General features: G+C 39.3%; 5 protein-coding genes and 1 long non-coding RNA gene across 24 annotated transcripts; 3 read left to right on the top strand and 3 right to left on the bottom strand.

Annotated features, from left to right (window-relative positions):
* Positions 1–7,028: 7,028 nt before the first annotated feature.
* On the bottom strand, positions 7,029–13,426 carry LOC129736156 (uncharacterized). Its single transcript, XR_008732384.1, has 3 exons — positions 13,304–13,426; positions 10,288–12,297; positions 7,029–9,501 (listed from the first exon to the last, which is right to left on the bottom strand). It is a non-coding gene; the product is annotated as an uncharacterized LOC129736156 (long non-coding RNA).
* Positions 13,427–13,558: 132 nt separating this feature from the next.
* Positions 13,559–91,773, top strand: PTPN12 (protein tyrosine phosphatase non-receptor type 12). Of its 2 annotated transcripts, none has more exons than XM_055711333.1 (18): positions 13,559–13,580; positions 46,952–47,060; positions 50,678–50,754; positions 52,087–52,182; positions 53,042–53,080; positions 54,857–54,928; positions 57,784–57,843; positions 60,947–61,089; positions 62,536–62,602; positions 63,222–63,299; positions 63,399–63,497; positions 73,395–73,480; positions 82,109–83,067; positions 86,462–86,539; positions 87,843–87,931; positions 88,667–88,697; positions 89,751–89,867; positions 90,471–91,773. In XM_055711333.1, exons 4-18 carry the CDS (start codon positions 52,159–52,161, stop codon positions 90,530–90,532), a joined length of 2,004 nt encoding a protein of 667 aa, XP_055567308.1. In that variant the 5' UTR covers positions 13,559–13,580; positions 46,952–47,060; positions 50,678–50,754; positions 52,087–52,158; the 3' UTR covers positions 90,533–91,773. The 2 variants fall into 2 exon arrangements, with proteins under 2 accessions (XP_055567308.1, XP_055567307.1); XM_055711332.1 differs by lacking the exon at positions 13,559–13,580 and adding an exon at positions 13,656–13,952.
* Positions 91,774–115,889: 24,116 nt separating this feature from the next.
* RSBN1L (round spermatid basic protein 1 like) lies at positions 115,890–169,488 on the top strand. Of its 2 annotated transcripts, XM_055710731.1 has the most exons (9): positions 115,890–116,611; positions 129,949–130,062; positions 143,909–144,169; positions 144,488–144,552; positions 156,063–156,200; positions 156,390–156,532; positions 159,771–159,938; positions 164,900–165,008; positions 165,099–169,488. In XM_055710731.1, the coding sequence occupies exons 1-9, from the start codon at positions 115,981–115,983 to the stop codon at positions 165,753–165,755; spliced, it is 2,286 nt and encodes a 761-aa protein (XP_055566706.1). In that variant the 5' UTR covers positions 115,890–115,980; the 3' UTR covers positions 165,756–169,488. The 2 variants fall into 2 exon arrangements, with proteins under 2 accessions (XP_055566706.1, XP_055566705.1); XM_055710730.1 differs by having other exon boundaries at positions 143,909–144,552.
* A 5,710-nt stretch (positions 169,489–175,198) lies between these two features.
* Positions 175,199–179,919, bottom strand: TMEM60 (transmembrane protein 60). Of its 3 annotated transcripts, none has more exons than XM_055710732.1 (2): positions 179,757–179,919; positions 175,199–175,863 (listed from the first exon to the last, which is right to left on the bottom strand). In XM_055710732.1, the coding sequence occupies exon 2, from the start codon at positions 175,819–175,821 to the stop codon at positions 175,417–175,419; it is 405 nt and encodes a 134-aa protein (XP_055566707.1). In that variant the 5' UTR covers positions 175,822–175,863; positions 179,757–179,919; the 3' UTR covers positions 175,199–175,416. The 3 variants fall into 3 exon arrangements, with proteins under 3 accessions (XP_055566707.1, XP_055566708.1, XP_005443512.2); XM_055710733.1 differs by having other exon boundaries at positions 179,803–179,917; XM_005443455.4 differs by lacking the exon at positions 179,757–179,919 and adding an exon at positions 176,916–178,031.
* A 485-nt stretch (positions 179,920–180,404) lies between these two features.
* Positions 180,405–253,642, top strand: PHTF2 (putative homeodomain transcription factor 2). Of its 4 annotated transcripts, none has more exons than XM_055711721.1 (18): positions 180,405–180,554; positions 195,881–195,957; positions 208,613–208,669; positions 212,460–212,529; positions 215,248–215,406; positions 220,584–220,749; positions 221,422–221,586; positions 226,744–226,945; positions 229,044–229,202; positions 232,323–232,541; positions 234,593–234,721; positions 235,930–236,202; positions 237,196–237,327; positions 239,812–239,898; positions 240,850–241,005; positions 245,814–245,909; positions 249,679–249,804; positions 250,951–253,642. In XM_055711721.1, exons 2-18 carry the CDS (start codon positions 195,913–195,915, stop codon positions 250,969–250,971), a joined length of 2,262 nt encoding a protein of 753 aa, XP_055567696.1. In that variant the 5' UTR covers positions 180,405–180,554; positions 195,881–195,912; the 3' UTR covers positions 250,972–253,642. The 4 variants fall into 4 exon arrangements, with proteins under 4 accessions (XP_055567696.1, XP_055567699.1, XP_055567697.1 ...); XM_055711722.1 differs by having other exon boundaries at positions 180,437–180,559; XM_027811447.2 differs by lacking the exon at positions 180,405–180,554 and adding an exon at positions 188,521–188,575.
* Positions 253,643–280,283: 26,641 nt separating this feature from the next.
* MAGI2 (membrane associated guanylate kinase, WW and PDZ domain containing 2) lies at positions 280,284–1,035,972 on the bottom strand. Of its 12 annotated transcripts, XM_055712103.1 has the most exons (24): positions 1,035,377–1,035,972; positions 805,627–805,743; positions 587,685–587,804; positions 538,414–538,629; positions 528,273–528,486; positions 515,471–515,550; positions 440,080–440,137; positions 432,527–432,648; positions 431,770–431,895; positions 430,885–431,067; positions 401,204–401,839; positions 374,586–374,617; positions 369,514–369,703; positions 358,872–358,913; positions 353,292–353,383; positions 347,339–347,531; positions 346,245–346,331; positions 343,972–344,220; positions 331,729–331,914; positions 327,625–327,799; positions 324,441–324,681; positions 322,696–322,839; positions 303,895–304,033; positions 280,284–283,274 (listed from the first exon to the last, which is right to left on the bottom strand). In XM_055712103.1, exons 1-24 carry the CDS (start codon positions 1,035,675–1,035,677, stop codon positions 282,472–282,474), a joined length of 4,746 nt encoding a protein of 1,581 aa, XP_055568078.1. In that variant the 5' UTR covers positions 1,035,678–1,035,972; the 3' UTR covers positions 280,284–282,471. The 12 variants fall into 12 exon arrangements, with proteins under 12 accessions (XP_055568078.1, XP_055568079.1, XP_005443510.1 ...); XM_055712104.1 differs by lacking the exon at positions 431,770–431,895; XM_027811489.2 differs by lacking the exons at positions 358,872–358,913; positions 431,770–431,895 and adding an exon at positions 297,727–297,815 and having other exon boundaries at positions 283,083–283,274; positions 327,625–327,814.
* Between the last annotated feature and the right edge of the window lie 66,526 nt (positions 1,035,973–1,102,498).

The raw sequence follows: 1,102,498 nt of genomic DNA, 5'->3' as shown, positions 1-1,102,498 counted from the left end.
GAGAAGCCACATTCACTTCAGATAAAAGAGGATATTCCAAGTAGGACTACCACCCTTCTGTTTTCTCATGAATACATCTTTCTCACTTAGAAAGCTTGTCTGGCACAGTATAGAGGAACTCTGTATTTATCTAAGATTTCAAGGTATGCAGCTGCCCTTTTCCTGGTAAATCTGATGGTTTTGCAATGACATACATTGTCATTGCATACACAGTTCTGAGTGGAAGCCTGACTTAGTTTTGGAAACCCTAGACATTCACAACACACTGGAGATTGTAGCTCCAGGTGTACATAGGGCTGATGTTTCCCCCAAAAGTGTGGGTGTGTGGGCACACTGTGATAGCACTGCCCGGAAATTCCATGCTCATTCTGCAAGTCCAACACAGAAGACTCTCATTGTGCACAATGACTCTACACTGACAGCGTGTAACCCCAATTCAAATCTGAATAATAGCAGAACAGGTAAGATCAGAGTTTCATCTAGCTCTGCACCTTGTCTCCAATAGTGACCACCAAGTGAGCGTCCTGAGAAGATTATAAGGACCCTCTAGAGACCTCTCCCAAAATATATTTTGAATATATAGTGATCAGTTTTCCTAGGGCTTCCTAAACTAGAACCTGTAGTTTTGTATTGAATAGCCCTTGGTGTCCTTTTCTTCCATAAATTTATCAAATTCTATTTTGAATTCAGGTACATTCTTAACATCCACAGTGTCCTGTCGCAAGTTCTGCTGGTTAATTGTGTGACAAGACACAGCTCCTTTTGTTTGCCTGGAGGATGGTATCTTCTGGTTTCATTTGATATCTTCCAGATTTTGGATTGAAAGGTTTATTTCCTACTCACTTTGCTCAGGCCACTCCTGATTTTACTGATCTCTATCATATGACTTCTTAGTGCTTTTCACAACAAAAACCTCATCTGTTTTATTGTTCTTCCTGTAACCACTCTGCATCTTTAACCATACTTGCTGCACTTATCTGTATCTTTTACAGTACTTCTATATCTGTCTTCAGACGGATGCATAACTATAAACACTATTGAAGATGTGGATGTGTCATGTACTTATACAACAGCAAAAGGATATTTTACATTCTTGATTCCTTTTGTAGTAATTTCTAGCATTTTTTGCCTTCATTTTACATTCCTCTACAGTGAATTTTTGTTGCCTAGTCATTATGAGGTAGGAGGTTCTTATGTGAGTCTGCAATCAGCTGTAGTCTATATCACTATGACTAATTCAGAGTCATCCGCAAACATTTTCCTCCCTTTTTGACACTGTTTTCTGATCATTTGTGATCTGTGTTGAGCAACATAGACTTCAGCACAGAGCCATGTGGGACTCCACGTGTGATCTCTCTACTGTGAAAGGCAACTATTAATTCCTCTCCCTTCTTCCTATCTTCTGAACATTTCTTCTTGTCTGGTTATCTTCCTCAAGAGCCTTGAGAGAGACAGCTCTCTGAGTGCCTTCTGGAAATCCAGGCAGATGGTATCAAACAGACCTGTGTGGCCAACATGTTTTATTGACTCTGTCAGAGGACTTTGGTAGATTAGTGAAGCACGACTTCCCATTACAAAAGCTATGTTGACTCTTCTTCACTGTACCATATTTACCCCGATGTCTACTAATTTTGTTGTTTATTATCGTTTCTTCTGGTTTAACTGGTACAGGTTATTAGTTCAGAGTACTGAAGACCTGCCCTGGAGTCCTGCTTAAAAACTGGTGTCAGGATTACAAGCAGTAAGTTTAGCAATGGCTTCTCTAAGCTGTCATTTATGGGCGACGTGTTCGACGGTACACAGTTAGGCAGCTGGAGCTCTGTGCCTTTAAAATACACACAGGAGACAGCTCCAAGATGCTACGTCCATGCTACAGCGTGGCTTGAGCAGTGTTGCTGGGATCACTGCATTTGAGAAGCCTCTTCGTAAAAATCCTGCTGAGTGTTTGCTCTCCTGTGCGGATCTCCATTTCTGTGAGCAACACAGAAGACAGACAGACATGTTTCATTCAGAATGAAACAAGGCTAAAAAAAAAAAAAAAAAGCTCAGGCAGCGTCTAGATTTGAGCTTAACCATAGATCAGGCTTTTCAGGAATGGTGAAAATTAATGGCATATTAAAAGACTATTTGGTTCTACTAGTTTTACAGTACTGTGATTATTGACTTCACTGGATTTGTATAATGGAAGTAAAGGCTAAAATTAAAAGCAGATTTAAACCTCAAGTACAGCTAATGTTGTGAGCGTTCTTCTTTAGCAGTTGTGTGTGGACCCGAGAGTAGTTTGGGTTTCTCTATATTTAGTATTCAAAGCATTCAGTCATGATATTACCTACTCATTGGCTTTTTTATGGAAAAAAATAATCTGGTTTTATTATGATACAGGCTTTTGGGTTCTTGGTCGTTTGGGAGAAAAATAATGTAATCCAAAGAGTTCCTAATGGATTCTGCAGGTATTTCCAATAAAATAGTAGTAGATTTGATATATTAAATGTTTGTCAATTATGTATGTTATTCTGGGAGACTTCCTGGCCAGTTCTTCAGCAGATATATCCTTCCAGCATGCTGACACCATAGTAATTTGTAAAAAATACCAACAGTCTATCACAGGGCATGTACCATTACTTTAAAAAACATTAATGGAACAGATTTGCCTCATTTTTTTTTATACATTGCCTGTCATTAATGCTATCATAGATTAGAAGTATTCAAGTGTGCTCTCCATCATGCACTCTTTTGATTTGGCTTGAATGTTGTCTGTAATGAAAGGCACAACTTTGTCTTTGCTGCTCTGCCCACGTGCTCATGCCGTCTTTCTCTTTTGTGATGTTAGTTAGTAATTTCCATCCAGTTACAGCCTTTGATACATAGTGCTTTGAAAATGCTTAGTATATGCTATGATACATAATGATGATTTATATCTTGCTTATTTAGTGTTTGATATTACATCGATGGAGGAGGAAAAGTCATTCTCAATTTGTAAACACAAAGTCCCTGGACAATATAAGCATCCAGATGGCAGTGAGTATGAATTTTGCATTTTGATTGAGATAGTTAATGTTGATGTGAAAACAACAAAAAAAACCCCGTGTTCGCAGAAAATTGCCTACTGACTATGCATCTGGCAATGTAGCAGGTACATCATTTATTTCACATACAGAGAACATGTTGTACTTAGGAAACATAACAAAGTATAATGGTTTCTGACTCTAATCAAAGCAGAGTTTCTTTGTGATGAATGGAAATCGAGGTGTTCCCTGCTTACAGAGTATAAATTGGTACAACAACCAGTAAGCAAAAAACCAGCAAGTGAGCGGTTTTACAGTTAAATAATTAACCAGAAAACATATATACAACCAATACTGCAACCAAGTTATGTTAATGCTGAAGTCTTAGCACTTTCAAGAGAGCATGCTCAAAAATGATAGCCAAATACATGTGCAAAATAGCTTTATGACTGATTTATTTGAGCAATTACTGCATTTCTGTACATAAGAGCTCAATAAAAGGAGGAAAACAGATCATTTCAAAAGACCTGCACGCTACTTTTCGTCAATGAGTGATGCTGAAATGTAACAGCTGCATTGTTCTGTGCAGATTTCCTTTTATTGCCACTGAATCATTCTTTTCTTCCTCTTTCTATTTTAGTTCATAAATTTATAGATTTTACCATCCATTTTAGTTTGCTATGCAACTAAGAAGCACGAAGTCTGTACTATGAAAATGGGACAGTTTTAACTACTGAACACGCAATGCTAACATTTTTGATTCTTTGGATTCTTTTGTTCCATCAAATTTAATTCAACAAGTGTCAATATAGGTGCCAGCAGACAGAAATCAGCTTTTTAAAAAGAATATTCTGTCATAATAGTCCAGTTTGAGAAGCCAAAACTGTATGCCAGCATTTTTTAAAATGATCACATATGTTAGTATCTAGCTTCAATATTGATACTTATTTCTTCATAAAACAAAAACAAAGAAAAGGAGATAAATCTAACCTTTATAAACAGTCAGGAAATGCTTATCAATAACCAGTTACAGTAAGGAGAAGGAGATCAGATCAGGAATTGCAAGGTAAGTATGAAGCTGTATGAAGAAGGAGTGGGCTGTCCTTACAAGATGATCTTCTGGGTTGCTACTTGCAAGTTGAATGTCTCAGAATTCAGTCATGGGCAGAGTATCATTCAGTGGTTTTGTTCATCACCTTCACTAATGGTCAAAAATAATAATATACTAATGAAAATTTTGGCAGCAGAAGGATGTAGTATATCAAGAAGGGAGAAAGGCAATCCCTGAGGTCATGAGGACTAAGAACAGGGTGGAAGTCAGAGTGAACTGCTTTAGACTGGAGGGCAATTCCTCTACAGGCCTTTGTCATGGTCTGTGTTTACACCTTGTAATCATCTTGTCATCTTCTAGATGGTGTAAAAATCCTTCCCCCTCAGAGCTTGCACATGAATGAGAACATGCACCATCTCTAATATATCGTGATTCCTCTTTCTCATGGCAGCTGCCTAAATTCTGCCCCTGCCGTCCAGGATGCCCTTCATGAGGTTCTAGGCCAGAACTGTGTCTCCTGAACCCGGACATTCAGCTCATGGCCAAATCTGTCTGGACTTTTCTCCTTCCAGAGCCTCTAGGTTTCTAAGGAAGTTTCACACTCGGGGAGAGAATACCAGGAACCTTATTTACTTACTTACTTTCTCAGCATTTTCAGTGGGCCTGAGGTGCCAAGACTGAATGGTATGGACTGTTTCCTGCAGAAAGTGCCCTCCTTGAATGCTGGACCAGCTGACTTGGTTTCTAGGTCCTGTGTCAACACAAAATCTGTGGCAATGCCACTGCCTTGATTAGCTGTTAATGGAGAGTGTTATGAATGCTTATGGTTTATTGATATGTGTTGTGTTTCTAGTGTAATATGTGGTTTATGGTGGCAGTAATGACAGCTACCCATTAAGGTACCTTTGGCCATTCCTCGCTGCTGTTCTCAGGCAGCAAGCATAGATCCTGTAAGTGACATGCTGGTCTGCTCTTGCTTACCACTAAGCAGCAAAACTCTTAATGAAAAGCTTTCTCCTGTGTTTGCTTTTCCCTCTGAACTGCATCTGTTCGTTGTATCTTTTACTTTTTATCTATGGGAAGCCGTCCCAGACGTTAGGGAAGTTTTTAAATAATTTGGAACTTGAAACATATCTAATATTCCTTATCGAAGAAAAATTGATTCAGCTTAAAGAATTACTTAGATTCTCCAGCCTCAAAGAAGACCTGTTAGAAATTATTAGAAGTTTATGGTGTAAAAGGAGAGCAAAAGTGTAGCTTCTGTAATATAGTAAGACAAAGATGATTGCAATGAAGAAATATTTTGCACAGGAAAAAATAACCTTGAAAAAATGAGTTTGGAAATAAGAAAAACCTCCAAGCATTATCACAGTGGGGTTTTGGAACAGTATTCTTATGTGAGCAGTGGAGACAATATGGTTTATTTTGAGATGAAGCTTGACAGTGTTATTAATCGAATTATATCCAAGTTTACATGTGATGGCAGGAGCTTGGACTTTTGCTGCTCTTTTCCAGTTCTTACCCTGTGTTCATCTGTTCCTAAAGTCAGGGGACAGTTGTGCCTAATTTCAGTCCTAGAGATTTAAGCTATACATGAGGCTTTTTTACTCTGTCACTAGCAGTTTGTCATGCTCCAAACCTGTTGTATGGCATCTGGCATACCTGATGGAGGTGGTGAAGTAACAAAGGCTAAGTGAATTGCCACATTTTTTCTACATTTTCATTAAGAACCTGATATGTGTCATGTCACAGTGTTTAGAACAGTACTGCAAATAGATTTCTGCAGAAGGGGAACTTCACTAATGGTTTGTGTATAAATATGTTTTGCTTGGTGGTATATATACTATATTTTGTTTGGAGGTATATATTGTTTTGTGTATATTTCTCATGTACCTAAATAATTGTGAAGAATTCTTCCTTTTCTGAAAGACTTCCTTTCTTAGATAGACCTGATCAGCAATCAGAGAATTCATAAGGAAGCAAGGTCTGCAGGGGATCTCGCAGGTGAAATCCATATGATGGTCTTGAAGGCAATAGTATTAGATAAGTCTTTTACAGAAAAAACAGCTTCTCTGTTCTTCCTCAGTCTGTAAAGGCTTCCTGAGAACTCCTTATTCTTCTCAGAATAAGATGCCTAATCATTTCTAGATTTCACAGCCTGTATTTATTTATTCTTATGATAATGTCTTTTAGCTTAACTAGAACATCTTTCCCTTTGAGCTTTTCAATCCCTTGTTATATTTATAAAGCAGTCATGTCCCTTTTCAATGTTCATCTCCAAGTCCTTATTATTCTCTGGAAAGAGAGACTTTCCATTCTCCTTTTCAGGCTAGTAGCCCCTCTGGAAGTGACCACAATGTCATTACTGACATACTGATAAAGCAACTTTAAAACTAATTTTATTTTAATTTTTCTGTCAGGTCTTGAAAAATTCAAGTTGAAAAATGAGTTTACAGAGAGAATTAGCTTTCCTACCTCTATTCAACCTCTTTATTTTTAGCTGAGTATTACTGAATATGGAAGCAGTCCAGTTTACATCCTGGTTTGATTTCCTGTTTACATGAGCCAGTCTGGTGTCACCATCATATTTCTGGACCAGTGTGGAAGCCTGTGTGCAGCCTTCCTTCCACCTCCAAGGAGAGCTGCCCTACACAATAGAACTATTGTTGTGCTCTCTGATAACAAAATAGGAATTTTGTTGAACACCGTGCATGTTGGGCTTATGTCACTTTATTAGATATGCACAGCTATAACAGCAAACCTGTCACTGAAATGTGGGAGAAAACTCACATTGGAGAGTGAAGTCAGAATTGTACCCATATTTGTTTGAAGTTAACATAAAACCAGACCAGGTTACATACAGGGTGGTTCCCCATGGTACAATTTTCACGGGCTTGAGCAGGAGGGGTGCCTTTAGTTTTCTTCTTCCCCCCTCCCCCCCCCCCCCCCATCTGTTTTTGTTTCCCAAGCTATAAAGCTCACTATTTTCCTTAAGAGACGATAAAAAATATTATTTTTTTAAAATCTAAAATAGTCAAGAAACTGAACTGGCCATTATGACTACTAATGGTCCTTACAGCAGGCATTTCACAGGAGCAACTCTTAGGAAACCGTTTCACCGGCATATCTAATGCATCAGGAGCAGCAGTCTCAGTCCTTGTTATTATTATTTTAATAGGATTTTCAGAATAAAATGGAATAGTATGTACATCCAGAGAATGCTAATGCCAGGTAAAAAACCAACATTTAATCATTCTGGCTCACATTTTGCCTGATTGTTTTTAGTTTTATTTTCAGTAAAGATATGTTTTAGAGAAGTGGAAATATTTTAATTTGTATTGATTAATAGCCTGGGTTTGTTTAAGGATAATACAAATGTTGCTATACTAATGGATAAGAACTGGTAACGAACAGATTCTTTTGTTCTTGAGGCTGATACACAAAACTAAACAATAAATGATGTGAAGCTCATTCAGTTTTTACGTTTCAGATTCATTGATGCAAGATTTTAGTACTAATAATTTTTGTTTGGTTTTGTTTGATACTGCAAACTTGATTGTTGTTCAATTACCTGTTTTCAAAATAATTTTTTGAATTACTACCTCCCAACAGAAAATCCAGATTCCTTCCCTGTGTCTTTTAAACATGCCGGGTTTTTTAATGATGCTTTTTCTGATACTTGCAGGCAAAGATTTGAAAGCACAAATAACTAGCATGCCCTGTGCACAGACTTACCTTCTGCTGCTGGTATTTCCATTTCAGATGTGGCGCAGCCGTGCCTGGGGAATACCCTCAGTGAAAGCTTTGTCACAAGGAGGCAAATGAGGTTCCTCCAGAGCAGCCCACTGTAGTGCTGCAGCTGGCTGCTGGCCGGCAGCACACCAGGCCTGTGTCACATTGTCAAATGTACAGCGTAGTTGCAAGGTAGAAATATTCCTGCTTCAGGAATCATACATCCAATTTTAATAAGGTCAAAAAATACAGATGGAAAATGGCTCCTGATTTTCCTGATCTTATGTCCAGTAGTGCGATGTAGGTATCCTACTGAAATCAATATTCCTACATTGTGACATGTATAAATAAAGCATCAGGCCTTTCAGTGATTTACAATTAAACCATCAAAAAATAGCTATTGAAAGGACACACAGCAATTAATCTGGGGCCTGTATGCCGTTGTTTTTAATACCGTTAAAATCTTGCAGAAAATATTCATTGTATTCGGATGCCCCCCCCTTTTTTCTACATTCACAAAAATAATTAAAAAATACCTCAATCAAGAGAGAATATATTTAATTAAATGAAAAATGTAAAAAGTTAAATAGAAAAATTTTAAGTGTGGACATTATTTCGCTCCTGTTTTCTTTTTAGAACTGGTTGTGGTAGAGGATTATGTTGATGACCATAACGTACACACTTATTTTTGTTTCAATTGCATGTTAGCAGTACCTAAAAACCACTTTAAATCTGAATGCTGCTACAGTTAAGTACAGCAGCAAGAACAAAGTTTCTTCTATGTAAGGAAACTGTGTGCATATGGGGTGTGTGTGTGTGTATGTTACAGCTAGAGAGGAATCTAAATTATGCACTGATTATGAAACTCAATAATTATGATCTAAAATATTTATTAACTGTATAAGAAATGTCACAATTAAAGTGTTTTAGCAATATTGTGCAAAGAATCCCAGAAGATGGTAAGTAAATAAATAAAAACGAAGCAAGGCAGGTAAAATTACATTGTAGGAGTAGTATTTTCGGTGGTAAATATAGAAAAGGAGTCTGTCATTGCCTAACAGAGTAATAGAGGAAAATGTCAAGAAATCCAGCAATCACGTGGCACTTAATTAATATGAATGGAACTTATTATACTGACATTGATCAGGTCTTTATGACTCATTTAAAATGAGATTAGCTTCAGGTTTAAATCAGAAATTCAATCTGTTTGTTGTATACAAAGGATAGTATGTATCTTCTTCAGATTTATTGTCTGTCATGTGGACAAGATACTCATGTGTTCAACATTAGTACTTTGAATATCCATGAGGACTGCTGGTTTTGTTAGCTTGTTACTTATGATCTAAGTGGCCAAATTGTAACTGAAGATCAGCCAGAAAACATGATACACTGTTTTTATCCTCTTTGGAAACAAAAGTGACTAAATGCCAAAATGTTTTGAGTGTCAGAGTATTCAAAAAGTACTTGATGCTGATACTCCTGAATGTTTCATTTAGCAATTTTCAGCCAGCATGAAACATTTTTACATTTGTGGAAACGTTGCATTTCAGTTTGTCAGATCAAAGACAAATGTTTCATTTGGACTTAGTTTTTATGTGTATCCTTGAGCTGTTCAACAGCTTCCTGGCTTTTATGCTCCACACTCCAGCTCTGTCATGTCCTGGGTCCCTGTCCCAAGTTGTACTGTCTTCAATGGTAAAGACATTTCTGCATCTGTAAGTATAACAATACATTGTTCTTGTCAGAAAGCAGAAAAACATTGGCAAAACTGTTTCCTGTGGAAAATTTAATTTATACAGAAACAGCATTTTCCATTGAAACAGCACATTTTTAGAAATCTTCCAACCAAATGCACTTAAAATATATTCCAGGAGTGTTATTTTAAAATCCATGAATGCTAATATCTATTTTTGATCCTAAATGATCCTGATTACAAAACTTTTTCAGACTCTCAGTATAGATAAAATTGAGGTTTCATGTACAGGATATATTGATTGTAACTTAGTTATAATTACAGTAATATGTTAGCAATTACCACCGTAACAAATATGTCACTCCAAGTAGGTAGTCAAAATCTAAGAGTCTGTAGATTACTGCAGAGGGGAGGAGAAACTGGTGGCAGTGAGCTATCATTGTAATCACACCAAATTACAAGGAACGTACAAAGTCTTGTGTTGCTGGACACATGAGGAATCAAACCATAGGAGATGATGCCCTTACTCAGAGCTACAGGGTTCTTTCAGCCTTCCCTCCCACCCCAGTTCTTTGATTTCTCCTGAAACACAGTTTTGGGTAGATATGCACTAGGTTTTGAACATGGCTGCAAGCCATACAGACACTACAGTCAAACAGCTTTGAGGTGAGCCTGTGCTCCGTCTCAGTCTTCAGGGACCCCTCTGAAGCTTGGTAAACTCGGCTGTGTGGTACTCCTGCCCATGGACTGGGCATAACCACGGCGTGCATGCCAGGAAACACATTTACCAGTTAACACATGCTTACCTTGCGGGAACGTGAGAGGCCACCTTTGCACAGAAAAAAACTGGCTGTCTTCCTTTCCTGCAGCAGCTGGAGTAGTGCGTGGCAAGGCAAAACGAGATTAATAGCAGAGAACCTGCCAGTGATCTATCTACTTGCTTTTCTCCAAGGACCATGCTTGTGTGCATTGTTAAGACACAACCACAACTTTCTTTTACAGATTTGGGTTCCAACTTCCTGTTCTGTCTATAGGGTGAGTAATTGGCCCTGCGTCTCTCTTGCTTTTTCCACCTCGCCCCTACAGCTACACAAATACACACTCATGCACACATGCTAGATTGGTCAGATGTCTGGGTTTAACCCAGACAGTTTGAGTTTCAGATCAAAAGTCTTGGTTAAAGCACTGCTTTTGCTGCTGAAAGTTTAGGTTTCTGCGTTCACAGCCAAAATGAGACAGCCTCATGCAACATCTGCAGGGCTGCGGGAGATAAAACTGGTGCTATTGGGTTTGTGCTCAGGACTGGCAGCTCTCACAGGTACACATGCATATGCAAACAATGCTAGGCAAAGTTCTCCACCCAGCTATTTCTATTTTTTTTGTTTCATATATGCCTTTGTTTTGGTTAGCAACTCATGCCTAGTCTGGGGGGCTCTTTTTTTCTTCTGAGATTATACATTCTTATCAGTTAATCCAAATGAAAACTCAGTTGCACTTGCTAGTCTACAGAAGTTTATTATAACGTAGTGATAGATTACAAATCAGGCCAGACTGATAACTGGATCCTTTCAATATGAGGCAATAATGACATCAGATTCAAATACAATAAATCATGATCTTTCTTTCTCCCCTAATCAAGTCCTCTGTAACTCATATTGTGTGAATAAATGAGCGGAGTGAAGAAAACCATACTACATTCAAGACTTCATCAATGGGTTGCTTAGTCCCAAGTATCACTTTTCTAAAGCTACATGCCATCTGGCACTGGGAGCAGGTTTGCCAGGATAACTGCTGAGCAAACTAAGCAACCTTCCTGAAGCAGATGGCATTCAAGCAAGGTAGCATGAAAAAGGTTACATGATGATCCAAGTCACAGTTATCCTTGGTGATCTCTGTGCCCTATCTGTCTATCTACCTTGTTTCTGAATTTCCGTTTAATGCTGCTTTTTGGTAGGGGAGAAGGAGAAGGTTTGGAGGAGGAAAAGGAGAAGGAAAAGAGGAATTAAAGCAGCCATCTTTGTGGCTCTTCAGGGCTGATTGATTAGCTTACTTATGGAGGCTGGTGCAAAGGACACGGAGAGGAGACTGAGGTCTGACAGTTGATGTGTTTGTGTGGGATGCTTAGGCTTCAGTAACTCTCAGCACAGAAGAACTGATGCCCTTTCCCCATTCTTTGATGTGTCCTTATGTCTGCTGTTACGTTAGGCTCTATGAACATCAACTGCTAAAAAATAATGCTTTTATAAAAGGCTGAAGTCTGCAGCATATCATGTGAGAATGCTAACCCTCTCAATTTTCCAACCCGCTCCTCTACCAGAGATGACTGCTTCTATAGCAGATGCAGAAGAAAATGTGTGTCCATGCATCAGCAGCTACAGTTCAGCATCCTACACTGTAGCTCAAAACTTGTTTCCATTTAGGAAGATGATGAGTTGATGGACACGGAATTGGGCTGAGGATGGTAACATGCCATTTTGCTCATTCTGGTGTAGAGGTGGTGATCTTTGGCAGTCATCTAAAACAGTAATATCTTGCACCACCACAGGAAGACCAAGCTTTTATGTAGGTTTGTTTCAGTAGCAAAGCCAGCTTAATTGAATCATCTGAGAAGAAAGAAACACAGATTTTCTGTGGGTTTACACTGCAGCTGAATCAATTCCCTGAGCTGGTTCGATGTATTGTCCAACAAGCAGTTGTGCCGATGTGACTACAAGCGCAGCACAGTGCAGTGGGTGGAAACGAGTAGTAGAAACATGCAGTTTGGTAGGAGTGCCTTCAGTGGGTTATGCTTCTCATCACAGACCTTCATCATTAATCTGTGTGACAAAGTTTTATTGGATCAACTGCATCAATAAAGGCTATGTAGTTCTTCACCAATAAAATTACACTTGAAAAGACTTGACTTAGTATATTTGTTATGCTATAGGGCTATACACGCACACACCTCTGAAATTATTTTGCTTTGCTGAAGCACAGGTTATAAACATAACCAAGGCACCGCACAGGAAGATGTTTTAATGTTTAACTATTTCACGTAAAAGGCAGGAATAGGCTTTTTACCATGCTGGCTCGTCATGTTTTGACATTGCCGAAACATCCAACATGGGGTAAGAAAGACATTTTAAAGCGTTTCCCAGCGGGAAGGCCCGAGGTGCCCGCAGCCCCCGCGGCTGGGGCGCAGAGGGGAGCGGGGCGCAGAGGGGAGCGGGGCGCCGCCGCCTGTCAGACGCGCCCAGCCCGCCCCGCCCCGGGCTCCCCGCGGCCCCCGGCCCTGTGCGGGCACCCACCGCCGGCGCTTCCGCGTCCCATCTTCGCGTGCCGACATCTTTATTAAGTGTGTGTGTGTATATATGTATATACATACACACATACCCGTGGGGAGCAGTGCCCACACACGAGTCCGCGCCCGGCCTGTCACCTGCCCGGCCCGCCATCTTCCTGCCGCCCGGCTTTTACCACAGCGGCGCCCGCGGCCCGGCCCCGCGGGGAGCCCTTGGCCCCGCCTCGGTCACCGCCACCCGCAGGGACCCGCGGGCACTTTCCACGGCTTCGGCCTTCCCACCCGAGGAGGAAGTCCTTTTCCTCCGGGCGCTTCAGGAGGACGCTTCGTGAGGAGGCGACAATCCCCAGCCCCCTAGCCCTCCCCCGCTGCGGGCCGCCGAGGGCGGGGGACGCAGCCGTGGCGCGACTACAGGTCCCGACATGCCGCAGCGCCGGTCGCTGCCTCCCGGCCCCAGAGCTGTAGGCACCCACCGCCGCCCCATTGTACTCTAGCCAGAGGAAACCGCACTTCGCTGCGCTCAGCCTCCCCTCCCCCCCCACCTTCCAAGTGGTCCCTTCCAGAGCTCCATTCGGCGCCCTGCGGAAGGTCCCATCCGTGGGAAACGGGAGGGGCTGGCGGCGCGGGGCGCGGCGAAGAGCGCAACGATTTCTCCCTCGAGGCTGGGCTAGCCGCTGATTGGCGTGCGCCGTCACCAGTAGGACGAGGAGGCCGTCAGGAGAGCCAATGGACGAGCGGCAAGGGCGGGCCGATTCCCGAGGAGGGGCGGGCGTAGGAAACGCCGGAGGAGCGGGAGCCGCGCCTGCGCGGGGGGAGGAGGTGGGGACTTCGTCGTGTCCCTGTGTCGGCGGCGGCGTCCAGGGAGGGTCGGGCAGAGGGAGGGGAGGATGGAGCGGGCGGTCGAGCGGCCGTAAGCGGGGTGGGGAGCCGTGCCGCGCCAGCAGGCCGCGGGGCAGGCCCGGGGGCTGGGAGAGGCGAGGCAGGGCAGGCAGCCGGGTGTCGGGCTTGTGCGGCGGGGGGGGCTGGTAGACGGAGAGCGGGCGGGCGGCCGGGGCTGGGGCTCCCGCTCCGCAGGGCGGCCGGCGGGGCAGGATGAGCCAGGAGGAGATCCTGAGGAAATTCATTAAGCGAGTCCAGGCCATGAAGGACACGGACCACAATGGGGAGGACAACTTCGCCAGCGACTTCATGGTGAGGGGCGGCGGCGGTGCCGGAGGGGCGGGCAGGGCTCCCGCCTCCCCTCGGGGCGTGGGGGGGAGTCCCGCCGAGGTGCCGGGCTGCCCCTGCAGCCCCTTCCCCATCCGCCTGTGAGCATCGCTTCCCTGGGAGTGACCTGCTATTGTGTAGCCCGGGAGCTCGGCCGGCTCCCCCGTGCCCCCCACCACTTTCCGAGCTCGGCGCGGCGAGGGGGGGGGGGGGGGAGGTGGCCGCCTTAATTTGCCCCTCTTCCTGCCCCCACCCCCCGGGAGGGTTTGTCACCGCAGCCCTCTGCCCCGGCCCTCCTCTGCTGCTGAGGAGATGGCAGGGGATCGGCTGTTGCAAAATTAAACGAAAGCCCCTCCTCCCCCCCCCCCCCCCCCGCCCCCCCCTTCCTTCCCTGAGCAGATAAAGGGGACAGAGGCGGCTCGGGGAGGGCTCTTAGCGCTTCCTCTCCCCTGCAGCCCCTTTTCTGGCGGGGTTGCCATGTATAATGTCATCTGGGGATAATCGGGCACTCCTTCCCTCCTTTCCCCCTTCATCTGCCCCTGTAGCTGCCTGCTTGAGCTCTCTCTTCTTTCTGAGATGTGTTAAACGTATTGAATAGTCCTTGGAGGAATATTCATCTTCCCTTCCCTAACATCTCCCTTCGCTCCCCATCCCCCATCGCAGCCCTGCCTGTATCCCTCGTCCTTTCTTCCTTCCAGATCAGTTCACTGTCAGCCTTTGGTTAACGTGTGTGCTCTGGGGAAGAATTTATTGGAGAATTAGCTCTTTTCCTGGTTTGTTTTAGCTGTTTAATCGAGCTGCTCAAATGTTTGAGGAGATTTATCTTTTGAATAGACGGTCTGAGCTGTGAACAATAATTTTGATTGGGCAGATGTCACTGGCACTTTTCAGTATTGTTTAAATACTTCACATCAAAATACGGTTTGACCTACAGAAGAGCTGAAGATGAGCGGGTTAGCAACCTCTGTATACGCGTATCTCTGTAGCTTTATTATCTGGTGCTATTTGGGATTAAACCTACATTGTTAGCCTTTTAAGCTGTCGGTCTCTGCTAGTGGTCTGGGAACAAAAAAAACCCACCCCAAAACCTCAATGTAAGTGTCGCACGGGAGATAGTCTGAAATGTGGGGAGGAGGCCACGGATGTTGTGCAAGGCGGAGGGTTTGGGAGTGCTGGCAGGTCCAGGGGTGGAAGAGGAAGTGGAGTGGACTTTGGGAAGTAACGAGTTCATCCAGGGTGGGGTGGGAGCCCGTGGGAAATCGGCCACGCTCTTTGGGCAGGATTTTGCAAATACTGAAAGTATGCTGCTGAAACATCTGAGCGTGTGGGAAAGGAAGAGAGAAATATGTGAGATGAAATATGTAATATGTAAACGGCGTTGGAGCAATAGGACACATCTAAATCTGTTTTGCTGAACAGAGCATCTTTACACAAGAATTTAAAGGTTAAATACTTTGACAGGACAGTTGGACAGTTTAGTTAAGTGATAGTTTTAGTAATATAATTGTTACTAAACACAAATTGATGTCTTGTACTGATGGGTCTGTCTTGTTCACGTAACTACGTGTACCTTACAGTAAGGGTGGCCTAGACTCCGTGGAAAACGGAGGATTTTTTTAATAGCCTTTATGTTAAATACTTTGTACTAGATCTCCTAACCCACTTCTGCCATTTTGTATCTGATAAATAGCTTAATGTTGTAGCCTTCTTATAGTTGAATCGTATACAGTAGTTTTGTCATCCTTTCTTCTAAGTAGTGGCACCTCTGTACGGAAAAATAGCTTTTGTTTCAATTTCTCTATCGACAGCTCGTTGTTTCTATAGCTGTCCACTGTATAGTCAGTACGCTTTCTCATTGCTTTTATAGAGCAGCAAGGAAAGAATGCTGCTAGAAAATGGGAAAATAAGATTGTAGGAACTGATTGTCAAGGCATTTTGGGTGAAAGGTGTATTACCTGAAATGATGCTAAATGCTGTGGAAAATACTGTGTTCAAAATTTCTTTTGTCCTTTTAACGCTTTGTATTCCAAACATTCATACTTGATTTTTGTATAATAAATTATAGGAAAACCAGGAAACTAGGATGCTGATCTTTGGCATTAATAGTCACATAAGTCTCAATATTCATCTCTATTTAGTAAAGCAGATGCAGATTAGTGTGGCGACCAGAATTGTAATTGCTGATTTCTTGGGTTTGGATTTTTTTCCCACTGTGAACATGCTAGGGTATTGTGTTGATTTTTTGTGTATGTGTTTTGGAGTGGTGAATTGTGTTTGATTTTGATTTTTTTTTTAAACAGAGCCATGCTTAGGTGCTGTTTAAAATGATTGAAAAGGGAGACGACAGGTGAAGGGGGTAAAAGCTTCAGTATTCTGTTTTCTTCAAGACTTAGAGATTTTTCGGCAGGGGAAGGGAGGAAGTTGTATTTTCTCATTTCAGTGCAGGATGTACTGTTCCTGTGAAGCAGTGACAAATTTGTGGAATAGGAATTGCTGTTACTCTTCGCTTCACTTCCAAGTCAAAATGGAATCTAAAATAGGTATGAAATAGTGGGTAAATGCAATTGAAAACAATTCTTTATTTTCACATCTTTATTACCTTTGAATGTGTTGAGTAATAGGCTTACAGAATTATATTTAGGCCTGAGTGAATGAACTAAAAGTACTTGACAGATGGGGGCCAGGGAGTGCTGGAAAAGAGGGTAGAGAAGCTAGAGTTATGTGCAGGTAGACTGAGTAGTCTGACTGTTACTGAAAGTCCATAGCGTAGATGACTAAGACTGCTATTTAATACTGCTATTGACATACCTGAAAACATATTCTACTTGGAAGGTGGAAAACTGATTATTCCCCCTCAACTCTCATCTTATGAGATAGATTGTACTGGAGGGCGAGCAGGACTTAGTAGGAAATCACTTCAGCACTATAGGTGTACATAGTTAGGTTTAAATGAAGGAGATTGTTTGAAAAGAGTATAGGCTTTGTGTTTTGCTGGTAAGCATGTATCTGCGGATATAGGGGCAAGTGGGCTTTTTCGTAAAATAATGTCGGTTAGGATTTTACTCGTATGGTTACAATACATCCAAGAGTATACTTTTTCCTTGATTTCTGCTGACATTGCTGTTTAGGCAAAAGGAAGTAAGTATAGATTGCTTCCTCTTGGTGTTTCATGTTGTATGAATACAACCAGCACGGTCTAGATTCTGATTTTCTCTAATGAACATGTGTCTTAAATCAGACAAGGGTAGGAAGTCAAAGCTCCGTATGGAGGCAAAGAAAACAATTTTTCTAGATTTTAGAAAGACCTCATTAAATATTTTTGCTGGTTTTTAGTTTAATGTTTCCACAACTAACACATTTTTGGGTTTTTATGTGATTTTTTTTGTCTCAACAAAAGCATTCTGATGCTCCCATTTCTATTGTTTGTCTGGTGTAGACTACCACTGTTAAAGAGCATGAATGGTGTAAAGCTTTACCTTAAAAAATCAGATGTTATGTTTCAAATGTTTTGTGGTCTATGACATCTTGCTTAATCTTTTGGTTTATATCTCTGGCTAATCTGTTGTTACGGAAGACAGAGAATGGTTGGAAGTGTTTGTGGTGTTTGCAGTGGGTACTGTGTAGGGGACCCCCAGCTGTTGTCTGGAGGTAGTGGTGTCAAAATGATCCTGTCGTAGATCATCAGTCCAAATAATACTGATTTTTAACAACTTTGGAAGGAGTTACTAGGTAGCTATGTCTGGTGTCAGATCTTTTTACACCTTTCTTTCAAGAGGACACTGGTAACTAACTCAAACAACTGAATATTGTGTATCTGTGTTCTGTTCAGTCCATCTAAGCTGGAACCCTTAATCTGGGAATAGTAAAGAACTTGATGTGCTGTTTTCTAAAGTATGAAAGAGGGTTTGAACAGGTCATTGATTTGAAAGGGGTAAAAAGGTAGTTTCTGTGCTTTTAATCTCTTAATGTTTTTAATTTTAAGTACTTCGTTTTGTGAAAGTCCTGTTTGAAAAAACGGGAGGTGTGGAACGTGCTTGACTTCTAAGGGTAAAAGCTAAGTTGATCATAAGCAGTGCTAGGCCAGATGTTACAAAACTTGCCTTCCCTAGTTTTTTTGTCTCATTTCTCAGGAAAGCGCGTCTTTTCTAAAATGTCCAAGACTACTAAAAGTGAATTGGCAATCTAGACTATTCTAAGTCACTGATCAAGACTACTAGGATATGTAGCGAACATCCCAGTACTAATGGCAATCATGACACTGATTTTGTTCCAATTCCTGTACATTCTGGAATAGCATTAAAGATATTGCTATATTCAACCATAGCCCTTGGGAAACAACCTTCTTAAAAGCTCATCTGTATATTAATGTGCGTTTGTGTAAATCTTTCTGATTCAGATACCACTAATGCACCTTTTGAGTATCTGTGAAGATATTTTTCAAATTTATAAGGAAGCATATAAACTGGAAACTTAGTGAAGAAAGATAGAGTATTATATCTCTCTGCATTACTTTAAGCTTAAGAAAAGATAGCACTGTGTAGACATTTTTGGAAATGATGTTTTCTAGTATTTATTTACATAATGAATTGTTTCATGCTTGTAGCACATAGTTTGAAACATGAACTCTCAACTTAGGCTTTATTGTATATGTTATACGATATGCTGTCTTTTCAAGAGAAAAAAAATTAAACTAGGAAAAACACTTTGGTAGAATCAGCTAGATGATAAACTGTTTCTTGAAACTTCAAAACTAAGATTTAATTGGTGTAAGTATAGGTCTGCATGAAACTCCTGGGGGCTTTTGAATGAACATCAACAGTTCCGAGCACTTCTCTTCCCTTAAGGGTGATAGAAAAAGTAACTGGAGAAAATGACTCGTATATATGTTGTACATCTGGTCTGTTATAAGAAGCTCTGCTTTTAGAGATGTGTTAATAGGCCACAGGCAATTGTCACTTTAGATGTGCTTTAAGCCTTTTTATAATTTCAGGGTAAAAAATGGGTCCTGTTACTACTCATCTTCTGTATTATGCTTTAATTTTAGTGTTGGTGTGTTTTTTAAGTTTTATTTCCATTAACCATATTTCAGCTAGATGCTGTTAATTTGATTGGGGGACACACACATCAACAGATTACTTCATTGTGTGCAGTGACAGTCATCCAGGCCGTTCATAAAGCTTTATTTACATAGGCTACATCTGGCTGGAGCAGTATGACTGAATAGTAACTTCAATAACCCTTAACTTCAGAGGCTTCTGAAATTTTGTGAAATACCATTGTTTAAGTGTTATCCAAAAACACAACTTGCTGTGAACAACCATTCAGTTTAAAATATTCAGCTTTTTTGTCCCCTTCTTAGGAAATGAGAGCTGTTCCTGTTGTTTCCAAGATGCCATTCAGAATTTTCATAGAGGCAGTTGACTAGAACCACAAAGCTGCTGTAGTGACCCTGGGGTATAAGAACTTGGAAACTCTGCTTAAAATTGCGGTAGTTTTTTCAGCTAAATGAAACTAAAACAAATCGGGCAATTCTCTGGGTTGTGTCAAATAGGTTGCCTGGTAGTAAGTTCTGTTTGCTCAGTCTCTAAAGATAGCAGCATGTAAGTCTGCTGTTCTTATGGAATAGAGGTGTTGTATACTGATTTTGTTGAATATTATAGAATTTTTCAGAAGGAACAAACTGTAATCTTGACCTTGCACTTCATGGCATACTATATACACTCCAAATAATTTAAATAGCATGTCAAATACATACTTTGCTTATAGTCAGATCTCAATCCTACAGTGCCTTTTGCTGTATATAGTTATATACGTATATAGGTATTTAGGTATCTCTATATATAGATATCTCATGTGACCATAGTTCGTCAACCCTAGACCCTAATCTGTAGTTCTGTAGATCTATGTACATGCAGACATATAGGTATATACCTGGATGTATGCTTATATACTGCTCCGCATATTTGTGTGACTGATTGCTATAGCACAACTTTCTTCTTTTGGAGTGTACGTCATTTACTTTAAAACTTCAGTAGGTTGAGGGTGTTTTTCCTTGATGATGTTATCACTAAATAGAAGCTTAATAGAAGGATAGCGAAATAGAAGTTATAGCTAAATAGAAGCCAGGGAAAGGTTAACCTGAAATTTACTTGTCTGATGTGTATGCATTTGTTAATAGTAAGTGTAATAAAAGACCAAGGCTTTTAACTTCATCTTAAAGCTATTGATTTGTAGTAAATGGACATTCTGGTTGATATTTTTCACCGTTACTATTTAAGATTTGTGGATTTTATATTGTGTACTGCTACAGTTGCACTGTAATGTGCTTAGTAGCTAAGACATTTTGGCATAGGGAAAATAATAATGCACTTGTTAGCACTGGCAAAAGGTGGAACTATAGTAGTGCCCTGAGTACACATTTGTAGAACTGAAATCAGAAGCTGGATGATGTTGTTTTTCTTGGGTTTATAAAATGGCCTTTAGTTAGGGAGAGGCATTGGTGTAAAAGGTCAGATACAGAATTGAGTAAGGCGTAACTTCACTGGGTAGTGCACAAGGTCTTTGTGCTCTTAGGAAGCGCGGTGTTTGCATCCTGATATTTTCTTCTGGCTGTTCTACTCCACAATTGCTATGGTTATGCCAGGGCAGGTTTGGCTAACTCAGCTGTGTATATTTGCCCTAAATGAAGCATGGATATGCATTTCTATTTCTGTTAACTAGCATGTGAACGTTGCAAAGAGATTAAGCTCGTTGTTTTCCTGCTTCATCTGGCAAAAAACTTGCCAATGTAAACTTAACTCATTAATTATTTGTTCAAATTTGGACAGTTAGGACATGTTCACAGAAGGAGAGTGCTCTGGTACAGCTGTGGACTTCTTGATCCAGAACTGGGAGCCTCAGAGAGCAGCTTATTGTTGAAGAGTACTGTCTTGAGTCCCTCTACATCTTTGAGAAACAAAATTGTGTTCAGACTGTATGCTATTGAGACAGTACAAGTACAAGTAGCTGGTAGCTTTACTATGGAAGCTGAGAGTGCAACAGGAAGGTTAAGGGAAGAGCTGTAAGAGGAGAAGAGCGTGGTGAAGTCTGTCAGACTTCAGGACCATTGTTCTGCGTTGAGAACCAGAAGTATCTTTGGATACTGATGTCAGGATGTTTCAGCCACTGCGAGGTTTGTGTAGGAAAAATTAGTGCTTGTCTCTCTGAGGGCCTTGTTCTAGCTACCCTTTTGCTATCAGCTTTGGAATGAAGAAGTTCTTACACAGCTAAAAAGATAGAGAAATAAGTTTCCCAAAAGGTACCAGCTAAATAGAGGTATAAATGGATGACCTAGTTTGGTTGACCTAATTTTTCCTCTTATCTATCTTCCTACAAACCGATACTTCTAATTTCTTTAAAAGGTAATTTCATTGGTGGTAATCAATTTTTGGGAAGACTTAAAGGCAATAGTGTTCTAATGGAAGTGTCTTATGAAAGAAAAGCCTAGAAGAATTGAATTATCAGCTGTAAAAAGTAGCAAGCTGGTGTAGCCAGTTACTTTAGTGGGGGAAAATATCTAGCTGTTGTGAGAGGACTATGAATGATGTTGCCTCATGGGCTAGACATGTTGTTAGGAGCAAGTGCAAATAAAGATACATTTCATTCATTCAGATTTCTAGAAGGAAACATCAGTGATTTTGAAGGAAATCCTACCATGATGCTTCTGACCATTAATTTTTTAAATTTATTTTGTTGGAGCTCCCTTAGTTCAGTAAAAAGAATGGAATTGCTTAGTGTTAGGAATGCGCCAAGGGCAACTACATTAGTAGACTGAAAGTTGTAAGTGCTGTACGAATCAGTTGGCTTGTTCAATTTTTAATTTGCTATCATTTAGAGAAATCCTGTTGCAGTTATTAAGTGTTCATAAGCATATCCATATAATTTAGTTTCCTTTCTCTTTGGAGGAAGTGCCGTACTCTCTATTTTTTATATGTTGGAGAACAGGGCTTGATTGTTAAATGTTATGGAAATGTATTAGTTTTAATTGTACAGTCTTAGCTATGAGTTTTGGTGTCTGAAGTCATGGATTGGAAAGCATTAGTTTCTAAGGAGGAGTTATTTGAAACCATATTGCTTTAAAGAACATACACACTACTTTAATCTTTTATTTAGTTATAATACTGAACTTGTCGATTCAAACTTTTTTACATTAACTTCCTCCTTATGTAGCCTTGTAAGTTGTAGCTGGTTTTGTTTGTTTTTGTAAGGTCAGAATACAGTGGTGTCCTCTTAAATGATTTTGTTGTCTTGCTGCATTTGTCTGTCTTGTTGTTCTTACTGCCTCATGTGGATGACATCTGCTTTTTGTTTTTCATCTGAAAACACACAGATGTTTTTTATTGTTTGTGATCACAGGAAGAACAGCTCCTGTGGATCAGTGAGATTGAGAGCAGTTCTTTGGTTCTGAACAGGTAGATGGCGTTTTTTCAGCTGTGTAGTTGGGCTACAGTGGGAGCAAGGGGCCAGGACTTTTTCTTCTGGACAGCTAATACAGGGCAAGCAATGGGAAGCTGAAAAGAATGTGGCACATCAGTGGCATTGTCTCATCTTGTGCTTTTATTTGGGTTGGGCAGTTAGCACCTCTGCTGTCATTGCTATCTTTCATATCTGCTATGGGGTCAATATCATGGATGAGAAATTTATTTTTTGTGTTGAGCTGGATGTCTACAGCTGTTTAGACAAGGTTTTAGTTCATGCAGGTTTTGGCTGGACTTTAGACACCAATAGGCATGAGTCCTAGCTACTCACCACATTTGAGAGTTTCAGGATGCTGTTGGTCCAGAATTTTTGTATTGTTTTCAGTTTTTTTTTAATTTATCTTAATTTTTTTTCAAAATAGATGTTGTCTCTCATTTATGTTAGTATGGTATTATTTTTATTCCTCTGATAGCTGTGTCCTCCAAGAACTATCTTTGAACAGCTGGGTTCCTAATTCAGAGGATGCTGCGTGGGTTGCCTGTCTTTAAGTGTTAGGGGACTTGCCAGTGTGGATTATGCATCAAGTTGAAATGACTGATAGCTATGGGAACTGCAAAGCTTTTGAGAAGCTTGAGTCGTGTTCCACTCTGTCCTAAATGTTTCACTTCTTATTTGACTGTATTTGACTCTTTAATGCATAACCCTGTGGTGGAACAGTATTGTTTTTTCCTCAAAGCACTCAGTGTTCTGGTAGCATATGTGGTGTTTGGGTATAGCATTCTACTTAGAATTTCTTACTGAATTAGCTGTCCAGTATTTCTGCGGTCTTATGCACAAAACTGAGAAATGGATTAACATAAACAACAAACAAACCCAAGTGCCTTGTGAGTGAAATTGATCATGGGGATGCCTCAATGGTATATGTATTACGTCCTGCATTTTTGCAGTCCGTAGCTTTTTTTTTTTTTTTAAACTGCCTTTCCACATGTAGAAAATAAGTCTCGATTCTTCTATTTTCTACTTGAATCTTTGCCTTCCTGCCTAGGAAGTAGGATTACAACTGGAAGCTATGCTTTCATTATTAGTTACTCCCTCATGTGTATTCTTATAATTTTAGCAAATAGGTAATTGTTAATTGAAATGAATAGCGTTGTCCAGTAGGAGTACTCAAGGGAATCATTTAGTTCAAAATAAAGCTGGAAAATGAAACGCTTTTCTGGAGGGCAGGGCATATGTAGGTTAGTTTAACTACTTCAAAAACCTGAGAATTCCTGCAGAAATGAATTAATTATAAATTGCCTATAGGGCAGTACCCCTATTGCATAAACTGTTAAAGGAAGGAAATAATCTCTTAGATATTGTGAGTCTCCCCAGACAGCTCTTAGTATTTGACAATTTCTTCTAAGACTTCCATTTTTAGTAGAATAGGTGGTTACACAAAGCCACGCTGATTTTTATTGTCATCAAATTAAAATGTAAAACTAATTTTAACTCATTTCCTGTGAGGTTGCATAAACATAACCGTGTGTAAATATTAATGAACATATAGGGAACTATACGTAAGTCTTAATGCAGAAAAATGGCTATGATTTTAGACAAGTGAAACAATTTTGGAAAGTACTTCAGGCGCTCACTGGAGTTTATTTTAGTAAAGAAATGTGTTGTTTTATAGATACTTTTATTTTTCTTTTCTTTCTACTGCATGATGGGTAGGCCCAGAAGGGAGAAATGTGGTTTACATTGTGTCTTTTAACAGCTTTTTGCTGTAAATCTGGAACACAGGGCCTTTGCACTTAAAGCTTTGGACAAGAGTCTGTTTTTCAAAATGAAGGTTCTGAAGTAAGTTGTCATTAAGGTGGATGTTAAGCCATATAGTCACTCACAAATCGGTCACAGCCTTTGATATTTTCCTTATAAACAGAAGAACCTTTCCCAAAGGCTATTTCACAAAACTGCTGTGGGAATTGCCCTGATATTCTGTAGTGACATTGCTCCAGTTGCTTCTTAAACTGGTGCCTTATATTTTCTTAATGTTTTGATTAAGGTGATGAAATTTGAGCTTTCATTTCTATTCTTTGGTTTCTGTTACAGTGAAAATCCAACCTGCAAATTATTTGGAATGTCAACTTGCTGTTTTTGTTGTTCTGAAAAGAACAGGTAGAAACTTGAATACTTGAAACTGGCAGAGAGAAGCCTAGTTGTATTTCTTAGAAATTACAGAAATCTATAGCTTGTTAATAAATGATTTCAATTGATAAAAATATATGTATCCTGAAGTTGGCAATCTGTTGCCATAAATCCATGTATGAGCTGTGATTTCCTAAAGGCAAATAATATTTGCTTCTAAAATTCAAGCTAATTCTGTAACTATTTCTAATACGGAATACCCTGAATGAGAGTTTACATTTGTTAACATATATGTTGCTAAACAGTGTGGCATTTTTGGTGCAAAGCTATATCGATGTATCTTTCTGGCACAGGATTTTAAAAAGCATTACCATTGTTTAAATTGGTGATTGTGTGAAAATGAAGCCAGCATCCTGTTTGTATGGTCTTATAGCATACATAATAGGCTTTGCTTCCTGTATTCATAGAAAAAATATTCCATGTCTGGTTAAGTAAGGCAATATGATCATCCAATGAAGAAAGTATGTGGATATAAAAACCTCAGTGATGATATTTTTAGCTCTTAAGATAACTTCCAGACATATTAAGTGTACATCAGGCCAGGATGTGTTTAGAAGTGAGAAAATTAGCAATGAAGTAGAAAGGAAACTCAGTGCAGGGATATAATTAAGTAGTGAATTGATTTATTTCTAGGGAGACAGTATGTTTGAACTAAAAATGACCATGATTTTAGTGAGGTAAAGGATTTTGTAGGACATGTTGTCTTGCATTTTAGTGCTATGTCCTTTAGATTTTATGGGGCCATTGTGTCACTGCTTTAAAACCTCCAGAACCTGATCCTGAAGCCACAAGTTTCCCGAATCATGTATTGATGGTATAGATTTTCAAGTAGTGTTCCTTGCAAACTAGTCCAAGACAAGTGATAAAAACACAGCAGACAGTATTTACTTGTAAGATTTGTATGTTTTGTGTTGGTTTTTTTTTCTTTCCCTCTTATCAGATTCTTACTAGTGTGGTATTGGAATTCAGTGTTTATTGGTAACAACTGAGAAGGTGAAATGTTCTGTTTGTAGGAATGTAGTTTACCAACTTCATATGCTTGAACTGAAGATTTGTTTGGATTAGACATCACAACCTTCTCTCCTTCCTGTGGTAGGTCAGTTTAATGGGTATGTGATTGTCAGATTGTGTGGAAAGTTAAGTACATAAAACCTTTCAAATGATAAACTGGACTTAAGAAAATCTCCAGAAGAAAGTTGGAGAACTTTGCTTATGCAAGGTGTGTTGTGAATTTTAAGGGTATCTCAATTGCCATGGAGGAAGGGTTTTTTCAGGAGAAAAAATAGAAAACATGACAGCTCGTGTGGGCTCCCTGTTGCATTCATACTGCTGTCTCTTGATTTGTATTTAGCTTGTTGGATCTAGCTTCTGGACATTGTATAAACAAGATATGCTTTAGGAATTCGGCATTTATGTCAGCTAGTTGTTGAATCATCCCTGCAAAGCGTGTAGTTTTCCACTGGGCATAATACTTCTGTCAGAACTTATGCAAATTGCAATGTGTATTTTTGATTCAACACGTCAATTCTGATCCATCTTGAATATTTTATTTTCATTTTGCTTCTCTTTTTCTGTTTTTCTGATTTTCTTTCTTCACTTCCCTCCTGTGCTTGTGCTATCCTATCCCTGTACTACTAGAATTATTTCTTTATTTTTTAAATCATTGGCTATTACTGTTTTTGGAAGACAGAGGCCATTGCATGATAAGCGGATGAGTGGAAAACCATGTGAATAAGTTAAATATCTTTGTTCAACTTCCTTTGCCTTGCTTTTAGACTGGAAGCTCTTTGGAACAAGCATTAGCTTTATACAGGTTGTTATGGATTTAATACACTGAAGGCAAATGATTGCCTATAGTGTAGTTTGGCACCCTTTTGAGCTGGGCAAGCATTGATTGATTGATCAGTTGTTGGGTTAGAAGAAGAGAGAAGGTATATGGGTTTATTTTTTGTGGGGTTTTTGTTTGCTTTGTTTTAATTTCATGGTCAAAGCAGAACTGGCTGGTCTATTTGAGCCTGCTTTTAAATTCAGAACAGAATAGATTAGCCATACATATTACTGGCTTTATTATCATCTTAAAGAAAAAGTTAAGGTTTCAAATGTTACCTAGCTCTGACAATCAGCAATTTTTAATAAGTAAAAATCTTAGAAGCATGTTAGGTCTGGACGATGGGACAAGAAGCCTGGGAGGCAGGACAATAAGGCTTAACCAAACTGCTTAAACACAACTGGAAGAATTGAAAGGGTTTCTGCAAAGCTGTTTTGAATGTAACAGGCGGTTTTTCCTTCGTGTCTGAAAGCTGGTCTTTTTTGATTCTCTTTGGAAATGGTCTTTGTAAGAATTGTCATGCAGACTGTTGCTTATGAGTTTTCATGATATGGTTTGCTCATTTCACCAGGATTAGTATTCCAGAGTTTGTAGTGGACCGGTGGACCAAGTAGTATTGCTTATGGATCCCTCTCCTCAAAAGAGGAACTGTGGTATTGAACTGTTGTCTAAACTTGGTTATTACAGAAATTCCTGGATACCAAAGCCTAATTTGAGTGTCAAGAAGTTAATGTTGACCCCCGAGAGCTAGAAGGGATGCAGTCAATATTCAGAGAGAATAGCAGTGCAGCTTGCATTGGGGTCGTGATGCAGTCTTTTAGTAAGTAGTGTACTTGAGTGTTCTCACGTAATGTACTGTTTGCCATAACACATCTATAAGAAATGCTTGCATCCTGATACGATACTTCACTGCTCCTCTGAATTAATTCACTTTGGCTGTAGAGCATATATTTCTGTATTTTGCATTTTAAAGCCAGGATTTAGCAATCCTGTATGTCTCATCCTATTACTTGTCATGCAGTTACTGTCTCTTTAGAACAAATGTGTATTCGTGTCTGGGCTTATTAGCATTAATAGCTGTTCTGGTTACCCAGTGGAATACTGATGCACAATGCTAGCAACTGGGAATGAGAAGAAGGTAGCCTTTAAGGGAAGGCACAATGTAAGGATTAAAGAGGGCATTGCTTTAGAAAAGCTCCTGTTCCTTAAAGTCAAACTGCAGCAGACATTGGGGTTGAGGTTAAACTTAATTGACGCGTTTGAAAATAAATTGAGATCTCTTAAAGCAATTGATTTTGTTTTGTCACTTCCATCAAGGGAGAATAAGATTGAGAAATGTGGTTTGTATCCTACTTACAGTGTGCTTAAATAGTGCTCCTTTTAGGAAGTGTTGGGAGTTCTGATACTTGGAAGGCGTCATTGTTTCTCCCTAATTCAATCTGCACTCAATATCTAGCCTATTTCCCAGTTAGAAATACTGCAATACGCAGTCTTCCACATCTGTAGGAATTTAGAAGTTTTCTAAATAACTAAATAATTCTAAATGTTTTCTGACTAAAGGCATATCTGTTTCCACACTGAAAACCAAGTCACGTAATTTTCATGGCTGTAAGCAGCAGTACAACCTGTTCCTTTTAAGTTGTTCAGTGCTATGTAGTCTCACTTTCCCAGTTCTGGTTTTTTTCTTGTATAAAAAAAGAAGCTCACACTTTGCTTGCTTTTAGTGTTTCCTATCTTACTTTGTAAAATTTGAGATTACATTCTTTCTTATCTAGCCTTTCCCAAGAGTGGCTTTGATAGATCTGAGGAAGTAACTTTGGTAATGCGACTTTCCTCATTTCCTGTATTTCATCTACTGATTTTGTCATTCTGAAAAGCCATGAGTAGTCGTTTCACAAACTCACATTACCATTATCTAAAAGTGTAATTAAGTATCAGTTCTCCAATTTTAGATCTCTAACTTCAATATGCAGTAAAGTGCTGTAAAGTGTACTTTTCCTTGAGGGAGGTAAAAAACCCATCTGATGGAGAAGGAAGCAATGAAGAGTAAAAGTTAGAAGGAAGCTATTCAAAAACAGGAGTTCTTGTGGCGATTACAACGTGTTTCAGTGAGCTAAACCAGAAAGGTATTCATAGCTTATTTGCGTGCAGGTTAGCAGCCTGCTGTGCTCTCTGTGAGTAGATGTCTGTTGAGCAATATATTGAGTTGAAAGAGCCAGTAAAAAAAGTGGAAGAAGTTCTGCTTGTGTCAGGAACTGTCACCGGTCTTTTACAGTCAAATAAGGCCTGACTCTGGTTTCTGCAGGCAGTGGGCTTTGTGATGCTAATCCACCTGCTGCCTCTCTTATGTGCCCACAATCGTAGTGTCTCACCCAGTCACCCTGTTAATTCTGTGGCTTGGCTGAAATGGTTTCCAGTTTTCCAGAATTAGAATGTGAATTTGGCCACAACTGTAGTATTTTCTTAGATTATTTTTTTAAAATATATCTGTAAACAGAGAAAAGAGGAATACTTCATCTAGTGTTGAGCAACTTTCCTGTTCCTAGATGGGCAGTGTCAGTAGCAAGTTACTATACAGACAGAATTTGCTCTGATGTGAGGAAGGAATGGCAATAGAGTATTAGTGGCTTAGAAACTAATGTTAAAGGAAACACAACTGGAATAAAAGGCTAAGAGGTAGAAAACTGTTAAGATTTGGTGCAGTGGTGAAGTGATGGGTGTCTGACATCTCAGTATATAATTAGCTGTTGTCATTGATGTTAACTATTGCTACAGTGTATTAAATACAGTCCAGCTAATCTGTGTCTGTAGGGGTGGGTATGAAACCATCCTGGTGACAGTTCATTGTACTGGAAATTTAACAGTCTTGCATTGAAGGAAGCATGACTCCTATCAAACTTAAAAAAAATCTCAAAGCTGTAGAAGTAGGAAACCCCTCTATATCTTATAATCATGTAGATCGTTAAAAACTCCTTCCTGTATTCCATTTTTTGCTTCCATAATGCATGATGGGAAGAAGCAGATGAATAGGAAGGAGTTTATGCACTTATGGTTATAACTAGAGGGAGACTTTTTTTAAGATCTGAAGTATGCCATAGAGTTGTATCCAAAGTGGTTACTTGCCTTTCCCTAAAAGATGGAAAGGCCTAGAATCTGCTACTTTTGCTGATTTCAAAAAATAAGAAACTTGTGAATTCTAGTAATCTTGCCAATCCATTAGCATTTGTAACTTAGAGGGGTTTGATGGTGTCTAAATGTTTACGTACATAATTAATAATTATTAAATCAGAATTAATAAACCACTGAAGACTTATTGCTTTGTAAAGGCTACTTGTATGCTGAGGTGATGGGTTTGTTTCTTGAACACAGTAAATCAGTTGAATATTAATATTTTTAATTGTGGTGATCAAGACTGTCTTATGCTGCCTGGAAAGGATCTCAAAATGTTATAAACATTTTTAGTTCCATTTTTGAACAGTGTTAAAATCAGAATCTGCCATACCTGATACAATATATTCATAACTGGGGAGAAAAAGGAGTACATGAATCTATAGATCAGTTATGTCGGTGCTGAGTACACCTGTATTTGACCAGCCAATAGTGTCAGCATTGGTGGATGAAGATACAGTGTAAATGAGACTGACAGGAAATGTTGTTGCATTTGGAATGTGGCTAGCATGCTCTCCTTACTGCCTTTGTTTAAAGGACCACTTGTGTTTCCAAATTATCAAAAGTTGTCTTGGAAAGAGATGGACCAGCAAGCAAGGCGTTCCTGTAGTGCATATATGCATGTGGGAAGAAAAACCTGGACTTATGTCCATATTGAGGGCAGTTTTCTTGAGATTTCTTTGGTTTTGTAGCATGAGAGTGAAAGTGTAAAAATGTCTGAGATTTGCTCAGGCAAATAGGAGCTGGGTAGAAGACAGACAGTCCCTTAAAAGTAACTTGGTTATAAAGCAATGAACAGTTGAAGTGATCATAATTATATTTGTGGTGTTTGGGACAAAGCAGTAACATGAATGAGATCATATTTTGCTGCCTGGAAAGGATAAAAAGTAATCTGCCATACATGGTGCAAGAGGCATATTCTTAACTGGGGAGAAAGATAAGCAGCTAAATTTTAGGATTATATGATTCTTCATGGTTTCTTCAGAATACAAAAAAAAATCTGTAATGTGTGTTCTGACTGGTGAATACTGAGAGAAAGAATATGAGAAATGAAACAGCCATCCTCCCAGTTTCTCTCAATGGGAGATGCTGAGTAGGAGCTCCCAGACTATATACATGGTCACAGCAGCTGACGATCACAGGACGGCAGGACCTATCACTGCTATATTGACAGTCAGGATAGCAGCAGTTACTGCTACCTGGCATGTGTAAACAGGCCCTGTGCTGCTTAAAAATGTTTTATTTTTTTAGTTCTGTATAATTTCCTTTCACTCAACTTCATAATTTTATTTATTTATTTATTTTATTTTAAGTTCCTATTTCTAAAGGAAAAAGTTGTGGTGAATTTTTTTTTTAGCCTTTTCCTGTCTGGCAAAGATACCAGATATGAGTATGCAGTAACTAGAAATGGTTCTTCTGGAGCTGTGTCTTAAGGCAAGTCCTGCGTTTGCTCAAATCTGCTTTAAGGTGTTTTTCTTGCTGGGGAATCAAGTGAGAGAGTTCTCTGGCAAGTTGGTCTGATATCTTCACAAGGAAAGAAATCTCTACTTTTTACCCTGCTGAAATTCTTAATTTCTTATTTTTCCAGCTTCATAGCCTTCCAATTCTCCTCCACAAGAACCACCAGGTTTCTTGTGTGTGCTAGATCTCTCCCAGCATGCTCTGGCCCGTCAGTCCTTCATAATTTCTAGAGGTGGCATTAGTTTCCGAGGTCCTGCTCCCAAGTTTAAGATTCCTTTTATATCCTTAAGACTCAAATGTAGACCTTGAACCCTTGAAATCGTCAGGCAGTTGGACTAGATGATCGGTTTAGGTCCTTTCCAACTGAAATGTTCTATTCTAAGCATATAGTTTATCTCAGTATCTAGATTTTTTGCAGGTGAATAGAAACATTAGTTTCTTCCTGCAACAGGCGCTTAATGTGCCTGAACTTTGGCTTCTGCTCTGTCCTTTAGGGTGTGGTGTTTTCATGCCTATCACAGAGGATTTCACACTGTGCTATAATAATTTATTTTATTGCTTCTGAATCTAAGTCTCTTTAAGCTTGATTTGTATTTGGGGGGGGGGCATTCTTGTGTCTAGTTTTGTTGTTTCTTTTTTTGTTCAAGTGTTATTTTGTGTTTTGGGGTACTCTGGGAAATATACAAAAATAGCTATATCTTGCAGCCTTTTTATCACCCATTTACAGTGTGCCTTAATATCTATTGACCAATGGGCTGTACGTTTGATCAGTAATGTTGCATGAAACAGCTGTTGGTCTTTAGCCTGTTACTATAGTGGCTAACATTTGTGTCTAGAACTGTATTTGTTCTGTGTCTGGTGTTCACAAATGCTGCTGTTGCTAGCTGCTTCTATTGTGGCCCAGGTGATGCCCAGGGATGCTTTTTAAGAATTTCCTTCTTTATAGTTGACCTGATAACCAAGGACTATCAGCGGCCTTCTTGTTCGTTAGGATCCAAGGTTTTCCTCTGCCCAAGAGGACACTGACATCTAGTGGATGGGTCCCACAGACACAGGTCAAGCAAACTGCTGCTTTAAGGCCATCTTTTTTCTGGACTTTGATCTCAATTTTGCTTTAGTTTAGATCCTGAGGGTTGTTTGGAAGAAGGGGAGGGGAGGGGGGAAGCCTAGAGAAAAAACCCCAAACCCTAGCCAGTTTTGTGTAACTTCTGGGATTTAAGGTGTAAGGCTTGTGCAGTCAAACATTTTTTTTTGGTGGTGGTGGGGTTGGTTTTTTGTTGGTTGGTTGTTTTTTTTTCTGCTCAGTCAAGTTGCCTGTGTGTGAGCCTCAGGTGTTTGTAATAAAATGATTCAAGATATTACATTCCCCTGTTGTCTTCCCAGCCTGTGAAGAAAAGTTGTCTGCATAGCACAGCAAGAAAAGACAAATGTTCTAGTTTCTTACCCAGGACAGACAGTGCCCCCAAATACCTTCAGTTCTGGGCCTATCTTCTCAGTGAAAATTGAAGCCTTATAACATGTGGTAGTGTAGCTTTGCAGCTTGTCTCAGGAATCTGTTACTTTAACTGGGAACTGTTACTTTAACTTTAGCAGGAAAAGTTTTAATAAAAACACAGTTTTTCCAGGAATGTTTCCAAGCAGAGAGCAGTGCTTAAGTACTGAAACTTTCTGAAAATGTTCATCAAAACGTTAATATCACTTTAAAAATAAAAATAGACATTTTGGTTGAAATAGTAAAATACAAATTTCTTTATCAAAGAAACACTGCATAAAGCTTGACAGTTTAACTATTAAACATCAAATCTTCTATCAGAGACAGTCAATGTGAACTGAGTAATTGATTGTGTCTGTGAGCAGTTAACACCATTGCTGCAGATTATTGTTTGATCTGTGAGGGTTTAAGCCATTCTGCACTGGTGTTTGTTAAACAATGAGGCCCTGATGTTGGATTTGTTGACTGTCTAGTAACTTTCTAAATGAGATGAAAACAAGAGACAGTTTCAAGGCACTTAAATTATGACTTAAAATCAAAAGAAGCCTTTCAGGCCCCATTTAATGGTGGGAAAAGTCAGAGAAAGTGTAGACTGACAGTGCTTAGAATCAGTGTGTTAGACTTAAATGTTTGGTAATGAAAGGCCTTTAAAAAGGAAAATCTTGCTTCCTTGTCTGGAGAAGACATTGAATTTTTTACTGAAAGATGCAGAGATTATTCTACTGTTTGCAAGCATTCTTTGGTGATGGTGAAAGTTTCTCAAGTAAAAACAGACTATCACAAGCAAAAACAGTAACAGAAAAATGAATGCATGTGTTATAAGAAATACCAGAAAATAAAATATAAAGGCTACTAACACATTTTCTGTGCTAAAGGGCACTTAAGCAACGCAAGCAATGGATAAAATAGAATACAAATGTTTCTGTCCTAAGGGGAGAATTTTAGTAATCTCACGTTGAATTAGTTTTATTAATATTAGACCATGAAGAAAAAATAAGAACATACAGTCCATCAAAAAAGAAAAATCACAGCCTCAACTGACTTGTTATTTTAATTAAGAAAGAAGAAAAATAACTATCTCCTGTTGACTGTTAAGAATTTATATTGGCTCCTCTCTAGAAATTTCCCAGTATCCTGGGCTTACTGCTAAATACAGCTTCTTTATCAGTAAATACGCTGTGTCTGTATTTCCTTGGTGACTATTGTAAATGCTTATGAGATGCCACTTGGTTAATTTGTGACAATATACATGTGAATTTCCTTCGTTGTCAGCTTCTAGTATACAACTGTATTTGGCATTTTTTGTTCAGTCTTATTTCTTTTACCCTGAAAGTCTGTCTGCTTGGTTTGTTACAGTCTCATCTTCCCCTCTTTTGATTGTTTTCTGGCTTTGTCATCAAATGTCAGTGTGCTCAGCTTTTCATAAGAAGTCATGAAGGAAAATGCCTAATTAGCTTGGGAGGTTTTTTGAGAAACTCCACTTGTGAAATCTCTCCAGTCATCTGACTCTTCCCCCCCCCCCCCCCCCCCCCCCCCAATATTTTTTCCTTGTAAAAACAGACTAAAGAAACTTTTGTCTTGCCTGAATTTTTGTAAAAATTCACATACTCTTCTTGCGAATTGGCATTATATCAAATACTTATTTGAAGCTCCGATTAGAAGAGCTTCCTTTCCCAAGAAAGGAAGTGGAGTCTTATTACTTTGTCACTTATGCCACATAGATGAGAATTACAGATAACAACCTTGAGGTATTCCTGTGCGTTTCTGAAATATCTGGAAGTAAATCTATTATCTGGAAGTAAATCTGTTATCCAGAACCCTGGGATGTTGAATAAAGTTGTTTATATTTCAGATAGAAAAAACTTAATGAGGGTTTGCTATTGTTTACCAAACAAACTATAGACTTCTGCATTCTGGATCATAAATATTCACATCTTTAAAGTGATGACAGTTGAGGGTTATTTTAAATTTTCCATCAGCTTGATTGGCAAGGCACTCACCTGAACCAGATTCATTTTACCAGTTGACTTTAGTACTTTTTTATTTGTTGAAATTTGTTACTGTAGAAGGACTTGCAAATTACATTTCTAACAAACATAGGCTGCAGGGTACAAACATCAATGACAGGCTACTTTAGAAATCTTTTATGTGATTGAGTGTATACTTCATATGAGGTAAGCATTTTCCTGCTCTTCAAAATAGAAGAATTTCAGAAGTAATTACATTATAAATGTAATAAAGACATCCTAGAATCTGTTTAGAAATGAATTTAAGGTTTTACTTCCAGATTTGGTTTATGAAGTGCAATAAAATGTAAAATGTATATAAAGGCTTTATTTTAGAAGTATCAAAGATTTTTAAAGAGGACCCAGACAATGTGTTTGTATGGACCCTTTAGTTTGCAAGCTTTTATGAGTCTTCAGGACAAAAAATTTCCTCTGAAATGTTCATGATTTAAAAAGGTTAAACTTCAAACAACTTAATTAAAAGAGTATCTTATTTTTAAATTATTTTTTTTTTAGTAGCTTCACTGTGATATTCTTGTTTGGGTATTCTAATGAAATGATATAGGGCTGCAGAAGAAGCAACTATTTCTTTTGCTGGTCACTTGGATTTGCATGGCCTGAGAATACTTGTGAGTAAGGTTACTTTGGAACTTTGTGTTAATGGTATGTCAGACAATGTATTGGAAATAGTTATGTTTGAGGAAAAATCACAGCCTTTTCATTATTTCTTTTAAGTGGCTTGTTGAATAAAATATGAGGAAAGTAAGAAACATTTTCGGTATGTTAGTACTATAAGGTCATAGAAAATGCATATATGCCTATGTTATTTTTGTAGAAGAGAATTGCATGTGATATACATGTGTGGAGGAGGTTTAAAGACTTTTTTTAAATTCAGCAGAAACAAACTGAATGGCAGAGTTTTTGTTTTCAGGCATTTAGCAGTGTTACTTTCAACTTTTGAATATTTAGCCATTAAAACAAAAACTTCCAAGAGAAAGAAATAATCTAAAATCATGCTTGTTGAGTAACTGATTATTTAGGTCTGTTATTTCTGTACTAGACATTGCTGCTTTGGTCTTGTTTGAGTCATCGTTTTATAGCTCTTTCTGCTGGAATTAGGAGAATTTTGTTGGCCATTGCATCCCCTATTTTATCCCTTTTTGAAACCAGAATTGGCATGATCTGGTTGGAAGGTGTGTGCTTTTGAACTGCTGGGGACATACTTGATAGGCAAAAATTGAGAGATACTACAAATATAAACAATTAAAACACAAAATTCTTTTGCCTATCCATAAACGTTGTGCTGGTTATTAGCTAGGGTTATTACAGTTGAAATCTTAATACAAGTTTGTGTCTTTAAAGAAGCTACTTCTTTCTGGCTCTTAAAATGCTATTGAACTCCATCATAAATGGCCTCTTTATTACTAGCACATTCCTTAGCTTCCAGACACAGCCTCAACGAAAGGGTGAAAATAGTTGTAAGCATGCTTTCTCCAGTTAGTAGAAATTTATTTTCTGTTTGATACCTCCTCTTTCCCTTTACATTGCTTTACATACACCCTGTGTATATGTTACCACATGGAAATACTGATTCAGTGCTTGTCAAAACTTTTCTTTATTTGTATTTGTGTCTGGTAAGGTTTTACACTTGTGGGTTTTTTGGAGAGGGAATAGTTGTTGAAACCTTGTGAATGTTCTACGTGCCTGTTACAAACACATGTAACTATTAGCAGTACCTACCCTAATCTTGCCTGCTGAATAATTCTGGGAGTTCTAAACTACTGCAAGTCTGCAGGTCTCTACAGATACTGGATTTCTATCCAAGGTTCAAGCCTGCATTGGGGGGGGTGGGGGGTGGGGAAGCAAGACTTCTGGGGAAAGGTAAAACTGGTGTATTTTTATTGGAATTACCTGCATGTCCAACATCAGCATATTTAACACTGAACTCATGGCATCACATAGCAATTCAACTGTATGCTACAGGTTGTCACATAACTGAAAGGAGAAGCACCTTTGCGTTCTAGAGATGTTTCAGTAGGGTAATTTGGACTCAAACCCAGATCTCAGTTGCAATGTTTCTTGACTGTACAAACAACTATGCTTTTTACCTAGAGCATTTGTTAGGCTCCAGAGTTTCAGCTTAAAGTCATTCTTGGTGACAGTCTTACAGGGCAGGATGGCAGTTTCAGACAAATTGGCAAGACATAGTTGTTAAAAAGCCCTAGTGCCTTTTTGGGAGGTAGAACATAATCTCTATAGCAGAAGGTTTTTTGGGGGGTTGCAGGTTTATTAAAAGGCTTTAAGAGTATTCTCCTGTGCCTTTATTTATAGCAGCTTTGTTAATGGGAGCCATCAGGTAGGAAATTCTAGTTTACTTCTGTTGGAGTGAAAGCTCAGTGTTTCCTGCATCAGTTGTGGTGGTTTTTTTTTTTACTTGGTGTGAATTGGGCCACAAACAAGCACTGACCTCAAGGAAATGTGTTCCAAGGCGTGGGAAAAGAGGAAGAGTTCTGCAACTTATGAAGGAAGAGGGAGAAGAACTTTGGTTGGTTGTTTTGATTGTTTTTGTTTTTTCTTTAGTGCTGAGCAGAAACAAAAACAAAATATAGTCTCCATGGAACTTTATGCTTTATTCCACATACTATGAAGTCACAAGCAAGTAAAGACTGTGGGGAGAAGAAAGTTTTGATGGTAATACATTATGAAATTTCTCTGCAAGAATTTATGTGGTTAAATTAAATGTTCTTCAAAGACAGAGGCTTAGCTGATACCTATTTAGATATTTATGTTGCTTGCTCGTATGAATTGTACCTAGTCTGTATTGGCTATACAGGTCTTCCTTTGAATGCTTGTCACAGGGTGCTTTTGACTGTTTAAGGATGTTGTGTCTCTTAAAGCATGAGCACTGAAACCGAAGAGAGAGTCATGTCCAACAGTGACTGGCCCAGCCAGTCTTGTGTGGCCCTGAAAAAAAGCGTAGCTTATGTTCTTTTTAACTGCCAGATTGAGCTGGAATAAAACCTCTTGCCTTTGGGTTGTTCTTTGTGGAAAAAGTCTCAACTTGCCTTTAAATAATCTTTGTGCTTCCATGGGCTTGTCCCAGTGATGCTGATACTCTGGTATCTGTTCTTACTATGTCATAGCTGTTGGATGTTACCTTCACTTAGAAACTTACATCTGATCTGAGGGAGGTAGGGCAGGTATCTGCTTTCATCTCTATTTCAAGTGAAGGGCACACTCTGTAGAAGTCTTCACTCAATTCAGATGTTACACTGATGCTGTCAGCATTGCATCCAGGATGTCAAAATTTGTTTGCCTTCAGAACTAGTCTGTCTAGATAGTGGACTGTAGTATGGTCACCTCTCCTGGATGACCCAAAGGGTGGCTCTTGAGAGAAAGTTTACCTGGACCTGTAACCAGTTTTTCATTTTAAAACATGCAAACAAAACCCACTTCTAGCCTCAGAGTGGAAAGTTCATCGCACCTGTCTCATACTTGCTCTGAGACTTGCTCCTGGCAAGGCTTTCCAGCAGAGCTCTGCTGGTGTTGCAGGTTTGCTTGTGCTTGCTTTTGCAGACCAAGTTGAGAGAAGAGGTGGCCACTTAAACTGTTCTCTGCATCTTTGTGTTTAAGGCTAAATCTCTGCTTAAAATCAGTGATTCCGCTTCTGGTTATGGCCTTACTGAGCAGCTACAATCACTGGGACCATAACAAGACTGGGCAGTCTTCCTCTTTATTTTGGATGCCTTATAGCAAGATGCTCTGGATTCAAGGTGTTTGTGCACACTCCCAACTGACCTGTTACTGTGTTGCGGAATTCCCCCAGAGATTCCGAAGGCTTTCATGGTCTAGGGTGAGATAAGCAGTTTTGTTTTGCTTATACTGTAAAAGCCTGCATTGATTACATGTATAGATGACATCTCGGAGAACAGCTACAATACGTAACCTTTCCTATTGTCCCCTATGTGTGCCTAACCCTACTCTGTAGGAAGCTGCTGAAGGTAGAAGGGTTATACGTCTTTGTACCTTTGTTATGTGATAGTACAGTAGTTTCCTGCTACAAAGGAAATACACATGTAATGAAAACTGGATTGAGTTTGACAGTCATTTTTGCAAGTCATTAATAGCCATCATATGATAAACCCTGAAGTTTCTAACTGACCTGAATGCAGATTCAACCTAAATGAGGCATAAATATGCATCCATCAGTTTCTTGAACAAATCAGCAAAGCTGGTGAAATGCTGGCGATAAACTGTATTAGTAGTTCTTGTACAATCTTATCTACAATGTTGTGACAAAAAGGTCTGGAGGTGGGGAAAGATGTATTTTGCTTCCTTATTTCAAGATATTTTGTATTCAGTAGATTGGCACGCATTGCTATTCTGCAAGTTCTAAAAGCTTAAAAATTTTTAGGTGTCAGTAATTCCCTTCACACGTAAGAACAATCATCATTCATTTGCCCTAAAATGAATGATGTTAGTTGTCTTGAAAAATTGCAGAAAATTGTATGAGCTCAAGCCTTTAGTTACCATCTTGACTTGAAAGTTCAACTACTTGTGAAAAATGAATCGGTGAGGTGACTGGCATAGAAGACTTAAATATGAAGATGGCCTATTTTATATGCTACTGTTAACAGACTTGCTGCATTTAGTAGCTGTTTTCTTAAGAAACAAGCTGCTGGATTTCTTGCAGAGATGTTGATTGATTCCATTAAAAAGTTTCATCAACTGGAGTGTTGTAAAACCATTCTCTTAAACTATTTGCTATAGCTTTTTTTAGGAGCATCTTCCCTTTTACTCGCATAGCAAGGTAAGATGAGTAAGAGCTGTATATGTTCAAGGAAAGACTTAAAGGGAAAATCAAGATTCAATGCAGTTTTTTAATGTACTTGTGCCGTCAGCATACACAAATCCACCAAAATCTAGGACTGAAGGAATAAGAGGAGAACAGTGAATCTGGTAACTTGGAAATTGTGCTTTTAAGCAGGTTCCCTGGTTATGAGTTTCCTTGTTTGTTTCTTTAAGTACTTTGCTTCCTTATGCTGTTTGTGTTTGTTGTTGGGTTTGAAGATCATCTTGTTGCAAAAATTCTGAGGCTTATTTCTGTTTTGAATTATCAAGAACTGTTACAGAATTGCTTTAACACTGTTAAGAAGCCTGTTATTTTATATTATTTATATTTATATCATGTCATTCTATTTATATATAATTTATATAATAGATATAATTTATGCAATATAAAAATATTATATTTATATTATGTTATTAAAAGCATACATTACTATACATAAGTAGTGTATGCTAATTTTAAATGCCTCCTCTGGTTTTGCATCAAGACATGCTTCCCAGCCTTCAGCCCAAAGCAGTCTTCTAATCGCACGATTTCAGATAATAGAAACTTTTGTGTTCTTCACTCACAACCTATAATGATCACTGCTGTCTTGTCCTGCATGTTTTCATTTGATGCAATGCTTTCATAGTGGTCTCTGCAATAAATTGACTGTGCTAAGGAAACAGTATGGTTCAGAAACAGAAAATTGTAATCACAGTTCTTGCATGTGTTATGAATATGCTGCAGTGTTTTCTTAAAGTATCTTAGAATGTACATTAGTAACTTATTAACTAAAGCCTGCTTATGCTTTAGTAATTTCTATGTTTTGCTTTGTCTACTCATTTAATTATTCCTCGATAGACCACATACTTTAGTTGTCTTCTTGTAAAGCTAGCCCGTTACTAGCAGTAGCTATGTTGCTTAACTATTATGCTGAACATAAATTAACTGCAGCTGTAATTGATAGTACTGCTGCTGGGTTTAGCATGCAGGTAGCATAAAAATAGTTTCAGAAATGAGGGAGAGAGAAGACTTGAAGCAATCAGCCTACGTTTTGATAGTATGCCTGTGTAAAGTTATTTTTAGGTAGCAATGTGGGAGACATGCCTGGTTCAAACATCTTTGGGAAAAATACAGGTTTGGAAAGATGGAAAATACTGGTCTTACTCTGGCAGCACTTAATTCTTGAGAATATGCTGGGTTTTGTTTTTTTTTTAACTTGTTCCCAGTTTTAATGTGATGCCAAAGAAAGAAGAATGTACTCCTTAACTGGCTCCTTTCAGTACTGTCATTTGGCCTTCTCTGCATGAGGGTGTACCAGCATTGTCTTCATTGATGGATGCTTCCTTATTGAATATAAATATCCAATTAATAAAATAACATGAATTCCCTTCTTCCCTGGGAAAATACCAAACAGATTTAAGATCTTATGGAGTACACTATACCACCTAATACTGAAATGATGCTTTTCTCAGTTCCCTGGGTAATGTTGGAGGGATTTTTCTTTTCATGTGGTTCACACAAGCTTCCTTGAATGCAGTGGGGTTTTTCTTTTAGACCTGTCATTCTCCTGCTATGAAACATGGAAGACAGAGCTCCCAAGGGACTGGAGTTTTCAGGCTCATCTGTTAATCATTTCAGCAGCAACTTCCCTTGGAACACCTAGAGCCTGAGAGTTAGTAGGTGTTGCTAAAGAGAATACCAGGGTAGTGAAGACTCCTCCTTTTATTCTGTTCTTTCTATCAATTCAGTTTGCAATCTTCTTTCAGAGAAACAAGTTAAATGCAGACTGCTAGCTTGTTCCTTGCATCCAAAGCCATCTGTGAGTGTTGAGATACGGTGAAGCTTTTCTTTTACAGAGCAGGATCGTTCTCCTTTCGTTGTTCGTGCATGGGTAGTGTTTGGGAAGGCTTTTTCCTGCATCATGAGGACTAGGAATTCTTAAAAAAAAATGTTGTTTGAAAGCTGACAGGTAAAACTTAGGAAAGATTGATGTGTCACAAGTGTATGCTGTTTTTCAAATACTCCTAGGGCAGTGGTGAGAAGGATACCTTCAAAAAGTTTTATTTCTAGTTTCATATGTATGTACTAAGTATTAATAGGATAACTGATTTTAATTGTTAGCTTAGACTCTTTGGACATCATCTTGCATTTAGGTCTTCATGTTTTCATGCAATGTTTATTTACAATAACAGATGCAAAGCATTTAATATATGAATGTAAACTGCATATATAGTTGGGAGGCTTAAATGCAAGTGTGATACCTGAAATTATATTAAACTCTACATTATTTGTGCTAACTTAACAGGGGAATGAGGTAACCAGCGATATCCCGTGTGGGGCAGTTCAGTGTTGATTCAGTCCAACTGGACCTGACTTTCTCAGAAATTTTGAGCTAAGCAGCATTGTGTCCCACTCTCCCTACACAGCTTTTGTTCTGGTAGAGTGACTAAAGGAAACCCAGCTCACTGTGTTCACTTGGTACTTGCTATTGCAACCTGGAGCTGCGGAGGCACCCCTGACTCAGAATCTTAGTCCATCTTCCAGCTAAGCTTATTGTCTTGGTGTTTCCCAGAGCCCTCACTGATAAGAAAGTGTTATAGGGAAATTCCAGTTGGATTTGCAAGGACTTAAGCTATAATACTTCTGGATTCAAAGCAGTTTTAGAAAGTCAGAGTGCCATTTGTGCAGTGATATAGCTGAGTCTGCACTTGAGCTGTCTTTTGACGAAGGCATCTCTGGCATCTCAGTGTTCATAGTATTGGTACAGAATCTGAAACCTGTGTAATCTGACCATAGATAGCCAGAAGATAGTTATTTTGACATCTTTGTGGTAGTTTGCTCCTTACAGATAGATTTTTCTCACTGTATAAAAGTACTGGAAAATTTATTCTGCTCTAGTAATGCTTATCTAAATGTTTGGGACGAGAGCACAGCTGAATATAATTCATGCATTTTTCTTCCCCTGCTGCTAGTGAGAAGAATGCAGTGTCAAGCTTATGATAGAAATAGCTGTCTTATTTCATTAAATAAGTGCGTTAATACAACGCTTTTAAAGTGTTTCCTAGTATCTTTTATGTTTTTTTTTAAAGGTAATTTTTATGGAAGCTTTTCTTTTCTCTGAGTATTTCTTAATGCACTTTAACAAATTTTGCAAAACAAAATATGTTCTTGTGTGATTGGTGTTATCTCCATAGCTGGCCATGTAGAGTTTCCTAAGCCTGGTGCTGTTGCCTGTTGGCATGTAACAAGTGAAATGTGGAGTATTATAGCAGCTGATGTTTGACACGGATATGTACTGCTCCTCGGGTATCATCAGAAAGGAGATTCAAGCAAGTATCAGTGTTTTACTAACTGATGTTTTGATCATCGGACCTGTCAGCTAAGGCTTAGGAGACCATTCGAGGACTTTAAGTGAAGCCCTGGTGAAATATTTATTGTACTTTCCTTGAAAAGAAGTCCAGAAAGGAGTCACTAGTACTTTCGTATTTTAAATAATGTTCAGGCTTTTAAAGTGGGCTCTTCAAATCTCAATAGCCAGTGTATATATTTTATTTAATCCACAAACAACATTTTGATGGCATTAAGCAATGTGTCTTTCCAGGCTTTCCAAATAGATTGACTGCAAAAGTCAGAGATCTGTGTTTCTTGAACTGATCGGACTAATTTCTCCTCAATATGGTAGGATCCACAAGTTGCATTTCAAAAGTTGGTTTGTCTTTTTGTAAAAACACTGAAGTAGATTTGTAGTACAGGCTGCAAAACCACTGTGGAAGTTGGAAGTATGTTTCTGAAACTCAAATTGTTTCAGAGGCTCATCTCCCCACCATCACATGTAATGTAGTAAGTGTTTGTCACCATTCCGCAAACCACTTCTGTCACGCAGTGAATAAGCAAAATTAAGCTCAAACTTTTCTAATGAGAATGGAACTTAAGGCCTTGTGAATGTAGTTCTTGAAGTATAATGAATCATGAATATACACTCACTTTTTGACTATTTTGTTCTTAAAAGAATATATAAAAGAAGCTTTTTGTGATACTAGAATAGCAGTTCCAGTGAATATGCAAGTGTCACGGAAGCATCCACTGTTATCTGCAGAGACACCAGGCTGGATCTCTGATGTCCCTGCTGTTGGTGTCTCAGTATCTTCTGGGAAGTGATTTGGCAGTTTACTGACTTAACCCAAATGAGTGCTGCTTTGTACTGCAGACAGTTGTTTATTATGAATTAGCATGAAACTGGAGTGTGATGGATCTTACTGGCTATTTTGTCATCAGTTTACCATACTCTGAACAAAATTCTTTCTTTTTCTGCCCTGTCATTACCCCCATTCGGCTATTGAGTACATTCTTCTCCTTCTGGTCACTCTAGGCTGTAACCTTGGAAGCACTGAATCTCTTGCATCCTACAGCAGGCTGTGTGTGCACATTGCAGAAGCTTTCTGCAGAAAGTTTCTGTTGCGAGTAGGGCCAAATCTTTTGCTGAGTCTGACACTTTTCCATTCCTGTGGTGGTTTGTTCAAAGCTCAGCTTTTAGAATTCTTTCCTTACTCTTTAGTCAATTCTTTCTCTTCCAAAACATGAAGTAGATCCTGTGCTATGTAGCAGAGAATATGATTTGTGATAGTACTTTTTCTGGTTGCACTCAGGACTGTACGTATCATCTATTATCCATGTCACAGAACAGTTGACAAACGTGCATTAAAAGCGTGGATCCTGAAGTATTTTGGGAACAGGTGTTGTTAAAATCAACCTGTATTTGGCTTCCAATTTTTTGCCTTAGAGCTGGGCTATGCTAATCCTACTTCTCAGTCTGTTTAGCAGATTGTCAGCTCTTTGAGTCATGCTGGGGAGAAGATCATGCTGAATTCCCATAGCATCGCCTTCTAGAAAATGAAAGTTGGTACTAGTCACTCCAGCCTTTTTGGCTTATGATAGGTCCAGTTGTACCTGTGAAAGGTTTTTTGGTTTTGTCTTTTATTCAGCTAGTGTTTTATCATTCAAATGAATTTCTTGCATGCCTTAAAAATGGGCTAAAGCAAAAAGGATCCTCTTACTAGGGTGCGTTGTTGATACCTGACCTTTTTCCTGTATCGCTTCCTCAAGTGTATCCTTTCTAGAGGTCGTTTTTTCTCTGAACTTCTTTCTGTTACTTTTTCTAAGCAGGATCATGGCATTTGTCCCATAAAAATTAGTAAGATGAAAAATAAACCAAACCCAAAACTCACAACCAGGTTGAGATGTAGAACAACATACAACATCATAGTGGCTCTGCTTGGAAAGGATTGTTTTTCTTAACCCCCACCCCCTGCAAACTGGAGGCTTATTGCTCAGTCTTACACATAATATAGCTATATCAGCTAAGAACTGCATTTATTTTTCTATTTCAAGACTCCAGTTGTTGCGTCCGGTCTTTGTCCTGTGTAACATAGCCCTTACCTGTGTCAAAATAAAAAATACTGCCTGTACTATCTGCCATGTGTAGTGGTATTCTTCATGTCTGTACCATGTTACAAACCAGGTTTTTCTGCCTGCTGTGTATACAGATTATGTTGTGAATTTGTTTTTAGTGATGCAAAGATTAGTGTAGTCTGGATGGAAGCTTCCTTTAACTATTTACGTGTCTTTTCAAGGATTGAAGCATCCTATTCTTTACTGTAGCTGTGGTTTCAGATAATGTATTTAGCACTTTGATCACTGTGTGGTCACAGACTTACTGTCCCACCTCCAAATATTAAGTATTTTTTCTTCATTGACTAACATTTGCAGTTATTTCAAGAGCAAGGTGTTTTAAGAATATGCCCCCCCCATCCCCTTGCCCCCAGTGTGATAGTTCTGTTAATATTTTTAGTGCTCAGTGATTTTAATAAGTTATAAAGAGATCTGAGACAAGGGAAAGAAGTCTGAAAATTGGTACTTGATTTGCCTTTTTTTATTTTACCTTGCCATTGTTTCTGCTCTGTAAGTGGCACTTTTATAGATTATTAGATGCATATTATTCAACTAAATTAACATAAACTTTTATCCTTAGCCACATTTGCATATGAAATTTGCTGTTTTTTCACTATATTCAGATGAATTTTAATAAAGTGTTTTTTCTGTTTGTAACAGAAATGCTAAATCTTTTCATGTGTTTTTTCTTTTCCTTTTTTTGCTGGAAGAATTATTGGAGGACTGACTTGAGGTGCAAATTCGTTTTTCCTTCTTTTATAAAAAAAATGAACTGTGCAGTGAGTCTCCCAAGTGTTTTAGTAGTTTTAGAAGAATTCCAGAAGAGAACTGGCTTTCCAAGCAGATCATCTTATTTATGATGCCCTTCTGCCTGTGTGTGTTGCATAGTCGGTGATAAACGAGACTTACGTTTTTAACTAGCAACAGCCTCCCCCATTATCCCCCTTCTTGAAAAGAAAGCAAGCAATGAACAGTTTGGGTCTTCAGGGATGATAATCAATCATTAAAGATGGAGGGAGGGAAACATGAACAACCTCTATCCTTCTACCTGTGCAGAATACCACTCAGTGGAGATACTAAACTACTTCGGAGCTCCGTTTTCTTTTTCCTCTTGGTCATCTTATATACTACCACCATGTCAGTGTCAACAGAACGGTTGGTTTTGCAACCACCTAGGTTTAGCTGGAAGCCAGAGTTAACTTTCTGATTCCTTCAGGTTCCTTTTTAAATCTCGATGTCTACACAGTGTAAAATAACAAGCACTGCTGGCTCCCCTAGTATTTTTTTTTTTTTCTCCAAAGAGAATTTGTACTGTTTTCTTTCTCCTCAGTGTTAAAGTTGTAAAAGCCTAATGTGGGTGGGATGAAAAAAAACATGTATTGCTCATGCTATTTCCTAGGTTGCTGGAAGGCATGGGCTGGCTTTTATTTTTAGGTGTTTTGACCATTTAAAATTTCTAGGATTTGAAATAGATGGACAGGGGGAAGTGACCTATTGTGAATATGGCAGACCTCCTGTCACTCGCGTTAATTGCAAATACCTTGTACCTGAGAGTCAGGGACCTTCTTTCTCTGGGAGAGCTGGAAACTCAGCAGGATTTGGCTGTTAGGAGTAGATGCCTGTTAAATGAGATTATGCTTTCTGTTCAGTTGTCAGTGTTTAGAAGCCATGTGCTTCAGAGCAAAGTTCAGTTGCTAACAGCTGTTCCTGAGCCAGTCTGCTCTGTGCCCTTCTTCCAGATATTCTGAGCAATAACAGATTTTTCTCTTTGTTACAGGTATCGTTAATGCAGTTACTACTCCCTAGCAGGCAGTGTGTTTCCTAAATAAAATATCTCTGTATTCCAAACTGGTGCTGTAGTGGCTTTTCTAAAGATCCATGTCTCATGATATGTAGGACTGGCATTAATTTGGTTGTAAACAGATGAGGAGCTAAAAATACTGGATAATTAGATTGTTAAACTTCTTCATGGGTATTGTAGAAGGAGGGAAGGGGTGGGGGTGTGGGTGTTGAGTGATCTTATACTTCCTCAATGAAGCTAATGCCTTGTGATGTTTGTGTTATCTCGAGACTTGAGAATATAACATTTTTGTTATATTTCAGAGGTTAAGAAGATTGTCAACAAAATACAGAACAGAGAAGATCTACCCAACAGCCACTGGAGAAAAAGAAGAAAATGTTAAGAAGAATAGATATAAGGATATATTGCCATGTAAGTCTGATTTACATGTTAATGGAAGACAAAGGAAAGTGCTTGTTATTCTTAATGTATTTTGAAATTCACTATTTAGTTATTACTGAAAGGTGAAATTAGAGACAATGTGCTGAAAGATTAGTTTTTTTATTTTTAACTCAGAAAGCAAAGTACATGGGAAGTATTTTCAGGAGAGCTATCACTTCAAGGTAAAATGTGTGCTAGGTCCCAAGCTGTTTCAAGGTTACACTTTGATCTTAGCTTGGAATGGTCTAGAACGTGCTTAACAGTATTTTTTTCCTTAGGAGCATGTTATTTGTGGTAGAAAACAAACAATGTCAGCATAAGTGCGAGATGAAATTTTAAGGACCTTTAAGGCACCTGGTTTTGTGGTTGGCAGTAAAACAGATCTTTTTTGCTTGTTTGTATGCTGCAAACGGTGTCAGAGAACTCTCAGTGCTGGATTGTCTTTGGTTTGTATTTTGCTAGAGCACAGATGAAATTCCACTTATGTACAAACACAGAAAACAAGGGTCAGAGCAGAATTTAAATTCTGAAACCACCAATGTGTGGATCTAATAGATCAGTGATCTGTAATGACAAGATTAACTTTTACAAGTTCACTTTGTTTAGCTCATGAGGCTGCGTATTTAGGAATATTCTTCCTGTGCTGCTTGATATCAACAGCCAACAGTGAGATTAAAGGATAGTCTTCTGGCAAATGCCACTTTTCATATCCCACAAGATTTGCAACAGATATATTTTACTCTGCTTAGCTTTCCCAGAAGTGCTAGGAGGTTTATAACCAATTTGAAGTTGAAAATTGTTTAGGCATCATTAACTTTCATTTTCAAAATATGTTCTAGCAGTAAATTCCAGTGAATTATCCTGTGTTTCAGATTGTTGTATACCTGTGTGGTGTTTTTTTCTAGTGCTGTTTATTTTTACTGTTTATTAGTGCTTGGAGCAACACTTCTAGCAGTAACCTTTGCCCTAAAGCCACAGACCCTAGATTCTTTAACAAGCTGGGCGTAGTGCTTGCTGCTGCACTGAGAAGGAAAGGCATGTGCTCATATTTTGCTGGAGGATATATGTGTAACATACATCACATGTTGAAGAGTAGTAATGGTACTTAACTGCAGCAAAATAGTTAAATATCATTGGGGGTTTTGTGTGTGGTTGGTGGGGGGGGTTTGTTGGTTTTGTTTGTTTTTAGTTGAGAGGAAACATGTTTAATGGATGGAGTAAAAACACATGGGGAAGTTGTTATTGTCTTCGTAATAATAATAGTTGTTATATTTGTTCTTTACTGCCGGCATTTTGGTAGATAATCAACAATGTAGTAAAATCTTGGTAGCACCTAGGCTCAATCTATGAGACACTTAGTAGCTACCACAATAATGAATGGCTGCAACTATCATGCTAGATATGCTTTTCTTTCATCTACATAAAAATAAAAACTGAGTCATTAAGATGTGAAAGCATACACAGATCACAGTGGGGAAAATCAGCGAACCTCAAAGCTGGCATTTGGGAAAACTGAAAGTATATTTCCAGTTGAAGTGAAAACATCTTCAAACATCCGAAGGTTGCAGCAATAAAGTGATGGGAGACCAGCTTGACAGAAATGACAGCCAGGAGATGTTTTGGAGGAAGAACGGGGGTGATACTTTGCCTGTCTTTCATAAATCCAGAAAAGAGCTTACAATGTAACTTAATCAGAGATTAGTGGTGTATTTATCAGAAATTTTTACTGCTACCAGAGAGATCAGTACCTCAATACTGGCTTCAGAATAGAAGATGTGTGCATGTTCACGTTACGGTTTACTAAGCCATCCTAAATGCTAATTAAATGAAATTCAGTGTTCACCGGTTACCGGAAGACACCAATTGGTAATTGTGAACTGAGGCTTTAAGCTATATATAAATATCCAAGCGCTTTATCTTCTGAAGCTGGAATCTGCAATAGTATTTTTCTTTGAAAACTCTGTTCCACGCCTAAAACTCTGCAAGAGCTGAGCTGTGGCAGATAAGAGGCAGGATGGAAATGTTGACATTTGGAAACTGCACTAGAATTTTGCATCTACTGTTCTGGGAAGATAGGAGCCCTCATTAGCCTACCACTTTAATTAGTCTGTTCCACCATTTAAAAGTATTTTTTAGTATTAAGTCTGTACTAATATCGCCTGCTTATAAAGTGTTCTCTCACATTATCTGTATGAGTTAATACAGCGTTATATGTTCTAAGGATTTCTCTAGGCCGTTATGTGAGAGTGCATTGTCTTTAGGTCTGTGATCCAGTTGTCTTGTAACCTACACTTGTGCTACTTTAGGAAGCATTACATGGTAACAAAAACATTTTTTACTTGTTATCAGGACTCTGGCAGAAACTTGCTTCCAAGATGGTGAAATTATTTTGGAAGCTTTTTGGAAGAGCTTTCTGTATAGAAGCAGTTCTTAGCATGTACTACTTGTGGGAATGTTTCCCTGTTTTATTACCAACGATGATTTGAAAAAAAACCCAAACACAACAACCATATTTCCTACTTTTAAATAGACCTGTTATTTATGGGTTTTCTTGATTTTAGCTGTAATAAAAGTTTTAGCAGCTGTTCAGTGGTTGAGGAATTGACCCTGAGAGTAGAAGGTAACAAATTGCTTGAGCAGATGCTGTTTCTGCAGATACTTCTGTTTCCCAGTTCAAAGATAATTATTTTTGATCTGGGTCTCCAACTAAAACAGCCTCTGTTGTAGAGACAGTCTGAATGATTTTTATGTGATAGATAGGAAGCGTTGGTATCAACAAGAGGTGGAAGGACTGACAGACCTGCCAGCTACCTACCCTCTTTCTTAGTGAGAATCATCAAGTTGTTTCTGTATTAAAGATACACTTCATTTTTTTCAATGTCCAAAAGAATTCCAAGATGTTTAGTTTATTCCGTCAACAAGTAATAAAGGCTATTTTTAAGTCTGCTGAGGATTTTTGTCTAAAAAGATCTGCTGCTTTTTATAAAGCTTTCACTGAGACAGTCAGTAATGCTTGAGGCAGAAACTTGAAATGTAAAAACCCCCTAAATAAAGGAATCTGCTGCTTCTAGTTTAAAAGTACCTAGCCCAGTGTTTGGGGGATAGAAGTCAGTCTATACCTGAGCAATAAACTCCAGTGCACATTTCATGGTGTAATAGTTGATGAAGTCCTCCTTGGCAGAGACTTTTAAGACCTGCCAGCTGCTTTAACTATGCACTAGTATTTATTCTTTATGCTTTCTATGAATGTGCCTTTAATTCTGACCATCATGATTTATGTTAATATTGTGCAACTAAAAATTTGATGACTTCTGATCAACTGAATTTTGCCTCTTTGTAATTAATCACTCTTGGAATTTGAGTAACTGGTACTTTGTAAACTTGAGCATCAGAGGCATGTAGCAGCAGGAGCTATTCTGCTTATACCTACCTGAGTTGGTTTACTCGTAAATTAAATTGACTAGCTTGTGTGACTTATCTTTGGGGAACGTTCTTTAATGTTTAATTTCTTCTATGCATACAATATGTGTTATATATTATATTTACTGTTACAGATTGGTTTACATGTGTTGTAATTCTTTTTTTAAAAAAAAAAATTATTCTTACAGTTGATCATAGCCGGGTTAAACTGACCTTAAAAACTCCCCCCCAAGATTCAGACTACATCAATGCAAACTTTATTAAGGTATGGATTACTGTCTTAACAGTTCTTAGATTATTTTTAAGGTTTTATTTTGTATCAGTGCAGTTTTAATATAGCGTAAGATAAAAGAGAATTTAAAGCTGTGAGGGAAGATTTTTATTATGATCAGTAAATTTGCAAACGTGATGCCATTTATAGAGTAAATATTACAACTTTAAAAATTGCTTTAAGTGTCAGTATCATATAAAATACTTCATTTTAAAGTACCAGGCTGTCATGGTATGAGTGGTTTAGGTCAGGTTGCTTAAAGAATCTCCACTGAAGGGCTTGAGGGAAATGGATTTTATGTGAATTTGTGGAAATGTGACTGCACAAGATTTGACGACACAATTCACTCTACTATTTATTACATGGAGCAAATGCACAGAGGTAAATCAAACAGAAATAAAGTCAGAATAGAATTGGAAATAGGTTATAGAGATCAAAGCCATAAGAGGGTAAAGGAGATCTTCCCACTGAGTCATGAGGTTCAAAGTAGACCCCCTTGCTTTCTCATTTTATGACACAGACAAGCAAATTGGAACTTTATGCCATAGGAGAATTCAGATACCGATTATTTTAACAGTTGGTAGTGTTAAAAATACCGTATTTTGAGAGGCTGTTTTTAGGGATAATAAATGAGGCCTTTGACACAAATTGTCTATGTTAATATGCACTTCTTGCTGTTCATGGCAGAAGTGTGGCAATGGAATTATATTCAACATTCTTAAAGAGAAACCACAATTTGGCTAAAAGCCTGTTACACTTTTGTTTCAAAGTGTGAATATCTTTGGCTTTCCTTGTAGCCTTATTCTGGTGCTGTTTCTGCACAGTAATGTTTATTCAGAAACAGGTGTTCTTATAAACCTTATTCTCAAATGTTTAGCTTGAAAAGCTGAATGTAAATGTCTTCCAGCTTTATATAAAATAAATTTTAAAACTTGTTTTACTTGAAATGTGATATTACTGGAAGAAGGGAACTTAAATTTGTTGAAGGGGATGCTTTTTAGCAGAAAGATTTTGAAATTTTTGTTGTTAAATGTTTGAGTAACAAAATGTGGACTTAAAGGGCATCTTCAGAATCTGAACATGCAGAAATTTAATGTTTTCTGTTACAGTCTCTGGCAGCACAGTAGCTGTTGTAATCTTGGGCCCCCTTGAAATCACCAGCAAAATTCTCACTAATGTCAATGGCACTAATTTCATATTCACTCTTACTCTTACTGTTGAATCAAAAATAATTCTAATTTTGCATGATTATAACCTAAAGCCTTTCTTATTTGGTGCAGATAAGTTTTCTTTATAAACATTAATGGTTCCTTTGTGCAATCCTAGGGAGTACATGGGCCAAAAGCATATGTTGCTACGCAGGGACCATTAGCAAATACAGTAATAGACTTCTGGAGGATGATATGGGAATACAATGTTGCTGTAAGTACCTACTTAAAAACCAGAATTCGGTATTGCCCTATTTCATGGCACAATGATTGTACCATTACCGAAATTGTTGACAGTGATTTAGTCCATTGACTTCTCAAATCTTGACTCTGACTTAATGTGGACTAACAAAATGAGATACAGAAGCAGCATGTGGAAAAAAAAAAAGTGCCTACCTTTCTACTTAAGCTAAATTTGGTTTACTTACTGTTTTATATATTCTACATCTGTTTAAAAAGCGATTGTCAGGAGTCAACTTTGAAGTACTGTTAAAATCACATATGTTCAACAAATTATTTCTGAAAATATTTTTTTGCTTTATTAGACACTTAAGTCATGGTTACTTATTGTAACAAATAGCTTACCTGTTGGTGCATTTTTATTGTGCTGTTCATGTTAATGTATCTGAAATAGCTTCCCCCAAGAAGTTTGATTCTTGTTTTTTAGATAAGTTTTTGCACCTTTTTTATGTAGTCTATGTCATTTTAGGTAAATATAGTTATTTCTTCCAGTTAGAAAATGGTTCTATATTTTTGTTATTAAGTTCAGACTCCATAGTCAGGCTGAATAAATAAATAACGTGTTTGTACAGGATTACAGTGAGTTCAAATTAAGTAACCTTGAAACGTTGTATTAGTGTTGTAGATCATTTTGTCCAGGATAAAGCTTGGATACCATTTTAGAATTTAAAGGAGTATGCATCTGCCAGTAAGAAAATAGTATTAACTAGTCTCTTCAGTAGTAACCAATTAAGGAGTAACAGTAGCTGCCCAGGCAGAAACAAGCAGTAAAGCGTTGGTGAAGTTACTCCATCTAAAACTTGCTAATTTCAAGCATTTTTTTTTCTTTTCAGATAATTGTAATGGCCTGTCGAGAATTTGAAATGGGAAGGGTATGTATGCAAAACTGAATGAGCATTGGCTGTGCAGGCAGTATGCCAATGCCTGTGAGGCTTCATGTGCCAAATCCATAACTGTAAAAATAATCTGCAAGGTTGAATGAGAATGGCTATCCTTATATTAGTATGCACAGAAAATAGTGAGTGTGACAGCTTTTCTTTGCTCCATTTATAGTGTTACGTTATTATTTAGATGTCCTCATAGTGGAATAAATATATGTGTCTGTGTGCAGAAGTGTATCAATGGTTTCTTTCTGATCATGTTAGTATGGAAAAAAATCTTGCTCTTTGTGGGATATAGGCCAACTATCAAAACCCAGAGTCCTTCAGAATTTCCTGTTAACTCATACAGGTGCAAAACCAGCCTGTCTTTTAAATATCCACAGTATAGGGGCCAGCCCTGTTTAATGTCTTCATCAACGATCTGGACGAGGGGACCGAGTGCACCCTCGGTCGGTTTGCAGGTGACACCGAGCTGGGGGCAGTGCTGACCTGCGGGAGGGCAGGGGGCTCTGCAGAGGGGGCTGGGCAGGCCGGGCCGATGGGCCGAGGCCACTTGTAGGAGGTTCAACAGGGCTCAGTGCCGGGTCCTGCCCCTGGGTCACACCAGCCCCGCGCAGCGACGGGCTGGGGCAGGGGGCTGGGAACTGCCTGGGGGGAAGGGCCTGGGGGGGCTGGGTGACAGCCCTGGGCAGGAGCCAGCCGTGTGCCCGGGGGGGCAGAAGGCCAGCAGCGTCCTGGCTGGCATCTGAAACAGTGTGGCCAGCAGGGCCAGGGCAGTGACCGTCCCCCCGCACTGGGCACTGGTGAGGCCGCACCTCGAACACGGGGTTCAGCTTTGGGCCCCTCACTTCAGGAGGGACGTTGAGGGGCTGGAGCGTGTCCAGAGAGGGGCAACGCAGCTGGTGAAGGGTCTGGGGCACAAGTCTGGTGAGGAGCAGCTGGGGGACCTGGGGCTGTTCAGCCTGGAGAGGAGGGGGCTCAGGGGGGACCTTACTGCTCTCTACAGCTCCCTGACAGGAGGCTGTAGGCAGGTGGGGGTCGGTCTCTTCTCCCAGGTAACAAGTGATGGAATGAGAGGAAACGGCTTCGAGTTGCACCAGAGTAGGTTGAGGTTAGATATTAGGAAAAATTTCTTCCCTGAAAGGGTGGTCAAGCATTGGCACAGGCTGCCCAGGGAGATGGTGGTATCACCATCGCTGGAGGTGTTTAAAAAATGTGTACATGTGGTGCTTAGGGAGATGGTTTAGTTGTGGACTTGGCAGTGCTGGGTGAATGGTTGGACTTGATGATCTTAAGCGCCTTTTCCAACCTAAGTGGTTCTAAGATTCTAAATGTCTCTGCTAAATTCTGACCTGAGGGGAAAAAAAAAAAAAAATGGCCCAGAATTGTGAACTCCAAGCTTTCTCAAAAGCTAAATTAGCTCTCTTTGCCTCCCTCTGTATGATGTGTGCTTGTGCATATGTAGGCAGTCTTATTTTCATACCTATAAGTTCATGTCCTAATTTACAAAGTGTCTTTTGGCTATATTAATTGGTAATCTAGGGGTTTGGCTTTGGTGGATTTTTTTTTTTTTGGTGTCCAAAAGAAAAGACATTTTACTATCTTAAAAGAAGTCCAGCAAGGCACCAGTAGGCAGATGGTAAGGCAAAACACCAAATAAGAGAGAGAATAAGGCATTTGAGGTTATCGTTGTGTCTACTCTGCTTCTGTTAATCATCATTTTTCAGTACTACGCATGAATTAAATTAGTGTTCTTTGCTTTAACAGAAAAAATGTGAACGTTACTGGCCTCTGTATGGAGAAGCAGCTGTAACGTTTGGACCATTTCGTGTTTCTTGTGTAAGTATAAAGCTTTAGAAATTAATTTTGGAGTATTTAATGCTTTTATAACTTAAAATAACTGTTCAACTAATAGTTTGTATTACTAAACAAATGCTTGTTTAATTGTTTGGTACCAAATTTTACACAAAGACTCTCAAAGGAATGTAGTGGAAAACAATGTGTGTGTTTAAGCTGTGTGGTTGTGTTGGTTTTTTTTTTAAATCCTTCATGATTTTGTAATTTTTTTTAAGTAGGAAACTTGTGTGTCTCGGTCTTGTATCTTTTTATGTATCATTTCTTCAGCTTTACATGATGTGATTTTGAATGTACCATACTTAAGAAATCAAATAATATTTGTATGTGTTGTTTCTGTCCATTATGACTTGCGTGTTCCAGATGTGCACGAGTAATGACAGTAACACTGGAACAGGCGATTTTCTTTAAGTTGCATGAAGAAAGAAAATGGAAACTAAACTAAATTTCTTCACTTGTTTCTGTTGGTAACAGATACAGGTTTATTTGAAAATACTTCCTTTGTTTCTATTGTTGCCTTTAAAATCAAACCAAAAATGAATAGCAGATCACCATGAGGTCTGAATCTTTTCCTGGAGAGGTCGCTGGGGGATAACTGTCAAGTAAGCTATGATTCCAGAAAGATGGAGGAAACCTTGAAAGTTTGTCGCACGTTGTGTTTGTGTTATCAGGAGTTCTGATTGCTGAGCTTAAGTACTAGGGCCTCTTCCAGGTCTGATATTTGCTCATAAATCATAACAGAAGGGTATCAGGCAGATTAATAGGCAGGAAGGGGGACCATGGATGTCTGCTACACCAGGCACAGTAGGGAATTGAAAGTAATTCTTTTGGCAGCTGTCATCTTGGCATCGCATGAGATGGGTGTGGGTTTCTGCAATCACCTTTCCTTGGTAGTGAAAAGTCATAGTGCAATCACCATTTCACAAAAGGGGACCGCTTACATACCAGAAATTCACTTCATGAATTGGGAAGTTTTCAGGGTATGAGTGAGGATATATGGTATGTGGGAGCATAGCCACCAAAATCAATATGGTTAGCATTCCTTACGTGTGGGATAGCATCCAGTTTCCTCTGTACACACCTGTTTATGTATCTTTATTCCCTCTGGCCTATCACATTGTGTTCAATGACTGCCTAATTACTTAGGGGAAGAGAACAGAAAAAAAGCCATATATAGGGTGATCCTTCTTGTATTTGCTGTCAGCTTCCAGCAGCAGACTAACAGGACTTCCTTAATTGGATGTTGCCTCTGGATTATCAGTATTTTTATAATGCAGTGGATGATGAATTTGTCAACTTTATTTTTGAGTTATGATTTTCGTCACTTACTCTTTCTGACATTCACATCATTGTGTTGTTGGAGGAAAACACTTCTTCATGTCTTTATGTTTAATCTTGCCACCTGGTAGTTTAATCAGGTTCTATTATGTTCTATTAGTTACTATTCGGATATGAACAAAACCTGGCATTGAAGTGTTGATTATAACTGTCATCAGTATAAATTATCTTACTGTAACTTTTTACACTGCAGTTCATGATTGGCCTTTGCCTGCTCACTTACTCTAATACAGTGGAATTGTTCCATTCCAGATTGATCTCAAAACTATTTTGTTTAGTTTTTTTCCTTCTCCTTAATTCAGATGTACGTGGGTTTGGATGTGAATTGCTGCTGTCTTCTAGCCGAAATGTTTTAAGGTGCTCAGAAAGAGCTAGCATGCCAGTTTATCAAGCTATTCCTAATACTACTTTGAAATAGCCTACGAAGAATTAAGTACGCTTCAAGTTCATCTTGTCAAGAAAGCATATACTTAGAAATTTTGGTCTGTAAAGATTCCAAGTACCCTTTGCCTACCTTAATTTGATTTAAAAATTGACTTGTGAGTTTGTTTTTTTGTGGGTTTTACTTTTGGGTTTTTACCCTGTACCTAGTAAGTGGTGGTTGCATACCTGGTAAGTATTAGAGAAAAGGAATTGTGTGTATGTTGTATTTGACATCTGAGAATGTCTTATCTTTGGATACAATGATGTATATGGGCTCCATTAGCTGCTAGTTAGGCATTATCTCCTTTAAACCTGTAAAGTGTTGCAATTGCTTTCTTGATTGGTAAATGGTAAAATCCCAGTAGCCGATGGGAACATGTTAAAGCATATGTGCAGTCTCCTAAATTCACTGTGGAAGCTGTAACGCTAAGCTTTTGAATGCATCTTCAAATTGTGATATTACTGATATTTTAGGTACAGTAATATTGTTTGGTGTCTACAGCATAAACTTTCCTTGATGTTCCAAAGGCATATTTGAACATCCCAGGAGCCTAGAGACTGCTTTTTGACCACAACGAAGATAATTACAATGATCCATTCAGATGCATCCTTAAGTGAAAATAATAAGGGGTGTGTGTGTGTGTGTGGAATGAAAGATGTCATAGGATAAAGTGATTAGAGGCTGAAGTTTATACAGCAGGAGTGTTATAGAAGGATGGCTGTGGGAGGCAATCTGTACATTAAATATAAATTTATGGAGAAAAAAAAAGAAAAGGGAGTACTTTGAAATACTCTTACAAGGTTTACTGTTGGTTTCAAGACCAGGCTAGACACTTACTGGTTGAAAACTCCCATTTTTATTTTAAGTAAAAGTGACATCTTCCACAGTATCTTTTGTAGCAAGCTAAGTTGCTGCTGTTTTAAAATCAGTGTTTTGATTGCTCATCTTTTGGGGAAATTGTAGTACAAAACCAGTACATTAAGACACCTGAGTTTAAAGTTTGGGTTTTTAGTTATAATCTGTGTGGTGTATATTAATCTTTTTTTTCCCCAATTTATTACTGTTTTCTCATGTTTAGGAAGCTGAGCAAGCAAGAACAGATTACTTCATTAGAACATTATTACTTGAATTTCAAAATGTAAGTATATGATCATGTCTGGTGCCAACAAGCGGTTGCTCAAAGGTTTCTGAAATGATACAATGAAGGAAGCTCCTGAAAATATCTTCACTTTTTTAGTTCTGTATGTAAAGCATCAAGTTTAGAAGTGATGTTAAAAGCTTAGCGTCTAAGAAAAGAGTAGTGAAACTGTTTCCTTGTCTTTTATATATGTTCTTGTTTAGCCAAAGTTGTGTGATGGTCTTCAATATCATGTGTTAAGAACTACAAAGCTACTGTCACCCTAGGAGAATTTCGCTGTTTACCTCAACTAAAAATACCATGACAAACTGAATCAGACTTTTTGTTTGTTTGTTTTTTAAAAAAAATCAAACAAACTTGCCATCTGTTTCCTCTAACTCCACCTGGTTAGCTTCTTTTTGGATGAAGTCTGTGTGCTTGTTAGAATTTGCCCTATACTTATTGTCATTGTTTTACAATGTTAAAAAGACACTTCTTATGTCCATTTCTATATTTGTATTGCCAAATAAATAAAGCAAGAATGACGACAACTTAGTGGTATTTCCCCTCCACCCCCAAAGTTTCTCATTCTAGCTTGTAAAAAGTCACTCTTCTTGTAATTGAAATACATGTAAAAATATGGAATGTTCTCGATTAAACTGAGTTGCACTGTCTTTTTGCTGGGGGAACTTTTGGATGGGGGAATTGTATGTAGCATATTCAAGGGTCAAGATAGAAATGTACTATTAAGAGTGAGCTCAAGGCTTTGGAATTCTTGAAGATTTGATATCCTAGTGTTCAATATGTAGAATTGGCTTACCAGACAAGTATTTGGTAAACCTGTTTATTTCCACTGTTTGTTAAGTTGGCAACTGTAAGTGGTTACAATTAGTCTCTTTATGGAAGAAATTGAGTTTATTCATCTCAGTGAAAACTTGTGACGCAAACTACTGTAAAACATGAGACCTACTTCATAAACTGAGTATGTTATGTTAATTGTGGAAATTGTCATATTTTCAGTGAAATGAAAAGCACTTGCATTTTCATGTAACTGTTAAGAATGGATGATTTAAGCTTTTCTTGCAAACTTATACATAAGCGTCAGGTTTGAGGTGACTTGATTTGTCTGCAAAGCAACTGTCAGTAAGTGTAGAGCTGTCCTAGAAAAACATGAAGGTTAACTGATGAGATGTCAAAAACCCCAAAGCAGAATTTAATTTAATTTTATTTTAATTTAATTTAATATTACTTTTAATACCTGAATAGCATGAGAACCGGTTACTTCAGAAACTAGTTAATTTGTTTTGCTTGCATATACTATACATGCAAATCATGTTTGACCACTTCCCTGAGTTCTGTTCCGGTTAATTTTAATAGTTTGTATAAGATACCTGTGTACTACATAAAACTTAAGTAGTAACAAAAAGCTACAATTTGTGCCATGGTTTTGATCTTAGCAAAGAGCCCAAAGTTTCTGTTCCTTTAAGGAGTATTGTAATTGAAAGAATTAACAAGATAGGTTGATATTGAACTTATGTGGCTGATAAAACTATCTTTCTTCAGACTTAACCTTTGCTTCAGGATTTCTGTGGGCATACAGAAAACCCACATTTTGGTAATGAGTTACAGATTTCATCTTACTTTGAGGAATTCTAAGTGTAGAACTGGGGAGGAAAAATAGGTATTTGTGGTATAGAGTAATATCCTTTTAAGTTCCTTCTCTGGTTTTCCAGAATAACAAAAAGTTTTGTCACTTCTTTAAACTTTTTGATGGAGAATCATACAAAATACTACACAAAAGAATTTTAAAATTCATTTAAATATACAAAGTTACTTTAGTTTCTATGAGGAAAACCAGTTTGAAACTTGAAGATTATTTTAAGCTAAAACATCAGGTTCTTTCTTAAAAAGTGGCAGTAAAAAAGGACTATGAAGACTCCTTTTCATTTTTAGTTTCCATATAAAAAGCCTAAATTTGAATAATTCTTTTTCCTGGCAGTTCTGCTAATGTGAAAAATCACTGGGTTTGTCTCTTTTAATCTAATTAAGTTAGTTCTTGGTGGGCCTTATTTAGGCAGCGGTAAGTTTTCTTCCTCCTTACTGATGAGGTTTTACATAATCAGTTGGATTTTTAAAATGCCTTTTCTTAGGCTGGATTTTCTCTTGCTTTTACTAGCTACAGTGTTTCCACAAGTCTGGCAAAAGTAAAGCATCAAAAATAGTTTGTTCAATTGGAAGATGATATACATTTCCATGCTCAAGGGGCCCACTATGTTGCTTCTCAAATAACGACGTAGAAGGTAGCATAGGTCTTGAAACTTGCAACCTGTAACGTTGATCAAAAAAGTCATATGCTTCTCTAGGACATTACTTTGAGGGCATACGAGAATCCAGAGGTGTGACAACAGTGTGGAAAGGTGCAGTAGAACTAGTTGTATTGCAGATGATTTAGGTAATAGTGAGAAAGAGGATTTGGCCTTTCAGGGATTTAGGTAGCTGAGTGATTAGGCTGTTCCAAAGCTTGCTTCTTAGTTGTCTTTTAGTACTTCTGTAATATGAGCTAAATAGAACAAAAGTGTACCTGCTGTTGTTGCAAGTGTGATCGGTGTTTAGATACCACCTGAATTATTTCTCTCACTTTCTTAATTTCCTTCTGCATGTGAATGTACACACTTCATTTTGTAATGTGACAAAACAGTAACTATTCCCTGCCCCCCATTTTTTTTTAATGTAAGTTACTGGAGTATGATTGGAGAAAGAACCTTTCATGGTGGACTTTCCCTTTCTTTCTCTCTTTCGAAGTTTTAGACTGTAAGGACAGAGAATCTTCTAACACAGTTCAATGTTGTAGGACTTTTAACCAATATATTATAGAGAGGGGCTTGTGTGAACTGCCCCATAGTTCTTTCTTCTGTGCATTAGCAGCACTCAAAATACCACAGCGTTTGCCTTGAGTTTTTCTAAGTGGTATAAGCTGTAAGTTTGGGGGTTTTTAATAAAGTAAATGGCTTTGCTTGTCCACACTTTATCATGGAAAAAGTGAAAGTTCATTGAACTAATTATCTCATGCAAACTCCTCAAATATGTGTTATCATTAATGCATTTCCCCCTCCTTTTCCCTTAGGAGACTCGTAGTGTATATCAATTTCATTATGTTAACTGGCCTGACCATGATGTCCCTTCATCTTTTGATTCTATTCTGGATATGATCAGTTTGATGAGAGAATACCAGGAACATGAAGATGTACCAATCTGCATACACTGCAGGTATCAAATATATTTAATTTTTAAGTTTATATACATTTAAATTTTTTTTGAAGTCTAGGCTTTTGGTATGAGATGAAGTAGTTTGAGTCTAAATCAGTAGTTAGTTTCCTAAAAAGGAATATTTCTTCATGTCAAAACTTGGCTCAAAATCAGTCTTCACTGTCTTAAAACGCATGACAGTGAAATTTTGCTTCTACTTCAGTTCAAGACAGAATATCAATCAGAAGAGATTTAGTCTTTGAAGGGGAAACAATTTTGTGGTTCTTAAGACATTTAAGTCCTCATTAGGGCAAAACAGACTTTGAAGATCACTGCAAATCAGGTCTGGGAGTCAAGGTTCCATTTTCAGTTGGAAAGACTACATGGCAGGTACATCACAACCTAAGCACTCTTCTACCTGTCTTCTAGTATAACAAAAAATATTTCTAATGAGCAGGCTGTAGATTCTGGTTGGTAAGTCTTTGCTTCTGAGCAGCAGTTTCATCTTGGATCTGAAATATGGCGAACAGAAGGACTGTTGAAGCTAAACTGCCATAAAAGTGTTTTGGTGAATTGACAATTTCCGACAGTAAGTCTGGAAAGTTCTTGCCTATGATATTTGATGCTTTTTTTAAGCAACAAAAGTTAATGCATTATATATCAGAATAACTGAATTCAGATTCATAAGCCAGGTAATGTTAGATTGTTGGGGCTTATTAACTGTTTAGAACTTGGTTATTCTCTTAAAGTGTATAGAAATATATTGTCTTTAGCTGCCTTCTTTTTCAGCTTGTCATTTTAAAGTAATCGAGGTCCAAAAGCATAAGAAACTTACTTAGCACTGAAATCCATTTCACTTTGTCCTATTTCTCTTGAATGTCAATGTTGTAAAGAACCAACATTCACGACTGCAGTGTAAATATAATGTAACAAGTATACATGTGTTAAAACTCTTTGTGTAAAATAGAGAAATTCATACTGCTAGGTAGGATAAAAGTGATAGTTCGCTATCATTTTTATAACTTTCAGATTTAAGTTTTTTTAATAACAAGAAGAAAATACAGAGATGATACTAAATCAGAAAAATGTGGGAAATCTTTAAAGGTATTCTGTTCTGTCATTTAACATATCTATCATTAAATTTTGACATCCTTACTGTTGTAGCAGTGGTCACTAGGAATAGTGCGACAAAAGTGGGAATAAAAATGTCAGCATTGAAGCATCTTTCATGATTACAGTTCCAACTGGCTATGAAAAACTTGCATTAAAAATGTCAATGCTCCATTTTGCATTTTTCACTGTTAATTTTTTCATTTTTAAGACATTATAGTGTCAGATTGAGTTTAAAATGATAATTGAGAAATTTTGATATTTGTTTTCACGTGGACTCTGGAAACATAAAGCGTATAGTGTATATTTAACCAATTAAAATAATTTCTAACATACCGTAACTGTTTATGTTCATAGTGCAGGGTGTGGAAGAACAGGAGCTATTTGTGCCATAGATTATACATGGAATTTGCTTAAAGCTGGGGTAAGGAATCTTAAAAGAGCGGATTTTTTTGTCATTCTGTCATTTTATAACAGTGATTGAGCTCTTGAATGTTCTAGAAGAGTAAAATGTTTAAGACCAGAACTTTTTTGACAGGTTGACGTTTGGTTTCATTGCATTCATGCTTCAGTATGTACTTCATTTCCTTTGACAGCAAGCTTATACCTAAAAAGTCACTGTAAAATTACAGATTTATAAAATATATTTCAATATAAAGTGGTTTTTTAAATTCAACTTTATCAACATCTCTGCTGATCTTGCAGCTCTTGAGGCCTGATACTTGAAATATACAGGGATAACTTAGTTTTGGGATTTTTCAGTTGTGAAGCATCATTAATGTTGCAGTGTCATATTAAAGCTTTCATTACATGTCTAATTTTCAAAATACTTGAAATGCTCTCATCTGTTCTAAATCAAATGTTTAAAACCAGTTCTGGAGAGTAATTGCTTTTTTAAAAAAAATCTTCATAGCTGCAATGTAGAGAGAACAGATTTGCTTTACCTACAGAAGCTAAACGTACTTTTGGATGTCTAACGGCTTTTGTATTGCTGTTCTGACAAACGGTTTTGTCAATGTAGTTGACTTTCTTCTATGTTTCAGAAAATTCCCGAAGAATTCAATGTATTTAATTTAATACAGGAAATGAGGACACAGAGGCATTCTGCAGTACAGACAAAGGTATAGCTTGTTTTGAAATAAATCTCTACAAAGAATGATGGTATATTATCATATGATAAAGATCTTGCGCACTAATTTTTATCTGGTAATCTACTATAGGAGCAGTATGAACTTGTCCATCGAGCCATAGCACAACTGTTTGAAAAGCAACTGCAAAAATACGAAAGTTGTGCAGATTGGAAGATTGCAGATGGAGTGGTAGGTGTCTCTCCTCTATGAGTTGAAGCTGTTGGCTTCTGATAAAGATTTTCCTTTACAGTCTATTTTTTTAAATTTATTGTGAGGCACGTACAAAACTTGTTTGGACTACATGTGGGTTTTTTTGCCGAGTAGGGACACCTAGCCTGTGCTGAACTTACACTGAGGACTTGGTTTTAGAAGTAGAGTCAGATAATTAAAGGAATATTTACCATGTATAACAAATGCAATTGCAATGGGGGAAGCAATTCTAGTATGGATGAAATGCAGGACTTAAATATTTCAAGTTGTGAAATGTGCCCTTGGTGAGGTGGCAGTAGTTGACAGCTGGTCTGTTGCTTTGATTGGCAGTACTTACCCCAATTTTGATACATTGGCAGCAAAAGAAATTTTGTTGAAGCCTGAGCTGCTGCAAATTACTTGTTAACCAGTGTGATAAAAAGAAAGCTAAGTAAAACTCCAGCCTGCATATACATATATATACACATAGAATTTATCTATATACACATATGTGTATTTATTTTTATCTGATCTCTGTTTAGGTTAAACTGTCTTGAGAGGGAAAAACTTAATGGAATTTTTCTTTTCTTCCTTCTCCCCAGTGTGATGTTGGGCCCAATTTTAAACCAGCCAATAAGCATTAATGTGACACTGGGCTATTACACGCTGTTACGGGCTGCCTTGGTCTTGGCCCAACCCAGCTTTGATGTAGTTGAGCAGGACTAAAAGTGCCTTTGATAGGAAGCTTCATACTGTACCCTTTTAATAAAGGAAATGAAGAAAACCGTGGAAAAATAATATTCTTCATTAGTAATCATAGTGTTTGAGGATTTTTCTGTCTTTTTAAGGTTTAAATTTTTTTTCCCCCTTTTTTATGTTTAGATATTTTTTTCTTGGCTATGAATGGGCACCAAGTTAAAAATGGCTTTTTGGATCCATATATTCTTTCTCTCACCCACAGTCCAGAACTGTGTACCATGCTTTATCCTTGCACTGTATTTTGTTTTTGCAGTAACTTTATCTGTCCCTTCAGTATCCTATTGGTGTAGGTCCTGTTGCTCTCTAGAGGTATGAGAGTTGTATTTTCAGGACCATTTGAAATATCTGGAAGCAGTTTTAAATCTGCCTTTATTAATAAGTAGCCTTTTAATTTTAGGGCTATAGCTATTCTATACTGTGCTTTCTAGGAAGCCTAAAATGTTTTTCATTCTTAGAAAAAAGGCATATACCCTTCTGTTAACTCCTAAGAATTTATATCAGTTCCTGCAATAAGGTCTTTAGTTATGACAAGAAACCTGATGGACTAAGTGCAATATGTATAGGGCAGGCTCTTTTAATGTTACTGGTTTGATAATCAGCCTAGCTGATCTGTGAATTTTCATTTACTTCTGAATGATCTCATTGTGCTGGAAACGAGGCAAAATGAATTTGTCACTCTGACTAGATAGAGCCTTTTTTGCATTAGGAAATTATTCTTCTTCATATTGTAGCTTGAACACTTCTGCAGGAGGGTTGAGGTAAAAAGCCTTACAGGCGAAGAGTTTCTCTATCTAAAAATTCGGTACTTAAATTTGCTACTATTCATTTGTTAGGAAATTTGCCTTCAGGGGATTAACTGGTGTAGCTTAGCTTCTGTTTTAGTTTTACAAGGTAGTCTACCTCACATATCCAATTAAATATCTCCTTGTAGCTTTAACCTGATTCTCAAAACTTTGAGGCTTACTTGAGACAGTGTTTTTGCTATTCTGAAAAAGCTGGCTTTTTTCCTCCAAGGGTGTTACGTAGCTTCTGTTGTATATAATATCTGTTTTTTCCCAGAAATGTTGGGTGTTTTTAACTAAGATATATTCCAGAATGTTTGGCTTTGAAAAGGAAACAAACTGATGCAGAAAGTTTTCACACAACTTTATTACATATAATGTAATATCCTAAGGCTCCTTCCCAGATCTTACTCTGTCTGCAGGTGCTACAGCAACTGTGGAATGGTGTACATGTGAAGAGTTTTAATTATGTGAAGAGTTTTAATTATGTTTAGTGGAAACAATTCCAAATGAAAGAATGTGCCTTCTTTGGATATATTACTGTTATATGGGAGATAGTACTTAACTGAAGAGGAAAGTTTCTTTCATTTATTGTATTTTGATGGTACTCTGAAGAGTTGGAGTACTCTGTAAGGTTGGTTTCATGGTTCTGTTGTCCAATTGCTTTTCCCGTTTCAAGCAGCTTTTGAAATAAATTGTTATCTAAGCCTTGTAAGCAGTGTTTGCCAGTAACATCGCAGTAAAAAGTTAATCTGATTGGCAACGAGTAGCAGTATTCATAGGGAAGTAGCTTGGACGCAGTCCTGAACGTGTGTTCCTGTGAACTTGCCAGCTTTGCCCTGCTGGAAACAATACTGTAAAAAGTCAACAAAAACAACACATGCAGTGTTTGAAAATAGGTTTATCATAGGGTTAGAATTTCTATTAGCATTTGATAGAAGGATTCAAAACCATGTAGAAAATGCACATGTGATGTAACGTAGTAATTGTATGCTCTTGCCATATAATTAGTTATACGTATTGTGAATGTAGAGAACTACAAATGTGCTTAAAATAATGCTAATTATGTAAATGAAATTATATGAAGAAAAGCTTTCTTCAGATACCAGGCAGAGTACTTTCAGCAGTCCCCACAGTAGCCGAATTTCAGGGCAAAGATGAAACTGTTGCTCAGAAGCAGGTTTTTTCTGATAAGAAAAGACTCGGATGCTGAGTTTGATAATTGGAACTATTTTTCTCCCCCACACCCCCATAGTAGGACGCTTTTAAATTTGATAGACTCAGCCCCCTTCTCACTGAAACTCTTGATCATATCATCAAGTATTCGAAGTCATTAACTCTGCTTCTCACAATCAGTGGTTTTGTTAGTACTGTTGTGAAAATATTACACTTGGTGTTTGGAAGTTTTGAAACATGTGAGCTGATTAGTCTTGATCATCTGATAAGATACTGGTCAGGCTTGTATGAGTAGAATATTTTGTGAGTTATTTGAGGCATCTTTGTGATCTGAAGTGAAAAACCATAGTTGTCTTGGAAATCTGAATCAGATGGAATTCGATAAAGTTGGATGTTCTGTACGTAGAAAAAGGAAAATTGAGCGAAAGACAAAACAACAAAAAGTTTACTATCTTTTTAAAAATATTTCCTGTTGAATTTTGTCTCTTGACAGTAAAAAGCATGTTACAGTACTGCAAGTCCTTTATCTACCCTTATCCACTAACAGAAGCTTGTATTACTAAATACTTTCTCCAATATACGACGTTCCTAGTACTCTCAAGTATCTCTTGCATTTCTTCCTGTAGAAGTGACAGAATTCTGTTGCTGCGGTTGATAACACTTTTAGAAGCTGTGGAGGAATCAACTGCTATAAGAAGAATTGATGGTATTCAAAATGTTAGTGGTTCGGAAACTAAGTGAAAAGACTGCTGTTCAGGTTCTCTTTGCTGTTTTGCAGCTTGGAAAGAGATTTTTGGCCATTGCAGCATTCTAAAAAATCATATCTTCAGAGATATTTATCTTGCTGCCTAAGCTTGGAAAGTTTTATTTAATTTGAGTGTATCGTTTCTGTCTGAAGTATTTCTCATCCACTGATGCTCTGTGGTTCCCATGCTGCTTTATGATAAGGGCAAAAGGAATGCCTCAATTCCTTTTAAGGGAAACCAAGATATTACTTCTGCAAGAGCATTTGCAGTAAATTTGCTAGTACTTTACCAGTACAGAAGGCTTCTGAATGACATTAAATGTTTCCACTGTGAGTTCCAAAGTAAAATTATGCATTGTAATTCCTGGGCAGAAGACTTTGAATTGTAGGCAATGCCTGTGGAATCTCAGTATAAAACTGTGATCCTCTAATTGTTCCAAGTTAGTGACAGCTCTGTTTGGTGATTAAGCCGTTGGAGGAAGTAGGTGGGGAGAAGAGCCATCTTTGGGAGGTGACAGCACAATTTAGGTCACCTTAGGAAGTTTAATTCAGACGCTGCATCTGCCATGAGAATTCCTTGTTCCTCTGCATTACCACAGGAGCATGAGTTACCCTGTATTGCTGTAGACTAGATGTAATCTACACTAAATATTTAACTTTATGGTCTTTTCATTTGTTAATGTAGTCCTTTATAGATATACACACATTTCATATATATATATATATATATAAAAAATATGTGTGTGTAATTCAACAGAATACCTAGAAATTCTGAACTATGAGTATTTTCACTTAATCTTGGTAGCTGCTCCCTCAAATCAAAGAGGACATTGGAACTCTCAAACTGTTCAGGAGTTAATGCATATAGAGGTAAAGGTTGGGGAAAGCTCTTTTTCTTTTTTTTTTTTTTTTTTTTAACCCACTTATTATTAATGTTTTTGTTTCCTTATAGTGAGAAGCCTGCCACAGTAAGATAGGTATCATCTGTAAGAAAGCAGGGCGCTGCACCGAACACTTATTGACAGAATTGCACATTTGTCTGTATGATGACCCCTGTGAACTAAATATGTTGTCCTGGTTTTTATAAGCTGATGCTTTTTAAAATTGCATTTTGCGAGAGAATGCAACATCTGTCTAGAGAAGCAAGAGTGCTGACTGATGCCAGTAAGCTGTGATTAGGAAGGGTGGAAGGCTTTTTCTTAATATTGCCATCTGCTCTTCTCAAGGCATGCGTCCATCCCAGTGAAATACCCTATATTCACTTCTACAGTTGAGATTCCTCTGTTTTGCTCCATGCTAGTTGTTCTGCATGTTTGCTAGTTGACTTAATCTGATACATGACAGAAGGGGAAATCTGTGAGTTGGTATCACTCAAGGGTGCTCAAAATACTGGTTGTTCACTGTATTTTGTGACACAGAACTGAGAACAAGCAAGACTTGCTCTGAGCTTTCAGCAGGCCGTATTCCTTCAGTTAAAAGCAAGAAGAGATCCAGTAGTAACTGAGCACAATTACTTAAAAATGCTGCAACGCCATAGAGCTGATAATAAGTGCTGTTTTGTCTTGCATGGGTTAGTGCATTTGGTTACTACCTTAAACTTCTATCATCTTCAACTTTTGAAGTAAAAATCCTTTACTTATTGGGGAATGAGTTGCCTAAAGGTGAACAAAGCCTACACAGAAACGTAAGTCTGTTGAGCTAATTAAGCAAAGTAGTGAAATTACCTCTTTTTTGGTGATGGCAGTTCCTGTACCATTCTTGCTCCTGATTTAATTTAACTAGAGCAGAACTGATCTTGATTTTAACCTAATGCAGAAGTGAAAGCTTTTGAACACATATCTGCCTGAATTAGTGTATGAGGTTGGGATAACCACTGACTTCTAGGGTTGAATTAAAAAGTACCATTTTGTGTGTGTGTGTGTGTCTTGTTGTTTGGTTTGTGAGGGGGTTTTATTATTTTTTAAAGAATTGTCTCTGTGGTTGTAAACGTGCCTCAGACGTTTGAGTTTATACCCATTTTGCAAGGTATATGCGTATGTTTTATTACTAGTATCAAAAAATGGCAGTGCGTCTTCAGCTACTTCTGCCTGTGTCAACTAGCAACAGCTTCTTACTGTATAGAGTTCAGAAAAGCTCTGACAGATGGTAGCTTCCTAAATGGGCTCTTTCTTCTGCCTGTGAGAAAAACATATCTCAAGAAACATTCTATTCACAAACACTTCACTTTACAAACACAGAAGGATAGGGGTGCAGCTGCTGGTTTGTTTTCCAGACAAGTTAGTCTACACCACAGCCAACAGGCACACCCTTTCCCTTGCCAGTGCCTTTTAGAAAACTGAGTGCCTGAATAAGAAATCTGTTCCTCAAAACTTCTGTGCAGGCAGGACTGAACTGGAATAGTGTTCTGATCTGCTGTAGGATGGAGAAGTTGAGGAGGAACTCCTCCTGTGGAGTTTATGTCTTTCTAATGTCTCTCTGCCTTAGGAAACTTGGATGTGCTGTGGTGCTATAACAAGGCAAATAGCCCACTCTGTTCTTAGGATGAAGTTAGTTACTATCTCTAGTTACTAGTTCTTAAGATTAAGGAGGGCCCTATTAGTACAGCGTCAATGCATTTAGTGCTGTCCACAGTAATGACTACATATGGGAGAGATTCAGAGATCATTTTGCACAACTCGGGGAAGTGGGTAGAGGTATGACATGACTATTGAGCAGGAAACTGACTTGCTGCTGTTAGATTCCGTGAGCCTTTGACATCTTTGACACCAGCCTTCAGAGTAGTGTTCTGTCTGAATGTGGGCAATAAAATTCATTTTCATGTGTGTTAAGGGCAAAACAGTCTGTCTGATCACCCGATACCTGATGTTAAAAAGGCTTAGAAATAGCTTTCCTGCGTATTTGAGTAGAGGGGTCGAATGTCCACGTTTCCTGGTAATGTTTCATTCCATCAGTGGCTAGAAAAAAACCCCTCTGAAGTTGTATTTTTTTCCAGTTGGCATGTCTGCAGTAGTTTACAGCTACATTTTAAAAATTTTCTGAGCTCTTAATGTTTTTCAGTAAGTCAAGGAAAACTGACAAAGGACTTAAAAGGGTACCTTTGTTCCTAGATAAGATTGAGGGTCCTGCATTCAGTTGATGGATCAAGCATAGCATTCATAGTTGGTTTCTTTTTATTTTAGTATCTTATCAGTCAATTTTTTTCATTCTTTCTCTGACTTTTGGACACTATGTCTTGATGACAGCACTTTTTGCTGTGAGTAATTGTTAAGGTAGTGCTGATGCAATACGTTTCTGAAGGTAATTGGCTTGCAACCAGTGTTGTTCATTAAGAAGCTAGAATGATGCAACGCCCAGTACTTTAAACGTATTCAAACATAGTTCACAGTACGCTTCACTTTGAGAGGCAACCAGTGGATAATAATCATGTTGTACCTTACTGAACTAGGATCAGTTGACCTGATATGGCTATTAGTATTTTTATGCATTAGTCCAGGAAAACCAAAAATATTTTTTCATGGAAGTAACAGAGACTTAAAGAAACAATGTATTGTGACATAAATTAAAAAAAAAAAAAAAGAGCTATTTGCAAGTTGAGCAAGAGTGCTGTAATGTTGCAAACCTAAAGGCTCAGATTTGGAAACAAAAAGGGCAGAATTTGGTTTGCAGCAGAGGCTTTGTGTGTGGTCTGGATGTCTAAGTTCCAAATGTGCTCAGTGGAACCAGTTCTGTTACCTTTATCCCCAGCTTACTGGCTGGCTGCTCACTGGTGGATGAAAAGCCGGACATGAGCTGGCAGTGTGCGCTCACAGCCCAGAAAGCCAGTCATATCCTGGGCTGCATCACAAGAAGCGCGGCCAGCAGGTCGAGGGAGGTGACTGTGCCCCTCTGCTCTGCTCTGGTGAGAGCCCCCCTGCAGTGCTGCGTCCAGCTCTGGGGCCCTGGGCACAGGAAAGACACAGACCTGTTGGAGCGGGTCCAGAGGAGGCCTCAAAAACGATCAGAGGGATGGAACAGGTCTCCTATGAGGACAGGCGGAGAGAGTTGGGGTTGTTCAGCCTGGAGAAGAGAAGGCTCCGGGGAGGCCCTATAGCAGCCTTCAGTACCTAAAGGGGGCTTATAAGAAAGATGGGGGCAAACTTCTTAGCAGGGCCTGTTGTGATGGGACAAGGGGTAATGGTTTTAAACTAAAAGAGGGTAGATTCAGACTAGATATAAGGAAGACATTTTTTACAATGAGGATGGTGAAACACTTGAACAAGTTGCCTGTATACCATGCTAGATGTCCCGTCCCTGGAAACATTCAAGGTCAGGTTGGACAGGGCTCTGAGCAACCTGATCTAGCTGAGGATGGCCCTGCTTACTGCAGGGGGTTGACTAGATGACCTTTAAGGTCCCTTCCAACCCAAATAATTCCATGAAAACCAACCAACCTTGTTGGACTGCTGTGGGAGCTTCAGTTGTGGTCATGTAAATGTAAGTGGCTTTTATCTGCAAATTGAATCTCACTCAAAAAAAGAAAAAAAAAAAAGAAAAGATAGTTACAGCCAGTGGTCAGTGGGACAATGAACTTGCTGTGCAGTTTGCCTGGAAAGGGCCAACACAAAGCATTGATACAGAACAATAGGGTATTTCTGCTGGAGTACTTCTGGAATATTTTTTTGGATAACTAGTTAATGGAGGAGGTTAGTGAAAAACAAAGACTAAAAGATTTATTTTATTTTCTTCACAGGAAAAGCTTTACATAGTACACTGAGGAATACAGTTTGATAATAGACTCTTCCCACTAGCAGAGAGGGATATGACAACTGTTTTAAGGCTAGTAATGGAAATTAAAAACATGTAACTAATTAATCTAAATTTAAGTGAGGGTAGTTAGCAATTGAGAACTTAGTTATGGTTAATCTTCTAAAGCTGAAATTGCTTACCAAATTCAAATGCAACTATCATATTTAAAGCAGAAATTAACAGGGAATTCCCTTTGTAAGACCAGAGGTCAGTCTCTGTCATCCAGTCTGAACAGGTAGGCTGGCAGATAGTAGACCCTGGTGCATGAACCTGGTATTGTGCTTTGAAATACTTTACACAGATTTTAAATGTTTATGGTTCTTCTTTAAAATTGCTTTCCAAAAGAAAACTCCTGCAAGAAAAACCTTTAGGTAAAATGCATATTAAACTCAAGATAACACTAAGGTAGGTCCTTGTCGGTTTTGTTGAATCTTTGGCTGTGGCATGTGTATGGTAGTGGTTGACAGCTTTAGACTCTTGCGTGTTCTGGTTTTATTTTTATATATTTATACATATTTGTACCGAGTCTGGCTAGGTTGGAGTTAATGTCCTTCATAGGTGCTGTGTTTTAGATTTGTGACGAAAGCAGTGCTGATGACACACTAATATTCCAGCTATTCCTGAATGATATTTGCACAGTGTCAATGTTGCCTGTCAATGTCTGTGATCCCAGTGAACAGTCAGGGGTGTGTGCAAGAGGTTGGGAGGGGACGCAACCAGGCAGATGAACCAAACTAACTAAAGAGGTAGTCCATAACACCATATAAACATCATGCTCAGCAAGAAAGAGGAAAAGAGGGTGAGGTTAGCCATTTTTTGCTCAGGAACTGGCTGGGCATAGGTCTCCCAGTGGGAGGTGGTGATTTCTTTTGCATCACTTCAGTTTGTTTTCTTTCTTTCTTTCTTCTCCCACTTCTCCTTTGGTTACTGAACAATTCCATTTTGACCCACAGGTTGTCTTGTCATTCCTCTTCCCTGCCCAGGGCTGAGGGTGGGGAAGAGTGAGTGGCTTTGTGGTACTTGGTTGCCTACCAGGGTTAACCCACAACAATATTTTATGTGTATATATGTATAAATGTGTATGGATATATATATTTACAAATATGTAAAATATGTTGTATTTGTAGTCCTAAAATTAAATAAAAATCTAGGTGCTTTGCTGAGTAAGTTAAACTTCATTGTATGCAAATGGAGGATTATTTGTAAGTGTTCTAGAAAAATGCGTTAAATCTTATCTGCTTGTTGCTTTAAAATAGCTGAAATTCTCAATCTCTTACTGTATTTTCACTTGTACAATCACTCCATTGAAGACGAATGTACAATAATTTGACTGGAAAAATAAATGCTTTAAGTATGAATAATTGGGAGGGCATAAGGGAGCTTGGTCACTACTAACCTGAAACATCAGCTTTTGAGAATTTTCTCTAGTGCATTGTGCAATTACGTGCTAAACAAAACGTTTAATCAGAAAAATTTGAAGTTGGATACAGAAGATACAAAATAATATTATGAATTTAGAGTAGAATTTTGAAATCATTCTCTAGATGATAGCCAAAAATATGTAATAGTCATAATTGTTTTCAAGTATCATTACGGACCTTTGTGTTTCAGCTTTACAGCCATGAATGAAAACTTTTTTCTTTTAATCAGGATGAAAATAATACAGAGAATGCTGTCAGTTCTTCAGATGCTGAGAAACAGGATTCTCCTCCACCAAAGCCTCCACGGACCCGCAGGTAGTTAACTGTGATAATATGCTATTGTAAGCTGACAGATTGACATGCTTCACAACAAAACTGTTCCCACTATAAAGACTTTTAAGATGCGATTTTTTTCCCATTTATAGCTAGAAATATACATAATACAAATAGAAGTCTTGTCGTTGACTCTATAATAAAAGCTTTAATATCTTTGCAGAGTCTGAATATACCAACATTGCAATGACTACATGTGAGTAGACAAGCATACCCCTGTAGCAGTCAGATATGTGCAGGACAGGTTATCTTTAAATGTGTAGATCTCTTCATTTTAAAGCGTAGCTAGTATCAAGTTAACTTTCATGTCTCTACTAAAGTAAGGATGAGAAGCCACTAAAGGCTTTTGCTGTATAAGATAGGAAGCTTACTCAGAGAGGGATAATTAATCCTTGTAATGCTTGCATTGGCCTTGGGGAAGAAGTGCTACAAAGTATAACTTCTAATTGTACTTTCTAGGCTTCTTTTATGTCTGTCTGTTCTTGGAAGTTACAAGTATCTTAAGGCTATTTATATAAGTCAATATTGGAATTTTGTTTATTAACTCACCATGAAGCATCTAGCTATACTTGATTTGCAGAGGTTCTGGAATTGTTTTGCCTTCTAACCTTCTGTGACTTTGTAATGTTTTAATGTGATTCATATTTGCTGTACAATATGTGAACATAGACATGTAGCTTAACATCTATCTGTATTTGAAGTCAACGTAAAAAAATTCAAATATCAGTCCTTGGTTATTATGAAGGTAGACATAAAGAACAACTCATGAATGCATACATACATCAGCACCTGATTCTAGAAAATGCTTGGCTTTGCAGTTTATGATCTCTTCCTGTGAAAGTCACCTTGAACTTAACATCTGTGTTAATTTCTTTGGAGAACTTGGTGGGAGGTAGAAAGTGTTCTTTGTTAGACATGTTTAACTGTTTTCAGGTTAAGGCAGGAAGAGGGCATAAGTAAGTTTATTTGACTTTATTGCTGTCTATAAGACTGTAAAGAACCAAAGTTTTTAAATTACGATTTGGGACTGTACATGATTTTACATGACTACACAATTCAAGATTTTACTTCAAATCTAGAAGCAATGATTGGTACTTCAGAATTCAGAGGGAGCATCTTAATACCTTTAAGGAATAGTCCTTGAAATATTTATGTATTTCGTAGTTCATTCTGAAGTATTTGGGAAAAGGGGTTGTTTGTTTTTAATCAGGCATGATTACAGAAAATTTTTTTACTTTCAAGCTCAAATGCAATTGAGAAAAAAAAAAAAGAAATGGAGACATAAATGCCCAAAAAAAGACGAGGTAACAATTTTTTGTAAGCTGTGAAATGAAGAGCTATGTGCTACTGTCTGAAGGAGAAAAAGTGAAATACTGTAGGAGTTTAACTTTTCTTCAGATTATGCTCAGACTTCAATGTAATGACTTAGAATTACACATGACCCTTGAAATGTATTTTAATTTCATTTCCAGCCCTGCAGAACTCTCTTTTTGCATCTTCTGCAAAGCTAAGATAAAAACCATTGATTGGTGTTCCTTTTAGCAGTGTGATTTACATGTCACAATTAAAGAACCAAAAAGCCTCATGTAACTAACTTTTACAGGAGAAATTCACCAGTTGGTTATTTTTATTCATTCCTTATACTTGTATATAAATTACCTGTAGTATGGTTTGTGACAGCTTCACTGAACTGCAGCTTTTATTTCACGTGGATGGGAGTGATTTAAGTAGAAAAATGTGATTGTCTAGCCTCAGCCCGCTTACATTGAGTTTAATTTTCCTATTTTAATTATGAGGGAGGATGTAGAGTTTAATATCTATCTTTGGTTGGTCATAGCATGTGCATTCCGTGACCTTGGCATCACACTCTTTTATTTGAAAATAAAACCCTGCAGTATGCTGCATAAAATAACCGTGGATTACTTAAGGGTTTTTTTTCCTTTTGGAAACTGGCCAAGTTTTATTTAAATCTGAACCCATGTTATGGTGCCCAGTTTTAGTAATAAAGCTCTTTTCTATTAAGGCTACAATGGCTTAGATTTTAAAATGTTCTAAAAATTTATAATGTATTGCAGGAAAAGGAAGAATAGTGTTGCCATAGCTTCATTTTGGTTTTGTTTTTTTCATGCGTACATTTTTACTGTAAAGTTGTGTGAGGGCGCTTTTTTTTCAAATTATAGTTGATTTTTATTATGACAAATAACTTCAAAAAGTTATTATTACCTAATGCATGGTTTGCCTGACAGCTGAGAAGCTCTAACGCTGAGGTCTTTGGCACTAAGGCACTGTATCAGTTGCTCAGGTTGTATGGCAATAAAAGTGTATGAAAAAGCTGCCTTATCACCTATCCTGTAGTTCTGCATGAGGAAGTGAAGTTACAAGATAATCAGTAGTAGTTGTATAAGAAGAGATACTTTGAGGCTGAATTATGAGAAGGCTTTCTATTTTTTTATCGCACGGTGTCGTTTTACCAATGTACTTGAAAAATGCTTGCTGTTGCAACATAGACAAACAATGCAGAGTTAATTTAAAGGTCTAATACAGGAAAGATCACTTCTCAAATGGTCTGGCATTCTTTGGTTCACTGCCTCTTCTGTGTCAATATCCTCTTTCATCAGCTTCCTATTAGTTTCCCGTTAACTTAAATCAAGCTGGTTTTACTATACTGTCCCCTGTTTGTAATAATATTAGTAGTTCATCTTCAAATGATTTTCTGCCTCTGGGGGGAGAAGTGTCTATAGATCACAGCTGTTGAAGGAAGTGCCCAGGGAAAGCATTATGCAGCAGCCCAAAATGCCCAAGATTTTCTGGCAGGAGTTTTAGAAAAAGCTACTGCCAAACAAAGACCTCTTAAATGTATACATATCCTAATATTTCTGCTTTGTAAAAGGAAACAGAAATATTTCTTGCAATGCAGAACATGTGAAATAATAATACTATTATGTCAGTAAAATGGAAAAATTCTTACATATTCAGAGAAAACCAGGAAATCCTGGGTGGCATCTATTTCCTTTAAAAAAGAAATTACATCAGAATTCTCAATATGAATAAGACAAAGAATTAATTTGATACAGAATTTCTCATTTGATCACTGTAAGCTCTCATTGAAGAGCAAAGGAAAGAAAATGAACTTCAAATATAATGGGGAGCATTTTAATAGCACTGTTTGGCTGTGTATGAGGAATATGATGAAACAACTTTTGGGTTGCGGACTTGTGCAGCATTTCCTGTATCAGCAGTTCTGTGCATACCTCTAAGGGGGCTCTTTGTATACGTGTGGGGTTCTGTTTAGTAGTGAATCAAATGAGAGAGTCATTTCATCAAACAGTAATCAGTGAAGAGCTTCATGAATTTTGACTGATATTATGGGCATATAACCTTGTCATATCTAGTTTAATGCTAATTTGCTTCTTTAGCTAATTGTAACGCTTAGTGGTATGTCTGTACCAGATAAGAAATTAGTTTTGCTGATTGCATGTGTAACTCTGGGTCAGGAAAATGAGGTCAATAAGGGAAAAAAACTCATTTTCAGTAGGAGGATTTAGTGGAGATTACTGATGAGTATCGCTGCTGGTAAAGGGGGCATGTAAATATTTGTGGAAGTGAAATTCCCCTTTCTGTGCATGCGCCCCCCCCCACCCCCACGCCCCCTCCCAAATAGAGGAGAGAAATCCACAATGAGGGAAATTATCCTGTCCTTGTTAGTGTATACTACATTGGAGTGAGACTTGCTTCCCTCCCTGCCCCGGCTTATCTTTACTAATTCAAGCAAACAACTTATTCTCAAGCTTGTTCATTTTTCAAGAATGTCTAGAGGCAAAAGAGTTTCCACGTTAATTTCAATTAAATTGTTTTGATGTGCTTTGTATTCCTCCTATCTTAATAAAATAACAATATACAAGCACAGGGAGGCGAGGAAGAGAAGGAATCTGAGGTCCAGCCTTTTGTGACAGGAATCAGAGAATGAAAGAGGGCACCTGGGAGAACTGCAAGGGGATCTGGGGTTTTCTAGATACAAAGTTACGATAACTTTTAGAAGATAATTTAGAAGCCAGAGAGCTTGCAGTACTTCAGTGGGTAGGGATTTTAATAAACTAAAAATCCAAATGTTTCTCTTCAGTTTGGAATCCCTTGTAGAAGGATTTTAATTCTTCTACCCATGCTGCTATAGCTTTGGTGCTAATAACATCACAAGGATGAAACTCGTGCTGCGGTCTGTCCCAGGACAAGTAGGCTTTCAGTTCTGTAAAAGATTAGAGTGTGAGGCAGTGTTGGGTGTTGTGTCCTGTCCTGTCCCATCCCCCCCCCCTTTTTTTTTTTTTATGTAAGTCACGACAGTCTCAAGCATTTGCTCTGGCTAAGTAATTTTTAGGCCTTGTTTGCAAGTAGGGGAGCTAATAGTATTACTTCAATTTTGTTTGTGATATGACATGAAGATACGTAATGAGAGCCTGTCTGATGCCTTTCACTTGTGAATAGACAGGCAGGAATTCTTGTGCAACTGCGTGGTCTTCAGCCCTCCTCCCTGTAACTCTTAAAAGCAAGCTCGCTGGTTTTATTCCAGCGTAGTAGAAACAGCATGTTTGGTACTTAATGCTTTTTTTTGTGTTTCACTTAAATAATGCCCTTGGGGAAGAGGTAGCAATTAAATTTTTTAGCTATAGAGGGTTTTTTTTATTTTTCATCTACACTCTTCAGTAACATTCTGAAATATGATCAAGTTTTCTGAATCATTCTGGCTTTTTCTCCTGCTGTCTGGCAAAGATAGGCTGACATATCTGAGCAGTATGAGAAGAAACCTCACCATGGATTGCTGGATAACACAATACTGAAGGGGATATATATATATATCTTTGTACTTTGCATTTTTCTTATAAGCCTTTCTATTTGTTTTTAATTTAATGTTTTCTTATTCATGTTGGTTGAGAAGATGGAAGATTCTTTGGCCCTAGAACTATGTTACTAGCCCACGTTCTCTTGAATAAAAAGACTTTTTCCAGACTTAACAGGAGCAACAAAAGGAAGATGGAAACTTGTCTTGGAAAGCCAAGTGCCTTAAGTCCAGGATACCAATGCTAGCCTTTGGCACTCTTCAAAGTGAGGTGATTGTTTTGTCAAATTTCGGAATATCTCTTTTAAATATTTGTTTTATCATAGAATAGTTTGTGTTGGAAGGGACCTTTAAAAGTCATCTAGTCCGCCCCCTGCAGTGAGCAGGGCCATCCTCAGCTAGATCAGGTTGCTCAGAGCCCCGTTCAACCTGACCTTGAATGTTTCCAGGGACGGGACATCTAGCATGGTATACAGGCAACTTGTTCCAGTGTTTCACCATCCTCATTGTAAAAAATGTCTTCCTTATATCTAGTCTGAATCTACCCTCTTTTAGTTTAAAACCATTACCCCTTGTCCCATCACAACAGGCCCTGCTAAGAAGTTTGCCCCCATCTTTCTTGTAAGCCCCCTTTAGGTACTGAAGGCTGCTACAAGGTCTCCCCGGAGCCTTCTCTTCTCCAGGCTGAACAACCCCAACTCTCTCCGCCTGTCCTCATAGGAGACCTGTTCCATCCCTCTGATCGTTTTTGAGGCCTCCTCTGGACCCGCTCCAACAGGTCCGTGTCTTTCCTGTGCCCAGGGCCCCAGAGCTGGACGCAGCACTGCAGGGGGGCTCTCACCAGAGCAGAGCAGAGGGGCACAGTCACCTCCCTCGACCTGCTGGCCGCGCTTCTTGTGATGCAGCCCAGGATATGACTGGCTTTCTGGGCTGTGAGCGCACACTGCCAGCTCATGTCCGGCTTTTCATCCACCGGTGCCCCCAAGTCCTTCTCCCTGGGGCTGCTCTCAATCCCTTCATCCCCCAGCCTGTGTTGACACCAGGGGTTGCCCTGGCCCTGGTGCAGGACCTTGCACGTGGCCTTGTTGAACCCCATGAGGTTCACGCGGGCCTACTTCGTGAGCTTGTCCAGGTCCCTCGGCATCATGGCATGGGATGGCATCATGTCCCTCAGGAGTGTCAGCTGCACCACTCAGCTCGGTGTCATCTGCAAACTGGCTGAGGGTGCACTCGATCCCACTGACTGTCATTGATGAGGGTATTAAACGGCACCGGTCCCAGTACGGACCCCTGAGGGACACCACTTGTCCTCGATTGCCGTCTGGACACTGAGCTGTTGTCCACTACTTGCTGGATGTGACCATCCAACCAATTCCTCATCCACTGAACAGTCCACCCATTCAATCTGTATCTTTCCAGTTTAAAGAGAGGAATGCTGTGGGGGACTGTGTCAAAGACCTTGCAGAAGTCCAGATAGGTGACATCCATAGCTTTTCCTTTGTCCCCTGATGTAGTTACTTCATAGTCAGAGAAGATGTGATATTAATGGCAAGCCTTTTGTTTGGTCTTGTCTGTCCATGGCTCTGAACAGCCTTATTAAGTTTTGGCAGTAGTGACGGCCAAGTCAGTCTAGGTAGTCGTCTGATTAAAAAAAGTTTGAAAGACATGCCTCTGATTTCTGACCAACTTAAGTGTGTGACTGACTGTGACAATCCAGCTGAAATTTCTTGGAGCTCCCTTGCAGCTGCTGAAATTTATTAGGCCTGTGTTAGACTCTTGGTTTCAGACTGGGTTTCCTCTGTGCAAGACTTGTAGGAACGAGAGAGATAATGGTAGAGCTGAATGCTTTCTAACTGTTCTAAGCTGAATGGCAACCTGCACGTGGATGCCAGACTTCACCTACAAGCTCTGAGAGTGTGGTTTCATTATGTAGCCAATGGCTCATTGTGAGAATTCTTTCCTCCACAGAATCTGTCAAGTCTCTAGAATGTAAATACATTCTTATTTTTGGTCTGAATTAGTAATGTATGACTAACTACTACCTGCTATCATGGAAGTTTCATTTAAATAGCGTGAAAGCACAGGGCTTGAAGAATATAATCTGCACATTGTCCTGCTGGTCCTTACAACATGAGACTTATTACTGGCATGCCTTCTTCCAGACCTGCTAGATATGCAGTGTTCTCCCAGGCTTTACACAAATGCAGCAGGAGATAACATCACAGTGGTCTGTCATGTAGCAGGTAGGAAGAGTTTTTGCCTTTTTGGAAGCCTCTGCTTTCTGGCTTTTGGTGTGTAGCCTTGAACTCATTTGTAAATCAAAGTCTGTTCCACAAGAGTACTGTGAACACTCTTCTGAGTAGACTCGGTTCTTCAGGTTGTTGGGTCATGAAAAGAAGGTAGAGTCCAAGGTCTACCGGTGACTTCATTTTCAAGGGAATAGTGTCTTGCTGTAACCTTACCTCCAATGGAAGGTTCCAGTTCTCCTGATGCAAAGCTGGATTTGGGTGGTTTATGGTGCCTCTGACATAGATTATCCCAAAAACCTAAAGGTATATGTGGATTTGGCTAACTCCTGCTTGTTCAAGCTTATTCTAGTGCTGGGACCACCTGAACATGTCAGTAAAGGCTCTGTTACCCTGGGAACTGACTGTTCCCCTAGCATGGTGGGGGTCGATCATCTGTCTTCTAAATATCACTATCTTGGACAGTATGTGCTGGCCTGTATAGAGGGTTTATTACTTCCCCATGAAGGATATCTCTGCCAACAGCAGGAAGTGATCTGAGCTTTGTACATAAAATGGGCTGGTTTCTCAGCTCAAGCATGTGGTGAAATCACACTCTTTAGCAAACTGTTATCCTTTGTGCTTTGGTTTATTTGCCTAGAGTGAAAGTATGATTTCTTTAAAATATTTCATTGTATTTCTGTTCTTGTCACACATTTGTTTTGCGCTTCAGTTATTCTGTTACTAGTCTTACAGTATGGGATGAAATATTTTTAAAAGCTTTGAATGAGAATGCCTAATTCCTGTTTGTAGACAAGACTTTAGTCAGTTGTGCAAAATGTAATCTGAAAGTAAATTGACCGTATGCTTAAAGACCACCTCCTTTTAAGTAGCTTAAGATGAATTGTAATACTAAGGGCTGCAGTCTCGCTAATATGCACTTTAATTCGGATCATATATTCTACTGTGAATGGTTTTTATACAGTGTGTACCTCGTGTCAGCTAAATTTGGTCTGCATGCCAGAAACTACCAAATACACAAATGTAAAAATAAGATCCTCCTGGGCATGTGCAGAAAAATCAAAATAAAGGACGATACTTGTAGGCTGTAAGGATATATTTTTAAAAGAAATTTCTCTTGGCATTATTGAAAATGGAATTCCGTATGACAAGTTCCTCTGAGCCACTTCTTAAAAAAGAAGAAATAAAAAAAGTACTGAAACCCTGCCACAAGAGGGCCTTTCTTACAGAGCCTTTGGAAAAAATGCTTCTGGGAAAGGATGTGAGCAATCTTTGAACTATCAATGATGTCTAGTTGTGGCATGGATGTATGTCTTTGTGGTATTCTGAAAGATGTTTTGAGTGTGGTGACTTAGTTCTTGCCTACCCAACTAGTCATGTTTTATAACCATTGTCTGTACGCAGTGGAAGCGCTGCTTGGAGTTCAGTATTGATATGGAAGCATTACTGCTATAGAGATAGATGGATAGACACTTAAAATATTGTCAAAATACAAAAACTTACACAACTTTGTTTTGGGATTTTTTTGTGCAGTTGCCTTGTAGAAGGAGACGCTAAAGAAGAAATCTTGCAGCCTCCAGAGCCTCAGCCAGTACCACCAATTTTAACACCATCTCCCCCATCAGCTTATCCAACAGTCACTACTGTGTGGCAGGACAATGACAGATACCATCCAAAGCCAGTTTTGCACATGGTTTCATCAGAGCATTCGACAGACCTCAATGAGAATTATAATAAGTCAACAGAACATTCAGGGAAGAGCGAACCCAGTGAACGTGCAGAGAAAAGGCTGGAGCGCAACTTAAGTTTTGAGATCAAGAAGGTACCTCTTCAGGAGGGACCACGAAGCTTTGACAGGAACTCCCTGTTGAACAGGGGCCATGCAATTAAAATTAAGCCTATGTCATCCTGTGTAATTGATAAGAGCTTTAAGCCACAGGAACAGGTTTCAGGGGATTCATTTGTAGATGCTTCTCAAAACTCATGTATGGAATGCAGCATGCCACAGTCTAACACAGCCTTAATACCTTCGCCGGAAAGTCTGCAGAGTCAGCAGGTTTCTGATGCTCCACCAAGACCAGATCGTCTGCCTCTGACAGAAAAGGGACATGCCACGTGGTCACTGCATGGGCCTGAAAATGCACTGCGTACATCAGTGTCTGAAGACACCTCTTCAGACATCTTATGTCATGGTGTTAAAACTCTGGTATCAAACACCACAGTTGAACATCCTTCCAGTGATAATGTTGATCGTACTACTATTTCTGTTCGAGCACCCCTCTGTTTTACTAATCCTCTTCATTCAGATGATTCTGACACAGATGAGATGAACTTTGATGGAGCCATGAGCAAAAGTGCATCTAATGTTTCAACCGCAAGTGCCACAGTTTCTGCTGCCACTAACACTGAAAACATTTCTGCCAGAAAAGTGTTGCCAATGTCTATTGCTAGGCAAGACTTAACAGCTGTAACATGTTCTGAAGATGGTGAAGGTAGGTTTCATTGTGGTTTAGAAGTGCTACTCTTTAACGTGGTTGCATCTGTTGGACAACATGAATGTCTTTACAGTGCAATGTTCTAAATGTAAATTTGAACAGTACAGTACAGCAACTTCAGAAAGGGCACAAGCCTTGTCCTCCCAGATTTTGATTTGCATGCGAACTGTGTCTGTTACAAGGTCTGTTACTACAGACCTTGATAAGCTACTTCAGAAGCTTTATTTTGAGGTATGAATGCATTCTTAATTGCAGGTTTCTGTTTACTGGTTCTCCACATTTTCATGGAAGTGTCTATAATAATGGCAGTTTTGGCGATTTAAAGTATTTTAAACGGGCTTGACTAAACATGTATCAAATTCATGCTTACTGGTTGATGTGCTGGTCCTAAAAATGTAGACATAACCTCTTTCACTGTACCAGTCTGCAGTTGCTCGTGATTCAGCTCCTGCATTTTAATGGCATTGTAAATATTTAGCCCTGCTTTCCTTTTTTTTTTTCTTTTCTTTTCTTTTCTGTACATGGCCGGGGAGACAAAGTAGTGTTGCTGTTCATCTAAAAATCTGAGTTCTGCTTCAGTAATGCTTTGAAAATTATTCAGTTGCTTTTAGTCTGTTGCTGCTGTTGGGAATTTTTTGAGCCAGGAAAGTTTGCAAGACTGCTTCTGCAAGAAGTTACATCATTTATTAAAAGCAAAAGAGTCCTAAAATGCACAGATTCAGATTTTAGTCAGGCTGGCACATTTAGATTAGATGGAGGATGTAGCTGGGAAGGACAAATTAGGCCTTGGTAACTGCGCAAAGCCCAGCAAAGCCCACAGTAAGGCTGTGGAGCTGAAAGGAGAACGTGAGCTTCTTAATTTAGAACAGACTCATGTGGGAGCTCCTTACAGCGACGGCCTCGCTTCAGGAAGCTGTGCAGACTACGTGACTTTTGGAGGTGAAATGGGCTCAGTGTATGATGCAAGATGCACAACCAGCTGAATTGAAAATACTTGCTTTGTGCACCGTTTTCATCACAAGTCATATTCAGAAACATGAACTACTTTGCAGCTTTCAAAACAGTCTGTTTCTATAGATTTTGCGATAGCATGTAGAAGCACAAAACAATACTTGCACATATGTATACGTTTTTAACCCTGTGATGCTTTAACAATGCTCTGCATAGCCGGCAAAGCCCTGTGTGTCATAGTTACTTCAACGTTTACGCAAAGCAGTCCTCCTTAGATTTGTTTTTGGTAGATTTGTGTGCTGTAGTATTTTTTCCAGCACTGCATTTAGCCAGGCTTTTTTTGTCTTTCCCAGGGTAACTATTGTTTATCGCTGTTTGAAAATCATTACTTTTCTACACATCTCTTTATGTACATGCTGTAAGAACATGCCAATAAAATAAGAGATATGTCATAAATATGATAAAGAATGGGAGAAATGTCACTCAAGGATTTGTTTCATGTAACTGCATATCAGAAACATCCTGAAATAACAGTACAGCCTTTGTGCTGCTGGATGTTGCCGATGTCCCAGGAATGGCTTAAGATTTTTATATTAATGTCTTTATAATTCATCTCTTGTTATCAAAGGTGTATCCATTCACTTTTGTACAACAGTGAACACTTCTCATTTTATATTCAGGTTGCAGGTCTAGTAATCTCTCTCGGACTCAAGAACATAGGGTTAGATCGCTTTGCAGTGATTCTAAACCATGTTTTACAGTGGGCTTTTTATTGTCACACTTACTCAGAACTGCTCTGTCTAAAGCTGGGATTGTGGATACAATCATCAACGAAGCTTGTCTGTGAACATATTAACACCCTAGTTGCTTAACCATAACTGGTGGTGTGCATGATCTTCCTGTGTAATTTAATCCTCTTTTTAATTCAAAAGAAGTGAAAAGTAGTACCCTGAGGTTAAAAAAAACCAAAACAGCAACAACCCCAAAGCAACAGTGACAAAAGAAAAAACCCCAAAACAAACCCCAAAACCTCATTTTTAGTTAGTGCATACTCCATAGTGACTTTATTTGCCGATTATATAGGGACTAAATCAATAAACGAAGGTTTTCTTATGCTGTAACTTGAGATGGAGCAGGTCTCAGAGAAGTTACTTTGAACACAGTGGCTTGTGAAACACGATGGAGTTCTTGTCTGCTGCTGGCAGGGCAGGCTTCATGGCTTCAGCAGTTGAAATGTGTCTTCATCTTTTTATGAATCCTGTATAGGATGCAGTTGTAAGATGAGAATTTTTTAAATTTTTTTTTAATGGCAGCAGCTGCTTTGAATGGTTTTAAACCTTTAATATCTAGTCCAGATTCCTTAGCAGGCTGGAGTGGGGCTTTTGCTGCCAGAACAGCTTGTGTTGGTACACTCTGGAGAGGTGAGAGGGAACAGGCTGGGGACAGGATGTGTTACTGGTCCCACTGGTGGCCATCTCCTCTGGCTCGCGCTTCCCTTGTGGTTACTAAACCTTGCACTGGACTGCTTAACCAGTTTATATCGGTGGTGTGGGAGTCAGCCTGGGTGGGCCCTGAGTTGGAATTGGGAAGCAAAACTGAGACTCGGGGCTTGAGAAGAGCGGGTAATGTGGAGCCTGCCTAGAGCTCGCTGTCGCACAGTGCAGACCTGAAAAGGAGTGTTGCGTCATGTGCTTGCACTGTGCAATTTAGCTGTGCTGTATTGACTTTAGAAGTAAGTATCCTTTGAGCCACTTAAGCAGTAATTGTTATTTTTTCTTATCAGCAGTAAGTTACTGTCTTCAGCACAGCTGAAGAGCTCATATATATTTCCAACATGCTTCTTACCATGGTTTGGGAGCTTCATCCGTGGTTCTGTTTGGTAGGCACCAATTGTGTATGGTTACTAGTATCTACAGAAGAGTTCGAAGAGCCAGTGTGTTGTGATGAGCTTAACTCACTTGCGGTGGCTGTACATAGAGGTGTAATGAACTGCAATTAAATTACGGTAACTACTACGGTTACAGTTATTGGCAGGTTACTTGTTCAAGAAACAAATGGTATCTCTCCAGTGCAGACTGGAGATAAGATTCTGCTTATCTTCTGTTTCAGAAAGAACGAAGAGAAAGTATTCATTGGAGTTGCTGAGGTTTTTTTCCTCTAAATTATTTAGACTGAAAATGTATTTTACTTTCCTTTCTCTCATAACACACAAACTGATCCTATACCCTTAACATGAAGATAATGGTGTTAGCGTGAAGTTGCTCCCAAGGCATTAGTATGGTAAACAAAAGTGTTTTGTAGGATTTGGAGCAAATTTTTCTCTTGCTTTAAATTTAATATCAAGTTTAGAATGATTTAATGCATAAAAAAATCAACTTTTTAAAATATAGGAGGAAAATCTGTGTTCTTTTAACTTATCTAAATGTCATATTTGATTTAGATGCTGATACTAGCGAAGATTCCTCTCCCCCGCTCCCAGAAAGAACACCAGAATCATTTGTATTAGCAAGTGAACAGAGTGAGTTCTTAATGTTTTGTGATAACTGGGGATAAAATGTGATGAAAGACATTTCAGTATTGTATTTGAATGCCCCTGCTTTTTGGTTAGCGTTGGAACAGATCGTAAAATGGAATGAAATCTAGCATGCGTGATCGTGTATTTTGAGGTTTAACTTTCACAAGCCCTTGAAAAAAGTTAAATTATTTCTCATTTTTTGACTAAGCATGATGTTACATGATATTTAATAAGTATATTGGAGACTTCAATGTTGATTTCAGCGGAGCTGGTTTTCAATCTGAAGGGTATGGAAAGGAGATACAGTGAGGAAATGCAGTAGTTAGGGGATTCCCAGGCTATTTTAGTTTCCTACTGCTCCAGGGCAGAGAATGAGAAAACACATGAGCAGTGCTTATCTGATTCTTCTTTCTTGGGCAAAGGAAAGATGATGACATTTCATACCGCCCTGTAGTGAACAAGCCCAGTTTAAGTTTAACATAGTTTACTCTTTGCCTTGTCAAAAGGGTTACTGAAAGAGAAAACTGACACAAATGAAGCGCTTATGTCTTCGTATTTCATTCATTAAGATAGTAATGGCAGAATACAAAAAAGATTAATTGAACTAGTAAATTAGGTTGAGGTTTGGTATCTTCCAAATAACTTAGTGTGATATAGTTATTTAGTGAGGCTGTTATTTAGTGTCACTTTGGCAAAAACATTTTTTAAGTTTCACAAAGTAGTCAATATAGATATTTTCATCATAATAACATGCAAGTTTTGTAAATACGTCCCTTGAGCATCATAAGCGTGTAGGTAGCTCAGTCAGTGATCCTTTCTTTGGATATTATGGATTTGCTTGTTTTCTGTGAGAACACAAGAAATAAAGCTTTTTTTCTTAAAAATTTTAAAAATCTGTTTGGGACTGGAATCACTAAGAACACTTTAATTTTGATTGTGTTCTTGCCGTGAAGTCATTAAGGACAGGTATGGTTGTCATGACTTGTGTGTTTTCTTTACTTCGTAGACATGAAAAAGGCATAGTACTATTGCATAGCTGGTGTGACAATTTCAAAAACAACATTGAAAAAGAAGCTAATTCTCCTCTTGGCTAGAAACCCCCAAACGAAGGAAACAAACATCCACAATGCAAACACTGCAGTCTTGTGTTTTGAATTAAGTTGTGAAGCTTTCCCTGACCTTGAATGCTCTTCATGTAAAGAGAGATTCATGTTTTACAAGCATTTAATTTTTAAAAAGTTACTTTATAGCACGTTTCTAATGCCTCATCATGGAGAGAACTCAAGTTTAACTTAATTTTTCCTAGGCACACCCTTGCTGAAGCCAGTTATGATTGCACAGTCTGAGTGGAGCATATTGCGTGATCAGCATCTGCCAGAACAAACAGTCTCTACAGTAAGTATGGGAGTAAGTCTGTACTAATCAGTTCTAGTTTGGTTGAGAGCTACAACAAAGAGCAAAATACATACTTGTGAAAAGTACCAGCTGTTGATCACCTACAACTAGCTTTCTTCTGCCTGAGCTGCTGAACTGATGATGTTAAGAGCACGTTCACTTTCCAAGAAAAATACCTGGTTTTCAAAGTTCAGCAGTATTTTTTAAAGTCATCATTAATATACCTTAAATCATAGCTTTAAGAGCGTAAATATGCTGCATTTATGGAGCTTGCTGTCTGCCCTCAATCGTAGACTATTATTCAGGCTGGAGGAGAATTGCAGGCTCTAGTTTAAACCGCTGCATGAAGCCTGGACTCGGACCAGGCTGCTTGGGGCTTTATCCTGTTGGGCCTCAAAAACCTCCAGAGATGGAGACTTCATATCCTTTGTGGGCAACCTGTTTCACTGCTTGATGAAGTTTTCCTTACATCCATATTTATCTAAAACAAACCATTTCCTGCCCATCAGATTTCACTTCTCACATCAGTCGACTAGTTGGTCAATGCCATCCAGTGTAAACAGCTGCCAAAACTTTAAAAGCATATGAATCCTCTTTATATTCATGCCTTTTTTTTCATGCACTCTCAATTTTCAGGGACTGTAAATTTATTATGAGAACTAACTAAATTTCTGGTGTTCTTTTAGTATTTTGGAAGCATTTTAAAGGATTATTTTAAATATTTCTCATTAACAGGGTTTGAAAACAACTTCACCTGTACTACCTGGTAAGTGATAGAAAAGATTTCAATTATTTTTTTCTACAAAATACTGAATAACAATTCACCTGAACTTGGCTTTTGCTCTGAAGATTTTTAGGTATATTGTCAAAAAACTGGCACTTTTGAAAAAGCCTTCTGTTTTTCAAGTTTATAGAGTTTTCTGAGGAAGCCAGTTAAAATCTCATTTAAAAATAAGTGTTAAACTTTGGGTATGCTAAAATAATGAAGATCAAAATAGTGAATTTAAATACATATTATAATAGCAATATTTTGTCATGTTAATTACAACCTTCCCATGTTACTGCAGTAGAAATTGTAGAAGTTGAATTAGTTTATTTAATTTCATAAAGACAGCAGCATACATGAAATAAATTCAGCAGTGGGGTGTGTGTATGTATATGTATGTACGTTGCAGATTTACCAAATTGTTTAACTTTTCATCTTCTGAAAAGGCTTTAGTAAGAAGTGTAGTCTATCAGCTGACATATAACTTTGCAGCAACCTGCTTCAGCTACAAGCTTATGTCTGCCATGTATTTTCTGCATATGCTTGAATGGGCTTTTACAGTGCGTTTGGAGCTGCCTGTTAAATACCTAGGTGATTTTTAAAAAATAAATTAGTTTTCAGAAATACTGAAGACTTGCTAATAGGGTGATCATACAGTAACGCAACACATAGTTGCCAATCACGTCTTAAGCACCTTTAGTTTAGGAAGAGTATGGAGAGATGCATTTATATTGATGTTTTAAATAGTACTGTGAGCTGTTGCTATAAATTGGTGCTACATGTGATTTTAAATATCCATCCAAGCTTTTAAAAAATAAAATCCATATTTGATGAACAGCAGTGTGTCACTGTCGTTGAACATCTGCTTCATAAACAATTTTCAAGTATCTTTTAAAAGAAATGATAAATTGGCTTTTAAATCTTTATTTCTGTAAATAATACTTCATGTAAGTTGTGTTCTGGACTGAACTGTAATTAAAAATAGTGTTCACACAGTGCTGATTAAATGAATGTTACAGTAAGGGGGTGTGTGTGTGCATGTGTGTTTTCCAGATCGTCCTGAAAGAAGCAACAAAACACCAACTGACATCTTACCTCAGATTTCTTTTTCTGGTTCCACTGATACAAGAGGTCAAATTTCAGAATTTCCTGCGGAAGTAACAGATATTGGTAATTATAATTCAGTCAAAACCTAATCACTATATATATATAGATGATTTAAACAGAAGATTCATCGATAGTATTAGTATGGATAGCTGCTACTCCTCCCTCCTTCCAACTCACTGAGGTGCAGAACCCAGCCAAATTAGCCTGCCTTGTCTCTTCAGCATCACTGAAAGAGGTTTGAGTGATTTAGTCATTCACTTTGGGTTTTAGACTGTATGAAATACAGAATTAATCAAATGGGATATAATTTCTGTAGAGCACTGAAAACTTTCAGAAATAATACCTGAGAAAATTGCTTTGGTATGCAGAGAAGGAAAAAAAAGATGATAACAAAGGCTGTACTCCTGTATTTACTGAAAAGTACTTTACAAGTGAGGTTTAAATAGGGAACTGTAATTATATACAGATTCTTCATGTTTGTATTTCCTATGACCATAGTGCCTTTACAACTCCTCATACCACTAAGTCATTTTCTAGCCCTGAGAATACACGTCTTCCCTAAGAACTGGCACATGTCTTGCAGTGTTCCTTCTGACTGCTGCCAGCATTTGTGGGACTGCGTTCTCCAAGTGGACAGAAGTATTAAGTACTTTTTTTTTTCCTTAGGTTTTGGTAACCGCTGTGGAAAGCCCAGAGGACCAAGAGAGCCACCTTCAGAATGGACATGATCCAAGAAGCAATGGACATACTATCAATGAATTATACTGGAAAACTCAAGTGCCACTGAGAACTAGAAAAATAGTATTCCACTTTTCTGGGGGGCGACTAACACAGAGCAGTGTAGATCTGACTACCAAATGGTACACTCTTAGAGTACATCCCACGCAAAACCTTAAACGTTGTTCACAACAGTGGATTCCAGTATTACAACTTTTTGCTGGGGCCATCTACCTGCCTTATTACACTTAGGAGAAAGTATTACATATGATTTATTTTGTAACTTCAAGTATTATTGCCTTAATGTCTTTTAACCCTGTTACACGCTGCTTGTAGACATATGTTAATATAGTAATACTTTTGACAGATTGTGTTTATGGACTACTTTTTGCTAACGTTTGATTACCATGTATGCATTATTTTGTATATGTACAGGGCAAGTAAGTATATAATTTGATAAAGTTGCAATCATAAAATATTAACAGAAGATGTAAGAAATCTCTGCATGATCTAAATTTTTGTGTACCTTATTTGTAAATTATTTGCCCTGAAGTTTTAGAAAATAGTTTCTGGGGTTTTTTACAAAAATTGCTGGACACACACAGCCAGAGTTGCAGGTTAGCAGAGATAAAGATTGTAATACATTTTGTAAATTGTAAGCAAAAGGTTATTTTTATATTATATGCTGTTTAATTGTCAGACCTAATTTGTTCTGGTTTTCATCTAGTCATGGAGATTCAGTAAGTGCCTTGGAACAGTATTGAATTCTCTTAGCCTGTGTATGTTACTTCAGTGTTTTGAGTTCATCTGGAATTAGATTATCAAAAATATTTGTACGTTTCTAGTATATCTGACCTGCCAGTAAAAAAGAAACCGTTCTACATAATCAACACTCCTTAGTTTTCATTTTAATGTTTCGTCAGTTGCAATCTTTAGAAAATTCATCTCTATCAACTTTCTGTATAATAGGATTTTACAGTTTTAATATGGCGTGATTCTAATTTGGGAAAACCAGAACACTGGTAAAAGGACTGTTTAAGCACCGCTGTCTTCTCTTACGAATGGTAAATACCATTTTTGTTGTTCAGCGACTGTGTATGTAAGAAAGCAACTTATATGAAGGTTCACATAGAGCCCTTGCAGCTACACTGTATCTTGGCAATATATTATGTCAAGAGTTAATCCTTATAAGGATTCCTTACTTAAACTTTTCTGTAATACAGTCTTTAAATTAAAGAACGTCAAAAGCTCACTATGGGTGTTTTTACTCGTAGGAAAAAACCCAAGTTTTCGGAAGCAAAGTAAAATAGCAAAAATTTGGCTTAGCTTATAGACCTCATACCTGAACAAAACAGTGACCCTCAGGACCTTATTTTTAGTAACTAATTTAAAAGTTCTGGCTAGCAGTAATGCCAGAGAAGCAAAGAAGAATGTTTAGAGGAAAAAAACCCCCTTTATTCTAGGTAGTGAAACTATCTATCCATCTGAACTCTAGCCATGGAAGCATTACATCGAATTTACTACTCCTTTAGGGCTGTCTGCTAAAAAAGAACAAATGCCCTGCCAGCACCCCAATTATAACTTCCAAAAGGTACGTAACTTGCAATTACTGTCTCTGACTGTGGATTAATCGCCATGCATTCAGTACACACGACAGGCTGCCTAGCTGGGCAGCTCTTTCAAAGAGCTGTACGCACTATAAATACTTAACTTCCCATGGATATACTTTTGCAATTATTCATTAAAAATAATTCAATTATATATGACATTTGGGATAACCTGTATCAACTAGAGTCCTGCTTTGTAAACAATTCGGACAGCTGGAATGCCTTGCAGATGGCAGAATAAAGCTGGCCTGAACTTTGTTCCCCTGCCCCTGTGCTGAAGACGATTAGCTTAAACTTTCACTCCTAGAGACCTCCTGCTGATCTGGAATGCACGATGGGCCGTCATCACCACTGGACGGTCCAAATCACTGTAACTTTTTGAATCAACTGTTTAAATAAGAAAATTTCCAAACACGATTTGGATGTACTTTTTAAGGATCGTTTCCGTATTTCTCTACCAAGGAAATACGGAGCTGTGCAGATTGTGATTTTCCACTTTTCACGTCTGAATTTCACTTAGAGGAAAGGTTGACAAAAACTCTGTGCACTATATACAGAGTATATATCTGGTAATGTTTAATTAAAGTATGGCCAGGTTCATTTTTTTTTCCCCTTAGATTTGCATGAATTTGGATCATATTCCAGACTAAGTTAATCACAGAAAGTTCTCAGCCTTTCTTTGCTTTAGCAATATCAAACTGCGCTTTTCCTGTATGGATGTCTATATCTTTTGACAGACTTGTCTTACAGCTCACTGTTGCCTGCTTACATTCACCTGAGGTTTAGATTTTCACCTGTTTTACTTCAGGTAAACCGACAGTTTTAAATGCAAGGTGAAACCTGCCCAATGTCATTACTTTCTGTATCCATTCTGGGGGGGGGGGGGGGGTACAGGGCAGTGCGGGGTTGGGTGCTGTATGCGGGATAGTTTCACATCATAACTTTGAAATGTTATCCAGTCTTAACAGCTTCTTCAACAAACAAGACCTTTCTTTGCGGTGGTTTATTTTAAATTCAGTTTAAAGGGGTTTAGAATATTACATTAGTTTGAAAATTAGCACTGAATGCAGATCTAGACCAAGTAATTTTATACACATATTGAAATCAATCATGAAATAATCTTTCCTTTCCTTGAACTCCAGTGTTCCACGTTATTTTTTTCAAAAGCAGCCTTCAACTTCAGTCTCTGAAATGCAGCTTTCACCAGGCATACAACTGACTTGATCGCAATAGCAAAGAACCAGTAATGCTGCTCAACCTTGCTGTTCTTATTAATAAGCACTTCATTGGCTTGTTTATTCTTCCAGTGTTTTTCTAATATTCCATTCATTAAATTTCCTAAATGTGTTAATATTGAAAAAATGTATGCAGTAGATTATTGCATCAAGAGTGAGTTCTCCGTGTTTTAGAAACGTAAATACTCAAGTCTCAGAAGAAAGCTGATCTCTCAGGGCGTCATTGCTCACCTCTATTATATGGCACATTTTAGGGTTTGCATTGGTCTGGTAGGTAGCCTTCTGCCTTTTAGTAATTAGAGCATTGCTTCAGTATTTTTATTTCTTATTTATCTGTTGGGAAACCGTGCTGCATTTACATGTGATTTTCCTTAAGGAAGTTTCTAACTTGGGAATTGTGCAGAACAATGAAAATTTCGAAGAATTGCCTCTGGGTGTTTGTATACTGAAATCTTGGGTTGGTTTTCTTTTGGAGACAGATTTCTAAAAGAATGAATGCAGAGCAAGCACGACACAGTGACTGGGCAGTGTGATAACCCTGTGCTGCTGGAGCAGTTGCTTTTAGTTGTAGATCGTACTGTATTTAAAGAGGCTCCTGGCAATTGAACACTTTGCATTTGAGGATTAAACTGTGTGTTTCAGGTTGTAATTTCCACTGTGCCACATAGCACTTGGTATGAAGTGGTGACTTAGGTTTTAATATATAAGTTCAAATTACATGTTTCTAATGGAGTAATGTTACCGCTGCTGATTTATTTCAAGGTCACTTAGCACAATGATGTATCTCATCTATTTTGTTGTGCTTTTCGCATACTGGATAATACTGCACTGTTGGTGACAAGTGGTGGCTCTTGTATTGTTTGGGGGATGTGGAAGGGCAGTTGTACAGCAGTTAAAGCCACAACAAAGGAAGAGCTGGGCAATGACTGTATCTTGGAGCATCTGCTCTTTGTTGTACCTGAGGATTAGGAAGATGGTTGTAAGGGGGATGGTTGTGAGGCGGAGTTGAGATGAGGGAAGCTCCACATAGCCTGGACTCTTCTGAGACTCTTTGGCCCAGTGCCAGGCAGACCACCCAGAATCCAGCTGTAACCACTCATAACTTATTCATATAACCACTCATAACTCCTGATTAACGTTATCTGCTTAATGTAAGACAGTTAAGATGTTCTGAGGACCATCAGCCAAAACAGTTACTGTTGTCGAAGCAAGAAAATAACCTGCTAAGAGGTGAAGATCCTGAGTGGTATGCGGGGAAAAAAAAATATAAAATTACTTTTTCATTATTATTATCATTATTTGCAGTCTGAAAATATTCTCTCCACTGCTAGATCACAGGGAAAATGAGAGTTTAGCATTAGACTTCCCGGCTGGAAAGAGGGGGTGGATTGTCAGTGTTAAGCAGGTGATAAGCCTTGGACCACACAGAGCGCACTGCAAACACGTCTGTGTTTCCCCCAGTTTGATTTGGCGGTTTGGCTAGGTTAAGAAAAGCTTGCAAACACTGGTAGGGATATTCTAAGGTGTAAGGACTCAGACATAAAGGCCTTTTTGTTATTTTTGTCTGTGCTGATTTGTTCTTGCAGCAGGGGAATAAAAGAGTAAGGAACTTTGAAAATGTAATTTGAGTTTAGTAACTGACTTGCTGGCTTTCAGAGCACTGGAGTGAAAGGGCTTACTTGTTGCAAAGGCAGCAGGAGCAGTTGTAAGGGTGGAGGAAGGAAGAAGAGTATCTCTGAGATCTAATCAGAGTAGTTGGATGATGCTTCTGAGTGGCCAGGACCGCTGTGTATGAGGTATGTTCAGGAGGGAACAGAAGAGGTACTGAAGATCAGTTTTAACCTTAAAAAAAAAAAAAATTAGTTTGAGTAAGGCACAGTAAGTAGTTACGAATACAAACTAGCTTTAGAATAAGAATATAGCAAGTTACTTGAAACTGATGAGCTCAAGAACATTTCCACAATGTTTGAACACAGAATATTTCCATGGTAGATATTACACAGAGGCAAACGAGTGTCTTTTCGGCAACAATAAATGCTCAGCTGTAGCTGGTTTTTGTTGTAGTCCAACTGAATTTGTCTGACTAGCTGAGTAACTAGGTGTTTGTGTTGACAGGCTCTTCTTTCTCTCCTGTAACAGGGATATTTGCAGGTCAAGGGGCTGAACTCGTAACAATCGTACCTCTGAAGCGTACGGTGCCTGATGGACTCCTAACCTGAGGCACTGACCCTGTTAGCAGGAGCTTATGAAGCGAAGTAGCCCTGTCGTCTTGTCCGGGAGGCTGGCACTGCGGGCAGGCAGAGATTCAGCTGCTGCCGTTGCTGCCTGTCAGCGCATGCGACTCCACCTGGAGCTGCCCCTGTCCTGGTGCTGCTCCCAGTTGTCTTCCTCCCACCTTCTCTCTTGACTCAGCATTTCCAGTTACCGTGAAAGCAACTTCTTTCTAATAGTTGTCTTGATTTTATTTGTTTGGTATTTTGCTGTGCAAAATTTTACTTTGACGAAGTCTTGCACCTGCATTTGTTCGCTTGCTTCCTTTTAGCCACCTTGTCTTTATGGCCGGGCCAGTAACTCTTATTTAGGCAGATGTCATACCTGATACGGTGGGTGAGAATGAACCAAATTCAAAAGTGCAAATGCTTTCTTCTACTCAGACCTTACTTTGCAGATTTTGCTTTAAACAAACAATCCCACATGGGATGCATCTTTCCACTGGCCTCACAGGCTACGTTGACAGGTTATAATTAGTATGGGAGCGTGACTCAAACGTCTGGAGGTCTGACATTTAGGTCGTGGAGAGAATCAAGTGTAGTTTGTGCGTAATATAGCATCAAGTCAACAGAGAAATACTACGATACAAGTTAAATGGAAAATTGATACGCTGTATCTTAATTTAGTGTTTATTTTATTCTTTTTTTCCCCAACCATTATTTCTCAATCATACAGCCCTAAACTGGTGAGAGCAGAGAGCCTACTCCTAAACAAAGTTTACATTCAGAGTTTAAGTACCTGAAATGATCTTTGTTTTTCTTATCTTAATGCTTTTTCAAGATATCAAGTTACCTAAAAATGTATTTCTTTAGCCTTGCAGCAGCTTGTGGGCCAAGAAATTACATATGAACCCTAGGTAGGAAGGCAGCTGATGGAAAGCTGCTTATTTCCCCAAAGCAACGGGTTTTGGTTTGAACACACGTCTCTTTTGGCTGGGATGTAAATGTGAGCTGATTTAACTTCAGTTAGGTGATAGTCTGCTCTCCCGTATGGCATCAAGTATGTCTGGCAAAACACTTTTTCTTATTTAGCTGTAGTAAAGAGCATTTACTCTGCCCTTGGGAGTAAATCAGTAATGCAGTAGTAGGCAGGAAGGTCAAGTGCGAGCAGGGGAGTAGGGTGGATAAGTGTTGGATGTTTAAAAACCAGCACTCTTGCAGAAGTGGAAATGACTGTATTTAAGTAAATTTTCTTTAGTGATGACAAGATAATTACTTGGGGTATGGGTAAGAAATACACCTTCAGGCCAAACTTGGCACTTCTGAACCATGAGCATGACTCCCTCCTGGGGAGGTCACCTTGCCTTGGCCAGCAAAGGGCTTCTGGGCCCATCACTTCATGGAAAACAGCTTTTTGACTGCTGCGTTGGTAGCCATGCTTGCTTTAAATGTGCCTAAATCCCTGTACAAGTCAGTTATTAATATCTGCAGGCTAAGGTAGCTTTTGTGCTAATCACTCCTTGGTATGTTTTCTCTCTAAAAATATTTGTCCTTCAGTTGCATACCTATTTTTTATACTTGCCCTTCTCACGTAGGACCTAGAAAGCATACAAGGTGATCGCAGGCAGTGTTGATTACACCTTGGGTTATGGGACTACACTAAAGCCTCTCAGGCTTCTAGCCAGGACCCATTGTGCTAGAGGCTGTACAAAGCAAAAAGGATGTGGGCGTCTGTCCCGTCGCCCCCCCTGCCAGCCCCAGTCGTGGGCAGGAGTGCAAAGGAACCTGTAGTAGCACTGTGGTAGGGAAGAGAAATGACACGTGCAATCTAAACAAGATGGTGTATTTCGGTGAAGGGAGATCCTCAGAGGAGGAATACCAACGGTGAAATGGCTTTGGGAGGATTGAAGGAAACTTGCAGACTTGAGGCAGCATGGAAGAAATGAGGAGGTTGGCCTGAAAATCTGGAGAGGGCCATGGCATGGCAGGTGAGTCACGCAAAAGTTGGCCTCTTAGAACAGCATGAAGGGTAGAAGTAAGGGTGTGGAGGTCACTGAAGCTGAGAACGAGTAGTTCTGTTAAGCATGATGGAAACAACAGAACAAGAGGTAAGATGAGGATAAATGATGCAATTTGCAAAAGTTTGGAGGGCCGCTGTTTTCTCGTGGGTATAAGCAAGAAATTTTTATTTGTGAAGGTGAAATGAGATGCGAGATGGACAGGAACTCTAGGAAAATAAGGTCTTATATGTTCAGTGGGAAAGACCTGCGAGATCTGTCTAGCCGAAATCAGAGCACTGAGAGAGAAGTCCAGGTGGAAGGAAACAAACATCAGGGATGGTGGGAATGGTGGCAGCAAGCACAATGGTGGGAAGAGTGGGTAGAAGAAGGAAAACAGAGGAGAAAAGGTCTGACTAAGCCAAATGGAGCTTCAGCTGATGGCTAGGTGTCTATAAAAAGAGAAAAGAAATTGTGTGACACCTTTGCGCAGGAGGAGACAAGTACGGGTTGTAAGCACACCCATGTGATGATAGGGTTTGTTAGGGACTGCTCTGAGTGCCCATGCTGCTGGAAGCCTTGGGGGAGGACTCTTCTGAAGTGCACTGAAAGGGTTAAAAAGATGGGAAAGAACTCAAAAAAAATCATGGGCCACAAGAAGAATTTTCAGGACAGCGTTAGAAGAAAAGGATACTGCGTTTGATGTGTCTGAAATCAAAAAGCCTTTGGAAGCTGGTTTGAGAGAAAAGCTAGATTGAACATAGCCCAGAAAGAAGTTTCAGGAGATGAATGCGGGAAGTGAGCATGGAGGTGAAAATGAAAACAAATACTAAATGTTTGGGGAGGCAAAAAGCTCAGGCATTACATTCGCCTACAGGCACACACCCACGCAGCCACTAAAGAGTGCGCTGTGAGGGAAAATGGTGTTAAGGGGAAAAGCAGAAGACAATGACAAGATGGAGATGAAGGATAGGATGGAACTGAGGGCAAGCAGAAAAAATTGAGGAGAAAAAACAAAAATGTGCATGCACGTGATGTAAAAACTACCTGAAAGGGGTTAGGTCAGTGGGAGAAAATGGTGCAGTTTGTTACAAGGTTCCCTTCAGCTAAGGGAGGACAGAAGTTGAGAATTTGAGGAGCTAGAATTTGAGGAATTAGAGGTATTCCAGCTTCGACAGGGGGGCGCCTCCCCTGTCATTATTGTTTGTGTAAAGCTCGCTTCTGCGTTTTCCCTGTTATCCCTTAAAGCTGCGCACGTGAAGGTTTAAGACACTTACTGAAACAGTTTACTTCTCTTTCTTTAAGTATGACCAGAGGTATACACCTGCAGTGGAAGTCTCTCAAGCCTCGATAACGAAAAACCCTCTAGCTCAAAGCTGCTTCGCCCTGCCCCAGCTGAGCTATGAAACGCAACTGGTTTTGGCCTCTGAGCTTTATCTGGGGTGTTACCATTAAGACATGTCTGTGGGAGCTCTGGCTCGCTCTTTCTCAAAGGTTTGTCATAAACAACGTGCAAACAATGTGCAGTTCTCCTTGTGGCAGCTGTTGGCTCTGGACACACACAGAGCTGGGGAACGTTAACCTGGGTGGCTTGGACTGAAATGAAGGGTAATGTAAATCAGAGTGGGTAAATGTGATGTGGCATTGATGTATACAGGCTCAAAGACAGGAAGATTTACTGTCCGAGGGCTCTTTGTGGCGCTGTAAGTGCGAACCACTTTAAAATCTAAATTGATAAAGCATAAGCTGAAACTTTCTAATAAGCTGTATAGAAGTAAGTTCCCTACACTGCAGGGTTCTCCGTAGGCACAGGCTGGAAATAATGGCATAGCTTTTCTCCAGTTTGTGTTCAACATCATCAGCGTTCCGCTAATTCAGTTTGAAAGTCTTAAAAGCTGCGCTTGACAATGACTGTGAGATCAGTATGTCTGTCTGTACCACGACATCATTAGTGCTTCTGAAACAACTGCAGCCGTGTAAACTGTAAACTGTGTAAACCGTACACTCACTTACACAAGCCCTCGAACAGACTGCTTCTGCCACGTCCTCAGTGCCAAACTGCAGGAGGAGCCTCGCTCAGCTGCAGGTTCTAGACGATGCGCTTTCGATTCGGAGGCTTTTCTTGCTCTCTGAGTACCTCTTCACCTCCAAGCCTGAAGAGCAGCGCTGACGAGGCCATGCTCAAACTCTCCTTTTGGGGGTTTTGCTGCTGCTGCCACGGGTGTGAGTTGGTAGTGAAAGCTTAAATACAGTTGGGTGAAACGAATGCAGCCGTTGCACAGTGCTCGGGGTGCAGGCTGGCTGCTGGTAGCCAGCAGGTCGGTACAGTTCTAGGCACTGTGCGGTCCCAGCAGCCTGCCTTCTCAACTGGGATTTGCCCACAGCACTGAGACCTCCTGACTGTAAAGCTCTTGCCTGCGGCCTAACCCAGCACATTGCAGCCAGAGAGAGAAAACAGAGCGAGAGAGGGCTGGACTGGAGAAGGACTAGAAATGAAAATCACCTTGAAAAGGGGAGTTGAGGACTTTGGGCAATACCAGCTTCTTGTAACTGAGCAAATACACTTGCATGTACAACTGCACGCAACTACCGCTTTGAGTTTTCTCGGTGCTTGAGGGAGAAGTAACATCAGCATTATAAACCGGCTGCGGTTACTGCAGGCAGTCCTGCACCCAAGAAGGGCCCTTCACGTGATCTTGAAATGCCTTTCAAGTCTGAGGTGCTGGAACAGCTTCCACGGGAGGTTATGCTGTGGGGGCTAAAAAGGAGGGCTAAATGCGAAGAGCGCGTTAAACTAAGGAGATGCCGTAGCTGAGGCAAGGCAGTGCAATGCACCGACTGGCCTCTGGGAATCCTCAGCATATTTTAAGCCTGTTAAGACAGTTGGAAAGTCTGCGAAGTGGTTAGCAACAGTCTTAGTAACACCCAGAAACAGCCCGGCGTGCTCTGGTGTGACTTCTGGTCATTTCAATGCACGCACTGCATCAAAACACGGGTTTCTTGGGGGTCGGGCCATCAACTAGAGCTAGGAAGTACCATGGTATTGCAGCGCAGAAAACAGTATCCCCAAGCACCCTCCAGATCTGCACCAAATGCTGAACTTCATCACCTCTAAGACTGTACGTGGCAAAGGCTTAGTATTCGCCGTCTTAATACAGTGAGTAACTAAAATCTTGTCTGCCTGTGTGCTCAAATCTCACAGTCTGAACTGCTGAGGTAAAATGGTCTTTCCTTGAGGAGACGTAGCTGAAAACACCTTCTGTTTTGATCTATTAAGTTGTTGTTGCTGTAACGGTTGATTTCTTTAAACGCTCAACTCTTGCATCTGAAAATCCAGCATGTCTGTCTGAATTGCTTACTGTGGTGAAGCCAAGGCAAGAAATTAGTTTTGCATTTTGGCTTAAATCCTGCAAACAGTTACGTGGGTAACTTATGCGTGTAAACAGCCGTAGTGAGCTCAATGAGGCCATTCATCTGCAGGGTTAAGCATGCGTGTAAATGTTTGCAGTTGTGGGGCTCTCGGAAGGAGAGTGGTGAGCTCTCGGCTGAGCTCCACGGGTTGCAGCTAGTGAGGTGGAAGTTGTCTTTCACCTCTACAATTCTCACTTTCATCCACAGAGTTACAGTCCTGAGCGTAAAAGATCACAGGCGTGTCAGAAAATTGATTTTTGGGGCAGGTAAGGCCGGAATCCCATGGAGAGCCTGACTGTCAAGTCAAATGAAGAGCTGGCCTGTATCCTGATGTTCAAACGTGGAATATCAAAGGCTGTGCTGAGCTCTTCTGCTTGCTGGCTCTGCTTGCTTCTCACCAGAAGATGTCTGGTGTGTGGTTCCATTGCAACATGTACTCCACCTGCAGCATCTCTGGCCTAATGTTTAAAGGACAAAAAACCCCACCCAGGTTCATGAATCTGAGTATTTTCAAATCTTTTGCTACATTTGTTCAAATTTTTATTTGCCCTCTTGCTGTTTTCTCGTTAAGCGGTTTATTCGTTGTTCAAGTGAGCCTGGAGAAGTTGGCAGGAGGAAGACACAAATCCCATGAGGAAAGTTGCGAGTTTTCTGGCGTCCGTTGATTTAGCTGCTCTGTTCTTGCTGCATCTCCAAAACAGTCCCATCATTCATGGTATATAGTTTATGCTGAATATTTAACTTTGTAGTATCACTTACACATTTGACCAGCACTGCCCAGTGCACTTCTCTTTTTAGCATTTCACTCTTACGTGCACTGAACACAATTATTTTGCTGTAAGTGAAGGAAGGTTGGGTCTGGTACAGTCTAATTCCACATTTTACTCCAGTTTCTGAACACAGCCAAACCCACCAGCAAAAGGCTGGCAATTCTGTTAAAAATAGTAATGTAGTTTCTGATCTGCATTTCATTAGACAAAATTAAAATAGCCATCAAAGCTAAAATATCCATTGTGCAACCTGATCTAGGAGAATTTGCTTTAGCAGTGGGGTTGGACTAGGTGGTCTCCAGAGGTCCCTTCCAACCCCAACCATTCTGTGATCACCCTGTACTCCAGTAAGGAACCTAAGATTACGTTTCCTACGGATGTGAACAGTCGGTACCATCAGGCTTTTTTGAAAAAGCATTTGTATGTTGGTTTGTATAAAAGTTAATTAAAAAATTACTTATAACACAGGTCACGAGATCTGTGGGGAGTGATCTGTGAGCCCTCCAAAACTCGAGCAAGTTGCCTGGATAGAGAACCTGACCCACAACACGTTCATAAAATATCGTGGCCTCTGCTTTGGTATGTGTTAAGTGAGTGTGGCAGAGCTGGGGCGAACGAGGAGCACACAGCTCAGGAGGAGAGAGGTGGAAAGACGTGAACTGTAGCAGGTACAAGGAGGAAACTCTCCTTGCCTGTGGGTAATAAAAGGCTGAAGGGAACTTGTTGAGCAGGTTCGCAGATCTGTAAGATCCTCAGAAGGGCAGAAGAGGTGTGGCTGGGTAATAGGAATGCAGTACAAGGAAGACGCTTCTTTAAACAAATTGGTGGTGTGTGAGTTTCTAGAAAAAGCATAGTTGTGTACCAGCCTTTTTGGGTTTGCCTGATACAGCCTTGGGGAAGATTACTCCCCAGGGTGGGAGAAAAAATGGGGGCGGGACCTAATAAGGGTAAACAGATCTTTGAAATGGCCTGTGGTGGGTGGGAGAGGTGGAGAAACGAAGAATGACAAATTGAGAAAGCGATTTGTTGTCATGTGTAGATTTTGAGACCTCAAAGTGACACCTGAACAGCAGCACTGTATACCTTGCCATTTAATGAATATGTATTTATCTAAATGTCTGTTGATACGTAATCCACTGATAAGAAGGAAGCAATGCAAGTATTTATTTTGATAATGTAAATCAACTTTTAGTGTACTTTACAGCTAGCGAGGCACCTAACAGTTCCAAAAAGTGTTGCTGAGCAGCTCTTTCCTCTTCAGTGTCCTCAGACAGCAGATCAATACCAGTTTGGTGATGCTGGAAAGAAGCTCAAGTGGATATTCTCATTTTTTTTTAAATCCACCCTCTTTGGAAATAAGTTTTGAAATTTCAACCCTACAAAAATATCTCTGTGGATAAATTGGTTCTTTACAGTTTGGATACAGTGTGGCAGTCAAAGTTGTCCTGCATTTATGTCTCCATCGTGTCTGCCCTTCATCTTTTCTGTTTAGAAAAACTGAACTCCTGCTCCGGCAGCTATTCCACAGCAGGGAGGGGACTCTGGGACTCCTTGGTTCATAAGACAAGGGGTTTCTACTCTATCGTTAAAAAAATGAAAGAAGTCAGGCCTCTTCTGGACCTCAGGCACCTGCCAGCCTTCTCTAGGCAGCGAAGTCGGAATGGCTACATAAGCCAAAATGGTCTTTCTCACAGATCTTGCGGACTGGTCCACACGATCCAGCTCAGTCCTGCCCGTGGGAGGGGGCTGGCTCCTAGAGAGACAGCTCTTCCCTCGGGCCTGTCTGCAGCCTCAGGACCGCATGGGAAGTGTTTTGGAAGGGACCGGCTTTTGTCACTAAATTGAATGCTTTGTGTTTTGGCAACTCGGAGCTCCTCTTCTCACCGCTTCTGGAGCATGTGATGTGCTCCAGGGATATCCTCGTAGCTCATAACATGTATAGGGACTTTTACAGACCACGTTATACGCCTATCTAAATTTATATTTGAAATAATGAAACAAACCCCCGCTTTGCTAGGGTCTGAAATATGCATAACGGTGAGATCCAGAGAGGACACCAGGGTCTGTGGCTTCTTGTGAACTGGCTGCACACTTCAGTTAAATGGCTTAGAAGGCTGGCTGGAGTCAATTTTTATCTCAATAGTACAGTGTAGATGTATCAAGCAAGCACTTTTCAATGTCTCTTCTTCCAGTGACTAAGATCCATGTTATGAGTGAGGTATTTTTCCATCCCTTCCCCTCTCTCCCTCCCCTCCTCCTCCTCCTCCCTCCCCATTGTCTCCAAGCGTCAGAAGCGACCTGCGCAAGGGAGCTCACTCGAAGCAGCCTCTGGGCCAGCCCGTGGTGAGATGACAAATCCTTTCTACATGTTTACTGGAATTTGGAGCTATCCATCACATATGCTTAGCATTCCTGCATCTAAGCCAGGGCAAGCCCATACAAGTAACAACATATGGTACAACTGCAATTTTACATAAACGGGCTGGGAGGAGCCAGGACATCTCCCATGTTTGAGACAGTGATCCGAGGGTGATAGTGATGTGTTAGGTTTACATTAACACTATTCATTCCATTCTGAATGGATCCCAAAACTCCTAACTGCCATCCAATACATATATTTAAACATTTTGGGGTGACTTGTTTAAAGAAAATGGTTCTAATGAGAATTAAGTCCAGTATCTTCCACTTAAACCTCGCCTGCAGTCTCTGTGAGATGCTTTCCTAAACCCATGGTCTAGAAACTTCAGGTACAATTATCTTCCAGTCACGTTGATAGATCTGAGATAATCTAAGGATGTTATGGCAAATGTATTTTTACTTGCGGCAGTTTGTCTTGAATTAACTGTTTACCAGAACCACCGAGGCCGCTGATCTGAAGAGCTGCTGCCTCTAATGCAGAATAAAATTTGCAAATAGACAGAAAGCTCTTTATTGTGGATTTTTCTATGTAGATGTTTTTTATATCTGTCAGAAGCTGAGGTGAGCAGTGAAAGATTAGCTGGTACTTATAAGTAGCCATTTATTTTTATATATATGCACACACATGCGTGTGCTTATGAATATAAACTGCTACTTTACAACTAAGTGCCACTGTCTAAGACACAAGACCTCAATTTCCTAGCACTAAATGTATTCCAAAAAACTGTCTCTAAAACAGCTTCTATTGTAAGCATCTAGGGATAGGGGAATAAAACAATCAGGAAACCCATTGGGATTTCAGTTTTTAAAAGAAACTACACCAACTTGCGTGGAAATACCTCACCTCTTCCGTTGCCAAAAGTGGCAGAAATGGAGGAAAGTAGCGTTTAAACCAGTTGTTTCAGGGAGTTGCCTTTATTCCCTTCTAGACACATGAGAATGTCTGGCCAGCTGTGTGTACTAGTCCCCTACTTCTGTAGCCCTTCTGAAGGCAGAATGACCCGGTGACCGCACACAGGTCCTCTGTGTCCCTGTGGTTGAGAAGAAAGTCCATGCTCTGTGATTCAGTCCTCCTCTTCTGCCATTGATTTGAACTCTGGCAACAATAAGGGGTATGTGTAACTCACAGGAGCTGCTTGTTAAGGAATAAGTGTTCTTCTAGAGTTTAGTTTGGGAGAATCTATGACTTTCCTTTCATAGAATCATGGAATGGTTTGGGTTGGAAGGGACCTTAAAGCTCACCTAGTTCAAACCCCCCCCCCCATGGGCAGGGACACCCCCCACTGGACCAGGCTGCTCCAAGCCACATCCAACCTGTCCTTGAACACTTCCAGAGCTGGGGCATCCACAGCTTCTCTGGGCAACCTGTGCCAGTGCCTCACCACCCTCACAGTAAGAATTTCTTCTTTATATCTAAACCAAAATCTACCCTCTTTCAGTTTTAAACGATTACCCCTTGTCCTGTCACTGCACTCCCTGATGAAGAGCCCCTCCCCAGATTTCCTGTTGGCCCCTTTAGGTACTGAAGGCTGCTATAAGGTCTCCCCGGAGCCTTCTCTTCTCCAGGTTGAACAACCCCAACTCTCTCCGCCTGTCCTCATGTGTGAGGTGCTCCAGCCCTTTGTTCATCCTCGTGGCCCTCCTCTGGACCTGCTCAAGCAGGTCCATGTCTGTTTTATGCTGGGGGCCCCATACCATAATTTTTTTCTTTCCTTTGTATTGTCATTAGAGTTGACTCATTTGAAATCATTATTTTTAAGTTTTTCCCTTCTGCAAGGCACCATTCTGTGGTATTGGTTGTTGCTTTGGAGGTATAGGTTGTTGTAAAGGTTTCATAAGCAGCAATTCTGCCACTAACACACTTTTATTTTTTTTTCCTGAAAGGATATTAAAGAACAGAGGTTTGGTTGTGATGCCTCTTTAGACACGATTCTTGTGTTATTAGTTACTGTCTTTTCTCTTGGGAAGATACCCTCATGAACTCCAGCCCTAGAGTCTTCTGAGCTGGAGAACATCTGGCTCCAAATCAGCACCTTCCCTTGGTCCAGCTTGGGCTCTTATTGCATTTCTGTTTGTACTGGGAACGGGGGACGAAGGTTAGAGACTCTCTGAAACTGAAAAGCGATGGAAATGCTGGGCTTGTTGGTGTCATATACCTACCTGTGCGTGGACACCACGTTCCAGCTCTAGAGAACAGTGCAGGCAGTTTGCTGCTGGTGTCTGTCCCTTGCTGCACCAGCCCTGTTAACGTCGCTGGGGTTTATTCCTTCTGATCCCACAGATTTGAAACAGTCTTGTTTGGTTCTCCAACAAACATTATGCACAGTTCTAAATATGACCTCAACAGTACTGACAACTGCCATCTGTTTTCTGAACCTGTATTTAGTTTTAGCTTTTGTTGTTTCCAAAGCCGTAGCATCATGGATTAGGGATTACAGACACTCACCAAAGGATTCCTCCCCTGGATTGCATGGGTTGAAAGAATGTTGGATTTAACTTGGACAAAGACAGAGCTCTCAGGATGTTAATACTCTGATAACTTGCTCTGTGGACTTCAGATTACACTCGTGAAGCTTGCCTCATTGCAGTCATCTCCCTCAGTGCTACGTGTCCTAGACGGCAGCTGCCCTTTCCTGTTTGTTCACCTGGTTCACTCAGAGTTGTCTACATAATCTGAAAATTAATCATCCGTTGTCACCGCCTGAAATAGTACTTTCTTCACTTTCTAACTTTTCTAAAATCTGCAGTGGAAAGCAAGGGATATTCTAGAATTTAGCCCAGGAACGCCCAGAAATCACTGTATAAATTTGACATTTTAAGTGAGTGTGTTGGTGGTTTTTTTTGCGTTTACACTATGTAACACGCTACTTTTGTCATTTCCAAAGATCTACATGAGCAAGTTTGTGCTACAGTCTCCGTAAGACAAAATATTCAACATGTCTATATAGCATAGTTTAGCACACATCTGGTGCTTAACCTACTGGGTAGTGCTTCTGCATATAGGAAAAAAAATACTACAATGGCTGAAAAGAAAAAAAAAAAAAAGACACAAAGTGCCTTCATTTATTTAGATAAAATTGCCCATAGCTTTATTCCCAAGAGAAGCAACAACAGCAAAAGAAAAGCCTGAGATAAAGCATTAACATTCTGCAGTGGAAAAGCCTGATCAATTCAGCCCTAGAAAAGGGTTTGAAGGTTTTATGAGAGAGGGGAAGCTAAACAGAGTTCGTGACATGGATGATAGAGAAGGCAGCTGTATGCCAGAATTCTGGGCTTCTCTGTAAAATCTTTGCAAGCAAATAAGAGAAAGTTTCTTATGGTCTAGACATCTTGAATATAAAACTTCAGTTTCCTTTTACTTGCTGACAGCTGCTGGATTGTGCTTTATTTGCTTCGGGGTATACTGAACATATGAAAAGAAAAGATGTTCCTAAGCTTCATGGTACAGGCTCTCAGATGTAACTTGCTTTTCCTTAACACCATCAGAGGCAAAACAAGATGAAGGTGCAGTTTGCCTTAATCACACTATCATTTAAACAGGTTTATTTGGTGTTGTACATAACCAGACAGCAGTTGGATCAACTCTTACCTTTCTGTTTGTGCCACAGTGCACGAAAGTGCTTGAGGTTACGTGTAACCCCATGACCTCAGCTGCTGCAAAGACTCTGCTTCTGAATTTCATATGAGGTATAATCAAAGTACTTCCTCAGAATGGACAATGCATTTTGGAAAAATTCACATTACCGTACCTCTCATCTTCCAAAGAAATCATTATCCTTTTGCTCATCAGGCTCTACCTATGTATATGTTAGAGTTTCACAGATGGCTGAGGTTGGCAGGGACCTCTGGAGGTCAGCTGGTCCAACCCCCTGCTCAACCAGGGCCACCTAGACCAGGCTGCCCAGGACCATGTCCACACGGCTTTTGAGTGTCTCCAAAGATGGAGACTCCACAGATTCCTTGGGTAATCTGTGCCAGTGCTTGGTCACTCTCACAGTGTGAGGGTGTTCAGAGGGAACCTCCTGTGTTTCAGCATCTGCCCGTTGCCTCTGGTCTTGTCACTGGGCACCACTGGAAAAAGCCTGGCTCCACCTCCTTTGCACCCTCCCTTTAGGTATTTTTATATATTTATGCATACCTATATAAATATATATATGTTGATCAGATCCCCCCAAGCCTTCTCCTCTCCAGGCTAGACAGTTCCAGCTCTCTCAGCCTCCCCTCACAGGAGAGATGCTCAGATGCTCCAGACCCTTCATCATCTCTGCGGCCCTTTGTTGGACTCTCCCCAGTTTATCAAGTTTGTCAAGCATGACTTCCTCTTGGTGAATCCGTGCTGACTGCTCCTGATGACACAAACAGGTAGGGTTTGGTCAAGGTTGTTCTGTGGTGTCTGTGTTACAGCTGAACAAAGGACTTGGTTTACATACAAAAAAGGCAGTGTCTGCTATGAATTTTTTACACCTTCATTGCAGCTACAGTGGCCCTTGAAAACACAGGCCCAGTAAAACGATATTCCTTCACCTCCAAGTCACAGCCTGAACCCAGCTGGTTATCTCTGATAGGAGTATCTGCTTGCCTGCAACTTCAATCATTTTTCTTCTTGGTTCTCTAGTACATTCTAACACATACATACTTATAAATCAGCTCAGTTAAAGCATGAATTTTCCTCAGAGTAGCTATTCTCCTTATTGCTTTCCTCGCCAAATTTTAAATTCAGCTGAGCTGTAACAGAGGAGCAGTCAGAAATAGTAAGAAGGGGCAGGAAAATTAATATCCTATAGTATCCAATCAACTAATTTTATGAACCTGTAACTTTGTCACCCCAGTGTTTGTGAAGGGACTGCACTTTAGGAACAAAGAGCTGTTGAGGGTATATGACAAGAGAGACTGGTTAGGTGAGGATGTGTGTCCTATACTGTCTATTAATTTTATCCTTTACACGTGAAGACTTGAAAATCTACATCCACAGTTTAAAGAAGCCTAAGGAAGGGGTGGGTGCTTGTGCAGGCACGTGCAGCTGTTCGGTAACAGGGACTGTAACTGACTGTAGGCTGATTGGGAAGAGGCTGACTAAAATGTGATGTTCAACTTTTTAAAAAAGATCTTGTGAATACATCTTGATTTTAAAAAATATCTTGGTATTTTCACTGTGTCAGTAAAACAACAACTAATTCGATTGAAGGACGTGGTGCTATGAGGACATCTGGTAAAACTAGGATTACTGGATTATTCAGCATTGCTGCAAGAAAGGTTTTGTTAAAACTTAAACCAAGAAAGTCCTTAGTCAGAACCAAACGACACCCACAACCAGTTGTGAAGCCCCCAGATTCTCTTGTTATGAGACTCCTGCAGAATTTCCAAGCTGATATGAAAGAAAGGATGGGCTGATAGAGTTCAGGTTATTTGTTCCTGGAAGCGTGGCCACTGCAACCCCTTGCCATAGCTAATAAGATACTGATTCCTGTGCCTGCTTAAGCAAAGGAGATGACTTGCAGGTCCTTCTCTCCATGACATTGGGGGTGGTCCGCAGCTGGAGCCCCAGCCAGAGGAAAAGATGGTGATTTCCAGGTGCAGCCCCGCAGAGCACTGCCTACAGAGAGGGCCCTTCTCCTGCCGCCTCCCGTGCTCGTCCAGGGCCAGTCCCAGCCTTGCTCTAGCAGCTGTGGTATATACACCGCAAGAAGCTGTAGGCTCTGGATTGTGTTTTTAAAGATGCAGATGGGGTATGGTCAATAAACCTTAGTGTGGTCAGACCCTGGAGGAAGTTCCGTGTAGGTAGCTATAATGGTAGTGGATTCTAAGGGAAAGGGGGGTGGGGTGGGGGTGGGGAGACTACTTGTGTAATTCTTTGTAGAGATCTGTGCAGACTTGAACAGAAACTGGGTATCTCAAATGGTAGTGACGAGGGTGTTAACCTGTAAAAACTCCAGAGGCATGAATATTTACTGAAATAAGAAAATGAGCAAGACTTTTATCCACTCCTCCCCCTGCCCCTGCAATGAAATAAAGCTTTGCTTGACTTGCATCCTCTGGCTTCCATTCACAAATTTTAGTCATTAATTATGTTACTTTTGAACTGAAAAATCCTAAGTACCTTTCAAATAGTCTAAATGTTTTGCATGCTATGAAGACAACAGCAAAGCAAATTACATTTTTGACTGCAAGAAGACATAATTTGAAAATGTGTATATCAATACCTTCCAGGTTTGCTCCATTGCTGTGGTTATTATTACACTTAAAAAAAAGAAATCTAGGAGGTAAGGCATTTCACATGTTAAACACAAGTGAAAAAAAAAGTTTATAAAGACTGAAGAGCTGTTACAACAGTAATATGTAGCTGTTTGAAAAAAAACATGAAATAAGAAACAATTTTTGTAGGTCTTCTCTGAAGTCTAAACTCCCTTTTGTGGTTTTTATGGATTCTACAAGGTGTTGGCAGATGAACAGAGTAATAAAAAACATTACTGTCCCCAGCTGTCTCCTCTGCCCCTCTTCCAAATGTCTAACACGCTACCCCTGAGCAGTTAGAAAAGAGACATCAGCTGCTGCTGTGAAAAAAAAAAGGCATTTTAGCATAAACCTGGATTTGTCACCTGTTTAATCAAAGATGCTGGGCTGCACATTCACATTGCTTGGGTGTGGGGAGGGTGCCCTTTGCAAAGAGCAACGGAGGATGGAAATCCTTACCACCTGCAGGAAGGCTTGTCAGGCTGTCACCAGCTCCCAATTACAAACCAAGTTAGTCCCAACTGTCTCATTTAGTTCAATTGTTATATTTGGATATGCCACTGGTTGTTCTGAAAACTATGGAAAATGAGGCTTTTCTAAAATCACATTTTCATATGATGAAACTACTTTTGTAAGTGCATACCGTGCACATAAGGAGGCTACTTTTCACCTCCATTTCCAAAGGTGAATAAACGTACTTTTAATGAATTGTAAGAAAAAATGAATAGCGTTAAACATCACATTTAGCTGATTCTGAAGACAAAAACCAGCATAAAGATGTCTAAGTGTCATCAAATGTTTCCAATTTACTCTTGGCACAATTATTTTCATGCTTGAATTGGGAACTGAACAGATGCCAAACCAAGGAAGTAAGCGCATGGAAAGCAAACTGTTGAAACTATAAAGAGATTAAATAGCATTTCTGAAAATTGTATTTCTATTTGGAGACCTGAGTAAGGTTTTGGAGCATCACTTCGGTAGGCAGCTAAGAGCATAAAGCCAAAACAATGTAACTCAATCCATGTATAGCGCTTATATGCAGCTTTCTATTTTATAGGGGATGTCTGAAATTTTACAAAGTTAGAAGAGCATATACACTAACTAGTTTAGCTTCCTTAGCTACCAAAACAAAATAGGTATTTAAACAAATCTTTTGATTAATAACCAGTTAGATCAGCATTTAATAATTATTCTAATTAAAATGATAACACGTTTGTAATAAGCAGGCCAAAACTCTAGTAAGCTTATCCTTAATGCATGTTGGATACCAGACCGATATGTGCCTGGCATTTTTACTGTTAGGTTTTGTCTCTTTTGGGTTTTCATGGTCTAGAAAATCTTCACAGATTTCTCTAAGTGCACATAAAATTTTAGAGAAAAGCACATTGATATAATTTCCATAACCAGTTTAAAGTCTTCTACTAAAACTACTAAATTGATATAATTTCTATAACCAGTTTAAAGTCTCCTACTAAAATATAAGCTTCTCTGGTCTCTGTGTTTATGGATTCTGTACCATGCTGCAGTACCCCACCAAGGACCGATCCCCTCAAAGGCTCTCTGACTTCATAAATCTCTGTGCAGTCACTGCAGGGGACTGGAGTTGTTACATGGGATGCTACTGACTGTGTTTCTCTATCATAGTTTGGGTTTGGGGGCAATCTTTGGGATAGTGTTTGTTGAGATTGCATCATTTTATTGTAAGCATATGTTTTCTGCTGTTTCCAATTAATATCAGAACAAATTTGTTATTCTACCTGTATTTTATACAAGGTATATGACTTGTATTTACCCCCTTTTTTCCAAAGACAGTTTTTATTCTGAAGCATTTTTGGTGTTTCTCATTTAGTCTGTATCTCACTCACAAGTGTCTGTGGTGTTTGCACCAGCATTCAGAGATTTAATTAAAGTAAAAAGAAGCGGAAAGGAAGACGCACTAAAATTTGGTTTAAATATTTTGGAGTGCATGCTCACCATAGGTACGGCACAGCACTTTTAACGCACCCACATGATCTGTGACAAAAAAGTGACAGGGACAACACCTACTCCTCCAGCATGCCCGCCAGGCTGGCCACCGTGTGGCAGCAGGATTGTGGGATTTGAAACACAGAGATGGTTTATGAATTTCAAGCACCCTATCATTTTCCTTGGTAACAAATGGGTATGAGATAGCAGCAGAAGACCTCCAAACATTAATCACACTGCTTTCCAACAAGCAACAATTACACCTAACAGGTACTCTGTCACCTTGCTCCAGTTGAATTTTCTAAAGAATTCACTAATAAAAACTTGGTTTACTGCTTACAAGCACAATACGCTACAAAAAGCAAAGGAAACAACAGCTTGACTGAAGTTTAGTAGCTTATTATCATCTGTCTGTTAAAAGTTTGCTGCACATTTATTACTTTACATGTCAGTTCTTATATCTAGTTTTGGGCAATGACTCCCCCTCCCACCGATTTTATCTTCGTATCTATTTTCACATTAATATGTTGCATTATGATTCACTGCATATATTTTAGACATACAGCATGTCCAATAAGAAGTACAGAAATACAAAGTTCTGTCGTAATTATTAACCATATTAGTGTAAGTGCACATTTGAAGATATTCAGCTATTTATATAGCTATCTAGCCTAATCAGCCTAATAAACCTTGCTAAGCCTGCCACACGAAGAAAAGGGATGTTGTACTCCTAGGCAACTCTGGCATTTCAGAGGCTGTGGTCAGGTTTCTTGGACTGAAAGCACGCTCTAGCATTTACTCTAGTTAAAGATCAAAGCCCTTGGGAATCACTGCTGTTCTGTTTTTCAAAGCCCCCAACAGTGAGAGTATGAAAATATAGTTGTGGCCTATCTGAAGTATAAGTTCACTGAATGAACTTAATATACTATTGATTTGGTATCAATACCAGCATTGAAGTAAAATGAACTGGGCTGTAATGCCTGCGATGTTGAGACAGTGCCATGAGGTGCCTAAAATTTCTCATTCTAGAGGTGTTAAAATACATAGGTTTTTCTCACCTACTGACACAAGTAACAAATTTCTGAGGGAGCTGAAGATACTTCTGTACTCATAGGCCTATTCTGGTTACACCAGCTGACATACATATACGGGTAGATTTGCACCTGGATTTCAGTCTGGGATCGGATGTTAGCTGACTAGTGCTCAAATAATGTGCTGTGAAATGTTCTTCCTGTGGTTTGACGCAGATGCCATTTTCCTCATCATGCCCGGAATACAGTTTGAGGACACACTCTCACAGCAGCGAAACCTGAATCATCTGAGGAAGAACCCTTCAAGCAGAGTTGGCTGGTGTCACAGATGGAGTCACACACTTCACTCACAAGAGAGAAGAAACAACATACTTCATTGGTATAAAACAGTGATTTAACAAAGTTCAATGGCAAATGTGACAGTGGTTTAACAAGATTTGATGGCAAGGTACACTTGCTTATATACTGCACAGATAAGGTCAGACAAACTGTCAGGGAGACCCTTCTGTTCAGGTTCTGAAAGGACCCCCTTACTTTCTAGACTACTTCCCGGAGAGGAGCCTAAGTGCAGCTGGATCCAATCCTAGTCCCAGACTTGGTCAATGGTTTACGTCTAAAAGATTCTATGTGCACAATCAATCACTTAGGTGATTTCAAAGCTTAGAATGCTATTAATCACTTATCGAGGATCTGTTGCGGCATGGAATCTCTTAACCTTGAGGAGTAACCTTGAGAGGCACCCCTAGTCAAGGGGAGATCCAGGCACACAGCCCGCTGCCATGCAGGAGAGCTCAGTACGCCCTGGGCTGTCCCCTATTTATACTTCTTGTTGTATCTGCACACCAGCAAGACCTCTGTGTCACTGTTCCAGACAGCCCTTGGCTACCATGTTGCCATCTGTCCCCCAAAGTCCAGAGCAAGCTGGACGCAGCCATCACAATCCCCTGCTGGGGGTTATGGCTTAGAGTGGTGGTGGGGGAGAGCACACCACCACAGCTGGGTAAAGAAAATTTATTCTTCACTGCTGTTGAGATGAACACTGAATCAAATACAGCCCGCTTTACAACTTGCAAAAGATGAAACAAAGGAGGAGATAGCCAGAGTGCTAGGAGCAAGCTTATTAAATAGAGGTCAATCTGTTTGCAGCTCAAATGAAAATAGCTTGTGAAGCAAAAAAATCTATCAAAACGTTGTTTGATGATGCATCATACAAAAAAATTCACAGAGCAATTTGATTTGGCAGAAGTCTGCCAGATAAAAGTTTAATGTGATAGCTGCTCCGCTCTTCCCACTGCAACAACGGAGACTTGCAGGTATGACTGAGTGGAGCAGGGGAGCTGCAACGCAAGCACTCTAGGAAACATGGGTGCTTGCCTTCTGTATTTCTGTGACTCCTTCCCACTCTCAGTAGGTCTCGGGAGAATTTCCGTCTGCACCTGAACAGTGGCTATGGCAGCTGTAAATGCCAAAAGGCATGGCTGGGGTGCTGGGGGGGAAGGCAGGCATTTGTGGCAATAAACTCCACGTTACAGGCCACGCTGCCTTTTGCTTTGCAGGAAGCAGCACGCAGTCCCTTTATCTGAAGCACAGTGGCCGGGTGCCAGTGATGTTGCTGATGCAACTGACATCCCACTATGCTGGTGGGGCACCATGTCCCACGGCAGCAAAACTTTGCAGCATTTGCCATCCATCAGGCCCACAAGAGCTTCCAGGCCTTAAGCTGGCTGACTCAGGTAATTTGGGAGAGGGCGGAAAACTCGGGTTCAACCAGAAACGCTGCCACGACCTCAGCCTTGTACACAAGGCGTGGAACTGAAGCAGTGTTCTCGGCTCCAGGACAGGCGGCTTATCCCCACTGCTGCGGCAGCCTCTGCTTAGGAGACCGGCTGCATCACCTCACGGGCTACTGCCAATGCAAGCTCCTGGGAAAGACCCTCTTCCAAACCTTCCGTATTTCCAAACAAAAGCCCTTCTCAGCCAACAGCCCGCGGGGCCACAGGGATCCCCGCAGCCATCCCCGCAGCGAGCAGCGCCAGGCGCCAGCGGGGAAGCCCCAAACCTGAAGAATTAACGAAAACCAGCTCCCGGCTCGCCAGCGCCTCCAGGACCCGCCGTAAGGCGCCGCATCCCGACCACCCGCACCCCCCAGAAGCGGCTCCCGGGGGCGCGGCCCCTCAGGCCCGGGGCCTCCCCCGCCGGCTGCGGCCCGGCCCCGCCCGCCATCGCTCGGGGCGGCTGCCTACCCTGCCCCCGCCTGGCGGAGCAGGCCCAGCGCCAGGGGCAGGGCACAGGAGCCGCACCGGCTGAGCACCCTGTCCCTGTCCCTGTCCCCGTCCCCGGGCAGCTGCGCCCGCCCAGACAGCAGCCCGCACCCCCGCCTCGCCTCCGCTCTCCGACTGCGCACTCAGCCGAGCCCACCGCCCCCAATCCCCTGAGAACCCGCCCCCTCTTCGCCACGCGATTGGCCGCTCACGCTGTCTCTCCGGCGCCTCGCCTGCCCATTGGGCGAGGCGGGGGCACCCTCCGCCCCTCCCCGTTCTGTCGGTTGAGACGAGCCGTGAGTAAATAGAAGCAGGAGCTCAAAATGGCGGAGCCGTCGAGCCCGATTCGCGGTGCGGCGTCGCCCGAGCAGGAGCCGTTCAGCACCAGACCAGCCCCAGATGCGAAGGTGTCCCGTGGGTCCCAGCCAGCCGCCAAGAAGATGAAGGGAGCCGATGAGAGGAGCCTGAAGGGTACTAAGCGCGTCAACGGTGAAGGGGGCGGCGGCAACGGCGGGAGCGGCAAGCAGTCGCTGCCGCTGCCAGCGGTCGTGCCGAGCTACAGCAGCCCCGCGGCGTGGGGTTTCCCCGCGCTCCCTTCTGGCCCCTCCGGCAGCGCGGGGGGCTTCGCTTTCCCTTCTCCGCTGCCCCGGAAGCTGCTGTCGCCCGCCGTTTTGCTGCCGTCGTCCGCCTCCCCCTCCTCTTCCTACCAGCAGCACCAGCACCGCCACCACCGGCACCGCCTGGCCCTGGCCGGCGAGGCGGGAGGCTGCAGCGGCGGGGCGGCCGGCGCTAGCGGCGGGAGCGCCAAGGCGAAGAGGCCCAAGGAAAAGCGGGACAAGGAGAGGAGGAAGCACGGAGCCCTGCCCGTGGTCGCGGCGGTGGGAGATGGCGGCGGGGCCTTGAGTGCGGCAGGCCGGGAGGAGAACGGCGAGGTGAAGCTGCTGCTGCCGAAAGGTGAGGGGCGGGCGCTGTGCGCGGCCCGCGGGCGATCGCTCGGCGCCCGCAGCCTGAGGGGCGGGAAGGAAGGGCTGGGAGAAGGGGCGAAGGCCGGAGGGGGTTTGGCAGGGGCAGCGAGCCGCGGCCGGGCCGGCTGGGCTCGGGTGCTGTGCCTGAAGGTGCGGGCAGCTGCGGCAGCTGCCGTGGGGGAGCAGGAAATGGTTGTGATGCGGGGCTCGGGCCGTTAGAATGGCTGCCTGCCCCCGCCCCGCCTCAGCGCGCTGGCCCCGGGGCAGCGCCGCCGCACGGGGCCTTACCTGGCTGCCCCGCCGCCCTGCCCGCTGCAGGGTCGGGGACAGCCCGGGATAGCCGGGGGTAGCCCCTGGTAAGGGGACCGCTGGCGTTGTGTAAGTTTGTGAAGAAGGCAGTGGCGGCTTAGTCTGCCGTCAGTCCTGTCAAAAAAGGGGGTGTGGAATTAGCGATGGCGTCAGCTAGAAGCTGCCAGAGGCCTTAGATTTTCTTACCTATTAGGGAAATCAGGGTGCCTGGTAATTTACTAGAGATCTGCCGAGAAAATCGAATTTCTGTTGTTAGGGGTGGGGGAACAGAGAAGACCACGTTACAAAAAACCCTTCCAGTTTTAAAATTAAATCCTGAGTAATCTTGTTTATTAGGCTGTTAATTTTTACAGGCTAAGTCATCAAGTATTAGGGAGCGTGCTGTTAAAATTCAGATACTTAGACTTACAAAATCTCATTTAGTAGCTGCTTCAGGTTTGCTGTCTTTCCTGAAGATCCCTGGGCTAAAATGTTCCAAGAAATGCTGGAGGCCTTCAGAAGAAGGGGAGGAGGGCTGGGTTAGTTATTTAATGGGGCTGGACAAAAATGGCCATACCGGGCAAGACAGGATATTAAAGTAGATTCTTGCTGACTGTGATCAGCAGTAGATGCTTAGTAAGTAAAAGATAATATATCAATACAAGACAAGAATATATGCTTTTGTTTCCAGCGTATGCTTTCTCAGTCTCCAGTGACCTTAAACCAGATGTTGATGCTTTTGTGTTTACACTGAAATATGAAGAACTGGAAACATTCACCCCATCACCTAGTTCAAGCAAGTTTCCTTTCTTTCAAAGGAAAGATAAATTACAGCTGTTAATAGGCTTAGGTTACTTTGATTGCGGTCTGCACCTGTACTTGCAGGATGAGCCAAGCTTGTAAAGAACACACATTAATATTAATTAGCCTTTTTGTCTATTGATCACGTTGTCTTTCTGCCTTACTGCATTTTCCACTAATTTCCACTAGTATCTTAGTCTTGGATTCATTTACCTGTGAGTATTTTTTTTAATTACTTGTTCTTTTTGGTCAGCATGTTGCATGTACCATTTTGTTCTTGGGATCTCAATTGCTGGTGTACAAGTGGGCTTTAAGTTTGTCATTTCAGTCCTTTTAAGTATTTATTTTTTTTTTGTTCCTGTCCAAAAAATGACTTACGAAAAGTCTGCAGAAATGATAAATTGGTGCATGTTTAATGTTGGTGAAGCTGCCATGTCTTCACGTATATCTGCTAAGAAACTCACCCTTTTCTTTCTAGCAAAGCCATGCAAATCGTAACTGTATTCATTCAGATTGTCATACTGTCCTACCACTGTTACGTAATCATGTTAATGAATCTTTGAGAGCAATATTACAATAACAGGGTGAAATGGTTTTTGCACATTGGTAATAGAAATGGTGCCAGCTGGATATAATTAATTGAACTCTCCTGGAAGCAGTGATTCATCTTTAAAAATTCTGCACCTTGTATCTTGAAAAGACATTTTCTTTGAACTTGTATACTGACAGGCACAAGTACTTGACTTTTTAGTTGCTGTTTGCTCAGAACAGATTTTTCTTAGCTTTCATTTAGTTCTTGAAATCCTGAGTACAGGCAACAACATTTTCCAGGGCAAATGATACCTGTGTGGCAGCTGGGTCTCCACGTTTCTGTTTAGAGGAAGTTGTTTCTGTAGCTAAAATTTTGTGGCGTAGTTTCCTTTATTGATGAGAAACTTTATATTCATTAAACTGTATTTATGCATCCTTCACTTTCTTACAGCCTTCTCTGTAAAGAGTCCTGCTGAGAGCAGCCAGCCTTTTTAAAGTGGTTCTGTATTTGCCTGTAGATCAAAGGGCAGGTTTGTGCTGTTAATCTTGGGAATAATTTACTTTTCAGAGAGGAAAGGAGAAATACAGTAATGATGCAGGGAGAATGACTTGGGCGGGGCGGGGGGGCGGGGGAAGGCATGCAGAGTCCTAAGTATGGAGGAAAACTAAGAATGATACATTAAGGGGAGGGGTGGAATAGGCAGAACTTGTGCATTGGGATTGCTGGGACTATGGCATAGACTAGAAGATGATACCGTAGGAACTCTCATTGCAGCAGTGAGGAATGAGTGAATTTCACATTGATATGAAAGAGGGAGGAAATAGAATGCAAAAGCTGCACAAGAGGGAGGAGATTCTGATCTTGTTTTGTGGCAGAAGACACATGTAGGTACTGTAGAAAAGGCAAGGAAGGTTAGAGGAAGGGTAGGATAAAAGGCAAGTGAAAAATGCAGGCAGCCTACAGATAAGACATCAGGCTGAATTTTGAGAATTTTGTATAATAAAAAAAACCTGAGATGTTTGTACACACAGAATATATAGGGGGAAAGTAGGAATAAAATAAGCTTCTTCAGATGTACTGAGTTGAGTTCACAGAAGCAGTCATATGTGCAGCTGGTAGTACTTTCTAAAAATCAGCCCAATGCAGGCAAGTGCAGTCTCCTTTTCCTGGAGTCTGCAGTTAGATAACCTTTTTGCTTTCGTGCTGTGGAAAATGAGCAGCTGCATGGAATTGACAATATTGACTGGTTTTCTCTCATAGCATTCAGAACTGATACGCAATCAGTGTTGCACCTGCCAGAAAGGAAATTGTGCAGATGAATAGAGGTGCAGAAGCCTCTAAAAGAGGCAAAAGTCTCTAAAGGCAAGCAGTTGGAATGGGTGTGATTTCCTTGACCACTTTCAGGATGGATAAACTCCATCCAGTGGAGATGCATTGCATGTGAGTGCATGGGATGGAGTGGAATTCCCAGTTGAACTTTGTACTGGTAAGGGTGCCAGTGTCCATGAATTGGGAGGAGTCATCTTTCTAATCAGTGAGCTGTGTGCATGCTCTGCTACAAATAGCAGTTATGACACTAGGATAAAAAGTAGTATGCTGGTGTGGGAGAGGGAGGGCCAGCACAGACCATAGTACTAGAGAAAATGAGGATTGAAGCTAGGGGGATTAGGGGGAAGAAAGGCAAAATTTGTCTCATGGGATTGCTGGGACTGTGATGTACACAAGATGATACAAGGAAACGGGGCATGCAGTGATAGAGTAATGGGAGAGCTGGACTTGGAAAACTGTCATCATAGGAGTTGGTATGGTACCAGTAGCATTTACCTAGTTCCAGTTTAATTGCTGTGATGATGCTAAGGGATATTGACACTGAGGAGGAAACTGTGAGAAGATTTTTTTCAACCAGTCAGAAAAGCTGATTATAGGAGCTTCTGTTTGTCCTTTGTTTGCAATAGTGATTACTAGATAAGAGAGCCTAGTTTTGAAGCACCTTTCTTTCTGAAGTCATAGGAAGATGTTAAGTTTGCTTATAGCCAAGATGGATGATGTGTTTGTAGCTCAACAAAATCTTCCTATTTTCTTCCTTGGATAAGTCTTCATTTATAGATTTCTCTGGTTTTCTGATTCATTGGAAAGACCATTAACTTGCAGAGTCATAACCGGGCCTTACAGTTTGTGTTTCAATTAAATCAATGGAGTAAAGTCAACACTTCTGAGATAATGATCTAGCATGCAGAGAACGTAGAAGAACATTTTGCCACATGCGTGATTTATCCTGCAGATACGAGGCTTACGCTGTTGAAAATCTTAAATTTCACTTGTCAACATCATTCTGGTAGTGGGATTAGAAGATCTGTAACTATTTTTGTTTTAAACCACGGTGTGAGTCTGAGATTGCTGTTCCAGTTTATGACGATACTGATTCAGTTAGTCATTTAACTGGTACTCTGCTTTAGCAGTTGGTAATTGAAATTGTTTTCTTAACAGTGCAAAGCTCAGCTCAGCCTCTCCCCACTTCATGAGATTCATCAGCATTTTTTGGTTTGCTCCATAGAGTTACTGTAAGGTGTGATCCAGATAGATGAACAATCTTTTCTGTTTTTCTTGGCATTTCTGTGTGCATTTCCCGTTCCCTCCATTTTTTTTCCTTCAACGATCCATTTGCTGGTAAGATTACCAGAGTGTGCAAGCAATTACAAAACTGGTATTTTTAACTTGGAGATGGGGGTTTCCCTCATGAGCAAGAAAGCTGAACATGGTACTGTAGCTCTTGGTTTTACTTCTAGTTTTGGTTTTGTTTGTTGTGTTTTTTCTGTCCTTTCTCCTGCTGTCTTGGACAGATTAGATCAAATTTCAGGTGGGCAGTTGCCAGTGGTTCTTCTGATAACTTTGTTGCTTTGGGTTGCATGACACTTCTGGGTTTTAAGCTTCCAAGAAACTGCACTTTTCAGGCTGCTGAAGTTTGATTTGTTACCTGGGATGCTCATTTAGTAGTCTGACTTAGCAAAGTAAGTTAGAGAAAGTTTTGGATAATCTTTTCCCACTTCTTCACGGCTGGGACCATGTTTCTTGCTAGTTAGGTTGTCTTTTTTTTTTTTTCTTCCTGCTAAACATTCTTTTCTTCTGTTTATTTCTATTTCCTTTGCTTTTTTTTTTTCTGTGTGGCTTGACTCACTTCCGCCTCTCCCCCAGCCAAACTCCTTACATTCAGCAGTCATTTTCATGCTTGTGAGGCTCTTGATCACGGTCTTCTGAATTCCTATTTAGATACCCAACTGTAATCAATAATGTCTAGAAAGTGCTTTGATTTTCAAGTCTGGTACACAAGAGGAAGAAGGAGTTACCAAATGTCTTCGGATATTCAAGATTTATATGCAGTTTAGTTTGGAGAGCTGTTAGTGTAAGCATCAGATGTTGAGATGAATTTGGAGCAGTGGATCTTTCTCCTGAGGGACCCTCTCCCCTTTTTGTTTCCATGAAATAACCATGAAGCTCTGCTAGGCAGAACAAAATCTTTCACTTTCTAAGCTGGAGAACAAAGCAAGCCCCTCCTGTACCCGAGAATCCAGCTGTGTGAAATCTACACAGCAGAAACTTACTCTGATTACAGAATAATAAATAAATTTTCTTAATTGAAACAAGATCAGTAGGCTGAAACACCAGATCTGAAACCTCTTGCAGAGGTCTTGTTTGCAGCTGTCACGTTCTCCTCTACCGATTTCTGATGCAACTCCCCAGTGCTCGAGCTTAAACTTGGCTCATTCAGTTCTGCACGTAGAAGGTCTCCTTTAGAAGTGCAACGCTTAGAGGAATTGTAAAGGTTAGATTTGAATTTCTTCTAAGTGTTTTGATTCTTAAAGGGGTCTGTCTTCCCTCCTGTTCACTGGAGGGGTTTGGGAAATGTTCTCGCCTGCCAAGGGGATTTCTTTTAATCATGTCTTGGATTTTAAACTTTAATTACTGAAAGGGATGTCAGCCAAATATTCCTCGTTATTGGAATGAAAAAGCTATTGTGAAACTTTTTTTGGGGTGTATGTGGGGGTGTGTGTGTTTGCATCAGAAATACTATATGGGTTTTTTGAATGTTCATTAAGTCACAAAGCCTGCTCTCCAGCATACCTTGTATGACTTAATAGAAGTGCCAGTGTGAAAACTGGTAACATACTGGTGTTAGACATGCTTTGTGTATCTGTGTAACCAGATAAACAGGGCTTCTTGAGGTTTTATTTTTATGGGTATTTGTACAAAGGGAGAAGAGTGGAAGGGAGGGTGACTGATATTCTTGTCCTCCCCTCCTCCTCCCCCTTCCCTTCAGTTACAATACTGTCGGTGTTGTCCCATAGCAGTAGTTTGTAAATATTTTGCCTGATGTGCAGTGACAGCCTTTAAATCAAAGGGAGGAGGGAGAGGCAGAATACTTTGAGCATAATCTGTGGCTGACTACTAATGTGTGTTACCATCTGGAAAACTGATGCAAAGCAGCTGCAGCTTTTGGCATCTGACAAGGTTGTAAACCTCTCCTCTTTCACTTCTGAAACAGACTTGCTTGACCTCCTGCATTGGTTTCAAGGTGTGAATTTCACAGTGTGACAGTGACCACTTTGCACATAATCCGCTACAGGGCATTTCACAATTCACTTGTACTCTGTGCACTCAGTTTACTTTTGTGTCTGTAAAAAGCTTGCAATAGAGGTGAAGATCATCTTAGATTTCTGAAATCTGAATGGTGTGGTCTGTAAACTTGTGTTTCTTTATGTGTTCCTTAGGAAATCACTGTAGTCATTATGAGAAGGTACCTACCTAGTTAGGGAATAAAAAAACCTTTTTCTATGGCTTTTAGCTGTAAATGGCTATTTGCCGTATACATACAGTATGTATTAAATTTCTTTTATTTATGTAATTAACTCAATATCCAGAAAAAGCAGAAGCTTTTGGATTTGAGGAGGAAGTACGCATATGACTCTGAATTAATTCAGTTAGTCATGTGGATTTACTGTAAAGTGAAAACATTCTTCAGATGCCATTTAAGAAGGTGAGGTTGAACACTTCTTCATAATTGGATTATTCCTGTCTGTATATAGCACTTGTTAAATATACTGCTGTTGCTGCGTTTCATTCATGGGTGAACTGTTCTGTGACATTAAAACCAAAGAATGTGGACTTTGTGGTGACGCTCATGTTGTGAACTTGAATGAGACATCTAGAAACCTTTTCATGTTTTGCGGGTTGTATTGTTTCCAAACAGGGATACTTACTCCTACAGAAGTCTGTATTTTAAATAGCATACACGTGGTATTTAGTAGAATTGTAGTGGGTTTGCGTGGCAAGGTTGTGGTGGTGGGGCCGGGGCGGCCGCTGTGCGCAGGTGCCCGCAGCCCCCCCTGCCCGCCAGCCCGTGCCAGCCGGCTCCAAGGCGGCCCCGCCGCTGGGCAAGGCCGAGCCCTCAGCCACGGCGGCGGCGCCCCCGGGGGGACAGATCGCAGCGGGGGGGACCCCGGGCCGGGGCAGGGGGTGCCCGGAGGGGGCCGTGCCCCCGGGGGCGGGCAGCCCGCGCCGCGCCGCGCCGGAGCAGCTCCCGGCAGCGGGGAGCGGAGCCCCGGCCGGGGCCGGGCTGCGGGCAGGGCCGGTGCCCCCGGGGGCGGGGGGCCCGGGCTGGAGCAGCCTGTGCCTGAGGGGCTGCGCCCCGCGGGAGGGCCCCGCGCAGGAGCGGCCCGGGCAGAGCTGCAGCCCCCCCGCGGGAAGGGCTCCCGCTGGAGAAGGGCCTGGAGGAGCGTCTCCCGCGGGAGGGCCCGGGCTGGAGCCGGGCGGCGTGTGAGGAGCCTCCCCCGGAGGGGGCCGGGGCGGCGGAGAGACCTCAGCCCCCATTCCCAGGCCTCCTGCACTGCTCAGGGGGAGGAGGTGGAGAAAATTGGGAATAAACTTACGCCTGGGAAGATGGGAGGGGTGGGGGCAGGTGTGTTAAGATTTTATTTTTGTTTCTCATTACCCTACTCTGATTTGATTGGTAATAAATTAAGCTAATGTTTTTACCTCACTCAAGTCTGTTTTGCCTGTGATGGTAACTGGTGAGTGATCTTTCCCTGTACTTATCGTGACCCATGAGCTTTTCATCATATTTTCTCTCCCTTGCCCAGCTGAGGAGGGGAGTGACAGAGTGGCTTTGAGCCCCCAGTGCCCAGCCAGGGCCAACCCACCACAAGAGTAAAAAATGATAGAGACTTCTTTTGCTCAGGCAGTAGAACTTGAAAGCTAAGGCGTGGGCCTGACTCTCCTGGACCTTCTATAGCTGATGCCTACTGTGCTTGGAATTTCTTAATTTTTTTTTTTTTTTTAACCCTAGTAGGGAGTATTTACAAACTCAGCTTAGTCTGTGACTGGTTATTTCCTGAGCAGTGTGTTTCTCTGTCAGAAGCATATAGAGCAAAAGCACATTTTAATATGGGAAAAACTTCATTAAAAGATACAGAATTCTTCCATCTTTTCTCTGGGATACAAATTACTTCAAAATTTTGGTTTCTAGTGTATTTAGAGGTACATAAAGGAATAGGAAGCTTGTGTGAGCAGGAAGGTCACCTAGTACAATGAACAATTATGTGAGAAGACTCTAAAGGTTACTATGCTATAGTAATGTTTGTATGTATGAGAAATGTGTATGTAATTACTGTGTTTTAGTCATAGTTGTTCCCAATGTAGTTGTTAAGAAAACAGTGGGAAATATGGATTAATGTGGAGAGACCTAAATACATAATTTGCTCTTTAGAGCTAGTCCCTAAAACTCATCAAATGAACAGTAACATAATGTTTTGAGGAACAGTGACTTCTTTGGTGTTGTATGTCACAAGGAAGCTATTACAACAGTAGGAAACATTGGGTTAAGGAGAAATCGTTATTGGCTGTCTCAGCGCAATATAGCGAGTAGAAACAGAGGCATCAGTCATCCAGCTGTGTTCTGAACAGTTTGAGAATTAGTGCATTTCTTTAGGTTTTAGATGATTTTAAGACTAAGGATTTTGGTATGAGTGATGTGCTGATAAACCAGAAAGTGTTAAATTAAGTTTATAGTAGAGGAACTTGTATTTTCCCAGAGAAGCTTGTTCTGTTGCTGTTTTTGTTTTTTTGTTTTTTTGTTTTTTTGGCATCTTACCGGGTATTCTTTTCTGTCACTTGAGAAGTGATTCGTGTCATGATTGACTTTTTCTCCCAGTGGAAGAATGGAAGAACTGCGGTATGAACTTTTAAGATTTGGTGGTTTCTCCCTTTTCAAAGTAGAGTAGGCATAACAGGAATTTTGTATCTGTTTTGATCCAATAATAAATAAAAATTAATCCCCTCTCCCCCAACCAGATGAAATGTTAGACATTAGTAATAGTAGTAACTAAAAGACAATCTTGTGATTATCCCTTACCAGAACAACTTTGTTAAAAGGGAGAGAGACAATAGATCAGCTTCAATAAAACTGAAGTTTGTTGTTTGGCTGCTATTTTTAAATATCTACTGAAATGGAAAAGTAGTTATTGGACTTAAATATATTTGGATGGCTTCACAGAAAAATATGGTATAATTTCGATAAATTTTAAAAGGGTTATTATAAATGTTTTTGTGATTTCCTGCAGAAGGTTTGTTGGGCCTATTAATCTTTTTTTAAATTAACCATTCATTTAGACTAGGACTCTTTTTTTTTTTTTTTTTTTTTCTCTTCCCTAAAAATCCACCAAAACTCCAAACACACGCAGTCCAAAACAAAATACCCTCACCCCTGGGGAAAAAGTTGGACCACAACTGTTTGAGAAGTTGTTCCTTTAACTTGTGCCTTTGTTTACCAAAAAAGAAAAAAAGTACTATGATTGTGGACTAGGAATGTCAGACTTTGGCTTTAGTCGCTAGTACATTGATACATGTTGGCTTTTTAGAAGAAGACCTTTTATTAAAAAAGTTGCCTTCCCTGTTTGAGTCAAACTGCCCTTTCACCTTACTTTGAACTCAGATTATCTTCTTATTAGCATATTAAACTTAAGTTTGTTAATTGCATTTCTGAAGCTTTAGTTTTTTATAATTTTGAAAATTGAAACTATTTGAGTGGCAGTTGCAGTGCTGTGACATAAGGAGGTAATAGCTGTTGGTACTTAAAGGTCTCTTGTCCTGACAGTGGCCATTTAGGTTATGTTATTTCCCTGGGGACTCATTTCATCCTGTTGTCTCAGCAGCTCACACTTTTTTTTTTTTTTTTTCCTCTTAATTTGTTAGGAGTAGTACTGGAGCAATCTAATTGCAGACTATTCTGTGGACATGGCAAGATTAGTATAAACATCCCTACTTTTTACTGCTTTGAAATGCTGTTGTCCTACAAATGAAGCAGACACCTAAGGTTTTGGATCAGTGGTAGCTGCTACTAGTAAACCTCAAAAAAGCAGTATAAGTGTTCCAAGTTTTCTTAACTTGTTCAACAGAACAAGTTTTATCTTGTTTTTTTTCTTGCCAGCCTCACTTGCTGGTTGTTTATTCTATGACACATAGATTGTAAATTGCTTAATGTTGGATGCATTCATTTTAAAGCAGTATTTTCATGAAGAATTTTCACGTTTGTTGGTTGAGAAAGTGGGATTTGGACTGTTATTATGTATGGCTGGAGGGGATTGATACCTTATGTTAGAGAAGATACTCAGAGGAATACTGATCTGTGACACAATGGAAGGTCCTGAAGAGCCCTAGTCTGTATCTGTATGAGCTTTATTGTGCAGCATTATATGGTAGCAGCGGTTAGCATGGAGACTGTAGTTGGAGAATTGCACTTGCCCGCCCTTGTTAGGTGTCTGTGCCATATGCATATTTTAATCATGTTTATTGACTACTGACTACTGGGTGCATCTAAATTTACTGACTTTGCAGAGCTAAGTTGCAATAGATTTAGTGGTAGACTAACTCTTAAAATAATTTGGTTGATTTTATCTTTGCATCCCATTGAAAGCTGTGGAATATCTATCACTGAGGAGAGTAATTTCCCAAATGTTTGAGAATTGTGTTTGGGTTCTGCCAATCCAGACTAGAAGATACTTATTTTCACTCAAAATGAAGACATCTGAACTGAGAATTAAGATCAGATGTTAATCTGTGGAATGACTCTCATTTCAACTTAATTTTATTTTTTATTATGTTCTGTCTTCATGTCAATATTTAATTATGCTTTTGTTAAGGAGAACTCTTACCATCTATTACTTATGTATTCTGTGGGCTTTGAGGGAGGAAGCCTGAGGATTTGTGCATTTAAACTGTGATTCTCAACTGTTCTTTACTTGCCTCAGGCAGTACGCTGGTTTTGTTACAGTACTGTGATTTCTAAAAGGAAGATAGTTAAGTTTAATTTATTTAAAACCTTCCTCAACTGCACTTACATTGTACTTGCAGTCCCTTCGGGGATATGATTTGCTTGTGGCTGTTGCTGGAGGAGGTCACTGGACACTTCCATTGTTACTTTTGTCTGGAACGTTACACCATTGACTCTGTTAATTGCTTTCTAGATGTGAAAATAAACTAGAGGCTCTTTAAAAGGTTTCGGCTTGTTCTCTGTCCTTACTGATGTGTTGCTTCTGACAAAACTGGGAGATTGATTGGCCTGTGATGCTATTCATGAGCCTGCAATAAGGGATTCTTTCAGTGTTTTCTCTCATCCTCTTTCAACAGGGCTTAGCATTTGTATATGCTCTTCAGTTTTTCTTTGATTTGTAAGTGATAGCAGAAGTCAAGTATGCCTCTTTACAGTATGCAAATGTTGAGATAAAATCTAGGTCTTCCCATGATAATTATAATCCTGGCTGAGTTGAACATTCAATGCAGGTTACAAATCAAGCCTGTTGTTACTGCCTACTTGCCTACCGAGCGTCTGTTACTTAAACTCACGTTGTATAATTTATTTCCTACTTCATACTCTTAAATTGCAGGGGACTTAGAATTTGGGGGTTTCTTTTGGGGGAGAAATAGGAGAGGAAAATTAATGTCTGCTTAACCTATTCTTAGAAAGTACAGGTTTCTGTTGCTTGGGAAAACTTGTCTGGATTCCATGGTCTGCTATAAAGATGAATCTGCTTTGTCATACCTTCTTACTAAACTGTTAGAAAGCTGTTCTTGGATGAGATTCAGTCACTTAGAACTAAGACATCCAGACAATTTTAAGCACAGCTACCTGATTCCTTATAATTTTTTGTGCCAGCATAGTTTCTGTCCTCTCCCCACTGCTTATCTTGATCTGCAGATAGGCAACAGACATACCTCAATTGCTATCTTTTTTAGTTTTTATTTTCTTTCTTAGACTTTTCCCAAAATACTTTCTTCATCCTGACAACTGCTAGGGTTCAAGTTCTGTAGCCTTACCGGAAGACTCCTAAAAGTAAAGATATGAATGCTGTGGACTCATTGTTACAGAATTCATTTATGTGGATTACTGTCAACCCTTTTCACTTTTTTGTCTATTAGCATGCTTCATAAATAGAGGACAGTATAGAGCGTCCCATAACCAAACTAGAATTGAAGGCTTTCTTTGGCTTGGTTCTGAGGAATATTTCTGATTTGTTAATAGTGAAGGTGCCCGCTGCTTCTATTTTATATGAATGCTTGAGGAAAAGTAATTGGATTCCTCTTTGCTTCCACGGGAGGTTTATAATGCAAGTACCGTAAATAAAACATCAGGATTGTCTCTCAGCTGTATTATTGAGAAAGCGTTCTGAAGCTTAACATTATGTAGAAGCTTGAAATCAGATTTTCTCTTTCCTTGTGGAGGTTAAAAAGCCCAGTAAACTCTTGGGGCAGGTACTTGGCCTCAGACCAAGAAACTAGTCCTATGAAGTGGTGGCTGCAGTGCATCTAAGCCTAGTAAAATCTGACTTGTCTAAATGCTTGGTCTCAAAAGTAAGTCTAAACTTGGCATGAAAAGATTACTCCATGAAATTATGAATTCCTTTGGGTCTAGTGTTTTTCATGTAGAAAGCATGCCTAAAGGTGCTGCTTTTGTATGACAATGATCTAAAAACCTGGAGTGACTTGACAAGAAAGTAAATGAAAAATGAGACTGCTCAGGTAAGCTGTTGCTGATTGTAGGTAAGCAAGGGAAGCACCAGTGCATTAGATCCGCTGTGCAAATACAGCGTTTCATGTGTTTCTAGTAAGTACGCGATTAATTGCTTTTAATGTGTTAGTGTAGCCTGTGAGCTTCATGTAAAAGATTTTGCAGCTGACAGATTGTCATCCTTCCAAGTTACTTGCAAAACCCTTTAAATTTTTAGCCTATGTGAAGGCAGTTGTTACATGAGGTTTCTGGTGTGTCTGTGCACCCAGGAAAATACAAACTGTGCTCCCCCCCTCCCCCATTTCTTATCTAATACATGTAACTTGAATTTCAAGAAATAAAAGCAGACTGCAGATGCAAAATAAGAGCAGACGGTAGTAGGATTAAGGAAAAATTAAGTGTATACAGTTAACATGTTGAGTTGTCGCATACAGTTCTAACATAATAGAAATGAAACTTGTCTGTGTCAAATAAGCTTATGTTGGATTATGCAACAGGTAAATATTAGCTTTTCATATTGTAAGTACTGGGATTTCCTTGTAACTCCTTCTTTTATCCTCTTAATAGAGCTTACATAAGAGTAATATGAAATGTGCATGCAACAATTAGTTTTCCGTTCCTACTTAATTGTAAAATATTTGCTTTTCAGCTCAAATCAAAGACAAAATTAAAGAAAGGGAAAAGAAGCAAAAAGAGAAGAAGAAGCACAAAATAATGAATGAAATCAAGAAAGAAAATGGAGAAGTCAAATTATTGCAAAAAGGTATGTTCAAACTATGTAGTAATATTTCATTTTGGTGTTTGAAAATTTTTGTTGTTAGTTATGATACGGGGTTTTAATACTGTGTTTTTAATTTAAATGCCATTTCCCCCAGTTAGTTGGTATGAGGGTTGTAAATTAAAATTTAGCTATAAATGTTAATTTTTTTGTCGACTGTGTTTGGTAGTGGAGGTAAAAAATACAGCTGTTACCACAATGTTGCTTATACAGTAGTAGTAAAGACTAATACTTTGAGTAATAATACTGGTGATACCTGTATCTTCCCTGCAGTTACTGAAGAAGGTTATAACTTTATGTATTGTGAAGAAGAAAAATGAATCCATGTCACATCTTATATCTGACATTAAATGCACAAAACCGAGTGAGTAAGGAGAATAATTCAGGAACTTTGTCAAATAGTGAAAAACTGTGCAACAGGCAGCCTTCATTCTGGCTGATTTCTTCAACTTCATTTACTGTAATGGGATGTAATTAAGATTGTGCTGTCACACTTGCTCGTACATCCACTGAATCTTGGAATTGCACAGTAGTTTAGGTTGGAAGGGAGCCTGACTGGCAAGCCCAGAACTTGATGTGATATTCTGGATGTCTCAGCAGTGGTGAGCAGCGGGGGAAGAATCATCTCCCTCAACCTGCTGGCAGTGCTCTTCCTAATCCTGTCCGGGAGGCTGCTGGCCTGCTTTACCAGGAAGGCACGCTGGTGGGCTTACGGTCAACCTGTCATCCACCAGGACCCCCAAGGCCACCTCTGTCAGGCTGCTGCCCAGCCAGCTGGGCCCCAGCCTGTGCTGGCACACAGGGCTGTTCCTCTTTGCGCGCCCCTGTGATGACTTCATGCGTCCACAGAGTTGACCCATTCCTACAGCCTCCCGAGGTCACTCTCGCTGGCAGCACAACCCTGTGGTGCATCAACAGCTCCTTCTGGTTTTGCAACACCTGCAAAGTTGCTGAGGGTGTGCTCCGTCCCATGATGCTGGTCGTTAATGATGATGATGAACAGCATTGGCACAAGGTATCAATATCTGAGTTACTGCAGTAGCATCTGTCCTCCAGCTGGACTTTGTGCTGCTGATCGCGACCCTTTCAGCAGAGCAGTTAACCCAAGTCTTGAACCACCTCACTCTTCACTTGAGCAGGTCATGCTGCATGGCTTTTTCTGTGAGGATGTCACTTACTTAAGTAGACCAACTATTTATTTTTTAAATGTTATTTTCAGACTCAATGCTTTTGAAGTTAGGAACAAATTCCTTATATGTTTTTCTGTTATCTTGTCTGCTGTAGGATTTAATTTACAAACAAAAACCTGAACCCCCCAAAACAAACCATTGTATTCAAAATACTTATAGGTCAGAGGCATGGAACCCTGTAATTACAGCGTCATGTATTATACTTTAAGCAGAGCTCTGAGTAACTGTATTAACAACTACAACAGCTTAAAACCTGTGGTGAACAATTGGCTTAGACAATGAGGAATGTGTAAGCTGCTGACTTCCTGTGAAAAGAACAGATGTGGCTTTTCTTTGCTGAGCATGAAAGGAAGTTGGTGGTTGTGATACTGGGCAACACACAACTGCCTCAACGGTGAGCTCTTCAGGTTTTGTTTGCCTGTGTCTGCCAGCCTTTTGGGGTTTTTTACACTGTGTCCTCTTTCTATTGTCATTCAGCTGATAAGGTGGAAGCTGCAAAGACAGCAAGTCTTGTTACACAGATCTAATATGATACCTAATGGGGATATTTGGCCTCAAATGGTGCTTTATTTTCAATTAATATAAAAAAAGCCTATGTAGAGGGGCTCTGTTAGAACTCTTCTGGTGTTCTGAGCTAGTTGAGTAGCAGAATGGGTTCTTCTCACAGAACAGCGTTACAGCTTTGGGTGCCTTATTTCATAGATGTGATGTTATCAGCCAAGTATCATGTTTTAGGTGTTCTTTATGGTGTTGGTGGGAATTGTAGAGGCTATATTTGATTTGCCTGTATCCTGCAAAATTCGCTGCTATTTCAGGGAAAGAAGGGAGTGGTCAGGAGAGCAGTTGTTTAGAGCAGATGATACAAACCCAGTGGAGAGGATCCAATTCAGAACAGCAGCTCTGGATGTCTTCTGTGGGCCTCCAAAATCTGACTGATGTGCTTGTATGTGCTGTGAAGTTTGTGTAACGCTTCCTGATTCCTTCTGCTGATCTAGTTTTACATCCTGGAAGCTGAGGGCAAGGGAACAAAGGCAAAAGTGCTTTAAGATGAGACTTCTTGCATGTATTAGTGGTCAGTGCCTCTGACCTTCTCAAACGTTATTATTTCTTCATCTAATGTTATCTTCTTCCTGGGGAATAACAGTTCAACTCGAAGCCCTTTTATTCTGAGCTCAGAATTCCCTGTGTGGGCTTAGGAACAAAGGTTTCAAACTAATCTACTTTCCTCTTCTTTGGGTTTTAGGTTTTGTGGTTGTTTTTTTGTGCGTGTTAAGAGACTATACTGCTGGTCTCTACATACAGCTTGTTTCTTTGTAGGCATTAGATCTGTATCTTGTGAAATGTTACTCTTGACCATCTGCTGAATGCTTTTCTTCCTATGTTGTAAATCGTTAGTGTTTTGGGCTTTGTCTGTTTTGGTGGTTTTTTTTTTTTTTTTTTTTTTCCTGGTAGTGACTTTCATTGAGGAGGTGGAGGTAATAGCCTACTTGACTTCAGGCAGTTAAACTAGCTGTCCAAGATAAAAGGTGGCTGTTTATAGAAGATTAGGTCAGTACTGAGGGACTGATCCTTTTTGAGGAAGAGTTGGTGGATAGAGCTGGTCTTGGTGCCTTGAAATGAGTGTGGAAGATTTGACTTGCACTGGGAAGCCTAGGGATGTAAGCTGTTCATCAGCCCAAACTTGAATTGTGGTTCTATTGAAAGCAGTGATAAAACCTGCTCATGCTGGAGAAGGGCAACCCCCCAAAAAATGGGTATTTTTGCTGTTCCTGAGGCTGTTAAAGGAAATATTTGGCTCTGATGGCTTTTTTATACATGCAGAATAAAAAGAGTTTTTGTCGTCCTTTTCTACTTGGAGCTGTGTTCTCTGTAGAATAAGGCTACATAATTGCTCCTTTTTCTCTTAGTTTATGTGGAAGGAAGAGCTCAGTTTTTGGAAAAAAGCTGCTTGGAACGTGCTTATTGTTAAATCACTTAGTTCCTGATTTTGTAAATTTACTTTTCAAAATCTGCATAATGAAAACATTACCTCTTTAAAAAATTGAAAGTTTCATTACAAAATTTCACAGCAGGACATGGCTGAGGGTTACTAGAGGTCCTGCAGAAAGAAAAAGGATTAATAGGCTTATCTGTATACAGTCCCATTTGTGTTTCCCCTTTAAAAAGAAAAAATGGTATTTTTCTCATTATTATATCAGAGCACAGTGATTTCTAAAAAAGCAGTAGGAGAAATGCCTAGTGTGTGTTTCGGCAAGATTGAATGCCTCGGTTTATGGAACGCCAAAATGCAGGGAAGAAGGGAGAACCAACATCTTTATTGTGCTGGTATGAATGTCTGTAAGTGAATTGTTTTCTAAAGATTTTTTTTATCCTTCTGGGAGAAATTACACTTAATTGTACATTCTTAGGAACCTTTTAAATTTTTTTATAGGTGTGTTTTGCACAGAAGTAATTATAAAACCTGGTATATTTTAAGACGAGACCTACCTCTGAGTCATGCTGCATGCTTTTTTCTATCTGCTCTATTTTGTCTTTGTGTGCCTTTAGAGAAAACACTGAGGGATTTGTATGCAGTGTGTTTTAGTTGATGAGACATTGATAGGATGGGAAAGACTGGTGTAAGGGTGCAGGGGACACAACCCACAACGCTGATTTGCCTGTAATACTGACTTTGCTTCACAGCCCTTCAGCAGCAAGTTATCAATTTTTACTAATAAAATACGTGAGTAAAACACAGGCGGAATATGTGCTATGAGATCACTAAGAGCAGAGCTGTTCTAAATTCCAGTGGGCCTCCAACATTTGTTCAGGAAGAATGTATTAAATTTCTTTACCTTTTGTGTAGCTGGTGGATCGCTTTTCCACATTTTCTGGAGCTGTTTGCTCTTGGTTCCTTCCCATCCCTTTACACAACTGATTAATTTCTACCCCTGAAGCTACTGCAGCCTCCATTACTCCTTCAGTTCAGCTAGTCCTTTCAGTTGGCTCCATAAATCTTTGAAAGCTAAAATGAACCAGCAGTGTTGGACTTGAGCAGCCTCTGCTGTTGTCTGGGCAGGGTGAGACACTGTCAGTGCCAGCTGTGTTGGGATGGAGCAGGTGGTAGCTGGATGGAGAGCTGTGTTCTAATAGCTTTGAAGTGTGCATTGCTGGAGGTGGGGATCTGGAGCTTGTAGCAAGGACTTCTGGTACTGCAATGAAGAACAAAAGTCAAGTCTTTTTCTACCACTGCCTACAAAATCTATGCAGGTTAAAAGGTTTCCATATGTGTGACTGTTTTGTGTGTGTGTGGTTTTTTTAAGAATCTGAAATACTGATCTGAAGGCTGTGAGTATGAATTATGATAGCCTCTGTGTAGCGTATGCACATGTATTATTTGGTACTTCTCTTTATGGTGAAGACTGTGGAAATAATTGTAGTTTAATTACCTTACTTCAAAGACAAAGAATTAAAGACTCCAGAGAGAATTGCAGTGCTGTCACATTTATAGGAACTCTTTGTTTGAGAATAGTGTTTCTAACTCCAGCTTCTTGCTTAGTATAGGTAGCTAGGCTGGGTGCACAATAAATATTTTTTTTTTTGTCCTGTGCTTGTGTTGTATATGTAAAGTGGGTTTCAGTTCTGACTTCGATGCCACAGATAAAATACTGTCAGTCATTTAAAAAAACCATCTGCTTCTAATGTGGGTTACTCAATCGTCTTTAAAGTTCTTCCATAGGAGGATGAAAAATGCTGGTCAAGGAATGCATTTACTGCCTTTGCTGCTTGAAGTTGAAGGCTTCATTGAATTGAGATGATTAAGTTAGCATTTTTCACCCCATAGACTATTTTAAGATCCACACATGTGGAATTGCACAAAAAATTTTGCCCTGATTCACCTTATAGATTCTTATTGTTATACGCAGACTTATTTTGAACAGAAATATGCTGTTACACCTTCCCCCTCCACCAAGTTTCTATCCTTGTTTTCAGTCTGGGTGGGTTTTCTGTTACGGTTTTTAATTTGAATCTTAACTTATTTGGAGAGTAGAGATTTAGCAGTGTGGAAGGAATAATAGTTTGCTGTTTTTTTGTGTACTTTGTAAAAGTATTTTAAAGAGTCAATCTGTAATTTTACATACATGTATTTAATGTGGTAACTCTGGTGACTGGACTCTAGAGACTGCAAAGTTTACAACAAACACTATGAAAGTATAGAATTAACTGAAAGTATTTTAAACTTTAGATTTTTTAATTAATCACTTTATAAATTTCTGCTTATCTTACGATATCCCATTGAAGCTTTCATAAGTGCAGTTGTTGGAAAGAGTATGGGGCAAAGCATATTAGGATTTTCCTGTGTGGCTCTGGGTAAGAGGCAGTTATGTTAATGAGCTAAACATGGTAGGAGTCAATGTGTATCCTTGTAGCAGCTTTTAGGACATCCTGTGTTCTTATGTCTATAGGTGCCACTTTCTGAAAATCATGAATTCTCCAGGTCATTGTGACTATTCAACTTCCAGGAGGGCAGAAACAACATAAAATAGGATTATTTGATGTATTTCAGGCTTGACTCTTCTGATGTTTTATAGTCAAGCTTTCAAGCCTATAAATAGAACAAGATAGCTGTCAGTTCTCAGTGGTACTCCTGCTGTTTGGTTTGTTTCCTGGGCTGTGTAGTGAGACACCTTGAAGTTATACCATGTGCTGAAAACAAACATATTATCTTTTCAACCTGTCAGCAGTTGATCTTGCTCATTCTCCTTATTTGCAGAGTGACTGCAGAATTCTGTGTGCATGTTTTAACTCTATTGTTAAAGGTTGTTTTAACCCTTTTGAAAATCACTGAAAAAATTTCATAATACATGATGATATGTTAAAATCAAAATGGAAAATTCTGTCCGTTAATTATCTGGCTGCTACCAGCTTGAGGGCTTTTTAGGATCTAAAGGGCTTCTTGTGGTTTTTCTTGTGCTGGGTGGCTTTTTTTTTTGGTGTGGGTTTTTTTTTTCTTTTTTGCTACTGTAAGTGGCAGTGCCTCCAAGAACACTTGCGCTGTCTATGCATATTTTATTTACTGGTTGGTGGATGGTGTCTTGGCTGCTCGTATTCTAAGCTATTTTGTAGTTGTTTGTGGTTATGAACTTTAAACTCATTGGAAGATCCGGGGGGACACTTGTGGTTTGAACTGGGATTTCTGTGTTGGCTATTTAAAGACTTAGCCTGGAGAGCTGTAGCAAAGCTGGGTTGTCATAAATTTCTAATATGTCAGTAGCTTTAGTCTGAATTGCAGTGAGAACACTAGAAAATGCTTGAGTCGCGTGTCTCACCTTGTGAGCCTATGGGAGGAAGGTGAAGATCATTAGTTGGAAGTTACTTTTTACCTATCCCCTTACTGGAGAGTACTAGGTAGAACTTCTTGTAGTACTACAGTAGGAGATAGTTGGTACAGGACCAAGCTAAAGATTTAAATAATGTCTTGTAGCTGGTGACAAGAATATTCAGGCTGATCTCTCACTGCAGAACAAGTAGCGTAGCTGCAGTTAGTTGATACTTCTGTGACTCTTTGTGTGCCATAGAATGAGTAAGATGCTATGCTCAGTTGAAAAATGTAGGAAATGTGGTCCTGCTTAGGGCTCCTCTGCACTGGTGTTCTTCCCTTTGTGCTCCTACACCACCACCCCCACCCCCCCCACCCCCCGCAGCTGCTGCCCAGCTCTGTTAAACTTGGGTGACAGAGCCCTCCTAAAGTGAGGAAGTAAAAACTGACTGGTTACTGGCTGTGTTTAAAAAAAATGTATATCCCTTCTCCCTTCCTGCTACTAGCTGTTAGCTAGAAAACTGTGGGAACAGAACAATCTAGTGTTGTTGCTAATGTTGGGGTGTGGTGGTTTGTGTTTTAGTGTTTTTTTAAACTTCTAAAGTTCCTAACCCTTTTGGGACTGTGACCTTGAAGTTGAGAAACACTGCTGTAGTTGAAACAACTGAAGTAAAAGCTTTGTGGCCCCTGCTTAAGTAAAAGTTCAGATCAAATGATCTCATGGACAAAACACAACATAAAATCAACTTCAGGTAATTTCTGAGTTTTCTTCTTATAAAAACGCACACTTGGAAGGAATCTTTCCAGGGTTTGGGCTGTCTAGCACCAATTTAAATTACAAGTACATACCATCTAGTAACAATGGAACATTGGCTTATTTGCGTAAAATTAGAACAGTTCTGAGTCTCAGTCCTTAATGATGAGTCTTGCCCTGTGAGTGACAGGGATATTGTGGCACCACAAGAAAAAAATTTACTGTGTCAACCTTGAAACATCTACCCATCATGTAGATGTGTGCAGCAGCAGAACTGTTTGTGGTATATAAGGCCTGACTTGCCTAGAAGGTGGTTAAAAATTGTTTTGAGGTAGTTCTGTTATTGCTGAGTGTGTGCATGCACGAACAGAATGAACACAGGTTTCTATTCTTACGTTTTACTTATAAATCTTGCACTGTATTTTTAACTTCATCTTTGTGCAGATATTGCTAGCCAAATAAAAGAATAAGCAAAATTTTATTTTGCTGTTCTTTGGGCTTTTACACTCGGTGAAGTGTGAGCTCAGTCTGCTTTTTAACATTGGATCAAGGGGAAAGTTCCTGTAGATGTCTATGGGTGCTGAGGGTTTTTCTACCCACCCCTGTTACTCCTCATTCTTGGAGTCCCAAAGCAGTTCTCTCACTCACCCTAAATAAAAGACTTTTCTAATACAAGTGAAAATTCTTACTGCTCTTCTGTGTTTCTGAATCATGCAGCGAAATAAGGTTTTCATCTTGTTTATAGGTGTTTCCAGTAGCTGTGCTTGTCTAAATGCATCTGAGACACAGGATGTCGTGCATTGCAATATGGCTACTGTCTTGGCTGAAATTTAGATTCTAGCAGTTCTATGTGTGTGTATGTGTGCACCTTTATGATTGCTGGTGATGACTCTGAAACGCCTGTTTTGAAAGTTTTGGGTTGTGAGTGTGTGCCTGAATAGTAACAACTTAAGAGGTGGAGCAAGTTATCTTGCATGAAGTGCTGCGCTACTGCTGCCAAATCTTGCTTAAAACAAAGCTAGTTTGAGTATCTCAGTCTTTACAGTGTTTGGATTTTTATTTAGCCTTCTGGATTGCTTGCTTAAGTTTTCAACAAGTTCTGTATGTCTGCTGGGAGGTAACTTGATTACTGTCCTAGGGAGAAATTGAAGGTGACATTGAAGGCAGCTGGTGTGTGTGGTTTTTTTTTTGGTGTCTGTCAGCCAAGTGTCAAAGCAGCATTACTGGTTTTGGAAGAAGCAGCACATTTTGCTTTAAAGTATTTTGATATATGCAGCAGAGTGGTGACTGAATGAGTGTATTTCTGCTCCTCTCTACAGCTAATGCAAAAGAAGGAATAAGATGAAAGTACTTTATTGGGCATTGCTGATAGCAATCCCAGTATTTCCGCAAATTAATTCCTTTTGCTATTGAAGTCTTTGCAATTTCTGAGCAGCTTGAAACACCTGCTTAAGAGTGGATCTTTGAAATTCAGCAGAGCAGAACCCTTAGGTAGAGATGTGCAGGCATTCTGTGAAATTCTATTAAAGCTTTGCTGGTAAATACTACTAGAAATCAGTTTTCCATTTTGTGTTTGTATTTCTCAGGAAAACTTTGCTGTATGCAAAAATAATTGAACACAAATATTCTATGTTTGGGTATATGTTGATATCAAAGCAGTATTGGGAACAAGCATTGTACAGCACCACCCACATGCTCACTGTAATAAGGAAAGAGGGAAGAAATTGCAGTCTGATCTGTATTACAGTTAAATGTACTGGAATGCTATCTTTAAAAAGGTAAATTGTGTAACTTTAACCTTAAATGTGAAAGTTCAAACTTTTGGGTTAGGAAGGTTTCTGTTAAGGTTTGATAGGAACTTGGTCCTACCTCATATACATGCTAAGTTAGTGTGGGGTGTGTGTGTATTTTTATTTTACCCATAAAAAATTCAGCCTTCAATGCTTGGGGTGGGCAGATGAAGGTGTAGTGGGGAATGCTGCTAAGTAGATAATGGTTTGCTGCCACTGTTGAGGGGTGGGTTCTGCTGTTCCTCACTGCCTGCTGTCGGTGCTCTCCCTTCTCTAGTTCCTGTCTGACAATACAGGGAACCAATTCTGGTCACTAATCTAGCAGCACGGTGAATAGTTGTCTGCTGAGCCATTAAGTCAGTTTACTGTGCAATCGGATGAGCATCAGTCAGTACCAGGAATGGTACAGGACTGTGTGCCAGGAGCACTGGCAGAGTGGGAAGTTGGACTTTTCCCATCTGTGGCACTGAGCTCTTAGATTGCTCAGCTGTATCATATAGCCACGTTTGAAGGCTGAACAAATAATTATGAGTTTTAACATTTTTCCAGTCTTCCAGTATTCAATTTAATATTGCAATCTAATTTCCTCTGCAATGTACAGTGCCTACAGTATCTAAAAAATTTTTCCTATGTACATCATTTACTGCCAGTGTGAAATGGAGTTCTTGACAGAACTTGTCCTGTGTAGGCAGTAGTGTAAGCTTGTGTAAATGTGAAAAAGTCTCAAAACTACTAATTGGTTTTTGAAGTCATCTTTCAATTTTTGCTTCAAGTGCTTTTAGGGAACTGTCTGACTCTTGTTGGTATATATATTTTTTTAAGTCTTTAATTCTAGTAATTTTTTAAAAGAATCCCATTTGAAATACCTTTTTTCCTGACTTCCATAGTTTAAGGCTTTTTTTCTCTCCAGCGGCATCAGTAACTCAGACCCTTGGAAGAAGAGATTACTTTGTCTCCTAAGGATATACACTCCCCACTGGTTTTTCTCTCTTCCCAGTTGCAAGTAGTAGTTCAGGGGTTTCTGCTACTTCCCATCTTAGATCTTCTGGTGATGTAGGTTTTGGGTTGTGTGTTTTTGTTGTGTTTTTTTTTGTTACACAGCCTTTTGTTCTTTCAGTGATTGCTCTCTGGTTTCCAGGTGCTTCAGATTAACAATGGCCTCAGTTCTATCCTTGTTGACATGCAGAGATCCAAAACTTCTGTGGAAAAGAACAGAACTGTGCTAAGAGATGAGAGGCTGCTAGCAGATATTTATTTGGTTCTAAATTGTTGCACTGTTTTTGCAAGTTCTTACGATTTGGGAAAGTGTGTACTGATCAACTTCAATACTTGATATATGTGTAAATAGCATAACCCTTGTATTCTGTGGTCAAAAGTAGGAAGAGTCTATAGTATTAAAATGTTTTTACTTAAAGCTGAAAAAGAAAATTTCTTCTCAAGCTTGAAGGAGGACTGGGGTGGACACTGGAAAAATAATTTTTTTATCTTGTGGTTACGAGCATTTTTCCCTTTTGGAGATTTCATGGAGGTGATATGAAAACACAAAATTATAAATGTTTTTCACTTCAAAAATGTCTTAGTGTAATTCCTCCTAAAATATATAATAAACATTTATAAAAAGTTTGTACTCAAAACCAGTTGTAATCATATGTTTTATGTGAACTTCATATAGTTAGACACAGATTTAAACTCTGTCTGATTTTAATTTGATGTTATATTGGGTGGGTTGTGTTGTTGTTTCTGTCATAGAAGTGCTGCTGCTTTTGAGACCTTGGCTTTGCTCTTTTGAGTGCTGCTTATTGCTAAGCAGAATAAATAACTTTCAGCTGAAAAGTACCTACCACATCTAGTCCAACTGCTTGATCACTTCAAGGCTGACCAAAAGTTAAAGCATGTTAAGGGCATTGTTGAAATGGCTCTTAAATCACAGGTTTGGGGTATCGACCACCTCTCTAGGAAGCCTGTTTTGTAGTTTAGTAGTTTTGTAACCTTAAAAGGGTTTTGTTGTGGTTTTTCTTTTGTTTGTTTGTGGGTGGTTTGGTTTTGTTTTGCTATTTTTTTTATTGGCGTAGCTGCATCTGTGAAATACATTAAATGATGGATTAAAAAAATCAGCCACCACGTATTACCAGAGTTGTTGAATGAAATTGAATGTTAGTGAAACTTCTTGGAAGATACAATCAAAGGCAGGGAATGGGACAGATTGAAAGGGGAAATCGGATACTCTTCCTTCTTGTAATGTGGAAACAAAGTTGCAGTTTTTGAGGTAGTTTTGCACAGATACAGTTTCATACCCATATTGTATTTAAGTACTTTACATTTCAACTAGTAATCATGGAATGTAATAGCTGGATGTTCAGCAAGGGCATATAGATGCTCATCTTCAGTCTCTTTAAGGTTTTCTTCAGTGATTATAGACGTGGTAAACTATGAGAGAACAATTTGGCTCTTGCCATAGCAAATAGCTTCTTGCTTAGAAGCTGTTGTATTTATTGCCAGTTACATTACTGCTAATTGTACTCCAGTGAACATAAATCTGCAGCCTTTCCCAGCCATGCAAGAAGTCCCAGATCTGAGTGACCAGTCCCTACAAAAATCTGAACTCCATTTGAGAACAAGTCCAATGGGCTGACAGTTAGCCCCCCTGCTTCCCTCTGCCTCACCCTGCTGCAGCATTCAGTGCTATAATTCTGTATTTTCTATATTCAAACTGATAGAATATCTGAGATGTTTGACTTCTTTATGGTATCTATCACTGTAGCAACAAATTTTCATGTGTAGAGTGAAACAATTTTTAAAGGTAAAGCATTTTTAGGAGTTTGAAATGCCTTTAGACTCTTGGATGCTCTCTAGTTGTATGTTTCTGCAGTCAAGAGGTGGAAAGAAATGTCTCTGTATTTTGGTGTTTGGGTTGGGATTTATAAGCCCGTAATGCTGAACTCCCTACCATTGTAAACCATTTCTTTGTTTTTGGAACTGGTGCCATAATGACATCATTAGAATACCCCAGAAAGGAAGCAGTAGGTGATTTTCTTTGTTTGTTTTTTATCAGGTGACAACATTGAGGGTGCCAGGGCACTTGAGTGCAATGAACTGTTTTCAGGACTCCTCTAAGGTTGAGGTGGCTGGTTTTGCACGTGTTGCTGCTTTTTCTGGCCTGCCCGTGCCCACTAAATTTAGAGACTCTTGGGGCAGAAGGAAGAGGTTAACCAAGTAGTGGATATTGCATATACCAGATGAAGCAGTCCAGTTGCGGAGGTCCATGCTGGTTTTACATTAAATTGAGCCTAATGAAAGGACGGATTCTCATGAGGATACTCTGCCTTTTGGCAGTTGAACTTGGTCAGCTAAAAGTGAAGTTGTGCTCATAGAGTATGCCAAGACACATCTACTTTAAAGTGAAGGGAGTCTTTGTAGCTCTTAACTGTGTGGATAAGGTTAAGAAATCTTAGAGCCCACTTCCTTGTTTGGGCTAAATAAGAATTGAGTGACCCCAGGGCACACAAACCACCTCTTCCCCCTGCAGGATGAGAAGGTAGAAGCTAGAGAGATAACTAGCTCGACTGCCTCAACTTTAGAAATCCCAGAGGTATGTAGTTGCTGTCGTGAACCTCAAGAGGCTCAGACACAAATGTCTTCGTTGCTTGCTCTGCTTTCTAGTACCTGCACCTTCCATATGTGAACCTCTTAATTATCACTAAGAATATGTGATTCTATGCACCAACAGTTGTGAGTGGTTGGTTTGTTTGGTATTTTTTTAGGACTCTTGTGAATTACTTGGGCTGAAGATTGCAACCTGAAATTGGTCTACTACAGCACAGTAGTAGAGACTGGCTAACTTTTGTGAATTTGTAATTGTGTTTCATTGCAAAACTTAACTTCTAAACAGCATCTGAACTTGCTGATCTTGAATTCCTTGTTGTGAATATAATTTTGCGCTGTAACGTGACCAGTAATTTGATTTATCAAATTGTGAAATTATCTCAACTGCTAGACTTCAGGGCAGTGTAGTGACAGAAGTTTTTCTGGCTACTGCATTTATTACTTGCAAAACAAAACAAAAACCCCCAACCAACCCAAAACCAAGGGAGAATGTTTGCCTTGGGAATTGCTTGAACATGTTACCCCCAAATGAGTACTTTTTGCCTTTAGGCTATTACAGTTTGTTTTCTGTTCAGCTTGTATATTATGTAAACTTGAAGCTGATATCTCTTTTGTGAGGTTTTGGGTTTTGGTGATGGGTTGTTTTTTGTGTGGCTTTGTTTTAAGTTGTTGTTTGGTTTTTGTGGTGTTTTTTTAGTATGGGGTCAGTTTTCAGATGTTTCCGCATACATCTTAAAGTTTATTTAGTTCTGGGAGAATGACCATGTAAAGCCATCTGACAAGGTAAGTTTTGGCAGTGGCATCTTGTGAACAGCTTGCTGATGATGGTTGATATTTGTTGACTGTAAACCCCTTGTTTGGCCATGTTTGACAGCTGTCACATAATGTGTCTCAACTTTCTGGCACAGTGATTGCTGATAATCAGTTAAAGGGTGTGATTAAGGATTGTGACTCATCATGAAAGCAGCCTTGGGAAACTTTTTTTTACCCACCCCCCCCCAGCTTATTTCTCTGGCATAATGTGAATGTGGCAGGTGTCTCTTACTACTCATTTTCAGTAAGATAAATGTTGTGACCCTTGATACTGGTCTCTGGTCTGTGTGCCACAGTGAGGGTATTGGTAACTTTGAATCCTGATCTTTAAGTATGTAGTTTGTATATAAAGATAGTTAGATCTTTTTTTTCCTCTCAACAGGTGGGAAGGAGAAACCAAAAACCAGTGCAGAAGAGCTACAGATTAAAAAAGTTAAGAAGAAAAAGAAAAAGAAACATAAAGAGAATGAGAAGAGGAAGCGTCCAAAAATGTACAGCAAATCCATTCAGACCATCTGCTCAGGATTGGTTTCCGATATTGAGGATCAGGAAGCCAAAGGCATCATAGATGATCATCTTAAGGATTTCAGTGGGAAAAATATGGATCCCAAGAAGGACTGTGAGTCCAAGATACCAGAGAACAGTGAGTTTCCATTTGTCTCGTTAAAGGAGCCACGGGTTCAAAATAAACTCAAAAGGTTGGACACATTGGAGTTCAAACAGCTGATTCATATTGAGCACCAGCCTAACGGAGGTGCATCAGTTATCCATGCCTACAGTAATGAACTCTCCCACTTGTCTCCTGTGGAGATGGAGAGATTTGCAGAAGAGTTTGTGGGTCTGGTTTTTAGTGAAAATGAAAACTGTGCAGCTTACTATGTAATGGGTATTGTTCATGGGGCAGCTACTTATTTACCTGACTTTTTAGACTACTTTTCATTTAATTTTCCCAATTCACCAGTGAAAATGGAGATTTTGGGAAAGAAAGATATAGAGACAACGACTATGTCAAATTTTCATGCTCAGGTAAGAGGTTATACATTTTACTTTCAAACAACTGTGGGTTTTTTTCAGAATACAGTTACTATTAGCTGTGCTGTATGGATGTTGCAGAACACTAGAAACAAGGAAATTCTTGAAGTAATAAGTTCTGTAATATGAAAAGATAGGGACCCTATTAACTGAGATAAAAAATTGCATTTTATGGGGGAGGGGAAGTGTCTGCATGCGTGTGTGTGTAGGTTTCGCTGCATTTGTTTCTTGCAGCTGAAGCTTAACTGAGTTTTGGATGGTTAAAATGATTTAGCTGTGGCTATCTGGGTGTTTGAACTCTAGTTTATCTGTATGAACTTCTTCAGAAAACTGAAATGTTTTAATACATTAGAACTATGTTATCCATAAAGTCTCTGTGGGTCACAGTTAATGAGTTGTTGTATTTGTACCTTGAGGGTTCTAAATTCATCCTTGACCACCATTAAGTTCTCCTTTAATGTAGCTCCTAATTTGATCCTTACCCCTCCACATTTCCCCCCAGTTAGTTGTATTCTCCTGACAGCTGTTATGTGGCAAAATGGCAGGCAGCTTTTGAATCTTTTTATTATTTTTGTTGGGTTTATTTTTTATTTACTGGAGAAATGACCGTATACTCTTTTAACAACAGCTGCTAATTAAACATATCTTCCACAGCAAGTTAATAGATAGCAGAAATTAACATTACTGTTTCATATAAATTAGTTCTATTTCAAGCCTTTTAAATTCAGGGGCAAAAAAAGTAGATTGCCACCTTGGTGATGAGCTGGTTGTGTAAAGCCCATACAGATATTCTGAAACCATTTACGAAGGAACTCAATCCTGTTTGGTGTTTTTTTTTATTATATCAACTTTTCTCACAATTGTCTCTGTAACTCCCTAGCTGTAAATTTAGAGGTTGTATGAAGCACCTTTAAACTTCTAGTCTTTTAAGGTGATTATGAAGAGTTCAAGTGTAAGTTGTCATCTTTTTGATGAAAAACGTGTTTCTTTTCCTTCAGCTATGTAAACATTTGAATGGAATGCTATTGCATTATTGACAATTTTGAAGTGTGTGCTATCCACAAGGATATGCAGAACTGAAATGTTGCTGCAAGAGAGATCTGCAGTGGTGGTTAAAAATCCATCCATTGCCATGGAATATGAATATTCTGTGAAACATACTCACTTTTTTCTTATTGTTTTCAGTACGAGTCATTACATTAATATTAAATACCACAGAACTTACTATGGGCAGGTACCCAGAGCCACCCTGTCTTAGGTAATTTATATATAAACAGCTGTATCTGTTCTTGTATGTTGTCCAATCTGTTGTCTTGGGCAATATTAATGCAAGTATAGCTGTGTGCTAGTATCTGCCCTAAAAGAACAGTTTAGAAACCCCCAATTGTAATTTTGTGGATTACGGTGGATTTATTTTACAGAAAGGATGGATTAACTTGGTATTGCAATGGTATTGCTGTTATCTGTAGTTAAATCAGTCCTGTGGTCATTTGGGTTGAGATCATAATTTCCCATTTTTCTGTGAGTGATGGAGAAATGGTGGGAGAATGTAGTAGATAAAGAAGCCAAACTGTAGTGTTATGGCATTCAGCTGGTCACCTTCATCATCTGTTTTACAACCTGTATTTTACTTGGCTGGATGCTTAGTTCCTGTATCTTCTTTTCCTTTGTTTTCTTTCAGTTTTCCAGTTAGTTTTCGTAGCATTTTATCACCTGTCAGTTTGGTTGGTTGACAGAAAATGCTTGGCTGCTTGTATTTTTGCTAACGTAAAGTGTAATGTGTATAAATAATGTATGCAGATGTACACCAGACTTACTCTGGCGTAAGATCTTCCGTGCAGCATCACTGTTGCCTGAAATATTTAAGTCAGTATCTTGGTTGCCTAGCTGTTAATTCTGTTTTTCCTTATTTCATTATATTTTTGGTTTAGGTGATCTGCTACAGTTGAAAGGCTTTGTTAGCTTAGTATCTCCATTCTGACTGGAGACAGTATCAAAGATGTCTAGGAAGGAGTATGGGAGTCTAATAGTCATAGTGATGCTGTGTCAGAATGCACATCCTCCAGGGATATGACAGGACCATTTCGAATCGGAGTTGTGAATTTTGTGGTTTTAACTTTTCAGCTGTATTTTTTGCCGTGTGTGTAAATTTGCGTCATTAGTATGAGTTACCTCTGTTTTCTGCCTCTACCTTCCTTTATGAAAGGTACTAAATGATTGCATAACTGTTATATTTTGTGCAGATGGACAGTATTCTGTCTCTGTGAGATTCTGCGTGAATCTTTTAAAAGGGATTCTAATGTGCTGTTGCAGCGCATTTCAGTGACATTTTAAATGTAGTTTTCTGTTCCTACATGGCAAAAGCTGTGCTCAGTGTTGTCTCGAGCTGCCTGAGCAATGTCTAGCAGTTGTTATATAGTCTCAGTTGAGATGTGAGTAATTTTCTAATGTCTAAATAGGAGCTCAGTTTTATCGAGTCTGCTTTGAGTATCTATCTCAACCTTCTTTAGCCTTAAGAAACCTGGATATTGCTTCGCTAATTTTAACTAAAACACTGAAATGAGGCTCCCTTCAGTACATGATGTTCTTTGGTTGTTTTTGAGAACTGATTGTAGCACATGTAATGTCTGACAAACATAAGCATTTAAAAAGTATTAAAAAAATAAAAAGGATAGATGAGCTAACCCTGAAATGAAGTATTATGTTTTATCAGGCTTTGTATTTTTCAAGGTGATTCTTTCAGTATTACTCAATCTTTCACCCAGTCTTGTGGCAGATGAGGTTTTTTTTTTGGTTTTAAGTAACGCATATTTTCAAATCGGTGAGTTCTGGGATAAGAAGAAAATTCCACAGTGAATTCTATTGGCAAGATTAAACCTGTTGGGGTCCTCCTAAGTCTGCCTGGAAAGTCTGTATCTCTCAAGTAATTTACTTAGTTTTCACAATTGTGGAGTTGAAAATGAGCTCCTTTGAACTTCCTTCCCGATGTACCTGTGCCAGACAGAAGTAATGTAGTTTCACTTGTGAGGAGATCAAAAGTGGGCAGAAGCTTATGAGAATAGTTAACAGCTGGCACAGGAGAGAGGAGTTTGTGTTGGACCTGGTTCTGTCTCATCAGAATTAGCTTTTAAGTTGGGGCAGGGGGAGTGGAGTTTTGCATCACCTAGTTTGGGCCTATGTTTAAGTAGTCCTTAATTCTTTAAATTCTTTAGGTTAATGGAACAGTTCTGTTTCTGTGAACTGCCTACGGTAAGGCTTGGTCAGACTGTTTCAATAATAAGGCAAAATGGAATTGGTCTGAGTATCCTTGTAGCCAGTAGTCACTCTTTCAGGTGATGGAAAACTGTTTGCTCTAGGGACACCTCTGGGCTCCATCATTTTGTAGATGGTAATAGCTGCCTCAGTTACCTGATAGCTATGAATCTTACTTGCCAGTTTCTTACAAGGATTTCAAAGAACATAATCAGCTTTTACCACCTGCTTGCAGCTTACATCAGTTCAGTTAAGCTAAGCTGTTTGGTGTTGAGGCAAATGCTTCTAATATCTTGAATCCATTACTGTGCCCTCATGCTGGCCAACTGTAAATTTTTATTGCCTCACTGAAACCTCAAAGCACACATTTCATATTTAACTGTAAGTGTGGAGTCGATTGGATTCACTGTGCTTCAGTCTTGTTCCAGAGGCAACTTTTTAGTATATGTGAACAAAAATGCCCAACAGACCCCAAAATTTCTGTGCTTCAAGACAAGATTTGACTATTTTAAAGCTGTATCTGACAAGTGCTTGTCTGACTTGTTTGCTGGAGATCTCTAGGTGGTTTCACACTTGCCAAAGAAATCTGTTGAAAAATCTTTTTTTTTCCTTTGTCCTCTTATCTTAATCCTCCTGCGAGTCTGTTTATTCTGATCTTTAGTGGATAAGGCAAACAGTTTATGCCTTTCTGTCCTGTTCTCTTTATTTGAAGATTGCTTAACAGCTGCCCCGCGCGCGCCGCCCCCCCCCCCCCCCCCCCCGCCAGTTTGAGTCATTTGAGTTATTTCAGTCTACCATTGTGTTATATCCTTATCAGTCTTACTGCTCTCCCCTTATGCTCTCTTCATTCAGCCTTATTTTTCTTAAAATGTGCTACTGAAAATGGACAGTGTCTGCCTGATATATTGTCAAGGAGTACGAGAAGATTGCTTCAAGTCTCTTGCAAATTATTGCTCTGTTATCTATTCCTGCCTTTTTCAGAGTGGTTGAGGATCTGCTGTAGCAGCAGATCCTGCTAAGCTGAATCACTCCCTTTTTTGTGTTTATGCAGTTCATTATATATTGCTGGGTGTAGTTCTTTGCTTTTATTCAAATTGAATTATATCTTATGTATTCAGAGCCCTTCTCCGTTTTATCTAAGGTCTTGTTAGTTTTGATCCATTCCTGTAGTGGTCTTGCAGCTTTGTGTTACCTGCAGGTTTCATAAGCATATGTTGTGTTCAAAGGTAAGATCCTTGCTGCGTGCCCCACCGTTGGCCCTCTCATATTGATAGTTACGTGAACACAGACAAATTAAAACTGCCAGGGGTTTGCTGTTACTAGACCATGTTTCTGTAGCAGTTCTGAAGACATAATGCAAATGTCAAATGACAAGGTGTGTACTGGTCTTTTGAAGAAGCCTATCCTGTCATAGAAAGAAAGGTTAGTTTGACTTGATTGGGATACTTTTTTGACATTTCCATACTTATTAGCTTTTACAGTCTTAATTTCTAGGGGGTTAGGATGGGAGTATCTAGCAAACGTTTTTTCTGGAACTTGAAACTAGGCTAAATGGTGTCTGTGTCTTGCTTCTCTTGATACCTGCTTCTTTAAGATGGTATGCTTATCCTCTTTCAGCTTTGAAGAATCTGTTCTGTGTTTTTGAGTTGTCATTGATTTATTAAAGCTTGCTTACTACCTTCGTACTATGTGAGGATACTTGTCATTAAGCCTCTTCAGTTTAGGAAAAGTCACTTGTATTTTGCACTGCTCATTGTGCAGTTAGACAAATTGTCAGAGCCAGTCTAGCACCTGTTGCTGCTAAAAGAGAATGTCCTTGCTTCTTTCTACCCAGATGCGTGTTCTTGTGCAAAGCTGTTGTGCTTCTCTAACTGGTGACCCAGTTTGTTTTGTGAATCCAGCAGAAAACTTAAAACCAGTCACTCAGGAGCAGGTTATTACTGAGTTAGAAAATTTTATTTACTATGCTAGAGGTAACTCAAGGATGAGTATGGGACTACACAATCCGCCCCATTCAGTAACAGCAGTTAATTTGTATCTTCAGAGAAACAATTTCTGTTGTTTGTTTCCTCGTCGGAAGTAATTTATTCCATGTTGCCTACGTTAACTGCGGTGAACACTGGATATTCAGATAGCATAAAGAATAAGTGTTTTGGAGGAAGAAATGCAATAGTAGTGATAGTGCATGTTTGTGTTGTGACTTTCAAATGAGTGGTTTTCCTCACTTCTTGAAGTTTGGGGGTAAAACTCTTTATCAGATAATTCATAAGACTATGTGTAAAAGACTTTATTGATAGATAACAGCAGCTTATTGTTTTCCAAGCAAAGAAAGTTTTCAGTTACTGGATACCATTCAACAAGGAATCAATTCACATGGAATGCCATTAGAAATCTACCACATGCTCATTTGTTTTCCACTTGGAGAATAGTTATCTTTCTAGATTGCTTTTTGACAGTCTCAGCCACTAAATATGAAGTGATAGTTCTATGTTACTTTTTTGGTTGTATAGTTTGTATTAACAAAAAAACAAACCTAAAAAACCTCCTAGAGGTTTGTACTGGCAGCTTGGACAGGATCTGAGACTGAACCCTGTCCTGCTGAGTGAAAAGAGCATGATAGCTACTCCACTTTCACAAGATTATTTCCTGTGAAGGTATCTAATTGATGCTATTTTTTTTTTAAATTCCTTATAGACTGCTTCACTGTTTGTGTGTCATCAGAATTCAGAATAATAGGTTATCTTGCTTTTAAAAATGTCTGTCCATCCACTGCATTACTCGAGCATTTCATCTGCAAGCTGAAACGTGAAGTGATAAACTACAGTCATAAAAGGGTACTGGTGGAACTATACTGCAGTAAAAACACTAGGGTTGTATTTCCAGAAACTTCCAATTGGGTAATTGTATATTTATTGAAATTGAAGCTTAAATGACAATGAATCACCTTGTCACCTTGTGATTAATGCTGTAACTTTAAAGGCATCTCACTTTGATATGAAAACCCTGACTTAAGCAAAAAAAGAGGAGGGGGGAAGTAGTATGAATTATATGTGGTTTAAAAGTAAATAGTAGCAAGTACATTTGCAAGTATTTTTAAACTCAGAGCCATTTTGATGAATATTTAAGTGAAATTTTGATGTTTCACTATCAGTTCCCATTTGGAACTGAAAATATATGTAAACATTTTAGGATTTGAAAAGAGTTGGCAAGGAACAGAAAACCATTTGGCACTTTTTTCAAAATGTTCCAGATAAGAAAATAATGCTACATTGCTTCTTCATGACTATAGCATTTGAGATACCAGATTTAGAGAAATAACAGTGAATGTGAAGCTGGATTTTTTTGGTTCTATGAAACATTGCTTGTGCACTTGCATAGTGAAATGAAACCTGCTATTTCCTCTGATCTCCCAGCATATTTTTATGGTGATTATGGTGATTTAATGGTTTTGTTTCTTTTGTTGGTCTTTGGGGCTTTCTTTGTGGGTTTCTTGATTTTTATTTTCCTTTCAGTGGGTTTGGATATTTTTTTGGGTTTTTCTGTTAGTTTGTTCTATGAAGGCTGCTTTTCCAGACCTCCTGGTTTTAAAGCTAAAAAACTGAAAGAAATTTAAATTTTAAAATTCTCACAAGAAAATGTTAGAACTTCAACTGAAAAAAACCCACCACCCTACTGTATTAAAAATAGGAATTCAGTTGTAACTTGCCCTAGTTCATGCGTGGGTTTTGGGGTTTTTTTGGTTTTTTTTCTGTGTGTGTGGTTTTTTTTTTTTGTTAAAAAAAAATCAGTCTACTGAAATGCTTGCTTTCTCTGGACACTTCCTTCCAGTTTGTTTCTCTTCCAAACAGAAAATGGAAACATCTTTAATATACAGTGTCTAAAATGTTTGCTATTTGTAGAATGATAATGCTAAAATATATTGTTGTCAGTATTTTATGTGTATATATTCAGATTTAGTCTTCAGATTCTTTTAGGCACAAAGATGTTTATTGCAAAATATTTGCTTTTTAGCACTCATTACTTAAAACTGAGCAAGTTCAGTTACACTAAAAAAATCCGTTGATGCAGTACTAGTTGTACAAGCAGGTAATTCTCAAGTTTTACTAATTCTAAATTCAGTGGTGGTTCTACTGTCATAATTTCCCGTTACCTTGATGCAAGAGAATGACAGTCTCCTTTTGTGTGCTTTTAGGTGACATACTTCAAATTTAAGCTATGCAAGAAGAAAGAAGTTAGGCTATGTTGTATTTATTTGGTTATATGTTTCTATTTTACTTGTCCGTTGTATTATACTGGATTTCATTCATGTTTTTTTTGCATATGTGTATTGATTCTGTTCACAATGCCTGCATGCTAGAAGAACTGCATGCTGTTTATTTGAGCACATTTATAACATTCTAAAAACATAGGCATACAGTAATGTAAAACGACATTGAGGACGATTATTTATAGAAGTTGTATAATATTTGATTTTTGTGGTCAGCACATAATATATAGAATTCGGTGAACAAGTACTGGTTTTGGTACATCAGTATTGTTTTTGTGAGTTCAGAAAAATACAGAGGAAACTTCCCTTCCTATGAACAAAGCAGCCAAAGGATGCTGACAGTAAAAGGAAAGTGTTGCTGTTATCTGATATGCCATAGATTAGACTTAATTTGTTGTTGTCTTTAAGAGGATTAATTTTACTTGTCATGGTCAAACAGTGGAAGGTGTTCAGTGTTTTCACATTATTACTTAGTAGCAGTCTAATTTTTGAGTGAGTGAAAATTAATTTTGTTTGCTAGCTAGTTCTTCCCTCCACAAATGACCTTACCTTTTTATATGTTTTTCTAATTCTTTAAGATAGTGTCATCTAAACAGCAACTCCTGATCTGAGTCTAGAGTTCAGGGTGCTATATTCCATGGAAGATAAGAGATAGGAGTTACTTTTCATTGCCAACAGCTGCCTCCTCTTCCAGATTCCCTCTTGCTCTCTCTGGCCAGGCATTAGTCTTTATCAGCTATGTCTTTATTTAATTCTTATTTACATAATGTTCTTAAATTCAAGTAATTGTGGGTTAAAGTCAGATCCATTCCCTAAGATGGCTCCCAGTCTACCTTTTGAAGACAGTGCTAGCAGGAAAGAAGGGAAAGAGAGGGAGCAGACCTTCCCTTTTTTCATCACCAGCATGGATTTATTGTCTGTTTGTACTAGGTCTGCATGGATTAAAATTAATTTTCTTCATAGTAGCCTATTAAGGGACTGTGTTTTGGATTGTGACTAAAACTGTTCATAATACATCGGTGTTTGAGCTATTGCAGAGCAGCACTTGCACAGCATCAAGGCTTTCTCTTTTTCCCCATTCTGGACCCCCTGGTGAGTAGGCTGGGGTGGACAAGAAGTTGGGACAGGACATGCCTGGTACAGCTGACACAAATGGGCTGCAGGAATATTCGATGCCATGTAACGTGCTAAGCAATAAATGGAGAGGGCCAGGGGGTGCATTTGGTTTGGAAAGTGGCTGTTGCTGGGAGACTGGCGGGATGTCGATCTGCTTGTGGGCAGTAGTGGGTGATGAAGAACACCACTTTGTGTTTTTCCTCTCTTATTCGCTTTCCTCTCTTGTTCACTTAGTAATCTGTCTTTATCTGGACCCATGCATTCCTTTGCTTTCCCTGTTGTCTCTCACTGTTGGGAGTGTTGAGTGAGCAAGGGGCTGTATGGTACTTTGCTGCTGCCTGGGGTTAACCCACCACAGAGTTCTTGAAACACTCAAACATTTTATTCTCTTTGCAATGATACAAATCTGAATATGGTCCCAGAAGAAACCATTTGTCCTGTAGCTCTGACATTCTTAGCATTATTTTTGGCATTTCACCTCTCCAAAGCTGGATCTTGAAAAGGAATCTGCTCTGCCTGTTGAATGAGGGGAACATAACTGGTCAGGAGAGCTAGGAGCGAATTGGGATGGGCCAATAATGCTTAAAAAAAGTTGAGCTGATCTTTCAGTTTTAACTTTCACTGACATGGTGGTTTTGGGCCTATATAAGAAATTTCTTAATTGATTTACCTTAAGCAAGGATTATGTTGCACTTAAAAAACTCTGCTGATTTCATGCTTCACTGCCAACACCTAGTACATAGGCCAGATGGGTGAGTTGATCAGCTGAAAGCTGCGGAACCTCTCCTAACTTCAGTTCGTAATTTTGGGTGAAGTTGTAGAGTTTTCAGTTGGAGTAGTTCCACAGCTAATTTATCATATGCTGTGTGAATCCTAGAATCATTTAGGTTGGAAAAGATCTTTAAGATTGTAAGAGTCCAACTGTTAACCTAACACTGAAGTCCACCACCACACAAAGATCTACATGTCTTTTAAATACCTTCAGGGTTGGTGACTCAACTGCTTCCCTGGGCAGCCTGTTCTAATAATGCTTAAGAAACCCTGTCAGTGAAGAAACTTCCTAAGACCTGATCTAAACTTCCTCTGGCATAATATGAGGCAGTTTCCTTTTGTCCTGTCACTTGGTACTTGGGAGAATGGTAGTGGTAGCAGAAGAAAGCAACGGAAAAGATAGAAAAATGGTTCCCTCTAATCAGGAGCGTGGATGAAAACAGCAGCTTAACATCCTGGCCTGGAGTGGTGGAATACTTATGCCAGTAGAAGAAGCATCCTTTTGCATCTTAAATTTATCAGTAAACAGTTAACAGATTTATGACTATCTGTAGCTTTAGAAAGTGGGTTTTAGGGTACTTTGGAATTGGTCTATCCAGTAAGCCAATGATGTAATATAAGTCACACAAGTGAGTGTCCCTTCCTTGTCCCAGTGCTTTAGTTGTGTGACCTCCTGATGCTTTGCGCCAGTGCAGATAGAGCTGAGGACTGAGCTAGTGCAGATTTGGCAAAAGTGAATGCTTTCTGATGTTTAATCATAAAATCACCAGATGTCCATGCAAAAACGCTACAAGAATGTATGACTAAGGGTTTGGGGAATAGAGGAGTACTGCTCTTTTCAGTATGTCTGTGCTGACTTGCCATTACACTAGCTCAGACATTTTGTGAAATCCTACTTTTAGCCAGTCCTCACTTCCCTGGGTGTGTATGACAACTGAGATGATCTGAAGAAGAGTATTTAGTTCTGTGTATCTGGAATGAGTCAGGTTACCTCAGTCTAGCTTCTCAGCAGGGCACAGTATTGTTCCATGTTGTACAATTTAGTCCTGTTTTCAGAGGAAAGGATGCTTATTCTCCTCTGTCCTGCCATAATTACTAGGAATTTTAATGGTTTGTTTGGGTGAGGACCATAGCTAAACAGTACTTTGTTAACTGTTTTTCTTCTACCTTTTTTCTTGCTTTGAATGCAGAATGTCTTAGAGATGCAGTGCAAGAGCCTTACTTGAGTTGTGCAATAAACTATTTTCTCTTCCCTCTGTTCTGATCTGGTCATGCTTCATCTAATACCACTGTGTCTTTCAGCCTATTAAATAGGAGATTGGAAGCTTAAAGGGAAGTGATCCTCATCAATCTCATGCCTAAGTATTTTGTTGATGTAACACAACAAGATCAGATTATTGAAAAAAAACAAAACAAAACCAAAAAACCTGACGAGATGTTTCTGTTTAAGTTAAAAAGAAAAGAGTTTTCATGAGGTGAATTTTATAGCTGTTAAAGTTCTAAGGGAGTGTGAGGTGTGTTAGCACAGCACAGCAAAAATGAAGGAATAAGTGTAATTCTTTTCCTATACTAACTTGTAATGAGCCTTGTTTCCACTGTAATAAATTAGCTCCAGTTAACGTGCTCACACAGAGGTCATACTGGAGAAGATGATTAACAGAGTAAAAGTTCAGATGCTAATTACTTGTAACTCAGGGCTCTGCGTAACTGTTACAGGAAAAAGGTAAAAATTCAGCCAGTAATCAATTCAGTTGAGTAATCCAGGTAAGAATCCTTATTTACTAGTCATTGAGCAGACCATATGTTAATACCTTTTCACAGTTTCTACTTCCAAATGTTATTTTTTTGAAAGGCTATAGTTACTCAATCTTACCTTCAGACTTCAAGTAAAATAGAAGTTGTCTTGTGTCTTTAAGAGGTTTTGTCTTCGGTGATGAACTCATATTAATTGACTTCATAATAATCGGAAGTACACAGAAGACTGTAGGACTAATATCAGTCAGAAAACACAAACATGGAGATTAAGAGTGTTTACTGAACGTAGACTTTGAACAGTAGTGGACTCGGTATAACTTTTGTTGTCATATTCTACTTGTAGGTAAAAAGAACATACTCTCATGGTACGTATAGAGCTGGCCCAATGAGACAGATCAGCCTGGTTGGAGCAGTTGATGAGGAAGTGGGGGATTACTTCCCTGAATTCCTTGATATGTTGGAAGAATCACCCTTCTTAAAAGTAAGGACAGAAGGGAATGGTTGGGAGAAGGGGGACAATATACTGCTGTTCTAATAAAACTGAGAGTATGTGATCTTGCTTAGATAATTGAGTGGTCTAATAAATGTTTCCATTGTGACAGATAGAGGCTGCTTTTAAAATCTTTTTAAAGTAACTCACTTCAAAATTGTGGCTTGTATTTCCCATTAGTGTACACTGCCATGGGGAACACTTTCTAGTTTAAAATTAGAGAGTCGTAAAGACAGTGATGATGGTCCCATTATGTGGGTACGTCCAGGAGAACAGATGATCCCTGTGGCTGACATGCCAAAGTCACCTTTCAAAAGGAAGAGGTATGTTGAATTATTTTGCTTAATAAATGTCTGGTTAGTATTCTTTCTCTAAAAACTAATTTTGTCCCAAACATTTTTACAGGTTGATACTGTATCTAAATATAAATTCCTGTAAATCTTCATCTCAACATATGCTTTTAAGTTACTTTCTTTTGTACGGATGTGGATTTTTTTGAAAATGTGTTTACTATCTAGCCAAGTAAGGTGCTGGATCTCTTTGGAGCTGTAGTAGGAATTTAAGGGGAAAACTGCAGGGAAATATGAACAGGCAAACAACTACTGATGCATGCCATGAGACTGGAATTAATACCCTGGTTCTTAAATGTGAGTGGATGTTTAAAGATCTTAAGGGACAAGGGCTTCTCTCTCATCTGAAAATTAACACCTCCAACATTAAATGACATCATTAAGCATTGCAGTGGTATGGGGTATAAGTACCAGCTTAGGAGTAGGGATGTTCTCTGCAGAGCTTGAATATTATGTCTTCAAAGTTCTCTTGTTCAAACTTCAAATGTAAAATAGGAGCATACAAGCAGTGGAAGCAGTCAGATGCTTCAGAAGAAGTATAGAGACGCTCCCCAGCCACGAAGGCAATACAGTTAAAGCCAAAGACCATCTGGTGCTGAATTTGGCAAGGGATGTGAAGGGCAGCAAGGACTTTTACAGGCATATAGACAGCAAAAGAAAGATTAGGGAAAGTGTAAAATGTCTGCTGAATGGGGCAAAGGGTCTGCAGGCACAAGGCAAAGAAAAGGCAAGGTAACTCAATGATTTCTTTGCCCTTTACTCATGGGATATACCTTCAGGAATGCCAGGCCTTGGAGACATAGGAATATATGGGGCAAGGACTACTCGTCTTCAGTGGAGGAGAATCAGGTTAAGGAACATATGAGATGTACAATTTAGACAAAATCCCCATGGGACCTGATGAGATGTATCCACAAGTGCTGTGGGACTTGGCCAGTATCATTGCAAGGCTGCTCCTGATCATCTTTGAAAGGTCATGGCAATGGACAAAGGTTCGTGAGGACCTCAAGAAAGCAAATGTCACTCCAGTTGTTTAGAAGGATATGAAGCAGGATCTGGGGAACTGCAGGTCAGTCGGTCTCACCTTCATCTTTGGAAGGACGCCATTTCAAGCATGAGGGACAAGATGATCATTTGGAGGAACTGTTATTTATTTACAAAGGGGAAATCATACCTTATCCACCTGATAACATTCTACAACAAAATGACTAGTTTAGAGGATGAGTGCCAGGTGTGTGGTTTATCTCGAATTTAGCAAGGCTTTCCACACTGGACACCTATCTCCTGTAAATCGTAACAGACAAACGAATGAAGGACAAACTGGACTGGTGGACAGTGAAGTGGTTCAAGACTTGGGTTAACTGCTCTGCTGAAAGGGTTGCGATCAGCAGCACAAAGTCCAGCTGGAGGACAGATGCTACTGCAGTAACTCAGATATTGATACCTTGTGCCAATGCTGTTCATCATCTTCATTAACGACCAGCATCATGGGACAGAGCACACCCTCAGCAACTTTGCAGGTGTTGCAAAACCAGAAGGAGCTGTTGATGCACCACAGGGTTGTGCTGCCAGCGAGAGTGACCTCGGGAGGCTGTAGGAATGGGTCAACTCTGTGGACGCATGAAGTCTTCACAGGGGCGCGCAAAGAGGAACAGCCCTGTGTGCCAGCACAGGCTGGGGCCCAGCTGGCTGGGCAGCAGCCTGACAGAGGTGGCCTTGGGGGTCCTGGTGGATGACAGGTTGACCGTAAGCCCACCAGCGTGCCTTCCTGGTAAAGCAGGCCAGCAGCCTCCCGGACAGGATTAGGAAGAGCACTGCCAGCAGGTTGAGGGAGATGATTCTTCCCCCGCTGCTCACCACTGCTGAGACATCCAGAATATCACATCAAGTTCTGGGCTTGCCGGTCCAAGACAGACATGGGCATACTGGAGCAAGTCTGGTGGTGTTAAAGGTGGGCATGGGAGATCTGGGATTTACCCTTGAGAAAAGAAGGCTTGGTGGGATCGTATCCATGTTTATAAGCACTTGATGGGAGTTTGTAAGAAGGACTTTTCAGCAGTGCTCAGTGGTGTGACCAGAGGTGATGGGCACAAACTGAATTACAAGAAATTCCATTTAAAATGAGGAAGAAGAGAGTTTACTGTCTGGAAGGTTGAACACTATGACAGGTTGCCTAGAGAGCTTGTGGAGTCTCCATCTTTGGAGTTGCTCAAAACTGGACTGGGCACAGTCCTGAGCAACCCACTTGAGCTGAGTTGGGGCAGCTGGACATGTACCTTCCAATCTTGGCTGTTAGGATTATAAACAGCTCTGGGAAAAGTGTGGCAGACAATGTTGGCTCCAGGCGGCCAAGAAAATTGTCTTGTGGCTCTGTTCCTGCTTTGCAGTGTTTCCTTCACTTCCATTAAACCCTGAAGAAATAATCTTTTTGTGCTTCTCATGCCCCATTCTGTGACAGAATGAAATGCATTTCCCAGCAGCTTGATAGAAACACAAACGATGAAGAAGGACTTCAGGGACAGTAGAAATATGTATCTAATAGTTGGGAAGTGGGAAATGTTGGCAGTTCCCAGCCAGGGGCTGATCACAGTAGGCCCCAGTTTCACAGTGCCTGGGGTGGGGCGCGGGCAGGTGGGGAAGGCCTGGGGCTGGGGGGCCAGGTTCAGCCCAGACTCCCACGTGTGGTGATGGGCATGTCTGAGTTCAGGCCAGGAAGCTGATCTGACAGTGAGGATCAGGTCCAGTGATTGCCCGGCAGATCCATCGTGACAAAGCTGTCTAGAGGTCAAACTGGGAAGCAAGTCTGTGGCCCAGCACACCTCTGGCTGAGGTCGAGACCAGCGTGGCTCAGGCCAGGACTGAAGGCCCAGGCCTGAGATAAAATGAGTCTCCTGGTCTCTGTGCCTGCATTTGTGGGTGGAGACTGTAGGTGAGGCTGCTTAGTCGTTAGGGCCTTCTAGTGCATTCAGGGCCCTGATGCTGTGCTCTTGTTGGTGTTGCTGGGGTTTTGTTGGTGTGTTTGGTTTTTTTGTTGTATAGGTGTTCTGATTTTTTGCATAGTTCATTAAATTTTTAATTTATACTAAGGGTTAATGCTCATCTCATTTCACTACATGTTCTCGCTGAACAGAGAAAAACCTATTGGCTATGGTGTGGAAATTAGGTAATAAAGAAAAAATTCTGTGTCACTAATACTGTTTTTTGTATACAGAACTACCAATGAAATAAAAAACTTGCAGTACCTACCTCGCACCAGTGAACCCCGTGAAATGCTATTTGAAGATCGGACACGAGCCCATGCAGATCACATCGGACAGGGCTTTGAACGACAGACTACAGCTGCTGTGGGAGTATTGAAGGCTGTGCGCTGTGGAGAGTGGTATGTGTTGATTGACTTACCTAGGTGTTTGAAAAAATTTGCCTGCATTTCATTTATAATTAGCAGAAGGAGCACAGAATAGGTTAATCTAGTATTGGAGGTTTAATGAAGACATAATAGATACTGGACTTTTTTTTTTCTCCTCTCTATCTCTGTGGACTAGATGTGTTTGCCCTCTGCTAGACTGCATACAGGTTTGTTTTGTGGCTGAAACTAGTAAGGTGTTTTGCAATGAGTGTAATAGCTGTAACTGAGTTGCTGTAACAGAGTGAGTTAGATGTAAAAACACTTCACACTTGTTTTGCTTTAAACATTGCAAATGAACTGACCTGAGTTTCTGACTCAGAGGTGCACATGAAGACCGTTTGGCACTTCTTTGTGTTATCTGGAGATGATCAGAGTTTTTATGCTTCTGCTTCAAAGTCATGGCTGTTATAACCCGGATATACTTATGGTGGATCACCTAGAAAGAATCCTGTTGGAGGTTGTGTGATGTTTTTTGGTGTCTGTGTTTGGAATTCTCATATGAGAGTTAGGAAATTAATGTGTCTCATTTGAAGCTCTTTGCATTGTAGCCAAATAAAAAAAGCCCCTAATTATATGGGCTTCCTGGTCCAAATCTAGGAAGTGGTGTTCAGGATGTTCTGACCTTGGTTTGGGGGAATGACCTTAGTTTTGGAGGTTAGTTTTACATATGTATACAGTAAAACCACTTTTTGCTCTTTGTCTAGAAATTAGAAGGGTGAATTCCCTTTGGATGAAATTATGCAAATTTGTGTTACAGTGCAGGAGTTCATTGAGATAGAAAACTGAGTAATTACCGTTGGGGAAGAACTTGATTGTTCACATATTAATGTGTGTGCATTTTGGGCTCTGAGGTTTTGCAGTTTACTTCCTCTTCAGGTTGATGAAATCTGGAGCCTTAAACTTCCTCCTTTTTCTGATTATGAGAAGCTGGAGTGAATTAAGACTGAGCAGTGGTGGCAGTGCAAGAGCCGAGATACTGGGGCGGTGGCGGGAGGGAGAGAGAGAGAGCATGTGCTTTATCAAAGGAAGTAAAAAAAAAAAACCACCAAAAAAACCAAACCCACAAACAAAAAAAAACCCCAACCAACAAACAAAACAACAAAAACAAACCACAAACAACTTACCAAAATAAAACAAACCGCACCAAAACCAAACAACAAACAGACCAAACAAAATTCCACTCCCCAAACCTCTGTGCCACTGGAAATTAGTAAGAATTTAAATTAATAGCAATTTAAATGTCTGTGGGAAATTCCCATTCTCATCCTGTATGTTCATAACAAGATCCTGCTCCCTTGGAAGTCATTACCTGTTCATTTATGTTCTAAAAACAAGTTTCCTTATCAGATCTAAACCCTCATCTTTTCTCGTACATTGGGACTTCTGGAAAAGTGTGTCTCTTCAACTTCAGTTAAAACTCCTATTAAACTTGAAAAAAATGAATGAAATCAGTAAAAATAAAAATTGTGTAGATTAAAGTATGATCTGAAAATAGGCAAAGCTAGGCAAAACTGCCCAGTTGGGGGAGGGGTGGGGGGGGAGAGTAACTGTCAGCATTTCACTTCAGTGTAAGGACTGAAAATGTAGCTTTTAATGCAGAATAAAAAATGCTGGACTGACGTATGTGGAAGAGGAAAATATATAACACAACACAATACAAATAGTATTTCAAGTTTGATTTTTCAAAAGTTATTTCACTGTACTTACATGAAGAGAGATTATGATAATGAAGCATTATTAATTAATGTTACACTGTAATAATTTCATTGCTTTACAGTGAAGTTAATGTAAGCTGTGGGTAGGTGTATTTTAAAGGAAACAACATGCATGGAAGTTTTGAAAAAAACTGGGTGGTGTTTTAAAAATCTTTAGTCAAACAAAACTGGAAGCTGGAGATATTCCAGGGATGACTACAGCACTATGGCAGTAAAAATGCATATGCTTTAATGATGAGATCATATATAAAAACCATGTTTTCTGTAAGGAGATAAGAAATAAATTCCTAGACTTGCTGAACCGAGTTGCTTCTGTTTACTTAGTATAGAAATGAATTGGATGTGCAAAAAAAAAAGTTTTGTAATCAAGTTGCTGTACGTTTAAAGAAAATGGTATTTATTTAGTAGTTGAGCATAGGATGCTAATGTTAAATAGGATAACTGTTGTCTTTCAGAAATGACAGGAACAGAATTGCTGAAGGGCAAAACGCAATTTTTTGGGATAGAGGACAGACTTGGAAACAAAACATAGTTATTTGGAAGAACAAAAAAAACTAATTTTTGCATTCCAAATATGACAGGCCCCTGATTTGAGATGTTTTTTAAAATTACGGGTTTATGATCTTTATTTCTGTGAATAGTCACAAATGGTAGAAGAGCTCTGGCTGTTGATAGCAAATGTTTTAAAAGACTGCACTGCATTGAAGTCTGATAAACGCTAGTGTTGTGATTATGCTGATTAATTAGTACCATTTTTGTAGGTGTTACCAGGTGTACTTTAGAACTTAGGAAATGCCAGTGAAATTTTAAATTATGGAAACAGAAGAATTTTATGTGGGAAATTTGGGTGGGTTTTTACAGGGACAGCAAAAGATACTTTATGGCATTGTTGCTGGCAAAATTAAACCCCTCTGTCCTGTGCCTCAGCAAGCACCTTTCGAGTCTGTGTTCCAGAGTGTGAAGTTGTTAATGCTTCTCTATATGATCACAGGAGTTAGTTGTGTTGCCAGACTTTATACGTTAGGTCAGAAACACTTATGGTAAAACCTGTAGTCTTGAATCTGTTATGAAAAGCTAGAGCAAAAAAAGTGCAGTCCTTCTGAAGAATGAAGTTGGAGAAAAATTTTTTTGTCAAAAATAATTGTAGCAGTGCTTTAGTAGGGACTTACAGATTTTTCTGGAATTATCTTATAGTTCTGTTTGCATTTAATGGCCTTTTGGACATCTAACCAAACTATTGTGTTACTATTTTGCTGTGGTGTGTGTGTCTGTAAACTTCAGGTTTTACAAAATACAGTCTCAAAGTTGTGCTAAACATCAAATCTGTGAATGCAGAATGAAAAATTATCTGCCAATATTTTTTCTCTGGTGTGTTTGCAAACAATGCCATGTTTTTTGATAGCAGCACAGAGCTGGTAACGCATACTGTTGCACATATATAGGGACTGAGAAAAGGAACGATCCAGAAATCATCAACTAAACTTTGTCCTGCATAATTATAAAATGTAGAGGAGACACTGCTGTGAAAACATTGCTTTGGATTGAATTAGTTTTAGGATGTAAATATTCCTTATATTTTGATTCTTAATTGAATTTAAACATATTGTTAACTCCAGATGCAGGTACGTATTTTTTAAAAAATAAAACAACATACCTGCATTATAAAAATATTAATGCAGCTAATCTTTTTTTATGCTACTGATGAGACGTTTCTGTAAGCTTTTTGCTTTCAGTGTTCAAATCCTCTTCAAGAGTATATAGATCAAAACATAGGGAGACACTTTAATCTTTGTAAAATTGAGAGAAAAACATATGGTCTGCAGATTCCCCCCAGCATACTTTCAGTAGTTGAGCTGGGACACTTTTTTTTTTTCTTCTCTCTCTCTGGAAATAGCCTCAGACTGGTTATTTGTTGCTTTATTGAGGTCGTGACCTAAATAAACTAAACATGTCTCCTCAGTTTAAAAAGCCCAATAAACAGTACATCATTGCCTGCTTTGTTAATAACACTATATATAAAAAACTGATCTTGCTTTTAAGAGCATGTGAACATCCATTACATAAATTCTGGCATGTACCAAAGCGTTTTGCTGTATCGGCTTCTCCCTTGGGCCCCCGTAGATCTGAACTTGCAGCCTGGTTTGATGCAGGGGTGGTCCAGGAGCCAGCTGTGCCGGGCGGGTGGGAGGCAGGGAGGAGGATACCCGCTTGTTCCTAAGTCCTTTCGGCAGCACTTGGACATGCAGCCTGTGGTGCTGTTACTGCACAGCAGCCAGCTGTGGGGGGTGGTGCGGCACTCCTGTCAGCCCTGGGAAAAGTGCAGAGGATGAAGGAAGAAAGTCATTAACCAGCTCTTCCTGGCTGATAGATTTGCCTTGCAAAACCACTTCAAAGTGAGCTTGATCCTATATAAATTAAACCTTCATATAACATCTTCACATCTTTGAAAAACCAAACATTATCAAAACCAAACACATGGAGCTTAATTTTATGTTTCCATCGAAGAACTGTGTTTGGCTTTTAGATCAGAAAGTAATAAAGGACTGTAGCTGGTTTTACCTTTTGTTAGCTAATTCTAGATGTCTCTAGAGGAATCATATAAATGGTGTGCATTTCCTTATGGGAGATGTTGGGGGACAAGAGGTGAATTCTCCTCACACTTTGAATATGGAGGCAAATTAATTCAGATCTTGCTCTTCTGTAGGTCTCTAGTGAGCACAAATAAGGAATGTTTTGTGGAAGATGCCAGTGTTTGCTGCTTACTAGCATTGTGGCAGCTTAATGTCGATTCAGCTTTACTACTAACTGAACAAAGTGTTTGAGGCAAAGATACTAAGCGATATTTGCTATAATAGTAATCAGATTGCTGCATACTTTGAAGTACCTGATGGGCCGATCATGTTGACAGAGGAAGCCCGATGTATCTGGGGCATCTGTCTTTCAGTATCAAGGCAGGCAGAGGTCAAATAAAACTAAAAATTAAAATGGTGACCTTTTACTGCTTTTACTGCCACTTGCAGAGAAATTGTTAAACAGTTTAGTGAGGTTGTATTTGAGAATTAGTCATTTCAGTCAGCCTTTTTTCAAAAGGTAGGTAATGCTAGGATTGTTTTGTTGGCTTTTTTTTGTCATTTGCTTTATCTTTACTTGCAGATTTTCTTTATTGTCTGTTGCATGTTAGTTTCAGCCTCTGACTGGGCAATTCTTACTGTTCTGTAGGTCTGAGCAGCCTCGTATAACCAAAGATGTAATTTGTTTTCATGCTGAAGACTTCTTAGAGGTAGTTCAACGAATGCAGTTAGATTTGCATGAACCTCCACTCTCACAGGTAAGCATGCTATGAACTGTTGATCAGGTGTTCTCTGAGCCCTAATTCAGATTTCTCACTCTTTTTCTTTTGCTTCCCTTTTTCCTCCAGTGTGTCCAGTGGGTTGATGATGCAAAACTTAATCAACTGCGAAGGGAAGGCATTCGGTATGCCAGAATTCAGTTATTTGATAATGACATATATTTTATCCCAAGGAATGTTGTACACCAGTTCAAAACAGTTTCAGCTGTGTGCAGTTTGGCTTGGCACATCCGGCTCAAGCTATATCATTCAGAGGAAGAACTTTCTCAAAATGCAAGTACTGTTGAAGCAGAGACTTCTGCAGACACCAAGTCTTCGGTTGTTGGACTTCAGACTGACAGCAGAATTTGTACGATGAGCAAAAATACCTCCGAAGACACCAAATTTTCAGACGCTCTGCAGACGAAGTATCTGCAGCAGGAATTTATGCCGATAAAACACGAACCTATCGCATCTCACAGAATAAAAGAGGAACCCATGAATGTTGATCTTGCTGAAAAGACAGTGGCACCTAAGGACGTCGGGGGCCAGAATGTTCAGACTAGATTGGATCATGTTGAATTGACGGCATTTAAGTTGGAAGTGGATTCTAAATGTGAACCTGGCAGCAAGGACTTACAAGGCAAGTTATGCTCTGGAGGTCACGTACATCCAGATGATGCAAGACAACATAGTGCATCATATCCAAAACTGCATGGACAAAGAGAGGATGATTTTTTGTGCTAAATTTGTATATATGGTTTTAAATTCCTTTTTAAACTTAATGATGTAATAATGTAAAGATTCATAAATTCTGTGAGGCAAGTTTGCGACTTGCCTTCGCATCTGTTACAGAAAATAGTTATGTAGCTTTGTAACATTCCTCAGTGCCTGTCCATAACTGTGAAGTATCAAAGCACTTAGGGCCAGATGCACTGTAAACACTGCAGGTTTAACATAAAGAAGTCTTTAAATAATTTTGAGTTGTAGGTTTTAGAGTAGAGCTGACATTTAACATATATATTTTTTGTAAGATGAGCCAGAATTCTTTTTGACAATTCCAGGCTTTTCCATAGAGCTTATTTATACCAATTTTTTCATTTTAAATGTGTCAGCACTGTAGTGTAAATATCTTTTTTAAAAATCTTTTTAGTGTGATTTATACTGAAATGTGAGCCGCTTAATAAAGGTTCATAATAACAGATCGGTTTTATTTTTGGGTCTGCAAAAAGTAATTCAGTTAAACTGCCTCTCTAAACGGTTATGTTTCTACCTGCACTAGTGCATAGGGTGCCCTTACGCCATTGTGGGGTGAGGAGCTGTAGCAAACTGAGATAGAGCTGAGGCATTCTTTGTAAATCGACTTTGTAAAGTCAGAATGCAAAATCAGTCCTCCTTTCGCAGGATTCCTTATAGCTGCTCATTAAAGGCACTCCCCAAACGCCTGCTGTCAGATGTTAATGTGGGACAGACATACAGACCTTCTTCCCCTGTTGCAGAGGGCCCTGGACACCCAGTGGGCTCCAGGAGTGCTACCAGTAACTGTGTGCATCTCTCTTGATGAGGGGGTGCAAAGAGCAAACTCCTTTCTGTTTGCCTCTTCCCTCAGCTCAAGCCACTATCATTTCACATGAAAAGAAAACCCAACGAAACAACCAACCAACCTCCCGCCTCACCTTAAATCACTTACCTGACTAAAATTAAAGCAAAGAATATTTCAGTAGTTACTTACCAAATTATAAAGGCCTCAACTTCAGCAGTGACCTGTAATTCACAGAGACGCATCTGGATCTTGATAGCACCCTAGGGTGGTAGTGCTGGGCAATAAAAAGATACTTGCCAATGTGTCTGGTAGGAAGATTCCACATGAGTCCCAGTTTGAACACAAGAATTGTTTCATTAAGAAAAAAGTGGTGTCCAGGTTAACTGTTCTCCCCTCTCCCAACATACGGAATGCTTGAATTCCCTTAAGCTGTGTTCTGAGGGAAGAGGATTTCAAGGCTAGCTAGCATCTGATATGATAATGGCAAAAATTCTGTCATGTAACTTATTTAATTATTTGTGTAACATTACTGTATAGTTCAAACACCTCTGAATGGTATTTCTTTTTCAGGTAGCTACAAATAGCAGTAAACTGCCCTACAGCCAGTCCTTCAACCAAGTCTTTAAAACTCAAGATCCTAGGCCTGTTGTTATTTCCATAGCCCTCTGTATCTCTGTTTTTTCTATTTTTCCCTGCAACTTGCTGAAAGTTGTACGTCCTTACATACCCAGCTTATAATGTTTGATGCACTTAAGTGATCACTTTGGCTTCCTTTGTAGCAATAGAACAATGTGATTTCCAAGTGATGTCTAATTCAGCTACCTGAGGCCCTTCTGTTGCAAACATATTTTTTTTGGCTTATAGGTTGTTAAAATTCAGACTGTTCCTGTGTACTTATGCCTGGCACTAAAGTTAGCCATTTAACAGATGGATGCCGTGATCTGTTTAAAATGGGTCTGTCAAGGAGTTGCTAATTAAATCAATATTTTAACTGCTAAACATTACTCCTACATAGCCATAATTACATATTAGAGAAGCAATAGAAACACAAATCTCTTGAATGTGGCTAATATGTCCTCAAGTTTTACTGCTATTTTTTTTAATGCTGGCTAAGAGATTACTACCCGTTTTGCAGCCTCAGGGATCTTGCTTTCCCTTCCATGCCATGAGCAAATGATTCATGTATGACGTGGTAAGTTATTACTCTAGCAGATTCTGATTTGAAAAATTAGTTCGTTCGTGTAAGAATTTGAGCCTTTCTGATAGAAGTGTGGTCTCAGCTCCCTTTGTTTTCTGGATTATCTGGAAACTTCCACCCATAATCTCTTCTGCTTTATGAACATCCATGCACAATCACATAGCCTTCCGTTCCCGTTCTGTGCCAGCTGTTAGAATAGGAGCAGAGAAGAGCTGCAGGTTGTTTGCACCAAGCGTGTGGCTTTTCAAGTGCATTAGCAGAAGGCTCCAGCTTTATCCAAGCCAGCCTTGCCAGATACTGCTTTTAAAAAACCAAACCCCAATGTATCTAGTTTTCTTAAAAATAAACACACATACACACATCCCCCCCCAACAAACAAACAATTTTATTTGTGTGCTGGTGATCCATATGGTGATCGTTCAAGGATTTTTTTTTTTAAACATCTATCAGATTTTACTAAAGTTTAGATCCTCCTTAATAGCAAACAGCTTTCTGCACCATAGGCCCTGTCCAAAGTGAAAAAATGGGTCTTTGAAAATGGCTTAGCAAACACAACTTTACATGTAAGAGTAAAACTTTATTTACTTTTGAAGACCTGCTCAGTGGTCTAGGCTGCTACAGCCTCAGGTTTCTGTTCAGGTATGTTTTGGTTCTGAAATTTTGCTTCTAAACTGCCTACACCTTAACCACCATCCCCCCCTTTTTTTTTTAGGTTAAAAAAAGTGGCAGTTTTTACATTTTTTTATGTACCCTTTCTGATTTTTGACACAGCCTAGAGTCTCATTTTTAGACGGAATTCCTTGCAGATAATATGAACAGTACTGGGATTACCAATGACTATCAGAACTCTTGTATTCAAAGGTGTAAACAGTCTAGGTTGACTGGCTGTGTTAGTGCATGTATCTTATTTTGCTTTTTGCAACTACAAGATGCTTTTGTCTTCTCCCTATGGTGTACTCATTTTGATGCTGTTGCTTTTTAAGAGGGGAGTACCTTTTCTGAGAATTTCAGCTCCCAAATTGTTCTGTAGTCTGATAACGGTCTAGCTTTGGTTTCAAGTGGTCCTATGCGATGTTATATTCCTGCCGCATACAACTTCATATTCAGACTTCTGCTTTAGCAATAAATCTTTCATGCCTTCTGATGTACTGAAACCAGTCTTTGCTTATTGCTTCCTTCCCCCCCCGCCCCCCTTTCATTTTTTATATATAAGTATTTCTGTTATTTTGGCTGAAATCTCCAGTGTTTTAGTTGTCTCTCTTGGCCCTTTTCTGCAGATTGGAAAAGTCTGCGTAAGGCCTGTTGCCTGTTCTGCAGTGGTATTGACATCTGTGCGTTTGCAGTGGTGTTCCAGTTAATGACATGCTGTGCAGAAATGTAGACACGTTTTCCTAGATACTGGTACCATATTTGTGGGTAGCAAAGAAATTGCATTGTTACTGTTACTACCAATAGCTTTCAAGCTGGTAGCTACTTTTTTTTTTCCTTTTTAAATTACTGGATCTTTTGCATTTCACTGGCAACTGACTTCATGTGTTACATACAAGTGTTACTCGGTGTTGTGTCATCCCCCAGCCCTTGAAATGCCTGCAAATTGAGTCTGAAACAGCATTTCATTACAGGTACTGCCGGCATGCAGATTTTCCCTTCCTTGTTACTATAGTGAATATTTCAATACTACTTTAACTGAAATATTAATTCTATCTAGTATTAGAAATAAAGATTATTTCAGAGGGTGATGATTTAAGTATTCATCTGTGAAAGAATTCCTTGGTGATAAATAAAATTGATTTTTAAGCAGTTATACATGTGCACAGTAAATAAGTTGGCATTGCGAATGATGTAGGAAATGGAAACAAAATAGCAGAATGCTGTGAAATGGATCTGAACATTACAGATTTGGAAAATTGAGTAAGTCTTCCAAGAAACACAGGACTGGTATTCATTGGTCAAAATGACTGTTTTCCAATATCTACATGTGAATAAGGATGCTGAATTGATTGAAATAAATCCATGTCTCTTCTATGCTCATTGGCAAAGTAAACTGTTGTGAGATAGTCAACTGCCACGTGATCCTACTAAGATGAAAACTGTACTAGTTGTGCTCAAGAGGTAAAACAAATTTGGAGGCTTCTTGCATGTAATTTTATTATTTTTTCCTAGTGGTCATATATGCAGAGAAACCTTGTCTTTAGGCAGACTAGCGCCTGTTACCACCTTACTGTGAATGTATAGAAGTTGGATAATGGCAAGGACAGATTTTCACTGATGTTTGCTTTGCTGTGAATGATGCTGTTGGATGTTTTCTTTGATTGTGAGTCACTGTGTTCAACTAATTTTTTTTATTACTTTCTCAAACAGATGAAATGCACTTTAAGAACTGTGTAATAGGCGATACTGATATTTTGTGCAGATCCCACTGAATCCACAGCATCCATGGGAAGATTTGGGAAACTGATTCCCATCTGTCACTCATTTCATTTTTTGTAGAAGTGCAAATTATTTGGTGTTCTGTTCAGAAGCAGTGATTAACTTCACAATATCTAGGTTGCTATTCCTTTTACGATCATCAGGGATACTGACTTTGAAAATTTAGTGTATGATATTCTAACCACTGTTTTTCTCTGTGCTATGACGCTAATATTTCCTCTGCTTTGGAGCCGTGCTGTACTTGAGTGCCAGCTAAACTTTGATCTTATGTTCTGGTCACGCTGATAATGAGCCTACTGATGAGGGCATTAGTCCTAAGTAGTCCTTTAATATTTGGTGTACAGTTATGGTAATCTGATACAAACATTGATTAAAACAGCAGTTTAAACTTCTATTTTTATCAAGTTTGATTTTTCAGTAGCTTTTTTTAGATTTTCTTCTGCCAATTAATTTCCAGTCCAGCTGAACGAAATTGCAGTGTTTGGTAGAGCTTAGGCCTGTGTTTTTAAGGACTGTCCTTCTTAAGGCAGTTTTTTAAACGCTGGTTGTATTGGGATGAAATAGGGCAGTTAGCAAGAAAGCTATTCCCTAAGTGTCTCAAGAAGAATAAGAACCTTAAGAATTATATCTGTGTCTGGATCTTGGGTACTTGTCTAACTGATGCAGTTGAGAGCTTTTGTTAATCTCAGAAATGAAATTTTTAGACTAAAAAACACCTTTGAGCAGTGATTTTTTTTTTTTTATAAACTTCAGAGGGGACACAGAGATAAAAGCTAACACAGATAAACTAAGCTTGGGTTCTCTTCCCTGTTTCTTGCTCTTACACTCCTGTGCTGTATGAAGAATTTTCTTACATTTGCCTGCTTGTGACGTTGGTTTTGTTAGAAAAGGCAGAGTGAAGGAAACAGCGATAGAGAGTTGCAGGGTTTTTTTACTCTTCATCCAGCTTCAGTACAAGTAAAAAATGCTGAATTAATATTGAATGGTATCTAGTGGTCCAACTGCAGCGATTCCTTAAACTGCTGTAGTCCACAAAGCCTGAAGCTGCTCAGCGGCAAGTTGATGCTAAGGCTTCTTCAGGTCCTGAAGGCTCATACAGGAGACTACCTCTATCCAGACCTTAAAATAATAAAGGTACAATGAAAAAGGTACAAACACTCTTTTCTCCAACCCAGCATAGTTATTTTTACTTCAATCTTAATTAAATAATTTCTGTGCTAATAAATTCAAAGAAGTTATTTCTGAGCATGCAGTTATTCAGCAGCTTTGTTACTGAAAGGCAATTAGTTGTTCCCAAACCATAGTTTTGTTTCCAAAAAAGAGATAACACCTGATGTTAGAATTCTGAGTTTCTGGGAGTCTCATAAATTTCATCAATACTTTGTGTTACCTAACTTTTATACTGGGCAAATGTGAAAAATTCTGTGAGGTCACTTTTAAGATTATTGGGGTTTTTGTACTACTATGCATATTTGTCAGAAAAATACTGCTTTCATTTCTTAAATCATTGTTTAACTTAGTCCTGTGCTACCTTTTTTTTTAGTAGTCACCTATGCCTAGCAGCGCATTTTGGGTGCGTATACACGTGCTTAGAACACTTGGGTTACTTTGCTGAAGGTGGGGATGTGTATGTTGCATAATGGTATTGTTCAAGTATAAAAAGAACAGAAAACTGGATGCTAGTCTGAAATGGTGACATACCAAGAAGGCAGTATCAATAGGTAATTGAAAATTTTAGTTTCATGACCTTTCACACTTGCGTGTTGAGGTGTTTTCCTTAATCAGACAGAAGTAGGTACTCATCTACAGTGCATGCTTAAGTGTCCAAGCTTGTATAAATGATTTGAAGAGAAATAATGATGTAGATTATGTATCTCCATATGCAGTATATATTAACTATATATAGCTCATCAATATATGATAAATATTTCCAGTTTCGTTTCAGAACAGCAAGCTTTTGATTTGCATTTTAAACCAAAGCTGGTGAAGGCAAAGCTCTCTGCTCCATATCCCCCATCAGCTTGGGCAGATAACGGAGGTGAGGGGCTCTCCCGTGCACTGGGTGCTTGCAGCGTCATTTCCTTCGCGGCATCAGCTTCCCTTTTTCCCTGCCAACTTCATCATAGCTGCTTTTCACTTCTTTTTGTTCTACGGAGTGAACATCAGTTGATCAGTCTAAACTTAAGAAAAAGTGTAAGGACAACTCATTCCATTTCAAAGCTGTGAGCAGGACTGCTGAGAACAGAGAACAGGCTCATTGCAAGTAGAGGTAGTTCCTGCAGCAGCTTCTGGAGGTCAGTGGGCTACAGCATAATTTGTATCGTAAATCCTTTTGAATGAAGTTCTGATACCACAAAAGAAGTAAGATTGCGTATACAAAGGTGTCAGTGCAGTTAGGTCAGTTAAATCTGATACAAACTATGAAGTCAAAAGGGATATTCTTCTTATCAAAGTATCTCTGTAAGGACTAGGAACTTGCAAACAAGGCTGAGAACTGACAAATGGCTGTGTCCTAGAAATATCTTGTGGTAAAGACAGTCAACTTGTGTGTGACTTCTGTAGGACACCAGAAAGAAACGTCTGCTTCAGCTTTAAAAATCACAGTTCTATATTCCAAGGTTAGTAAGCCCTTAAAAAAAAAAAGTGCCAGAATGCTGAAATTGTTGATCTTTTTCTATTGAATTGGAGGCAGCAATTAAAGGAGATTTGGAACAACTGTGTTTGATTCTAGTTAACGGGTGATGCCAAACTTTCAGATAATTGTTAGATCTGCGGAATGGAAGGGGTTTGTTAAGGGGGCAGTCACCATATGTGGCCCATCTTGCTAATAATACAGCAAGTCCTAATGAGGCTAGTTCTTTTTCCATCATTTGTTAAGTTATAATCTGTTAACATCATCATCTTGACTGAGGAAGGCTGCAGTGCTCTTCGGAGCAGTATAGGGGAAGGTTTTGGCATCAGCTGAACAAGGCTTTTATGCTTTTTATTCTGTGATAAGCATTGCATGGGCAAAGACTATAGGCACCCAGTTTTACATGTGGTGCTGTAACATACCAGAGGTGTATATGTAAAATATATATGTGTGTATATATATCTGTCTTTTCCACAGTGCTTAAATGCACATTATGTATTTGCATCAGTTTAAGTGGTTCATGGAAGTTTACCTTCATTGGCGGTAGGTCTTCAGAAACTTTTTCCTTCATAAATTTTTTTAAAGCATCCAGCAAGAATTCCACAAGGTCTAGCTTGCTTGCTGTGGGACACAGCTGGAACACTGCATCCCCTAGGAAGCTGAGTGACCCTAGTTTCCATGTGGCAGAACTGAAGAACTGCTTGAGACACCTAAATTGGATGTACAAATTAAGCATATTCTGTGCCATACATATATACGTATATGTGTACTTACATACAGCATGTAACTGTGCATGCTTACTCTTGCATTTTCTATATTCAGCAGGCCCAAGAGTGTGCACTGAGATGAACATTCTTTGCCCCTTCCCCACAGCTGACCCCAAGCACAAGCACCATTCTAACTTGAAAAAGCACAAAGACTGTGACAGAAGCCTGTTCTTCACAGAACCTGGGCAAAAAATTCTGTCAAACAGAGCAAGGTCCTTCCATTAAGGATTTTTCAGAACCAAGCGTATGGTATAGATAAACCTCCCAGAAAAAACTGTTCCATATAGGCACTGAAGGGAAAAAGGATCTCTAAATGGTAGTTTCAGCTCCCCATAAATTATGTGATGTATTTATAATATATTTAATTTATAGGATGTTTATAAACTGGGGCTTAGTATGTGGAATTGCTTATTAAGTTGATGTGTAAATTTTATTGTAATAAAGGGGTTATAAATACTCTGCATTTTTTTAACAGGTATAGATCAGATATTTTTTTTGTCATTCCTTGCTTTCTTCTTCAGCAAGGCAGAAGTCAACCACAAGCATGACAAACTCTTTGTAAATATTGTTACCTGATGTTCTGAATAGAGAGCCCTTGCCTTAGAATGGAGCAGGTTTTCTTAGATAAAGCCTTTTCAGCAGTCTCTGACTGTATTTATGCCCATGTCTGTGACTGAACAGCAAGCATAAATCCAAACACTTCAGGAAGATTTTTTTTTCAGACAAGTACAGCTAAATGTACATAATTAAAATTTTATTTGTGAGATGCTTTGATGTAGTCACCTCCTGTTACCTTACACTTTTTTTTCCCCGGGCTCTTGTCAGTCACTAGCCATTCTTTTGTACCTAGGAACTGTAAATGGATCAGTATCTCCAGCATGTTGGTTATGTCTTAGACAGCTTTTACATTTGAATTACTGTAGCTCCTGGAAGAGCATTTTCAGTCCAGAAAAGATGCTCATGGTTCCAGCTCCTTCTCTTTCCAGAAGTCCCATTCATTGAATTTTTCACTTGAAAAAGTTCATTTACTTGCATTTGAGTTTGCCAGTACTTCATAAAGCCACAGCTTCACCTCCAGAGATCTAATATACTGGAGCGTTAAAAACCATCATCTTTGTTATACTGCTTCCTGCAGGTACAAATGCATTACAGAGCTCATCCTGTAGCTTCTGTACTTGGAAAGGTCACCATCACTGTCCCCCCCTTTTCTGGATCCTAGACTGCTGGCACCGTTCAGCTAGTAACTTTTTCCCCCTAGGTAAACACACTGGTTAATATCTGTTTCAGCAGCTTAAAAACAGTGCTTATTTTTTCCAGTTCTTCAGACTGGAAGTGGATTCTCACTGTCAAAAGTCACTTTTTTCCTTTTTTGCTCTTATTTGGCAGCATCAGTTGTTGCTGATTCTTAAAGCACATTTAGCACCTTACCGAAATGACCATTAACTGGTTATTTCTTCAGTGACAGCTTAAGTAGTAGAAAACTTACATGCTCTTTCCAAGGATTGCCCCATATGCCAAATACTCTGGGGTAGAACATCTGCGGCTCCTTTCAGAAGAGCATCTACCTGCCTGTGAAGAGCCTGTATCTTGTTCCATGTAACATAATCGTATTAGAACAGCTTACATTGAACAAGTACTTTTATTTACAAGAGCATATGTGACAATTTTGAAATAAAAAAAATAGAACAAATCTACTTCAGTCTTCAGCCTGGTTTAGATAAGTCTCCATCTTGACTGCTTTCTTATTTGGCCTTCTAAATTAGAGATCAAGTTGGTAGCAAATTCCTGGATTATTACCATTTTGCCACAAATCTGTGTTGAAAACCATGTAGTATGGCTTAGTCTCTTCGTACGTAGAAGATATTATATCCAAGTTCAACCATACCCCCAATAAGCAAGGCCCACAAAGGGATAAATACATAGGCTAGTTTCATCGTAGTAAATCGTTGCAGTTTAGCACAGAGGGCAAGGCAGAAGGCTAATTTAAGTAGCATTGCAATGAGATACCAGGTTTTTTTCTTGATGTTTTGGGAGCCATTACGAGGGTCAAAGCCAGATTTACAGCGTCCAGCCATTTTTACAATTAGCATAACTAGAAGAATAGTATCAAATATCCAGACAGGAATAAAAATGAGGAACCAGTTCCATGGTGCTTTCTCATCCAACTTTAGCACCAGCATGATCAGGAAGAGTAATGTAAAAAGCCATGTCAGTAGTACTCTTTGTGCCAGGGACATTCTCATTTAAACAGCTTTGAGAAGAAGTCTTTCACTGTCAGCAACAACCTAACAAAACAAAAAGGGAGGAAAAGCATCAAAAGATGTCACTACACAATTATTAGGCATATTCCTTACAGGAGACGAATGTCTTGTTCTTGTTTTCCCACCCCTTCTAACCTCACCTACATAATGCTTCCCAGCATTCCTTTATTACTACCATTCCCAAAGCACTCTATAGTTTAGTCCTGTCCACCACTACTTAAGTGCCTGAAGTCAGCTGTGTAAACTGCCTTCATCTAAATTTTTTCTGTGAAACAAGTTGTGCTTTAATCCTAAACTGGCTGTCAAACTCATTTAGGGATTTTTTTATGCCAAGAATATGTTTAGATCAATTTTCCTCCAGTACTGAGGCACTCATAGTTGAACACTTGAAAATAAACCTAACAATTCTCTCTCTATAACAAAAAAGCCCAAACATAGTGAAGTGTGAACCAACCACCAAGCACAAGTATCAAACCATCTGAAAGATCCTGTACTCTACAGAGCTGCAGCTCAAGTGACCAGACCATAGGCACTACTGCTGCTCTCTGTCAAGCAGCAGTCTTAAAACTACTGAACACTACAGATGATGTTTGCTTTCTGGCAGGTATCTAAAGTATGCAGGCGCTAGCTGACAGGAATGCTATTTAGGTTTATTGGCTTGGTAGTGTATTTAGATTTCTCTGTAGTCATGACAAAGGAAAAACAAGGATACGTGCATCTGCCACTACAGCCATAAAAGTTTTTATATTCCTAACAGAAAGGCTTTTACCACTGCATGTGCCAGAAGATTTTCACTGGAAGTATAAAAGGTCACTGGAAGTATAAAAGGCAGGGGTGAGAAGAACTTTGATCTTCCTGAAGATTTCATGCCACAAAGCTAGATAATTAATATATACCAGCAGAACAGTGCTAGAATAGATTTCTTAATTGAGATTTTTATAAGTTTGGTATTTCCCTTTAGAGCACTTATATTCTTTAACTTGAAATAATAAACTGAGTTTTGATTTGTTCCAGATTACAAAAATATTTAAATTACTGAAAGTGAGATGATATGTTCTGAAGCATCTAATTCTCACCATCAGCCACTACAAGAGAAGGACAAGACTTGCTTCCCCTCTCCCCTCTGTGTCCCGGCCACAAAGCTGCTGCTTCTTCTACTCATGCTCACAAGATCACCCGATTAAGCCTGTTAAACTCACTGAACAAGCAGAACTCTATTAGCACCTTTTTCTTTTTAACCGAGTTAGTGGTTTTTTGCCAGGTTTAGCAAGTTGAATCAACTGTGTGCTCAGATAAACATCAGAACCAGACAGGGAAGTAAAAGCTGTTGGCTTAACTAGTTAGGAGATGACCTGCTACATTGGAGCCAAGGGATAATAATTTTGTACACAACTAAAATTACCCTACAATGTAATTCTTATCTTCTGATACACAGCTCAACAGACCTCCTTTTTTGTTCAGTCTGGGTTTGAAGTTTCAATGGATTTGATTTTGTGGATAGCAGTGGGATTTCTCTTAAGGAAGAGATGCAGTTTAGCCTAAAGTAATCTAAACTTGAGTTACTGTCAGCACATCCCCTCCCTTGTGACAGGGCTGACACCTGCATGACCAAGAGCAGGCCAATTCCTTGAGCTGAACTAGCCAAAAAAAAGTTTAAAATAGGTTTTCTGTAGTTTGCTTTTTGCTGTCTCAGTTTGGCTCCGATCACCAAAGGGTCTGGTGAAAGCCTGTTGGTGAAACCAGAAGGGTGGAACCCAGGCCACCTCCTTAGGGAAGGGGTGAAGCTTAGCAGTGATGCTCAATATAAGAGTTAATTACCAAGTAGAAAAAAAAATATGGAGGAGGTTTAGATAGCATTGCTCTTTCTTTGTTATAAACATACCTAAACCAGCTGGTATGTGCAGAGGATTACAGAAAAATTACTATCACCTGCCTCAAGGATTTCCAGGATTTTGAAAACATTCCCAATATTCTCAAGTACAAGTCTGCAGCTAAAGTGAAGAGTAGTTATCTGAAACAACGTTTCAACATTCCTTTCATGAGAAAGTTTTTGAAAAGTAGTTCTAGAAATCAGTGCTACAGATACGCGATTCTCCTTCTTGTAGTACTGGCAAACTGGAGAAAGTGGAAACCAAAGAAACAGCCTGGGAACTTGGGCCTCAAAGGAAAAAAAGGAATTCAACTCTGTTAGAAGTATTACGTTAGCACCTTCTTTGAGTATCTGATATCAACTGTCTCTGGAAGACATAGAAAGCTACCAAAGACATATTAGATGTGGCTGCTCAATTTGAAGGTTGCTTACTTGATGAAAAAAGATTTTCAGTTTTCCTAAGTGTTCAGAACCACTTTGTAGCAATTTTAAAGAGCACAGGCAGAAAACTCAGCAGGGGACCTTATGCTGCCTTTCTCTGACCTGATTAAGAGCTGTAACTGCAAGACTGGGCAGGACTGGAAGGCTCCATTCAATTTTAGAGGCTTTTCTTCATGAAAACTCAAGAAAACCTAAGTGTACTTTTGAGATTTTATAGTCCACATAAAGGAAGCTAACAATTTTAAAGACTGGCAGCTGGGGATACAGCTGACAATGATGAAGGATTTGATTACACAGAGCACTTGACAATGTCTCACTAGAAAAGAAAAGTGATTATGGGCAGATTCTCAGTTAGAGCCCAGCTATCACAACATGATGGTTAACGCTGGAAAAAGGATGCATATATGGCACGAGTCTTGAGCTAGCTCTTCCATGAAAACACTTGAAGGAACATCAAATGCAGTGTAAAAATAAAAAAAAGCGCTCTCAATTCCTTATAGAACTCACACAATTAGTAGGAAGTGAAAATTTTCAGTAATGAGAAACGCTAAATAGCATTACTGACCTTGATGGGATGAACTACGTAATTAGAATATGATAGCTAATTATGTCCTTTTTAGGAAGAAAAAAATAAAGAGGAGGGAAACTTACACATAACATTCAGCTCAATATTAATAACACAGATCTATACATTTAAATTTAGACCTTGAACATTGCCTAACAGAGTTCAGAAAACTCTATTATACAGAAACCAAATTAAACTCTCTCTTGAGTAAATGACATTTTAAAGCTAGTTCAGGAGGTATGAGTAATTTATCACCTAGAAAGAAATATTCCAGCAGCCCCACTTTAAAACTACATTTAAACTAGTGCGATTCGAATACAGGTTAGGTATTCACAAGTTTTCCTTGCAATTGATGCATTCTCAGTTCAGGTTGCCTACGTAGATTTTAAAGTGTAAATAAAGTCAAACTACAACGTCCCCTTCACTTGAGCGGTTGTTTTACCGCTTTTCAGCGAAACGGACTCCCGAGCGCTGAATCTGGCTGAAAAAATACGTATTGGGAGACTCTTCAGAAGAACAGGCCGAGGAAACCGGCAATCCAGCCGAGAGAGCCGGGCTAAGCAAAGCCGCCACAGCGATCTAACAGCCCCCTCCCGTCCTCTGCAACAGCCGGGCGGTTTCCAGCACGGCCCGGGCCGGCCCCGGCCGCGATCCTCCGCCAGGCAGCCCGGGGATGGCCCAGTGCCTACTGCCCCGGGCGGCGACAGCGCCTCCGGGAGCCCGGGCCCAGCCCCGCGGGGCCACGGCTGGAGCGGCTGCCGAACAGCCGGTGCCCCACAGGCCGCCCAGGCCTCTCGCCCTTGCCCAGCCACCAGAGGCCGACCCCGGGCAGCCCGGCCTCCGCCACAGCCCCGCTCCCACCGGCCTCGCCGCCTCGCTCGGTTCCTCCCGTGGCCGAGCCGACCGGCTCCCCCCGGGAAGCCCCCCTTCCCCCACCGTGGCGGAGGCCTACTCGCCTGAGCAAGGCCGGGCGCGGTGCGGCAGCCTGAGGTAGAAGCCCCCTATCCCTTCCCTTCCCTTCCCCACCCCCCCGCCGCCTACCGCACGGGCCCGGGCCGCCCTGCGCCACCGCCCTCCTCGCACGGACCCGCCGCCGCGTCCCCGCGCAGGGTCTCGGCGCATCCCCCTCCCGCCCTGCTACGCGGGGGCAGCGCGCAGGTGAGGGGGAGACCGGGCTCTGCCCGCTCCCTCTGCCGTAGGAAATCTACCGCCTCCCGCCCCACGGCCCCGCGCCTGGCTATTGGGCGGCGCGGACGCGCGTCCTACCGCGCCCTGCTGCCACTGGGTAGAGGCGACGTCGCTCAAATTCGTCCCCGCCTCCCCCCCTCAGCTACTCGGTCGTGAAGGCGTTCATCAAGGTAAGCCAGCCCCCTCGCGGCCGGCGGCGGTCAGCCTCGAGCCCCGCCCTCCCCGTTCTTTTCGCCGCCAATTCGTGCAGGAGGCTGCCTGTTACACCGGCCCCGCCCCTGCCCGGGATCTGCCCGTTAAGCCAGCCCCACCTTCCTCGCTCTCTCATTGGGCAGCGCCGCCGCCAGTCACGCCTGGTTCCCCACCCTCGGGGCGGAACGGGCGCCGTTGGCCACCGGCCCGCTCGCAGCTCCGCCCCCGGCTCGGCGGCGCGCGCCCTCTCGGGTGGCGCGCTGTTGCTGCTGCTCTGGCGCTGCCGCCGCTCGGGCGCGCGCCTCCTCATCCTCCCCCTCCTCCCTCCCCCCCGCCCCCCCCCCAGCTGTTGCCTCGCGCGCGCCCGCCGCCTCTCCGCCGTCTCGCGCTCCCCTCGCTGCCGTTGTCTGCGGCGCGCGCTGGCCCGCTCCGCCGCCTCGCCGCGGCACCGGGCGACCGGTAAGGTCGGGATCCCCCTCGGTCAGCGCGGGAGGGGCGGGGGCTGGGGTGGTGCGGGGGCATCGCCGCCCCGGCGGGAGGGGAGAAGCGGGGCGCCGAGTTCCCCGCGCCGCTGGGGAAGGGGCCGACCGGCCCGGCGGGGGCGGGGGGGGCGGGTGGCCGGGGCGGCTGCGGAGCCGCGGCCGGGGCGAGGCGGCGGTGCCCGCTGGGTGAGGGGTGACGGGGCGGGGGGCGGCGGTGCGCGCATCACCGAGGGGGCGCGGCGGGGCCGCCTGCCGCGGCTGACCCTGGCCCCGGAGCGGGTCCGCCGGCGGCCCGCCGCCCCCCGCGGGGGAGCCTGCCCGGGGAAAGGGCGGGAGGCCCGCGGCCTCTGCCGCGCCGAGGTTCCCCTCAGGCGGGAGGCGGCGCGGCGCCCCCCGGCCCTTCCCGCCGGGGGTCCGAGGGCGGCCGCGGGGCGGGCCCTTCCCGCCACGCCGTGTCACCGCATCAGGTGCGGGCCGCGCCAGCCGCTGGAGGGGCCGCGCCGCGCCGGGGAGCCGCCGGGAGCCGGGCGCGTTGGCCTCCGATGGCCAAGTTTACGGGGTGGTAGGCGCTCAGTTACGCCTCCCAGGCTTGAGCTGCCGGCCGTTTCCGTGCGGTTTGTTCCTGCTCGCTGGGTCTGACTCCAGCTAAAACGCACCTTTTCCTTGGGAAGTTCCTGTAATGCATCTTGAGCTGCTTTAATACCCGTGCCAGGTGATAGGACCTTTTTTCTCCTTTCCTTTGGAGGTCCTAAATTTCGGCATCTTCACCTTCATCCCGACCTCCTCTCCCGTTTTCTTGTTTTTCACATGCCACCACCTTCTTTTGGTTCGTTTTTTCTTATTCCTTATCCCATTTTTTTCCCTTTTCCACCCTAACCCAATGACAACCTGTCTACCACTTCTGTGTTGTCCTTGGTTTTCACTTCGGGAATCTAAATGTTAGGCTACTTCCTCTAAGTTAAAATTTCTTCTGTCGTATTCGTTTCTCTGCTGTTTTATCTGCTCTCTTTTCTATGAGAAACCGAGGAGAGGGCTTTGGGAGAAGATGATTATGCTGTAGCAGAACTGTCCAGGTGTTTGCTTCTTTTACTTTTGTTTTTCATACGTGCTTCCTGAGTGTGTGTGACTCAGGCGTATCAGATTCAGTGGTAGGTTTAGTCCACGTTCTCAAACTCTACGCTTTTGGTATTCAGTCTTTCATTACTTTCACATGTTATTGGTCGCTTGGTAAGTAATGCTGATGAGTCTTGCGTTTTGCTTCAAATTTGCCAGTGTCTTATCCATCAGTCATATAATTAACTGAAAAAAGTAATTAATTGGAAAACCTGACTTGTTGAAAATACTTTAATTAATGTTCTGAAATTCTTTGTGATGAAACATTCCTACAGAAAATACAGCTGGTTTTACAATTCTGACACACGAGTGCTCTAATAGGAATGAGACTAAATACAGTGTGTCATCAGTAATTTACCCGCTTATATCTTCCTGTTGATGCTGTTAAACAGATGGCGGTATCTGTTTTATCAGGGAGAAGCGCATCACTTGAAATAACCTGTTAATCCTAGTAAGTGAATCCTCGTATCTTTAGCTGCACTTAGAGTGGTCCCTAAGTGGCAGAAGGATATATTTCTGTTATATACATTAGCACTTGGCATGAGACGTTTTTGTTTTCCTGGGGTTAGAGGCTAAAAGTGTTGTGTGAATATATCTCTGAGTTATAAATAGCTGTATGTATTTGGCTGTTTCTGTAACTCTGAAGGTTTTGGTGATCATCTTTGACATGTCTCTTTATTTGTGACTCCCTGGAAAGGATAATCCTCTTCTCAGAAGTCTTATTTTGTTCCAATAAGGTGTTTATGAACTGAGGTATGTATGCACATCAGACTTCTGCCAGTTTTGACTTCACCCCCCCCATCTCAGAGCCCTACTTTACAATATTTGCAAGCAATTTTTATTTCTGAAGGTGAAGGTTGAGAGCAATACTTGGAACTGGTGTGTTTAAGATCCTGATCCTTGTTTGAAGTGGAATGTTTGTGCGGTTGAGTTTTCTGTTGCTATGTTTTGCTGCCAATGTATGTTTTTATTCTGGGTATAAATATTAGAAAGGATAAAATACGAGCCTGAGTCATCTGGAAAATAATTTGGAAACCTAGTTAGTTTAATTCAATGCTTGTAGTAGAATTTTTTTCCTCAAGTATTATGTGGAATGTGACATACAAATAAATTGTCAGTAATTGCTGGGAACTCCATGGAGTATTTCAAGTATTCTGGTAGTACTGGATTTCTCCCAAAGCAGAGTTAGCCCAGCTTGTCTCGTAAAGTTGGTCCCAGCTGTATTCACCATAGCTCCTGAATATCGGTGTGAATTCTGGGAGAACTCAAAATCCTGTAGGCCTTGAAATAGGAAACAGTATTGATGCTTTATTGGAAGGGAAGCATAGGTGCATTAAAAAGGCTTCCAGTCAACTTTGTTTGAGGCAGTTAACCAGGCACCAAGGGTGGAGCAGCTCTTGGAGTTGAACAATGCTGTTCCTTTCACAGCTGGCAGGGGTCACTGGAAAGCAGTGGACATTTACTTCTTTCCCAGTTCTCCCCAAAGTCACATATACCGTCTTCCCAGGCTTTTTCTAAATAATACAACTTCTACTTGTTTATAGTAGAAATTTTATTAAAGAAATAAAACCATCATTTTTTTTTCCTTTTCTGAGGACCCCTGTGAGTGAGAGTGATGACAGTCACAGGGTTTTGGTTTTTTTTGTTTTTGGTTTTTTTTTTTCTCTGAGGAAGTTCTTTTCATAATAAACAGCATGCTCTACAGATTGATCGCTGAGCAGTTTATGTGAATTTTCTTCCTAGGCTTACCAAGGGCACAAAGCTTGTACAGTTACTTTCTTTGTGTTCTCCCATTTGAGTAAATTTAGTCGGTCAGATCACGAAACCGAATATAACGGCAACTGAAAGACATTAAGTACCTACACATTGGCAGATTTTTATAAAACTTGTGACAGGTAGTGACCGAAGTTAATATTCCCACCTGAAGAAAAGCAGTTATAATTGAGTCCTTTCTTCAAAAAGAGAGCAAGGGCTGGCCAGTGTCTGTGCTAAGCTCTTTGAGCCATTGTGGTGTGGTACTGCTACTGGCCCAGCCAAATAGTTGGGGCAGTTGGTAACATGGGTGGGGGGCAGGAAAAAAATGCAGGGTGAGGTGGAAGAGGACAATAGGAAGCCATGGGACACTGGTAAAAGCAGACAGACTTAATTGCTTCTGCCCACGGAACAAGGTAGGCCTGTTTATTCTGTAATGTGGTTTTTTTTTTTGGTTTACTAAGGAAACAAAACAAAACTCCTTTAGGATACCTGGGTCAGAGGTACTGCCTCTGACTGTTCAAGGACCGTTGACCACTACTTACTCTAAGATATGTAGTGGTGTGAAAAATAAAAGACTTTGAAAGCTTTAGATACCATGTTTTCTCCCTTGAGTTTACTGTGCTGTTATTTATAAAGGTCCTTCTTGCTGGGTACAGAGGAAACTGTTAAGTACTTGAAGAAATTATATTCAAATTTGTAAGGAGAATACCAAGAGCTTAATAAATTGCCTATAGGGGAAGAAAGAGTTAATAGTAATTAGGGCTGTAATGTCTTACTGTGTAATGTTTGGGTATGCTTTGCATGTAATCATAGAATAATTCAGGTTGAAAAGGGTTGCTGAAAGTCATCTGTCTGGTCCAACCCCATCTCAAAGCAAGGCCAGCTTCAAAGTCAGAGCAAACACATATACAGTATGTAGAGATACCCATTATATTGTTAAGAAATGCAGAAATATAGCTTATGTTTGTGGTGTTGTTTTTTTTTATTATTTGAGGGGAGCATATTATAGTTCACAGAGCTGTTCTCTTGTTTCTTAATTTACATGTGTAAAGGGGATTTTTTCCAAGTTCATTTCTGCTGGGAATAATCTTTAAGTGAGACATGTAGTGTTCAGTGTTTAATTCTTTGTTCATTTGAGGTGGTCTTGGTAGATGTGCTCCAGAGAGACTAGATGGCTTCCTGGAATGAGTCCAAGCATTGGATTGAACTCCTATTTGCAAATACATTTGTGGTTCTTGTTCTTAAAAAATAAAATACAATTGCAAAGTGGGAGAAGAAATTAAAGCAATATAGCATCAAATATGAAGTCACGCAAGCCCTGTAATTTGGAAGTTGGCCAGCGCCAGATGCTTTTGGGGGTTAGGTGGTTGGCAGATGCCAGCCTGGCAGCTAAATGCTCTTCGTGTTCGGCTGTCTTAAGGGACAGTTTGTTCTGTGCTTGCCGTGTTGCTCATATTCTTTCCTTGGTATTAGCTACTGGCCGTTGTGGGGTGGGGTTGGGTAGGGTATTTGGGTAGGGCCAAATACAGCCCGAATGTCTCTTTGGACATTTTCTTGCATTCTGTGTTATGAAGCTTAAGATTCCCTCAGCCGAGTGTTTATAATTTTTTTTTCTTCTTATTGTGTGTTTAAATAGCTGCTTTCTTTTTGAATCTGAGTAAAATCTTGGCTTCAGTGGCATCCTGTGGTACTGAGTTTAACAGTCTAATTATGTGTTGTAATATAATATTTCTCTGTTAAAAGCTTGGCTTTGCTATCCTCTAAGCGCAGTTAATGAATAAGGTTCGCTGTATTTTCGGAAGCTGTTGTTTTCTTGACTGTGTTTTCTGTATATTTATTAAAGCTGCATTTAATTTATAATTCATTATTTTTGTGTTCATTTGTGCCTGTCTCAACAGGCTCTGTGCTCTTCTGACTGTAGTATATTGAATGGAAGAGCTCACTGACCTGTCAGCTTTCCTGTTTTTAAAGCTTTGTGGGGTGCACACAGTTCACCAGGCCCCCAGTATCATTGAGATTATTGGTACTAAATTCTGTTTATGTTGCCTAGTTACTGTTAAAAGTGATTCAATTCACAGTTAAAGTTGATCCATGTTCTTAAACTTTGCTAATGTAGGATTAGTTGTTACCTGGAAATGTTCCTACTTCAGGTTTTCTTTTCTGCTGTGATATATGAAAGATGAATATAGTGTGCGCTGCTGGACCTATTTACAGAAGCTTGAAGTTTGGAATAATAGGGCAGGGCTCAGTTCACACCGTTTAAGGACTTAATTTAGGCAGTACTTCATAAAAACTCTTAAGATACTGGTCTAAATAGAGGGAGGAGGCAAGGGGACAACAGTGTTAATGGCATTTCAGAAAGCTTGCTGATGGAGATGCAGTGTTCAAGTTGGCTTCTGTCAGAGCTGCCTCACTATAGGTGGTGGCATTAGTACTGTGGCCCATAGATCTGTGGAGCTAATTCAGGTGAAACTGCCCATTTACTTAGTAATGGTAGTCAGTCAGGTGAAGCCGTCTCCTGTGTGATAGGCTCCAATTCTGGTAAAAAGAGCGATGGAAGCTGGTGACTGAGGAGGAGGAGGGTGGTCTGTAGTAATACTGGTTTAGAGTAGTTAAAACAGTTGCAAAGCCTTACTAGGCCACCCTGGTCTTGTCCGTCGGCTCTGTGTGGACATTGTGTGTCTAGTGAGTGATTTCTGCTGGAAGCTCCCCCTTAAGAGCGCTGGGAGCCAGGAGGAATGTGGGGCATCTCTGTTTGTAAGCTAGTGTTAGCTGTCAGCACCTGATGAAGCAGTGGCGTGATGAGTGTCTGTGTTCATCTTTCTCGTAGAGGTCTAATGTTAGTGCGCTTAGGAAGTTGGAAGTTGTAGTCCCAAGTGCTCTCATCCTGAGTAGCTTTAATGTCAAACCTCCAGAAAGAGCTAGCCACTAAGGCTTGTGTATGCTGAATGAGATCCTGAGTGTCGACCTCTGTCACTACAGGGTGGTCAGGTATGTGAAACCTAGTGGAACATAAAGAGTGCAAATTAGGGAGAGTTGTTTCGAGTTTAGTTTTGGGACTAGGATGCTTCTGTATGCAGAACAGGGTTTTGTGGGCACTTTGCCTTGCACTGACACTGGGTGGAAGAGCTAGCAGGCCAGTGGTGTGCGGTCCAAGGAGCTTTGAGGCACCTGAGCAGACAATAAATAGGCTATTTTATTCAGATGGGATGCTGCTATTAACCCCTATTACCTGATGAGCCTGTTGCAATGAAAGATGTTGGCCTCAAATTTCTTTTTCAATATTCTGGCTGGTTTTTGATCTGTGGCAAGGTTTGCTTTTCACAAACAGCAGTCTATTTAGAAGTCTTTGACGTGTTTCCAAAGGCTTTTTGAAAGTCTGCGTCTTATCACTTGCTTTTGTTTATCAGTTTGATACGTTCAGAAGTATTGATAGACTAAGACGTGATCTTCCTTTGTAGAAACTGATTAGACACTATCAGATAGTCTTTCAGGTGTAATGGCATTCTTTTTTTAATGATTGTTTTGGGGATCTTGCCAGATACCCATGTAAGGCTGCAATTCCTTGCTTGATTCAGTCCAAGCAAGAGAGACTTTTTAAAAAATATAAGCTCAGCATTTGCTACTGTGTTCCCAGAACAGTGGCTGTTTAAAAAGAGACTGCAGCCTTTTCCTGACAGCTCAGCTACTTCATGCCTCAGCTGCTTCTAAAACTTGCTGGATAACTATTTGTAGAACATGATGCAAACTTGGTCATTTAGGAGTGGTTTTCAGCTTCCTGACTGTACTCATCGAGAAGCCACAACTCTGCTGTACATTGCCTGGTGGCAGATAAACACGTCTTCCTAAACACCAAGTCAGTATTTTCAGTGAGCAAGATTTATTGTTGCAGGAAATTACTGTTGTGTTTAGAATCACGAGGAGGAGAAAAGGAGCATAGCATTCTATTTCTAAGTGGCCACTATGTTTGGCATTGGGTTTTTTTATTTTTTTAAGGGTTTGTTAAGAAGAATGTGTATATATAAATGAAAAACATAGTATTTATAGAAATTCTGTTCCTTAATAAAGTTGTTATGGTTCTAAGAGCGGATGTATACATGCCATATTTCAGAGGTTTCTCATTAGAAGGTTGTATATATATATGTTTAATGAGGTATGTATGTGTGTAGTATTCAGTACAAAACCCCAGGAATTAAAAAGAGCAGAACTTGAGAGCAACCATATATTGTGTTTCCTCTAATTTTTATTTTTTTTTTTTTAGTGCAGCATTTTCGGAGGTGTCTTGGCTTGTAGATCTAGCATGCTAACAGCAATTACATTTGGATTGACGGGAATTTTGAAACCAACATCTCTTATAGAAGAGGATTATAGTCCCCTTTAAGGGCTTAAATTTTTTACACTTCATTAAACAGTAGAATATGTGTAAATATTAGGAGCTTTTTGCTAATTAATAAATACTGCAGCAGGCTCAGAAGTAAATTACGAGAGGTGTAGAATCCTGAACTTCTCAGTAGAGTCCTTCCACCCGCCCCCCTTATTTTTGCAAGTAAGGTATCTGTGAAATCGTGTCATGTCACTTCAAATGGAGCCATGAACAGAAACCAGTTATGTAACAAAATTAGGAAATTTGCACAGACCTTAAGGCTGAGGGCATAGATTCCAGAAATGGCTAAGAGCAGTTGCAACAACTGCACACAATGTTCTTTTCCCAGAACTTGAAATAAACCTCAGAAATCTTGGTGCTCGATATTTTGCTACTATTTCAGACAGTTGTGTAATTCACTGGCAAAGCAAGTATTCCTTGGGAGACAGTTATTTTCTGTGGTAGCTCCTTGCTAGTTTGTCCTTCAGATATTGGTGTTTTTACTGTGGAAGTTGAGGCGGTAAAGTCAAGCCTGCATCCCATCAGAACTTGAAAACTGATTCTTGCTGCATGCTCTATGCTGCAGCTGCAACTGTGAGAGCTTCCTGCTTGGGATGGTGAGTGATAAAGGGCATAAGCTTATAAGGAAGAATAAATACACAGCGGCAGAAATAGGATCAGATACCATGGTTTGTGGGCAGAATACAGAGGCCTGAGAAAGTATGTTTGTTATTCAGTAACTGACAGCTTACTGGAGGCAGAGGCAGGTATGGACGTGCTGCCAAATGTCTGTATTTGTCATGATATATCATGTTTGGTACATCTGTGTTTGTAAAGAACAGGGCTTGATACACAGCAGCCAGCATAGGGTCTGGTTTGTATTGTATTGTTGCAGTTGTCTGCCTGATGAACTCCTCAAACAAACAACAAAACTCCCCAAATGTTTATCTAGGGATGTTCAACGTTTTTTTTTCCACCAGTTGTTTGAGGGTGATGGTTTTTGGGGTGTTTTTGTGCGTTTGGTTTGTTTGTTTGGGTTTTTTTTGAGATGAAGAACAAAGTTTGAAAATTCATTCTCTTTCATGAGCAGTGTCTTAGGAATGCTGGTATCCAATTTTAGCAGTTGTTGGTGTTCTTTGGGGAAAGCAAGTATGTTAATTCCATTTTATTTACAAATTATCATGCTGTTCCTTTGGGAAAGAAAATATGTTAATTCCTTTTTATTTACAAACTATCATGACCTTGCATTGTAAGGCAACAACTTGGGGGGGCCTTGGCTGGCATGGCAGCAAGAGTACTTCTGCTGGTTGCTGGATATGATCCTTAGGTTTGCAAGTGTCTGGTTATGTTTTTCTTAAAAATTTATTTTTTTCCCCCTTTCCCTTTGGCTGCTTCAGATTTTCTTAAGGCTAGCTGAAAGGAACGAGATAAAATTTCCACTTAAAGGTGTGAACCTGGGAGTGACAACTTTCTCATTTGCTTGTATACAATTTGCAATTCTGAAATGCTGTTTTGAGAACAGCGATGCATAGATAAAGTACTTAAACAGAACACTGTGTGCATTATATAGTATTTGATGTTCCTCTAAAAAATGAAATGTAGGTTTAATGGTTTATTTGCAACGCACATGAAAAGAATGTGTCTTTTGAAACATTGCTTCAAGGGTTTAATCCTGTTCTTGGTGGCAGTGGAAGAATTCTCATGGATCTGAGCATAGGAAGGGTGACTCGTCTTAAGTTTTAGTGGTGTATCTGCATTACATTGATAGCTGTGTTGGTTTGTTTTGTCATGGCAGAAGCAGCTTTCTAGTCAATAGCAGATGCTTAATATGACTAAGTTGTTTATTTGGCTCATTTAAAATGAACTTAAAGTATCAAACAATATCAATGATTTGATGATAAAGTTAACTTCTATTTTGATCCTAGAAAGTGAGGGTTTTTTCCTCATTAAAGTTACTTTCTAGCTATGCGTCAGCAGATACAATGTTTTACTTTTAAGTGAGTTTGTGCGATTACAGTTGTTGCTAGAAAATTATTAGTTTAGGCCATAGGCTTTACTCTCTTCTTACTCTTCGTATCAGGAAATCTTAGTGAAATTGTGCAACTGTAGTATGGATGATCTAATGTAATGGTAAAACAGTTCTGTTGTGGAAAGCAGTTGAAACCAAGTTCTAGGATTCTCACGACTTTACGCAGTAACTTTTTAAAAACTGCCTTTAATTTGCTGCTTCTTCTGAAGGTAATAAAAATCAATGGCGTTTTTAAAAACACGTTTGAGACAAACACCACAACTCTGCAATTTTACTCCTAATGGTGTCTAGCAAACATCTCAACTCATTATGATCATGGAGTGATGAAGTTGGCAAGGACGTTCAAGTCTTGACTCAACATCTGGATGGTATCCTGGCCATTCAGGTTGGGATTGTTATAAAGGAAACAGGTTCCTTGAAATTCTTAGTGATTCACAGTGTTTACAGGCAAGGAAAGCAACTATCTGCCTATGTTTCCTTGCTTGTGTTGTATTTTTGATTATGCCCTTTTGCTAGTTGACACTGCTTACACTTGTATATTCTTCCAAAAATTGTAAATATTTTTGGCCTTTGTCACTATGAGGAGCACAGTTTTATTCTGAACTTCTGACAGAGTTCAGAATATATTTCATTTTCTGTAGAATGTCATTTGGAAATGTATGTGTTTGTCTTGGATCGCCAAAACTCTGTGGAAATGAGTAAAATATTTTAAAATATACTTAGTCTGAATTTATTTAAATCTGTACTGTAGTATTTAATCCTATCTTATGCAATAAGCACTACATTGCTTAAATAAGCATTTAACTACCTGAAGCCATCTAAATATAGATTTCTGTGGCTTTTGAAAAACTGCTTATTTGATTGCAAGGTGTAGCATGTACTTACTTAAAAAGGAATATGATTATGCTCTGAAATGGGAAAAAACAGCCAAGAAACACCACTTTGGAATAGGGATCACTGAAACTGGGTAGTCATCTATTTTCAGTTTTAAGGAATTAATGAAGTTTTGATCAAAAAATGTTGCTTGTTATTCATAGTATTAACTGTGAGTTTGGTGAAGATGTAGTGAATGGCTCTGTTGAATGTCAGAGATGTTGTGATCAAGCTTTTATATTTGGATGTTCTGTCTGATCTCTGAAGTTGGAAGTATTTTTTTGTGTTGCTTTTAAATCTCCACTAGTTAAGATTAAGTTAATCTTGCTGTGGTTATTCTGCGCAGGAGTGCAAAAGCTGGTGGCTGTCCCAGATGCAGGTGTTCGACACAGAACGTGAAACAAATGGCTAGCTCTGGGCAGGATGGGAGGAGAAACAGGCAGAATAGGCAGTGCTCGCTTATGCTTGTGGATGTGTATCAGCTGTTTTGATTTGTTCACTTTACCCGTTTGCCCTTAGAGCCCAACTTGTACAGTCTGACTTCAGGATCAATACCAATACAAATTGTCAGCTGAATAACATGTTAACTTATAATGAATATGCAGAGTTCTGAAATTGTTGCAATACTTAGTCTCCTGGCTAGGTATTCAGTGAGCTGTGGGCAGATACAGAGTCAGAGCCAGGGCTGCAGCTTAGGTGCCTTGAATTGTTACCATCCATTTCTCATCCAGGTAAGGTAGCTTCAGGCCAAGTGTATCAAATTCATTATGTTGTCTCAAGAAAAACCACCCCAGAAACCCAAAGCACCGACAAATCCCAGCCCCTGCAAGCAAAAAACTGTCCCAAAATAATTAAACCTTTTCCCCTCCTTCCATTTTAGTGCTGTCTTAGAAATTGTTGTGTCTCTTTTGAAGAAAGCATGTTGCTATTTCCTTGTAGAGGTATTTTTGCTTGGTGCACCAAACTCTGTAAAGTCTTTTGAGACATCCATCCTATGATTTTGTCGTAATTACTTTTGTAAGCATCGTCCTTGTATTCGTGTATGCAAACGTGCATGCAAATATACTTTAAACACCACCAAAGTAGACTCTGTGGAGGATTTAATGTAGAGAGTTTCTTAAAAATATGAAAACTCTGGGTAGTCTAAATAACAGGCTTATTGATAGAAATTAAATTAATTAATAATAAACCTACTTCATTATACTTACAGTCTAATTGTTTCTTGAGGCAAAGGGTTTCTGAGTGAATCTGAGAACTACTGCAAAAAAAAAGTCTGCTGCCTTTAAAATGGCTTGTCCAATTTTAGCTGTATTTGACACAGTTGGAAGTCTTGGATTCATAAGTTAGTGCTGGTTTTCTGAAAAATCATTGACCTTGGGGAGAGAGGGATCAAGTTATTGTAGCTGTTGAGGCAAAGGTTTCTGTGCATGTTCAACAGTTAGTTCTTTACTACTAATGATGAGTTTCTCCAACCTTTTTCTTATCCTGTCATTATGGTGGTAGGGAGCAAGGTATGTTGTATGTGAGAGTGGATGTCGGCTTAAGAGAAATAAGGAGTTAAAGATCCTCCAAGATGAGTTCACAAAGGAGAGGATGTTGAGGGGTGCAGGTGTGATCAAAACCTGTACGGCATCCTTCCTACATCGGCCCCGCTGCGAGCACTGGGCCTGCTTTTGTTGTGACTGTGTGATGTAGGTCATATTATGCGTGAAGGCTGTGTATGGCTAAGGGTTTTGTGTCGCGTTGAGTCTATTGTCCATGTAGCAAATTATTTTAAATTTACTTAAACAGATTTTCAAATGAGAAAGCGAATGCTATTTTTAGCTTTGTATGGGTGAGAAAGAAGGGTAACCAGTCTGTGTAATATGCCAAGTTATATCAAAGTCTTTGTTGGGCTCCATGCTTTATATGATAGAAATATTTTTATATTTGTTGTGCCAGTGAATTCTTAGTAATTGATAGTTGCTCTTAGGAAAACTGCGACTATTATCAGAAACAAATAGGTCAGAAACAATTACAGATGTTGACACAGTCGTGGCTGCTAGCTTTAAAGCTGATTTGGTGTGACTTACACAACGGTATTATCAACAGTGGAAAAATTGCAGTGTTCGTTTGCTCAGTTGTACCAAAAGTCAGTGTCCTAATATTTCTGAAATTTGTTAGTGATTGTCTAAGCTCTTTCAAAGACATTTTTTTCTATTGTGTAGTAGTCTCTGTTTTATCTGAAGTTGTATAAATGATATTGGAGTGACACTTAGAAATCTTAAATAGTATTTCCTTTTGGGTATTTAATTTCTCTTATTTTTTGAAAAAGCTTTTGGAAACATGAAAATGAATGGTATTACGTTTCTTAGAAATCCTCAGGAGCTGGTATAGAAGCAATCTATTTGCTAAATCAGTCTGTATTGCTACATACATATTTGTGTGTGTGATGCGTATCCAGACATTAAATACAGTGTCTTTAAAATAATGCAACGCATAAAATATGAGTACATCCTTACACGAGTCAGGGAAGACTGAATAAACAGGTGTCAGTGCAGAACTGAGTCTTCTGGAAGGTCATCTTTTCTTTCCGAGAAATGTCTTGGAAGATGGCAGTGTTGATAAGGCTTTTGTAGAGGGAGTATTTGTGATTTTTGCAACAACAGCTGTTATGATCATGTAATCTAATATCTGCTTTTTTTAAAAAAATCTGAGATATTTGGTGATTAACAGTGTAAAAGTGTCACGAGTTATTCTAATGCTTAGGCATTTCATAAAGACACTTATTTTAATTTATTGTTGTTTCAGTTTCCATCCCATCTGTTGGATGTTGTATTTTTCTTTGCTATTCTTATCTGTGCAAATGCTGTAAACAAATGTCTTTTCTCTTTGTTTTGAAGACAAAGATCAGCTTTTATCTTTCACTATAAAACCTGCCTGCAGATTAATAATTCTTGTTTCCTTTCATGAAGAAATATAGGGTGCAGTATTGTTGTTGATACTGACAATGTTATGATGTGATAATTTTATCAGAAATATACCCCTTAATCATGTTTTTTTTCTGAGATCAGTCAGTCTTGGAAGTGTGCTTGATGCATGGCTTGGTGTTTGGGGGCTAAACTACCACTACTCCTCCTCACCACTGGTGAGGCCGTACCTGGGGTGCTGGGTCCAGTGCTGGGCTCCGCACTACAAGAGAGACACGGACATACTGGAGAGAGTCCACTGAAGGGCCATGAAGATGAAGGGGCTGGGATGTCTCTCCTGTGAGGGGAGGCTGAGAGAGCTGGGACTGTTCAGCCTGGATGGGGATCTGACCAATGTATGCAAATACCTGCAGGGAGGGTGCGGATTGGACAGAGCCAGGCTCTTTCCAGTGGCGCCTGGTGATGGGACCAGAGGCAACGGGCACACGCTGAAACACAGGAGGTGCCATCTGCACATGAGGAAACACTTTCTTACTGTGGGGGTGACCGAGCACTGGTACAGGCTGCCCAGAGGGGCTGTGGAGTCTCCATCCTTGGAGACACTCAAAAGCCATGTGGACATGGTCCTGGGCAGCCTGGTCTAGGTGGCCCTGGTTGAGCAGGGGGTTGGAGCAGGCAACCTCCAGAGGTCCCTGCCAACCTTAGCCATCTGATTCTGTGAAACTGTGTTTACAAAGTTTTGTTTAAGAAGTCTTCTTGTATTGACTTTATCAATTATGCTTGATTCTGGAATTGTTCAGATAGTAAGTCTGGAAAACTTGTTTAATATTTTGAAGTCACTTGTACTCGCTTTTTCAAAGCCTTTTGCATAATTTGTTAGGAATTTATAGCTTTAGAGAACAAAATAGGAATTTCCTTGCATGCTGAATATTTGGTGCAGTTATATAAAAATAACATTCTTAAACTTTTTGCAAAAACCCAGGAGGGATGCTGACTCGTAGGTAGAGCTGAAGACTTAAGCTTTTACCAACTGATGTTAAATGTGCACCATTGACTTTTTATTTTTTTTTAATTGAACTTAAGGATGGCATATTTATTTACATACGTATATTTTTAAAGGGAATCAATGACGCAAAAGACTATTAAACACAAAAGTATTCAGATTTTTTGGCAAAGATTTTAACAGGTTTTTTTCATTCTTTCTTTTCTTCCACTGGCTGTGTCCTGCCTTAATTAACTGTTTGAAATGTAGGTACTAAACTAATTTAAATGTTATTAATCAGTTAATAGCTGAAGTAATTTATTTATGAAATATTTGAGGTTTTTAAATGATAATACATTTATATCTGGAAAAACTTGCATATTATAATGAAATATCTGGAAAGGGTTCTGTAATTCTCACCTAAACTTTCCTTTGATTTTACAGAATGTCCAGCATGAGAGAATATACACAATTTTGTATAAAGACAATATTTCTAAATCTGAAGGCGTTTTTATATTTTTTTCTTTATTCTTACATTTTTTTTCCTGAACTAACTCTGTCTGAATGATTACACAAAAGAATACTTTTAAAATTCATTTTCATCGTGGGAATGTTTTATGTAGGCTGAAAGGTTTTTCTTTAAATATTTTTTTCTTCCACATTGAAACTAATGATGTTGACTTCAAAGATTAACTAGCACTGCTGCTATTTTTTACTGTTAAAATGAAAATACCACTTTTCCTTGGTTTTCCTCCTTTTGTCTTAGTTTTAGTCCATTGTTTTCGTGAGTATATTAACTTTATAAGTATTAGAGTTCTAGCACTGATTTTTTTTTTTTTTCCTCTTGAAATATATCTCATAGTCTGTATGACATTTTCTTGCATTTTATAACACAGTTATTCCAGGACTTCAGAATACTGCACTGTGGTAATAACTGTAGGTTGCTTAATTGTCAGAAAAAAAAAGGCAAGAAAAAAAACCACTCTCATGTGGTTCTCATGAGACAGTAACAGATCATCTCTGTGGCACCTGTATTTTACTGGGAAGACTGGACAAAACTGAGGCTTCTGATTTCCTGTAGCAGCAGATTTGTAGGTTGTTTGGGTTTTTATTTTTTTATTTAGAGGAGAAAAACCAAACTTGTACTAAAAAAATGAGACAAGCTGTAAAGTAAATATAGCTGTTCAATGCTTTGCAGGTAATGGGAGTGTTTATACATTCCCTGTTTTGTCCTTCATAGGGAAAGTGGAAGTAAAGTTCTGTCTTTTTCTGTTAACAGCCTAAAATGACTCTGTGAATTCAGTGGAATAAATGGCGTCCAAAGTAACTGATGCTATAGTTTGGTACCAGAAGAAGGTAAGTTTTCTATTTGTTTTTGTGGTGGCTTAAAAAAAAAAGTTGGCTTTTTGTGCATTATGTGTGAAGTATGATAAATACTACTGCATTATTGGTTAGCATTGTATGAGAGTGAGTAGCTTGAAACTTTTCTTCCAAAAGTAAATAGATATTTAGTGACTGTATCTAATAAAATAGTTTTTTGTCTATGTTCTGTGTTGAACTCCTCACTTCCTTGGCTACTTGTGCTGTGGGGAAAAAAAGAAAGAAAATTTCCGTTCTTAGTAGAACGTTAATTAACCTATAGGAGAATGTTGTTTCTATAGCACGTCAAAGAATCCTTGTATTTAAGTAGAAAGTAAGAGCTGAAACATCTTTTCTGTCAGTAACAAGGAACTGTGTAATTGGTATCCAAAAGAAATAGGCTAGGGCTTTTTAGGAGTTAATACAAATAAAAAAATGGGGTGGGAGGGGGGGGCCCCGGGGGCGCAGGACCACGGGAGGAACGGGAGAGGAAAAAGGTCTAATTTGGAGATACATAGTTATTATATTACCTGATACCGTATCTGTTGATGCATGTTTGCCCATAGAAGTGCCAATGGCTCGTTCTGATCTATTATTTACACCATTTCAAATCATAACTTCTTGATGTTAGTATGCCAGTTGGCTTATTCAGTTAAATTGCTTTTAAAAAGCTGAAAAATTTGCTAAATTTTGAGATGGATGTTCTTCTTTACTAAGATATAAATAAGGTGTCATGATTCCTCCCCCCCCTTCCCCTTGGATTTCCAAGATTCAGTAAATTTCTCTAACTTACTGTTTTCCTTGAGCCTATGGCAGTCTTTTTAAGAGGGTACATCTTGTCCTCAGGAGAATGATGGCAAAGGTCTTCAAAACAGAAATTCTGGTTAACTTCTAGCTAAGTAACAATTAATTTCTAGAAATAAGACAATACTGGTATGCTTTGCTGAGGCCTTTACAACTGTGAATTAAAGGTACAGTTGGAAGAGCAGAAAATGAATTTTGCTGACTTAATTTATACCAAACATTCAATTACATATTAGAAGATTGAAAATAATTCAGAGTTTAATGAGGGGTTTTTTTTTTTTTGTACTCTGCTTTCTCCTATCCAAGCTTTACAAAAAGTATTTTTGCAGAAGTATCAGTGGAATTACGCTGTGGTTTTGAACTGTGTCTTGTTTGAAGGTCCAATCCCATTTTTTAAAGATTTGGAGAATGACTTGTAGAAGAAAATTCAGCATAGGATCTTATGGAAGGGGAAAGTGATGCTGATTTTACCTTCCACTCATTCTGTTATAATTTCATTCTCTCACATGTTGTACTGATAATACTTGCAGGCACCGAGTTGTGTGCATATTTGTGCTGGCCAGGACCTCTTTTGTGTAATGCAAGAGATGCTGGCTATCAGATCCTCACCACATCCCTGAGGCTTTCTCATTGAGGATGATGAGCTAGTCTTTGGACAGACCTTTTAAGGTATTCAGATTTATATATAAATGGTCCTTTGATGCAAGAGTCTGAAGTCTCCGTAAATCCTAAGTGTCTCAAGTGAAGTTCATGCTTGTTTCTGGGTTGATTTTTTTTGTTTGTTTTTTAAAACTACATGTCTGCTTTCCTGTCAGTCATACAGGAAAATGAATGTCATATGTGATATGCTCCAACTTTCCATCATCCAGATGTTACAGAGGCAGGAGCTTCTGCTGATGAGTCACTGTGCTGTGATCTTACAGAGGGCAGGCCTTCTGGTTTTGGTATAAACAACCCATTCCACGGTTGTACTTCTCTCAGGACACTGGTCCTAACAGGATTGCTCATAATCAGTACAGGTCATTCTTTTAACCCTTGTTCTGTTTTTTCCAGTGATTTCACATGTTTCCATTCATTTAATTCATAGCAACAATATTATTTCTGCTACGAGTCTTTCTGCAGGCTTTTACAGAGGTCTGCTCAGCCAGAGATTGCATGCTGCCTTAATGGCAAGGTGTTGTGATGAGGTGATCCCTGTTACTTCATGAAAGACTGCGCTGTCTTCAGGAAGGGTAAACCAGATCTTGCATAGACCAGTATTTTTCCATGGTGTGAACTAAATTTAATTCAAGTCGACCTGTGGACTGGGGTCTGCCAAATGAGCAGGTTTTGCTTCTTTCTGTATGAGGAAGCGGAGTCTTATTCTGGGACGAATGGCTGCACTGCAGAAATGTTGCATCTCCTGCAAATGTTCATGATAATTAGGTGGCTGTTTCTTAAGTTCCATTTATTTGAACGTTCTTCTGGATCAGGCTGATAACGTAAAGGGGTTTTTATCTTTGTATGACTGCAGTGTGTGATCCTTTCCTGGGAGCATCTAGGCTTTTTCATCCATGTCCTTGAGTTTGTTGCTTATTTATTTATTTATTTATTTATTTATTTATTTATTTAAATCTCTTACATGGCACAGTATTTTTTTCCCCATGAATGTGTCCTTTGCACCAAAGATTTCAATTTGGGGGACAGGAAGAGCTATCATAGTGGTTAGTGGGTATCAGACATTTTTTTGGTCCTTTCTGGACCAATACTATGGACTTGTTTATGATGGCAAAGTACTCTGAACTGGTAGTTGGTTTCAGTTTTAAATCTTTATTTCAGACCTGTCAAAGTTGTCCCACTTACCTTGCTTTTTGGATCTGCTGATTCCTCACAATAGTAACTGAAATTGAAAGTGGGGAGGGATCAAAACAGCACATTCTGGCAGTAAAACATTGTTTCTGGGGCAAGAGAGCCAGTGTCGCAGTCAGTGTTGATCAAATCAGTAAGGCTTGCCTATATGATAGAATGAGGAAAATAAAGTGTTATTTTGGGGCAGTATTTTCAGACTAATGAATTGGAGCATGAATGCCCTAAGAAAGAACATGAAGAACTCCTGATATTTCTAGTCATACATAAAGACGAAAAATATATTTGAGTAGGTGGAGGCTTTGTAAGAAATACTGAACAGATAACTTAGTCCTTGTGTTTCTTTGTTTTCAAATTTAATGTATTTTTTATGTGTTTATTTTGTCTCTACTGAGTTTCAAAGATCTGTTAGGTTTCTCAAAAGTAAGGCATTTTTATATTTCTTTAGTGGAAAGAGTTAAACGATGGAGCTCTTCCAACCCTTCTTAGGCAAGTTTTCCAAACACAAGTTTACTCAAATGACTCATACTATTGTCTGAAATTGAGCTCCTCACATGAGGATGATTTAGTAATGCACTTAATAGTTTAAAAGGTCAGACTTTTTATTACGTAAACTTGTTTTTTGTTGTTGCATTAGATTTAATCTGCTTTTAGTGCATCTTGATTACTGTCATGTAAAACACAATAATCTATTCTTAGTTATTTTAAGTTGGATTGTAAGATATCAGGTAGTGTATTATACCAGCTTGAGATATAAGATTGCCTAGACATCAGCTTTACTGCTTCCAGGGATAGTTTGTGTTTCCCAGCTGGTACAAATACTTTTGCAAGGCATGAAATCTGAACAGATAAACCTGGCTAGATACAGGTTGGCTCTGTAGAAAGCAAAATAAATTAAACCTCTGCTGGGTTTCTGGATGCGCTGGGGAGTGCAGTGCTGTGGTATTTGTGTGTCAGATGGGGTTTGTCCAGCTTGTTTTCAACACTTTCAGCTGCACTGGTTCTTGCAATGGAAGGGTGTGGCGAGGGTGTCTGCATTGCTGTCTGGAGTGGCTCATTACTTTGGTCAGAGACAGCTACTGAGCTAATAGTCACATATATGCACTTTGTTAGTTAATATCCTTAGGAGTATGTGCATTTATGAGAATGTTGACCTTGCTTCAGTTTTGGAATTGATGAACTTTATGGAGAAACCAATCATAATGTTTCCTCTGAAGAAATCTGACACCTCCATAATTATTTTAAAAAATTTTGGTATCTGACGACATACCTTTGTGTTACTGATATTTTACACATACTTGAAGCATTGCTTCAGTAACAGTAACTGATGTGAAAAATAATGAAATTGTTGATAATCTAAAATAGTGCTTGAATTGCTTGTAACTTAAGCTTTTCACATTAATTTCTTAAAATACTTTCGAGTTTTACGGATAATAGTAGATGTGCAGTTTTTGGTTTCTAGTTTGGAGACTACATGTAAATTTACCATAAGAACTTCGTGATTTTTCAGTCCTCACAGAAGCTGCTAAAATGGGGAACTTTATACAAATTTGTTGGTAATATTGCAGAAGAGGATTATGTTGTTCCTTCTCTTGGGAATGATTCTAGGGGAAGGCAGGATGGAACTTAATGAATTGAACCCGAGTCTTGCACCTAATTGCATATCGGTTAATTTTGCCAGTGCAGCATTCTGCTGTTTTGGGTGTCCCTCCGGTATGGCTGTTAAAGGGCACAGTAAAACAAATGAGATGTTTTCTCTCTCATGGCTTTAAAGGGCAACATTAGAGTTCTAATTGCATTGCTTTAAGATCTGTAATATTCAGTGTTTTACAGCTCATTAGTCTAAGATTATACTTGCCAAGTTAATAAAGGAGGAAATAAACCAAAAATCATGTAATACCCTGAAACCACCTGATTTCCTTGTTGGCATTGAATTCATGTGAAGCTTCGATGACCCTGGCATCAAAGCCAGTTTTTGCCAAATGGTCGGGCTGTATGGCTATATTACCTAAACCTTTAGATGCTGTAACTGCATCAGTTTAAAAAGGGTCCACCTTCAAGTGCCAGAACTTGACAAGTGTTGCATCTGGCTCTTTCTGAAAGCACTGAAGAAAAAAACCCTGTATATTTTGAAGAGTTTCCTTCCATATAGTGCTGGGATTTGGTACTCAAGTTGTCATCTGACCAAATAGTGGGGATTGCCTTCAGCACCTCGTTTTGGTGAGACAAAACTCAAGTTTCTGAATCTTGTATGTAAGATCTCTGAAAAATTGGTGCTGTGGCTGAACGAAGCAGGCTTGCGTTTTACTTGCCTGTTGTCTCCCATGCCTGCTTTGCCTTCCCACAGACTTTCATATACTTATCTGGTGAATTTGGTTAAGGGACTATGGTTGAAACTAAGACTGTGAATCTATAAGGAGCTGGTGGGGTAGGGAGAGAAGAGCTGAAATCCCTCTGTCTTGAGAGGGATTCTCTGAGTCTTTGTTTCATTATGCCTTTTGAAACTTTAACCTACCATTTTTTTTTCTCTTCCTAAGGGATCTGATAATCAGTCACCCAGACGAATGCACTGACGCAAGGGAAGTGTGCCATGGGAAGTGGAAAAGATCAGGGGTGCAAAGGCAGTGCTGTTTTAAAATCTTAGTTGCAGTGCTGGTAATTTTCAGTGCTGGATTTTCAATGGTCTTCAGGGAATTACACTAAATAATGGGGCTGTCAGAGTGGTTTTCTTTTCCTAGTTACATTTTGAGGCTGCTTTGTTTTGTGCAAGTACATAATATAAAAAAAAAATAATCTGCAGAGGTCTTAAATCCTTAACACTTGGTGAGTAACTGGGCTGTGTTAGCAATAGTGTAGCCAGTGGATCAAGGGAAGGGACTGTTGTTCCCTTCTGTTCAGCACATGCGAGACAGCATCTTGGGTGCTGTGTCCATCTTTGAGCTGTCTGGTATAAGAAAGGCATTGGCATTCCTTGGGAAGCCAAATGGAGGGCCACCAAGATGGTTGTGGGGCTGAAGCATGTGATAGAAAATGACTCTAGGAGATCACGGTTTGCTCAGTCTTGAGAGAGCTTATTGCTATCACGATTACTGCTTTGGAGGCTGTAGACAGGATGGAGCCAGGCTTGTCTCAGAGGTGCACAAGGATTGCATGAGAGGCAGTAAACACAAGTTGAAATGTGGGAAATTCTGCTGAGATATAAGGATAAACATGTTTAACGTGAGGTCTGGCAAGCACTGAGATAGGACCCCAGAGAGGCTGTGAGATGTCCGGTCTTTGGATACATTTGGAACTCTACTGGATAAGTTCTTGAGCAATCTGCTGTAACTGGACATCCTTTGCACAGGATGTTGGGTTAGATGACCTCCAGAGGTTCCAACCTGTGCAGTTCTGTGATGACTTTAGTTTGAAATTTTAAGATGAGTGAACGTTATCATAAGGGATTTTGCTGAATTGTGATTAATGACAGAGGTGGAATCTCATGCAGTTTGTGCTTCTTTTTAGGTTTTGCTCTGTAGTCCACTGAAGCCAAAGAAATGGTGCCTGACGTTATGCATAGTGTCCAGTTCATGTTACTAGGAAATGTCTTAGAGTAGGTGTTGGGTATTCCTGTACTTTCATTTACTTTAACCTGCAAACTGTTTCTAACTGTTCTTATGTATGTAATTTTCCTTTATATTTAATTGTGCAATGAAAAAATATTTTTTGTTTTTAGTAGATGCTAAAATTCATAAACCATTATTCAGGGTAATACGTAGGGCTGACTACTGTTACCAAGAATTAATCTGTAAAGAATGACACAAGAAAACTTAATACATAGTTGATTAATTATGTACTATTGTCCTCTGAAGGGGACGGTATCTTTGAAGTAAGCTTTGATAAAATTACTCTTCAGTGAAATGGCAGCAAGTCCAATGCTGTTGCATTTATTGTCAGAATTTAAGCAGGTCATTAGTTGGTCATTCAAACAGCTAACAATAAATAACTCCTGAAGTTTTGAATTGCTTCATTTTAATCTAAATAGTTTCAGCTCTCCCTTTGGTGCTGAACAGAAGGGAGGGGAATCCCAGAATGTTTTCGTAATCAGAGGTAACAATTCAGCAGTTACAAATCCAGAGCTCCGCACCTTAGGTTATGCAGCTTTTATCCCTTAATTGCCCCTCTCCATTTGAGTAAGTTACTGAACTCTCCACTGTTAGCAGACAGTGTACAACTCTTAGCTAATAAACCATAGACAGAAATCACTAAATAAGTTTTTCTTAGCTTAGCTTGTCTGGTCCACATATCCACCATAAACAAAACTGAAAAAAAACCCATCACCCTTGAAAATGAAAAACATCCTGAAAAAAAAATCAGCCTCCAACAGCGATAATTACACTGCTGATCTACTAGATTATTGCCTTTGCTGCAATAGGGATCAGTTCACGTGATAAATAAAACTGGATTTAAAATTCTTCATAATCCTGTTCTGAGTTTTGAGAAAATGAGAAATGATTTGTCTAATACCTCAAACTGTATACTTAAACATGAACTAAATACGAAGAATTTTAAAAGATATTTTAAATTAATAATGTTACATGTGTAGAAATTACTTATATGTAATATTAAAATTGATACATAAAATCATACAGTTTTTTGAGGAATGTTGGACTGTAGAAGTTAATAAAGCATATTAGCTGATATTCTACCACTGAATATTTTAATAAGGTGTTACACTCTTAATTTCCTTGATAGGCAGTCCAAGGAAGCAAATTTGTTTTTCATTTACCAAACTCTGTATCTTGTATTATTTGGATTTGTAATACTAATGTGACGTTGCTTGTAAAAGTGTGTAGACGATTTAAAGAGCAAAGCCTAGAATGCAGGTTTCATTATTGATAAACATTAAAGTTTTAAGATCCAACAGGAAATACTATGTATTCTTAGGATTATAGTCTTTGCTAGTCTGCTTGGTCATAAATTATGAATGCCTCCTGAAATATTGATCGATTCCATTAGAATCAGAAGGCCTTGTATTGGGCTACAGGTTGATACCATCACTACATTAGCTTAAAGTGAATATCAGTGTCATTCACAAAGCTCAAATTCAATCTTGATGCACATATGGCTTGTTATGAGAAGACACTGGGAAGAAATATTGTGCAGGGCAGAAACCCTTTGTACTGGGCTTTATTTGAAGTAAAAATAACTGTGTTTCCAATAGCTTAACTTTTTACTTAGACTAATTGCTGTTAATGTTATAAAACCAAGTTGGACAGGTGCCAAACAAATTTTATATATAGAGAGATGTGATCAAATGCTTTCTGAGGTATCTGATTGTGAAGGAGTAAGTGCAATTATTTTAGGTAATTTCAAGGAAAAAAAATACTAGCTGCTTGAAGAATAGTTGTTAATTCTTCTGCAAATACATAAATGAGCAGAACTCCTTTCACCTTCTTTACTTGGTGTTTATTGAGGCATGATGTCTTTGAGAACTGAACATTTTAGAGGTAACTTGTTTGGATAGACTGGATAGAATCTTGGCATTGAGGAAGCCTGGGATGCATGATTTAAACTAAACGTATACAATAACATGCTGCTAGTTTATCTAGTTCCACTACAGGTAGGTTATACTGCAAATTTTTATATCTAACATATTACTGACAAGTTGCTTGCAACAGGGTTGGGTTGCCGTTGGTGCTTGGTGATGAAAGTTACATTTAAAAATGTTAAGATTGACTTGTTTTCTAACTTGAATTAACAAATAATTTAAGAAAGATCAAGGGAGATTTTTTTTGTTATTTTCTGCCAAATCTTAATGAATAAATACGTGCTGTAGAATACAAATTTCAGATCTTGTGTGATTACTTTTCTAAATTAAATCAGAATAAATTTCTGTGATAAATGGGATTAAAATTGGGGCATTGTGTTGTATAGTTTGCTAAAAAAACAACTATTGCCAGTTGTAGACTGGACTGATGGATTGAAAGGATCAGTGACAAGCTATTAACCAGTCTTAGCACTAAGTCTCGAAGAGATTTTAAAAGCATTGCTTATTGTTGTGTGCTTAAAAATTGGACAATCTTTGGACACTTGTATCACGGACTTTAAATTGTCTTTGAGGAATACTGCAGAATTTACAGCTATATTGGATAACATTCCAGGTGGAGTTGGGGGGTTCAGAAATATATAGGTACTTGAGTTGACTGGGGCCTTCATGTTGGCCTGGCAGTTGCAGGCACAGGAAGCTAGAACACCTGCAAAGGGGCCCTGGGGACAGTTGCATATTGAGGGAAAGCTTGCTTTGATCAAGTTTTGTGTATATTTAAATTCTTTGGATTGGAAGCATGAATGATCTTATCTCTAGAAGGTTATTCCTTCATTTTATTTGCCCTTAGAGCAATTTCTTTGGCATTGCTAGATGCTAGGCTTTTTTCAGTATCCTGCAGGTATGTACAGTTTTAAAGAATTGTATGAATAGCCAAAGGCTAGAGCCTACATGCAAACATTTGACAACTTAATATTTAGATTTAACATAAAACATAATTTAGATGCAAATACTTGTAAATCTTTGAAGATGGAATTGACTGGTGCTCTCAATAATTTAAAACTGGGAAGGTTTGCTAGTATTAACTTACGTTCTTGAATTCATTCAGTAATTACATTCTTGAATTTAATTCATACAGGTGTCTAGCATTTCTAGTAATAGTTATATGTTACAATTTAGCTTGTTGTCAATGAAAAATACCTTTCAATATATTCTGCAAGATACGTTTCACAAACTGTAAATATGTTTTCCTGACATAAGGTAGAGAAGAAAAAACCCCAATGCCTATGGTTTTTACTTGCCTTATTTCAGTAAAGCTCGTTCCACCTACTTTTGTTTAATTTGAGAAATGAAGCATGCCAATATGCTACTTTATAACGATGCCTTTGTTTTCATGTGTTTCCTTCACATTTGCAAGAGAAATGGAGAGGGAAGCTTATGGAAATTGAGTGAAGGGAAATTGAGTATCAGATCTAAATTGATGTGCTAAGCACATGTGCCTGCTCCGTAAAGTGCTTCTAAAACTTTCTTAAAACACAAAGAGATGAAATTAGGTAGTTTAGAAAAAAATAATTAAAAATCATGAGAGATTGTAATGATACTTGCTGCCTGTAATTATCCCTTTAATTCTTTTCAGTTTGCAGTAGTATGCCTGTACTTAATAGCCCTGTGCTCAGATTTTAATAATTAAAGTTGATCAGAGGTGACTGGCCAGATCCAATAGTCTAATAAAACAGTTGTAAAAGACCATCTCCCTTAAAGTTGTTTTGGGTCTCTCATTTACCTCCTGCTGGAAGAATTGCTTTATGGGGCAATGTTAAAAGAAAAATGTGAATGGCAAATTCTGTACTTGTCTTTTTGTTGAGACAGAAGCTGCTACCAAGCCTTGAGGGAGAAGAAGTGTTTGTAGGAAAATGTAACTAAGTCAAATTTTGAATCGGTCAACTTCCTTGCCTCCCATGTCTTTTAAGATCTGTGTTTCCCAGAATTCCTTTAACAAACAGTCCGTTATTTGTCTAAAAGAAGGACGCTCTTTTAAAGTCTCTTTCAACTCTACACCAGTTCTGGCTATGAATGGAATTAGAAATACAAAGTTTGCTTTGCAGCTTTATTGGCACAAAGGCTTCCTTCCACACTTGTTTCTTGTGTGATTGAGAGGGAGACAGGCTTGCATCCCGTTTTCTGTCTTTGTAGAAAGAAATCTTTTTTGGAAGTGAGGAGGGGAGGACACAATATTATGCAGCACAAAAACATCGCTTGGGGCTCTTAGTAAATTTCATGAAAACCAGGAAGGCCTGAAATTTCATTTAAACATATTTAGAGAAAACCCCAGAACAATTAGATATAAAAGTCTGGGTGGAGTAGTTATTCAACATACTGACTTCTTAATTGCTGGCTGTTATCCAGGTAGAGTTAGCTCTTGAACTTTGCTTGGTTTAATTACTTTAATTATAGCAAGTGCTTAATTCTGCCCAGTACAGTGCCTGGCTTCCTAATTATTTTCCGTAGTCTAATGTTTTGTTTTGTTTTGTTTTTACCAAGTGAGAGGTGCAAAGTATTTATTGTTATTACCAAAAAGCCAATAGATTATTTTATTTTATTTTTTCAGGGGTTTAAGGTAGCAAACTATAGAAATTATTTGGGTGCTTAGCTGTTGTGAATGGGAAATATTATTTAAATTTGAATTCACTGTTCTCATGTTCAGTGTTAGATATGCTTTGGACTTTACTGCTATAAATTAGAATTCCCCCCTGCCTTGATGGGTCAAGTTAAGAGGCACAGAAAATGCCCGTAGATTTTCTGTTCATGGATGTGCTTCCCTGGATATCTTTTTGCATTTATGTTGGCTCCTTGGTTAAAAGATCCTTTTTAACCAAGAAAGACCTTTTTTTTTTTCCTTCTTCTTTTTCTTTTATAATGTCTTCTAATTTAACACTTAAGACTGAAATAGTAAAGGACAAATCAGAACAATGTTTTCCGGTTTCATGCTTGGGCCTGTTAAGTCTGTTGCAGTTTGTGAACTGGAATGAGAAGTCACACTCCCTGCAGTGAGATTGAATTTAGCGGATTCACTGAAATGATGGGGGTTTCTCTTGACTCTGTCTGGTGTCTGGTCTAAGCACCTTATATCACAGCCGGTAAAGGGACTCTGAATCTTGGGAAGTGCGTCTGTGTCTCCCTTGTGACCTAAAAGTGATCTTGCACTTAACTGCTCAGTTTGTGGTATGAATCAAACTCCAGATATCTAGCGGTGTGTGTACATGTCTAGGTAGAACTGATAGCATGGAAAAGTTTTAAAATTGACATAGTAAAAGGGATCATTGCTGAATATTGTATAGAAATACTATTTGTGCAGAATTCAAAGCAATCTGATGATCTTTGATAACTTTGTACAAAACCTTGATATATTGTCTCTTATATTGACTTGTTGTCACTATCTTACATGGAGTTTACTGAAGTTTGTTTGCCCTTCTTCAAAATATCTGACAGTCATAAAATGGCTTTCTTATATAAACAAGTACACAATAATTTCTTAAATTAACTATAGCTACCCATATTGATGGCTATTTAAAATTACATAAATCATAAAAAATAGTCTTAGTGCTGGGATTTTAATAAGTGCTTGCAGGATCAACCTTTAGTCTTTCCGTGGTTCTGCTCTTATAAATAGACAAAGTTTTCTACAGTGTGGTGGTGAGGTTAGAGCCGGGGAGAAAACAATCCCTTTTTATTCCAATTTTTTAACTAAAAACTTGCTCACATTTAGACAAAACTAAGATCTTTAGAAGAGTTTCATGATTAAGTAGACTAGCAGCTTAATGAGAGTGAACGATTTGGGAATAGGTCTACTAGGAACATTTTTTCGTCAGTGCTTCAGTAGGGAAAGTGCCATTTCCCAATAATCTTTGCATTTTCCCTGGCCTGTAACCTAGCTGATTACCAGCCTGACCGTGTATGTTGTTGCTGTGCATTCTGAAGAGAGAAAGCTAAAGACAATGTAACTGTAAAAGTTGGTGGAATGGAACAGGTAACACAGAGGGAGGTGGTTTAAAAAAATAATACATTAATTGAAGGTATGGGTCCAACTAGATGTACGTGGTATTTTCTCTAAAGTTAACCCGAAGACTGTGTCAGTGTTGCTGCTGTAGGTCTGTGCTCTGTCCGTACAGAGACTGGAATCCTGACCTGAGATGGGAGGGAGCGTGGTCTTCCCAGTTCTGTGACTTGCACAAGTCGTGCGATGAGGCTGAGGCTATCTGCTTGCTCACCTCTCCCCTCTATCACAACTCGCTTAAAGATTAGCTAGACCCAGTCCGATCAAGATGGAATGGAGAAGATAAAAGATTTCTTTGTATAGAACTCTACCCAAGGAAATAACCTGCTGTCTTCCTGCTTGTCTTGTTGAAGATTCACTGATTTTGTTTGATCAATGTCTTTTAAAACCTAATGCAGATTTTCTTTTTGTGTTCTTTTTAGATTGGGGCATATGATCAACAAATATGGGAAAAATCAGTAGAGCAAAGAGAAATAAAGGTAATAATACAGCATTTCAACATGCGGGGGGTTTTGGCACTTGCTAGCAGTGCTGTCTGTGGTTGTGTGTGCTGATGTAATATACAGTGTGTGTGGTGGTATTTAATACTGCTAAAGTAAAACTAGACTTCTGGAGCATAACCAGATGTAACCGGCATACAATTCTCTATTTATTTTACATAATTAATAACTCTGCAGCATTTAGTGTGCTGTATCTTTATGTATCTTAGTACATGTTTTTTCTTTTCAGTTATCTTAAGCCAGGGTTTAGTTGTTCTCCTACCTGTCTTTCACTTTTCTTTGTGATGAATTCTCACGTCAGTTATCTGAGCTCTCTTTACTTTCAGTTAGTTACCTTATACCTGCAGTTTACTTTTCCTCCTTTATGATGCTGTCATTGTTTTGTACAGTTTATTAGACTGGTAAGTACCTTCAGGCTTTGTTTCTCTGAACAAGCAGTTTAACAGTGTTCTTTGCATTTTGGTTTAACTAACGGTGCCATCAATGTCTGCCACATTGCTAAATTGTTTTGGAGAAAAAAAAATAATCCTATATGTAATAGTTTTATGGATTGTACATTATGTCATACTCCATTATGTTAATTAAATTAAACATTTTCTTGCAATTAACCTTTTTTTCTTCAAATACTGCACACAAGGAGTACGCTAGTGCTGCATGAGTTTGAAGACATTGCTAATTCTTAACATTAGCAGAATGTACCTTGCTTCAGTTTCCTTGTGGGTGTGTTTTTTGGTTTGTTTTTTTTTTTTTTTCCTCCCCAGTGCTTAAATAGCTAAACAAAATGTGATGGTGGGGCGTGTTTTCATTGCATGGAGACTGTTACGGACCTGCACTACAGTGTTGCCGTATTGCTGTACAAAAATTTACACTTTTAAGTCAGAGCTGACAGTTTTTATGGAAGCGGTTCTGAACCTGATGCCTGAATCTTTGTGCTCCTGCGAATCCCCATCTGGCTGACCGCGCAGCAGGCCCCCCCAGCTGTGGGTGGCTGCCTGTCCCACTCCGCCGAGCCCTGGGTGGTGCGGTTGTGCCAGCCAGCTGGGGTTACTGGGAGATGCCTGGTGGGCCTTCAAGGGAGCACCCTTCCGAGCACAGCACTGGCGGGAGCCGGACGGGTGCTGTTAGTGCCAGCCCACATCTGTTGCAGGAAGATGGTGTCTTGCGGGGCTGTGTGGCTGAAGGTTCCGGCGAGCGCTTTCGGAAGTGTTCTTGACAATCTACAACTAACGTCAGTCTTAGACCCTAGTGTGTTATCCATGAAAACCAGGCGCTGTTACGGCAGAAGTTCTCGTAACTACTGTGTAGCAGGAGATGATTGAAATAATTTATGGCAAATAATGCCTTGTGCTTATTTGAAATGCATCTCGTTTGGCTTAGGAGTCCAGTAACTAACAAATTAACAGTGGTGTCTATATGTGTTGACTGAGTTCAGTGTAACACTGAAACAGACTGCTAAGATCTAGTATTGCACATCAGTGCTTTAACCTTAAAGCCACTACAGTACTGAACTTTACTAAACATCGAAAAAGTTACTGTTTTTTAGTAAAGAATCATTCTGATACTATAAATTTATAATTCATTTAGAACTATAATAGAATCTATTGAGATTAATTTTAAAGTTTGTGCAAAAGAATTTTTACAATAATAGCAACTATTTTTAAGCATTTTTATTTAATTTTTATTTTTGCTATTAGTTAGCTGAAATGTTTGGTGATGAATAGAAATTAGATGAACTAACTGGATGGGCTTGAACAGTATAAAACACTATGAATAATTTTTTAAATTAACCTTAGTTTGAAACATTGCTCTTTTCCACATACAGTACAGATATTTGTGATGCATTAAGGGAGTGGAGAAACTGCATCTTAGTACATTGATTTCTTTCACTGCATGTGGCAAGAATCATTGTAGTCTGTGGACGCTGAAAGTGTTTGAGATTTAACCAATGGAATTTTTAAAGAATATGTCACCACTTCTTTTCCTATGAAAGATGCATCAAGTTATACTGTTGACTTTTTTTTTTTCAGTATTCTTTCTTAAAATGAAAATATTATTTTAGCAACAATGGTAATTTTTTCCTAGGATTGTGCATGTGTTTCCAGTGGATTATTGCTTCTAAGGAGCACATACATCTTTATTCAGACTTTCAAGAAAAATCTTGTGGCCCATTAGCAATAATACATTTGAACATTATTGTATCATTCAGCATTTTATTTTTAAGCTTTAGATCTTTTTATGAAGTAGAGTGGCTCACTTATGCAAGATTTCACAAGAATCTGTAGCTGGTTCTAGAATTATAATAATTTCCAATTCTAATTATGGGCTTGTTTTCTCATTCCACATGCAATTACTGCAGTTTTAAGACTGCTGTTCTGTACAAATCTTGCACATTAAGCTCTTCACAGTGCTTAAGTCTACGATACAACTGGTTTTCTGTATTTGTTGTTCTCGGAGCACATTTTGTCCTATCTATGTTTCAGTTTTATGTATTTTGTTTCAATCAAACTCATTTTTCTAATAGACAAGTTAGGTGATGACTATATACCTAGTCCATTGTGAACAGTTTGATTGCTTTTTTAAATTTTTATTTCAGCGTGAAAAATAAATCCAGTTGAATTTACATGTGAGGGATATTTTGAGCTGCACTCTATGTATTTGAACAATTTGTTTGATATTGTTCTTGTAAAAATTAACATTACCAGATTTCACTGATCTTTCATTGGTAATAATTTAATTTTTATGCTGAATTTAATGCTTCCATTTAAGTAATAAATGTTTTTACATGTGCATGAACTATGACAGTGGTGGAAATCTACAGTTCACCGTGAGTTCAACCGCTTTTTGAATGAAGCCAGTTAAATAATTTTTATCATAATTCCATTTGTACCTGAAATATTTTTTGAAATACTGTGGTTTACTCTTTATGAATCTGTGGAACTCTGTGTGAAATTCTGTGGAATCATCATTGGCTGATGTGACCAAGAGCCTAATCTAAAGGGATCAGAATAAACTCACTGCTGTCTCTGAGGCTTGAGAGTACAGCGTCACACTCTAGCATTAAAAACAAACTTGAAACTGTTGCAAGATAGCTTGGGTCTTCACTGAACGAAGATACTTTTTAAAAAAACAAAATAAGCTTGTTTCTTTCCCTGTTGTGTGGGGTTTTCCTCCCTTCCTTTTAGTAGGCTAATCTATATTCACTGTTAAGAAAAATTCAGTACTTTTCTAGAATTTGGATTTTGACAGTGGAACTTCTGATTAGTGGCTCTTGCCTTACAACATGATTTGCTATCTAGGTTTGGAAATAAGGAGTTACAATGTAAGCATTTTGTGAATTTTAATTACACATCTAGGGAGAAAAGAGTTTCAGGAAAGTAATTTGTTCCCAAAGTTCTGAAAACCTAATATAAATATATTACTAATTCTTGCAAGTGTGTGCATATGTTGTGTGTGCAATCCCAAGCCATGGGAGATGAGTGCTCTAGTCCTTAACTATGTTTGAAAAATTACCTAATGGGTCAGTAATTGGCTGGGTTTTGTTTAGATAGTAAAATGTGTAAAAGGCATTTATTATGCCTTGTTCCTTGGAATGTTTACTTTATAGTACTTTAACTCTATGAAGTTGACGTATTTGTCTGAAGTAGTATTTTCAGTATGTATTTTCAGTAGCAGTATAGGTTAAATGCAGTTACTGACCACATCAATATTGTTTCTTTTGTAATGTCTGTTATCTGCATGACTGTATTTTGATAGTATTTGCCTATTGCAGGGTTTGAGAAACAAACCAAAGAAAACAGGACATGTGAAACCAGACCTCATAGATGTTGATCTTGTAAGAGGTAGGTCCTGAGCTAGAAAAAGCAGGATTTCTCAGTATAAAAATAATTGCCATCCTGTGTCTGGTTACAAGAATGTATTAGTAAGTTAAAAAACCCAAACAAACATAAACCCAACCCTACATAACTTTTCTCTAAAGAAGGTGGTCAGGAAATACTGTTAAAAGATATAACCTGTAGATTAAACTGAAGGCTTGATTTAAATTTTGTTCTATAGATTTAGCTTTTTAAAAAAAGAAACACATGGATTATTGTGGATCAGAGTTTTGGAGTTACTAGTTTGGAAGTCTCCTATTGCCATACATTCAGACTTCTTCCAAATCTTCTGACATCTAGAGGGAAGGTTGTGTTGAATTTTCTGGAGAGCAAAAATGGTATAGGCCTTGGAATATTTCTTGCCTGTTTTAAATAATAGAACAGTAACAGAAGGTCAGATGATATGACACTTTACAAAAAGTTTCTATTTAGTCTTAATTTATTTTTATCTTTCCCTCATGCCTCATGAAGGCTAGGGAAAATATTATTTAGCTCTTTTTTTCCATGAGCCCAGCAGCCAGCACAGTCTTCTGAATCCGTTCCAGGTAGTGCTCTTTGAATTCAGTCTTGAATTAACCGAAGCGCCCTGCTGTGCTCTCACCCTCACAGATACATACGCAGGCACCTTCACACCCAGAGCTGGTTAGAGACCCGCTCACCCCCTTGCACCCAGATCGCTTCACCCCTTCACCAGTTAGTCTGGTTTGATCTTCGTTAGCGCTCACGTGCTCACTTTGCACACCTGCTCAGGCTGCTGGCACCACCACTGCCACATAGCCCCTTGACTCATGCTCCAACATCTGACTCCTGCTGCTGGCACTCAGCCCCTGGTACGCATGCGTGCACACAGAGCAGACCGCCCCTTGCCCATGAGAGTGTTAGAGGAATTTAATAAGATAGTACAGACTGCACTGATCAGGAGCGTGGCATGGCCAGACAAGCAGCATACTGAGCAGCAGCTATTTACGCAGGATCAGTCCCTTTTCCGCCCTTCCCTCTCAATTTCCCCACACTAGTTCCTCCCCAAATCACCTAAACCCCTCCTTTCTCCCACCCTTGGTTTCTTCTCTAAATATCCCCTGGTAAGTCCTGTGCAATCTGAGCTTCTTTTCCCCTGCATCCAATAATGAGCCCCCCATTCCTGAGCAGCAATCACCTTTTGTGTGACGGGTGATCTGAAGAGCAGCTTCCCATGGCTTATGGTGATGGTTTCACACCTGGACAAGGGACCTGATGGCAGTGCATGGACAACCCTGGGAAGGGCCTGGTCAGCTTGTTCCTTCCATGATTTGGATTCCCACCTGCCCTTGTGCCTCTGTCCTGCTCTGGGCTTGTGGAGATGGGCCTTCAGTGGGCTGATGGCTCCAGTGAAGGGGCGAGAACAGGTGTCCTCAAACTTTTTAACCAGGGGGCCGGCGCGTGGATGCAGTGGCAGGCAGCCATCTGTGGCTGCTTGGTTCCCCCCCCCAGCCCCCAGCGGGGGGATCTGTAAATACCAGGGGCTGGATTGAGGACCCTGGGGGGCTGGATCCAGCCTGCGGGCCATAGTTTGAGGACCCCTGGTCTAGAAGAACCCTAGCAGGGCATTTTTGGGGCTTCCCCTCCTGCTACTGTGTCTTTGATCTCTGCAAGCGTGCAGATAAACTTTTATCACATCGCCTAACAATCCAACTTTCTAGAAATGAGAATGTGAGAGAATGAAACAAAATCAAATAACATTTGAACTTTAAAGAAACAGAACTGAAAACTAAATGATTGTAGGAATTAGGGAGCAGCGGTAGACCACTTCAATATAGTGTTATATATAAGTAGCATTTAAATGACTGCTCTGCATGGACGCCTAAGTTGGCATTAAAGTAGTTCCAATACAGACTGTTTTACCTGTGCTGGCACAGAGCTCGCTAATGCCAGTTCTGCTTGTAAACAGGATGGAGATGGTGTAGCAGCATGCAGTGGTTGCCCTTTCCAAGCACTAAGCTTGCAATAATTTAAGTCACACCCCCGTTAAGTAAATGTTACACAATTTTCTAGCTGCCAGAGAAGTGGGAATTTGCAGGAAGGAAAAGGAAATGGAGAGGTATGAGAGAGAAAGGATATTTGAATGAATGAGATGAAAAATTGTGTAGGAGGAGAGACAAAGATAAATTATTCTTTGGGTGGCTTCCCTGCTCCTGGAGCTAGTTCTCAGTTGCCAGATGCTCCTCTATACTTCTCAACCTTATTCCATTTTCCTGAATGACATGACTGGAGCAATTTATAGATGTTGATGTTTTAGACACTCTTGCTGTATTGGGAAAGGGCTCTGCCGTGCTTGCCCAGACATGTGGAGTTTTCATATGGCTTTCTGTTGCTTTCTGTCAAGGGTCAGATATCTCAGTGAAACAGAATAGGTTGTAATAACATTTAAAAATAATTTTGACATAGTGAAAAATGGCAATGTTTTGTTATTCACACATTCCAAAATCTAGTTATTTGCCATTTGTCAATGGCACCAACAGCGTACACAAATTTTGGATTGAGGAGATAGTGAAATGGTGAAAGTGATTCAAATAATTGTTTAATAATTGCTCCTTTAAATAACTATATTAACTACTCTGCTCTTAAACAACTGAAATTATTAACCATTGCAATGAAATGTATTGGACTTTATTTATTTATTTTTATTATTTTTTTTTTTTTTTAAAGGATCTGCTTTTGCTAAAGCAAAACCTGAAAGTCCTTGGACATCTCTGACCCGCAAAGGAATCGTGAGAGTTGTTTTCTTTCCGTTCTTCTACAGGTGGTGGCTACAAGTGACGTCAAGGGTCATCTTTTTCTGGCTGCTTGTTCTTTACCTTCTTCAAGGTAGAGTTGGATTACAAGAACAGCTTCAAATGAATGCCTTATTTTAACCATATGGAAGCTGCCTTATGTTACTTGGTTCACTTTATGCTTTTAAGGTTCACTCCAATATTTTCAGAAACTATTGGAATGACACTGTCCCAAGGATGTGTCTTTTGGTTAACGTTTCTTTTTACTTAATAAAGGAGACATACTGAAAAATTAAGGATTTCCTCCCAGGCTTTCTTCAGCATTTAGCACATGTGTTAGTTTCTCATGTCTATATATAATTTATGTTTTCAGGACTTTCTAATTTAGTTCAGGACTGAGCAATATCAAAGATGCTTTTGGCCTAGGCATTATGTTTTGTCTTGGGCTTTTGGTCTTTCTGGTACTTGTGCAGATCAAGAGCTCTGATCAAGAAGCAAGCAAAGCCAAACCTGCAAAGGTGTGTGCAGCTCGGTAGGATGATCTGTTTGACCAGTTTCCAGTTGTCCTTCCATGTGTTATTTTGTCACATCAGAGGCACTGAACTTCTAGCTTATGCTTTAGTCAGACCTCAGCCATGCTCCTGAATGACTGGCAAATGGGAGGGCTACTGTCCTATGTGCCTCTACTATTTTTTCTGTTGCAGCGGGGAGACTATGGATCTTAATTTTATATTTTCTAGTTTATAGAAGGACTTTTGGGCAACTGTTAACAAACAGAAGGCAATTCACAGCTTTCAGGATGCTCAGTCTTGAGTTCTAGTAATCTGACTTTGTGCTTCTCTTAATGTAATATATTATTACATTATGTAATATTTTGTGCTTCTCTCAATTAATGTAATATATTATTACATTTCTTCTTAGTATCTAATATATTAGAGGAAAATTAGAAAGGGAAGAATGTAATATACTGTGTCAGTATCTGACAGTTTGGAAGTCATCAAAAAATAAGTGTATTCAAAAGCATGTACAACAGAATGGAACAGAAAGTTAATGAAAGCTGAGAGCAGTTTGAGTACCCTGAAAATCTAAATGACTGATTAGGTTTTCCACTGAAATCCAATTAAAAAACAATATTACTTTTTAAATTTTGCCATCTGTCCTTTGTTGCTGATCACTGTATCCTTTGGAAATTGTATTTAAAGCAAGAAATTGAGTTTAAAAAGAAAAGACAGCAGTGCCTCTTGCGTGGTGGTGTTAGCAGCTATAAAATGAATTTCACGGTACCAGTGCCCTAAAGCTGGAAATGTTGACAAATGTTCACGTGGTGTCCTGTCAAAAACTTGTCCTTAACCACATTTCTGAGATACGTGCTTAAGAAGTATTGTTGCATATGTTAGCATTTGTATAAACTATGGTAAGCGATTCCATAGTGTTAATAATTTTAGTTTCATTTGTAGTAATATAGGTCATAAAATAGACAAGTTACAGTACATTTGTTACCATGTTCATAAGTGGCTTATTCTGCGACACACCATTATAATAATTTTTGATGTTCCCATTCTTTATTTAAAAAACATACCCACACTTCAATTGTGCAGCCTTCTTAAGACTTTAAAAGCAGCAAAATAGTAAGACAATGCGGGTTCTGAGTGCAAGTAGGTTTTTTAGGACATTCATTAGAGAGCTGTCTTGTAATTAACTTTTCCCCCCCTCAGGTTTCTTGTGATCTGTGATTTACTAAAGTTATGGTTGGAATGCATAATTTCCCTAATCTATATAGTATGTAATGTGACAAAATATTTCTGATACTTCTGAGGTTGTGAATTAACAAATAATGGAAAAGAATTAATAATATTCCATATTATACTACAATCCAAACACTTGTCATTTAAATTGTGCTGAATTAACTGCAGAGTTTTTGACGTTTTTTGAAATAAATTGAAAGACAACATACATGTATATGAAATTGACAACATTTTTTATTGGAAACTGTTTATAATAACCCCCCTTAGACCTTTTCCTTTAGCACTTCTACAGAAGTTTTGTTTATATTTTACTCAGAAGGTGTGTTCAGCTATTAATTTCATAGAAAAATGGTAAGGCAACACCAAGACATCAAGGATCTATTATGAAAACTTAACAAAATACTTTGATTCCTGTGGTGATATTTCTGCACTGAATCTGAATTTTGTATTGTAGCTGGGACTTCCTGTCATCATGACAGATTCTTCCTGACAGTTGTATAATGTTCTGACTTTATTTTGTTTATATATGTTTAGTTAAATGATTTTATTTAATTATGAAAGTATTTTTTATAGCTTCATGAACTGCATTACTTGGAATTATTGCTTTGAAATTGATTAGCTTTAGCAGAATACTTGCTAGCATTTATGTAAGTCTGCAGAAAAGAGTTCTTCCCTTGGCTGTAGATTTAAATTCCAGATTTTATTTGCATTGGTTTCCTTTAGTACGTATGATTACCAAAACGTGTGATAAGAGAACTACAGAGAAATGTTTTTGTTCAAGGTCAAGGAACAGGCCAGTGAATTAAGGTAGAAGTAAACCCTTTTTCTTCTGTCTCCTTATCCATCTAGTTTATAGCATTGCCCCATTTTTACTTTTAAAAATGTTTCTATTCTCTAATAGGAAATTTATGTGTGATATTATAGTGTGTATCTCTATTGTGTATTTCTAAAGTATAAGACAAGAAACTTTAATAGTGATATAATTATTGTTTATTGCGGTGAGATACATATATGTGTATGTGTTTTTAATCTTGGTAATACAAGTATTTCAAAGCTTTAAATGCTATAAAAATAAATGATTGTTGGTCTTTGAAATGTACAGTTGCTTTCTTTGATACAGCTTTTTGCTCTGTGATATAATTTTATTTGTGTCTGTTTCACAAAATAAACCATTGTAATTTTAGAAAAATACAAGTCCAAATACTACAAATAAGTAAAGAAGTAATTAAAAGCAGTGTGAGAAATTATTTTCCAAGACCTAGCTGTTGGTAGGAGCATCTCTAGGATTATCTGAACACGTTGCATGTTGACAAACTTTGCAAAAAGTTCTTGGATTTCCCTTCCATCCTACTGAAAAGATCAGGAGATTGGTAACATTTTCTTAAATCTGTGTGAAACTTCATGATGGGAATCTGCAATCTACAGATTTGTATCTTCTGGAAGAAGATGATTTCTTCTAGATCACGCTGCTTTGCTAAATGTTTTTGAAGTAGCAGAAGAAATCTTGTGGTGATGTTTGAAATTATTTTGTGGAGGCCTACTTGTGCAAATCATTTCACTGGATCTGTGGAGCTCTGTGTTCTCAGAAGTGTATGTTTATACAAATTGTATGATAGGAGTCAAAAGTGGCTACCTATTTACACTTTATACCTTATGAAGCTATTTGTATGTGTGAGAAACTCAGATAAGCTCATTTAGAAAGAGGTATTTTTACCTGTACCTTTTACTATCTGTACTTTTTTTGGTTTATTTTTTAAGAAGTTGTATTTCTAATGCAAATTGTCCTTCTGAGAGACCTCATATGGCAAAAAATTAGTCCACGTATAGTAATAAAAGATACCCTATGTGTTTTATGTAAGGCTTCTGTGCTTTAATTTAGGAAAAAGACTGATGGGAAATTAGAAATAGATTACCACATCCAAAAAGAATGCCATTGTTTTGTGCATTCATTGTGTTTCTAATACTGGTTACCTTGCTAAGGATGATTACATGAAAAACGCATCTAACCTCTTTTCAGAGGAAAACGTCACATCCAGGTATCTGCTGTGTTAGGCCTGGCTTCATTTTAGCTGTTTGGATGTGGCACATAGATTTGCATGTGGCTGTGTTTTTTTCAATTAATTTCAGCAGAGAACTGCTGAAAGCTCTTGAACTTGTACCACGTATTTCTTGTGCCAGGAGTAGGTCTAAGTTATGGGAGTTTCACTTATTTGTGGCACAAGAATGAAACCAAGTTCTCATGGGATGTGCAAATGTTAGGCACAGAGACGACTTCCCCTGTTCTGTTTCTGAATTGTTTCTTGGAGTTTGTTTTGGTGTGTTTTTTTTTCTTGATATGTTCTCTCAGCTGAGTTAGATATCACAGCAATTCTAACCATAGAGGCAGAGCAACAAGAACATACAGTAAGCAGAGGAGACGGATTGCCTCTTCTGTCTGCTCCCATGCCTGTTGAATGTGTTTAGATTGTCCTGAAGCCTATAAAGACATTTCTGAGTTGTAGAAGTGGTCGGGCTCTGGGAACAGGAGCAAGAAGAGCTCCCTGGATGTTGGCTATATAGGAAAAGGTGGTTATAGGGTGAAAAAATGAACAGTTAACTATGGAATTGGAAGCTGCCCCTTTTCCAGCCACAACTGCTAGTTGGAGTCCTGGTCACTTCAGCTGGACTACCTTGTAATTTACATGGTTTGTCTTTGATCTTTTCTCAATGCTAGAAAACACACTTACAAATATATATTAAACGTCTACAAGATTGCACTTAATGCATGTCTGTCTAGCCGTATGGGCAATTTTGCCCTTTGACTGGAACACGGAGTTTAAAATACATTCTTCTAGAGAATATAGAGTTTCTAGTCTCAAGTCTGTTGGTCCTTGCAGAGAGAAATAGAACTATGGTTTCACAGAATCAGAGGCTACTTGAGGTTGGCAGGGACCTCTGGAGATCGTCTGGTCTGAACCCCTGCTCAAAGCAGGGTCAGCTAGAACAGGCTGCTCAGGGCTGCATCCAGTCAGGGTTTGAATACCTCCAAGGATGGAGAGACTTCAGTCTGGCTGGACAACCTGCGTCTAGTCTGGCTATGCTCACCTAACTTGTTGGATTGTACTGCTTCATTATAGGTGATACAGAATTAAATTTATTTGGGCTGCTTTAAGGATGACTTTTTTTTTTTTTCCTGCTACTGAAGTTTCGCTTTAATTGAAAGTTGTTTCATGACAGATGTAGCTTTCCAAGTGCCTTCCTCCACCTCCCCTTACTTCATTCTGCCACCTTTTTTTGAGCAACAGCTATAAGATCACAAGTGTAAAAGAAGATATGGATATAAAGACAGTAGGCAACTGTTTAAATCTTTATTACTGCCTATTTTGTTACAGTTATGTAATGCCTTCCTTTGAATTACGTGGGTTGGTTTAAAATGCAGGTAAAGGACTATATCTGACTGTTGTTTTTTTAACAAAAGCCGTGTAACAAATTGGCCATTTCAGACATTTGAAACATTGAACTCAACTTCATTTCCCTTCTTTTCCAGTTGCTGCTGTAGTGTTATTCTATACAGCCCAAAGCCCACATAATATACCTCTGACTGAAGTAATTGGGCCAATATGGCTAATGTTGCTACTTGGAACTGTGCATTGTCAGATTGTTTCAACACGAACTCCTAAGCCACCTCCCAGCACAGGGGGTAAAAGAAGAAGGTATAGTCTATGTTAAAGTTTTTATCATTTAGGATTGTTAAACTATTCTGAAGAACACACATGAAAAAATGTAGGGGTTTACAGTCTCTGCTTTGTAAGAGATGAGGAATTTGGTGCTCTGTTTTTATCTGAAACTTCAAAACGGGTGCTTAATTTTATGCGTTGACTAATTTATGCATTGTTTTGTTTGAATTTTGATGCAACGCATCTGACATTTTGTCTCAAAAGTTTGTATCTGAATAGTGGTGGAGTGACAGTATGTATATTACTGCAAATTTAGTCAGTATCGCAGAGTTCTAAAACTATCTCTGTCAGTACCATGCGTTAAGGGGAGGCGCTACTGGAAGCGTAGAACTTAATTCTTCCAGCGCTTCACTGAGTATGGTTTGCCACAGTGAATTGTCCCGTTAAAATGGGAGAACCTGCAACAGTTAATTTTGCGGGTCTAAGCCTCTGATGATGAGATGAAATGTATTTTGGGTTTAAGTGTTATGATAATAAGTGTTATGCTTAGTTTTATCAATTTGAGTTTATTAAATTGACATGATAAAGCTTTAATAAAATATTTTGAAATCTTGCTTGGTTTTGCATGCTTTAATTGCTGAACACATTGTAGAACAAGTAGATTGCACTTATAAAGCTACCTTCCAATTTTAATCTCTTCTGATGAAGGAAATTAAGGAAAGCAGCACATTTGGAAGTACATAGGGAAGGAGATGGCTCTAGTACCACAGATAACACACAGGAGGGAACAGTGCAGAGCTACGGTACAAGCACCTCTTGCAGTATTGGCGCTGTCTTCAGAGATATCTGGCATGCTGCTTTCTTTTTATCAGGGTTTGTATTTATTCAAGGCTATGTATGTGTTTGAGATGCACTATCCCTTTTCTAAATAAGTAAACATTGATGTAATGATTAAACTTTTGTTGATCTAGGTTTTTTTCCTAATAGTAAACTCATTTCAGTATTTGAACATGTACTAATGTGTTGTTTCTTGACTCTTGCAAATGCTGACGCAATAATTTTTTTAATTATTTAAATATTTAATTAAATTTTAGCTAAACTATGTTTTGATGTAGGAGTACTCTGTGTGGGCTATCAGGAACTAACCAACTCAGTTTCTCAATTTTAATGCAGTGAGAAAATTTGACTCTTTAATTTTACTTTATTACATTTTCTGCTTATTACTCTGAGAGAATGCTTATTGAACTCTTATCACTGTCATGAAATCACACACTTTTTCTGAAGAAAAAGCCTTCAGGATTCAAATAGGCATAGCATTTAGTTTAAAAATAAGCATCAAAGATATATTTTCTAATGATTGGAAGAAACTCCTAACCCTGTTATATTCTAGAGCTATTTCGCAAACGTTCGCTCTGCTAATGCAGTACTCTGGGCAATTTAAAAGTGTTTTAAAAAAACAGTCTGTAGCAGTCTGTGTTCAAAATATGCTATACACACAGCATTGTGAGTTCTATATATCAGCATCTATTAACAAGAGAAAAATATGCTTATAAAATAGTATGAAATTAAGGAAAGGGATACTGCAAGTTATTACATTGATGCTTTGTTGTGCATGCTGCATCTTAAATATGGGTAACACTAACATGTCTGTCATACTTGTGGTATGTGCTCTTAACCACTGGTAAAGCTTAACCACTGGTAAAGCTTATCTTATTTACATTCTGGGAATATCTAGTTGAAATCCTGAATCAGTTTTAAAAATGTTTGAAGATATTGCAAGAGGAGAGCTCATTTGACTTTTTCTGCGTAGATTAAGCTACCTTTGACAAACTGTAAGACATAGCAGTAGATACCACTGCTGTTCTTTGCGTCTGTATGCATTACTTTCTGGTATGTTTGGTATGTAATCTTGTAAATTTTTGAATGTTTTCCATTCATTGAAGGTACTGATCTGCAATAAGTAGTGTTGGAAGATCATTTTTTTTTCCTTCCCTTCCCTTGTATTGGGCTCAGGGTGTTTTCAGTTGAGAAGGGCTGTGCGGGACTTGCTCTAAGGACTTGTTTAAACCATTTAATGAGATAGTGTATATATATATATAGATGTTAAGCCTTATGATTACTGCTTAGTATATACAGTATCATCAAAGGATGAAGAGCACAGAGTGACTGAGAATGCTGTAAGTAGCCCTTAGTCATTTTGTTACGTCCTCAATTGCAGAGGCACAGTTGTTTGTATGTCTGGAGCTGTACAAACAATATCAGGAACTTGTCCAGCTGAAAAATAACCTTTTTATTCCCAGGAGATCATGCAGATCAGTTTCTTCATGTAATTTTTTTCATGGTAATGCAAACAGTTTTGTCAGCACAGTGGGATGGCAGAGTGGGGCTTGAAATGAGTAAGCAGGAGCACTGACTACTTTACTTAGTGGTGTTGCTGGAGAAAATCTTATGAAAACTCAGTGTGAGGAAGCTGTATGGTGACATCTGACCTGTCTTTTAAGACATATTTTGAAGCTCTTTAGATAAGTACATTAGAATGTCTTGTTAGTGTTTATTTACAGCAGTTTTCCCGCTTATATTAAGCTTTGAGATACCATTTTCTGGAGTCTTAAATACAGGTCTTAAATTCACGGTTTCAAAATTAACCTCAGAAATTATGTTCTTTGCTTCAGGGCAGGACCCTGTGTACCTAGACCATTTGCCTACGCTGGGGTCATTGGTAATCTGGAACTGTGTTTTCGATAAATATCCTTTTGAATGGAAGAACTCAGTCTGACTAATAAAATATAATTCTAAACTTTAATCCAGCACAGAGACAATTTTAAAAATACTAATTATTAATTTCACTGGAAAGGAGGGCAATATCCCAATAGGTAATTTATACAGAATTTAGTACTAATTTTGGACTTTGCTCTGTGTGTGTGTCCTTACTCCAATAATGGAAATCTCACAATTGTAACTTCTTTAAAAGTTTTGCAGTATGAAGAGGGAGAAGATTGTTTTGACCAACCCCAGTGAAAATACATGAGAATAGAATACTTGACAGTGAAAATATAGTCTTGCAGAAACTTGATTTAAATCTTCCTTAGTATTTTCCTTGGCTAATGCATGAATAAGATTGAACGTTATTCCTGACTTATCTTTTGCATTTGTTTGAGCTTTTTAAGACCTTGGATTTATTCATGGTGTTGTCCTGTCTTGCTCTTAAATAGTTCTAATTCTAAAGCATGAAACTTTAAAAGTGGATTAATTATGTGTGTGTGTGTGTGTGTGTATATATATATAGTGATTCTAGGAAACTATACATCTCTGTCATCTAGGGAAATGTTGTTCATGTTTATTCTTCTTCTTTTTTCTTTTATCATGGTGTAGTACACGAAAGCCTAAATTTAAGCCCAAACTTACGCTCTTCTGGCTTGAGGCTTACATTTAAATTTTGGGATTCTTACAAAAAATAACTGATTTCTACATTAAAAACAAATGAAAGACCTCAGTTAAGTTACCTGTTTTCCAAAACGAGCCTTAATTGGTAATCGTACTAGTGTTTGTTTTGCAGTTTTTACACTTCAATATTGCTTCAGTAGTGAAGTCCTATCTGAACAAATTATACGTACATACATACATATGTTCTTTTCTTCTCTTACCTGTTCCTACTCAAGTGTTTGAGGCTATTTCTTCCTAGTAGCTTGCAAGTTTCATGTGAAATGTGTAAAAGCTTCTCAAATCAAGGAAGTGTTGTCCTGTTGCTTCGCTCATAAAGCTTAGTAACTTGCAGAGTAAGTCTCTCTGACTAGATGTGTGTGTGTATATATATGTGATGAGAACTGCATTCTCTTTTTCATTGTTAAAAAGAGATTTTTTTAAAAGTGCCAACAGTATATTAAAGCATTAAAAATTGGCCTCTGTGGTTCCTGCTTATTGCAGATAATATTAGTACTAGTTCGTTAGTGCTCACAACTGAACTTACTGAAACTATTTTACAATGAGTTGCCACTGAAAGTTTAGTACTTGCTTTATTGCAGTAGTGAAATGGCAAAATAAGCTTTCTCTTTCTTCAGTTGTCTTATCTTCATTAACTTAGTTAAATAACAACATTATGGAATGGCACAGAAATGGAGGTCTGACAATTTTAGTGTTGATAGTTTGACGTTTTTGATGAGAGCCTCAGTAATGTTTTAATGATCTTAATGGTCCTAGAAAACTAAAAAACTGTGTGATCTAGCATGTTGGTAATCTACAAACAGGGGGCTTACTAACTGCTTCACTGCAAAACAAGTGCTAAAGCATCTTGCTATCACTTTACCTTTGTAAGCTTATAATAAAAAATAATTAAGGCAAATACATAATAATTGCATAAAATGTTTCTGCCAGTTTTGTGCTCATATAGAAATAAAGTCGGCTAAGAATTTTGGGAATAGGTCAGGGAATAGTAGTTGAGTTCTGTAGCTTCTTACAATTAGAGCAGCAGTTACTTTGTGGGTTTTGTTTTTTTGGTTTTTGGTTTTTTTTTTTTAAATGCTGTTAGCTTTTTTCCAGGAAGGGCTGAGGGAAGGTGGAGTGAAAATAAAGATGGAAAAGGAGGATGAAAGAGTTTAGTAACATTGTCTCTTCTCTTCATTATTTTGTCTGCATTTCAACAGATGAATTGTTCCTTTTTGGATTTTTCCATTTCATGCAGCACAACCTAGCCATTTTTTGTGTTCAGGTCTCCACTATATATGTGGGATACCTTATCTTGGGAGGAATGTGAGGCGACTATTCCAATTCTCCTGATTTGTTCAATGTACATATTAAAGAGGAATTTAATCCTCTGCTGTGTAATCCAAGCTCTCACAGAATACCTTACTCCTTAAAGAGAAAGACAGTGCATATTCCCCCATTAGGAGCACAAGACCAGTTGAACAGATTCTTGATAGTTTTATGAAATATGTCCAGTGTTCTACTTTTATTAAAAATAAAAAAACAAACCTGGAAACTTGATTCATAACACTTACCCACCCTGCCCACCCCCCCCCCACCCCCCCACCCCACCCCCCGCCAATGTTCTGGGAATCTTAATAAACAAAATATAATAAACACAAGATATTCATTGCTTTTCTGATTCCTTCCCCCCCCCCCCATGTTATTTACTTTGAGAATACAGAAAACTTAAGTGTAGGCTTGAAGTAGCCTCTATGGATAAAGTAGCAAGCTGCCATTTCTTTTCATTCCTTCATCAATTGCACTTTCTAATTTGGAAGTGTAATCTTCCAAATGTTTGCTTTGAAAGAGCCTTTTTCTGGCATTAGATATTCTTGCTGCTACATCTATTGACTGGATAAGGGCCTTGACATCTAGAGACTGTTACAGAAGACTGTTCATCAATATTAAGTCTTAGTGATAATTAGTAATAATACTGAAGCTTCGTTCGTAAACTTATTTTGTGATTTGACGACCGGCTTAATTAGTGTATTTGTAAGGTAATTCAAAATATATTGCTAGGGGTGCTATTGGATAATAAAGTAAATCACCTTCTATTTAGCAGAGTGGTCAATAAGCAGAGTGTATTTAAAATGACAACAAAAAAATATCAGTGTACAGCATACTAAACAGCATGTTTGCAGCTTCAGGAGGTGGCATACTTCCTTTGAATTAATAACACTTAAAGAAACTTCTGGCACACCTCTTTTTTTGTTACAGTAGAATACAGAAGTTTCTCATTTAAATTTGAGGCTTGTGTTTCTTCTATTGCCAAAGTAGCTGTAAAGTTTTAGTTTTAAAACATAGGTTTCCTTTTCTTTCAGTAGCTAACGATGTAACTTTCTTCCAGACACTGTCAGTTTCTTTTGTAACAATTTTAGGAAAGGATAATGGGTGTTATTTAGAAGATGGAATAGTTACAAATACTGTATCAAATGAAAATATTCATAGTTTGTGGTCATCTTAGTAATAAAACTAAAACATGGATTGAGAGGGATAAGCAGGATTTAGACTGGGGGGGAAAATTTGAGAGGCTCATCAATTTAGTCCATATATTTGTTTCAAATACAGATCTAAGAAAGCAAAAAACTCAATAGATAAATCCACTGAGACTGATAATGGCTACGTGTCCCTTGATGGGAAAAAGACAGGTAAAAGCAGTGAAGAATGTGTGCAGGCCCAGGAACGTCGGTGTGAAGTGATTAAGCCAGAAGAGTCAGGGTGGAGCACTGCAACAGTGAGAGATGCCTTCAGCAATTACAGTCATCACAAAGTAAGTGTGCTTCCTTGCTTTCAGAGCAGGGTTGTTAATTTGATATGTGAGGTATAATTTTATGCTGCTTTTCAAGCATTCTTGCCTACCTAAAAATGTTTTTTAAATGAAGCTTTGGCTTGGGGTCCTGGGGCCAAAAATTATGTCAAGTCTTTTCATTTCATCCTCATATTCCTAGCCTTTCCTTTTTCTTGTAGGAGGATCCTTACTGACATCTAAACATTCTTTGCCATTTTGTATTTCAATGCACAAATTTGTGTGCTGTCTTGTATCTGTGGGGTTTTCCAGACAGCTAAACACACTGTACCTTTTCCCCTCTCAGTGATACTTGGGGCACAGGCTGTCTCTATGCTGAAATGGAACAAATTTTGGATTACTGACAGTGTAATTTTGAGGTCACTCTGAGCACTTCCCTGTGAATCATTTTCTTTTCCCTTTTTTTTTGATTGGTCTCTGGAGAAGATGTAGAAGCACGATTTCCCTCTCAGCAAAGTAGGCAGGATTCTATAGTGAGGAATAAGGATGAGGTGGAAGCATAGGAAGTGTTCATGAAAGAAAGCAGAACTTTTAATTTGGCTGCGTCTGATTATCTCCTGGGTATTCTATTTTCATCTTATTGTTCTATGGAATAGCTTTTCCAAAATGTTTTTGCTGGCTCTTTTATCATTGGCTTTTGAACATATATTGACTGCTATTACAGCTCTTATACTTGATTCTGTCTCACTAGTATTTGCCATCAATAATCATAGAAAGGAATTTTCCATGATAGTATCAAAGGGAAGGGTTATTTACTGGAAGTCTGCAAGTATACATTTTTATAAAGGAAAGGTATCCTTTGTGGATTTTAGCTAAATTATTTAACAACCCCTTAAAGATCCATATGATTAAGTCAGAATGAAGGTGATGAGGGTTCATCTCAAGGCAAAATCTTAACTCTGTTGCTCTGCAGGAGGTGCTTTCTCAGCAGTGGTTCAGCTATCTTTAGCAATTCCAAGCATTTTGCATTCTTGATGAAAGCAACAAATCAAGCATTTTTAAGAAAAAGTAATTTTAAAGAGTTTTAAATGTCTTTGATAGAATGGATGAGGTTGTCTGTGTTTAGCTTGCTCGGTGAGTACACACCCACATTAAAGAGAAATTGGCAGAGGCTAGAATAGGCTCATCTCTTCCCCCAAAGGCGATCAATACATTTCAGTGCCACTGCAAAAGTCAGTAAATAAGACACCCCAAACTATTCTGCCTGTCCCTCTTTCTCTATGCAACTCAACTGTTGCAAAAGCGAAATGACCTGACCTTGAAGCACCTCAGAAAAGAGTTCAATTGTGGAAGGGAGAATGATGTCTGAGTTACAGAAGGGCAAAAGGTTTTGTTGTATTTACGGAAAACAGCTTTGCTATTTTTGTCCTTCTAGCATTTCATTGATGATAGAAAGACTCCAAAGGAAACATTACAGCATCCTGTCTGGTGATCTCATAACAAATGAGAATCTACAAAAAAAGTTTTTGACAGCTGAATGATCCTTTGCTGCGCTTTTTTCTTTCTGTTACTGTAAGGGCTACTTTAACTTTAGTTTAAAATCAGGGAAACGGAAAGCAGAATATATTAATGATCTCAGTATTCTACGTGCCATCTGTAGCACTTTATTGTTGGAGGACAAAGCAGTTGTACTGTATATGTTGATAATTCAATGCTATACTGCCTGCTGTCTCAGTTTTGGTGGTGGCTTTTTTTTTGGTTCGTTTGATTTTGGGGTTTTGGGTTATTTTTTTCCCCAAGTATTCTGGATATATTGCCTCTAAGACTTTCTTGGTAGGTTAGATTTAAACAAAATCACATTTAAAGTAAGAATGTCGGAACTGTTCTTTAGTGTAGTATGAATTAGCCCTTCATCATGTGAGAAATGTCTATTTTGATATTACAATATCTATTTTATGATCTGTGCTGTACCACTTGTTTTTGACAATTGGAAATGCGTTAATATCTGACTTAAATGAGCATAGATGATAATGTTGCAGCAAGAAATTTGATTTCAGTAGTTGAGAACAAGGCCTCGTAAGCATGAGTGTATGTCTTACTAATACTGTATTTCTTGCACTAGGATACTCACAGGACTGTGACAAATTTATCAGATGAAGTTTCTAGTGAGGAAGGGCCTGAAACTGGATATTCTTTACGTCGCAATGTAGAACGCACTTCCAGTGATTGTACACTTCGAAACAGGAAATCTCACCATTATAAGAAGCACTGTCCTCTGGAGGTATGTTCTTTTCCATTGCTGCTTTTCTGTAAATTGTTAAAACATCTTGGTTTCTTATTGAATAGATAAATTTTTCCTTAAACCCTTTTTCTCTTATAGTGGATTTTAGGAATCTGTTAATTGGAAGTCATGCTAGTGGGGACAGTGTTTGTTTTCTTAATGACAGCATTTTGAAATTAAGAGTTTCTTATTTAGCTGGTTTGAGCTTCATAATACTTCTCAGTTTTTTGTAAGGAGCCTAAAATATTTTCCGTAGATGTTGCATCAGGTTATGGCCAACTCTGTGGCTGCCTTTTGACACCAGATATCTCCTCTGGTGTTTCTCTCCATTTAGTTAATATTTTGGATTCCCTAGCCTTCTTGTGGAGAAGTCTAATTGATGCTGCCTCTGAGTTTTCATTCTCTTATGTTTATTGAAACAATCCTTTAAAATATTTTCATGAAATCTCAACAGATTTGTTAATGCCTAAAAATACTGAAATCAAGAGACTTGATGATATCATAGCTTAGAAGATGGGAATTTATAGATTTCATGTTACCAGAGTCCTTAATCATCCCTCAGATATTGAAAGAGAAAGGGATATGTTATTGTGTTTTCATTAATTTATTTATCATTGTAAAGAAATTGTGCTGCTCTTTTGCTAATGATATGCAACTTAAAAAAAAAAAAAGTTCAATATATATATGTGTTAACGGCTGTATTGCCATTTTTTCACTAGCACTGAGAAAAGAGTGTAGAGTAATTTCAGTTCTGACAAAAGTCCACTTACAGATGAGTTTAATAATCAGAGCCTTGTGAGTAAACTTTCTACTTGATATAAGAAGCATCTCCTTAGAAGAGTTCTGATATTGCTTTCTCTGATTAACAATTGCAAAGACTTGAAGTTGATGCTTTTGCATAAGAACATTATTAGATAATCTTCTATTCCTTTATTTCTCACAGGCTTCGGTTAAAAAGATCCAGAAGGCTAACTGATTTGAGTGTTTAATGCCTTATGCATGTTTAGTTTAGGAGAAGTGAACAGGTCAATACTTGGAACCCTCTGCTTCATATTACAGAAGATGTCTTTTGACTTGTGCAGCTGGTAGTGCTTGACAAGAGGAAGCAGAAAGAGATGATTACAGTCAATTTTTTTTCAGCTTAAATACATCTTCTCTTGCATAGAATGCTTCAGAGCTAGGGAAGACTGTGTTTAGATAGCTTCAGAAACTGAAGAGACTAAATTTGCTCTGTGTGTAGCTTTGGCAGTAATATTTTACACTTGCTCCCCATTTGCTTATCTGACTGATGCCGTGAAAGAGGAAGCCTTTCTTTGTTGTTACCAACTCGCCTCCCCCACATGATTACAAAGGAAATGAAACAATAGTTTTCAAATCTGTGAAAGCTTTCTTTGTATTTAAAACAAAAATAATAGTGAAGTCAGTGGATATACTCTCAACTTCTGTCGTACGTTTTCTTTTATCTTCATGTTTCCTTGTCAACTTAATTGTTGTTTGAGCAAGCTTTTTGAACATTCTTACTTTATTAACTTCAGGACTCAATGGTACCCAGTAGTGACTACCTTCTATAAATACTATTTATTTTTTTTAAGAAAAAAAAAAAATAGTTCAGACTCTTTCTGCATTGATATTATCCCTTACTTTGTAAAAGAAAGGGAAGGTGTTCAGACCAATTTTTTTCTAAATATTTCTTTACAAAATTGCTTACATGAAATACATTAGGCATGATTTTCAGGAAGAACAAAGAGTATGTCTTCAGATAATAATGCATTACAAATCATATTAAATTAGTAGGTCTCCTGAAACATTGCTTGATTTTTATTTTTGTTTTTTTTTAAGTGTAAAAAAAATGTGTATATTCTCAAGAGAAACTAGTAGAAAGAAAGAAATTTTGTGTGAAGAGGGAAAGAAATTGCCAGAGGATGGTGATGAGTAGGATGGTACTGCTTTTAAGACTACCTACCTATCTTGCAGGATTTGGATTCTGCTTACTGTAGAAAGTAGTTTAAAGCTCTGCATTCTTGTTCTGAAGATGTTAGATTGTTTCATATGTATGCATGGGGAGATTTGAATGTCCCAAACTTAATATCTATCTATCTTTCTATCTATCTTTCTAAGGTAACAGTAAAAATTGAACATAATAAGGCATGGTTGTTTCTCAAGTTTGTTGGAAATAATGAAAAATGTCATGAATGACTGTGTAGATTACACATACACTTAGCATTAGCTATGTATGCTCTTTGTTATTTTTCTTCTCAATGCCTGCTGCCTAACTCTTCAAACAGGTGGGTGCTCTCTTTGTCTTTGAGAAGGTATGTTAGTAGTAACAGTGGGGGGATGTGATTTGTAGGGGACTTTGAGATTCAGTTCCTCTTTTATTACAGGCTCTTACATTTAGAAATGTCCTGGAACACATCAAACTTTTTTTTCAAAACTAGTTAATTTGTGTCCACACTGCTTGCTTGAAAGGCTATTTGAGTGCTTCAGGTCTTGAATGACTAGAAATGTGTGTCCCTTCCTCCAGGGCCTTGCCCTTTCTAGAGGAAGAATTCCTGATTACATGGGGAAGTTAATAAGTAGCTAAAGTACTTCGGTTCAAACAGATAGAGACAGAAAATTAAAATGTTGAATTAAAATACTTTGTGAACAATGCTTTTTTTCACTTCGACACATTTCTGTATTACAATTTTAGTCCAGTGTATAGCCTTGCTTGTCTTTCATATTTTCACTGAGGTATTGAAGCTGTAAAGTGTTTCGAAAGATGCTTAACTTGTAGCTTATAAAATCAGAAGTTTGAGACACAGTTGGAGTCTGTGGCTTGATAATTGCCGTTAAAGTTCTTTGTGACCCTCTCCCTGACTAACCAGAGACCATGGCCATGGCCTATTAACTTGTTTATACTTTTAAAGTGTAACTTTGAACTTGTTTTGTCTAAAAACCTATGGCCTTTTAGACATTCCTTGATAAACATGTAGTTCTTTCAGATGAGAAATATAATGGATTGGAACATAAAAAGCAGATAAACAGGGATTCACTAATTTGAACTTTATATCCGTTCTGTCAAGAAACAATGTAGAATTAAAAAAGCTGCATTAATTCCAATGCATATTTTAATTTCAGGACACACCTAAATCAGGTACTAGCTGCAGTTCTCGATGTTCAAGCTCCAGACAAGATTCTGAGAGTGCGAGACCAGAATCAGAAACTGAAGATGTGCTGTGGGAGGACCTCTTACACCGTGCGGAGTGCCACTCTTCCTGTACCAGCGAGACAGATGTAGAAAGCCCTCAAGTGAATCCATGTGTGAAGAAAGAATACAGAGATGACCCATTTCATCAGGTTGGTATCCACCATTTTTGATTTTTTTTACACTACACACAAATTCAGTATTATCAGCTTTATCATATGTAAGAAGGCCTGGGAGAAAGAACCGTATATTAAATGAAAGTAACAAAGCCAAAGTGATTTGATAGAATTAAAACAAGTAAAATTTGATTTCTGCTAATCAGTCATTTGTCAAATGAAAAGGATATGACAATATACTGAAATAGCTTACAGAATAGCAGAAAGATAACATACATGGTATCTAATGTTATATATATGGATATGAATTGTTACATGTGTATTATATATGTCTAAATTTTATTTAGATATAATATTTTTGTTTTTACCTTAAAACTAATAATTTTATTTCACTACTTAATGCTATTCCGTAGCAACATATAGGCAGTAATTTCTGAAAATTTTAGTGTTTGTCGTGCAGCACTTCAGTTGCAGGCTGCCTTAGGTTGACATTGGACAGAATCCATTCATTGTTAATACTTTGATAAAATCCATTCAGATGTCACAGTGCCAGTTATATTTGTAGTACAAGTCTTATCTTTATATTGCATGTTAATTGCATTGTTAATTTGAACCATTTAAGTACACAGATGGAGAATGTGAAACATTCTTCTGGGTACACACGTCATATGTGTTGGTAGTGCACCATCAGTATGAGGAATGCCATTGAAGAGATGGTGTTAATACTAGCTGAGGAAAAGAATTTCAAAATTAGGTTTTTCATTCATAACCAGAATTGAAAATTATGTATTTGTTGATTTTAAAAAACACCCCCTTCTCCCAAAAATAAAAAACCAAACACAACAACAAACCCAAAAGTGATAGCAATTTGGATTTCACATGGTCTTTGCTTTTTTATTTTTATTTCTTCTTGCTTACATTCTATGTAAACACAGAAATGGAAGCCTTTCAATAGGGAGTTGAATTGCAGTATATGCACTGACTTTGTTTTTCTGTAGTTGAGTGTTTTTTCTGTTACAGATAGGTTATAGATTGTGAATTTTTGAGTTTCAGCTGCTGGTGTTGACACTCTCTCTAGAGGGAGACCTTGGAAATCTATGACTAAAAAAGTCCTGCAACTGATATTTGTGTTGTTTTAGTAATATAAATCGATGTTTTTCATCCAAGGGGGGGGGGGGGGAAGAAAAAATTGAATACTTAGCAAAACACATAGAATTCAGAAAAATACTGATAAGGTAAATAATAAAATAAAAAGCTTTAGTTTTAATCAGTGATAAATTAGATTTTAAAAATAATATTGTGCCCTACCCCCTGTGGTTTGATGCATGTAGTGCTAGGTGACCAGGCAGAGTTGAGAGCAATTTTAATCACCTGAATCGAAGAGGAGTGAGACAGGGATGGAGGAAGTCAAGAATTGGCCGCAGCAGAACCTGTCTCAGCATTTTTCCAGATCCTTCCGTTCTCACTTGGTGCTCTGTTTAGAGTAAAGGTACCTCAGCCATAAGTGCATTCAGTAGATTAGGCTGGGATTGCTTGGCTTTTGGAGCAGCATCTATTGAGACTCCTACCACTCACTGAGTCTTGCCAGATACAGTTAGCATAGCGGGGGCTTTATCCATAACAAGGATTGTGAAGTACACAAATATCATTAAAAGCAAATAAAAAAAAATGTTGGCCTTAGGCTTAAGGTGAGAAGAGGACTTTTCAGAATGTTATGGAAAGAATAATAATAGAAAAGTAAAATATTCCGTTAAACATATGGTAAATTAAAGATGGCTTGTAAGTACTTTTTTGTTTTTGTGTATCGCTCTTCTTTGATATGTTTGAGCAAAAAAGAAGCCAATTAATCCTCAACCACAATGTCGACACTTCTTAGAAAATGAAGTATGGGGAAGGAGAGATCTCTGTACTCACAGCTGTTCCTTGGAAAAGAATTGGATGATTTTGAGGAATGTGGTTAACATATAGTAGAAGTAAATGCTATATAACAATATTTGTGTTAGTCAAGTGTGGGTTTTTTGTCAGCATATTGCTGAAATGGCAATAGATTTTTATCTCCAATGGAATGTATTCCTTGCCTTCCCCAGAGTCATTTGCCTTGGATCCACAGTTTGAATCCAGGACTAGAAAAAATAAGTGCAATTGTATGGGAGGGTAATGACTGCAAGAAAGCAGATATGTCTGTGCTCGAAATCAGTGGTATGATAATGAACAGAGTGAGTATTCTTTTTACTGTATGCAAATATTTTATTTAGGAGTCTAAGAACTACCAAAAATAAGCTTATTATATGTAGGGATTTGTATGTTAGTTTGGGGTTTGGGACTGCTTTTTTTGTTTGTTTTTTGGTGGTTTTTTTTTTAAAGCCTGTTACTGACATTGTTGGTCCATGGCTTACATCACTATGATTTACTTGTTACTAATAGATAAAAGAGCTACCAAATCTTAAGTGTTGTGGCAATAAAATGTGTTTGCATTGTTAGGTACTTGCTAACATAGCCAACCTCTGTTTTATTGTTCCAAAGTGATGTATGCTGTGAATATTCTTACTTATCTCCTTGATTTTGATGAACAACCAATGTGTTAGGTTAGGAATATACAGATCTGAGTATTTGAATCCTAATATTAAGACTGGAAAAGAAAGCTTTCCTATTTAGGAAACAAATATCTAAGACGATGAGTGGGATGTCTCACTAGTCCTCCCTTCTTTTTCCTAGTACTCCTCTTCAGGAAATGGTTGGAAAAGCATTTAATTGATGTAATACTTTTTTTCAATACCGACAACATAGGCATTTTGTAGAGTTGAACATAAAATCCTAGCATAGTTGAAGAAAACTATCACTAATTCTGACAAGTTGATACTTACTGTCTCCAACTTGTTAAAAAGCAGTGTATTCACGAACTTGGTTCAGGTCTCTGTACCTGACTCATGAGATGATACAGTTTTCGGTGCAATCCACAGCAGAAGTAAACTTGACAAAGCCATATCCAGGACAGTAGAACTCCAGTCCTGTCTGAACTGTGAATGCTTTGATTCCTTTAAAAAACATATAACCAAAAAGCAAAACCCAAATAGGAGCAACATACAGGATGTGAGCAACACAGTCTGATTGATACACTTTGTTAATTCAGCGTTGAATGAATTTTTAATACAAGAACATGCACTGGAGTCTTTTAACTGCAGTATTATATTGTTGGGTTTTTAAATGTGATTTGTCATATTTAGTTCCTGTGCATTAAGTCCTTGTTGAGGAGTTCCTTTTCCTTAATAGTAAATTGTGAAGATGCTTAGTTCAAGTTTTCATATAACTTAGCAGGTTATAAAGTGTTCTTTGTGATGGTAAGACAGGAACATGAATAATTTATTGACTTAATTAAAAATTAATTCCAAAATTTAAAATATCCCTGGTTTTCTTTTGTTTTTAGGTGAACAGCTATATACCAGGAATTGGTTATCAGATTTTTGGAAACATCATATCTTTAATCTTGGGTTTAATGCCATTTGTCTTTCGACTTTCCCAAGCTAAAGACTTGGAACAACTAGCTACACATTCTGCCACTGAACTTTGTATGACTGCATTTGGATCAAATGGAGATATTCTGGTTCTCTCAATGGTGGTTATAAGTTTTGTGGTCCGTGTCTCTCTAGTGTGGATTTTCTTTTTTCTGCTGTGTGTAGCTGAGAGGACGTATAAACAGGTATGAACAGCAAACCAAGAGGTTTCATCCAAAGCAAAACAAGGTTTACTGTTTGTGGGTTTTTGACTTTGTGGCTATTTTAAACTTGTTTTCTTCAGCGGACTACGATTCATAGATCAATGATGACAAGTACTTCAAAGGGCTTACAGTTTAGGAGATGACTCAGTTGCAATGGACTGAAGTCTGTACAGTCTCTGTAGATAACCTCTTTTCTTGGAGAGCATTTCTGAGGGAAAACTTCAATATTTTCTTTCAGATTTCTGGCTCAGTGCATTAACCTGGCTCTTAGTCACATCCAAGAAGAAGTTGTTTCAATAAAAGAACTCTATAAATGTCTAATTTGTTCTATCAGTCTGTTTCATTCAAAACCTTCAATTTAATTCAAAACAGTTCAGTCCAGAGCCTAGCCAAGGGCCCTGCCTGCTTTGCTAGCAGATCGGTCCCATGGCTGGAGTCAGCCAGAGCTGCTATTGAAGTAAGATACTTGTTAATTTATTGTTTGTTATTGCAATTTAAACTTTTAAAAGAATATCAATATCCCTTACTATCAGCAGAGTATAGATACTTACTAGTCTACAAACCAAAAATTTTTAAACTTTCTTTTCTCAAATTGTAGCCAAACTAGGCAATTTAGTACAGTAGAATAGTATTAACCTGCTTCTAATAATCATTTCTGTTGGAATGACCTGTGATACAGGCACTCTCTAATGCAAATGATTGGCAGGTTTGATTTTCTCCCACATTTTAAAAGCATAGTTGATCTGTTGTCTGAAATTTAAAGAAAGGAACTCAAAGTGTAGCTAAATTTTGTTTATCATTTGACTATGAAGACTTCTAAAACTTTTTAGTGTATCTCCTCTTTTCAGTAACATGCTACTCGTATTTCTGCACTGTATTAACATATTTCAGTTTTAAGTGAAGCCTTTTCTCGATTGTCTTTTTAGTGTCCTTGAAAATCAATTAACAGTTAAAGCATTTTTTTTTTCTCTACAGAGGCTACTTTTTGCCAAACTTTTTGGTCACCTAACATCTGCCAGAAGGGCAAGAAAATCCGAGGTTCCTCACTTCCGTTTGAAGAAAGTACAAAATATAAAAATGTGGCTTTCTCTCAGGTCCTATCTAAAGGTAAAATAATGTATATTTTTGCTAACACTTTAAAATACCTTATAGGCTCTTGATGGAAGGTTGGTATCCTAGTCTGAATTTTTCCTCCTGTGCACTTACTGCTGTTGGTGCACATGCCGTATATGCTTCATTTTAGTGACTCTGAGCCAGCAGTGTCTGCAGGCAGCCAGATTGTAAGAAAGTAAATGCTTAGTTTTTAGCTTGGAGTAAAGTATGAGTGTGTTTCAGAGTTGGAGTCTTATGTTACTAATGCTAGCAGAAAAGTCTCTCAGGTGAATATGTTGGGTAAAAATAGTGACTTTTAGTATAACACACATGATACCTTATTGTAAAATACCCACCGCTTAGTGTCATTAACACAGAAGGTATCTATAAAGCAAGACAGTTTATGTGCGTGTTTGTGCTGTGTTTATGTGCCAGTTGAAGCCAGAAATTATGCCCAAGTATTATCTGTAAGACATTCTGATCCCTCTATTGTATGTTCAGCTCACATTTGAGTAATCTCTTTATATCTCTCTAATGATCTTTTCAAGCCAGAGCATTTTGATGTTTCTTTGTAAAGGGATACATGTTCTCTAACTCAGGGTTTGGTGTTTTTTGTTTGTCCCCCACCCCACCCCCCACCCCAAGTTTTAGTCCATTTTTCTCCCTACATTAGGTAGTTCAACTCAGATGAAGCTAGGGTTTTCCCTATTTGGTTTCTATAGCAGCAGTTTTTTGGTCAACAGCAGCTAAGAATCTCTTGCTAGTGGTGGTAATCCCCTTATTTCCATCTATGCTTTCCAACAGCAATTAAGAAAGGTTAGATGAAATTTGCTATCAATAATTTTTAGAAGTAGGTAAAGGATTATGAAAACATAAAGCAGTTATGGTGTAGAAACTGGGGAACGTGGAAAGCAGGAACTATAAACAGGCAAAATTTTTAATGTAAAGCACAATACTAAATTTGAAAGTGCATCATTTTAAGAGGAAGTGAGGCAATTAATTGACAACACCCCTTGTGTTATGGAAGTATCTGTTGGGGCGGCTGTGAAAAAGAGGTACCCTTTACATTTTACATTTGAGAGACTCCTTTTTCCTTGTAGTCTGTAATGTGTTGCTGGCTGGGAGGAAAGGAGGATAGCATCACTTGGACAATAGAATGTAGTTTTGATGCTTTAAAGACTGCATATGGTAGCATTGTTGCAGAGAGAGTGTTGCCTTCTTTTGTCACAACCACAGCTTATATATTCCACTCTTTCTTATGCCACCAGAAACACTTGTATAGTTATGTGACTAAGGAAAAAAGCAATCAGTGGTCAGAGGCAGGGGCGTAGAGAACTAACCCAACTGAAAAATACCAGTCAAGAACACTAACTTTCACCTCTATCTCTTGCTTTACTTGGTTCACTGGGCACATCTGTAATGCCTGTGCAAGCACAAGGAAAGGAATGGAGACAAGCAGCTAAGCAGCAGGGCTGCCTTCTTGCAGCGGTGCTGCTGGCATATACTGCCATAGCATCTGTCCAGAATACACTTGCATGTTACCTGTCTGTATATATGTCCACCTGTGAAGATGTGGGCTGGGGTATATACACATCTCAAGTCTAGCAGAGGCAAAACTCTCTGACTCAATATAGAAGTAGTACGTGTGTACCTGCAGTAGTAATTTGTACTTCTCCCCCATACCCCAACATTTAAACTTCCTGTCTCGTTCTCCAAATTTTAAGGTTATATCTTGCCTATGTACACCTCCCATTCTTGTCGCATTTGTATAGTTAGTCCTATGTTTAGAGAACAAAGTTGAGCAATGAATGTCTGTTACAACTTGTACATGCTTCAATGCAGCACAGGACATGTAGTTCTTTAAAAATAAAGAGGGGAAAAAGCTCAGTGGGTAGAAATATTTCATTGTACCAGTAAGCAAGAAAAAAATGTCTGAAAACAGTGTGGTTGTACCTTTCAAGACAAGCATGTTTTCCTCCTCCTCCTCCTGGGTGAGAGAATTATATTATTGCACCTACCACAATGGGACAGTGATTTACAGCTACAATTTTTATGTGTCAAAAAGAGGCAAATAATGGAAAATACCAACCATGTGAAATCATATTTTGATATCCTGTTGCAATCTGGTGTCCAAAACACACTTGTTAGTACTGGTTCAATACTTGGGGTTAAAGCCCAGTGCCATATCTGATTTTTTACATCAGAGAATGCTGCTGAAAGTTGTGTCATATAATGAAGCAGCTGACTGAACGTGTGGTGAATATTTTCTTTCTCATAATTACCTTTAAATCCTTGCATCTGAATTAATCTTGCACGCCTTTAGGGGTATTAAAATGCAGTGATTTTATTAGGATCTAATATTGTGTTCGGAACTTAGATTGCCGAATCGTGAGCCGTGATGAAACATAGGTTCAAGGTGTGATTCTAACTGGATATGCTAAATATCACCGTTGATTGGGTAGGTTTTCACTCACATATATCCATACCCTTTATTTTCAGCGTCGAGGTCCTCAACGCTCAGTTGATGTAATAGTTTCATCTGCTTTCCTACTGACTATCTCAGTTGTGTTTATCTGTTGTGCACAGGTAAGGAAATCTTGTATAGATAAAGCTATTTAAGTCATGGCTGTAAAATAGTTTTGAGTGCCTTTTGCATGGTGATTCCTATTGAGTTAAAAGACCACGGTGAAAAATCAGTAACAGCTGATACAGCTTTTCAGAAGATTAAGCTGCATTTTGTATTGTTCATTTTATCTACTTCAGAATATTGTTCTCTTAAGAGAGAAACTTATTGATAGCATAATTCCTAACATGATAAGATTTTTTTAAAATCTATGTCCTCTTTCATTTTTCATTGTGTATTTTGGAACATGGTGGGGGGTTCTAACTTTGCATCAAAACACATGTTTGAAAACTGTTGACCTTGGTTGATGATTTTTGTGAGAAACAGGATTGCTGGCTATATTAGCTTGCCCTCTAGTGGAATATCTTTTTGTAAGCAAATCTACGTTTAAGGATTTTTACCACTTAGATTTTTCCTTGAGCTTCTGTTTCAGAATACAGGAAAGCTTCTGAATGGCTTCTGGTTGTATTTTCTTTCCACTTTCTTCCCTAGTTAACACTAATGTGTTTCCCTGGTAGCTAACTATAAATATTTTAATCAGAATGTAATGTATCGGTAACTCTGCTTGGATTAAATTTTCTATATAATTCAGTACATTTGAGGGTATGTTTTGGTTTTTTATCCTGTATAGTGTCTTTGCAAGTTTGAACATGGGTTTAAAATTGGCTTAGAGTGGATAGTTTTTTCTGTTGCTTTGAAGAGATGAAAAAAAAGTGTCTAAATTCTGAGCCTTTCAAACTTCATATATTTGACACACTGCTGATTTTCAATTATGATTCAAAAATATTTAATGCCTAAAACCGATCCCTGTACTGATTACTGGGGTTTTTTTCTTTGAGTTGGGGAGATAGGTTATTTTCTTATGTCATAATGTAATTATTAGTTTGATTAATTTTTTTCTCTTTCGTTTTCAGCTGCTTCACATGCATGAGATCTTCCTTGAGTGTCACTACAATTGGGAACTCATAATTTGGTGCATTTCACTAACTCTTTTTCTCTTAAGATTTGTTACTCTTGGATCTGAAACCAGTAAAAAGTACAGCAATACCTCAATATTACTTACTGAGCAGGTGAGAATTTCTATAGACCTATATTTTTCTATCTAAAGTATTTGGTAGGTCTCAGGCATGCATTTGAGATGTATTAAAATAGTTTGGATTAGGGAGTTAATTAGGGCGTAGTGGAACAACACTTTACAACATGAAGTTCGGTTTCTGTGAGAAGTGTATGACACTGTTTAAAAGTTGTATGGAAGATTGAGATGGCCATATCTCAATTGAGTGAGTGGACTTGGAGATATCAGTATATGTCGGTTGATATAATTTAAAATCTAACAGAACACAAACATAAAAAGTAGCTTTTAAATAGGAAAAAGACACCTGAACTCTCAAAGTGTGGGATGGGAGAATAAAAGATTTGAAAACAAACTTGCTCCCTACAAAGTGGGTCACTGTTTCCAGTCTAATAATTTTGACTGCTAGGTTGCATGAATTACATTTAGTCTCCTGTAGACTCCTTGGAGACTTCTTCTTTCAGCCGTCTGTCAAGCTTGGCTTTGGGTCTACCTACTTTTCTTCTCAGGAATGTTCTGGTTGGTGTTTGTACTGCAAACCTCCTTCTCTGCTCTGCCTGGCACTGATGATAGTTTTCCAAGCTAAGCATGTTCAGTTAGCATTAGGCAAGAAGCCATCTTTTCCTGCTCAGAGAGGTTTCACAATGGTGCAAGATACAGCATTCAGGGCAAGGTAAATAGGCCGTTCAAGAAACCTTTACACATTTCCTACAGGAAATATGTTCAAGTTGGAGAACAAAATCTTCCAAACTGTCTCCCAAAGTCAGGATGTGAAACTTAATGACAGATGGTATAAATGACTGCTTACCTATATTGCTCAGTGAGAATTCATTCTGTCTTTACTAAAGATGACGCAGCTCGACACTGAGAAGACAGACTGCCTATTTACCTTGCCCTGAATGTTGTGTTTTGCACCAGTGTGATACCTCTCAAGAGTTCCCGAGCCTGGAGAGCTTTGTATTATTTGGTTGATCCTCAGAGTCCTGGTGAAGTGTATGTCCTCTGTTTCTGGAATGAAAATGAAGGGAAATGTTTCTGATAAGGATTAGAAAAAAATTATGGAGAGCAAGGCGCGCATGAGAGAGAGAGAATGTCAGGCCTTTGTTTTGCTTTCATAGGTTTCTATACTACGGTCTTCATGAGAGTCAGTGTTTAAATATTTTAAGCCAGCATACCCATTGAAAGAAGCACACCCTCTGTGTCCCCATAACTTAAAAAAAAACCCAAACAAACAACAAAATACGCCCAAAAAGAAATGCGGAAAGTACTGTCATCAGACACCTAGCTTTGTATTGAATCTACCTTATCCTGTTACAAGTAATTTCCCTTAAAAATGCCTGAGAGCTTTATGAAGTGAAAACCGGAATAGAATTCACTATTGTTTCTCAGAAAATAAAAAGGATACACGTCACCCTGAGTAGAACTCATTTTGGACTGGTTTCACATACTAGCTGGATACCACAGCATATTTACAGTGTTCTTAGACACTCATGAAAGTCTTAATATTTTGGCCTTTCATGAGAGGTCAAACCCGAACAATTGACTGACACTCACTTGATCTAAAGGAAGCACATATGAACTGGTGTCCTTGAAAATCACATACTAATGTTATTAGGCTTACTGAGAAGAGAATGAAGCTTTAAAACAAAACAAAAAACTACAGCAAAAACCCAGAAAGGACAAACAAGCCTCAACCCCCAGATTCAATATAAATGCTTCAGGGATAAGATGAAATTGCAAAATCTACTTTTTGTTAGCCAAGTTGCAGCCACATCTGTGTGCTTTATATTAATCTGTGAATTTCCCTGCCTGAGGACAGACATAAGCCCAGCCTTGGCTTATTGTGAAGGCTAGTGCATGGTAAGGGATGTAATCTAATCAAATTTGCCAGGCCTCCCCATATTTAAATTTCAGTCATTGTTCTCCATACCAGAGCAGCTTTAACGGCTTGGCTTTCTTGATTGTAGTACGTTTCACATTCATGGGTAACCTGTGCAATAGTATCCATGGTCAAGTTGACCTCTCAATGACAAGTGCATCTACATGTTGCATCTCTTCCGTGTTGGCCAGAGGTGTCACGGGCCCAAACAAACAAACAACTACAAGAAAAAACCCAAAAGGACAAACAAACCTCAGTCCCACATTCAATTTAAATGCTTCCCAGAAAAGATGAAATTGCAAAGTCTAGTTCCTGTAGCGAAGTTCCATCCGTTTCTGTGTTCAACCTATGAATTTCATGATTAGGAGTTATGATGGGAAACTAAAAGATCAATCATTTTACATCAAGGGATTTTTTGACTGCATGCTGTTTGTCTCTACTTTTTCAAGTCCTTCTGAAAGTGTTTCTAATTTGTCTTGTAAATGAAGTGCCTCGGTGGTTCCTTGTTGAGTAAAATATGACGTATGGTCTGATCAAAGTGGTCTTGCCAGTTTTAAACTCTCAGAATGGGTATGGTAGGTGGCTGTGCATATATATACATTCAAACTTCCCTCCTGATTCAAAATTTGTTATTGACTGTTGGTTTTTTTTCATAAATTAATGACAACATAGTAGCTGTTAAGAGATTTGAACCCTCCTAGGGTTTATTGCCTAGCGTTTTTTCAGACTTTCTAAATAGAGCTGTGGTGGTTTGACCCTGGCTGGATGCCCAGTGCCCCCCCAGCCGCTCTGTCACTCCCCTCCTCAGCTGGGCAGGGGAGAAGAAACACAATGAAAGGCCCGTGGGGGGGTAAGGGCAGGGAGAGATCACCGTCACAGCAAAATGGACTAAACTTGGGGAAATCGGTTCATTACCATTCAAATCAGAGCAGAATAATGAGAAATAAAAATCAAAACTTACAAACACCTCCCCCCACGTCTCCCTTCTTTCTGGGTTCAACATCACTCCCAGTTTCTCCACTGCCTCCCCCTGAGCAGCGCAGGGGGACAGGGAATGGGGGTTACGGTCAGTTCATCACATACTGTTCCTGTTGCTCCTTCCTCCTCACACCCTTCCCCTGCTCCAGCCTGGGGCCCTCCCATGGGAGACAGTCCTCCGTGAACTTCTTCAGCATGAGTCTTTCCCACAGGTTGCAGTGCTTCGCAAACTGCTTCAGCGCGGGACCTTCCCGCAGGGTGCAGTCCTTCAGGCATGGACTGCTCCGGCGTGGGTCCCCCACAGGGCCACAGGTTCTGCCAGCCAACCTGCTCCAGCATGGGCTTCCCGCGGGTCACAGCCTCCCCGGGCTGTGGGGGCACAGCCCGCCCCGCCGGGGGCTGCTGGGGAGCCTCTGCCCCGGGGCCTGGAGCCCCCCCAGCCTCCTGCTGCCCAGCCCGGGGGGGTGTCTGCAGAGCTGTTGCTCTCACATACTCTCACTTCTCTCTTCTGCTGTGATCGTGCAGATTTTTTTCCCCCCTTCTTAAATATATTATCACAGATATATTTATCCGGGCTCGGCCTTGCCCCGTGGTGGGCCGCCTTGGGGCCAGCTGGCACGGGCTCTGTCAGACATGGGGGAGCTTCTAGCAGCTACTCAGAGAAGCTGCCCCTGCAGCCCCCCTGCTACCAAAACCTTGCAATGCAAATCCAACACAAGAGCCTTTTTTTTTCTTAGTTTATTTCTGTTTATAAACACTTGAATTGTTGAAATCAAGTTGAAATTAAAAACTGGAATCTCTTTGCCTCTAAAAGCATAATTTAAAATGAGTTTGGTAGTTCAGGAGCTTGATATGCCTTGGAATATATGAGGCATAGTTTTTTGGGTTTAACTTGTATAAGAAACAGTGACCATTTTAGGGAGTTACTTTGTTCAGATGTCCATGGCCCTTATTTCAATAACCATCTTAAACAAGGTGGTTAAATATATCATGGCATCATATAGCATCACTTCCTTTCTGCAACTTCACTTCTGTTGCTTGGTAAGAGTTTCTGTCATCTGAAGGATGCTTCAGCGTATTGCTGAATTGTTAATTTTTTTTGTTGATGAAGGTCATCATCCTAAAATAGTAAGTTCACAGCTTTTCAAGATATTTTTCCTTTGATTTGCTTTTGTTATGCATTACAAAAGAAAAACTAGCCTTCGCCTGGTCTAAGATATCAAAGATAGGTTATTTGAGAATGAAAGCTGATGTTTCAAAATTGCTGGAAGGGCAAAAGAGAGTTAATGTGTACTCTTAACTAAACTTTCTCAGAAACAATGACCTAAAAACATCTGGAACACAGAAGTGTTCAATGATGAATATACTGTTCTTCTACAGCAATGAAGAGTTTAATTAATTTTTCAGATATTTCAAGGCACTAGAAAGATTGATTTTTCTGCACTCAAAAGTGCTCATGAAGTACTCAATTACACTAAAATCTTTCAAAAGAAATTATACTTTAGCAGAATATTGGTTTAGCATTTCAGTCTATTCAGTATCTTTTGGAGTTGTTAAGCCTTTAAAGTCTACATGCTAGTATAAAGACCTGGAAATGAATTGACAAATCTCGGGTAATTATTGAAGGAGGAAAAAGAAATTATGCAAACCTTAACATATGGGGTTGGTTTTCTTGCCTAATTTGTGGACTGCATTGAGCTTTTAAAGTTGTTGCTGTAGTAGTGTCAAATAGATTTTGTTGTATCATAAAACATTGTATTTTCCTATGGCACTGGACCAGTATTTGCTCTTAAATATTAAAAAGGAAGCAAAAAATTTGCTTCCTTGCAGAAACGTCATCACTGTTCTGTTATATGACTGCTGACTAATCATTTCATTTTATTGTTAAATATTTCCGAATTCCTTTAAATTCTGAGTAAGTGGTGATACTCTTATTTTATTTAAATCAGATAAACTTGTACTTGAAAATGGAGAAAAAGCCTAACAAGAAGGAGGAGCTGACACTAGTGAACAATGTTTTAAAACTTGCTACTAAGTTATTGAAGGTAAGAATTAAAGCACTATTACAATATTATATGTAACTAAGAAGCAGAATAGATTGCTTAATGGGTCGCTTGGGTTAATTTTTGCGGGCAACGCGGTATGTTTTGGTTTAAATCTGCTCTGTAACTCTTTCACAGCAATGCTACTTGTTCACACGCTACAGTCTTGTTATGTTGCTATCATTGTGGATTACAAATTATTACTATATACAATAAATTTTATTCTTTAAACTATATGAGCAGCCCGAGAGAAGGTACTTCAGGATGGACAGGATGATGAATGCTTGAGAAATAAATGATGCAATGTTGTTGGGTTTTTTGGAGTGTAAATATCTGGTTCTAGTAATAAGCTGCTGGGGGATTTGTGCTCTTCCACAAAAGTAATTCCTCTTAAAAACTGTCAGTGGTTACCATTTCAAATTAAAACTAGATTATCCTTGATGTCGTCTTTACTTACTGTGATAGATTAATCTTTTTGGAAGACAGAGAGAAACTGTTACGTAGGTCCATTTATAAGTGAACTAAAGGTACAGATTTCATTTAATGTAATTCAAATGTCAGCTGTGCCCTTGAACTATTTGGCAATTATTTTTTGCATGGAATTTTAGTAGAGAAGTTTTTCGCTTATGCAATAATATCCTGTTTGTCAGGGAACTATATTTGGTGAGTAGAAGGTACTTCTTCATGGTGAGAGAACATGAATTTTTTTATTACTTTCCGTTTCTAGAATTCTGCAGAAGAAAAATCATCTTTCTTTCACTCATCTGGAGCTAGAGCATGGACCTGCTTAGGGCTTTTATAGAACAACTTCTTGTTGTTAACAAAGCAGTGGTTGAGGTTCTCGGGAAGACATTTTTGATCCTAAATTGCCTCTGCTGAGTTTGTCTGTTCTTTCAGACTCACAGATCTGTCATAATTTGGGAAGCAAGTTGTTTTGTTCTTTCATTTGTCTGGGAGCTTAATTCTTGGCCCAGAAATGTCTCATTCTCCTTCAGACTAAACATTTCCTTAGTCCAAAACTTACTTAAGGGTTACTTGAATGCCAAATGAGAGTAATAAACGTAACACTTGAAAAACTTATTTTATTTTAGGTTTGGCTTTTATGAACAAATAAGATCAGTTAGATTTAGTATTCTTAATGTGTTTATACACTAAAATTAACAGTATATAACTTACAGTTGACTAAAGTAGGCTTTCAAAGAGGAAGCCAGTTCTGATACTACAAAAAAACAAACTCATGACTTGCCTCCTCACCTCTCTCGGCATGGTGTTTCAGTGCTTAACCACTTTGGCTGTTGTGAAAGCTTCAGCTTTCAGCATTTGGATCTTGTTATACATTCTGCTGTCATGGTAAAGTTCTTAAAGAGGCGCTACTGATTTGTTACTCTTGGACTCAGAAGTGAGGTAACAACAGTATTGTGATTTCTCCTTCAGGGAATCAACTTCCTCCTTTAGTCCAAGATAGAGTGGTCCCGTAGAACAGTTCCCCAGGAATGACTGGCAAATACAGAAGTGTTTTCCTCCCCCTCAGATAAACTTCCTTCAGTTCACACACCCCTCCCACCATGTTCGAGTATAGCACGACTGATACCGATTCCATGTGCAGAGATCCCTGTAAGTAGAGGGAATGGCTGGATTATCGTGCAGTAAACTTGAACCATATCTTTCAATGCCTCCATACCTTTCCGCTGCAGTCTGGAAAATTCAAGCCTCTTAAGAGAAACAATTGGAGGGGTTTGCGTATGGTGGTGCTTTAAGACCTTGCTGCCTTATTCTACCGTATGTAGAATTCTAGCCACTTACCCCATTGATTCCTGTGCAAGAAGGAGCAGTTCTTAAAATGAAGTTTAAACTCTGTTTAAACTAGTCAGTTAGAGGCTGAGATGATGGGGTATTTCTGCTAGTGTGTGTGGTCTCATCTCAAAAAATATGCAGCACTTTCATGAGAGGGCTGACAGAGTCAGGAAGAGTTCAAAGCGGACAAAGCAACAGCTTAGGTTGAGAGTTATGCTATAACGATGTGGAGAGCCTGGCTAAGTCAGTTATGAACTGTTTCTTTTGGTATAAGAATAAGGAATGGCAAAGCTTTTACGACCTGGTTTTGGAACAAACAAAAGGAAGTGTTCTCTGTGTGTCAGGTAGCAGACTTGTGCAGCTGTTGGTCAAAGGACACTGGATGCAGAAAGGTTATCTGGATTCAAGGAGAGACTGAACAAGTAGACTAGACAGATTCAGGGTATCACATGTGTTGAAATGTTTGTGTGCTGTGAGAATGTAGGTAGGGTAAGAAGCAGCTGCTGTTGGTGGCAGGATGCTGATCAACCCTTGATCTGATTCACTTCAGTCTTTTTCATGCTTTTCTCAGTGTTTGCAAAAAAACTGTTCGTGTTTTACTCTTTTCAGAAATGTGTCAACTGACATGACCTTTCCAAAGGGGACTTGACTTTTGTGGCACAAATCCCAGACCCAGGCCACCACTTAGTTACTGTGAGAATGTGCCCAAAAGTGAGATGGATTTCCAAGCCATCTAGTATGAGCTTTCAATGAGTTTTTGGTAGCTAGTGATCAATGCAATTACGTATTTCATGCCCATTAGCTAAATGGAATTGGTTTTCTTTGTTTTTTTTTTTTTAATTTGGTTTTGGATGTTTTTGATCCTTAAGCTTTTACTGAAGACTATATTATGTTGAATAGTCTTACTGTTTTCTTACTCCCAAAATTGGTAAGATGAATCCAAAATCTAAAAACTTTTTCCTTAATGGATTTCTCTGCTGTTCTCAGAATCATGCCTTTTATAGCTTTTGTATTTGCAGCAGTTTTATACCATGTTACATCTAAATGAAAAGGTTGTTCATTCTTATGTAACCTCTCTTGAAGGAAGAGTCAGAGCTCTGACATTCTTCTTTATTAAAAAAGGGTTTATAAGGCGTTGTGCAAGGCACAGGATGTAGTGCAGGGGAGGGATGAAGATTAATTTAGAGCTAGAAAATATAAATGACCAAAGCAGTGATAGTTGTTATGCTTTATATAATCCACTCATATTTTAAAACTTTTTTTATTCCTTTATTTGACATATTTGTAGGCCAGAAATGTGTGGGTGACTTCATTCACACACCAGTAACTGAAAATTGGTGAAATAGCCGTTTTGTTCAAGTTTTGTTGCAGGTTAATTTTGGCTAATTTATTTGATCTTTCCAATTAAAAAAAAAAAGTAAATTATTAGCAGTTAAATGATTATTAGTACTTTTTCCCTTCATCTTCCTTTTCTGGCTGTGTTCATCAGTAATTATTCTCAAAATTAATGGAAAGGGAAATGCATTAGGAAAGACATTTTTGTTAATTTTCTATAGTAGTGAGGTAGCCTTCTGTCACTGGAAAATCTTTTCTTTTTTTTTTTTTTCTGTTTTTTGTGGTTCTGCTGTCTGTCAGCTGTTTTAATACTGAAGGTGATTTCTGGAAAATTGTAAGGAATTCTAAAATGATGGCACCTTAGGAAAACTAGTTCTCTATTTTCCTGGCTTCATGAGCAAATTGGTAGATGCTTTAGCTGGGTAGCCTCCAATTTTTTGAAGGGTTATTTAGACATCAGTAGTCAGTTAATGTGATGGGTATTTTCTTGCTCATTGTTTTTCCTGTGCAGAAGAATAGGAGGATGTTTTACTCAACTGTGACTTGAAGACTTCTTAAGCTATCGAATATCACTCAATACATATATGAACAAAAACATCTTTGTGTAATTTTTGCTTTTAATGTCATTGTTTTGCATTACTAGGAACTGGACAGTCCCTTCAGGTTGTATGGGCTTACAATGAATCCACTGCTTTATAATATCACCCAAGTTGTTATCTTGTCAGCTGTTTCTGGTGTCATCAGTGACTTGCTTGGATTTAATCTAAAGGTAACTACTTGTTAAGCATCCTTTTTTTTCACCATGGGGTTCAGAATATTATGATAGATGGATCATACATTGCAGACTAATGTATTCTCAACTGTATTAACTAGAAGATCTATTGTTTGAAAATGGTTATGGCATTTAAGCTGTATCAGAATAGTGATGTATTTGTTCATATGCGCCAAGAGAAGAATCCAGGAAGACCTTATAGCAGCTTTCCAGTACCTAAAGGGGGCCTAAAAGAAAGCTGCAGAGGGACTTCTTACAAGGGCCTGTAGTGATAGGGCAAAGGGGAATGGCTTTAAACTGCAAGAGGGTAGAGTTAGATTAGATCCAAGGAAGAAATTCTTTACTGTGAGGGTGCTGAGGCACTGGCACAGGCTACCCAGAGAAGCTGTGGCTGCCCCAGCCCTGGCAGTGTTTCAGGCCAGGCTGGATGGGGCTTGGAGCAGCCTGGTCCAGTGGAAGGTGTCCCTGCCCATGGCTGGGGGGCAGCTGTTTTAACTCTTTTTTTTTTTTGTTTTGTTTTTTTTGTTTTTTGTTTGTTTGTTTTGGTTGTGGGGTTTTTTTGCATTTTTGTGGCTTTCTAACTTTATGTAGGACACATAATTACCAGGATTTCTTAGACATACAGACACATTCATACACATAAGTACTATACCTTATTTGACTTTTCTTTGTATCCCAGATCTGATTTCTGCCTTGAATTCCTCACTGTTGACTTTGTAGCTCCTTAAGGAATGCAAAAAGATGCAAGCTATCCTTGTCTTGCGCTGCAGTGAAGTATTATGGTAGATAGAGTATTACTGTGACCAATATTACACAGTGTCGTGTCATCGTGGCTGAAGGGCTACCTTGTTAGGCCCTACTCTCTGCCCCGCTCTGAACTGCAAACTCTGGAAGCTATTTCAAGATTCAGGTTAAGAGGCACATTCGTTTTGACAGGCTTGTAGCACGGAGCCCTTAATTCGCCACTGAGTTTGCTTACATCTGTCCATTTTTTTCCCTGTTAAACAAATGTAAAATTTATTTTGCGTATTATAGAATATGCAGCAAATGCAGTAGGAAAAAAGAAAGTGGTGGTATTGCAGTTCTGGTAAACGGAAGACTGAGTTGAAAAATAATACTGATTTACTGCTTGAACTTTTCCAGCTCTGGAAGATCAAATCTTGACAATACATAAAGAAGACGAGATAACACAGTGTTATAGAAAAGCTCATTGATTGACAAAACTGCCTCAAAGCAGCCACTGAAATCTGTATTTCAGATGCTACAACCTCTTCAAGGATGTCATTTGGAAAATTGAAGTGTTTACATCTGACTGTCTTGTGCAATCTTTGTATTTATTTCAACTTCTCACTGTTTATGTTCATTTTAGTTGACATTTATATTTTCTTTTCAAAATTACTTGTTTAGCTTTGGAAAGAGTCAGCTTTGAGAAGGGTCAAAAATTGTGTGTCTGAGAACTTCTGTTGTTAAAGTTGAAGCCAGTGCTGAACATTTTTAGTTACGGTAACACTATAAGGAAGTCATTTGATTGTTGATAATGTGGTAAAATTGCTTAGAATATTTCATTTGCACCAATCATTTATGAGGACAACATAACATCAATAGATGTTTGGTTGCAATAGAAAAGTGAGACATATACAAAAAATAAAGTACTGACAATACAGTATGACAGGTAGCATAAACGTTTTATATTAATATTAGATGCAAATGGGAACTTTTAATATTTTGAGTAATTCCAGGATCTAAACTCGTATAGGCTGCAGTTTAAATATCCTGGGATATTAATCAAGGTATTATATAACAAGTCAACAAGTGCTCTTTGATAACACTTTTATTAGAGCAATAATTGTAAATGGTTACCATGCTGTATGATATTTTGATAAAATTAAATATTGTATTTATTTGAAATACTGGGCTGTTCTGCGCAGCTCTGACTGTGCATGCTCAATATGTGCACTTTTTATTGTTACTTTTAATGAGAAACTTTATATATATACATATAAATGTATATTAATTGGAATATATTATGGTGAACTATGGAGCAGTATATATTGTATGTTGAAGCTGAGTATTTAAAGAAGCCGAAGATTTACTGGTGAAAGGAGTGCTATGAATGACTGAGCATAAGATAGATAGATGCTCTCCTCTTGTACACTATAGTATATGCCATTCATACCACATTGAAGTTTAAGAACAGCTTAACACAGAAAAGTTCCTCTGGTGAGCAGCAGAGCTCATGAAGCCTGGTAGTCAGCAGATTTGTGTCTTCAGATAACCTGCTCTCCTCCTGTTCCTCCCCAGCAGGTGTCATTCCCCAGCGCTTTCCTGGCTGGGGTTTCCCAGCTCTCCCTCTGCCTTCTGTCCCCTGCCTCCCACACGGACCAGTCATATTGACTCATGGTTCTTCAGCGTGACAAAAATTGATGTTCACCCATGTAGACTTAAGTTACCTGGAACAAACTTCCCATCTACAAATTATGTGGGAGGATTAATATCACCAGGTGCAAGTATTCTTACATTTTGTGGTTCCAAAATAGTGTCTTCATATTGAAAAATGACAAGTAAGTAGATGACAAGAGTCTGGACATTGCACTACGCTTGCTAATCTTCAGAATCTTGAAAGATTTGAAGTAATGTACCTTAAACTTATGTGGTATAAAAATATTTTTATATATAAAGCAACACAAACAAGCATTTTGTATTTTATTTGCCTCTGTACTAACGTTTAATAATGACCAAAGTGCATTCTGGTTTTTGAAAGAATGTATTACTGGAGCTTTAAGAACATACTGTATTTAGTTTCTCATATGAAAACTTCAGCTGCATCTGATCTGTTTCTTCTTTCTCTGTTGTTTGATGTTGGGATTGTTTTTAAAAATCAAGTACATTTTATATACAGTTTTTTCCAAATTATGGTATAGACATACACAGAACTTAATTTTGCACAAAATGTATTTTAAGAAAAAAAAAGTACAGCAGGAGTTCTATGGGTGATAAAAGATAAAGCTATTGCTTTTTACAGCTTGTCACTATTACAGAACCATTCTTTGCTCTAGAATGGAATTACTTTTAGAAATGTAAAATGCTGAATATATGGCTTTTGTTACCTAAAAAAAAAAAAAAAAGAAGAAAAAAAAAAAGAGGGGGGAGGGAAAACATTGCGGTTTTGGTCAGAGGTGAAATTAGTTTAACCACGTATACCTCAGCAACTAGCACTGTGCTGGATTGTTGCACTAACAAGTGGCAGCTTGGGGAGAGTAAAAGATTCACAAAATGAAATTAAAAATAATAAACCCCAGTATTTCCTACTATTAGGTATATTCATTATGTTAAAAATGGAAGAGGTTTATTTTCCATCCCTCAGGGTGGAAAACCCAGTATGAGAATAGAGGCAAGTAGAAATATGGCAGATCTTGTGTGTTAACTGTAATTTTTTGCCACCTGTTTTGTAACTGAAAGTGTGATCAGGCTTGGAATAAAGCTTTCTATGGTTGATGGTAAAAAAGAAGAAAAAACAATGGGTCAGATATGTCTTTTAGTAATATCCAGCATATTTCTGAGTCTGCCTGTTTTGATTTAAATCCATATATTCGATTTAGATTAAATTAAAGCATATTTGGTAGACAAATCCTGCACATGGAATGCAAATGATGGTTGTCAAAATTGCACTTCATTGCAAGAACACAAACTTTCAGACACATTTAGTTATGCGAAGTAGTTTAATCTTATTGACTACTGAACATGTGGCTTCTAAATAACTGTTTCTATTGGAAAAATATTGAAACGGAATTTAGTTCTATTTTACCAGGATTTAAGGGATTAATTTCAATCATCATTTTGGCTGTTTCTGTTTTGTTATGTCACAAGAAATACTTCCGTGTAAAAATCAAAATACAAGCAAACTAAAGTACATATTGAAATTAAAGTTAAATGCTTCAATAACATGTTACGGAATATTTGGACAGAATTAATGTGTGATAACATGTATTAGCTATTTGTTTACTGATTAGTGAAATAGTTTCTAACAGAAAACTGTTCCATTAATGGCTTTCAAACACCCTTTTTTATTAGCTTCATTTTGGCTTTCCCACAGCGTATTCTTTGGACTTTATAAACAGGTTTGGCCAGTGTTATCCCCAGGACTGACCTGGCAGTAGGTTACACTCCACACTTGCGTTCATTTGCTCACTTCCTAAACTTACTCTAAATGTAGGCTATTTACAGTTTAAAATTTGTTTTGATGGTCATGGAAGACACTACATGTATTAAGAAATTAATAGCTCCTGAGAGCCATCCATCTCTAGGTGATACCTCAGTGTGCCAGAATTCTTAGACGTTGCCAGAAAATGTTATGCACAGTGCAAGTTTCCGCAGTCCATACCCCATCTGTGTCTGAGTACCTGCCGAAATAGTTATGGAGCTGAAGATGATGGGATCTGACCGATGTGTGGCTGCTTGCTGGCTTGCTTCAGATCATGGGCCATTTTTTCCAGTCCTGATAGTCTCAAACCCATCCCGTCCAACAGAAAAGCGTACCTGGAACTGAAGCGGCTGTGGGTGATCAGGCATGAATTCAGCACGTGCTGAATGTGGCCTCTGTCTTACACCGATGGTTGTGATTGGGAAATCTTGGTACCTCCTACAGAGAGTTGTATTTCTACAGCTCATAGCATGGAGCTAAATTTACATGTATCCTCCCGAGTGCCACGTTTGGAATCTGAAGGGGTGCAAGACCTTTCAGGAAACCGAAGAAGTGAATTTTAAGAGGTTTTGTCGGTGTGCTGCTTGCTTGATATATGATTGCAAACCTATTTGTAAACCTGCTATCTCTGGTAGGCTCCAGTGAGCCATCCAATGTGTAGATTACGTGTATTGAAAAAAAAAATAACTTACAGCTCTTTTCATGTTATCTTCTGTGGATAGGATATTTAAAACCCTTTGGGTGGATATAAAATTTAGTAACTTCCAAAAGCTTCCGTGGATTGCGAGCACATTTCATTCTAGGTAGTGCTTATTACTGGTTCAGATTTCAGAGATCGATCTTTGGCATCCAGCAGTATGTACTAGAGAGACATTTTTTCTCTCTTTCTAAAGATGGTGATGGTGGGCTGATGCTGCTGTCTACTGGATACTTCAAGCCCAAAGGCATCCAGCTTACCTGTTGGAGGGGAAGGGAGGAAGGCGGCTGTTGGTAGTGCTGGTATACCCGCTGCTGCCTCCCTAAGTTGACTTTCGTTACCAGTTTCTCAAGCAGTGAATTTGCTGCAACATGAGAGAGAACTGAAGGAAAAGGAATACATGATACTTTTTTCTTGGTCCACAGAGCAATCTCTTTTTTTTTTATTGCATGACTGCACAAAATATATCTGTATTGGTACAGGAGATGGGAAGCAAATCTTTTAGTCATAAATAGCAACTGACAAACTCTATGGGGAAGGCAGTCTTCTTCCAATGCCATTACTTGCAAGATAGCAGAGGAAATAGTCTTCGGAAGGTACCCATGTTGTTTGGGTGGGTTTTTTGGTTTTTTTGTATTTTGTTTGGTGTGTTTGTGTGTGTGTGTGTGTGTGTGTGTGTGTGTGTTGTTGGTTTTGGGTGGGTTTTTTTTTAAAACAACAAAAACCAAAACAGCAATACACAAAGAACCTAAAACAGTCTTCACTTGGTCTTTGCCTTTCTTGTCAAATGCTGTCTTCTTACCTCGTCAGTCTTAAAAAAACTAATCAGGCCTTGCTGGGGTGTTTGGATCCTGCTTTGCTGACACTCTTCCTGAAAATCACCACCTTCTAGTCATCTGTGGTGGATGGAGCCTGGAGATGTCTTCTGAAGTTCCTGTATAAGGTATGCTCAGCCAGGGGGTGATTTTGGCAATTCTGCTGGGCCTTGGGGAATGTCTGGCCCAGGAGTCAAAAAGAGTGCTGCAAAACATCTGGAAGATTTCTGTACCACCCATATTCATGGCTTGGTTGATAGAGGTGTTTGTGGTAATACCTGTCAGCTCCACTCACCGTATCTGCTCGTATTGCCTTGCTAGTTGAGCAGGTAGACCCCACCGGTGCAGCACCCAAACAATTTTTCTGGGAAGGGGGAAATGTCCAAGGCTGCAACGGGGCAGTTTGTGAGGAGGATAACAGGAAGGGAAGGGAGTGTGATTTCTCCGTTATCTGGACCTACTGCACCCTGCCCCACTTCTGGTGACAAGTCTGCTGTCAGAGTTGGATATCTGCATTATGAAATATAAGCTGTGAGCCCAGCATTGCCTGGGGCTTGGCAGGGAGGGATTTCCTCCTTATTGCCTCAAGCAGCCAGTCACTGCTAACCTTGAATTTGGCATGTGGTGCTTGTTCTCTAGAAGTACAGGCAGCTTTGAGAAGGGCCTTCTCTGTTAGGGACTCCAGGATCTTCCTCGTAGTTTGTTGCTAGTTCTCTTGATTAGGATTGAGGCAGAACTTGCAGTGAGTGGCAATGGGCAGTTCAGTGGCAGTAACACAAAACTACAGAAATCACCGAGGAGGCTGCAGCTGTCGGTCTGATCCTTGTCACTTAGTCTTACTGTGGATTCAAGATGGTTATCTTGCAGGCTGAAGACGCTTGTCAACCTGTGGCTGTGGATCCTGTGGCTTACCCAAGTCATCTTGGGGAGGATAAATCGTGTGGAAAGATCTGTTGTAGTGGTAGAAGATCCCCATGGCCTGCAACCAGTCTCAAAGCTGGTCAGCTACTGCCACCGAGTGTTTGTCCTCTTGGTCATTTTGATCCTCACAAATACTGTACCCCACGGACTTCAATAGGTATGGGCAACTACAGTAGTCTTGAGGATGCTGTAGTCTATTCCTTGGTACAGGGGATGTTCCGGTGAAGGAAAACTTCTCACCCATCTTCTGGCTGTATCAGTAGTTGAATCTGCTTCTCCAGCCTGAGGCCAGCGCCCTGCAGAGAGCTCTGCCTGGGGCCGGTGGGGGAGCACACTGCTACCTCCACAGCAGCCTGGACGCGTGGCCGGCTGTTCTGCACTTCAGCTGATGCTCCATCAGGTTTAAGGCAGACAGGGCTTTCTGGCCCCTAAGGTCTTGCTTAAGGTCTGGCCCTAAGGTCTGGCAGGTCTTGCTTTAGTGCTATCGTACCAAAGATGCGACGGAATTTTATCTAAGCAGGTATGTAAGACCATGGATTTTAATTGTTATATCTTAATGTAAAAGCTTGGGTGAGAATCTAAGTCCCATCTTGGTTTCACCAGGTGAAAACTTGCAGCATGGCAACAGGATTAAATGGGAAAGGGCAAAGACAACCATGTGGCTGATGCCGGCTGCATTAACTGTCAGGTTGCCAGTATGAGCTCATCATATCACCTTGAGAACTTCCCACTGTTAACTTTGGTACACGTCCTTACGGAATGGTGTAATTATTCAAGGACAAAATATATGTATAGAGTTAGTTTAGGTTAAATGTTGAAGAGTAAATATGTTACACCAACATGTTAAAAATAACTCTCCCAAAGCATTACTATGAAATAATACAAAATTAATTTTAAAAAAATTATATTGTTACCTTTTTCTTCCCTGTTCTTTTTCACTTTTTAAGCATTTTATGTTTGAGCTGACACTTGCCATCTTTAAACAAAATTTCAGAAATCTGAAATTGCCGCAGATTGGGTTTCATGTTAAAAAGTCAATTCTCTGGGCTGTAAGCAATGCCACGTCTGCTATCAGTAATGGGATTCTCCGGAGAGAGAAATCGTAATTTTCTTTTCGTTTCTAGCTTTTGAGCGAGGAAGCTACAACCTTCAGTATGGACACAAGCACCACTGATAAAATAAACAGCAGTGATTGCTGGGGAGATTCAATTTTTCCAGTACAAGTTTGTCTAAGTTTATTATCTGGAGTAAGAGATGAGGTCATGCTGCAGAAAGATGTATTCTTTTTACTTTTGTTTTGTCCTATGTTTGACTAATGCATTCGAGCAAAAGAAAGCACATGCCGATTAGGGACAGGCTTCCAAAATTATTGCATTTGTTACTCATTTAATTTATTACTTTAGTCTTTATGTTTAAAAATTACAGTACTTCATGTTTAGGCATGCTCGTGTTCTTGAACGCTCACCCACCTGACTTTTTGCTTCTAGCCCTTACTTACAAACAGCTCCTGCCCCCTGAGTATGGTCTTACTGGTAATTAAATTTATCAGGGATTAGGTGGCTGCCTCCTGACCATATCACGATCCAAGCCCAAGCTTCTAGACATGTGGTTGTAAGTTAAATCTTTTGCTTTTGCTCTATCTCATGCATGTGAATGAATGGGAAGTGAATTACTTGGCTAATTAAAAAATGTCGTTAAACACATGGAACCTAAGTGGTAGATGGCATTAAAACAGTGAATTTTGGGGAAACAGTAGTTTTCCTTTAGCATATTAAGGAGTGCTCTAATATTTCATTAACCCATCTCTACAGTAGTGTTGATTGGGGTCAAAGACCACTAAACCAGCTTAGGGATTAGGGTTTGACCCTGGTGAGGTGGTTCTCCAACAGCTCTGCATGCCCTGCTCACCACACCTGTGGCCATGGTCATATGCTTTGCATAGGGTCCGTTGGTCCGAGCTTCATCTGTCTGTAAGTTAGATGCTGAATTGACCCAGGGCTTCCTTTGCAGTCACTAGAAACACACATTTACCTTCAGAGGAGGGTTCATTCAGCTGATCGTTGACACTAATTTTAGTGATCCTTTGGCATATTTCTCTTGAGTGTAAAAGGGAAATAGTGTGGATAATTCTGAATCAGATGGGAAACTTTTAGCCAACTAAATTAAGGCAGATTAATTGTACTTGGCTGTTTGTTCTGCAGTGAGGCCTTCAGTGTTTGCAGCTGTGTAATTTGTTCAGCTGCCACTTTTTTTTTTTATTATTTTATTGGTTTGTTCTTAGATAAAAAGATGACCAAACGTGAATTCCAAAATCCTACACCAGCGGTCAGAGCTGCGGTGCTGGGGGTGGTGAGCTGCCCACCTCTGCCCAGCCTCTGCTCCACAGCCTGGAGACAGCACAGCGTGGGCATAGGAACAGCACCAAGCAGACACAGCCAGCACTGGGATAGCACACAGGTGACCCAAAGAGATCTGTTTCTTTATTACTAAAATGCGTAATGTGAAGGTTGGGTAAGATCAGCTCTAAGCTTGACCCACTCATGGGGAAACACTGCTCCAGTTTGCAGGGAGCTGTAGGGGTGACGCTGCTTTCATTCTTGGCCTGTTACACTGAAAATCCTTTATGGCAATGCTGCTGCCAGATGTATAGATGGGATGTCATCGAGCTCTGAAACCTATCCAGAAACACAGAGCCCTCCCTGCTTGGCAAAGCTCCTCTGTGCAGAGCAGACACTGTGATGTGCATCCTCCGAGCAGCTGGAATCGAGGGTACCCTGTGCTCAGAGGAGCAGAGGTGGCAGAGACAAGGCTTTCCGTATGTCTCCTGTGTTATCTTCGGGCTGTAGTTTTTCAGCTAAGTCAAAGATACTCCTAGCAGGCCTCCACTGGCTGGCCAAATGATGTTTGCAGGGCAGATAAAAATAGTACAAAAAAATCTCCAGCTTGCAGAGGGGGAACCACTGACATTTCACCCCTGTCCTCCAGCAAGGTGTTCTGGTTCCAGTCTTTTGTAAACCCATGATGTGAAGCTGGGCTGCTTCTAAGTGTATTTGGGAAGTTCTGGCCTATGTGGATGGCAGAAATAACTGCAATGGCCACCGGAGGCTGGCACTGGGGCCCTGTTTCTGCACCAGGCTGTGGCCCTGGCACTTGGTGCTGTTGCTGTGCAGGCACACACACAGCGGGAAGAGCAAAGTACAGTCTTTAACCTGCATTTCTCGCCTCTCCTTTGCTCATCGTCTTTTAGAGTAATAGCTCTTGATAGCAGATATCTGGCACTGAATATAATGAGGTGAACCTATCCCTAGTCTTACGAATGTGATTGCTACCGTGGGGCGAGGTCTCAGGTTGTCTTTTGACTTCTGTGCTGTTGAGGGGTCTGGCGGTTCATGGCTCTTGCTAGTTTGTGCTGTGACTTGTTTTCTCTGCTGATGAAGCTGGCTTAAGCAATCCCTGCCTTCCCTGAGTGCAGCTGCATGTTTTTGCTGCCATGCTGTTTGCTGCTGCAACCCAGTTGTGGTTTTCTTGTAACGTGATTTATTTCAGTGGCGGTTATACCACGAGCGTTGGTACCGATACAGCGGCATGAGCAATGCACTGCGGTAAGGGGGTGGAAACTTGAAGCTGGCTTTTTGGCTGAAGAAAGCTATTGTGTAGCTACAAACAATAGCGATTACTGCCGTCAACCTTGGAATAAATAGGAGCCACTGAAGCTGTTGAAATGGGATTAAATCCCATTGTGTATAGAGTGGAATTAATACAGTGAATGCAAATAATGTAGATGGCCAACAATTTTGGCCTTGAGGTGACATAATGCTGCAGTTAAAGGCCGCCAGTATTTCCTATTCTTCTTTTCCTGCACATGGGCATATTGTGCATTTCAATTGCACCACAAATCCTGGCTTTCTGGATAAAAAATTAGAAATTCAAATTACACAAAAGAACGATTGTGAAATGATTGTTATAACTTGGAGGAAGCAACAGATGTTTCACTTGTTGCTGGAACTCTCTGAAGAACAACTAATTTTCCAAGCATATCGAGTACAGCTACTGTACATGCTAATCAGAAACATTTTTCTCTGTGCGGCAGTGTAATGGTATTCCTCAAAATGTTCTTTGTGTTAGCTTAATAATGCACAGCCAAAGGATGCACTACTGGGACCAGCATAGCAGGTTTTGCCACTACCTTTATATTTTATTTCTTTCAAATTCTAGTCACTGGGCCAGTAACCTTTCTTGAAATAAAAGGCAAAACAGTTTATTAATGCTTGAAAATAACATTAAAAAACCCCAAGACCCGGCTGTTAAAAAAAAAATAATTCAAAAATCTATGGTTTTACTGAAGATAAGGTTGATGCCTTGTTAAAGTTACTACTGATAACACAGATGTAACACCAGGAGCTCACAGGTGGGGAATATACTGAGAACCACAATGCTTTTTTCTCCAGATCTGATCTTTTGGACCAACTCCTTCTAACAACATCTGTGACTTTCACTCATCAAGATACCAGCCCTGCTCTACAAAACTAATAGCTATCATTGCAGTACAAGCAAATGATGTAGATTAGATAGCTTGGATTGTAGTTGTGGAACTGAACATTTAAAAATTTCTACTGACCTTAGATGTGGACAGACTGGAGAGGATCCAAAGGAGGGCCAGAAAGATGATCAAACCACTATCTGAACCTGCCCTATGAGGAAAGACTAAAGGAGTTAGGTCTCCTCTCCCTGGAGAAGAGAAGGCTCCAGAGGACCTCATCACAGTATTCCAGTACTTAAATGGCAGCTACGAAGGCGATGGATATTCTCTCTTCACCACGAGCCACATGGAGAAGACAAGGGGCAATGGGTACCAATTGCCTCTTTCAGCCACAGAAGATTTCCTTGCATACACAGATCTATGTTCTAAAAATGCAGACTTTCATTGTATCAGAATACAAAGTAAACCAAACGACAGTTGGGCGGAAAGGGACCTAATGAAGTTACGCAAAGGCAAGTGCAGGGTCCTGCGCCTGGGGAGGAATAACCCTGTGCCACAGGGCTAGAGGCTGACCTGCTGGGAGGCAGCTCTGTGGAGAAGGACCTGGGAGCCCCGGTGGGCAACAAGTTGCCATGAGCCAGCAGTGTGCCCTGGTGGCCAAGGAGGCCAATGGGTCCTGGGGGGCATCAGGAGGAGCGTGGCCAGCAGGGCGAGGGAGGGGATCTCCCCCTCTGCTCTGCCCTGGTGAGGCTGCACCTGGAGTGCTGTGTCCGGTGCTGGGCTCCCCAGTTACAGAGAGACAGGGAGCTACTGGGGAGGGGCCAGCACAGGGCTGTGAAGAGGACAAAGGGGCTGGAGCATCTCCCTGATGAGGAAAGGCTGAGGGAGCTGGGCCTGTTTAGCCTGGAGAAGAGAAGACTGAGAGGGGATCTTATCCATGCATACAAATGCCTTAATGGCGAGTGCCAAGAGGACGGGGCCAGGCTTTTTTCAGCGGTGCCCTGTGACAGGACAAGGGGCAACGGACACAAACTGCAGCACAGGGAGTTCCATGTGAATGTGAGGAAAAGCATCTTTACTGTGACAGAGCACTGGCACAGGCCGCTCAGAGAGGCTGTGGGTCTTCTTCTCTGGAGACATTCAAAACCCACCTGGATGTGACTGTGCAGCCTGCTCTGGGAGGAGCTGCTTTAGCAGGGGCTGGACTAGATGATCTCCAGAGGCCCCTTCCAACCCTGACCATTCTGTGATTCTGTGATAAAAAACAAGTAAGACTACAGGACTGTTAATTCCCTGTGATGCTCCTTATCAAATGCAATTATTATTTGAGAAAATATTTCCAGAGCCTTTGGGATGTAGTTGTGAGCATAAGCCCAGACAAGACGCTGCTCTGACTGGGACTGCTACTGGCTGTGTGCAAGGCATTCCGAGGTTATTCAGAGTCTACAGAGTTATCATCCGGGAGCACCATTTCTTCTCATTGTTTAGGATTGTTCTGTGCTGTACTAATATACTTTATTTAATACCAGCAGCAAGATTATCTGGTGAACATGCCTGTGATACCACTGTTTTCTGTTGACGTGGCAGAGGAAAAAATCTTAGAATTACAATCAGGCTGAAGCATTTATAGAAAATTTTTGCTTGAATGTACATTGGAGTCCTGCCTTTTTCACTTAAGATGTCAGTTAGATTTAAGCAGCAGTAAGTTACTGAATCTTTGACTACAGGCAACTACTGTGTCTCTAAACTTTAGTGGCTATGATTTTGCAAATAGTTTAAAAGAGCTTCAATATGATCAAACTGAAAAGATCAGAGATACCCTGTGTGCAAGTGTCCACAGCCTGATTTACATCAGGATGCCCTAATGTTTGACAGCTGTTCAGGTGAGTGTTGTATCAGACAGTGGTAAATATACAAGATTGTACAGGCTATTTAGATGCGCCACTCATTAATCTGTGGATTTTTTCCAATATATTTAGAAATTTTGAGAATCCACACTCTCCTTTGAATTAACCATCATCAGCTGACAATTTTCTTTTAAGATTTGCAGGAGATGCTGGCTTTGTGATGGATGTGATGGTATCTTGTTTATGTGTGAATGGACTTGGGAGCAAAGAGAGAGGAATTGTGACCTGGTTGGGAGGAGCAATCAGATTGCTGAGACATGGGGAAGGAGAGCAGTGTGTGCTAGGTGCACAGAGGGAGAGGAAAGACATGGGACAAGACCAAGCATGACCAGCTAGGATCTTGAGGAGAACATGTTTTCCCTAGAGAAAGATGGCATTGCCTTTTTAGTTCAAGGCCGAGTACATGGAAAACTGATGGGTTTTACATGCATGTAGTTTCTGCGTGGTGTAGGGAGGCATAGGAGAGAAAAGATGTCAAGCTGAATGGAGCACAGGTGGTTTCCTTTGAGTCCTGGTGACCAGGATTTCTTCCTGTGTTTCACAGGTGGTAGGAGGAGAGGGGGATGTCTCTCCCTCAGTCTTTTCTCCATGCAAGGCTGAGGTGGCTGCCGTGCACTCCTGGGCCTGGGTGATAGGAAATCGTAGAACCAGAGAATATCTCAAGTTGGAAGGGACCCATGTGGGTCATCAAATCCGACTCCCTGCTCCTTGCAGCACGATCTAAAACTAAACAATATGACTTCGAGCATTGTCCAGATGCTCCTTGAACTCTGACTTGCTTGGTGCCATGACCGCTTTCCTGGGGAGCCTGTTCCAGTGACCAACCACCCTCTCAGTGAAGAACCTTTTCCTGTTGTCCAAACTGAACTTCCACTGACGCAGCTTCATTCCGTTTCCCTGTGTCCTACCACTGCTCACCAGGGAGAGGACATCAGCACCTCCTCCTCCCCTGCCCGCCTTGAGGAAGGTGCAGACTGCCGTGAGGGCACCCCTCAGCCTTCTCTTCTCCGAGCTGAACAGACCAAGTGACCTCAGTCGCCCCTCCTGAGTCTGGCCCTCGAGACCTTTCACCTGGTCGCCCTCCTCTGGACATGCTCTAATAGTTTGATGTCCTTATACTGACACTGGGTGCCCAAAACTGCACCCAGTACTCGAGGCGGGGCCACACCAGTGCAGCAGAGTGGGACAGTCACCCTTGACCAGCCGGCTGTGCTGTGCTTGATGCCGCCCAGGACACAGCTGGCCCTTTTGGCTGCCAGGGCACGCTGCTGACTCATAGTCAACTTGCCACCCACCCAGACCCCTGCATCGCTTTCCCTGGTCCCAGGGCTCTAGCAGTCAGGGAGAGCTCACGTGGCTACAAGCACAGAGAAGGTACCAAGTAGACAGCTGGTATTTGTTTTAAAAACAACCCTGGAATGCTCCACCCTCTCGTTAGTGTATTAGAGAGATATGGGCAGCATTTCTTGCTTTTTTCTATTTGCAGCGTTAGCAGTAGTACATCTCCGGGTACTTGTGCCATGTACTAAAACATATGGCAAATTACTTGCCCATATGGGTTCGAAGAGCTATGTGTGTTCGGCAAGATTACACCCCAGAACAATCAGAAGACGAGCTTTGCATTCCAAGCTGGAGAGCACAGCAATCATCTCACATTGTCTAGACTTTCCTCTCTCTGTCATTTTTACATATTTTGCAGCGATTACATTCATTTCCTTTGGCTTCCTTTCTGCCAAGATCCATCTGCAACTTAGAATAGGTTAAGATAGCTTTTCATATTCATGGTATTAGTCACTGAGCATATTTGGAGCAAGCCCTTCTGATGCTCCCATCCATTTTTGTTATACTAAATTACTCCCGTTCTGGGAGGGTGAAGGAAACTGTTGTTTGGGGTTTTTTTATTTTTGGGGGGGTTTACTTATCGATGCAGATATAAATGAAATGAAAAAAAAAAATCATAAAGCCAATGTTTTAAAATGATTAATCTCATTTTTTCTTAGAAGATATATTATCAGACAGATATGATAGAGAAAACTCATTACTTTGGCTGTAAAAATGTATTAATTAAAGGACTGTGACACAACAAAAAATGAAGACAAACTTATTACAGAGTAATTTTCATTAGAAATTAATGAAAGTGCAGTTCTTAACTAGGGGCTAATATTCCCCATTCTAGTTTGCTGATGTTGATGGGATTTTAAATGGCTTGTGACAAGTTTGAATAATATTGCATACATTAGCAAGCTGTCCATCACCATGCGAGGAAGAGTGCTTAGGTAACAGTGAGACCTCCAAACATGAGGAAAGGCTGGAAGGTAGACCTTAATCAAAACCTCCAGGTTCCTTGTGTTTTCTCAGCTAAAGGGAATATTCTCTTACCTGAATTGAGTTGTACTTTCCTTTAGCCTTGGGCTGAAGCTAAAAACCTTGCTCTCAGTCACTGCTTCCCAAAGTAGGCAGCAAGGAAAATTTGCCTTTAAGGTATTACTGCCTTAGGGTTTGGGTCCCAATTTATCAAGCAGACGGTTTTTGGTGTAGGCAGGAGCTTGGTGGTTATCCATGTTCGAGGGAGCAGTAAGCCGCTGCACAGGTGCTACGGAGCATGCAGCTCACCTGTGTGCACCCCTCTCCCCAAATTCTTCATGTGTGTAGCCCTCTCCTTGAGCTGGGAATCTGGAATTCATCTGGTTTTGCTCATGCAGTTAACATAAGTAGCTTTCTGTGCAGGTAGTTTGCTTTCTTCTTTCAGCTGTTGTGAAATTCCAGTCTGGCATGAGACTTGGGAAGCTGCTGTGGTTTGAGGGGTGCTTGGGGTCACCAGAGCACTTGCTGCAGTCCCCCAGTTTCTGCAGGGCTTTGCACTGCCCTTCTCTGTGTCCCTGATGCTGCCCCAAAGTATTACGCACTGCCACCCTCGTGCCTGCTCTGTCCCGTGAACACAAATGTGATACCCATCTGTGTATAGCTTTTTCCTCCTTAATTTTAGAATTACTGTTTTCTGCTATTTTACCAGAATAGGTGTCTATGCATATTGCAAACCTATACTTATGCCCCAGCCTGACTCTGGCAGAACTACAGAATAACTATTTTCTCATTTATAGCCACGTAAGGATGCCAGACCCCTAAAGCGTTGGCTGTTTCAATTGTGATTAAGCGATGAATAGTAGATAAGATTTTTCTCTGCAGATCACTGCCGTAATTTGCACGCAGGGATGGTCTTCATCCTGTACTGTAGTGCCAGGGCTTTGCCCTAGCTCAGCCCAGTGTCCCTCAGCCCAGCTGGGGTGCTGAACTGCTCTGCTCCATCCTGCCTGCAGATGGGGACTGAAAACTACATTTTGAAGGCACAGATACTCTGAGTGCTGCAGCTCGCTTCCAGAAGGCAATTACTCATCCCCTGCAAGCCAGGCTCTGCCTCCTCCTGAGACTTGCATTTCTTGAAGAGGGGTGCACAGTATTTAAAGCGCAGCAGTCCTTCCCCTTCAGTTGACTTCCCAGGTCCCCTGCTGAAAAACAGAAGGAACCTGAAGAACCAACAATGGATATAATTTATCAGTGCAGATGGCCGTAAGAAATTGGTTCAAACCTCTGTGACTGCATACAAATATACACGCACATATATGCATTTAGTATGCCCTCTTTTACAGACAATGCTAAATAGAAATTTTTCAAATAGAAGATGGTAGATAAACAAAACCATGGCCGAAGTGTCTCTCATGTTACCTATGCTGGGGCGCAAAGCAGCAGGGAAAGGCAGCTTGGCAAGCCTGCATTTGATTCTCTGGGAATGGGTTATTTGGACTGCAGATGATCCAGCTTGCCTTTGTTACACTGATAATCAGGAATGGGTGCTGTGCATCGCTCTGCTTAGCTGAGGCATAGTGCTGTGTGACTGTGGTTACACATATTCCCAGACCAGTTTAGCTTTGGGGATAATGTGGCAATGCATGGCCCAGCACCTCGGTGGCTCTGCCTGGAGGTGTCCTGGTTCCACTGTGGCAGGCCAGAGCAGTCCTGAAGCACCCAGCACTCCTGCAGTGCTTGTTTCGCTTTGGATGGAGCAAATCTAGACATTTGCATTCCAGAACATGCTGAAATCTTCCATGATATGTAAGAATTACTTGTCATTTTGGAGAGAACTGAACCAGGGGACTCAGCACCAGCTCTCTGGCTTTTATGTTCCTTGTAAAAGGCTTGAAGTGCTCGAGTAGCCCAGTACTCTGCTGGGGGTGCTTCCCCCTGTGCTAGAATAAACTGGGCATAACAGACAATTTATCTTCCAGGTGTTATATGAAATTCTGTCTACTCTGAAATCAGAGGTTTATGTTTGATTTCAGTGGAGCCAAGCTTTCATTTTTATTTCATGGGGAGTTTGCTCTGATTTATATGATTAAAAGTTTTATAAAACTTATTATTCTTGTAAGGATACAATTTTTGCCCCTTTAGAAGCTTCCTAAGCATGGAGGGACAGGCATACTCACAAATTGTATCTCTAAGGTGAAGGTGGTTTTGTGGCTGTAAGCAGTATATTGATAAACAGGGAGAAAACCATGACAGGCTGGTGTTGTGTATCGGGTCTGGCTGAGCCCCACAGCAGCCCCCGCAGCGCCGTGCTCTGTACTGGTAGCTGGAACAGCGGTGCTAACACACCAGGGTTCTGGCTGCTGCTGAGCAGGGCTTGCACAGCACCAAGGCTGCCTCTCCAGCCTTCCCCCCCTCGGCACCAGGATGGGGGTGGGAAAGATCTTGGGAGGGGACACAGCCAGGACAGATGGCCCAGAGTGACCACCGGGATATTCCATACCATATAACGTCTGCTTAGATATGAAAGCTAAGAGAAAGGAGGCGGGGGGGGCACTCGTTATTTATGATGTTTGTCTTCCAGAGCAACCGCTACGTGTACTGAAGCCCTGCTTCCCGGGAAGTGGCCGAATACAACCTGTTGATGGGAGGTAGGGAAGTAGAAAAATCTTCTGTTTTCCCTTGCTCCCACACGTGCAACTTTTGCTATTGCTTCATTAAACTGGCTTCATCTTACCCACCAGTTTTTTTTCATCTTAGTTTTGGAGCCGGCTGGCACGTGCTGGCGGGCAGGGGGGGCTGCAGGCACCTGTGCACAACGGCCACACCTGGCCCCCATACCCAAACCTGCTGCACCAACTCAGTACAGTAATTGAATAAAAAATATAAATATATTTATATAAATATAAAATATAAAATCAGACGCATACAAGCCTTTTTTGTGTTCATGCTATAGACAACCCCAGAAGGAGCAATGAACCTTTGCTTCAGCTTCCACAAAGCTGCTGCTGGATGGTGTCGTCAGGGTGCTGCAGCTGCCCTGAGGTTCCTTACGAGCATGGAAACCCCATGTTCATCATCGGTTCTCTAAGGTTTGTGACTCCTGGCTTTACGATACACCGCATGTACTTGTATTGCAGGATGTAGGTCTCTGAACTCTGGTGGTGTCAATAGTTCTTGTTCCAGAGGAATAACATTACGGCAGAGCCCTGCAGGGACACAGAGTGCCACCGCTCATCCCACAGGATGGTGCTCATGAATGTCGATCTTGTGACTCGCCCCAGATTCTCTTCCTTCCCTTTCTGTCTCTTTGGTGTCTGAGTTCCCACCTGCATCACCTGTGCTGGGCTGCACAAGCTTTACAATGTATTTTGTTAAATATTAAAACCTTTTCCATCACTTTGTTAGCTTTGACAGGTTCCTGAGAGACTGAATTTCCAAAGCATTTTTTGTTGAACAGCCCAAACTTTCAGTCCCAGCAGTCCCTCCAATTTGTAGTCTCACTCCACCAGCAGTTACAGCCTTTGATCGTCAAAATTTCTATTATGCTACTTGATTAAAGGTATTCAGAACTCAAGGTGAGAGCAGACAGAGATTTATATTTGAAGTGATTTATTAACCCGCTGTAATTTAAGGTCATGCTAGTTTCAGAATATTGTTAGTCCTTAACTTCTGTCTTTCTTTGTGCTATCCACTAATAGACAACTAACGTTAGTTTAATTCAAAGGGGTTTTGCTTCCTCGGAGGAAATATTAGAAGGAAATAAAAATTCTAGTTCGTAAAAGGGATTAGAAAAAAAAGGTCCTTTTGAATTCCTGTTCTCAAAATCCCTAGGCTACAAACACAACTGATTAAGATACCACCTAGGTAAGAAATAAAAAATTACCTCTGGTGTGTCCCAACTCGTACACCACCCTTCGTGTCACCTGCTTAGTAGCAACAGTTTCAAACTGAGCCATGAATGGTGCAAATATATTGTAGCTACAGTCATTGCTTGGTAGTGCTACCATCTCCTTTTTCGTACGATTTGAATAGTCCTGGATGGGTTAATTCTAGAATAGACAAACATAGTTCAGCTACAGTGCTCAGCATATACTGACTGTAATATCCCACTCTTCCAGCAGCGCCACTGTATGGTGCAGGAGAGAGGGAAGTTTTAATTACTTTGTCTGTTAACCATCCCTCAGTCATCCTTCAGAAAACTGAGGAGTATCTTGGGATTCAGGCATGGTACAGACAGTGCTCACTAAGCACTCTCACTTCATTGTTTTCATATGGGTCACCTTTTATTTCCTTGAGAATGGAATAACCGTGTGATATGCATAAATACAAGTACATGATTAACCTAAGAAAAATAGTCGAATGCAAAATTCAGGTTTCATGATGGAAAACCAAAATGATCCCAGTACAAGAGAGCTTCAGGCCTGAATATACCTACAGACTTTACTGGTAAAACTCTCGACTGAGCAGAGCTGCTGGTGCAACTGTTGGGATGTGGTTTTGTGAGTGTGCATGCATGCAAAGACCCTCTTTGTCATCTTCTGTTTGGGCAGGAAAGTTTTGCTTCATTTTCTGTTCCTCATCAATCATACCACATGAGCAATGAGGTAGAAATAATTTCTGCTTCTGCGTCCCAAAAGGAAAAAGGGAGTACCCTGGTACTGATTTCCTCCATATCCTGCAAGGACCTGGTCCTATTTATTTGAGAGGCCTGGGCTTATATTTTTAGAATATCTGGTATTCTTTTAAAACAGGAAAAAAATTAATAGGGACTTTTTTTTTTTGGGGGGGGGTGGGGGGAGGGAATGCAGACCAACAAATGCAATAATTCAAGACATTTGCAAAAAGGAAAGGTAAACATGTCGGGGGTAGTTAGAGTTGGGACAGTGGACTATGTGTCAGCAACAGACCCATCGACAGGTTCTAGGCAGAAGCACCTGAGAGAAAGGACCTGTGATGACCCGCACGGGAATTGCACTCGGAGGAAATGGTGTGTGTGGTCTGTTGGAAACACGCATTTTTACATCTAACAGCTGTACACCGAACCCTGAACTGCTGTCTCTAGACACTTGAATGCACATCACGGTGCAAAGCAGTGTCATCTTGTTGGGAAAAGGACATGGGGTATGCGATGCAAATGTGAACTTTTGGAAGAGACACTTTAAGTTACCAACATGACACCTTTGCAAACACATTAGTAATTACTTGCTAGTTAGATGCACTGTGAAGTATTTGTTCTTATAAACCTGTGACATCTGCAGTTACTCATTTTTGTGTTACTTTCTGAGCATTGCATGTGTGTTCTGGGGCAGCAGCAGGCAGCGGCTGCACAGGCAGCGCGAGGAGTGCAATAACAGACACTGGGAGTCTCAGCTTCAGCAAGACTATCTGGGTAGGAAGCTCCTGATTGTCAGAAAAGCCTGGTCACCTTCCTGCCTTAGTACCGGTGGCAATAACTGAGATTGCCCTGGATCAGTAGAGCTGCAGCTCAGCTACCTCCACTAACCGCCCATGGGGCTGAGTCGCTTCATAGCTGTGGGCACCTGCGTGGAGACGTTGCACACAGGTAGTATAGCTCAGGCTGAACCCTCAGGGTTTCCCTGCTTATCTCCTTTGTGTAGCCTGATCCTATCGATACACTCAGAACGCGTCTGAAATTGAAGGCACGCAGGAACACCTTAGCAGGGATATATCTATCCTGACTTCAGAAATTGAGACTTCAGACATGGCTCAGAAGTAGTAACCCTACATGTTCTTTCTGTGGAAAGATTTAGATGCTTCTGCAGGACAATTAATTTCATCCTAAAAATGTCAGACAAATCTCTTTGTAAAGGTGCCTATTGGTCTCCTTTGTAAAAAGCCTAGCATGAGTAAGAGTTATGTAGATATCTAAACTTGGATGAGATGAATCCTGCGCTACATTTGTATTCCATCAGTCTCTGGAGCAGGGACTGAACTTGAAACACTAACATTCACCTTCCTAACCATTGGGCTACGGAGTACTCTGTCTCACTTGCTTTATATTGTATAAATGTTTACAATGAGTTAGGCAAGCTTTTAATCCATAATGACTAGTTATGCATCTGAGCACTGCAGCATCACTGAGTCATGGCGGAAAGCTGGAGCAGAAAGGACATGTGCACACACATACATTGCTCTTAAAATCCTGATTTCCTTTACCTGGTGACATAGTAAAAGATATCCTTGTACAGATGACTGCTGAGCTGCAGTGGCAGAATGTGGCAGATGGGAAATCTATCAGCAGAGCTCTTTGTCTGCTGGAGGTGATGGAGGAACTGCTGCAGATATGCAACAATGCTGATCATGTGTTCCTCCCAGCTTTTGAGGTCACATTCTTTTTTGGCCCACTAATTGGTAATTTGTGCTTTGTGTTCATGACCTTGGGAGCCCAGTGTCATCCTGCTCCTGTAATGCATCTTTTGAGGAATTCCTCTGCTGCCATCCTACGTTTATGCTTTCAGAGCTCCTTGCTATATAAGAGCAATTAGGAGCTATATTAGTGATTCCCAATATTTATTAAGGCTTGAGTTCTTGACTGTGACCCACTATGCAATGGTTGTCATGCTGGAAGAAACAGGAAAAGTCAAAAAAGTCTGTTTCAGAGTGGTAAACTGATTAAAAAGACATTGTATAATGAACACACAGAGAAGAAATTAGAGATTTTCTTGGCTGAAAAGCCTTATTCTTGTAAAGCTGACCCCAGGTGATGTTAGGCTGACCAGCACCAGGGAGACACCAGCCTGGGGGAGGATATTTCCTCTCTGCCAAAGAGTTGGAGTTTGACTCTTTTTTTTTTTTTAAAAAAAACAAATAAACAAACAAACAAACCAAAAAAATCCAACAACAACACAAAACAAAAAAAAACCACCCTTGAATTTTTCATACCATCTTTACAAGTTTATGTAGTTGTAATTTTCTTTACTGTTTATGGATGATATCCATTTGGTTACTTAAGCTATAGGTCAGTCTATGTAACTGTGTTGCTGTGATTTGAGTTCTTATGACTTGGTAGTTTCTTCTGTGTCACTTTTATTCCATGTTTTCATGCCCTGATTCTGTTAGACAGCATAAAATATCTGGTAGTTCCCCTAAGGCTACATACTTACAAGATAATTTACAATATTTTTTTAAATGGTGCAATACTAGCTAATTATAAGAATTCTATGACTATGTATGTTATTTATGATTTAAAGGACAAAATTGTTTCCTCCCAAAGTAGTATGTTTTTTATTATGCTGGTGAATCACTTTTCTACTGAAGGACCATAGTAGAAAGTACGATGTTTGCATTTTCTACTAATGCTTACTGCTGAAGTTCAGAAGATCAGCGCTGGGTTGTAGAGTCTATTTTCTCTTGCCTATAAATACTGCACATAGAGTAGAAGACCTTTAGCAGGGCCATGCCAGTATGGCTGGCATACCCTGTATGCCAGTGGCATGGTCCCAAGCAACCCAGTAGCAAACCTGCTGTGGGCTGGAGTGCCATGAAGGTCACATGTCCGAGTTGTCCTTCCCCAGTTGTGAGGCTGCAAGGAAGAGTCGGCACGAGCAACAGAGCTGCCTGCTTCTCTCCGCTTTGGACCCACGTGTGTGAATGTGCACATGTGCTGTGTTCACAGGCCCAGAGCAATGCCAGCAGCAGTCTGTTTTGCCTGACTTTTCCCCTCTTCCCCATAGAGCGGCTCCCACCGTTTCTGTATCCTACGGAGGCTGGCCATGGGTGGCTCTTTGACATACAAAAACTATCTCTAGCTGCAAAAAAATACACTGTCCTGCTACCGGCTGGGATGGAGTTAATTTCCTCCTTAGCAGCTGGTGCAGCGCTGTGCTTTGGATGTGGTGTGAGGACACCGTTGGTGGCACACGGATGGTTTGGTTGTTGCTGGGTGGTGTCTGTACCAAGCCAAGGACTTTTCAGTTTCTGGGGCCCGGCCAGCGAGAGGGCTGGGGGGGCACGGGACACTGGGAGGGGACACAGCCAGGACAGCTGCCCGAACCAGCCAAAGGGATGTTCCATACCATAGCACGTCATGCTCAGTGTATTAACTGGGGGGAGCTGCTCAGGACCTGGGGGTCACTGCCTGGGGACTGGCTGGGCATCGGTCAGCGTGTGGTGAGCAGTTGTATTGTGCATCAATTGTTTGATTTTTTCTTTCATTCGGATTTTATTCCTGTATTCCTCCTTTTTATTACAGCTTTTGTTGTTGTTATAATTATATTTTATTTCAATTATTAAACTGTTCTTACCTCAGCCCACAAGTTTTACCTTTTTTGAGATTCTCCTCCCTGTCCTGGTGAGGCAGGTGGAGGAGTGAGCGAGCAGCTGCATGGTACTTACATACTGGCTGGGGTTAAACTATGACAGGGAGTAAGAGATGCCATTAAAATGAGTGGGTCAATTCATACTTCATATTTCACATGCTGCAACTGCCTCTTGGCCTTTTTATCTATTACTTCAATACAATCTTTTATAAAAAAGATGTAAAAGTACCTCACTGTCCCCCAGGCTATGCTGGCCAAGGTTCCTGCACTCGGTAGCTTGATGTGAAAGTAATTGCTGCTGTTGTATAGCGACAGCTTATACCACCCTGCTTTGACTCGTGGGGCCCATTTATTCCATCTGAGCTTGCGATGTTTACGTGGCCAGTCCTGGATCAGAGGTCCCCAACCACTTTTCTATGTTGGACAGGCCACCAGGAGGCAATCCAGACCTGGATGGTGAAAATCAGCATCTGATTTTCCAGGGTGGTTTGCCCCAGGCAAGCCTGCTCTTAGGTTGATGGTGGCAGAGCTGCATGCTGCTGTGCATGTTATTTACTGTGTCCTCCTGGTATGAGGAAAATGCTTCAAATGAATGGTGAAATCAGGGGGGATTTGTCACTAGGTTGGTCCATCTTTTACTCCAGCTGGACTTCAGCAGCAGCATAAGCCATGGGGAGTGACAGATCCTGCAGAGCAGAGCATGGACACCTAAGTGGGAAGGTCTGACAAGGAGCAGAGAGCTCTGGTGGCATCCACACCCAATGCACTTGGCCTCTTGTCACCTCCAGTCCCATTGCTGGAGTGCTTGCTGGCATTTTGCTGTAGGTAATGAAGCTTAGGGATGCTAGTGCTTATAAGTAGGGATGAAATATGAACAATTTCTACGTAACTTGCAAAACACTTCAACAATCGGCCTTAAAAACATTAGCTATCAAACCTGAATTTATTTCAAAGCCATTTAGTCTGGGAAGGAGCTGCTAATCAAAGAACATAATGGACCTATAAAACTGTGAAGTAGAGACCTATTTGTTAACCTCAGGGGACCTAAGGTATGGAGGGGATCAGTTCAGGCTGCATTTGCATTTGTATGCCAGCATGAAAAACATTCAACATGAAGAGAACAGGATGAGAGAGAAAAGCCGGGAGCTGGGCAGAGGCTGCTTGAGGAGTCTTCCTACAAAGGGTGAGGTTGTTGATCCTCCAGAGATGCTTTATGAGCCCAGCCTGGGGCTGGGCTTTTTCAGCTTTGTTAAATGTGAAGCCTGTTTTGTATTTGGATGTGAAGTCAGGGCAGAAGCATCACTGAAGCTGCCCTTTCTCAGGAAGAGTGTCTTGCTATAATTCAATATGGCAAATGACTAAGCAGCCAGGTTAAGGAGGCTGTACGCCCCAAAACAGGGTCTCAGGACATTATCTCAGGATAAACTGTTGCAGTTAGGGAAAGAGCTTTTGCTCCTTGACACAGGGCTGGTCTGGGGGCTTGTGCTGCTGGGTGCTAGTTGTTGGCAGGTGTCGCAATGTAGGACTTAGTGCCGTATGCCCAGGGGTGCAGAGCTGTCCGTGCAGCCCCATGGCCCAGGACTGTGACTCCCCTCTCAGCGAGGTGCCACGCAGGGCAGCTTTCTGTGCTCCTGGGTGTCAGGGGGTGGGGTGGGGGATGCTGCAGTGCTGGTGTGGCAGTTGGGTGGGAAGGTGCCTCCAAAGAGCTGTGTGACCTGCTGCAGCTGCCACGGCACTCAGGGCATGTCTCTAGCCACAGCCACCCTGAAAAGCTGTGCAGTGCCAAGGACACCGGAGACAGGAGTCATTCGGGAGGAGGCACATGCTTGCATTCATCTTCCCTGGGGTGATACAAAAGCGTAGTCATGTTCGAGGTTTGAGAGGTACTCTGAGATATTCTGTACTGACACATGACAGTGCTCTGTATTGCCTGCTGGGCTTGTTTTTTAAAACCTTCTGGAGTGAGTGAAGTGCTAATTAGAATAGGTGTTTTGCACATGGTGAGCTTTGTGGACTGTGCAGGGAAAGGTCTGATTTTCTTCCTGAATTAAATAGGTACCTAAATGTAGCTCCTTGTGCTTGCTGGTTTAGAGACAGGGTGAACAATTCTCTAGTTTATGGACTGCAATTCTTTAAGTACTTTAGTTAAAGCTCTTGGCGTAGTTTTAAATCACCTTGCAGAAGTACAAACACTAAAATTCATTACTGTCATACATATATATGAATAGAAACTTCAGAGCCATGGGCAGCCCTGATGCCTGGTGATGGCAGGAGGGGGTGTTTTGGGCTGGTTTGGTTGCCTGTTGCTTTTCACTACTTTTGAGCAAAGGGCAATCCAGGAAGCAAAACCTACATTTTTTGTGCAGTGTTAGAAAAGCAGTGTAAAAATTCAGGTGCCTTCAGTGACAGCAACATCCCAACTTACTGGGTGGGGAAGGACAGGAGCATGCCAGTGCCCTGGTCTCACCCCGGCTGGGTCTCCTGCTGTAGCTGTGGCTCTGCAGTTGCTCAGAGCCTTTCTTCCAACTTAGAGCCACAGCAGGGCTCTCACTGTAAGTCTGGATTTGGCTTTCATGTTTTAGTTACTCCTCCCACTGCTTTCCATACCTACAGCATCTTTGGGTGGGCCACAAGGCTGTTGCTTGATGGTACACAGCAGCCCTGGGGCACAAAGGTAGAGAGGCATCATAGGGGTTGGATTCCCAGCCTTCTTACATTACAGGGAAGTAGCTGCTGCTGCGGGCCTGTTACTGCAATGCCAGCATGCTGCTGAGGCTGCCCAACACGGCTGCAACCTTTGGAGAAACTGGGGGATTAGGCTGTGTTGGAAGAGCCCATCAGCACCCCGGAGTTGCCCCTGCATGGCAGAGGACAGTGTGCATTCCTCCTCTCTGGCACCATCCCTCTCCTTGTGTTTGACCAGGCCTTTTACCTAAACAAATTATTTTTTTTTCAGACATGTAATCACTAAATATCCTTTCTTGCTATCCCTCAAATTTGCAGTGCTTTGTTGCAGCATTTGTCATGCTTGATAGGTCACCTTTTTTCATTTTTAAGCTTGAAGAAGTTGAAAATAGAGCAGGTCAGCAAGTGGTCACATCACGGAAAGCCCAGTCACTCCTCCTCTTTTTCCCTGCACCCTGTCCAGCCAGTTTTTTCAGTTTAAATATCTTCTAACTTGAAAACACTTACAGCAGTTCATCTGTGGAAGAATGATAGGTTTCTGGATCAGTTTGCATGCTTGTTGTTTTTTTCCGAGAGGGACAGCCACCCATCTCAGGCATGGACAGTTGGGAATCTCCTGGGTGCTCCATGCCCCTGCGTGTGCAAGTGGGAGTGGGTATTCGTGCACTGGTGTTCCCCCAGCAGTTTAAAAGAGATATATTTGTACCTTGTAAGCAAAACTCTCCTTATCAATTAATTGAACTGGCAAGAGTGACTTACTGCCATAGAGGCAATAAAAGCAGGAAAGGACTGAACGTTATTTTTAGATTGGCTATAATTCAGAGATATGGCTTATGTTACTGTGTCTTGACAATATATTTTTAAAAAATTTGCTCTAAGCTTAGGTGCCAGCTATGAAGATAGGTGTACAATTATGTCATTGCTGTTATAAATACCGGGAAAATATTCTGGGGACCCTGAAGGCTGGACCGAGCATGCCTGTGCTGGCTCCGGGATAGTGATGTTCTATGCAGAGCCTACGGATACTTATTCGGTGGTAGGGAGGGGCTGTTGCCCCAAGGGAGAGGCCGGTTTTGGGTGCTGAGCAGGGGACCTGTGGGCTGTCCAGCGAGGGGCTTGGGGCACTGGTGATCTTTGAGTCCTGGCCCTTCCTGAAGCATAGCTCTTTCTCTCCAGATGGTGCACTAGATTTTCCTTTGGGAGAAATGGCTAATTAAAAAGGCTCACTGTTTTGATGACAGCTGGGAAGGTAAAGGTGGTGTTTGGCTCTGACGTGATAGATGGAGAAAGAGCCTTGGGGAGCCCTCTAGTCTAATAGACATGGAGGTGGGAGCTCTGTGTGACACAGCCATGGAGATTTTCTTCAAGTCCTCTATTAGTCATGAGAGTAGGCAGCCTGCCTTGCCTGTGCAGCCTTTTTAGCAACAATTACAGAGAATATCCTAGGTGTCGAGGGGACAAAAGAGGGAAAGGACTCTTTTGGAGACTTACAGAAGTGAACTCTGAAGTAAATCCCTAACGAGATCAGTCATTTCTGGACAAGTCCAAAGCCTTCTCTAACTTTGAGCTCCATGGCAGTGTACCAAGAAACTCTTCCCCTTCACAGCAAAGCGTCCCTTCAAGCAAGGAGAAACGTGGGGGGTGACATCCTCATTAGCTGAGGTGTGCTCTTCTGCTTACGCCTCTGCAGTTCTGGCCCCAGGTTTGTGCTACAGCAGCGGTATACAAAAAGAGTGTAGCATCTAAGACAGAAATGTGCCTTCAGCTTTGCCTGCCCTTGCCTTTGTAAAATGAATTTGGAGGCTTCCAGTAAAGATCATAGCATCTTGCAGCCACAAAACCTGGCCTGAATGCTTGAATCATTATCAGTACAGACATTTAGCTATAATAGCATTGAAGAAAAAACAGTATTAGTACTTGCAAAGGGAGTTACTGGCTGCATGTAGAGTTAGTATGTCTAAGCAGTAACCACTGCCAGCTTCTGAAGGCCAAGGCAGAGGATTTGGGCTGGACTTCAACACAAGGTGTTGGGTATGTCTGTACATTTATATGACACCCAGGAGAATGTTAATGGCTTGTCCAGTCTGAGTAACTGGTCATGATGACTGTCATCAGAGGTGTCTAACGTGGAGCTGCTGAGACATGTAAGGTAGAGATGGAGAGTAGCAAATGATGTCACCTGGTGAGAGGAGGCCAGCAGGAAAGAGCAAAAAAGAGAGAGAGAAAATTCTGAGGGATAGAAATGGAAAACGGAGAATGGAAGATTCAATCCACTGCAAGACAGCAGCACTTAGTGGTAGGACTAAGAACAAGGGCAGTAGGGAGCTGTGAAGGAGAAGAAGAGATTCAGGATAGCTCTGGTGGTGCTGAGGGCACTTGGGCTGTAGAGGAGGCTAAATATGAGATGCTCATATTCAGCAGAGACAGTGCAAATCAGGCTGAAGCTGAACTTTGATGGAGATGAGAAATTCTTGGCCATTCTTGGTGGTTGGCTGCACATTCAGACGGGAGAAAAAACGTATCGGGAAAGAAGTGGGGTTGTGCTTGAACTTCTGCATCAATTCCCAGCAAACAGCTATCCACACTGGCAGTCTTAAGCCACAGAATAGGTAGATATACGGGCTGCAAACGTCCCTCTTGTTTATGGTGGGGTAGTGTAGCAAAACTAGTGCAGCCTGTGCTCTGTTGTACCTAAATGAAGAGTGCTGCTGTCCAGCAGCTTTCTGGGAGAAAGGATGTCATCTTTGGTGAGACCTTGTGGGAGCTGATAAATTTTCCGGCTTTTTATTTAAACTTATTTGAAGATCTGCTCTTCCAGGCTCTGCAGTTTGTGTGGACTTCCTAAAGCTACTGAGCAGAGAAATACCTGGAGAAAGAGAGAGTGAGATTCAGAGCCAGCATTTGCCCCTGATTAAGAAAAGGGCTGCACCAACATCTGCCTGCAAGGTTTTACCATGACTCCTCCCGAAACGTGCATTGCTGGTCACATGCAGGCAAGTTTATTTACACTGATGCACTGGAGCTTGGAGCAGAGAATCTGCATCAAAATAAACATCCAGATTCCTGTGTTAAGGCATAGGTATGAAAAAGTAGATAACAAGTGGTCATAACAATGGCAATGCATTGCAAATACTGTACTGCTATGTTGAAAAGAGAAAGGACATGTTATTAACAGAAAAAGTTAGATTGGGTAAGGCTATATGGCTTCGGCATGCTTCCCTGGGATACCTCTGGGTCTGAATCAGGCCCATACTCAGATTTCCAACCATGAAAATGTTGGCTATTTAAAAAGCAGCCAATATTTTTTGACTATTAAAGACACTTCAAATTTGTTGTGTGTTTATTGTAATGAAAAATGATGTTATTAGTTCAGCTGGTTGTAATTTTTTATGTGGAAGGTTAATCTTCTGAAAAACAAGGCTTTGCAGAAACTGACTCAGGGTGTACAAAGGCAAATTATTGTACTTTGAAGAAAATGATATTTTAAGGGAAAAGGAAATAGTTACTAAAAAAATCAACATATTTGTGTGAAAAATATAGGTAGTTTTCCAGGCAGCACATCTTACAGTGCCTACAGTCTGTAAACTGGTGATATATTTTGCCTAACCGAAGGTAAGGAGCATTTTTCTGCTTTGTTCAACATGGGATGGATCAGGCCCCAGAAAAGACTGACAGGTTACCATTATTTTTACACCCTTTTGATGTTTTCTGAGACATTGTTTCTGTAAAGTGGACTGGAAATCAAATTATGGCCCCTTCACTAAGCTTGTAAACAAACCTTTCTAGGGCAAGTTGGGCTGCCCAGTTCCTTCTGTATACGTTGTGTGTGCTCAGAAGTTCTCCCTCGGTGCCGGGACATTGGCCATCCTGATCCCGTGTCTCCTGGGATTGGAAGTTCATGCTTCTCTGCCAAGGGAGAGATTTCCCTGAATCTGTGTAGCCTCATACACCTTAACTTGCCTATATTGGTCACCTACATGTATAATCATAAACTGAACCCCTCTTTGGAGTAAGAGGGAAAAACGGAGCACTCCCTTTTTTATAACACAGTAGTTAATTATATATAACAATATAATTATATATTCTACTTATATGCATGTCAGTGATTAATTCTCAGTGTAAAACTGAAGCCTATGATTCAAAATTAACACAGACTATGTACAATTGGAAAAAAAAAGATTTTTGGATATATATTTTATTTGACAGTGGTTTAGAATATCATACAGTAAACAAGATTTCTGTAAAAGTTAATTTATCCATAGTGGTGCGTTTCATAAAAATAGTTGCTCACTTACAGCCTTTCTGTGACTATTAATACATGGAATTATATTTATAGAGATAGAGCTGTACAGGGTAAATTCACAGCTAACACTACACAGAAATATTATTTGGAATGGGGTTTAGATGATGTGCTGTCTTCACAGGTTATCGATTATAGCTGCATAAAGCAATTACTGCACAAGGAGTAGCTGTGATCTGTGCAAATTAGAGTTTATGCAAGCATAATCTCAACTGTTTTTCAGATTTCATTGTTTGCTTTCTTTATACATAAAAATAAGATACTGGGACATGCATCTACACTACAGAAGCATTGTCCAAAATCAGATTCAAATAAATTAATGGCAAATTATATTGGATTCTAGTTCAGGGGATAAAGATTTTTTTTTTCCCATTAAATAAGTTTTATAAACAGCTACATGGACTTGTGCTTTTTTAGAAATTATAAATGGGGTTTTCTTTCTAAAAAAAATTGTTTGAAAGCTGCAAAATCCTTGACTTGAGGCTTTTCAAATAATTGGACAGGAAGAAACATGCCTATAAATTTCTCAGTCCAGTGCAATGTTTAAGACATACAGTAATGTGCTAATTTCTTGGAAGAAAGCCAATCTCAATCTAATTTTTCAGCAGAGCATGTGAGGAACTAAGATTGTTAGAGAATAATAATTTTTTAAGTACAAATTTTTGACAGTACTTAGCTTTATGATTTTTTTTTAATTACCAATGTATTATTGCCCAGGATTTTGTTTTGATTTTGACAGACAAATAAGCATATGCACACTTACACAGACACACACACATCTTTTTGAAACAAGAAAATGACTGATTGACTGAACTTGGAGTTATTTCCTGTGAAGGCAGACTGGAATGTTTACCTGGCACTTAAGGCTTGAAATTCAAAACAGACAAGCAAGAAAGATAAAACTAAGACAAAAAAAAAAAAAAATGGAGGTAGGGAAGAAATGATAAAATGGAAACCATTTAACCATTTAAAAAATGGAAAGATATCGAATTTACTGAATGAGAACACCGACAAGTGTATTTCAGAAACCAGTCTAATTATTGTTAACACGTGCCTGGAAGGCACCTGCTCTGCCAGACTGAAGGGATGAAAGGTGAGAGTGTCCTAACTAAATGCAGATGGGCGTGAAACATAGCACTGTTGATAAGTGAAGCTATCATCTTCTGCAGGAAGGAAAGGCCTTTCCTTAAGGAAACTGCAGCTTTTTCTCTGTAGCACTCTTCCTTTCATTGCAAGGGCCTTGCAGACATCTGGGGTTTGAGCCTGACCAATTGGTTTGTGTGCTACCTCGCAGGATTTGGGGAACCTGTAATAAATCGCTTTTGAGAATAATTTGCAAATACAACTCCACCCTAACTCCTTTCCAATGTACAGAAACATGGTTTGTTCACAAAAATGGCAGTAGAAGTGGTATCGCAGAAACTAATCCACTGGATTCCCCACTCCTCCCGTGTCGCCCAGTGAACTATGCTACAGGGGACCACGTGGACTATCCCAAAGCATTAACAGTGGAGATGTGTCATGGGTGTACAGTTCCAAACGATGCTTCAAAGAAACCCTTTAACCCCTGTCTAGATATGTCGAGAACAATTTATTTACAACATTTTTAGCTCCATGAAACGATGCTTTCTCGGTTTCAGCTTGCTCCGTGCAGTTTTATTTAAGGCGATGTTCCAGTTTGTGATTGCTCTAACTTGTTCCAGTTTCTTGATAGAAAGTTTGAATGAAATCCAGGTCCTTCATGCAGTGGGAAAAAAATGCTAAAGCTACACTGCACTATCCTTCTCTGATGTACTGTCCTTCATATTGTTTTGGTTTCTTCCATAGCTGCCAAAGTCCCTAAAATGGATCTGGGACTTTAGGGTCAATTTTAAATCTCCGTGTTGACTATATGCTTTTGAACTTATTAGATACTGTGCACATTGTCATGGAATTACACACGAATGTTTTCATTCCTCAATGCTTTGTGTATATGTGTGATAGTTAAAATAAATTAAAACAAACCAATGTGAGACAAAAACTAAGAAGAATGTTCTGCGTCAGTTTGAGACAGTTAGAGGGCAACAGTCCCTTGCTTATCTGCTCATGGCAGAAGTACCAGACTTCAGTACGCTAGGTAGCTTATCCGAGCCAGGGATTTTCCACGGCCCTGGGGAGACCGTTGCCTTTCGAACTGTGGTGTTGGTGCTGCGAGTGCTAATGGAGTGGAGATGTCCCTTCCTGGGGAACTCGCTGGGTTTCCCGTCAGGGTCCCTCTGGCTGTGGTCCATATCACTTCCAGGTGAGCTGCAGCGGTTGCTACTGTATGTCTTGGTAGCACCTGTATCGAGCTTGACATGGTCGGGTGCTGCAGCTGACTTCTTCTCACTGGTATTTGCAGATTTGTGATCTTCTCTTTTGCTAAGAGATCCTCCTCTCTTGCTTTCTGGCTTCCTCAGCCTCCCAAACTGTTCATCACTGGTTCCAGCACACACATGCTCTCTTGCACCAGCCTCGATTGTGGGAATGCTGTGTCCCACCACTTTGCTTTCTGAGGTGGGCCTGCCACCGTCAGTGGTCTTATTTTTACCTTCTGAATATCCTTTCCAAGAAGCTTCTTCATGCTTTGACCTGTCTACCTTTTTAGGACTTGCCGACCTTTCTCTTTGTTCTCCTAACCTTTTCTTTTTGTGACCATTCACTGAAAGCTCCTTTGGTTTCCTTACATCGTGTTCCCTCTTGATATCCCATGTTGGCTCTGGGCTTATCTGGTGAGAAGGGTCAGAGGGTGGGGCTATGTGTGATGAAGATAATGGTGAGATTATGTCGTCGAGGGAAAGAGCTACTTCCGACAGACCTGGGGAGGTGGCAGAGGGAGCACTCCAGGAGTTTGGTTCGTCTGTTGTAACAACAAAGAGAAGAGAGTTAGGGGTGTATTCAGCAGCACAGGGCGCGCATCACACAGGCATCTGTATTCCGAGCAACGCCAATACCCAAACCACGTATCAGGCTTCAACTCCTCCATCTTAGGTGGGGTGAAACTCCCAGTGGAGTCAAAGGGGAAGAAAACAAAACCAACCAACCACCTCCCTGCCAAAAGAAACCCAAACAAACAAAAAAAACCCCAGAACCGCAGGACTGGTAACCACAAACGCTAGAAACCCCGGTATTTTTTCATACAGATTCTGCTTTCCTCTGCTTGCATTAAATTATTCTTAAAATAATAAAGGCACGTGCTCATGAAATCAAATTGCCTCTTTTGTAGCTGTATAATGTATTTCTGGGCTAGGCAATATCAGCACTGTCTCTGAGGACAAATGAGAAGGACTTTCTGCCATCTATTAAACATGTCCCTACAAGCATATAATAATTGACAAGAATCTGTAGCTCAGATAAGTTCATCATTGAATTTTGTCTCATATTTTTCTAAACAGATATAATATTGCAGTGTTTATGGCCCCACAATTCTTACAGGATACTTAGAAAGCTCTGCCTTTATATCATAGCATCAGCTGCTGAGGAGCTTGGCTGTGCATTTTGAATTTTTCTCCTGGTTACTTGGCCTCAACACAATACGGTTGGATGGTGTAGATCCTGTTTAATTTAGCTAAACAGACATCTCTTTTGCTGAATCATGATGATTTTCCTAATCCATTGGTACAAACCAGAATATTCTGAGATGCCTTTCTCTTGCATACACGGTCCTCATTTTTTTTGATTAACGTTCCGGCAGACAATGAATCCATCATGACTAATGACAGCCTGACTCCTATTTTTACCCGTCTGCATTGAGGTTAGAGAAATCACTGAACTTGGCTAATGTCATTCCCTATTTAGCACCACTGCCTGGCTCTGAACGGTATGAGCAATAATCCGTCAGAGATGAAGGACTATCTCAGGAATCCATGGAAACGAGGTGGAACTCATCGTAAGAGCTGCATATTTCATGGGGGAGAAAATGTAACCTCCTAGCTGAAAAACAAGCATGGACTTCTGCAGGTCAGGACCACGACAGCAACTGTCTTTTAAAAGATACATTTATTTTTCTTAGTGCTCTGGCTGCTTTCAAATTATCATGAAGATGTACATCATCTCGAAAAATGGAATGGCTTTTACTGCCCAGCCCGGGATCTGCAGCTTGGTTCACTGAGACGGCACTTTTAAGTTAATAGCTTGATTGAGTGATTGCCGTCTTGCAGATAAAAATAGGGGAGACAATAGTGAGGTGGGTGACGTAAAGGGAGGGAGCAGCGTGCTTGGTTGAGGAGCTATTTATTTTCCCAGATGGTGTTTGTCATATGCTTTTGCATAATGAGCATATGTGTGGAGAGGATTAGCATTTGAGAGGGGTAGAAAGTACAAGTTCTGTGTAAGACAAATAAACTTTGAGCTGAGGATCTAAACGGGCTGAGGGTCTCAACTGAATTTATTTTTTTTTTTTAAATCACACTTTCTTACCCTCCAGTTAAGGCTGAGTAATGTACCATCTGCTCCCTGCTTGGCACTTGAGGAAGAAAAAATAAAAGAAAGCCTCATGCATGTAGAGTGATCAGCTTTTAAGAACTTGCCTCCAAAAAGCATCTGCTTCGATGGGCTTGTTCCTTACTTCTGCTCTTCAGTGCCGCCCCCCCAGTACAGGGCCACGGGCTGATGGGGGAGGCTCTTTTGAGATCTGAAATCCAGGGGATCCTATTTTGGTTAACACTTGAATCAGGGACGTTGCATGGGGTCCAAGTCGCTTTCTCTGTTTCTCTGAAACTGTCCTGGGACTCTGCTGGGCAGCATGGAGCTGCTTGTGTGCACCAGCAAGGTGCCTGAGCTCACACTAAACAAGCCACCTCGGGCCTTAGAGAATTAAGTTTGTGCTTTCTGCAGCGTTGTTACACCTCCCCAGGACAGGGGTGGTGCTGAGTGTTAGCCTGACTAACTATTTGCCTTAATTATGGTCGTCTTCCCCAGTTGTTCATGAGATGATTGTGTTTCACTGAGTGGCAGTGAGGAGCAGCGGGCCATTACCAGAGCTCTGAGGGAACCTGAAGTTACAGAAATAGCTTGGGAAGTATCAGCTGGACACCAGTGGAAACATCAAATGGCCTGGAGCGGCAAGATGCTTTCCGCTAACAAGATTGCCTCTGTGCAAAATGTGCCACTATGCCCACATCAGCTGTTTCTCCTGCAGGAGGACAAGCCAGGTGGCCACCATTCAACACCAGGGTGACAAACACCTCTTGCGGTTCCTCTGAGGCGCTAAGGGCGATATTGTACCGGTTATTTGTGAGACACTCAGGGGAGGACACCTGACGGTGAGTGGCCTGCTGTTTGATTCCCTAGAGAGAACTGATTTGTTAATGGACTGTTCCCCTAGATGATTTTTTTTTCTTTTTCTATTTTCTTTCTTGGCGGGGAGGGAAAAATCACCAAACGTTGCCATGAGAAATCGTAGTGCGTTAGAATCTACTTCATCAAAAGTGAACCAATGTATTTGTTACATGTGATTATATATAGATATCTGTAAACTAGGACGTGCAATACTATATGCATTACCAGATTTCTGCCTCTCCCCCAGAAAACCCTCAGGAAAAGACGACTTGGCCAACTAAGCCAGAGGACTTGTAGCCATAGCTTAAAGGGAAGGTTGGCTTGGGAGAAGCCCAGCTGGGCTGCAGTTTGCTTGATATGCAGTGCCTGGCTGCCCGGCTGGGGAGGCACCTATATAGGCTGTGTTTCCAGTGGCTGGGGGAAAAAGCTGCCCTGCAATGAAACTGTGTCATTGATATTCTGTGGCCATATAGTACTTGCAAGTAAGAACTTGACAAAATTACTTTCTATAAAGTTTAAGTACCATCAATTTGAGATAGCCAAAACCCAACCTAAACCACTTTTGCCTTCAGATGAAATGAGTCATCCTCAGCCTTGGTAGATGTTAATGTCAACAAGCCCTTGCTGCAGTATGTCACCGGCTAGTGAGGAGAATACTGATCTGAGGGCATTGGAACTGACTTTCTTCTAATGTTTGAACATTATGGGAAAAATACCAAAATTACTGGAGTAGAGCAAAGTGCAGTAATGTATGTAATTTGTTGCTCAAAAGAAAAACCTTTTAAAGAGCTGTGTTCAAGCCATAAGGGTTCATTTGGACTTGATCAACCAGCAGTAAAATGATTGCTTTTCCATAACAAATATAAACAGGAGGAAAATGCAAAATTTTATTCTGTAGAGCAACTAAACTAATGATTTCTCTTTTTGCTTATTCCGAGCTTGTAGCTGCATTTTGGAGAGAGTTATTAATACTTTCAAATACATTTTTTTCTGTCATTTCTAAGCTTTACATAAAACCTATGTGTTAATTGTGAACATAACCTGCTTTTACTGTCTGTTATTTCAAAGTATCTCAAAACATTTTGCAAACGTACTAAACCAGGCAGAGCATGATTTTACTTTTTTCTCCCCCCACCTCTGGGATGAACGGAAGACAGCATTTGTTTAATAGAGTGTGAACTACTAATGCCCAAACAATTTACAAGCAGAAGTGAAGGACACTGCGTTCAGCTGAAACTGCTGGAGACATTTAGTGATGTGGTTTTAAATTTTTTTCTGACTTCATCACTATGGATATCCTTACAGTGGGAGAAATTGTTTTCCAAAGGTATACATCTCACTGAAGGCTACTAGATGCCTTCCTCCCTTCTTTGAAGGGAGAAAATTTCCCTTGACCTACTAATTTAGACAAGATAAATGAGCTGGGAGCAGCACTATAATCTATCACTGTGGTGGCATTTGATTTGTGTAATTTAGTAGGTGTTTTCTGGGTGGCTTTTAGTTTCCACAAGCTACTGTCATGCAGGTTGGCGGCACTTCTCCATGGAATGTGTAAGAGTGACTCACCTACAACCTGTTTTGCATAACTCCCAGGCAAGGAGCAAATTGCTAACTGAGTAAGAGACACCACAGACACTTGAGTGTGTAGGAGGACAAGTAGGAGATGAAAGCCATTTTGGAGGATGAGTGACAAGGGGAAAACATCAGGAGCAGAAGTTCTCTGTCTAAATGTTTTTTTGTTTGAGGTAGAACTGCCATTTACGTGAATTGTTGGCTTTGCTACATCAGCTTACACACGTTCAATGGAGTGGAAATAAGGGTACTACTCTCATGTGTCTACTTGCTCTTACAAAGCCTAGTCTTCCACCTGGATCCAGTGCTTGCTGATGGCTGACACCTGAACCACCAGCAAATGAAACCTGGCTTTACTGCTAATGGAGAAGAAGGATCTGCCTGTCTTTCTGAGCGCTGCCTAGGTACTAAGTCAGGGGAAAGAGCTCAGCCTACTGATACATTTAATTTCCTGCAACGCTCGTGTTTTCTTTACAGGTTGCCCTTGTAAGGGTCTGTCAAGTCTAGTCTTGCTGTGCTTATCTGCTCTGCCAAGATCTCAGGTCATGAGAGGTTAGACCTTGGATTTGTGACTAGGTTCTCCTTTCGCATCCAAACATTTTAAATAATAATGTGGGATTTTTCATCAGATAAAATTAACCATAAAGTACTAATATTAATTTAGTTTATATTTAGTAGTAATGTGAAGAGTAAAAAAGGCTTCACATTTTATTACTTAAGTACAATAAAATCTCAATGCCTTTTTAATTTACAAATTATGTGAAAAAATGAACATTATATTAAAGCTTTGAGCACTTTCAGTAGTCTGAATTAAACATTTCCTGAAACGTCTAAGCAGCTGTTTTCATATCTTCCGAGAACTATTATCCTAGGGAATCAAAGAGTTTTTGATTAAATAAAAAATATGGTGCTTTATTTCCCCCCCTACTTTTTTCTGAAATTACGTATTGCCAGAAGGTGGCAAACAGTTCTTACAGATGCTGCTAATAACAAAAATGGGACAAATTGTCCCCTGGTGAGTATTCACTAATGTTGGCAGTGTTACACCAGGAATGCATTTGGCTCTTTCTCATTATAGCTTGACATGTCTGTGATGTTCCTGATTGCATTGGTCTCCTGCAGCTTGTCTTTAATGCTCTCTAAGGAGGGATATTTCAGAATATTTAAAGAATCTTTAATCTTTCATCCTGGAGCCTCCACAACCCAGGCATGCAGCACCCTTTGTCTCCTGAAATAAATGATTCTCTGAGGTTTTGATGGTTAGAAAAGCTCTTGGTACCTTCTGTCCAGCTGTCAGCCTCATGCAAACGTGACATGCTATTGTCACCCTTTTCCCCAGCCTCTCCTGGAAAGTGAGTGGCAAGGGGCTCTGCCTCCACCTTACAGGCTCCTTCTACTTCTGGCTATAAACTTGCACTTCTTGTTAAGTATTCAACAGTGCCATGCAAATACTTTCTCACAAATTACACTTTCTTGGCACAAAATTGCACTTTGATTGGCTCCCCTTCCACTGCATTTATCCACGTTCAGATCCCTAGACACCAACAGCTCTGGAAATAAACGTCAATGGATTTAGGCTCCTCCTGCTGTGATGTGGCCCTTTCTTTGCTCAGTCACCACGGCCACATGCAGGTGGGATAGCCTTTTCATCGTTAGCACTGCCCTTATGATTTTTTTTTTAAGCTATGATAGCAGTGTGCTATAGGTGAAAAATGTTGACCCTGTGTACAGAAATGATATACATGCCATATACATTTACAAAAATAAATCCAGGCTATACTCAGACATTTTGGCATCTGAACTACTTTTCCATTCTTACTCATGCAGTTAAGTGATCTGTTTGGTACTGTGAAGTCTTTTTTCCGATGCAATGAAAAACTAATCTAATTTCTTGCTATCTTAATTTACCCACATTCATTATACTGCTTGCCTGTTTGTACTTGGTATTGTCACAGTGACTCTGACTGTTTAGAGTAGCCTGTAAATGTAACTTTGCTTAAGAGTGGAATTTTCCTGCTTTCTAGTATAATTTGGTTTTTTGGCTTTGCACATTTGTTTTCGCAAAGGTTGAGGATGGTTGGTCAGGGTAACCAGAGTGAGTTAGCAAAGTCATGAAACATTACAGGAAAACAAACACGCATCTGAGAGTCCCTGCATCTTTTACTTCTGAATTTGGTACTTCGCATTTTCAGAAAAGTAGAATGATTAGTTAAGAAGGACTGATGTTTGGAGTGTGAAACAATGGCAAGCCTAGTCTCTCTGTCACCAAAGTCATTGTGCATTTCTATTTTTGTCACTGGTCTAATATTGGAAAAGGGGAGCACTACTGGGAGCTATTGGTGGCAGGCCTTCTGCATGTATCTGCAAGAACTGAAGAGATGTGACTGTAAAGGAGGGTAAGTGAGGAACTTCTCTGTAAACTTCAAACATTTAATTTTCATCCAGAAAATTCAGTCATTGACCTATTCCAATGACCAGGAAGCACAGCTCTACTTCCTATTTTATTCAGTTCCCAGTGCCATCGATACTCTGATGCTCTCAGAGTACTCTTTTCATGTTACTAATCATTACTGATGAGCTACGATTTAGTTCCTTTGGGTTCATTATATCCATCTTCCATTGCATACTTAACCTAGATATTATGGAAGACTCCTGAAATACTTTTACAGCAGAGATGGTGTCATAGAGTCCTTGCAAGGGCCGTCTGATGAGACTTTGAATGATCTTATGTCAGGTAATGTTCACTTTCATCACCATTTCTCTATTCTGTATGGAGGTTTGTTAGAAAAAGTGCTTTCATGTCCAGAGATCTAATTTGAGAATTATTGAAATGCACTTCAGAAAGAGCAGATTGTTAGTTACGCTTGGAAGACCAAATCTGCAGAAGCGCAGGAGATGATATCGCTTGGTTTTGGAGTTAAGGGAACAGAGAGAAAGGGAAAATTTAAACTTGGGGCAGAGAGGGCAAAACTGTATATTGCAAGGGAAAAAATTAAAAAAACCTTTAGAAAAATGCTGAACGCTTTCTTGAAACAAGAGATTCACACACATTGATTTGTGTTGGCTTTAATCTGTAGAAAGTACTATGGATGAAAGCACTTTTCAATTTTTGATGTAATGTATTCTTTAAAAATGGTTAACAAAGAGACATGGGAAGTGACTGATCTGACTTGAAGAGTTCCTATTCTTATTCTGCATTGTTCCTGATCCTATGCTATACCCAGTGCATCCTCGTAAATCCCTTCCCCTCAGTTAGCTGTTTAATTATGGCACTGCTTCACCACTATTTTACTGTCCTAATCACTTGAGATAATAATTTAATAGCCTTACAGAGTCAGAGAGAGGTGTCTCAGAAGACCTCTGGAAATACATGTCTGCTCTTCTGTTGAATGTGTGCACGACCAGTGTTGGGGACCTCCTTCCAGAAGCCCTTTTGAAGGCTGGGTATCAAAGCTGAACGGGTGGACACAGAGATCTACACTCACCGCCCCACAGCAGGCCCATTTTAGCAAGCACAGGTCACTGCAAGTAGCCTGAGACCTTTCAGGTTAATACGGGAGATAACTAATGAATGCAGAAGCAGTCCGAGTTTCTGCCCTGGAGAGCAGGTGAACTGGATTGTCTCCAGGACTTGGATGTTCTTGGGGTGCTGCTTTAGTCCTCTCCTGGTTACCCTGCCATTGTTCACCCTTAAATACGAATCACTGGCATAAGCTATTCACTAGGATTTTGTAATAATGCCTAAGCTCTGCATCATTTGGCACTCTCCAGCGTCAGTCACATCTTACAACAGGACTGACAAAATTTTAACACTGCCCTTAAAAGAGCAAGAATAAAAAAGGGTAATTTTTCTATGCAGCAAAAAACTACTTAAAGTCCAGAACGGGAGAGGGGAAAAATAACCAAAATCCACACTTAAAACAGGTTATATTTCAGACCTGGAAAAGGTAAATTGATTTAGTAAATCAGTTTACTAATTTACTGTAATAGTCCTCTGGCTATCTTAAGGTCAGATGATTATGAGTACAAATTTATCACTCATTTTAGCTTATTCAGTAGATATGCATCTAGTAAACAGTCTTATCCATAATATTTAAACCAATTATCATGATCACTAATCTAAGTGAACGTGGTAAATTTGATTTTTCCTTGAATCAAGTTAATGTATCTGCATAAATGTTACAGGATTACTTACTAATAATGTAAACATCTGAAATGTACAGTGCTTTTATCCTCCACAGCGAGCTCCTCACTGCTGCCTCAGTGCTAAGTCTACGGACACCCTAAGCACTGGTCTTGAGTGACGTTGCTCTAACCACACATGAGCTTTCACCAGGTCCTCCAGGCAGTTTGGTACCCTTTTTGAAGTGTTGAGCACCTCGCATTATCTATCAGATCAGAGCTACTTAGGCAAAAGGACCTTCAGTAAAGAAGGTTTTATTTTTCCTGTGTGGTCAGGCAGTAAAGTAGAAGCTGCAGAAACCTCAGTTCTCTTCCAGAGCCATGCTGGAGCTGGAAAATCTACACTGCAACTTACTGTATAATGAAAAAAGATAATGACTTTAAAATTAGTTTTTATTAATAGAATTAAACCACATTAAGTCATAAAAGGTGTTCATAAATATGTTAATAGAATGTGTGGTATTAATGAAAAACATTCTGCAGAGACTGAATAATTTAAGAGTTGGATATTACACACTTAATTAAACTTAAATATTAAAATTATTAATTGTCACAGCTAAAATGGGCATTAACAGTCAGCATCACATCCTGTCTGATCAATAAATAGCTGTCATTATTAAAGGTATGTAGATAATATATAAAATGTATTTAATAAGTGAGGAATTCAGAGCATTTTGGCTGCATATGAAATTCCCCTAGAAAGTTGTTTCTGGCAGGCGCCAAGTGTTGGCGGTTCTCACTTAAGATCTCAGCAGGATCTTAAGCAAAACACATAACTTGGTTGGAATGCATCCTTATTTACAAAGCTCATGAATAAGTAATCCCATCCTGCTTAGGGTAGAAGCTGTAGAATTAGTTTAGTCTCTCTTTAGCAAACTCTTTTCAGACTGGAGGCTGCTGGGCACTGAAGGTGCAGCACTGACCCTGGGACCACGCTTACTGTGGGGGATGTTGTGGGTACCCAGTATCTTTTGGATGCTGAGACAATTTTCTCTAAAATCTGTATAATGAGAAGTGCACGAATGAATGAATGTCACATTGTAATATTCAGCTCCTAATGAGTAAACACAAACTACATGTTGTTAGAAAACCCAGATGTTTAAAATTCAGGGTTGCATATGTGTTGCTGTAGCTCAACAAAATACAACATGCTCTAAGGTCATGTTTGTTAAGCGTTGCCTGGAGAGTGACAGTTACATCATATTGTCAAAGTGAAAAAAATGCATTTCATTTTCTGAGGGATTTTTTTTTTTCCAAGCAAGGAGTAACAAGCTGTAAGAAATCTGACAGGGGCCGTGAGCTCTGCTAACCTCTCCCTGTGGTCGGGTCACAAAGCAGCAGCTGGGAATTGCACCAAGGGATGGCAGAGCGAGAAGAGCAGAGGCAGGATCAACTGCAAGTCCCTCTACGGACAACGCTTGCCTTCTCCTCTCTAACGGTTAGAATAACAGCTTTTTTATGTCATTCTCTATGTGACCATTTAGACTTATCGAATTTCTGATGCCAACGATGAGGGTCATAAAAGGCCCTGTTAGTTTAATTTAGTCTTGGGTATCATAGCTCAGGCTGCTGGAAGACTTTTCTGATACAACTTGATTGCTTCTTGTTGTACTTTTGCATCATTTTTTTGTACTTTCATGGCTGTGCTTTTGTCCCTAAAAGAGCTGATGGCTGTTTATGGATTCTTCTAAGCAAGCTAAAAAGCCAGAATTTTTACACCTGAATAATCACAGATCAATTAAAAGATCACATACATAAGTTCAAAGCCATGATATCCGAAGTTCAGCTGATATTCTTGGAGATGGAGCCTTTGCTTGTAGGTGTGCAGATAAAATGTTCTTGTTCATGTCATGCCAGAGGAGGACACACAATAGTTTCCACGTCCTTCTAAAGGGTATGAAGCGTGACCTCAAATCACAATTTACTTAGAAATATAAGAGTGGCTCTGCTCTCCTATGGAGAAATGCACGCCATTGCAGAAAACCGACTGTGCTGAAGAGATTGTCAAGCACTGGAACAGGCTGCCAAGGGAAGTGGTGGAGTCACTGTCCCTGGAACTATTTAAAAGATGTGTAGATGTGGTGTTTAGGGACATGGTTCAGTGATGGACTTGGCAGTGATAGGTTAATGGTTGGACCGGATGACCTTAAAGATCTTTTTCCAACCTAAATTATTCTACAATTCTACGTGGAACTGGTTTTAGATCCCTTAGAGCCTAGCCATTGAAGCAGTTATTGCACAGCCTTCGTGGTGAGAATTACTGGGACAGGCTACAGGAATAATGGTTTGTGCCTTCATACTGTTCCCTTTGATCTGTAGGTCTATACTGCACGGATACCACCATCACAGATGTGTAGGGAAGCTAACGCTGTTTAAGAACAAGTTGGAGCGATGCAGTCTTGCCATCAACTGGGGAACCATTGCAAATTTGCAAATGAGAAGGACTGCAAAATGAGCGGCAGGAGAGGGATTTTATGGGCCGGTACACTGCAACAGCAGGAGACTGTGCTTAATCCTATGGTTACTGAACTCCCAGATTTCCTATTTATCCGGATTGTATGAAGAAATGAAAAACTGATGCTGTGGAGACAGAGGGATGGCTGCGTTCTTTCAGGCCCTGTCTTTTGGGTGCTCGTCTTCTAATATTGTCAAGTGGATGGAAATACAGGAAGCCACAAAAAAAAGTTAGAAAAAGTTTTGTGGGTGGAACTTTCCCTCCTTGGGCTGGTAAGTCTGCTTGCTGGTTTACGTGAACAAAACCAGGGACAATGTTTGTTCACCTGTTTTATTCACTGTAGTTTAGCTGTAATTATCTACACTTTACACCATATTAGTAAATCTACTCGAGAATATTATATTATGATAATTAAGCCTTAGTAATAAGAGAACTTGCTCAACAGCCTTATTACTAAATATTTGCTCAGATGTAGGAGGACACTGCCAATTTTGGTGTGGATTAGAATGCGTGCGGATTAGTAAGGTTCTGCTTTAATAATAACATTGAGTAGTCGACTAGGAATTTTAATCTTTAAAGTGCTTTTCAAGCATTAAATAATTAATCCCCATAACACTCCCATGAGATATGTAAGTAAATATTACTATCCCTGTTATACAGATGGGGAAAGTGTGGGTTAGGGAATTCAGCTGGACTGGCCAAGGCCACTGGGAGTGTAATTGCCAAGGCAATGTTTAGGACTATGGAAAGGACTCAGTATTTTTGCATTTAAAAAGTAAGGAAAAGGTCTCACTTCCCTGGAAGCTCAAAAACATTGCCACAAACCTGAAAAAGTCTTCTCCTGTGTCCCTCTTTCTTTCAAAACTGTGTTTTCTATTGCTATATCAAAGGATACCTATGTAAAAGGTCTACATATCTTTTAAAATAGAAATTTGCTGTAAGACAGAAATAACTATACATACCCACATATACATACACTTAGACTGTTATTTAACAGAAGGATGTTCTACTTTCCTGCCAGCTGCTACATATTTATTAAATACTAAAGACATGTTTGTAAAACAAATTTTAATATTCAATTTTGTCCTTGAATAGTTTTTACCCATAGCAATAAAACAGCTAGAACCTTTGGGAGCCCATATTCAAATTGCCTGATGGTTTTAGACCAATTTTATTAACCACTATATTGATTCATTTTATCAGGTTTTTTTGTCTGTCTTTTTTTTTTTTTTTTTTTTACACACCACAGGTTCCTGAAATTAAGTCGGTATTGCTAGAAATAAGAAAGTGGTGTTAGATATGCAGCAGGAATATGAATGAATGTTTGCTATTCCACCAAGGTGGTCACAAAAAGAAAGGGCACTTTTCCAAAATGACTATTGATTTTTGCACTCACAGCAGATGAATGATACATGGGGTGGTTCAAGTTTCAAATAACACCCAACCTCAGCTCTAGAGAGTTATAAAATAAGCATTAAAAATAGGATGAATTGGATTATCTGATCAGTAGTCTGAACAGGTAGGAGTATCTAGCTTAAATGTACAGGCCAAGATGCTTTTAGACATTTATTAGACACACATAAGAACTTCAGACATAGTAACAGAGTTACGAAAAAAGTTTCTGAAGGATTTAACTGTATTCAGTCAATAAAACCACAGTAAAAGCTCCCAATTTTTCATCTATTACTACAAATATAAATGCAGCGGTCACTAGTAAGGGCTACCAAACCCACGGTGCAAGGAAGCACAGGCACGTATCTCTTGATCTGGATGTACTTTCTAAACCACCTTCTAGCATCTGCACCTCTGTCTATCTTCAAGTAAGCCTGCTGATCATCTTCTGTAAGTGATTATTTATACAAAATGGAACAATTCCTGTGGGAGAAATGCAGACTCATAACAGACTGCACTACAACGCTCTGGTAGGGGTCTCTCCTAAGGCATGCTAGAATGGTCAATATACCTGTTCTACATCAGGAAATTTGACTTATATCCTTGGTTAGTGCTCTAATGAATGGTAGCACAGCCACAATTTTGGTGGGGAAAAGCCCCATTGCAAAAACCGGCTTTTTAGGAAAATCCTTCCCCTCAAAACTCTTTCATTAAAACCACCTGAAATGGAAACGTTGTATAACACATATATTTTCATTTGATGTGATGCTATTTTTTTATCAATCAGGTATTTCAGTTTTGGTGTTGACCCAAACTAAATTGCTTTTGATTTTCTGGATATATTTCACTGGGAAAAAAAAATCTGTCCTAACACTTCCTGCCAAGTAAATAATCAGAACCATTCACAGCTGAGTGACTGTGCAAAACTAACTGTTGCTGTATTTATAGAGAATTTATTTTTCTACTTATTTCAGGAAAAAAGGCTTATTTCCTTTGTCCATTATGCTATAGGAGGGGAAATGAAGATGATGCATAGAAAGCTGTGGTTATAAATATACTAACACTTGTAGTGGAACTGCAGTTCACTGAACTTCCTATGCTTGACAATTGGGACTTCAAAATGGCCCTAATGTCAGCCTGGATTTTTAACCTCATGATCTCTCTGGACTACTATAAGTGAAGAACAAAGCAGAAGAAAGGTGAGAATACAAGGAATGATCAATTCAGATTTCTAGACAATGCAGGAACTTCTTTGTTGCTAGGAGGTCTCCAATGATGACATAAATGCTTGAACCGCACAGGTACTGTTTTTAGCACAGTACTGTTTTTAGCCTCTAGATGGGTCCAGCTCTGCACTTGCAATGTATAGGGACAGGCCTGTGTTCAAAAAGTTCTTGTTTATAGACACAAATTGGAAATGAGCTGTAACTGGAAACACATGCAAGCAATTGATTAAACTACCCAGATTTGCACGCAGAAGACTGATAAGTTAAGCATAGCTTAGTGCCTGGGTGCTGGAGGCAGGAATTCTGTGGGCGTCACACTGGAGGAGCTGCTCAAAGCTCAAAGGCTAGCAGGATACCTTTGGGTATAAACTCCCTATTTCCAATTTGTGTACTTCAATAGTGTGAGACTGGCCTTATAATTTTAGCAAATAAACTACATTGTGCAAAGTCAACAGCAGACAGGCTGAATGCATCTGAACGCTTCTTCATTTTCTGTGATGACAGCAATCAATAAAAAAATAGGAAAAATAAGCTTTTCTTTTCCTTTGCTTTCCAGGTATCATTTCTGAGCCATGAATCTGTATTACAAATTTGATGTATCTGAACAATCTGTGCAGTTGGATCTGATTTATGTAGAAAATAGCACTTTGCACTTGATTTCAAGCTATGTGTAAATTCAGGGTAACCGCTGGGTTTAAAAAACGATTATTGCCTTACAGCATGTTCCAAAAAGTCTTCAATTTTACATTAGTTATTTCTTCAAGAGGCTGCATATAAATACTCTTTAAAATCAGCACCTAACTTCCACCTTCACATTACTAATATTTTTGCAAGACAAGTGCCGTAAGAAGGTGGGAAAATACAGCTTTGATTCTCAAAATTTTAAGGTTTTCTAACAGAAAAGTCATATTAAGGGGATAAACTTTTGTCACGAGGAAAAGCAGATATATAGCAGACCTATGGCTGCGTTTCTTGCACTAGCAGCAGTGTAACATGAAGAACCAGTTATCTGGGATATTAAAAGAGATTTGTAAAATGCATAGCTGCTTTGACAGATATCTAAGACCATCAGTTATGAGAGAAAAGCTGAATACTGCAGAAACTATTAAGTGAGCTAGCATGTAAGAAAAAAAGTTGGAAAAGACTATTAACAGTTGTAAGAAATGAAAGCGTATTAGAAAGATAAACATGCAGAGTTTACAAACCGTGTCTTTAGGGTGGCCCAATAAGTAGAAATATGGGGACCCATGCTTGTCACTTTTCATGCACATGGAAAGACTGGAAGGTACCATTCCTAAAGGAAGGGGAGGAACAGCCTAGGACCAATCATTAGAATTAACAGAACCAGTGACATACAAATATTTTACTATTGTTAGAGCAGAGAATTCTTAGTAAGTTTAGAACAACTGAGTAAAAAGCTTATATGTAAACAGGAAAGAAGTATTTCTGTAAAGCTAAGACAAGTAAGCATGCTGTAAGTCTAAATATTAGTGGATGACTGAAACTACTGGGCATATATATTCAGAACATAGATTCATCTGGACTATGGATGTGGAGTACATCTTGAGGTGCTTTCTGAAGGAGTCATAACAAATCAAAAGCAAAAGGTTTAATGCATTTCAGAACTGTTCTGATTTATTTGTTTGAAAAATCCTTGTATTGGTATCAACTCTGACATTTTCTGGTTTTGTTGGTAAGGTAGTGCTGAAACATGAGCAGAGAGTTTCTTCCAGGCTCTTCAAAAATACCTTACTGCTAAATAACTTGCAGCTTTTATTTGTTAACCAGCAATTATTTTGTGCATACTGAAAGCTTATCTTTTGCATAAAGAACTCTTCCTCCCTTAAATATCAAAAACTGAATCTAAAGTCTCGTTCTGTAACACCACCTGAATGTCATGAACCCACAGGGTGAGTTTTGTATGTAATTTAGCATCATGTGAAGCAACAGAAATGCAAAATGCAACCCCAGGACATGTCTTTTAATGAAGTCAAGCAAGATGGGGAAGGGAAGGAAAGATCCACCATTGTGTAAATCCATAAAGCACCAACCAGCCCTGTAACACAGCTTCCTTATTCATCAGACCTCACTGATTCTGGTTCTCATGGCTCTGTGTGTGTTAGCACCACACCGTGACCTAGCACGCTCAGGGCCAGACCCAGGTTTCCAAGACAGGGCAATGGAAAAGTTTTCCATAATCTCAGGACGCATGGGCTGTAGTATCTAAAACTTACAACGTTCTACAGGAGCTCTTTAGCAACTTAAAGCTAAGTGAAAGCACTGGAACAGGCTGCCCATGAAGGTGGTGGAATCACCACCCCTGGAGGTGTTTAAAAAACATGTAGATGCGGTGCTTAGGGACATGGTTTAGTGGTGGAGTTGGCAGTGCTGGGTTAACAGTTGGACTTGATGATCTCAGGGATCTTTTCCAACCTGAATGATTCTATGAAAAATTACCGAACTTGATAAAAACGATGATTCTGAAGTCCTGCTGTGGAAGCAGGAAGGGAAACATGTTAGCTTTCTTCTAGATGTTCCTCACAGGTGAAATCCAGTGTTTCCACTCCCTTTGCAGTGCCAGATGGAAAGCATCTGGGGCAGGAGGCTGTGCCTTGCTGGTGGGATGGAGACCATCCACAAGTGTTAACTGTGCCTCTGCCTCCTCCACCTTTATGCCCTGTTTGCAATTATTTGGTTATAAGACCCAGTGCTCTCAGGTCCTTCTAGGAACATACATATTTTAAGGTAGCTTTGAGTAACAGAAGCTCCTGTTGGGAAAGGCTAAGAGTAGTACGCCAGAAGCAAGCCGACAGGACTACTGGGACTGCAAACGAAACATCCCAGGCTTTCCTAGGGACCTTCTTCCACAAATAATTGCAGAAAACTGTGGTTGTTCTCAGAGAAAACTGTAGCTTCCTGGGGCTGATCCATCATTAGAATTTACTTGCCTCATGCAAAACTCCTTGCTAGATGGAGAGGCTGTGATTTGTTAGGTTTACTTCATCTTTAATGTTACTATTTTGCAATTTTGTGAACAGTTTCCCTGTGTTTTGCCTATAGGGATGCTGCTTCATTCCAACGTTCGGCTGTGCAATGTACATGTCTTTCTGGTGGTGTTTATACAGCTATGGCTAAGCCTGAAATACATAAGCATCTGTAATGAGGTTCCCACAGTGTGAGCGACAGATCTTCTGAAGTGCTGTGCACCCAGTAGCTCCTGCTGAAGTCAATAACCTTTTAGGCAGACGCAGCCACTGCAAGAAAAATCTTGGTCTGTCATCTTATTCAAATTGTATTTTATGCCGGTCTGAGGAGTGCTCAGTGCTACAGCGATGACGTGAGTTTTGTGTCCTGTGGCATGTACGGAACCACACAGTCCCCCCAGCCAGGCTCCCCATGCATTAAGTGCACTTCAGGAGCAGGATTCCCAGCAGTACTTCTAGTCTTTTTTGCGCAGTAATATGATTTCTTACTCTGACTTGGTTCTTTGGAGAATGTGGTTGGCAGACTGTTTCCTATGAAACATCACACTGATGTTCTTCGGGTTTGGATGCGCTGTGATAATTCACCTTCAGTGGAAGCACAGCTCCTCTGGCTAGTCTTATCCTCAGCAAACATGTTCTGAGATGCTGAGTGATAGAACTTCTGTTTTCTAAGCTTCTTTTGCTGCACCCTGCCGGGAAATCAGCTATCGTTTTGGAGCATTAATCATATCCATGTGCCTTCCCACAAATTCTGATGCTACCATGCATGCTACAAGGGGATTTCTCCCTATGATGTGCTCTGGGATCTTTGGCATTTGTTTTCAAGCAAAATCAGCAGCTGGAGTTGAGGTAAATGATGCATTTGCAACACACTTCATTTTTTCCCCTCGGTTTGAATAGTGCTTCAGCCCAGCCAGAATTTTCTTAGATGTGCTTGCAGGGACAGATTTCCAGGGAGCATAAACTGACATAACTCATTCATGAGATTTACATCCTCCTAAGGAGCTTGTTCTTTGCTTCTTCATTGAGCGCTTTCTTCTTTTCAATACCCATTCTTTTCTTTTGCAGATCACTTTCTTACCATTGATGGTTTTTCCTTAACACTGCTTTTACTGGTGTCAATCACATCACCATTCAAACACTGATAGTTCTTGCACTTAAATGTACACCACCATATTTTGTACTAACAGAAACATGGCTCTGGAATTTAAAAAGCATTGATTATATTGCACAAGGGAAATAAAAAAGTTGAAGACTGAAAGATGCTGTGTGACAGATTTTGGCTGGTTGGTTGAGTTGTTCTAGGTAATCTTCCTTCTTTTTAACACTATGAGTCTGAACGCCACTGCTGTTGGAAAGGTCTTTTAACACAGCGTTACTACAACTCACTTGGGAAGTCCCTGACCATTTTTCTTGACAGAGAATGAGAGAGAATATCCAGGAGAGGACCCTGGTACACTTGCTCTGTTTTTATATTTCTCCCTAGGCTTCTGCTGCACACCACCGTTGCAATCCAGATACCAGCTCAGTCCTCCAGCCTTGCATTTTTACACTCGACTAAGTCTTACTTCCCACTGATGGTCTCCAGAGCTGAGCCCTGGTGAGAATAAGAAATATTTCTGACAGGTACTTGCAAAAAGAAAAAAAAAAGAGAGAAAAAAAGGCTGATTATTTCAGTAAAAAAAGCTCCAATTACTCTTGCTACATCTCAACTGTGCAATTCTGGTGGGAAGAAGAAGGAACTACTAAATATTGACTAGTTTATCTGCTGTCCTCAGGATCTCTTTGTCCTCAAGCTTACTGTCACAATCTTCTCTGTGTTCAGTTTTCCATTATTCGCAATGGATATTCTTTCTGGCTTCTCTGTTAATACTCTGACCGACGTTCTTTGTGGCACAATGACTTACCCTTGAGATGTGGCCTTCTCAAGACTTGCCCTCTGGTTTTAATAATTTCTGTTAATTTCTGTTTTTAACTTCCTAAGCAGGCTGCTGTTGCTTTTTATGTGCACCTTATATTTGTTCTTAGAGTATTTCTTATTGCTTTGGGAAATGACCTATGAAGGACTTTAATATCTCAGCTAATTTCAACAGGCATCTTATTTTGCTTCCATTCTGCCCACAGACTGGATTCAGCACTAACATTTCTCTGCCTGCATAATGCACATATTAAGAATTGCAGAAATGTGGATGATATCCTTCGCTGTGATGCTTTCTATAGGTTGTGTGTACATTCCAAAGTAACTCCCGAACAGTTTTTCTGCTTTTTCAGTGCAGTAGGATAACACAGCTTTTTCAAGCACAGCTACTTAGTCCTCCTCCTGTACAGAGCAGTAAAGTGGTGATGCAGCTAGAAAAATGATCTGATTAACCAGCACTTCTTTGTAGTAACTTCTATTTTGCAGTAATCTGCATTTTTACAGATCTAATGTAAGCATTTCAAATGCTTCTCCAAATGGTGAGCATGGCTTTAAAGTGTCCTGTGAAGTTGTCTTGTTTCTTTCTGTTAGCACTATAGACTATGTCTGTCTTTTTGGTTGTTTATGTGTATTTTTTACCTATGTTCTTCTTGGGAAGGGGATGCCTGTGCACATTTACACCTTTAAGGAGACTTCCCCCCACCCCCAAAAAATGCTATTTACACTGAACATGTTTTTGCAGCTATTTACATTTTCTTATGATTCTGGAATAAGGTACAGATTTATAGGATTACATAAATATAGAAATCCATTCTGGATCTCCTGTAAACCTAGGTTTAAATGCCACCCAGAACTAGGATCTTAAGAAAGTCAGATTTGGAATGGGTCTGAACTGCAATCGATTCTTTGCTTATAGCAGCCTCCTGTGACCCTCCTGAGATTAAACTGTTTCCTGAAGAACCAGAGAACTGCTGGTATACAATTCTGCTGTTTGAGAGGTATTACTACCACTATACCAGTCCTGGTTGTTTGTTTGTTCTTTCCTTAAAATTGATTCATTTCCTCCTACAAAATAATTTTGGAGCTGATCTGAATCTCTATTGGAGGTCTCTCTGAAAGGATGATACACTGGTTCAAATTGATATTAAATGTCTTAGTACCGATTCATCATAATCCCTGAAAGCCATTTTGGCTTTGTTCCTACTCACCAAAAGACAACTCACTAACTTTATCACCAGATGAGTGGACTATGGCCCATCCTTGCTGCCCTTATTCAGAAGCTCTTGAAAGCTGGAAAAAAAAGCAGCATACGCTATCCCGAGTATTGCCTCAGCCACAGAACTGGCTCCAGTTTAGAGAAGAAAATGGTGCAATTACCATGCATACTGACAGCTGGCAAAGTTCTGACTTTCACTAGAGCTGAAATTTAATGTCTCAAAGAGAGGTAATGAATTTATGTTGCTAACAAAGATTGACCTGAACCTACAGTTAAGACTAAGTCTTACTTCGAATTTTCATAAGCTACAGCAATTTCTGATTCTAATGGGAAATGTTGCTGGAACTTCAAAAGTATCATTACAAAAGTTTAATAGAGTTTTGGACCTCCTAGCATAAAGAAGTCAAGATATTTTCATTAAAAAGAACCCCTTTCCTGTGAGATTTCAGGCCCAGCTGTGCATATCATAGAACTTATGTAAATATATGACATTGTCACATCATACTTTAGAGTAAGCCCTGGTTTCAATTTTCAAAAAGAGCTTTTTGTCTTTGAAATTACCTTTGGATAATTTATTTTAACTTCTTGTCATTTCAGTAGTGAAATAAGGTTTCTATATTGTCTAAATGACTCACACTTTTTGAAATACTTAAAACAGTCTCAGAAGTCCTTCTGAAACAAAACATGAGAAGAATGGATCCTGCTTTCTCACGGCAATGAGCAAAGTCTCCTTTTTTATTCAGAGTGGCTTCTACTTGATCATCCGTGTGTATTGTCAGAGATAATATAAAGGGTGAGGTTGTCAAAGAAAGAAGTACATTGTTGTTAATGCTTTGAGTTTAAACCTGGGCCATTGCATTGCATGGCAACAAGATCATCTGCTGTGATTGAAAATGTGCAGAGAAGTACCAATCGAGGAAGAAAAGGACAGTTTATGGACAAATCAGCAACTCCCAGCACACTCAGAGATGTCCCCTAAAGGGTTCAAAGTGCTTCCTCCAGTGCACATCTTATAAGCCATTGCCTGTGTTGGGAGGGCAGCAGATGACAGTGATGTACACACATATATCGTCTCAAGCCAAGGAAACAAACATGAATAAGTCCACCTCTACTCAGGTAAGCACTTACGCCCATACTTGACATGCCCCAGGACATCACAATATATAAATATCTGCAATTGCTACTTAACTCAAAAGCAATATAATTAATTTATATAGGCTCATGCACATAGAAAAACGTAAAGATGAAAACCCACCATATTCTGGGACCTGGCCTGTTCCACGTTTCAACAACAGTCGCACTCTCCTGCCACCAGACTTGATTAGCTCTATTGCTCTGGCATGTGTCATGTCCCTTGTGCTTTCTCCATTGATTTCAATTATTTGATCTCCTACCTGTCAGGTAAGAAGAATATTGAGTCAGACAGAATTGCAGTAAAATGAGCGTTTCAGAAAGAGACATATTCAATGGATCACAGGTTACTTGAATGACAGACAGACACATCAAGGTAAATTTGTTCCTGTCTGTCTCAGGGATATTACTGGCAGATTAAATAACCTCCAAAGTGGATTCTGCCTGTGGTGTATCAAATGTTGCTCGTCTTCTGCTGAAATCGGTGTAATGCGTTTGGAACTTGCCTCACATCTTCTACACGTAAGAAGTTGATTTTTTAATTGCTTGATATGTTGGAATCACTGGAAACATTGTGCTACACCTTAACTTGTGGTCTTGTGTAGGTGCCAGAAGACCTTTGCTGCTTTTAACTTGCTATTTTCATAGAGAAAAGAGAGGTTTGAAGCACAAATACAAAGACCCAACATTTGCATATCTAAACCTTGGTAGTAAAGTTTCACACCAAATTAAGAGTTGTTATGAAACAATATATTAAACCAAGAAAGGTTAGAGCTATGGCACGGGCCATGTGTGTTTGCTGGAGTTCTTACAAGAGCATGCTTTGCACTATTTATCCACAGAAGGTTTTTTGGTCAGAGTAAGCAGAGCCCCTGGCTGCGCTGTCTAGTTAGAGCAGCCGACCTCACGGCTCTGGTTACAGATTGCTGCCACTCGCCTCCTGGCTGGCTTTCCAGTCAGAGTTAGCTTCATTATGATTTTTTTCTGCCTCTATTTCTACAGCGGTAAAGTGGGGCACTGATATCTGTGTCTCCCACTCACCCCAGCCTCCCTCCCAGCTTTGCCTCCCACTGGGATGCTTTGGTTTTGCTCTTCTCTCCATGGGGAGAGCTGGCTTTTGATGCTGGAAACCTTCTCCATGACCAGGGGAGCAGCTGCTTTCTGCTGTGCCCGCTCGGCATGGCATACGGCACGTGTAGGAAGCAGCAGCTGTACAGCTTGGTTGGTGCTGCGATACCGCAGCTGCTCACTTCTTTTGGGAGCGGGCTGAATGAGCAACAGGGTGAGGTGACATGTGAGCCTCATACCAGTGGCACCACAGCCTCTGGAGCTCATGCCTTGCAGGTGCGTCGCAGTAGCCTCCCAGCCCCGTCGGAGGGGTGTCCCAGGTGGAGCCCAGCAGGAGGGTTGATCTCCTGGTGCTGGTAGAAGTGTGGGGCCAGGTGATGGGCAGCCAGGAGGGGTGCACGAGGGTCTCAGTGCAGTGGCTCCAGCAAACTCGTTTATCAGTGCTAGAGGAGCACATCTGCACAAAAGGATCACAACTGCCTCGGTCTGCATCGACGGTTTCTTCACTGTGTGTATCCACTGCGCTAAAATAACAATGCCTATACATCCTAGAGAGGCTTTTAAGGGGACTGTACAGATTCCATGATGACGGGCAAATCCTTTTCCTCACACAAGCCTGTCTTGACAAAACCAGCTCTTAGCTGGCCTTGGACATTGAAATGTTTTCTGTTTTGTATGTTTTCTTTGCTACTATTGTATTTCTGTCAACTAAAAGTGTAATCCTTCAGAGGCTTTCCTTCCTTCCTGAGTTTGAAATATAGTATTTAACAAATAAATGTGCATAATATGAAATGTCAACAAGACTCCTAGCATCAAAGAAAACTGGAAGGGACGTCAAGAAGTTATCTAGTCCCTACTTTTGTTCAGAGACAGAATGCTACTAAAAGGGCTATGGCAGTGCTTGTCAATAAGAATTCATATTCTGGCAATAGGAGCTGCAGTGTATTTTAAGAATTCTCCCAGGATCCTGTATGCAGCCTATGCCAGTACTTAACTTAAAAGCCATTGATCCGAATAAAACCTCTCAGTCTTGCTATAGCACTTTGTAAATGCGGCAGACTGAGCAGGGGGGGCAAAAGAACAGGATTATTTTGTGCAAAAAGGCCTTATTTTTGAAGTAAATTTCCCCCTTAGTGGATTTTCTCTGTTAGGAAGAACGCATTTGGTCGTACCATGCAGTACACATTTTTAGACATTTCTGATGACCTGTAGGCCACAGTGACACACAGCGCAGGTGCTCTCTGGGCTGTGGAGAGATGCCCCCAGGTTTGGCCATGCAAGGCTGTTTGCATCACTCTGACTTTTGGTAGTATGTAGTGGCTGCACACACTCGGAACAAAAATAGAAAATCTCTCTTACCACTTCCGTAACACAGACAGAAGATGGATTTGTAGCATCCCCACAAGGATACTTAGTCAGTCAAACAGACAAAATTCAACCAGTTTGGGAAAACGTGTTTCTAAATGTCATGAAACAATTAAACCCTGGTAGAAATGCTATAAAAGCAAACTCAGAGTTTCCAAAGGCTTAATGACAGTTCTTTCTTGTGTTATGTTGCCTGGATAGAACATGTTTTGCAGAAGGTATTTAAAATGATCTTGTTAGCATGTTTTGAGAGAAGTGCCAGATTAGATCAAATGAAGGAGGTGTTTTTAACACTCCTTGATAAATAGCCTTTAAAATGAGTAAGATGAAAGCTGTGCAGAGCATGTACAGTCCTTCAAATAAAATCCTTTGCGCTCCAGAGCAGAAAGACAGGAAGAGATTTTAATACAGTTTAATATGTAAAAAGGTTAAGTTAATGTCACATTTTCCCCTTGCTGTTTGCCTTTCTTCTGTTCTCATTGGTCAACATGCAGGAATTCTCTTGTATTAATGTAACCTTTTCTGTATTTCAGTGGATTAAATTTTTTTTCCTCTAAAGGAAGCACGTAGCTGATTTGATAGTTCCTTTTATTATAAAATCCTATGTGCAAATAAACTGGAACAGCTTAAAAAAGGCCAGCATCTTTGTTATGCGACCAAAGGAAGGGAAAGAAACAAGCCTGCAAAAATTAGGTGTTCTGAAATTTACATCAGAGAGTGTGAGACCAGAGGTAAAACAAATAGTTGCAGGAGCAGTGGGTTAATTGTATTCCATGCATGTGTGTCTTGTGGCTGACTGATGTATAACTGAATTATACTGCCTTTGCAGCCCAAGACCAGCTCTGATTAGATAAGAAAAACAACAAGGAAAAGAAATATTGCTAACACTTTTATCCTGAGAAAAGCTTCATTAGACTTTACACTCGTATCTCGGGAATTCATACAAAAGAGAAAACTTTGTCTGAGGAGTGGTTCCCCATGTGCCTAATAAGGTAAAAATTCCTATTCTTATTTTGTCTGCAGTTAAACATTTATAACCTCCCCTTCTTTCCCCTTGCCAATGTAGATTCTGTTATGTCTGATATGGGAGAAAACCACGCTGTACGCACTGTCTCTGTCCAGGAACTCAAATGTGCTTCCTCTCCCATGTTTGCTATTGTGAAACAGATTTTTAGGTATCGTGAGGCTATTTCTGTCTCTTTTAAATCCAGTGATTGTATAAGAGCAGCTTAAATATACCCACATATTGAAGATACACCATGGTGAGGCCAAAGGTTATGGTAAGCACAGAAACAGGTCTGAAAAGAAGCCAGTGCTTGTTATATGAAATCATCATTACTCTCTTTTCAGGATCAAAAGTTGATTCCTGCAGTTTTATACCACACATGACATTTCTCTATACTTGTGTTCTGGATCCTTCCAAGTCTGTCCACAGTCTCTAAACTGGAGATATTACTAAAAGGTGCGGAGTAGGCAGAACGGATCAAAATGATAACGTTCTTCCCATGTGGGAGAAACACTTATTAATAATCTTTCCAGAATGAGACCTTCGACTTTTTTTAACACGCGAATAGCTTGGATTCCAAGATTATCCCCAGCAGTATTGTCTAGACTGTTATCCCTCATTCTACATTGTACACATTGTGATTTCTCTGTCCTAAACCGAGCCTAGTGCACCTCAGTGAATTTTATCAGATTGACTGCTTTAGTATGAAATTTTCATTTTGAAATCTAAGTCAGTTCCTCAAAGTCCTTTTAAATCCTTTAAGAATAGAGACATCTTGGCATCAGCAAATTTTATTTTATTATTTATCAATAGGTCTCCAATTATTAATGAAATCATTGAATTGAGCTGTTTTCATCCTAGACCTCTCAAAACCACACTTGTAATTACTGTTCAGAAAATCATTGAGAGCAGCCTTTAAGAGGCTACATTTTCAGTAACCACATTACAGTGATTCCACGTAGAGTCTGTTTCCTCTTCTTCTGCAAATTTCATACAAGGTAGTATTGAGAGGTGAAAAGAAGAAGCCTTATACATTCTACTTCCCCTTTTCCCACAAAAATATAAAAATGTAAGCCCAAAATAAGAAATGAAAATTAGATGGGTATGACAAGGTTTGCTTTCCTAAATTTACATGTTGGTGGACTTTTTCAATTTATTGATAACCTGTCACAGATTATTTCTGGGAATGAAAGTTTAAGGAACTTTTCTCTATTATTTGACTTCAAAAAGAGGGAATATGTTTTCCTTTCTCTAGTCTGCTGCTAACCTTCTTGTCCTTGAATTCTTGGACATAATTACTAATAGTCTAGAAATTACTTTCTCATATTCATTGAGCATACATGAACATCAGCACGTTCAGCAGACCTGAATCCAAGTACACTTTAAGCATTTTTTTCCTTGTTCTGATTTATACTAATTTGTCTTTGTTGAAGTTGATGTAAGTTTATGGTCCTTCTGAACATCTCAGTGAAGACTGATACAAAGAAAGCATTGAATATTTCAGCCTTCTCCACATTCTCAGCAAGCAACGGACCTCTTTTTTCCTGTTCTTCATATTTATTTTAATATATTTGTTACCTTTTCTTGTTACCTTTTATACTTGCAGACTGCTTGGATATCATCCTTACACATTTAATCTTCCCTCTGCATCTAGCAGGACACCAGGCACCTAACAGGTGTTGCAGCATCAAGCTTTGAGTCCCCTTATCTTTTATTGGGTATGACCCTGTGGCATTAGCTCCTGTCATGGACAGTGAGACATTTGAATATCAGACCATTATTTTTGAGGCATTTCGGCAAAGCTGCCTTCTATGGAGATATACAGCTTTTCAGATGAAATACCAGAGTATTGTAACAGATAAACTTCAATATAGCAACATCGTTGTTTTGCATGGCATTTAGGTCCTCTGCTATGTTACATTTTATGGATTTCATTTTTTTCAAGAAATTGACAGAAAAAAGTTCCCCAGATCTGGAGAGCTACCCATCCCTAAAATAACACCTTCAGCTCCCATGCCATTCAGGCACAGTTTTCGCATGACAGCCTGAGAGGATGCATGCATCCTAATCACCAAGTTTTAAATCCACAAACGGCAGGGAAAGCGTTGGAGAGCACAGCCCTTGAAATCCAATATTTTAATCTCACAAAGCCAAAGATTGCCTTCGGCTTTTTGGAATCAACTTTAATTTCAAGGTGTCATTCCACAGGATCCGTGCACAGGGCTGCAATGAACGCAGCCCTTTGCAAGCCTGGCAGCTGTTTTGGTGGCCAGGCATGCGGAACAAACGGATGGACCCCTTCCCGCTCCCAACAGGCAGGCCCTGCATTGTGGGACACCCCCGAGACTGGCATCACCTCTGATTTGTAACCTTCCTGGCAGTCTTCAGCAAAGACTACAAAGCTGGAGGGATAGACCTCCACACCCTCCAGACGTTCTCACTGGCTTAAGGTTGAAGCGTGTTGGCAAGCCAGCCTGGGAAGCTTGCACGGCTGCTGCCTGAGCTGTATTTGTTTCTGAAGAAACGTGCTCTTCACAGCTATGAATCCGGCAATTTTACACACATTGATTTTGCATTGTGTTTCTTTCTTTCTGCAGAACGTGGCCCTGGCTGAATTTCCATGCTGTTTGGGACAAACGCCTACCCACACCCACTGCTTCTCCTTCTGACCTAGTGGCATGTGGTAAACAGAATGCTCCTCTATTTTATCCTTACAATGTGCAAGCACAAAGTAAACACTGAATGCTTCCCCCCTTCAATGTTTTTAAATTTACATATTAGTGATTTAAGTGTAATTATAAAAAGTAGTTTGTGTGTATGGCAAATGTCTCTGAAAAAGATCTGCTTCAGTTCAAGTTAATTCAGATGCTCCATTCATGCATAAGAACAACTGAGCTATAAAATTGGGCAGCATGTTTTCTGGCAATAATGAGAAGATAATATTCCTAAAGAATGTTTAAGTGACATCACTATTGATAGGTTAATTAGAAATAAAATTGTAAAGCTTCTCCGAAACATTAGAATAAAGTGCCTCTAATAAATGTGAGTTTATCTGCAGAGCCTTTGTTCTGGCTATATTTTATAGTAATTATTACCTGTCTCATTACAAAAACCCAACATACATATAAACAGAATTTCAGAAAAAGGCTAGATCAGAAGGAAATACATATAGCTTTAATGTAGTAAAGAGGCTTTTCCTTTCTCAAATGTATTTTTAAATTACTGATGATAGTCCTGTGTACATTTGCCTCTGACAGCACGTGAGGAACGGTGTCTAAGCAGGTGTCTAGTTCCCAGTTACACAAAATGAAAGTAATTGTGTATGCACATTTTAATTCTATGCTAAATGAGGAAATGTAATGATAAAAGCAGCCTCAAATCATTTGTGCAGAGGGCATTGCTGTCTGTCAGTTTAGAAATGCATTTTATAATTAAACCTCAGGAAAAAGACTAATTACGCTTAATTCCTTTTATATGGGCATCCTATTTTTATAACTGAAACATTTCTTGCATATTATTTGTTGCTGTTTTTATTGCTAATGAGTCCAAAAGGCTGAGAGATTGTCTGTACTTGGAGACTGAATAGCAACTCCAGAATATCTATTTTGGTGAATTTCCAAGTACTGTCAAGTCCTAATATCTTTGCCTGGAGTCAGGCACAGGCTGGATATCTGCTGTGCAAATTTCCTCACAGCAGAGAATCTGTACTGTCTGGGAATCCCAGGTGTAATGCATATCCTGAGCAAAGCCAGGGCATATTTTTAGTCTAAACCAGCTGTTTAAGCAGCTGTGGCTTCTTACCCCTGGCCACCCTGGGCCCTTTGCTCCCACAGAGAGCTGCTCTCGCCCCCTGCCTGAGAGGGGAGGGTGGGCTGCAGGGAAGAGGGGACCCACAGGACATGGGCTGAGGTGGTGCAGAGCAAAAAATGCCTTTCACACCACTCCTCAGCAGGTGCTCTACCTTTTTTTAAAATTTTTTTTCACCTTTTCCTGAAGGAGGGAGAAACATTATAAGTGCTATTACAGAAAGAGAGCTTGGTAAGTAGAAAATGTGTATGACCGAGTGTCTGTAGAGAATGGGGGGTGAAGGAGAAAGAAACGGAGTTTGCAGCGGTGGGTGGCTAACAAGACAGCAAAGCCGACTTCTGGTACTACAGTAGACTTTTTTTTTTTTTTTCCCACTGCTGCAAAATATTCTATGTATATATGAATTAAAAGTGTCAAAGATAACGGAAAATTCATTATCTTATTGCAGTTAATTGATGCACCATTACTTTTTTAAAATAGAGATATGATGACTCAGTGCAGCATCATGTAATATTAATAGCATGTCCTTCATCCCTACAATCATGAATGAAAACGAGTAAAGGCTGCTAAAAAGGAAGAAGAAAATTTTCTGGTATCTTCTTGGTGGACTCGGGCAGTTCTCATTAGGCAAAACCAAAGCAAATTCCAGATTTTACAAGCTGATTTTATAGACCCTACATAGAAGCCTGGGCATGCAGACTGCTTCACTCAAAGCTGCATCCAAACAACAAAACAGAAAAGAACATGAACTCTGACAAATTAAAGGTAAAATGACAAAAAGGTTTTGAGGAGGAAAAATGCTAAAATATAAGACCTAAGAATATACTTTCAAAGATACCAGAGGTGTGGAGCCTGTCAGAGAACGAAGATCTCAAAAGATAGTTTGGGAGCAAGGTAGAAAAGACCACAGAAAATAGATTAATTCTTTGCTTCAATGCTCACTAAAGAGGAGGGCAGCAAAACTCCTGCAGAGGGTCTGCTCACCACAGGGTGCGTCTCAGGAGATGACTCCAGCTGCAGGGTCAGTGGCAAAGATTTTATAACAAACTGATGAAATGGATAGTAAGAAACCATCAGAAGTAGACAGCTTTCATCCTCAGCTCTAAAGGAATTCAGATATGAAGCTGCTGAACTAGTAGCTACAGGATGTAATCTACTGCCTCAATCAGTAAATTGCTGAACAGCAGCAGAATGGGAAGCGGCAAGTGTGACACCAGTCTGTAAGAATGGGGCTGGAAAGTAAGCAAGTGAGCCTCATGTACAGCTGAGCAGATGGAAGGAAGCAAAAAGGATGGTGAGTGTTAGCTGGCACATAGATAGTGACGTATAGCAGGGAAGGGTCAGCGTGGCTATTGTAAAGGGAAGCCATTCCTCACAAATTTACTGCAGGTCACTGGAGCTCCTGATGACTATATAGACAAATGCAAGCTGGTCAGTATACTTATGTTTTCAGAGAGCTTTTAACAGTAAAGACTTCAGTAAAGGCTCTGCTGTGGGATGAGAAAGAATAGGGTCTTCTAGGTAAGAGATTAAAATCTAGGGAAAACATGCTTTAAATAAGTGCTCAATTTTCACAATCGAAAGACCTTACCGTAGTGACTATTCTGTTCAGCATATTTGTAAATGGCACGGTGAAGAGGTTGAAGATTGGGGTGATAAGATTTGCAGGCAACACAATAGATTGTCAAATAGATTGTCAAAGCTAAACTTAGAGTTAAAAGCTGTAAAAAAGACAGCACAATACCGTGTGTTAAAGCAGCAGGTGAAATTCAGTGGTGCTAAGTGCTAGGTACGGTACATGTGGCAAATTAAATGCACAATCACTCTAAATTAACCATTACCTTGAAGAGACAGATCTCATAGCCCTTGTGGTTAGTTTGCTGACAATGGCCGCCCAGTCCAAAAACCAAACAGAATGTGAACTGAGAAACCATCATTATGGCATTTAAGAGCACCAATATCTTGAACATTGCAGATAGTTCGGGTGCTTCCACCTCCAAATGAACGTGGTAGATTGAGAAATGGTTCAGAGGAGGTCAGTGAGGCTGGGTGGGGTAAAGGAAAGCTCCCTTATGAAGCAAGATGAAATAGACTGGTAAGCGTCAGTGGGAACAAGGTGGACACGATATAGGTCAATAGAATAAGGAACAACATGGAGAACGAGGAAGAAATCATAAGATTATTATGTTGTAGCTACAAACAAAAAATGAAGCTTTTTTCAAACAATACAAGCATTTAGCTTTGGAATCCATTGACATAATATATCAAGGGTGTCAAAAGCATAAGCATATTCAAATAAATGGTTAAAAAACACTCCTAGATACAAACTATGAAAATTCTAGCATTAAAAAAAAAAAATAATCTGTAAACTGCTGATTGCTAGGGGCTTGGATGTTGTTATATCCAGTGAAGAATCATTTCGTACTTGTCCTATATTCCTTTCCTAAGCATCCTCTATTTGTCCTTGTTGGAGTGAGGATACTGAGCTGAGTGGGCCATAGGAATGGGTTTAATATCTGTATTCTTTTACCTTCACAGGTGATCTCTCCCAGTTTCTACTTGTTGCAGTTTGGGAAAACACAGAACAGAGCCTGCCTCTGTCGTTTCTATTGCAGGACAAAGTGTTTCAATTATCCAAGCAGCATCATTTGGTGTGTTTAAAAAAAAAAAAAATTCTAACACTCTTGATTCTTCATTTTTTAAGTTAGGGCTAATTACTTTTTTAGACCTGAAAACTGCTATAAATCTTCCATAAAATACAGATTTAAATACGGTGTCTGCCTGCCAACTAAGTATTTTAGTCTTAAAATTTCATACTAAGGCGTTTTTAGCAAGATTATTAACTCGTTCTTTTTCACAGCTGTCTTGAATAATTTTGCTATTAGGCACAGAGTTACAAAGATGCTTTGAATGTGTCAGATTGAGTACATTTTTGCAAGAATGATGCTAATTACATGTGTGAGGGGAATATTTTTTTCCCCTTACCTTTCTGCAAACAAATTCTAAAAAACACACAGACCTGTTTGGAGAAATGCTGAATAATAGTTCACCTACAGTTAATTCACTCTTGATTTATTAAGCTTTCATACTGTCAAAATACATTCAGGATCCCTGAGGACCTCGGTTTGCAATTCTTTGTTGTGCAGACACAAGAATGTTGATCAGCTTTATGTCTGCATGTGAATATATTCTTCCTTGAGTTCTGCCAATTACACTAACCTGGCATTGAGCTCCTCTTGCCACAGGCTGGCATACAGCTCACACGCTCGAGTATCTCAGCGGAATTCCCAGAGTTCAGATCAATCACACCTAGTCTCACTACAAGTTAGGTTGGACAGTGATGTATGTAGTAGGGAATTGGCGTGTGAATGGGATTAGCCCACTGGGACGTGCAATTGGGTGGGAAAGCATAGATAACATCTTCCCCTACTGTTCAGATGGATCACAAATCACAGAATAAATGGATGGCACTAAGAATATCTTCGGGTTTGTGCCCCACTGTAATGGCAGTGTCGACATTCACTGAATGCTACTATGAAGGTAAGATTTATATTACTGCATAAAGCAAGCCAGGCATGCCGCAGGTTTTAAGAGTAAGTGCTACTTATGTAGAAAAGATTGGCTGCTTAACGGACATGAATCACTCTGTAGGCATTTGTCTTTTAGGTGTGCGCACAAGACCTGAGTCAAACAGAGGCTGGTGGAGCACTGTATGCTCCTGAAGTATACTTCTGTCCCTTATGTATGGGTGTAACATCAATATTTTATATCTAAATATTGACAAGTGTTCAGTGGGGTTTCTGACAGCCTTCTCAAGCCCTCACTCCTGTCAAGTGCTCAGCGGCTGACTCCCTGCTGCTCCCATCTGGAGAAGACCTTTTTGGCTCTTAGGACCTACCACTGCTCCTTGCACCTTTATGTTTGCTGTGACTAGAATAAACTTGCAAGAGGGTTTCCAACAGCAATATCCACTTTTCTCCTATATTCTCAACATAGGTTTCACTGCCTTTTAAGACCTGGAGATTTGCATAAATCATTCAGCAGTATATCTCAAAGTCTTCAGCTTTCTTTCTGATCCAAAATAGGAGTCCAATGTTTGCTGTGGCAAAAAAATAAGTATTATGCTGGTCAATCCTTGGTTTATTTTTGGATACAGTGATTGCCCTAAATGTTTGTAAGAAGGTCATGACTGATCAAGCCATTCTTGCCGCCTTCTCATTGCCTTGCTGCAGCTTTCTTATTGGAAATGTCTGTGTCTGTCATCTACTACCTCTACTGTGTGACAGCTGCTTGCCTCTTATTTTTAATACTTTTTGCTCTAATCACCATCAAGTGGAGATGAACTACTTTTTTTACTGTACTTACTGATTAGAACCTCAGGTGTATTCCACTGAAGACTGTAGGAAAGAACCCTTTAACATTGGGCTAATCAACAATGGAGCACCCCAAACATGCTCCGTTCCTCATTAACAAGAAATCTAGCAGAGGCTCTACACCAGCGAGGAGGCAGTGCAAATTGTGGGGGCTGCATGGCAACATGCTCTTAAACATTTCAATTTACTGTAGAGTAAGTAATCATACATTCTTCCTTTTGAGCTTTTATTGGATGGTCTCTAACAGTAAATCATCAGTCCTGTTGATGATCAGTGCTTTTTCATATTTACACCTTTCCTTTGGCAATAGGTCTACAAAAAGCTGAGAGAACCCTGCAAAGACTCTGTTCTGGAGGGATTGAATATAGTAGTAATGTGTGGAGAGCAGAATCACAAAAATTTGGAGAATGTATCTGTGTGCGAAGCTACAGGAGCTGCATGTGACTTCTGGTCCAAAATTTGGCCATAGAATGGGAATCTCACAAAGAGTATATGTGGCAGTCCAGCCATTTCTGTGTGGATTTTGTCTTCTCTGAGATGCAAGACAACAGCTACTAAAAGTACATTTAAAAAAGAATCCTGATTACACGTGGTGATATGGACTTAAAAGAAGTGCTTGTGGAAGCTATATTATGTTCAAACCTCAGACAGGGAATGATTCCTCAGTTGGTGGAGACAGATGACTTTGATCTTTTAAAAACCTAGAAATCAAGGTCTGCTAAAAACAGATATAGTGATAAAGTGACTAGATGAACGCCCAGCTAAACGTGTGCAACAACAAGCAATCAAGAACGCAGAAATGGAAAAAACCCACGATGAACACAAAAGCCAAAGACTTCTGCTTTGCGTGGTATAAAAGCCTTTCCAAATGCTGTAGGGACATAATTAACTAAAGCTGCTGTAAACTTTGCCTACTCTTCAGCTCTGCCTATCTACCCATTGAAGCCAGAATAGCTCAAGTGATTTCTTGGTGCCTGACTTGAGATATTTGGGAGCGTCCTTCTCCGGGGAGATCGGTTTATATTCCCTTGTTAAACTCCACTGTTTTACAGCATCTACAGAGCCCAAATAGGTAGCTGTCTACACACTGCCTGTTCCTTTGAGAATCCTGAAGAGTTAGTCTTGATCCTAATTAATTTCTTCTGGGAGACACAGTTAGTAAGCCAGCTATTATATGACTGTTCAGAAACCTAGCCTCTATGCTTTCAAAGGGGACTTAGAATTATGTCTCCTATGGCTCAAGAGTGGGATTTAGTATCAGGGTATGAGTTTCACAGGTGCTGTCCCTCTTACTGCAAACATGAATGCACACATATTGTCAGAAGGAAAAAACCAGAAGAAGTTGCCTGACCTTGTGTTTAGGACAGTTAGAAAGAGGGAAATGTCATTTTTGAATGCTGTTGAGTGCTCATACGTGGGTTTTGGACAGCAGTTTCAAGAGTATGCTTATGCCTTCCATGATTTGAAACTTCAGTTCTGTTTCCTTCCAGAGACAGACTCCTTTTGTCTGCCTGCCTTTTTTGACCCTTGGCTCTTAAATACTGAATTCTCTCTTTTTTAGCTAGAAATAGTTACTGCTGTAGGTGGATGAAGTTTCCTGAATAACCACAAATAAAGTCGGTGCAAACTGTTATCATGGGAAAGGACAAAATACGCAAATTGTGTGAGTTTGCAGAATGCCGTGAACCTGTCCACAGCATAGGTTGGTTACTGCTGTAGAACTCATCACTCTGCTGCTCACTCCACAAGCTAAAACAGATAAAGCAAGGCCGCACAGATTCCTATGCAACAACACAGGAGCTCATAACTGACCCTGTAGGAGCTTCCTGTCCTGTGTGCCTGTTTTTATCTCCAGGTGTGAAACAGAGAGGGGCACAGACCGCAGGAAAAGCAACAGGGAAAAGGACTGAAGAGTCAAAGGAGGACTGCAAAGCATGAAAGATATAAAATTCTGCAGTGCCTGTATTTCAGATGTCTGTTCTGCAAATATGTAAGAAAAAATATACAAGCAAATGAGAAAAAGCATGCAGTATTAAGAGATACGAGGGAGCCAGAGGGAGGACTAACTGGTGTACATGGACTGAGAAAAACACATTGACAAGATAATAAAACTAGAAATGTCAGGGATGAGAAGTATGACCTTCGTGGAAGATGTGAAAAAAGGATGGAACTCACAAAGTGACAAAATGACACAGATGCACATTGTGTATAAAAATGCACATTTCACCCTCATTCTTCATGAGTTTCACATTCACTAAACCCATTTGCACAAGATACTCTGTATCTTTGCAGCCTGCAGCCACAGGCTCTTTGTTTGATGATGGTTTCAATAAACATGCTGGCTACAGGAGATATCATTCAAGGCCGTAAGAAATCTGTTGATCACATCTCACACGTCTTACAAACCCTACGACCATCCTTAACAATTCTGAGAGCAGTCAGTAGTTCCCCATCTTTAAGACGGGAAGGGATAGAGATCTGCAGGCAGAGCTCTGCTGATCATTGTCCTCAACTTGAGACAAGAATAAAACATGAGTTATCATCAGCCTTATCTAAATAGATCTATAAAATTTTTGCCAGTAGGGTTTGAATCTTCAAAGGCTGTGGGGACTGTGCTCCACATTGACTGTGTTAAGTCCCTCATCTCAGGTGACTGATTTAACTTGGTACTACCATCATGGATAGTGTGTGCACCGTATCCTTGCCCTACTCTGAGACTAGGCCTTGTAGCTGTATTTTTCAATATTGCCATCCCCAACTAGTCTCATCCCCCACCCCCACCCCCCACCCCGATATTAGGATTGCTTGAGAAATGGAGTCCTGATATGCTCAGACCTCTGGCCAGGTTGGGATAAGTTATCAAAGGCATGAATAATTCTCCGAACTTTTCTTGTGGTTCTTCTAACACCTCCTAGTCTTACACAGCACAGACATGGTCCTATTCAGCCCTTTTTTGCCATGGTGTGGACAGAGTCTTGTATTTCTGGTACTCCCTCATCCTGAGGAAGAAAGAAGGGTGGAGATAAATTTCTAGAACTCAGAGCTCTCAGTGAGTCTGTCTGCCTTTTAGTCTTGTTTTCCCTTGTAGTCTTTTCCTTAGACCTAATGAAACTTTTGTTACTCCCAGTTTGTAAGATGTCTTGCTCTTTGTGAAAATTCATTTAGTTTGAGTCAAACGTTTCAAGTTCTGTAAACCTCTGTGGTGGTAGGCTTTTCAGAATTAACTGTTGCAGCTTGCTCTCTGCTCAAATGTCCAAATTAGGAGGGAACTATATTTACTTCCAGTGTAGCGATGAGGTTCCCCCCTAGAGAAGTCTTCTGTGAGGCATGTCCGTTATGTCTTATCCATGAATTAACAGTAAAATTCTGCTGAAGTTATTTGTGGTATATGACCTGACATATGGTTTTGTATGAAGTTACACACTTAAGGCTGTGGCTACCCAACACTGGTTGAGAACGATTTATCAACCATGCAGGCAGTGGACACATGAGAAGAAACACTTCTTCCTGTAGACTTCTGGGTCCTTTGATGGACATCTCCTTCCCATGTCTAGTGACAAGAATCCAAGTTAAACTAGGATGTATGCTTTGGCTTTCTGCATAGTCTATGAGCCCAAAGAAAATTCTCAATGCATGTAAAAGTGCCACAACTAAGAACAGAGTAATAAGCCTGTGAAAGCTTTAAGGGAAGAAGTTGTTGAACCTGAAGACATAACGCAGTGTCTATATAGGCTGGCAGAAAGGGATCCTTGAGTAGAAAAGCAATATGCTGGTGAGACTGATGAACTCTGTATGACATCAGCTCACTTCTCTCCCACCTTTCTGGTTGCCAGAACAATTCCACAGAAAATCAAAGTAAAAAGCTCCAGCAGTCATGAAGGGCAATTAAAGACTATCTTAGATCTCTTAATCCTGAAATGGAGTGTTCCTCAGTGGATTTGTTTCCAATAAAAACACAAAGTGCCTAGCATGCCATTCCCAGTGGGAAGGAAGATCAGGACTTCTGATTGGAAATGGTGGCGTGGCAACAAACTTCGTGAAAGCTTATTCTCCCTTCCATCAATCTTTTCAAGTTCAGATGTTCTGGCAGAGCCAGTACTTCCAGTATTTGTCTATGAATCTGTTCGCTCATCTGCTCCCAAGCTTCACTGGAGTTCATAAAAGGCTGAAACTCAAACTGAAAGTTTCATATGGATGCCCCAATTTTGGTTTCACTTTCTTCATGTTGTTTCACCATTGCCTTTTTCTAACTTTCTCTTTGCTCCTGCTGTCGGTATATTGTATTCCTTTCACACTTACCTTCCTCAGTAATGGATCTACTCTGCTTTCTTTTACGAGAGACAATTCCATACCGGTTCCTTATTTACATCTGATTTCCTATAATCTTATCTTTTACTTCTTTAGATGTATACTCTGCGTCTGTAATGCATAACACTTCTGCATGTATTTAGATCTCAGAATCTTTTGAATGTGTGCTGATAGACTTTCAGATATTTTAACGTGTATCCAAGTGGAATATAGCTGCTGGGCTCAACCTATCACTACGGTTCTGCAGTGCCCACTAACAGAGTACAACATGCAGACTTCTACTTGCCTGGAGCTGTTTTCAGTTAGAGATTGCATTGCTTCAATTACACAAATTTATAAACTCACTAGCATAGATGTAGCTCTATTACTTTAAAGTACTTTCTATCTTTTTTTATTACTATTTCTGTAAAGTAGGGAGATTTATATCAATGTGAATTTGCATTTAGCAGGGCTTTTGCTGGCTACAACTGCACTGACAGCAAAAACGTTATTTGTGGAATACGTTTACTTATTACATCTAAATGCCTTACAGGTAACATGTTTCATTGTATGATCTACTTTTAAAATCTTAACTGCTTTAATTTTTCTCTGCTTGGCTTGGTGAGTGGGATTAATGGTGGAGTTATGTGCATTATTTCTTTCTATAAGCATGATCTGCACATTGTGTTACCTGTTTCATGTTTTCCTGTAAGGCTCCAGTTAAAGAAGGCTGTTCAAGAATGAAGAAACAGGAAGCAAAACAATAACAGAGATAAGCAGATCGTGAGAAGAACTATTAGCTGCAGGTGCTCCTGTTAAGATCCTACCATGGTTTACAATCCCCAGTGATGAAAGCCTAGGATCAGATAATCTGATCTTTAAAGACCATGTGAAGTGAGAAGCCTTTAACAGATTTTTGCATATTTTGCTATAGAGATGCATCTGCAAAACAGAGATACAGAACTGCAGCAAGCAGACTGGTAGTGCCAGCCAATAAATAGGAATAAACCTGTATTATTAGCAGCAGATCTAAATTTAGGACAGGAGATAGGTGTACAGAGCTCTGCTTCCTTCGCTAGTCTTCCTATATACTCTATTCCTTTCAGCAATTATTATTTTTTATTTTGTTTTTCTATTTTTCTTTTGAAGAAGCTCTTTCTTGGGCTTCTGCTGTCCATCAGTTACAGGTCACTGGAGATAGAAGTCTTGCAAGTTCCAAACCCATCTGTGACTGACAGATTAAAATGGCTGTTAAACAGAATACAATACAAGACTCAGTGACAAGGCTGGAGGGTAAAACTGATTCCAAAGAACAACACTTTTAAAGGGGAGAAAAAACCTAGTTACAGCTATCTGGTCAGAATAACACTTGGCTATGTATTGTGGCTACATCAACAAAAAAGTTTTAAAATAAGTTCTTTTGGAAATATTAACATCTTTCATTGTAAAATTTGTAAAAAAAAAATTTGCACACTTTTTATATTTAGACTATTTACAGAGTGGATAGTGCAACTTTATTTTGTGGTTTAATAGGTTAGTTTTCTGCCCAATACAGGTTATTATTGGAAAAGAACCCTCTCCAAAGGCATTGTTCTTCTGTTGTTCTGTATTCTTAGCCATGTGTTTCCAAATACAAGATTCCAGAGCTTACTGAAAGCACAACTTTTTCTCCAGCTTTAATCACATTACGGTTGCTAATGTACATCTTGCTGACTGTGACAGTGCAGTAATAGAGGAAGGTATGAAACCATTAACTGGAGAAGACATTCTTCAGTTAAAGTTCTAGCTGCAGCATGAATTAATCTCTATTTCAAACAACAAATACTCTGGGAGTATTTCTCAGTTACCAGTTGCCTGTCTGCTTGCCAACCTGGCTACCTGGTCCCAGGGACTGTTTATGCCGTGGCTCCCTTACTCCAGCTCCCAGTGCCAGGGGCTTGCGCTCCATGGTATGCCTGAGGACTAATGGAATGCTACAGCTCTACAAAGCGAGCAAGTTACGAGTGACCTGAAGCAGTCTCTGACTGTATATTTAGATGGGTGGCAATGCTTTTCTGTATTAAGTCAAACTTGATGAGACTCTTAAGATCTTGAAATGGAACCTGAGTAACAACCATGACATTTGCAAGATCTGCCATTACTCCTGTACAGAACACATTTTCTGTTGCCCATCTTTATAATTAAATATTGGTTCAACAAGGCTGCACTGATTAGATACATAAACAATTTTTTATGTTGACTCTTGGCAGTCTCACCTATGTTCTCTCCTTCCTTTTGTGTACTCCGTATTCTGCAAGCTATCACAACCCTTGATGAGTTTTTACCTCCTTTTTAGCACAACTGGAGATATTAAACCCACCTATTTTTTATTAGTTTTTTTTCTACACAGAACACATTTTTTTAATCATGGAATTTCTAAAGTGAATGCTTTTAGATTTAGTATTTGAACATAGTGTTATTATGACTTCTACCAATACAGGACTCAAATGCACTAAGACCTATGCAGACAAATAGTGACAACTGATCCCTACAAACAAGGCTGAATAAATAAAATTAGGAAACAACATGAAGGTAATTTGATTAAATTAGTAAAATAACACAGACCAAGTCTTAGGTTTCATAGTAGTCCAATAAATGTCATATAGCTATCCCTTTGCTTTTGTGATTAGAGACGTAACTGTTAATTATGCTGATGTTATTATCAAAGAAACATCAAAATTTTTGTCAGAGATTTTTAAGTTGCTTAGATATGAGTGAAAGAATAAGGAGAAAAAATGTATAATACAGTAAAAGCTGTTATCAACAAGAAGTAATATATTTATTCTGCAACAAAACTACACAGACCTACTGCTACGTGTTTCGACTACTTGAACTCCTACAGAACAAGTATATATAAAGAGGTATGTGGCATTGGTTCCTTAAAACCTGATTAGAGATGAAAACACTACTTTCCCTTTGACTCCATCACCAAACATATCTGCGAATGTTTAAAAAAATTGTTGCAATGCATTTTACTTACCCTCATCCTTCCATTTCTTATTGCTGGTCCATCTTCTGCTAACCTCAGCACATACAAATCCATTTTGTACTCCCTTCCTCCTCGAATACTAAACCCAAAACCTTTGGCTCCTTTCTCCAAATCAACGGTGAAATAATCAAAGTCCTGTATAGACAAATACAAAATGAAAGACAATTAACCATATGAATGTCATGGTATAGATTCCAAAAAAATTCATCTCTTCAAACGTTCATCTATCCAATTGATATAAGCAATGGGACCTTCAAAGCGCACTTCTGCACTGACAGGCTTTGGCAGTTTCTGAAAAGTGACTTTAGCAAAATGTAAATGCCTAAGTCCAAAACCACCCTGAAAGGGCAACTTCCAGCAGCTGCCTGACACCAAAAGCTCTCTAGATGGTTTCCATATTCACCCTCAATACTTTCACGGCACCCGAGTATAAGTGCTTATGTCTACGCAGAAGTGCTGATTTGGCAAGTGAGGTGACAGGCAGTTCCTGTATAAACATCATCACGATTAAAAATTAGTAAGAGACACACTTCCTAAATTCCCAGCAGAACTTGACGTGATCAGCATGCTGGACTGCATGGACTCACAAAGTACAGTGACTCTTTTCACTCTGGTTAAAACATGTGCCTTGAGGAGGAGGGAAGAAGTAGATTTGTTTCACCCTTTCTGTGTCCTGCAGAGACTTAGATTTGTCTTTACCATTTTCCCTTGGTGGACCCTAACTGCCACCCCGTAGAGGGGTCTGGGTGGAAACTTGCTCTATTACTTCTGATCCGTTGGCAGCCACGAGCACAAGAGCCATGCGACCAGGAGAAAAACAAGAGCAAGCCTGGGCTGTGTAGACCAGTGGTTAGAGAATTAAACTGGAGATGGTGAGAAACAAGCAGTCTAAGCATCTCTCCAGATGCTAAAAAGCATCTTATAGGGTATGCACATGGGGATAGGGATTTGCTAGTTAGATGCTAAAATGCATAATGTTTTCAGGGTTCTCTGGATCCCACTTAGGAATTTGGATATTTTCATTGATATGGTTTGTGTGTCTGGCTTCAAAAATATGGACATAGAGACCATCTATATATGGTTCCATCATATAGTGTTCAGAATTTTACAGTCTCTTATTTAATATATTTTTGACCTATTTTTTTTCTGCCTTTATGTAAGGAGAAAGGAAGATTTTTGAAAGTCTGAACTTCGGGCTAATTCTTCAAACCTTCAGAGCTGTCAGTAAATATTTGTCATCAGCCGAGTCTTGTCCAACTTAACGTAACTCTTCATCTGCTGTTTATTTCTTTGAATTTGTAAGATCATGCCTGATGTCAAAGAAACTTGTTGCACAAGCTAGTTTCTCTTCATCCAGGCTATTACCAACAGAAATGTGTTTTTATCGGTAAGGATTCACAGTTATTTATCTATTTATTCAGATGAGCTAAAATCTTTGTTTTCAGCTATGCTGTAGAAATGCAGTCTGACTTAAGCACATACAACTGTTTGATGACTGTAATGTGTTCCTAGGAACAAAAAAATTCCTCTGGTGATGCAAAGACAGCTTATTTTAGAACTTTTATTTTAACTCTCTATTTAACTCTATCTCTCTATTGAGAGAGATAGTAACTCAGAGTAAAAAACAAGAAAGGTGCCTTTTTCTTCTATAATGTAGTATTTTTTACTGATATACATGATCTCTCCCTATGGATCCTAACACTTTCTTTTTATGCTCTAAGTATTTCAGTTTGTACCTGGGGCTGCCGGTACTCTGACAGAGGGTACTGCCTAGTGTCAGGTGAATGCTGCCTGTAATCCATCAAGGGTGGCTGCCTGTAGTCCAGAGGAGGTGGCTGCTGGTAGTCCATCACCGGAGGATGCCGGTAGTCCAGCGGAGGCTGTCGGTAGTCTGTTGAGGACTGCCTGTAGTCTGTAAATGGAGGTTGCCGGATATCAGGTTTCACATCCTGCCTGGCTTTTACTTCTGACCTATAACTGAGAAAGGCAAAATGATGTCGTTTCAGAAAGTGGCAGAACATAAAGAATATGTGTTACACACCGTATCGAGGAGTTAAAGCAAACTGCCTGACTACAAAATCGCATAAACCAAATTTTCACAGAGAAGCAAAAACTTTCAAGGGTAAATAGTTGAGGCATCCAAAAACAGTGAGTGCTTTTGAAACCATGAACATAAGCCATTTTCCCGCAGGTCATACGGTGCAATTTTCCAGGTCGTATCAGTGAGATCAGGATTAGGCTCAAAGGAACAGGAAAAGCATCTTGATTCCCACTTATCTTGCCTACTTGGAATACAAATGTGCATGTGAGAACACCCAAAATACTCGCTATGAAATAATGCGCTGAGTTTATAAAGTGCTTTTTTTCCAGAACTGAGATTGCTAGAGAGTAAATAAAACATCAGTGCAGACATTTAAAGCCCCTCCGTTTCATTGACAAACTATTCTTGTGAACTACTTAAGGTTAAAAAAGGATACATTCTTTGTACTAGTTATCAAAGAAAACCTTTCATTAAAATATCACATCTGTTAATAAAACAAATCCAAAAAAATAACTCCATCTCAGCCAAAATGAGCACAAGAACTGATAACAAGAAAAATATTGCTTTAATTGGTAACTGGTTACAGGAAGATAAGGCCTAATATTTCAAAGAAAAAGTGACTTTCTGTGACACAGTGACTACTTAACTAATTCACTTAGATGGGAATGAGTAGCTTCCTTACCACTAATCAGTGTGTAATGTCATTTCACACTTCAGGGTGAAGTAAGGACTATTTCTTACTGCAAACCTCTGTACCTCAGCTGTGTAACCTGCTGAATGGGCACGAAGGAAGTCCTGAAGCTTTTTAGCAAGGTGATTCTATAATAGTGGTTTGAGTTAGATTTAACAAAAGTTTTCACTTAGCGGACATTTTTACATTCTTGCCTAGGTGCCAAAGGAAATGTTTTTTTCCTATACAGGAAATACACATTTCAAACTCCGCTTTAATAATTGTCTGAAAGTTTTCAGTCGATCAAGTGACCATGTACATGTACATATGCAGGTACACGGACACATACAGACTATGAAAGGGGTTTTGAAATGTACTTAGTATTAAAAAAAATACATTCTGAAAAAAATTAGAGCATTGTTTTTGATCATGCTAATTTATTTTATGAAAAGATAATCTAAACATTTCAAAATATTTCAGACAGGTTTCAAAAATTCATTACTTTATTAGTGCAGTTACAGTAACACTATGGCAAATCTTCCTACACACTAGCTTTAATTAGCTGAATGTCTAACCAGACACAAAAATATCAGAACTATTTCCATTTGACTCTTCTGAGAAAGCAGCCTGCTGCCACATGTTCTTTTAAAACCTCTACATGACATCTATAATAAGACCTGCATGTATACATGCAATCCTCTTTCTTTACTCAGTATCATGGTGCTATTAAAAGAAGATGGAGAACAAACAGGCTTACCGTGATACTGAGCCTTATTCATATTTGAAGTAAAAATACTAGCTAGTATGCCTAAGGGTTGTAGATATCTAATAGCATTTTGATTCAGAAACAATGTACATGGCTATATAAACAAGCTGTAATCTGACATAAAATCTATTGAATAATGATACTATATGAACTAGCAATAACGGACCTTTTTCTGGCATAAAAGTCATCCTTAGGCAGGTTCCCAATACACCACCACAGCAGTATCTCAGAAGATGCTTTTATTTACACGTGGAGGCACTATAATTTTTGCTAAATATGTAAGTGGTGACATGACCAATTATAGCTTATGCTTTTCAGTACAACTATTCCAGAATTTCTTTTTGGAACTTTAATTAGTAGTTTACTGGTCCTCTCTGAAAGTTCCCAATTCAACAGACATTTAATACTGACTTACAGCTGCACAGAGAGATTTTTGTCAAAGCTTTGCATTGGATTTTGTCAGAAACATATGTCTTCTAGGAGATGACGACTTTTGGAAAATTTACTCGATGAAATACAAGGCAAAAAAATTTGCCAAGTGTGACTAATTGAGAGAAAATGATTTCGGGCAAGTAGAAGTGGTACATCTGTTAAGCAAGGAGAATTAGAGGGCATAGTGTCTACATCACAACTGAACTCACGTTTATCTCCAGAAGCAAAAAGTTACAATCCTGTAAGGAGCATCTATTATTTGGGGAAAATGTTCTTGATTAAGTATGTTGGTTATTCAAGGTTAGCATAAAGACAGTCAGCGTAATCAGCCTCATTTAACATGCCCAAAATTAATGCAAATACTAAATAGTGTGGATTGGAGATCGCAGAAAGTTGTATCATCCCACAGCCTGAGCATGCTTTTTATATATACAGCTTTTAATACCAGCTGGTCAGATTTCTATCCCCCTACCATTTAATTTCCATTACTGATAAATTTATCAATGCATATGCATAAATTGCATATGAGAAATTGGCTGGGAAATGAGAAAATGACAGACTATAGACAAAACCTTTAATAAAAATATCTTCCTGACCTCAGAACTCTAATAGGAAAAAAAAAAAGAAGTAAGATAATGAAAACAAAGGCTATCTCACAATCAGGTACTGATATACCTGTATTTTGTAAGTTGTAGTGATATATGAAAGTAGTATGTTCGCAACGAAACTTAGCAAGGAATACTGCCGTATTTAGTTCCTTGGCAAGCATCCCGATGGATGTTTGAGAAAGGTTGGCTAGACTCTTGTCATAACAACGTGTTTCATACCTGAACAAGACTTGCAGATCACCCTGGCACACACAACTCATGCCCTGCAAGTGTAATCATGGGACCGTGGCCTCTCAAAGCCCCGCAAGTGATGGCTCACAGCTGCCAGAAACAGCATAAAGACCCAGCACAAGGGTGTCCTGTGGTCCTTACAGGAGGCAGAAGCTGGAGGAGCTGCTCTTACCTGTTTTCATGCCCCTGCAGCTGGAGGGGCTGCGGAGGTGGTGGCTGGGTGACGGGGCTGTGCTGGGCGACGGGGCTCTGCTGTGCCAGGGGGCTCTGCTGGGCCAGGGGGCTGTGCTGCTGGGCCATGGGGCTCTGCTTCTCCGAGCTGGGGGCTGAGGCTGGGCTGTTCAGCTCTGTGTAAGGGGAAGCTGGAGATTAAAGACCTGTCACAGCACGGCATTTAATAAAGGGCAAAGGTAGACAATAATAATTTCTGGTCACATACTACCTCTGAATATTTATGCTTTGTCGCTTTTACTCTCTTGGGTTATAATTAGATTTTAAGACATATGAACCTAATGTGCACCTTTTGATAGTCCGTGGTATCTGCAATCTTGGTCACTTCTATAACTCTGGTTGACACCTCCATTATTTAAAACCCAATTGAACAAGGCAAATTGCTTCCATGTTTAATGTTTTCTTTTAAAGCTTAGAAATACTGATCATAGAATAGTTTGGGGTGGAAGGAACCTTTAAAGGTCATCTAGTCAACCCCCTACAGTGAGCAGGGACACTTTCAGCTAGATCAGGTTGCTCAGAGCCCCATCCAGCCTGACCTCAAATGTTTCCAGGGATGGGGCATCTACCACCTCTCTGGGCAACTTGTTCCAGTGTTTCACCACTCTCATTGTAAAACATGTCTTCCTTATATCTAGCATGAATCTACCCTCTTTTAGTTTAAAACCATTACCCCTTGCCCTATCACAACAGGCCCCCCTGAAAAGTTTGTCCCTGTCTTTCTTACAAGCCCCCTTTAAGTACTGAAAGGCTGCAACAAGGTCTCCCTGGAGCCTTCTCTTCTCCAATGCACTCAATCCCACTGACTGTCATTGACGACGGTATTATGTTGCAGCACTCTCAAAGCTAGCCAGCTGCAACAAGGCTTTTACCACCCCATACCAGGTTAACTTCAATAAATAGTTCCCGTGCCTTGCCTCAGCACGGCCACCAATCCCCCACAAGGTTTGAAAAGTTCATCTACTGTCTGTGCTGTTTCTTCAGCCTCTTCAAGCCAGTCCACTCTGCTTCTTGTCTCTTCTACATCCAGGGCACTCTCTCTCCTCCCTCTGCTTCTCCCAGTGCACTCTTCATCCCATGCTCCTCTTCCATACCCCTTAGAGCTATTTAACTACTTAGCAGGAACCAGCCACAGCTGCACATTATCCGCGTCAGCCAACCCACCACCCCTGAAGCCAGCCCACAGCTGTGTATTATCAATGTGAATTAACCCGCCTTCATTCCTCTGTAATTCCTCTACAGTATCAAACAGCACGGGTCCCAGTATGGACCCCTGCGGGACACCACTTGTCACTGATCTTCATCTGGACACTGAGCTGCTGTCCACTATCTGCTGGATCAACCAATTCCTCATCCACTGAACAGTTCACCCATTAAATTTGTATCTCTCCAATTTACAGGGAAGAATGCTGTGGGGGACTGTGTCAAAGGCCTTACAGTAGTCCAGATATGTGACATCCATAGGTCTTCCCTTGTCTACTGATGTATTCACTCTACCATAGAAGGCCACTAGGTTGGGCTGGCAGGACTTCCTCTTGATGAAGCCATACCGGCTGTCTCAAATCACCTCCCTGTCCTCCATGTGTCTTAGCATAACTTCTAGATACTTGAAATACTTTTCATTTTGAAAAAAAATATTTAAAAAAATTAATATAATTTTTATTGTTTTCACCACTGTTATGGGATGACAGACTGTCGTCACAAAAGTTAAAACACTGGTGTGCTTGTGTTAGCTCCTGCTCTCTTGGAGTTCAGCAAGAGTTTCCTATCTTTTTTAAATCTTTGGCAACTGTGAACAGTAAAGCCAATCTCAATAAATTCTGACTAACCAGCTAAACCGATGTTTTATTTCACTGTATTGTGCCAAATGACGAGGGTTTCATATTGAAACACTGCAGAAAACCAGAATCCTTCTTTCCAAACAGCATAAAATTAAAAAAGACAGAGAAGCTGGGGTAGGAAATGTGGCCTTGTTACAAATAAAGGATGCCAATCTTCCTTCAGGCTTCCCACTGCACTTGGGGGAAGACACATTTGGCACTGGGCTCATATTGAATATATTTCTCCTGACACACTGGCAGTTATGTTGCTCATCATTTACCTGTTAAGAAGCGTAAATGAGAAAGACCCACCCACAAGAAGACAGAGCACTGCAGAAGTAATTGCTCACACATTATCAACAGCAAAGGTACACATTATATTTTTTTATTCCTGCTTGCAACAGAATGAGTGAGGCCAGTGTGGCATAGTGCAAAGCATCCAGAATGGACAGGCATATGGCTGAGCATCCCTAACAGCAACAGCGATGTGTGATCCAGATCTTGCCTAGTTTAATATTTGAATCTAGTTTGGATTTTGAATTATTTTATTTTTTAACATGTGAGTTTGTCCCCTATGACTGCACATTTCTAATGGCTCTCTACTTATTTAATTTATGCTCATAATAATTTAAAAAAAATTTGGTTACTTTATTAAAAATCTTTTCAAATTAGGCTTAATTGTCAAAAAACCTTGTATATTTGCACTCAAACCATTCCTCATGTAGACATAAGCAATACTTGTCTGTGTAATTACTATACTTAAGGCTTTAATTGCCCATTTTGCATCTGTGAGTCTCTTTTGTATTGCAAAGTTTCAGAGATGAAGACTGGGAATGTTGTCCCTCATTTCTACATTACTCTCATAACTATGGATGAAATAGTCAAATCCTAAGCTCTTCTAAAACTGCTTTGCATTTATATGGTATTTTTCACCTGAAAGTACATTACAGAGGTATTAGATTTTTTCCTCTAATTTTATAAGCTGGGAACCTAATATCAGAAGGCAAATGAGGTGTCCAGTGTCACATAGTCATGCAGGGAAGCCATGCCTTGGGCACAAATCGTTTCCCACCACTAGCACCCAAGAACATCTTGTAGCACTGCATCTCAACTGCACCTCTGCTTTCCTTGTAACTTAATGTATTCCTCTCTAACACTGAACTACTAGCAATTTGCTAATGAGTTAATCCAGGTTCCAAGGAGACTGAAACAAGCCGCACGGACTGCATGCAGCATCACACTTTGTAGATGCTTGCAAAATGGGCCTCCAGAGATTATAGAGCAGCCAGCTCTTTAGTGTGAATCCTGAACTTGTGTATGCTTGTGTTTTTGCCTTCACTGAATTCATTTAACGGAGTAGTTAAGTTCCCCCAGTGGCAGTCCCTGGCCAGTGTCAGGCTATTTCCTTGTCCTGTCGCTTCCTTGTCCTGTTGCTAGATGCAGCAGCAGCAGGTGAAGGTCATCTAACTGGAGCATGGATCATTAAGTAATTACATTACTTGCTGTGTGACATTCCTAGCTCTATCAGTATTTGTTGCTGAGATATAAAGCCACAGCCTCATTAATATGGCACAATTCATACACCAGCATGGCACATCGCTAACCTAAAAATAAGTCCTGAAATCAACCCTGAAACCCATGAAACCAACATCAAAGGATATTCACTGATTGTCTGTGGAGTAATGATCAGAATAACGAGTCTGTCCCCTTATCCTCACCCTACAAATGAGATAATTTAGCGTTCAGTTCTTTCCTGCCTTGTGCATTTACGGTGATACACGTGGAGGAAATTACCAAATTTGAACTATTCTTTCACATCACTTTTTGTCACAGTTAGCTGGTAGCTCAATGTGCCTGGTGACAGCCTTTGCAGTCTCTCTTTGCAAAACTTTTGGTTGGTTTATAGCAGGATATAAGGGAACAAACTCAACCTGGCTCTCTTGTCAGGTGCTTTTCCATGTAGAAGGCAGTTCTTACAAAAGACATTAACACTGACTCCAGTACTCAGCTTTCTCCGGGTTTGCTTTAAATACCCTTTTCATAACTAGAAACCTTTTCAAGAATTCAGACGTTATTTGAGCTGGTTCTAAGGCTGTAATTTTGGTGTGCTGTACATTACAGCTGAGAAAGCGAAACAAAAGATGTTCTTTCAAGCAGTGACATAATTCAAGCTAATTGGAGGCTACTTAAAATTTTCTTCCTGTTTTTAAGGGCCATTGACTTACCCTCCTGAGGAATGATGCGAAGAGTTACACTGAGACCCGCATCTTTAATTAGCTTCACAATATCTGCATGAGGCATGTTAATAATAGACTGGCCATTCACAGCTAAGATCCGGTCTCCAACTTTAAGTTTTGCACAGCGATCCGCAGGACTTCCATCAATTATCCGCCCTATTTTATGGGGTACGGCTAGACAAGGAACAATAGTCACAGTTAACATATGCTGAAACAAGTTGTGATGTTCAAGCAAAAGAAAATGTTTTCATTTTGAAGAAAGTTCTACATGAATTAAAAACAAGTTTGTGTATAAATATAGAAGAAAATAAATTCTTATACAATGTCATTTGCATTAACATAGTACAGATTTCACTAAAAAATTCAGAATCCAGATGTGCATATATACGTGGCATATACATATGAAGTCCAAAATCAGTTTATACTTCAGCTAGTTTGCAAACCTGGCACGTAACTAGATAATAAACAGATCAGGAGAACAATAAGGCATCAAAAGAGTGAAGGGGATAAATTTGCACATGAAGTAGTAGTCATAAATTGTCTCCCACCTCCTGGTTTACAAAATTTCTTTATTTGTATGTTGCAATAGAGGCGCTAGAAACACCATTTATTTTATATACAAATAGGTGTTGTTACTGAAAATGCCCAGGGTTCACTAAATTGTCCTCCTACTCCATTCAGATATGTTAATTGATAAGTAGAAATCATACTGAAGATTTATTGAGATGCTCAGCTTTCTAATTAGATACATACCAGCATGAATTTACAGTTAATTTTGAGTGCATAGACGCATTTATTACATCAAATAGACACACACTCCCTTCTTTACACATTACAGATCAACTTTGCTTCCCCTTTTGCTCTTGTCCGTGGTTCTCCACCTCATCCATTCTCTTGCTCTGTCTTTTCACTCATCTTCCATTGAATTTTCTCAATATTACTCGATCTTTCTCCCAGTGTTTCTTCCCTGTTCTCCTCTGGTTTTTAACTAAATGCATATACCATAGCTAACTCTTCTTTTCTCTGTATCTAGGGTCCCCCAAAAAGCATGTTATTTTTCTTCCTCCTACTCATAAATATGCTTGTCATAATTAAATTTTACTATATATTCTATTAATATCCTAATGGTAGAGTATCCCTCGCCAATCCCACACTTCAGTCTTGGTAAACTTAGCACAAAGCAGCTCAGCCTCACTATCTACCTGCAACTAGTGTTTAACAACAGTTGTGTGTGGGGGGTTTTTTTTGAAAAATAACATATCCTTAAAATTCTAATATCTAAAAAGAACTCAGAAAAGGTGAAAGAAAAGATTAATCAAACTTTTTTTGGCAAAAAAATATGCTATCAATGCTGAAAAAAAACAAAGCTCTACTAGGAGATGTGCTCAGAATACATCACTGCAGAACAAAATTCTCAGCCCTCTGATAAACATTCACTGAAGGTGATGGTGGCAAACACAGATTGCACATCTCAAGCAAAGTCACAATACACATACCTCAAAGTGACTTCTGTTTCTAGTATGGACGCAAGTGTTGTTTACAGTGTTAAAAATTATTTTTTTTAGAACTAAAAATATAAGTAAGTACTCTGAAGAGCAAGCCATAATCAAACTGCATGTTTCTTTACCGCCATAGTTCAGACAAGAATATGAATTAAATTGTGGCTTTAGTAATACAGACAGAAGGAGCGTACTTCAGAGATGTCTTGCTGCTTAGGAAAAAAGCACCTAATTTATGTCACAATGCCTAAACCTTTCTATGTTTTAAAATACACTAAATATGAATAGCCACACTTTGCACAAAACCTGCATTTATTTTGCCCTCAATGCAGATATATAATTGCTGTGCATGCATTTCAATAAGTAAAGTAAAAGAATAGCTCAACACTGAAACAGTTTACATTCACATAGCGCCCTTCGCATTGAATCAATTCTTAAAGCACCACCAAGAATCATTTATGCTAAGACTAAAACTTGCCTGTTTCTGGTATATGTAATAAAAGATCTGTCTGAAATTACCGTGTCTGTACTACACATCAATGGAGATCTGAAAATGAGACTGTCTTATATGAAAAAGCAAGAAATTTAGTAGGAAGAAAGAAGGGGAAGCATGATGGCCGAGATGCCATAGTTAAAATTCTCATGCTTGCCATTTCTAACTCTAAAGAAGATGTTTTTACTAGCCTAAACAATTAAGTAGAGGCATCCTTTCAGTAGTGAGGGGCGTGGGTGGATGGGTGGGAAATCCTATTAATTTGCCAGAACAATTTTTGTTAGACTTCTTGCACCTGACAAGTGAATACAGCAGATGTCTGCATGTTTGAGATATCTACTAACATCAAAGCTGGAGGTGGGAGAGAGTCTGATTCTGCTCCAAACCCTGAGAAAAGGGAAGGGAGGGAGAAAGAGGAGGAACTCTGTATTTAATTTTTCCTTCCATTTAAGCCTAATGGCCTTTACCTTCCTGACAAAGGTATCTAGTCTAAATGTTTTGGTATCACTGCACTCCCTTCATGCTGCCAAGCTAGAAAGGATCAACACTAGGTGACCTTCAGAGCAAACGTTGTGTCTGTCAAGGTACCTACCTTTTCTACCACACTTTGGTTTTCACGGATTTAGTGCTCCTCTTCTGAGGCTCTATTGGTGCAATGTGTTGTCATATGGTCTTGCTGCAGAGTGGGGTGTGGAAAGCTTTTGCAGAAGGAACCTGACTGCAAAGGAGACCACTGGTATGCTGTATCAGGATTTTACGGGCAAGTCCAGTGAGTTGGTAATGGAACTCAGAGCTGTTCAGCAGTAATATCCCAAAGAGTTTATGGTCTCTGCTTGCTTTTCCCAGTGGAGTTCTGCCTGAGTCTCCTCCTAAGCCACAATATCCTGGCCACTGTGGTCCCTGCTGCTGCCTTGGGAGGGGAGGATATATTTAAGGATTTATTTACAAGCATGAGTGCTTCTAAGGGATGCGGGTTATTTGATGTGCGGGTTGTTCACAAAAATATGAACGTGTTAGAAAACTTACAATTTATAAGAGCCTTTGGAGGTGAAATACTTACTGTGAAGGGATAAGAAGGAGCTACTCTCATAGGGGATTCATTAGGTAAAAGCTAAGGAACAAGAGTAGGAATGAACTGTGAATTTCTGTAATGGAGAATTTTCATCATTCAGAACGGTCACATCTAAAACTGGTGTGGCAGAGCTGCAAAACTGTCAGTACTGAGTGGGCTGAGTGAAGTGGCAGACAAGACACCATGAAAAGAAATGCAAGATGATGCGCATGGGGAAAAAATAACCCTGCCTAAGCTTAAGCAGAGATAAGCCCTAAATGAATTATTACCGCTCAAGAGATCTTGAAAAATATTAACTCAGTAAAACAGTAAATAGAATTTTAAGAGTTAGAATAAGAACAGCAAATGAAACAAACCGTTGCTAGTTACTATGTGAACCTAAAGTCTGAGTATTGCTGATAGCTTCAGCATTCTCATCTCAAAAATCATAGCGCTGAACAAGCAAAGATTCAGTGAAAGACGGCACGGCAGTCAGAAGCAGAAATCAGCCTCTGCTCCAAGGAGCAGCCCATCAACTTGCTCTTTGCAGCCTGGAAAAGAGAAGGTGGGGCAACGTTCTGGAGGGCTAGAAGAATTAAAGGATTAAAAAAGGGATTAGACAAATTCACAGGGATGGATCCACTGTTGATTAAATCAGAAAGCTGTGGTAGTGAAAGCTGAGGCGATGCCTGGGGAAGGTCCCTGTCTGCTGTAGGTGCCACCAGTCACGGCCACAGACAGCGCGGAGCTGTGTGGCTCTGATCTCTCCCAGCTTCACAGGTCTCTTCTTGGGAAGAAACCTCCTATGTTTGGCATTTAATTAGGGCTTTATTAACACATCACATTTTTTTCTTAAATTGCATCCTCAGTGCTTTATTTTTATCTGAGCAGGTAATTTAATAATGTAAACTTTTAAAGGAAGTCCCACATCACTTGATTGATGGTAAACGATTCCACTCACCCTTAAAAATTTTTACTAATCTGTTCACACCTCTTTTAAGAATTCAGTACAAGCTGTTCTCCAAACATATGTACGTTTTGAACAGTGGCAGCACGTGCCTGCATTAGACTGCAGAGAATTTGATCCATTTATTTGAAAACACTGAGTTACCTGAGCAGCATTAAATATTAGCAAGCTATACACAAAGACTTGGATTTTTGGGTTTTTTGTTTTGTTTTTTTTTTTTTTTTTCAAGAATCCTATTATTAATGCTAAGAGTGAGCACAGAAACCAGACTGCCCCTTTGCAGGACAATTCATTTCTCAGTTCCCTCAGACTACACAATGGATGAGACTGTAAGGGAAAAATATTATGGTAAAGAGGGATTTATAAAGATTTTTTTAACTGTTAAAAATATGAGAAATCAGTAAAATACAGTTTCTATATATATAAAACATAGAGTCATAGAATAATAGAATATCTCAAGTTGGAAGGGACCCATAAGGATCACGTCTAGCTCCCTGCTCCTTGCAAGACTACCTAAAACTAAACCATACAGTCCCTCAAAATAGCTATATAGGATTTTTCCCTCTAATACTATCAAGTTATCTAAAAGATGGTACTCGAGAGTGATATATATGAATAGCTGCTTTAAGAAAAAATAAATCTTTCCAGTCTAGCAGAGAACAGCAATGCTGCAGAAGCATTTCCTAATAACAGATCTTATGAGGGGATCTAAATTTTCTGCAGTGTGGTTTGTAAAAAAATCCTGACTTCAGGAAGACTTGAATCCTGAGAGCACCAAAGCTTCTAAGATACTTGAAGCCATCAACCTGTCCCTCTAAATCTCTCAGATATTTACAGCATTTGTGTCAGGAACACAAACTGACCTAGCACTGGCACCTAGCAGCTGATGCTTTCCCAGAAGGTAGTTAATTGTGCAATGATCAGCTGTAAGCTCATTATCCAAAGAGAACTTATATTAAATTAAATTAGAAAAAAATGATTCAAATGAAATCTTTGCATTTAGAAAGTGGATAAGGTCTGCTTTCAGAAACTTGCCGATAACATCAAATTCACATTTTTCTCTGTATTATTATTTTTTCTTGATAAAATCATCCACTTTTGCTCTCCATGATCCAAATTAACACCCTTCCCATACCTTCATGTCATAGAAAAGAGAGACTAAATCCTGTGGCGTTACATCTGAGGGTTCATATGCTTGGGTCAGCTGTACACAAAGCCAGAGCAGTTACTGAATACAGATACTGCTTTTAATACTGTATAGATCTATCAGCCTCTTGCTTTTTGGAAATAAAAATGATTTCTCCTCACTTGGGAGACCTATATGCTAGAAATAGCTGATTCTAAGAAGATGTTACCAACAAATAATGTTTTTCTGTTTGACATCAAGATTTTTTTTACATCTATTTAGACATTAAGTGTTGAGGCTGTATGTTGTAGAAAGCAACTTTCCTGTTTTTTCCCCTTTATAGTAGCTAAATGTCAAAAATGATCAGTTTAGGGAAAAAAACTGAACCTCTACTTTACCTATTAAACCCTCTGGCAGACAAATTCTTGCAATCTTTTCTAATGTTAACGGATATTGGTAGTAAAACAAGCAAATGAACCTTCCTGAGCCAGCTGTCCTTTTCAGTTATACAGCTGATCACATGAATATTTATCATATCCTCAATTCTCAAAATGTACAAGTGCTTTCATTCAACCAGAAGGCTCCAGCATATCAGATTTTAATTGGGAGAATATATTAGATGTAAACATCCGTAATTTCATTGCTACTGAATAATCCAAAATTTGGGAAGCTTGAGCATGGTGGACTGTCTATCAGGGCTAATATTAGAATCAAGATAAAATATTTTCCTGAAATTGATGGGCAATTTTATGTGACACTCATTTAGAGAATGGAAATCTGTGGCATGCTGCATACTTGCAGATGACAATAATCCCTTTTGTTTATAAGGCTGATGACCCTATGAATTGAAACATCCCACTGTGTGCTGATACAGAGCATACTTACACGAATAACACAGGCATAAGAAGCTAGGTGGGAAGGAGGGCACACACCTTAGAAATCTGAAGATCTAAGAAAAGAATAATGGAATTTAGGCACTTTAATTCGGGATTCTCATGAAAGCAAAATGGGCCTCGTGGAATCATTAGCAAAACCTTGATTCTCTTCCCAGGTTTGTGCTAAGAAAACTCACAGAATCTATCTTTTGAAAACTCAAGAGCAGCACCACTAGGTTAAATGACGTATTCAGGAACGTCTGGAGGGTAGAAGTCATCTAGAGAGGGGAGTGATGTGGTTAAGATGCTCCATGCTCTATTTTCCAAGAAATATCAAGTAGCCAATTGAGTATTTCATGCCTGCAATCTGCAGCTATGTGTTTTCAGTGATATTAAAAATCCCTTCCACTTGTTAAAGTTAGTTCACAATTATTAGTTTGCATATATTGATTTGAAAAACTAAATCATGTAACAATTTCTTTGAGCTCCAAATTACCCTGTCAGTTAAACAAGGTTAGAAAGTGTGTTTTTGTAGCTGAACAGGCATAAGAACAGCTCAAACCTGAATATCAAAGCTAAGTAGAAATGAGAAACCAGACTCTTTGCCCACAAGTTGCAAGTACCTTCCACAGGGGACTCAGGCTACAGGTGGCTTTTCACTGCTCTGTTCCCAAGATCTCCAAGGTGGGGCAGACAGACATACTCATTTCCTAAGCTCTGTTTTCTTTAGAATTTGCAGATTGGTCACAGAAAATTGTGTCCCCAGGCACCATCTTACCCAGGAAGAAGCACGGGTGAAATCGCAGCACAAATAACTGTCTCAGATCATACAGTTATCATTGATCAATAAGCTGTTTTTTATCTCTAAACTGCAAGGCGTTCAAAGAAACTCTGCGGCTGAATGGGACTTATTTCAGAAAGCTGTTTTCTGCAGTCAGCAGAGGCTTATCAAGGATTTCTGGGTTTTATTTAAGACTGCACATTTTGAGGAATGAGAGAAACTTCTTTCATTAGACTCCCTTTTATCACGTTTCGAATATCCAGTAGTCATTAGTATATGCAGTGCAGGGGCAAATTAAATCTACAACTCCTCCTTAGATAAACAGGAGGAAGATCATAACAAGTACGTATAATCACCTGCCTTTAATTTTTTTTTAAAAAATGTTTATTTATTATGCTTGTATTTTCGGTTTGTTTACACTTCATAACTGTGCTAATTGACAGTACCTGCTACAGTAAAATTGATGGAAATATTGCCACTTTTCCAATTTCACTGGAAGTTGCCAGTTAATGAGATCTGTTTGCAACACATGGTTTCTTTCTACAGAAATTAGGGTGTTAAGAGATTTACAGGGGATCACAAGTTCTTCTAGACGAAGCTACGTCCCAAACACATGAAGTAAAAGCAGCAGGAAGATATAAAGTAGGCAGGAACAAGTATAGTCCATAAACATCTGGGACAAATGCACCCAGCAATCTCCTTTTGGAAATTTCCAGCTGCCTCCAAGTGCTTTTCCATGGGATGCAGATAGTGAACTTATCTTGATACCCTAAAAAGCTCCACAAGAATGGGGTTTTTACCGCAGAGGACACACACTATTGAGTATTATCCTAAATGTAATGTGAAGAGTAGGTTAATTAATTCAGTTTCAGTATTTTGGCTGCAATGTGCACAGTACTGTTGTGTGAGGCAATGCCACCCCGGGCACAGCTGTACTTCCATAGCCTCGCGTGCTGCTGCAGGATGCTGGGGACTCGGAGGGGACAGTCCCAGGAGGAGCCCTTCCTTGCAGAACCACACATGCTGCAAGTATTTTTATTGGGGGAAGCATGAAGGTATTCCTCATGACAGGAGTTCAGAAATGGGCTGCAGTTTGCTCATTTTCATTACTTGACTCTGCAACTGAACCAGGGCGTCTAAAAAGTGTTTGTAATTTGGTGGTCAAAGGCAGTTGCCTGAGAAGATGTCCACAGAGCTGTGAGGTTAAATCAGTCCAGATCCACCCCAAGCTAAAAGTGCAAAACCAGAGTTAGCTTCCAAGCATTCAGCTGGGAACACGACACTGAGTCCTCTGAAGAAATCCCACTGGAGAGGACAAAATTTTGATAAACTATGTGTGGCCTGCATAGAAAAAGAAAGCATGGAGTAAGATCAAATTTAGGTGGCCTGTCTGGAGAAGGGATGAGAGCCAAAGCACCCTTTAATGTTGGGACAGGGTCTGGGGGAAAGTATGATAATATGCTCTAGGGGCAGTGGAAGTTAATCCTTTCATTAGGAACAGGTCAGGAGCCTGGCCAGGTGTTCTTAATCTCTTCGCACTCCAAGTTCCTCTGCACTCTGCACCAGCCAAAATGACTTGCTCCTGGATGTACGACCTCAAACAGTTTTTTATTTATTCACTTTATCTTTTTTTACTGGAACAATTTTGAAGCATGTCTGACCTTGTCTTTGCCCCTGCTTTGCCCTGTGAAATCTCTTCATTCAATCCTTGTCATTCATTTTCCATTCCAGATCTGCCCCACATCTGAACGGTAGTTTGGTGCAAGATAATCCCCTGTGCTGCGTTAGAGAACATTCCAAGCAATGCTTTGACAAAGGGGAGACAAAATTTCTACCATTATAGAGCAGAGGAAAAGAAAAGTGTCACAAGAATTGGATGTTTAAGCAAGTACCAGCAAGTAAAAATTGCATCCAGATCTAAAGGCTGGCTCCAAACTACTTAACAGCAATTTATTAAAATGACAGCTACTACAGTGCTGCCTGTATTTCAGAAAATGTGAAAAAAATAGTCTGCCCCCTAATCACGTCTGTAGTCTGCCCTCACTCTGTGCCTGTATCAAGGCTAAAAAAATACACAGTATTTTGAAATTTTCTGGAAGGCAAAGGCAGGTCTGTAAATCAACAGTAACAACAAATTCCTTGCAAAAGCATGTCTACAGAAAAGTTGACCAAGACCTTAAGCCTCTTGATACAGGAATGACATCCTTAATTTTGGGAGTTCCTGAGTCTTTCGTGGCTCTTTTCCCAGTCAGAGGGAGCATGAAGCACTTGTAATAGGCTACGTAGGAGCAGCGCAGCACATCCCCCCTCCGAGTTTGGGAATGGGATACGAGACTCAGCTAGAGCACTACTACTCTGACTGCATGGGGTGGCCCTACAGCTTCCCAGCCAGAGCAAGTGTGAACTCTCCTGGCAAACAGAGGGTGTGCTTTTGTGCACCCCCTTGAGCTTTAGACCAACTGCAAAGCAGCAAACCCATGAACCTGTGGCTCTGAGGCTAGCAGCAACTGTTGGAATGATTGCCTCGATTTTAACAGTGCGTGAAGCACAAGTACCCAGTGACACAAGGTTCCTGCTCCTGTACTCAGCAAGAGCAGTTGTAATTTGTTGGATTATAAACCACTGTTTATAAGTGTGATTTCAAGAACAAGGGAAATACTTTCAGCGCTCAATTAATTGCCTTCTTGAATAAAAGCGATGATGATACTTACACTTCTAAGACTTCAAACCTTTTGCTTTTACAAGAAAGTAGAGAAGGGAATAGAATTATCAAAATAAACGTTCTTAAATCAAAGGAACTCTTCTTTGCTTTGCCCTGAGGATACTCCCAGTGAGCTGACTTCTTAGGGTATGCTATTCCTAGTAGTGTCTGGCACTACAAGATATTTCCTTTTCTGTCCTATTTTGCCCATTTTGATTCTTTCAGAATTGCTTTACAATTACAACATCAACATTTAACTATGTATGTTTAGCACAGGTCTGCGCGGCATCATGCTGTGCCACATAGGGATATATGAGCTGGCACCAAGCGCACAGTCTCCAAAACCAGAAACACTGGAACTATAGTACATTTCACCCAATTAACATACTGCTGCTATGAGTGACTACCAAGGTGCTTGACATGGTGCCTTGCAGATCTGTATTTCGATACCGATGTAAGCTAGATTTTGGACATTACACGTCCTACATCCAGTTGATGCTTTCCTACTGTTAATATGCTTTCTACCCTGACTGTGGATTTTAATCAAAATATTTCAGTTTTTTTCAAGATGGAAGGGACCTGAGGAGGTCTCAGTGCCTGCTGCTAAAGTTTTTCTGGTCTGTCTTCTACCAAAGGGCCCCAAACTTGGATGCTGTTTTCAGGTCCTAATGAGTGCTGAGTAAAGTGAGATAATAATTTCCCCTCAATCTACATGCTATGCTCCTGTTAATGCAGACCAAATTACTTCACTCAAATAAATATTAAGTAAAGAAAATGAACCTTCCTTAATCTACAAATAGTCAAGGATTTTTAGACTGTTTTTATTACTGATGACAGATTATGTGACTTTCAGCTTATTTTTTCTACTACAGTTTTGAAACAGAATTCACATACAAAGGGTATTTTCTTCTCCGTTCTGCCACTGTTTAAAGCAAGTGTAATTTTTTTTGGTTCATTGCTGTTCTTCTAAACTTAGGATTTGGGTGCTCTTTGGGATCACTGAAATTCATTGCAGTTATTATTTGAATAAATTCGCTTGTCACTTCCACAGTAGACTGTCATTTTCCTTTACTATTGGAGATGTTCAGCTGAGGTTTAACAGTGGCTACCTGTGTAGTTGCCTGGGGAGAAAGAGAAGTCCCACAAGAACAGGCTGGGAGGCGGGGGGGGAGACAGAGCAGAATCTTTAACCTGGGTCTGTTGTCTCCATCAGAATACTCCAGTTGCAGAACATTTGGTTGCTTGGGCATTTTGTCTTTCTCTTCCTCTCCTCTTTCCTTCTCTGACTCCCCTAAGCACAAACCCTATCTGTGAAATAATTTTCTTGAAAAATTCATGACTGACTTAACCAATTAATATGTATGTATCCTGATGTCCTCTACGCATTATTTTTTCCCCTGTCTGATCTTTTGCAAAGAACTTCCAGTTGGCTATTACATTCAATAAAGTGAAAACTCACGAGTTCCAAGAGACTAATTATCCATGAGTTTGTTACAATTTTAAATCTGGCAATAATCAAATTTTACAATTCGGCTGAGGTGATATGAAAAGCAACTCTTAATAACTGCATGATCATGAAATACTGCAAAAAGTTTCTGGAGTTGATTTGGTATTGTGATCTATGGCTTTGACAGTACTCTCTTGGTTGCTCTTCTGTTACGAATTTAGAAGTGTGAAGTTTGGCCCTAAAGGTTGAAATTGTGGTTTTATTTCCTCAGGAACCAGTTTTAAGTAAAAGAACAGTTCCATTTAAACATGTTTTGAATGCAGGGAAAGGACTGCATTAGGTTGCAACTTGCAAAATGACGAACGTTCTTGCTTATCTTGGTTTTTCAGCAGTGGTTAGCATTCACAATTGCAGATGGGCTTGGTGGAAGATGTGAATGTCTCACAACATAAAGCCTTTTATGCTTCCTCCTTCCAATGGGCTCAGCTCTCAGCTGGTTAAATGCCATTTGAAACATCCAAGGGTGCACCTGTGCCTGCAGCTGCCACTACCAAAGGGTCTGAGTCTCCTGTGGGTCCCATGTCACATCTGCCTGACCTCTCCCCAGACAGGACATCTCAAATGGCACCAGATGTCTATATTAAAGCAATAAAGTTGAACCCCAGGAAACATTAGTTTTCTGGACAGAAAGTGAGCTATAATTAAGGGCAGATCCTGCCACTATATACGGCATCTCCCTGTACTCAGTTGCAACTTTTATACTATCTATACTCCAGCCAGTTAAAAAAGATCAACCTCTCTGCACCAGCATTTAATCAGTTTTCCCATTTTCCAGTTGCTCTGCAGTGCCCTACCTGGACAGCTGCTGTCATGGGGTTTGCTGTGATCCAAGTTTTTATTTCAACTTCCTGAACTCCATCTTGATTAAAGTATAATTCAGTTGTGTGTGGGGGAATCATTTATTCATGTAACCCTATTGGTTACCTGCAGAGTGTCTCTTCGGGACACAGGAAAAGAGAAAATCTACTTTATAGGTGAATCCTGTTGTACTCTGACAGCCAAATGAGCATGAAGCACAGAGCCTCAGAGGCCAGAATAACCTTTGGTTTTGTCCAAGACACAACAGACATACAAATAGTGCCCCTGGAAGCAACCTTGAGAGTCTCTTCAATTTTAATCTCTGCAGCAGATGAAATTTTATTAGCAGATGTCATGGTTTAATTAATTAATCATTTTAAAAAATTTGGGGCAAACTTGGAAAAATATAAACCAAAAAATGTGTTTTACTTACTTATGGTGGACCCAGATTCGGGCCTGTTCAGTGAGCTGATGATAACAAAGCCAAAGCCTTCGTTCTCCTTGCGGTGGATCACCACGTCATTGGTTTGCAGGCTGTGAGAAGTGAAGCCCTCGGGGGGTGTAGCATTGCTACTAGATGCAGCGTGATTACTGTTAGCATAAGTAGCATAGTCACTTCTTGGAGAACTGTGGTGCGTAGACACCGAGCCTGGGCTTCTGCCATTCTCTGGGCATGGTTCTCCTACAACATAAATCACACTGGTATTACAGTCTGCCTTGCCCAGTGGCTCTGTGACTTACAGTACATTTGCTAATGCAACATGAATACAGTTGACTGTCCATAGCCCAGACTACTGCAAGTATTCAACTAGGAGCTGTAATAGATGCAGAGAGACAGAAATCTACACAATTATGCAAAACATTCAAGGGCAATCAGATAAAGCGAGCAAGAACACTCACTGCTAAGCTATCTTAGCTTAGAGGAAAGGAAAGTAAGAAACAGTGACTATCTGGATTGCAAAAACATTAGCAAGCGCTATTCCCTTGTCTGCTGGTTGATCTGTCATCAAGAGGAAAATGTGACCGTCTAATCCAATATGAAATTATTTGTGTCTGGATTAAAAGAATTCAAGCAGGCAGCTAACATACAGCAATTAGGATTAGCTGCATAATGTTCTTCTTACAAGTTGATTAGCACACTCAAAAGCTGTTCATGGAACAGAGCAGTGATACAATGAAAAATAATAATCACAAATAGTTCTTCTGTGGGTGTCGTGACAAAAGCAGTGGTCGTTTAAAGGTTTTGAAGATGCTCTTGTATGGTGAGTTTGAAAGGGCAGAAGTGAGAATGGAGTCCATCTACACTTCAGTATCGCTTTGGAATAACAAGAACAGGGAGTAAGTTAAATCCTGTGGGATCACACACTTTTTTAGGAGAATCATTTTGGCAACTGAAAACAGTAAAGTTATTCTTCCAGATGGAAAAAAAAAAAATTATATTCTTCACAGATCTAAGTTATTTACACAAATCAGCATTTATTGATAGTTTTAATACAGAACTTTCTGATGAATGTCAGTAATATGCTTTCTGTTCAGAGCAATGAGAGTGGCAGGGTCATTCTACTGAACATGTGAAGAGTTTATGCATACACACATACATCCTAGGAAGAGAGCTTGCAAATTAGACCTTCAGTGTGTATATATTAATAAAATAAACATCATCCAAGGACAAGCTGTTGTTTTCTCAGTCAGGTGTGTCCTTTAGCAGTCCTTCTGCAACTATGAAATAAAGTGATTAGAGAGAATAAAGAGGAAGAAAAACAATTATTATATTCCTGCATTAGAATTGAAAATCTCCAAGAGTTATTGAACCAAATCTGCAACTAAATGCCATAGTCAGTGACAAGAGAGATCTCATTTTCTGGCTGTCATGTTTCAGAAAGCTGAATAGTGTTTATGTCAGTGTGGCTGCAACAGAAAGGAAATTATCTTACCCTGCAGAATGACCAAGAGCTGGCTTGGCCACAAAAGAAAGCAACTGGATGCTATTAAGTGTAGGAAAAGAAAGATAAAGGAGGGAAAGTTTAAATGGCTATTCGATTGTCAGCTGTGAAATAGGTATTTATCAGGAAAATTCCATTTGGCTTCTGCCTGTGAAAAAATGGCATTTTAATCCTCATTGTTCTGAATACCACATTTTCCTAATCAAATTGTTTTCCAGAGCATGTGAACAGTGATTTTCTGTTCCAGATCTGGGTAAACATCTGTGCAGAAAGGTGATTCCAGGCAAGGGCTAAGATAGGTACAACGGCTGTCAGGCAGGTAAGGAACGCCCCAGATCCCCCTGTTGTATACATTCGCGCTAGCGAGAAATTCATATGAAATCAATTGGCCTGATGTGTTAGTACAACATTTTTCAGTCGTGCCCAACACCAGAGATTTTAAAATCTTTTTAAGCTTATGTTGTAACATGCTAAATTAAAATCCCGTTCAGCTCCTGAAATGCTTAAACATTAACGAGTTACACACTATACTCTCCGGTGCGGCACTCTCAAGGCCCAAGAATAACTCCAGGTGTTTTACCAGCTTGCCTCATCTTCTGTGCCAGGAGACCAGACTCTCTAATAGACCCTTTTATTTAATATTCAACAAGCAGCAGTGAAGGCTGGCATCCACTCTGTGCTAACCCTCTTGCTAATTTTGCCTGCAGTCTGTACAGCCACCTGACCCGGGAAAGGTGCTAACCGCAAGCACTCGGCGGATTACCTTGGTTATTGGCCATTTTCCTAGTGCTGGGGGAGCTGCGAGGGGGCGTCGCGCCGGACGGAGGGGGACCTTTCTGGCTGGAGGACTCTGGAGTCAGTAACAGAAGAAAGTCAGTCCCGCGAGAGTGCGGCTGGCAGGGAGCTGCGGCGCCGCAGTGGGAGGGGGACTGCGAAGACGAAGGTGAGTGGGAGGGCGGCTTTTTGGCAGGGGAGCGAAGGGGAACGGTGCAGGCAACGACAGCGGATCTAGGGCACGGGGAGGCAGGAGACAGGACAGGCTGGGAACGTGGGGCTTTTTTGCTCATTTCTGGTGCCTCAGTGAAGTGTACTCGCCACAAACATTTTAGAAGTTCTTAAATAAACTTCTTGCCTCGAGTAAGCCAAGGTTGCAACGGAACGGCAGCAAATTCTCCCAGTAAAGCCTCAGTAGATGCTGCCACACGTTTTACCGGGTTCCAGTGTTTTTTGATAATTGAGACCGAGCTAGTTTAAAGGTTTAATTTACTTCAAATTCTTCATATTGTTTTAGGTTTATTTTCTGAATGTAGCTGCTTGAAGGGAGGACCCGGCCCTGCTCCTAGGAGCCACCTGTGCCATACGAAAGGTTTTCAGCTAGCTTGTGCTGCTCTTGGAGGGGGAAACTCCAGGTGACATCAGTGAGACCAGAAATGGGCTTTGAACACATACGAGAGTGAAATGAGGTCCTGCCCTAAACAGTTAACAATCTTTTCAGCCTTTCTCTGATTGCTTATTGACACACTGAGCTTTAACAGCTTTAACTTAGGTGAATGCTTTGTCCCAAAAGAGAACAAGAGGAGAACAAGCACAGACCAAGACAGCATGGAACAAATCCGGAGCACTCATGAACACCACACTGGCATTGGCAGTATTGTTTCAACTTCCAAAGGAAACAACAGTCATCTATAGTGTTTTTGTCACAGAAACAAGGCACACACATACAATTATTCTTGCTTCAGAACAACACAAACATTCACTTTGATTTTAATTTTCTCTATTTTTTTTAAAAAGAGCACCTCTTTGTGCTGCCAGCAGCGAGATCTGATTTTCCTTTCACCTTTCCCAGCCTTCACTCACCTGTGGGTAGCACCTTTCTCCTCACAGTAAGATTCACTTGCCCGTTTCGGGCAGCATTATGCATAAGATCAATCACATATCGGTGGGTTTTGCCAGCCACTGGAATCCCATCTACATACACCAGCTCATCACCAGGATGGAGACGCCCATCTCGGTCTGCTGAGCCCATGGCAATTACTGCTCCGATGAGAATCTAGGCAGCAAAGAAACAAAATCCTGTCATATATACACGAAGCTTCCAACTTAGTGCCGTGGATATTGCCATGATTTTCCCTTTCTTTGGAAATTAAGCTAGTGATTCAGTGCAGGTGAAGAGATCTGTGTGTGTCTGAAAGCTGTGCTCCTCCTCTGTAGGCATGGTGGAAGATGCTTCCTTGCCTTTTGTAAGAAGGCGTTTCCTACCTGTGTAGAGTGATACACCTGAGAATCCTGACCTAAGCATGATCTACCTGATACCTTCAAATCAAGACAATCGGTCTATAAAGAGTGTTGAATTTATATAGACTATGCTATGCAGGAGATCAAAACAGATTAATTCCACCTAAGGGTCCTTTTGACTTAAAATTAGTCAGTCTGCATATTTCTTATCAAAGGTTCTTCGCTGCTGTGTGATTTAAGCACCTGGACTAATACACTTGAGGTCAGTAGTGGAAGTGACTGAACTACACAGAGTTTACTTTGGGACTCTTTAGGGGAAAAGAAATACTCTATTAAATGCTGTTACTCATAATTAATAATTGCTCAGGTAGTGGTTGATTAACAATATGGAAAAAGAGGGAAAATGTCAGCTTACTCTGGGCAGATGTTGTTTTCCCAAATCAACATTTAAATGTGATTTGTATGGGACATAAGGTGGTAAAAAAATCTGTTCAAAACCTTTTAATGACTTTCTCCACTTTCTATGCACATAAATTCACATAATTTATTGGAAGAAGACATATATATTTTCCCTGTGGAATAACTGGTAGAAGAGTTGAGATTGATTCAAACAAAACCTGCTTTCTTTGAAAGAATATTAAAGCATTCACAAAGCATGTTCCAAATTTTCCTTTCTCTTGTTCAGAGTGAGAATGAGCACAGAATGATGGATATGACACACCATGTGACAATCTGCTTTAAATAATAAAAGATAAAAGCTATCAAGTATTTCTTTTCATGAGGATCTGCAAAGGCTAGATGTAGTAGTCATGCAGGTGGTCTGGTGGTTTTTTGTGGTCTTAGCTGCAGAGCTGCAAGTATCCCAGCAGCGCGTTTAAATGAAACCCCATGTGAAGCCTGGAGAATTTTGCGCAGTTTCTAGCCTCCCTTTGGCTCACGATTGCTTTCAAAACTTTGCAAAGAGAGAACACGATGCGGTGTTTTCCTGCTTCCTGGTGTTCCTGGGATCCTGTTAAGCAGTGTCAGGCTGAGTTGCCAGAGAGACTTTCAGGTTCTCCATTCTATTCATCAAATAGTGAAAGAATATACCTCAAAGCAAGCTTTGGAAAATACTTTGTGCAAAATCCAACTATGAAATATGTATTTATGCTTCTTTACTGAGCAGGAAAAAAGCTGTCCAAAGCTACATTTAGCTAGAATTGCAAAAGTATTCTCAAAACTTTTACATTTGGGCATCTCATGAGGAAGAATTTTTTCCTAGAAGAGGTGAGTGACAGCCCTCTGCAGCTTGGAAGGTCGTAGGGACTGCCTTCCTCCTTTGGTTTTATTGAGCATTTGAAGTTTCTTGATAACTGGCTGCCAAAGAATTGAACAATTTGTGCATCCTTAACCTTTGGAGAAACACAAATACAGATCACAGCCTGGCAGGTCATCAGTATCTACCGCAAAGTGAAAAAACTCTTTCCAGTTTTGACTAATTAAGTAATTATTGCTGGTACTTCACATGTCCACAGCAGAGTGTGATTGCATTACTCATCTCAGTGGTGGAACTGACTCCTAAAAGAAGCAGCAGAGTCCTACTTCAAACACTTCAGGTAGGTGTCTTTGTCAAGATAATGGCCACCATATCTCTTATTTGGTATATTTGATAGCAAGAATAACTTAATTTTCCTTCTTTTTAATTTTCTCTGTCTGAACTTGTTTCTCATCCTGTATCTGTTCTCATTTTATGGCTGAGTAGTTTCCATCATAGTTATAAATTCTACAAGCAAAACACAATTTGGAAAAATATTTACCAGAATTATATTACCTCTGTAATGGAGTTTCATACTGGCATGAGATTGCTTTGAATGTGTGAGGAAACGGTGACATGGAGCAATATAGACTGTGTTGTAGAGAAAAGGGAAGGTTTCACCTACTGTTTGAGATTAAACATGAGAAATGTTTGGATTAGGAATATTGTGACAGAGGACAATCTGAAGTTGAAGCCTGAGTCTACTAGCTCATACATGTTAATTTGTTCTAATACTGAGTTTCTTTGTGCTTCTTGGTAATTGTTTGACCTTGTGTTTCAGTTTCTCTGGAACTGTTCTCAGTGGCTTCACAGGCACATAGTAAAATTTAAATAATACACATAAAAGGTGTGACTCATCTCACCTAATTTTAAGTGCCTGTGATGTCTAAACCCAGGGCAATCATCTGAACTCTAATCTCTGCTAAAAATAGGAGTTCCTAAGGTGTGGTCTGCATTATCCTGACATTTTGTTCTATGGACATCTCTTATGTCTTAGAAATGTCTGTTTTTTGGCACCAGTCAGAAAAGGAATATAGACATACATCTTGCAGGCATTTTTGAGGAGAATCCCAGTCAATCTATGTTGAAAAGGTGAAACTCTTAGTGTAATTATGCATATGTTCCTGTGATTTTGAGTTTGAGCTGCAAAAATGTATCCAAAATACTTCTCTGCTTTGGGACAGCAATTTGCAACTTCAGTAAAGTTCCAATTTACATATATTTGCAACCTTTCAGTGATATTATAATTCACTGTAGTAGCATCAGATTCTCTTTAACTCCTCAAGTTACTGGGAGATGTGATAAATACCTGTGGTGGTATGATCTCATGAGATTTGAGAGATGATTGGAACTGGCACAACCCATAGTCTTGATATTTGAGATTTCTCAATAAATTTAAGTCTTTCCTTTGGAAAGCATCCTTATGCTTACAAATATGGAAAGTGGAGTAGTCCAGCAGCACTTTCCCCATCTAAGGTGCCAGGTAGCTGATATAACTGGAAAAGAACTAAGCTGCAGTCCCCCTATGGTATTACCCTTCCAAAAAATCTTTGGTCGGATTCCACTTCTTTGCAAAACTCATCGCCTTATGCTGAAGAATCCATACTCCTTTTTAGAAATGAAACCACAAAGACAAAAGGCAAAGAAAGCTTCCTTTTGTTGTGCATTACCTGACTGCACAGCAGGAGAGCTGAAACAAACATTTCAAAGCACCTCAGTTCTTGCTTGATAGGGAATGCAGGGGTTTGGAGGACAGGCAGAGACTGCCTCTCCTTTTCTGGAGGTGAAAGGAATGGGAAGCTGCAGGTGGGCTGTCCATGGGGGAGCAGGGAAGCAGTGGAGAGAAAACAGAATTAAGAAATCTTGCATTTTGAATACAAAACAGATGGAAACTAAAAAAGTGGAGTACATCTGTCATCTTTATCGCTGATGAATTTGACCAATTAAATCAAGTAGATGGGCAACAAAGAGGGACTGAGACTTGAAAAGTTCAGCAACACCTGCTCTAAGGAGGTACCTTTTTGCCTTGTAGGCTCCTCAGCCTCAAGCTAGGATCTTATTAATTCCTGAGGACTTTGAGATGTGGTTTGTGGGGTGACATAAAACCTGTTAGATTGAGATGTCTGGGGGAAAAACGCTTTTGTAGTTGCAAGTCCTGAAATAGATATAGCAACCTTGAGGCTGAGTGCAGGCTGAGAACAATTGTTCAGCAGGACAGTGAAGTGCCTTAGAAGGTGGTTCAGAGGAGGTAGCATTTTTGGTCCTGCTCTCCAAAAATAGCAAGGTGCTTATCTCTGCACTTGGTATCCAGCGATGACTCTTTGACTCTGGACAGCAAAGCCAGGTCAGTCCTTTGCTAAAAAGAAACTAGAAAAAGCTTCTTTTTTTATAACAGCTCAGTGCATAATGCATGTAGCTGGGAGGCAAAAGATGCATTTCCAAATTCCCACTCTACCGGATTGTTAAGCAGAGACATAAATTCAGGTCTCCCACAACTCCAGCATATATTCTTAACCATCAGAATATCAGATATTCTAAACCAGTTTTCTCACAGTCCTTTAGGTTGAAATAATTCCATTTTTTATAAATAATAATCTTTTAGATGAGGCACTTGAGTTGTACTTTGCCCCATGAGAATGTTGTAAACCTCCAAACCGCAGTGCCAATCAGACACTCAGTCTGTGTCTACTTAATTATCCATTTGTAATGAAAAAAGCACTAAAGGAGACACCAAGACAGACTTTCCCAGAATACTGAGCAGCCTTGTAGCCAGGGACACTTTCCTGGGAGGTGGCAAATGCCACTAGACGCTACTATCTGAAGCAGGTAGAGGGATGTTTCCAAATCTTCCACTAGTGCCAATTCTTTGCAGGTTAAAATGATAAAATGGGACATTTCCTCTAGCTCCTAACAGATTTCCTTTTTGGCTTCACCCAGTAGGTGAGCTTTGAGAACCTATACTGGCTGGGTGATCCAGAAAGGACAGGAAAAATGCTTAGTTGGAAAATGTGCAGATGATGGTTCAGTGGCTTCTTTTCACATGTGCTGGGGCATGCTCCGTGGAAGACAGTTAGGTGCCAGAGGGGTTTCAGGCACACTGAAACTGTAGATGATGAAACAGTGTTGTTTTGGACTCCTTCTGTGCAGCTATTTCTTATTTAGCTTTGAAAATCTATTCCAGAACACCCTGAAACAGGGTCTCTGCATTTCAATCAGCACTTCAAGCACTGTTTTTAGAATACAGTGCATTTGTTTGTTTTTGCAGGAGGCATCAATAAACTATTAATATTTATCAGTACTTCAACAGATGTTGACGGTTTTAAAATAGAGGACTCTGTTTCTCAGAGCCATGCATTGGTTAATGTTAATGCTTGAATGACAACTACACTGTTCTGTATAAATCTGAGTATGGAATGTACAAATCTATCAACTAGATATACATTATCTCAGGACTCAAACTCAGATTATGCATAAGGTTGTGATTATAAAATGTTATCATTATTGACTTGGGATTAGTCCTCACTGATAAATCATAGTTAGTTACATCATTAGAGTTATTCTGAAGGTGTACTAGTTCTGACTGCTGTCTCAAAAATTATAGTATTTATATAGATCACTAATTTACAATTACTATTTTTTATAAAATGTGTACGTTTCCTTTAAAAATTGTGTATGTGTTTTATTTTATATTTTATTTCACCTGCAATGTATCTACATTGGTTTTGTTACCTGTTACTTGATTACAGGAATGCCTCCATCCTAATGGTATAAAGCTACCTTCTTTGTGCCTGATGCATCACATGATGTTGTCTTCTAACCTGGAACATGGACTACAGTTCCCTGGTGGGGCCTTCTGTGTTTCTGGAAATACACTGCATTGCCAATGGTATCTTTTAACCTTATGCATATATATAGATATAGATATGGTCTACCTACATTGAACACAGTTATACAGCCTTACATAATCTGGTTTTTAAAATCTGCTATAACTCGGTTTTGAAAAGTCAAGATTAAGAGATGCTAGGTCACACTCTGCAGTAAAGGGCTGAGTGATGCACTGTTTCTAACTTAATTCCTTCTGATTCTCACTTAATGTACTGCAACATCTTTTAGTTGCAGATAACCTGGGAGTTCTGTCTTTTTCTATGGATGAATAAAAAAGACATTTTACTTACAGGCTTAATACGGTGTTCGTTTGGGTCCAGCTAGGTAGCAATATTTATCTGACTTTTACACACATTTTAGAGTTATAAAAAGGAAAGTCAGGAAGAAATAACTCACAGGCTGCCCAGGCTCATCTCCTCCCAGGATCCTGAAGCCAAAACCAGACTCCATTCTCCGAAGGTGAACATCCAGCTCCTTGTAATCGGGACCTGGTTTAAAGAGAAATCCCGCTGAGCAAAGCATTTTGCGTTTGTCTCAAGAGTTTTCACCGTCTTCCCTCCCACCTAATGGCATCCTGGTTAGAGCTGGTGAAAACAAATGGGACAAAATGTGTTGTACACAGACAAGGAGACTTGAAAATGTAGGTATCTCTTGGAGGATGGTTATGTTCAGCAGAACACACTAAACCAAGCTAGAACACATTCACAGGAGAAGAGTACTGGAAAAGTCAGTCCAAAATAGAGGTTATAAAGGCGTCTTCTTCCTACAACTGACTGCTTAATATACTGCTGTTCATCCACCGCTGGTATTTAATTTGTTTCCTTGCAGTTCATTAAAACCTAAAAAGAATGAACTGAAATGGGAGATAGAGACACATAGAAAAATTATCAGTCCAACTTACAAAAGATGAATAATCATTACAGGCCATTTTAGTCCCACATACAGATAGAAAGCAGTATGTCTTTTTTATGTAATGTAGCTTTTAATTACTCCACTTTCAGGTAATACTCTCAATAGTTTTGACGAAAGCTATCATTATAAGCCTCTGAGTCTTAGGGTTTAAATTGAAAGCTAACATCATTAACTTGAACTCCTTAATGCTACTCAATTAAAGTCTCAACAGCTTTGTGAATCATTAAGATTGTGCTTCCATATGCTTGTGTAACTTGCCTCTAAACATATATTCTGCCCTGAAATTTATCAGCTGAGGAACGTAGTGTTTTTTAAAAGTCAGTTTCTTATGAAGGTGTTTTTAGCTTCATTTGAAAATGTCCATTGTTTTGGGTCTCGATGCCATCTAAATACAAAAAAGAAATTTTGAATAAAATTTCAAATAGTATAAAGTGAAACCACAAGCAGTTAGAGGACTAAGAAGTTGCCTGTTTTGACTTTCGCTTTGTCTGATGTTCAGAGCTGCTTTAGGCTCATCACCTATAGCAGGACAGTGATTCACAGGAATGATCTTTTGTACAGATCGCACTCTGGTCTATAAACTGTGACAGCTTTTGGCCCATGTCAGCTTGTTGCCAACCCCATCAGACAAAAAGGGATGAGCAGGTTTCTTTTGGCAAACTGTTCACAGTGTCTCCAGTTATGCCTCGTTTCCTCAGGAGGGGAGGGACTACAGATGGCTGAAACACAGCACTTCAGTGACTGTCACTTAGAGATTCCGTCCCCAGAGCCAACAGTGGACACCTCACAAACTGCTGAGTGGGGCAGATCCCAGCTTTAGTCCGGGATTAAAGCTGATTCGGTTTCAGTCAGGTTTTGCGAGGGCAGAGACACAGGATGCAGTGGCTCTATACTACGCCTGTGCAATAAACCCCCTCTCTAGACAGCAGCATGGTACATTATTCCAGCAAGGTATGTTGGTATGAGTGAGTCTGAATCACAAATACTTAAATGAGTAAAATAAAAGTATTACCTTTCCCTACCAGCTTGCTTCTCGTATATTTAGAAGTCAAACCCAAACAGATCCTAACAGCTCATTATCCTGACTTTTTTCAAGACATTTGATAAGTGCCTCAACAGTGAATAAAAGAACAAATGAAGTTTGCACAGGTACAGTGTGTTAACTTAAGGCAAAGGTTGTTTCAAAGCTGCGAGAGGCAAAGGAATTTGAAGATGAAAGCAATACCTTATCTTTACCTGATCTGCTGTGCCTAAGTGTAACGAGGATGGGGCTTAGTACTAGGGAGAGGGCTTTGTAGACAGACACAGTAGGATCATCATTTACAGCCCAGGTCTAGCCCTCAAAGGCACTGTTTCCAGCAGTCTGTCCTGAACCAGGCACCACCTTTATTTGCGCACACATGAATGAATATGCACAGTTGGGAATACATTAAGGAAGTGTAAGAATGTCAGGTTGTGAAGAACACATGCTCTGGCACACTGAGATGAAAACGTCCCTCTAACACATACATTGACAAAGCTCATCCAAACTGATTTCGGCATCAGACTCCAAAATAAGAGGTACTATTTTATTTTATTTTTAAGAGGCTGTTTTACTACCCATTTAGAATGGAATAGGCAAGACAGGTTGACCATGAAAAGGTTTAGGCTAAAAATACTGTATATGGGCATACTTTTCTATGAATTCTAACACAGTTTGGAAGCCTTTGGATTAACTGATGATGCCATCACACTTGCTCAGAAGATCCTTCTTTCCTAAATAGCTGGAAGCCCACAGAGCCCATTCTCTGTCAACGTTACCAGGCCCACTGAAAACTGCTTTTCAAAAATAATGTTCTTTCCTGTCCCACCAAGCAAACAAAACACGGGACTGGGAAGGATCCCTGGGTCATTCAGTCCAGCTCCCTGTTATCAGAAGACTCTGCAAGCAAACGGCACACAGACCTTGCCAGTAAAGACAAGCAAAGAAGACACTGGTACCTGAGCTTCTTTGTGGCCTTTGTCACTAGGTCACCTGCCTCATTCAGAACTTTCACTGATTGAATGCACCCTGTGATTTTACTTTTTCACAGTAATATCATACTATCTCCAGTAACTGAGCAGTATGCTTTTCTTCCGCTGCTGTTGCTGGTTGTTTCAGCTTTCATGCTTGGTATGATACGCCTCCGTTGGCTGCACTGACCAGCTCCCCATTGCTCTGGGGACAACTGCACCACAGACAGCCGAAGTTACATGTCTGAATGTGGACCTGGCTTCCACCCTTAGTTATTGTGCTGAGGTCATTTATGAAAATAACACAGAAGGCTTATGCAAGGCTCTCCACTGATATTACCCTTCCAGTCCGGAAGCTGTTCTTTTAGTAGAATTGCTTCCCTGCTTTCTAGCCATTCCTTTTTGCATCGTGCGCTAAGTACTGTATTCTGCAGGCTAACGTGAAAGTGCTTCAATTGTAATTGTCATTTTGTACAATGTCTAGTTGAAGTCTATATAGAATTAAGCATGCATCACTTGTTTGGTGTAAAAAATCAGCTACCAGGTGAATCTGACACAATCAGCTGCTGGCAAACTTCACATTAGGTCTCAGTTTACCTCCATATTGGCAGTTAGTCTTAAACTAAAAATACGTTGTAAAGTTTTGCTGCTGCTGCGATCCTTTTTTTCCTGTTTCTGAAAGACTGATAAGTTGTTCACAACTATGTGGTTTTTTTTTTTTTTTTACTGCAGGAGCTCAAGCTCGTTAGATTTACTGAAAGCTCCTACTATTTTGTGGCAGCAGTTTCAATATCCCTGAATGTACATTGATCAAGTATTCTTAACCACATAAGTGATTACATTTCATCTGGTTTTTCTTCAGTGCTTGCTTCTCTAGGATTCTGGTACTCTTTTTTCCTTATGAAGGATTGTTAGATAAACTAAATTTTGCCTTTTCTTTCTAGAGCAGATTTTGAGTTGATCAGACAAAGAAAATTACTTATATTTACAGAAAAATGACACTCCTGTGCCTTGCAATGTATTGCAAACTGTTGGTTAATATAACTTCATTATGGAAAATGTGCCTTTTTTTCTCCTTTGGTAAGCTAGATTACTACCTTTTGGTTTAAGCCATGTGAGAAGAAATGAATTGGTCTGCAGACACGGGAGTTAAGCCAAGACTGAATTAGCGTAGTCTTTTATAGTTTGCTTATCCTGAATGTCCCATCTCCTACCAATTTCACTTAGAGTTCCAGCTTAAAGCCAATATTTCTGACTGTGTAAAATGGGTATCCTGTGCAAGAATGACCATGTTTCCTGTGGTCCCTGGCCTCTCTGTGAATTTATATTAGAAAAAGAACTTTAGATTTTCTTGCTAGTAACTTCATTGTCTTTCTTTTTTTTTTTTTTTTTTTTTTTTAAGTTATACCATTTTGTTTCTTCTTTTTGTGTAAAGGAAAACTTAACTGATAATTTGGCCTAGGAAAGGAAAAAAATAATATTCATGCTAGGTTATAAAACCAGCTTGCTCCCCCATGAATTTGAGAATGGTATTGGACAAGCTGTGATCTGATCATTGCTGCACAGCGAGGACAGTAAAGAGCATTGGGAAATTCTGTTTTCTGGTTCCTGGATGACCAGGAATTTGCTTTAAATGTAAAGGTACTGAAATAAATCGTTACTGAACAATAGTGAGATATCATAGGTGAAGATGTGATTATCAGCTCTCAGCTACATTTCTGTACTGTATTCATTTGAATTGCTAGGTGATTTACACGTTGATAGGCGTACATGCAATTGTTTCTTAAGACTATGTAGAGAAAATATATCCTTGAAAATGATTAATTCACCTTCTGTATGAGTCAGGTTGCATAAGTGCTATGTAATTTTTATAGTGATAAACCTGGTATTTGGGATGATGCTGTAAATGTTGAGATGGAATTTTTTTTAATTAAATCTCTTCCATATTGCAATTAAAACAAGGACAAAGAGCTTTGTTGTAATAATTTTACAGTCTTTCTGGGTGTATTCAACTTTCCTGCTAAATATAAAATATAATTTGGATTCCTTTGCTGAAGATGGTGAAGATTTTTGTTCCATATAAATCATTACTATGAATTATGAATGGTGATTGACACAAATCTACAATAACTTTTTATCTGAGTTTCAGATGCTTTTGAAATAGGTGAAAAACTGGAAAACAGTCATGGGTCTGCTGATCTCCAACATGAGTAGCTTTTTAAAACACATACATATTTCTTCTTGATATTTATAGAGAGGAAAAGCTGATAAATAAAGACTGCAGTATAAAAATCAGCAAAGCAAAAAAAAAAAAAGAATTGGTGGGCTAACAGAATTATTCAATGTATAAACCCTACTGGGGTATGCAAAACTAGTCCAATATCATATTTAATTTACGCTGTCTGTCCAACCTGTGTAGGATTAGAACATAATTTAATAGGATTGTCAAAGCAGCCTTTTTTTGTATGGGATGCCTGTTTTAACTGTTCACTTAACATGATCACATTGGGAAACCGAATATTGCTGAGTTTTAAACAAGTCCATTGCCACTTTACAAGACCAATGTTGTTTCAAACACCCAGAAAAGCTTCTATTTTTCCAAAGTTTTTGCTTTTAGATTTCTATGGAACAAAACGTATGTATGGGAGCAAGGAATGGATGCGTCTACATAATACATCAGTTCTAGTCTTTTACAGATGAAGACAGAATTGATTTCAGTTCTATCCAAAATATTGCTTAAGCTTAAATTTGGCCGTGAGCTACAGGGATACATTCTAAAGTTAAAGAGTGAGCACTGATGTATGAAAGTACACATAAAACATTGTAAAACATACACAAAGACTAGCTGAGGAAAAAGAAATACTTGTCCTAGCTCAAAATGCAAATCTACTATAAAAAGTTTTAGAGTTAGCAGTCTACAGCCCCACAAAAGCTCATACAAAAAAAAAAAATGGTGACTGGGCAGTCGTGACTGGCCATTATCTAGAGAAATGATTAACAAAAGAAGAATAACTAAAACATAAAATGATTGACAACTAGTTTACAGAATAATGAATGCTGAAGAATACTTGCCAGAGGAATCCGCTCGAAAACCAGTCCTGGGCAGCACTTGTTCTGAATAGGAAAATGGGGAATTAAAGATGAAATACATTTCTCAAGTTACTCAAAGATGCAGCATCAACTTCTCTGATGTGTTTTGAATTACTCAAGTGCAATTTTTACTTTTTACTGCAGTTTGTTTTTTGTTCCTCCCCTGCTTCCTGACCTCTTAGGTAATACATGTACATATTCCTGCTAGACATAGACCTCCCTGTCCATTTCTATGCCAAGTGAAACAGATGGTAAGATGAAAATGTTCCTTTAACATCACATAGGTTATGATGAAGATAAAATTGTTTAAAATTGTGAAAGTTAGTGACAGTATTTGTGCTTATTCAATACAGCAATAAAAGGGAAAGTTTAATGGCTGTGTTTAGATGACTTGACCACTGCTTTAATTCAACCCAATTGTAAAATGTCTTTTATCATAAGAAGAGCAAGATTTTGCTAGATGGATGTATATTGCCAATAACAGCAACTGGTTGTACATGAAAGCAATTGAAGGCAAACTGATTTAATGTACTTTTCATGCAGGTAGTTTCAAATTATTTGCATTTCACTAGGTGAAATGCAGCAAATAACTTGATTTTTTTTCATATACAGCTACTTTGCCAGCATTAGAGGGAACTGGACAAGCCCATAGCTGAATTCACTGTCACACTTCCTTTACTGATTTTGAAATGTTCTGACTGAGAATTTATGTTTTATTATCTCTGCAGCATCCAGAGTGAATTGCAAAACATTCTAAACCAGAGGTGATTTCTAACGGCCTACCAACACAAAAAGGTAAATAAAGCAACAACACATTCATGAGACTCTAAATTAGAATATCGTACCAAGCATATGTCGTGGTATAAATGGGGTAAGGTCTGTCACATCAGCATCTGTAGGGCAGTGATGCAACATATGAATATGTATTATCTTCCTGAGCCAGAAGGAAGACAGAAGTGGATTTAATACTGTAAGTAGGTAGTTTCAGGCAGAAAGAAGGCAGAGAATGCACTGGAGGCCAGTAATTTTGGCTAATCCATCTGAAAATATGTGGATGTGGTGAGAGAAGTGAGAAGACTATTTCCTCTATGAGCAGCTCCTTACCACTTTGGAAGAGTTTGGACTAAAGCTACCTGCCTTCTGGTGGACTCTTCCTAGAGGCAGCATGGACTGTAATGGTAGCAGCTGAGTAATTAGCAGTTCACTTGAGTCAATACTGAACTAATGCTCTAGGGCAAAGATGTTTTCCCAAAAATGGAGATGGAGGCCACTGAGTGACTTATGAATTTTTTTTTTGGTAAGAGTATTTATGTAACAGTCATGACCTGCTCAAATTCAGGTGACTGCTACCCTGCTTACCTAAAATACATTCTAGAGATTCCACTGGATGGGACCAGCCCTTTGGATTTGGTGTTCTTCTATTTGTGCTCACCGGCTGTGCTAAGCGTTGTGTCATGTGGGCTATGGTGTTTTATTTACAGGTGGCTGCACATCTTTGGTGGTTAAAGGAGGTAATACAACTTCAGATTTTGTACGGTGATTTGGGATCCTTCAAGATATGAGGTGCTATCTAAATGTAAATTATTCTGCCGGCACAACTCCTGAAAAACAAAACCTTTGAAACTGATGCTGCTGCACTGCAAACTTGGAGAAATTATTTTTTTGCTCCCATCCTTTCAAGATTTTAATGGAATTCTTAAAAGAGACAGAATGATCTTAATGTACAGAAAGCAATTTCAACTTCATGGTCTCAATAAGATTTTAGGTTTAAAAGGACACAAGGCTTTTCTCTTGGTCATCCAGCCAGAATTACTCTTTGGAGCTGCTGTAAGATTGGTTCATTCTGTGTTTCCATTTCTGTTTGCAGTCACCCAGAACTGGCCTCAAGCAGCAAAATGAAAGAAGCACAACCATGCTCAATCTGTGACAAATTAGGGAGCAACTTGCAATATTAAGATAGCCATATATTTTAAGTCAGTTAGCAGTATCTTTTTTGTAAACTATTGTTTGTGGTCAAGCAAAAGTGTCTGTCAATGAAGTAGTTTCCTTCAAAGCTAATCTCATTAAGTCTGATCAGACTTTTGTTCCTGAATGGGTTTCTTTTCTTTGCCTCAAAGAACTTCACATAGAGTCTCATGGTGTTAATTATCATCTTGTAATCAACCATTCCGCATCTAGCATTTGTTTTCTTTGTAGTTTAGGAATTCACATGCATGAAACTTGGAACTGTGCTGTGCTGAAGGTCTTGAGTCACACCTTAAAGTTCTTAAACGGATGATCACCAGGAAGATAAACCCAAGTGCAGACTTGCATTTTTGGTAATTAGAACAAGCAATATTCATTTTAGGAAGAACACTGTCAGCATTCTGGGTCTGTGTGCAGTACAGGGTATTTTTAATTATGTCACTGGCACATTGGAAAATAGAATATAACTTCTAAATATGGGTGCTCATGTGACAGGCAAACTGTTAGCAACTAGTAGAAAACTTCAAAAGAGGAAAGATCTGTGAAGAACATTTAATGTATAAGAACGGACTTTATTAGCAATGTCTCCCTATGTCAAATGCAATGGTATCAGTAGTTTTTTTCAAAGCTCATGTAGTTCTGGGCTCAAAGACCCTACAGAACACCAGCTTCCAAGTGAAGATGAAGGAATGCTGGGACTGGTCCTCAGCCAAGCAGAATGCATGTCATTCATGCACATCCTGGTGCCTTGTATCTGCTGAACAAACTGATCGAACTGGTAATTAATGAAAAAGAAACAACCGAGAGACTCTAGCAAGATTTGTTTTATCAAATTGTTGATTCATTTTTACTAACCTGTATTCAAATTGCACAAGGCAATTTGAAACTTTCCATTTGCTTACTATTAAATTAATTTTGACATTTTCTAGACTTTTTTTACATAAAACGTCCTGCGTCCACCTCTTAGGAAATGAGGCAGCAGAAGGCATGTTTGGAGAGACCAGGACAAAGAGACCAGACTACGCAACACTGCCACCATGAACAGGCATTCAAAGTGCAGAAAGTTTTGAAAAGTTGACATAAGGTTTCTCTGTTCTCCACATGAAGTCTTTTTGGTTGAACTTCTGCAGCTGCATTGCCATGAGCAGTTGTAGTCTTCTACACAAAATAGGAATGAAATAATTATAAAGTAGAACTTGAATGAATAATCAAATACTTGGCAAATTTGCTGCATTGATTTTTTTAGTTCTGTTAGCCTGTCCTAGAAACAAGAATCGGGAAGGTAAAACTACGAATCCTTCTTCTGAACTACTACTTGTATGTAACTGTAATGGAAATAAATCTCCACAATGGGGATTACTCCATGTGCTCTGCAGAATGAGAATGCGGCTGTGCATTTTGAAGAGTCTTGCCATACATCAAAATTCCTTCGATATCAGATGAACAGAAAGCCAAAGTTAATTTTGCTGTTAGAAGATAGAATAGTAAGAAGCTTGCACATCCAGCTTCATGTTTAATCTAAAATAAATGACATTGATTTGAGTGTTTTGAAACTGAAAGCTGCAAAATACTTGTGAAAACAGATAAATAAAGATCTGGGACACAATCCTGACTTAACTGAAACCAATGCTGAAAGCACCAGACTTCTTTGCTGTCAAGATACAGCCCTAGGAGCACAGTTCACCTACAACATGACACAACATTATTCTCATTTGCACCAGTGGAGCCACTGGTATTTTCTAGAGGAACAACTATGCTAATGAAAGATAGGAAAGATAATATTTATTGTCCATACCCCATTATTTTCTAGATCGTACTTTGTGGAATGCTAAATACATGGCACAAAACTAGGAAACATATTTCAGCATCTCAATCCTAGCCATGCTTTAGGTAGATTGGATTTTTTCAAATGGGCAAAGATCATGCTGCAATGTCCCTTCCAAAGCTGGGCAAGCAGCAGTTTGAAACAGCACATAGGCAATGCAGTTGCCATCAGTCTCATGCACTTGTGACCAATTTCCCAATGCTTACAAGTCAGTTTTCTTAAATTATTACTTTGACTTCTTAAGTACCTCTACCACTTTGCAGATGAAAATCTATTTGTATACCTTTTAGTAAAGTGTAAATCATTCAAGGGGAAGGAACACTGCATCTTTAATATCACCATCAGTTGTAAAACTGACACTTTATATTAGCATAGGTCATTTGGGACCTACTTTGCAATCCAGCAATCAAAATCACTTTACATCCATAGTACTGTGATGACGATATTCTCATAATTCCATTTGAAAATGCTTTTGGTTTCACTGTCAGTTCTTATAATCAACAAATCCATTTTGTCATGGTGAGTAACTCTTTCTGCAGCGATGAACAATACAAAATTATTTGACTTTGGACTGCTAAATTTCCTCTTCTTTTGTTATGTATTGTCTCTTATTAAAAAAAAAGGGTTACATTCATTTAGTAATATAAGTTCTTAAACTTCTCTATGCTGTTGCTTGGGGTAGCAGTAGACGCAAGGAAAGCAACAACCTGCAATCTTTGGAAATTACTTCGAGAAATTACCGTCCTATAACTTAGTTGCTCATACTCTAGCTCAAAGAATAGTTCAATGATAATACATAATTAGTAATTTCCCAATACTCTTTTATTTACTAATTGAAGGCAGTCTTACTGATATAAGGGGCAGTAACTGGTCAACAGAAATACTGAAAGATATGCCAAACTGAGTTCAAGGAAGACTTGAAACTAGAACATAATTTTCTGTATTTATAGTACCGAACCCTTTGCCCCTACCACCCCCCCCTTTATATTTATATAATACTTCAGAATACTACGTATTTCATGCTATCATAGTGCTGCTTATATATGCATATGCTCACATATGTATCTATCTTTTTAAACTACCATAACAAAAATGTGAATTTTCTTAGACTAGAGATGAGCAAAAATGGGAAAAATTGTTACAGGGTAAATTTTTGTCAGGAAAATGCTGCCTGAAAAAATTGCAATAACAATTATATGAAAAAAATCCTTCAGTTTTTAAGACTGCAACTATGTAGGTCTTCAGCCAACAAGCACTGACAAGAAAATTCTGCTTAGCTGTAGACTGTGCCGTAGACCCCCGCAGGTGATAATAATTCAATTCTGTACACCTAATATTTTTTTAATGTTCCATGAGTATTGAATTTAGGAAATCCGGATGGCCTTAGTGTTTTTCTGCAAGAATGACAGTTTCAAAGTTACACATTATGAGTTCGTATAACGCTGTCCGACAAATCTTTCCTGTTGCTGATACTTAACACATATCTGTGCTGAATTCCTGTGGTGACATTCCAAAAGAAATGTAGCCTCTGCATATGTATTTAAATGCTTGCCTGTGACCCTTAGAGAAAGGCATTCATAAGTCTGCATAAGGAAACATCCTTATTTTATGAAGGCTAATAATGCATTATGCTAATACATTTTCTATTTACATATTTCACAGCTGTTGGTGGACTTTACTTTTTGGTTCTTTTCCAATTTGTCTAATTCTCTGTCAGCCAAAAAAAAAATGACAGTGCAAAAGACAGCTGATGGATTTGAAAGGAACTTGGGAAAATCATGATACTGTGGTCAAGGAGAAAATAACATAGGACATTTTGAAGGAAGGAACCTTTGTCCTTCCAATAAAAGGTGGAACTGTAATTGTTCAGTATTCAGTTTTAATGAGAGCTTATCACGAGCTTATCTCATTCTTCCTACTGGCATTTCTGTGTCACATCACCAGCCTTGGACGACCACACTAAGTGAAGGACAAACGTAACCCTAATTGCTGTAAAAAAAAAATGTTTTATTTTACTGCTTTCTTTAGAGCAATATAAACCCAAACTTCTATTATACGTTTTATAACTAGAGAAATATTATAGCATTTTGATTCCCAACAGCCTTTTGTGTTCTGCTTGACTAATGTCTGCCTTACGTAGGCCTCTGGATAAAGTTTGTGATAAACTATTTACAATAAACAGAGTTCAATATAAAATGTTAGAGAATTGATAAAGGCAAAAATGTTAAATTCAGGAGAATGAGTTCTCCCACTGACAGCTGCGGAGCTCTGGTTACAGCTGTAATGACTGGTGCATATCAAGTATTATAATTTTCTTCATTAATAGGAAATTCTTGATCTGATGTTCCATTTCCTAGCTTCTGTACATAACTTCCAAGGTTATCAGCAGAGTCATGCTGTCACTTACACTCCAAGATTTTTCATAAGGAGAAAGGAGTTAAAGGACATGGCTGAAATTAATAGTTGGATGGAAAAATGAAAAAGTATCCAGTTATTTGAGCAGCTCTTCTCCATTTCTGAGTTCTGCTAACAGCAGAAAGCTAGGCAGGTTCTCTTCACTAGGGAGAAGAAATAAGAGGGGTGTGTGTGTGGGTGTGCAGGTGTGGGTGTGTGTGGGTGTGTGTGTGTGTAGGGGAGGAGAAAAAATAGACAGAGAGATGTAGCTTCAGAAAGGAAAGAAAAAGAAAGAAGAAAACAATCTCCTTTCTTTTGCTTTTAGGCAGCTTTTTGGATGATGTGGTGATCTCCATCAGTCTTTGGAAACACTTGCTGCTCCTTTTTGGCTACTCTGAGCTGTTGAGCTCAGTTGATAGGTGACAGCAGAGGCAGCGACAGCTAACAGGTAAGAGCTGACAGGTAACAGCTAACTCATGACAAGCGACTTTCCAAGGAGCTATGCCTTACAAAATCGAGTTGTACTCTGCTTTTGTACTCGTGCATCATTTGATTTGCCTCCAAGCCGTATTGGTATAACTGCCTCTATGAAATTGTTCCCAGTGTGGAAGCAGCTGTCCTTTGTAATTTGTATGTGATCGTTAAAAACTGAGATCCCACTATCACACAGCTCATGCAGGTCCTTCACGTTCCTAAGGTGGGAAAACATTCCTGTATAATGAAAATCATGCTTTTTCATGGAGACTTCCTTCCTGAAGCCCCTTTCTTGCTATCATTAAGTAGGGATGAGCATACCTAACAGCTGGAGCAGAAGCTTGTGAATCAGGCTCCTTGGGTGTAGTTTTTGCTTTGCTTCGAGTCATGTCACTTGTGCTCCTCACAGAACTACGCTGTGATGCATAACTTGCTCAGCTTCCTGGTAGGGAAGCAGGAGGCTTTGATGAGGTCCTTGTGAGTGCTGACTGTGGTAAGATCCTCTGATAAAAGGATCTGTAGAAATTCAGAGCTATAGCGGCACAAAAATGAACTGTTTAGTAACAGAGTCTCGCTGAGAAAGAAACAGAAATCTAGCACTATCTCTTTCTTTTCTGAGTTTTCCAGGTCATGATTGTTCGCTGCTTTGCACTATTTTTAGAAGACGAGTCTCCTTCTTTTGTGGTCTTCCCAGGAGATAAGACAAACTTGCTTTGAGATAGGAAGGACTTAACAAAACCCAAAGTAGCTGAACTTTTCCTGTGCACTTTAAGGGTATGTCTTTACCAAAGATAACCAGCGTGACACAGCCATATGGTAGGAAACTGTGTACCTTGAAACTCTCGTTTCTATATGCTCAGACGACAATTTCCTGACCCAGTAATGGATTTCCTGCCTGTTCCTTCTCCCTTCAGGAAACTAGCATGAAGTAGAGAATAAAAGCAATCAAAGAGTTGACAAATTGAATTTGCTAAAATGTGTGCTTATGGCATTCATGAAACAAAAATGTCAGGGAGAACAGAGATGTTTGGAGGAAGTTATTTATGACCAAGGAATACGCATGAATGCAGAAGAAAGACGGTTGGGGAACTGTGGAATCAAGGCTCAGAGGATATATTCAAAGGATACCAGCATCAGAGGAGGAGAAATTAAAGCTTTCAGGATTAGCTGGAAGATCAGGACACTGCTGGAAAACTGGGATGGGTGGTTACTGCAGTTTTGCTTTTCATACCTCACTTTCTTGGTTTGGTACAAGCAGCTTCATGATTTTTAATTCTTATTTTGTCCAGGTAGCTGGCTGAAAAAGGCTTGTATAAAATTTCCAGTTGCCTTTTGGACAGAACTCAAATACAATGAAACCATTTAAACACAGGCTTTAGCGTAACTCTAGCCTACTAATTATCAGCTCTTCCCCTGGTGTAGCATATGCTCTTGAACACAGTAGATTATATCAGTAAAAGACTGGAGTCTGTGTTGGTCAAGAAAGTATGCAGAAAACTCCTAGAAGGCATCCATGAATAACAATGAATCACTTTGTTCTTTTATTGAATGGAGTAATATCTCTTTTGGTGTTAATCTATCATCTTTTGGGGTGCAAGCCAATCTTGGTAGTTGACAACAGATTTATATTCCCACAGTTTTATGAAGGGCAAACATGTATTGAGCCTATTTGCTTTCATTATTATTTAGAGCAATTCTGTAAATATAGAACTCTTCATACTGGGGATCAAGATGAAAGAAGATGCCATATAAATGTGTATCCCATATATGCATATGACATATGTAACTTTTTCTTAATTGCCTTACAAAGATATTTGTTTCAATGCAGGAAGCCTGCACTTACCCTCCCTCTTGGCTTGATGGCTTTAGGCACAGAGGATGGTTCTGACAGCTGAATGGAAAGTGCAGATTTTTTCTAAAATACTTCACCTATAGAAACTACTCATATGGGAAGCAATTATTTGCAAAGAGTTTCCCTTTCCTTAAAGCAGTACATGAAGTCAAGAGTGTTTTCAGTAGAGGTGCTGAACTAGGTAAACTCTTTGTTAACAATGGAATTGTTTCCTTTAATTTCCCTTTATAGTCTCAAATCCCAGCACTTTGGGGAACAACATTTCAGCTCTGGCAAAACTTTTTATTTATTTCTCACTCTAGCTCTTATAGCACAAGGGAAAGAGAAAGAGATAGAGGGAAGTTGTCTGAAAATTATTTCCAAGCTTTGCTCAAAACTAGTCCTACTTCTCTCAAACCTTTTTGCCCTACTCCAGACTGTATCCTGATCCATATTTCAAGAGTTCTAAAATTTCAAAAATTATAGCCTCTGTTTGCACATTGTCTTGAGTACCCTGTCCAATCAAGAATAACAACTGGAACAGAGGAAGATGCTACATTAGTAAATAATATTTATTATATTAAAATACCAGCCAGCATGGGCTACATGGTGTTTGTAAATACATTGGAAAGCTTAGTTCCTAGGCCTAAGAGTTTATAATTAAAGATCAAATACTTTTTATAGGGGGTCTAAACTATGTTCTTAAGTCTGTATTTAGGATGAATAAAATACTTGGTACTGTTAAAAATGCCAGCAATTTATTTATGTACTTAGATTTAAACTTGGGATCTGAATTTCAGGCACCTATTAAATAAATAATAATTTAAAAAAAACCCCAAGAAACAACAAAACCAACAAAAACCTCCCCAAAAGATCTGGAACTATTGAAAGTGAGTTTTATGGTGACAATCTCTGCTGAAAGGTGTTCCACTAAATGGACCAGGGTGGCAGAAGACAGTGGCACTGGTCACAGTGGCAAAGAATTGAGGAATCTGAGATGCAGTTTAGAGACAAGATTTCAGTTAACTTAAGAGCTGATGTAAAACAAACCCTGGTGTTCCTCCAGCATATCCATGCTGCTGGGGACTGAAAATAGCAAAGCCACCCAGGAGATGCTGATGCTGTAACTAAATTGTAAGGGCCAAAGCACGTAAGGGCGGCACCAACCCAGACAGTGTTTGGGACAATAATGTGTTTCCTTTAGACTATCCCTTTGCATGCTGGTGAAATTTATACATTCCCGATCATGGATTGTGATAGTTTAGGTTTATCTCTATGTCTCTGGGCCCAACTAATCTTAACGGGCTAGTCTGGATCTGAAGCAGTGCAATATTTATGTGTAATTTATGAAGAAACTTGATCTATAGTCTAAAGTAATGAGTTGAAAGGTGGCATGTGCAAATAATAACTGCTATGAAAAAGCTTTCAGTAAAAAAATAAACTGTTTTGAATATTTGATCTTAGCAAATGCAAGAGCTCTGGACAATTTAGAATAATATTTTTGGCTAAAATGTTCTTTATAATAAGGAGTAAATAAGTTTGACCCTTATACCCTTGTGAAAAACATGTAGTATATTCCCCCAAAACACAAGAAACAAAATCAAGATGGGAATCCAGATGTCTCGGTACTGTCTTGTACAGCTCTTCAAACAGCACTTAATGCGACGGATTTCTTTCTAACTACCAAGGACAATGTGAAAACTTGTCATTTTTGTAAAAACAAATAAATTTTAAATTTCCTTAATAAATTTCACTTTAAAGTGAAAGTAAGTGAAATTATTTTTTATTGAGAAATTCACATCCTCCTATTAGTTAACTATGAAGCAAAATAGCACAGGAAAATGCAGTGGCACATATACTGTTCTACACTAAGGATTTAACGGTCAAAATGAGGAGAGCAAAAATATCAGGAAAAAATCCATGAAAGTCAAATTTCAGAATCTATGGAAAATCTAGGAGAACATTTAAGTGTAGGATTTTTGAATAATTTATAATGCCCTCTATTAACTGGGATTACAGTTACTTTCTTTAAATTACAAAAGATAATTATGGAAAAATATGTCAGCAATGACACATTCATAGGTAAAAGCTTAAAATATTAACCGGTCATCAGGGTGAACAGGACTTTCACTTACGCCTACTTTCATAAATAGCTCTTGATTTCTCATACAGCTCGTATGGGTCAGGTTTTCGTGGATCAAAGGCCTCTGTTGAATCAGGAAATGAACTCCTGTGGAGAGTGGGTGGATAGGGAATATTCTGTGGCATAGCTGGAGCAGACAGGCTTGTTTGAGGGCTGCCTTGATTCTCCCATCGTTCCATCATCTGGAATAAAAACATACAGAGAATAAAGATGACAATTTCCAAAAACTGTGACTTTCACAACGAGACCAAAGAAAGTGATTTCAGCTGAAGATCTGTTTTGCAAATTCAGCAACCCCCTTTGCTGCCTTTTGAGATGAAAGGTGTGTGTTGTGCTGTTTATAAAATGACTTGCTTGAATTTACTTGTTAGTTTGTTGCTTATGGGAAGATGTGATCTTTCTCACCTAATACAATCCCACATGGATTAGGGACCAGTGTTACCTCTGAAGCATGCTGAGTGCCTTGCACAGAATGTGCTGAGCTATTGGAAGTTATTCTGCTAAAGGTGGAATCTGTGGGTCCATGAAGATACAATTATCAGATTCATCAAAATACATAACCAAACGCAGCACTTAACAAAGAAGCGGCCAGACTGGGTAGCAATTCAGTGATCTTAATGCTGTATCTTTTGAGAATGCATGAAAATAGCTAGTTTCCCAGGGAGAAGCAGATTACTAGAACTGTAAGCAGAATTTATAGCTTCAATTGAAGAAAAAAACCCTCACAAAACAAAGGGAAAATTATTACAGCAGGTATTTGAGTATCTGGTGACAGTCGAATGTTCAATGATAAAATACAGAAAATGGTGAAAGAAAAGTGGGCATTAGTCTGACAGACTCTTTTTCATTCCTTACTGTTTCTTTCTTACATAAAAAAATACATTGGCATCATCCAACCGAACTCCCAAGCACAGGATAAGCTTTTCAGCTCTTCCAGATCACTTACAGGGAAGAAGCACAGAGCAGTGTATTTACTATGCATGAAAGCCACCTCAGTCCATGTTTTCTCCAAGGCTGCCTTTGCTCTCACATCAAGCCAGAAAGTTGATAATATGATAGACCGTGCAAAAGAAGACTTGGAAATCGGCATTTTATTTTTTGAAGGAGTTGGCTACTAATTAAGTTGCATTAGCAGATCTACTTGAAGAAGCGAAGTTAAACAAAACCCAAATGTTTATCCCAGGAAACAAATATTTGGCTTTTCCTGTGGCCCCTGAAGCAAAGGGTGGTAAAGGCTCCAGAACAGTGCGTCCTCACACATAACCCAACAATCAGTTAATTACACAAAAAATGACTCTTGGAAACAAACTGCACTGTAATTAAATGCCACCGACTTCTAGTGGTGTACCAGCAGTGCCTTATCAAAGATGATTTCAGGCTCGCTCTACAAATTCTGTGATTATAATTTGCCTTTACTTCCTTGGTTTCAGAAGGTGTTTGGCTCAGCAGGCAGGCTTTGCGCTCTGTTCTGATGATTAACAACATCAGGCTTTTTCCACACTCAGTATGTGGACTACAGGTATTTTAGAGTCCTCCTGGTGAACACGCTAAGTAACTCTCACTCTGCACATCCCAGGTGATCTGACATCCTTAGCTTCATACTTCCAAATAAACAGAATATGGATATTGACCATTTTAAGTTGTTGAGGATCTCATTCTTTGTATAAGTGGTTATAATTCAAGCTGCGCTTCTGTCAGAGTTTCAGCAGCAAGTAGGGCTGGTTCATTAGAATCAATGAAGAAAAGAAAGATCTAGGTCAGGCACAGGTTGACTCTCATGCACTAGTATGCATCGGGTATCATATTTAAGTCGAGAAAGGAAAGTATTAATGCTGTGAAATGCCGATGATGAGGATGTGAAATGCTGTATTGGACATTCACCAATGTTCAAAAAAGAGACATATATTTTGGGTCAGATAAAAAAGACGGCAAAGAGGATGTGACATAAGAAGGCACTATAGGTAGGTAGATCTGCAATACAGTGACATATGGAGATACCTGGGTTGTTCTCAAAATAGCTTAGGTACTGGAAACTATGTAGGGTAGCTTCAGGTACCCTTTATACCAAGATAAATTTATCCTCTGTTTTGGGCAAATTAGCCTACGCGGCAAGTCACATGAAAGTCATAATAATTCATCTGATAGCTCTTTTAGCTCTAAAGGAATAACCTCAGATATATATGAAGTGTATCACTGTATCATGGGAGTGTAAATTCAAAGGTTTCCAGAAACAAATCTGACTATGACCCCTGTGTCTAAATAGGAAAGGAGAACTAGGCTCAATACAAACTCCTTATGATCAAGGAAAGTAATGGAGAATTATGCTTAGGTTTTACTTTCAGTGAGGAATCTAAAAAAGAATACGAGTCAGTGAAAACAAACAATCTGTCTTATCACTATGAAGCAGAAATACATGGGGAGCTCTGTCCATCTAGAAGTGAAAGTTTCCTGATCTCTTGGACAGTGCCAGAGAAACAGAACACTTAACTCTTTCAAAATGCGAAACTGAATAAAATTAAAATATTTATAGAAGGCTTTAAAAAGAGAAAGGAAAATATAATTATCTTTAATGAGCAAATTTCTCCATTGAGAAAGGACAAGAAACTGGAGATCAATTGGCAAAACCCTTACTGGGTGCCATATGTCTACTTCTTGCTTGCTGGTTAGCCCTAAATCTTCAAGTGTGAAGTTAAAACCTGAGCAAAACATTCTTATTGTGGGCAATACGGCGAACATAAATAGCTACATAAACAGATAAAGACAAGGGGAATTATGTCTCCCAAATTCATATCAATTAGTTAAATAGTCACATAGTGGTTTGCTTGTGAGTTACCACAATGCTAGCTCACAGATTAAGGCACTTTTGGAAATGAGTGAGCATAGTATGAGTGCAGTGCATCAAATCTAAGTTGGGATAATGGTTTGGTGACATTGCTAAAGTTCATTTTGCACTAATCAAATTGTATTACGTACAATATATATAATGTATGCACTATATACATAAAAATCAGAAATATCTGTCAGCCCAGGTTACCCTGGGATGTTGAGCACACTGAGATGCAGTGCATGCCATCCCTAAGCCTCTGCCTCAGGGAGAGGAGCTGGTCTCTTCCCTTCCAGCAATGGCCAGCGGTTCCCTTTTTCCTTTAAAGGGTGGTGGGTGCTTCTCCCCTGTGCGGCCAGAGGGGTGAGGGGGCAGCAGTAGTCACCCAAACAGAAAAGAAACATGAGTTTGGGCCATCAACAGTTTTTCTTTCCTGTTAAAAACCTACAGAGCTGTGCTGTGGTGTTGGGAAGGCTTTCTTATTGCTTCAGACTGCCTGCAGACACTCGGCGCTTCAGGGCCACTTGGCTTCAATCTTATCTTCACGTCTTGAGCACTAGAAATTTATGTCTAATTATTACTCTAGTTAAAGTGGTGACAGAATGTACCTTAACCTGGTTGATCATTTGTAAATTCTCTTGCTGGGACTACCCTAACACAGAGTAGCTGTGACAGGTTCGCCTGTACAGTACCTGCCCACAGTGGTGTTACACTCCTCTGTGAGCCCTGGTTTCCTCAAGACCATTGCATGGAAAACTGCATCACTCAGGTTGTTTCTCTATGTTCTAATTATTGGCAAGTGCTACTTGAACACAAACTGCTATACTGTTTATATAACAAAACTGTGCAGGCAATCATCAATAATATGGTGGTATTTATATATTTGGTATGTAAGTTCAGAGGGTGAGCGCTGGCAATGGGAGGTCTTTGAATGTGGATCTTTAACAAGTAAGTTCCGAGTTTTCTATTTCATCCCTTTTTACCTGAGATTAAAAGCAGATTGCCCCAGTCAGACAGAAACCTTAAACTGGGGATAACAAGCTAGCCCTTAATAGACAGATTTATTTTCACAAATGTCCTGCTACTTAGATGAATAAACCATAAACTTATGCAATACTTCATCCAATGAATTGCATCCGTCCTCTAGCCTTTTACATCAAAAACACCCACAAGCTGACGCAGTCTGATGGAGTTGCATCAGCTAATTAATTAATTGCTATTTGTACTTGACAGGCTACAAAAATTATATTGGTATGCATTAAACATGCCAAGATCCAGTATAAGAGGATGTGAAGCTGTCCAGATTCAAGATACAGCCCGCCCGCCCCCCCACCAAAAAAAAAAAAAAAAAAAAAAAGCTACAAGTCCTTTAAAAAATATCGCTAATTTTATTTCTTTTGCTCTTAGAATCCTTCAGGCAGAGTCAGGGCTTTTTTTTCCTCTACTCACCTTTGATGAGCCATAAGCACTACTTTAAGGTCTTTACAATCTAAATAAAAAAGCCAAATTAAAAAAAAAAAACAACCTAACAAACAAACCCAAAACAAACCAGACCACCAAAACCAGTAGCCTATAATTTCTTTATATACTGTCAATTCTGTCACAACTTCAAAAAATTATGTAGTGTGGTATCAACAGAATAAATTCAGTCATTGCTTACAGTCTTGCAGCAGGAAAGGTCTTCATACCTTGATATTTAATATCAAAATCATAGAAACACAGAAATGTTGGTTAGAAGACACCTCAGTAAGTTATTTAGTCCAAATTCTCACTTGATGTGTGACTATTTCCAGCTCCGCTAGATCTACTAATGCAAGGAAGAATAACAATCGCTTTAAGGATGTGAAGCTCAAGCCATTTGTAAACCAGAAAAAGTGCATGTTATCTATTTATTTCAAAGAGATTGCCAGCTAGAAGGCCAACTAGGCTGATCTCTTTGTTGGGATCTTCTGCTGTCTTCTCCTCCAGACCCCTCAGTTTTGAGCTACTGCATTTCTCGTTCTTGACACCCGTCTTAACATTGAGATGTTCGCTTCTCCGGAGTGCTGCTGGCAGACTCCAAGTCAACAGATCTGCATAGCTTATCATTGAGGCCACCCCTGATGCGGTCTCACCTGGCTGGGGCACTGCTGAGAGGTGTCTCATGAGGTGGGAACAGGAGGGTTAGATGCAAATCTATAGAAACTTGCTTTCAGCGATACTCATTAACTCAATGTATATAAATTTGAAAGGGAACTTACAGGCTTTGGAGTTTTCCATGGAGAAAAGAAACCTGAAATAAACAAAAAATAACATTAGCAGGTTTTTCTGATGCGTAAAGAGTGGAGGCTAAGTGGTGTCTACACTCCCGTTTTCATTCAGGTCTGCAGGTAATACTGATATATATGAAACTTTTCTACACAGAAGGGGTGAAAACACAAACCACAGGGGATAATTTCTAAGAAAAAATATAAGCAAAGATATATATATATCTATATATATATGCACATATATATATATATATATATATATATATATATGCAAGTGGAGCTATTGAGATCATTGCCATACTTTACAAACAGCATGGGATTAGGTTGAAATTAAAAGAACTGAGCAAAAGGACTTCCAAATGTCCTTGTGGACATTGGGAAAGACACCAAATGACCTGGTATTGATATGTCAAATACAGTCGCACCTTTAAGAAGAAGCAATTCAGAACATCCCATCAACAAAACCTAATAATACAAGAGACTTTTTTAGAAGAAAAGCCTGGAGAAAAATAACTGTTTCATCAGTTTAGAGAAGGTAGTCAGGTCTTGGGAGGGTTGCTTGTTTTGAGACTGTCTTTTTTTTTTTGACACAGGTAGCAAGTGCTACCTATTCTATGCAACTAGTTATTTCCTTTTCCTTGCTCATTGACTGACAGATACCTTGGTTTACTGACGCATGAATTTCAAGTAATGTAGCTTACAAATTTTTAAACCTCCAGATATGTCCTGTTCATAAAAGGAGATAATTTGAAACACCCATTGTAAACACTGTTCATATCTTACGCAGCACAAGGTTAAAAACCTTACAAAATATTAAATAACAAGAAGCATTTCAAAGGATATAGAGAAACATTTGTTAAAATACCTGCTTTCAGCATAGCTTTCATTAAAAAACTCATTCTCAGTTTAATAGCAGGTAAAAAAAAAGTCTGTGGACCTTCCTCAGTAAGATTAAAAGCTAATAACAAAGAGTTAATTTGTTTTATCAGAAACAGAAATGGGGCTTAAATTGAGACATCTAATAGGAAGGCTGTTCTTTCATTTGAAAAAGGAATTAAGCTGTAAGAGTAGTACTGACTTTATTATATATTTTTCTAAGGTGAGTCTAGAAAAAAATTTAAACCACGAGAACACTAGGGCAAGTACCTTTCTACAGACAAGTCACAGCAGGAATTATATTTGTACATAGCATTTAAGGTTCCTAGAATTCTATGATAATGAGGTTATTTTTTTCTGCCATGGTATCTAATTCATTTAGACTGAAAAAAACTTGAAGTGAAAAAGCTCTTGAGCCATTTCCAGAGAAACACTGGCTGTTTTGTAATGCTGCTATATAAGCTGATAGTGCTTTTAAACAAAAAGTACATGGGGAAAAGTAATCCTCGAAAGGTTTATGTTTACTGACTCCACAGTCTCTGGATAAAAACAACTACATTAACAAGGAGTTTTCTTTCCATCTGCAAATTCAAGCTGAGATTACAGGCATCCTGTCTGGCTTGTACATCACATTCAGTATTAAAAATTCCATAATATAAACGTATTTAATAACTTAGATGGCAGATGGCTACCTTTTTATTACCTGCTATTGTTCTGTACAGCTAACAAGAGTGAAAGTTAGAAAGTATTTTTCCCCTCAGAGCTGAAGGTAGGACTTGAAACTTGCAAGGAGGTTTGCTGAAAGGTATCTCAAATCAACTTACTACCCTGATTTAGTGTTCACAAAATATTGGTAGAAGTAACACTCCCTCCCCATAACTTACTGTCAGCAAAAATTACTACAGGTCAAACTGATTGGTAATTTTTTCTTATTTATTTGCTGTCTCCACCTAAAAATATGTTTTGTTGGAGTTATCAGAAAATTTTATCATCAATTAAAAATATAAGTATATATAAAATCAATAATGACATATACAACAAGTGAGGTTTTAAAAAAACTTATGTGAATTAAAAAAATTCAATTACTTGCCCAAACAAGGAGAATATGGACTTATACTTAGCTATGTGCACAGACTGCGACATACAAATGACAACAGCTACACTTAAAACAAATAAAAGGCAGTATTTATTCACACAGTATGAAATTATGTTTAGAAAACTAATGGATATAGGATGCCATGGAAGTAAAAGATCCAAAGCAAGATTTTTAAAAACTATTGGGATATCCATACGTGTACAAAAGCATGTTAGAAGCAAAAATCTCTATAGGTGACAAACATTGGAACTAATATTAAAATCCATTTTTCAGATTTAAATTCAGGTATTAGACCAAGACCTTTTGTAAGATGAGATGGTCTCTCACATATCGAAGTCTAGGTGTTAGACTACAAAGATGTAGTTCCATAAAACAAATCCTATCTTATACCTTTCATGTATTTTATGGCATTTTTGTTGCCTTACATAACATATGTATTCTCAGCTGAACTAAACATCCTTTTTCCCAATCTAAACAAAACTGACCTTTAGAGAATGTACGGTGTTATCAGTTATTCAACATGAGACTGATTATGGATAGTTGTCATGAACCAAACATCCAGAATTATCACTGGTATTTAAATACACAAAACAATTGCTGTAAATTCAAGAATACAGGAGTATGTGTTTATAGCGTATTGTAAGTGTAAAAAAACTTCACATGAAAAAGCACAGAAGCCAAATGCACTTTCCTGTGTATTCTGCATGCTCCCTTCTAACTTCCACCTTTAAATATTGTTCTGCATAAGTACAGGACCAAATCCTATACCCGTATAAATTTGAGGCTCAGAAGCTCACCTGAAGAATATATCTTAATAATGTGTATTTAGTGCATACCCCACAGTATTGGCCTCCTGCATCCATGTCTGCAGCTGGCAACGAGAAGCAATGGCCTGTCAATTAGTTTGACCTCACTTCACAACGCCACATTTTCCTTTGAAAATTTTCTTTGACTTTCTGGCACTGGTTCATTACATGCTGTGAGTATTCCCCACCAGAGACAGTGGGACCCCCACCTGGGTAGCAGCTGCCGGCAGACTGGCAGTTCAGTACGATTTAGTCGCAAGGGTGAAATTTGTTCTCCAAATAGTGCAGCTTTCAGCTTTGCTTGAGTATTAATGCAGTACTGACATCGCTCAACCTTCTAATCAACTCACATCTAACTAGGCACACATACCAGATAAACTCTTACAACCTCCTTATCCCACTTCCAGATTTCCAGTTCTCCCTCCCCAAACTCCCAACCCCCTACTGTTCAACTTGTGATGTCTTCTATACAAACCTGAGTAGCTGAGAACAGTGCATACATGTAAACACCCCTCAAACCCCATATTCACATACATTTTTAAAATCTGAAATAATACAGGCCAACTCAGAACCACCTAAACATACTTCATGCAGCCTCTTCTTCCCATGAGTGGCTTTCTGCTCACCCATGGGCCTGATAGCCATCCCTTCTTGTGATAGCTTCACCAGATAAGCTGTGGCTCACTTTCTGAAGACTCCCGTATCTTTCTGTTAGTTTTAAATAAGTCTTTATTAACACTCCTTGCAAAGGCAGCAGTACAGGTCTGAATTAATTTCAGAAAGGAGAGCGGGGTTACTGGCTTGTCTCAAAGAGCAACCACCACCACGCACACAGGCATTAGCAGGAAAATGCTACGGTCACCACCTAGTGTAATGTAATGTAACATGTAAGCATAACAGGATTAAAAACATAACCTCATATGCTTCTCCAAAGCTAGTTTTGAGAATGTAATGATCTGTTTTTCAAAGTTGGCCATTTAACTGTAAAAAGTACAGCAGCGGATGGCCAACACCTTTATTGAAATTGTAATTGATTTATTTTAAATAAATAAGCTGAGGTACAGTAACAACTATATGCTTTTGAAAAATCAGAATTACATTTTCTCATAAATCAGTGTTAGAAAGATTATTTTGGACATTGCTTTTTAAATTATATTTACCACCTTCCAAAATGAGCTTCCCTGGAAATCAGTGTTGTGATGGTTTCTATGTTGTAACTTTACTAAAACACACCAGTAACAGAAAACAGATTTTGGATTCAAATATATTTGTGGGAAACTTTTTTTTTCTTTTTTCAGATCAAGGCAAATTCCAGCTTCAGTTTACTGTACTTCCACTTTTCGATGAAGATATCCTATAACAAAAGACAAATCATATCACACTCATTGCAACTATTCCGTCTTATACACAAGTTTAAGTACGCTTTCATCATAAAATATGCTTACAGATTTCACATGCCTTACACTTCAGCCAGTATTTATTGTTGGAAAGTTTAGTTTTCTAAAAGCAGCTTATCAGACGGAACTTAGAGCATTTGCAAGATAGAGTCCTGATTTGGTTTTTTTTGTTTTGTTTTTTTTTTTTTTTTTTTTTTGTTTTTTTTTTTTTTGTTTTTGTTTTTTTTTTGTTTTTTCCATAAAAGTGCTGAATTTGGCATACTCTGTAAAGTCAGTAATACAAAACCAGCCTTTGGTTATTAGTCTGTTGCCATGTAGATGCTTCTTGCTGCATTTCCATCTCTATTATTCTCCCTATTTTGTATTGATCCTGGAAAAGTTCTTAAGACCTGCTAAAATCACAAGTAACTAAAGTAGGTATTGCAAAACCACAGGAACTGTAATGATGTTCACCTCTGTGCCAGATGTGTATGTATAATTAAACTGAAACCCGGGAACAGTCTGATTTCTGCAGTGACGATGTGTAGTACTGCTGCAGGGAGGAACTCAACAGGATCAAAGATAAAGCCTTTGAATCCAAAACAATGTTCAGGGCAAGTCAACTTCCCTCCACGTCACTTGTCACATTGATGATACAGCAAGAGTTTTGCTTTTGCTGGGCTTCTTGTTGGTTTGGGTTTTTGGGTTTTTTTTTTGGTGCTGTAAAAGCCTTGTTGCGTATGGCTTCCTGAGCAAAGCTGTCCCAAGCACTGTGCAGAACTTTCTCACGTAGATGCTTGTAAGTCAATGAACAGATGGCTGATGAGCACTCCCAGAGTATGAAATGACTCCATGGGTATCTTATCAATGTCCATGTGACAACATTTCACATCAGCAAAAGTTTTCCTTTCTAGAAAGTCACTGTATATGTTTACTGTAACTAGATTCCGCCCCCGCCCCCCCCCCCCCCCCCCCCCCCCCCGCCCTGTGCTTTTCTTTCTCTTACTGGAATCCCTCAGATGTCTAGTAGTTGCCTACACCAGGGCCTCAATTCCAGAGGCATCAAATACCCCTTAACTTCAAATGGATGTGACAATGGAGAACTTCTCTGAGAGTTCAGTCTCATGTTGCACACCATCAGCAGGATGCAGGGAACTGCTTCTTACCATTCGTGTTACACCTGGATTCTGCTTTTGTATGTTTACCTTTTGCTGAGCTACGCTAGGTGTGGTTGGATCAGGTGCACAGAACACAGGCCACAACTGGGCTCACTCATTAAGATGCAAAACATCCTCCAGTTAAAATTCCAGTAATTTGGTGGGAGAAATCTCTCCCAGAAATGGTGGGAGATATAACAGGTATTTTTTGGAATAGATAGAACAAATATATAACAATTATTCAATTATTCTTCAGATATTTCCCCTTTTTCAGGGAAACAAACTGCATCAATGAGAACAAGTAAATTCAATTCATTTATACACTATACTAAAAAAAAACTAAAAGGAAACAATGAATTAAAATAGATGGAAATAATACTTACAAAAACAAGCAAGTGATAAAAATTTGAATTGGTCATGTCATATTTACAATATCAGATGATGTACAGGGAATGACAATTAGTTCTGTTTCTAATAAAACCAATCATTACCATGTAGTAGTATTTTTTCAAAGGTCCATCTTTTTCAAACAGCTTTAAGTATTGAGCTCTTACTCTAGCAACAACAAAAAGTTGAATTACCTTGAAACAAAGAGTAGGTGTGAGAAGACTGGGAGCTCTAGCTCTTCAAGCATAGTTAGCTAGTCCTGTTGTCAGCTTTCCCTCAGAGTGATGGTGCTATGCTGTAGAGGATCCATTTGGTCTTTGGTTGGGATAGCACCTGACACAATGGGTCAAAAATCACTGCATCCCACATCAGAGCAAGATGAATGACCCATCATGTTTGGCCAGGCCCACACCATTACATATGGTTAGACCCAGTGTCTTTTCCCTCGCAGCATGGCCAGTAACTGGTGTAGCACGGTGCTGCACTGAGATGAAGGCTGGTTACAGTCATCAGTTATATCAAATGCAGGTTCAGATAAAAGCCCTATGAAATAGTTCTGTCTTCTTTAGGGCTATATTAAACAGTTTTGCCTGGAAGAGACTCGCAACAGCACAAACCAATCCCCAGCAGTTACTTGTGGTGGCATTTTGTTTTGTGCTCCACTACTCCATTGCTCCTGATCTCAGCCCAAGTGAGGCTGCTACGGCAGCAGTACTCCAGTCCGAATCAGCACTATTTCTCACTTTCTTTGGCCTACCACACCCGTGAAAAATGACTCCAAGGAACAAGCACATTCCTGCCCACAGACCGTCACTCTGTGAAGGTGCAAGGTAAAGAGCAGGCACAGTTCACAGGAAGGCCAGCTGGATCTTTAGATCCCATTGTGGTAGCACCTTCCATGGCTCATCTTTTCTCCAGGTGACTTGGGGGCATCGTGAGTCCAAATCTGTATTTCTTCCCTTCAAACTTTCAGATTTCTTGATGAGTAGCAGAAAGTGCAAGCTGCAGAGGTTTATCAGAAATGATGTGGAAGTAGAGGAGTACCTTGGGAAATTAAACCTGATCTTATCTCACCGAAGTCTATAGAAGTGATGAAGAACCATAATTGACTGTGAGATCAGGTACTAAATAAATATTCAGCTTTTTATACACAGGAGCACTTTTTGTGCAGCTCATGAAGTTTCACTGACCTAGCCTTCTTAAGTAACAATTTCTTGATATTCAGATCTTCACAAATAATTAGAAAAAGGATAGCTATTCAAAGCCATGCATGATAGAAGTACTTGCTGCTCAAGCTGGGACCCTCACTGGCTACCTGTGTCTATGAGAATTTCCTCCAAAATACACCAGGGAATCTCAAGCTACCATTAAGTTTTCACTTTCATGAATAGCAGAGTCTTTGTTAGCAAGAATACAGCTATCAGAAAAGGTCAGAAGCTGGCATAGTAATAAGTTAATTTACATTCTAATGGATATACAGCTATTTATTTTGCTTGGCTGCTACAGCTCTGTGAATTGCTTATCAGTCAGAGGTTTAAAATAATTTATGAAACTAGAAAAAAACAACAAACTAAATGCCATCTCCTCCTGAATAATCTGGATGTGAGGCAGAGAATTTCTGGATCATGGCTAAAATAAGTGCACAGGCAAATGCAACACTCTCATGGACAGTTTTGGATGCTTAAAGGTATTAGAGTTGGGAAAAATAATAAAAATCTACACAACAGCTTCTGGAAATGAGAAATACATTTTTGGAAGAAGTAGCTTTGTAGTAAAAAAAAAAAAAAAAAGGTTATTTTCCACTGGCAAAGTTTGATACTAAACACCTATGGAATGTCTCATTGCGTGACACTTTTATAGGAAGTTTTCTGGCACCTATTACCAGAACAGTGTTACATTACTACAGATTTATTTCCTTGTTGATAGCAAACCATACTAACTGAAGGACAGCCATGTCTCAGAATAGAGAAAACGCTGGTACAGTACAATTCAGAATAGATTTTACCAGGAAAACTTGACCTAAAGAGGAAAAAAGATATCTTATGAAACGGAGGAAGACCCTTGTCTCTTGCCTTTTATTAAAAGTTCAAATTTCTTAGGTCCAAATCCTGGTTTATGATTTGCAACACAAATAGTACTGAATGAACTGTTATTTTCTTCACTGAGTCTATAACATATGTATTTTAAGTAAATACTAACCCAATTAGCAGAAATCTGCATGCCCAAGTACTAACACATGGTGAGTGGAGAAAGGGATCTCAGAAGTTTGCTCACAGCTACCAACACCTTGAAAAGGTCAAAGTTATTCTTCTGTACAGACAAAAAAAAAAAAAGAAGAACCTTTTGTCTGGCAGAAGGAAATTTTCCTTGAAGAACCTCCAGTTTTGCTCATGCGTGTTATCCAGTGCTGCTAAAATCAGAGCTGCTGGTTCATGTGTCCAGGCGACAGATTACGCTCTCTACTATACTACTCTAATATTTCAAGAGCTAGTAACGCATGTAAGGCACCATCTTGGGTAAACATACTGTTGCACCTAACTCCCCCTGAGCAGAGCAGACACAGCAAGGTGAAAAGACTGGTATGTGTCACACACACTGAATCAGCAACATAATTTAGAATATAAAGTGAGTCTTCATAGCCCTGACAGCTCGTGACTTGCTTCTGGAAGGGCCTGTGAGTGTTGCCATGCCCATAAAGACTGTGTGCTTGCTAAGAACATGTCTGACAACTCAGCCTGGCTTTACTGAAAGCTAATTTAAGCTTCAAAATTAACTTTTCAGGAATACTGCATTGTATTTTTGGAGCTCTCTGACAGCCAGAAACTCTAACTATGCCAGTGTCTCTGCTCTTTCACGTTTTTAGATTCTGCTTCCATTTAAGCTTTTACACTTTCTAAGCACATTAGAGGAATCTCAGTTTACATTATGGCGTGTCACTTTGATGAATATCAAGGCATGTTCCCAATATTTTCTGTTAAAATGTAGATGGAGCATAAGTTGTTTGTACACAGTGTCCTAAAGTCCTTTTCATGAAAATGCATTCACAGAAAGTCTTCAGCAAGTGAGTGTGTGTGTGTAAATATTCAAAAATAAATTCAAACCTTTGCTTATATGTAAGCTTCATATTAAGTCATTGATGAAAAGGAGTTACCAGATATTTACTGTTGACATCTATCCTGCTAGTTCCTCCTTTTCCAAATTCATTGATTGCATCCATGTTTTCTCTTTGCTGCCCCCTTCTCTAGAGGCCTGTCCCCAAACTCTCACAGACTTCTCCTTGTCCCCAGGATTTCCCTCTCTGTGTCCTGATCCTGATTTGAAAAACAGCTAATCCTTTCTCTGCAACAATGACCAGAAAAATCTCTAATAAAAGAATAAAAATAGGGAAATGTAGGGAAATGCCCTTTGTGTCTATGACTATTTCTGAGTGGGAGACCTGGCAATGCAATGCTACACTAACGTGGGAGACAGAAAACCAGCACATCACAAGCCGTGGTGCCACTGAGGCAGAACAGCTGAAACTGAGTCTGGAAAGATTTCAGCTTAACCAAACAGAGATGGCAACCTCACAGTGCCCTGAAACACTGTCTAGGCTCTGTTCTTTGTACTGAATCTTTTCCAGATATCAGCCCAGTTGCATCACCACCTAGTGTCTTTTGGGCTGGAATATGTATCCTCATGGTGTTGCCAGCTGTGGCAAAGGACCTGTAAGTGGGAGGTGAGGTGGGATACCCAAGGGCATCTCAATCAGTACAGGATGCCTACATTTACGCAGATTACTGAAGCCCCCATCGATTATAATGGACATACAGACACCTGCACCAAATTTAGAAATTGCTATTCAGACAACAAAATTTTGATGTCATAGTCTGTGAATTAGGAACTTAACGCAAATGCAGAACCATAGGTATGATACCAAGGGTGCCACACCTTATGTTAGTTGGAATCTGTGCTGGATTGGCAGCACAGATTGCCTGGATGACACAGAATCTATGGGAGACCTCAGAGCTTCAGCTGTCATCCTGGACAAACTTGAGTTTCTCACTGACTCTGCCATTCCAGTGAAGATTTCTTGATATCCCAGTGCATCTCAGGTGGTCCTGGATGCCTGTTAGTGAGCTCAGGGTCTCACTCCTTCAATTTCCTGCCCCCTTCCTGCTCCAGCACCAGCTTGACAGACCAGTTTATTTTTTGTTATAGGGATTCAGGTAGAACAGAAAGACTGACCAACAGTGGGAGACTGCAAGAAAAGACTAACTAAGGAGAAAAAACCTTATCACAAGATTCAGGTTTTACATGGTTGAGCCTTAGCTGTGAAACTACACCATTTTGTAGGAAAGTGGAATATCTGGCAAGGGATAAGTTAGTGGAAGGCCAGTGTCCAAGGAGTAACAACACTGTGAAGACAGTGAATTTATAAACTCTCGGTTCTCTGGTTGAACCTCCAGGTAATTCACTTCGAGCTGCTGAAGATCTGATACTGTCTACACTGACATGTACCTAGTAGAGATAAACTTCCTTGCTTTGATGTTCACCCAATCACGAGGTAATTATCAATATTCAACTTAATTATCAAGAAGAACAAAGCTGAATTAGTAAAAGCTTTGCAGAGATCTAAATCATAATGGTTAAAATGACATGAAGTTCTGATTTAGTGTAAGACCACAGGAGCCTGAAAGAAAAAAAAATGAGCAAGAAATAATGATTGATGGGCCTGATACTATTGCGGTACAGAACACTAAAGAGTACAATGCATGACAAATCCATCAAGATGACCTGGCTTGCAAAAAGGGTTGAAAAAAGTCACATTGCCCTGAATTCCTGAAGGTTTGGAGATGAGCAATTAACATAAAGAAGACCTGTACCCTGAAGTCTAATGAGAGAGGAACAGTATTGATGTGAATTTTATGATGTTTAGACTGTGTGCTGGTCACACGTAGTCCTGTGCAGTACTTTCAAAGTTAATGAACAGAACACTAAAAAATGATGCTGATAAAGGATCCTGACAAGATAGTTGGGAAGTGAAAAGTATTAAATGAATGTGTTACAAGGAAAAGCAAGAAAAACTGTGAATAGGTAATTTTTTCCCCCTGTGACTGTGCTCTGTCTCTCAGAGGAACATAAATTTATTTCAGACTGTTGAGATTTAGACATGTCTAACATAATGGAAATAACCCCTCAATACTGAGAAAATTGGAACAGTAGATAAACATGACAAGTTAAACAGAGAAGATTATGGTGCTGACAACCGTGAAGCACCTCGTGGACCTCACAGCTGGCCTAAGCTAAAAAATTAGCATTTTTAGAAAGACTTATTAGGGTACCTAGCATGTATGCCCCTCTTTTTTTAAAATCAGAACTTACTGCATAAGACAGCACACTTGGATCTGTAAAATGTCTTCTTCTTCCTCAGTATACCCACACACCTCAGTATGCCCGTATGATCACAGAACAAAACCTACGGATTTGAAGACGATAGCTGGCTGAAGGAAGCTGGATGAACAGGAACAGTACAATTAATCATTGATGGTCATCAAATTGGATGTGATATATGCTTTTTCCTTGGGCTTTCCTGAAGAATAGGTAGTTCAAAAGGCACTAAATGTAGATCTGCATGCTCTTTACCAAGTCACCATACAGTTTTGCTGGTGTAAAATCCTGACCAGCTAGGATAGGAAATAGTTTGCAGTGGAATATGCCCCTGGCTTTTTTTTTCTGTCTGTTTGGGGTTTTTTGCTTGTGGGTTTTTTTAATTGTTTTTAACCCTTATGAGCTAATTTTAAATGTATGATTCATGTCACAGGGATCAACAACAGACTGTCTACTTCAGGGGAAGGGGAAGGAAAAGGTTGATTCAAATTAGAGCTTGTTAGTGCTCTTCTGACAAAGGGAGTGTTCATAGGTGAATGGTGATTCACTAAAGCCATTCTTGTGCATAAAGCTGCATTTCCAAAATGTATTGAACATTTATTCAATTGTACATTGGTAAAAAATAAGTAAGTCAGATGGCAGGTGAAATTTCTAGTTAAGTTATAGAAAAAAATACCTCCTGACTATCTAATATTTAGCAGGACCATCTAATATTTAGTGAGCACTAAATATTAGATGTTCTCGACATCATGGAGCCTGAAGTAATTTATCCTGTTCTAAGCAGGCCTTTGCTTTTCATGCCGTAAAGTTATTGATCCATCAGGCAACTGATAGTCCTAAACTAAGTTGCTATATTTCTCAGTGGATGTTCTCTTTGGTAAAAAAAAATTAAATATCTAGGACTCAGTCCTGGTGGGAGCTTTTTTAAACTTAATATTTCATAGATGAGGGAAGACCAATTACAATACCATTCTAGTTTCAACAAAATTATATACTGTTATATATAATCAGAAATTATTGCTGCAATTTGAAATGTATAGAACCGAAATCAAACAAAAATATATTCAGATCCTCCACTGAACACAGTTTTTCCATGAACAATGTTCTGAAAGTTGTGTTCTGCTATAGAAAGACCTTACATGGAAGACGTGATGAACATCTACAGTTCTCCTTAAACTGGTAAAGATTATTTACTGGCAATGAGAACTGAGAAAAACAGTGTGCAAGTAGCTATCCCATATTAATGAATAAAAATGGATACTTCCATGCACAAACACAAGTCATAAATTTTTATCCATCCCTTTCCTAGTATGAATGAGTTAGAAATGCAACTCAATGGCAACTACTACACCAGCACTCTGCAACAGATGCATCTTGATTTAATGACATAAACATGTATCTTGTTACGCTGCAGTTCTTTAACTATCAGACAAATTAGGGGAGGGTAAAAAAAAAAAGCTTTTGAATACTTCAGAATTAATACTCACTCTCTAATTGCTAGGTTTGATCCTCCACCTGGAAAATTTCACAGGCATTAATTTTTCTTTCCTTAATTTGTTTGCTTTAATTTGCAATGTTATTTCCAATACAGAAAATGGATGTTTTCTTACTTATTATATTGCATGCTAAACCACTATTATTTATTTTTATTTCTATTATTCTTTGGCATCTGTGTGTATTTCCAGTTATAATGTTTGTAGTTTTAAATAGCAAAAGGGAAAGTAGTAGCAGTATATTTCCATTTGGGGCTCTTTTTCTGATTTCATAATTACAATGATGCACATTATCTTTGTGTTTTATCACCCCAAATTGTAAAGCTGGTGTAATAGGACTTTTCCCTTTCGTAAAAATCTCTGAAATCCATAGGATTTCTGTGTTAATTTGTTTCTTCATTACTAACTCACATTTAATAGCCATAGATACTATGTCGGAGTTACAGCTCAGGAGGAGAAGCATCATCAGTCTTCAGTTCCAGCACTCAAGCCTTTGATCTGCAACATGCAGAATATGTCAGCCTGGGATGCTGGTGAAGAAATTACTTTTTGTTTTGTGGCAATGTAGCTGGTTTTGATTTGGTGCTTTCTTCCCACCTGAGGTGTTATTCTAGGTTAGCCAAAGTTTTAAGCTACATCTACCTAGATTCTTTCTTATAGACAGCTCCAAAGGCTTTCTTATATATATGTGTGTGTATAGATATATCTAAAAAACCTCACCAAGCCCCAAACCACCAGGCTTTATTATAAGTACAATACATAAGTTTTCGTATAGTGAAAATGTAAAATGATTACCTGGAGAATATAGAAGCAAAAGGGGTTTCTGAACAGCCTGCCCCGCTCACTGTCCCTATGTTACAGGTGCTTGATTCCAGTGAAAACAATGGCTTACTGAGTTACTCCCTGCCAGCCCCCAATTTTCATCCCATTCCCTCTGAGGCTCATGTGTCTGCTCCTTGCTCGTCTCAGGAGGTTCCTGGATTAGGCTGCAGATCTTCAGCTCTCTGCCTTGATCCCACAGCCATTGGAAATGTCTCTCCATGAGGAGGACCTCAGGGAGAGGTGATCTGTCTCCACTGCAGGAGGACCTGCCTGACCCCCAGGTGCTTCTCCGAGGAAGGATGGTAGCACACACGTTTGGAAGAAACCAAACAGATGCTCTCTGTCAGACTGCTATTATCTATTTGACACTGAGGATGGCTGTAGCTGTTTTAAGTAAATCAATTCTCATATTACCCATAAATGTCTTTCAAGCACTTTTATAGCTGGTAGACTCTGGTACCCAGAGCGTTGTATATCAGGGACTGTGCTTCCTCTGCTGAAAACAAGGATCATCCCACAACATGATTCCTTAGAGAACTGTTTACATGGACTAAAACATATTTTCTGAATCTCTAATTCTTCAGTACCTGGTTTCTATCCTTTCAGCTCTGTTTTAGACCACTCTCCCCAAGCCAGGTCCTATTTTTTCCCATTTCTACAAGCTTTTAATGAACAAGTGCTTGCAAGTTCCTCACAGGAAATAAATTCTGAAACAATATGCTTAATTGCTTGTACAAGAAATGAGATAATTTATAGGAGCTGGGTATTAAAGAAACATCTTTCTATCTACCTTGCACATGGACAATTGAATCAGTCATTACTTTTGCTAATGAATAACCGTATGGAAAATCCTAGAGAAATCCTCCATTTCAGGTCATTACTAACAGTAAGAGAAACTTGAATTAAGACTCCTGCAAGAGGCTTGGCCTTTGCATAGTATATGGAAGTGTCATGTTGTAACTTTGAAGTGCATGTGTAAAAAGCAAAAAAAGATGGGAAAATATGAATTTAAGAAGCAGAGGGAAAACAATCTAGAACAGGATCTCATCGATTTTGTTAAAATTCCTAATAAATGCAATAAAATATCAATGACATCTTACTAAGAAAATCATATAAACCCTAAGTTTTATTTTAAGAAATTGTCCTGATTTTGCCTTTTTCATTGTGATGCTATGCTTAGCTGATTATCCATAATGATTCAAAAGCACTTTGGCAAGTGTGGGCTGCATTCTTTGCTCTGTGTTTCAGGAAACACTTTCACATCAACTGTGTAAAAATGCTTCCTCTTTGCTGATGCTTAATTTATTAAGTATTCCACACTGCTCTTTATCAGTAATGTGTCATCTGCCCAGTGACGTGGACCAATCTCTCTGCTATCTGCAAACTTTATCAGTATTGCTTTTATGTTTTCTACAGGATCTTCATAAAAAGTGAAATACAGTCAAAAGCCAAGAATTTATCCTAGAGGAAGCTCATTAAATATAAAATCCCTCACTGATTTCCTACTTATAATTATGTTAAAAGATCAATCAGTTAACCAATTCTTCAATTCAAATAAGCCATACTAATTTTACTTGTTTCCATTTTTAAATCGGGATTGAGGATGTTGCATGTAAGGCCTTACAAAAGTCCATTATATAAAACCAACTACATTTTATAACCAAACTTGTAATATTAATAGAGATATTAATATATATTTAATCTGAAACAATCTATTTTCTGCAAGCCCACATTTATCACTTTCCTTTTATAAAGAAACCCGTATTTCATTCTATGGTAGCATAAATGGGATCCCAGATTTAGCTATAGTGCATGAGACAGATTCCAACTTTTGTGATAATACAGTTGGGGTTTTTAATACCTTCAATTCTTCTATGCTTGCCTCTGGTGTGTGGGCTGGACTCATCTCACTCAGCCTTGTCTTGCTGGCTGGTTAACTAAACTATGGTCCTCGGCCAGACTTCTCTGTCACCAGTGGCGCATGATGGGTAAACTCAGAGAACAAGCTGCTTAAGCAATGACTGAACAAAATTACTTAAGTCATCATCTAAAAAAGCTGCCTATTTTCTGCCACTGACTGCAGGGGTAACTCTTTTGACTAATGTCGACTAGAAATCTAACTTTTTTACAGTTAAATTTGGATTCATCTGACCAAATGTGAGTAGAAATTTAAATATGAAACTTCGGTAGGAGAGTTTTTAAAAACATTAATAATCAACAGGGAAGAATAGGCTTTTTTAGAATATTCATTTCAGCTACTTTAGATGTTTACAGTAACTGAATGGCACCACAGAAGTAAGTGCCTGTTCTCCTCACCGTGCAGGGAGCCCTGCTCGCTGCCCAGCTCAGTGAGGAAGGATGCCCTGTAGCTGTCTACACAGGATGCCTGGCAGCAAAAGCTGAGGTGAACGTGGCTGTATGTGTTGCAAGGCAAACCTGGGAAGATAGGCTGAAGTTATGTAGCATGTAAAACAATTCCAGCTTCTTTGCCTTTAGGGACCTCTAAAAATTTACATTCACAATTAATTATCCTGAGATGCCTGTTTAAAAAGGGCCATTTTGACCAAAACTCTATATAGCTGGTTTGTCTTTTAGTACAATGCATCCTAATGTGCTTCTATTACAAGAAAGAACTTGATAAAGTTCAAAGTCTGGTATACAGTGAGTAAGTTGCAAGATAACCTCTTGCTTAATTAAGATTAACCTTGGCAGAAATAATCATTGTAGTTGATGTCCTTGTAGTGAACATTATTAGTTGGATCATACTATCTAGGTGTTCTTTTACAGCCAACCCAACAAGCCACTGACATCTCTCAGGAATGCTACATAATAAACAAATAAACACTGCATTATTTTTCAATTATAGTGTGAAAATAATTTGCTGTGTATATAATCTCAATGAACACATCTGGCAAGCTGAAATCAAACAGCACGTCTTCATTCTTTCTGTTTGCACCAATTTCTAAAGAACTCTCATATATAAAGAAATATATATAGGTTTAATATAAATATATATTTAATATGGTGTAATAAGGAGACAAGATTAAACAACTCCCTTTCTCTCTCTGAGAAGTACTGTGGAAGAAGTTTAAAATTATCCTGATGGTGATTTACTACATTTAGTCACAGACACTCTCTTTTGGAACCTCGGGCCCCCAAACATGAGAAAGATGGAGAAGCATAGAATAATTAAAGTGTTTGGATTGGAAGGGACTCATTTAGTCCAACCTCCTGCTCAAACCAAGGCCAAGTTCAATTACTGGGCTGACATTCAAGAACGACAGCTTCTCTGAATTGCTTACATGAAGGAAAATGGAGGTGGAATGACAAACAATAAACATACAGACTGAGGAAGGACCTGGGTAAAGCATGGAAAAAGCTGGTGAAAATGGGCAGAAATTGGATGGAGATGACTGTCTTTGGCTCTGCCACATTTGTGGGCTCTCACTGTCCACAGATGAAAGCCCTGTGGACTTTTCCCCAGACTTCCCTCTGGAATGCTCTAGGACCTCCCATTGATGTAATCATCCTTCATTTTGGTTACGCAGTTGAACTACTCTGCCAGAGTCTTTCCATCTTCTTTTAGTAATCCCTGATACTTATTCCTGAGAACGTTACACGTGAAATAGCGTGAGGTTTAAGAGCTATGCAAAAGAGCAGCTGAGTCTTCTGATACACTACCCCACTAGGATCACTTTTATACAACAAAAAGGAACAAGTTTCTCTACTGGCCATTACTTTTTTTCCTTAAGGAACAGATTAAAGCATCTTCTGTGCTACTTCAGAGCTATGATAGTGTTTAAACTGCAGTAGAGAGGTACTGCTTGGCCCCAGATGCCTAAAATAATCACATTTATTGAGATCCAATAGTTTAAAATACAGAAATTATTTCACATGGATAGTAAGAAAAAGGTGTTGACTTTGAAATGAAAAATGCATTAAGCTATTAAAATATATGCAGCGAATACTGCAATATTTTCCATAATCAGCAAAACTTTTCTACGATGCTAACTAATCCCTGAAGTATCACTTAATGATTTTTTTTATTCTTTAAGAAAAACTGCATTATTAGTAGTGCTATCATCATCGTCATCATCATTTATCCTTTTAAAATACTAGCAAACTTTCTGCTAGAGAAAAAAACTTAACTCATTGTCAAAATGGAAAATAACTGATAAAATTAATTTAAAGATCTCTAAAGTATTTTCTTATTCAAAGGTTCTGAGTCTGTGTTTTTATTCAGGCATATAGAGTCTTCTTCTAATTATCATAGGATCTTTAGAAGTTCTCTATCTAAAACACAAGAAATGTAATAAAAATGCTTACATTAGAGAAAAATGTTCTAAAAAGTCCATTAAATATCATTTGCACCTAACTGAAATAGATACTAAAAATAAGGTGACCCTAGGAATGTGTGCACAGAAAGCTTGCCTTGTTTTAGCTCCTGGTAATAAAGGTACAAAATAAATAAAAGTCAAGATTTTTCTCATTTACCAAACAGGAAAACTGCACAGTATGTTTCTTATACACTGAAATACTCTTCCAAGTTATGACAAATCTGGCTTTGGAAAGCAATTTATTTCTTTTAGAAATCTGTTTTGACACACTTGGGAGTCAATTTTCAGAGCTTGTGCCTGACAGCTTTGGCTTCCATGTCCTTTTTTATACTGTAATCTGAAGGTCACACAGCAAAAGTGCATGTATCCTGGTGTTTGGTTTTGATTGTGTTTGAATTATGAGTTACCCAAAGGCTCCCTGAGAAGGGCAGTGTTGTATTTAATAAATGTATGCTCCTGGTTTATAAAATAATAATAATAAAAAAGAGCATTACACATAGAGGGCAAGCATAGCCATTGTTAAAGCCTTCCCTCCCTTTTCAAGAATGTAAAAGGAAATTGCTTAAATAATTGCACAGGGATAAATACCTCATCTAGAAGACTGATTTGGTTTCTGCATTTTTACTGGACAGGCAAACCATAAGAGCCAAGAGAGTTTTGTGGCTCTTGTAAGTGGTTTAGGAAGTGCCTGGAAATCACGCCTTCCCGTCTCCCCAGTGCTGTGCCTCATGTCTGTAGCGCAATAGATAATGTACTCACTGGTTTCATAGTATATTAGCTTACTTTATTGCTACAAATATTGCACTATTATTACAAATCACCACATCACAACGTCTACACAATGTACTTTGACAACAGATTTGGAAACCCAACAGATGTTTAATAGGACATTACATTATACTGAACCAACAGAGACATTGTTCAACACATTTAGACTAAACTTTAGACAGGCCTCGGTACACAAGCACAGGTTGTACGGTACTTTTTCAGAGTCCAGCTCTGTAGTTCTCTTTCCTTAGGCTGAGATCTCCCAGATCTCCTCTGGGGAAGGCTAGATTCACTCAGAGCCTAGACTAGGGGCAATTAAGAAAAAAACCAAATTTCTTAATGCCCTAGTATTGCAGTAGGTTCTCCCATGTGCCATGCTTGGGAGGTATCTGGCTTTAAAAGATGCCATTTTTCACTGACATACACAGTCCAAGATAACCTGGCTGGTTTTCTGATAATACTGCTTGGAAGAACAGAGGAGAAACTTCTCTGGCCTGGCCAGATTCCAACCAAGCAAGCCAAAAAATCTGTTTTCTCAAACAAATTTTTCTTCAATTAGTATTAATCCACTCACTAATACCAGTAAGACTGGAATCAGCCTGCAGTGCTGCCAACAGAGCTCCTGGGCTCTAGCAGTGACGTGGGCTGCAGCCACCAGGCACAAACGTGCCCTGCACTCCTCAGCAGAGAGTTGCCTGTCCTGAAGGCAGAGTTCCTGCAGCCCTGCACCAAGCCTAGGTGCATGGCAAGTCTCTGGGTAGACCTAGTAACAATAACGTCTGACTGCTTACTGTAAGTAGTCTCATTTTGGGCATAAGAAATTAATGGTAAAATAGACATTGGAGCAATGGTAGTTACCTCTTTATGACATGCAATGGTAAGAATCTATGACTACACACTTGTATTTCTTTTTGCTAAAAGGTATTCTAAAGGGGCCTATTTCTCCAGTGTGCAAACTAACTCCTTTTAATATCAACAAGTTAGGCACACGTGTCCCTAGGAGAAGCGTCCCCATCATTTTTGAGAGAAGCACTGTTCAAATTTAATACAGACCATATAAGCCTACATTAGAAAACAGTTTCACCAATAATAAAAGGACTTTTGAAACAAAATGCTTGCAAACAGTCATTAAAAAACTTCTATGCAATATATGTAAAAAAGATTTATCTAATGCTTTGCAAAATTATACACAAATGTACCACACAGTGCACAAACATTAATAAGAAAGAAGCAGCAAAACCATAACACTACCACTTTGAAACACAATGCAATTAATACTACTTCCATTAATACAGTGTAATAGCTACTAACTATTATTGATGTCTGTTTTTTCAGGAATCCATATTCATTAAGGAGGTCTATGGTTTCTTTTTCTTTTATTCAGAAATATGGAAGCAATTGCACACTGTTTCACTGCTAATCAGTTATACAAGAAAAGATATGAAAGTCTCATTAGTGTGAATTTCAGGATAACTGGTCTCCTGCCATGACTCCCTCTGTTCAAATTTGTCATTCCCTCTGCTACTGAGAGGTTACCATTGCTCTTACTAACAAGATTTAGATTGAATCCCTTAATAAACAAGTCTTTATATGTAAGATATTTTTTAGTTTACCTGCTATAACATGTAAAATATTTATTAAAATAGATCTGATACCAGACGATTATAACAAGATACTTAAAAAATGATTTCAAGTCAATCCAAAGTATAAAACAGTCTCAATGGGTAGGACAAAAAGGATGTAAATAATTTGAAGGTTACTAGGAGAGTACATATCTCACGGCTAAAAATACGATACTCTGTAAGGTGAGACATGCTTTGTAAAAATGAATCTGGAATGCAGCGCTTCCAGGAGTTATGCTAATATAACAGCAATATTTCTTGCATGGTAACAGTATTTTCTAAAATACCTTTCAGAGGTTTTATTTCTGCAATTAAGACAACTGCCCCTCTCACAAGGCTGTTATGAAAATATCTTGCACAAAATATTGATTTCTATGTAGGGAAGGTAGGAAGGGAGAAGCGACCAAGGCTGGGGGTGGGGGAAAGGGCAACATGACATCTAACAGCAAAGTCAATGCGGTGGACGATGCAGCATGACTCACAATATTTTTGATCTTTAAATATTTCTGGCATTACTAGCTAAGAACAGGAACAAAAATGAGCAAAAAATGAAAACAACCCAAAAGCCAGCTTGAGAATAATATATTTACAGATAACTCATGCTGAGGAAACTGTTGTATTTATGATGTCATATAAAAGCTCATAATTTTGACATGGAAAGGAAAAAGGTCAGCTACGAACCTTTGTTTTCCATCAGTTTTAAAGCAGACAGGCCCAGGAACAACAGAGCAGTTTAGAGAGATGACAAGGCAAAATGGTGTGGTAAATTGTAAAGAGAAAACTAAAAGAGGGTATTTTAGCAGCATGTTGAACAGAAGAAGTTAATGTCATTGACTCCTAGGTATCAATGGTTCACATGATTCGCTTCAAAAGGGCCAGTGGTTCACAACTAGGTTCGCGTGCACCTTCCCTTTGTAGAATCAAGTGTCCCTTAAACTCACAAATGATAGATATATACGTGCCTTTTAAGAATACAGCAGGGCTAAAAATGCAGATGTTTCCAAATGGATGCAAGTTCCTCTCAACATTAGAATACTCCCAAGAAACAGGAGAAAAGGGATCAGGAGCAAATGTACAGCTGGAGTAGCTGTCTGGAGAGGAGAAAGTATGGCAGAAGCAGGAGAGCTATCAGACCTTGTATCTCCCAACATCTCTTGTCAGAGACAACAAAAAGCATATCTTCACGAACAAATTAATCATGAACAGACCGCTATTAATTCAGAGTACCCATAAGAAGCCATTAAAGCAAGACTGGGGTCCTTTATGAAGCTCCTGGAAGGAAAAACCCCACCACTGACTCAGGGATGTAAAAGAGTAGAGACAGTAGGATGACAGCAAACTTCCCTAAGCCTGAAATCAAAAATCCACACCATCCTCCTAACAACTTCATTACTTCAAACCCTCAGTACTGTTGACTAGGAAGTCCTGAATTGGGGATGAGCAAGACATGAGATACAGGGTCTCCAGTTTGCACCAGGTACTTTTTTTGTATTTTGAAGAACAGCAGAAGCAGAGTCAAAGCTGTAGAGACCTCGGTGCTGGGCTGAGATCGTGGAAGCAGGAGATCAGAGCTGCCTGGGCCAGACTCGTGTTAGCAGGGTGATGGTGCTGCCCACAGCTTTATCTTGTGCGGCTTTCCCAAGAGAGAGGACAACTCGGAGAAAAGGGAGTATGAGCTTTCCTGACTAGAGGAACTGAAAGACACCCTACAGCAAGCTTGGACCAACAAAAAACCCACCAAATCAACCCAACCCAACCCAACCCAACCAAACCAAACTAAACCAATCATCTCTCTGGTAGACAGGTAAATCTGAGGTCAGTCCCTGGAAAGGGCACTGAGGGTATAGTATTCCTTCTATTGAAGTCCACCAATTTTGAGGGGGTAGGCTTATTCACTAGATTATGCAGAGATGTTTTTAGTGAAATTTCTGGCTGTTTTGGAAATTGCTGATGCTTCATGCGATGTGCTGATATCTGTTAAATGTCTTAAGGAGTTATAAACTTCTACTAGGGTTTATACAAAATCTAAGATACTTGGCCTTCCTTTTATTGTCACTGTTTACATCTACATAGTTAAATTCTGCCCCCTCACCCCGACTGTGCATTGTGTGTGCCCCGTGCTATCTCCCACATCGTGTCAGGGTGAAACTGGCTGCTGGCTTATTCTAGTCCCATGCCAGGAATGGGCTAACCATTCACCAGCCAGTATGGACAGTGAGTCAGTACTCTGGCTCCGTTCCATACCAACAGTCTCGGCTTCTCTGAGCCTGTTTGGATTCCACCATTATAAAATAGCCGTCTGATGTAGGAACTCTGTCAGGTTCCCACTTTTTCAGTTTAGTTTTAATGTTTCACTCACAGCACTTGTTTGGGAGTTGCCATAGCTTCATGAATCAGTCCTGGGTTGTCTTCAGATTTCCTTAACAACAATATTTCAGACACAGTCTTGATGGATCTGCATTTGAATGTGTCAGTTCTCTTTTTGACAGGAACACTTCTGGGGCCGGGCTGCCGACTACAGGTTCATATATTTCAAAGATACTTTCCAAAAGAGATGGCATATATCACATACTTGGATAGCTCATTTAGTAGAACATGCCAAACCCAATTTTTGATGTCCTAATGGGTGAATATTTTGCTCTACATAAATTTGGTGCATACTGCTTCAACCACTTAGTGCTGTTTTCCAGTAGTTCTGGGCTAATGCAGAATTTCTGCTCTACCCACCTTCAGAAAGGCTGATTTTTTAGAGTTCTTACACGTTATCTCAGCAGCCTATACTCAGTGCAGGCTGCTGCAGAAGCTGAGGATGAAGTATGAAGGCTGGAAAGGGGTAAATCTATTTGGGTAACAAACAACAAACACTCCCATACCTTTTTTGTCCTTTCTTTTTTTCTATTCCCTTTTCCTTTTTTTTTTTTTTTTTTTTTTTTAGCAACACTTTTCCACTATCTTTTTTTTTTCCATTTTATTTTTTTTTCAGTATGAACTCTTCTGACATATTACAGTAATCAATGGAAACTATATGGCTGGTGAGCAAAAACCAGTGCAAAGAAATCAAACTAAGCAGCACATCTGTGTTTACCAAAGAACCTGACTAAAAAACAGAAAGAAGATTGTAAGATCTCTAGCCATAGACTATCATAGTTGTCACCAGAAAAGTGCTGCATAGTATTTTCTTAGATGTGCAATGATATTATGTCCACTTAAAAATTTTTTTAGCAATCAGCTAAATTACTACTTCTGCTTTAGAAATTTTAAAATGAGTATGCTACAAATTCAGTGGGACTTCCTCCAGTTAGATGGTACCCCATGACAAGTCTCTGGTGTTGGTTCAGACAGTATTCTTTAGTGGCCTTTTTACATTTGAGTACTGCTACCACCTCCATCTTTTTGAAACATGCAGACCTTTCCTTGCATGTTTCCTTGCACATACTCTGGCTGTTCACCTCCTAAGCTTGAGGGACAATGGCTTCTCAAATGCTGCAGCATGCATACTATATGCATACGAGAGCATTTTGTCCTGTATAAGGAAGTGAGAATGTATCTCAGCCAATCTCGATCTGTTTCTTGTCTGCAATGTAGATAAGATTGCTGGATGAGAAAGAGAAATTAAATCACTTACAAAAATGGATTTGCCACAGTGAACTATACAGTCAGGCCATATTCATAGCAGAGGCAGAATACATCACAAAGCAACACAGAACCTTATGCAAAACAAAGCCTTCCTCTTCCACAGGCAGGTATAGTACTTTGGTCTTAAACTTAAAAACGAGGTTTTAAAGACAGAATGCATAGGGTAATGATGGAACAGGATAGTATTATTCAAGTGTCATTACACATTAGAGATAATAAAATAAGAATTGGATCCATGAGTTACGCAAGAGTATGCCTTGCTTCACCAGTGCCACAGACTAAATATTTTAGAATCATAGCAGGTTTCTTTGAGTACCAGGATTTTGGTTTGTATTCAGATTATCTCACACAACTAAATCTTATAATCTGCTTTTTATTCATAACATATGGGACAGATACGTACATTTGAACCAGTCAACCTTGACTCCCTTTATAGTCAGTCAAGCAGAATATATACTTTTAGGGTACACCTGACTTATTTGAAACATCTACATTGGAATGACATGAATTGCACCCTAGAAAGGCCTATTTCTGCCCAGGGACTATAAAAGGAGACATGTCGACTAGCACAGATCTACGTGCATTATAGATAGATATTTGGTCACATGGATTCCTTTTCCTGTGAAATCATGAAAAAAAACCCCAGGCTGCCACCTTAACACAGCTCTCCTATTTCTGTTAAGCTATGATTTAGCCATCTCTCATACACTCTATTTTTTCACTTCTTTTGAATCACTCAAATAAGCCTTTTCTTCAGTTTCAAAGTCTAATAGCCTAGCATTAGGGTATACTCCTTACATCTGATGTACAGAAATTTCTGACAGTAAACTTCCATTTGCTCTGTATCATCCCATTAAGTTTAATCGCTCTGTAGTACTTCCAAACCATTGTTTTAGTCTTAGCCATTGTTTTACCATGAACGAAACATGCTCTCTTTCTCTTGTGTTCTCTAAAGCCAACCAACCACCCCCTGCCCCAGAACAGAGGGTTAAGGCTCAAGAACACGTTACTGCATTCGGACATAGCATTCTGTCAGCTGAGCCAGGGCAACTATCGGTAGCTCAGTGTTCGACCTGACAAAAGACAAGACTGTGTAAATTTATACTGCTCTTACTGAGCGTTGAGATCAGCACGGTATCTCCTATCTGCCACAGTGATGTGTAGAAAATAACTATAGCTCAGTTAATGCGCCAGAACTTGTTAAACTATCATGTTGACCAACTTGTTTGGATCATGAATCGATGCTCTAAGAAGGAATTCTCTTGAGAGACAGGAATTATCCTCATGGGCTTGAGTATGTTGCTGCTTCAGGGTTTTTTTGCTACTGTCCTGCACTGATTGCTGAAATATCAATTTTGCTGTCTATTATTACTCAGGCTTGTTCAGCATACTGAATTTCACACTCCACTTCTCTCTGAAGATTGGTGTTCCGAATTGTTTTCCTCTAGAGGGGGATTAGCTTGTGTTTTTCAAAATAAAATCCCATCTTTCGGGGTTACATTAACCCTTCTAATCGCCTTTATACTCTTTTTTTTTCCTATGCAATTCTCCCTAATTTGCCAGCATTTTCAGAAAAAAAATGTTGCTTACTCCACTGTTCCAGATTCTTAATGGATGTTAAATAAAACCATATTTAATAACAATTAATACAGCATCTCTGCAACAATTAACTTTCTCCAAGTTCATATCCTAGAGTGACACCAGTTGGTGTTTACTTATCACTCTTAATTTGGTTTCCTTCCAAAGAAATGTCAGATCTATCTCTTAGAAATTATTCTTTCAAATATAGACATGAAAATACTTTATTGACTGTGAATCTACAGATATTTAAATCACCTTATGTTTATTATTTCCACAATTTCAGAAAATGATATATTGCTTGTTCTAAGGATCTGCAGGTTTTCCGATGACATACATTTGGCATATGCAAACACTAAAGCTTCACTTCCCAACCTCTACTCTTTAGAAGGAAAGTAATTAGTATTTTTGTATAGAACCTTTTTTTTTTTTTCTTTTGAAGCACAGAGTAACGTACATTCAGTGACATATGAATCTCTTTAGAGGAACAAAGATCTTTTAATTAAAGACTTTAAATTGTAATTCACTTCAGGTAATAATAAATTGTGATGGATGCTCATTTCAAACCATCAATGAATATTTGTTTGCTCAAATACTAAAAGCTATGAAATTACTTATCACTGTCAAGGTATTAAGACTTCGGTTGGTATCACTTCCTTACAGATGTCTTGAGTCTCCCCTTCCAGTGGTGGACATGCAAGCTTACTGCGTCAGGCTGGTCAGAAAAACTATGTTGCTAGAAGCTGGCTTTTTTTAAAACAGAGAAAAATATACTATGGAACTTTTTTGTCAAGAAAGAAACAAAACAACTGTTGTACAATACTTTTACAATGAAGGAAAAGGAGGCAAAATGGCTCAGCAAAACCAGTAACCTTGTAAAGGGCTAATCGATTGCTCTGATTTTCATCTACCTTAATGAGTAGATACTCAAGGATACACAATTATATCTAAAGCTTGCAGCACTGCTCTGGGACTATAAGAGTTTGCTGCAGACACCATACAAATTATTACAGGGTGAAAGGTCTGGAACTGCTCTAGTTTGACCCTTACAGAGAGGTGGGACCATTGACACTCAGAACACAAAAAGGAATGTACAACAAACTGTTAAATTTGCCTAGGATACTTAACTGCAGACACATTTTTCCAGAACCAATTAGTGTTACCTCCCGCAACATGGAAACTAATTTCCAACCTAGCACACAAGGATGTAGTGAGTATATGTATGTCTTATGGTTTAGAACCTTTTACACACATTTTGGTAATTGTACAGACTTTCCAAACTTACCTCCTCTATGGATAATCAAAGAAGTTTCACTTCCAACAGGACATTCTTTAAGTATATCCACTACTTCTGCATGGCTCAGGTTCTGTACATTCTGCTGGTTGATCTCAACAATGAGGTCACCTTCACACAAACCAGGACATCCCTGAATGTCTAGAATTTGCTTCACCCTCTGTCCTGTAGGACTGTCTGCTATAGTGAAGCCAAAGCCCTGGGCCCCTTTCACAATGGTTAAGGTCATGAGTTCAGCTTGGGTGGCCCCAGAAGAAGCCATTGATACATTATCATCATGGGCAGGTGGTGGGAATGTGCTATCAAGCTGACTATCTGCTGGAATGGAGTGCAAGGAGTGTGGTGGTCGATCTGTTACGTCTGGAACAGACTGAGAAGTCCTAGAAATGTATTCCAAATAAGTTTCATAGTTATGTCTTCCATTTACCACTACCGGAGGCCTCTCCATTACTGCAAGGGGTGGCACCATGCTGTTGGCAGGATCTTCAGGATCAAAGGGCAAAGGGTATCCACGACATAGCACCAAGTTGACACTCTGACCAATAGGAACAGACTGGAAGAGTTTGACTACATCTGCGTGCGTATGTCCAAGGACACAAACTTCATTAATATAGACAATGACATCACCTGGAAAGAGAAGAAAAAGTAGTGAGACTATGAGGCAACTTCAGTTACTATACATGCAGTGCAATTTTTTTTTTTTAATGAGACACAAGTCTACTACAAAATAAAATAAATTAGATCAACATACTGACTTACATAGTGAAGAAAAAAAAGTAAATTTTCTCTGCCATCAAATGTAATACAAATAGATAGTAACAGTACTATTTCTTTTCTGTGGAAGCTCACAGCTGGAAAATTAAGTTGGACCCAGACATACAACTTTTCTTAACATTTCATCCCTATTTTTTCAACTGCTTTCAGTGCAGTCCACAGATTATTTTTCAGAAGATACAGTGGAAGTTTATTTGGAGGGTTGGTTGTCAAGAAACACCATTGTTTTGTGAAGAGTAAAAGTAAAAAAAAAAGGAAATAGTCAGCACTCATGGACTTAAGAATCAATGGATAGGAATGCAAGACTGCATGCTTGTGCATGAGGAAATACTTTCTGCATTGATCATGATACTGACAGTTTCCTATTAAACGTCATTACTTGCCAACAGACATCCAGAACTACTACAGTAATTTCCTATTCTAGGCATGAATTAAACTGCATCTTGCATATTGTAGAGATGTTTAGTGGCATTTTGTCACGGCCATGATGGTTCAAGGACAAAGACAGGACAAATTTTGTAAGTAGTTATAACAGATTTTTATTTGAAAAAATCTAGGCAAATGTCTGAAAATCAGTTTAATATTTCCAGCTAAACCAGCTGGTCAAATAAAAATAAAGATACCATGTTTACCTCCAAATCTTGTCTCATGTATACTACAGAGCTACCAGTCAGAGTATATATGAAAGCAGAATACTTTGTCAACAGGGTATTTGTGGGTCTCCATATCATTCATGCACCAACCAGCTACTGTTACTGAAAAGTTCAGAAATAAGTTCCAGTTCCTTCTTGTTGTTAGAATGGATCTATATATTTAAATTAATGATTTTTTTATGGCACTGTTAAGGTGCATATTAAAATAAAAATGAGTAATCAGTACAAGCGATATTCAGAACAGTTTGATGAACCACCATCAGTTTCCATTTTAATAAAACAATTCTAACAAACGAGAAGGATGTTTTGTTAAGAGAACTGCACAAGTTAAAGTATTTGTCTAAGTGAAGATCATCTTATTATCCTACCATTAATTAGGAACAAGAAATAATTTACACAGACAACACTGAAGTGTCTACAAGGTACACAGTTCAATAACTGACCTATCATCACATAACGTTTTTTAACGGCACTTGAAAATTCAGCAATAAAATGAGAATGATTTAGGGAGGATCAGGTGGTTTGTGTGGAATTGCTTCAAGTGTATCTATAAAATTATGTCTTTCAAGTACTTCAGTCAAAAGATCTAATCAAGCAAACATCACGTCAGCGGAGGGGCTGTTTCTATGCAACAACAAAATGCAAAGGCTGTTTCTATGTGAAAACGAAATGGTCAATTCCTACATGATTAGCTTGTCTAAAAGCCTGACAGTAATTAATTGCACATGTACATTGTGATTCAGAGAAAGATTTCTTCAGAGAGTGTCTGAGGAAAAAACATTAAGAGACTTTGTTTAAATATTTGTGAATATTATTCACAGAAACCTTAGGAGCTACAAATACTGTCTTAAATGTGCATCATAAATAGATTTAAAACCATAAGCAAAAGCAGTAAGGTCACTCCACAGGCAGTGCTGAAAGAACTCCAGTGCTCTATCTCAAGCAGATGAGAGTAAAATAATTTTCCAAAGTCAAGATTTAAAAGACAGAAAGAATGTACTATACTAAATTACTGTGGTGATGGCTGCAATTCATTGTGATTTGCTCATGCCCTGGTATAGAAAGCTCTTACCTGATTTCTCATCCCTGGCTCCCACATCAGCAGTTAGGCTGACATTGCTCATAACAGGACTGGTGCTGTTGAGCTGAGTCCTCTTCAATGCATACTCCTGTTTCAACAGCTTATGCCTTAATAGTTCCCTTGCAACTTTTAAATCCATACAGTATTTATTTCCCTGACTGCTGGCAATGCAGATATGTGGTGGGAGGAGACCAATCTGTTCATTCTCTCTTGCACTACTTAAGCAGGGTGCAAAAAGAATAATGCATTTATTGTGTTGGGCAAGTAAATCACTGCCTGCTTTCACTCCCTCACCTTATGCATTTGTACAGGATTAGCTATGATATAAAACTTACAACAATACGTTTTCATAAATCAGAAAATCAGATAAACTAGTTGATTACATAGGTCTCCAGTGAAATTAGTTTGTGCACAAGGAGTGCAGTCAGGAAATACATAAGCCAAGTAGCCCCTTTCCTGAGTCCCTAAACAGGCAAAACTGAACATCAGAAGACCTTGGGTAAGAACCCCTTCAAATAACAGCCCTGTGTTATCCCCCACAAGACAGCAGAAAATTCTCCAGCATTTTCCTGAATCAACATTTTCAAAGGTCTTTGTGATTTCTGAGGCATAACATGAATAGCATGTCTAGGCACACTCTGAAGTTGTAACTCACTCAAAGATGAACCATTTGGGGCCCATAATGCTGTACTGTCATCTGGAGAACATATGGATGAAGGTTAAGAGGGATGGGGGAAAGAGTATGAGTTACTAAGTTCAACTCAAAGAAACAGCTACAGTGGTGTTAAACTGGGAAAAAAAGAGTTTCAGGTCATGAGACATGAACGAGGAATGAAAGGGTTAAATTTCAGAAATCCTTTAAATAAATCTCTCTCCCAATCCAACTCATTTTCCAGGCTGAGAGTCCCTCACTGCTGACACAGAGAGAAGTACCCGGCATTTGGTGGGAAAATGGAGGTGAGTTAAGAGCATTACAGAGCCAGTGCCATTCTAATGCAAACTTCAAAACCCCTCTACTTTAGGAAAACTCCCTGAAACGTTCCTGTAGCATATTTCTGCCTGTTCTCTCCTGCTGCTGCTAATAATAATGAGTGCATATGGACAAGCATAATAGCGATCCCCTTTATAATTACTGCCTGATTTTCTGAGCAAGCCATAGTCTGCCTCCAGAAATCACAGCTTCACAGTGAGTGGGTATCTCTGAAGTTATGCAGAACATTTATATTAAGCATCAAACTTTGCTTGGTTTTTAGAATTAAACCTACTAAAATGACTGGAGCTTGCTTACAGAATGACTGAGGTTGACAGGGACCTCTGGAGGTCATCTTCTCCAAACCCCTGCTCAAGGAGGGTCACCGAGAGCATGTTGCTCAGGATCACGTCCAGGTGGCTTTTGAGTATTTCCAAGGATGGAGACTCCACAACCTCTCTGAGCAACTTGTTCCAGTGCTCAGTAACCCTCACAGTAAGAAAATATTCTGTGATGTTCAGATGGCACCTCCTGTGTTTCAGTTGGGGCCTGCTGACTTGGTCCTGTCACTGGGCACCACTGGAAAGAGCCTGGCTCCTTCGTCTTTGCATCTTCCCTTCAGGTATAAACACACATTGGTAAGATCCCCCCAAGCCTTCTCTTCCCCAGGATGAACATCTCTGTACTTCAGGACAGTGGGATGCTAAGGTACAGAGATGTTCAGCCTGGAGAAAAGAAGGTGCTCTCCCCAGTTTTGCCTTCCTAAACAGCTTGTACAAACCCTACACACACCCTACCGACTGCATCTTACTTGAGATTGTTCAGGGATGGAGAAGGCTAGATGACGGAGCCACCATCTGAATAAGACTGTTGAGAGATGCCCAGCACAGCAGACAATAAATTATCCTGTCCTACATCTCAAACATCTACACCGTCATAAGAACAGATTCTGCTGTCCAGCAGCCAACGTCCAAATTCAGCAGAGTCAAAGAATGTTAGAGAAAACTGACAGCAACCAAATTTGTCAAACTGTCTTACAATTACTGCTGCTTTACTTAAGGCTTTTGCACTTCACTGACAAATTTAGGAACACAGGTCTGGAGGGGACTTCCTGGATGGCTGAACCTAGTCCCCTGTTGTCCAGGTACAACACCGTATGTTACACTTGACGAAATCTGATGACTTCTTCATAGAAATACCCATGAAGCCCCAGAATACTTCACTTCTTTAACTAGTTTGCTTTGCTGATTAAAGTTTGCTGACCATTATTTATTCTGTCATGTAATGTTAATGGACTCAATGTGTGAATACTTGGTTAAAGGTTACATTTTGTTATCTACATATTTCAAAGCAAAAACTAGATATAAATAATCATTATCTTTTGTTGGTTTAGTGACTAGTGAAGAAATTTTTGAGCTTCAACATCCTCTAATGACAGATTCTTACTTACATTCCTCTTTACAATAATGTTGCAGAGTTAAATCTGACACCCTGGGGATTTTCTGCAAGCATTAATTTTGCAAAAATAACTTTTTTCACGCTTGAAGTGCTCAATCCAAACAGAATCTGTTTTATTGACATAACTCATTTCATCACAAATTATCCTGATGTTTCATGCAATGCTACCAGCTCCATTTCCCTCCCTTCTAAAGAACCTGTATTATTCAGGGACTCCAGTTATTGTTTCTGCTATGTTTTTATTACCTCTAGAATGTCTGTGTACACATCTTGTACTAGGTAAGTAAAGTTCCTCCATTTTCTTACCCATTTTCCCACCATTTCTATACAAACACTTTGCTTATTTCTTATTATTGTTCCCTGTGCACTTGGCTTCCTGGGTGGAATTTTTTATGGTACCTCAGTGAACTGAATTGCCTACTGGATTGTTGTTCTTATTATTTAGCATTCTTTAAACTCTGGACTCTGAACACAGAGGAAAAAATGTAAATCATATCTTAGTTGTTAATTTACAATCACATTCGAAGTTTACTAGAAATGTCTCCATTTTTTCTGAGGGGTTTTGGATCAAATTGTTAGTATGTGTGTCCGTGTGCTTAAAATATGACAGAACACTGGGATGTGGTGGGGGTCAGAGACAGCTTTATTACGCCCCTGCAGCCCGCACAAGCCAACAGCAATGGAGCTAAAAGCAGCCCATGGTTTGGCAAACACCACCTCTGCATGACTCAGGCTGCATTTGTCTTTTTTTTTTTTTTTTCCCCTTCTTCTGCATTTATAGCCCAGGTAAACTCTACTAACTTCTCCAGCATTATTTAATCCCACTTGCATTTCTCAACCATATACTCTAAATTCTGCACATGCACACTTTGCATGAGCTTCAGAACTAGCAGTACATGATTACTTTATTGTTGAAGCTTTCCCTTTGCCTGCCCACCCACATTATCTACTGTCATTACCAGCTCTTTCTGTCACTTCTCAGCAGTGACCTTGTTTTCTCTTTCTGCAAAGTGCTGCAAGATTGCTGGTACTGTAGCCTATTAATAATAAATTCAGAGGCATTAGCGTGTTTCCAGTACTGAGATATGAAACATGGGGGTAATTTTAATAAAAATGGCATGTGATTGATGGTCGTGAAAGAGGTGAAGATTTGTTAGAAATAAGCCAGTTTTACATACGCACATACAGTTTCTAGTAGCAGTACAGAGAACCAGTGCATGAGGGATCATTGAGTTAAACAGTAGCAGCCAAATTATATTCTGAAACTTTGAATCTCAACTTCCTTCCATTTGCCACAGGTATTATTCCAGTGTGTGAATAAATATCTTTTTGTTATAAATGAATAGAGGCATTTCTTTGGATGTAAAAGATTTTTAAAGGTTCTGCATAAACAAAAATGCTCTGTTTACTTGTAGTCTGAACTGCCACAGAACCTTATAAAACCAATTTGGCTCTAGCTGCTAACATCTGCACAACATAACTTTTATAGACAAAAATAAAACCTATGATCCTGCAGTTCATGGTAGCCCAATTTATCTTTTTTGAAAAATTCTGCTGTACTTTTTGTTAACAGTAATTACATAATTACCCTTATTTTAAAAATAAAAATTACTTAATTATAACTACTTCTTAAAGGAGACTGCAGTATAAGATGAATATTGCATATTAATACTGAAATGCTTAAAACACCTGCCAAGAAAATTCTAACTTATTTCTTTTAAAAAGTAACATTAAATTAACTGCTAAAACGTATAAAGAATGTAACCTGGGGAGAAGTACATGTATATAGTAACCACAACTACTGACTTGAAGAGCTAAATTTAAAATTGACCACTTCATTATTAGCTTTATGACAACTTTATGTGATAGATAGTACTGTGGCAACCACAGTGAAATGAAAAAAGCTTCTGGGAGACATAATGCTGAACTGCCTCTGCACTCAGAAATAATTTGGGGACCACTTGCTGGTATGTAAAAAGACTGAACAGCCCATTAAAATATCTCTGTTCATACAGGCATGGAAGAACTGGCTCCCACTCTTCACCTGGTACAGAAGGTTTTACCCATGTGCTGACAAACTGCAAAACTGACAGGTAACCATGACCCACAGATCCTCCTTTCACTCACTGGACTCTGGGAACTGAGGTTTAGGGGAAAGAATCAGGGTAACAGAAATTATTATTTACTACATTTGACAAAAAGTGAAATCCCAATGTATTTCTAGGCATTCAGGCATTCAAACTTGCATTAGATAGGCCTAAATATTCCTCTTAATGAAACCTGAGCAACAGATGTAAATCAGCCGCTTGGCACATTTGTAATTCTACAAAGCATCGTTCTAGAAGTGGTTAAGTAGGGGTAAATCTGTTCCCATCACTGGAAGGACTGAGCACGCTGACTTGGATTCCAACTTGGCTTCCTCTACCAGGGCCAACAGAAGGATGTGACACAAAGATTTGTCTGCAACTTTACCCAAGATTCAAATCTGTCGAGTAAGCAGGTGCCATTTTTATACAATCAGTTTTTTAGAACCCATTTTAATTCTACTGTGACCCAATGCACATGCCTAATTAAAAAACTGTCTATTCAAAATTTTGTGCTTAACCAGCATGTATCGTGTAATTACACCCAGGCAGATGTGGATTAGTGTAAGAAACTATTTACATTTTATTTGTATTTTGCATATAGTGGTAAAAGCTATTTAAATAGAGGCATTTAACTTCTTTTTGGGAGAGGAATAAAATACATTTCAAAAAAATCTAAAGACCTTGATTATTTGCTGATCCAGTAAACATGAAACATTGCAGATTAAAAATGTAAGTAAAGCAATAGCAAAAGATTACTTAAATGAATGCTGCTCATAAAGCGCTAAAGAACAGGCAAATTCTTTCCCAGCCAGACAGTTTTTCACTTCTTCAAGCATCTGAAAGCATAGCATGGATGTTATAAATGCCACTTTACAAAAACGTCATTATTTAAAAGATGATAAGTCATTTGAAGGCAAGACTGCATAAAAGAAAAAGGTCCAATATTCAAGGCAGCCTTCTATTTACAAATTATTTAAGCCTGTTCTCTCTAGGTTTTGCTTGCAGGAACTACTTGCACATCCTGAAATGCCTGGTGTGAATGAACCGCGTGACAAAACATCAGTAGATCTGAAGAGCAAGATAAAAAATGTATGTCATGTTTGCATAGCTATTTGGGATCACTTTGAAAGGTGTCACTGTGTGCAGAGGCTCATGTAGAAATGAAATCTTTTTTTTTTTTTCTTTTCCTTCAGAAAAAGGAGGTCAAAATTTACAACACATTTGCTTTTGTACGCATAACATTTCATTTCTGTACGCAGAGCATCACATTTATCTAGGCAATGGCTCCCAGGAGGGGGAAAGTAGCCCAGCCAGCCTCCCAGCAGCCTAAAGGCATAAGGGTATGGCAAAGCATGATGTAAATACCAAGCAGCCCCTGTCCCCGCCTGGGAATCCTGGCAACGTGCCACCTGTCCCCGGTGGAGGACATTTGCAGCAGCATTGTTGACTGCACACCATTGCCACTGCTAATTCTTGACATAAACTGCTGGAAATGAAAGAGGAAGATGAATGAGGCGAGGAACTAGAAGGAGCATTTACAAAGAGGCTGCAGCACAAGGACAAATGTCTTTATATGTTGAAATATATATGGAACTGGGAATTTTTAGTAATAGGCAGTCATGTTTTACTTGTGAACACTGTGAAATGGTTAAAGCTTTTTTCTTTCTTTGAGTAATGCTAGCAACATGAGTATGAGCAATGACTAGTCACATACTAAAGTAGTACTTAGCAAAAATAACAGTTGTTGGACACAAAGAATATGCGCAAGGACAGATGAGTAGAATTAGTCTCCATTTAAAATGTATAGAGGTATAACTTGAAAGTTGATTTTGATTTTAGAGATATTATGGTTTCTGAGGACTTTCCTTATGACTGAAGTGGACATAACTGCCAGAACTGGGGCGGGTTTATAACCCTGTTGTCTATTTACTAAGACCATGATTTCCATCATTGTTTTTCTTGCTCCGCTCACAAAGAGTGCTCATCCAGGTGCCTAACTTTAGCAGCTGACTCTCTTGAGATCCGTGCAAATCTGATTTCATTATTGGTCAGGTTTTAAAGAATTTAAGGTTTTTAAATTAACTTACATGTAAAGTTAGAGATTAAAAGCTTTGATTTGTGGAATTTTTGTGCATTCATTGCTCAGGTCCATGTTCTGCTGACCAAGCTCAATGGAGCTGCCAGCCCTCAGCACCTCTGAACATCATTGTGCTTATTTCAGAGCTAAACCATGGATGGGGAGCCAAACACCAGGCACCAAATCTGAAGGTGTTACTATGATGTATTGTTTAGCAAGTTCAATCTATTACAATAACATGCATCCAAATGCTTCCCATAGGAGATGTTTACAATTACTGTCACCCCAGATGCCGCTGCTAGCATTATAAATTCACTCTCAAACTTTATGCTGAAGAATCTGATTTTGGCTAAATATTTTGAGTCCTTAATCCTGCCAGTTGTAACAAACTTTGTGCTCATTCACTGCTTCATCCTAGTTCTTAGAGCTTCTCCTGTCTTGCCAAACCAGAAATTCAGAATATCTATGTGTGTGTTCATATTTGTACATATACAAAAATCCTCAAACCTTGCTGTATCTTCAAAGCAGTCAACTGGATTTACAAGGTCAGCACCTTGTCAGCACCAGAGATAGAAACAGATACTTTGAAAGAAGTCTGGTTTACTACAGGTTAATGGTTTTATGCAAAATTAAAGACGGGAAGCATTAGATTTTTATCAAGTAGAATTTAAACGTATCAAAACAGTGACATGACTTCCAGTTAAATAAGTGGATTTTTACTAATAGTCTACCGTGTATAAATACCTCAGTGCATTTAAAAGGGAGTCATCTTTGATTACCAGTTTATTAACAAATATCACAAACAAATGAATGGCTAGTGTATGAGTAATTCTCTACTTAAGAGTTTTATGAAGGTCACCCAACCTTTAGGTTGATACATGCTTATCTTACGTATTATCTCTATTTTATCTTTTTTGATAGTAAAATCCTCAACACAAAAGCTACCTCTACTTCACAGAGCTTCTCACATAATTTCTATACTAAAAGATCTACTCAACAGCTTTTCAGGCCTGTATAAATACATTACTTGCTTTAAAATTGTATGGCAAAGAGAAAAGTGGAGCTCCTTTTGGTTCTCTCAGGTTTTGCTGTATTTTTCCAGGTTAATAGAGGGTAATGTATTATCAAACTGACCTTCCTTTCCAAGCAAATGTTATCTTAATATCTCTAGAGCCTCTTTCATTGCCAAGCACTTATTTTCAAGGACAATATATTTTTATTCTTTGCAAAAAATTTTAACACCTTCACCACTGATTAATTTAGGCTTTCTTTTCCAGCCTTTTCCTCAATACTACACTGAGTCCAAACTACAAAATTCAGCTTGCATAGTATTTTTTTTGTGAGATGAAGGAGGCAAAACCATTAACAGAAGTCCCACAAAGCCCCATTTTTGAGGCTGTTTTGTAACACAGAGAAAACTCTAGCCTTATAATGGTCAGGAAAAGGTCACTTTTCACCCTTATAGCTGCATGGCTAAGAACCACATTCTCCTTTTATGAGGAATATCCAATCTCCCACTCGCTATTCTGCCTCCCCGTATGTCTCGTTCACCTTCTCTATTTTCTGTTCTGGTCTGTAAGCTTTCTGAGAGAGAGAGGAGAATTTGCAGTACTCTGCAGTACAGTTTATAGCACTGAGGAGTCACAATTTCGTTATGACTTCATCTCCACTGCAGTAAATATTTGAACCATAATAACACCACTGCAGGGTAAATACTCTACCATTTTCCAGTGCAATGTAGGGGTCCAGCTTAATGCTTGGATCCTGACACTTGCCACAAACTAAGCTGCATTATGGATACACCAATTACTGCTCAGTAGTCAAACTTCAAATTTCATATATAAAGGGGCATTAATCCTTTGTTGTGTATGAGAACGCACCATATCTTCCCTTTAGAAAATAATTAATTTTCTGGATGCTTAAATTCATTAATTTGTTAATTAGCTAATGCACAAAAGTAAATTAAAATGGGTTATTATGAATGACTGTGATACTGTATCAGACTATTTGTTCAGACCGAAGAAGCAGTTTGCTTGCCATCTCCTAATGTGCTCACTGTGAATCATCCCATGGGTGGCCTGTAGTTAAAAAGCCCCTCCCCAAATGATCACTGTATCTGATTTTTCCTCAGAAGGCTACCATTTATTGTCATTTTCTTCCATACAATATTTCTATCCCGCTCCTGACAAAGCAGGTGGTACTATCTCTCCTGAGAGCGTATCGCTTCCCTGTCCATCAAAAATTGAGAGTAAGTTGTAGTCTCCCATCCGGTTGGGCATAGTAGCCAGTGACAGAAGGCAATCCATGGAAAATTACTCTCAAGCATATTTTATGCACAACTTACCCTGATTCGGTAAGCCTGTGAAAATGGTGGGCAATGGGACAGTCATTTCACAGGCTGCCTTCTGAGAACCATCTGCTGCACGAGAAGTGCACAAAGAAGGGTGAAAATACGCAGGGATGCTGCCATCAGAGAGAGGAGATAACTAAGCACGAGCAACGGATGAGCATGCGTGCTGTGGGATACAGGAATGGAAGGAGCAGGAGGAATCTGGGATGTGAATGCCAGCAGCAGAGTGCTAGAGAAAGCGGAAAGGAAACTGCTGTGCACTGGGTGCTTTGTTCTTCCCTGTCTTTAAAAATATCCTAACTGGCTGCGTGCCTGAGAATCCTGTCTTGCTTCAGGCAGGCACAAAAACCCTAGAGTATATTGGTGAATCCTGCTACAAAAATTAATGCTTTAAAAATGGATGGCAATTTGTATTGGAACTGCTTTTGTTCTTTTTGCTTCTTATGACAGTTCAAGTACGAAATTATTAATTTTTCAGGCTTGCGTGCACACAATGCTCACATAAATGCCCCGCCAGAAAGCAATTTCCAGACAAAACCCACAGTAAGGTGTCAACTGTATATATGAGTGTTTTTTAGAAATACAGTGAAATGACAGCCATTCATTCCAATGGGGATTACAATCAGAAGAATTGTACCTAAGGTTAAACTAAAAAACCCAACAACTTTAGGTAGAAAAACGAAAGCAAGGCTCCTTGCCTATTTTAATTCTTTCTGCATTTACTATAATCAAGAAGATACAAGTTCATTAAAAGAAACCAAAAATTTTCTTTATGAATCACTCAAACCAAATCTGGGGCTGCTGACACTAAAAAGAGAGACATCACTACAAATAATATTGTCCTACCAGCAAAGTTCAGCATGGCTGGGTGAATGAGTTTGGTGTTTGTTTGACTTGTTGTGTTTTGATTTCATGGATTTTACAACAGATATAGCAGGGAGAATGTGCACCTGTTCACAGGACTATAATTTGTAAAGTAGGACAAGCTTTTACAGTAACGGAAAACAATGTACTAAATGTTACAATTACAAAATATATTTATAATATTTTCCCCTAATTATACACTAATGAAATGTATATATTATGTTCCCAGCTAATATTTAGAGAATGAATCACAGCATTTTCAAACTGGCAGCTTTTCTCAGTAAGGAATCCCAAAATTGACAGATTTTACATACATAAAGATGAACCAATCAATCGATATATTTAATGTCTAGTGAACCTGGAATACTGTAAACTACTACTGAAACATTGTCCAGACTGGATCTTCAGGGTTAATAGATAAGCAGAATTATAGTTAAACACTGTAAAGAATCCATTTCTGAAAAGTTCTACCCTTATATTTTCATTGAGAATGAAACTATCCAGTCTTTTCACTATGACTCCAAAAATATGTATACTACTATCCCAGTGAAGGAATAGCACTACTAGCATTCCCATGGCAAGGAGTATTCCGATTGACGGGGGACAGTGAAGGAGGTTCACACAATGCAAAAGTCTGATACCGTGCTGTTAATGTCACTATAGCACAATTAGTAACACCTTTTCTATGAACGATTTAATATGCTAGGGATAACTAATATGACTGTTTCTCAATGTACTTATTTTTCATCCAATGAAGACCATAAAAAGAGAGGAGAGTGACTTTGGTATTTGCACTGATGACATCCATTTTCTTTCTCAGACTTCCAGGATTTATTGCAACGACCTGTGGATTAGAAGCTGAATATCATGAAGCACCTCTAGCAGAACTCATCTAACAGGTACTTTTGGAAAACAGAGGTATGCATATTTTCACACTTATCCATATAGCTTCAGCTAGCTTCAAAGACAGTACTGATTTAGAAAGTGAATCAGTGGTCCCTGTAGTCTGAACACTGAAGAGTGTTTTGGATTCTGAGGCAATCCTGAGTTTATGTAACAGCAAGCACAGATGATTGTCTGATGCAGTGTTGCTGATAACCAGAGGTGGCACATTTTCTTCCAGCTGTGTTCACTTGGGCTTGAAGGCACAGGACAGCTTTTACACTGATGGAGCTCACACCATCTGCCTCTATGTCCAGCTTTAGGCTGTTGCTATCAGAAAGAGCTCCATAGCACCAGAAACCCCTCGAAGCCAGCCTAATGCAAGAGGGCTGGGAATAGTGGAACTGATAATGTCATTTAAGTGATGTGTAAAAAGAGGAAAAAGCAAATACTAGCAGCAATGGAAGGAGAAACATAATGGTGTGGAGAAAATGTAGGATAAATCCCTCTGGTATCGGTGCCTACTGTTCCACATGCTGGACAAGAAAGCTGAAAGGAATTTCTGTATTTGCACAGTCCTTGCATGTGAGTAGATAATCTTACAAAAAGCATGTTCCCCAAACCTATTAGTGTCTCTGTCCTGGCATGCAAAAAAGTGATACCATCATTAAAATGAGTAATGTCAAAGATGAGGTTTAGTCTTCTGCACCCACTGGGAAGAACTGTTTGCACATAGTAAACCTCCTCTGGAGTCCAGTCAGGTTCCACTTTGGATTATAACTGAATATCTTCCCAAGTTGGTTCTTACCCACTCTCTACATTTCTTCTACTGAAGCATTCTCCCCCTCTCCCCAACCATGAAAAGAAGTAGAACGAGTACTTGTCTGTATAGTTATTTTCATGTCGTTAAAGGGAATGTGCAAAAGCAAGACTGTTTAAGATGACTGATAATATATTCTTCTTCTTCACTTGCACAAACAGAATCCATTTGGGAAGGATGCTCTCGAGGCATAACAAAGATTTTGAATACCTAAGTAAGACCCAGATGTGCTCTGATACCAACAAGACGTGAAAGAGATTAAAAGCTGTTGCCATTAAAAGAAATTAGTTACGTGAGCATTCTGCAATTGCCTCAAATCCCTCACTCTCCCAAATTAAAAACCAGACGCGCTGCCTAATTCAAACAGAAAAATACGAGGTGTGCCTTCATCTAATGGCAAATTAATACTGTTGCATCAAGTTGACTGAAAGAGGTGAAAGAAAAAGGAATAAAAATTACATGAGCTTAATGTGATTTCTGTCTTTTCCAGCTAAATCGGGATTTAAAAGAACATCTAATTCCATCAGTGATAGCAATATAATAGTAAGGCTACAGTGCATGAGAAATGTAAATTACTCTGAAGGAATTGGTTTGATGTATAGCCTATCCCTAAAAACTGCGATTGCAAGGTGCAAACAGAGGTGACAAAAACGTCATGGTAGCCCATGTTATTTCTAAGATTTAGAAGAACTTGCTGCCATTGCAAGAAAAGAGTAAAAATCTTGCTGAAGGCTGTTGAAACAGATGCATGTTATACTGTACAAGGTTATTATGCATCACTGCTTGCCCACTGGACAGGGCTGCTCTCAGCCACGGGAAGGCTATCAGGCACTGTCTAAATACGCTGACTTTCCCCTTCCAGTCTTGACTCAAAGAGGGATTGTTTCAAGTCTCTTTTATGTTATCTATTATATACCCCGAGAGAAAACTTTCAAATTCAGGATATGACAGATTAAAGGTCTCCTATGTGCATTCAATGTGTTTGCATTGTGCAAACAGATTTTGATACAGTCTTTACTGAGATTACACTTTATATTTTATCCTTTGCTTTAGGGCCCTTGTTCCAGTCCCTCGTTTTTCCTGTACTTGGTCTGGCTCTTCCCCTCAGCTGCATTCCAGCTATGTGTGTGTATGAGAGAGAGAGAGGGGACCTGATGTTGATTTCTATCACCACTGTCACTCCTGCACTTAACTGGCAGAAGACCTAAATCAGGGAAAGCCTGGCTTTTCCGTCAACCCAAGAGCATGTTCAATACAAAATTCATAGTGGAAGAAAATTAGCTCCTAATTCTAACACACACATGCAAAGTGAAGTTAACATCTATATGTGGATATTTTTCTATGTGGGAAAGTCAAAATCCGTATCCCTGGGATCAGGCTGATCACTGTAAAAGTGACTGCTCCATGGCATGGAGCCCCTCAGCGATATACCTGTAAGAATATTTGATATGATGAAATAATATAATATTTCATCTACCTCCCCTAGTTCCTAGAAAGAACTGCATTTGTTTTCTGAAATGGACTGAATTTTATGGGTTATATATATATAAAAACGTATATATAGTGACACCCACACATATGTATTTTTACACAGAGATACACCTTCAGCACACCTACCCACAGACATACACATAGCAAACCGCTTCATCATCCACATTCAACATCTGCTATTCATATTATAACCAATGTTATATTACCATCTATTTAACAGTTTTAGATACATCCAGATACCTGCACGACATATAATATGCATATCTTTGTTTTATAATGGATTATCTCTAAAGATTGTGCTTAGAAAAAGTATTATATATTTGTAAGTGTGACACAGAACTGGATGACTTGGGTCAAACCCTGGGCTTTGGAAATTGTTGTAAAAAGACCTGGGGTGCTGTCACCTTGGGGAGCGCTGCTGCTACCGGTGTCACTGCTGGAGCACCAGTAACGCTGCACCACTATGTCTATGCCTCTACATACACTACAAACATGCATGTTGCTTTACAAGCTTTAAGAAAATTCTTATCACTAGGAGCTTTGGTAAATGGAAAGATAAGACACACCTGGTAAAAAAGAGGTTACACAAAGAATGTGTTTTCTGAGAATTTTTTTCTAGGTTGGGGTTGTCCAAGAAGAAATTACCAGTCTGTGGCAATTTGGCTCAAATAGTTAAATAAAAAACCCTCTAAAAAATAGAAACATTATGGTACAGTTTTTCACTGAATTTTCCTAAGCTCATATTCTTTTCAGTTTTGAACTTTTTTTATTAAAAAAAAAATGCCCACATTTTTTGAAAAATATTACTTCCAGTTGACTTTAAATTACATATATTATGCTTAGGCAAAGCAGAATTCATTATTCTTGTAGCAAATGAAATGTTTAAAGTATCACAATCCTGCATTCAGAATGGACCAGACTATCGAAGGATAGTATTTACAACACTGTACAGTCTAAAATAAAAATCCATCAGCTCGGCACCTTGCATGGAGTAGCATTTCTGGCATGCACAATCGCTCAAGTGCAATTCTTATGATTAGCCCTATTTCCCAAAACAGTTCAGAACTGTTTTTTCAATAAGTAGGAACTGCACTAGAAACACTTGAATCTCTTATATAATAGTGAACTGCATTTCCTTTTGATGCAATCAAGTTTGGCCTAAAAAATACACTCTGTCTGATATACAGAAAATAATTGGAATAAGACAAACTAAACAGATTGCTATAAACAATCTACCAAAAACCCAGAAAGCTTTTTTGAACTCCTCAGTAATGATGCTGCTCTTCTAACCTGTCTGGAAAACAACCAGAGGTAGAATGATAGTATTTTTAACTTCACCTGTCTATGTTAGAACGACGCCCCCCCCAAATAAAGCAACCTCCTAAAACGATATAAAAAGTATACATGCAGAAATGTAGTAAAACTTTTGGTACCATGTGTAGCACAGCAGCATTGCATGAACTTCATGTGGATTTTTAGAGGAATCTATGCCCAAACCCACCTACTAATTAAACAAGGTTAAATACGTGGTTGATTTGTGGTGCCAGTGATGAGGTCTGACGGGAGGCAGTGTCTGTGCTGTGGCTGGATGCTTTCCTCACCAGTTGCCTGAGGACAACCTGCCTGAGCCCACCAGGCTGCCTTGTGGCGCATGGAATTTTCTAGAGGTTGCTGTGGAAGACAAGTCAGCCAGGTTCCAGTGAACAAGATGGGTCCTGAGAGCCCTGGCTGAGGCTCTGGCCAGTATCAGGGCAATAATTCTAGCAACATGATAGAGACAGTGGTATGATTAATGCTGCCCTGCACATCTAGTACGTCTTCCATTCCCATACAATTGCAATGATGTTTCTATAAAACTATAACCTGTATCTCTCCATCACAAGACTTGAAAGCATTGTCAGGTTCCTATTACTACCTCAATTTCCTCTTTTTCCAGTTTCCCACCTCTTTCTGCTGCCTGCTTTCTCTGAATCACCCCAGCACGAAACCACCATTTTTTCCTGTGCTCTTTCAGTCCTTCACAGTGTTACAGGCACCCCCAGCTCAGCCCTGCCAGCTTCTGCAGAGCTGATGGGTTCACAGGATTCAAAGGGGTGATTTCAGGCCAGTAACCATCAGCCGCTGATAGCCCTTGCTTATTGAGACGTGTTATTTTGTGTACGTACAGGTGGAATAGAAAAGATCACGCATAACAGAGCAGCAGCATAACCCAGCATGTTTCATGACTCACTATTAGCTTATAAATAAATTTTCAAGGAACACACCTATCAAGGAAAGAAGTGTCCAATATTATCTGGCTTTTCCTCAGCAGTACCACAAGTGATGCTCAGTATGGCAAAGAAAGTTTCAGTAAATACTGCGTACAATGATGCTGATTTAAATGCAGAAGAAATTAGTTGAATATAAAGAAATTTAATTTACTTTCATTAGGAGCTGAAGAAGAAAGCAATACATCAAAAGGAGTGAAAGTGCCAGTGTTTAAAAGATCTATACTCACATCCCTGCTCTCAGACCTTTCTCGCAGAGCTCCTTTTCTTCTCTTCTTTAGTACCTTGCCCTCCCCTCTCCTGCCTCCTTCTACACACACACAACGCACATAAACACCCACTCTCCAGCCATCTCTGAGCATAGCGTTACTGCATTTTCTCCTTCCCTCCCTGCAGAAGAAAAACAAATTGTCTCATCTTCAGCTACAGCAAATCCCAGTCCAGTCAGTTTTCTCCCAGTCCTGCATCCACCCTCTGGTGATGGGACCCTCCTCTCCCACCACCCCCGACCTGGTCACCCCCTGAGATGGATAGATGAGACCTGGCAAAACTCCTGAGCTTCAGTCACCAAGAATTTCTGCAGGTCCTGTACACGGCACTGCTCCCCTGTGGTACCTACTGAACAAGGAGATGAGCAGAAGCAAGTGGGTGCTGCCCAGGCAGCTGCTGCAGCATGCACGGCACATAGGGTAGCAGCATTGCATCTCGAGCTCCACCTCTGTTCGCTGCCTCAGAACCAGTATGGCACTTGGGTGACTGCTGGAGAGGAGAAGACTTTTGTGGAGCAGAGAGAGAGAAGGCTGGATGAAACTTTCCAGGGGCTTCTCACATCGCATCAGAGTTAACTTCATGCCTGCCTACTGGTTTGCAAAGCACTCCTTATGTTATTGAGAAATTTTCATTATAGGTTTTTAAACAAACAAGCAATTTTTTAAAATGTCAGAATCATCAATTACGAAGAGGCTGCCGCATCAGTGCTGGGATAAACCTTGCTCTTCTTACAAAGGCTATGTGAACAGCTAAACAGGGTCATATGAGAGGTGATCTGTGCTAACATCCAGATTCTGGCAACAGGCAGTGAAAGATGCTTTAGAAGTGAACTGATAAGAAAATTGCCTGAAATGCCTCTGTAACCCCCATTAGTTAAAAGTTCACAAAGCTCCTGGAATATGATTTATATGCCTGGAAATGTTTCTTCACCTATAATGTAATTCTGGATTTTTTCACTTTATGCCATACATCAAATGAGAAACTCAGAGCCCTGACAAAAAAAAATGATGTACATGGGATTGAGCACAGATTTCTGTTTAAAAGTATATTGCACAATTGGACATACACAGTATTCGACCTAAATATCTTAAGCTGAGCTCCATTAAGCTTCTCTTAACTAACATTTGCAATTGTTATGATAGGAGTTGCTAACGACAATAATTATTGGACTTCACAAAGTTCTAAAATGACTGTTTCTGGTTTGGGATGAGGAATTTCAGGTACAGAGATGTTAAATAATTTGTTCCAGTAAAATATTTGCTAACTGTCAAGAAAGTATTCCCATTCTAAATATACAACAGAAACTGTATCTTAAAAGCCATGACTTAATTTATTCTTAAATTTTCAAAGGGTTTAAAATTCACTTTAAATTTTAGCTTTAAAATTTGTTCTTAAATAATAGCTAAAGGCAAATCAAGAGTTGAATTTCTGAGCTATCAGATTTTAATACAGATACAGATTGCATTTGGTAGCACAAATGTGGAGGCAGAGGTGATTATGCATTTCTTAATCTATATGATTTTGAATAGAAAATGAAAAAATATTTGAAATTCAGCTAAATGTTTACTTTTTGTTTTGATAATCAAATGGTATAAAAAAGACCTATATGCCAAAACAACAAAATTAGAAGAAAATCAAAGGTGGCATGGCTAATGATATTAAAAAGTGCAGTTCTAGATTATTAATTTCATTAGTGCAATATGAAGTTCTCACTTCCCCTGTCATTGCTTTATATAGAAAGAAGCTCCCCCCCCTCCCAGATCATTCTTGTTAAGAAACAAGATGTCATTCTTTATGGAATGAAACAGTACATGAGAAGATGATGACTATTATTTCCAATGTATATTTTTGTCTGTTCATACAAATAGCCAAATCATGCGAGACAGATGTTAATTACATTTGATAGGAAAAAAGTTATTTCTGCAACTGCAGCATTTTTGGCAGACACTGAGTTCATAGCACACTGCTTACTCAACTGGCGATTTGCAAAACTTACAAAAGTTGTCCTAATAAATGTGAAGATTACGACAATATATTTATCATCTCCTGGCCTATTTTAAATATCCTAATAGCAGAATGTGCAGATTTTGTGTGACAGAGTTCAGGTTAAAGAATGAATTTATGGGCTTCCAAGACTTGTCATACACACTTTTTTTGTGTATGACAATATGAACAATAAAACGGGATAAATGTATTAGTATCTGATAGTAGAGAGAAAAAAATCGTGTAACATTTCTTCTGCCTTTGTATTTTGCATAGTGCAATATGTATGACTATGTTTTAGTTATAGTATCCGTGTCTATGCCTTTGGCTTCTGTGGCCATATTTTCCATGGAGTCAGGCCTTGGATTAATAGCAATGTGAGGCTGCACATACCTGAATAGTTCATGTTCCAATTACTCTCTCTGTTTTTTCACCTTTACTCATATTTTACTTTTCTGTGTTTCTTGATTTCTCTATGATCTTATTCTCTGCTAAAGACACGGCACATCTGAGCACCAGATCTCCCATTTACTCTTGCTACAGAGAGCTAGACCGGTGGCTTAGGTTCTACAGAGCGTGTATGTCTTGTGTATATGGTTTGTGTTGCATTTGTCCATATGAGACAGGATTGTTTATATTATCATAGATTGCATCTGCATTACGCCCTCTCTTTCCGATTTCTTCACCTTTGGTTTCTGGGTTAAATAAAAACATAACTGCAGCGAAAATCTTGTCAAAGGTGAAACAGTTGGATAAAAAGACAGTAAGTGCTGTACATGTGGAATCTGGCATGGTTGGACACGCTCAGTCCTCAGCCATCTCTAATCAAACATGTTCAACTTTCTACAGCTGCTGCTGGAAGAGTTGTTTTAATGGCTTAACCTTTAGAATCAACTTACTAAATATAAGCAGACCTGCTTATATACTCTCGCTTGCTGAAGACTATGTGGCACACTTACATAACCCAGCACTTCACCTACTTACATGTTCAGTATTTTACTGTTTCAAGTAGGAACCACATATTATCATTCTTAGGACTGAGAAACATAGATCAAAATATAGTGTCAACAAATGTGAATTTCTTTCAAAATTAAATAAGTGCCATAAACCATGCATACCATGAGTTGTCTCCTGTGTGTAAATATGGATTTATCAAAGCAAAATGAAAGATTGCTGTTCTTTCCAGATTCCTGCTGCATTTCTGTGTATTATTTGGACTTAGAAAAAAGTCTTTTGAAGAACAGTCACTATCAGAAAGAAAACAAGTTACACATATTATTCAGTCCTAATATTGGAATATACTTTATGGGCACCAATAACATCTGAATCAAAATACTATAAGCACTGGAGACAAAAATGAATTTATAATCACCAGTATATGGCTGAACTTAATCATCAGGCTTCCTATAATGTTGTTTGAATGGTTAAATGAGAGAAAATTAAGCTTATTAAGTTTAAAAAGGTTTTTGCCATTTCTTGTAAGTGTTCACAAAACCACAAGTGTGAGCTCTGAATTAGGCTAGGGAAAAAAAATATCCTTAACACTATCAGAAAAGATTTATTTTTACAGTAATGAATCAATCACTGCTTCCTGCAATAGATGACACAGAACAACGAAGAAGTCTATTTACACACTCCTCTTAAGGCACAGAAGGAGGAATGTTGTTGTTTAAGGCCTCTAATGTAATTTTGAACAGCCTCGGGCATTTGAGATGTTCATAAGGTATCACAGAGGACATACAAGAGACTGCTGCCTGGAAGGGCAGGGGGAGTCTATGTGGGATCTCTGGCATTTTTAATGGCACCAGACACCTAAGTTTATGCAACTGAATCGCACCCCAAATGCTGGCAGTCTCAGCTGTCTGCAGGAGGCAACCTCTTCCTCCCTACAGACACCACACTTGGGGATCTGTGTTCCTTAAAGTGATGTTTTGAACTGCCTTGAATTAAGGTACTAAGCCTAAAGCTTCAGACAGAAGGTTCCTAAAATTTCTAAATGATGGCAAACTTTAGGGCTAAAAACCAGGATATGGAGTCAGAGACCACTGAGTCCTGTTTGGATGAGTAACCAGAATCATCTCATGGAGTGAGACAGCATGTGAGGTGAAGACAGGAAGTTCCTACAAATTTTTTTCTAATTATTCCTGTGATTTAAAGAACATATATTTTCAGAGCATTTTTAAATCCAAGTTAGATGCTCTGCTGTAATTGCTCTTGCTGTTTGTAGAAATAATTTTAATTGAAGACTTCAAGGGAATAGCCCAATGACAGGGCTAAAAAGAATCAATAACTCGCTTCATACCTCCAGGAATGTTTATGCAAAGTGGAATGGTTTTAATAGGAAAGATTTGTATGCAGTTCTTGATGAATGCTCAGTAGCTTCATGGATAGGCAACATGGACTCAAGCTCTAATGCCGTATCAGGCAGAACAGATAGTGACATATGGATTTTCTGCACCTCAGGGAGAACATAAGGCTATTGAACATCACACCAGCCAACCAAAGAAATCTGACAAGATGCACACAAAGACCTCAGATGCAGACAGTAACAGCATGTGGTATACAAAATATAGAGACATTTTTTTCAGTGTAGGCTCATATCTGTGCTGGTTATCATTCAATGAGGATCTAATAATCCAGCAAGTACCAAAAGAATAAAAATATGAGGAAAACACTAGAGCAGGAACCTCACGGAGATTAGAATTCAGTAACTTTGTGACAGAAGCCGACACTTTTCTCAGGTCTTTGGTTGACATAAGAAATTTATAAATGTTACTGTGACTACTGTAGCGAGTTCATTTTATATGAAACCAAGAAAAACACAAAATATAATGGAAAACTAATGTTAGAAAAAAATAGCATGAGTACTAAAAATTTCTAGCAACCTAAGTACTATCTTCCGGTCTATTTACATGCAGAGTTCAATGAATTATCTACTTTAAAATATGAAAGAAAGGGGGATTGAAAGAGAATATCTTTCTGCTACAAGTTCTTCATTGCTATTAATACTCTTAAAATGCAAATATTATTTTTACTGTCACCACCACGCACTCAAAACCACAAGTCACATCCCTTTCCCCAGCTAAAGTGAGCCTCAATACATGATATCAAATAAATAGTGAAACTGGCATTTTTTTTCTTTGCTTTCTGTTTGAAACATTTTAAATATAATATTGGTTGTACTTCAGAGCTTTCCTCTGCAACTAAGGCAATAGAAACTTTTACTTGTCAAATTTAAACTAAGACTCACATTTAGTCACCTTTAAAAAAAATAAAGAGTTGCACTTTAAAGAATTACAGTTACATAGAGATTCAGGATAAAACTGTGAGGACGAGCACAGGACTGCATCAGTCTACCTTGGGAAGATTCTCAAAAGTCAAGGTTAATTTTATCCATGCATCTCTTGAAGAGTTTTGGCATTAGTTATATGACATATGCAAGCTTTTATAGTGAGAAATATAAAGTGGATTGAATAGAGTAGGGTGCTGTGTACTGCACAAATGAAAAAAAAATGACGTGCAGCCCCTGGATGTCCATTTGTCTCAGCTATGAACTAGCAGGGCATCTGTTAGCTCCATCCTTACGCAGAGTGTAAAGACCACAGCATTAACATTGCAGTTCCAGTCTCAATGCTCTCTGTCTCTTCTCCTTGAAAAGCCAAATTGTGAAATGTGGGAAGACTGGCTTTAGAAAACCAGGATGAGGTTTTACTGAACAGTTACTCCTGGTTTGGCTCACGAAAATGTAACCACTATCACTGGTGAAAGGAACTCTAGGTGTTGTGGCTGAACAGAGAACACAATGATTTCAGTTGTACACGATGCAAATACACTGTTTCTGCTGCATTTTGCACCGTTACGTCAGCTGCCTCTGCTGGAGGATTTTCCTTCTCTTAACTCCATGGGATTAATAGCAACATCTGAAGACAGAGATACTTAGCTAGCCTTAGCTAGACTGAAACGGGGAGAAAAAGGCCACTGCTGGTTCAGATGAAACATCCTAGCTTCCAAACAAAGCCAAGGTGCAAAGGGAAGCTGATAACACAGGCTGGTTTTATGTATGCTGCTCTGCTCTCACAGACCTGCCACAAGCTTGCAGCTACAAGACTGACACTTGATGAGGTCTTTGTAGATATGAGAAGAGTGTTTTAGCCTGGAGATGCATAAGGATAATGAAAAGATACTCCTTCTTCAGCAGTCCAGTGAGTAGCACAATGTCTCATGTTCCTAATGCCATGCCTTAATTGTGGGAGGCCAGTCTTCCTGGTGCCACGGGATGAGGCGGTGTCAAGCAGGTGAGCTAACTACATTTCAGCCAGCTGCTGGTATTGTGGAAATGAAGTCCTGCACATGTGTGTGGCAAGCTCTTCACTGAGCTCCTGGTCAGTGAGCCTCTTGAGATGACAACTGTGGTAAACAGTTGGCTACCAGGGGGAGGGAATATTGTAAAGGCGAATATTGTCAGATAGATCTTGACATTCCCAGATGACTGCCAAAACATTTTTTAATTTTTTAATGTATTCACTTCTCTGAATTGAAGGCATCCTTTGTGCATATATAGTTCACCTTTTCTGGTGTTGCTGAAACTGGACAGCTTGCATCTCATCTGATCTGACATTAGGTGAGATTTGAACTGACAACGGACAAACAGGGAACAGAACTAAGGATCTGTTTGAACTTGTAAAAATGCATCCTTTTGCATATGTCCCCAATTCCTTCTACCTTAAGTCCTCTACTTTTTAAAGTTGCTGTGAGATATTAGCCTTCATGTGCAAAAATATGCATGAATAGTGGCTAGATAATTATTCCCCAAGCTTCATGTCACTGTAGGGCAAACCACCTGATAATGGCTTTAGTTTTGCTCTTATTCAAGTGAATAACAAAATTTATAACTTTGTAGATCAACAAGTGTGCAGTCCCTCCAATTTGCTTACATTTAGAGTAACCTCAGCTTCTTGAAAAATTCATCAGGTATAGAAGATTGTTATGGGCATTGATGCTATGCCCACAAATAGCAGCAATGCCACATGTCGGTACTTCCAGGATTTCTAACAGCTGGCTTGGACCGTTTGGAGATCTCTCAGGGGCAGTAGAAATTCTGAGTGGTAGATGTGGGACTGATCTCTAGCCTCTAAATCTCTAGTATTTAGGCTTCATCCTGAAACAGTCATCTAAAAGTGGTAGATGTCTAGTCATATGGTAGGTGTAGACATCTGCCTTGTAGACACCTATACCTGTTAGCTGAACCTTACCTTACAATTTTTTATCTCTAAAACAGATTAACTATTAAAGTGAAGCTTCTGTTCCTGAGAGAACAGCATCTAAAAAAGGCCAACTCTGCATTGTTTACAGGTGATCTGGCACCTTGGAGCTGGCCAAATGTATGCTTGGCTGATGAAATCAAAGAACATATTTCCCATTTCTTGATTCACACTGTTGAGATATGACAATTCATCACAGATGTACATACGTTTCGGGAAAATTCAACCTGCAATGATTCTAGCTATTCATCAGTCAGAAGGGTCATCAATAGATGCAATTAACCACTTATGCACTGTGTCTTTGAGCTGTTTCCTGGAAAATTTCACCAAAGGAACTGCAACTTGCCAAAATGCGCAGGTGAGAATCTTTCTCGAGCTTGATTACGTGGGAATGTTTCAGTTTATCTAGTCCACTGAATAACCTTGAAAATTGTAGGGAAATTTTTGTCTTTGCAGCTTGAGCTTTTATCTGACTCAGCCGCAGGCTTAAATCTTTGTTTGCCTTAGAACAGCAGTCATTCAGAATCACTCGCTGTATAAAAATCTTTTCATGTAGATGTAGTCTTTTACCAGTGATGTTCACTCAGCATTTTAATGGGATACAGGGGCCTCTTAAACGGAGACAGTTTTCCGTTGGCAGAGTGAGGTTTCAGACAAGACAGAGCAATGTAACCTCTCAGGAAAGAATGTGGTATCAGCTCCTAGGCTGTCCTGAGGTAGGCAGAGACTGCTATGGAGTGTAATGTTCATATCCAGCAGCTTGATTGAGCTCCAAATGCTAAAACATGTCCTAGAAAGGCATTTGCAGTATTATTAACAGCCATTAGCTCACAGACGCTAGATTTACGTGAGGGCATAATAACCCTTAGGAATTCTGAAACATCTGGCAAATGGGATCAGGAATGTAACTTTGGCTGTTTTTGACTCATTCAATGAGATGTGGGTCCTCTGAGTCTGCTTGTGAGGTTTGTTGTGGGTCTGGGACAATTACAGCTATCTCTTAGTGCCCAGCACTGGGCACTGAGCGGTGGTGTTGGATCACCAGGACCTCAGATATCTCTTGTTGCATCTCAGTGCACTCAGTTTGCCTCACTGCTTCAATTGCTTCATAGTATCACAGCAATGCCAAGTCATTGTCAGGAAGCTGCTTTCATGTTCCAGGGGATGAAATCCAAAATTGTTTCATTCTGAAACTGGCTTGTAAAATCACTGTAGTGTGATCGTGTCAAAGGGTGACAACAACATCTTACACAGATTCACTCTTCTCTTGGAATACCATTTGTATCTGACCCCTACATGAGATTTTAGGTGGAGAAGTAAACCAAAATTACAGTATTAGTTTTCTATGAGCTTGTTTCTTTAACAATTAGGATAAAGTACAGTATTGGCGTTTTCAGCCTATGGCCAGGATCAGCTAAGATTAAATAGATGGAGCCTTTTCTTCCTTTTTTCCCCATATCTGATGCACGTCTGAAACACTAGGACTTTGTTTACCACTTGGCCAAAAACAAGTATCGGCCTTGCAAGGGAAAGGCTCCAGAGATGTATTACAGCTGGGAGCACCAGCACCTGTGGTTATTCCTTACACCCAAGTTACCTCAGTTATAGCACCATTGTCCTCAAGGTTTCTACTGTGATGCCCTACTGCCACAATATGATATTCTGGTAATTTATCAAAGCCTTCTATAACTGTGATCATAGCTACAGTGCACATAAATTGTACAGTAACATGACATGACATGCAGTTCATGTCAAAAGAACAAATAAAATTATTTTCAAATCTCTATTCATCATCCAGTAATGCCTACCTAACAAACAAAGGTACATATCTAATTCCAAACAGTTTTAAAACATAAGTTTAAAAGTTTTATGAACAAAATCTTATTGATGGAACCTGGGAGGTTTTCATATCTCCAGCTGATAAGACTGTAAAATGGCTGAATAGGGAGAGAAAATTCTACTTCAGGAAGTGTAAAAAGGATTGGATATCAGGAAATACAAGCACTTTGTGGAACAGTGCTTTTAAAAATACTCTGACCTTAAATATCTTCTTTCAGTTTACCATTATCATATTTAGAAAATCACTTCAAATATTCATAGAAACCATGTTAGACGCCACAATCATTAGCCTGAGATCCTCCAATTACTTTACATCAGAACTCTGTCGCTCTTCTCGAAAATGAAGACATTTGAGGCCAGAATTTATTCTGAGATGTAATTTTGTATATATCAGGCTCACATAATTATAGAGTGATTATATATTTGAATGTACATTTCTGTCTTGCATTCTTAATATAGTTGAATTAATTACCTCAGAAAAAAATCAATGTTATTTCTATGCATTTTAAAGCACCTTTTTCCTATATATTCTCATCAAAATCCATGACTAAAATAATCACCATCAATAGTATTCAATTTCAACATCGAAATTTTATTAAGTTGCAGGACACTCTTTTCTAGAGAAAAGAACTCCAAATGAACAAGTTCACTAGCACCCAGCCCATGCTTCAGATGGATAAGCAAGTAACCATTTTGAGTCCTGGATCTGAGAATGCTAAACCATGACAAACAATGAAAATCTCTCATGCCGTGTATTAGGTAATATGAAAATACTGGGGAAAATGAAGTTCATGTTACTAGAATATCCTGAACTTCAGGCAGCCTGTTGTATCCTTCGTTCGCTTAATCAGCTAATTTAATTTTGCCTTTGGGAACCAAACTGCATTAAGTTAAAATGGCAACAAGAATTGAGAATTAAAAAGCTGTTAGACTAATTTTTTTATAAAACCAATGCCAACAATCTATATTCTATTTATTTCTTACATTTTGCTTCTTTATATAAATCACCTTTTATCTATTTGGCATCAGAAACATCGTGCCACCTGTAATGTAAGGCTTGAGGCAAACTGAGTGTTTTTTTAAATAACCTTCATACTTCCTTCTTGCAAAGTCCTGGAGAGTCCTACAGAATAAACTAAAGATCAGGGTGATTTATCCCAACAGATGATAGTCCAGATCATTCCTTTATTACAACAAAAGAAGGATGAAAGGGAATTTCCAGAAGAATCACCTGGGACTGTTCCATCCACATTATTTGTGCCTGTGTGTGTTTATGTGTCTGCCCCCTGTACTGTAACACACTAAAAGGATCCTGCTCTGCTGCTGTGGTCCATCCGCAGAGATCTGTCACAGGCTAGGAAATTCTCTTTATCCTCACAATGACTCTGGACACCGTGAACTCAGTTTTCTGCAGAGGCAACATAAATCCCAAACTAGTATTTCTTTTATAAAGTCTTGGTAAGAAATGGAAGAAATATCATGCACATGTCCCAGTACCCATGTGCAGCCTGACTATTCTCTGAGGAACAAGGACTGCGGGGGAAGGACAGTACACAGCGATGGGGCTGCACCAACAGGACTACAGTCACTGGTTACCAGTTGCACCGGTGGAAATCCCAACTTGATCTAAAGAACAAAAATTTTCACAGTGACAGTGGTTAAGTATTGGGACAGGAGCTGACAGAAGCTGCGGGTTCTCCATCCTATAAAATCTTCTGTAGCCCCATGGATGAAGCTCTGAGAAAACTGATCCAGCCACAAATTTAGCCCTGCATTGAGCAGGAGGTTAGTGACTGGAGATTGCTGCCAACTTAAATGGTTTGATTGTTCTCTGCTTGTCTTCTCCTACAGGAGATGACAGCTGGCTTGGAAACTGAGTTCATCTTTCTCCAAAAATATTTCATCCATACATAGACCTGACATGACCCTGCAAACCCTTAAGACAGTGGTTTGCAATCTTTATCAGTCTGTGGATATGAAAATATTTCCAGTGACAGTCCAGATCATGGAAGCAGCTTTAAATCTCTTCAGAGGAAGTTTGTTTTATTTAGTTAGTTTTCACAGATGCCTATGGTCCATATGCCACACTGAAAATTTTTGCTTTGATGGTTCCAATGAGAACAATGTTGGATCAGATTTGGCTTTGATTATTCTGCAAAAACATCCTTTCTAAAGAAATAAATTTGCACTTAGTAATCTGTGCGCTCTCTGCCTGTCTCTTGTCTTTCCATGCACAGACCGCCCTTGAGTAAACTGCCTGTAAACCAAGGAACACCAGATCCCATCTTTATGGAAAGAATGCAGAGATCTTTTCTTTCTTAAAATATTGTGAAATGGGAAAAATTAGCTACTTGGCATTATTAGTAAGGAAAATTAGAAGCAAGTTTTATCTCAGAAGCTTATATTTTCTTACAGAGCAGCTGTTTACACATTAACACAGAAAGTTGTATGGAACAATATACACATTCACAGAAAGAGTGAGACTCAGAAATCTATGTCTCACTCTACATCTCAGATAAAAAGACAGAGGAATCATCTTAATTACCTGTTTCCATTTTCCCATCTTGTGCTGCAGGCCCATCAGGAATTACACTCTTCACCTGAAGAAACTCATCCGGCTCATCCCCACCAATGATGGTAAATCCAAAACCCATGTTGCTTTTCTTAAGAGTTGTGCTGAGGAAAGTCCCCTTCAGCTGTGATGCATCACGGGTGAAGAGTGGTTTTTCTACATCAGTCAACACAAACAAGAAAGACAAAAGTTCTGATCTAGTCACCACACAGGGGGGACAGCAGATAAGGTTACTGGCTGACAGCAGGTGACAGCATATGAAAACCAAGGAAATAAAGAGTGCAGGCATTCCAGGAAAAAAATATTTGTGAGTCCTTGTATTAATACAAAGCTTAAAATGTATTTCTTATCTATGGCAGATCAGCCGTAAGTACACAGTTATAAATATTCTTTCATATTAGAAATACATTTAGAAGTGGATCTCGTGTATCTAAAATAATTACAACCGTAAAATGATCTGTGAGGTAATTTTAAAACTTCTTTCCTAACCTTTAAATCCAGCTTTGATTACCAAGTAATACATTCTCCGTAATTTCCCTCGCAATTGCAAGAAGGAAAATATCCCTGGAATATTTTATTCCATTTGTTAACAAGCAGTCTAAATATTAGGTGAGTTTTTCTCTCCAAACACGTGGGGTTTTGGCATCCAACAAGTGACACACACAACCGCTGTGCAAGCACCGTGTCCCCTCTCTGCGTGCCTGGGTGTGCAGTGTGCGTGGTGGGGGCTCCCCATGCCTCTCGTCCATGCTGTGCTTGGGGAGGAAGGGTGGGAGGAAGGTGCGAAGGTTGTGACTCCGACTGCTCTTGCTACGCCCGCAGCGGCGGGGCTGGGCTGGCCGGCAGCGCAGGACATACCGTGCAGCCTGCGCGTCCCAGCGAGGTCGCACTGCCACTGGGACAGGTCATTCGCGCTGCGGGACCTCTTGGGAGCAGGGTGCAGGTGGGCAAATTTAGGCCTAGGTAAGGTTGATGAGGAGCTTTCTACTGTTACAAAGGAGAACAAGCCTCATTCTCTGGGTATAACCTTATGTTAAAGTTTATTTGTCTCTACCAATACTGTTTGCTGCTTATACAGCTCATTTTAAGCGCATTAATTTTTACGTTACCAAGAGGCTGCATTCTTGTGAACTCCTATAACACAGTGCTTGAGGCTTTTAACTTAATTGATGCTTGCTAGATGAGCTAGCTTAGAAACATACCAAACATCCGTTAACGGTAATTTAGAGAAAGTACAATTAATTATTTCAGTGTTGCCAACCTCGGGTGCTCAAAAGAGAGTTGTACATTCCCAAAAATAGAATTTATGATTTTATTTAGAAAATTACTTTGGGGCTCTTATTGCGCTTACTGTTTCTCAGCTTTTAGGAAACACTAGGGTCAACTTTTCTGTCTCTTCTCTGTGCCTCTGAAGGTTAAAGTATTTTAGGTGGCTCACGAGTCCCGCAACTCTGGGAACTCACATATTTAGGGGAGAAAAATGCTAGGAGACAGGTGATAACACTGTGAGCATTGGCAACACTACTCTTTAATCAGACTACGACAAAATCATCGTCACATCAACAGGAGAGCAGGATCTTTCATCTTAACTAAGATAGGTGACACGGTACTGTACCTCGGAAACCTTGGGCCTGCATAGGCTTTGTTCCAAGTTCTGCGTTGGGCATGTTATGCTGCTGTAGCTTCCTTTTTGCTTCTAGGACAGGGTTTTCAAATTGTGTTCTTCTATTTATGTGGCTGGAAAAAATTTGGTTTTGATTAAAAACTGGGTTCAGTTGGGGAAAATGATCATTTTCACAGTAGGATGCTGTATGTGACTTAGGTGTGTGTGGTTAGAGAGTGAAACCGTTATGAATCCCCAATGAGCCTGAGCGTGTCCCTTACACACCACCCAATTCTGTTGGGGCTGGGAAATGCACAATCCAGCGCACTGCATAATGAACAGCGCTGAAAAGTGTTCTGTCATTTCAATATGCTGAACTCTGCTACAGACAAATGGTTTTGATCTACGGGACTACATATTAAACAGCAGTACTGCTGAAGCATCTATAATTACAGTTTTTCATGTTTTTTGCACAAGCATTGTTCTGTGCATGATTCAAAGGATCTGAACCAGTTTTGTGCATTATTATCGATTAGTTGTAAGTGAAATTACTTCATCACTTACAGAAAAGGTAAACCCTAGAATACAGAGTGCTTTTATGATCACAGCTTAGAAATAAATGTAACACAGGAAATAAACTGAAGATGATTTTTTTTAATTCTATGGTATGTATCTGCTCAGCTATACAGAAAAATTGGATGTTGCAGAAACTAAGTCTGATGGTAGATCAGAACTGCGTCGATAAATATATGAAATATAAGAAAAGTTAATGTACACTTTTTTCCATGATGTTTTACATTTCCCACAACAGGTCAGTAAGCACATCTCCATCATGACACCACTAATTTTCTGTATTGTGTTTAGAACAACGATCTTAACTACACACTCTTATCATATCCTTGAATTTAATTCTTTACTTTAAGGCATACATTTTATCAATCAATGAGTAATCCTACAATCCTGTCCTGTGAGATGTTTCACATATTTCCTGAAGAAGGCAAAACAATTTAGTAGGCTGTATTAAACAACTCCACAAGCTAGGATCACAGTAGGATCACAAGGGAGAAAAAAGGCTTGTGCTGCAAGCATTGTTCTGGGGAAATAAATACGTATGTACAGAAGAGCAGGTTTTCAGACATGTCATTCGTTATTTGTTCTCACTGAGCTACTACATATTGAGTTCTGAAAATCCAATCCCAATCTTAGGCTTTAAGTCCATGAACAGGTGACCTGGGAACTTCTGAAACTATGAGATCCTAAAAAGGGTTGAACACCTTCAGTTTATATTTAAATGACGTTTTATGCCACATTAAGCACTTTTCAAGTCCCTTGGGATTCAGATTCTACCACTGGTTCAAAGTAAGTAAGTGGAATTGCCATTAAGAAGTGAGGTAGAGGAAAGGCAGCAAGTCCTATAGGAGTGCAATATACCAGGAAAACCAGGATTTAGCAGCCAGAGCTAATGAAAGTAAAAGATTTCCAGTCATGTGAAAGAGTATTTGATTTAATGAAATGAAGTAAATGTGATAGATCCTGGAGCTGCTACTTTGTTAATATGGCTATAACTCATTCAAGTGGCTGCTAACTTGCTCTTGTACTCCAAAATTTTGATTAATAGTTTTCTTGTAAATTTTAATCTATGTTGCAGACAAAGAAAGTCCCTTTTGTTTCTTTCCTTCTTTAAGACAGGCTGTTTAAGATTGTAGGCTTTCCTTTCCTAGACTTTTGCTTTCTAGTTAGACCATGCTGTAGTTGTCAGAGTCTTCAGCACCTTAGTATACTGCAACCCTGGAAACCTATGATGGAATCACAGAATCACAGAGTGGTTTGGGTTGGAAGGGACCTTAAAGCTCATCTAGCTCCAACCCCCCTGCCACTAGACCAGGTTGCTCAAAGCCACATGCAACCTGTCCTTGAACGCTTCCAGGGATGGGGCATCCACAGCTTCTCTGGGCAACCCGTTGCCAGTGCCTCACCACCCTCACAGTAAAGAATGTCTTCCTTGTATCTAATCTAAATCTATGGTTTTTTCAGTTTAAAACCATTACCCCTTCTCCTATCACTACAGGCCCTAAAAAGCCTGTCCTCATCTTATAAGCCCTCTTCAGGTACTGAAAGGTTGCTATGAGGTCACCCCAGAACCTTCTCCAGGCTGAAGAACCCCAACTCTCTCAGCCTGTCTCCATAGGAGAGGTGCTTCAGCCCTCTGATCATATTTATGGTCCTCCTCTGGACTCATTCCAACAGGTCCATGACGGAAGGGAGACAAACTTCACCAGGTAAAAATGGAGAAAGACAAGACTTACACGCATTATGAACTACTAACATAAGCATGAAAAAGGTAATTTTCATGCTACCAGCTGTCATGTCATGTATTTCAATAGTGTAAAGGAAATACTACTTTTGCCATTACACAAGGCAGATGAAACATCATGTGAAATACTACATAAAGTTCTGATCACACATGACCAAATAAAATGAATCCATAGAAAAGGTTTTACAGGAAGATGGGTGAAAGAAAGAGTCTTCTATGATAGAAGACCAAAGGAGTGTTAGCTTTTTATTCAAGCAGAATTAATTCTGATATTTAATTGCATTCTTTGAATACATTTGAAAATAAATGCTAGAATGTATTAAAGACACCAGGATTTCAGACTTGATATCTGTAGGCTTCTTACAAGCAGAAGTGTGAAATTATGAAACAGCTTTCAAAAGCAGATATGCTGTAAAATATCTAACTTGTTTTATGTTAGTATTTGATAATGTTAAAAACAGGGTTGCTACACAGTGGGTTGGGTTAGTTGCTTCAAAATAGGAATCATGTCTTATTTTAGAGGCTCTGAAGTATCGTGCCCTGGTCTCCAGCTGCCCTTCCAGAAGGGCATGGGTTTCCCATAGCTTTTGTGCCATATTACACAGCTGTAACGGATTCCAGGATCACACATTTAGGACCTTGAACTACGCTCAGTGTCATGCTGTAATTGCAGGGCACATCTGAGTGCTGCAGCAGACCTCTTGCAGACCTAAGTTACAACTTATACGTGGTTCTGTGATATAAAAAAAGATGGGATTTTAGCTAATATAGGATGTGTCCATGGCTTAAGGAACATCAGTTCCTGGGTTATTGACATCACATCTAGAATCAGTTATCCACTGTCTCTCTGCAGTTTCTAGGCAGTTGAAGTTGTGGTTTAGTCCATTTACACAGAAATGTCTTCAGTAATGGTTATCTTGAAAATTACCTTTTTCTCCTAGCAGATCAGACAGAAAGACTAGCAGAGATACTTGAAGCACCTCAAGTTGTTGCTGCAACCTTAAAAATTCTTAGCTCAAATTTATTCCCATATTCTGAATGTTTTAAGGTAGTGTGCAGTCTCAAAAGCACAATGTGAGAATTCCAACAAATTCAAACTGCATTAAATACTGTGTTCAAGTGGAGTCAAAGAAAAGAGAATTATACTGATAATCAGTCATTTTTATCAGTCAGTAACACTGGATTTATATTCCTAGACTGATGAGACATGAAACACCTCCCTTTCATGCAGTTTTAAGTGCTATGCAGCTTCATGGCTAAATCAGAAAAATTGCTACTGGTGAGTTTACCTGAGAAAGAAGTTATTAAGCTAAGTAGTTCCCTTGAAAGGACATTCTAGCCTTTCATCTAGCTACTTCAACTGCATACAAAATAGATATTACTGACCTAAGTCTTAATAAGACAAGCCAAATGTGAGTTTTAGAGATGGTTACAAATAAGTGCTTTGGCGGTTAAAATAGATTTTGGATGTGATCCAAAAATGTATTGCTCATTGGACATAGTATCTAATTCAGTGAGCATTTCTATCTTCACTTTTCTTCCTTTATTTTATACAATACATATTAAATTCAAAAACCTAGTCCAAAGAGGAAAATCCAAATAATTTCTCCTAGTGTCATTGTGGCTGTACAGAAAAATCACACTGCCTTTTGTTTGCTTTATAGTCCTATGAACCTGAATTTCCCTCTGCAGAGAAGAAAGGGTAGTTGGTGCTTGTTGCTGTCCCGTGAGCTCACTGTATGCTACCTGGGGACAACCCCTCAGTGGTAGGATTTGATTTGGGGCTGCATTTAGCTGTGAAGTTGAAATACTGACTCTTGTGTTATGAGCAGGTACTGTCACCAACAGCCAGCCTATGAAACAGAGGCACCATTCTGCCATCTCACCAGTGAACAGGGGCCAGGCTAAGGTGTTTCTGTGACGGAGTTTCATGTTAGATGTGCTTAAGACAACCAAAACTCATTCTTCACAGATTTATGGGTAGTAAAACCTAGTATGCAAATTTTAGTTGATAGCCAAGATACCGAGCCCTGCCAAAAGGGTAGCACGTCTAAGTATGAGAAGAAGGAGTTTACCCTATCTCCTTTTCTTAGCTACTTTAACATATAGGGTTTTCTGGTAGTTTGTGACCCTAACTTTTGAAATTGTTGCCTATAACCCAACAAAGTAACTCTGAGGATCAGGATGCCTATAAGACAGACATTCTGACGCATAACTTGTTAGTGCCTAACTCCTGTTTACATTCACATTTTTCAGTTACTAAATCTTTATAATGACAAAAAGACCTGAAATAAGTTTTTCTATTCAAGTAGTAACAGAGTGTTGTCAGAAATTGTAAGTCAAGGAGGTATATTTCTTCCAGAATACATACCTGTATGGCTAATTTAGCTGTTCTATTAAGGAGACCATGTCTGGAAATTAGAGCTCTGTGTTGTAGTTAATCATCCTTAAAAGGGGAAATAATCTTTTGGCAATTAGAATGCTGCAAGACCCAGTGCACTCTAACAACCACATTCTTTCCATAGCCCTGCACAGCTAAGTGCTGCTGGTTCTTAGTTTATAAATTAAGAGAAAATTGCATAACACTTAACCCACTTATAGCAAACACTTCTCATTTATGTCAAATGTCTACACCTTACATATAAAGCCTAGACCTGCATAACAACACAAATGAAAATTTTAATAATGTCTCACACCTACATTCATGCATGAATAAGAGAGGAAGTTTTACTGGAGACCTTATTTTTTATCAGAATTTGCAAATATGTGAATAGTCTTTAGTAACTTTGCCAGTAAGGCCTTTGAGGTTTTTCTTTGGGTTTTTTTTTTTTAGCTTTGCCTCTGGTCTCAGATTACATGGCTGGTCCTTGTAAGGTAAACTACAGTTTGCTCATCCTTACAAACTTCCCATGGGGTACAAATATTTCACTGAGCAGAGCAACAGCCCTTCTTTCATTGGCAGTTTTAAAGGTCTGCATGTAAAGTTGGACTGGAACGCATGAAAGTTCATAACCTAACTTTTCATGATTTACTCACATTTATGACATAATTAAGAGAGTTTATTGTAATCTGATCTTAACTAGTTAAAATTGAACTCATCTCTTGAATACTGGTAATAAAGGAGGCATGACTGCCACATTTTAGCATGAAAAATGGAACACAATTTTTGTTTCAAACTTATTGAGTTCAGACAGCAAATTAAAGTACAGCTACATTTTACTGAACATAAAACTCATGAACTTAGCATGGCTGCAGTTTTAATGCCATCCTGTTTACAATCATTCCACTTCTAAAAACCTCTGAGCCTGCAGTAGGTTTGATATATCTTTCCACAAATCTTATCTGTGGTAGGATTAATAAATTTGGCACTAACTGCCTTAAAGTATGTAATTGTATAATAACATCTGGGCCTGGTGCCTTGCGTCTGTTTACCTGTGTTGGACATGAAATAGAGATAAATACTCGTCCTGTTTCTGCCTCCGCAGTGAAGTGTGAGCCTCACTGGTGCCAGAACACCTTGGGCTGTGCTAACAACCAAGCAGGGTCTCAGTAAGAGATTAATGCACAGAAATTGCACAACACCTGTTACTCACCAAAATACTCTTAAAAACCACTGGGGCATAATTGCTTGTGTACACATACTCAGGGGGGATTAAGTAAAGAGAGATACAAGGACTCCAGCCCCTCGCTACTTGGGGACATCATAAAAGAACTCAGGCATAAAGAGAGAGGGCAATTTAATGTCATTACATAGAGACTTCAAAAACTTATCTTTTTGCTGGAATCTGGACTGACTAAGCTGATTTGGGCTGAGAGGAAAAGCAGATGGGGCTGCCGGCTCTTTCAGCTGAGGTCAGGGAACAAGCCGGGGACAAGGAAGCAGAGCTGGTGCTCCTGCATTTGGAGAATGCGACAGAAGGAGTCAGCAGGGCTATGGCCAAACACTGTTTTCATTTGTTTGTTTGCTTTGTAGGAGGGCTAGAGAAGGTGCACGGGCATCCACAAGCTGCTTCTGCTGTTATAAGCAGTAAAGAAAGGGGCATCTTCCATCTTCTAACCCTCCAGAAATGAGGTTGTTTTTTGATCCCCCTGTCCAGCTCTACCCTGTGCACGTTAGCCACAGCACATCCTGAGGTCTGGAAAAGCGGCAGCCTCAGCATCTGCCTAGAGTGACCCTGCAGTCAACGTGCTGGTATGGATTTGAGACACCAAGGGACAAACAAAAAATTTTCTGGTTTGTATGAAACAACTAGAATAAAGTTGTTTCTGCTTAAGTGCCAGGATTTGAAGCAGAGATTTTAGGTAAGGAGCCACCTTCTCTAAAGATCTCTCTTATTTAATAAAAGAAACTAGTAGGTAGATCTTTCTGAACCTTTCAAGCACTGTCTGCACAGTGATGGGGAGAGGCTTTCCGCCTCCTCTGCTATATACTTTGTGTAGACAGCCACAATCAGAACTGACCACTCCAAAGAGGTATCACAATGTTGAATTTAGATTCACTTTGCCTAAGTCTCATTCACTGTATTGAGCTAAAAACCAGGTAACATTCTCTGTGATTTACTTATTTTATGCAGGAACTGGCCAGAACAGGTTCTACCTATTACTTCAAATGAAAACTTTCTGTTGCCCTTTGCACAGAGGAACAAGAAGTTTTTTCTTGTTTCATGAACTAAAATAAAATCTGAAAAAATGAAAGCAAGGATTGTGCTACGAAAATAGAAATTTATATTCTTTTATTTTCAGCTGCACTTTTAAGTACAAAATAAAACACGACGTTGCTGAAATTTTATATGCATCATATAAATAACCTCCCTTCTGGTACAAACAGTATAAACATCTGATTTGCAGCAGGAAGGACTACTCAGAAAAGGATCTTAACAGAGCTAAAATGATTATGTTTTTCCCTATTCATTGATTATCAAGATCTCTACCTTGTGGATATCCAAAGCTTACATAAAAAATACAACATTTATTTAATGAATATGATCTTTGTACAAGTATCAGCTGGAATGATACCTTGAAATCAGATCCTGAAGGAAGAGAATGACTGAATGCCTGAGTCACTGGTCTGAGACCCATTGAATGTATTTGGACACATTAGCTGTATTGATGACTGAGAATTCCTGGTATACCCTCAGTTTAACATGTCAAGTAATTGTACCCATGCCTTGCCAGGCTAAGCACTGCAGAGGATATTAATATTAGGTTATGACATATTAACAGCAACTTAATATTGAACTTGGGAACTTACTCAACATAATAAGTGCCATAAATGGGATCATCAATTTTCTCCCAGCCATATGGAAGCTCTGAAAAACAAAGAGTTGTCTCTCTCAGTAAATACAGTACAGAACACTAAGACTTCTAATAACAAAATTGTGGCTCTTTGCTGGTGTTGAGGGAAATTAACTTGACAGTGAAATTAGATACAGTGATCAAAGCAAATGCCAAATCTTGAACACACCCCATGGAAGCCACAAGTAGTATTAACGTGAAAACTGCATGCAAACACAGATCTCAGTTTCTAGAAAAACACATTTTCATTGAACTACTCTATTGTTCCAACAGCTGTACCAGCCAACAACTGCAGCACATCTTGTATGACATCACCACCGGAGGAAGTGAGAGCATTCTGTTTTCCCAAATAGGTACACACACACAAAAAAAGTAATTTGCTTTTTGAGCTTCTTTCTTTGCTAGGAATGCTGGAAAAGTTGTTCTAGACGGAACAAAAAGAGTTTGCTTTCTGCCATGTAAGTACAGTAAGTATACCTAAATGCTCCTGAGAAGTTTGTACTATTCATCTTACTATGATGGCAATTCCACAGCCTCCAAAGGCATCCTGTTCCAAAGCTTAGTTAGACATCAGGGACATCAAAGTACAAAGTAGTACATGGCAGTACAAACCAAAATAAGATATTACAGCATCTTCTGGCCATAAAACTAATTATATTTTGCAGAAATAGAGATCCCTAAAACATTCTGCTATTAACAATTAAAATTTTAACTGGATTAATTTAATGCACTCAGAAATCAATCTTTCATGTACAACCAAGCTGTCATATATATATTCATATACATCCATACATATTTTATTATCACTCACAGTGAATGCTTAAAAAATTTTTATACTGCCAACAGAACTTCATCTTGTATTTAAAAGGCACCAGACAGATGTGACAAGTATCTCAGTCAACACGAAGAGAGTAAAAACCTTAGTGCCAGATGTGATGACTTTGATGGAGGAGACTCACAAAAGGATGGGCATTCCCATCACACACAGATACTGATTTCTGTGCCGTTAGACTATGGCACAATATATGGAGAGTGGTATTGAGATGCTGTAAGGAAATTTGATTCTGGAATTCCGTACCTCAGATTTTTTGTCCTTTTTAAACTCAGTTGCACTTTTCAAGTAACTTTTGGGAGACAATGAGTACCAAACTAGACAGAGCAGAACTGATGTAGTGCATACTGAACAAGTCATTAAACTGGCCATAAAGAAGTACTCCTGGATACTCCTGGATGATTTGAGCTTTTTTTTTTTTTTTCTTTCAGTGACAATGTGAATAGACAGTTATTGATGTGCTCTAAAAGGCAAATAGGAAAGTAAAGCCTGACTGGAAATAGGGAGATTAAAGACTTAAAAAAAAATCTTAAGAAATTGTTTTATCTCTGCCTTAAGACTGCTGTGGTCTTCATGTAACATTGACCTCAAAGAATGTTCCTGCTCAGCCTATTCCAATACTGCAATGGAAGATACAACCCTCTGCCAGAGACTGGCAGATGAGGAGCTCCCCGTTACTTTTTTTGTAACAAAAAGCTCAAGGACTTCCTTAATGTTGATACTCAATTCTTCCTCTTATTCTTAAAATATTGTTAGCATTGAAATCTTCACAGGTCCAGACTCCAAACTGCTTTTGTCAGGGCTATTTTGTTATTGTCACTTCGTAGCAATAAATGCAGCATAAGGTATTTAAGCAGGTCACAGAATCACAGAATGGTTGAGGTTAGAAGGAACTTTTGGAGATTATCTCACCCAACCCCTCTGCTCAAAGCTGGGTCACCTAGACCAGGCTGCTCAGGAACATCTCCAGCCAGCTTTTTAATGTCTCCAAGGATGGAGACTCCACAACCACAACTCCACAACCTCTCTGGGCAACTTCTTCAAGTGTTTGATCACTTACAAGTGAAGAAGGGGTTTTTTTTCAGAATTTCCCATATTTCAGTTTGTACCCTTTACCTCTTGTCCTGTCACTGGACACCACTGCAAAGAGCCTGTTTCCATCTTCCTTGCACCTCCCTTCATGTATGTATTTAGACTGATAAAATCTCCTTTGAGGATTCTCTTCTCCAGGCCAAAGAGTCCCAGTTGTCTCAGCCTTTCCTTATAGGAGAGATGCTCCAGTCCCTTAATCATCGTAGTGGCCCTTCGCTGAACTCTCTCCTGTATGCACATGTCTCTCTTGTACTTGGTAGCCCAGAACTGGATCCGGAACTCCAGCTGTGTCTCACCAGTGCTGAGTAGAGGAGATGGATCATCTCCCTTGATCTGCTGGCAATACTTGCCAGCTGCAGCCCAGGAGGCTACTGGCCTGCTTTGTGCAATGGCAGTTGTCACTGGCTCATTGTCAAGTCACCAAGCATTACAGAGCTCTGGTGTTGCTCTTTTCAGACCTGCTCAGAACTTGGGTAAAATCTGTGGGTAACTGACCCTGCAACGGTTCCCATAAAGTCCTGTATATCCTGAGACAAGACTATGTAATGTAATCCATAAATATTCAAAAAGAAAGCAACTGATACGCAAATTCTGTACTGCCCCTACAGTAAGTTTCATTCCCAATGCATGCAAGATAAAGGCAGTCATTTGCTATCAGAAAATTATGTTTTTACTTAACCCTATGACACAGAATGAATACAAAGTACCAATTTAAATACTATAGATACAACTTATTTTCATGTAACCTTACAAGGTTTTCTTCCCCTAATTAACTTACTGTTGCTTTCATATCTGGCCATCTAAAATTACATTTCCTTAGAGAAAAGTGAGGCAAGTACTGGTCCAATCTGTACATAAAAATACTCACAAACACACATGCATGCATACGCCACACAGAGAGATATATGCGTAGATCCCTTTCCCAAAGTGTATTAGTAGATGGAGTTTTTTACAACTATGAAATAAAAAAAAAGAAAGTAGAGCTTTTGCCCAAAGTTAGAAGTTGGTATTTTTCTACAAATATATACACTTTAAAATATATAGGTGCAGAGGACATTTTTTATTTCATGTATTTATGAAAATCTGAAATAATCTGAGGATTTACTATTAACCTATTGGCCTACTTTTCCTAAAGTAATCATATATAACTGTATTTATGAACTGGCAAACTATTGAGAAGGTAAATGGCAAATCCCACTTTGTAGTGTAAAAGTCTGTAAACACTTAGTTAATTTCACATATTATGGAGAACTCATTTTTAAATGCATGGATTGAACCTCTGATTATCTAACACCATAAAACAGTCATGTGTTCAGAAGAAAGGAAATAAAAAATTACCTTCCTGTACCATAATAGATATAAACTCTATGTAAGGCAATGCTCTAATTTCATTTTCCCATTTGAGATGCAGCCTGTAAGCTATGTTTAATTAAAATTCTGTGTTGACCAGTAAAATGGAATTGCCAGAGCACAAAGTCAAGCCCCTCGCCCACCAACTATGGCAGATAAGGTTAGTGGAGCGTAGTTTACTACAGAGCTTCTGTTAGAAGAATCTTGTGCTACATTTGCTTTCAGGAGCACTGTGATTATTTTTCATTACACTAAATATCTATTCCATTTTGCACTATTGAAATGAAAGATTACAGGACAGAAATACTTTAGTGCTTCATAAAACAGGAAGCTAAGCATTTACCAAATTAGGGGTGAGGGCATTACAGCTTCTCTTTTCCATTTCATTGTACCCAGGGATGATCATTAGGGATGAGAGTGAACTGTAAACATTTATAAAAGAGAATTGTTATAAAACACTTGTGAAGGTTACTGTTGGACACCTTGATTTGAAATGGGAAAGGGCTATAAATTATAGCGTTCTCTGATATTCATTTGGTAGCACTAGCATGCTAGTTCATGTCTAATTTCTGCAACCAATTGTTTCATGGGTACTATGCTATATGAAGTCTTCATTTTCATGAGCTCAACACTGCTATCATTCATGCCTTTCATTCTGTTGACTCCGGGAGGCTTTCTCTATAGAAAGAAATCCTTCTTTCTACAGAAGGAAAACCCCCATAAATCTACAATTTATTTTCAGTCTCCAAAATCTTACACTGCATTCCCACAGATCTCCTTTCGTCCAGTGGAGGGCCTGTTCAGGAACATTTGTAAAATCACCATTTAAAAATCAGCAATAGTTTGCGCAGCAGCTGGCAATGCTGATAGCATGAGTGGACGGAAAGGTGCTGAAAGATCTGCATAGTATGTTTATACGCTCCGGTTTTCACATCATGCTTTATTCCTTACCACAGAAGCAGCATCTAGGTAACACTGCAGCAGTCATGCAAAATAAAAAAAAGATCAAAAAGGAACAGCTGATACTAAGACACTTTGCTCAGCATGAATCTGGGTAAGATTTCAGATGCAGAAGGAGCTGCATTTCTAAAAATTAAATGACCAATGGTAACAAAAGCCTTTATATTTTCAAAGAAATAAAGAAGGAAAGAAAGAATGAAAAAAAGACAGACTAATATGAATTCAAGCAGGTCACTTCAACAATCAGTGGTAGTGCTTCCCCATCACAGCCTGCTTATGCTAATCATCCAGATGCTCTTCTTCTGCCTTCTGAAAGCTGTTGTGTTTCACAATGATTTTTGATGGTGCCACTTAACCTTCTCTGGGGATGGAGGAAAAGAGTATGTTTTGGATCTCAATGTTCCAAGATGAAAAAGCATATTACCAATACTGAAGATTACTTTTTCTAAAGTTTATGAAGTACTAAATGTGTTAAAGAGAGTCATAAAAACCTCCGAAGGTTTCAGGACAACTAGCATTGTGTCATTACCCTACTGACAGACTGGAAAGACAGACGAGGGCACATTTTTTTAATTGGCTGCAATCAAAATCTTTGTATAGTACAAAAGAATATAGTATGAGAGAGAAAAAGAAAATACAGTGCCTGCTGAAGATGTTGTCAATAAGGATGTGGAAGCTGTGGAAGTCACTGTGAGTTTGGTTCACCTGCCTTGTTAACACCCAGCCACAGGTCAGGAAGCCTTTTCTAACCTATATATGAGACTTTTTCCAAAAACTATTGTATCTTTCCACTCAACAACCTGTGTTTTATCTCTTGCTTTCTCTCTCCCCTTACTCCCTGTTTCAAATCCAGTTTTACCTTTTCAAGTCAGTTACTTACTACAGAGGGTAGGTATCAAAAGAGCTGGGTTAAAAGTTACAAAATACCATGCAGCTCCACAGTCCAATGCAGCTGCACACTCCAGTTTCTTTCAGAGACACGGTCTTTGCAAACATTTAACTGTAAGTCTAAAGCAGTGTTCTTCATTGCATAGTTTACAAAAAAAACTTGCCTGCAATACCCTAAGGCACAGCACACAGATTACCGGGGAGCGGATGCTGCTCAAGGCATGCTATGCTGCTCCCGCAGGAGCAGGGGGCTGGAGATGTCCAGTTTGAATGGTTTCGTTAGTGCACATCCACATTGCCCAGCTGATGATACATGAAAGAGATATAGTAGTTGTGTTGCTGCTCCTGAATCCTTCTGTTACAGCGTGCCATAAGGAAAGAGAGGATAATATTGCTCACCGAAAATCAGTATTTAACCTACTATCTCCGTATCTGTGTGAATTCTGCTAGGTCACCTATCTGCGCACCATCTGGGAGTTCCAAAAAACAACAACAAAAAATCAACATGTATATGCTATGGTAAAATCCTTCATACTACCTCAACAGGTTCTTCCATTGAGCCATGTTTAAAATGTCACTGCCTGAGCTGGAAAATGCAAGTACTAACATGGACTTCTCTATGCAAGCGTACAAATCAAAAGCTGTGGGAGAAAATAAATTAGATAAAAACCATGGAAGTTGAACTCAGTGAAATAACAACAAAGGCAGGGCGGACAACTCCACCTCCACAGCAAAAACAAATTCACTCTTCCTGTCATGGAAGACCTGGAAAACTTACGGAACATACCAACTCAAGCCAAGTCACCTAAGCTCAATTTCAGTTACACTCATGTTCTCCAACTGCCATTCTCATACCAGCAAAATTCACAAAGACATGACTGTTTATATTCTTTCTATAATGACACACCATTCATGTGTAATTTATTCCCATGAATAAAATGACATTATGCATAATTTCTTCTTGCACAATGGAAACAAATGTCTAAGTAACATTCACATCTGATAAATGCGTCTTCTTCCTTCTGTGCAGCTTATTGTGACATGCTACATCCTTAATTGTGCAGAATGCAGATTACTATGTATTACTATCAATTCAATAATATTTTCTCCCAGCACTGTTACCAAGTGAAATATTGCCAACAGTAGGGATATTCTTAACATTAAGTAGAGTTGATCCCTCTGACATGCAGAACTGTGTAATGTCTAATCAAGAATTGCATTAATACAGTGAAAAAGTACCAACTGAAGTAGTGAGTTTAAACTAGCAAAACCAAGTTCATAAGGGGCTTGTCAGCTATTCAAATAAAAACAAAAGAAATGCAATTGAAAAGAAATTAGGGGAAAAAAAGACCTTATATGTTAATAATTTAGTTAGGTTATTGTAGACAGTACCTGAGATGGTTTCCTTAATAAAGCCTTGGTAAAGAATTCAATTCTTAAGTTTAGTGGACAATAGCTTAAGATGGTCAGACTACTCTCCATGGACCTTTCAGAGAGAAACCTTAGGGTTTCTGTTAAAAGATTCTAAACAAACTAAAAACTTCTGTTTTCCACATTTAGAAATAATAGATCGAAGGAAAGCAGTAAGTCACTGAAAAATATTTATTATTAAAACTTTAGATTTTTTCATCAGACCATGTTATCCCTTTGTCTTGTTCTCTGTCCTTACTCCTGTGTTATTTGTGCTGGGTACTTGGTTTGTATTACAGAATATTTGTGGAGAGAGAAGCTTAAATCAGCTCCTTGTTGATCTCACAATTCCCAGCAAAGTGACTAGTGTTTTGCTGGGGAAATAGAGGCTGCTAAGAAACAGTGAAAAATCTCCTTTTTTAGCTGTAAGTTCTTGCCCAGGAGACTGGATATGAATGTATCCAGGCTTCCATGGAATTATTAAACAGCTCTGCGCCTTAACTTCCAAGAATAGTTTGGGATAATTTCTGAATGCTGTGTTAATTACATGTTATCTCAGTTTTAATACAACAACGGGTACATCTCAACAGAGTCACTGAAACTCTTATCCTCACAGCTCCCAGCTTTAAACTAGCTAATGCGGGTGCTGCTAGGAGTAAAGTCACTTCAGGACAAATCTCGGTGCAGAGAACTCAGCTCAACCCCAGCCGTTACTCACACGCATGCCGAGGAGCTGCGATGGCACTGCTGGTTCAGAGATCAGCCATGCACACAAAAGGGACTGTCACTAGCACACCCATTTTACCAGCAGAAAAGGAGCCCCAAGTACATCAACTGCGTGCTGCATTATCAATTTGTATTCTGGAAGTTCAGCAGATCAGCTGCACTCCACGTACAACTCTAATGGGGAAGATTCTGCCTTTGAAACTGATTTTATTAACACAGTTTTTTTATGCTATATTCTTTAGACTTTGAAGAAAACAGACTGAAAAGAAGCATTCTTTTTGATCTTTTGGATGTTCAAATCTTTCAGTGCTTGTACCTCATTACTGACTGTATCAATTCAGCCTCGTTACAAACCAGTGTTTTCTATCTAATAACTGCCTGATCTCAGGCAGTCACGCTTTTCTTCCTCTATTTGCTTTTCAGTCTCTTCATTTATTTATATTATTTCTTTTGCTGTTAAATGTTTAACAACCTACCCTGAGAATTTATGTAGTTATTGAATTTGCTGTTATTATATAACCTAAACCCTTCAGTTTGGCTACTGACCTAAAAAGACCCATAGAAGTATTTAGTTAATAATAGTGCAGGCTAGACCTTATGGGGGGCAGCTAGGTATTCTGTTACTAGCACCTCAAATTCATATATAAGCTTCAACATAAGCTAGCTATTCACCTCTTAACCTCTGGTATAACAAAGGGGAAAAAAGCTTATTTTTCTGTAAGAAACCTAAATGACATATTTTAATGTTATTTTCAGTGCCAAACTTTAATAAAGAGGATCTTGGTGGCTGTCTGCTGAATTCAATCCCCTGTATCAAACTGGATGCGGTATTGCAGACGCGCTCTAACGAGTCAGTTCCCAACCTGTACGGTTGCAAAATTCTCTTCCTGCCCAGGTGCAGGACTTTGCATTTGTCCTTGTTGAATTTTGCAAGGTTTCTGCTGGCCTGTTCCTGCAGCCTGGCTCAGTCCCTCAGTGGCAGCCCTCCCCTTGACCATCTTGACTGGTCCCCTGGGGTCACCTGCGAAGTTGGCTTTGTTACCTCCTTCAGACTGTACGTAAAGATGTCAAACAGGACAGACTCATCTATAAACTGCTGCAGTACTCCTCTTGATAGGCATTCAGGTACAGTATGGTCATTAACCACTACCTTCTGAGCCTCACCACCCAACCAGTTATTTACCTGTACAGCTCTCTATCCATCCTTATTTTTAATGCCCTAAATGTGATACACAAATACTGTATGAGACAAAAAATCTCGCAAAAGTCAAGGTAAATGACATCCACTACTTCTGCTTCATGCACAAACCCAGTCATTTCAGCATAGCAATCAAGTTGGTCAGGCATGATTTGCACTTGGTAAATCCACATTGGCTGTTCCCAGTGTACCAGGTCTGGGTGAGATGTAGTTCACTTTTTCCACAGCAGCCCCCGCAGCGCTGTGCTCTGTACTGGTAGCTGGAACAGCGGTGCTAACACACCAGGGTTCTGGCTGCTGCTGAGCAGGGCTCGCACAGCACCAAGGCTGCCTCTCCAGCCTTCCCCCCCTCAGCAGCAGGATGGGGGTGGGAAAGATCTTGGGAGGGGACACAGCCAGGACAGGTGGCCCAGAGTGACCACCGGGGTATTCCATACCATATGACATTTGCTCAGATACAAAAGATAAGAGAAAGGAGGACAAAGGGGAATGATATTATTTATGATGTTCGTCTTCCGGAACAACCACTATGTATACTTAAGTCCTTCCTGGGAAATGGCCAGACATTGCCTACTGATGGGAAGTACAGAATAATGGCTTTTGTATTCCTTTGCTTCCACATGTAACCTTTGCTTTTTCTTTATTAAACTGCCTTTATTTTGACTCAGAGGCTTTTTTCCATCTTATTTTCTCCACCTCATCCTGGTGGGGAGGAGAATGATAGAGCAGCCTAAGTGTGCACCTGGTATCTGCTCAGGGTCAACCCACCACACCCAGTCACCACCCTCTCCTTTCAGTGTCCAGAAATGTGTTCTCAGAGGACTCACTTTCTAATTTCATCAGGCACCTTGTTAGGGCCTGACAGCTGCCAGCATCCTGAGCTCCTCTGCCACAGCATCCTGAACTTCACTGTTCCATGGTCGTTATACCTAAAGCTGCCATTGACTATCACATCTCCTACTAGTTGCTGCTGCTAGTTCATAGCAGGTCCAGCTGTGCATCACCCCTCATTGGCTCATCTGGTACCTGTATCATGAAGTTATTCCTGAAAACTGCCAGATATCTTGTTGACTGCTTGTCTTCTACCTTGTTGCCCATTTAGCAGAAGTCAGGGATGTTAAAGTCTCCCATAAAAGCCAGAATCTGTGATTAGAGACTTCCTTGAGTTGTTTAAAGAAGGCTTCCTTGCCCTGATGAGGGGGTCTGCAACAACCCACCATGGTCTCCATTACTGACCTCTCCTCTGATCCTGATCCACAGTTTATCCACCAGCCAGCTGTCTGGAGAGCTCCATACATCCAAGCTGTTCCTCTGCACAGAGGACAGCCCCTTTTCCTCATCTTTCCTGGTCAGACCGGTTATTTTACTTTGTTTCTGACTGATTTTTAAAATAACAACACTAAGCTTTAATTAAAATTTCAATCAACATTAGAAAACATTTGTTCCATGACTTCATTTGTCTCAAGTCAACGTTTCAAAATAATGCACACAGCATAAGTTTTCTGTTTTTCTGCCTTGTTATTACACCAAATGGCAATTACCTGATTTTATGTGACAGGCCAGTGAGGCAAATGGATAGACATATTATGAAAAGAAATTGGAAAATGTAGCATCTATAGTGATAATGAAAAAAAATCCAGCCAAGAGCTACTTTGTATGCTTGCAATGAACTGATTGTCTGTGGGTGGTCCACAAATAAAAAGCTATCCTGCCCAGACTGTGCAATTGCATAGGTACTTTACTTATTTGTGATAGGCTGCAACGGCCTCAGAAGCATCAGATACGGCATGGGATAGACATCTGAGAGCAGATTAGATAAACTAGTGCTCTGATCAAGTACAAGACATCTTACATTTCTATATTTTATTTCCAAGTGGCCAATGAAGTTGTATGCAATCAGATAGAAGAATCCTCCTCAAGGTACTTCCTACATGATCTGTTTCCATGACTACCATGCTTTTTAATAATATGTTTTCGTTGTTCTGAACAGTAGATGGATATACGTAATGGAGATACATTAGCTGTTTAAATACTACTTGATGAAATAGATAAATCAATAGAATTGATGAAGGAGATTACATTGCACTGTGGAAAATTCACATTAACACTGCAGGTGCTGAGGCAGCAATTCTTGATTTATACTGGTGAAATATGATTAGAATCTGGTTTTGTCTCCTCAGTGGCTTAATTGCCTTTCAAGAGTGAGAACTTTACAAGTCCCATCTTTTAATACTTTTTGGCTTGTTGCACAATAGGTAAAAAGCTGCTTTAGTTGTATGCAACTGCTTTCTGAAACTTCTTGTTGTAACTTGTTCATCATTATGCATTAGTTATATTTATGAGGACACTCAAACTGAGTCACTCTGTACTTTAAACATTATGTTAAAAAATCCCTTGGCATTTGAATGACAAGGAAATATGTATGAATTCCGAAGCTTATTTTTCTTTATTTGAATTGTAATGCCATCTGCCAAAACTTTCACTATAGTTCTGTGACAGCATCAGAAAGGAGCTTTGCATGAGAAACAGGTGTGTGGTCCTTTGTTAATCTACCAGACACACTTTGCATTCATAAGGGCACTTTGTAAATGTAGTGTCCAATTATTACACGGATTTGTGACAATGACAAAATAATCAGGTTTCTAAGTCACTTTTCCTTCAAGAGTTTTAACTCTGTGGGATAATAAGACAATTAAGATCTACCCATGTTTTCTTCATGTTTTAATGTTCATTAATGTTGACATGTGCTAACATGTTACAAGAAGGAAGAAAAAAAGGAAGGCAAAGTAGTACTTTCATGTTCATAATCACTAGTTTTTATTTTTATGCACTGCCATGTCATGGAAAGTGACAATACACGTATTTTCCAGTCCCCTTTTCCCTCCTCTCTTCCTTCTTAGTGTAAAACCTTCATAAGGGTGAATAGAGTAGCAACTCAAACACTAAAGAGGGGACTAAGAGGGTGCTGTGTTAGAGGAATAGGATGGAGATGGAGATGGGACAGGGAGACGGAAAAAACCAAAGAGCTGGCTGTGGTTCTTTGTGTGTCTTATTATTAAGCATCTCCCAAAGCCCTTCAGGTTCTTTTCCCAAAGAAAAGAGCCCTTTCTTCCAAGAAGACCCAGATATCCTTCAAAGACAAGCTGCAGTCTGTTCCTACTTCCCCTCTAACCTAGTGGGTTTTTATCAAAATAATTTGTTCCTCCCCCTGCCTCCTCCTTGAGATTCCTTCCTTACAGCCCCACTGGTGATGCAGCCCCCTGAATACTGCTGGGCAGGAGCAACTGCTGCTGTACATAAACCCGAATATTTCCATTCCCAGAACTTCTGAGGAGAATAAGTTTATAAGGATAACTAAAAGACTGCTGTGGCTACCTCAGAAAAAGCATACCTACAACAGTTAATAGGAGAAGAGAGTGTCTGCTCACTTTTTTTCATTCATTTTAGCAATAGCCTGTTCGTGTAAGCCAGGGACCTTGCAGGTTACTCAGTCATATGGCAGCCTTTATCATAAGCATCAACCCAGACAAATGAGGAATCTGACTTTCATGATACTGCTAAATATAATTTTGGAACCAGCAACTGATCTGCTTGAATTATTCCAACAGAAAGTAACTTTTTCCTCAGTGTATGCCCTTGCACAGGTATTATATTAATTATTTAAATTAAATTAATTACTTCTCATTGGTTGAAGGTAGGTCTCCAAACTGAAGCTGTACCAATCCAGCGGCATAATACACAAATCTTCCATTTCAACTCCTCTTTTTCTGTTAATTTCTGCTCTTTACTATTCTCCAGTGTCTTCAGCTCCTTAAATATCAATCAAGGTCACTACAAGTTCTTAAAATAAAAGAGACCCTTCAAACTGCTTCCCTACAATGTATCTCAAAAGATGCATAGTCTACCACAAAGTTACTACAGAACAGACCCTACAGGAACACCAAACACAAAGACTGAACAGATCTCTCACTGCAGTAGCTCATTTCAGCCCAGCTTTGCCTGAGTCTATTTTATACCTTTCTAATTCCTCCCTAAACCAGCTTAGAAGTAATCAGATATAGGCATAGAAAGGCATGCCTTTTACAGACTGACCTAGTGATACTTGACAGAAGTTTTTGAGGATTTCTCCCTCTGGCCCAAGAGAACAATTCAGACTGAACGCTTAGGCTGGGTCACCTCAACATCGGCACACCTTATTCAGAAGGTTCAGTAAGAAGAGCAGCAGCACGACTTCACTGACTGGAGCCTCAGTTACTTCAAAAAATACATGTACTCCAGCCTAAAAGAAATTATAAAAACTACTATTCAGACAAAGCTGTCCCTAAATTAGTAGAAAGGAGTCTGAGGATATCAGACAAGTAAACTGCAGAAACTGCAAGCAGAGGAAAGTGAGAAATTAGGCTGAAATGTTTTTTTAAGTCTGGTTTTGTTGTCATTGTCTGTAACTATGCATAGTTGTAATATAAACAGGGAAGAACAAATAAGCACAGTACAGAACAACTTTTTGTGGCTGGTTATATTTCTTTTCATTCATTTGCAGTCTTCATAAAACTTTATAAACTGTAGTGGCCATCTGCAGGCAGAACTCGGAGGATGAGAAATTTATTTGGACTTCTTTACTGGACAGGTGTAGAGACTATATTATCTTAAAGTCAAGCAGAGCTGGAAGGGATGTGATTTTACATCTCTCTTGATAGGCACTCCTGACATTGTAACTGTAATGTTTGGTACATAGTGCTGTAAAATGTGATGTTGGAATTACCATCCATAACTTTCAGATGCAGCCAAATTAAGTTTGTGATTTATGATACATTTGTGGTGTGCAGTAATAGCTAGTTATGTTTTTCCTTGGTGATCTTTAATTATTTTGAGGAAGATGTTATATGCCTACAAAATATGTGTGCTCAATTCCTAAGTTTATCTTTTGTGCTGAGCTACATTCAGGATTTGTAGATTTAAACTACTGCCTATTTTCTTCCTTGATATGTAATTAGGTGCCTGCATTTCACAGGCTTGGTTCACATCTGGTTCACTGGTCTGTTCTCACAGAGAAAGAATATTTCTGTGTCATGGGAAAAAATAAGCCTCCAGTCTTTTATAAAAAGGCTTACAAATGAGAGAACTGAATGTTACATGCATTTTAGGTGCATATTTTTCTCTGCTCCACTGACAAAGTCAGTTGTGCAACTGCCATGTTTGTAAAACAGTTGGGTCTCAGCACTTGCAACACCTGTGGCAGAGGCAGCCTTTGCCAGCCTTTTAGTACAGTGAAATGATAAAAATTTATTAGTTTTCCACTTTGCAGTTGCAGTCCTAATTACACAATGCAGCTGGTGCTGAAGGAAAATCCGTGTTGTTCAGCAGTAAAGGAATTTAAGTGGAAGGAGTGAAGATGGTGTTGCTTTGCAACTGTCTCTTTTCTTTTATCTCTTTTTTTCCTTCTACCATTTAAAAAGGACTAGATGATGAGAAAGGACAAAGGGACAAGGAGAGTACAAGAGACAGGTGGAAACAACTGAGAGAAAGCATGAGCGTTACAGTGAGGGGAGGAAGATACATTGCTACGATTGGCACAATGGCTGGGCAAGTATTGCTTGGACTGGCCCTGAATTGCTCGTTTCCCTCCATATACTAATACCTCCTTTATTTGTCAATCTCGTCTCTTTTGCCAGTTCTATTTCCTACATTTTTCCCTTTTTTTTGAAATTTCATTTTTAGATTCCTTCCCCCCCCCTTTTTTTTAAAAAAAAAAACAACCACAAACAAAAACCCAAACCACCCTGATCAGTAACAAACAGGATAGCTTTTGGTTTCTTAAAAGTAATGGAAGACAATGGTATCTCCTGAAAGTTAAATAGGAACAAATGGACATGCAGTTTGTACCATACAGCCTAAAGAAGGGAGAATATTTGTGTTCACAATTTCAGAGTTTGCAGAAGCAGAATCTGGATATCTGCACTGAGTCTAAAAGAGAATGGGGATTGTATAATATGGTTCAAAGATCATGAGCTGGTTGCTCCTTTAAAACACAAAGAATTCTATGATACGAATACAGAATCATAGAATCACAGGATGGTTTGGGTTGGAAGGGACCTTAAATGCCATTAGTTCCACCCCCCCGCCATGGGCAGGGACACCTTTCAGCAGACCAGGTTGTTCCAAGCCCTGTCCAACCTGCCCTTGAACACTGCCAGGGATGGGGCATTCACAGCTGCTCTGGGCAACCTGTGCCAGTGCCTCACCACCCTCATAGTAAAGAATTTCATCTTTATATCCAGGATGAATCTACCCTCTTTCAGCTTAAAGCCATTCCCTCTTGCTGTATCACTACATGCCCTTGTAAAAAGTCCCTCTCCAGCTCTCCAGTTTTTAACTCACTAGTGAGGGCTTAACACGACAAGGATTTTATAAAATTAAAACTCGTTTCGATGTCAGTCTAAGGTTCTCCTGAGAATATTAGTTTCCTTGTCTTCCTTTAATAAAGGATAATTAATACCACCCAGTTGTTTTAGGACCACAACTGCAAACAGGGTAAGTATGGGCTGTATCACGTCTGTCAATTTTACATTTTTCTAAAGTCTAAAGCTGTTAATCATTATGTGGTGGGTTGGCCCTGGCTGGACACCCAGTGCCCACCAAAGCTGCTGTCCCTGTCCTCCTCAGCCGGGCAGGGGAGCCACCCCCAGCCAGGCCCGCGGGGGTCCGGGCAGGGAGATCGCTCTGGGGGCCGGGGCCGGGGCTGCGGCCGGTCCCTCCCCCGCCGCCTCCGCCGCCCCGGCCCCCTCCGGGGGAGGCTCCTCACACGCCGCCCGGCTCCAGCCCGGGCCCCCCGCCCCGGGGGCACCGGCCCTGCCCGCAGCCCGGCCCCGGCCGGGGCTCCGCTCCCCGCTGCCGGGAGCTGCTCCGGCGCGGCGCGGCGCGGGCTGCCCGCCCCCGGGGGCACGGCCCCCTCCGGGCACCCCCTGCCCCGGCCCGGGGTCTCTCCCAGGCTGCAGGGGTGGGGGAATCTGCTCCCCCGCGCCCCCCCAGGCTGAGGGCACAGCCCGCCCCGCCGGGGCTGCACCGGGGGCTGCCGGGGAGCCTCTGCCCCGGTGCCTGGAGCCCCCCCCCCCCGCCCCCGACCTCCTCCTGCCCAGCCCGGGGGGCTGCAGGGCCGCCGCTACCGCACAGCCGCTCTGCTCTTTTCTCCTGCTGTTGTGCAGCAGGTTTCTTTGCTTTCTTAAACATGTCAGTCCTGAGGCACTACTGCCATCACTGATGGTCTCGGCCTTGCCCAGTGGCGGGACCACCTTGGAGCCGGCTGGCATGGGCTCTGTTGGACATGGGGAGCTTCTAGAACCTTCTCACAGAAGCTGCCTCTTCAGCCCTCTGCTACCAAAACCTTGCAATGCAAACCTAATACACATGATTTGCTCAGATTTCCAATACCCTGCATTATGACAGTCTCTGCGTGCCTCAAAAAAAACAGGGACCTCCTGAGCATCGGGCGATCTACAAACATCAAGGCCCTTCTCATGGTCCTTCAGAACAGGCCTGTTAAAAGCAATTTGTGTCAGATGGTATCTCGGAGCTAAACTCTGCCCAGTGTTCGATTTGCAGGTCAAACATCTGCTGTTCAGGTGTTACCAAAGTCCAGAAATAATTTAGTAAAGTGAACCGAGACACTGTCTATTCATAACAATCTATCACCAGCATCCTTGTCCATACTCCGTTACAACAGTGAGCAGAAAAACAATGAAACAGCCAAGGAAATAATGAAGAATCCTGTATTAGTATTAAAGTCCCAGTAATCCTTGATCCTCAATCCTGTCTGTTCACACAACAAAAATCTGGAGTTTGGGGGCTGTTTTGACCTAAAAATGACAGGCAACAGCACCCTTTGGTGTAGCAAAAGTAATTCACTGCAACCAGACAACAATTAACACCGTTTCACAGCTCCAACTATCCTTGAAGGATGGGAGCTTGTATTCAGGCCTGCTTATGTTTCTGCTCTATTCTCTTGTATTATTCTTACAAAAGTTTTGCCATCTCCTTTCAGGATCTTCCTTTCAGGATCTTCCTTTCAATGTTTACAGAGGTTTATTTATTTTATTCCAACAGGAAAAAAAAATCTTTAGAAGACTGGAAATTTGCTCTATCCATGACTGTGCTATTCTGTGTAATCACACTTGTCCCTCAGGAGGAGAAGCTCTCAATAAAGGGCTCAAACTGTGATGCAGAGTGTTCGACTTCAGTACGGACGCTTAGGTTTCCTGCGTCAAGGTTACAGCACTAAGCCAAAGCCTTTCATGACACTATGCAAACCTGAGGTGATCTGGGTAATTCTGCAGGAATGAAAGAGAAGGGCTATTCAGCAGGGCAGAAGGACTGAGGAAATACAGACGCACATCATGTCGAAGTCACCACAGTAGAATGACTTTCGCTCCCGGACACAGGCATTTGCATCTCCCGCTTGCAATAGCTTTCTGGCCCTAGGGGTCTTTGTGCCCGTGGGCTGCCCAGCCCTGGTGGGATTCAGCTCCGCAGCGGCAGCAGGGCAGCCTCTGCCATGCAGCACAGTTTGCTTCTCTCTCAAAGAACCTGGCCAGTTTTGCTACTTCAGGGGAAGCAGCACAGTTTAACCCATGGTGATTGACCATTATCTTCTCATATGACATGATCATATGTCTTAGAAAACAAGAACCCTTTTGACAGAAGGATTTTCCTGTCTTATTTTAGCTAACCTAACGGTCAGAAGGAGATGAATCCTTAAGAGAAAATATTGCTATTACCTCAGAGGTAGGCTTACCCACTTGTATTTTTAACTTTTGATAAATTGATAAGCATTTCTGTTATTAAGGACAATTAAACACTGTGACAATAAAAGGAAAAAATATAATAAAACCCAAAACCAAGGACATCAGCACTCGATCTTGTGAGAATAAAATACTGGATTAAAGAAAGGGAAATTCATTCAATTACTGCAATATGAATGGTCTTGAGATGCCAAATATGAATACAAAATTCAATTTTTCATCTATCTAATAGTGTATGTCTGCAGTCTTTGATTTAGACTTGTGTCTAATGCAAATTTATCAAGTAGAAGAAAATGTTTGGAAGAAAAGAGAACACAATAACATGTATAACCTCCTCTCTTCTTCCCCAGAATAAATCCTTGATCTATTATGAACAGCACACAGAGGCCCTTAATATTTTCCCTAGATCAAATTTTGCCTTGGTATCACTTTTTTTTTTTTTTTAATATCTTAATGGATATTTATGACAACCTTTGAGTTTTCTAGAGGCCAGAAAATAGGAATCTCTGCTGAAGGTTCTACTTCCAGCATTTCAAGTTCCCTTTCAAAGAGATAGAAGCTAATAAAATGAACAATAGAAATGAATCAAATGTGCATAAGCAGACTTTGAAAACAACAGTGTCATTTTCAGTTAGGACAGTCTCTTTTCTGTTGTCCATTCCAAACCATACAGTAGAGTGACAACATCAACAGATTATTTTTCACGTTTGCCAAAGAAAATACCTTGTAACTCCATTTTTATGCAGTTGATGCAAGATGAAAATGATCAAAATAACAAAACCAGACAGTGTTGCCATATGTTCCAGTACAGAAGCGAATTATAGTGCATTAACACCCCATCACTATCATATAAAAAGGCTGCAAAGATAAATGTTTCCTGAAAATATATCTCCTAAAGAATTAAAAGATGGGTGAGGTAATACAAAAAAATACAAAATAAAAAATAAAAAAATACAAAATATTATTTTTTCCCCTTTTTCATTCAATTTTTCTCTTTTTTTTCACTCTTCCTATTATTACAGATTAAGTCATCAGTTCCTTTTACTGTTAGAGATCTCGATGTTATCTTTGACTAGTAGCTCTGAATTTATTTTTCTTACAATTAAGTCTTCCAGAAGCTATAGTTTGAATAGCTCAAGAATATGCAAGCTTTATATATCTGATATATCAAAAAATCCTAGCCCACACATTAGTGGTCCTCAGAGACTCATACTGTAGTGTTATATACGCTGGTCTGTCAAAATGTCTTTTTTTTTTTTTTTATGTCAATAGGAAACATGGAATTTGTCTAATTTAGTGTTTTACTAGAAGTCTAGATTTTCTCATTTCTGCCCCATTTCTTTTTACCATCAGATTTCTTCTTGAAAGAAATCTGAGACTAAGGTACGCTGTACTTTGCTTTTCTATAGTTCTTTCTATGCATGGCTACTATTCTGGAATAATAGTATCTTTTACTAGGTGAATCTTAGCTGAATACTGAACACTTCACAGAAGGATGGAATGTTAAAAATCAGCTAGAAATACAAAAAGGCTTAAAAGTCCCTGCATTCAAGGTTCTGCTTCCAAGGTATATAGATCCACTGGATCCTTCAGTTTCCCTTTTATCTTCAGAAGAAGGAAGATTAATTACCTATATACTAATAATTACATTACAAACTCCAATGGAATTGGAGGAAGGAGGGCTTTGAGCAACGTGGTCTGGTGAAAGATGTCCGTGCCCACGGCAGGAGGGTTGGACTAGATGATCTTTAAAGGTCCCTTCCAAACCAAAATGTTCTATGATCCTATGATTCTAAGAGTAACTGGTAACGTGAATGGTTATAGAATGTAGGTATGTGGACAACTTGTCTCCAGGAATTCCAGTTTTTCTACAGGTGGGATACTTTCCTTCTTTTATTGATCCCCAACCCCCCTCATTTCTCTCTGCAGTTTCCAACCAGTCGCTGTTAAGAGATACTTTTTCCAGATTCCCAGTTCCATTCTCATACATCTTCCCACAAATGTGCTCCCTCTTTCTTTATAAAAATTATTTATATGCTATAATTTGGATCGATTCACCCAAATTAGTGTGTGAATTGGCATGGGAAATTATCAGAAACCTTAAGAGGTGCTGTGATTTCCACAAAATTTGTCAAAAGGAGGTTTTTCTCAGGACCACTGGTTCTTGATGATGGTGTAGGTGGGCTTTTCAGAGATGCAATTGAGATGCAATTGTCAATACTTTTTTGAAGCAGACATAAGACAAATAATATATTAGTTAGTTGTATAGCATTCCAATTTCCATCAAAGTAATGATGTTAGAGCACCCTGAAGGTCTGTGAACTGATCTAGTGTACAGTATGCAAAACCTGATTGGCCTGACAACAACCGGTTTTCTAGTCAGGAAAGGAGGGCTATTTACAGGCTCCTTAGGAAGGACGGGCTGGGAATACAAGGAGGTAGAGTTGCCCTTTATGTGAGAGCATAGCTTGGATGCACAGACCTCTACCTGGGAATGGATGCGGAGCCAACTGAAAGCTTATGGGTGAGGATTAAAGAGAAAACAGGTAAGGGTGACATTGTAGTCAGTGTCTGCTATAGGCTGCCTGAACAGGAAAAACAAGTAGATGAGATTCTCTACAGAAAGATAAGAGCAGCCTCACATTTGCAGGGTCTGCTCCTCATAGGGGGCAATCCAACCACTCCGATGTCTGCTGGAGGGACAATACAGCAGAGGTTCCTGGAGTGCATCAGCAACTTTCTCACCCAAGTGATAGTGGAGCCAAAGAGGAGAGGTGGTCTGCTGGATGTCATACCAACAAGGAAGGACATGTTGAGATGTGAAGGTCAAAGGCAGCCTTGGCTGCGGTGACCATGAAATGGTGGAGTTCAGAGGTCCCTTCAACATCAACCGTTCTGTGATTCTGTTAGGGCAGAAGGTACTGGCAGTATCCTTAAGCAGTCTAGATACTTGGATTATGATTCATCAAAAGTATGAAAATAATATGCTTAACGAATTTTACAGAAACAGACACAAGAAAGACAATGGAAGTGTACAAAAAAAGTAAAATACATACACATACAAAAAGTTGAAATAAATTTAGCCTCCTTTTGTCCATTTCAGCTTCAGCCTTTGATCCTGGTTCCAAGATGTGTTTCAAACACACAGCCTCCTCAGGAGGCCCATACCTCCTGAAAACACTTATGCGTTGTTGACTACCTGCTTTTACTGTCTAGATCTTTTTAATCTACTTACTTCTTACTGAAATTTGTTGCATATTAAAAAGAAATTTTCTTTCCTGTTTCACAAAAATATTTCCTTAATCCTTAATTGTACATGCTATCTCATTCAAATCTAAACTATAGGATTCTTAATGACACTCAAATACTGTTAGGTTCTCTCTAATCATGCAGGTAACATTTTATTGACCTGTTTCAGTTCCAGCTCATTAAACACAGCTGTTTAGATGTTTAAGAGAAGAGCAGAATGTAAAAAACAAATTAAGTTTAAAAGTGTAAAATTAAGACAAGCAAAATGGCCAATTTAAATCCTCTCATCTAACTTCTCTTCTCAGGTCCACCCAAGCCCTCTGTTTTTTCTCATATGAACTGAGGTGCATTTGCAGAATTTCCATTGAACAAATAGGACTAAATATTGCCCGCAGTCTGTAGCGTGTAAGCCCTAAGATTTGCAGACACATTTACACTACTGGTGTGAATGAGAGAACTTAGGTCCCAGAAACAGTCTGGCCATAGACTTGGCAGCACAAAGCTGCACATGCAAACTAAAATTTATCCTGCTACTTCTGATGCAGAGTAAGACCTTTAAGAGCTATCCAGGCATCCCCTAAACATGTTTTGAAAACCGATTTTATGCTGTTGACTGCATTGGAGTTGTCAAGACATGTCTTAGATGGCAAGTTCTTCTGGGAAGAGATCAGCTAACACTTGTTAGTTTGGTAACTACAAAAAAAGGCTTTCTTTTATTCTCTGTGACAGTAAAAATTGATAATCATACAGCTATAGTAAAAATGGGCAATAGTAACAAAATATTCTGATTGCTAAAAACCCAGAGTAATTGAAAATTATTTATTCTGGAAAACTTGTAAGCAAACACAATAAAGAAACACAGGAAGGATGTTGTAGAAGTTTTTACCTGAGAAATATAATTAAAAGAGTTTCAGCTATGACAAACAGCAAACCAGAAAACAATTCTATATTCTTATCAGCAGGTTGGGATGGAAGCAGATGGAAAAAATGATAAAAAATGGGATGGGTGGCATTTTAGCTTCTGAGCCATACTGCTGAACATTTTTGCTTTTCTGAGATTTCTAGGACATGCAGATTTGTTTCTATTCAATTAAGGCCGAATTTGCCTCTAGTTACAACTCAGCTTTTATTGAATTGCAAGGATCCTTATATTCAAGGTATTATGTGCTGACTTCAGGTAAATCGTACTTTTCTACAGCGCCATCCTCACTACTGAGGTATTTTATGTTTGTTCTTTAAATTACTTGCTCAAAGCAATACTTGTTTTTCAAATGTGTAGTTGAATAACTAATTTCTCCAACAGGTTTGCAGAATATTTTCCATATGAAGTGCCAAAACTGGTTACTGTGCTCAGCTCTCCTCTTCCACATTGTTACTGAGATGTGTTTATAGATTACTCCAAAACATCTACAAAACACAGTAACATTATGTTAAGGAGTATTTAGATATGGTAGCCTAAACTGTGCTTTTGATTCATGATGTTAAAACCAACAGATTAACTGATTAAATCTGAAAGAATAACTGCACCTGCTTTTGAATGTGGAGATGTTATTACTGGTGGCATCATTAAAGTTGCTTTGAGATTGGTAGCTACAGCTTGTACTGAATCCCTTGGATCTTGGCCAACTCACAGTAAAGTCAATGGAAAGGAGATTTGCTTGCACTGAAATTCATCAGAGATGAGCACATGACATTCAGAGCTGGCAAAATTGTATGTATTGGCTACTTAGTTTTCTAAAAGCATAGATGCTTTACCTACAGAAGCAATGATTATCTGACCAACTCTTGGAATGCAAAAATAGGAATACTTTCAAAGGCACAAATGGCATTCATATCCCTTGCTCCTATTAAAATTCTCTTTAAATATTCCTTTTAATAACATGTTTTGCTCATATAGGGGGGCAGCCATGCTCAACCAAAAAAATGGAAATTTTCCCCATTTTATTTAATGGGAAAAGCAGGAGCTTTATAATGCCTTTTCTTCAGAACCCATCAATGTTTTAAAATCTCAAATAAAGTAATAAAATATTATTATGCTTATTTTTGCAGATTGGGATCCTGAAGTGCAAAAAGATGCAATTTCTCATAGTCACATACTAAATCACTCACACACTAAATCACTGGTAATGCATGGGATGGAGTCCAGGACTCCTGACTCTGTGAACCACAAGACTACACTGTGTCTCAGCATGATTTACAGAGCCACCCTCAGCCTCAGAAGACAGCTTTGTAAAATATAATTTTGCAAAAGATTCTCGGCAGGGTTTCAGATGCAGTAGTTGTGACTTCTGTTTTTTCCATTCATCCCATTTCCCAGGTTTTTGACTTAGCATTATGCTCTGGGATTAGCTCTTGAGAACCTTGAGTTTCAGCCAAACATGGATTATGGATCAGATAACGCTAATTACAATTAATAATGTGGACAACAGTATTGTAAATTGAGAACTTACCAGGGAATTTATTTTGTCACTGAAAGTTGGAATGATATAAAAACACAAAATCCATAACCAGGGACCAAAACATGAAAAAGATAGGATTTAAGCTTAACAATATTTGTTCTGAATGAAGTTGGATGAAAAGTAAATTTGCTTAAAGATCATAAATTGGTCACTTGATAACTATTCAGAAATAGAGAATAAGATTCAGGATAGATTTGGCTGCTCACATTTTTTCTTGATGAGATTTACAATGGATAATATTTGTTTGATTTAAATGCAGAGTGCAAGTACTCCCCATCAATATATGGCTTTTATGTTCAGAGAAGATTTGAAGCAAATTTCCCACCTTCCAGACGTATAGCCTTACCAGTGTGCGCAATCAAAACCCATAGATTTTCATTTGGTTTTGCTCTTCCATTTCGTATTAGTATTTCTTTAACAGAGTAGAACCTGGAGTTTAGTATTTTTCTATAAGGGCAACATTCTCCGTACTAGGCTAAAAAATTACACTTACTGTATATTTCTACATATATATGGTTGACTGTGTACAAAATGGCAGAGATTAAGCACAGGAGAGATTTAGAAATCAACTATGTACAAGGGCCTGGCGTTTAAACCTGCAACTGAGTAAACCTCTGCTCACACAAAGACTCTGATGATTGTGACGGACACGATATGACATGATGGACTAAACATAAACCATATTTGGTTTATATTTAGTATCTTACAATACAACATTCAGGCTACATAACAGGTGGATATGTAAATATGTGCCATTTCTATGTTCACATCAGCTTTTTCTTTGCTTTTCCCAGTGTAGGATTTAGCAGTCAGGAACTTCTATGTGAATGATAAGGTTGAATTCGACTGTATAGTGAAAGGTAATTATGACAATTTAGCAATTTGCTGCACTGTTCCTGAAAGTTATTCTTTCCAATCAGAGAGTAGAAAATTTATGTGTAAAATTCTGGAAGATGGGTAAATATTTATTTGATGTCAAAATTTCAAAATTGACCTCTGAAACAGAATGTCAAAACAAACATTCTCGCAGAAAGAATGAGTTTCTAAGTGCTTAACCACAATATTTTAAAAAGTTTTTTTTGGCATATTTAATTTCATGAAAAATTATAAACTGCTTATAGCCATTGTACAAGCAGAAAAGTGTAACTTCTAAATAAGGTGTTCAATTATTTTCTCCAGTATCATTAGATATCCAATGATGATACACTAATATTTTCTCAGCCCTGATTACTGCTGTTTGAAATCATTACTCTTTTGTCCGTATGAAAATTAAAAGCATATGATGAAACCAGAAGTGACCACAATGATACTATTTATAACAGACCTTTCAAACAGTAAGACATATATTGTGCTGATTCTGTCATTAAAAAAGGTGAAAACTTTCAATGTTTATAGACAGACACTTCAGAAAGACAAATTCTGATCTGTATTTTTGAAACAGAAAATGGCAGATAAAATGATTACTGTAGAAATGTTTCAACCAAGCTTTACACTTGGTCACATTTCTTTGACTTTCTTTCTTCATCCTTTCCCCAGCCCATTATGGCAATTATGTTACATTATAAAAATCCCTGTAAAACATAATATGATTCACTTTTTATCATTTACTGTGAAATACTGACTTGCTTATAAATCTTTTATTGATACTATTACATATTTACTGCAGCTGTACTAGAGTGCTTGGTGGAAATAAAACCATTGCATGTGTGCTAGCTATAAAGATTGTAAATTTGAACAAGGGTATCCAGCGTGTTTAATAAAATCTTGCACATCAATATCTGAAAACACTGAATGAGGCAAGAGACTGCAATGCCTTTGTGGCAAAATTTTTAGTTAATCTGGAATCCTTAACTATCAAAATGTTTTATTCCTGGTGCACAGGCATTGTCTGCCAATAGTATCACAGAATACTTAAAATTAGCAGTCCCTGGTGGATGCTTTGAAAGTATAGTATAAATACAGTATTTCACTTCTTTTCGGTATCAGACATAATGAAGCCCTAGTCAAAAAACAGTGGAGAGTTTGGAGAATGGCAGGTGAAATGAAAACTATGAAAACAGTATTACAATAAATTCACCTCTTCAAGGGCTTCTGAAACTGTACTGGCACTTGAATTGTTAGTGTAGCATGCAAAATATGGAAAAAACCTATAACTATTTTCAAACCAAAGTTATGGGGTGTTACGCTGTGCTTACTGCCCCTGTTAATGCAGTTACACACCTCCAGGAGCACAGCTGACTGAAGAGCAGCCAGACAAGTCTGAGCAGAGAAGGCATCCAAATATATATGCATCCGATTTTGTGGATCTAAAGGCACGCATTGCTTTGCAGGTCTCAGTCTTGAACCTTTAGACATATGAGGCCTGATTTCATAATGCAATGGGTCTTTTCACAGTATTACCTCTTATACACTTACATAATTTTCTCCTGTTACTTGCAGAAATACCAAGCTAGCAGCGAACTGCTCTAAAACAAATGGAAAACCAAACTAAAATTAAAAAAAAGAAATCTCAGTAAGGCTGTGACTGAGTGTACTATCTTACTGTAGAATATATTACATTTAAAGTTACAACGCAGCACTACCATCTTTAAAATCTTAAATAACCTCAGCTAGGCACTTTGGTTTTTTGCAGTCAGCTTTTTATGCAAAGCTATGCTGGAAAACAACCTTATTTAAAGAGTTTTAACTCAGTAGCTTTAAACTTCTTTGATACAAGAACACAGCATAAGTCAACAAAAGAAATAAAATCCTGTCATGGTATCTGATGCTAACATCTCCATAATAACATTTCTTAGAAGACAGAAATCTACCTGGTTTGTCTCTTTAAACTAAAGTCAAAAGGATTTCCTCAAGTATATCTAAGGCTTGAAGCGTGACTTGCTTCAGTTTAGGATCTAGAGGGAAAGGAGAAATAATTGGTCTTGATAACAAAAAAAAAAAGAAAAAAAAGATCAGCATAGGAAAAAGAAACTGCAATGCAGAAAATTATCAGTAATAAAATAGGAGTTTCAACCACTGATACTCTGGAGCGGAGGCAGAGTAAGCATAACATGAATGAAAGCAGGGATGGTTCCTTCTGCTTGCAGCTGGGTCAGGCAGATCTCTCCAGCTCTAACCAACTCCTATGGCATCACTCTCTGATCAAGCAACGGAAAAGAGAAACTTTTCAGGAAACCTGTTGCACAAAGAGATATGTCCATCCTGTCAGGGCCATATTCACCCTCAAACAGATCACAACTGTACTTTAAAGCAACTAGCCCATGATGCTGTGTCAATTGTGATGATTAAAATGTCGGTCATGACCTGGGTGGTTCTCCTGGCAGTGCTGCAGGCAAACGAGAATATTCCTGGGTAGGACATCAGCCTGGAAGACAGGTTGCCCATGGAGCTGCTTTGTAGTGGTTTGGGGGCAGTACCCTTATATTATAGGCAGCACTGGTCACACTTACTGCCTGTCACCAGGCTACCAGAAAACTCCCATAATAACCTTCCTTCTACTTGCTTGGAACTTCTGATAGAAAACTGAAATCAAAACCGTCCAGCCATTTCCTAGAATGAGGTCAGAGAAAAATACTTGGGACAATGATAGAAAAATCAATATATCTTGACTTTGAAATGCTGTAAGAAAGTATCTGTTTAGGACAGAACTTAAACCTATGAAGAGAATGTCTTTGTGTCAAGTAGGGTCTTTTGTAGCCTCAAAAAAAAAAAAATCACTAAACTTTTCAAAACCTGCACTTTGCACACGGCCATTGTCCTGGCCAGGTAAAATTCCTGCAGATTCTGTCCTTGCTGAGCGCATATATATCTGGCATCTGATGAGGTAGCAACGTGAGTCTTATTACCACAGCACAGCCTAACTGTGATACATGTGCACTGTCCCTCAGGCGCGGGGTAACAGAGGGACAAGTGACAAAATCAGACTCTGTAAGTACTTGTTCCTTCCAAGATAACAGAATCCAAGATACTAGAATTTTACCATTCCTTGACTGCTGGGAGCATATGTGTACTGTAGCTATCCTGCCCCCTGCTAACAGAAGCCCCTATAAAGTAGCCTACAATTTACAGCCACAAGCGTTCCATTGTGCTATCTGCTCACTTGAAAAAATCTGTTATTGAAGCCACTCCTTGCAAATCTGCAGATGAACCTTGTGGATAGAAATATTTCTATTTTTTTTCCTTTCTTAGCTTTCAATAAAACATACAGAAAGTTATATTAAAATCTTACTATAAAACCTGAAAATTTAAGATGGGTTCCAGAGCCTTGACCTCACCACCCAAACAATGAACGCCAACAAATTGCAGTGTTGGAATGTGGGTCTTCAGAGCTTAACTAGAGCAAGATAAATCAAGGATTAAACTGCCCCGCTTTGCTTTTCTTCCTGCAATTCCTTGCATTAAGCACTTCGCAAAAGAACCAAAAGCGTCCCACAGCCACAAGTCTGATCTTCTACAGAGATGTGACTCACACCAGAGTACACCAAGGCTTGTCCTTTGTACTCAGTGAAATTAAAGTCTAAATGAAAAATACTTACACCCATGTAACAAAGATAGTATCACATCTATATAAATAAAAGACCTAAACTGAAATTGCACAAGGAACCCAAATTTTAACGTGTTCAGATTTTCAGGAGTATGTTTATTCCATCTTAATGGCATTATTTTGACAGTATAGTTTTTTGGTGTGCGTGCGCTGATGTGTTTAATTATATTATCTAGGCCAAAGTTGTGTCCTGTCTCCATGTGTACAATAAGTTTCAGGAAGATAATTATCACATGGCAATTTCTTCATACCTGAAATTTCTCTCAATATACATTTCACATGGATATGCTCACAGAAAAGTCAACCTACTTCTAGAAATCCTGTTTTTCCTAAAAGCTCAAATGGGAGTGAGGTTAACATTGTGGTTTCAATTTTTGATTATTTGGTGGCATAACATTACTAAAATAAATTAATTAATATATACAGCGACATGGAAATAATGTTACCCTGAGGAAGGACACAAATCTTTAAGGTGCTTAGAAGACAGAGCACACACCTCTGAAGGCACCAGAATACAGCTGTGAAAGCTGGAAGAGGCAAGAAATAGCTGTATATTTATGTGCACAGCGACAGAAAAGGGAACTGGACAACCAGACCTCTTGGATATGTAGATTAAAATCAGCAACTGAGTTTTAAACAGGTTTTAACCCATTTAAAACTCCACACCACTACAGAGTAGTTGAAGCAGGTAAATAAAAGTAAAAAGCAGGTAGTGGATTACAACTCTTTAGAGATTCCATATAAAGTTCTACTGATTCTATTACTGGAGTTCCACATAATGTGATCTGACCTCTGAATAGAAATACTGTTAATGAATCTCATTCTGCAACATGCTTAGCAAGTAAGTAGTATCAAGCAACCAACAATATCACATTACAATATAAGTATCCCCAGTCATTAATTATTTTAATGCTTTGTACCATCCCAGCTTCTTTTTTGATAGTGAAGAAATATGTATAGGCTGAAATAGTGATTTCACAGTACAGTTAAGTAATAAAATCGTCTTCTTGATATTGGACATTTACTTCTCAGCTGAACAGGTGTAAAGGTACACAGCTGCTACAGCAATTTCACTAGCACTAATGAGACAGTTTCCCTTGAGCAGCTGCAATAATATGAGTGGTTAATTTGGGTTTAGAACTTTATAGCAATAGTTTTAGCTTATGTCTTTGCAAAGTTTAGGAAAAATCTCTAGAAATAAAATCCTACACCAAATGCTTTGGACAATGAAAAGCTTTTTCCTGCCATCTTATCTAGGCACATGGAAATAAGCTACCCCCCCCTAGTGCAACAGAACTTGTAGTCATTGGCATATTTACTTGCTTTGGAAGTTGGTCAGAATTTCAGTGAAAGCCTCATAGGATTTTTCTGTAACAAAAACTACTAGGATTATGCAAGATAAAATATTCTGAAACCACACCAGTTGTACTGACAATGTAGTGTAAGAGCATGCTTAAGGCAAGGTTTAAGATTGAATTCACCAGCTACCCATCATTTTGCCTTCAGGAATGTTCTAGATGACTGCTCTGATGCAGCTCAGGTGTTACTGTTCTAAGTAGGAGCTTAAGATGCGTCTTGTGGTTTTGAGTATTGCTGATGTTATAATGCTTATGAACAAGACTTAAGGACAGTCCAGAAGGTTTGTGACTGCTCAGCAGCCTCCAGTCATGCCATTGGCCTGTGAAGTAAAACTAGCTAATTTGAGTAGGCTAGACTGCATATTATCTATCCTAGGAAGACGCTGGCATCACCTGTCACCGGGATGCATACAGCAAAGTCTTCCTCCTTTCATTCCATTACTCCTGCCCTTCTTCTGCACATACGTGAGGGGAGCCCAGCACCATGTCATCCGCTACTGAATTTCATCTGGGAATAAGCTCTCCTGGGAACCACTCACTGCCAGTCGGCTGCTATGTGGCACATTAAGCTACTGCTCATCAGCTATCACAAGTGCAGTTACGCTGGAGGAAGCATCACTGCTGCAGATGCCCGCTTCCAACATTTCTCCCATCAGCACCATTTCCTCCTATCTCCTCCTGTGAGCTTTGGAAATATTTCTAGGAATATCCTGAGAAGCTGGACTAGGATCCACTCTTGGAGTCCTGCCTCTGAAAAACCCAAGCCCGTCAGCAAGGGCTAGATCTGCTGCAAAACCAGCTGGCAGGTAAAGGAGAGAAAAAGCTTTCATAGCTGTCTCTTCCAACTTCTGTGTGCTGAAGGAGATTACACAGGCAAACACTTCTGCCTGCACAATGCAATGGGTGTAGAGATAGCTTGGGGGACTGCTTGTGGTCCAGAGCTACCTGTGATGCAGGCCACATGTAGACAGGGTCACTGATCCTCAGCATCACACTGGGGAATGTGATTAGTATTACATAAAAAGGTAGAGGCAAATTCATTCTATACAAAGGAAGGTTGAAAAGATTGGAACTGTTTTAAATAGGGGCTGTTTTACAAATGGAAATACAGAAAATTAATTTAATGCGGTTCTGCCCATTTAAATAGGAAATTTAAAGGCAGTACATTTAAAAGTGACAGAAATAAATTCTTTTTATAAGACCTGGGGAACTCCCCACCACAGAGTGTCACTGAGACTTAACAGGACTGAAAACAGATTTAGCAATTTATAAGTATAATGAATATTTGTGAAAATAACTGAAGGAAAAACGTCCTTCAGATTGAGGTTGTATCACAAGCTAATGAAGGTTAAGAGGAAGCTTCCTTTAATTCAAATTAATCTTTAATTGCCACTCCTGGGTTTCCTGTGCTTTTCTCTGAAGCATCTGACATTGCTAGTGTTGATCAGCAAGAAGAGTGCCTACGCTCACAGCATAACATTCGGTAAAGCAAGACCACTAACGTAACACCCCCCACCCCCTAAAATTTCTATAAAAATGCCCTAGTTTCTGTTGTAAGAAATCACCAGTAAGAAAACTGCATATGTGTGTGTGTTTTAACTCTGATTTGGCAGCACGTTGTGGATTGTCTATGTCAGTCTTTCACTGATGGACTCTCCCTTCTCCAGGCTGCAAAAAGAATATTCACTAGTAACACTCTACCAGTCACAGCAAAATGTGAAACACAGGAAAGGCAGCATGCAGGGATGCAAGATGCAGAGCAAAAAAAAAAGACCGTATTGTGGGCGTGAGTTTTCTTTGATATGCTTTTGTCAGGCTGTCCCAAATGATTGTTTTTAACAGCAACAGGGCAATGGAAAACATCTCTTCATTTTTAGAATAAATTACATACAAACCAGGACATGCAGTTTGAAGTGTTCTGAGTATTTGTTGCATATTCAGTTTTTAAATAATCATGTTGAAGTTGCTCTGTGATGACTGTCCTTCGTGAGTTACAGAAATTATATTCCAGAATCTTTTTCTTCAAACAAAATTTATATATTGTATTTCAACCAGTGTAGCTTGGCTACTTGTATTCTTATGACAATGTGGATTGTGGATGTTATGACAATTGGATGTGGGTTATTCAGTGAAATTCCTATCTTGGTAAAGGGAAAACAAACCGTCACCCCAAGTTTCTCCTGATTAGCAATATTCTTTTCACTTCCTGTTCTAAAATCTTTCTTTATTAACATTATTTTTCACTAAAATGTTCTAATGTACCTCTAGGGGAACTTTCCCTTACAATATTATCCCAGACTGAAAATCTATTCTACTTTGTTAATCACTAAGAGAATATATAAACCACTCAGATTCCTGGACAAATGGTAGAACAAACCTACAAAAATAATATTATTAGTACCAGTCAAATGCTTCCAAAGCTACTTTACAGTTATGACAACTAACAAATTCACAGACCATTTACATCAAGAAAACAAATTTGTGTGTGTCCATTTATTTTCTCCTTTACAACGCTTTTCCAAACCCACATTTTTAAAGATTAAAACCACTTCTCCTAAGGACAACTGAAAATTTAAGAAACCCCACTGTAAGTGGGTGTTCATGATTTTTGAAACAGCTCACCAGAAGCTTACATTAGTGGTTCCAGGATGTCATAGTCGGGGTTTTTTTGTTTGGTTGGGGTTTTTTTTTTTTTGGTTTGGTGTTGGTTTTTTTTTCCTTACTGACAATTTTGCTTCCTAAGAACTAAATAAATTTTATTACTTAAATAAGCGTATTTTGGTTTACTGCAAAACATATATCACATATTGACTTTCACCTAAAAGTTCAAAAAGAACATCACATTGTTGGGAAAGCAGGTCTCATGCGTCTTAGGATACTTTTAGCCAAACATTTTACAAGCAAGCCCCCTGAGTTTGATGTATTACATACTGAACTGCTTTATAGGATTTGACTGGAAACTACAGAGACAGCCACGAATCTATTAGTGTACACACACACACACACCTTCTCCCACAAACTTTTACACAATCAGGCCAGGCTATAAATTTAAATGTAAGTGCTCATTATCTTAGCTACACAAATCTTTAGTTAATTTTCATATACTATTATGGAATATGGGTCAACCTCATTATTTCCTGTCTAGCGAGGATAATTCCTCCTTCCTGTTCATAAAAGCTGAATGTCATAACCTATGAATTAAAATACTTGCCTTGTATTCTAGCTATTATTATTATTATTACTATGCAGGTTCCTCTAGAAACAGGACTTTTTGTTCTGTGCCTACAAGTTCAAAGCCCAAGGTGAAACTTCACACTAAAAATTATATGTGATTAAACTGGAACCTGGCAGAGACACTAACCCAACACGAAGAGTTCATCTCATTAAAAAAACATCAGGCAGGCAGGTGCTCGGCAGTTTTGGTGTGACCGAGTCACGCAGCAGATGGGGGTGAATACTAAGGGGCAGATCTTAGCTGGTGCATATTGTCCAAGCTCCACTGGCTTCAGCAGAGCTGTCACAGTATACATCAGCAGAGATATGCCCTTGAATACTGAACAGAAAAAAGCAGCTACCCATGTATGTGACTTAGAAGCCATGGTAAGAGGTATAATACTGTAACATGAGTCACAAAACTCCACCTTAAAATCTGAATATGTCACGAGGAAAAGTGTGAACTCAAATTCCAGATTTCTTTTTAATTTCTGCATTTTTCTCTTTTTATGTGTAGATTTTAAATAGTAACCGTCTCTTCTTATTTGAATGTTAAAAGTAAAGACTTTAGCATACAAACTGATTAAAACCATTATAAATCCTCCACTATTAACAAAGTTGTTGTTTTTTATTATTATTATTAATATTAATAATAATAACTGGTGTTTTCTAAACAAAGATGAGCAAGACTGCTTCAAGCTCTGGTATTTTTTAATGAGGTGTACAGTTGTCTACAGACATTTACAAAATGACCCTCTGAACCCTTTTAAAAAGTAAGACCTAAATTTAAAAGCTTATTTTCTGCAGTTTTAGGTCCAAATTCTTATTTCAAAGAATTTTCCTCCATTTTCATAGAGGTCTGTCAGCTATAATGATCCTATATACCCTCTGAGAGGGCTATTAATTTAAAGCTTTTGCCATCCTGGTAAGAGCATGTATGCTTCATCTTCCCAAAGTCCAAAGTGTCAAATCCTGTGAATTGCCTAGGCTCCTGACATGAGGAACAGCTGAGGGACCTGGGGCTGTTCAGCCTGGAGAGGAGGGGGCTCAGGGGGGACCTTACTGCTCTCTGCAGCTCCCTGACAGGAGGCTGTAGGCAGCTGGGGGTCGGTCTCTTCTCCCAGGTGACAAGAGACAGGACAAGAGGAAACGGCCTCAGGCTGTGCCAGGGGAGGTTTAGATCGGATATTAGGAAACGTTTCTTCATGGAAAGGGTGGCCAAGCCCTGGAACAGGCTGCCCAGGGAAGCAGTTGTGTCACCATCCCTGGAGGTGTTTAAAAGACGTGTAGATGTAGCACTTAAGGACATGGTTTAGTGGTAGGCTTGGCAGTCCTGGGTTGACGGTTGGACTTGATGATCTTAAAGGTCTGTTCCAACCTAAATGATTCTATGATTCTACAGCAGGGCATGTGGGTACACAAATACTGTGCATATGAGAGGCATGTCATGTAAAGGGAATGGGATGCAGTTGTAGCTGGTCATCAAGATGTTGCCAAGGAGGATTCATTGCAGCACTGGACTGTGTATGACTGTGAACCCCTGGCTGCAGTGTATCTCCACAGTCTTTCCCTGTGCTGGGATCTTGTCTATCCCAGATCCAGCAGCCAGATCCTACATGGACATCATGAGGCTGTGCTGAGAAAGAAGCTGTGGGGCAATGGGAGGTGAGAGCTAGTAAACATATTGCAAGAACATGTGAGACTCAGCACATCTAAACTGGTTACCAGAGGAGAAATTCATGCTCCATCCCGGGCTGTGCTGTACTAATTGGAGTCGCAGGGTGCCTGACAGCTAGAGCCTCCTGCAGCCAATGGAACTTGTGGCTGAAATGTGACGATTCAACTGTAAAATTTCATCACTGCATACGATCTTGCAACATACCAGTCCAAATGAAAAACTCTGGAAAGCTGGAAAGCGAGTAAAAGTCTTGGAATATGCCAACTTTTCTTCTCAACAGGGTAAATTGGCACTGCTCCTGATCACAGTAAGTCAGCGCTCTGGTCAGTATTATCTAAAAGCAGATACAGCTCCTGGTCACATAATGAGCCTGTGGCTACCGTCAGATTGAACAGACCTGCAGCAATTTTTATTTGTGCAATGATCCTGTCCTACAAATTCTTAATATTACAAGGATGAACACATACCCGATCTAATTGTGAGCACAGTGTTATGCAGGATTGGGCCCACTGTTTGTGCTAACAGAACCTCTTCACACTGACTTACTGTGCTTCTTAATTAACATGACCTTGTAGGTCATCGTTTTCATTTAAGGGAAATGCTTAATGAGCACTCTACTTAGTTGTTCAAAAATAATTGCAGCCACTTAAAAGCACAAGAGTCCTTACAGAAGTACCTGCCCTGCCGTGCCCCCACATGCCTGAGACACTAATACCTTTTTTGCTGGAGCAAGGAGTTTTTTTGCCTCTTACCAGAAAAAGAAAATACTTTCAAGCTTCAGCTATTATCTGAGGGGGCTAATTCCTTCCAGTCCCCCCTCCAACATTAGGGAAGCATCGCTAAATCAGAGAGAGGCTGAGAGATCCAAAGCATCTCTGCCCACTCACCCCACCTTTCCCATTACTTTGCTGGAGTCAGTTTAGGTTATTTTGTTGATGAAGAGCAGAACCGTGATGCCACTAAGTCCAACCCAAGACAGCCTTTGGCATCCTGGTATCCGCAGGCAGTGAGTTTTATTTCACCTACCAAACCTGAGAAAAAGCCACACCAGCCACCCGGGCATGGGGTCTGCGGTGGGGCTGGCCTGACACTGCGGCTGACAACCTGTGATTTCTGGAACTTCAATGGCAACGTCACTCTTCATGCCCAGCTTGATTTACCCATCGTGACTTATGGACTATCTCAGAAATTCTCAGTCTGTATATCTTTGGCTCCATACAGCCTCCAGCCGCTGGCCCTGATTATTGCCCTTCCTGGGAACTGTTGCCCTGATGGGAAAAAGCCCAAACAATTATTAAGAGGGATGCTGCTATGCCTCTCCAATGAATGGAAAGGGTGTGAGGTATCCCAAGGCCAGAAGGTGGTCTACCCCGACTGACTTCTTCCTTGGGAGCTCTTCAAGTCAGGGAGCAGGCCACAAGTGTGTGCAGCCACAGGCAATGCACGCTGCGTACGCAGTAAGGCCAGGTGTGGGGTATGCCCAGCAGGAAAGGCAGCACGGTTTTACACTGTGCAAATTCAGTAGCAGTTAGATAAATCTCATCCTTTCATTCATAAGCACTATTTTTGTCTATAACGTGCAACCTCATACGGAAGTTCATGTCTCTTTTCTCACCTTTAACCTCAGCAAGTGCCTGTGCATGCACAAGCATGAACACTTGACGTCCCTTCATCACAGCGCAGAGCTGCGAGCACAGCCAGGAGAGCCCTGCTCTGACTGAGGTGGACTTCACATCTTCCCTTTTTCCTGCCCAAGCAGTTTTTTCTGTCACCAAATACACTGTATTCTTTAGGTCCCCCACCAAATCCATCCCATGGTTGTTCCCATTGCTTTGCTTCTGCTACTCCTGCTACTCTTGAGACCAGGGGCCTTACCTTAAACTGTGCCTCACAAGGGAGCAAAGGGGAGGAAAAGACGATACTTGTCAGTCAGTGAGGAACTTTCCCCTTCCCAAAAATGTTCCTGATCAGACAGCCCAACTCAATGGCAAGACCTTTAAATTTCCCAGCCTGCAACAGGGAAACCTGCTGACATCCACCACCACCTCTACCACCACCCCCCTCCTCCACGCGCCCATGTTGAACACTCAGCTACAAGATTTGGACAATGTGTTTTGATCCCTCTTGATTACAGCATCCTACCATAGCCGAGAGATCATGATGTTTCTTTCCGTACATAATGCATTCATTCTTCATATCCCCATGAATCAGAGACAATGTCATGCTAATGGTCTGTGTTACAACTCTTAAGACTGAAATCAGACTGCTGTGGGAGGAAAGGTTGCAGGATCAAGTATATTACTCTCAAATGATTCCAAAATGGCTCCACCAGGTCAATTATTGCAAGCTATTATGGTATCTGTCTCCTGTGTTCATACAGACCAAGTGCAAAGCCTCATCTATATTACAGATTCGAACAGCAGTTACAACCTCTGCATAGAATTAATGACATACCACAATGCTTAAGTATGTGAGTTATTTTACATTTATTTATAAAGAGAAAAGAAGTAAGTTATCACCTAAGAATGAAGGTACTTGGTACTCTTAGCAAACAGATACTCCTTTTCTGGATGTTACATTAGTACGTGCTTTTACCAGTTGAAAACTGGATGGTACGCACCAACACTTCAAATTAATTTGAATCCTTAATGAACCTATATTGCAGCCAACCTAACAAAATGAAACAAAACTGATAATTGCTTCCTGATAGTCTGTTAAAAGATAAACAGAAGATTGTAAAGGAACTGTCTGGTACAGCATAAACAACAGCTCTGACCAATTAAAAATGTATATCACTGAGACACAGACTTTCATGTTATGGAATAACTTTAGTGGGTTTCTATCAAAGGCTGTCTCAGTGGAGACCTGATGAGAGGGACAGATCTGATGAAGCTAGACAGATAGATATCATGAACATCCAGTGCCAAGGTAGATGTTATTAACATCAAGAACAACAAATACTATTTAGATGTCCATAATGAAGTTTCAGCATTTCTGCAGCCTTATATTGGTTGAACTCCAATACTGTACATGTCAAATTGCATTTCTCACATCAACTTATTTTTCACTTTCACTCTTCTGATGACATGCCTACCTTCCAAGCATGGTGATTTTCCCCTAATTTCCTTTCCAGCTAGTCAGCGAGGAAGACATCAGATCAGAGAATTTGGGAGATATATTTTAAGGCAGCTGTTGAATTCGCTCTGTGGCTCAGCATTTCCCATCAGTTGACATCTTTCTCTTAAAAAATATTACGAACTTAAATAATTAAAAAAAAACCCAAAAACAAACCATGGCAAAAGAACTAGTTTTGATCTTGTCTTCAGCTTGCCCTTGAGTTCAGGGCAAGGTATCCAGCCTGTCCCTCCCCTCCATGCCCTCCAGCCTCACTCCACCGAGCACCCTGCTCTTGCTGGCAGTATTGCTTTCCTCTGTATTCTTGGCAAGCGATCAGACATGATTCTGCTTTCCTTCCTCACTCAGACACGCTCTCAGAAATGACACAAGCCTCCTGCAGGGTACTGGGTTTCTAGATGGCAGACAATTATTGATGTTTCACTGAGATCTGGGTGTGGAAGGCTACTAATGTGTTAGAGGAGTGATGCGAGGATGCCTGAAGGACAGAGATGAGATCAAACTTTATTGCTATAAAGGGTTACAGACTGTGGAAGAATTTTCCCTTTTCAGGGGTAATTAGAACCACACATTCACTAGCATTACTTTCAAAGCAAACCAGTCCCTTGCTTTTGTTATAAACTAAGGCAAATCTACAATTTTTTAGAGCAATAATGTAACTTTCCCTTAAAATCTAACAGCTCCATGGGATGAACTATGGACCATAGCTAATACATAGCTAATAAATATAGGTTTCCAAATCTGGAATAAAAATACCTGATAGAGAGATTGCTTCCAGTTATACTGGATTCATGGACACAGGTGATAGGTTCTGTAACCAGAAAGAATCTAATTGGTGAGCTTGGAGAGCATGGAAATGGAACAAAGGCTCCCCAAGGGATAGGGGCAGTGAGATAGTGTGGGATATTCCCAAGGGATCTGACGCTTTGATGATAAAACTTTTTCTAACTCTTTCTGCATATGTATAGCACCACCAAAAAAAAAATAATATATATATATAAAAATAATCAAATAAGTTCCTCTGTCATTTTGGAAGTTTCCTGAGTTTTTGTGGGCTATCTAACCTCAATAGATAAAAGGTTGCATAACTAATTCACTTTCCCTATTTCAGTATCTGGTGTGTTTTACATTAGTGCTTCTGATATGGCTTTGTTAAAGCTGTAAATATGGAGGTGGAAGCACGCTTTCTCAAGCTATATTTATGAAATCTCAACTGACACTTTCTCAAAGGATCAAATGCAACTCTACAGCTTTGGAGACTCGACCCTGCCAGAGCTGGAAGTCAGCAGAGAGACTTGCTGGGGGAAGTCCCAGGTGCACCCAATTAAAATTCATCCACCTCTCTGAAGGGAAAGCTGACATGAACTTATCTCTGAAGGGAATTATCCTCTCTTGGGATCCTGCATCCTCAGTTCTAGGGCTTCTAGGCTGAAGAAATAAATGTTTCCTTCCCAAGAGATTTGCTAAGCACTTTGCAAATGTTTCTAATTTTGCCTTATCAAAATCAGCACTTCAGAATATCATGCCAGTTGTCTACCTGACATCAGTTAAGACTATCAATGATTAATGACAGCCTGGAGGAGAAAAACCTGAAAATTAAGGACCTAACATCACCTGATGATTTTCTTCCATTCTCTTCCAGTTTTAAAATTGACATTGACTCCAAAAGGACAAGGAAAAAAATCCCCTAAACCCAAGCAGAACTGATTGCATTTTATAATTGCATATTTATAGATTAGGTTTTTGTTTTACTCACTTGCAAAATACATTCTCACCTAGGATATTTCGCCTGCTGCCTTATATCACCATTTCTTCCTATGAAAGACTGACAATGGAAGCAATTGGCACACAACGAGAAAATACTAATAAAGCTTCCTCAGTTCTATCACAAACCATAGTAAAGTCTTTTGGAAAACATCATGCCTCTGAATGGCACCAGAAAGAGATGGGACACACAACAGTACCTGAGAAACAGCACCTCAATTGCTAGAACACAATTTTAGTTAGTCGCTGACAGGCTGACTAGAAATTTAAAGAATTTAGTATTATCTTTCAACAAAATTGCAGTCTTGTTAAATGCTAAAGAAAAAATACTTTCCTTTGACCATAACTGAGCTGTCAATTAACTCAAAGTTGATGATCTTTCTTTCAAAATACCTTGCAATATTTAGCCACTGCTCTTCACATTGAGCATTTTTCCTTGTCATTAAAATAAGTGAAACTTGCTAGCACTTTAGAGAAAATGGTAAAACTGTTAGAAACCTCATTTTCTTTCAAAGAACTTGGACATATTAAAATACACTGTCCTGGTACCGGCTGGGATGGAGTTAATCTCCTCCTTAGCAGCTGGTGCAGCGCTGTGCTTTGGATGTGGTGTGAGGACACCGTTGGTGGCACACGGATGGTTTGGCTGTTGCTGGGTGGTGTCTGTACCAAGCCAAGGACTTTTCAGTTTCTGGGGCCCGGCCAGCGAGAGGGCTGGGGGGGCACGGGACACTGGGAGGGGACACAGCCAGGACAGCTGCCCGAACCAGCCAAAGGGATGTTCCATACCATAGCATGTCATGCTCAGTATATAGAAGCTTGTGGAAGAAGAAGGAAGGGGGGAACATTTGACATGATGGCGTTTGGCTTCCCAAGTTACATGTGACAGAGCCCGACTTCCCTGCGGATGGCTGAACCTGCCTGCCCATGGGCAGTGGTGAATGAATTCCTTGCTTTGCTTTGCTTGTGAGCGTGGCTTTTGCTTTACCTATTACACTGTCTTTATCTCAGCCCACGAGTTTTCTCACTTTTACTCTTCTGACCGTCTCCCCATCCCACTGTGGGGCAGTGAGCGAGCGGCTGCCTGGGGCTGGGTTGCCGGTGGGGGTTAAACCATGACATACACATGTAAGGATGTAAAATAATCATTATATTTTAGTGTCGTTTAACATGGCAAATCTCAACTTCAGTGATCAGGTTAAGCTAGCAAGACCGAAACTTGAAGGAAGACCAAGGGTAAAGAGGTGGGATGAACAGATGATAGCACAAAGAAAAGCACAGCTATTGATGGCTTAAGATGGTGAATGCCTTCCATATTAAAATAATCTTTAATTACTTAAAGATTTTGTAAATCTTTAGCCATTTAACCTAACATTTTATATGCTGGGTGTCTGCCATACTAAGTGAGACCAGAATTTCTTTCTAATAAAAACATGCAATTAACACATATCTCAATTCACACAAAAGGGACTGGACTGCAGTTGGTAATGCATCCTGTTCTGGTGTTTCCTCACCCTTGGGTGTTTAATGTTGAAAACCCCATTATTAATTTAATGCATTTATCTATCTCGGACACAGTTTTAAATTTAAGAGCTGCATAAGTTTAGTAAGAGCTTTGAGAGACACATCTTCTCAATAATGTTACAAGGAACTGAAAACTAATACTGGGATCGCTGGTGTGCAGAACCCACACTGGGATTTCCCTGCGAAAAGACAGCACAGGGACCAGGGTGCTGCCTGGAGAACAGAATGAGGCTTAGGGACACATTTAGTTTTGCCAAGGGGTAGAGTCCATTAATTTAAAGAAAACAGACTTATGAAAACTGGCTTCCCACCACAGCAGAGCTTCCCAAGGAGTGCGTGGGGCTGCAGCACACCGCCAGCTGCCTGCCTCCTGCCTGCCTGGGAGCTTCTGGCTCCTCAGCTCTGATGCCCTGATCCTGGGACTGCTCCCAGATCCTTAGGAATAAACAACATGTTCCGTCAATATGAAACTGAAACTGAAATATTTTTCTAAAATTAAAACTTTTGAAAATAGATTCTTAGCCATTTTTTTGAAGGCTTCTAATTTTCTTTAAACTCACCATAAATAATGGACCCACACACAGAGTTGTAGATTATAGGAAAATACAGCACTGTAAGAAGCCCCCAAACATCTGATAATTACAAGGCATGTAAAAAATAAAAAGTACAAAGCATGTAATCTTGCTGAAAAAAGAGTGGAAGGTAAAATAGTGAACGTCCCAAAGCTTCAGCCCTTAAATAATCTCCATTTCTAAACCCTGGCACATGCCATAGACGGTTTTACTGGCCTCAAGGGGCATATGAGAAAGATCTAAACACACTGAGAATAATTTATGGAAATCTTGGCTCTCTTGTAAAAGCACAAATTTTACATTACTCTCTAACACCTACAGACTGTTTTCCTCCTGGTTTTTGGGTTTACAAAAGTTATTTCTCATTGCTCATACAGGTACAGTTGTACAAAAGGGAAGTTCATCTGGTAAGGAAGATGCAGTTCATACCACAGGTGAGCAGATGCTCGAATTGCATCAGCTGTTTCAAAAAAAAGAAGAAAAAAAAAAGAGCTTTTTTTTTTTTTTTTTCAAAAGCACACTGTTACAGAGTACCTGGGAACTTGTGCTGACCTTCTACACCTGTGATTCTGTCTTTTGGAAGATGGAAATGGATTTTCTTTTTTAAAACCTATGGAGTACTAGAGTGCTGTTTGTTCTATAGCTTGTAAATTTACTAGAGCAAAAGAAATGAGAGCTTTAGTCAAATGTGAAGGCAGGCGTCCCTCATGAGATTACAGAATCAATCAGCTCTTGTTTACTGTGCATTGACAGAGTCTCCTGCTGTGGCTAAGTTGCAGAGACTGTTAAAACACTAAACAACATTACTAAAAACCTTATCTAGTTGGCTGAGTGAATTCAGTTGTCCCCTGACACACAAGTAGCTTTCTCATTGGCATATAGTTGAGCCAACAATATTTCAGCCTGTGGTGAGAAAGGCGTATAGGGGAGGATGGGAAGGGGTCCAGAAAGGCAAATGTGGATCCTTATGGTAGAGCACTGCTTTCCTCAAGTGCTTCACATTAACTTCTTGGAGTCTGGAGGACTGAGGACCAAGAACAGACAAGGAGCTAGTGGCATCCCTACATCAGGTATCCCACTCTCTTTGCGGAGAGTCCTGAAGAAATCCCGATTGTCAGTGAGGAGCTGGAGTACTGAAGACATTATAAGAGATGGAGCTCTTTCACGCTTAGCACTTCAGCCTGTGTGCTGGAACTGATGGGACTGGAGTACACTGGTGTGCCTTTTTCTTTACCATAAATGCTATGGGACTCCTAAGGGCCAGTCTCATGTCTCTGGCAATTTCAGCAGAAAGTATCCCTATTATTAAGCTGTGCAGTTGGGTCGGGAGTGCCTGAAAAAACATGTTCCCTCTAACAAATCATCAGGACCACTTTCTGCACCAAGATTAGCAATCCTCTACTGACTTTACCTATACAGCAAGAGTGGAGACCCCAGCCTGGCATGTAACAGGTTCCTAAGGTTGCACAGACAAACAGCTTTACACCACCTTGATTCAAGGTGTGTGCATTTCATAATATACTTTTATTTTTTACCTCAAATTTGACTAAAAATTCCACAGTGCATTTTTTTTTGTTTAATTTTCACTGTTTGAAAAACTAAATCAGTAGTATGTCCTCAAAGGTGAGAGTTAGATGATGCTTCTATGGTCATAGATGTCCACCTAGATTTAAGATTTTTCTATGAAAAGATGGATTTTGTTGCTGTACTTAGTCACTGGATTAACTAATAATGCAGCAACTTTGGCATATATGACTCAGTGTAAATTGTAATTTTTTTTGCTCTCTCATCTGTGGTTTTAATCACCTAAATAACAAGTTCAGACAACATATTACGATTATCCTTTGTGGAGTGTATTAATAAAGACAGCAGGACACGATACAGCAAATTCACTAAAGCAGAAAAGCAAGTTGCTTGTAATGCACTTGCTTAAATGTTGGGGTTTTTTCTCTACTATTGACAGCATGGCATACCACCTATTGTTAACAATAACAGTGAAGAACTACACAGGATTTGTTTTCCATTTCCACTGATTTATTTCTCAAGAAAGATTATACCTCCAGTGTTTCTAACAAATACACAGTTTTCTTAAATATGCGTGTGCTTTAAAATCTATTAATTCAGGCTTATCCAAAGCAAAAGTACAGATGCAACACTTTCTGGTTTTGATGTCTGCATACAACAGAGCTGTTATTAATGCTAGACACAAATGCCAAATGTATTTTGTTTTGTGGTGATGGATAACTAACCTAGAAGCATTGGTTATTAAATGTCCCATATGCCTAGGCATGGGGAGCTAGGTCCACAAAGCAGAATTTAAGAAAACATGTAGTTCAGGGCTACATTATCTAGTATTGCATGTATGGTGCTTGGAGTGGAATGCACAATGTGGTTTAAACACCTGGTATGATCAGTATCTTCTTACTCAGTGTCCACTGAAATTTCCAAGGTGCTCTGCCCCAGAAAGAAAACCCAACCAGCAAGAGCTACAGGCTATCTATCTGCTTTCTCTGTACCGCTCAGGACAGTAGAACTATTATAATAACTGACAAACTGAATTTCCATACAGAATTAGATCAGCTCACCATGAAAGAATTTATTATGCCACTTCCAATTGAACATAAAAATGTTAGAATCAATACTTTCCAATCCCCCAGCAAAAGGCAAATAATGCATTTTGAATAAAATCAGCATTTTTAATGATAAAATCAGGAACAAAAACTAAGCTGATCAGTGTATAGCCTTGGTTTTGCAAACCTAAAATAACGATTTTTAAACTTTTATAACATCCTGAAAAAAACTCAGAAAATGTTTTTTCTGCTTTCTTATCCAAACTAAAACTTCTGCACTCTGCTCTCTTATCCAAACTAAAACTTCTGCACAAATGGACATACAGGTTTATCTTTTGCTTGGTACACATAAACATAAATGTTCTGCACCTGTTTCTGTATGATTTTTAAAGCATTTTTTTCCTTTTACTGCGTTGAAGTTCTTTGCATTGTTGAATTTAAAACAAACCAAAACAAAATCTCAGTGGATTAAAAAAGGCCCAATCAAATTAGTTGTTGAATTACTAGTAATTTCTTGTCATTATATAGAGATATTTTTTTTCTTCTACATCAAACCAATTCTGTAGAAGATGAATATGTTAAGCTGCTAAAAATCCTGAGCATTCATTGTTCAGCCATCAATGCTTGTAGTCCTTTAAAGTCTGAATCACTACATTCTTGAACTGATCTACAGAAAAATTATAAAGTGATTTCTTCTACTTTGCACACTGTGCAGATTTCAAATGTCAAAAACCAGAATGAACACTGCAAGAATCATACTGGAAAGTCTACTTAAATTTTTTTGAACTGAAGTAAGTCCTTCAATGTTTTTGTTCTAAATTTTCCTTTAGAAAGTATTAATGGTTAATACAAAAAAACCACAACCACAAGGCGGCTTTTTAACTAATGAACTGTCGTCTATACAATTCCTATCCATCATCTTTCTTAACACTACTGGATCCTGGCCCTTCCCCTAGGACTCTAGCAACTTGATTAGATTTGGGGTTCTGAGACTGCAGAGGAGAAGTACATGTATCACCTCAGACAGCATGGACAACATGTCTTTTAATGTTAACAAAACTGAAAATGGAAATGCTATCCATAGTTTATGTCTAACAGCAGCTACACAGAGGAATGGATTAATACTTTAGATAGAAGAAACAGAAAAAGCAGTAAACCATAGAAAACTAATTTGAAGAATAATGCTACTTTCCTTATTTTAAAAGTATTGACTGTACTAGCATTTAGAAACACTTTTTGTAATTTTTCGATATAGTCTTTTATTAAGAACTGCATTTTGTTTCACCCAAGTGAAAGAATTCAGAGGAAACCATGAAGGGGTACTTTATCAAGGCTTCCTTGATGAAGACGAAATCTAAAGGAGGAATATAAGAAGCTATGATTCTAAATATTAGAAGTCTTCAAAGAAGCCTAAGGATTACTTAAAAGTTCTGGGAAGTCAAGCGGAAGGAATATGAATACATAATGCATGACTGTAATTTTGTCCTAAATCTAGTAGCAAGAAACTGTATTTACCACATGTAATCATTACGGTGAATGTCTTGACCATTATTAGTTATAGTTTTATAGGGGTGAATGAGACATAAACCATATTCTTCTAATGCCTGTGTTCCTATGGGAAAGGAGATTGTTTCAATCAAATGTGTGTTTCATACAGTGGCAAAAGCTAGTGGAAGCAACCGAGAGCCATTCCAAGTGTGGGGTGACTATGCATTATGAAGTATTTATCGGTCAAGAGGTCATTTAGAACAAGTTGGTGTATATTGACACGACCTTGCCAGATCAAGTGTCTTTGAATAACTCTCAAGAATCAGAGGAAGAAGGTACACATCTCCCTTGAAAAGCCAGCTTTGGTTTGTTCGTACTATTCAGCAGCAGCTGATGGAGGCTAACTCCCTGTAGGGTGCTAGCGGCAGGGTTAGGGGCAAATAGGTGTAGTAACTTTAACAGGTATGGTTTTTTGTGGAGTAGATTGCATATGCATATTAAACAGCCTCATGACATATTCCATACACAAAGTGAGCATTTGGGTATATTGGGGCATTGCTTAAAGAGGACTGAGTTAAAATATATGGCCATGATTTCTTTTCCCAGTTGTTTGGAGATTTGGGGTGAGAGGTACCTCAGCTGAGTTATAAGCCTATTTTTTGTCATTAAAATTCCTAGCATTCATCTGCCACTAAACATCCAGCATTTTACAAGTCATCATAACAACAGCAGCAGTGGAAGGTTCCTTGTCAACAGGTCTTTAAGGGAAAGTTTCATGCCTCCTTGTTTATAGCTGTGTGTCATGGTTTAACCCCAGCTGGTAATTAAGTTCCACGCAGCCGCTTGCTCACTCCGCCCTCACCCCGAGGGATGGGGAGGAGAGTTAGAAAGGAATGTAAAACTCAAGGGTTGAGATAAGAGTAATTGAATAATTGAAATAGAATAAAAATGACTATTTAGAATAAATAGATATATTTATATTATGTTTAGATAGGTAGATAATAGATAAATAGAATAAAACCACTGATGACAATAACAGTTGTAATGAAAAGGGGAAGGGAAAGAATAACATCCAGAGGGAAAGGAAGAAAGGAACACGTGGTGCACAACGCAGCTGCCCACCACCCGCCGACTGATGCCCAGCAGTCCTGAGCAATGATCTGCCCGCCCCGGCCAGGCCCCCAGGGTATATACCAGGCATGACATCCCATGGTATGGAATACCTCTTTGGCTAGTTCGGGGCAGCTGACCTGGCTGTGTCCCCTCCCAGTTCCTTGTGCCCCTCCAGCCATTTTGCTAGCCAGGCCTGAGGAACTGAAAAGTCTCACATCAAAGCCAAAACACAGCACCGCACTAGCTCCTAAGAAGATAATTAACTCCATCCCAGCTGAAACCAGGACAATGTGGCTATTTCCCAGACCAAGGCCACAGCTCCCACTACTGCGCTCTGCCTCTCTGGATTCCCTTCCTTCCTTTGGACAGGCCACTCTATGTTTGTTGAGCTATCTCTTCATCCCATTTACCTCCATCCAATTTTCCTTAACAGTAAGGTGAAATTACGTGTTCAAGCGTACTAGAAAATATATGTTAGCTTAGATTTATTCAGTATCAGTTATTTCAGCTGTATTTACCATCGGGATTCCTTGGTGTTTACTGCTGTAAGACCAGGGAGACAAACCTACCATATTACTGATCTTAGGACTTCCTTTGCAGTCCACATACAGAAAGCAGGCAGGATGCATTTAGATTGCCAGAAACTCTCTGGATGCTGTTTCCCATGTAAATGCAACATGTCAATCAACAACAAATACAAGTTCATGGAAGAGAGCAGAGAGATGGGCTTATGCACATCCATCTGGTCCGGCTAGGGTGAAGAGCGAGGTTCATAGCTGCTCTGTCTGCTGCTGACTTAAAATTGCTTTACTAGAGATACTGTGGGTGCCATACAATGGGTGAGGTATATGCTGAGTCTTTTAGACCATTTGGGGCATGCTGTAAGCGTCCAAGGAAAGGACTTATAGACATGTTCTTTCTTGAGAAGTATTAAATTTGCTGGCAATAAATCTATGATACTAATTCCACCTTTTCCCACTAGGAGGAATAGCAAAAGTCTAGCATTAAGGAGAAATGGGTTCTAAATGCAGCTTAGTGAAGCTCATTTTTGTGGCTCATGGGGGAAGAAAATGGATAGAAGGTAAAGGAATATGCTGCATTTGTGGTAAGCAAAAATCTACACCTGAATAAACTCCAGCTGAAGTACACAGGACTTCTGCTGATGATTTCAGCAGGAGCAGAGCAACTTTTTCTCTGGAATGCTGCTAGACCCTAGAAAATATTTGGTGTCTGAAAAAATCCAACAAGGTGAAGGGCAACAGTTCCTAGAGCACAGTTAGAGAATCAGAACTAAGTGGGAACAGTCCCCATCTGTGTCACTGAAAGGAATAACCACATTTCAGCAGAAACTTCCTTGCTAGCCTTTGTTCAAAGAATAAAAGCTGTCAGCGCTATGGCATACCAGTAACAGAAAAAAAAAGACAGAAGAATCACAAAGTTGACAGAAATGGTACGTCTATGGTTTCTGCAGACAGCACTTGCCTCTATTTTCAATGAGAACATTGAAGTTTCCATTTCAGTTAGAAAAAGGTCAAAATCATATAAAACAGATAAGAAAGTTCTATTAATCAATGAAACAGGTCTTCCTCCCCAGCATAAGCTTCAGTCCATCTACTCTTCAATGAGCTTGTAACAGAAACCTACTGAATCAGGCTTTTATGTATCTTCCTGGGAATTCCCCCTGCGACCCAGCCACCTCTTGTGTGGGTGTCTGCCTTCCTCTCATGGATGCCCCTCTCTTGCAGCTGCAGCTTGCGGGGCCTCTCCAGCCGCCAGTGATGGGGAGAGCCTGGCCTTTAGGTTCATAACGTGTCCCCGGATTGCTCATATCTGACCTTTACACCAGGCTGCTTCTGTCGGGGATTTGGGAAAGCAGAGTCACGGGACTATGGAGAGCTGCGATATGTAATTATGAATGCATTTATGTATTGCATTCCAATTTCAATGTCTGGTTCTAGGTTAAACAAAATAGCTGGTTTCATCTTGTTACCAAAATCTCGGAATGAAGAACTTATCAACACCAATGTGATGCAGATAAGCAGACACTTCTCTATTAACGGCCGGGTGCGTCAGTGAGTCCTCTCATGATCAACGCACACCAAGCTTCAGAATCATACACCATCTATAGAACTTATTCATACATATTCACTAAATATTCATGCATAATCATAGTATTTCCCAAAAATCACTAACATACTCTCCTCCCATATCTGATTCTGCACAGTAAAGGTTAGAAAAGTCTAGAAATGGGTCTGGGGTATGATTTGGGTAGGTGGTATATGAGTCGGTGGTTGCGATCTCCCCCTGCCAGAATTACCTTTTACTAAAGTTCATGGTTTCTTGGCAGGTAACTACAAGTTGTTCCAGTCGACTCTCCCCAGTTCCCATTAATTCTATATTCTGACATTTCAATACACTTTTCTACATACAGAAGACTAGTCAAATACAAAGAAATCTGTAAAATCCCAAATTTGTTACCTGAGTTTTAAACAATGATTCTAGCCCATTCTTCTGGCCTTGGTACAAGTCTGTACAAAGGATTTCATAGCAGTTTTTACTGTACAACTACAAGTTTCATTAAGATATATTTCTTATCCCTCTATATTTCTATTAAAAATTATCTTATAAAATCAAATAAAGTCAATTATTTCTAACTTATTAGCAAATCTGTAACAATCTTGCACATAGCTTATTTTTTACTATCTTAAAAGACCTCTAGACTCTCACTGATTATTTTCCTTTCACTTTGTATAAATGGGAGTGGGTAGAATAATGCCGCATGGCTTTTACTTTCCTGTATTTGAAATGTACAAGTCCTGCCTGACTTAGACTAAATTAAGTGAAAGGCCATGGCACGCATGTTGATGATTTCTGTCATCAGGATTGCCTGTGATTGGCACAGTATAAATGTGCATCAAGGCAATACTAATTACTATTGAGATATAAAAACTCGATTGCTTTTCTTCATTCTAATCCCAAAGGCAAATTGTTCATAAATAATATTTGAGGTTAACACAGCTATGTGAATACCTATACAAATATTTAATCAACCACCAATTCAACTACTGGATAGCGGTAGTTTAACTACCACTTCTTAGGCACTATTGGAGGTTTTCCCTTGGAAGTCATATTTTCATTAGACTTTAATACAGAGATATAATTAATGGATAGCTGTCACAGCTGCTCTATCCGGTAATTCACTAAAAGATGCCTGAAAAATAAAATGTATTGCAAAAGTGCCAGCTGCAAGTGGCAAATTGGAAAAATGACATGTTAAATTATTAAATGAAAAATGATTGACTATGCATTGTAATACGCATTCGGATGAACACTAAGTTATGAATGAGTGTTCATTGTGATGAAGAAGCTGGTACAAAAGACCTGGTCTTCAAAACCCTCTGTACTTCCCTGTCACAAGTTTTAAGGACAGGTCTATACTGCAGGTCTAAGTCAGAGCAGACAAAACATCCACTGCCTTGTCCACTTAATAAAATCCTTCACTTATGCCAGGATACCTTTTTCGATTACCTGATTAAGTCCTTTCTCTCGGGAAGGTGAAACTCCACCCAACTCAGGGTCTGAGCTGTATTTTTAGATACTCTGTAGGGAATAAAGCACTGGGTACTCCTGGTGAGCTAAGCAGAAACTCAAGGCATAGTCAGATCTTTGCCTGTGCACCAGCTCCAGACAAGATTCTGCTGGGTGATAGCTTCCCCCGTTGAGGTGCAAGGTTTACCAACTTAACTATCATCATCCTTACCAGGGAATAGGACTGATTATGCTGTCAGGAATAGGTGAATAACAACTCAGAAAGCTGTTTATCTCTACCATTCATCCAGTTAAGTAGAATAATGTGGTAGAGACAGAAAAATGGCTGTGCAAGCACTCAAGGTCAAATTTCAGTGCCAAAATATAAAACTAACCTGTCTTTATCTTCAATAAAACTTGCAGATAGCTTTCTCCTCTCAGCAGAGAGGAGGTTACTAAAAGCTGATCATTTAAGAAGTGACCCAAGCCTAAGTGACAATTACAAAATGGAAATTGCTAAATAGTGCTATCTGTAGTGCCACAGAGATTCTGGAGCCGCTTTCTACTGCTAAGCCAATCCAAAGTCTATGTCTGACACTAGCCACAAGACTTGTGTGACAATTGCAACTGCAGAAAATTATGTGGGCTAAGGGTTGCGAGGATGTTCATGTAAGAGACTTTAAACTGCTGATACAAATGAGCTTATGTTAGGACTAGATGGCTAGGACTAGCTAGAGGTTAGAGCTAAATAGCAAAATAAACCTGCCTGGTAAGAGGTGATGGTGCTTACAGATGAAATTGATGCAAAATACAAAGTTTACAAACAAAAGTATCATACTGTAACAACAAATAAAAAAATCAACTTTTTTTTTCTCTTGGACTACACAGCAAACTTTCACAAAGATTATGGTATTCATTACCAACACAGTAACAGAAAATGTCTACATGAACAGCTTAAGAGCTTTGGACATGTCATTACATAACAGCCAAACAAGTGACTCTTTCGCCAATTGCCAAGCTATACATTTAAATTTATATTATTAATTTTATATACTAATGCCTGCTCTGCAGTGGATAGATTTTATTTTGGCCTTCAGTGCCTGAACAGTATTCAGATCCCTGAATTGGTATTTAAAACTTCTAAACTGATCTATGCCTTTTTTATAATTATGATTTTGAACAGGCATTTTAAACAAATAAAAGGAGCTGGGAAGGATTATATTCATGTGCTAGTGCACTAACATATCTCTTGACAGAACAAGAGCAAAAATAAACTGTTGGTTTTCTTTTCTTGGAGAGTGACAATACTGAAATTAGAGCAGTTATCTTGATAAACAATGGTAATGTTTTTGTTAGTTTTAGATAATTTAAACCAAAACAATTTTCTGGAAATGACTGAATCGGAAGCCAGCAGAGATAAAATCACCCTTCAGGTTTTCCTTTGGTCCATTGAGTGGAAGTCAGCTCTACATGCCCAACACTGTAAGCATGCAGCCTCCTCCTTTAGAGAAGGTCTTTATAGCTGCCTGGTAAAGACATCCTGTATCTGAGGAACCGGGTAAGAAAAACAACAAGATCTAGGGGAAAAAGTAATCACTGAGAGAACAGAACTGTTCTTTTGTCTGGATGAGTTAACATCCAGACAAAAGTACAAAAGTCAGCCTAATGACATCCCCAATACCTTGTACCTCACTGGGTACAAGGTCTGTGCCTGGGCAGAGGCACCTGCCTGCACAAACCAAGGGCAGGCTACAGAATTAGGGGCTTAGAGGTCAGATAAACTCCAAAGAAAGAGTGACAATGGGCAAACACCTAAGTAAAAGCCACACTGACAAAAAAGGGGAATTTAATAAATAAAAGAAAAATCAAGAAAGCAAATAGGCAGAAGTTATTAGAAAGGAAAATGCAGGAGAAAATAGGCAGGGTTTCTGATACACAGCCAAATAAAAATATGTAAAGGTTAAGCTGCTAGAAAAAGAGGGGATTAGGGCAGAATTTAATAAATCATGCAAAAAAAAAAAAATGTGCACTGTTTCTTTCCCTTCTCATTCTGTCTAGAATTTTTCTAGTTAGCTCAGCATTGGATGCCTTTAGTTTTGCATTTTTAGTGATACACTTATAGTGGGTTTATTAGGGGTAGTATGCTGTACAAATACTAAATAAGCATGATTATAAGTGGTTAACAGTCCAAATGCCAGCAAACAGGGAGCCTCTGACACAATGACATTATGCAGATTAGCATATACCTGTTACATACTAATTCATCATCAGTGGTCAATCTACAAATACTTCAGCCGCCACCATTGAGGAAGATAAAGAACAGGTTGTATAGATTTTCCTTCTCTAAATAGGGGCCTGGGTAAAGTCCGTGACAGATAATCTGTGATCTAGGACTGACACTGCTTACTCCTGAATTACCAACATCTTTAAAGTCTGATAGAGAGCCTGTATCTGCTGAGCTATCAGTCTGATGTCTTGAGCATTTGCTAAGATCACTTAAAGGATGGGGAGGGGAAGAGAGATGGAAAAGGAAATATGATGAATAAAAACGAGGTAAAGGAAAGTTATGAGTCTGATAAACAGTTTAACAGTTCAAGCCACCCTCTAGTCAAGAAGAAGGAAAGTTAGGCTTTTTATGCATGTTAAATTACCTCAAAAACTACAGGTTTAAACCCCATTTCTGAAGATATATCTAGTAAGACTTAAAGAGAAAAAATATCCTAGTAAAACCATGACTAAGAGTGTCTGTAGGCGCATAAAACTGTTAAAGCTGCAAAATCCTATTAGAACAGCCCAAACCCAGATGCATTAATAGCATGATGCAGTGCCCTCGTGGTTCCTGCAACCTTATGATTGCAGTGACATTGCCAGAGCATAAGCAAGGGCAGCTGCAAACTTCTCCATGTTGAATAAGTTTTATGTTCTCAGTTACTATGGGGATTTCCTAGCCTGAAACCTACAGGATACAGGTGACCTGGTTTTTAGAACAGGGCAGCTGAGCCTGCCGAGCTCTGCATGGCTGTGCTGGCAGAACTCAAACCTGGCTGTTCAGAGCTGGGCACAGCATCTCCCTCCTGCACTGCAGTGAGTGTCTAAAATGATAGATGACTCCAGGGAAACCTGGGTCCTTCTCAAGCCAGGCAGCCCACATCTACCATCCCAGCAGGAGCTCCGCTCCTCCATCTCCTCAATACTGGTGTAGTGAAGGTTACAGAAACTGCAGTTTAGACTAATCCTGGTGAAAAGACCCACTGAAAAAGAATTAAGAGGAGAGAGAAAAAGGATGGCTGGGATTAATCAGGAGGTACTTGTCGAAAGACAGCCAGAATGAAATGGGAGCTGTCCCTCATACAGCTCAAGTGGGAATGGAGACCTACTTTTAAGTAAAAAAAATAAATAAATAGGTGAGCTATGTCCTTTAGACTTTGAGAACACCAGCCAGTCTGAAACATGGAACATCTATTGCTCTTTCCTATTTTAACTACACCTTCTCTTCAGCAGTCAGTACTTCTGCCTTGGAAGAGCACCAGCACCTCTATGCCAGCTTTCAGTCTGGTATATATTAACCCAATGGTGATAGGCATCTCCAGGAAATTGATTTTATAATGAAAGTAGTGCAGCGCTAACTGTAGTGGAACTCCAGAATGGCATTGCGATTGATAATAAATAACTCAATTTTCAGCCCAGAGGTGATGAAGTATTTAACACTAACAATTCCAGTACCAGAAGAGACTAAATTCTTTGTTTTGCTTTGGCTTGCCAGGTGAGGGAGTGGAAATCAGAGAGTACTTCTTGTCCTCAGAATCCAGTTTAAGGGCAAAAAGGGTAGTACCAGCCAATACATGTGGGATCCAGGAGGAAAACAAAACAGGCAAAGGCTCCTTAAGCAGCAGCCACTGCAGCAGTTCTCTGTAGAATAAATAGCATTTACTAAAAGAGGTGTTGCAGAACAATTTGCCAATCTCATTTTCCACAAAAGGGAAGTACGAAAAGTGCTTTGTGTTTCTCAGGACAGTAAGTTTGAAGCTCCTGTCAAAGTATATTCTCAAAAGGCTTTATTGAGCCTTGGCCCTCTGTGCTAACTAGTAACTTGAGAAATGAACTTGAGGATTTCAGTGAAGGTTTTGGTACCAGAATGCGCTACTCATGGCTAGCAGATGTATGTTCTCTTAAAGGGTTAAATGGCCAAGAGTCACAATGCTAAATGAAAGCTGTCTTCTCATCACAGGCTTAGCAATTTAAGTATAATAATTAAAAATGACAGCCTATGAAATTACTATACTGTTGCCTTTGCTACAAATATCTGCGCTCCTGTAATGGTCCAAAATCTGTAGGTCAGATTAAATTTTGTAAAAAGAGATCGGTTTTGTCCTTTCATTTTGGCTTAGTTAACCTACACAACATACAAAGGAAAAAGACAAAAAAGAATAAAATGCTTCATTCAGCCTGTAAATATTGTACATTGCTTTTATGAAATACTGTATATTATTTTAGCTTTCTCCATTAACTTGTAAACAAGCTGACATACTGATGATGCACACCTCTGTACATATATGTGCAATGGACCGTTTCACATTTAAGGTCAGGGAATTTTCTAATATTTATTCCTTTATAAAGGTATTACCTAGCTAAACTCAATAGATGATAAGAACATTCCAATACACATTTCATGTTCATATTACATTCTTAGCAGAGTGAATTTAAATAGGGTAACAGTAGGTCTTTGAATTTGTATAACTAAAGATTCTACTTTGTCCTTCTCAGTGTCTCTCAAAGGGTACTATCAGTTTGAAAAGCATATTTTTATAAAATGTCTTTACATGAAAAGAAACAAAAGCATTGGCTGAATGTACACTATAGTTTTCTGGTTATTTTTAAAATTTAAGAACATCATTACTTTATGTTAGTATAAAATATTAGAGAATTGTGATGCAGCCCTCTACTTTCAAATTCTCATGTGATAGAAATGTGAATATTCCAGCATTATTCATGTACTTTAGTAGAATACTTTTCTTGCTTTACTGCACTACAGAAATGTACCTAAATATGTCAAAGAAATATGTCTGTTGCTCTGAACTGCTATAGAATTTTTTGTTGCTTTTGCATTGTATTTGAATTAGCACACTTCAGATCTGTTAGTGAAAATAAAAACCTTCTGTTTTATTTCCTTCAAACCAGAAGACTTGATTTAAGGTCAACATCACAAGATAATGCATCCTTTAGGAAGTTCCCCACTGCAATGCAGAGTTTTAGTAAGATCAGACAGGCTGTGCCCTTGGCCGTTCGGGAATCCCCAACTGGTAATTTAGCTTACAAGCCATTCTATTCATGCCTCTAATCAATGGCCTCTTTTTTTTCCAGGCCAATGACAACTTTATGAAGCAGTATCTCTCTCATGTCTGTAAGAAAAAAACAATTAGCCATAGCTACAAAAGACATTGACACAGATGTATCATCAAATTGCTTTTGTGGGCTTAAACTGCGGATCCAAAAGGTGTTGTAAATGACTTCATTGTTAAACCATTCAGATGTTAGATTTTACTAGGAGACAGGCTAGTAAAAGGAGTTATAATGTTTAGAGTAGGACTTGATCCTGAGAGATGCCGACCAGCTGTGGCATCCATTGACTCTGCTGAAAATTCCGCAGGTCTGTCCCTCTTTCTCAGTTCTGCACATCATGGCTCTGTAGTCCTAGTCAGCATTGTGCGGAGTGGGCACAAATGGCACTTTAAATATACCTGCCTCATAAAAGCATCAATCTAATACTTAACAGAGCTGTACATTTTCCCTTAGCAAATGTGTTTCCTCAGCCTCTCCTGGACCTTGTTTTTGAAGCATCTATTTTTACTGAGACTGTAATAAAGCCTTCTGGGAAACTCAACCCAAAAGCTTCTGTTGGTCAGTTAAATGAGTTTGGTTTAGATTCTGAGCAAATAAAAGACTCTATAAATGTTTCATAAAGCTGATATAGAAAAATAAGTACACCTAGTACTCATTTCATACTGTATATATTTGTATGTCCATGTTGTATAAATAGATGTGTGTATGTAGACATGCATTTCTCTTGTAACGCTAGCAAACTTTGTAAATAATGAACTTTCACAGATTTCACACTAATCAAATTACTTCTTGCTAATAGGTATCCATGGAGGCTGCTCCCCAGGTACTATAATTTTGCTCATTATGTTCTGTAATTTTTCCAGAGAGACAACTCAAGCAACTATTTGATATAGAATGGCTGTACCCAGCTGGCTTTCACTCGAGCAGTTGCTTTGATACAGCATCACATGATGATACTCATTACTTCAGATAAATTATTCAGAAACTCCCAGATGCAGTGTCCTGCAGTTTACTAAGCTATAGGAGAGTTTTGCTGAAGTGTGATGCTTTTATATCACAAACAAATCAGAATTTGTGAGTATTACATACTCCTAATAAGCCAAAAGAAACCATGTACTGGGTCACCAAGTTGCAATTAAATATTAGCATTATTTCTCAAAAAGTTCCTTTAATAGAAATTTTTTTTTTTAACCTTTTCTGAGTGCTGTCTAGGTTTACTTGGGAGATATAACACAGTAGGAAAAATTTACAGATCTACAAGTTTTATTTCCTGTAATTCTTAAAATTTTTAAATCTTGAAGAACTGTTTAACATTTTCAAAATTATAACAGTATTCGTGCTTCACATTTCAAAACTTAGCAGAGGATGAAGTTAGCTTAAATTTAACCCCAGATTTGTATGTTTTCATCAAAAGTTCTTCCAAGTTCTTACATGAGCAGATAATATCTGGAAAAATTGTTTTAAGAATGAGAAATTTTATATATCTATATATCTGTCTCACAAAATTTCCCCTTGACCTGCAGTGCTTACAATCGTCAAACACAGTACTGAATCCAGAGCTCTATCCCAGCATAACTGTATTGCCCTGAGGAACAAAACACCCAACAGATTCTAGAAAATATTCTCAAAGTAACAAAGTGAAGCCAGAAGCTTTTTCCCTAACAAATCTGCCTGTTGGCCACCTCCTACAGAGCTCCTCAGTAGCACAGCATCAACAGGAGGTTGCAGGGGAGTGGAGATAAAGACAAGTGTAAAAGGCTTGTCGTGTCCCCTGTAAGAAAAGGAAGGTCATGGCTGTTGCTGCTGTGTCAGGACAATTTTGTGGGAGACCCCACTCTAAACCAGTTTCTCTGGTAATCCTCCACCCTGGTTAGATACTTCAGGACCTTAATGGGAAGGCTTTCCCTGCAGCTTGCCAAGACTGAAGTGGGAAGCATCTCACTTCAAAGACACCTCAGGGTCAATCCCCATTGACTCCCTTTACAGCCGCCTAGGAGGACAGGGGTGTCAGAAGGAAAATCTATTTGATTTAGCATAAAAGGTAAGGGTGAGATGAAACACCCTTTGGAGGTGCCTACAACTACAAAGAACCCATGGTGTCCAGCTCTGGATTTCAACATCCCACTTTTCCATTGCTAAATTGGGCCAGCTGGTTTCATTTCTGTGGAGTAATTAAATTCAGCTAATTAAATTGAGCTGCTGTTACCATGCATTCCTAAAGCCTCTGTTTCAGAAACAAGACGACTGTATTTACTCTCTTTCTGGCTTTTTTTAGCATGGTTTTAGTCCATTTCACTGGTGGATAAAAGTATGCAAATAGTCATCTTAAAGGATCAAACAAAACAAAGGTAAATAAAATTGCCACACATTCCTTCTCAGGATCTTGTGATTCTGAAGTCACCTTCCTGATTCTGAGATATTGATTAAAGACTCTGAAAGCTTATTCTGGATAATCAAATTAAAGCTGCCTGAAGAACAATCTCATAATACTGAGTGATAAAATGACAGATGAATCTTAATCTCCGTAAATGCAAAGAAATACACAAAGGGAAAAACAACCCCAACTATGCATGCACATACATTAGTAATGATGGGCTCGAACGTAGTTATTACCACTCAGGAAAAAGATCTTTAAGACACCAGCTTAATCCCAGGGGTATTCAAAAAGCGAACAGAATGTTAGCAATCTCAGGAAAGGAATTGAGGCTAAAACAGAAAACCCTATTATGCCATCAGTAGTGCAATCACATCCCAAGTACTGCATCTAGTTCTGGTCATTCCACATGAAAAGCATGTAGCAGAATGAGCAGGGGTATAGAGGGGAACAGCCACTGTCAACAGAGTTTGGAAGACCTTGTTTGCAAACAGGAGATTTAGCAGACTAGGATTCTCCTGCTGGACAGATATCACGTAAAGGGGTGTGATAATGGTATATGAAATTAGTAATGATATGAATAAAGTGCAAAGAGAATTATTATGTAGCACTTTTCAATATACACATCCCCATGATTACCTAGTGAAAATATCAGCAAGCAGGTACCCAAGAAATAAAAGGGGTGGTTTTTTTGTTTTGTGTTGTGTTGTTTTTCTCTCCGCAACCTCCCTGCCCCAAGAACTCATAACTGACCTGTGGATATCATTGCCCCAGGAGGCCAGGAGAGAGAAAAGTTTAAATGGCCCTATAAGGGAATTAGACACATTCATAAGGCACAATTCAGCACAGTGATCCACAGGCAACCTCCAGCTCAGAGATTCTTTAAGATACTGAGAGACAGGACACAGGAACACGTGAGAGGGAGAAGATTATGCCTACTTTGTTTCTTGTAGTCTTTTCCCAACATTTTGCTCCAAGTGGTACTTAAAGATAGGACACAGGATAGGCAGAAAGCTATTCTGAGCCAGTAAAGCAGACCTTATGTTCTTACTATGTTTTCCTCACTATGAGTAAATTAGGCATTTACCTTTATTCAGCAGAAGATCCACCTTTCTTTCAGCTATGGAATCACAATAAAATGCCCAGAATTCTAATTCTACCATTCTAATGTAAGCAAACAAATCTGAATCACTTAATAATGTATTATTTTTTAAAACAATGTGGGTAGTTGCTAAAATAGAAAGAAAACCATGTTTCATTTGTCCAGGAATAAAAGCAGCTTTCAGACTATGGATATCTCTAGCTTTTCTGGTCAATATCACGCGTAAGTTTAGACCAAAAAGATACTGCAGCTTGTCGTCCACCTATGTAATAAAACATGTTGTAGGACTATACTTTCCCAGTTCTCACTGAAGTTCATAAAAACTATGAGCACTGAATATGCCTGAAAGAACTGAATGTATAGACTTGCTTTTATACAACCCTAGTGCATTATTCTGGTGCTGAAGGTTCAAGCAAGTCATCTTTCTTTATCTTCCAGGAAAAGATTATTTATAGCAAAGCACTTTACAAAGAAAAATACAACTTCAAACTAGGATAAAGCCCATCACGCAAGCAGCATTCTGTAAAATCCAAGCTGAGCCAAGCATTCCGTATTCATTCCAATTGATTGTTAGCCATACATGATTTTAATTTTAACAGCAGCAAGGAATTTCCCATCTCTTGTCAGAGACTCTCATCACAACATGACAAAAACCCACCTTGTATGAGCTATGCAGCCTAGGAACACCTGATCACAGTTATCCTTTTGGTTCAACTCCTTTGATGAGCAATTTCCAAAGGCAATGTTTAAAGTTTGTGAAGAAAATATATCTCTGGCATTAAACTCAAAAATTTACAGTGATAGGAATGCATTACATAGAAGGAGAAGCCCCACATAGACATCCACAATTCTTTCAACCAGTTTAAAGCTTATCTTGCTTTGCTTGGTGTTGCAAAATTCCGTGTGCATGAATATATGCAAAGCTGAACTAGCGTTTGGGTACACATAACGTTTAAAAAATAAGAGCTGGGACTCAGTCCTCCTCAGAAGGATCAATTCCATGGTGGCTCTATTTCAACCCCAAATTCAGTAAAATTTCAGCTGATGGGCACTGACGCATCGGAAAGGCAATGTACAACAGCAGAAGCTGAAGGGCCGTATTCCCAGTTCAAACATCTCCTCTCAGTTGCACATGATAGTAATGAATGTCGATATTCTGCTTTTCTTACATAGCTCCCTGCAGTAACATCAGTGGGAGATCTGCAGCATACATAAGGAGAGCAGAATAGCAAAACAGAGAACCAGCGGCTCAGAAGTTACGGTGATTAGAATGGTAGAAACAGCTAGATCAGGTCAACAGGACATGAGATGAGCATGCCTTCGCTATTGCCTGAAGTATAAGCATTAAATTGACCACACTAATAACTGTGAATGCACTCTGAAATACATGCAAATTCATTATCTCTGTATCACATTGTGCACGCAACAGGAACATAAAGCACAATTAACTTTTTAATGCAAGTCGTGTTCTGGGGAACACAGGTATTTGTTTGCAAAGCAGGACATTACGTAAGTATCAGCTCCACCTTTCCCCCTAGACAAATATGTACAAAGTTTTCCGATTGATTTTTCAAAGCCTTCTGTATTTGTAATAACAATGCCTAACTTAATTACTATGGCAATAATGGGGCACATTTGCTGTCCCAGGAAAGGAATAAGAATCTGCCATTATGTCTTTTTCACAGATTAAGAGCTAAGCAACAAAAAATATTCTGAACACCCTAAACATTCTAGCTGAGCTTTTTATTAATCTGGTCATTACTAAAAAAACATTCCAAGGGGAGAAAAAGTTCTTAGAGTTTTGTGAATCTCAAGAACAAATGAAGGAAACATGAGCAGATTAACTCAGAGATGATGGCTGACAGAGAAATGTATGTGCGGGGGTTGGTTTTGGTTTTTCAAGTGTCCTGGTAACCATGGGAAGAAAGCCAGCACACATGCAATTTGCCCATCAGCCATTAATTGTCAGTGACCACTGCCACAGTCATTCAAAACCCATTAGAAATGAAAGAAGGAAAACTCATCACAAAGGCACACACAATCCAGAATAAACACTGCTGGCACGCAAATTTTAAATGTAGATTGCTCTGCCACCAGAATACACATTGTTCTCTCCGGAAAGAATATTCATGAAGATGTAATTAAAATATTTGGTGTTGCAAAAACAAAATCTCAAAATGCACACTCCTCATCTGAATAGTGAACCCTTCACGTGAATCAATAATGGGAGCCTACGCTGAGAGAAAGGCAAAACCTCCTCCTTACAGATGACGTATCTTTCCTAAGCCAATGCTCTTCAGTGGATTTCAACAGAAGCTATTCAGTGGGGTTTGAAGCAGTCCCCTGACACCTTTCACTAATTGAGAGTTTATTTGGGATTTAAAAAAAATAAAATAGTAAAACTGTATGGTTCTTTCAACATCCTAAAAAAAAATCAGCAACTACAGGATTTGCCAATGTCATCTTTTGTACTAGTGTCACTTATAATCATACTGGTGCTTAGGAGATGAAAGCATGTTTATTACCTTCATTTATCCATAACAATTCATTCTAATTTTGCTTTTGCCAACCTAGTGATAGTGCAGATAGAATCAGTTCTTTACTAATGCAAACATTCCTTAAAGTAACAATTTTATTTCTTGCAGGATTAAGATTAGGGGGAAAAGGTTATTTGTTTTTACTTTCTGCTAGACCAAATTCTACTCCCTTTAACCATGTTAAGATTCCATTTCAGTCAGCAAAACAGCAGAGAATTCAAGCTAGGCATAATGAAATTTTAATGCAATACCATTTACTGAAACAGGTAACTAAGACTACATTTTTCTACCTAATATCACGTGTTCAGTTTATTTATAAAAAATTACCTGTTAATAGGTATATTACAGCTACAATCACGATTTTTTTAAACAAACAAAAAAAAATGATGTACGAATTCCAGCAGTGTAGCAAGCAGCAAGTAGGCATTATTGTTCTACTCATCATGATCATTTTACTAGGCCAACGAAAGTCCCAAACCACAATTTAACGTCTCAAAAATTAACCCCCACATTTAATGACTAATCTGAAGTACTCAGTGGATGTCAAATATGGCACTATGAGACCAGATATCAAAGCATGAGAACAGAAGGATGGAGAGAAGAAACTAAAGGTGATAAAATCCTTCAAGAATCTGGAAAAGAAAGACATGAAGGGAATAAAACACAGAAAGTTCAAACCAATTTGAAAGTCCCCTTTGACATGAACAGGTAATATATATCATGCCTAATCAGTTGGGAAGCCATACAATTTATGGTCTTTCCATCCCATTTTTCAATATTCATCAGAGCAACACTGTACAACCTTGTATATTAATGTACAGCTTGCAAATACTCTTTGAGTTGTGAAGAGACAAAGTAAGTCAAATAGTGGTGGGGACAGAATGCCCAGTCAGAAATATCATGGCAGAGAACGTGCCCACAGAGAACTGAGGCATAGTAAAGAACATGGAACATCTGACTCTGAACTAAGTGAACCACCAGAAAAAAATGGCAGTTTTAATGCATACTAATGGTGGCTACAACTTGCAATAGCCGAATAACCTTGAAACCTACTGAAAGACTGGTGAGACTGAAAAGCCTACAAACATGCCTGCCCCCAAACCCACCAGTGATAGCAGAGCTTTCCCACTTCCACACCTGAACCAGAAAGAAGTGAAATGATTCTTCCAGTCCAATGGAAGAAACCTGGGAATCAATTCCAGACAGAAACCCTTGAAAGAGGAATGTCTGAGTATACAAAATATACCAGTCCCAAAATAGCTAAAGTCGACTGTATTCACCCAGTTTGTAATGCTGAAAATTTCTAAAAACCTGACATAAATTGAAGATAAATTGGTGGTCAAGCAAAAGGCATATGAAAAGCATGAGCTCCATCTTGTGAGAGCAGTGGCAGATGCTTTCAGATTCAGCAGCTGCACATGACCATGATATATCTATCAGGGGTTGCTGTAGTATCTCTAAAAGTGTTTAATTATGAAAGTGATATACAATTGTTCTGGATCCTTTTTGGATGGAAGGAACAGGACATTCAGATACGGATAGAATGTTTCTATTTTTGTAACAGGAAAATTGGGATCACTGAAGTTTTCTTAAAGGAGTAAAAAAGTGCAGACTTGTGTTTTTCTGCAAGGGAAAACCTTGCTACCACAGGTAAGTGTTCTATTATAAAGAAGGTAAACTATAATCATAAATTCAATATGCAAAAATTTTTCTTGTCCAAAGGTAAATCATGGACTAAAGAGAAAATAGGTAAGAGAAATCCAGCTGGGAGTGAAAGAGGAAAAAGATATCTGTTCGTTTAAAAAAAAACATAAATCCAACCCTCCCTTACCCCTTTGCTCCTTTGCTCCCTTCCCCCCAAAACAGTGAAATTTCTGGACAGAGCAACTCATGTCTTTTGTGGTAGTGTCAAATCTGAAAGATGAAATCAAAATTTCTAAAACTAAAACAATTCTCACATTTTCAAAGTCCATTTGAGCAAAAATGCACCGAAGCAAAGTCCAATGTCCAGTACATTTAACTATGAAGACAAAAGAAGCTGTGGCTTGCCAGTTATCTCCAGTCAAGCAGTGCAAACAGTGTTATCGCTGCAGCGCCAGTACGGGAAAGGTTAGGTTATCAACAGTGAGATGTTATCTAGACTAAATAATTTCTCAGACAAAATTGCTAGTTTACACTATTGTTAATAGTTTTGACAGTAAGATATGATTTTTCCCCCCCTCCTTCATGCACCAGAAGGAAGAGGATCCAATGGAAGACCTGGACGTTACTGCTCACTGGGCAGCCTCTTGGCCTCAGGAGTTACCAGAACCTGGCCTGCACAGCTACAGAAATACGCATGGATGTAGATATGTAAGTAAGGCTCCTCTGTGTGTGTTTATGGCAGGGGACTACATTTATCTGGAATCCCTCTGCATTTCTTTTATACAGTTGCATAGACAACAAAGATCCAACGCTTCACCAGCATGTGCAATCAGAAATTACTATTTTGATGAAAAGTTAGACTATATTCTGCAGAATTTAATTAGATATAAAGATTTGACATGTCAAAGAAAGAAATTCTAACGTTTCCCATCTGGATTCCAGAATCCTCCCTGTTTGCCTCACCAAGTCCTTTGTTCCTATCTTTACCAGGTGCAGGGCTTTCTCACATTCAGAGAGCTTTTTCCCCCATTATCTTTCTATGCCGAAATAATTCCATTGTTTTAAGGCATCACAAATCCAAATCTGTTCTCACATAGCCTGCAACACGTTCTCCACATCTCTGCTTTTTATACTTCCCACCTTTCATAGCCACTTATTGTATTCCAAAGCCTTCTACTATGAATTCTGAGAATGCAGTTCTTCCCAACTGTTCTGCAATAGCCACCACATACTAAATGCCTGTGCATTCCTCCCACTCACGCAAATACACTTCTCAAAAAGCTTGAAATGTTACCACATTTTTTTTTTCCCCTCTCCTACAGACAGCACTTATCTTCCACTGGGTCCTCAAGAGTATTAGTCATGAAAGACAGTGGCTTTTTAAAGTGGTGTGTTATCTGTCAAATCTTAAATACAGGACATCTGTGCTCAGACAGGATTTTCCAGCTCTATTTACCAGGGACTCCAACACCCACTTTGAGGAGTTTAGGCTAGAACCAAAGCCCAGGTCTCACAAAAAGAAAATTACTGAAACCTTTTTTAAAGCATATTACAAAAAAAGGAAGTCGGGAAGCCATAAGTATAAGGAATTCAGTTAATATTAAGGAGCAACCCCGAGGTAACTGTATTTGTGAAGCTCAGCTGCTAAAGGTGCAGAAAAGTTTGGATTCACCTTCACTTATCTATAAATTTGTTGCATTATAAACAAAGACCAATCGAAGAATGTTAAAAAAAAAATAATCTGCCTTTAAAAGTATCTGAAAAATAATGAGCGTTACTAGAGATTTCAGCAAGTCATTATATTCCTTATCCAGTAGCAATGTGCTTTGAACTGATTGCCAGGAAATACCCAACAGGTCTGCACAACAAGGCAAACCTTCCATCAAAGAACACCAAATTGTTTTTAACTTCTAAATTCAATGAAATTGCTGACCTTCTGGATGAAATTTAAAATGAGGCCATTATGAAGATTAATTTTTAAAAAGGAGAAGATTGCCATTCCTTTTCATTAATTATCTCTGTCAAAAACAAGAGCTTTCATAAAAAAGCCGAGAGAGGAGGAATAATAAAAACGAAGGTAGCTGGACATACTGTAATGAATATAATCCCACAAGCCCCTCTTTGTTAAATCTATCATGCTTCATTGCCATTTAGAAGTTCAGGATTGAAGGATTTAGACTATAGAGAGAATAGGATTAAAAATCATGTACTCTGATTTCTTCTTATGATTAAATAATATTTCAGGAGGAGTTTCAACCTTTTGTTCTTTATTAGCATCAAGGCCTTGACTATGAACTTTCCTAAATACAGTGTGAATTCTTTTCTCCATGGAAAGATTTTTCTTTCAGAATTTCCCACATTGGAGCATTCCTTTCAATGGTCCTTGTAGGAACATTTCAGGCCACCTCTAGGCTCATACCACACAATGCTTGCATTTTAATGGCAAAAATCAACCTCATGCAGTCAGTGAGAATTTTGCTCGCTTCAGTGGCGAGTGGAATCCAATTTACAGCTCATTAAAGATGTGAATTGTTAAAACTGCGGCCCTGTTTCTTCTGATGAGTTTAAAAAAAATTCTCTCCCTCCCTTTCTAAATTTCATTACACATTCCAGCTGAAAACTACTTAAGCTTAGCCAGTAAACTTGGCAGCAAAATGAAAAAGGGATGCTATCAGAAACTGGATGTGAGGAACTCCACCAGCACCAGCAGAAAATCAAGCTACCATACCCATTTTGTGGTGGTCATGTAGCTTTGGACCATCTTTTAGTTGCAGTGTAGTTTAAACTGTGCTATCATGTTAGCTCCAGTTTACTGGCTCTGTTTTGGGGTACATCACTGCTGAATATATTTATTTTATTCTAAAATCAGATTATAATTTGAAAAAGTTTTACAAAATAACAGTTGAACTTTATTGCCATTTTAAAATGTATTATTTGTTATCTCTTACATCGCTGATGAACACGCTGCATTCCTTACAGTGGGCATTTATGATACATGTTACAATAAAGACTTAAACTGTAAAGGGCCAGATATAAAAAATAATACTCCGTATCTCTCTGATCTTTTTCTTCTGAGAATCTCAGGGCATTTTACAAGCAAATAAGTTTCACAGCCAAATGAAAGGTGTGTTTACATGACCCCCTTTCATAACACACTGAAACTTGTTTTTTTTTTCATAACATCATGAACTAATTAGAATGAAAGCCTGTGATCTTTCTCATCAGGGACCATGGGGCAAGTTAGTAGCTTCTTCAGCCTGCATTTAGCAACCTTTAAAACCAGCAGGTTGCTGGAAGAGTTACTATGGGGCTGACAACACCTGTAGGGACAGGGATCCTCGCAGCCTGTGCGGTGTCAGCACGCAGCCCCAGGATGCCCCCGGGTCCCTGACATCTCCCCATTTAAACCCAATCTGGGTGAGCAGCAAGAGCAGTGAGCGCAGGACAGCCAAGTGCTAGCTGAACAATCGAGGAAAATAGACATTTTTTTCTGTACTTTCTCATTCATTCTTGCCCTTGCAATTATCAACTCTATTTAAGATTAAGGTTAGTACTCTACAGGGATTTGTATGTCTGAGACTGTGAGAAACCGTAATGGTTCTGAAAGCAAAGTAATACTAATAGTCCATTACAGCTTAAAGGACTTATCTGTCAGGCTGGTAAGTGTGCTTCAAGGAAGCCTCCCTGCACCCCTGAGTTCCCCCAGGGAGATACAGGCAGGTTGCCCAGGGCTGGCCCCAAGGCACAGACAGCCAAGGTATGTACATGTGGACAGCTATTTTGTCCTAAATCTTATCCAAGGATGAAGAAGAATTACTCTTATAAACTGTGTCAAGGTTATCCAGAGAAGGGTCTTCTGAACTCCCAGAAAGAAACACTACTTGAGGTATGCCCTTTCTTATTTTTATGATCATTATTGTGACTTTGGCATTGAAGATTTTTTTTTGTGAATTAATGCCCAGCTGGTGTTGCCAGCACAAAATGCCCTTCCAAGGGTCATGACGGTTCAAGAGATTTTGTTATTGTTTAATTAACCCAAAATTGGAAATGCAAGCTGAAAAAAGCATGTTCAATATGTACTTAAAATGACAGAAACAATTAATTGTGATCAATATTATTACAAGCAATGCCAGCTCCATTACAAAACTGATGGCATTAAATGCTATTTACAAGTGGGGTTAATAATGTGCAAGAGAGAGTTCTAAGTAAAAACTCTGAGGTTTAAAGGTGCAGTATTCTTATCATCTAGAAACACCTGGATTTAGGTCAAAACTGGAAATGAATTTGGTAGTCTGTCAATCTGTTTCCTAATTCCTAGTCATTTGTTCGTATCACAAAGCCACCAGGCAGGAGTGTGTGATGGGCAGTCCCTACTCAGAAATGACTCAGGCCTGGAACAGGAAGGGTTTTGATGTCTGAATTGAAAAGCGTTTGCAGAGCAGTATCAAAAGTTTGCAGCAAAATTACTCATGTGTGCCTGGCGCTCTCAGCTGAACTCTGTAAGCATTGCTTACTTGCCCTTGGGAAAAAAACAAACCAACAGTCCTTGGCACAGCAGCTCAAACCATCCCAGAGGAGATGGTTTAAAATGTCTAGGGACAATACCATGCTCTACATTGCGCTCATATTTTCTCTCTGGACTGATTAATCTACATTATATTCTGCACCCCACCTGGCAGAGGAGCTTACTCAACATGTTTTTCTCACTTGCAGAATAGTATCTTTTCCAGGCTGTAACAGAGAAACTTGTTGTGTTTTAAAATAAAAGAAATGGGTCCCCACATGCTATTTCAGAAACAGTGTAAGCCATGTCCTCAAGAGAGGATGCAGAGGAGGCCAGAGTCTGGCTCTTAGATGGATGTGCTACTTCAGAGCCTTGGATATTTTGCTAAGCTCTGGAGAGCATCAAGATTCAAGATGCAAGCATGCTGATTAACCTTCCCTCTTTTCAGTTCTCGGCTATCTCCCTCTTCACTGCACAGCTTTCTGCCTTGTCGATTTGTACTGAATTCCCCAGCCACAAACAAATTCCCAACGCGGGATCTGGATTCCCTTTCAGGCACTGGATCACCACCTATCAGATGCTGCAGCAAGTACCTGGTAGGTGCCCACATCAGCTACAATAGGGAATTCTTTGCTTTTCCCTTCACAGAGAGAGCACCTCCTTGGCTATCCCTATCCATCGTGATTGTGCCTGATGCTTCCTCTCCCATTTGTAATCACTTAGCACATCCATATCGACACATAATGGTTCTGTGTTTTTCATGGAAAATATTAACTAGCATTTACAGTCCAGCCTCCAAATGGCTTCAGTGAAGAAGAATAAAACCCACTTTAAGTATTCCTGAAATTTCATGGGAGATGGACAGGTGGATAGACAAAGTTTTTTCAATGTGGTTGGCAGCTGTTTATTATTAACTGAGGCCAACAGGAATAATGGAAGATAACATAGGCTAGCAGAATTTTTATGTCTTGCATTGCTGCTGTGGACCACGGATTGAAATCTGTATTACAGACAGACACTTCTGTGGCCTTTATTTAACTATGATTTAGTCATATGTCATAAATTAACATTAAGCTAAAATTCTCCAAGACAGCTTTCCTGAAAAAATGCCCATATGAAAGGCTAATAAAATAAGCAAAGGTCTCTTTGTATATAGTCAGGTCCCTATACAGAAGCATTATTTTATATGGTGACCTATTTAATAACCAACAACATTCCAGCATTTGAAGAAAAGAATTAAGAAAGAATTAAACTATGCTGATACAAAATCTAAAAAAAAAAAATTCTCCTCAATGTATTTCCAACAGCAAATATAGTTCCCTGGAAACAAGGTTTAAAATAGTAATGCTAGTAGACCCTTGACTATAGTGGAACAAATGGTACCTTTTAACACACAGTGTAACTACCACTTAGCATTAGATATCAATCATGACTTGTATAACTCTAGGAGTACATGTTTTGATCAAGAAAAAGCCTACTTTTCTGAAGATGATATCTCTTACTGCTTTGGTTTCCCAGGGAAATAAATTTTATGGGTTCATACTGCCCGTCTCGTCATCCTTTCCCTCTGTTAAAATTTGAACTTCTTGTTACTTTTCAACTAAATTTAGCTGAGACACAGGTATCTCAAAGATAAACACATTGCCCCTGCATCAGATAATGTTACACCCCGAGCTCAGCAGGTACTTGTCTGACCTGCACAAGCCAATCTGGTTTGCAGACAACTTGAAAAGGGAAGAAAAAAAACCAAAACATTTCCATGCCACTGAGAGAAAAATTTGTATGAAGCGATGAACAGAATACCATGTTGAGAGACACAGTGCTTGGGGTCACACAGCACTAGACACAACCCAAAAGCCAGCCTTCTTTCCCAGTTCATATTGGGATCCGTTCATTCAGCAGAAACAGGGGTTAGATGTTGAGTTGCAAGATGTCCTGTAAGTGCTTTGTCCACTCAACAGCGTAGGGCTCTTCCTCATCATTCCATGTCCTCCTCTATCCCTGTACGGCACTACTCCATCCAAGTTTCACATGTAAATCTCTGACAAAAATTAACCCAATCAGCCAGAAAGCCGCACACCCCTTTGTACCCTAGACTGCTGAAAGATTTGGTTTCAAACTCTAGGCTACTACTACTTCAATCAAATGTAAACCTATTTTATATGCTACCAGTTGCCACTAGTAGGCATTGACACTCATAAACGGTATCCATATAAGATACAAGTTCACTGCTTGGTTTCCAGGGAAAATACCTGTAAAGGAACTGGGAAGTAATGCTTTACCCATCAAACCAGCATGCCTATGCCCAAATGCATCTACAGAACAGAAATATGAAGGGTTAACATGTCTTACTGCAGCATAGTGAAGAATCAGGTAAATAATGAATTTTTTTTCCTTATTCTGTTTGTGATTTACCTTAAGTTGCAACGTTGGATAGAGTTATGCAAATGTTTAACTATAGAGCAGCTCGCATTTGCTGAAAGGAAGGTGTATACAGAAAGGCATTCCACAGTTTGATCATGACAGAAATGCTAAAAAAATCTCTGTAAATAAAAGTGTGGCTAAAAGTACTGAAAAAACTGCTCATGTCATAAAGCAGTCTGAGTCACATCTATTCTTTTGAGGAAAAAATAATATTGATAGGTATTCAGTATGAATTAAAACAAGAAATCAAGCGGTCCAGTTTTGAGACCATATTTTTATCAATTTATATGTTCAGTTGCATCTTTAGAAGTGAAAGAAAAAAATTTTTAGAAATAAAATTTTTAAATAATAATAAAAAAAATATAAATAATCCAAAACCACTTCAAACACAAACAGATTTTTAAGATGCTCATCATGAAACAGGGATTATGGAAATTAATGACAATGCCAATTATTTATTCTTTCTTTTCATTATTTATTTTTATTCCGCATAAACAATCTTCTCAAAGGAAGAAGGAAAGTATCATTTAGCAAATACAAAAAAGAACAATTAATTTTAGATCTTGTTTTTACGCAGTAGAGTGGGTTGAATTTCATGCTTAATAATAATAATATTACCTCATAAATCTACAGAATCTTTCTTTGTGTAGGATTTATTTGCTGGAAGCTGAAGTTAAAGTGGTTATATGCAATGGTTCATTATGTGGTTTGAACTCTTAATAAGAAACTCAAAATGTATTAAATGTTAGCAAGATGAGAAAGACAGTCCTACATTTTATTTCTTTCATGCCAACAGACAAATGAAAGGTATTATGAAAAGTTACTAATTTTAACAAAGTCTGGTAAAATCTGAGCAAAAGGTTGGCTTGGATTCCTGTTTACATTTGTGGAAATACGAAAGTAGAGGCACCCATATAAACATTCCTCTGCCGTTGGAAGTCTAACTTCTACCAGTTAGATGGTTTAGAGAGGGGGAATATCTACTGGAGACAAGCAAAATAGTCCAGACTGCAGACTAATTGCCGGGCTCCAGTCCTTTCTAGAGTTAATATAGGAGCATGTAAAAATGGTGAAGCGATAGCTTAGACTAGGAACATGGAGAGTGACTGTATGTTAAATGGTGAGGTTTTGAGAAAGAAGCATTTTTCAGCATTAAAGCGCTCATAAAATGTAAAGCAAAATGGTTTGAGAATATTTTTTTCTTAAATCTCAGCACCACTTAAAGAGGTTTCCAAACTGAAAACACAGTGAACAAAGGTGCTGCTGTGTCTCACAAGAGATGTATCCAGCTACAAATACTCTACATGAAGTTTCAGAAAAACAGTAAGGAAAAGTGGGCCTATTTACTCCCGTGAAAGTTATTGGTTTGCTGGGATAGTTACACCCTTGAGATTACAGCTAGCCTAATCAGTGATTGCCCTTATGATTCTGAATTTAACATTTATCTTCTGTTTTGCTTTTTTGTTTGTTTGTTTGTTTTTTTCTGGCAAGAATCAAATATATAAATACACATGTTTAAAAATTCAGTTATAGCAATAAAACTACAGCTTTTTTTTTTTTCCAGACGTTCAGAAATTCTGAAATGTTTAGAGACGATTGATGAAGATGATGATGGAGTTCTGAAAGAAGGGAGCTCAGTTCCTGACTTTGTGACTGCATGCGCACACTGCATGTGCTATGACACATGGCACGTGCCAAGCAAAGCCCTGAGAGGGAGCTCTGCTGTCTGGGTGAAAAAGTAAAAGGCAGAAGTCCCATATGCCATGAAATGGCAGGGCAAGGATCTCTGGAGGTGGAAAGTACTGCTATTAGCAAAAGGGAATTTGCTTGGAGGACTCGGGATGGGAGATGTCCAATGGGAGGCATCATATGTAGCATGAAACAAGGGGTCAGTCAGGAGAGAAAGACGAAGAGGACAAGGGTAGATGTGTGTGTCAATGGCATGAAGAAGAGCACTGAAGCTGTGCGTGGCAGCGAGCTCACCAAAAGGTATCGCCTGTGACTACAGGAATGGCAGAAAGGATAACCCAACAAGAAGTGACAGGACAGTGGGGCTCAGTTCAAGATGAAGACACTTAAATGTAGTATTCTGTCTACATACAGGTGTTTACATTTGAACCAGATATCTGTGCCCTCTAACTGTCAAACTTGAGCTGACATTCACAGTCAATGAGGTTTAAAGGCAACTCAGCTCACCCGAAATAAACATCTACATTTTGCAGTCAAGTTGGTGGGTGTAGAGGAGATGGAAAGACAGATGACGAGATGAATGCTAGGTGAAATCAAAGCTTTATTTATAGCCTTAAGCCTACTTGTATTTGGAAACTAAGAGATAGGAGAAAGGAGGTTGACATAAAAAGAAATGGAGGGTTAAGAGCGATGGAGACTACTGATTGGGATGGGTTAGTAATGAAATAAGTGAAATTTGTATTAATGAAATAAGTGAAATTTGACATATCTAATCCCAGGAAATTTCAACAGCTGTTTAATCTCCAAATTGGATAAAGTAAATGCTCACTTTTCTCCAGAATGGAAAGTACCCTAAAGTGAATTAAAAAATTTGAAAAATTTAATTACTACGTTTCGTAACCAAAAATGAACTTTCTAAAGCCTGAGCTATTTCATGTCATTAAGGCTGAACTGCCTTTCAATATTAAACTACATTTTTTACTGCCTGATGGGACTTGTCATTCTTTTCCATATTCTCTCCCGAAGAACAGACTCTGTTCATAGACCATTCACACAATGTACCTGCAATCATGCAAATCCTGTGAGTCTGCTATGTAATATGACTTTACAGAGAATGTAGGAACCAGGGAATCTAGCTCAGAGAAACAAAAGGGGCAGAAGTATAACTTCTGTTGTACTCTACAGATAAAGATTGGTTAACCGATTTTGATGTGGGGGAAAAAAAAAAGAAAAAGAAAAGGAATAATTTAAAAGATGTATTCTAATTCAGAAAACCCAAATATTTAATTCATATTTTCAGGAAAGAAAATACAATTATTTTTAACAAAGTCAAGATTTTCTGGAAATCCATAAAAAATTCTAGCTCTTACTGAAAAATTGCCGTCTATTTTACTTACTGCTATTATGAAACTCAGATATGCACTATACAAACAGAGAGTAAAAGGCATTTCTTGCTTCAAAGACCTGCCATCTAAGTAGATCTGACAAAGGAAAAGTCAAAGTAATTTGCTGAAACTCGCACAGAAGTTCCATGACAGAGCAGAAATAAATATCAGCTCTTAAAACCTCCTGACCTGCAAAGGGGTTCAGAGCAGTGGGTGTCATTACAGGAAAATAGAAAGAGTCAACAGCACAGAGGCAAGGAAAGCTTGACTTGGTAGAGCTTTTCAATCCTTTGGCAAAGGCATGTGAAAATTTTTCAAGAGGAGGGATGTGCTGGAAGGTCGGTTTGGATTTTGCAAAGAAAAATGAGCAAGCACTGGGATCTGCAGATACAGAAGCCAGAGAAAATGAAGAAATCTTATTTGGCAAAGGAGTATTGAAGAGCTGAAAGTGGAAGAGAGGAAGTGCCTGGAGTGGAGGGGGCCCTCAACATCACTAGCCCAGAACATCAGGACTCAAACACTGTACGCTGCTTGGACATTGTCTGGTGTGGAAACTGCATGCTGGTGGCAGAATGAAGAAGACTGATTTGGCAGGATTTGCACTGAAAGGAGAACACAAAAGTTGGGTTGTTCAGAATGAAAACCTGATAGCAGAATCTGATAGGTGATAAAGACATCATAATGTATCTCAGAGAATCAATGCAAGTTTCAGATGTGACAAAATGAATGTCAATGAAAAATACAAGTTATGCTGATAGCGATAAAGAAGCAAGGTAAGTATCATTTCCTATCTAAAATCTGATGTCTTTCTAAAATTTTGCATCTCCGAGTAAAATGTACCAGAATAAATCATAAAGTGCAACAGAAAAAAAAATATTTGGCATTAAAAACCATCTACCAAGCCATAGCTGAAACACATGCGAAATTAATCCTCGATCTGACATTAAATCTAAAAAAAAATAAATTCCAGATCCCCATGTGCTGTAACAAAGTCCCTGGTGTTGGACCTCAATGACAAGGTACAGTCATTTGAAGGCATATTACTGATTTTTAAGAACATTTTCTTCTGCAAGTATTGAATTAAAAAAAACCCAAACCACACTTTTGAGCAACCGAAGAACCTTAGGAAGAGAGGATGTTGCAAGAACAATCTCTGTAAGAATAGAAAATCTCTCCCTAAAGTCTTTTATGCTTCAAGTACTTTGCATTAATGAGCTGAGCAACACTTAAAAGAAGAACATGACCCAGCATACTATAGTAATTCAATAATCCAGCAGTCAAATAACTACAAAATAATGCTGTTTCTTGAATCCACCAATCCGAATTTTTTTCAGATACTTTGGTATTTTTTTTTTTTAATATTTCAGTGCTTGCTGTGATTTCTGTATACAACAGCTAACAGGAAAAGAAAAAAAAAAAAAGCAACACATATTTATTCCAAGTAACTCTGTGATATGTTACTCCACAGATATCGGTGTATTTTTCTTCTGCTTTTTCCACTAGTATTCCTTAAGGAACAGGCAAAGACAAAGCTTCGTAGAAGTAATGTGAGATATTTAGAATGCAAAACTCCTGTGCCCTTGTTTTGTTTCAGCAACACACTTCTGTTGTATTCACTGTAGAATTTACTCCGGGAGCTAGTGTTGTCAGTGCTAGAATAAGCATCACAAAGTCATTCAGACATGTAATTTCTGATGTCAGAAGAGAACGTCAGAATTACTGCCGAAATAAGGAAGGGATATTTGGAATACAGCAATCTTTCAAAATGTAGCCATTTACAAAAAACCCAGGAAAATTCTCTACCAAACCATTGACCCTGCATTTCATAGAGCCAGCAACTCCTCAGTGACCTCTTTATCAGCCCCAAACGGCACTGAGTTTTCTTTCGGTTAATAGTTTGTACATTAACCAGATGAATGTATTTTGGAAAATTTGAAATAAATCAGATACAGTACATGAAAAACTATTAATATATTTAAAGAATTTACAAATGCTTTGAATTAATGCACATAGCATGCATGCATTTAATCCTCTGTATCTCACAATAATAAAATGAGTAGCAGTCTTTAGAAATCATTACTTAACTGGCTAATTGAACTGACACTGAACTATAAAACACTGGAAAAAACCCTCCTCAGAAAAAGATCTATTACAATGCCTTTTTACTTTGGCTATATTAAATCATTTTGATTCCTGAAACTTTACCAGAGAAAAAAACCAGACGTTATACTGAATGCGTATAAGATACTTTGATATGATCTGTATTATTTCATATCTCTGAATCTGTCAACATAGTCGTCTCTCCTGCACAACAACTACAGCTCCTTTAAGCATCCTCAACAGTATTTAAGCTTTTAAATTTCAAACCATTAACAATGCAGTACCCCCCGAATCCAGCCTTGAACTCTGACAGACACTGATCTCTTTCCTCCCTCCCACACCCTGTTTTATCAGGCACTATTTTGTTTAAATTGGCTACTAAATAGCATAGCACTGTACCTTTAAAAACAAATCAAACAATATTCATATTCCCACGGTGCTGCTAGTTTCCCTTATGCATTGAATCGCCTGTAGATTAAAAGCTCAGAATCTGAAAAGGGATTCTGTTCTGCCGACCAAAGTTCTCTGTAGGAGATGAGGGAGAGGGTCAGTCCCGGAGTCACACACACAACAGGCAGAAAACACACTTGTGATCCTCAGCTTTGGATAGCATCAGAAAGGGGAATAAAAAGCAGAAACACATGGCACACTGAGAACTGGTATCACTTATGGCTTCTAACCAAAGCAGCAATTAAACACCTTTCATCATTCCCCCAAATGCCTGATTTTTGTAAGAACTGAGACACACACACACACACAAAGGCAAATCCCCTCTGAGCAGCAACGAAAACTTAATAACCTACCATTTTCTTTGCACTCTTCTGGAGGTTTAGCCTTTTTCGCAAGTCGTGGATCCAGCCATGATGTTGTCTTTGTGTTATGGCTGAAAAGAAAAGAGATCACTCTGAGCAGACACATACTGAAAGGAATCAAGTTTATTCCTTAAGAAAAAAGGGTTAGTCCAACAAAATTGCAATCGATACACTTAATTTGCTTACTGGTTCTAAGTAGCCCTGAAGGAGGTGTAAGAGTAATTGTGCAAGGCAGCTGTAAATTTGGCAACCTCAGCTCCCTGTCCTCAAAGCAGCTATTTTTATTAAAATCAACTAGAATGTTGCCAAGTTAACCTCATTGAAAATGCAGAACTCATCCAGAGCAAAAGGAATTTATTACAAATACAGTGTTCTCCCGTTGAATGAGTGCAGGCGACAGGATTCTGTACCATTCTCACAGTTTTCAGATAGAATTATTTTCATCTTAAACCTGTCCTTTTCATAAATACAGGTTTGTTATTTCTCACCAGCAGTACTGGCAAGGCATAGCAAAAGTGATGCAAATTACAGCATGCTCCTGCAAAGTCTACATTTCCGGACAGAGTGATTAATGACACTTTGTTTAACAAACCTTTATCTCTCCATATATAATCCTTCCATCGAGATAAAATAGATATGCACAAGCTGAATGAATCATGTGGCTCCTATCTATACTCTGAATAAATCTTTGAGGAATCAGCCATCAAATAGCGTTGAACTGGCACAAACTGTTTTCTGGGAGAATATTATGCCAGATGAATGGATACTTAGCACAGCTAATGAGACTTAAAACCAGATCTTTTCTACTTATACCTTTCCCATAAGCATTTGAATTTGGAGCCAAATATTTAACATATATTAAGAAAGGAAGACTATAAACCAGAAAAGGATGTGATCATTAGTCCTCTATTTTTTTGAGATGCCTTTCCTACAGTACCATCATTCAGAGACACTCCTAACCCATGTTTTATTTATCTGATACATCCTAGGAGGATGCTTGTTCCATACAGTACTGAATTTTTTAGTTTATTATTAATTTGCTGTGTCATTTTAAAGTGTACTTAAGACTTCTTCCATAAACATTAGTATAAGGTGTACAAAATAGGGGACCTGGCAAAAAAAAAATGGATTAGCATGCAATTAGTAGTTGATGAGTTACTGAATAACTGATACAGTCCATGTGGTCCAAACACCACTGTTTCCCCAGGGGAAAAATAAATGCACAGAGCCAGTGCCCTCTCCCACCTTGACTCCCTGTTGAGTCCATGGCAGAGAACTTTTTCTCTGCCTCGATTTCTCTCTCTCTCTAAAACTGGAGGGATGCTACCTACTTCTCAGCATTATTGTCACCATGCTAAAACTTCCTCCACGTTTTGGATGGGAGAAAAGGTAGATGAGAGTTATGTAAGCATAAACTGGCAACTGAAATGAAAATTGAGGCATTTAAATTCCTATTTTAAGCATGCCCTAGTCTAGAACACCATTCACGACAGGTGACGAGGATAAACAAAACCTTCCCTTACTTTTAGAGCAGAGCTGTATTTGCAGAGTATGAAGAATGATAAGCCAAAGGTACGGTAAATTTGAAATCATGCCAGCAGCCCCTGCTAGATTGCAAATGTAACTAAGATGCTTCTCTGAAGCTCTGCCTGCCTGTGGTCTCCTGTAGGATGTATTTTTATACTGCAGTCACAGCCTAACTGCAGCTTGTGCAGACATCGTTGAGGTAGCTTTAAATTAACTAGGGGAGATACTGGCAGCAATGCCACTGCAGCAGCACCCACCCCAGGGTGGGCTTGTCACCCCAGCACCTGCCCAGCTACTTGGGTGCAGCCAACAGCACATGCTGAGCTCCACGCCACCACAGGTGCCCCCTTAGCAGTGCCAGAGCTCAGCGTGAGCTTGGACATACCTGTGTAAGCTTGCAGTCGCATCTCTGGAGTGTGGGCATGTCTGAACGACTGCCACCCTCTCCCAGCTACTAATTCCGAATGATTTTAGGGACCTCCACTGGTTGTAGGGGACTAAGATTCACAGATAGTTTCCTATGGCTTTAAAAGAGTAATATCTATGACTACTAGTAGTAATGTTTGCTGTGGTATAAAGCAGATCTCAAAGCACTTTACAAAGGAAATAAAAATCACCACCCCTGATTTCAAGGTGGGAAAATGGAGTCACAGAGTCCAGTGACTGCCCACAGCCACCAAACAAACCAGTGGTGGTTGGTACTGGACTCCACGCAACAGGACAGACCAATGCACCAGCTCTAAAAACATCCCTATGGCATTTCTGGAATAGACCCGAGAAACAAGTTTTCAGGCATCTGTAAAGACAGGTGCCAAGCTGAAAATAAGCCCAATTCAGTATTAGTGTTTTAAAAATGTGAATTAGTTGAATTACAGCCTCCAAGGCTTTTGTTGAAACATAACAACAACAACCAAACTGTTATGCTTCCCTTCAGCATAAATGTGGCTTCCATAAACCCAGAAGGACTGATATCTTCCAGTTTTGTGCACTGTGGCCATTCTAAACAAAACCACAAATTAAAAAATAAACAGCTCCTCCAAAAGAAGAGTGATCCTTCAGTCTGCAGCAAAATTTCAGGGAATTAAGATGGTATCTCATCTAGATCAGCTCTTACAACATTCGGTCTCCTCTTCCAGCTACTGTCTCTCAAATCCGTTCATCTACTTAGTAAAAGCAAGACTCATCTACAAGGACTTTATAACAAATGACTGAAGGATCAAAGTACCTTTTGAAAATCATCCCTCTCCTCCTTACCCATCTCCACACCTTCTCCCTTGCCTTGCCTCCCCACCTTATCTTCTGTACTAAACACGCACGTTACCTCTTGCAATGGGACTTTAAATGCTTCTAGACAGGTGCTCCAGTGGGTAAAAAAATCTTTTCCTGCTCTGCAGACAGATCCTACTTGAAAGAAGGCATCATCAACCCCAGCTGCCTTCTAACAAACACCACTGCAGTACCATCAACGTCCTCTTCAGCGGTACATAGTGCTGGCTGCTTGGACCATCTTAGCAACCAGGTACACAGCACACACACACTCCTGCAAGGAGGACAGACATGACTACGTTTGTGCTGCCCTCAATAAAAGAGGGGAAACAAGTAGCCATGGATTACAGCATAGTCTGTTTTATGCACGTCTACTGCTGTCCTGCACAGGAGGTTTATTTGGCAGGGTACTCATCTAGACTCCCTCAGGCCAGCTTTCAAGTTGTGGGTTTTGGAACGATGCTACTTCTGCCATAGTGGATGCAATGCTAGCAGTATCGGCGCTGTTCAGAGTAACTTGTCTTCCAGCAAGGACTAGAACTGGAGTCAGCCAACCGCAGAAACAATAGAGAAGCAGCTTATTCCACACACAGGTAGGACACTTTGGGAACGAGAGGAAGAACCAAAGCCCAGTGATGATGGCATGCTGAATGTCCCAAGGCAGGCTGCAGGGACATCTCGGGAAAGATGCCACATCCCCTGTGTCCCAGGGCTCTACCTATTCCCCCGTAAGCTCTCCAATGGACTAGAATCTGTAAAAGCTAAAGGGAAACAGTATTTCTCTCCTAAACAGTTTTTAATATAATTTGAAAGAAGCCTTGATAGGAAAGCTTTAATTATAGGAAAGAAGACAGAAGGAACAGTAAAATGGCCAAATTAACACCAATGGCAAAAGTAACATCAACACATATCTGCTGCATGAGCTGTGCACGTTAACGCTTTTTGAGGACTAAAAACCTTGTAAAATGTACTGTGTATAACCTGCCTGCTTACAAGTACACTAATCACATGCGTCCATTTGGGAAGTCTTATAGACAGACCAGAAGGAAAAGGGGCTGGGGACTTACAGATTAGTTATGAATGAATTGCAGATGAATAGCTGTGGCAGTTGTGGAATAAATGCACAAACAGGGAGTTGGAGCAGTTGTCACTGACTGAATGAGAGTGAAGTGATGCAACAAAAGCATCCTGTGAGAAATACAGCTGTGGCTCCACCAGCATTTTCCACTGGCCACTGCTTCTTCATTACTCAGCAATAACTGTACCTCATCATTAAAGTGCAGGTTTAGAAAGTCCATCCTTACACAATTTCAACGACCTTTATTACTAGCTAGGATGATTGAGCTAAGAGACAAGTCGTGGCAAATCAACTATGCATGTCTTAGAAACTGTCTTAAAATCAAGAGCAACTTCTTAATTTTAGAAACTTTGAAATCAGTCAACAAAGGTTCCCCTTGGTTTTGCTTCAAGCAGGTAGTGTGTGGGAATAGCACAACATTTTAAAATTCACCAAATTTGTTACCTCTGCTATATAAAATCTAAACTGCTTATAGGCCTGAAGTGTATTGCAAATTTTAAAAATAATTTTTAAAAAGTCACTCAGTTAAGCAGTGGAGCTTAATATTGTAGCCAAAAGTCAATATAATAATTACTGCTGAGCTAACTTAAACACTCCCTTTTTGCCAAGTATTTTGACCTGGCAGAAATAGTTTATTATACTCAGAGTCCTCTGCTATCAGTTATTGACAATTTTAAACATACGTGGAAAAAATATTCTTCAGCTGGTTTAAACAGAGTGAAAGAAAGCTCAGAATACTTCCCAGAAGCCCTGACTCAACCTCCTGCTCTTCTACAGATTTTCTTTGTAGGCCTGCTTTTAGGACTTCAGAGACTGTTTATGCCCCAGTTCCCTGTTACCACCACTAGAGCTAGATAGCAGCATCAGAGCCACTCCAGGAATCTCACCGGATACTCCTCCACACTTTTAGAAATAAAAAGTGTTAGGAACGTGGCTTTTCTTATTTAACAAGGTACTATCTTTTTATTATAATTATTTTTTAGTGTATTATTTTAATTAAGATGAGTTGAATGGATTTGTGTTAGCAATCTGTCAGTTTAAAGCACTTTGACAGGTAAAGTTTCTTGTACTGACAAAGCCCTCAGACGATCTCTTGAAACATTTTTTAAGAGAATATAGAAAGTAGTTACTGACAGTTATAGCCTTAATGCCTTTTGAAAACACTGCAAACCTATTCTAAACTGTGACTCTCGCAAGGCAGGAAATTTGTACATTACTGTGAAAGGCATTTCAGAATGGGTATTTACCAATGTGCTGCTTCAGTGTATTTGGGGACAGCACATATGGGCCTGTTTGGGTTTTTATTGTGAATCCATTAGATTCAAGATGGTCCTCAATATAACAGCTTGAGCAAAAGGGAGTATACGAGACAGAGAAAACCAAAGTGCACTGTAGACTTGCAAATGCTTACTCCTCCCTTCTTTTTGTGTGCCTGAGACGTGTAGATCTGCACAGCTTTTCAGCTAGCAGAATAATGCTTTTCAAGTAATTTGTGTGTAGGGGGACAGTGACAGGAAAACAGAGCATTAAACCAGCGGTTTTGCAATTCATCCTTTGTGGGGTGCTGCCCAAACTTCTTGCACACACGTAGGACAGACACAAAAGGGAGTCGCTCTCCAGCCATGGTTTGAATGGCAGCAGCTGTGACAGCTAGCTTGCACTGCATTTCCTGCTGTCAGTCTGTTAGATGTGCTCAGAGTATGTACGTGGTCCTTAACAGACGACAGGCTCGGGGGTGCCCATCCTATGAACTGCAGATGGCCTTGGGCAGCAGATAAGCAAGGCAGTGGTGGTGCCTTGCAGGAGGCAGGAGCGTAAGACGCTTATGTAAGATTTTTTAAAAAATACATAAACGCCTAAAGTCTCCTATGGTAATTTCTGCCGTTTAAGTCATTCTCTTAGACTTAGGCAGTTAATTTCTGACAAGAATGGGCTTCATCTCATATGACTTCAGCCACCTAGAAATTACACAGCTAATTGTGTAGGATTCCTCTCTATTGAAGGGAGAGGCACCTATACAGAAAAATTGATCTTTCCTATCTTCCAGTTGGTCTGGGGACCTAACCATATGCTCTTAGTGACACACTAGGCTCTACAGCATCTCCCAAAGGCCTATGGCTCCCACTCCAGAAGGGCGCTGGTTTTCACAGGTTCTGTGCCATGTTCACGGAGATGTGTTGGGCTATTAGTATGTGTCTACAGTAGTGCTTTGGCTCAGATCAGGAGGTCACTTTTCAAGTGAATCTCTCAGTTACCTTCGTTTACACACTGAGCATTCTCCCAGCTTGTAAGCTGTTTTCACTTAAATTTAAACCTGATGGTACGCAGCAAGAGCCCACTTAATGCACTACAAGCTATTCACAGGCAGGCAGCCTACGGCCCCTGAAAAGACCTAGTGGCTGTGGATGCTGGGTCATCAGCACCAAGTGCTTCACTCTGCAGTCTACTGATATTGCTGATTTAGATATGGACATGGATTGGATCAGAAGGAATTCAGACTGGTTTTAACTCAGTCTTGTGGACTGAGCTCAGGGGTTCAGGGGTGGAGAGAATTAGAATTAAGTGCACTCCTAGAGATCAGCTTCTTAGAGATAAACTTTCTTTTTAGTTTCATCTGAAAGGAATCCAGTTCATGCACTCTGAAATGTGAACCAAATCACAGTGTGGTGCATGGAGGCAACCAGAAAACTTGCCTCAAAAGTGTTCTTCTGACACAAATTATATGCTACTGCAGACGCACCTTTGGATATCTGAGGGCACCTTTACTGGTAGAAGCACCTACATTTAGGCAAATTAATTCTGCCCTTATCTTTGGACAGGAAGAATCAGCCTCTGGAGGTAATTATCTCTCTCCATTGACCACAGAAGGAGTCTTGGCAACTGGTTTATACTGGATACCTAATGCTACATGGCAAACCAGGTGAGCTGAAGGAGAAAAATTACAAACCCATTGCAAATATCAGAGGAAAGGTTTTGGAAGAGCAAGCCTGCAGAGCAGAGCAGCAGAGACCTTTGGGGGAAAGACAAGAAATAAGAAGGTGAGGAAAGACAACAGGATTTGAGCTGGCAGTTTGACCTGGATGTCAGCATAGATAAAACCAGCAAGTGAGAGCAAGGGACAATACACCACTAGTACAGACTGAGAATGTCTTTATAACACCAAAAGACAAGAGATGAAAGAAATTCAGCATTCCCCAAATTCTTTCAAGTTCTGCCATCTCCCCATTCCTAATTATTTTGTCATGAGGGAAGGAAGCTGTCTCAGGAGAAAGAAACCAAGAGAGATCTTTTCTGTTGCCTGTCCCGCTGTATGTCATGTTGAAGTCCAAAGAGCATTAGAGATCTGATCAGTGTTATGCTGAACAAAACTAATGAAGTCAGTACAACACGTAACCAAGGAAAAAGAATTACAGAAATCTATGATCATATAAGAGACCTGATGATTTAGAACTGTCCACACAATAAAGTCATACTGACACAAAATGGCTTGTTTCCCAAAGATGAAGAATCACATCAGAAGTGAATATTAAAACAGCATATGAAAAAAATTCCTTCATCTTAATTACTATTTAATTAAAGTAGCAGACAACTTCTCTTTAATGTCTTTGTTGGCAACATGGGCAGTGGAATTGAGTGCACCCTTATCACAGCGCTCTCCAAACTAGCCAGCTGCAACAAGGTCTTTTACCATCACATACCAGCATACTCTTCACACCAGTCCCTCTGCTGCCTTCTCCTTGTCTCTCCTCATCCAGGGCACGCTCTCTCTTCCTCGGCTGCTCTCTCTTCATTGGCTCTCAACCACTTAACAGAACCAGCCACAGCTGCACCTTATCTACATTGGCCAACCCACCACCCCTGAAGCCAGCCCACATCTGTATGTTATCAATATTAATTAACCTGCCTTTATTTCTCTACACACCCTGAGCAAGGCTGCTGATGACACCAAGCTGTGTGGTGCAGCTCCCATGCTGGAGGGAAGGGATGCTATCTAGAAAGACCTTGACAGGCTTGAGAAGTAGGCCTACCTGAACCTCATGAAACCCCATAAGGCCAAGTGCAAGGTCCAGCACCTGGGTAGGGGCAATCCCAAGCACAAATACAGGCTGGGCAGAGAATGGACTCAGATTAGCTCTGAGGAGAAGGACTTAGGAGTGTTCATTGACAAGAACCTCAACATGAGCTGGCAATGTGTGCTCGCAGTCCAGAAAGCCAACTGTACCCTGAGCTGCATCACAAGAAGCATGGCCACCAGGTCAAGGGAGGTGGTTCTGCCCTTCTGCTCCACCCTTGTGAGAGCCCACCTGTGTTCAGCTCTGGGCTCCCCAAAATAAGAAGAGCATGGACATATTGGAGTGAGTCCAGAGGAGGGTCACAAAGATGATCAGAGGCCTGGAGCACCTCCCCTATGAGAGAGTTGGGGTTGTTCAGCCTGGAGGAGAGAAGGCTCCAGGGAGACCTTGTAGCAGCCTTCAGTACCTAAAGGGGCCAACAGCAGAGCTGGAGAGGGACTTTTTAAAAGGGCCTGTAGTGATAGGACAAGGGGGAATGGCTTTAATCTAAGAGAGGGTAGAATCAGACTAGATCTAAGGAAGAAATTTTTACGGTGAGGGTGGTGAGGCACTGGCACAGGTTGCCCAGAGAAACTGTGGATGCTCCATCCCTGGCAGTGTTCCAGGCCAGGCTGGATGGGACTTTGACAACCTGGTCTAGTCCCTGCCCATGGCTGGGGGGTTGGAACTAGATGAGCTTTAAGGTCCCTTCCAACCCAAACCATTCTATGATTCTATGAAATAACCATACAGCCAAAATGTGGTGAATTTCAGTATTATACAGTGATACACTAATGATGTAACATGCAGAAGTGCCAAGCTGGCTTATAAGAGATCAGGTAATTCCTGCAGAATATGGAAGCGATCTTGAGTGGGCAGGAGGGTGTACTTCCACCTCAGTACTTTTAGTATCTTCTAGTACAAAAGATAAAGTTATCAAATGTAATGGTGTAGCCAGGCTTAACTCATGTATCCTGTTTTCTCGTGGTGAACTGATGTAGCAACCAAGAACAGCTATCATGATTCTTCAGGTAAGCAAGATGTTAGGGTAAACACATTATCCCTGCAAACAAAAGACTTTCCTACATTAAAAACTACTAAGGAGAAACACTGATCCTATCGAAGGCTGTAGCAATATTCTCTAGAAACAAACTAGGTCAGAATTTTACTTTTCTAATTTGTAGCTGCACTTCTTTTCAGGTAACACGTGAAATAGTACCAGCTGTATTTGAAAACTTAGTGGCTGTTTTTTTACTGTGAAGAGTCCTTTTCAGAGGCCTATTTTATAGCTGTTTTGTAGTCTTTTATGGTCCTCATAAAAAAAGCAGCTTTAACAACTAGGAAAGTTATTACAACAGGTCCAAAAAAGCAAAGCTGACTATGCTGCTTGGAGAAGCAGGTGTTGAAGTACAAAGAGACTGAATGTTTGTGAGATGTACTGGAAAGTGGTTCGTTAAACCCCATGTGGCCAAATTCTCCTAACAATCATCACCACAAGTCAAAGAAGATGATAATTTAAAGATGTGTTACAGAGGTTTCAGTTTATTCTAGACTCTTCTCCACTAACAAAACAATTATTAATATAGTATAAGCAAAGAAAACCATATATGCTTTTGAACATATAAATAGCTTTAGTTATGGGCTCGATAATATCCTTGAGACTACTCGTTAAGGCTTAGTTGTAGCTCAGCTTAATGAACTGCAGATCTTCCTGGTTTAATGTCTTAATCTCCTGCACCCCTTCCAGAGAGCTCTGCTGCCTATAGGTGGAGAAAGGGCGGGAGAGAGAGGCAAAATCAATTCTGACTTTTATAAATAAGTATCACAATGTGTAACCGACTCTACAGAACACTCTGTAATGTAATTGTGTATGTGATGGAGTTGGAGAGTTGGGTGAGGGCCACATTTAAGGCTGACTGCACACGATAGCAGATGCACTGAGAATCTTGGTCCTTTTGTATTCCCTTCAACACTCTACCGGACCAACACAGCAAACATCGATTGCTTGGGATCCAACACAGCCAATGTATGGGGTTTGAAAGCAGTTGGCAAGGTGAGGTCTGAAGGCTATGGGGAATTGCAGCCTTTCCTTAGCCCTGTGAAAGGGAAAAACTAAAAATCAGTGATGCCTACAATTTATTTAAGCACGCTGAAATAGGTCACACTCGTCAGCTGTATTTAAAGTAGGAAAGAAGGAGCAGAACTGGAGGTTTTTTGGTGGTATTTCAATTTATATACGCTGTTTTAATTATTGCATGTTCTCATTAGCATATGTTCTCAATGAAAGCAAATGTATGAGATGGACTCCTGTCTGTGTGGTGTGTGCCTGTATTTGAAAATTCGGAGTCATATGTAAGGGAGACTGGAGACAGCCCAAGAAATGGACTTAAGTAGCTTTTCCTGGAAAACAGTGGTAAGCATTATGCAGTAAGAAGGGATGCTCTTCCTGTTCTGTCTATGAATGCTAATATAGGTAAATACAAGGTCATGCACCTATGTAAAAAAGGGAAAGAAAGGAAGAAGCAGACCAAGCCACGCTCTAAAATACAACCAACACCTGAATCATCTAGTGAATCTAGTATATTTATTTTTTTTCATTTTAGTCCTTGAGGCAGAGGAAATTCCTTCCACTGTGCTTTACAAAATGCTCACTGGGCCATTAATGATGAGCAAATAAATAATACTGTCTACAGACAGTTATCTTTCTTCTTACGAAGTCACTCCCTCTCTCACTGTAAATCCGCCACGTTACTTCTGATGGCAGTTTCGATAACTGAGCTTAGATACAAATTTTAGAGGTTAGTTTGAGGTGAACAAATTAAAATGCGATGATGAAATCTAAGACCTTTGGGTATACCTGGGACAACCTGGAACTTGAGATCACTTGCTGCTTGGAGTCCTTAGGGTTTAAAGGCACAATTCATATGAGCCTCAAATAAAGCAATAAAAGATGTTGCCTAGTATGACTTTTTTCCCACCCATTGTGATGTACATTTTAAAAATGTTTGGTTTTCATCTATTATTTAATAATCTAGTACAATCTTTACTACTGTTCGGGGAGATGTTGTTAGACAAATAGGTTTTTGTTGTCTTTTTATCTTTCCGTTTTTTGTGAAAGCAAATGGAGTCTCTTCATGCCATTAACCAAAGTGACTTGTAAACAAAGAGGCAATTTAACAGCATCCCCACAGCATTACATTCCTACTTAACCCTGTGAAGACTCTGCAATGTGAAAACTCAAACGATCAAAGAGTTGTTCCTTTGCTAGATTCTAGTAAATAATCTGGTATTTTTACAGATGTGTAATTGCACTTTTTTGCAATTACATTATTCAAGAATATAATCCCAAAGGCAAGGAGCCCTTACAACAGTCTGTCTATCCAGTCTGCACCTCTGATTGATTTCTCTGCTTTACATAACATTCATTTAGTGGAAGTGAATGATGAGCATTGTCAGAACTGCAGTGTAAACCAGAGCATTTCCAGGAAAGGAAGTAAGCTGTAACATCAAAGGGATTTGTGGAGTGGAATGGTTGCTCTGCAGAGCGGCAGGGCTATTTGCATTCACTGTATTTATTACAAAATAGACATTTATTTTCTATTAAATTGCCTGTTGCAGTATTTACCCATGTCACAGTTTCGTGTGTTAGTGGCCTACCCATCATCCTGTCCCCCACCCCCGAAACATATCACAGGTTTTTGTTAGAAGTGATATAAAAGTGCCACATAATTCAGTCTGCTCTCTGTCAGAGCATTAAATATGTGCAGAAAAATTATATTTGGGAGTGAGGTAAAAGGGAAACAAGGGCTTGATCTAGCCTGGAAGTTATTGTAGTTTTTCTCTGCTTGCTTGGGCTAAGTTACTATAATTACTCTTTTTCTACAATGAATATATTTTTGCTCTTTTCAGCAAAGACACTTTTGTTTTCATACTTACTGCTCTTTTCAGCGTTGTATGTACCAAAAGCTATGGTTGATCATACCAGTGTTCATGACAAATCACGCGCACAAACTTTATTCTTATAATTTGTTTACATTTCATGTGATAGTAATAAATATTGCATAGAATAAGGAACTTAAAGTAGGAGTGACACCTTCAGATGTTATTTTTACCTACTAATAATTCAAATAATGGCTAACACTCCAAATTATTTGAGGCAGCTCCTTCAAGAAAACATAAATGCCACTGCTGCCTCTGCAGGAATGTTCTGCTCATGGAGGTTTCTGGGTTTTTTTGTGGAACATGATGTTGTATGAACTCACTGATTTGCTGTGCTCTTATTCCGGTAATGTGTATTAATGACAGCATGCAGAGATGAAAGAACTTTTATATCCATTTGGTCAATGAGTGGGCTAATTAGCAACACGTATGTACAGTCTACCAAGAGGAAAAGATTTCTACACATAATAAATTCTCCGTATTGTCCACTCATTTGTTTTATTATTTCTAAATATAGCATACCCTCCACCTACTGTTTACTAGCTAGTTTTTAGCCTTCCTATCTTTCTTCCCTTAAACTGGCAAAAAGTCCAAACCTCTCCACCCCTGTCCACAAAAGGAAGAACCCAGCGACTGTACTACATGCCTGAAAGCACCAGAACAGCAGAAAAATCATGCTTTCAGCAGAAGAAACAACAGCTTTAATTGCTTTCATTGAAGTGTTAAGCAGTGCAGTTACCTATCTTGAAAAAGAGCATGCTTCCTCGTAAATCAGTGATGCAGGGATTGCCACCAGCTCTGGGGAGTCTTGACAGCCACAACATTCCTGCTGTTATAATGAGGAGTGCAATGCTCCCCTCCACCACACAAACCATTTCCCCGCCCAGTTAAATATGATACAGCTATTAGAAAGAGAAGAAATAAGACTCACTCAATAAAGTAGACTTCCCCCTTTTCTGTATAAGCCATTTCCCAGTTATCAGGCAGTGGGCCCAAGTCATCATTGTCTTCAGGTTTAGTCTGCTTTGTTACATCCATATCCTCCTTTGCCTCTTCAGGCTGTGTATATCCTGGTGCAGAACAAGGCTGGGTGGAAGACACCTCGCCTGAGACACCTGTACTCTTCTCTTCATGTTCACTTGATTCTGGAAGAGAAGAAAAAATACAGGCTTTGGATATCCAAGTTAATGTTGGAGAATTTACCAGGTGCAAGTCTCCAAGGGATACTCTATGAACTGCAAGTCTTGACATAAAAAGGAAAACTCTGTTTGGTTTACACAAGGGCCCCTCTGATGAAACATTTTATCTGGAACACAATAAAATAAAGCAATAAAACCAAACTGAAACAAGAAACTAATAAAGAGCCAAAGAGTTCTGGCTCATTGTGTCCCAGGAATCCTTCCAGGCCAGCAGTATGCATCGAGCAGAAGGCAGCTTCACATCCAGCAGCACTACTTTCTTCTGCCTTAACTTTTCAAACTATATGCTATAAAGTAACTACCCTGCTGTTTTACTGCAGACAACAGATCTTTTTCAATTAAAAAAGTATATACACGGATTGCTTTACCTATATCCATACATCAAAGAAATCAATGTGACATCCATCAACTCATAGCAATGTATTAACTCTATAAGAATTGGTTGTTATTTCGTTACTGATTAAAATCTGTGGGAGGCTTAGTTTCCCACAGCCAATGCCAAATGCTTCCTATACCCAATGTGGTTGTGTCTCACTGTGGCTAAGAACATATTCAGGAAGGATCCCTCCTTTCCCATGTCCTTTTCAGTACTTGATCTTTCATTTTTATTCATTTTACTTTCCACAAAGTCAGATATTAGAAAATGTGGTGTCCAACAGTATCTCTACCACCATCAGTTCCCACCGTCCAGTCTTTTAGCTAAGCAAGTGTGGTAGAACTTAGCGATACTTGGTAAAACATCCACTGAACACAAACATAACACAGAATCACAATGATACCTTAAAAAAATCAGCTAAATGGGGATCAGCTGTGCAACATTAGGATTCTAAGTGTGCCTTACCCACATTGTTGAATACTTATATCCAGGCTTAAGAGTCTACATGTTCACCTGCATGAATGACTGTGACAGAGCAGGGCTTCCTTGCACAGAACTATTGATAGTGGAGGAAACATAATCTTTTCTTGACTATTAATCGTAGTCAAAGTAGTCAAACACAGGACGGTTAAGAGAACTTGTCCTATTAAAGAAAGAGATTCCTTCATCCTTGGAGGTGAATAAATTTGTTTGACTGGTCTACTAGGTATGTAAGCTGTGCTTTATCATATGGTCTGCCTAGGAATTATTTCTTGAAAAAATGTGGCAGGAACCTGTTGCCCCAGTTGAAGAAGCTGTCATCCTTGGATTCTTTTTTCTGTTGCACTTAAACGAAGACCGATCTCATTGAAAAAGTAGACAGACCTCTACTTTTGTCCAGATGAACTGCAACTAAAATAAATGCATGATTTTAATGTATTGACTGAATCTCAACTATGATGGGATCCTAGTCAGATGGCTGAGATGACCCTACATATTAAGTTAGGTAAACCAAATTCAGTCCTGCTTAGGCTAGTTGCTCTGTTTCTAGACAGTTAAAATGGGGCGAGATGAATCTGAGACCTAGTAAGCATGGCTTTACATTAAGTTATGTGAAGGCTAATGACATAAGCTCCCCAACAGACATAAATCATAGGGACACAGACAATGAATATCAGAGAAGAACTGAGAACAAACTGTTAACTTGTACACCAGTATTTAATCAAAACGATACATATTTGGTGTAACAGAGACTAGACTGAGACTACTATAGCTTGTTCATAAACATATGTAAGGAATGAAGGAAGTTGTATGGTTTTGATTCATCAAAAATGTATGTATGCTTGCTCTGAGTAATATTATATGGACTATATTGAAACCTGTGGATAATTATATAAAAAAGAAAGAGTAAAATATGTTTTTAAAACAAGTCAACCATGTAGTTTACAATGAAGTTCAAGAAGATGACAATTTCTTTCATGAACTAACAGTACATCCAGAGCATGGAACTGTGCAGATACTTTTGTGAAACATGTAGGAGTGGAAGACAGCTTGGGTGAAACAATCTGATTTGTAGTGCTCGGGACAGTAAAAAAGAAGAGCAACAAAAAATTAACAATGGTCTTAAAATACCCAGTTTTTAGTAGACTCACAGAATTAAAACATTTGATGCTATGGCAAGCCATAGTAATGGAAAAGGAGTTCAGGAGAACTGGTAAAGATTAAATAAAAAATACTAAGGATACAAGCATGAATTATTCTAATGAAAAACAAAAATAGTAAGTATATATAATCAGAGATCATTTTGACTAAGCCATGATTTTTCAACAGTCTGCTACTTGAGATAGAATTGTACAAAAGGTGAAAACTAGATTAAATTGTTAAGGTTGAAGACAGAAAAAGCAACATAGGCATCTAATAGCAAAGCACAACAGTCAGTCTAGAAAATGGGATACAGTCAGGGATATTAGAGGTGACAAGAAAACTTTCTGTAAGTGCGTTAAGAAGACCAAAAGCAGAGTCATTCTAGTACGTGGGAAGGAAGGAAAGCTAATACTGTATGACACACAAAACCCCCAGCACTATTTTTCCCTCAGTCACTACTGCAAAAAGATTACCTGTGATTAAATGACTAACGTAATCAATGTCAGCAGTAGGGCTCAAGAACATGGACTAGAGTGGGCAGAGAACAGGTCAGGTAAAACTTAGATGAAGCTGCCATTCTTAGTTGGCAGAGCCTGATGGAATGAAACCTAGGCTGCGGAGGGAACCACTAAAGCAGTCTCATGGCTAGTAATGGCTACACCACTGAGACTTCATGAAGAAAAGAAACTTAGGAGACAAAGTCCTGGTTTCAGCAAAGTATCTACGATTTAGGCTTTTACACAGCTTTATATTCCTAATTTCTGACCACCTAAATTCCTGATGAAATAATTTGCTTAATTAGGCCAATATGTCTTCTTGTAAAAAAGGAGGAAGACCCATGAAACTGTAACTGCACATCTTTCTGGTTTGAATTCCTCAAAGTACGTTGGGATCAGCAATCAAACCACCTACATGTAAGCTCTTCAAAGGTGATAAATAATTGTCAAGATTTTTCAGGAAGAAATTGTGCCAAACTAATCTTATTTCTTTTCATGACAGAGTAACAGGTGCTGCTCCTTAGGGAGAAATGGTAGACATAGCTTTCGTGATCTTATAAAAAGACTTTTGACACTGACACATGTAAAAAAAAAGAAAAAGATTGGTCTTGAACAGGGTGATGGTCTATAGGTCTACAGCCATATGCTACATCTCAATTCATACTTTAACAACATTGTATTATACTAATTTTATGCTATTCGGAAGTATGAATCTGTCTGTGGGAAGAAACTAGTTAGCAAGAGACTCAGACACAAGTTTTGCTTGGTTGTAACCCACAGCAGAGCAGCAGGGTGCCTCCTGTCTACCAGTCGTAAATCCCTCTCCCCTGCCTTGCCTTTCCAAAATATGTGGCGCTTGTCTGGCGCAAAATGCCACAATCAGCTGTAAAAATACATGGGGGGGGGGGGGGGGGGGGGGCAAATGCCTCGGCAGAATTTCTACTGACAATACAATGGAGGTATGGGGATGTGTGACGGATGTCTAGCCACTATCTTCAGTCAGTAATGATACTATGGCAAAGAGAAACAAGCATCATAATCGGCAGGAAAAGTAAGCATGTGCAATACAGGTCCTTCCACCTTCAGCTACAGTAAGGTTTAATTAGGAGTATTGTGCCCAGTTTCAAAAATTTCACGTCAAGGAAAATGGGAAAGAGTCCAGAGGACAGAAAACAAGAGGAAGAAGAAAAAAAGAAAAAAAGGAAAAAAAAAAAAAAAAAAGGAACAGGAAAAGATTGGAAGTATGGCAAGACTGAAAAACAGGTGTGTCTAGTCTTGAGGAGAAAAAAACTGATGGATGGGGGAAGCATTTTAAAATATGTAAGTTTCCTGCAAAGCAGAGAGAATAATATGTTCTCCACTTCCCCTGAGAATAGGGCAACGTAATTTCTGATAAACTCTTTGTTGTTTTTTTTTCTTATCTCTGCAAAACAAAAGTAAGTTCTCATCTGTGTCAAGCATCATTGACACACCTGTGAGCTCTATTCCTGAGGCTACCTGCAGTCTTGACCACATTTCTACTACAGGAAGGATGCCATACAGACTATAGACGGAAAACAAGACATAAAGCCATGTGGTACATATGACCACAGCAGAAAAATTAAATTTGGAGCACAGGTACATTGCACACAATGGCTAATGATCAACCGGTTGGTCTGATAGAGCACAGATGTGGCCACATTGCTGTGTCTTGGGATTTTACCACGATATCTGCAACAGGCGTTCTTCCTCAAGATCTTATTTTCAACAGGCCTGAAAAGGTCAGATTCTTTATTTTCAACAACATTATCAACAAATACCAGCCATTGCGATGGCAGGAAAAATGCAAAAATTAAGCCTTGAGGATTGGAAGAAATATTCTGAGCTTGTCTAAGACAGAGATTGCTATCAAAATTTAGATGGGAAAAAAGAAACCTGATGCTTATTTAACAACTTAAAATTATAATTATTTTAAAGCCAATCTCATGAATTATTAATTCCTGGATTGTTATCTTTTAATAGCTTACTTTGATAATGGAGAAGGCATCATGATGACTAAAACCCAGTCAATTAAGGTAGAATTGCCTAATGCCATTTAATAACATTGTTTTACACAATGGACATCCTAGTCACACTTATCTGGAATACTTACGGTGTCATCTTATCTTTTGTTATATTTATCTGTCATTCACATATGCCAGGTAAGGTAGATATTCACCTTTCTGGCTTTCTTTCTGCTAATATATATTCATAGATAATGTTGGATTTAATAAAAACCAGGAGTTCTTGTTAAAAGCTAGCAGTGTCTAAGTGTACAAATAAAGTTTAAAATACTACCATAACACACTGCGAGCACAAATATTTCTCTTCAGACAGTATAAGACATAAAAAAAGATCCTAAAATTGTACCATAATATGAGTCCAAAAGTATTTTTGTCACTAAAAAAACAATCAATTGACTTTACATCAAGTGAAATAGCCTACTAGAGCTGCTGTCTTGCTACAAAACAGATTACATGGTCCAGTTTTCAAAAGCAGTTTAGTGCAGTATCTCAAAAGTGAGTGTCCTGGGAAGTGACAGAATAAACACCAGTAAAGCACGAGCAAGTTATTACGTATGTCGAATACAAAGAACTTTGAGAACAAGATAACGTGTATGTTAAAAATACCAACTTATCATAAAGTAATGTAAGTTCATCTCTGTAGAATTTCAACTCCAAATAACAACAGATAAAATATTACTGGCTGATATAACATATTCTCTATACAGCTCCTCTTAAACAAGATGGTGAACATTTTTTAAAAAGCAACTGGTAATTATGTTGTGATAGACTCAGAATCTGAGCCTTCATCAATTCTGCTGCCTGCACGTTAAATTGTTTGTATTATTTACAGTCGAACTTGAAATCTGCCATCTAAACACGTAAGAGAACATCGCCATTTTATTCCTTTATTTTAATGCTGCGGATTATTCACGCAGTAATTTTTAAAAACTTATTCTTCCAAAAGAAACAACTCAGATGACCTAAGCGATACCAGCAGAGAACAAATTAAAGGAAATATTATTGAATAGTAATTTATGGAGTGGTTTTAGCAGCTCTTAAAGAAAATACTGCAACTCTTTATATCATTATTGTATCTCACTGACTAATTTGTTAAATTCTGCACAGGAACCAATCCATTGACTTGAAGTAACTGTTGGATATAAGAGTAGTTTAACTCCTGTTTGCTGAGCAATGTGCACCTATTTTCTTACAAAATTATCACTGCATCCTTGGAGCTGCTCCCTTTCCCACAGAGCTGTAGCCATCTTTGTGTTTTGGTTCTTTGCATGAAGGCACTGTTCCCCCTGACTACTGACACAGGCACTAGGAGCTGATGGGGAGGAAGCAAAACAGCAGACGTGGAGACTGGGTGAGCATAGGGCATTCTGTAGGTCTGTGACCTAGCTATGATAAATTGACTTTAAAGAACACACCTACAACAGAAGTATCAATGGAGACCGACTTATGTATTTTTTAAAATCTCATGGCTCTTGGATGCCGTGTGTGTTCTTTTCATGCATCTGACAGTTTCTGCTGTGTAATAATAGAAGAATGAACTCAACCTGTTTCCTGGGTCTGCTGCACCTTGCATGGTGATTGATGGCATTGGGACCCTAGCCTTTTGCTTCATTATCAACCTAAGGCATGGAATGATAATTCTGAAACTTTATGTCCTATCTGATCCCTCAAATACTTGGAGCCTGCCAGAACTTTCATCTCTGGGTGCAACTTACTGTTGTTCAAGTAATGTCAGAATGACGCACATACATAAGAATTCTTTCAATATTAGAGTGGTTCTTCTGGAGTTTGGATGATAAACAATCAGTCAAAAGTGTGAAGCAAATGTGACATGGCCAACACAGTGTCAAATCATGATCCTGGTGGTGAAGGAGACTGACTTATTTCTCTGCAGACACAAACAGCAACAGCAGTGAGAACTGAATGCCTGGCAAGCAGGTTGTAATTTGACCAAAACACTTTTAACTCTTTTGCCAACGCATCAGTTTTGCAGAAATCGTTCATTTCAATGCAGTGTCTATCAGGAAAGGCTTCTCAGAAGCAAGATGTCTCACCCAACAGAGACACAACCCAGAGCAGCCAGAAGTCCATTAATGTAAGCAATTGCACTAGGTGTGAGAAACCCAATGCTAATTCTAGACTGTGCCATATTAACAGCTAATCTATAGATGGTCTCTCATATACTGCTTGGCAAATAGTAGGATTCTTCATTTAAATTTAGCTGTCTAGGCTCCTGTATATCTATAGGCTGATTTAAGCATTCCAGATTGTAAAGGTGATCCCCTAAAATGGGTATCTAAACCAGCTGTATTTTCTTACTCTTTGGAATTGCTTCTTTCTCCTTACTGTAAAAAGAACAGAGACAAGTAGCTCAAACAAAAAAGTAAAGCATTTAGGCATATAATTTACTAAAGTTGGATGAGATAAATCCCATATCCCAATTAATACTCTTTCGCCTGAGAGAACTTGATCCAGGATGAGGCACTGAGAGTGCCCTATTCTAAAATGGCCAAAAGCCTCATCCTGAAGAATTGAGAAGGATTCCTGTTGGGTTCTGGGCTGAGAGCTGGTGACAAAAGTCAGAAAGAATAAACACACTGGACAGCACAAATTAACAAGAAGATGGTTACAGATCATGGTTGAAGATCTCCAGCCTGCCAATATACAACTGTCTGAGGGAAATCTGATGGCATATGAAGCAAGGTATGTGGAAGTGAATTAATGAAAAACTCATTCCTACTAACAAAGCTCAACAGATATATGGTTTATCTTAACAGACACTGAAAAGTAATCTGAAAAATCAGACCAAAAGTACAAAGATCTCTGCAACTATAGATGTCACTTATTGGTCTGATAAAGATGCGTTTATTTTCTTCAGATCCATCTTAGATCTGCTACTATTTCGACCTAGCAGTCCTAGGTGTTATAGCAGTCCTCTGAGTTGCCAGACTGATACCTTTGGCAGTTAATAAGCCATTAAGTTGCTGAGCATCTATAAAAATGTATCAATGTTTGAGATGTCCCAGGAGTCCTATGTTTAATAAAATACTCCCGATAGAAGTGAAGCATTTAAAATAAGAATGCACTTTCTAGAAGAACTGGAAATAACAAATCTTCTACCTATGTTGCTTCTTTATAAAAATTAGATTTCTCCCTCTACCAAGAGTTTAAAACCCCCACAATTCAACATTTCTGGTTTTCCTGACTGTTCAAAGACACAAACCACAAACGTACACACATTTTAGAGGTAGCCAAAGACTCTGTCAGCTCACAGAGAAAATGACTGCAGTAACAGGCTCCGTGGGAGCTACGCTGCCCAACAAAGGCAACACAGCATGTATGTACAGAGCTGCTTTGCTACAATCCCCAAAGTCCTCAATCAGTGTAACTGAACAACAAAACCCTGCTTATGAAACCATGAGAGCCAACACAGGCACTGCTTGTTCTGCTGGCCACACCTACAGGAATTACTTTGTGAGGGGCGAGGAGGGGGGAGGCGGGGGGCTCTTTTACACCGATGCTCATGTAGTTCATTTTGTAACACAGCACATGCCAGTGCTTGTTTCTTGGGTGCTGCCTAGTCATCGTTCACATAGAATTTGCTTGGGAGAAGCAAATTATAGGTGTACGACGTGAGGAGAAAAGCTGGTAAACATTGATCCAGTTCGAGCTGAAACATATTGCTCTGGAAATTGCTCCTCAGCAATGGTCCGTTATGCGACAGATTTCGAATAACTGCAAAGAATGATCTTTTTAATGATTTCTACAATACACATCAAAGACCAAATCCTGCCTTTGCCTCTTTCACTGTGGAAGTATCCTGGCAACGGAGCCAGTGCTGATGTTTTATGTAAGGATTTCTGGGATTCATCCTTCTCTGCTTAGCTGTGTAGGAGAGGCACTAAGCATCAGAGCACTGCTGAAATATGCAGTGTTGTGCGGAACGGATGAGCAAGGCTCGTACAGCATGTGATGACAATGGCCAGGGAGTAATGCCGAGAGGGGAAAACGAGATCCACTCTCACCCCACCACCCCCTGCCATCCCCCTTGCACGCGGGGATAGATTCTGCCCAGGGATTTGCCCTTACATTAATGTTATGTAGCAACAACATAAACACATGTGGCAAATACATCCCTGATGAGAAGATACTCAATTCGATATATTTTCTAATGCAGTAGGAGGAAAAAAATATTATATATAGAATCTGCAGTATGAAAATCCTTCTACAGTGCTTAGATGATTAGGTAATGGATATTTTGTTTCACATTAACATATACATTTAGAGAACTTGCAATATTCCATTTTAGCTTCTCATGCATACGATTGTCACTGTAGGCTTCTACTTCAATAATTTGTTTCTGAATTTCTAGGTTCACCAAAAAGGATTCACAGGGTTATTTGTCAGAGAGGTATAAAAGTCTGAATCCTTTAATTTCCTACCTCAACAACAATGACAAATCATTTCTTTAATGGTATTTCAGAATAAAAATGATTAAGTACTGTAAAATGATGGCTTACTGCAATGTTGAAGGGGAATCTGATTACCTGCTTGGGAAAAGGCTGGAGTGTTTCCACTCAGGATACCAGTCAGTATCTTAAGCCCCTTTTTTTCTGGAGAACTATGATCCAAGGGGTAAAATAAGAGCTGCCTTTCAGGACTAGATGTCTGAAACTTTTATCAACTTTATGCAGGCTCTGGAACATCGCTGAAAAGGGTTCTTCCTGGTAGCTTTGCCAGCTAAGTTTCGTTGGCACTGCCACAAATTCTTTTATACGATAACTTTACTCTTGCACAATATTGCTAAGATTTCATAACAATTTACAAAACTTCAGTTCATAATGTAGTGAGCAGTCTTGTGAGTATCACTATTTGAGAACAAGGAGACCTGAAATAGAGAGACTAGGTTCATTTGACCAAATTACAGTTCTCCAGACTCCCTCTATATTCAGTGGACAGACAGAGGCACTTGTGACTGATTTCCTAACCTAGAAATCTAAACCAGGTCACATGAACTGTATTCAGAGAGCAGGTATTTTTCTTTTTGGTCTATGGAGAGGGTTCAGAGGGACTAGTTCAGAGACAGGTGTCTTTACAGTAGCTGAGGTGAGATGACTCCCCAAAATGGAGGTTAAAGTGATTTGGTTTAGGCTTCAGAGAAATCCTTTTCTTCAGAGAAGAAAAAATTTCCTTCAGAGAAATGATTCAGGATTCCTGGCTGTCAGTCTTGCCAGAACATCCTTACCTGAACGTGCACATTCTCCCTGCAGAAGGAGGTAAGGGAGGACTCTGTGAATAACAGAAAGGCATGGCAAAGTAAGAAGGAATGACAGACCTGGTGTTACTGTCACATCATTTCCATTCACCACAGGTCTTTCTTCCTCTTCTTCCTCTGGTGGCTCGATACCCGTCTTCTCCATATTGCTCACAGACTTATTCCTTTTACGTTTGCCTTCAGCCCCGGGAGTGGCACCTGGGAGGATCTGATCTGTTACATTTAACAGCAATGGAGCCGGTTCTGCTGGAGGCTTCGGAGTGCCGTAATAGTTGTCTGGGAAGAAAAGAAAAGAAAGAACACATAAATCTGCAGAAATACATATGCTGCTGCTGCTTCTTTTGTTGGGATTATGTGAGGTAGGATCTGGTTCATCAGCTAATATTAAGATTAGTTCTCAATGTTTCCTGTGAAGTTAAATATTCACCTTTCATGAAATGGTAACTAATTTTCTTGGTGATAGCACCAGTGATCAAATGATGTTCACAAGTATATACCACATGAACACTTCCTGAAATGTAACATTCCTGTCATCCAAATACCTGCAAAATAGGCAGCATACCAGAGCTGTTTTCTTATTTCAAACTGTTACTTAGGATAAATCAGTTTTGCAACATTTATGCCAAAAGACAAGAGATCTGAAGGATCAAAAGGACTGTAAAAGTGCTGGCTCTTCACCATGTTATGTCATTTCCACCCCTCCAAACTCTCACATGCTAAGAAAGTAAATTATCAACCAGTGATTCAGAGATCTGCAGTTTTCAGTAATGCTTGCACTATCTAATTTTTCATATTTGTCAAAATTTTGCTATTCATGAGCCCCACATTTGTAATATTTAATGCTAATGTATTTTCAAAGAAAGTTGAAAACTTATGCTTTAGGGCTTAAAATTATCTCAAAGTACTAAGGTGTTCTGAGAAGACTTAAGGTGGCTGACAGATTACCCTCTATTTGTCTCATGAAATTTCTGGCAGCTTCCTCTGAATCATCTACTGCTGTCAGAAGGATTATTAGATTAGATGGACTATGGTCTCATCTTATCTATCAATATCTGTATGTTTGAATTTCTTGCACAGCTGGACTGAAAATTGGTTTATTACTGATGCCTCAAATTTGTCTTCAAATATATGGTTAAAAATAAAATATTAAAACAATTAAAATAAAAGAACATTAAAAAATAGCAAGTCCTTTCTAGAAGCAAACACAAAGAGTAGTATAAGACATAAAGATAAAAAAATGCTCTTTATGCATGCCTTTTTTTTTCATGTGCAAATTGCATTGAAGGGCAGTGACCAAAATGCTGCACAAGTAGATCTTCAGCAGTTAGTATGGGAAACTAAAAATAATGTCCAGCTCTGAGACAGTTTTCCAAAGAAAAAAGCACCTACGTAAGAATACGTTGAAGATATTTTAGACTGTATGACCATTTTTTAATTCTTATCCCACAATTTAGGGCTTCTATGAGATTATGTAACAGTACGAACTGGCAAAAATTATTTTAACCACATATGAGTGTGAAATAAATAAATATGTTACATATGCACAGTAAACCATCATAAGATGCATTTTGCAGGCAGAGTAAAAATTATTACTACTACTATTCTTGGGTGTTTCCCATGAATTACAACGTTCAGACACACAAACACCTCAATACAGCTAAGTAATTGAGCAGCCTTGCAACTACTGAATACTCTATGAATTTTTCACAGTGGTTTAGCAAAATTATATTAATAAAAGATGCTTTTGTAATTGTAACACACTAGAAAAATGTCCTGTGTTAAATGGCCCTCATACTGATAGCAGGATCCTCATTGCAGGATTTGGGGTCTAAGGGAGTAAGAGAAATCTGTATTAATCCACTCGCAAAACTGTACCTCCAAAATTTGTCAAAATCAGATTTGTCACAGTCAAAGTTCTACGCTCTGGCAATGAAGGATATTTTGAGAGTACTGGAAAACCAACAGCCTTGAAGGCAGTGCTCAGCTGGAAGTCTACTTTTGTATTTCCTTAGGAGCACGTTACCTTTATTGGTGAGATTGCATGTCTGAAACACTACATATTTTGAAAAAAAGATTTCCCAGTCTAGAAAATTCCTCTCTGACTTAAGCCATTTTACCACTCTGAAAGTTAATCAGTGCCACAGACACCTTTAGCTTCAAAAAACTTGTTAGGTATGCACTAATTTCCACTGATTTCATAAATACCAGCACACAAATCCCAGGGTCACAGGACCAGTGTGATACAAACTGTGAAACTAAAAGTGTAGTACCTTGGCTTTTTTTCCTTTGTTCTTAGTTTTGCCACTGTCATACAAAAGTGAGTGCAGTAGTAATTAGCAGTAATATTCTGAATGGTAGATAAGATGTTTTAAATGAAAGACATGCTCATTCCATTTTTGGATATTAAACAATTTTTCACTTTAACTGATGTATGTATTATTGGGAAACAGAGAGAAAAGTCCTAACAAAAAATTTCTATGAATATAACATATATAAAAATACAAGAAACAAAAATGCCCATTCAAGATTAGGAGACAAAGAAGATTGAACTCTTTCCGTTTCAAACTGAACATGCAGTACAATTTCCAACTTCTGTCCTCTAACATAACAAGTTATGTGCCTTATGATCTAGTAACCATTGACTTGATAGTTTTGCATTATTAGTTGCTACCTACCTACCTATCTATCCAAAATCCAAATATATGTATAAGCAGTGCAAATAAAACCAAGAAACTGTTCCACAGATATTGATATAATGACTGCATTATAAAGGTGTTCCAAAGGAAAAAATATATAGGATGCGATACCCAGCCATGTCAAAGAGGGTGCAATGCTCAATTAAAGAAAAAGCAGAACCAGTGTAAACTGTATCTTCTATCAAAAACTATTTCTCAGTGTCTTGAAATTCCTTGCCTAAGCCTTAGAGCATTAGAGCTAATGGAGAGACTCTAAATAGAGAGACTGTCTCATAAAACCTCAGCAATTGCTGTATCTGGGTATAATGCAGAGACTAAATGTTTTAAACACCACAACTTTTGTTGCAATCGTGTTTGGAAAATCTCTGATAAAACCAGCTTTTTTTCATCCGGCATGAGCAAAGGACAGGGCTGGTTCTAGATGTTGCTGTTGAAACACTAATCATTAGGTACAGAAATTCAACTTTCTGTAGGTACAAAAAGCACACCAAATAAATAATTTCAATTGTGTGCAATTAAAAAAAAAGGAATAAATAAAACAAAGAAAGATTACTAAAAGAAAATATAAATCCCATGCTCACTTGCAGTCAAACCCCCCAGCAGTTAGGAGCATTAAAAAAGGAACGGAGCACAAAACAGAAAACACCTTTATAGCAGTACACAAAACCACATAGTACCCTCCCTTTTGTATACTGCCTGCTGTTCTGGTACTTGCCTCTCAAAAATTACATGGGGGAACTAAAGAAGGGCAATTAAAGCTTGGAACTGCTTAAATTGATTTGGAGTTTTCAGCTTGGAAATGGGACAACTGAAGGGGGATATGGCAGATATGTATAAAATCAGGAGAACCCTGGGAAAGTGCCTAGAAAACAAATGAATGGATGCTTGGCTTCTCACTACATGAGAACAAGAGGATGGCCAATGAAATTAGCAGGTTTAAAACAAGCAAAAGAAGTGGGTTCTTTTCACACAGCATAAGAGAATAGTGGCATTCACTAGCAGATGCTGCCAGTATCATAAATACAGTCAAAAAGCAATTATACAAAGTCATAGAACAAAAACAACCAACAAAAAAACCCAACACGAAAGCCACTAAATGTAAAGGTACAAATTCTGACTCAAGAGTTCCATAAAATACAGAACAGTGGAGCACAGAATGTATCTCTGCATGCCTTCCCCGCTCTTATATCTTTTGCCTTAACATCTGCCAAGGGGCAGTAGTAGAGACAGAGTACAGGGCTACAGTTTCCCTTGGTCTGACTCAGTGCAGCTGCTCTCTTGCTCGGGTGCCTCCTTGCTGTACTTCAAAAAGTGTGCATACTCTTCCGCCACCCCAGCACAAAGTCAAGAGGTCAGTTTAAGCCAGCAGAGCTTAAGCTAAGCTCTTTGCACTGGACCTGACTAAAAGCCTTCACGCAGACAGGCAGTGCAGAATAAGTATTTAATTGCAGAAAACCCACCGCGGCTTAATCCATCTTGCTGCTGTGCCTGATTGCCACAGTGCTCCCAGCCTGTTTCCAAGTGCAGCTGAACACCGAAGATGGTCTAACCTAACCTCTTTGACTTTGCTGCCGAAATGGCTTGGAAGCCACGGCACAGTTACAATTACCGAGCGTTCCTTGCTACCCCTAAGCTGCACAAAAAGGTCTGCCTGATTCTGCGGGGAGGGAAGTCAGATAAAACTACTGGGGATGTTCACCCTGACGACAGAGACCAGATCAGGGAGTCAGAAAGTCAGAAGCAGCAGAAAGAGGAGAAAATGAGGAGGACAAAGCAGCTGGTTTTTTTCTTAACCTGAGCTCATCTATGTCAGGAAGTAGTAAGACTTATTTTATCGATAAAGTGTTTGATGATGAAGCAATAGATCCTAACTTGCTTCCTAAGAAAAGGTAAGCCCTTACAGAAGAAAATAAGAGAAAATGTTTGGGTGGTAGTAAAGAAGCATTAGAATCATCATGATGAAATGGTAACAAGACTCAAATCTATTGACAGTCACTACACCGATGTGCTCAACACCCAGTGATCCCAGTCACTGGACACAGTTTTAAATGTGTCTCCCACAACGTGTCCCATTTTGTGCTACATTGAAGGGACTGACCTACACGCGCTTTCCTTTGCCTGGCTTTGCCAAGCACCTTCACCACCAGCCCCCCGAGCCCCTCTCCCCTTCTGTGAGGAAAGAACCCGACACGCAGCACAGAAGCACAGAGCAGCAGGAGGGTCCCTGGCTCCTGAAGCTCCACCGTTCTCATCTAAGAAATGTAAAAGTCGAGCGTGAAAATGTAAGTATTGTGAAAAATAAAGTGTGGTGGTGAGGAATTAAGAAATTATAGTAAGAATGAACAATCAGACAGAAAACAAGGTGTGTCAGAGCCAAAAGCTTTTAATACGAATGCTTCCAACTATGGTGTGACTCAGATTCTGAGCCCAGAATAAGATACACATTCCTTTTCACGCTTATTTTTAGAGTGGGATGAAACAATACCCAGCTACAAATACACCCCTGCTTCTGCTTATTCAGCACCCTCATTTAGATTGATCTGTCTGTACTGTTTATGCAGCTTGGAATTGCTGAAGTATCAGTCAAAATTGTGTGAGTCAGCCACAACTCTAGGAAATGAAAGGCAAACCTTATTTTTCAAGTTATTAGAACAATAACTGCAGGTGTTACGCTGAATGTTAAATTTCTACATATTGCTTTTGTGGTCACTCACTAGTGATAATAAATTAATGGCAAAGTACTCTGAAATTAATTGCTGTCTGGATATGAGAGTTACAATTGATATTTTAACAGCTCTCAAATACATATGGGGAAAAATGGATTGCAATGGTATGCAGAGTTTTAGGTAGGCAGAAATTAGCTTATTTTTAAATTAAAATAATAATGTAAATTAATTTGAATATTTTATTATTTGATGCAAAGATGATAGCTGCAATAGGCCTGACTAGAAGCCTATCGCATATATCAAGAAGCCTCTGTTTATAATCTATGTCTGCTTATAATCAATGTCCAGACGACAATCAGGGACAAGTGGTGTCCCTCAGGGGTCCGTACTGAGACCGGTGCCGTTTAATACCCTCAATCAATGACAGTCAATGGGATCGAGTGCACCCTCAGCCAGTTTGCAGATGACACCGAGCTGAGTGGTGCAGCTGACACTCCTGAGGGACATGATGCCATCCCAGAGGGACCTGGACAAGCTCACGAAGTAGGCCCGCGTGAACCTCATGGGGTTCAACAAGGCCACGTGCAAGGTCCTGCACCAGGGCCAGGGCAACCCCTGGTGTCAACACAGGCTGGGGGATGAAGGGATTGAGAGCAGCCCCAGGGAGAAGGACTTGGGGGCACCGGTGGATGAAAAGCCGGACATGAGCTGGCAGTGTGCGCTCACAGCCCAGAAAGCCAGTCATATCCTGGGCTGCATCACAAGAAGCGCGGCCAGCAGGTCGAGGGAGGTGACTGTGCCCCTCTGCTCTGCTCTGGTGAGAGCCCCCCTGCAGTGCTGCGTCCAGCTCTGGGGCCCCGGGCACAGGAAAGACACGGACCTGTTGGAGCGGGTCCAGAGGAGGCCTCAAAAATGATCAGAGGGATGGAACAGGTCTCCTATGAGGACAGGCGGAGAGAGTTGGGGTTGTTCAGCCTGGAGAAGAGAAGGCTCCGGGGAGACCTTGTAGCAGCCTTCAGTACCTAAAGGGGGCTTCTGTGAAAGATGGGGGCAAACTTTTCAGTGGGGCCTGTTGTGATGGGACAAGGGGTAATGGTTTTAAACTAAAAGAGGGTAGATTCAGACTAGATATAAAGAAGACATTTTTTACAATGAGGGTGGTGAAACACTGGAACAGGTTGCCCATATACTGTGCTAGATGTCCCGTCCCTGGAAACATTCAAGGTCAGGTTGGACAGGGCTCTGAGCAACCTGATCTAGCTGAAAATGTCCCTGCTCACTGCAGGGGAGGTTGGACCAGATGACTTTTAAAGGTCCTTTCCAACCCAAACTATTCTATGGTTCTATTCTATAATGAAGGTGTCAGAATATCACCTAAATGATAGTAAAAAAAAAAATAAATAACACAAACCCCCAGATTTTGGAAGCAACAATGAAAGAAGATCTAAAACCAGTATCTCCATCCGCAGTAGCCACAGTCTGCAAGCCCTGTGACATCAAGCTCAAGTCTGCTGCATTCTGGAGTCCACACATTGAGCATTCTTTGGATATAAGTTTACGTGCAGGTTTCTGGCAACCTCCAGAAGACAGCAGGAAAGAAAGCCTGTGTTTTTGGTATTGCTTAGATCAGGCCCAACACACTGGTAGTATAACCAGGAGGGTAAGATCATACATGGTTGGCAGTCTCTCAAACTTTGCATTAAATTTTCATGGCCAACAAAGCCCAGGTGAATGGGTCACAGACACCTTTCAAGGATTTGGTGTCGTGTGCAATGGATGTTGAAGATAGGAAGGATTCCTAAATGCAGGCTCCATGGAGCTCCTAATCGCTGTGTAGACCTTCAGGAGCCAGCCATGGGTGCTCTCACTTCACTGTGCTGTCAGATCCACAAACATCACTTTGTCCGTGGAAGTATGTCCAGTCAATTGGCATGTTCATACAAAATTGTTTTACTGTAACATTTCTGGTCACCTGAACATGTATTTTAGAACATTCTTTTTTATGTCATAAAATGTGTTCTGCAGTACAAATACATAAATATAAAATATTTTAAAATTGAAAAAGCCCCCTCTCAAAATTCTCGCAACCATCCTTTAAAATTCCCAAAGAGGAAAACAGTCCATAGACATTGTTAAAGTAGAATTAGTTATGTATTTTAACAAAGTTCAAGACAATTACCACCTCCTTAAGGAAGCCTAGAAAACTTCTATTCACCCACTCACCCTGAGTAATTTATTTTGACGGGTGACTATACTATAATTAGGGCTTTTCTAATTATTGCTGTAAGGTTGCGTGAGTAGGTTTTGGGTTTGGGTTCATACATTTTCATGATGGTTTCGCAATGCTGCTTGATGGATCAAAGTTGCAGAACTCTTAGTGTGGTGCCAAAATAAGTGGAATTAAAAAATTAAGCTTTCTAAAGCCTTTAGATTTTAGATTTTCGTTGGTATTAGTTTTACTCATGATCTTGTGTCATTAAGATGGCGAAGAGGCTGGGAAAGGCTGTAGTTCAGATCTTAGGATTTAGGGGGAAAAAAGCTATTAGATATAGATTTGTGATTTTACTTCTTAACAACAGTGATTAACTTCTGTTGCGTTCTCTGAAATATTCACAAGCAAAGTTATACTTTGAGATCTTTGCTGCTACTTTTAGTTTCTCTGCTTTCAGCCAGAGACTGAAGATTCTAGAGAAGTCTTTGCTCTTCTTTTTCTAAGCCTTTGATTCCAGATTGCTTAGTTCTCTGAGCCTTGTTGCTACATTAAAGTCTGAATTAAAAATACAAATATATTTACTTTGGGAGTGCTGTCAGAATGAGTTACACATAATATACAGAACCAATTCCATACTTTTGGGATACAGAGATCCTCAGGGCTACGTGTTACAGTCTGATTTTCACCCTTGCTGTTTTCAAACTCTATTGGGCTTTAGCTATGGCTAAAGCCACTCAAAAGGAGTATTTTCCAGAGATCTCACGCTCTGCTAGAACAGAGGGGCCAGAGTTATTGCTCACGCATTCCCAACAAACACTTTGAACATTTTCTGGCGAGAGCTGTCCAGCTGTTTCCCAGAGGCAGGGAGATTTATGATGCCTTGTGCTGCTGCAACTTTCCCCAGGCAGAATTCTCATTTGGGTTGGTCTCTGCAGCTTCTGCTAACAGACATTAAGCAGATACACTAACTTCTGTGTCAACTAATGACATTTTAATAACCGGCTTCAGGATTTTCTATTCATCTACCTTAAAATTAAAACACTAATTATAGCTGTGGATTTTTGCCCAAGAGTGTTCTGGCCCCCAGTGAATGCAACAGCAGAGGAAGTTTCTAAACTCACAAATAGAGGAATGGAGACAGACAGGCTGTTAAACCTTCCAGCACGACAGAGCTGCTCTTCTCTTATTATAAGACCCCAACTGCCCTAGTAAGAATCCGTCTTTTCCAGACAGATTGGGAAAGACTGTAAAAGTAAGGATATATGAGTTTATTTCAATTTCTTATCTGGTATTTTTCAAAAGAAACAGTAGCAGCAAATCAATTTTTGTAACTTTAAGGTTCTGACAGAGTATATCAGATCTGCATAGGGGATGGCCTAAAAAAAAGTCTGATTTTCAGAGATTTTGAAAACCCCAAAATTAAGGCATACAAAGTTAATTCACATTTTAAAAAATGTATTTTCCTCAGAAACATCTGTTCATGGTTTAATGTATTTCAGAGTTCAGACTCCTAAGTTTTCTTTATTTCTGTTTCCATAGTTCCATTTTAGATACCTGATTTTTCTTTAAAGTATCCTCTTTTTTTCCTTCTTTCTTTTTTTATATACCAGAGTGGTTTTATCCTATAAATATTCTGCACTCCTTAGATTTTGTTAATTAATCTTTTAGCTATTTGCAGTAGCCTATCTACAAATTTAGGCATATATGCAAGACTAATCCCCAAAAATTCTGTGTAAGAGTACAAACAAGAAGTAAGTAGAAAGAACAATTCCACCTTTGAAGAATCAGATACTGCCTGAACTGTTTTCATCATCCCTTTAATTCCTACCAAGACCAAAACATGTGAACAGATACAACTCTCTGGGGCACTAAAATCTTGTATAGTTCAGAAATAATGGTTTGTCCTGGTTTCAGCTGGGATGGAGTTAATTTCCTCCTCAGTAGCTGGTGCAGCGCTGTGCTTTGGATGTGGTGTGAGGACACCGTTGGTGGCACACGGATGGTTTGGCTGTTGCTGGGTGGTGTCTGTACCAAGCCAAGGACTTTTCAGTTTCTGGGGCCCGGCCAGCGAGAGGGCTGGGGGGGCACGGGACACTGGGAGGGGACACAGCCAGGACAGCTGCCCGAACCAGCCGAAGGGATGTTCCATACCATAGCACGTCATGCTCAGTGTATTAACTGGGGGGGGTTCCCTGGGGCTGGCCCATCGCTGCTTGGGGTCTGGCTGGGTGTTGCTCAGTGGGTGGTGATCAACCATATTGTGCATCACTTGTTTTCTTTCCTCCCTTCCCTTTGGATTTCATTCCTCTCCTCCTCTCCCTCCTTTTCATTATAACTGTTATTATTGTTGTTATTATTATTATTATTACTTTTTTACTTTATTTCAATTATTAAATTGTTCTTATCTCAACTCTAGAGTTTTACATTCCTTTCTGATTCTCCTCCCCATCCCTCTGGGTGAGGGGGGAGTGAGTGAGTGGCTGCGTGGAACTTAATTATCAGCTGGGGTTAAACCACGACATGGTTCTCCTGTCAGACCTGGAATCCCCTTGGTTGAAGCTGTAAATACTTTTTACACAATGTAACTATAAACCATCCTGTGTTAAGTCTGGGTGGAGCTGGCTATGGAGAAGGAACTTCCTTGGTTTAAGATTCCTCAAAGATTAATGTCCTGACCTTATTTCTCCCAAATATTCTTCAAGTTGGTATTCCTCTCCAAGAAGCAGAACAAATCAATTTTAGATAATGGCCTAGAAAAGAGATGACTGCTTATCAGATGCAGCAGTGCGCTGCATGCACTGCGCATCATCACAGGTCTCCTCACAACCAACTAATATGAAGTGACCTTTAACTTCCATGTTTTGATCTTACACTGAGCACAGCATACCAGAAGTGAAAAAATGCAGATAGAGCTCTTTAAAGGCTACTCTTACTTATTTAAGGAAAATCATGGACAAAGAGACAGGAATTAATAATACAAAAGGGTATTTCAACTTTGCAAGCAAGAATCACAGAGGTATGAATGCAGGATCTTGGAACAAGTCTGTGCAATAATATAGCTTTATAAATATATTAGTAACTATTTTATAGTATTTTGAAGTTTTTAAAGCAATTCTGTCATCTGACTTAATCTTCTAAAGAACAATACTACAATCTGAAACCTCTGCTTTCCAATAAAAAAGTCATGGTTCAATTCCTGAACAGCATATTCTTTACTGCAGCTAAGCAGAGAGAGAGGCTTCTTTCCATAGCACGTACATCTCTTTTGTTGTGAACTGGCTCTTGTTTGGATTGAGCCTTTGAGTAGTCGCTTGTCATTGTGTCTCATCCCTAAATTATATGAGACTAGGTTTCTAAATCATTTCACTTTTGCTGCATAGAAGTTAGGTGGTATTTTAAAGTAACCAGCTCTCTCTACCCACCTGACCTGGGTAGTGATCTCAGGTGGGATGAACTGACCTCTGGAAGTGTACATGGTTTTGGTTGCTGACCTTACAAGAAGGTCCAGACACCTTTTAGATGGCTAAGAATAGATGACGTGATTAAGACCTTTAATAACCAAGGTTCCAACGCACTGAATCACGCTACTGCTTTCTGGAATTATTTACATATTTAGGCTTAACAAACTAGAGATTGCCCACTTCCCTTGAACTCTGATTTTGTGTAATTTATACATTATTGCTAAGGTTCTTGTAGAAGTAAAAGTCCTTCGCCATATTAGAGAACAGCTTGCGACAGAGTCCCTCCCTTTTGACAGTATGCCTACATGGTTTTACATCCTTACAAATGATTTGGAAAGGAAATATGAGAAAAGACTAAGAGCATTTCTAGACAATATTTTATCTAGTTTAGCCTGGGCCACAGAACTGAATGTTTCTGAAGCTTCAGAAGGACTAAAAATAATAACTAACTAACTAACTAACTAACTAACTAAATAGTGTATGGGAAGGCATCACATTAAATGGAATTTATTATTGATAAATGCAAATCAGGGAGTCACAGGGTTGTAAAATGACGATCCTTTCTAGAGAGATACTGGCATTACTGTAGACATCTCACTGTACAGTCACAGCTTCCTTCTGCTAAATAATAAGCAAAGATAGATCCATAAACTGGAAGGCAGCTTATGGAAGGAATGGAATTATGTATAATGCATATGTTCAATAATGTGTTTAAAAAATTTATTGCACATAGTGTTGGCCCAGACTTCTCTAAAGAAAAAAAATAGAAATAAAAGATGTTTTGAGAAAAGCAAAGAAAATTATAGACGTCCTATAATAAAATTAAAATGTATTTCAGTTGTACAAATCAAATGTATTTATGTAATAAGATGGTGAAAAGGAAGGGATCTGATAAAAGTAAATAAATACAAAACTTACATAAAATTAAACACGAGAAATTGAAGGTCAGTGAGAGAAGCACCTGCACTCAAAATTAATTAAACTGTAGAAATTTCGGAAGTTTTTCAGATCAAGTTTTGAATCAAAAATTGGAACGAATTTCTGGAACGTAGTTCCTACACCAGAAATTACCTGCATGTTAAAACCATCCATAGTTGCTACAGATCTATCTGAAAATGCTATGTATAGGAGGGGAACAGGACCAGGTGAAGTTTACTCAAAAATGTGTATTGTAGAGGTCTTAAAGTCCTGAGAATTGTCTGATCTGTCTTTTGCCTGAGACAAGGTGCTGGATTAATGCCCCACTCCTGATCTGATCAGTACTGTGTTGTCTTTTTTTCATAGAAATTTAGGCTTATTTTAAAAGCTGCATTTATAGACACCTTATACAATTTCACAGTGGCATTTTCTCTGGGTTATAGTTGGAAGCCTGTCATCTCCAACTTCCCTGACAACCTGAAGAAGGCACTCTGGACTGCTAATTTCATCTGACATTTTATTGAAACTTGTTTTCTGAGAAGAGATCCCTGTAGTCAATCAGGTTTTGCATTCATTTATTCAAGTTGCTACAGAGAAAGTAATTTTGCCAGTTGGAGAGGTGTGTGGGGAATCCTTGCCTTATGTGCCTAAAAAGGCATCTACAAATTGTCCTGGATAGTCATCTTGCGCAACATGAATAAATCAGATATTCCCTATTGGTTCTTCACTTAAGGAGTTGTCAGAATAAATAAAAATACTTCTCAGAGATTCCCAGTAATTCCAGATAAAGTAAATAAAAAAACTTCCAAAAAACCCCAGAGAAAAAACTATATAAATTCTGTTTTTATCAACAAAAGATTATTCTTTTGCCACATTAATGCAAATCATCAGGGTTTTTTTTTTTAAGGTAAATTGTTATTATAAATCCTAAGTACTAAGCAATAACTGAACATTTAAGGGAGACCCCGTGTTCCCATTTTCCCTTAAAGCCGATAAGATATCTCTTTCTAACATGGTATTTTTTTACTCAATTTGCTGTCTACCCCCTTGGTCCTGATACGACAGAGATATAAAGCTTTTTCTCATGAGAGTTTTAATCCACAACTCTACTACCAATGAGTTCTTTGCTATAACAAGGCAATTTAGGTCTTTCAGAGCTCATTTGCTACATAAAGACGCATGGTGAGACAATCTCCAGTCCTAAAATCTGTCTTAACACCCCCACAACCTACCTATGTTGTAATACAACTTTCAGCCAGGAGGAAAAAAGATTTAAAAACTAATTATTTTTTAGTCATTCAGAAAGAAACAGATTAGAAACAAACTAATAGATATTGGGGAATGATGTAATTGATATTTCCTGGGGTGCATTTATCACATGACAGTGGAACAGAGTAGGGAAGGAGACAGTCCTAGAGTCTCTAACAAATAAACGTGGCCACACTTGATGAGTCTTCTTGCTCCTAAACTATATAATAGGCCATTTCTGGCTTGCTCTTCTTCGTGCCCCACAAATTATAGGCTTCACAGTGTCACTCTTCCAAAAGGAGGACTGGAGGGTCACCTTCGTCCAGTAGCTAGGGCACTTTCTGGGAGTGCAAGGTGGGACTTTAAATAAATCCTGACCTTCCACCACCTCTTTTCTTTGGCACGAGGCTACCAGGAAAGTGGCCACGAGGCTATCAAGAAAGTGTCCTCACCACCGTGACAGGCTGGTCATTTTGCCATGCATCCAATTCATATTACACATTCTCTGAGCATGGATAGGACTGCTGTGGAAATGTGTGGGATCATTTCTCGACTATCACATATTTTAGGCACAGAAAGACACTTTGGTCCCAAGGCCATGGAAGTCTTTGCATGCACAGAACTGGAGAAATGCAGCAGCTGTCAGTGCTGACTGAATTAGGTGTTATTGGAGCTGATGGCCCAAATTTGGCCCTTAATTTACGCTGGAAGGATACAACACAAATGGAATTTACACCGGTGAAACCTGTATGTTTAGCTGATCAACAGCTGAAATGGTTGTTAGAAGATGGAGAGAGCTTTCACCTTGACTCCCTAAGATGACGCCTAATAATTGCCTGAAGGCAGTTAGGCAAATAACCAGAAACAGAGGTAGAGTAAATGAACTGTTATTCACCAGGTTGACTGTTTAAATAATTTCAACTAACAAAAAAAAAAGAAGAGCAGTAATAGCTGAAAAATCTGGGCTTTTTTTTTCCTCTGTCAAGGACAGCCAAATGTTTTTGATGTGTGGTCTGCACAGTCATTACAGATTGAAGCCAACATGCACAACTGTCCAAGTGTCTTATCTCTCTCTTTCTCATTGACACACTGTGTTGCTCCAGGCTACTTTTTGTTGGCTGTCCTTGTTTTGCCTTCCTGCTTAATTTCTGATCCTAAAATCCTGTTCTGGGGTAAAGGACTTTTCTACTTTGTCATGGGTACCTCTTGACTCTGCCCTGCAAGCCAGTGGAAGCAAGAGATGGAATTAAATGCACAAACATCTGTCTCCATGTGACTATTCTTTGAGCGCTGCACCTGATAAAAAATTCCCTGGTAATACTAAATGCTGGCCATGTCCTAAGGAAAAGCTAGAGGTTTAGTCCCCAGTCAACACTGTTCTAAGGGGAAAGAAAACAAAATAAAATATCAGTTCAGCATATGTAAATTCTTTAAGTAAAACAGGCATCTCTGAATGCAGGAATCTTCCAGTCTCCAATAATACTGTGCTTTAAACACTGGTACAATATTATGTTCCTCCTGTGAAATAAAGCAGTCATAACCTCAAATTCTAAGTCTTATCAAGTGACACGATGTTTTAATTCTAGTAAAACTTTTACAGAAGAACCGTATTTTCCAGGACTTTTATTCCAACATGAAACTACCCTCTCACAGCCACAGATATCAAAGATCTGATTCTCTGTTCTCATCAGCATAAATCAGACACTTCCAGTGAAGTTAATAGATTTACTGTGTTATAAAGGGAATGCAAAGTTCAAGCATTTAAAAAGTGCAATTCTGTGAAACAAAGGGGCTTTTCTGGTAATCCTTGAGTGATTACTTATGACAGGATTCACCATATTTACTCTTGTAAATGGCAAATCATTTGTATTTAATTTTCATTCATGAAAGAAAATGGTGGGGAAAAGTCAGAAATTAATAACAACCTTGAACACTTATGCAACACTTCACATTTCAAATTGCTTCAGAAATATAAACCAATTAATCTGTCATTATGATTTATGCTAAGGGAGACAGGAGATACACAAACAAAGTCAAACAGAGATGCAGGGCTCCAAACTACAGTTCTGTGAATTACAAATCACAGAAACAGCTTAGGGACCTAGAGCTGGGCTAACGCTGGAAACTGGAAGATAAACCCACGGAGCAGCAGGCTGAGTAAGGGCTAATACAATTTTACCTAGTTACTGGTGAATGGTCACTTCTTTCCATATGCAACACAGAACACTTAAGTAAACCACTTGGCTAAATAAGCATTATCAGTTGTACTGTTCATCACTGCAAACATCTATCGTTCATTAGCTCATTAATGACTTCCTTGAGATATCTGATTTACAATGCAATTGCCCCTAGTAGATCTGTCTAAATTGATAACCAAAGGGCTACTAAAATCAGTACCCACACCAGACCATTGGATGATTTAAGGAGGAATATCTATGCTACTGGTTCCTTTTAAAAGTACATTGTTAACATTAGGAGCATAAATGTTAATTGCAGTAATGACTTCATTCAGCAATTTCTTTTCTACAAGGCCATTTGGAATCTAGCTCCTCTGTTTGAAAGGGCAAGTTCTTTTTAATTAGGACAGCTACTCCACTGGCACTAGAAATAAATGAGAGAAGAGATGAAGGTCTCACCCACCAGGATTTTTCCATTTTTTGTTTCTGTGTAGCATTCAGTGTTTCAGAAAAAAAACCCAGCTTTATTTAGAAAAAAAACAAACAAACAAACAAAAAAAAAACCCAAACAAAAAAATCCTCATTCTTTCAACGTTAATGTACATCTTTTACAAACATTTATTTGCAGCCCAGATATTCTCATATGGTCGTTTTTGAGATAAATTCTCCTCCCCGCATGCTTGAATGGGCATAGCAGTAGCTTTCGGTCATTGCTATTCCACTGGATCATCCCCCTAAGGCAGGGGTCTGTGCCAGGGTGAGACTAGTTAAGAAAAAGCTTCAAAGACTATTTAATTTCAAGCCTTCTCTGTTTTTGTGCATCTCTCACCCTTCAATCACGCTCTGACCCTGTCAACACACAAGCATGCAACTGGGAGAGGACAGGCTGCTCTTAGCAACAGTAATGCCCAATGCCTTGCCTGACCTGAGCTTCAAAGCAAAGGGGTTCTGATCTGAACCTGGAGAAATCAGAGCAAGGACAGAAGTAGCAAAAAATGTGTGGGCTGAGGCAAAAGAGCAAGGAACACACAGCTGCACTGGAAAGGCAGGAAACCTTTTTCCTCATCATTCTTGCCTAGGCTGGAAAAGCCTCATGAACTTTCAAAAGGCTACTGCCACTTTTCCCTCTTAAAAGTTGGGATACAATATTACAGAGGAGGTTGGATTCTTACCAATTCAGTTCCTAGCAATAGTTCTTAATTCTGTCCTTTTAGCTGCTGGGCATCTGTATGCACTGGGCATATGCAGTTGCAGGTATCAGTGCCAAAGGATGGTCCTGAGTCATCGGTAAGACCAAGGCGTCAGACAAGCCGTGGTGGGACAAGAAAGGATGTACCCGCCAAGGCATACCAGGAGTTGCCTATAAAGGTACTGCTTTTACTTCACACCCGTGATTCTGGGGTAAAAGGCAAAGATGACCCTACATTTCATTACAGAGGGCAATGACGAGGGGGCAGTTACACACTTACTCCCCATGCCAGAGCAGCAGGGTGCAAAGGGTGATAACTCTCAGAGGCTCTGAAGTACCATGCTGCTGCAGGTTCTGAGACCCACGGGTCACAGTCCTGTCCCTGAAAAAGCGAAGGATGAGAAGGACTAGACATGACTGGGACTAAACATGAGAGTCAGTCCAGCTAGTTCACAGGTACAAATTCCTTCTGGACTCTCGTGGCGGTCTGTGAGCTTGTGGGCAAATTATGTGTCCAAAAGCATGATGCATAGTCCTCTACAGAAAGTAATACAAGGTAAGAATACTCTATGGAGCAACCTACGTCTCCTCTTAGCATCAGAAAGGATGGCAACTTATGCAGCCAGATGTGTACATGTATATCTATATATCTATCTATCTATGTTTACACACACACATACGGTAGTAATGTCATGCTCAGGCAATATTTCAACAACATGATCTTCAACAATCTTCAATAAGATTGCAAGAAAACGAGAGTTTGGAAAGCACTTCTTAGTTTGTCCCTAACTTGGTCACCATGAGCTGCCACTGGGAGTATGCAGAGGCCCTTAAAGAACTATTTGTTTGGGCAATACTGACAACCCCTTCCTAAGATGAAACACAGCAAGGAACTCTCTGACATAGATCCAGAACAGCATTGCTGAAATCAACGTCTTTGACCCTATAAATGACAATAAAGCTGAGATCCTTATTTCTAAAACGAGTATATTCCTTGTTCATGCCTACAGCCAGTTAACACTTGATCTGACTTGTTTGTACTAAATACAATTATGGCAGGCCAAGATTGCAAAATTAATCATTTAATATGAAGTGTGCCAAATTCTGCTCAGTTCTAAAGAGCTTTCATGGTATTGTGGCCAGTTATTACAGCTGAACTTGACTCAGGATGTCTAAACAGCAACGTCTACAGAACTACAGATTTGCCAGGTTGAAACTACTACAAGCATCAGTGTAATGATGCACTGTAAGTGATGCAGACATTGCCACCGCTAGGGCACTACCTATATTCTAAGGAAAATGTACAGCAAATCAAAGGAATAAGTAGTTACTTCTATGAAATAAGATGATGGTTCCCATGGTTTAACCCCGGCAATGGTGTAAGCCCTGCTATTAATGTTTCACGGCGTCAGAAGATCAAAGGTGGCATAGCCATGGAGAATGCACAAGAATGAGATCCTTAGACAGAAGGCAAGATCAGATGATTACTGAGCAGGCTGCATGGGAAAACTTACAGAGCTACTGTCAGTTCTGATTTTTAAGCTGGATGTCCCATATTAAAAGTGGCATTCAGAATGATCCTAAAAGTTGCTGCTGTGTGCCATTGGTTAAAGTGCTGTGTTAGCATATACTTCATCAGTGCCTCCCTGCTACGAAGTTTTGTGTTTTCTTTGGAAATGCTGAATTTCTATGCACATTTTCTTTCCTCAAGAGCTAAATTTACTGCTTTTACAGATGTCGCTGTCACTATATTCACTAACCTTGCTGAGCAAGACCTATTTTTGTGTAAAGTTCTCAAAATAGCTTTTGGACTCCAGCAGTGTTGCAAGTTTGGAATAAATCCAAGGTTAGTGGAAATTGTACCTGACCCCCATTCCTCCTCATTGCCCCGTCAGGGGATCATCATCTTTACTGATAGTTCAGATGAGTGCTCCTAGCTGGTTTTGTCTGAAGCAGACCAGAAGGCTGTCAAGTACAAACTGCTCTGCTGGCAGATAAATGGAAATTGGGAAAGAGAGGGGTGGGAGAAAGTGACAGTGAGCAGCCAAGGTGGCCGGTTGTCCACCCGGGCAGCTGGTGCTGGGGAGGATGTCTGTCAATGCCCAAACACAGGAGTGAAATCCAGCTGTCATACTGCTGTAATTAATTCAACTCAAACACAGCACAATAAAGGACCCAAATGCCTTTTAACCCATTAGTTATTTTTTGGCTCTAGCACTACCCTAACATCCAACTCTTTTGTTTACTATCTCTAAATCTCCTTTAGCTTCTTAAAAGCCTGGATTTTCAGGTTAGCAGTCAAAAAAAGGTTTTCTAAATGCAGAACTAAATGTCCTTCAGATGACTGTAAAACCAAGAATGTTGTATTCTGAGTGTATCGGAGAAAATACTAACTGGAAATCCAGAAACCTGAGTGGTAGTAAGTGTATGTGAAGTTGTATTGGGTAGATGAGAAAGCAAAAAACCAGGACTGCTTGATTTTGCCAGTACCTCCTGTAATTAAGAATGAGGTCTGGGACAGGTAAGTTGATCGCTTGTATGTCAGTCTGTCTGTTCACTAAACAGCCAGACTACTTATGGGAGAAAACCCTTTAAAACAGAATTAGCTGGTGAAACAGTGGTTAGAGACCCTTGGACAAAATCCATTCAGAGATTTTATTCATGGATTGCCATGAATATGGATATTTTTCTTACCCAAGTGGCCCGTTTAATAAATTGCCATGCTGATTAATGACTTGACTGTATTTTTTAGGAAAAATGAAGATATCTAATTCCTTTAAAAGATATGTTTTCTTGCATTTACTTTGTTTGCATAAGAACTTTCTTCACGAAGCTTTTGAGCTCAACGTAAATTATCTACTGTCAATGTAGATGTCAGTCACCAGGTGAAATAGCAGACTAAACCCACTAATAGCCACATGTTATTCTCCTTTTCCTTACCTCCCCAGACGTAACATTTCATCAGATGAAACTGAAAAGTTAACATCCAGGACTATCTTCTGTGAGGAAAGCTAGAAGGTATTTGTCACTCAACTGATTACATTTTAATTTAAGTAAGAACTGTTGAACTGAACACTTTCTTTTTGAAGGACTAGAAAAATAGTCAAATGTGAATTGTTTTAGCAAAACTATCCCTAAGATTTCACATACTTGCATCCTGATATTTTGCCTTTCTAACTTGGATTACAGCTTCTTAGCAAAAGTATTCTAAAAGAAGACATTTAGGAATAAGAACCATATTTTTAAAGAACCGTTTTGCCTACGCGTGCTTTGGAACTTACAGTTGTTTCCTACACTGCAAATCTTTATTTTTAAAAACATCGGTACTTATTTAAGCAAACTGAAAATGAAGCAATTTCCTGGCCAATGATGCTCTCTACAGAGTGGAATGGGGCAGGGAGTGCAGGAGGAAAACCAGAGGGAGCTTTTCGCTGGATGAAGAGGTCAATGCATTGGGCAGCTACAGTCTGTCGGACACCTCTGGCACCGCTGCTATGTTGGGAAAGTCCTGCACTGGCAATGCCAAACACCTCTGGCATTATAAAAGCCGAGAGCGCCCCAGTGCTCTTTAGGATCTACTGTGCAGAATTTAAATGGACAGTTTACACTTCTAGACTAAACAGACGGCATGTCCTTCTGGGACAGCCCTATTATGCAGTTGCTAAGCAGCCAAAATCTCACATGCATGTGGCCCATGTGCTGTGCGATACCCAAGCAGAGTGCCTGCATCAGACCCAGGTGTAAACGCACCTGTGCAGGCTCCTGGCACACAGCAGTGCCCCCAAAAAACTGGCTGTGGTGTGGTGGGACATGTCTGCACCTCACAGAGTGCCTTCTGGCAATGCCCATGAACCATACTAGCCCCTAACCATACTCAGCGTAGCTCTTCATGCACAAAACTGCCTGCCCCATAGAGTTACACCGACGGCAGTACACTGGGAATGCCAAAACTATTAGATGGCCCCATCTGCTGTGAATGCAGAGGATGCCAGAAATAGATTCCCTTGTGATGCTATACAACAGCACTGCACCGGGCTAGTCGCAACTTCTGACCTGCTCTGGGAGAGAAAAAGGACTCCTGCCACAGGGTGACTCCAGCTCTGACCTCATCCAGGCTGTTGGCATTTGTCACTGCTGTGTGTGCGTGTACCAACACTACGAAATATTCCTTGTAGCAGGGTTCTGCAGGAGCTAGTGTGATTCCAAAGAAGTCACCTCTCTTCTTCTCTATAGGAATCTTATTAATTGGTAAGAGAGGATCATATCCAGGTTCTCAGACTGTAAAATAGCATGGTACCTTTGTGGACACATCCTTTGGTAAACTCCCCTCAATTAATTGTCATTTGAATTGTTGGCTGCTTTTTTTTGAAAATAATCCAATCTTGGTTTTAAAAAATTAATACACGGTAACCCTGGGTATCTTATTAATTGCCTGCATTGATAGAAACATGTGCTTTACGTCTGATCTGAACAGGTTCAAGTTACAGCCAGGCGATCGCATTATTCTTTGGCTGTGAGACTTAAGAACTATTACCTGGTATCTGTTTCTACAGACACTGCAGAAGTGCTTGCAAAGTGTGACAAAGTCACCCCTTCAGCTTTGTTTTGCTAAGCCAAACAGATTCACGTCTGAGTATCCCACACAAATCATGTTTTCCGGTCTTTTAATATTTCTCATGAACTCTTCTCCAGCTTGTCATCTTCCTGCTTGGACAGAGACAGGCAGGAGAGCTTCAAGCAGCTTCATCCACAAGGGTGAGGTAACCTCCCAGGTCCTGCTGGCCTTGTCCTTCATTCCACAGTCACATTCTTTGCCCTAACACCAGAATGGGAGCTCACACTCAGTTAATGTGGCTTGCTGTGCTCTTAGACCTTTTAAATGTCAACAATTAAGAGAAAAAAAAAGTCAGGACCTGTATAAATTTGCCCCAGACTAACCGTTCCTTCATAAAAACCCTTCACGTTTACAGCTCATTAACTTTTACTTAAGATCATCTAATATCTAATGCAGGTGTCTCTGAATCAGTCATCTGTCATTTAGCACCCACCCCTCCACTCCATAAAACATCTGTTCACAGATGTTTGGATTTCAGTTTCTAAGACTGTGTAGTGTATGATTCAGCTAAACACATGTTAAAATCACATTGAAAGCACTGAAAGTTATGGCCTTTGCCTATCAGAAAAGCACAATTTTTATGTACTGTTTTATACCTACTGATGCATAAGAAAGATGTCTGTGGGACTGCATTGCACAGAAGGAGTTGTGACAATAAAATCACTTAAGCTTAACAGTGACAAGCTAACACAGACAGAGAAATACCTTTTTGAAATATTTTGCTTCCTAACAAGTCATTATCACCAATAAACCTTCAGAAGGCTGGGTGTACAAAAGTTCAAATAACAAGAAGACCTGTGTCAAAGCCTTAGAAAACAATGAAATGTATAGATATATAAAAGCATGGATTCCACACTGTTATTGACAGCAACTGCATGACAAACTACTGGAGCAAAAATGATACATGAAATGATATTAGCTACCTCTACAGTATTGTGACTGAAGAATAAATGTTATACAATATACTGAATGCATCACAGCCACTGGAACACTGTAACTTTGACCATGCAAGCACAAAGTCAAATTTCAATTAATCTGACTTTTAACTGATGTAAATGTAATTCTTTACACTCACTTTAATAACCTATTTTCAAGTGCTCAAGCAAAAGGTATACTATTATCAAGGCTTTCATGAACATTCCGCATTACAGAAACTCCCTAGATATCTTGGCTCCTGGTTAGGTACCAAAATAATTAGCTGTTTATCATCCATGATTTACTTAAACAAATAGTTATTTAAACAAAAATTTATAGATTTATAAATTATATAGTAAATTATGCCCAGCATATATATCCAGTTTTGACTCACCTAGTTGTACATCCATCCAGGCCATAACATACTTGGACATTTGGTTATAGCTATAGCAAGTGCTGTACTGGAAGAAAGATTGGTATCACTTCTAATCCTCTTGACCTGCTGCAAGCTACGCTGAGGTACACTTGGTATCTGTTTAATGTGACTTACTAATGAAGGCACCGTCATAGATTATCCTGAGAACACGCTGTGGCAATGACACATTAATAAATGTAGCTGAAAAACTAAATTTTTCACAAAATGACTGAAAAAGCCTTAGCATGTACATTTGTTTCAGACTGTAACCCGAATCTGATACTTGTTCATGAAAAACTGGCTTCCACTTCTCATGTTTATCTTTAGCGGACAACAGAAAGAAGAAATGTAAGAAGAGAAAACCAATGTGAAGACAGCAAACTTTGATGTTAGGAACCTGTTTGGTTTTATTTAGGAATAACTGCAATTCACACACTTTAAAATATTTTATGCTTTTTAGTGTTCCAAAGGATTGCTCAAAACTTATTTATTTAGTACCGTGCATCTTCCAGATGCTTTAATGACTAGAACATCACAAATAAGAGAGAGAAAAAACCCAAAGTATTACCTAGTTCAGTCCCTAGCAGCACAAAGTTTTTTTCTTCCACTGCACTTATAGTGCTTTCCTCAGTCTATTTTAAATATAACTATAGTATAAAATCAATCTTAAGTCATCCTTTTTTGCAATCAATTCCCCCAAAAGAAAGAAAATTATATACTTAAGATAAATTGTGCTGAGAAATAAGAAATCAGAATCTAACCAATATCCTAATTTGAAAAGAGCACTTTACACATTATTTATCCAGCCACTGGCCGAATACTCTTGTTTCCTCATAGTGAGAGGTAGGGGGATGTTGCAACTTGGAAGTATTACACTGGAAGTGATAAAACCATTCAGGTTGCTTTGCTGCAGTGGTTCTCTGTTGTCACTATTTCCTCCCCTTGAAGAATGAGGAAAAAATATTACTTTTAAAATTAATTTACTGATGCTTCAACTTCCTTTTATGTACAGTTTAATTCTCAAGGAGATCTGATCCAAACAAGAATGGCAAATGAGCTTTAAATGACATAAGGCAGTCCAGTGGTGAAATCTCTCATGTGCCATATAGCTTTAGATTTGGATTTGCATTTGTTCTGGTTTCGATTTCTAAACTCATTATTATTGCCCTTCAAAAAATACATATAAAGGTTTTCTTAAGAAATGTGGTGTATAAAGGGCTTTAAAGGACAGAATGGTTGAAGACTGATAAGATTAAGTCAGAAAACCCTTCCAAGCATGCAAGGGTACCAGTGAGGTTGTACAGATATTTCTGAGCAGAAGAGGACAGTTCTAGAGAGAGTGAAATATTCCTTGTCATTCCAGCCAGATCTCCATTCTGCTTAAATGGTGATGCACCACAGCGATGCATGTACAGAAAAAGGCATGGGAGATTATCTAAGACATGTCTGGAGAGACCTACAAGTCTCTCATATCTGTCATCTTTAACATTCCCTTCAAAATTCTAGTCAGAATAAAAATAAATAAATAAATAAAAATCACAGGCCTTTCAGGCTGCTTTTGAAGCACCTTGTACAATTCTTTATCTATTTACAAGGGAAGTTTATGATTTCATTAATTCTGTTTTTCAGCCCTGATACCTTCCTCCAATGCTGTCCTTCTGCAAGTCAGACTCAAAGTGACCCCAGTGTCCCATGCACTGAAATAAAAAGAAAGTGGTTTCCCTAGCAACAATATCGACACAAAAGCTCATGATTTTCCTTCTCGCTCCTGTGTCTTCTTAATGGCTTCAATAATCCAAATAGCAGAGAAAAGCAACATGCATCTGATCTTAATGAACTATAATGGCTAGAGACAGCATGAAAGCAAGCAAAGGTATCTGTGCTATTTATAAACTAGTGGATCAGATGACTCAGATTCACCAGCATTTGGAATTATTCATATCATTATCAGTGAGTCATTTAGGGAGATACTTTACTGTGTCAGGCTGTGTGCAAAATATTCTTACACTTCGTTTTTACCGGCAGTTTGATCTGATAGCTGTAATATATAGGAGATTAAGAGAAGCACGGGTCATACCTTCAATACCATCAAGAGATGGGGAAAAAAACAGCAGTTAATTAATTAATGGACTGTAGAATGGAGTGGCCATTTGGATCTGATGCTCTGAAGAAGGCTCAGACCAGTTTTTGGTTGGTTGGCCTTCAGCTGAATTCTCCCCAGACCTGTTACCCAGGCATCAGTTTCGACTGTTTTGCATTTCTCTTAACACTTCAGCTCTCCTACCAATAGGCATTCTGTCAGCAGATGGATTTTCCCCATGGCTATGGATGTTGCACAAAATATAAGGGAAACAAAATGAGAAAAACAAATTGTAATTGTTTGGATGGAGCTGTTATCAGTCTGTTTTTGTCATTTAGCCTTCACACCATCTTTTCAGCCTTTACAGGCAAAAATTAGTGTCAGCTTTTATAAGACAGCTCATGCTGTACCGATATACGCATCTTTGATGTAAGTATAGGTGATCAGGACTGATATTACTGTGGGAACACATAACATACAGGGGATGCTAATGGTAGATGTTGTCTTCACAGCTACTTTTACACCAACCTGTTTTTCATAATTGTTTCTGAGAACATCTATGTAAAGAACAAAGTAATACTATAATTTATGTAAAGGAAACCTTCTCAGCCTGCAGTCATGACTAACGACCAAAGTTCACTCCAAAGTCTGGCTACTAGGTGCTGGATAAAAAGACAAAAAGATCGCAAGGTTACCAACTATAGAAACTTGAAACATTGGTCTACAATAAAGCAGAAAACAGAGCACTCCCAAATCTTCCGTAGTTTAATTCTACAAGTGCAAGCTAGAGGCATTTGACACACAGCCAAATACTTGTCTGAGATTTTATGTGATAAGCAATGTGTAATTAACAAAATTCTTTGCTGGTTCTGGGACTCAGAGAACATCTAACTATCATTAGCATTCACTGGATGCCAAGACCAAATGTATAAATATTACATTACTCAGACATGAATATAAATGAAAAATGAGGTATGTGAAACTAGAGCATGAAGTGAACAGAAACAATTGGGAATGTCAGAAATGGGGGTGGGGGTGGGGTGGGGAAGGATTCAGTTGCTGCAACAGAAAGTGCATTGTTAACAATAGCAGAGGTTGACACTGAATTTTGTAGCTTCAACCTATTTCATTGGATGGGCTTGGGCAACCAATAACATCTGAACTTAAGTGTCTACCTTTAGTGTATAAACTCCCAGGATACACAGCGGAGATCAGTATTACAACCCAGCTAAGTGCAAGTGCCCTCTGCAGCTTTGGACTCAGAAAGATACCTGGGACCTTCACAGAGGACTGGAAGATTTGTAGCAGCACCTACCGGAGATGTGCCCTCCTGGAACAGCGCTGAAAGATCAGTGGGATACACAAGGTCTGCACACATTAGCGTTTGGGTTTGGATCAGAAGCGCACATATGATGCTGCCCCCATTGCTCCATTCACCATGCGTTGCTGTGCATGTGAAGCCATCTCAGAACACACAAATTGTAGCCCTTTCTGATGAAACTAACATTGAAGATGTCCTTTGGCCACTAAAGTGTGTTCAGCCTGCAGGACGAGAATGGATTATGACCCACAGGATGTAGGCACTGGGACCAGAGCACATGGGTGTTTCTCTTTACAGACCTGCTTCTATATTGCTGTACTGCCTACTAGGGCAAAGACTGTCTATGTTTTTCCAAATTATACTAAGAACCTTTGTTGAAGGAACTGAAAGCCCCTGTCCTGACAACTCTCTGTGGAGATGAGGAAATGATTTGGTTCAGCCTAAAGTTGACATCTAGTGGCTGATCAGCTGAATCCCTCTCCAGGCTCCCCTTGGCTAATTAACTGGATCTCATTAACTGACAGCAGTGAGACATCAAACTCCTAGACACAAGTGTCTTAGCACTGAACTGACTCCCACTCTTTGTGTCAGCATCACAAAATTTTGTTGGGGCGACAGTTTTGTTACATGCCCAGCAATGATAATGAGAAGCTACAGTCTTCCCAGACACATGCTGTGTTGGCAGCGGTTGAAATAGTGTGGGTGATCTTGGATGTCCACTAGGTAAGTAATCAGAGCCCTTTGATGTTCTTGTCTATACATGCAATAACCTTCAAAAGCTCTACACTGGATATAGAAAGAAAACCGAGACAAAACATCAAGTACTACTGAAATATTTAATTAAGAGAACAAATTGCAGGTAACATACAAACAAGAGACATAGGGGCAGGTTAGTGCCTATGAAAATCAGATACGTGTTATTTGTAGTCGAATGTTAGTTTCCACTGTGATTTTTCATTTTAGCTCAAGACAAAAATTTTCATTCATAACACTAATCAAAAGCTGCTCAAAACTTGTGTAAAATGTAAATACTTATTCACCATATGACACTAAGATGAGTCTTGTAAAATAAACATAAAATCAGCATTTTTAATCAAAATTACAATGGAAAAGATTTATTTTGTTCTTAAAGCTGTGTTCCAGAGACACCTAGGATAAAAATTTCTCAAAATTATTTTCTCAATCTGTGCTTTAGTTTACTTTTGATTTCCTAAATGAGAAATTTTCTGCTGCTGCTTTTCAAAATCATTCTACACTCCAAAGGGTTTTGCTGTCAGAAATTAACCCTAAGAGCTAGATGTCCTTCCTTTTTAAATTCAATCTGGCTTTTCTACTAATATCCTAAGTAACCTCTCTTCCTTGTTGACATTTACACATTTCAAATATTTGAGAGTCTGCTTTGTAATCACATTTTTATCATAGATATAAAGACAATTTAATCTTTTCATTATGCTGGACTGTCCGGACTCAATTAAAAATTAAACTGAATAAATACATAAACACTATGAGTCATCAGGCAAAATTCCCAATCTACTTTATCCACACTGCTTTCAGCTTACTCCTTTCTCTGCATTTGTTTCCCAAATAATATTGTAAACCTTAACTTGAACGCAAACTTTAAACAGCGTTCCACAGAAAATCTTTTAACTCACCTTGGCACTTCTTTTTGCCACATTATTTTCAATCATCTTTAGTGCTGGTCATTTTTAACCTAAAGTAACTGGATTCAAAAGTCAGGATAAATCTTCAGAAATTGTATCATTGATTTAGTCAACACTGAGATAACTGTTAACAAAACTGCTTAACACTAGAGATGTGACTCCCAGTACAGGATCCTGAGTTTTGACAGGCTCCTGTAATCATAAAAAACTCTGACAATATGAAAATGTATGAGGAAAATTTATGAGCCCCATTAAGTGTTTGCTGTAGACAGTAAAGACTTTCTGCTAAGCAGTTGTGGAAAGATTTTTTTCACATTTAACTACTTTCTTAGCCTTATGATAGCCATTTCCTACTGGCAATAAGATGCTTCTAGTCATATATTTTTCACATTATTTCATGCAGACTGCATTCAGGTTTATTTCTCAAAACTATAAGAAGTTATCTTATATGATACAAATTTTACACTTATAGTGTCATCACGCATTCACCAAATAGATACTCCATGATCTGATTTCTAAACACTCAATCCATTCCTTGTTGGAATGTGGCATCTTAAGTGTAGGGCACTGTGAAAATGCTAAGTTTTGAATTTGGAATTAATATTTTAAACACATATAGAATAAATTTGAATTATCTCATGATTCTTTTAACTTTTTTTTTTTTTTTAAATAGAATGCATTGGCTAAATGATGTGTGACAACTTTGCCCCAGCAATAAGATGACTAGAGAAAGACACTTTCCATTAATGACTGTAGCTGCTCCAGTATGAGACACGCTTGGGAAGCCTTATTATACTGGCAATGCAATTGCAACTTATGGCTCAAACATTAAACTATGGATATGAATCTCCTGAATGACATTCCTGTGAATCTCCTGAGAACCAAATCCTGCTTGCCCACTCAGTTGTCCAGTTGTGTTCAGTAACACAAGTTAATTTTCTTTGCAGACTTATAAAATGCATTGTTTTTCTAAAAAAGCCTTTGGTTATTTAAATATGGTGTAAGTAATTAATTAGCTAGAACTTTAACAAGTTTATTGGATTAAGAAACAGTGACTATGAAAGGTGATACACATATTTTTCTAGCTTTAGATGTTGTACTCTAGATTATAAAATATTCAAGAACTATTCTTCTTAATTATCCAAAACACAGCAGATGCTCCTATACCCTCCACAGAACAGGCAGAGTAAGATCACCTAGATTTCTCAGGTTTTTCCTTAATTGTGAAATGACTGAGGACTAATCAGAATTTTTGTCACAGTAACTTGGAGTGTGAAAAAATATCCCTCACAGCCCCCTCAACTAACATGACTGCATTGGCAAAAAGCTGCAGACTGGACATATTTGGACTAGCAAAGAATGCCTTTTGTTGGGATAGCTTATCTTATTCAAGGAAGCAGTGGGAGTTCTGTCCTTATAAAATCTCTCTTGCTAACATAAGGTACATTTTCTCAAGAACATTTTGCTGATTTGAATATATCAGCAAATACATTTTAGTGTGAGGAGTCTTTAATTCAATGAACAATTAATACAATTCAAGCCTTAATGTTTTTACTGTATGAATTAATTACAATTAACTTACAGCACAATTATTATTGTTAGCAAAATATTACAACATATTCAATCAGAGTTCTAATCAAGAACCTGACAGTTTCAGAAGTATTGCACGTATCTCAGAATAGGTTTGTGTCCTTCACATACATTATTTTTTACCTTGTTTCTCCTATATGAAACTTTTTCTAATATTGAAAGCCCTCTCTAGACTTTGTTTGAACCTTCCAGGTTATATATGCACTTCCCTTCTTTATCTTTCCTTTCTTTACTCCCTTATTTGCCTTTCATTCTACTGTTGTCATTTTAGCTATTTAATGAATTGTGCTGTTTGGGTGAAAAAAGGAACCATATTTTTGTACTAGGGCAAGTTTAATTTGCCTGGAACTGAAATGAATTGCCTTGGGTAGCTGGAGACAAAGTGCTCAGATACAGTTCCTTTTCACACATGTGTCTGAAATCTTGTTTTATTGCTGTGCTTCAGAAGCAATATTATCTCAGCCTCATTGGTGTGTGTTTTACTGAACTTATTGCTAGCTTAGTTCATTGCAATTGCAATCCTTGTTCTCCAATTATAGGTAAAAGATACTAATTTTCTCATTGTTCATGTGGGACCGTTCAGGAATGTATCCATTATATAAAAATGTATCTTAAACACAGATATTCAAAAAAGCTCAGAAGTTTTCAAGAGGAAAAGGTAGTGCAAAGTGTACCACACAAGAACTTCAACAGAAAATTGCAGTCTAGAAAGTACAAATAATAACAAAAGCAAGAGAAAATGTGTCTTATTCAAAAGTATGAAATAATCAATAAACTGGTGAAAACTGGAATATTTGGTGAAGGTGACGATGAGCTATTGATTGCATTTATTAAGATATGGTTTCCATGAAAACAAAACCATTAATTTTGGGGAAATAAGTTCTTTGGGTATCTAACATACTTAGTCCTTATGGTTCTTCATAATGCACCATTGAAACCATCTAGCTGGTATAAGGCTGGGGAAGCTTAAAAGTTGCAAAGATAACTTTGTACCATCAAGCATCACACCTGAGGAACTAACACAATAAACAGGTAGAAAAGGTCCTCCAGGAATGATTTCTATTTGCTGCAATGAAAACAAGAACAAGAATGTGTCAAAGAAGGAGCGACAAGTCAAAGAAGGTATGCAGGAAAAAGACAGCATCAGCAAAGGACAAATGAACTAATTCCAGCCAAGAGAGAGAAAGGACATATGCTGTACTTGATCTGACTTGCAAATACAATATATCAAGGGAGAATTGCTGGCATAAAGCAAAGTTATTAATAAGTAATGATAGCTGGTATCCAAGCCCCACTGGAGGTACAAGAAGGGCCTGGAGCTGAGTATGAAGCTTCCAGCCTGGCGCTGCGGGCAGGGTGTCCTTTCTCCAGCCTTTTTGGAGGGGAGGACAGGTGGTGTGGCTGCAAGGCCCCACTCCTCTGAGCAGCAGGTCTGGGTAAGGAGGACAGGGGGACCCAAGCAGCATTAATTCCATCTCTCCCTGTGTCACAGAACACAAGGCTTTTCTAAATTAATTCTAATGAAAAAAAAAAAAAAAATAAAGCACAAAGATGTGCTAGCTTTCTGTGCATTTGTTTTCTGGGGAGGAAATCCAAGTTATTTGCTGCTGCAATAAGAACAGTCCAGATTCACTTTTGTCTATCTTATATTTTCCAGTCATCCATAAATTTGCTGTACCTCCAAGTTTTGGCTTCTTCCAGACTAAACACCCTGCAATTTCCCATCACTCCCAAAGGATATTTAATTTTAGTACCACCTTTCTCCCTCTAATTTAATCTGTAAATATTTTTATTTTTTTCAGTCCTTCCATTTATTTTTTCAGCTGGGTTCCTCTGCTCCCTTCCTGTGATGCTTTGCGGTGAAGTCTCAGGTGACATACGGCAAACCCGGCCACATGCTAGCGAGGAGAGTGTTAAAGCAGTGAAGCTGGTGGAGAAAAGACAGCGAGCACTGACTGGAAGAGCTGCAGTGAAGTGACATATTGATAATTTACACCTCGGGTCCAAAATTGGAAGCATCTCGGTGCCAAAAACAAGCACAAAAAAACTCCCAACCCCAACCCCCAAAACTCCAAGCATACTAGGAAAGAATAACTTCAGAATACATGCACTAATTCTAGGAATACTTAGAAAGTATTTAGGAATAGTTTAGCAATAGACTGAACAAAATACAAGTCAGAATGCAGGGTGGGAGAAGTCAGGGAGGAATATATTCATTGCCTCTTTTAGGAAGCTTAAACCTAGATTAAGAAGAAAAATCATTGAAGATGGCCTCAGTGGATACAAATAGAAACAGCGGATTGACACTGTGCAAAAGGGTATCTCCAGCCAAGTATCAGGAAGCATTTTCTCACTGTTAGGATGTTAGATTACAGAGCTGTCTCCCAAGGGAGGTGGTACAAGGAGCTTCACTGCATGAGTCATTTAAAATTAGACTGAAACAAAGCACCTGCATATACCGCAGGCAACATAGCTTCGATGGCAGGCAGACAACCTCAATGACCTGACAAGTCTTAACCAGCTCTCCTTTCTATCATTTGATTTAATTTTAGGAATTTTAGTCTGTTTGTATTAAGGAAAACAAGAAAAAATAGCATTCTGTGAAACACTCATGTATATGTTTCCTCAAGCAACTGATTGCAAACGAAAAATATGTAAATTACCGTAAGTATTCAGACATCTGATAGGTAAAACTAGTGATTAACTGAACTATTCTCTGGTTTGTGTTATTATTTAGGATTTTCAAAGCATTCCCCCTCTCTCCCTACTGAAATGATGAATTTTCCCTGCCAGAAGGTGAGCCAGCCAGGGGTAATCAAATACATAAACAAGATTTAGTTATACCTGGAATGACTATGGTTAGAGCATTTATTTCTGGACTCCTACTGCTTGAAATATCTGCCTTTGCAGACACTCCTTGAGCAATGCCAAAGCAAAAATGGTAGCAGCAGAAAGGAAGATAGTGTTGGTAGAAACCATTCATGTCTAAGGAGCAAGACGTCCTAAATTTGCTCCCCTGAGTATTTCAGCTTGTATTTCAGAGGAATAAATACCTCATTTTATTTTCCTTCAATTCCAGCCGTCATGGTCTCAACAGAGGATGGAGAAGATTTAGCATGAAGTTTTGGGGGAGTTTACAGGAAAAGAACAGAGGGACCGAGTTGATAATTGATTCTTAATCCACTTCTGCTATTGAAATTCACTATTCTCTTTATTGTTCTTCACAGTTTTTTCCATGACTCAAAAGGAATTAATGTATCTGTAATTATATGTTGGAGGGGGGGGGGGGGGGGGGGGCAAAAAAGTAGAATGGCAAAGAAGAGTTCAGTGTTCTCAAAACAGGGATAACAGATGACCTCCATTGCAAAAAAAACCAGTACATGACCTCTCGGACTAACAGTGAGAATATTTAATGCATTTATCAAATTACATATTTGAAGAAGAGTAAATAAAATAATCAAGATTAAGGAGAGAGGGGAAAATAGCCAAGAACGCACAGACCCATTATTCTGACCTCAAAACTATGCAGGGCTTTAAAACACACTTTGAAGAAGAAACTTGGTGACTTGATCTCTCTTCAGTATGAGAGTTTTACTTTACATTTGTAAGGCGTTATATAAAAGAAATGAAAAATGAACTGGTACTTAAACATCATTTTTAATGCCACTTCAGACATTGTAGGTGATCTTGTGTAGCCTCTAGAAACTGTTTCAGAAAAGTACAAATCTTACAGGTTATGTGTAATACATGCCAGTCCCACATTGGAACTATGCTGGATAACATTCATACCCAAAGGTATCTCACAAATGCAAAAGACAATTAAGTTTAGGCACCTGATATGCTACCAAAGCAAAGTCATGTAAAAGAAATCCAGTACTGACATAAAACTGAATTACGTAGGCTGATAAGGAACAAAGGCCAGAAATTAGAGACAATTTTCTATGTAGGAGTGATATTCTAGAGCAGTACTTCTGTAGGGGATAAGGAGAAGGTATTTTATGATTGGGAGATAGATCTTGATAACTTTACAACAGCAGAAGTCCAGAATCCATTTCTTACTAAGACCCTAATGATGTAGAATGAGGGAGGAGGCTCTTGGGGCCAAAGCATGCAACCAGAAGCATGCAATGTGTAGGTAGATGTTCCTCAACAAACAAGACAGCAAGTGGCGGATGGGATAGGCAAGCTAAGAGCCAGGGGAGATAGGAACAGAAGGGACATGGCAATCAACAAAACAATGCTGAAGTGGAATCACTTTAGGCATAGGTGTATAAAGAAGGAACTTCCTGTGGAACAGTTTTGTGGGGAAGGCTTTTGAAACTGTTCTGGTGGATAAGCATGCCTGCCTGGGTGCCTCTCTGAAATACTTTGACACTAATGGACACAGCATGGGGAACCAATAGGAGGAATTAGATGTCTGTGTGCAGTTGCAGTCATTGAGCTAATGTAGACATGATGGGACAATTCACACAACTTGATTTCTGCAATGGTTAGATACAGGCTCTTTTGGAAACACGGGCTGGGAAGGCGAGGGCAGCATGTTGACATTTTTGAGAGAGTACAGCTGGAATGCCTGGAGCTCTGCCTGGGGACAATGTTCTGGTGAATTGGGTTATCCTTCCCCGGTGCAAGGCTTTGCATTTCCTTCTTCTGAACTTCATGAGTTTCCTCTCAGCCTAATTCTCCAGAACGGTAGCGCAACCCTCTGGTGTATCAGTCGCTCCCGATTTTGTATCATCTGTGAACTTGCTGAGGGTTGTCTAGATCATTAATGAAGATGTTTGAGGAGCAGTATTGGCCCTGGGATACACCACTAGTGGCTCACCTCTGATTTGGCTTTGTACTGCTGATCACAGCCCTCCAGACCTGGCTGTTCAGCCAGTTTTCAATCCACCATACTGTCCACTTACCTAATCCATACCTTGTCAGCTTGTCTATGAGGGTGGTGTTGGACACAGTGTCAAAACTCTTACTAGAGCCCAGGTAGAAAACATTTACTACCCTGTCCTCATTCACAAAGCTATTCACCAGATGATGTGAAGAGGCCCTTTCCAACTGAAATAACTCTGCGAGCCTGTGATCTTGAGAATGACTGTTTAATAGTCTGTACCAGACAAGGACAGTAGAAAGACCGTGACAACCTGTCTGTCAGATAGCAGATAGCTACTATAATGTCAAAGTGGTCGGCACTGGATAATATCAGGTTTACTGATACGAGTAAACCTGAAACCTGACCCTTACCTGTCAGGGAATTTTAGAGCTGACTTCCTCTAAATGTGTGCTCGTCAGGGCTGCTGCTGAAAATGGTACCATGTCTCTGTATCTGTGTCCAGTAGACTAAAACACGGATGCATTTCCCTGTCCTCTGATCATCAGCCCTGGAGCACAGTCCCTGTTCTGCTAAGGGCCTCTTCTGGGACCTTAAAAAAGTCTGTAGCTGTGTAAGTGTTGCACGTGCCCTGTAATTTAGTGCACCCAAAGTTAAGAACTGAAATTCGCAATACAGAATATAGAGAACAGAGAGAGTCAAATGCCTCTAGGAGGTGATTAAGAGCATTAAGCTAAACACTTAATGTTACATAGTGTGAATAACCTCTCAATCACATGCTGTTTTTCCTGGTGAATTCCTAATTCCTTCACACAATGAAAATGTACAGAAAGAAGTTGTTCAGTAAGAAAGATATGTATTCAATATTTATTTTTGTCTGACTGCTGTATGTCTTCAAAACACGTATCATGCAAACTCTTGCAGTTGATGAAGCAGTGGTGCTGTGAAGAATTTTTTCATTGCTTAATCAAAAAAACCAAAGAAAGCATTGAAAGCAGCTGGTTTGTTTTACCTTCTTTTGCTTTAATGACTTACGTGGAAGGGCACTTATGAAAGTAAATGCTATCTCACAAACCAATGTGTTACTGAGCACTCTCAGAATGAGGAGTGGAAAGAATGAGACAATGCAGCAAAGAAAAGTAATTATTCCGTAAATTGCAGTTCAGCTGCATGAAGACCACTATAAAAATATATCACTACACTTTGCCCAACCCTTTCTTACAAATAAAGATTATACTGACAAGCTGAAAAGTTATGGCAGTGCTGAAAACAGTGGAAACTGCAACCCATAATTAAACCAACAAAACAAAATCCCACCCCAGTTTTTATATACATTAACAGCATTCTGTAAGAACAATGCATTTCTAAGGGGAAAAAACAGTCTCAAAAATTTTACTGTCTCTGTAATGTAGGTTTCTCCCTGAATCTGGCTTATCTAATCAGACTACCACACTTCAAGAAAAAGGTCTGTTGAATCATACTAGCTGTCACCACTGGAAGACACTAGATAAAAATTAAGACTTTGTACAAGCCATGTGCCATTAAGGTAAACACTCCAAACACTCTATACAGAAGATGAGGAGCTGATGAAACGTTCAGAAACCAGGGTGGTTTTCCTAAGACATCATCCTTTAATCTTATGCCTGGAGTGACTTACTTTTTTCCCCTGTGTGACTTTCACTGACAAAATCACTAGTACCAAGAGTCAAAAATAGTTTAGGACACATTAAACTACTCATAATTGATAAAAACAAAAAACCCATACAGAATGTAGGTAGAGGCTGCTTAAAGCCCAGTAGGTCACAGATGCAGGATCTGTTCCATCTGGTTCAATCTAAGTCTCAATGTAAAAGATAACGCCAACCTTTCACCTCACAGCCCCTAAAAAAAAATATTTCTCCTTGCTTCTCTGGGTTTGCACTAAAGAGTGGAGGCAAGAGGGTTACCAAGCTGTAATCAGCTTAGCCTTCTCGTGACACAAAGCACCTCCTGTTGGCTGTGTTCCTGTTAGAGGTTCCTACCTTACCCTTCAGTATAGTGTCAGTAAGGAAAAGGCAACAGCCTCATCCCACCTATGGATGGCAAAGCAGTATCTTTACCCTAATCAGACAAGCGTAGTCTCTTCATCGCTAGGTTCTTCCATTAGCTAGAAGAACCCACCCTGACACTGACTGTAACTCTTCGATGTGGGGGCTGCAATGAGGCAGCAAAGGCTGGGGGTTGATACTGCAAAGGCGCTGCCAGGTGAGGTTATGAGAGAAATTTGTTAAATAGTGTTACAGGGAGTATTCGGTTCTATCACTTCAATTTGCTTCCTTTCTCTTTCCAGCTAAGCATATAATCATGCACATCTTCATACATCTGCCTCCTTTCATATTTTTTATAGCTGAATCAGTCAGAGTTTTCATTTGAATTTTCATTGATCTCAGGTTTTTTATCCTGTCTCAGACAGAGAAGTAAAGGTTTTCCAAAAATAATAACTATTCCAGCAGCCTACAGGAGATTTTGTTTCTGTTTCTTTTAGCTGCAGAGTTTTGATGCTCGGCAGACCAGCATCCAAATACAGCTGGGAAAAATATGACAGTGGAAGGTCTGCTAGGGATTACCAACAAACACAACTACTTGCAACCGAAATCTCCACAGGGAGATCAGGCAGAATTTTTCTAAACAGACTCTCAATTATGAAGTTACAACAGCCATGGGCTTTGACTAGGTATAACTCGTACAGAAAACTTCTGACTGACATATCCTAAGTGTCAGCTTGGTGAAGGAGGATACTGCTCCCCTTGGCACGTTCTTTGTCTACCTGTAGCTAGTGAAGAGCTCCTCACAACAGTGCTCGTGCAGGGTCTTCTCCACAGCCTGCGTCCTCTGCAGCAGGGTCTAACAGGACTTGCACATAGTGGCCAAGGGAGGAGGAAATACTCGCACCTTCCCCCTTGCCTCTGTATAAAAGTCTTTCAAAACCTTGTCGTAGAAAACTGTTAATGGGATATTTCGTGATAGCATGCAGACTGTGCAGCCTACTGTAATATAGAAAAGGTAAACTAGGTTGCTTTAGAATGATTCTTTTGGAGTTATTATGAACCAGGCTGACTATAATTCTTTTCAACGGGATTTGTTAAAAATGCTGACAATAACATTGTTCCATACCAGAAGCTGTGCTTTAAAGTTTTTTAGGTGGGAATTACCTCTCCCAGTGAAGCTTTAAGCTGTGAAACCGTTCAGCTTCTATGTTAAATGGTTAAACTAATCTATTTCTTGTAAGATGGCAAGAAGGCAGCTGTGAGCTACACCATTCCCAGTGATGGGACATTCCACCTCCTTAGAGCAAGAGGACACTGCACTCCTAGTCACAAGAGCCATTCAGTCATCACTGTATTTGCCTACCCTTTAAACATTCATTCTGCCACTTTTGGCTAATTTTGACACCCTTCTATTCATCACAGCACCCACCTCTTCTCTCTTCTTCACTTATTTTCTATGCTAGCTCCACCTTCTCAGCTGCATAACTCCTCACTCAACTCAGTATTTGCTTTCACCGTTCTTGTTACCACCACCTCTTACAAAATCTCTTTGTATCTCCCCCTTGCTCCTGACATTATATCCACACTGATGTCACCAACTTTATGATTTCAAAGAATGACAGAACACCTGAAATTGGAAGGGATCTCCAGAGGTCATCTCATCAACCTCCCTGCTCAAGGAGGGTCACCTGGAGCACGTTGCCCAGGACCATGTCCACACAGCTTTTGAATATATCCAAAGATGGAGACTCTACAATCTCTCTGGGCAACTTGTTGCAGCTGCTTGGTCACTCTCACAGTAAAGACGTGTTTTCTGATATTCAGATGGAACCCATGTTTCTGTTTGTGCCCATTGGCTCTTCAGTACTTCTCTTTCCCCGTTTCACACATCTTAAATCTCTCTCTCTAAGTGTTCCTATGTACAGCTGTGACAGCAATCAAATCACTGGTCTGTGGAGACCCATTGCTTGACATTTAGCTGCTTTCCCTACTGCCTGCTTTCATCTATTGTCCTTCATCTCATGCTGCAATTGTAAATTCCTGAGGGAAAGGGTTCTCTTTTTTACTCTGCTGCTGCAGCACCTAGCCAGTGTTTCCTGGTCTATGCCTGGGGCTCTCTGACACCACGTAAATACAAAGAGGAACAAGAAATAAAATCAGTTTGGTTCTTACATTTCAAGCTCCTGTAACCTCTGTGATTATTAGGGGAGATCATTCACATGCACAGAACAGACAAAAAACATGTACCATTCCCCTACAAGCAACCTTAATGTCTGTGGAGGACCCTGTAAATGTGTCTATCCATGGACAGAAAGGGTATTTGATTCTCAATCACCAGTCTTAAGGTTCATTATTCTTATCAGGCACATCGCTGTGCAACTCAGAAGGACTTAAAGATTTTTATTTTTATTGTAGATTTTTCTCCTGGAGTCCTGAATTCAGTGATAGAGAATGTAACATAATTTGGGGGTGAACTAAGATCAAAGCAAGATTTTTGTCTTTGCATTCCTCTGATCTTCAGCAGCCTTGAGGATGCTCTAAACTAGGTCAGATATCAACAAGCTGTGGTCATGGCTAAGTCGCATCCTATCTCTTCCTGGTGATGACTGAGGCAGCTTAGACTTACACTTAAACAAATCTAGGAAAGATAAATTTAAATCCTGAAAAGTCACCCAGTTTGCAGATGCTGTGGCACCTCTCCTGCATCACTTTCAGTGCCAGTGCACTGAATATATTGCATTTTCCTTATGCTAGAGTAGGTTTTTTCTGCATCAGTAGGATCTTCTAAAGCTTATTCTATGTCATTGGCTATTTTTTTCCTGTACGCGTGACATAAAATAACTGTAGGTCATCAACCGGGCTACAATATTCCACTCTGTAGCAGCATATTTGACCTTGATTTCTGATTGTTTCTCCACTGCTTTTACTGGAAATACAAGGGGAACATTCCATTGGCCAAAAAACCCTGTAGATCTATTTATTCTTTCATTTATACAAGGTAAAACATAGAGTAATTATTTTTGAAAACGGTGTAAACCCAATATACGGATTTCCCTACACTTGAAAGGTTTTGTTTGTTTGTTTTTAATATCTTTAGGGTTTTTTGCTTTGTTTTGTTTTTAATCAGAAACTGCTTTGCTTTGAAACACAAACACTTCTCTTAGTGCTTGGATTTTGTTGGTCTTTTATCTTGTTTTAATTAGCTCACTGGGGAAGTAATGTAACTCTATTGCAGAACAAGCTGTATCACTAGCTGATTCCATCTTTTCAATTAACCATATGAATCCAGGCCCTCTTCCCACACTTACACTGCATTATTCCATACTTGGCACAACCTACTTCTCTCAATGTCTTTCATTATCCTGAAGGTCACCTTGACAAGAAGCAGCCCGTTCCCTTGTTTCATGCCAGCAGGCAGCAGGATGCACACTTAGTCACATGTCTGGAGCCCACCACAGCAGCCATGACCTGGGTTGCATGAAGCACTGCGAAGTCCTAGAATACTTTGCTATTGAAGCAGAGTAACCCAAGCGAGATTTCAAAAAAAACCCTCAACTCATCCCAAGGCCATAAAAAGGAATTTTTTAACGTCTGGCTGCAAAACAATTTCTGCTGCAAGAACTGGAATACAGAAACAACCCACTCCTTGCTAGTATAGAGAAGCCTTGTTCTGGTTTTATGGAACATTGTGCAAACAAGGGAAGACTCAAAGGCTCAGTTTTGCTCCCAGGGAACTCCTCGCTATAGGTCTGTCAGGAAGGCAGAAGTATGGACAGGCAACCAAGGAGAAACAGAGATGTGTTTCCTGCATACACAGGGCAGAATTAGGAAGGCCAAAGAAAAGCTAGAGTTGAAATTGCTGAAGGACATCAAGGGCAACAGGAAGGGCTTCCACAGCAGCAGCAAAAGGAAGATGCTGGGCCTGCTGCCCGATGGAGTAGTTGGCCAATTGACAGACAGCATGGAGAAGGATAACTTGGTGAAGGACTTGATGTCCTCACTCCCTCAGCCTTTACTGGCAAAGTCAGCTGCTCACTCCCAGGCCTTTCAGGTCTTTGCTTAGTAGTAAAGACAGGCAGAGACAGGTACTACCTACATGGTACAGAACGATCAAGTGAGGTACTACTAATTAGATCAGCTGGACATGTGAAAGTCCATAGAACTGGATAGGATGCACCTGAATGCTGGGAAGCTGGCTTCATGTTATTTTGGGACCATTCTGTATCACATTTGGAAAGCTGTGGTGATTAGGGAGCAAAGACTAGAGAAGGCAGTTTTGTTAAAACTATCTTCAAAAAAGGCAAGGAGGACCTAAGGAACATACTCATAAATGAAAAATCCTTTGATTCATAGGAAAATGTTAACAGGAAGGTATTATGGAAGCTTCAGTATACCTTGTCTTTAGAAAATAAAACTTCAATATTTTTAGAAATTTCTTAAGTGGGCAAAGTGAAAGGACTTGTAGCAATGGGGATTTTCTGCATGTGTCTTAAGAAGAACCTCCCAAACACTTTTTGCACTGCAGTTTATGGTATTTAGCAGAATACTCTTTGCTGCCAGAAGGAAGGTTCAGTTCTCATCTGAAGCCAAATAATAAGGAATATCACAAATATGCATGTGTAGTATCCAAGAGATATAAAATCCAGAGGAGCTTCATAAAGACATAATAATAACTGCATGTAAACTGGATATAACAAATACTGTGTTTTTCCAGCAATGCATTAAAAAGCGGAGATTTCTAACTGAGCAATGTAGCTAAGCGTTTCTCCAGAGCAATGACACATTATTGTGATTTGCAATTTAAGATGTTAAATTCTTTAACAACTTTTGTAATAACTACAGATAAACATGCCTTATCAGTGTGATAGCCTGATAGCTCGGGCTGTACAGAGTTTGACAGTGTATGTCTAATACAGTCTGCATTTAAACTAAAACAGCGCAACACATACTGCAGTTCAGTTAGAAAATGTATCCAAAATGTGCACATTAACCAGTTGTGATCTGTTTTATAAAAAAAGCCCACAGTCAAAACCTAATGTGTCACATAGACAGCATTAATAAATACTATACTGAAGCAGACAGTACTATACTACAGCCTTTAATTACTCCCTCTACTAGTGCAAGAGTATTTCTACTAATAACAACTTTTAAACTTTGTAAGAGATAAAACTTGGATCTCCACCTCTGGAGGTGATTCTAACACTTAAATCACATCAGTATGAGGAAATTTGTTCTCAATATTAAATCCAAATGTTCATCTTTTCCAGATTCATCGCATTAGCCCTGGTTACTTATTTGCCAAACTTTGAATTATCTTTATTCATCCACTGGGTTCACACATTTTAAATTCTCCGAGCTTCTCAATCATTACTCAACAAAGCCCTGTCTGAGGAGTTCTCTAAATTTATTCCCTATGGCTCTCCTGGTAATTTGCATTACTTTTGTCTGGACACTTCAGTTTGTTAATACCTTTCTGGTAGTGACTGCACAGAATTGTAAAGAATAGGGCAGGTTTATGTAGGTCTGGGCTAAGCTGACACACAAGCAACGCAGCTAAGAAAAAAGCATGAAGGCAAAGGCTATTTCTTGATTTTTCTGCAGCTAAGATCCTCTTGGTGGTGATCTAGTTTTGATACAAAAGAAAGTACTCTGGCAGTTGTTTCAGTGAGCCTGTTTGAGCAGAAAGGGTTTCTGGAGCATGCAGACCCATAAAATGTGTGGTCTGTGGCACCTGGACCTGCTCTACATTCTGGGTATGAGCAAAGAAAAGCGTTGTGTGCCTGGGGAACATAGATCCATCTGATTTCCAATGGAAAATTACCAGCTGATGGAATTTAAAGCAACTTTGAGCTGACAGTAAGTTGCTGCTTGTGGTAGCCACAGAATCTCAACAGAACACAAATCAGATTAATTGAATGTCCATGCACACTTCTGCTGAGGTACGCAGCACAAGTCAGCAGAGTTACGGTTTCCACCAAGCCATATGTGACAGTAGCTAGTCTCTGACCTTATGTCTGACACAACTGGTTGAAAGAAGCACTGCATATTGACAGGGAGCGCACTAGCCAGCCCACTGGGGTAGCCAGAAACACTGCTCTGGCCACCCAGCACCCTCTACTTAGGCAGCAGAGCTGTCTGACAGGACAGTCTGGGAGCTCAGTCTAGCAGCTGACTGCATCACAGCTCAGTCAAGTGCATCCCACTCACAGCCTACTGAACCCACGTACAGGTCTAGTCTATCCATGGCCACCCTTGGTACAACCATCCACTGGGCAGGGGATGGAGCAGAAAGAGGTTCCTGGAGACAGAGACAATTGCAGTGGCTGTTGGTTTTCTTTCAGCTGAACTCTGTGAGAAGCCAAGGGGAAGCCAGTGATCTCTTCGATTTCACTGGAAGAGCACAGGATGGAAAAGCCATCACATATTTGCATCAGGGTGCTGTCTGTTTAAAGGCAGAATGGTCTCACCCTTCTGATTTCATGCATAAAACTTGAGTCACATAAGCTTCTATTTCCTGGAAGCCTGTGAGCATGGGTTTGACCTGTACTGACACACATGGCCCAGGTGCCACTTTTTCATGCTACACTATGATGAACATCTGGATGTCATATTTTCTTACTGCTTGCGTCCTTGCAGTAGGCCAAAACTGACCATATCTTCAATAGTATTCGCCTATCGACATGGCCTGCAGCCTCAGGTATCTGTAAGCTTTCCCCAACCACCAGCTTGGTTGAGTGTCCCCAGTCTGCTGTGGAGAGTGGTGACCTGCTGCAGAACCCACATGGGGCAGGGAAGACTCCGACCATAAGCCTTGTTGCAGAAAAGGGAGAAACGCCCAAGCTGTAGGAAGGACAGGACCACAGCAGTTTGTGTTTTGATGTTACCCATGTCCCTGTCTCTGGATGCTAGCTAACACAGAAGCCTGATTCGTGAGATAGAAGCAACCACACACCAGGAATACCAATTTTTTAAATAATGAGCATGTATGCAGCCTCCAATTCAGAACACAGAGGAAGGCTAAATGTAGCACTAATCCTACATTTCAGGAAGCTTAAAAAGGCACTGTAGAAGTTATGAAAGTCACTTTTTATATTGAAACAGTATAATTTTAAAAAGCAGCTGTTTTTCATACAAAAATGAAATAATATTTGTTAGGTTCTGATTCATTCCTTATTACTTCCCTAAGAAAATGACAAAAAAACCACCTATAAAAAAGAAGTAAATGTGGTATTTCATGCCTTAAAATGCACTAACAAATGTAGACAGGATTTCTTATGTATGTTGATATATCCACTGGCATTACATTTTTGAGCTTCTGAGCATTTACATTTTTTGCATTTCATATTTAATGATGAGACTCAACATCCTCCTCTGCCCCAAGGGTAAGGGAGGGAACACAACAAAGCCCTTATTACAAAACAAACAAAACTTACCAATATAGAACAAGTACAAGAACTCAAAAAGACCATCAAGTCACTGCCTGTATTTAAGGTTTCTTCTCCTGTTTTTTGACCTAAGTGTCAGTATATCCACTTTTACATGCTCTCTGAATAGTGGAGAAGTGGACATCATATTGGTATGGGATCTACCACTTCAAGAGGCACTTTCAACAGGAATGTGATCTTTAGTATAAAGTATCTCATTTCATTTGTCTATGCCCTTGAAAACACTTTCCACTGTTAAAAGACATGGCTTTTGAAGGACTACTTTTATTTTTATCTGTATGTACCCACCATCATGATTCCTTTGTTAGCCATTTTAACCCAGAATATGTCATTAACTACTGTCTTAGGAGGGTAGTATTTTATTATCTTTATTTTGATTCATTTCCTTTGTATCCCTCTGCTGTAGAGTGCTCAGGATGTCCTGCTCATAAGGGAATGCTGCATACAGCAAGTGGGTGGAATTTTCAATTCCTTAACAGTTTTTACATGGAAGAATTGAATCAAAACTACAGGAATCAAACACCACCTCTTTATAAAACCATTATCACCACAATCCAGTAATTAAAAACTCCATTGCCTACATGGAGCAGTCCTTAACTCATATTTTAAATTTACAGATAGTAAAATGAAATGTTAATTGAAAACGCATTTGCTGAACAGAAGGGTTGAGATCGTTTAGAAGGTTTTAGGCTAAATTTAGCTTAAGAGATGGAATGAAAGCCTATGTAAAACTTAACGTCTTCTTGGGTATGAGGACTCTCGCCAGATGAATGGAATCAGATCCCCTCCTGGTGTTGCTTACATGCCAGTGTGTGGTAAGAGTCACAGGCAAGTCCTCAGCTCCAGCCCACATCCACTTTCCCATGGGAGCTCATCATAGTGGTGACTCAACTGAGCACATGTAAGCTGACCCCTTAAAACTGTTCCTAAAACAACTGTAAATTTCGTGTCCTCAAATAAACAAGTAATAACACTAAGGTTCTGCCAATGGGATGTATTCAGCCTTTTTTTTTTTTTTTTTTTTTTTTAAAGAAAAGAATAATGAAAGAGTTCTGGAATATTAAGGGAATTCCAGCTAATATTCAGCCTTCTGCCAAATAATACTCCATCAGTAAAAAAATACAGGGGTGAAATTCTGTCTGTATTTAAGCCAGCTGGAATTTTACCATGGAGTTCAGCGGGGCTAAGGGAAGTCCATGATCACATAAGTGGTTAAATAGCTTCAGTGAGCTTTGAATTTTTACCAGTGAATAAATTTGAAAGGTAATTCCCAATAATCAAACATACTGTAAAAAGTGGCTTTGGAACAAAATTAATAGCACAATAACGAAAGTAATTGTTTTTTCACGGGATAGATTAAGGACTGTTCTTATATCAATAGAAAATAAGATGTATTCTACAAAACAACTGTTTTGCTGCTCTTCAGAGGTGAACAAATTTTGACAGAAAAAAGAGAGTTCTTCTTACTACATTATTCATAGGTATACCGGCTGAATTAATTTATTTTCATAATTTTGCCACATCTTTAACAGTTGTGAACAAGCTTTTTTTATGTCTGCATTTCTCATAGATTTCCACACTGCTAAAATCCTTCTTGCTTTTCTGTATTTGAAATACATCTATGTCCTTGCAGATCATCAACAAACATGCCTCTTTTTCTTACAGCATTTATACACTGAACAATTCCTGTTATTTCTGGTACCGCTACTACATATGTTACTTTTTAAAGGGCAATTCTGCCCATAGCATGCATTACTCTTACATTAATACTTGATAATGATTTCTATCTTACCATAACCTTCAATTGTGTGCCCTAACATATCTGGGTTTTGGAAATCATATCGAAGCTGCTACATTTCTGCTTATAAGCATTGGCATTCTTAAACAATATACTTTTCAAATACACTTTCGGTCTACTGATATGCTGCACTGGCTAAGAAATTTTGCTGATCTAATAAAGGGATGGGAACAGCCTTTGAATTCAGTGATCCATGAAGTCTCCATACAAGTTTTGACATATCGGAGAGATGACAGTATACCGAGCCAACTCTCCTATTGGAGAAGTTATAAAAGACAGCACACACATATACACAGTTTGACTGTTCATCACAGCTTGGTTATTCTGCATTTTATAGATTTGCGCATACTGTGCCAATTCAAGGACCACCTATGAACTTCATTCCAGAAACTGGAAAAGCGATGTGTATTATTTTGCTGGGGCACATCCTCCTGTGCTACATGAATCTGCAGAACAGTGGCAGGTGGCTTTCACTCTGCACAGGAACACGTCCTCCTCTGGTGCAGAAGTATGGGTTTATTTTACCTTACCCCAATATCTGTGTTGGAAACAAGTGTTATTGCCAAAGAAGTTATCATTCTGGGCCAAATCAGAATTTCTTTATTCAGTACAGTAAATTGGGATTCTGCTAAAAAGAAACAAAACAAAACCTTTAGTATTTGGCTGCACTATTATACAAAGAACTCCAAATAAATGAGTTTGGTGTGCTTCAGGCAAATACTCCTTGCCTCAAATAGCAATGAGTTGGTGGAATTCACTGAAATTCTATTAGAAATTCAGAACTCACTGACAATTGCACTGAAGTTAACGTGATTTACTGTTAATCTGAGTGAGAGTGGAATTGAGCCCTGTATTCTTCTTTCTCTCATTCTGCATTGAATAGTGCCACCTAGATTGCCATTGACCTTTACCATAGGCAAGATGCAAAAAGTGCATCAACTGCTCATGTATCATTATGTATGTTTAAAATAATTCACATCTATAAACATGGCTTGGTCTTTCCAGCAGTTGCTCAAAAAGGCAGAAATGGAAAAGGTCAAAATACTAACAGATTTGGTCCTACTGAAACCAAATATTTTCATATTTGCAAAACTGGTAAAAAAAAGATTTGTTGAGTTTGTACCATGATCATACTGTTGCTTTTCTAAAGCACTTGGGAATACTATAGTCATTCACAGTTGTCGTAAAAGTGGTAGACAAAGGCAGGAGTATTCAAAACCTAAGCAGTAAGAAGGTCACAGATCCTATTTTTAATTCTCAAGCTTTTATAACTTACAAATCTATTTTAAAACTCAGGAAACAATGTGTGATTTAAAATAAAAGAACTATAGAACTCTACTTTTCTAAGAATATATATACTGGTTTCCCTTTTAGATTATAACCTGTCCAGGTTGGAATCACATCGGTTATTTGCTTGCACCAGAACAAAAAGTTTCTGATTGTTTACACTGGTTTTCTCATCACTGTGAGAAAATCTCTCCCCTTCCAACAATACTGAGTACTTTAATGAACAATACAAAGACTCAGTGTCAGGTAAATCTCCACTTGGCCTCCTCCTCCTGTGGTTTACCTAGATGTTTCTGATTCTCTTTGGAATTGATACAGTAGAAAGTAAATTGACTGAATCAAACTTTCTAGCCAAGAAGTGGTGAAAAACAACATGCATACACAGTCTGTCTTTTTATCTCAACTAAATGAGAAATCCCTTCTTCAAAACATTTTTCTCACAGAGACAAACTGGCAGATAGTGGCTGTCAGCACAGACCAACTCAGCTCAGCTACAGAAACTTAACTAAATACAGAACTATTTTTTCAAGACAAAAAAAGAAAAAAATAAAGGAATCTGCAAACCAATCTATTAACATTGAGATTCATTAAAAGAAGGCTGATTTGTTTCAGAGGCCTGAAAACCAGTGTTGATAAGGAGAGAAAATTAATCTCCCAGAACATGCATGCTCACGTAAGGTGCTTGATCTATGAAAGAATTCAAAAATCAACTTCTCTTAGTGGAGGGAATTGAAAATTTCTTTTCTCTGGTTGGTATAATTGTCACCAGTAAACTTAATTACTGCAGACTTAATGTGCTTAGGAAAACTTGTGCTGGAATGATTAGCAAAATCCTTCCCTGAGGAAGGTCCACAGCCATGAGGAATTAATCAGGAAACTGTGGGGGGTGAGGGGTGGGGTGGGGGGGTGGAGTGTAACTTTGCAAGATTGTGTCCAAAAGTCTTTTTATGAGAACAGGAGAAAAAGTGTGTGTGAACTAGGTATATTTTCTAATGCTTTACCTAGTATTTGCCATAATACACAGACAGATTATATACTACCTATTATGGGTTGGAATGCACATCTGGTGATGAGGAAACCTGGGAATCAAAGTGAGGATTTATACAGAAATTGGTCAGTTGAGGCTATATTGTTTTGCGTTTAGTTTCTGATTTCTTGGTTTAAGTGAACTTGTCATATGCGATCAGCGAAAGACATAACAGACATTGCCTAGTCACGACTTTGGACCTCTCTTCAGCTAGGTCCTCAGCCAGTTTAAGAAGTTACGCAGACTCCTCCAACCAATATTTCACCTTGCTGTCCACTCAGCTCTGGTAGTTGGTGTTACAAGACACCTCTCAGTATCCCTCAAGGGACAGAAGAGCACTGTGAATTAATTTAACCTAGCAGTTCAACCTCTACAAACTTGCTACAAACTAATGAAATTATATGGTCAAGCAATGACAGACTCGCGCTACGCTTAAGCTCCTTTAATGTTAGTTTCAAACACCTAAGGTAACAAAAAGGTACTTCAAGAAAGGCTTGTTATTTAATGAATCTGTGATAAATGTAAAATTGTGGTGGTGTAGTAATGTTTAGGTAACCTCTACCATTAGGTGTCTGACAGTGGGGAAAAAAGTAGAAAAGGAAAAGACAACACATTTTCCTTTATTTGACCTCCTTTAATGGAAATATTTGTTACAAGTTCTGTATTGGTATAACTCTTAATGAAAATTTATTTACTTTCCAATGGGTACTTTGTGCTGATTAGGTGAGAAAGGATTACCTTCTTTCCTGCTATTTATAACACAGCTAATGATTTTCTTTGGGGTGAATAGCTTCTTATTTATCTTCAGATGCTTTCCCTGACAGGGACAAAGTCAGGACAAAAAGGTCTTCATTGCTTCTTTTGCTACAAGGTAAAAATATGGGGCTGCTCCTGTAAATTGTTCTACTCACCCAGGTATTCTCATATGTATGGGTCATATTTTTCATGTAAAGGGTTCCCTGTCATTTTGAAGATCACAGTAAAAAGACCTATCCGTTACTCAGTTGTCTTAACTACTAATGTGTCTCTGAGTAGCATCTGGTTTATAGTATACCATTATTATGGTTTTATTAAAATGCTCTGCTACATAACTGCCCTTCCATTTATAGTAGTTTCACTTTCAGGATGGCTGTGTTTTGGAAAAGGTTTAAAATCAGATGAATCATCAGTTCTCCTGGAAAGCACTGTTCTGCATTAAGCTTCTGGCTCTTTGCCCCATATACAGACATTTTCTAATACAGTCATTAGGATAGTTCCTATCCCTCTGTCATACTACAAAATTAATGAGTTCTTTTCAATAACTTCACAAAGCCCATAAGACATGATATAGCAAATTCTTCCTGTTTTACTTAAACAGTGAGGTTTCAACCTCTGATATAGATTGGTAGTTGCAGGATCACACATGCAAAGGAGAAGTGTCAGCCTTACAGCTCATTTCTCTTTTATAGTTTGTTTGTCCTATGTTAGAAAAGCAGTCCTCAAATATTTGGCATAAAGAACTGTTTCTTTCCTGTAAGCGTAGCGTTTTATCCTGTTTCTCTTAACCAGCATTATATACTAAAATTACAATGAACCCATCTGCATTTTGCTTTTACATACAAAAAAAAAATAATTCATAATTGCCATGTGGCTCTTCACAAATCTCTGGTAACAGTAGCAATGACACATTTGTATTGGGATGTCCCACTGCAATTCCAACAAATTAGAAAAATGAACAGGAAACATGAGAGCCATTAGGAGTAAAAGCGTGCTTACCTTCATATGTTCCACTTTCTAAGAGAGCACCACTTTTCTCCAATTCCATAAAATCTTCAACAGTGATGAAAATATAGTCCACACCAGGGACTTCCCCCTCCTTATGTGGCCTTGTGGTGCCTATTAATAAGAGAAAAGACACACCATCAAGCACATGACCTAAATGTAAAAGGATCTTTTTGAAACTTTTGGAGACTTTACAAAGTAAACCATTTATACAACATATTCTATAGTACATCCTCCTAATGAGCGGGTCTTTCAAAACCACGTGGCTACATCTGAAACTGACGGAGGTATACAAGATACATGTTTAAGATCATGCCAGATGTTCTTTGGATCCATATTATTTATTCTCACTAATGAAAATGTATCATACTGCTGCTACTCTTTTTCTGTTACTAGAAAGACCCTCAGTGACACCAGGCACATGATATTCAGAGGTAACACAAATCTTCAGTGTGTGTTTTCTATGGCTTTAGACAAAGTCTTGTTCTACAATTGGTCTGCTTCATGATCTTTTAAACATTTATTTAGCGTATAAAAGAATAAATCTGTAAGTAAATCTGTAAGGGTTATATTCACATTGCTTGTTTCACGGCTATAAGTGGACTTAATAAATGGTTAGGCTTAAGGGACTGAGTGATTCAAATCACCCGCTAACCGTGCTGTCAAACTGCAAAAATGCTTATATTTAGTTATTGCCTCTACTGTCATCTCTGGATGGCGGAACTCCATAAACACCGACAGACAGTATTTCATACATGCTGAGAAGTGACTCGGCTTAGCTAGCAGAAGTTGAGATGTTAGCAGGGAAGCATCTGAATTTGACCTAATTTCTTAATGGTCCAGTTTACTGTAGTCAGGCTATCCCTACTTCGACTGAAACCAGTCAGTCAGTCTCAAAAGTCCATTTGGAAATGGAAGAGTTTTAGGACCTCCTCAGTCTCAGTGTTTGAAACATCCCATGCTGGCCAGTGCTCAGCTTTGCCAAAGCACTGGATGACCTTCAGGGTTGTCCAAAATCCTTGCTGTCAGTGGAGATAAGAGACATAATGGTGTCTTAGGTTATCCAGCCCGCTTGTCACAGACACCTTTCCCTCCACACAGGCTGCCTGAATGTCTATGGCATAGACTGAATGAGCCTGAGAAGCTAATATTTAAGTAGCTAACATCCGGAATAAGTTTTGATAAATCTGTAAGAGATTTTTCCTCGTTTGTCTGATTCCAATTCACTTTTCATCTCAACATTTAAAACAAAAAACTCATCTTATTTGGCTGTTTATTTCTGGGAATTTAATATTTCCATAAACGGGTTTCTTTGGATTATTACTACCGTGTTTCAAGAATGGCATAACACTTGGATGTTGAATTTACTCCCCATGGAATATCTGACTCCTGAGGATGCAGCAGCATTGTCAAAGAACTCCAGCCCTTTGCGAGAACTGTGCAGAAGCATAGGGATTCTGGCAAGCCCTGGAGCTCCTGTGAGCTCTGCTAACAGCACAGGCATCAGATGTTTGATCTGCATGCTCTCTCCTGAGAAATTTTTCACTCCCAAAGTCTATTGATAGGAACTGTATCTTCCTCATAAAACACCTGGGCAAATCAAGGCTATGTAATTCCTACACATGGCACAGAGAAGAAGCCAGCATATTAGATTAGTACCTCTAGTTTACTGTTGAGTCAGTGTTTTTTTATGTAGCCAAATTAGGATTACCAGAAGTTTATCATTCAAACAAAAATACAAGTTACATAAAATGTGGCAGTAAACCCTGCTTTGAGAGGGAAGTTGGACCAGACAATCCCCCAATGAGCCCCCTCCCAATCTAAATTTTAAATGATTTTATGATATTAAGTATTAATACATGCGTACATTCACCAGTCGTTAACAATCAGGGATGACTGCAACGTCTCACAGGAGGTCCAACACTTTGTTGGAGGTCCAACATTCAGTTATCCCTGTGTTTTCCTACTTTGGTCACAGCCTTTAGCCAAATTGCTTAGAAAAGTGCAATGGACTAAATTTTGGATTCTGAATTCCTATTTTAAAGTGAAAGCTAAAGACCTGATCTTTCTGCCCTTATGTGACCTAGTCACATTCTTTAGGATATAGTACATATATGATAATGTTTGCATATGCCCTGCACTATGAATTGAATATTCTGTCTAATCTGCTTCCCCTATTTCCAATTACACACACGGTCCAATTAGAGACTAATCCTGTATCCTTAACACACAGCTTAACTCTAGCGTGTCTGTTCTCCAGTTGAATTGCACATCACTTACCCCCACATGTAAGGTAGCCACGAGAGCCCTGTATTCAGAGCTGCAGATGTCATCACTATCTTGTTCTGTAACACTCTGAGATTTCAAATAGTTCCTATTTTGCTTCAAGATGAAACTAATGGATTTTTGTGGCAAAACCAAAATATCCAGAACTCCACTTTAAAATTGCCAGTGTGCTACTGTACACAGCAGCTTCTTATTTTAGTCTGCCTGAACGTCGTTTTCCCACTGATTTTCCTAGGTGACTAAACAGCTACTGGTAATTCTACAGTATGTTTTCCTTTCTCCATTTCTCTTGCAACCCATGGCTCCACTAAGATATTCCAGCATGGAGAAGAGGAATCCTTTGTCCTGAAAGTTGAACTGAAATGGGCAAATTACACAAATGAACATTTCTAAGGAGAAGCAGATTTTGTAGAAATTTTTTTCCCATTTCTGCTTGTAATTGCGGTCTCTGTCCTACAACGCCAGGAGATGGAACTGTCACTGAGATGGTAACACAGAACATTCCACCTTCTTTTCTTATAATCACTCCAAGAGCTCTGCATTGTATTATATACGGAGGGTTTCCTATAAGATGTCAACTACTCACTTCCACTTCCTTCACAAAAAGGAGAAAAGAGCAAATCATGATCACTAGTTGCATGTGTTCAGGGTGACTTTTACCCCAGGTACAGCAGTTTCCACCCCCACCAGAACTTCATTACTCTTGATAAAATCTTACTGAGTCCCATTTCCCTCCTGCATCTGTTCTCAATCCCTCAGCCCGGAGGACCTGAGATCTTGCAAATGGTTAAAGCAATTCCCTGGCTAATGGAATAATCAATAGTTATTGCTTCTTTTACTCCTTCACCCTGGAGAAACGGAGTTGCTGCTATTAATACTCCTGCCATCCTTTATACCTTTCTGTAAGCACCATAGGGTTTGCAATGTGCAGATTTGCAGACTGGGAGGCAGTTAGTGGAGAATCTTAAACACCCATCAAGGGTCTGAACATTGAGGTCTATATATAGGAATCTTGTAGACCAAAGGCATTTTTTTCTTTTTCCTTGCATTTAAATTAATGTAGAGTTACTGTTCTTAAGATATTTTGTCTTTAACTATATTCATATAGACAGATAAGCAGGTCTAAAAGCTATGGTGATTCAAGACTTAAAGGATTAATTCCAAGCCTCATATTTTTACAGAAACACAACACCTTTTGTTATACAGCATCAAGGCTTAATAGGACACACTTGCTACTGCTTATAATATTTAGCTTTTTATTAATGTAAAATGAAAATAGGAACCCAGTTACCATTTTGTTACCATGGTAACATGTGAAAAAATAATCTTTGAATTCCATAATGAAAGAACATGATACTTTTAGATCTTGCAGGATCAAAACCAGCAAGGGATATCTGCACCATGCATATTTATAAGAAACGCAATCTATTGTTACTGTGGAACAGAAGACACAAAAGGAGTAGCTTGCAAGTAAACATGACCAGTCCATAAAAGCGAGTGCTGTCACATAATGTTAGGTACCTTAGAAATTACAGGAGCTTGGTCTACAAAACCTGGGCTGATAGTTACCTTTGATTTCCTGAGCACCGTTTGCATTGTTCATCAATTTGCTCTCAAAAGCAGTATTAAGGTCATTCACTGAGCAACTACTTTGTCTGGATTTACAACTTCAAGATTGATAGTTGCTACAGTTTAGAGATATTTAAGCTATATGGCAGATCTTTAAAAAGAAGAGCCTTTGCCTTTGCAGCTTTTTTCTTCTTCTCTTGTACAGGGGAAACCTGGTGGTTCACCATACCTCATTGCAGGCTTTCCATACTCAATGTTATGTTATATGATGGTGCTACATTTCTGGAGAGGAACTAGGTGCTGTTTACATAAATAGCCTTAAAACACCATTTTTCTTTTAACTGAGTATAAGGCACCTGAGGGTATAAATTTAGACACCTAAGAAATCTTTACAATGAATAAGACCAGGAGTGTGTTAATTTAATAGCAAAAACCTATTTTTGAAATACTGTTTATATGAGCTTGGGGAACAACAAATAACATTTAACATAGAAGCTTTATGATGACTGCTAGTGCAGATTGAAAAAAATGGTCAGTTTATGTAGTGTTCAGTTCAGATTCCCACTATTACTAAAAAACTATAGAGCTATTAACTCTGGAAGAACTCCAGGGTTGGAAAGCTCCACACCAGTTTGTACAGGTAGGAGAAAACTAGGAATTGATATATCTCCCTTTAAATCTTAGCATTCAAGTACATAATTAAAATATTATTAGTGCTCACTTGGGAACAAGGTGCTTAGTTTGACTTTGAAAATATTTCTACTTCTTAGAAGCACTGAGTCTTCACAGTCTCTGTCCAGCTCTGCTACTTTCAAAAGTAGGAAAGGTGCTTTCTCAGTATTCCTTTTATTGCTAACTCCATGTATTTACGCATGGTAGGAAAAGAGGGAAATTTATTTACGTGCCAGCATAGGAATAAGAATGTTAGTTAAAAATCCAAAAACTCTGACAGGAAAGACTCAGAAAGGATGTTCTGTGCTTAGTACGATAGACACATTTCCAAGAACACTTCATCTTTGCACAGTAAATAATCTGTATTTTACAGTCTTTGGCAGCATTACAAGAACAATATTGCATGAGTAGTGTTCCTGTAGAGTCTATGTGATAATCAGGAGAGTAGAAGTAAAGGCCTTAGTCTCTCCATGGTCCAATACCTTCTTACAGATTTTGCACACAGGTTTCAATGCTCCAAGCTTATAGGTGTATTATAAATATTTATATTATACATTTTTTAATTGCAAGTTAAGGGCAAACATGGCACACCACTATCCAAACAACTTCACAGTTATTTACCTGATTTGCATTTGGATTCACAGATTGGTTCCTATTGCACGAGGTATATACAAAAGCAAAGGTGTGTCTTTGCCACAAGGATTTAGTGTAAATGAAAGGCACAGTAATAGCCAAGCCCTTTTTGCGTAACAGTCTACTCCTAGATTTACTTTCTAAAGGTATGGAAGTAAGTAGGGTCTTAGTCTGCTTATTCGTACCAAATATAACAAACATAATGAGAAAAAAAAAAATCTTTAATATGTAAAGTCCTTTCATTAGGCATTCTACTGAAAATTTGTTCTGTAATTCTGCTCTGTACAACAGCTTGTTGTGGAAAGCAGTACGCCAGGCTGTCATACATTACAGTAGCTGGAGGGATCCCTCCTGCAGAAACAGACTGCTAATCTTTAATAAACTTCAGCTGAGCCCTTGGTACGACCTTGTATACGCTTTGCCTTAGAAAAATTCAGCAATGTTTAATTAGCTCTTTTGTTTTTTTGCCAAATTACTCTGGGATACTATTACTGTGAGGAACTGAAATGTATGGGAAATTATACCTGTCTTGTCAAATTACTAACTGCATTAAACAGGAAAACACCAAAATTTGTCTTGATCTACTGAATTCCCAGCTGAAGAGAGTAATAATCATAATTTTCAAGTACAGTGATTTTAGATGTACTACAAAGCAGGAAGCTTCTAGTGTTTATGATACTTCCCATAACAACAACATAAACCGCAAGTGCACAAGCCCCTTCTTGCCAAGGGTCATGAAGAGGAAAAGATTTTTCTTTCTAAGTATGCAATACCAGCAATTTCTCTGATGCATCCCTATAAAAATAACTGCAGAAGCAGAAGAATGAATTCTAGATTCCTGAAAATATTTATCAGGGGTAATAGCTTCAAACTGCATTAATAAGCAGGTTGTTGGCAAATGTGATCCTGAAAAAGACCTCCAGGTTAATCAACTCAAACACCACTAGCAAAGGTGCTAAATGATCTACAGTGAGGCAAAGCCAGGGATTTAGCAGTTGCTGAGTTTTGAGACTGCAGCATTATTTGCAATGTTACCCATACACAGAGAGAAAAACCAGACACTATTTGGAAGAAACAGTGTGCTTTTAAGATCTCCAGGATTTTCTGACCAAATTTTAATAGAAAGGGAAAAGCATTAACCCATACTTCATCACAGAATTGATAGTTTCATTTCTGGGTGTTTAATTCATGTGAATTAAAAGGAAGTTTTCCAGTCCCTGTGCATCATCAGTATCCACTGGTATTAGCAGAAATAATGGATTAACTACATGGCTTAATCCAGTGTCCACTGAAATTTGGGTTATATCAAAAGAAACCCTTAAAAAAAAAACAACAAAAAACAAAAAGCCTGACTCATATTTTTAACAGTTTCTAATATACCTTGGGATTAATGACACTGTTTGTTACATTTTTATTTTTCCTGAAGAAGTAAAATGTAAGATTGTGAAAAGCAGTCTTAAGGGACTGTGTACTAGGTGGCAGTTCCCACGTTCTATAATACCACGATTCTCATGATAATACATTTTATATTTTATAGTGTAAAACAGAGGCAGTGACTTCCCCGACTTGAGATCTACAATGCACATAGTAACAGATAAGCATGTCCTTTATGGAAAGAATATGCATTCAGCCTGTGGTTCTTTAGATTTTCACTTTTTCAGAACTTGAGACATACGAACTAGATAAGCTAGATAAGCTCCTGTCTGGTGCTTAGCAGCATTATTACACTCCAGATGCCTATATCATTTCAAATACTTTTTTTTAGATTCAATATGCATTCAGTAGCTTCTGATTACACACAGCCTGGGTATATTCTATTTGTTCTCTTGCTTTTGTGCAATGTGACAGACACTGTACAATGTGCATAAAAACAGCCCAAAGATAATTTATGCATTTTAAAAATTAAGTCACATTGAAGCTGAACAGCAAAGTAAAATCAGGAGATGGGAATGACAGTAATTCTAGCTGAGGACTGCTGGTAGGAAGGTTATTTGTTTATTTATTCGGTTAATTATGAGAGGACCACTGGAACCAGCAAGACACCCAGAGAAGAAATGCAGCACAAGAGCTTTAGGCTGAGACAGATAGTTGAAGACATTTATTTAAAATAAACTGTGACATATCCAGAGCTACCCAGTATACCATGCAAGGATTTTTCCATGGCACTTTTATGCTGTGACAGGCACTGATACACTGGGTGTTCCCCCCACAGACGTAAGGGACTCACTGCCTGGTAAGCCCAGCACGAATTGGATCACTTTCCTGCTGCTGGTGAATAAAGTCTGCAGAGTACTTTCTTTTAAGAACAACTCTGACCCAGCATTAAGCCCAGCTATGCAAGTTTCATTGCCAACATGGCATCTGAGCAAATAAAATGTCTTTTTTTCATTACCTTTGCCAAGAGTATCTTTTAACAACAGACTTCAGAGATAAAAGCTAGTAATACAGAAGTGTGAATACTTTGTGTCAAGTTGGGCATGGAATATTGCAGAATATACTTGTAAAAACAATCAGAAAAGCTGTTGCTAATACAGATATCATGAACACTTAAAATATATTCTACATAATTCCTGGAAAATACAAAATTGGGAAATTATGAATATTCTGGCATTTGGAAGCGTAGATAGTACAGGGGTTAGCCAAGTACTGAAGGAATCTGATTTCCAGTGCTCAAAAACTGAGAAGATGAAGAGAAGGAAAACCAGTTATGAAGTTATGAATCATTCTGGATTCCACATTATTGTCTCAAAAGTAAGTTTGTTTGTTTGTTTGTGTGGTTTTTTTTTTCCAATTAAGAATTAGAACCAGCCATGAAGCTCTGAAAGACACTGAGATTTTCTTCATAAAACATGTTAATGTCCTAGCAAACACCCCTGCAGTATATCCCAATATCTTTCATGCTTATTATAAAACTAAAACACTATATCAGCTTTCCAAACATTTAGGAAAGTAAGCAGTAAACTGCTCTAAAGAAACATTTGAGAATGGAAATTTGAAAATCTGGTGATAAATGGATGGTAGGTTGTAGTGGTAGGAAGTAGGGGGTTTGGGGGGGTTAATTAGGAGCTTGTAAAGCTAATAAGTAACTAATAAGGTCCAAGATTATTTTCTATACATGCTGTAGACAACCAGTGTTGCTCTTCCATGGATTTCCACTCTTTCAGGTAGAGATATAAAATAAAATATGATAACAAATCTTTACCTCTTTTGGAAGCTTAGACTTTGATTCCCATTGCACGAAGTTGTTTACACTCCCCTAAACCTTTATTCTAACTAGAAACAACAGGTTTTTACCCAAAAGTGAATATATTTGCAGAAGAGAACTTTCTGAAGAATTAGCACATACATTAGGGCATTTTGATGAGATACTCATGTATGAATGAGCATTTATGTTTCCACACATTCTTTCAGATTTATAAAAGTCTTCTGCTAATGAGATCTAGACTTTTGATCTTACTAATAAAATACACCTAATTACAGGCAAAATGTTTTCTACTACTAGAAAAGCTTAACTGGAACATAGTTTCTTAAGGTCCTTGAAAGAAAAAGCCTCTTCTGGGAAATGTCTGATTTTCTGCAGCTCTTCAAGAAGATAGAGAGCTAAAGAACTACTTGCATAGTAGTCTGTTGGCGTGTGTAGGTCTGCCAAACAGTCCGGTATTACAGCTGCATTTCTCCCCAGTGTTACCAATTCTATCATTCCTACTGATGGTCCAACTGATTGGAGTATCAATGGAAATATTAAGTGAGATCTGGGATAGTTTGTTCAGCTGTGATGTCCCAAACCCCTATTTATAATGTACATCATTCAAATGTACCTTCAGAAATCCTGGAAACACATCACATCTGGAATAAGGGAAAACACTTCTGGTATCAGAAACAGAACCTGCTTTTATACCAGTTGATTTTACTAACATTATGGATAAACCATTGTGGATGACTTTTATTAGGCGCCTTGTACATACTACTACAGAGAACTGAAGAACCTGCTTAATTCATACACAGACCCCGGTGTATCTTGAATGACTCTGAAATGCCTGCGATAACAACTTTTAAACTGAAATAATACTAATATTCTCTATATATTTTACTCAAACTTAAGAAGCCAGTCACCCCATATAATGTCTGTTTAATAGTACATTTTAAAAGGATTTGTGAAGTTGTTAGCTGTTGCTACTAAATCTCTGAAAATGTTTATAAATGGATTTTCTAAATCTACAGTCTTACTTTGAAAGGCATTAAAAGCGGGACTGTGGAATAGGCTGCCATAGAAACCATCCAGAGATGTATTCCTAACCAAACTCACTTCAGCTGTTAATGAATCAACAGTATGAAACAATAACAGGATTTTAAGGGTTAGTTACTGATTTGGGCAGATGACATACAGAAAAATGAGAGGAGTTTATGCTTAAAATAGGAAACCTAGTTAATATGTGTGAATTAAAAAATAATAATCTGTAGTTAAAACAGGGCAGTATCTCTCCATAGTATCCACAGTTGTATTCTGCTGTACCTCTGAACAACAGCTATCCGACAAGGCATGGGAGCAAGCGCCAATCCAGAGCACATCACTTCCGAATCAAAAAGTACTTTGGAAAACTACAATGGATGGCGTCTAATTGGTAGAAGAGATTTACAAGTTACTTGGTTTTCTTTGTCTTCCAGTCCATAATTTGAGGGTTTTATTCCTTGGCTTTCACCCCACAAGTTATATACTGCCCAAACTCCACACCATTCACTGGACAGCTGGACCAGACCTTAGTCTGGTGACAAAAAATGCTGGTATGTAACAGCAGATACTGTTACACTCATTTTAATGAGCAGAGTTGAAAGAAACACACGAGTGTCTGTGCAGTACTGTGTGCGACACCTCCAGCAGATTCACAGCTGAAATCCCTGGTGGCCAACTGCTATCCGGGCAGCAGAGCAAATGTTGAACTGAGACACAGGGAACTGTATTCCCACAGTAGGGATTTCATCAGTGCTAGACAGGATTTCTTGTGGGATGCCACCACATGCTGCAGGAAAGCTTTGAGCAAAAGGAGAAGTCATGCTGTGAAACTGCTTCCCACGGCAGCGCTGCTCTGTCCATGTGGAAGTGCATTTCTCATGTGAAGGTTCCAGGCCGTCGATTGCTGTACCTCTCTGGCACACTGGCATAGCAAACACATGTTTTCTTAACTGCTTCTAGAGTGAGAGAAAGTCTCCTGTTCTCTCTTTCCTCCTCTTACTTTTCACTAAAACCAACAAAAGTAGTATATACACAATAACGATATGGACTTCCTGGGGGAAAAAAAAAATTCTATTATTCTTCATCCACTGTTTCTCACAGGGAATAAAGTTTTGATTGAACTATGAATTTATGCAGTAAATTCCAAGGAAACACAGTGTTTGATTTTTCTGTTCCAAAAAGTACAGTTTAAAACAGTGGGAGACAAAATGTATTCTTCTTTCAGAAAAAAATAATGCATCATGGAACAGTTCTATTTTGTTATTCAGAAATGTATTATTTTGAAATCACCTTAGTTTTTATATTACATTATTTTCTGTAAAAACATGACACCCCATAAAAACACAACTATTTGAAACAGATTTATTTCCATCTGTTTTTAGAAAAAAAAAACTATTTGCAGCTTAACTCGTATTGATAATAATGAAAAAAATCATTCCTCAGTAACAAGTTGAATAAATTATTTATACAGGAGTCATTATTTTATTGAATACTCACGAACTTAAAAGTGCATGCTGCAGATTTAGATATTGTCACTATCTTCAAGTTTTTAAAAGAAATTTTAAATGCTTTGTTCATTCTTCTTTTGAAGATAGAAAAAAAGAAAGCTTAGATTTAACTTCAAAGGAGTCAAATACAGTGAAGGTGAGGAAATAAATGTCATGTAATTCTGAATATGGGGAAGCCCACTGCTATTCTTATCTCCTACAGGAATTATTTCCGAGGTGTAACTACAGCACTGGTGAAGGTCATTTCATGGGCACTACACACTCCAACTAATGGACAATTTCCTTACTCCAGAAGAACATCTAAAGTTATGTCTGAATAAAGAAAGGCTTGGAACAACCCAAAAGATTTCAGTCCCACGTATGACCTTGATGCTCTTCGTGTATTCAGCAGGGCTGAAGGAAAAGTTGTTGGTGAATAGCAAGTGTTATTCTGGTTGGCTAATTAAAATTGCTGCTTTTCCCATACAGTGAGGCTTCCTTTTCTGATATGATGAGTTGTAATAATCAACCTTTCAACACTTAATTCAGTAGTCACTAGAGATGAGTTAATTCCACTTATTTTAGCTCCAAATGGATAGCAAGAACTGGCATCTGTTGCTACTGATGATAACAGAGCAAATTAAAAGTACCTATATCAAATTGAGATACATCTAATTATACTACTTTTATTTTTATGGATGTAATTAATTGCTAGTTAAGATTTTGTAGATCTAATAATTAGTATCAGAAGAATGAATTCCCTGAAGAGGGTGGGTCAATGATTCCAGCTCGCCGGCTACCAGAGATTGTGAATAGTCCTCATTGTATAATTATGCTCTTTCTTTCCTTTTAAGCATCTTAGTATTTCTGCTTTTTCAAAGTTCATTCCACGAGCTCCATAGAGCTCCGTACAGTATTTGACTCGAATCATCTCTCTGATCCTAATCCTACACTGATGGGCTTTTTTCTGGCAACAGACACCATTAATACAGTGGTCCTTTCATCCCAATATGTAGACGTGGCACTGCATGCAATAGCAGTAAGATCTGAGATGAATTTGTAACTTGTCAATTTACTGAAAGTGGTGTACATGGCATGCACACATTGCCTGATAAATAGCTCATTCTGTTAACTTAAATATGTGCTTGTCATGAAGTATGGCTCATGTTCAGACACTATAGTTCTAGAAATCTTCATGCCAGCCTAGGAAGAAGCGGTCAGTCTCTCTAGCAGAACAGTTGCTCTCAAAAATAAAATAACTTCATAAATAAATACAGCATAATCTTTGTATTTTTACCATATGTTCTTATTCCCACTATATCTAGTAGCCCTAGGAGACTAAATCACTGTTTTGGAGGTATTATCCTTTTAGTCTCATCCCTTCTCTTGTGATGTCTAAAGACAGTTGGCAGATGCTCAGTTTCTCAGGGTAAGGGAATAACAAACAATTATAATAACTAGCCGTAGGTGTTTAAATTCACCTTTGGTTAAACAAAGTTTCTGACAACTGTTAAAGGTAGTCCCCAGTGCCTTGGCTAACAAAACCATATGTTCTTATGCCCACTCATGACAGAATTTGAATTCTGGTTATATGATGTAATTGTGGCATTATTGTCTAACACAGTGTCATGGAATTTCAGGGGATATTGATATTTACAGTTTGGGAAACCCCCTATTAATTCAACATACACATGTATGTATGACCCTACTTTACACAACTGATTCAGATGAAGCATCATTTGAAAACCAAACACACTGATTTTCTTCCGTGAATTGCCTAAAGCAAAAAAATGGTTTAATTTTCAGTGGTAATGTTTCAGAAGTACTATAGATCCCACATGTCAGAGTGAAAATCCACATTTAGAAGCACAAAAAGGCTAGCAGAGAATCTGGGAGAAGTGTTTATTCCTACAGCCTTGTAAACTGATTCCATAACTTTCAATTAAACTTGTCTGCTTATCTCATTATGTGTACTTTCATCAATGGACTGACAGTAACATTAGGAAAACTTTCACTTGCCCTTGAGTTTCTCTAACCATTCTCCCAGCTGCCTTGTACAAGGTCTCTCTCTTTTTCTCTTTTTTTTTTTTTTTTTTTTGTCCAAAAAAGAAGAGGAAAACCTCCAAGAAATAAAGGAAAGAAACAGAAGTTCCATTTTTCCAGTTTTTTTGTGATTTTTCTTTACTGACACAATACTGTTATGCTGCTCCATCCTAATTTTAAACTCCTAAAAGGAACGGCTAACTCCCACCGGTGGCTTCACTAGTGTGCTGATACAATCCCGTGCAGGCCTGTACTATCCAGCCAAACCTCTGAGGCTTCCTATGCGTTCAGCAGAGGGTGATTTTAGTTAGACTGACACTTCTAGCTTCTCCACTGGCTTCAGAAGAAATCTAGGATCAGTAGCCTCCTCTTACTAGCCTCCAATATGTGCTTAAAGTCAGGTGAGGGGAACCCACACTGAAGTGTTTTTCCACTAGGACCCAGCTAAGGAACTTTCACTAGATAAATCCAGCCCAGGCCCTCAAGGGCTGTGGTGTTCTCTCCCAACAGATGACTAGTAAGCCCACCAAGAAAACTCTCAAATTATCCAAACGTCACTTTTCTGGAAAGCACTTATCTGAAATACAGGCCCCGCTACTAGGAGGGGACAGTTCATACTTCTGAGCAGTTTAGCTGTTGATGAGTTGGAGTCAAGTGCACCAATGCAGCAGCGAGTCCACTGGCTTAGGAACAGCAACTTCAGTCAGTCATGCTTGTTTCAAATGATCTCTGGAGCTACAAGAAGTGAGAAAGCCTCCCCTGTTCTCCTCTGAAAACCATACCGCCAACAGGCCTGGCAAATTTCCAGCCAGTGCCCAATCCAACAAGTAGACCTTGTTGTCAGGACGCTCAAATAGTAACAGCTCACTACATGTTTTGTCTCTAAACAGAACGTGAATATGAATCAAGGCGTATAAAGACAGGTAGCCAACAATAAGCCACAAGAACATAATTTAGCTTCTAAAATCTGAAAGTATATTCTAACCAGGATAAGAATTGACACAATAAACCAACACGTCCTCAGCAAACATCTCTTTCAAAGTTTACCCGCAAGAAGGGATGCACACTGCCCGTTTGGCCTTGGGTAGAACATAGGACTCTTTTCTCAGTGATACTTCAAGAGCTCTATGTTGGTACATGGTCAATGTTATCGGGTGGCTGCTAAGTCAGCAAAGTGCACCTGAGAAGTGTTAAAGACCAAGAGGACATCAGCTGAATCTGACCACGTATGTGTTCCCAGTGTTACAGCAGAAAGATTAAAATTCAGCTTAAATAAATTAATAATCAGACTAACTGCATTTCAAACAGCACTAAAAAGGTTGTTATAGAAAATTGAGAGGTGATTTCAGAAGCTGTTCCCTACTGCCTCTTCTCTGTTGCTTTATTCTTATCCACCAAACTGTGGTTTTGCCTCTATAACACATAAGGCATTAGCGACAATATTTCGCAATTGGTAATCTGATAATTTGGAACTGACTTCCCTAAAGTCAACAAGTGAAATAATAATAGGTCTCTCCTTTCTACTCCTGCAGTCAGTAGCAAAACTGCAATTCACTGAAATGAGAGCATGATTTGGCCCAAACATTAATAAATGAGAGCTACATCATAAGCATCAACACAGAATACTGTATCTACCAAATCATGAGCTCTCTGTCATGAAGAGTAAGTCATATAGGCGCGTGTCATTTACATAACAACTCAGCATTTCCTCTCTCCAGTGAAACTGAAGCAGAAACCTTATTTCAGCGTTCATGAAAGTAAGATAGTATGCCTTGAAGATACATCTCCACCAAAACTCAAGGAATGCTTACCCATTACTTAGAAATAAAAGGTTTAGTTTCGGCTGATATCAGTGAAAAATCAAAATTGGGAAATTAAACACATCTCAAATCACTTAAGCCCAAAGATTAATAATGTCCAGACATACAGCATGAATGTAGTAGAAACATTTGCACTCACAAAAAATAACGATGAAAATCCAGCAGAACAAAAGATAAAATTAAAGAAATGTTTTTATCTTGAAGAATTTTTAGAAGAGAGTTGTCTCCTTTGGGATAACTTTCCAGCATTGTGATCCTTTCTAGGAAAAGGTGATGCCCTTACACTTACACTGCAGAGTTGACTTGCTGCCACTGCTGGTGGTGTGATGGAGAACACGAAGACAGGCAGTTTATTTTAGCTCAGGCTCCTTCCTTTTGTGGCACACATTTGTCACTAAGCTGTTTAAACATGAATACTGCTGTGCTTACTCAGGATATACTGCTGTATGCAAACTTGCCAAACCTCAGCTAATACTGCCGCTACAATTATGTCTCCAGGGTAGAACAACAATGAGCTCTGGAAGCATGAGGCATTGCTACAGTCTGTACTGGAACAGCGAGACATCAACACTACAAGCATCGGCTCTTGGGCCACCATACTCAGCAGAAGCTAGGAGTCATCTACACCTTGAGAAGTGACTTCTCGCCTCAGTTACCAACAAGCATCAAGGCTTCCATGCAGTAGGCCTTCTTTTATACAGCCGCTGAACCAGCTCACATGGAATGACACTCAAATCCTGTGCCTTCTCTGCCAGGTTACCAGATTAAATTTCAGCTTTAACTCCCTCCAACTCTGTAGTACTTGTTTACCACAGACCGGCCTGGAACTCTAGAAATCCTCCAGATAAAACTATCGACCCATGGACAACACAGGTGTACCACTGTTGGATCATCTTTGTCAATTGTTTAACAAAAATAGCGTATCTTCAATGATTAAGCAACTAGACATCAGTCTGTGACTTCAATGCCTAATCTGCATAGTTTAACATTAAGTTCACTGATTTATTACCTGTGTTTCTTGTTTTTAAGAAGTTAGCTTGGTTTTGTTTATTTGAATTCCAGTACAAAAAGCTCCTTGAATAAAGAAACATTAAATTTAATAACACTTCTTTTTAGGTTTTGAAAACATAGGCAAGAACTAGTTGCTGAATCAGTTGACTTTGAGGAAGATAAATTACTAGAAACAAGGCCTTTGTTGCTTTAGCTATAGCAAATGGCTTCCTTAAAGTAGAATGTAAAACAAAGCTTTGTGTTGACTGAACTTCACATGAAGAAAGTATGAAGAAGCAGAGCTTTCAATACACTGGGTTTGCTTAAGGCATGAAGCTGTCAAAGGCAGAAGCATATTTTTATCAAAGTAGTAGATGCGTGTGTGTATGTAAATTATGCTGGTTGGTTGAATTACATCTAATAAAGATAATAATTATAAATGAAGTAATACTATAATTACTACATAAACCCACCTCTTATATATCAACAGAATCTAATTTTTGCAAATGTATTGCTAGTGCATCATTCGTATAAGGAACATGGAATTTTAATGACACTTTAGGAAGATTTAAGGATGTAAGAATTAAAGCGATAATTAGTCTATTTATTGTTTAACTCACAGTTGCTCTTTTTGTGAATTTATTTTTATCTTATAGAGAAGATTAATCCACCACTGGTATTTTCTGTGATTCAGAGAATCTTCACAGAGAATGGAACTAATGATTGTGATGTATGTCCAGAAATCTTGCATTCAAGTACATCTAACAAAACATTTCAACTTCTTGAAATATTACTCAAAATGTGTATTGTGCACCATGTACCACCGGAATGTAAAAGACTGCTTCCAAGTTTTACCAGTCAACAACAAATTCAATGAGTCATTTTATAATATTATGAAGATTTTGGAAATTACCTGCTCATCACTAGAGGGAGTATGTTATAATTGTATCTGAAATGATCTATTAACAACCTAAATTCTGTTTCACTTTCACAATCTTCTGTGATTCATCCAAATTTTAAAATAAATACACACCCATCTCATCTTTTCAAAGGAGTCCCAAACTGTCACTATTTAAGAAGGTAAAGGCCTGTTGGATTTTTGATCAACTACAAGTAAAAAATGACCAAGTTAAATGGGCTTAGCTGTTGCAATTCTCCTATGGGAACCACTTCTATAGTTCTGACTTTCTGAAGGGTGTCTGTGTGGCTTTTCTTCTGAAATAGCTGAAGGAAAGGATACAGCTATGAAGAAACTGAAACTATGTAATCATATCTGCAAGTAGCATAAATAAAAGCATTTTTCTTGATCTATACCAGCCAAGAAGTTAACCTGTGGCTTTAAAAATTTTCAAGTAATTGAAATCAAGCTCATAAATCATGCAGTACAATTTCCTTGTACTTTAATATTCATTTCAGACTAAAATTGTACAATAAATAACACTATCTTAGTGGTACTTTATCTATCTTATAATCTAATAAAGTCAAGGAATTCATTGCAGATGAATTAGTTCACTAATATCACAAAGAACCACTATATCACTTGTTAAACCTTCATGGATTCTTGTATAGAGTTTTGGGTTTTGTTTTTGGTGGGGGTTTTTTTGGTGTGTTTTTTTTTTTATTTGGGGGGGGTGGGGGGTGTCTTTCTGTTTTTAAAACAATCTGTGAACCGTACGAGATCCATAAATGTGCCCTTTACCTGAAATGTAGACAAATCCAAGTGTTTGGCAGAAGCAGCAGACTTCACAGAGAAAATGTTAGGAAGATAGAGCAATTAGTATTGCAAAAGGAATTGGTTTTGTATGGTAGTCATCTCAACAAGAAATACATTTTGCTGAATGAAATAAACCACGCTTCTCCTGAGAGAAAAAAGTAAAAAAATTAATAATAACCTAAGGTAAAGCATAATGGGTCCTAAACTCTTTCAAAAGTGTCCTCAGTATGAAGAAACAAGAATAGAGAACAAATGTACAAGACAACACCGAATTATCCGCCATCACCCCACGCAGCACCACCCCTGAAGGCCTTGTTTTATAGTAATGTGGATGTATCTTCATTCTCTGGTCCTTGGATGTCACTGACTACATAGATGTGTTAATTTTTGATAACAGTTTCACCTGACTTTATACCGTTAGACAACTTAACAGTAATTATAACTGTCCTTCTAACAGAGAAAAACTGAACGGTGCCATAAATGTTCTCTTACTGTTGATCTTTCTTAAAAAAAGTTGAAAGTCAAAACGTTACAAAGGCTGAAACATATCTCCATCTTACTTATATTCACTAACTCTTTTCATAATGGAAATGACAACACAGGCACAGGAAAACCCGATGCATAGTTATACACTACAAAGGAATGCACTACCCATCAGAAAACAGAAGGAAAAATACAAGAATCATATGCTCATTCTTTATCCAGATGATCTCAGAGTCCCTAAAGATGTTGTGCTATTATAAGAACACATTTAAACACATGTAAAGTAAACGAACTCATAATATATTGACTCTGCGACAGCAAGTAGTGTATAAAGAGATTAACAGGAAGATAGGAGACAGATGAGTAAAGATAAGTATAAGGGAAATCAGCTGCAGGTGCAGGGCATGAACGTTCTAAGATCTCACAATGGAAAGATTTAATTATTTCAAATTTTACATTATGGAAAAGTGACTAATGTCTCCTATTATAAAATATTTTTAAAGCAAACATTCACTTTAATGAATAATTATCTGCCTCATAAAATGTCTAGTATCATGATCTATCATCTAGCAGCTAGAAACTGCACATTCACGCACTCTGACAAAAAAAAGGTGCACATTTTTAATACAGAGGCTAATTAGCTATTTGAATTTTTATCATGTAGTAGAGTCTCTGTATCTTTAAGGTTATTTTCATAGGAATTGGTCTTAATTGTTAAAAATGGTTGAAGGAATCTACTCTTTATGTAACACAGGAGGTCAGACAAGGTGAACATAACAATCCCCTCTGGCTGTAGAACTTCTGACTATGAATTCCGCATGTAGTTAGTGACATATTTAGCTACAGAAGTATTGGCACACTCATTTTTGTGTAGTCTACCCCTTCCTCAAATTGCCTCTCAGCAAAGGCAGGTAAATGGTGAGACTGACACAGAAGCAGCAGCTTCCAGTCTTACGAATAGCTTACCTCCATCCACCCATGGAAAAATTATAGTCTACAGAAGATATACGACACTTATCTTGCATACTTACAGTTAGGGTTTTGAAGCCCCAGAGATTAAAACCTTCTCAGTGCTGCTCCAGAATTGGTGACCATTCTCAAATATTTTATTCAAGCAGACTCCTAACTGTCACTCTCTGGTCAGTCTTTTTCTCCATCTAATAAAAATATCTACTGCTTCCAACTGTAAACTGGATCTGCCAATACAGTGGTATTGCCAGAGACATCCAAGAATGACAGAAGAACTGACTTCCTCTGCCTAAAATCTCCCCTAATCATGCCAAATATACAGGGGAAAAAATAGCTGACACTATCAATAAAGATGTTAGAGAGGGGGTTAAAAAAATGACATGGACTGCATACCCTTGTAGGTGCTCAAACTCAGCTTGACAAAGCTTGAGCAACACAATCTACCATCCAAGGTGGATGTAACTTTGACGTTGTTCCTGCTGTGAGTGAAGTGTTGGACCAAATGACCTCCAGAGGTTCTTTCCAGACTAATTATTTGATGAACCTATGATAATGAAGTTTATCAATGCAACAAGTGGCTGCAGCTAGTCAATTACAAATTCCCAGCAGGGTGCTACCTTTCTGCAAGTGAAGTTTAAATGCATCAGCAGCACCAGGGTTTGCTTGACATTTGTTTTCTGCTTTTGAATCTAGAATTAAAACTTGCATTTAGGAGTGACCATTCCTATTCCCTTCCAGTTAGATACTAGAGTGTCTCAAGCAACTTCCAAAACATGTCGCAGACTTCTCACTAACTACACCATGTACACTTAAGCCCATCCTGAATGCTTATTTACACCTACACTTTCTTGCCCCCAGCTGGCTAGCAAACAGGGTGACAGTTAAGAAAATGTTATCTGATGTAAAAATGGAGCCAAGGAATATATTATAATTTGGTTACAGGGAGCCAATCACTAGGAATGAAAAATAGGAAATTAAATTTATAGAGACTGATCTATTTATGAAAAAAATGCCATTTGCTTTCTGCTGACAGAACATAGTGCTGTAATAAAAAGTGAAATTTGTTACATAAAAGTAACTATAGTAATGTTTATTGAACAAAGAAACCCAAGATCTTTACCACTCCACTTTTCTAAAGCCCTGCAGCAGCCCTGCAGGAACTCATCCTTGTTGATTGGTATTAACAGAAGAGGTATTACCAACAGAACAGGTTGTACACAATTGTATAGGTGTATGTTTTCTGAGGCATGGTCATGTCATGTGACACTCATAAATAGGAACAAGACACAGATGAATCTAAAATCTCAACCTGTAAAGACATATCCCTTGTGCTGTGACATAATGATTCAGTATTGTTGATCAGGGAATACAGAACTAACACAAACAGGTTTACTGGAATACTAGTCTCTCTCTTTATATATATATTTATTTTTTTATATATAAAATTATTTTATGCTGTCAAAGAAAACTAGTGACTGAATTGGCATTTACCTCATATGGCTCCACAACACATTAGCATGAAAAGGCCCTAGAGGACACATAATTCCTCCATTTTCTTTAAGCTGCATGTTGTAAAACCATGATGGTACAGCTGTGAAGGAAACATACATTTTCCCACCAGCACCACAGTTTCTTACTTTTCTTTAATTAACGGGTTGGAAAATAACTTTTCATTCTCCCTGGACTTCTTGATTCTGCAGCTTATTTAACAAGATATTTTGATGCTGAACTTAAGAAGATTTGTAAAATATCATTATGGAGAAGTCTGCATTTCTGTTAAAAATATTTTCAGTGAGCTACCCATTATGATGTTGGTTGTAACACGTTTCTAAAAAGTAGCAGTTTTGGTGTAAAAATGTATCCAATATACAAAGAGATACTTGTCAAGGGCACTTTTGCACTTTTATTTTTTTTTTACTTTGCTTTTTTATGAAATGCTTATACATGGCAATTTTATTTTGGAAGAGGTAATATTTTTGCTGACATTTTGTATCAAAGTAAAATAAATATAATGTGGCTGATCCTGTAAAACTTACCATCATGTCATATTTATTTATTGAGTGATTTCTACAGATTGGCTACTAGCAAGAGTACTATTTCTCTCCTGCTTGGAAATTAGGTCCTACTTAGAAAAAGGAGCATCTGCTTGTAATTTCATCCTTCTTCCCATTTCATTTACTACACTTTTCAGCTGCATTCCCCAAGGTGCTCCAGAATTATTTTACCTCACATTGTTTTGTCACACAAACATAAACAGTAAGAAAAAATGTAATTAATCATAAGATAGGCTGATGTTTCACCAAAGCTTAGATTAAGATTCTTAATTGTTTCATATAGGCCCTATTTTTAACTGTTGCTGTTAAAACCAGTCATCAGAGAAAAGAAACAATGCAAAGTACACAGCATAAAAATACATAGCATAAATATGACAGAAAGCAGAAAATGGCTTAAAGTTGACAACAGAAGTCCCAGTGCAGACAATAGTTCATATAAAATATGGACAATACAATTAATGTAACTGTATTTAATGTAAGAATGAAGTTATTTTGTTGCCCAAAACATTTAAACTCTAAAGCTCAGAGGAAGTTAAAGTATAAGAAGCTTTTTTAGTCTTGAAAGGGGAAGAAGAAAGCATCACCTTATGTCTGAAGTGCAAACATTTCCTGTACTGTGTTAGAGGTACAAGTGATTACCACCACGGTGTCCTTCTTTGATATACTGGGCTTTTTCGTATCAAGAATTTTTTTTCCCACATCCATTCCTTCAGAAACAAAACCGCTATTCATTGTATGAATTTTCTACACCAGCTGCAATATGACCTTCTGTATTTGGCTCACAGTATGAAGGGAAATCATTTCAACCTCATGTAATAAAATGTACTATTTCACCATTTTATGTTGTGTCATCAGAAATATTCCAGACTTTAGACTGGTTAGCAAGGTACCAAAAGAGGCAAAAATGAAAACCAGCTTGTTAATCTAATTTATTTTAAGAACATTAAGCGCAAAATGAAAACTGAAATTTCACTTTGTCAATTTATTAATATTTTTTTATATTTTTACAATACTTTACCACTATAGTGGTAAAATACCCAGTAAAAATATTGGGATAGCACAAATGCCTTCAGTTAAGTGTTCATAAAAGTATTCGTAGAAATCCATCCTGCAGCGCAGTTTGACATACCAAATCTGGCCTGAAATAAATGCAAGGCAGGGCAGGGATGGACATACCACAACTGTTATGAAACCACTCTCTTTTCTTACAGAACTCCCTTCTTGCAACTCTGTGGATAAGCCTGTTCTGAAAACTTCAAACACAACACTCTTCTACATGTAAGAGAACAACAAAGCTAAGGTGGCAGAAGAAAAATGTCTTGTGACTTCTGCTCACATGCGCCATTGAAAGGACCGACTGACTCTTCACAGATGAAGAGCACGCCATCTCTTCTCACTAACTTCTTGGTGTGCCCTTCCAAATGTGATGTTCTGTGGCCATCTAACAGATAATGGAATGAGGTCACCCATGTATATCCAACCTACGCTCACTGTGTCTCATTCACTCATCAGCCTGAACCACTGACCTGTAGGTGACATCCTCTTAGGACATTTGCATAAGTAAAACAGCTAGAATGTGCCACCTAGAGCCACCACTGCAGATTTCAGCTGTGTTTGAGGAACAGGACAAAAAGTCTGAAACAAAATTCTCAGCAATTCTGATTTTTGTATTTTAAAGTTTTATTTTGAAAATAAATGCTACTAGTCAGCAACAGTTACTGATTCAGGGACTTAATATGTAAATAGAGGGCAAATATAGAAAAACTTCAAGTTTTCCTCAGATCTTGCCCCACACTCTCAATGCATGAAGCTCACAGTTATGCTTTCACTTAAGTTTTAGGCCACAGCCACCCTCACATCTGAAAAAATCATCTGAAAGTCTGTTCTGTTCTGTTCTATTCTATTCTGTTCAAGTTTTGTTCATCAATATACTATGTCACTAACAGTGGCAAAATTACTAAGTATGTACTTATTTCCACAGAATGAAAACGCTAGAATGGATGGAAAAATTATTCAAGCTAAAAATTAATAACAGAAAAGCACGTATTCTTGATACCTTCAGGTTATCCTGCAGTGTTATGGAAACAATGGGTGAGAGGTAGTGAATGCAGTAGCTGATGTTTCGTTATGAGGAAGATCACTGAAAATACCATTTCAACCCCAGAAATATTTTTAACATGATTATATACACTGTGTTGTCCCACCTGCACCCACCATTTAAGAAATGCATTTTACATGTGACAGATCAATCAAGGAAGTACAACCTACTGTCTTAACTGTGCAAATAGTCTGGGGCTGACACACTTTTGTTCAGATTACTTTCACCAAGAATATCTGTTGGGAGAGAAAATGAGCTTAGAATCTAGCTAACCATGAGGTTTGAGAGCAGAGAAAAAGACGTATACTGAAGACAAATGCAACATCCACAAAACAGGTTAACAATTCCCTAAATAAAGTGCTACGAGGTAGAAAGGGTGCAACTGTTCTTGTTGGAAAGACTTTTGCAAAACAACCAGAAGAAAACTCCAGGTCATTTTTAGTAAACCTCAACACTTGCACTATTAATTTCATCCCAAGATAGCTCAGCACTGTCTGCTAACTCCATAGCAGCACATTAATTCATTATGGATAATTTAAAGTGAAAGTCTGGAAGAACATTGTCGCTTTTATCACCCTTTGCAAAGATGCATACAGATTTTTTCATTCATTATCATCTGGCTGAACATCCCAAGGGCTGGTGAAATAGCTATTTTTGCATATTACATATTATTGCTGATTTTTATATGACAGATTTGTCTGCAATATAGATATGCACACACACATATATAATAATGTATGTTACAAAAATATGCCTGTAACACGTAATTCCCTTTCCTTATTCTTGATTTGGTTTAGAACACACATCGTGCTGTCCTTTCATGAATTCTTCCACTGTGTACATGATTGTCTGCTTTTATCAGGTTGGATTTAAAATATGGAATCAACTGGAACATACGTAAATCCCCCTTAAGGCAATTCCACTTAAGGACTCTGCATTGGCCATGTAGAAATATTTCTCCTGAGACTTTAAAAGACTTTGATGCTCTGAAAATAATTCCACCTACTCAGAAAGAGAAGGAGGACTAATTTCAGATTCTGTGTCTATGGCCAGCTAGAGGAGCTATAAATACGCCAATTTATAGGCATGAATAACTCACACTCCTGAGGATGGAGGTCTTGAGCCAGTGTAAGGAGGAAGAGGTTTTCTCTCCTGTAGAGCCATTTTGCAGACATTTACTATCACTGCTGTAATTTTTAAAGCAGTGCTACACCACCCTCTACCCATGACCCCTTTCTTCTGAAGGGATCATGTATCTACATGCTTGTACATTCTCCAGCCCACAGAAATGAGAAATTTAAAACGCTGACATTTTCGTCTTCTGCTGAAAATGTGCTGAGTCCAAAATCAGAAACATTTCAAGCTATACATGGTAGATGAGCATGATATAGTAAAAATAATAGCAAGACTGGCTGCATGTATTTACAGGGTTCTCATTTTCTGTTATCACTCAGATCACTGACTGACTTCTAGCTAGGAAACTGCTCCAAAGGTGCAACTTTAGCAAAACCCTGACTGATACTACTTTCATCCTGTTTGTTTGCATAAAATAACCTCTAAGATCTTCAGAAGTCTGCATATGTCCATAGACTATTACGATTCCCTTGCTTCTAAATATTTGTGTTACCTGCTCAATATACTTTTGCAAACCTCACTAAAGAAATGGCAAAATACAAAATTTCTCTGTAAATACTGATGGAAAATTAAGTCCCTGCAGATTATGTTGTCTGTTTCAGCAACTCTGACTCATTCAAAACCACAGCTCTTTGCTACTGCTTACCCCATTTCTTCCCAATTCCCCTTCCCTCCTCTTCTTTATTATTTAATTCTTATGGCTTTATTATTTTAAAATATAAAGCATCTAGAGAAAAAGAAAGGATATTATCAACAACTTTGTTTTAGTTTACCTATGTAAGCACAATTCTTTTTATAAAAAGTGTACTCTCATTTTAAAACACCCGTCCTGTAATTCTACCTGTACACAGAAACATAACAGTTCATAAACAGTCTTCAGGGGATGAATAATTACAAAACATTGACAAATTACTGTAGAGTAACCACACAGTAAACACCAATATGATACTGCTAAGAGAAATACTTAGAACATTTTACATCAACAAAATTAACTGAGCAGGCACATATTCAACTGCATCATTTCCATCATTGCCTCATCTCCCTTGACAGAGCCTCTAAGAGGTACAAATAGCACCCACACTGGTTCAGATTTCTTGGTAAGCATCAGTTACATCGGCAGTCTTAGTGCCATTTCAGAGACTGGCAGAAGTTCAGATGTTTATCTGTTTTCCTGCCTTCTGATGCTATTTCCATTTATTTATTATTGACTGGGAGAAATTTACAGATCTATTTAATCTATTTGCTGAAAAGAAGAAAACAATGATAATGCCATTCCCCACCAGAAACCAACAGTCAGACATTTTTCTAGATGTACTAAAGTGCTGACTCGTGCCTCCATATGTTGGCCTTATCCTATATACCAGACTTCAGTTTTTTATTTCCTGCAGAGGCAGGAAATCAAATGCACAGTCTGGCATGGAAGAGATAACTCATTTTATGGGAACCTATTGCTTTGCAAGAAGAATCCAAGAGCTTTGACAGCTCCTAAATGATAACACATAAAGGGCCAAATCAACTCCTAATGTAAATCCATTGGGTTCAAAACAGCAAAAACTATTTAGTCCATGAATCCCGTTTCCCTTAAATATAAATTACATTTCATATTTCAAACAACTGCAGCAAGTCCTTCCTCCTGTGGGTTCTGCTCAGTGCTTTCAAAAGCATGTGCGTTTCACTGAGATTCAGGGCAGGCCTGATTTTCACAGATGGAGATGTATGGTTGCGAACACCTGACAAGATTATGTTATATTAATTACAGACTGCATTTATAGACATACAAGTCAATAAGAAGCTTCAAAACCACTTCTTCTTCCCAAACAGGTGCATGCACATCTTTAGGTTTTACTTTCAAGGAAGTCTAGGGTTCTTCCGTTCAGAAAACCTCACGTATACACCACTGCAGAAGGGGGATATACCAGTAGCACAGATCTGGCCACATACAAGGTGCAAGCTGAGTGTTAAAGAACGGCAGAAAGTAGAAAGCCTCCAGGGAAAGTCTGACTTCTCCTCCATCTTCCATGCACAACTCCTGCCCTAGCCACTGTGGTGACCCAGCCTAGATTCTGTGGTTATGTGGTCTCAAAGGGTTTTACTATCATTGAAAAGGTTTCTGAAAGAGTAAGTACTTTAGTTTGAGCTACGGGGTGACAGCCAATGTTGGAATCACTGTAACTTTCTTAATCGGGTACTTTCACCTTCTCCATTGTCTTAATCAGAAATGTATATTTGGTATTGTTCACTGTGGATCAGCTCCCTGAGGTGCAGACCAGGGAGCATACAAAACAAAAAGCAGGCAGGAGGACTTCCTTCCAGCATGAAACAAACGCCCTTTTGTACCTCAGCACACGGAGTTGTGCCCCAAATGCTGGGACATACATGTTTGTTTCCATGCAGGAAAACTTAAGACCACAACAGTTAAGAAAATTAATGGAGGTGTAAACACCGCCCCACACACACAGACACGCCTTTCTTCCCTGTTCTATATTTCTTCTCTTTATCCTACACACTTAAAGACACCTTACAGCATCTAGGTGTAACAGCTGGAATGCAGGCAGGAAGAAACATCTCTTGTGCAAAAGAAGATCACTCAACAGCTTGGTGAGACCGCACTGTGAATGAGGACTCCAGACTCTGGGAATGTTGGCTTAGCCCCTGCTAGAGTTTATGGGACTTTTTTACATCTGTTACCTATAGCTAGATTTTTGTTGCTATACTTGTGATTTTCAAAGCTGGCTATATCTGGTCACGATGAAGCTTCTTTTACATATGTATTACAAGTCCTAGCTCTAAATACCTTCTCTATCAGCAATTTTGCAGTTTCCATTGGCAGAATATTCCATTGTGCAATTGTATTCTGTAAATATTATTTCTACTGTTTAAACTTAAGATCGTATGAAGACTAAGCCCATTACTCCTAGTTGTGTGTTTATTAAGAAAACTAATGGTCACTCTTCTCTTTATGGTCTCTTTTATACATTGGTAGATAATTTTGGTGCTTCTTCTCTGTATTTTCTTCTGATGAACATGGCTAGATCTATAACCATCTTTGTTAGTGCCTACTTTTCAAATTTATTCTCTTTATCTAACTGTTTTTTAATTTATTCTTTAATTCTTCACCCTTTTATTTCTCCTTTATCCCATACAGACTGAAGTCAATGACAAAGTTCCCGTGACTTCAGCAGTTCAGGATAAAGACATAGTTCCCAATACTCAGGAGAGTAATTTAAAATAAAATTTGCCATTGCTGATTGCATCATAGGTAACTTATTTTTAATGCACAACTTCTAACATGTCCTTGACATCAGAGAGCTCAGCAACACAAATGTGCAGTTTGTGCACACATTTCTCTTTGATTTAAGACATAATCTACCTTTTGTCCAAAAGCATGTAACAGCAGTTGACATTTTCTACGTATTTGGCTCTTTCTAAAGCAAACAGTAGGACATTTCTATTACTAAATTTTGTATTTTTGGAAGCAAACAACATCATACTATACCACCTGCATACCAGACCATGTTACAAACCATCAAGCACCAAAGACTTTTATTTCAAGTATATGTAAAAAAAAAAAAATAATCAAATACTATTAGACAAAGTAGTACTGAAAACAGTTCTACACAAAGTATTATATTATTTTGAACAGGTTACATTATTTTGAACAGCCTACAGAATAAATACCTCTCCATGTTTTGTCATGGTCTTCCTTAAATCATCTACTAGGATAGTATTTTCAAAAGTTATCTGCTCCACATGTGTATGTATTTTTACAAATTCTGCAACAAACAGCACAGTCAGAGCTATGTCTAGAGCTCGTCAACACCAAAATTGAACCCTTCCTAAAATAAGCAAGAAGAAATAGAGATATTTTGTACAATCATAAAGTAACCTGGCAAAACCAAAGACTTAACTTTTGTTTGGTTTTTAAAGTTTGCAACATACTGGGTGTCCTAAGTGAGCAGACAGGACTCTACTATCCATGCAAGTCTACTGATTTCAGACAAAAGGGGAATTTGAACTCAGGATGCACAAAGACAACTCAAATTATCTCATCTGACCAGATGGGATGTTAGACCATGGCTCAGTCTAGATTACTCAGAGATTCAGACAAAATTCTGAATGTTATTTATTTATCTGGGTTTTGTTAATTATTGTTGCATGATTGAAATACAGGGTCACCCCCCCACTCCTGAGATAACAAGACAACAAAATCCATATACTGTATTACTTGAGCTGCAATGGAGAATTGGCATCAATTCTCTCTCTAAAGAGTAAGGTGTGTTTGCCAAAAACTTGTTTGCCACTAAGAATTCAAGAGATTAAACACATGAGTGTACAATTGTACTGCTACGATTTACTCTTCACTACCCACTTGTAGAGAAAATTGCACAGGTAACACAATATAAACAGGAGAAGCTTGTAAGAAATCTTTACAGACATGCAGAGAGCCCCTGGTATTAACAGTAACAGATTCCTCAAAGACAATTGTACAATGTACCAGCTAGTTTCAGTTTCTGTAAGATCTTGCACTTGGTATGAACATGTCTTAGGATCAGACTCTAATTAATTTCCCCTCTTTTTTATCTGTTTATGTCTAAATCCCATTTAGACTTGATCGTTATTCATAGTAATGTTAAAATAGACCTCAAAATTGTTTCTGTGAGTAGATGGCAAAGAGAAAGAGACTCAAGACCATTCAATTGTAGATGCGGATTCCCTGACTATATGTAAAGTACATACAGGAGGACCTATAATATGGACAAATATATTATTACATAACTATATATGATTACTGCTGAGTATCCATAACATTCAGTACAAGATATGCTCATACTGCATACCTCATTCACAAATCTCCGAGATGGGTTAAGAACTACTCCTATTCACAGAGCTGCTATATAAAGACACAGATGAAATGAGCTGCCCAGTGTTATTCATTATCTGAGTAGCTAGAAATAGTCCGAAGCCTGTGGCAGAAATAAAAAGAGGAGAATGTGTTCTTCTTGATGAGCAGGTTTTGCACCAGACTGAAAGGACAGACTTCAACAGACATTTCTCAAATACGATGAGCAGGAGGGGAAAGGCAGGAGGTAACAGTTTCTTTGTTGGTGGGTCAAGTCTCCAAGCTAATTTAGAAAATATTGCCATTTGTTGTAGTGGAATATTTCTGAATGCCCTGAACTGGCTGATTTTTTTGAGAGGAAACGTTTCTTACAGCAGGAGGACAAGGCAGGCTCTAATGCATTAGTGAACTCAGCGTGACACGTAAGCCAATTAAAATCACATCACATATTCCTCTTACTCAAACCATGAGCACACAGCCGTAACAAATCTAATTACAATGTGATGATGTAATAGGCAAAGGCTATTGTTTATATAGGAGGCCAGAGTATCTCTTTCTTTTTTTCTTTTACTTTTTTTTTTTTTCCTCAATTTCACATAGGCAACTTTCATTTTGATAGCCTTGTTAATAAAACAGAATCTGACTATTTCACCCTGTGGTCTCTTCTCACACAGCATATTTCTTTTGTGGAAGCAAAAATATAATATGAATACAAGAATCTCTTAATTTGTAAGATAGCTCACACATCTTCCTAGTATGCTCTCCGATAAACTGGTTAGTCTTTTAAAAGCCAAATGATGGTCCTTCAAACAAAACTTCCAATGATGTACATCAAATTTCCCACAAAGGACGAAGATAGCACTGGGACACAGCACTGGCTCTTAATATTGCAGAAAATCATATTCTAATCTCCTTTGTGAGTTTTTTTCAAGAATACCAGAAAGTGAAAAGAATATGTTAGCATTACCTCTTGAATTTTCATTCAGTGAACAAAGAATACGAAATGAGATAAACCAGTGAAGTAACAAGATTTGGTTTCTTCAGTTTAAACAGTGGTAGAGAATTTAATCTGTTTTCAGTATTTCTATTTCTCTGCCATCTAAAAAATATTATTAGACAAGGAACACGGATAAATTTTAAGTCAGGATTTTGCAGTTCACAAATTTTCACAGCTATATCAACCAGCACGTGACTGGCAACTTGCTTTACAGTCAGATGACTGAATAAAGTATAAAAAGGATTTAAGTTGAAGATTGAAGTTTTCTTTAAAAAATACAACCACAAACCAAAATGCCACCAGTCTCACCTTTCTCACCTGCTCCCATAATATTTATGGAAGGATGTCGATAAGGTAAGAACAGTTTCTTGTGTTGTTTTGTGGTTTTGGTTTTTTTGTGGGTTTTTGTTGCTGGTTTTTTTTTTTTTATAAGAGACATTAAGATGTGTTCCTGACTACATTAGAGTTACTTATCCCAAGTTATATTTGACAGAAAAACCTTTTTGAAAGAACTGATGATTTTTTTTTGTGTTGAAAAGAAACACTTTGAAAGAATAAGCCATTCTCTAGATACTTTAACTGGAAAACTAAGAGAATCTTAATTACTACAGTAGAAGATTCTTCAACTGGAAAGACAGCTTCATTAAAATCAAAGTACATTGTCAGAACACGTCAATTTAAAAAGTTGTAACAAATGTGTGGAAATAAGGCATTAGGATGTTACTCTTTCGTCCTTATTAATTTTGACTTATGCATTATAATATTATTTTATTTATTTAATACTGTATATTTACTATTGAAATATTCCCAAATAAAACCTAAAAACCCAACAACTTTTGATGTTTCAGTCCAACTGGAATGAATGAAAATATCAAAACCCTTAGGTCTGCATATGAAAACTTCTGTGACTTGCTGTAATAGATAGCAAATAATTAGCTTTCAATTTTAAGGAATAAGTTTTCATCTCCAACTTTTACACAGTTATGTAAAGTCATGATCCATTGATTTGTTTAATTCATTAAAATGAACACAGAACCCCCTGCAGGTTGCTACCACCAGATGGGGTGCTGCTTTCTGTATGTTTGATGTTTCTTCAAATTTTATTTCAGGCCACTGCTTTGAGTCCAGCTGGACTTCGAGACCTGCTCAGGCTTCCTAAAGCATTTTCAGTTCATTATCGAAGAACCTCTGAGAAGAGAGCAATAAAATACATGACAACAAAGTGGAAACACCATGTCCTGGAAGGAAGCTTTCTGTTGTCTGAATATATGAACTACCATCTCTTTCTTTAAAAATTAATAAGGTGCTGAGCACTGTGAAAACTTCTGGCATGGCTTTGGAAGGGTTTATGAAATAAATCTCATTTTTTACATAAAATGTTTTGCTCAGTAGAACTTCTTTACTTTTTCACGTTGTTCTTTATGTACAATTTTGCATTGTGCCCTTATATCACTTAGTCTATAGTACACATAACAATTGCTTTATGATAATAAACATTGTCTAATCTTTCTGTGTCTTCCTCTCCAGGGCTATTTTTCTACATTGTCATCCATCATCGGATACTTGCTTTGATATGTCTAAGATTAATGAAGCATTTATATTCAGTTTAGACGCTACAGAAGTTAACATTGTCTCTCCTGTTATGGAACAACAATGAGCTAACTAGTGACCTTCAGATTTTGGATTAAAAATATGGGGTTAGGTTTTTGGGGGTTAGTTTTTTGGGTTTTTTTTGTAATTGGAAACATAACAAAGCCAGCAAAAAAAAAGTTTAACAATAAATTGGCATATAAAAACCTTGTAGCATATTTCTCTGGGAGGAAGGAAAGGAAAGATGGGAAGCAGAGAAAGGAAGTACAGACAGTCAGGTTCTGATTACAGCCACACAAAGAATTGACTATTTATGGATGAATTGGAAAAATATACGTAAAAAATCTGGTTTTACATTGTGTGGATCAAGTACTTTTTGATAATCAAAGTGATATATGTCATAGGCTTATAACAGGTTTAAAAAAAACCACCCTGATTAAAATCTGATATATGTTATTTTCAAATGTAAGCATGATCTTGAAATAGAATCATTCCAATATTTCAGTTAATACTTTTGGATTTTTCTTCTTTTTAGGCTAAAAGCTTTCCATGTGATTTCATAAATGGCTATGGTTTCAAAGTAAAATTAATGTTTCTATTAATTACTAAGCCACAGCACAGTTAAAAACAAACAAACAAAAAACAGAGAAAGAGAATGAAGGAAAGGAGAGAAGAAGGGATGGAAGAAAAAGAAGAAAAAGGGGAAAGAGGAGGAAAGCAAGGAAGGTAGGAAGGGAAAAAGAAAAATCCATTCCAACCTTTTTTCCAAAGTTCTCTGCACATTTATTCTCCGTGCATGCTAATGTGTGTGAGAACTGCCAAAGTAAGACTTGCAAAGTCCAAAGCAGCTTCAGAAGCAATACTAAAGAATGTGTTTGTTTTCTTTTATATGCGGAATTGTCTATGAGTAAATTTGATGAAATATTGCAGATTTAAAAAAGCTAATTACTGTGTGGTTTTCCATGTTTCTGTGATTATGCTAACAGCTTTTCCAAGGAGAGCATTCTCCTCCTTTTAGTTACATCGTTTTTTAGTATGCTTAAAAAATAACTTTTCTTTTTTGTTATATTTGTTTCTAACCAGTTACTTGAAAAAACATTTTTATGTTTTATAAAGTCCCATTTGAAAGAAGTTTTGAATACAAGTTGATTGAAAGCTGCACAGCTCCTATGTGCACTGCAGGGATGAATAATTTCATAACCAACAAGCCAAAGCACAAATCATCATCAAGTATTACTGAGACTAATTGGTTTAGCTTAGATATCTATCTTAGCTGTAGCACTATGCTATCCTGACTTAGCCAGGCTGAAAAACACAGGAAGCAGACACTAAAATCTTCACACCACAAGAATCATAGACTGAAAACAGTGAAACTGTTTGCAAAAGGAAAATTACAGAAGAATCTCTACTGGACCTATTCCCTTCTTACAGTGTCTCGTTCCACTTTATTTTGTGGGCTTTTGGTTCTTTCATTAGTTTCCTCTGGGTGAGGTTGGAGGGGAGCAGGGCTGAAGAAGGGAAGTAGCTGAATTTTTGCTCAACCTGCAGATGTGGGTGTTACTGCCATCTGAAACAGCATCACTCCAGCAGTCTCTTCTGTGGTCACTGAGCAGCCTCAGGGACCACAAGCCAGGCAAATATGCAGTTCTAGTGTGGGAAAAAAGCTCAAAAGAAAAGCTTGAAAGCTCAATCAAGTCCTAAGAAATGGCAACTGCCTAGGCAGGACCAGTCCAGCCTGTGCAGAAAATCAGATTACATATCCCTCACACCCTGCAGGCTTATGAGGTCTTGCTTCAGGACTTCAACTAATAACCGAGAGCTTCATTCAAAGATTTATCCCCTTTATATTGATTTTAGCATACTTGAATGAAAATTTAGTCTGGTATTGCAGGAAAAGAGTCAGCCAGCCTCACCTAACTAATTTCTACATTTTCAATAGGAACAGCTCTTTTCAACATTGCTTCACTAATGGCATTTTGGTGACAAATTTGCTTGGTATATTTATTATAACTGAAATTGGCCAAAATCAGTAAATGTGCAGCATCTGTATAAATGTACTTCAAGGGTGAAGAGTCAAGAAAGCAGGGCAGAGAGCACAAGTTCTGTGTTGGAGGTTTTCCCACTTAGGAAGCCTTTAAAATGAAAGCAGGGTGTAATACAGAAGCTGTAAGGTTCAAGCAAGAACTGTGTCTGTTTGTGAAAGTCTGGGGTTTGTAAGGCACTCAGTTGCAACAGATAATTAAAATCACCACTTCTAGTTTGCGAATCAATGAAGGGTGGGTCTATGAACATTTGTAGCAAATGGACTTGATCACATGAAAAGATCCAACGGTGGATCCAACAAGTACCGATGACAAGCCATGCTGATGCCTGTCTGAAATGACTTAAGTATCAGATAGGCCAAATATTTCAGATTTTTTAAAAAAACCAAACAACAACATTCTCACCACTTTTCTATGCTTTCAGATTTTTTCGTATTTTCTGGCATTGTTAAGCACTTTTGTTATTTCTGAGCATGTTGAGGCAAAGCAAAAGATAGATCCATTACAAGTTTCAGCAACTGGTTGAGCTCCTTAGTTTTAAAACTGAGTTGATGTTACATGCTCACTTCTGTAACTTATTTCCAAAACACAAGCTTTTCTCCTTGAGTAACAAGGTTACAAACATATACTTGTGTGCAATTTATCAAACAGGTTACGCTTTGATGATTTCAAGCAATGGAGTTAGCTCATCTTAAGAAATCAACAGCTTTCAGCTGAAAACTGCCAGAGCTTGGATGACATGCAATAGCTGAACACGTGTATGTTCCCAGTCTGTTGCAATGCCAAGAAAACGGCTTAGCTTAAGCCATCGTTATTCTCAGTACTGATGAGCGACATCTATTTCTTCCTCTAGAATTCTCAATCATACTCCTGCATCATGATTAAATTCTAATATTAATGCATTTCATTCCCACGAATATGCTTTAAACCAACTTTAATATCCCAGTTCTCTATTATCGCACCAAAGTACAATCTCCTTTCAAGCTAGGCCTGAGAATAATTTTCTGCTTAAAGGTCAACGATTCTAAGTAGTCTAAAACCTGCAAAATTATTAAACTTCATTGTGATTTGGAGAAGGGAGAAAGGGGCAGAATTACTGATCCAGATGCGGTATAATTTAAGAAAGTCAAACTGAACGAATACACTCTAAGAACTGTTGCTCTTATGCCCATCTTCAGTCTGACCTTAGACAGTAAAATAAGAGTTTATATGGGGAAGGAATATCAAAAGTTTTATTAAAAGAAGAGAGAGCTTTTCTGAATTGCTGCAGGAAATGCCCTCCCCACCCCCCAGAAAATGTGTACATGCATTTCCAAAAAAGCTGATTTCATTTAACCTTTGGGAAACTAGGACCTTAAACCTCTGTTACATCCAGTCACACACCAAGTTTGAACGTCAGTCCTGGCAGGTGTCAGAGAAAGCTCTGTGCAGGGGACACAGAAGATAATCCCACTAGGAGGTGTGGAAAGAAAAAGAGATCTACTCTATAGACTTCAACTGAGTTGGTCATTTCAGATGTCAGAATAGCCACATAAATTGGGAGACTGCATAAATAAGAGTGAAATTAGATACATATTTTCATTTCTTGACCTTGCTTAGAAGTTTCTTTCCATATAACCAGCGATTAAAGAGCACTATGCAACTAAGAAAGCAAGTAAAGTAGAAAGTAGGAATCCTAATACAACATTCAGACGAATGTCTCCTCTCTCAAGAGCTATTGAAAGCAACCTGAACAATTATTTCAATTATCCCAGATTGCTTTATTTTTCAAAGAGAGAACATAATAGTTTTGTCTACGTGTGCTATAAATGAATTCTGAAGGTAAAAAATAGAAAGAAATAAAGAGTAAAGAAACTGATTAACAGCAGCGTTTAAAACCCCACTGTAAGGCTAATCTTCTGTTCTGAACTGCTCACCAGTCGCTCTCAGGGAAGTTTAACTGCAAATAAATCATGTGTGGTCTAAAATAGTCACTTACATCCTTGATGGCAAATATGAATCCATACTCCCATGTATTCCACACTGAAAGACTCACAAAGGTATAAAGGCAAAACTTCCCACTTTTTAAGGATTTAAAATGCATTTATGAGTTCTGCAGAGTGACTAACTCTTGTGACCTACTCTCAGGCACAGTACTCTCTCCCAGGAGCATCAATAACCAGATCAGTCTGTAAGGCGAGGCGTTTGCACACAGAAAGAAAGAACTTTGCTTATCTGGGGACCTGATGCAATAAGATGCTATTTTACCTCTCCTCAGGCTCCACCAATCCCAACTAACAAACCAGTTAAGAGTTCACAAACCATGAAAATGTTTTTTAAAAATGAGATTTTAAAATAAATCCACAGTCTTTCTGCTTGCCTTTTAGACTTTGAAACTTCAAAATCTTCATTTTTGTTATGTAAGGAGAATTAGCAATCTTGACTCATAATCTGTAATTATGAATAGTAATGATCAACAGGATTCATTCATATTTCCCTGACTCACAGGAGCCAGGATTCTGGGGAAGTGTTATTTGGCATATTCATTGACTTTAAGTTTGGAGGAAATATGTATTTGAGCATGGGTTTAATCCTGGAAAGATTCATGTGAAAGAACAGAGTAAAATCCATTTTTCACTGGAGTTCGTGAAATTAATGCTGCAGCATTTTCATAATGATCAGCTTGTATAGATTAGTGGTTTTCTCCAGCCCATCTTTTCAGAAGAACCAGATTCTACATCACTTTTAATTCTTTTGCTGCTGATCATACATCATTCCCCATTTTGAAATTAGCCCTTTCTATGTTTAGAACCTGGAAATGATCCAGTATCACTTGTGGATTAACAGAAGAATTCAGGACGCAAAACTCAAAACCAGACAAAGTGTTAGTACTTAATATTCCATTTTTACTGGATAACAACCTTTTATTGAAATACGTTAGGATAGTCTTCTAACACCCATAACCAGAAGAACACCAACTTCCGAAAGCAGCTAGAACAGAAACATTGCTTCAGAAGATGCTACCCAGGCATGGGCCAGCTTCCAAATTAATATCCTCTGGTGTAAATTTCAAGTAGCCCCATTGACTTCTGCTAACTCCACTGGAGTTCCTGCTGGAGCGAAACCAGGGTGAAGTCAGCACCTGGCAGCTCACTATTGAATGTTGTCCATGTCACATGCTGACTGCTTTCTAAAAGTAATCCTACCGTAAGGTTAGCTGTGCTTAGTCCAAAATACACACTGTCTGTCTACTATGGGCTTTGTGATGGAGGTGGTTGGTAACTTCATACCTAAAATTTGAACTGAGGCTTAAAGGTGCTTTTGAACATTTGCCACCCAGAATAGTAATCCCAAATATGCACTGCAACCTTCATTTCTCTCTCCAGCCCCCAAGCAATTACGAAATACGTTCCCAAGCCTTTTTTTTTTTTAAATACTCTGTGTGATGTCTCATTATTTTTCACTGCAAAGCAGCTCTCCACCTTCACCTGCCTATTACTAGAACAAGATCAGATTACATGACCAGGGCAAGCTGGTTCACAAAACGTCTATTTGCTATCATGATTTATAGACTGACTGAAAACCAAACTGACCTTAGTGTAAAGCAATGTAGTTTAAAAGAATAACTTAACATCAATTAATTTCATAGGAATACAGGGATTGTTCTGCTGTTTAGGGACTGCCAGCTGCTCTATTTTGCCTTGTGCCAAATCCCCACAGGAGTCTTCTTTAAAACTGGTAACTGAGGGAAAGAAGTAGCAGAAGGGAAGGAAGCATAAAAAGATTTACACCTGACATTTCTATCCTACATAATAGATTCTTTTTTTTGCTGCAGAAGTGTTATTAAGGGTGATCTCCAGGCCAGGGCTAGCCAATGAGCTTAGAAAACAAAGTCATTTGTGTTGCAATTGCCTTGCAATTGCATTGCAAGCCACTGCAAGAACTCAGACCATTGTAAAAGGCTCAGTTTTTCAGTTAATACTAATAATTGAAAATGAGTGCTAAACACTGTCTCTGCACTGTTAGAAGTCAATACCTTTTCTTGAAAAAAAACCACAATAGAAACAAAGTCTGCTTTCTCCCTTGGAGCACTCCAAAGAATGACAGGATGCACACTACCCAGTGTGTGAGTAACACTTTATAGTGTTTATTTCCTCTTCATCTGATTCTCTGCCTTTGAGAGTGAAGATGCATACACCCTTTTATTGTTTCTTTTGATACAAAGGGTTAAGTTCAAACAATCACCTGGTTGTGCCTTACTGTTACATATGGTCTATATATGACAGAAACTGATTCAGAGGCAAGACTTGCTCCTACAGCAGACATACTAATCCACTTACTCTCTTCTCTAGTAGGCTTTATCAGTCTCCACTGTTTCCAATTCAAGTGTGTTTTCCACAGAAAAGACAACAAAAAAAATCCCACCAAGCCTAAATGGACTGTTGGAGGGGGACTATGAACAAGGCTGCAGGGCACAAGCATGAAATCTTACGTACAAAACGCAATGACCCGTTTATGGGGAGGGAGGTGCAGGAATTTTTGGCAACGCTGAAACATTCTAATAATGATCCTAACATAATAATTAAGCAAGACCTGTGAGTGACAAAGGAATTTTCAAAGTAGCCAGTTTTTCTAATACTGCAATACTATCTGTACAAGGTCAACAGATGGACCTCTAAAGCCAATGTGATGGTTCTTTCTGCACTTCATTGCCCAGTTTCTGCCCAGATCGAATTCACACCGTTCTGGCACAGTTCCTACTACCAACGCTTGATAGAGACTGATAGAGGAAGAATAATGAATACTGACTAAACAATAAGTCTTGTATTGATCTGTAATTACCCACAAGTTCTTTTAATATTCTATAGATGGATGGTTCAGTGAATATACTTTCACATGCATATACGTACACAGGTACAAGCACTCTGAAAAGCCGCAGATGTGTTAAATGTGAAATTTTGATTCCACGCAGCATACAAAGTTTGACATTTTCCACTGAATCTTTGCACAAAAGGTAACAATTCCATACATATTCATTAATTTGGAAGCATCAAAAGTGTATCTATTTAGAAACTGTGATTTCAATACAAATACTTCAACAGATTGTATTTTATGTATATATCTTTTTATGACATAAGGAACTACATTCAAATGTGGAAAAATTCTGCGCTGGGTAATTTGCATCCTTATGTCCTATTATAGATTTTCCTATTTGGATTTCCATCTGGTCTTCAATATCCTTCTCAGTTTATTACTTTAATGAGATCATCTTGGGTTTACATACCTATAATTTTATTACTATTTGGAATTAGCATTACCTGCTTACCTATCCATAAACCCTTTGGTCTTACCTTCTCAGCATAACAATGAACAATGCTTGGGTAATGCTGCTAAGAATGAACAAAAGGACTAGAGGTGAAATAATCTTATTCTCAAGAACCTCTAATTAGGAAAAGAGAGTTCACGCCAACCTTTTTCTTAACCATTTGCATGCTGTTCTTGAAAAAAAACCCACAAAAAGTAGTTTAGGGTTTATAAACAAAGATCAAGGTCTGATGAGCCTCTATTTTAAACTTTGCCAGTGGCTTGTAATATACCCTTGAACAAGCGAATGTGTTTGTCTTCGGGAAACAAAAAACAATATATGCTCACTTAAAGGGATGTCAGAATGCCAGCCTTAATACAACACTGTGAATACTTAAGCGTTATATAGCTACTATGCATAAACATTGGTAGAAATAATGTAATGCTTCTGCTTTGTGAAGTTCATAGAAATCTGGGATAAAAACCCTGGCAAGGCATACAATCAAGACACATGATGTTTATTTGCATTTATGGTGCAATATAATGCAAGAGAGGTGACTGGAAGAGTTACCGAATTCAGTCCACTCTTCCTGTAGAGACAGGTCCTATTTTCCCTCTCATAATGCTACCAGCTTCACCTAAAACTAAGGTCTTACCCTTATGCTTGCATCTGAAAGACTAGTCTAGCACCTCTGAGTAATAAGGCACATCTTACAATTTCCAGCCAACATCTGTTCATGGCCAATTTATTCCCATTTACTCTTGTGCCAAAATTGCTCTTCTGGTAAAGTATCTTTTTTACCACTTTAGTGTTTACACCTTGGAACATAGCGGTCATTTATCAATACCCATTTTAACTTGTATCAAGCTCTTGCTCTTTCCTGTCATAAAATAGTCCCTCAATACAACTGGTAGAATGACATCTTTCTCTGTTCCTAACACAATTCCAATGTGTCATCTTAAATATTAATTACTAGCACCGTGCATAAAATTGCAGGCATGGTCACACCAGTTTAATTAGTCCATGCTGGTTTATCTCCATCAACATTTTATGTTGATGAGTCTCCAAACTGTAGCAGAAATATTCTCTGCAAAGGTATGTGATATTTTTGTTGGATAATCCCAGGTTTCATTTTATTTGTACTCTTTTATGATATTCCATTCATCCTTTGTACTGAAAATTCATCTTTCTTCTGCATTTTACATTAACACCATTAAAGAAATCATTAGATACAATTTGTCCTAATAACGATTCTTGTTAATTCTATTAATAAAATCCCTTTCAGACCAATAGTGCCCTTTTAGCAAAGCCTGCTATTGTTAGCTAGATCCCTTTATGGTCCACTGCCCTATAATTCTTTTATTAATCCTCATTTTCTGAGGTTTACCTAACAATTTTGTATGTGACACCATATTAAATGCTTTAGTGAAATCCTGACAGATTAAATTTAGCTTTGTTTGTAGAAAGCTATTTATTTCTCTTTTTTTTTACAGAAAATCAGTTATCTTATAAAGAGAGAGACAACCTTAGCATGCTCAGCCTTAGTAAACCCATGATGCATTTCTCATTTATCTACAATATCCCTAACTATTCTTCTTTTCAAAATTTGTTCATAGATTTTGCATGCACTCTAGGTCAGCTTCCTTTACATTCCAGTTCTTGTCTATATTAAAATCCTCTAGCTCTTCATTCCAGTTGACTTCACTAATTAGTTTTCTTAATCTTTCAGTCTTCCCTTTTCAAAATTAAGTGTTTAACTACAGATCTATTTTTGTTTATTCCTCTAATTTACTCATGAACATTCACTTTGTTTTCTATAACAACTTGTATAATATTTTGATGAAAATAAGTTCAAAAGATGATCACCTCTTCTTGGTCTGTTGACTATCTGGTGAAAAAGGAGTTTAACTGGAACTTACTGCAATTAGTAAGGCTAGGCCACAGCTGGATGTTTACAAAATTCCATTGTGAACAAATTTACACAGTTTTTATACCCCCTGTTATATGGCAGAGTTTCTGCTCTGTGTTCCAGTCAGACCAGAAAAGCCTACAGAAGAGTCATAATATAATCCAAACAGGGCCTCTTATCATACTTCCAGTAACAGTTTTTAACAGAATCATATTCTCATATCCTAGTTTTTATCGTTTCTCTGACATATCATCCACAACCCTTGTTCTTTTATGTCTACTGATCTCATTCAGTGTCAGCAATTTCTATTTCCTCATCTTCTGGTATTACTTTTATGCATTAATGCCATTTCTTACATATTACATTAAAATCAGCCCTGAAAATTACATGTTGGCGTTTTTTTCAAACTTATTTTGTGGTATGAAGCAACAAATTCCGATCCCTCCATTTATTTTCATATGCTTATAATGCTTTCAACCTTCTTCCCCAGGAACTTGAGGGATTTAACAGACTCGGGGGGGGGGGGGGGGGGGGGGGCGGGGAGGAAAAGTGGTTTCCGTTGCTGTTTTCCTAACCCCAGCATGCTAAAGTTGTTTTCTTGTAGTGCAATTACATTGTTACATCATTTATATAGAGACAAATCAGGTACCAGAGAAAATAGCATGATAAAACTAAAGTGTCTATTTGTTAGATTCACAGATCCATTTCTTATTGAACAGTCACGCTTTTATCATCCATTTGTGCCCTTTTGTATCAAAAGTATTGATTTCTTGCAGAATGAGGTGTTCCTTAAATTAAGGCATAGTTAGTAGCTGGCGCTGAAAGATGTCCAACTTAAAAGTTACTCCCTAGGCACAAAGAAGAATCTTGGTAAACAGGAATTATAGCTCATCTCCACAACAGATATTTTTCATCAATAATATAGATAAATACATGGCACAATACGTGGTGTTTATGTCATATGTCTATTATCCTCTACTTAGGATGGAGCTAACTTTGTTTTTTTCTTAGTTTTTGTCTACCTGACTGTGATCACTTTGTCTCCTAAAACAAGGTAGGAATTTTCTCCTCAAATATATGTACCTTTCAGGGAAATTACTATCAATATTATAATACTCTGATATGCGTTGGCATCTCTACACAATACTGACATAGGAAGAAACTATTTCTGAAAGAGATGTATTTTTCAAAGAATATTGTAAAGAAATAAATATTAAATAAATGGTGCAGATTTGACTACAAAGTACCATGGGCTTCACATGAAACCTGACTTTTCTCAAAAAACCCGATTTCTTATTGAACTGCCATTGAAGTCAGTGAAGGCTGCTGTTTGATAAGGGTAACTTCTCCTTGCTGATAACTTCATTTGAACTGAAGGAGTAAGCATGTGACACTTAGACTTTGATCTTATTTTTATTGATAGTGTAGTGTAATTTCACTAGATTCTTCTACAAAATACATTAACATGTGGACTGTTATAACTGGGTGTACTAAATCACTGTTTTGAATCAGTCTTACTCAACCACTTCACTTTCAATTAACGTATTTATGAAAAAAATAGATAGCCATACAAATCAGCTGCTTGTGTTATCCTCAGAAAGCCTTTGCCTTAAATTTTCAGCAGTCGCACTGACCCATGATGCATCCCACAGTATATCAGCCTGAAAGGGTGCCACCCAGCCAACGTGACCCCAAGATGTCCTTGGTTTCAACAAAAAGCTATCCTGACTCTCTGCAGATGCCCTTCACAGATATTTCAGAAGTTGTTTCTTAACAAAGAAAAACTTGCCTGCATTGGATAGGACTTATTATAGAGTACAGCGAAAAACAAACGCGAGATTATTCTTGTAGTGCTGCTGAACATTACAACTGTACAGAATCTTAAAACTATATTTAACCTTTGGCAGGTGAATAGCTGAGAAAGGAGTTCATGGAGGAGGGAAAGGTGCTTGTGTTTGTACCTCCCTGCCAGCTGGGCTGCTTACATGCTCTAGCAGCAGCAGCTAGTCTCCCCCAGAATAGCCATGAAACACTATATTTCATCTCTGCTCTCCTGACAGGCCCTCAGCATCACCCCCGTGATGGTGGCCGTCTGCAAGGGCACTGGGGTGCGATGTCTGCCCCCCAGTGCAGTGCCAGCGGCAGCCCAGGGAAGGGGCACTGCCAGCTGTGCCCTCCAGCTCCACCTGCGGAGCATCAGGGAGCACCTCCTGAAGGCAGGCAGTGGTCCGCTGCAGCAGCTTGGTGCCACGGATCAGGGTGCTTTTTGGAAAAATGCTTCACAAAAGCTACCCAGGAGGAGGTGCCATTTCAGGCTTTCTCCTAGGGCAACCTGACTGGGAGCCTAGCGCCCTCAGTGCTGTAACCCCCAAGGACCTGTCGTCCTGCCCACCAGCCCAGAGCCACGGAGAATGTTCCAAAACCTACCCTGGCAAATCCTACGGCTTTACTGATCCACAGTGTAGATAAATGAAGGGGAACCTGCAAGGAAGGGGAGGGTCCTGGACAATAATGTGCCTGAACATTTAGTCCATTACTTCTAAATTTTCTCGGAAGAGGTAATACTCCCATACAGGCTTTCACTCCAGTCCTCAACTGCATTAGGAAGATCGTCAGAGATGAAGCTTCCTGTTCCCATTTTTCCCACCTTCAAAAAAGGGCCCAGGGCAGACTTGCACCAGTGCCCATTACTGTATTTAGTACTTCTGCTTTTCCAGAGAGGCTTGGGTACAGTTCCCCAGTTCAACATGCAGTGGGTTTTGTTGTTGTTTATTATTATTATTATTATTATTATTATTATTATTATTATTATTATTATTATTATTATTATTATTATTATTATTGATTAAAATAAATTCTAATAAAATATAAATAAAATAATAAAATCAAATAATGAAAATAATAAGCAAAGTACAGAATCTAAATTTCAAGGATGGTAAGGAAGTCCGAGCAATGGCAGGTTTTCGGGAACATTTCCTGAGGCAGCTAAGGTTTATTTTGGGGGACTGTCATACAGCAAACACAGTCATAATGTCTTGCATTGTTTCAGACGGTGCAAACACAGTGTTCTATAGGTTCACATCATTCAGCTTTGGAATGTGACTTGCAATTAGTATGTTATTTGTTACCAGGCACAGGACCAATTAACTGTGTGGACCTGGCAAGGATCTAAAACAGGCATAATACCTACTTTAAACAGACTTCAGAAGGCCTTACTGCATAACATTTAAGAAACAAATCCAAAACCAGCTGAAAAGTACTGCATTAGGATCGCTGCTTTAGAGTGTGTTACAAAGCTGATAACAAATCCTTAGCATGATCTATTTAAATATCTTTGAAAAGTATACCGCTATTATTAAAAACACCAAAGATTTAAAATGCAATATACCTTACAAATAAAAAGTAAATTTATTTTCATCTAGATATGCAACATGGAAGTGCTCAAACATTTCTTCAGAAGGTGCCTACTTACTGAATACAGCTTGCCTTTGAGCAATCTTCTGGAATATTGATAAAAAGCAAATCCTCTTGGTAAAGAGCTGAATGCTAAACTAAGGGGAAAACAATACACAAAACAGTAACCGAAGTAACAGAGTAGTAGATAGCAGAACTGAGCAGAGCACAGTATGAAAACTTGTATAAGTGAGATAAACTTTCATGTATCTACCAAAATGCTGCAATTTAAGATAATTAGATTATTGAAAGTGCAAATTAGTGTTGATAAAGTAGCTAGATACAGGTTAAAGACCTTGTAAAATTTTTCTGAGAATTTACTAAAAACCTGAAACAAGGTCTGAGATACTACTTACACCAAATAAAATACACAGTTGGTATTACCTGGCATATGATAATCTTTATATTTGTACAGAATGTTACTCTTGTCCTGCGTGTACTCCTTTAGACTTTGTAAATGTCACCAAGGACACGAGATTATTCTTACGAGGAAAGCCTGTACTGGTAAGTAATTGATTACTAGTATAACAGTTTCGTAATTGCTAAGCCATTTATCTAAGCAATCAAAACAGATCAGCAAACAATATGCTTCCCCAAGTGGAGTTATTTTATTTTTCCCTGAAAAAAGTTTCCACTCAATTATTACAGCAACTTTGTTTAATCTGTTTTTTGTTGTTTGTGTGTTATCCCAACAAAATTAAGAATTATAAACCATGACTTGAAAACAATTTATAAATTCTCATTTAAGTAAATTAATTTCAGTCTTTTCTTTAGTGATTCATCCTCAGCAGAGGAAAAAGAGGTCAGTAATACAGTAGTCCTGCATTTGAAACCTGCTGCTAACATTATTTCTTTATATCAGGAAAAGAAATATTTTCTATTAAAAAAAAACCAAAAACAAACCAGAAATATCCCCCAGGTAGGTTATTGGTATATTATAACTTCCTCTACACTCCCCCACCCATCCACTCTTTTCCCCTCAAAATCCCAAACACCTAAACCACAACCAAAAAAACCCACCATAATTCAACATTTTGGCTACTTAAAGAATACGTCACTCCCTGCATGACAACTAGGTAAGAATGAGAGCCTCGGGGCAGATTTTGATCTTACTAACACCAGTATAAATGAAGTGATGAAGTGTCACTTTCTTGACCTCAACAGATTTACAGTTAACTAAGATCAGAATAAGATCAGATAATAAGAATAAGAATAAGAATAAGAATAAATAAGAATAAGAATAAGAATAAGAATAAGAATAAGAATAATAATAAGAATAAGAATAAGAATAAGAATAAGAATAAGAATAAGAATAAGAATAAGAATAAGAATAAGAATAAGAATAAGAATAAGAATAAGAATAAGAATAAGAATAAGAATAAGAATAAGAATAAACCACTTCCGGTTTGGGGTGGGATGACAACCAGATGCTGCAATTCTCCACGCAGACAATGTTTGAGCACTGGCACAGGTTTGCCCAGAGAGGTGAGGAGTCTCCATCCTTAGAGATATTCAAAGCCATCTGGACATGGTCCTGGGCAACCTGTGCGACCTTGTTTGAGCAGGGCGGTTGGTCCAGCTGACCTTCAGAGACGCCTTCCAAACCCAACCACTCTGTGATTCTGTAATGACTGCTTATGGATTTTCCACTCAGTATTACCCTGTGATTACAGACAGACATAAAAAGATTCCACCTCTTAGGCCAAATAACTATGGAAATACTACAAAGTGAAAGCCTCATATTGGTTTCCCATCCCCGGGAAAGGAAAGAGATCTCTTCTGCTACCATTCCCATCAAGTCTTTCTTGAGTCACTATTTTAGCTGGCAATGCTGACTCACCAGTCAAAATATGTGCTTTTCCCTTCCAAAGGCAGAAACCCCCACAGGCAAACACTCTGTTTCCGTGTTTCTCTGCTGTAGGGCTGCTGCCTGTGGACGCAAGGTGTTTAGCCTGGTTTCCTAAGGAAGTGAGGCTTGTGCCACCTGCCCGCTATCCCCTCCGCATGCAACAAACAGCTTTTAAAGCTGTTTCTAATTTTAACAATGTTGAATTGAGATAATTAGATGTCAAAACTAATGCTTGTACGCTGGCAGCTGTGCAGCGAGACCAAACAGGTAAGGGCTAAAGTGAGAGCTCAACATCTGCAATCCCTTTGGCCTGCTTGCTGGTCCATCAGCTCCGTTCACTGGCGCACAGCTGCCCCCAGACAGCCCCAGCACCAGGCATTCTTCATCCATGGATCTGAGTGACTCCCATCTGGGAGTCACATCCAGGGGTCTGGAAGAACTAATGGCACTGAAAGAGTAAATGTGGAATAAGGAGGAAAAAGGTGACTATGTCTGGGGTAGATAGAGTGGGAATGCAGGACAAACATCCAAAGCAAATCCGACTTTTTATACTCTGTTGCTCAATGGATCAACTTGTTTACTTCTTATCTCCCTGGCAGCCCAGACAGGTACTGATCCATTCTAATTCTCCATAAGGAGCTAATATTTTCTGAATGCTGTGCCTCGAAATGAAGGATAGCTCTTAATGGCAGTCCCAATTAGCCAACAGCCCAGTATAGACTGCTGTATTGAACCAACTGAAGAAAAAGGGAGGCTTTAGAGATCATTCATTCCCTTAACATTTGCTTTCCCTTGCTTACATCGTGCCCTTTAGCCCAGAAACTCTTTGCTGCAGATCAGGTACATTGAAGCATTATGATGAGTTGAGACATTGGGAGTGATGGGAAAAGGTCGAGCAAATCCAGTCCCCCTCCTTCAACATGCAACTCAAATGTGACGTTAGTCACTATTGTCCTTTATCATGGGACCATTATATGATGAAATGTCCAGCTTATTTGGGGGGAGAATGGCAGGAACTAGGGATCTAAACACTATGCTTTTATGTGGTTATGGTATGTTCATAGGTGGATAAAGCAAGATAATACTCAAAAATGTAAATATAAATCCCCGGAAAAAAGACACATGCCAGAAAAGGTTTTAAAAATGCTTTGTCTCCCATACTGAAATGACAGGAAAAGGAGCAATACCTAAATATTAAAGTTCCCAAGACATATCTGACCCCCACCCCCCACTCCCACTTCCTTTGGTCCAATTCAAATAGCTGTGCAGAGGAGAAAAGAATAACAAAAGAGAATTAATCAGAGAAACTCAGAAAAGTGAGAACATTCCCATCAGCTTCTGCTTTTATCCCTAGAGACACCCTCTCACCCATTCACCAAACCAAGTGTTAAAAGAATTTGCTTTAATTCTTTGTTATCACAATCAGCTTTTCCATCATAACTTTTTTTTTCCTGTTGTTTTCTCAGTGCTAAGCCACAGCAAGGTTTATGCTTAGTTTACAATTGACCTACCCTCTTTGAACATGCCCAGACAACAGGAAACTGGTTTCTCTGGAAACAGGAGCTACATGAAATCTTTTAGTACTCGTATTCATTTAAGGCTGTTCACACACATACAACAATAAAGCACCAGACCTTCAGCACGTGACTCAACTTTACCAGGCGGTAATGAAGGGGATCACTGCCAGTGACACACCAGGCTGGTAAAATGAATTGGTACCATTTAAACATGAACAAAAGAAAAATTCCAGCATCTAAACCACTTAGTCTATGTATAAAATCTCTTCGTGTTCACAATAATTAAGAAAGCAGAAACAGTCTCGGAGATAATTATGCTGTGCATCATGGAGATGTAATGTCATCTTTTTGATGATATGGAGACAGCATGGCCACATATACAGAAAGATCCTTTATGTAGAACAATACATTAGCTCCTGCTAGGACTAATAAAACTAGTTAAAAATATTCAAGACAAACCGAAGGCTTCCTCATTTCCCATTAACTCATTTTTTCAATTTTAAAGAGTGCAGTTGGCGACTGTCTTGGATACAGCAGACATGGGTGAAGGTGACACCAACACTTGCAGTCTACTTTGTGCTCTCAAGGCAGTTAGCAGTCCCAAAACAGGCATGTCCGAAGTAAAACATATACTAGTTTCTCAGGCACTGCCATTCATAGGGTGGTATTAACATAAACCTTCAGGTGCTTTAGGACAAAGCACAGGACTGTGAATAGCAGCGGCTGAGGAATCAGCACGGGAATATTGCTCTTGCAGCCATTGCTCTTGGGACAATAACCTTTAACAAAGTTGTGGGCAGAAAGTGAAGATGGTGACATCTTAATTTATGTCTGCTAAATTGAAAAAATCAAACAACCCACAACAAAACAACCTGTCAGAGCTCAGTTTCCTCACTTCCTCAGCATTTTTCAGCGGACAGCAAGTTTCCTGACTTTACTGACATTCCCCATAGAATTTTAGGTACGTTTGGATGTGCTTAAATCTCATTGTTCCTAAATTGTCTATGATCAAGAATGTTTACAGATCTTTATGGTGCCTTCACACTTAAATTAGAACAGCAGGATAGTGCATGGCAGGGAAGAAAGAGGTAATGAAGCCATCCTTCCCCACACTTTGCCCACAGAGAGATTCCAGGAGGGAAGGAAAGTTACAGATTTTGAGTAGCCCATGCAGAAATAATTGTATTTCAATCAGTGAAGACAAAACTGAAGTATTTAGTAATGAGACATTTTAATTCTGGTGACAGAACTGGATTTTATGTTTTGAGGAGGAAGCAAAGATTAGTTAGGAGCTGGATACAAGGGTGGAGGAAGATGACAACTAAGGACAAAAGAAGAAAACAATCAGAAGTCTATCATCTGACAGAGACATAGAAGAAAACCATATTATTCACACACGCACATGATACCAACACACACGCACACATTCATACAGATATTTACATATGAAATGGTAAATAAATATGGTTCCGAAGTCTCAGGTGAACACTGCTTAAGAAGAAAGATCTTTTTCTAGTAATAATGGCTGGGTTTATATTTCAGGGGGGAAACTATTACAACAGGACCATGAAAACTTCAGACAAATAGATCCATGTTAAGGGACACCAAAAGCACAATGTCTGTAAGAGGAAACAGCCAGTCATCCCAACTTTTGCAGAATCAATCCGAGAAGACAGAACAGTATGCACTCAATTTAGTTTCGTTTGCCAGATCCTATAAACATATTAACAACATCCCTTGATGAATTCAGTTGAATCCTGCTGATAGACCTAAGAGCATGTATATTTGTCCTTAGTAGATATAAGAACATGAATCAGTCTAACTAAAATATTTTCCAAAGGTTCTCGGATTTTTGGGGTAAAAGTAAGGCAATTACCTTACTTAAGTAGAAAAAGATTAGCAATAGGATAGCTGTTGGCAAGACTGCTAGTTTAGAGTGATATTTTCTTGAGCCAAGGCCAGATTATAGACTGTTTTAGCATTGCTAGTAGATTGCCAGCACTGAGGGAGGTGTTGACAATCACAGCTGATTGGAGTTTCAGTTACTTTTCACCATTTTTTCACTAAGGAAGCTGTGTAATTACTAGTGGTTTCTCCAGTTTTCAGGGCATATGTTTGCAAGATGGCCTCAATATAGTCAAAGCACAGGTGCAACTCTGAAATGATGTAGTGGCTTGGGAACTCAAAAAAGCCAGTGTCAGTTTTTCTTCCATCCTGTGGGCAGGAAAGTCATGTGGGCTTCCCAGGTATGTCCACCAAAAAAATGTGCTGCTCTGCAAAACCGCCTGAGTTCTCACATGAGCTATTGTAGTAGCAGCTACGACAGAGCAGACAGCCCTGCCGCTCTGCTTGGCTGTTCTGAGAGTTTACTTGTCCGTCCCAAAATCCTTTCTTACTAGGACAAACGGCAGCGCATGGAATTCTACAGAAAAATGTCTTTGCCACTGCAGAACACTAAAAATCTTACTACCACAAAGGCGAGAAGTAGGAAAGATTTTGAGGTGCCCAAACCCAGCCATGGTACATGTTTGAGAGAGAGGTAAACCACAGTCACTAACGGGGCTCCTTGATGGTTTGGTGACAGAAATGTAACTGCAGGTGGGATGCAGGATTTTTATACTGAAATGTGCCTTTAGCCTGAGGCTTTATGTTGCCAGTGTGACTACATCTAGGGAGGCTTTCTTAGGCAGCCACAGGGAAAAGGATCCTAACAGCATTGTTTTTCTGGATCTTCCCTGATGCAAGGACTCCAGAGTTTGTTCAGCAGAAAAGGATCTTCAGGCAGACTACCAGAAAAGAAAGAAGACTAGGAGGAATTGCTTAGCTCCTCAAATCCAGTTGCCTCCTGCTGGAGTTCACCACGTCAAATAACCCTAAACATCAATGGATTAAGCCTTCAGATGGAAGCTAGCAAGTTCTTGACCCTTATATTGGAAGTTCATTTCAGATCCTCATTCTCTGAATAATTACAAAAATCCTTCTGATCTTTCTAATCGTCTGACTAAATAAGCGTCTGCAGCAATTCCTGCTCAGTCCTTAGATTAGCCAAGAATTCAAGGAGTACGATGCCTTCTAACACAATTACCTGGAAAAAAACTCTCGATGAGAGCAAAGCTGTATTATTTCCTTGCTTTAAAGACATACTCATTAGTTTGGGATAACCTATGCTGTAAGTGTTTACAGAATAATATTTTATACTATGTATCTAATTCCCTTTAGAATTTAGGTCCATTCTCTGCCACTTCTAAGACCTATCTTCCCTAAATCACTCAGTCTACTCCTTTATGGCCTGTTAGTCATGGAATCATAGAATAGTTTTGGTTGGAAAGGACCTTTAAAGGTCATCTGGTCCAACCTCCCCTGCAATGAGCAGGGGCATTTTCAAGCAGATCAGGTTGCTCAGAGCCCCATCCAGCCTGACCTTGAATGTTTCCAGGGATGGGGCACCCACCACCTCTCTGGACAACCTGTACCAGTGTCTCACCACCCTCATCGTAAAAAATGCCTTCCTTATACCTAGTCTGAATCTACCATCTTTTAGCTTAACACTGTTACTCCTTGTCCTATTGCAACAGGCCCTGTTAAAATGTTTGTCCTCATCTTACTTACAAGCCCTCATTAAGTACAGAAGGCTGCTATAAGGCTTCCCTGGAGCCTTCTCTTCTCCAGGCTGAACAACCCCAACTCTCTCAGCGCGATTCGTAGGAAAGGTGCTCCAGCCCTCTGATTATCTCCACAGCTCTCCTCTGCACTTGTTCCAACAGATCCATATCCTTTTTATGTTGGGAGCTGAAAGCATGACTTTTTAAATATACTCCTGCCAATGAACACAGAAGTTGACTTGTCTTTGAATAACGGTTACTTGACATTAATAACATTATGTACTCTTTTGTTTTAGTTTGTTGTTTTTTTTTTTGTTGGTGGTGGTGGGGTTTTTTTGTTGCTGTTGTTGTTGGTTTTTTGTTTGTTTTTTTTTCCTGATGGCACCATAGTTTACCATCATGGTCCAGGCAGTTCTGAAGATTATGCCTTGCACACCTATTATCAACAAATTCTCACTTTCTGCAGAATTTAGGAGCTAAATCCAGGGAGACAAGTAACCTGAGACAAAGCCAAAGAAGGGCAGGGGAAGAAAAGCTCACAATTGCCTAGCTGCTTTCATGGGAGAAGCATATGGCAAAGGTGATCAGGATCTTGAATTATGGTGGACTACAATCAGTAGAAGATCACTGTCATTGTTCAAGACAAACAATGATAAGATAATAAAGGGAACTGAAAAGATCTTGATTGAGTTACATTTACAAAGAAATGTAATCTTTAAGTTTTCAACCTCTGGGTGACTTTATCCACATTAAATCAAATAAAAAAAAATCTTCAAAAACTAATGAAGAAGAAGAAATAATTAGTTTTTAATAATGCATTCAGCAGTTAAATAAGGTGTGATGGCAATACCTCTTGTGTAAAAGTCTACATCACAGCATGGAGACATTCTGCTCATCCAAGAAGTTTTATGAATAGAACTTAAAAAAAAGGTCACTGGTAAAATCATAGAGCTCTGAAGAAAGCAGAATATAAAATTTGCTTTATTGAATATTGTTTAAATTTTCTGAAATAAAAATATGCATGCATGTCCAAAGAGATATGGAACTGGATTATTTGATTTCTCTTAAAGCATCATCCTTGAGTTTGTTCTGTAAAAAGAAACACACAAGGGTGTTTTTTTTGTTTAATTGATCTGGTACATATCATATTCTTCTAAGACTATATTTTTCTATGTTATATGATAAATCCGTAGAGTAGACAGACTGAAATTCTTTAGTGGAATTGGCATCATTAAAAATATGTGTCCTTAAAACGTCATCAGGAGATGGAAATGGAGTATTTTAAAAAGTATTACGTTGCTTCTCATGAAAATTAAGACTGAATTAGTTCTGCAGTACAAACTACGCCTGGTGTTTCCAGTCCTATTTGTTCTCAGCTTACTGAATTTGTGAGATTTTAATAAAACACAAGAGAGATGTTTCTACTGGACACACCGAGAACTCCACATGCAAAACAAAATAACTACAAAATAAGACTTTTTAAAAAATTACAACCAGAGTGAGACTTGCCATATCCTAGTTTTCATGATAAAATTTTGATAAGAAGTTTGTATGTATTCTGAGAAATGCAGCTGTGCTTTGGAACAGAGGTCTGCCACCTCATGGAGTGACTGTGACAGATCAGAGACAAGCACTGTGGCTACCTTAGAAATAAGACTGTGTGTTTTAATGGCCACAGATAATATGTATGGCTCAATGCATTTAGGTGTGCCATGAAGCTCTTGTTGGAAGGTGAGAAGTGATCAGTGAAGAAAAACCATTATTCCTGTACTCATATTCCAGTTCTGTCAAAACATAGGCAGTATTTATGGCATGTCTTACCATTTGGCATCTCCCAGGCTTGCCGTGCAGTTGTACAGCCCCCCTCCTGTTATGAGATCCCACCAGCCTGCTGATGAGCTGTGCAGGGAAGTGAGGCCCACAGAGGCAGGCAAAGCTAGAGGACTGCTGCCAGCAGAGGCTGCCCGGCAGCATGACCTGCTCTCCAAAACAAGCCCCACTGAAAAGCATGCCATCACAGAGCACAACATGTACTACATTTTGTCCTTCATTATGCAACTCAATTTACAGTGGTTTTTCAAGCAGCCAGGTCAAGAAAATTTAGAGACTGGCTAAATGTCAAAGGCTCTCACATGCTTACTGCATTGTCCTATGCCTAATCCTGACACAAATGCTTAATTCTGCAGCCCTTGCATAGACTCAGTACCTTAATGGTGTATGCAGAATCAAGCTCATGGATGGATCCTTGTGGGATTGCAGATTTTTGCGCTATTGATATTTCATCTGAAACATGGGAGATGCTAATTGCCAGCTTTGCGGTTTTCCCCTGGTGGCCATACTAAAAAATATGTTGCATATTGAAACTCACAATGTAGCTATGGCAAAAAAACCTTACAGCAAACAATCCCAGCAAGGAATCAAAATTCCAGTTCTCTGCAGCAAACATTTTCTAACAGCTCTATAAATTTTAGTCTATGCAACAGAAAAATCTTCCGTTTATTAATTCTCTACAATACAGTAAAACACACTCATGCTTGCTTTCTTTTCCTTTTCCCTCATTTGCCAGTATATATCAGAACTCCCTGGAAAGCTTAAAAGCAAACAATGTGGCTTTCTTAATCAAGAGAAATGCTATAAAACAGCCATTCACAGACAGAAATGTAAGTAGAAATTAATCAGATCTTAAAAAAAAAAAAAGAGAAAAGCTTTCATAACCATCTAAAATAGCGAAATCAGACATTTAAGATTCAGAATAAATTATAATATAGTGTAAATATGGCATAATAGAGAACAGGTCCAAATTCTTTCTATTATTACTAATTTCCTTTTTTTAAGTTATCTGCCTCAGCTGACTTTTGATCAGAAGCCCATGTTAGCACCTCATCGGCAATTCGAGCAGAAGATCCAGTCGAGGTCTGGGCAGGTCACCTGGAGTCATCCAGTTTAAAGTTTTTTGGTATGTACAGCAAACCCACACAAAGCTCAGACTGTATCTTGGAGGCCAGAAAGCTAAACGCTCTTGCTGCCAGGCTGACTTCCAGTGGAGAACAGCACTGGTCCCATTTTTGTAATTCTCCCCCTAACCTCACAGCACTGACGTGGCTGCACAGCGCTACCTCCCTGAAGTGAACGAGCACCATTCCTGGTAATTATGCAGCCCTTCAATCCACTTACTCTTAACTTTTATTTCCACTGTGCTATATTTGACACAAAATGTTTAATCAGGTTCATTTATCATGACTGGAACAGCCTGACTCATTTCCCATTTATAATTAGAAAGGATTTCATCTAATAAATGCTGAGCACTCTCAGCTCCCAGAGTCAGTGAATGAAGAGTTTGCTCAGCTCCATGCAAGGCCAAGGGCACCTAAACCTGTTTTACATGGAATTAGCAGAATACCAGATTTCTTCAGAAAACTTTCAAAATTTAAGGCAGTTAAATGTTACTTAGGTCCTCTGTATGAGGCCCCAGCCTGGAAATATGGAGGCAGCAGGGAAATCATGCACCTTTCTGCTTTGACCACTGTGTACATAAAACGGTGGCAGTGAGGGTTTTCTTCCTTTGTTAAGTACATCCAGGGAAGCCTAACTACTCAGTTTCTATCTGTAGAATATTAAAAAGTTATTTCCTGAGCAGCTAATATCCCAAGCTTGTAAGAAGAAAAACATCATCATAAATTTAATGAAAACAACCTACAAAGAACATGTTAAAAAACCCCAAACCTATGGTCCAAAGGTCAAAATAAAACAATGAGAGATTTAAATGTTGGAGGATATCAGAGTGGAGACACAGAAAGCGACTCTTCAGTCTAAGGCCACCCTGCATTTTTCTTATTTTCCAGTGATGATGCTGTGTTTGCCCTAACCCTGAGCCGTGCAGCTTGCTTTAACCCAAGTCAGAAAAGGCAGGTCATTAACCACTGCCAATCAACTGAAACACTGCATGGTCAGCCCTGAAAAAAACCATGCCATGATTCCCTAAAACCGAGTCTTCATCAGTTCCTATTTTAAAATGAGATAAAGATAACTAGAGGGAAAAAGAAAAGCATAAAAGAATAACACAAGCAACAATGGGTGAATAATAATGAATGAAATGTCACCACTGCTGTATTCTCTGCCTGAAGGCCTTTACTGGGGAAGGCAAGAAATTGAATTGCGTGTGCTAAATTTTGAAGTTGTGTAAATTGGAATTTGGCAGCTGATAATGGCTAAATTAGCTGGATATCTTCTATGCTGGTAGTCATTTAACATAGATGGGGCTATAGCTTTAGCAACAAATCTTACAAAGTAGGAAACACTCCATAATAATTCATATAATGAAAAGACAAGTTTATATAGTATGAATACCTATGAAGACAATAAAAATGAAGTATATATGCTAGGAGTGTGAATTCTTCCTGGTAAGACTTTTATTTCTCAGATACTTTTAAGGAGTTTAGGCACTTCCTGGAAGATGATTGCTTTATTAAATACCAATTAATTACCTAACTTTGGTATTTGATCTAACTTCATGCATCAGTCTAGTGCTTAAAGCCAGGTAGGGTGAATATAGGATATACTATTTCATTTGTAGACTCCGAAGGAGATGAAGTTAAAAAATAAATAGCTTGTTATAAAGAGACCCTTGATTTTCATAGTATCATAGAATAGTTTGGGTTGGAAAGGACCTTTAAAGGTCATCTGGTCCAACCTCCCCTGCAATGAGCAGGGGCATTTTCAAGCAGATCAGGTTGCTCAGAGCCCCATCCAGCCTGACCTTGAATGTTTCCAGGGACGGGGCACCCACCACCTCTCTGGGCAACCTGTTCCAGTGTTTCACCACTCTTACTGTAAAAAATGTCTTCCTCATATGTAGTCTGAATCTACCATCTTTTAGATTATCACCGTTACTCCTTGTCCTATCAGAACAGGCCCTGCTAAAATGTTTGTCCTAATCTTTCTTATAATCCCCTCATTAAGTACCAAAAGGCTGCTATAAGGTCTGCCTGGACTCCTTTCTTCTCCAGGCTGAACAACCCCAACTCTCTCAGCCTGTCCTCATAGGAGACCTGTTCCATCCCTCTGATCATTTTTGAGGCCTCCTCTGGACCCGCTCCAACAGGTCCGTGTCTTTCCTGTGCCCGGGGCCCCAGAGCTGGACGCAGCACTGCAGGGGGGCTCTCACCAGAGCAGAGCAGAGGGGCACAGTCACCTCCCTCGACCTGCTGGCCGCGCTTCTTGTGATGCAGCCCAGGATATGGTTTGCAAACTTGGAAGGGTTAACTCAATCCCACTGTCTATGTTACTGATGAAGACATTAAACAGTACTGGTCCCAATACGGAACCCTGACGGACACCACTTGTCACCAGTCTCCATCTGGACATTGAGCCATTGACAACTACTCTCTAGATGCAACCATCCAACCAGCTCCTTATCCACCGAACAGTCCATGCATGCAATCTGTATCTCTCCAATTTACAGAGAAGGATGTTGTGGGGGACCAGGTCAAAGACCTCACAGAAGTCCAGGTAGACGACATCCATAGCTCTTCCCTTGTCCACTGATGTAGTCAATTTGAAAATATTCTTTGTTAAGTCTGCTATTCAACTTGTTTATTTTATAAATTAAATGCAGTTTTATATAGTTATTTTCACTGACCGACATTCTGACAAGGCAATTATACCCTGCCTTTAAGTCATTACAGTTATGTCCCCTTCTTTAACTGACTCTGACCGTAGTAACTTTTTCCCCACCTATGGCTTCTTACAAATTCCTGATCTTCACTTCAAAAGATCAGTGTTTCATTATTGCCTCCCCCCAGGACGATTATTCATCCATTTCTGTCTTCATTTCTCCCACTTTATCTTCCCTTTGCTTTTTTCCAACTATTATGCATCGAACACATTTCCTGCCCTCCCTCACCGCTGGCCCCTTGCCTCACCAAAGTCAGACAGATCTCTCTTTCCTAATTCTCAGTACAAATCTTTCATGTCTATTGCATTGACTTCAGGAGGTAAAGCACAGAATTAAAATCCAGCAGCTAGACAGGTTAAGATGTCTGCCAACCATTGTGCTACTTCCCGGCTCAGTGCTGCCCTGTGTTTGAACAGCAACTTCCATAAGTGACACCACCCTGAAGAACCAACTTAATCTAACTCATCCCATCCTAGGGAATGCAATCCTGTTCTCCCACTCTGCACTGCTGCTCTGCCTTGCCCCCACGGTCAGTAAAACTGGGGACCACGAAGGCTGCTTTCTGCAATCCTAAATCTCTCACATGGAGTAAAACACAACAAAAGCTTGCCTCTGTATAGTACATACGCTTGCTGCAAAGCAAATTATTCAAAAGAAGTATAGAATGGTTTTCATTTTAGTAGAGTAAAAAAAACCTCATGCAATTCATAATTAATATAACAAATATGAATTATATACTGTAGGTCGTTCCAGTTGACAAAGAAGATTTTAAATAATTTAAGATAACAAGTCTATGTATAGCCATTAGAAACACACAAATTAGTCCTTCATTTGAATGCATTGCTCAGCCTTATAAAGCTGTACAAAACGTTTGTAAAGAAATGGAAATATAAAACCTTGTAGATTTTCCCTTGCAATGAGCACTAAACAAGCAGAGACTTGAATTATAAGTGAGAGCGGTGACATATGCTAATGGATTTGTCATCAGGAGATAATGCAATGCCATTAACTCATCTCATTTCAGATTCTAGCAACTGCATGTCATGGTAGGTAACACAAGCTGCCTCAAGATCCCAGAAAAGGAATCCAGGAGAACAAGAATTTGCAAGACTATGGCTCATGGGTATATCTCACCTACAGTCAGAAATGTCTATTTTAACTTGGTTGGATTTCATGTGTAATGAGTATCGTATTCAAGAATGAGTAACTTGACTCACTATGTCCTCCTAACTCTGTTGAGAATGAATGATCAGTTGAATGCCATTATTTTTGTATAATAAATATGCACAGGGAGGAAACAAGGCTAATTTCTAAGTGTAGAAACTCAAAATTGTCAGAATCACAGCAAAATCAGAGATAAAAATTGCTTTTCATACGGCCTACGCAAGCTCTCCTTTAGGTTGCATCTGAACTCCCGTTCTGAGCAAAAATTTAAGGAAAAGAATCATTGAATTCATATATATTCTTAGTAAAATAGTGTTAAGCACAGATAGAATTGCTCTTCACATAATAAAATCAAAGATAATTTCCTCTTTATTATATACCTTAATAGCATTATTGTTCATTTAATGTAAATAGTAGAACAGTCTAGACCATAAATACATGCATAATATTGATTAAAACTTAAGCTACTATAAATGTACTCCAAATGAATCTGTAACAATTTACAGCAGCTAAAGATCTTCTTCACCGATACCTCTACTATATGTTTATCTCCATCTCTTAAATATGTAATTATATACTTATCCAATGGACTGGAATGACTTGCAACAATTCTAGACTATTGGATAAATAGGAGTTTAGTTTAATATAAGATAAACACTGCTTCTATAAAATTCATTACTTACTGTGTAAATGTGTTTACATCAGCTATCAGAAATAGAAGTCGATGGCATTAAAAGAAGTGGGGAAAAAAGCAGGTATCAGTGTCTTTGTCTGGGCTTTCAAATAGAAAACTCCCATGTGTATGGTTCTCAACTCCCAGATGTGGTTCAGTGATAAAGTAAATGCAGCTTTAGGTTTCCTCGTACCAGATCAAAAATGTCATCACCATAAGACACAAAACACTGATCCTGTATTAACAAACATTGTCATTTCAAATGTGTCCAAATTTTTTTGGGTGGCTTATATCCTAATGGAGGGGTTTTCTTCCCCAAGATGGCACTGGCTGGCCAGGTATCTTTCTGCAAGTCTAACGTGTCTTAAAACCAGCATGAACTCAGTAGTGCTTGCTCTTGCTAGATCAGCAGAAATGCAGTTGTGTACCTGCTCTGGATCAAACATCAGCTGCTGGATGACCTGGGAATGCACAAGTCTGACAGGAGGGAGCAAACAACCCTTCCTTGAAACCCCTCTTGGACAAGCTTCAACATTGCACTTGCGCCATCCTGCTGATCTTCACGGAGCTACTGACAGTAGTACCAGCAGCGTCAGGTCTCACTGCATATACCATGGCCAGCCTTAAAAGAATCCCGTAAAGAGAAAGTATTTTTCAATAATTACCTTAAGCCATCATTTTTAAAAATTGTTTCTAATTCTGCATGATTGGCAAAACATGGGAGTTGCAAGCTTTATCAGCTTGTAACAGATTTGGCCGTACTTAAACGTAAACCTACTTTTTTAGATACCTCAACCTGCATGTGGGAATATTAAGCTGGGCCCTGATTTCAGGTGTGTTTATCACTGCTCAAACTCAGTTTTTGCAATGTCTGAAAATGTTGGTACTAGTGGTTTCCAAATAATAAAACAAAGTTCATTAGAATGAAGAAGTCTTAAGAGCTCCTATACCCATTTCAGATTCTACTTATTTAGTAACTATATTAAGGAGAATATTGCCAAAAGTCAATATGAATAATCACTTCAGTTTTAAGTGATTAATACTTGGTTAAACATGGATAGCTGAAGGCACAAATATAGATCTTTAAGTTTGCTGCTAATTATTGGAGTCAGTTACTAGTGAAAACAGATGTGTGGAAAACTTTTCATCATAAGTTTTCAATGGCAATTTTCCTATTTTCATTTGTAAATGTCTTTTTTTCAATTCAGTATGAAGAATAGAAACTTGACACCAACGTCCAATAACAGCATGGCAAAGAATTATCTCCTTACTGTTCTTCACATTTAATGCCAATCTTCCAAGAGCTTATCTGGGCTACAGAAACTAGATGTTCAACTTTGGAAGTGGTCTATCAGGGCTGGCATACAGAACAATGTATTACAACCCAGAACCACTCAAAGCCAGGGTGTACCTAAAATCTGGATGAGGATGTAATTCTTAACTGTGCACATCAACACAGATGCAGAAAGGCGAGCAGGTTACCTTGGCTTCCTCAGTACACTGGTACACTTTGTTCCAATAATATCAGATACCTGCTCTTTTCATGTATGTCTTAGAGCACACCATGGCTCTAAGCTGGAAGGAGGCTGGAAAATTGGTGTGCCGGATCCAAAGAGAAATGGAGAGGGAGGTGGTCCTACAGGTCATGATTAGAACTGCTGACGAGAAAGCAGTTGTGGGCTAAAAGTAAAGGAGTTGAACTTTTCAGTCCAACACAGGCAGCTAACAAGAGAGAAAATGCCAAAGTCTTCCTGCATAGACACCTGAAAAATAAGTGGAGCCTGGAGTATGCAGTGGGGATGTGGGAAAGGGTTTCTGCTGGAAAGCTGAAGGGCAACTGGTAAAAGTGCACAGAGAAAGCTTATGTCACTGTTGGTTTGAAGAGCCCTGTCTTTTGCATGAACTTACATGAATCTTCCTTTATTCTATTCCATGCAACTGATACAAAAAGTGTCCGTGAGCCCCAAACCCTACCTGCCTACCATTTAGTCAGATATTTTTACATGGAAATAATATTGGTGGTACATGGAACCTCTTTCATACCTTTTATATGAGGCTTTTTGAAGTCACTTCATGCATGAAAACAAACTGTTTCAACTGAAGCAGGGAAAGGAAAAAGTTCTGTTATTTTAAATAGTTGAGGCTATATTACTTTCTCCAATATGTAAGTCAGAATATCTTAAATGTTAAGCTTTGGTATAGGAGTTAAGGCGTAATCCAGCCTGTATTTTTTTCATAATACCACATGGAATTCTTTGTGTAGTCAGAAGATTTGGTTGCCTGCTCACAATTTAGGCGCTTTCTATAATAAAAGTCCAAGTTCCCTAAATAACCCCTGAGGAGCTCCTTACCCTAACAGTAATAAGGAGGCATAAGCAGTAGGTCTCCAAGTACATCTTTTCAAACCTGGGCAGACAATAACCAGCAAAACTGAGTCCTTTAATGTTACTAAAGTGCTTACATAGGTCGTTAAAATTTCCATATCTTACAGGTTATGGAGGAAAAGCTTCTAATGTCACAAGGACTCAACAACTGCTGCAGTATTGTTTTCTAATTTACCTTGAATTTGTATTTTAACAGAGCTATAAATACAATATGTATGTTAAAAATTGCTGGGAAAATGCAAAGTTGATCATATTTTGATGGTCAGGTCAACCGTAGGTAATATTCTAGAAAAAAACAGCTTACTAAAAATAGGGAATGTGGGGTAGATAATATACCAAAACAATTACAAATAAGAATTGTGTGCAGCAAAACAAAGATGATCTCCTCAGCTGTGTCTTCAACTCTTGAGTGCCACAAATGTATAATGTATACAGTATTAAAATTCTCAGTTTGCTAAAGTGAATACAATATTTTATAAAAGAAGTGCTTGGTGGAATGACCTTGTTCATTTAAGTCCTTGGTTTGTTCAACAAGGCCCTGGTTCCACAGCTGCCCACAAATGGACAGGCTTCTGAATCTGTGAGGACTTCTCAGGTCTTTAAATAGGGATCTGATTAGGTGTAAGTGTCCTTCCAAATACCTGTCACTTGGCGGAATGGAGCCCAAATGGGAACAAAACAGGATCAATGAAAACAGTGTGAAATGTCACAATGTTGTAACATTAGTCCACCCAAACTTGCGTTGCTGTTACACAAAAATACACTTTAAAAATGAAGGTGCTATTTTATCACATAGCTCCCTCAGTCACAGGCTTAATGAGACTAATACAGATGACTTGATGCTATAGGCACCTGAGCACTAACAGACTGATAGAACTCATTAAATAATCAGTAGATACATTGCATAGAAATAAGCAACCAAAATCAATTGGGATTGATTAGACCTTAAGATTACACAGAGATTGTTCACTTGTCTCACATAAGATACTGAACATCTGTGTGGCATTATTAAATGTGTGATTGCATATTATAAGTGTATAACCACTTTTCGTCATTAGCTTCTACTGGCCTGCTTGTGAAGTGTTGACCTAAATGACAAATTATCTCTCAGTTTGTCTTCATAAAAGTTATCAGGTTCCTTGATTAACCAGTATTTTCATTTAAATAATGCTGTGTTGTAACAAATAGATTCCCCTTTAAGAACCAAAGTTATCGAAAAATAAACTGGAAATTATGAGAATGGGTCAGCAGACCTGTGGGTATGTTCAGTGCTTCATAACATATTTCACTAATTACACAGTTTCTTCAAGGAACTTCATAATAATTATTCTAAATAAAACACAGGACACCATAGGAATGTAATAAGCAGAAATTACATAAAAGCTATCAAACAATTCAGACTTGCTAATGACAGCACCTTAGAAGACCCTAATGGGTCGCACTTAATTATGAATTAGTTCAATAATGAAAGCATACAATTTAAATAATTTCAGAGAAAATCAAAGAGAATCTAGTTTTAAAGCACACATCACCTACAGTGGAGCAAAACAGAAACACTGCTGAAGAAAAAGTTGAATGAAGACAAACAACTTTTAATACAGCTTATCCTTTTGCAGCTGAACTGAATGTCTTAACAAATCTTTCAAAATCCACTCAAATGTTTTTCCTACAAAAAGGAATGATGCATCATCAATCTCTTCAACATATCCTTCAGAACGAGAAGTAACAAAAGTCTTATTTATGACAGCTATGGTGAGCATTTTTTCTTGAGACACTCTACCATTAGAAAGCTGTTAAGTGTTCCTGTGCTTTCAAAACCATTCTATTTCGAGAAAACAATGTCTCTGAGTCATTTTCTCTGTGTACCTCTGCTTCTCACATTATTGGGGACATTTTATCTCTAGGAATATTGAGTGAAAACAGGTTTAATTTCAGAGTGTCCTTCCCTCCGGTAGCTTGTCTGTAGTTCATCTGCCATCTGATAATACTCTCTTTCTGAAGGTAATACTAAATCCTGTTCTACATAATGTGATGGTTTAAATACTGCTATGAAAAAAGGTGAGGAGGAAGATTTATACTCAGAAACATTATCATTAGACAGAAAAGGAGATCCTGAGAAAGAAAGATAATACTGGTAGTTTTTTTCCCGGTTCCCCAAAAGGTAAGGAACATATTTTGTCAGTATTTGTACAGAGTTTTGACCCTACAGCTGGGGACCCAGCCCACAAGGAGATACATCAGCTGTTAAGATCAGACACACAACACATGCAGATACACTCAACAGCTCTTTGCTCACCTTTTTTCTCAAAGCGCTACCTATTCTGCTGTTAACGGCCTCCCATGACTCTCAAGTCCGTGGTATCAAACAATTCAGACTTGCTAATGACAGTATGACTTTGTTGATAAGAGTTCTTTTAATCCTGCTCAGTCATGTCTACTTCACGGTCTTTTGTGGTAGACATGGACTTAAGCACAAGGAACAGCATTTCCACTTTTAAGAGACTGCAATCTCAAGGAGCACCATTCACTTTTCACCCTCTTCACAGTGGATCAGTCAGAAAGGTATAACAAGCTGTCAAGTTGGAAAGGAAACTATTTTTTAGCAAGGCACTTTCCAAGTTTTCCACATGGTGTCAGTGGCTCCTCTCACTTTTTTCAAAACAAGAAGTCAGATTAAGACATTTGCAAACTCATCTATGTTGTCACATTTCCATTGTACATTGAGTCTGCAAGCACTACTCAGATCATACTTTTATCACTGATGCCCTGCACCTTAAAAAAATGTTGCTTGCACTTTAAATGAAGAATTCATTGTTAGTCATCCTCTTTAAAAAACACATTTGAGTAAACACTTATCTTTAGTGCCAAGCTTCTCCCTCTTAACCAGATCTGCTTGTTTCTTAAGATAGGCAAACAGGCACAATAAAGAATATCCTTCTTTAATACAACTTGATTAGCCCTGAGCAAACCCTACATCCAACACACAACCCATTGACAAAGTGCTACCCTTTTCACATGCTCAAGAAGTCCAGAATAGATGTTTTATTTTAATTGCACTAAATCAATAGACTGTCCTACAGAACATTCTTATTGATTTATGACTCATGACACACATTAAAGCCATGGCTATTTTTAGCGTCTTACTAAAAACAAAGTATGACTGTGTTCAGAACACAGGCAGCCCAATAACATGTGCATCGCAAAGGTTAAAATTGAATTTTAGATTTACTTCTTCTTAAAAATAAATTGCAGTAGGCTTCTTTATATTAAAATAATTGCAAGCTGCCTTTTTAAAACAGCATTTAAAATGGCATTTAGTGAATATACCTTGTGACTCCAACACCTGAGCTTTCAAGAACTCGTATGAAGAGGAGGACAAGAGGATTGCAATGTCATTTACTGCTACACCTGCACATGGTGCTGTGCTCGGGCAGCACACTCAGCCACCTAAACGTTGTCCTGATGCCACTTTTCCTGCTGGTGATGCCCAAACACATTTTCTTCTAAAGATAGTGTGTACCTGCATCAAGGGCCTAGCTGGCCATCTGTATGGACAGCATAACCTGTCTTAACTGTCGTCTTAAGATGCCCTTCTGCCCTTCAAAAGATAGTTTAGATACACTGACTGTTACCTACATGTTAAAAGCCCACATTTCCCTCCATAATCACTATATAATCCTTACTAGTATAGAAAGTAGTAATATTACTGTAACGCTCTTTATTCCTGCCTTTAGCCATAGACAGTAGTGAGCTAAGAACAATGGTCACCAGTGAGCAGAGGAGGGAGAACCTCCTTTCCCACAGATAAAATCTTACCTTTGTAAGGCTCCAGAGAATCCTGTGCAGAAAGATTACAGGTATGCTTGCTAATTTTTTTTTCCCTTATCTCATTTTTTTCTGTTCTAAGCTAGCTTCCAGTGAAATCTGACAAACCAAATACGGATGGAGACACTTTCCTAGATTTAGAAGAAACACCTTTTTCTTAGCCATAAAGCCCTTCAGTCTGGAATGCCCTGCTCAGTCAGTCATCGCTACCAAAGCACATGAAATCCTTCTCCTCTCAGGCATCCTCAGATTCCTCATTAAGATTACAGAGCACAGAAAATCTGGCCGCTCTATGGCAAGACATAAGAGTCAAGCTGGCACCCTGCCAGCTGCTCCTCCTAAATCTTGAAGTTCTGCTTTCCAGGAATAGTCTCCACTGGCCACGAGGGACAGGCACTCATTCCTACATGCAATATACTCATGTCATACTGCTTCTGGTCCCTTTGGGCAACCAAATATTTCTCAAACTGACCGTCACACATGCATACATACTTCTTCTTCGAGCATGCCTGGTGGTAACACCTAGTTCCAACAGACATGGTCAGCTCCAGCTGCACCAAAATATTAATAAACTGCAGACTGATGCTGTACCATCAGAGAAGACTTCAGGAGAATCAGATATTTCAGAACTCTGTAGTACCACTAATTTTGATTTTTAAAAGGCTAATGCACTCTGATTAGAGTCTCCTTGTGTGCATAATATGTTTAAAATAAAACACATACCTTTGCAATTTCTGTAGCTAGAAATTATAATAGGAATCATTAGTACCACTTTCAGTGTACAGAAAGTCCTATTATGAAGTATAAACTACACCTTTCGTTCTGTATGCAGTACATCACTTCTTAAAACTTTTTTTAAATTGACTATCAGTCACTTTGCAAGAACTGAGAGACGTAGATATATGAACTGATAACAGATTACAGACTGTTTTTCTTCTAGGTTAGTGTTGGAAAATCACTTCTATTCATAGCCTGCATGCAAGGAATTAGTGACCTCAATAAGTTACTGAAAAATCCATCCCGTGCTGAAAAGCCACTATTGCATTTATTATTATAATTAGTCTTACCATTACAACTTACTGTCAGGCTGCAGACAAAAAGAAATGTAGGGCTTGATCTAAAGCTGGTATAGGAAATAGAGTGATAGTGGTATGTTTTCTGTACCATACCTGTAACCAATATTTGTACTTGGTGGCCACATTTTTCAAAAGCAAGCACTTAAAGGAAGGCACCTTAGTCTGTTTCTACATTTTTCTAAAATTCTGAGCATTTCCCAACTCCAGAATCTAAAGAAATTTACTAAATACAAATATCAAGGGTTCATTCAGGAAGGAGTACTGACTGATGCTTAATTTGAAATCTCTGTTATTGAATAGTCAGAAAGTTTCACTATGTTTTACTTAGATTTTTTTTTTTAAATAAGGAAATCTCTGGGGAAGAAAAAGAGACAAAAGAGAGTGTAAGTTAACATCTGCAATAATGCAGAACCATGGAAAGCGAGCTGTCCCTCACTGCTGTATCCCATAGCAGTGTTACCTACTTTGTTTATCAATCTGAGCCTTAACGCTGCTCAGTTTCTCCAGGATATAGCTTGACTTATATTTTCTAACCAAAAAGAATTACAAAGCAAAATCCAAAAGTTACAGATACTCCCAAAGGTTCCTGATGAAAGGAATAACCCTGTGAAAACAGAGCTGATGTTGTAGTGTTACAATCTTTAAATCCATAACAGAGATCGATTGGTCAAAAGGTGGATACCACTACTACTAGAAGAGCTTTCCAAGGAAACTGCTGCATTCAGAGAGTGAAATGTAAAATGAATGTATAATGATAAATTACCTGTGTGAAGTACAAAATTAGTCTCTCATGAACCTTCTGTACAACTACATATATCTCATCATGTATATGACGATTATAACATACAAGATTTGTATCAAGGCATGGCTAAGAAAAATAAAGAAGTTGTTGCCTTGGAGCGCTATCACTTATGAACCCTGAATGACTACAGAGTAAGGAATAGGACAACTTGAGGGGGAAGAAAGTGGGAGATTACTACTACTCAGAGGAAACCACAGACATTCAACGTGCAAGGTGGGAACTCCTGACACTGGTGTTGACACCAGGGAGTAAAAGTTGGAAAGGGTACATCACACAGCTCAGAGCTCCAGGAGAGAGCAAGCAAAAACATATGGTCAACACTGTTACCAGTTTGCTCTGTGTAGCAAGAATGGAGCAACTGGAGAAATTCCTGCTTCCAGGAATTAGAAATGGCTGTGTGATTACAATGTACAATATGCAGATCATCCCTTGTAACCAAAAATTTCCATGTAAAGAAAATCTAAAGCTTTTTATAGGCCACTGGAGTATTTCTACATTTTTCTATTTTCTGAGGGTGAATGTATGAAAACTCATTTGAATTAAAATAAAATGATGCATAACTTTTTCAGCTCATTACATAATCACAACCTTAAGTACACTAGCATAATGAAGAAGAAACCTAATATTTTTTTATTTTGTGTGTGTGTGCAGCTTTGTACACTCACTGTGTACAGCAGGAAAAACATTATCCTTGAGTGCATCCTAAACCAGCATCAATTTAGAATGGCACATACATGGGATGTATAATTTTACATCCCTCCCATGTTTGCAAATGGGAGCAAAAGAAACACACCAAGGGACAAAATGTGATTCACTAAAACCAGATCCTGCCTTAAAGAGCTCACAACATACATAGTTCTTGTGGGCAGTGAAGGCTATAACCTACCTCAGGACCTTGGGAAGGGAATAAAATCAAGGTCTGTGGAGTTTCACGTCTTTGGAATGTATTTTCCAATTTTAATAGGCGCGGCTCAGATTCACTGCAGAAAATATACCAGGGCAGCACAAGTTTTCACACACAGTGAAAATACGAGCAAAATAGAAAAACTAGTTTCCTACATTATTGACATAGTTCGGTCTGCATTCAAAAACAGTTTCTCCAAAGCAAGGAAAAAAAAAAGGAAAAGTTATGTTTCAGTTCATTTGTGCTATAAAAGAGACTACTCGGGAGCTAATAATACAACGTGCCACTGCAGATTTTACAGTCAGATTATGACTCCCCCTTACGCATGGCTGAGCCGTTTCGCTCACAAGTAGTTCTCCACAAACAAAGATGGATGACTTGGAAAGGCACTGGGCTTCGTGTTTGTCTCGGATGAGTGTAAATCAGGAAAAACTACAGTGAAGCCAACGGGATTACTGTACTATAAAATGGATGGGAGAGCAGGACACAGCTTCCCGCACGCAGCGTACAAAGCGGCATTTTAAAGCCACACTTTTACTTCACCGATTTCTTTTGCTAATCTGGAACTATTTAATGATGATTTTCCTCCCCAAAGCATGACGGTGTGTCACCTTACTTCTTTTCTTTACATGCCCCAAAGCCTAATTTAGCATCAGCGAGGCTTGGTTAGCTCATCATCTGCCACTAAGCAAACCTTTGCAGGCGAGGTGCCCCCAGCCCGGCCGCAGGGGCTGCCCGCTCCCGCTGGCACTCCAGATGTGCCCTAACTCAGCATCAGCAGCGCAGAAACATGTTTCTGTGTCCGGTCCCCCGCACAGCAGCAAGGCCAGAGAGGGGCAGAGGAGCCTGTCCTTACCTGACTATATCTCCCCTGTTGTGGTGGGTTTACAGGGGCTGTGGGAAGCTGTGCAGGAGGAATGACAGAGGCATTTTAGTGAAGTGCATGGAGTGGCAGGAGGGCTGTGACACAACAGGCATTTTGAGGGCAACGAACAAAGAAAAAATGCATTTTCATATCAATCACACTTTAGAGAAAGGAAACAGGCAAGAGAGACAAAGAAAAGAGGGCATATTTCTGCCTGCTTTTGAGCTTCCAGAAGAGGCTCCTCCATGTAAGATGTGGTGCATAAGAGAAAGCACCATCGCATTTTCTGCTAATTATCCTACAGTGTGCACTGCGCTGCTGCTGCCTGCTCGCCTGGAGCGGTGTGATGGGCTGGCACTGGGGAAGCAAGCCTCATCTTTAAATCGTCTTTAAATTGAGATGCAAAGTATTTCATAAAGATATGCACAAATTCTACCAGAGGTTCTTAGGCCTAATAATGTTTCCTAATACAGTGAGGAAAAAATAATTCCCTCTGCTTTAAGGATTATCAGGTGAAATTCTGTGCTTAAAGATATGCATAAAGTTGGACTACTTGATCAGAATGGTCCTTCCTAGCTTCGGATATCGACACAGCTATCTCTGATCATCTACCTAGAGTATATAGACCAAATAATGTGTTTTCCTAATCTAAGATTAATTGCTAGAACTTTTCAAACAGAAATAATTTAGTCTTTGAAAAATAACACATATATTGGGAAGTATCTGGTTTTAAAATCAGTAGGACAAGGGATACTGCAGAGGCTTGGCTTAAAGTTCTCAAAGAAGAGAAGAAATTTAAAAATACATCATAGCTACACAGAACAATATGTAGACTGTAATTTAGATATTAGATATTTAGATAGTAAATTATTTAGCCGGCATTGTAAGTTATTTACATGTTAACATGCACCAGTATGTATTCTTATATTTTCTATAATATGTTTTGCAGGGATTTAGAGGCACTTCATGGAAGTGATATGGCTACTACTATGCCTGTCTTCACCTCCTCTCACTTTGTAACCAGAAGTGCACTTACACAGAGGATGGGCAGGTAGTCTGAACTTAGATCCCAGGCTCTGAGCTGGAACCGCCGAATGACTCCATCACTGCAAATCCAATTTTGGCAGTCATGGCACGGGCTTTCCAAGGGATTTAGATGAGAACTTTAAAGCATTTGTACCTTCCACAGTGCTAAAGACCATGTCATGCCTACTGATAGCAAACTGTGCGTTGAGATACAGTCATCTGAAAAGGAAGGACAGCCTTGACATTAGAATGGGTAGAACTGGATAGGATAGGATAGGAACAGATAGGAAATGCTCCCAATTTGTGCCCATTCCTGTAACATGGTTGCAGAGCACTTGCAGGAGATTCAACAGTATCATCATCCCAATTTTAAAACTAAAAAGCTGAAGATCGAAACTTATTACTGGTCAGGCAGAAAATCTGGGCAATGCTGAAGACTGAGCCTAGCCTAAGTTCTGCACCTGCATCCTTAGCATCAGTAGGTTGATTTCCAGAAGTACGTTGCAGTGGAGCAATCTTCTATGCTAAATATAATTTCGAATTTTGCATGAGACTTCAGAAATCATAGTGTTTCTGCTTAAGTCTTGTGGTAGCATGGTATTATGGACTTTTTTGAAAGGTATATGTATTCAGGGGCTTTGTGGATTCTTTCTGGCCTCATGGGAAAGTATATGTGTCTCTTTGCAAAAGAATGAACAATAAAATCTCAGATGTACAAAGCAGTGGAGAGGAATAATACTGCACTTCTCCCTAGGGAAGGACTACATGCTTTTTCTTTCTTTCTTTCTCTCTTTCTTTCTTTCTCTAATTTCTACAGGTTTGCAAATGCCTGTAAGCTCCATGAGTTCCTACTACTGCCTCTCTCAGCAACTGGCTTACCACTGAAGGAATCTGTGGCAGGAAGCGTTAGCAGAGTTGTAATGAATCCCCAAAGGCACAAATGACATATGCCACCCTTTTCAGCATGTTTTTGGTTTTTTTTTTACACTGGGGAGAAAACAGTTGTCACAAGCACTTCTGAAAAGTAATTCGCCATCTGAGATTCCTGGGTTACAGGTAGCTGGGTAGCTGGTCACAATAGTTTACAGGTAAAAAAAAAAAAAAAAAAAAATTCTTTGCATGAGACGCACTCTCTCTGCCTGTTTCCTGAGACTTGAAGACGCACTCTCTACCTGTTTCCTGAGACTTGTCACCAGTTTACTGAATTCCCTGCAGACAAAGTATTAACAAAACTATCATGGCATTTCTCATATTAGCTGATGCTAGCGATATATGGTCCCTAAAGCTCAGTGCATGGCAGACTCTAAGTTTATTTTCAGCTATTGGGTTATTCCAGACCATGGGTCACTTTGCCTTCCCCCTTAACCATTACCATAATTTTTTTACACTTTGCACGTGAACTATGCCCTGGGACCTCACGACGTGTGGGAACACGCAGCGGTCGCTGCCTGTAATGATCACACCTCCCTGCTTCCCCTTCCCTGTGATACAGGCAACGGCCCACATGGCGTGGCGCCCAGGGAGCTGCACGTGTGTGGGGGCTGCCACGCTTGCCGAGCCCCAATGCCTGTTTGCAAGGAGAGCGGCAGAGCCGGCCAGCGCGCCTGGGTCGGTGGGCAGAGGTGGGCACAGCCACAGGGGGAACAACCACCGGTGGGAAACTTGGCTGTGTTACTGGGAAGGAGCATGTGAGGAGTGTGCGGGAGCTGTGTTATAAAAAAAGGTTTGTTTGTGTTAAGATGAAAACATATGGCTTGGTAATTGCCTTCAAATCAACTCTTGACTTGGCAGAGTTTAGCTAAACCAAATCAGTCTTTTGGAGGTTAGGCCAAGAGCTGCTTAAATTTCACAGGCCATGTTGCATTTCATATGATACCTATTTATAAAATCCTAGCTAGGTTTGTAAAGTTAGCATAGAAACAAAACTTCTGGAGAACAACCAACTTTACAGGAACCATCTGTGTCCTTCCCCCCTTTAAACTCAGTCCACAATTTCAGCAAGTTTCTTAGTTCAATACGAACCCAAAATAAAACTCCAAAGTTGAAGGCCTCCAAACTTTCGTTGGTGCTGCTTCACATCAAGGCTGACATTTGCCACATTTTGTCTAATGAGAGAAGCCAAATACTGACATTTTTACCAACAAGATGTAGGATTTCGGAAACGATGCTATTTCATGTTAGTCTATTGGCCTGCAGAATTTGGGCTATAATTATTTGATTCAAACTTGTTCTTGTGTACAAGATATGTACAAGAAAATCTGTGTATAAAACAGATAAACACTTATTTATTCATTCATCCAAACCTGTTCTGATCTACAGGCTAGAAGTTGTGTGCAGAGATTAACGCTGTTACCAGAGACACCTCGCTGAAGTCATTGCTCTTGAAAGATCTGACTGAGCTGTTGTTTTAGACCAGGGTTTATGTACACATCACACACTTCCCAGCAATATTTGCCTGCTCTGTTTTCTTATGATAGTGGTAAGGTGAAAGGTATACGCATCTTGCCTTTGTGAGTACTTCACAGAACAAGAGAGTAGGATTTTTGTGTACTCCACTTAGATGTCTGCCTGCAGTAACAAAAGCACAGGGCAGTGAGGGGGGAAAACTGCTTATGTGCATATACTTGCTGTCATTAAAAAAGTTGAGCAATGGTTTCCTGTCATAACTAGAACTTGAAAAAAAAACAAATAAACCATAAATCTGCCTAAAATCAGCTCTGCAAGCTCACGCTTTTTCTGCAAACTGCTTGTTAGATCCCTGATGAACCCACTGAACAGCTTTTGGATTTGATGTGCTGCAGCCCCTCTTCTAGGAAAAGGCAATTGAGGCGACTCTTTATGGCTCATCAGATGGCTGTGTGATTTTCTATTAACTAGACACAATGCCCAGCCCAGCTTCAGCATGTCACCTCTATGATGACATCAGCATCTGCATCTGATCTTTTTGAAGTCTATATGAGTTTTATTACTCAAATTCTCTGCTGAAAGGATTGGTTCTCTCAAGAACGAGAGACTAGAAGAGGTAATAGATTGCCTTCCCTATTTGCCATCAAAACCAGGAAATTATTAGCTTCTGACAGCTTTGAACAGTTCAGTAACTAGGCTGACTTGTTATTACTGCTGCTAGTCCTCCAAAAAGAGCACTTTGCATCTCTTACCTTTTCCCTTTTCTTTCAATAGTTGAGTAAGCAAGCAAATGTGGAACATAAGCCGTAAGTATGAATGCCTGATATTCAGTGTCAATAGTACTGGTAGCACATATTTATCTACTACATTGTGTTGGCATTTATCCATTAGAGAGCATTAAGGAAGAGAACTATGCAAGCCCAGGGAACACTAACTCCGCAGGCAGCCAGACCTGCTCAGCCACGAGACTGGCACTGGCAATTACAGACACGCCTCCGGTGAGGCGCGCTCGTCTAAGTGAGCGCCCAGTGCCTCGTGTGCTGCTTCACACAGACCTCCGGACATTTAGCATCTCTTCGTCATACTCATGCAGTTGGCAGGTGTTACAACAAGGATGCAATGGCCTTTCTTTCCGGGACCTTTGGGGGAAAGGTCTGAAACGTAAAGCTAAGCTAATCATGGTACCTCCAAAGCAGCCGTTGTGCTGTCAGCTGATGTTCAGTGGAAGGACTGCCTCCGTATCTCCAGCAGAGAAGGAATGGATGTGAGCACAATGCAAATAATACCAAAGAATTTCTGAGGTTTTGCAGCCTCAGGAATGTGTCCCCCACTAAACAGTCATATTCTCAGCTGCAGAGCTTACACAAACCCTCAGCCACTCCGGTTAATGTAAATTTCCTCTAGCCCAGCGCCCTTCCTCCCCGATAAATCTCAATGCCTATGAATAGCTAGTGCATTCCACAGGAGCAGCCACAGGAAAATAAATTAATTTAAACACTAGCAAGGATTCCAAAGAAAGAAATAGAGCCAACAAGGTAGCGATTCAGACCTCAGTCTTCTGTTCTCCAGCATTGCATGCTCACCCCTGAGTTTACTTCACCATCCTACAGGCACCTCACGAGGCCAGAAGGGCCAGGACTTCTTTCAGCTCTCCTTTTTTTCTAACAGTATGAATTGTTTTTACTCCCCCCCTCCCCACTGGAACATTGCTCTGGCATAATTCTGTGATATAAAAATCTATATCTTACTATTTAAAGTTTTCACTTAGGGAACAGTGTGTGGAAATATTCACTACTACGCCAGAATCACAATTCTTAAGTCAGTATTTCATTACGGGTTAGGAGAAAAGGGTGCCTTTAAAAATCATTTTGCATTTTCCAATCTTGCCGACTTGCTGAGTTTTCCAGTCTGAGATCTGATGAATCAATATTACATTATTATTACTAGCACCTACAAAAACATAATTAGAGTGCTAAATATTATTTCAATGCTTTGAAAATCTCATATCAGTTTCAATCATCTGCCAGATGATGAGAAGGAGGTGGTGACTTATGGGGAGAGCAGAAAAAGCAGCACATTTCTCAGAGTAGCTCAGAATGATTCACAGGAGAGCAATAGTGGGAATTACAGGGCTCACAAACACTGATCAATAGACAATCTTGAGAGTGAAGTTCTTTGTGCAGCCACAAGATATCTACATCAGCTGTGGAAGCACTCTGTGTGTGAGGCCACGAAGCAGAGTATGAAGATTGGATCAGAGGCTGAAAATGGTGTGAAGCCCGCTGGATGGATCCTGTGGACAAACTGTACCAGTAAGCAGCAAGGGCAGGCTGTGTGGAGCTTGCTTGGTGTTGCTAGATAGGTAGGCTAGATTTGAGCCACACATGGCCCAGCGTGCTTTTGCAGCTGTGTCTGGCCAGCCTGCAGAAGGTGAGCTCCCAAAGAGTTTTAAAAAATATTGCTGAAAGCTGTTACAAGGGCTACAGACCCATTTGTCTCTTTTCAATGTTTGAATTCCTATAAAAATACTACCATTTAGTGCTGATACGAGATTCGCTGCAGTCTGTCGGAGCCACTGCAGCCAATGTGTTGTAGGTTGTGTTTGCTTTGGGTATCGTCATCTCTGACTTGCACACATGAAACAGTGTGAGGTATTTGTGAGTTTAATTTCCCCCACTGTTTCCACATGCCTGCAGATGAGTGGGATGGTGGCCTCCTTTCCACATTGCCGGAAAGGAGATGGTAATCCTTTTTCCCTTGGCTGAATGTCAGCTGCATGAAAAGCCTCCCCTCCAGCACGAAGCATCCCTCAGTGCATTAAATTAAGAGACTGGCCCCAAACAGGCAGGGTTGACCTTTCTATGCCCTCATACTGTCCTGCCTTTAAGGAACATGCCTTTTCCCTTTTCACTACCTTTTTTTCCTAATCTTTGCAGGTTTTTTTTTCCTCCCTAAGCAGCTTTTTACAGGTGGGTTGTGGCGTTACTGTCTACTCCAGATCCAGCTTCTCTGAGTCAGGCACAGGGGCTTCAGGCAATGATTCAGCATCCTACAAAGAATGTATATTCTAGGAGAAATGCTGCATTAGGAATTGTGGACTTTCTCTTTTCTAAAGTTGATGGTTAATACAGAAATTGGTTTTTTTCCCAGCTAGGCTTTGGAGAGAAAATTCCTGGGGAAGGTTTGGGTTTGGGGCCTGAATTTTCCTAATCCTACACCACAGGTCCTCAAATATGTTGTCAGGCTTAAATATCAATTTGACATAACAGCCAAATGTGGCAGGGCCTCATGTGGATCCCTGAGCACGGGACTATCTGACTTAGCAGACTTTACAGAGAGGAAAGAACTACCCTAACGACGAAGACCAGACCAGCACCGTGGATTGGAGCTGCCTTGCATGCAGCCAGCTGCAGGACGGAAAAGTTTTCTAGAAGTAGTATATACACGTTACAAGAAGAGAGCTGGGCCAAAAATTATTCACTATTTATGAAAGCTGAAGGAAATTTCCATACCTGAACTAGAGACCTCAAAGTCAGCCTGGGAGTTTTGGGGAGCATCAAGGACGGAAGGCTGAGCACCTGTGTGTCCCTGCTGCAGCCTACGTAGTAGAGCATGGTGATCAGCAGGGGTTGATCCCACTCCAGCAGCCTTGCTCTGCCCATGAGCCAGCAAGGGCAGGCTTCGTGTGCCAGCATACTCAAACTATAATTTTTGTGCATGTTTGGTTAGTGGTGACGCTGAAGTGACACACTGATTTATCTCTGCAGTGCGGATGTATTCTAAATTACTACCTAACTTGAAGAAGCAACCCTAGAAATGAAGGGACGCTCTGGCTCATGAACAATGCTTTGAGGGATCTCCTGCTTGCTACAATTTTAAAATGTCTTTGAAATATTGGATATCACTGTAATATTTTTAAAGAGGAAAAAAACGTAGGGTCGGTTTGTTTGCTTTTAGGAAAGTTCAGATTTCTGCTCTGTCAGGCTTGCAAGAGTCCCCTTAATAAACTCAAGACATCATTATCTATACAGGGCTTTTGCACAGGACGGGTAGAAGATAAACAAGCATTTCCACGGCTCCTCCAGAACTGCTGTTTCTATAGGCTGTAATTGTTATTTTAATAAGTGTCTTACCATGACATTCTCTTTTTAAAACGGACCTTTTCCTTCTCTTAACAAATAGGCTCCTGTCGAACACCAATCCAAGCATTTTTGAGAACTGAGATGGTGGCGGTTATTAGTGACTAGACACTTCTGACTGCATCCTAGTGCTTTGTTCCTCATAGGATCTCTTCCCAAGCTGTAAAATGCAATGCCTGATTTAGTTTCCAAAGCTAGAAGAATAACACTAATAGACAGTAAATGGGTGTGAGTTGTCACATACACCAGCATTACAGAGTATGTGTTATGTCTCAATTAGCAGCAGGCTTGAAAATCAGTGGGAACAGACAGCATTTTTCCTGGTTTCTGTTGCAGTTCTTGAGCTGCACAGAAACTAAAAGAAATCCAGTTTATCTTTACTGGTGAGGACAGAAATGTGGGACTGTTGTGCAGCCATATCCCTGACCTGCCTGCTTGGTGTTTCTGGATACTTCTACACCTCAGTCTATTCACATGCACGCAGCTGAATGCTAACACTTAGGTACCTCACGGAGGCAAAGCTTAAATCAGGAAAAGCCAATGTGATTCTCTGGACAACAGATGTTAGGTATGTGCAAAGCACCACTGCTTCTGGGTATTGCTAAAATTAACTGACAGTCCAGCAGAACCTGTTTTGCATGTGTAGGAGTATGTAAGCCCCAACGCTACAGAAATCAGCTGGAGTTTTACCACTGATTTCCAGTGGGACAGAATTACATTTTCTCAGTTGTGACCTGTTTTCCAAAGTACACAATGATCTCATTTGCCTGCTAAGACAATGCAACAGCTACCAGAGGTTACAGGGAAAGTGAAATGAAGTCAACAGTTCATCAGTTTACCCTTGTACTGTTACTTTGGCAAAAAAGACCTTCAGAAGGGGGCAATGCTCTAATTCATGGGGTGTTGTTCCCTTAAAGTACATGAAACACATTTTCATATGGTTTAAACTGCTAGACATAAAGATGACATAACCTGCTCCGTAACTGAATCAACTGAGGTAATTTTAATATATCAGTCAGTAAAGTCATCAGGTACTAAGAAAATATGTATCTCCTTTGAGAACAATATTTAAATATGCTTCTATTGAATCAGGGTTCATAGATATCTTTAAACATTTCATTAATTAATTACTTTTAATCACTGCACCATACTTCAAAAAATTCTATCACCTGCATAGTATTTCCATTGACTAATTTCCAAATATATCAGAAAGGGAATTAACAGTCACTCTGCATAATACATTTCACAATTTCAACATTTCCCTTTTATTCCCTGAAATGTTGAGTAAGCCACAGACCAAAATGCATTTCCTTTGAGAATGTCACTGGCATGTCACCGGCAAAGCTGATAAAAGATCCTCTAACAGATGAAAAATTCACCTGCACCATTCAAGAAGAAAAGCCAAATGCTAGAAGTTAACAGTGGTGCAAATAAAGTTAATCCCCCAAAATATATTTAATTATGTCATATTTAGTTCTGCTTATGTTTATTTGACCCTTATCTGAGATACTGCTCATCACATTCATCAGAACGTGAAGCAATGAGCTAAACAGGGAGATGCTATGTGTTGTCTGTACACATTTATCCTCTTTTATACACTTTTAAATGCATTGACAAACCCAAAGGTAAGCAGAGTAAGCGCTAGCGTACCTCTTTCATATCTGACATCCTAGCAATATGATCCCAAAATCAAGAGAAGCAGTTAAATTAACAGAAATCAGGTTCATCGACTAGTGAGCTGTGGTTAAGTGGAACAGTCACTCTGAAGTCTAACAGTCTGGGTTTGTCCTCACTTAACCCAATTCTAATTAAGCATACTAGATATAACTGTCCAAATTATTCTTAAGCTTATCCACTTTACAGCTTGTGTAAAAGCTGATACCAACACCAAGTCAAAAAATAGCATATTTTCAGCTTTTTGGTGCTAAACTGAGAGCAGAACAGATCTCACAAAAAAATTCTTTTAGCAGGGAAGGCTTCATCCACAATTGAAAACATCAAACGAAAGGTGCCCAGAGCCTTTGCTATATTCTTTGTATGCTGCCTTTGCTACCCATATCTACAAGACCGCCGTAAATATACAGCGTACTGGTAGCATCAGCTGAGGCTAAGGAGTAATACGACATTTGTGTTTGGTGGACATATGTTATACCTGAGGCTGGGAAGGGGGTGCAAAACCATCCACAGTGGCTTTTCACAACCGCTTTCATTTACCAGCTCAGACACATAAATGCACCAGCCATCTCCCAGCGCAGCACTGAGCCTGACCTCACTGGGAACTGGGCATCACTATATGCCCGTTTCAGTGCAAAGCCATAAGCCCCACAGGATCCTGCTCTGATGCTGCACCCAGCCACAGGGGCATCACTGCCCAGAAATCACCAAACTCCTGGTCATGCCAAGGTGGGGCAGAGGCACTGCACTGGGCCGGGGGGGGACCCACCTAGCTATTAGCCCAGCTATTAGCCAGTGCTGTTCCAAAAGTAGTCCAGCTCTGCACTGGCCCTGGGAAGAGGTTCACTGGATTCATGCCGCGCTGTAGCTAATGTAAATCGCGATCTGTCTCTATAAAGAACTACCCCGGTATCTCTTTCGCTGTCACACAGTTAATCTACAGGCAGATAATTCAGCCTTGCTTAAAATTTGACCATACAAACAAATTAAAAAAGTAGCAGGAAATAACATTTTCCACCTATTTTAGCACATGACGTATAATTTATCCTTGCTGAACTTTTTCAACGGGTATCAATATCGTTACAATGTCACTCCAGTTGGTAAATACACAGGTCAGTTAAAAGTCCGGCTGGGACATATACATACCTCTCCACTTACCATCCTAAAGACCTGTGCTTTATTGCTGTTTGGAAAAACTGAATTATATTTTAGAGGAAAATAAAATGGTTACATTTCCCCCAATTTTCTTTGTAACTATCTCTCATTGTATTATCGCCTCTTTTTACAACCTTTTTGTGTCAGCTTGCACAGCGTGAAGAAAGCAAATGAGTACTGCTAATAAAATACACCAGCTTATCTGGTGTAGCCCTATATCTTCCTCAGCTTGCAAGAAGTTCATCTTCCAGCTCATAAGGAAAAAGGAAAATAACTCACTTATCATACAAGAGGCCCAAAGTATGTTCTTTCCTTAGACTGAGAAATCACAAACCCACTACTATCTTATGGCTTCTTACTGTTGGTGTCTGTACTCCTAGGCCACTGAAACATAAAATTATACCTTTGCCCTTGATAAGATTCAGCTGCATTAACAGCACCCTAATAGTTACAGAGAAAACAGAACATTCATATGCAACATCAAAAGTAACATTAAGTTAGAGATTTTGGGTTTAAAGAGACTGGAAAGTTAGGAACACTAGTACTTCACATTTCTGTCTGCAATAATAAACGAATTTTAGAAAAATAACCCTAAATGAACCATCACTATCCACAGTATTACTGATAGACAAAAATGTCCAGTAACTTTCTCCAGTGTCATGGAACAAGTTAATTGGAGCCAAGGAAAGATTGTTAGAGAATTCTGATCCACTAATCCAGCACACAGTTTGAACTCTTCAGACACTTTGAAAAGCAATCAGTACAGTTGAGATACCGGATTTTGTTATTTTGATTTAATTTTTTGAGGGCAGTATCTTGAAAGAAGAAAGATGCTGCAAGGAAATTAACACCTTGGTACAATGCTTTACAGACATATGTTAGGTAATTCCTTGCTTTGAATATGAATTTAGATACATCAATTAGATTTAAGTTCTCTTCTGGGTATTTTCAACACATTGAGTTTAGGCATAATTGGATTTTTTTACCCCTGAACACTTAATCATGCCTAAATCAAAGAAAAAAATCCCTTTCAGAAAAATCTTGTAAAATACAAAGAGACTTCTCTATTTGCAAAAGATCTGCCAGCTTTATTAAGTTTCCTTCATTTAGAGACTTGCTTGTTTTTTCTTTTATCCAATTAATGCATTACATCACTTTGATGTGTTGCTTTTTAAATACATGGTATCTGTGCTTATATAAAGTACTAGATACATCAGCACCATTCATTATCCCAAACTGAGATAACACTGTACTCATCTCAACCAGAGAGATGATTTTAAGGCGAGCTGATTATTCTCCCATTGTTTAAACAAACCTTTCATCAGTTTTAGAATTACATCGCTGAAGTTTTTTCTTCCCTATAGAGTGATGATTTCTATCATCAAGTTAGTAGGAGTCAAAGAGACCTCGAGTGAAAATGAATGGAGAGCAAGTCTTGTAAGTTGAGCATATACGAGAAGTGTAATCCTTTTCTTCCATCTTACACATCTTTCCCAATAACTTCCAATGCAGAAAAAGCCAACATATGTGAATCTTGTTAGAAATAAGCTCTCTTCTCCCTACCCTTGCACACCCAAAGGTGGATATTTATGGAACTTGTTATGCACCTGACAGAAGTGGCAGCATTTTCATGAAAACTGCAGACAAAAATAAGATTTGACTAGAATATTCAGCAACAAGCACTTAAAAATGAGCTAATCACTCTTTATGTAAGACAGCCAACAAATCTTACCTACGAAAAACTATAATTCTTATTAGTGCTAATAAAAATCTGGTTACTGTGGGAAAATGCATATTTGCATATTTCATCTGTCATTTTTAAGCATGTTGCACAGAAGGACTGGCATCATCATCAATGTCTGTTTCATAGGCAAAAGATCAAAAGCATCACAAACTTAAGTGTGATTATTGACTAGACCAGTATCAAGAAGAGATCCAAACAAAACTCGTCTCAACCCCAGCCCAATCTTAGTGCTGTCTTTGCCTCTAAAAAGTCAAGGCACAGCTTGCACAGCCCAACAGAGCACAGCCAAGTCACATCTCTGAGGGAGACAATACAAAGGACTTCCTTCAGAAAAATAGCTTTGCCGCAAACATTAACCTCTGCATCTGTATTGGCATATCTGAGTTAAGTATAATAACGTAACCTATTTGTATGGAAAGCTGATGAGTTTTGTTATACAGAGCCTATGTAAATACATAAGTCGGGTTTTTACTGATATAACTACATAGGACGGACACACACAGACTCATCTCTACCAAACGGTTATAAATAGTCAAAAATCAGACGTGCTGCTCAACCTGTGTGTATCACCTTTTGGGAGCTGCTGTTCAGTCGAGGTGGAGAAACTGTTGTATCTCATTGCCATGGCAACATGGGATGCGGCTTCCAGGCATGACGCAATCTGATAGTCCAACTGCTCCATGAACTCCTGTTCTGCCTGGAACTAAAAGCCATGCTGAGAAGGATTAGTACTTTCATTTCTTCAACTGCATGGTTGAAGAAATGAAATGGGAAAAGCTGGGACAGCCTTAATACTTCATGAGAGGCTTTAGCCTTAAGTAAAACCTCTAGCTAAGGTTATATGAAAGGTTCGAGAAGGAATACTGGAAGTTTCCCAACGAATCTGAAAAAGATGTATCTCTAGAGTTATACAACTTCTGTCACAGGCTATGGGTAAGTCTTTAAGAAAAAAAATATATATGAAAACCAGCATCCTTTTTAGGCTAATAACATGTATTTTGAAATCTTTTTCTGCCTGAGATATGCTTCTTCATTTGCGCATTCTGTACTTGATATATTTGAAAAATAAACTTGCTTTATGAGTGGCACTCAGCTTGTGTCAGCACTTTCGCAACGTAAACACAAAGTTTTACATTAATGTAGATTACAGTTGAAATGTCTTTCTCAAACTCCCAAGTATGCCTTTTTTCATTAACTATATGGATCTTAATGAGTGCAGAATCACTATGTAAAACAATAAGAATGAGCTGAGACATCCCAGTGACTCCCATTGCTTCCCATCCTCTTTCTGGATTGAGTCTTGTTTCACTTGACACAGTCTTACAGTTGAGCAACCCAAATATACTGCCCCATTAAGGGCTTGGCAATTACTCAACATTAGCATAGTGTAAAGCACCAGCCACTGGACGCCCCCCTTGTAATTTCTAAATTACTGAGTTTCTTTGTAGGGATTTTTGTGATTTCAGCTTGTTTAGAAATGCCTGTCAACAGCAGGAGTAGTTTATACTTGTTCCTTCAGTTGCTTATTGACCTTTGCAGATTTTGTTTCTACAATAACATTTTCTTTTCAGATTTGGTTTCTGTACTAACACGATCATCAGGTTAATGGGAAAAAATAATAATATCCTTCCTTTAGCAATTACACAGCTTCCTACTATGTCAATCTCTTTGCCATTTTCTAAACAAATGCACAACATTTTTCTTCATTATTTCCACATTTGCCACAAGCTGTGTCACAGGTCCTAACGCTTTTCTTGGAGTGATTTGCAACTTCTTTCATTTCTGTTAAAGTTGAATGAGCACTCATAGATGTAGGTGTACAATCCTTGTACAGTTCTCTTTTGGTTTCTTGTCATTTCATCACATTTCTTTACTGTGACTTGTTCTGAACCAAAATTAGTAAGTCATTCATTCCTGGGATGTCAATGTTGTGACACGAACCCATCCAGAGCCCCCTTAATGCCCACCTTTGCCAGTATAAGACAGTTCAGCCAAACCCTGGAGGGTGCAATGTGCTACCGGGAGAACGACTCCTGCCCAGGGCTGGGCACAACTTTTTTTACGTGATCGGGGCAGAGGCATAAGCCTCTGAGATGTCAAAATGCTGGTCTGCGGGACAGTAAGCTACATGGAATAAGAAGCATGGTACACCTCCTACTTCATGTTACATGTGTGAATAGTATTTATATGTATTTTAAAATTTATATTTCTAATGTCAGGTACAGAAATCTCCCAGTAATTTCTTCTGAGTGTTTACCAAAATGGAAGCTTTTGCAGAGCTTATCAAGATACACCCTGTTCCAAACTTCTTATGTGAAAATGTATTTCTCATTAAGAATTCACTGGTCAATGTGGTACTTTATATCCCCCTGTCACCTCCTCACAAGTCATACAACAGTTCTTGCAGGAAAAAAAAAGTGAGTGTTTTGGGAAGCTAAATACCTTCTCCAACCAAATGTGGAATAAATGGATTTTCACTTTGATTGTCTTCATTGCTGTGGCCATAAAAGCTTGGCAGCAGCTTTTATATATAGAAGTTCTAAATCAGTCACCTCTTTCATCAAAGGCTAGAGCACCCAGTTGTCCATATGTGGCGTCCATTTCTTGCTTCTTTTGTATCTGATTTTAGCCCACTCTCCCTTCTGTCACCCTCCCCTCCTCACTTCAAAAGCAGCATCTCAAACAAAGCATTTGGGAATGTGGCTTTTTCTCAAGTGACATCTCAGAGTTGAGAGACACTTGTGAATATAGCTAGAAGTTACCACTTCACTACCGAGTTCAGTCTTTAATTTCTCTGCAGGCGATGCTGCCTGTAACCCAACAAGTGGTTTGAATTCTCCTTGACAGAAGGGTCTAGAGATGGGACAGCATCTCTTGATGGCCAAAGTAACACCATTTTAAAGGACTAGATAAAGCAATCATTCAAGAAACAAGAGCTATCTCACCTACATGGCATAGTTTGTTTACATTATACAATTTCTGACGCAACCTGCAATCCCAACAACAGGGGATACTATTTATTTTGCCACAGGATTGTGTTAGCACAGTACCTGCACTGCTGTTAGAAATGTAGCTTTTGTTTTTCTGCCTGTCTGGATCTTTAACTGGGCAAGTCCCACACTGATGTAAAACATGCTTTTGCAATTATCTCTCTCCTTTTTCTTAAGAAATAAACCCTGAAAATTACCAATTTGCTTCCTATCTTGTCAGCTCCAGGAAGAGATCAAAGGATGATTTTTAATACGGAGAGTTGGGTGCTCTGTAAACCAAAATTCTTTCTTCATTGCTGTTTTCCAATACTCAAGAGACTATTCTAATAGTCTCATGAAACATTCATCTTAGTTGTCAGCTACGGACTTCTTGAGATCCCTACAACAAAACAGTGTAGAAGGAATGGCCTGCATTAATATTATAAGAAAATCCTTTAATGAAAGTCTGGATCAACCAAGGTTACAGGAAGATTAATTTAAGATAATTTTGAAATGTGGAAGCAAAAAAAAAAAAAAAAGAATAAATATAATGTGATCAAAGGGTTGTGACATAACTCCTTTTAAGTTAAAATCATGTGAGACTTAATGAAGAACACAGTGAACATCACAGTTAAAGGAGCTACACCTAATGAAACGTCATACATGCAGAACTGAGACTGCAGTAAGTACTACAATCATGTTTATACATAAGGGTTGTTTTACTGATCCATCGGCACCACAGATACAACCAAGAGTTCAGAAGAATATCCGACATAATGGCTACAACCAAGAGTTCAGAAGAATATCCGACATAATGGCAGTCTCACCGTCAAGCACTTTTAACAGCTTAAGAATGTACTTCTTCTTCTGTGGTACATGCTTGATTCGAGCACCAAGACGATGTTTGTTTGCATTACCAAATTAGATTTTTTTGACACAAACTGGGTGTGTGCTTGGGCAATTAAAGCTAAACCAACCTCTACTGTGAACACAATTCCTAAATTAGATTTATTTTTTAAACATAAATTATAAATTATTCTCCCTCGTATTGACTGACCCATCTAAAAATTACCCATTTACTTAATATATTATGACTATGATTTTAAAACAACAAATGAAAAGGAAAAGAATCAGTAGAGAGAAAATATGATCACGATGCAGCTAGACAGGTGGAAGAGTACAAAGCCGCAAATCTGGCTGCTGGGAGAGAGATTATTCTGCAAAGTGTCTGTATTCACATCAGTGAAGGTGATATGCCTAGTTAATTGGTGAATAAAGCACAGCACTGAAATCAATGAAAAACATTTCTAACAGATGAGAACATAGTTGGCGCTCTACGGATTTAGTGTAGCAAAACTGATAGGTTTATGCAAGAGATTATATGATACAGTTGCTCGTGATTGTAGGGAGACTGAACTCAATGGCCCAGAGGTCTCTCCCAGTTCTACACTTCTGAAAAACTGGTACAGCTATTTTAATTAAAAAGAAGAGACATAATCTGTGATACAGTGTTAGGACTCTGGTCATTTCAATGGGTGGCCACTATTTGGCATCTCATTAATAGGAAATTACCAAATATTCTAACATTTTGTCTCTAGTATGCAGAAAATCTTCAGGTTTGATTGCTTACTATTAAAAAACAAAAAAAAAAGAGCAGAAAACTATAACCTTGTATATCAACCTCAGTGCCTGTCTCCATTACGGATGGGTATGTTCTTTTAAATGCTTTAGTACTGCATGGCTTATACTTCTTTAAAATCACCCTTGAACAATCTGCTTTTATGTTAAGAATCCTGAATTCCTGGAAGAGTAGAAACCATTTGTACAGGTAGAGAACATGTCAAATGTAGAACTGCATGTTCACAACCCCTTTAAGGTAGACACTGAATTTCTCTTTATGAACATGTAAAAATGATACTGATCAAGATCTGTAGGACCTATTGCATTATAGATAATGAATAATAAGTTAATAGTCATCTTGATGAGGGGGAAAATGAATTATCAGGGAAGGACTAGTAAACAGGGAGCAACTTTCATTATAAATAGCATTATATTAATGTAAAAAAAACAAGAATGATGAGAGGATTAGGACTAATGGTCCTAGAAATGAACTCTTGTAATTATTTCCTGGAATATCCTCTCAGTTTGACACCACCACCTGGGATGCAGAAGGATAGTGTCTAAGCAAATAAAATTATTCACCTCTCATGCATATTTAGTCTTTGCCTCTTGCAAGGCCACCTGCATCTGTGAGATGTGGTCAGGTCGCCACCTCAATGTTACTGAGAGCTGTACTAACAGCCTGCTGACACACGGGCTCCTTTTCACTCGTCTTGCCCTAAAGTCTTACTTGCTGCCACCTTAAAAGTTCACTTTGATATAAACTCCAACACTGACTCCTCATTAACCACCATCTATACCTCTCCTCTGATAAACCCTGCAATTTAGTCATTACCCCGAAATGCCAAAAAACCTTGTGCAGCCCTGAACGTTACTGCATCTCTGTGAAAACTGAGAAAAATTGGTAGCCACATTACAGAGATAACTAGCTCTGCGTGTTTTTAATATGCATTTCCATGTGTTGGGAGACACTCCTCAACACAGAATGTTAAAGTAAAATAAAAGGGTGAGTTTTATCTAAAGTAAGTTTTCTGCAGTGTAACAGGAGGTTGAAAACATAATGATTTAACTTAATTTAGTATAATTGCAAAAGGAAGGTGATGCTTAATTCTAATCACCCAAATGAAAGTAAGTGCCAGCACTATGTCAGGGGAAGTTTACAGTGCCAACAAAATAGAACGAATTCATCCCTCTGGCTTGGGAGGAAGGGGTGAACCTGCTCTCTTCCACCACCAGGATAATACCACTGATTTTGGGTAATAACAGATTTACACCACCATGCCTGAGATCAGAATATAGCTGGTAATAAAGCTTCAACGTGTTTCAGGAGTGAAGAGACTTTTTCTTCAGGGACTTTAAGATTAAGCACACATTTTAGAGCTTTATTCAGGCAGGTTTCGTTCAGGCTGAGTTTCAAAGAACCTGAATGACAAAGTGCTAGAAGGTGACTTTCTATCAAAAAGCACACTGTTATCTCTTACTCTCATATAATAATATGCCATGAAGCAGCAGGGATTATGGACCATTTCTCTCACACTGTTTTCTTTCTGCCTTTTCTCATGAGCAGGGATGCTGGGTAGAGGCTACAAAGATTGAGCTTCTCCATCTCCATCCTCCCACCCTCTCCCACCTTGACAGCTCGTGGTTCACCAGGACGCTGAGAACCTGCAGAAGATCTTTTGCCACAGCAAGTGCTCTGACACTCTGATCCTGCCCAAAACAGCCCTGAGGGAGAGGAGTCTGGTACAACACGCCGGCCCCAGGGTCTCCTCCGGAGAGGTGAAATCATGCTTGTGGGACATGGACATCTGAGAGGGGAACAGCATGAGCACCAAGAGCAAGGAGCAGCGCCTGGGGCAGAAAGGAAGGACCCACCGCCCTGAAAACCTCTCCCACCTGGGGAAGTTTAACACTGGTTTAACTCTCTTGGTGCAGACCAAAGTACACAATACAGCTCACAACTACTTTTTCTTTTAAAGACATTTTTCTCCCTGCCCCCCAGCTCCCATAAAGAAAAACCATCCGTTTTTGTTAAGGTAGCATCGTGGCATCTGGATGTCAGCTTTCTGCCACCTGAGTTAAACAGTAACCATAATGAAGGGCTTGTGAGAGACACTAACTGTTCCTGATGTCAAGCCTTCCCACAATGGGGAACTGCTTTTAAATCATTTCTCTGAAGAATAAAATAGAATAGTTTAATGATAATTGTTTTATTTCCATGGAGAAGTGAAGGAAAAGCTGTGGGGCTCCTATTCTTCACCATGACAGATTGAGGATTCGCATGAGGATTCTTGTTTCTGCTTTCACTCATTTCAATTTTTCTTTCTCAGTTCTCTTAATTTTGTTTTTGTTGCCCTCCCTGTTCTTCTATAAATTCTTGGATTTCTTTTCCTTCTTGAAGCTTTACTCCAAGCTCTCTGCTCTCAACTCCTCTCCATGCTCTGTCTTCCATGTTGCTCACTCACAGCTTGTTAAATGTGCTCTCTCCTATTGACCTCTCTGGTGCAGCGATAGCTGGTCACAACCCTTTGGAGACAACGGCCAATCCTCTCTTTCAGTGTGAAGGGTTCAAGCCAAAACTCAAGGACAGTAATTTTCAGAGAGGGTCAGTAATTCTAAGGAAAAACAGAAGCTGTGTCTTACAGACAACTGTACTGCACTCAAAAACAAAAAAGCATTTGTTCATCACTGTCTGTCTATTTTGATCCAATCTCCCCTCATGCCTTTTGAGGAGGGTGGGAGAACCCTAACAAGGATAAGCAAATCATCAAACCAAAATCATATGCACACTGTCAAGATGAACTGGCATTTGAAAGGCGTGCCTGCAAAAAGGAAGGATAAATGTTCCTGCAACAGAGAAAAGGTGATTTGCAGGAGGACTACTATGATCCCAGCAGAAAAGGCACATTCTGTGTCAAACACTTTAATAGATTTTTTCAGTAACTTCCCCAAAAAAGGTTTCTTCTGATTCTTTTTGTTTGGATTACAGTACTTCGCCTTTGTCGGGCATGACTCATATGCACAAAAATGTGTTTATCACAAATGAAACACATTTTCAGATTTATATGCTGAGGTAGCCAAAACTCAAAGCTTTTGACTTTTGAAGTTTTAAAGTATTTCTAATGATGACAGGAAGGTCTGATGTGCTTGAAGATATGGGGCTCATCACCAAGGCGGCAGTAAGCTCAAGTGAAGGCACAACAAACCAATTTTCCTCCATGACTGGGTCACCCTGTACCGAGGTGCAGAGGTCTGGTTACATGCACACCAGTGAGCATGTACCCATAGGTCCAACGCTGGAAATGACATTTCTTCTGCATTGTGTGGCCACATGACATCAATTCATGCTTTAAAAGTTGAATGTCATATCAATCTGAAAACATCACAGCATCTTGGCAACTTATACTGGAAATTGAGAGGTATAAAAGGAAAGTATTACCCTATACTGCCCTGGTGCTTCTACTTTTCCCAGTGTCCGCTACTGGCCAGTATGAAAAGCAGGATGTTGGGCCAAATAGCCTGCTGTTACCCCAGCTGAGGAAGCAAATTTCATATCAAACATTTAAGATATCTTAGCAATAATTCTTGTATTTGCTGTTCATGTGGAGTCTAGGCTGCCTGAGCATATATTCTTTTCACAGTAGGTAATTCAAACGTACTAAACTTTAAACACAGAAGTGATTATCAAATACAGAGTACAATAAAAATTAATGTGTGGTAGGAAGGTAAGAATGTGTCCTCTACCTTCAAGAGCTACCACACCTGAATTGGTGGGTCTGGTGCACCAGCATTTTTAGCAATAATCACTCACAGCCTCATTCCCTTGATGTGAGCAGGGAGAAACTGGGAACAAACTGAGAGACAAACTGAGACCCTCGGTACTCCTAAAAGCCATGGTCAGTCCCATGAGACAGCGTGGGGGCACGTGAGACCTTCCTATTCAAATGAAAGTGGAAAGAAGAAACAAACAGGACAAGAAATCATGTTCAAGAGCTGATCACTGTGCACTGTGCCCCTGCCAAGGACGGTCTGCACGTTATCTCCTGGAGGTACGTAGTGACAAAACCATTCTGGTTTTAAGGTAGCTACAGGCAGCACAGTGTCTTATGCTGTGGACCGCTGTGGCTGTCCCCAAGACTCTTGGTAAAGGAAGCACCCTGGTATCAAGTACTGTAACGCTGAACTGAGATTATACCAAAGCAGCTAAGTTTTCTTGTGCTGTCTCTCCTATTACTTATTTCTTTCCTGCTTGTTATCACAACTATGCCGTAGAGAGTTTTCTTTGGAACATTCTTCTAAACACAATGGACAGCATACATTCTTTATCCTAATGGAAAAGTGCACGAGGTACCCACCGTATCTCACTTCCTCTGAATAATTTCAGGAGAGAACAGAGTGAGATAAAACCAGGCTACATTTTTTTATTCAGAAAGTGGTGAAACCTCATGAAGGCAATGCTCACATGAATAAGGCCGCAAAAGTAGGAGCTGCAGGACCTAAACCCTCCAACTTTTGTTTTCTCCTGTGCTACTGAGTCATGGTGGGAACTGGGTCCAGGTACTTAAAGACCAATCCACATAAAAATTCAAAAGCAATGGGCAATTAAGGCAACTTGTTAGGAAGGGCTGTAAGATCCTGACTATCTCTACAGAGATGGCATAAAGTTTTGTCTATATAAAAATGGTCGTGTACTTTCTATGTCTCAGCCTCACAGTTTATTTTCACACTTATGAACACCTGAACCCCTAAGACTTTTTAGTAAAAGGAACTACACAAATGTAAAATACTAGTTGTGGAAGCGAACTGTCTGCACTGGGAATTTGACTTCTTTACATATCAGCAACAAGGTATTTTTATACAGGTTCCACCATATAAGGGGAAGAGAGCATTTACTACCATAAAACAGCACCATTATGTCGTTGGCACGAAAGCAGCAGCAAACATGCTTTCTCAGTTTAGTTTTGAATCCCAAGCAGAGCACACAGTATTTCACACAGTAATAGGCAGTAACTTCCACAGACAGCGAACATAATTACAGTGTCCTAGCTCCCAATGGCTGAAGGTTGTAAAGGATAATATATAGCACCTGCTGAATCTGCAGAAGAAAAAAAAAAAAACCAACCCACAATAAAGAGCTCCCTATCAGCACACTCCTTTTTCAGAAGGACTTTCCAATAAGCATACAGGCAGGTGTTTTAGGATGGTTACGTCACTGCAGCTGGTTTGACAACAGTATTTGACAGCTGCAATGAGAGAGTGGGAGGTGATGGGAACAAACTATGTCAGGTTTTAAAATCCAGCAATGCAAAAGGTAGGGAAGTTTTGAGTTACCCCTTCCTTTTGTGCAGCACAGTCCTCTTACTGCTATCTAAGGGACAGCTACCACCCATCCTATAAAGATTTCTGAGTTCTGGGGTGCAGAACTTTAAAAAGCAAATGACACAAAGACACCCACACTTCCACAAACTCCTTACTTCTGCTTCCCAGAACCTCCTTCTATTGCATCTTCTGAACAAGAAACAAGACGACTTCCATCATTCAGGAGCTGCAGAGCTGTGAAGAGAGGCACACATGCTTCCAATTGCCCCAGTCACAGACAATGAACAGCTATGAACTGACCAGGCTCTAATTCAGCCTTCCACAAACCTCCTCAGATATTCTAGATTTGCAGAGTACTCCAGAAAGCTGGCTTCACATTTAAGCTTTGCTTTTAGATGCACTTGATCCCAACCATGTGGATGGGGACCCTTAAGTAGCCAGAAAGGCACTGTTCCTCACTCCTTTTTAGGTTATGTGCTAGATTACAGCATTGTTGAAATACAAAATGCTGGATTGTACCTGACTGCGTAATATTACAGGGTGATGCCAAGTTATTTTTTGGAGCTTCTGTCAAGAAGGTGAGTCTGAAGGTGAAAAATCATTAGACAAAAGGGAACTCTGCCCTGAAGGTCCTGTCCCTGCAGAAGATCTGCCAACCAACATTTTACTATGATCACTTCACCTTCTGGACTCATCATGGCTTCTGTCATCATGGTTCACAGAGATGGGTACAATCACTTCAACAACTTCAGCCAACCTCATGAGCCTTCCTGAAGATTTAAGCCAGGACCCTGGGAGCAAAGTCGGATGGAGAGCACATGCAACACAGGAGTACCATGGCTCTGTGTTCCCATCAGTGAAGGTTTCTCAGCAGATGACCAAGTCAGGAATGAAGCAAGCCATATCCAGTGAGTATGCTTGAATCAGTCCAGACCCCGAGTTCTTAAATCTTTACTAACTTGCAGCAATCTTTACTTTCTATTACCTGGGACAGGCTTTTATAACTTATGTCATCTCTGTCATCAGAAAAGCACTCTAGCTGCAATAATTTTTCACACTGTACATCACTGCAATTTATTTATTTGACGGGAAAGGAAAGGATAACTCAGAAAGAGAGCTTTTATTGTGATGTGGTCTCTATTGCAATGCTTCCCACATCCATGCCCATTTGTATTCCATCACCTCTGGGTTATGAGCATTCCTGTCAATGGGGATTGTCATGGCTGTAAAGACAACTCCTAAAACCTTCAGATTAAAGAATTTTTCCCCGGCACTTTTTTGGTTCACATTTTTATAAGGCGTAACAGTTAGAGGGTTTAGAGGTTCACTGATCACCCACTGTCAATCCTATTTGCTGTTTTCTTTGCCAGGAAGGTGGTAAAACGCATTTAACCTGAGCCCCTCTACAAGATCAGCTTTCTTTCCTCCACTAAAGGTTCTCGTCTCACCTCTAGAGTGAAATTTGGCACCAATTTCATCAGAGGCAGAGCTGAACCCTAAATCCCACCCTCCTTCAGGATCACTTCTATGATGCTACAGGTATTCAGGACACAGATTCAGATGATCAAAGTGTCCTGAGAAAGCTATCAGCTGTCACCGCTTCCTTTGGCAGTTTTAACCACGGGAATATTGGCTAAGTTCTTTATGGTAGATTTGACTAATGTAGGGATAAAAAATAATTTATTTTATGTAACAGGGAGACTGAAGAGATGGAGAGTATCTCAGTCCACTGGCATCTGGAAATGCACCTCTGTACAACCTACTTCCCTAGCATCAAAATCTGACTTCACCTGGACCAAAGAAAGGCCACCTGGCAGAAAGTATTTCTCACCGTGCCAGAACATGGAGCTGGGGCAGGAGGGGAAAGACATAGATGCTTGGCAAGGTCCAATCAAAGAAGATTTACACAAAGAAAGAAGTTTGTGGAGGGTCAGGAAAAAAATGTGAAAGGAGAAAACCAAAGAAATTAGAAGGGTACACAGGGAAAAGACAGTAAGGTCAGATTAGACATATCTTGCAACTTTCCAGATGAGAGTGGTTTTCTTTCTTCAGCTGAAAAGTCAACCTAACCTTCCATGCTCAGGGAAAAAGCAAACCCAATCAGTACAGCTTTCAGCTGACCCTAGTGTTGATGCTACATTTCCGACAAAATAACGGACAGTCACTAATACATGGTATGCTCTGTATATAAACACCAAAGTCACACCAGGAATGAGCTGCTTCTTTATCCTACAGTGTAATATAGTCAGAAAACTGTTGCAACAGTGACAAGAGAAAGATCTGTCTCTGAAATTTTTATCTGGTGCTAGAAACAAAGACACATGGGTCTGGATCGTGCTATATACATGTGGAAGCAATGACAGAGGAATAGCTGGGATATTCTAATTTTTCAAAAGAAGTAAATTCTGCTGACCATATTCTTTTCTTGACTCTGTGGGCTACAATCAGCTCTGTTATGGTGGTATCATTTACAACAAACTTGATTTAAACTGGTTGCATTAGGGCAACCAGGAATCTACATGGGTTTCAAAGTTCTTAAGCTTATTTTGCAGTGAGAGCGTGATGGTTTCTGCATAGGCATTTGCTGCTGAAATGGGAAATAGGTGGGCTGTTTGCTGAGTCTGTCAGCTGGAACACTGACAATCGCTACTTGGATTGCTTCAATGTAAATATAATTTTCTCAGACTTCAGTACTCTGGGTCTGAGTCTTTTAACGTTAGTATACATTAGACCATTTAATTCTTGTTTTTTATTTACATCACAAGAAGACAATCCTGACCTTTATGTTTAACGATAGGATATATTTATGCAGCTTGTAGGAAGTGATGGTAAGAAATTTTTTAAGCAGCACCATTTTATGTCTATATTTCTTCCCCCGCCCCCCCGCCTTTACAGAGGTCCAATGTGTCAGTGCTGTGCCCTGAAGAAAATGCATATTTGCAAGCAAAGCCTCTGGGCAGTTTTCATTTCATAGTAAGAGTAAATGTCAAAAGTCTTGCTTCCTTTCTTAAACCAGAATTTCACTGTTAAAGCCCACTTTGGAAAATGTTGCACTTAATAATCACTTAATCGATAGACAATGCTACTAGTTGGGGTGTGTGTTTTTCATTTGGGCTAAGTTTGCTCATTTCATTTCTTCTAGAAACTTTTCTGCCTGTGGTGAATCTTCAATCCAGCTTCTCTAAACGTGTCCACTTAACTTCTGAAATCTAATTTGTTCCTGCTCAGTATTAGACTCCCATTCTTTCTGATTATGTTCATATACATCTGGAAATCAGCCTGATATGGTTTAGCTTCTAAAACTGCAGCTGCACTCCCTCATTTTATAGCTACGGTCAATGCGAATTAGGCACCTGGAATCCTTCTGTCACTCAAAGCATTTTAACTGTATTTATTTTGAACATCTCTCATTGGCATTTCTGCTCGTCTGATGGTTTGCAAGATGTTAGTTTCCTTTTTCACATTCCCTCGGTGCAATTGTGTCATTTTCCATGAAGCAAACTGTTTACTTCTGTCAGATTATCTACCTGTACAAAAGCAGTAATGGGATCTGCATGCGGTGGTAAAGTTCCATCTTCGCGCCTCTCCAGTGGCAGCGGAATTTCATACCGTAACTCCAAGCATTCAAGTCTATGAAAATTAATCTAAAAAGACTGTAACAAGTCTGGCAAGTAACATTTGGGGGGTTTGTAAGTGCTGCACACAACATGCTTTCTAAGGTCTGATTGAAATGTAATGCCTCCTGCAATGGGTAAATGCCATAATATTTATACCATTCGCTTTTTGTGAGGGAAGCTTTTAAGGTTATTCTTTTCCTGTTGAAATCATATTTGTAATACAGAGAAACTATTACCTGAAATTGGAGAGAAAGTACAGGAGTCCAGTAAATACACTGATTTTCCAAAAGCCTCCGCAGGCACGATTAAGCAGTCACAAAAATAACACCGGCCGCATTTTCTGGAGAGGATCCATACTACTCACAACTTCCCACAGCCACCCTTCTGCCTCCTACTTGTCCTACTTCTGCACTGTGGAGCAGCCACCTTATCCCAGGGAACATTTCCAGAAGCAGTTTCCACCGGAGCGAACCTGGCAGCCCTTCCCCTCCGCCCCACCGCGGGGATCCACGGACCCCTGCCCGGGGGCTGCCCCCAGCCCAGGAGGGCGCAGGCAGAGCGGTGGTGTCACGCTGAATGGCCATGCCACACTGGCTCTGTCCCCCAAGCACACCTGGGGGACCACTAAAGGAGCACCTTCCTCCCTCCTCCCCGCCCTGACTCCGTCCTGTAGGATTTGAACGTGAACAACTCCCTTGGACAAACACACACCTGTACCGATAGGCATACTTCTGGCCTTTAAGGAATTTATTCTGGTGCCTTTTTTTTTAGGATTTTCAGTTTTACCTGTAAGTTGCATTCACTGCTGGCTGGCTTTTCTTTCTCACCTGCATCATGGGCGGCACATTTTCTATGAAGACACATGTTTTTCAACCCACTTACCTAATTCCATCAGTACAGGCAGAAGCTGCCTTATTAGTAATATTCATATAACTCAGTTGTAATATTATTTTTTTTTTTTTTGCTTGGTAAGCAGTAGTATTGGCATGAGGTTCTGATTTCAGGTGAAACAATCACTGCCCACTACAGCCCCTCAGCTAGTCAAACAGTCAAAGCAAGGAAAGCAAAACAAGCCAGTCAGACATTATCAGAGAGAATGGTGATTAGAACAAACAACAATACAGGGGAAAAATGCATGGCTATTCAGAAACCGTCTTTTGGGGACTGAAGAAGAGATGTGGAGCCATTTTTCACTAGGTTCAGGAGAAAATGTCAGCACGCAGATGCTACTGTACTGTCAGATTGCATCTTAATTTGGCCAAAGGGGACCCAGGCAGTCACCCCTCACAGACAAATTTTAAAGGCCCATTACAAATCTGATTTATTGCTTGCTAAGAATCTCCCTTCTACGGTCTGCAGATTTTACATGACACAGAGCTGAAATCCAGCTACAGATAAATGTAGCCTTCTCTATATGATTTAAATCCATCTGAATTCTGTACTTCTTGGACACTGGTCAAGCCTCCCCCCGTCTGCCCACCCCCCTTCCTCCATATACCTTGAGGCAGTTTACTTCAGAATGAAGCAGAGCATTAACCGGTACAAAATTGCTAATTTGTATATAACTCTCCTGCTGTCATTAAAAAAAAAAAAGCAAAACAAGCAAATGCCTTTTGTTCTAAAAAGGCAGGGAAAATTTCTAGGAACAAAAGAAATGCATCTGCCCAGCAAGAGAAATGAAAAATTGCTGGGATTTGTTTCAGATGTTTAGGCATGCCGGTGTTAACAACATCCATTCAAATAAAAACGTTAATTTGCTTCTGTCTTTGAATCTTCAAAAATATTCTGTTGGCTTTTTCCTCAAAAAAACCAAACCCCCACCACATTCCTTGCCTTCAGTGAAAAGCCAAAGATCGTAAGAGCAAAATACATTTGGAATTGCAGAAGAAACACCATTCAAACTTGCTGTACTTGAACTGCCCATTGTTACCACGTACAACAACCACAGCTCAACTTCTAACCGTGCCCGCATCACAAGAAATTCAAAGTCAACAGCTCCTTTTATTTCCATAAACATCATAACCAAAGCCTTCATTTGCAGTTTCCCTGGCAAAATCCTAACAGCATTGGAACAGTCATCTGACAATTTGTGAAAGAAGCATGCAGCTCGCCTTAAAGCATGGTGTTTCGTACAGGAACTACTCTAAACAAAGACAACATCAAAAGCAACACAAGAACCGCGCAAAGCAAGTCCGACAGCCCAAGTTTGGATCCAACATCTGGCTGAACACAGTAGTGCCTCCAAATTTGATTTTGCTTTGTGGGATTAAAAGCCATCTAATCTCTTTAACTGACCCCATCTCAGGTCCCAGCTATACTGCTTTACAAACCAAGAGAGAGAGAAAGCGAAAGGGGTGGGGGGGTGGGGGGGTAGGGGGCAAGAAGGAGAGGCAGAGTCTCATCCCACCTTTCCATGGCTCTCAGCCCGTCTGTCTTCGCGTGATCTGCAAACCACCTGTACTGATCCAGCCCATTCTGGGGGCAGAAAATACCTTCCCGGTAGATGTAGCCTCAGCTGTGCTTTGATTTTTCGGCACGAATGTCTAGAATCTTCTGCTTAAGCCAGACACAGCAACACAAAACTGCAGCTGAGCTCTTTTGTTTTCCCTCCTCCCCGGGCTGGAGCAGCAGCACCGCCGGCGCCCCCGCTCCCACCCCCGGCGGCCGCCCCAGCGCTGGCTCCGCCGCCGCCCCCCCCGCCCGGCAGCCACCGCCCCCAGCCCTCCCAGCGCCCTCCCAGCGCCCTCCCAGCGCCTTCAGGAAAAGGGGCAGCTTTAGGTGGCGGTCAGGTGATCTTCCCGTTACAAACAGAAAGGATGCTCGGGGATGGAGCGCAGGGATGCGTGGTGGGTTTCAAACTAGCCATTTACATTACAAAGCAGGGGGAAAATACAGCTCGGAGGAGACCGGCAGGCGTTCTGCTTCCCGGCGCTCCTCTGGCCATCCGCAGGAGCAGGCACAGTGGAAGGATGCGTAATTAAACTTTTCAGTGGCCATAATCACACATAGCTTGTATACCCTGACACTTATAAATATATTTAAAAGTCGGGGCTTATGCCTAAATAAACATAATTATTTTTCATATTTCCAGAGATGGCTCTGTAAGTCCCTTTACAAATGTACTTTTTTTTTTTTACAAAGATCTTTTAAGTATTTCTGCTGAAGGCACATTTATTATCTCAACAGCAAATGGACCATACCCAACCAAAAACAATTCTTTGTTTTTTATTCACATTATTACATTGTAATTCAAAATATTTTTTACATAAGGGCCATTATGTGCAAACCCGACTTTCTGAATTGTAGCTTATCCAATGTCCCCATTCCCTGGGATTACCCTGATTAAAGCTACCATACTGTGCAGGGCTTTGGAGCTTAGACTCTGAAAGACTGAAAGAATGAAACTGTAGCCCCAGATCCTGTGAGAGTCCTAGTTATTGCCAAGTTTTCAGAAATACCCAAATAATGTTGCAAAAGTTAGATTGACTTGCAAACAACATATTGCAAGCAAATCTTCTAAGGAACAAGGACTGCAAGTCTTGACAAAATACTGATTTTTTTAACCCCAGTTATCATTAAAATTTTTCTATCAGGTTTAATAAGACCAGAATTTCATCTGACACATCTCCTTTGCATTCATGACAAAATGTTAGCAAACAGGAAACATTTGCAAAACTAGGCATAAAGGGTAAAGTAGCCATCCATGTTCAATCAATATTTCTGAGAAACTTCAAATGTGTAGATGTATATATCGCCTATTCCAGAACAAATCCAAGCCCACCCTCCTATGATCATATTCGTAAAGTCTCAAGTGAAAGACAGAAATCCCACTCATCCATCCATTGTCCAGCGCAGGCACTTCTAATGCTTCCTGATGTTTCCAACAATATCACAAATAACCATTTATCCATCTCATATTAACTGCAGATCTCTCCAGAGACCATGCTTCAGTCCCTCTGGCACCACACACCGACACAGACTTCCGCTTTTTGCTTTCCATATTATCACTGTTAGGATGTTAGGTAATTCTTTTGGATAAACACACCAAGGTTTAACCTGAATTTGGTTTAGGATACCAAAGAAAAAGAGCTATATGAGATACCATGGATGATCTGCACCATATTACAAAGCGATCTCTACAAGATTCATACTACCAACACTCTTTATCTTGCTCCGACTTTCAGAGACTTAAGGCTTTTAACTCTGACACGTCTTTACTAGTGATGCTGTAGGAGGAGTGCTTCACATCATTTCTGTCGTAGCTAAAGTTTCTGCCATAGTTCATGAGCTCTCGGGAGAAGCCAATACTGGCTCCAAGAGGCTGGTGAAATTCCCGTAACTATAATATAGGGATTTCTTTCAAAGCAGTCTTCATAGGGAGAAAAAAAATAAATAAATTTACTGCAGTTTTGCTTGTGCCAGATTTCATTTAATTGCATGTTGAAAAAATTGCAGAATTGGGACTCTTGTCACACCAAGGTAAGCATATCCTTGTAGAAAAATATTTAGTGCTTTGCACGCTTGAACACCTTTATGCTAATCCCAACAATGAAGGCCACAGGAACCAACAGAGGCCAGAAAACCCATACAATTCCACCACGATCATCTAAGTTTCTGGATGTGCGTGGAATCCTGCATTTTTTTTCAGACTGTATATTCACATGTAGTTACTCCATTAATATTTTTTCCCTTCACCTTCCTGAAGCAACTATAGTGAAAGAAAGGTAATGACATATATTGGCTAGAATTGGTCAAACGACAGTCAGTTGAGAAAATCATCTGAAGAGGCTAGAATGGACAGTCAAATTATATTTCTTACCCTGATTGCTTCAGAACTCATAACACAGAATTGGATACATATTACTGTTTTCTAACTTTGATATCAGCAACAGTCTTTTATTGCTATAAAGTCAACATAAAACTTGTTATTAGAAAAGAAACAGGCTTAACCTATTATTGCTGAAAAGGCAAATAGACACCATTATCCTGCCAGCCTGCAGTTACGATACGTGTAAATCATGGGGCTGCTCAACAAAATTTCCACCTAAAGTCAACTACTAACATGCAGTTGTGTCACTCTGTGCACAGAACTTCCACTGACAGTGATGAGTTTCTTGATGAGCAAGAGAACCATATATTATGCATACTTATTACAGCCACCAAAAATGTTCAGTTTAGCAAAGCAAAGTACACTACAGATTTTCAACAATGAAATGCTGTGGTCACCCATCTAGTGTCATTTAATCTCTAAGAATAAAGCAATGATTTTAGACTTTCCATAAAGCCTTTTATAACATCTGGGCTGCCACACAAATTCACAGGAACAAGAGACACCGAATTTACGTGTTGATGCAGTAATAAGTACAGGCCTCATGCACTGGAAGAAACTGGATTATTACCTTCCATCTAAAGGCTGTATGTATACGTACATATAGTTACACAGACATACAGTCATGTATACATAATTAACCAAACCCATATAATAAATATGGATGAAAACCTGTCTCAACCATGCAGATAACAATTTTGTTTTGGAAACTGTGTGCAGTAATACTTATCAAAATCTGAACAAACTGATATTGTACTCAAGAAGTAAATCGAGCGTTTTTTAATCATGAAGTTTATCACCTGTAATCCTTTGAGAAGAGTTTGAAAGTTTCCCAGCTGAGTCACTATTTTAAAGTTATACTCTTTTAAAAATTAGAACTTTAATTTGAACAATAACACATACATAATCAAATTACTGAGGCATGACGAAAATAAATTAATGGTCGACTTTGTTATAGAAACAGTCTCAATATTTGCAATGTTAATTTCAAAACAGTAAAACCATGCATATATCAACATAAAATAACAATAAAAATTCCTCTTTTACTTATAATACAGATCAGCCTTACGGCTGGATTTATTCCTAAATGAAGCTATAGAACTAGGTTGCATATTTTTACAGTTTATTTATATGCAAGTTAAAAAGGTATATGCTTAAAAATGAAACTATGTCCAATCAGTAAGAAAAGGATATGTCATGTAACTGTATTTGTGAAGTCTTTTTGAATTTGTGCGGCAAACAGGCATGAATGCTTTCCTTTTCCATTACTCTTTAGACACAGAATTTGCAAGTCTGTCTTTCAAAAGTAATGCTAAAGGAGATAAAACACTATTAACTTCAGATCACTTACATCACTATTGCTGACGAGTGAAAATATCCAAGTGCACACAAGTTACGCGTGTAATTCATACAATGAAGAATCCACTACAGCAGTAGCACTGACAGGATATTAAGTATCTTGCACCTTCAGAAACACTGTAAGTTCTAATCAGTAAGGTTAACAATTTTGGGCTAAGTTTGGTTTGGTTTTTGAATGCACCTACAGTCTTTTGTGCTCATAGGAGAAAGATGACCAAGAGGAAGGGGAAAGAATGGAGGCTGAGGTAGAGATGCAGTCCTACTCCAGTGACATTATAAATAAGCCATTTGACATGTGGGGGCTGTGACCCGTGCTAGCGAAAGCATTTAGTGGAGGCCACTCTGTGGAATGTATTAGTCATTATCTTTGACTTTAAAACAAACATAAAGAACTGAGGGATGATGAGCAAGGTTAATACAAACATCCTTTGGAGCTCCTGGCATTTTCTTGTCAAATTACGGGAAATCAGAGGAAGAAATTACGGAATAATTCCCTTCCACAAAAACTTGATGAACAATAAAAACAGAAGAAACAAAATTCCTTTTGAGAGTGAGAAGAAAATTCACTATTTAGCCTGGTAGAATGTCCATGCTGTTTTTTCTTTATGGGAGCGATGCAGGAGTGACATCAGCTCTTGCACACTACTAAAGAAACTGCTTGGGCAAAAGGGGAGTTGAATGGAGAGATACTATTCAGCACTGATGACAGCAGCAGCCCCTCGGTTGCTGCTTTAGAAGACTGGGCTACAGGAAACCTCTCAACACTACAAAAATGAGGTTTTGGACTATGTGTAGCCATTGAAGTATCTCATACCTCTTTACCCATACCTCTCAATACCCATATCCTGGCTAGAATCTAGAGCTAGGGTAAACATTTTGCTGACCTGGACTGAAGAAAGAAAGATTTCATTCTTCACTTTGCCATATATACACGTGTGTACACATGTGCATGGTGATGATTGCTCTGGGTGACCCCTATCAAACTCAAGAAAGGAAAATGGTACTGCGGTGGTTTAACCCCGGCGGTGTCCGTGCCCCCCAGGCGGGCAGGGGAGCCACCCCCAGCCAGGCCCGCGGGGGTCCGGGCAGGGAGATCGCTCTGGGGGCCGGGGCCGGGGCTGCGGCCGGTCCCTCCCCCGCCGCCTCCGCCGCCCCGGCCCCCTCCGGGGGAGGCTCCTCACACGCCGCCCGGCTCCAGCCCGGGCCCTCCCGCGGGAGACGCTCCTCCAGGCCCTTCTCCAGCGGGAGCCCTTCCCGCGGGGGGGCTGCAGCTCTGCCCGGGCCGCTCCTGCGCGGGGCCCTCCCGCGGGGCGCAGCCCCTCAGGCACAGGCTGCTCCAGCCCGGGCCCCCCGCCCCCGGGGGCACCGGCCCTGCCCGCAGCCCGGCCCCGGCCGGGGCTCCGCTCCCCGCTGCCGGGAGCTGCTCCGGCGCGGCGCGGCGCGGGCTGCCCGCCCCCGGGGGCACGGCCCCCTCCGGGCACCCCCTGCCCCGGCCCGGGGTCCCCCCCGCTGCGATCTGTCCCCCCGGGGGCGCCGCCGCCGTGGCTGAGGGCTCGGCCTTGCCCAGCGGCGGGGCCGCCTTGGAGCCGGCTGGCACGGGCTGGCGGGCAGGGGGGGCTGCGGGCACCTGCGCACAGCGGCCGCCCCGCCGCCGCCGCACACGCCTGGCGCACCAACACGGTAAATGTACCTGTCCCTCAGAGTAACACAATACCACCTTAAAAAGTTATACAAATAACTGACTTTAGTATCTAAATGGTCTTCAGCGATGCTGTTAACCTCTACACAGGCATGGCCTTCCATCCATGAAATGGCAAAGTCATTCCCTCGTGCAAAGTTTGTAGAGGGTTCAATTCAATTCAATTTGTAGAGCATTTGGGGAATGGAATGTGTAACTTTCAGCCAAACTTTAAGAAAAATTCTTGCCAGCTCATTTGCCAGCCAGTTTTGAGGTGTGTGTTTCAGAGAAGACTGAATGTCTTCATCTCACTGTTAAGCACAGTAATCTTAACAACTTTGGCAGAAACAGGTGGGTAGTGATGGAAATAAACCCCATAAAAATGTCTCGTTATTTTCTGGAGGATATCAATTTAACTTTCTTGGGACAGTTCGGCTGCTTCTCCCTGAGACTCTACTAATGCCTGTACAGGCCCATGATGAGAAGGAGAAGATAATTATAGTCCTCTCCAGACAGTGTGTTCATTAAGCATGCTATCTGGGATAAGTAAGTTTTTAATTGGTTTCCAGTGCCTGTAAGTAGGATGGCCTATAGTAGTATGGCAGTGAGGATCTGCACCCCTACTGCTTTCCCCGTTGGAACTCAATAAAGTTTAATTGGATTACAATGGGGGTAGCCACAAGATGTCAATTACTGGTTTATTCACAGTGTGGACCACTTCTTCCAGTGGCGCTTGATTGACTCACTCTGCACACTTCTCTTATTACAGGACCTCTTCCCCTTCTTCCCAGAGAATAAGTATTGTACAAAGATGCCATACTCTTTATTAAACAGCAGCATTATCACACAACTCCTGTGGCACTGCCTGCAAAAAATAAAGCTCTACCTGCTCTGAGTTTACAGCATGTGACCTACTTTATTTAAAGCCAGTTCTGGAATGTCCTTCTGCATCTCTGACTTTGCCCGTGTGCTGACTCCCTCCCTAGAACTGGGAAAAGATACCATTTTATGAATTAGGCAAAGTGATCCTTTGTCCAAGGGCTAAAAAATACATGCATTTTTGTTTGTTTGTATGAGAAAAGTTTGAAAAAATCTCCATAGATTTCACCTGTTTAAGTATGTTAAATAATAACAGTCCCTTAACCTAGTCTGACTGCTTCCTAGTCCTCTTTCATCCAGTTTAAGATCTGAATCCACAGACACCAAATGCTTTTGTTAAAAGCACTTAGTATGTTGCAAAATTAAATTCATTTAAAACTGGCCAAAGACTTTGCCAGTTCTTTTACATAAATGATGTTGTTCTTTCCTCTGTTAAATAGTCAAGCATAATGAGTTTTGATTTGTAAAACTTTTTCATGGAGAAAAATAATTTTGTGACCTGTAAAGGACAACTAAGGTGTAAATTTGAAAAATCACTGTGGTTGTATCAACATTAATAACGACTGACTGTGGCTTTACTCCAACATTATTTCACTCTGATTTATAAATAGCTGAATTACATGATGGCAAACATTCTTTAATCCTGTGCACAATACTGATCTGACCACTAGCAGGAATGACTCTTGATTGAGCCTTCTTACATACTTCTTATTACTGCACTGTGCTTCCAAGTTATTACATTTTTATTCATCTATATGTTTGCTCAGCACTCACTAGTGCCTATGTATGATACAAAACCCATTTAAAACAGTTCTCAAAATTCTAATTACAAATTTTGGATTCATATCATACTAATACTAAATAAAAAATCAACTTGTTAAGCAGAAAGTATATTAATTTATAATATTTCCATTCAACATTATTATGCAAAATGCTAGTTATCCATTTTGGTGTTCTATTTGTATATACTTTATTAATGTACTTCGTTTAAAATGGATTATGTTTATATGGGGATGCTATAGTATGTTTGCAAAATAAAATGGAAGCCCTATACTAGGGGTCCTCAAACTACGGCCCGCAGGCCGGATACGGCCCCCCAGGGTCCTCAATCCGGCCCCCGGTATTTACAGAACCCACCCACCCCCCGCCAGGGGTTGGGGGGAGGGGGGGGAACCAAGCAGCCGCAGATGGCTGCCTGCCACTTCATCCGCGTGCCGGCCCCCTGGTTAAAAAGTTTGAGGACACCTGCCCTGTACTATTTGCACAAATAGTGCAGCTCCACAGTTTGCTAGTTACAGAATGGTAGCACATTCACTATTGTAAACTAAAGACTATAATTTTCTACTGAAGCCAACAAACATTTCACTGATGAGTGGCTGATTTTAGATTTCAAATCTGAAGAGACCAAACAACTAGAAATCATTATGCTTTTTTTTCTTCTTCTTCTTTTCCCCCCCAGGTTATATGGCAAAAGGAGATAATAATTTTCCATACTATTATTCTACCACTCTAAAAATCTTAATGTGGGGAACTCATTGGGACCTCTACAGGCTAGGAGTTTAAACTGAAGTTTGGATTTTTCCTTTGTTTGACTCAATAGCTCCTACTAACAAAACCCCCATAATGAAATTACTCAAAATATATTAAAAATATTATATGTATTTATTATTATGGGATACGATAGACACTGTGTGGATCAGATACTATTTTAATTATTTTACTTCACCTGTCCTATATTTTCAGCATTTTTACTATGTGTGGTAATATTTTCTAGTTAATAAAAATGTGCTATTATTATTATTAATTGTATCCATCTTTGTATTCATATGCTGTTTTAAAATACATGTCCTTGCATGTTATGTGCATTTTAAAACAGTCTGAAGAATTAGATAAGTTATTTCCTATAGGCACACATAAAACTGACGCTTATAGTTTTGTAGTTAAATAAATTATTGGATAGTTGTATAAAAGACCTTCAGACTTTCCTGGTACCATTTTGATGTTTTCTTTCTAGAAGAATTTGCCTAAAAAAAAAGCCCTTATATTCATAGTGTACATAGTAATATTCAATCTAGTCATTAATAGTCAAACACACACACAATGGCACATCTGACATAGGCAGCTGAGTTGGGAATTGAAACCATAATAATTAACAATAGATTTCCTGATCTCACCATGACAAGTAAATGAAACACTCTGCAGTGTGCTTGCCCACTGGAAGAGGGAATTAACTCAGTATGAAAAGCAGAATGGAAGCATATCACTGACTAGATCTAATGCACAAGGAATGCAACAATGGGAAGCCTGTGTCAGCAGAACACATCAAACTGTTTTCTAAATATTGTGCATGAGCACGCAAAAACGCAGACATACATATTCCCTATAAGAACCATCGCGAAACATCACAAGAACGCAATCCCAACTCCAATAAATAAATAAATAAATAAACGTAGTCTATGTTCTTACTTCCTATAAACAATGTAAGCTACTGTTGACATTTCTTCAGCAGCGGTAATTTTATTCTCGTTCAGTCCCGGTTTCCTCCCCAAACGGCTCCTCCCTGCCACCCCCCGGCGCAGCTGGCGGCGCGTCCCTGTTCAGCACCTCGGAGAGCGGCCGCCGTGCCCGCCGCCCCGCCGCACGCGGCCCTCGCGCTGCGCAAACCACCGCATCGCGCTTTCATTCCCCATAAAATACCGGGCCCTCTTCTGCATGTCTGCTATGACTGCTCCATCTTTCCTTTCCTCGTCCTCAAATTGCCTTTTTCTTTTATAGCGACATTTACTGTTGCAGCAACTTTCCTATTTGCCTGAAACAATACATCCTCACGGTCGCTCTTTAAACTCACCATTTCTTGGGTTTGGTTTGGTTTGGTTTGGTTTTTTTTTAAAGGCTGCTTATATTTAATGCTGACAATCTCATCACAGGACATGCAACAGAAGTATTGTATCAAGCATTACAGTTTTGTTCTTTAAATATATATGTGGTCACATATACTGCATTCTTTTACACTGGTACAAGACTTACTTTATAATAGCTCTGAATCAGGAATGATTGTGATTGTACCCATATAAATCAATTCACTATAGCCATAACAGTACAGTTGCAGTTACTAATCTTCCTTCACATATTAAACACATTTGAATTATCCAGATTCTCTTCAAAGCTTGAAAGACCAGTTGAAGTTTGAAATTATAACTAAAAACCTGATTCTGCAAAAACTTACAAGGGTGAATAATCCCAGTCAGTTGACTGGAACTGCTCACCTGTACAAAGCCACATGATACATCCTTGCAGGGTCTGTACCTAAATGATTTCATTAAGGCTCAGAGTTTAATTAACTCTCAGATCTAAATCAAGAATGATTCCCAAAAGTCAGTACAGATTCACTGGTGTAACAGTGACATATTTTTTTGTGCTGGTTTCTTAAGGAAAATTAGGTTCCTGTGATTGCAGAAAGGGAAGCAAGAAGGTAGGAGAGGAGGATGTGGGCATGAGATGTTCACATACATACATTTGTCTGTCTGTCCTTCAGGCTCCCCTACTAAGCTTGAGCACATTGGTGAATTTCAAATTATTTTTACAGTGAAACTGACATCTTTAAGCTACCAAACTTTTACAAGTTTTGTGAAGATACAGAGGGGCAGGGGAAATAAGGAAAGGCTGAATAAAGAGCTCATTCTGGAACTCAACCACAAGATTCATAACAGACCAGTTTTGTGGATTTGCAAACATGGAGGCATTCTTACTTGTTAAAATCTGGGAGAGTTCTGAAAATCCACATCGCTCTTAATATTGTGGGTTTTGTATGTTTACTCTGCTCAATGGAATTCAGAGTGCATCCTCAGCCATTGTCTCCCCATCAGAATGAGAATCAGAAGTAGCCTCTCTTTCTGGACAACAAACAAAACACCTATTCAGTGTGCTTCAGAAGATTCAGACACAAAAATATCCTCAAATGAAAATGGTCAGACTGTGGAAATGTTCTGAAGAACTGCTTATATTGGCTCTGAGGAAACTTCTACCAGAAATCCACTTCCATTCATAGCACTTCTCAATACCCAGTAGGAAAATCAGGCATTATAAAGTGGAAGGTCTGAAGGGTAAAGCCCACATATCTTAAAAAAAAAAAAGAACATGTATCCTTTAGACAAGGAGGAAGTCAAAGTCACATACAAATGCAGCCACATTCAAACACCATCAACAAATTATAGCCATAATCTGGATTAGTCAGAATTAAATTTGGGCTAACACATAGGTCACTATATATCCTGACAACTGTGGATGAAGTACAGTCCATCTGCCTCAGTCAGTCCCTGAAGACAAACTTCATGGGTCTGAGGTGAATGCCAGGGTCTACAAAGCATATTGGTCTGAAGAAGCAGCTCTTTCTTGAGGACATCTCACAGTGGCACAAAATCATACATCCTACTTCCATATACAGTGAAAGAGGAAGGCAAGCCATCCCATTACAAGGCCAGTAGCTCTTCACTGTGCCATTATTTATTATTACTAAGATCCCATGCCTTCAAATCCAAAAGCAGACCAAATAATGCATTCACTTTATAGGCACTGAAAGTGAACGTCATGTGGAAACCAAATCTGATGCAGTAAGCTACTAATTAATAATATTTTATCTCTAATGGCCTTTGTTTTTTCCTAGCACAAATAAAAATGTTTTCTCTATAAGCATCTTTGATGACTTGACTATGATAGAGATCGCAACTTTTCCAGAACTCACCAGAAGTTTTATTTTTCAATAGGATTCTAGAATTCAGCAACCCCACATTTGGCAAAAGAAACTTGACAAGTAAAGATTTTAAAGGAAATCTGTGAATTAAGATGTGTTCATGTTTAACTACAACTCAAGATACAAAGGCCTTCTGTAAATAATATCCACTAGTGGGTTTTTTTTTGCTTTTGTGGGTTTTTTTGTTTGTTTTTATATTAAAATAAATAGTAACAACTTATCTGTTTTTCTGTTAATCTGAGCTGAAAGTTATGACTGGTAATGGGTAGTGAATGGTACCAATAAGAAGACCTAATGTAGAACTACAATTAAGATTTCCTAGGTCTTACATTCTTTGCAATGAGAACATTAGAAACAGTTAAAACACAGATGAAGTGTTGCAGTTCCTATATGTAAAACCCAGTAATAATACTAAAACCTCAATCTTTAATGATACTTTAGGTGGAAATTTTATTATTTACTATTATATGCCAATTATGAATTGGCATCCCAAGCACACAGCTCAGTCTCCTCAGAAAGTAGATAGGTACAGTTCCTAATTTTGCAGAGTCAGGCCTTTATCCAGTTGTCTGACTCAACACTAAGCGCCTAATCTTGCCCTTTCTTCTACTTTATTTTTCTTTACTTTGTGGAATACCTTTACACATGAAGAGAAACCCACTTTTGACATACATGTCAAGATTTTTATGTCACAGTTTACCTCACTGCACCTGTTCTCCACTGACAAGAAAAATTCTTGTGAACAAAGGTTACATATACCAAAATTCAGTCCATATTCATTCAGCCCTTCCAGTATTGGATGCTAGCTTACTTTCTGATATCAAATTTCATAAAATATTTTTTGAGCACCAACATTTGAGTATTGTTGCTAAAACTCTTCATAGCCTAGCAAGCATAAAATACAAATAGAACATTACTTTGCAAATCTTTCTGCCTTGCTACTCTATTAAAATATGATACAGAAGGACTTTTCATTGTAACAAAAGAGCAGGACAAAAGTAAGTTATCTATGACTACCCTTAAATGAGAGGTGAAACTTTGGCTATATTATAGATATTGACTGCTCATCTCATGTTCCCTAATGGATTCATAAAGGGAGTTGTGGATTTTTGCCTTGCAAATAAGTTTCATCTGCCTCCAGTGATGGTACAGACAGCAGTTTTCATACACAGAATATTAAGTGTATTTTTCACTGTGAATAAAGAACAACAGTTACTCCTCTGTACTAGGATGTACTGCAGATGCTACATGGAGCTTTTGGCATTCTTTCCCTGCTACTAGTCAACTTTTTCTTGTCATAGCAAAACACTCTTATTTTTACAGATAGTCTTAGATAAGTAAGAGTTGCTTAATCAATACAATGATCTTATTGCCTGTAGAGTAGCCTATTGAATAGTATTGGCATTTCATCACAACAGGGAAAAAAGATGACTGAAATGCGAAGAACTCATTTCTTTAAAACCAGTCTACAGTCAGATAAAGTGTATTCTGAATTGAAAATTAGGTAATGAATGGCTGGATTGCTTCTGTCCTCTCTTTCAGAAGGTCAAGCAGGATATATTGGGAGGAACTTCTTTCTTATTTAGGGCATGGCTAAAACTGTCATCTATGTGGCTCATTTCATGAGATAAGTACCCCATAGGGAAGGAAGAGAATCGTTAGAGATGAGTGATGAGCTAGACCATCACTTCAAGCAGTAGTGACTGAAAGCAGGCAATGACTCCTCTTTGAAAACTGTGGATCTGTGTGGAGAAGATTTGTGCCTGCCTCATGATTCTGTGGCTACAGGTTTCAAAGAATCCCTATATCCCACCAAACTGCAATGGAAAACCCATGAGATAATTCATAAGAAACAAGCTCTTCAGCTGCCTACTAAGAGTATAAAACCACGTTATATAGTTCTTGTTCATATTCTGGATGGGTTCTTTTCACTTCCCTTCTTCAGAACCGTATTTTCTTTCAAATCTGATCATAATGCATACTTCTATTGTAAAATATATTGATATGAATCATTTAACCATAGCTGAGCTGCACAAGCATTTCAGGGGCAGATGCTATTTTAGTAGATTTAAAAATGAAAAAATAAAAGAAGCATGATATGATGTAGTAAAACGGCCTTGCTACTTTAGGACCTTCATATTATAACCAGTAACACTGTGGAATCGTTATTCCGTGAGGGAGAAAAAAAAATAAAAAAGGAAAAAATCATTCCTTAGGCTTCGTCACAATTTCCACCACAGCTCATTTGGCATAATTGCTCTTTTTTGTTTTAATTTCCTGACCTTAAAGTCCAACTTTCTCTTTTTCTGGTTATTACCAATGGATTAACAACTCTGAAAGTCAACGAAGCTCACACTGGTTGTGGTACAGTAGACTTTGGTCTTTCCTTAGAACACCAAGTTGTTCAGTTAGTTAAAGTTATTTGAAAGGTGATGAGATAACCTAATTAACTGCCCCTTGGTATAGTTTCTTATATCAATAACGCCTCTGGAAAGTTAAGAGAAATAAAAAATTATTCCCGTCAGAAATACAGGAAATTCTCGTGTCAGAAAATAGTTAAAAATCTGCACACACACACACACACACACACAATCTATCAGGTAAAATGACTGTATCTTTAGATACCCACATCTCAAAGCAGAACATTTAAGCCTCAACTCCCCAACAGCTGAAGTACCAGCAGCATACAAAAGAGGAACATTCCCCCAACAAGAAATAAATTCAGATGCTGAGATTACAGTCTCTATCCTAAAATTAAACAAACATAAAATAAAATAGATATTTGGACCTTGGTTAAGAATTGCACAGCAGAACAAACAGAATTAAGTATGCCTGGAAGTAACATAGCTGACATAATTACAGTAGAAAAAAAAATCAAAGAAATAAAAAACGTTCATGTACCATGAAACTTGTGCTTCAGCAAATATGAGATCGATGGATTATATGGCTTTTGAAGGCTTTCATTTACAGCTAAATCCAAACTGAAACACCAAAGCATTAAAGTCAGAAAAATCTGAATGTCAGCGTTTTTTTCAATGAACCAAGTATTAAAAGTACTCCCTAAGTGAGCACTTCTTTTGTTATATAAATCCCTGTGCACTGAACCGATTTCCTGTTAGTAGACTGAACCATGGATTAGGTACATTTGATTTGAAGAATGTCACTAATGAAACAAATCATCAGGAAAGGGAAGAGAATTTTAAAGTGTGCTTAGTGCACTGCAGGGTCATAGGACAAGGTTTTGTAGAACAGGGTAGAAGCTCAATAGAAAAAAATAAGGGAAAAATATGAATGTATATATATTATGATGTGGCTTTGGAAAGCTGAAAAAGGCACTTGGAACCGAAGTAGTTGATGAAATATAAATGTCAACAACCATTATAGCTTAATGCAAGTGAAACATTTGTAATACAAAGTTGTAAAGAAGTGTGGCTGTAGCTGAAGTCAGTCTGGGTTAATGGAGGCCATATGTTCTCACAATTCAGACCAAACAATTGGTAGTCAGAGCCCCTGGTTTCTATTGCTAATGTCATTACACTGGTGTAATTTTAAACAAGTCATGACTGCAATGCCTCAGTTTACCTATTCACGAAACTGGAATGCCATTTAACTGTGCTGCAGGGCTTAATTATGCTCATAAAGTACATGGGATAATTGTAGGAAACATTATATGCATGTGAATTTTTATGAGCATAACATCTGTATCAACAGTTCTTTGAATAATAAAAGACATGAAATCTGCAGGATGGCAGGTGTAATGAAGAAGGGATTTTTTTCCATCATTGTATAGTAAATTACACATAATTAGAAAAAGCAAAACTGAGATAAAATGGGACAAATTCGTAATTGTGCCAAGAATCTAACACTCATCATCCCAAACATAATAATCTGTAGCCTTAGGACATTTTTCTAGTATTTGTCTGGAATATAATCGAGGTTATGCCCCAAAATCTAAAAGTCCATTGTTTATACTGGTACAGATGACTTTGCTTACCACTGTGTGGCACAGACACAAACCATGATTGGCTCTTTGTTTCTATGCCAAATGATTGCTTTAATTATGACATTTGCATTATCATCAGGACAAAATAGTTCAGCAAATTATTTTACCACTTAATGTGAAACCCTCTATATATTTCAAAACACTGTTACATATATTCTCCTCTGGAGACAGTCATGGTGAAGAGGAAGGTGTATCCTCAGGAACTTTCTAAAGTGTCATTCTTGCTGCCTTCACATAGTGAGATATTTGTATATGTGGTGCCTTTGACTCACCCAACAGTCCCAAATCAGTTTTAGTCTCTTCCTTTTTTTGTGGTTTGTATTAGTTTGGGTAATTTTGTGGGTATGGTGCATTTGGGGGAGATTTTTTTTCTTTGATCCTTTGTTGTTGTTGTGGGAGGATCCTGTGTTTCATTTAGGTTTTCAATCTTACAGACAATATCACTGTATGGCAGAAATCAGATATAAATTTATATCCTCCTACATTAAGAAATCACATTCTCTGTCAAAAAACCATTGTCAACGCACATTTAAGACTATCACTAATAACTTTTACAGAGCATCACTTCAGAAAAATTAAACCTTCTGAAAAGCATAAAATAAAGAATTACAGTACATGACAGCTCAGTCTAACTCACTCCAATTCTACTTCTGCAAAAGCCACTGGGAATATCTGTGACAGCCTATCTCCAAAAGCAGTGCATGACAGAGTAGAGTGGTAAGAAGATACAGTGAGTAAAGGCGGGGCCGGTGGGGGAGTAAATACAGTGTTTCTGTGGAGTAGCTGAAGTGCTTTTTCCATAATTCTTGTATATTATCTGCAAAAACAGAATGCAAAATATATATGGCAGGCCACTGATAAGCAAGGGCAGAGCTACGGTTAATTTTATATTTCCTCATTTCCCACAGTTTGAATTTAACAGGTCAAGACACTGGTGTTTAGCTTCTGGAAGATGCTACAGAGGGAAATTTATAGATCCGCAGGTAACTTGTATATATGTCAATTCATTTGTTGGACTACTTTCCATAAAATGAAATAAAATTTCATTTTTGCGAGCTTTTGTGGGTGCTAAAATGTAAGAGCAAAACCATTTTTATACCAGACTTGAAGTTGATTTAGGTAGCTACAGCTATTGCGAAAGTTGAAAGCTGAGATGCTGCTGCAATTAGGCAAACAGGGAAGTTTCTTTCCACACCTGACCCCACTGCTACAGTGGAAGAGTGTCCATCATTCCCATCATTGGATGCTGGAGTTACTAAGATACTAAGAGAGAGAGACCATTAGTTTTTCTCAAATCTAAACCATGTCCGTCTCTGCAGGTTACACTACATCCACGTACAAAAAAGAAGGCAGATGTCTTACAGATCTCTACTTTTGGAAGAATATGTACAGGACTAATATTTCCCGGCTACAGGCTCCTTCCAGGGGTTTTTTAATGATCAGCAGTGAGCCTGGCTGGTGGAGCGTGCTGAGTTGCTGGTTCTTTGTGAAAGAATGTGCTCAGTCCCTGAACAGTGAAATGCTTATTAGTTAAGTTGTAATCTGTTACAGAGCAGCACAATATATAAATCCTACTTGATTTTTCCCCCTTATGTTTATGACTGAAATGCTTGACTATATTTTACACTGTTTTACATGCCTTCCCCTACCCCCTCTGCCCCAAATCATTGCAGTTACTTTTTTAATTGAAACAACCAAACAAACAAAAAAATCATCAGACATAATATAGACAGAGGTTGGATGAGAGAGTGCTGGACAAAATTAAAAATAAATCAGCAAAATGTATAGTGTTTAAGTAGCAGACAATTCCTATTTTTATGAAAGCTATCTAAAAAGGCTTCATCCTGTAAGTTTTCTTAGAGACAGATAGCACAGAAGTACTGTAGTCTTGAAAGGAGAGAAAAGAACTACAGAAAAATGTGTTGGGGGAACAGAGCAAAAGCTGTGTTCTCTATTGCAATTTTTTGCTATCAGATGAAAGGACGTGTGGCAGACTTGGGAGGAGATAGTTTTTTTCTAAAAAAAAAAGGCAATTTTCAAAATTGGTTTTGTCATAATAACAACTTGCCAAGTGTTAGTCTTTTAGAAAGTCAGCTCCAAGTTCATTTTTTCTGACTTCTGCTGGATTTTGGTGAAAGATTATTTAGAATAAATAACATCCTGCAAATTGAAACAAACTATCTGGCCATAAACCATATTCAACTTAAGGTGGAAAACTGAAAATCATTGTGGGCTTCCTAAATTATAGACAAATTTAGATAAGTCTATACATACTCAAGAGATATGCATACTGTTAGAAGTACCCAGTCCACAGGAATTTTAGAAGAAGAAATGAAATCATTTGAGTTTATCTAAAGAGGTCTTCAAGCACAGTATTTGGGTTACTATATTCAGCAAACTGCAAGTTGATTTGAAATGGAAATATGTATCTTTAGAGTAAAAGGAATGTGCAGATGGTCTTGGATGACTGAGAAACAAAATGAGTACTAGCACAAAATGAGCACAAACTGTTCATTTTATGAGTTGTCATGGAGAGAATTATGAATGGAAAATATTCTTACGTGCTAACGAAGGCAGGAGAGCCCTGAAAACTGCATTAATTATACTGTAACTGCATTACTCCAGTATGGACAATTTGTTGTACTATATTTCTTATTTTAAGTGCTGACAAACTACCTTGTAAAATTTGATGCAAACACATATAGTTTCCTGAAGAGCAAACCAAAACATTTAGATTGGAAGGAAGAAACTAGCTATTTGAAAAAAGTTTGCTCATTCATCGAAAACTACTTCAGCAAAAGTGAACATACCAAACCTGAGGAAAGGTCAGAAAGGACAGGAGTGCTGCATTTCATTTTCATTCCAAGGCAGGAGACTAAAGCAGAAGCAGAAATGACTGCGTTGACTTCTGTAAACCCAGAGTTGAACAGGTGATGCAGAGTATATTAACAAAGTACTGGTAAGAAAGACCAACTGATCATAGTTGGGGAGGTATGTTGAACCAACAGTCCAGGTGTGGTATCAGTATGATATTACTGACTGATGAGAAATCAGTGACTGAATAAGTTGCTAAAGTTACCATAAATTCATTCATTTAACAGTTAATCTGATAGGAAGGAAGATTGTGAAAGCAATATAGCGTGTCCCATTTCCAAATGTATCGCTAGAGGACTTGCAGTGCCCATGAAGAGAGAAAGCCAATGCCATCAACGTTGGGAATAGGATTTTCAGAAGTACCTCCACAACTGGGAAGGAAAATGCCACAGGAAGCCAACATTTGGGGTGCTCTGTTACCCACCCACCCCAACAAAGACTGAATGAACAATTACCTATTTAAGTACTTAAGTACATGAGATTCCATTTTAAATCAGGCATGTTCAGTATCCATTACAAACAGTAGGAAATTATGATGTAAAACTGAATATAGCAGCTTATGTTTGAGAAGGTGCTAAAATTAAGGAAAAAACCCCAAACCGCATTGCATTCTAGTCATCAGCTGAAAGCACCAAAACCTCCCTTTTGACGGTCATGTAAATTTGAAGAAGTTCTTCACCTTTTGTGACTGTGCTGGCAGGACAGTAGAAGCAGAAGCAAAAAAAAATCTGATTCTCACTTGATAGTTAAAATACACCAGTTCGGAAGCAGCATAATGCTGGTTCCCGAGCTGGTTCCCCCATGTAAAGTGGTTTTACAGACTTTGAGATCAACTCAATTTAAGGCAAATTCCCTTCAGAGTGTCACAGCTTATAGTCATAATTTTTTGAGTGCATTGATGGATACACAAATTAAAAAGCAGCATCCATTTTAGTTGATGAACTTGTGATGCCATCAGTAGTGGTGTGCGAACAGATGTGTATACCAGGGACATGGCCTTTTTCTTTAACAGAATCAATTCACTAGAAGGTTAGGTGCTTCAAGACCATGTAATACAAAATCATTTCTGAATAAGGAGAAATGATTGATCTTCTTATTCTTCAAACACCTCCAGAGGCAGTTTATTTCTCTAGCTAATCTCTACCAAATTCACATATATAATAAAATTAACACTCATGCCCAATGCTTGCCTCTTTCTGCATCATTTTCTTTGGCTATTTTATTCAGCCTGAAGATTCAGTATTTGCTTTCTTCCTCACCCTGTGTATAAAAGGTTTGTTATTTTCAGAGTTTGCATCAAAAGAGAGGTGAGAGGTGTTAGATGCGTACATGTGGCACACAGACAATAAGGCATGAATTTAGTCTCACTATTTGTAGAACATTCCTTGTTCACAAAAGAAAACTTCTTTTTCTTTTCTTTTGGCAGCCCCTAGTTTTCACAGCAAGTAGCCAGCCAGCAACGAGTAGTGGGTGTTACTAGATAAACCCATCAGGACCACCTCCCTTATCTATGTTTACATTTGCAGTAAATCCCTGTTCTGTATTATAAAAACATTGAAAATTCTTTTCCTTTTGTTTCTAGTTAATGTAAGAGGTTTAAAATAATTGTATACTCAAATACAGAAATGTAAATATTAGTGAGATAACTAAACTATTGGTTCTTCAAGGTCTTCTTTATTATATTTCACAGAACAAACTTATTTCTCTTTTGTTTAATTTTTTTTTCATGAATTCTTTGTAGGATTTTACATATAATTTTCAATATTTTCTTATAACATGCTTTAAAACCTGTCTGCTTATACTTAACTCCGAGTATGTATATGTCACCTTGGATTTACGGTTCATTGGGGCAAGGCGGCAGGTGTTTTGGTTTGATGTTTATTTTTGGTTAGTTTGTTTGTTTTTAATCAGGAGATCTACTAATAAGGTTCTCACCTACCACATGACTAAGGTCTCTTTAGCTGGTTTTTGAAGTGTTGAGCTTTCCACTGACCTTAGCTGGAACTTTGGATGCTCAATTTGGTTTAAAAATACAGACTTACTGTTTTGTAAAACAAAATTACACATTCAATGTTTTGGGTTTTTTGGGGGGTTTTGCAAATGTGTCTATTAGTGCATACCACCACAAAATAATTAAAACCCAATGGATTTGCATGGTTCTTCACATAGTTCCCCCAGACTGGCTCCTTTCTGGTAGGAGATGACCACTTGATGTAAGCAGAAAGGCACCTCAGTTTCCATGCCAATTCTATAAAGTTCACACTCTCTGCATATTACCAATCTACATTGGTGTCAATGACTGTGAATTACCTTACATGATTTCATTTTAAGAGTATTAGCAGAGAATAAGGAAATAAGATCCAATTTTTGCTTTAAAATCTTTGTTAACAACTGTAGAAATTGCCCTTTTAAGCAACACTTGCTAGAAAAATAAATGGACAATGTTTACAGACCAACATTCTTCAAAGAAAAATCATTACAGTAATAATAATACATTAAAATATGATGACTTTATTCATGTTAGGCTTCCAATTTTTTAAGGGACCTATATGTTACTGAAATAATTCCAGCTACATAACTCAAAAGAAAGACCAATTCCAGAATACAAATGAATGCTTAACAACACGATCTTGCTACTTAAATCTGGGAGGAATATTTCATGTAGAAATGCCTGCACTGCAGCCTTAGCTTTCAAATGGAACGGGCTACATGACAATGGCAAAGGCAGGTAAATGCTGGAAGCTGTTTCTGCATTAGCATGAATAATTCTTACTTTTGTTGATGCTTAATCCAGTTCTATGTTCCTTTTCATCCCCGTAACATTCCCATCACGCCTGAGGTCCCCTCCAAAACAAAATATTTATTCTCCAGTGTATTTAACTACCTAAAAACCTCACTTTTACACAAAAGTTTCTAAATGTCATACTTTGGAGCAGAAAAGCTGCAATCGTAGAATCACAGAATCTTAGAATTATTTAGGTTGTAAAAAACCCTTGAGATAATCAAGTCCAACTGTTAAGCCATCACTGCCAAGTACATCACTAGATCGTGTCCCTAAGTGCCGCATCTATGCATTTTCTAAACACTTCCAGGGACGGTGAAATATTTAGTTGTATTTAATTTCAAAAACCTTAAATTTCAAAAAGGTGAAGTAGATATTTCCCTTCCCTCTTTATAATTCATCTATGAGGTTAAAGCAAAGTTCTCATGTAGTTTGACACCTAAACTGCATTTTTCAGGAAACATATTATTCCTCACAAAAGGTCACCAATAGCCAAGCCTATTACTAACACTGCCTTAACGCTGCCTTGTTTTAGTTGGGTACACATTTAGGGGGTTGGGGGGGGTGGGGGGGTGGGGAGGGGTGGGAATTTTGTGCTGTTACAGTTTTATTCCTATACTTAAAAAATATATATATTTTTAACACACATTACAAATTGTAAAAAATATATATTTGAAAAGCTGAAACTTCTAAATTATCAAAACTGCAAGCAAAAGTAGCTGCTCTGAATTGCTCTCCTCCATCAAAGATTTGTTTCATTTTGTTCACAAAATCCATTGTTTCTGAGAAGTGTTCTAATTAACAGCTTAGCTACAGTTTTAAAATATTTTCCATGTGACTTACTTTTCTCTGGTACAAGACAGATAAGGAAATAAATAGATTTGCTGTCCCAGAATTGCAGTTAACCCTTTTAAGTCAGCTGATTCATTCCAAAGCAATTTTCCTTAATATACTTAGCACTTTATCCAACAAAAGGAAAAGAAACCAGCCTCACCTGAACATTAATAAATGTTTTCCTTCTAGCTACCATTCTAATTAATTACACAATCAATAACGGAATATTTCTAACCTCATGTGTAACACAATATAGATCTAGTTACTTCAAAGAGACTATTTCTCATCTCAGTAAAATTTACAACATATATGCATAAAGTCAATCTAATGGGAACATTTCAAAGCAGTCCCATTTCCATGTGAGAAGTATGACTCTGCCTAAACTGCTATTCCTTTCGACATTATTGTACGGTGTCAAGTGATTTATACAGTGAAAGGTAATCAGTCTATAAATAAATGAAAGGTAATTGAGGATATATTTGCAGCAGGAAAAAAAAATAATCTTATGATTTGCAGTGGAATAGTTGTGCCCGCATACCAGGTTTGTTCCTAAAATCTGGTGCTTTGATTTATACCTACAGTCTCACACTAAGAGAGGTACAGCAGTTTAAGTCAATGCAGAGCACATTTTCCATGGCTTCACCCTCTCTCGCTTCCTCCATTAATTATGCTGGTTCAAGATGCTGACCTGGCCCAAAGCTAACCAAAAGTACCTTTACAGGAATAATTCTGGGGCAGATCCACTTCCTAAACTTGCTTACAAGTCACACAATCCCCATGCCAGCACAAAGGTATAGACACTCCTTAAGATATGACTACCTTAAACTTACAACATAGTCTAATTTACCCATATACAAGTGTGGTATAAATTTCACAGCATCCTGCTAAGTAAGATGCTTTTGCTGCTTCATTATTACACATTACAGATTTAACTCAAAGGCTGGACTTTGAGCAGCTTATTACAACCCTTTGAGCCAGCAGTTCAACCAGTTTTCAGTCCATCTCACAGTCCATTTATCTAGCCCATACTTCATCAGTTAGTCCGTGAAGATATTATGGGAGACAGTGTTGAAAACCTTGCTAAAGTCAGGATAAACATAATCTCCTGCCCTCCTCTTGTCCACCAAGCTAGTTATTTCATTGTACAAAGGCATGATTAGGCATGATTTCTGCTTCATAAATCCACCCTGACTATTCCAAATCACCTTCTTGTCCTTAATACATTCAGTAATGGCTTCCAAGATTATTCGCTCCATCACCTTCCCAAGGACTGAGGTGAGGCTGACAAGCCTGCATTTCCCTGGAGCCACCTTCTCACCCTTTTAACAGATAGGAGTAACATTTGATTTCTTCCAGTCCTCAGGAACATCTCCTTTCAAATATAACCAGGAGTGGCCTTGCAGTGGCTGGCCAGCTCCCTCAGCACTTGTGGGTGCATCCCACCAGGTCCCATGGACTTCTGTATGTCCTGCCTCATCCCACCTGTTTAAACGTTCCCTTACCTGATCTTTCTTCACTGAGGATAAATCTTCCTTTCTGCAGACTTTCCGACTTTCAGGAACCTGGAATTGCTGAAGGCCGGTCTTACCAGCAAAGACCAAAGCAAAGAAGGCACCAAGTACCTCATACTTTTTCCCATCTTTCATCACAGGTACTCTGCACCATCCGGCAGCAGGAACACATTTTCCCTAGTTTTGTTTTTGCTAATGACGTACCTGTAGGAGCCTTCTTGTTGCCCTTCATGTCTGCCACCAGATTCAACTCCAGGTGGACTTTGCCATTTCTAACCCTGTTTCTGCACGTTTGGACAGTGTCTCTATATTCCTCCTAGGTCACATGCCATTGCTTTCATCGGTAAATACAATGCTTTCAATGCATATTTAGCTTACTTGCAGAGCTACAGTTATGTTTGGTGTGTATTTATAATTTAATTCCATTTAGCAATTTAGAGTTTAGTACAATTTTTTCTGATGTTGAAAACACCGTTGTTTTGAAATCCACCCTCTTGGACAGTTACATATTTCTACAAAATATAAATTGCAAAATTCATAACTCATTATAATTACCAAGTTAATTCTAACTACAAAGCAAAACGCCTCATTGCCAAATCATGGTTTTCCTTCATCCAATATAATCATTTCATTAGACATATTTCCCTAATGATTTTAATTTTTTCCTCTGGAGATTGAATTTTTAGTCTTGTTTTTCAGATGAATGTCGTAGCTCATAAAGAATCAACTTACTTCTAGCTTGTTCACAGATACTGATAATAAAATGGGGGAAACATCAAGGATGATTTATTATACCACATCAAGCAGTGAAGGAAAAAAAAAAACCAACCTTGTCAGTTGTGCTCACTTCTTTTTATTTAAATGAATGTGAGAATGTTCTCCATCTTTTCCAAAGTAATGTTTATTTGCAGCTGATTTCTCAAAACACTGCAACATACAAAGGAATGAAATGGCATTTCTGAATGCAGAGTTAGTGGACTGAATATGTACTGGTGTTTACAACATTTTGAACTGGTCTTGAAACACCTGCATGCTATATTTCTAGATACCATTGTTAGTCCTCTTTAAGCACATTTTAAAATGTGATGTAAGCTATTAGAAGGTAAATTTTTGGGGATTGATAGGCAGCAATGGTATGCATCAGCGGGAGAGATGCAACTCCACAGGGAGCAGTGCACCACAGCACATCTCCCTCTATCTGGTGTGCTGCTTTGGGCACCAACATCTGTGATTCTCCATGGATTTCAGAGCAAACGTGTTCAGGATTTCCACTGACTCCAGTGGGCAGTGACTGCATCCATGCTTTGCCCCACGTGTGTGCAATCCTTTGCTGGACTGACCAAGGCTTCGCTGGCTCATGGTCTAGTTGCTGCACAAGAAGGAAACAGGATGCAGCTGCCTTTCTCACATCAGCAACATCTCTGTAGGTTTTGGAATATTTTTTAGAAAATCCAAAACAACCTTCCAAAATGAACATCTTTTTTCTTACTACGTTCAGCCAATATGAATTAGAAGTAGCTTTAAAAACAGTTTCCTAATAGATTTATTCTTCACGAACAGAATGCATTTATTTCTGTTGCTACACATTATAGTAAAAAGAAATAAAATTCTGGGTAAACAACTTTTTATCTATACCTTTTCCCAGAAAAGTAGATTTCCAGTGACATATGGGATCCGTATCTATTTTTGATGGCTTGCAAGATACTGCAGTGACCTCTAAGACCAAAGCAAACCCACCAGCTGTTTAGCAGAAGCCTTGTCTCTCAGAATCTGAAGATGGCCCTCCCTGTGCTGTCATCCAGAAATATCCGTCTTGGAAGGAAACTGGTTGTGCTAGCCCTTGGAAATTCCCTTACAAAGATTAATGGTAGAGGGGAGAAAAGGGGACATCTGTGATGGTTATAGCTCTGTCCCTTAAAGCATTGCCAGATTTGCTGCCACGCAGCATGGTGGTGGCTTTGAATACTGCTCATATTTCTAGATGAGCCACATTCATTCTTTCTCATGCTTCTAACAGACTTCTGGGGAATTAATAGGAAGAAAGAAAGGAGACTGTAGCCTTTGCCAAGCTTGGAAGCTCTCTTTGCCTGAATTGTCATCAGTGTAAGAGGACATCAGAAGCCCACAATGAAGATGACAGACTATTGTCTGTTTTTAGAGACAAAGTGGTAGAAACAGCCAAGAGTGAATCCCTTGTGTGCCTGTGTGCATAAGGTGAGAAAAAGGAGCCTGGAAGAAAAGCTTTATTTAGAAGCAGTATGTACGCTGCTTGCAGGCTTATTGCTACTGGGATCTTTTGTACTGAGAGATTTTAAAAGTAAAGTTAATACTTTTTTTTTTTTTAAAAGTTAATTTTCTTCCACATTCTCAAGCCCGACAGTACTTTAGGAATGAAGACAATGACCTGCATGCTTCCCAGCAGAGGGCACATTGCTTTGTTGTGGATTTAGGGAACAACACAAGCTCAGAAACAATATAACTGATTAACTAGATACAGGACTGAACAGCAGAATTTCAGAATAAATTTAAGAGGACATAGATAAATTTCTATCTTTAGCATTCTTTAAGTAGTACATGGTAAAGGTTTTTCAGCTCAACTTTCACACAGAACTGGCACTGTTTATCTATCAACAAGAAAGATAGATACTTCAGAGACTCTGAGATGTGACGAATGTCATATTAGACTGGTCAAGGCAAATAGTTCTCAATTAATGAAACTTTCACTGCAAACGATGGGAAATCAGACGGGAAAATGCTTGCAAGATCAGGATCAATCCCTGGGCTCTAAATCAGATTAAGGAAGATTTGAGGTTGGTTTAGGCTCTGAAAAGATAAGGATTCTGAACGTACTCTTAAGTAGTCATTTTTGAATACCGGCCCTAATTTTTTGAGTTTTAAATATGAGGAAAAAAATATATTGATGAACTTCATATAAAAAAGAAGAGACAATTTAAAGGAACGTTAAGGGGTAGATCTTGCCTGTTCTACATTGAGGAACACTTTACTTCACATGGAATCCAACAGAAATGTTTATGTCAATTTGCAGACCAGATGAAGGATTTATTTTGTCTAATTTTAGTGACGGAAATGCTAGATGTCAAATCTAAGCTAATCACCTGTACTGTCTTACAAAAAGAGACAGGAACATCCATAGGGCAATGTATTTCAGTCACCTTTAATACATACCTTAGGGTAGTTGAATTAGACTCTGGCAGCACCTCTCTCTTTCTGTCGACTGTTGGGAAAGCCGAGGTAACTATCTCAGGTTTATAGGCTTAGTTGATTGTTTCACCTTATTTCTGAAGTATTTTTAATGCAGCTCAGGAAAGAAAGATGTCTCCAGTTAGCTGACTAAGAAATCTGAAGCTTTATTTATTTGTTTATTATTTATTTGTTGAAATACTTATTTGCAAGGAATCAGAGAGGAATTTGGTACTTAGAGCTTCAGTGTGTCCTCAAAATGAGCACATCACTGAGAATGAAAAGGCGTCTCTGATACTTATAATTACAGAAGCACAACAAAGTTCTCTCACTCTACTTCTAAATTATACATGGGCTTGCAAAGATATGCATACACATAAGTCACTTGAAAATGCTTAGCCACTTAACATAATAACTAACTTTAGAAAGCAAGGGGGTCTATTCTGAACCTCATGACTCAAGGGGAGGGTCTCCCTTACCCTTTAAGTCTTTGATCCCTGTGTAAAATACTGAAGCTCAATTCTGACTCAATTTTAATTTGATTTTTCTTTTCGTGTTCTATTCATGCAATAAGTAATTGAGAACCTTACCATCGAACTTTGTGACGTCACTTTTCCACAAATACATATGAAAACTATTTTGCTCACACCTTCAATGGTGATCCTCTAAGTGACCTAACCTAAACCACTCGCTTCTTGACAAACACTCAAGGTTTTCAGACATGAAACCCTGTTAGGTATTTACATTTTACTGGGTGCTCAAATACCCTTTTAAAGACATTTGAAAATCTGTACTGTTCAAAAGTCATGGACTGCACAGCCATCTAAATCTGTTGTATGTGTTTATCCTCTAGCACCAAAGTAATTGAATGATTCATGAAAGTCAACAGTAAGTTCTGACATCACTGGAACTAATAAAACATGATTTCTTATAGAAGTGTCTTCTGACTGATTGACCTTGATGTCCAACTGAAAAATTTATAAATCTGTGGAAATCTAATTATTTAATTAATTAGAGTCCTCTACTTCTGTCACACTCATTTAAAATATCCCAAGTTCAAAAGTTTCTAGAGAAAACACTCTCTAAAACACTCTCTAACACAGACACACACAGGCAGTGGGCATCTGTGATCCTTACCTCCCATGCAACTGATGTTACACAGAAAAAGCTCTGCTATGCTTGCAGAGACTTTGAGGTATTCAACCTAAAGCTCTAACCGATCATCACAACTAAAACAAAGAGGATGCAGTAAATATATCTAAAACAGGTCTTTTCACTTTCCTTTGCACTCTGGAGGTAAAGGTTATAACAGAAAAGAGTAGAGCTCCAGGCAAATGTCAGGGGATACAAATGGAAATGCAAGAGCAAAAATAAGACCACAGCTGCAGAAGTGGTCTGCTCTGGACTCCTACAAATAATGGCATTACTTACCCCGCCTCTAGCAGTTATGTCAAGTTAACCAACAGTAAAAGAAGAAATTCACCAGAAGGCAAAGAAATGTAAACACACAGGTTAAAAAAAATAATAAATTATCCTATTGGGTATTTTTCAGTCTTTTTACACACAAAGTCAAAATAGACTCTTCCAAGTATAAAGACAGTTTAAATGACAAATTTCTTTACTCTCTTATATCTACAGAATTACTGCTTGCCCATATAAACTGAAGAAAGGTGACATCAAGTTCAAGTGAATTGAGAAACGGCTGACAAAAGGGGTGTCAAAATCCCCTGTCAAAAGCATTCCTGCGGGAGGACCTCTAAGGAAGGCTTCATAGCCGTGTATGGGTAACTGAGTACATGAGAAGTACCCTCGGTCAGCCTCCCTGAATAGGGCATTTTGAGGTACTAAAGCGATCACTGAGGTACACAGCATCATAACCATGTAGCCTACTCCATCCTACTACATCCATAACATGTAGCCTAAAGCAGTGGCAAACCTTCCACCAGCAGGTCTTAAACCAACAAAGCTTTTCTCAGCCTTTCGCAGGTCGAGCACTAAAACCAGCCACTGGTGATTCATGGGGTATCATTCTGTGTCTTTTTCAAATAGACATAACAGAAAATACCTAGCCAGAAAAATCCCTGAAGTAGAATTGTGTGAGTAACTGATGTAGAAGTGATGGACAGCCACCAAGCTGTATGGGAAAGCTCCTCAGTATCCACTGTGTCTGGAGGTTATTGTTGTAACCGGGGCCTATAGATCTACCTTAATTGCAGTCTCAGCTGTAGCAAGCTCATAAAGTGTTACCTAATGGGCAGGATGGAATTCTGATAGAAAGGGCACGAGAAGGCAACAAACCTCCGGATGAATGCAGGCATGAAGGACAGATGATGAAATCAAAGGACTGTTAGGATCTTCACCAACAAAACAGAATAAACAATATCAGAAATCTGTGCACTGAAAGAAGGATATCAGAAATGAGGCTTAAGGATGAATAAAATAAATTCCAGTCTCTCTTCCCTCCACTCCCCCTGTTTAGCTTTTCTTTAAAAAAAAAAAAAAAAACCAAAAAAACCCAAAAAAAACCCAAACTTAAGGATTCCTGGGCTAATCCTTTGGCAAAGGCCAGTGAGTCTCTGTTGTGGTCTAGAAATTCTGCCCTTTGCTAGTGAGCCCTGATCACTACGGTATCTAGACAAGCACAGCCACAAGGATTTCTGATTTGCACCAGGGCACCAGCAAAATCCTGTCTGACATGCATGAGATTTTGCTCCATTTTCCATTTTCCCTTCCATCCTCCTGACTACCTTCTTACTTTTTCCTCTCTTTACTCATCTCGCTTTCAATTTCACAGTGACCCTGAGCCTCACTACACATCACTGGCAAAACAGGCTGTGTCAGCTCCTGCAGAGAAGGAAAGAAACTTGCCTGATGATGTCTCAAGCCGTGAAATAATTGAAAATAAAGAGAGGTGTTTGTAGAGGACAGATTGTAGTAGCTGTTGACTATAGCTGTGGGTACGACATTATAGTGCCTGTTTGTGGCTGTCATAGCCGTTTATACTGAGAATATCTTCTGCTCTTTCTACTATGGTTTGCTTTGACAATTTTGGAAAAAAAACAACCATTATTCACACCAGTCCACTCAAAATTCAGTGACAGGACTATTCTATTCCGACTTACATTTGTGCATGGGTAAAAAAAGCAATTCTAACCAATGTTTTCAGCCTGAAACAAGTATTTTAAAAATTTTTGAAGGAATTTATTTTTATTTTGCTTATGCATTCTGATTTCAATTTTTTCCCCTTTCACTCTATATTGGCATCTATATTATAATTTTACATATTTATTCTAGCTTTCATATGGGACTAAATTGGCTAAGGTCTCTGTAGTCAAATTCAGAAGCTATTTAAATGTTGAATTTTGTATGTAGTAGGGTCAAGTTCTTTGCTGCCATATTTCTATTATCTTGGGTAGAGTTATATTACAGATATGGTCAATTTGGTCTAAATGAAATACATTACTATCGTATTGCCCTGCTTCTGTATTCAAATAAATTCAACCATCAGCTAGGAACCTGGTCAATATTATACACATGAAAAATACGCCCACCCAACTTTCAGGAGTTATTCGGTGCAATGCTTTTTAAAAATAAAATACAGTATGTGTTTATATAGCTCCAGTGTATCCCTTAATCATCAGACAAGTTTTATTTTTTACTAACGTTCATGCTATAACTGATGACTTTCATGCTAGCTTGTGGGGTGTAAATGATAGCAAAGTAGGATAACAAGAGTTCAAAAAAGTGCAGAAAGTGAAGGATCAAATTATCTGGTAGCAAATCCCTACTCGACTCCATGGACTTTACTGCCAGACAGCTTTGCTGCGTGGAGTTTGAAATATAACCCCGTAGGAAATGGGATCAGCATAAAATCAAATTAAAGATAGATGCTGGTGGATACCTCTCCTATAATCAGGTAACATCAGAATGGGCTTTTAGGCCAAAAGTATACAAAATCACAAATACATGCCCATGAACACATTTCAGAACATTTTGTTTCTCTTTCTTTTATGACTCCAGGTGGAGTATGCAGAATAAATAGAAACTGGGTGAAAAAGAGATGGCCTCACTGTTTAAATACAAGAGCTAATTAATGAAAACAACTACTGATCATTCAAATCTCCAGCTGAAAAGTCTGCACAACTATTTGCAGAAAGAACAAACTAAATACAAGATTACTGCCTTATCTTCTGTTCTCTCAAAGCTCTAGGTAGGTTTTTACACTTCCTTTAAATAATATGACACCAAGCACACTTTTGAATGAAATTTCCTGTAGTTCAAGATAATACTTACTGAACAAGATGTCTGATCACTACAAGTGAAAGAAACACAGGTTTAAAAGAGAGACTGAAACCAGCTGGTTTTCCCAATTTATAAAAAGCACAAGTGGAGATTAACTTTGGTAAGTGCTCACAGCAAGATTTGTTTTGGCTGTTTAACTAAATTAGATTTAAAATATCATTCAGTTTTTCATTTAAAAGTCGGGAATGCTAACTAAACTATACCAACCACTTTTTAGAGATCTTTAATTGTACTCCAAATGGTCAAATAATTAAGGACTTAATGTTGTAATACAGTTTATTCTCAACTTAAACCGTGAACCTATTATCTGTTCACTCAGAAAGAAAATGGAACAGACGAAAGCACTCCACCAGCTCTGCTATACATTAGAAACTGCAGCGCTTACATTAGTTTTGTATCTTAATTACCAAAGATATCATTAGCTTTGTAGACTGGGACACTTCTCTTTTATTGCTGCTGTAATTTTATTTGTCAGGCAGTGGCTTTCATTGCAGAATAAACTGCTGTGTATTTTAAAATTTTGCCTTTAGTAACTTGCTTTGTTGAATCTCTCTTTTTCCTACTTATAAAATTAAAAGCAGCTAAAGCTCGCATCACTGTGTGATGGGACTGTGGAGGTCTGTCACAGCTGTGGCATAGAAAAGTGGGTGCAGAAGCTGTCTCAGAGTGGTGGGTTTTAGCAAGACTAAGACATTTCCCTCAGGCTCATTTTTAGGATACTAACTATGGAGCTCACCAGGTAAGATTAAGTAAAGTGCTCCTTTCTGTCTCTGTCTGGAAGAAAACCATAGGGCCAATTATACTGGTATGCTAATTGCCCACTGGAAATGAAATTGTTTAAATAATATACTCCCTCTATCATCTAGGAACACTGAAAAAGAGAAATAATGGAAAAAACTAGAGTAAGTAAGAACTATTGAAACTCTGCGAAAGATGCCAATTCACCTTTATAGCCATCTCCAAAAACAGTCTCTGAAGTAGAGTCCCAGGAGACAGATGTTTCAAGTCAGTTTGTCTTTTCTTGTGGCCAGATTACATGTGGACAAACCTTGTTAATATGATTTCCTCCATGTTTCAGATAGGGACATTTTCTTTACGATCAGAAGCCAAATCAATCTTGCCTCTATATTCATCTTATGGGAAGAAGGCTGCCTACAGTGAATAAATCCCATCCATCCACATAAAAAAGGTACTTTCTTCCAGGATGAGATTTATTCATCTAATTTCTTTAAGCCCTTGAAAAGATTAGCTCCTCAGCTTACAGCTCCACAATGGTGCCTCAGCTTTGATTGTTTGATAATGATGGCTTTAGCATTCAGTATGTTCATGTTTAATATAAGCAGAGAAAACTGCTGGCAGTTTACTGACTTATCCTATTGGCTTCAATCTCCTTAAATATATATCTAGATATATAAATCTAAACTCATACATGTGAATAATCGAAGAAAGTAAAAGAGTTATGAATCAAACAATTCCTATTAGATTTTTATCCTAATAGATAAAAATCTATTACATTATGGACATGGCCAAATTTCAGACACTAAAAAAAGATACTAATATACATAGAATACATGTAATAGTTCAAAGCTTACACAGACGGAAAAAAAAAAAAGAGAAAAATAATGATGACTGAGCCCTTCCTCTACTCAAGCCTCTTTTTTTCATCCTGGGTAACTGGTGCAGCTGCAACGACATCCCCTTTGACTCCTCAGCACTACCTCCAGGTCTGAGTTTCAGTCATGGATCAACTCTTCCATTTACCACTCTCTCAAACCTGTCATCATCTGCTTTGTTTCTTTAACTGTGTCTCATTGGATGCATTTGGTCTCCTTCAGAATCATTTATCTTCTCCACGTTTATCTGCTCAGTACCTTGTAAGTCCACGATCTGTCAGTGTCCATTACTTCTTTACTACTTCCAAATTAATTTTTTCCCATTTTCTCCTTTAGCAGCTTGAGTTTCTTTGTCCATCTAATACAACACAACCTTTACTCCATTATCCCCTACTACAACCTTTCTTCCACATTCAAATTGCCTCTCTTGAGCCTTCTAAAACTAAAACACTGCTAAAACTCTTGTAATCTCGTGAAGCAAGCCCACAAACAAAACAAAAAATAACATTTTAGGCCATTTTTGTTGCAGGTAATTGAAGAATGATGTTCAAATGCTTTGCACGCACACATTAGTTAAGCCTAAAAACTCAGATTATGGAGAGATACATTGGAAGCAGGTATACTCTCCAGCCTCCTTATCCAGTCCATGCAGGTGTTGTGTGACTGAGGCATTTAATCATTGAGAAGGATTTTTTCTTTTAGAAAATGCCTAATAAAGAGAGAACACAAAACTGCATAGCCTGAAGGCTGTATTACTGGTAAGCCTGCACTTGTCCAGGGTTACTCATTCCTGTCTGCCACATGAAACTCTTTACTTCATGTTTTGGTCCGTAGTGTAAAGCATCATTCATGCAGTGTGAATCAGTCAATCTTAATATTGGCATTTGTAACCCAGAATAACAAAAAATACAGAATCTGGCATTTACCATAATTGTACCTTTTCCTAAAATGGCAAGAAATATGTTGTTACCTTCAAACAAAAAAAATAACCACATTGACACAAATGCGCTTTCTCCCACTACCACCACATTAACATTTGCAAGATTAAATACAGTTCATTTGTTTAGGATTAATCTAAATCTTGTCACATTAAGACTTTCTTATCTCAGTGCATTCTAGAGCAGCATTCTGTTACACGTCAAACAATTTCTATTTGTGAATGCAAACTTTTTTAACGTTTACATATGGATCTCAACTTGCATGACTTAGACAAAATGGGTGTACAGAATTATCTGTAAAATAGGTATGCAATTCAGTCCATGCGTGAAATGTAATCTCGAGCTCTCCAATGGGTCTTATCTGATGTTTGCACCACCTCTGCACTAGGACAAGCAGAGGAGTCTGTGGAACTACTACACGTCATATTCATTCGTACAAAAAGTAGAGGCTCATCTGGCTGCTGCATGGGGCAGGCTGTGACACTAACCTGTGGACACAGTACATTCCCTTAAGTAGTGCATCTTTGCATTGCAATCTTCTCTTCCATGAACATGTGCCAGGCACAGCTGGTCACCCATGTGAGATCGGCCAACCAGCTGCTTCTCACACCTGGGACCACAAAATGAGAAAAGGCTGGAGTGCTGAACTATAAATGCATGAGAAAGGACTTAATTATTGAACTGTGGAAACCAGTTGTTCACTCAGTGCTTGACATTTGAATATGCCACTTTCAACTGCATGAGCTGAGCAGCCTCACATACCATTGCAATTCTTGTCAGAGCTTCCCAGAAAAATCCAGGCACTAGTGGAAGAATATGGGCAAGCCAGTGGGAGGATTGCTTTCTAGCAATTATCTGACTAGGCCTCTGATGTCAGATAATATGAAAAATAAAGGCATTGACAAATGAGTGCTTTAAGCAAGCCCACGATAAGTCTAAAAAAAAAGTCATCTTGACTCCTGGCTAAAGCACTGTCCTTTCCTCTCCAAAATACCTGTCTGTAGAGAGGTACTGGTATATTCTGTATATATCAGTACATGTATTTCTCCTTGGAACTGGCTGTACTTTGGGTACAGGAAAATTATTCCAGAGAAGCTACATCTTAAGCCAGGCAAAGCAGCACTCCGTGCTCTTTCTAAGCTCTACATCTTCTTGCTTAGAGGACTCATTACTATTTTATGCTTTGTAGGTACACTATCTAGATAAAGATATAACATAACAAAGAACTAAGCCAAGTGCTAGGATAACAAAAAATAGCAGACATTACATTCTCAGACTTAGGCTATTCATTCTGTATGAGAGAATTCATCTAATGTATTTCTGATTTCACTGGTTGCCCAATAAGGACTGTTACTGGCTACCTGATCAACAAAATACTGATTCAGTGGTCCCTATCTGACAGCCTGGAAGACTTCTACGGTCTAGATGAGGTTTCAGGATGCTCCAGGTGCCCCCGTGGCCCCAAGAAGCATAGGGTTGGAAGGGCCGTTGTACAGCAATCTATAGAAATGCACACAAGAAATTTACGACTTGCTCAAGATCTCTCTACGTGTCTGGCATTAGAGATTAGGAACTAAGTGCTGCTCTAAATGCTACTGCTGTAAATCCAGGGTGGTCAAGACCATTTGACCTCATATTGCTAAACTTTCACTCCTCTCCTTTTGCCACTTGACAAGCAGTCTATCCAAAAAAATAAAAAATAAAAAATTGTTTCTCTGTTTTTTTCCACAACAGGGTTTTACTAACAGAATTATACTGGGATTTTGATAAGTGGTCTAAAGTAGGTAATCACCTCCTTTCGAAAGCTAATTCTACAGGAGTGCATAGCTCCCTGATGCTAGATCCGCACAATATTAGCCACTACAGAAAATATGAGAGATACATTGCTCTGACAATAAATGAATCTTGGCATTTTCCTTTTTTATCCATATAGCCTTTTTCCTCCCAGAAACATTGTCTCTTTTTTGGTCTCTGAGTTTCCCTTCATCTTGCGATCAGCATTTTGTCCTTCCAGTGATCACAGCTGTCCGAAACAGTGCAAAAACCAGACACAAAAAAGCAACAGAACATGGATGAAAAACAGAATGTTCTCTGTGTCCTGATGTACTTGTTAGGCAGTAGAGACTGCACAGAAGAAAAGTTTATTGTTGCATTCGTTAAATATAACCCAGGGCTGTTCATGCATATTCCCCTTGAAAGCCAAAAGCAAGCCAAGAAGGAAGGAAAGGACTCTTCTTTCTCTCAAGCACCCTTCAGAATTAAAAGGGCTGCTCCTGCCATTTCTCTAATGAACTGACAGATCTGGTAATCATGTAGATGTTGAACGGTAGCTACATCTATTTTTTATATTCAAATGTCTCTAACCAGTCTTAGGGGCTGACACACTCACTACAGGATGTTTGTTCCACAAGGATAAGTACATACAGCAGAATATGGTATCACACACATATATTTAACTGGGCAATTATAAACTGGCTCAGATATCAAAATGAAGATCACCATACCTACTGGTGCATTTTGCCTGGGTGAACAAGACTTGCAGCATAGCCGAGTGTATTAGTACAGGCAAAAGGCCACGCTCAGACAGCTTTAGACCTTTTCCAGTACGTAAATTAGCACAACTGTTTCTACAATGAAGAGCATTTTGGCACAATTTCCAGAAATCCTCGCTTCAGGATCATTTAGGTGTAGTAGAAATGCCTGCAAGAATTAGCCTCCCGCCAAAAAAAAAGACTCACCCCACTATACAATTACCTTCATCTCCAGCAAAATGTATGAGCTTGATTTTCTTCCCCCTTACTTTGATTTTATACTATATTATTTAAACTGTCATAAGGAATCAGACCAATTATCCATCTAATCCACTATCCTATCTTTGACAGAGGCCACCACCCCACACTTCAAATGAAGGTGAAAGTAACTCTTTGGTTGACAATTATGAAGCAAGCAGCCCATAGGCAAAAAAATGCCATTAAAGTTTGCCCTAAACTCAGAAATCTATGGGTTTGTATCCTTTCTAAAAATGACATGCTTTAGCTGATATGACTATGGGTATTCTTCATAGTCACATGTATATCTTGGTGTGTTTTTTTAAATACTTTCAAACACTGAGTCTCAATTTATTCACAAATAGAATATTATGCAAAGGAAAGGGCAATCAAAAATAATTAAGCATGCTGTCACTCAATATTAGTCACTATTTTCAATTTTAGTGACTATTCCTTTTGTTTGGTATAAAGATAAAATATACAATTGGGGCAATGATTACATTACCAGTATTTCTTACTTATGTAAATAGATATTACATCTTACTATTACATCTTACTTGTCTTGTATACAAGTTAGCTTCAGACCTCTCAAGCTCACTTCATGCCTTTCAAAGTCTATTCTGCTCCTATTTATTTTGGTCTCCAAATTCTTTCATTTTTTCTTAAATGAGGGGATTAAAATTCAGAACATTAAATTTCAACTTATAAGATGATATTGAATATTCTCCCTATTAATTTCTACTACATTTTTGATCTCTTTAACATCACTGTCTACTTGAATGCTCCTCTGCACTTAAACATTATTCAAAAATTCCCTGAAATGGAACCTTGTTCGTCAACAGGAACAATTCCAGTATCTTTAGGTCCAGTGAGGTATACGGATAATTCAAGTATATATTTTAATATTCCTTCTTTTGCATTTGCCATCTTCAAATTTCTTCTGCTATTATGCTAATTATATAATGAAGGTTCTCAGGAGCTAAGTATGCCTAACCCTTAACTACTGTGATTTAATTTGTAAACCCCTTTACTCTGCTGCTGTTCACCTTTCCTGGAGAGTTTTGAAAAAATGCTGCTCAAAGAGTATGCCAGACATTGTCAAATCAAACAAAAGAATTCTCAAATCAAACAAAATCACTGCTTCTATAACCTCCTGATCCAGAAGCTGTGTGGTTTTGAGACAGGTGTATAACCTCAGGCTCAGCACCCTACCATTGCTGCCTGCCAAGTGGACCACAGCTGAAGAGTGGTCAGGATCATGGCTGGAGCAAACAGATTATTTACTGTGTCTACTCATGCAAAGATACCCAAATCAGTGTGATTTTAGTGGTTTTCTCATTTAGACTATACCGATGTAAGTATCAGGGTCAGTGCCTAGTAGAATTTAAGCACCTGTTTGTATGCTTGTACTTTCTGATTGAAAAAATAATAACATATATTAGTTTGAATCAGATTTCTGTCAGAAAATGTCTTTTGGCTTGGAAGTCCTCACAGAAAGGAGAAACTGAAGGCTCACGAAAACTGCAAGTTACATGAAAGCAGTAACACACTTCTGGATATATATTGTGATTTCAGGAGCATGGGGCTGATGCAAAATTCACTGATGTTGTGAACAGTCTGCCTGTGACTCCTGTGAGTTTTACACCAACTTGCAGGCATGTATCTTTCCAGGCACATTACATTTCTCATCTTTTGTCATACTTTTGCAACACTGAACATACATTACTGTCTGTATTTATTTCCAGACAGGTATGTTTACATTTTCTCAGCAGAATGTAAGGATGCAGGTACATTCTACCACCCTTTAAGACCGATACATTAACTTCAAAAACCTTTCAATATCAGAAATTCACATTATGACTACTTAAATTTACCATAGAAAAAAAAGGAGAAACAAACCAGAAAAATATATCACTTTTGAGTTGCCAGCTCCAGTGTGACTTAGGGTTTTCAAAAGAGTTTCTGCTGTAATTCCTAAGCAGTAAGGTCTATTGAAATCTAAAGGCAGAGAACTTCTAGGAGAAGGGTAAAGCTTTCTTTTTCTTGAAAAGACAGCTGGCACAGAAATTCAGAGAGCAGTTAGGAAATACTGAACAAACATTACTTTCTTATAATGGCCAAAATGTATTTTCATTTCCACTTCATTTTGTATAGTTAATACAGTATGATTTTCAATCTACTGTTCATGCGTTCTAATCATGTCAGATGTGTGGGCGTCCTGTAATTCTTTATGAATAATAAGGAATGCAAATAGTGCTGTCTTCACACTCACAGTTGACTGCACTCTGTTGGCTCCCCATCAGCACCTAATTTATCAGCTACTAATTTTCAGAGATAATGTTTAATGCTAGAGGAATATCTTTGTGCACATAACACTACATGGCTGAGGGAGAATGTTAGAAGCCTCCGACCAATTACATGTGCTCCAAGACAGCCTTGTTTAGTGGAGTTAATTTTCTAAATTTCACTCACTCTATTTATTAAAACTGTTTATTATTATAGTCAACTGGAACTAATAATTTCTGCAGTCTCACAAAATATTCAGTTATCTCTCCGTTAATACAGAAATTCCTTCGTTGAAGCAATTATACATTGAAGTGTGAATGGCAACAGACCACTGTAAATGAATATTACAGAAATAAATGGTTAATATAATCAGAAATTTTTATTAACCTATGAGTAAATCTCATATGAAAAGAATTCCTAAAACTGCTAGTAGCATCATCAAGCAATGTTAGATGATGGAGAGGTATTGCATGTCTCACTATTTTCCATTTCTTCCTCCCCTACATCTCACAGACATTTCTGCAGAGTTAAATTGGAATCTATGTTTTATTTGATTGAGAAAATTGATTTATAACTTTTGGTGCAATAAAAAAATGCTTATATTTGCAGGTTTTTTAGATTTCAGAATGGATAAAGAGTAACATAATTAAATATAAGTTTGATATTGTCAATAAGTTTCCACCTTTGTTCGTAAGAATTTTACCATCTTACTTGTTTCATACATAAATAGCATTTCCTCACAGAAAATAAATTTTGAAATAACTTGGGGAGTTACACAACCTAATCATTCAGCTTGCATTAGCAAGTTTCCATGTTCATAGATGAGGGTACTAGAGGAAATCTGATACACAACTCAGCTCTACATTTATTTGTTTGGATGTCATATTCTAAGTCACTACTTTCATTTTATTGTATGTCTTATTTGAAATTAGCTTTTCAGGTTAGGAATTCTCTAGGCTTGGATAGTAAACAGCAAAACAGATCTTTAAATCTTACTGGAACTTTGAAAAAAAATATCACTCTTCAAATGTCCAGTTATTAACACTTCTGCTGCCACTACCTGCATTATCAAAAATAAAACCTAAAATCTGTCAGTCCATGAAGCATAGAAAGCCTTGTCTAATGTTTAGATTCTTTTAAACTTCTAGCAGAGGCACATGCAAACTATTTTATCCTTGACCTTAGAACATCTAAGCCTTTCAATGATGTGGTAAAAATCTTCACTTCTAATAAAAAAAAAGCATGAGACCTCTGCAAAGTCATACATTGCATTGAAAATTTTTTTCCCATATGCACAGGAAATCCTACATGTAATTAATTTAAAATCACTTTTAGGGCGCAAGGGGTTTTAAATTCTGAGCAAAACGCCTGGTCTATTCCTAAGTCTTCCACTACCTTTCAATGGGATATCAGCAACTTTATGTGACTTATTATATTATCAGGTTCACATCTGCACAAAGACATCCTGATTTACAGCTTTTCACAGTATTTTGATTTCTGCAGAAGAAAACATTCTATAAATACTAAAAAAATATTATTTACACCTTATCTGTAGAGATGATAAAACAATTGGGTAAAAGTAAAAACTTTCTGATACTAAGAATGGCTACCAATTTTTGCTATTTTTGTTCCCATAGCAGTTTGGTGTTTTGTATTTTCAATAGAACAGTAGTTTTTAGGGAACTGAAACATACTGGAAGGAAACAGGACCTCAGAAATAATAAACAATAAGTATATCACATTATTTGAAGATTCATTCTAGCCTTCTTATGAATAGATAGCAAAAGAAAAATGAATTAAATGGTATTCAGGCAAAACATACAATAGTATTCTGTGATGTGATGTATTTTTCCCATTATTGAAAACACTGCAGTGATGCTTTGCACTCTAGCAAAAATTGTTGGTTACTACTTTGTTCTGACGTAAGAATCTTTTATCAAACCAAACTTGTTCATCATGGCATCTTTTCTATTACCGTCAAAGAGAGGATGATATTTCCCATATCCTCTTTGATATCAGTACTCAGTTATGCAGTTGTCTAAACTCTGCCTGAATGCTGCCAATCCATGGACCCTTGGTCTTGAGGGTTTTGCAAGAGTTACATACTATATGAAGCCCATCCTTCACGTAATTTATCTGCAGAGCAATTATGCAATGCTTATAGTACCTTTTTCCTAAGCTTTTCCTGAGTAAAGCGTGCCATTTCTGTCCAGTCTGTAATGGTTTCGTTACATAAACCAAGTCACTGACAAAAGTTGATGTCAAACTCTATTGACTAGGGATGGTTTATAGCCAAAAGATCAGAATGACTTTCAACCAGTTTTGTCAGGACTGAGTGTCTGGCCTCCCTTACAGAGTTATGCTGGGTTCACTACCACTTCTGCATGTTATTATCATTCCAAAAGACTTGCCATAGAGATTTCTTTCCAAAAAGTATGAACAGCACTGGCGTTTTAATGTCATTCTTCATACTACAAACATAAACAGATATTTTAATATGGGACCCACTAACAACAAATTTATATTGCTCCACATTTCAGTTCATTTCAAATGATACACCTGCAAGTATTTTTAATTCTGTATTTAGTCATGATAGAAAGCCAGAAATTGGGGGGGTTTTCTAACTTCAAGTTTGTACTTCATAGTACTGAAGTGATGTTGCATCAATTTACATCATTTCTTGTTAATTTGTAACATCCTCTTATGCCAAGGAATACATTACAGAATAATTAAATTATAAGAGAAACTGAAGAGAGAGGTTTTGGGGAGTATTTTCTCTTTGCATACCTTGTCTGTGGAACACGCTAATTAAACAGATCAAACCACTGGGTAGAACGTCATTAATCATTGAAAAAAAGATAATGTTTACTCCCCACTGAGAAACAGGGATATAAGAAAACGCAAACAGTAAAAACTCTACCGTTACAATTTAATCTTGTGTACAAATATTTTTAAAACATCATTGTTTTGGCTTCTCAGCTCCACTTCTTTGTTTACCTGGTTTTGCTTCAGTAGAAGACACTGAATAATTATTCAAGTATTAGAGATACAAATTCATCACTTCAGGGATGAATAGAAATTGTAAATTTCAATGGATCAACTTGGGCTTTTTTTTAAGTGCAATTTTCTTGGTATTTTTAAATGTGTACTCAAGCTTCAGTAACTAAAAAGTCTTTTTCCTTATAACTCTGGAGGAAAAAGATTTTGATTGTATACAACAGGTCTTGGACTATTTTAAAGTCCATTGTTTTCTTCTCACATGTACATTTTTAGAGTGCCACCTTAATCCGAAAGTTACTTTAAAAAGTTGTCTCTCCTTCTACACCAAGTGATATTACCCAGGCATACTGGGGATTTTTCTGTGAACAGCTGATTTAATTAAAGAAGATACAGATGAATGGTGCTCGACCAATAGAATTTTCAACTAAGCAAAAACTAGTGTGATGAGGCTGCAAGTATACAGAGTGGATAGTTATGACTATATATTTATATAAAAAAAGCTACAAATTTAGATTGGATCTTTACGTTATATATAAGTCATCCCAAGCTTCCATCTTTATAATTACCTTAAAAATGTATATGCTACTTTAATTTCTTAGATCACTAGGTGGTATGAAATTTGGTTATCTAGAAAGATAAATGAATTACAGTTTAGACAGAAGTGGAATAGTTAGGAGGCCAGTGGCAGATCTACTTCAGAAGAGATTTTCAGTGAGCAGTTACCAGCAATTTTCATTTTGCTATTATTTCACATGGCCATGGCTCCACAGAGCAAACTCCTGCAGACAGATCCCCTCGGCCACTAACACAGGTAGAGATGCTGGTGTTTGGTCAGTGGTTTTTCTCTCCTCCAGTTTTTGTTACTCAGTATGGCATAGCTCAGCATCAGAAACGATACTGATTTCAGTGACATCTCCCAAACCCACAGCTAACACTTTCATCAAGTTCTGGTGTCACATTAATGAATGGAAAAGTAATTTCACTCAGCTGGCTTTTTAGGGAGCACAGGCATACATCTGCATACGCAAATATAAATATATGGAAATATCGGCACAAACAGCCCCATGGAGTCTAATCCTTCAAGGAAAATTATGACTTTTGAATACAGTTAATCTTATATATATTATAGTTTTAAAAGACTTACAGGAGTAGAAGTTACACTTACATGAACTTTTCTAGTCTTTATTGAAAGAAAAACTGAGTTATGAATACGCAGGTCTAATGGAATGTACTCATCCATTTTAAAGTGTTTCAAAAATTTATTCTAAAATGTCGGAATTACCTAATGAAAAAGTTATGGGAAATAGATGGTTCCTTCCTGTTTGGTTCCATATTTGAATCTACACTTCTTCACAACCTAATTAATTAGTAATGATGATGATAAATTACATTTCTTATTGACTCCCAATTCAGTTCCTAAATTTTCTTCAGCAGTAATTTTCTGCTCGGAAAATGTACTGCTTTCTGTGTATCTTGGCTAGCAAGAGACCTTGAATTTTAGCAAAGAACAGAGTTTATATCCTTTATTAATACTAAGAAATATGGAAATATATAACCTTATATCATATAAGTGGGAAATCTATTTTCATTTCTCTTCATATTGCAACTATTGTCATTCTGGGAGATATAAAAATGTAAGTTTTCATACTCTTGTTCACTTAGAAATGTGTATGTCAGAAAATGGAAAACACTTTCAGGCCAAGTACTTGCATATCCTAACAATGGAGCATAATTCTTATAGCACAACTATGTCTGACTCAAAAACTGCTGAAATCCAAGGGATAGGCTTCTGACGACTTCAAAAGTTTTCAAAGGTTTTTGAACAGGCCCCCTAGTGTCTTATCCACTCTAATTTTTAACACCCCAAGCAATAAAACTCCCTCTGGTCGTCTTTAATTAGCTCACACTGTAATTTTGTGAATTATTTTAAATACAGAATCTATTTTACATCCTTGCTGATTATACAGTTACTTGCATAGGGCTCTCCTGTTAGCGCATTCTCAGAGAATTTAAGCTTTTTTCGAATCAATTCAGAACGCCTTTTCTTCCAGATGTAATCTCAATTTCCACGATCACAAGGATAGCTCTTTTGTAACTTAGGAAACCCTTTGATGCATGTTTGTGTGACTGTGTGATACCAGTAGACATCTAGACCATTAATATTTAATTTTACTTGGATATATTATACCTTAAAGCATCTTGGAAATATTTTTTCTCCCTCTTTTTCCAGCAGAGCTAATAGTTTGCAGTAGATTTTTCCAGTGCTTCTATTCAAAACAAACCAAAACAAACCAATACAAAAACCCCTGCAACATACCTCAATTGTCAAAACACAGTTTGCTGGAGTTTTGATTACTTTTGATTTATACTCTATATATATATACACACACTGTTAACATATCATTGCTTGTTATGTATGTAGTGTACACAACTTGTCCTTCTATGAAATACTGTAAATATTGACAATATATTTTCATTGATATTCCAGCAATAAAAGACATTACCCAAAGCTTATATTCGGCCATTTGGTCTCCCTACAGTGTAATTTGCATTATCTTTGAACTCATATTCAGAGGTACTGATTAAAACAGTATATTGCCAACATCTTAACCTCTCTACTGCCTTGCACTATTGGTAACGGTATCCTGCTTTTATATTGAGTCCTATAAATATGTCAAATTGTCCAAAAATAATTTCTCAGTACAAAATCAGATATGATAAACTCATTTCATTATTTTCCTAGCTGCAATACCAAGTATGTTAATCAAAACATTGCAAAGGCATTTTTCCCTCTTACACTGATATGAAAGGTACCTCTTTTGTAGCCATGCAATGACAATGCCTTTACTGTAGTCAATCACAAATCCAACACCAACCCAACTGAACGGACAATCTGGCTTTAAAGATTACTAGAGGCTTCCTGACAACGAATGACAATTATTCCTGTGCAAGTAAGCAATATTCCTTTAACATCCACATTCAAAGCTATTGTTCAGCGTGATGGAGAAAAAAATGCTAGGAAGTGTTCTGCCTCGCATAGTCTCACACCCTTAGTAGACCAATACAAAGGGTGGCTCACAGAGGCACATCTTTTCATGTTTGGTGTGTTCAATCCTTCACTCGTATCATGAGCTAAGATTTTAGACACATGACACCTATCACATGTAATATCATGCCAAGATCTAGGCTTCCATGGTGTAGCTGTTAGTGTTCCAAGGCTCAGTTTTCTTATTGTAATATCTGACTTTCAGAGCCACATTTGATTTGTTTAAAAAGCATGGGCATGACTTAAAATCTTCAATGGTGTCTATTCAGGAACAAAATTATAATCTCAATATGCAAAATAAGTTAGAAATCACAGGATATTTTTTTCCTAGATGTCCTTAAGACTAATAAACAATAGTTTGACATTATAGGGGAAAATATTATTATCCTTTTTGTATCTTGGGTTTTAAAACAATGATTTATTTATTAAGAACATTTAAAAAACCTCCAAAACTTAATAGGCTGTCTCAAATTGTTATTTGATTTGAACAGATCTAAATGGGTAAAGTTTTCATGGCCTTAGTGGCATCTTCTTCTCAAACACACCGATGTATTTCTAAAAAGGATCTTCAACCCTCTTCTCCATCTTCTATGACTGAAATGCAATTGAGATAGCTTCTTCATCTTCCAATAGCTCTGGTAATAGTTAAACATCTGTATCATGCAATATACATAAGAATACTCTACCCTGAATTTCAAATTTTTCTATTGACACTCCTTTCCTCACTCAAATAAGTTGCTAAGACTGCTCAAACTCCCGTCAAGTCTGGAGGAAGCTTGTAGTGATTCAAGCAAAATCCTTTCACTTGATGAACAAAAATACCACATTTTTGTTTCCCCATCATTAAAATACATGGAAATACCTGATATAAACTCACTGCTTAGAAAGAAAGAAATCACAGTTGCTTTCACCATGGAATATAGAAGCTAGAATACATGTTATATATAACTGATGGTGACTTGCAGAAAAAAATCCACTTTTTAGCCATCAAAACTTCTCAAGAAACTTTCTGACTGCCGCTTTTTTGACACTATTAACTTTTCCCCAGATGACTGACACACAAAGTTCAATGAGAGGCTGAGAAGATACACTCTTAAACAGTGCTCTTAATGACTGCAGAAAACAGGTTGCTCATGTGTTCTTTATTAACACATCTCTTCTGTGAGATGTGCCATTTACATATCTATTTTAAATACAGGTCAGGTTCAACTTCAAAAGAAAACATCTGAAATCATGTTTAAACCAAAAATGTTAAAAACATTAGTTCAAAAACAGCTGTAATATCAGGTGTTCTACACCAGCTATGACTGCCTTCAGAGTAAACCCGTCCATATACTATTGTACTGTTCTCTGATAAGTAACTGTGAATTCTTCTTAGGGTTTGGTTGCTGTTTGTTTGGGGTTGTTTGGGTTTTTTTTGTTGTTGTTTTTTTTTTTTTTTTTTTTTTTTTACTGGTAGGACAGAGAAGTAGCCATTCCTCATCTCCTACCCTCACCTAAAACGGAAATGGGGAATCTGACCTGGCTTGGACAAATTCACAGACATATATCACCCTTTGAAATCAGCCTCTTGATCTTTGATACTTACTGCTTTCACTGCACCAACTTGTTGTTTAGCTTGTGCCAGTACACACACACTGGAACTCCCTGCCTCCACACCAGCCACTCACGATTCCCGTTACCTTTGGAGATTCCTGTGTATATGGCACAGCAGTTTCACCCATCAGTCTGGTTCTCAACACAGCTCATGTAAATCCGGTGCTCTTCTTACACCGGGTCTGGTGCAAGAGGCCAGCAGGTCCCAGGATACTTGAAAATTATGAATGTTTCCCCAAGAAGATGGCTTACCTCACGACCTAGCCTGCTTCGGGAAAGTTTAACCTGCTTTGGAAAAGGTAAGAGTCTTACTTTGGTGGTGGTGTTTTGATAAGGAAGAGACTTGGAGTCTGGGGACCCCAAATAAACATGATGGCTTACCTAGAAGCAAACCTTTTGAGAAGCGATGTTCTGCAAGAAACACGGCTTGTGAGGCTATAGCTAAACATGATGTGGCTGCCAATCCACCGCCCAGCGTTTTACGGAGAGCCATGTAGCTAGCGAGTTACCCCTACTGACACTCGGCTTGCAAACCACAATCTCAAAACTACAGCGCAGTCACCTGTACTCAGTCAAATGTTATCATGCTATTTCTTGTCCTTGACAGCTTTAACATCACGATGATACACTACAGTAGCTCTGCTAAGAGTGGCTATTTTTAACGCCCTTCTAGTAAAAAAGTAAAATAAAAACCTGAAGAATAAAAAAGCAAACAGTCTACTTAGCAGGAATCTGTGATTTCAAAATAGTACAAAATGAGATTAATATCCTAAGACCAACTGATGAGATGCAAATGACAAAAGCAGGTCTTTAATTTCTACAGAACCACAACTGTATATGACGCGCACTGCATCTTACTGGCAGTCTGTAACAAGGCCATTTGCCACACGGGAAGAGATCTGCTCAGCCGGAACCCCAAATATTTACTTAAAGCAACTGGGCTGATGATAATAAGCATTTCACAATAGCAAGCTCCAAACATTTGAAGGAAAATAGATAATTGTGTATATTTTATGGAAATACCGTATTTTGATCCATGTACAAGAACTCTCCCACATAACACCAGGAAAATGTCCAGAAGATGAGCACACCACCACCTATAGCGTGGTACTGTGCGAAGTACATAACTTGGAAATGGATACGAAAGCTTTTGGGAACTGCAGCTAACATACTCAAAACCAGTCATCTGGTGAAAGCAAAGAATATGTAATCTGTAGTCATTTATCCAAATAAGCTGCATTCCTATGTGCCATTCTACGTTTTCATTTTTTTCTTCTATTTTTATAAATTTTTCAAAAACATCTGAAGAGTTTTTATTTGTTACAAAATTCATACTGGAAGATATAAAAAAGATATTTTTAACTTTACTATGCTATTCAGTGGAGTATATAAAATATGGAAACATATAGCCTCCACAAAATATTCCTGTACTTCAAAAATAATACCTCATATTAAGAATCTTCATAAACTTCTGCTAATTAGCCTTTGAAACATAGACCATCAAGAGGTGTAGAGAACAGCGAGAAAACAAAGGCAGAACAAAGAAGATGACTTGAATTACTCCACGTCTGAATTACTATCAGGCAACAACTCGTGTCTTCTGAAAAAAATGAAAACACTACTTGTTGGCAGAACAGTGTTTTGCACTTTGGCCCTTCTTCACATACCAAAGGATGAAACTGATTTGCCATAATTCAGGGGTTCAAAAGTTAAATCTGTTACTCTGAGCCAGTCACTGTAGGTTCTCTTCACTGTTGTCAAAGAGAAACAAGCACCTCCAGAAGATAATACGTTTCATCCTAAAATAGCTTCTAAAGTAGGCCAGATTATTTATCTTTCAGCTATGCCTATTTATTCCATTTACTGGAAAGGCAGCCTGTGTGACTAGCATGAAATTAGACAACTCACTTTAAGAGGACTAAAGTTACATAAAATTCAACCTGTTCAAATGATCTGTCTTTCATTTAAGGATTGGCATCCTTATGCCAATGGGAATACATGTATTTAATACTGTATGTGGTTTTATATATGTAAGGATTTTTAGACAGTTAAACATTAATGCAATACCTCATTGCACCGTACACAATAATGTGCAGATTCCTTACCTGCGTTAAATAAATTAAGTTAATGCTGAACCTGCACACAAGGTCTATTAAAAGAACTTTTCATTGGATCAAAGTCCATTACTTTCAATTAAATATTAATTCCCCAACATACCGGTTATTCACCTACTCTAAGTTTTTCCTCATCTCTCAGCAAGGAAAATTTTGAAGTCTCTCCACTAAAAGCTTTAAGAGTGCTCTACAGCCTTTATTTCTCCAGGGCCTATGGGAAGAGAGATCAAATTCTGTCTAAAGAAAAATCCATGGCACAGTAATTGACTCTGGGCTACCAGGTGAATATTGTCTTCATAGCATGGCTCCACAAAAGTGGTCATAAAACCCAAATACATTGACAGATGTCAGGTACCGTACTTTCCTGTGCTATGTCAAACAATTTATTCAATAGTTTTTTAAGCTAATATTTCTATATTGATTTCAGCAAGCCCCAAACTCTCTTCATTATTTTTCTCCATCTATCTCTTCATTCTTTCTGTAATTTCTCCTTAAATTTTTCTTCTTTCTTTTACGTTTAATCACATTTTTTTCTGGAATTGTCTTCAGACTTTCTGCTTGTTCTCTTTGCCCAGTCTTTTCTAACAGTGGGTCATCCCCATATTTCTTTACACAGTATATAACCTATTCACCACCTAAGACAACAGCACCGGGCAGAAGCCAGTCATACATTAAAAGCCACAGCTTTTCAGGCCCTGGAGGTTACCTACAATGCCCTTCCCAGCTCGCCTCTTCTCTCCTTTTTCATAATTAACTCTTACCTTATATTAATAGACTAACTATCCTGTGCCTGGGAGATTTCCACACCATAACCGTACTTAGTGACTACTTAAGCTGTGTATCAAAAGTCTATTCAGGCACACATCATCTTTGGTACAACCCAATGGCAGGGTGTAATTTCAGAGGATTTATTCTGGTGATATTTTCTGCAGCAGCTAGCAGTGCAGCAAAAGCACAGAAACAGGCCCAGGAAGCATTTATACGGCTTGACAATTTCCAAAGGACAACCAAATACACATCTAAAGCAGCTTCCAACCATCTGAGCTTGGCCAGTCATACGGGATTTTCATCTCTCTCCATTTCCACCCACGATTAAGTTTTTTATGGGCAGAATAATTTCTACAATGAATGGATGTATTTAACTGATTTTCATCTGATGTTCCTGTTTTCCAGCCAGATAGGGTCTCCTGCCTCTCATGTAAAAAATGTAAACCCACTCAGACTGGAAGAAAACGGCACAGGCAGTTGGATTTCACTTGTTCAAACTGTACAATGCACTCTGGGTATTTGTGGAGGCAAAAAAACTTTCTGATGCTCAAAATAATTTTCATTTATGGTCAAATAAAGAAAACTGCTTTAGGCAAGAAGTGATTTCATTCAACCTGGCTTTGAAAAGGGCAAACCCCTTTAGTTTTCTAAGTTTTTCTGCAGGAGAAAAAAAAGCTGCTTTTGTAAGATTCTGTTGTGCAACATTTCAAGGGGAGATGATGTTTATCGTATTTGTATTAATCATTTAAGGGCAACTGTACCTTCAAAATGTACAGCACAAGGCTAGACTGACAACTAAATGAAAACATAGATCACTGGTCTTGCAGCAAGACAATTCCTCTGGTGAATGGGTTAAACTGTCGCTGTCAGTTTGAATACAATTAGTACAACTGATATGCAAAGAATTGCTCTGTCAGGAAATGTCACTGTCATTGAGCACTGTTCCCAGGCTGCCTTCAATTTTCTGTCTGGCTCAGAAAATTTTAATAACAGGTCAGAATTCAAATGCAAAAATTTAACCAAAGTGCGTAGCTTCTCCCCACCTTCTACTTCAATTTTCATTTTCTGCTCTGTACATAACATAATTTTTTGGTTACCAGGAAACCATTCTTAACTACCCATTTTCTGATTTCCTTCACTCATCCTTTCTGGTTCTCATTAACTGAAACTAACAGTTTTTATTGACATTCCTTACACAACTTTTTCTTTTCATTATTTTTTAAATTAACCCTCTGAACCCGCCCCAGACAACAGAAGTACAGAGGCAGAAATAATTAGTGTTTGTAGAACAACACCAAGTATCTATTCACTGTAACGCCCACCCACACCCTGCAATCATGTCTCTTCCTACCCTTTATTTACTGCAGTTCCCCAAAGGTTGCGTTTGGTGCTAATCTTTTTTTTCCCCTCTACATTTTCCTGTTCAGCACATGATGCATTTTAGGATCTGGTACCTCTGTGCTAACCCCTCCAGATTTTCTTTTCTATTTCAAAGGAAGTTTTCACCTTTTCAGCTCCCTCCTGGTACTTCCCAACAGGTCCCAGATTCCTGCTGGCCCTGTGCATGCACAACGCTCTGTGCAAAACCTGTGAGTGAGTCTGTACACTTGCAAAGAATACGCAACTAAGCAAATGCTTGAGATTAGCTCTGCAAGGCTGGTGGTCAGGGAATAACACTCTGGGAAGCTAAAGTGCTCTCAGGCAACTGGGGTGGCAATGGGTCAAAGGGAAGTGCCTGTTCCTAGAGTCAGGCTCTTCTGTGATCTACGAAGGCGAAGGCGGCAGGGAGAAGTGCTGTTGTGATGGCAGGTAAATACCTGTTGGGGTAAGGAAATGGGTGATCAACACAGCCTTGCAGCTTGAGGGATTTGGGAACTGCCGGCTGGCTGAAGTGCCGCTGAGTGATTCACGGATGGCAGTGCAGAGGGCAAGCCTAAAGCTTCTTTGAGACCCTTTCTCCGCTAACCAGCCCTTGCTAAAAAGCATCTTTTCTATCCCCCCAGGAGGCTCAGAAAGCATCTGACTTGCAGCTTTTCCAGTGTTGGCCACTCAGCTGCCCTTGCAGATGGGCAGAGCAACGGCCACCTTCCCTGTCAGCCCCGTGGGAGGTTTGCTGACCTGCCTGGGCTGAGAACGCAGCTGGGATGCCTGTCACCCTTGATGCTGCCTTATATAACCACTGAGAAACCTGAACTTGTCACTTCCCATCCCCTCCCTCTTCCCATCACTGTGAGCAAAGACATTTCCTCCTACACGACTCAAGCACACAAGTTTACCAGTGTATTTAAACCCATACTGTCATCAGGTTGTTGCTAAATTACAGACTCTGACCCTTCACCCAGAATCCCGCTTCAGGTATGGGCTAAATTCCCTCTTTCTAGGGAATAACATCACAGTGCAATGAATAACCCTACTTTAACTCACCTCCTGGTATGCGGAGGCAAGCACGTTTAGCTAAAGATAAATTACCTTTCTTACATTCAACTTCAGTCATTCTTGTAATAATCAATGGCATTTTTTAACACTGACTTCTACCAAGAAAGTGACAACAACTAAATTTATTTTAGTGCATACCCCTGCATACAACAATACTGAGGACCATCCCTTTCCTATCTTCAGTCGTCAAATCTCTCATCATTCTCATCTGCTCAAATCTCTTCAATCTTTTCTTTACTCATGAAGTTTAAGGTTCACTTAACATTCACTGTGTTTTTTATTTGAGAGCCCCTTATGTCCAAGTAAACCACACAGTGAGCTACGGGAGCAGTAATTGCCATCTAATTAAAAACCATGCTGCAAAGCAAGGTCTAAAATTTCAACTTTAATGAATTTAAATTTCAACTTTAATTTAATTATGTATCTCCAGATCTTTTCTCTGTGAAGGTAAACTAAATATGTGAACACAATGTCTTCCTAAAAGCACCAGCTTTGTGAAACAGAAGGACTCGGGGGCAAGCAAACCATCCCAACCATCTCAGTGAAAACTTAGTTCAAAACTGATACTTTTACTTCCACTATTACTAACTGTAGCACATACATCACTGTAGTGGAACGATGCAATTGATTCCTTCTAAGTGGATGTAATGGCAGATAATGGGGCACAACCTAGGAAAACCAGCTGCCGTCAAAATCCTCAGAAGCTGGGGAATGAGATAATCCTTCTCCCCAGAATAAAGAAAATTGTTTCCACTTCCTCAAGATGGGATAGAAAACTCATCCTTTCCTCAAATATTAAATGCTTCAGTAACCTCTAGACGTGTGAAATAGACATCCTTCATGCCAAAAGTCCCAGCTGTCTACTAATCCCTTCCAATATCTCTTTTTTACATACGCCATCATACTCATATGGAAAGTGCTATAAAGTACTGTATAATAATGATACATACATAAAACATATAATTATGTGCTGCAGGCTAACTTATAATGAAACAACTGAAGGCTCACCTGTCTTCCTTTTCTTTATTACCATTTTTTCTATACTTCACTAGATAAGTGAAATTTGAGCTAAATCAGATAACTAACTACACTAAATGCTAAATACATATAAGCGAGTCATTCCTATATAATATTTAATCCAAATATTTTTATTCATGAAACACTGACTACAAGAAGAGGGTGACATTTTCAAATTCCATTTTCTGGTCCAGATAAAGGACTCCAAAGTAATTGTCAACAGAGAAAAGAGCACCACAATTAATTTTTTAAAAGTATGATTTTTTACTCAGCTTTGAGTGTAGTGTTTTATAAGGAAACCTTGGAGTTCTACCCTATTCATCATTCATTCATTCAGTGGCAGGTAAGTAAATTAAGAGCAAAGTCATACCTGTAAACTGATTTTCTCACTAAATTATAGGCCTTGATGCCTTTTCAGCATGTGAGTCCTTGAAGTAAGTAAAAAATGTTAATTTTATTGCATGAATTAGTTGTGAAACAATTATGCTTACAAATATTGAAGATTATATACTAAAAAGTCAGTCAGTTTATGGAAGTCATATCTCCAGTTTTCAAATAACTTCAGTAATTAACATAATTAATTCTGCATGTTCTGAATTTTTTCTTATTTTTGTATAATCCATTTTTATATATTAAGGTGCCCAGGGGCTTTTGCTAGTGGACTGAATCAAACCGTCTTATTAACAATGTTCTTGTTTCCAGGATCATCACTTAAGATCATAAACAATTTTTTCTTTCTTTCTAAGGAAGAATATAATTACCCCATAAATGAATTCTCAATCTTTTTGATAGACAGGTTTTGTATGCTAATTTTCTGGTAGATAATTCAAAACCTGCAGATCGATTTGTTTAAAGTGCAACAACCACTCTAGCCTATGACAAAGAAAATATGATTGCTTTAAATCTCATATATGCAGCTTCCCATGGGAGTGGAATACAGATGAGCTGCAAATGAAACACCCTCATCACCACACTGCCCAAAGCAATTTTCCAGTGTGCCCCCTCCCCTCAGGACATATTTTACTCCACCTTTACTACGTTTATAACATGATTTACATGTTAATGAGAAGTGACAGGGACTAAGTAATTAGGAAGCAAGACTGTAGCTTGTCATGCATTTTAAATACTGTACACTGCAATTCTGGAATAAATATTCAGCCTCTTTCCTAATTTTCTCCTTAATTAGAAAACACAATCAATTTAGTCTTTATAACTCCAATACACCTTCCATAGGTAACTAATACAAAATAAATGCATTGCTACAATAAGCATGGTTCATCAGCCCTAGTTCTCTTATATTTGGTCAATCTTACTACGTTTTGTTTACTAAGTTTGGACAATACAGTGAGAGCAACGTAAGACCTAAAGAAGAAGCAGTCCTTTCACTGAGGATGTGACCATGACTATGCAAAGCAACAATGGTTTGCACTGGATGGATCTGCTACATGCATGTGTGTCTTCCTTGGATAATTTTGTGAATTAGTACTCTGTCTTGTGACTGTGGAGAACATCCCTACCGTGGGGCTATCAAGGCCCTATAAGGTCTGAAGGCATCTGCATTTGAGCGGAATGATGTTCAGATGATTATTAGGAAGAAAAGTGAAGAAATGCCGGATTGCCAGCTAGCCCTGTGCAGAAAACGCAAGGAGTAGGAACTGCCTAAGACTACAGACATGTCCATGGTAGGGGTGTAAGTGGTGCCGAGCAACCACAATCTCTTTCACCTCCTCCATCTCCTTCCACATCCCTCCTCTGCATGCAGTGTTTTTTCTTTCCAAGTTTTCCTCACATGGTTCTCTTTGTAAAGATCAGGACCTCAGTAAATAATGCTTACCATTTCAATACTAATTGTCTATGGTGCCGAGTGAATTAAGTTTCAGAATACACTTCTGAAGTACAAACACATTACCATTCTAATTATTCAGGTCAGAAAAAACTCAGAGCGAAAAAGTAACTTGCTTCAAAAAAAAAATTAATTCTCCTCACAGAACTTCACAGTTCTTTGTGCCAAATATATAACAAAGTTTAAAGACCGCTGCAGCTGTATCTGTTGGGTTTACATTACCATTCTACACATTTTGTATTTTGCTTTCAAATATTAAATGTTTGCAGTATGTCATAGCTACGCGGTGCTTTTTCAGTAAGACATGCAGAAGTAAACAGGATGCATATTTACTGAGCCTTATTTCATTCCTGAAACCAGTTGTGATGGTGCACAGATAACGGAGATTTCTGGGTAAAGAAGTGGCCATAATGGAGCTGGCAACTATTAGTTATGCGGTGATAGGTATAGCACCCCTTCTCTGAGCAAGAAATACTATCAGTCCCTTTTGCAGTTTGTGACTGCCTGGGAAACTGTTCATCCTGAAAGACTTCCAGATTTTCAGATGCTTACACAGTATTAAGAAATCTAAGCATTCTCCAGGGGCACATTATGCTATAATTGCTATACATGCGAGGTCTTTACAACCATTACCATGAAAAGGACCTTGTTGATACAGGATTTGAGAACTAATCATGCATATACTATAAAGATTGAAGTGTAAGTAGACTTTACCCAAGTTGAAGTGCTGAGACTACAGTGATATATGCAAACCAAAAGAAAAAAAAAAGTGTAAAAGTTTACTTACACCTATTTTTTCAAAGAAATATGTTCATGTTTTCTCTTAGTAAGACAACCTATACTTTAGTTATCATCATACATTTGAATGTCCAATCATAAAATATATATAAATGAACATTAATGTCAATCTGAGAGCTACCAAAAGGCAAACATAACATGGCAGTGATTAATTGGTTTTTTGTTCGCAATTTTCATGGGAATACAATCTAAAAATTTCAGCTTGAGATACTTGTCTCCCTTGTTTATAAAATATGCAAAATAACTAATTAGAAAGGGACAGCCAAGCTATTTCCAGTTCCATATTACATACACCAAACATACATGGAAATAGTGAGCCAGAACCTAAAAGTGAAAGGTAACTGGCTAGCACAGAATTTTCTTGTTATTCCCTCCGGTTTCAGCTAGCCAGATAAGAATAGATTGCAGTCTGTCTAGCCATTGAATATGGGAAGATAAAAGATGAATTATTCCTTTGAACTCATCTTTGACAGGTAAAGTGCTGGCAGTATTGTGAGACAGACTTTCTCATCTTATTAAAAAAAATATTAATAAGCTGACTTGACCATCTTTTTACGTATTGTATTGCTGCTACTGTATCTGAAGGAGTTTGAACATTTGATAGAAAAATGTCCCTCATTATAATCTGTTTAGTAAGTTAGTTTTCTACAAATGAAGAAAGAAGAATAATTTGAAATGTAGGGCTTCTAATGGGGCAAAATAAGATAGTTCTGGAAGTTGAAGCAAGTATACTCCACAAAGAAAGGTGGATTTACACAGCGCTAGCGAAGGAGCATTTCTATAAATTAACCCAAGGCCTATGTCTCATAATTCACTTGACAGTTTATCAGCCCTGAAAATGAATTCAGGCAATTTAGATGAAGGATGGAGGCAGTGGCTTCAAAGCACTATGAGGCAGCTCAGAAATATTCTTTGAGTTTAAGCTTTTCGTGTTCTAAAGGTTAATGGTCCCCAATCATGCCTTCCACTGGGTTTTATTAGTGTAAAAACCAGCCTGCAAGATAATCTGGGTGCAGCACAAGAAAGGTAAAAAGCATGAAAGATAGTTGTTTTTAAATCAAGTTAACTTGTTATGTTTGGCTAAGGGAGGATGGGTTTATGAGTCTTCAAAGCCACCCTGAGGAATGACCAGGACTATGGGAAGAATCATACATTGTAGCTGAGCTTTTACTACTGTTTGCCAGGTCCTGTCAGTATCCAAACAAGATTATATTTAGAACAAGACTTTTCAAAATTGCAGTATATACAAATGTGTCTTCTAACCCCTCCCTAATACTATATGAAATCCCATGTATGGTCATTTAAAATCAGTTAAAAGTATTTTCAGATATGCTTTTCATATTTCAGATATCATTTCAGATAGGTCTGATCCACTCTGCAGACATTTGCAGTTTTGGAGTCAGTGACCACAAACTTACCTTTTGCAAGCTGTGCAGCTACATGCACAAAGAACTCTTTTTGTCGGCAATGTAGTTTTTCATATACAGAAAAACTCAGAAAGGATTCTTTAATTCATATCTCCCCAGAATTAAAGGGACAGATGTCACTTTTTTGAGATAAAATTCCGTCAGTAAAAGATAGGTTTACTAACTGAGCTGATGGAACATTTCTGTTATCTCTTTTTCTTTCATTTCCATCGCGTTACAAGCTGTCTCAAACAGGAAACACAGACTGAATACCCTGATACACATGAAAATGATAGTAAGCAACACGAGTTTGGTTGATACGTAAAATTCTTAAATATTTACTGTAATGACATGGATTTTCCTCTTCTATTTTAATTTTTATTTCTGACTATCATGAAGTGGTGGTCTTTTCTGCATAAGGTTCTACTCTACAGCAAAATTCTGTTTAGAATTTTACATGATTAGGGTAGCCTTTATCCCTGTTCCAAATGGCTTTATAGTATTTCTATGCCCTAGTAAACTGCCTTACGTCCTACTGCGAGAGCACATGAAATGATTCCTGGGTGTGCTGTGGGTTAAAAGATCTAACACTGCCATCATATTCCATTGTGAGTGTCACTGCATGGTTCTGTCATATGAGTCATAAAAGTTACTGCGTTTAATCTGTTTAGTTATTCTTCCTGGCCTAATAGTTCTGCTCAACTATGGGGAAAAGTTCCCCATCTTCACTGATGTGCACAAAACTGTAGTGGAGGGAGCTGTTGCAAGCATCAAAGATGATCGCTCATTGCCTTGGTCTTCTAGCTCCAGTGAGTTCATTAGGAAGAAACTCAGTCAGAGAGTCAGGTTGGACTGAGATCCCTGAAAGGGAAGATTTGCCTGTCCTGGGCTTGCAAGAACCTGTGCTGAAGGACTGGTGGGGCAAGAGCAAACCTAAAGACATTTCAATAAGTTGCAGTTATGCCTTGAGTCACCACTACTTTTTTGTACTGCAGTAAAATGATTTACAGGGTCCTAGATTTCTTTTACCTTTCTTCAGAAGGGCAGCGGTAGTACTGCCAATACCATTAAAAGCTCTTAGCTTTCCGTTGAGCTTCACATGTTTTCTGTTGTATAAAACACAAAGAATGCCAAAGAAACTGCAGGGTTTCTGCGTATTTTAGACAGCTGAAAAAGTTACGTACTTTAACCTTTTTAAAATGTACACAGACCTAGTACTGCTGTAATGGGGGGAAGTGTTGACAACTTTGGTTTTAATCACGGCATCTATTTTAAACCAACACTCCTAGAAGCTTCTTGATAACAAAATGGACCAATAAAACCAACACTGAAGTAGCGTTTAAAATATATATATATATCCATCTCCCTTCTTGTAAAGTTAAACTGCTGGCCTTGGCCCTTGAGCATGCACATCTACTCAGAGAGGAGGGTTGAACACTTCTTCAGCTAAGTAATAGGCCTCCCAGTTCAAAATTCTTAATCCAGTGAAATTTACATCATCCTTTGATAATCTCTGTAATGTCTTGTGATAAGAATTTTGACTATATTTTTCAGACTTCGTACACTAAATAAATACTAGCAATTTCACAGTAGTCAACAGAGGTTATTGCTTGAGGATGTTTTTCTTCCTGTTGTAAAAACATGTTATGCAAATGATTAGAGAGCATTACAATTGTTCTATTTTCTTTATAAATGAGAATGAACATACTGAAGTAACACAAAACTGATGAAATGATTCACTCACTCTCCAAAAACACGATAAACAAAATTCAAAGAAATTAATACATATTATATGTATAAGTGAAATAACAGCTGCAATTTCTCTAACTTTATTAGAAATAAAAAAAACATGCAATACTTCCCCAGTCCTAAAATAGACCTTATCTTTTCACTTCTTCACAGAAACTGCTACTAGTTATTTAGTCATAGACTTTTGTGTGGCCCAAGGGAACCACTGTGATCAGCTAGTCTGTCTGACCTCCTCTATAATCTTTTCAACAAATTTTCCATCCTAGGAAATGTGCACAGAGAATTGCACAGAACAGAATATAATTTTTTTTTTTTTTGACTTTCCTTTCCTACCAAAGGTATTTCAAAGCACTTTACATAGCAATAAATCAAAAGCTGATCAAGCAAGCAGTTAGCAGAAAAAATCCACCACTGTTCCAACAGACTACCAACCTTTGGTGCTTCATTGGAAGTGATTAAATGTCAGAGACAGAGATGATTCAGAACTTTAAAAAGAAGAGAGGTGAACTTCTTAATGAACTAAAATTTAGCATTCATTCACCCTCTGACATATTTTAAAGCCTTGCAGAAAACATATTTAATACATATTTTTCCCTAATTTGACCTTTCAGAATAATCCGTAATTTTTACAGAACACAATACATTTTATTTTAGTGACTGAAAGGGAAGAAATCTCAATTTTTCAACACAGCAAAGAATGTAAGTGGACACTGGGATGACCAAAGAGGAATAACAATTGAAACTGAAAATTCAAAAATTTTGAGATTTGCTTCACATCAGCTAGAATAAAAGAATATTGTGTTTAATCCAGAGATCGTGAAAATGGCATAGGACTGCATTAAAGTGAAAGAATATGCAGCATTATTTCTAAAGTACTATGGAATGGAATATTTAGGTATGTAAATCTGCGATTACTTGGTATATTGAAACGAACCAATGCATTGCATTTTTCACATAGAACTTCAACATTTTTATAGTGCAAAAATATATAAATACAATGGTTTCTTTACTATTTTTTATTTTAATACTTTTTTATCCTTCTTAAAAAAAGGTGTTTTTCTAGTTAAAACAGTACATATGAATTATAAGGTATGTATTTCACACCAAAGTCTCTTAATAACTCTTCATTTGTCTTAATTTAGAAGTATCCTAGATGCTAGCCCCTAACATGGAAGCAAACTTGAACACTCCTGATGGGCTTACAGGCTCTTAATGTTGACTTGGCCCCCATCATTCACATGTGAATTCACAATGTGAACGGGACACCAGAGCAGCATATGGCTTTTACACATTCTCACTTGATGCGTCAGTACTCAGGAGCTCCAGGTAGTCCTGAAAGTTGCCCAGTACATTCTCAGTCCTGCGGACACAAGCACACCCTGCCTCCACGCTCACTTGGAGCCATCTGAATCAAGTGCAAGGCTCAGTACTTATCTGCAGGGTAAACCATGACTTCCATTTCTTTAACTTAAGTGCAAAAAATGTATGGTTGTTAGCAAAAACACCCAGACATACACAGAACAACCTGAAAGCTCAGCTGATATATTAGACAAAGTGTCAAGAAAATCTTTTATTATTCCTACTACTGACGTAGGCACGGCTACTGATTAATAAAAGCTCCAGGCTGTAAGGAAATACATGCCTTTCACCCGACGGCATGACAGATTAATCTGACCTTTTCAATAGCATGGCCCATACAGGATTTCATACAGTAAATCCTGTATCAATCGTATGTCTCCTTGACTTAGAGAACTTTCCTTAGAAAAACATGAAGGGAACCATTTGCTTTGAGATTTTTAAACCTGAACACAGGTGTCTACACTTAAGCCAGCTATTTTAATTACTGTTACATTCATCAGAAATCGATTCAACGCAATAAAAGACTTCTACAGTCTTAACAAGCAACTGAACAATCTACTGCTGCCCTTCCTCAGAGTGAGCTGCAGAGCTATCTACTCTCCTTTGTTTTCCTTTGGATCTGCCTACCTCTGGACTCCAGCTACAGCTTTTGTTCTGTCTTTGTCTTTTGAAGTAAAAAAGCTTCTGCTCTCAGAAACCACTGTTTCCCTGAATACTTCTTCCTTAAGTACTTGCATGATCAAGTCATCTCTTCTTTTCTCTTTTGCTATACCATATATGTCCAGATTCTTTTGGGTTTATGGCAGGTTTTCTAGAATTAGAATCAGCCTTACTGTTATTTTCTGAATACTTCATAAATATGCAGGTTTTACTGAACGGAATATAACTTCTACTTCTGTCACAAAACTTCTTTTCTCATAGACTATTGAACACTCTAAATGATGCTTTCCAAGTATCTCCAGCTGAGAACTATCATAGGCTTTAAAAATGCAGCGGCATAAAAACACACAGTTAAATCTGTTTTGTTTCAGTAGCTTACAAACCTCACTAAATTGATTTTCCTTTTCATATGAAAGGCATAGACTGAGAAAGCAAAAGTTCATCTTTAACTTTATGCATATAGTCAATTTCAATGATTTCAAAAGGACCACTCATGCCCTAACCTCAGCAGTACACAAACCTAGTGTAAGGATGTAGTTTAAGAACCATCACAGCAAAATTAAATCAAAACTCAACTGCATTCTCAGTATTTAGTATCTCATTGCTTACATATACGTTCAGGAGTGTTGGGTCTATCCTAAAACCCTCTGGCACTGGAAATTTAGGCTAAAAAATTCCAATTAGCCCTGTCGATAAAAGATAGGGGCTTTATATTCCCCAAATAATCACCAGTCAAGTACAAACCGGACGGACTGCTGCTCAGATTGAGTGAACTAGGTCAGATGGGTGATTGCTCTGCTGGCAGGTTTCTCACCACTACTGAATTTTCACGAAGAAACAAGGCAGGATAAAAAGAAGGACAGAAAAAAAGGGAGATAGAAGAGAGATTTTCATTGATAGAACTTAAGATGTAAAAATTAGAGAGTTTCACTGCTGAAATGGGAAAAAAAACCCCCTCTCAAATATCTAATGGAATTATTTAGTTAGTATGGAAAAGAAATAATTCATGCAGTCTGTTCATTTGGCTCAAACACAAAAGCATGAAAGGTAATAAATTCTAGCAGTTGAAGAGGTTACCAAGAGAAACAATATTAACTCAAGTTAGGTCAAAATAGTACAAATCTTATAAATCATGCTTTTTGTAAATGTCACTAGTATTTCAAAGAAAGCTCTTTTACGTTCTTGAGAGTTGGTTGATTTTTTCTTTTTTCTTAGAAGAAGAAATGCAAAATTCATGATTGGAAATAATGCTATACTGCGTAAACGTTGCATTTCTGTTTTCTTGCAATTTTCAATCCCAGACTTTGCAACTGAAAACTAAAAGGCACCAAGTTATAAACAACTTGTAAATACATACTTCCTTTTAAGAAAAGCCTCAATTAATGGAATATCTATGCTATTTCTGCTTAGGATATGGTGAAATGTTCTGCCAAGAATATTACCACTTTCTAAATGAAGCCATCAAAAATAATACTGCAGCAGCAGTTCAGAAAACTATATGGTACGTATATTCTCACTGGCCTAGTTATAACACATCAGTTTAATAACTACATGCCTCACGTTATCTACACATGAACATAGAATTTAGTTGGTGACACTCTTCTGATACAGAGTAGGTCAGCCAAAACAGACGTAAACAATTTGTAAAATATTGGAACCAAATGTATTTCCTATGAGTGTACCAATAAGGACATGCTACGTAGATGCTGAAAACAAATCCCCTCTTAAACTATGAAAGTCAAAAACCAGAAAGCTGAGAAAACCCAAACATCCACATGAATGGATGCTGGCTCTCAAGAAACGAAGAATGTTGCTGCGGGCACTTTCATCCTCCTCGTCTGTCAAATTCACCAAGTATGCCTAATCAGATCTCTCTGCTTTCTGATGGTAGAGTGGCTATATAATGTTTGATTAAATGTATGTCATTGAGATGTCCTGACTAGTATTTTTGTCTAACTTGAACAGAGATATTTTGCTCATGGGACTTCTATCATCTGGCCACATAAAGTATTGCTATCGTATTATCCTATCAGGTCAGTGGGCACAGGTAATTTGACAGCTCTAATGAGTTATATACACACAGTCCTGAAAATTCAGTAGAATTTCCATTCTAATTCATTCGAATAAAAGGTCAGTTTACATATTCTGTCACATTGTTGTGCAAGAAGTGTATAGTATGTAATGACTAAAGGCCAGTTCCTTCAGTCATTAAACATATAGCACCTGTGGCATTATAAATTCCACAGTCAAAAAAAAATTTATTTATGGACATTTTTCTATGGCATTTATTTCCTAAGAACCACCTTGTCAATAGAAACACTGAAAAATTTTCCTCTAAGTGCTTATTATTGAAAGTTAATAGGCCTTGCTTTGATAGACACAGATTTTGTGTTCACTAGGGCAGCAGTATAATTCCTGGAGAGCTGAAGGCACAGAATTCTGAGGGACAGAGAATATACTGATATCCAGAAAAAAAACCATATCCCAATATATTTTATCATTCTATAAATCTATACTTTCACAAAAGAGCAGTATTTCTTCTTTAGTATTCAGAAAACTTATTTGAAGAACCATAATTTTTGTCATAAAATATGTCAGAGAAAAAGCAATGGCATTTTCTCAGTTTGAAAACACGAAAAAAAGGTTGGTTACTTATTTTCGCGCATAAATGGCCCTTTATCCCCCAAAAGTAAATTACTCTATGGCATCACTGACAGAAGCTCTGACTGTGTTAGCAAGTATTGATGCATGTTACTGGACAATTTCTAATTAATTTGGCGTGTCTCAAACCGTAACACAACGGAGTGACAGATGGAAATGACCCAGTAGTAGGATGGGGAAAAAAATAATGTTTGCACATACAGCCCCAAGCACAGCTGATCAGGAGCAAATACTGCACAACAACACAGGTACGCGGGGAGGCTTTCGCAGGAGCTATTTCAGTGTATTTGGATCTATGTCAGTAATCATAGTACCCTAGCCCTCCGTTTTCTAAATATTCTGTTCTTGTATCAAAAACTCCCAAGCCACGAAATATTTTTGCCGTTAACATTGCGCAAAGAAGATATTCAGAACTGAGTTATATGAAAAGAACTTTCTAGTAAATGGTTTCAAAACAGAAGATGACTGTGAAAAACAAGTGTTCTAAAACACAGTAAGAAAAGCCTTGGTTTTAAATCCACAATGGCTTATCATGTAAACCTGTATTCAGTGTCCTCTCCACAGGTTTTTGAAAAGGGAAAATGTCACTGTAAACTGACCTTTTCCTGAAGCATTTGCTAAAACTTTACAAATGTCAAAACAGCAGTTCGAAATGAAGACAGCATCATCAGAAAGGAAAACTCCAAGGGTAGCTGTGTAATTTAACAAAGTAACTGATGGCATAAACTCTGTTTTTACTTCCATCTGTAAGATCCCCTTCACACTAATGATTTTCTAGCTATATATGAGAGTAAAATGTAGCAAATATATTTTTCCACCTTGCAACATTCAACAGCTTTCCTAGCACTAAATGCTCTTCAAAAAAAATAATGAGAAAAGCAAACTAGTAAGATTTAATTGCCAGTGAGTAACATGCAGTACCAAATAACATGATGAAATTTCAGAGCAATCAGACAACAGTATACATTGTCCAGGTTTTTTTCTCCTTTTTCATCTTTTATTGTAAAACTTTTTGCCTTTTGTATCAGCCAGCATTAATACATTTCTCTGTCACCACAGTAAATGAATCCTCATTTTGTTTTTGAATGAGTATTCGCCACACATCAGGAAGACCTGTCAATTGAAGTGGAAAGCTGAGAGAAACAAAAATGTGTAGAAGTACTACCTATTTTTTATCCAATCTTGTTTTCTCAAAATTGCATGACCCTAGGATGATGGCTAAGATTATAGGTTTCTTCTATTTAACTATCAAAATATCAGAGATCTAGAATGGAGAGCAATATAACTGTGTTGGAACCTAACAAAAATGTCATTACCTTTGGGATTACTAGGTAACTTTGAAAAAGAACTCTCATGAGAGATTCTTACAAACATCTTTGATTGAATGAATCAAACAAAACCCCTCAGTGTTAATCCTAACCTCATTCTTTTGGATACTTGTCCATCTCCTGCCTTTCATATTTGCTGTTATATGCATGAGCCTCACGAGACATTACAAACCCCATGTTCTTCCAAGTTACTGCAGAAAATAAACCCATCCGACCACACTCATGAAAGCCTCTAAAATCACTGAGCTTTATCAATTCACTTAAGATGCAGGAATAAGCAACATGAATGAAAGCCAAGCCACCAGAAAGTTCCAGTGACTGAAGCTTGCAGGGCAGCAGGTAGCACAGTAGTCTCAGAATTAATAGCTCCAATATTAGTAAGTAGAAGCACATACATGCAAATATTTCTGTGCAATGACTTTGAAGAAGATACTACTTTAAAGTATTTATCCTAATATAATTCCAAAATACTAATTTACTACAGAGATGTAACGAGTAAAGTAAAATACCAAATACCTAGAATTGCCATGATCCTTATGGGTCCCTTCCAGCTTGAGATATTCTATGAGATCCTAATTTATCAGTACAGATTTTTGAGGACCACTGGAGGTAAAATTATGTATACATGGGATATCAGGTATATGAAGATTCTGTGACTGGTGGATGCACAGGTTTGCTGAGTCTTTTTCTAATCATTCAAATAAAGAAAATACTTACTGCAGAACGTTTATACACCCTGTAATTTTCATCACGATGCCTTTTACCTGGGCCTAACATTTTAGACCAAATCACTGTCCTGCAGCCCAACTTCCTGAAGTTGCTGGGTTGAAAAAGTGTTGGAGAAAACCAAATATGACCTCTAACTTAAGAGGGATCATGAAATAAAATAATTTCTTGTTAGGGAAACTTAAAGGGTAGGTTGATGAAATACAGACTGATGGGGACTGATAAATCCTCACAGTATAACATAAAGATATCCAAGCTGGTAAATGAATGCATTCTATTAGAAATATATCTTATACAAAAGTGTGAGGCACTGGAAATCTGTAGAGAATCAGATTGAGTTGGATAATCAAGAAACACTAGATGTTATATCCTGTTTGAAGAATTATGCCTGCTGCACAGCTTTATGGCTGTCTAGAAGCCATTAAAGTGCATTTAGCTGGAAGTGAAACAATATTTTTCAGTGTTCAAATGTGGCAGTTTTGAGTGTGAGACAGAAGACAATTTAGGAACCTCTGAAACACTCGTTGGCATAATAGCAGTGATCTATCCTCCCTAAAGCAGCAACTGATGTTTTAGTTTTCTCCTCCATTTAACTAGCAAAGTGCTCAGATGAGCTTTTGGTAAGCCCTGGTTTTGCAGTGGCTGAGCTTGCAGGTCTTGACTCCCAGGATGTTTTGAAGGCTCACCTGTTCTTTACAAAGCTTTGTCCCCTTAATTCATGCATTATAAGGCATTTCCTCTGCCTTGTAAACAAAGTGGGAGTTCGTTTCCATAGAAACAACAAAAAACCTGGAGCTGTTCCTGTTTCCACTAGTGTGAGGCCGGTTTGTCTCCTTAGGGAAAGTGTAAGGATCCCACACCATGCCCTCCATGGAGGGGATGCAACACCAGCACTTGCCCAGATCAGGTCTAATTCTCTTAACTTTTATTTGAATCATAAACTGATCTTCCTACTCCTATGTTTATTGGGATGTAAGCTACAAATTTTATATTTCATAATTACACTCTTATTACCCCATCACCATATTACAGCTTTTGGCTCCAACAAAAGTTTTAATATCATTGCACTTTAATCAGAACTGGGCCCTTTCACATTATTTCTTTGGCCAAGTAATAAAATTATTCAATAATGCCAACATTCAGCACAAAAAAACCAAGTGTCAAAACAATCAGGTTACCATATCATATAGAAGCTGACCTAAATAGAAGGAAGTCATTTTTATATCACGGTTTACTTTTCCTTTGCTTTTTCCTTTCTCTGCCCATACTATACACATGAAATATTAATTTCTGTTTGCTGCATCTTCACTAGTATTGCAGCATAGCAAACTCTGAACACTTTAACTCCTTTGAATCCTCAACACTTGTTTCACGTAGTGATTTCTAAGACTACAGGACTGACTCAAGTCCTTAATTCAAGTCCCTGATAACTATGGTATTTAGAAATTAGTAAAACTTTATTTTTTTTTAATGGCCATATATTTACACTATCAACTCCTTATTTAGCTGCTTCTACCTGAGCCCAAAGCTCTAGATTCTGCCCTGCCCTTATATGCATTCAACATGTGTGCATCTTGTTTCATAACACAGACATAAATTATTTGCACAACTATACCATAATCCGACAGTAACATTCATTAGAAACACAGGTACTCTGTGTCTTCATCAGCAAGTGATGTGAAACAGTACAAAGAAAAGATGTAAGGTCTTTAAATATGGAATATTACAGTGCAGTTTTCAAATTCCATATTTTTCCTTTGATTTTCATAAAATAGCTGTTTTGATAATGAGACCTAAGCTTTTTCTCAAAATGTGCTAATGGATCATCATTCCTGATCACATACTTTTCCATCTTAACTCTTCTGCTGGTTTTAGTATCATTCTCCCTTTAGTTTTTATGTGTATTGCTTGCAATCCATACTCATTCATTCCTACTCACTGGCACTATAACTTACCTGAATTCATTATAATGTCTGTCCTGTTAGGATCTGTTTTTCTGAAAGTTTACACTATTATTCAGCTGACTGGTTTAATTGACTTCAAAGGGCAAAGAGAGAGTACTAGTGATTAATAAGTACTCAACACAAACCCCAGGTGCAGAAAATCACTCCACTTATCTCTATTTTCTGCCTTGTCCCCTTTTATGCATTTTTAAAAATTCCTGAACTTATGAGCTGTCTTTGTGACGCTCCTTACAGAGCAGGGAGGACAGTCTGAAATAAAAAACAGCAGGCCATATCTCAACAATTCTAAGCCTCAGAATCTGTACTGAGACACAGGGATGGAAATGGGATGCAGGAAAGGAATTCTGCTCTTTTTAGGGCTCAAATGAATGAAAAGGATACTCAAATCAAAATCTCTAAATCGATTCACATGTTCTTCAAGTCCCTGTACAAGACTAGCCTTGACTATGCTGCAAATCTTGGCAAACCAGAGGCTTCTCAGAGATATTCTCGATCACATGATTCATCACCTTAGTTGACTTAAAGGCCCTTATGGAATACGATAAAATCTCCTGTCTCAAGACTTCACACATCATTTATAGAACTACAAAAAGAAAGTTGGCATCACCTTCAGCAGATTCCCTAACTAGACAGAAGCATGAAAAAAATAAATCTACCTGCCTATCGTGGTTACATAGCTTTTAACTTCAAACAACACGACACACACAAAAAAAAAACCAACAAAAAAAACAAACCAAAAACCGCAAACCTTCTACTCCAGAAAGCAGAAAACACTCTGTGTGCTACAGATTCTACTCTTACTGGATAAATTAGGATAATCTTCTCTATAGTATATAAAGCTCTACTTCTTTCAAAATTACATCAGGAATACAGGTCCAGTTGTCAACTGCTCCATCACAATGCTTGAATTACAGAGAAAGACTTGAGCTTGTGACATCTAAGAAATTTATAGTAAAGAGAACACAGTTAGAATTCATATTGTGTATAACATCCATAACGAATCACAGGGTGGTTGTGGTTGGAAGGGACCTCTGGAGATCACCTAGTCCAACCCCTGCTAAAGCAGGTTCTCCCAGAGCAGGTTGCACAGTCACGTCCAGGTGGGTTTTGAGTATCTCCAGAGAAGGAGACCCACAGCCTCTCTGAGCAGCCTGTGCCAGTGCTCCATCAAACTCAGGGTAAAAAAAGTTTCTCCCCATACTCAGATGGAACTTCCCATGCTGCCGCTTGTGCCTGTTGCCCCTTGTCCTGTCACTGAGTACCCCTGAAAAGAGCCTGGCCCCATCCTCTGGGCATTTGCCTTTAAGGTCTTTGTAGACATTGCTATGATACACTCCAGGCTTTCCCTTCTCCAGGTGAAACAGTCCCAGCTCCCTCACCCTTTCCTCAGCAGGGAGGTGCTCCAGTCCCCTCATCATCTTTGCAAAGTGGACACAAATGCTTCCTCATAGCAGCTACTGTTCTCAGGAATAAAGAATGTGACCAAGTCACAAACAGCAGCATCACCAATAAAATACTGGGGAAAAAAAAAATCATAGCAAGAGTTTCCTGTTCTTTTTTTCTTTTTCTCTATCTTGGAAATGTCAGATAGTGGGCATTTTTTCCAAATATCTGGTTTCTCAGTTGTCTTCACCTGAGCTGTCTTAAATGAATTCCTCATGGTTACAAAAGCTTGCACTATTTGTCAATGAGACCATGTCAACGTTCGCTTTTGAGATAATCCTCCAATCTCCACTGACAGTCAATGGAATAATTATCTCTACAATAGATTTTTAATAAGCAGAGCCTAAAGTGACTAGTGCTTGTGTTCATGGCCACATCACAGGTGCTGGAAGTTCAATGAGATGAATTTCACTCTATAATGTAGATCTGTACTGTGACAGGTATTAAGATCATTAGGTAAGAATGTAATTGATGTCATGGATGGACAGGGCACTTCAGTGTTTAGGATGCAGACCCAGGAATGGGAAGACACCACTTCAACTTCCCGTTTTGCTCTGGTTTGGTCTTGGCCAAGTTATCTAATTGCTTTGAGAGAGATCTGGCTTAATTAATCATCTTCTCCATAGACATCTCAGCTAGTTATCCAGACTCCCTGTGTGATTAATAGGCCGAGAAGACTCATGCCCTCAACACCCATTTATCTGAGGGCTACAACAGGAGTCTAGCAACTAGTTCAAATGTAAAACTTGCATTATAAATGTAACAAGGTAGGTGAGAGGTATCTCATTCTCTGTTACAGATCTGGCTAGACCAGACATACCGGATATAAAAGAGCTTCTATTCTATCTGAATTTGAAAGCAAAACTTAAAAGTCACTTCAAAACATACAGAAAACTGAAAAAAAAATCCAAAAAACTCTGAAACATGCTAGACCCACTATTATTTCCTTAACCATTTCCTAATGGTGTGCCTAAGTTCCTAGTTGAATAATGGACCAAATTACATTTTCTTTCTTGCAAAGGTGCTGTAAATCTATACAATAAAAATAGTGAAGTACCCAGATAATGTGATAATGGGACCATATAAGTGCCTGGGAGAGCTTCTGTATACAGCACTACCTGTATATGATCTTGTAAAGGTGCTGAATGGCCTTAAAATTGAATGAAATAAATAACTTGTATTATGTCATTATGCTAAGGCTGAACATAATAAAAAGCTATGGTCAGAAATGAGAATTTTAAATCCTTTATATTCATATTTTTGCTTTCTGCCAAGGCATGAGTGTCCCAAATATGGTTTGCACATACATTATTTAGAAAATTCACTATTTGTGATTTTTCACCAAGCAAACATTTGGGGAACAAGCAGACTGGCAAACAGATAAAGTGAATGGAATAATAGCTATTTTTACAAATGCTTTTGTGACCTTCACAATTCATTCATCAAATGCTGATTTTCTTCTTCCTATTTTATATATAGGAAATTTGTACACCTCTTCATTCTGCTTCGTTAAATCAGTTAGCAGAGGTTAAGGATTACTGAATTCTTTCTTGTCTGCTATTCAAAAGAGCAATCCTATTTCACATGGGAAAAAAGAAATATTACACTAATGGTTAAAGAAATACACTTAACTGAAGCTTCTAGAACATCATGCATTCCCCATCAGTGGTACTTGCAAGAGCCTTAGACCCACTGATCCATGGGGCTATGGTGGCTCTATCAGTTTTATTTATTTAAGGGTTTGTAGGAAACAGATATGCATTCTGGATTTTTGTACTTGAGCAGGTACATTGCTTAAGGCATAATAAGCACTACAAAATTATCTTGTGGTTTGAGTGCATCTTACTGGCTCAGATTGCAGAGGGCAGTATTCACAGAAGGAAGTGAAGATTAAGCATGGCTGGGAATGGACGCCAAATGCCAAGAGCTGCTTCTGAGCTACTGCTTGGAACATCCAGTCTAAACTCTCTATGTGAGGTCAGCAAATGACAGGCCAAACTGTTACTTAATCAGGAAATTACCTCAGTCACATTTCTGTACCACAGTCACCAAGGTTTATATGCCATGCCAGACAAGCGCTTGGGTTTTATCTTATTTTGCACTTCAGAAAGACAAGAATTGCAGACCTCCTATTTGTTCAGCATGTCAGTTACCTTCTGATGCAGAACATTCAATAAATATTATGTTACAAATATAAATGTAGAAGACAAACCCCCTTTGAGTTAGTAATCATGTATTTAATATAAAACTATAATGTTGGTTAATACATTGGATTTAGTCTCAGCTTCAGTGACAAATCAAATCACTTGCTAAGAGCAGTAGCTTTAAAAAAGCCTGTTGCATATTTTCCAGTAAAACAGATTCAGCCATGCCACCGTCTGTATCATTGGCATCAACTGTGTACAGGGTATAGTATAATCTATTAATTAGTAACATTTCAAGCAACTCAAGATAGTAATAGTTTTAAAAACATCTCCATGTTTTCTTCAAATATAGCAATATTGACGTACTGACAAAATTCATTAAGGAAATCTATCATTCCTGAGATCCAATGCTAGTACCGTATATCACAGAAGTCATAACCAAAAAAAAAAAAATCTATTATTTCAGTGTTTGTCCTTTTACATCTGTCCTATTGCACACATTTTCATTGGAAACATAAATACCAACGCTCATTTCAACATGCAGAATATAAAATGCTCCATATACAAGAGAGACTCTGCAAGCTTGCTGAACTGTAAGCAACCATGTGAAATCTTTAATACAAATCCATAAATCAATGTACAGAGCTTCACCTGGTTGCTTATCATTAGTTCCTATTTAAATGGAAATGTGCTTTAAATAATTTAACAGAGATCAGATTACCTTCCTTGTGTACATGTGGCCCTCTACACATTTCCTTTAATATTGTATGATGTGCCCTGCATTTACTTTAGGAAATTATTATCCATTCCATCACTTAGAGTAACACAGTAACAATCCAAATCAATTTCTAACATGGTAAATGGGAAATAATTTCAGATCCTAGCAGTAGCAGGAATACTAGAACGTAAACTGGCAATCTATCTGCACAGATTGACCATGCACTGCATCTACAGAAAAGGGTTTACCACAGAAAAAGTAAAGGCTTCCTACACAATTGGTAGAAGGCAATGAAAGGGAAATGTTCTCTAGAAAATGCAAGTGCCACACAAGCAATCTTCAATCATTACAGCACTCCTCCTACAAAGAACAATCCATTTATGAACAATTCATGAAAATAAGTCCTTACACATTTTCCTATCTCCCCCCCCCCCGTCATCCTGCTCACTATATACTGCGTTCTTATCTCTGTCAATACCAATTAGAATTGACACCTTGGAGGAGACACTGAATTCAATACTAGATGAAGTACTTTTCTTGCAGAACAAACCTGCTTATTTGATCAAAAAGATGCTATGGGAACGTTTGGTGCTCATTAATTGCCTCTAGACATAGATCAGAAAGCAACAAGCGAAAAAAAATCAGCAAAAATTATCCTGAATCAAACAACAAAAGTACATACACACAAGACGTGGTATGTCAAGGCTCTACAACTATTGTCATTTAGCATTCGTACTTCAGCAGCTAGAGATATCTGTCAAGCCTGGTGCTTTCAAATTATTTAGGTGGATAAATATGCATATACAGTTTCCTATTTCTGAAATTGTTTTTTCTAAATAAAGCAAGCTATCCTGCTTTGCCATCCTGAATGGCCAGCGAATAGAAAACCCAGCCTGAGAGTAACATTATCACAGCACAAGTCTGCTGAAGAAGGGTCATATGCTGACTGTCCACTTTATGCCTAACACATAAAATGAAATATCTGGCATTAATGTAATCATTCAGGGAGCCTAAGTGATGTTTTTGAGACTGACACCACTGCAGCACTCTCACCAACAAGTCCAACCTTGCTGAGGCATCTATTTCTCCCTCTTGATTGTAGACACATTTAAAAGAGGATTTAAGGCATTTAATACATTTATTGCAGGATGTATCTAATAGAAGGATGCTCCACAGGAAGCTAATACAAAACATTAAGCACAGGGAACTTATCAACAGGCATGCAGTCTGGTGCCCCTGGGATATCCTTTTCTGGTTACAATTCAGAATAGCAGGGCACTTAACAGGAATGGTTAACAACATGGTTATTACTACCACAGTAATACTGTGGATCTCACTTCTGTATCTGGAAATCAACGCATATTCTGAGTGCCCATGAAGTAAAGGGTAAACATGAAGTTCATTCCTCCTTATTTTTGGCAGGTTTAGCTACAGCGTTCTCAGGACATCCTGAATTGACCTCTGGAATGCATGACTTCATTTTCTCCTAGGTTTTGTGCTACATCATAGAACTAGCATTTTAGACTAATTCCTAGTGAAGCAGGATCTGCTTCATCCGAACTCAGTACATTATTTGAGTACAGAGAAAGACGACATTTCTATACCTTATTTGGTTCAAATGTTCTTCAGAAGTTCTACTCCACTGCAATTACAAAGTATTTTTAGTAAAAATTACATGAATACCTGCACCTTTTTGCCTCTTGGTTCTGCAGATGCTAAAGAACAGCTTTGCATTGACTTTAATGGCATTAAAGATCAGACTTTACATAAGGATGCAACCAAAATAAACCCAGTTCCCTGAAACTTCCTTTATTAACAACAATTTCTAGACGACCCATAATGACTTCTTTTCCAAAAAAGTTACTACCTAATTAGAATGGAAAGCTAAGCTGAGTTTCATCTGAAAAAAACAACAAACAGTACTTCATCGCACTTCACGAAAAAGGAGGATTAGCTAGCTACTATGCCAATCCTTCTGCAACTTTAATTCCAGAAATGCATAGAAGCAGAGCAGAGGGAACTGTATTGTGCTTCAGCAGGCATGGCTGAGGCACTTGCCACGTCCACAGTGGATGCTGGGTTTGACTTGTGCTGTTTCACAGCTGTGTAAGGGGTCTGAAATGCTGCTACTGGAAATATTAACACATCATATGTGCAGGGATATTTGTCCTTTCTGTGAGAATAAATACTCCTTAAAACCATTTTACTCAACCAATTCTCATGTGAGATCCTCATACTGAATGCCTCAACCTATGTGCGCATATTTTGAAAAGAAAAAAAAATATCTTCAGTGATGTCAGTGAGTTTTGCATTTTTTAAATGTTTCTTTATCTTTTATAGAAGCCCACAGAATACCTCAATGGGTAGAAAAACCAAATTGTCTCAATGTAGTGTAGGAGGAGAAGTAAGGCTATTTGATGAAGACAGGCCTGGGAAGGATCTGAAGTTCAGGTTGCAACAGAGAAATGTTGAAATGTTACATCTATTTCATGCACTTGCTGACTTTTGACAGTTCAGAAGAAACAAGAATTTTTTTCTCTAAGAAACCTATTTAGTGATCAAACCGCATGGTGACATTTTATCCCTAAAGGAAAAAAAAAAAAAAAAAAAAAAAAAGCAGTAAATGACAGAATGGTGACTGAGTGCAAGGCATCAAGCCTTAAAAACAACGAAACGGTGATACACTAACTGAAAGTATATTCAGGTGACTAAAGGTCAAAAAGGAAGAAGGAAAAAGGAAAAAAGGAAAAAGAAGAAATAGGGGAAAAAAAAAAGGAAAAGGAAAAAAGAAAAGGAAAAAAAGAAAAAAAAAAAAAAGAAAAAAGTGAGTTCCTTTTGGGGACCTTCCATAAAAGGCATCTTCATATAATGCTGGGGGTTTTGATGACTATTATGTCTTACAGTTGTAAACTGTTCCTCTCGCCTCCAAAGGACATGTGCCAGTCATTCTAAGAGAGACTACTATCTGCCATTATGTCACATAATTGTGACATCTTACAAAATAATAATAATAAAAAAAATCACAAAATTCTAACTTTTTATTCTGGCCAAATGTCAACTAAATGGAATACGATCTGTAATACTTATGAACTATTAAAACTGTTTTACCGTCATTGGCAGTCCCTTCCTTAAATTTGGCAAATGTATGTAAACTGTTACCACAGGATGCAAGGAAAACAAAAGGAAAGGAAATAAGCCAGCAGGTATAAAATCACTAAATAATACATGGGACATATGAGGTAGATACTTTGCTTTACACACGATATATGACATGAATACGTTTTACACTTTGTCTTGGCTTTGTGATGTTACTCTATTCTGCAGCCCCGGGTCACCTGCCATGTACTGTATTAGAGTTCCCTCTACTGGCTGAGTTACTGAAGCTGTTCCTTGAGAATTTCCAAAGTTTTACTGTACTTTTACTCACTGTGTTTACTGACTTGAACTTCTTACACTGAAACATTAAAACCTTCCCTTGATGACATACTGAACCAGAAGACCAACCCACATATAGACAGCAGCAGATTTTCCCGGTCATTTTTATTAGAAGGAATATATTGTTCGGTTCACCAATAATGTGGTGTTCAATGTAAGTACTGACCGGGGAATGTATTTATTCCACAACGGAAGCTTAGGAAAATTCCATAATCTGAATGCCTCAGGAAGGTGTGAGGATTTGAAATGGAAATAGTATCTCCAATGTCAATGATATACGGGTTGAATATGCAGGTACTTGCTTAGTCAACAATTTAGAAAGTTATATTGGTTTTAGTCATTGCACAAGAACTCATTGGGGTGAAGGAGGATCCAAAAATCTGACTTCCTTAAAGAACTCTGCAGTTTTAACTAGGCCTAATCCAGACTTTTACTGCATTCTAATAAAAGCAGCAATTTCTTGGCCGTGGTACTTCACAGCTACTGTTTAAAGTTTCAGGTCCTCTGCTACCACTCACCTCTTTCATCTTTAGTAGCAATTTGACACTTCCAGAACATATTTTGTGCCAATTGTTTTTCTGGAACTCAAAATAAAGAGTAAGCCAGGTGCCACTCACAAGCTTTGCAGGTTTCATCACTTACTCAGTCACAGCTGACTACACCTGAGGATGGTGGATGAGTTACTAAAATTGTTGGAATTTCACCTGGTACCTGAATGTTCACAGCACAGAAATACACGAACATGCTTACAATATTCAAAGGCATATGGGGACCACTGCCACACCAGCAGGAAAAATCCACTTACTAAACTGTGACAAAGGAAATATCCTGCTTAGAATATTAACTATTGGAAAACTGCAAAACGCCAAGCAGTCGTAAGGTTCTTTCTAATTTCATTCTGTTGCTAACTTATCATACAGCATTGAAATCCACAATGAAGTCTAACCCAGGCTCAACTTCTATCTCATATACCAGTTGAGATCTACTGCCTTGTCTTTGGGAGCTTGAATATCATTGCTTAATTTTAGAGCTTTATGTACTTTCATGTCCAAATCCTCTGTACGAGGACATTCACACAGTTTGAATGTCAAGTATCTATGTGGAGGAGCGGAGGTGAGAAGGAACTGCATACAAATTACAGATCAGCTAGGAAAGAGTTGCACAGCATTAATGAGGCTGTGTGCTTCCTACAGTCTTAATGAAGAAAGGATAGATTACTAGAGTTGCACATATTCAGATTTTGCCCCAGAATGAATTTGCTTTTAAAAGAAACACCTCATGTTTAAAGTTTTAGCAAAGATAAAGTATTAACTGGATTTTATAAAGTTAAATTACATGCTGCAACAGATTCCCAAATCCACTGTCATATGTTCAAACAGTGCCAATGTAAGACACTATACTGACACCTGCAACTGAGTCATTCTCTCCTGTCATGTCACGGGGAATGTCCCTATCCTAAGAATAATTAATGAAGATACTATGTAGGGCTTTGCATTTTTAAGATCTTAAATTCAATCCTTGTTGATAGCGTGGTGGCTGTATACCTTACACATGACCAGACATTTTTTTACAAGATAATTCTCTTAAAATTTTATCCTTGAAAACCATTTAAGAATATTCTCCAGGTACCTGTATGTGGTTTCACTGATGTTAATAGGACAACTCACAGATTTAAACTAAATTGTCATTCAACTGCTTCTGGTACATCAGGGTCTTAACTGTTTTTTTAAGGACTGATGTATTTTGATGGTGTCAGTTCAGTAAACTTGCCAAAGGTTAAATCATACTTAAAAGTAAGCAGGCAGTTTCATGTATTATCTGTTTTTAAATAGCTGCAAAGACAAACAGACTATTCACTGTCACCACACGCATTAAAATAAGGCTGACTGGCCTGTGTTATGAGCATGTGGTCCTTCATGAGCTGAGGTGACAGAACATAGAGATAGCTAGATGGAGTGTTTGAAACCTATCATGGAATAGAGGTAAGAAAGAATACAGCAAAAAGAAAATAAGAGGTTGGAAGGATAAGAGCCAGGCCAGGGCCCAGTTTAGCAAATCCATCTACAAAGCACTTATTCTGCATACAAGATGACACCAAATGAACCAGATGGTCCGTAAAGAAAATGCATAGCCTAGAAGAATGGAATGGCCTACATGTTAGTTAAACTTCTTGTTTTCGCCTCAAAAACTGAAGTAATTGAGATTTTCTGGTAATTAAAAAAAAATTAAAAAATGTGTAGAATAACTTGCCTGCCCCTCTTAAACTCACTTGTATTTCAGGTAGTTCCTGAAGCAGGTTTAAAGATAACAGAATATTTTTGCCATTAGGAGGTCAGCGTACCTTCTCACACAATAGAATTCTGCACCCTTGGATTCCTGCTCCTTGTCAACTGTGAATGTAAAAAATGCAAGGGTTTAGCTAGACAAGCAGAAACAGTGGAAAGACAGGCAGCCAGATGACAGCATCAAACAACTCTCTGTGCTGTGAAACTGCTGACCTGGGCCTCCAATAACAGGACAGTGGTAAAAACAAAAAGGGGCTACATGCTTTGTACCATTAAGGATAGTGGTAGGAAGACCATACACGAAAGCATGCAGAATGAAGGGCAGAAAAGCTTTTACAGTAGTACTAAAAAAAGACAAGAAGTCTGGTTTTGGTTGACCTTAACGTTAGTACAGCATGATATGAATTAAACAACTCAATGTTAATCATATCTGCTGAATTAATTTTGTTCAGATATGCCTTTCCTTCCAGGTGGATTTAAATTCACACAGCCCTCTAAGGAAACGATCTTTTTAACATTAAAACAAAAATGTCTTATGCCTAATTCATCTTGAAGCTTAGGTTTCTCAAATGAAACTATTGCCTAAAGCTAATGTTTGCTTTATGTGATAGTGGCAAAAAAAGGAGCAGAGGAAAAGAAGAGGCACGTGTAAGCTGAGTTTTCATATATGTGGGTTCAGATATGTTAGTTTAAACATTTAAGTAGTGGAAAAGTGGAAGAAATTTGAAACTGAATGGCTGCACCAAACACCCACCTTCATTGCAGTTGCTCCCGACCTGCAGTGAAGACAGCCCCAAAATATTTGGCATCCTGTTTTTTGATGCCAATGGCTGTGGGAGAAGGGATCTGTTTTGAAATCCCTCTCTCTCCTGGCATATCTACATTGAATATAACCACAATAAGTAAAAATAATTTAATGGAATTCTTAGCTTTGTATGAAACGTGAATTATTTTTGAGATCCATTCAAAACAGGTGGAGATATATGGCTTTCTGCGGTAACAGCATGACTTTCCACCTCCTAAATTAAAAATAATACTTCACAGTCCTCAGAAAAGTATTATTTTCAATATGCATTTCTAGAGAGGCATTATGATGCATCATCTACTGGGTTTCAATTAGACAGAGATATGCTAATGAAGTGCTGTGTCATAATTTCATAGAATCAGGTTTTGCTAATTTGTTTCACACCAAACTTCCTAGCTTTCATTAGCAAGAAGAAAATACCCATTCAGCCTGATTAAAGATCCCCAGGTACACTCACGTCCATCTGAGGAGGTTCTTGTGAAGATTATGATAATGAGTAATTATCTTTGGATAAAAGCTGGTTTTATTCCATTGTTTGGAATGAAGAACTTGAACTGGTTTCTCTCAAGAAAGAAAAAAAGAATGAAATATTACGTTACATTCAATTTCTGGTTGGATAGTAAAATTTACCTCTGCATTTTCTCTCTACTGTTTTTTTTTAAAGAACTTTTTCCATGACTTATGCTCATACCCTACATATTGTGGATGGTAGAACCTCTCTCCTGCTGAAGACTGATAGAGATAGTCTCCCCGGATGTATTCACATGCTCTGTAATGGTTTCCTTTTCCTTTCTACTTTTTTTCTTTTTCTTTTCCATGTTGCACCTCTTTGATAAATACTGACATTTTTTACCTAGATCTAAAAGGGAAGAAACCACAACTGCTCCTTTCACTGCTTAGGAAACACAAATACTTTTTTCACATGTTAATTTTAGTAGTACTGAGCTCTCTTGCCAAGTCAGATGCCTGATTTAAGGTTTCATACAACCTAGAAGTACAGTCATAAAACGCCATTTTCTGCTGACCTTATTTTTTCTCAGATACTTTTAATCCCACATTACTAAGCTCAAGAAGATGAAAGAAGCCCTCACAGAAGCAAGGGTAAACTGGAAGACGACTTGCCATCTAACACATCCCATGGAGGAAAGCGCAGGTTGGGAAGCAGGCAGATTGCCTACACACAGGTAGAAAGCTAGATGCACACCATCGTCAGCCCTGGTGTCTTGGTGTCTCCAGACTGGAGATCACCAGTTCCTTTCTAGGTTAAGCTCTTAGGTCTCCTTTCCACAAAAAAATAGAAGTAAAAATAACAAAAAACCCGAACCTCCTCAAAACCCCCAAACAAGTTGGGGGAGGGATAAGTGCTTGCCTGGGCCCTACCCTATTGTGGCATTTTGACGTGACTAGGTTCCTATCTGCATTTAGGAATGCCGCAATTGACACCAGTCCGCTCGTCCAGACAAAATCTGAGTGCCACTCATAAACTTATTTTTGTTTTTAAAAGGGAATAATCTCCTTCATCTTCTTGGTAGTGGTGGCGGGATGCTGAATGAGTGTGAGAGTGTGCATGTGTCTGTGTGTGTGCGTGTAACCAGAGAGAAAGAGCAGACAAAAGGTATTATCCAAAGCCCCCTTCTCATGACATTCACTCTGCTGGGACAAAGAGTTACTCCCCAGCTCTTGCACGCCTTGTTTGGACTGATCTCACAACTCATTCCATGATTTCTTATTACCATAGAAAAATGGATTGGGATTCATCCTTAAGGAGAATATGTAACAAGTGCTCTAAGAAAAAACAAGATCTGTGGACAATATTTCCCTATTAATTTTTAATTATTTTTGCATATCACGCTAACTGAAATTATGCTTGGATGCACAGCATGCGTTAGGTAGGATAGCAGTGGAGAAAGAGTTGGCTGAGAGGAAGTGGGGAGAGAGTTGGTCCTTTAAACTACCTGCTTCCAAGTACTTCAACTCTTTGAAACTGTAAAACATATCTAAAGTGGTTAAGGACTGATTAAAGATATATACCCTCTGTTACAGCGTGCAAGCACTATGCACATTAGCATATTTTTAACCAATCTGTTATCCATGGGACAGGTGGAAACAAAGTTCGTACGCACAGATCCACCCTCTCTTTGTATTGGTTCTGCATTTACTTCTGCTTTAAAGGCCAAGCTTGTATTTCAGTGTTATCGGGTCACTATCAATGTCACCTAGCTTTGCATCAGGATAAAAAATGTTCATTACTGAAACTGCTGTTGCTCCAAATGAAAAGACCCGCCTGTAGAGATACCCTGCTGTGACTAGTTTTCTTGAAAGCAGAGAGGATGCTGAAAAGGCTGTTCTACCCACAAAGGCACTTTCTGAGCATTGAGAGCCAAACTCCTGCTCGTGGTGCTGAGTTGTTTGGTGACAAGTGCGTGCCCACGACAACCCTGCGGTAGGGTTCAGAATGGCTGTGAGACTCAACACCAACAGCCTTCCATGCAAGGGAATTTTTAATGAGCTGTTATTACTACAGGATTTTCATTTTCCTGAGGTGGAATGCTGGTGCATCAGCTTCAATGAAGCTGACATCTGTGGTTATTCTGACTCATTTGCAGTAGACTCACGGCTGTGTGTGCCAAAATCCACAGCTGTTTTACGCAAAGTAAAACCTCCTGTGGAAGACTGGCATTTGCAGGTCGAGTTATTCAGTCAAGTGGAGTTTGGCCTTTTCAAAGTCTTTCAGGCAGATTCCTATAAACACAGAAACGCAAAAAGCAATACTGTCACCGACACTGTGAAAGCTAACTTAGAGCACAACAAACACATCCATGGAATCACGCTCTCTACCCCAAAAAAATCTTGTGCTGATTGGTTTTCTTCTGATGTAAACGCCTCCCACTGTGTGCTGCTATTTCTTATCAATCAAACACTTTCCAAATAAAAATAATCCAATGCAAGCTCTGGACACACAGATAAACCCATTTCTTTCAAAGAAACAGTTTTCTCACCTAAGGTGGTAAAGAAGGAAGGTAAAAGCCCTGAGTAAAGACATTACATCAAAGGCAGTATACCCAAAGAACTATGCAAGAAGCCCCAGTTTATTTTCTAAAGTGACCTTCACTGCCTGCCTGTACCGGAGTATGACAAACCAGCATCTCACTTGGGAAGAAGAAGTGGCAATTGCCATGGCAATAAGCTCCTTGCCATCACACTGAGGAACTATAAGATACCTTGCAAGTTCCTGGCTCCCAGGAAGGGCTCCTCTCCAGCAGGAGAAGTCATTTGTAGCTGTTGCATTTTAAGGCTTTTTTAAAAACTTTATCCCTAAATGCCTCATCTACGTACAATTACAGCAGTTCCCTGATCAGAAAATGGTGGTAGTTTCATGAAGTCACTTCCCGTCAATTCACTGGAGGTAATTAGCAATCTGTCGAGATAAACTGGGTACCTGCCATATAACATGGAATGGGAAGCTCTTTTAAAAGTTTCTTGTAAAATAAGCAGTCTAGTAATAGCCATTGAGCAAAGACAATAGGAAAATCCAAAACCAGTGCCTCAGGTAATTACCCAGACCCTTTTCACAATCTCCCTGCTCCTGTGGTTTTGAAGCTCTTTGGATTAGGGATTTTTACTGTACAGACTAGGCACATGTACAGAAAAAAAAACAAAAAACAAACAAAAAAAAAACCCCAAGAAAAATAAAAAACCCAACACCCAAAAAAAGCCCAGCTTGATCTGTTTCTATGGTATTATTACTTTGACTGAAATATAGCTGCAGAAGAGGGGGTTTGGTTTGTTTGGTTTTGGCTTCTTTCCGTTTTGGGTTTTGGTTTGGTTCCTTTTGTTGTTGTTTTGTTAGAATTGGGGTTTTTCTACTTTTTTACAGGAATACTGAACCCTTCCTTAGGTCTTAGCAATTTTCTAAAAATGGCCAGTATGGAAAGTTGTTCTAGATGCAAGAGAAGAGATGGAGAAGATCAGAAAGCCTATAGCTACCCTGAGAAGACCATTAGTGGTTATTAGGTGGTTCTGCATAAACTTCATGGGTCAGGTAGCAAATTGGCTTTGAGTGCAGCTTGGGTGATGCAGGTCACTTTGAAGTAAAATTTCTGTGATTCAGCAATCTCAGCTGGCATCTCAAATGGCCAATGTATTAGCTTGTACAAGAAAACAATTAGACACCACTAAGAAATTTTTAGAATACTTCATTCGGTACACACAATGAAAAGCAAAAGGAAAGGAATGATGAATGCAATAAGTACTCGGAGACACTATCCCACATTATTTTTTCAGCAAATATTTTTAAATCATACTAAAAATAACATTGTTCTTTACTCTTCTGCATTAATAAAGATAAATGACAAGCACTCTTTGTGAATGAATTATCAGAAGGTACTGTGGTAGTCATGAAGTAATGTGTTCTGCAGGAAACAAGTAGTTCTAAGGATGTCCAGATACAGTAGGCCAATTGGGTATGCAAAAAACTTAATTAAAATTAGCAATAATTCCTTAGGCCATTTCCTCTTAAGTAAATATTCTACATCTTTCAAATTCCTACATGATCTACTCTGACGGTTTTGGAAGGGTTGCTCTTTTTAACAGACTGCAGTCTAACCCCAAAATAAACATTTAATAAGAGAACATTTTTAATGGAACAGTTCATTTAATCTTCTAGTGGAGCCTATTAAAAACACATTCAGTTTAAAAACAAATAAAAGCAACATTATTGAAGGCTTCAGTTCAGGAATTAAGAATATCCATTAATTTTTCATTCAAAAAAGCTTCGTATTTATTCCATTGGCTTTAATGAAGGCATTGTTGGTATAAATCTGTTTGGTTTGGGTTTTTTTCCCAATTGCTCATAAGTTTTATTCTTCTCTTTACCACTTGTTTTTCTCTGCATTACTTTATGCACAGTGGTTACAGTAGTATTGGATCTCGTGTTTTCCTAAAAATGGTAGGCACCAGCCTGCATAACTTACTTTAATATTTGGGTACAAAAAGCCGGAGACGTGCAAACTGTCTGCTGGCACCAGTATTCTGTCATGTTTCAGCTAGAAAAGGGCAAGGCACTGCTATTCACTTTAACTATGGAGCAACTGTTCATCTCACATCTCTCTAGTTAAGTCTGACCCAGGTAAAAAGGGAGCACTCCTGCAACTGAAACCTTTAACTCAAGAGACATTTAAAAAGGAAAAATATAAGAAGTGTTACATTGTATAATTCCATACTCTACTCCAGAAATTTCTAGAAAATAGTGGCTTTAAATATAATTTTAATAAAAATAATGTTGGAATAAATGATGATTGTATGCACTTTTAGGTTTTGTTATGCAGGCTATTTTAGAATTACTGAGAAGAGCCAGTTGCCACACAGGTAATTGCACCTCTGAATAGGGCTTTCTCAGAGACAGCTGAAAGCAGAATTCAAGCTGTTAAAAGGTCTCTAGAAATGTCATAGGTACAACAAAAAAAAGAAAAAGTGTTCCCTGAGGGGTACCATGTTTTTCTGTGGGGAAAAAGTATCTAATATTGCAGGAGTTCACCTGGAGAGGACACAAAGGCTGCAACCTCCCTTCATGGTAGGGCTGAGGGCACACCAAAAAGTGGGTCCCTGTATTTTTGGAAAGAATCCCTACCTAGAACACCACAGGCTGCCCATATCCACTGCTCCTGATTTTCTTCTCCCCTGATAATATCACTGCTTCTGGGACTTCATTTCCTTTAAATAAAGCTTCATGCTATTTTTGATGAAGGAGAAGATTCCCTTTAGTAATCAGCATACAGCTTGGTAATACTTGTGAGCTGAGGAAGACAAAAAGGATCAGGAAGCCTTGAAAAGATGGTAAAATTCCATGCCCCACTACTGAAAACACGGGGAATTACAAATAAAAGGCTTCACCATATATTTTGTTCAAGTAGGCTATAACTTCACAACAGTGCAAGAATAAAACATGATGTCAACATGTCAGATGACATTTTAACATCTCAAAATTGTCAATCATGTTGTTCAATATTTTTCTAAGGGCAGCAATTCAAAATTATAAATGACAGTATAGCGATGTTTAGAGCTTATTTAAGTTCCCTCAAATTAAGAAAAAGTAAAAAAAGCCACCACCCAAAACAATGTCTTCCCTTCCACATGGGTGTATTTGGTTTTGCCTTCCTGACTGTTTAGGATGTTCACTTGTGACATCTCTATCACTACGATTAACTAAACTCTAAGCTGAGTTCTCATTTCTAGCATATTTTTTAATTCTTCCACCATTTCTTTGGCATCCCTGTTTTTAAAAATGAGGTGACAGAAAGGAAGTTTTCCTTGTGATTCATCATAAAGAGAAGTTAATTATTTTATGGATACTATTCCTGACACTCAATTGTTGTTATTTAATAGGCCAAGGCCTGCAATTTCATTAGGGCTAAGTCAATACTAACTTTTTTTGCCGGTGTACTCTGGCAATCAGGTGTTCTAAGTCACTTAAGGCATGACAGAATTGCTTTTTTACCTTGGGACTGCTCTGACACAGAGAACTGAAACCGTCCATGATTCAGCTCCATCACCTTTCTGCTGCCCTGCACCATGGCACCCTCGATACCCTCCCCCTGATTAGCTTGCAACTGGGGTACTAGGTAGCACTTACCCTGCTGATTTGGGATTTTTACACACATAGGCACAGCTACATAGGCATCCGCACGAAGTTTTATTTATTTACAACTAAGAGCCTCTTAGCTTAGTACTGCTCTTTGAAAATTTAATCTGTTCCTGCTGTTCACTCTGTAGTCAAAGGATATGTCAGACCCGCAGGCTGCTCACTACACCCAGTGCAGGAACGCTCTTTTCCATCGTGTGCTCATTTCCAGTGCACCCATTTTAGCTCACATCCTTTGTTTCAAGCCTTGGTGACACACTAATGGAAAGCCAGGAAAAGATATACCACTGTATCGCGAGGACTGCGAGAACAGTTTGACATGCAGTTATCTCAGATAATGGCAAAATCACACTTCTACATAGCTTTCTCTCTCAAGTAGATTAACTTAATTTTGCATGCTAGCTGCCTTTTCTTCAGCTTTTACCTACCCTCTCATTGCTTTTACTGAGCATGCATTCAAACTGTCCTGCTGCCCATCCAGTTCTTATTTATTTTTCACTTCCCTGGTGACAAGATTATCCTTCTTACGTGTCTAGTAGACATCTTTCTCTGACCTGGAAAAGCCACATTTGTTCTCAAAATCCAGCTCCTCCTTCAAGTAATTGCCAATTTCCTCCACCAGGAGCTCTTCCATTTCAGCGAAGGCTCAAAGCAGAAAGTAAATACTACTTTTCTTGCAATTACTTTCGAGGTCAGTAATGGGGTCACCTGCAATTAGCATCTAGAACGTTTCTAACCATTTCTGGTTTTATAAAAACAGGGAAATCTGACATCCTTCTGCTTGGGGTGGATTACATGTTCTTACATATTAAAACTCAGAAGACACCTACTACTTCTAAACTAGGTGGCTATCATCAACTTTTGCTTTTAGAATGAAAGCTGCTGCTTACTGCCTTTCACTCTTCCAGTGTCCTGGAAAGACATTAACCAGGTAGCACATCTCTCATTTCTGACTGATGGTAACATTTTAAAGTTGCAATTAAAAATAGAAAACTGAGTCAACTATAATAGTACTTATTTATTTTGTGAGAACTAATTCAAATAATGAAAAATTGCAACCTTCTTTAAATTTTTGATATTTTTTTTTTTGCTATAAGCACTTTGTTTATAGCAATAAAACAATTAATACCTTACCACTACTTAAACCATGGCAATACTTAAATATCTGGTCATTATTGTTCTGTTCTGAACTTCATGACATGAAATGATGAATTAAATTTACAGATTTGGTTAGCTGGCAATGCCTTCATCTGTTTTTTGAACATGAATGAAAAATAAAGTAGAAGAGTACTAAAATGCAGTTGTATTTCTGAAACTCAAGCCACTCTTGCTGATGAGTGTTAGGTATCTCAAATTTTTGGCACAGTATTAGGCCAGAACAGTTAATCTCATCATATTGACAAACCTATACAATGCAGCCCCAGCAAATAATTCAATTTAAAGAAAAAAGAACTATTGTTTCCAATTACAAAATTAAAAATAATTTTATAACTGAAGAAATTAAAATTCTTTCCAGCTTATGTGGATGGCTAGCTTGACAAGGAGAAGCACAGAGGAACAACCCCACACACCAATACATGCCGGGGGACGCCCAGCCAGAAGGCAGCTTGGCAGAAAAGGACATGGAGGTCCTGATGCACACCAAGTTGAACATGTGCAATGTGCTCTTGTTGCGAAAAAGGTGAACGGTGTCCTGCACTGCGCTAGGCAAAGTACTGCCAGCAGGTCGAGGGAGGTGAGCCTTCCCCGCTACTCAGCCCTGGTGAGGCCTTACCTGGAGAACCGTGTCCAGTGCTGTGCTCACCAGTACAAGAGAGATGTGGACACATTGGGAAGAGTCCACTGAAGGGCCATGAAGATGAAGGGGCTGGGATGTCTCTCCTGTGAGGGGAGGCTGAGAGAGCCGGGACTGTTCAGCCTGGAGAGGAGAAGGCTCATGGGGATCTGACCAATGTATGCAAATACCTGCAGGGAGGGTGCGGAGAGGACAGAGCCAGGCTCTTTCCAGTGGCGCCTGGTGACAGGACCAGAGGCAACGGGCACACGCTGAAACACAGGAGGTGCCATCTGCACATCAGGAAACACTTTCTTACCGTGGGGGTGACCGAGCACTGGTACAGGCTGCCCAGAGGGGCTGTGGAGTCTCCATCCTTCAAGATATTAAAAAAAATAAAAATCATCTAGACGTGGTCCTGGGCAATTGGTTCTAGGTGGGGCCCTGACTGAGCAGGGGCTTTGGACCGAGCAACCTCTGCAGGTCACTTCTAACCTCCACCATTCTGTGATTCTGCAATAACTGACTGAAAATAAAGATTAATTTCTCATTTTCTCTGATCAGTTGTTCCAAAAACAAATTTTCAGTGGCAAACTGCCCTCATTGTTAGGAGGTAGCATTTTATTTCCAATCTGAATATTTCAAATTTCTGTTTCCAGCAGTTGGATCTTGAACTATTTTTTGCCACAGACAAAGATAGGCTACTCAGGTTTCTCTCCAGGAAAAGAGAAAATGAATTAGTGTTATTACTGATTCTGAAATGCTCGTATAATAAATCTGTTCTCTAACTCTATTCAGTGGCACACAGATGCCAGCCACCACACTGAACAGATGAATGACCAATCATCTTTTTATTTTCTTCCTTGGAAATGGTAAAAATGACCGAGGAAAGTGATTGTTGTTTTTTCCAAAGAGATTATTTTGAAATTACTCCTAAATTGAAATCATAAGCAGAAGTAATTTGAGATGGCTTTAGTTCTGCTATAGAAGATTCCAAACAGGGGTAATTTTACATCTTTCAGGTTCAGAGATCTAAAGAATGGGCATCCCAGTGTGGTGACATTTTCCACAAGCTATATGAAGACTGGGCGTAACAATGGAGTGATTCCTTCCTCACCGTTATTACACTGCAACTTGTCAAGCAATTATCTCTGACAAATGCACAAAGCAGAAAGATCACACCCTTCCATACTCCTAGTACTGAGGTTATGATGAAAAACAAAACCTAAAATACACAGAGACAAGACAGAAACAATATGACACCAGGTTGTAATTCACTCGTGAACATTTTTTAGCTGGCTCTAACTCACATTTTTTAAGACCTGCTGAAACATTGTTGAATTAAAAGCTTTCTCAATAGATTCCTTTGCCATGACAACAGCTTGGAGGAGGCTTCAGAACCATTTTATGATACAATTTTTGTGCTATGCCATATTATTTTCATGCAAATGTGGAGCATGCTGTAAGGAAAATATTCAAGTGCCTGCATCTTTATGGTATAGTTTGTGGCAATAACAATCATCCCTTTTTGTGCTGGTCTCTGCTGCATGCTAGAAGTGACCTTGATTCTGCTCTATAGTCTTTGATTTCAGATGTGTAATCTGCATCACGGCCAGTTAGCCAGTAGTAAAAAGTTCCTAGCTGACCCAGTTGCCTAAATGCCCTCAAAACCAAATGGTTTCTTTTCTAGAAAACAATACTGTATTCAAATGCAAGTTGACTAAAAGTCCCAAAGGCATGGAACTTCTCACCTGTGAAAAGTATGAACAATTTTCATATGCGGCAACAGAAGCAACTGGACCACTGTATTTTTTTTCTGTATTTCAAGGGACAAATGATACATACGTTTGTCTCGTGTCTCTACAACAATTCTTCTTTAACTAAAGTTTTTGAAGAAATCACGTAAACTTACTTGCCGCAAATTCTGTGGGCATCCTGCCTCGCACTCATGCAAGAGGAGGGGGTGTTCCACACACCTCAGAAAGTGATCTATAACTCAGTGACCTAGACTTTGGGTGCTTTGTGCATTTAATAATTACATGATCCAGTTCATACCAGGATGCCATTTTAAATCATTGAAAATATTAGGAAAAGTAAGGAGAGTTAGTTGTTGTCTAAACAAATAAGCACCGTGAGATAAAGCTGTACTTTGTTTTTCTGTTCTCTGAAGTCTTCTTTTGCACGTGCACATTTGATAAATGGATGAGGTATCAGATAACTTACTCCTTAGTCCAAGAGAAGTTTTGCATACTACCCAAACCTTTTTTTACTACCGACCCTACCCAGTGAGACAGATTAACGGGGTATCACCATGTTTGACAGTCAGGGAAAAATTACATTCTTTATTTTTTATTATGAGAGTATTTCATCAGTATTTTATTTGTGGCTCACACCAAACTAATTCTGAGTTACAGTACGTGCTCTTTTAAAATTATCAGAAATACTATGAAGCTGTCAAGCTTCAGTGTCTTGATTTGAGGGAAGTGTTAACTCATTATTTTAACTATACTGTCAGTATAGAGCTCTTGTTGTATGGGACCCACACACAAAAAAAAAAAAAAAAAAAAAAAAAAGAAAAAATCAGACTGCAAGAGTCCATAAAACTAAGACATCAATACTTTAAAACTGCATGTTTAAAAATAGCAGCAGCTGCTGTGACACACCATTTTTAAGACTTCCTACAAAAAATTTGCAAATCGTATGTATGTTTCTGGCTTGCATCCAAAATCAAAAAGATGAACCAAGTACATGAAATGCAAAGGATTGGGAAACCACATAGAAATTAACTCTGGTTCTCTTCAAAATTAGAACCCAAATATTGAAATGCCAAAGGTTTTCTTGTCCACCAAGGGTCAGTTTCCAAATTTATTCAGACCACTTAGAATCTGTCCCATTCCCTACACAGCACCTGTCCCCTGTAAATATATAGGGGAACAAATAGGCATCTGTGGGGGCCTTTCACGGCCAACCCTTGACAAAATGGCCTGGGTAACCAGGGCTGTTAAGAACATCTGAGCAGATGTCTTCCAAAAATTAAGAGAAGACAATCATTAGCTGGATTAAACAGTAATGGGGACTTATAAGGAGACTTTCAAAACAAAGAAGGCATCAGCTGTAAAGAAGTCTAAAAGAAACATGGAAACTTGTAACACTGGGGAGAGACCTGGGAGCGGGGACAGCAGCGGCCAAAATTGGGTCCATCACTGCCAGCGGTTGCCCCACAGCATCATGAACTGCCTTCCCAAGTCATGCTGGGGCAAACAAGCACCCCACTAGAGAAGTGACTGTGGGGCAGCACCTGGGGACCCATGCCAGGACTGGCGTGCCTGGGACCTCGTGGGGGTGGCCACTGCTTGATCCTGCACAGTTTGCTGACTGACAGAAAATTGCATGCTGCTAAAAAATAAACTGCTTTGATCCTGACTTGGTTTGAACTACGTGAACTGACAAAGTTTTCCTTGTGACAGGCATGTATGGGATCTCATCTGCCTCTCAACTTTGTCTAAATTGTAAGCACTTAGTGAACCAGGTTTCTCAAGTACCTTATTGAGCTATGTAGTGAATAGAAAGAGGCAGACACCTTTAAAGGTCTTCCCGGCTAATTTAGGGGCAGGTAATCAAATGGATATGATTCTCTGAGGGTCTTCAAAGATACGCGCAACATAAGTTTAACTATATGAGATACCTTTGTCTTATGGCTTGACTAGGTACCCATATGACTGAGATTCAAGTTAGGTCCCCATGAAAGCAGACTGAGTTTTCACCTAAGCTTAAGTGAGATGAATGAAGGTCTTAATGCAGAAAACTATAACCTCTAAAATAGCCAATTCTACAATTTTATCCAGCTGGAAGTTGCCTCATACCTTCAACAGCTACTGATTTCAGTGTCACAGAAGGCTTGAATCTTACATGAAGACTTTATTTTTGAGGTATTTGCTTCCAGTGAGCAACTGATAAGACATCAAAAAATGGAACTGACAAATATAAAACCTGTATGTATAGGTTGCTGACGAACACCTTCATAGATGAAGACAAGTGTGTAACAGTTGATGCAGTACCTGCTCTCTCATCTCTTACATTTCAGTCTGTATGTCAGAATTTTACAAGGATGTTGTTAAATCCCCAGACACTGGAGATATTTTTCAGAAAACCTGACAGCCCCTTAATTATACATGTCCTAGAGGACACTGGTACAATACCCATTTTGTTTCCTTGGTAACTCACTCATGTAATCATAATGTATATATTCTACCACAGCATTATTATGACATGCCAAAGAAAGCATGTCATTATTCAGTCTGGCAAACACTTAATAAAAAGCAGCTGTACATTACTTTAGATTTCTTTAAATTATATCAGGTGTTCTCCTTTCATTTGACTTAAAGAAAATGGCAGCAGTAAGTCAGAGAATGCACATGAACTAAATTAAGATTATATCAATTACATTTTTCACCAGTGTTATTTTTATAATCAGCTGTATACAGTGGTATTTCTGAAGCACTGAGAGGTCTCAGTGTTCAGTCACAAGTCCTGTATGGACACAAAAAAGATTCAGTTGGCCAGAAGTAGTTTGATAGAACCCTGACCTCTTCACTAGGAAAAGAAAAAATGTCTTAGTCGTAACAAAAATATTTGCAATCTCAAGCTCTCATTAGCATACAATACAATATTTCATTTACCTCAGCTTTTCCCCCTGTTCTTTTCTACCTCCTGGTAAATAGATGAAAACTGTTTTTTACTCTCATATGACACATAGATTTTGGCAATGTCTGTTTAGCTATAGGGTGTTTTCTGAGATCCAAAACGGATGCCTGCAAAGAGCACACCTCAGAAACGGCAGACTTACAGGGCAAGTTTACACTGTGTTTCATAGCTTTGTAACTTTACCACATTTTGGGAGCTATGAAGAAACGTAAAATAAGTTAAGGGGATAAGTACGATCCACAGAGTTTGAACAGATGTGCATCACAGCAAATAAACTCCATTAATTCCTACTGCAGAAAGAATTTCACTTCCCATGGAATAAGAGTCAATGAAAACAGCACTACTGATGATAGCATTTTCCAGGTTTTTGGGGGGCAGGGGGGTGTTGGTGAGTAGTTCACCTGCTGAGGAGTCAGCCACAAAACAGCTCCATCTGCTCTCTGGCTGCTTTTGGCAGTACTGAATGCAGTTCAGTACTTGTTCAATTTTTAAAATAAGTTCTGTGCATTTTCCAAAGGTTTTACATTATCCTCCTTTGGAATTAACTTAGAACCGGTTGAAGATCACTTACATAATATATACAAATGATTTTCTATAAATATCGGATGCAAAAACCACTACAAGGGAGGCATTGCTGGGAACCCATTGCTGCAGGGTTTCTTTTCCATGTCCAAGCTCACCTTAGAGAAAAAAGTCCTGAAGAAGAATCAATTGTAACGCAGTTTCCTTCATCTATACTTCAAAGTGAATTAAGTTTTCTTGAAAATCTGGTGTATAAAAGATTTTGGCTATTGAAAAAAACTATCTTTGTCAAAGGGCTTTTTGACAGCCAAAGAATTTAAAATACCTGCTGAAGGAAAAGATGAAAAATTTACTAAGCAAAAGCGAAATGAGCATCATGAATACAAGGGGGAAATTAACAGACTAGTGACACGATGGGGAATTCATCCCCTTGAACTTCATTGTACCTAGACATCCGTGTCTAAGACGCTTACTTAGCCTATGTGTATAGTTGTTGAAAAGAAATGAGCACTTTTTCCCAAGGCAGATGTCAGAACAGATCAGATGCATTGCTTGGAATATGCTCAGAAACCAAACCAAACCAAACCACCACTGTACAGTGGTGCAGCCTTGTTGCCTCAGTTGAGACCAAGGCAACATTAGTGTTTCCATAACTCCTTAATGGGATGTGACGAAAGAAATATTTTGGTACTGAAGGAAGAAGTGTTCACTGATCGATTTGGAATACCAAAATGATGTTTTGGGGAAAGGATTATGGCAGTAGTAAGCAAAATATAAAAACATTCCTAGAAGTTGCTGATATTTAAAGCTATTGGCACTAAGACGACAGGCTGTGAAAATGGCATTTTTTCATGCCAAGTTCAAAGCTGGTAATAAATAAACTTCACATATATGAACATATACATAGAAGAGAGATTCTTGTAAGGAAATCTGCTTATTAGATGTCTGCATCATTTTAGTTGGGGGGTCTGGAACAAAATTTTTATCACCTAAAAAGACTAGCTCCTCAGGTGAGGTGTAGCCATCAGATCAATGTGGCATGCTTGTACTAGGTGGAAAATACAACAGCTTTTAGCTCTGCCTGCACCGAGATGATTACACCATGGCTTAGACTGGATGCTCCTCAAAGTGATGAAGGGATGACTTTGGGCTCCTCCAGGAGTGAGGGGAGGCCTCTGAGGGAGAGGGAGAAGAGCATAAGGCAAATAAAAAGATAACAGTATGTAGGTTCCAGCTTGAAAACTGAGAAGGGAAACTACACTTCTCTTTCTGTGAAAAAATGTAGATCTGCAATGATAGCAACTGTCACTACCATTGATGGGTGGTAACAGAGCCAACTAGACTGGAAATTCCTCCTAACTCATTGAGTAGATTTCTGAATCTATATGAAAGACACACAGTTTAAAGCCCATTAAAAGGCTCCCTGAAGAGCTTTTAAAGTATTTTTGAATGTTTCCCTTTGAAAGACTTTCATAAATCAAGACATTATTTTTATTATTGAGAATGTTCTGTAATCACTGAGCAATTCTCAAGTCAGACAAACACATAAGAAGCCAGTCAATAAGAAAGTTAAAATGAGGATAAATGTATAAATAGATATGGCATTGCTGATTTTCTAGACTGATTTTCCTAGTAAAAATCCACGATGCAATGGAATAATTATATCATATTTTAAAAACTTACTATTCAAAGATACAGAAATTTAGCAGAAGGGTTTAATGTCCACAACTGAAACTCACAAGCAATGCTGCCACCCTGCCATAAGAGAGAATGTCAAATTTCCTGTGAACAGATTCTGCAGTCAAGCCCCTTTCTTCGTGGGGCTGCTTTTTTGCACTTGACGGGGGGTGGGGGGGTTGTGTGTGTGTGTGCAGTTAACAACCACTTTATGTCAATGTAAGGTCTTCCCAAAAGTACTAATGACAAATTAGTGTGTTTGATGGCCGAAGCGTATATAAATACAGTCAAAACCGTAACTGATAAATAATTGTTTTATAGATATAATAAGCAAGGTTTCTAATTTTCAATAACAAAACCAGAGTGATACAGATGGAAATGAACAAGTTTTACTAGCAACCATTCCCTGGAGTCAACAAAAGTAATTATGTTGGATTATACACACTCCACGGATGACTGCTGCTCAATGAGCTAAAGAGCCTTAAAATAAGGCTATCACCTGGGCTAGTCACCCTATCAGTAACTCCTAAAGAGAATCACTACTATAAATTCTATGTTGAGACTTTTGTATCTGGAACTCTAGAAGTAAATACCTAAATTACTATTGCCAGTGAAATATTCTTTATTTTTCTTGAGTTCTGGGTAAAAAGATTGCTATTCAAAATAACAAAAGCTTTGTGCTATTACCTATCAGGGCACTTATCTCTTTCTGGATCATTAAATTGATATATTTTTCTTTGTTTTTGGCAATGACAGTCTGTGCAAACAACCTTTTGGAGGTCTGAGCATATTTATGCAATTTCTTTGATGACTGCAGCCATATTCCTTCTACTGTACATGATTTGTTTTAATGGAATCTGTATTTGAAGCTACTTCTATTTTACAAAAATGCCTTTTTCCTCCAGGAGACTTGGTGCATTGTGTGGGTGACCATCTGCACTTCTGTACTGATGAGATAACATTAAAGAGTAGAAGTGTTGTGTTTTACCTGCTTTCTCAAGCTCATTTCTAATAAAAAGTTATTTAATTAACAATTAACTTGTACAATTTTTAATTTGTACAGTTAAGTTTTAATTGATTTACACACACACACACACACGAGGGAATGGGAAGGGAATAGGATAAAAATATTCCTCTGGTATCAGGGAAAGTTTAACATACCAGTCTTTTTTTTTTTTTCTTCTTTGTACGAAACTGTACTATACAAACTACCCTTCAATTTTGGATTGACACATTTTAATCTTCATCTTTAAAGGCCCTTCTTCACTAGACACAGCTGATGGGGGAAATAAAAGGTGTTTTTGCTTATGAATACTCCCTCAATCTGCCTTACACTCCACTCACTATATTTATAACATTTTTATTTAAGATACTTTAATAACAACTGTCTTTAACTGGTTGCATGGCACTTTGTACATTAGATCCTTTATGCTATGATTAAATAAACAAATAAAAATCTAATAGAAAAAAGAAGTCACCATGTTCTGAAATGTGTTAAGTGGAATGAACGAAATTAGCTGCCATTATAACATTTTTTAAGTTGTTGCCTTACCTGCAAGACATTATAACTTTTTTCCCCAGCTTTCGTCTAGCTTCAGTGAAAACAAAGTCACATTTACCCTTTTCCTTCTCACTACACCAGTATCCCACCAATTATCCCAATCTGAAGAGGTACCTGGTTTTAATAGAAGCTGCCAAAACATAAACACATGTACATCTGTCTATTGCTTCCTCTGTTTCTCACGTATGGCACATACACACAAAATTACAGTAGTGACTACATTTCAAATAATTGACCGTAATTCTCTATACATACCATCTCAGCATATAAACAGCCAAGTTAGAGAGCAGCTTACGCTTCTGATATGTTAATAATGGCTTCAGATAATGGATTAACATAAGCACTGTTGTGTTGTCTGGTACGAACAGATGACAATCACAAAACTGTGAATCAGATCTGAGGAAAAGCTTTTTTTGAAGGGCTGAGATACTGTCCCTCAGAGGCTGTATAGGTAAAGTCCTATCTTTACAGGGTTAAAATATCAATGGAATGGTCTATATCCAGGTTTAAACAAAAGAATGACGTATTTCCTTTCTTTAAGTATTTCTGACACAAAAATATATGTTTTAGTAATTAAATTCAATTAACTCATTACTTTCCTGGGACTTAAAACATACACTGAAGTCTTTTGCTGATCTGGACTAAAACTCCTATCAAGAAGAATCCCAGTCCTGTCAATGGGGCTATGGCGCACACACACATAATTGAAGATAAATGGCTGTACCACATGTGGTATAGGAACACAGAGCTAGAAAGAAATTCCTCCTGTCATCAAGTTCAGTCTACAGTTACAGGGAAAATATAAAGTAGCCTCTCATAAATTTAAAATTAGTTTCTTTTTGCTCCCTTTAAACCAAAACCCATCAGACATTGAAAAGTGCCATTAATATACAGCCTTAATAGATTTATATTCAGCTTTTACCTATTTCTTTAACCTCTTCTTCTTTTTTTTTTTTTTTCACTTTTGTATTCATTCCTGAACCTACGTATAGAAGGTGAACAAAACCCCTCTTACATAGTGATCTTTACTTTACTAAAGCAATTAAGCTATTTCAGTAAGACAAGTACTTTGCTGAACAGCTTCATATGTCTTCTGAGCACTTCTGCCAATTTACATCTTTTTTGAGCACAAGCACACAAAATATTAAAAAGAATTTCAGATGAGGTTTCACCAGTCTCCTGTATAGAAGCTTTACTCCTCATCTCTCCATACTGACATGACAACAAATTGCAAGCGGATTAATTCCATAGTGCACTTCCTCAGCTGATAAAAATCAATAATTCCATCAAAGAACAGTCAGATTAGTCTTGACATTTTAACCCTTTAAGAAAGTTGTGTATTTTATCTCATTTTCCATTCATCTCTATGACTACTTTGTCAACACTTCGAAATTATTTTAAAGTTTTACTTTCTATAGATTTGAATAAATAAATACATAGTTTCCTAAAAGGTGTTTTTCTCCTAAAATGAGTTATATTTGCTATTCGTAGTATTACTTGTGATGCTATAAATGTGCTAAACATCCCAGATGTCAAACTTTTAATTTCATATTTAAGCTCTTCAGTTACTCTGACATGTAGGCAATCTGCTCCACTACATCCCAGTGCTCCCCTACATCCCAAGTCAAGTACTTGGGTTTGCTTCTCTCTCAGACGAAATAAATTGCTTACCAAAAAAAAAAAAAAAAAAAAAAAAAGAGAGAGAGAGAAAGAAAAAAGAAAAAAGAAAAAAATCTCCAAACCACCCAAACCCCATAAATTTACACCCTTCCTCATTAGTCATTCTTCCTCCACATCTAGTTTCTGAATGATACTTACCGAACATTATTTTTTTTGTCTGGACTATATCAAATGCTTGCCTCCCCCTGCTAATGAAACCCCTGTCTTTCCTTATTCAATTTCTATTTATGTGGTCAAAGAATTTACTGTTTTGTTTAGTTCTCTGGAAGGTCTAATTAATCTTTATTTTTCTCAACCTTACTTTCCAACCTCTAGAACAGAGCTTACCTTCTTGGCTGATAAATGTCTTCTCTGTTCTTTGTATACTCTTCACTTCTATAAATGTTTTAGGGTAGTTAAAGATTAAATCTTTCTCTGATTTGCTTTTGCCTGAAGAAAAATTTGGATGGTTTTACATACTCATCTTACAGAAGCTCCAACCAACCCCCTGGCCATGAAATTTCCCGAATGAACTCAAAGTACAGCTCCTTAATTTCCAGAAAGAACATCTTTGAAGAAAATGTATAAATAATTAGAGTATACACTTTAATATGTGAACATACATGTACTTGTTTTCATGCTTATTTGTCAAAGTACCCTTCAACCTGGTTTTGCTTTATTGATGTTCAGCTGAGTCATACACTCTAGTCTTTTACTACCATAGGATAAAATAAATTGGAAAAAGTGAAAGACAGACTTTCTTTGTGTTAGTGAATGACATTTTTCTTACCTCATTGATCAAAACATAGAGTGTTTACTCAGTGGAAAGTTATGATGCATCATCCATCAATGGAAGTTTGGAGCTTAATTCACACGTATGTGGTACATCATTGAAATGATACATCATATTTTTCTTAGTTGTTACTTTCTCCTATAAAAATGTCTATGGTATAAATGTGTAATTGAGGGCCTTCATAATCTAAGTCACTGTGTTAGCTATAAAGCTTTCTGTGCAATAGTCCAACTGGAGATGTTTTTATCTATAGAATAAGCATTATTTTTTAACATGGATTACAAAAAAGAAACAGGACTGATTCTTGTCCACAGAAGCTGTGTTTCAATGTGCAAGTGGCAATAACTGTATACTTAATAAAACAGTTCTCAGGGTGATGAACAAAACAGGTCATAGCACTTCTAACAGCTTTATCAACCTCTACTTAAATATTTAGAATTATGAATATGAAATTTAGTGAACAAAAATCAGAGATACTCTTAACTGTAGCAGAAATGTGCTAAAGACCTATAATGAACTCACAATCAGCAAATTTAATTGCAAATCTTTAACTCAGAATTGAGTAAGAGCTAAGAACTGGACTTTACCTCAGTCAAAGGTAGTGCAGAGTTCCCATTTAACTGAAATTCTATTAGCTTAAACAAATATTGAGCTATAGATCATTCCTGCACTTAGATCCATCTTTAAAGTCTGATATTTGGAGAGCAAGTCTAAAATTTTTGATTTATTTTTCTTTTCTCTTTTTTCATCATACTTAGATGAAAAATAATCAAAATTGATGCACTAGTAAAGGCCTAAAGTACCTTTTCCTCTATGACTAAGTCTAAGCCTTCACGACTTAAGGGTACCATGAAGTTAAAGAGATTACTCACCTGAAGAATGTTTTAGCATTTTTCTCAGTAAACATTCTCCCTCTTGAAAGGTATGAAATCACTTGTTTAATAACCATAACCATGAAAATAAAAAACATGTTCTTGGATGAAAAAGAAAAAAAAAAATCCAGTCCTTCCACAATACTAAAAAGTCTTAGAAATTTAGGTTTTAACAAAAACACCCTGCTCAATGATTCCAATCCATACCTATTGTGACTTATACTAAAACACATGATGAGGAATTATTAAAGAGAAAGGGTGGAAACAAAACATAAAAGGACTGCGTGTAGCAGCATGTCATTATCTGAAATATACCTGGGGAATTTTTTTCCTGGTCTGAGTTATTTTTTAGTTTGATTTTGACATTACTAACTAAATACATTTAATTTGATGGCATGTTCCACTTTACATTACATTTGGTGATACAAAACCATGTTATGAATCTTCATTAATCTGTGTTTATAAGAAACCTACAAAGGGTATTATTTGTCTTGCTTTGTATATGAATAAAATGAATTTGCAGCACAAGTTTAGTGACCTTATTAAGGTCACAAAGGAAGCAAGAGACCTCCTAAAATGAACTAAAACTTTTTTTCACCCTAAATAACTTTCACCTCTAACCAGAGGTTGGTGTTAATTTCTTACAGCACATACAGCCAGATCCAGCATAAAATCCTGTGAAGCCTTGTCAGGTTTGTATTTCATATTGGGTATTTGAGAGCAACGTATCTCAGTCTGTTCCTGTTTTAACTATCGTTCTTGCAAGTAAACTGATGTCTGCATCTTGCCCGTAACAGAAACCATCAGATTCATGATCACTTATTCAAACATGTTTAAATTAAATATGGTTAAATCTTTTCACTACCCATTAATGTGCATACCCTTGGTACAGTAGGGCTATTCTATGACTAAAATGCACATAAAAATACCTTTTAAAAAACATTCTTCTATTGGGCCTTCTGACATGTGACAGATCAAAAATTCCTCATTGAAAAGAAATTCTCAATAATTAACCAAGAAACTATTCACAGGTACACACTTTTATTTTGCTCAGATGCTAATATATTGCGGCAAGAAAAATACAGACACACAGAATAAAGTCAAAGGTGAATGCTGAGTAATAAGATTCAACACTGATATTTTTTGTAAATATTCAGCTACTCTAGAAAGCTTTAACTCTCCAAAGATAAAATAAACTAAATACGGACTTTTTCTCTGTAGCAATAGTGTGTAAGTTTCACCTTTACTGCAAAAGTTTGGTCAAAACCATCTCATCTCTCATAAGGAACATCTTATTTCCCACTCCATTCCCTCCTGCAGACCTTGGAGTCGTTCCTGATTCCTCACAAGAGGTGTATGGGACCAGGACATGTCTGAGCACCTCTGACGGTGAGACAGTCCATGGACATTTCTTGATAAGGAACACCTCGTAGTACCACTGTGTGGAGAAAACTCCTTGAAAGCTCAGCTCACACTACCATTTAGACAAAAACATTTCTCAACTCAACCTGCATAACATTGCAATGTATTTCTGAGCTTCCCCAGAACCCACAATGCATTTCAAGTGCTCCTGATTTTACCAGAAATCCTGGAGAAATGTTTGAGATTAAAAGAGCATAATCCACATTAACCGACAACAAAAAAATATTAATTATTGTTCTTTTCCTTTACCATAGCTTCATTGTACTTTTCTCAAGATGCTGCTGGCTTCCCCAGCTGGTATATGAATGCCTGCTTGGCACAAAGATCATGAACTAGTTCTCTCAGATTTTATTATTTCATGGCTCACAAAAGCTTTACACAACTACTGTACACAAACGACATAATCTCTGTTTTATGAACACTGGGCTAGACATGCTCTAAGCAAGCTTCTAATTTTTCAGAATCTATCTTTGTTTTCTGTATCACTCCAGACTGTTAGCTGCAATTGCCAACACATATTTTTATATTGCTCTTTCCTCCAACAATGCCAGAATGATTACATAAAATTAATTAGACATATAAAAAGAGTATAAATCTATGTGTAGAAAGTCTCCCTGATAAGGCCAACTAAAATCTTTCTTTTAATATTTCAAGTGATATTAGGTCTTCTACTAAGAAATTGTTTCAACATTTACATTTACTGAGAGCTGTAGTTACTTTACATTAAAATGAGTTTTAAAATATTTTCTTTCCAGAGCACTGTTTAGTGTTGCGAGTACTATAAGCAGGAACAAAGACAAAAATCTAAAATTTCTTTCCCTCCTCTCCCAAAATGCTGTTGTTTCCTCTAAGAAAAAAAAAAAAAAAAAAGAATGACTATCTCTACTCTGTAACTTATAACACAAGAACATTATTACACTTGTAAACTATAGCACTGAAAAATTAGAAAATATCATAGTATAGCAGTTGTCTTCATTAATCTCCTTTTGGACTTCTATTATATCACAATCTTTAATGATCCTGTGCACAGGGTTTTCCCCTCAGGCTTGTCACTTCATTCAGTCTTGTGAAATTTATACCTTTTTTTTCCCCATTTACCTTAGAGAACCTCATGCCCACCTCCTCCATCTGCCCTCCTGCCGCCTCTGAACCCCTGGTCACAAGACCCCGCAGCCTCCTCTCGCTCTCTTATGATTCATCGTTCTCCTGCAGAACATCAACGCAAATGAGCATGAGCGAACACAAGCTCAACCTGCCAGCAGTCTGGGTGGGAATCTGGAGAGCAATGTTAGTTCGAGGCACCATACCACACACCAGCTGAGGGCTGTACTACCCCTGGCTGATGCCTACGCTAGTGCTGCATCCCCCCAGACCATCCCACTAGCTCACAATCAGCCAGTACTTCCTGAGGATGCTCATGTCTTATCAACACACCTGCACGTCCAGCACCGTTTGGGCAGCTGCCACCTCTCAACAAGGCTCCTAAGTTTCCTACAATGCCTATCCTGAATTGGTCCAAGCTGCGGATGTCTGTCACCTTCTCCTCTCTTTCTGTTTTGAAGCCTTTCTCCTGTAGCTGCCCTACTCCTTCAGACTGTTCAATTTTATCACTTCCGCCTATTTGTTTATTGCTGCCACCTACAGCCAAGCCATAAACCAACTCCATTAGCCACCCTCCTGGACTGCTCCTCTCGCTTCTCCTTTCTGTGCTTCTCAACCAGTCACATTCATCCTGCTGACTGCAACAGCCACGCTACAACATATTTTCTCTCTCTCATGTCCTTTTTCATCTAAAAGGTATGATTCAACCTTTCCACATTTACATGGCTTCTGACTTTCCAGAAGCAGGTCAGACCTCAACGGTTGCATCTCTTCTCCATCACCTCTCCATCCTCATTCATCACTGCCAACTTTCTATTTCTTTCATTCTTTTCCCCTCCCGCCTCTGTCCCTGATTACATCTTCTTTACTGAACTTTGTCCTGGATCACTCTCACCTGTTCCTTTAGACAGTGCTTGTCCTGTGGTGAAAATCCCTGAAACAGCTCTGATTTCTTCTCTGCAAAAGTCAGTCTTAGTCCAAGAATCATCACTGAAGTAATTGAATCCTGTGACTTAAACCAAGAGGTTTTGAGGGGAAAATGTATTACCAATTTATTCAGCAGAATGGTCAAGATAAAACAGGAACCTTTCTCTTGTCATAAAAATATCCTGTCTCCCTCCAACATCTCCTGTTCTTTCTTTCAAGGAACAACGTTTTGCCTATATGAACAGCCCTAGCCCATGGCCTTACCACTCTGCCTCTGTTCACAGAGGCACACGTGTGCTAAAATAGCCCCAATGAAAATAGTATCTATGAAAATGTGGCCACAGAGAATTGCAGTTTTTCGTAATGCCTTTAACTGAGATCAGTGCACCTGGGTTTAGCAGCGAAGCCTGCACCAATTTTGTAAAAGGAAGAGTAGGTAGAACCTCAATTACACATCCATTCAGCCATGCTATTGCTTATAACAGTGTCTGAGAGAAACAGGACATTTATTTTCAGAGGTCAAGATTAAGGAAGAAAATGAGGGGAAGTAACAGAAACTACCTTATCAAAGGTATCCCTTCCCAGGCAGCAATTATGGCAATCAGACTTCACTGTGCTGCAAAATTACCCTTTAAAAGTGAATTCTTTAAAAAAAACCCAACCAAACAAAAAACCCAACCAAAAGGCCCCACCCTGTTTTCTTAATTTGAACTTGAGGGTGAGTTTTTTTCTTTTTCTTTGTGGATTTTTTTAACTATTGAATTGACAATAACAGCATTATTTAAAGAAAACAATAAAGCCCATGTTTTTCACGTTTGCAATCTTTTACAGTTCTATAATTATACTTTTACCCAATTTCTTTTGTAATTCTGGAGAACAAAGCAATTTACAAGTCTCTGTAGAAAAATGCTGCAAAACTACCAATTTAATTATTTTAATATTTCAGGAACATATTCAGCTCAGCAGTGATCACAACTATTTGTGCCAATCTATATCAGTAAAATCAAGAGAGCTGTTAGCATTCAGTAACGATTTGGAAATTGAACTTGATGTTTCCCAGCTATCATAACAAGGTTAAAGCCTGAGACAGTGTTAAACTCCCAAACTCCCCAACAGTAATGAAGTTATACTGATTGACATCGGCGGGGAATTGTTTGCTGCTATACGTTCACACTAACGGAAACTCTTAGAGAATACAAACTTAAAATTCATAGTACAGAATAAGTTCTAAAAGAGGATGAGAAGAATTCAAGCTGCACAACTAATTCAGCTATTAAATCAGTAAGGTACAGCTTTTGACACGCTCCAAGTCCCCTGTTCCACCAAAGTCCTTGTGAGTACTTTAGACCTTGACCTCATAGGATGCTGTGTGAGGCTCACCAAGGACGCATGGATCCCTTCACATCTACAGTCCACGTAGGCATTGCATTCTTTCTACACATATGAATACTGCAGGCAGTATGAATAGGCAAACAACATATAATCATCATTAATAAAACATTTACATAGATTCAGACACCAGTGGATAAATAGAGAATTCAGCCTTTTTAGAATGAAATAGAATTGGGACGCATGCTTTAGTTGTCATGCATTGGATTTTCATTTGAATAATACAACAAAGAAGAAAAAAATGAAACAGAAAAGAAAATTAAGAAGTGGCTTATTTGGTTGCCAACTCCTTTTCATTGCATTTATGTAAAACAGGCTGTTTCCTCAAATCACCAAACAACTCTAATAGTAATTTTTATTTTCATGGCCTTCCTTATCTGAGAGATCTTGCAGATTCCTGACCCATTCAAGTGTTCTGTATGAACAATACACAATAGCAGCATTATATCAAATCAACAGCTTTATTGCAGCACTACTGTACTCATGGATAGAGAAATACAGAATCAAATCCTTGCCTCTGTGGATGGCAAACAAGCCCAAATTCTTAACAGTGATAGTGGTGCTCACGCCACCTGCAGAGACTGAACAGACAAATTCTGCTCATTTATTGATGCACTGATGTATCGATGGCTTAGTGAGTGAACCCATGTAGTTACACTGGACTCTGATTATCCATACTCATCTCTTCTCTGTGCTATCGCAGAACTCACTTGTGGAGATGGAGAGCGATGGCAAGGTGAGGTTAAATTCTCCTTAGTGCTAGTCTCTCCCATGCTATAGGACTGTGGCTGGTTTTTCCTCTGCTCAAGCTTTTTAGTAGCACAGAAAGAGTAGTACATAGGCCAGATTTAACAAAGCAGCTGGCCAGAATCATGAATCTAACCAAGGACAATGGCAGCATAACCCAAACTCTGCCTCCCAATCTGTTAAATAATCCTACACAGAACAAGAAAACAAAAACAAAAACAAACTAAAAAAAAACCCTAGATGTGTGCTAAGGGATACATTTTATAAGTTCTATAGTTGCTTTGATGTAATAGCTGCAGAATAATATTTGCCAAGATGATGCGATATTCTTCAGCTCCCAGAAGTGAAAATTGGGCTGTATCATTCATAATCAGTTTTCTCATCTCAAACTTGGCAGCACGTGTCATTGGAAAATAAGCTTGGAAGTACACTTCAGTGAGAGATTCACGGAGCAGTGGAGACAAATCTAATGGAACGTTTAATTATGTCATATGTTTTTACAAGTGGAGGTGAAGGGAAAGAAATCCCCATCCATCTGCAGGGTCACTATTTTCCATTCATCTCAATGTGGTGTTCCTAGCACCAAACACAGCCATCACCTTGAACAGGCTGGAACTGTGTGTTGTTGCCACCCCATAACTGGCCAAGGAAATTGTTCTTTAAATGCTCCCATGTTTTCTGTGGTCCGTCTTTGGGGTACAAAAGGAGAACAGGTGTATGACGGGAGACTGAAGTGCTGCAAAGAGTCCTGTACAGAGACATGTTCCTCTACCTGCTACACACTGCACTTCTGTGCAATACTGTCTGCACGGAGACAGTACACAGCCTGGGGAGAACAGAGCAGCTCTGCACAACGACCTACATACGTGGTACGAACAAAACCACAGATCAACCCATTTCAAACCTTCCTCTCTCTCCAGCAAATCCCCATTTTCACCTCCTTCTGTGTTGTTACGCCACTAAATTAAAAGCAGTTTCTATCAGGGATTATTTAACACCTCTGATGGAGCACCTCACAGGAATAAAACACATTTTCAACCTTGTGCCATGATCCTGCACCAGAAGTGGACTGGAAGAATGCAGTAGCAGAGCACTGCAGAGCCTCCTGTGCATGACTTCTGGAATAAACAGGCTGAGAGTCTAGTTTCTGTAATTACTCATGGTTTTCTTCTTTCCATGTAACCTACACCGTTACTAATCCTTCTGGCCAGCAGCGTGCTTTGTACTTTGAATTTAATGGACCTGATGATATCAATCTGTTTAAGCTTTAACTTGGAAGGATGGTTAGTGGGGTGCAGATCACATCTTTATAGGTGCTATATGGAATCACATAATGAAAGAAAATTCAGCTCCTATAAACATCACTGTATTGTCTGGGGATGCAGTGCATTATTTTACAAGATGCAGAAAGTTAATGCCTGCAGTAATTTAACAAAATTCTACCAGGGACATAGACAACTAAATTAATTCTCACTTCAACTGAATGAAAGTTTGTGATGATACTTCACTTGAGCAGTAAAAATTGCACTCCAACTTTGAAACTGTACAGAGACACAGTAATATCTAACTTTGCTTACGCTCTTATCTAGTAGGTTAAAGTCATACCTCAAATGACTTATGGGCTTTTTTCCAGTGCCTAAGCCAGGCTAAGGTGGTAGCGTTCTTCCTCCTCTTAAGATCAGTCACAGCAGAAATGGGGAAATAAAGAGTAATCACTTCAGAAAAGGCTTCAAGAAATGAAACACAGTGTTCTGCCTTATTTTTTTAACTGTATTTAAGGTGATTTTCAGTCTAAAACAATGGTGTGGTTTCAGACTGAGTTTCTAAAAAATTCAGAAAACTGTAGAAAAATTTAAATGTGTCACAGAATACTTTATAAATTTATCTTCTGAAGTCGCCCATGCATTCCCTCCACCACCCAAACAGCTTCACAGAAAACTGCCACATGGTCTAATTCTGTGTCACTGCCCTGGTTTCAGCTGGGATGGAGTTAATTCTCTCCTCAGTAGCTGGTGCAGCGCTGTGCTTTGGATGTGGAGCACATCCGTTGGTGGCACACGGTGGTTTGGTTGTTGCTGGGTGGTGTCTGTACCAAGCCAAGGACTTTTCAGTTTCTGGGGCCCGGCCAGCGAGAGGGCTGGGGGGGCACGGGACACTGGGAGGGGACACAGCCAGGACAGCTGCCCGAACCAGCCAAAGGGATGTTCCATACCATAGCACGTCATGCTCAATATGTAAACTGGGGGAAGAAGGAGGAAGGGGGGACATTCAGCATTATGGCGTTTGTCTTCCTGAGTAACTGTTACATGTGACGGAGCCCGGCTTCCCTGGAGGTGGCTCAACACCCACCTGCCCATGGGCAGTGGTGAATGAATTCCTTGTTTTGCTTTGTCTGTGTGCAGCTTTTGCTTTACCTATTACACTGTCTTTATCTCAGCCCACGAGTTTTCCCATTTTTACTCTTCCAACCCTCTTCCCATCCCACTGTGGGGCAGTGAGCGAGCGGCTGCCTGGGGCTTGGATGCTGGTCAGGGTCGAACCATGACAGCCATGTACCCTGAGACCTGGGACATCACTCCGTGGGAGTGTAAGAGGTACATTTTTTTGCTCAGGGTTTGCTGTCTCTCCAAAACCATAATTATCCTCTTAAAATTCAGCTTTCATCTAAGTCTTTGGTAACTGTTTGTGAGCACAGACATTTCCAAAGCAGAGCAAAAAAACAGTTACCGTACTTTACATTGTAGACCATGCTATAACGCATCTTCAATGATAACAGCAATGCTGTGAGCCTCAGAAAGCACTCAGAAAGTCAGAAAAACTTCTGCCCTTCTACAAGAGCATGATATGGCCTCTGGCCGTAATGTATTTAAACACACCCTCAGCAGCCCCTCCACGTTTCCAAACTCAGTGAAATTTACCATTAGGAAGTTGTAGTGACTAATGAGCTGTACGGAATTTATAAGGGGAGTTTTGCTTTTTGAAAATGAAAGTGATATACGTAGCACATAAGTGTTTAATGTCTTTTTACTATGCTTTCCCCATGACCTTGAAGGCAACTCTATAAGGGTTGCTCCTTCAGTACAAAACATTACAACCTTATTTCTAGAATTTCAGTTAGAATATCTAAGTTTTGAAGTCATCATTAGGTTCACTTGACCTAAGGTTACAAAAATAAATATATCATTGCCACAGTATCATGGAAACATCGGTATACAGGCAAGCTGCTCACCGCATGAAACCCTTACTGAAAAATGACAACATCACTTCCAAGGTCTGTACTGAGTTAAAGGACAAAGCTGCACTTGAGTTTCCTCCACAATGTATCTGCGCATTTCAGGCCATTCCACTGTCTGATGGACAAAAAATACCAGGTACAAGAAGCATTTTGTTTTTATAACAAACCCTTCTACTTTATCTTTTCTATTTTCCTTTATGCTTATCTCCTTTAAAGGTTCCTTCTTTTGTAGAAGGGAGAACTTCAATCTGTAACAGGGTTTTTAAAAAAAAAAAAACTTTAATCTTTATTCAGAATTCTCTTTTATGATGCTAATGGAGGATTACACAATAACTAACATTTTCTTATGTTTATTATTGTTGCCAAAGTCTTCTACGTTTAATAAAAGAGGGACAAAGAGAGACAGTATAATTGCATCTTGCAGAAGCCTTCTCTTTTCTTTTAGACTATATGGCTTTTTCAGATCTTCTAAAAGAATTTTAATAAAATAGGAACTACTTAACAGAAATAAATTCTTTAAAGTGTAGAGCTTGTATATCTTCCTCAACTTACTAGGCAAAAAAGCTCTTAGCAACACAGTGCCTCACGGACTTCAAATATTTTTGGGAAAAAACAGAAGCTGGTGGAAGCATGGTCACCACTGAATCCCTCAGATATCCTGGCCTTTCTTCCACTTCTTTTCTGCGGTTCAGAATGAACAGCTCTGATCCAGGCCATAAATAATCTTGCACCTTACTCAGAAGAGTCTAAAAATTAAAAATCTCTACAAAAGCTGACCAGACATATCAGAGTTAGGAGATGCAAATTGAAGATAATGACAGGAAAGAACAGGAGTAATTAAACGCACTCTTCTTGTGAAGATGATGAAAGGAAGGACTTTCTCCAAAATTCACCTCTCTTTTCCAGAACATAAAGTACAAAACCAGAACGACAGCTATTCTCCAACAGCTTTAAAATCCAGACCAGTTAAATTGTTTCTGGCTCAAATTGCCATGTTTCTGAGTCAGTACAATTTTAACTGTGTATTTAAATAGTAGTGAGTTGGTGCACAAACCTTGATGAAGGTACAGATGCATTTGCATCATAGATAAAACTGAGCGAGGATCTCATGGCAAGTTTTGAAGCACTATAGGAAATTGAATTTATTTTTGAAGGACACAAAGATACAAATTAGCGAACATATAGCTATCCCCTTTCTATGTGATGAACAAGGGAAAAAAAACCCTGCCCCATAGCTTTTGGTAATCAATATGGAACTCTACATTATTTGACATATTCCTTGAATTAAACCCTGAATAGTAAAATGACTCAGCTGTACGTTTCACCATCTCCTTACAGGACTTAGAAGGAAAGAAGAGAAAGAGAGAGATATGAAACCAGCCTGATTTTTATCCTATCCTTGAGAAGGTAGCTGTACTAGATTATCTACAGGACATAAACCTTGAGGTGTATTTGGGAAAGAGCCTTGGTACTTGTATGGACTAGACTTACAAAAGTTCCATCACCTGGGCATTAGCTTTAGTGCAAACCACCTTCTCTCACCTATGTAACACCTTCAACCTCCAGTCATAAGCATCTTTTCCCTGCCTAGTTGCTGAAGTCTTGGAGTCAGACACCAAACCACCAGCTTGCTGAGCAGGGAGTCAGCCAGGGTTTTAGTAATATTGAGTCAACAAGATAGGGTGTTTCTCTCTTCCCTCCACCAGCATTTTTTTCAAACAAAATTAATTACTACTTCTGTGCTTTGTACGGTTCCTGCTTTATTTTACATGAACATTTAGAAAACATGCTCCTTGGGGGACCTGAATGTTTGCCTTAATAGAATCAATCCTGACATGAGCTAGGACATTCACGTGACTCTGCAGATCAGTGTTATGTGTGCTTAAGTACTTGTACTGATGAAAACTTAAGCAACTAAGAATTTCATTTCTCTGTAAGACTAGATGACAAAAGCACATGGATTTTGATGACCACAGATACAGACAAGACCCACAAGCCTACCTAAACCTACCTATATCTGTCTGTGGTTCTAACCCAGAGGTCCGTTACATTTCTATGGAAATATAAAGTAAATGGAGTATGAATAAGAATGATGGCTTCAGGCAACTATGGCAGTTTTTGACGTACAATCAAATACATCCTTATTTCATTCTGTTCAGACACATGGAAACATTGAACTGTAAGCTGTATATACTACCAAGATGTTGTTTTAGCTGCAACAATACCAGCTTCTTCACAGCAGGATTCTGGTAGTGTTGGCCACTAAGTGCATGTGATAGGCCAATTCAGACACAATTGAAGAATCTGAATGCTTTTAACCTATTTTTAATATACCCTAGCACCTCCCAAATTTTAGTACTGTATTAGCATCATCTTCTTTAATTAAAGATTCTCTTTGTTGCCTCTACTTCAATTTTTTTTTTAATTTTCATCTGAAAAATGCAATTGCAACCCATATTATTCTATGTTATTCTGATTAGATAACAGTACAAGATGGAATTAACATGCAGAGTATTATCTTCTGCTTTACGCTTCTTATATCAGAGGTATTCATAAGAAAATAAGAATGGTCAGGTACTGATGTTGGCAATATATAGGTACATGGGCTTAATGATGAATGATAAAATGTGCACTCCACAGATATGGTATAACCAAGTATTTCTATTAGTGCAAGATTAATTCCTTGCAAAAAGCTGTAAAACAACTGGAAGAGCCTCAGTCTGCCCATGATGCTTTAGATTACCTGCACTCATGCACATGGAATGATTTTGCCATCTTTCGCACATAGTTTCTATTCAGACATGAAGAATAGAAAGAGTATGCAGTTAGCTGGGCCTCATGAGTGCAGTTGAGCAAAGCACGGAGCAATCAGGAGAAGCAGCACAATGACTGAGGGGCTTTGCACCAAGTTGTGCTAACTTGTGTATATTGCAACTATTAACTGAAAACGTCAACAACTGTGTAATAGCACTGTACAGAGATGCATTCCCAATATCCTCTTTTTCCCAATTGCTCCCTCCGGCAGGGCAAAAAAGGGAAAGCCTTTTTATTATATGAGACTGCACAGAACAGAACAGCTACAGGGAGGTTTTGCATAAGTAGAATGAAAACGTAGTAGCCCAGCTCTTCATGCATGTGGTACCCAAAACTGTGGAGGGAAAAGAGCTGCTACACCAGCAATGCAAGCCCCGTCAGCAAATGTAGGTAGTGCTGATAACGCCACAAGCAAACAGAACCTGCAGAGGCTCAGAATCACTCAACTTGTTAGTGTAAGACAATGCAGAACATCTCCAAACTAACAAGATTTTTTTTTTCTTGTTTTCTTTTTTTTTCCCTTTTTTTTAAACAGATGCTGCTGCTGCTACTTCTACCAGGAAATCTTATGTAAAAACAGCTTCTGAAAGGAAATCTTGCCAAATCACCATTTTGAATGCTACCATAGTTTACATGTTCCAAAAATTCTAGGTCACAGGATGACTGGCTATTCTCCGGATTCTAAGAGCTTTTCAAGAAGGAGTGCACCATGTATTTGCCAATTGAATTTTTCTGTGAAATGAGGGAATTATAGCAGGACAGAGCTTTACTGCATGACTCCTGACACACCTGTGATCAAACTTTCCGTGAAGTGCTCCACAAATTCATCAGAGAATAAAAAATAAAAAAATTCTATTTTTGCAAGAAAGGCTAGTGTATTTTCAATTTAAAGCTTGTGGGGGCCTGGGGGAACCCTAACATTTCTATTTTTCTCTAAGATTAACAAATGCCAAACAGAATGACAGGTCAAGCATCCAGTCAAGTCGGTACCAATACAAGTTGAAGAACTCGCATCGTATCAAGATGAGTTGAAAAAGAAAGCTTATTAGTCTGTCAAAACCAAAAATGGTAATCAGAAAATACAAATGACTTGAAATGAGTGGTGGTGTGCGTTCTGTCATTAGCTAAAGACCACTAGAACGCACGTAGTGCCTGCACCGTCAGCAGCCTGCAGCGAATTTCATTCTTGCCTACATAGAAAACGATCCACCCTTCTTGTGAACAATGTGAAAGTATCTTAGCAACACATCGCATGTATTACTGATTATTTTCAACAGAGATACAAAGGAAATACATTGATAAAATAATGGCACATATAATTTATTACCGTGAAATCTGATACTAATCTCTTAACTGGGAAGCATGTTGTTGTCTCCCAGGCCCTTTTATATATGGTCCATGCCAACCTTTTAAAATTCAAACCCAAGAATTTTAAAACTGAAATTACAACAGTGTTCTGCATTTAAATCCAGATCACTGCTTTCATTTGAAATACAATCTGGAACTTCTGCATTATTATAACTATTTTTTTAAACCAAAATATATTTCTGCTGTCTCCACAGTAACAACATTTGCCTATTCAGAATAATTGAAATAAATTTGACAGAATGATTGGAACAATCCATATTAGATTGATAGCTAGTCAAGAGGTTGATGTTTTAATAACAGTAATAAATTGAGAAAAGAAAAGTTCATTGGGTAGAATCAAAACCTCGAGATACAGGAGTATTATAAAGTTGTGACAAACTGTCATGGGACATAAACAGGGCATCAGTACCCACAAGATGAAGGGAAATAAAAAGGAAAGGACTTGCAGAAAAGAGTTGTCCTCAAAACAGTTTCCCACCAGTAAATTATAATTTAATCTCACCCCTAAGTGGTGAAACCAAAGTTTTATTCACTATCAGATGTTAAAAAGCACATCTTTAATCTTCATTCTCTATTTTACTTTTTTCCTCAAAAGTATGTATTATAGCCAGGCTACTTTTGAATCTAAAACCACGGTGCCACCAGAGGCACTAGTCCTTTGACCTTGGTCTAACATGCACAGAAGTTTTGAAATTCTTTTTTCATAAGACACAGAAGATATGAACAAGGGGTACCTTGTTCTCTAAAGGTAGGGGCATGACAAAAATCTCAAAGCCTGAAAAAACCTTTACAGTAGCCTCAGTTGTGTAATTGTGGCATAGAGCATGGAGTCCAAACAAATCAGCAAAGACCTGGGCTCCAGTCGGTGTAAGGAGGCTACTGAATGGCAGGCACACTTCAGAGACACAGATGTGAGCAAGCTGGTCATTTGGTGAACCCAAACTTGGCCAACTGCTTAACAATCCACATGCATTGCTCATTATGCACCGGATGATCTATTCACCAGGAAGCCCATCCTCACTATCGCTGATTTTCTTTTGTGTGATTGTAGATGAAAGCCCCAGAAGAGAAAAACAAAAGAACACCCTGCCAAAATTCATGCTGGACCTTTTTATTCAATGATGCAAATATGGATTTAGTAGCTTAATTTGGTGACCCAGTTCTGAATATTGACTGTTTTACTTAACTCCTGTTCTTCTAGTCCTGTTCTTTTAGTTGTGTTGCTATTGTTCTGAATTTCTAGGATCAGCTGTTGGTGCTCCATGTTCACTGTCCCATTGTTCTTCAGATGAAAGTCACCAAGTAAAGATTACCTGTTTGTCTGACAGTTTGTCTTCTATAGAATGAGACTGAGAGAAGACAATGAGGATCAAGGAAAAAAAAAAAAAAGCTTTACATGATACTAAGAAAGGCAATAAAACCAAAGGTCATCCAAAGACATGAAAAGTTCCAAAATGAAGAAGCTTTTTGAGGCAACTTCAGTCTAAGCAGTTCTAATGTTCCCAGGTGAATTGCATTATCCATGCTTTATCATAAAACTTGTACAATCTGGCATGAGCTTCTGCCTTTATGTAAAGTACCTCGGCTTCCCTCAAGAAAAAAAAATAATCAATTTTTTGACCTATTTGACTGCAGATGGAAGCTAAATTTATCTACAGGATATATTTTAAAATCTTTTAATATCAAGAAGACAGTTCAGAAAGATCATGTAGTAAATAAAAAATGGTTTAGAAATCATAGGAATACTTACATTCAATAATGCTGGACCTTCTGTTAATCATATCTGTAAGTATCATAATTTCAAAGATAATTTTGTTATTTCATGAAAAAGGTCTATCTAAGGTCATTTAAGACCTTGAGGCTGGAAAAGCCTACTGTCATAGGGTGATCTAGTCCCTACCCAGACTTAGAGCTGCTTTAGGCGAGTCCAGAGCTATGACTTGTACTTGTAAAATAAGGTAATTGTGGCCTCCTCTATTATTTGCTGTTCTTGTTCTGCAGAGACAAGGTACTTTATCAGATTTATGCTACTGGCCCTCCAGTTTCCTGCTAGTTCTCAAGTAATCAATAAGATTAGTGCTATCATCAAAATTCATTTACAACTGCCACTATCCTTTAGTTATGTGAATTAGAGAACTCATTTTGCAATACTAGAAAGCCTCCTCAAAGTTTAAAGAAAATGGATCGATTCTTGGGGGCAATTATCACTAATATCACAACTGAACTTCTCATCTGGCATTATGCATGTGTTATATCACACATAAATAATTACAGATAGATATGATTAGCAACCGAAGCTTCTTACCAGACATTATTTTTTACATCACATGCCAGTTAACTTAAGAAATGTGATATACTTTTGTAGAAAAACTGCTTTAAAAAGGTCAAATTTGCAATGCCGTAACTTTTTCCTGCCTTATCTCCCAGCCACCACTCCCCCCCTGTAAAAACTTCAAAACTTCTGGTGACTTTAGTGGTATTATATCAATGTTCCCTCTGGCAGCGCATCAGATTACCTGTTACAGAATAACTTATATTGGTGCTGCAGTATATATATATATATATATATAAAAAAAAATTACTGATGTACTGATTTTGGATGATTTGATTTTGAAAATGGGAGAGAAAAGCACAGTGTTTAAGGGAACAGAAAGGAGGGAATGAAAGAGTGGGAAGAATGGGAGTTGGGGACAGAATTAGCAGTCTCAGTTTCTTACAGATGTGATTTGGGTGCAAGAATCTCAGAGAAACACAAGCTGTTCTAACTGTATAGCCAATGAAGATATCCTAATGTCTTCATACAACTTTTATGGGACATTCAAGCTGTAATATCTTAAGTGGCACACAACTCCTGCTCTTCGTTTCGTTATGTCTTCTCACTTCATACTGCAATTACACCACATCAGACACATTCCATCTCCCCTTTGCCTTGAACGGTATTTATTTTCTTTGGATACCTTTTATTTTAAAGTATTTAAACCAGATATATTAGTCACAGAATAGCTGAGAGTCGATGTCCTCAGTATGTAGAGCTGAGAAATTTCTGAGAAAAGGTGGCAGAAATTAAATGTTTTCTCTCTCAGGACTAACAGTACTGTATTTTCTAGGAGCATTGCTATTTATAGTTCAGGCATCTGTTTATCCTACATCTTAATTAAATATCATAATTCACGTTGATAAATAAATAAATACCCCAAACCTGTTTTTTTTTTTCTTTGGTTTTCTCTTCATCCGCTGCTTCCCACCGATGGCAGTGCAGTGCCCGCAGCCCACACACGCTCTGACCCTCAGCAATACTTTGTGCCCCCGACTGAGGGACAGCACAGTACCGACTGTAACCTTTACCACCTTGCTCTGAAACAGATAAAAAGCCCCATAAAACCACAACAGAAAAGTCAATACAAAGACACATAAGCCAATCTCTTTTAACCAGACATTCCCCGTGTCTGCACAGAAACAGATCAGTGTACGGTGTACACTTCTAGGAGGTAATTAGGAATCCTAAATGTAGTGAAGAAGAAACCAAGGTCTGTGGGCACCAGGTGAATCACTACACCTCATGCAAGTCAACCCAGGCACTGCCTGTGCAGTGGGTTTATTTGTCAACTGTTCTTTGCCTCTTATTTAGGCTGTCAGTTATTTGAAGCAGTGACCTCATCATCATCTTCTGGTACACGTGGATGTGCTGCATATAGCACAGCAGGGCCCTCATCTCATGTAATTACCTGATTTTGTTTAATTTTGCTTGAGGTACAAAAAAGGCTGAATATGCATGCCAATGTTTCCATTTTAAATACATCTTGAAGGTGTGCTCCGTTAGATACACAACAACAAGAACATTTCCCCAGAGCTCTGCATTGTTCTATTCTGAGCCATCAAAGACAAGTCTAAGCAATAACTAAGACTGTCTGAAAGAATAAAGTAGTCATTAAAGTTAGGTACTGTTATTTCCAGTGATGTAGACATTTCTTGACAGTATGGTGTGCTAAGCACAGGTTGTTTTATCCTAACATTAGTACCATATGATGTCAAACTGGCAGATCTTTTAATTGACAATATCTGGACTTCCTGATTTGCTTTATTTTAAGAACAACGCTGTGCGCTGAATTTCCACCCTTTAAAGAAACTTTTGACACTGAAGAAACTTATAAGAAAAATATATGAAACCACTGGCAAGTCTCTTTCACACATTTCCCTTTGAATGCTCTTGGCTATATACTTTTTAGAGGAGGAAGGAAGTATTTTACAAACAAAACTTGAAAGGCCTCATATTTGTCCACTCATAGATCAGTCAAATATATCTTGCATCCTTATTCAGAGTGGCAGAACTACACACACAGAGAGTTGGGTGCACCCTCACCAATACACAGTTATTGCCCACTTCTGCAAGTCTTTCCTCAGCTTGAAACTCAGAAACCTGAGATGAAAATCTGGGTATGTAACTGTGATATCCTTCAGTATTTACTCATCATTGTCACTCTCTTGTTATAGTGACCAATATGAAAGGTATTAGAACTAACGCAAGCTATGATACACCTACTAGCTCTAACCCCAGGGAGGAAAGCTTCATCAAACCACAATACACGCACCCAGAAGTTTCTTACTTCTGATTAGTACCCATGAAGATGACCACGAATGACTGTGGTTCCCTAATATAATACATTTCTCTGCCAGAGGGAAAGACCTTGCTCCTTTTGTAGATGGAAATTTCTCCAGGGCTGAAAGTGTGGAGTGAATTCTCTAAGTGTCTCGCCACCCCGCCACACTTTATACTTCAAGTAGAAACACATTTTATCAACTTCATTATCTCACTATGGTATGGAACTAGCTTTGCCATACATGACAAACAAAAGTCCAGAAAAAAAATAATAACCACTGCATATACTTTCTCTTCTGGCAAGAGAACTAGACAATAAAAAGAAGCATGCTGTAACATAGAACACTTCAACAACACACAGACAATACTGCAGCATGTAGGTTAAATTTGTTTATACATAGATCCGATTATACTAAAACAGAACAGAACAAAACCATATTTGAAAATGAGGCTCTTAAAGTCACTCTGAATGACCCCAAAGTCTAATTATTCATGGAAGATGAATAAAAATAAGAAGTCACAGCAGAAAGGAAGGATATTAATTGTTCAAAGGTTTCATATTTCCGGTTCAGTGCGTTAACTATATTCACCTAACACAGAGGAATCATAACGTCAATAGGCAAACTAAGCAAAAGAAGTAATTATTATCACTGTTTGGTACGTGGGGAACTGCAGCACAGAATGACTGCATTTCTTGCCTGTGGTCACTCACGTATAGCACAGGCTGAGTCACAAACAGAACCTTTTTTTCCTACATTGCTGACAAATGTCTCAAATAAACCATCCCTCCTCCAAGACTTCTGTGTTAATAGTAATACTCCATTATCCACTGCAGTAAGCCTCAGCCACACACCCAGTTCTCTCCATTCTTTCACCGTTATTTTTATCTGAACACAAAGACTAGGAAAGAAACTTCCTCATCCCCATAACTTTTTTACCCACCCACCCACCCTTTTTTTTTTTTTGTTTTAATTCTTTCACATTATCACTGTGGAGGATGCATTTCAGGGCTACATCCTCCACTGGAGTAAATCGGTGTAGTGGAATAGAGTCATTCACCTCAGCTACTGTCAATCTGAGGTTATATCCCAGAGGATCTCTTCAGATTAATAGATGATGTTTTACTTTTCTGAATCAGCTTGTCATTGTGATTAAACAGCACTGTAAGAAGTCAATGTCTTCCACTATCATTTCATATTCCCGGTCTCAAAGGAAGCATACAGACTCTATTTTCAACCACAGCTCCACTATTTTGCCAGCTCTTAAAGAAATGTAATTTGCAATTGCTTGGAAGGACGTATCAAAGGAGACAGGTCTGACCATGACTGTCACTACCAAAACTGCTTTCCTGTCATGTACTCCCCTAAAGCTTTATTCCTGCAATGACACAAAGTTATTGCTATCCCTCCTCACGTCAGTGAAGAATGGAAAGCTGGTTGTCCACATGGCAACTGCAGTTCGCCAAGAGCATTACCAAGTAGAAGGTGCAGCATGACTAAGTTGTTGTCTGCCTCTGGCATTCAGAGTCTTACATATGTTTCTTGGCCTTTCTCCAGATCCCTGGACTTGGACAGAGAGTGTCAGATACTGCTTACCTGTGTTTAACAACTGCCACTTCTTATGGCTGTATTTCTGTACTGTTGGAGAACTTCAATGGTCAGTGCTCCTAGATAACTTCAGGAATAAGTTTTAAGGTGCGCAAACTATGCTAAAAACCCACACAACAGAAAACAGGGAAGAAAATGCACGAGACAAACTTCAGTCAGGTCTTCTGAACCTGGAAAACTGTGCACCTTTCTTTCCCTCTTTTGTAATTTTTCATTTTCCCCTGAGATGCTCAGCATATTTCTCATCTGTGTTACTTTTTGGTTTCCCAACACTTGAAGTCCAGTCCTCCTGCTTGCTTTAAAGCAAGAGCTCTGCCCTGACAGAAAACCACTGTCCAGCCTTCCTTCTTAAGTGCACATTTTCTTTTATATTATTTCTATCTATATTATATTATATACTGTATCTTCAAAAAACTTCCATTTTCTTGACCTTGTCTGCTGGAAGCTTTATTGCTTTTCTAACTCAGTTTCAAATTAACTGAACTTTTTCTTCATTTTCTTGTTTATGTATCAGTTTCATTACTGCTGGCACACAGCTCTAGGGACAGAGCTAGTTAACGGTTGCATCCCGACTGCTGCAAATACAATCGCACATTCAGCCCTGGGATATATGCGTGTAATTTCTATTGACAATGCAAGGAAAATCAATTTCATATGGCACCGAGAACTGCAACCGCTTATGGAAGGTAGCATTTGACTTTTAGGGTTACATGGTCATTTCTAATTTGGTAGAAAGTGGCACTGCATTAGTAAAAATAGAGAAATGTAAGGATCAAAACCCCAACTGATTCATCCCATCCACACTGGCCACAATTTCCAAGGGCAGAATTGATCCATTATCCTCATTTCATGTGTTTTTGGCTCTTCCATTCTTTGTTGCATGCAGGGACGTACACTGGTATCAAGTACAATCCAAATTCTTATCCAGTAAAGCACTGGTTTCCCTGTCCTAACTACATTTGGCTTATTCTGATTTGAAACAGGTGTGAATTTAGTTCTCTGCTTCCTAGTTTCACAGAGGATACTCACTCATTTAATGTAAGTGAAAGATGTCTTAGTCTAACCGAGAAGGCTGAGAAACCAGTAGCTATGCCCACTGTGCTGCTAGGGCCAGTGCTGTCAGCCTGAACAAAACGCAAAGGACAGTAAAAACTCAAGGTCAAAGACTTTTTTATAAAGGTTCTCTTAGTTTCACTTGCAATTATACTTCTATAACTGAAGAAAAATTGTAGGTGCATTTTTAAAGAGAAAAGTTTGCCACCAAGTTTTCAGATTCTTTTCCTCTTTATGTGTCCTGGTTTCGGCTGGGATGGAGTTAATTTCCTCCTTAGCAGCTGGTGCAGCGCTGTGCTTTGGATGTGGTGTGAGGACACCGTTGGTGGCACACGGATGGTTTGGTTGTTGCTGGGTGGTGTCTGTACCAAGCCAAGGACTTTTCAGTTTCTGGGGCCCGGCCAGCGAGAGGGCTGGGGGGGCACGGGACACTGGGAGGGGACACAGCCAGGACAGCTGCCCGAACCAGCCAAAGGGATGTTCCATACCATAGCACGTCATGCTCAATATGTAAACTGGGGGAAGAAGGAGGAAGGGGGGACATTCAGCATTATGGCGTTTGTCTTCCTGAGTAACTGTTACATGTGACGGAGCCCGGCTTCCCTGGAGGTGGCTCAACACCCACCTGCCCATGGATGGGCAATGGTGAATGAATTCCTTGTTTTGCTTTGTCTGTGTGCAGCTTTTGCTTTACCTATTAAACTGTCTTTATCTCAGCCCACGAGTTTTCCCATTTTTACTCTTCCAACCCTCTTCCCACCCCACTGTGGGGCAGTGAGCGAGCGGCTGCCTGGGGCTGGGTTGACGGCGGGGGTTAAACCACGACATTGTGTTACAACCTTGTCACTGGAAATAAAATACGTTGCCTGCAGTTGGCTTTCTCTATATATTTGTCTGCACAAGAATTTGAGCAAATAGAGCGCTGCTTTTGCTCTTATGGCATCTGTTGCAAGATCTGTAATAAGCACATGGTTAGTCTGTACTCATTATGTGAGTTTGTGGGCAAGGGCTATAGTCAGTTAAATATTACTGCTGCATACTAAAGAAATCTCTCTACCTGTTGTAAAGTATAGTGTTTTGATGGCTAACCATTGCAACAATTACTCTTAGCGTACAGACAGAACTTAAATTAAAAAAAAAGGACCATACAAAGTAGGAAATTGAATACCAGCACCCTTGAAAAGTTCACGATTGAAAAACTAGTTAAGTTATATGAAAAAAAGAACACATTGAGAACATTTTCCCTCCTAAACATGAATGATGGAGATGGAATAAAATTTCATTAGAAAATATTAACTGCCATTACGATTGAGGGGATATCTGGGTGGCAATATATGCAACAGTGTCCTTTTCATTCACATGATTATGGAAACTTCTTTAGCTAGCCACATATCACCGTCTCTGCATTTCTTAGTTTCTTTATTTTAAATAAGTTAACTCCCACATTTCAGAAGGGCTACTTTCACAGGATTTTCAAGAAAATTTCAAAGAAAATATACCACATGGGCACTATATTTTTTTCTTTTTTTTCTACCACCACTATTGAAGAGTCTTCTACTTTATCCAAGAATATGCCTGCTTACCCAGCAATTCAGCTGCTGTCATATGCACTACTACGCTATTTTTTAAAATCTGGTTCTCACTTAAAGATGCTCAATATGTAATATGATAACAACCTAAGAATCTAACCATGTAAAGTGACACAGAAGATGGATAAGTTAAAGCAGTGTTTATATGTTCCAAATTGGGATCTTCATGGTTGCAGTGCTACTTTTTGAACAATAAATTTGCTTCTTTAAGTCCTGTGTTTTACTTGACAAATGAAAACAGTTTATTATTGCCTTGATTAAAAACAAAACAAACCCCAAAAATATGCATCATGCCCATACTGCCAATAAACAGTATCTGTTACATTGTGCAGCAGTCGTAATACTGTTGGGTTTTCCTTCTTTTCAGTCTAGATCTCTGTCATTAACAAGTGTATGCTGGGGCTATAGTAAGTATACTCCTATGCTAACGACTCTCTCAGACATCCTAAGAAGTGGGATTTAATCTCAAAAGCATATTTGCACTTGCATTTGCACTTCAGCTGTGATTGTTTCTCAGCACTTTCAGACAAACCTAATCCATCATAAATCTCACATAAACGTAACGGTTTTGATTTCTGCATACAGGTAATATTTTTTAAATGTTTTTCTCCACCTTCCTTTCTAATCAAGGGATTAATGTAACTTGTGAAATTAAAGACTTTATTTATCTTCACCTTCCAAAGGAAAAGGGAAATGCCTGAGCATCGTTTTTTGGTGGAGCTGTTCAAAGCTTCATTCTTTAAAGTAATGAAAGAAAAAATGTACACCAGCACTCACAACACCACAGCTTTCACTCACTATCATGTAAGTAGCACAATCATTTACTCAGTGTACCTTCCTCTGCCCATCATTCCAGTGTCAAGCCTGCAAGTTCAAAGGTGCACTCTTTTTTTGCCTAATCTAGAAGGTCCACTTTTTGTCTACCAAGTGATTATTTCATAAGGGAAGAATAATGGAACTTACCCACTTTAAATGATATATTGTCTGTCAACCAAGTAGATCTGCTCTGAAAGACACAGCCCTGACAGTCAGACAAGGCTTACGTTACTCTGCTTAATTCCACGTCTACTGCGGAAATAGGTGGCTAATGTCAATAGCTATAAAAATTATTTTAGAAGTTTCAGAACATTTCAGATACAGACACCATTGACTTATGTAACAACAAAAGAACATGTGTGCAAGGCAATACGAACTTCGATTGCCATGCCTGCTGCACCTAAACAACAAAATTTCCTAGTTTACATGTTTCCTCTGTTGCCCTACTGTATTCTAAACCCCAAAGCATTATTATGTAAGGTATAAAACTGTTAAACACAAGGCAGATCAAACTCTCTGTCTGACATCAATTTAACCAGCCCATAAACCTCAGGGTTTCTTTTCCTTCAAATGTGTGCTTTCTGAAACTGCAGAATTAAAAATATTACTACTCTAGAGCCACAGCTTGTAAGACTGCAACTTCAGAAACACCATGCATTTTCAGAAATTAATTCAGCATTACACAGTTCAGTTTCTCAGCAACAACGCAGAACACATGAACCAAGCCACAGACCTATTTACAGGAGGACTGCTTCATCTAGAGTCCACCTCTTCACACATTACAAATGACCTCAGCAGCATTAATTCAAATAATCTGTTGCCACTAAGAAAATAGATTTGTTCATCCCCACCCTACTCACATGGCACTGTGCGGAGGTAGAGATTGTCTCTTATGATCTGCTGGAGCTCATGGTCTACCGAACCCTTCTGGAACCGTAAATTGAGGTAGTGACGAAGGTCCTTATCAACAATGCCTCCTGTCAAGGAAAAGACAAATGAAAGCATGATTTTAAAATATATTGCTTTGACGGAAGCAATGAATCACTTGTAAAGTCTCAGTGGCTCATTTTCCTTCATGTTTCTGTCACAATGGATGACAGAAGCACAAAGAGCTTTCTGGTTAAGGCATGCAGTAGGTATAATGTTATTTAATATTGGTAACTGTAAAGGTTAAAAACAGTTAATGACAACTAAGTGGCCAAATCTGTACAGTTCAGAAAATACATACAGGATTATAGTCAGTAGGATCAATTTTTTTTCTGTACAAAACTGGAACATGTCGTTATTATACCTACACATATATCCAAATAATACATTATTACATATTATGTTCCCCATGACCTTGTACCGATTTCCCACATGCTTATTAAAACAAAAAATATTGGTTCAAAATGTCTTTGAAACATTCGGTGTTTTCAGTCCAAGTGTAACCAGAATGAAATGTAGCTGTACTTGATGATCATAAAATCATAAAATACGACATAATCTTTTGTGTTATTTATTTCTAATAGTACTCATATCTGAAAAAGGTACTATAGCAAGCAAGGGTACACATCTTATTTCTACTACTGAAAAGAGTCATTATTAATATAACACCTTAGCATAACACTGCAAAAATGGGGGGAAAACAGTTTAAAATCCTCTATTTGCCACTTTCATTACAAGTTTAGGATGAAACATCTTAAAATATTATTTAGCCACTGCCCATTGTCCCAGGTTCCACTATTAAAGGCAGGCCTATCAATCTAATCCAACATGATTAATAAAAATGTCCTGATATAGTTCCTCTCCATTTCTTTAAACTTTTACATTTCTTTTAACCTTGAGTATGGATCATTTTTATAATTATGGAAAAAAGTCTATAAATAACTCAATTTCTTCATTCTCTGAAATTCTGACATAAGGAAAAAATACAGAAAATCATTACTACACTGAGTTTGGGCATATATTCTCAGCAAGAAAAATTGCAGGCAGATAGATCCCTAACTTGTTGCTTCACACATTCGACCTTAAAACATTTTTTCAAACGGCTTTTGCTATTGAAACCTTTGCAAGAAGCCTTATTGACACACTGCATAAAGATTTTCCTGTAAAAAGGCACAAATAACATCCCTACCTAATTATTTGAAAATCACCGCAGAGCATAAATAGCTGTAAATTAAAACATTTCTCCTTACAGCTATTCCTATCAATCTGCCAATTACAAGTCCATAATCTTATTATTGCTGCTTTTTGTCAATAACTTCAAAACCTTTTGTTCCAGGTTTTTAAAAAGCTCATAAATAATTATTCTCATGTTTAGCTAAAGGCAAAAACACAGCACACTCTCATAATCAAAAGAAGAAAAAAAAAAAAGCCCCAACTCATAACAGACACAAAGAAATACCTGTGTACCCAGTTCCCAGAGGCTGAGAACTTCCATGCAGATCTCCAGTCTTCCAGGATCCCAGCTAAGCCACTTAGTCTACTACTTTGGTACCACTAACATTGTTTCTAGCAACGGGCTCTGTTTGCAGACCAGAACGTCCTCACTCCTGCCAATTTCTTATGAGATTTCAGAGGAGGTGAGGGCTAGAGGGCTAGAGGAGGCTGCAGAGAGATGCTCTGCTCCTGAACAGGATCAGCTGTCCTTTCTGACTGGCTGCAGAGAGTAAAGGTCCTGCAGCTCTTGCTCTTCTCACTCTGATATACAGGACATGCCCAGTGATGCAGATGCTTTCTGGCAGCCTCAGAAAATGCCAGCTCGAGAACAACAGCTGTAGCCTGCCCGCTGACAAAAACCTGAATCATTCAACTCACGACACAAGTAAGTTTAGGAACCTACACAGATTTCTGACCCTCAAAGTGCATTTTTTATTTACAGCTTTTTGCTTCCAGCACAGCCATTTACTTCACCATGTGTTAATGAATGCACTAAAACCTCCTAAGCACTTAATAAAAAGAGTAACCTGATATTTTTTGCAAATTGCATATTCCGAACTAGAGCATAAAATATATATATTTACAAGAAGAGATACCTATAGCCTTCTATTTGTTACATACAGATTCAAAAGCAAAAGTTTGTAACAGAAATAAAACCTGTACACAGTGCAGAGGAAAAAAACTTACCAGCTTCCAAGCAAAAGGGAAACATTATTTTTTTCTTAATATCTGAGTATATACTGCAACATTAGCAAAGCTAGTTTAAAGAGCAGTCAGATGAACTACAGACAGCACATGTACTATTACCAAATATTCTTCTTTGAGTCATTCTGACCCAACGTTTTTCAAACCTTAGGGCATAAGCAGCCTTTTTTTTTTAGAATCTGGTAAAGCAATGAATTTTACATCCTGGCAAGTGTAAAAAATGAAGTAGTTTGAGAATCCTGAAGAGCAAATAGAATCTTTTTAATTCATCCTTCCAATTGTCATTCTTCTGCTTTTCATCCCTAAAAAGCTCTGTTGTTTTACCTGATGCTTGTCAAAAGTATACTTCACTCCAAATGTGTTTTCCAGGTATCTGTAGTACCTGAGCTTTTCAGCAGCCTGATCCTTTTAAATTACAAGCGTAACAACATCTTGACTGCTAGTATGGGGCCATAAGACTTTCTGCAAGAATCTATAGTGAGTCGCAAGTATGTAAAGCCTTGATTTAGCAGCACTGAATTAGATCTTGTATTATAGACTATATAAATCAGGAATAGCATGAGTAATAACAACAGGACTGTGTCTTCCAAAAGGCAGAAATAACAGGCAGAAAATGTTATCATTTGATTTACTCTGGAGGGAAAAAAGAAACTTAGTGACACTGTCAATAAGTTCATAGAAAAAGAGGCAGAAATGAACTGTTTTTACAGGCAGTAACAATACTCCACTATTTAGTGGTCCAATCCAATCCAGTAGACATGTGACTGACTTGGTTTCTATAAAATTCAACTTTCCTTTATTTTGCTTTTTTGCATTACACTGAAAACCATTTACATGCTGGAAAATCCCTGACATGAACCTAAGCCCTTAGTTTTCTATTACTCCCAGCCAGCACACAGTGAGGAGCTCAACGATGCTGAGGGGCTGCCAGCACCTGTCACTTGGTACCACCAACCCCACCACAGCCGCGCAGCAGCTCACGAAGAGGAGCTCAGGGAGAACCAGCTCACGAAGGCCACATCCTGCTCGCTGTGCACGGCATGAAAAGGAAGAGCTGTTGTGTGTCCGAGGTATTATACAGCACAAGCTTTAGAAACCCAAACCCAGAGACCATAATTTAAAACGTTTGTTGGCCGCTGCCATGGGAGGAGGCTGACAACTGCACCATAGAGTATACCCTGGCTTGTAGCCATGCAGGGCTTTTTTCTTTTTTTTTTTTTCTTCCCCCTGGCTTGAGGCCTATACTCCGTTTCAGTTTCATTTCACTCCAATGAATCCCATTGCTTTGATAGCTTGGAAATATAGGATGTGAATTAAATACTTCCAGTAATAATCTCTTGCATAATGTATGCCTGGTTTAGGTACAGCTACCAATCATGATGGCAAACTCATAACCGTGACTGAATTTGATTCCAGAGGTTATAAAATTAGATACACTTGGATGAACTAAAAAATGCTCTGTTTGCATGTTATACTTAAGAATTTAATGAGCAAAGTATATCTTTTTACAGTGTTTTAATGTATTTCTATCAAGTTTCCTTCCCTTTATAAAATGAAGTAGCAAAGTCCAGTCAGAAAAGAAAGAACACACATACAAAACGGTATTGAATAGTGTGTAGCTCGTTAAAAGATTCAAAACTGAAGAAGATAATTGCCATTTCCGAGAAAATGACAGGGATAAAGGTTTATAATTTTCTCTAGTCCTAAACATTGTAACTGCTTTTCTGTAACTTTCTATTCAGTAACTCGCTGATGCTGCACCTGGAGCCCACTCTTGTATTTCATTTTTCAGTGAAAGACTACTTGCAAACACAAATGTCCCTCTTGTTCTTACCATGTTAGCTCTAAATAATTTATTTCCTACCCTTAACACAATTTTTGCGGTTATAACTTCTCAACAAACATTTCTGAGTATTCACTGATTACTATTTTCTCATCTTGTATCATAACCTTTCAGCAAATTGACTTTCCAAAACCTGATGTGGTAAATTATTTGTTTTTCAACAGTATAATCAATTGCATCTCAGCCAAGAATAATTTGCCTTAGATATTTTATTTGCTGGGATTAAAATTTAAAAGATTCCTGTTTCCCTGGGTTCTATAAATATTCCTGATTAGAAATATCTATAAGTAAGACTCACATCTAGATTTGCATCTGTACACAACCTGTGTCTGAGGAAAATAAAGGAAATATCTCAGGACCTGTACCCTATGAAAAGACAAGCTTATAAACTTTTAGTACAAGCTGCCTCCCTTCTTCTGTTGCCCTGCTTGCATCAGCCTGTCTCCCCTTGTTTTCACCAAGCTCCCACTCCTGACTGTAACAATAAGACATGTATTTGGCAAACTCAAATGCCTTGGTGGACCAGGTTTTCACCAGCTTCAGTAGGACTATTGTACTGGAGAGTCTCACCCCAAATATTTACTGAGGTGCTACCTGAAACTTTGCCTTAATACTGTGGTATGCCTCCGTGGGCATATGACAATATCTCAGGTTTCTTCTGCACCAGTAGAAGATACATAGTTCAGTGCATGCTAGACTAACTTATCTTTCATCATTCACAGATGATCTAACTGACCACCTGAATTATTTAAACCAGATATTAGGAATATCTGCTCTATTAGTTCTTTTCTCTAGTGATAATATAAGAAAGGCTTTTTCCCATGAAAGTGGATGTAAGAAAAAATTTTTGGGTGACTCTGTCCAGGATATAGCAAGAAGATCACAGCCATCGTAAATAAAAAGCTGCGTACATGGTTTAATTGATCATTTCCGAATATTTTTTTAAATGGCTCCCTAAGAATTCAGAATATCTGTAATTATCATATACAACCCCTTTCAGTCATCCCCATCAATTCAGTGACATCATGGCCACTTATCCATAAAAAGCTCCATGAATTTTCATTCTGGTATATACAACCTAACCCGAGGTGACCTCTAATTCCCCTCCTCCAGCCTTGTTCTCCAGACCCACACAGCTCTAGGCTGGTGTGTGCACAAAAATCAGCAATGCAGGCTTGAGCAGCAGCGAGGGTCTGGCACTAGCCAGCTGTGAGAGAGCCTGTGCCAGCCAGGGCTCCACAACACACTGGCCAATACACATTTCTCACTGTGAGCTTCCTAAAAGTAACTGAAAAGATTTTAAACATAAAAAAATACTAACTGCCACATCCTCTCTTCTCTCAAAGTTTCTCCACATGGTTCTCTCAGGAGAAGAACATCAGACTTTTTTTCTTCCATAGGTCCAGTGATATTTTATTGCATTAACTTCAAAAAAAAAACCTTAAGAAAGCATTCATTAATGATGGATTGATGATTATCATTACTCATATGAATTGCAAGTGTTTGTAGCACAAACAATACTTTTAAAATAAATTAAGTATGTCTTATCTTAGTACTGGATCAATAAAGATGTCATACATTTAACATTTCTGAACCAGTAGGAGATGGTCTGCTTTAATAATTTCTTCAACTGGCAAAAGTAACCAGAAAAATCACTTTTAAGTAAGAATATGAAAATTCCAGTATCAAAAATCTCAGTTGGATTTTCTAAGCGTTTGTTATTAAAATACAGCCTGCAGCTAAGCCTATTATTTAAGGGAAATTATTCTCAACAAACCTATCCAGTTCTCAGAGGAGTATAAAGGTGAGTGTTAGCATTTCACTAACCATCGTACATTGGGCATATTCAACCCTGGAATTTCCTTCAGGTTTCCATGTAAAATATGAAAGCACTGTAACAGCAACCTGAAAGCAGTACTAAAAAGGTTTAGTAAATTATAAGGAACATGTGTTACATTCCAGTCATTAGCTGACGACTACACATTTTATTTTTAAAGCCTTCCTATCCCTAAATTAAAGTGTGTGGGTCTTTTTGAACTTCTGCCTTCCTTCCACCACTACCTTCAGCCAAGTCTGCCATCAGACTTATCTGCAAAGTCTCAAACCATCAGGGTTGAGCTATCATCATTGTGGAACGTGTGGCAAGATGAAGTGTGATGGAAAACCAAGAGGGAATTATGCAAGAAAATTAAGACTCCTCAAGAAGAAAATTAATTTCTTTCTTACTTGGGACTACTCCAATAAATTCTATTTCATGATCTTTTACTGAAGATCTAAACAAATTGCAAGAGCAAAGGCTCTGGAAAAATGTACATCTTTGAGTTCTTATACGTGCCTTATATGACGAAAAACGATTTAAGATACAGTATACTGACGGGGAAATGGCCTTCTCTTTTATAGCCTATTTTTTTTTCTTTGTTCATGGATTATATTACTAGCCTCTTTGCTTATTGATCTTTTATATCATGTATCATGTACATGTGTATTATATTTATCGCACATTTACACTTTGATCCTTAGATATACCCTTTGATTTCTCCCTCCTACCATTTTAAATTCAAAGTTTTCAAATACAGGAGTGTAGTGCTTACAGGATAAATTCCATAGGGATGGTACTATGTACAGACTATAGATTGTATTAAAAAAGCCCAGCAAAATCTAGCCAAACAATGAATAATTTTCTCCATGATGAGAATTCATTTTTGGATGTATGTCTCTGTACAAATATGTAATTCCCTAATCTCTACGGGCAATGTATTTCACCAGCTCTCCTCAGACATGGAGACAGGCTGAAGTTTGCATACTCTTTGATCTTCACAGTGGAAAAAGTTTCCATTTTCTCTTTTGCTGGGAAGGGAGGAACCCTCACTGCCTAAGGACAACCTGGGTTCAGTTCACCGTTGGGTTACACTTGTCCCTGCAGTACCTTCTACCCTGGCAGTCTGAGTAAGGATCAGATCAACAGGACACCCTGAAGCAGCGATGAGACCAGCAACGCCAGGCGTAGACTGATCTTTGGAATACTGTGAAAGCATATCATGCCCTGGATTTATTTTCTTGGATTGGGGCTAACCTTAAACCTCTGTTTGAAATACGAGACCCAAGTGTGCACCATGCCAGAAGCAAAAATGTGGTTTGTAATGATACAGGAAGACTATATCAGCAGCTGAGCCAAACACATCTGCGCTCTGTACCGTATCTCAGACTACTGAACTTCAGTTCTTATGGCAATAGTAGATCTCCAGTCCTTGCGGCTGGAAAAACAGCCTTCCATTGTGACGCCAGTTGCAGCATCTTCCAGAGCCTGCTGGCAGCATGCAACATTGACTTTGAGATAGGCACTCCCAAGTCAACCTCAAAAAACTGCCATTTAACTAGTAAAAGCATTGCGTAGCTTTGCTATTTAGAGGTACTTGGTTTTGTTCTCACCCAGCACAGCTCTTGGCTGGAGTTTCTGGGAAATACCGTGACTGGTAAAAAGAGGAAAGTTTGGGGCTCTTTGCTTTGAGAATACTTATTTTTTATTTGGTGTTCTAGTTAGTGAGTGCATAAATGAAATAAAAAATTATGTTTGAATACTGCCTGCTTCTCTACAAAGCCTGTCTGATAATGAACTGCCTTTTACTCTGGTTTTGAAATTTACTAAAGCTAATTATGAAACAGCTGTTTGTAGGTGCCTCTGGTATAATACTGATTTGATTGATAATTTACACACAAACATTAATGATTGCTACTGAGATATTCAAAAGGCTGTGACTGCTCCTATAAGTCTTACCTTTACAGATGTTTTTGACAAACACTAAGTTGTAAGGGATTATACATTTACTTCCAAAGTGAGAATGTAAAAAATGACACTCAACCTGCACAGTCACATATAGCCCAGCCAGTCTGCAAGGACAGACTTCTGCTCTTGAAATGTGAATGTATTTACAGAAGTCTCACTTCAAATACTACCTGGCATTCACATGTTCCCACTCACAGAAATCTCCTTTGATTTGGTCAAAGGGTACCACAACAGAGCTTGAAACTTGTTAAGGCCCATGTTTGTCATGACAGAAAGGTCCCAACTGACTTCAGCAAGAACGGTTGGAAATGGAAATAAAGCAGCTTATTGGTATTCTTCTAAAGGCAAAACCTCTTTGAAAATTGATGGCACAAAGACGAAAACCCATAGAATAAGGTTAGTAAGAGAACAACTGTAGCATACTGAAAACATTTGAACAGAACTAATAAGGCTGGATTTGGCTTCAGAAAAACATTTATATTGTTATTTACGTTGCATAAATTGCCAGGAAGCTGTTTTGAATTTTAGGAAAATCCACATCACCCACAAATGTCCAATAGCCAAGTTGACTTAAGGGGGGAAAAAGGCATAAAGATGTAAGGTTCTATTTTTTAACTGAACTGCAGTAAATATTTTTGTGTGTATATACTTGGAAAAAAATACCCCACGCTTCTATTCTGTGTGCTGCGTACCGGCATGCTCATTAGAAAAAAACACAATTACAAATCAACTTCTCTGAAAAAGCTCAAATGCAACATTAATCTCTGATACATAATAACGGTGATAATGTGGGGCTCATTCATTCTGCCTGGGTACAAATTAAGCATCAATCACTGTGTCAGTTTAATTCTCTGTGCTGCAAGGGTGAGTCACCTAACACTGAAACCCTGCAACCTCTCTTGGGGTCATCTGGTGGAACAGCAACTTTAACGCTCAGAACACCTACAAGAAGGGCATGTTCAGACAGTGTACGTCAGGAACCAACCACACACATCTCACCTGTACCCAAAGCCAGCCCTGCTTTCCACATCCAGAGCCTCTAGAGCCCTCTCTGTGCTCGCCTCTGAGCTGCCTGCTCCTGAAACTCTGTGTCAAGAGCTACACAGAAAGATTGTTGGTCTTCAGGAAGAATCTGTTGCAGGTTTTATTATTCAACCAAAAGTAGAACTTACAAGAGTATGTTCAAAATTGTCTTACTGTGAACAAACACTCTCCTGTCATTGCTTTGCAATGGGCAAAACAAACTCCTAAAAGTAGACAGCAATTGCTCCTCACCTTTAATGGAAAAGTTACTGTTCTGTTTCATACTCTTTTTCTATGAATACAGCAAGACAATTGCTCATCTTCTAGGGACGGAAATGATATTTTTCTCTAATACTCTTAATTTTATCTTCTTTGTGGAAGACAACTGTGATAGAACTTTGAGTTTGAGATGTATTTGAATAAAATATGAAAGACTGGATTGGAATAGTAGCACAGTTTTACCAGACTTGAATTATTTCAAAGGTATTTTACTGAAATCATAGCTGCACAATTTTAATTGCTTGAGACAGAGACTTACTTTCCTTACTTCTGGAAAAAATATTGCCATATTAATAGGCTGTGAATTGTGTGCTGACATTTTGCAAAAAGAGAAAGATTAATCTGGGTAAAATAATCCCAGTAACACACAATTTATGAGGGAAGCAAGCTGACAGAAGCTACCATTGTGTAAGTTCTAATAATAGTTACAAAATATGATTTAGGTTGGTATCTGAATCATGGGAGCCCAGTTTTTTAGTCTTTGCAGCATCTCAGTCTGAACCCATAATGTACCGTGAAAAATCACTACCATAATACATTACTTTCTGGCTTTCCTAATAGCTTGCTGCATAAATAGCAGAACACCATTTTGCAGACTTTATACTCACAAAACTTCTCAGCAAACTCGACTAGCAATATATAAACTGAACTTTGAAAGCAGAGTTCACAAAGTTATTACTAATCTCTGAGACTGAATTGCATATACATTATCAAACGTATAACCTTCACCCAAAAACTATTTTCCTGATTCAAGTGTCATGGCATTCATATGAAGTTAAAGCAAAAGGAAAATGCTGAGAAAAATTAAATCGGGAGGTACTTAACAGCTATTTTTCAGTAATGGAAAATTAAGACAACACAAAACATGCAAATAAGCCTGAGGTCAAAAAGGTGTTCTCTGGCTTGATACACAACACAGTACTCAGCATAAATAAGTGGCATGGTCTTCTCTGTTTCATCCCTGCATGATATTACTTTCAGCCTGAAGACCACAGTGATACCACCTTACACATGTCACTCAAGTTAACCAGGGTTGTGCCCAGCCACTAACAGAACAGAAAAATTCTTAGCACATGAACCTAAATGAAAGTCATGCTAGAAACTGAGCAAGTGATGCTCTTTCTAAGCCAAGTGTGGGCAAACGCCTCCGCATGTGGGGCTCACAGGACCAGTGGATGCACTATTCAGTTCTTGTAGGCTAGTGTTGAAGTGTTGATACATGCTACATGCTAAGAAACCTGCATTTCAGTCAAGACAGAAGAGCAGATTAAATCAGTGGAGTATTTGGAAATTTCTGGAATGGCAGTTACAGTACTAACTGAACAGGTCATTATTAGACTTACATCAATCAGAAAGTAAGTAGACTAGCAGTGGACATAATTAGAGCTTTACAAGAAGACTGCACTGTTAATCCCATTGAAAGTATAGCAGGCACATTTCTAAGGCTATATATTATCTAGGTTTTCATTTTGATCTGGCTTGGAAATTAGAGCCTTTAGTTAAAAAGTTTTCTTTCCAGCCTGGGGCAGGGGGTGCATTCTCTCTAAGGCATCCAAGATGGCTAAATATTATATAGGTGACTGTTAGAAAAAAAAAAAAATCTTTTAAAATGTATATAAAAGTCAGAAATAATACACAAATTCACTATAAAACTATTTTCTTAAAAAAGCTAACTATACCTAGAAAAATCTCTATAAAAAAGGATTTACTGTTTAAAATGACTGCATAACAACGCATAAGTAATCCTATTTTCTTTTTTAAAGACATCCAAAACTTCATCATCCTTAGTTTGTGCAGTCTTATAGAGCAATTAATAATCTTACAAGAATAATTAATAATTAGTAATTAACATTAAGAAGTAAAAGACTGGTATAAAGAATAAATTTTAGTTTGGGAAAGAAAAATGAAGGTATGAATAAGGCAAGGGGGTTGCTTGGTTTTGACGTAAGGTTGAAAGAAGCATTAATTTGTCAGTGAAACACCTTATATCGTGACAAACCTGTCGTAGCGCAACAGAATGACAGATAATAACTGTTACCTTAATATAAAATCCATTCAGAGTATTTTCTGGCACCATCCATCACTCTAGGCAAGCTTTGAAGATGTACAGTAAAAATACAATCAAAGCAGTCTAAATTTTGGTAAAAGATTGAGTCATATTTTTCAATATGAAAAATGAAGATGAAGTTGTTGAGGCCTCAATAGCCCTGTGCAGAACCACACATTGGGTTTGCTACAGAACATCTCCAGAACAACTTTGATGTTTTGCCCCTACTTATGCAAATCTACCAATTAAATCCAGCCATGTTTGTCATAAAATCACTCAGCTACAGGTATCAGGACATTTCAGATCAGAACTGCTGCTGTGGGTCAAAGCTCTGGGCCATTACACTTAGTAGTCTGTCTCTGGTAAGCATTTTGCTAAGGCAAAGGAAGAACAAGAACCAAAGTGCCCATCAGAGCCTGGATGCTCCAGCTGCTGCAATGTGGCAGGGCAGCCATCCTCTCCAATTCTGCCTCTGGACCACTCTCACTGAGGGTACAGTTCCTACAGTCCCTCTTTTTTCCACATATGAAAACCTTCCTACTTTTTTCAATGAGAAATCAGCAGGATAAAATTCAAGCAAACAAGTAACTAAATACCAAATACAACAGAGATCTGTAGGTGACCAAGAAAATTACTTCCACGTACTTAGTGCTGACAGTGTTTTCTATGCAGCAACAATATGGTTTTTCACTTCTAGGCAGGGACACAGACTGTATGAACTCACATCTCTGTATCAGTCACCCGTAACACATCCCCAGCACACAAAGATAGGTAGTATCAAATAAGCTTGCTCTCAGAAACAGGTTTGATTTTTTAAATAAAAGAAAGAAATTCTTTATAATATCACTCAATAAGCACTTTCAAATTACCGTGCGTTGCTACATCCAGCCAATAAAACAATGTTTTTAGGCAATCAAAGGTACCTTTTGTGTAGTACAGTACTTGAGCATGAAAGGCAGCACTTGGTCATGGAGCACCGAACCAGCTGCTCAGAGCACGAAGAAGCTGTTATATTCTGGGACAGTCTCAGCTGGTTAGCTGAGTCCCCTTGTGTTGATTTAATTAGCACTGCTGGAAAATGTAAATGACCGAAAGAGACACTGTGTGTTGTGCAAAAATTACACTGTACAAAATATGTGTGCTTACATAATTTGTTTCAACAAAGAAATAAAATGGTCTTGTTCCCAGGAGCTCTGGGCAGGCAGATGGTGGGTACTCCAGCAAGATCATGCACTTCGCCTGCAGAGATGTGATGCCCTCAACCTCTGGGGAAGAGACTGCTGCTGCACTTCTGTAATACCCTGGTTTGCTGATCCACAGAACAAAACGCAGGATTACAGCTGCACTACAATTGCTCACTCTGTATTCCCAGAAGCAGGAAGATGTCACAACAGGGGACAAAAATGAGATGACAGAGTTCTAGGTTCACTTTGTTACCCTCCAGGCACATTGCCCCCATGGCTATGATCTACTGGACTGAAATCAATATAGTCTGGAGCTCAGAAGTATGCTTAGTTGTTTCATACAGAATTTATTACATTTTCACAGTTGTTACTTAATTAAAAGAGAAAACTAGTGGGCTAAAACCATGGGACAATAAAGAATTTGGCAAGCCACTGAGGTGTGGATTAATAGCTACACATTTCCAGCTTTATCTGTGCATGTTGAGGTCAGTATCAGTGGGCATATGGCACAAAGCCATTAAAAGTGCCTCAGATACAAATATTGTCAAGGAGGATGTGCCTGTAATTTCACCTGCCTTTCTCTGTTGATACTTTGATACACATCTCACAAAATACTAGATTCGTACTTTCCCAATGCCATTTCCTTCTTCTAGTGCTACAGACCCAATATACAAGTAAGCTTTACACCATATAAGAAATGCCAGCAGCTCCCTGCCCCTCCTTCACCCCCTCCCCAGCTTGATATTAATCTAGCATGCAAAGATAATGGAGAGATTTATGTTTTCAAATCAGAAAGCTAATAAAAATTTATCTTTCTATAAGACTGCAATAAAAAAAACGAAATTAAAACAATAAAGGGCCAGATTCTTGGATCCTTATGCAGCTATGGTAAAGAAAAAACTTCTATTCATCTCATGGATTCTATTCTATACACGACTGAAAGGAAACACGAACTTCAGCAGCTGGCTTTAATTATTTTACCTATACCTGTTTTAAAACACTGCTGTGAGGCCTTCTAGGACATATACTGATGGACTGGGTCTCATATGCAGAACACTACTAGTGTGCAAGCTGAGTTGTTTACTCACCCTATACTAATAAGCTCAAATAATGCTTATGCCAGAATGGGTCCGCATTCAGATTTTGGGGTATAAGATGTCAAAGCAGAGAAAACAGAGATGCACCCAGAAGGTTATATTTAGGCAATCTGCAAGCCTCTTGGTTGCTTTAGGAAGACAGACAAAGGATGATAACACAGGAAGAAAAAAATTACTTCTCTATGCATATTTCATGCAATAAATAAACCGTATCATTCCCCGTACATTAGGAAGGAATGCTTTTGTTCCAGGAGTTCCTTCAGACCAAAATGTGGTAAGCATTTGATTTCAATGTTGAGGTTGCTTTCTGAAGGCTCCTTGAACTGCCAAATGATCCCCCAAAATCATGTTAGTTTATAGGACAAAAGAACTGAAAGACTGCATCAGACTTAGTCTATTTAAAGTTCTCAAAAACTGCAAGGGTATCTGAAAAAATGATGTGGCTTGGGGATCACTGGATGTCCTACCTGTTGACCTTCCATATATTAGCAGTTCTGATAAGGAGTTATGCTTGGCCTGAAACACATTGGACATATTAATACATGAAGAATTTTGCACAAAAATTTGCATCGACACTACTATTAATTAGCTCAGTGAGCTAGCTAGAGTAATTTAAATATTTGAGACTTCAGTTCACAAAAATGCAGCTCACTGCTTAAGGGAATGAAATGTGTAACAAGACCCTGCCTAGAACGGCTTTCTTTTTCTTCCTTTTGCTCTTTAACCTTTCCCTTTACCTTGAACTCTTGTTTCCTTCTAGTCTCTTCTTCTTCCCTTTTTCTTCCCATTACACTCTCATTTTGCCTTCCCCACATGTCCTCCCTGGTTTTGGTGCTCACCGTACCTGTTGGCTTTCTAGCATGACAGGACAAGCCTGCCATAAGGTGGTGAGTGCTGGCACGAGCACCAGTCATGCCAGTCATACTGAGTCACCTCTGAAGGGCCAACGCTCTTGATGTCCCAAACAAGCAAGCATGTGCAAGTATTAGAAAGGTCTGTATATATCTGCATGAATCCAATGCATCTACATCCTTATACCTGTTTCATGCAATAGGTGTCAGAGCTCAAGAAATACCTTATAAAAAAGGAAAGATCTATATGTGTCTGTATCAGTATAGTACAAGCCAACAGGCTTAAGGATATTCAGATTGTATCATCGACGTGAAAAAAAATGCTTTACCTTGCAATTCAATAACATTATAAATGAAATATCTTTTAGAGCCTCTGTTGACGATCACATTTTTTTTGCAGAAATACCTACAGCAAGTTGCAATAGCGTTAGCATGCCAGTTTAACTCTGATACAGTACTAGCTTTCTGCATCAAAACAGCCAACTCCTGAGAGGGAATACTTCGAGCTGAGGAACTCTTATTTTAACTGAGAAGGTGAGGGAAGCAAAAATCATGTTTTCCCCAGCAAAAAAGAAAAAACTCAAAACATATCAAGAAGTATTTAAATGTGTAATGTTGGTTGAAGCTTGGAGCAAATCATTAGAAAGACTGGCTGGCTGTTTCAAGACAGACTTCAGTTGAAGCTATGCTCTTACTCATGAGGTAAATTCACAGGTATTCCACAAAGGCTTCTGATTTTTGGTGTTTTGATTAAACAAATGGAGGAGAGACAGCTCAAACAAAACTGAGTAGAGCACTCTCTCCTGTACTGCAGTCTACAGACATCCTTCCAATCAGCAAAAGACCAAAGACACCGGGAAAAAAGGATCTGGTTTTTGTTCTGAAGGAACAGATAAAAGATGTACTAATTCACCGGTTGTCAAGGAAGAGCTAGCAGATGCCCTAATTCAGAAAGGGAACTGTCAGTGTATGGAGTTATCAGTTTTTTCGGTTGGAGATATTTCAACAATAAAGGCAATGCTGTACATCAAGGAAAACCAAGAGGAAAGTTAACAACCAAGGACACTACCAGCACTGTAGCATCTCCTAAAAATAATCAATACTGCATGCTTTTGTGAATGGCCAAAGAGAGGATGTATCTATATCCCTTGAAGTGTTTAAAAAAAGTGTAGTTCCAGCGCTTAAGGGACATAGTTTAGTGGTGGACTCGGCAGTCCTGGGTTAACGGTTGTACTTAATGATCTGAAAGGTCTTTTCCAACCTAAGTGATTCGATGATTCCCGAATAGTGCAGTTCAGTGGCAGCAGACTGGTAGAGCAACTTGGTTGACGACCTAATGTCCAGACTTTATGTGCTTTAGGGGGGTTACTTAGTACTTGTTCTAGTCTAATCTCTTGGACTCAGTGACCACTCATAGCTCGTCACTTCCTGGTTTATCTTCAACCAAAATGAACCCAGTCAGTATCCTGTGAGACTGATCTGCAGGATGAAACACAACAAAGTAGGGACCGGCAGGATATTTAGTTCCAAAGAACATTCCTGATCCAAACGGAAATGCAAATGCATATGCAGCCACACTTGCTTTCTTGCTTATTGCAAGTACACTGAGCTTTGAAGAACAATGCAATGACTTTAGATTTCATCTCTCCATCTGGCACCTGTGGAGATGTAGAACACACACATTCCACTGAGTGTTTGAACAAAAGCAGTGACCAAAGCAGGTTTTGATTATATTATAACCTTTTTCAGTAACAGTTCAGAGTAATTTAGATTATGATCATTATATAAATTTGATAAATTTGTGCTGGAAATAAATGACTATCCGTTACTAAATTAGAACTGTTCTGGTAATAATATAAAAATAATTTCTCATTGCAAGTAGATTTCTCCTGCTACAAACTCTCTTTTCATGCTATACAAACTTACGCAATGCCTCTTGTTTTTCCTTCTATTCTACAGGCAACACATAAAGCTTATCTGTTGCCCTAACAAGTACCTGAAGAGATACTCAATACTATTGCTACTGTCTGTCGTTGTTGTTGTTAGTAGTAGCAATAACAACAAGCCATGTATTAATTTGTGCCCAAAATAGAATACCGCAAGGTGAAGAAGGTTCTATTTTGGGATGGCAGCCAACTACTATACTACATATAAGAAAATCTTACTGAGAAATACTGGGTATTGTAAATGATTTATTCAGAGTTTCAGATTCAAAGTAGCCAGGCTGCCAAAGGCTACTGAAACAACAAGTGGGGTAAAAAAAGTCACAGAGTAATTTGTATGTCTGTAAATATAGAACTAAGCACAAGACGAGCTCAGTATTACTTTTTCTTTAAAAAAAATATGTTTTAAGGCAAATCAAATTTTCTGTAATTTCTGCATCACATGTGGAGAAATCAAAAGTGTCACACAGAGACGTTAGATCAATCATTTGATGGTTGCAGATTTGGAAGGATCAAAAACTGCTCCAAAGATGGGCAAAGGCATGTGGTGATATTTCAAGATTACACATATTAATGCTTGATGTTCAAGGTCAGAAAAAAACCATTAGTCTGACCTTCCACATGCTGCAGGAAGTGCTATTTCAGCCAGTGACCCCTGCATTAAGCCTATTAATTTATGCTGTTATAGTACTTTCCAGAAAGGTATGCAGGCTTGAACATAAGAGAAGATGGAGATCCTCCCCACTTTCATTAGTAGTTTTGTTGACCTTACTCTTAAAAACACATGCCTTAATTTTATTTTAAACATCTCTGATTTCTATTTCCAGTCCTTGGCTAGAGTACCTCTCCTTCCCTGCAACAATTAAATACCTGGAGCTGCTTCATGAAAAAAAAAAAAGTTTTAAATAAAACCACTTTTCTTTGTTTCGTTTTTTCTTTTTTCTCCCTGTTATTGTTGAGCTGAACAAACCAAGGGACTGAATTTCTTTCATTTTACATCTCTTTGATGTTTTTCCCAGCAGCTGATTTCTAATTTGTCTACATCACACCTGAAGAAAAGAGCAGAGCTGCACACACTGACCCACCAAGAGCTGCAGAGCACCCATGACTGTGTCACCACTGAAACTGCAGGGAGTTTAATGCCTCTTTATAGGGGCCAACTGAAATGAACTTAGCTCTTCTAACAAGCCACCTGTTTTTCCACACTGCCTTAGAATGCTGTATATTTAAGTGTATTTCAGTATCAGAAAGCTCTTTATGGTAATGCTCTTCCAACTGGCAGTTACAGGACTCGGAAAAAGAGAAGGTGCAAAGCAACTATTTAGGGAAGGTAAAATGTTGGAAAGTTAAAATACAAGGTTGGAAATATTTTACTAACACCGCCAATCATGCTGTTCAATAGCACAGGTGACCAGTAAGAAACATGCCCTAAGGCATTATTTGAAAAGAAAAAGATATTCACTGGGATTTCAAAGTCAGGCACTAAAATAGGAGGTGGATCTCTATACTATTTTTTTCTGATCTGAGCCTAGGAAACTTCAGCATGACAAGATAAAAAGGAGGGAGAAAAGGTGGACTAAGTTAAAACAAGAATGGTTGCAGGAAGTAAGAATAAAGTCTTAAAATGTTATTTCCTCTACGAAATCTAGACTTGCACATTTCTGCACGATTATACCTAAAAACTCTAGTTTCCATTTACTCACATAATTCCATAATTTTCAAGTTGCTTATGATGCAAAACAAACTCTGTATTTTACAGCGCAAAGATACTATGGTGGAATCACATTTCTCATTATTCTTGAGAAAGTATTTATTTAAATCTTTTAAAGCTCAAAAATAATAAGAAACCACCATTTGATGAGAAAAATTGGTGTTTTGGGATGCGCTAATCACTGAGATCCCCCACCCCTTGGTTTCTTTTCTAGCAGATATTCGCACAAATTTAAAAATATTTTAAATCTTACTCACTTAAATTGTACACATAGTGGGAAGGCCAATAGAAAATCAGCTCCTTTTCATTTTTAATAGTTCTGCTATTATTAGCCATATGTTACATTAGAGACAGATCTGAGGCCACAGAAGAAAAATATGTGACTTTATACAATATTAAGTGATAAACTGTAAGCAATCACATCATTAAGGAATATCAGAATATATATGCGCACAAGGGACAGAGTTAACTATTCATTCAACCTTAACTAGCATTTCACTGCTTCTGAAGGCTTAATTGTCTAACGTTAACATCCTTCTCACACTCTAGGGATGTCCTTTTTTGCTAGGGCAAACGTTACTGCAGCTAGGATGGTTCCCCCCACACCATTCTGTAGATTAGTTCAATAGCTGCTACACTTATAGAGGAGTATATGCGTTGCTGATGAATAGAAGAAAATAACGAGACAATTATTCTAACAAACACAAGCTACATCTTGAAATGTACAAGCTCATTTCGGCACACCACAGAAGACAGGACACCACTTTGCTTAACAAGATTACATTAAACATTCTACTTAACACGTGATTCTTCTAAATAATGTATGATTTCATCTTCATATCTGCTTTTTCTCAAGATCTATGTCCTGAAAAAAGGAAGGTATAGCAGTCAGCATCCCAAGCACCAGATCATTGATTACCCCATACCATAATTCTTAGGTTTTAATAAATTTATCTCAGCCTACAGTAAGAAATTTTTTTTATTTGCTTTTCTTGGACCATACTCTAAATTACGGCACATGCCTATAATGATGGGTATGGTCCAGCACTCCCACCTTTTCTGTAACCAAGACCTTTTCCATAACCAAGCTTTTCTAGGAGCAATGGTCCTCCAGTGCCTTCCCGCACCTGAAAGACTGCTGTCTTGGTCAACTGAAGTGCTGTTTTTCTGAATTGCTCCTATGGCATAACAGGTCACATAAAATTAATGATACTCCAGCCTCGGCAGATTTTTGCTATAACTATGTTTTTTATCTTGTTTGTAAGCACTGCAATTAAAAGTTTTCATCACTCAAGGCATTAAGATGCCTTCCTTCAGCATCCAGAAGTCTCACTGCTTTTAAAATTAATTGATTTTGCCTTGGCCTCCATAAACAGGTAGGATCCTTTCTGACGGGTATGCTCATTTTTACGTTCCAAACCAGTTAAGACACCAAATGCTCTTTGCTGCAAATAATTTTCTGCATTTTAAATAAAGGCACTTTGGTTGGTTCTTTCTCCAATAAATATGACCTATCGTTCCCTTAGGAAAATGGTATCAGAGAGAGAGGCTTTTTGACTTTTAAGCCTGTTTCACAACCAGGATTTTTTCTTTGTTTGTTTCCAATGCTGGTATGATTAAGAAAGGAAGCACCAAATTTAATTTCCACCTGTTTTATTTAAAAATCTTAAGAAGGAAAGCAGTAAATATGGCTTGCTTGCTTTAATTACTTAAAGTTTTTACAGGTTTTATTTTAAAAGCAATCTAAGTTTGGATATAAATGGTATTATTTTTCAGTAACAATCTTCCATTGATTACAATTTAATACATTCCTTAAAAAAATATTTTGGAAGACGTTTTTCTTGACACAAAACATTCCTTTACACCATATTTTCATTACAAGATATAGAGCATCAGTGAAATGTGTAACCAGATTCTTAAAAATAGGATTTCACACACTGCAGTGCTGTAGCTGGTGACAGGCTTTGAAAACAATTGTTTAAACAGGAATTCCTGGAAAGGAGCCAGATTTGTTACAGGCACCATGTCCACCGCTGGTGAATGCATTAGAGGTAGAAGAGACATGCTGAAAAATCAGTGGACGTCTCCTTACCTCAGAGTAGTACGGATGACCTTTCTCTGCAAGAATGAACAACTAACAAGTGATAAAAGCCTATAAAAAGACCAATATAGCTATTTATTTGATATTACGGCTACCTTAAAAATGTTAGATGCACGAGAAAGCTGAAGTATCCAGCAAAGTATTTACTCTTTTGAAAAAAAATCTTGTTCTCTTTCTGTTGTATATTAGGTGGGTCAAAAAACTACTTGCATTTATGTGCCGAAGGTCAATTAGAATGATGCTGTCCTCCCGTCCATGGAATGGAATCAGTTTAAGTATGCACCTCCTGGGCTGTCTAATAAGTTCCTGCTGAGGTGCTCTCTGAGAAGATCATTCACCAGCTTCTGCATTTGAAACCACTATTTAAAACCAATTTGTAAAAACAGCATGTTTACAAAGTTGCATTCTGGACAAGGCAAGGGCTAAATTTACTGTGTTTGGAAATTCTAATTCTACACATACCTACAGAAAATGAGCAAGATCAAGTTTCACAGATAATCTGCTGCTCTGCTTAATAACATGTGATTTGCACATGACCATCTTTCAGAAAGATATCTCAATGGTGTTTTCACATCGGTAGGTTTCAGCTGTAGCATGCTACACTTTAACAAAAAGAAAATTGTTGCATTGTTAACAGAAATACTTTGACGAGTCTCAGAAAAGTCCTGAGAATTCCTCCCAATAGGATTTTTACCATACCTACAGAAATACTATCTTTAGTTTTCTTCAAAGCAAGCACTCTACAATCTCACAGATTCAACTGTACAGAAGTAGAGGTATTAGGCTGCTAGCACTTATTCTCCTCAATTGGTTTGCTTCTCCCCATACTCTTTTCTCCCAACGTAAAACAGCATTGTAGCTCTTACACTGAGTAATCCTGAATAAAAATACCGCATTTATAAAACAGGGGAATGACAGTTACAGAGAAAAGGTATTACATGACTAAACTGAATTATTTTTATTCTACTTGTTATCCATTTGGGTTTGTCCCCACTTCTGAATTTCTCATCTTTCACTTCTGTATTTATAGCAAAAAAAACCCCCAGAACTCTATGTGGCTTGTTATCTGTGAGGGTATATATTTCAGATGCCCCTCAAAATCCCTTTAGAACAGTTAGTCACAAAACTGAAGGCACATATTTTTTTGATGCAAAAGAAGATACCCATGTCTAATCTTCTGAAGTTATAAACTCCAAACAGGCCACAGAGGCCTGATGGCTGATGCCTGGCTGCTCTCCGGGACCACAGGGCATCACCCAGGCTACCTGCAATTCTTGCAGAGGTCCTTGTTCCTCATCCTGTTTTCCCTGTTGTATACTACTTGCTTTCAGCCTCTTTCAGCTTTTAATTTCTTAAAGGCCTCCCTGATGTAGTTTTGAATCATCAGGGAATTAATGCTACAGATATTGGAAAAGGAAAATTAAAACTGAAAACAACTCAAACCACTGAAGCTGAAGGATTCATGACTCTCACAGCCCCACTCATCTTCCATTCTTTGCTTACTGGGGATAAATGAAATAGTAACATTGAACAAATATGATTCATCTTTAAGCTATCTAAAAGTCAGCCATCCAGTCTGACCTAGTCATTTGCTCTCCCTCTGTATTTAACGCAGCGAGATGGGTACCATCACCCCAATACTGAAATAGAGGATGACTGTTTTGGACAGACCGTGTCTTTCCAATGCCAGTGGGGGGTCTGAGATTTATATGCCCAACTTTTACATGCTTAAACAGAGAGGAGATACCCCACGCAGCACCTCAGCAGTGTACAAGGAGACCAGTGCTCAATGCAGCTGCAGCAGCACGAAGTTGCGCCCACGTTGCAAATCCTGCTTCCCAGCAAGGCTGATCTGCTCAGGCACTACACAGTGCCGTGACAGTGACGGATTACTTCCACTGCCTGGGCTAAGCTATGCAGGGTGAGTTACAAGGCCTGGCTTTCAGACACGCCTTTCAACAGGATAAAAGCAAAGTGGGATTAGCAACGAGAAAGAGCAAAGATTTTATCCTAGGCTAATGCAGGAAAATGTGACACTAGCATTCAGAAATCAAAGCGTCTCATAAAACTGCCCACAATGAATTTTTTGTTCTCCCCACTACCAACAGCCTCCCCAACCCTTCAAACACACCTCTTCCCACCCCCAGCACTTCAGCATCATTCCTAATTAAACTGCATTGTGGGACAGTCAGTTTCCTTGCCAAACTATCCATCAAAAAATTTCCAAAGTGTCCATCAAGCTTCATTTTCAATTTCTTATTAGAATACCGTATGGGAAGTGTTGAAAGTTTTTCTTGTGTTTTACTGAGAATATCACCTTGATTCCTTACCTGACAGGACACAACAGGGATGAAGTGACATAGAAACTGGGAACTTTTCATTCATTCTTTTCAGGCATCTATAGAAATGTTAAACCTGCTTACACCACACTACACAACAGTGTGACTAATATCTGAATTTGGTCCTAAATCTGTACGGATTACTCATCCAAGAGGTTTAATTGAAGAAACTGAAATCAAAACAGTATTGGTGTCAACAGAAGTGCTATTTTCCAGAGAGCATTATGAACATTCAATAAGGCAGACATATGGATGCACTTTACCCTACCAAAAAGTAATGTTAAAAATCGCCTCTAGAGTAGAGACCCAAGGGTGACTTGAGAATCCATTAGAAGCTCTTTTGGAGGGGTGGAAAGTGAGGTATTAAAACAAATAAAATATGTATGAGTTCTACAAAGTCATCTTTCCAGTTCCTTACCTTCTAACCTCTTCTGAAAACCTTAAACTCTGTTATTTTTCTACAGAAGTTTCTGGCAGAAAGACTGACTTTCAAATCAAGGTGTTCTGCACTGCAACCATCAGTTGGTAACGCTTTTTTGAAATGCTTCTGTAGTGACCCACATATGACTTAACCATCATTCTTTGTCTTTTACTGCAAAACTATTTTTGTAGTGTGCTTCTGGCAGGAGTATGGTGATTTAGATGACACAGTACAAGTTAATATTATAAACTTCAGTTCATGGTCCGTTGCACCAGGAAGACCTATTAAGATAACTGTACAGATCAGCACAGAGAAAATAACTTTTAGTAAAGACGACTGACTAAAACCCTTGGCTGATTTGTTATTTTCTACTTTCTGAATAGTCAAACGCTCGCAACAGCCTTATCCTTCGATTTGAACCATTTATGGCCACACAGCATGACCTGTCCAGTACTTTAAATTACAATCCTTACTTTTTGCATTACCATGGGAAACATCTTAAACTGAATGCCTCATAAAAAAATCTTGATTTCTAAAGCACAAGCACAACACAAAATACTGATAAAAGGAACACCTCCCTCAAATTGCCCCAAAAGGAGTTACTACATGCAAAGAATTTCCAAGTCAGACAGAAATATGTGAGAGGAAGCATTAATGCACAAAACACAAGCTCTTGTGGATGAAGTTAAAACATATCAATTCCACATCTGACCGATTCATGTTAACATCATTTGACCTTTCTCCTGGTGTCCCTTTTTTCTAATTGGCGGTACCAGAAGGAGACCATATCTATCTGATGCTATTGAAGAACTATGATAAACTGTTTAGAGGTCCTTTTTTGCTTTGTAACTGCATATTATGTGCTTTGAGCCCAACAAAAAGAAAAAGATTTAACATAACTCACTGTGTTGTACTTTACATACAAAAAAAAAACCCAAACGAGAATCCCACAGCAAAGCAGCATTTGCTTCATGGTTTGAAAATTCCTCAGGCACAAACACTTGGTTCACAACCTCTGTGGCTATGGCTGAGCAGAAGGAGCAGAGACCTAAACAAACTGCATCTGGATCTAGAAATTAGATGAGAATAAAAATCCCTTCCTTAGGTGTACTGAATATACTCCTTCTTTCACATTTTGAACATTAAAATTATGGCTGCTTGAAGTAGTTCTCCCTCCTTCTACTTCACAGAGACAATCTGGTTGCTCAACTCTGTCTTTAGATTCCCCTCTTGGGATTACGGGCTTAAAATGTGACAACTACTGTTCTTAACCTGCAAGTACTGAAATCCTTTAATGAATCTGATTCTAAACAAGTCTAGTCAAACTTCATCTTGCAAGAGGAAGAGTCTACTGAGATTTTTTTGGTAACTTCTCATGTTATGTCTGTAAGTCCTTCTACTTACAGGTAACTTTAAAGCTGAGATTTCTAATCATGATTTCTAATCACCAGATGAGTCGCCATCTAAAAGTAGGAATTTGCCACGTTTTTTCTTCTGAATTGGGTATTTTTAATGACAACGCTGAAACACAGAGAGTAGTCCGATCTAGGCATTTTTTCAACAATTTAAATAACTTTTGTAACTAAAAAGCAAAATTACCTATTTGCAAAATGTTAGAATAAAAATATTCGTTCACCTTGTGCATGAATAAGAGTGTACCTAGAGGGAGCATGTAGAATTCAAAACCAGGTGCTATTAAAATGCTATTAAGAAACCATAATTATATCTTAATCAGAGACACAAAGAGAAGGGATAGCTTAGTACCTCAGCTGTGGAATAGCTACTGAGGATAAATGTACTGAACAAACGAACAGAGCTTCCACCTTACAACACACTGAAGCCACAGCCTCTTGTACATAATTACCGAAGATCTATGCAGCTGCTCAGAAAAGCTAAACAGCTAATACTGGCTGAGCAGTTTACTCACAGTTCTGGAAGGCAGTCCTTTAGCTTTTCTCAAGAGATGGTTTCAGTTTTATCTGCGTATCTGAGTCAAAAGACTTCTGAGGTGGGTGTAAGAGCCAATTCTCTATTAGAGAGCTCTTTACTAGAGCTAATAAACTGGAGTCAATTTGGAAGTTGCAAAGACCAACTCATTTCTCCTTCTTCCCCAGCATCTGCCAGGGGCCATGCCTCTCACTCTAGGGCACTGCCTGCCCTGTGCACCCTGCACAGGCACAAAACCTGTGACAGAGAGGAAGAAATTGCGGAAGAAGAGGTTTGACCCACAGGAACAGCTCTTTGCTGTCTTCCCAGAAACAAACAGGATTTGCATCTGGATCTATACTAGGAACAACCACAATCAAATGGTGAAGTAACATTCCATATGCCACCAATTGCAGTTGCTCCCAGTGCAAAACTGTGTTCCACCTATTTCAAAAATTCTCTATTGTTGGGTTTTGGTTTTGTTGTGTTATGGCTTGGGTTTTTTTCAAATTTATTGGCTTGGTTTCAGGAATCATAAGAACATTCATGCAAGATTTTGCTGTATCTGAGCTATTTTGAAGTTCCAAGAGATATTTTATAGAGGCATACTTCCCTGAGAAAAAGGATATACTCACTTTGAAATGTCTGAATACCACTACATACACATCTGCTAGTAAGTGGGTCCACCAAAACTGAGAAACATGTTTGTGTATTTATGTACATGAACAAACTCTCATAATTCTCAACAGGAATATTAATACTTTCCACATTATACAACTACATGCTTGCCTAAGAATCTGGTAATTTCTTCTTTACTCATAGATTAATTTAGAAAACAGCAGTGTCTCTTGCCAAGAAAGAAGTTCAGGTAAAGACCAAAACACTATTATGGGAACTAATGTTATAATAATATAGTATAGCAGCTTATATTTTCCCTGTTTTCTAAATAAAGTTTTGACCTAATTCTCTGACGTCCAATGTGAAATAATTATTACCACTTTAACAAGTCTGCTAACAAAAATGATAAATTTGGTTTGACAACTGGATATTCTCATGGCATGCTGTTGACATGTGTCCCCTCACCGGAGTCACAGGCCAACATTTTTTCATTGTTCTTTAGACAGAAAAAAATATTTGCACACAGCAAACATTCAGGTCTTAACTATATATATATATATATATATGTTATTTAGAGTTAAATTTAATCAGCTTCATATTTTCTAAATTGCAATTGGAATAGAGTATGTTTAGTGTGAAAAAGAGTCATTTTTCTTCAGTGCAGAAGTGGGAGTCTTAGAAAGTACTTTTCCAGAAGGCAATAAAGCTTACCATAGTTCAAACCCACTGGACAGCCAGTGGTGTCTCTCAGTATGGCTCAGTAACTTATATGGTTTGTGTTATGAATACTAAAATGTTTGCACTAATAGGTCCCAGAGCAGTAAGAAAAATTGCCTTTTTTTCTGTACAGCTTCATAACAGTCACTAGCAAAACATGATGGTTTGTTGTAAACTATGCTTACAAGGATCTGTGCAGCCTGAAATTAGTGCCGACTAACGAAGACCTATTTTTCCGTGCTCTTATCACACAGAGCAAGATGCTTGAGCTTCAGGAAGATAAAGCCCTGCACGTGCTGTGTGCTGATGTTGCGTGGCAAAGTTGGGAAGCCTCATGCTGAAGGCAGAACAGCCCTTGCAGAGCCACCAGCGCACACAGTGGGGAGCATGCAGCTTTCCCACACACGCCATTCAGACCTACCTACTGCTGAGACCTGTGGGTCTGGTTTGGCCTTTGGTTACTTAACAGGAAACCAGTAAAGATGCTTTCTTGGGACAAAGCACATCTTATGACCAACTTAACAAGAAATAAAAAAGTTGATACATTGAGATGTTACAAATGACTACATAACTACAACGATTTCTGAGAAAAAAGGAGATAATCACAAATGACAAATGCTTCTAGGCAGAAGCTGCCTTTTTTTTTTTTTTTTTTTTTGGTATGGAGGCTACATAGCAACCATATAGAAGCTCCACCAAGGCACTCTAAAAAATGCTATTTTTCTTCTTATGGTGTATATATTATTGCAGCTCATATTTAACAAAAATAAAAGATGGGGTTGCTTTTAGGGTCCACTTAGTTCAATGAACTGGGTGTAGCTAATCTCGACGCTTTGAAGAAAAGTACAATAAAGGCAGCATAGATATTATGAGATTACCTGACTTTATGTCTGTCTGAATTGCAAAGTTGCATCCTAACTGGTAATTGCATACTTCACATGCTGAACTATGATAGGTTGCAATTACTTTTGAAAATACATAAAAATTAGCAGGATAATGCTGCATGTTTAACCAAAAAGAAACTTGTTAATTTAAAAAAAATACACAGCTCAGAGCTTACATTATTCAATTACTGATGAAACTGAAAGCTCTAACTTCATCTTCAGTGCTACCCTTGATCCTACCTGGGTTCCCTTACTATTGTTTGGTTCATTCCACCCTTAAATGAAAGTATCTAATTTAACACTTGTGTGACAATAACATGCACATTTTTATTATGATAAATATTAGCAATAAAAAATTCAATGGTAATGTCTGCTTATGAAAGTACATTTACATGGCAAACTGGCTAATAAAAAAAGAACACTGACAGCATTTAAATCTGATGAGCTACTTCATTAATCCGTTCATTCAGATTAAATAAGAGGTTGTAAATCAGCAAGAAGTAATAAGCAAGGCACTGTTTCCAGTGTCTGGCAACGTTCTGGTTTTGGTCAGGCGATTCCTACTCTCGTCCTGTTCTCCTGTGTAGCATCAATCACTGTTGCTCAGCTGCTTGTTCTCAGGTGGCACACGAACTTGTTGTTTCTTCACAGAGCACAAAAATAAAAAGTTCTATGTAATTGTAAGATCTTATTGCCAAGCATATTCTAGACTGAATTCAGTAAAATGATGCTATTCTTTGGTCAAGGTGCCTTGGAAGTGCCTGGGTTTATTTTTGGTTTTTTTTTCAAGATATAGCATCAGCACTATTGTACAAAATATACTGTCCTTTCTCATTTACTTTGAGGGTAGACTATATCCCTGAGAGATGAATCGGATCACACACAGGTAGCAAAGCAAGCAATGAAAAGAATACAAGGAAGGAGCAGATGCTAAACTGTCTTTTGCTTCTTGAAAAAATAATTTGCACATCTGTATATTCTATTTCCATTTATTTTAATAACCTTCAGACTTTCAACTGAGATTGAAGCACTTCCCTGAGCTGACAGAAGGTATGTGCTCTGTGGTTCAAGAGGTCTGGTCATATAGGAAAAGGCTGGAAGAGTTCAGCACTAAAGGAATGAAGGAACACACAGCTTTCTCTCTTCTACCACTTAGAATCTACAGTACCAAGTGAGGTTGATGGTATGGACAATGCTGAGAAGAGTCAGATGCTACAAAAGAAAGAGGAATTTGCAACAGATATGCTGCGCGTGAAATTACATAAGGTAAGGCATAGGAAACCCCAATCTCAAACTCCACCCGTGCTCTGCAATGTACAGGAACCTTGTCCTCCAGGCACGGAGGCACCTGGCCCAACCTTTGCAGTTACATAGGAGCCCCATCTTTCAGGAGCCATGCAGAAATGAATTCTGTCCTTCAAAACATGGCTGAAGGAAACTATGACTGCTGTTCCAGTGGTACTTCTCAGCCTTTCATTTTTTAAGAAATGTGCTCAGAAATGTGTTAGGAGGCCTGCGTTCAACTCCCTCTTCTGCAGAAAGTGATTCAAACACACTCAGGTTCAGCCCAACTAACATGGTTTGCCAAGCGCAAGCCCGTATGGTATTCTTGGGGGGGAGCTGCAGGCAACTTTAAATCATTCCTGGTTTCCATTTTGCATAACTATTTGCTGGATAAAAGACAGATTCCACACAAGGCTTAGTTTTAGGGCATTTATATGTGATGGTAGTTCTGGGTTCCACCCTTGCTGTACCTATTCATTCAGCATTTCCTGAAACCAGAACTTGTGCTTCTCACTGGTACAGCTAATTAACTATGACAACCACATTCTTCTCCTTTTTTATGTTAACATTCATTAATGTTCTTTCTTTTTAGCTAGTGGATCTTAATCATTTAGGCCAAGTCAAGCAGCCCTTACGAAAGGAATTCAGAATAAATCCCTCATCACAGAATTGTTGATGGCCTAATTATTCTCCTACACAGAAAACGGAGACATTTACTTATGAGGTAGTTATACAGACTTCCCTTACAGTAAATGGGGAGAAATGAGCATTTTTAAACATAAGTCATCGCCATCCTAAGGCAGCTGCTTAGTATATGCCACACAAACCACGCTCTACAAATGCCTGCAGATATCTAAAATTAGGTGAACCTAATCACACCATAATTACCATAAACTTCCTCTACAGTCAACAAAAGAAATAAGAATTTCATCAGGAAAGTCAATGAGGTCTGAATTTTCATCTGGAATTGTCCCTCTCTGTTTCCACTGCCGTAGTGGGGAGCTAATGCTCTTCCGAAACACCCGTCAGCGGGTGCAATCAAAGGAGCTGTGAGCCTTCAAGGGTAGGAAGCCTCAAAAGTCAGTTTTCTGCCCAGGCCTGTCAAGCAGACAATAAGTGGACCTTAACTGTCTCCCTCCTTCGCCAATGTAGTTCCCAACATGTGAGCAAAGGTAAAGTGGCAACTTCAAAATGCAAAAAGCTGACAATTTCATTTCTTTCTTTCCTAGAGGACAACAATACACTAGTATTATTTCCTAGTATAATACAAAGCGCATGAGGCATTTTACAATGCAACTTAAAAACAGAACACCCACTGATACCACTGCTGAGGAACTTAACATCAAGAGTAATAAAGTCTTCAAAATACTCATGGCCATTGCTACATTTCACGTTGAGCTACTAAACAAAAAATTTCAGCTCATTTCTAATGAGATCCTTTGGAATTGTAAGGCTCCAGAACAGCAAGATTAATTCCTTGGAGATGAATCAGGAAGCCTGAAACTAAAATTATCCAACTGAACAAATCTCTTCTTAAGAACAGGGGACACAAACCTGTAGATGCTGAAAACTGCTCACAGACTGATAAGTTTTGGTTTGGACACAGCAGTGAGCCACTGACTGATGTGAGCTATCAAAACCAGAAGGAAATTCAAGGTTGTTTCTGCATGAAATTCTAGTTGGCTCTGTATCTTGCTCCTACAGTAACAGGTGCTTCAGAAAAAGATGCAAGAATCCCCTATCATACATATGTGTGGTAATCTATGTTTGATCAATATCTATTTCTAACAGTTGAGATTAATATAAACCCTGAGATGTGTACCTTCACAGCCTTTAAAAAATGTTGAAATTAATTATGATTCAATATTCTGAAGACCAATACATAATTTTTTACATTATTAGGTCATCAATTCCAACATACATTTTCATAATTAATTCTCATTGTAAAAAAAAAAAGTAAAAAAAAAAAATACCTCAAGAGTTTTTCATGCTTTTTAAATATAAGAATTTCCTCCTCAAGGTCTCTGATCATCTACATTACTTTTCTATGAAATCCCTCTTGTTTAGTTGCACTCTTTTTGAGAGGAGGTGATCAGCACCGAGTCAATTTTCTTAGACTGTTATCCATTCTTTTATTTGATCTGATTTTGTTTGGTTTGCTGTCAGTTGTAGGTGATGCAGAGGTCTTCACTTGCCTATGAACGACGCCATTTTGGGGTGGATTTGGGGTAGATGATATAAACCCATGCAAATTATATTAAATGCAGAAGTATTTCGAGAGTAGACCTAGCAGAAGATGCTGCAACTCATACTTCAATTAAAAACAAAAGAGAAAGAAAACAAGAAAATGTTATTTTTAGTTTGTATTCTTCTGTTGCTTTTCTAAGTAGACCTTTTCTACGCATTTATCTTTACATACTCTTTTTGCCTTTGCAAAGAAGCATGATAATTGTTTTGTTATCAAATTACATATTCCAAATATATTTCTGATACTGCAATTGTGGCAAAGTATCAATTTGTTTAACAATTTGTTTTACTTCTAAAGAAACAGTTAATTTTTTTTAATAAAAAAGTATTTCTGAGGTGTAAAGGAAGTGGATTGTTTCACTGTCATTTCCTTAAGTTTTTTTCTCATTAGAAAAATTATCTTACTCTTGTTACTACAGAAAAGTAAGTGAAATATTTTCTTGCTGCATTTCTTAATTAGTGAGGATATGGAATATTGCTTATCATAGTTACAGTGTTCTGTCTTGCTCAATAAATTTTTTCATCATATTCAGTACAAATTGTCTGAGCACAGCCATAAAAACTTTTAATAATGCAGTTTGGAGGACCTGAACTGCTTTATTATTATAGCTGTGACCACAGAAATAAAGACAAATTCACAACCTGGCTTTTTAACAGAGGACTTTGGCTGTTCCTTTAGCTCAGTTCAGCTCCATTATTTTGATATTTTATATTGTCCACACGCATTTAAACTGGGGTTTATGTATGTACTCTGAAACACAACTGTGAAAAAGCAAAGCTGACATATCTGGGATTAAAGAACACTGCAAAATCTATAAAGAAGTCACTGTTCAACAAACTACTGGGTACTACATGGTGTAATTTTTGTCCCTAAGAGTAACTGGCTTTAGCCTGAGGTTTGCTGGACTGGATCTGCTTTGTCAGGGTAATTGTGTTTTGCTCTTTCTCAGTGCTTTGGCAATTTGGTCAGTAACAACCTGCACATCCTCTTGAGCTGGGGCTGACAACAAGGGTTATCAGGTAACATCTGTAAACAAACAGGATCTATAAACCCGCAGATACCCTTGCTGACCTTTGTTAAAGCCTGCCACCTATTCAAGCTGAAAAGCTTTCCAGCTGTGTAACAGCCTAACCAGCCCTTGCTGCTCTTGACCAAAGGCTCCTGCTGCACTGTCCAAGCAGCGTTACAACGAACAGCGGCAGCAGCACAAGTATGCATCTATTTTCAAATTCAAAGAGGTGAACAGCAAAACTGTTGTGTTTATTGTTCAGATCCAACAATTTCCCATACACCACGCTGCACCCACGCCTGAACAAGAGACCGCACACCCTGACCTACCTGATCTGGGTGGGAGGGGGTCCTGCTAAACTACTGTATTTGAAATTAGATACAGTGCTTCGCAACAGCAAGAATATCAAGTCTTTTAAGATTTTATATATTTAATTAATGAGGCAGAGCGATACCTCAACAAAGTTTGGCTTCCTCTTTACATCTCTACATTGGGATTAAGATTTAAATTATTTTTCTCTCAAAATAATCTTAAATCTTTCTTTTTCATTATCCTGCAGCAACTCTGCTTTAACAAATTCTTTTTGTATTATCTCTCTCCCTGCCTTACAATTTCACAGGTGTCTGTGTTGCACAACTTTCCATGGGAACCAACACAGCTGTTTGAAAGATTTAAGGTTTTTTCTACTTGATTGTATTGTTTATGTTTTTCAGAAGTGACTGCCTAATTTTGCTGTGGGACAAGAAACAAACTCTCTTTTAGACAGAAAATGAAAATTATGCATAACAGTTGTAAGGACTGTAAGAGTCCTAGTGAGTAACATGACCAACAAGAAAATTAAATATGGTTTTGAACAAAAGGAGCTGTAAGTGGCAATATTCTGCTCATGGATTTTTATTTCTTCATCACGAATACAAAATCTTAAAAGTATATTTATTAATATAAAACAAATCAAAAGAGAAATTCCTTTATCTGTTTGAAGGGTGGTTTCTTGATTTTATTCTGGTTGGCCATTTGGTAAGTGACTGGTGACTTAAACGCAAATTATAATCGAGCAAGATCTCTGCTATTTTTCCTTCCAATAAAACACTGTTAGATTTTCCAAATTTCATTAAGGCATCCTTACATGCTTCCTGCTGCTGGCATATCTCCTATAGTAAAGATATCAACCTACTTGTCAAACATCCATCAGCTTTCACATCTTTGGAGCCCTTTACACAGATGAGTAAGGTTAGACTCCAAGAAGCCCTAAGACCATGCAGCAGGTATGTTTTGAAGGACAAACAATATTACACAGGTGAAAGGATTTTGAAAGATCCTTTTTGAAAGATTTGAAGGGTTTTCTTTCATAGCGTGCGTTCAGCAGACTACACAAAACGCTGGTGGTATTTGCCTAGGTGTGAAGGCAGAAGGCGCCACATCCTGCAAGTACACTGCCAGCGCCTGTTAGCAGCATTCAGGGAGCACTCGAAGTGACACCGGGCTAACCGCATCCTCAGATAACACTGCCAGAAAGGAACATATTTCTGAGGCTCAGCCAGGCTGATTGTGAAATCCTGGCATGCTGAACTCAACAGGGACTTTAACATCAGCTGAACGCATCTGAGAATTACCTTACACTTTCTATTTTTAATTATATTTATAAAAAAATATAATTCATGGTATAATATGTGATGAATGTATGTAAAGATATTTTAGTCTTAAATTACATTTTGGCTTAAACATAATAGTGCTGTTTATACATATTGAAAATTTATACATAAAATACAGTATGCCTAAGAAACCGCTTTTATTTTTACCCATTTAAACAGTACCTTGAGTCATCTCAGTGAAAGCTACAGTCTACCTAATAAAAATTATTTGCACAGATGATCATTTATATAAAAGAAATTCCAAATACTAAAAGACAGTCTTTAAAGAATAGGAAAACCTGACATCTGCCTTTTCGTATAGCTTTTATAAAGCATGCCATGGAATCAGAAAAGCAGTTTTATTATAAATCTAGCACCTGAGGTCTCTCAATGTATTTCATACTGGATGTCACCTCCTAAACTATTGAGAATTAAAGGATATGTCACACACAATTTAAAAGTAATTCTTTAATAAAGTCTAGAATTTGACCTAAAACCTTAATGCAATACTCATTTAGGCATTTGCAGAATACTTGCTTCCTGGACGGATACCTTGGCTGCTATTTACCTAAGGAAATAAATGCAATGAAAACATAAAAAAACCCCTACTATTCTAAGTCATTTTCAAAACATGCATAAAATTTAAATGATACAGAAATACAGCTAATGCATTATAGATCAATGCAAATAAACACAAATCAAGCAATAGTTTATTCAGACTTCAGTATTGGATTGACTAAGGGAAAACATCTTGCTGTGGTTCAGTGCTGAAGCCATGACTGACTCATGTTTTTTCCTACTGGAATATGTTAGCAGTCTCTATAGCTTAAGACCACAGAAGCACTGGACATATTTGCTTATAGGGCAATGCCAAACAGTAGCTACAACTGACCTATTCAAAATACACTGTCCAAAATTCACCGAGGTATAAGTATGAAACTTAAGAAGCCTATCTCCCATACTAGACACCAGTTACTTGAGGGTAGTTTTTGCAGTATTTCAGGAATGCTTATTTGGAATTTGCTGGATAAGAAGAACACCAAGTGCACTTAACAGTCAGACATTGCTGCCTTCTGAAATTAATAATAAATAATAATAAAAATTCAGAAATGTTTAGATTTTGCTTGTGACCACTGTCTTAGAAGAGCTCAAATTTCACTTGCATATAAACCAGAATCCCCTTGTCATTTTTTATAAATTTTACTGACAACAAGAAAGTTCAAATGGCTAAGAGCAAGGCAAGAAACAGATTCCAGAAGACAGCTTTAAATGTTAGTCAGGTATAAGAGATTGCTTATGTACTTTAAGAACTGATTGCTGCCCCTTTCATGAAAACTGTTTGTCACCAAACCACACCACAACCAGAGAAATAAGAATTTTAGCTGTATAGTTATTATTTTAAGGTGACTAAAGCCTTATTTATATAAATGTGTAGTTTTAAAAATCAGTCATGCTGGACAACTGGAAAGAAAACATAACCTGGTAGAATAGTTTCAAGTTTTAGACATCTATTTGACAAGTTGTAAAGGAACAGACTTTATTTCATTATGCTGCACGTGGCACATCAAATACTGGAATATTGCCCTGCTGTTTTGTACCATGAGCTGAGATGTATTACAGTAATGACAAACAGGGACTTAATCACTCTTTTGGTGAAAATACTTTTGCATTTCAGTAAATGAACTTCCACATTTTCCCATTTATTATCACTGCACATAATTGTCAGTATTTATCAGTGCCAAGCAATTTCATTTGTTTTACAGGTAACTTCTCTCAAAGCCTTTTTCCCATACAAGTGCTAGGTGGGGCTGGATAGCACTTGTCCCTCCTGCCATGCCAGGCAGCAGTCTGGTCTCTGCTAGCAAGCTTTTAATCTTGACAGTAAAGGTTATGCAAGAGAAGAATCAGACATTTTTGCTTCTGTGGCAACGGATATATCAGGCACACTGAACACCAATGGCAAGAACATGGATAAAATTGTTCCACAGAGAGACTACTCCATAACAATTAACAGTGAAGAATTCAGCCCTGGGTCTTCTACACAGAAAATACTAAGGATTCCTCCTCACATTGCAGGATCCTTAGGGCAAAAGACTGTTAAATTAGTATGGCTCCAATCCTAAAAGTTTTTGAGACCTCTTCAGTAGGATCTTTTAAATAGGCAAATCATGTGCAAAGCTGTAGAAGAGCTTAAACGGGGGAGACAGTAGCTCTTTCTGCACTACATGTGACTTTCCCATGGGAAGTGATTCCCACCCCACTTTGGCACTGGTGAGGCTACAGCTGGAGCCCTGCAGTACATGCTGGCTTGGCTCCCCAGCATGAGACTGACATCCATATATTGGAACAGGTCCAGCGAGGGACACCAAAGTGATCTGAGAGCTGGAGCACACAAGGGGTGCAATCAAGAACTGTGACAAAGCATAGCACATCTGACATTTTCCTTCTCCCTTCCCAATGGCATATAATAGATGTTGTTCATTATTAGCTACTCAGGTGCATTTCCCTGAAACACATACTATCTTGATGCTATTTTTAAAATATGACTAACAATAGATCTTTCTTTTGTTACACTACCTTCTCTTTGTGGATTATCCTTTAGAAGTACTGTTTTCCAGCACCCTATGAGATACCAAAGTATTCATTATTATCCGTAACTTTCAGAGAAGGAAATTAGAGTTTAAGTGAGTGACTTGCTCAGGGGCAGTGGATAAGCTGTTAGAGAGTGAGAGAAGACAGAACACAGGTCTTGTTATTTTAACCCATAGCCAATCTTCCAGTATAAAAAAAAAGCCCTGTTACACTGAAACAGGACCTCATGTTAACAGTCCACTGATTTTTTTTTTCTTTAATAATAATGTACTGCTGTGCTTGTAGCAAGAACCAACCAATTGATAACAAAGAACAGAGGCTACCAAACCCACACAGCAAAAAGGACATAAGCACAGAGAAAATCATATTTGTATTTAATGACTTTCCATGAAGATTACATAGGACACCAGAGCTGACCTCCCTTGGTGGCAGAGAATAACACGGGAAAGATTTTGAAAAAAATGGGTCTGATCTGTTTGATCTGCTTGGAGTATGTACTCCAAAGTTTCGGAGCACACCTAATTAGATTATCCATTACTTAGAATATAAAGATTAATTGAAAAAAACACTTCAATGTTTGTTTATGTCAGGCTTCAAACTCAACAGTCATGGGTAGACAGACTGTGAATAACACTCTAATAGTCACAGAAAAATCAAACTTTACCCAGTGCTTGGAGATGCACCCCACAACCTTTCTGCATAGATGTAAAAATATGACAAAACAAAATAAAACTGTCTTCAAAAAGTAAATTTGAGCATTCCAGTCCAAAGGATAAGGCACTGGACTGTTACATGTAGCAGAACGTGAAGAATTGATACTCAGGAAGTGGGCTACCTAGACCATAATCCATCTTCTCCAAAAGGCAATGTTGTTCTTTGCTGCTGCTGACGTCGTATCAGGCCAATTATTACATTTATCACATTGTGCTTTTTGTACAATACCATATACATCATCACGAGATACAGAGCAAAATAGGGTTTCTGCTCTATTCTAGAATAAGAAAAAAACAGTGCTGGAAATCGTTAAAACTTGATTCTGGTGAACCTCCTAACTCATCTGAATAGGGGTAAGAGGAAGAACTGGAAGAGACAGGGAAAAAAAAAGCTACTGCAGTTGCTTCAGTGTAGTGGTATTCCTCTTATTTGAAACAATTTTCGGATCATTTCCTTTCTGTGATAACCAGTAAGAGCAGTAAGTGGTGAAGATACTTTGCCCACGGGATCCATTAAGAAATGCTGTAACATTATACCAAGTGACAGAAGATAGTCACTGTATTGTAATCCTTCATTTTCAAGACACCTTTCTTTTTTTATTCCCAGAGTTATTGATTGCTACTTTCACACTGTTGTGCTACAGAAGGATGAGACTTAAAGCCAACACCTTTGAAAAGCAGCACAATAGACATAATATTCTCTGATCTTTTCAAATTTCATTCTGATCTTCTTATAAGCCTCATTAAATACAGTAAAAGACAGGGGACTTCCATGGAAGATAAGAGGATTTAAGATACTGGAAAGAGGACTAAAAACATCAAGATTCAAACATCAAAGGTGGCGCAAACCACTCCAATCTCTACGTGATTGAGGATGTAGGCAAATGATCAAACAAGGTCAAGTCACAGTAGGGAATAAAATCATCTCTGAGCAGCCAAGGACTGTCATCAGTTGCAAGGACTCTCCCTGCCTTTCCAGTGAAGGGTGATGAAGCAAATGAATATAACCTCATGACTGAGCAGTCTAAAAATACATGCATTGTTCTACAGCTGCTCAGCATTTATTTGTTATACAACTGTAACTCACTTGCTTTCAAACATCAATCCTCATGTCTGAGTTGCCACCACCAACTTTTTCTTGTCTCACCCATCCAGACTGCAAGGTCTTCTGCAAGAACTGTCTCCCACCATGCACTTTTGAAATGCATGGGAAAATATCGTGCCTGCTTAATTTGCAGAATTCTAGCTGATGGTGAAACAAAAAATAAACAAACAAACAAAAGTAGAATACTGCTTCATATTTACTATTTTTCCTGCCTGCATTTTTCACACATATTCTATTGTGTTTTCACGGGGTGGCAAAAAAACTTCATCTCAAAGAAGGCTTTCATGTTTGCAAATATCACTCTTGGATTCACATTTTCTGGTTAGTCCATAAAAGCAAACATCTATTTTGCATAGGACTCATCCCTATCCATCATTTGTATAGGTGCAAGTGACAGCATTCAGACAGAAAAAATAACTCTAATGCAGTTGTATCTGTAGCTCCGGTGAATTCTGTATTCACGGCACATCTCTACTATAGTTCATTGCTTGTAAAACACTTTGAGCTACAGTACATGAAAACCACTAAATAATCCGTAACAGAATACAAACTGAACAATCTGGTACTTAAAAATTAATGTTTCTTCCAGCTGAATAACTGTCATACGGAACTATCTCTGTTCCTGTGCAGCGGCTGTGTTTAGATTGTGCAAATTAAAAATAGAGACAAAAGGGTAGTATGGTATATGGCAACATTTTGCTTTGGAACTATTTACCTGCATCACACATGCTCAACAGGGAAGTAATGCGTGAATTTTAAAAGTCCTTAATTTCACTATTCTCTAATAGAACTAGTTGTAATTTTTACATTAATTTTTTCTCCAACTGCTTAACATTTCTTTAGCTTATTACAAATTTTCATACTAGACTTCTCACACCTTACTATCTCAAGAAGGGCCTTGTAGGTTTGCCTACACAGTGAAATAAAACTGTAATGTTAAAAGCAAGTCTGGGATAAGACAGCCTGGGAGGCACAGAGAAGCACATTCACTTCCACCATCCCTATAAAAAGCTCAGGCAGTTTTATGAGAATTTGTAATTACATGAATGACAATTGCTGAAACACTGTCCCAACTCCCCCATTGAAATTGCAAAAAATACCAGACGTAGGAAAAAGAATTTCTACTTTTGCCACCAGAATATCAACACAGATGAGACCACCTCCTCTGCTGTTTTACTCTTCAGTATCGAAGAAACATTAAATCACAATAACCTTGTAAATCATTACACCTTGTAATTGGCAGCCATCATGTGTTGATATACAATAAAGGCTGATGGCAGAGACAGGAGCTTCTAGGTTTTGAAAGAAGGAAGCTAAAAATGTCACCATCCAGTACAAACGCGGAATAAGTGCACCATCAGCATCCCCAACTCTCCCCAATTTCATTGGCAACAACAGGAAGAACACATCCTGAGGTTAAATCAAAGAGATGCACATTCTACAATGCATTCTACAAACCAGCTCCTGTTTGAGGTGCACATCTATTCCCTTGAAATCTTTCATTCTATGTGAACGTCCACAAATGTGCAAAAGGATTGCTATTCTAATCACACACACACACAAATTGGTGCCCAGGAATATTAAGAGCTATTTAATAAACGTTGCCTAGCAGCCTGAAATTATCAATGGAATCACAGAGGAAAAATGCAAACAAACATATGCCACACCGTTCTTAATATCAGCAGTGATTTCAGGCTTTGTTATGAACTCAAATTGAATTAAGAGTGAGTACTGTCTTTCCAATTTCCAAATAAGAAAATATTTTGGGTTTTATATTAAGCTCCAAATGCACTGAATAGGCAGATGCAACCTGCATTATTATTCTCTACTACTGCAGTACCAACAACTGTAGCAAGTGTACAGTTTTATGCTATGTACTGTAGGATGCCTGCATCAGAAAAAAGATTTAGCTCTGAAAAGCTGCGAACCTTGCCAAAACTGCAAGGAGGACAGAAAAATGGTGAAATGAGCAACACAGAACCTTAAATTTGAAAGAAGAATCTGTCCAAAGATGTGACCATGGGACAGCAGTACTGATATTTACAAGCCATGCCCTGACTTCGGACAGCATCACATATTTGGACAGTCAACATGGATTCACCAAAAGGAATTCATGCCTCAACAATCTAATAGTCTTTTATGATGGAATGACTGGCTGGGTAGATGACAGGAGAGTGGTAGATGCTGCCTCCCTCAGCCTCAGCCAGGCTTTTGACACTGTCTCCCGCAAGACCCTCGGAGGGGAGCTCAGGCAGTGCGGGTTGGACGAGTGGGCGCTGAGGTGGGTTGAGAACTGGCTGAACAGCAGAGCTCAGGGGGCTGAGATCAACGCGCAGAGTCTGGCTGCAGGCCTGTAGCTCATGATGTTCCCCGGGGGTCAGTGCTGGGTCCAGTCCTGTTCAACTTGCTCATCAGTGACCTGGATGAAGGGACAGAGGCACCCTCAGCGAGTTTTCTGGTGATACCAAACTGGGAGGAGCGGCTGACGCACCAGAGGCTGCGCTGCCATTCAGCCAGACTTTCATTGTATCAGAATACAAAGTAAACCAAACGACAGTTGGGCGGAAAGGGACCTAATGAAGTTACGCAAAGGCAAGTGCAGGGTCCTGCGCCTGGGGAGGAATAACCCTGTGCCACAGGGCTAGAGGCTGACCTGCTGGGAGGCAGCTCTGTGGAGAAGGACCTGGGAGCCCCGGTGGGCAACAAGTTGCCATGAGCCAGCAGTGTGCCCTGGTGGCCAAGGAGGCCAATGGGTCCTGGGGGGCATCAGGAGGAGCGTGGCCAGCAGGGCGAGGGAGGGGATCCTGCCCCTCTGCTCTGCCCTGGTGAGGCTGCACCTGGAGTGCTGTGTCCGGTGCTGGGCTCCCCAGTTACAGAGAGACAGGGAGCTGCTGGGGAGCGGCCAGCACAGGGCTGTGAAGAGGACAAAGGGGATGGAGCATCTCCCTGATGAGGAAAGGCTGAGGGAGCTGGGCCTGTTTAGCCTGGAGAAGAGAAGACTGAGAGGGGATCTTATCCATGCATACAAATGCCTTAATGGCGAGTGCCAAGAGGACGGGGCCAGGCTTTTTTCAGTGATGCCCAGCGACAGGACAAGGGGCAATGGGCACAAACTGCAGCACAGAGAGTTCCACCTGAACAGAAGGAAAAACTTTACCCTGAGGGTGACAGAACACTGGCACAGGCTGCCCAGAGAGGCTGTAGAATCTCTCTCTGGAGACATTCAAAACTTGCCTGGAAGCAACTCTGTGCAACCTGCTCTGGGAGAACCTGCTTTAGCAGGGGTTGGACTAGATGATCTCCAGAGGTCCCTTCCAACCCTGACCATTCTGTGATAGTTCACTGTTGAATGTCTATTAGCAACTGTTTTCACTTTTAGTCATGAGGAATTCTCACTATGACCTATACAGATGCAGAAAATTCATTACATTCAGACCTTTCACTCAGATGCTGCTGCTCTAAGTGCCTATGAATGATTTTAATGTATTTTGTGGTAGAGGAATTTAAAGCAAGACATTTACCAAGATCTGCATTTGTCCTATACACATTGCACTACAAGTGGAATTGATCTATGGTAGCATTCAGACTCAGAAACCATGGCTTAACATTTCTATGTTATTAAGGACTTCGCCTTTGGCTGTCCGACCTTAAAAATCAATTCACTACTTTAAACTTTATGCTGCTGATGTCATTTTTTATTGTTGAACTCAACAAACTGAAAACTTCAGAGAACAAGACTGTGAAAAATTGCTTCCCATTTACCGCAATTTAAAGCAAAAGGTGACCAGGGTTTTCAAGTCTTTGGTTTATCTTTGTACTTGTACAGTCTAATGTCTTGTAAGGATCTCAACTTTGTGATGAGTAGAACCACATTTTAATCTCCATATAAGGGGTTTGGCTCTCACACGGTCTGTACATACCCTTTCCACATTAACAAACTCCTAATAACTCTCTATATTTTCTGTTTTACGGCTAAGTTTTATAGATCAATTTCTGCTCTCAGCTATGCTTACTACTGAAGTTAGTGGTTTATAGCGATATAATCAAGATCAGATTTTACTTCAATGCCTATGAAGCAATTTTCCTAAACAAAAAAAAAAAAACCAAAAAACCTGTACTTCCGCATCTATGGTTCCTAAACAATTCTTGGCAACACTTTGATACTGGATCTGATTTTCTTAATGTCTCAGTCTCCTTTGTGTCTCAGAACCAAGATGCAGATTGCATATACCTACCTGAAATGTTAAACATGTAATGAAAAATCATTCATCTTTACCTGGGATCCACTGCTTCCTTTTCCTTATTCCTTCAGCAGAGGGGATAACTTAGCTGCATCGTCCAGCGATACCAGTAAGCCGCAAAATTAAGTTTTCCCCTCCATTTTCCAGACCCCAGGCTCACACTGCTCCCCTCAGAGCCTACCAAGCCATGGTTGGAGCTCCACTCATGAGCCCCTCCAAGCCAAACACAGGGGTTTCTTACTTGCATACGCCTTTTCCAATCAGTAGGACTGCCCTCTCTCACCCTAATGCTGCCAGGCAATTAAAGGACGTATTATCACTGTTTTTGTTTGAGAGGATAGAGAACAATTTTAGCTAATTGGCAGTGTTTTCACCATTTGTTGACAATCAGCAGACTGGATCTGGCCTGAAGTCCTCAATGCTGAAAATGCCTGGCATATACTTTTCATTCCTCACGGTGCTAAAATTAAATGAGTGCATATTATAAACAGATACTTGGTGAGAACCTCTCCATTACTCATTTAAGTTTTCTTCTTTAGGCAGGCTTTTAAGTTTCCTTCCATTAGCAAACATTATCTTCCCCCCCACACCTGTATTTATGCAATAGATGGTTTTGTATTTATCTAAATGCTTTCTGTCATTCTAAATTGATTGCCTCGATGACTGTGCCATTTGCTGTCTGAAATTAAAGCTCTGAAAATGTCTGTGTGTAAGCTACAATATCTTAGCTTTACTTATACCGGTCCATAGCATCTCTCCTCAGATTCTTTTCTTCAGTGTGTTTGAAAGGAACTATAAAACAAGGCTTCTGCAAGATCTAGTAGGTCAACGAATGGTTATTGCTTCAGTGGGAGCAATGATACATTATCACAGAATCTGTCAGATGGACAATGTTAATTCTTTGGTGTTTGGCTGGTAATTACAAAGCACAGGAAAGTACCTCTTAACCTACAAGCAGAAACGCAAAGGGCAGTAACTACAATCATTGACACACTATAATAGCAACTCGCTGGTACCCTGACCAAGTTGACAGTGAGATTAGTGTTCCCAAATTCAACAACTGGCAGCAGTTATTGAAGCATGTGTTGCAAGATCTTGTGGAAAGACAGAATAAGGAGTAGCTGCTTTCATTCAGATACCGTGGCTGCATTTATTGAATTGCAACTCCTCTTTCTCCTGTTCATGGAGGCACAAAACACTTTTTTCCTCTGTGCAGGCTCTGTAGCCGTAATGGTTCTGCAACGCTGATCCGGAAGGATCCATTTCAGAACTCCCAATTGTGGTTTTGCATTCAACAGGACTTTTTGATTGACAAATTCTCCTGTTTCTACCACAGTTCCTAAGCTGGGGAGGAGAGGCAGAAGCAACCACTCTTTTGCGGATGTGGAAGCGTTTCACCCATTTAATCACACACTGATTTAGGTTGGAAGGGACCTTTAAAGATGTAGTCCAACCCCCAGGACATGATTTCAGATCCTCTCAGCCAAGTTCTCTACCCCTTTCAAGTGTAAGGCTTCGAAAGATGAGCCAAATTTCTGCCTGTCCAATTGTTTCAACAAACAATTGCAGAAGACACACCTGGGAGAATGGGATCAGCAATACCAGTGCCTGGGCTCATGGGACAGCTTTGGGGCAAGCCAAAGGCAAGAGCCAGTGGGCTCTGGTTGGGACCACTGCACACACACATAGTCAATTCAGCAGCCAGTGCTATTCTCAGTGTGAAGCTGTTATATATATTGCAAACACATATGCTTTTTTTCTTATTTTTCTCAGTAATACCCCTTTTCCTCCCCACTCTCAGCAACTACACCACCAGGAAGTTTATCCATGTCCTGAACAGCTTTAAGGACAGTGTTATTTGATAAGATGCTTTTAAAGCACATCTGATTATAATCTGCAGCAAAGTGAGAAGCTACTAGAAATGTGTCATGTAATTGCAGTGTCATATACAATTGTTTCAATCATAATGCTACTGCTTTTGTGATAGTGCTGGAAAGTTTATTTTAAACTAGCACGACAGAAAATGTTTCTCACATTAGTACCAGCTGCTCTGGAAACTTTTGAACTTTACTTAAAATAAAACTCGAAATGAAATATTTTTGTTTTCCATTCTGTCATATTGCTGAAATTGGTTAAAGAGTAAAAGAAATGGATGGTTGATATTGTGACTAAAAACTGGACAAAACCAGCAAGAAGGAACATCACTTTCTGACTGGTCTTGGATAGTAGGTAAGAATTCCCAGCACATACTGGAGTCAGATTTTTTTAAAAAATCCTCCCCTTTTGAGATTTATACAGTAAGTTTTTTTAGATAAATTCAGCAGTAAGGATGCTTGATCTTCAGCATCCCAATAGAAACAGCTGGCCTAACAAAGGCATAAGAAGCTTTACATCTCTAAGCCCCTGACCGAGTTAGGCAATGATCACAGACTTACCATATGGCTGATGTTAAAAAGAAATATTGAGTAGTTACTGATTCAGTGATCACCACTTATTCCATGCTCTGACTGAGACAAGAATTTTGTGGAGAAAACAAGGGTTTGGAGGGGTACTGAGGAAGAAATGAGGAGGCAGCAAACTGTAAGCAATTTTCTGTATTAAAAAAAAATGAAAAGAACATTTCTAACGGTGCTATTCTGGGACATGACTCAGACTAAGATAGTTTCCTCATGCAGAAAGCAGTGGCTGGCAGTAAGAGGACATTCTTTCTATGTGGACTTTCTACTCAGAGAGGAACGCTGAGCCAATTTAGGGCAGAGACAAAACAAGCAGATCTCCACAGTGGCAGACTGTCCTAGTAAGAGGTGTCCATGCTGCCAGCTCTCCTCAACGGCATGGTCCTGAGGCGATGGCTTTGCTATTACTGCCATCAACATGGCCTGAGTGTGTGGGAGAGGATGGTGGAAACAGATGGAGGTGTTCCCACTCCTGCCTCACACCACAGCAGCCAGAGCGCACAATTTTTTTTTTTCTTTTACATAGGGAAAAAATACTCTGTTTTGTGTAAACCCCCAAGCAGCACCGAGCTGGTTCCGATGATGCACATTTTTCATTACAAAGCAGTGCTGGGAAATAACAGATACAGCCTTCAGGGCTGGCAGCGAGCCTGCCCTATCAGTGGTGCAGAATTTTGCCATACCATCCCTGGCTTTTCCTTGCCCCCTGCATCCCTTACTCCAAGTTTGTGAGTCTTCCAGCCTTACTCCAGTTTCACTTCAGCAGTTACTCTGTTTTGGCTCCTGCTTTTCTTTTCCACCTCTGCTGAACCTTTCCTTTCATCCTGTCTTGCAGAAGTTCTTCCATTTTCCATTGGATCTTCTGCCGCATCTGCTCCTGCTTTCACTGCTGTACACCTAACCCTGACTACACTTTCCCCACAGACTCAGAGCTCCCAAACGGTTCAAGTCTGAAAATATTAAGGTTCAGCAACAAAAAGCAGTTCTGCAATAGGCAATACTAGGCCAAACCAGACCCATATGCACCTGAACCCAAAGCAAAGTCAACTAATATTTCACAGCTTCTTACTCAGTTTCTAAGGTAATTAAAAATTAGGTATTGTCTAAACTTCTCTCCATGTCAAATAGTCCCATTACTCCCCTTTACTCAACAAAGCTTGTTGAATAAGTATCTCATATGCTTATTTGAGCCTCTAGACAATCTTCTGAACTTTCACCAATACTTGCAGGATCATGTAACAAATGACGTAACAGTGACTTAAAGTTTTTGAGAATACTTTCTTAAAATACACTGTGGGAGGGAGAATATCACTGGGTTTCCATTCTTGCACAATAGACATACTTGCGGCTGCTGCTTTAAGTTTTCTTGATAATCAATTATTGTTCAACTTAAAATTCTGAGGTTTTTTATATAAGCTAGATATCAAAAGCTGCAGCTCGAATCATGAATGTGACAGAAATCACATTCTTTTCTGTGTGCCAAAACTATCTCTCAGAAATATCCTGTGAATAAGCCTAACAGATTTTTTTTTTTTCTAGTGGGCAAAAGTCAGATTTTATTACAAACAAAAAAAGAAATTGTTGTTAAAACTAATGGCTACTTTTCATGCTTACTGCCAACTCATAAATTCTATTAATGATAATGAGTTGCATGCATTTATTAAAAAGGGAATTATCTACCTCTATAAATAGATATACATAATGGGTCTGTGCTTTGGCTTTAAGTACTTTGCTGGAATGGAGCCAAAGTCATAAACCCTATCACCTTCTCTAGCACAATACCAAATTCCAGCATGTCATTCTCACCTTGAAGACCTCACTGACCGCTACAACTCCTTGTATGTTTGTTCCCACTGTTGCCTTCTTATGCCATTCATTTATAACCGGAAAACCAGACCACGCCCAACAACAGTTCCTGCACCAAGCTTATTTGGTTTAACTATTTGGGGTCTTCACACAGTAGAACATACTCAGAGATGAAGGGTATTCATAAAAAAATATTAGATGCAGCTCATGCTGACATTTAGAAAAACATGCACAGCTCTAATCCTTAAATAGCAGGCTAACATCTTGGGAACAAAGTGGATTACAAAGTAAACCAGAATGGAAATTTAACTGAAAATTCTCACAGGGAATTGTATAAACCACTCTTAAAGCTGCCCGCAAACATAATACTTAGAAGGTGTAGATGACCAACTTGAAAATCTTTGAAGCCTCAAAATAAGGATGTAATTTATGAAAAACATCTCTAAAGTGAAGAGATTTTTTCAGTGGACAAAGTGTAAGGGATAGGATAATCAAGTTTCCAGAAGTACAGCTACCACCACTGTCTGACTGGAAGGTTATAGCAATAGGGATGTGAGCGAGACCATGCCACCTGCTCCAGGGGCCAGAGAACAGACTTAACTTTATGTTATTATGTAGAATAGAAATAGTCTTTGAGCTTCACCCTCTAAATGTCATGTAGGATTTCTTCAACTTGTAATCCATTAATCAATTGGAATTGTTTCTATTCTACTGAGAAGAACACGGTTCAATGCTATTAGGGACACGGCTTTGCCAAAGAACTTGATTAACAGCAAAGGAGGTTTCTACAGCTTTAGCCCTGGATGTCATTATTGTAGATACAATCCAAATATGCCCCATAAAATCAATAATTTACTCTTAAGGTAGGGAGTATTAGGATGTCCCGTGGATTACATTTAATACTAGCTTCTCCTTTCTTTAATCCTCACAGCTAAGCAGTATCAGATATTTTTTATAAAGCGGTAGAAGTATTGAAAAGAAGTAATCTCAGTACAATCAAATCACCTGATGTTTCTAATTCTTTCACTTCAGTCTCAACTTGGCAGTGACTCAGTTGCTTTTCTGACGAAATTTTGCACAGTACAAAATATGTGCACAAAACATACAAAGACATTGCAAAGAAACATCAAAATATGTCATTTAGACCCAATGATGCTATCTGATCTAACAAAAAATATGAATAGTTTATGTTAAATTCCTGATTTTATTAGGTAATTAGATACTGTCTAGCAGTAGGAAAGATGACTGATCCCAAGGAGTTCCATGGAGTGCACATATCAGCGCTATCACATCTTTAAAATGGATTCAAGTGGATTACAGAACTCACAAAAGAAAAGAAGCTGGTGGATTTTTCACTTCTGTAAATTATTCAGTACTGAACAGCTTGTCTTAATGGGAGAGATGAAATTGTGGTGTGTACTTCTGTTGTGCTGAATAACTGCAGCGAAATACAACTTCTGATTACAAATGGGTTTTATGTGATTCATCTTTTCTGATTCCAAAGTTTAAATTGAAATAGCCAAGAGGCAACAAGGCCATAAATTCCTGCATATCCTTTCTCACTGCCAATGGAACCCCAAGCCCATTAAAATCTAATGGACTCTCACCATTTTCTTCAGTAGCAGTGGATCGCATCCTTAACAGAATGAAATTATTATTTTTCAGAATTAACAGAGACACTGAATAGACAATAACATGTAATTACAGGTTTGAAAGACATGTATCTTGTATTTCTCTCAAAGCGTTTAGACTGTGTCTTGAAAAAAGCGAACCCCTCATTTTTAAATATAGCTTTGGGTTTCTTCCATATGTAACAAATGCGATAGCCACATCAACTGTGACTGAATTCAGCATAGCCACAGAAAAGACCTGTAACATAAGGCAAAGGTGAGCTCCTACAAAGGGAAAGAACATGCTGTACATTTGTATTCACAGGAAACATGGTTGGGGTTTTTTTCTGTTTCCAAAGGCAGTGATTTCAGTCATATGAAAGCGTTAACAAAAATATGTTGCATACTATTCTAAACAGTAGCACCTTTATTCTGAAGATTAGTCCATCAGTAACAATCTTGATGTGCATAAATCTTTGCCTAGCACATCAATGTGTCAATTTTCTCAAAGATAATTTATTCATCTAATAAAAAACATTAAGGGATTTTAATCTAGTCTAATCCTGCTATATTTTTTTCCCCTTAAAAAGTAATCTGTAAAATAGATCTGCTGCCTTTTTTTCAAAAAAAATATTTTTGCTACTTAATGATTCGATTCACTTTTCCCAAAATTTTCCTCCAAACATACCCATTATCTCTACCTCTGCCCTCACAAGCCCCATAAGACCTCTACAAAAGGTAAGGTGAAACAAACTGTCAATCTCGACCAGTGCATCCTAATCCTGTTCCTTTAGGGATTCATTTTGCAGACATTTTTTACTTGCATTCAATCTCCAGATCTTTCCACTAAGCACCCATGGTCTCTAAAATTCCTAATACTTTTAACTCTTTATTGCCATTGTTGTTTAAAGAAAAATATAAAATATGTATTACATATAACAGTTGCCTAACCCCATCTTCTCTCCTGGAGACTTGGACAACAGGAAGGCAGGAATTATTTTTATGAGAAAGGATTATCTTATCTTCCACAATTTGTGCCATCCCTATTTACAAGAAATCTTCAAGGGAGCAGGGGCAAAAGAAAATTGTAAGTGGGTGGAGTGGTAGATTCATAGTAAAAAACTCTTCCTCAGTTCAGCAATCCGTTTTTTAATTTATTTTGTGAAATTAACTTGAGAAAATGTCAGAGCGCAGTTAGTATCTCAGTTGAGGAACTCCAACTATTAGATCTACTGAAGGTGTAGAGGAACTGCTTTAGTGAAAAAGATGTCAGGCATAGTTTTAAAATTAAAAACTATTTTTGCTCAGAATGCTCTGAAGCACTTCCTAGCCACAAAATATGCATGTGATTTTTTTTCCCCCATGAATATTTGAGTACTTATGCTCACAGATCACATCATCTTTGTCCTTCAGGTTCCCAGGTAGCAATAACAAATCCTATCAAAGTATTGGCAGTTTCCCTCTCTTGTTGATTGGGAAGGTTTTCTACAGTAGAAGTGATGAACCCTCAGGAAATCAGAACAACATCAATTCATGTTTGGAAGATTATCTTTATAGCAATAAATATGTAGTAATTTATTTCTGAAGCTTCAAATCACTCAGGGCAATCTTTACACTTGAAAGTGCAAACAATTCCTAAGCCACAGCAATTCGAATAGGGCATAAAAATCCCTGAATGAGGATATTCTACAAGCTTCAATAACCAAATTAATCTCAGGACCTTTTGAATTCAACGTTTAAATTTAATGGATTTCAACAGGGGTTTTTTGTCTATTTCTGACAGATACAAAATGGCCACAAAAAACTAGGCATTTTGTCTGAAGGCTAATGATGTTTCATTACGGAAATATCTCTGCCCTCCAGAGACAGAACATTCCTATAGCCATTATTAATTCTGGGAAACGATACCTTGCCCGACTGCAAAGGCAGTGGTGATGCTTGGTGCCACTGGCATGGGGATGGGGCTCGGCGTTCAGCTGGATCACTGCAGCCCTGGAGCTAACAGCTCTTAGGCATTTGCCACTGCTACACAGCTCCTTAATGCCAGTGTCAAAGCTCTCCCCATTTCCATAGGAAGAGTTTTATGGACAGATCTATTAACTACTGGCCAAAGAAGTTTTTGAATTTACTACATTAATTCAGTCATGCCTGCCCGGGTCATTTTCTGACACCAATCACTGCACTTAACTCTCTGAGCTGAGCTCACAAGAAGGAGCCTACACTGAAAGAGCTTGTGTGTGTGTGTGTGTATGTGGTTCAAACACAATCTCCAATAAGCAGGAAGATGGAAGAGCATGTGATAACATGTAGGACATCTAGGTATTAAAACCACCCCCCGATATTTTACACCAGTCTGACAGACCTGAGGAAAACCTAGATATTAAAATAATAATTGAGCAAACCTTAAGATGGGCAGATAACCTTAAAAGAAATTTCCCTTTTCTTCTCTGATGCAGGTACATGCTGTGACAAAGCACTAGTAAGCATTTTCTATTTCACCTGCAAGTTGGCAGGTGGCTGCAACAAATACCTGCAGGTATGCACATCCGTGTTTTGACCTGCAGAGCTCTCTGGAATGTGTACTATAAGATACCTTCATTATTATAAAAAGATACTCAAACTCTTCATACTCGCAAAACAGTATCTTTTAAACAAACTGCTGTAATCCCCACTCCAGGGAAATACTGTTGAGTGCCAAGAGGATGCATGCATTCACAAACCACCACTGTCTTTCTCTACTTCATATGAAAAATATTAATATGGCACTTCTACCATTAAAAGCCTGCAGTAAACCCCACACACTTCTTTCTAGAACAACTTTCAATCTGTCCTGAGCTGCTGTTTGAACAAATCTCTACCACTGTGATTTTATTTCAGCACATAAATGGAATCAATTACACTTCACCGAGTTCCTATTTTCTCCGTCTCTTTTTTTTATTATTATTATTTTTTTAGATAATGTAACTGTCTTAAATTAATAGGCTGGTTTCAATAGCTTATGAATTCCATCTACCCTTTAAATACAGAAGCACATTCTTTGCAGTTTAAACTTGTTTGCCCATAGTATATATATGCTTCCAAAAACTCATACAAATAGAAATAGTACACTTCTATTCCAAACAGCACTTAAAGTTAATGGCCTTTTGCTACTGCACCCATTTACAATGTCAAATACAATACTCCCAATCTGATTAACAAACTGTGCTTCCAGCGCTCCACTTGGATGTTCAATATAACTTCTATTCTTATTAAACCTAGCAGCATTTGCTCTTCATTCCAGTTCATCCACAGTCAATGCAAATGAAAGAAAAAGTTAAAATTTAATTAAGATAATGTGATTTAGGTTTGCGTAAGAATAGCAAGAGGGGGTCACAGTCCATTTGTTTTCTACATTCTTGATGGCTACAGACTAAAACATTCATGATTTAATATTATATGTAAAAGCATCCGCATTTAACAACATGATGATGAAGCTTTATCACAGATTATGTGGAAAAAACGTTCAAGAGATTGTTCCAAGGAGAAAGTCATACAGAGATGTGGTGGGTTGGCCCCGGCGGTGTCCGTGCCCCCCAGCCAGGCCCGCGGGGGTCCGGGCAGGGAGATCGCTCTGGGGGCCGGGGCCGGGGCTGCGGCCAGTCCCTCCCCCGCCGCCTCTGCCGCCCCGGCCCCCTCCGGGGGAGGCTCCTCACACGCCGCCCGGCTCCAGCCCGGGCCCCCCGCCCCGGGGGCACCGGCCCTGCCCGCAGCCCGGCCCCGGCCGGGGCTCCGCTCCCCGCTGCCGGGAGCTGCTCCGGCGCGGCGCGGCGCGGGCTGCCCGCCCCCGGGGGCACGGCCCCCTCCGGGCACCCCCTGCCCCGGCCCGGGGTCCCCCCCGCTGCGATCTGTCCCCCCCGGGGCGCCGCCGCCGTGGCTGAGGGCTCGGCCTTGCCCAGCGGCGGGGCCGCCTTGGAGCCGGCTGGCACGGGCTGGCGGGCAGGGGGGGCTGCGGGCACCTGCGCACAGCGGCCGCCCCGCCGCCGCCGCACACGCCTGGCGCACCAACGCCCTACAAACCAAAATTAAATATTTAAGATAAATAAACATAATTATTATATATAAAATATACATTTAACCGAAACATTCATCTGGGTGGTAAAGCCAAGTGCAATGAAATCACATCATACAGGACCATTAAATCCTGAGCTGTGTTGTAGGCAATAACGCATGGTTATGCCACCAGATAGGCACACAGATGTGCTAAGCACAAGTGCTAACCTAGACCATGCCTACAACATTGAGCTGCCACGCACAGGAACCAGAGGTGCCAAGGCATGACACAACAGAGCTTTTTCAGGTTGCAAGTCCTTGCAGTAACCTGGCAATAGCTCCAAATGTTAAGTGCATATACAGCGATTCGGCTATAAAAGAACCAGAGCTAACTGTGCAAAAAGAAGTAGGCACCATCATTTTCCTTTAAAACAAACTTTCCCTCAAGGTGCATCTCGAGCGAGCAAGCACAGATTCCTAAGAACATCTGTGGATATCAGCTAGGTACATCCCTAAGTTTCATACATACAAGCATGACTAAGAGCGAGCAGAACAGAAGATTACATTGTAATTAACGCAAACCCACTATCACAAAGCCCCGTGACAACACAAGCCAAAATCACAGCCTCCTTGACATGGAAGCAACAAGAAAGCAGGTCAAATATCAGCAGGGCCCTACACATCACACACAGTGGTGACACGGGGAGCTGTTAGGTGATTTCTTGCAGTACATCTTGTGAAGTTATCTACATAAAGGTAACTATATGTGTAAAAAAAAATAATCCTTGGTTGTTGCAGTATTACAAGAAGCATTAAAGTGCTCTAAGAGTTCCTCCAAGTGCCTAGCACACTTTTGGGGGCCGTAAAAATTATTAATAATTATACTGGTAAGAGCAGGTAAGACATTGCTCATTTCTCGCTGCCGCTAACCTACCACTAAACACATCTGTGTTTACAAGACACCACCTAATGACAGTGACCAACCGTATGACCAATGGGTAAAATAAGGAGAAAAAAAGATTCATGCATGCCTCATCAGAAAATTATTTGCTGTATAAACTGCATTGCCAAAGGTCATCCTTCGACTCTTCCCCATTCTCCCTCTCCATCCCCCTTCAGGGCAGGGGAGTGAGCAAGCAGTTGCATGGTACTCTGTTACCAGCTACATCATTAAATGCTAAAATACACACCTCACAGGCATTTCCCTTCCTTACAGAAATGCAAAATTCATGTATTTCACCAGAAACATATAACCTGCATGTTAGAACTGTACAGGGCCTGTATCATTTCAATCACATGTCCTACATATAGTAGGATGTCTATATATACTTTGTGAAACTAGGAATATCTTGTTCATATGCCTATTGAGCTCCTCCAGTTCCCAGGAATCAGGAATCTGAAAGATTCTATTCTTTCAAATGCAGTGGCTTATGAAATCCCATTTACCTTACGTAGCTTCTCTTTCACCTACAGCAACCTCACCCACCTAACAGTCACCTCTGTGGGTGAAACACAAAACAAAAAAAATATCCTATTTTCCAGGAGTCAGATGTCAACCTTGGTAGAAAATAAGCACAATCATTTGTTTTGCTTGAGTATTTGCTCTTTTTTTTCTTTATTTAGTTATCTAAAAAAAAAAAGTAAAGACTGTAATTTGAAATCCAGCAAACCATAGTAACGTGTGCCATATGGGTTAGGATAGGAACGTTTAATGTAACTTGCTGAAATTTCAGCAATGGATGTCTATGCAATTTGCTGAAAACTAAAAACATCACCTTGCTTTGATTACTAGTTGCAGAAGTAGGAAAGAAAGAAATGGCTGTGTTTACACTTTCTTTAACTGAACAAGGAAGTCTTGTGGACAGGTACCACAGTCATACACCAGCTATGAATACCCATCCACATATTGGCAAACGAGAAAGAAGGGATATGATTTAGTCTCAGATACGGGTCCCACAGCATGAGCTTGACTGCTTCATCAGCTCCCATCAGCTTAGAGAGATGCTAGAGGAACAAGGTCTGCTGAGAAATCTCTGAGCGGTCTTTACTCATGCATGTTGAAGCACTAACTTGCTACCACAGTTTATTTGAACACTAAAATCTGCAGGACTTTCTCTTGAGATTTATGTTACTAATGTAGTAAGGAAAGATCTTTTGTGCCTTATTTGGGTGAAGTATGTATTTATGAATTAATAAAAGCACAATGTCTTTTGTGGACTATCTTTGCAGGTCATCAGCAGATTTTCTGCCTCTGAAGATGACCACAGAATTGGCAGAATATTCAACTGAAGCAGGAAAAGATCCCTGGTGTGTGTATCGGAAGGCAGATGTTCAGCTCTTGTCTTGCTCCATAAAGTATGCATTTGTATCTGCCCTCCATTAATATGTCTACGTGAAAGCAGCCTGTAGTAACCTAACACTTGCCTAGACTGAGGTATGATGTGATGTTTAAGGATTAAAGCACATGCAGTATAAAGTTATGCATCAGGTTTTTGATGTAAACACACAATCATAATGTACTGTATTGACTGAAAATGCAGTTATGCATTCGAATAATTTCAGACAGACATTGTCTATGACTAATCTGTAACAGCTATAAGCAGTTTGCTTAGTTACCACTTTGAAAAATCATTCAAATTTGTAACGAATATTAGAAATGATCTTACCTGAGGAAAAACACTGCAAAATATGTCATTAATTGTGTGCTTTGCAGCTCAAGACACTATAGGTGTAGCAGAACACATATAACTCCATAAGCAGATGCCTATGAAGGCAGTCTGAGGGACCAGGATTTTTTAGCTCAGAGAGAAGGCTTCAGGGGTAGCTACCGCAGTCTGCCAATACCTAACAAAAGGATTACTAAGAGTAAGACCCAGGCTTTCTACTGGAGCGCAGAAAAAAAAGAGAGACGATGTGCATAACTTGAATCAGAGGTATCCTACTAGGTATAAGAAAAAATAATAAAATCACTGTGAGGATAATTAAGCACTGGAACAGGTTTCCCCAGAAGCTGTGGGATCTCCATCCTTAGAGGTTTCCAAGGCCCATTTGGACAAAGCCCTGTGCTGTGTTCAACAATTCAGTGTTGCTCCTGCTTTGAGCAGATGGCCTCCTGAGATCCCTCCCACCTGGGTGAATATGCTGCTATAATTACCTCATGAAGTTAAAAGTTTTCAGTTAAGAACTGTAAGCTGGTCAAAGGCTAACCGAAAGAATACTCTTACGTGAGAAGAGTGCAGGTAAAGTTTTTTCTCTCGTGCCTTTAACAAAAGTAAAATAAAATTACATGTATTTTCTTATGTATAAAAAAGTAATGTGGTATAAAGACTTTTCCCCTCAGAGACATTATTTTTTTTTAAAGAAACAAGGCAAGGATTTAGACAAATGGCTGAAAAAAGAGAGATGCACAACAAAGTAGTTCAGAATAAAGATTGGCATTCAGTCCCTGGGAGGTTTTGTTCATTGCAATCACATTACAGAAAAACAGCTGTCATGAACGACTGTGTCCCTATCATCACATGATGCATTACAGATCTATATGCAAGATGAAAATAGCTGCTTTCCAATGTTTTCTTATAATAAATATATTTCAAGTCCAATAACTAGTTAAAGCTAAAGCTTTGGTAGCAACAAGAAACATTTGCTTCGGTCTAAACAGTACAATTCTCAAGGCAAGCCTGGTTAAATTAAGCTTTTTCAGTTTGCTTTTCCAGTGACAGGATGTTTTTGTATTGGACTCGGGTCTGCTTCCATTTAAGTCACTGAGAAAAGTTTTGTAGACTTAATGGGAACAGATTGGGTCCTCATGACTGAACCATTTGTCATGAATCTTGAAATATGTGGAGAAGAGACACATCTATTAAATTAAATGTATATTTCAGGAGCTGTAGCCCTGGAGATCACCAAGCATCTCAAGTAGTGCAGAAGCCATGAAGCAGCAGCTCTGCTCAGCACATTATGTTTGTTGACTCATCTTTAGGTCTTGAATTCAAGGACACTACACTGGACAGTAGTTGCTGGAGGTTTGGCTCTGATTACAAGGTCCGAGATCATGACATAGTTGGCTAAATTTGACGTAAAATCAGTCTTCCAGGTGCTACCAGTCCATGCCTGCAGTCTCAAGCTCATAGTACTCCAGTGTTCACCCAGGTCCTTTTCTGGATAAAAATAATGCCAGTGACTGAAATGGTCTGGGACAAAGAAAGCGTGCTCATCATTTGGCTCATGCACTTAGGTGCTGATACATTTGCCTGCCCAGCCCTGGAAAGCTGGTTCAAAAAGGGAGGATATGATTTTCAGGTCATTATCTGTGAAGATTTGTTTCATATGCTTTGAGCAGTTCTGCTAATTTTCAACACAATTATGAATTGTTTTGTGTCATACAAGTATTCTTGTATCTTTCACTGGGCCAGAGAGCAAGAAAATGAATCATTTCAGATATTTAAGGTAAAGCACACTGCTTCATTACATTAATTTTTTTGGCATGATCCATCATTATTTTTTTCCCCAGAAGCCCAAGACTACACAGCTTGATCACCAGGGTCCTAGTCACAGCATCAACACCAGAAGCCTCTGTTCACTTCAGTCCTGGCCTGATCGAGTCTGCTATCCATTCCGTGGGAAAAGGAGCTGCAACCTCACTTCCACAGTGGGTTTGAGCCAGGAATGGATACATTCAGTTGCAACAGGACTTCAGTCTGCTTAACTAGAAGCAGAGTCAGGAAGTCCTCAGTCCTGTTCTTTCCACAGTTCCTTGCCTCCCAAGCCTCCTGTAGAGATAAAAGAGATTTGCCAGAGGGAGGGAGAGGTCTTAGGAGGCCAGAGCTTATGAAGAAAAAATTAACAGGCTAGCTTCCAAGCCCGATGTAATTTGGAACTAGCATTGGTTTAGAAAAATTGTACAAAAGCACTCTTGCTGCAAAACCCACTGGTCTCCCTTGTCAAGGCTTCTTTTGAGAAATGAGCAAGCCAAGTCAGATCCAAGCCGGCTCAGAATTTAAACGTCATCACATCCATAGCTTGAAAGTTTTGCTTTATGTTAAAAGTGTTCAGTGACATATTATGGATGTGGATTTGTTTGAAAATGTTATAAACTAACAGTATTGGTTCCCATCTACCCTGCAAATACTTTTAATGAAAATATTATCCTTTCTGTTCTTCCCCCTACCTCAAAATTTTAAAGATTCTTATTCCCATTATGTTCCCCTTTTATCTTTCCATAATGGTAATAACATACTTACTGCTTGAGATGGCTTTTGTAGCTCCAGCTACGCTTCAGCATTTAATCAACTATAAAAGCCATTTATTGCTTCATAGACTCAATCTCCAGGAACATATTCACTTAACTATATGGTTACCCAAAGGAACAAAAGGAAAGCTGTCCATATAATATGTGCCCCATTCATCTTTTTCTGTAGTTCTAGTATCCAAGAATAAAATGATGGCTATTCTATATCCTTAGTAATGTAACTTAAAAAAAAAAAAAAAAAAAAAAAACAAAAAACCAGTGAAAGGAAATGCACCTACTATGCTCATACTAAAACTATTTTTAGGGAAAAGCACCAGCTAGTAACTTCAGCTCCCAAATTATTTTTTAAAAAAGAAAAAAAAAGAAGAAAAACAAAGCATCCCAGATGTTTTACAAGGCATAGAAACCACAGCAATGCCATCCTAGTGCTCACTGCTGAACCAAGTGGGGAATGTTTCTCATTATTTGCATAATTTTTCATTTTTCTATACTGAACATCCTGTCATCTGCCATTGGAGCCCCAGTTACTCCGTGTGGTTCTTCAAGTTGGCCTTTGTGTCTTTGCTATATAGACTAAATTACTATCATCAGCAAGTTTTACCACCATCTTCCAGATGATTCATGACCAGGTTGAAAAACAGAAATTCTTTTAAAACTCTATCAATTAATACCCTCTAATATAAAAATCATCATTCTTATCCTGTTTCCTGACTGCTTTTAACCAATGCAAACATGTTCTCTCTAATCTTATTATTCTCTTATCTTACTCTTCTATAACCTTGCCTACTGCCACCTTGACTTGAGGCAGATTCTCTACTTCTGTAAAGAACAGTTCCAGCATTAACAACCTCCCTAGGCTCCTTCCAAGTGAAGGCGGCTATAAAATAAAAAAGAATTCCCTTAACTACCCCATTAGTCTTACCATCCTTGACTACCCCTTTAACTTTTACAGAATAAGGCCTCTAGAATACAAAGGCTGTATCCTGCACCTCCTCCCCATTTACATTTTCTCTGAAGACCTTGGAAGTTCATTTTAATGGCATGTTCCAAATACCCTTGCACAAGACAAGCATAGGCTTTGCACTTCTCTTCCCTGTGTACTTTTTCTTCCTCATGTATACTACGAGTCATAAGCCTTTTTATACTAATGAAATAACCTGACTTGTACTAAATAATTAACTAGTTGATCCTTTTGTGACCTCTTAAGTCTTAATGTAAAATTTCATTTTTCTTGAATGTTAAAAAAAAAGTTTCTGTCTAAAAAAATCAAAAGGAAGTCCTGCAGCACTCTTCAGCTTACCAAAACCTGATTGTATTCCTGCTAGTAACTTTCCAGAAGCTCTTAGGTAAAGCTTTCACTAATCACCCACTGAATCTTGGTAATCCAAAAGAAAGCTCTTCAGCTTTTCACAAGAGTGAAGGAGGTCTAAACCATCCACTTGACATGTGACACCCTCACATCGTGTTTGGTCTTTTCTCTAGAAAATTCACCTTTTTTTTTTCCTAAAGCTGATTAAATGCAATGCAGTCCTGATCCTCTGTGAAAAATCATGAGTAGTTTATAAATCAAATTACTTATTTTTATCATTTACAATTCCATAAATATTAGGATTTGTAATAACATTTTTCAGAGTAATCACCCCTCAGATCAAAACAAGTCAGATGAAGAAACACAAAGTCAACATATTTCATTCATAGTTACCCACAGCAGTAGTGTAGTTTGGTTGGTTGGTGGTGGTTTTTTGATGGGGTTTTTGGGGGTTTGGTTTGGTTTTGTGGTTTGGTTTTGTGGTTTGGTGGGGTTTTTTGTTTGTTTGTTTTTACAGTATTTGTACAGTATTTCAGTCCTGCTCCTTCCATAACTTCACTAAAACTGAAGGGAATCACTCTGCCTATTACTGAAATTCACAGTGATAAAAGGCAACAGATGCTGAATAACACATATCAGCAGCTGAGGATTAAAAAAAAAAAAAAAAAGTAGAATTCATTTACAAAGGCACCCCAGGACACGGGATATTTGTATATCTATACCAGTAAAGCCTCTGAATTCAATGGACATGCTACCCAGCACCTAAACAATACTGTATCAACCAGAAGTGCAAAGCTTGCTCATGTGCATTAAACTGTTCATCTCCAAGAGAACAGAGACTCCTATTAAGAAGCTAGAAAAAACATTTTCACAAGCATTAGAAGAAGTCAGACTCCCTTTCCTTGTCGCTGTACTCAGCCAGTGTCACTTCTCTGTTGAGAAGGCTGATCACAGAAGTGTGAGGAGGAAAAGGCAATGGCTCAGCACGTTTCAGCTACATGCTCCACTTCTATCTGCTCCTGACTGCCAGAACATGGGACAGGATCCAGTCTCACCTGAAAGACCCTGTTGCTTTCCTATGTCAATTTATTTCAACGTAAGCTCAAATTTGATAAACTCAGCATACCCTTCCTCAACTATGGCAGAGCACTCTCTGTACCAACTGACTATCTCAGTTCAACACCACCATCCTTCTTTCAAGTAAGGTACAGTTTTAGCACGACCCCCAAAAAATAACTCTCCTTCAAAACTGGAGAAGACCAGACTCAACATAGTACAGCAAAGCAAGAAATCAGCAAAAAGCCTAAGACACATATAAGCGTGTTAAATAGTCACTTATGTCTATGAACTCATGGAGTGTAAGAGGCAACAACTACTTCAGCACCAGGCAAAGTCACATTTCCAAGCTGTGGGAGCAGGCTGGAAGATCCTTAGTTGAAGCTCTTGATGGGGCCGCTCCACATAAACCTGTAACTAGTGTGCTGTACATAAAAAAAGAATACTACTCCTAGTACTGAAAGTCAGATTTTCAGGCAACTTAATGGATTAAGCTCAGAAGACCTATGTTCTTTTAGTGTCTTTAGGAACTTACACAGTCTACAGCTAGTTAACAAAGGCAACAATAACAACATACATGATGCAACTCCTACCATAAAGATAATGGGAATTTTTCATAGGTTTTATGGATCCAGGTTTGAAACAGGACTAATGCAGGTTTCTTACTGCAAACTTTAGTCTTCAGCTTCCTGCAATGATTTACAGCATATTTGATCAATGAGAAGGAAGTGACAAAAAATGGATTTCCACATTGATAGTAGGTATTAACTAGCTCAAACTGTTCTGATCATACTACACCAAAGCCAGGCAGAAACAGCTGTAGCAGAGAAAAAGCAATCTGACATATACGTAGGGCTGGGCAACTGAAAGACATATGCATCATCAAAGCAAGGGGAAGACTGGAGCATGAGCAAGGTTAGTGTATATTCTGGGTCTAGGATAAGGAGATTTAAGAGGGAATAGATAAGGGGATGTGGAGAGATAACAACTTGCATGAAAGCAGGAATGATAATGAAGAACGCAAAGCTGACTTGGGCACAGAAAAAAATGTAGAGCTGAAATGTGAAAATGAGGACTGTGAAACATTTCAGGGGATTAAAGAGCTAAGGGAGGTGCAATATAATGATAAAAATAATGTTGAAAGAGAAAGAAAGGGAGAAACTGAGACTTTGGGCACTTAATTTGTGCATATAATTAATTTGGAATTAATTTCAAGGTAAGCAGGCAAGAATTTTGCTCTGTTTTCTGCAGTCCTTTTCCACAGCCAGAAGCACTGATATCCGACTATGTCATGAAGAATAGCAAAGATTTTTAAAAAAAAATTTACAGAATGTATCAGCTGATTTACTTAGTATTTAAAGATAACAGATTAACCATGTCCACAATCAATCAGCTCCACTAACATGTCTGCAAACCCTAAGAATTTTGCTGAATGCTCAATAAGCAGCAAAATCTTCAGCAGGAGCTAGAAAAGACAATATTCTTATAATGCATCTTGATGCACCTATACAAGTGATGCCAAATACAGATTTTGTCTACGATTTCTATGTCCCTTACAGTTTACATGCAAACAAGAGTAAGTGTGGAAGTCCCTGTTTAAGTTCCATGTTGGGAACATGCTTCAAACCTGATGAATCATGGGCTGCTCCTGGCATGTAACTCAGTGCAGGTTAACTAGCGAGGTTCACATCTTCTGCATTAGATTAGGTAATAGAGTTAGTAACGAGAGTCCAGGCTAGGTAATTTTCCTGGAGAATTAATAATTCTAAAGACTGGAACTGGAGTGAAGGCATATCTCATGTTTAACTTCTGCACAGGAACATTTATGTGGTAACCTCACAATAAAGGCATGGCTGAGGTCAAATAACATGCTCTACCTTCATTTCAGCAAATTTCTGTGAATATTCTCTTTGCATTTTTCCCAACACTTTTATGAATAGAAGGAAACTTGTAGATAGCTGTAGATAAAATCCTGTGGATAGATGCCAACTTTCTAGTATTACAACTGCAATGTTAAAAAAAAAAAAAAAAAAGCTAGCTACTGCAAATGCTTAATACTACTTTCTCAACCAAACAGAAATCACAAAATACTAGACTTAAAAGGTGCTTGACTGAAGTACTGAATGAAGTAAGTCTAAGTGTGTGTGGGGGGAAAAAGCTAACTGTCAGCATTAGGGCACATGCACCCGTTTTGCATGAAACTGTCTTTATAATTTTAATCTGTTATGCAAAAAAGGTCTCTGAAAAAAAATAAGGTTCTCAAAAGCTATGACAATCCTCTACAACTTTCTGGGCAGAAAGACTGTGACAATATCTTCACAGAAAGTGCAACTGCATCACAGGAACAAACTCCAGAATATATAGCCTAATTTAATCTCTCTCACAGATGAGAAAATATTTACTTGTGTAATTCCCAATTCTCAATAATTGAGCAGCATCAGATAGCTCATGCAAATAGATTTAATCATCTTCTATATGAGATATAAAGGGAAGGAAATTTAAGGGATAATAAAAACTGACTTTAAGACCACACTATTAGTTTTATTAGAGAATATATTTTAATTTCCATTACATTTCTCTGTGTTTACTGCAAGACCTTTTGAGTTCTAGAGTCCATCAAAAACACATCTGGGAATTTCCATTGCTAACACTGAAAACCCAAATCTTTACTGAAGCTTTAAGTCATTTTTCAGATCGTGAAGATGACAAGAAATCTTTGGTGGATAAAGACTTGGCAGCGAACCAGGGATTGCACTTCAGACTCTCCCACAGGCTTCAAGATTAACCAAGCTATTGTCTGTCAGCTCAAGCCACCACACGTGTTTATAGCCAACCATGAATGGGAGGTTTCACTAAAGTTTAATCTAACATACTGTATCTTCCTTTAGCCATGAAAACAGATTAGCTAATGTGTCTTACTACTTACTTCCAGGTGACAAGAGTACATGCAGAACAGTTTCTCAGGTGAGGCGTTCTCAGATGAGGGAGAAGGTACCTTGATCATTGTCATTTTATGAACATACTCTTATTATACATATACAGAGCCTCAAATAACATTCTTCTCACCCGATCCTCTGAACAATATTTTTTCTCCTTTCTGCCACTCTATTCCTTTATAAAATGAGAACTGCCTTCTCTCAAGGGGATTAGAGCTGACATGCACTGAAACAGCTGCAATGATGAGTTGCATAGTTCTGCCTAAAAATAATGAAATTGCATAGTTCTGCCTAAAAATAATGAAGAATAAGTTGTACGTGATGTTTTCAACCTTATTTGAACTTCCTACAAATTAACAAATGAGTATTTTAACTTCTAATATTTCAACAGCTGCATAGGGATCTCCTTCGCACTGTGAGAACATCCTGGCACCCTGCAAGGAGTAAGTGCCAATATTTGTTACATTCCCATCCAGAATCCCCAGGACTTTCCAAATTAGTTCAAAAAGTACAGTTAAAATAATTCTGCATATCTGTCTCCTCTGTGTTTGCAATCTTTTCCCATCCACACAAAACAGTTCTGCCACCCAGATACTACACACTATCTGTTGGCACCAAACTAGACACAAGCATTTCCATGACTTCTTTCTAGTATAAAAGACAGAAAATTGACATCATGCAGTGCAGTTTTCATGACATTCATTCCTCATCTAGACCCTGAATAAGAGTACTGGATTATTTTTTGGGGGGGTTATTGTTCAACCAAAACTGTTGAAATGTATGTACTTAAGCCTGTTTGAGAAGATTTCATCTGACAGAGATTGGAATGAAACACAGCATAGCTCCTTTAAACTCTAAATACAGCTTATGCCACAGTAATCCTCTGCATTCAATGAGCTCAAGATGAGTTTGGCTCTCCCGGTATCGCGGCACCACCAGCTGCTGCTGCGCAGCACTACGTTTGATGTGCTGAACGCACCTGCATAAAGCGGCACCACCACCTCTGCAGGAAGGCTGTGGGTACAAGAGTCAAGGTGGGGATTTAAGAGTCCGTATCTAGGTTCCTAAAACTTTTATAATTGATAGATAAACATACATAAAACTAGCCGAAACGTCACATGTTCCACAAGTATTCCCTTCTAAATAGCTTCCAGAGGGTCAGTACTTTTGCAGAAAAAAAAAAGAAAAAAAAAACCAAAAACCCACACCCAAAACAAAAACCACCACACACCAAACAAAACCCCACCAAACAGGCAAACAAAACTCACCCAAAAAGGGGTAGTATGATGCAGGCGTAATGAGATGGAATAAAGAGAGCAAAACATCTGAGATCCACCTCTCTCTGCGAGACTGTTGTGCTAACTTAGGGTGCAGAGGCCTATCGTGCCTTCCAAAAAGATGACATCTGGGGCTCTTTTAGGTGGTTCTTGGACACCTGGCCACCAAGCTACCCATCCAGAACAGCACAGGTCTCCATTAGCACCTGTGCCACATCAATGTACTCTTTGCAGATGCCTCATATAGCTCAGAACTTCTGAAGTGCCATCAGGTGTCCACATTCAGGCAATGGAGTCCTACCTCAGATGTTACATCCTGGCTATTTACTGATCTCTTAGTTTGCAGAATTATTCAGGTTAACTCCTCTCCCCAAATATCCATCTATCTCAACGTAAGCTACTCCTGTGTGTCATTTCCTTCAAACAAATAAACTCCTTTTATAATTGCAGAAATCTGTCTCAACTCTGAAATAAAATAACTGGCATCTTAGCGCACATCTACTTCTGAAAAGCAACAACACTGAGTCAGACTGAACAGTGGGTTTATAAAACACAACTATTGTAGTAGAGAGTAAGAAAAGACAACATATTGTATGCAAGACAATACAATAAGACTTTTTTGTATTTTTTTGTAAGTTATTTATTCCCACTCAGCTTATTGCAGTTCTGTTTTAACAGTATTTCCATATGTGTAAATCCCCTTGAAAACCTAAAACAATAAGATGTGAACAAGTCCATACAGGTAAAAAATTCCCAAGATTTTATTTAGACCAATGCTGGTTTTAATATAATAAGACACTTCTCAGAAGAAAAACCCCTCTGATAGAAGTAAAATATGAAGTAAAGAAGGGACTAAACCAATGAAAGCAACACCTCTGGAAAAGCAGTATTATGGTTTTGACCAGTTAGGAAATCGTATCAAAACAATAAAATGGAAGACTGAGGTTAATTTGAGAAATGTACAGTCGAGTTACTACTCCACAGGGATCTACCCTAGTATTAAATTCCATTGCAGCTCTAGATTACATTTCTGCTCCTTGAGAACAAGAAAGGCAGAATAAACTCAGACAATACTTTTTCTGCACTGCAACTTGCTCCAAGTCAAGCCCTTTTTTATGCTCAAATGAGCAATGGACAGGCTATCGCTGCTCTGACAGCACTCCCCCAGGCTGGTCTAATAATTAAAAATAACTCCAGCAGTACCATGACAGTATTTACAGAACATTAGTCACTGAGAATGCTTTGGTGACCATCGTCTTTACTTTTAATATTACATTTTAAAATGCATGCTTGTGACTTCTGAGGAATCCTATCAAGGAGGAAAAAAAACATAATTAAGACATTGCAGGAAACAGCTGTCTGCAGAATCATCCAGAGTACAGTGCTGGCAAACAGTGGTACTAGGGATGTATTTGAAGGCCAAGAAAACACAGCCAGCTCCAAATCTGTAGGTACTAAACTCAGACAAAGACTGGCTTTTTCTTTTGTTCTCAGGGCGTATTCTCTCCTCTGAACTTTCCTACAACATTCATTTTCACCAGTCCTTGACTACCTACCAATGCCTGAGATCCATCACCTACAAAGTAGGACTCCTAAGCCTACAGGGAGATTTAATGGTACTTTTTGCAGCATTAAATAAGGTGGTGAAAAAAAAAAAAAGGTTTGATCTGAGATTGAAGCAATGCTTATTTCATTAATGTCTCTCTTCCCCTGTGGTTCCTTCACTGTATCTTGGTCATACTCTTTCCCTCTTGATCATCACAAGGGTCAAAGCAATTTTTTTTTTGAGGAACTCTGGAGGTCAGATGAAAAATAACATTCATTCAAAACACAGAGCATACAAAGTTATCTAAGACCTCTGAGTTTCTTTCTTCTGGGACCCTTCATCTTCAGTTTTACTCTGCGTCTTAAGAACAAGCACACAGGAAGGTTTGGGTTGGTATTGTTAATACAATATTTTACCTCACAATGATTTCCTTTAGGCATATTTCAGGTGTTCCAATTCATTAAAACTGAGCTATTTTCAGACTAAAACAAACATAGGGAACTGTGAATAGCTAAAATTTAAACATCATTTTCAACATAAACAAAACCACTGATATCAGCAAACCTAATGGACTCATTTCTTGACTTGTTTTCTGTTTTCAAATTAACAACATAACTCCGCAGAGCTTGAATTTTTCTCCCAGGGTTGGTGTTTAAACATTTCCTTTTAAGGTTAATTATCCTTCACCTACTTTCCTCTCTTTCCTATCTAATTTCTTTGTTCTTCTATCTCAGGACCAGAGCTAATGAGAGCAGGCTAACCTGGCTGCCCAGGGAGGCAGCAGATTTGCCCCCTCTCCTACACCTTTCTCCTGCAGAACACTGACACACCATTGCAGGCGCCCCAGGGGGTCACTCACTGGCAATTCTCTCCTGCCTTCTCTTCTCCTAGCAAGCAACAACAATGTAGGCACTTCTGTGGCTCTACAGATGAAGCCAACACCATATCATAAACACTTTCATATCATCTCATGGCAGACCTACCCATCTCGCAAATTAGAAACTTCCACTTCCAGTAGAAGATTTTAATGTAAATAAGAGGCTCACAGTGATACTAATCAGGTATTTAAGACAGAAATCTGGATGAAGAAGTAAGGACAACTACACAAACAAAGGGTTTCTATCACTATCACATTCCCCACAAAGTTATGGAGAGGTGTATATTCTTCATTCAGCATTTCTCCTCTTCCTTACTTAAAACCAGCAGTCATCGAAAGCAGCAAGGACCTGAGTAGCAGAACAAAGTAAATTTTCAGAAGGTACCAAGCTAGAAGGAACCACCAGTACTCTTAAGAACATGATTAAATCTTGACAACTTGGAAATACACTTAAAATAAATGCTGCTACTCAAGTGGATCAGAGGGGACAGGGGACTAAGCAGAAAAATGAACTGTAAGAAGGATCAGAGTTCCTTATATATTTTCTCAGGGATAAGAAACAACCAGCTCAATAGTAGTAGAAAAGGACCAATGGATTCCAATGGTACCACCATCCACTGGTCAAAAACCATCTCAGGCTGTTGTAGAACGGGCAAACATGCTACTAGGAAGAGAGCATCAGGCATCTTTCCTTTCAGTCCATTCAACCCAGGTAAACTGTCACAACTGTGCTGTAGTTCAGCATTAGTCAGTATCCCACACAGTATGTTAACTCCTTAGGTACTGAGAAGAGTGGCTTTTCCTCCCTACCAAACACACACGTGCGTCTCGTGGGCCAAGCTCTGATTTCCAGCTTAAAGACTTGAAAAGCTTCACAGTTAAGACGACTCAGATAAGGAGCAGCCTTTAGGAAAGCCCTGTTTTGAAAAATCTGCATCCATTTCAAAACTGCAACTCCAAATTGTTGTAGCAGTCTCTGCTGGCTGGCAGAAAGTATGACTATGTCCATACATCAAGGCAGATGTTAACCACTGGACAGAGTCCACATGGCAGCAGTAAGAATAAACAGAAGGGGGCAGGGAGTGAACCCCAAACCAACAATCAATCAGGATAGTTTAGTCTACAAGTAAAATAACTAATGAAGAGACAGATTGTGAAGTCTCCAATTACTCAAAAGGCTGCTACCAAGAGTAAGAAAGTAGTGTTTACTAGAGATTATTAGCAAGTGATAGACCTACCATCTAAGAATAATTATTAAGAAATGAGATTACTAAAGAGCTCACTTGAAAATTTCCTCTGACGCAAGCCGAACAGCATGGTGTAACTGTTTCTGATTTGGTTTTGTTCCCCTCTGCCAGACACTCTTTGAATGTTCAACAGGATTGTTTTGTTTGGTTGGTTTTTAGTTATTACTTTTGGTATTGTTTCATGACTATGGAAACTCTCACACAACAGCACTAAGACTGCAAAAGCAATGTAAGAACTTCACATGTTGACTTTCAGGAACGTCCAGTTAAGACTACCAAAAATTCAGTCATTACTTTTCCACTGTTTGGTAAAAGCTGTATTTTATTTCTTAGTTGAAATGTCACAACATTTATAAAACAAACGGAGTACGAAAAAGCATGCCTATTTCCTTTATATCTTTGACAGATTTCTACCATGATTCATGTTTTATTTGTGCTCAGGACTTTCAAATGACATTTGAAGTCAAAAATCCTTATAACGGAAGGAAGATTATCAAATGAAATATTTAAAGAGAATTTTTACAGTATTACAGACATTAGAAAAAAAATCTTCTTTAGGCAAATCAGACAGCAGGAGAAGGAGATCATCTTTTAAACAGATACTGTACTATGGGGTTTTTTAGTACTTTATTAATTTGTTGAGACTATTAGGGAAAAATCTAATTTAAAACAAGTGTTAATTTTTATATTTAAATAAACATTTCATACAGCTTTTACTGGATTTGCATAACTGTTGGGTTTTTTCAAACCGACTACGATAAGAACACCTGAGTGGGGAATCACAGAATGGCTGGTGTTGGCAGGGACCTCTAGATATCCACCCTTCCAACCCCCTGCTCAAAGCAGGGTCACCTAGGGCACCTTGCTCTGGTCCAGCTTTTGAGTATCTCCAAGAATGGTGATTCCACAAGCTCTCCCAGCTACTTGTGTCAAGCGTTCATCCGCTCCAACAGTTTAAACAATAACAAATAAAGTTATTTCTTATGTATGAATGGATTTTCCTACATTTTAGTTCATATCTATTGCCTCTTGCCCTGTCACTGAGTCGAGTCTGACTCTGCCTTCTTTAGTCCCCCATCAAATATTCATATATACAGATAACATCCAGCTGATCCTCCTCTCAGTGAATTTCTACTAAGAATAGGATACAAATTCCTGCTTTCAAGAGAGATGTTATAGAAATCAATTCTCGTCAATGCATGAGGTCAGAGACAGCACTTAGCCTGTTCCATCTATGCTAAAGAATCAAAGTACAAGTTGCACACTACAGTAAAAATAAAGCCCTTTTTAGGCCCCAGAACATGAGAAAAATACAACTGGTACAAACTTGCGGTTCATTGAGTCTGACAGGCACAGGTACACATCACACAACGTACAAGCTGGCAATCAGAGGTGGCTGATGCACTGCTGCAGTGCTGTAGATGAGCGCACAGGAAATCCAGTAAGGATGCTTCTGCTAGTCTCAAATGCTAGTCTTAGTGGAAATTGGTGGAAAAAGTCCCACTAACATCACATTTGACTTAAGCCAGGCAGCTAGGAATAATGAGAAGTATGAGGGAAAGAGTTCAGATGTTGTAAGAGTCTGGATCGCTGAGTAATGTCCCGCTGTTTGTACGCCTCTGTTCTAAAGGAGTCAGCCCTGCTGAATCCACTGGACGGTGGACTGGTACCAATCTGCTTTCTCCTCTTTCTTTAATGTCAGCACATTCATAGATTTGCCCTCCAAAATCCTACAGACCACATCCCTTCCTTCACTTTGCAAGACTCCTCACCTCTGTCGGCAGTGTATCAGCCTCCCGCAATACCTGCACACGAGGGAGCGGGATTCCCTTTTGAAGGCTAATGAAAGGGGTGAATTTCAGTTTAACGTCCGCAAAGCCTGTCTGGGGTGCACATCCAGCCTGCTCTTTCAGGGCAATGGATTTGACATTTAATAGGTTTCCAGAGGTTTAATAAAAATGCTGTTTCTAATATCCCAAATTACCTGGAGGCACTGAGGCTGATAAACTGAGCTGAGGTTGCAATTATGAGACTTCATCTTGATTTGCTAACATCGTTTGCCCGTGGTCAAGCTGTTAATTCTGACCATCCTGTCTCATAACTGAAAGCTACCCCTAAAAAACCACGTCATTACACTTGGAGTCAGAAAACTGAGGAACGCTCTGAAATGCTATTTTAAAACTGTTATTAAAGACAAAGCAGATTGTCTCAGGTTACCTGCTGCAGAGGTTTTAAACTGAAGCTCTTTGCTGCCCTCTGTAGATACAAGCAGAAACTGAAAATTCGGGACACTGCCAGTTCAACCGCATTTCCGAAGTTTTACACCCCGACTTACTCAAGGGCATGCAATATTATTTAACATACTGAAAACAATTACTCTCAAGCACTGTATTTCACCCTCCCCTCCCCAAAAGACACATTTACCTAAGTCTGTTTAAGAGTGACACTGAAGTCAGAAGAACATCAAATCTGTGTGGGCATTGAGCTGTAGAAGGTGGGAAGTCCATGAACAAATCCAAACTTGAGCTCTCTTGGTTCTGTTCTAGTGCTCAGCATTTCAGTAGTTTTGGAAAAGGCAAAGGAAAAAAGAGGAGCTGGCGTGAAATAAAGGACAGTTGTAAAGCTTTCCTGAAAATATTCTTCTCCATACATACCCTTCTCCTTTTTACTTTAATCCTAGTGCTGACAGTGACTCCCTTCATTGCCTTGGGCAAATAAAATACTTACTGTATCATGGGGGTGTTGTGGAATTATCATTTGTAAGGCACTTTGAAGCTGCAAAGTGCTAAGTATTATTATTGTTACAGATGAAAGGACTGTTGAAGCAAATATGCAAAACTATTCTTATCTTAAAACTTAACATGGAAGTCTGAAACCCTGTAGGAATAAGCACTTTATAGACAGCCTTTCATTGCAACTGTTCTAGTCTTTGTGAAAACTGCCAAGGAAACAGCCGCTCTTCTACAACTCAAACTGGATGTAAATAACTATTGAAGGGATCAAATGGCAACTTAAAACACTTTTTCCTTCCTTTTTCCTAAGTCTCAGACAGTTCCTGGACAGAAGAAAACATTTCCCATACTTCTAAGTACACCTGCCATTTCCATTTCAAGTACTGTCATAGTATTGGTGAGTATTTGACTGCACCAGAGAGATTTATTGCCATGCAGAACCAACCACCAAGTGGACACAGAAGGCCTATGGAAAGTTTCTGTCAGACTGTTTGCTAGGCTAAATCCTCTACATGGTGAAAACCAGTATTATGTGAGGGACAGCACATGATCCGATTTCTCTTCCCAACTCAGGCATAACCAGCCTTGACCATGTTACCTCAGGATCTGTAATTCTGCCTCCCACTGCTAGTAGGAGACAGCAACAGCAGAATACTTCTAGAGATGCTACACAGCGTACAGAAGAACAACAGGGCGCACCTGGACACCCGCTGATGGAGCTGGGGGCAAGGACAACCCCCAACAGGAACAAAATCACTGCTTTGCTGTACTGACAAGTGAGGTACTGTTGTTACTTGTAGATTCCGTGATTTAATTCACAGCTTATTTTCTTTAGCTGAAAGAGGAGTTTTAACTTTTTTATGAGTATTTGCAGCGGTGCTCCTTTTGTTAACCTGAAGCTAGGCAGGGTAGCACCTGAAACTTGAACACTGCAGCCCAGTATTATAACAAAGGACCTTAATGGGAGAAGTGATCAAGAACTCACAATACTATTGATCTTCTCAAGGTTTTTGTTGGGTTTTTGGTTTTGGGTTTGTTTTTTTTTTTTTAATGATTCTACTGCAGTTGTAACAAAAATAAAGCACAGCACTAAGACACACAAAGCCCTTTTATCTTTAAGGGGCAAATTAAGGAGAATAAGCACCTATACATAAAAAGCTCTCTATTGTGTTGCAACAGAGTGAATTTCCCATTTTTATGAGATGTATGAATTGTTACTGGGCAGCAACTATCCCAATAAAATCCTAAAATTTCATTCCTGTTTTGGAAAAGTTAGGGTATACACTTGATCACACACTGACTCAGTAGAGGGCCTAGAATCCCTGAGAGAATATGAGGAAACAGGAAAGTAATTTTCCATTACTACAACATTCAAACACTGTCATAGGAGTGAAAATTTTATTTGAAAATACAGAAAAGGTCTTTCTGGAGCTGCACTTTTCAATAAGGCTGAAAAGATTGTCTATGTTTTGTAACACAGATGAATTGTTATTATAAGATAGCCTACCACAATTATTGTTTTTGCCACAACACCACCTTACTCAAGCTCACTCAAAGCCCATTTGATTTATTTTTTCTTCCAAGAAAAACATTTAAACCTCAACAAGCAAGGATGCTCTATTTCCCCTTTAAATATCAAACATACTCATACAAAACACTTCACTATCTCAAAACAATTTTACAGTATAGAATATCTCCTACAGAAGTTCTGGTCAGATTTAACAATAAGAAGAATGAAAATGTGGCACAATAAAAAACTGAGAATTTCTTATAACAGAGTAAAAGCAGCAGCTAACAGAACTGTCTGCCGTTATTACCTACAGCTACTTAAACAGTAGTCGCTAGTACCTTCATTTGTGTTAAAACAAGGAAAGATTTCTAAAGAAAAATTAATCCAAGATGTTCACCACCCGTACAGGAATCAGCAGTGGCTTATTGTTACCTGCTTCTGTCAAAACACAGCCTCCTGCAGTCATCGTTTTTGTCGGGGTTTTTGTTTGTTTGTTTTTTCGTTTGGTGGGGTTTTTTGTTTGTGGGGTTTTGTTTTGGTTTGGGGGTTTTGTTTGTTTGGGTTTTGATTTTGTTTTTTACCAGGTCTGTAAAAGAACATGCTTTTCAAGCAGAAAGTTTTTTTTAACAGAAGGGAGTATGGAAGAGAAAAACATGACCAAGAAAAGACCTTAAGTAGACAATTCACTATCACATTCAGTATGCTCCTCCTAGCCAGGGAAGATGACACCCAAACATGCTATTTTCCAGCTGCTTTTTGTTTAGTTGTAGATTTTGTATTTAATTCACACAATAAATTCTTCTTGATTTCTGGCTTTTACAAGTCATTGCCAAGTCTTATCACCAACATTCAAAACTGTGACTTTTGGATTATGTTATGTACTGTGTAAATCACAATCTTAAAAATTACAATTTATTTATTTACCTAAAGTCAATGGTTTAGGATGGAAAATGTAAATTCCTTCCTTCATAAGGGTATTAACAATGGTAGAAATACACGAGTAAACAATACAGTACTAGGCAGTTAGCTGTTTGTTTTCAGTATAGAATAAGACAGGATGAGCATCTCAGCCTTGCTCCCACCTCTGCTGTCATCCAATAGGGACCCAACTAAAAAAAAAAAAATGCTGTGGTCAATGGACATAAGCAAACACCCTCAGGGGTTCTAATTCACATGACATTTAAACTGTCTGTGGCTGTAACATCTCTTCTTTAAGGCTCCAAGTATTGCTAATACAGTAAAGTTTCAGTCATAGGAAACTATGCTTTTCTAATACAGAGCAGGCCACTGGGCTAGATGTTATCAATCAACTATTTCACTTGCACAAATTCAGTGTGGTGGCACTGACAAATAGAACAAACTGAATTTGGACATGCTCTTACCCAGTCAGCTGGGTGTTCCTCTGACAAAAGCGCTTTTAATGATAATTAACTGCTTTCTGTATGTCACCCACTGCTCCCCAGTCATCACTTAATAACCCAAGACCAGATGAAGGAGGAGGAAGGAGGAACTGTCTGAATGTAGGGCATGTGCACTCTGAAGGTGGTGAGAACAAATGGCTATTAAATCTATTTCTAGAACAATAGTGCTTTTTCAAGAAAAACTCAGGCTCTTGTAGCCTTCTGCAGTAACACTAGGAAAGTGGTGCCTATAGCCACAAAGTGCAAACGCACAGAGCGCTGGAATTTTTCATAGGGCCTGCATGCCCTCAGTGCAATGAGCAATGCTGGCAAGAAGCCTCTTTGACTACACGTCCATCTGAAAAAGAAAACATGGAGTAACATATCTCCTGCCACACAGGTGTTAAAATGGTTTAGTGCTTTGCTGAGTGATGGTACTGATCTTGGGGCAGGGCTGACTTATTACTTGACACTTGGATTTTTCTTTGGTTTCTGAGGGACAGAATTTCTCAATTCTTAACCTCACACAAGTCTATCGATATGAAACAGCCTCTTAAAACTTAATCCAATGCATGAGACTGAATCCTGCAGGATTCAGCGGACTTTTCTTCAGGCTGCCTTTCCTCTGAACCACGTTGCTCCTGGCAGTTGTACAGGAAAACACAAAGAGCTTTCTGCCCCTCTCACCAGTGGGCTAATTACTCACTGCACATACCACAGGGCTCCGTCCTTTTTACAAACCCATCTCAAATAGAGTACTTAAACAATCCCTCTATTATGAATATTTCAAGAGGATAAATTTACACATTAAACGTAGAAAAAATACCTTATAAAAGGCATTTTTATTAAGAAATATTATTGATACCATGGAGGCAGGGTAGCCATAGCGCTAATAAACACAATTTACTCACTGCTGCCTGCAAGATTAAAATATCAAACACTCCTGCCAAAGACTTAACACAGACTCAAGGCACAATAGCTCTTCTAAACTTCTGGAATATCACCGAACAAGAAAGTTAAACTTGAAGGAAAACTACAATTAGAGCTTTCTAAAACTGTATCCTAAGAGCACCACACTGTTCTCTGGTGCCTCATCCTCACTGCCTTTCCATAAAAAAACCACTAAGAAATAGGTACAGCTTTTTAAAAAATTATTTCTCCCTACCTGCAGGGTGAGCTGTACTAGCTTATCGGATGCTTTTCAGTACTGAGTTTGATTTTATTTTGAAGCCAACACAAGAGTGCTTGTATCCTCATTCTGAAACTGTATACTCACAGAGGCACACAAAGAAATCTAATTTGTAAAATTTGTTTGGGAATCAGATAAACCAGTCTGAGTTGAAAATACAGTCTTTCAGACTCATTTTCTATTAATTTTAAGCTTTTCAAGGCTGATTACTCAAACAAGAAAAGGAAATGGAAGTGTTTTTTCTTGCTTTAATTTTATAATGTTTCCAGGGGTAAATACTCAATTCTCCCACCATTTTTTTAAACACATCTTTTAGAAAATAATAACTGTAATAATATAAAGCTCCCTCTGAAAAAAAAACACTCAGGAAAGATGGTGTTCAAATCCTTAGCACATGCCTAGCACAGCCACCGAATACATTATGAGGTAAGATTAAACAGGACACACTGAGACTCCTTATCACAATGATAAGCATCCGTGAAAAGATTTTGTGAAGGGAGATTACTAGCCATCAATGCAAAGTTTAACAGACCATCTGAAGTACAGGGAAATTTCAGTCACCAGATGCCAGTTACCAAGGATGCGGCCCATTAAAAAAAGGCTGCCGGACTTGCCTCTCGGATGGCACTTCTCCACTCACTCTAACACAGCTACAGCGGGCTGTGCTCGGGGAGGCTGTTACACCACCATCTCCATTGATCTGGGGTCATTCTTACTCCAGACTTACTTCCAGGCTACACAGTGCTCACAGTGATGGCTGGAGACTTAGGTACCACCCTTCACCAGGGGAGCTTTTCCAGAGCGGAGGCAGCCAGCTCAGCACCGAGACAGCACTGCTCGGTTTCTACTCCCAATACTCATGTAAATCTGGATCTCGTGTCTGGGTCTCTTTCAGCACAGTTCTCTGCCGTGTTTGAAGCTGTCCCTCCTCTTCCTGCTGGACTCCACTGGCTGCAGGGATGTTTTATTTGCCTGACCCTTGGCTCTGCACAGCTCACCTTCAGCAAGCCTTGCTGATACCTGCTACATCCTTATCCTCGGTACGCGCCCAAAGCCTAAAGCTCAGGTTTAACTGTAAATAGCCCAATCATTTGGGTTTGGCTGGCTAAGAGTACTTGGTTCAAAAAGCCTTCAGTATTATAGCAAGAGCATTAATAAGCACAGTCTGTAAAGAATTTTGATAGAATTAAATCCAGCTTGATGCAACGGGGTATTTTTTTTTTTACTTAGTAAATACTAGCAAGGTTACGATTGCTTGGAGAGACAAGAACTATGAAACATTTCTCTAGAAACAGACTTGGCGTCTAAGAAGTGCTGGCTTTAAAGGAACTGACCTTTGAAATGTTCCTTTCAAACAGAAGTTTCAGTAGGGAACAGCCAGAACAGCAGTTTCCTGTCTATTTTTCAAAAAAATAGCCCTGCTTGTTTTAGGACTACATGACAATGGGGTAGTTTTAGATCTGAAGGAATCCCAATGGTTTAGAAACTTCCTGGTCTTTCGCTGGCAGCTATAAGAATAGGAAAAATTATCTCCTTTTTGTACGTGTCATGTAATTCACACAGAGGAATACAACATTCCCTAAGCCTTATTACTTGTCCTCTCAATGTTATTTTCTATGTTTCCCTGGAGAGAATTAAAGAAGAAAATTTTAGACTATTTTGGACCTGATTCTCTGAATTTTGAGCCTAACATAGCCATTGAATCCCACTTCTTACATCTGCTCCCACTGGCACAAGTGATTACAGAAGGTTCACACTGCCACGATGTAAAACCTACTTCTTAGACATTTATTTCCTTGAACAGTCTTCTCAAGCCAGTGAAGTCATTAAGATCTGAAATTTCAGTGCAGTACTCTAACAAGCAAAATCCTACAGATGCTTTCAAAAATTAATTTTTAAAGCAACTATTCCTTTTAAAAATAACTCGAAACCAAGACTTCATCTAAAAAGTGCACGCTGAGCATCACATACCTACTGCATGCACTCCCTAGGGCTGTGTTAATAGTTCTAGAGCTAACTACAGAACCTCTCTCTAATAAAGCAAACTTGGAACATAAATCTCCATTACAGTCTCCACTTCTCAAAGACCAAAAGGCATCAGCAGAGTAGCCTTAACAAAATTGTTGTTTGGAGGGTCAGTATCAGCTAGAACCCCTTAATACTTGCATTTGCCAGTGCAGGTGGCTTTAGGCTAGGAATTCTTCAAAGCCGTCAGTGTTACTACAAATGTAAATTAAGCTATGCATCTGTGTACAAACATCAGAAAAATAGGTGTCAGGTATTAGGTATAGACTTCAAAACTGATCAGAGCAAATGCTCAAAAAAGTAGCATTATGGCATTGACTTCTATGAGGGAATCAATAGAGTATTTTGTACAGTTAAATATCTTCTCCAATTTAAATTTTATGTTGCAGCTTCAAAACCAATTAGGCTATGTTACAGTCTGATGATTTGCCAAATTATCCTTTTGAAAACAAAAGTAGGTTTTGACCAACAGATGCAAAGGAGAACTGCAACTGCAGCATTTATTTTCATTTTTATAGTGTAGTATACCTAGGGCTGCACTGCAGTAAAGCCATTTAAGCATATTTGTAAACTCATAGACATGAGAAGCCCCTACCAAATCACTATTTTAACACAGTTGCTTTTCCATTGACTTATATTAGACTGGAAAGTAATTTAATGGGTGTACTTGTGTGTGACAAGTAACATATATGCTCAAGTTTGTCACCCTGATACAAAACTCCCTGAGTTAAAACAAAGATAGGCTTGTAATTCCCAGGGCGGGGGCAAGAACGGCAGTGCATATAGTGGAAACAAGCCAACAGAGGTCAGCAGTACATAACAGAAAGATCTTTTTAACAGCAACCATGTCAACCACACTTACCCACAGTCATCAAAAAAAAAAAAATCTTAACGGATATTTGGCACAATTTTTTCTGCAAAAATTAAGCATTTTATATAATGAAAATTATTTTCCTATTTTGAAAACCATCAGTATTTTATCACTTTACAATACACATAGCGCAGCTTCAAGGTTTGCTAACTGTAATTTGCAAAGCTTTTGTATTGTGATACTCCTTGGATACTGGCTATATAAGGGTTAAATAAGTAGTTGCATATCTGAGACATTCACAGCAAGAGGGCTTGGACTGGAATAGTTAGTAACTCAGACACCCCAGACTTCCATCTCCTTTTCTTTAGGAAGTTATGTTTTCAGACCAGAGATTTGGTTTTTTACTTCTTTGGTAAAGGTATGTATTTATCTATATTTTAACAATAATATTTTAATCTTGATCATACCAGTATCACAAATTAGATTATTTTTAAAAAATTAAAATTCAACACACCTTTATTCTTCATCTCAATTTCCATCAGGTGTGACTGTTTCTTATGGATAAGATCTTGGATATGCACCTGAACTCTGACACATATTTAAGGATTTTTTTTAATTTTTAAATACCTCTGAAGAAAAATATAGTTTTAAAATAAACTGAGATTGTTATGAACAACAAGCATTCTCCTTTAGCTCAACTCTAATGTCTATTTTTGTCTTATGAAGAGCAAAATTTGGATAGACAAATCCCTTTTAATGGATATCTACTTGAGAAACACCACATTGGAGTTGCCCAAACAAGTGGCTGCCTGCAGTCTGGCAATCATGGATTACAGTTAACTAAAGTAGTATTAAGTTTGGAAAGTAACAAAGGCAGCATAAAAAGCAACTGCTTAAAACAAAACCTTTAAAGAAGGCATAGAACTAATTACTTTTTCAGCAGGCAAGATTGTTAAAGACTAATTTGCCACCTGCTGTCACAGAACAAGTGTTGATCATCTTAGTACAGAAGTAGTCAGCTATTTGACTGTACAAGTTGGAGCATGTTTTAACTTGGTGAGGGATAAGACTGCACAATGAAGCAACTGCAGAAGAAAAGCTTACCACTTCGTAGTTTATTAAATACACATTCCTTGTACCTATTAATGTTCTGGAAATAAGGCAGGACATTAATGTTTATTTGTGTGTATCTATGATAAGCATGTTTATTTTAAAAGCATGATCAAAGAGGTACTGCACTTTTAACTTTTTTTTCCTTTAAAAACAATGAATTTTGTTAGTCTTTCCTCTGTATATCAGCTTACACGTAACTTTAGAATGCTGAAATCTTTCAGGTTTCAACAGATGTACTTACATGCATTACACCCACTGCTCTGCTGAATGAGCACCAGCTCCCACAGAAACCCTGGCTGATGTTTCTAAATTGGCCCAGGGAATCAACAGAATTTCATCCATTAATTTTCAGCCTACATGCTTTAGGGGGCTTTGAAATTTAAACATTTATCTCTAACTTCCAGAGTGCAAAGACATAGCTGGAAAAATTATCGTGATGCTGTGTGTGCATTCTTCTTCTCCAAGGATTTAATTCACTAATAGAACAGCTGTGCAGCTGGTGGCCTAAGCTAAGCTGTAGACCTGACAGCGGACTATGAATCAAGATCAAAGTGACATTAGGCCTTGAACATGAATGCTTTCCTTTCATTTTTGCATAAAATGTACCACCACAGCTGAGTCATGAGAAGGATCATTTCTAGGTTATCCCCAGCTCAGAGATGGTAGGACAAGCTTTGTGCTCCCATATTTTACATACCTGCAACTTCACTGACTCATGCCTAATTTACCCTATCTTCAGACTGGAATCAGAGGCACGTACAGTCTTTCCATAATGGAGCTATAATGACAGTCATTTTAGAATACATTAATAAGTATGAACTGAAACCTACAGCCCGTATCCAGATGAAAACTTGCACTAACTTTGGTGATAGATTTCACTAGTAGTTTTAACTAAGCAAAGATTGCAAGTTTGGGTGTTATAGAACTAAACTTTTCATTTTAAAATTGTACATAAAACATTGAGCTGTACATAAAAATATCCCAAATTTTTCAGAAACAAACATCCCTGGCTTATTTGTAGGACTCCTGGTTCTCCATGCTCACAGTTATAAGTACTATAGCCATTTAATCTAGGCTTTATTAATTGAAATAGGTGCTAAAAATAATTACATTCAGTTGTAACACTGAATTTGAACTACACACCTATTCTCTAGCTCTAGCATTTAAAGTTTATTACACTTCATTTCTTTCTGATGTGGAGAATAACTTCATTTTCAGGGGTGGAAAGTAATTTTTTAAAAAAAGATTATAATGTCCCATGGTAACCAGCAGAATAAAGGGGTTTTTGGGGTTTTGCTGTTTCATTGGTTTATTTTTCCCCAGAAAAATCTTTCCCTGTCTGCTGTTAAGTTTTGTCAGCCTATCAATAGGGAAGCAACATTTAAAATTCTATTTTTCCCCAGAGCATTTACTTTATGTAATTGTTTTATTAAATATGAAAATATTATTGAGGTACTGGCTTCTTATTTATAAGGTATGGTCTCCTGTCAAAAACTTTATTACATGTCTAAACTGTTTATAAATGAAAGTACGGAAGTTTTTCTGGGAGAAATGCAACTGTTTAAGGCAGTTAGACTGCTGAAGCTGAGCACATGATTATTAAAAGAATCTGAATCGGTCTTTTATATAAAAGATGCAGCAATATGTACTGGATTTTGACCAAGGTATTTCAGTTCAGCTTTCCAGATGATTTTGCAATCATGAAGGTATATCTACTGACTCAAACATCTGAAAAGCAGAAATAGAGCATAAGTTGGATTCGTATGAGCTCAGCCCCATGTCTGTTTCCTAAAAAAAAAAATTACACTTTCATGAATGTTACAGTGCTTCACTACAACATTTTTCCATGTGGAATCTGTATCCAAACAGGTCATCCAGGCATAAATACAGCATCAACTGGCTTTGTTCAAAATAACCCTTATGAAGAAACATCTTTTGAAAATACTCTCATAAGCAGTTAGAACATATATAGCCAGTTATCAACAAACCAACAAGTTTTTTATCACATTGGTTTTATACCTGGAACTATTTTTGGTTTTATTAATATTTAAAAAAAAATATTGCTATGAACTGCAAGCATCTTACTTCATAATAGAAAAATGCAACAGAACATTCCAAGTCATTCTTTGGTTACAAATTATATCATGTAAACTCTACTTCTCATTGTCTGCATTTTCTCCATTCTAACATAGTCAAAGAAAGTGATTCAACACTGAGAACAAAAATAATAATGGAAGTTTGGTATCAGTATTCTTTGTGAAACTATAAGGGAGAGGAAAATTTTACAACTTGACAAAAGCTGTTGGGAACTTAGACAGCTTGGTTTGCAATCAGTTTTCTGTAACTGTCCTTAAAGCCTGCATCAAAAGCATTTTTAAAATTTGAATCTAAACCTTAATGTTTCACAGTTAAAGCATATCATAAACATGATAGCATATGCTCCTTACCTCACAGGCCTTCAATAAAATGTTTTTCTTTTTTTTTACTAGATGTCACTGTCAAATAATCATGTGAAGTGTTTATGTATATCTATCTCCACAAATCATGGTGTTTCTGTAATACGTTCTCATATTCACTGATGAATGACAGGAAAGAAACTCTGGTTTAAATTTGCCAAAAAGATGTATTTCCTAGACAAGCTGCGACCTGCTTCAAAACTACTTTAAATGTTTATTTTGGATGTTTCATGGAAGAAGTCTCCTACAATCAATATAGGTCTTCTTCCATTTTAACAGGTTCAATGAAAGCCAGTGTTTTCCAAAATACACAAAAAGCTAGGGTTTTCAATATGAAAATTAGCAAAACCGCCCAAATAACTAACTTAGTTTTCCAAATTGCCAGGATCTCATGCTTTCAAAAAAACCCAAGCCCATACCAAAAAAAAAAAAAAGCCACCCCACAAAAACCTAAACACCTGCCTTACTCTGTTTTTCAGTGGTCTAATTTAGGAACCTTAATTACACTAAAATTTCTGCCAAGGGAATCTGTGAACTGGAGTTACACACACCAAACAAAAAAAAAAAAAGAGAGAATGAAAATATGTACAGCACAAACAAAGCATTTAAAAAAAAGGCTCAAACAAGAAAAGAACCTTAGGAAGACCCAGTAAGAACAGCTTCATTATAAACTTTCTCAGCCTATAAAAGTTTGCTTCTCCTGTGATAAATTTTTACATCCAAACACATTCAGGTAACTTTCAGCCCCGTTTCTGCCTCGCTCTATGATCACACACTGCAAGCTGTAGTTACAAAGCCTTCTGATTTCTTGCACGTAGGTCAGCCACTTTCTTTCAGTTATCCCTTATTTCTCCCTCAATCATCCATCCCTGCTTAGCCACCAGGACCCCTGACAGGCTGAATTAATTCAAAAGCTCATCAGCAGGATCGCAGAGAGCTAAGGGTCTGCATCACAAACTAACCTGAGAGTACTCTTGATTTCAGTCTAAGGAAGAACCAGTTGGAACTTTAAGAAAACACGCTATCAAGGCACAAGGTGCTGTGGTCTGAAAATGTAGAACAGGATGCTCTGTTTGATGCCGGTGAAGATACAGGTCAAGGGGTTGCCTGGATCTGGCAAAAGACAGATTGGGTCCTATCAGCCATGGTCTACTGGAACAACTAGTCTGACCTGGTGGAAGAGACTGCTGCTGGAAAGGCAACAGCATCTGCACGACAGTGTGCCCCCAGCCGCTTGGTTTTTGCATTGTGGAATTCCCAAAGAAATAAGAGTTTTCAAAGGAACATTTTTAATGTCTTTCCTGAAGAAAGATTCGACTTTGTCTCATGAATAACCCAAAATGAAATGAGAACAGATATACCACTAATTGGCTACTTTCACCTCTTCTGATGTGCTGCTTATTTTCGCTGCCTTTTATCCTACAAAATCAAAGGTCTATTACATTTGTTGGTACTGCCCAAGTATTTTGGTCACCTTAACTGCAACCAGCACAGAACCTAAGCTGAAAAGATCACAGAACCAAGAGTCTGTAACACCAAAGGCGTCCTTAAAATTACTTCTTATACATCTGGATCTTTGTGGAGTGGGTTACTTTAGAGATTTAGGTTTTTAGGATTAATTTCAAAAATACATACATGCAACAAAGGCAGTCAGAAGACGTAGACTAACACATCTTTACTGGGGAAGCATCTTTTATCTGACAGTGGCAGTTACGAACAGGGTGAGTATAAAGCCATACTGCCATGATGTACCTTCCAGAGTGTGGCAACTCACTGCTTCGAGACTTTGTAAACTGGAAATTGCATTTGAGAGATGGCAATAGGTCTCTTTTAGTTACTTTTAGTGAACCTGTCCAATCACATTGCAGCTTATTTCTACTCAACATGTAGAACATCCCATGGTAGCAAGTTCTACAGTTCTACAGAACTTCAATATTGAAGTTCTACATGAAGTATTTCATGCAGTACTTTGTTTTCTTTTAATAAATACCTGAAAATTTTAAACTGTGACTCTGTAGGAATTTTTATGAGGCAGTCATTTTCCTCTCTAGCCATTTATTCTTCTGTAAAACTCTACCGTACCTTACCTGTTTAATCATCTCTTTGTTAAACTGTAGGCAAGAAAAGACTCCTCTACAAATCAGAGCAGTATGGCTCTCAAAGATCTTCATGTTCTGCCCGAGAATCTTTTTTGCTTAGGATACTGTTAGAGCTTCCTTCCAGAAAAGCCTCTGCCATCACTGAGTGCCTTTCCTCTTCAGTTTAGACCACAGAATTAGTGGGCAATTTCAGACTATTCAGGAAGAGTTCCCCCAAAAAGTTATCAGAGCTTGATACAGAGGACTCTGTACCACTGCTCTGGAAAACCTCTTCTGGAATGCATATTTTGTTTTATTTGCATTACCTACAATATATTAACTCTCTTCATGTCTCCCCCAAAGGCAGTTTTGATTAATGCTTAATTTCACTTCTAAATACAAGTGAAAACTGTACTTTGCATTCTGTCTTCATTTACACAGACAGTTAGGAGCGCCCTCCTCGCACTTAATTCTTTTTTCCAGGTTAAAATGCAGGCATAAACAGGAAGCTCTAAAATCCTCGGCACATAACGCACTTTTGATGCATGTCCACTCCAGTCAATGAGATTAAGTAAAAGGTTTTTCTTATCCTCTGTTTTAAAATCAAAGGCTTCTGGCTATGACCCACTCAAAAGATGTCAAAAACTTGTATCAAGAAGTAGGAATTGAGCAATTTCTTTCTTAAAGCTTCAGATTTTCCTTTCCCAAGCTTCTGTTCCAAGAGAGGTATTCCTGATGCCTTGGTTTGCTACAACAAGGTGGTCTCAGGGCACCTTTGTGGTTGCTCCCTGCAAGGGCAGGTATACCTCTATGGCACAGGGATCCAGCTGTCAGCACAGTGACAAGCAGAGATGGAGAAAAAAATGGAACTGAAAACAGGCTGAAAACACTAAAGGCAGAAAGATGAAACCAGGGTGGTTTTTTGAGAATGTTTACAGAGAATCAAAGAGCTAGAAGGTATTTCTACCCATAAACGTGCAGATATAGTGAAATACATCACACTTGTCGTCAAGGTGGTCTCAAGATACTACATTTGAGACAAGAGCCAAGTTTTCAGGGAGAGGTAATATCTGTTCCTAGACTGTTGGTAAAGTTGTGGGCCAAAAAGCACATATATTACCTCTTGACTATGTAAGTTGCTCTTGATTCACAAAGTGCTCCCAGATGAACATTAATATCCTCTGTTGAGAAGTCCCTCCGACACATTCAGAGCCACAGGGACATTGTGGCGGTGACTTGTATTCCTTTCCCACACCCCAAGCCCTTTCCAGCCATGGCCGTTCACCCTCCAGTTCTTCTAGCCTGATAGCACTTGTCTGCAAACACTTCTTTTCCAAAAGCAAGCAGTGAGCTCTTCATTTACTCCGTTTCCTCAGAAGGGTGTTCATACTGGAGATCCCCGTACCTAACAGCCCTTCCTGCGGCAGTAGGAAAAAACAACATGGAAATAGAACCCAGGCAAAGTTTAGCAGGCACATAAAAAATGTTCCCAATCAGATTTTCCTGGAGATGTGGTATTTTTGTCTCAAATCACAACTCTGACAGCTTTGTTTAAATACTTTTATGGCTCACCCTTAAATGGAGTCCTAGTTTTTAATCTAAATACCAGACCTTTTTGATATGAAAACTTGATAAAGGTAGTAAAGTTTGGGATATGATGAACTGCACAGACTCCAAATTCTTACAAACATTCAGGATAAGGTTGGACAGGGCTCAGAGCAACCTGACCTGGTTGAAGATGTCTCAGCTCATTGCAGCAGGCTGGACTAGATGACCCTTAAAGGACCCTTCCGACACAAACTATTCATGACTCTTCAGACACTACTCACAGACACAATTACAAGTTTGTCAAGTTCAGGCCTTCTCCCCACTGTTCTGTGGGGTTGCTAGTATTTAGCTGGTATTTGCAGCTAAGCAATTAACTGCTTAGTTAACTTTGCAATTTAGAAGATATAGCTTCCTTATTAACATCCATTAATACCAGCTAAAATCCAAGATTTATTAAACAGAGGTCATTTCTTATAATGTAGTCCACAGCACACAGGACTACTTTTTTTGACTTAACAGCTACAGAATAATTGTTATTAGTTTGCTACAAACACCTCTATAGAAGCACAAAGACTTCAAGACATCAAGTATGACACAAAATAATACTTGGAAACATCAAATATGTTACAAATTCTGGAATAAATGCGTGGTAGTGAAGAGATGAGAGGTGGATGAGGGAGATTTAGGGGGAACTGGACTCCAGCTGTCATACCAGTGGGCCACTGGCAAAAGTCTTCACACCAAAGCTACAAAAACTAGACTCTAAACCCATTTACGCAGCATGAACTTTTCGCAACTCAGTACTTCCAAGCCCACAACCTGCTGAGAAGGATTATAACCCTCTTCCAGCCCTGACTACGAGGATCCCTCTTCTAGTAGCAAAGCCCTGCAACATGAGCCCAGGTCACGAGCTGGGCCACACAGCACCGCTGGAGTGGACAACCCACCATCACCTTACAGAGGCAAGTGCAGGGTTTGAATTGCCGAGACACATATATGTCGCGTTTATATGGCTTGGGTCTCTGCAAAACAGATGCTCACAGAGCACAGTAAATACAAGGCCTAAGAAACAGCGTTTGTCTCCTCTTCCTACTCCCCTACAAGTAAATAACAAGTAATAAAAATCAATATTGATTTTGCTTAGATTTCTTCCTCTCCCCCTGCACCTCCACAGTGCTGTTTTTCAGACACCTACGTAAGGGTATATCCACATTTGGATTTTAGGGAATCCCATAATCTGAAAGGTGAATGAATCCTAATCAAGTAGAAAGATCTACATGATCCTTGCTTGCAGAGCAGCATAATTTATAAGACAGAAAATTTCTATTTTAATTTTTTTCTTAACATGTCATAGTCTTAACTTCAACTTTCTTGAATTCAGAGGGGTTTTGTTTTGTTTTTACCATAGCTACTGATTTTAACTTCATCTAGTTTTTTTTCTTAATGTTTACTCCAGTATGTCATGCTCTGTTTGAGAGGAATAATTGGTTCATTCCCTTAGGGGAAAAGCAAAACACAAGCAAATACAATATTTGTAGATAACGTGCACACATATTTTTGATCTAAAACAAAAGTTAACAGTCTTTATATCCTCTAATATTAAAACCACAAAGTCTTTGCCCTGGTGAATATACTGTTAATTGTTTAAAATTTATGGCATTATTACACCATAGTTTAATAGCGTTTCTTACCAACTGAGGGAGAAAGCTGAGCTACACTAAGTCAATAATACTAACTACTGCAAGGAAAGAAAATGCTGTTCCCGTTAAGGCAGTGGACTAAGATTAATAAGGTCTTAAGTTCCAAATTCTGTCACAGTCTTTCTGTGTGACATTGGAAAAGATATATCTTCATGCCCTGCCTTTAACTCCCTTCTATAAAACAGAAAAATAAAACTATAAAACTATTTGGCAGAACAACATTTTGGGTTTGTGCTGAATCACTGCCTAGTATAATGGGGTGATAATTTTGGTTAGGGCTTATCTGCCATACTACAACAATTAATACACAATAGTAATCTATCTTCATGAATAAAAATACCTGGATGAAGACCAAAGGGCTCCACTGCATTATTTAAGAAACCAAGTTAAAAGGGTGTCACGTTAATACTGAGAAATGCAAGAAGCACGAGTACCAGCCCAAGGACGAGAGAAGGCAGTGCTAAGAACTACCAACCACAAATGCTGAGAATTTTGGTCAGGTCACTAAGATATCTCTCACTATCTATATAAGAGACATCAGTGTCTTCCCACTATCGTTGCCAGCAGAGAGGCAGGGTCTCGCCATGCAATGAAGGAGTGACTGTACTGCTGAGGAGCGTACGCACTCGATTAACCATCACCCTGTCCACACCAAACCCTGTGGCCCCACCACCACCACTGGGGCAGCAGCAACAATTCAGATCGGTGCTTCTGCACAGGCTGATGCAGCCTTGAACCACAACCTGCACCACTGGTTGGTGCTTCTTCCATTTCCTACGCCATTTTTAAGTGGTTGCTACTAAAACCAAATACCCTTGTTTCTCAAAGGTGCACTTGAAAGAATGAAATGTTATTTTCAAATGCACTGATCATTTGTAGCCTATGGGCACTGTGAAGAATCTGCGTGTGGCACGGTTGGTTTTGGGTTTAATGTAAAGGAGGTAAATCTAATCAAATAAAATTAGTCTTGTACAAAATCCTGGGCATGTTTTGCACTCATTTTACTCTCCATAAAGTGGTAGATAAATCACTGCACATGTTCTCAATGTTTGCTTATGGATTTAAATTCCCAGGTAAAACTGTACGCAACCGCCACCACATATAAAATACCACATCTGCTGTGGAGAAAAAAAAGACTGATAGCCATTTTATTTTCTTTCCTATGTGGCTTAGTAGTCTCACACAATCTGTAATGGATTTGACTGCCATAGATTATATTTGTTCTGTATTTTTTTCAGAAGTGCTTAAATACAGGAGTTCATAAAAGCTTCAGAAAAAGATAATAACACTCCAAAGTATTAAAAGGAGCAAGACAGCTAGAAGTGGAACATATACAGAGCAATTAATTGCTCTCCACTTATTTTTGCTGTTCTTTCTAGCAGAATCTCCAACAGTAGCCAGGATGAGTACAGTAATTAATCTTTTTTATCATCTGAGATCAGCATGATTACTGGGCACACCTTTTAAATGGAAATCTAGTCTGACATCCTGCTCTTAATTATTAAGAGCCATGATTAAATTTTATGACAAAACCAGAAAAAAAGAATACTTGCACAATACAGACTTGCAAAATTCCACTCACTAAAGGGACAAAACCCAAAGACCATCGGCAAGACTTCAGTCACAACATCTTCTGCATAAAGTCAGCCAAAAGCAGGAGGGAAGTAAAAGATCTGCAAGTATTCAAGGCACTACTGAGGAAACAAGACTCATCAGATGTTGCTTCTAGCCACGCGGAAGGTAGCAACCATCTCTCTTACACGTTGCAGAAACAGAGGGACTGAAATGAAAACATGTGGGAATGCAGTTCACTGAAGTACCTTTGACATAACTCATTTATTTGGATGATTGTATCATTTATTTTGACAGCTGTAAATTAATTTTCAGTATGAATGTAAGGAAAGGTATCATATAGAATGCTTAACAATGTATTTTCTAAGACTAGCATAGCTGTGTCATCGCAGCCTTGACTATCACATTTTTGCTAGTGTGTGTACTCCACGCTTAAAGGAGTGGAGTCTAATGAAACGTCAAAGTTCTCCAATTTAAAACCAGTAACTTCTGAAAAGCCATTCACTACTCAACAACTGTTCAATACCTCCCACAGTCCTCAGTTTTCTTCTAGGCATACAAACATTATTTTATGCTAAGTAGTAAGCAAGCCAGATGTATGCAAAACACCAGAAATACAAGCAACATAAGACAACCCTAAGAGGTGTTGCCTTAGATATTCTGATTTACTTGTCACAGTATACAGCTTATAACTTAAAGCAATAAAGGTGAAACAGAAAACTCAGAGATGCGCTGCGCAAGTTATACATGTGATTTAAATGGAATTATTTGCAGGAATCAGCATGTGGAAAAGCTTTCCAAGCCTGGGTAAGCTCACTTGGTAAAGACTCAACTTTATGATGATACACAGAGATTGGTCAATGGCAAAATTGTACATGTGCTCAAACTTATTTCTTACCAGAAACTGACAGTCAAGAGACTAAATTTCCAAATAACTATCTTCGTAATATGGGTCTGAATTGGAATACAGCAGATTGTCAGCACAGGGTGGGCAATTTACCCACTCTTGAACTGATGTGCTCATTTCCATCATTTAAATATAGTAATAATATAATAGTTGGGACATGATAGGATTTTTCTAGAGTTCTTCACAATTCCCTAAGGAAACTAAAGAACACAAAACAAGCCAAATCTAGACACAAACCACAACCGTACCTCCTGAAAAATGCGTTAACAAGAATTAATGAAAACTACAGTTCATGCATACCAAGCCCAAATTAGAACTTACTATTCTGACCAAGTAGTAACACAAACTTAGTTTTCCAGACAAGCTCAGATGATTTGTGCAATACGAGGCAAAGAAAGTAAGATCAGAAGAATAGGCTAGTTTTCTTAAAAGCCATGAATACAAAATTATACATTTGGCTTCTCATAACACCATCTTTTGATTAAGTATTAATAATAATGTCAGACACTATACCATACAAGTCCTAACAAAAAAAATTTGATTGTAGGTGAAACTAAGGGTAAAGAATGGATCTTTTTAGCTATTAGGAAACATTTTCAGGAAACCATTTTTAACAGTGCTATTAAGTGGTGCTCTGGTATGGTACAGCGATACACTTTCCCACCCATCTAGAATATGTATGGGAGCATTTGTACTTCAGCATTGCAGAGATGCCCTACTTAGAATTGAAAAGCCACTGCAACAGGTAATAAGTGTATGAAGTAAAAGATGTTAGGCTAGTAAGATGTGCATTTTGTTCCAAATCAGCTCTCTAACCCTGTATTAAAAGACAAGACAGGGAAAAGCAGAACCTGCCCTGCCCCCAAAAAAATACTTAGTTCTGCAATTAACCCTTCCACAGTGCACTGCAGTTATGCCAAATAGATGGTTTTAAAAAAAACTCAGGGTACCATGACCCTGTAATTTAATTTAGGGGGCATGAATGTGTCAAATGAAGTGGTAACAGGTTGACAGAGGGAACAAAAAAAAAATGTAGCAACCCCATGCAAAAGCCAAGAACATACATGAGTAGGAAAACACTTCATGTTGACCATCTGTTGGTTCTGTGACAGAGTAAGTACAAGGACAATTTACCTGTCTCTCTGAAGTTATCAGCCATTCTCCCTTGCTCTCCAATGGCCACTTGGCCTGTAGTTCATGGTCCTTGTTTTAATTCAAACAGCTGGCTTCGCAGAATCGATAGAATAAATCAGAGTGCACCTTCATCCATCTATGAAGACAGTTCACTCTGTTTTCTCTACTCGGACCAATGTTTAGACAACTGTGTAAGAAGTTAAGTGAATTGTTTACAGCGGCACTGGGCACACGCAGCCAATGCTGATTTGTAATGGGGTTAGATCTAATAAGCTGAGGCTGTGACAGACGTGTGTCCCCAGCATACTTAATTGAGTCACTGTTGTTCTTTCTAGTTGCTCAGGCAGTTGCTCTAAGTACACTGCTCATTAGGGAGACGGGTGTCTTTTACATTTTCTGGGGAAATAACAGAATAAAGAAAGTTGCAAGTGAAGTACTGCATCTAAGATGCATTTAGATTAAATCCTTTTTATCACCGTGTTGAAAAATTCTTATCTATTCACGTAGATATATAAATTTCCTCATTTTAAAAGTTGACATTTTTCCAAAGAATTTCATCTTAATTATTTATTGAGCTCAGTTAAACTCACAGATGATTTCCATTTCCACAAAAATCAATTTAGGAAAAAAATAATTGCATTTCCCAAACAAGATGAAAAACATCTCACATTTTCAAATGGCATTTCCTCATCTATCAAAACTGTATCAGTAGTCACTGTTGGAAGTTTATCCATTATGCTTTATGAAAACCTTTCGAAACTAAGATGCTGGATTGGTTTATGTGGCTCACCCTTAAGTTTGCCTTTCTTTTGACTGATAACCGATTTCTAAGCTTCACTTATCATCAGAACCTAAGTCAATGTTTTCCATTTTCATTACAGAGGTATCAAACACCTGATATGAAATATCAAAGCCTAAATCTGCTAATACAGATTTCAGTGAAAACACAGAATGAGTATTCAGGCCCCAATTTGTGCTCTACGTTCTTTTATCCAGCCGTTAGATAAATTGAGAGGCCAGCAGTTTGAGACTTTATCAGGCATTCATACACTTCACCAAGTCAACTACTACAGCTACATTTCTGCAGATTTGTTAACACTTTGACATAACATTGTTTCCTGAAATAAAAAAAGACATGAACCTATTGTTTTACTCAATTTTATGTGGAATCAGTTATTTTTCTGCTTAGGGCAGTGAATGTTTTGAGCATGGAGAAGCAGTTCAGTGTCAGGGTGTCCCTCCTGCCTGCCAGCACGTAGCCTGGGAAGAAGCTGCAGAGACCAGCCAGGCACAAAAGCCACTCTACGGTGAGCCTTCAGACACCTAAAAAAACTTCCTCAGTCTTCCCAAGACTTTCTCCACAGTGAACTACTGCTCTCTTTCCATTTCCCTGTTCCCTCAGTGGCTTCATCTGCTTCTCCTTACCTGGATTGCCCTGGTTCCCCAGGCACAACATGGGGCAGGGGCAACTGCCAGCCACTGTCATCTCCAGCCACAGCAAACCCCATCCCTGCCAAACACCCACTCAGTATTTGCTCTTGGTTTTAGGCCTAAGAACCAAGCCAAGCAGCCCTGTACCATTCAAAAGGTTTCAAAGTGAAGAAGCAGAAAGAGGTGAGGATTTGGATAGTTGGGTTCTCAGAAGAAATAGGGGAAGACAAAGTAGAGAAGTAGGGAAGGATCATTCAATTAGTGGTTTAGCTTTCCAAGAGTACTGTTTTCATGCAATAATCAAGCAAATGAGAGGATATTTTATCTATGTAGCCAAACATGACCATACAAGGTTATAAACATGTCTGGGCTAAGAAATTCTCTGATTAGTCTACACAATAAAAAGGAGAAAGACTAATCTATGCAAATTAAAACATGCAGCGAAGCCTTTGTAATATCCAAAGCTGCTTAGTCAGGCTTCAGAAAGACAACACACAATTTATGGTTGACACACAAAGCAGCACTGTTGGGCAGTTAAAGTACCAAATCCTACAGGTAGCACTTAGCTCCCCACAGCCAGCTCCTGACACCTGGTGCAAAGCCTTAACAGCACATTCTGGCAATACACTTGGCTGCTGCCAGCAGTCCTAGCAAAGGCATGTTAGGAGTCTTTGTTAAGTAAACTGAATATTTGTTCTCTCCTGGTTTTAGAAGACATAGCTGCAACCAAGGCAGTATTTTGACCCTTAAAAGCTGAAGATATAAGTAGTACCACTGAACTTACTAATTTTAAAGGCATCACTGAATAAGATACAATTCATTTTGAAGAATGACTAAACACTGAAAAGTGTAGAAAATCTGGCAAATGTTATTAAATACTCCACTGTGGCTAAACTACTGCCCTAGTCAAGGAACTCAAATACTCTTAACATCTATTCAGGCACATACGATTAATTAATGGATTTTATTTTAAAAGCTTTGCTGAAGTTTTCTTAGGTTATTAAACTTGTGTAACCAATCTTGTCATTATGTGTTCCTAGGATTATTGCTAATGGTAAAAAAGTAACTGGCAGAGTCTGAGGGATTAGGGATGCTCAGATTCTAACAGAAGAAAGCAAAAATGTTAAACAAAACCACCTGGATTTTACAGAAAGGATTACCAGAATAGTTTGAGCAACAAAGGATCCTGACCTGCTAGACCCTAAGGCTTTGTGACACACAAGTATGGGCTGTCTTCACCAAAATGAAACCCTGGAAATTTTTTTTTTATCATTTAAAACTTACGAAGCATTCTTTTTCAGGTTAAATTGCTTTTGAGTACCTTAGGGAAAAAGAAAACAAAGAAACAAAAAAACTCCCTAAACACAAAACATTTAAGCTTACAAAAAAATAGACCTTGAGTGAAGATGTAATATTATCTACATTGTTCTCCCATGATAACGAAACTTTCAGTGATACAGCTGCTATACGTGATGACAGATCCTTCTTAAATTGTCAACTAAGTCAATACACTACACTTTGCATACTCCAAGTTAGCACAGAGTGTGGCTTCCTTTAGGATATAGTGATGGGGTCTTTACCAATGTATAAATCATTTTTTTGGCCAAATATAACCCAAGTTATCCAAAATTTTATAGATAAACACAGGCTCTACAATAAGTTATTAAAGCAGGTTGCAGATGAATGGTTCTTTTTGGAAACAACAGGCCTTCTTCTGACCCTGAAAGTAAACAATGAAATGTTCAATGATTAAACAGTACAATAACTGTAAAAGTAAAAAAAAAAGTTTTAAATGGTTATTTTACTGCAGTAGAAATAATCTTCCTGCTCATCCTTTAGAAAAGTAACCTACATAAAAAAAAATGTCTGGGCTAGAAGCATTCAGTTGCTTTTTGTGAATGGGAAACAAGTCTATGAAAGTTTCCGATTCCAGTGAAACCGATTGTTTCTTTTTGAAACCATTCCTCCCATTTCACAACACCCATTTGGTGAGCAAGCAGTAACCAGTGGAGCTCCTTGTAATGTTGCCTTGAAAAGCACGTTTGTGACCATTTCATTAATAAAGAAAACAAACGCTGCAGGATGTGAGCACTAATTTAATACTAGGGGGATGCATCTTAAATGACAGAATATTCTAAGAGGTGCATTGCCACAGTTGTTTAACGACCTGTACCTAGTGCCTGAAAGTGGGGAAAAAAGTTGAGTAAACACCATGACATAAAATGTTGTTAAATGATGCATTAGTTGTATCTTTCAAGTGGTTTTAAAGGATCAAATTTAAGCTATTTACTACACCTATAACAGTTTACTCTAAAAATATCAGGGACTAGGCAACAGATTTACAGACAATCTATAAACTATCAGTTCAGATGAAGTAGCTTGTTAGAAATACTTGCTATTTCTTGTAATGTAACTATTGCTATCATAGAAGAAAAAGCCTCTGCATCTGCAGCCTCTGACCTCCTAAAACAATACCTCAGCAAAGCCATATCATAAAAACTGATGTCACTGTTGGCTCAGCAAAAGGTGGAGGAAAAACCATGGCTGACCGATCTGCTGTCACCCTGGCTGCCATTTCCCCATTCCCCTCTACCTCTGCCAGTAAGCTTGCAGCATCTGCATCTTCTCTGCTTTCTGATATTAATACCTCTCCTGCTAATTGCCTTTGCAGTATCTCCTCTCATCTTTGCTGTGTCTTGTTTAGGCAGATAATTTCTTTGGTGGGCAGGCAGAATAGCCTGTCAGTGATAAGAGAAGGTAAAAGTGGTATCTCAGAGCTGTCAATGTTTAGCCACAGGCTTGAGTCAAATTCGCATGATGCTTCAGGATGTCTGTTCAAGACAGAGATGTTAATTTTATTTTCTCTTGCATATTTACAGCTAGAACAGCAAAAAAAAAAGAGAAAGGAAGAAACCACACATAACCAATAAACCAAACCAAGCCACAGGGGCAAGTTCTATCCGGATGAGAGAATGAAATTACAGCAATTATGGCAGTGGAGAATATAAACTATTACACAGAGTAAAGACAAAGGCCAACTTGATATGTTGTAGAATTTCAAGACATTAAGTAGTAAGACAGGCAAAATCAAATATAAATGAAAGTGAAGTGACACGTGAGAAAAAATAATAATGTATGCTGTGGCTGGCTCTGAAATAGTTATCGCCACTGAGGAATGAGATCTCAAGGTTAGAGTTTCAAAGAAAACACATACACACACATCAACTGTTAAGTAGTACTGAGGAAACTTAATACCAAACCCATTAGGTACAGTAACTCAAACTGAAATGATGCAGAACAGCAAATACTACAGAACAGGACACAGACTGTACACACTGGGACTCCTGAACCTAGAAAAGATGAAACTGGAATGGGACAGGAAAGAAATCTAACAAATCTGGAACAATGAATGAAGTTAATGCTTGTTCACTGCCTTCCTATACAAGGATTAAGGGGCATTAGAAGATGGTATCATATGGCAGGTTCGAACAGAAGCTACTTCTCCACACATCTTGCTGTTAAGCTATGTTATTCCCTCCCAAATGACTTCTAACGCTAACCTCAGTTCACAAAATGACTGCACAAGTTCATGGAAGAAAAAAAAAAAAAAAAATCTATTGACAGCTATTGAATACCAACTCATCTCCAATAATTTATGGAATCTGTGAGTTGCAATGTGCTGCAAGCCATCAAAGCATCCTGGAGAAGTATCACAACATGACTATCCTGTCCTCAGAGGCCTTCTTAAACACCTGTGGCAGCCACTGCAGAGGACAGGGACGGATCTTAGAACTGGGCTTAGTACAGCCAAAGCCAGGTTACTCGGGTAGGAATGACCTACTGGTGATCCTTTTTTAGACCACATCTGTTGAACGGAGACTGAATTACCACAACAAGACTGGAGCAGGACTTGCATGGAAAAGAACAAGGAGCATTTCTGCAGCTGGAATACTGAAGAACTGGAATTAGGGGAGACTGGCATGGTGATACAAACCAAAACCAAAAATCACCATGGGAAGCCATGCAACACTGTCCAGTGCAGGACTCTTGACAAGGTACAAAAATCCTACTGAATAAAATTGAATGCCTGCAGTAGCTAAGGTTTAAGTCATTGCACTGTTCTCAGTAGAATATTCAATAGCTGTCCACAACTGAGGACTGCTGTCCAACAGTCCCCATTTATTTATGGTGAATTGATTTCAACTACCTGCCAACTTCTTTTCCACGGATGAAGACTGCAGCATCTTACTTGGATACACATGGCGGACATGCCTGTGATTAAACAGTAACAGTTCAGCATGGCAAACTGCATCTAGCTTGGGACACGGAGGAAATCTCAGACCTTTAACTGTATGAGATGCAGGTCACAAAAAAATAAAAATTGAAAATTCTAATTTACTTTGATGCTTGATCCGCCCTTGCCTTCTGCTTCGTTCCTGCCTCTTTGGGCCCTCCCTACCCCTATGCTCTAGCCTGGAAGCAGGGGGCTGAGGAGCTGCTGGATCCCAGGGGATCAGGGCTCTGGGACTCACATGTCCTCCCCTCTGCAGTCTGCCAGGGCCCTGTGCGCAACCAGCTCCAGGGCTTGCTGACACTGCTGCCTGAGCATATTCCATGTGGGAATGTTTAAAACATCCACTGGCAGGCTGCAACGCCACCACTGCTCACGTCCAAGCTAGTGGAAGCACTGGAACAGTGCAGGGCTTGCTACGAAAGCCTGCCAGCCCATCCATCTGGCTGGAAGTGTTGCAGATGTATGTGGATAAATCTGCAGACTGTCTTCCATCTCGGCAGTGCTGCCATAAAGGAGCATCCAAGCATGTATCTGGGGGAGTGGGGGTTAAAAAATTAAAAGGAATTTTTACCAGCAGTTACTTAATAGAGCATTTCTATTAATTTCTTTTAGTCTTTTATTTATTAAAACTTGAAATTGCTGGGGTTGTCCATGAAGTTACTTGCATGGTGCCTTCCCCAAAAGCAATACTTCCATTGTGCCAGAGACTAGAAAACAAAACAAAAAACTCACAACCCCACAAACAAAAAATCCCCAGATCAGATCACACATTGATTAGCCATGCTTAATTCTGACCTTTGCATTAAATATCACAAGTTAGAGACAACACAGATAAAGATATAACAGTAATTCTTTCTATTGCAGTAATACGCTGTGGCATCCACATAAAAACAAGGCTCTCAATTTTGTGTAGTGTGGAAGAAAGGAGAAAAAACTGCGGAGAGGTCAAAAGAACCACAGGAGAGCCACAAGATGACATGGGAAGTGAAATAAATAGCTGAATAGATCGGTTTAAATACATGCACAAAATTCAGCTAAATAACAGCTCATGAAGGGACTTGTAAAGCAACTCTTTCAGTATTGGCTTTTGTCCCTTATAAAACTGTTTCCATTAGCCCACGGATGTGCAATTAGCTGAGTAAAAGACAAAGACTGAAGCTGAGCTCAGAAGTTATCTTCAAAACTTTCTTAAACTGTGAAATAATTGCTTGAGGGAAGTTGTGGGAACTCTACCAGTTCTGAGAGATTTAAAAACTACAGAGGACATAATCCTAGAAACAGCATTTTAAGAGGAATTTTTACCAGCAACTACTTAACAGAGCATTTCTATTAATTTCTTTTAGCCTTTCATTTATTAAAACTCAAAATAGCTAGGGTTGTCCAGGAAGTTACTTTCATGGTGCCTTCCCCAAAAGCAACAATTTTTACGAGGTTAGGTGATATTAGTGCCACCAGATTAACACTATATTTGAGAAAACCTACATACAGTGTTCAGCATTTCTTCAGCATTCACCAATAAAGAAACTAGTTTACTGCAACTCGGGATTTTATTTTCTTATTGCTTTAATTTCCCATTAAGCCTCTTAAAGCTCAATTTCCTCTTCTTTCAAACCTTACATGTTGTTTTTTTCCTTCTCCTTTCTATTGCTTTTTTATTCCAGTTTTTCTGTTGTTCCCTTAATCTCTATTACTTTCTCTTTTCTTGTCCTCTCCTGCACATACTGCTCTGTTTTTTTCCATCATCATCGTCTTACATGCCCTACCAGAACCCATCTTTTAGATTCTCTGCTGTGTTTCCACCCCCCCCCCTCCATCTACCCTTTTATTTTTCAGTTTTTCTCCAGTCTGCATGGCTCCCTTTAGCATTTTTCTTTAGAGACAATGTTGACATTTGGTTGTGTAACGCAAAGCGATATCGTAACTCAAATAATTTCACACACACACACTTCTCCTTATGGCTGTCCTTTCTTGTAGCTTCTGTTCAGCTAGTATACACATTTTATTCAATTTTGTTTAAATGCCACAAGGACATGAGCAGAATAGCTTTCTCATTTTAAGGTTCCAAGAAAGCAAATTGAACGGGAATAAAACATTTCAGTAGGAAATAAGATGGCTTTTTAACTGGTCGCCTGTCAAAGAGAATAAAAATGAATAAAAATAGAGTAAAAATAGGCTTAGAGGTCAGTTACCAAGGATATTTTTAAAAAAAATGGTTATCTTTTTACTTCTAGCAGATAAGTTATGAACAGAAGTTTCCCTTCACCCATTCCATCTTTCCACCACACGCATTTTTTATTTTTATATAAACTTGGGAAGTACTCATAGAAAAACTCATGCTTCTTCAAAACACAGGTTTTTTCCTCTAAAAATTTTGTCATTAATCATTCATAAACACAGAATCCAGAAGTATCACACATTTTTCTCACCTACTCAGCTGTTCAACATTATCTCTTAATCCACCAGATGTTTTGTTGTCTCGCAATCATTGCGGGTACCTGAGAATGTAGTACAGATGACAAGCAAAAAAACAGTCCAATTTTTTGGAGGTTTTTTCTCCCCCAGAATAGTATCAACACATTTCTGGCACCTTTTGAGCATTAAAAAAATTTTAAAAATTAAAAGTAAAATAAAAAAGTGCTTGCAACAGCAGGAGGTTAGAACATCAACAGAACACAAAATCATTTAATCTCTCCCTGGCACATGGAGCCACTCCTCCTATTTTAAGAGCCTTAGTTGTATCTGTACAGAGAGATGCAGAGAAGCTTGGTTGGCCCTGGCTGGATGCAACAGGCAACCAAGAGTTGGACCAAGTGTGCCACAGGGCTGTCCTTCAACATCTGCACACTTGATCCCTACTTTAAATTAATTTATATCTAATTTCCCTGCTTAGGATAAAGGCAATGAAAGGAGAAGCTGCTGGTTCCTCTTTCTTTCAAATGCTCAACCAGAAAAACTCAACAGCCCATCTTGTATCAGCCAGAATAGCATAAATGTTACAACTTTTAAAATTATAGCACATTATGCATATTTGACATTTCTAATACATATGCAGGTAGCTAAAATAATAGCATCCTAATAGAAAAAGTATAATAAGAGGAGGAAAGAACAAAGACTAGTTTGTTTCTCTTCAAAAGAGAACTGAGGAAAACAAGAATCCCATATAACACTGATTTCAGTCTCATCTCTATGCCATTCTCCAATGAGAAACAGGGACAGGTGTACTTCAAACACAGCCAGGTACATTTCCTTAGCTGCTGTGCTTTAGAGTGCTCTTCATTTAAGTAAGAAACTAGCCTCAGGCAAGTGCCTCACAAGAAATACTAATAGATGCTCAGCCCTGCATCTTTGCTCTTAAAATTAAGTAGCTGTCGAAACAGATTAACCAACTGTCATGCAGAAAAGAAATGCAAACACAGTGGCACTGCAAAGACAAATTACTAAACAAATTTGATGCCTAGATAACCCTCTAGTTTTAATTCAATTATTTATACAGTTCAGTGCCTTTATCTAAATGGCAAATACCAGGTACTACTTTCTTAACACTAGCTGCAAATAAGAAATGAAAAACATTTGGCATAAAACCCATCTTCTCCAGCAAAGCCAAAGGTAGAAGATACAGAATGGGTATGTTGCAAAGAAAAACACTGTAAGCGTTTAAAATGTCTGGAATAAAACCAGACAACAACTATTACAGATTACTTAAAAGCATCTTTGTACAAGATCCAAGCATTTATACCAGACCTGAGTTTTTACTGTTGTCCTTGCCCATTGTACCTAACAAGCAGCAACAATTACACTATGGCAGAAATAGTAAAACATTTTCCTGCTGTAAACCCAGGGACTAAGCGGTCTTGAGCTGTGACACAAGTGGTGGTACGCTTACATGTGGGAGAAGGGAATTGTTCATTCACTACTTTCTGTATGCTACAGTATTGTGTGATAATCACATCTTGCACCATTCTTGATGGATTTGCAGGCCACACCTGAATTACATCGGTTTGTTTGTTGTAACCAGAACAGTGGAAGAAGAAATCTTGCTCATGTTCAGCGAAGCTAGGAACTTAGTATGTAACATTTTTGCAGATATAATTACATCAAAACTGGGTAAAAATAGAAACTAAAGCCTTTAAATAGAGCTCCTAAGGCTCTAAAAGGCCTGTAAATTATTTGCTTAGTTTTTTTAAAAAACAAGTTCTTCAAAAAGCAGTGTTCAGGAAAAATCTAAAAATACAACATGTCTTTCAAAGGAATAGATTTTTTTGAATGATTAGTTTCAAAACTAGACTACAATGACTTTTGCCATAAGGCAACATACTTCTGGAATCATAAGGCAGACACCATCACCACCGCCTCTCTCGCAGATCTTTATGAAATTTTGATTCCTTCCTCCAAATCTGTGCCCCAAGTAATGCCTTTCTGTCTTTTATGCAATGAAGAGTCACTGATTCATCTTACATCCAGCAGGTGTCATGACCTTTTCTTCTAAATTCCTTGTAAATTTGAAGCAGCCAAGTGATGCTGGAGCTGGAAGTACCATCGATTTTAACCTCAGAAATGCACTGAACGTGAAAGTGAAGCTGGTAGAGACTGTACTGCTTCCTGCATGGACTTAACTAGCCTCATATGTTATCAATGAAATATATGCTACAAAAGTTACCTTGTTTAATACCTTTAGTGTCATTAGCATGAGTATTGTGATGGATTCTGAAAATACGTTCCAGCTTGAGGTCAGCAGCAGTCCCAGAAGAACAAATATTTTTGTTGCCCATTGTCAAACTTGGTCTAATGAAACAAAAATCAATATTGAAATCCAATAAAACTACTCTAGGTAGCAATATATGACTGGCTAGCTCTACGCTTATTTGCCTATATATCTGAGCTGCGTCTGTGTTTAAAGACTAGAGACAGAACTGGTAAAGGCTCTTTTTTTTGTGTGCGTTCTGCTGAACTACTGAAATCACTCAAGGTTAATACACTAGATGATGGATAAAGTTCTTGATGGATGAGACTGCAGTGACACTGAAAAAAGCAGTGCTCATTCTATTAAGAGATATTTCTGCATCCAACACAGATTAAGGGAGGTACAGATATGAATATGGTAGTAGCTGCAAGAAGAAGAAATGGTTTCATACATTCGTAAGCCACTACAAAAGACATCTGAATTGAGACAAATACCGGTAGAGGGATCATCTTTTTTCTTATGATGAAGAAGGTGAACTCAAGGGACAGCATTCACAGACTATGTCAGAGCTGTGAAATCCAGGAATGTTCCTGTGGTGGAATTTGCCTGTGAATTTCTTCCCTGTTGAAAGGAACTGAGAGGCATGGAGGATGGGGCAGTGCCGTCTGTGGGGACCAGGGTATACTGTGGAATGAACCTACTGGCAGGCTGGAACAAGACTCCCAAGATGCTGCAGACATACCTTTTTAAGAACTTTTAAAGATAACATGAAAGTAAAAGGTGCTTTCTCACGTGCATTGATTACACAAGCTAGAAGTCAAATAAGAGTTTTTAAAAATAAGCTTTCATATTTTTCCCTAAAAAAAAAAAATCTACAGACAATAGGATTAATATTTACAAACTTCAAAAGTAATATTTGAAACAGAGTTATGCTTCAAAAGAAGCCACACAGAACACCACACTGCTCGCAGCTCTATTGCTGGCTCCCTATGCACATGTGAATCTCCCTAGAACCAGACCAGACACAGAAACAAGACAGGAGAAGTTGATGAGATTGGTTTGACCTGTATTTGCTAACCTTTTCTTTGCAAAGATTAGAACAGGAAAAGTGTTAGTGTATGCACCAATCCAGCATGGGGCATTTACACCATTTCTTTCCCAAGTGAATTCTCCATGTCTAATGTCATTGCGTCCAAACTAAAACTGTCTATCCTGCAAAATCAGTCACAGGAAACTCATCTTTCTGTCAAACCTGGCTTAAGTTGGACAACCACTTTTGAAGTTATCACCTCGCCTGCATCCCGCTACCTGTGTTCAGAGACAGCAGCATGACTGCAAAAGTCTCATTTTATCAGGGGAGATGAATGGAAATGAGCTACTATTGCTCATTAACATTTTAGCACAAAAAATGCCAAATTTTCAGAAAACCTCTCATGCCCTGCAGGGAAAGCATACTTTTTTCCTCATGCAAATTACTTTGGCAAATCCACAGCATTACATACTTTCTGCTTGGAAGTCTGTCAGCAGTTGTAACTTTACAAAACTGTAACAGAGTAAGACTCCTACCCTACCACAGCTGTAAACTACATACACTTTTACTGGTTTTACGCCCTTTAGTAACGTTTGCAGATCCATTTAAATGGATGGCAGCTTTCCATCACAACAATAATTGTCACATTCTCCTGCTAATATCAAACATCCCTAGAAGTTAATCCACTGATACAACTTGTACAGCCATAACTCCACTCTGCTTTCCTAAATTAGAGGAGTTATGCCTACTTGGTGTTTTTCTCCTTAGCGTCTCATCACAGATCACAGGCATAACAGGTCTCCAGTTTAATACAATGACAACTTCTGATAGAAAATTACATTTATAAACTGGGAAATACTCTGTTGACCAAGCAAACTTTTTTTTTATCTATCAAGAAAAGAAAAAGATAATTTTAAATAACTAGAGTTTGGTTATTCTTTATCATAATGATACAAGAAAAGTTATCAAAAGAGGATTTTCATGGCATCATCAACTTCAGTATGTTAAATACAATTACTCTTTAAATATGGACAGCTCAGAATTAAGGATTATTTACCTCTGGCCTTTGAAAAAAAAAAAAAAGACACCTGCTCAAATTTGTCACCAAGTGACCGTTATAAATAATCTGGCAAATGCACATATTAATGTTTACAGTCACCGTGGTATTTTAACAAACAGATCTCATTATAGAACATATGATTTCCCCACTTTCCTTTAAGTGTACTGATGATCTTAATGTTTATGCTTGAAAGGAAAAATAATTATTTATCACATTCAGTGAGGAAATTTGCGGTTACAGCTATTAGGAGGACTTTTCCAAAGTGCAAGTATCATTCTGGGTCTCATCCAAGAAGGCTTCCAACACTACAAGTAATCATAATAATCAACGCTTTACTTCAGGACCAAAAAAAGTATGCATCAACTATAAATCCATATAGGTAACACTGCCAGAAGGGTTTCCAATGGGATACACTAACCTCTTCAGCAGATTCTCTTCCCTCAGTAGGCTAAACATACATCTATTTAAAGAGACCATGTTGATAATGTGTAAAAAAAAAAAATGCATTTAATGCAGCAATACAGCCAAGACATCCAAGTACTAAGATACTAGACACAATATGTTCACATTACTGCTTAGACTCCAACAGGAAAATAAGATGGGTTTGTTAGCTTCACTATAAAGTTCATTAAAGCGACGATAGTTTCATGCAGCTATCTATTTTGAATTGCTATGAACTGAGAGCTGAATTTGATAACTTAAAACTCCCTAATGAAGAAAGAAGGATGCTGGAAATCCTACTCTCATCCTAATCAGCACTGCAAGCCAGAGCCTTTTCAGCAAAAAAGGCATGGGTATTACTGCTGCTGCATTCTTCCCGTATTTTTCCTGGCTCTGGAGAGCTATGTGAAGATATATAGCAGCAAACTTTCCAATCTGTGAGACACCATTTATCACCTGTTCAGATGAGTTCCGACACTTGAAGAGACCACAAGGTGTTTTATAACTGGTACCAGTACATTAAAAAAAAAAAAAAGAAAGAGGACATCAAGTTATCAAGTTGACTTACAATGCACGAGGATATTCTGGGGACAGGCTTTTCTCTACGCTATTGGACCTGTAAGCCTTGGTGTGAGTTTTCTCCTTGGTACTACTACCTAGTCCAAGAAAGATGCAGACTTTTTTTTCAGCTGCAATGGGCTATTACATATCTTCCAACTTCTTCATGCAAAGCCTGCCAGGCACACTGGCTGTCATAGCAGGAACAAAACAGTTACTCATGACAGATGACAATGGCCTTTTGAGGTTCAGGGGATATTACACCTTCTCCATTAGATACCCAGTTCCCAAATTATTTCATTTCACTACTCCAGTAACACATGGTTAAGGATCATTTTTCAGCTAAATAGGTGAATCTCTGAAAACAGATGAAATTTAGGATCTTGACTTCTGCCAGTAGGGTAATACAATGCAGTAAGGAGGAATTACTGGAGAGGATTAACATGAATACCAGTTCACTGAAGCATATTTGTAAATGAAATTATGATTCCCAGACTGTTTCCCTAAGAGCTGTAGTTTTGTTTCTGACACAGACAGATCTTTATGACTATCTTCAATTAACATCCTTCCAAGATCAGCTTCTACAAAAACAGGCTGCATATTCCATCCAGGCTTCCTAGGATAGCCCTTACCACACTAGGTCCGGTTTTTATCACAAATAATGATATTGCATAAGAACATATTGTTATTTTTCTGGCTCTGGAGGGAACAATGATCAGCAGAACATGTTTCCATCTTCTGGGTTTTTAAACACTGATTTTAATACTTCTATAACTTGATGAGACTTTTGCCTATTCAGAAATATTTTTTCTGTGTAAGTGAAAATCATTTACATTGGGCAAAGAAAAGCCAACACCCTAAACTAATAACATCACATGCGTACTGCAGGACATATGGACAGTGAGTGAGCATTTAACAGCAGCACACTCAAAGATCCTACGTCCTTATGATCCAACGTCCACGTTGCATGGCTTCTACTCCACTGGCATATTTGTAGGAAGATTATTGTATAGTTCCACAAGTTTCCGCCTCTGAACAGTGCTCGATTCCCTCCTTTTGGCTGAAGCTATCGTCAGCTGCCTGTTCCCAGACTGAAAGTTCCTGACTAGCTGCAAGGATCATCTCCAGGAAGGGTGGGTTGGGAGCCATACAACTTGCTCTGAAGTCTGGAGTTATTCCAGATACTGCTTGCAAAGTGATACTCCCTCTTAGATTGCTTTGGGGACTGCCTCAGACTTGCCACTCAACACACATTCCCTTCTGTGGATTCTGACAAAAGGGGCAGAGCGAGGGCTCGCAAACATGACTGATTCTGGTTAACCTCATGCTTTCTGCGAAATGTTCTGCTCCAGCACTAAGCTGAGATTTGCCAGAGCATCTAATTTCAGTGCCTATATATCACATTCAAAAATAAACCTCTGCAATGGAAGAGGGGATGTGGGAGACTATTCACAACACACTGACACAGCTGCATCTCACCTTTAGTAAAGTGGTTTTGGTTTTTATTTAGAACTAGTAGAAATAAGTTGAGTGGTGCTCACTTGTGAAAGCAAGGGGACAATGTTACATGACATTTCAGGCTTTTATCTTCATTGGTATTAGGCTGATGCCAAACATTTTGTTTAGAGGTTTGTTGAGGTTTTGTTGGTTGTTTTTTTTCAAGTGTACAGATATGGAAGCTGAAGTTTATCTTTGATTTGCAGTCTGGGAAGGGTTAAGATGCAAAAGGACAAACACCTCCAAGTTAAAAACAAGGAAGAAACCCTTTTCAGATAGCCATCTACATCACGAGTACAGATACTAGGACTGATAAGTTCCAAAGCCTCACAAAATATAGGGAAGACTGTGTGTGTTTGGGAGATACAGCAGAGAGGAGGTTAGGCTAGTAAATATGTTGTAAGCAAGACTACACTATTCCTGTATCAGGTCTTCTCCCTTTAGTCACAGGACAAGAAGAGCAGAAATAAAAAAACTAATCTGCAGCAGCTGTGCTACTGATACAGGTATAAAGGCACAGAAACTCACAGTGGCACTGGTACTTTGTGGAAACAGCTAGATACTAATTTAGTTTTTCATGAGTGGCAAGAAAGCCTTCAGTTCCAGCTTCCCAAGCAACCTGAAAAACAGAAGTGGCTATAGCTTTTCTGGGGCAGCTACACTCATAGTCCTTTTAAGTATATATTCATAGTCTTGAAATTCCACCCAGAAGAATAACTACCTCATAAATGCTGCTATTTAATCTCCCAATTCAGATAGGCGGCTTTTCTCCGTGAGGAAGTAAAAAAACCACCAAACCAAAAAACCAAACCACACATCCCTGAGTACATACCTCTCAGGTAATCAGCTTAGATCTACGCCTTGTTCTTTCTCCTTCAGTCTCCATCATTCATTGGGAGGGCAGAATGGGAACTGAAAAAGATTAGCCCTCCCTACAGGAATGCAAAGGTAAGGAAAAAACGTGCCAAGGTATAATCTTTCAGAGCACATGCCCTCTTTATATACTTTGGGGAATATGTCCCTATGATTCTCTTGTGAAAAAATGAGCAAAACTCCACTCATTTCTAGGAGTCTACAGGTGTCTCAGCTTTCCAACAAACAGGACTCCTTTCATTTTCCTCTGAACAACCTATGATACACCTGAAGGTCAGGAAATCGTTCAAAATCAAGACCCAGACCCTCTGATCAGCATTGCCTCTGAGGAACTGAGATATTAGGACAGATCTCCTGAGAAGCCTGGCATGGAGCAGGAAGGCCACCCTGAACTGTGGCTGCATGCTCAAAAAGTTGAGTTTTTCAACAAGATGAATAACTCTCAAGACAGCTGTCAGGACACGGGTGTCTCTTCACTGCCCCACTGGCAGTAATCAGTATAGGGAAAGGAAGCAGGGAACCTTTCACACTTGGACCAACAGCTACATCACTGTGTACTTCCTCTCCTGACCAAAGCAACTCTAAGTGGCATGAAAAGCTACTCAGCAACACAAGTAAGAATGACTGGAGTAGGCAGGTATCTCTGTTTTTTCTTCTGGCTTTCTCTTCCATTCAAAACCACTGCTGCCAGCATCAAGTGAGAAAGACTCTGCAAAAAGCAAGAGCTAGACTTGGGTGACTGTTCTAAATTATTAGTCAAAAGTTGTTAAGTGAGAAGTTTTTGGAGCTGATCCAGTGCGCGTTTAAAAAGCACGGGGAAAGCCTTCATCAACACTTTCATAATGGTAGCGATTGATGGTCCCGATCCGTCTTTCTTCTTTGCTGTCACTGCTCACGCTGTATCACTCCAACCATGATGTCAAATCATAACTTTTAAACAGACTGTAAACTTTTGTCCACCAAAGAACAGCACATGTTACTTAAGATTACAAGTTTTATATATTACGCAAAATATACACCATATGCATCAAGCTGCGCCGGAAGAAACCACTGCATTCAATTACAGTAATTATCTCTCCAATGGCTCTGAGGCCAAAAGGTCCCCTGCTTCTGTATTACTTGAACACCCTCTAAGCTTCCACAAGCACTATACTATTCACCTTTAACGAATTCAGGTATCATAAGAAAGAATTCTCACTTCACTGCAAGATTATTTTATTGAAAACTTTAACATATTCAGAATTGGGAATATCATTTTGCCTATTGCATACCTCTTCTCTGAATATCATAAATATGTAACTTAAAGTGCTCTGGCTCAGGACAGTCATTCTCACAAAGGTCTGTCTAGCCCGAGATCCTGTCTCCAACAGGCAGCAAAACTGGATACAGAAACAGTGTGAAAATCGTGTAACACTATACCTGTCTAGCATACTCTGTTTCAAAATAGTTTGCAGCTGAGGGAATTCCTGACCCACAGGTCATAACCCTTTTAACCCTTGCAAATTAATACCCACGGCATCCTGTCATAAGTAAATCTCTTAGTAAATAGGAGTCAATTCACAGAAGACTTCTATCAGGCTTTCTGGAGCACCACAAATGCTTTGTCATTACGTTCCTCAGTATTCCTCATCTTTGTAAGGCAAAAGACATGAACAGCATATTACTACCTAGCATAATTATATCAACATGTTAAATTTTTAAAGAGATCTTGCACATATCACATTTCCAGAGCCAAAACAAAAATAGGTAAGATCGATGCAATTTTATCTACCAACTCATAAAAAGAAAACCAGAATAACAAATTTTACATTACCCAAGCTTGGAACAAATAACTTATCTCTTTCCCAAGAGCTGCCATGTGTTACAACAACGAAGGCTGATAAAACTAGAGCGATGAAAAAAACAGAAGAGCGTTGTGTGCACAAATTAAGATCCATTCACTGCCATGCTGGAAACCCTCATCCTAATATCAGCACCAAAGACTGGAGTGTAAGAGTTTATCAACCTGCTCATGGTACACACTCCTCTGGAAAAAGCACTGCCCATAGCTCCCATAATGGCCATGTTACACAGCTTCTACATGGCTCTACTCTTGGGCAACAAAGCAGATTGTGGTCTCAGTACAGCAGAAGAAAACCCATCCTGAGGGCTGACAGAGATGCTGCAGGGGCAAAAAGCCCTTGGAAAAAGAAGCAGACTAGTCAGAGCAAGCAGATTAATGCTACCTTCCCCTCATCCCACCATCTAACCTCTTCATGGGTTTTTATAATCTGATATGGTTTCCTTTAAGAACAGAAAAATTAACTGAATGATGTCTGAACACACACAAGACTGAAGGAATTTGTAACCAGCAGGACAGCCCCCCTGTTCAGAGCTACCAGTGCAAGAGGGCTGCACAGGGCCAGATCTCTAACTGACAGCCCTTCTGTAATTAGAATATTTTAGCCAAACAGTGCAGTTCTTTAACTCCATTCCCAGTGGGATTCAAAAGGAGATCATGCCAATCAGTTCAGTGTGCCAGCAAGGAGGTAACGAGGAATAAATCAAGAGCCAAACTTTACTATTACACACACAGTTTAGGGCCACAATACAGTGGAGTGAGATGGGATAAAGGAATAAATAGATCAAAGGGGACACATCGTAGAGTGACACCCAGAATAATCTGGAGAACACTGAATGAAGATGCAGATCTCTCCAGTAATGAGAAGAATTTCAACAAGAGAACAACAACAACAAAGGTATTCTCTTTGCAAACCAAACCAGTGATGAAATGTATTTGAAATACACTTCAAACTGGAAAGGTCAGTTTTGATATCTTTTTAAACCAGCTGTTGACATTATTATATTAGAACTTAGATTAAAAAAATAGTAAGTTATGTAGTCTAATAGATTTTCACTACTCATTTTACATTTTGCATAATGATGTGTTTTACGGACTTTTTGTTAGACTACCTGAGATACAAAAAGCAGACTGCCAGTAAAAGCAAGGATGTCTCTGCTCTTCAGAGCACACCCTCTCTGATCAAACTCCCCCAGCCACTTCCTGCCTTTGAAGCCACTGAGGCCAGTCAACTCTTCAGATACTTTGTTTTCGTGTTGCTCAGGAAGAAGCATAGAGTGTCTCTGATGTCCTTTCTGTGTGATAAAGGCTGGACGAGACACCATTCTACTTAAGCACAGTAATATTATGGAAGAGAACAACCAGGGCTTTTCATAATACAAGCTCTTTGAGTTTGAGATTAATCACAGAGTTCAATAAAGTGCGACAGAACACCTCCAATAATTCCCTGTCTTCAGTTTTAGGAGACTACGGAGCTCATAATAGGAACAGGTACTAATTTAAAATGGCTAGATTAAGGTTTTTTACTCTCCCCCATTGCTTTAGTCACTGTTTCTATGTTTAGAAATTAGTCATGTGTACAGACTAAAATGATGCTATTAAGACAAATACACAGTTTAAGGAACTAGCAGAAATGATCACGAAGTTGCAATTAAGCCTTTTGAAATAAACATTCATACTTGGGAAAAGACCATAACACATTCTTCAACTTGCAATACAAACTGAAGTGAATAGACTTAGCACTCAGCTCCGAGACAGCAAGAGCACATACACCACTTCTATCCAAACTCAGCACAGCTGGAATCCAGCTGCATGCTCTGTTATTCGAGGAACAAAAAAAAAAAAAATAAAAATATCCCTAGTCCATCTAGAGCACAGCTGTTGCCAGAGCCACCAAAGGGACTACAGCCATATATCTACACAGGATGGCTCACTTAGATGTCTTCTAAAGCCTGCTTTTCTCTGAAACATTACTGTACAACATTATCAGAGTCTATAATTGTTTCAGAGAAGAGAGACAGTCACAAGACTGCTTATTTGTAAGCCAATGGGCACATTTACTGTCAATAGTTTCCATAACAGATAAAATGATGTTGCACAGAGTTGGCCTCAGCTCCTAAAACTCCTCTTAAGCTTTTGCGGTGCACGGCTAATGGCTCTGTTTTTTCCAGCGGTAAAACTGCCCGTTATGTTAATTTCTGCCAGTGCTAACAGAAATGCAAGACGTCTGTTTGCAAACCTAGCACCTGAGTGCCCCCAGGGGCCTTAAAGGCCCCAATATCCCTGCTTGCCCCAAGGGCTGCCCCACCATGCCCGTGGCACTGGACCCCATTCCAGCCCCCGGGCCATCAGTGCCTGCCCCAGTGAGGCTGCACAACATCATCTCCAGCCATGCCAGACCACGGGCCCCACCAAGCCAGGCACCCCTGTGCTGGCTGGCCCACCCCTCTCCCCACAGCCTTGCCCATGCACCCTGGGCTGGATCTGACCCCAGACTCCCTCACTGGCTTGATTCTGACCCCTACCCACAGCTCCCAGACCCCTGGCCACAAGGAACCCCCCTGACAGCAAATGCTGCAGTTTTTCCATATACTACATTTTGAAAGCACATAACTAATCTACACGTGAAGAACATCATGTTTGAACACAGGAGCCCAGAACCACAAGCCCACATCTAAACCAGAGACTATCTGATTCTTCTCTTCTTCAGTTCCCCCATGTGCAAAAAAGAAACGGCAACAGCTTCCTACCAGCCAAAAAAAGCATGGGCAATGGCCTGACCTGCCTCCAAACACTTCTGTTTGCCAGCAAGCGAGAATACACCAAACCATCTGCCAAATTTAACAGTTGTATCTTGTAGATAAGACACTGACTGATTATTTGACCTTTCCTCTGGTCACTTCACCAATAAGCAATCCCCATGCTACCTGTATTTTACTGTTTTAGTGTAGCATTCTACTAGGGAAGGGGGGTGGGGGAGAGTGGAATCCAGAAGCTGATTATTTTTCATCAATACATTTAAAAAAATAAATCTTGCAACATGTACTAAAAACAACGTTCATGAGAGCTCACCAGTGAAACACAAACTGCCCAGACTCTTTATCAAGATGCCTTCAGAAACAGCTACTCGTATAAGAAAGGTTTTAAATGAAGAGGGTAGTTGATATCATAGAATGACAAGTCTTACCGAGTAATTTAAATCCTAAAGGTGTTTTAATCATATTTGAATAAAATGTTTTCCAGACTAAAACAATTACGCTGAATATCACCACCTCCTTTTACACACCATGCAAGCAGTTACGGTGGGAACAGCTCCGCTGTCATTCTGGTGGTGAAGAGTGAGGAAATCAGGAGTCTAAGAAAAGATTAACACGCTGCACTTCACTCTTTGCATTTAGTGTTCCAAAATGAGGTGTCCAAAACAGGGCCGGGGCATAGGTTAAAACAAAAAATAAAAATCACTGACATGGACACAATGAAAGAGAGTGAAAGATCTGAACAGGAGTCCTCAAATAGTGCTCAGGGAATATCCCTGCAATGGCAAGGTCATTGCTGTTTTGTGGCAGGGACCCTGCTGACTGGGCATCACTAAAAGCCACCCAGTAGAAGGCTGGTCATCCGAGGAAAAAAGCACTTCAAAAACACCAGGCCCACTGAGCACATTTTCTCTTGATAAGTTTGGGATTTAACTCAAGTTCTCATAGATGAAGCATATTGGAGTCTGTTCTACTTTCTCTCTTCTCCACCCCATCCCCCCAGATTTTTTTGCAGTTGGGAAGGGGGGGGGGCGGGGGAGGGAAATCAATGCTCATGAAAGCTACAGGATAAGGACTTTGGAGAATAAAGGCCTCTAATTACCTAGGAAAGCACAAAAATCTATCCTCCTCCATTTAACCCCAGGAACGCCTCAACCCCTCTTTGCAAGGATCACCTCCCTAGGAAAGGAAAAAAATTGAAAGGAACAGTTTGAACTTGAACTTTCTGCTAAGCCTCTCCCAGAGATGCTAATTACTGCCAAACCTGGCAAACCTTCTCATGGCAATGTCACCTCACTGCTAGAAAGCACACTAAAAGCCAAGTCACAGGAAAGCGGTCACTGCAACAAACAGCTCATTCACCATGGGTCTGTACAATATAGTCTAAAATCACTTTGCTCTGAACTAAAACCAACAAAAAAATATTTTAAAGTTTAGATTGATCTTTTTCTTCCCCTGCCCCATAAGCACAAATGATTTCTATGGATTGAGAAAGAAAAAAATGTGTAACAAAAAGCAAGAAAGCATTCTAGAACAAAAGACTCCCCAAATCAAAAGTCCAGAAATGTTATCAAGTTTTATCCTCTGGTGGGATCTGAAACTCAAATGCAGAGCCTTAAAAATACATACTGGATATATTAAAATTAAACACCAAACCTAGACATTTTGATTTAAAATTATTCCACTCAAGTTAGACCAGAATAGAAATAATTTGAGAAAGCTACATTGAACACACACATGCATCTGCTTCAGCTGCTAACTCAATTCTGAAGTTTTAAATATGCATATCTACTATAATAACTTAAAATTGACAGTTTCCAGGAATTTCTCACACTTCAGACAAATGCTTGCTATTCAAAAGGTGTAGCCAGACACAGTCACCAAGACTGCTAAGAAACTGTCATAGCACAGGGGGAGAAGGGAGGTAAAATTTACAGTATTGTTATTTAGATGAGCTGGATCCAGAATAGATTTCTACCAGTGTTCCAATCTAATAAAGCTATAATTTAGATGCACAGACTGATGCAAACTCATACATTACTGCAATATACTTGGTTAGCGTACCTGTTGGCAAAGTACTGTCAACATCATCAAAAAAAAGACTGTGTGTTTCCAGTTCTACCCATCTGGCTTACACGGTGTTACAAAAATCAAGAGCAGAAGTTTGCACTGAAACGTACTGAAAGGCAAGTCTGGTAATATGGCACGGCAGGAGGCTTTTCATTACCAGCAAGGAGTGGTTAAATCCTAAACCACTAAGCAATTCAAAATGTTTAAAAAAAATAAAAGTGTAAACCTGAACTTTGCTCAGAGGCAAAGCAGTACTATTAGCTTAACAGCTAGCGAGTTGCACCTTCAGCTATACTACTTATTTAACAGTACTTCACTGAAGACTTTAACCTGGATTCATGCTACAGTTTTAACCTTCACAGAGGCTTCTCCTCCTCCTGACCCATCCAGCTTTAGAGATGTTATCAAATCGTTGAGTCATGTCAGAAATCACTTTTCAGTTCAATCAAGGCTGGGAGCCATTCACCTTGAAGGAAAGATACTGGCACAAATCACTAGCGTTCAGTTGTCTGTACAATACCCATCCTAAAATTCCTCTCATCTCCCCAAGGACAGACAAGTACTCCTGCAGCACACAGTAGATTAACAGTGAAGTATTAACACACACAAAAAATCACCACCACCCCACATGCACAAAAAAAATCTTCCAACAACAAAAAAAACAACCAAAAAACCCAAACCCAAAAAACACCCATCAAAAAAGCAACCAAAGCAGAAGCCCATCCCTGCACCACACAGATCAGTGCTGTGCCTTTGCACCACCACAGCTTCACAACAGTGCTGCTGCATTAATCTAATGCCAACAAACAACAGCTAAGGCTAACAACGTTCAAACAAACCCCATAAATGTCCAGCACAGAAAAGCTTTTGTTGCCATGTACACTAAAGCATACACAACAAAGATAAATCCAGTAGTTTCATCTGCATTACCAAGTCCTAAGCGGGAATCAATCAGTCTATGAAAAACCTTGAAAAGCAGCAGGAAGATAACACAACTCCTATTCAGATTTTACATGCAGGTAAAAATGTATTTTTCAATATTTCAAAATATTTCAATATTTTAAGCAGTGTAGACCTTGGATGGGCTGACCAAATTCACAGTTGAGAACTGTCTATGCAGTGATTTGTACTCCTGGCACAGACTCAACTATCTCTGATCATCAGTTACATGGGTAAGAAAAACATATCTAGAATAAGAATATATATAATTTAAATTTTTGTTAGGTTTGTTTTGAGTAATTTGAAAGCACAATTTCACAGTCTATATACATTGATATGTACTGATTCACTCTTGAATCATCAGTTTAACAGAACACTGTTTGGAGCAGAGCTGCAACATAGAACACATACAGACTAAATGGGTATGGGGCTGTAAAAGGAAGAGGGCAGAATACATTTAAAAAAGCACAGTAGCAACTTCAGCTATATCTTAATACACACTCAAAAACTTATATAGTGTCATAATGAAATGATAGCTTTCCATGTGTACGCACTAGGCTGTCATTCTTAACTATATATATAGTTAAGAATTATGTATATGTATATAGTTAGTATTCTTAACTATATACATATAGACCATATACAAACAGGTCTTCTGCAAGACCTTTTCCCATTTTAATGTAAGACATGGATGGCAACACTTATTCAATGAACAGATACTTAAAATTTGGCTCCTCAGTGTTCACTGTGACCATATGCTTCAGTTTAGCATGTTCCATTCAAACATGCCCTGCAGACAGAATGATTAATTTGCTAGTGGAATTTTTCTAGTGTTCTTCATACAGTATCTAACAGTCATAAGTACTAGTTCATTTTCACAGACTCCTTATAGGATGGGAATTATGTTATCTGCACTTTTTATATGAAGAAATGCAAGACAGGAAGAACTTAAAATAGCATATATTTAGTGATTTGGTGACCAGTTAAGTAAGGAAAATAGATATTTTCCTAGAACTCTTCATGTTACTTGGGCTTTACGTATCCAAAGCATTCAAATTCTGTCAGTTTTGAACGCTCAGCAGGCCTATAACAGATTCCAGCTCCTCCTTTCTGTGAAAATTCAGATTTAAATAAGTTAATACAATATAGGAGTTCTGTGACAGTCATCGCGATAATCCAGCAGGTGTCCTCAAACTTTTTAACCAGGGGGCCGGTGAGTCGATGCAGTGGCAGGCAGCCATCTGCAGCTGCTTGGTTCCCCCCCGCCCCCCCCCCCCCCCCCCAAACCCCGGCAGGGGAGTCTGTAAATACCAGGGGCCGGATTGAGGACCCTGGGGGGCCGTAGTTTGAGGACCCCTGATCCAGCCCTTCAGAGCAGCACTGAACTTATTAAAACACAGGACAGTCCCTTCACTTCCTACCTTCTTGCTCGATTCACTCAGTATCTTCTAGTTTCTGCATCAAATGAAGCAGAGTTATAGATGTCATCCACAGTGAATCACAGGAACCCTGAATCTCATTGTTCTCTATTTCAAAAAAGTTCTCCAACAATATTGCACTTCCTGGGCTGTAACTGTCCTGTTCCCCAGTTTCCTTCTCTCCCTGTATGCAGGAACCCTTCTGCCTAAATCCCCCTACCCTGTTCACTGATGCATCTACTGGTGTCAGAGCAAACAGCAAGTGGGCAAACTCACTTGTCTGGCATGTCAGGCAGGAGAAGATTAATTCCTTCCTGCATACATTAAAAGTAAGCAGACTATCACAAAGGTTTTGTCGCAAGTGTACCAACATCTACATATACCCTGGCTTCTGCTGGTAGGCAAGCACAGCTCAATGTGTCACCACCACCACCTTGACACCAGGTCACCCTGCAGCCAGGAACCCCAGATTCACACCCCCATGAAACAACACAAGACCACCGGGATGCAGCCTGATGGCCAGCAGCACCGAAGGGGCTTTACTCACTGCTCCAAAGCAGAGGCGGTGTTGGTAATCACCTGGCTGTATAATATGACATGCACAATGAAGTCCTGGGATACTTCAGGACATGTGCCCCCTTCCCCACCCAAATGCCATGACCTCACACCCTGAGCTGCATACTGCATAGCAGCCAGCTTCAACAGACAGCTGGAGATAGGAGTGATGCTTCTCGCCTGGACAAGGTAACAGATGGCTCTGCAGTCTGAAACACTGGTTTGAATCCCTTTATGCGGGAAGTTTTGATCATAAAACAGCTGCAAACAGTGAAGGATACCAGTACCTCACACTCATCCATACCATTTCTAACCATGTTCATCATGTCTGCCTCAAGGAGTGGATCTGGAGCTCTGCAGCCTGCAGTGATCTCCTGAAATCCACTTTGGAGACTGGCTGGGATTTCAAACCCTCCCTCAGGCCTGGGAGCCAGCTAACACAAAATACCAAGTGTTTCCTTAGCTCTGGTCACAGCTTTCCAGATCAGCAACCACAGCTGCTTCATTCTCCCCCAGGATCACCAAGGAAGCCTGGGAAACAGCCCACATTTGGGATTCTGCTTTACTGGGGAGCTGTCCTGAATTTCAGTGACATATGAACTATGGGAGCCCAAGTTTTGTTTTTTTGCTTGCCCCTGGCTCCCCAAGTCAAGCAAAGTATTTAAGGTCCTCCTAAAATAAACCTGATGCATCACCTGTGTGTTTCTATATGGTACATTTTTTTTTCATTAGTGATGTTTAATGTCCTGTTGAGTTTTACAGACAAGCTTCCAGCAGCACGAAGAAACAGGATTGGAACTTTGAATTTGTATTTCAACCTGGCTGCTGACAGAACGGTCACCTCCGTGACCTTGAACTTTATTAATATGACTAAGATTTAATTTAATGTAATCTAAAAAGTTACACAAGTATACCGGAAGGGAACCACAGCTTTATGCTCCGGAGCATGGTTCTGCCCAGGAGATGGACCTGGAAGCAAGCTTCCTATTTGAAAGTAATGGGTGGGTGAAACTCTACCACAGCTGAAGTAATCAAGATTTCAACAATCATTTCAACAAAACCAGGGCATAGCCTTAAAAGTAGAAAAAAAACACCCAACCCAGACCATAATGAATGAGATTAGATCTCCAGCTGGAGAGCCCTCCAAGTTCTCAGCACACAGGCAGACAAAAATATTCTGTGCTTGCCTCCATCACTGCTTCAAGCTTACTTGAACACCACAAGCAGTTGAATTTCTTAAATTCCTAAAGTGTTTTCTTATGCTAAGAGATTTTATTCTTTATAGTAGTTGGTTTTTTCCTTAAAAACTTGAATTATTTCTATTGCAGCCATCCTTTTGATCTCTGTGTTATTTTTGCTGCTGCTGTTCAAACTACTCCAACATTTATCTGCTTTCTTAGAAGCCAAAGAGGGAAATTTGTTCCTGCCAAGTAAAAAAAAAAGCAGCATTCCTCACAGTCATGTTTTAGTATGGGATTTCAACACTAACATTAATTGAACAACACCTGTTTGTACAAGCTGAAGAACTGATCCCATTAGATTTAAAAGCTAAAGAAAAACAGGATAAAGTTAAAGACAAACTCCAGTCCCAAAATAGCTGAATTACACATATCCGGCCCTGGCTTCCTTCTCTGAACAATCACAGGGTTTGAGGGATTTAAAACAGCCTAAACTGCTTCCAAACACTCTCTCAGCTGTTTCCAATTTTTGTTATTGATAAGAACTCAAACACTATAAAGTAATCCAATCTCCCCATCATATTTTTCTTCAGTTTGATATTAAGGAACGGAATTATTTGACTTCTCTTTTCTAATGCTCGTTTCCACCACCCTGCTTGCATCTTTCTGTCACCTTTATTTTGCCAACAGTAGATGGCACCAGTAATTTCTATATTCATTATAATACCAAGGGGGTTTGTTGTGCTTTCACGTCCATGGTTATATCTTCCTGACTACATTCTATGGCTCTCTTTAATATATCACCATTACAAAATTCTGCTTGTGAAGTCTCTTAATTTATCGGCATGTGCTTCATTTAAGTAATTCATTAAGTTATTCATGCGTTTGGGATAATATTTCCTAGAACTATAGCTCAATAAAGCACCAAAATAGTAATATTCTGCTTTAACTTTAATTACTTCACTGAAATTGCATTAATTCAATACCCGCAACTTGGATTCCTGCTAGCAATATTCTTGTTTTCAGAGAAAAAAATATTTTCACTACATAATTTAAAATGATTCACAACCATCTTAGCTCAGGATGTATTTAAAACACAGAAACTATTTGTCTACAGTAGTAGCTCTGCTGGCATTTAGGCCAATGCTTTATTTTACCCTTATACTTATCTATAGGTTCGTACTTTTTGTGCTATTTGCGTATAAGCTTAATTATACAACCACAGTTGCAGCAGATTTTTAATATGTGTGCATATATATATATATATGAGCACACACAAAAATACACACATGCACACACTTCTGCACAAGAATACAATTGCACCAAGAATTAAGTTCTGATTGCCAGTGTAGGACACATTCTCTTGTTTCTCAAATTCAACCCCCACCACTACTACCCCCCCCAAAAGACACCCGAAAACAAACCAACCTTAAAGTCTCCATTGCAGATACATGTATTTAGCTGATCACTACATGTTCCCTTCATATTCTGTGGGGATATGCAAACACTTTTAGGATGCATTTTAGTTTACTACATTTGGTCAGATTAATTCCACCTTTTATTTCATACTATTAAAAATAAATTTATTATTAATTTTGCAAATACTTTAATTTTACCAGAAACAAAATTGTAACTTGGGTTACTACATACATATATACGTTCCAACATAAATTGCAAGTGACCCCAAGGTAATGGCCATAAACAGAAAAGGTTGAAAGGACACGATTCTTCAGAATCACTATGATAAAATATTCCAGTGCATTGGGTAAAAGCATCACTAATCTAAAAGGGAAGACTGTCTCTCATGACCTACACTCTGTATAGATTGCTCACCTATTGAGTTAGTGATCAATCTGCTTCCTGCATCTCAAGGATGCATACCACAGGCACTTACAGCGCTCAGATCAATGGGGTTCCTTTCCCTACGATCCACACCACCAGACACGCATACAAAGTTAATGTTCATCCTCACTCCCACCCCGAACTAACGATCCCCAAGTTCCTGTTCCCGCAAGAATGATCCAGGTCCAGGTCTTCATGTAAAAATCCTGCCACCCCCCCAGAGAAGAGAAAAAGGATGTTTGCAAACAGTCATAGCCACTGAGATACCACAAAAATAACTATGATAAGGAAACAGATAAAAGGAAGCTGAATGCCACAGCTCTGAAGCTCGTGAGGGTTTCAAAGTTGGCATAGAACAGAAGTTACAGATGTTTTATACTTGTTACTGGCCTATGCCTTCTGGGCAAAGGAAGCCATAGAAAAATAATTGATGTTTTATTTTAGAACATTAAGAATAAGGGCAGTGCAGGGACACCATGTAACAAGTTATTGGATCTTACTGATGAGTATCTCTGAATTTGTATTTCATTCCACTCTGACATGCTGACCTTAAAGTCAGGAGAACCCACTGAAGTCACACGTGTCTGTACTGCTCTTAGAAATAAATTAATAGAAATCCATCTTACATTTGGGAAAAGACTTTTTTAAACATTGAGAGATTAGTAGTGACTCAAAAAAAAAACAACACACCACACCACAAAACCAGAGGCATTACTGTATAGACTATATGTTACTGGTGTTACAGGTGTTGACTGGGCAAGAGGGATGGATGGCTTTGGGTGACAGCAATCTGCCCCAGCCAGGCTGTCAGAACAGGCTGAGCACATCCTGTACTGCCCACCGGAGGGTGGCACGGGCAACCCCCTGCCCCCTCACCCCCTCTTTTCTGTTCAGATCACGGCTACTCCTAGCCCTGCATTTGGTAGATCACAAATGTGTTGGCATTTTTACATTTCCCATTTGGAACAGGCTAGTGTGTTTTTTTGTTGTTGTTGTTGTTTTGGGTTTTTTTTTAATATAAACAGACTTTCAAGCTAATCAAGTCTCTATTGTTAAAACCCCTCCTGGGATACTCTGCAAAACAGTCTTGTCCGAGATCTTTCTGCTTCCATCTTATACCTTATCTGTAGTCCCTTATTTCAATAATATAAATTTTTAGGATCATTCTGCTTTTGTTCCCAGACAGAAACAAAAAGAAAACAAAACCAATCAAGAAGCCAAGCACAAATGCAAATTTGATGCATTCAATGTAATTCAGTACATCTAACACCAAGCTGAAATTTCCTCTCAATTTAAAAAAAGGGAACATGAAATTTTCCTGCTTTTAGAACTCCAACATTACAAAAAGAAATCAAGATCAGTGAAAGCTGGAAAGGTCTAATACTTGCAAGTCATTACAAACTGATTTTAATGTTTGCTGCAATCTTTAAATCAAATCCCCTTCAATCTCTTAACAGGTTCCTTATAATTCTATATGTACACCAAAAAGATTTCCCATATCTCACACTTTCTATAAAAATATCACCCAAATTAATACAGAACATTGCGATCTGTATTTTGTTTTAATGTTACCATACATGAAACTTAGAACAAGTGTATAATGTGTACTTGGAGTAGTACAGCAATGCCATGTTATAGAACGGCACAATCACAACCTTTACATGGTTAAAAGCTCTTAATATTCTAGACATTTTCTGTTCTTCTGATTCTGGCATGACAATCAGTGACATCACAAGTATCTGCTATAAGCAGCTATAATTAAGAGCTTTAATTAAAGTACTTCAAATCTCTCTCACCCTAAGTGTTGATATATCCCCTAAACTACACTTTCTAGATTTCAGTATAATCCTGGGTTAAACATTAAGTGAAGAATGAACAGCATTTAACCAACAGAAGTAACTTTAAATGAAGCTGCTGCTACAAATAATAATAATAATAATAATAATAATAAAATCTCTTATCCTCTTGTACAAAATGACCTTGAACTGCAGTAATGCAGACTCAGGTTAGAGCTGGAAAAAACACCCGGTTTTGGTATAAGAGAGGCACCAGAAAGGACTGCCTGGCTACAAAGACTGTGGCTTTTCCACTACTGCAAAATCTTTAAGAAAGAGCCTGACAGATGTTTATCTGGAAGTACCTAGGTATAGTTGATCCTGCCTCCAGATAGGAGGGGAGCTAGATGAACTCTGAAGTTCCCAGACAATGCTCTCCTTACTCTAGGCAACAAAAGACATCTTTTTTAAGTTTTTATTAAGTACTGCAATGCTAGTGTAAACTCTTTCCCATTTCTAGTTATTTTAGCGGAAACACCTGGTATGCTCTCACTGAAGAATTCAAATGTCACCAAATTTTTCTTTGCCCCCCCCCCCCAAAGAAAAGAAGACCTCAAAACCCCAATAAACTTCTAATTAGTTTTTCTACAATATTTTTTCAGTTAACTTTTTAAGTCATAAATACTATTTTTAGAAGATATCTACTTAATTTTGGCTTGTATTATAGCAGTTAAAATAAAATATGATTGATTTGATCTTTGACATTGACATAACAGTTGTCTTGAATGGCAAAAAGCTAGCAAGAGATCTCATTTTACAGTTAGGTAAAATTAACAGACCAGAGCTTTGTAGCTTGAATGATCTAATATTCATCAGAGAACAGCATTGTCTATTTCTTTGCCAAAAACATACATGTGCACACGCGCTCATACAACTACATGGTTTAGAGTTTCACTCCTAACAGAGATGCTGCTATTTACTAAGTATTAGTCCTTGCGCTGACTTTTTTTGTGGGGGTACACACATTGCTGGTTTCTCCCTAGTGCTCTTTACCTTATCACCAATTTGAATAGAAATAGAGCATCTGCATTTGACATTACAGTGCATTAGGAAGTTTAGGCCTCTGAAAAGCCCCATTAAGTAAATACTGCTTGTGTTCACAGAAGTTAGGAATACACACAAGAGTCCTGGTGGATCACAACCTCCATGAGGTATGCTTGAGAGCTTATCAGTATCTTCTTCCTCTGTCTACAGCAAAACTGTAAGGAATGAAATTCTTCAATTATTTACACATTTAAACTATTTAATCTTTGGTCACCTGGCGCTACCCTAGGCCTTCATCACCCTCCCTCTGCAGGAGTAAACAGTATCACTTTATTAACACATTTCCTTTTTATCATACAGCTGTCATCTGCAGCTATGTAGACAAATCTGCCATTCCTACTCCCAATATATAATTTAGAGCATTGTCAAAAACATCACCCAAGAACAAAAGACATTTACTGATGTGGAATGTCTGTAGGGCTTGTGGATTTGGACTCTGCCCAACATTCCTCCCTGCCCCCCCTTCTCTGATTTTAAGTAGTTTTGGTTTGGTTGGTTTGGGTTTTTTTAAGCAAAACATTTACACCCTATTTCCCAAACCACACAGTTGTGATAACTTTAAAATCTTTATTCCCCTTCCCCTCCTCTAAAAAAGGAGAAAGAGCCACAGCTGTGCCAGATTTCAGAGGAATTTGGAGACTTCTAAAAAAAAAAAATCAAATTTCACAGAAATGTTTACATTCATCTGTCCAAGCCAGGTGTATATTGGAGCCAATCACCAGAACTGCTTAGATGCAGTCAGATTACCATTCCACAGCCAAAAATCTTTTCTTTAATGGGGGGAGAGGGGGATTAGTCTCCTCACCAGTTAATCCTCTAATTTCCCTTTTACCTCAAGGGACATGGTTTCTTGTTTCAGTTTAATATGACACATGGAAGCAAGCTTGTGAAGTGTACTCTTCTACTTTTCTTGCAAACTGAATATGGCATAAGAGATGTGTAGTAGCAAGTTACCCTAGAGCTGGAGAAGGCACTTCTGCTTCCAGTTTCCTCCTCTTCAAGACCTGAGATCTTCTAAGAATTGTCCTTCTAGACCTGGCCCTTTCAGCAAAGGTTTTACTTTAACTACCTGACCCCAGCTAATTCTTCCCAGCTCTCACCCACAACTGAATTCATACAGTCCGGCTGAAGCTTTTTCTGCCTTACACAAACGATCTAGAGAAACTGGCTGAAGCTATGATGGCAACAGCAGCAGCAGCAGTTCTTCTCATCCTTTTGTAACACACGTTACATGCAGCGTTAGTCCTGACACAGAATTAATTCTTCAGTGAAATTACTAGAACTTAACAGAACTCAAAAACACCACCCACTGCGCATCCCATCAATTACTACAGCTCTAAAATATTCTTAAATTATTTACTACACCACCTTTGCTCACAAGATAAAAGCATACCTTAAGTCAAAGCTACTCCAACTGAGGAATCTGTTTCAGGTCTTTACTGGGTATTATATTTAAAAGAAACTTCCAGGTGACAAGCTTACTATAACAAGTACTTATGAAAACTTAAAAGGTTTTACATAAGAATTTTAATTAGGCTCTAGTGTTTTTGTCATCACAGTACAAGTAATGCAACCCTGAAATATCTTCAATATGCTGTCATATTTTTGCCAAATTTCAGGGAAATCTTTGCAGTGAGAGGCTGTAGCTGTATTTGACATCAGTGAAGATGCTCATTTCATCATTCTCAGCAATTTTCATTGCATCCAGCCGCCACTCATTCATTCATTGTGGTTCTGCAGGCTTGTAGAAAGGAATAAACCAGCTTACAAACCTTCTGCTTTGCATAAGTCACTTTTTAATTTCCAGATCAACACATGGGATCTCTCAGTTATGAACATTACATGTTCTGACTAACCTGTCTGCCATGTCAGCCAGACGAGCCTCCCACTGTGTAACAGGTTCAGAGCATGCTGCCACCCATGCTGGGTGCAGTTGGGATCCGTGCTTATGACAGTCCACCACTGCGTCTTCCCATGAGCCACATAAAATGCTTGGCATGCTAAATATACTTCCCTGGCTCCAGCCTGGCTTCCTTGGGATGACAACCCGAAAGAAAATGATAAAACAAAATAAGGCATGTATATGTGAAGGATTTGGGGAATATGGAGAAGAACCTGAAAAAGCTCAAACTCAGTTTTCACAGAGCTTTACTCCACCCCCACCCATAGGATTTTTGTGCAACTACAAAGGAAGCAAAACTAGAGCCAAAACTTGAAGAGCTGATGCTGCTTAACAGAGATTGATGTTTTCCTAAGTATTCTAGCATGAAAGCAGATAATACTGCTTTTGCTTCCCTGAAGCATGACAGATTCAGCTGGTTCAGTCCTACAACTTTTACTCAGGAATGATTTCCCATCACATCTGTGGGAGCCATGTCTGATTTGGACTCCAGGATTTTAACAATACGTTTGTATTCAGTGTGCAAAGAGAATCTGGAATCAATTAAATCTGTAAAACAAAAATGGACCAACACTGAGGAAGATCCAACAGCTCAGTCATGCCTGGCAGTCTCCCCTTCCAGAAGCATGTGACCTAATTACAATTCTAATAAAATGAAACACGAATATTCCATTATGAAGCACTTCAATAACAAAAAAAAAACCACAAACCAAAAAGCACACACATTCTTCCTGAAAGCAGTTGTGCTCCTCCAGCCTGCCTTGTTTTATATTTAATGTCTCCCAACCAAACCTACTTGAGGAAGGTCAAGATTGCAACTGCAGAGACAGTAACACTGTCAGACCGACACCTTCATTTCATTACAAAGCTCACATGCAGATTTTCATTTTGGAAAGCAGTCTGGGCCTTTTAAAAATTATAAGCAAATATACGAGTCACAATCAAGAGTTCACAGGATTCAGTGCTCGCTTTCTTTGAAGTACTGGGCAGTCAGATAATGAACTATTTTACTAACTTTAAAAAGCATTAGCACGAAGTAGGAAACATGCCACCCCCCAAATGTGCTTATTTATGCTTCTCTCAGCAAGCAAAATGTAAACTGTTAACTAATATTACAACTTCACAGTTATCCCCATAGAACTGGTTTATTCTTCATCATTTCTTGTTAGACATGGCAACTATAAAGCAATCCCTCATTTGGAACAGAGCACTTTCAAATTTTCCACGAAGAAGTATTTTTAAAAGAAATTCATTCTATGTATATATGCAGACTTCTTCGAAACAGCTTGGGGTTATATATTAGTAGACCTTAACTCATGCAAAAAGAAGAGCTCAGCAGCACCATTGCAGCTTTTGCTGAACCAGACACAGGGCTGAGGGGAAGAACCAGCCTGCTGAACGTCAGTGCCCCAGCCACAGGTGCAGCCCCGCTCCAGAGGGCTCTGCTACGTGGGGCCAAGCTCGCTGCCTTGGCGGAGTCCAGGAGCTACGGAGACTGGAACAACAACATCAAAGATGTTCAGTGCTTCACATCTTGCCCATAATATCCTGTACGTGTGTTTCAGTGGGAACAGCTGAGCACACATCCAGCGGATTAGGGCCAGCACTAGCAATCAGCAAGCAGACAAGCGTGGGAAGCAAAAGAGCAGCAGCTCTCTGCCTGACTGGGACACCTGGAAATGTCAGATAGAGACCTCTGTCAACACATCGTACTCCTATACTCACTCCAGCCAAGAGAGAGGATGAGACAAGGGCAAAGCAGTACAATTCTGACAGACCTAACAAATCGGCAGCCAGGTACTTGGATACGCATGCCCCGATGTGCTCAGACAGCAAGGATCAGGGGGAACCGCCCTGCAAAGCCAACACAAATGCCAGGGAAAGATCAACAGCTCCACGCAAGTGCAAAGTGGATTTTGGAAAAGCCAAAACTATTGGCTTGATCCAGTGTGGCACAGAAGAGACTGCAGTACGGAGCGATAGACTGTAGGAGTTTGATGCTATTTGTTCTTCATTCAGTAAGATGTTCCCCAAAACAGAGGAAGGGAAAAAAAAAAAAAAAAAGTGTCTGAACAACAACATTTTGGTTTAGAGCTATGCAAGTGTGGGGGACTTTTCCTTTTATAGGAAAAGTCTTACAGGATCCAGAAATATACCAGAAGTCCTATAAATATATATTTCCCTAACTATGTTTTATTAAAAGCAAAGAAATAAAATTTCAATGAAGTATTAAAAAGCTTTTGCCGCTCTTCTCTTCCTTCTGCTTGTCTGATGTGTGCGTCTATTAAAGCTTCAGTGACAACTATTCCAACCCAGTTATAGAATAGTACAGAAACAGGCCTAGCAATAAATCCAGCCTTTACAGATAAGGGCTCACTGAAGTGACAGTTTCTTACAAATTTGACATTTTCCCATTGTTATTGGGGTAGTCAGCTTACACCCACCATCAATGGATAGAAGTAACAGTGATTCTAATGTCCTGTACCATGAGGTATTAGTCAGTAAGCAAGTAAAAAAAAAAATAATTTGCTTTTCCTTTTGGAAAAAGGAAAAAGCAAGACAGATGAAACAAAATTGCACTGTCAAGAATTACAGAGTTTAAAAATCAATCCATCACCTTCAGGAACACTCCAGAAAGTATTTGTTACTACAGAAGCGGGTTTGGTTTTGTTTTTCTCTCTTCTCTCCTGCTGTGCATTTAATGCCGTAATGTTTCCTGCATTTGTCTTGTCAAATGGGACATCCTTAAACTAAATATACTAGAATTGTATCTGTACGGCATATGTGCGTGTTGACACAAATGTGCACCAAAATAAGGCTTTTTCTATATGACATCACAAGTCCTAGAAAAGGCCCTATTCCAGGCACTTCAGCAGGACAATGTACGTTGACAGCTACAGCCCAAGTTCTGCAGCAGTCTCCTGCTGTGAGAATGGGAGGGTTGGCATAGAGACCCAAATGCCGTGCACACCTGCAGAAGTCTGCCTCAGACATGTAATTCAGTGACCTCCGATTGTTCTTTCTCTGTCCTGAAGCCCAACTGCATGAATCTGGCATCCTCTCTTCACAAGTCTGGAAGCAAGTTGGCTTTTTCTTAACACACACAAACACGTTCTCCTCAGGTAATGATTTACTTGCTGGTGAGCTCAAAATCTATTCTTTGGACAAATCTTGGTACCTTTATCCTGGGAAAGCTCATCTTGGTAAAAGTGAAAATAGCTAAAGAGGTTGCAAGGTACACTTTACCCTTTCCTCATTGCTAATTTTTCTTCTAGATTAAAAATCTGCAATATTGTTACAGCTTCCTACAGGGTACGTACAAATTAAGGAGTACTATTCAGTTATACATTTTGTGTAGCAGGCTCAGCAGATGCACTTAAAAATAGCCTTGATTATCACCCTCATCATAAATAACACCATTTGTAGCATCTCTGTCATGCACCATGCAGCCAAACAAAATCACAGATTACTTATTTCTGTTTCTGCAGTAGTTCACTTAAATCCTAGTCCTGTTTAAGGGGTGTCTTTAGAGCTAACTTCACTTGTTGTCTGCTATTGTAACAGTGCTCCAAATCCACAGTTTCATCACACTCCAGTGTACCTTAGGAAGTGGAGAGATGCTTATTTGATCTCTTGGTCTAATGCTACACCTAGTTTAAAGTCTCTTCAAACAACTCATTGGAATTGGGCAAACATTGCCATGAGCTATCAGCAGAGAGCAAAGCCCAGAAAAGCCCTGAAGGATCAGGGCTCTGTTGTACTCCTTTTCTAATCCATTCTTCGGGAACAGAGGATGGTAAAATCATCTCCGAGCCCCCAGTTACCTACACCATGAAGAAAATCACAGTGAAAACATATTTTGCATTTCAGAACTTGGTGACTTTTCCTCTCCTCACTGACTTTACAGAATCTCCTAGTCAAGTTACAGTACGCAGAGGTCTGATTCCCATCCCTCTCCTCCATCTCTTGCATTTTGTTTCTTCAACTTGAACGGTCTACCAGTGGTAACAGAAGGCATCATCACTTTCTCTATTACATTCTTAACTTCAAATTCTGTTAAAATTCTGGCCTCTGAATGTCTTGTGTCAGAAAAGCTGGAGATTTGTAGTTTTTTGGCTTTGTCCCTGGTGCAAATACTCAAGGAATACTCACCATAAAGTAACATTTCCACAAAGCACCCTCCATACACTGCTAAACACAAAACTGACTCACAGCCCAAAATTAGTCTCTGGAAAGGACACCTCAAAGACAATGATTAATAAATGCTATTAAAAAAACAGTGGGGAGCCAAAAAGATCTATCAGGAGTCTTATTTAAAAATATTTATCAAAATACTAAAATTGGGTACTTGATGAAAATATTCTAATTCAAGCTATCTAGGGTTTGCTGAGAACAAACTAAAAATCTCACTGACCTTCCTCAAGGTTAACAACCCTCCTTTGTTTACATTTGCTGCACATCCCTTTTATATCATTATGTTGTTCCTTCTTTTATAATAAAAAAAAAAAGAACCAAGGGGAACCCTGCCCCACCCAAAAAAAACCTGAACACACAACACACAGCAAAGAGCAATGGGCTCTTAATCTATTCATTGAAGTGCAACACATGCAAACTTCAAATCATCAACTTCAAATCCATGGTTGGACTCTATGATCTTAAAGGTCTTCTCAAACCCAAGTGATTTTGTGTACTTAGTACACGCTAAATAGCCATTTCTAATACTGCTAAGCTTAAATTATCATTACTCCCTGTACAAGAGGAGCAGATCAAGTATTCCCCTACCTACTATCCTACAGATGATTTATACATATTTGAAGGAAAATGATACCACAACCATCCAATCTCCTTCCATGGCTGTAAAATGACTGCACAAAGTTCAAGGTGCAAAAGTACCAGTTCCTTTGGGATCAAAAGGTTCACAAACCCACCTTATAAGGTCATCCACAAAGTTTTTCTCTTCCGGATGATTTTACTTGAATAACAGCATGACAGCAGACTCAATCTGGATAAATGCTTCCAAAATAAAGGCAACATGAAAGCACTAATTCCATGGGTAATTCATAAATGACAAATCTCTTTTTACTTCACTACAAGGCTGTAAAATTGCATAATAAGGAAATTTTCTATGTCTTTTCTCCCTCCTATGCCATTCTTGATAACTAGATTTGATGCCAGACTTCACAGGACAGGACCAGGAAAACTGGTGGAGGTTACTCATTTTTCCATTTGTCTGCATGTGTTTATTGCCTGGGATTAAGAGCAACGGTTTTCTCCTTGAATTTACTATGGAGAAAGTAGGTAAAAATCTAAGATAAAGGGAGTGGTAGGAGAAGGGACTCACTGTCTCAGTTTTGGAAAAATAGAGTATATTAGTTATTAAATGGGCTCAACACTGGACATGACACTTTTCATAGTCCTTCCCAGACACCTCTACCAGCAGAGCAGAAGCCCCAGATAATATATTCTGTGCATTGAGTTCCCTCTCACCTATGGGCTGGCCTCACCAGCCCGTGAGGAAGCTACTACTGACACCAGTGCACATTCTGAAGTTTCCATTATTCTTCAGAATCCACCCAAAGCCTTTCCCTAAAACAGCACAAATAACAGTGGCACCTCAGGAGAGGGGCTGCCACACAACCTTCACCATCTCTCAAAACTTGTAACTGGTCCAGCCCCACGTGGATCCATCCTCCAGGGTCTGGTAAGGGTATGACCTTCCTGGGACTATGACACTTCCATCCATTCTGCCATCAGATGAACAACACTCTCTTCACTGAGCTCAATACCAACACATGCACAGGACAACAAATTTAAAGGCCTATAAACTGAACTGTTTCACATAAGCTACCATCAGTCATATCTAACACTTTTTCTCTGGTCATGTCTTTTTTTTTTTTTTTTAAGGACTTCAGGAGAACAACTCACATTAATCATTTCTTCTGCATCATTCCCTCTCAATTACTATTTCTGCCTATGCTTTTTGCATCCTTCTATACCTGGAATTGTCCCTTTCCTCATGTACTCCACTTTCTCCGGCCTTCCTCTCTACTCACCCTCTTGCAGTGGAACCCCTTCCAAAATTAAGGTCTCTCACAAAGCTGAAAATAGGCACTATTTTATAATTGCTTCTTATCTTCCGCTTCCCTTCATCTCTACATCACCTCAAACCTGCATCACATCTAAACATGGGAGCTCTCCATGATCACTTCTGGTTATCCACACTATGCTTAAGAGGTTATCCTCTGTCCCACCCCATCTTCAATCCCCACAACCATTTGCATTTACCACAGAATCTTACAAAGTGCAACAGCAGATTTTTAAAAGAAAGTGCAACCTATTTGTTGACAACTAGAATATGATCAGCAGCATCCCTCCGTTCCTCCTATACGGGCAGCTAATAGCCCGCACCACGGAACATAAGGGTTTGAAATCTTTAAAAAAAAAAACCAAACTAAAAGAGCAAACAAAAAAATATTTCCAACTAGTTTTCACAACTGTTTATTTTGGCCGAGGTCTCAACATGATGAAGAATATCCAACTCACACTCTAATACTCAGATGACAGCCACATCATTATCATTTTGTGGAATGGAATAGAATTGATAGATAGTTCAGGGGAAGAAAAGAAAAAGTAATAAACATTTTAGCCTTGCATGTTTATTCTCTAGACAAATTTACATAGGCATTACCCACGGGGGTGAAAAAAATCCACATCCCAGAGGAGTTTCATAAAAATGTTATCAGTGAACTACTGAAATCGAGCTTCCATGGAAGGTTTTAGGATTGCACCGATTGTGGCAGAACAGGAGCGAGCCTAAGTTCTGCCCTTAAGAGGTCACATAAAATACAATGAACAGCTGTCAGAGTGTACTAGCTGTAAATACTGTGTTTAAACCACAAATTCCTGGACAGCTGATAGTTCTTCTGTAAATGAGTGAAAGACCTCACCATGCAGTACTCTGAATTCCTGATTGCTTTAAAGTGAATTTTAACATTTACCATTCTGGAAGAAGAGAACAAAATTCACTCTTTAGCTGAAGATCATTTTAGCTGCCATGTTTTACAGACTAAAAAACCCTGCAAGAAATAAAGGCGGCTCAAAAGAAAAAACCTCAGAACCATCTGAATCCATGCACAGACTGGCCCGTCATCCTTAAAACAAGACATTTGCTGGAGTTTGGCAGGCGAACAAAACAAACACAAGTCTGGCAGAAGCAACCCACTTGGGAGAATAAGGAATAAAATATGATTGCTCATTCTGGTAGAGGTGGGGAGAGGCGGGTTTATAGCATGTGAATTTTGTAACTGACCCACAGAGTAGGGTAAAAATGAAAACATTTGCAGACATGAAATGAAATAAATTAAAATAAGTAGGAGAAAGATATGCTCAAGTCAAATTGGATTCTGTTAAGTGAGAAAGTTACCCCCATCTGGCCCAATGATGGGAAGTTTTTTATGCATTTAAGAATCACAGTTCAGAATAATCAAGAAAGAGTCGAGTGATTGAGCTATGCATCACTAAGTCCTTTTCCTCAATTTAATCTGTTTAAAAAGGAATGGAATAAAGCATCTACCTGGTAGCGTACATAGCATAAACGTATGCATATTTTGAAACCTAAGAGAGGTCAAAATTAAACCTAAAATTTTAAAACATCTGAATTTGCTGAAGATTAATATTATTAGATTCTTTGAAAATCTATGCTGGATATTCTACCAATACTGACTCCATCACAATGTTTTAAGAAAAAAATAGGTACAGAACAAAAATTCCATTTCAGCAAGGTGTCTGAGCACATCATTAAGCAAAAGTCACAATTTCTCCTTTGACGGAAGGATAGGCAGAAAATACAATTAATGTAACCTACATGTATCTAAAACCCTCAGATTTTCTCTCCTTAGCCTAATCAGCATTTCTTTTTTCCCCACTGTCAGCACACGAGTAGATGACTGTGGGTAGGATAAGCTACCAAACTATCATTCATGAACTTTCTATATACCCATCTATTTGTACAATTATTATTTGCTTCAGTTCTGGAAAGACTGAAGGATATTCTGTATTCTCTAGGTTCAATGTGACTTAGGAAGATGCTATTGATTACTCTTGCATAGCAGCCTAAAGGCCAAAGGCTGCTTAATTTGGAAAAAATACCTACACTTCAGTAATAATGCAATAATGGGAAGGGGCTACAGGAATGTCCACAAGATGTAACACAGGTGCCTTTACAGCCATGAGCTGTACTAGATTCTATAGTACATACTAGACCTTTAACCTGCAATAAAGAGCGCTTGTTCATCAACTTGTATTTTTCACTTAATTTATTATTTCTTCAGTAAATGGAAACCATCACCCAAATTTAAAATAAGCTGTAAAAGAATGATCACTAATTTTGAGAAACTAGGTAAGAAAATAATTTTCATAAGTATAAAACTATTTAAATCACGTTATTCCTTAAGAAAGCTCTCTCTGGTCATGTTTCTAATGGAAAAAGAATTTAAGTAGAATTTTTGCTTGGGAAGAAATTTAATTGCTCAGTTTACATAAGATTTTGGATACCATCTCACAAGATATTTATACTTTTACAAAGTACATATTCTCAACTTTAAATATTCCAGCTAATTGATTCTGTTATGCCTCTTTTTTTTTAATTCAGGCTACTTTAAATGGAACAATATGAAACAAAGAAAAAACTTTTAATATGTTGCTTTGAAACCCACTCCCAAAGGAAAAAAAAAAATATTAGAAATAGAAACAAATCTTTAATGCTACATACATGGAACAGGGTAGCAAGTGCAATATTTCATCAGTGGAAAAGGGTTATTTTTAATTGAAAGAAAGCAGCAACCACTTGGCATGACACAAAAGAGCATCAGAAAAGACAATCAAAAGGAGACACTAAAAGTGACTGACCAAAGCGTTAACAAAGCCACGCAGCACTGCTCTGTGGCCATACAAATAATCTGGAATATCTGGCATATATAAGCACAAGAAGTGCTGACCTGGACAGATGAAGCTAATAACACGATGAAAGAAAAGGCTTTTCCCCTAGGTCTCCTGTGTGCCTTGTTTTGTCACAGAAGTGGCAGGGGTATTATAGCAAATATTGGTTTAGTTACTGTATTTAAAAAAGAACACCACACACAAAACCAAACCACGACACAATCAAAAAAACCCACCCCAAAATCCCAGTGTTCCTTCTAGACCATCAGGGCCTGGAAGAAAACAGGTCTTCAGATAACTGAAGGGGAAAAAAAAACACCTAAGAAAAGTCTTTTTCTTAGAAGGCTTCTGCTCTTACTGACTCCCCATTCGCTAACTTGTTTCAGGAAAAAGTGTGCATGTTCCCACTATTATTTTTTTTTAATTACTTCATGCCCATAGCAGTTAGTAGAAATATTACTAATAATGTTGTTTGCTGTGATTAGAATGATACATAACTGTACTAATTTAATGTTGCTTCCTACAGAGAGTTTTCATATTTTGTATTTAATGGAAACATCAATGCTAAATTATTTTAGCTCCTTTTATACTCTATACTGCAGCAAAATCACTGCATGTGAACATTCGTTCTCTGTTCTGGAACCATTAGATACAAACCCTTGCAAGGGAAACAAAGTCAGAAAGTCAGTCTAGACTCTGGTCTATGATTATCTGGAAGCTAAAGTAACGTACATTTTGGCTTGGAAGAATAAACTGCTCGGAAATGAAGCATTAGGATAGCTGATAAGCAGGTTTACTGGCGTTGTTTTGTAAAGAAACGCGTGTTCTGCATAAGCAATAAGGGTGGTATTCGCTAATGCATATCGTTAAGAGTGAGCAAATGAAATCAGAAATTACACATCTCTGAAGTAAAATTTGGAGTTGAACAACACTCAAGTGACTAATTTGTAAATGCATATATGTAAGTATTTAAGCTCATGCAAACTGCTAGGAAAATTAGGGACACAAAACATTTGGTGACAGGGCCAAGAAATGCTCCCTTTCACCCTGCCAATGGAGGCACCAGTAAATGCTCAAACAGAAAAAAGGCAGCAGCTGTCTCCTCTCATGACTAAAGCCCTGGCAGATCCTTTACTGGTTTGGACTGATGCTAAACTAGCCATTTTGCAGTCTGCATCTCTTATCCTTCTATGCCCAACCTTCAAGTACTTTGTGGGATATCAGACAAGGTCCTGGTGTGGCACCAACTGAGATCTGGACAGAACTGATTAAGCTCCCACAGTGTTAGACCTTCATAAAGGCAGATGAGTAGCTATAGAGCTGGGAATGGTCACAATATAAAACAGCTAGGTCACAAGCATTTCTGAAACCTCATAATAAGAAAGCACTACACTAGAACACAGCCCACTTCCACATCCTTATTTATATTCTATCCTCCTTTCAAAAATTTTCTTTGCATAAAGGAAGATAGGTCAACTCCTTTGAAAAGTCATGATACACAAAGGCATTCAAGAAACCTGGGTGTATGGTGATACTATCACAGGTTCCCAATAGAGAACACATTTTGTTTGCCCTAAGAAAGTATATGAGCATTGGGCGATAGAATGAGTAGATTTTTATAGTTTTTTGGTGTAGTTTTATTTTTCTTTTAATTACTAGCTCATTAGCTTGTTGGTCTAGATTAAAGTATATCAATGTCAACATTTAAACCCTTTAATGCTAAAGGTCATCTTTGAGTTTATATAAACATTTATATTTGACAACAAAAGAGCACACAAGTGTTTACCAAAAGCACATGTGAGCAGGCCCCCAAGATGTGAAGTCCTCACAACACCCCTTTCTGGGTGCACAGGACGGCCAACACATGGCCAGTCTCCTAGGGCATCTGCAATTGTTTCCTCTAATAGACAAAGTTTTTCTGATCCCAAGCAACAAAAACCAGTTCTGACACGTTAACTCTTATTCCGAAGCTTTTTAGAATCAATATTCCAATAGTCTCCTTCGAACATTTAGGAGGAGATTTAAACCTCTGTGGCAAAACTAAAGTTTTAGAAGTACTTTGCTTCATGGCTAGTTAATTGAACACTCTAAACAATAATGCTCTACTATATTTTCATTTGAAAAGCAAGTTTTAAAGTACACTTATGGGAACACTACTTTAAAATAATGTCTTTGTGAAATTATCTGTTTTCTTTGGTATTTAGAAGATGCCACTCGAACAATTTTAAGAGACTTGTATTCTACCTCACTTCAGAGCCACCTCAGCACTGAAATCAGAAGAGAAATGCAAATTTTATTTTCTATCATTTTAGCACTTCAAAATACTATGCCTGCATATTCTAAAATATGAATGAAGTGGCACAAAAAGTAAAATTTGAAGTAGATTTTAGATCTGTTTTAAGAAATAAGAACCAATCTCTCCTGATTTTCTAATCAATGCTGTATTTCCACTGCTACATACATGGCAATAAAATTGTCAAAATACCGTCTAGGAATGATTTAGCTAACTTTTTAATGTGTTTGCAGATTTTCTTAATTATAGAAATGCAAAATACAGCCCTTAAAAGAAAAATAATCCAGAAAAATACTAATCTTCAAGAAACCAAAGAAAACATGTAAGCATCAGAAAGGCATTACCTCAAATACAGCATCATCCAGACACATAGAATCCGTCTCCAAACAAGCCACCTCTAGGCTTGAATTATAAAAGCCACTCCGGTGAGAGCCTGCATACATTTACGCTGGGGCATATGGGAATACACATCTGAAGTCAGGAATTTTTATTCCAGTTATCTCAAATTCCCAATTTACTCTAACACGTCAGGAGGAAAGCTGGGCTGGCTGAGTCTAGCAAGGTCCATGTGTCTTTCCTGGGGGTGGGCTAGCAGGGGCAGAACAAGAAGCTAACCTTCCCAACAGTTTGTAGGCAACTTATTTACTGTTGTTAGGTGTCCTGCAAAGCAAGCCACGTCCAGAGCTCAGATGGGTCCACCAGCATAAATTAGTTCTGTCACAGCCCAGCATTGCCACCACTACTTTTTCTCCAGCTTTGGAGCTACTGTCCCTGCGCTGCACTGTGCTGTAGCATTTAGGTGCATCATTCATGGAAAAAGCAAAGAGACAGTACTAGCACAGTAAAATGACAGTACTTTCTCCTACTAGGAGGAAAGTTCTGCTCCACTTCCTCCAGAAAATGCCTGATACCAAGGTTTCATAAGTACCTTCTTGGGACCTTTTGTAGCACCATTTCAACTGCAAGTGAAACAGCTATTTGATAGCACACTTTCCATACCCACATATATTTTTCCCCTTAACTCTCACTTTTTCTGGAACATAGTTGTGTGCATTAAAACTAAGGAATGCATCTCCTCTTTGAACTTTTGTGTTTCTAGCTCCTCATCCACAAAAAAATTCAAGCAGGCAATAAACTTTTTCTCCCTCCATGCCATTACTCGTAATGGTAATCTGTTCGAGAAATTGCTACTGCTGAAGTCACACTAACCGGCTCATTTGCAGCAAGGCAGTCATATTTAAACATAAAATGCAGTAGAATGCAACCTCTTGAGACAGTACCATATTAAAGCTATAATAAAGGCCTCGAGTTTTTCCATTAGAAGTACAGTGACTCTCTCCACTCAATTCAATGCAATCTGGACTGGATCTAAGCTACTCTTTTTAAACACAAGGTCAAACTTTCATCATGTGCCCAGGGAGAAGACTAGTAATTCTACCCTGAGTCTCCTTTCCGCTGCGCATTAACCAGTTTTTACACTCTGTTCATCTTGAAAGATTACAGCTGTACAGTTATAAGAAACCGCTTTTCTTAAGAAAAATAAAGAACACATTCTAATCAGAAAAAAACTAAGCCTATAGAAAGCTGTATAGTTTTGAATGTTTACTTTATTTACTTATCCTGGTCAAGATAAAGTAAATCAAAACCTGTACGCAAGTTAAGCAAGTTATGGCTCTTTCTCACCCCTTTGCTTTGAAGCAAATAAAAGAATGCCATTAGAAGGGGGGGTGGGGAGGAGGACACGGGATGACCACAAACCCCAAACAAAACCCAAACCAACCACAATTCACTATCGTAGTTTTTGCTACAGTGCTGTAATGGCATCTTATTTTTCTTTAGAAAGTTTCTGTTGAAGCCTAGGAGCCATTGCTTAGTGCGGAAATCAGGCATTGCTGTACTTCTGCTATTCTGCCTTCCAGAACGGTATTGTTCAGCTGACATTCATAAGGAATGTAAGTCAAAAGACAGACGTTTCTTGCTTCAGACCTGAACTTCTATGCAAGGTACAGGTGAACCTGAACAGAACAGCAGGGAAAGGAAGATAACTTCTGCCTCGAGCTAGAGAAGCTACCTAATGACTGGTGACCTACTCAGCTGTTCATGGGCCAAAGTACAATGATGTTGATGCACGAAGGGAAAAGCATACTTCCTAAAGTCACAAAAAGCTTTATTTCCTAAGCTAACAGATGAGTCACAAAGGAGCTGTATGTTAAATGCTCACTTGGCTTCCCTATGTTTTCACTTCAAACAACCACGACAAGCTGTGTCAATCAGCTCTGACCCAGTGGGTCAGGGCACGGAAGTTAATTTCAGCAGGTTCAGGTTCCACTGACACACCATCTGATTTTCACTTTTGCCGGAGAACTACCTTTTCCTTTACGCAAAGGATATTTGCAAGAAGAGAACAAATAAAAGGCCAATTCATGTCCTGTCTAGATTATATTAAAAAGAAAAATGTCATAAACTTATTAAGGTCTATGAAGGTGTTTCTAAATCACAGCAAGCCAAAATGTTTGCATACAGGAACAGATGTAGAGTATGAAGACGTAGGGCAGTAATGACACGGGGGAGGGGGGGGGGAGGAGGGAAATCACAGGAATAACCCATGTACTTTCAGACAGACAAAAAAAAAAAGGCGGGGGGGAGGGAGATTACAATTTGTCCTCGCTAGGTGACTATGGAAGGAATGCTAAATTTATGTGAAAGTAGTTCTTGTCTTATAGAGGATACCAGGCCAAGAAAGCACTGAGCAACTGCAGCAGCGTTCCAAATAAGTCTGGAGATACTGGAGGTTCCCATACCTTGGGCTGCAGGCAAAATAAGGCAGGCAGATGCATAGCATCCACATGCATAGCATCCACTTACAGTATGCATAATGCTGGACCTCCTAAGAGAACAGAGTAGACACACAACTCCTCTCTTCTTTTTCAGACCTTGGAAACTCATAAATTTGGTTGCAAAAAGCTTCAAGTTTCTCCACTGACACCAACGACAACCTGCTAGCTCCTCTCTAATTGCAGCTGGTAAGTTCAGTTAGAAGTTATAGAAAAACAATTTCAGGAAAGCATTTTAATAGATCTTGGTTTAATCAATGCAAGTATTTTCCACGGTGCAAAACAAATGGGAAGGTGGTCTAGCCCAAAACTAATAGAAGCTATCACAAGAATCTTGGCTTTCAGGGGTATCCAACATAACCAAACGACTGAGAAGCTCTGCCTCAGCATATGCAAATATTGCTGAGGGACACTGGACGCATCTATATTAGCAATTTTAATGCACTGAAGGCATTCATTTTACAGGAAAAAGAGTTTGTCTTGCATCTATATCCTGTGTCACGTGGTTTGTACTCAAGCACCCTTGACATACTTTATCTCCTCATAGAACTCAGGCTGAAGTCACATAGGAGACTGCATCCAGAACGCCCAGGCTGTCTCTCTCCTTTACCACATCAAGGCCATCCCACCCAGTCTCTCTACCCTCTCATGTTTTTCTCCAGCTGCAGTATAGTCTCCTCATGCAATCCAGCTCCTCACTGGATTTCACTTCATCATGGCCTTCCTTCAAGACCACCAGTTCAGCCCCCATCCTTTGCTCACCCAGAACTTCCTTCTACGATCCTCATCTAATCTCAGCCCTGCTCCCACTCTTGGTTATCCATGCAGACAAACACAACTTACCACTTAAACAACAGCTCTCACCCACCTGCCCACTTCCTCTCTTCTGAAGCTTAATCCTCAATATTTAATTCACATTGATGTACTAACTGATCTTAACAGGATGCTCACTACAAAACAGGACAGGCAAATCCCTTGATCTCCGTTCATCTGGTTGTACTGGTCTGACCTGTCCAACTCAGCAGCAATTTCAAGGAAAGTCCTACTCTGAAGGAGGCAAACATCCAGTACATACGTAATCTTTTGGAAATATAGCTGCTAGAACATCTAGTAAGACTTGACCAAGACTGTGTGAAATGCATTTTTTCAAATGTTTATAACTTTGCCAAATGTGGGTGGATTTTTGCAGACATAGTAAAGAAGCATATCCATGCTGTAAACTTCATGTCCCTCCAGAAAGAATTCCGATACTGCAAAGATATTCACTGAAAGTTTGCCAGTTCCACCCAAACTGTAAACTGACAATATAAGAGTTGCAAGTATTAATATAAAAATAAGCTCCAAACCCAGAGTAAGACACATTTACAACCCTTCACCATAAACATGAAACTCTCTATTCAAGGTACTGTAAAAGGCTTTGCAATTTCTTTTACCTCTGAAGAAGCAAAATTACAATAAGTCTTAATGCCAAACAGGAACCTCACCAGGTCCATCACATCATCCGGTAGCCTAAAAATTACACAGCTGGATTTAAGAGAGGCCTAGGATTTTAGCTCCTATATTTCACCCGTTAGTGTACATTATTGTCACATTATCAAGTGTTTTCCCCACCATTGTGAGGACTAACAACTTCTACATCACACCTAAAGTTCTCTCAGTACACAACTGTATCATAGAACTGGGGCTTTAATTAAAAAATACTCATAACACATGAAACAAAACAAAGGTGGTTGCTCCATACTATCTTGTGAGGGTGCTCTGGTGGGCCAAAAATATATATAACTTGAAGGTACTTATTTACCCCCATATAGTGAATACTAAGATTTGGAGACTGAATAAAAGCTGTAGAGCAAATGAAGTTCAAGAGGGAAAGCAATAACATCATAACAAGGCCTTCAGGATAGATTACAATAGTTGGATGTTTTGGAATGCCTTGCTAGACACTAAAAGAAGGTGTTTTAAAGCTTCCCCACATGATCCATGACACAGGTATGTTAGTTCAGAGGACCAAAGGAAATTTAAGACACAGCACAGCCACAGTGTGGCACGAATACTGTAGTATCAAATAACTTTGCCAAAATATACAGTATGTAAAACAAAACTAAAGAAGTGAAAGAGTAGTCATAGACATTTGATGAGACAGGCAATACAGCCGCAATAAGGTATGACTTCAGCATTTCATGCTTAAAAGCAGCCACAAGCGCTACAGCGAGAGCACAGTCTCCTTTGGATAACAGTGGTCACAAAGGCTGTGCGCCCTCCTTGGCTGGGTAACCCCATATACAACTACCACATTAATATTTCTGTAAGTTGTCCTTCTAAAAGCTACTGCTACTTATTAATGAATCCTACTGAAATTCATCGTTTGGAGAAGAAACAGGCTCTAGAAGAGGAATGGAATTCTTTAAAGCATCAAGACTTGCTGATGTGTAAGTGACAGATCCAAGTCTTTGCTGCGTAGTGGCCCCATTAATAAAAGAAATGTCTACCATAAAGGACAACTCCTTATATGAGTTCCATCTCTTTAGCACGAGTGGTGTTGTGTAGCACAATCCCTGGATCAAAAGAACAAGCTCAAGTACAATAATGGAACAAGGTGCCATTTGGACAATAATGCAGACACACCAACCATGTTAAAGATTTATACAGTGGGCCTGTTTGATAAGACTATCTTGTTGGTTTTATTGTTTCTAATTGGACAATCCAAATGATTTATACCTTCCTGTTAAAGAAATCTTTACTGAGCAAACTGCTTGTACAGATGCAAAGCAAGCCTATAACTTTGCAAGCAGCAGGCATCCTTCCTGAGCATCACCCCTCACTGAAGCTCCTCTTTCCTGTAAGGTAGGATAGCCAAAAATCCACATCACTCCATTTTTCATATATGCAGTTTCTACAACTACTAGCCAAGACCACAGCCATTTGTTTTCAATTTTTTCCTAGCTATTGAGAGCATAAATTCCATCTTGGTCATTATTGTACTTCCAAAGGCCCCTCCAGGTTGAATTGTCTTTTTTTCTTAAAAAAAAAAAAACATATTCCATAAGCTTGAAAAACTTTATCTGATCTTTAATACTTCCCAGGTAAAAGCAGCAGATCTGAAAAATGTTTCTGGAAAAAGGACAAGCAAGGTTTATAGAATTAATTTGGACACGCTCAGGTCTCTGCAGAGTAACATTAAGTTAAAGATATGCCAAACTTAGGAGAGAGACCAGTGAGCATAATTGTTAGTAAACCACTGTTTGAGCTTTGACGGCAAAAGATTTATTATGATCAATTACAGTGAAAACTGGAGGCATTTATACCAAGGTTTATAACTGTAACAGCAGCAGCTAGGTAGGGAGCAGTAGTTAAGTAGGGGTAAACCCAGGGCAATTGCTCTCTCTAGTGCTGCCTTCTGTACAGCGTTGAACAAATTTAATGCACAAAGCCAACTTCTCCGTTTACGGATTAAGAGTCCTGTCTTCGCCAGTCTTTCGCTCCATGTGCTGCTAATCTTATATTCACCACTACTGATGCAGCCTGCGCACAGAGGATATCTGGCTGCATTCCTAGTACATTGTACCAATAAATATTAATTCCTCTACTCCCACAAAAGAGCTCTGCATTTTATATATATATATAATTTAATGTATTAACCTGTTTATGATCGGCATTTATGAGAAATCAGGCTTTATTCTATAAAGTCCTGATACCAGACTAGAAAAATTAAGATGAAGTGCCACTATGCCAGTTAATTTCATTTGAAGTGAACTCTCAGCATTTTTTATTTTTTTTTTTTTGGTCCAGAGCTACAAGATTACTGTGATGGCAGGTATATTTTCTGGCATTAACTGTTTTGACATATTTGATTATATCTAGCTACAGAACTACGTTGTTAGATAACAAAATAGGCAAGCCTTAATCTTCATCTGTCTACAAAATGATCTTTGCTCCCTTTAAGAGGTTTTTTTTGGTAGGCTAGATTTCTCTCAGAGCACTTTTACACAAGTTATTTGAAGTAAATCCTTTGCCTGACCTAAAACATGAAAAGAATTTAAAATAATTATTAACACACATCACCAGTTAGCCCTGAGATTGACATCAGAGTATTAGGAGCAAAGTGCCTTTTGGTCAGCTGACAGGCACAAACAAGTGACTAGGTCACTGAAGAGGGAAATGTATTTTCCTAGTCACTTGCCAAAGGAACAAAGGTTATAGCTTCAACATAAACCTACTCTTTAGAGTTGGTTTTGGGCAACTGGTGCTCAAGCAACCCCTCTGAGCCACAGGATAGAGTGTGTGAGATTTTGCAGAGGCTGGGCACAGCTCACTTGGGGTGAAAGGCACTCCAAGTTTGTAATTCTGTGTATTGATTTGTCATTCCCAGAGCCAACAGTGAAAGCCAAGTCATGAAATAACATGATTAATTTATAACTAAACATTCTGTTCTGATGATGGAAACAAGAGGTGGAACAGAAGATCGTGAGATGAACAAAGTTGCTACTACCAAGCATTTATCAACAAAGTTCTTCCTTAGCTATTTTGCAGTCTCTGGGAGTTTAGAAGGCACAGTAAGACCTCCACCAAGAACTCCTTTCCCTTGGAGCTTACCTTGAGTGCACATCCACCCTGCCTCGGACACCAGAGATGGCTGCTGGGCCTCTCAAAGCAGTTCCTCCGAGCAAATTCTTTCTTTTATTGAAGGACCTCTTTGCATGCCTCTTATCAGAGCTTTTATTATCATCCTCTGCAATGACATTTTGGGAAATTTATTGGAGGAGACTGCAGGAGCAGCTATGTTTAACCCCAAAGAGGCTGGAAATGCTACACTAGACTTCTACATCCTCATGCATTGTGGCTGGGAACTGCCTGGGGGGGCTGGGTGACAGCCCTGGGCAGGAGCCAGCCGTGTGCCCGGGGGGGGCAGAAGGCCAGCAGCGTCCTGGCTGGCATCTGAAACAGTGTGGCCAGCAGGGCCAGGGCAGTGACCGTCCCCCCACACTGGGCACTGGTGAGGCCGCACCTCGAACACGGGGTTCAGCTTTGGGCCCCTCACTTCAGGAGGGACGTTGAGGGGCTGGAGCGTGTCCCGAGAGGGGCAACGCAGCTGGTGAAGGGTCTGGGGCACAAGTCTGGTGAGGAGCAGCTGGGGGACCTGGGGCTGTTCAGCCTGGAGAGGAGGGGGCTCAGGGGGGACCTTACTGCTCTCTGCAGCTCCCTGACAGGAGGCTGTAGGCAGGGGAGGGTCGGTCTCTTCTCCCAGGTGACAAGAAATCAGACAAGAGGCAATGGCCTCAAGTTGCACTACAGGAGATTTAGATTGGATATTAGGAAAAATTTCTTCACTGAAAAGGGTTGTCAAGCATTGGAACAGGCTTGAACCCAAGGAAGCACTTGAGTCACCATTCCTGGAGGTTTTTAAGAACCATGTAGATGCGGTTGCTTAGGGGCATGGCTTAGTGGTGGACTTGGCAGTCCTGGGTTAATGGTTGGACTCTATGATCTTAAAGGTCTTTTCCAACCTAAACGATTCTATGATTTTGCCCCACACATCCCCCCTTCTTTTATCTATAGTTAGTCTACCCGAATGCCACAAAGCAGAATCTGCTCCTTTCTGCAACTGTTTCTAAGAATGTTTGGTAACCGACCCATGAAGTACATCACAATGTAAAAAAGAAAAAACACACAAAACTCCATTATACTGATTACCAAGAACAAACAGATTTTTATCTTACAGTGGTGTCCTAGAAGTCTCAGAGCATTACAGTGATAATCTCAATAGGGCAAAGCAATAAACATCACCTGATAAATCAAACGGCAGTCAAGCCTACAAGAAAAGCAAGCATTACTTCGTAAGGATGCAAAGACAACACCATCATAAATCCAGGAGAATTTTGTCGATCAAACCCTTCCAAGAAAACCACTTGTTACTATTAGCTATATAACACAAGGTCATCCACCAGAAACACTGGCCAATTCCTTATCCTCTAGTTAAATTAGGAGTAAGATGTACAATTATTATTACCTGACCCAGAAGCTATAAAAAAGTCAAAAAGTAGGAAAAGTATCAACAAAAAAATTATATGGCCTAAAGCACATTCAGAATGATGGTATTCAACAATACTATTAGACAGCCATTGATTGTTCTGGCCAGCCACGTCCTGAAAAGCAGAAGTTAATAGTTTAATTAATTTTATTCAAACAAGCATAATGCAGGGTTCACACAAGACCTTGAAAATGTTAAAAATACTATGACTTGTACAAGTAAAAAGAGACCATTTGCTTACCGTGAGACATTTAACCAAAATGGGTTCCTTTTAGCAACAAAGGATGAGATCTATCTTTTTCAACTTTAGAAAGCAAAATTCAGGTATGTAAATTGAAGGTGGTCTCTCTGAGTTCACCTACTCATCAGTGGAGATATTCAGGCACTTCTGAAGGGTTAATCTATTAGGTCTGCATTAACTTCTTACCTTAGCATGTTCAGGGGCTGAGGAGGGGGATAAAAAACCCACACAAAAAAGCCCAAAGAAAACAGGTTGATCTGGGAGGCACCTAATTCAGTTTGTATTAACAGGGAGAGGATAGAGGTGTACCTTTTGTATTACTCTTCAGAAAGCCTCAGGCACTTTCTTCTATACTCGGGTTAATACATCAGCACCTGCTCTAAAACCAGACACTCAGTCTCCCTTCTTGGAAGTCCAGGAGTCATAATTTCATTTTAAGTTATAGCCAGTTGCCCCAGCAAACTTTTATCCAGCAGCTTCTCAGAGCATTATGTGGACAAATACTACAGCTAACTCCAAATGTAGTAACTTACTTCAAGGGACCCAAATCCCTCTTTTACAGGCATTCCCCAAGTCTTGTGGTATACAGAAGCCTGGTCCAGGAACTCCCTCAGTTGCAAGTGCTCCTTCAGAGCCGACATGCTTTGAACCGCTGAACCAAGAAGAAAGCAGCAAGCTTAGGCATGAGTCCATGGCCATAGGATACTTGGATGAAAATGGGAAGGTTGGGTTTGCAGTCTCCTTAAGGGCTGTTTGATGCACCAGTAACTAAAAATCAAAAGTAGGAAACAGAACTGGACTCCAAGACTCTCCAGTCACATGTGACTAACGTATCTGCTCTCTTAATTGCTCTTTTTCTGTTTCACTTTGATTTTTCCACAAGTCTGACAAGTTAATCCCATTGAACAAAATACAGTAGAAGTGTCCCTCCACCTTCTTAACCCACTGTCTACTTTACAATCAAGTAGGTATTTGAATTGCCTCCACCTGAAATACGAGTACCAAAGTGTTCTGATCCTTGAATCACTACGTGAAAATGAGAGGTAAGAGGATCAGCTGTGTTATAAAACAAAGCCATACTCTCCACATACCCTTCAGTCAAAACCAATTTGGTGGAGATCTCCAAGAGCCTATATTGAACAAGGGCTGTCAGATAACATGTTTGTTACTCGGGATTCATGACCATTCCTAATGGGAAGTTGAGGCACCTCTCCTGTGAACAGCAATGGAAGAAGCGTGAAGATTCAGATCTTTGTAGTTACAGAAATGTAATTGTCACATTCCTATATAGGTATCTTTACACATCATTCATGTAGCTGTTTTGTTCCCTTGCTCTGGAATGGCTGTATCTGTAGAGTTTCATCAGCTGTTGGTTGCATCCTTATATGAAATCTGACAGTTTAGTATTATAGCAGTTTTAAAGAGAAACCATTTCAGCTACTATCTAGACTAGATCTTTACATGTATCTGGACTGGCTTTTAAATACAACATTCTACTGTTAAAGAGACAACAGCAAAACAAGAAGGTATCTCCTGCTTAAATACAGTCAAATGTGTATTGCTGTAGATTAACAGGTATTGAAAACTGAGGTTATATAATAACCAGCCAGGCACTAAATAATTCTTGTAGTAAAAATATTTAGAAACTAAACCTGATACCTAGTTAGCACTGCTCCACAACATTTCTGCAAAACAAGTTGTAATAAACTTTTATTACATTCTTCAGAAAAAGGCCTGTTGTCATTGAAGATAACTATTGACTATTCTTTGTTGAATCAGATCCCAACAAACAAGGAACAGTCTTGCAAAATTTGTGTCAGAGGGTGAAGCTCAGGACACTAGTTGTGAAGATATCAAGGTCATAGGTATCCCAGTACTTCCCAGCACCTTGGATAGCAAATGCCTTGTGAGCACAGGGCTTCAAGGTTACACTGAAATTCTGAGTGCAGAGCCAGTCAAATCCAGAAATCTTCACTGACCCAGGACTAAAAAAAGTGCTCCTCTTTCTTTTCATTAGTTCACAGATTTTAATAGTGATCCATCTACACAGATATTTCATACAATGAAAGCCTCCTAGGGACACTGCACAGAAGTTTTCCAACTTTAATTAGAACTCAAAGCAAATTAACACTCAGCCAAGGAGCTCCCACCCTTCCCTCTACCACCTGGTGCTGTGCCCATCATGTACTCTGCTTCACAGCACCAGTGGTTCACACCAATGGCCAGGGCTTACCACGCAAGCATTGTGTCATTTTCAAGAGGAGAAAACACAAGTTAGGTTACATGTAGCTTTCAGTACCTTTTAGGTTAACCGAGGAAAAAAAAAAAAAAAAAAAATCAGAGTTTGTCTAGCACTAATTTATTGGAATTAACAAGTGTCACAGGTGTACAGCCTGCCACAAGCCTCTGAGAAGTCCTGCACCATGACTAATGCTAAGGGACATAAACCTGAACATCCAAGTCTCTGCAATATCATGAAAATTTTTAGAGAACAAAGCAAACAAAACTCATCTAAAAAGAGGTAAATAATTTCAATTAACATGCTTCCATCTTTTCCTATTTAATTCCATCGTAACAATAGCATTTTAAGCTTTTTGAAGGCTCAGTGACAGCCCCAGCTCTACTACCATGTCAGTTTAGGACTTGGTCCAAAGGCAGCTTTGAGAAGAATCCTTTCCAAGTGCACTGAAGTGTTCGTCTCAGTGAAACAGATTTTCTCCTCCGGTCTCCCAAAGACTCACGTTTTTGATCATGAGTATTCTCTTCATAACAAAAGTACCATGATACTTGTGAGATGAAAAACATACGCATCTCAATCCTTTGTGAAATGGAGGCTGACTACAAATCCTCTCAGGCTTCCCAGAACTCGAATAACATGAAATCAGACCCACAGATTTCAATTTTGTGCATTTCCATTGGGTAACTAAAAAAAAAAAAAAAAAGGCAAGAAGGCAAAAGCAGAAATCAGGGGGAACACTACTCCCAAATAAAAATAAATAATAATTAAAAAACCCACCCAAAAACAGTGGCTCAAAAAAATCTGTTCAACCAGCAGGAGCAGAGACAACCTCGGAGAGCTGACAGGTTGCAAAGCAGATTGCCGGCACTGTGTTTTGACTTGACAGAGGCTAGGACTGACAATTATGACAACAGTCTCCCTGCAAATACTGCAAGCAAGGGTAAGGGACTTTAAAGCAGACTTTAGCAAATCTTTGGGCGTAGCTGAGTCAGGCAGCAAGGCAGGGGTACACTCAATATATTCTGAAGTCTCAAGCCTCTAAAAATAATTTTTAAAAAGGCATAGAGAAAGCTTCCCCCAGATACACAGAGAGGTGGGCTTCTTTCTAAGGTTGCCTGCCTGTCAGTCTGACAGAGCAGTAATTTATCTGAAAGTTTCAGTTGCAAAGAACTTCATTTCAGCCTCTCTATTCCTCTCTTTCCCTCCAATTACCCAAAGTATACAACATTTCAAATCATAAAAATCACCTGAATATTACCCAATTGTGACAACACAATAAAGCAACTGGAATTAAGCTGCTGCAGCATGTGCACTTCTTAATAACATGCTCGGACCTCATTTAAAGACCATGTTAATGAACAAAAGCAAAGATTTCTTTACGTCCACTTAATCAACCCACATATGTAAAGCAGCTGCGGGAGTGTACAGGCTGTCACGTTACTGCAGTTTGAGTCAGCCAAGTGCGATGGTTTCAAAGCACGTTCATTAAAGTACGTACACAGCAAGTACATGGAATGGGAGGAGGGGGCACCCCACACTTCCAAATGAAGCTTTACAACAATGCAAGCCACCACGCCTTTGTGATCCATAGGCTCTCTTATCACAGCGACTCTAAAGCTCTGCACACCTGGCCTGAGCTCTTAGGTCTGCTCCCAGTTTGTTCTCCATGCCTCAAGTGCTGGTCTTCACCCCGCTCAGGGAACTACTTTTATTGCAGAACCACCCAGCCTCACAGCACCACTGATACATCTCCCTCACCCTGAAAAGGTATCCCTCCAACCCCTTTCAGTCTAGAATATTCTCACATTCAGATACAAGTTACCCATCTTAATCAGGATTGATTATGACAAAAACATTAAGTAAAAGCTGGTAGAAAAGTAACCTCATTGTAGTGTTTAAACTGTTTCTACAGGCAACTCAGGATTGTTTCCAGGATGAAGTGAAAGACAAATTTGTTACTATCCTAGAATACTTTCATTTTCTACATTAAGAATAAAACCAAATTTAGAAACGGAGTGGGGAAAGAATCCAGTGAATAGAAAGTGACAAACAGACGTTAATGAAAAATCCCACAAGTCCTTAAATTCATACACAAAGCATGGGGCAAAAATACATTTTATTATGTTAGTTTATGCACATGAATTTATGTACTCCTTGTCACCATGATCTGTGAAATATTTACATCCAAGCTAAAGTTGCAGGACCACAGCATTTTCAAAGAAGAATCAAAAGCGACGTTACAATATCCACAGCCCTCCCCCCTCTCCCCCCCCCCCCCCCCCCCCAGGTAAATCAAATAGTTGAAGTTCGGTGAACATTCTTGAAGCCTCTCAAATAAAAGCAGATCTTCTACAACATACACAAATGCAACTTGGAAAGCAAATTAAGATATACAAACACAGAGAAAGAGACAACAAAAAGCAAGAACAGATAATGCTCTCTGCCAATTGCCAAAGGTGACAAAGCAGAAGTTAGATGGGAATCCTTTCCCAGACGCAAATATTAAGACCCTGAAAAGGAACAGCAATTCCTCAAGAAGAAAACCATGATTGTACATGCATATTTCAGTGAGAAGAAAAAAAGGCAAGCAAAACAAGATGAGCTCAGAAAACAAGAAGCATATCCAACAACAATCAAACTGCCTCTCAATGGATACTGCATGCTAATACTAGTAGCAGTATCACAGCCGATAGCATGAAAGCGCTGACAAGGGAACACAGCCGCAGATTTTTACTGTAGAAATCACCTAGCTGAGCACTGTGAACATACAACATGCTTGTGACCCTCATGACCTCAGGAGAAAGCCTGTGGCCAGCTTACAGAGAAGAAAGAAAAAAAAAAAATGCTGTTTTTCTTTTCTCAGCCTGTCTGGAAAAGTAAATACTTTCCATAATGGTGAAGACTGAATTCAAATTGGAAGAACACTTGAAAGGACAGCTTTGCAAGAGAAATATTAAGGAGAAAGACCTGCATGGGGTACAGCACCGAGTTAACACCCTGAGAGCAGCAATGACAGCGCCGAGGAAGGCAATGCTTAGCCACACAACATGCAATATTTCTTTAGAAAAGTTCTGGGAGATGCAAGTGAACCAATTGGCTTCACAACAGGCTTTTCAGGAGAAAGCAGCTTTTCAGTAACGCATGCAAAAAAAGACTTTTTTCTTATAGACAATAATGCATAAGTGTATCACAGAGAGCTAAGCACAATTTATATTATTGAAGTATAGCTGTGGAGAACAGATAAACCATTTCACATGGGATAGGGCAACTCCACACATGAGAGCAAGTCCAACCAAGAAAAATAACAATTTAAGATTGAAGACAATGTATAGAAAGTATAAGTACTAATGTCTAGATTATTTTGAGTAAAGTTACAGTACAGAGATTTATTTGATAATACAATCTGTGCATAGTTTCAATGCTGCCTATTAGGGTCTATTATTGATCAATTTTAGAGACTTTCTTTGAAGTCTGATAAGTTTGGTTTCTTCAGAGTGTTGATCTGTCACATCCATAATGAAGTGATTTTAAACGGGAATTTTATTGACCCAATTACTATTGAAAGTCTTAGGGCTGAAATATGCATGGTACTTTATAAACAACATGTGTTCCAGTCTAATGGTACCAAAAGAGATAAATATATTTAGAAGACTTAAAGTTGAATTATTTATTAGATATATATAGCAATGTTTGCGTGGAAGATTCAGTCAGTCTTTTCCAGTTATAAGATCGTTGCTTCAGTACAAAGATCCACAAGGACTGCGAAGTTTCTGGTAGCCATACATGCAGTCTATTTTCTTAACATTTCTATAAACTTTCTGTTGGGGGGGGGCGGAAATGAAGAATGTATTCAAACTGATTTGTGAGCAGACTAACCCAATTACTTCCACAGCATAAATTCCATTCCTATTTGTTTGCATTTCTCTTTTCCAGTTCTTCATTTAAAGGATCATGGACAAGTTTGTTATTCCTAAAGGACTGGAGTAAATTCAGTTTGACATATTCCACAGAAGCCTTTTATTTATCCTTAAAAGTCTCATTTGCTGTAGTGTTATGAGCACTACACGGCAGTGTTGTTTGTCATCTGGCACAACTTAAAACAGAATAATAAGATGGCATTCCTTAGCAGCAATAGAACATTATTTACCTTTCCACAATTATAATAATATACGATACATGTATTCAGTGAATACAAACAAACCCCCAAACCAGTGGGGGGGTGTAGATATTTTAATTAAAAATTGTAACCCTTTACCAGCATGTGCTATACAAAAGTAAAAATAAATTAGAAATAGCCAGTATGACCTGGTTGCTGTAGCTCTCAGATTCACAAGAAGCTTCTGCAGTTATCGCTAAAACACGCAATGAAAGAGTTCACGAGACGAACTCGGTTCCTAGAATGAACAATACTCATGCCTCTGAAGGAAGTATGTTTCTCAAATAGACCAGCTTCATTTAAAATCAGTATTTCAGAGTCAACAGCTGGGCTATTTTACACACTCAAACACTGAGATGTAAGGAAGATCTGCACTTCCTTGAAAATTTTAAATCAGTACTTTCTGGCTTATAAAATATTCACAATAGAAATAAACCAGCTGAATGCTCCGTGATCAAACATTCAATTTCTGTTTGTCAGCTGCATATGCTACTCCACATTACACACAGCAGCAACTCCCAGGAGCCAATAGTTTTGGCTTAGAAAGAGACTTAAGTTTGACTCAAGAACCACAGAGACAGCACAGAAAGGAGAGGGGTTCATGGAAGAAGACTAGGAAATCATTAATCTTTGCCTCTTTCTTGCACTATTCTGTTGGCTGATGGAGTATAAACATAGCAGGTTTCAAAGGAAGTCTCCTCAGATCCCGTATTATGGGATGCACGGTATACAACAGCTCAATCCCAGAACATTCCTGCCACCTACCAAAAATGTAGCTTCCTGTAAGTGCTTTGTGCACATTAAGTATGTGCTACTTACCATAAGGTGACCAAATAACTAAAATAATCAATAACTACCTTTCTGGCAACAAGGACATTGATTCCAGGATACTGGTAGCAGCACCAGGACACACATGCAGAAATCCAGCTGCCAATTCCAGTGGATAAACACTGGGCAAGTAGAACTTACAGATTTACATCATTGCAACTGAAAGGTAAAATAACTACTTGCAGCTGACTGTGTGTGTGCTTTACATAGATATAGTCCACAGCTTAAAGTCTCAGAGCCAGACCTGCCACACTGCCACTACAGCAGCAGCCGCCTGGTGCTGGCGAGAACACTGGTAACAACACTGAGGAATCCTGCCACACAATTTAATTGCAGCCCCTAGCCACATTCTTCACTTTGACTAGTGCTGAAAAAAAAAAAAACCCCAAACAAACATTCCTCTAGAATTTCAAGATTATACTACTGGACAAATGTTCTTGGAGCTCTACCAAAGATGTCAAAATCAGAAGAACCTGCATTGGACAATCATCTTCTGTGTACGCAAGTTACACCAATTTGTTTCTGCAAGGTAAAAGGACTATGAAAGAAGCATTGCAGCCAATGCAAGCACTCCAAACTTTTGTGAACAGTTTACCTTCAGGCTTTGAGAAGGCCTCTATTTAACACAAATTATGTTTATACAGGTATGATGCAGTCAGTCAGAAATACTATTGCTTTCTTAATATTTAACAACTTCTATCTTTTCATATGCATGCTTATTCAATAACAACCGATTTATTAGTTTCAGCTTTTCAGTAGGCTTCTCCAAGCGCCGTTGAATTTTATCTTATTTATATTCTCAAGTTACTGAATGTATGTATTGCTTTATATTCAAAAATATCCATCAATAAAGGCTCAAAAGAAGTCAAAAGTATTCTGCTTATAATGTATTTTGGTCATCTTCACCATTTTTAAGTATCTGTTTCAGTAGTTTGTATTACTGATTCTGAACTCTTATTTCTAATTTAAAGATCTTAACAAACATTGCGTGTCAGAAGATGGAGAATGTAGAAGCAGCACAGCAGCAGCAAGGGATGCAACTGTGGCTTGAGAAACACCAAAATCTCCAACTGCAGTAGAACAAAATTTCAAACATTAGAAATTTTTCTTTAATCATGCTGTATTCTATGTAAACTGTACTGAAGTAAGCAAAAGCACTGGATTAAACTGCCACATGATATTTAGCAACGTCGAAGTTTATGCTGCTCTTCAAGTGCTGATGTATTGTGGGAAGAAAATAAACAGTATTTCATAATCTAGGTTTCTCAGCCAAGGAGTATTATATATTCAACGAGGACAGCAATAATTTATAAGATGTACCCAAGAACATACTCCATTCTTTATGAGATGTCACACAACAACAGATTTAAGAGTGAACAGGTACTTTACTGAACAGGTTTTGCAGGAAAAGCAATGCAATTAAGAATCTTTTTTCTTTATTTGTGGCACGATACTGTCCTTAGGAAGATCAGGACACAAAGTACAAGACTTTCTTACAAGGTAATTTCCTGCTCTGAAGAATTTTTATTCAAACTGAACAAAGATTGATAAGAACATTTAAGGACAGTGATTAAAGGAAAAATTTCTGTGTTCCTTAAGCACAACAAATTTGTCAGTACACATTACAAGAAAAACCCATGAAACGAGATGGATTCCACCATATGTACCGCAGTAGCAGAACTATCTTCTGCATCTGTAAGCGAAGTTGCAGGTAAATTAAAAATACAATGTCTCAAAGAAAGAAAAAAGGGGGGAGAAAAAATAAAAGAGACACCAACACTTAAGTCTCAACAAAAAGGGAATTAGTAAAATATAGATTCATTTCAGAAGCCTGATTCTCCTGGCATTGACTTTAGCAGGACAATTTCCTTTCCATTCAGAGTTCTAGTATAGAGAGATGGGTGTTTGAATGTGAAGGAGTCTGTGGAGTAAATCAATCTGTCAGGCAGTATCAAAGTACATATTTAAGAATTCATGGGCTTTTCATGGTCGGCATTATATAACACAGAATACATTTCAACTGCTCAAGTGGCTTGAATGTGACTCGAGCTTTAACTAGCTGTAGAGTTTTCTAGCCCATCCTTCAACACACAAAAGGAATGATTTAGAAGCCTTTTCACCAATCAAGTCTTCACAACACACTCAGAAGTTTATTAAAAAAAGAAACAGCAACCTCAAAAAAAAGTATAAGAAGATATAAATGCTTAGTTCTTTCAAATGCTTTTAATTAAATTCCAGTTCTTGAAGTACAGGCTGAACACAGGGAAAAAAAAAACCAACCAAACTTAAACTAATGACAACTATCTAATCCTCTCCTTGGAAACTGAGTGATGCACAGGGTTTGAATATTACAGATGCATAATCACATTTGTCTCCAAGTTGATAGCAGCGCTTCCAAGTGAGATACCAAAAGGTACTTGCACCTTCTGCTGCTTCCCCACCACAGACCAGATCAGACAAAGTACTCTTTGAATATTCTTCTGACACTAAGCACCTCCAAGATGTACACGCTCTATATAATTAAGAACCAAATTTACTTATTTGAAGATTGGCAGAGACCTATCTCCTTCCCTTATGTTCTAGGACTGCTACTGCAACTCAACAGAGAGAGGCAGGCATTTCCCTGGCTGTGATGCATCAAGAGAATCATGAGAGTGATCAGAACCACTCCTGCGGAGTTACCTGGTAAAGAAGAGTCCAAACTAAGCCAACAGTATATGTATTATGATCTTAGGTGAATAATTAAAAAGCAGCTTGCAGCAGGTAGGTATAAAAGAAACATAAGCAGTAAAACCCTCAGAACAGAGCTTTTCATAAGTATACCATTCCTGAATGGGATCTAATTAAACGCCATGTAACCTATAAATCAAAGTCATGACCCTTTGACTACAGTCAGACCTTTACTTGCTTCTGTAACTAGTCTCTACAAACATAGTTTCCAAAATGAGATACTGAGTGAAGAATTTGAGGTACTGACTCTAGTTGAGTCTGTAACATTAATACGCACATCTACAGATCAAACCCTCTCATTACTTTATTATTAGAGGAGAAATGTTCTGCCTCTCAGAGAGAAGAGAGGTAATGACCACAACACTTACGCCTCAGTATTGACTTTGTACATTTTGTTAAAAACAGAAGATTAATTTACTTGCAATCATGCCCTTAAAACAATTAAACTTGGATTTATTCATAGTTCAACTAGGAATAACTGACTTACAAACTACTCAAGGCTTAATTTCTTCTTGATATAGACTGCATGTCTCCAAAACAACAAGCCCCTCTACTACCATTGAAAAAAGAACAAAACTTTCTCTTCATGAAAGACAACAGTAACTTAGAAGAGGATATTCCTTTTTTGACTAAGCTTCAACATGTTTCCGATTTTTTTGTTTCAATATTTATGATATTTTTAACTCAGCAAAGACAACTTTTATGACCTTACCCATTCCAATTAATACTCCCCTAAACAGAGCAACGCTCAGACACTCTTGGCAACTTTTACATGCATTTCTTCAAATATAGCTGGGTAGCTACTTGAGCATTTGATTCTACCCCACAAGCAACGTAAATGTAATTGCACTGTCGTTAAGTGCCAGCAACCTCATCTGCCAGTAGACTAAAACAAAAAATATTTTTTTTTTTCAATTTGCATGAAGTTACATATCTTTCCAAAACACTGTGCCTCCTGGCACAAGTTTTGCATCGCCTTTCTCCCTCCACCCAAAAATACAAGTTAATTGGTTCCACACACTACAGCCTTAAGTTCCTCCTGGAGCTCCGCTACTCCAAATTAACTCCACCACTATCAGCCCCACAAAAACGCACTCCACAGCCTCTGCTCCTTCACAGAGACACCCACCCCCACATGCCCCAGGACAGACCCTCTTTACCTAAAAAATTTAAAAAGCACTTTACCTTCTCCAGCTTCAACACAGGGCAGGAGAGATGGAGGATCAGAAAGACTAGCCAGCAATAAAGCAGATAAAGGAATGAGCTATTTAGCCTCTAACGCAGGGTGGAGTAATTACTTACCTATTTACACCTTTGTGCATATTGACTGCCTCCCGCCCTGCAAGCATGGTAATAGAAAGGCCAGCCATCAGCCAGGTGCTTTACGACCCAATTAAAGTGTTAAAGAAGGTAGGTAGGCTGCAAACGCTATCAATATCTTACCCCAAATTTGCTTTCAACTATCTTTTGGCCTCCCTATATGCCAAGTTCAGAAGGCCAGATTTAAACTTACACTGCTATTTGTAAAAATCTATTTGGGAAAACCAAGCAGGGGTTTTCATCTGAGCAAGGAGATGAGCCTATAAAGTGTACTTGAATTTCTAGATAGTGATCCACTGCTTTCCAGAAACACCTGAATTCATTAGGTAATTCCCCAGTTAGTCTGAAAATTCCTTGTGTGCTTAAATTTAATCACCCAAGTGTGTGATGATTTGATGATACCGGCGTTTCTGTATCTGCAAACTGGTACAGCATTTTATGCTGCCACGTATTCCCCGAGTAGCTGCTCCTGGTCCACCCTGAGGGAGCGGTGAAGCCGGGCAGCTGCCCCAGGCAGCCCGAGGTGAGCGATGCAGCCCTCGGGGAAAGCACCCGGGAAGGAGCCTGGCTTTAGCCCCGTGAGAAGGGGGAGACAGATCCACGCTTTGCTTCTTGGACCAGCTTGAGGTTTTCATACAACAATAACGTAACGTAAAACACGCTGAAGTTCTGGGGTGCGATGACTATGACCTTAATTCGCACAGAAGTGCGGCGCTCTGCACTGTGATTTTAAGATTACTGACAATTAGCTGTCTTTTCCTTGTTACTTTTCACGGGTTCCTTACAAGCCCATAGATCCCCATGGTTTGAAAAGCATCCTTGTTAAAATGCACAAGATGGTTTCTGGCACTCTGCTAGCCGCTGCTGAAAAGGGCTGGGCAGACTGGGTGCCAAATGCATTTCTCTAACGTGTGCTGTTGTTTCCCTCTATTTTCAGCGAAGATGGTTGGCACTTAATCTGATTGAGTAAGTCTCTCAAGGTGCTGAAAAACCCCATGCAGTCAAAGGAGAGTAATAAGTATTTAAATGAGGCAGGCTGGATCCTGTAGATCTTCAGAAGTACCTCTGTTGAATGCACAGGGGAAAAAACACAGTGATGGTAGGCAGGCTGAACTGCTCCCTACAACAAGCGTTTCTGCTCCTTGGGAAGCAGCTGGTTATTTAAAATCGCAGACTGGATTCTGAATTGCATTAGGGAATGAACAGGTTCAGCAATGACTCATTTAAAAGAACAAAGCTTCCAGATGAAAATAAATTCCAATTATTTTGAATTATCTCTTAAGGTAAGCAAGTATCAAAATGTAAAAAATATGAAGTGACTTACTATAATAAAAGATAGTATTGACATCAGATTTGTCAGGCTCTTTTGGCAAGCGAGATACCCAAGATGAAACCATTATACAGGAAAAGCAAATCATTGCATCTGCTAACTGACGAAAATCATTCAAACATTGCATAAATTAGTCATTACTTTAGTGGTGAAGGTGGTTTTCTTTTTAATGCATCACAGGAACAGGGTTTTACTGATTAATTGTCAGAGAAGACAGAAAACGTTTCCTGCCTGAGACAATCAAGAAAAAAAATGGAAGTCATTTTATCAAGACCTCTGTATTAATGAAACAGGAAAAGGTATATGCATGTGACAAACAAAAAATCCCCTTCTGGTCTAGGGGGGAAAAAAAGTCTAAAGGACAGATTAGATGCTATGATGCCTGGGTTAAAAAGAAATTTCTTCTCTAAGGCTTGTAGTTGTATAACTTGCATACTGAGGGAACGTAACATGTTTTCGTTAAGCATTTGGAAGGGGTTGTTGCAAAATGTTGACTGAGATGAATGGCTGAGCTGATGCACTGTGGCAGCGCTTGTCGATCCTGGAGCTGTGTCAGGCGGTTTCAGCCACTGTCCTGCCTCCAAAATGCTAAACAGGAGGGAGGTCTGGTTACCAAAAGGTTAAGTGTACACGTGTGTGAAGAGAGAGGAAGGATGAAGAGGTATTCTGATAGGTAAGAGTGGAAAATCATTATACTAATGATAAAGAAATCCGCTGATTTTATCAGCTTCCGATTCTGCCCAGTTGCCTGGATAGTTTGTCATTACTGCTGGCCTCATTTACTTCAGGCAGCCTAGGACAGACCAGCTGAGAAGGGAGCAGAGCAGGGAAAGACGGTCCAAGGGCCCTGAAGGTCTGCAGGGGAGGGCGTGCTGTGCCATGTGCCCCTATGGGAACAGCAATTGCTTGGTACAAGGCACCTGTAAGTCTTTTCCCTTAGTAAGCAAAGCACCTGTTCAGTCTGACCTCGCTGGCAGAATGGACCAGGTGGGTGGGCGAGTCAGACTGACAAGGAGCTCTCTGTAAGGTGAATGTAGCAGCTTTCCATCGGCTAGCAGTGCTTTCACAAGTTTTCTAGGTACCTTGTGGAAGATGACATACACAGGAGTCCAAGTGCTACAAAATGAATTTTATAAGCACACAAAAAAAACCCTAACAGTTTATTCATGAGTATTTCTATTCCTCCTCTCCTTTTAATTTAAGGCTTTGTGCATACTTTGGTCCCTTGGGCACAGCAGTTTCTCTCTGCAGGCAGTTCCTTCAGCTGCTCACCGGGCTCTCCAAGGGCAGGAGCACCTCAAACCAGCCCACCCCGACTTTTGCTCTGCCCTGGAGAGATGGAACCAGCTGATTTGAAGATAATGCAACACCTACTGAGAGCGGTCTCTGCAGTGCTGGTATGTAATGCAGATGTATGGGGGCAGGCCCCATGGTAGTTCCATGCAGCCCACCGTGAGACATGGTTATAGCCCTGCAGCTCCCCACAGCCCACTGCAGCCTGCACCCCACCAGGGCGATGGCAACGCTGCCTTTCGCAAGTGAATGATCCAACCCTGGCACAGCGAGAGAGAAAAGGGGGGAAAACATCTCAGAAATAGGAAAACTAGCAAGGGGATTATTAGCAGGTGTTGTATTGTCCTTCCAACTCTGTTTTTAAAATGGATTAATTTCCAACTGATGATGTTCCTGTAAACCAGATTGGCAAAGCAGACCACCAGCTGTGAGAAAAGAACTTAGAAGTAAAAAACATCTAAAATATTTATAATGATATTTTTGTATTTAAGGACCGACAAAATAATACGTCTAAAATGTAAATGGTATGTGAATCCAGTAATTCAGGTGTTGCCATATGCTGCTCTAACATAAGGGCGGTGTATGTTTTTTGGTGTAAAAATTGTAAAACACCATTTACCTCTTATTTAGTAGTATGAATTACTCACAGAAGCTACTAAATAATGACAGGATTTCAAGTATGGGTCAGATCCAGAAAGGGGTAAAGACAAGAGCTGCGATCCAGACTGGTTTGCTCCATCCCTAGCTGCCGCTCCCTCTGCAAGTCCCTGCTGGGCTGCGCCCTGCCCTCGCCCAGAGCCACCTGGTTGACCTGACGTGCGGAATTAGACTCTATAACTCAAAAGTTATAAAGTAGGTATGTTTATTGCGCGCAGATGCACTGGGGATCGCTCCTCCACAAGCGTGCATGCCCGAAGTGACGAACCATCTCACATTTATACAATAAAACAAATGAATATTCAATTAACGCCTATACATATTCGTTACCTAAACCCCGCTTCGTATGTTAATTAGCTTATCAGTCCTTTGCCTGGAATGTGGTGGTCTTGCAGGTTTGTAGGTGATTCATGTTCTTGTGACCATCCGATCTTCTTCAGCAAGGAAAGGTGATTCATGTCCTTGTGACCATCCGATCTTCTCCAGCAAGGAGACTTAGCACTCCCTCCCTCTAGATAGCATTGGAATATCTCTCATCCTTTTCTCATTCTTTTTTAAATAGCCCCTTTGTTAGTGGAAGAAGGGCAGGCGTCTCCCCATCTCCCCTTTGTTAGAGGAGGAGGGGCAGGCGTCTCCTCAAAACTGTAATTGTCTCCTCAGAGCTGTGTGCCTATGTGACCAGACACCGCACACATGACTAGTCACCATACCCACATTCCTGAGTAGACATATACAATCACAGTCGGTGTCCATTGTCCCCATCTCACACTATTTCTCCATATCAGACCTGGCAGATGCTCTTCCCCTCACACCACACCGGATTCTGAGCTGAACAGGGATGCTGAAGTTCCCTGTAAGACCTCTGCAAGAACACTCTTCAGTGCTGGATTCAGGCAATGTAAGAAATCTCCCAAATCACAGAGCATCACAATCTCTGTCAGGGGTCACAAGTCTGGAAATGGGCACGGAAATTATTTCCCCAGCTGAGAAAAAAACCCTGGTAGCCTCTGGTCTACGCAAGAGAACCCTCTCCTGGGAAAAAAAAGATGACTTTGGACTGTACTGCCTCCTTAGCCTGAGGCGAATGGAAGTCACGTTTGCCAAGACAGGGTGTGAACTGGCAGGCTGCAGGGCAGCCTAGGTGGAGAAACATCCTTGTGGATGCGGAAACAGAGGCATTGCATTGGCAGGAGCCAGGTGCTGTGGGGAGACAGGAAGGTAAGGAATGGAGGAAGAGGGAAATCACCTAGAAAGGAGTAGTCTTGGTCCATGGTGCCAGGTCTCAGGATAGTTTCTGTATTTTAACCCTCAGTTGTTTCACATAAATAAATATCTGGAAGAAGTTGAACTCCAGACTCTGCTCTCTCCATGGCTGGAGGTATACCACTGCCGGATCAAATGACAGAGATTAGCTCTTGCCATGGGGTAGGAGTGCAGATACTCTTCTTGTACAGTCTCTGACAGCTAATTTGTGGTGACTTCTCACTCAGCCTCAGGTTTTCCAGTTGCCTTTTTGAGCTTCCCGTTTTCCCCAGTCTGTTTCCTGGAGCTTAAGCAGCCAGTTCTCACTGCAGCATTTTTAGTGGGACATTACGTCCATAGCAGCCACCGACACGCTACCTTGTGGATGTGTCTCTTATAAGCCTTAGCTCTAACTCTGTTCAGTAACAACTTTCAGAAACATATAATGTTTTCATCAAATTGTTTTAATGTGGTTATGCCCTTCATGTAAATAAAATACTTTTCTATTCCTTTCCTCTATGGAACAAATTAGATTTTTTATCATCTCATTACAACATCTGTTCAACAAAGTGCAATACAGTACTGAGGTCAGTTCCTGCAGCCTGAGAAAACAGAAAATGTTATTATCCTAATTTAGCAGTGATAAAACGCTGAGGGCAGCAATTCATGTTCAGAATTCCCTGACATGCTCAAAATTCTTTGATTTTGGATAGTTCCAGAGCCAAAGAACAATGTCATTCTGTAGAGGGGAATTCAAACAGGGCAGAAATAATTTGGTTTTGGAGGACTCATGCCAACACAAAGGCACCTGAGGGATTTAGTGAAGGATCAGTTTCATCTACAACCTTAAGACGTCATTTAGGCTCATGTTTTGCAAATAATTATATATGTGCTGAACTTTAATTATGGAACTGTTAAAGAAGACACATAATATGCTGGAAGCCTGGTAACATTCAGAACCAAAACAGTGTTACCGATGTGAGAACAAAGCTACGCCATCATGAGCACCATCTACTGGCATATTCCCTATTAGCTCACAATTTGCTTGTAAACAGACCTCACACTATCACAGAAGGGTTGTGGTTGAAAGGGACCTCTGGAGGCTCAAGCAGTGGCTCAAGCAGGGTCACCTACAGCACATTGCCCAGGACTATGTCCAGATGGCTTTTCAATATCTCCAAGGATGAGAGAGATCTCAAAAGATATTTTGAGAGGATCTCTCAAAAGATTATGTGCACATATCAATGCACCACGTGGGATTATTCATTTGTTTACAGTTAAATATATATATACACACACACATACATTTCAAGTAGGGTATATGGTTAGAAGACGCTATTATGTTATTTTGCGTAGTTCCTTTATGCTAAATGAATAAAGGCATGAGGTGGAGATTCAGATACAGAGTAAGAATCTAGATTTATGTATCTGCATATAACCTGGGCCCTGAGTTTAATTGTCTAAAGGATTTCCAGCAACACTTGGATGTTTTGGGTATCCTTCCCGTACATCACCCTGTGTTCTACCATCCTACTCTTCTGGATGTTCTGTGCCACAGACTACACTACATCTTGCATGGTGCTAGGATAATGCATGTAGGCAAATTTTTGAGTACTCAAGATAGAATTTCAAGACATAAAGAAGAATTTCTCCTTAATAAGATCAGAAATGGGAGAAGCACTAATTGTAACTTTCAAAAGCATCTCCACAGGCCAGTACGTTCCTGCCTCAGAAAAAACCCCCCAGTAATAAACAACAATAAAAGTAAGTTTTCAAGGTGAAACCAATGTACAGGAAAAATATGGATACATTAAAGCCAACGGAAAAATTTCCTTTGAGTTAAACAACACTAGGTGGGTTTTTTTTGTCAGTGTTTAAAGTCCCACATTACAAAGATACATTGAGATTTTACGCCATATTGAGGTATATGTCCTATGAAACTGGCCTAAGTCTACCTAGAAAACATCATTTTGAAGTCCTAACACTCTGAAAATAATGCAGTTCTTTGTGTTTGAATGCTGAAGGGTGTCAGCACATACATTTATAACTTTGACCATTCAGCAGTATGCCCAGGGAAGCAGCTGTGCTTTAGAACAGTGCCACCTTCACTTACCACAGGCAGAGTAACTCCACTGACCCCACGGAAGTTATGCTGAAACAGCCACGGGCACTTTTTGGTATAGGTAGTTGTCGAGAACATTTTCTTTCCTGTGTTTGTAAGAGCTAATGTATCAACAAAATCAAACAGAGCTATGCTCTGCTGAAAATACAGGGCTAACATATATTAACAATTTCTTGCCTTTCTAGGTATAATTTTAAGATGTTACAATTCCTACAACTTGTGTGATTTCACCAAACTACAGCATGGGTGTCACTCAAGTATTCAGAGATCATGTTTATCGTATATCCAAATACCTACCAATTTGAACTAGAATACTAGTGTGTACTCACCAAGTTTTGTACTGTTTTACTTGGAACTTCATTACTGCATTAAAAGTCTGGTTAATTCATCCACATTTTAATAAATCCTTTAATCAAATAAATTAATAGTGCATAATAAATTACACCATTGCAATCTAATTTCTGGTCCAAATTCTCTATAACGTACAAATCAAATAAGGCCAAAGTGCTTACAAGTTACGAGCAACTTATGGAAAGACATTGATCCATCTCTCAAGTCTTCAGTTTTGTACAATTTTTTTATGAATTGTATTTTCAGTGCCTTGTGTTCTACTTAACAAATGACAGAGAAAGTTGAGGACAATCTAAAGATGACTATGGACTTTCTTCTGTGTTTGAAAACTCTTTATGGAAAGGCAAATTATCCTTTCCTGGAAATCTGCTATTAGTTTGCCCAAAAGCAGAACGTTAATTTAAAATAATATCCTGCCAAGAAGAAAACACCTCTCAGAAAAAATAGGCTTGCAAGTTTAAATAATGCATGATTATACTGTCTTCTTAAAAAGTCAAGATTAAGCATGTAGCTGAGGCTTTTTGTGCAAACAGATATTAGAAACTTATCATCATAATTTTTTATGCATATGCAAACTGTCTTCAACAAAAGTTTCACTTTATTGTTTCTATGTGGGAAACCATGAGGGCTTTTTTGTTTGTTTCTTTGGTTTAAATCTGTAGTGGCAGCTATATTATTTCCAAGTGCATCACCTCATAACCGGACAAGGCATTGTTCTTCCCCTAAGACCATATGCACCATAATGGATGTGATACTGCATGAGCAAGCATGGAAAAGCCTGATGGCCCTTCTTATCTAGAAGTCAAGAAACTGAACAAAGATTAAGTTTCCAGAGAAAAGAGCCGTTCATCATTTTCAGCCAGCTTTAAGCTTTGATTCCTATATTTATACAGTTCATTACTTTTTCACAAGAAGCAAAATGTTCTTGTTCCATAGCTGAACCAAGCTTTTGAGAGTTTAGAAGTATATGTATTAATCATGGCATTCTCTTCATTTTTTAAAAGAGAATATGTAATATGAAGGGGAAGACAACAAGTTTTATTCGCCGAGAAAAAGCAACAGCTCAGCTTCACAACATTAACTTTGACAAATATTCATGAAACCATAACTTACTGGGTCCAAAAAAGGAAATAGCTCATATTTAAATGAGTTCATTTTCACAACTATTCTCATTAATCTCTTCTCATGTAGGCTCATATTTTAAACATAAAAGAATTCCTTGCTTCCATTTCCTATGCTATTTTAGCTTCATGGTTTCTTAGAAAAGCTGTGGCCAACTTCATATTTATGCAAACATTTTCTTCACACTATTTTCCAGCTACTCTTCCATTAGTTTACAGGTGTTGTTAGATGTAGAAAGCACACTTTTCGAAAGCAGTAGTGAGAGCCAGGATCTTGGTTGTCATTGAATTTTAATCGTAGATGTGATTTCACCGTCTTAGATCCCTTCAAAACCAGTTGTTTTACAGAACAAGAGCAAACCTGTTCGCCTCTACAATGTCACTTGATCTGCAAGTTATTAATTTTATCTTCTGATGGATTTAATATAATCATCCTTAGTACATTTCCTTATTATGAAACATTATATAACACAATATATATTACAATTAATGCAATGGAACCTTATGTCAGAGTCTAGAAATTAGACCATCTAGATAGGATTCTATTTCTGTCTATGCCACTGCTTTGCTGCACTCTTTCCTTATACCCCCTATGGCTCAGTTTACTCAATTGTAAAATAAATATTAAAAAATTAATTACAACCCCCCCCATTTTTTAAAAGGTTTTGGATATATTTGCACAAAATTTTGAATAAATACTCAGACAGAATAATGCAGGTTATCATTCTGCAGATGTTTAACCTGAACTAAGGTTACACAGCCTTTTATGAGCACCTCTCTTTTCCAAATTGAACTCTTGGGTGTTTTCTGCCCTTTGAAAAGTATTTTCTTCTTTACAAATATTTTATGATGCTCCAGAACCACTTAGCCTATGGAAAAACATGGACATTCTTCTTTGCACAAAATCTATAGATCTGACCATGAAAAAGGTGATTCTCCTAGCAGTACATGCAAATCTGAAAGATCTATAAAATCATTCTTGCCTTGCAGAAACTGAAGAAATCTGAGCTCCTAGAAAGCATATTATGACAATAAGAATACTGTCCAGTGTGACAGAATCACACAATCAGAGCACGGATAAGGTTGGCACACACCTCTGGAGACCATCTCTTCAAGCCCCTGCTCAGAGGTGAGTACCCCGGTGGGTTTTGTGTATCTCCAGGGATGGGTACTCCACAGCCTCCCTGGGCAACCTGTCCTGCTATTTGTCTACCTGACCATCAAACGGGCTTTTTCCGATGTTTAAATGGAATTTCCTGTGTTTCAGCGTGTGCCTACTGCTTCTTGACCTGTCACTGGGCTCCACTGGGAAGAGCCTGGCTCTGTCTTCTCCACACCTCCCCTTCATGCATTGCTGAGGTCCACCTGGCCCTTCTCCTCTCCAGGTGGCACAGCCCCAGCTCCCTCAGCCTCTCCTCACAGAAGAGATCCTCCCAGCCCACCTGTGTTTCAGTGGCCCTTCCCTAGACCTGCTGTAGCCAGTTTGTGTCCTTGTACCAGGCAGCCCAGCTATGGACACAGCACGTGCCACTGTCACATATTTGTTCCCAAAAGGCAGATCCTCTTCAGCGGTTCAAAATAGTACAGTTACACCTTCATTTATCCTCTTCAAATGAATTTTCATTAAAAGCTTTATCTTTTACCACCCTTTTACAGATTAAACACCTTGTAAAAATCAATGAGTGTTTAAGGTGCAGATCAATGGTATAATATGGCATTTAGTCTTTATGTGAGAACAAACGGCCCTAATTGGCTACTCATTTAGTCTTAGGATCTCTTCCTGGCAGACTTGGTTAATGCACACTCTCTGTCCTTCAGATTTGTACATTATATTCTTTGACTTTTGGAACAGTTTTTTTCTCAGCTGCTTCTTCAGCTTTGCTCTTTGCCTTTAACTCAACAACACTTAGAGGCAATAATGAAAAATACTATTGTGGATTTAATATTTAAAGCCTTATCTTTAAATTGTTCTATATGGAAAATTCAGATGGAGGTAAGGGGTACTGTGGGATCAGACTGACAGCAGCCTATTTAACTTTGTGGTAAGGAAAATATTGGTAGGAAAGGATTTAGGTAAGAAAGAAACCGCAAGCTAAAAAATATTTCACCCCAAATGTAAGAAAGAATGCACAATAAAAACAAAAGGCCCTCTAAAAATCCCTAACCTCATTCTCAACAATGATGGTTAATGCAGTAGAGAAAGCAACACAAGTTTCAGCTTAGCCTAAACATTTCTTACATTAACTTTCATTGTGCTCTATGCTCCTCAGACATAATACCAAGCTGGTTCCACAGACAATTAACTGGTAAATATTTTTTTGCATGCAAACATTCTTCTTTCTAAATAAAGCTCCATTTCTCTACAAATTTAGTAGTGAAAACACCGATATTAAGAACAGTTTTCATTTCTTTGAAGAATCTTAGGAGTATCATACACATTTAAGAAATGCGAACTGAAAAACAAAGGGCAGATTTTTTTATCTACTGGTACAGAAGGGATAGTGAGGCCATAAAACCAGCAGAGGATCCTAAATAAAACTAGAGAGACAGCAAGTCCCAATTGCACAAGTCCATGGGAATTCTTCAGGCAGACAACAACCTGTGTGTCATCTCAAGGCAGAGAAAAATCGTGAGTTTAGTTGCACAGAGGCTGCTCTCTTATCTAAAGTGTATCTATCTCCTGCGTAGCCTGAGGGGACGGATAGGTAAGTATTTGCCATGAATGAAATCAGCAGCTCTCCAATGGAACTGATTAAACCCTATTGCAGCAAGCTGGAAATTTATTAAAAGTTATTTACTTCAATTATGGATGCACCACCTATACATATGAAATACTGTAGACTCATATAGGAAAAAACATTAAAAACCATGATTTTACAACCGTATTAACTATGTAATAGGAAATAATTAATGGAAACCACAAAACCCTGTGGAAAGAGTACAGCAGGAGAAAGTTACGACAAGCTTCGTAAGCAGCTAATAGATGCTAGCAGCTGCTTAGCTCTGTGGATGCGCGGCAGCGTGCCGGGAAATACCGAGAAGGATTTGAATGGGGACAACACAGCAGCTAGGCAGACGTTAGTCAAGGAAACAGTGCTTTCAGTAAAAGTTGCTCCGTTTATTTCTTTTCTTCCCTCAGGCAGTGAAGTTTTGGGTGTGAAGCAAAGGGATCCTTAATAGGTCTCTGATTGAATCAGCAACGTTTTCTTTAACTAAGAACAGGTGCCACATGTTACCTTCTGTGAAGTGTGCCAGAGTATTGGACAAACACTGGGCATATGTTTCATAAATAAGCAATAGGCATATAGCAAATATATTTGCAATATGCTGTAGTCACCAAGTACTGAGGATATCATGAGATTTCATGATAAAAATGTTTTGACAGGGCAGGAAAATAAAAGTATTAAATTTTAAGCTTGAAAATAAAATTAAATCAGATATGACATAACAGAAAATTTTATATGGTTTGGGAATTGATGTAGCACAGAGTAGAAAATTCTGTAAAAAAGACCTCTCCAAATTTCAGGATACCAAACGATGCAGTTATAAACAACAGCAAGTTTGTTTGAATTTAGGTTGCAAATGCTAGCAGACACCCAGTACCACTATCAAGGCAGAAAATTCAAAATAATTATGAGCATCCAAGAGTTGGGCTGTTTACTTTTGTTTACCTTAAAAGTCCTCCAGTTATGATTTATATCTGTTTACAGAAAGACAGCTACAGCAGGCTATGAAACAGTTGGATAGATTCTTCTTCAGCTCAGTGCTCAACACCAAGCATCTTTTTTGAAAGCCTGTGTAGGCAACACTGACAAGATTTACCTCATTTCTCCAGAAAACACGGATGTGTACAGAGATGAACTATGAAAAAGACCTTATTTTTAATATCCTTTCTAGTTCCTACTTCTGGAAATCAGTCTAGCTGGAGATTGCAGTAGAAAGATACATGAAATCATATAACATTTGGAAATCTACTTTTTAAACGAGGATTAAGACAGGAAAATGCAGAAAATATGCAATGGGTTTGTGATGCACAGCAGGTCATACAACATGATTAAATGGTCCACATTAGCTCCGAACCTCTTATCACTGTTAGTATAAATATCATTCTCAACTTCTCTCAAGCATTTTTCCTAAGATGCAAAGCATCCAACCATTTGGACAATGTGTCTTCTCTTAAATCTCCTAGGGAAGTTTTCTATGCCTTTTCAAGCAAAATCTGACCCTGTCCACACTTTTCCTTCTGTAACCAGCAAGGTGGCTGAGCTAGAGCACCGGGACCGCCTCTTATGATGGCCTGTTGACCCACACAGAGATGAGATGACACATCAGCAGTCAGAGAATGACAAGCAAAGCAGGAAACCGTTAACAGCAAGAGGTATGCATCCACATCCAACCACCAAGTATAGAGTGAACGGCAAAGTGAACAGTCTGAACTTCGATGGGACATGGTCATAAAAAGTGTTCCAGGTGTTGAATGCTCCTGGAGCAGGAATGGAAAATAACTGAATAGGATAGGCAAGCAACCAGGCTGTGCCATCAGATAGGCTCTAAGGATCAGGAACAAGTAACATAAGCTGAATCAACCAGCAGGTCCGATCCAGGAGAAGCAGGAGTATGTGTAAGAATGGCAGGGATGGATCAGTGGGTGTCCATTCCACCAAATGAAAGATGTGTTGGGCAGAAGCAAAAAGCGGCGTGCACTAGGAAAAACCACAAAGGACTATTAGGCCACCAACCTGAAAGACCTCATTCCTAGAGCAGGCTATTTATGATGGTCACACAGAACCAGCTTATTTTCTCAAACAGCACAATAACTAAAATGATTGCTAACTGGAAAGAAGTAGTAACCTGTGTGAAAGCTGACAGAGGAAACAGGTTAAGAAAGCAGAAGAGCTATGAAAAGGCACTATAAAGTCCCAGTTTCTTACCAAATGAAAACAATGTTAGTGGAAACTGCAGCCTCTCTGTAAGTAGCATCACTTACCTAAACACAGTTTGCCCTTGCAGACACAGAAAGTGCTCATGTTGCCACCCAGCACACTCACAGGGAACACCTTACACAGCCAACCTACAACTTCCTTGGGTTTAAAAAAGACAAACAAAACTCCATCAATAGCAATTTTTTTTTCTGCATAGTAAATGGCATATAGGAAGGCAAACTCAGTAGTAACATTATGTCAAAGAAAACACTGTACTTCCCAATCATATCCTTATTTGTGTTAAGGTTGAAATACTACCTTCAATTAAAATGGTTAAAACCTCAGATCAGAGTTGTGGTGTTACATAAATGAACATCACAATCACAGTTATTAGAGAGTTGCCAACATTTAAATGTATCAGAAGTCTGACGATCTTTTTTTTATCCTTGAGAGAGAATTAATCTACTACACTGCACACAGCTAAAAACCAAAGCAGTCAGAGAGTAGCACATCCTTAAAAACTATTACAACAGACCTCAATATTTAAATTATCACTTGCAGTGTTGAGCAATTAAAACTGTCACTTATTTCTATTTCAGCTGCCTGTGAGTCAAAAGAACACCATCACATGGCACACTGCGTCTGCCAAAATGAATTCAAATCTTTATTCACGCTGGGTACGTCTCCACCAGAGTCTCCACTAGACGTTAACACGAGGAGGATTTCCTCACCTATACCTGCCCGTGCTCCTAAAGTCTCTGCAGTATTTTTCAGATACTTTCTTATTACCCAATACCATTCCATTACCCAGCTCAGAGTTATCAACACCACTGCAGTCTCACTGCAGTGCTCTCCATACATTGGTACAGACAGATATTAGCTTTGCACCTGACTTGCAGGGGAATTTATGAGATCCAGGCATCAATGCTGTTTAGAGAACTCCAAATGACTCAGCCGAAGGCAGGATTTTAACTAAGGCATCTAAATGGCTCCCAATGTATGAAGTTCTTATAGTTAAGAAAATGATCTGGATGAAATATCATTGTATATCCTTAAATAAGTCACTGAGAACAATCATGTTTACTATTTATACAGGTACCATTAAGAGCTGCAAGCTGCTCCAGAGCTGCATGAACTAATTGATACTTCCAATGCCTTTGTGAGGGAGATTGTTACCCCCATTCATTTCAGCACTGAAAAAAGAGAAGTATAATCTAGGTGACAGCTAGTAATGATGAAGAATGAGCCAAAGACAACTTTGTGGACAGGCAGGTCTATAAGAATAGATTTACAAACCATTCCTTAATTTTTTAGATTTTAGAGACAAGGTCAGGGGAAAAAAAATCCTTTTGGACTTAAGTTTCCAATGGTAGCTCAGATGCACAAATACAAAATCAAAGTGTCTCTGAAATGTATTGTCCTCTGAAGAACCACACCAGTGGTTATTAAGCAGCACCATGAGAGAGTTTACACACACCAGACAGGGACTCCATTCTCTTATTTGTGTCTACAGCTTCATGCAGACACTTGACAGAACATCAAAACCTTCTCAGTGAAGTGGTTAAGGTTTATAATATCCTTGTGATCTCAAATACTATTAAAACCACAGAAATTCAAAAGGTCACATTAAAAACTTGGTATTTGTTACCAAACTATAAGAGGATTGTCTGCACACTTCTGGAGAAAAAAAATAATCTTCAGCATAATGTTCAGAGGAAATGTTTGATAAAGTTTTGTATACCATATGAGGAGAAATAAGTTGTAGTTATGCTGTGGAGCTGGGGCATTCAGCTTCTCTGACGTTTGTTTGCAACCAAAGCAGTTTGTGCTGACTTTCTCACCTGTGACAGAGGTGCCCTTTCATTCACTGAAGGGAAGGCACTCGTCCTGGATGAAGAAGAGCAGGCATAAATATTCTTAGTCACAGTTACTATTACAGAAAATATTTCTAGCAGCACAACTAACATTAGTCAGTTATTTAATTACCTTTTAAAGAAAAATGCAACATAAAATACATGGTATTTAAAAAACAGTTCTCTGTTTCAGTGAGATGCACGGTAGGGGCTGAATTCAGCTCACAGAACACATCTAAACTGAGACATCTACATGTGAACTAAGGCCATAGTTTACACGTAGGTGTCTGGTGTCACTTACATGTTCAAAAATAAGTCCACCTGGCCTTCAGCTACCACTCTGGAAGGCATGGGCCATATCCGTGAGCCCACGCAGGTATCCTGGATGTCTCAGATACCCTAAGGCAAACTCAATGGCTCTAGCTACCTATGTGTGGTCAAATGAATCAAGTTCTATGTGGTTACAGTGCTGTCATAGTCAAGTGATCTAATCAGAATAGTCAATGGAGAGCTAGACGGACTCTTCCTAGCGAGCTGAGTAGTCTGTAGGCTTCACTGGATGGGACTTGGTTGCTTAAGCGTCAGCTCTAAATGCTTTTAAAGACATCCTGCCTGGCAGATGTGACTGAGGGACTATGGGGTGCTTGCATGCTTCTGGGTAGCAACTGGAAGCCATACACTATATTCTATGTAATTTTCAGCTGCGTTGTCCACTTAGATGTAGGCATCTGAATCAAGCCTTACTGACCAGACCTCCAATTGCTATAATGGGAGGCAATGCATACAGTTCATGCAACACGTAGAGTCACCTGTTTTAACCTCCAGACAGAACCCCACCACAAGATAAACACAGATATTTCATGCCATCTTCCTGGATAGTCTTCCTACCTCCAGCTTTCAGCCTAAAAAGACTCCTGAAGATCTTGGATGATGTCTGTCAGCCCTGAGAAACCACTGTGGATACCCTCCAGCATCTCTAATAACATTAGGCCTTCACTGCTAGGCATATGGGTCATTCACCGTGCTTCTAACACTAGAGAAATGATGTTGTTTTATTTAATGACTCCAATTTTCAAGTTTCACTTCCAAGATGTGAGTGGGAAAAAAAATACCCTTAATGTTGTTACCAGACAAGCAGCTAGTATCGGAACTGTATTTTGCCAACTTTGGTAATGCACCAACTTGCTACAAAATAACTTATTTGTCTATAAGAAATCATATGTTGCACTGGAGGGTTGGTAAATACGTTCTATGTTAATGATTATAAAGTTCTGTTCCACAGGTGGTTTTCCATAAATCGATGCAGGATGTGGGGACCCAAACTGCTGCCTGAGGTGAAGAATGCTTTGATTAGCACAACGATGGCAGCAGGCTCCTAAGAGATTCTGTTTGGGCCTCTGATTTCTAAACTGTGCTCTCCCAACCACCAACAGCCCCCAGTTCTGCGATAAGAGGATTGCAGCTGAGCCGTGCAATTGTATTTCCTAATGCTGAGAGTACAGATGGAGAAGTTAAGAGGGTTGACAACACTCTGTAAGCCCCAAAATTTGGAGTCATTGATCACGCTGGTAAGTTCCATAGAACAAGTCTGCATTAATAACGGTACCACTGGTTTAAGTTAGATGGCATCATTTCCCTTACTGGTCATTTCTGTGATATACAAACTGGCAGGAGTAATGACAGGGTAAGTTCTCTGCTTGTGGTGTAATTCCATCGAAATAATTGCATTAGGCCCAATATATTATTTTAGGATTTATCATAACCATTTCTAAGATCTGGTGAAATATTCGTTTCATTGCATACTAACTTCTGAAAAATCAGGAGCGGTAATAGAATGCAGAAAATTCTGCTATTAGTAAATGAAAATATGTGATTTTAATATATAAGCCATCTTTGTGGACTTAGAGTAAACCTTTCATAGTGGAAAAGAAGCGGAGCTCTCAAAACCATGCCTGGAAGGTACTAAAGTGCCACCGAACAAATGAAATAAGCCACAGCCATGTCTTCCTCAGAGATCACTCTTTTTTTGCCACTGCAGTGTATGCTTTATGCTTCATGAAATATTTTAACCATAAAAGAAATGTAGAGGGGCGTTGTATGTTTGTTTTAGCACAATTTTAAAAAATTACTCCCAACACCTTAGTTACAGAATATCATTCAGTCAGGGGATGTTCTCTCCTGTCTAGGCTCTGGTTCAACTCTGACAAGACAAACATTCAAGCTTTAAAATTTATTAATTTTATTTTCTATTGCTCTGAAGAAAGAAAAAGCGAGGAATGTAAGAAGACAAAAAATAACAGCGCAGTGTATGATGCAACACAATAACTAGTGTTAAATGTCATTTAGCATTCTGGAAATATTTGTGGCCTTTCACACTCATAAAAAAGTGACTCTACATAAGCAGTATTTCCTCTTGCGAACAATACCAACAGCCTTTGATTTAGCAGGGGAATGGTCACAAATGTGACATTACACTGGAATTAACTTCTTCTTGATCAAGATTCATGTCCAAAACTCATAGTTCAACAACACAAACATATTCCTCCCTTACACAACGAATGATACAATTTTCTGATGATTCCAGTGAAAACTGTTACCGACCAGAAAGTTTATTCCACAGTTTCAAAGCATGCCTGAAGGTCATCCAGTTGTTCACTGCCATACCTTTAAAAAAATCAGCTCAAATATCATTAACAGCAAGCCAGGCACACAGTCAGAGCAACAGAGCACAACAGATGAACCGTGAACTATTGGAGAACCAATACAAAAGGAATTTACAATGCAAAGCAAAGGTAAAGAGCAGGATTACCCCGGGGGACAGCAAGAATCTAGTAAATGAAGGAATGAATACTGTTTATTGCCAAAGGTGCAAGTCTGAAGATCTTAAGCAAAAAGTGATTATTCAGAAACAACTAAGAAAATAGGAGATGGTGTAAATCTTTCATTAATAGGGGATTTTGTTTTGTGGCAGGAGATAACATGTAAAAAGCAGAGTGATAAAAACAGCTAAGAAGCATCTGGTACAGTCACAGGAGCTAACAAATAAACCAAAGGAAAGAATATGATAAGGGAATAGTGAGGGTCGTAAGTGACACAGTAGGCACGAGGAGAGAACGGAAAGAAATGAGTAGAAATAGAAGCAAGAGAAGCCAATAAATATTTTAATAAAACTCAGGAAGTATATTAGAAATTTCTTGCCCTGAAGATCTTTTCCCAGAATACAAGGTTTCATTTTCATTAGATTTTTCAATGAAAAATATTGACTTTTTGTCACAGAAAACAGAGCTTTCCCTTAAACAGCATTTCCCCAGAATTTTCTGATGGTCCTTACAGAAAACTGTTGCCATCCTCATGATATATGTATTCTACTACCTTGCCTATGAAGATGTACACCTATAAACTTTACGTCAGCTTAGGTACCAGTAACAGCTGTGGGACCGTGCGATTCAGTGCAAACTATTAAACCCATCTGAAATACTGTGTGTCATGGTGGCCCCACGCATCAAGGTTTGCATTGCCAGAAATATCCATACTAATTTAGGATTTACTTCTGTAGGACAGGTGAGGCTCTACACTGTGACTACATTTTGGTTTGCAGTTAGACTTCAGTGATTTGCTCCAGATTTCTAAGAGCTTGAAAAGCTGTACCATTTCTTTGCATCCTGCTGACTGACCTAAACTCCTTCTTAGCAGCCTTCGTCAGGAGGACTGGAGCCTTTAGGACCAGCAGGAGAACTGAGTAAGAAGCGCTTAGTGAAACAAGAAAAGTTTGAGCTATGAGATTTTTCAGATGTGAGAAAGCAAAAGGACAAACCAGTGGATAAGAGTCCACCAGAGTGAAATCAAGGACCAGGAGGATACAAGGTGGGGACAGTGGCTTTAGGGAAACAAAGCTATAGAGCAGGGATGGAGAGAATGGAAGGCTCTTTCCAGATCTTGCAAATATCACCTTTAAAGAAGATGCTCCTAAGAAATCCTTTTCAGATGGATAACAAATGTTCAGATCAACTAGGGATTTATCGGGAGTATTAAACTACTTTTACCTAAAACATAAAATAATCAGTAGATTGGAACAGTTTGATGCCAAGCTCCTCTACTGGAACAGCTAATGAATAACCTGCTGTGCGGCAAATCTCTCATCCTCCACGATGTTTTACATCAGGAATCACTGCTAATAAAGTGGGAAGAAATAACATCTATTTTCAGAGAAGCTATTATCAGAGTGGAATTACTCAGTATAATTTAAATACCAAAAAAAAACACAAAACCCAGCAAAAAAAAACAACCAAAAAACAAACCCAAAAAACCCAAAACCCAACAGTAAAAGGACTTTAAAATAAGGGAATCTGAGCCAAATGTCTCCAACCTGAGACAACAATTAATCTCAAGAGAATATGTACTGTCAGTCTCTTCAGTTCTTCCCCAGTCTGCTTTCACTCTGCACTGAGTAGCGTAAAAAGAAGGAAATTGAAACCTCTGCCTTCTGGGATCAGTAGATCTAGAGAAAATACATTGCTTCCGAAAGCATTAAGTAACTTCAACATTCAATAAGCACATCAGTGAAATAACACAAATGAAAAAGCCCGACCAATTACAGTAGAAAGAGGACTAAGTCTTCATGCTTGGCTCTGGCAGCTTTTAGTTGACACAGAGATGTAAATACAAAACTCCCTAATAATCCCACGATGATTCTCCAGACCCCATAAATCATTAGCTATTACTATTATTATTATTTGCTTAGTATTTTGGGATAGCAACTGAGATCAAGTAAGGATCTCATGTGGGAAGGTGGAACCTTCATAGTCTCCATGCAGTGACTATGGAATGATACCTCAATACCAAGAAACCTACCTAGCAACTATAGCTAATTTGAAACAGTCATTAGTGTCGGTACCTTGCTAGTAGAGGATCAAGAGCGTGGAGAACTGAAGATTAAGCCCAGAACTGAGAATCAAGCCCCAAAAGTCAAGCACTGCTATTGTGACCTTTCTGCATCCAAAGAAATTCCCACAATAAGCCTGTGTAATGCTGGCTACACCTCTAGTAACTAAATCTGGAGAACGTTTTCAGGTATTAGCAGTACTGCCTGAGGTCATTCATATGATCTAGAGGACTCCTTTGGAATTAGAAATCTAGCAGCCAGGTTTGTTTAGCAATTCAAACAGTGTGAAATAGCCAGAAGGTGTGATTTCTTTAGATTAATAAAGAATAACCCAAAGGACTCTGAAGTCAAAGCACAACTAAAGAACCAGTCAAAGCTTCAGCACTTCATCGCATCAGAGTTTTGACAGTATGTCCTGGGAGAGACTATTTTATCTTCAAAGTGACACAGACTCTTTAAGTTTTGTTCACTGAACCAGGAATCTGGTGCGGAACCAAGTGCAGTCACATTACCAATACTGAAATTCATTTTAAATACTGACCCTCAAAGGGCACAATATCTTTCAAGTTCTGCGGTTTGGTTTGTTGGGTTTTTTTTGCTTTCTGTCGAAGAGACATTTCTGTCTAACTAAACCTCTATGTGCCAAAGCTCTTTTGTAACTACTGTGACTTAAATAAGTTCTGACTAGTTATAGACCTGAGAGTTACTTCTCTCCCATACACAGTTTATTTACAAGTACAGATAAAACAATGTTAAGGGAGCTTTTTTGCCGAAGAAAATAAAATCCAACTAAGAAAATCGTGTCATGTCCCACTTCTACAACTTTGTTTTACTCTCCCATCAGTCTGGGAATGCTTTCTCCCTCATTTTATAGCCTATACCTCCCTCTCAACATTGTGGTTGTAAGACAGCCTTGTGTCCTAGTGACGGCGGAGAATGCTGCCAGAGAAAAATGCCCCAAATCTTCATTTCCTCCTTGGCTGGTACATAGTGGAATCATGGCAAAACAAAGCATGTTCCACTTCCGGTACAAATGCTTTTATCCCCTGCTTGCCAGTAAATAAAAGTACAAACTAACAATGGGTAGTGACTGATGCCATAATAAGTGATTTACAAATTTTAATTGAACATTACAGCATCCCCAAGAACTCAATTCAAGATTATTTTTTTTAACAACTCTGGCCTTAATTCAGCAATGTAATTAAACAAATTAAAGCTTTAAAGCTTAAAAGTTTAAGCTGAAATCAATAAAAGTATCACATAATTATACACACACACATAAAACTATGCACATGCATAAGTAACTTGCTGAACTACAGTCTTTGCAAAGGAGAAATAAAAGCCTTTGCTAAAAGTTGCAGATGCCCTACACTTCAGAAAATATATGTATTATTCAAAATTCAGCATTCAGCAGCATCATTCACTACTTGTAGAGCACAAACCTGAAATATTTCTGTGAAAATTATGCATTTATCACTCTCAACTGGGGTACACGATTAATCACAATTAAACTGAATATCCTGCTTTCTTAAATTTTGGACAGTACACAGAGTGCTGACTTCCATCACTCATTACAGTTATTTGTCTGAGAGATGCTTAGTATGAGAGATGGAATGGCCTTCTTTAGCGAGTTTCTAAAATGTCTGTTGTAGGGATATTCAAGTACAAAACAGAGACATCAGAACAACATCAGTAACTGTACAAAATACATCTTCAGCTCTTTCACTTTATCATTTCAACTTCCTTTAATAATTTGTTTATTAATATTTTTTTGCTACTCATTCTTTTCACATCACAATCATCACCATCATAAATAAGCCAGCTTATTTTATCAGAAGATTTGTCCAAAAGGCATGTCCTCTGTCCTTGCCAACTCAGAGTCACCTGGATTTCTTCCCCTGGGGAAACCAGCTTCACCTCCTGCACTCTGCCCTTCATCCAAGGACAATGAGAAATGCCATTCCAGGACGACCTCTGGCTACCGCCTTGGTGCTGAGGTGGAGCGAGTAGCAGTCAGCATCTGCATGCTGAGGACATGGCTCTCAGCTTGTGTTCTGTCACAAGCTCATTCTACGTAACACTTAATTTCTCACTGTAAAACAGGGCTTCTCCTTTTCTTAAGACCTGTTCGTGCCTTTTGTTTTAGGCAAGCTGCTCTTCTATCCCAGGAAACTCAAGTCTTTGTTTCCAGTCAGCAGAAAAGAGAACAAGGGATGAGGAATAAAGCAGCACATCACACTACCCTGAAAACACCGTATAGATTGTCTCCTTTAATGAATAATGAATCACAAGCACACATCTATTTGGAATTTCTCCAGCAGGTCATTCCCGTAGCCTCAATGACAATACTACTGGGATAAGAAGTTACAGCCAACAATGTCATGGAGATCAAAACAGCCTTAAATAATGTTGACTTCTGTATTTTCAGCTCAGACATCAGCTTCTGGATACAATGAATTGGCACTGAGCAAGAAATAGACCTGTTTCAGGACACCGCATCTTTCATGGTCCAACAACTTCTTCAATAAAAAAACCTCAAATAACACCACTTAGCCAAATTCTGCACAAAATACCTCAAAACTATGAGACCGTTACAAAAATCATAACCCTATAAATGAACCGCCTTTCTTCTTATAATCCGTGAAATTACAACGCGTATACCTCATACAAGATGTTTCATACAGGACAACCAATCAAACAAAAAGTTAGCAACAATTTTAGGGAAGCATTTACATTTATGTAATCGTGCCAAGTATTATCATAAGATGTGGCTGACCTGATATTTGCCCGCTTGTATAATTCTTCTACAAGAGTCTTCAAAGAAATTGTACCTCCTCTAGGCTTCAGTAAACAGCATCCCCCTGCAATCCTCCTTTTTCTCACCTGGTATCCAAAGACTTTCTTGTCCTGTGCCAATCGACTTGAACCATCAGTACACGTTTTTCTGCAACGACTTATGTGGATAAGACTATCAGTATATCACTCCAAGTAATGAGAAATTGGGAACACTTTGAAAACCATTTCCTGTGCATCAAACACAAGGTGTTTTGTACAATGTCCATTCAGACCCTCTCCACCACATCACCCAGCATGGGCTGGGAGGTCTGAGCTCTCAGGGTCTGTAGGATGACTGCAGGGATTGCAGCCCTAGGAATGGATAAAGACTGAATCACTGATTGTCTGGTGTTGGTGTGACATCCACTGAACAGTTCCTTGGACTGCTCGTTTTTTAAAAGGTGGTTTTGTTTAGGATATGTAACACTACCTTTTTCTATCTAGATTATCTGCCTTTGACTTGCTTGTATTTCTGACACACGTATTAGACTACTGTGAATAAGGAATACAGGAATTTAAATGAAGTAGGCTGAAAATATTGCTGGCAAAATAATAACAGTAGGAATTTAAATTACAAAGTTGTTCCCTTTATATGTCATCTCAACATCCCATGACCAATGTCAGGTTTCTCCACTTCAAATTAATGGCCTTAAATATCTTCTTTTAACATAAAAAAACCTTAAAGTTTGTGGGCTTTTTCTCCCTTCACTTTCAGAGGTTAGATAGTAAATAGAGATCTAAATAAGCCATCCCTGTCCTATAGCTTTTTAACACTTGTGTGGCATAAAGAACACTGGCGCTGGAGCTGCATTATATTAAATCATCCACTGACAACATGCAGAATGCATTTAAAGATAATGAATCCTATCTTATGATCCTACCGAGTAGCTGTGCTTTCACAGCCTTTCCTATTTAGACAATATCGTTCCATGCCATCAAAATAAATAAATATACTCACGTACATGAATTATGTATTAAACTTCTTAGACTGATTTGCACATAAAGAAAGAAAATTACGGTTGAAGCCAACAGTATAAATTGCCTTTTTTGAGGTTTTATGCTAAGCTCTAGAGATATATCACTTGAAAAGTGGCTCTTTTGGTCATATTTATGGACCTTAAACTAGAAAAAATACATTTATTTTGGAGAGGTTTTGCCTTTTAGTGATTTGAGCAGCCACATAAAATGGCAAAGTTTCTTGTCTTTGCCCTCATTTTGTGTAATGTTAGCTGCCTTTGTCTTGTACTGCAGTGAGGTAAGGAAATATTTCTCTCTTCTGATTATCCACTGGTGAATAGAAGTTCAAATCTGGTGCTGGAAATGTGCTTTATCAATGATCTGCATATTTTACAATCTATACAGCTCATGTAAGCATGCTTGGAAGGGAGAAGGAATAATTTCCACCTGTATTTGAAGGATTCTCCATGTATAGTGTCACTGCACAGAGAAAATGCAGTTGTCTCTGCGGTCCTGTGCTCCTTTCTCACACCACCGAGAGAGACCACATCAAGGTCACAGAAAAGTGAAAGATGGAAACACGGACTTGGAAGATAATTCTTCTTCTGGTCTAAAACTTCCTAAAAACCCCATAAAAATGTGCAAACTGTTATATGTGCAAATCTTTTTGCAGCCTTGGAGTCACAGCTCCTGTATTTTAAATGGCATGAATATGGAAATAAACTGAAGCCCAACACTGACCATGTGGCACAGGCAGCTGTGGTGCATGATCCATGGTGAAACACCTCTGGATCTTGAATAATTTTCCCATCTGCAGAGGCAAGAGCAATACAGCCTCTTAGGAACAATTTGAAGAAAACCTACTGACAAAACCTCTCCTTCCTCTCCCTTGCTCCATCACCATTTCCACTGTTTCTCACCCTTCTCGTCTCTCCACTGATACTTAATCACACAAAGACAACTGGGGGCTACGTTGTACCAGGACTTCATTATTTTATTTGAATTCTCGACAGTATGCTTTCTGGTGCTATCAGCTGACCTTGCATTGTCCCAACTAATTATTCACCTTATTCTTTGTCATTATTGACATTATTATTAAAGTCATTATTCTTTGTCAGTTTATTGGCCATACGTTATCCTACTCAGTCACGCAAGGTGGTAATTGCTCTGGGAGGACCACACCAAAGCTGAAGTCCATGTTCAGCTTTCAGCATCCAGACAATCTTAGCAAGTCTCAGGCTGGATTTGTGTAAAATCTGGCGTTTCACAATTTCTCCCAGTCACTGGGTAAACTCTTGGGTTACATTTTTTTGAGTTTTGATAAAAAGGACAATTTCTTCACAATGTGCTCATAAACCAGAAAGTTCTGCTTTCCATTGAGTTATCCTTATTCAGATGCACTTCTGGGGAACAATTTATTGACTTCTTTTTGGATATCGGCCTAGGTCTCTGGTTGTTTCTGCATCCCTTTATGCAGACTGTTGCAAAGATGTAACTCAGCCATCTGAACATTTCATTCTTCCATCTATGTGGTACATTATTTTTACAAATACCGGACAGTTGCAATGCATGAACTTCAGAGGTTTTCTGGAGTCCTTATGGATTCACAAAGCAAATTAAGAGAGACTGCAAGGTGCTAGATATTAAAATCCAACTTAAGGAATGAAAAAGTTTATTCCAAAAAGCTTTTACCCTTCAAGGATGAATATTATGCATTAGCTTTTCAAAACATAGACAAACTATAAATTAAACAGATTTATCAGTGTTATTATTTCTCCCTTTTTTCTTCCAATTTTAACACCAAAAAATAGAAGTGTGAAAATTCCTTACTTTGAATAGAGGTCACGGAGCTGAAAAGGTTGAGATTTAGAATACAAGATGAGACAGGCACAATCTAGTTGGCCACATTCCATTGCTACATTCTGATGATCCTGTGTTTTTTCATACAGATTTAAATTATGTGTAAAATTTCTAATGGCAACAATTTCATAAGGTGTTCAATCCAAAATTCCTTCAAGTCAACAAAGGTCTTTGAGATTACAAATCAAAACATCTATTATCAAATTAGAAAATAATGTACATATTGAAACAGCCTTTAAAAATCCTTTTTAGGACTGCAAATTGTTTTCATTCTTGAGTTTCATAAAATAAAAGATGAAAACAAACATAATTTAAAGGTTTTTAATCATAAACAATTTCTACCTTTTTCACAAACAGGCTGTGCTACTTTGTTTTCAAATTTCATTTTCCAAAGAAACTATTATCAGTTGTTCAAAATGCAAAATGGAACCAATTTTAATTGTATATGTCATATCATGTACATAACAAGATACTATGTCAGGTCAGCTTAAATCCCATAATGTAAGGTAAGCATCAAAAATTAAAAAGACTTATGTCACCTATGGTTGTTTGCATTTATATTCTGCCAGGTGCTCTATTTTCTAAGTGTTCCAGATAGTCATTCCCAGCAAAATTTAAGAGTATATTTGTATTTCTCTGCACAAATCCCACAAAATCAAGGCAGGAGTCTACCACTTCATTTCTTAAGTATATCAAACATGATTAGCAAAGTATAAACGGTGAAAACTCCTGAAGTTCAGTACACTCTTGTGGTTTTTCAGTGTCACAGTAGGAAAGCATCAGAACTACAGGCAAGACTTCTCACGGGGCTTTGAGAGATCAAAGTGTCAAAAAAAGATATTACAAGGATTTTATATACTTTAAGTACACAGGACCAGATTTCCATTAATGTAAACCCATACCAGCAGTTTAGCAACCGAAAACCTCATGCAACTTAAAAACGAGAATAGTAAATTCTGGATTGAAGAAAACCACTGTTAAAGATAAATAAAACAAGGAGTCAATGAGGGGATAAATTTTGCTGTAAATGAGGGCAAATCTGGAAGAGGCATTTTTGGAATTTGTTTTTTTTTTTTTACACGGGAGCAAATTAGAAGCAGGATATTAAATGGCAAAGGGACCACAAAGCATACATCCTATCCATATGGTTTTTTGGATTGTAAAAAATTTCTGTGCATGTGTATTCTCCCCACTGCTGTGCACTGTGCTGTAATACAACCACTGATTTTTCTTTATCCTTGTGAGCCTTACATTTCTACACTTCTAAAGCTCTGTGGCTTGTGAAGTACTTTGAGTTGCAATGTATTACACTAATGCAGTCATCATTCTTACAACGATGGACATTCTCAATACAGAAGGACAAGGATCTTGGGATCCGGGAGTGTACTGAGGTTACAAAAGCAAAGATGATGGTATTTATGATACCAGCCTGAGTCCAGATCTGGTGTACAACTGACCTGCTGAACGATTCTGTTCTTACAAACTGTGGATGAGACCCAAGCAATAACTAACAGGAAAATTAAGATAGGAGAGCAACTATGCTACAGGGGGAAAAGAGAATAATACATACCTAAGCTCGTATGAAAAGAATGCTATTAATCTGACATTAATAGGTTTTAGACTAATTATATAAAACTGATGTGCTTTATTTACATAAAGCAAGAAAACTTCCATAGGGATGTGTGCCAATTAATACTTGCCTATGTACACTTCATAGTCTGAACTCAAGGCTGAAATGTGGTTAGATATTGCTTAGTAGCTTTCTGTTAAAAAAAATATTTTAAAAGCTGAAAAAAGTGCCTCTCAGCCTTATAAAATAAGACTAAAATTAAAAAGACAAGCCAAGAAAAATACTTGAAAGAAAACCTGATGTATGAAGGCTGCAAAACCAATTCCAGACCCTCAGTTCCTAATCCCGAAACAGGAGGAGCTCTGTACCAACTGGCATCTGACTCAAGTGCTGTTATTGTTGAACTGTTTGAACAACACAGGGAACAATTCCTGCAGGTTACTGGTGAGGAAGCGAGTGCCCTGTTACCTGGAGGGCTTTTGTCAGAGCTTAATGAATTGTAAATGTAGGGAAAAAGCGAAAAAGTTAATTCCTTTCTTTTTGTCCTACTTTCTATCATTTTCACTGTTAAACTCTTACAATCTCATTTTCTTGAGGAATTTAACCGTGTTTTCTATCTTAACTGTTTTATTTATGTCTTCGGTTTCTTCTAGCATTTACAGAAAGGCTCTGCCGAGGCCCAGGTCCAAAGGAGAACATCACTCTGAGTGCCTTCATATCCTAACCCAGGCTGGTTGTCTTCACCCACTATTCCCTTAGGTAAGTAATACGCCTGAAAAAAATAAAGGTGAAAACGAGAAAAAGCAGAGTTCTGAGACAGCTTACTTTATTTGCATCCAATAGCTAATACTGAGGTTTTTTCTCATCTATCTTCTCTCATCTCAGATCTGTGATCCATTTTCAGATCTCACAAGTGGGGTAGATGTTCACTGGCAACAGCTGAACTTCATAAAAACAGTGAGGATGTGGAGGGTACTTTGCCTGTGTGTGTTCACTGTGGGTTCTGATGTCTCCTTTTGAATTTTCCAGATGAATTTCCCAAGAGGAAAGAAAACCGCAACTAAACCCTGCCTCTTTTGGTACTATTCCACTGTCTCTGTATCTCTCTGTTGAGCCTAGGAAGAAAGGCTGATGAATGAAGCATCAGAGCTGAGACTAGACACGTAACACCACAGCTGAGGTCTGCAAAGGGTGGTGGGAATGGGATAAGATGCTGTTCAGGCACCGCACGTGCTGCTTTGGAGATAAGCCATCAATGACAGATGACTGCACTGGGAAGATCCACAGCATCTTTGGTCTGTGTGGTACCTTTGTTCAGCGCTGCTGCTGCGGTGACACCGTGGCTACTGCAGCAACTGCTGTGGTGACAGCGGAGGAGAGAACGGCAGTCCCTGGCCAGAAGAAAAGTCACTAAACTGTTTCTAGAAAATTTCTGTAGCTACTGGGTTTGTAATAACAGGGTTGTATTATAAGGCACATTGTGAACTGCCAATGGCATAGTGGTGACAGCGAAATTTTGTCTTGGTAGACAAAGCTTCAGAAGCAAGAAGCCAGATTCATGATCATCACACAGACCAGATGCTGGAAAAGGTGTAAAGAGTCCCTGCTGGTCTGAGGAGTTCTGGGGAAAGGTGTAAAAGGTAAGGAGCCCCAACCTGCAGAGTCTGGAGGGCAGGACAGACTTTTGGAGTTTCATGTTCACTGAGAGAATTTTGATGAAGACAAAGCGCAGCCTTCAGAGCAACAGCCTGAACTGTGAGCTGCTATTGCAAGGACTTTGCTTTCAATCCTGATAATAAAGCAAACCGAAAAGTTTCCCCTAGTCTTGGAGGAAGAGAAACCGCTTGCTCTGTCAAGGCTGGTTGCTTGTTGTTGTTTTCCAAGTTTTTAAGTTTTCCTTTGCCACTGCAGAAGTCCCAAAGGCATATAAACTCCCAGGAGACTCAGCTGCAGGATTAGGTTAGTTTTTAATACCTGGTGAAGGCACATCTGGTGCAGATGACAAGAAATGTCAAGAACAACTGGTTCTGATGCAAAGAGCTAAGTCCATGTCACCACTTTTTTATAACTAGCATGATTTCTGCCATAGGCTTTTTAACAACAAACCCACAAAGTATGTGAGGAAACACTACCAGTAGTTGCTGCTCTTTTCTAGTGTGTGAAAAGGCAGGAGACTCAATATCTCAGAAATGGCATTCCTCAGTATGTAAAATACAGTCCCCTTTCCAGTTCTGCCAACATGCGAAGCAATAGGTGCAATGCATCTCGTATTGACATATTTTATGATTTATACATTTCAAATTAATTATGGAAGTAGACATAATCAGAATTTTCCTGTCCACTCACATAAATACTTGTCTCATGGGGGAAAGCATGGACTAAATACATAAGCCACCCTATATCCTCTTATTTTTCTTTAAAAATATATTCCTTTTTTCCTTGAGTTTTACACTCCAGTTTCTACATGCCTTATAGCACTTACTAGTGGTAGGCATCCTCTTAAAATATAGCTTCACTAAGGTTCAGATAGGTTAGATGGTATAATTTATCACTGTTGAGCATGCAGAATTTTGGACATATGATCTCCAATGTAATCTCCACTTTTACATGATTCTACTTTTAATAAGAATTTATAATCTATTTGCCCATAAAAAGCCAGCTCAACAAACTTACGTCAGAGATTACTCTGCTATGTGGCTCAGCAGTGCTTTTGAAGAGAGAAATTGCTTTGCCTGTTGCAGAAACAGTTCTAACTCCTTAGGAACTGATGGAAAATCCACGGAACCAATCCAAAAAACAGGCGTTCCTTCTTAAAGGCCCTGCCTATGCCTATACAGCTGCAAACAAGCAGTCACAAAGGGTGGCTCCTGCCTGTTAACTCCTGAATGTCTTGGAAGGAACCATTACCGACCTTGTGCTTCAAGCCCATCTGGCCACATGCTCTGTTACCCACCTGGCAGGCAGGAGCCTGAGATGCTCTGACACACAGAGCTGGCACAGGCTGCTATAGATGCCTGCGTTTACATCTAAGTGAAAAGCTTGACTCGCCCAAATGCTAACCTGCATCTTCAGTGATGAAGCCGGTACATAAACGATGAACACTATTATAAAGCAATATGACTTCCACAAGAGGAAAAAAAAAAAATCCTATTGTTTTGGGCTGTACATGCATATGTACTGTCAAACACACAGAGGAGTATAATTATGTTAAAAATGTGTATCCTGTTCCTGAATTCAGATGGGCTTTGTGACCTCTTCTGGGATGGAGTTCCAAAGCCTGAGATCTATTGCAGAAGATATCCTAGCCCTCCTCCTACCCCATCTCGACTGATTCAACCCCACTATAACACAATTTCTCTCTCCAAGTACCTGCAGCACATTCATAATAATGGGTTTGAGCTACAATGGCAGTTTTTTACTGGTGTGACTGAAGGTGTGGGCATATGTAATTCATCTGCCATTTCTATTACAGGGCTGATCGTACCTTAAAGTGCAGCAGCTATTTGCTACATAATCATGAGTCAGTGCTCATTGACTCGGTGAGTACAGATCATTGTTTTCTCAGAAAGAAATCGTCTTCTTTCAGCAGCTCCAGAATTCTCACAGTAGCTTCTGACCTAAAAAGGTCTATTTGTCCCAGTGCGCATGACAGTGATGAACAGGATATATACTTCTTCCCAACACACTTTTCAAACTACCATAATTAGTATCCATAAAAAGGAATGAAACAGCAATTAAACTAAATAATGCATGTTGTTCATAAAAAAAATATAAGTTTTCTAAAAGTGACTCAAATTAAAGCCCTTGTCACCACTTCCCATCATCCTACAGGTTACTCATCCATCAAGCAAGAAACCATCGTGTACTACCCCAGATACATAACTTTCCCATTGAGAGTTAGAGCACTGTCTTATACAGTGATATCTGACCACTGAAACACTGCTCACTTTTACTCTGCTAAATGGTTTATGGGTTGTCTTGATTAATTCATGCCAGGTCAACCCAGTTAATTCAGTGCTTTCGATTCCATTAAAGTTCCTGGAAGCTAAGGGTGCTCAGCACCTTGAGAACACTGCTCAGCTAGATCAAACCTTTCTAATTTTATACTACAGTAAAAATAAAGAGTCTGGATCCCTGGCTGGTTTTGTTAACAATGCATGTATGTGCCACCAGACTCAAAGCTGGAGTCACTGAGTTTTATTAAGAACATTTGGAAGCAGACTGATGAAAGCAAGATCTTCTTCTCCATCTCTTGTAGGAGATACATATATGAAAACACTCTTACGTTAAATATAAATTAAAAGGCTTTATGTTGCTAATTTACAGATGGGATATTTTTAATTAATATGGGCACTACAGATGAAGCACAACTCCTAGTGCTGAATTGCAGAGGCACCGTAGCCTATTTCCAGGAACTGGTTCAATGCTTATAGTCATGCCAACAATTGAATACTCAATACTACAGGAGATGAAGTACTAGGATAACAAAATTCAGCTGAATTATGAGGGGATTGTGGTATGTTGTACGCAGGGATTAATCATCAAGAACAATACTGCCAACAACAAACAGGAAAAGACGCTTGGCACAGAGCTCTTTTGGAAGCTTCATCACACGATGAACCCTGTGGGCAAAGGGTGTGGTGCATTATGGGCTGAGAGCTACAGGGAATACGGTATTGACCCCACTGGTTTGTTCATGCTCTGATTTTGCACGGATGCTAAAGGATACTGCTAAATAACAGCAGAAAGGCAAAAACGGCTCTGCCCCACATTGCCCCCTCCACCAACAGGATAATTCAAACCCAAAGGATCAATACCTGTACCTGAATGTCGATCCCAACTCCGGCAATGCTGTCTGTCCTCATTTCACATCTGGTGAAACCGCCTCCATGAACAGCAGCACGGAGAGCGAGGGAGTCCCTTGGTGGCTAGTATCACTCCACCAAGAGCTATATTTAGGGACATACTAGAAGAAATGCCGATCTATCATGGCATCAGCCTTGATAAGGTCCTCACCCTCACATGTCACAGGAACTGAGTGTTTTGAGTGCTGTTTAGGGAGCATGGAGAGATGCACAGGCATTCAGCCTGAAACAGTCATTTAAATTCTTGACTGTCTGGGGCTGCTCTAGGGACCCAGCTGTGGTATAAATGATTCCCTCCTTAAATCCAATTGCAAATATAGTCTGGGCAGGAGGTGAGTGCTTATCTCCGCATAACAGGAATCCAGAAAGCTTTCAGGCTAGGAAAGGAGATGCTTACCAGGCTGTGCAGTCCTGGAAAGTAAATTTGCTGGATTGCTGTCTGGGTTGGTGGGTTTTTAGCCTCTAAGGATTTTAGTGCACTGGATTTTACTTTGGGTCCCAGCATCTCAACCCCAGCCAGTTCTTTTAAGGTTGAGGAAATCAAATCCCCTGACAGAGGGAAAGGATGACCTCAATCAAATTAACATTTAGTGAACCTAAGATGAGTTTTTCAATTTAACCTTGCAGTTCAGACAACTCCATTTGTGTTTATTAATTCTAATTTAATTTCTAGGCCAGAAAAGGTCTAGCTGATCACACCCAGAACACACACACAAAAAAGTATTTCTGACAGTATTATACTGTTTCATATTCTGCAATTCTTATACTGTACCAATCTATAGTTCTGTATTATTATTCTAAGGACAGAAATAAGCCTTCCAGCAAATCTTTCCAATTTCATATAGCAATCTGTTCTCCTGTTACAAAATAATTACATTTACAACTTCTCCCACTGAACAAGAAAAGTTCCAGCATTATAAATACATCAAGTTCTACTGCTCAGAGAAAAAAAAAAAAAAAAAGAAAAAGAAAAAGATCTTTGTGCAGGGAGTTTTACACAGCTATGAGTTAAAGAGCTGTGCCCTTTATATAATAAGCTTCATTCTGCTCCTTTATATATAAAAGAATAAAGGAACATATACCAGAACGTAAGAGATTTGGTAACTGAAAAGCAATCACACATCATGTGCACGACAAGGCACTGCCTCCATATGGAAAGGCATTAAAGGCTTCCTGAAAGGCTGTCTTCATTTAACTCTGAAAGGCCATGAAATACATGCACTAATGCATGGAACATTCTTGTTTAAGTTCAAGGCACATGAAAACACTGTATATAGATGTCCACACTTAACCAATAAAAGTATGATCGTGCCAGTTACAGTCCAGATGTACTTCTTGTTTCCAGTAACAGGATTTGTAATGGGTTAAAAAAAGAAAACATCTCAAAATTCAACAAAAATACATTTAGTGCTGGCTCTGTGATTATATAAATGCACAGGTATACTCAGCAAAGAACATACTGCAGGGGAAAAAAAAGAAGACACCATTTATCTTTTTCAGCACACTCTCCCTTGAGAAAAAATCTCAGTACTTGCCTAGTATTTGTTTAAAGTTACTGAATTAGTAATAGGAACTGCCATACTAACTGATCAGCCTTTTGAAGAGGAAAATACTTTAGAAACCTTGAGCAGATCAGTGCAAGGAACCTTGACTCAATACCGTGAGCAGCCCCCCTAGCCCCCTTTCTGGGCACCGGTACTATGAATTCTCTTCTTTGGGAGAAGAAGAGATGGGAGGAGGAGTTTCCAGTCTCCAAGAGAGAGCTAGCACCAGTGACTCAGCTGCAAGCTAGAAAATGTTAAGCACGGAAAGAAACAGAAAGCCATAATTATGAGTATGACCTCTCAAAAGGAAATACCAGAGAAGCTCTAAAGCTTTTCCTACCCTGTAAGCAAAGCAAAAGCTCTGTCAGCCTCTATCACAAGCATTTCCAGGACACCTTGCCAGTCTTTTGGCACCAACATAAGCACCCATCCCACTGCGTATATAGTGACGGCATGAATGTACAAATACTGAAGACCAAAGGCCTGACCTTGAGAGGTGTAAGTCTTTTCCCACTGACAGCAAAGGCATTTGAAGGTACTCAGCACCTGACAGCATCAGGGTCATGGAGAACTGAGATGGAAGTTTTGTCTCTGAGTGTACCCTAGGTAAGGTCTCCTGCAGAGCCTCCCTTTTGTACAGCTTTTCCTTTTTAGCACAAATGAAGGATCTTCTATAGCACTCTTTATGGATGTGTTTTAAAAGTAACCCAGCACCTGAGGCAGCTCCTATTTCATGCTGTGCCTTGAGGCTGTCCGAGGTGGGTTTAGTTGGGGCATCTAAAAGAAGGGAAAATCTTTCTCACTTTTAAGCAATCTGATTTACAGAGTCTGATTAAGATTCTATTATAGTTCATAAACTTCTCACAGACTAGAGGTATAAACCCCTTGCTCCCTAATTCCTCATGGCTGCAGCTGAACTACCTTGTACGTAAACTTCCAGATACAGAATATCTGCCTAGCAAATTATCAGAACTGTTGAGGTAAATTTTTCTGAACCATATTTAGGTACTTTCCAAAAGGTACCTACAAACCCAGGGAAAAACAGTAGATCCAGACCACTGTATTACTGAGTACAATGAGACTGTAGGAATTGTAACCTGCAAGTTATTATTCGGTTTGCATGTGCCAGTGTCCAGGACTGGGTTTTGTCCCTGTTTTTCCCCTTCTGAGTCTAGATTTCAATTAGAAAAATGAGCTGTAAAAAAAAGTCATTAAAAACCAGTCACTAGCTCTGTAAAATATCACTATCACTATGTTTAGGCCCAAGATTTCTTGGTATTTTCATAGTAATTATCCTGGACAAATTTGGCTAGAATTTTTTCCTTCTCTTCTGAAAAAAAGAAACCAACAATTGGTCTGATATTACAGCCACACTACACAAGTTTTCCAAAGTTGGCCTGCTACCAATGTTTTCTGTAACAACATTTTTATAATCATCTATAAAACCCAGCAAGTATTGGGACACTCTTACATTTAAGAAAAAAATCAATAAGGAAGGCTTTACTTAAACACTCAACAGTTATAAACTCCTCAAAACTCCCGTTGTCAAGTACAGGAGTCCTATTACCCACTCTACAGATAGGCGATTTAATAAATCCAAGAAAACAAGACACGGAAACCCTACTTAATTGCACAGCCTCCTGAGATCTCACAGGCATCTTACTTTACACCAGGAAACCAAAACAGCACCTAGAGGTCTCTAGACTGCACACATCTGAAGTCGCCACCATGCTGCCTCAGGAGAATTAGCCACTGCCTGTGCTGGTGGTAATTCAGACACACGTGCTTGCATCCCCCTGGGGGTGTAATTTGCTAGCTTGCTCCAAGGTTACCTGCTATGCCCCAAAAGTAGCATGTTCAGTCCAGCTGAAAGGACAGAGTCCCTTTCTTCCCAAGGAAGAAAAGACTTGGCCACTACCCATCTTTAATGCATGGGCAAGTATGAAATATTGAACGTAAAGTAACGTTTAAGGCATTCAACCAGAAACTGGAAGAGCAGGGACTAATTGAACACCTTGAGAACATTAAGCAGACAGCCCCCACACCATCCTGGCTGAAGCTCTTTGGGCTCATGATTATTCTCAAAACTTACAAAACTCAGGACTGTAAACTGTCACTTTGTCTTAAGTAATTTGACACAGAAAAGGTAACGAAACCTACGATCTACCCAATTCTCTAAAATTTCCAACACCCTTACTAAACCTGAGTTTAACTAAAGAGTCCAATCAAACACCAGGGTGAACTGCCTGGACCTGCACTGGCAGGTACAACCTCTCAGGGACTTTCAGGGAGAGCTGCAGGTTACACCGGCCCACTTGTGTCTACATCACTGACCTTGCATTCTGCTTCTCAGTGTGACACCAAAGAGGGGAGACTTCCAGGAACCGCAGATACTGCACAGTGCAGCGTGCTCCACCCAGCTCTCTTGGCACCTGCCTGTTTCACAGGTAACCACGTTATCCACCACGAAAGGCTTGGTTTGTCCGTGCCCTCCTGCCTCCACGCTTGCTGCACTACCATGCTATGACAGGTTCTTGTCTTGCTGGTAGTACTTGCAAGGTTCAGTAAAAGCAGGAGGGAGCTAAAGGCTCCACGAAGGGCCGGGCAAACAGAAGAGTGCAATCATCAGTGTTGCAGTGACAGGCACTGGGTTTATTTTAAGGGGTTCCAAACTCTTACATTGTCAGCAGACCTGTCAGGCTTTTGTACAGGCCATTGCTGTACTGATTGTGACTCCCTGTTGAAGATGTGCAAAGACAAGAGAAGCAGTAATGAGCAAGGGTCCAAATGTGATATATTTCCCCCTTCAAAGCTACTGGAGGAAATATATGATCATTATGATGATAAGAGACATAAACCCATCACACAGCCTTCAGAAATCTCCATGATGATGTACAAACTCCACTGGTAAAACCATGTACTTCTCACACATGTTCAGAGTTCCAGCAGGTACTTTCTGGGACACACTGGTTCCTTGTTCCCATCACAGAACAGAAACTGCCACCAGGTGAGAGTGGAAGTACTCGTTTTCATCGCTGGCAAAGCTACCTATTCTCTAATGCCACCAGCAGAACGTATGATCCTTTCCAGTGACCACAGTGCCCAGGAGTTCCAACCATTCATCAGCTTCTGCTGAATGGCATTGCCTGAGAGCTGGTCTGGAGGCAAATATTTGCAAGACAATGTGAAGCCCTTAAAAATCCTGCTGGGGCTGTCTCAGGGTGAGGTACTAGACATAGTCCTGGTAGCGCAGCACCTGCAAGCAAGGGTGATCTGCAAAGACTCCTGTCCACCACCAAGACCCCCCTATGCTAGCATGGTGCACCAGCTTTATTTTGCAGCTTCAGGCTCACCTGTTTTTTCCAATCCTTTCAAACTCTTGTTTTGGTCTTTTGAACAGTTCTTGCCCTGTTTTCTTCACATTTCTTTTTCTGGTACAGCCAGATACAGACTATCACTGTCTCAAGAAGACCTGGAGACAACAGACTGTTCTTCCTCTAACTGCCATGAAAATGGACACGAGCTTTGTTAAATGTTAACCAATGTCAGTTGCCTACGTCTGTGCATCCAAAGCATTTTTTTTTAAAGTAGGAAAATTCTTGTTTGAACTCTGTAGCCACAACTTAGGGAAGCTTGATCTATCCCAGGGGTTGTGGGAAACTACAGAATTGCTCAGCAATCAACATAAGGAGCAGCAGCAAATGTCCCAGCTGCCTGCCAAGTCCACAGATTTGCCCAGAAAATACCAGTCACACGTTCGCCAACATTCACTTCTTTCCTCAGTAACAGCAGCTTTACTGAGGCATCAGGTCCCCTCAGCAAATGCCAAATTCCTCATTTGTCTCTAAGAAACTAAGAGTTCATCCCAAAACTGTCCACCAACCCTGGGACAAGTGGCATTTAAAGTCATAAAGCTAAGAGTCTTCCCAAAAGACACAGAATACAGAGAACACTCACATACTGTACAGTGCAAATCCCCCCACTTTATCACATTTGTTTTCCTGTTTGACAAGTGCAAGGCAACTGTATCAACCTTATATAGAAGAGCTGCTGGCAAGGAGCAGACCTGAAAGCCAACCACTAGTTAACTCTGTGGATTACCTACCACAATGGGACACTGATAAGCAAAAAAGAGAAGACATTTCTGACTGGGACAGCTGCTCTCGCTGAAGCCAGTACACTTAGAGTCCACAAGAATTGCCCCACACATACATTTTCATACAGGCTACCTTTGTTCACTAGGGCCTTAAGTTCAGACAAATTATGTGCACCAAGGGGCTCTCTTTGGGCTTTATCCCTCTGGCTGATGACAAAGAGAACAAAAACATTCCATATTCTTAAGGGTAATCTGACAAAAACATATACCTATAGCACCAGCATATGTCTGTTGAAATGCACTCAAAATATGAAGATTTCTAGTCTTCTCTGCCCTATAATAATGGTCTATGAGTCTGTCCACTTCCTCGGTAGTTTAGAATGTCTCCAACTTTAATTAGAAATACCAGTCTGTGACAGGGTATCTCCTCCAAACGCCATGTTGCCAAAAGGCAACGACGACGACAACACTTAAAAAAGCAAATACTGTGACCTTCAGTCCCATGGCTATGAACATTCCACTACCGGCATCAATGAGTTTGTAGGTGTCCCCTCCAGAGCTGTATCACCCATCCACACAGCTATTTGAGTTGACTTCCTAGACTTGAGAATACGAAAGCTCACCAGTGAGCCAGCAGACCGGGCACCATAAACACTTTCTCTGCTTGGAAATGGTGTGGGATGCCTGGCTGTTTCTACATGATAGGTGGTTATTGAGTTTCCCAGGAAACTGAGAGTCAAGCTCTCATATCTGGAGTGAGAAGTGCCAGGAACTCCTCATGCCCCACCAGGTTCTTCTACCTCAAGGGCTCCCAGCTGCAGCAATCCTCCACTCTGCATGGTCCTGCTGCAGCTATGCTTCCTGCTTATCGACCCTCCTGGCAAACTTTGTTATGGCCTGGTGGCAATCTTACAGGTTTACTGGAGCTGAGAGATCTGGTGTGTTACATGGTTGGTGTGCCCTCTGCAGCCTGGACTTCTGCTGGAGAGGGAGTGGGATGCAGGAAAAGCCATCACACTGAGCCACTTTGCCTGATGGCTCTGAAGAAAGCTGTCACTCCTGACTGACTGTTCTGACCAGAGATGAGTCAGACTCTTGCACAAGCAGTAGCTGAGCAAGTACATTTTTCTTCTAGACACCCTGAACAACCTGCTATTCCTCTGAGAAGAAAAATTTGTATGGTGCTAGGTCCAGATCATGAAGAAGACGCAGTTCTCTGAGCCCAGCCTGTCCTTGTCCCTGCCTTGCTTGATGTGCCTACAGCCCCTGAGCTGCTCCCTTTAACATTACCTAAAGGTACTTATCAACTTATCCTCCCTCTCCCAAACACGAGACAACTCACCAATGTCCAAATCCTGCTTTTGTCCAGTAGAAGGAAGGAAGAACTTTCTTCTGCAGGATCTGGGCTGGGTGCCTGGAACAAGCCCTCCTCCACATCAGCTGGCAGATGTATATGATTCAGTCAGAGGGCTCATAGCCAACTGTCAGGTGGTGATGGCCTGAAGATGAACAGTTGAGTCCTGCCTGTGAGCTGGGGCCTGCTGGCAGAAGGAGGAAGAGGAGGACTGGCTGTCCCAACGCAAACGCTACAGGTTGGAGTGTCTCAGGCATAAGTGGTGCCTGTTTCAGGGTGAGGATCATGCCAAGGAAGATCTGACAATGCTTCCGGAGAAAGCATGAACTGAATGGCAAAACTAGTGAGCTCTATAAAACCTTACACTGAGTGCAGAAGCAGGTATCATCCATGAGCAAGGGCAGCTGTACTTCACCATTCTGTAACCTCCTCCGGCTTTTCTGCCCTAATGTAGCACTGGTGACCAATCTGCTGGAATACTCCCAGGCAATGGGTTCATTACACAAGTGAGGCTTTGGCAAAGCTGTTGTGACAGGTGCATTCTTCCCATGTGAAGAACAGACACAGGTGTCCTCTGGGACCAGTTGGCACTGGGTCACCTGTGCCAAGCGAGCTCTTGGAGAAGACCAACAAGAGAATGTAAAGACATGGAAGGGAGTGTGATGGCATCGGCCTTTCTGCCTCATAGAAATCAAGCTCTTCCAAGGCAAAAAAGCAAACCTCCTCCTTGGTCCTTAGGGATCACTTGTGGCACTCCAGCTGAGGCTTCTAATGGCTCAGAGAGTATGGATAATCAGAGGTTTGGGGTCTTACAGACAACTCTGCAGCTTTCTTGCAGAACAGGGTAGACACAGCCATTGCTCTACATTCTGTACAAACCCACGCCATGCCCCATCCCTGCAGTGCTTGCACACCTTTTGAATTCTGGTACACAAGTGCCAGAATCTTTGTGAACTTCTGCTTCTACTTCTAAATTTTTTTTTAATGGCTTATCGCAGCTGTCTTTGTTGCTGTATGAACATTTACTGCCTCGTTGTAGCCTTTAGAAATACGATTTATCATGCAAATGCTGGTAGAATATTAAGTATAGCTGAAAGAATGGGTAGTACTGTAGTAGCCTTCCCTAAGAGGTATTGTGCCATAGCTGCTCACAACAATCCAAAAATAGAATGGTTGTTCTCAGAATCAGCAGCACACCCAATACGCATTGTTCATCTCTCATCACAAGGGACACTTCTGTTTTGTACAGCTGGATTCTTTCTTGTCTAGATTTGACTGGTCACATGCTACGTTAAGTTAGTGTATTTTGGGGAAATGTTTTTGTTTGCTTCATTGTGTCATTCATTTTGTCATATATTTCCACTACTTACATTTACCTATGAATAAAACACCTATCATATCAAGTTATATCAATTGCCTGTATCACTTGGAATCCTGCTTTCAGTAGTAACCAAAGGGGATTTTTAGAGGAAAGCAATTTAAAAATGTATGTCTAGGTACCACTGCAATGCAGGTGCAGAGAGAGCAGTGGGAATTCTGTCCAGGCGCCATCCACACTGTCAGCTTACACAGTAACTAATGGGCTGCTCTTTCATTACCTTGAACTGCTAAGTATTTTCCTCATATTTTGCACCATATAAACCCCTGTTTCTTGAAATGCAAGCACAACGCCTTTTTGGGTGACTTCATACTGCGATGAGTTAGTTTTACTATATGGGACTGAAAGCTGCCAAGCCTTACACAGCTCTGAGAAGCCAAGAACTATCAGGACCCTCTGGGATGTGAATCTCAGACAGAAAGGGGTGGGCATTTTTCTTCACGCACTGGCTTCCTTTCCTTTTAGTGAGCATGAGGTTCTTGTTGCACATGATGACAGAAAGAAGAAACTGAAAAGTTCAACATATACAGTCAGACTTCACTATTTTACTTGCAATGCTCAAAAAGATTAAAAAATGCAAAAAGAAACCAGACCTGAGGAAGAATCTGTGTGCCCAAAGCATGGCTAACAAACTTTCTATTTTTGTGTTGGTATAGCAGTTTTCTGACAATCTCTCCCCTAAAAAATCCTGCCTCTTGTATAATCACAAACTACAATTCTACTACTACAAAAGGTAGTTTTTTTCCTTTTATAGAAAAAGTGTCTGCCAATTTTTTCACCATTAGTGCCTCCTTCCCCTCAGAGGCACCAGTACAATGCTGCCCATTAATTTTTTGGTAATCTGAATTATTTCTTGACATATCAAATTTATCCATTAAGTCTACCAATGTATTTCAATTTTTTAACCTGGCAGATGGAAAAACATAACTAACGTTCAGAAGAATTTAAAAATGTGAGTGGTGTGGGTTTTGGGTTGGTTATTTTTTGTGATTACTGTTTCTAAAGTTTGTTTGCTACTCTCCAAAACAAACAAACAAAAAAATCAACTATCAACTAAAAGCTAGGAACAGCCTGTGCCTGAAGTTAGGTGAGTGACTCCTCTTCATTTTGATGGGACCAGGAAAGATCCCTACAGATAAGAAAAGTGAGAATAATTTTTTATCTGGACCAAATTTCCCACATTGCCCCAAAACTAGATACCACTTGCCAGTGACCCAGAGGTGAGAGATACCTGCTATAGAGCAGAACGTTAATACAACTTTTTACTCCGTGTAGGTGAACTGTGCAGCTGTGACTGTTTGAACATGGATTAAAAAATGTGAGACATCGATTGAAAGAGAAACCACAGAGGGTGCCTAAGTAGAAACAGATTAACTTCATCTGCCTCACTATTTTTGTATCTAAAACAACATCAACAGATTTAAAAGAATACAGTCCTCATTACTTTTCAATTATTTTCAATATATTAGACTAAGATAAGGATTGTACACAAATAAGTTGCCATGTGTTGAAAACCAAACATCAGTGAACTTTCACAGAAATGCAGTCTACCCAAAAATGAAGCTTTGGATATAAAAGCTGCTAATTAAGGGCCAGTTCTCAAATATTATATGTACCCTTCACTCCTGTGACTTTCCTAAAATGCTGGGTGTTCAGATTAGGAGTATGTTCTTTTGATTCACTGACATAACAAATTTAAATTTGATAGGCATTTTCAGCTGGAGACAGCCTTCATGAGAAGATTTATTTTTTCTTTCAAGAGGAATGCTTTGAAGTGCTGCTAATAAATTAGCCATTTAGAAAACTGCATTTTAGAAATAGTGTAGATAATTAGCCATCCCTTTTAGCATCCTACCACTGTTATCATCTCTGTAACTTCTGATATATAGTCAAGAATAAACTACTGAATTACAAACTGTAATTAAACAGTTATATTAACTTTCCAAAATGAATATATGTTATGAAATGAAGATTCAATCACAGGAAAAAAAGCCTAAAGCAACCAGGGCTAAAGCAACCAGGTGCATGCCAGTTGAAAATGAAATAAATGGGGACACTCCACACTCGCACAGGGCAGAATCTGAGCTCATTTTTAAAAACTTCACAGTTCTACGTATAGAAGAATTCCAGTAAAAAGTATTTTATGGTGTCATGGAAGGAAAGAGTTTTACCAAGCAGTCCCACTACTCAGACATCACTATGCACTGGACCACACTGCTTGCACAAAAACTCCCCGAGATCAAGGCGCCGTAATGATAGCTGCTGTGTGAAAAAAAGCCTGCATCTTAAGGAGCTTACCATCTAAGCAGACAGACTATAATCAGTATGGTGTCAATTCACTCTGTACAGTATTTAAGCCCAAGTTTGTTTTTTTTTAAAAAAAAGCTACATTACCCACAAAAAAGATGTGGGCATGAAACTGGACCTGAATCTCAGCATCCAGTCATTTATTCACATGCTTCTTTCAGTTTGCAGTACACACTATAAAACATTACTTTTGCCCTGCAAGCCTTATTTTTCCTGAAATTGTAAGTTCCTTCTAAGCTACTTCTTTCCTGCAGTGAAAGACACTATATTCCAAAATCTGACCTAATGCAAGCCTGTGCACTAAGCAGTACAGGGCAGACTTACAAAAGAACTCGCAGCTGCTGAAAATTAAGAAAAATCAGAAGTGCTCATATCCATAATTCTTTGTGCCACATGGGAGTAATTTGGTGCTTAAACAGTCATTGCAACTTTGGAGTAAGAACTTAATTACTTGCTATAACTTTACTATTTATATAAGCATGGCATACCTGGTAAACTGTGAGACTGCGTGCTGAAATACAGCAGTGATTTCCCCACCCCTATGGAGAGTGGCTTTTGTGCCACTTCCAGAGCTTTGTTTACATAAAAACCCAACCATGGCAAATGTACAGCATGCTCAGCACACTTACTGTAAATCTTAATCCAGGTAAGGAATGCTAATAGGACTCATGTGCTGGCCCCAGGCTGATTATTTACCAAATTCAGGAGATAACAGTTCTCGGTAATTCAGATAATAAAAGCTCAGATCAAGACTAATTCACCACTCTGGCCAGTTCCCTAGCGCTCCTATCAGACCACATCAGACGTCAAAAGACTGAGGTTCATCATAGCTTCTTTCAGTAACGACTCTCCATGTAAAAGCAGAGGAATTTGAAAGATCACTAATACAACTGGCCACCAGTGACCAAGGTTCTGCATAACTCTTCATCTGACCTTCAAATCAGAGAGCAAGTCACCGCAGCGAAAAGTGGAGCGACCTCAGTTCACATGATAGTCACAGAAGAAGAGGAACGGAGCCAACTAATTCTGACATTTCTCAAAAGAAAAAGGGTTGTTGAATGTTTTCACTGCAATTGAAAAAGGGCTGTTGCATGTTTTAACTGCAGTGGCGTAAGGCAAAAAATATTCACTCATCAGAATTACATTTTGCAATCCTTGCTAACACTAAAAAAGGCTTCATCTTAAACATACTACAGCAAGATACTTCACTGGTGATATGCTAAAACATATTAATAAAATAGAGACAGGAACCGCAGGTTTAGGTTTCCCGTAGATACTATGTTAATTCTGTCTGCATAAGCCATGACAAATTAGGTTCAGCAAATTCTGACCCATCCCCAGATCTCAAAAGAGCAACCACCTACCACGCACAATTCAGTAAAATACTCTTCTTATGTTGATTTATATATAGAACAGTGGGTTGGATGGTCTTAAACATTTTTTAGGCTTTTGATAAGTTCATACACCGAACAAATTATTTAACTGCCTGAAAAGAATGATTCAGAATTAAAAGGGCTCAACTGGGATGACGCCTCCATTGTATGTGATAAACAACTGTAGGAGACAATTTTAACTCCAAAGACTTCACTCTTTAAAGGCAAAATTAAACAAAAAGTACACAATGAGAAAGCAGACCAGCCTATATTCAGTTCTTCACAGTCATATAATTTCAGAAGTCCTGTGGAGAGCGTTTTCTCCCCCTATAAGTGAGCCTGGCATCTGGGGTGAGGGCATCTGCCTAGAAGGTAGCAAATGAGGTTTTAGATCTCATCAGGGAGAACAGCACTTGCAACTTGAGCCTCCCTTCTTCCCGGGCAAGGGATCTGGTCATTAGGCTATTAGATATAAATAATGCAGGCTAGCCTATATATGCATACACAAACACATACATATATATGTAAATGCCACCCTTCTTGAGGTAGCTTTTAAAAAACAGAGTGTATCACCTGTATCCCAAACAGCTACGCAAAGAAGTGACTCCTGCCTCGTGATGGTCCCCTTGCATCATCCCTCCAGGAGAGGGTATGCAGGAGGACACACTGAGGGTAACAGAGGCATCTCCCACCCTGCACCACACAGGGTGTTGTGGATCCTTCTCTCAGGTTCGTAAGTGTCCCTTCACAATGCCGATGGTAAATTTAAGGCTGTGAACACCATTCTCAAGGACTGGCAGACCCCAGACAACAAAACAGAATGCTGCCACACTCCTTGCAGAAGGAGAAATAGGGAAATAAGAACCATCAGCCACTTTCCAGCAGGGCTATGCTGAGGCAACTTTGCATCTTATCAAAAAGGGGGGTGGGGGGGGAAACCCACACTACCCGAAGCCCTAGTTATTCACAGTTTATGTTTCCTCTTTGCTCAGTAGAATAAATGTGCAGAGTACTACAGTGATAAGATATAAAAACACTACTTGTTACACTGACATGCGCTGTAGTAAAAACTTTAAAAATGGAAATAATGCTGCTGAATTTCTCTCATTTATGATTCTAAGCCACTGTATTCCTATCTGCCATATCATTCTTCTTGCCCTGAGCACCTTCTTGATAGTCTGCTTCTTAAATTGCTTTTTATAGATTAAATATCTTTCCTTAGCAAATCACACCCTTTCGGTATGTCAGCCATGAAAATGAAGCCAGAGGGGAGTGGTGTGCATATCAAATGAAGGAGCAGGTCATCAGCTATTCCAGTTTAGCAACACTGACGTTCCCGCTCCCATCTCCTGCCACTACACCCTTTATCTGATCAACCCCCTTCCCACCTCTCTCTCTGGGATACCCTCTGCAAATCCCTGCTATCCTTAACATCTCTCTCCACACCACCCAGTCTCCCTCCTGTATTCTTCAGAGTACTACTCTCATTTAACCACATTTTCTCTTCTTCTTCTCTTCAGTCCTACCTTAATGCCTCTTGCCTGCCCATTCTTACTCCCCATGAGTGGCAGACCCACTGAAGTCCTATCCTCCCTCGTGCCTCCTGTATTATTTGATCTTGATGTGCTTGGCCATGGGAAGGTAATCTGGACCTCCTCTCTGCATGGCTGACCACCGAGCTGGCCAGCCACAAGGTGTATCTATGCCAAGCTATCAGATCAGATCTCACATACTGTCTCCCAGGTTAGCTAAAAAACCTGCCATGTCCTTGTACATTGTGCAAAGCTGCCCTAAGTGATTGGACATGAGCTATTGATGTATCTTAGGGAATAGGGCAGCTCAAAGCATCCTACACTTTCCAGCTAAGATCAAGCTTCAGCTGCTGAGGCTGAAGTCCAAGACGTCACCAGCCTAATCCAAGAATTACAGTATGGATTTCCAAAGCGGTCTGACAGCTGTATTGCCTTCGCTTGGATGAGTGGTTATGGCCAGACCAACCCTGTCCGCTTGGGAAGAAGATGGACTACTTTTTTTTTTTTTTTTCCTTTTTTCTTTTTTTTTTCCCCAATATCTCTCTACAAGTCATGGCATTTGAGTGGAATATGGCAAACTAACTGCTTCACTACCCTCTCAAAACCTGGACAGGGAAACTGTAATTAGAAGCCTAAGCTCACTGACTCATCAATTACTTTCCCTCCTAACATAATTTTGTCTTCTTTTCGTACCATAACTCACAAAAATGCCTATGCCTAAGAGCGGCTTAAGTCACCACTAATGACTGGGTTACTAATAAAGGGCATCACTTCATAATGATGTAATTCTGTTTTCTAAGTTTTTGGATGGGGACAGATGCCTGTTAGTAAGGGATTTTTTTTTTTTTTGTCTGCTAAGAAATGTTAGATATTTGACCTCCACTTTTTTTCCCACTGCAATGGTCAGAATGGTTACTTTTACATGCCATACTTCCAACTGTAAAAGTAACTATGCATGATAAACATACACATTCTGGAGCATGCAAGTAAGGGGACAAGGTGTGGTTTCACAATTCACAGCTCCATTCAGGCAGATTTATTGCCTAATTGGGCATAAATCCTATCGTTCTTTGTGTCTTAGAATAAGAAGCTGTATAGTTATATTAAATGGTGGATAAGAAACAGTGATCCAGTGTGAAGATCATCACTGAATGGATAACAAGGTGAATATTCAAACAGTGCTCAGAATTGTCATTAGCATCACATTCTGGCTTCATAAGATCATTAGTGGAATACTGGGCTCAACTGTGGTGTCTGTATTCTAAGCAGATGTTGAAAAATTAGAAAGAGTTCAGAAAGAGATACATAAACAACTTGAGATCTGTAAAATGGATATTCCTGACTAAAGTTCAGGTGTGTAGTTTGTACATAGGAGGTTAAGAAGCAATTTAGTCGTCCTCTCCAGATGTTAGTATGAGGGTATTTTTGGTACTAGACAGTTCTTTTCCTTAATTTTCCTTCAAATGCCTAACAAAGTTCAACAACTGGAAGCTGAAGCTAGAAATATACACTAGACATAAGGAAGGTTTTTTAAGAGTTTGAATAATTAACTGTGGAACACTTCGCTTATCATGAATTTCTCATCCCTTCAAATCAAGATGGTACATATTTCTAAAAGATAAGCTTGAGCTAAAAAAAAAAAAAACACCACCACACAAAGCCCCCCAAACTCACAACCTTCATGGGAAAAAACCCATCTATTAAAATTACATGGTAAGTATGAAGTGGAGTCAATGGTGTGACTGTAATAGACCTGCCTAAGCTAAAAAGCTATGAATCCCAACATGAGACATGCTACAAGATGTAACCCAAGAAAGGCCAGACTCAGCTGAACTTCACACTGATAAACCCCCACGTGCAGAATCAATGCCTCTGCGGCTCTGGGAGTGGTATTGCACCATCACGTAACACGTTACCGAGCAGAAGGAACCTTCACACAAAAATGAGTATTGTTATAGTACCTACTATACAGTTCTGGAAAAAAAAAGGCAAAGAAAACAAGGAAGTCATTTAAATGTAGCTCTAAAGTTATATAATTTGTCAGAAAAATAAAAGCTGTTTCTGTTAAAGGTGGACCATACATTTTTGTACTTCTTTTTTTTTTGAGGGGGTGGGTGTGTGGGAAGGGAGAATCGCCCACTCTTGTAGTTTCTTCATCCCAGACTCAAGCAAATATTTTCGTGACTTCCACAGCAATCGAGAGCAGTTGGCTAGAACTGAACAAGCAGGTTTTGCAGCCAGCTGCCTTAAAGAGCATGGGCTGCAATGACACCTCTGCCAATTAATGTTACTTTGCAGCCTTAGGTTCCCACCAAACTGATCACTGTAACAGAGACATCCAGGCAGCTCTGACTGTGAGAATATTTGTCTCAATCTGCTGCCTGACATAATGCCATACCCCATTCCACACAGTATGCAGAAGGTCATAATTATCTCCCTTTCCTTGACTAGACATTCCCGTAAAACACACCACGACCACAGTGAAGGCTCATACTTCGATATGATGCTCAGGACGTCTGACTGTATCTGCAGACTGCACCTGCCTGCCACTGGCGAGGGGAGAGGTTTGGTCCAAGAGATGAAGTCTTGCAGAAGCTGGAAGTGGATCACCAACACAAACCAGAACGACTGCTGACGTTACCGTACGCTGAACCGAAGGTAAACCCAAGTCCTTTGTTTTAGCTTTACACAATAACCCCTTAACATGCCTCAGAAAACCCCACAAAAGTATCAGCAGGTTTCAAAAGTAGAGAGCAAGTGGCTGAGTATTGCCGCTCTTTCCCGTATTTATGGGGGAGACATTCAGGTAGTAACCGAAAACCTTCAACTCCTTCTCTTCCAAGTACAAAGGATTCTCTTTTGAGCCACCCTGCTCTAACATAAACGTACAGCAACATGTATATAGCTTAAAAGAAACCCAAACCAACAACCAAAACCAAACACAAAAGTCTTACAAAAATACAGCGCTGCAGGCATGATTCTTCCCTGGGGAGAAGATGAAAGAGCAACATGTGACAGATGTTTGTCATGGCGTCTTATATACGATTCAAATCCACTCAGAAACAATAGTGATGAGAATGATATACAGAGCTAAACAGAGCAGACTGAAACAAAGTGTTATGAAAATCACACTTGAATAAGAACAAAAGGAATTAAATATAGAAAGACCAAGAAAGTGTTTTGAGGAACCTTTGTTGATTTTTTTATGTCAATTTAAAAAAATAAAAAAGAATAAAGTCTCTTTTAAGGACTCTCTCAAATCCCAAATCTGTCTCCATTATCTGCTGACTCAGAGACTTCACAAGACACTGTGGCTGGGAAACTGCAGGGGTTGCTTCCGACATAATATAGTATTGATGTACCACTGAAGGATGTAACAACACCATGAAACAGAGCATCCTCTTAGCCTGCAGGGTTTCTAGCTATTCTCTTATGCTCTGTATTTCCTCCCTGCAGCCAAAACCTCATTTTCCCTTATGTAAAACTCCTTTCTATACTAGTTTTATAAACAAGCAGATAAAAAGAATAAATAAATTATCCTCTGGGAAAGTGGCTGAGCAGTGAAATGTCAGAGTGTAATGGATACCTGATCATATAGGCATAAATTTCAACTATGAAGTGTAAAGAGAAGCAAGACAGTCTAATAATTCATTCACTCATATAAATATGTATGAAGGCAACTTAAAAAATTGTTCACCCAGTTTGGGCAGTATGCTTTGATTTTTCAGGCTGCTGCTATTCACTAAGACAGTGAAAGCATCATTCTTCAGTCTGAACTGGTTATTGGTATTCCATTCTAGACCTGAGATGCTGAAATCATTTTTCAAACATAAGCTGTTAAGCAGTCTAAGCAAAGAAAAATCCCGTGTAGCTTTTCTTATTTGTGTTCAGGTATTTGGATTCTGCAATAATTAGATTAGGAGGTATCTCCAAACAGTTCCAGATACTTCTACCACAAATGATAAGAAAACAAAACTAAAATGCAGTTTACCTGTAGATGCTAGAAAAAAAACCCGACTACCTGCCACCATAAAACTTTCTTCCTTACAGAGGCTCAATAGCCGTGAAACTCCACTCTCATCAGTAGCCTGTGCTTTTGATCTCAGCATAAGAATTATTCTACACAACTTGTTCCCAAGCTTAAGAATGTACTTCCACCCATTTCCTCATTTCTGCAAAAGTAACAAAAGTTTTCCAGTGTAAGTAAACCCCTCATCAGTCATCATTAGGGGGTAGTGCTGTTCCAACCAACTCATCAAAAAGCTGGAAGCCAGCTGGGTAACAACTTTTTCCTCTCTTCTGCATCCATACATCCTCAGCAAACAAGTTGAAGAAAGGACACCCAGTCAAACCACTGAAGAAGAGATCCCCTCTGCTTTTCAAAAAGGAGCTCCACTCCACTTTTCTTTAATTCATTTAGGAATTAGAACTGGTTGATCCACATTCTTACATATTTAGGTTAGAATAAAATAAAGGCTTCCCATTCGTAATCCCATATTAACACACACTGGGGTATGTCTGGAAAAGTCTGTGAGTACATAAAGATGCAGCTGGCAAGTGAAGTTTTCCAAAGTGCCTAAACCACCTGAAAATCCCACTAGCTGCTTTTACACCTTTCAGCGCCAATCTTGAAAAATAGGGCTGATGGTCCTTGGTCAAGTAATCAAGGATTGCAAGATCATACCCTGATTTTGGAGTACTTCCTTAAGCTCCAAGAGGATTATCTGTTCCAGTTGCTACCCAAAGTGATTAAGTCACATGGTTCTGAGCACATCACAAATAAGAGCCCAAATCTGCTTTTCCTCCATGCAAAACATTTTCACAACATGTGAATCAATACCACATGTAAATGAGGTACACTTTATCCTCAGTGGTCAGACAGGAGTATACAGAAGGGGCGATTAATTTATTCTTTTACCACCACTGTTGGTTTTTTTAAAAAACCAACAAAAAAACCATCAAAACCAAGACATAAATTCAGTCTCTGCCTCTGTGTTCTCTTAATTGCAACTCACTGGAACTACACTTTCTAAAAAATGCCCTTTAAAATGGATTTAGATTTTTTAAACTCAAGTAATTTTAAGATTGTCAAAGTTAAAGAGAACTCTTCTGGGTAACAACTCTGCAGATGAAGTTTGAATTTCTTGCAAAATTAAACCAAGGAGTTATAAATGTAGATAATAATTTGGACTCTGACAGGCCTTTGGCAATAGTTCCCTATTTTATTCTTATGCATTAAAATCTGGCTGTTTGTTTATCGCAGTTAACAGGGTAATTTTACTTTTCTCCTCCACTACTAATGCATCTAAAGCTCATGCGGAGTCATCTATGACCAAACAAAAGAAAGAATCTTAGAGCCTGAATCACGCCAATAAAATAAAACAGTATTGAACAACACGGAGACACCAATCCATTGGGTCATCTTATTATGCTACTGAAGGATCTAAATTTTGGTCTTCCTCCCCCAAATATTTATTAAAAACAGATTTATCTAATTTAAATTCATCTCTTTTTTTCCCCTCCTAGAAAAGGATGCAGACACTGAAACGCAAAACTACTATTTGGGTTGTGATGGCAACTTTTACATATTTCATTTTCACAGACTATTCCTGGTCATTCCAGAAATATAATCTAGATCTTTTAATTTCTTTTAAAAAAACAACTTATCTTTGCATATCAGGTGGTCAAATATATCCTAGAGTGGCAGTGAGTACAAGATACTGGAAATGGCAGTAAAATTAGATAACAACTGCCATCGATACCTCCCAACTCCACCATATTTACCAGTAATCTGCTCTTGTACAAGGGAACCACAAAGTTTTTTAATTCTTATGGTTACTGGGACATGCAGAAATTTTATATTAATGGCTGCAGGAGATAGACAGAACAACCTGACCATAACGTGTTCCAAAAGCTACTAAGAGTCACTCTAGGGCATACCAGATACACCTCAGCAACACCATTCTCTCCATGCATACTCAGCACCTGCAGCCCAGGTCTCCTCAGACCTGCCACCCTGGGCACTCTGCACATCTGACATACCTACCCATAGTAATACATATAGTTATTTTATATATATTATAGGTAGTAACCTATGTGAAAATTATTTTTCTGTTTCATTCCAAATGCCCACAAAGCAGCATTCACACTGCAAAAGCCACCAGGTGACCTTCTCAGCCAGAGGTGAGGTGCTCTGTTCATGGTAGAAGAAATATGCTCTGCTGCTCCATAAGTGCAGCATGACAGGTACTGTCCAACACTTCTCAAGTGCATTTCCCCACAGAAAAATCATTGTGCTTTACCAAGAGCAAAAAGACTTGAATACACCATGGTCACTCAATTATTTATGGTGAATGTATGACACTCATATTAAAAAAAAAAGCCACACATTCTCACTTCCTCTTCACATTATCCAGTTGTCTCTTCCACAAAGATAAAAAGCAATCTGTTAGCGTCCTCAAGATGTATGGCCACTTCCTTTTCCCCTTCTGTAAACACCGATTCTTGTTTTGTATGTGTATACAACGAAGAAATAAGATCAAATGTTTCCTCCCCCTGAATCAGGTACTCTGCAGAAACGAAGACCCATATATTACTGAGTAGAATTACACAGCACCAAATGCAATGAACTGGTAAAAAGGTCAAATGACTCTTGTAAATTAATAAATTGGTGAAGTAAATCAGGCACTATGGTGAAAATCAGAATTGCTAATAACCCTACCATTTTTAGATCGCGTACTGGAACCCTGGAGAACAAGAGACAGTTGTGATGTCGACTGAGCTCAAGTTGCATTTATTGTCAATACGTGACAAGCTTTGGCCTCAGCCCCTAGCGATCACCACTGCTTGACAATCCCACAGCTCTCCCAGGGTCCCCCAGTTCATAAAAGCATTTGAGGAAACCAACACTGTGCTAACCAAGCACTGAAACCTTCATCTCTCCATAGAAGTTTCAAAAGGACTACTATATTCCAGCGATTCCCTGTTCCCTCCTGTCCTTTTGAAATCCCCGTCTAGGCATGCCTTTCTCTAGGTCTACACACTGTAGTACCCCAATAGTGAATATTCTACGTCAAAACCTATGATTTTCCAATGTCCTAAGGTCTGAGCTGCCCAAAAATGTAATATGGTTTTAAAAAAAACATTAGATGTCCATATTTCCTGGTGAGATTAATGACAATTCAGAGAAGCTATGAAACAAGCTCCATTTCACCTCAACTTCAGCACTCCCTTTAACAAATGGATTTAGATGTTTGACAACAGAGCTTACTATCCAAAAACATCAAGCACCCATAAACCTAGCATCAATAAAAGCTAGAACTGCTCAACATTTAATAAAAACAAATGATTAAACCAATTTTTTAAAGAATCCAAAATACTCCCGATTTCTCAGGTGAATCTTAGGTAGGATTGTCCAAAAAGATTTTAAGTTTTGAGTGGCCTTTGATAAATTTGATTAGATTAAAGTCTTACTTTTCACATACTTTACTCTTTCATTTATTATATATAGAAAAATTTTGTATTTCATTCTAGGTAAACCTGATACTAATTTTAAATACCCTACGAATTAACCTGTAGTAGAGCTTCTTATTGCTGCTAAACTTCAGGGTTTATATTAGAACACTGGAAATCTCTCATCTGAGAAATTTGTAATTAAATTATAAAAATGCTCTCAAGATACATACAGTTGCTTGGCAAAATCTGCTTATTTACTTGCATGGCAGTGGATGGGGGATTCCTAAAATCCAAATTCTGAGAAGAGTTTGAATTTTGCTCAGAATGCAAAAAAATGGCACATTACTGCTTTGTTCCCAGATAATGTGATCATTATATCAACCTTAAGCAAATGCTTCACCTACAAACTGCTTTTTCAGCCACTGTGATGCAGCCACCTAACTTTATTTCCAGTTCTTCAGTCAGCTGTGGTGCTGTACAGATCCCTTCTGAACACAGGTTTGCCACAGTAATTTACCGTATAGTGTTAAAAAAAAATAATACTTTTCTATAATTTATGTGTTGGATAAGAGCTTGAGCTGAGGAAGTGCAACTGGACTTCACAGCGTCGTTCATCTCAATTGCTTTGTGGGCAGCAGATTACACAAAACTAAGGATAATGAAAACTTACAATACTGGCTCTTGGTTTGTATGTGAATGACATGAATATTTAATAGGTTAAGACATTTGTAATTGTGTAGAAAGATGGAATCAAAGATCACTCCAAGCCAGAGTTCAGCTTTCCATGCTCCAGAAGAATCAAATCTTTCTCCCAGAACTCCTCATACTGAACATTATGATAAATAAAAACCCAGAAATACAAAGCAGAAAGATGGAGTGCCTGAAAATTAATATTCTGGTGGATGATAGTTTGCTGTCCATCAAAGCCAAACATTTTGGTTCTTTTTACTCAATATAGGGAATTCAACCTAACTTATGGGGATAAATAAAAATCTCAGAAAAAAATCTAGAAAACACCTGTCTTCACTCAACTCAGATATTGCTCCTGTAAAAGAAGTAATGAGAGCCTCTAGTACCTTAAATTATAAAGAACACAGTGTTATTGTGTTATAATAGATAAATATAATAGATATGAACAAAGAAAAATTGTTTATATATTATATATGTAATATACATACTATCATATATATTGTGTATATATAGTGTGTATATATATACACTAATAATATATGTGTTATAAGTTTCATTCATGAATCCAGAGCAATTCCACAGCAGATTTAATCAGGGTTTACAGTGTCTTAGCTGACAAGAGATTTTATCCCCAAACTGTAAGTAAAAATCTCCAAATAGAAATAATCTATTTCAGCCTTTTTACATCTTGTATTTGTTCAGGGAGATGGACTAGTTTCCTTTAAAAGAATTGTTCTTTCAAGACTATCCAAATAAACTAACCATAGTTTTGTAAAATCACTTTGAGGCAAAAGGAAAGAAGATGATATCCTGTCTCACCTGACATCTGAGAACAATAAACGACTTCAGCTCTGGAATCCAGAATACTTAACAAGCTACTTAACAAATGCAAACAGTTTGAAAATGCATAAAAGAATCAGTATCATCAGAAAAATGCAAATTCAATCTCTTTAACATAAAACACAAAAATCAAAGGAGTAACTTATAGTTTTTTTCAAAACTACCTTCATTTGGAATCAAGTTTAAAACTTGGTTGAGAAGTGGGGTCTTGTCTTTTTCTTGCCTTTATACACTCAGCGCTCCTGAATTTTACTGAAATATTGCAATCAGCCTGTAGGATTGGGGCAATTAAAATCCAGCAAACATGGATCAAAAGCTAAATCTAGTTACTTTTAGCACTGACTCTGAGATGATGATTTCTATAACACTCTTCACTTTCAGTGATGCCTCTACAACAAACAGAAGAATGTCCACAAGTATGAATTCAGATGAAGTGTAAAAGCTCAAAAAAGCAAAGAAATACAATGCAGAAAGTAGATTACTTATATAAAGGAATAAAACAGACAAATCACAGAATGATAAAAATGTAGAAGAAGCGTAACAAAGCAACACAGAAATGTATTTTTGGTCAGATAACTTCCAAAGTGTTTGCATACCCTCTGGAGAAAAATCTAGTGCAAAGATAATAATCACAAACAACATTAACTTCTAATACTACAGTTCTGTTGGGAAGTAAGGAATTAAATTGTCTGGAACTGCCCCAGAGTCCAAACATTTGGCCATAGGTATCAAATAAATGTTTAAATAAAACCTTCAGCACACATGTTACCCTGGTGAAAGGAGAAGGGTAATGCATTCAGTGAGCATCCTCCACACCTCTCCCTGCTAGCACAGAAAAACTAACCCTCTGGAAAAGTAATAACAGCAGAAATGACACTTCTCAGCTAAGGGAAAAGCCCATAGTTGCCGTGCAGCTAAATAAAATAATAATAATAATAATAATAGTAATACACAGTAAAAAAAGATCACTGACTTGATCAGAGTGTTGTCTCAAAACTGATACAGGAAACATCTTGAGCCAGTGCATTATATGTAGAAAAAATGAACAAAGACAGATACACCCTGAAACTGAAAAAAACATTATCATTTATCTCATATTTACGTAAGATCTGGTTCAGCTTTCAGAGTACAGTTTTCAAGGATCAGGTCAATATTGCATAATTCGCAATTACACGTCTCTAAGTCATATTAAATATGCTACCCTTACTATTATTGCAGGCAAATGCACCACAATTATTAATTGAGTTACCCTCAGAACATCTTTCTGAGCAACAAACCTATTATTAGTTTAATACTCTATATGATTTTATTATCATTTGGGAACTAAGACAGAGAGACTGAGCAATTTAGTTAAGGTTTCTAGAGAGCCAGAGCGAGCCCAGATAGCCTGACTGCTTGCCCATCGCCTAATCTATTTGAATACCTTGAACTCTACCCCACCACACATTTCAAAAACCTCATTGAAAACACTGAAACCACCCATAGATTTGTCACTTTAAGACAGGTAACCACCACAATACCGACATTATCATATCTTAGCACTGTATTGAATGAGATACATCATAAAGCGCTGTTCTTTTGTCATGTCTATAACACACAGACCCCTTGACATATGCAGCTGCATATAAATAACTACAAAAGTGAGCTTTCAGAAAGTCCTAGTACAAGAGGGAGTGGTTATGCAGCCTACCTCCAAGCCTTCCCCCACTCGCCCAGCCACCACCACCACCGCCACCACCGAAGCCCCCAGCCGCATGGGCACTGCCCTCCCTCAGCAGAGGCACCCTGGGTCCCTCCACCTTCACACGGCTGATGAGCTGCAGCAGAAACATCCCCTGCTGCAATTTAAATACTGCCATCAGGTTTTTAAAGCATCACATCACCTGCAATGGATTAATCATGGGTTTAAATTATGGAGTCTCCCAACCCTCGTCTGAATGCTGTACGTTTTTATTTTCACCTTCTGTTTGTCCTTTTTTCTCATTGGTTTTCTTGCTTGTGGGTGGCTTTTTTTGTTTTGGGTTTTTTTTTGGAGGGCTGTGTTTACATCTTTACTCCTGGAGACAGTATCTTTATCAACACTGAGCTCTTCAGGAGCTACAGTCGTTAAACACCATGGATAGCAACAACACAATACTTCATATATTGAGTGTTCTGGCAGTTGAGCTATAGAATAAACATTATTTAAAACATGGGCCAGAAGTGTGAAAAGAGCCAAGAGCTCCAACATCTTTGAAACACAGTGAGATTATGCACACAATTCCTTTCAAATCACAGGACCAAAAATGGTGATGCAGAAGTGTTTATCTGGTCGATGCTGAACATACTCCAACGTGCCAGTAAGGACCCAAAAACACAGCACTGGGGGGTTGCTCTGGGCCCATTTCGACTTAGTACAGAAAAACTGAACCTCTTCCACTGATAAAGTGAAGAAAGCATGCCCTACATCTGAAAACAATCACAGTGGAGATTTTACATGGATAACATGCTTAACAAAATTTGGATGAAAAGACAAATTTTGGGTTTTATTTGGAAATTCTTGATTCTGTTGGTTTAAGTCAAATTCTTAATGTTACTTTAACTTAACAACTTATGCATTAAACAGAGTTTCTCTAAAAGTTTTTGTTACACAGATTTGTAGAGGAATTGTAAAGGAATTACAGAGGAAAGAAGGCAGGTTAATTAACACTGATAATACACAGCTGTGGGCTGGCTTCAGGGGCGGTGGGTTGGCTGAGGTGGATAATGTGCAGCTGTGGCTGGTTCCTGCTAAGTGGTTAAATAGCTCTAAGGGGTATGGAAGAGGAGCATGGGATGAAGAGTGCACTGGGAGAAGCAGAGGGAGGAGAGAGAGTGCCCTGGGTGTAGGAGAGGCCCTGGGAGAAGAAGGGGGCCTGGATGAGGAGAGGCTGGCTGGAAGAGGAGCTGGGACATGGAAGGAATCCAGGCACAGCAGAGGCAAGAAGCAGGGTGGGCTAGCCTAGCCTGAAGAGGCTGGAGAAACAGCACGGACAGTAGATGAACTGTGGAAGCCTTGTGGGGGATGGGTGGCTGTGCTGGGGCAAGGTGCGGGAGCTACTTATTGAAGTTAACCTGGTATGGGGTGGTAAAAGCCTTGTTGCAGGGGGCTAGTTTGGAGAGTGCTGTGACACAGGTTCACAAAACTCAGGAGGCACATAAAATTTTTTTAGACCAGGCTGAATTATATAGCATGATGAAGGACAACACACAGCTTTAACAAGCTGTTAAGATGAGCCTCTTCCATTAATACCTGGGTGTCAACTTTTGCTCCCAAGGTGCCACGGAGGAGCCTGCCAAGAGCACCGGCTTCTGCCATGCTGCCCAAGTCCCTGGGACACGCTGCCTGGTAGGGGCAGGCACAGCGAGGAGCCCGGCGGTGGGCGAGCCCTCGGGGTCAGCAAGGTGGCTGGCTCCAAGCAAAGCCAAAGCCTTGGAGCCGGGCTCCGACGCTGGGTGGGTGCAGGCGGCACAGCCAGGGCAGGGCAGCACTTCTTGGCAATGCAGCATGAAGCCTGTGGCAGATTCTCCCCCTCTAGGTGCCAATCCTGCTGAAAGGGATGTTGGAGGAAAGGGGAGAGGGGAGGGAAGCAAAGTTCCTCTCTGGAGATGGGCAGCAAGAATGGTGGGGAGGCAGCTGTCCCAGGGCTAAGAGCACAACTCCCCTCCATCTCCCAAGGTTTGCATGAGCACAAGGGGCTGGAATTGTCTCCCTGGGGAGAGCCGCCTCCCTCCCTTCTCCCCTCCTGTACCCAACGCTAGGGCAGCAGCTCCAGGTCTCTCCCATTTCTTGGGCTGGGCTGTAGCACCAGCTCTTCCCGTGCATTGGAGCCAGGGCTCTGAAGGCAGGACATCTCCGGTTCCCACTGAGAATTCACAGCTCTTACATTAGATACTGTCCTTTTTTTTAAAAAAAAAAGGACAAAAAAACCCCAAAAACACCCTGAAGAGTCCTGTGCTGGGGTATGTAATCTGAAAAGATGGAAATTCTCGGCAGTAGCACCAGCACTGCAGGCCAACAAATCTCTGTAGCCTGTTAAGCAACTGGATGGAATTATTTAGCACTGTCTTCCACCCCTACCTCTTTTTTTCCCTCTTACCTTACTTTTTCTTTGCCGGCCAGATTATTTCTTTGCATTTATAATAAGCAATTACAGAAATAGTTTGCAAACCTTTCTGAAAAAAACCCAAGACAATTCAAAATGTCCTTGTTTCCTAAACAGTTCTAAGACAAAAACAAATTACAGGCATTGCTTTCAGACAGCTTTAGTAAGCAAAACTCAATTATAAACCTTTAAAACATAGCTCTAAAACATGGAAATGCAAGATCTACAAACAGTTGATTGGCAATCCTCCTACAAGAGAATGGCAATTCTCCTACAAGAGAAACACAAAATATTCCACGCTGTACTGTGAACTTGATAATACTGATAGAAAATTGCCCCAAGTAGTTGATATTGGCACATGAAAATAAAGCAAAGCTCAGCAAGACGTGAAATTCATGCATTTCCAATGTAATTCCAACCTGTACAGCGTAAGTCAGCATGGGCATGTAATTCTTGGCTGTCTTGTTTGACATAAGCGAAGCAAAAATTATGTGTTGTTGCAGGTGTTTTGCAAGCAAACATGACACCCAGCTGATAGTTCACAGACAAACTTTTTTTCAAAGGAAAATAAGCCGAAGGAACAGTCAGAAGATACTGTGTTATGTTAGGATGGCACTGGAAGCAGGCTGCTCCGAGGGGAACTAGGAGCAGGCTCCAGCAGGCTCGTGAAGCATTTCTGGGGATGACAGCCGCTTCCAGCTGGGCCAGCTGCTGGGCTGCTCAGCACTGGCAGCTCCAGTTGGCTCAGACGTACAAAAATGCCTCACCCTGAAAGCTACAGAACACCTGCAATTTATGCTCTCTGAGAAATCTGCAGTTTCTAGCCCCTCAAAGCCAAATTCTCAAGTTATCCGACCTATAATATTGTTAATCAAATTATATTAATAATTGTTAATCAAATTTATTATTTCATTTTCCAAATGTAAGGGGTTCTTTGCTGCTTATACAAAGCCCCAAATGTGTGAAACACCTTCAGGTCCTAAAGATGGAGCCTCTCTGCTACAGGTCCCTTTTCCTTTTGAAGATATGTTTTACATAAAATTCAAAATGTTCCAAACAGTGAAACAGCCCTTGCAGTGCACAGGTTAGAGCCGCAAGGGGGGAAAAAAGGGTGAGAAAAAAGTCTGATACTTGTAAGGTCACCTATTCTTTATAATAAGATGTAGCCATTTGATTTAGAAAAGAATTATTGCAAATTTAACAGATATACTCTTCACAACAGAAAAATATGAAAAAAAAAAAAAACCAAAACAAAACAAAAAACCTGGAATCTAAAATGTAAAGAGGGACTCCTGACTTGCAGATCTGGGTGAATCAACTCAGTTGGGGTTTTTTTCCCTCTCTTTTCTGCTGCCCCTCTGAACAACTCCTGTGCAAAACACACATTGCAGGTCCACCCTGCCTAACTGCAGGCTGTTTTCAGGAGACAGCAGTATCTGTGACTGCCAGCCTAAGGGGACAAAAAAAAAATAATTAAGAAATGCTATAGAGACACAGAGGCTAGGCTGTCCCTGGATTTGATCAGAACTTGCCTCTCAGCAGTAACACACAACACTGTTTTCGAGCAAAACATGAATAAACATGTGCATAAACTTTTGACTCTGTGCAATGCTGCACTAGTTCTGTGATCCATCTGATCTTAGAAGATAAACATGATGTGATGTAGTTGGCTCCTGCTAGGAAGGCTTCCAAATAAGAACTTAAAAGCTGCAACTAGTTGGTGATGGAGTAGATGGCACTCCTTTGCATAGCCTGTGTCCAAGCAATTTGGCAGGGAGCACTTGCTCTCGAGTTAAGACAGATACAACCGAGCTGAGAAAGACTGGTCAGAAAACAAGGATTCTGCTTAAAAAAAGAAAAAAACCAAACAAAAACCCTTAAGGTTGGTATTTGGTTTCATTTTCTGCTTTTAAAAAATAAAACTGGATAAAGAAGGAAATTTTTCAAATATTAGTTGAGGAATTCCTACCCAAGCATAGGTCCCACACTGAGGGTCACTGGAGATTACAGACCTGTTCCATGGGACAGCCTCCAAGCCTGATGAGGAGCCCATTCAGGTTACCTGCTTGCAAGGCATCTTCAAGGACACCTTTGTGGTGCCCCATATGACATTCACAGACGGAAAGCTCAGGTCCCCTAACACCCAGATAACTATCCATTACTCACTCATCTGTTTTGGGATGTGGCTGGGTCCAGCACTCTGTGCAGGTTCAGCTATGCCATCCTTCTGATGACAGTGGGAGACACACACATGCAGAAGAAAAAACTCAAGTGTTCTCCAGTGCAGGGTGACCCCAGCACCCTTCAAACAGAGGTATTTTCCTCTCCTGATATGAGGACACTCGGCATGCCTGAACACCCCATCATTGGCTGAATTCAGGACACTGAAGAGCTGGTCATGGTCCTGGAAGAAGAATGATCTCAGCGCTATTCCATCAAGTACAGCTTGGACCTTTTCTTTGCAGGAGTATGGACTGTTAACTTTGGTACCCCAGCCAAAATCCAGCTCATCTCACCTACCCCCTGGTGATACTGGCTGCACTGAATATCACACACATCTGCAGCAAATTGTTGCACGGTATCGCCAGGCACTGCAAACCAGCTGCCCTTTTCCTGGCCAGAGAGGTCAGCTTTTCAAGGTTTCCTTCATCCTTAGCCCTATAAATGACTTCACCTGTAAAACACCTTGAAAAATTAATAATGCAAATGCAGCGCAACCGTGTGCTTATGGTCAACTTCAGGACCAAAGTCCTATCAGGCTAACTACACAATGAAGGGTGCTGTGCGGCAAACACATGACTTTTTTTCACCAGCTCAGGTGTCCATAATGTGCTGCACTGGCTTGTGCCAGTTTTATTTAAAGGACTTAGATGTTCTGTGGTACTTAAAAAGGGAGTAAAAATAGGGTTGCAGAACCTCAGCTGGATGTCATCCTTCATGTTACACAGCACCTTTCTCCTGAAAAAGGAGGGTGGATTTGGCAACATCTAAGACTTATTGCTTGTACAAGGCAAAATCCAACTCTGACCCCTCACTGGTCATCTCTTTAACTCTGCACAAGCCCTAGGCACTGGAAGAGGAGGGCACAAAGACCTTCTAGGGGGTCCTCACAGTGAAACGTACTCCAGCAGCTCAGGCAGACATTCCTCACACTGGGTAAGTGCTAGGGAGTCTCCCCACTTTCCTTTCTGCCAGCCTCTCCAAGGGGAGCGGGAGGGAAGAGTTTCCAGTGAGAAATGAGAAATCGATGCCAAAGAGAAGGATGCAGAAGCACAGAAAGAGACCAACAGCTCTCCGCAGAGGGACAAAAACACAGAACCAGAAAGTGTAACCCTTGGTGTCACTGCGATTCAAACAGCCTCCACAGAGCCCTGCCTAGGAGTGCCAGATATCCTCATAACATCAGGGCAGCCTCACTTCTCCACGATTCCTCACTGATTTGGAGAGATGTCACCTGACAACTCTGAAACCTAGCCCTGACTTTTTGCAAGTTGGGCTAAATCTAGGATTCTGCCAACAGCCCCACTCAGTCTGGGTAAAAACCCGGCACCATCAGGAATCTGAAAGAAGCCACCACCCGGAGAAGCTGAGCTAACTCCCTCAGCACTGTGAGATGCTCCTACTGTTTTTTTCATTACTATTTTGTATGTGTCACTTGGCAAACCAAACTTGGCCTGCGGTAACATTTTTTAGGACTTCTCATATTTCCAAAACAAATGAGGAAGTTTTTTAAAACACAAAGAAAAGGGGGGAGGGGGGGTGCATGGAATAAACACCCCAGAAACTCCCCAAAAAAATTATTTATGATTTGCCACTCATCAGGCAGTGGCTTTAACAGGCCAGAAGAATTTTAATGTCTCATACAGTGTGGTTGATGTACCTACATGTTCAATTAGCACTGCAAACAAACATAAATATCACATTAAGATATATAAATGCATGTTACTTTGGTTTCCTACACTTTACCGCTTCCAATATATCTCTGAAACGCATTTTATGTAAGGAGACAACACTCCATCACTCACTCTCCTCTGTACAGACCTTGGCATGCTTGTGCTTCTTTGTTATTGACAAAGCTTCTGCTTTACACAGGATTTGTCATGTGATTTAAAATAAATACCTATAAAAATATTTTACTCAAGCAATCAATAGAAACCCTCATTGAACAGGAGAGGGGTTTTTTTTGCAGTTTGTGTGCCTGTACTTGGACGCAGTACTGCTTGCACAGACTTTTAAATTACATTGCAGGGTTCTTCACCTGTTATTGACTGATCTGAGATTTTTGGCAAGTCATTTCACCACTGTGCGGTTCTGTCTCTTCCTACCCATCCACTGTCTCTAATTAGCCTTTATAAACCCTCTGGGGCAGTGACTGTTTCTCACTGCCAGCTTGTAGTACCTGTCTCCATGGGATCTGATTTTAGTTGTCATGACAGACTAATAATAACATACATGTTTTAAGAGCTTAATTTTTTAAAGAATAAAAAGTAGAAACTAAGCAATCACATTAGAGAAATACAGTGCCAGTTCTATTGGTAAACCATCCATATTTTGACAGATCCCCTCTAAAAAGCTAGAAAGGCTTCAAATAACTTAAAAAAACACAAAACAAAAAAAACCCAACAACATAAAAAGACAGCACACATGATGAAAATACATTGCACAGTGAAAATTTCACTGCAATTGTGAAACTGCAATTTCCCAAGAGTTTTTAAGAACAGGATCTCATAGCCTAGATCAAGACACCAGAGATGTGAGGAAGTTTTTGCACAGCCTCAGTTTCCCTCCTCATACTGAAATTCACAAAGGTTAGTGAGGACACCAAAGGTAATACCCTGTTGGAGAAGTCTGAATAAGCTGTTTTTGTAAAGGATTTTTACAATCTGGAAGCTATTCAGATAGTTTAATAACAACAGTAATATTAATGTCTAGAGGGATACCTGTGAAGACTTCTGTTTTAATGTCTCAGCTGCAAATCTCTTTCCCAGCAGCATCCTGCAGATACGGAGGGAGGAATTCTGCAGCTGACTGCAACCAATTCCTGCAGCAATCAGTGAGAAAGTTTCTTACTGCTTACTGGAAATCTACTTAACATTGACCTGAAAGAACACTATTGGATCCCAACTGGACCTGCTAAATTTCCTAAGAGGTACTTTCTCAGGTATGCAAAAAAAAATCTTCAGTTTCCCCAACTTTTACATTCAGAAACATTAATTTTACTACCCTTAAAACACATACACTGACATTAATCTTTATCAAGGCAAAGCAGCTGTTATACTTCTGCAAGTCAGATTAGCTGTACACAAAACCCTACAATATTTCACACATATTTAAGGGAGACATTTTTAAATTTTATGGGTTCATCTGTTCTGAAGAGTATTTCAGTACATAAGTACCACAGGCATGACATCAAAACAGCATAAATATGAATCCAGACCTTTTAATTAATATCTCAGTGACTTTTAATTTTAATTAAGAAAACCCAACATCTTGATTTTACTTTATTTTCCCAACAAAACCTCCAGTCCTGTGATGCATCCTTTTCCTGAAATCTTTTATGCTATTTTTACTGGAAAATTACCAAATAAGAGCGACTGTTGAAAAAAACTCTTTTTACTGGCTTACCAGAAATTCCAGTAATTCTTCTAGAAGTTTATAGGGGGAAAATGTTCTTCCACAAGTAAATGGAGCAGATGAGAATAAATTTCCCAAGTAATTTAGTTTTTCTTTTCTGTAGACGGAATAGCTAAGGATTTCTGAACAGGCTTCTCTGACAGTAGCTGTAATGGAAAGACCACGAGAGAACAGACCAGGGCTAGCAACACCAGAAGCTCCACGTTCATCGTAACTAGGTAGTTTCTCTTAAATCATCTTGCTCAACTTGTATCCACTTTACAGCTCTATCACCAAGACTGAAATATTGTCAATTTGAGTTACAGATCCTATGCTATGATACACAATACTTTCAATAACTATTACCAAGAAAGTCATTACGGCTAACTCTGAACTTAATGTGAATACTTCCTTACGTTGCCATAGAAAACAAAGACTCCCAATTGTCATGCTAGTTGCTATAACAAGAAGGCAGTTTCTCTCACCAAAAGGTTTCAGACTTTATGCATCAGACAACAGGCAGACCTAAGAAACCCACATGGAAAGAGAAATCAGACATACCAGCAAAAACAATCACTGTCAATATAATGAGCTCACCACCCAGTACTGTCAAGTGCAGAGCAGGCATCTCAGCGGATCTGAGCTGCAAGGAGAGTTTTACCGAAGAATGGCATAGTGGCTGTGCAGGTAGTTTGAGGGGATAATTACACTTTACCTAACCAAAGTGCACTATAGTTTAAATTGAAGTGTTCACCTCCTGCCTCAATCTGCTACAAGAGCTGAGCTGCCTTTCTCACTCCCCCCGGACAGCACTTCAGTGCTGGGAGCACCTTATGTTTGCAACAGCCTTCTACAACTATTTTAAATATAAAATGCTGTTCTTATAAAAATGCAAGGGCAGAGAATTAAAATATAATGGGATCAATCCTTGTTTATACTAACATACCATTCTGGAAGCGTAAGAAAGGCTTATGTGACATTTATTAATGCAGGTTTAGCACAAAGAAGGACTTAGCAAGTAAACAACAGAAACTAAACCAGCCATTTCATTTCATACCAGTTAAAGAACAAGCCACTGTGAATGCAACACATTAGAAACTAAGCAGTGTAACTCATACACTGTAAAAATAGTACCATCCCTCAGTTTTCAATCTGAGTTTAAAACCAAGCAAACAAAAAATGTGTGTGTTGTAAGATCTTACATGTGAAATGGATGTCCTGGAATGACACTGATGCCCTAATTTTGTTTCCTTTCAGCTTCTGTAGCACGAGTTAGGTGTAGTTTTATGAAATAAATATATTTTAGCAGAAACATGCAGATTAATTAATGATTGCCATGAAGAAAACAAAGCTGGAAGAATATTTTTATTAAAAAAAACCACCATAAAATGTGCAATTTAACAAATCATATGCCACATTTCATTCTGATAAAGGCAAGGACAATGTGAGATTTGAAGATAACAAGATCAAATAGATAAGTAATAAAAGGCAACTGTTACCTGTTTCCAGGAAGGATTTCCACTCTGGAATAATGATGTTACATTAACACAGCTAGACAATTGACTTGCTAGTATACACTGTAGAAAATTTTTCTCATTATGTTCCTACTATTATTTTCCAGTTGGTTCTGCTATTTATAGCGAATCTATCAGCACTACTATAACTGTAAAAAATACTTTGATTTTTTTCCTTCTTTTCTGCATACCGAGGACGGAGTATTTAATCTAATCTGGGTTTTTTTTAAAAAAACAAACACGCTATAACTCTGCAGAGTGAGTGATCTCAATTTTTTCCTCCGAGCCTGACCTAACAGACTTCCAAAGTAAAATCCTGGCCCCCAGTGTAATAATCTGGGGACTCTGTGAACAATTCAATAATTCTGGATATTCAATGAAATGACTGCCATCACTGGCTATAGAGTCTACCATATGTTGTCAAGGCTGTGTCACATATCTCCCAGACCAGGGACAATGGGAGATTGTTATACCAGGCTTGCTCCCATCAGAACAGGAATGATCTGGAATCATGGAATGCCAAAATTCTGGGCCAAAACAAGTTTCTGCACACTTTCTGAAGTAAATTCAAGCATAGAGGTAAAAGTACCTCACTGGCAGAATAAACTAGTTGGTACTAATGTCAGACCTGAAAGATGCACTACTTGAAAGGGTCAAGGTGAATTTCATGGTCATGGGAAGCCCTGAACAAAGATGCTCAAATAGCAGAAAAGCTGCAGATCAGGTGAGAAAGGACACTGGCAGCAGGTAGGGCTCCATGGTCTGTAAGGAAGAAAAGGTACAGGGGGAACTCCGCGAAGTACACTGATCTGAACCAAGGATGAGTCAGGAGAGTCAGAAAAAAATGTGATACAGAAATGTAAAAAGGCATTATTTCACCTATGGATTTTTCCTGGTAGTGGACATAGCCATCCTGTTTTGTCTGCAAACCATAAAACACATGCGTGCTCGGTTTTTAATTCCATTTTCACATGGTCTTGAACACCTGAACTGTAACCCTTGTTTCCCAAGATCAGAGGTCGGAAAGGAAAGGCACAGAAGTTACATGGCATTTGTAGGCCAACACTACTTCCGAGGGTCAGTGACACCACAGCTGTTTTGGTACCAGAGAACGAGGGTGCAGAAAGGGAGCCAGGGAGGACAAGGTGCCTCCTCAGCAGCAAGGGACCCTGAATGCAGTTCTGGGGTGATGGTAACTACACGCTACCTGGTAAATCTCCACTTCTCTAGGATTGTCACACACGTACGGAAGTCATCCTACACAAACAGGTGTCAGCCAACACAAATATGTGTTTCTCCCCCACTTCTCAGGGGGCACCATTATTTCGCCCTACTTTGATGATAACTTGGGATAGAAACACAGATACATTAAGAACAACTTACGATTTCAGCTAAAGAAGAAATTCTGGTTTCTTCATGGCAGTAAGTCAACTGTGGGTATTGTGGAGAGCCAGCTGCAGCCCAGCATTCTCCTGGAGAATCTGGCTGCTCATGGCTCAGGCGGGTGCACTCTGTGCTGGGTCAGAAGCTGGCTGGATGGCCGAGCCCAGAGCGGTGGGGAACGGGGTTACATCCTGCTGGCGGCCGGTCACAGGTGCTGCTCAGGGCTCCGTGCTGGGGCCAGCCCTGTTTAATGTCTTCATCAACGATCTGGACGAGGGGACCGAGTGCACCCTCGGTCGGTTTGCAGGTGACACCGAGCTGGGGGCAGTGCTGACCTGCGGGAGGGCAGGGGGCTCTGCAGAGGGGGCTGGGCAGGCCGGGCCGATGGGCCGAGGCCACTTGTAGGAGGTTCAACAGGGCTCAGTGCCGGGTCCTGCCCCTGGGTCACACCAGCCCCACGCAGCGAAGGGCTGGGGCAGGGGGCTGGGAACTGCCTGGGGGGAAGGGCCTGGGGGGGCTGGGTGACAGCCCTGGGCAGGAGCCAGCCGTGTGCCCGGGGGGGCAGAAGGCCAGCAGCGTCCTGGCTGGTATCTGAAACAGTGTGGCCAGCAGGGCCAGGGCAGTGACCGTCCCCCTGCACTGGGCACTGGTGAGGCCGCACCTCGAACACGGGGTTCAGCTTTGGGCCCCTCACTTCAGGAGGGACGTTGAGGGGCTGGAGCGTGTCCCGAAAGGGGCAACGCAGCTGGTGAAGGGTCTGGGGCACAAGTCTGGTGAGGAGCAGCTGGGGGACCTGGGGCTGTTCAGCCTGGAGAGGAGGGGGCTCAGGGGGGACCTTACTGCTCTCTGCAGCTCCCTGACAGGAGGTTGGAGGCAGGTGGGGGTCAGTCTCTTCTCCCAGGTAACGAGAAATTGGACAAGAGGCAATGGCCTCAAGTTGCACCAGGGGAGGTTAAGATTGGATATCAAGAAAAATTTCTTCCCTGAAAGGGCTGTCAACCATTGGAACAGACTGCCCAGGGAGGTGGTTGTCACCATCCCTGGAGGTGTTTAAAAGACATGTAGATGTGGCACTTCAGGACATGGTTTAGTGGTAGGCTTGGCAGTCCTGGGTTAACGGTTGGACTTGATGATCTTAAAGGTCTTTTCCAACCTAAATGATTCTATGATTTCTACATATTTTGAGGAACTAAGACAGACCTAAGAAATGCACATTCCCTGTGCTGACTTTTGGCTGCACTGGAGAATCTCCCCCAGGGCTGTACAGTCTCTCTTGAATATGACACAACATGTGATTACTAAAATTGGTAATATTTTAGTTTATTAATGATTTTGTTTATTAATGTCTGATTTTTTTTCCTGGGGCTTTCTTTCCCACATTTTACTATCTCTGTTTTGTTCCTTGTCTTACTTTCCTTTTTCTGGACTTCCTGCATTGTGGAAATAATCAAAGACGTGCAGGAGAAACGTCTGAAGCTGATAAGCAGAGTGAAACAGCATTATTCATATATCGCTAATCATAACAATATATGAATGAGAAGACACCTGGAAGTGCTGTGTTGACAGCAACATACCTTTTGATTAAACTCTCTGGATCCTAGCACTCTGCATGCGCTGACTGAGAGTTCAGAAATAATGCGTTTGTGGTTCATTTACACACTGTAAAAAGGGTAAATACAGGGCAGATACACACAAACAACAGCCTTTCGTCAACTGAGATTCTAGTGAGGTTTCCAAATTATGGATAGGTTTCAATAAATAAGACATTTTAGGCTAATGTTAAAAGAACATTCAAATCGTAAGTACTGTTTTAGAGATTATCAATTACCAATAAGGATTTCTGTCCAGTTTAGGAACACTAAATAATATTCATTTTTAGTAAAGACTTTCACTCCCTTTCTTTTCTCTTCCTTCTATCTGCCATCCTATTTTCCATTATGGTAGCTTCAGCCTACAGTCAGAAAGCTATAGAAATGGCCAGCAAAACTATTACTCCTTTTTACTGGATAGATTTCCATAAGGCTGAAAGAAAGCTGGTTTGTAACAAATTAGGTGTGCTGAAGAGAGGCTGTTGGGATCACAGCCCCCCTGATTTTAGAAAATTCAGTTAAAGCCAGCATTGCAATGACATTCAGCAACAAAAGAAATCAATACCTTCAAACTCTGCGCTACAGACTACGCCTGCTTGGGCAGGCAAACATTCTAAAGTTTACCATCATTTTACTTCCCGCTGCAGAATACTGTGCCATACTGCACATTGCTTGGCCACCAGAGTGAAAAGGTTCATTGTAACTATCAGATACATATACATAGGCTTCAAAACTCGTATGAAAAATATTCTAGGTTAGTACTGTAGCCCATACATATCACTATATATTATTGCATAGCAATATTACACAGTCTTACACACTCTCAACGTAAAAAGTCCTACACATAACTCAAAAAAAAATAGATGTCTATGTATACTCATATATTCATAAAGATGTATTGTATGTATGGAAGAAAAAAAAAAAATACTTCCAGAACATTAACATACTCAAGCAATAGCACTATGTCCTTTGACCCTTGGCTTGATGCTCTCCAGCAAAAAGTTTCCCTTTTTTTGTTTATACCACTATGATGAGAAGAACAAGAAACATCTGCTTCTACAACTACTGCAGCACTTTCCTCTCCATCACCCTTTCTAAATCACAGTTATGACCACCTCCTCACATAAATCCCTTCTGAAGGAGCACATTTTCCATGCATACACCACTTCTTGTACACAAAAAAATGTAGATGAATAATTTATCAATTCTTTCATGTCATAAAAGGAGCTTCTCATCTATAAGGAGCAAGGAGAAGATCATGAACACTGAAAGCAAAAGCTCAGAATCCATGTATTTCATGAAATGCTGAATTAATGCAGGTGAGGTTACAAGATGCATACAGTAAGTCAGACGCAGTTTCACCCCCTCATACCAGTACCTTCCTTTGATGTCAACAGTATCAACAGATGGGCAAGTGTTAGTGTGAGATGAACTTTACCATATGCAATTCAACAGAACTAAGCAGAGCACTCAATTATTTCATTTCTTCAAGGAAATGATGCACTAACAAAGTCATGGCCCCGTCCTTTAATGGCACATTTGTAATTCCCAGAGAAGGAATAAGACTGATTAATATAATTCTACTGCCAGTGAACACACAGAGTTCCTGACGTGAAACATCACAATCTCTCTGGAAGAGCTGAAGAATAAATCACTAGCTACATGAGTCAGAAGTCAGCTTCAATGGTCTTTAAATTAAGATGGACAAGCATATGAATGACATAAAGTAATGGCAAAAAAGAGAACTCTGAATTTAATTTCTAGAGTTGGTAAGATTCTAAGGAGCACAAGTTAGGAAAAAGGAGTAGGTCTGAAGTACAATTGATTGTCAAAGACCATCTTTTCATTACATACCACAAGTGCAACCACGCAGGTTTTCATAATTCTTTGGGTTTGGTTTTTGCAAGACCCTTGTGATATTTTTTTTGTTCAGGAAAATCATGCAGCTTCCTACTGTAAAATATTGTTCTTTATATTGGTGAAGAAAATTTTATCCAACATCCACATCTTAGAAGATAGTATATAATGATACCCAGGAAGAAAAACCACAAAAAGACATCTGTGCACAGTGTATTTCAATGAACGTAGAAGAGAATTATTGATGAACTTAAATAACCAAAGAAATTTCTTAAAATATAACTATCATAAGAATATGTGTATGAAAAAGTCCGTATGAAAATGGTAACATTTTAACTAGCTGACATGGTATTTACGTGTGCAGGGAAAAACTGTGGAAAACCAACACATTCCTGTACTTCTCTGTTGAAAGGCTTGTCACAGATTTTTAAAGAAAAAAAGTTAACTGCAAGCTAGGTTTTAATTGCAAAACTCATGGATGAACTCATTAAGGAAAAAAAAACAACCAACAACAAACCCACTAGAAGGCTACTAAAACCCTGAGCCACAAATCACTGGGTGCCAGGACAGGCCTGTCCTGCCCTTTTACTCTTGGCTGGGAAACCACTGTCTCCACTACCAGGAATAGGATGCAGAGGATACAGGCCTGCAGTCTGCCCATACTTGGTGACTCTTGTATCCATCCTAACAAGGGTCCAAATCTTCTCCTGACTGGGAAAGCACTTGCAGATATGCCCAAGTCCATCTATAGTCGGCAAAACACTATAGCGTATGCTTACTGTCCACTAAATGATTAGACTCAGAAAGTAAATCTGGTTTTAAGTCTCTCCTTACATTACTGTACTAATTGCCTTTTTGCATAAGGAACTAAAGCATCGTGGGTTGAAGTTCAAAGTCAGATGACTTAAGAGTCCAATCAGTGACATTAGAAAGTGTCAATATAAAGTATCAATGTTATTCATATTTCATATGGTCATACCACTAAATACTTCCAAAAGTAAATTAAATTGCTCAGTTAGTCAGATGACCTGGTTACTTAGTATGTCCAAATCATTTTCCTGGAGGAAGAAGTGTGTCAGGCAGCAGGACAAAATCCGCTGCAGCGCTCCTGAGTTCTGAAATCCATGTTTTCATACTGTTCATTGGGATTCTGCAGAGGGCATCTGTGGAAGTTTATAACTCTATGAAAAGAATAAAGATCCTGGTTTATGCAGTATGACTGAGTGGGATGTTCCTGCAACCCTTCAAACTAAAAGCAAAGCTGTACTGGAGTCTGTGCACATCATGGCCCTGCACATCATCACCTACTGATGGGAATTACTGCAGAAAGATAGTGTGGATCTGAGACAGCAGTGATGAACAGAGAGTGGAACTGCAGACAACATTGCTCCTCACATGACTCTTCCCCGTGTGACTGCTTATCCAAATTAGGATGCCTTTCCTTAACACATCGCTACTTTTTACAACTACGCATCTGTGCATCTGTGGGAAGATGATAGTACTTAATCTAAACCGTTCTGCATGTAAAAACAATCACATGTGAAATTCAGAAGTATTTCTCTCAGAAACAGTCAGGCTTCTTTCTTCACCAGAGTGAAGGTCACAATGCATAACATTTACAAATATGCCCAAGTACTTTGACTGCTTTACAAAGTTCTCCCATGGAAAGGGTATATATTCAAAAAAGCATAGGACTTTACAGAGGAAATCCTGCCTTCTTCATTTGACATCAAGGCCAGCTTTGCCATTGACTTCATCTGGGCCAAGATTTCACCCTATGTGTTTCTAGAGAATCTCTCGGATTCTGCCAACAGTAGCACAGTTAAGTGGCTCACAAAAAAAAAAAAAAAAAACAAAACAAAAAAAACCCAAACAGGAAACAGTCTCCATTCTCTGTGAACTCTTACAATTCAGATCAACATAATAATAGTAGTAGTAGTAGTAATAATAATAGCTTCTTACAATCTTTTCTCCCCATGCAAAACCAGGCAATAATTTCCTGCATGAAATCCTCATTTATTGGGTGTCATACTTAGGACAGTTCTACGTCAGATCATATTGTGGAACTGCTAATTAGATTCTCATGATTACTCCTCCTGATAATATACAGCAACTCCCACATTGTATGATTTTTTTTTCCAAAGTTAGTATTTTTAGCTTAAGACGTTCAGCTTACATAAAACAGCAATATTCCATTGGACTTTTTAAAAATAAATATTTTACCTTGCAACATGATAAAAGATGAAGTATTTCATTATTGCAAAGAGGAGGGTGTTTAATCAAGCACAATGTAACGGAAAATCATGAAAGCACCTTTATTTTCTGTACTTCAAAAAAGCTAAGCTAATTCCTGTAAACCGAATCAGCCATTCCCTGATTTAATCTACAAGTGAATTTTCACTGCTGAGTTATCAAAACTTTCAAACAAGAGAAATACTCAGAGTCTCTTCAGCATCGAATTATAAATAGTCGTGTCCTACCTCCACAATTCTCTCTGACTTCATTCCTAGGCAGCACTGAAGAAGCAACTACAGTCACATGGTGCATTCAAGGTCATGCTATTCTAATTTACAGAGTTATCATTGATAAATTATGCGGAAACAATGATAATGGAGTCATTAACCTTGTTCCAGCCCACTAAAGGTGTTTTACAATTAAAAAGAGAACAAAAGTTACAAAAACATAGAAAGATTTTATTGCCCAGCTTTTTCTCTCCTACACACTGCTGCAAAGTACTGTTAGGGAATAGTAATCTGTTACTGTAACGTAGATGCCTGCTGTCTGTGCTTTGTAACCAAGGGGTGCAGAGATTAGACTGAATTACACTGAAGGATTAGTCAGGTGATAAAATACACAAACCATTGACTTTTTTGTAAAAAAAGGAAATTGGATGCAGGTGGCCTCTCCCTTTGGAGAAGTAAAGGATGCCACAGCACAAGAAAGATCATTCCAGCCAGGAAGACTCTCTGAGTCCAAGAATCTATGCAGAACTGTCCCTTCCAAAAAAGCAGTCATCTGACCAGTGCTTTGAGGATCTTTTGAGCATCAAAAGTGTAGTGTGTTAACATACTGAAGTGAAACTCCTCAGAGAGATATAAACTAGGCAGAATTTAGAATTCATCCTCTCTGTCTCATTCAAGAAACCTGCAGTAATCCACAGACTAAAAGCCTGACTAACGTCCCTAATTCACACATGACAGATATCCTTATTAAGGGCGCACACATTAATGAATCACCGGTGATTGCTTTGACTTAAAGAGATACATTAGAAAAACATTGTCGAGGTGGGACAGAGACTGTCTCACATAGTAAATGAACATAACCTGAAACTGGCATTACTGTAAAGCATCTATAGGATTTCTGGGGGGAAAAAATAAATAAAAATTTAAATAGCTTAACAAACAACGTACCCTTATCTTCTTGACGCTTCCACTGCTGCTTCTTTTTGAATCCTGTCACAGTAAGACCACTCACACTAGAATTATGAATAAAAATAAAGAAACTACAGAGCAGGTTTCCTGGAGTTTGGCTGCCCAGAGATGACACTATACTGCAAGACAGAATCCATTACACTCCTTTCTAATCTTCACTTATCACAAAGTATTGTGTCTCCCTGCATTGCCTGGCTATCCAGATTCAATCTACAACGTATTGCACAACTTACCCAAAAGGACAAATAGAAAAATCCCCGATCATATCAGCATTTCGAGGTTTGACCTCATGTAGATAACTGACAGCATCGTAAAGTACATTCTGAAGGCCTGTGTGAAAGTCAAACTCTGTCTACTGATTCTCGCATGTCAGGACAAACTAACAACTGGCAATACCCTTCGAGCATCCAGAAGTAGCACGAATGACACTTGAAACAGTAAGCCGCCAGTTACAATCAGGCAGGTCAATTACAGAATTATACCAAATGCCAGAGGAACTCTCCTCCGTGCCCTCTGAGCTGCCGGCTGTAGTTCCAGAGCAGAAGCACCGCTGATGCACGGCACCTAACACCCTCACCGGGCAGAAATGCCCAGGTTTCCCGGGGCCGATGCTGCCCGGCGGGGAGCCGTGCTTCAGCCCTGGGCGCCCGGCACCTCCGTGCCCGAGGGGCACCCGGGGCCCGGCTCCCCGGCGCAGCCCACCGCTCCTCGCTTCAGAAAGGCGGGGGGGGGGGGGGGGGGGAGGGTAGCAGAAAGCCTTTCTGCTGCAGGCAGCCCAGCTCAGCAGTTTACAGAGGACACAAACAGACATGTAAACGGCATCCGTGGCGTCTCCGCTGGCTTTCCTGGAAACGCACTGTACCTATTACGGTGCTGGAAAAACAAACGAGGAACAGAGGAGAGGCAAAAGTAGCCCGTCCTCTCCCAAAAGTTTCTTCCTGCCTCTCCCTCCCGCTTCTCCTCAGCTCCCCGTTTCCCTAGGATTAGCGATCGTTGTCAGCAGGGATCAAATGAATGACTTTTCCGCTAATGACACTTACGCACTGCTACAGCCGCCCTCACCGCCCGCGGGGGCCGGGCGCGCAGCGGCAAGCCCCCGTCCCCAAGCCGCGGCGCCCGGAGCGAAGCACAACCAAGGGCAAGCCCCGCTCCGCAGCCGTGCCCGGCCGCCCCCCCGGTCCCCCGGCAGCGACAGCAGCAGCCGCCGGAGAGGCGGCCGGGGCCGGCGCGGCGGGAGGCGGCCGGGGGGTGCCGGGGGTGCCGGGGGTGCTGCCCGGCGGCGCGGCCCCCCCCGCCCCTCCCGCCGCATGGCGAAGCGCTGTCACTGACGCACATTTAATTCGCCCGGCTGCGGGTACCGCGCAGCGCCGCTCGCATCCTCCCCCCGCCGGCGGGCAGGGGGCGGCTCCGGCGGGGAGGGGGGGAAAGTCAAACTGCAGCAACAAAGTTGCTGCCCCCCACTCCCCCAACACAGGCCCCAGCCCCCTGGGGGGGGGGGGGGGGGGCGGAGGGGGGCGCCCGTCCCCGCCTTACCTTGCTTGACGCACTTGAGCCGGATGGGGTCCTTGCAGTGCTTGATCACGGCCAGCACATCCCTGATGGTAAGCCCGGCCACGGGGGTCTCGTTCACCTCCAGCAGGAGCTCCTCCGGCACTAACTTGCTGCCGCCCTCATAGGCCACCTTGCCGGGCTTCACCTCCCCCAGGTAGGGGAACTGCCCGTTCTCGGCGCCCCCCTTCAGCTCGAAGCCCAGCTGCCCCTCCGGGTTCCTCACGATCACAATCTCGTGGACTCGGCTCGTCCAGTGGCTTTTCTTCTTCAAGCCCTTGGACATTGCCGTGGGGATGCTCTGCCCGACTCCCTCCCTGTACGCCGTGCTTCTTCCCTCCCTCCCTCTCTTCCCCCCCCCTCCCCGGGGCAGCCGGGCTCCTCCGGGGCAGGCTGGGGGCGGGCGGGGAGCGGCGGCGGCTGCTGCCGGCCGGCGGGAGGGAGGGCGCGGCGGCCCCGCGGGGCTCGGCAGCTGGGTCGGGGAGCGCCTCTCTGCCCTCTCCGGCCGGCTTTAGCTGATATCCATGGCAGCCGCAGCGGCCGGGACCCTGCCTGTGCCTGGATGTACTAGTTGTAGAGAAACTGGCAGCGGGGAGGGCGGGCGGGAGGGAGGGACGGCCGCGGCGGGGGGAGGAGGGGGAGGAGGAGGATGGCGAGGAGGAGGAGGAGGGCTGTCGCTGTCGGTGCCGGAGCGAGGCGGGCGCTGCCTCGCCGCTCCCGCCTCGCCTGACCCGGTAGTGAAGGCCGAGAGAGAGGCTGCCTGGCACGGCCGGCAGAAGGCGGAGAGCGGCCCGGGCCGGGGCGGTGGAGGCGCCCGGCGGGCAGCCGAGGACACCCGCGACCCCCGTCCCGGCCCCGGCCGAGAGGGGGCGCCTGGGGGCAAGATGGCGCGGGCAGCCCCGGCCGTCCGACGCCGGCTCCCCGGCTGCCTCAGGCGCTCGGCGCCCGGCCTCCCCCTGCTCCGGGCCGCTGAGCCCCCTGCCCCACCGCAGCCCCCGGGCGCACGCCGGCTGCAGCCCTCGGTGTCCTGCTGCTGGAGCTCCGCAGGCCGGCCGAGGTGAAGAGGAGGGGGGATGCGGTGGCCCAGTAGTTCTGCCCACGGCAGGGAAGGCCCCAGCGGCTGGCGAGCTTCGAGTTGCGGCCAGGAGAACAAGCGACAGCCGCTGATTGCGAGGGAGGATCTCCGCGTGATGGGCGCTGGCAGCGCGGTGCCCCGTTCGGAGGTCGCCCGCTGCAGTTCATTGCGCGGGGCAGGGGCGCAGCTCTCCGTGCTGGTTGCTGCAGCCACCTCGGGCAGATGGCTCAGGCGGGCGCTGCACCTGAGGGGGTGTAACAGGGCGGGGCTGGCAGGTTTTTCTAGAAAACCTACTTACCATCACCTGCCAGATGCTCACTCGGTTGCTGGCTGCTCCTTGGCCTTAAACCCCAAGTGACTGTCGTGGCCAAAGCGCAATGCCTGCAGGCCCCGGTGCCCCGCGCGGGCCGGGCTGTGGGGTCCCTGGCTCCGCGGGTGACACTGTGACCTGCCCCTCCTGGGGGCCAGCCCTGTGATTCCTCCTGTCGTGTGCCTAACGTGTGTGAGCAGCGGAGTGTAGCAGTTGGCATGCCTTCCTCAGAAGCCTGCCTTGCCTAAAAAAATAGTTTCCGTCTGAAGGGGAGCTTGACAAAATGCAGGCAGAGCAACCTCCGGACTTCAAGAGGCATCGCTTTTGTGCCTGTGGGATATGGGGGAGTGGGCTGTGCGAAGGCCAGGGTCTGCAGACAGGGTGCTGGATGGGGGAAGGCAGGAGAGATTTCGTGTGTGTTACAGCACGTGATTTAAAGCTGCTCAGATATTTTTAAAATTTCAATAAAAGTGACTCTGCAATGAAATTTTTCACAAATTGTATTGCTGTTTTCCCTCTAGGTTCCTATGGAAACAGGCCTTTATGTGATCATGCTTGGCTGTGTCTCCTTTACTTCTCCAATAACTTTTGAAGCTGTTGGGCAGTTTCACCCAAATCTATCTCAAATATAATTAAGCTATTTCATGAAAATAGGCAGCTGGTAGGGCTGAGAGATCCTGTAAATGTCCCAAAGGCTGTAACATGAACTTGCCTCTTATTAAATGGTGATTCACATGGTTGAGAGACCATATAAATGTCTTGGTAATGAGAAAAGTTTCAATTACAGCTCATTATCAGCCTCAGTATAAGTCTGTGGGAAACCAAAGTTCTTCAGTTCATGTCCTCCCAGAATTACTTGTTTAACATCTCCGTGGGCTCAGAGGTGCAATAGACACATGCAGGGGGGGAGAAAGCAATGAGAAATTTACTGAAGTCTGTATCCTGCAAGTCATTTCACCTGCTACTCTATGTGGGCCTGGCCAGTGCTGCAAAGCTTTGTAAGTGAGGGGCTTCTCAGAGGTGGGATTGAACAATAAAAAAACCACTAAACCAATACCCCACAAAACTGGAAATAAGAGATCCACAAGCACAGATGGCTGAAGATGGCAGAGGAATTGGAAACCTACTTTGGAAGGTACTAAGAAGTTTTCACTGGTGGGGCAAGAATTACAGTAACAGTCTCCTTTTCCATAGACCATCAGCAGTAGTGTCCTGCTGCCACTAGCAGCAGGGTCTCTGGTCTGGGCAGAAATGGGCTAAGACACTTGGAAAGACAGCAAGAGAGTTTTGCTTTTTAGTTCAGAAGTGGGGTAGGAAGCGAATAACTAAACCCAGGAATTGCAAGGCACAACATCTTGTTACCCTTCAGTTTCCCAAACGTTTCCACGGTTGCCTCTTTGCTGAGCTCTCTGTTCTACTACAGCCCATTCTAGTAGGGTGGTCGTCATTTCTTAATTTAGAGTTTATAGTCATGCTTCTAGTATAGTATTGCAGTTGTTGATTCCTCTGATAATTAAAAGTAAATTTCTAAATAACTCCCATGTTCACGAGAATATCTGTACAGCACTAGGGCATCTGCCAAAAACACAGCTTTTAAGAAGCATGTCAGGAAATATCTGAAATATTTCTAGGAGATGGGAGAATGGAATCCTGTGGGTGTTATTTACCTATTTCTTAGGAGTCTCCGATAATTTATTGATTCGCATTTTTGAAGTGCTCATTACCATTTCAAGTCATATGACATTATCACTAGGTAATACATAGATGCCTTGCTAAATAAGTGGTGGTGCAGACTCCCATTTTAAAGGGCCTACAGTCAAAGCATTTCTGATTTAACATGCGTTGTGAACAAATCAAGCTGAATGAACTCTTAATTTCTAACTGTTTTAGATAGTTGTATTCATCTAAAATAATACCATGTGGGGCTGGTGGAAGTGGTGTTAACTTTGCTTTCTGAAGGTGGGCAGCAGTGTGAGCCAGACCCCAGCGCAGGCATCCGCAATTTGGCAGAGAGGTGGGGGGTAGATGGAAGGAGCCTTAGCAGTTTTCCCAGAACAGAGCTGCATGTTAGTTGATCTTTGTACTAGGAAAGTATGGCAATTTTCAGGTTTAGAGATGAACAAAAGTTGGTGAGCAGAACGGCAGGTCATACCTGTTAAGATCAGGATAGAGTAAAGGACGTTGTAATAAAAGGGTGGCTGAGGGATACAGTTTTTCTCTGCAACGTTCTCTTACAGGGGGCATAAGTTTTTAGAGTTTTGGGTTGGCTGTGTATGGATAAAGTCTTGCCATTGTATTGGCACTGGTTTATCTTCTTGGGTTCTAGAGCAGTAATGCCACGAATGGAAATGCATAGTTTGCTTTGGTGTTCTATTTGAAAATATATCTTGAGGAAATTAAACCTCATCTAAGGTCCTTTTGCAGCAGCTACACTCTTTCAGATTAACTGTGTTTGTTTATACAGTAATAGAGGGATAACTGTAAAATAAGATTATCCTTGTCTCTGACAGAGCAAGTGTCCCAGCATGTCGCTGGGGGGTGGGGTGGGGGTGGCGAGTCTGCAGTTTCTGCCTGACCCCTGAAGAGCCTGAAAAGGACTTTGTGACTTGCCAAGATCTTTCTGTTAGTCCCTTCTGTTGGGTTTCATCCCAGGAGGGCATGAACTGATCCTCAGTGTGAATGTAAGGGTATCTAACACAAGGGATTTCCTGTGCGTAGAAGTAACAACAGCACATAATGAAACACGTTTAACAAATACAACACAAATGTCTTTTCTTATTCCTTTAAATCTGAGCCTGTAAACAGAGGAACCATTGAGTCACTGTGCTTTTGGGAGTAAAGTTGAGCACATGAGTAAGATGAAGTCTGAGACTTCAGTAAATAAATGTATTTTGTTGCTGGAAAGTAATTCTTCCTACTGTAACACTACAGATTCGGTAAAAAAGTAACTGAGTTCCATTTGTGTTTTCAGTATGGCACTTTTTTGGATAAGTGAATTCGTCAAATAGAAACTGATGTATCACTTGCGTCAAAGGGGAAAAATACACCCATTACCTGCAATTATTTATGCAGGAATTGAGTTCTTTACCTTGTAATTGTGTTTGTAACATTGGACTTGAACTCAGGAGACATTAAATTTCCTCCTTCTTTGGCACATGCATCCTATGTGACTAGATGCTAACTACATGACAATGCCATCTCTTTATTTTTTCCATTTTAGTATGGGCATAATTTCCATTTTCCCTCATAGTTTTCTATTTAGCAGGTCAGCTACCCGAAAGTCTTAACTCCTGCATGAGGCTTCTCAACACTACAGCCTCGCTGCACCACAGGACGTATGCTCATCTAGGACTTGGGCAGAATTCAGATGTTTAAATCCAAATTCACAAATATTTTGCCTATGCCCTCAGTTGCCTGAGAAGGTTGTAATAGCTAATCTTCTCACCAGTGGTGCTCCAGATTGTCTTAGCTGATTTCACTGCCTTCTACTTGGAGTTTTAAATGCTTTCCTTGGAATTCTGAGAAGATTCTAAGTCCTTTCTTCCTTTGGATAAAAATTGCAAATTCCTAGCCTTTGCAGTTGCATATTTCACCAAAAGGTCACTAAAAGTTTGTTAGAACATTCACTGCTGCCACTCATGACTTCTATGAGTCTAGTTTTACCAGTATGAACCTAGTGTTATTACTAATTTTCCAATTTCCTGGCTTCAGATTTTGAGAACTTTTGCTTCAGAAAGGCTTAAACCTCAGGCTATTTATCTAAAATGTCTTTTCCAAAGTCCTCCACATTCTGAAAGTTTTAATAAAAAAATACATGTTTTATTGTACTACAAAGCCAAAGAAGAATTTTTGTGTGGTTTTTCTTTTTTTTTTTTTTTTTAAAGTCTTAGACCAAAACCTTCCATCGTTTTGGCCATCAGTGCTTCAAAATAATCTTTTATTTAATTGTAGACTTCAAAACTTTGAAAAATGTATGTCTAGTTAGAATGGAAAGTAATGGGAAATACTGAGCTTTCTCAACCCATTAGAGGATTTCTGTTGTGGCAATAGCTCTTGCAGAGGGCAAATCTGATCACTTCTGTATGTGAAGAAAATAGTCTTCATGCCTATACAGAAAAACAAACACAGTCTTTGGGAGTGAAGGAAAAATTAAAGAGAGGAATTAATCTAAATACTATCTTTTACAATGAGTTTGTAAGATTGCAGGACACATTTTGTTTTCTCCTGATCATCTCTGTATTGGTGTTTGATTTAAATGTAATCTTTTCCAGTTTCCTTTCTCTCTTATCTTATCAAAGCTCGGTATTATATACTTCCTGTGCTGCTCTTGCTGGCTGCTCACGAATTGATTAAGGTGAGATATAGGAAACTTGTTGGAGGTCAAAAACTTCCCCAGGGACAAAGTTCTGGGAGACGGGCTGTCAAAATAAATTTGGTAAGAGCCATTAAAATAAACAAATTATGGCCTCTTTCCACAGAAATGGAAGTTTAAATTGCGCCCCAGTAAATACCCATACTAGGAGACGGAATAAGACAGAAACAAAACTGCGCAGAATACCCTATTGGAAAATAATCCTTTACATTTGGCCTGACACCAGAAAGATAGCAAACCTACAAATATCTGTTACTGCAAATGGAAAGAGAAGTGTGAGGCTTGCACAGTGAATTACTGCTGCTGAGGTCCTCGCAGCACACGGGGCCGTGGTGGCTGGGATTCTGAAAAACATTAAATGAAGCAGCCAGATAGCTGCCTGGGTTTGCAGTGATGACTTCTCCACTGCATTGGCACTGGTTTGTGCACTCACTACCTGAAATTATCCGGTAAGCCTCACTGGATAGCACTGGGATATCACTGCACTGTAGTATCTTTCATTGGATTTAAATATCTAGTATCTTCATTTCCCATTATATTTAGTATTCAGTGATTTATCTCACCATCAAGATATCTATAAAAATTTAGGTACTGCTCTTATATGATGATACCTTAGATTAACAAACTACAAAAGATGCATTCTCTCAATTCTTTTTTCCTTGTTGCATTTTAATTTCCCTTGGATTAGACTGAAATAAGACTTTCCTCTTTCATGTCTATAATCAGTTTCATTTTATGTGTCATACGAACTAACAGTGCCGCTGACATTGATCTCAAAGCATAGCAGGGAAAGAAGATTAATATTTTATGAACTTATAAAAGATAAAATGAAATCATATTATTCTAGGGATGTATTGTTCATGTTCCACATACAATTGTGACAGCATGTCCATTCAGAACCTTATTTGCACACCTCTCTCATCTCTTTGAGAGGAACCACCTTTCCATGTCAAAATTCTTGCCCTTAATGTGATTGGAAAGACTTTTTTGCCATGAAAATTAACAAATACCCCTGAAGTTAGAGGTAGCGTATTTTCACGCAGACATCACCATGGAAATTTATAAAAGGTTACATGTTTTGTAGATACATTTCCATAAATATTAAAGCATGGTGCAGTGACGAGATTAGAGAAAATGGCTCTAACATAAAACCTGCACAAGCTCACGCAGTACTTGTCACTGCCTAGAGGCCAAGCATGAGCAAAAATTGTACGAAAGACTTACACCTCAGTTTAGCGCTTCAGTGCGAGTGGTGCCAAAGCACTGAAGTGGCCAAATTCTCAACTTTCTTACCTTAGTAAGCCTGAAGCTTTAAAGAACTTAGTTGGGTGAGGCTGATATCTTATTTCCATTGCTCTACCAAGTTTTTAAATTCCGCAGAGTTGCTGACTTGTGCTGCCCCATGACAGCTGGAGGGACAGGGCCTGGTCAGAGGGTGCTGAGGACCAGGATCCAGCTAGTCTGGACTCCCTGCTGTGGATGCTTTTCACAACTCCAAAAACATCCAGAATGCTTCCAAAAGCTGGTCGTATTCGAAGATTACCTAGTGACAGATGAATGTTTAAGTAAAAATATCACCACGCTGAGGGTAGTGGCAAGTGTTTTTGAATTACCAGGGCTTCATTCCAGAGTGATACATAAATACACCAAAAACTTGTATACTAGGATAAACTTAGAGGCTAGTAACCTCTTCTGCTCTACACCCAGTGTGTGTGCTCCAGATGATGTGACATAAAGGTGTTTGTGCCACCATGCATATGCATAGCATCTTTATAAAACCTCATCACTGACATTTTATTAAATTTTGTTTATGGAATTGCTGCACGCATGCTTAAAAGCAGGTAACGAGCTTTGCTTTGGAATTAGGATGGTAAACAAAAGTGCATTCAAGGATGATGAATTATGTTATTGTGCAATTTTGGCATTATTGTCAGAATATGGCTTCATGCTCAGTCATGCTGATGGTTGTACATGAGGCTCGGTAAGAACATTTCTGCACAGGTGCCTCCATCAAGCTCACAGAATAGGACTGCACTGTATTGCCAGGTCACCAATGCTGAAGGTCTGTTCTCGGATGACTTTTCCAGAAAAGAGAAGCTTCAGCTGATACAATGACCTAAAGCTAATGATTTGAAGACAGAAGATTAATCAAGATTTCAAATAAAGTTTTTTGCTCCTGTAAATTATAGGTCAAGTCCAGTCTCCAGGATCATTTGAGGCTCAATCACAGAACCCCAGCTTATTCTGGGGAAAATTCTCAAGATAGGCACTCACACTGAATTTGAAGAAAGAAGTGTGCCCCAGCCTCACGAAGCAAGATAGGCGCAATTTAGTTCTTACTACATTCAACTGAGAGATTTGTGTTGAACACATACAATATGAAAATAGATCTTACAAGTTTGAAAAGTCAAGCATTCTGATTTTGTCTTTGGAAATGTATTTGCTTGTGCTGGGAGGAAAAGATACTTTTGCCTTGTTTTATGATAGGTGGAAATGAAAGAAATACTGTGTTTGTTAGACTGGCATAGGTGTTGAATTTTTTATCACTATTCAAAGAGAAAAAGGTTCTTACTAACTGTGTAGTTGAAGCACACATAAAAAAGAAACACTGCATGAACAATTAGATTATTTTGGAATTTTTCTGCAGATTACTTAATTAAGCTGAGATACTTCAATCGAGGACAAGCATGTTGCTTGCTTTCTACCTAAGTAATGTTGGAGCTTTTATAACCTTCATACCATGATGGTATTTTGTTCTCATAAGGATTCTTTATTTGCCAGTCTTGTTCTTTCTTGTCATAGCCAAGGTCTGGGTTGCTGTATCAGAAGACAGTAACACTTGTTCTTTTGTCCCTTTCAACTAATGATGTATGAATTGGTGCCTCCAATCCACAGTTCTGCTGCTGCAACACAATGTCCTTCCCTCAACCGTTTTTCACCCCAAAATTAATAATGAGGTAGCGGAATAAGCATGAACATATCATCAGGTAAATAAAAAGACTAACACGTACGCTGAGATTTTAAAATTAGTTTTTTAATAGGGTCGAGAGGAATAGGGAAATAACTACTGTCATTAGAAAGAAGTTTAAAAAGAATCAAATTACTTCCCTAAGTCATTGTGATGTAGATTGATTTAGGATGAGTCTTGTTTTCGCTTTAGCCTTCAAATTGAATGATCTAGGCAGATACTGTTACTTGCATTTATCAAAGGACTCCTACTATCACCATGGGCTTTGTGCTATGCAATTATATCTTAAGAGATGATTTATGCTCTGAACAGGTTATAATCCAGATGTCATAAGTAATATGGGTAAAAGCAGGCAGGATCACAGCTCCAGGATTACTTTCTAGGCATACAACAGGTGTTGAGGGTGTATGAACACTAGAACAGGTTGTGCAGAGAGGCAGTGAAGTCTCCATCTTTGCAAGTACTTAAAACCCGACAGGACTCAGCCCTGAACCACCTGCTCTACTTGACCCTGCTCTGAGCATGGACTAGATGATCTCCGGAGGTTTTGTCCAACCAACCTCAGCAATTCAGTGATTCTGTGTGATAATGTTAGGGGCAGAGTCAACCAGACCCAAGTCTCTTATGGCATAACAGTTCATTGAACCACATCATCTTAGCCATAAAGTTGTACAAAACCAATATTGTTATGGATGGAGATGGGTTCTGTGGTTATTAGATTGAGTAGTACTTCTTTATACCAACTGTCCCATTGACTTGGGTATTAAATTGACCTCTGAGCACCTCTTGACCTGAAGGTTAAGCTGTTAACATGCAATTCAATTTAAAAATTAATTGGCACTATTAAGACACTTCTTCCAAACCCAGATTAATTCCCTCTTAATTTTCAGACCTAGGAGCCCTGAATGAATTAATAAATATATTAACTGGGTTCATATATTGGCATTCCTAGAGTAATAAATGGGTGCAACTGGTCTCAGCTGGTCTCAGATTGCAACTGATCTTTCCCAGTGACGAGAGGAATGGTAATTCATGTGACAGGATTTTCTGTCTTGTGGGATACACTTCTTAAAGGAGTACTGGAAATAGACTAAAATGTTGCATCATCCTACACAGATTAATGAATTAATTTTTTACTTCTTTACAGCAGGTCTCAGTAGGTGAAACCAGATTTTCAGTGGGACCCACATACTGCTCCATTTAATGTCTGACTTAAATGTCCTGTATGCATTTTTACATGTCAGTGGAAAAAAAATCTACTGCCGTTGCTGCTTGCACTTGGAAAATGGGTGCTGTACTGGCAGCTGTTTTCCTGCACTACTGGTATGAGAAAAAGTGTGACCTACTCAATAAACAATACTGTTTTCTCAAGTACTTCAGTGTCTTCCTGATATTGCTCCTTGATTTTTGGTATTTAGTAACCTCAGGATGCTCTTCTTTCAGAAAACACACAGGTTTTGACCTGCAGGTTTTGTGTATCCACTGATCTTTCTAAAGCAGACCTGAACACTGTTGTACCTTGGCTCCCACTAAGGTCCATCAGTCGTAACATTGTCTTAAAAATAAGTAAAGTTAGTCAGATGGTTTTTTTAAATCCTTTTTGTGTATTAAAAAATATGGAAAGTTACTGGTTTTGGATTGTACTACTGCAAAATTTGAAATACTTTAATTTTTAAACTAATATCTTCTGAAGTTAGCCAGTTAATTTTTAATAAAAAAATCCAAAGCAAACAAAGAATTAGACTAGATTTTTCATGGTGTTTCTATTGCAGAAAGACTTCCCGAAGAACACATTTTCAGTCATTGCAAAAGAATAAGAAGTCACCATGTTTCTTAGACAGCAGCAACCAAAGTGATAAGAAATAGGTCAAAGTTAGACCCTTTCAAGTTTGGTTTGGGTTTTATACATTCAAGAAAAATATATAAATGTTGTGATTTGGAATCAGCAAGTCTATTCTAGCCATAAAGAGCAAGTCATTTACACTCCTCCTTCTTGGTCTAAACATGATGGTATTTAACTCCATTGAATTGATTTATATAGCGTGTACGTTATAATTAATTATCAAAACAAAGTCTGTGTTAATATTAACAGATTCACTTTAATCATAGTGGGGAAAAGAGTTTAAGATTAAACTTGAATTTCTAATTTTAATGATTTATTCTGAACTTCAGTTTTATACTATATTTGCATACCTCCCTCCGTTTACCTTTAGTTTGACATTTATGTGTTGTCTGAGTAGTTAGTTATGAGATTAGTTTGTCACTTGAAAAGTGGGTGATTTTGTTGGATAATTGCTGGAGATGTAGAAGGCAACGAATTTTTTACTTTCATCTGACAAAAAATGTAACTGCTTACATTTTTATTTTTTATTCTGAATGGCAGATTTTTTCTTTAAGGTTCTAGAATTTATGATTCAAGCAGCAATTTTAAGTGTTATGAGTGCTTACTCTTTATGAGCTCACTCCTTCTTGCAAAACCATGGCACTTGACAGTATTTGCTACTACCAGCACTTGGCTTTCTGCAGCGATCAGAGGACGGCAGTAGGCAGGTGTTACGCTGTGACTACTACTTACCAGGAAAAACTTGCTCCTTATCCTAGCCCTTATTCCTCCATCTGCTTACTTCACTCAGTTGTGTCTGGCTATAATCCAGATTTGTAAACTCTTTTGGGGACTTGGATTCTTTTCTATTCTATGCTTCTAGATGACTTAACATAAAGAGTGCAATAAAATTATCTGTGCCTTTAAGACTAAAGGGCAAATATTGTACTCTGCAGTCTTGCCTTCCGACCATCAAAATTTAACAAACTATAGGACTGTATTGTGCCTCATCCCTGACCATGCAGCTCACTTCTCTTGTAATAGGAATAAACCTCCTTAAGTGTCCTTTTTAGGTTACCAAATAAAAATTTAAAAAAGGCATTGGTGTATCTAATACACCAGAATAAATTAGTAAAGAAATTTAGCCATTTATCATCACTATATCTTGGTGTTGGCAAATTTAATTTAATTGAGCCTTTTTAGTTAAAAGAAGAGTCTTGCAACTATTAACAGTTAACTTAAACTTCTCAATTAATCAATGAGCTATTCTTCAGGTAAAAAAAAAAAAAAAAAAAAGGTGTAGTCAATACTCTTGAAAACAACCTGCATTTTTTCCAAGTATGTTTCATTGTTTCTCATTTGGGTTTTGGATGTTTTTTCCCCAAAGATTTAACAGTTACTTCAGCCTGTTGTAAAAGTGTCATTTATGGCAATGTAAAACAATACAAATGGTTTTAGACTCAGAATGCACGCATCTTTAGATGTGCACTGAACTCTAAACAAGCGGTTTCTTTACTTGGGGGGGTAACTCATTAAAGAAGTACAGAATTCCTGCAGGTGTTTTGAAGATTGGTGCCCTAAATACTTACATTGATATAGAAAATGATGTTGATATGGCCTTTAAGAAGCCAAAGGGGAGAGAATTTGAAATTATGTTTCAAGTGTACAAAATGAATTAAAAGATACTTTATCTACAGAGTTCACAAACCTTTCTTAGGCTTTCCTTCATTTTCTTCAGATGAACTCTAAAATAATTGTTACTTTTTCTAGCATTATTCTTGGGCTCACTTTACCTCACAAATTTTACAAGTACATATGAATTTTCAACTAGTACAGTGCCTTATGAATCCATTATTCCATTTTATTAGCACAGTAATGAACGTCCGATGCCAAAGTGTTTAAACTTAAACAAATGAAATATTTCTGAACCTACAGGCCACATACTTGGGAAAGAATCAGCTAAACAGAATGCTGTCCCCATGCACCGCCCTTTGCAAAATACCATCCTCTATTATGTTTGTTTATTATCCTTTTAATATGTTTTTGCACTCAGCCAGGATGTTTATGTAACAGGACAGAAAAATAATTTGTGGAGTAGTAAACAGAAGCTAAAACACACTGCTCCCTCTGTTAGACAGTATTTAGTTAGAAACCTAACAGAAAGGTCATGGAAAGTGTAATTTTCCCTGTTTTTCTCTTTGTCCTAATATCTTCTGTTTCTTCTCTGTACATGGGGTATTTAATCAGATCCATCAGCCTGAAGATACCTGCATCTTTAGATATCCCTTGTTTGAAGAAATTAACGTAAACCTAGCCAAGCCTTGATTTGAGCAGGGGATTACTTTAAAATTGGCTTTGAATGACAGTCATGTTTGACTTTTTTCTTACTTAGAATATTAATATACCTGTCATACTAAAAATATTTTGATAGTAAATTAGAAATTATCCTGTTTCTTAAGGGGAGGCACTTTAGTTACCTATATACACAAATAACAATGTACTTATTATTTAGAAAAAAAAAAATTACTACTGTGTCCAAATACAAGTTAGTATAATACTTCAATCATCTATGATTATTTCCAAAACCTGTTAACATGGAAACATGATCAAATCTGTACTGTGACATACGGTGCAATGTTTTTTAATGCAACATGATAACTAGGTGACTGAAAGAGATGCCTATTGATACATGATAATATTATTAGGAAGTGGACTTGTTTTCCTTACTGTGTGCCTCCTCTCTTCTCTAAAGTGTTGGATGTAAGATTCAGGACCGTGTCTGTAAAGTGCTGGTGTCCTTTCTTCCTGCTTAAATGAGTAGGTATTAAATTCAGTTTTGGTGTCTGAAGCTTTCTTTGATAACCAACTAAAAACCTGCACCTACTCAGCAAAGTCCACCCTATCCAGACTCCTTTCAAGCACCTTTGGCAAGGCTCAGAGAAATAACAGCTGTCAACAGAAAAAAGGTGGGTGGAATCACTTGGCTATAGGGTTTTAAGTCCCTTCTGAACATGTGGTGTTGCATCAGAGAGGTGAGGTCTTCCCCTGCTCAGTAGGTCTCAAACTGGGTGGTCCTACCAGCACCCTCAATCACACAGCTCAGCCAAGGCTGTCTCAGGACCACTGTGGGGAAGCAGAAACTCTCCGGTCTGCAGGAGCTGGATGGAGACCTGCAGTGGGAAAAGGGAAAAGGGTGTCCGCTCGGGGAACAGCTACAGCAATGCATGAGCTCCCAGGAGCGATATGGAAAGAGCAACAGTGAGTCAGGGCTCAGCCAGGTTTCATTAGAAGTTGTAAAATGCTTTGAAAATTAAACTTCCTAGATATTATTCCTTTGTTACTGTGCTATATTCCTGCATAGATAGATATATGCGGGTCAAGTATGGGTATATATTTGTCTCCTTGTTTGTGTGGGAAATCAGAACCTTAAAATTGATGTCTGTAACAGGTTATGTTCAGATAAATTAGCATTAGTAACTGCAAGAAGCATATACATAACTCTTTATAAATATAAATTCTACTTTTCTTAATACCCATAACACTCTGCTGTACTGTGGGCAAGATTCCAAATGCTGTATTTCTGTAGAGCAGCTACTGAAATCAACTATTGTTCATTTAAAGTACATTTGGAAACCTGGTTTTCATGGAATTATGAAAACTTACTTGGGAAAAAATATTTAATTCCATATACTTCGTAAAATATTGTAATGAATCCAGATCCTGCAGATAGCAGATAACATGGCTGTGGTGATACTTTCCAAGAAGGACTAAACAGGTGGGGTCCAAAGTCCCCAGTCAGGATTATAAATAATCACCTTGATTTCTAAAAAATCCTGCAGAAGAGAATAATTGACTGATGGGTACTAGACCTGGGTAGCATCTTTCAAAGATACATTACACTTATTTCAGATGCAGGACTCCAGAAGGACTTGAGTCTTGCAGCATTATAGTGTTGCAGAAGTCAACTACAAGCAGTCAGGGGACTCTTGGAGCTATATGTCCAGAGATGTATAAATTATACATTATTAATTGGATGTCTGTGTGGTATATAAGAAGAATTAGGTGCCCAAGAAATAGATTAGCTAATGTCTTCGGCATGAACATTAAAATTGTTTTGACATTCTTATGCCCATATACTGTTAAAATTGTAAGAAAGGATGTTTATCTGCACAAGCCATCTTCTGCATTTCATTTTTCCAACACCTAATGGTTAGTCTTCATTCAGTAAGTGGGATCAACTCCCTTTGACGGCCTGATGACATGGTATATGCCTTTCTCAATTTCTCATGATGCAGCTTTTTTCTTTCACAAAGAGTAAATAACTATTAGCATTCAAGGGAGAGGAGGCATGACATTTTGCCCCCCCAGTTAGAGTCCTAGCTCTGGGTAGAGAGCACGCATTAAGTTTTGTATTGTCTGTATTAAACAGTACTTGGAGCAAGGGCTGAAATTTATGTACTTCCCAGCAGGTACTGATCGCCTGTATGTTTGTAAAGTATATATCATATCACACATAACCTCTGTCTTTGGTTTCGTCAAGCAGCTATTTCTGTATGTCATGCACAGTGGAACAGTTTGAAGGACTGAGAAGTTCCAATAACCTGGTGTTTAAAAGCATTAATGTGGAAACCTTGTGGCAGGTTCAAAGCTCCATGAACAGAAAAAAAAGACTTTTTTCTTGTTCATCACACTAACACTCTACTAGCTGCTAGGTAAGAGGGAGCAGTTTCTATCAGCTCTTACTTCTGGGGATGGAAAGGTGATTATGCTTTGCTTTGCTATTAAAGCTCCTTGTAGGAAAAAGGTGATGGAAAACCTAGTATAGAACTTTCAGCAAGGGTTAGACATGGTGCTGGATAGGGGACCGCAAGAAGGAAGGAGTATACCCTGCCTAAAGTTGTTCATAGTTAGGCTAGCAGTTGAGATCTAATCAAGTTTAGCAGTAGCTGCAAGTCCTTTCGAGCTAGTTTCACATAGCACGTACACAGGCAGACAGATCAGGGCACTGTTTGAAGGAAGACCTGGAGGAGGGCTAAAGGCGTAGGAATGGAAAAAAAAGAAATCCTCACTGAACAAAACTGGTGTGGGTGGCTATGAGTGGGGAGGGGAAGTTATGTACATTTTTCAACCTTGTTTTGCAACTAGACAGAAAACTCCATATTTTTTTTTTTTAAGAACACAGTCTAATTTTCACTCATGATAGGAGGACATGCGTGAAATCATTTTAATGAGCAGCTGCTTAAAGGAAACATAATCAGGGAGATTAGGGTTTTCTGTACTTTTTCTGCTTTTTACGTCTGTATCTACATGTACGAGAATTTTCAAGAATTAATCGTTTAGTTTAAAAATGCTTTAGGCTTTTCAAGTAATTCTTTTTTAAAGCATTGATGTAGCCACATATTTTTCTGTTCATGGTTCAGAAAGAGGATTTGCTTCCCTGTTTTTTTATCTGTGAAAGTCAGTAGGAATCATAAGGTATTTATGACATAGTAACCAACTTACTGCTTTGCAAAACACAGTGCTGAAACTGTGAGTGTAAAATGTTCAGCTGTTTCATGACAGCCTAGAGCTCTCTGCAAGGAACACATCCACATAGTATTTGGAGATCTTTAGCTCTCTATCTCTATTTACCTCAATACAGAAATATTTAAGCAAAAGTTATTAATTTACCGAACCACTGTCTCCAAGTCTAATGATTATTTAGGCCGTTGTTATAGTGACTGACTGAGCTGAAAGGAGACTACAGTACCATTTTGAAGGATTGAACACCAACCTAGAGCATCCTAATCAGCCAAGAAATGCAGTGGAAGAACAGGTTTTTGCTTGTACAGTAGTGAAATTAGTATTTGGAATATGTCAGAATTTTCCCCATGTTTTTGTTATTGCCATCAATTGCTTCAGCCTAGCCAAAGCAGCCATTCCTCATAAAGAACAAAGGCATACAGTAAATTCCTGACCAAGAACACAAACATCTGCTACTCAGTTGCAAGCATAGTGGGCTGACATGGAGGAGAAAATGCTGGGAATAACAGGGAATAAGGGTCCAGAACCTGCCATTATGAACAAAGATAATTAAAAGACTATATGAAACCATGGTGGACAAGAGGTTATACTGGAAATTAAGAAGAAAGCCTAGTGCAAAATACTTCATAAAATTCCCCAGGAAGTGTCAAAACCAGTTATTTTAGCTAGGTTTTACTCTTTCTGCTTTTATCCTTTTTTCATTTTATTGGGGGTGGGGGGGTGGGTATGCGGTGGGGAAGCCTTTAAAAAGTACTGATAGCAGCAAAGTCGAAGTTCATGCTTGGAGATGAGGGCAAGTGGAGGAGCGCCCGCCGTCAGCGCTGCGAAGGGCGCTCAGAAAATGTCGCCCATGCGTGTGCGTGTGGATGCGGCACCAACGCACGGCATCTCCCGGGGCAGGGCCGCGAGCAGCCTTTCTGAAAGCAGTCGGGAAACTCTTGCTGCTGTGGGAGTCGCCAGCCCTCTCCCAAGCTAATGAAAAACCCCAAGTCGGGATTCAGCGCGCAAGGGAAGCGTCTGCTCGTTGATCGTCGTTACGTACGGAGCAGGAGGGCAGCCGCGGCTCCCCGCTGCGGGCCCGAGCATCTCCCAGCCACAGCGCCCCGCCTCCGGCCTTCCCGGGGGGAACGGCTGGCCCGGGGTCCCCAGCGCTGACAACTCGCTGCTTATTCCCTTCACTCGTGCCTTGATTTTCCTTCCCGTTCCTGCTGGGGCGGCTCGCTGGGGTTCGCGCACCAGCTCGCGGACGGTGCCGCTGCGAGGCGCCCAGCGCGGGAGGGGGGGCAGGACCCCCGCCCCGCTGGCAGCACGGGGAGCGACAGGGACCCGCCGAGGGGGCGCCGCGGCCCCCAGCCCCCTGCCCGGCGGCACGACCAGCCGCTCAGCGCCCAGCCCTGCCGGCTCTGGAGCGCCCTCTGCTGGCAGGCGCAGGGCGTCCGGCCGTCGCGCTGCGGGCGGGGGCTGGGCGAGCGCCGTGACCGCGGGCCCGAGCGGCGATGCCCGGTCCTTCCCTTTGCCCGGAGCAGCTTTACAAACCCCAGCTCACGCAAGCGTTGTAAGCACTGCAAGCCTGCACTTCTACCAGACGTTTCTGTTCGACACAACCCGTTTACAAACAGTACTGTTTCTCCCGCTTTGTTCCTAGCTCAGAATTAAAGGGATTCAATCTATATTTCCTTTCCATTTCTATGGAAACAGCTAACCCTCTTCTAATGCAGCTGTTCCATAACATCTGGACCCGATTTCCCTCTCATGAAGGCCGTTTGTAAGCCAGCACGGAGCTGTCAGTCCTACCTGCGCTCCCTGAAGCGGACGATGATCATGGGGGAGCATTGGGATCTGCTGCTCTCCCAGCACATGGCAAGGAAAGGCACCAACATGCATAATGTAAGCAGGTATTGGAAAACACCTCTTACTGTCCATCATTCAGTTCTGATAGCCCCATGTCATGGTTTAACCCTGCCCAGCAACCAAACACCACACAGCCTCTTGCTCATTCCCCCTCACCCAGAGGGATGGGGAGTAGAATCAGAAAGGAATGATCTTATCTCAACCCTTGAGTTCTACAATTTAATAGGCAAAGCAAGGAATTCATTCACCACTTCCCATGGGCAGGCAGGTGTTCAACCATCCCCAGGGAAGCCGGGCTCCATCACTGGTAACAGTTACTTGGGAAGACAAATGCTATAATGTCAAATGTCCCCCCCGTCACAGCACTTTCCAAACTACCCCCCCTACAACAAGGCTTTTACCACCCCATACCAGGTTAACTTCAATAAGTAGCTCCCGCACCTTGCCCCAGCACAGCCACCCATCCCCCACAAAGTTTCCACAGTTCATCTACTGTCCGTGCTGTTTCTCCAGCCTCTTCAGGCCAGCCCACCCTGCTTCTTGCCACTGCTGTGCCTGGATTCCTTCCATGTCCCGGCTCCTCTTCCAGCCAGCCTCTCCTCATCCAGGCCCCCTTCTTCTCCCAGGGCCTCTCCTACACCCAGGGCACTCTCTCTCCTCCCTCTGCTTCTCCCAGTGCACTCTTCATCCCATGCTCCTCTTCCATACCCCTTAGAGCTATTTAACCACTTAGCAGGAACCAGCCACAGCTGCACATTATCCACCTCAGCCAACCCACCGCCCCTGAAGCCAGCCCACAGCTGTGTATTATCAGTGTTAATTAACCTGCCTTCTTTCCTCTGTAATTCCTCTACACTCCCATTCCTTCTTCTTCCCCCAGTTTATATACTCAACATGATGTCATATGGTATAGAATATCTCTTTGGCTACTTTGGGTCACCTGTCCTGGCTGTGTCCCCTCCCAACTGCCCATGCTCCTCCAGCCCTCTGGCTGGGAGGACCCAAGGAACTGAGAAGTGCTTGACTGGGTGTTGCAGCACAAACTAGTAGACTGCAACAAGGCTTTACCATTGATCAGATTCTACTGTCTGTGCTGTATCTCCTTCCTCCATAAGTCACATCACACTACTACTCCTCCATCAGAGCCACACTCCTCAGAGCTATTTAACCACTTAGCAAGAACAAGCTACACCTGCACATCATCCATGTCAATCAACCCACTGCCTCTGAGGCAAGGCCACAGCTGCATATTATCAATGCCAATCAACCCACTGCCTTCATTCCTCTACAACTGGGTATAAACATCACCCAGCATGAACTAAAAACATCAGTATCCTATCAGCATTGTTCTCACATCACAGCCAAAACACAGCTCTCTACTAAGAAGAAAATTAACTCTATCCCAGCTGAAACCAGGACACCCTGGTTCTAACTCCAGAGCTAGAACAGCTACACATTCCTGTTACGTTGTTCACACTGACCTGCCAGCCGTGAAGAATCAGCTTTTCTGTATTAATTAGGAATATGGAATTAAGAGTTGATTTTCCTCCAAAAGCTTCAGAATACTTTTAATTCAGGATCAGAATTGCGTTTGGGTTTCTTTCCCATCTGCTTTAAAACACATAATGCTATGTGTTTCAGAATTAAAAGATGTTCATGATTCTTCACCCTCTTATGTGCTGGCTTGGAACAGAAGCAGGAGAGGGCATTGGAATTTGTTCTTTGGTTTAATGCTATGTGCCTTCCTCAGAAAAATGCAGTGGTTTCTCTTGGGGTTTTCCATCTTCATTACATTTGATGCTGAAATGAGACTGGTATCAAATGGGTTTGAGCCTCACATCAGGCATTTGTGGCCCCCACAGAAATCATGGATGATGCCTGGAGAGCTGGCTGGTTATATTATGATTACACCTTTTATATTTCTAATGAGTGAAACTGTGTGAAAATTTAGGCAAAAGGTAAGTACTTCCCTAAAATGGATTTTCTATATTATTTGGTCATTCGGAGACTGGATAGAAAGCTATCCCCCACAGCTCTGTAATAGTCAGAGCAGGAGTGACTAGTAGCTCTGTAGGCTTCTTGCAGATCATGCTCATCATCTCGTGATCTCCCTGGTTGGGAGGACTTGTGATCACTTCTCCAGAGCTGGCAACAGCAAGGTGGGGCTGCATGCATTTAGCTCCTGGAAACACTCTTGTTCCTCTTGCTGTGGCTGTGAAAAGAGCTGAAATGTGCACACGTGAGGTGGGTTCTCTATTTCACTGTGGCTGTCACCATGGGGCAAATTGTCTTTGAGTCTTATTTGTGCAGTTACCTAATCGGTTAAGTACAGACTTTGGTTTGTGTTGATTCTTGTTCTCCTGAATTGAATCAACCCATGGGCCAATTCTTCTCTGTGCTACTTTAATTTTATGGTAGTAAATATATTTGCTAATTTACCTTAAAGTCACAGTGCCTTAAAACCAGACCAATATTATGGAAAATATGTTCTTGACCTGTAGCTTATAATATTTTGTCTGAAGACCTAAAATATACATAACACTAAAAAAGAGACTGGTTATATCCTAAATAGATCAAAGGGGAAAATAAGAACAAAATATTTAAACATCTACTGAAGCATGTGAAATATATATAATTTCACATTTTCAGCTATATTATACCATAGACATACTGACAAATCCATTGCTACATGGGAAAAGTTGGGGTTGTGGTAATATGAGCAAAGAAGAAAATATGGCAGGTGGCAACCTATGCCTGATGCAGCTTGGGGAAGGGAGGGTGTTTAATTTTATTGTTGTTTCAGGGCTTTTTTTGTTTATTTAATTTATTTATTAATTCATTTTTATTTACTTATTTATTATATTGTCCCTAGAGTACCGTCATATTCAGTTCTTCTTTGTGGATATATCTGCGGAGAGACCTGACAAGGTTGATATTTGCACTGGACAGCTTTGAAACTCTCAGCATAAAACCACTTCTTAATGAAACAAATGTGCCTGGTGTTACTCTCTGTTGTTGTTCACATGGAGGTTTTGGGTCTGAATGAGCTCATCTTCCTAGCTGGGGGGTACTCTTTTAACAGGCATTTGCCTGGGAAAATACGCAGAGGCGCATTCAGACCATCTGCTTTTCTCATTAAACCGACATGGGAGATTCATGTCGTGGGCCAGGTAGCAGGCACACAATTTACATATTGCGATATATCCAGCTCCTATGAGGCAACGACGGGAGGAGGAAAAGAGTTGCTGTGCATGGACCTTAGTAGAAAATCGCATTCAGGTGGACTCCTGTGAATGCAGGACCCTGGTCAGGCTGTCTCAGTCCCAGCCACCGCCCAGGGATGCAGACTGTCCTGCTCTACTTCTCCATGCTTATTCATACAGCATAAATATCAGATGCTGGCTTGGTGGGTGGCTCATGGTGTCAGTGTCAGGCATGCATCATGGTGATGTTCTGTGAGGCGCAGTATGGAAGTTATCAGTCGTAAATTAGGTTACTGATTAAGTTAATCTCATCACCGTTTTAATATCGTAGCGGCATGCCCTAGTACCACTGCAGTTTTTGGGCTTTGCAAAGTGGGCAAGCTTTTCCTTGGTGGGGAAAAAAACATCCAGGCACTTGGGTGATACTGAGTTTCTCTTGCAAAGGCTGGGTCAAACACACACATCAGGCATGAATCCATGACCATATATATCCAAAGTCCACTTGCGTTGGTGCTGCGACGATAAAATATGAAAGCGGCACAAGACAGCTTCCCATAAAAGGTTATCACTGTAATTCAGAAAAATCGTGTTTAGAGATTTAGAAATCCATTTCTAAGGTCTGTAAGTCTTTCTGCCTTGAGCCTATCTTTTCTATTTTATTTCAGCCTCTTAATTGTAGTTCAGGTTTACTGCTAAGATGTTAACAGTACTTGGAGGGACCAGTAAAATCTCTCGTGGTACTGACCATTCATTGTTTTTAAGCTGTGTAAGCCTGTTATTATTTAAATGCCTGTCCTTTGTTTTTACTTTGCAGAAAAGAGGAAGAACTCTTTCTCTTTAGGGTAGTGTAAATATAGGTCATATGACATTTAGTGCCAGCAGTTTTCTGGACATTGCAGGGGCCCACTCCATAGGTGAGAGTGTCAATATCTCCTGTCATTGCACATGGCAATTTTTTTTTAGTTTTTTTTTTGTTCCTTAAAGTGAAAGGTCTTAAGTCAAATACAGTGGAGTGTTTAGTGCATAGTGGTACAAAAGATAGAGGGGACACCCTTATGCACCCTTCTGGCCTTAGTGACAAGATGCTTTCCTGAGATTATGCAGGACTGGACTCAGTGACCCATGTCATCTCTTCCAGTGTTAGTTAAGCTGCCATATAATTTCAGGAACTGAAGTGTAATTTAGTACAGTGCTTGCCGAGCTGTGATGTGTGAACCACTTGCACCTGCGAGGCAAAGAAAATGCTCAGTGATATGGAGAGTTGGAACTGGGCATGGTCCTTTGCTTTGGATGGTCTGGGAGTCCATGGCCAACTGGCAGGGAACCTCAGATAAATACAAAAGCTGCGTATGATTCTTTAGGCCAGATCCTGAGATCTCATAAATTGCCAACATCCTCAGGATGTGACCCTTTGTCATCTGTATAAATAATGTGAAATATATGGAAGATATATCCATAGTGGGTCTAAATCTGCCTACATCTTAAATAACCTAATAATTGCCTAGTGTTCATGCATCACACAGCTTCAGAAATCAAATGATCAGCAGTCACGAAACAGACATGCTCTTCCTATAGAGCCTTTCTGTGTAGCATTATAAATAATTGCTTACCATCATTTACTATCTAATTTAATGCAAAATGGAACTTCTTATGCACACTGGCGTAAAGCAATGTTCAGGTGTCTCTGTAATTTCACTGGTTTGTAGAAGTAAAGGCATGACTTCAGCTTGCTCAGATAACAAAAGGTGATGTAGCTCAGTTATAATGGTAAAAGACTATAGCTCAGGAGAGGCTGCACCCTCTAAGCACCAGAGCCTGGATCTGCAGTAAGGAGTTGGTCTGATGCATGACATTTCAAGGAGATACACAGCTCATCTGGAAATATCTGATTTTCAGAGAGAGCTTTCCAAATGACTTCCTCTTTTTCTTCCAAATATGTCCAGACTTTGGTAACTCTCAGACTACGGTCTTCATTGTGTCACTGCGGATCCATGTTAGGAATGTGTTTCTTATGTCTGCTTTCTTCCTTTCATACATTGCCAATTATTTTTTTTTCCTCTTCATAATTTGAACAAGAAAGACAGACCATTATGCAAAAGCTTACTTGGAAAAACAAAATGCCTTGAACTAGTACAGCTGCTTTCCTATAAATAAAGTTAAATTTACTGGGGTTTAAACCTAACTGTTTCATTAAGTTAGATTTGGAAACAGTCTCACTAGATACAAGCCCAGTGCATAATATTCCTGAAGAACTTATGTTTTCTACATATTTCAGTTCTTGTAAGCAGAAGAATGCAGGAACAGTTCGTTATGAACTGTTATTTATAAATTACAACTTCAGGTACACAAGAGAGGCACTCCATTAATACAAGCAGTGTGAACACTGAGAAAAACGGAGATGGACCTGCAGTAGTGTTACTTTTGAATACCCCAGACATCTGAGAGATTGTGATCTGCTTAGATCTAAAATCTTGAGGGACTGTGTGATATGAAACAATAACTACTTTTTACGTTTTAGTCACTTTTCAATAATAAATGCTTTTGATACATGATTTTTTCTTCTTTGTTCAGAACATATGAAATAATTTTGCATAAATAATAATTTTGCATAACTGAGATGTCTGGCATTTTGAAATGGATTCTGATTCCTGCCAAAGCAGGAAATCGTGAGTAAAACAATCAATAAACGCCATTCCTCACTTTCTAGCACAATAAAAGGAAAACAAGTTAAGACAAACTGTATAAGCTTTTAAATGCATATATCTGTGTGGCAAAATGTTGCATAAAGATCCTATTTGTTCTGTCTGCAGTGTTTTAACTAAATGAAAAACATCAACTTTTCTTTAGAAAAATAAGTCCAGATTGCGCAAAAATAAGATGAAAATAGATAGCTTCATCTGTAGAGTTTTTGGCTTCTTGATTTTAAAGAGTGATGACAAGGATGACAGGAGGCAATGAAAGCTTGTTGGAGATTTTAACTTAAGCTTGGACACTCTAAGACTGACTCACAGTTTGAAGTTTGTCCAGCACTTATAGCTGACCCACTCCTGTCTGGTGCACGAGGTGAAATTCAAAGGTTCCAACATTTGGGGACTGGGAGACTTGGAGGGGTGTGAGAAGATTTAGATCTAGTGCAGAGCTGTTGAGCTTGATCGCACATCCAGTCAGAACTATTCCTCAAAATTCAAGAGAGCAGATGTTGCCCATGGGAGTATGACCTTTACCCTGATGTTCAGGTTTTCTCTCTTTGCACCAGGGATAAGCTAAAATAAATATATTTACTTCGGATTGCCTGGGGCCCAAATGGTCTAAAAATACTGAAGCTCACTGCAGCATCTCAGCAGTGAGTTTATTTGAACAGAATCAGCATTATTTTTGTAGAACACAAAAATATTTTACATACTTCTGAGTAACAGAGTTTGTTATTAAAAAGCCTTCCTCAGCTCTCCTTCAAACTACATAGCCTCATGCATAGAGAAACAATTATCAACTCAAACCTTTAAACAGTTTCTTTACAGCTTTTAAAACACTCTTTGAAAAGCTCCGAGCAATGTCAAAAAATAAAAATCCAGTTACTAGCCAAGCATGGAGCAAATATTTTAGTTTGAGTATCAGTGACATACACTGTCAAGTAGTCCCTGAGCTCTCGTCATCAGGTATCTGGTACGGCAGAGACATCCCCACTCAATACTACATAATTCTAGACCTGACCAAGCCCTTAAGAAAGTATAAGACCTTGAAGGCTCTCAGCACCTTTGCCTCTTGGACTCCAGGCATAGGGCATCAGTTCCTGTAGAAGTCAGTCTTTCGTTAGCAGGAGGCTGACAGGGTGCTGTCCAACTTTCTTATCCATTCTCCAGAATATGTCCAATCATCTCCTTGTTATTTTTCTTTCATTGCTTGTTCCTTCTGGAGCCTAAAGGCATGACATTTAGACAGCGCTTTTCTTTATATCCCTGCTTACAGTCCTGGTGGCTGCCTTCCCTACCTGCTGGTGAGGGCCTGGTACAGCTTTCAAGGACATTGCGTGTGTCAGCAGCGTGTTTTTCTTTGGTTTTCTTACTCATTTCGGATTGGTACAGATGGAAGAAGAAAAAATCCTGTAAGAAAGGGAAAAAAAAGTATTGTGTTGAAACACAGGGTAATTAGGATGGTCAGTGTAGGAGGTCCTTAGGCAAATTCCTGATGCTCTGAATGCCCTTCAAGTTCATGTACTCATTTTGGAGGTGTCCAACTTGAGAAATCATGGACATGGTGTCCAAGGAGGCCATATGCTGTTTTCTTTAGCTGAAAGAGATAGAAGATTCAGACACACAGCACTTTTTGATGAAGTAACAGGTAAATTAAATTGCACAAGTTTTATTACATTCACATTAGAGGAGCAATTTTGACTTGACCTCTCTGTACCTGAATTTTCCAATCAAAAAGGGAGAGATGATAGTTTCTTCTCTATCCTGCACAAGTGGACTAAGGCTGAATGTGCTTATTTGTGTGAAATGGGGCTCATCTGCACTGAGTTTGAAGCGCCATGGAAAGACCTGTGCCTACAGACAATAAATGCATTTCTAAGCAGCTGCTAGTCAGGGAGAGCATTTTCACTTCCCTGTGCCAACCCTTTGATAACTTTGGAAATATGAAAAAAGGGCTGAGGTCTACTTGTGTGGTATTGTTATGCATTTTGTTCATGTTGCACTTCAAGCAACATTGAACATAAACATTTTTTACATATTTTTGTCAGTAATTTTTCCTTGTGGTAAATTCTTAGACTCTGACATATTTTGAGCTTGCCTTTAGCAATCCATACACATGTTCCTTATTAGGATCTCCCTTGTTACATCATTTATTATAGCACTGTTTTGCCAAATGTTTGAATTAGGAAAGGCATGCCATTCTGATGTTATTCAGGGATGCATGCAGGGAAGTAAGGTAAGATATGCATGATACTCTGTTTTGACCCCATAAACACAGACTTTTCTGATTAGGGTTTTCAGCAGCTTATAAAACCAAATGGGATTTGATAGAAGCTAGCTATAAAGGAAGTTTTGCAAAACTTCTTAGAAAGATTTGAATCCTTAATTTGTATGTATTCCCAGCTGAAGTTTCATTGTGTAGGGAAATGAATATGGGGGGCTGTTGCATAACCAGCAAACTCCAATTCTGATTTCAGAGAAACATAATAAAGTGAAAATAAATTACATGGTAATAATTGCTTTGGACTGCAGGGTTAGTGCAACTTCCAGGGAGAAAAACAAAAGCTCTGATTCACCATGGTATTACTCCATTTTTATACTGATTTATCTATATTGCATTCAAGGAAAAACACTGGCAAAAAAATTAGAATAAGGGCAAAGATGACTCAGGTCCCCACAGTGGTGGTTTATTTCTTATTATACCAAACCACATACAAAGAACCTATAAAAAAATGAGTGTACCTCATTCGCTTGACATTTTCCAGTGATAAAGTCACCATCCATCTGAACATATTTTCTTTTTAATATATGGTAGGTTGTTCAATTGTACCCATCAGCACAATATCTGGATAACAGTCTCCCACAGTGAGGCAGAAAAATATTACTACTTCATTGCAGACTGAGGCAGAGAAAGACTTAAGAGACTTATTCAAATTCAGGCAGGAGTAAGGCAGAGACAGGAAAGGAAACCACATCTACTATTTCCCAATCTAGTGCCTTACTACAGAGTTTGCCTTGTTTCTTGAAGATGGCATTCCTCCATACTTACGGCACCAATGGACCACTGGTTCTCCCTGTTCATCCAAGCACATCACATTTATTCATTCATTTTAATGTATATGTCTTCCATGAGCCGCATGCTAGTTCATTGCAGAGCCCACCATGAAAAATGACCCACGTTAAGAAGTATAACCTTAATTTCAGGGTCGCTTATTCTGTGCTATGCTATAAGCAACAGTCAGAACAGATGAATAAATATGAGAGGCATTGAAAAGCCTCCTTGGTTTGCTTGCTTTATGCACTGCCAGGGTTTTCTCAGCCATTATCCTTCCCATCCTGCTAGTCAGGCTCAGTGACTGCCCAAGGACTGGGAGCAGAGTAGGATCCCTCCCTTCAAGCTGTATTGCTTGAAGCTGCATTTTGTAAAAAATCTAAACCTATTATTTTGTTAATCATGGCACTATTCATGGAACAATTAGCACAGACAAGTTTTTATTGCTGCGTCTATGTTCCAGCTTCCACATGCTTTATTTCCCTTTCCAAACAGGAGGTATTCAGCTCCACCTGGCTCTGCATGCCCATTATATACTTTCCAATGCCAGTTGCTAACTGCCAGTCACATACAGGTGTTACCACCCGACAGAGCAAATCCAGCTCTCCTAGCCTGAGGCAGACCTCTCAGCTGGACCCACTTCCATCCCTCCCTCTGCAGGTTTCCAGGGAAGTCTACTAAGGGCAGTATCCCAGTATAGCAGCAGGGACACCCAGCAATGTGCTAATTAGCTCTGGGAAACTGTACCCACAGCAACTCCTCAAAAGGAGAATATTTTAGAGGAAGGGCAGTGTGAAATGTCAGATAAGGAAAGAAATACATAAGCTGATCACTGGAAGAAATGACTTCGATATCTCTCTCTTGTGACTCATCTTGCCGATTAAAGACGTTGTCCTCTTGTTGTGCCTTCTCTTTATGGACAGTCCAATATTGGTACTGAAGATTAAACCAGTGCTGGTTTTGCAAAGCTCACATTTTCAATCTGCTCATCTGACACTAATATTCATTTGCTGTGCTGAGAAAGAATATTGACAAGAGAGACCTCTATTTTCATACCTGTGTACAGATGACGTCCCCAAAACTTTGCTATATTATCAGATTCCAGAACAGAGAATCCTAGAATCATTTAGGTTGGAAAAGACCTTTGAGATCATCATGTCCAACTGTTAATGCATACTTTACTTTGTCTGTTTCTGTCCAGAGGATCACTTTGCAGTTACAGGCTGTCACCGTACTAGAAATACATTGACTTTTACCATTACTGCCACGAAGATGAATACAACAATATCATTAATAAGAAAGAATTTAAAAAGTCAGTTTCCCAGAAGTTTGTGTCTAATCTGGTCCAGCCATTGTCAAAACCTGTATGTTACATGATATTGAGTGCTTTGTCAAATTATAAAAAAAAAATTCCTAGGAGGTGTCTAGGGGACCATGGAGGCTGTCCCCAGGGGAATCCAATGGAAGGTCTTCCTTTGTGCCAGGGAGGCGGAGAGCCCCCACCAACTTCTCAGCCGCAAAACTGCTGTTCTTTCTCTTCACGGCAAAGTTAATGAGGGAATTGGTTTCTCTGACCAGCTGCCATGTCCAGGGATCTGCTGGTTTGACGTAAAATTTGCACTGATTTGCTGCCTCATTTGATTCAAAACAAAACATTTTTGGAAAAATAAGTCTGCAAACTGGAAACTTAATTTTTACCCAGAATTACTCTGTTTTAAAAAAAAAAAAAAATCAGGCTTTTTTGTCCTTAAGTAGGATGAAAATTATGCAATACCATAGGTAGCCAAATATGAAAACATAACTGTATATATAATAAATTTCTACAGTTTACAAGAAAAGCCAGTACCACAAATCTACAAATAGGCTACATGTCAAAAAGCTGGGTATTAAAAATAATGATAGTTTGGGGGATTTCAGAGTCTCTTTTCTGGGCCCATACATTTCCAAACTTTCCAGTAACATTGTAAGGATTAGGAAATTTCCATTAAAAAAAAAAGAAAAAAAGAAAACCCCCTCAACATTTCCTGAGGATTTAGGAAAAATGCCAAATGTTGTGATGTTTACAAACGCATGGGTGTTAGCAACATCAAGCGCAAGAACAACTTTCTGCATGCATTACAGACACTGCTGTTCTGACAAAAGCAATGGGATGTATCTTGAGGAACAGCTTCCTTTATTATGCACACATGCTGCACTGGCATTTCTAGAATTCTCTAATTTGCATGGTGCTCACCGTTTTTACACACTACTTGTTTTGTCCCTCATTGTTTTCAATTATGCAAAGTAAAATCATCCACATTCAAAGTAAAATTTAACTATATGGTCTAAACAAATGCTAGATCATGTTGCTTACTGTATAAGTAGAAATCGCATTAGCACTTTATAAACTGGCAGGTGTGGTAAAATACAAGTAAATAATGACGGTGTACTGTGACTGGCAGGTGTGGTAAAATACAAGTAAATAATGACAGTGTACTGCGTGTTTTTCAGGTACTGGTGATCAGATGGAGAAAATGAACAACGGCTGAAGATGTCTTACACCCAACCTAGGCTTTGCCATCTGTATTTTACAATACTAATGCTTAAAACGGTCATTCCTAATTTTTGTTGCATGCAGAAATATGGCACGTTACCCAATAGCATGGGCCTGCTCCCAGCTCTGCCGACTTTTATCGCTGCAGATCTGGTGCCTGTGTGTGGATGAGCTGTCCGCTTTGGCCGTGGTGTCCGAGCCTGGGCAGGTCCTTGTCCTAGAACCTGTCTCACTGTACGGCGTTGGTGCGCCAGGCGTGTGCGGCGGCGGCGGGGCGGCCGCTGTGCGCAGGTGCCCGCAGCCCCCCCTGCCCGCCAGCCCGTGCCAGCCGGCTCCAAGGCGGCCCCGCCGCTGGGCAAGGCCGAGCCCTCAGCCACGGCGGCGGCGCCCCCGGGGGGACAGATCGCAGCGGGGGGGACCCCGGGCCGGGGCAGGGGGTGCCCGGAGGGGGCCGTGCCCCCGGGGGCGGGCAGCCCGCGCCGCGCCGCGCCGCGCCGGAGCAGCTCCCGGCAGCGGGGAGCGGAGCCCCGGCCGGGGCCGGGCTGCGGGCAGGGCCGGTGCCCCCGGGGGCGGGGGGCCCGGGCTGGAGCAGCCTGTGCCTGAGGGGCTGCGCCCCGCGGGAGGGCCCCGCGCAGGAGCGGCCCGGGCAGAGCTGCAGCCCCCCCGCGGGAAGGGCTCCCGCTGGAGAAGGGCCTGGAGGAGCGTCTCCCGCGGGAGGGCCCGGGCTGGAGCCGGGCGGCGTGTGAGGAGCCTCCCCCGGAGGGGGCCGGGGCGGCGGAGGCGGCGGGGGAGGGACCGGCCGCAGCCCCGGCCCCGGCCCCGGCCCTGCACCGCCCCCGCAGGGGGGAGGCTTCGGCCCGGGGAGAAGGGAGGGCTGGCGGGAGGTGTTTTAAGATTTGGGGTTTTTTTTCTTTATCCTACTCATTCTGTTGGTAATAAAACACTTTCCCCGAGTGCGGCCCGCCCTCCCGTGTGGTAACTGCTGAGCGATCTCCCTGCCCTTACCCCGCCACGGGCCTTTCGTTGTGTTTCCTCTCCCCTGCCCTGCTGAGGAGGGGAGTGACAGAGCGGCTGTGGTGGGGCACCTGATGCGTAGCCAGGGTCAACCCACCATAATTAGCCAGAAGGAAAATAATCGTCAGAAAAAGGTCCCGTATACAGGCCCAGGACATAGTGTGGTACTTCAGGGCTCTTCCGTTGTCTTCTCCAGCCTTGTCACTACAGAGTGAACCGACAAGTGAAAGTATTCTGGAATATCATCCATGGTTTAATTTGTTTTGAAGCAATTTAGCACTGCAAACATTATTCCGAAAGAGGAAGGTCTGGAAATGTATGTTCGCATAGAGAAGCTACTCTACAATAGTTGTCACAGAGCAGCTTATTTCACTGTAATAGCTATGGCAGTTGGCATCCCTGGTCAGAAAAGACTCAGCCTGTGAGAAACTGTTACCTCAACTTTCTTGGTGAGTCATATAGCAGCCAGACACTTCTTGACTGGGTACCTCACTCCGCCAGTCCCTTAAGAAATTGTTTATTGGAATAGCCCACAACTTGTTGCTTCTTATTTTTTGTTGGGAAGAGGAACCTAATTCTCATTTGGATGCCCTTTTTTGGCTTCTGTGAACAATTCAGACAACACTGAATTGTATTTATGTGTCTACAGTTGGAGCCTGCACTTGGTCTTCAGTGCAGCTCAGGAAGCTGTATATTGTATAAGTAGTAATAAGACATTTCCTAAACAAAATTGTAAGTCGAGCTCTGTTAGGTGGATCCCAGAATTCTATAGCTTTTTATTTACCTAGAAAGCTAAACATGAAATGCATTGCTGTATGTTGCAGAACTATCTATAAAACTATTAATGCAACAGTCTACTTACATTTCCCATGTTCCAAATATAAACTCCTTCAGCGCTGAACTTGGCTCATATACCGAAATAAGAATCTTCATGGAAGCAGCCTAATCCTTTACAATCCAGCCTCATGGGAAAAGCTCAGCTGAAGTCAGTGGGAAGGACTCAGCCTGTTGGCATCGGTTGGAAGTATGTGGATCCATCTCAAGGATACGAGATGAATTCTAATTCTAACCAGGCACATAAGATTATGAAAGTAAACTTTTGGTTAAAGAAATGTGGGCGCTCTCAATTGCAGTACTAAAAGGTGAAATTTAGTTTAGTAAATACAATTTGTATTTTATATCTGATGATTTGCTTCATTACTTGGCCATTTTAATGTTGCATTTGATGCTAAGGACCGTAATAGTGTGGACAATGAAGGGAATAAAATCCTTAGACTTCCTTTGAAAATGTGTCATACTTTCAAATGTTTTTTACATCCTTTGCAAAAAAACATTACTTGTGAAATTCATCCATTGAAAATGAGAACACAGTTGAGCATTTCTTTGCTGAAATGTTAGTATTCTTCAGCAGCTAGGCAACTGGCGTATCTTGGATCTCTCCAAATAGGAATTTGTTTATTTTTTTTTAGCAAGTAATATAGTCATTAACAACAATCTTGGATCTGCAATTGGCAGCAACTTGTGTCTTCTGCTACCTTATTAATGCACATTATTATTCACAGCCTCCTGCAGATCTAAAATACTACTGGTTTCTGAAAACTTAAAACCTATGGGAGAAATGTTAATGCACAGACTAAGAAATGAACACTGAGGTCTGAGGACGTAAGATTCTGCATTGTCCTGTATTTTGCATCAGTGTCATCTTATACAGTGTGTATAACACGTGTTGAGATTCAGCAACATTTCACAAGTATTCTGAATTTACTTTTTAGAAACCTTCATGGTAAATCCAAGTGCAAGTAGAAATCAGACCCTTCAAAGTTCTGTTATAGAACCAAAGGACAACTTACACACCCAGTGAGAAAATATGGTGCACTAGGACGGTATGGATGCAATTATGATTATGAAGATGGAATTAATTTAACGCTACTTTAAAAAATATATATACTTACTTATAGATGGTTTAAAATAGCTCGATAAAAATCTGTGTCTGCACAGATGACTAGCAAAACACATGTTTTGCCACTCAAGACTTTTCTCAATTAGGAGGAGAAAATGAACTTTTATTTGCTGCTTTCATAGGTGAGCGGGTTGTCTGTTAGACTAATAAATAAATGGGGATGTGGAGAAAGGTGAAAAGGTATTGGCAATTTGTGGCATTTTTCTTTTTCTTTTGAAAAGGACAACCTGCTGTTGTGTGTTGGTGTGGCCTGAGAAGATTTTTGTGTTCGAATTTCCCAGGGAAAAAAACAAAGAAGCTCCTATCTTTCAGTCACAGTGTGATATGCTGGAAGCCACGTGCTGAGGTGCTCAGCACACTAGTGGTAGTTCAAAATAAGCCCAAAGTAAACCAGTGTCTAGAGAAACATTGAATAATGTAGAATAATGAGGCAAGCCGGAAATGTAGGTGTCTCCTGGACTGCATTCAGCTCTTCTGTTGCTTTCAAATTTACATTGTTTTGCATTCAATACCTGCATTTTGCCTTTGCTGGGCTGAGGTGGCCAAGCCCTTCACTGGCTCTACACCTTGGTTCCTTTTCCCTCCTAATAGCACATGGTGACCTCTCAATAACAAAAAGTGCCTGTGGTTCACCTGATTTTTATGCCTCATTCTAGTTGGCTGCAAATCTTTTGTGGTGCATAGCAACCCTCTCAACCCGGTTAGGAGCCATCTAGTCAACTTCAGAAACTTAACAATTAGCTGTTGGTTCTAAACTACCTGTGGAAAGCGATAGGTGCCTTGAAGGACTAGTTTGTACCTTTCAGACAATGGAGGATGACATGAATGATGACTTTTCTCTACATACAAAATGAATCTAGATGATCAGCTTAGGCTGGATACCTAACTTTAGATGACTAAACATACTGTTTGGGAATCTTATTCCTTAAAGACAATATTTCTAATGGCTTGAGTCAGTTCTCTTCAAACTCAAGAGAGAAAGATAATTCATCAGGATTATCCATTTTTCCTAGGTGCTTTTACTTTTCTCTAAAGGTAGCTCTGGCTTAGGGTTTTAGCTACATGCTGTCATAAAGCTCGATGTCTGCAAATTATAATATTATTTGAATTCTCTAAAGCTTTAGCCAAAGCAGTGGGTTTACATGGCTTGTTATTCTGGTTTTCAGGTGCTTTCCAGAATTCCTCTGAAAAAAAGATCTTACCAGATTTTGGATGATTTTTTTATCCTCCATGTATGAGCAAGTTATAATGACTCTAAATCCTACATGATAATTGGAAGTACCAGCAAATGAACAAACCCTGGGTGTCTATAGCATATGATATTTAGAAAACATAGCTGACTATAGAAAGTGAAATAATTTGTCATTTTATAGTTTCAGAAATCTTTAGATACCATTATGAGCCATTTTCAATTTACTAAGAGACTGAAGTTGTATTCTCCACATACAATTGGTAACAACTGCGACAGTGATAGTGGATTTTCTTCTCCTTCTTCTCCCATCTGTCTGTTTCCATCTAACCCCATAGTGAACCAACTTGCCATTAAAATTTGCAGCCAAGTAGAGGAGGAGTGAATTACTACCTTCTCCTATGGGAAAGGCAAATATGCCCACAAGTTGGTTGATCAGCATGCATGGCTGTCAATCTGTGTGTCCCAAACTCAGAGGCAGACAACGTGTGTGCTACCACCTACCCTGAAAAGTCATTAGGGATGCTGCCTGGGAACTTGCAATACAATGTACTTGTTCAGAAACAAAGGGGCATGTGACATACCTACAAGAACAAGCCCTCTATGGCTCACATATTGTTCCTCTCTTGCTAGTGAATATGAGAAATAGAGCAGCCAGAAATAACAAACTGTTGGTTCTTATGTGCTTGAAGTTGTGATGGAGGGTGTGCATGAGTACATGGTATCATACAACTGAGAACCAGGAATCAGAGGTGAAAATATGTATTACATACTAAAGGGCAATGTATCGTATTAAGTAGAGAAGTGAGCTGAGAATTTTTATTTGAGAAGTCTCTATTCTGTTTATCTTTACCATTTTCAAGGGAATCAGAATGTGGAACTAAATTGCTATGGCAGCAGAGTATAAATAAAAGTAGATAACATTATGCTACAGGCATGATCAAGAGTTCAGCTGCAGAAGGCAGAAAAGACTGGCTTGCCTCTGCCATGTATTTTAGTTTTATAGAAGACAGGTTAAGAGCTCTCAAACCTCATGTTTGACTGGTTATTCCTTTTGTATCAAAGGAACCTCATCACTGAGAGCCATGACATCTTATTTGCCACAGCTTCAGATATGGGTCCGATTTTGTATTCCTGGAGAGGATAAGTGCCTATATAGTTATTCAACAATAAGACAAAATGATACGCACAATCATATGTGCAGTTCCTATTCTGGACAGTAGCCAGGTTAGCTGAAATACTTCATATGATTCTCTGCTGGAGCCATAGGCTTTGATGGGAAACTGTCAGGAGATACTATGGTCTTCCGGGTGGCACAAGATCTCTGGCATGGATGCTGTCCTGAAGATACACTATGCTGTGTTGTGCTTTGCCATCTTCTTTCTAGAACAAAAGCTTGCAAGTTTCTCAAGGTCAATCCCTTGTTCTTTTAAGTCCCTGACTGTTGAAGTGGCTGCAGACTTAAAAAGTGAAGGAATCTTCAGAGGTACCTCTCTGAATCAGTTTGTCTTATAACTAGAATACAGATTTGGGAAAGAAACTAGAAGAAACTCTTTGAACTAAAATACTTCTAGCATCTGTGACCTTAACATTCCTAGACACTAAATTTATGGCTGCTGGCCTCAGTCTGGACACCCATGGATTTTTCATTGTCCTAGGGTTGAATGTCCTCTTCTGCCAATGGAAAATACTGCTGTATTCCTTCACCTCAAGGGCCTCAATTTAGAGGAAGACTACAATTTCAGTATTTTTTTCCACAAGTCATAATATCACAAAACACATTATTCTATCAATTCTGTATGTTAGTGTTTATTAGGATGAACGTATCCATGGCAATAAATACTGAAGTGCAAGGCAAATTGGACTTCATTGACAGTATGATTTCCACAGTGATCATGCCCTGACAAGATCTATAGAGATAAATATCAGAGACTCCATTGTTTTGTTTACTGTGTTTTTTCTTAAATGAAGCCCAGACAGAGGAAATGAGGGAAGGAATAGAGACTTGAAAACTTAAATACAAATAATCTGTTCTAATCAATATATATTCTGACTAATAAATGTTTTCACAGAATGACTGATAGGTCTGCAAAACTGTCTTCCAAATGTTACTCTAACTGATTCTGTCACTGCAAGTTTTGAATGCTTGTGAGGTGTGTTTTCTTTTTGTCTTTGTCCACCATGAATCACAAGATATTAAAATGAACAGAAAAAAATTACAATAATCTGCTTCATCTCAAGTCACATCAGGATTGTTTCTTGCAATGCTTTAATTCATATTTTTCCCAGTGTGTTTATACCTATTCCTAGAAATGTGGTTTCTATTATTTCCCTTTAAAGACTGTTCCACAGTCCAATAGACCTTATCATTATTATGACTTTTTTTTTCTCATATTCAGCTTGAACTGCTCTCTGTGTATCTTCTTATTACTTTGTGACACATCTCCCTCCTTGATATTTATACACCTCAGCTGTTTAGAAATAGTTACAATGTCTTCTCCTCTTAGTTTTCATTTAACACACATATGAATGTGATATATATTGTGCAAAGAGTGTATCATAAAAGAACAGGTTTTATACGGATGAGGAATCGTCTTAGCTCAGCTACAGCTAAGAGACCTTTGGTGCTTGTAGTGGAAGATAATTTAGCTCTTTAAAGTAATTAATGTGATGTTATTAGTGCTTTTAGCCAATGCAGCTACATTATTATGTAGTGGTGTATACATAAACAATATTTAATCTTATTATTTTTCTTGCATAGCACTTTCTTGTGAAAGGAACAGCTTTGCTCAAAGGATTTTCTCTGAAGATTTATACACTTATAAACATTTTAGACTCAATACTCAAAATGTGTTTGCTGTAATTGTTCTTCATGATGAATCTTTCAGTATTTATGCATTGTTCTTTTTCAGACATCTTTGCACAATTTATTTGTCTTAATATACTAAGCCTGAAAACATTTTACTGCGTGAGAATTTTTAAATTATTAGATTAGCAGCTTCCACTGATAGAAAAGGGAAGCTGAGGCACAGGGGAGAAAATTATTTCCTCATAGGCACACATTGAATTTGTGCTATTTGGCAAATCAAGTGAGACAAATTTAGGATGGGAGCATAAAATGCTTAGATTAATGTCCATGTCTATGTTCACATATATGAGAGAGAAGTTAACAATGGGAACTCTGTCTTTAATTTTTGAAACTACATCTGAAATCACTTTCCTCATTCTTTTTAACACGAACTGTGGAAACTTTATAGGTACTTACCACAGATTTTTGCATAGTGAAAAATGGTCTTCCTGGCACACTTCCAGAGTCCCAAACATTTCAGTTGTAATTCCACATTTACCTACAATGCCCATTTGTGTAATTTCTCTCTTTGGGCCAGAGTAAAATCACGGGATGTCAGGTGCCCCAGGTGGCAGGTGTGCTGTCTGGCTAGGACAAAGCTGAGCAGACACTCACATTCAAGGCAGAATCTGCCCATCACCCAGCCTTCCTCTGAGTGAGACTTTCAGGCTCAGTGAGAAAGAACCCTCCAGAAATGCAGCGGGGCATGTTTAAATTAACACTTTGCCCTTGCAAGCAGTGTGGACACAACTAGTTTCACTCATGTGTCAAAGAAAAGTTGGGAACACTGCTGGGTTTGGCTGGCAAAGACTACTGTCTAGATAAGACTGCTGTGCTTAGATGCTTCTCTAAATCACAATGAGTAGGTACTTCTCAGCATCTTAAGGGGCTCAATTAACTACCTAAACCCACCCCTATGTGCAGTTCTTCCCTTATGGTACTGTAAAAGCATAGCTTATTGTCTGTGGACACTACCTGAAGATGGCCTGTGGAAATGACAAACATCAGCAGGGCACAAGAGTACCTTATAACATCAGAATCTTATGGATTCAAAACTGGGTAAGCAGTTCCCACTGTGAGAAACCTCCACAGATATAATTTCAAAATCATATTCTGACCGCAACCTACTATGTACAGTGGAGAGCTAATTAACTTGCTAATAGTAACAATAATTATTATTATGGAAATGTAATGTTAAGCAAGAATCTGTTTGCTTTGTTGTCAGGGAGGTTATACCCCTAGCATTATTAATGCAGAGCCTTTCCATCTTATTATTTGCCTTTCATTCCTGGCTCACAGTATGACATGCTCACCTCAGTGTTTCTAATGCACCAGGAGCACTCAGAATATTCAGTCCTTTGGCCTCTTGTTTCACTCCTCAGTCCCAGCCCCAGAGGTTGTATTACCCCATGAGGTATTGCCAGGAGTGCCTTACCACTCAATATTAGTATAAAGCACAATGTTAAATCATGTTCTAAATAATTCTGAAAAATAGCTGTTATCAACAGACTCAGGTTAAGTAGTTAATGTGTTATGTTCATGCCAGATGGGATACAAAAACCTGTTGGGTGACAGTACTTGATTAAGTACGAGAGAAAAGATGCACTGTGTGTAAACAGGATTGGGTCTGAAGGCATTGCGAGGCTTCACAGAATGTATGTAGGTGGGATTTTTGATCAGGGGTACAATGATGTCAAGTGAAAGATAATTAAAATGAATCTTTCCAAATGATAGTGACAGAAAGAACAGATATATTTAGCGAAGTACACTCGAACACTACAGGAATGGGAAGGGGGAGAGAAAGACTGTCCAGAAAATTTAAAATGTGTGGATTAAAGAGGAATTGGGTCTCACCTGAAGTCAGTGCTGCTACTCTTGTGATGGACTTCCAGGGTTTGAATGCGTGGGTTAAATATCAGTTCCAGGAGCTTGGTCTCCATTTGATCTGATTACAATAACATCCATTTCTGGTATGAATTCATGCCCTACATTCTCCACCTCAGCTCGTCTGGGGGATGGAGGAGCTGGTGGTTCTGGGGGATATGGAACAATCTTTTTGTTTCCTTCAGGCTTCAAAACTGCACAAGCACTGTTCTGTGGTGTGGGAATTTCCTCCTATACTCTCATCCTTGCTTCCCAGACTCAGGTACTAGCACAATTCTGGACATACAGGTTGGTTGGCTACCATTAACATACTTGTTACATACATCAGCATACACTAACATACTAACTCCTTGTCAATTCTGGTGCATTGGGAAGGGCTGAGAGAAAAAAAATTTTGCTGGCAATGCATAGTGCGTAGCTTCCTTATTTCAAGCTATTCCTCACCTCACAGAGAGTTCATATTAGAAATTTTAATATGGCCATTTTAATTGCTTTGCAGGTTGAATGGGAAAGAGCTCAATCTATTAGACTATAATCCTTGCTCCACTAAGAAGCCATTAGAAAACAGATCTTAAAACTTTGTGAAAGTGCGGATATGAAAACTGAAGTAAAAGGCTTGTGAAGGAAAAAAAAAAAAAAGATAAAGAATCACATCTGCTTTCCTGGGACTAGTCACTGCTTTCATTATATGATGTTGCACATTGGTCTCACTTGTCTTACAATCCACATGCTGGAGGTAATGGCAAAATGGCATGCAGAAAAATACGCCAAAAGGAGCAAGCACAAATAGTGTTAGAATAATACCAAACCCCTCTCAAAGACCAGGGCCCTATTTTATTGTCCTCATACAAACTGAAGTCAGCTAAGGGTGTGAGACTGCATGTCTGGAGCAGTTGCAGCTAACTTCACACACCTCACTCAGGAGCCTCCATGAGACGTACGGTGGTTGTAGCATCCTTCTTCATCCAGAGGAGAAGGATGGACACCTCTGAGGAGCACTCAGCCTACCCAAGCTGTGAATAGCTTATGGGAATTGCTTGTCTTTCTCCATTGCTTTTACAGGAACTGACAACAAGTGCTTTCACTTACATTAGGTGTATAAAAATAGGTGAGATGAATTGAGCTGAAGAGTCAAATGGGCAACGCAAATCATCTGGAATGATGAGGTAGCAAAATGATCAGAACTAGTGGAAATACATATCAGTGTCTCTTTGCAGCCTGAGGTGATCTGTAGGTTTTTTGAAAGGCTTGCTGAAGAGTGCTGGACAATATGCTGGGGAGTGGGTGTGCTCAGGGAGTCTGTGGAGTCCAACGAATAGGAGTAAGATGTCATGAATTCAAGGACAGAATGCATATTCTGTATTTAGGAAGTGATTTTCCTGTGGCAAATATTTGAACCAAACAAGCACAAAAGAATTACAGTACCGTGAAACAAAGAGTTCTTCTCTGCTGATTAGTTAGCATTTATCCCATTCTCTTTTTGAGTCACTGTGTTAATGGTCTCATAAGTGCTGAACTGGAAATATTTTTTGTTTTGTTCTAACTACCTGTAAGGCTTGAGAACCAGAGTGAGTCTATCATTTGCATGAAAAGCCAGTCCAGGGAGAACTGTGGCATGATGGTAGTTCACAGAAAATGAAACTCAGTTTGGAACTGTCTTGAGAAACACACCACCAGGTTCCTGAGTTGCTAACACAATTGGAGTCAATGGACTCGCGGAGTTCACCCCAATTAATTCAGATGTATTTTGGTAGGAGATCAAACCCAGGTCTCATGGATCTGACAGAAATAAAATGTTTCCACTTAGCTCGGTATCATTGTGAATCATTAACTCTGAGATGACCTAATGATACCACTCTTAACTCTTTCATTTTACATTGTTTTAAAGTGAAACTAAACTGTTCTTGGATGGACTGGCAAGTGATGAGTGAGTACCAGATGTGGTTAGAAAAAATATGACTGCTAAAGTAATAATGCTTGAAGTTCCATTTAAAACCATTTCAAGACATAGCTGCCCAAAGGGGTGAAAAGATTCCTTTTGCGATATAAGTTACTCATTCTTTCTTCCCTGGAGTATCATAGGAGTGATGGAGAACATAATATAGCAATTAGGTTCTGCAGCTAAATTTCTCAGCAGAGATGTGTATTGTAGCAGGCAAAAAAATAAGTGTTTGCTATAGTTACAAAAAATATATAGAAACCTACTGACAAAAGCTTGTATAGAATCTGGATGATCCCTGTGGTGTTTTATACAACAAATAGTGGAAGGAATGCATATAAAGCCAAACAGAATCACCTGCCAATTTCTGCTTACCTAGAAGATCCTTCAGTATTTTACCTCAGCTTAGGGGATCTTGACCTGTGTTAGTCTGGAGAGCCGTCACTTCAGGGTAATGTATTTCTAAAGCTTTTTAAAAATCATTGTCAGTTGTTTCTCAAGTTATGCAGGTGGCAAGAAGAATTACATGTAATTATGTAAATCAAATGTTGCAATTTGGTTGATAAGGGAAGTATCTGATATACCAACTGCTTTGAGAGTCTTACCTAATTGTTGTGTCAATCTGACTTGTTTGTTGAGGCAGGTGACTTTATCCCACTAAGACATTCTGTATCTGTTTTCAATTGCCAATTTCTCAGCTGTATCTCATGGGGGAAAAAAGCCCTTTTAAAAACACGAACCACATTCTGTATGTGAGTTGATTAATTCAGATGAATGGCATTATGGAAAGTTAAGAAAAAATGAGCTCTGACTGACAAAACTTAATAAGATTACTACTTCAACATACTATCATTCTTCATTTCTTTCTGATTTCTATTTCCTTTTGGAAGAAGACTAAAAGAAAAAATGAAAAATATCAAAGGCAAGCAAACCCAGATTTGTCACAATGGATTATTTTGCTTTTATATGGAACTTTAAAAATTATAGATTTGTGACATAAAGTTCTGATTTTCCTTTCACCTGACCGTGTCAAGGTTACAGTGTAACATTTTCGGAATATCATGAAATAATAGCCAAGATTCTGTGAAGCAGTTAGCACAAAGTAAAGTGAGAGAGGCATTGAAACAATGAATCCTTCATTTTGAAGTAGCTGATTTGTGAATATTCTTGACAGGAATTAGTTAAGATGTAGTAAAAGTGTCTCTGGGCGTCTGGGCTTCTAGTTAAAGCTTAAAGCATAACAAAATAGGACTTTGATCAGTCTTTCTTGTTTTCATTAAATCCTGTATTTCCTATGTAGGCATTGCTTCCTCAACAGACTTTGCTTTTAGAAATGAGCTGCTGTTATGTCCTCTCTTCTTTAAACTGTTGGCAGGTTTCTGTAAAATACAGTGGCCATAAAATACGTGCTCTGCTGCTACAGGAATACTCTGCATCACTCCAATATAATGGTAAAAATACTGGTAACTTTACTAGTATTGATTCCAATAAAGAGGTTTGATCCCAATAAACTCTCTAGTAGTATTTCTTTAGACTAGTGCTACACTTTATCTTTTCATGCATTCATAGAAATAACAGAAGTCACAAAATATTAAAGTCATCCTCCTTTTTGGAGATCTCAAAAAGCATTGTTTCCATAAAAAAGGACATGATATGTTAGTAACTTTAAACTTGTCATGCATTAAAATGCTGTAAAAACATTTGTCTTTAGAGCAATATACTGTGGGTTTTTTCTATCTAAATGAAGTTATGGTCTTAACCCAGTTTTCAGAAGGAAGGCACTAATCTTCCTTGCTTTTTGACCAAATTGACTTGTACATTTGTGTCCTTAAAAATGGCTTTTTTGTAACAGACAGTCAGTGAACCTAACAGTAGAGAATACCAGCTAAACTGATGGTGTGTGACCAGGGAAGGGTGCTGCAGAGAAAAGAAATGAAAAGAAGACAACATCTAAAAGTTACATATTTCAGTTCAATAGTTTGCTTTTATTAGCGTTGTATTTTAATATGTTCTTGACTAGCCAGGCATTTATTTTCTCATAGAAAGCTCACGTAAGGACAGAAATGGATGAAAGATTAGAGCTGATCTTCAAAGAAACTGGCACAATATTAACATATGAATGGAAATCTAATCCATATTTTAGATCAGTGAAGAAAACAAGTAAATGTGAAGTGCTTGAATGATAATGGCTCCAAAAAATACATTCATGTGGCCCAGGAAGAAACTGGAAATGGACAACAAATGTTTAGGCTTTAAAGATGTTGAAAAACAAAAAGTGATGTTTTAATTCCCAGAAGCATGAAATATATATATTCAAATTTCCATCTGCTGCTAGGAAGTCACGCTTAGGACAAGTCCAAACCAAAATCCTGATTCTTCTGGTTCTACTTTAGACGTCGGAAGAACATGATGAGAACAAAATTTAACCAATTTAGGACACCAGAGATCTTACAACGTAAGCCTGCAGAATTTGACCATCATCAAAGCCAAACCTATATAACTCAGGTCTAAACTTTGAAGCCTCATCTGCAACTTAAATCTGATCTGTACAAAATCACTGCCCATCTATCTATAATAAATATAATGAAAACAGACGGGAAACCTTTCTCCCACACAAGCTGTCCATACAGTTCAGCAGTGACCTATTACCACTGCAGCACAACAGAAATATCTAATAGGATTAAAGTCGACATCATTGGCACTGAGAAAAGGTCATCTAGAACCTGAAAATAGCCGATAAGGACTCCAGCCTGTCCATTTACGTGTTTTGTAACGTTGCCAGTTGCTCTGATGTCTGACAAATGCCTGGGAAAACAGATTGGTACTAAAACAAAACCTATCATGGAGATGTTAAGTTTCTGGATTTTGCCTACTTCACTGTATAAATAATTTTTTGTGCAGTTGGATTTGGGGCAATTTAGGAAAGGGAAGGTTATAACTTCCTTTTAAGTATTTTTCTGTGGAAAAAAAATATTGTAGTAGTTTTAAGAAGCATTGTCTTTTGATTGTCAGATTCTGGTTTTATCCAAGCCCAGCTGAGGACTTCTTTCCTAGCTAAAGAATGCTCCAGTGTGCTTCCTAAGCCATTTTTCCTTAGAGAAATGGTGAAATATTCATTTCTCTGCTCGCCGGCACATTACGTAAAGAATAAATTAGCAATTGATCAATGACTGGAAAATATTAGATTTTAGGTTGTTTAGTATTTATTTTTTCAAAGCATACTTGTTTAACTGAGAGCAAAACTAAGGTCTAAAATATAACTTCATTCTGTGAAAAAGGAATTAACTGGCAATTCTTCCAGTGTGACTGAAAGGACTATTTTTTCTGAGTTATTTCATTTGCAAGTCAGATGTAATGTTACAGGAGTCAGTGAAGATATTCTAGATTTAAAACAGCAAAAAAGTTGAGGAAAAACCTGGCCCCAGAGGACCAGGCTTATATCAACACTTCCAGACTAAAAAGGAACTTCCAGGTCTTACTACTGACATAGGAGGCACAATTAAGGTCTAAGAATCACAGTCTGTTCCTGGAGTATTTTTCCCAGGCTGAATCACGCCAGGCTGTGTGCAGAAGGGGCCCTGTGCCACAGGGAGATGCTCAGTGAGGATGGGGTACTCCTGTGGGGGAGAAGGTGGCATATCCCTTATATATAACTCTCTAGTTAATCTTAGTTATGAATTATTAATCCCTACACAAAGATGAAGTGCTAATACACTCTCAGATTTCCTTTTTCACATTTAAACAAAATACCTTATTCGTTGGAAGAATGAGGCTGAAATGTTTATCCCTGAAACTATAAGAGAAAGAAGCTGATGGAAGGATTTTAAATGGCATTTGAGGATTTATCCTGGCTAGAGGCAGAAATGTTAGCTTTACAAAGACTAACCCCATACAAGGTGCTGATTAAAAAAAAAAAAAGGGTTCAGCATCCAGAGGTCACCACTCTGCTTAGTTGCGGGGCTTTACCTGCTGTAAGACTGGAGTAGCAGTGGAGAACAAAGCTCTATGGAGGGGAATTGCAGCATTACAATGAAGGGAATACCTGCTTAGTTTTGCAGTTTAAGCAATGATAAAAATCAAAAGAAAGGAAACAGCCTAAAAATATAATTGGAAGAAGTGAGGGGCACTCAACCCTGGTTCTTGACTGACACCTGAGTGGCCAGTGCCTATGTGGAACTGCAGCAGCTTCTGCTGTGGTTGGGGGTCATCTTGAAGGAAACTCAGGATAAGGATGAGGCCTGGGGAAAAACACAAATGCAGATACATCATTTTAAGCATATAGATATACCTATTAAAGAAATAAGTAAAAACCTTGTAAGCTTGATTCAATGGCATTGCTTATATATTGAAGCTACTCATGTGCTTAAATGACTTCCCTGTACTGAGGTCTGAGCCTGACACATAATGAGGGAGTGAAATTTGTTACTCTCTCGAGACAGCTTTGTGATCCGTAAGAACAAAGCTTAATAGGATCAGAGAAGTTTACAGTGGACAGGTACCCTTTTCAGAAAGTTACCAACACATTTAGCCTCCTTCACAGTTGGAAGAGACCTCTGGAAGTCACCTGGACCAACAGTCCTGCTCTAGTGGGGCTACCCTGCGGAAAGCCACATCACACTGTCCAAAACCTGAGCAGGAATGTCTGTTGGGGTAGTTCTTTTAGGTCACGGCAGAAAGGCATTTATGGGGCTGTGCATTAAAAGCTGCTTTATGGCATTTTTCATTTTTATGGGTGTAGAAAAAATTTGCAGATTTATCATTTTCCCCAAAGACTAAATTCAATTAAAGGAACAAAATCAGCAACAAATAATTAAAGACCAGTATTTAATCCTTAAATTTGTGTTGTCTGTAATAAGAGGAATCACACTCTTAGTTTTCTCTACAGTTTTCTTAAACTTTTTATAAAGCAATCTGGGCATACTCATAAGAATTGACCATCAGGCTCATTCTCTTGTGCATGTTATTGCTAGTTTATTTTCCGTCTTGAAAATGTTCAGAAATGTCAGTTTTCAATAAAATCTTCTTGAGTGGAAATTGGAATTCAGTTATGGCGTACACTTCTAAGTCAAAAAGTGAACCAACCAATTTTCAGTGCACTATCTCTCCATGCAGTCACAGTCTTACAATTTTGGGGTTTAGCAGAAAAAAAAAAAAAAAAAAAAAAGAAAAAGAAAAAAAGAGGGCTGTGAATAAGGAATAAAAGACCTTTGCCTGCTGTTCATCTTCTAAATTATCTGAAAAATTTAACAACAAAATTGCTTTTATCCCCTTCCTTTAGTAAAACATTGTTTGAGATTCAGTCACCTGAATACCTGATTTGTCTGTATTTTCTGTTTGACTTTTTTGTCTATGAATACTGGATAGGATTTTCGTCTTATAATGGTTTGAACTTTAGAGAAACAGTGATATATAAACAAATCTTCTGATTATTTTTCACAGTTTCCAGCAGCATGAGAATTGAAATGTAAATGAGTGGCTCTCCCAGCTGAAAGAAGAGAACATTTACCACTGTGCTGCCTCTTAGAACAGACCTGTGGGAACTTCCTTGTAGGAATTAAAAAAGACAATTCACATATATTAAAGCAGAACAAATGAGAGAGACAAGGTTCAGGGAGATAAGAATAACAATCCTGCTAACCGTAGGTGATTTGCATTTAAATATCAGAAGCTAGAGTGAGCAAATAAAAAAAAAAATTCCTCACTTTTTTTCCCCACGGTTAGTGCCAAACAGTGTAAAAATAAATGGTGAGATGGATTCTTAGTATTGTACGTACACAGGAGAAAATGCAGCAGTACAAAAATATATTTGAAAATTCCTTTAACTGATGTTGGTTCATGCACTTTGATGTATAAGTTGTGAACTCCCCTTAGTCAGGAGTCTGTTAATTGGAATTTTTTCCATAGCTCTTATTCCAAATAAATTGTACAGAGAAGTAATGGATTAATGAAAACACACACACATACACACACACTTACTTTCTTAATGCAAGGTTGAATACTACCATGTGTTGTTCAAGCTATATGTATGTGAAAAATTAGAAGAATTGGCATTGTGTCGTATTAGGCCTACATAACAGCTCATAAAATTCTTAGATAAAGTATGTACACAGAGCTTTTTGAATGTATATTTCCAATTCTTAGAATGGGATTTCCCACCCTAATGTTCTCACTTGCCCTATTTATCCTTCCGTCCTTACATTATTCATCCTTGTGCCTGTACAAAATGCAGAGCTTTCAGTCCATGCACTAAAGTTAATCAGGTCAGGATTTTCTGCAGATTGTTTGCTCCTCGAGCATAAGTTATGTGTAGGATCATTTGGCCACTCTCTTAGAGCCTGATGCTTAACATGTTACAATCAGTTTTTGCTGAATTATCCATTTAACATGTTTAATCCATCAAATAAGGACATGTTAATGACTGCTTCTCACAGTGGAATTGTGTTGTTCACTTTGATCTCGTAACAGTAACTAAACAAGCAGCTGCTTTAGTGCTGTTCTGACTTAAAATGAAATTTTGTTTTGCCTTCTAATTCTGACCTTGAGTGAGTTAAACTCAATGTATACTGAAGTCTTTTACTGGACACCTTATAATTTCAGAGATTATTTTTTAACCTTTACCTTAAACAGTTTGGTGTGTAAATATTCCATCTATTAGACTGGAAATCATGTTGATGTGGTTCCTGCCCTGCCTTCTGATATGCTGAGTGACTGCGAGCCACTCAGGTGCTAAACTGTATCTCTCATTGCTGATTTGAATGTTGGTTCACCACACAATAAATCCTACTAAGTCCAAAAACGCCACAGCTGGGGAATAATAAACCCCTACAGAGACTACACATGCAGATAATTCAGATGCTTGACATATAAATGCTAGTATCTCACTTAGGTCAACTTTAACATTTTCTGACTAACTGCAAAGCAAATGCAATAATGGATTAGGTATGAAAATTGAATTTTTATTGGTTAGTGAATTCTTTGAAACTGTTACTATTCTTTTTTTGTGAATTAAAAAGAAATGGAAGATCTTTGCTTAAAAGATTTCTTTTATCTAATTCCATTTTCAGCTATTCTCACGTATGTTCATATATTCTTATAAAAGCTCATAACAGGAAATTTCCAACATTTCAGATGATCCCCAAATAAGGCCGAGATGGGTTACCCAGCTCACTGGTATAAGATAGAAATTGGATTGTCTCTGTGGCTTTACCAAAACTGGGATGAAAAGTCATAGTCAGAGCATGTGAATCTGGAAGAGTAACCTCTGCAGCTGAGGCAAGCACTCAGCTTTTCTTTCCATGTTGTCCTTGTTACAGACTGAAACCTTTCCTGGCACGTTTTAGAACAGACAGTTTACTTTAAAGAACATAATGGAAAATGGGCTCTGGGCTGGCTGACTGTACCTTTCCATCTTTATTCTCACCTATAACAAAGATTTCCCTCTGTCATGAACATCCTTTATTTGCCTAGCCGAGAGAATGGGGATCTGAGCAACAGATTTCCGTACAAGTGGTATTAGGTGCATCCTTGTGATCTTGTGAAGAACATCAGGATTTATTGTTGGTCTAGGAGTATATTGACCTTGTCATCTCCTCAGTTAATATTTAACTCCTGGGTCAATAGATCTGGATATTCACTTACTCAGAAGTCACTATCAACTTAATTGTTATTGGCAGGAGATACCGTAAAAGCCTTTGGAGGCTGATAATTGAGTATTTGTTACTACATGTTATGATGAATGTCATAGTAAAAACCTGATGCAGTGATGAAAAAAATTATGTCATAGTCATAACATTTTTTTATATGGAGCCACTGGTTGTGTTTGGGTAGAAAAAATGATAAAAAGTAGACACCAACCGCAGTACATGTTTGGGGTTGGTTCTTTTCTTTCTTATATTTGTTTAGATCAGTAGTAGCAGAAATTATTTCAGTGAATTAGGAACAAAACCAAATTTCTAATTCCAATTAAAAATTATTATATGGTAATTAAATGAGTACATAACCAGTATTTCAAGGGAGGACAAGTACTTCATTCGCCTATCTGCTTGGAAATCTGTTAAGCATATGCACATTCTGAGAGGGTTTTGGTTTGGTTTTTAATCTTTGCATATTCATCACATACCAGGCAAACTAAGGGCATTGATCCACTTCTGTAGATACCACAGTAAGGCATCTGCTAATAACAGTATCTTCTCCTGGTGTGGCATGATCTAGCTACAGAGAAAGAAGTGGGATCTGAGCTGACAGCTCTCGCTATTCCTATGCTTGTAACCAGGAGCTATGATCTCCTGGCTCATGAAGTGCACTTCAGCTGTGCTGAATTTCTATGAGATGGCTATAGCAGGTCACCTGCCCAGCTACCTTCAGAAGTGGAGGAGCACTGGATTGTAATACAGAGATAATTCTTCACACCCAGCATTTCATTTTCTCCTTCAGAACCATTATTGCATTTTCTTCCTCCTCTTTGACACTGAGGCTCTCCGTGGGAATGATGGAGACACCTTTGTAACTAATTACTTGAATAAAAGGGATGTATTATATACTTTCCAATTTCTGCTAATCAATGGAAATTAATTTAAACTTCTGCTTCTTGGAGACGTCTCTCAGTTAGGCTGCTTTTAACATGCTGTAAACATAGCCATGCCCACTGTGAGATTGGTGGAGGCTTGGGTACATAGCTGTGACCAGCAAGACCCCAGTGAGGTCTGCTTGGTTCTTCTGGAGGGCTGCTCTGTGTGGCACTGACAGACTCATCTCTAATGAAAAACAGAACCCCACACTCCCATTGGGAGTAACAGGAACATCATTTGCCCTGTACAGAAACAGAGGATGGCAATGACTGCATCTGTTTGCATCTGGGCACACGCATGTTTCCTGCTGTTTGGCACTCTTTCTTTCAGCCCCTTTCTTATGTAGTCCTGTGATGGACAGGGAACAAAAATGGAGAAGGAATGATCTTTCTGGAGCCTGTGTGATGGTCAGATACCTGACACATTACTACATATTAGTAACTTCTACACAGTAGAAAAACATTAGTCCTTTTATGGCTTTTGCACCAGCTTCATGAGTTAGCAGAGTATGAAGATAAAAACAGCTAAACAGGTGGCAACAGGCGGGTTCAAGAAGAAACAAAGATTTTGTTATATATAGATAAGCTAATACATGTGTTAAGACACATAAATGTTGCTTTTATAAATAGAAATCAATTAGTCTTCTGAGATGTCTAGCTTAGTTAATTAGTATGATGGACATATGTGTATGCATGCATGCAAAAATGCTTTTGAGATATATGGCATTTCTGAGTTCACACTGTGTTGATGCCAAACATATAATGATACTGGCCAAGTCGAGCTCTATCAGCACGGTGACCCTAATGATGTTGTTAGTGTTGAAGTGATGTAAATGCAAGGTCTAACAAATAAAATAGGGTATTTCAGGGATCATGCCAAAATACACAGGTAGTAAGAGTTCACAAGTGAAAATGTACTTACTATGGCTGTGGGGCTAAAGGAGCATGACCGAGGGACAGGTTTTCCTGCAGTTCTTTTTTTCAAAGATAAATTCGTTGGTATCTGTTTTTCCTATCCAGTCAACAGGACTTTGAGTATAAAGGAAATAATCTTTATAATGTTTTTTCTCCTTTAAACCTTAGATTTAATGAAATTTACCATACTTAAATAATGGCTAAATTTAGATTAAGGAGATGTAAAATCCCTGAAAGAGTCAACAGCAACCTAGTCCATCTATTCTCCAAGAATATTGCCCCTGTAGGTGCTCATAATCATAACATGCTCTTCTGTTTAGCCAAGATGTTCCCTGAATGCCTAAGTGTAGTTCAGTTGCATGGAGTAGTAGGAGTGAGGTGAGCTCCCATACCCTGCCTGAGGGCACTTTGTAGCCAGATAGGCACCCATCTCTAGAAAATTCCCAGACAATGCGCCAACGTTAAAATGGGCAGTACTGCAACTAGTAATGACCACCCCCCCCTCCCCCTGCCTTATTATTTTTTTGCAATAATTTAGTAATTAAAAGTTGTATGCCAAGAGCTTGGGTTCTGTGCCCATGCTTCATGGACCCTTGAACTTACATTACAGGGTATCTCACGTTTCATTTCTGTTGTGCAAAAATACAGTATTCTTATAATAACTCTGACAGCTTTCTGTGACTGTTTGCTGGGATTAATTTAATCAAAGAATGGGTGCTTACCTGGCTTATCGTTAATAGTCAACAGATGTAAAAGGCTTTTCCAGCACGGTAAAGAAAAAGAAAGGTGACTGCTTTGAAGGATAGGGAGGACAAGTTTCCTTTATCGACCTCTAAATAGTTCAATAAATGTAGTGTGTGAGGATCCAGCAGACATTTTAAGGTGAGGTAGAGCAACAAGCGATGGCTAAAATGGCATCAGTCAGCTGATGGAGTTTAAAAAAAAAGCACTGAACGCGTTACATTTACCAGATGTGGTGGCACTTAATGAAATTGCCCTTGCGCATCTGAGGCCGTGTGTCTAGTGCCTGATGCGTAACACCTGGGATCACAATGCTTCTGCTCTTCTCCCTCTCATTACACTCACATGCTTAGTAACGGTGGTGAGCAGAAACTTTCCGTACCTGGCTGGCACGGTATTCTTGCAGGTGGATGTAATTACATCTGCTCATTTTGGACAAGATTCCTAACAACGCTATGACTATATCTGTTTACATTTTAATTTTAGGAGAGGAAAGCATTCTTGCACTCCAACTGGCAGCATGGTGTGTCCAGGGCATTTCTTCAGCTGGCTGACATGGGAACGGTGTGCTCTGCTAGTGCTGACACCAGAGCAAGCCTGTCTGCAGCAGTCGGGAAGCTCACAGTTACTTGTGAGCTGAACAACTCACGCAGCATTAGATCTGCCACAGAGTTGTCATTTATGATACAAGACTTCCATTATACTTATGGGGCTGAGTTCAGATTTTGTTGTATAAACAGAATTCCTGTACAGAAAAAGCAGCTACCCAGTTGCCTAGTCTCCTTCTAGTCATTTAGGTCCTGCTTTCTTGACTGGCAGTGGTTTGGCTTCAGCAGGAGGGGGATAAATGGAGCTGATGCAAGAGACTACCTGTGCTCCAGGAATAATATTCAGTGCTGTGGATACAGGATTTTCACTTTTTTTGGGTCACTGCTTTAATTACTGGACTAAAGTGCAAAGGACTCAGAGCAGCAGTCCTGATCAATTAGGTTCTTGTCCTTAGATAAAGGCTGAGTAGTCTGGTTAACAAGTGGATGAACAACTTTTTGGTATTTCTTACTGATTTCTTGTACTCTGCTAGGGCACTCCACTTTAGGCCAAATTACTTCCCCTCTGCCGGTTTTCAGCAGCTCTAGTTAGGGCACAGAAATCTGAGGCAGATATTTTAGGCATCATGGGCTTCCCCCAGAGCCAAGTGTTTATCATTTTGGTAAGATAATGCTTATCTTAGGAACTTCTGTGAGCAAACAGGATTCTGCTTGGAAGAGATGTGACCAGCAAGCTCATACGTATGTGTACATCCCAGGAAGCAAAGAGGACATCCCCTTATGGGACCCTGATGATGAGACAGTCATGTAGCCACCAAATTGGATCTCTGTGTTTCTCCCCTGATAGCACAGAAAGCAGATAGGACTCGGGAAGTGGCATCTCCCAGTCCTCAAAATCACCTCCTCTGCTGAAGCTTGCTGAGAAGAGCACTTGTGCAGGAGTGGCTGGATACTGCTGGGATATTTCTGTTTAACACAACAGTGTTAATATTCTGCTCCGGTTTGCATATAGCAGTCACCACTCTACTACTAAAGCCTTTTTAAAGAGATGTAAACAACATGATGATGTACCATCATGTGCAGTTCTTTTTTCCCCCCAACTTTGCACATGTCTTTGAAGGTTATTTAATAGATACTATGCATACTGTGCAATCTGTGCTTGGAAACAATGCTAGAGGTATGTTTAGAAGAAAAAAAAACGAGCAGAGTTTCTGATAGTGTCATTGAATGGTGGTGCAGTGGTCTGAGCTTGCCTCTGGATGTCCTGCCTTCCCATTCCCAAGCAGTAAGCATGTACTGGGCAGCTCCCATCAGTGTCCCCAGCAGCAGGGCTATATGGCACAGTCCCTCCCAAAGTCTGGAACGTGCTAGGACTAGGCAGCTCTTCGAACGCCAGGCTAGTTTTGCTAAGTTGACTACATTTGGAATGGCTTCAACAGAAGCTAAAAACTTTGAATATATTTCTAAACAAGATTCTCTCTCTAGTTTTAGGTATGGAAGATGCCTGCATTCTGGAAACAGCCTTTCACAGGGTGGTCTGTCAGGAATAATAATGCCTGTTGAAAGCTGAACTTCCCAAGGAGCAAAATGGCAGGTTTAACAACAGAGGAAGTGTTGAAATAACACAGTGTTTCAACACCTTCTGTGTTACCACCCTGAGTACCTGGCATGAGAGGATAACAGCTGTTTCTGAGGCATTTGTGAAGATCTTTGGTTGTAGTCTTCCTTTATGGAGGAGTGAGAAGAGTGTGATAGTGGCAGCTTTAAAATTTGTAGTGAAATCTGTTCTTGTGAAAAGCACCTGATCAGCAGAACAGGAGATGCACATCTCTTTTAGGAAGATTGTAAGGTTTTGTTGCTGAGGCAACAGTGGTACATGGGAAATGCAGATTCAACTTTTGACTCCATTGCAGATTTTCTGTGTATCCTTAGGATCAGTTAGGCATTGACTTGATTTCCTGGCGGTGTGATTGATAGTATGTGTTTAAAGACTTGGTCAAACAAAGACCTTTTTTCTGCCCACTTACTTTGTCTATTTTACTTGTAAGCCATGTAAGCTCCTCAGGACCGGAACTGCCTCTCACTGTGTGTTTGTGAAAATACCTAAAACAGAACAGGTCGGTGGTCAGGTAGGTCCTGGGAAGCTAGCATGGCACACAAATTAACAGTGGCAGTAAACCCACATAAAACTCATTCAAGGTAATGGAAAAACCGCTTTGACCTTTTAGGTGTTTGGGTTTTCCTTTGCAAAGCCAAATTCCATGATGAACTCTCCACTGAATATAAGTTCAAACAAGATTTAATGCCTAGATCATCAGCAGACCCATTGGATCAGGCCCTCCTGCTGCCAGGGCTTCACCTGTCATGGCTTGGAGCAGTCATGTGCTTGAGGGACTTAGAAGTTGTGTTTCCATGGTTATGTAGCTCCCCACTTTCTTTTGAATAAGCCAGACGAGATTTGTTAATATTCACTACTGATAATGGGAAATTATAGAAAAAAATATCTCCCGTGGGCTTTGGATTTTGTTCTGCACTGTGCAAAGAAGAAACGTCAGGTGAAAAAAATAGCACTAATTCATCCACACAACCTAGAAGCTGCTCAAAACCAGCAAAATGTAGCTCTTACTCCATTGCTTGTGTACAGCTCAAAAGTCAAAGCACAGCACATCTGCTGCTGTTGTAAATGAAATCCGTCCCAGTCTATTTACCCTTGGTGGCAAATTTGTGAAGAGCATCATGATATAGGAAGTGTTACTGTTGTAGTCAATGGTCCATTCTTTGTCTGTGATTGCATCATATTCCAGGGATCATCATAAAAATAGACACTTTACCTATGAATAATATGTTGAGAGAGGCTTTTTATGAATCTTCTGCATGAGGCTGTATTAAGATCCTTATTTTCTGTAGTCTGTAGAACACTAATTGATGTTAATGATCAGAACATGAAGTTACCAATATGGGGTTTTTATGGCTTTTAAATGCAGTGCTGAAGGGTGAGTGATTTCATGTTAATATCAGCTATCTTTTCTATGCTAAAAGGGTAGTTACCAAGGAAATAAACTGATAAATTGATAAAAAAAAATCTGATTCCATATCAGAAATATTCTTGGATGGGAAGCCTTAAACAGCATGAAAATATATTCTGAAAAAAATAACATGAAAAAAATGAATGCAGTACTTACCAAAGTTCATGACAGCTGATGGCAGAAATGGAGTTGGGAAGATCTGGTTTGTACTATCAATGCCATTACATTTCCTGAGTTTCAGGATGTCACTTTAGTGAAAATGTTCACACTTTTCACCTTGATTTTTCAGAGGCATTGAAAAGGGTATAACTTAATCTAGGGTTGTTCAGCAACCTGGAGAAACAAACCTCACCCTTACATGGAGTTAGAAATAGCATTTGAAAATTATACTTCATGCATCTAATTTCAGACAGACACATTTGATCTTATAACCTATATGACTGGATTTTCTCCAATAATGATAAGTAACAATGGGCAATAATGGATCATTTTTAAGTGTAAATTTGTTTTTATGCAGTGCACTGCAGTGTTTGTATACAAGGAATTACTGAAGTGCAAAATAGTATTTGATATCATAATTGTTTCAAATTATGTTCTCATAATATTAAAGGAATTCAGGAAATACAGATCCAGCTACTTTTTTAGGATTCAGTTTTATTAAACACTTGAGGAAGAGCTTAATTTATAGCCTATAAGCTGTATCATTAAAACTATTGGTTTTAATGACAGTCTTAAGTATTAGTGGCCATCCATAGCAATTAGAGGACCGATGCAAGTACTTGAATGAAGGTTTTGGCTTGTGAAGAATGTACCATGCTAAAACCATATTTTAGTGGTGATATAAAATGATCATTATCAGAGCCTGGGTTTAAAGTTTCTGAAACTATTTTCAGTAGCATTGGAAATATATTAATTATGTTGAGCAGATTAAAGGAGGTAGATCTTCAAATGCTAATTCATAGATAGCTACTTGTGGCTCATAATCTTGCCTTAAAGCTTTTAGAAGTAAGACTATCCTTTCACTGAAAGAGAAACCACAGTTAACAGTGTTCATGTGTGATCATTGAAAATGTTTAGAAACTTTCTTAGAATCATTGCAGTTTATTAGTGTTCAGTGCAAAAAGGAAATCAATATTCTTATCCAAGTGGTACACATGTAATGTGTAAATATCTCATTAATCATTTTAATACGTGCTACTTCCAGACCTATATGCCATCTGACTCTGTACAAAATTTAAATACAATGTCTCAGGGTAGGACTTGTTCTACTTTTTTTATTATCCAAGGATGCCAAATCGATAATTGTGTACTTAAAAGTCACATTTTAATCAATATATCAGCTGTACAGTTATGAAACCTTAAATATACTACAACATTTTTTCCCCAAATGGCAAAGTTCTGCTTGAGGGGAATTTTGAATTTGTAAAGTTTCTGTTTCTGATTGTGTTTACTGGCTTTAAGAATGCTAAAATGATCATCTGAAATGAAGAAATGGTGACGTGCCATGTTACATGGCAAGGATGATACCAAATGTCACATCTTCTGAAGGTAGGATGGGTCAACATTTAAGGAAAGGAATAAGGGGATCTATAGGCTGCAGCTTCAGATAGATAAATAGATACATTCAGAAAAGTAATTGGTTTTGAGTCCAACCACTAATGTCCATTCCTTCCAGAAGAAAAGACAAAATTTACTTCTGGGGCAGATGCATAGCTAGATGATACACATGGAGGTTTAAGACTTTATTGCAGTCTGAGATCCTGAAAGGATTACCCTACAAAGTGAAGGTGGGGTTGAAGAAGCATGAGAGCAGCAGAGAAGGGTACTGAAGAGGAGACACTTGAGCTGATGTGTGGGTCTCCCATCAATCCTTTACTAATGTGCTCCTGCTGAATGGAATTCACTGATGTGATAGATTTGATCCTGGGAGAAACCTGCCCTTTCCTTGTCTCTGAAAGTCAAAATAGAGTTGGTAAATCTCACAAATGAAAGGACATAATCTGTTACTGTTTCAACAGGTAGAGCAGAATTTGTTCCTCGCCTCAGACTAATTGCAGTCTTGAATTCTGGTCGTTCTCATAAGAGACAGGGCTTGCAGATGTGAGTCCTCTCATGGTGTGAATGGAACTGGTCCTGGCTCTTATCCAGTCATAAACCCACATATCCGAAATAGAATCTTTATTTTTCCTGGGTTATCTCCTAGTTGCAGGGCTCAGTGCACACAACTGAATGTTTTCCCAGGCACAAGGTTGCAGAAGGAACATGTGGCTGTGGTGGGGGGAAGAGTGGCACGGCCCTGTTCAGAAGGGCAAAACATGGGAAGCCACTTCTGCCCTTCGTGCTTTAAAAGAAGGAGGAATGGCTGTACCAGCTCAGCTCACGTGGCCCAGTGCAGTGTGTGCAGCACCGGACAGTTCTTAATTTCTTGGATATGCATCAGAACTAGGACAGCACATGCTCTCTCAAGTGTAGGGATTTTTGATTTGGGTGTTTCATCGACTCTGTACTAAAGGGGACTGCTGGCACGTGTCTGTTACTCTAAGTAGAGAGTAGCACAGGTAGGAGCTGAGTTAGCTATCCAAGTAAGGAACGCGTAAGGTACACTAGGGACAGATGGGATTTATGAGATACCCCTATCTCCTGTGGGTCCTATTATGTTTTGCTGGCTCTGTGCTGACATAATTCTTATTGTTGGCACCACTTTGAATTTCTCAGAGGGTAAGGAGCCAAAGAACATAAACATTAGGACATTACAGTGCTCAGTGCTACAGTGACTGTTTTATTTTATTTTTCCTTGGAACAAGCTGTACCCCTAATGAAATATCTTAAACCTGATAATAAATATCCTGTTTCATGACATAGGCATTAATTACGTTTTCAAATGAGCAGGTTTTGAAGTCCAAGGACTAAGATCTAGTTCCAAATCACAAGGTAACTCTCACCTCTTCAAAGGGGACCAGAAGCAGATTAATGAGTGACGAGGACATAATTTACTTGAGGGAGAAGTATTGTGTGAGGTGCTGTGAGAGAAGAAACATTCTCTAAGGCCAGATTCACTCAGGCTTTTAAGTACTGATCAACACTGAAGAATTGTGTTCAACGAGACACTTCACATGTTTAAACTGAGATTTTTTTTAATTACCAAGTTGAGCTGGAGTCAAGAATACTTTGCAATCAATAACATAATGAAGCATAAGAAATATTTTCTACTAGTCAAGGAGGATTTGAACAACAGATACAAAAGCCAAAGTCCTGAAATCCAAAGAGAAAATGGTGCAAATTAGTCTGGAAGGAATTATATGAACTTGACAAAGAAATTTATTTATTTTTAATTGAGGCAAATTTACGGATATTTCAGAACCAATAAACATCAATTTGTAAAATAATGATTTACTCATCTCAGTCACAATAGACTTAATCAAGCTGTTCAGAGAGCTCATACAGTTCATAAAGCTCTGTTCTTTCTCTCCTGAAAAAGCTAATTCTGGGATGTTTACCAGAGAGAAGGTATTTAAAAATGTCACGAATATTTATTGTAGAAATATAATAAAATAGAGGATACACAATTTCACAATTTTTTTTAATCTTAAAAAATGACAAAAGTGATTTCTCTAAATAATTGAAAAACTCTGGCTCAACAGAAAATAAAGCAAAATTTTCTAATTTTGTTAGTCTTTATTTTATAAAAAGATGGAAATCTGAAGTTCATTAGAAACCACAGTTTTTACTGATGATGTTTTACCTGTTGAAAATGCTGCTCGTATAACAAGAGGTTATTCCATATCAAAGCAATTTAAGCGTCTTCCCCTTCCCAGATATGTAAAACCTTTAATAACCCTTACATCTCTAAATCACGTCCCTGTTTCAGCTATGCAACATGATTTCTTTCATGGGACAGTGATCTCCCCTCATTCTGAGAGACCACAACTTTCCATGGCCCCTGTGGTGTTGCATAGGTAATATCAAACTGAGAGCTGTCTGTGATAGAAAATAAAGCTGGATAGAAATCTTGAATTAGTCATTGTTAGCTGTTTAATTGCTTAATATATGCATGCTGATTGATTTGAAAGCTGATTATGTGGGTTTATAGATGTCTCCAATATTTGTGCCTCCAGGTCTGATCTTTGTCACTTGTGGTTGTTTAACATATGCAAAAACTAACTGAATTATTTTGGTTTATGTTATGGTTAGTCTCTCATTTAAAAGAGATACAATGACATTATTTCACAAATAACATAACTAAATTGCATACATCTTGACTTCATCCTTTTGCTGGAGCAGCTGGGACTGCTAAATCTTCTTAGCTCTTTTTGGAAGCCAGAGCATCGTCTTTGGCTGCAGTTCCATTGGCAGCAGTTGATTTAAGCAGTGCCCATCTCTGCTTGCCCTGTTCTTGTACCACCATTCGTTATGGCAGCTTAACTTTTGTGGAGCATGTGGTAGACCAGACCAGGACCTGATAACCAGGAACAAACAAGTGGTTTTGGTTAGGTGATTGCTGGTTTTCTTTCAGAGTTATTTTGACCATGGCTCTAGTTCATCACCAATGGTTCACAGAGTAGTTGCTGTTCACAAACTGGTAAACAAGTGCAACTGAGGAGGAGGTGGTACACAAAATTTTGTTTATGGGCAAAGAGGAAGAAGGCTACATATTTGTAAAGCCACAAATTTATTTTTAGTGTAATGGAAATCTTAACAGTCTAATTCAAGTATCATATTTACTCTGGATCTATTTATTACATTAAAAAGTGAGTAATAATGCAATTAGACTACGTCTATACAGGAAAAGTCTCAAGAATAGTAATAATACAATTCAAATGTCAACACACAGTTCTTAATTTTCTGTGCTTTTCTTGGGGAATGCTCACCCTTGCATTTCTCCTCTGAACTGATAGTCAGAGGCTTTGTACTGCTGGAGAGGATGAGGCCATAAGCCATCAGCCTCTGGACTCCTTCACTAGGAACAATCCAGTGTTGGTGTTCCTGGTTTCTTCCTCTTTACCCATTTTTATACATTTACTATCACACATTGGCACCTTTCTCTTTGTTCGTTGTTCTGCGCTCCGTGTTACATCCCACTATCCACGGTGCTCTTTATGTTAGATACTACTGTTTTCTTTTTGTTACTGTTAAAACCAGCTTTGTTCAGGTCTGCATTGCTTTGCCTGCTGGTGAGCATTAATAGCTGTGGGCACGCCAGTGCCGCCTGTGCCCCATCTCTTATCAGCCCAGATTTACACTCCTCCGTGCCGTATCCCGCCTCTCTGCTTCTCAAGGTCTCTGCTGTTGTAGCAGGCTTGTATTTCTTTACATGATGTCATTGTGTTAGAGTTGCAAATATCTCATTCTACACAGAATAACTGCTCATTACAGCTCTCTGTATAAAACCGTGGTTGTACCACACAAAGATAAACAAAAGTAGAATGAATTAGCCATAGACACCTTAGATCTGCAGGCAGATCAAGAAAAGTTCAGGCAGAGCAGACCTGGCAAGCCTCAGTCCTTGTGGCCTCTAATTTGGTGATGGCAATACGGTCTTGCAGGGCTACGGGGCGCACTGTGGTGAGGAGGGAGTGAATGGAGAAGCTGCTGGGTTAGGGGCTGATGGAGCCAGCTCTGTGTAAGAGAAAATTTCCCTGGCAGTTTGGTTTTAAATCTAAGACTATAAAAACCACCTTGCTTTTATATCTATCCGTTATAAAACCTACTAGATGCTCTGTAATAATGCAGGTGTTAGTGAACCTGAATCAACTCATACAGACTGAATATGTCCTAATTTCTAGTAGCAAAACATTTAATACACATGGAAAAGGTATGAATTCACTGGCCAGGCAGCTCGAGCAGATTCACTCAAAGCTCTTTTTGAGATGCATGTTCCCACTTTCTCTTGTGACAGCACTGGCAGTTGCCCAGCCAACAACAGCAGGGACCTAATCCAGCTGATGCCACCAAGGTGAGGGACTCAATTGAATCGAGTCCTTAACCTTTTTTCCAGCTTGGTTACAAAAGTTTGGGTGATCACAGACGAAGCAGTTGGAATAATTCACCAGGGTCAGGGGCAATGGTGAGACTGCTTGTTCTGACAGGTTCTTAAACTGCTGTGACACTCCACCTAAAGCTTAACAAGAAGCTATCAAGGATGTTTTTTTGGCTACCACACTATCTAACTGGCAGCTTATGGGCATTTTTAGCTGAGTTCCTTTACCCTGTATGTGTTGTGCAGATATAAATACACAGCTCTGTCTCCTTTCCACTGTTTCTCTCCTCTTTTTGTCAGGACATGACATATTAAAGCTGGCTCGAGGCCTGTTAGCAGCAGATGAAAATACAGTAGCTAGATGAGGGAATAACTAATCTTGTCTCAAAATAGCATGTCAGTTCAAAAATGCTAAAAAAATATTGTTGGATGAACTTTGCATTAACTAGGGTTTCTCCACAGCACAAATCAAAGACAAATGCAATATGAAATGTGGGCATTAAAGAATGCTCTGGGCTGTATGCTAAAAATAAATCATCTTGTAAGAGTAATTGTATATAGATGCTATTTTGAACCACAGTGTAAGTGCTATGGGAATATTACTCAAAACTCATGCTGCCATGTAGAGAATCAAATATTCTTTAAATGGCTCTAGCGGTCTAGGCAAAGGACTAATGTGTGAGGAAGGCACATCTCCGAGCAAGGTGATTCTGAGTCAGCAGCTCACTGAGCCCTAAACACTAAGAAAAACACAGTCCCGTTCTCCCTCCATGATGACTGCTGGGTGTAATGTACAGCTCATGGGAGAGGCTGAACTTCAAAAAGAAGAGTGCCATTAAGACTGTGTATTATTTCCTTTAGAGACTGGAAACGTGAAGTATTGCTATTAGCAAATGTAATGTGGGACTGTGGTTTGCATCAAAGCTGCTCTGTGGTAAAAGCACTCCAGCTCTCTTTCATTAACAAATACAAGGAGCACGTTTCAAATATACTGTGTTAAAAAACCCCTACTGTCTTAACAACCTTGGCAATGAAGGGTCAATATACCAGTATTGCCCTCTTCTGTCTGGTATCCTGCTTTATGAGCTGGTTACATGAGATACACGCTTCGGTGGTGAAGCTGGCTTTGAAAGTTCCCATTCGCCTCAGTCAAAGCCAGATTTGACTATTTATCATGCTGTCCTGGCACAATCAGCTGTGTTTTGTGTTGTGCCAATTTAACTATTTGTGGTGGTGTACTGTAGACAGGTGCATGGAAATTGGGCTTAAAGAAACCCCAACAAGCCTTTTATTTTTAAAGTGCTGTCTTTGACCACATCCCTTTCAGGAGCTTGGGCCGGTTGCCCTGGCACAGTTGTGCTACACTGTTCTGAAAATGGACTAACCAATGGTAGGATTTCAATCATATTCAGCAAATGCTTCTTCCTTTCCTTTTAATTATTTCAGAAATAACATATTTTGCTTCTGCTAAGGATAGTGTATGCTTATTTTACCAGTAAATTTGGTGTGGTGAAAGGATTTTTAATAAAATCAAAAGCAACAATGAAATAAAGCCAGTGGCAAAATACTGGTGGATTAAATGAGCTTGGGCTTCCACTCAGAATAGATGTTAGCTCCGTATTATTATTATCATCATCACCATCATCCATTCTAAACTCTTGAATAATACATGCCATAATGCTTACCTGAATAAATTTTCTTGAATTAATTATTCCTTTTATAAAAGAAATTAAAAGAAGCAAACAAAACCCAACAACCTAACAATATACCTGACAATAATCTTGTTAGGTTATCTCAGTGGCTAATTATCCCTTTTCTTAAAATTTTCACCTTCTTTTATTTCTGTACCTGAACTTTCCTTGCTTCAATTTGCAGCCACTGATTCTTCTTTTATCTTTATCTACAACGTTGATGAGCCAGCTACAATCAGATTGTTACCCAAATTAGAATTTACAGCCCATAATCAAATCACCATTTCTTTTAAGCTAAATGGATTCAGGCCTTTGAAGATTTCATTGCAGGCAATATTTCCCAATCTTTCAATCATCTTGAACCCCCTCCATTCTTTAGTTCTTCAATCCTATATGGCAGGAATAGACATAATATTCTAGTAACAGCAATACGGCTGCTAGACAACTGATATAATGCCTCTACACAAACCCAGTATTTTCTCCTTTTATATCAGAGAATCACATTAGTCTTTTCACTCGGTGCACCCTTAAGGGTGATCAGATAGTCAGTTAACAATGATTGCTCCTGTCTAACTTGCTGTTACTTGTAGGGCCAGAAAGATGCAATATTTTCTGCCCCTGCAGCATGTTCTTTGCCTTCTCTGAGAGCGCAACAGCACTCCGTGAACCACGTCCAAACTGGAGAATTCCTGAAGAGCCAGCCCACCCTATACAAGTGCTATTATCTTTAAAACTTTGTTTCAAAGTGCGGTATCTGGAAGAAGAGAAAAAAGGGGAGAGAAATTAGAGAAAGGAGGAGAGAAGGGAGAAAGAAATCAAGGCAGTTGGACAGGAGTTCTATATGTGCCACTTCATAGACTCACACAGAGAGATTATACACCTTCCCTTTGATCCCTTTATGCACTGCAGACTGCAGGTTGCCTAAGACATTCCAGGCAACAGTAAGCATGACTATCTCTAGACTTCATTTCTACACTTCTCTTGACTATTTGAAAAACAAGAGATGAATATAAATCTTTATCTTCTCAAATGTCTCACATAGGGTAGCAACAGGAGTTACTACCTGTTATATTCCCTTCCACTCTTCCAGGCCAATGTGGAATAAATAGACCTCAACACTCAAATGCAGAGTAGGAGTAACATATTTTGTAATTATCTGAAATCCATTAGCATTTCTATTTTCTGGGCCTAAAACTGCTGTGTTGAAATCCGGACAGATTGCTTTGGTATGCCCTTCTGCTTTGGGGACAAGTCAGTTTTTAATGCCATGGCATATGACTATCCAGCCATGGCATATGACTGGGATCAGGTACTAGCTGCTTCATTCTGGTGCCTTCCACTGCTAATGAGCTTGGCCTTGGCTTTGAAATAAAAGGACAGGCAGATACGTCTGAAGAGGCTATAGAAGGCTTGCATTTTCCATTTTAAAGATAGGGGTTTTTTGCTTCATTTTGGCTCATGGTGCTGTATTATATGTTATCTAGTGCAATCATTCTGGATTTCCCAATATAAGTTATTTCAGACCTGACCTAGGATCTACTGCTTGGACTGTTCATGCTTGACATCACACATTCACTGGATTAAAAATTAGAGAAGGTCTGTGGAGTGGATTCATAGGTTTCCACCTTTCCAGGTGAAAGCCCTAGCTATCATTCATAAAGAAAGCCTTCTCTACATTTATTCCTAGCTGTGCAACATCCTAGTTTCAACAGAACAGGGTATCCTGGCTCAGTGTAAGCAGCCTGGTCAGGTACATAGAGATTTAAATTTTGGTAAAATTTTATTTCGCCTACCAGAGTAATTTTTTAATGCTTATGTTAGCCCGGGTAACTTGGTCAGATTTCAGTGGTTTGTGCAAAATACGACAGAACCATGCCCTGTTTCTGCAGTTTTTTAACTTGAAGTTAAATTATTTCTCTCTGCCAAAAGAAAGTCCAACAAAGGATTCTTCTACAGAGGGGATGTAACGAGCTCTGGATTAGGAAATGGCCATCTGTAATAGAGATTCCAAGGGTGTGCACCCATCAATTGAGATGCAGTGTGCTGTGATAATCTGGCCTTTTTATCTGTATGTTGTTGGAGAAAGTCATCTCCTTTTTAGTATAGAGATCGCAAACAGAGACCAGTAGGTATTACCAGTCTTGTGCTCCACCTGGTGTACTGGCACATATTCGTGTCCTGGTTTTGGCTGGGATGGAGTTAATTTCCTCCTTAGCAGCTGGTGCAGCGCTGTGCTTTGGATGTGGTGTGAGGACACCGTTGGTGGCACACGGATGGTTTGGCTGTTGCTGGGTGGTGTCTGTACCAAGCCAAGGACTTTTCAGTTTCTGGGGCCCGGCCAGCGAGAGGGCTGGGGGGGCACGGGACACTGGGAGGGGACACAGCCAGGACAGCTGCCCGAACCAGCCAAAGGGATGTTCCATACCATAGCGCGTCATGCTCAATATGTAAACTGGGGGAAGAAGAAGGAAGGGGAAGGCATTTGACATTGTGGCATTTGTCTTCCTAAGTAACCATTACCAGTGACGGAGCCCGGCTTCCCTGGGGATGGCTGAACCTGCCTGCCCATGGGCAGTGGTGAATGAATTCCTTGCTTTGCTTTGCGTGTGTGCGTGTCTTTTGCTTTACCTATTAAATTGTCTTTATCTCAGCCCACGAGTTTTCTCACTTTTACTCTTCCAACCCTCTCTCCATCCCACTGTGGGGCAGTAAGTGAGCAGCTGCCTGGGGCTGGGTTGCCGGCGGGGGGTAAACCATGACAATTAGGCAGTGAAGAAGTCAAATTAGTCAAGAAAAATGTCATCCTGGGAATGAGCAGTGGCAGAGCATAATATGCTTGAAAACTTAAAAATTAAAACCTTAATGCATTATGGAGCTTTGACCATTGCAGAGTCAGGCAGCATTTAAGTGCAGAATTCTTAAAACCAGGGATTTGAAGCTGTGCTCTTAAATCCTATCTAAATCCATGTTCAGCACCCACATCTGTTGTGGGGGGCAAGACTCTGGCTGTTAAAGCTTCACAGAAAATTACTGGGTCTTTGGTATAAGTCAAATGGGATTTTGGTCCCCAGCCCTAAAAGCACAGATCATCTTTGAAAACAGGATCTATTACTTTCTGAGACTGCTGCTTTGAAAACAAACAATAACATAATTATTATACCTATATTTACAAAGCAATATTATTTCAACTTTTCAATAAATTTCTGTTAAAAATATGCAAGGGGATTAAAAATCTGTCTAGTTCTGACAGCAATGACAAATATATGCTATCAGTGCTGTAGAATTACATGCAAAAATGACTAGTGGTATGCTGTATTATAGTTAGGCATTAGAATTAGAAGTACAACCCATGATCTAATATGCATGGAGACGCAAGTAATAGTAAATCAGGCACATCAGTAACTGAAAATTTCAACTTTCTGTATTCAGTGGAATAAAATTTGTGCATGTTTAAACAAGATGCTGGGAATGATAGAAAAAGTTAATTCTAGGATTGCAGGGCTCAAGCAGCAGAGGACAATGTATTGCACAATCAGCATGATTTTTCTTGAAGAAAAACTTCTTCCAAGATGTTAACAGAAGTTTTAGAAGAGACAATACTCTCAATATTATGTATGAACCACATTTTGGCAGGAAATCTTCCATAATTTGTATTTTAAATGAAGGAAGGAAAAATACTTTGGAAATGTTAAAACAGATACGAGTGCAGTAATGTATCTTATGAATGAAGATGATTCAGAGAGAGGAAAGAAGAAGGACAAACGCATGAAAAAACACACAGGCTGTGTTGTCCATGAGTGCTGATCAGATGAACATCACCTAGAATAGGTGCTAAGTGGGTACATCTTGGAGTGGAGACTAACCCAAGAAGGAGGATGGGTACAAATGAAACCCAGAAACATGGTACAGATGAAGAAAGAAAAAAATAGAAGTGAAGAATTTTCATGAATCAAGGAGAGACCGGGATCAGACAGAGCTGAAGAAGCGAAGAAAAAAAGTACTACAAGAAGGGAAAGTAAATAACAGAAAACAAAAATAAAAGCACTGTTCTTGAGTTCTGTGAGGAATATAAACAGTGAAAAGTTGTTTATCTAGCTACCAGACTGGACACGTACAGAGAAAAGACCCTGACACACACTAATGCAATGCAACAAAACAGAACAGTACTGGTGAATGAAGTGAAATGAGATAATACAGGGGTGTCAGAAATATACCAGAAAAGAAGTTTGACTAAGAAACAGGGAAAGAACTGTTTGGGAAAGGCAGGAATAAAGATACACATGATAGGTTGTTTTGCATATTAATCATAAAACAAACTGGAAGGATAAATGATAACACAGGTGAAACAGAATTTCTCTGGTTCACATTGTTTTGGGGACAGCAAAACTAAGGGTCTGCAGTAGGTCTCCAGGACAGGATCCACTAAGATAAAATTTCTGTAGAAGAGAGAGGAATACCAGGTGTAGGTTTGGCTTTAGCTAACTGTGACTGTTACTGTAGTAACTTATGGCAACCTATAAGATCAGCGAAGGATTGTTTCTCATATGGGAATTGTTTCTCAGATATGGGAAACTGGACTCAAATGGATAGCAATGAGAGGCCAGATTAATCAAAGCAGTCAAAGTGTTAACGATCTGAGCATACTCATAGATGCTTAGTTGCAGGTGGAGCTAGAGGCACAGCTTCCAGCTGTACTTCATCTTTCGGGGGAGCTGCATGTCAGCGGTTGTTCAGCCTGCAAGAAGCCATTGACGTGGTTCTTGACAAACTGGTTGAATAAAAGGAAACCTGGTTATCGCTCAGCATGGGCTGAGCTCAATGTCTGGAGGAGTTAGAGAACAGGCTGGTAGGAGAAGCATGGTCTGGAAGGGAAGGTTGGCACCAGCATCCGTCATCTCCCCTGTAGTTTTTAGAAAATGAGTGATGAATGTGCCTGTCCATTTTAGGTAGAAGCAAAGTTCCTGTGCTCAGTCTGGAGGGAAAGAGTAATGGGCATTGCTTAATACTGGAAAGAACTAGTACATAAAGTTTCGAAGTCAGCAGAAGAAATTTTATTGACTATGTCAAACTGGGGACAGTACAGCAGTGAGAACAGAATTACAGTAATGATATCCGAGAGAAGGAAAAATGTAATCTTGAAAACTAGAGATCTGCCAGTTTGACCTTAGTATAATGAAAAGCTTTTGAACAAATTTGGAAGAGAAGAATAATTAAGACATGGGGAGAAATGGAAAATGGGATTAAATGCAATATTGGTTTATGAAGTCAGATCAGTCCAAACTAATTTGCCATACATCATCTGAGAGGTGCCTGATTTTCTAGAAAGGAAAAATATAGTGTATCTCATCTGCTGGGATTTCAGCAGAATGTTTGAAATCTCTAAGCCAGTTAAACAGCATATTACATGCCC

The sequence above is a fragment of the Falco cherrug genome, chromosome 5 (assembly GCF_023634085.1).
Source record: "Falco cherrug isolate bFalChe1 chromosome 5, bFalChe1.pri, whole genome shotgun sequence".
NCBI lineage: Eukaryota > Metazoa > Chordata > Aves > Falconiformes > Falconidae > Falco > Falco cherrug.
This window is presented reverse-complemented; position numbering and strand designations above follow the sequence as displayed.

Bases quoted from the DNA above. Each gene is read 5' to 3' on its own strand.
- TMEM60 (XM_055710732.1), bottom strand. From the start codon at position 175,821: ATGAGAATGTCCCTGGCACAAAGAGTACTACTGACATGGCTTTTTACA.
- RSBN1L (XM_055710730.1), top strand. From the start codon at position 115,981: ATGGCGGAGCCGTCGAGCCCGATTCGCGGTGCGGCGTCGCCCGAGCAG. The intron at 116,612-129,948 runs GTGAGGGGCGGG...TTTGCTTTTCAG, and splicing joins GAAGCTGCTGCTGCCGAAAG to CTCAAATCAAAGACAAAATT. The intron at 165,009-165,098 runs GTAAGCATGCTA...TTTTTCCTCCAG, and splicing joins ATGAACCTCCACTCTCACAG to TGTGTCCAGTGGGTTGATGA.
- PTPN12 (XM_055711332.1), top strand. From the start codon at position 13,854: ATGAGCCAGGAGGAGATCCTGAGGAAATTCATTAAGCGAGTCCAGGCC. The intron at 57,844-60,946 runs GTAAGTATATGA...CTTTTCCCTTAG, and splicing joins TATTACTTGAATTTCAAAAT to GAGACTCGTAGTGTATATCA. The intron at 63,498-73,394 runs GTAGGTGTCTCT...TCTTTTAATCAG, and splicing joins GGAAGATTGCAGATGGAGTG to GATGAAAATAATACAGAGAA.
- MAGI2 (XM_055712103.1), bottom strand. From the start codon at position 1,035,677: ATGTCCAAGGGCTTGAAGAAGAAAAGCCACTGGACGAGCCGAGTCCAC. The intron at 353,384-358,871 runs GCAAGTATTCTT...TCTTTAAACCAG, and splicing joins TTTTCGAGCGGATTCCTCTG to GTCCCGATTACAAGGAGCTG. The intron at 324,682-327,624 runs GTAAGAGCAGCT...TGCCTTTCTCAG, and splicing joins CTGCAGGGGCATGAAAACAG to TTATAGGTCAGAAGTAAAAG.
- PHTF2 (XM_055711721.1), top strand. From the start codon at position 195,913: ATGGCGTCCAAAGTAACTGATGCTATAGTTTGGTACCAGAAGAAG. The intron at 226,946-229,043 runs GTAAGTGTGCTT...TTCTTGCACTAG, and splicing joins GCAATTACAGTCATCACAAA to GATACTCACAGGACTGTGAC. The intron at 237,328-239,811 runs GTAAAATAATGT...CTTTATTTTCAG, and splicing joins CTCTCAGGTCCTATCTAAAG to CGTCGAGGTCCTCAACGCTC.